At 44.3% G+C, this 1,153,433-nt stretch overlaps 1 protein-coding gene across 1 annotated transcript; it reads left to right on the plus strand.

Moving 5' to 3' along the window:
- The first annotated feature begins 284,441 nt into the window (after positions 1-284,441).
- LOC144752034 (G-protein coupled receptor 83-like) lies at positions 284,442-923,368 on the plus strand. The gene is made up of 4 exons (XM_078639987.1): positions 284,442-284,841; positions 447,967-448,092; positions 453,411-453,544; positions 922,132-923,368. Exons 1-4 carry the CDS (start codon positions 284,452-284,454, stop codon positions 922,724-922,726), a joined length of 1,245 nt encoding a protein of 414 aa, XP_078496113.1. The 5' UTR covers positions 284,442-284,451; the 3' UTR covers positions 922,727-923,368.
- The last annotated feature ends 230,065 nt before the right edge of the window (positions 923,369-1,153,433 follow it).

Consider the following 1,153,433-nt stretch of genomic DNA (forward strand, 5'->3'; position numbering starts at 1 on the left):
TTATAATTAAAATACGACAGGGCCAGTTACAATAAAATTATCTAGATATACATTTGCGGGCAAGTACCATGGGTGACGTTAATTCGAACTTTCAATAGTACAGTAATCAATAACACATCAGAACTTAATATCAATAGGGATGTCGAAATATTCAATCAATTCTCGTCCCCGCCCGCCATGTGCTTCAAAACTGCATACGTATCTCGTGATTTCAAGGTTCTGCAACCAGTACACAACAAGGAGTTACGAGTCCCATTTATTCCGGCGCCATTTTGGGCGAGGACGGGCAGGTCCAGGATATAGTCAAAATGTCTCTACCAACCATCGACTATGATGATGTTCATATGCTGTATTTATTAGAGTAACACTCATCTGTCCACATGAAATTAATTTGCCACAATCTAAACATGTCATTTTAATCTTTCCAAAGTTCTTCTAAATATTTGGGACCGTTTCCCTTGCCTCTGATGCTGTCAGTGCCACTTCTTTGATGAATGTACTAGCAGGTCAGGGGTTCTCCTCCAAATCTCTCTTTTATGCAGCACTATAATTAATTGGTGCCACCTCTCCATATGACGATGCATGGTATAGTTACCATAACTATATTTTTTTTCGGTTCCTCTGGAGAGTTCATCGTGGCAGATGAAGCGTGTAACGTACCGGGCATTTACCTTTTTTTGCATGTACAGGAAAGGAAAAAAAAATCGAGCGTCCGAGTTCTAAGGTGTCCCAGGGCCATTTTAGTGGACCAGGCCCAAATCCAAAGAACAGGCCGCCATTTTGAGAGTCCTGTTGCAGCCGCCTGTCGCTGTAGCATCAAGAGCAGCCGAAACTCAGCTGAATGGCAACTGAAACGGTAAAGGGGCGCCCCACTACAGCAGACGAGCCTCCACCTAGGAAGGCCCGTTCACGCCGCCTCCCCCCCCCCCTTCGGGCACCCCACGCCGTTATTCGGAGCAGTATTGTAGGATGGCCACACCAGTGCGGCAACTTGCTAGACATCACCTCGGTGGTAACCGAATCTCAACGCCTTGTGGTGTCTTCTATTCAGAAAACATTGTTATGCTGCCTTCGACCTATTTGCCGCAAGTGCGCACACAACTCAACTGCATAGCTTGCTAGACACCACCTCGATGCTATCCGGATCTTGGACTCTCAGCGCCTTTTGGTGTCTTCTCTTCAGAAAATATTGTTGCGCTGCCTTTGGCCCCATTCGCACATCGGTCCGCTACTGACGCCATCTCACAGGCTAATGGGGCGCCCCACGCCGACTTTCAGCATTGTAGGATGACCACACCAGTACAGCAACTTGCTAGACATCACATCGGTGCCATCCGGATCTCGGCGCCCCACTGCAGATGAAGTGCCTCTCAACTATGAAACCACCATGGTGACATCCGGATCTTGGCGCGTTGTGCTGCCTTCGGCCTATTCGCACATCGGTCCGCTACTGACGCCATCTCACAGGCTAATGGGGCGCCCCACGCCGAGTTTCAGCATTGTAGGATGACCACACCAGTACAGCAACTTGCTAGACATCACCTCGGTGCCATCCGGATCTCGGCGCCCCACTGCAGATGAAGTGCCTCTCAACTATGAAACCACCACGGTGACATCCGGATCTTGGCGCGTTGTGCTGCCTTCGGCCTATTCGCACATCGGTCCGCTACTGACGCCATCTCACAGACTAATGGGGCGCCCCACGCCGAGTTTCAGCATTGTAGGATGACCACACCAGTGCACCTTACTAGACACCACCTCGGTGCCATCCGGATCTTGGCATCTCAGCGCCTTGTGGTGTCTTCTATTCAGAAAATATTCTTGCGCTACCTTTGCCCCATTCACACATCGGTCCGCTACTGACGCCATCTCACAGGCTAATAGGGCGCCCCACGCCGAGTTTCAGCATTGTAGGATGACCACACCAGTACAGCAACTTGCTAGACATCACCTCGGTGCCATCCGGATCTTGGCATCTCAACGCCTAGTGGTATCTTCCATGCAGAAAATATTGTTGCGCTGCCTTTGGCCCCATTCGCACATCGGTCCGCAACTTAGACATCACCTCGGTGCCATCCGGATCTTGGCATCTCAGCGCCTTGTGGTGTCAGTCAGAAAATATTGTTGCGCTGCCTTTGGCCCCATTCGCACATCAGTCCGCTACTGACACCATCTCACAGGCCAACAGGGCGCCCCACGCCGACTTTTACCATTGTAGGATGGCCACACCAGTGCCACAACTTGCTAGACACCACCTCGGTGCCATCCGGATCTTGGCATCTCAGCGCCTTGTGGTGTCTTCTATTCCGAAAATATTGTTGCGCTGCCTTTGGCCCCATTCGCACATCGGTCCGCTACTGCCGCCATCTCACAGGCCAACGGGGCGCCCCACGCCGACTTTCAACATTGTAGGATGGCCACACCAGTGCGGCAACTTACTAGACACCACCTCGGTGCCATCCGGATCTTGGCGCGTTGTGCTGCCTTCGGCCTATTCGCACATCGGTCCGCTACTGACGCAAACTCACAGGCCAACGGGGCACCCCACGCCGACTTTCAGCATTGTAGGATGGCCACACCAGTGCTGCAACTTGCTGGACACCACCTCGGTGCCATCCGGATCTTGGCGCGTTGTATTGCCTTCGGCCTATTCGCACATCGGTCCGCTACTGACGCCGCCTCACGTGCCAACGTATTTTCTCCGCATTTTATACCCTATGCCGCATAACAGGTCATGTGACTTGTTTATAAAACTTTTCATTGGTTCATTTTACTTTTGGTTTCCTAATGATGGAAGGCTTGATCATATGACCTAAAAACACTTTTCATTGGATGAAAACTTTTTTTTTTTCCCAAACGATGAAAGCCCCACCTTGTTTCTGGATGTTTCAGACTGAAGCTGGCGTCAGCATGAGAGCACCACCATCTCGTAGCTCCGTCGTGGTCATTCCGCGAGCAATCATGGCAACCGCTCCCCACCAGAAGCCTACAGAAGTCGGGGGCCCCCAAAACTTTTGATGAATCCTCAAGGCGGAGGGGACGCTTTCGAGAATGGGGTCCAAGACCTAGCAGACAAGCGTCCGATTTCCAAGGTGTCCCAGGGCCATTTCAGTGGACCAGGCCCAAAAAGGAAAGAGCCTGCCGCCATTTTGAGAGTCCTGTGACAGCCGCCTATCGCTGCACCGCAAGAGTGGGCGCAACTCAGCTGAATTGCGGCTTTTGACACAGTGGACCAAAAACGGACGGAATGGCAACTGAAACGGTAAAGGGGCGCCCCACTACAACAGATGACACTCCACCTGGAGAGGCCCGTTCACGCCGCCTCCCCGGGGCACCCCACGCCGTTATTCGGAGCAGCATTGTAGGATACCAAAACCAGTGCGGCAACTTACTGGACATCACCTTGGTGCCATCGTTCTGCTGCCTTGGAACTATTCGCACAACAGTTTGCTACTGATGACCCACCCCCCGCGACGCCCCACGCCGGAAATCTGGACATGTGCTGCGTTGGGACTATTCGCACAGCCGACCGCTACTTCGTTGTTTTTCCCTAAAAATGTTTATATGTTATTACTATTTTTGTTTTCTTGTATATATTTATAAGTTATTAAAGTTTTATAATCTTACTACTTTGTCGGAGTGCTATATATTTTTAATGTGACACATAATTGTAAAAACTTTGATGTACAAAGAGTCATCCCTGGAATCTTCCGCTTCAGGCTCGGTCCCCTCCCCAATCACAATACAGGATGGTTTTCAGATAATAGGAACGCGTCTGCTGTGACGGATCTCATCGAGTGTGGGCCTTGATCTACTATAACTCCTTTGAAGAGGGGTGATTCTTTACAGCTGGGGCCATAAACTACATCTGCAGGGCTAGCTGATACCCTAGGACCAGCCTGGACAATCGGACATAGAGGAAAAGGAGTGTCAGAGGGTGCGGTAGTGAATAGGGCGAAAGGGAGGTGTCGGGCGGGCACAGGGTGTGATTCTCAGGGAAGAGCAGCGCAGATGGGGGAGGTTTATTACCCATGCATAAGACAGAGAGCGGGGGTGACCACTGCCTGGGGGAGATGCTTGCGTGGGTGGGGAGCCATGCTAAGGATCGACAGCGTGCACAGAGTGGGTCTGGTCAAGGCATCTAAAATGGCTGCCATGCACGACAAAAGTGTGGCATTTGAAAAAAGACAAGATGGCGCAGACAATGTTTTTCAACACTTCCTGATTTCCTTCGAATCGAACGTTAACAGACGTTGGGGCATATTACCAAAGTTAAGCGATATTTATCCCTAACGATGCTTAGCAACGATTTTTTTACCGCTAAGCATCGTCAGAAATTATCGCAGATAAACCTTGCTATTATCAAGGTTTATCGCAAATACGATAATAAACGACCGCAATGCATTAATATCGCTGAAAACTCAGCGATATTCATGCATTACCGAGCTAATGCTCTTAGCCATGTTATCCACCTCCCATTGGATAACATGGCTAAGAACTGCTCAGGGCAGGTGCTAGCTTTTGGAGATATTCGCGCTTATCTCGAATATTTCCAAAAGTTGATAATAGGAGATAGCGATGTTAGCGACTGTTTCCAGTCGCTAACATCTTGGCATGCCCACTTTGCATGTCATTAGTGATAAATATCACTCACATGCAAAGTGGGGCCCAAGATGGTCGCTATCTCCTACTAGCCGTCGCTAACTGGTGTTAGCAACAGCTAGGTAATACAGATATAATTTTATCTCCGCGAAGCGGAGCGCTGTTACAGATATATATCTTGTTTTTGAACGTTAATTTCTCAAAATCCACTGAAGCACATATATTGAGACCTAGCAAAGGCACATCGAGCTACCAGTCCCTACAATTTTGCCAAGTTTCGTGCAAATCCATTCAGCCGTTCGATTATTATTATTATTTTTTTTTTGCCCCGCGGGGCCCTTTTAAAACCTCCACATCAAACCTAAGAGGTCAAGGAGGATCTACTATGCCCCCTTATGGTCATTTGCCCCTTCGCTTTGGCCTCCTCTTGTCTCTCGATCCTACCGAGAGACAAGATGGCGGCCGCTACGGACTGTTTGCAATGTTTACAGACGCCGGAGAACCAATCAGCTTCGCAAACCTCCGTAACGCGAAGCGGAGCGCTGTTACAGATATATATCTTTTTTTGAACGTTAATTTCTCAAAATCCACTGGAGCACATATATTGAGACCTAGCAAAGGCACATCGGGCTACCAGTCCCTAATATTTTACCAAGTTTCGTGCAAATCCATTCAGCCGTTCGATTATTATTATTATTATTTTTTTTTGCCCCGCGGGACCCTTTTAAAACCTCCACATCAAACCTAGGGGGTCAGCGAGGATCTACTATGCCCCCTTATGGTCATTTGCCCCTTCGCTTTGGCCTCCTCTTGTCTCTCGATCCTACCGAGAGACAAGATGGCGGCCGCTACGGACTGTTTGGAATGTTCACAGACGCCGGAGAGCCAATCAGCTTCGCTACGCGAAGTTCCGTTACGCGTAAAGTCCGCGAACCGGAGCGCTGCCCGGTCCGCTGTTACAGATATATATCTTTTTTTGAACGTTAATTTCTCAAAATCCACTGGAGCACATATATTGAGACCTAGCAAAGGCACATCGGGCTACCAGTCCCTACAATTTTGCCAAGTTTCGTGCAAATCCATTCAGCCGTTCGGGCTAAAAGTGAGGCCAACCGCCCTATGGAAAACTCAATGTTAAAAACACGTTTTGGGACCCCCCTTTTTTCTCGGCCCCCCCTTGACGAACCCCCCCCAAATTTTCAAGGGCTGCTCAGAAACAAAATGTGCCATTTTCCTGAAAATTTCAGCCAATTCCGTCCACAAACGCCAAAGTTATTAGACATAGAATTTTCAAAAATCCCATAGAGAAAAAATCCTAACTATATATACCTACTGGCGACTGCCAGTAGGTAATATATATATATATATATATATTTATATATATATATGTATATATATATATATATATATATATATATATATATATATATATATATATATATATACACACGCATATGAGTGATGGAAGTTCATTAAGGGTATAAAATAGCTAAATAATTAAGTTAAGTAGATAAATGAATAATGGGTAAATAAACTGATAAATAAATATGTGAATAAATATTTGAGAGAGTAGATGAGTAATAACGTGAATAAGGAAATGGAAAAATGGATAGATAAAGAAATGAGAGGGAAAAAAAAAACAGAAGTGAGACCTTCTTACCCGGAAAGAAAAGGAAGATAGAAATAAGACCTGAGGAGTAAAAAAGGAAAGAGGAAATAGGAAGGGAAGAAAAACAATGAGAGGGAATTATTTAAGGAACTCGGAGAAAAGGAGTCCATAATTGTTGAAATATTTCCTTTTATTCTAGTAATTTGTATATTATATGCTCATGTGATGCTGTCTGGATCATTGCAGCCATCCAGTCCTTCTTAGATGGAGGACTAGGTGATTTCCACAACCTTAAAATACAAATTTTGGCTGTGGAGAGTGCAGTATGTAAGAGCCTGCGCTGAGGACGCGTGATATCATATGAAGCGTATGAAGCATAGTGGAGCTGTAGAGTGTTAACAATGGTCAATTCTTAAAAGTCGATGTGCTCTATGCCATGCTTGATATGTAGCATGAAGTACCGGATGTGGAGGGGAGGATCTAGGTTTACAAGCACTGTATAAAAAATTGAGACCATCATCGCAATTAAGTATTAGACGTTCTGTGGTAACCCATTGTGGAGGATCAGTAACACCTGGAAGTAAATAAGCCAATTGTGAGAGGTGTAAGGCCAAGGAGCAATGCTCCTGTGATGGTAAACCTATTCCGCCATGGGAACATGTGCCAATAATTTAGCAGCTGCCAAACGAGGACGCATGGTTTCCCAGACAAATGACCGTATACGAGAATCTATACGACAAAGCAAGTTCAGAGGTATTACAACCGGAAGCATTCCTAGAGTATAAGTAAAGTGGGTTAGAGTCATCATTCTCACAACCTGGACTCTCCACCACATGGAGAGGCCCATAAGGGACCATTTAGCAAAATCAGTGTCCATTTGTGCTTTAAGAATTGAAAGATTATCCGAAACCATTCCCTCAAGTCCACGGTTAATCAAAATTCCTAGGTATTTTAACTGTGACAGTTTCCAACAGAAGGGGTATCCATCAATTGAAGCTTTTGTGGTACCAGAAGAGAGTGAAAGAGCTTCACTTTTGTCCCAATTCATCTTATAACCAGAAATGATTGACAATTTATTGATAATGTCAAGTAATGTTGGTATGGAATGGAAGGGATCTTTAAGTGTGAGAAGGATATCATCAGCATGTAAGTATAACTTTTATATTCCTCCCATAATAGGTATACCCCGAATCTGTGATGAGTGGCGAATAAGTGTGGGAAGGGGTTCCATCGCTAATAAGAATTAAAGGGGGGCCAGTGGGCAGCCTTGACGAGTGCCTCTTCGAATTGGATAGAAGTCAGAAAGAAAACCTCCCCAATTCACCTGGGCCGTGGGGTTATCATATAATAAACAAACCTTAGAGATAAACTGATCTCCTAGGCCAAAGCGTGTCATGGTGGCAAAAAGGTAAGTCCAATCAATGCAGACAAACGCTTTTTAAGCATTTAAGGGGAGAGCAATCGCATCCTCCGTCATTTCTTTTGCAGACTATAGAGCATGAGCTAATGACCGGAGATCGTTTCTAGAGGATCAGCCTGGGACAAAGCCAACCTGTGAATGATGTTTTAGAGGAGGAATAACTTTACGTAATCATGATACTAAAATACTTGCTAAAATCTTAACATCACTGTTTATCAAGGATATGGGGCGGTAGCTACCACATATGAGCGGATCTCTACCCGGCTTGGGCATGACTGCAATCAATGTTTTATTAGAAATAGGACCAAGAGAGGATGTCTAAACCGCTTCATGAAAAGCAGAATGAAGAGTATTATTTACTTCTTCCTCTGACCATTTATAATAAAAAAAACATCTTCACCTGGGGATTTGTTATAAGGTAATTTAGAGAGAGTGGTACCTACTTCCTCTTTAGAAATCTCGCCACCAAGTACATTTCTACTCTCATCTGTGAGACATGGCAGTACGATTTTTGAAAGATATGCAGCTATTTGGTCTTCATTTGCTGGATTATCAGGCGTGTAAAGTGTTTTATGAAAGTATGCGAAAGTGTTTACTATTTCTTGCGGTTTGGCGAGAATCTCATCAGAGTCTGTTCGGATTGCAGATATAGTCATGTATGCTTCACGTTGTTTCAGCTGTGCTGCAAGTAATCGGCCTGCTTTCTCACCTTGTTCAAAGTGTCTATCTTTTAAACGTTGAAGAGCATATTCTGCTTTTGAAGTGTAGGAAATATTAAGTGCCATTTTAGCTATCCCTAAACTTTTGTGATTGGTCACAGTGGGATGAGAGGTATATAAACGAGTAAGAGAAACAATTTGAGCTTTGAGTTCAGTACGACGTTAGAATGCAGATTTATTGGCTACAGCTGCATCTCTCATTAATTGTCCGTGAATAGTTGCTTTCGCAGGTGCCCAGATGGTTCTACGAGAGGTAACAGAGGATTTATTATTGGTTAGATATTCAGAGATATGAGAACGCAGTTGGGTTTTACCCTGAGGTGAACTGTATTTTTGAATGTTCATACGCCATGGTTTCCGACCTGGAGAGATTATACCTACTTCCAGAGCAAGAAGAACTGGAGAATGAACAGAAATAGCTGCTTCTAGAATATTGGATTCATGAGTGATTGCAACTACTGAATGGAAAATAAGAAAATAGTCTATTCGAGATTGTGTGCCATGGGCAGAGGAGAGAAAAGTATACTCTTGATCTGATGGGTGACAAAGGCGCCAGTGATCTACTAAACCATGGTCCGATGTTATATTGCCCAGTAATGCTTGATCACCAACATTACATCTGTATAAGGGTCCTGTTGTATCTAAAATTGCACCACAGGCCAGATTCCAGTCACCACCGATGATATAGCTGGATGCTCCAATTTCCACGAGCAGGCGGTTCAAGTTGAGAAAATAGCAGCATTTAGAACCTGTTGGTGCGAATACTGAACCAATACAGAAGGTCCTGTCAAAAATTGTAAACTTAGCAAAGAGGTACCTTCCTTCTGGGTCAATCCAAGTTTTGACAGTTGATATAGGTAGAGATTTCTGTCAAAGGATGGCCACACCACATTTCCGTGGTTGTTTTTTGTCAGGAAATGATTGTGTTGTTAATCCGCAATGAATAACTTTACCCACCCATTCACGCTGTAATTTGGATGATTCCAGAGCATCTAAATTGGTCTCTTGTAAAAGAGCAATATCAGTTTTTTTCTTTTTAAGATAGGAGAGTACTTCTTTGCGTTTTATAAAGTGTGTAAGGCCATTAACATTCCAAGAAATTATGCGTAACGGTCTAGAAAGAGAGGATGTGTTCATTGCGATGTGCACGATAGAGGTATAAAGATGTCAATTTAAATGAAAAAGTCGATATTAGGAGTAAAAGATTTTAAATTGTGAAGGTGATGGGAATAAAGAAAGAAAGAAATAAAGTGTAGAAATCAAGATTAAACAGATATTGTTGATATATATTGAAAGGAGTGGAGAAAGAGCGGGAAAGAGTAAGAAAAAGGAAAAAGAAGAGGGAGAAATAAGGAAAAGAATAGAGTCATTGTAAGGAGGGGATTAAAGGATGAGTAATATTCTAAATATTTCAGAAAGATTAAAGAGTCGGGAAAGAGTCAGTTATATGCTATGTAGAGAAATAAGCGAAAGTAAGAAAAATCAAGTGAAAAATAAGGGAAAGGGTGGTAACTATACTGTGCAGGAATAGCATAGCACAAATGGAACAGAACTGTTTCCTGCGGGTCTAAACTTTCGGGCTATTCGCGCCAGAGGAGCCCTGTCCTGCAACCAAGACAATAAAAAGAAATGTATGCGTACAATAATAACAATATTTAAACAGTAACACAGAATTCTTAATTAGAATTGGAGAGAGAAGGAAGACACTAGCACCTTAAGAATATAGTGATAAAAGGGTTGGGTGAGTGGAAGAGAAAAGGAGGAGATAGAAAATGGGAGACATAAATGAGGAAAAGAGAGATTAGCATAATATGGAACTGTCAATTATATAGCACTATTGAATAAACTGTGCATATAATAATAGTAATAATTACAATTAAAGTTGAATAATAAATGTTATTAAAAATTATAGGTTTCATATATTAAATATTAAGACAGTAAAATAATAAGTATTATCATATATAAATAATGTAACGTAAAAGATAATGAACAGATGAAGGAAAGTATATAAAGGGAGAAGTAACAATATATATTGTAGCAGTATTTATAATTTACAGTAAGTGCATGGCATATTTCATAACGAATTGATAACAATAAAACTATCATTTATGTATATAGTAATTATCCTAAAACTAAGTTTTTAACAATACCTAATGAAGAGGGATAACATAGAAAAACAGATTACAAAGATAATAAAAGAAAATTATCATTCTAAAAATATATTGATATAATAAACAAAGATTATAGTCATACAAACTTTACAAAAAATGGTAACAATAGCAATAAATACTAAATGTTTTCTAAGTGGTTATTGTAATAATAATGTATTACTAATCCTATGTTCTAATATAATATAAATAGATTATATAAATAGATTATATGAGAAAGGAGGGGAGAGAATATGTAGGAAAGTATTAAGAAAAGAGAAGTATAGTAATGCTACATTCTATAAGAATTCAATAATAATTTAAATATCAAATGAATGGAGATTCATATCTGTAGTCCATATTCTACAATATTTATCATATTAAATTTAGCAAATAGGCTATGAAAGAAAGTTCTGATGTCAAAAGAAAATTAACATATGCATATATTAGAAATGCTAAAAGAGAGGATAAAAAAAATTATAAAATATAGAATAAATAATTTGTGAATAAAAGACAAAAGCTCAAGTAGTCATCTGATACTCATCTGAGCTTCTTCTCCAGTGAATTCCAAGTAGATACGTTTCCATCTTCTTGTAAATGCGGAAAAAAAAAATCAATGCATTAACTATAGTCAGTATACATTTTCTTCAAGTGAAGTAGATTTTAAGGGTGAGCGAGATGTGTCTCTGTCTCTATCCTTCCTAAGGGCGGCTACTGCTTGAAGGGCCTGTGTTCGATTTCCCAAAGAACGTATGGGTCGGTCTAAGTCTCGTCCTCTGCTTTGGGAATGATCTGAGTTACGTCGAGCTTCACCAGAAGATATTGTAGTTTTCGAGGTTAGAGGATGGTAGATAGGATCTGGAATGAATTCTGCACACTCCATATTTTGAGGAGAAATATTGTCTAGGAAATGACAGAGGTCTTCAGGATCAAAAAAGTTCTTGGAGATACCATCTTTGGTGATACGCAAGCGTGCAGGCTCAAGGAGGCCATATTTGATGTCAAGCTGGCGAAGACGGGGTCTAAGTGAAAGGAAAGCTTTGCGACGCTCAGCTTTTTTTGAGAAATCTGCAGCTATTCTAATCTCGTGTCTTTCAAATACGTATGGTCCTTGAGTGCGAGCTGCAGTGATCAGTTGGCGGGCTTGCTCATGCCGTAGGAAACAGGCAATGAGCGGACGCAGTCGAGTATTTTTTCCCTGTGTTGGGTGTTCCAATATGATGGGCTCTCTGCATCTCCAATGATGGTTCAAAAGAGAGGCCTGTAATCTTTAGAAGAGACCCTTCTATTTTTCCAGGAAATCCAAAGAAACAGACATTATCTCGACGGCTTCTGTCTTCCAAGTCTACTATTTTACTTCTGAGAAAGAGAAGTTCTTGATCTCGGTCTGGGATAGCATCAAGACGATTTTCTACTGCTACTATTCGTGCTGTTAGACCAGCCATACGGCTCTGGAATATAGCAATAACTGCTCGAATAGATTTAGCATTGATCGTAAGAGTTGATATGGACATTTCCATGCTTTCCAGACCATGGCCTACAGCAGAAATTTCTTGAAGTATACGTTCCATAGTTGAATCAGATGGCGATGAGGTAGTACAGTGAGGATGGTTTGGTGTTAAGGAAGTAGAACCTCTTGTATCTGAAGTAGAGCGACCTTGGTTTAAGGCGTCAGAGAAGAGGAGCTGTTTTGTAAGCTTTCCGTTTGTTTTACCAGCAGGCATCTTCAATTTAACTGTGTTGCTTCTTTGGTATAGGACAGTTATATTCTGGATGTGTCGATTGTGCATCAATTAGCAGGTATACATGTGTATAGAGTGAGTCAGATGAATTACTCAAAAACAGTAAATGAACATGTTATTTTCTAGTTATGAGCAAGAGTTTAAAGTGTGTGTGTTTTGCAGTTTTTTTATATAGAATCCTTAAGTCACTCTGTGTGTCTTTTAATATAGTTGGCATCAAATAACTCAGTGCAATACAAAGGAGAAGTTCCCACTTTAAATCGTGTAGTTTTTCCAAAGCAAGCAAACTAATTATGTTTACATAATGTTAGTAATCACAATTTAATTAAGTCCTGTCAGGATGAGGTTCAAGACTTCAGATTATGTTCTACTGACAGAATAGCAAAGGGATTTGAAACGGTTTCACACTTGAATATTTTAAACTTCCATATACACTGTTGCAGATGATTTATAAATATCACAGGTATTCCTCAAAGCTGGTGGAAGTGCACAATAAAATTGCCTGAAGTAGAATGAAGCATGCGTCGTTTTTACTTTCATAAATGACTGGAATTTGTCTAAGGGCTAATGCTGCATAACAGGAAGACAAATGTTATAAATAGCTCACACAGATTACTTCAGTAGCATAGTTCCTGCATTTTATGAGGTGCTATTCATTTAATGTTGAGTCTATTTATTCCCTGACTGCAAACCTCAACTGTTGTTTGGAATAAAAGAGTTTGCTATTTTACACGTAAAGTCTCCACTGTTAATAGATTATGGTATGAGCTGTCAAATAACTCCTGTCAACATTCGAAGTTCCTTACTGCACAGAAGAATACGTAGAAGCCTTTATACACAATGTTTCAATTAGTTCACAAACTCTAGTTTCTCTTCAGAGCTGACGGAAATACTAACGCTGTAAAAATCACCTCATTAGAACAGTTCTCATGTTTCAGGAGGCAGCCTTTTGTTACAGCGTGTGAACAAAGTCTATATATAAACCATAAATCAGCTGGAACTGCTCTCCACAATCCAAGAGAAGGAGTCCTCTCAACTCCAGCCTTTCCGGTTTTCAGCGCAGCTCACACAGTCCTTGAGGTGATTTTCCTTCCGGCATGAAGACAGTTATTTACGTAGCATAGCTGCCAAGTTTCCAGATTGCTATGTTTGACATTTTCATAATTTGAGTGTAATTATGAGTGACATTTCAAAGACTATGAGTGACACTTTCTCGTGAGCAAATAAAGCAATAAAGACGAGGCAAACATCTACATATCAGAAATTACACCCATTTGAGCAATGAGAAACTCTAGCTTAAAACTGCTGCTGCAAAGCACCAGAAATGGAAGGGCACTAACCGGAGTCCGACTGTGCGACACTTTAAACCAAGCAATGACTTTCATGTAGAGAGAAAAACTTCTCAAACTTGCCTCTTTGCTCAAAAACATCTGAAATGAAATGGTCACTAACCACCTAATGTATTATTAAGGAAACTTCTGATTCTTCAAAACCCACTAGACAGGATCTAGTGGCAATCGGCACCAGCTCCTTCCCTGGACTTTTTAGAGAAAGGAATCTCCGTACTATTTTGCTGATTCACCTTTACAGCTCGGCGGGCATCTTCTTGTTTTTGCTGCGTCACGCCGTGGCACTTTACGAGATTGTAACACTGACTATGCGGGCGTGATTGCCCCAGGAGAGGCATGCCTGAACCTTGAGAAACTAGCGATGAAAAGGCTGCTAAGCCTAGACAGTACAAGGTGGGTCCCTGGGTGACAAGGAAGCAAGGCACGTCACCAGCCTTGACCCTTGACCTAGATTCGCCAGGGAGCTGGAACCTCGCCTCGGGTCACTTGTGTCATGCTCTCGTACTTGTCTCCTGAGCGAGACCTGACGCACCATCACATGTTCTGCGTGACATATTTTCTATTGGGAGGACGGAAGTACAAAGCCCACGCTACTAATATAGCCTTTTCATGACCACAAGCAGTGTCACCAAACCAGTATGTTGCAAGTGCCGTTTCCCAAGTATGTAATGTTTTTAACTCGTGCTTGAACTGGAAATATAGACTCACACGTCTCTATACCTGCCAACCTTTTAACACGACCGCCGGGTGGCAGCAGCTACTGACTGCAGGTAGAAATGCCTGATTATCTTACGCTGCTGAAAATGAAATTTTTCATGAACATTTTTAATTCACACGCACAATACTTCGCTCAAGAAAGTACAATCACTTACTTCAACTTGCGGCATCAGGCCCGCCGTGAGAGCCACGGGAATTCATGTTTGCCGCCCGCCACCAGTCCATTGACAAAAGTCTCCGCTGCCGAACTCCGAACAGTCCGGGGTCAGTTGTGACTGATTTTAAATATACTGCAGCTGAGAGACACATCTCTCTGTGTGAACACTGCAGGCAGCGCTGTGCCCAGATTTACTCAAAACCAGCCAGCCTCCATGGTGGGGCCGGACGGGTCGGGACCCCGCTCCTGCGGCCAGCCCGGCCTGCTGCTGCCTGTGCGTGCCATGATGCGCGCCAACCATACTAAACTTCCTGTTGGCGGCCGGACGTGACGCGGGAGTAGCGCACATCCGGATTTAATGATCCCAGCTCTCCTGGCAGACAGTGGTGCAACTCGATACATTTGTAGCGCCGGCTCTCAGGGAGCTGCGGCGCAGTCTGCTGTAACACTGTTTGGGACACAGGCGGTACCTCGAGCAGCAGAGAGCCACGGTTCACGGGCACAGTGACAGGTGCCTGGCTCGCCTGGCAGGTCACGGTAAATGCGTGACATTTCATTTCAGTGCGGTGATGCGGATCACCGCACTGAAATGCGTTGGCGTCACGCGTATTGCGTGACGCTTGACAGGACTGCCGTAGGCTGAAGCACCCCGCATGACCTTTCATTTGAGATAAAAATAGCAGTAACTCTTCATCGGTCTTTCAGCTGTAAGGAGAACAGTTCACCGACCACTTCTAAATCAATGAAGAGTCTTTGGCTCCGTCCGGGACTCCTCAAAGGATCTAAGCGGCCATCTTCTCGCGTGACCAGCCCACGCCCCCTCTTCGGCTGCCTTTAAATGCCCCAGTACACCTCTAGACCACCCTTTCACATGTTGGACCAGCTCCTTGAGATCAGGCATTAGCACAAAAATATTGTTATCCTGAAATATTGTGTTACACTAAAATCGAACATAAAAATATTGTTTTGTAATATAAATAAGTTAAACATAGTAAATATTAAATATATTACCAGTAATATAATGTAAATTGAATATATAACTTAAAACTATATATACGTATAATACTTATAAAAAAAGTACTCATATACATGTGTATGTTTATTTAAACACATATGATTTAAAACTATTATTCAAATAATAAATGTAATTTGTCACAATGTACACAGTTTTTGTAAACTTTAAAAAATAACAAATATAATATATACAGTTATTATAAATATTTTTTTTAATAACAAATGTAATATATCTATATATAGATACATATCTGTATCTATATATTTGTAAATCATAATTATTATTTTAATACTAGTTTTAAATTATATATGTTGAAATAAATATACAAATATATATGAGATTCTTTTAAATAAGTATGCAATGTATATATAATTTTACATCGTTTATATATATTACATTTGCATTTTATTACTGTTTAAGGTTAATTTATTTAATGTTTACTATTTTTAACTTGTTTATATTACAAAGTAATATTTTTGTGTACAATATTAGTGTATAACGATATTTGTGATTCGATATATTTGTTATATACATTAAAAGTATAGAATCACAATATTTTTGTAGAACAAACTTTGACAGTGTACCCCTGTAAAGGCCTAGCACCTGACCCTCTATTTCTAATTAGTATACATCCAATGGAAATCCCCCATCAATTATATGTGCACACTGTTAAAGCACTCACTGCCATGGTGCAACCCAATACAGGAATATAACAAACAATTCAAAACAAATCACAAAGGTGCACCACTTAAAAGAACAAGACAAGATAAACAAATAATAAATTATCAGGTCAGTGTCCATAATGTTTTTCTTTAAAATGTCTTCTTTTATTCACCATATATATATATTATCGTGGTGAGGCTCATTGGAATGGTTCTTACTGTTGGTATCATACCTTGGATTCTCTTTTTCCTTTAAGAGAAGTACGTATCCCCGTTTCATTAAAAATAGTAAATCAAATAGTACTCTTTTGCATTACTTAACTTTCAAGTAGGACCTTCAACGTGTATTATGTGTTAAATCTGATTATCAATATGAAACACATACACAATGTACACATTATATAACATGTATGAGCATGAAAAATCACCCCCTCCAAGGCCAGACCTCTAAAATGTGGGGAACCACAGGGTTCTGCACTTAGCCCAACATTGTTTAATGTGTACATGTCTCCATTGGCCAACCTGGTAGAGAAATTCAGCATTACGATCATTTCGTATGCCGACAATAACCAGCTTGTTTTTCCAACTCAGAATCCCGCAAAGTAGTCTCCTTAAATTGCATCAGAGCAGTCTTAGGTTTGCTCAAAGACAGCCAACTACAAAGCAGCCCGGATAAAACCGAAATATTATTGTTAGGGCCTACCCGATTCCGGCTTGTGATGGCACCTGGCCCAAAGATGGACCTCCCCCCACCCTGGCAGCTAGAAACCTGGGAGTCCCCTTCGATAATAATCTATCTTTTAAGACCCAGATTCACTCTGTTGTAGGAAACTGTATGGTTGGATTCTCTTTTTGCTTTAAGAGAAGTACGTATCCCTGTTTCATTTTTTCCTGCTAAAACGAGTTTTGTGCAAATCATGCCTGTAATATTTACTAACTGTGGACACTCCGACGAAGACGCCTCTTGGGAGTGCACTTTTTGTTGCCTTCATGCCCTGAAGAAGTCCATTGCTGGACAAACGCGTCAGCTGTGGTTTAAAAAAAATATTGTGAATTGTTTATCTTGTCTTGTTGTTAAGTGGATTTGTTTTGAACAATATTTTTGTGCTCAATATTTGTTGGCACAATATATATATACATATACACAATAAGTTACAAACTGTAACAGATAAACTGGAAAAAATTCTAAAAACATACCAATTTAATTAAACATACAAAAATAAACAAAATTCTAAAAAATATGTTACTGAAAATATATTACATACGTTATTAAATACAAATAACATAATATTAAAAACACAGGAACATAATAATAATTTAAAGGTGAACAATATTGACCAAACTATGAAATTGTAGCAATAATACATATACTATTCCCTCTCCAATCTCAGCAACAATAGGGAAATAGTTTGACACAGGAGAGGTAAAATATTTCTACTCCAGTCTGTGTAACAGTAGGGAAAATGTTGGATTGCGGAAGGGTAAAATGTACTATTCCCACTCCAGTCAGTGCAACAGTAGGGAAAGTGTTGGGTTGTGGAGGGGTAAAATGTACGATTCCCACTCCAGTCTGTGCAACAGTAAGGAAAGTGTTGGAGCCAGGAAGGGAAACATTTACTGTTCCCACTCCAATCTGTACAACAGTAGGGAGAGTGTTGAATTGCAGAGAGGTCAAATTTACTACACCTACTCCATCATGTGAAAAGTAGATGGAGAGTAGTTCACTTCAAAGAAATTAAACATTCTAACAACTCAATTAAATATGTTAATGAAGTTTTGATTCTCATAACGGATGTTAGGGTCTCATCAGGACTGAAGGATACCCTGGAGGACTGAGAGGGTAGTGGAAAATAGTCCTGGGAAAAGGAAAACAGTGTGTAATTCAAATAATTGATGAATGGAACTACATGTTGGTTGCGCCACTAGAGAGTGGTATGGTACACTGAATCTCAAAAAGCATAGTACAATTGTGCTGACCAGTGCAGGCCGAGTTACAACAGTCCTGTGTGGATGACTTGTGTATGAAGAAGGGCCATCAATATAAATATAGTTGGTTCTACAGAGATAAAAAAGGGTTAACAAAAGGACAGTATAGTATTTGTGCTTGCAATCAGGGGATTATCAAAGAAAGCGCTATCTTACCCAAAAGCAGTATTATGTCAGTGGTAATTAGAAGATGAAGTCTCAGCAGTGATAATTAAATGGCCTAAGCAAGACCATTGCGGAGTTCAATACAATAGAGCAAAAGAAAAAGGCAAACAAGGTTCAAAAAGATAAAACAAACTTTTGCAAAGAGAAAGCATGCCCTTATATTCTAGTCTACTAATGCACTCAGACACAACAACCCTTTAGACAAGTCACTTGGGGAAGATACAAGGATCAAAGACTCATTACCTTCTCTGAGTCATCAGGGACTCTGAGAGCTCAGAGGACTCATGGGAAGGCGCTAGTGGAGGGTCAGGCAATGAAGGATTGAATAGTTTTGCTGGACAGATACCAATAGATGGAACAGAGTGAACCAGAACAGGTCATGAAATCAACACACAGGTGACCACCAGACTCGAAGGCGCTTTTACTAGTGGGGACAAGAAGATCAATAGACCAAGTACACACACATTAGACAGACCCATCAGACACACGCAAAGAGATATCAAGACAAATCCTCTCTGATAGAATAACAGATCAAAGAAATACAGACCCTGCAAACACGAACACAGGGACATCAAGACAAGTCCTCTCTAACAGAACAACGAAACAAAGGAATATTTGGGTTGCTCTAGTTCCTTTTGACCGGATATCTACATTTGACGCTTTACACCTTTTGGTACTATTTTCTATAAAATCTTTCAAAGTCAATATTTCTGGTTCAAATAATTGTATTTTTGCAGTTTTGTCTTGTTTTATTTGTTAAAAACCACACTATATTTTTAACTCTGTTGTGGGCTCCTTTTGTGGGGTGTTTTCACTACGTTACTGTATGAAGAGTTGCACAAATTCTTACACATTTCCTCTGAATTAGGCCTGACAGCTCATTGCCAAGCTACCCAAGGGTTGGGCACAGGTTAATTTAGGGTTTGCTTGTGACTTCACCGTGAGAAGATTGTGATTGCTACTTAAGAAGCGTTTGACCTGACCTGAGGTGCTACTTGGGAAGCGTTTGACCGGACCTGAACCAGTAAATCAATTTCTTACACCTGGCACAAATGTTTATTTTGCCATGTCAAAATGCCAGTTTAAAACTGCACTAAAGGCTGCTGTGGCAGGCCTCAGACATGTTTTGAAAAGCTACTTTAGCCGGTGGCAGAAGGACTCTAATAATCTAGACTCATAGCCCACCGTAGCTTGCTATACCGGCTATTAAAGGCCCGCTGCAGTGTTAAAGGTCCGAGCTGAAGGCGAGGGACTTTACTAAGGCAGCGGGACTTTTTTAGCGGGCATAGCCCTGCTACGAAGGGCTATAAGGCTATTAGAACATTCTGCCACTAGAGGACAGAATGTTCTAACAAATTAAACAGAGGTTTCAGAGAGCGCAAGGGGATTGAAATCCACTCAGGCTCCCTGAAGCCTTGGTTCACAGCCACAAAGAAGCATTGGAATGTTGGAGCTCTGGGCTTATACCAGCCATTATAAGCCCGGAGCTACTCCATTGCTAAATGGAGCTTCCAACGTTCCAATGTTCTAATAGCGTTTAATTTACGGGCCCTGCATACATGCAGTACCGTTTACTAGGGACTTACAAATAAATTAAATGTACTAATGAGATAAATGCCAATTGCGTCATGTTTAAGGGAGAGAGCATAAGCACTTTACCAATGGTTAGCAGTGGTAGAGTGCAGAGAGATCTAATGGCATCAAAAACGGATTTAGCAACAAGAGGCAAAAATTTGGGAGAGACCCTGCAAAAATGTCCAAGTCCAACATGCACCCTGGTGGCGTTACTGCTGACACTCAGAGGCCTGTAGATTGTGTTCATTCTTCGGCTTTCCACATACACAGAAGCATTACCTGATTATTTGGGGCAGCCCAGCCGAATTCTAAGTAACTATGCTTTAGACAGGCACACATGTACTATGCCAATCCAGTCTTATTGTTGCTTCTATCCCAATTGTTGAGGCTGCCAGTGCTGTAAAGTTTACAACATGCATCTCAGACCTCTGTTTCAGCAATATGCAACACACGGGGCTTCAGAAGCCTAACCAGAGTCTAACAAAACCCACGAAAATAGAAGATAACTGAAAGCAATAACTCTGGGATGTGACAAACTTAAAAGGTAACATGAAATCTGCAGTCCCTCTATTGTGCAGGACACTTCCGGCGACAGAAATGTGGCTTTCAAAAATATGCACGCACGCACCAGGGACCTATAAGGGAATGTGTTCTCTCCCTTTAAACAGCCCGTTGAAAGATGCACTCTGAGCCTTTGGGCTTCTGGCTGGCAAGCAATAATTGCAGTTTGCTGTCACAGCAGATGAGATAGTTCAGAACTAATGTCCAATGCCTGCGTGCCAGGCGGTAATGCTGGGGGTCGGTCTTCCCTTTCCACGTGAAAGATGTCTAAACTGAGTTCCTGGAAAGCATGCATAATGATAACACTGATTATCTCAGTCCTCCCTGGCATGGCTGTTTTGCCAGTGGGAGACCTTAGACCAGGCCAGGCGTAAGTCATGGTCTCCCAGGCGAGGGGGTGGGGCAGATTTTATAAATGATTCTAGTGCTGTTGGCAGGGGCCTAGCTCGGTCAGTAGTGAGATTGGGGGTTGGGCATCAGATTTCACGACCATCACGCTGGCATATAATGTTAAAATACATTATGTGACTAGCAAGGATCATGAGAGGGGCTTAAGAGGCAGTGGAAGGGAGAGGAATGCGGATTAATAGGAGTACTAAATGAGAGAAACACACTATTTTGTAAAATCTCCCCATTAGGTGCTCCTAAACGGCAGCATGTTTATGAAATGTTTACTGTGGAAAGAAGGCCTCAACTGCTTTGATATTTGAGCCGAGCATATGTTAATTTAACTAAAAAATATACACACAAAGAAACTGTTTACAGGGCACAGTTTTTCTTGCAAAGAGGGCACATTTGTGTGTGACAACTTCAACCTGCCTCATCAGCCATTCCTTTAGCTTTGGGGACCTGAAATAATCTGAACTGTTGCACTTGCATGCGAGAGAGATGGTTAGTAGTTGTTTTGTCAGCGATAGCATGGGCAATCAGTGGTGCAAGCTGCAGGGGAATCCTGGTCAGAGCCCTAGCACTTACTATTTTAGAAATTAGGCACTGATAGATGCATGCAAATCTTTCCCTATCCCATGACAGCTTGTTACTGATTCCAGCCACTAAAAAGCCAGTGAAGGACATACAGAGTAAATCTGAAACACCAAAGAACATTCTATATTAACCAGGTAAAAAAGTAAAGGAAACAATAATTTTGCAGTAAGATTTACCTCATAGGTGTATCCTAAAAATAGAAAAATGAAAGCAGTGAAATGAATGTCCCACCACTACAACAGCAACAAAAAAACGACCACCACTGCTGCAATCCTGCTCATCTACCATTGGCTGCAAAACCTCAACGTGGAAATGCAGCCTAGAGGCAGGTAAATGACAAACTGAGAGGCGAGAAAGTGCATGTTGAGCCTGATAGAGTAGGGAGGGAATAGGAGCTTTGAACAACCTGACTTGTATCATTAGCAAGCACCTCTCTGGCCACCCACTTTCTAAAATGATCTCAACATCTGATTCCACACACATTCTGTTTGCCCATAACTATCTGAGTCAGCCAAGAAAGCCAACAGGGTGACTTAACAAGGAATAGTGTAAGGGTGCTTCATGCTCCAAAACAACAATGTTCTGCTGGGGCACTACCAACCTAAGAACACATTTTGTTTGATTGTTCTTTTGTTTTGATGCCATAAATAGAGTTTCATAAGGTGAGATCCTTTCTAAGACTTATAAATCTACCATATACGAGTCTGCCATCTCAAACCAACAGTAAATCAGATAGTACTCTTTTGCATTACTTAACTTTCAAGTAGGACCTTCAACGTGTATTTTGTGTTGAATATGATTATCAATATAAAATACATACACAATGTACACATTATATAACATGTATGAGGACCAAAACTCACCCCTCCAAGGCCAAACTTCTACAATGTGGGGTACCACAGGGTTCTGCACTTAGCCCAACATTGTTCAATGTGTACATGTCTCCATTGGCCAACCTGGTAGATACATTCAGCATTACGATCATTTCATATGTCGACAATAACCAGCTTGTCTTTTCCTACGGGGCCAACTCAGAATCCCGCAAAGTACGCTTCTCAAATTGCATGAGAGCAGTCTTAGGGTTGCTCAAAGAAAGCCAACTACAAAGCAGCCCGGATAAAACCAAAATAATATTGTTAGGGCCTACCCTATTCCGGGTTGTGATGGCACCTGGCCCAAAGATGGACCTCCCCCCACCCTGGCAGCTAGAAACCTGGGAGTCCCCTTCGATAATAATCTATCTTTTAAGACCCAGATTCACTCCGTTGTTGGAAACTGTATGTGGATCCTGAAGGATCTCAGGAAATTCCTCCCCTTTCTTCCATGGGAAGATAGGAAAACTGTAGTTAGAGCTTTGATCCTCTCTTGGCTTTGCAACGCAAACGCCTTGTACTGGGGTTTCCCTGCATATTTAATCCGGCGACTGCAGATGGTCCAAAACACAGCAAATGTGCTTCCTCTTCAATTTGCAAAAAGGTACCCCCACTTCACCCTACATAACCAAACTGCCCTGGCTCCCTGTCAATAAAAGAATCATTTTTGAAGACCTCACTTTAGCACACAGTGCTCTGTATAACACCAGTCCCAATTTTCAGAACAATACCATCACTAAAGATATACGTGGTGGGACCTCTTTTTTTAATATTCATTGCCAAAATCTGGAATAGCCTCCCCTTTCAGCTCAGAAGCACAGACACTGAATCTTCCTTCCACAAACCTTCAGAAACCTACCTGTTTAGCCTATAATATCTTATCTCAGTCTCTCCTCTTTATATCTCCTCGTTCGCAGTGCCGGGACACTCAATTCTGAACAGTTGGTTAAGCTAATACCCCTCATTCATTCATAACCAATTTGTTCCACAAGAAAAGAATCGTTCTTATAGGACATATTATTTTGTTTGTCTTGTTCCTTTGCACATTTAATGTTTGTTTGTTAGCCACACGTTTGGTCTGTGAAGCTTTTTGTTTTCTGTTTACTAACATTTTTGTCTTGAGCATAATTGTTTCTTGTTGGAATTTTAACATATGTAATAAATTATAACTGTTTTCTTGAATTGTCCATGAATACATAGGCTTCTTCTTTTTCCTTTTTCATTGTTTGTATCAAGTTCGAATATTCCCCCTCTCCCCCTATGCCTGCTACACAAGCAGATCTGTTCCTGCCCATTCTATGTATGGCAGCTGACAGATAATATCAAAGCAGCATGGCACATCAGACTAAATCAAACAGACATATATCCAGATGTGAAAGACGTCTGCAGGCAAGATCTTGCAAGGTCACACCAAGTACCATTTCAGTTAATAATACAGTCATCCTGGCTTACAAGTATGGCCTAACAGTTATAGCCTGCAAAGTGTTTTATATTAAAAAAGGCAGAACAGTATGAAATAATCACACACAAATGTGCCCTCTTGGCAAGAAGAACTGTGCCCTTTAAACAATTTCTTTGTGTGTATATTTTTTAATTAAATCAACATATGCTCGGCTCAAATCAAAGCAGTTGAGGCCTTCTCTCCACAGTAAACATTTCACCTAATGGGGAGATTTGGAAAATGAAATCGGTTAATTTATTTTCCCATTGTATTGCTTTCGAGTCAAGAAAGATTCAAGTGAGATTAAGCTAGAATAATAACTTTTTTAGCTTGAAGAATAGGAAGTCTCAACATAGAGCGGATGGCAGAGATGTCTTGAATAATGAGTCACAATAAACTGAAATCCATAAAAGTCAATAGAAAAAGAGGATCCATGCATTTTGAGGAATATAATGTAAAGTAGATCTTTTAAACTACACACAAAAATTCAATTTGAAATGTACAACTCATTTGAAAATGTCCTTCCTGTTGTCCCACTAACATATTCCTCTTCTAAAAATAAAATGAGGCATTATCAAACAAGCTTAGGGTTTTGGGGCATTTAATAGAAAATTAAAACATGCCTCATAAAAGCCTGTGCAGCTTCCTGGCAGCATGACTTACACCAAGTAATGATGCATTTTCAGGAACATTTTAGTTGTTTACTCTAGCCTTCTCAGCACAGCTCCAGACATGAAGTAATGGAGGATTTAGGCTTTTTAACCTCTTGATGTCCTTCAGATTCTGGCAATTGCTCTTTTTCCAGTGTCACATCAGTGACACTGGAAAAAGAAAAAAGTATCTGGCTGCTCTTCCTTTAATGGCCTTGCTTCAGATACCTCCAATTGGTCCTTAAACATCACAGGTGTTCCTTCAGGTAAGTTCACAAAGCTAATGATTCTCAATCACCTTCATATATCCCACATTCAGAGGCACCTAATAGCTTATCAGACATCCATTACTAACACATGACACTTTGGCTCAAGGTGAGCTTGTGCTGCGGGCCATTTCCGGTTTCAGCACAAGCTCTTTTTGAGAAATGGGAGTTTGCAACCACACCATGTGTAGTCGCATTGTGAAATGGTGTGCGGAACCGCCAACCTATGGTCGGTCAGTCGGAAGGAGGAAAGTCCGATAGACATTCTAATAGGCTCCATTATGTTGAAAGTGGAGTTGTGTACGTAGTAATATATGATAACAATATTTTTGCATATACTGTGTGGCATTTTCTTGTGGTGATTGCTGTATTGTTTTCCTTTTTGGTTATGTTTTTGTTCAGTGTTTTTGCTATATGTTGTTGTATTGCACTGTGTTTGTCATTTTGAGTTCTGCTTTGACTGCTTTGCTGTATTTTGCTATTTTGTGTTCTATTACATGTATATGTTTATGTTATCATCAGTCACAATACTTTAATTTTCGAATGACAAATAAATATCTACCTCTGTCTCAGGTGGTAAAATACTCCTTCTCCACATCTCCTACTATTCACAACACCATGCTACCCAAAGGCCGTGCCCTAAATTAACATTTTCTGTGTGATACACCTCCCTTTGCCTTTAAATTCCCCAGAACATCTGTGGACCACCATTTCACATGTTGGACCAGCTCCTCGAGATCTTCTTTATGCCCTGAGAGACTTTAAGGAAATGGGCTCATTAGATTTATCAGCCAGCCATCAATTCTCAATAAAGAAACTCCCATATCATCAGATATCCTTCAGAAACCTACAAGATACCTTCAGACTCTGCCAGGGGATCTTGGAGACTCTCAGCTGGCATTTTGGCAACACAGTTCATCAGTGCATACCCCCATTTGGCCCTCTGGCCACCTTTAACTTATCCAGATGGTCCATGCACAGTACCAGAAACACTCGGCCTACTTGCAAGTAACCCAGACTAGTCCTCAAACACACTTGGAAACTGCTGACCTCTCTTTAGACACCCCCAATTGTCCCTCACATGCCCTCTGCACATAAAACCTAAACTGTTACCTTATCTTCAGTTATCCACAAATGTTACTCAAACCCTTTGGCCTGCCCTCGAGGCTTTTTGAGCCCGATTAGGAGTTTGGCGGTGTGGTGGTGGTACCGCCGCACCGCCAAACTCTTAATCGGGCACAAGCACAAAAATATTGTTATCCTGTATTTATAATGTAAATAACAAAAATATGGAAAAACAAATATTGTTATACACCAGTGATACAGAAAGTATGGCCCAGGTGCTGCATGCGGCCCTGTTGACCTTTAGATGCAGACCCCAGGTGAACAGCAGCACGAGCTTCTGAGAACTAATATTCAGATTTTTTTATTAAATATACAAGCACGCATTTATCAATTTGCAAATAAATGCTTGCCTGTTTATTTAACCTTTTTTTAGACCACCTTGCACATTCCCTGACCCACCGTGACCTCCTACCACTACCATGTTGAAATCAGTGCGGCCCTTGGTCACACCACTGACCGTAATTCGTGGCCCCTGGGCAAATATTTGTGAGTACCCGTGTTATACACTAATATCGAACACAAAAATATTGTTTTGTAATATAAATACTGTCTTTTGCCTTCTCTGTTGCCACATACCTGTCGCAACCCTTTTGCCGCTTGCTTCCATTCAAAGAGAAACCCCTGGTGGGATGAGGGTCCCAGGGGATAGCGCCTACGCTTCAGGGGGGATTGCTGGTGGGACGAGGCAGCCAGGAGTACCAACGAGCATCCCACTCTACCTCAAACACTCTGCGAGGGACTACACATCCCAGAGTGCACCACCACCTGTGTCAACTGCCGCGAGTGAGGGAGCGGCATGGTGAACGCACTTATAGCACAGCCTCTGCCCACGGCGCGGGAACTGTCTTTTGCCTTCTTTGTTGCCACATACCTGCAACAAAGAAGGCATACCTGCCGCAACCCTTTTGCCGCTCGACACCTTTCAAAGGGAAACCCCTGGTGGGACGAGGGTCCTAGGGGCAGCGCCCACGCTTCCAGGGGGACTGCTTGTGGGACGAGGGAGCCAGGAGTGCCAACTAGCATCCCACTCTGCCTCAAACATTCTGTGAAGAACTACACATCCCAGAGTGCACCGCCGCCTGTGTCAGCTGCCGCGAGTGAGGGAGAGGCATGGACAACGCACTTATAGCGCAGCCTCTCCCACCGCTGCACGGGATGCAGCCTGGAAGAAGCCCGGACCAAGGGCGGGCCCATCTGAGACCGTCCGAGACTGGTAGGGGCTGGGCTGGGCCACTTTATGTACGTTTGTTTTACTGATACTTCTTAGGTGTAAGGGGACGACATCACCTTGTTCTATCCGGGGTTATGCCTCCTGTGGGGAAGGGGCCCTCTTGCAAGTGCTAGTCAGGGGTGGGAGGAGGAGTAGTTGGAACAGTCAATGCCTTTCTGTCCAGAGCGGAATCCGCTCTGATGCACGAGATTCAGTTAAACGAACAAAGGCTAACCCTAGAACACTCATTACCAACTTTTAACATAACTCCAAACACAAGGGTGAGCCCCCTGTCTGTGGTATTACATGTAGGCCCACCAACTACACCCCCGTTAACAGTCCTAAGTCAGAAAAGTCAGGACTCAGTGATTCTATTCGAACCCACATACTCCCCCGTCACTAACCCTCTTTCACCAAGAGTCACTACAAGGGGTAAGAAAGCATTGCAGGCTTGTAAAGGTGAACTTCCCTTGAAGAAAAGGAGAGGTCGGAGTCCACCTAAGGCAAATTCTCAGTCTACAACTGGGGTAAAAAGAAAAGAAGCACAGAGGGGCCAGGACGGATGCAGCCAGCTTACCCCATCTAGTGTGGAAGCCACTTGCCCCCCCAACATGCTTGAGGACTCCCTCTACAAGCGCATGATGCAGGGAATTGCTGATCTTCTCGAACCCCTGACCCACAAACTGAGCCAAATTGAGGGCAGACTAAACTAAACTACCTTGACTCAAGCTACAGCTCAGACAGATGTAGGGCGCAGTGGCCCACAGGGGGGTGGCAGGGAACAGCTAGTGGGGTAATCCCTGGAGTACGAAAACCCACTGATTTAGTTCCCGATTCCAGCCATCCGAATCCAACACTGCAGGGGGGTCTTTCCTCAACGGGGTTGCAACCTGCCCTAATGGCATCTCAAACACGTCCTACTAACCTTTTACGTCCTCTGGACGTTAAAAATCGGCCGACTTTTCTAAATCTTCCACCGGAAGCCACCCCTTATACCATAGTCTTGGGCAATGTCCCTAATCTGGCGCCGCAGTTAACTGAGGATTGGCCAGCATTAAGAAATAAGTCTCTACACCTACTGAGTTTAAGAACGGGCTTAATAATCAATTGTTTCAAGAATTTAAAATGGTCCGTAGAGTACTATGAATTGGGAAAATGTGCAAGTCACTCAGGAGTGACTGTGTGGTTTTAAGCTTTGGCTCGCCTGACATGGTCCAACAAATCCTGGAGAGGGCGGGGGATGTCACTGCTCTAGATGGCATCTCTGTCCTTCCTCTGGGGTACTGTTACTGCCCTATGGCCATTCCCAGCTATGCTGGAAGGAGATGGCCTTTACAACCTTTTGCCATCCATACCACCCCATTCCCCTTAACAACCGATTCAATGCCCTAGCCTCACTTGAAGATAAGGATTGACTACCGGGCTCTGATTGTTGTATCCCCGCTGGCTTCAGTTTTCCTGGGACAAGAATATGGTTCCCACTCCTGCGATACAGCCGGCTTCCCTATTAGATCTAGAGCAATGTCTCCAGTGGGGAACATATCGTGTAACTATTCAGGATACCCCGGGGGAGCCCAGACTATCCAAGAGAGACAGATATGGGAAGAGCAGGCAGAGAAGGCCATTTTACACCCACGGGGTCATACTCTTAATGAGTGCCCCCTGGGTTGCGGTATGCAGGCAGAGGAGCAATCCATTACCCCCTCTTCTTTGGGTAGTACTAGGCAAGACGATCATAAGCCTGTTATGACAGTGGGTTCTTGGAACATCGCGGGACTTCTATCCAAAACCGCATCAAGTGAGTGGGCTGGGTTTGTTGAACAATTTGACCTCCTGGTTTTCCAGGAGACTTGGTCTATGGACCAGGTCTATCAAATTTTTCTAAGCCAGCAATAGGGGGGCGGAAAGGTAGACCATCTTGTGGTCTCACCTACTGGGTGAGACAGCAAAGAGGGTTAAAAGTTGAAGAGGTTACCATTGATAGCCCAGATATTTTGTTAATACGACTTTGTGCGAACCATGCCCCTGATACTCGGGTAATTACTGTGTACGCCAGAGGTCAAACAGGAGGAAGGCGATCTGAGACTGTTGACCACCTTGATAGTTTTCCAGATAGTCGGAGCTCAGGTTATAATCTGATAATTATGGGAGTCTTCAACTGCACCTTTGAACCGTTGGATTCAGATGATGATAGGTTAAGTGCAGATAAGGATATGCAGTGGGGCATTCCGACTCTAGACTTGTGCCCAGTTAAAAAATGGTCAGAAGCAGCCCTGCAACTTAAGAGGCTGTGTCGGGAAAGGGGTGTGCGAACAGTAAATGGAAGTTCTGACTCAGATAGGAAGGGTGCGCACACCTTCAATAATGAGCAGCCGCATTGATTATATTTTTTTAAATGTTGAATCATGGAATTCCTTAATTGATATGAGGGTCCAAGAACGCTTGGAAAGCTACCACCACGACCCATTGATTCTGAAAGTAAAGGCCCTGACACCACTAGACCCCTCCAAAAAGTGGGTAGGCGAACCCCCCCACAGTAACATTATCCAACAATATGAGGAGAGTAAGATGGACTAGACTTGTTGAAAATTAAGGGGATTTAGTCGCATTGAAGGATTTGATTGCCCAATCAATCTCTTGCTTCCATAGTTGCACCACACAGGCGGACATTGATTTAATTACCCCGCAGGTTCATCGGGACCTGTTCTCTAATCTGAAAACCTTTTTTGTTAAGACTTGCAAAAAAAACACGAGGCGGGCCAACTAAGGCTTCCTGGTACAATAAAAACTGTAGAGAGGCGTACCGCTTGCTGTCAAGGGCCATTAGATCCAAAGACATGGGAGAAGTGAAAGATGCAAGGGCTAATTAAAAGGCAACCCAATTTAGGAGAAGAGCATGACAAACTTCTGGTGCCTGGTGAAATGGGGGAGTGACAGGACACCTTTTAAACCAACTTATTTTGTCCCACTGGAACAGGGGGCCGAGTACTTCACAGCCCAATTCTCTACCATCAATAATAATCCGGATGAATTTAAAATACCCACCCCGATTCCTTACTTGGTATTTAGCAATTCTGAGATTGAGACTGTCCTTTCTCTTATTCCAAGAGGTAGGGCCTCAGGGCCCCATTGTGTGCCAACGGACTTATTTGCTCATGACAAAGCCAGTTGGGTGGTATATATTACCTATTTGGCCAATTCTATTGCTAGTGGTGCGAGTATCCCTGGCATGTGGTCTGGTGCAGTAATTATACCAGTTTACAAAAAGGGGGACTGAGTGCTGCCAGGCAATTACAGGCCTATCAGCCAGATAGATTCTATTCAGAAAATCGTAGCTAGATTAGTTTTAAGTCGGATCCAACTATGGATAGAGGATGCCAGGATTTTATCTCCCCTGCAGGCAGGTTTCCACCCCTATACAAGCACAATCGACCAGGTGTTGAGGTTTGGATGATTTATTGGAGGGTTGTCATTGTTGGTGGGGGCACGGTATATGCGGCATTTATTGACTTAAAGTCTACATTTGACTTGGTGTGCATCAAGGATGCGTTCTCGCCCCTACCCTGTTTTCTCTATTCATAGACTGGGTAGTGCAATATTACTCCACATGCCCCACTGATGCTCCAACCCTTGGGGAATTGAAATTCCCTCTACTCTTCTTTGTGGATGACACACTGATATTATCTAAGACCCAATCCGTGCTACAGGTGGCTCTGTCCCGTTTTGAGGAGTTTTGCTGCGACCATGAGTTGGTGGTCAATGTGGACAAGACAAAATGTATGGTTCTCCACAAATCAAAAGCTGTAAGGGCCAAAGTCCACATGAATGATGTTGTTCTAGAGCAGACTGATATGTTTACTTACCTGGGGATAACCTTAAACAGGAAGCTGCATTGGACACTGCAAATTGTTATGCTTGTTTTGAAGCATGCTGGGGTCCTCCTCAAAGAACATAGGTTCTCACACACTAAACATAATTTTTATACGGCGCTGAACTATTGGGTCAAGAGGACATAACTCCCCTGGCCATCGCACAAAATAAATTTATGAGGGCAATAACAGGACTGCCGCAATCCACCCCATTGGTGCCCTTATTTCTGGACCTGGGATGTCATCATATTGGGGACTTAGTTAGATTTAGGCCTTTAACCCTCGGGAGAAGGTCGTGGGCCACTCTATGCTAGAGCCCTTTTGGATTTTAGGGGGGTTGGGACCTTAAGTAAGATCAGATGGCTTCAGTATATTGAAGATACCCTGACAGCAATGGGGATGGACAACCTGTGAGACTGTCCAGAATCAACTCCTTTTCCTACAGAAAAGGAGTTCAAGGCTGTCTACATGGATTTTGTGAAGGCAAAGCTTTTTTCTTCCATAATTGGGCATTCCCTAACTAGTGGCGTCCTATTAATAAAACACGAGCCTGTGTTCGATCCCTACTTGGACTCCATTCTAAAACCGTTGGATAGGAAACTTTATCACCAGTTTAGGGTAGGCTCACTGCCAGCAAGAGCCTTCTCTAGCAGATGGCATAAACCTACGACAGACCTATGCCCGTCGTGTCTGGTATACCCAGAATCAATCCCCCATATGCTATGTGTTTGCCCAGCCTACAGCCATCCAAGGAGGAAATGGCTTAAACCTATCTGTGTCATACTTCAACTAGAGTTAACGTTGAAGCCCTGAGGATTCTACAGACAAGTCCCCAGGATTCTATTGTTATTGCTACTGCCAAATTCATAGGGTGGGCATGGAGGATTCGGGCCAATAAACTCAGCGTTTACTAATTTGATTTATCTAGATTGATTACAGCTGTGGGGTAGCATGAATTGCCTATACTTTCTTTCATCTGCATGATGCAAGATGCTGTAGGTCTCACCCTACTCAATAGTAACCATTCTTTGCATAAATAATTATCTCTTAATGAAGAGCCTTGAATTGTTGTTTAATACTTATCTTAACAATAACTTTGTGTATGTTTTATTACTGCCTTTTTAATTATTCATACCAATGTATTCTTAATGATTTCATTTTTATTGCTTGTAAATGTCTTTCATGTTTTTTATAATCAAAATAAAGACTCTATGATGATGATGATGAATATAAATAAGTTAAACACAGAAATCATTAAATATATTAACATTAATCAGTAATGTAATGTAAATTGAATATATATTTAAATAATTTAAAACTGTATATGCATGTTATACTTATTAAAATACTCATAAACTTGCATGTTTATTTAAACACATATCATTTCAAACTATTATTAAAATAATAAATGTAATAACAAATACATATATTCTAAATCTATTTTTTATAACAAATTTAATATATCTATATAGAGATACATATATTTATATATATACATTATAATTAGTATTTTAATACTAGTTTTAAATTCTTTATATATATATATATATATATATATATATTGAAATAAACATTCAAATATATATTTATATAAGTATGAAATGTATATATAATCTTGAATCTTTAAAATATATTAAATTTATATTTTATTACTGGTTAAGATGAATTTATTTAATGTTTGCCATATTTAGCTAGTTTAAATTACAAAACAATATTTTTGTGTATGATATTAGTGTATAAAAATATTTGTTTTTTGATATTTTTGTTATATACATTATACGTATAGAATAACAATATTTTTGTGCTCAATATTTTTTGACACTATATACACATATACAATAAGTTACAAACTGTAACCAATAAACTGGAAAAAAGTCTAAAAAACATACTAATTTAATTAAACATACAAAAGTAAGCAATATAAAAAATTATATTTTACTGAAAATATGTTACAAATTACAAACATGAATAAATACAAATAAGATAATATTAAACACACAGGAACATCATAAGAATTTAAAGGTAAAAAATATTGACTAAACAATGAAGTTGTAGGAATAATACACATACTATTCCCTCTCCAATGTCTGCAACAATAGAGAAATAGTTGGAGGGGTAACATTCACTATTCTTACTCCAGCCTGTGCAACAGAAGGGGAAGTGTTGGATTCTGGAAGGGTAAAATGTACTATTCCCACTCCAGTCAGTGCAACAGTCGGGAAAGTGTTGGGTTGTGGAGGGGTAAAATGTACAATTCCCACTCAAGTCTGTGCAACAGTAGGGAAAGTGTTGGACTCAGAAAGGGTAACATTTACTCTTCCTACACTAGTCTGTACAACAGCAGGGAAAGTGTTGGATTGCAGAGAGGTAACATTTACTATTCCACTCCAAGCTGTGCAAAAGTAGAGAGAGAGTAGTTTACTTTAAAGAAATAAAACATTTTAACAACTACATTAAATGACAACACATATGAATGTTGAAATCTAAAATATATAATTTTTTTATGATAAAATTACATATTTAATACAATGTTAATGAATATTTTAAATAAAAACAAATAGTAATACTATAATTAAAATACCACAGGTGGCTTAGGAACCATCGGTGGCTGACGTGTGAGCTGAGAACTCTGCACCAGCCGTGCCATTTATCCTGTTTCACGTGGTGCCCAGGGGCGCATTTCTGGAGGTGCCGGGGACCCCGATTCCGCTCCTCTGTGGTCTGAAGACCGGAGAACCGGAGCCGGGGTGCGTCGAGGGTCCTGAACCGGAGAAGGGGTGCGTCGATGGTCCGGCCGGGACCTCCGTGAAATGTGCCGCAGTGGGTGCAGCGTTAAGGAAGCAGGGGGGCGGACCATGTCGGTGAACACCGGGCTGCTTTGGATGGTCGTGGACCTGAGGAGAGCAGTGGAGACACCTGGGGAGGCAATGGCGCAGTAGGGAAGCACTTCACCCCAGGTGAGCAGCAGAGACTTCGTGGAAGGCCTGGAGGTTGGCTGCTGGTGCATTGGTGCTACGGCTGCTGGTGCATTGGTGCTATGGTATGGGCCCTGTAAGAGACAGTGAATGCTGCAGGCCGGTCTGGGGCCTCAGAAGACCCACTGAATGAACCCCAGGCTAACTGTGGGCACCGAGCGGGGTGTGTGACGCAATCCACTTGCAGAGTGTCACAGCGGGCCAGATGGCAGTGGAGACCGCCGGCCATAATTGGAGCGCCATGTCATGTTTTGACTTTGCAGGCTGGCGCTGGGCGGTTCCGAAGCGGGCCGTGCCAGTGGGCACTGTGTTGCGGGGTATGCCCACTGGCCGAGGAGAACCGGCAGTAGCATTGAAGAGCTACCAGCAAACAAGGGGGCACTGCATTGTCCTGTGACCCTGGTGGGTGGCCCAAACTGGTGGCTGACGATAGTGGTTCCGCTGAGCACGTCAGGTCCCACTGTGAGGCGGTAAGGAGCAGGGACGGGTGGCCTCAGACGGTGGCAGTGGATGCGAACTGGGCTAGTGTCCAGATGGCCAGAAGGGTGACTCGGAGCCTGAGGGGGAACCCTGGCCAGAAATACAAAATACGGCCTGGGAATGGCAGAGCTAAAAAGCACTGTGGAATGGCACAGCCCCCTTTGGACCCACTAAGGTGAGGACCCTCTGCGTGGGCGACAAGGTCTGAATCCAAACACTGCACAGGCAAGACTTTGGGGAAGTTCTCCCTCAGACGGACCTGGTGGTTTCTTGGGCGGAGGTGGAGCGGGCCATTTAAAGTATAGCAGTTGAAGGGACAATCGAGCTGCAGCGTGTGGAGCTTCAACCTAATGCTGGAGTGTTGTGGGGCCTCCCCAAGAGCAGGATGACAGTGCGCCTGACCCAGTGCAAAAGGAATTGGGTGGTGAACCGTTGGACGTACCTGTCCACCAGTAGTTGGCCAAGATATTAGAGGCTTTGTTGACACCAAGGTGACACTACACCAAGATATCAGCACTGTCACAGTGGGCCTAGGCTTGTTGAGGATGGAGCGTGCTAAGTTAGTAGACAGGGTGAAACAGACTGAAGTTTCTGACCGAGCACTTACTTTTCCCCCTCCTGAGGCGGAAGCCGGGAGGTCTCTTGCCTTTCCTCTTGTGTTTTTAAAATATATCTGCTTTTAACTTCGGAATTTGCATTTTGCACTGCGTGTACACCTGAGTTTAATAGGTGTGCTATTGAGACCCCCTGCGCTTAGTAGCGCTGTAGCCCCCTCTCACCCCCTCCCCTTTTGCTCCGGACCTGCTCTCGGCTGAGTGCTGACGCCGAGGGCAGGGATCCGGGTTTGGCGACCATCTTGGGTCGGGTTGGGCTCGTGACGCGATTTGCAGCGTCATAAAAGGGACGTGTGGGAGTGTGCAGGTAATTCTGACCGAGCACTTACTTTTCCCCCTCCTGAGGCGGAAGCCGGGAGGTCTCTTGCCTTTCCTCTTGTGTTTTTAAAATATATCAGCTTTTAACTTCGGAATTTGCATTTTGCACTGCGTGTACACCTGAGTTTTTTAGGTGTGCTATTGAGACCCCCTGCGCTTAGTAGCGCTGTAGCCCCCTCTCACCCCCTCCCCTTTTGCTCCGGACCTGCTCTAGGCTGAGTGCTGACGCCGAGGGCAGGGATCCGGGTTTGGCGACCATCTTGGGTCGGGTTGGGCTCGTGACGCGATTTGCAGCGTCATAAAAGGGACGTGTGGGAGTGTGCAGGTAATTCTGACCGAGCACTTACTTTTCCCCCTCCTGAGGCGGAAGCCGGGAGGTCTCTTGCCTTTCCTCTTGTGTTTTTAAAATATATCTGCTTTTAACTTCGGAATTTGCATTTTGCACTGCGTGTACACCTGAGTTTAATAGGTGTTCTATTGAGACCCCCTGCGCTTAGTAGCGCTGTAGCCCCCTCTCACCCCCTCCCCTTTTGCTCCGGACCTGCTCTCGGCTGAGTGCTGACGCCGAGGGCAGGGATCCGGGTTTGGCGACCATCTTGGGTCGGGTTGGGCTCGTGACGCGATTTGCAGCGTCATAAAAGGGACGTGTGGGAGTGTGCAGGTAATTCTGACCGAGCACTTACTTTTCCCCCTCCTGAGGCGGAAGCCGGGAGGTCTCTTGCCTTTCCTCTTGTGTTTTTAAAATATATCTGCTTTTAACTTCGGTATTTGCATTTTGCACTGCGTGTACACCTGAGTTTAATAGGTGTGCTATTGAGACCCCCTGCGCTTAGTAGCGCTGTAGCCCCCTCTCACCCCCTCCCCTTTTGCTCCGGACCTGCTCTCGGCTGAGTGCTGACGCCGAGGGCAGGGATCCGGGTTTGGCGACCATCTTGGGTCGGGTTGGGCTCGTGACGCGATTTGCAGCGTCATAAAAGGGACGTGTGGGAGTGTGCAGGTAATTCTGACCGAGCACTTACTTTTCCCCCTCCTGAGGCGGAAGCCGGGAGGTCTCTTGCCTTTCCTCTTGTGTTTTTAAAATATATCTGCTTTTAACTTCGGAATTTGCATTTTGCACTGCGTGTACACCTGAGTTTAATAGGTGTGCTATTGAGACCCCCTGCGCTTAGTAGCGCTGTAGCCCCCTCTCACCCCCTCCCCTTTTGCTCCGGACCTGCTCTCGGCTGAGTGCTGACGCCGAGGGCAGGGATCCGGGTTTGGCGACCATCTTGGGTCGGGTTGGGCTCGTGACGCGATTTGCAGCGTCATAAAAACAGACAGGGATGACTCCGCGCAGCGGACGCGAACAGCGGACGCGCCGGATCTGCGCCGGAGTCGTGCCAGAGTCCTGCCCGTCTGCGCCCGTCCGCGCACGAATGGGCACTGGGTTCAGGGACTCTGGCACACGCACCTGCTATACTTCAACTGATCTCTTAGCACTGAACTCTGACAGGTACAGTCTGTCTTCTGTTATATGCGCCACTCTCAAGGCAAATAACATCCTCCGTATCCCCAGCCCTAAGAATTCTAGCCTTTCACCTCCTCTAAAGCTAGCTACCCTTAATACTAGGTCTCTACAGAAACATCACCTGGAAATTTTCACCCTTCTACAGGACGAGACCATCGATGTCCTGACACTCACCGAAACCTGGTTGAGTGATACCTCCTCCCCGGACATCATAGCTGCCCTTCCTAGTGGGTACGACATGGTCTGGCATAATCGACCAGAGGGGACGCGAGGCGGGGGTGTAGCAACGATCTTTAAAAATCAGCTTACAGTGACTAAAATCCTAACTGAGACCATAAATGCCGTTGATCTACTGGGGATAAAAATCACTATGAACAACTCCTGCCTTATCGTCTTAACAGTTTATTGCCCACCCCAAAGCACTTCAACGTTCAACGACCTCTTCTTTCCTATAATATCGGATCTATGCACACGTTACAAAAACATCTTGGTGACGGGTGACTTTAATGTTCACTGGGATAAAAGGGATAACGATTTGTCAGTTCAGAAACTACAGACTTCCATGACCGCTCTTGGATTGGCACAACTTGTGGAAGTTCCAACTCACATAAAAGGCCATATTCTCAACCTTATTTGGTCTTCTATGCCAAAGGCGGTCATCATAAATATTACACCCTGTATCTGGTCGGATCACCACTTAATCTTGTGTGATATACCGCCAAACAAATTCCAGGCTAAACTCCCATTAATAACTAAAAGAGTGCGCCAATGGAAAAAAGTCAACTCTGATACCTTGATCAAAGTGCTGCCTAAATATAAACAGAAATCCATAACTCCATCAAGTGGTATTGATATAGACTTAAATTATGACACGATAACAACTACCCTCAGGCAATCAATTGATGAGATAGCCCCCGAGAAAACACAAAAAATTAAGGGTGCAGAAAAAGGAGCCCATTGGTTTACCCAAAGCTTACGAGATCAAAAAAGAAGCTCCGCCATCTTGAAAGAAGCTGGAGGAAATCCAAAAAGGACACTGATAGGGAATCATACAGAACATCGTTTCAACTGTATAAAAAGCTTATCGTATCAGCTAAGAAGGACTATTACGAAACACGCATGAACAATGCTATAAATATTCAGAAAGAAACATTTCAAATACTGAAAGAGCTAAGTAAGAAGGAGGAAAAGGCAGACACATTGATTGACTGTGACACCTTCCAAGGATATTTCCTTGAAAAAGTAGCGACTATATTGTCAGATATCAAGAAGAATAATCCAGTTACACATACCGTGCCACTGCCCCCTTTAAACTCCCCAATCCCTATCATCACTAGATTTCCTGAAATCGACTCTACCACCCTTAGACAACTAGCAGCATCCACCAAGTCAGGCTCCCCCGCCGATCCCTGCCCACCCAATATCTTTCGACTACCAATTCCGATCCTAGAGGACCAGATCTTAGACCTTTTAAACACCTCACTAGCTACTGGATCACTACCATCTACCTTTAAAGAGGCACGCGTCAGGCCCCTGATAAAGAAACCTGGGGCAGATCCAACTAGCCTGAAGAACTACAGGCCAATTTCCCAGTTGCCATTCTTATCAAAAGTACTAGAACAGCATGTGCTAAGATCCCTGTCACCCCTTCTAGAATCTCACCATCTTCTCCAGGAGCGGCAAGCTGGGTTTCGTGCCCACCATAGCACGGAACTAGTAATGCTGTCAGTACTGGATGAGCTCAGATGCATGGCTGACAGTAAAAAGCCAAGCGCCCTGATATTATTAGATCTTTCAGCGGCGTTTGATACTGTCAGCCATGCACTGCTCCTGGACAGACTAGCTAGGTCCGGGATAAGAGAACAAGCTCTCCAATGGCTAACAGCCTTTCTATCAGGGAGGACGCAGAGGATCCAGCTAGCAGATCAGGTCTCCGACGTGGGCGCCTTAGCTTGTGGAGTCCCGCAAGGGTCCGCGCTCTCTCCACTTTTATTTAATTTGTACCTACAGCCACTAATAGAATCCCTGGCAAACATGGGCTGTAAAGTTTTTTTTTTATTTTTTTTATTTATAAAATCTTTATTTCGGCAAAATAGCCATAAAAGACACATATATATACATACATAAAACAGAACGAATTAAATTCAAGTTTTCAATTCATCAAAGAAGAAACATACATGAGCGTTTTTACTAAGAAAGGTCGCCAATCAACAATCTCCTTATAAACGTTATAACAGTAAAAGGTTCATTTTAGCGTAATTCAATTTAGCAACAGAAGTGCACAACAGGGTATACCTCCTCGGAGAATCTGACACATTTAATCAAAGCATTTGACCCAATCTTTTCCGACTAAAGAAAACTGATGTTAAAAATCTGCTAATACTAAACACAATAAACTGGGCAGTGTTCGTTTTAACAATCCTATATGCAGTATGACAACTTCTAGTTCCTAGGAGAGCACACATAGGTTTTAGCCATTTTTTCCGTGCTTTTATGTAAGCATTGCATACAAAAAGCATGTGAATTTCATTCTCCAAACAGGAGGCAGAGCACATAGGACATATTCTGTTATTATCAATTGTACATGCCGTATTTTTCTTTGACCATCGTTCTAGATTGGAAGATAACATAAGATTCCCATATCTGAATTTCAGATAGAGGGTCTTGGCCACAGGAGGCTCAACCTCATCCAGAAATGTTTCAAAACAAGGTTCATCTTTAAACAATAGGAATTCTTTAGTTAGGGTCCCAGTTCTGCTCTCGTATACCACCGTGTTATTCATATAGGACCAAAAAACTCTCTTCACCATGGTTTTTGCAGATGGTGGCAGGTTCTCAGGGTGTTCCCAAAAAGAGTACAACCCCAACAGTTTAAACCATTTTTGTATATGCCCAAACCATAGAATGGAGTTAAAAGTGTTGAGGTTTAATACCTCTTGAAGGCTATTCCTATAGTCCAACAATTCAGGGGTGGACCAAACTCTAATCCAGAACATCAAGGGTCTTAAAATTGTAAAGTGATCAGTACGTTTAAAATTTAGGTCAAGTTGGAGGGGGATTAGGGGGGTGCTAGTAGGAACCCTTACAACAGATCTCATAAATTTGTTATCCAATCCTTGGAAACACTCTTTGGCCCAGGGACCCCAGATTTCAGCCCCGTATAGAGAGGCAGATTGGATTTTGAATTTGAAGAGTTCAAGAGCAGGTGTTGCACTCTTACTCATACTAGCATTCAATTTACTCATTATAGGTTTGACATTTTGAGCATATACCACCCTACTCTTCTCAATTTGGGCCTTCCATGTTAACTTTGAGTCAATTGCCACCCCCAAGTAAGAAAAATTGTCAACAACTTCCAGAGTTTGACCATTCAAAGTCAAGATCCCTCTATCTGGTCTGCTAGGGTTTAATGCCATACATTTCGTTTTGCTAGTGTTTATTTCCAGGCCTTTTTTTTCACAGTAGCCACTAAATGAGTTTAAGAGTATCTGGAGGCCCCTCTTGGTCTGGGATATAAGGATGGTATCATCCGCAAAGAGCAGCGCGGGTACTCTCTCTCCATTTAGCTGGGGTGAATCGTTCTTACAGGCATTTAAATATTCAGGAATATCATTAACAAATATAGAAAATAGAGTGGGGGCCAGGACACAACCCTGACGAACGCCGCGCTCGATTGGAATGTCGCGAGACAATTCGCCATTTGGTCCCCATCTAATGTTGGCATGGTTTCTAGCATGTAACTCAATTATTTGGCTTAGCAGACACCCTGGCATCCCGGCTTTTTTCAAGGAACCCCAGAGCAGATTTCTAGGAACAAGATCAAATGCAGCTCTAAGATCAACAAATGCTACATACAAGTGACCTTTCCTAATATGTACATACTTCCAGTAAATACAACAGAATCTGAAGACCTGATCTAATGTACTGGTCTTAGACCTAAAGCCAGCCTGAAATTTAGTAAAAATCTGTGACTCCTCCAGCCAATCATGCATTCTAAATAATAGATGCTTGGCATAGAGTTTCTGCAGTGTGTCCATTAAGCTAATAGGCCTATAATTAGAGGGATCTGACTTACTACCCTTTTTAAAAATTAGTACCACTTCTGCTGCACGCCAGCTTGCAGGAAACGAACAATCAACAGATAAAACATTAAATAAACAATTAATATAAGGAGCCCAAACTTCAATTGCATGTTTGTAAAGGTCACCAGGTATTTTATCCGGACCAGGGGCTTTACTGCTTTTTAGTTCATTAATTGCCTTCATTGTTTCTTCCAATGTAAAATCAAGACATTCAGGAGGTGGGGGTGACCATGAGTCCTCAACAGCAGCACTGTCATATTGTTTATACAGGGATGTGAAGTGGTTTACCCATGTTAATTCATCCAAGAAAGTGTCCTTAACTGCTCTTCCTGCATGCCCCCCATTGGCAACCAACCTCCAAAAGCCAACATTATCGTTTATTTTGGCAGCAGCCAACATATCTGCCCACAGGAGCTCTTCCCAGGCTTTTTTTGAACCCTTTACGACATACTTATATTCTTCCCTTGCAAGTTTGACATCCAATTTAGAACCCTCTTTGATTAAAGTTGTTAACTATGCCGATGATACTCAGCTGCTGCTGAGTATCGACAACACAACTTCGGCTCAGTCCACGGCCCAAGATATACTACGGTTCACAGTAAACTGGATGTCGTCCAACTTACTGAAAATTAATCCAGACAAAACGGAAGTTCTGGTAGTTTCAACCTCCACTTCCCCCTGGAATGATTTGTTCTGGCCACAAGAACTCGGACCTACCCCAACACCGTGTCCCAGCGTAAAGAGCCTTGGAATGAAAATCGATCAGGAACTCTCGATGGCCAACCAAGTGTCCGCAGTGGTTGGCTCTTGTACTAACCTGATCAGGCAACTACGTAAGCTCGTTCCCCTACTCTCAAGGAATATGCTCCGGACCATTGTCTCAGCTACAATAGTGTCCAGAATCGACTACGGCAACGCATTATACCTAGGCCTCCCAAAAAACTCCATTAATCGTCTTCAGGTCATCTTGAATGACGCAGCCCGTTTGATATTTGGCGTACCGAGACGGACCCACGCCTCTCCTCTTCTTTATAGGCTACATTGGCTCCCTATGAAACAAAGAGTCGAATTTAAGAGCATGTGTATTTGCCATAAAGCAATCCATGGACAGGCGCCAGCCTATATAAAAGAGAGGCTTGAAGTGTATGAACCTAAGCGTGTCCTGCGATCCTCCGACTCCTTCCTGCTATCCTGTCCACGTTTTAAACTGACAACAAAAGGAGGCAGATCTTTCTCAGTCCAAGCCCCCACCATCTGGAACAAGCTACCGGAGGTGCTTCGCAGAGAATCCAACCTTCTCCGCTTTAGGAAAACCTTGAAAACTTTACTCTTCAAAGAAGCGTTTACTTCGCCGTAGTTAGGTTGCTACTTCCATATTTCATCTTGTTTCTTGTTGCTGGACTCGGTCAAAAGCGCTTTGAGACCTGTCGGTGAGTTGGCGCGATACAAAACCCAGTTACAAATTACAAGTTACAAGTGTCCCTGGCGGTTGTCACCCCTCCACAACAGGCTCTGATTGGGCAGGTCGGAGAGCTGCCCAGCAGGGTTAACGTACTGGAATGGCAAGCAGAAGATGCTGAGGGAGGGGACCGGAGGAACAATGTGAGGGTCTTGAGTTTGCTTGAAGGAGTGGAGGGCCAGGATATGGTCAGATATTTGGAGGGTTGGATCCATGAGGTGGTGGCACCAGAAGGGCTATCTCAGTTCTATAAGTTAGAGAGAGCTCACCGTGTGCCCACCAGGTCGCCGGGGAGGCCACCACACCCTGTGGTGGCCAGACTACTCTACTTCAAAGACAGGGACGTGTTACTGCAGAAGGTGCGCTTGGAGGGGCCGTATGAGGTTGAGAACAGTAAGGTGTGCCGGTGCTTCCAGACTACACATTAGAGGTCTAGAGGCGCTGCACCTCTTTCCTTGAGGTCAAAAGAGCCTTACGGGAAGAAGGGATTCAGTATTCCTTGATGTTTCTGGCTCGGCTTAGGATAATGTTGGATGGGAAGACTGATTTTTTCGAGTATCCTAAGTCTGCCTGGGAGAGGATTGAGGCCTAAAACGCTGAAGGTCCACCCATGATGCAGAGAGGAGGAGCCCAGACCACAGACAGGGAACCTGGGAAGAGACTATGAAGGCGTCAAGAGAGGAGGACTGCAAAGAAGCTGAGGCCTGTCACAGACTGAAAAGGAGAGAGCGGAGGCACTACAGGCAGTGGCAGTGATGAAGCAGAGCCAGAGATCGTCGTAGGAGAGGGGCTCAGGGTCAAAGGGAGGGACCGACGGTTTGGATTCAGACACGTCCCATAGTGGCAGCATACGGCTACCTGCTGTGACTCCTCAAACGGCTGATGGGATAGTGTGATTTGTAGACCGCTATTCTCACTTTCCCCTTTACCCTCTCCCTCCCTTGCTATACTGTGCTGGGTTACCCTCTTCCTGTTCTCCCCGCCTGACCTTCTTTTTCTCAGTGGGGGTCCATGATGAGGGCGGGAAGGGTGGCCGGGTTCGTCCCTGATTGCAGACTGGAGCGGCCAATTAAGGCTGAGGCGTCAAGAGAGAATATTTGTACCTTGTTGGGTATCTGTTTAGGTTGCTGCGCTCCCCTATAGGTCCATGGGCTAGTAGCGTTGGGCCTTGACTAGTTGATGCAGTTTTATCTGCGGTTTGGGCGGATGGCCGTTGCTAGACCGCTCAGGGGTTGGGGAGTTGTCCCAATGGGGGTGTTTGTTATTGATTTTTGTTTAGTGCATGCAGATGGGAGCGGAAGGAGTAAAGTCTGGAGTATCAGCTGGCGGGGGTGTGGTGGGGGTCTTATGTGGGGGCTTGGATCACATCCCATTCAATGCATAATACATTCAAGTTCATTACATGGAATGTGAGGGGGATTGGGTCCATAGCTAAAAGATATAAGATCTATGCCTACTTAAAGAGGAGAGACATGCAGGTGGCCCTCTTGCAAGAGACCCACCTGACTAGTGGCAAAGTGGATAAGGTGAGCAGGAGGTGGAGGGGCCAGATGCCCGCAACTACTTATTCTGCTTTTGCTAGGGGGGCATTGATATGGGTGAGGCAAGGTGTCCCATTCGAATACACCTGCACTAAAGTGGACAGTGAGGGAAGATATGTCCTGGTGACAGGGACATTGGCTGGATGGGAGGTGATGTTTGGAAGTGTGTACATACCTAGGGGCCGATTATGATGGCGGACGGACCTGAGTCCTTCCGCCACCATAGAGTAGGAGGGACCGTCCGCAGGGGCTTCGGAGGTCCCTCCGTGCAGATTAGGATGTGACCGCCAGGGTGGCGGTCACATCCTCAATCTTTAAAATTGCAGCGGGTGCAGCTTCAAGCTGCACCCGCCGCAATGTTAAAAAAAGCATGCACGGCATTTGCGTGCACAAAGGTGCAGGCACCGCGCGGTGCCCGCCGCTTTGTCCACGCAATTGCAGGGGGGTACCATAGGTACCCCCCCATGTGCACCCCCCACCCCCCCGTCACCAAGGGGGCCCGCAACGGGCCCCCGAAGGCAATCTCCGTATGCTTTTCCACGGCGGAAAAGCCGCCGTGGAAAAGCATATGTTTTACGCTATCCTAATATGCCTGGCGGTGTCTGACAGACACCGCCAGCCATGTTAGGGCTTTTCCGCCGTGGTCGGAAGGCGACTGCGGCAGAAAAGCAGCGGACGGATTTTGAGACCCACCGCCATCCTAATTTGGCAGTGGGTCTTTTAGGCATCCGCGGCGGATTTCCCACATCCTCCGGGCCGGCGGTGGCTTCCGCCGGCCCGGAGGATGCGGGAAATCCGCCATCCTAATCAGCCCCCTAATGTGGATCAGGTGATATTCCTCACTGCCCTTTCAGCGCAGATGGCTGATTATATGGGGGGACCGGCAGTGATTGGGGGTGATTTCAATTGTGTGGCGGACACTGCGGCGGATAGGTCACACCCCCCCTCCCTGGTTCACCGACACATTGAGTGGCAGCGGGGTTCCAAGATTGGATGAGTCACTGGGGCCTGGAAGATATCTGAAGGGTGCAACATGCAACAGATAGGGAATACTCGTACTTCTCCCCAATGCACCATGTACACACCAGGATAGACAACATCTTGTTTACACCAGACTTTAGCGCATCCGTTGCGCAAATGGAGTATCTGGGTAGGACCCTTTTGGATCATAGACTGTTGCTGTTGACCCTCCAACCAATTGGGAGATGACCCCCGATTCCGCTGTGGCATCTGAGCCCACTTGCATTAGAAGATGGACCTTCCAGGATTCTCTGGGGGCTCTTATTGAGTCTTTTTCCCCACTTAATTCCAAGTCTGCATCCTCTGTGTTGGTTGAATGGGAGGCATTCAAGGTGGTAGTGAGAGGCCACTGCTTGGGACAATCCATAGGTGCTCAGCGGGAGATTAGGCAGGAATTACAGGATTTGGATGTTCAGGGTCAGGGAACTGACTCTGCTGAGCTTTTACAAAAGGGTTACGGTAGCTACAGTGATGCACTGAAGAGGTTGCGGTGCCACAGTTATAGGGAATACCTAGACAGAGTGCAGAAGGAGGACGGGAGGGCCAGCCAGCTACTGGCTTGGTTGATCAAACCTGAAGGTAGGTGGGCACCGATTATGCAGGTCCAATCAGACTCCGGCAAGTCGGTCTATGACCCTGAGGCCATCAGTAGCCTGTTCCGTACCTTTTGTGAGAAGCTATATACCAGCCCTGCATCGGTCTCTCACTCCGAAATCCGGGACTTCCTGGAAACTTTGCCATTAAAGGTGCTGGATGAGCAGGTGCAAGAGGAACTGGGAAGCCCTGCTACCCTGCATGAGGTCAGAGCTGCTATTTCAGCCATTGCGAAAGGGAAGACGGCAGGGCCTGGCGGCCTTCCGGCAGAATTCTTCATTCCCTATAAGGACTTATTGGCACCAAGACTAGTGACTTTATATGCTGAATCCCTACACCGTGGAGTCCTCCCGAGTTAGCCCAGAGCGCGTTTGTGATAGCCCTCCCTAACTCTAAAGAAGAAACTACTCCAGTAATAGAGTACAGACCTCTCTCTATGCTCAACCTTGATTTTAAAATCCTCAGTAAAAATATTTGCTTTACGCCTGCTCCCACATATGCAAACTGTCATCCATGTGGACCAGAACGGGTTCATCCCCTCCCTTAACACCTCCTATAACCTTCATAGGCTGTATTATGTCCTGTTCAACGAGGAGTTATGGTCCAGGCACTTGGCAGCTGCTTGGCTGTCGACCTAGAAAAGGCCTTCGACACGGTAGAATGGGAGTTTCTTTTTGAGACTATGCTATGATTAGGACTTGGGTGAAGTGGGTTTGATTATTACATACATCACCGACGGCGCTGGTTCATACCGGAAAGTCTGTGTTCTCTGAGTATCTAGTACAACGGGGTACCCGACAGGGGTGCACCTTTTGCCCCATTTATTTGCCCTGGCAATTCAACCACTTATGGAACTGATTCGACAGGGGGGAGAGGAGATAGGACTTCGTTGACAGGCGGAGGGTCTCCCTGCGGACGTTGCATCGCCCAATGGTGGAAGGAGGCTTGGGGTGCCGGACTTTGAATTGTATATGTTGGCGGCCCAGCTGCAGTGGCTGGCACAGTGGGTGGAGGGAGTGAATTAAGCGAGGACATAGCTGATGGAACCCAATGACAAACCGGATACATTGTTGGCTAAATTATTGAGACCGGAAGTCGCTGTCCCATATAAGTCAGTATTACAGCGTACAGCCTTACATACCTGGCAACACTGTATTCGCAAGTTGGGTGAGACGATATGGTACTCCTCTGCGCTGCCGCTGGTTTGGTTTCCCCATATGGGGATCCGGTGACAGTGTTCACGGCAAAACAGTCGGGGTCGTGGACAGAGGTGAGTTTAGACACGGTCGGTGATTGCTACCAAGACGGCTCTATTGTCCCGGGAAGACCGTGGATAACACCAAGCAGACATGTCAGACATGTAGAAACAGCAAACAGAAGTTCCTCGATAGAGTCAGGAGACGAAGGGAAAGAAGAAAAAGTAGAACGACTATACCTCATGTCAGACACCGCTGCCAGGCCCACAGATGAAGGCAGAACTCAAGAAAGCATCCGCCTCGTGGGCAAGACCACCATAAAGAAGACGGAGTCTGTGACCATAGACGTGGGACCACACAAAGCACGGTTTGTGCTAGATAGCGGCGCAACATCTAATATCAGCCAGCGCTGAAACCGTCAATAGTTGAGGTATTCACATGGGGGTCAAGGAAACCAGTGGCAAACATGGGAAAATTCACAGAGAACCTGACATATAAAGGTCAAACGATAAAAGAAGAAGAGATTCACGTACTGAGAGGTGACATTCCAGCACCTTGTCTGTTAAGCAATGTCACAGCCCAGGTGATGGGCCTCCTCGAAATGACGAAATGACATATAGCATGTCAGGAAAAAAAAGCATCTTGAAGGAATATCCCAAACTACAGCAGGGACAAAGGAAGCTAAAGGGGCGCCAAAGAACGCTGCACATCGATGAAGCAGTAAAGCCAGTAGCTCAACAACACCGGCGAGTGCCGATACACCTGCAACCGCAAGTAGAAGAAGAGATTGAAGCGCGGCTCAAACAGGACATCATAGAACCAGCCGAAGGACCGACGCCCTGGGTGTCACCGATAGTGGCCGTACCAAAAAAAACACGTCCAAGATTCGCATCTGTGTTGACATGAGAGTACCGAACAGAGCAATCTAACGGGAAAGACACCCTGGACCTCACCTCGATGATATGATCAGCTGCCTAACAGGCACAAGACGCTTCTCTAAACTAGACTTGTGCAAGGGATATCACCAGCTAGAACTCGACCCTCAGTCCAGGTATATCACGACGTTCTCCACGCACCTGGGTCTGTTCCGATATAAGCGCCTGAGCTTTGGAATATCATCTGCTGCCGAAATATTTCAAGAAACAATAAGGCAAGTAATAAGGCCAGTAAAGAATAGCCTGAACTACATTGACGACATTCTGGTGTTCGGCAAGTCAGACTAGGAGCATGACAAGGCACTGTGAAAGGTGTGTTCCCAACTAGAGCAGGCGGGGCTCTAGTTGCGAACTGGTATTCTTTTTCCTAAAAAAGAATGCGGCCAGATCGCAGTAAAGTGGACACACTGGAGAAAGCAAGACAGCCAAGCGACGTTGCAGAAGTGAGGTCATTCCTTGGCCTTGCTAGTTACTGCGCAAGGTACATAAAAGACTTTGCCACAGTTACCGCACCCCTGCGAGAACCAACAAAACAGGGCCGGAGTTTTGCATGGACAGAGGAATGCAGCAAAGCTTTCGAAGAGATCAGACACGCCATGACAGCAGTACACCACCTGGCGTACTTTGATCCGCTACTTTGCACCGAATTGACGGTGGATGCCAGCCCAGTGGGGTTGGGGGCGATACTGGCACAACACAGACCAGGCAAGGATTCCCCAAGGTGTGTAGTGACCTACGGAAGCAAGAGCTATCAGACGTTGAGCGAGCATACTCTCAACCGGAAAAAGAGAGTCTGGCAGTAGTGTGGGCATGTGAACATTAATACATGTTCATCTATGGGAAATCATTCACAATAATAACAGATCACCGAGCACTAATAACGATCTAAGGAAATCCCAATGCAAAAATACCACCCTGGATAGAGAGGTGGGGAATTCGACTAATGCACTACAATTTCAAAATAATACATAAACCTGGAAAGGAACACAACCCGGCTGACTACATCTCAAGACATCCTCTGCCACATGCAGTTGAGGCAACGACAATGGCGGAGGAATACCTGAACTTTATATTGAAGCACAACACGCCGGCATCAATAACGATGGCAGAGCTGGAACAAGAGACGAAACAAGACCTCAACATGCAAGCGATACAGAAAGTGACAAGACAACAAAGGTGGAGACATATCAACAGCAACAGCATCCTGGATGAAGGAGTAATAAAATAGGAACTGTTAGCATTCAAGAAGATCTATGAAGAGCTCTCAGAGACCGAAAATGGCATAATGATGAGAGGAAGGATAATAGTTATGCCCCGAGCGCTGAGGAGACAGGCGATAGAGCTGGCGCATGAGTCACACCGAGGAATGGTCGCAACCAAGAAAATGCTACGAGAAAAAGTGTGGTTCCCGGGACTGGACAGCATGGTTGAAGCGACTTTTCATGCATTGCCACGTTTGCCAAGTGACGGGGCAGCCGCCCAAGCTGGAGCCGCTACAGATGTCTGAACTACCGAAAGCAGTGTGGACAGAACTGGCAGCAGACTTCTATGGACCCCTGGAGACGGGAAACTACCTGTTAGTAATAATAGACGAATTCTCCAGGTTTCCAATTGTAAGACAAGTAGCGTCAACGTCGGCAAGTGCAACCCTGCCAGTTATGGATGATGTTTTTGCAGCATGGGGTTCTCCACAAACGCTAAAGACTGACAATCGCCCGCCGTTCTCAGGAGAAGAGTTCTGAAAATGTATGGAGTACCTAGGAATCCGTCATCGGAAAATAACGACCCTGTGGCCACAAGCGAATGGGATGGCAGAAAGATTCATGGGAACAATCAAGAAGACAGTACAGAGAGCGAAGATAACGCAGATATCGATTGGGCAAGCCCTATGCCAGATACTAAGGGACTACAGGAACACCCCTCACAGCTCCACAGGCCGGTGCCCGGCCGAGCTCGTGCTCGGACGGTCGAGCAGGGCACGGTTACCGCAGATGGAAATGACGACAAGTGTGGAGCGAAGCAACATAGCTGCCAAAGACGAAGAGGCAAAAGCAAAAATGAAGGCATACGCAGATCAACGGAGGCATGCCACTAAAGCAAAACTAAAAGAAGGGGACACAGTGGTAGTGCGGCAAAAACAGCAGGGGAAATCAGACAGTGCATTCTCAAAGTCCCCACTGACAGTGACGGAAGTGAGAGGACCTATGATAACAGCTTCAGCAGGGCGGTATCACATCACAAGAAACAGCTCGCACTTCAAAGAACTGAAGACAAAAGAAGAAGTACGCGCCGGAGGCAATTAAGCAGGAAGAAGATGCACAAGTGGACAACAGAGAAACACTGCCGAGAAGAGCATGCAAGAAACCACAGAGACTGATTGAAGAGATGTAATTTGACGAGGGCCTGTGAGGATCTCTCTCTCTCTCTCTCTCTCTCTCTCTCATCTCTCTCTATCAGTACTTCTCTACCAGTGACCACAGGCCGCGTCACAGAAAATATTTGTTTCAAACAAGGGGGGAGATGTCATGCCCAGACAGTGGGCACTAGGAACCTGGGGTCAGAGGTGTGGGGAGGGGGACACCGGACACCACTTCCGGTCAGGGGAGCAGGGCGAGACACAACAGGACCAGGGGAACAAGAGGCAGGACGCAGGAAGGAGCTGTACAACAAACAAGAATAAAGATTCCTGATAACAAAGTAATCGTGTCGCCGGATCCTCGGGCCATCACGACACTACAGTCGCGTTTGGGTCGCAGACGGGCTTACCTTTGGCGCACCGGTGGCAAGCGCGCCCGCTGCGTGCCGACTCAGTGGCTGCTAATAAATAGGGGAGGGACGAGCAGCTGGGAGTCGGGAGTGGGAACCAGCAGGGGGAAGGGCTGCAGGGGAAGCAGCGGCGGGGAGGAAGTGGGCAGGAGCAAAAACAAACTAACACAAGGCACAACAGCAAAAACAGACTAAACAAGGCAAAATGACTGGCACAATCGCAGCAATCAGAGAACAAGGCACGATAAAAGCAGACTGGCACAATTACAATTACAGAAAGCAGACTAGCACAATTACAATACCAATTACAGCCAGCAGAAACCAAGCAGGAAATCGAGCACAATACCGGGCCCGGGGCTGCCTCGAACAGCTCCCCCAGCAGGTCCTGGGAGTCAGCGGCGAATTGTACAGACGGCGAAGCTGCTGGGGAGAGGGCAGATCTTCGACCACTGGTCATCAGTCCACAAAGGTTCATCGCCAGCACAAATACGTTTGGAATTTGGTCTCCAGAACCAAGAATACCAAAGGAAATCAATTTTTGCAAAACTATGCTGGAAATTTAGAGCATCGGAAATGGGAACGTTGAACAATCTATGCTGGACGGAAATAAAGACACAACATGACCAAAGAAACCCAAACACTTGGGGCGACTATCTGCGCATTGCCCTGGAGGAATTAGAGATCGAAGAAGCCTGGAACAGCAACTTGGAAAGGATTTCATTCAATTAAGTGTGTCACACCAGGGCTAAGGCAATATCCTTTGTGGAAGATAAAAGGAGATTGGTCAAATGCCGTCACGCATGGGTGGTAATAAATTCATACATAAGTCTAAAATCACAACCCTACTTAGCAGCTCACTTCCGCCTATCACTAAAAAGGAGGTTCATGGCATTTAGATTTGGCGATCACTGCTCGAAGGACTTGGTCCCCACCAGGAAAAATAAACAGCAAGCAAAGACATGTTGTTTATGTGGGTACCATACAGAAACTTTATGCCACCTAATGTGCGTCTGTGAATCCATAAAAGTAGAAAGAAGGAAATTGTTGAAAACAGCCTAAAATGACTTAAATATCTGTACTTGCAGACATGCTGTAACAAGTTGGATGGGCGCCTCATCAAATATTTTAATATGCCGGGGGAGGTAAAATTTATGACACTAGTAGATAACTTACTCACGAAAGCTGAAAAAGATTAAATGCTTGGGGCCAGAAAAGGATTTTTACAGAAATTGTAAATATTTTAAAGTAGACTGAAAATACGTTTCGCTTTTAACTTTGTACGTTATAAACTGCGCTTTTAGTATATGCTTTATGGTTGTGACAAACTAAATAAAGGTACCTTTGATTACCAGTCCACAATTCTTTAGAGAGCCAGTTCCCTTCCTCCAATTCACCCTTCAAGTTAATGGACTCATCCTGTGTCCTTCTTAACAGCCCTCATAGATGCCCCACTTGCCCATGTGTTTGTGGATGGTGAGGGCAGAACCCTCCTTGATTGCCGGAAAGCCATGATTCTTCAATGGAGTCACCACAAAGCCCAAAACACATTGACTCACTTTCATGGAGTTAATTAGAAGTTGTTAGAAAGGAAAGTGCTGGCAAGGGCTATATGAATTTTTTAATATCAAGATGTAGGGAGCAAAGCAATCTGGTGTGTAGTACGAAGAAACGAGTACAAGTTGTGCAAAATATGCAAACTGTGGAAAAAATCAGATTTTTAATTTAACTCTGCCGTATCATTGTTAGTATAATTATTTTAAAAGGTTGATTTAGCACAGTATCCTTCAACGTTTTTGCTACGGTTTAAATCATATAAACAACGTGTTTTATGCAGCGCTTACACTGCACTTCTGCCGTTTCTAAGCACTGTAAATAACAAGTGCTACTAATACCCAATATAATGGTTCCCAAGCAGGGTGGATGCAAAGTATTCTATAGCTAGTGTGTGTGATTGTGGCATGTACAGAACTCCTCCCAGGGTCACTCTCGACGCTGCTGCTGCAGGCACGCGCCGGCTGCCCTGGCACGGAAGGCTGCTCGGATTCCGATGGATTTTTGTGAATGGGCTGCTGTGCTGTCACGGCTGAGTCTGTCAGTGTCCCGGGGAGGCGGTGATTGGTCGGGTGACGTCACTAGGCTCTACCTGTAGAAGAGTGGCTTGGAATGAGCCTCTCGGCGCCCGATGTGAAGAACAGAAGGACCAGAGAGAGGCGAGCAGGGAGGCGAGTTGGCGCCTCAGTCTGCGCTGCACCGGAGCAGCGGACACAGCACGTCCGGAGCAGCGCGCGCCTCATCGAACGATCAGTGCCACTCCAGGGCCAGCACTTTTAACAGCACGAGAACCGCACAGCGCCAACCCCTGCAGCACCTGACCTGATCTATATAACGGCATTTCACACAAAAAAAACACAGATCCAGAGCGCACAGGATTTGTCCTGCACTAGACCTATAAAGCACCTGACACGTGCAGCACCGCTACAGCACCAGATCAATATAGCATATAATCATTGCAGCACTACAGCAAGGATACAGAGGTTTCCAGATCGAAACAGCACCAGATTCAAACAGCACAGCACTCACCCACCACCAATGCGATTAGTGCAGCGCTGGAGCCACAAAGCTCCATCTCAGCAGAGCAGTAGATTTGGGAACTGGTTCATTGCAGCACTGTATCGACAATAGAACCAGATCAATCCGAAAGCTACACCCAGGCTTAGGAAACCACAATATACAGAAGAAAATCCACGATCTAGACAGCACTCGTGCAATACAGCACGCAATTCAGAATCAAGATATCAACAGGTCAATAAAGTGTTAAATCCAGAACAGCGCCAAACCAGCACACCACTAGAGCCAAGCAAATACAGCGCCAAGTCCAGGACAGGACCCTACCAAATCCACAAGGCTATAGAACCAGGACCCGCGCGGGACCAGGTCAATACAGCGCCAAGTCCAGAACAGAGCAGCATTACACCCCTACAGCGCTAGTACCAGTATCCGAGCTGCACCAGGTCAATACAGCGCCAAGTCCAGGACAAGAAACCTCCAGATCCACACAGCGCTAGAACCAGGACCTGCGCCTGACCAGGTCAATACAGCGCCAAGTCCAGAACAGAACCGCATCAGACCCACACAGCGCTAGTACCGGGACCCGAGCTGCACCAAGTCAATACAGCACCGAACCAGCACAGCATAACGTTAATAGAGCATCGGAGCCAGGAAACCCTTATATCTGAGCTAGTTAACTCGCCAGATCTCTGATCTTAACATAGCTGCGTACCGGATCACGACGGTGCAATAGCACCAGACCCCGCCCCAGGAGCTCCGCTGAGCACCGGACCGAAGCACCGCTGGATTCGGCGCCGCACACCTCGGATCTACAGCCGGCTCTGCCGGTGCCCATGACGCCCTGCCCGCCTTGGCATTCTGCAGAGCCGCGGTGACCTGCCCTCCTGCCGGGACTCTGCTCTTCACAGGTGAGTGGGTTGGGGAGAATGTGCAGCAGGTTTTAAAGTCCGCTATGTGTAATGATTTCTGGAAAAGGTGAGGTGTCCAGGATCACACCATAGGTTTTAACCTGGAAGCCAGGATTCTCTCCCGTTACCTGAATGCAGCGGGACTAGCAGGATATGACAGCAGCAGTAGATGCATGTAGCAGGCTTGCAGTAACATTGGCAGAGAATGGCATGTTTTGTGAGCATTGAAACTTTGCACTGCTGCTGCCACAGGGTATTTGTTTTGCAAACCGGGCACAGCACACGTAACCAGACCTTTTAGAGTCATGGGCTACTCGTGACGAGGACCCTCAGCGAGTTGTGCCCGCGCCCCCTCTGTGCCCGATGTTGAGGCAGCTTCCGTCTCTGCTGGCCAGGGTGAATCCCTCAGATGGGGCAGCTGAACTTTGACTCTTCCGCATGCCCAATCTGTGCCATACGAAAGTCCAGTTATATTATGTACATAGTGCTTCATAAGTGTATTTAAGGCGTTTCTAAGCACTCCCTATTAATAGCAGATAGGAGGCGTCTGTCAAGGGGAGATATAGCAATTTGTCCTGAATCACACATTGAGGTCTAGTATCGGAACCTGAGTCTGGAAGTAATGAGGTCTCTCCTCCTGGCCCGAGGGATACTGATACCCAGTGCTGGGATTGGCTGGGTACCCGAAGGATTCTGGCTTCAGCAGCTTGCTTGAGAGTAGCAGATTACCTCTGACCCTGTACCTAGTCGTGCCATCTGTGTCCCAGTGCAGTGTGCTGGCACCAGGTCACGCATTCACTGTGGGCCTCAGCGCGCAGAGCAGTAATGAGCTGTGCATCCCTGATGCAAATGTAAGGTACATCCCAGATGCAAGTGTACTGTGCATCTCAGATGCAAGTTTACTGTGCATCCCAGATGCAAGGGTGCTCTGCCTCCCAGATGCAAGTGTGCTGTGCATCCCTGATGCAAATGTAAGGTACATCCCAGATGCAAGTGTACTGTGCAGCCCAGATGCAAATGTAAGGTACATCCCAGATGCAAGTGTACTGTGCAGCCCAGATGCAAGTGTGCTGTGCAGCCCATAAGATGCAAGTGTGCTGTGCAGCCCAGATGCAAGTGTATGGTACATCCCAGATGCAAGCGTGCTGTGCAGCCCAGATGCAAGTGTATGGTACATCCCAGATGCAAGCGTGCTGTGCATCCCTGATGCAAGTGTATGGTACATCCCAGATGCAAGCGTGCTGTGCAGCCCAGATGCAAGTGTATGGTATATCCCAGATGCAAGCGTGCTGTGCATCCCTGATGCAAATGTAAGGTACATCCCAGATGCAAGTGTACTGTGCAGCCCAGATGCAAGTGTGCTGTGCAGCCCATAAGATGCAAGTGTGCTGTGCAGCCCAGATGCAAGTGTATGGTACATCCCAGATGCAAGCGTGCTGTGCAGCCCAGATGCAAGTGTGCTGTGCATCCCAGATGCAAGTGTACCATGCATCCCAGATGCAAGTGAACTGTGCACCCCAGATGCAAGTGTACTGTGCACCCCAGATGTAAGTGTACTGTGCTCCCCAGATGCAAGTGTACTGTGCATCCCAGATGCAAGTGTACTGTGCATCCCATATGCAAGTGTGCTGTACATCCTAGATGCAAGTGTACTGTGCATCACAGATGCAAGTGTACTGTGCATCCCAGATGCAAGTGTGCTGTGCATCCCAGATGCAAGTGTATTGAGCATTTCGGACACGTGTGTACACTGTGCATTCCAGATACAAGTGTACTGTGCATCCCTGATGCAAATGTAAGGTACATCCCAGATGCAAGTGTACTGTGCATCCCAGATGCAAGTGTACATTGCACCCCAGATGCAAGTGTGCTGTGCATCACAGATGCAAAAGTGTGCTGTGCATCCCAGATGCAAGTGTGCTGTGCATCCCAGATGCAAGTGTATTGAGCATCTCGGATGCATGTGTACTGTGCATCCCAGATGCAAGTGTGCTGTGCATTCCTGATTCAAGTACGGTACATCCCAGATGCAAGTGTGCATTGCACCCCAGATGCAAGTGTGCTGTGCATCCCAGATGCAAGTGTGCTGTGCATCCCAGATGCAAGTGTATTGAGCATCTCGGATGCATGTGTACTGTGCATCCCAGATGCAAGTGTGCTGTGCATTCCTGATTCAAGTACGGTACATCACAGATGCAAGTGTACTGTGCACCCCAGATGCAAGTGGGCTGTGCATCCCCGATGCAAGTGTGCTGTGCATCCCAGATGCAAGTGTGCTGTGCATCCCAGATGCAAGTGTGCTGTGCATCCCTGATTCAAGTGTACTGTGCATCCCAGATGCAAATGTACTGTGCATCCCGGATGCAAGTGTACTGTGCATCCCAGATGCAAGTGCTTCACCTCACAGACAGTGCACAGTTCCTTTGGCGTGTTTAGGCTGAGAGACGTCAAACTGAGTACAGCGGGACCCTCGCACGTGCTGCCTCACTCAGCAGCGAACGCAAGAGGCACTGTGACTGAATGTCAACTCTACATCACAGATTGTAGTTTGTGAAATTTTCCATAGCAGGAAAAGGACTAAAGGGGCTTTACATCGCAGGCAGCTTTTTTCCGTACTTCCCTCCACTGCTAACTATATTTTTCAATATTTACTAGTCATTATATATACGTATATATTTATATCAGATGCGTTTCCATATTATAGTATATATACTTATGTTCATGTATACATGCAAAGGTACACATATATAATGAAGAGAAAAGGTGAATAATACTTAAATAAAATGTTTACTTATTTTAAAATTGTAAGTTTTGGTTTTAAGGGTGGTAAGGGAATTTTAGAGCTCAGTGATAGGATGTTTTAGGGATGTCTGGAGTTTTTAGTGGTCCTGGGCAAAACTTGCGGAGTTTCACTTCATGAAACTGCGCGGAGTCATTGTAAAATTCAGCGAGATTCTGCGGAATTCCTTGAACAGACGGAATGAGGCACTTCAGGACGCTAGTGCTGTGATTCAGCACTGGGAGCTTGTTTCACACTGAAAAAACAGCACAAACGACACAACACGGCGAGCCAGAGGGCGCAGCTTCTCGAATTGATTTTGCTGCCACTCGGTTAGATTTTCTACTAGCACAGAATCGACACGAGTGGCAGTTCTCTTACTGTGAGTGGTCACTTTGACCGCCCGTTGTGCATAAATCTTGCTGGGTGCCCTCCTACCCACTGAAAATCACCCTAGGAGATTCCAAATCTTGATTGCACTTGGCAAATTACCGTTGGTGAGCCGTGCAAGAGAAAACAACTCTGCCAAGTGGAGGGTGGTGGAATTTGTCTGGAACTCTGCACTACAAGCATACTGGGGAGTGGCCAAAATTCCACCCATTCTGCCGGTGGAGGGGAATATATCGCCCACACCTAGTTTTTAGTGTTCAGGGATGGGCAATGTACAGGAGTAGTAAGGGGTTTTTAGGGTTCAAAGATGGTTAGTGAATTGGTTGGAAAGAGTTTTTAGGACTTAGTGATAGTCAGTGCATTGGGTAATAAGGCATTTTTAGATACAGGGATGAGATACGCATAGGAGTAGTAAGGAGTTTTAACTGTAGTATGCAGTTTTAAGGCTCAGGGATGGGTAGTGCATTTGGATAGTAAGGAGGTTTTAGGGCTCAGTGATAGGTAATGCATAGGGTTTATATATCAAGGGTCAGGGGAGGGTGCTGTATAAAGATAGTAAGCAGTGCCTAATTTGTAAAATATGAAGTCCAGGGCCTCATTTATGAAAAGTGACGCATCGCTGCCTGAAACCAGCGATGCGTCACTTTTCACTGCGTCCTCCTTGCGACACCAATGATGCGTCATATTAACAGTATGACGCATCATGGCGCAAGGAGTTATAGATACGTCAGTGTTTCTGACGTATCTGTAGGGCGCAAAATTGACGCATTGCTGGAGTGTGTCACAAAATATGACGCAACTCCAGCAATGCATCCTTTCACATGGGGCAAGCCCCATGTGAAAGGGCCTGCGTCAGTCTTACGCCTGCTGTGAGGCAGGCGTAAGAAATTGACGCATTTGTGTTCTAGAAGTGGCGCAGTGAAATCTCATAGATTTCACTGCGTCACTCCTACTACCCTTTCTTGCGCCGAAACGCCCCCCCTGCATACATTATACCTGGCGTAGGTATAATGTAGCGCAGGGGTATACAAAGTGTCGCATCTACCTAGATGCGTCACTTTGTAAATATGGTGCAACAAGGCACATTTTGTACGCTGCTGGTGCGTCACAAAAAGTGACGCACCGGCGGCGTAAAAGTGACGCATGGCCTCATAAATGAGGCCGCAGGTGCTCAATTTTTTTAGGAGGCCACACCCAATTTTCCCGGCTACCCACTTCCTCCACTGGCACCACCCACTTACTCTATTGGCTTCACCCATATCCTCAACTGACACTGCTGAAAGCCAGATGTAAATACCCAATCTGACTTTCAGCAAGAGAGACTTCCTCAGGTAAGGTTTTGAAAGGAGGATCCCCCCGCCACCCAGACATTTTTGAAAAAAATGAAAGCAAAAGAACATTTAAAACACAATTTTGGAATAAATTGGCCAAAATGATTTTTGCTACTAATGCAAGTTTTGCAACATAAAACAGTGGTTAGAGTTGACTTTACAATTAACAATTTATTTCTATTTAACCAAATCCTTTTTAAGTAAAATTAGGATAGTCAAAGACTGGGAAAAAAGCAACTTTCTAACCCGTACCATGCTGTTTGCATCTAGCGCTTTGAAGGCAGTTCACATCTCACTGTGCTAGATCATGATTGTAACTTATGAAGTGCACAGTAACAAAAGGATCTCTGAAAAAAGCAGCATCCCTCTGAGCACTGTACACAAAATACTATTCTGTAATCTGCATAGTACACGTTCTTCGCCTTAGGCATATTAACCCTCTGCGCCACCTTAGATGAGTCGAAACTGCCACCAGACAAAACTTCATCTCTCTCCAGGAGCCAGGTGAAGCCGAGATGTCTACCATAAAAGTGGAACAAGCAAACTCTGTATTCTTTGTTCGCCACGGAACAAAATCCAGTTTAATTTGCTGGCGAAGAACAAAACCCAAGGCATCCCAATTAGAGTATGTCCTTCAAGTTCATCCCAGCCACGCTCTCTAGTGACCTCCTATAGCCAGTTAACTTCTAAAGTAGGAGATGTTTGTGCCACTTATATGTCACAGGCTCAATTCCTAGTAAGATAGCTCGGTTGGCAAATGGGCGCACTGCAGAGGCCTTAGTGTTACCTGCACATCATGGGTTGCGGTTGTGTTTTTTTATAAGCTAGATTACAAGGCGCTCCCTACCTGCTGTACAGTTCAGCAGTTTTCAGATTTGGATTCCGCAAGGGCAAGTCAGCCTTTCCATTTCCAAAGGTCAATAAAACGGAAACCCCACAGATGGATAATTCCATTTAATATTAATAGCAGCCAATAACAACTCAGTTTGTGGGGCTCTCTGTATAGGCTGTGCTCAGTAGTATTATGGGGTACATTCTTGTAGGCAAAGGCAAACATCACATTTTAGGGGCACTCACCATTTTTCCATGGTGACCTTGAGATCTGTGCTCTGAGCTTCTGGTGCTTCAAGGGTGGCCGTGGAGTGTGTGCCTGTGCACTCCGGATATGCATATGCCACAATTCGGCTGAGGCCTGAGGGTGAATCCGACACGCTAGAGGGCCTCACAGAGGCCTTCCACGTACTGTCCATGGCACAGAAGAGATACCGGTGACAGGCTTACCGGACTGAGATGTAATGTAATGTAATGTAATGTAAAATCACACTTGTATAGCGCTGCTATCGCTCCAAGGAGCATCTTGGCGCTCAGCACCCAACCCTGCTGGAAAAGGTTGGTGAACAAAAGGCAACTTCAACAGCTTGCTGCTTTACACTAATGCCCTACAGACCACATCTGATAGTGAGAAGACCCAAGTCTTCAGAAGTTTCCTAAATTCACTTTCCTTGGTTATACACCGAAGTTGCGCTGGCAGTTTGTTCCAGGCTCTTGCTCCAAGGACAAAGAGAGATTTCCCCCCTCTGGTAGCTAATCTAAATCTAGGAATTACCAAAAGATTGTGATTGGCAGACCTTAAGCAATGTGCTGGTAGGTAGTGTTTAAAGCTGTTAATCAGATATCTTGGACCCTGAGACTGAAAAGCTCTGAAGGTGATCACAAGTACCTTAAATAAGACCCGCTTATAGATGGGTAACCAATGTAAGATCTTGAGCGCGGTCGATGCAGATGATCTTCTCGGCCAGCGGAGTACCAGGCGGGCAGCCGCATGCTGGACTATCTGCAGCCTATTAAGAACAGCTTTGTTGGTACCTGCATATAGGCTATTGCAGTAATTCAGTCTAGATGTTATCAGAGCCACTGCCACTGTTTTCCTGGCTGCGAGAGGGAGAAGGTCAAAGAACTTCTTCAGAGATTTAATAATCTGAAAGCAGGAGCCAGCCACACCTACCGCTTGTTGCTTAAACGATAATTGGTCGTCAAATTTAATGCCCAGATTTCGTGCAGAGGAGATGGTACTGGGGGGGGCTTCAGCCCCTTCAGGCCACCACTGTTTGGGGGAGAAAAGATTATGGGGACCAAAGGGTAATATTTCTGTCTTCCCTGAGTTACACCTGAGGTGATTGTTCTTCATCCACTCAAATGTAGCCGTAAGACAGCTTTTCAGATTTTCCTCAGCTCCCGATAGCTCCCTATCCATCACCAGAATCAGCTGAGTGTCGTCAGCATACGCGATGGTATCAATCTGGTAAGAGGCGATCAGCTCAATCAGGGGTACCATATAAAGATTAAAAAGTACCGGGCTCAAGCTTGAGCCCTGCGGGACTCCTGAGCTGATAACTTTTTCTTCAGATTTGAAGTCGCCTAATACTGTGATCTGACGTCTCTGGGTGAGGAAATTTTTTAGCCATGCCATTACCACTCCTCCTATACCTGCTTTGCTCAGACGGTCCACCAGGATAGAGTGTGAGACCGCATCGAAGGCCGCCGATAGATCGAGTAAAATCAAGACGGCCTTCTTCCCTTGGTCCAAAGCCATTCGTAATGTCTCTGCCGTGAACAACAGGGCAGCTTCAGTCGAATGCTTGGGACGAAACCCCGATTGGTTAGAGTGCAGGATGTTATTCTCCTCCAAAAAACTCGTAAGTTATTTATTAACGAATTTCTCCGTCAGCTTGAACACCGCGGGGAGTAGGGATATGGGACGCAGGTTGGGCAGAGTGGTCGGGTCTGGTAGGGCTTTTATTCTGTAGTTGTAGGAAGCACAGGAGGTAACCCATAAACCACGTTGGGAAGGGTACGTTATGTAAACAAGAACAGGTCCCAACAGGTATTATTTAAAAGACTGTTTCAATAGGAGTATGCCACAAGCATTACTAAGAACAGAACACAAGGAGTCAGAGGATTGAAAAAAGGGTGGTATTATTCACCAAGGGCAAGGGGTAATGCATTTACAGTTAAGACAGCACTGTAAAGATTAGATCTTGTGACAACCCAGTGGCACTTGGTGCAAGGTGCTATATACAGTTTGAAGTGAAAATGAGAAGTGCAAGTGCTTTTAAAAAACAGCATAAGTGGCGCATACATGAAATTATGTACATCATTTAAAGCTTCAATTACAGAACAAGTTACAATCACTTGAAAAATAGTTTTTGGTAAAAGCTTTAAGTGTGATATGCGTCGTATGATTCAAGCTGTGTGGTCGACGGCGTTTCGATCCCCTTGGTTTGGGATCGTCATCAGGACGGGGTTGTCGATGGATACAGTGCTGTGGACAAAGGAGGGGAGTGGTGAGCAAGGGCAATTGGCGGGCAGGGAGAGGGAGGTGAGTGGTGGGGGATTTCCATTGGACTAAATCGTATTAGATCTATCGTGAAAAAAGGGGACCGTGACTGTAGTGGTGGCCAGAGAGGGAAGGAGAGTGCTATTAGGGGTGACTAGTGTGGAAAATTTGGCCAGGCGAGGGGGAGACCTTTCAGTGGAATGGTGATCCACCTATAAGGGAATGAACTTACAGTTTGCCAGTTGGGATGGCGAGTCTGGCGGCACACGGCTGTTACTAGCGTCAATTGCTGTAGAAAAAATATTGACGTGAGTATTAAATAACAGGGGTGTAACAGGATAGTACGGGAAGGTCTCTGGATGTGATTACCTGGTCGCGTTCCGTCCTAGGGCTGCTCGCAGAGTTGGGCAGCGTCTGGGAAAAGAGAGCGCGCATGCGGTCAGTTAGGCTGTAAGACGCTCAGTGATAGAGCAGGTACTGACTAATTGCGTGCCATCTGGTGGTGCAATCTCTCGGACACGCTCTTACCTGGAAACATGAAAAGCACAGAAGGCAAGCGCTCATCTGGCGTGGCTGGTCGGCAGTAAATGCGGGAACAGACCGCGCATTACCTGTGTCCTGGCTTATGTCCAGGCTGCCGCGCGAGGGGGGTGGGGGCGGGCCGGCGGTGTGTGGGCGTGAGCCAGGGGCGGGGTTGGGGAAGGCCGGGGATGTGTCGCGAGGCCATTGGTAGGAGTTGGGGAAAGGGGCGGGAATGGGAAGGGCCGGGGAGGAGTGGTAGGGCGTGGGTGAAGGTTCCCATGGAGACCCAAGTAAACAGGAAGCAGAGCAGAATCAGAGAGCCGTCAAAGGCCGGCAGTCGCGTGAAGGGGAATGTCAACAATTTAATGTAAACAATGGTTGAAAAATCTCAAGTGGCGTTGTCGGCGTCTAAGGCATGAAAAACATTACAATGAAACATGTAGTGAGCCAACAGGTGCATGCAAATAACAATGATAATACTCGCAATGCAAATTGGAACTATACTCTATCGCAAACCAACTGAACGGAACACGCTGCTGCACTACTCGAGTAACCACCCCAGAGGCCTGCGCGATGGTCTCCCGTTTGGCCAATTCCTCCGCATCCGGAGGAATTGCAAGTGGCGTAAGGATTACTTCAGGGAGGCGGATATCCTAGTCTCCAAACTGATCAACAGAGGTTACCCACGACGTCTGGTGAAACAAGCCAAAAAACGGGCATGGTATAACCACCGGGAGGACCTACTAGTGCCAAACCAAAACAAACAAACTTTGAAAAGGATTCCCTTTGTCTCAGTCTTCAGTCCGGACAGCAACAGAGTTGCCAAAATTATTAAAAAGAACTGGACTGTGTTACGATCGGAAGAACAATTCAGCGCACCTCCCTTGTTCTCTTATCAGAGAGGAAGTAACATCGCTAACCACCTCGTTCGTGCCATCACTTGGCCGACCACCAGCACCGAGAGAAACACAAACACCATCACAGCAGCGTGGGGCATGCCCCCTGTCATTGGACATTTCAAATGCCAGTCCTGCAGTGTGTGCGAATTGACAATGAACACCAAAGAATTCAAATTCATGGGACAAACACACCAGCTCACTCATCTAACCAATTGCAAAACGCAAAACGTAATCTATGCCATCCGATGCCCGTGTGACTTGATCTACATCGGCCAGACAACACAAATGGTGAAACAGCGGATCATACAACATAAAAGCAGAATCAATTGTAAGGTACTCACAGCGCCCCTGGTCTCACACTTCATTGAACATTCTCATACTGACACGGACCTAAGATGGCAGGTCATTGAGAAGCCTACCTTACCCCTCAGAGGAGGCAACATGACTGCTCTGCTCAACAGAGCTGAATGCAAATGGATCGCCAGGGTTGACTCGGTCAACCACGGGCTCAACACCCTTGATGAATGGACCAGTACCATCACCACCTAAGTCCCTCTGTCCTCCCCTGAACTGCGTTCCACGTAATACATATTTATATAATCCTTCATCCTGACCAGGACTCCAACTGGTCTATTACACATCCAAAACCTTTTACCAATCCCTGTAAATTAACCGCCTGGTTTCACACCAAAACCCTTTCCTTCGTGGCTGTTAAATTACAACATGTTCAAAGATTACTGTTTTCTATTATGATCACATTAACGTATTGACTCTACATCCATGTGCAGAGCGTCACCGGAGGTACATAAACAGTACAATCATTTCCATGTATTGCAATTCCCGTATTGTAATTATATGACCTCCATAATATGTACCTCCGCCCAGACCTAGCCCTTGACCTGGCTCCACGTACCCTCCTAGCTTTTATTACATCCTGTAAATTAACCGCCCGGTTTTACACCAATTAGACCCTGTTGCTCTGTTTCTAACATGCTCTATTCTTGTTTGCATTGCGAGTATTATCATTGTTATTTGCATGCACCTGTTGGCTCACTACATGTTTCATTGTAATGTTTTTCATGCCTTAGACGCCGACAACGCCACTTGAGATTTTTCAACCATTGTTTACATTAAATTGTTGACATTCCCCTTCACGCGACTGCCGGCCTTTGACGGCTCTCTGATTCTGCTCTGCTTCCTGTTTACTTGGGTCTCCATGGGAACCTTCACCCACGCCCTACCACTCCTCCCCGGCCCTTCCCATTCCCGCCCCTTTCCCCAACTCCTACCAATGGCCTCGCGACACATCCCCGGCCTTCCCCAACCCCGCCCCTGGCTCACGCCCACACACCGCCGGCCCGCCCCCACCCCCCTCGCGTGGCAGCCTGGACATAAGCCAGGACACAGGTAATGCGCGGTCTGTTCCCGCATTTACTGCCGACCAGCCACGCCAGATGAGCGCTTGCCTTCTGTGCTTTTCATGTTTCCAGGTAAGAGCGTGTCCGAGAGATTGCACCACCAGATGGCACGCAATTAGTCAGTACCTGCTCTATCACTGAGCGTCTTACAGCCTAACTGACCGCATGCGCGCTCTCTTTTCCCAGACGCTGCCCAACTCTGCGAGCAGCCCTAGGACGGAACGCGACCAGGTAATCACATCCAGAGACCTTCCCGTACTATCCTGTTACACCCCTGTTATTTAATACTCACGTCAATATTTTTTCTACAGCAATTGACGCTAGTAACAGCCGTGTGCCGCCAGACTCGCCATCCCAACTGGCAAACTGTAAGTTCATTCCCTTATAGGTGGATCACCATTCCACTGAAAGGTCTCCCCCTCGCCTGGCCAAATTTTCCACACTAGTCACCCCTAATAGCACTCTCCTTCCCTCTCTGGCCACCACTACAGTCACGGTCCCCTTTTTTCACGATAGATCTAATACGATTTAGTCCAATGGAAATCCCCCACCACTCACCTCCCTCTCCCTGCCCGCCAATTGCCCTTGCTCACCACTCCCCTCCTTTGTCCACAGCACTGTATCCATCGACAACCCCGTCCTGATGACGATCCCAAACCAAGGGGATCGAAACGCCGTCGACCACACAGCTTGAATCATACGACGCATATCACACTTAAAGCTTTTACCAAAAACTATTTTTCAAGTGATTGTAACTTGTTCTGTAATTGAAGCTTTAAATGATGTACATAATTTCATGTATGCGCCACTTATGCTGTTTTTTAAAAGCACTTGCACTTCTCATTTTCACTTCAAACTGTATATAGCACCTTGCACCAAGTGCCACTGGGTTGTCACAAGATCTAATCTTTACAGTGCTGTCTTAACTGTAAATGCATTACCCCTTGCCCTTGGTGAATAATACCACCCTTTTTTCAATCCTCTGACTCCTTGTGTTCTGTTCTTAGTAATGCTTGTGGCATACTCCTATTGAAACAGTCTTTTAAATAATACCTGTTGGGACCTGTTCTTGTTTACTTTATTCTGTAGTGGCATGACCGCTGCACACTTCCAGTCAGCTGGGAATTCTGCCGTGGCCAGTGAGGAATTAATAATACTGTTGATGGTTGGATTTAACTCCTCAACCAAGGTCCGCATGACCATAGGTGGACAAGGGTCAAACGGGGATCCAGATTTTATTGATAAGATGGCCTGATGTGAATCCTCCAGAGAAATTGGCGTAAATGATTCAAGGCGTACAATGCTAGTGGCCTCAAAGCATGCCCTCGAGGATTCTTCATTTGTCGAAGTAAGTGGACTGGAAGGAAAGTCCTTAACAATATCAGAAATGTTCTTATCAAAATAGGAGGCTATAGCATTACAGAGCGGGAGTGAGGGGGGAATATTCTGAGAGAGTGCTGTGGGATTAGTGAAGCTGTTTACTATCTTAAAGATCTGTTTCTGTCCCTTGTCAGAGGAAGAAATGACCTCAAGATAGTATGTCTTTTTTGCCAGCTTAATTGCGGCATGATAGTCCCTTCGTGCAGCTTTATACATATCACGAGCAGCCACCTCATACTTTCTACGCCACCTCCGCTCAAGTGCCCTCACTTTGCCTAGCTCAATTTTTAAGGCTAGTGAAAACCATGGAGCACTCTTTCTGGTTTTAGCACAGCTTGAGTTGTTATATTTCTTCATTTTATCCAAGGACGAACCAAATGTTACCAGCCACTCACAGTATTGCTGATTATCAATAAGAGTATGACCTGTTAATACAGGTTTACTGACTCTTAACTTCTCCATTAGATCAGGTCTTTTCAAGGCGTTTATCCAGTCGGGTTTACTGCCGACAAAGCCAGCTTTCACACCTTTCACCGGGGCCCTCTGTTTTACAAGAAGATCGAATGGAATTAATGTATGGTCTGACCACGTTAAAGTAAGGGGGGGTTTAATCATTAGGCAGTCAGAGTTGGAGCAGATACAGTCCAACACATGACCTGCTACGTGGGTGGGTTCCACTGTCAACAGGGTCAGGCCAAGTATATTAATAATATCCATAAAACCCATAGTACCTGGTTCGCTAGGGGAATCTAAATGAAGATTAAGATCTCCCAGCACCGTGCAGTGGGCGAACCTAAGTGCAAGGTCACTCAGCACGTCTCCAAGGCTGTCTAGGAAATCAGTGGGTGGGCCAGGGGGGCGATAAATCAGGGCTCCCGAAAAAGAGAAGGCGTCATGGATAGTAAGGCAAAATGCCATAGCCTCTGCTCCCTTTATATCTGGCAGCTCATACGTAGTGCATCTTAGAGCACTCCGATAAATGATTGCCCGACCGCCTCTCCGTTTTAAGGGTCTATCTAATCTCAGAATGGAAAAGGAATATGATAAGATAAGTTCTTAGGTTTGGCGCAGGTGACAACAGTGGCACCGAAGGCTGCATAAGACCGCAAAAGCAAGCCCGACAAAGGTTACGATTTTAAGCACACTTGGCAGATACCCCCAAAATCTGATTGTGACTCAGGAAACCCCAAGCTGGCCTAGCCGATGAGATAAAGATCCAGGCAGAGTCTAGTACTGACATCACCCTGCGCTTTAATGTGAGACTGCTGCCTCTTGTAATGTTGCTACCTTTGCATAAAAACAAGTGCTAGAATGAAAATAGGGTTTGCACTTTTCCTTGCATGCACGCACCAAACCATTAATCAAGACATACTTGCTTCATCATTAATGCCATCACAGATACACCTCCCTTGCATGCAGCAAGCATGGGTTATGTGCAGCATGAAACCTATACCATACACTTTACAGGTAGCCTAGTTCACATTAACAAGCAACCACAAGTGCACAGGAAACCATCATTGTGCACAGTGTGCACTCTGTGTACAAGTGTTCAGAGAAAGCCAAGTCCCTCAAGAAAGTCAACATCTCTTTCAAAATTAATAACCCTCTCTGAACAGCCTTTATCTGTATCAAGTCTCTCACAGTCACTGAACCTGCAGTGAGAAATGAAGTTGATATGAGTAGAAAATTGGGTACTGTAAACAGTGTTTACTCTATGGAGAGAGTTTACACTGTACCACACTGTTTACAGTCAATGAAACTGTCATGAAAAGTACACCAAACAGTAGTAAAAAGTATCTACTAAGAACAGTTTAAAGAGACACCATTTGCTGAAAATATCCAAGGTCATAAGGTGCTTCAGGTAATGCTACCTGCAGCCTTCATACTGTGCTGAAAACTTTACAGATACACCATCTTCTGAAGTTAAATAAGCACATGTACAGAGTTATTACCTGGTGCAAACAGCCTACTATGTTATGTAGAAAATTTCAGGCTGAGAATATTCTTTATAATTACTCAAGCCTGCTTACAATTCTTAGTACCTGGGGCCTCATTTATGAGAAATGACGCATCGCTGCGTGAAAGCAGCGATGCGTCACTTCTCAGTGCGCACTCCTTGCGACATACCTGATGCGTCATATTTAATGTATGACGCATCATGTCGCAAGGAGTTACAGATACATCAGTATTTCTGACGTATCTGTAAGCGCAAAAGTGACGCATTGCTGGAGTGTGTCACAAAAGTGACGCAACTCCAGCAATGCTTCCTTTCACATTGGGCTTGCATCAGTCTTATGCCTGCTGTGAGGTAGGCACAAGATTTTGATGCAACGGTGTCCTAGAAGTGACGCAGTGAAATCTCATAGATTTCACTGCGTCACTTCTACGAAGCTTTTTGCGGGGAAACGTCCCCCCCCTGCATACATTATACCTGACGCAGGTATAATGTAGCGCAAGGGGTTTACAAAGTGACGCATCTACCTAGATGCGTCACTTTGTAAATATGGTGCAACAAGGCACATTTTTTACGCTGCTCGTGCGTCACAAAAAATGACGCACCAGCAGCGTAAAAGTGACGCATGGCCTCATAAATGAGGCCCCAGCTACTTAAAATATTTGCCCTGTTGGATTTTTTTTTGCAGAACCAAAAAATGTGTGTGAACATACTGCACACAGAGTTACTCTTCAATAAAAAAATTTATAACATGTTCAATACCCTAATTACATTTAAGAAGGGAAAGGGGCCCCCTTAACTTCCCTCTCCAAGTCTCATTAGGCCCCAGGGACCCCATACTGTGGGGCTAAGTTCAACAAAAAGGGGGAAGGGTTATGTCGGCCCCCTCCTGAGCCTTATTAGGCACAGGGATATGATCACCTCAAGCCAAATATAATAATTAAGGGGAGAGGGTACCCCCCCTCCTCCCCCCCCCCAGATCCCTATTAGGCCCCAGGGACTCTCATCCCTGGGGCAGTGTGATTTTCTTTAGTAGGGGAGGGGGGATTTGCAGCCTCGTTCCCTAAACCTATTTTGGCCCTGGGGACCCGATACCACAGGACTCCATAAATTACAGGTGGGTTCCCTGTGCCCATCCAGGGAAACCACCACGGACAATGTTGGGGGTTGTGGGGGAACCTCAGGGCCGCCACGTCTCTAGCCGGCTCCCCACATAATATGGGAGCGGTACTGCTCCTTCACAAAGGGAACAGCTAATTATGCATTCTCCCTCTGGGCATGAGCAATATGAGTTCTGTCTCCCTGCCCGTATGGGCAAGGAAAATAACACAAGTCTGCTCTCAGCCGGAGGGATAATTTTTATATTTCCTGTTGTATAGGAGCAGACTTCGATGTTTGCTTCCATTTGGTGGGAGATTTAAAAATGCTCCCACAAGACAGGACTGAGCTAGTGCGGGCAGGGAAACTACTGTGCCCCAGTGGGTGGCCTCTCTGCAACATAGTCACTGAGCTTGCCCAGGGGGGCGGGGCTCCCGGGCTTTTTTAAGGCTCAGGGAAGGGGGGTCAAGCAACCCCTTCACCATTCTAATACTTTTTGGCCCCTCAGGATTAGGGACCTGGTGCCAAATTAGGCTGTGGTAGGGTGGTTGTGTGCCCCCTTCATTTTTTCTTACTTTGTCCCTGATTGATATCATCCCTGGACCTCTCAGAGACAAAATACGACCTACCTTTGCCCATTGGCACTGGCCCACCCTGGAGAGAGGGGAGAGAAGCACGGGGGCCTGCACTTCCATTGTATAAAACAAATTGCTGCGGATTTCAGATTGTTTTAAAAGTTTTAGGCACCACCAGTAGATCTATGGGTTCAAGGCATCCCTACCCTGCCTCTATGTCTTTTTTTGTATTTTATATTACGACCTGGGACTGAGTCTTAAAATGGCTGACAACCATTTCCTGGTTGTTGTGGTGGCTGCTAATCAGATCTCAGCTCGAATTTGTTGGATTCAATGAGGCTCCACGTCCCTAGACACAATTTTTTCTAGAATTAATTTCTCAAAAATGACTAAATAGAGCTACACCAAGTCATAAAGCACACTTTTTGGACTAAGATCTTGCTTTCTACCAAATGTAGCGCAAATCTGTTCAGTGGTTTGGGCTGTAGCTGTGTCTAACGTTTCTACGGAAAAATGAATGGGAGAAATGCTTTTGAGATCTTCCTTTGTCTCGGCCACCACTTGACAGATCAAACCGAAACTTTTCATTTGCAAACTAGTCAAAACATAAACATTTTTGGGAAAGTTCTTTGTAGATTTGTCATACAATGCCAACGTTATTAGAAACACAGTAAAGACATTTCCTAAGGAAACACAATCCTATCTATAACCACCCAGCAGCAGCCACCACTGAGCAGTTATAGTGAGGATTGTTTAGGTGGGAATATTTTGAGTTGATTGCTTTCAGCTCCACAAATAGGTTTGTGGAGATGTATGAGAAAACAGGTTACCTGTAGCGGCGTGTACAAACCTGTCACACACATCAAGGTGCAAAACACATGCCCCTAAGTTTCAACAATTAAGGAAACTTATTAACCAATAATTTTATACAATTGTATGCAATTTATTTAATTTTTTTCTTTTTGTTATTCGCAACCAATTTATCTGAATGTTGCAACTTTAAAACATACAATGATCATGATACATTCCTCTCATTACATTGTGTTCCCAATGCATTTTGGGAAAGTCCCTTCATCAGGGGAATTCTAAAAATAACAAATAATACACATGTTCGATCATGTACAATAGGCAAGAAGTCTTAATAACATAACAAGCTCTTAATCCCTTATGGGCTCATGCATGAGTGCTTGGTGTGGGTGCTCAAAATAGGCCGTGGCTATACAGTTTTATATAGCGCTGGCTAGACCTGAAGGTATCAGAGCGCTTTACATGAGGACATTGCATTAAGACACTTTTACATTGTTACATCAATTAGGGTTACAATTAGCAATAAGTGCTAGGGAAAGAAAGACGTGGTCTTAACACAATAATGTAAGATATTAGAGCGTAACTTAACCAAGACTCACGTTATAGGAAAGGTGGAGGATAGAGGGGACAGATAGGCAGGATAGCGGCAGGTGGATAGGGCTAGGGGGGTCTGAAGGGGGAAGGTACTCAGTGTGAACATAGTAGTCGAGTAGTTGAAGAGAAGAGATAGAGGAGCCATGAAGAACAGTGAAAAACAATGTCCGAAGTAATGTAAATGTAATGTAAATTGATACTTGTATAGCGCACTACTCACCCGCAAGGGTCTCAAGGCGCTTGTACGAATACCGCTGTGGAACCCATCCTGGCTTTCCCTGTGAGGTGTCCACTCCTGGGCACCCCCAAGGTGGAGGCCAGGCATCCTTAGCGTTGTGGGGGCCGTTGTGGAGATTAAGCAAGCTATTGCCCAGAGTTGCAGAGTGGGACTCCATGATTGGAATAGGCACCGAGGCGAGAATTATCAGGTCAGTGGAATTTTTGAGCCCAAGACCCACCGAGGCGGGGAATTGAACCCTGGTCCTGGGCTAGACCTCAGCATCAGGGTCTGCTGCTCTAACCATTGAGCCACAATTCTCCACACTTCTTGCCCGTCCGGCTGGGAAGGTGACGGCCAAGGGGTGAGCCAGAGCCAGACTCCGCTTCAGCTGCATGGGACACCTCCACCTGGCAGCGGTCAAGGGTGTTCAGTCTCCACGGTAAAAAATACACAGTTTAAAGAAGAGAGCAGAATTACAGAAATTCAAAGCAAGGGATAAGTGAGAGACAGGGAGATGGGGAGAAACTGAGCCCGAAGTCCGGCTGGGTATGCGATGGGCAAGGGGATGAACCAAGGCCGATCTCCTTAATAGCTGAGCCGAGAAGCTCCACCGGGCGATGGACACAATGCTCAGACTCCGCTGTCCCGGTAATGATCAGGTGCACTAAGAGAGTGACTGATTGGCGCAGGGGGGAGTGAAAAACCATGGTCCAAGGGGAATCCGGACGCCATCTAGAGGACAGGCATCGTCCCTGTAGGGCTGCGCAATAAAAAGTTCAGCTCTGGGAAAGAAATCACCACTGGCAGCCATGTTAGTATCAGGCAGCCATCCGCCTCAGCCTTGAGTGAACAGGGGCTCCCTCTCAACACCAAACTTATACCAGGCACCATAGCACTTCACTGGGAGAGGATGGGCCAGTCTCCCCCTGCCACCAAAACCTACCTGGACTCTTCACTCCTCATGGCAGGCCAACGCAGTAGGAGCTGCCATTTTGCCTCATGCTGAGGAGGGGGGGTCCGCTCACTTCTGCCCTCAGCAACTGGTGTCTTCGGGATCAAGAACAACCTGTCCAGCCCGTCGACTGAGGCCATGGCCCACCATCCATACACTGCGGTCCGGCCACACAGGCGGATGGAGGCTGCAGATTCAGCAATCACAAGCTGCGCCCTCGGTGAAACTGATTTGCCTCAACTGCGGGTGCCCGCAGGGGGAGATGATAGGGCAGCCCCCGAACTTGCCGCAAACCGGTGCAATTTTCCTGATGTCGTAGTCCCCACACCTCTACCTCCTAACGTGGGTCCGTTTCACCTCGGGCGTCATCTTGAGGCGCGATCGCCAGGGAAGGATTTTGCCGATATCACGGCAAAGCAGCCGCTGGATGTATCGACGGCCACAGCGGCGTATGCTCCAGATCATCTGATGTTTGGAGTTAGCCCTTTCTGATGATTTAGTGGGATCACACTCGGCAACTCTGGGCATGAGCTTGCCTCATCTCTACAACGGCCCCCCACATTCGCCGGGGATGCCTGGTTTCACCTTGGAGATACCCAGTAGGGACCATCTCACAGGGATAGCCAGGACGGGTTCCCCAGCGGTCTACAGCGCCACGACGCCTCAGGGCAGCAGTGCGCTTTACAAGACACATACATTTACATTTGAAGCGCCGCGTTAGGTTGTTATGTGTGGTGCTTCTACAGAGCTTAAGCTCCGGACAGTCATGTTGGAATTGGATCCTCCCACCAACTAATACCGATACTCCTAAAGTGCTCCTGGCGTTATTAGATATTGTACATTCATGTGAAAATTCAAATGTGTCAGAGTAACCTTGCTTAGAAGGTTAACCATCACATTCAACCCAAACTGCGAGTCTCTATACCTTATAACTAAGGTATAGAGCGCATACCCTATCTCTCTGAGCCAATTACACGGTGTCTCTGAACTGTGTAGACAAGGTCTCCATACTTTATAGCCCAAGTGCTTCCTCTATCTGTCTGAACAGCAGCCCATCGAAGCAACACTTCTTACCATACATGGGCATCATGCAGTTAGCTACTGTGGTGATATAAAGAAACCTTTCAAAAACAACACAGATGCCTGTTAGTACGAGCGTGCTTGTAATTGCATGTAACTAAATTAATAAATAAGCCTTATGCGTTTTTACTTACTGAGTCAACAAATAGGACAAAGTGTATTCGGTAAGTCTATGTTTCTGCCATACATTCGTGCAACGTATCCTAGGTGCGAAACCAATTTTAAAATTCAATGGCGTCCCTCCATCATAATGAGTATCAAAAAGTTTAAAAGACACAGTCTTACCTACTTAAATCACCGACGTGTCTGCCTAATACATCCCACCGCCAAGAAGAATCCAAACCAATGCTGGGTCTGAATGCAATTAAGTATTTTGAATTCTTTTGCTTATACGTGCGTGCATGCTCATGCTTGCCACTGTCTCGCTATCCACCATAAACACAAAAAGTGGACTCCGGAAACTACTGCACTTACATATTGTATGGTGCTAATGTTAGAAAAGGTTAAGTGCACCTTAAACCTAAATTAAAAGTGAATCAATTACGTTGATAACTGAAAGACGGTGACGTAATGCATAATAAGAATGGTGTTTAAGCGTTTGATCCGAGTTGTCTGCAACTGCGCTAACAATTGGTTAGTGTTTCTCTGTCTTGTAGAGAAAATCTTCATGAGAATGGGGAACCTGAGTTGTGGTATGGTGTACATTCAGGATTTGAGATTTGATGTCCTATTCATGCTTTTGTGATTGGTAATTTGTGTTTTAACTTTTCATGATGTCCTATCCCGTAAACCAAGCCGCATGGTAAATGTGCCAATTTTCTTTTTGTTGGTGTGTAAATGTGTTTCCTGCAATAACGTTGCCTCAATGGCTACAGTTAAAAAATGTACTCATCCCTAGTGTTTTGACTGTTTTCTTGGACATTGTTCTTTTTTCAAAAGCTCCCTCACGTTTTTTGCACGTTAGTGTATTAACATTGGTTTACCAAAGAACACATTCCTAAAATCGGGTTCCTGCTCAATAATTCCCCATCTGCGTAAGATACTCTGCTTAATGGCTGCTGCCTCAGTAGAACATTTCCGAACACACACTTCTCTTTTAGTGGGGACCGTGTTAGTAGATCCTTGCATTACTTGAGTTGGGCTTTCTTGCTTGCTGGTGATTATATTGCTTCAGGATAACCCCATTTACAGTATTTTTCCGATGTTTCCTCAATTGCTTGCAAACATTTATCTGGATCTGAAGTAATTCTCTTGATACAAATACATTGAGACAGTGGTAAATGATTCTTTAAAGATGGCGGATGAAAGCTTGAGAAATGTAAAGTGCTATTCCTGTCCGTTGGCTTTTCATGAACATACATGTGTAAATGTAAATGTAGTATACTTGTAAAGCGCACAGCTGCCCCAGCAATGGGGCGTCCCGGCGCTGTATAACTCTGGGGAACCCGTCCTGGCTTTCCCTGTGGGATGGTCCCTTGCTGGGAGTCCCCAAGGTGGAGCCAGGCATCCCAAGGAATTGGTGGGGCCGTTGTGGAGATTAGGCAAGCTAATGCCCAGAGTTGCCGAGTGGAACCCCTGATTAGAGTAAGCACCGAAGCGAGAATTATCGAGTCCGCTGACCCAGGTCCACGACCCTGCCGCGTCGGGAATTGAACCCTGGTCCCGGGCTGACTTCTGCTCTCGGGCCTGCCGCCTCTAACCAGTGAGCCACACTACTCCATATGTAGGCCACCTTCCTCTAGTTCCAACTGTACTTCTAAAAAATTGATGGAGCGTCAGCTCATCTGGTGTGTAAATCCGATGAGAGGATTCTGCTTGTCTAAGATCCCAATCATGTGTTCAAGCTTTTGCTGTGTGCCCTTCCATACAAGCAGGATATCATCAATGTACCTCATGTAGATCAATAGGTTATCTTGCCATGCCTCATGTTGAAGGATATAGGTGTATTCAAACTCAGCCATACAGATATTTGCATATGTGGGTGCCCCTAGAAAACACATAGAAGTTCTTGTTTGTTGAAGAAAAAAAGTTTATTTCCAATAAAAATAGCTATGGTACAAGCTGAAGTGCAGCAATTCCAGTGGAAGGCTATTCTGTGATTCTTCATATTCACTTCTTAACAACATCCATTCAACCGCCTCCAGGCCTTCGTTGTGGGGGATGGAAGTATATAGTGTCCCTACTTCAATAGTACATAACCACATGTCTTCTTTGAAGAAAGGATGTATCTCTGCTAGTTTGTTCAGACAATCTGTTGTATCTTGGATGTAGGAAGTCCATGATTGTACCAGAGTTTGCTAGAAATGATCTAAATATCTTCCCACTGGTTCATGTATAGAACCTCATTCTGCCACAATGGGTCTAAAAGGAGGGTCCCACTGATTTTTATGCATCTTCGGGAGCATTTGAATGTGCAGGCTTTGGGGATATTCTGATGTTAAAAATGTCTCGGTGTTGTCATTGATCCAACCCAACTCTAGTGCTTTTTTCCTGATGTCCTTCAAAGTGTGCTTGAACTTCTCAGTAGGATCCGTGTCAAGAGAAGTGTACATTTGCTGATCTAATACGTGTTCCTGTACCTTTAGTTCATAATAGATACTGTTCATCACAACCAAGGCGCCGCCTTTATCATCCGGTTGAATAGTAATACTGTTGTCTTCTGTTAATTTGTTGAGTACTCTGAGATATTTAATAGTCAGATTCCAAAGTTTGTTCACTGAAAAGTGCAGACGTTCCAAATCTTTCTTTATTGACACTTCAAATGTATCTACTGTTTTGTGAGATACAGGAGACATAAATGTGCTTTTCGGTTTGAACTTCTGACTGGTTACTTGTGATGAAGTATTGGTTGGTTGCCCCATGTGATAAAAAAACAACATAATCTCAATTTGCGCATGAACCTGAAGACTGATATTTCTGTTTCCATGCTGGTTGTTGAGGATGTCGGTACAAACGACATACCTTTGTTGAGTACTGATAGTTCCAATTTATTGAGTGTCTTGTACTGAGGTACTGGGTTTTTAAGAACCGGTACAGAACCGGCAACCCAGCGGTGTCAGGGTACACCCAAAGACCTCGAGTCCTTTCCTGATTCAGACCACAGAAACTCAGAGTCTTCCAGGTGAAGTCAAGGATCGATTTTATTGGCTGCAACCAAGGTAACAAGTGTCCTAGAAGTACAACACACGGTAAGTATATTCTCAGGAGACTGCTCGAATTCAGAAAACCAGGCTTCTCTTTTTATACAAAATATTCAGCTTCAGGCAAACATTCTTGAATTTACAATATACTATTCACATACTTTAGTTTACAAAGAAAAAGCAGAGTCATGGTGACAAGCCCATATTTCACTTCGTCCAGCCCACAATAAATTACCCGGCAAGGTCCAGTATTTCCATCAGATATCAGTGGACCCCTAACAAAAACGGGCACCTCCCCATCATAAAGCAAGTGAGAGAAAAGAGCAGGGACAGATGTGAGCAAGATTCGGCAGGGTGTGTGTGCGATGAAAAAGGTTTTATGGCTTGTTGAGCCTTGATGCTATCTTGTTCGGCCACTGGGAGAGGAACTGACCTAACAGGTTCGGCCTGGGGCAATGGTTCCAACTTGCACAGGTCATAGGAAAGTCGATTAAGGTGTACGTGTCTTTTTGGAATCGAATTTAGCTGGATTATAAGCCTATGTAAAGGGCAACTCACAAAATGGCTGCCATACATAAAATGGAAGCCGAGGGTTCAGAACGATAATGACGATTTCGAGGTGAAATCGTCACTCGAATATGCTGAAAATGCTTGTACATGGTGTACTCGTCATTCTCGGTCTTTTGATACTAAATTCATCATGTTACGATGAAGTTTTATTCTCGAGTCCAGAATTATTACACGAGTCCAGAATTTTCAGAACCACAGACCCTCCTTTTGCCCTTACATAGGCAATTAATCTATCCTCATGCTAATCTGAGTCCAGATCTATATTCCTAAAGTCATTGAGATGTTTCTGTAACATCATTCTAGTACTTAGTTCGTCTCTTGATACAGGCTTCCTTACACATAATGTAACACAGAGGCCACATATTGCAGGAGCACACTGTACGCACAGACAGAACAGGAAAGAATGGCTAAGACCATCCCAATGACCATCAGAATTTTCCATCCCTAGGCGGATATCAGTTCCCAGAACCATCCCATTAATGACCAATCTCCTTTATCCACATGAATAGATTCGGAAATCTTATGCAGTTTGGAGATGGCCTGGTACACTGTTGGAGCGTTATCTGGGATGAAAACACAGCAACTCGATTGGATCAATCTACATACCCCACCTCGGTCTGCAAGTATGACATCTAATGTGACCCTGTTCTGAAGGGTCATAAGACGATCCGACTGGAGCTCAGCAGTCAAGTTACTAAGGGCACCAGCATTTTCTATTACGGTGGACTCAACAACCCTTGTCAATTGCCTTATGTTCCTGCTGTTATCCATGGATCCCCAGAACGACAGAAAACCCTTTGCAAAGTCCCCAAATTTTTGTCCTGCAGTGTCTTCTTTGCTCAAGACACCTCTAACTATCCTTGTCTTGTGGTAATCTGCCGCTGCTGTGTTGGTGGGAGGCAACAGGAACGAAACAAAACATGAGCCCGAAAAGTCAAGATGCAACCATGTATAGGCTCTATCATGGCAGATGAAATAGGTACCCTTAGCTGCTAAAAACACAGGGGAAGTCTGAGATCCAAAAACATATGTTTCAGTACAGACACTCTTCCCTAACTGAGCTCTGGGATTCTTGCCAGTACCTTGCAGACATAGGTGACCCTGATGGGGTACAATCCAAATCGGGGACGATCTCTTAGCTTGCTGTTTCTCACTCAGAGTAGCTCCATATCCTGTCACGTTCCATCCTATATAGGCAAGTGTCTCATCTTCGGGGGTAGTTTGGTGGGAAATAACTTCCTTGATCATGTCCACTATACCCTTAACCAGAGCACTATTCTTAGGATTGTCTTGTATAGAACGTAGGGGGTGGACTTCACGAGCATATATGAACATCGTTCTGTATGCCCACACAGAACCATTGTGGCTGAAGGGCAGAACCAGATAATGGATACCTTTATCCGTGGTGTGAGGCATAAGACCGCACACCCAACAGTTAGTTGTGTTCATTACAAGTTGGTGTTGGTGCAAGAGCTGAACAAAGGAGTTATTGACAAACTCTAATCTCCTAGCTGATTCGTGTTCAGGAAGGGGTTGAAAAGAATGTGAGGAAACAGTAGAAGGGGGAGGTATGGGCGATGAAGTGGGTGCAAATGTTACTCGAAAAGAGAGTAAAACATAACTTATTAAAAATATCATCATACTGAATAACATAAATATGCACAATATCAGAAAGCTTTTCCTTGTCATTATTGTACACATCCTGTGTTTAAAGTTCATTTCCTTGGCAGGTCTCTCCATCTTGGAAAACTCCATCCTCTCTAAAGTGCTGCCCGCGATGGGAGGTTGATTCTGCTAAGGAATGCTTCTGTCAGTCCAGGGCAACTCCCGTAGACCAACCAGAACTGCCGACCTAACGTCGCCAGCTGCACCCCAAAGACTTTGGGCAATCGCGGCCCTAGCAGCGGAACCCGGATGGCGGTTCCAAAAACAAAAATAAGCAGGTTTTCTCAAATCGGAGAGCTGCACTTAAAAAAAAATAGTACTTGGAGGGAAAAAGAAATATATTTATTTGTCCATAGGTCTCGGCCTCAAATTGTAGCGCTTTCTCCCGGGTACTGTTTGGTCTTTGAAAAGGAGTTCAGGTTCTGTAGTGTTCAATGGAACTGACGGTGATACAGTTAGTTGCAAAACATTGTCGCTTTCTTGTTCATTCAGTGTTCCTTTTACTCGTGCATCACTGAAGGGCAAAAACAGTGGCACAGTTTCAGTTTCTGAGTCGCCGACACCCTCCTGGACCCACTGGTCATACGGCAGAGGAAAAGGGATTCTTTTACAATGGACCCCGTGGATCCAGTGCTTCTTCCCCTCCACTCGGACTGCCGATCTTGTGGAGAGAAGGACGAGGTGCGGTGCGGTCCACCTGGGCTGGTCATTCTTCATTCTCTGGAAGTTCCTGACCAGCACCCAGGATCCAGGGTTTATTGCGTGTCCTGGAGTTTCGGAGACCGGAGGCAGGGTGTCGTGAACCTGTTGATGCAAAACACGCAATTTAGCCGTCAATTCGTATAGATAGTCAAGCAAAACAGGGTGTTCAATCTGACTGAACTTAGTGGGTCTAGGCACTCCCCATATGTTGGCCGGGCGGCCAAAGACTATCTCATAGGGGCTAAGTTTCACTCGCGAATGCACAGTCATTCTGGTGGACAGGAGTGCTAAGGGCAGAGCGTCAGGCCATTTAAGACCTGTGCTCGCTTGAATTTTGGCCAGTTTTAACTTAAGCGTGCCATTGTAACATTCTACTAGTCCAGCTGATTGCGGGTGATTTGCAGCGTGGAACTTCTGTCGGATGCCTAGCCCTTCACATACATTCTTCATCACACGACCCACAAATTCACTTCCATTATCACTCCAGACCATTCTAGGCATTCCAAACCTGGGGAAGAACTCTTTCACAAGGGCTTTCGCTGTGGACAAGGCAGTATTGTCTTTTAAGGGATATGCTTCTACCCATCTTGAGAAGGCACAAACAACGAGTACGTATTTTAAATTGTTGCACCTCTCCATGTGGATGAAATCTAGCTGCAAAACCTCGAATGGATACATAGGAGGTGCAAAATGACTAGCTGGAGTTGGGGTACCCCTACCAGAATTGTGTTTCAGACACACCATGCAATTCTTGACGACATTCTCTGCACACTTGGGAATTCCTTAATTTTGCCATACTGGAGCCAACAACTTGCAAATCCCTTTCACACTGATATGAGCCATTCCATGAGCCATGGTAACCACTGCAAGCACGTACGCATCGGGTAACAACCATCTCTGATGCTCTGATAATTCAATCCAACAACCATTTGCATTAATTATACCCGTACTTTCTCTCCACGTGCTCAACTCTTTCTCTGTGGCCTCAGCTTGAATAGACTTCACACTCTCTATCGTGTCTTCACACATTCCAACATCACCAACCCGTCTTGCAGGGCCTGTAACATACATTTGGCTTATCACATTCCTTGCAGTTTCTTTCGCGATTTCGTCAGCGAATGCATTTCCGCAACCAACATCATCATTCACCTTCTTGTGAGCACTACATTTCACAATCGCCACTTGCAGAGGCAAGGTCAGTGATTCAAGAAGCTCATTCACCAACTGACCATGCTGAATCTTAGCTCCATGCGAAGTCAGGAACCCATGTTCTTTCCACAATCGCCCAAAACTGTGAGCCACACCAAATGCATACTGACTGTCGGTATAGACAGTCACTTTCATTCCTTTTGACAACACACATGCTCTCGTAAGTGCAATCAATTCTGCTGCTTGAGCTGAATTATGTGGAATACGTACAGTTTCAACAACTGTATGCAAAGTCGTGACAGCATATGCCGCAGTCGTGTCACCATTCGGGAGCTTGAAGCATGAGCCATCCACCCACAATGTACCACCACAGTCAGCAAGAGGAGTATCGTAGAGATCTACTCTCCCTTTTGTCTCTTCTTCTGTTCTAAGAAAACAATCATGCTGTTCTGAAGCATCTGATTCCTCTACAATTGGCAACAATGTAGCTAGGTTTAACACGTTACATCTTTTTATGTGCACATGACTTGCTAACAATGTTAATTCGTAACCTGACAATCGAGCACTAGTTAAGTGCTGTGTCTTGGTTCTATTTAACAACGTGTCTACTGCATGTGGGACCATTACGACTAGTGTATTATTCATTACTAGACCAGCAGACTGTCGAATAGAAACAGCTGCTGCCGCTGTGGCTCTTAAACAACTTGGCAATGCTCTAGCTACTGGATCCAAAGTCGATGAAAAATACGCGCATGGACGTTGTTTGCCCCCAAATAACTGAGTCAGAACTGACAATGCACAACCTTCTTTCTCATGGACATACAATGTAAAAGGCTTACTGTAGTTGGGGGTACCTAACACAGGAGCCAAACATAATGCTGTGCGCAATTCAGAAAAACTTTTCTGACACTCTTCAGACCAGGGAACGGGATTGGGTGTGTCTTTACACGTTAATGCCACCAAAGGTTTGGCTAATAACAAAGAATTTGGAATCCACTGTCTACAGTACGATGTAATGCTCAAGAAAGCACGCACTTCTCTCTGTGTTCTTGGCACACTCAATTTCGCTATTGCCTGTATTCTTTCTGGGGTCAGTTTCCTTCCCTCCTTCGATAAGAGGTGACCTAGGTAGGTCACTTCTTGTCGACAATATTGTAATTTGGAAAGTGACACCTTGTGATGCAAATCACACAAATGACGCAACAATGACAATGTGGCTTTCTTACATATTTCCTCAGTATCTGCAGCAACGAGCAAATCATCAACGTACTGTACAAGAGTAGCACTTTCAGGTAAAACAATCGTATCAAGCTGTGTTTTTAGAGCGTGGCTATATATTGATGGACTTTCCCAGTAGCCCTGGGGAGCGCGCTTGAAGCGGAAGCTGCGTCCTCCTAAACTGAATGCAAAAATATCCCTGCTCTCCTCAGCAATCGGGATGCTGAAGAAAGCATTCTTCAAGTCAATCACCGAGAACCAGGTGGTAGAAGCTGGAATCATAGTCAATAGTGCAGTAATGTCGGGGACAACTGGGAATTGTGGCACAACTATTTTATTCACCTCTCTGAGATCAATCACAAATCTGTACACGGGTGGCTGAGATGGATCAGTTCTTTTTAAAACAGGCAGAACAGGACTATTGCAAACGTTGCCTCTTGTCTCTTCAATCACATCTTTTTCAATTAGCTCGTAAACGATCGCTAGCAAAGCTTTCTCACCTTCACTAGAAATTCTATATTGGGGAATTCGTGGCATTTTAACATTGGCTTTCAACGTTACAACATATGGTGGTATTTCTAAAAGACCCACATCCTTAGGACCAGCAGCCCAAAGAATATCAGGAAGAAGCGACAATTCTGCTGGAAGTTTATCCCTTGACAAATACATTGGAGAAACCACTTTCTTACCTAAAGTAAGTTGTACTCCTGAAGGAGAACAGTACAAAGTCGCATACAACCTTTTTAACAGATCCAATACCAACAAGTTTTCACCACAACCTGTTGTCAGAATAAGGGGTGCTTGGAATTCGCGAGGACCAACAGAAAGGGACAAAGGGTCAGAAATCGGGTTTCTAACCGGGGGCGCCTGAAAAACCTACAGAAACATTCATTTTGCCAGACAAAGGTGCGCCAGGGAGTTTGGAGTGCATAACAGAACTCTTTGTAGCACCAGTATCCAACAGAAAAGGTTCTGACACACCTGATGTAATCACCTCAACGTATGGTCCACTCTGATCTACTGGAACTGAAACAACTCCCTCTCTTTGTCTATGGCTGTCCTAGCAATCATTACCTTCCAAATACTCATCTTCTGTATAGTAATCATCAACATAGTATTGAGCTGTCCTGTCAGATGCGTTATTCTGCTGATCGAACCTATTCATAGAATTTTGTGGTGGAAGGGGACGTGCGTTCTGGGGGATGTTTCCACGTCCTCTACCTCTAGGCGTTTGCTGAGCACCTCGACCTCTTACACCAGAAGCACCATTTGCGCGCTGTAACAGAATAGGGCAATTATACTTGAAATGACCCTCTTCCTTGCAATATGAACACTGGTTGGGGCCTACAGGGACACGTGGTTGAGTATACTCGACTTTTTGCGAGTTCCTCTGATACTGTTGAGGCTGCTGATAATTATTCTGATAGTTATTCTGACCACTATTATTCTGACCACCACCACCACGTGGCGGATATGCTTGCTGTAACAAAACCTTAGTTTTCAGCTCCTTAGTTTTCTTTTCTGCTCTATCTTTCTCGTCTTTGTCTCTATTCTCGTAATATTGTGCAGTAGCTAATATCTGTGCTGATGACGAAACTGCCCAAGAACTTTTTACATAACTCAGGAAGCAAATTGTGCACAAATTTATCGACGAACAATCTCTGACCGCCTTCTGTGGTCATATCTTGACCACTGTGGTCGACAAACGTTTCTTCAAACCTGGTGAAGAAATCCGACACCGTTTCATCTTTCTTCTGCTTACACGCAGACAATTTATCCCAGTTTACACGTATCGCAGGCATTATCATTTTCATATAATCAATGATTTTACCAGGAAGTTCTGCTACTAAAGGCTCAGGTTTAGCACCACCAATCTATAGGGCATCTGCAGCAGTAATATTAGCCCATGAGTCACCTAATTCCTGATCATGATCTGTATGACGAATCTTTCCCCATAAAGGCTGTGGAACAACATTCCCGAACAACATATCGATATCGGCTAAATTCATGATACAAGACCCAGCAGTTTGTGACAACTCTTTGTAATACCCTGCCGGATTTTTACGGGGATCAGGCAATGTCTGTTTAAGGGCCAAAACTTCAGCTCGTTTCAATGGAACATGTACGCAAACATGCTGAAAATGAGGCTGAATAGGTGGGTTAGCTTGTAGGTCACCCTCTCTCCATTGTGGGGGAACCTCTCTCATGGGGTACTGTCGCGCCTTTTTCCTACCGGATGTACCATGCTCAGATTGCGATCCAGAAGTGCTCCCTTTACTCCGATATGACAACAATATCTCAACTGCTCTCTCGACATCGGGACCTACAATCATGCCCTCTGCGAAATCGAAACGCACACGACACAACTCGGGCGGGTTGCATTCCAAATCATTGTCTTCTAAATCTTCACAGAGAAAAACACACATTTGTTCAAAAAAGTATCTCTGCTTCGGTGCTTCCCATTGACGGAAGACTTCCATGACAGACTCTACATCATACCTTACAGTATCCATAACCCATTTATGTGCTAAACGATTCAGTAAATCTCTCTCTCGATAGTCGGGCAATTGACTCCGCAACTGTCTTCGTTCTGTGTCAGGGGTCGTGTTAGGCGACCCGAGAAAAGGTGAGAAAAGATTAGTAACAGTGTTGGCCATTCTCTGTCGAACGGAAGGAGAAACTGACGGAAGAACGGGCAGAAAAACGGGGTGAGATAAAGCAGAAGTAGAGGCAATAGCAGAGGGAGCATTAGGAGAAATAGAAGGTGCACTAGGCAAAGTCGTAGAAAGCACAGGTGAAGTAGATGTGATCGGTGGGCCTTGAGGAGGCTGCACCGAAGGAGCAGGAGCCAGCTGAAGAACAGCTGGTGGTTGCTGTAGAGGAGCAGGAGGCAATGCAATCACAGGTTGCGCAACTAAGGGTTGCGGAGGTGCTGTAGCATTCTGCGCATAGGGGGGTGGCGAACTTAATAAATGCGTCATTAATGGATCTTTTCCAAGCTCTTTTGCTGCATCTTGCTTAAGAGGCGGCAAAACTGAATAGCATTTATCAATGGTCATTTTACGTTGCCTGTGCAACTGCTCACTCATCTGTTCTTCTTCATTGTCTTTAAACTGCATAGCAGCTTGTATTACCGAAATACCCCTTTCTCTCTTATTTTTCTTCTCTAATTTAATTTCCTTCTGTTTGGCCTCTTTACGCCATAGGCGAAAAGAGTCAAACATCGCCGGCCGGGCTTTCTTTTTGAAAAGTTTAACTTCAAGGTTATCTAGGATTTCCGTGACAAAGCTACCATATTGGGGCCATTTTAAAACACCATCTTTTCTGGCGTATTTGATCCACACTTCATTGTATGTGATGGGACCTACTCCATGTTTCACATATAACTCGTAAGTCCAATCGGGAGTCCCTATTATTACAACCAAGACAAAACAAATTTCCAAGTCTAAGACCAGGCATCTTCGCTCTCTAGTCTAGCTCCAAACTTCAAAGGATTATCGATTACGATATTTCTCGTGAATACACGAGTCCTTCGGCTTTGGCACTTGCAAGTTCCCAAAAAATCCCAAAGGATACCCAAAACTAAGACCAACTAAGGACTGGGAGATGCTCCACTTATACTTAACTGAGATATCGATGACGTCATCAGAAGACTCGTCTTAGCGTTTTGCTCTACCAAACTTCAAGGGTCCAAATCAGGGCGATAGCCAGGGCAGCAGACCTTTGTAGCCGTCGGGAAGCGGGGAACTTCGCAGCAAAGACCTTCGGACCGCGTCGACATGCAGGGGTCGATGAAGTGGTTGGCCGTCCTCCAGAATTTTCACACGAAGCTCCTCACGAACATCTGGCTGGACTGGTACCGCTGGAATTAGCACCAACTGAGATACTGGGTTTTTAAGAACCGGTACAGAACCGGCAACCCAGCGGTGTCAGGGTACACCCAAATACCTCGAGTCCTTTCCTGATTCAGACCACAGAAACTCAGAGTCTTCTAGGTGAAGTCAAGGATCGATTTTATTGGCTGCAACCAAGGTAACAAGTGTCCTAGAAGTACAACACACGGGAAGTATATTCTCAGGAGACTCGAATTCACAAAACCAGGCTTCTCTTTTTATACAAAATATTCAGCTTCAGGCAAACATTCTTGAATTTACAATATACTATTCACATACTTTAGTTTACAAAGAAAAAGCGGAGTCATGGTGACAAGCCCATATTTCACTTCGTCCAGCCCACAATAAATTACCCGGCAAGGTCCAGTATTTCCATCAGATATCAGTGGACCCCTAATAAAAACGGGCACCTCCCCATCATAAAGCAAGTGAGAGAAAAGAGCAGGGACAGATGTGAGCAAGATTCGGCAGGGTGTGTGTGCGATGAAAAAGGTTTTATGGCTTGTTGAGCCTTGATGCTATCTTGTTCGGCCACTGGGAGAGGAACTGACCTAACAGGTTCAGCCTGGGGCAATGGTTCCAACTTGCACAGGTCATAGGAAAGTCGATTAAGGTGTACGTGTCCTTTTGGAATCGAATTTAGCTGGATTATAAGCCTATGTAAAGGGCAACTCACAAAATGGCTGCCATACATAAAATGGAAGCCGAGGGTTCAGAACGATAATGACGATTTCGAGGTGAAATCGTCACTCGAATATGCTGAAAATGCTTGTACATGGTGTACTCGTCATTCTCGCTCTTTTGATACTAAATTCGTCATGTTACAATGAAGTTTTATTCTCGAGTCCAGAATTATTACACAAGTCCAGAATTTTCAGAACCACAGTAAATGATTCTTTAAAGATGGCGGATGAAAGCTTGAGAAATGTAAAGTGCTATTCCTGTCCGTTGGCTTTTCATAAACATACATATGTAGGTCACCTTCCTCTAGTTCCAACTGTACTTCTAAAAAATTGATGGAGCGTTGGCTCATCTGGTGTGTAAATCTGATGAGAGGATTCTGCTTGTCTAAGATCCCAATCATGTGTTCAAGCTTTTGCTGTGTGCCCTTCCATGCAAACAGGATATCATCAATGTACCTCATGTAGATCAATAGGTTATCTTGCCATGCCTCATGTTGGTGTGTAAATGTGTTTCCTACAATAACGTTGCCTCAATGGCTACAGTTAAAACATTTACTCATCCCTAGTGTTTTGACTGTTTTCTTGGATGTTGTTCTTTTTTCAAAAGCTCCCTCACGTTTTTTGCACGTTAGTGTATTAACATTGGTTTACCAAAGAACACATTCCTAAAATCGGGTTCCTGCTAAATAATTCCCCATCTGCGTAAGATACTCTACTTAATGGCTGCTGCCTCAGTAGAAAATTTCAGAACACACACTTCTCTTTTAGTGGGGACCGTGCTAGTAGATCCTTGCATTACTTGAGTTTGGCTTTCTTGCTTGCTGGTGATTATATTGCTTCAGGATAACCCCAGTATTGTTCCGATGTTTCCTCAATTGCTTGCAAACATTTATCTGGATCTGAAGTAATTCTCTTGATACAAATAAATTGAGACAGTGGTAAATGATTCTTTAAAGATGGCGGATGAAAGCTTGAGAAATGTAAAGTGCTATTCCTTTACATTGACTTTTCATAAACATACATATGTAGGTCACCTTCCTCTAGTTCCAACTGTACTTCTAAAAAATTGATGGAGCGTTGGCTCATCTGGTGTGTAAATCTGATGAGAGGATTCTGCTTGTGTAAGATCCCAATCATGTGTTCAAGCTTTTGCGGTGTGCCCTTCCATACAAGCAGGATATCATCAATGTACCTCATGTAGATCAATAGGTTATCTTGCCATGCCTCATGTTGAAGGATATAGGTGTATTCAAACTCAGCCATACAGATATTTGCATATGTGGGTGCCCCTGGAAAACACATATAAGTTCTTGTTTGTTGAAGAAAAAAAGTTTATTTCCAAGAAAAATAGCTATGGTACAAGCTGAAGTGCAGCAATACCAGTGGAAGGCTATTCTGTGATTCTTCATATTCACTTCTTAACAACATCCATTCAACCGCCTCCAGGCCTTCGTTGTGGGGGATGGAAGTATATAGTGTCCCTACTTCAATAGTACATAACCACATGTCTTCTTTGAAGAAAGGATGTATCTCTGCTAGTTTGTTCAGACAATCTGTTGTATCTTGGATGTAGGAAGTCCATGATTGTACCAGAGTTTGCTAGAAATGATCTAAATATGTCTCGGTGTTGTCATTGATCCAACCCAACTCTAGTGCTTTTTTCCGAATGTCCTTCAAAGTGTGCTTGAACTTCTCAGTAGTCAAGTGAAGTGTACGTTTGCTGATCTAATACGTGTTCCTGTACCTTTTGTTCATAATAGATACTGTTCATCACAACCAAGGCGCCGCCTTTATCATCCGGTTGAATAGTAATACTGTTGTCTTCTGTTAATTTGTTGAGTACTCTGAGTTTTTTAATAGTCAGATTCCAAAGTTTGTTCACTGAAAAGTGCAAACGTTCCAAATCTTTCTTTATTGACACTTCAAATGTATCTACTCTTTTGTGAGATACAGGCGACATAAATGTGATTTTCGGTTTGAACTTCTGACTGGTTACTTGTGATGAAGTATCGGTTGGTTGCCCCAGGTGATAAAAAAACAACATAATCTCAATTTGCGCATGAACCTGAAGACTGATATTTCTGTTTTCATGCTGGTTGTTGAGTATGTCGGTACAAACGACATACCTTTGTTGAGTACTGATAGTTCCAGTTTATTGAGTGTCTTGTATGAGATGTTCATCACTAGGTTCTCTTTGGATTCCTCTGTGGGTTCTCTTGTTTTTTTCTTTTGTCCTCTCCTAGTTCGTTTGTTTTTGATGGTCCTTTGTCTTCAGGTGGATGATTTGACGTCTGATCCGATTCTAAAAAAGAATCCTTCAACGTTGCGTTTGTCACTTGTGTTTATGCTGATATTTCTGCATAGCTCGTTGCCAATTGTAAAAGTGTTCGGGATGTTGATAATGCCTGATCCGTCGCCATATTTTCTTCGGACGAGGATGCACCTGGTTTTGTATATGTGGGTTTTTGGGCATAGGCCTCCACCCATGAATAAACTTTATCAAGTTTGAAGTCAATGGTGTCTCTCCTGAACTTTCTTAGTTTCTGTTCATGTACTTCTTTGGCATGGTTGTCTAATTGTTTGTTGATGTTGTTTAGTGTTTTGGTCAAACTCTCAGCATCCATTCTTTTTTTCTAATTTCGTTTTAAAACCATGACTTTACTCAGCCAACTCATTTAGAATCTGTGGCAATTCTTCTACTATCAGGAGTATCGGGTCAAGTGAACACTTATTTAACCCCTTGCATGCGTCGGACGGCCCCCGGCCGTCCAAAGCCGGGGTGGGCGCGTGGGTCGGATGACCGGGAGCCGTCCGATCTGTGCACGCATGGAATTTTGCCGCACCGCGGCAAAGTTACGGCCGCGCCCAAGGGGTTTAAATGCCGTACCATCTAGTCATAAAACTTATGTTGAATTTGAACAACATTGGCCGAAGCAAAATCATCAAACTTTTAGGAATACGCTTTACCATGTGATATTGTATTAGTGTCATAGCATGTAGCCTCTGGTTTATTTCCTTTCATAGGGTATATTCCAAATGTTTCAGCATTAGGGTAACTGATCCAGGTGCGGCCTGCAATGTTCTAGCTGCTTGTGTAAGAGAGTAAATCAACTCTGCATCTTCAGTGGTGTAAACTTTAGTGTCTGCCTGGTTAGTGGTTAAATGTGTTATGTCTTCAAAAGACATGATGAATTTAAGGGGTGCTGGCTATATGTTTAGTGCAGAAAAATTATAAATTCAAAATTGTGGGTATAGCATGCACTAAAACTTGAGAAAGCTTTTGAAAAAAAGACCAACGCCCAGGAAAACAATCAAAACACTAAGGATGATAAAATGTTTTAACTGCAGACATTGGAGCAGTGTTATTGTAGGAAACACATATTTTTCACACCCACATACTGGGAAGAAAATGAAATTGGCACATTCATCTGACTGTAACCCAAACATGGTAGTCAATGCCATAAAATGCCCATGTGGCTTGGTTTATGTGAGTAGGACATCACGAAAAGGTAAAACACAAATTACCGAGCACAGAAGCATGATCAAAACATTTAATCTAAATTCCTGTTTAGTGACACACTAGTTAGAGAAAAAACACACCATACCACAACCCAGACTCACCATTCTCGAGAAGATTTTCACTACAACACACAGAAACACTAACCAATTGTTAGCGCAGGGGGAGACAACTTGGATCAAATGCTTAAAAACCTTAACACCCCATGGGTTAAATGACAAAATTTAAATTGTGTATTTTCTTTAAATCTTAAATATTACAGTGGGACTGAATATTGAATTTTCATCTGTGTGATGTGTTGGAGTGTTCATATACAGAATTATCATTTATAAAAGGTAAATGGTTTCAGTATAGTTAAAAACACTGCATTAGTGTGTATCATGCTGTCTTCCTATTGGAATTATGCATTATAGATGGGCTCCTGTTCACATAGAACAGGAGCCCATCGAAGGTATGGAGACGCTGTGTACACGGTTCCGAGACGCTTTGACCTTGGCTAAGAGTTACAGGGTATACACTCTGCACCTTGGTTATAAAGTATGAAGACTCATGGTTCAAGTTACATGCATTGGCATGCGATGGCTTACCTTCGAAGCATGGTTACTTTGACACATTTGAATTTTTGCATGAACGCACAATATCTAATAACGCCAGGAGCACTTTAGGAGTAACGGTAATCACTATATAGCCACAGCCTATTTTGAGCAACCACCCAAGCACACATGCATGACCCCATATGGGATTAAGAGCCTGTTCTGTTCTTAAGACTTCTTGTGTATTGTACATGAACAATCATATGTGTTATTTGTTATTTTTAGAAATCCCTGGTGAAGGGACTTTCCCAAAATTCATTGGGAACAAGGCATTGAATATTTTATGTGGATTTTCACCCATGGGTTGTCAAGCTGAATCAAGCACGGAGTTAAAATTATCGCCTCTTTAGCGGCAGAAAACTGCCGCTAAAGCGGCGATAATGGACTTGATAATATGCTCTTGAGAAATGCAATGGAAGCCCATTTTGACACCAGAACATGGGCTTCTATTGAAATTCTCAAGGGCTTATTATCAAGCCCATTATCGCCGCTTTAGTGGCAGTTTTAAGCTGCTAAAGTAGCGATAATTTTAACAGGGTTTCTTGATAATATGCCCCCAAGTGATTTCCCGGAATGACAGGATGTTCAGCATCATTGCCGAGACTCAAACATGGTTCCCCAGATTCGAGGTCAACTGCCCTAGCCGTTAGGCAAACTCCTCTCCCAAGCCCCTTTTGCCATGACTTTCCTGTGGCAATATGTGCTTTGCCTTCTTTACAAGGGAGCGTTAACGCTGCCTTGTAAATGAGGTTCCCTTTTATGCTACACTTAGGGTGAAAGAGGCCGGCAATGGGTGTTGTGGTGCACATTTCACAGCAACACCCATTGATTTTGACACTGCCCCTATTTACAAGAGCTCCGTAAATAGGAGGCAGCACCAAAATTAGGACCAGGGTTAACCTGGTCTTAAACAGGCAAAACGAGAAGAAATTTTTTATTTCCTTGTTTTTGCTGTTTTCATGTGTGCCTCATTGTGCGCCACACATAGAAACAGCAAAACGCCAACGATTGTGTGCAGGAACATTCATTTAAAAAAAAATGGGGACAGATTTACAAGCCCCTTACGCCACCGGTGCATCACTTTTTGTGCGGTACTGGTGGCGCATTTTACTGATCCATATTTACAAGGACAGGAAAAGCCACCCTGGTGACTTTTCCTGTCCTTGTAAATATGCCCTCTTTGCACACATCACCTTGCATGAAAGAGGTGTTCCATGGGTGTTGCTGTGGGGGTTCCCAAGCAACACCCATGGAACCAGGCACATTTCCAGATTTATAAGAAATCGTAATGCGTGTGAATGCTACGCCTCCCCAGGAGAGGCTTAGGAAGGCACAAGGAGGAGAAATGTATTGATTTATCCTTGCTTTTTTCTCTCTTTCTATGCGCGCTGCATTCTGTAGCACACATAGAAAGAGGAAATCACCTGTAATGATTGTTTATGTACAGGAAGGTGTCCCTTCCGGCACATAAACAATCATTTAAATAATGAAGTTTTTCAACTTCTATGTGTGCACACACAGAAGTTGAAAAACAGAATTTCAGATTGTTTTTGTGCAGGAAGGGAACCTTGCCTTATCAAAAACAATCACCCCACGACGCAGGCATCCTAGCACCATGGTGTAAGGGTGCCAGCGCCTGTGCATGGCAGCATTTTGTGCGCCAGCGCAGAGGGAACCACAAAGATGCAACATATTGTTGTAAATATGTTGCATCCCTGTGCTTTGAAAGTGACTCAGAGCGGCGCAGCCAAATGGCTTGCAGCACGCACTGAGTCAATTTCTTGTAAATCTGCCCCATGCTGTTTTGCAACTTCTGTGTGTGCTGCATAAGGCACACATAGAAGTTATAAAACAGCATTTAAAGATTGTTTATGTGCAGGAAGATTGACCTTCAGGCACATGATCACTCTTCCCCTCAGCACAGGTACCGTTTGCGCTAGACAGCAAAATTTAGCACCAGCGCAGGTGGAAACGCAGGCCTGCACCATATTTAAATAAATATGGTGCAGCCCTGCCTTTTAAAAGTGACAAAGCGTGTTGTTAGCCTTCTTGGCTTAACGACACACTTCGCCACTTTACTCTAAATATGCCCCTGTGTGTCTTGTTAACCGCATCCGTGCGGCGCCGATTCCGCCCCTGTGCTGGACATTCCAGAACAGGGCGCGGTCGTGACGGAACTGTTCCGTCATCAGCACAGCTCAGCCGTGACTGATGACGGAACGGTTCCGTCACCAGCATCGAAGAGGTTAAGAAAGTAGTGGTGTGTACAAATTGCAGGTATATGTGCATGCCTGTGTGATTCCACTGAAAGCCTTTCGTATAACACACAATAATAACAACAAATTATTTGGGAACTTAACATTAACTTAATAAGTGAAACTCATCAGTTCTATACATGTGTCAAGCAAGTGTCCCAACCCCCTGGCAATCTTACCATTAAACCCTAAACTTAGATATGCGCAGCAGGTGCCTTAACTCACTAAACTATTTTAAAATGCACCCTTTTGTGAGAACACCTTTTTGGCTAGGTTTATAAAAAAAAATCAAAAATATAAATGCAAAGTCATTAATTCTGCTCTTTGTGGCGCTGGTCCCTTTCTCTGCCTCCATGAAATCTGTTCTGTTTCCAGGGTTTCTGCTGACGCATTGTTCGGAGAATACGGAAGGTGCGTGCGTGTGTGCTGAGACTTACTAACTAACACACGCCTGGCCTTGCTGGCACAGAACAGCAAGCAGCATACGTCTCAGCAGCTGGCATCGCTCGCAGGCCTGAGGAACGTCTGACGTGTCTTGTCTTTAGAGACGGAATCCAGCTGAGCAGAGCTGACGTCTCGCTCTGTGCTCAGGGGGAGGGACCTGCGCTGTGATGGAGCGAGATTTGGAAATAGATTTATTTTCAACTCGTAAAGTTACACTTCCATAATAAGAAATAAGTTTATTAACGTTTTGTACTGTGTGTGTATTAATTCAACCTAGATTTATATTACATTACACGAGGGAAACTAAAATGTGTGCTCATAAACGTGCATTATTGTTGCATCTTTCTGTTTGTGCAAAATAATAAATTAACTCTGTCTATTTGACATGCCATAATTAATTGCGGCTGATTTATAAGTGATATGTGCTTATTTTGCTTTCCTTGTCTATGTGGTGTCACTCTATTCTTTACAGGTGCATAAAGAATCTCGTTGGATTTAATGAAGAATGGTAGATATAACTGCTGCTTTATTTGTACGCTTTAGTTAGGTAATTTAGACTAATGGGTTAATCATTAGCAATAGTGGGTGGCAACAGAACAAACTATATTTCTTACATTAATTATTCTTTTGTGTTTGTTTATATAATAGTTACCGTTAAATTGGCTGCTTTGGGCCTAGATTACTCGAGTCTGCTAAAATTCTGCACGGAGCAAGAGAGAGTCCTTACAGAGAAAAACTTCCTTTGCTGTCGCAACATTGGGCAAAAGTGATGTGCCTCTGACTGTTTCTTAGTCAGACAAGGCCAAGGCCAGGAACCGGCAAAAGAAACGTGCGATAATTTTGCATCCGAGGAAGCGAATGACATGATGAAATTTTTCTTTGAGTAATGTTTCAATTTAAGGAAGCCTCGGTGCTCGAATACCAGAGACAATGGACTCTAAGAAAGTGACGGAACTGATGTTTTGAAAAATGTGGTGACATGTCACTTGTCGCTCGTAAGCCAATGGGACTCCGACTTTTGCAGAAAAGATTTATGTTGTAACTACATTTACAGTAGCTCAGCTAGTTTGCATGTGTCTGTGTGTATGGAACCTTAGAGTGCATGATGACAGCGTAGAATGTTGGTATGCCTGTGGGACTGGAGGAGTGACAGTTGGAATGAGTGGGTTAGCTGATGAAAATCAGAAAAATGGTCAGGCGATTTTAGTCGATCTTTCTTAAGTAATTTTGCCCGGCGTTAAACGCCTCTAATACCATACGAAGTTTATCAAATAAAGAGGCAGGCGCTGGAGACAGGAAGACAGGAAACAAGTTTTATTCCGACGGAGCAGAACACATCAGATCGGACAACAAGGTATCAGCTCGAGGTGCTCTCTAACAGCCTCTCTGAGGCCTGGCCTTTTATACACTGGTTTACGACATGTGACCACTCTTTATTACAATAAAGACATTGTGAAGTAATGAAAAAAAGACATCCCCGGTACCCCCCAGTTCCGGCTCATTCCAACACGTGGCTACAGTAGAGGTCCTCACCCCCCCATACAATAGGAGGGGGCTATCACGCAGCTGAGTGTTCCGCCGATTCCTTTGGAATGTGTGCGCCTGATCGAATCTCAGGGGGTGGGGAGGTCATGAAGAGGGGCGAGTGCATACAGTAGTGGGCAATAAACTGTATCCTCAGGCTAAGGGATGACCAGCGGTCCGTGCAGACAATCGGACTCAGAGGAAGGGGTCATCAAAGGAGAGATATTCATGAAAGGAAGGATCGGTGTGGACAATCGAGCGTAGAGGAAGGGTTTATCAAAAGAGGGGTCTTCATGGAAGGAAAGGAGGTGTTGGTCAGGCGCGGGGTGTGATTCCCAGAGACAGAGTCATGCGGAAGGGGAGGGTTCATGACTTGTGCATGTGAGAGCGGGGGCAGCCAGGGTGCATGGGGGATGCTTGCAGGGTCAGGGAAGTGCGCTGATGATCGATCGTGAACAGGGAGACCATGGTACCTAAAATGGCTGTCGTGTATGTTCATACGTGAGTCTGAGGAATGGGCAAGATGGCGCAGATGATGTTCTGTTCACAAACTAAAATTCTACAGTACTCCCTTTTAACATGTCTCGCCAGCTTGTCAATTCAGATCTATCCCCATAAGACCACGTATTTCTATCTCATAGAGAGGACTCATGTGCTCAGTTCTAAAGTCCAAAGTCTTAGGGCACATACAGTTAGAAATGAGTGAACACAAAGGTGGCAAATATTGAATACCTAAGCAACACCCACACAGTACCACGACTGGTATCAGTATAAATGTAAACAACCTCCATCCCCAGTCCTTCAAAGTGTCCCAAAACCAGCTTCCAAGCGACCATCCTTCTTGCTCCTGGTGAACCTCTGAGGATAGTCTGTGGAGGTGTTCGATTGCTTTGTAGACTGAAGGCGAGTTATCTGGCACGTAGGTGCAACAGCTGGAGCCGATGATGCGGCATGCTCCTCCACGGTCGGCCAGAACCACATCTAGAACAAGGCGGTTTTGAAGAGCCACCAGGCGGACTGCCTGAAGCTCAGCCGTGTTGTTAGCGAGGATGCCAGCCGTGATGTTAATGGTTGTTTCTACTGCCTGAGTCAGGTGTCGGATAGCGCGGCTATTTGCCATTGGGCCCCACAGAGGAACAAGTCCCTTCACCGCATCCAGGAACTGTGCTCCGGTGGAGTCGGCTTGTCCAATGTCTCCGGCGCGCTTTTGCCGGTGATGGTAGGCTGGGGCCACATACGTGGGGGGAAGAATGAAGGCGATGTAGCACGTACCCCTCCAACCTTTCGGGAGCCAAGTGTAAGCTTTGATGCCACAAACAAAGTACATATTCGGAGAAGCAACAAAGGAGGGGGGATCAACTGAGACCAATGTTCTGGTGATGTGGCAGGAACTGTGACCCACCAGCTGTGTTCCCTGGCCTTCGAGGCACACGAGACCTGTGACATTGATGACAGACAGGGCCACAGTCAGAGTGGCAGCCGTTCGCTTCCGCAGGTAGGAGAAGGTGGGTCTAGCTGGATTGTGGAGCACTTGCATTTCAACTCGTTCTTTGGCAGGGATGTTCATATGGAAGGCGGAACCAGAGGTCACAGGACAAAAGGGGGCAGACGTCCTTCCTGTTTTGTTCAGCCAGAACCCATAGTAGAAGTGTGACACTGTTTGACCAGAAGCGGCGTTGTCCTTGTGGCTTTCCTGCAAGAGAATCAACCAGGCGAGGCAGGAGCCATGAACTGAGAAAGGAGAAGGGATGAAGGGGATGGAGTGTCCAGTGGCATGCGGGAGCAACCCGCAGACCCAGTAGTTCGTGGCATTTGCAGCAAGGTTGTGCTGGTGCAATAATTGCATGAAGGAATTGTTCCAGAACTCCTTACGCCTTTCTCAGAGCTGAGGCGAAAGGGAGATCAGGTGATGCTCTTTCATGGTGGTTGGCTGTGCAGTGGTCGGCAATATCTGATGAGCGGGTGTGCTTTCCTCCAAGATCCAGAAGGAAGTCATGAGGAGGAGGCAAAGGAGGAAGAGAATGAAGAAGGCGATTGTCTTTGATTTGTGCAAATTGTCAGTCTTTGGGTTCCTGTAGTGGGTATTTCCGGTTGCTTCCATCATCTTCTTATCTGGCGCTTCCATCATCTTCTTGTCTGGCGCTTCCATCATCTTCAAGGTACTTGGTAATGGGCAGAACCACAGACTTTGTTTAGCTTCTCTCCGGGTAACCCTTGGTTGTTTTAGGCCACCGTTCTGAGATTTTAACTTAGTCCGTGGTCTACTTAGCCGAAGCTCCCTCCTTTTTGACGCAGGAAATACCCTTCCCGGGATGGCACAGTGGGATCAGAGAATTTTGCAAGTTCAAGTGCCTCGGTATCAGGATAGCAGTTCAGTGATGGCCGGTCTTTGCTCAGGAGCTCTTCTTGGGTGTCGACGTTTTCTGTCGTGGCCAGGGTCGAGGAGACCTTCTTGCAGTGGTGTGCGTGCAGCCAGTACCTTTTCCCCTCTACTCGAAGAGCCGTCCGAGTGGTGATCAGTACTTGCCAGGGGCCCGTCCACCGGGGTTCCAGACTCTTTGCCCGTTGAAAATTCCGGACTAAAACATAATCTCCCGGTTGGCTATCGTGACCGGGACCCCTGGAAGCATCGGGGATGGCCTGCTGCACCTGTTGATGAATGACAGACAACGTTTTAGTTAATTTGTATAAATAATCTGACAGCAGGACGTCGGGGACGTCGTGAATGGAGGTTGGTTTGGGGGCAGTCACAACCTCGTAGGGGGTCAAGTGGTGCTTAGTGGGAGTGGAGCGCATCGATAGCAATGCCAGTGGGAGGGCATCTGGCCACTTAAGTCCTGTGGTGGCCACTATTTTTGACAGTTTCAGTTTCAGTGTAGCATTGTGTCGCTCAACTAGGCCAGCGGATTGGGGGTGGAAGACCGCATGAAACCTCTGCTTTACCCCCAGCCCCTTCAAGATTAGTTGGATAACTTCAGCTATGAAGTGGGGGCCATTGTCGCTCCATAAAATTCGACAAAGGCCGTAGCGAGGGAAAAACTCTTTCAGTAGTACTTTGGCAGTAGTCACGGCAGTGTTATCACGGGTTGGATAGGCTTCCACCCATTTGCTGAAGGCGCATACAATGACTAATACGTACTTCAAGCCTTGGCATCTCTCCAGCTGGATGTAATCCATCTGGAGGACCTCAAAGGGGTGGTCGGGGATCCCAAACCCTCCCCGGGGTACCACAGTTCCTTTCCCGGGGTTGTGTTGTAGGCAGATAAGGCACTGCTGGACCAGGCGTTTGGCTGAGTCGAGGATTTTGTTGTTGTGCCAGACTTTGGAAATGAGTTCAATCATGGGGTCAGAACCTATGTGTGCAGGGGAGTGTGCCATAGTCAGTATGGGAATCAAGTATGAGTCAGGCAGCAACCATTTGTTTGCGTCTTTTGTCCGCCAGCAGCCTTCATCGTCCTTTAGACCCACCCGTGCCCACTCAGTCAGTTCGTGAGGTGTGCTGGCCGACTGGATGTCCCTAATCGTTTCCCTAGCGTCAGTCCATTTTTCTGCTTGTGACCTGGTCACATATATGCGTGTCGTCGTCCTATTCTCAGCTGTGGTTCGGGCAGTGATGTCGGCCAGTGCGTTTCCCTGTCCAACCAAATCCGTCACCTTCTTGTGTGCCTGGCATTTGATCACTGCTAATTGTTTGGGGAGGAGAACTGCTTCAATCAGGGCGGAGACTAGATCTCCGTGAAGGATGGGCGTGCCGTGGGACGTCAGGAATCCCCTTTCCCTCCACAAGAGCCCAAAATGATGAACCACCCCGAAGGCATACTGGCTGTCCGTGTAAATGTTCACTGTGGTTCCTGCTGCTATGATACATGCTCGTGTGAGGGCAATTAGCTCTGCCGCCTGTGCGGATCGTTGCGTGATGCGGGCTGTTTCAACTACTGTTCGGGCTGTCGTCACCGCATAGGCAGCTGAAGTGGTGCCGTCTGGGAGTTTGATACAAGAGCCTTCTACCCATAGTTCTCCATCAGGGTCTGTAAAAGCAATGTCTCGGAGGTCAATTCTACTCCTGGTCTGTTCGTCCGTGAGGGTCACACAGTCGTGTATAGGGGGCACATCGGGGTCATTTTCAGGCAAGGGCAACAGTGTAGCAGGATTCAAAGTTGTGCATCTCTTCAGAGTGATGTGGGGTGCAAGTAGAGTCAATTCGTACCCCGTCAGTCGTGCACTAGTCAGGTGTTGAGTCTTGGTCTGGTTCAAAAGGGTGTCAACTGCGTGGGGTACTAACACCGTGAGAGAGTTCGAAAGTACAATTCCCTCACTCTGACGGATAGAGACAGCAGCGGCGGCTACTGCTCGAAGGCAGGCATGTAAAGCTCTGGCGACTCGGTCAAGAGTGGCAGAGAAGTAGGCACAAGGGCGTTGTTTGGAGCCGATGGGCTGAGTTAGAACAGACAATGCGCATCCCTCCCTTTCGTGAGTGAAGAGGGAGAAGGGCTTGGAGTAATCTGGTGTTCCTAGGACGGGTGCCGAGCAAAGGGCATCCCGCAACTCCTTAAAGGACGCTTGGCATTCGGGGGTCCAAGGGAGTGGGAAGGGAACATCTTTGGCCAACAGGGAAAGTAGGGGCTTTATAATGAGACTGAAATTTGGTAACCATTGTCGGCAAAAAGAGGTAAGGCCCACCAATGAACGGACTTGCTTCTGTGTTTTTGGGATGGGGGTGTCTAGGATGGTCTGGATTCGGTCGGGTGTAAGTTTCCTCCCTTCTTTGGACAGGAGATGGCCTAGGTAGGTCACTTGAGGTTGGCAGAACTGCAGTTTCTTTTTGGAGACTTTGTGGCCATTCTCCGCAAGAAAATGCAAGAGTTGGATTGTGGCTGTGATTGCAAGAGGAGTGGTGTCGGCCGCCAAAAGGATATCATCGACATATTGGATCAACACCACTCCATCTGGTAGCTGGACGGTGTCCAGCTGTCTTTTGAGGGCCTGGCTGTAGATGCTGGGACTTTCAGTGTAGCCCTGGGGAGCTCTACAAAATCGATACGAACGGTTTTGAAAGGTGAAGCCGAAGAGATAACGGCTGTCTGGATGGATGGGGATAGAGAAAAATGCATTCTTGAGATCGATAACGGTGAAGGTGGTGGCAGTGGACGGGATGAGGGTCAGAATGGTGGTGATGTCTGAGACTACGGGGTACTGTGGCACTACCACTTTGTTGACTTCTCGCAGGTCGATGATGAAGCGGTACGCTTTCTCATCTCCCTCGCCTTGCTTCTTAACAATGGGTAGGATAGGGCTGTTGCAAACATTACTAACCACTTCCTCTACCACTCCTGCATCTACCAGGGACTGAATAATCGCTACCAATGCCTTCTCGCCTTCGGGCGATATCCGTTACTGTGGGAGTTTCGGGAGTATTGCGTCTGGTCGAACAGTTATGCGCACAGGGTCGATCATCATTCGTCCTACATCCGAGTCGTTTCTGGCCCATAGGTACAGGGGTAGGGTGTCGAGCAAGGATGGGTCAGAATCAGCTATAGAGTACATATGTCGTGCGGGGCGGGATCTGGACATGCTCGGGTTGTCGTACAGGATAACTCGGACTCCATCTGGGGAACACCTAATAGTAGCTCGGAAATGTTTTAGTAAATCAATACCCATAATGGCGTCAGGGGAGTTGGAGGAGAGCAGAAATGTTGTGTCAGTGGGGTTGTTTCCTAGGTCAAAGGAGATAGGTGCAGACAGGGGATTAGTGGAGGGCGTTCCATCGAAACCTATCGATGTAATGTGTGAGCCAGACAAGGGTGCCCTTGGAATCAGTCGCTTTGATAATACACTACGTGTCGCTCCAGTGTCTACCAAGAATGGAGACTTTGTACCCAGGACCTTAGCGGTGACGTAAGGACCTTGCTGGTCAACACAGAGCTCGACTGGATCCCTCCCTTGCCCCTGGCAGTCCTATGCGAAGTCGGGAGTGTTCTCACTGTCAGATAGTTGGTACTGGTTCTGTCGGGGACGGTCAAATGTGTTCGATCTTCCTGGTCTGTCGCTGTTGGTGTCGTTTGTGTACCCCCGCCCCTGCCCTCTAGTCCTGGGGCCATTCATCATGTCCCTTGTTTCTTTATTTTTAATTAGTTCCAGAAGAACCGGACATTGAGACTTCCAATGCCCGAATCCTTTGCAAAATGCACACTGATTATCTTCTATGTCCCTACGTCCAGAGTAGGGAGTGGGTGTGCGGTCCTTTGGGGGTGGATTTCTAGGGGCGATTGATTGGTAGCTCCCCCTGTGTAGTTCTTTCCCGACTGCCACCCCTTGTATCTGGGCTATCATCACCCTTTCTTTCAAATCTTTCTTCTTTCTCTCGATTGCCCTATCATTCTCATTCTTTTGGTGTTCGTAGTACTGAGCCATTTGGAGGATAGCGGCGGGTTTGGAGGCCCCCCAACTACTCTCGCTCGTTTGTAACTTTTGGGAAACCTCTCGTGACAGACCCTTTACGTAGTTTTGCACAAATAGGTGTTGTCCGGTTGCGGTGGTCATGTCTTGGCCACTGTAGTCGGAGAAAACCGTTTCAAATCGGGAGAAGTATTCTGATACGTCTTCCTGGAGTTTCTGACGGCAAGCCGTGACTATTGACCAATCTACCTTTTTCTCTGGGATCAAGGTTTTTAGCTTCTGAACTATTTTGTCCGGAAGTTCCAGTATGTCTTTTATCGGTTTCCTTCCGGGCTCTCGTCGTCTATCTAGCTCACTGAGTTGATTCCGGGTATGTCCGAACAGATCTGTGTGATCGGCTTTTCGGATTTGCTTCCACACGTCAGCCGGCAGACATAACCCGAAAAACAAATCAATGTCTGCTAGAGTCATTATCGTTGAACCCAAGGCTGTGCCTAATTCGGTGTAAAATGCTGTCGGGTTCTTCCTTAAATCCGGCAGGGTTTGCCTAAAGGTTAAAATATCTTGTCGATCCCATGGTTGGTAAACCCAATTGTACACAACCCTCCCTTTTGCATCTGCGTGGTTGATATTGTCGTTTGTTCCCTGACCTCTTGGGGGAACCCAGTAGGGGGCGGCTTCTCTGATAGGCATCATAGTGTTGGCTACTTCTAATGGGGACTCAGCCGTTTCAGGGACTGTGATCTTAACCTCTGGTTTCTGTTCCGTGAGGTGGCGGAAGACTTCAAGCGTTTGCATGAAGAGGTCCGTCACATCGCGCTCAGTCCCATCTCCAATATCGACCTTTCTATATAGAGCCGTCAGCTTAGCAGGACCCTTATTTTGATACTTATCCTCATATGCGTTCAGGGTGTGGTAGCTGAACCGTAAAATGAAATGCCGTCTGTGGCTACCGGCATGTGAATTGTGCATATCCATCGTATATTCTTCGCTCTCCTTCCGTTCTACCAGTGTCTTTGCTATCTTGTCAATCCCATCCCGCTTGTCTTTGCTCAACCTATTTGGTCTGGCTGTTGGCTGCTTGCTAGTCTCGAGTTCATCTGATGTTGTTACCAATGTGGCCGGTGCGAAGGCCGTAAGGGCCGGGGCACTAGCGCTAGGGTCACCCTCGTCCGCACTCAGAACTGGTAGGTGCTGTGCTAGAGGCTGGCAAGGGGCATAAGGAGGGGGCAGGTAGATAATCGGAGGACCTAGCAGTAACTCGTCGTTTGCCCGTTGTTTGGAGGGCATCTCCGGGTAGAGCGTAGAGGGGGTCCTAACAGGGCATTGGCCTGCCGACCCTGATTCTTGCATTTGTCTAACTTCCTCTCTCCTTCTTATTTCTTCATCTAGTTCCTTAGCGGCCAGGTGGGCTGCCTTTCGTAACTCTTTCCCTATTTTTGCTTCTTCTCTTTTCCTTTGTTGCTCTGCTTCTTTGCGCCACATGCCGATACTATCGAGCATGGTGGGCGTTGCCTTATTTGTTCTAACAGCTACTTCTAACGTTTTTATTTTATGATCATCAAAGGAACCTATCAGTGGCCACTGACTTTCGGGGTCCTTTTTTGTGTATTTATGCCATAACTTACTATAAGCTATAGCGACTAGTCCTTGCTTAGTGAACATGTCCTTATTAGGGGTGCCTTCCAATGGAGCTGGATGGTTCATCTCTAATAAGCGGTCCGGGTTGTACCAACTACCAATCAGTGGGGAGAAGACAGGCATGACAGATTACAACGGGGGACAAAGGTCCGCACTACCTATCTTTCACTATTTGCAAAGACTAGACAGAATATTGCTATTCTACGTTATTTGCAAGCAGAGAACCTCAAAAGAACTATACTCCAAACAATCTATGTTCGGACAATCAATCAGTGGGGAGAAAAATAGGTACGGCAGATTACAATGGGGGACAAAAGTCCGCGTTACCTACCCTTCACTATCCGCAAAGGGAGATAGAATATTCCTATTCCTCCCCGTTTGCAGGCAGCGAATATCTCAAAGAGCGATAAAGCAAATACTAGTATTTCAAACAATCAAACAATTAATCAATTCGCAATTTGTCGTGTGTCACGACCTTACCCGGACCGCATGGACAGTTTCTCGTCTTCCGCTTCCAGCGCCCGATCGTCCTCTACTCTCTGTTGCTACCGCGGCACTCCTGATGGTTCCCAGTCAGGACCGTAGATCACTCGGGAGAGGTCTGTTCAGAACCAGCGAAGTTCGGATGATCGGCTGTCAGACGAGGGTCTATCGGACAGGAGCTCTCCCGATCGTTGCAGTCGTTCACTCTGTCGTCGGGACCTCTCCCACTGGATCCAAGTGTCGCTGATGGGCCCCACGCTTGGGACGCCAATTGATGAAAATCAGAAAAATGGTCAGGCGATTTTAGTCGATGTTTCTTAAGTAATTTTGCCCGGCGTTAAACGCCTCTAATACCATACGAAGTTTATCAAATAAAGAGGCAGGCGCTGGAGACAGGAAGACAGGAAACAAGTTTTATTCCGACGGAGCAGAACACATCAGATCGGACAACAAGGTATCGTCTCGAGGTGCTCTCTAACAGCCTCTCTGAGGCCTGGCCTTTTATACACTGGTTTACGACATGTGACCGCTCTTTATTACAATAAAGACATTGTGAAGTAATGAAAAAAAGACATCCTCGGTACCCCCCAGTTCCGGCTCATTCCAACACGTGGCTACAGTAGAGGTCCTCACCCCCCCATACAATAGGAGGGGGCTATCACGCAGCTGAGTTGTCCGCCGATTCCTTTGGAATGTGTGCGCCTGATCGAATCTCAGGGGGTGGGGAGGTCATGATCAATAGTAGCTCCTTTGAAGAGGGGCGAGTGCATACAGTAGTGGGCAATAAACTGTATCCTCAGGCTAAGGGATGACCAGCGGTCCGTGCAGACAATCGGGCTCAGAGGAAGGGGTCATCAAAGGAGAGATATTCATGAAAGGAAGGATCGGTGTGGACAATCGAGCGTAGAGGAAGGGTTTATCAAAAGAGGGGTATTCATGGAAGGAAAGGAGGTGTTGGTCAGGCGCGGGGTGTGATTCCCAGAGACAGAGTCATGCGGAAGGGGAGGGTTCATGACTTGTGCATGTGAGAGCGGGGGCAGCCAGGGTGCATGGGGGATGCTTGCAGGGTCAGGGAAGTGCGCTGATGATCGATCGTGAACAGGGAGACCATGGTACCTAAAATGGCTGTCGTGTATGTTCATACGTGAGTCTGAGGAATGGGCAAGATGGCGCAGATGATGTTCAGTTCACGAACTAAAATTCCACAGAGCTATGAAGATCAGCTTCTGGTGGGGCCATGTACTAGCTTGGATTTACTTCATATCATCTTGAATTGATCCTGTAACCAACATGAATTGATCCTGTAACAACTTAATAAATCTCTACTTGGATCTACCTCGTGACCACAATTATACTTCATTTCATGTTCTCTTTGTCTCCTTAAAGAAAGAGGATATGTTGTAACTACATTTACAGCAGCTCAGCTAGTTTGCATGTGTCTGTGTGTATGGAACCTTAGAGTGCATGATGACAGCGTAGAATGTTGGTATGCCTGTGGGACTGGAGGAGTGACAGTTGGAATGAGTGGGTGAGCTATGAAGATCAGCTCCTGGTGGGGTCATGTACTAGCTTGGATTTACTTTATATCATCTTGAATTGATCCTGTAACCAACATGAATTGATCCTGTAACAACTTAATAAATCTCTACTTGGATCTACCTCGTGACTACAATTATACTTCATTTCAATTTACTTTTACTTAGATTAGCTTAGCGCAGAAAGGTATAAAAACTAATTCCCCGTGGAAGGGTTACGCTGCTGCTTTTACTGACCTTTGGATGAGGGTGTTGTGCAGACGGACTTCTCTTGGAGCACGTAAGAGCCCTCAAAGACTTTACTCTTTATTTCCATTTATTTAGCTTAGTTAGGGTCTTAGGTTTTGAAATGCCAAACTGATAATTTCAATTGCAATAATAATTTCTAAAATTCATAAAATTGTCATAATTATTTGCAATGATTCTAATAAATAAAAAAGCATTAATAAAGATTTCAAATATAATTTTCAAATAAGTAGCTAATAAAATTCTTACTTTGAAAATCAAGCTGGACTTGTTATTTTCATGAGTTTAGGTTACCATTAGCTAGATTCTATCGCCATAAGTGGCTTAATAGTTATTAGGGTTTGTTAAGTATGATGATTTTTATTTACAGCGGTTGTATATGAATGTACATAATTTTGTGAATGGGTTAATTAGGCCACATGATTCAGTTGGTCAGAATATGTCATGTCTGATTAATGGGGCTTGTGTTTGAAAAGTGATTTATTGTATATGTTGTAGAGTTGGGTAGCGTAGCTTATGACATATTTCCTATAGGCCGCTGGATCAATTCCCTAGTAGCAGAGGATGGTTGCTATGGTAACCAACATACTATATGGTAGTTACATAGGATCAATGTTTAACATATGTTGAGTTCGCTCTCGTGTTATACGTAAACTGTACCGGTACAAATAGTGTGATGAGAAGGTAGTCACACAGCACATTTGATATGTTTCAGAATAGTGGTATTGACGTGTATCACAAGTGTTGTCACAGTGCAACACATGTTAGGGATATAGGTGTGAATGTATGCATAGTGAGGATTGTCTAAGAAATTTGAGCAGCATGAATATAGGGACAATGAGCCCGTTCTAAAACTCACTGTGAAAAGAGTAATAGTATATATTCGAGCTTGAGTGAAGGGTAAGATAACGCCGCTTATTTTACTAACGGTGCATGTTATCTATAAACAGGTGAGAGTCCTGTAAAGATTTTATGTGTGTATGGTTAGGGATACTTTCTGTTTGAAAGTGCGTAATTGTTTTTGTAATTCCGTTCGAGTCAAACTTTGAATTGCTACTTTAATGTGCATTCAGAGGGAAACACTTTCATTATTACTTGTTTGAAGGGTAGAGTAAAGGGATTACTTTATCTGCGAATGTATATTCTGTGAGAATAGCGCCGTCTATTCCACGCAAAAGAATTCTTGTATGATTGAAAATTCTGTCACTTTATTAGAGAAACAGACAGATGAGTCTTTATTGTCGTTGTTGATTAATTTTCATTGAAAAAGAGCGATTTAAAATGGCGCTGTGAAAAGTTTTTGTGAAGGAGGGGTGAGCGCTGGGAGTGAGACACGAGAAACCGCAGCAGCTGTGTACGTCACACAGGTTCACGCAGTGATTGGGTAGCATACGTCACAGGCTGTGTTCTGATTGGTTCTCGTGACTTTGACAAGCTGTAAGCTGATTAGTTCTTCGAGAAAGCACTATTTCTATTGTTTAGGCAAGGTGGTGACGTAGCCTAACTGTGATTGGCTTGTTGGTGTGTTTCGCGCACGGATTGGCTGGCGTAACGGAACATCCAGGAAATAATTTACGATCATTTTCACTAAGCGGATTTGATTTGAAAAATTTGTTATTATTTTAAACATGTTGAGAAAAAGCCCACAATGCTTCAAAAATTTACGAATTTTATTTCACCTGACAAGAAAATAAAAACGCGAGGTGGTAAATTACTTCATAAATACAAAACACCTGCAGCGTATATGGAAGGTGAATATGGTAATCATACTGTTTTGTGGTTTGATGTTTGGAAACATTATACAAAGGATGACGGCGTTTTGGTTTGGCCGGACGATGGTTCATTTAATATGAAAATTTTAAGAAATTTGAGAGAAAGGATGTCAGCTCCTGTACCGAAGCCTAGACCGACACAATTTGAAGCTTTAGTTGAGTGGGAAGATGAGATGGTTCAACTTCAGAGGGAAGCAAGTGGGATTAAAAGGCCTTCGAAAACACCAAGTTATAGAAGGGAAACGCATGAAGATAGAATGCGAATGTGAAGACAGGGAGACATGTGCGATGGCCTCTATTTAATTAGGGAAATGGTTTTAGGGTCTCCAGGTGAAAAAAGAACTGAGAAGAAAAATAATGTTGTCACAGAAAGTGAATCTGAGGATGCAGTTCTAGAAGAAATGTTTACTTCTAATAAAAGGAATGAACCTTTAAGATCACCTCATTCGTGGTCTACTCTGATGGTTTCTACTGGAACCACTCCAAGTGCACCTCCAATTAATGAAATATCCAAATTGTACCCAGATAATTCTGATTCTTTTGAAACTTCAGAAAGATTAGAAGCAGGAACAAATTCTGATGTTTATAATGGAAGCAGACATTTTTCAATAACTCCGAAGGAAAGGGAAGCTCCTAAAAATTTAAAGAGAACTGTCAGAGATGAGGAAGATGTAGATACTTTAGAATATTTACGATCAAAAGAAGAATTAATTCGACAAATAACGAAAAGCATGGAGGCAGTGACAGTTCCAGTAACAATTGGTCCTGTTCAGCCTGTTTTTGAAAAGAAAGAAAACAACAAGACAGGTTTGACAATTCCTTTAAATGCAGAAATTCAAAGGGTTGCTGAAAAACTTTATTCAGATTTAAATGAAGCTAATTTTGAGAAAACAAGAATGCCTGATTTGACTTTCAATGAAGGTTCTTTTAACAAATCACCAATGGGTGCAGAATCTGATGCTGAGACTTCTGAAAGAAGAGGGTCAAATTCAAAACTTGATGTTGCAAAATTAAAAGCAAATTTGGAGGAATTAATAATTGGCACAATTGGTCCTGACAGTCTAAAGTTTTATCGTGATGATGAACTCTTGTTCATCTGCAAGAGCATTCAATGGAAAACAAAGAATAAATATGATCAGTTAGAAGAACTGGCAGGTGAATTGGAAATCGATTTGAGCAGACAGAAAAATTTGGGAAAACATTACAGATTAGACTTTACAGAGAAGGACATTGAGAACTTTAACACAATGGGAAGAATAATGCACATAAAAGAATTGATTGTTTACATCAAAAAGTTAGGTGAGTTGAGTAAATGGAGAGTGAAATGGACAAAAAAGAAGGAAGATGAAAAATTTGAAAAATTATCAAAACAGTTTCCAATGAGGGAAATTGCAGGTGGAGGTTATGTTCATGTCCCTTGGTCGAGACAGGATATTTTACTGTTCACGAATGATTTCCCTCGATTGAGAGAGAAACCTGTTGAATGGTATCGACAGGTAGACAGATTCATCAAAGTTTCGAAAGTCCTGTGGATTGATCTGGATGGATTTTTTGACATTGTTGTCCCATCGGATCTTTGGACAGAATGCAAAATTGCAGTGGGTTGGCCAAAAGAGGAACCGGAGCGAATTAAAGAAACAGGTGCTCCAGCTCCAATAGTCATGGACATTTACGAAAAAGTGATTTACTGGTTAAAACAAAAAATTGCCCCAAAAGAAGTTGATTGGGTTAAAATAGACAGAACGAATCAGGAACCAAAAGAATCAGTTCATTCATTTTATGAAAGATTATTGTTGGTTTTCAAACAATACAGTGGCTATGAAAAATTAGATGAAAAGGATATGAGTCATTTTATCTACAGATTTGTTTATGGCCTTAGACCAGAGGTTGGAGAAATGATCAGGAATAATATAGTTGGATGGCAATCGCTTTCAGTTGATGATATCCTGAGAAAAGCAAAATACTGCAGTGATGAGTTAGAAGTGAAACAAAAGAAGTTGAAAGAAAAAGCGATGTGGGCACAGATGAAAGTGGCTGAGCAGCAAATTGCCAGTCTTGGAAACAAGAATACAAATTTTGTTCAAAATCAGAACCAAATTTTGGGTCAAGGAAAATTTAAAAATAATAATAATAAACCAAGATATAATGCTAAAGTTGAGGAATTAAAACAGAAATTACCTTGTTTTAATTGCGGCGAGATTGGACACTGGAAAAGTGAGTGTAAAAACCCACCCAGAAATTTTAAAAATCCATTATTAAACCCACAGATGCAGAATGATGTTGATCTGCAGCAACAGCTACAGCTACAGCGTCAACTGAATGACCTGAGTCTTCAGCGACAGCTACAGCATCAATTAACTCAACAGCAGAATCAATTTCCACAGCCCCCATTTCCAAATTGTGGGGGAGGTCAAAAATATAACCCAGGTGTGGGATTTGGAGGAGATGATCAGGTAATAAGGACTCAAAGACAAAATGTTCAAAATGTTTCAGGTCAATTTTTGTTAACAGGAAACCAAGGAAGTGATTCTGGTGACTGCTTCTGACGGTGCCCGAGAGAGTGGGAAGAGTGTGTTATTGGAGTCACTCTTGAGGTTGACCAGTCTGGTCCATTTGTAAATGGGAAAGTAAATGATGTAGATATTACTTTTCTAGTGGCACTGGTGCTACCCGTTCTACTGTTAGATCAGTGGAAATTGAAAACCTACCTCTCTCTGGGGATACCATCCAAGTAGTCGGAGTAAGTAATCAGCAAATTAAAACGGATCTGACTGATCCAGTACCGGTTGAAATTGGCAATTTTAAAGACAAACACAGATTTGTGGTTTGCAACAGCAGTCCAGTAAACTTGCTGGGGAGAGATATATTGTGCAAAATGAATTGTAGAATATGTTGTTCTCCTGGGGGAATTGAATTGCAAACAATGGAGGAAGATGCTTTATATAGAATGACAATGTTGCGGGTGGAGGCAGAAAAAACAAAATTGTTTCCTTCATTTGAAAAAGAAAATTTACCAGAAGAACTAAAAGAGACAGTCAAAACTGAGATTTGGGATTTGACAGGAAACAAGATGGGTCTGATGAAACATGTCGATACAGTCAAAATTGTGGTGAAACAGGGAATAGAATTTCCAAACATTCCTCAGTATAAAATGAAAGCAGAGACAATTGAGGGTGTTATTCCTGTGATTGAGAAATTCATTAAGCAAGGTGTTTTAAATGAAATTGAGAGCAGTCCTTTATTCTCCACCAAATCACCAATCATCACCAGAGACGGGAAACACACGCTTAGGCAAATAGTGTTTGGTGAGCACTGCCACCAATACATCCATGCCCTAACCAGGCCTCTATGGACACACTACAGGCAGGGGACACTGGAATTAAGGGGCAGGATAAAACTAAATTATGCTGAAAGTGAGCAAATTAATTTGCCTAACTTGGCGCATTTTGTGATAGAATTACTTCATTACCTTGTTATTTTCAGACTTGTTAACACAGTCTAGGCAAAGGTTTCACCTTAATAGTGCAAACACAAGGAGATGATGGACGGAGCGCTGAAACTTTTCAGACACTCACCCCCAGTCACAGATCTGGGTTGTATCCATCATCATTCTTAACCCTTACCATGCTCATGATGGCTCCACGCCGTCATGAGCCACGGGCGGCGTGTGCTCATGACAGTGTGGATCCGTCATACAACTGCCGTCCACCCACGCTCCGCCTACGCGGCACAAATTCCCTGCCTGTATGGGCGAATTAGAGAGTGGGCGAAGTCATGACTGGAGCCGTCATGAGCACACGCCATGAGTAAGGGAGCGCCACGCCCACATCCTAGCCCCACCCACGCAGCGGCCGAATCCGCACAGCGGCGAAAAGGTTAAGCTCACTTTGTCACCTCAGTTCAGACACAGCTATATGCAAATTACTCTTGACCCTATGCCTCATTGGAACATTCCAGACTGAAATGCCAAGCCATGTCTCCCCTGGTCTGGAAACAAGCATCCTGGGACCGAATCCTCGGTAGCACCTTTCATCAACCTGGCTAGCTTGAATCCAGTGGCAAAGTGAGCAAGGGACCCACGTCTGACCCACATCTGGGCATACCCTGCCAACTTAGGGTGAACAAAGCAAACATAAGGAGATGATGGACGGAGCTCTGAAACTTTTCAGACACTCACCCCCAGTCACAGATCTGGGTTGAATCCATCATTGCTCTTTAGCTCACTTCGCCACCCCAGTGGAAGCCCAGCTATATGCAAATCAGTCTTGACCCTGTGCCTCATGGGAACAGTCCAGCCCGAACTGCCAAGCCATGTCTTCCCTGGACTGGAAACACGCATTCTGGGACAGTTTTTTTGTTGTTGAAAAAATATACTTTATTTAGAAAAAAAATTCTCACAGGTACATGTTAACCAATCCCATTCTGGGTGGCATACTTTTTAACTGGACTGGGTGTTCCACCCAGGCAGAGACCTGTCAGTTTTCCATCTAGATATGTTTCATTGTAAGAAAAACACTTTTATGCTAAAGTGTTTCCCTAAATATTTTTAGTTTACCCATTCTGCCCACTTTTTTTGTTTCCATATTTTTTTCTGCTTTTTGTTTGCCTTTTTTTTTAATATCCAAATAATAAAAAAACATTACTTTATCCAGTGCAATGTTTATACAATCTTTGGTGGAGAAGGTCTTGTGTTGGTAGACTCCTAGGTTTCTTGTTATCCATAGACTTTCTTTCACACATGATATGATTTTCAACAGTAGGTTGTGTTTGTCTTTGGTACATGTTGTTTGGAAGCCATACAGGATAAGTTCATAGTTTATGTTGTTTTGTCCTGTGATCCCTTTTATCAGGGGACCTATGGTTTTCCATGTTTGCTGCGCGAAGTAGCAGTTCCAGAGGAAGTGGAGTACTGATTCCTCCGCCATACAATTGTCTCTTGGGCAGGTGGATTCCTTTGCTAGTCCTCTTTTATGTTGGAAGCTTTTAACTGGTAAAGCTTTGTGGATGGTCAGCCATGCCAGGTCCTTTTGACTATTGGTGATCTCCTTACAGTTCGCCATTGTCCATGCTTTTTTGGAGAGTTTTTCATTTAGGTTGTTTGCAGGCGTCATAGTTTCTTTGTCTTGTATGACTTTCTTTCATGGTCATTCTGTGTATGAAGTCCTCTGGTTCCAGTTGTATTTTCTTAATGTTTTTCAAAAATCGTCAATTATGTTATACATTTTTGGTGGGACAAAAGCTGTAGGCAGTCTGTTATCTTGTTATATGAGCTTTGCTGTTCTAAAAATGTTTGCAGCTCCATATCTGATGAAGTGTGCTGCAATATTTCTTTTTTCTCTAATTGCGTTTAGGCATAAGCTGGTGTATGTGACAAGGAAGAACAGGTATAAGTTTGGCACTCCCTTGCCCCCATTTTCTAAGCTTTTGTAGACTATCTCCCTTTTTAGTTTTTCCATTTTGAAGGACCAGAAAAAATCAAAAATTGTTTTTTGCAGACTCTTGAGTGTCTCTTTTGAGGGGGAAAGATCACAGCATAGTAAAGCATCAGAGGGAGCAGGACAGCTTTAATTTCTAGTATCTTTCCTACCAGGCTTAAGGATCAACTCTTCCATAGACCAATTTTTTGGTTTATCTTATTTTTAACTTCTGTCCAGTTGTCTTCTCCTGAGGTGTCTTCTGAGAACCTGACTCCTAGTATCTTTGTTGGTTGTTTGGTGGTTTGGACTGGTATTTTGGCCAAGTTGTTCCAATTTCCCACTCTGAGGCAGGTTGTTTTTCCTAGGTTTAGTTGTTGTCCTGATGCTTGTGCAAAAATGTTGCAGTGTAGGATTGTCCTTGAGACTGACTTGGGTCTGGCCATAATATGGTTAGATCATCCATATAAGCTATGCATTTAGCTTTATTTCCTCCCGCGCCCGGGATAAAGTTTTCTTTTATTACTTTATCTTTTCTCAGGGTTGCTAGGAGTGGTTCTAGGGCGCAGATGAAGAGCGCTGGTGATAGTGGGCAACCCTGTCTGACTCCCGTGCCTATTTGTACCTCTTTGGCGAGGTGGTTATTTATCTGGAATGCGCTGGAGGCATTAGAGTATAGTAGTCTTATTATCTTAGTGAATCCTGGTGGAAAGCCCATGTGGTGGAGGACTTTAAACATGTATTTGTGAGAGACGCTATCAAAGGCCTTTTGGAGGTCCAGTGAGAGGACCCCTAGTGGTGAGTTTTTCTCTAGTGCCATCCAGATGGCATCTCTTATCGTGATCATGCTGTCCCATGATTTCCTACCAGGGACCGCACAGGTTTGGTCTGGGTGGATGACTGCTTTGAGCACCTTTTTAATTCTGTTTGTCATCAGTTTGCTTAGTATTTTTCTATCTACATTTAGTAGTGTAATGGGCCTCCAATTTTCCAGGCATTCTTTGTCACCTTTTTTATATATTAGGGTTACTACTCCTTCTAGGAAGGATGGTGGAAGTTTGTTTTCCCTCTGTTGCTTTGTTGAGCATTTCAATAAAATCTCATGCTATTGTATCCCAGAAAGATTTGTATAATTCCCAGGGTAGGCCGTAGTGCTTCTAAGAATTCCTGACCTTCAAAGGGTTTTTCTAGGAAGAGTTTTGCCTCTTTTGTCGTACAGCCCTCATCAGCCAGGCTAGCTTGAATCTAGTGGCAAAGTGAGCAAGAGACCCACTTCTGGGTATACCCTGCCAATTTAGGGTGGACAAAGTAAACACAAGGAGGTGATGGACGGAGTGCTGAAACGATTCAAACACTCACCCCCAGTCACAGATCGGGGCTGAATCCATCATCATTCTTAAGCTCACTTGACACTCAAATTCAAACCCAGCTATATGGAAATCAGTCTTGACCCTGTGCCTCATGGGAACAGTCCAGCCCGAACTGTCAAGCCATGTCTTCCCTGGAACGTTTGGTTTGTTCACCTTAATAGTACCAACTTAACAAACAAATACAGCAATAAGGAGCATGATGACCGGTCTACCTTTGTGAAGTGCCTTCCAGTGTACGACAATACGTTTTTAGTAACTTTTGATCCATTTGAACTAGAAACACATTTTTGGTTAAATCTGTAGATCAGGCAGCAGATGATAGATTGTGTGGAAAATACGCCAAATCCCAAAATAAGCGGAAAATGCGGCAGCTGTAAAATCACATAATTCCTATTGCCCTGATTTCATATAAAGGGCTCACACTACATTAGTATTCTTTGACACACCTGCTCTACAGCAGGGTCCCAACTGTATGTTGGGATTTTGGCACTGCTGAAAGACTGGATAGTAATAGGTTGTTTTACATCACTAGACGGTAAGGGGGCTTGAGGTCTTTTTTTCCTCCTGCAACAGAATGATCCTTCTATTGAGCTCCTCTGAATGTGCATTTTACTAACATTTAGAGATACCAAGGCCACAGACTGCATTTAAGTCCCTTTGGTATACACTAACTGCCCGGGAAGTAGAAGTTCACAAACTTCCGGCCCTGCTCCCATGTGACTGACATTTTTCAGCAATGCCAGAAAAAGCAAACATCTGGACACTATTGTTGATGCAGATGAAATATGGAAACCACAGCCGGTTCCTCCATTAGGAAGGAGGAGCGTCACTCCTCTGCTGCGAGTGCAGCAAACGTGAAATATAACATACCAATAAAACACATGTATTATCATTTTATTTTTCATGCAGGCAGTGGCAGCCGAGTCTGAGGGCAGGGTCAGCAACATGAAGGAACAGTGTGCACTTCAGTTTAAAGTGCGCATGTCACTTTGGCCGGCTGTCTTGTGAAAGCCAGCCTGGCATGCGCACTTTAAACTCTCCAACCTGTGCTCTCTTAGACAGTTGGGTGGAGAGCTGGCACAAGTAGTGTAGAACCAGCGCCCTCCAGCCAATCTTGGTGTTTCTTCATGGGAGCTTTTGCTGGAGCCATGGACTGCTGAGCCAAAGCGAGCACTGAGGCAGCGGGTAAATAAATCTTTACATTTTTTTATTTAAAGTTGATTTAACTCACTGATAGGCACCATGAGAAACCTTCTGTTTAAAAAGGACCACGTTTGAGAGCTTTGGCATTGAGCCTAAGGGCACGGGTGGGTTTCATCAGTGCCTGTCAGTGGATAAAATATTTGCCCCACCAGTTTTATTTGCTGCTGGCTCCAATGATGGAAACATAATATGGTTGAGGATGTAGAACTGAAAGATTATACAACTGGACTCTGGAAGCATATATGCAGTTTAGAAATTGTTTTCAAGAGCGGTGAGGGGCCATGACTCTTGAGAAGTGAAGCCTCAAGTTGATCAGTGTGCCTTTCCCTCCTTCAACGGTAGAAATGACCAGAATATTATTAACAGAGTGTCTCCAGTAAGGGTCAGAAGCCTCTAAATGCACAAGCCTGAATCAAGCCAAATGCCTGACTTTGGCATGGCCTGAGCCCCACCAAGGTTTTCGAGGCAAAAAGCAGGCCAAACGGGCACCCTTCTAACTCTGTACCCCTCGTGTGCTGTGGCGTTGTCATTCTGCAAACTCAATCACACAGCAGAAGAAAAAGATGGCCTGTGACAGGATTTTTATACTGATTTACATCCTGCCCATTGAACTCTACATCTATGTTTTATATCATTCGGGCTAGATCGATGTTCATATATTTTAAGCAGAGGTATTTAACTATTCTTACTCAATTGTCATACACCTACACAGCTGTCATTTGTCAATGCTATACAATACTACTGCAATAACATAGTGCCAAAGGTGGAATATGTGCAGTGCCGAACAATAACAATTAAAGGACTCTACAGGATCAAAGAGCCAGCTGATGTCTTCTATAAAGAGTTTGAAATACTTTTCAGTGGCATAGTGTATAAGGATATATATATATATATATACACGAAAACTCCAAACACCATCTCCAATCCCAGCTCGGATCGGCGAAGCAAGCAGGAGACGGACCACCAAGTTGAATTACAGGTTTCTTTATTGCATTTTCAGACGGATAGAAGGGCAAGGCGCGTTTCGGGCTGAAACAGCCCTTGTTCACATGCAAAAGACCAAATGTAACTTTTTACTTTTTATAATGCTAGTAACTCGCCTACTGCCCGCCTCCAATATGGTCATGTGACCATAGAGATGGAAAACATGCTGTGCATAACTCATCTTATGTGCAAAAAAAAGTGCGAGAAGTTATATTACATGTGCAAACAGAGTGGGGTAAAGTGCTATGGTGCATGATAAAATCAACCTGTAATTGTAATGCATAAATGCCATCTTAACAATTGGGATCAAGCAGAACCTCATTTTGTCAGATAAAAAGTTATTTTAAAACATTACAAAATTGTTAAATAATTTATCATGATTAAAAGTGAATAAAACACCTTGTGTAAAAAACAATTATTGCCAAAATCTGATAAAAAACAGAATAATGAATATATATATACACATCTATGTACACAAGAGGAAAATGTGGAACTGGTGGATGCATTCTAGTGACTAACAGGGAACCTGACTAGCCAATGTGATACAGATATTACAGCTATAAGAATCAACAAGACACTCACAGACAAAAGTCCCCACAGGCAACAGGGAACCTGACTACCTGGGGGCTGTGGGTACATGCTAAGCCATTAGACAATAGGGCACAGGCAAAATAAATCACAAGAAATTATGTAAATCCTCGGTGTTATTGAGACCATTCGGCCACTTGCTGTCATACTCGAGGATCATGCTGAATTCCAGTTGTCTCAATTTCAACTCTCTATTACCTCCCCTTAATAGTTTTGGTACAGCGGCCACTACATAATAAGTAATGCAATTCACATCCTTATTATGTTTGCTTTGAAAGTGGCGAGCCACCGGATAGGCAGGATCGCTCTGTAGGATAGCTCGCAGGTAAAATCCTGACGTGCACCTGTTGTTTAGTACTGCCTATATAATTTAGGCCACAGGTGCACGTCAGGACCTAAACAGGGAACTCCGTTTTGCCGGAGTGATTGCCTATAATGGGAATTTCAGTGCTACTAAAAGGGGTACGGTAATGAGCTTTGTTTATGCCAAAATTGCAGGCTCGGCAGCTAAAGCATTTGCGAAACCCGGCTGCAGGTTGCAGCCAGTTCGCCTTATGTTTCAGTTCTGGACTACTAAGATCCAGACTAGCCCCCATGCTGCGGGCTCTGCGAAAGGTCACTAGTGGTTTATTAGGTAGCATGTGCCCTAATATATTGTCTGTAAGAACGATAGACCAGTTCTTATTATTGATCTGTCTGATCTTAGATTCTTGGTCACTAAAGGCCGTTATAAATCTAGGGCAATCATTTTGTGAATGAACTGCATCAGGGGTAGATGTAATAACCTCGCTACTAGGAGTGTCAGACGAGAAGAGACTGGCCCTCGTTCTTGAATTGGCTTTAGCTAAAGCCTGCTCAAACATAGTGTCAGAATAGCCTCGATTTTTTAATCTGTCTCGTAATTCCTTCACACATCTATCAAAGTCATCAGTGGAGCTGCAGATTCTTTTGAGCCATAGGATTTCACCAAAAGGAATGCTGTTAATAGTATGTTTTGGGTGAAGACTCAAGACGTGCAGGGTAGTGTTACCTGCTGTGGGCTTTCTATGCAGAGTGGTCTGCACTCTGTTGAACTCATCAATATAGATTTTGACATCTAAAAATTCAATCTGCTTGGCATTGATATGAGATGTGAACTTCAAATTAAGGGAACTGTTGTTAATTTCCTCGATGAAGGCAGATGCTTCTTTCTCATCTCCCTGCCACACTATAAAGATATCATCTATATAGCGGAGATATTTAATGATCTTTTCTTTCACCCACACCTGATGTGTTGCGTTGAGAACCCGCTCCTCACACCTGCCCACGTGTAAACACGCGTAGCTGGGAGAGAAGCAGGCTCCCATCGCAACGCCCCACAATTGTCTCCACACTTCTTTGCCAAATACAAAATAATTATTGTACAAACACCATTCCATCAGACTCAATATAGCCTTATTATGCTCATAAAATTCCACCGGTCTGCGACTTAGAAAGTGTCCTGCTGCTGTTAAGCCATGGTTATGGGCTATACTTGTATAAAGGGACTCTACGTCCAAAGTTATGAGCAACATATCGTCCTGCCACTCAAGATCTTCCATTTTTTTCAAAAAGTCTCTTGTGTCGCGAACAAAGCTAGACTGGTTGCTTACCAGGTCTTGAAGGAAAAAGTCAATATATGGGCCAACTTTTTCTCCCATGCTGTTAATCGCTGAGATGATCGGTCTCCCGGGTATGGGCATGATTCCTTTATGGACCTTCGGTATTAGGTAAAAGGCTGGCAGAACTGGGAATTCGTTGTGCATAAACGTGTATTCGTCTCCAGAGATGAGGCCCTCTCTATGCCATCTTCATAGGAGCTTGTTCAAGTTATCATTGGCCTTATATATATGTATGAAAGCTATAGTTAGCATCAGGTAACTATAACTGCTGAATTTGTATGGTTTTATGGTTTTGAGTGTGTAAAATCTGTACCTAACTATTGCATACCTGTAAAAAGGAAATTTTAAGTGGTAATTAAAATATATATATATATATATATATATATATATATATATATATATATATATATTTAAAATATGTATATATATATTTTTTTTTTAATTCCCAATTAAAAAACAAAAGTTGCAGGTATGCTATAGTTAGGCACAGATTTTACACCCTCAAAACCATAGAAATACGGCAGTTATAGTTACCTGATGCTAACTATAACTTTCGTACCCGCAATGCTCTGCTTATGACCTCACATATTACATCAGTCATGACATGGTTAGTGATATCACTGATGATATCCCTTATGAAATCATTCAGTGTTTGAGAGTGCTTTCTAAACTTTATAAATCTTAAACACATATATATCAAGGTACTACAAAAGTTGAATTTATAAAGTTTGTGTAGTACTAATTAGTGACATGATTTCTAACTTATATTATGCGAGTGGCTGTGTGACTGTGTATCTATGTGTGAGTGGCTATACAGGTGTGTGACTGATTGGGTGAATAAGTGGGTGTGTGATAAATTGTATGGATGACTGTGTGAGTGGCTGTATAGGTGAGTGATGATGTGTAAGTGACTGTATGGTGAGTGCGTGGCTGTTTGAGTAGGTGTTTGGTTAACTGAGTGGGTGTGTGAGTGGCTTTATTGGATAGTGAGTGTGTGAGTAGAGATGTGAGTGCTTGCATGGATGTGTGAATGGGTATGTAAGTGGTTGTGTGAGTGGTTGTATGGGTTCTTTGGGTGAGTAAGCGACTCTGTTGAGAGGCTGTATGGGTGAGTGAGTTGCTATATGGGTAAATAAGTGGGTGTGTGTATAACTGTATGGGGGAGTGAGCATCTGTGTGAGTGGCTCTATAGATGAGTGAGTGGGTCAGTGAGTGGTTGTATGGGTATGTGAGTGAGTGTATGAGTGGTTGTGTAGGTTTGAGTGGATCTGTGAGTGGTTCTGCAGATGATGTCATCAGTGATGTAATTTGAGATATCATCAGTGATATCACTCACCATGTCACGAGTGATGTAATATGCAAGGACATAAGCAGTGCATTGTGGGGGAGTAATTATAGTTAGCTCAGGTAACTGTAACTTCTGAATTTCTATTATTTTGTGTGTGTAAAATCAGAGCTTAACAATATTATCTCTGTAACCTTTGTTTTTAGTCAAATGTTTTAAAAAATATATATTTTTATTGGTATTTACATGTTACAGAAAACAGAGTGCCATACAACATTTAGCCGGTCAGTCGGGCATTTACATAGGGCCCTCCGGGTTTCAATACTGGTTGTGCTTGCAGCTAGTTCGGAGATTGGTTGTACATTGTTCTCGTGTCTGCCCATCATTCTTGCACACATGTAACATTGAACATGTGGGTTGGTGCGGAACGGTGCGGTTTAGATAAATTACAGAAAATGTAACATAGAAAATAAATTTGACGTGTGGTTGTTTGGTGTCAGGTTGACAGGCCGCTTTGAATCGTGTTTGGCTGGTTTAGATCTGGCTTTTTTGTTTTTCATGGTGGTTAGTAGAGGTTTAGGAATATGTCTAGTTTTGCCCACAGACCTCTGTTGGGGTTCCTCCATGGTGTGTGTCTGAGTGCGGTGTTATCCGCCCCTCTGAGAAAGTTACCCAGTTCAGCCACCCTTTGAAAGTGACATTGGAAGTATCTTTCCATTTGGCTAGCACAGATTTGACTGCTGTCATTAAGAGGAAGTCTAGGAGGAGTCTGTCCTGTTGAGTGGGTACGTCTGCTGTGATATGAGCAGTTGTGGTTGTGGCGAATGTCCGGTCAAGAGTGCAGCCTATGGTTTTGTTGATGAAGCTGACTACCTTCCCCCCAAATTTGCTGACCTTGCTGCAGTGATATAAGAGATGTGCGAGGTCGCCCTTCTCTGTTTCGCAGTTCCAGCATCTATCGTTCTCTCTCAGTCCCATCGATGCTAGGCGCGCTGGCGTCCAGTATGCCTGGTGTTGTAGCCAGAATTTTGTTTGCACTAGTACCGGTGATATCATATTTTTTCTTGGGGCTGCCCAAAATGTTTGAGGTTCCTGTTCCGTGAGTTTGGTGCCTAGTTGTGTTTCCCAATAGTTTGTGTTTTTGTCGTTGAGTGTTGTGGATGTGGGGCGGAGGAGGTGAACAACACTTACAACGCAACTTTTACATCGCAGAGCCTTTACAACGCATCCATTACAATGCAAACTATTACAACGCATTGCTCTGGGGGGGCGCTCTAGGATAGGGAATAGGTTAATTTACTATCCAATAACCTTCCCTAGTGTCCACGGGGACTGGAGTTGGAATAGTAAATTAAACTATTCACTATCCCGCTCCCCAAAGCACTATGCGTTGTAATGGACTGCGTTGTAATAATTGCGTTGTAAAGGCATGCGATGTAAATGCATGCGTTGTAATGTCATACATCCGCGGAGGAGCTTGTACAGGTGGAAGACCTGGTGGCCAGTCGTGTTTATTGTTTCCATGTATTGGAAGTTCCCTATAACCGATGGGTTTTTAATTTCATTTCAAAGTTTTTTTTACATTTTATTTCCTAACCATAATGTCCCTCTAATGTGATCTGCTGAGACTACGCACCTGGAAAGTCTACAGTCCTTGAGGGGACGGGTCCATGACAGTTTGAAAGCTAGTGGCTGACCGCAGTAACACTAAAAGTGGATGTTCGTCACCTTCCAGATTGAAAACAGGGTTCCAGCTGCAGAGATACGCAGTAGTAATTAACAAAGCCGACATTACCTTATTTTTAGCCACCTCTCTGGCAAGCCAATTACATGATTTGAATTTCCTTCACTGTCTATGGTTCATTTCTCATTCTTGGTCGTGATAAAGCTATAAAAATATTTTAGGGCATAGAGCTAGCCTGAACATTTTTTTTTCTTAAACAAATGTGGGACATAAAGCAAATCGGGGAAGCGGTGTAACATTAACCCAAAAACTAAAAGATAATTTGAAATGGGCCATTCGCTGCATGCGAGAGCAAAAATATAAATCTGCAATCACACAGGAAGAAGAAATATAATTTCTTATTCTGTAATAATAATAATAATAACAAAGAACCCATACAACCATAGCAGCAGACAAGGTCACCGCTGTTTTTGAAGCTGCTATAAAAACTATTGGGGACCTCTTTTGGGTACAATTGCCAGTAGGGAAACAGAAACCCAAACCAAAAGGCTCTCATGATTGGTATTCGGCAAATTGCAGGAAGGCCAAATCACGCCTAATAGAGGCAGTTAAAGGGAAGTCTCTCCCTCTAATCCAAATTGCCAGAAGAGACCATAAAAAGGCTTTACTGGTAGCAAAAAGGGAGTGGGAGGATAACTATTGGCTAACCCTTAAGGAAGCCAGCACGAAAAAAGACTCTAAATCCTTCTGGGACACCATACGGGCGCGAAACAGACCGGATATTGACCTTGTAACTTGCAATATTCCGGGTCATGTATGGGAGGTTCATTTTTCCAAACTGTATTCCTGCCATGACGATATGAATGGAAGAGGGTCTGTCCATTCCTCTCTTCATGATGACTACTCCCTTTTCCCTGGCGATCCCGATTTTACACTGAAGGAAGTAGAGTATGCTATTAACTCCATCATTCCACAAAAAGCTGCAGGACCAGATGGCATCCCTGGGGATCTGCTAAAAGCTGATGGTGCTAATTGGGGCAAATTAATCCACTCCCTCCTCCTTGCCATCTGTAGGGGTGCCCCCATTCCTGTCTCTTGGAAGGGGGCAGAGGTGGTTCCCATCCACAAGAAAGGCCCTAGGGATGATCTGTCCAATTATAGGCCGATTAGCTTACTGGATGTAAGCCAAAAAGTTGTCGGTAAAGTCATTCTACTCAGGATACTCAACTGGGTGGATGAAAACAAAATACTTACCGATTTTCAGGCCGGCTTTAGAGTAGGCACTGGAACGATAGAGCAGGCCTTTAGGCTTATGATGATCCACTGGAAGGTGGTAGTGATAGGTAAGGGCAGTCTTTATCTCGCATTCATCGATTTAAAGACTGCCTTTGACCTCGTTCCCAGGGACTCGTTATGGAGGGTTCTGGCCAGCATGGGGCTCCCACAGTACTTATTGTCCCTATTAGTTAGGCTCCATCAAGACAGCTTTGCCCAAATCAGGTGGGGTTCCGGAGGGGAGAAAACAGGCTGTATTCCGGTCGAGAGAGGGGTCCGCCAGGGATGTGTTCTGGCTCCCACCCTTTTCTCCCTGTATATTAATGGGGTGGTGGAGCACTTACTTAAATTTCCTTCTGACGAACCATCCCTGGGGGGGGTACGTATACCGACCCTCCTCTTCGCGGACGACACGCTCCTAATCTCCAAAACCCCTATGGGACTACAGAAACTCTTGGATAACTTCCAATCCTTTTGTACTGAACGAGGCTTGGTCATAAATACCAATAAAACAAAATACCTCGTCCTTAATCCCCCTAAACAGAAAGTGCGCCCCCCTACTTTAAACACCGAATCCCTGGAAAGGGTGAAAGAATTTGATTATTTAGGGATACGCATTTCTGACAAAATGGATTGGACTCCCCATCTAGATAAGATGCTGCTGAATCATAAAAGGATCACAGGTGCCCTATTAAGGGAGCAACGTTCCAGTTCGTTCAAACCAATAGGAACAGTCCTAGAGATCTATGCCGCCAAAGGTGTCAGCTCTGCGCTTTATGGAGCTGAACTTTGGGGCTTCGCATCTTCTCAAGCACTGCAAAAATCTGAGAATAAATTCTGTAGGCAAATAATGTCCCTCCCTCAAAGTACCCCCCTTTTGCCCTTATTTATGGACCTCGGCTGTACTCAGATCGGCGAAATTGCGAAATTTCGCCCTCTCCTATTATGGGCCCGCATTTGGCGGGTAGAGGAACTTAGTGCCTATGCGAGAAGTTTGGAAGAAATAATGGAGTCACCACACTGGGCCAGAGTCAAATGGTTAACTGATATGAAAAATCTATTGTCAAATTTGGGCCTATCAGACTCTTGGTCCAGCAGAACCTCTCCTCCAAAACAAGTTCTTAAAAACCTCTTTCGGGATTGGGTTTGCTCCCAAAGGTATTCTAGTCCATCCATTGGCAGACTCACAGAGGATTTTTTGATGTTTAAAGACTGTCCCAGGCGAGAACCCTATCTAGACACAATCGGGAAACCCTTTGCCCGGTCTTTGTATTTTAAATTCAGAACGGGTACTCTTCCACTGAATACTTTTACCAAAACATGGAAATCCTGTACAGACAAAACTGACCTGTGTCCATCTTGTTCAGCCCACCCAGAGACATTAGCTCATTTTTTATTTGTCTGCAAGGAATATGCCAATCCAAGAAGGGTGTGGCTGAAGAACTTGTGTCGGCAACTTGGAACTAGGAGCCATGCTGAGGCAACCAGGATACTTGTTTCGGATAGTTATGTACCCTATGCTTGTGCCCTAGCAAAATTTCTATTTTGGGCTTGGGCTATTCGAGCCAGAAAGCTTAAATACTCTGTTTAATTTTTTCTTAAACAATATTTATTCTAGTAAATGCTGTATTTCTTGTTATCAACTGGACATGTATCATTAATTTTATCATTACTTTTAAACTGCTTTTATGATAATGACATTTTATCGAAATAAAGCTTTTTGACTTGACCATACAACCACTCACACAACCACTTACATACCCATTCACACATCCATGCAAGCACTCACATCTCTACTCACACACTCACTATCCAATAAAGCCATTGGAAGTATCTTTCCATTTGGCTAGCACTGATTTGACTGCTGTCATTAAGAGGAAGTCTAGGAGGAGTCTGTCCTGTTGAGTGGGTACGTCTGCTGTGATATGAGAAGTTGTGGTTGTGGCGAATGTCCGGTCAAGAGTGCAGCCTATGGTTTTGTTGATGAAGGTGACTACCTACCATAGCAGGTGCTGTGGAAATACAGAAAATTCCATTAAATCGCTAGACTCTGTACCTTCTATAGCCCACTTGTGAAGGCACTATTCGCCTCCCCATTTACTTTCGTGAGTTCTTCTTTCCAGTTTAACGTTCTGCGAGTGAGCAGCACAAAATACTTGCTATAAATAAAATACGCGGATCCTGGAAAAAAGCGTGCGGCACCCGAGGGTTTGGAAGACGCAGCACTGAGAGCGCAAACCTCCGGGCAAGTGGGGCAGTTTCATTGAGGAAGTGCCCTCTGATTCCAACACAGTCATACGTCACAGGACTGTAAATTTAAATAATCTCTATACGGTGTCAAAGTGGAAAAGTAACATCTTAAATCACCCCCTTGACTACTCATTATTATAACGTGCCCCGGGCACTAATAACTATCAGGAACGTTTACAAAACCAGATTAGAAAAGCAGAGGAATAATTTGTCCAGGGTCACCGGTTTGTGTGTGAAGTGCAGCAATGGGGATTCTAGTCTCGGTAAGTGCTAGTATTCATCTTGTCATTAACCTAGGGTGGCCATTTGTAAAGCTTAGGTTCAATCATTGGGACATCTTGACTCTGAATTACAGCTGTTTATGCTTACCCACCTCAACAGTTCTCAGTTTAGCAACATTAGAAAGGCTGAGCGGATCCCCAGAATTTTAAACTACATCGAATCAGGTATTTGGGGATGGAAGATTTAATTCACTGGATCAGGCAGTGGGCAGGCCCTGCCTGGAAGGTGTGCTCTCTAGCTACACCAGCAATGCATGCAGAATCACCTTAAAACACCTGTCTTTTTCATCCTTGTGTGTTCCATCCAACAGCTATATGTCAATTCCTTAGGCATAAACATGCTGAACCAGTCTGACCTCCAGCTGAAGACGCTCGAAGGTCACAACTGAAACGTTGTCACTTATGAGCTGGGGATTGCCAAATTAAATCGAGGGTGCAACCCTCCAAATGCAAGATTGTTGAGTTGTATGTTTTCGGGTATTGCTGACATCCATTCTGGACCCCTGGCCTTTCACCTAGTACGATAGCTCAGGGGGTACATGTGACTACCGCTGAGTTATGATCTAACACACAGGACGCAATTTCAATGACAGCAACATAGCTAAAGTCGTTAGAATGCTTACTAACCAGGGGGCATATTAGCAAGGTCCTGCGATAATTATTGCTCAGTGCTTTTAGCGCAAGGATAATTATCGCAGGCTAACGCTGGATTCCATTGCGGAGATAGCATGCTATCAGCAACGCTTATCTCCCAAGCGAAAGGAATTCATGCGTTAACTGGTAAACAGTGTGATTATCCCTGGATTTCCGGCAATAATCACACTGCAACCAGGGAAACCTTGCTGATAGGGCAGGATGATCTTAGCCATGTAATCCACCTCCCATTGGATTACATGGCTAAGTCTGAAAATTAGCAGACGTAAAAAAGCAGCGTTAACCGTGGTTAGCGCTGCTTTTTTTGTCTCTAACATGGTTAGCGTGAAGCTTGATAATACGAGAAATTTCGCATAGTGACATTTTTCCTATTATTTGGAACGCCCACTTTGCATCTCATGCAAAGGGAAGCGTAGGGAAAAAGGGTGCTAACATGCGATTTTGCATGTTAACACCCTGTTGTTGATAAGGCAATATTTTTAACAGAGATAAAGCCCTTGATAATATGTCCCCACATGTATGTGTCACATCGGGTCACAAGGTCTAATCACTGGAAGATAGCACAATGGGTTGGAGTGCCTAATGCTAAGATGTATGTATGTGGGTGTAACACTCGGGTGAATGGTTCTCGACCCAAGAACATAGCTCAGCCTGTCAGTCCTCCTCACATATATATTTAACCCTCTGGTCACAGGTTCCAAGCACATGAAAAGTGCTCCTTGGGTTAGTGGCCTTGCACATAAACAGGCACACAAACAAAAAAAACAGACACAAACTTTATAGATGTCATGTGAGATCCTCTTATCCATCAATGCAAACTACCACCCTCTGTTACAGTGCAGCCATGTTCTGAGGCACAGTTGCATACACAGGCAGAGTCAGTCCCCCTCCCAATCCTTCGGTGCAGCAAGTGGGGTCTGTTGATGCGGCCTGCACGATCTCACGGCGGTCAGAGGTACATCATTAAAGCAGAAGGTGGTTGCACAACATGTAGGTGGCATCACTCATACCATGCAATGAGGGGTCTCTTGCAGGGCGGGTAGAACAGCACTAGCCTGTGCAAGCTTCAGCACCATTACCCAGATTTGCCTGCTCTCTGCCAAGCCGTGCTCTCTTGTCCATTAATGCGTCACAGCAGCAAAAACGCATGCAGGCTTTAGAACCTCTACCTGATCTCCTTCCACCCATGCTCTCCTGCCTGTGGATGCCTCACAGCAAAATGAGCCCATGCAAGCCAGACTCTGCCTGTTCTCTGCCAACCTGTGCTCTCTTGCTCTTTTATGCATGCAGACTCCCCCAGTCACAACAGTGGATGTACATGAGATGAAAGACCAGTTAAAATTGAATTTATGTGATTTCACCATGTCCAAAAAATAGACAGGATCCTCGTCACGACACCACGGGAAATTTCGTCTGACCCAGTGATTTTTAGATTAATAAGTTATATCATGTACACATGCAATCTCCCCAGTAGTGTACCTCAAAGACCTTGACAGAGCTGTCCTGTAATGTTTATAAATAAGTCTATTTGACCTGGTGCTGGAGACTACACTTGGTTTTTTGGGTCACAAATTCGCAAATTCTTCAAAATGTTGCTGAAAAATTATTCATTTTAAGATGGCTGGCAACATTTCCTGGTTTGAGTGTTGACAGCCAATCAGATTTCTACACCAGATTGTCAATATTCACTGCAAAGTATCAATCAATCAATCAATCAGGGTTTTTTAAAGTGCATTACTCAACCGTTAGGGCCTCATGGCTCTGGAGGTGGGGGTGAGCCGCTCCTTTGGGGTCATTCGAAGAGCCAGGTCTTGAGATCCTTTCTGAATAGGTGCAGTATCGGGCTTCGCTGATGGTGAAGGGGTAGATCATTTAAGGTCTTGGCTGTGTGGTAGGAGACGGACCTTCCACCTGCTCTGGTCCTGTAAAGCATGGGACATGGCTAGGGAGACGTTGGCCAAGGAGAGGTTTCTCTTGGCGGCATGGAGGGAGAGGCGTCATTGAGGTATTGGGGTCTGGTGTTGTGAAGGACCTTGTAGGCGTGCATGAAGTAATGGTGCTTCTAGATATACATATTTGGATTTCTTTAAATATCTCAAAAACTAGTGAATGGATTTACACCAAATAGCAAAAAGGACTCTTCCAGGATCAAGAACTACATTTCTGCCAAATTTGGAGTACTTACGAGCAGCGGTTTGGGCTGTAGACGGGTACAGAATCACTATGGGAATTAAGATGGGGAACACACCATTTTTTGATCCTCCTTTTTCTCTGCGCCCACTTGACGGATTGCCCCGAACCTTTCCAAGCACAACTAGAATCAGAAGGGCATTTTTTTTAGGAAGTTTCTGGCTACCCCAAGAGGCGCCAAAGTTATAAGAAAGTTAAAAAATGCTTTTCCTATGGAAAGTAAGTCCTAACTATAACAACTTACTAGTGATTGCCAGTTGGTTATTTATGCATCTACATATATATATATACATATATAGATATATATATCTCCCTTTCAAATAAAGTTCCTCACGATCTCCAGGGCCCGTGGATAGGTGATGCATTGTGCCAGCAGAGCGCGATGGTCAAAGTCACATTAATGAAATTCCAAGTAAGACGCACAATCAGGGCTCAGGGTAGATACTGCTCAGTAGATGACTTTAATATATATATAGGAGACAATAGCATTCCGTACATCAGCGGCACGAGCGAGTTAGAAGTGCAACTATTAGGAAACAGGTAGTCGGGCGGTGGCGACCGGGATTTTTAAAGTTCGCTCTGGGGGAGAAACGCAGGGAGCAACCCAGACACAAGACACTGCACAGACCAACCTCAAAAGCAAATACCAACAGCTAGACTGCAAGAAAGAGAAACCAGAAAATGGTAGGAGGCCACCTCCCTACAACATTATGTTGAGGTTAACAGAGTACCGCGAGGCCTCCGCATATATACAATTCCTGCCTATGAAATTCCGCCGCCGGATCTACTGAGTGAATGGGCAGAGTTCACAGCACATTCCTCTGAGGGAATGTTAAAGATCTTAATTAAGTTTGCCGGAGTGATCGTGAAAAAGCCTTGAAAGATATAGAAACACTGGAGAAAAATATTTTGGAAACAGTTGAATAAACGAAACATGATGAGGAGAAAGAATTAATAAAGAAAAGACTAATCATATATAAAAAGAAGATCCAACTAAGAAACCAACAAAAGTTTAAAAGAGACGCTTGTGATTACGAGCAAGGAAGGATCCTAACCTTCGCAAGAAAATACGATGCACCGCGTCGCAATTTAAGAACAAAGACACAGAAGACAGTAGAGGTCAGAGATACCTCAGAGTCTGAAGTGACCAGCGCCAAAAAATCGGAGGAGGAGAGTCCCAGCACAGTACAAGGACAAAGGCAACAGCCTTCTTTTCGCTAGGAATTTGATCTCATCAGACAGTCATGGCTGAGAGGGGGGAAAGATAATCCCCCGGAACAACCAACCAACACAAGCGCATCAAAAGGAGGGGCGGGAAAAAACACGGGAAATGGAACAAGACCTACCAAAAGTCGGAGGGGGCAAACCAACAGGAACTAGAAGATGACCTAACCTTTATAAACCTTTTCCCACGAACATTGATCTATTTAAGTTCATTCGGAAAATAAAGCTGCTGACATTTTTCAAATTGAGAACCCCAGGAGAACAAGTACCGAGGGGTGCGGCAAGGGGACAAAGAACTGATAATGAACCAGGAGTAGTAAACATCCGTGGCTTGGAGACATTAGCAATGCTAGAAGAACTGAGAGATGAAAATAACACCCAAGAAGCACCACAAAGAGATGATGTCATGAGAGCAGCCGAGATGGGGATAATGCAAGTAGGGGAACCAAGCCCGTTTAAACCACCGTCACTCTTCTGTCCATAGTTACCAGTGGATGCTATCGATATTTTTTCAGAAATAGTGATTCAAGAACTTAAAAATCTGAGAAGGAAAGAGGAGGGCTCCAAAGGCAAAACCAAATGGAACATATGTATCCATAAGTCAAAGAAAAGCAGTATAGAGTTTGGAACAAGATGACTCCATTATAATAAAGCCATCTGACAACGGCGGCAACTTCGTTGTACAAACTCGCAACAACTACTGCAAGGACGCACTCTGACAATTACAAGACAAGACTAATTATGCCCTCACCACAGAGGATGAATACAAAACCAGTATCCAGGAATATGCAGACCTTATCAATAAGTGGAATGAAAGAGGAACACTAGCCAGGGAAGAACTATTATTTTTACAGAATAAACAGCCAAAAATACCAACATTTTACCACCTACCTAAAGTGCACAAAGATGCTGCTAGACCACCAGGTAGACCGATTGTGTTGTCAATAGGAGGGTTGACTGAGAACATGTCAAAATGTATTTACTATTTTCTTACACCTCTGGTTGCACAGTTAAGCTCTTATACAAAAGACACCAAGGACTTTCTCAAACAGATACAAGATATAGGTTGGGAAAATGATTTTATAATGATCACACTTGACATTTGCAACCTCTATACAAGCATAAGACACCAAGAAGGCCTAACAGTAGTAAAGACCTTCCTGAGGCACAGTCCAGCCAGATACTTGGAACACAGCGAAATGTTACTTGAATTCATTTAATTTTGCTTAAACAATAATATTTTCATCTTCCAAGGTCAACGGTACCGACAAATAAGGGCACAGCGATGGGCACCTGCTTTGCGAACTTGCTCCTAGGCTGGTGGGAGAAGCAGGTGGCCTGGGCCGATGATAAGGGTGAATGGGTGGATCAGGTGGTCTGCTGGCGGAGATATATCAATGACCTCTTAGTTATCTGGAAGGGGTCTGAGGCATCAGGAGAAGAGTATATCTCCAGCCTCAATGTAAACAACTTAAATTTAAAATTCACCCACGAAATGAGCAACGGTGAGGTGAACTTCCTGGACCTCAAAGTCTTTATGGAATCTGGAATTATCCAAACAGCTTTGTATAGAAAGACCATGACTGGCAACTCTGTCCTACATGGAAGTAGTAGCCACGCAGCGAGCCTAGTAAGTAGCATCCCCTATGGGGAATTGCTATGAATAAAAAGGAACAGCTCAAAGAAGGAAGATTATGACGAGGCATCTAGCAACAGTATTAGACGATTTAAATCAAGAGGCTACTCACAAAAACATTGCAATTGGCAAAGGAGAAAGTAGAATCAGTTGACAGACAGACACTACTAAGGGACACACGTACTAACACACCAGAGGATAAGACAGGAAGTCTGAGATTTACCAACTACTCATCAGCAGCTAGTAAATTAAGAGCCATACTGTGCAGAAATTGGAGAATCCTAAAATCAGATAGTTATAGCAAAAGAACTCTCTGACCATCCTAAAATTACTTTTAGAAAATCGAGATCCCTAAAGGACCAATTGGTACAGAGCCATCTTACTAAACCACGTATAATGTCAGGACTGCAGAGCCTACATGGTTCGTTACCATGTGGGAAATGTAAAGCATGCAGCACGAGTAAAAGAATCCTGACCTACCAAGTCCCCGATAAAAGGTCTCATACAAGCCTACCAAATTTATGACCTGTACTACAACACATGTGTGTACTGTCTGGAATGCCCATGTGGCTACCGCTACATAGGAAGCACAATAAACGCAGTTAAGATGCATATATTGGAACACCAAAGAGCAATTGCGAATAGGGATGACAATTACCCCGTAGCCCGCCACTTTGCTAGCCACCACAACACCAATAGAACTCTCCTGCAGTTTTTCTGTTTAGACTACATCCCCAATGACATCAGGGGAGGAGATAGGGAGAAGAGGTTGCGACGTCAGGAGTCCAGATATATCATCGCACTCCAAACGAAGTCACCCAAAGGCTTGAACGCTGGGGAAGAGCTAATAACTCATCTGTAGCATATTGTAAATTATGTATAAAGATATGAATATCAATGTATGAAGGCAATTATTTGGACACAGAAGGTATTGACTAAGAGAAGTTTTCTCAGTGTGTAAACCAATGCCAGCCCATCCAGGGCTTAATAACCATAAATTACACTAGTTTCTCTGTAAAAATGTTGAGTTTAATGTAAATATTGGAATTATGTATATGGCAAAAGAGCAATTCGTGATTGGATTATGCTAAATCGTAGCTTTAATGAACTATGTATTACATTGTTTACTTAAAATAGCGAAAATGGACTGCTACGATTATTTTTGCACGTTCCAATATGGTGACTAAAAAGCTAAATGTAAAAGTCCTTCCTTTGTTTTGATGATTATTATTTGCCAATATCAACTTCCGCTTCCATGACGCTAGCCGACACTGACAAAAGCTATGGCTGAAACACGTCTGTTGTTTTGAATTTATTTGCACGAATAAATCCTAACCGGGATTAAGCTAACACGAGTGCTGGTTCTTCTGTTTTCAACAGCGGAGCATTACATATATTTATATATATATAATGGTCCAGTTGAAGGCAGTCGCCGTAACGCGTTGACCGCCCTCTTATATTGCACAAATGGTGTTGAAAATGAAATAAAAATACCTCAAAATTGAAGAAACTGTCTGGATTCCGTCTGTGCTGTGGTGAATCTGGACTGCTGACAGGAGCCTTGCTGGGTTCTCTTTTGAGTATATATATATATATATATATATAAATAAAACGCAAGAAACAAGCTACCAGTGTTGAGGCTTCTTTGTGAGGGGCAACTCTTTTACGTTGGGATATAGTACGGCCGGCCCGGCCGTGAAGAAGCCCCGCTGCTAGAAGGCAGACCGCAGCTGTGCTCGAGTATGGATGCAGCTATTGGGACTGGTGGCGCGTGCTGGAAGTTTTTACAGTGCAGCGGAGTGAGAATGTGACATTTCCCAACCCACCTGGGTATTTAATGAACTTTTAATGTGGCAACGCTGAGCAACTCACTTGAGCAATATTTAAAGCACTACAGAAACCACAAGGCAGCGCGGCTGTTGACGCCCACTGGGGCGGGTCTCTAGGTTGATATCCGGTGCTTACCTGCTCACCGTTTGCTGAATGTTCTAGCCTGTGAAGAAGTGCGATGGCAGCACGAAACGCTTCGGCTCTACAAATTGAAGGCGGTGATATCGCATTCGCTTTTGCTGCTCCTTTCAAGCAATAAAACGCAAGAAACAAGCTACCAGTGTTGAGGCTTCTTTGTGAGGGGCAACTCTTTTACGTTGGGATATAGTACGGCCGGCCCGGCCGTGAAGAAGCCCCGCTGCTAGAAGGCAGACCGCAGCTGTGCTCGAGTATGGATGCAGCGATTAGGACTGGTGGCGCGTGCTGGAAGTTTTTACAGTGCAGCGGAGTGAGAATGTGACATTTACCAACCCACCTGGGTATTTAATGAACTTTTAATGTGGCAACGCTGAGCAACTCACTTGAGCAATATTTAAAGCACTACAGAAACCACAAGGCAGCGCGGCTGTTGACGCCCACTGGGGCGGGTCTCTAGGTTGATATCCGGTGCTTACCTGCTCACCGTTTGCTGAATGTTCTAGCCTGTGAAGAAGTGCGATGGCAGCACGAAACGCGTCGGCTCTACAAATTGAAGGCGGTGATATCGCATTCTCTTTTGCTGCTCCTTTCAAGCAATAAAACGCAAGAAACAAGCTACCAGTGTTGAGGCTTCTTTGTGAGGGGCAACTCTTTTACGTTGGGATATAGTACGGCCGGCCCGGCCGTGAAGAAGCCCCGCTGCTAGAAGGCAGACCGCAGCTGTGCTCGAGTATGGATGCAGCTATTGGGACTGGTGGCGCGTGCTGGAAGTTTTTACAGTGCAGAGGAGTGAGAATGTGACATTTCCCAACCCACCTGGGTATTTAATGAACTTTTAATGTGGCAACGCTGAGCAACTCACTTGAGCAATATTTAAAGCACTACAGAAACCACAAGGCAGCGCGGCTGTTGACGCCCACTGGGGCGGGTCTCTAGGTTGATATCCGGTGCTTACCTGCTCACCGTTTGCTGAATGTTCTAGCCTGTGAAGAAGTGCGATGGCAGCACGAAACGCGTCGGCTCTACAAATTGAAGGCGGTGATATCGCATTCGCTTTTGCTGCTCCTTTCAAGCAATAAAACGCAAGAAACAAGCTACCAGTGTTGAGGCTTCTTTGTGAGGGGCAACTCTTTTACGTTGGGATATATATATATATATATATATATATATATATATATATATATATATATATATATGCTGTCCACCAACCATAGTCTATAGTGGTGCTAGGGTCAAGGACAGACCATATCCCCAGGATAATCATCCAAAAACAATAGACACGCCACACCAGGAGCTTCGTAAAGAAAATTCTTCTACTAGACGCACATCTATCACATCCATCACCCCCCCCCCCCAGTTTTTTTCTCCCAATTACATTCGACATGCCTTCATTGGACGACTTTTATGACGACTGGTCACTCACCTGGTAAAGGCATGATTACTAATATGCTCTGAGATATCCATTAAGAGTTGTTATTATATACGAATGTTCTCCAACATACCATGTCATTGTTAAAGTAAAATGCCAATAAAAACAAATTACAAAAAAAAAAATCTATCACATCCATCACCACCGATACATTTTGACTCTCAGTGAGCAAGTACTGAGATTTGAAGTGCGTTGGAGGCAGTGATAGATGTGCGTATAATAAAATAATCTCCTTTCCAAAGCTCCTGGAGTGCAGTGTGTCTAGTGTTGGATATATATATACATATATAGTTTTATTCCATATTTCCAAAACAGTGGTTTTGGCCGGGCATGCCTGCTCATGTAAACGGCCCCAATACAGCATATGCATGCAGCTTTGATTCCCCATCTCCCAATCTGTCTATTCACCCTGCTGGGTCATCTCTATCTGCACATACCCAATCCTTCACTACAATAGATTACTTTGTCAGTTAATGAGTCCCATGCTTCTCATGCCGCACAGGGAATTTTGGGCATACTGTGCATATATACAACCCCACCTGTGCCTTTTTAGTGCATGCGTGGATCTTTATACAATGAATTGTTAGCAGTAGACCATGTGTTAACAAATTGATTGGAAGGGTGAGTGCAAAAGGAAATTAGCTGGAATGTTGTATTCTTTGGTTCCCCAAAAGAACAACACACCCTCCCTTCTGGTGAATGAGATCCTTTGCAGGGAAAAGGCAGATTAAACATCAGATTGGGCATTGACAGCCCTGTGTTAGCCTCATTTTAAAAGAGATGGATTATTTCACCAATGGATTTTCTTTTGCTTTAAACTTGGAGGGTGCAGAGGACAGTTTAAAAATAGACTCCACTTCAGATTGTTAATTTCTTTTAATCTATTGTAACTCGATGACTGGCTAGTTGGTTTCTTAGAAAAAGACATTCGCTGGGGAGTTTCCTCCTGTGCCTTCCTTTTCCCAATTGTGTTAAGGGAGGCAAGGGCTACACAGTTGACTATACAATAGTGCCACAAAAGAGTATTACTTTACAGGAGTTCCCTCTTCCACTTGCTGGGCCAAGATAGGTGGCCAAGCCTGGCCTCTTCCGGTCGATGACGGGCGAAGACGGGCTCATGCCGTGGGTCTCCCCCTGAATTTTAAAACGAAGTAGACCCTCCTCCTTGGCTTACAACAGGATTGTGGAGGTTGGGGTATCTAGAGGTCTCCTCATCGTAGAGGCAAGCCCCCTGCATCTGAGGATCTCCCCCTGAATTTTGAAACAAGGTAGCCCCTCCTCCTTGGCTTATGGATTGTGGAGGTTGCGGTCCAAGCACTCACCTCGTGCAACGGCATGTGTCCCATGCCCGCAGGTCTCTCACTGATTTTTAAACAAGATAGCCCCTCCTCCTGGCCTTACCACAGAATTGTGGAGGTTGGGGTCCCAAGCAGTCTCCTCGCCACAACGGCAAGAATCATTACTTGCTATTTACTGATGCCCGTTTTAACTTTTTTCATTGCCATTTAACAGGTCTGATATCTCCACAGACCAGGAGATATCAGATCCTTTTTCTTTATTTGGGATACCTTGATTCCATGAAGAGAAAGGCTGACACTTCATCTGCTCAGAACAGGTGGAAAGTCTCAGTGGGATGGCAGGGAGGAGGGTGGGCAGTGCTACTGCTCACAGCCATTGCACAAAGAATAAGCATTGGCAAATGCAGTAGATTTCGCCTATGTGATTATCACCACGTTTATTTGTTTGTAAGTTTTAGCTTAATTAGCAGATGTGCAATATGAGTGAAAGAAACACTGTAAAAGTGTTGACTTTTTTTTGGCCTCTCTGATATCAATTGGTTTTGTCAATGTTTTTAAGACATATTCCACAGCAGCGCTGGCTGTTTTACAGCATGTATTATAGTTAAGAAAAAGGCGCTAAAGCTACATTGGAAACGTGAGGATTTGATACTATGGTAATTGTAAAAGTGATTGATAACAGCTACTCATAACCCACTTCTAAGCATTTATGTGATAACCCAACGCATTCTGGGCGATAAAGTATTGTTTTGCTTCCATTGATCTAATTAGACTAACACACCTGAAAAGAGAAAATTGCAGGTGAAATGTTCAGGACCGGAGGCAGTGTGTGTGGTGTCCTAGAGTTAGATGGTCACCCTAGTACTGTTTCGACAACCTGCAACTACCGAACCAAATTAAGCACAGCTCCTTACGGTAGAATTCATGTATATCCTCCAAATGCACTCAAAGTATTCCAAATGAAAATGGTCCAATGTGGTTTTTAAATAGATTAATGGTAAGTTATAGAGCAATGTATTGAAGTATATGCTTTGTAAACATATTACGAAATATAACGAGGTCCACTGGAATTATGTGGCATTGGAGGGCCAAATTATGCGGCTGGGTTGAGTAAATTATGCAGCTAAAAATGTCAAATTATGTGGCATTATGCAGCATATTTTGTGACACTCATTTTCATTATTTTATTTTGTAACTTGTTATCACTGCCTGGCCATTAGTTGCACCTCATTAGTACCATTAAACATCCAAATGGAACAGTAAGCTACAGAAAGGTGACCAGTCAACCTTTGCAATGGGCCTTCCACTCTGCAGCAACACATGCAGATGAAGGATTATGGAGAAATGCGGCAAAACTATAATTATGCGCATACATTCCAGTGGCCTAAATTGTAAGCAATGAGACTGAAAATTGAATGCTGCAGACAGGCCAGTGAATCCTCTCTTGAAGCCCTCTGATATTTCGAACGTTCTAGAACGGAGGGGGTGTTTGGGAAGCAGAATGTTTTGTGCCTGAGATGAAAGCCCTTTAGTCATCCGTCTGAGGCCAAGGAAGGAGGTGGGCTATGACTAATCAGCAGCCTGTCTGTCCAGGCTGGCAGCAAGTGACTGTCAGTAGTGTAAATGAGCTATTTTATGGCCAACATCAAGGTGAGGCGGGCCCTTCCTCAAAGACAGCAGTAGGACACATTTATCCAAAAGATGCTGAGTGGGAAAGGGATGACAGAGAAAAGTGAGCACCTGAGCCCCTTGCTTTTATTTAACATTGTTCAGCGGTCTGTCAAAGCAAACATTTTATATATACTGCTGGGAAGACGTAGCAATAGATCTGTTGTAGAGCACCCCACAGACACGCGTTCTGGCAGAACAATCTGTTCGAGAAAGAGTTTGAAGGTTCTGCCCTGTGGAACTGCCTTTGTAACAGATGATTTTTGCATTGACATATTTGGAAAATGTTCTTTTAGCGCTCCTGTGTGTCATTGTTTTTCCCAAAAGGAATTGGTGAGGGTTCTCTCCTCAAGCAGTTGTATAATTCATATCAAGTTGCTGAAAATCGGTGAATCCCTGGAAAATTAATCCAAGTGCTACAAACTTCCTTTCAGCGCGGACCACACACCCCGGCACCACTCTGTCAAACTCTGTGTTTGCTCCTATTTAGTAGGAGCAGGACGGCATTTCTTTGGCCGAAAACAAAACATGAAGGTGTTTTACCAGATTACAGATGTATGCTTGAACCGGCCCTATTTTGAAATTACATGCATTTATTTTCACGTGTTGCAAAAACAAATCAACTTGGTATACAATATTATGAAGATAATAATTACTCGTATATAAGAATATAGGGCAAACACGTATCCAATTGGCAATGGGGCAATTTATCAACTCTTATGGAAGGTTTAGTACATCTCTCAATACATTTTCACTTTTTGTAGTTGTTTTTTTAAGTGCTTATTTCCCTCGATGAGCCATGAAAGTGCTTTTTGGCGAGTTGCACTCTACTCCAAAAGGGTTAGTGGCGGTTAGTCTGGGGAAATAGGGAAAATATATGTGAATTTGAGCTGTGGGCATGTGAGTCTGTTAGTTGGATTGAATAGGATATTGGAGGGATAGAAAATGGAAGAGTCTAGAAGGTGTTATTAGGGAGATCATAGTAGTAAGACGGTGAACAGCCTTTACAACGAAACTTTTACAACGCACTACCATTACGACGCAACTTTTACAATGCAAACTATTACAACGCATAGCGCTTGGGGGCGCTCTAGGATAGGGAATAGGTTTAATGTACTATCCAACACCTTCCCTACTATCCACGGGGACTGGAGTTGGAATCGTAAATTAAACTATTCACTATCCAGCGCCCAAAAGCATTATGCGTTGTAATGGTATGCGTTGTAAAAAATGCGATGTAAAGGTAGACGTTGTAAAAGTATGCATTGTAACGTCATACATCTAGTAAGACCCCTGAGGAGGCGCTAGTGTGCTTTTCGGTGAGTAGCTTGGTGCTCCAGAACCCAAAGAGGATTAGTGGTGGGTTAGTAAGAGAGTAAGAGTACCATTATGTAGGCATAACAGAAGCCAAGCGAGGTGGTCATGTGAGCACTGCACGTGATATGGAGGTCACTGACAGTCATTGGGGTATAGCAGTGGGCAGGAAGCACCACCAGGGGGTCATTTGCAGAAGAGGCGCAGACTGACCACATTGGCATTGAAGCGAGAAGGAAGGAGGCCCATGTGGGTGTGGCACTGACCAGGATGAATGGCCATTAAAGGGGAGGAGCAGTGTAGCCACATGGTTATCACTGGACATGTACTGTATGACCGTCACAAGGTTTGGAAAAAAAGGCCTGGAGTGGCAAGAGCCGCCACGTTGGCATTGCAGAGGGGTGGGGGCAGTGTAGCTGCTAGACCTTGCAGGAATCACTTTAGATGTACAAACACACCAAGTGCATCGTAATCGATTTTGAATCACTCAGGATACATGCACATTGTGGCATGTCAGCAATGCACAGGATTCAGAATGCCCATTCCTAGGGCATGCACCATAGCCACCTGGGTATCCCTGAAGCAGTGACATGTTGCCATATTGGATCACTGGGTCAGGAAGGCACTACAGAAGATGCAACATTTGGGTCTAGATGTCATACGGGCATTAAAGATAATAAGAACACATGGGCATGTGGGTATCTGAGTGGGGCATGCAGTGCCAGGAATGTTAGAATGGGTTAGTTCAGTAAAGCAATCGTTCTGTATCCTGAAATAGCAGAGTTTACAGTTTGTGTACAATGTCTTCTAAACACCAAATATACACAAATGTGAATGTCTGGGAACAAAAAAACAAGGAATGGAGAATAGGGATAAAGCAGGGGAACATTTTATATTGAGTCCTTCTGGGTCACGTCAGAAAATGTGAGCAAACTGTTTCCTACAAGGTCACTTGTATCTCCATGGCAGAAAAATACTCATTCCAACACAATTTTAAGAGGATGGTGGTTGTATGTTTGTTGTCTTCCATTATGCTGTAACGCAGGAGTGAGGCGAGCCTCCTGCTGTGTGTTGTTTGCAGTTGCTTGTGGGGGTCTGGTAGGCCCTGAGACCTCTGCCAACCCGAGGCAGAAGCCTGTAACTCCGCAGACGAGAGACTCCGGCAGGTGAGGTGCACCCGCTCTCTGGGCCCGGAAATTACCAATAACGTTAGAGGGTGGGCTGTAGTTGAAGTGCCTGCCAGTCCAGGGCTTTTAATTTTTTCAGACACAGCAAATGACAGCACTCCCAAAACTGAATGCAACAGTGTCATGTAGAGGCCACGTGGAATATAGCAGCCAGGCTGGAAGAGATGCTAGTATATGACTTTTTCACACAGTACCGGAAATTTCATTACAGGGAAAAAACTGTCTTTGCCTCGTGCTTGACACACGATGCCGGAGTAGGCTAAGCATAGCGTAACTGCCTAAGCATATGAAAGGGAGAGGTAGGGACGATAACACAAGATATGATGCAGATTGCAGAACGCTTGAGCCGCCAGTGATGAAAAAGCTGCCTCTCTGCTATGCGCTGTTTCAGTACCGCTGAGGTGCTGCTTTGGAACACATGCTCCAGCCTCTACTTTGGTTTTAGCACTAGAGTGGATCCATGCTTTGGACCCAGGGGGACTGGTGAGTGCACGTTGCCCCATGAGGACTGGTGAGTGCCGCTGAGATCGGAGGGTGCAGATCCTGGTTTCATGGCAACTTTTACTCTAGCGCAGCCAAGGGGAGGTTACAAGGGATGAACAAACAGGAAGTAACGTACAGCCAAGGTGCACACTGGAGAGCAAGAACACTACAATGCTGGCCTTTGTCCACATCAATGGAGCAACCTTAAAAAGAAGTTTGGTGGATGAACAGGAGTACTTAGGCATTGAGACACTGATAAGAGAAAATACACACAGAATAACAGTAAATAGTGTGCAACAGTGAATAGAAAAGGAGGAAAAGTAAGTGGCAAGCGCTAGAAACAATAAAAAGTACGGGCGGTATGTAAGCCCCTTTTAAGATTAAGATTAAACACAATAGATTTCACAAGCACGGCATAAGCACTGTGCAGGCACAACCTACAAATGTGTCTCTAAGCGTGGAATTATCGGATCCTAAGTTTTCAGACTTGGTTATTCAGGTGTCAAAATCCACCTGCCCACTCTGAAAGAAATTCTGCCACCCATGATGAGGGCCTTCGATGTATAAAAACTCTAAGAATTGGCCTGTCCAACTGTCACATACTTTTTTTTCCTTCCAGTTCTGGTAAGCGCAGACCACATTATTTTGATATACAATTATATTTTGCTGTTAGAGGAAATATATTTAGTACCATTACATTGAGTAATAGTCACATCCATAAATTACAGATCTTACAAATGGCAGAAGTGCAATATGAAGCACTAAGTATAAAAAAGTTAAAGTTCATCAGAGTACACGCAATGTAATGCTTAATTGGTCTCTTTGTGGGTTTTGTACATGAAACATGACTGATGCAACTTTTTTCCAGCCAAATAAAACCGTTTTAAAATTTCATTTCTTGTGTTAAGGCTGTGCTGAAAGTTCCTCAAGCGAGAAGCATAAATCATTAGTAAATAGGGGTGGCTCCTTCCCTATGGCGGTGGAGTGTCACCCACTTCTTTTAAGCAGTGAGAAACATAAAATGACAATAACTTAGAGGTATCGTCATTTTATGTTTCATGTCCTGCTGCTTTGTGGCAGTGGGAGCGGCGCTGCTCTGCTCTCGGAGCAGGGCAGGGGTGGAGTAGTTTGCTCACTCCTAAAGTGCACAATGACTGTTTGGTTGACCCTCTAAGGGCCGCCCAAACCAGGCATGTCTACTTCCCTGTTCTCCATGCAGGCTGCATTACAGCTTGCATGGAGAACATGCCCAGCCCTCTAGACCCTGGCTGAGCACCATCTCACAGCGCTTAGACTAATCACAACACAAGATTGCAGCATTGTTATTGGCTTAGGGGTGGGAGTCTGGCTGACTGCTTCCTGTTCCTGTCAGAGCAGAGATGATGCGGCCTTGAGGCACTTTTTTTATTTCCGACCCACCCCTCCCCAGGCTCCCACGAGCCGTGCCGGCCTTGCCTGTTAGTAATAACACCAAACCACATGTATGAGAAAGAAACGATATTCAGTTTTGTTGTCATGTGTTCACCTGTGCTCGGATAGAGAAGCAGTCTCTGTTCTGCTGAGTCATCATCTGCTTAGCACATTCATGTATCTTTCAGAAACATATCTGCAGGCTGCATTCTAAGGCCCTGATTTTGAGTCATCTGGAGCAGTATAAATACCTTGGTGCGATACTGGTTCAGCCGATCACGTCTGACCAGCTGTTCCGAAACCCACATTTGCTGGGGGGAACCCCCAAGCTTTATTTGACCAAATCTGACCTGTAAGAATCACTTAAGGATCAGGCAGGAACTGCAGGCAAAAGTGCAGTCTATTCCCTGCCAGCCCTCTCCTATACCACAAGGGAGCATAGACAGCTCTTTCATGTCAACACACAACCTGACCTGCTGCCAGGCACTCATCCCACCTCATCCCCCAACCCCCAGACCTGCCCCTCCCTCCCCCTGCTTTAATAATGCCCCCTGCTTCTCTTTATTACCTGCTCAAACCAGATGGTAAAAGTGACTACTAAACCCCACATCAATTAATAATTCTGTGCAGGTTTCAGATAGTTATTCCCATTCAACGGGGGTTATCCTGTAATTGCATAGTCAACTAGGGGTTCCCAGGATTTTCAGTTTCTTCCCTTGGCTTACTCTGTGGCACCCCAGGCAATGGCTTCTGAGGGGATAAGCAGGACCTGTCCCTAAGGAGGGCTATAGGATGCCGCTACTTTCCAGTTCCCATTCCTATTTGTTTCTCTAACACAGAGGCGTAAAACTTTGGTCCAGGGGATGAGAGTTTAGGCAAGACCTATGGCATACATTACATACAATTAATTTAAATGGAACTCATTTACATAGCCTGTAAATATTCTGAAATGATCAGGCCCTTGTGGACCTTTGATGGACACCCTTTATTTAGCCCTCCAGCTCGTAAAATGCTAAAACAAAGCTTAATTTGGAGTAAAGGGTAAGCCCAATGATATCAGAGTCAAAGCGTATTTGATATCAGGCAGGATGGCTCAGTGAGCTAAACCTTCGCTGCTGTAACAGAAAATCGTTAGTCACACGACCAAATTCAATCAAGGCTTCCGTTTTCAAAGGACTAAATTGAGTTATTTTAACATATGTTGTTTACAGTGCTTCGAACCAGCATCAGTTTGGTATGAACCACTATATGGAAAAAACAGGTTAAGATTTACTACAGCTAGGGTTTTGCTGAATCTTCGTCCGCGATCAGAGCCATCCCTTTCATCAGCAAGTGGGCAGTGTGCAGTGCAACATTATTCTAATGAACAGGTTATTATTATTTTTATTATTAATATTTATTAACTGTTCAATTAATTAAAATCATTACATTAAAAAAGCATAAAACTGGTAGATGAAAAATTGATCACATTAAAACTATGAAGGCTGCTGGTTAAAAAGTTTTTTGTTCAAGTATTATATCTCCTCTCTGCTGCACCCACTCGGGCCGGATCATTGTCCTTGTCCCTTCCCTTTAGAGCCATTGATGTGGTGCGGTCTATGTAGGACGGGTGAATAGGATCAGGGCTCTTCCCTCATTTGAGGGGAGGCTGCATTGTCCCCCTTGTTATAACTCACTGGTGGCCCTGGTTTGTTTGTGTTCGTTTGCTGCCTTTAAAGCCATTCTAATCAGATGAATGAATATCTCAAGACTCGCCAAGGTCATCGTGGTTGTTCTAGAAAAGCACAAGTCTGATGCTTTGTGACATATATTGATTCCCTTGGTGATGCAGACTGGGCCTAGAACGCAACAGCGTTCGTTCATGAGGAAGGTACAGCAGCATAAAAGGTGAAGCCATGATTCTCTCATGTAGGGGCACAGTCTGCAGCTTGTAATTTCCCTCTTGTGAGCCCATGCAGGGTTACATTTGGTGATTCCTAGAGTACACAGTCTCATGGAGAGGATTTTGGTTCTGACTTGTGGTGTCTGGGCCTCATGCAGGTAGGGTTGTGCCTTGCCTACTGTGTAGGAGCTGTTCAGCGGGGCTAGGTGGGGGTAACAACGAAGGGATTTAAGATTCAGATCGAATGAGGTTTTGCGGACTTGTCTGTTTATGGCTTTTTTCCATGCATTTAGTGGGATTGATGGCAGTGGTATGCTCTTTTTCTCAATCTTTAAAGTCTTGAGTGCTTTGCCAAGGCTAGGGAGCAATGCTGATCTTGGCCCCTCAAAGATGGCTCTCATTTGGTGTCTTAAGGAGTTTGCTGGGGCCCTTGAACAGGTAACTGTCTTGAGGGAGCAGAGATGAGGCCTAAGTGGAGATTCAAAATGTTTTCCAACATCTTTAGCTCTTTTATCTAGAGCAAACATAGCAAGAGGAGCAGTGGAATGTATTACACAGAGCATCATTCCAGTACCATCTCAACAATGAGGTCATATCTATAGAACAGGGATGTCATGAGGAGAAGATTAATGATACACATGGATAGACTGAAAACCTGGCTTGGAACCAGTCTTAGTGGTCAACCGCTCACGTAGAACATTGTGATGTGTGTCCGAGACTAGGATTCAGAAACTAACATTTAATATATATGTTTTGCTCTAACAGACACAGTTTACTGAATTAATATAAAAGCTCCAACCAGATTCAACATTTTCAGCAGGTTCACTTCGACAGCACTTGCCACCTAGGACCATTCACAAAATTACTTACCCTCTATGCCACAAGGGATGATTTGCCAACTATTATCATTATCACTAAGCTAATGCGCTATACAAGAAGGAAATATTGAAGGCCTATGGTTTTCTATAAGGGCGATTATGTATGCGATAATGTACCCCATCATACATTATAAGGATAATACCAGTCATCAAGAGTTATATGGTCGTAGAGAGGAATGAAGCCAAAGGTGGAATTTCTTTATAAGTTCATAGAACGCTGTTGTGATGTTCAGTATCCTTATCATGTACGGCAGGGGGACGTTATTCCTTATAGTGCGTTGGCTACACCACCACCTTTACCACACGTCACTGAAATCCTTGATGTGTTGCTCTTTCATATGAAAGAGAGCATGTTTGCAAACATGAAGAATAAAATTAGAATCTCTATTGCAAAATTAAACACATCAAAAAAGTTGCAAGGTATGTGTTTCAAAAAGATATTAGAATCAGTTCATTCATTCATCACTCATCATTCATTGGTCTTAGATTTCATCAAACTGAGACCAATGAATGGGATCCTGTGTAGTTCCCGATTATGAGTGGGGATTACATTTTCATTAAGCCAGTACAATGTTGGCCTGTAACATAAATTAATGACCAGATAAGTATTCCAAGATCATTGTGAACACTACATTTCCTATTTTAACCCCGAGACATCTCACCAGAATAAATGTGGTGAACTGTGATGGCAAGAAAACTGTGGTATTCTAGAAAAACCTGAAGAAATTGTTCAGGAAGTACTGAAGCGTTTCTCTACTTTTGTGGACAAACTCAGACCCCCAAGGTACCCTACACCTTGGCAGTGCCAGATCACTTCAGTAATGGAATCACGTTCAGTCCAGGATCACTGATTTCGGATAGGGACTTGCCATCTAAGTGTTCCTGTCCTACTTGGAATGTGATGCCTCGTTGGATAAGTAGTGCCTGCTGTGTCTCCTGTGTGAAGACAGTTGTAGACACCCTGCATCATACTCCAGTGACCCTCAGTGGCAGGAGAGAAGATACCACAAAGTTCACTTTTAATATTTAAATAAAATATACAAAATGCTCTGCCCAGTTCTTCCATTACACCTAAGACTAACCTCTCTTGATTTCAGTCACATAATATTGCGCTCTTATTAAATATTTTCAACTTTTATATACAATACAATACAATACAATAATACATTTGTAAAGCGCGCTACATACCCATGAGGGTCTCAAGGTGCTGGGGGGAGCAGGGGCTGCTACTGATCGAAGAGCCAGGTCTTGAGAAGTCTCCTGTACGCGAGAAGGATCTGCCGCCGGCGGTGGTTTTCCTGATGCGAGGCGCTGTGGCGAGGGCGTGGCTGGCCGAGCGGAGGCTGCGGGTGGGGATATAGAAGCTGAGTCAGTCATTGAGGTATGTGGGTCCGGTGTTGTGGGGGGCCTTGTGTGTGTGGATGAGGAGCTTGAAGGTGATCCTCTTGTCGACGGGGAGCCAGTGCAGGTCTCTCAGGTGGGGGGCGATGTGGTTGCGTTGTGGAATGTCGAGGATCAGTCGTGCCACGGTGTTCTGGATGCGTTGGAGCCGCCTCAGGAGCTTGGTTGTTGTTCCTGCGTAGAGGGCGTTCCCGTAGTCTAGTCTGCTGGTGACGAGGGAGTGGGTGACGGTCTTTCTTGTGTCTGAGGGGATCCATTTGAAGATCCTGCAGAGCATTCGGAAGGTGTTGAAGCAGGACGCGGAGACGGCGTTGACTTGCTTGGTCATGGAGAGGGTGGAGTCGAGGATGATCCCCAGGTGGCGTGCGTGTTCGGTGGGTTCTGGCGGTGTTCCTAGCGAAGTGGGCCACCAGGAGTCATCCCAGGCTGAGGGGGTGGAGCCGAGGATGAGGACCTCCGTTTTGTCTGAGTTCAGTTTCAGTTTGCTCTCCTTCATCCATTCGGCGACGGCCTTCATTCCTCTGTGGAGATTGTCTTTGGCAGTGTGGGGGTCTTCGGTGAGGGATGTGATCAGCTGGGTGTCGTCGGCGTAGGAGATGATGTTGAGGTTGTGTCTTTGTGCGACCTGGGCGAGTGGTGCCATGTAGATATTGAACAGCGTCGGGCTGAGGGAGGATCCATGTGGGACGCCGCAGATGATCTCGGTGGTCATTGAGCGGAAGGGTGGGAGGCGGACGCTCTGGGTTCTATCGGAGAGGAAGGATGTGGTCCATGCCAGGGTTTTCTCTTGGATTCCCGCATCGTGGAGGCATGCTATAAGGGTGTGGTGGCAGATCAAGAGGGAGGGAAACCACTAGTCGTGTCCCGTCTCCACCTTGAAACATCCCTTCATCATCATGGCAGCTCGTCATGCACACGTCTCATCATCCATTAACGTATCAGGCTCAGCACTGAAAACGTCCACCGCGGTCCCAACCCGCACATCATCCTCACCCTCAGCAGCTCCAGCATGCCTGGCTGGAATAAACGTACCATCCAGTATCGCAGCCCAGAAGTTTTTAGGTCTGTTCTTGGGGGGCATCAGCTCATTATATAGCTCAGTTTGGGTGCAGCAATACACCAATTCCCTCTTCCACACACTCAGAGTAGGGGAGGGGCCTCTCATCCAGGTCCTTGCAATACAACGTTTAGCCATAAGGAACTCCATATCTACTAGTCTCTGCTGTGAAGTACGCAAGGGTTTCGAATAGCCTAAGAGGGCCAATAATGGGTCCGGAACTAAGGCCAAGTTTGCAGTTCTATTGACCTCATTATAAACCGACTGCCAAAAGGAGAAGATCACGGGGCATGACCACGCAACGTGTAGGAAATCTGCCAGGGGGGCCCTGCATCGCTCGCATTCCGGGGACTCACAAAGTTTGTATCTGTGTAGCCTCTCAGGCGTGTAATATGTTCTATTCAGGAACTTGAAGTGTGTGAGCCTATGGCGGCCTTAAGAGAGATTTTGCGTACACTAGCTCAGCAATAGCTCCAAAGCTCCTCATTCATATCGGTGCCCAGGTCGTGCTGCCAGGCCAATCGCGGCTTCGTGTATTCTGCGTATAATTCAGCTCGTGCTGTCCGATAGAGAGTAGAAACTAATTTCATTGGGGATTTGGCGGTAACCACATAATCAAAGGTAGCAACCGTCACCGGTTCCTCCATGTCAGCCCCAAGAAGTTCACGCAGAGCACTGCGCACCCTGTGGAACTCAAAACGTGTCATCAAGGGGGGTCTGCCACCTCAAGGGCCACCTCGTCCCACGTATGCGCCGTGCCACCGGCGAACAAGTCGCCGATATTTTGAATGCCAAGCCGGCGAAGGGCTAAGATTACTCCCTTTTCCCTGCAGAGAGCTAGCCAGTATCGCCACTCAAGACTTGCGTTCGGGGAATACAATAACAAACATGCCTGTGCGTTCGTCATGAGTGCCAGGCGTGGACAACTGATAATAAGGAATCTAACAAGCCCGTACGGCGATCCCGAAATTGCATTAATAGGGCTGGTAGGGGCGTCGGATCAGCAACTATCCGTTCGATAGGGACATAAGGAGCGTCCGGCTGCCCGTGAATCCACGAATAAGCGTGGGCAGCCTGCGCTGCACGATAGTAGAGTTCAAAGTCCGGGGCGTTCAGGCCGCCCGACGCATATGGCCGTCGTAAAATATGCCAAGCCACCCAGGGCTGTTTACCCGCCCAAGCCAGATGCACCATCAGAGATTGCAGTCTACGAAAAAAGTGGACGGGAAGGACCATCGGAATAGTGTTGAATAGAAAAAGAAAGCATGGGAGCACCACCATTTTCATTAATGCAATGCGTCCCAAAAGTGACAGCGGGAGGGAAATCAACTTCTCAACGTCATCCTCCAGCTTAGATACAGCGCAACCATAGTTTTCCCTAAAAATAATTTCTGAGTCCGTGTGTAGACGGATACCAAGGTACCGCACCGTCTCAGAAGTACACTGTAGTGGGTACTCAGGCTCAAACTCCACCGTAGCAGCTGTCAGTGGGAACATGATCAATTTCGTCCAGTTGACCTGAATGCCAGAGAGGGAGCCAAACAGGACTACCTCCCGCAATACTGAAGAAAGATGAGTAACAGGATCTCTAACATAGATGAGCGTGTCGTCCGCATATGTAGAAACAATGAGATTATACGTGGGAAAGCGGATACCTCGATGGCTATGATATTCACGTAGGGCACATGCCAGGGGCTCAGCCACCAATGCGTAGAGTATCGGGGATAGCGGACAACCCTGTCTCGTGCCCCTGCCCACCACTATAGAGTCCGAAGTCAGCAGACCAATACGTATGCGGGCCGTTGGTTTATAGTACAGCACCGATAGGAGCTGCAAAAATAAAAGGCCTACGCCCATCCTGCTTAGGACGTGGTGCAAGAATGCCCACTCCACCAAGTCGAATGCCTTTTCCATGTCTAAGAATACAGCAACAGCCGACTCCTCCAGGCGAGTGTGCTGAAAGGCAACAAAAGACTGTTCTAATATTATAAATAAGGTTGCGCGTAGGGACGAAGCCAGACTGCATCGGGGCCACCAGTGATGTGACAAGAGGCTGCAAGCGATTAGAGAGCAGCTTAGCAAAGATTTTCGTGTCAACGTTCATAAGGGAAAGTGGGCGGTACGAGGCACATTCATTCGGGTCCTTGCCCGGCTTAAGATTCGCCACAATAATAGCCTCCCGCATAGAGGGCGGCATGGAGCCCAAATTGACCATGTCATCAAACAGGCTGAGCAAGTGAGGCATCAAAAGATCGGAAAATGCCTTATAAAATGCCACCGTGAGGCCATCACTGCCCGGCGCCCCCCCACTCTTCATGGAAGATAGTGCCAGCACCACCTCATCTCTGTCAAAGGGACGTGTAGAAAATAATTGGGGGGCACTACCAACCAGAATATAAGATCCTTAAGTATTTGCCCGGCGGTGTCGCCTCTTGAACCCACAAAGAAGTTAAACTATTGAAGAGGCAGGCGCTGGAGACTGGAAGGCAGGAAACAAGGTTTTTATTCTCTCCGGAGGAGAACACAACAAAACGGGCAGAAGGTATCGTTCTGAGGTGCTCTAACTGCATCCCTGAGGCCTGGCCTCTTATACACAAGTTTATCTTTTTATTGCATGTAACACATTCTCGTCGATACTTTGATGTACGGAAAGACATCCTCCGAATCCCCCCTTCCCAGCCCGTTCCCACGCAAGGTTACAGTGGGAGTCCCCGCCCAGTTCACAACAGGTGATGATCATCGCGCAGCTGGATATTCCGCCGATTCACGGAGTGTGTGGGGTTTGATCGGATCTCGTAGGGCGGGGGGCTTTGATCAACCCGGGGATCCCTTGCTGGGGGGGAAACTTTCTATTGCACGGGGAGGGGCAAGGAACAGTATCGGCAGAGCTGGGTGTCGGCCTGGGAACGAGGAAGACAAACGGGCACACGGGGAAAAGGGGTTTGCATCAAAGGGCCGGGGATCATAAATGGGAAGAAGGGAGGTGTCGCGCTGGGAACAGGACGAGGGCCTGGCGCAGAGCAGCGCTGAAGAGGGGTTTTATGATTCGCGGCAGGTGCAGGCAGGGGGGTTGTCAGTATGCGGGGGATGCCGGCGAAGCTAGGAGTGGGAGAGAGGCGCGCTGGCTCTCGGCGGGAGCAGGGAAGCCATGGTGTTCAAAATGGCGGCCGTTTTACGCGCACAAAAAGGTTAAGGAGAGCAAGAGGGCGCCGATAATGTTGACGGTCTCAATCCAACTTTCAACAGTCCCCCCTTTTCAACATATCTAGCCACCTTGCTTTACTCAATGTCAATTTTCATCAAATTTCTAGCTTCGGTATCATACAATGCTCTCATATGTTCGCTTCCAATGTCCACAGTTTTGGGAAAAATGCAACTCGCACATAGAGAACACATAGGTGGCAGACATTGAATTCCTAAGCATAGGCCACATATTACAACTACGGGAATCATGATAATGGTGAGTAGTCTCCAGCCCCAGCTTTTGACGATGTCCCAGAACCAACCACCAAGCGACCATTCTTCTTGCTCTTGGTGAACTTCCGAAGAGAGTCTGTGAAGATGTTCGATGGCTTTGTACACTGAGGGTGAGTTGTCCGGTATGTATGTACAACAGCTGGACCCAATAATGCGGCATGCTCCTCCACGGTCCGCCAGAACCACATCTAGAACGAGGCGGTTCTGGAGAGCCACCAAACGGACCGCTTGGAGTTCGGCAGTGTTATTGGCAAAGATGCCCGCTGTGATGTTCATGGTTGTCTCGACTGCCTGAGTCAAATGTCGGATGGCACGGCTGTTTGCCATCGGGCCCCAGAGGGGGACGAGTCCTTTCATAGCATCGAGGAACTGCGCCCCTGTTGAGTCGGCTTGCTCAACGTCTTTGGCTCGTTTTTGCCTGTGGTGATTCGCTGGGACCACATAAGTTGGAGGAAGGACGAAGGAGATGTAGCAAGTGCCCCCCCAGCCTTTGGGGAGCCAGGTGTAGGCCCTCGTGCCGTAGATGAAATACATGTTTGGGGATGACACAAAGGAAGGTGGATCCGTGGAATCCAGAGTTCTGGTAAAGCGGCAAGCGCTGCGACCCACCAGCTGTGTCCCAAGTCCTTCTACACACATGTGGCCTGTGACGTTGATGACCGTCAGGGCCACAGTCAGAGTGGCAGCCGTTCGTTTCCGCAGATAGGAGAAGGTGGGTCTGGTTGGATTGTTGAACACCTGCATTTCGATTCGTTCTTTAGCCGGGATGTCCATTTGGATCGAGTCGCTGGGGGTCAGCGGGCAGAAGTGTGTCTTTGTCTTGTTTCGCCCGGCCCCATGAGAAGAATGTGCTGCAGTTCTGCTGGAGGTGGCATTGCCCGTATAGCTCTCTTGCAGGAGGATCAGCCAGGCAAGGCAGGAGCCGTGGACAGAGAAGGGTGAAGGGATGAATGGTATTGAATGTCCAGTGGCATGGGGTAGCAACCCACAGATCCAGCAGTTGGTGGTATTGGTGGCAAGATTGTGCTGGTGAAGTAGCTGCACGAAAGAGTTGTTCCAAAACTCCTTTCGCCTCTCTCTTAGTTGAGGAGAGAGCGAAATTAGATAATGTTCCTTCATGGTGGTAGGCTGAGCAGTGGTTAGGAATGTTTCGTGAGCAGGTGCGTGTTCTTCCATAATCCAGAGCGTAGTCATGAGGAGAAAACAGAGGAGGATTACGATGAAGAGTGCAATTGTCTTTGAGCTATGGAGTCTGTCTATTCTCGGATTTCTGTAGTGGGTATTTCCTGCTGTCTCCGTCGGCTTCTTATTTGGCGCTTCCATCATCTTCTTATCTGGCGCTTCCATCATCTTCGTCTTCAAGGTGCTCGGTAGTGGGCAGGACCACAGACTTAGTTTTAGCTTCTCTCCAGGTAACCCTTGGTAGTTTGGGTCACCGTTCTGAGATCCTTTAACCTAGTCCGTGGCCTACTTAGCCGAAGCTCCCTCCTTTCGACGCAGGAAATACCCTTCTCGAGATGGCACAGTGGGGTCAGGATGTTTTGAAAGTTCAAGTGTCTCAGTATCAGGGTAGCAGTTCAACGATGGTCGGTCCTGGTTCAGGAGCTCTTCTTGGGTGTTGACGGTGTCTGTCGTGGCCAGGGCTGGAGAGACCTTTTTGCAGTGATGAGCGTGCAGCCAGTGTTTCTTCCCCTCCACTCGAAGTGCGGTCCGAGTGGTGATCAGCACTTGCCAGGGGCCCGTCCACCGGGGTTCCAAACTCTTTGATCGCTGAAAATTTCGGATCAGCACGAAGTCCCCCGGCTGGATGGCGTGACCCGGACCCCTGGAAGCATCGGGGATGGCCTGCTGCACCTGCTGATGAAGGACAGACAAAGTTTCAGTCAATTTGTACAGATAATCAGACATTAGGACATCCGGAACGTCATGAATGGAAGTTGGTTTCGGGGCAGACCAGACGCTCATGGGTCGACCGAAGACAACTTCATAAGGGGTTAAGTGATGTCGGGTGGGGGTAGAGCGCATCGATAGCAATGCCAATGGGAGGGCGTCTGGCCATTTCAGGCCCGTCGTAGCCACTATTTTGGCCAGTTTAAGCTTTAGTGTGGCGTTGTGTCGTTCGACAAGCCCAGCAGATTGAGGGTGGAAGACTGCGTGGAATTTCTGTTTAATACCCAGCCCATTTAGGATGAGCTGGATAACTTTGGCTACAAAGTGGGGGCCATTATCACTCCATAAAACACGACAGAGGCCATAACGGGGGAAAAACTCCTTTAACAGAACCTTTGCAGTGGCCATAGCGGTGTTGTCACGGGTTGGATATGCTTCCACCCACTTGCTAAATGCGCACACCACGACGAGTACATATTTCAGGCCTTGGCATCTGTTTAGCTGGATGTAGTCCATCTGGAGGACTTCAAATGGGTGGTTTGGGACCCCGAATCCCCCCCGGGGTACTACAGTTCCTTTCCCGGGGTTGTGTTGTAGGCATATTAAGCATTGTTGGACCAGGCGTTTGGCGGAATCTGGGATCTTGTCATTGTGCCAAACCCTGGAGATAAGTTCGATCATGGGGGCTGATCCTATGTGGGCAGGGGAGTGTGCCATGGTTAATATGGGAATCAAGTACGAATCAGGTAGCAACCATCTGTTCGTGTCTTTTGTCCGCCAGCAGCCTTCATCGTCTTTCAATCCCACCCGTGTCCATTCAGTCAATTCGTGTTGTGTGCTAGCCGTTTGTATGTCTCTAATTGTGTCCTTGGCGTCAGTCCAGTTTTCTGCTTGTGACCTGGTCACGTACATATGTGTTGTCGTTCTATTTTCAGCTGTCGTTCGGGCGGTGATGTCGGCTAGTGCATTTCCCTGTCCAATAATGTCTGTCACTTTCTTGTGTGCCTGGCATTTGATAACGGCAAGTTTGCTGGGGAGGAGGACAGCTTCAATTAAGGCGGAGACTAGATCCCCGTGCAAAATGGGTGTGCCGTGTGAGGTCAAGAATCCTCTCTCCCTCCAGAGGAGCCCAAAATGGTGAACCACCCCGAAGGCATACTGGCTGTCGGTGTAAATGTTCGCTGTGGTTCCTGTTGCCAGGATGCAGGCTCGCGTCAAAGCAATCAGTTCCGCTGCCTGGGCAGATCGCTGGGCGATGCGGGCTGTTTCTACTACAGTTCGAGCCGTGGTGACTGCATAGGCAGCGGAAGTGGTACCATCGGGGAGTTTGATGCAAGAACCGTCCACCCACAGCTCCCCGTCGGGGTCAGGGAAAGCCGTGTCCCTGAGATCGACCCTACTCCTGGTCTGTTCGTCCGTAAGAGTCACGCAGTCATGTACGGGGTGCACATTGGGATCGTTCTCTGGCAAGGGTAACAGAGTTGCTGGGTTCAGTGTGGTGCATCTTTTCAGGGTGATATGGGGGGCAAGCAAGGTCAGTTCGTATCCAGTCAGTCGTGCACTCGTCAGATGTTGCGTCTTGGTTTGGTTCAGGAGGGTGTCGACTGCATGGGGTACCAGTACCGTGAGGGAATTCGAGAGTACAATCCCCTCACTCTGTCGGATAGAGATTGCAGCAGCAGCTACAGCTCGAAGGCAGGCAGGCAAGGCTCTGGCGACAGGGTCAAGAGTGGCAGAGAAGTAAGCGCATGGTCGTTGCTTAGGGCCGATGGCCTGGGTCAGGACAGATAAAGCGCACCCCTCCCTTTCGTGAGTGTAAAGGGAGAAGGGCTTTTTGTAATCAGGGGTACCCAGGACAGGGGCTGAGCAAAGGGCATCTCGCAGTTCTGTGAAGGAAGTTTGACACTCGGGAGTCCAAGGGAGTGGGAAAGGGACGTCTTTGTTTAGCAGAGAAAGCAGTGGTTTTACAACGAGGCTGAAGTTTGGTAACCATTGTCGGCAGAAGGAGGTGAGGCCTAATAGGGAGCGAACCTGCTTCTGGGTTTTAGGGGCAGGGGTATCTAGAATGGTTCGGATTCGATCAGGGGTGAGTTTTCTTCCATCTTTGGACAAAAGGTGGCCTAGGTAAGTGACCTGGGGTAGGCAGAATTGCAACTTCTTCTTGGAGACCTTGTGGCCATTTTCCGCAAGGAAGTGCAAGAGTTGAATGGTGGCGGTAACCGCTAGAGGGGTGGTGTCGGCTGCCAAAAGGATGTCATCGACATATTGTACCAACACCACCCCATCGGGTAACTGGACTTGGTCTAGTTGTCTTTTGAGGGCCTGGCTGTAGATGCTAGGGCTTTCCGTGTAGCCTTGAGGCGCTCGGCAAAACCTATATGAGCGGGCTTTTAGGGTAAAGCCGAAGAGATATCGGCTGTCTGGGTGGATGGGGATGGAGAAGAATGCGTTCTTGAGGTCGATGACGGAAAAGGTGGTGGCAGTGGATGGAATCAAGGTCAGGATGGTGGTGATGTCTGAGACCACAGGGTACTGGGGTACCACCACTTTGTTGATCTCTCGGAGGTCGATGATGAAACGGTATGCTTTCTCATCTCCCTCTCCCTGCTTCTTGATAATGGGCAAGATAGGGCTGTTGCAAACGTTGCTAACCACTTCCTCTACCACTCCTGCGTCTATCAGTGACTGGATAATCATTACCAATGCCTTCTCGCCCTCTGGCGATATCCGATATTGTGGGAGTTTTGGGAGTGTTGCGTCTAGTCGGACAGTAATGTGCACTGGGTCAATTAACATACGCCCTACGTCCGAATCCGCTTTGGCCCACAGATACGGAGGTAGAGTGTCAAGCAGGGACGCGTCAACGTCGGTGATGGAAAACATGTGTCGGGGGGAACAATGTCTAAGCAGAACGGGGTTGTCGTAAAGAAACACTCGAACTCCATCTTGAGAACACCTAATCGTCGCTCGGAAGTGTTTCAGTAAGTCAAGTCCCATAATGGCGTCAGGGCTATTGGAGGAAAGCAAGAACGTGGTGTCGGTGGTGTTGTTTTCTACGTCAAAGAGAATCGGGGCAGACAAAGGGTTGGTGGAGGGCGTTCCATCGAAACCTGTCGATGTTATGAGTGAGCCAGACAAGGGTGCCCTTGGAATCAGTCGTTTAGATAACGCACTACGTGTTGCGCCAGTGTCTACCAGAAATGGAGACTTGGTACCCAGGACCTTAGCAGTGACGTAAGGGCCCTGCTGGTCAACATAGAGCTCGACTGGATCCCTCCCTCGCCCTTGGCTGTCCTATGCAAAGGTGTGAGTGTCGTCATAGTCAGATTGTTGATATTGGTTCTGCCTGGGTCGGTCGAACGTATTTGGTCTGTTTGATCTGTCATTAGTTGCGTCATTTGGGGGCCCTCGTTGTTGTCCCTTAGGTCTCGGTCCGTTTGCTACATCCCTGGGGTCTTTGTTTCTGATCATTTCCAGAAGAACTGGGCACTGGGATTTCCAATGGCCAGTCCCTTTGCAGAAAGCGCACTGGTCTTCTCTAAGGTCTGTGCGTCCACTGTAGGAAGTCACAGTGCGGTCCTGGGGAAATGTAGTCTTAGGGACGTTTGTCTGGTAGTTTCCCCGGTATTGGTCTCGTCCTATAGTCACCCCTTGCAGTTTGGCAATCATCACCCTCTCTTTTAAGTCCTTCTTCTTTTTCTCTGTCGCCCTATCGTTTTCATTTTTCTGATGCTCATAATATTGGGCCATTTGGAGAATCGCTGTAGGTTTGGAGGCTGCCCAACTACTCTCGCTGGCCTGTAGTTTCTGGGAGATTTCCGATGATAGGCCCTTAACATAATTCTGGACAAACAGATGGTGTCCGGTTGCAGTGGTCATGTCCTGGCCGCTGTAATCGGAGAACACCGTTTCAAACCGGGAGAAGTATTCCGATACATCCTCCTGGGGTTTTTGGCGACAGGCTGTTACTATCGACCAGTCCACTTTCTTTTCTGGGATTAGGGTTTTTAATTTCTCTACGATTTTATCTGGGAGGTCTAGAGTGGATTTCAACGGCTTTTGTCCTGGTCCCCGTTGTTTGTCCAGGTCATCGAGTTGTGACCAGGTATGTCCAAACAGCTCAAGGTGGTCGACTTTCCGGATTTGCTTCCACACATCAGCTGGTAGACATAACCCGAAGAACAAGTCGATGTCAGCCAGGGTCATGATCGTTGAACCCAGGGCTGTACCCAATTCAGTATAGAAGGCAGTGGGGTTTTTACGTAGGTCGGGTAGAGATTTCCGGAATGTCAGTATCTCTTGCCGGTCCCATGGCTGGTAGACCCAGTTGTATACTACCCTTCCCTTCGCATCTTGGTTGTTTGCATCATCGTGAGTCCCTGTACCCCGAGGAGGAACCCAGTAAGGGGCAGCCTCACGTATCGGCATCATGGTGTTAGATTGCTCGGTTGGTGGTTCGGTCACTACGGGGGCTGCGGGTTTAGCTCCCGGCTTTCGTTCAGTGAGGTGGCGGAAAACCTCAAGCGTACGCGTAAGGAGGTCCGACACATCACACTCGCCCTCATCCCCGATATCGACCTTCCGGTACAGAGTCCTTAGGCTCTCGGGACCTTTGTCTCGATATCGGTCCTCGTATGCATTCAAGACATGATAACACAGTCGTACGGTAAAATGTCGTCTGTGACTCCCTGTATACGAGCTGAACATATCTGTGATGTACTCTTCATCATCCTTCCTTTCTACCAGTGTCCTTGCTATTTTGTCGATCCCCGCTCGCTCATCTTTGTCTAGTCTGTTTGTTCTTGCAGGGCCAGCCCCTCGAGTCTCATGGTCGTCTAACGTTGTTGTTGATGTGGGTTTTAATACAAGGGGTTCGGCTGGCACAGAGGCCATTGGGGCCGACGCTGTGCCGGTACCTTCGTTTGTACCTGGGGGTGGCGCGTGCTGCGCCACGGGTTGAGAAGGGGCATATGGAGGGGGCATGTAGATGATAGGAGGACCTAACAGCAGGTCCTCATTGGCTTGTCGTTTCGAGGGTAAATCAGGGTAGAGCATGGAGGGGGTTCTAACCGGACACTGGCTTGGCGTTTCCATTTCTAGTTTCTGTTTAGCTTTCTCTCTTTCTTTTATCTCTTTTTCTAGTTTCTGAGCAGCTAGGTGGGCTGCTTTTCGCAGCTCTTTTTCCAACCTACTCTCAGTTTTCTTTTTACGTTGTTCAGTTTCTTTTCGCCACATGCCGAAGCTGTCAAGCATAGTAGGTGTTGTCTTGTTTTTACCCAGGGCAGTTTCTAGCGTTTTTATTTTATCATCATCGAAGGATCCTATCAGGGGCCATTGACTTTCTTGACCCTTTTTTGTATATTTATGCCATAGTTTACTATAGGCTATAGCGGTCAATCCATGCTTCATGAACATGTCCTTATTAGGGGTGCCTTCCAGTGGGGCTGGATGGTCCATCTCTAATAGGCGGTCCGGGCTAAACAGGCTACTAATCAGTGGGGAGAAGACAGACATGACGGCTCGTAACGAGGGACTAAAAAGTCAGCACTGCCTATCTTATCACTAGGTGCAAAGACTGGACAGAATATTTCTATTCTACGTTGTTTGCAGGCAGTGAATACCTCATGGATCAAAATAACAAAAGACCAATAAATAACAATGGGGAGAATGAGCAGGTCCGCAAAGATCTGCGTTACCTACCCTTTTCACTATCTGCAAAAAGGGTGGTCTCTTCCCTGTTTGCAGACAGGGAATCTCCAGGAAACAATAGTTTTGCGAACAACAGTTCAGTTTCAAGTGATTATTGAGTGGGGGAGAAAAAATAAGCACGGCTGTTGCCCTACCTATCCTCCACTGCTTGCAAAGAGAGAGCCCGTTGTTTCTCCGTTTGCAGACAGTGAATCTCCAAATAAATAAAAGGAGCAATACTAGTATTTTTAAACAAACAAGCAATCAAGCAATTATTTCGCGACTTGTCGTGGTTACACGACCTTACCCGGACCGCATGGACAGTTTCCTGTCTTCCGAATCCAGCGCCCGATCGTCCTCTCTTCTCCGTTATCCTCGCGGCACTCCTGATGGTTCCCAGTCAGGACCGTAGATCACTCGAGAGAGGTCTGTTCGGAACCAGTGAAGTTCGGATGATCGGCTGTCAGACGAGGGTCTATCGGACAGACGCGTTCCCGATCGTTGCAGTCGTTCACTTTGTCGTCAGGACCTCTCCCACTGGATCCATGGGTCGCTGATGGGCCCCACGCTTGGGACGCCAATTGTAGAAAATAATTGGGGGGCACTACCAACCAGAATATAAGATCCTTAAGTATTTGCCCGGCGGTGTCGCCTCTTGAACCCACAAAGAAGTTAAACTATTGAAGAGGCAGGCGCTGGAGACTGGAAGGCAGGAAACAAGGTTTTTATTCTCTCCGGAGGAGAACACAACAAAACGGGCAGAAGGTATCGTTCTGAGGTGCTCTAACTGCATCCCTGAGGCCTGGCCTCTTATACACAAGTTTATCTTTTTATTGCATGTAACACATTCTCGTCGATACTTTGATGTACGGAAAGACATCCTCCGAATCCCCCCTTCCCAGCCCGTTCCCACGCAAGGTTACAGTGGGAGTCCCCGCCCAGTTCACAACAGGTGATGATCATCGCGCAGCTGGATATTCCGCCGATTCACGGAGTGTGTGGGGTTTGATCGGATCTCGTAGGGCGGGGGGCTTTGATCAACCCGGGGATCCCTTGCTGGGGGGGAAACTTTCTATTGCACGGGGAGGGGCAAGGAACAGTATCGGCAGAGCTGGGTGTCGGCCTGGGAACGAGGAAGACAAACGGGCACACGGGGAAAAGGGGTTTGCATCAAAGGGCCGGGGATCATAAATGGGAAGAAGGGAGGTGTCGCGCTGGGAACAGGACGAGGGCCTGGCGCAGAGCAGCGCTGAAGAGGGGTTTTATGATTCGCGGCAGGTGCAGGCAGGGGGGTTGTCAGTATGCGGGGGATGCCGGCGAAGCTAGGAGTGGGAGAGAGGCGCGCTGGCTCTCGGCGGGAGCAGGGAAGCCATGGTGTTCAAAATGGCGGCCGTTTTACGCGCACAAAAAGGTTAAGGAGAGCAAGAGGGCGCCGATAATGTTGACGGTCTCAATCCAACTTTCAACAGACGAGCCAGAAATTGGCGATGTAGGTCAGAGAGCCACGGAAGCTCGATATGTGACAAGTAGTCCACTATTCGTTCCTCTGGAGCAGGCCCCCTCGAGGCATACAGGGCTGCATAACAGTCCCGAAAGCGAGCTGTAATCTCGTCGTTCGAGAGCGGGAGCTCCGAGTCCTCCGACCTCATCACTGGAAAGGAAGAGCGCTCCCTGCCTCGCTTAGCCAAGCGGGCCAGCACACCGCCCGGGAGTTCGCCCTCACAGTAAGACCTAGCAATAGCATACTTCCCTAGATGTTTAATCTCTAAATCCGCCTCGTCATTATATTCCCGAAGGACCCCAGCAATTTCCCGGTCAATAGAGTCTCCACCAGACTGCAATCTCAACGCCTCCAAATCTCTAAGTTTACGTTCCAAGAGCTCAAGGCGACCTCGGATCGACTTCAGCACCCCTCCATGTTTAGAGATAGTAACCCCCCCCTGGCATATAGCTTAAACGCTTCCCATACCGACTGGAACGAGTCCACAGAACCCACATTAGCTTCGAAGAAAGTCTCTAGCGCCATAAATAGTTCCTCCTTAAAAAGAGGGTCTAACAAGGAATAAGGGGGAAAACGCCAGGCAAAAGGTGGAATCTGCCGCACTGGCATGGAGCAGAAAAGCAAAAGTGGCGAGTGGTCCGAGTAAGTTCGCGGCAGGATCTCGCACGAGCGCACACTCTGAAAAAAAGAGGAGGACACAAACCAGTAGTCTATCCTCGTATGTATAATATGAGGGGCTGAGTAGTGTGTGTATCCACCCTGCGCCGGATGTCGGTGACGCCAGACGTCAGTCAAATCAAGATTTGCCAATTGCATAGATAGTGCACGCGCAGAGGCCGAAGGCGCCCGTGGCGGGCCATCCAATCTGTCCAGCGCAGGATGTTGAGTCAGATTAAAATCCCCCCCCCCCCAGAAAAATACCCTGTCGGCATGTGTGTGGACCTTCTGTGCCAGGTCTGTGTAGAAGCTATGGAGGTCGAAGTTGGGGCCGTAAGTATTCACTATACACATATTCATACCCTTACCGGAGCAGCTCGTGATTGTAAAGCGTCCTTCACTATCAGTGTCTATTGGTGACCAAACGAGGAAGGACTTAGGGTTAAACCAAGTGAGGACCCCTCTGGCATGAGTGGTAAAACCTGCAGCATGAACATTATCATGGAGCCCCCTATAACAAAGGATGTGGCTATCCGGTGGGAGGTGAGTTTCCTGCAAAACCGCAATGTCTACCCTGACTGTGCCGGCTTTGTTGAAGACGTGATGGGGGCATGGGTCAGATGGGGAGCCGGAGTGGATGGAGTTCATGGTCTTGATGGTGTCTTCCTCGCTGACGTTGGACCAGGTGATCAGGCGGCTGGTGCGGGTGGAGGTTGCGGGGGCGCTGTCGGTAGTGGCTGTGGGGGTGTCGGAGTTGAAGCTGTCGTGGATGTCAGTGATCTTGCGGTGAAAGAAGGTGGCCAATGAGTCGCACAGGTCTTGTGAAGGTGGGATGTCGTTGGTGTTGGAGCTGGGGTTGGGGAGTTCTTTCACGATGCTGAAGAGCTCTTTGGAGTTGTGTGCGTTGTTGTCCAGGCGGTTCTTGAAGGCGGTCCTCTTGGCAGTCCTGATGAGTTGGTGGTGTCTTCGGGTGGTGTTTTTGTGGGCTGTGTGGTTGTCTGGGGTTCGGTCGCGAAGCCATCTCTTCTCCAGCTTCCAACAGGTGTGTTTGGAGGTCCGGAGGTCTTCGGTGAACCATGCGACTTTCTTGTTGGTGCCGTGGGTTGTGGAGGTCTTGAGGGGGCGAGGGTGTCGGCGCAGTCGTTGATCCATTTGTTGAGGTTGGTGGTGGCGGTGTCTGCCTTTACCAAGGGTCCATGTTACATGGATTGCACTGGTGACTGAAAATATTCAACTGGCAGCTGGGACATTTTACATGTGCTTTGCACCGGCTGACAAATGCAAAATGAAATTTGCACTTAAGCGACCAAAGCAACATGTCAGTGTGCACTGGCCTAAGATTACATTGTAAAGTGTCCAGTCAGGACCCATGCCTGTGCACAGCTGTTTCCTCACCAGGGATTCCTTGGTGAGCTCACTAGGCGAACAGTTCTGTATGCACTCAAAGCTTTCAGTATGATTTTGTAAGCACTTTGACATAGTTTAATAGATTGAACAGAAATGCGTTTTTTGAAAATAATCAATGCTTGGACGCACTTCATCAGTTACTTCTATCTCTGGTACACTTCAGAAAGCGTTCTTGATTTGCTAATTGCATCACTTTAATTAATCGCCATCACAGTCATAGGCTAATTTGGTCTGCTCATTTTCTAATTCATTTCAAGTGTCCTTTTCCATCAGTCGTTTAAACCACTCTCAAGAGAATCATTTTTCTTAGAAATGTTCCTTCAAAAGTGTTTCGCCTGATCAGTTGTCTCACTTACTTACAAACCCTTAAGTACTTTCCTCCCTCCAGTAGTGCTAATGAGTAGGGTAGCCATTCCAGATTGTTAGAGTAGCTGGTGACGGTGCCCATTCAAATGATGCGAAGTCACTTCAAACAGCAGATGCCAATTCTGACAATCAGGGACTTTTTTCTCTCTGACATCTGTTCACAATAGCTTATTCCTATCATTATAAATGCTTCTCATTGAAGAGAAAGTTACTGGATCACTCAAATCAGCGAAGTGATTATTTTCAGTAAACACAAAGAGATGATGGACGGAGTGCCGAAACTTTTCAGACACTCACCCCCAGTCACAGATCTGGGTGGATCCATCATCATTCTTTAGCTCCCTTTGCCACCTCAGTTCAGACCCTGCTGTATGCAAATCAGTCTTGACCCTGTGCCTCATGGGAACAGTCTAGCACGAACTGACAAGCCAGGTCTTCCCTGAACTGGAAACAAGCATCCTGGGATCAGTTTCCAGGAACACCCCTCATCAACCAGACTAGCTTGAATCCAGTGGAAAAGTGAGCAAGGGACCCACGTCTGGGCATACCGGGCCAAATTAGGGTGAACAAGGCAAACACAAGGAGATGATGGACGGAGCACTGAAACTTTTTAGACACTCACCCCCAGTCACCAATCTGAATCCATCATCGTTTTTTAGCTCACTACGCCACCTCAGTTCAGACCTGGCTATATGCAAATCAATCCTGCCCCTGTGTCTCATGGAAACAGTCCAGCCCGAACTGCCAAGCCAGATCTTCCCTGAACCAGAAACAAGCACCCTGGGACCGGTTTCAGGGTAACACCCCTCATCAGCCAGGCTAGCTTGAATACAATGCCAATTTTACTTGCGAGCCTTTTATAATTCCTCTCTGAAGTTCTTTACTAATATCTTTATCAAATCTCTTATATTTTGTTTGTTTCTGTCTATTTTGCAAATTTGTTACACAATTGAACTAGACATTTATCTACAAAGCTTTCAAGCATGATGCTTCTCACCACCCATCCTGCTTAATTAAGACAGTTCCCTCTATTTTTCTTTGTTGGCTGCCAAATTGGAAAATGTTGACCTCAACTGCTAGTTTCTCTTAGGTAGAGAAGCACCATGAAAACGGTGTAGGAACTCAACTGCAGCATCTGTTGGCATCTAATCATCTTTGGTTGAGACTGTAGCACCGAAGCATTGAACATCCAGCCGTGTCCCAAAAGATTCAGGATATTAGCTCGAGTGCAAACTATGGAATGTTCATTCTAAGATGTGTGTGGGTCCTATCTCACCGACTTAACGGAGAGAAAGTGCGATAAATGGAGTAGTGTGTGAGCTGTGTTAACAGAGACAAGAAAATACCCTTTTGTAATACACCTGGCTAATGACATGACTCAACTTGGACGAAACACTACTTTGAATGTTTGTGAATATCCACAAATTTAGGGACATATTATCAAGAACGGCGTTAAAATGATCGTCGCTTTAGCAGCAGAAAACTGCTGCTAAAGCGGCTATAATGGGCTTGATAATATGCCTCGAGAATTCCCAATAGAAGCCCATGTTCACACCAGAACATGGGCTTCTATTGGTTTTCTGCCGCTAAACCAGCTATAATTTTTGACACCGTTCTTGATAATATGCCCCTTAGATGTTTGTTAGTGTTCTTCCCACACCTCACTGGCTGTCCCTTTTATCACTCATGTCACCCGACATTTGCTCAAACAGAACACATGCATTTGTTTTATTGATGGTTCTAAGGACAGAAAGTTAATCAGATCCCGATTCTGAAACCTATATTAGCATTGGGAAGTTCCAACCGTAAATCTAAGTTTAATTTATGAACCTTAGATATGAAGGAGTTTGTCTTGGAGAACCAGAAGGAATGACAACATCAGTTCTCTGTTCTTTCAAGCCAGTTGCAGAGCTAGAACCAAATAAAAAATATACAGCGAGACATGAATAGATCCCATAGATCTCTGCATAATACAGGCCCAGAGTATCTGAGGAAGTCTTTCACTTGGTATATGCCTAGAAGCGCTCTGCGTTTTGCAGCACCCCCAAAGGTAACAAGGGGATGTCGCTTTTAGTCTGGTAACGATATCCCCTTCTCCTTATTTCTCCTTGTAAATAAGGCCCATTTTCATGCTTCACTTAGCGTGAAAGGGGCATGCAATGGGTGTTGCAGTGGGCGTTCCCCGCAACATCCATTGCTTTTTCATGCTGCCCCATATTTACAAGGATGGGGCAGCATCAAAAACTAAGACCTGGTTTTAGGATGGCAACACGAGGAGGAATTATTAATTTCTCCTGCTATTTTGCTCTTTCCATGTGTGCTGCATTCTGCAAAGCGCATTAAACAGAAAATCACCTTCAAAGAGACACCTTCCTGCACATAAACAGTCGCCCCTGCAGCGCAGACACCCTTGCAACATGGCGCAAGGTTGCCTGCACTGACACTAGGAAGCTTTCTTAGCGCCAGTGCTAGGTGAAACGCAGTGGTGCGCCATATTTTTGTAAATATGACACATCCCTGTAATTAAAAAATGTCAGAGCGCAGCGTTACAAATTTTAGAGGGGCACCATGCTCTGACATTTTATTGTAAATATTCCCCAAAGTCTCTGTGGGGGGACAGAAGATTTGTCTTTTTAACATGCAAACTCTGGAATAAACTGCCCATCAAGTAAAAACAATCAGTCCAATGTGACTTGCTTCAGGAAACAACTGAAATGTCTGCTTTTTGCACTGCAGTATTAATTTTAGGCTTTACTTAAACTATTGGCTTTTTACTCTCTTATATTCTCCCTGTCGCTTACGTTGCAAATGCTAGTGAGGACGCCTTTGGGCATTCATTGCACTTTATAAATAATATTGAAACGATCATCAATATTAATAAGGTCACTTGGGACTGCCTTTAAAGGTCATGAAATCAGTGGAAAAAATAGAGAGGAAACAGAGTTATTAGTTCTCAGCAGCTTCCTCTTCTTGCCCTTCCCCTGGTTCCTCTGCAACAAATAGGGGAATAGTGAGGCGATAAGGATGGGTGAAGGGCAACCTGCAATGTCATCATGGGTCCAAGGCCAGTGCTTTATTTAAGCCGGAGGCTGCTGGTGAGGGCCACTGGCATTCTTTTTTTAGGGATCAGCACTTATTTTTCCACATCAGATATGTAAAAGAGAGCAAGAGAGGGAAAAGCACACACAATGGAAAGACAGAGGAAGAGAAAGACGTAAAAACCACCACAAAGAGAGAAACAGGAACCTACAAGTTTGGGAGAAAGGAGAATCTGGTAGTCGATTAAAGGAGGTGGATTCAAGACTATACAGCCTTGGTATTAGATGCTCTGACATTTAATAGTGCCACCGCGGGTTTTTAAACAGAGCTTTGGTATTGTCACTTTGCTCATTTACAAATTAACTTCTAGTCAAAGCATGCATGTTGTTCCTTCTGGTATCATCAGAAGTTTGCTGAATAGACAACTATATATATATATATATATATATATATATATATATATATATATATATATATATATATATATATATGTATATATATATATATATATATATATATATATATATATATATATATATACTCCCAATTGCCTGAAGCTTCAGGAGGCACACAACAGTCCTCTGCCCTCCGGGTTTGTTAGTCAGCGCCTTTCGCCACCTCGCTCCATTCTGTCTTGCCCGACGCGTTTCAGGGAACTCCTCCCATCATCAGGGGCTGCCTTCAAAAAACACTCGTGATGGCATCACTGATTTGCGGCAGAATGGAGCGAGGTGGCGAAAGGCGCTGACTAACAAACCCGGAGGGCAGAGGACTGTCGTGTGCCTCCTGAAGCTTCAGGCAATTGGGAGTCTATGTTACAGCACGGCCGCCTGGGCCGTGGGGAGAGCACCATCAACTGCCGTGAATATGACCCTTCACAGCGGAGTGAGGCGGACGCTTCCAAACAGTTTGGAGGTTGAGCACAGAACTCTAAGTAAATGACACAGCGCACGGAACCACGGAAGCAGCCTACTATAGGCAAACAAATATGCCTGATTATCAACGAACATTCGACTTTACTTAAAAGCGATAATAAATCAAGGCACACCAAGCGGACTACAAATCCCATAAATGACGGTATGACGCAGCTTGTCAGCAGACGCCTACCAGGTGATTTGAATATAAATGATCCGCAAATCAGTGATGCCATCACGAGTGTTTTTTGAAGGCAGCCCCTGATGATGGGAGGAGTTCCCTGAAACGCGTCGGGCAAGACAGAATGGAGCGAGGTGGCGAAAGGCGCTGACTAACAAACCCGGAGGGCAGAGGACTGTCGTGTGCCTCCTGAAGCTTCAGGCAATTGGGAGTCTATATATATATATATATATATATATATATATATATATGCAAAAAAGAAAGAGAGAACTCTGGGTAGTTCTCTCCTTCTTTTTTGCATAATTTATGCGTCACTCTATGCCTGAAAGGGTTTTGTTTTGATATATAGATATATATATAGCTACTATTGAAATTTGTGAGGGTTGGGGATAGAGTAAAGCATGTATGGATGAGGTAATTCTCTCCGGACATCACAAACATCTAAAAAAAATGAGGTGCTGCACACAGAAGAGTATGGTATGTGGCATCTGATGGAGATTGGATTACAGAAACTACAATATAATGTTACAGAGCTCGGACCATCTCAATGCGACACCGAAAGGCAGCACACTGTAGATCAGATTCACACGAAAAAATGACTCACCGCCGAGCAGCAAGTAAAGTTGCTGTACGGTGCTGTGTGCACAGGACAGAGCCATATCTACTAAGCTATACCAGTGCACACACCCTTGCACCATAGAGCAAGGGTTTCCAAGTTGGGGGTCAGCATAGTGTTTGTGCAGGAAACGGTGCCTTCCAGTATTTATGCTTTAAGATGTTTCACACCTTGTATTTGTGCTTCAGAATCAGCACACATACAAAGACGGAATAACCAGGACAAATGAAAACATTTTTCCTCGTTATGCCTGCCTCAAGGAAGTGCAGGATTTTGGTGCAAATACCTGCAACCTGGGTGATGCATCCTATTGGGTTGCATCACCCTAGGAGCATCCACTTAATGTAAAATAAAACAAGGCAGCGCATTCTGCTTTCAGTCGCTAACAGGTTGGGTACGCCCACTTTGCATGTCATTAGCGATAAATATCGCTGACATGCAAAGCGGGCTCAAACCGCTCGCTATCGCCTCAAAGCTGTCGCTAACATCAGTTAGCATCAGCTTGCTAATAGGGTCATGTAATTATCGCCGCTTGGTAATATGCCCCTAAGTCTTACAAAGACCTGCGTTGTGCATAGCATCCCACCCATTTACAATTCGAGGCACAGAAATGTCTGATTCGTAGAAAGATGTTAGACTTGACACAAAACTATGGTAAACAAAAAATCTCCATAAATGTAATCTCCAATGGCAGACTCTATGCTGTTGAAATAGACGTCGCCATGCAGCTTACTAGAAGCTACGCAAACACTCTTTTTCTAAAGTAATTATGCATAAGTCACTCAATTGTGCCTGGGGAGGCGAGAACATGAACATTTAATATCATCCATGCATGCTACAATAAAAATACTGTTTAAAAAACGAAAAGAAAGAAACTTGGAATAGGCATGTCACAGAAACCGGTAGGTATGGATGGGCTTGCCATGCTCAGTCTGACTGGCGCGAGCACGGTGCGTGAGTCATTAATCACAGGTGAGCTTCATGGCAGCGAGGAGCTCACAAGGGACCTGCTCTCTTGCTCCCACACTGCCTCAAACTGACAGAACGGATTGGGAGATGAAGGCAGCTGAGTGGAGTTTTACTCCTTGGATGTGATTATGCGTGAACTGCACTGGAGGCGTGAGCGCTCTGCAGGATGCGTGACCTGAAGGCAGGGCAGAGTGCTGTGGCCTGAGAGACAAGGCCAAGCTGACGTCAGCATCCTGGGCTATGAATAACTCTCAAGGGCCTCCAATGTGCAGGTAGGCGGACTACAGGTGGAATTATTTTAAACGCAGTAGGAGTTCACACAGATGGTTGGAAACAAAGTAAGTAAAAGAAAAAAAAGAGTCAGTGCTGTGAACTGAATAGGAGAATTCTCATGTGTTCTCCGTTGTTTCCAGCATCGCTTTTTTGTTCACTGTTTGCCTGTGCTGTGAATATTGTGTTTCAGAGTGTGTTAATGTGTATACTTGTCGCTGTATTAATGTGACTTGAACCATGCCTGAAAGCCTACAGAGATTATATCGATGGCTCTGCAAGGAATAACTTTGAGAGATGCAGAAGTTAAAGCATATTCTGATGTCCATGGCTGACTGTGAACAAAGATAGAGGGGAGAAAGACTATCTAAGACTGAACTGGTGTTTTACACCCCTTAATTATCACCAGAATTCTTTCAGTTTGATTAACCAATATCTTTTTACAGAACTTTCCTCAACTGATGTATTGACTCATTTAGGTCATGCTAGGCAAGTAGGATTTGTAACCAGATGCGGACAACCCCCACTGTAAGTACCTACACATATCAGCAGAGAATTCTATCTGCACTATTGTAAATCCTCAATCAGTTTGAATTATCTATACTCATTGGTTTGGAGTCTACAGGCCTGAGACCTAAGCTTTGCCTCAGATCACAGACGTTTTTGTGTACATGCTGAACCCTTTCCTTGTGGCTGCAGTTGTGTACTTGTGGAGTTCAGTTTCCATGAAGTGCACTCTTGTAACATGTCTGTACTATGGGTAATACCTGATATCAACTGGTATTGCAAAGTTAACTAGGTTTTCTCATTGTATTTGTTAAGTTTGTTGCATGGGATCCCCACACCAGGCCAAGGGGGGCATGGTATCCCTTGAAGTATTTACAAATGGATTTAGCTTTAGCTTTTAATAGTCTTTGTGAAACAATTAGTGAAATAGTATAACATATAATATGATAATGGTACTGGGCTGTATATCATATTGAAAGATAGAAGTAGATGTATTTGTTAGTACTAATATTAGACATTAAAGTAGTTTGGGGCAATGAGTAGTTGCACTACCAGCAGCATTAGATGTGCCTCCCAGTTGTTGTGGGACTAAACTTAGCTTTCTTACTAAATATACTGATGGAACCGGGGGCAACAATAGTAATGTTAATATTGTGACTAACATTTCTGGCACTAAACATAGTACAAATAAGAGTTCATGTGGTACGAGTAGTAGTTTCAAAACTACCTGTTAGAATATAAAGATGTGTTGTGGTAATTATGCAATGTGATTGTTGTAGGTCCAGTTCTAGTGGTGTCAGAAATAGGTATAGATGTTGTGGTGGATATAGTAGTGGTTCTAGTAATGTAACTAAGACCAGAAATAGTCCTTTTAGCACCACTTTGACAAGTAGGACCCGCAATAGTAGTCTAACAACAACTTGTGTTCATTGGTAAAATGCCATTTGTTTCTTAATTTAATATGATGAGTGGGGGATATCAAGAGCAAGGACATTGAGTCCCACAGTTTTACATTGGATTCTTTATAAGCACTGCCTCTCCATATAGAATATGTACATTTGGAAATGCTGATTAGCAGTTTAGAAGTTTAATGGAAAATCAGGACGGTGCATGTTTTATAGGTTCTGCTAGCTTTACTCAGCAACAGTTACACAAACAGAACATTTGTGAGAAATGTGTTATAGCTTTCTACAATGTCCCTATACCTTACTATAGGGAGACTCCACAGCCAGATCAGAGATCTTCACATAGTAAAATATAAGCTTAAATTGAAAAAGTTTATTAAACTCAAAAATTATTTTTTAAAATACTTGTATGTAAACTACTGTGAATACGTTTTATATGTTTAATTCAGATATATAAATAAATAAAGAAATGCTACATCACTATCAATTTAATTTATAATAAATATTTAATTAATGTAGATGGAATAAGTGTGATTAAAAATATTTTTCAGAAGTTTAAACTAAACAATAAATTCCCACATAAAGTCAAACAAATTAAATGATATATTATGAATTGATACGTATTAAATATCAGGTATATATTTTTTTAAGCAATTTAATTATAATTTAATAAAGTGTACTTTTACATTCATTTATTTATAAATAAATTAAAAATATGTACTATTTTAGATTTGTTTAGCATTAAATTACATTTACTTAGATTTGTAACGATTTGGCATTTTTTAATTTTACTTAAAACATTTCCTTTGGAGTAAACATTTAAGTACATACCTACATTAATTGCTATGGGGTTGGCCATATGTTGTGCTAAACCTCCTACTACTGTTTTTTTTAGCAGAAACTTACATTTGTAAGTTAGGCTCCAGCCCTTTTGTGGGGGGCGCAGAGGTATGTGTAAGTGTAGGTAAATATTCATGGAAGGTAATGTTAGTCCTTGACTGTTTAAGAATCAGTAAAAAATACTCCCCATAGTATTTCATGAACACCACCACCATTAAGCACCAGTTGTTTTTGTACCCTTCCGCTGTCACAAACTAACCTGTTTTAAAAAACAGAAGATAGTTCTTTTCCTGCTAATAATTAACCTGCAGAAAATCATGCAAAATGCTTTTGTACATAGACATTGATATTTATCAATAAAAGGCATACTTAGCTTATATTGCAGCATTGTGAACACAACATGTACTTGAAAACACCTCCCCCTCACTGCGAACACCAAACAGAAAGAACACATGAAAAAACATAACTGTAGCCATCAACACTTTGCATGCTGAGCTGTGTATGACAATACGTTTAATGGGAAATGTTCAGCTACAATGGAAATTACCTTTCTCATTAAACAAAACCTCGGAACACTTGGCCTCTATGTAGCCGGCGTCATCCAGTGAATGTTCACGAACTTGTGCAATTCACGAGGAAGGCTGTGAACTGACAACACAATGCATTTGTTCACAGGAAAGCTCTGCAAAGCTCGCCCAAAACACTGAAGTGTGCCCATTGAAGGAAAAGGGAGTTCATGCTGCCCTGTCTGTTCGTATGTGTTGCTATTTTTTTCCCACTGTAAATTCAGGTCTACGAGTGACAGAATACACACAAAACAATGGCCGTACCCACAGAGCTGTTGGTTTTACCAATTCCTTTTTCTATGGGCCAACCTCACAAACCACCGCCCATAGTAATCCTTGAACTGTTCTACTTTTTATTCCTGCACCCTTCGTCTTGAGTCACTAAATTCTAATTATCCTCTTTCAGGACTGCGATCTTAAAATGTAATCCAAAACACGCAGGTTGTAGAGCTGGAAAGCATGCACTATAGCGCTGGAAAGGATTCACTATAGCGCTCGAAAGGATGCACTATAGCGCTGGAAAGGATGCACTATAGCGCTGTAAAGCGTGCACTATTGAAAAGCGTTAAACCTTCAGCTTTTCATTTTGGATGCACTTGTGTATGGTCAGCCCAGCAACAATATAACTTTTCTCTCAGTGATAAAAAAGGAAAATACTTGAATGGTTATGGTTGACATATAAGTGCTTAACTTGAGCCGGAGTGGTGCACCAGTGCTTATTTTGGGGGTTGCACTCATTTTTCCACATCAGCTATTTACTGAGCAAGAGAGGAAAAAAGACAGATCGCAAAGACGGAGGAAGTGATAGATGGAAACACCTTCACGAAGGGAGGAATCAGGAGCCAGAAACAGAGATAAAGGTGCAGGGAGCGTCCAATCGTGGATTAACAAGGCATGAAGCGGATTTAAGACTACCAGCCGACAGCCATGATATTCAGCGCACTGATGTGTAATTTCACTGGCCACAGGCGTCTAAGCAGAGCTACAGGTACCGGCACTCTTTGTTTCACAAATTAAGCACTGCCTACGTTCCAAGTAGCCCCTTGCGTTGAGGGTCACCTTTGACTGACTGTGATTTCTTTTGTCACAGTGCTCTGCTCACAGGGACCGTGAGCCCTATATTTCTTATTTGAAAATATAAATGCAAGGCCAAGATTCCATAGTGCTGCAACCTACAAAAATGGGACAACCTGGGATAATACTGGGACATTGTGCAAGTTGATAGTGGATGTACGACATTACATCGCATGCTTTTACATCGCATGCTTTTACAACGCGAGTTTTACAACGCATACCATTACAACGCATAGCGCTTTGGGGTGCTGGATAGTGAATTATTTAATTTACTATTCTAACTCCAGTCCCAGTGGATAGTAGGGAAGGTGTTGGATAGTAAATTAAATATATTCCCTATCCGAGAGCGCCCCCCAGCGCAATGAGTTGTAATGGTTTGCATTGGAAAAGCTGCGATGTAAAAGCATTGCGTGGTAAAAGTTGCGTTGTAAGTGATGTTTCCCGTTGATAGTAGCGAGACTTTTTTTAAAATAAAGGGTTCAGTGAAGAGGAATGAAAACAGATTACATTGAAACATATTGGTAAAAGACTATAAATGAAGAGCCTTGGCAGTATCATCCATTTGAGCAAAGCCCTGCCAGCGACTTCTATGTAGTGCCTTGTGGTGCTGGAAAGTGATACCCGCTAGCGATGATGGTTTAAAATTCACATTTATCACTTGCAAAAAGACTGTCAACTAAGGCATCACCCCACCTTTTCTTCTACACTCTTTAATTGTCACAAACATCCACCTCTTTCCACATTAGCAAACCTTTTGTAATTTACAGGATAACCCCCTGTTTTCTAGTTCGGTAGAAGAAACTGTGCTCATTGTTGAATTAGGATTAAGGAGGAGCAAGAAACTATAGGAAGAGAAGGGTGGTTATGGGATAAGGCCAACATCCAAGCGCAGTAACTAAAAAGAATGAATAGCAAGAAATTGATTCTCCCTTTTAATACTGTCCTTACTGTTGTCTTTTTGTAAAGTAAATCAATTTAATGCATTTGCTTCTATCCTTGAGGTTAGGTCAGAGTTTAAATTGAAAAGGCATTTATTTAGTGTTCTTAATACCTTTGGTCGCTTCCACGAATCTGCACGAAATAGTGCATCTACTTTGGAGTCTTAATGGCACATTTGGTGAAATGGGGCCCTAAACATAACGGATGTCCTAAAAGTGGCATTTCCTATTTAAAATCCCATAGAATATTTGATTCTTGATTCAATCAGAATAGCTAAACAGAATTGCGCCAAACTTGGGGGCATATGTACAAGCCCCTATCGCCAAGGGAAAGCCACTTTTTTCAACATTCCTGTGGCGATAGGGGCTTAGCCGTATTTACAAGGCAGCGTTAAGTCACATGACGTGGCTTAACGCTGCTATGTAAATAAGGCCCCCTTTCACGCTATGCTTAGCGTGAAAGGTGTGGGCAGTGGGTGTTGCGGTGGGCGTTCCACCGCAACACCCATTGATTTTGACACTGACCCCTATTTACAAGGGCAGTGTAAATAGGAGGCAGCGCCAAAATTAAGACCAGGAAAACCCTGATCATAAGTTAACAAAATGAGGAGAAATGCTGTATATCTTGTTTTTGCTTTTTCCATGTGTTCTGCCTTGCTCAGCACACATGGAAAAAGCAAACAGCCTTTTATTGTTTATGTACATGAAGGTGCAAAGAACTGCAAAAAACAAACAACAATTCAACAGACCTTATCTGTTTATGCATGCAAGATCTAGAACAACATCCCTGTAACCATTAACACCTTCGCTGCGGCGGCTATTCCGCCGCAACGCTAAGGGGGTGGGGGGGCGCGCGGCGCGCCCATGCTGGTGACGGAACCGCTCCGTCACCAGCCTTGGTTGAGCTGTGCTCATGACGGAGCGGTTCCGTCATGGCCCCGCCCGCTCAATAGAATGCACCGCGCAGGCGCGAAATCAGCGCCGTGCTGGCGCGTCGGGCGGGCCATGACGGAACCGCTCCGTTATCAGCACAGCGCTACCGCGGCTGATGACATAGCAGTTCCGTCATCAGCACGGAAGTAGTTAACATTGCCCCAACAGTGAAAGAGCCATGACTTTAAAGCGCGTTTCATCCCAGCATTCTCAGAACCCGGCTTTGCTTCTAACTACACATGGTATGCTTGTCTTTGACCCAGTGCTCAACTGTCTTTAGGATAGTTTGGAACCATAAAAATATTATATACATACTTAGTCAGAATGTAAAACAAACGATGTACAACTTTGTTTGCATTAAGATTGTTATTTTGCCTTTAAACCTGCTTGGAGCCCACTAAAGCCTTAGCATTCCTGCACATGTACACATATTTTGATTGCACTTCCACTGTGCTATCCCGTGTGGTACATTGCCCATTTTAGCTCAACTGCTCTATTAAGCATATGCTTGCTATGAAATCAGTATAACTAAACGAGCAGTTCGGAAAATGGTGAAGTCAGCCCTTTAACTTGAAAAGACTTTATCTAACTTTCAATGCCATGTTACATTCTTCCCACAAGAAGCTTCTGGCACCTGCGCATTAGCACCTGTCCGCTGCGTTTATTTATCAACATGGTCTATCTTCCATTTGTTTGCATTTAGGAAAAAGTGTATAAATGTAGCACCAAAATGAAATATTCAGTAATTGGAACAGTCATTTGGAGCATTAGATAGGTAGAAAATAAGTTTATTTAGACAATTGTCCATAAAACATTCTAAAAACACAGTTAGCAATCTAAATTGTTCATTTCTGATAACACCACCACAGCTTTCCCCCATGGAGAGTATAATATTTAAAAAACAGAGATCTTAAAAATTAAATTCAATTTGCTGAATAAAACAACACAATCCATTAATATATGCAGCAAGGAACATTTTACATTCAAGGGGCAGAGACATAGGCCACTATTATCCTGGACGCCGGCCCTGTTTGGGCGGGAGGAGTACCTTAGTTTAAATCCCACCCTGACCCTTAATATTTCAGTTCACAACCCTGGATCTGGTAGCTGCAACAGAATAAGGAAAGTCAAGTCAAGTCAGAAATTTGTATAGCGCGCTACTCACCCCGAGGGTCTCAAGGCGCTTAGGGAAGAGGGGTTAGCTACTGATCGAACAGCCAAGTCTTGAGTTGCTTTCTGAAGGAGAGGTGGTTTTGTGTGAGACGGAGGTGGGTGGGGAGGGAGTTCCAGGTCTTGGCCGCCAAGTAGGAGAAGGATCTTCCTCCCATGGTGGCTCTCCGGATGCGTGGAATCGCGGCGAGTGCTTGGTTTGACGATCGTAGTTGGCGGGTGGGGGTGTAAAAGGTCAGACGAGAGTTGAGGTATCTGGGTCCTAGGTCGTGGAGGGCTTTGTGTGCGTGGGTGAGGATCAGTATCCTGACCCAGAATAGAAAGTGAAAAGCTGCTAGATTGTTTCTTGCTCAGGTAAAATAAGTTGTTGGATTCAGACAGCAAGGCAACAGACTCGTTTAATACCCGCTTGCCTGACTAGGGGTACCAAGATGTAATTGTACCAATAACTGTATGGAGGTTCCTAATGGCAATTAATCAGATTCTAACATCCTTTGCCCAACGTCTTTTGCTACCTTGGATCTCTACCCAACCCAATTTGAAAACTTTGGACACTTCATTATCAGCAGAGAGTGTGTTAAAATATCTTAGGGCTAGAGTAAAGGCCATCAGTTTCCAGGCAGCCAATTTACACTCTCTCCTTACGTCTTGTACCATAGTGCCCTGGGGAGAGAAAAAAGCCTTCTAAGCACTGCCCCCTCTAATTTATCCCATTCATATATCGGATCAAGGGAAACAACCTCTCCCCCACACAGACCCAAGGGAGGAATCTTCCTTCATAAGCCTTTAACAGTAGAGTATGAGAAAGCCCTCCAAATCTACTATTAAATCTTGACTGGCAACTGGCTTGCAATAGACCTTCTGCTATTAATATCATCCTGATGCAAGGCCCAGTTCTTGTTCTTCCTAAAAGTCAAACCCAGATCTTTATATTGATCAACTTGCTCCACCTCCCATGTATCTAAGTACCAACTGCATTTCTTTGCCCTTTTCCCAAAAACCAAAGGTTTGGTCTTTTCCAAGTTGATGCAGAACTGTTTCTGTTTACTATAAGTTGTTAAAGCATCTGATTTCCTCTGCAGACCAATTGGAGTACAGTCAAGTAATATCAAATCATCTGCATATACCAAGCAGTCAATATGACGTTTCCCAACTTTGGTGGAAAATGAAGGTTTGGGAGATAAAGGCGGGAAGGTCAGCTAAAACAAAACCTAAATAGCAGGGAAGCTAAAACACACCCTTGGAAGGCCATTCTAAATGGAGATTCTTTTGGATAACCGACCTGACGTCTTGATCCACCTGAGCCCAATTACCAGAATGCATGGACTGGAGTGCACTCAGGAGGTTTGACGAAGCTCCCAGGCAACACGTTTCCCCCAAAGGATATCTATATCCAAAGAACCAAAAGCTGTCATGACATCTACAAAACAACAGCACAGCCTTTCATTTACCTCCATTGACTTCCAGAAAATGGTCCATATGCAAAACAATGATCCATAGTGGAGTGACCCTCCTGGAAACCCCCTGATCTATTGGTATTCTCTTTGATTCATGGGCCCAGTCTTCTAGTTTGAATAAAATAATCTTAAAGAAGATCTTTAGTGAAATATCCAGGATGCTAATAAGCCTATTTTTGGAGTCTGTACCAATCCCTTTTTTTAGAATAGGTTTTAGTATAGACCTCTTTGAGGAAGAAGGGCAAAAGCCGGAATAAACCATGGCCCACCAAACACTGTTTGTTTGTGACTATTACTGCCGGGATTTTATCGGAGCCAGCAGCACGGGAGAGCTTTACTCTATTGATCAAAGCTTTTACCTCCTAAACTGAAAACCAAGTGATGGGGAGTTTTAGCCTAGGAAATGTTTGGAATCTATCTGAACCAAAACAACTTCTATACAGGTCTGTCAAATAAGTACCCCACTGCTCTTCCGGGATAACACAAACAAGGGTACCCCTATTTGGGCCACTAAACTTTTAACTTTAGCCCAAAACTTTTGCTGATCTTTGAAGAGGATAATTCCCTGTATATCCTCCCACTTGTTGTAATAGAAGGCGTTTTTTTCGCCTGCACAAGAGATTTATATTGGAGTTAAGCTTAGAAAGCTCCTGAGAGGCTAGAGGGCCTGGCTGGCGCCTAGTGCTCCTGGCTCTCCATCTCACCAATCACTTTGGCTCATGGCAAGAGGAATCAAGCCAACCCCCCCTCCCCTATTGGGACGAGGGTCTGTGCACATACCCTTCTCCCTTATGTTTACTGTGATACAACCCAAAATTTGGCGTACGATTTTATTGTACCACACAATGATATCATCAACATAGTTGGGGGGGATATCAATCTTCTCCTCTAATTGGAGGGCAGCTAACTCTTGGAGATGAATAGAGTCCTAGCGTATTGAGAGCCTACGCGGATAGGACATGCCTAGTGGCAATACCCTGTCAACGGACACTGGCTCGCACAAGTCAAGAACAGCAGAAGTTGCCAATGGTCACTACCCTCATACTTTGCCAACTCAAAAATCTGAAATAGATTGAAATGCCAAAAGGACGTAAATATATAGCCAATAGGGCCTGAGGGCTGGCTCTGCCGGAAAATTGCTGCTGCTGGCAGATCATTTTTAAATCGCCCGTTTAAATAAATGTGACCATTATTCACCAACCATTGACTCAGAACGTTGGCCTCCTTTTTAATAACACCAGGAGGAAACTGCACTGGGGGAATGTTATAAGATTCCATAACTTCCTCCAGCTGCAGGTCCAGCTGTTCAAGAAGAGAGAAACATTGACATCTGTAGCCATTATTATGACTGCTTCCCGGTATTTTGCTAAGAGGTGCTGGAAAGAAGATTCAAATAGTTCCATCCACCCTTTCATTTGTTTTTATTTATTTATTTATTAATTTATTTTATTTTTACAGTTCAGCAAAAAAGACTTGCAGCCACAACCAAGTCCACAAAGCATAATACAAATATATAAATGATATGACATGGAAACATAAAAACTTGAAAAGCGAAAAATCAACAGATCAAAGACTTGGCATCATAAAGTCGTAAACTCAGAGAAGACTCCCCATATAAGTTCTCCTAGTTTTCGTTTCCTAGTTCCTTTAATTGAATACAAGCTTGTTTCTAAATTTGCTAAATTAAACATTTTACTACGCCAAGAATCAAACCTTGGAGGTTCTGGGCAGAGCCACTCAGAGGCTATACATAATCGAGCCACAGTCATTTCAACAAATACAAAATACTGCTGTTTGTAAAAAAGAGTTCCCTTGTTAACCACTTGCCCAATCCCTAAGAGCATTAGAGCTGGTGTGATAATCAGTGGTGCTTTAAGCCTCTTAGATAAATAACTTTCAATATCCTGCAAAAATGTGTTTCATTTAACACAACAAAAAAATATATGGAGACCATCTGCATCATCTCCCCCACAACGGAAACATTTACCATCATATCGATCTCCCCATTCGTGCATTCGTGCCGGAGTGTAATAAAAGTTAAGTGCAGTTTTAAAAAATTGTACTTTTAGATTTGCACACAAAAAAACTTCATTAGACCTAATGATATTTCCTCTCCCATTTTGGCAGTCCACTGTGAGTTGTGTTTCTCCAGGTCATCCATTCTATACGAAGATAATATTTTATACAAAACTCCTATCTTCCCATAAGATCTAACAGCCTCAATTAGTGGATTAGACCTCTGTTTCAGCTTACTGCGACTTAGGAAATCTCGCATTTGAAGATATTTAATAAATTGTGAATGAGGCACCTGGTATTGTTTGACAAGGTCTTCATACTGGATTAATCCCCCATCACTATATAAATCTCCTATCTGACTAATACCCTTGTCTCTCCATCCAGTAACCACCCTATCATGAAATATTACGGGCAGTAGCTTCCACGCATTCATTGGAGTATAATACCCTTTCATTTGTTGATGATCTTCTTTATGGATATATAAATGTATAAGAAGGAAGAATCTAACAATGTTATCACTCAAGCTCAGTTCAGCCACTGGGAATTGCATGCCACTTGACGCATTTCTAACCTCCACTGATCCCTTAATCACCTTAGTGGAAACTAGTGTCAGGACACCTGCAGTTGCTCTCCCTTTACCCAGCTCTGCCTTTGCTATTCAATACCATAAAACCTTCTATTGTCTGGACCTCTCTCAGCCAGGACTCCTGATGGAATATCAGATGGTAGGGTTTTAGATTGTCTTCCTTTTCACCACTGTTCCTTAGACGTTCACACCTGTGGATATTCCGGCTCAGGATTCTCAGGTTTAGTCTTGAAGCATTATGATACGTGCTCCGGCTGACTAGGGGGAAGCTCTGGTCTATTGATATGGTGTTTTGCTTCTTTGATGCATGTTGGCTATTTTGCATTAAACTGGTGTTACACTCCCACGAGCTAATCCAAGTGTTTGTCTTCTTTGTACGCTTCCAATATATCTATGCTTACATACAAATAATGTGTCAGATGTGGTCATTCCTAATGCCTTTTCTGTATTTTAAGACCCTGCTTCTGGAGATGGCAGAATGGAGTAGGGAGTTTAATTCACATGGTGAATACCAAAACACAGGGCCACAGGTTTTATGTGGTTATGTGGCTGAGGCATTTTCTGCATAATTATGGACTTGCTGCATTTTCCATATAATCCATCATCGAGTATACAAATGCGGGGAAGGCCCAAATAACCCTACAGGATATGGGCTTTGGTCTGCTGGATGATCTGTAGATTTTAACAAAATACTTTATGTTTATAACTCAAATATATCCAAAGTTACTAAAAACGCAGCCACAAGTGTTGCTGCGCATTTAAAGGTCCTTCCCTAGGGTCGACTGGTCACCTTTCTGTTGTTTATTGCTTTATTTAGGTGTTAAACTGATACTATCGATGTGAAACCTTTGCCCAGATACTCTTAACTTGTAGAAATATCAAAATATCGAGATAATGTTAGCACAAAATGTGCCTCATTATTCCTCATAATATGTATTTTCCTGCCACATAATTTACTCACCACTGCCACATAATATTGGTTCCTCTGCGCATAATTTCAGTGGCCCTGCTAATACTCCATTTGGGAGGTATTTTATAGGTTCAATAAATACTTTCCGTTCTGAGTTTTGGCTTTTAACTGAGGTAGTGTCATCCTATATTGCACTGAAATCTGAATGTATTGCATTTCCAACCAGACTTTACCTATGATACTTTTCAAGGCTTTACCGGGCGGAAACCTCTCAAGGGAAAGCAGTGGAGATGTGAAAACTATCACATAACTCAGAAAACGAATACTGTGCCAACTCCTGCTTGCTGTGGGATTGGGGTTTAGGACCTATTTGAACATCACAGATAAAGGCCCTGCTTCCAATTGGGCCAGGGTGAGCTGACCTACTACTTACCACACCTTGTAAAAACAACTAATGTTGAGATATTTATTGAATGTATAAATACATGCAATTCCATGTGTGTCACTAGGAAATAAGGCACGGCATGCATAATTGATGTTTCAACCATCAAATTGTTCAAGTTTAGTATTTTTTGGACCTTTTCCTCTGATAAATTTCAGCAGGTTTGACAAGGATCGGAATTTAACCTTGAGCTTGGATTCAATGCCCGCGTGATGTAAATAACAGGCATTATTTTTACACAGGTTGGTGTTATTCAGCTTGTTCCCTGCAGCTCCCACCTGATACCTGCAACCAACACTTGCCCCACTGAATCTACGAGTCTGCGCGCTCCTAGGTCCTCATTACAAGTTGAGTTATTTGGAGCCGGGATGTTGGGGGGGTAGTATTTCCAAATTTGACCAGTATCCCTGTAATAAATAATAGGCATCATGTCATCCTACCCAGAATAGAGAATTACTTGTGGACCCCAGAATATTGGGTCCTTTCCTCCATGTTCTGGGTCAAACTGTTCTCTTCTGTTGACATGGATCCCTGCTTTGAGCAGGTGGTTTATGCTAGTGGGGGTGAGAGCTCTGGATTAGGAGCGGAGGAAAGGTGAAGGCCACACCGGGGCAGTGCAATGCTCATGGGAGCATCACCTGATCACCCTGTGGGAGAAGAGAGTCAGTGAGGGCCGGCAGGGCTGGCCTTAAGCATGGGCATGCTGTGCACCTGCACAGGGCCGCCAAATCCCAGGGGCCGCCACGCCAATATATATCCTTAATATAATAATCCTCTGAGGATGGATACATATTTGCGTGGCCGCCCCAGTGGCAGGAATTTGGCGGCCTCCGGCTCTGTTCCACTTCCAAACACCCTGACCCCCTTCCTGAGCTCCGGGGGGCTCTGCCCCGCCCGGACCTCTTCTTCCGGGGCCCCACACCTATGCTCCCTGCCCAGGGCCGCCATGAGCCTAGATCCGCCCCTGGGGCCGGGCGGCGCCTCTGCCCACTATCCCTATTCCTGGTTTTACCAGATACACACTTTCATCTGGGGATACCACATCCAGTTCAAATTTTTGCAGACCCTTCAATCCCAAGTCAGGAAACACCAGGCCATTTGTAGTTTCAGGGCAACCCGTAACGAGGCTATGAATCTATCTATGAATCTATGAATCTCAGAATGAGAAACTTCCCTTGCAACCAGCTGATCTTTAGGCATTCACTCTCTCAGCCCTCTGAGCTGTCACATTAGCTTGCCAGCTGGAGAGAGAAGCAAGATAGCAAAAACAGTTATCGGTTAGACTAGCGAATCTAAGACTTTGCCTTTTATTTGTAAGTCATTCTACTCTTGCCTGCAGCTCGTTTTCTCATCAAGGTAAACGCATGTTCAACTCGCTTGAAGTTCACCGAGGGTTTTTGTTTTCATTTATGTGTTACAGAAGGGGAAAGGCAGGTGCGGGATTGTAATTGGGAATGCGGATATTTGCTTGGCAACGAGCCTGGATTTTGTTTGGCATTGCAGCTATCCTGAATGCCAATGATTTCGTCAGCCAAACACTGCTGGTACCAATATTCTCGGAAAGTGCCTCTTTTACAAAACAAATGTTGGTAAACATATGTTGAGAACATTAAAATATACTCATTTTACATTTATGAAGCAGTAACTCCCTCAGGTATCATATGTATTTTTACATTTTATTTATTTATAAAGTTTTATATAGCGTGAACAAGATCCCGAAGGATATCAGAGCGCTTTACAAAAGGATGGAAGGAAGGTAATAAATGCAATATCGACATCAATAAGAATAAGATACATGAATAATTACAGGTCAAAGGGGTCAAAAGAGAGTAATACAATAACAATTGGGTCAGGTATGGCTCAAATAAGGATGCTGTAGTTAAAACAGTGTGGCTTGAGAGGTCTTGTTGAGACTGAGGTCTTGTTGAGACTGAAGGTATGTGATGTTGCAAAGCATCCTTGGGTGCCTGCATTGCAGGCAGGATTGTTTTTGTGCAGGAAGAGACACCTTCCGGCACAACAAAAAATCCATAGAGGTTTGTTCCTCTTTCTAAGTGTGCTGCAAAATGCAGCACACTTAGAAAGAGGAAACTACAGGAGAAATAAAGATATTTCTCATTTTTGCACCTATATTGGGAAGGTGTACAATTTTGATGGATTCCCAGGTTTACCAGGTTTGGTAAATATGGGAATCCACCAAAATCCATGGATAGGTGCGTGGGACCACCCACGCTCCACCAATGGAACATCTTCCCCATGCAGAGTAGCACAAGGCATTGACTTGCACTACCTTGCATTACTCAACATTTGCCATGCAACACAGGGCCACTCAAGGTGGCCATGTGTTGCTTGGTAAATCTGACTTAAGGATTGTGTTACTCTTGCGAGACCATGCATGACAGAAGGGCAACACAATCCATTGACAAATCTAGCCCCTAGTTTTATTGTGAAAGCGTCTGGCAAGCAGAGTAAATTATTCCACATATAGTGGGTCAAGGACAAGCTTCCGGTCAAGGAGTGATAGGAAAAGTGTCTGGATTCTGGAAGCAGAACTGTACATTCGTTAAAGAGGTAGACATCTTGAACTTTTTTCTGAATTGGAGCAACATTAAGGTGGTTCTGATGGATATGGGGGTATTGTCTCGAATCCTGGTGGACAGATGGTAAAGGCCCGCTGCCTACTTCTTAGTCCCCAGTCTGGTGATGCCAGAGACCCTCTAGAGTTGGTTAGCTTGTCTGTAAGAGGGCTGGTTGTGATGGCTTTTTGAATGCAGCTGCTGGTTTTGAAGATAGTGGAGGTTGGCAAGTGGAGTCCATGGAGTACAGTCAGAATGGAGTTGATGTGAAGACATTTCTTCAGGGCCTGGCCGAGACGTGCTGTGATGACGATGCCTTGAAGAGGGATAATGTGTAGGCTGTAGGCCATGGAGGAGAGCATTAGCACAATCTAGATGTATGAGTATAAGGGCTTGAACAGGAGCTCTGAAGTCACTTTCTCAAAGAAATGAATTCACTTTCTTTAGAAGAGAGAGCTGATGTCAGGACACCTTTGTTTTTGGCTGTGTGTTCCTTGACGGTGAGACTGGTGTCCTGGGTGAACCCAAGCAGCAGGGGGTCGAAATGGACAAAGTTAATGTAATTGAGATAGGTTTGTACTCTTTCCTGCTTGATACTTTTGACAAATCATAGTCATTCTTTCTGGATGGGAATGTGCTTCAGGTAGGCCCTGGACTTCCAAGTCAGGATAATATTCAAGTAGTGTTTGATGAGTTGGAGATCCGGACTGGAGGGGACTTTCAAGTAGAGTTGTATATTGTTAACATATTGGAAATGTTGATGCTTTTGTTTGTAAGTAGAGCCCTAAGGAACTCCATGTAGAGGTTGAAGATGACATTGCACATTATGGAACTCTGGGTAGGCCGCAGGTGATAAGGATCTTATAGGATCTGAACGTGCCTTGTATTGCTTGGAACAGTAGTGGTCCAGTCAGTGAAGGACATTGCCTTTGAACCCTATTCGAGACTCCAGGATGTGGATGATGGGGACATGAAGAAGAAAGGCTTCCAGTTATTCTGCTTGCAGAACGATTGCGCATAATACTGGTAAGTGGAGTGAACAATGTGCATGTGAAAAGTCCAAAATTAATTGGACAACTCTGCAATGGCAAATATTTCAGAGCATCACATCACACTGTGCCAATAAAAAATAAATGCCCACCACAGATGGGACCAGAATATGAAAAGCAGAAGGTGATGGGCGGGAGCAGGATACTAGTAGCACAGTACTAGAAAGCACGTTATTGAGCAGGTTTTGAAATATTGGCCTTTTATTTACATTGAGAACCCAATGACAAAGTATATCCCCAAGAAATCACACAAGTTTTGGTCAAATGGCACAGATAGGAACAGAGCCTGTTTTTTTTTTCTTTCAGTAGCTCTACATTGTCATTTTAAAACTAAATGATTGTTCACATATTTATAAAAAATAATGATTGCCATGAATAGGTTTGGACTGATACTCCACTGAAAATGTGAAACATGATTCAGCGGATTTAGTCAGTAGGCATACCCGGTGTTCATTTCTCTAATGTTTGAATAGAAAATATAAGACTGCAATAAGTGATTTAAGTGGATATGCACATTTAAAATTCAAAGTCTCCATCCTTACAAACTTAAGGGAATATTTACAAGGAGCTAACGCCGCCGCAACGTCCTTTGTTTTGACGCAGCGTCAGCTCAATCAGTGCTCCACAATGCTTACAAACTGACACATTGGGCCTAATTTGTCAGTTTGTAGAGGCCTGTGTCACATTATACCTGCACCAGGTATAATGTATGCAGGGTAGCAGTTCCCACTTTAAAAGCCATATAGAATGGAAAACAATCGGAACACTGCGGTCTTAACCAAGAGTGTTCTGACTCCGCAAGCTAAACCCCGCTTGCCTTAACCACTCATATGCCTTAACCACGCATATGCGTGGATAAGGCAATGCGCAGTCTAGCTGATGGCTGCTGGGGACAGAAGCAGGAAGACCTCACAGGAAGAGATCCTTGGTGAGGTAAGTGGGGATGGTCTGTAGTTTTGTGGGCTGAGGGGGTCAGGGTAGATTTTTGGGCTGGAGTAGGATGGGGTAGTTTTGTGGGCTAGGGGGTCGGGTAGCTTTGTGGGCTGAGGGGGTAGTTTTGTGGGCTGGGGTAGTTCAGCGGTAGTTTTCTCTGCTTGGGGGATCAGGGAGAGTTCTTTGCATTGGGGTCGTTTTCTGGGCTGGGGGAGTCGGGGTAGATTTCTGGGCTGGGGAGTCGGTGGTAGTTTTGTGAGCTAGGGGTGGGTTGGGGTAGTTTTCTGGGTAGGGGGTGAGTCAGGGGTAATTTTCTTGGCTGGGGGGTCAGGGCCGGGTCGGGGTAGTTTTTTAAGATGGGGGTGGTTCAGATGTAGGTTTCTGGGAAGGGGGTCAGGGGTAGTTTTCAGGGCTGGGGGGTTGGGGGTAGTTTTCTGGGCTGGGGGGTTGCAGGTAGTTTTCAGGGCTGTGGGGGAGGTGGTTCAGGGCTAGTTTTCAGGGCTGGGGGGTCGGGGTAGTTTTCAGGGCTGGGGGGTCCGGTCGTTTTTAGGGCTTGGGGTCAGGGGAAGTTTTAGGGCTGGGGAGGGTTGGGGTAGATTTTTTAAATTAGGAGTTAGGGTATTAGGCCTCAGGGCAGAGGGAGGGGAATGGGTAGTCAGGGTAGTTGTTAGGGCTAGGGGGGTCGGATATTATATGAATAGGGGTTTGCCTAAGGGTAGTGGAAGGGGTTGGGGTAGATGTAGGGACAGCGCAAGGAGGTGGGAGGGGGGTCGAGGTAGTGTTTATGGGTTAGGGATAGCATGCGGGTTGGGAGGGGTTAGGGGTATTTGGACCACAGGGCGGGGTAGCGGGTTGGGGAGTTTGTAGCTTAGCGTGGGGGTCACAATTTTAGCCATGCATGCCTCTTTGCAATTGATGCCCTTACAACAAAATTACATGGTAAAGGCATGCGTGGTAAAGGAATGGATGGTTAAGACGCATTTGTGGTTTAGGCTGCGTGATAGAGGCACACATGGTCAATCCCGTCTTGCCTCTATCATTCAACCATATAGAACTGCTGTTGCAAAGTCATCCTGTGCCCTGGGCACCCCCCAACTTTTTGCTGACTGATGCTGGTGGTAACTGATTTTGACTGACCCTGGGCTCTGCCTAACCAGGCCGAGGGCCAGTGCTAAGCTGAAAGGAATACATTAGATTACAGTTAAAACACATAACATACACTGGGGTACACTATGGTATGGTGGGATACACCTGTAATTGGCATGACCTACCCCATAAGCCCCTAGTATATAATAGGGCAGGGGATTGAAACTACCTAGAAGTCTCCAGTACCCTGGGTCATGGCAGTTTAGAGGTCAGCAGTTTTTTCGGCACTTGCATGTGTGCACTGCTGAAGCCTGAGGTCAGTTTAAAAACAGCCCTGGGTGCCAGGACTTGCTTATAAAAAGTAAATTGTGCCCAAACTCGACTTTGGTGGTAGGGGCACTTAAAATGGATAACCTACAATGTTTTGGCATATTAGGGACCCCCGGAGTCTTCCCTAGGTATCCCAGGGGTGGGGGGTCAGATATGTATAAGTTACACCCTTATAAAATTAGTCTTTATATGCCTGGAAAAGTGTCATTTCACATTTCTCTCCCCACATTGTGTTAAAGTGCTGCTCAAATTCGACTTTGATGCTAGGAGCACTGGGCAAGGAGGATCTGCAATAATTGTGCAGATTCAGAACCCCTAAAGTCTCCCCTAGTTGCACAGGGGGTGGGGTACCTGTAGAAATTAGGGAAATACTTATAACATATGTTTTTAAAAGCCCTGGTGCTAGAAAACTGGCCCAAGTCATTTTCCCCATTGCAAATCCCATGGCCCATAGGTTAACGTGGTCGAAAGTTATTGATTAATAACTATTGATAGGAGAGGACTAGCCTGACCATTCAAAGACTTCCCAGAATGGGAGTAATAAATCCAACAATATTATATAGTTGAATTTCTCCTAAAGTGTACATACAAGACGTTATAAGACTTTCTTGTTTGTAAGTCCAAATTCAGCCTTCCAGTGGTCTGCCCTGATTGGTCAGAGTGAAGTGGATTAGCCAGGCTGCTTTGAAGAGGTGATAAAGAACCCCTAGGTTGAACCACTCTGCTAGGAGGGCAGTGTGCTGGTCCATAGGAATGCCACGCCTGGGGGTGGAGTCGTAAACCATGCTCTTCAAAGGCAGAAGGGAGGCCTGGGCGTCAGTTACACTTTTCCACTCTTGACCCAGAGTCAGGGCTAGGCTTAAGGGTGGTATGTGTTGATGGAAGGGGTAGAGTCTATGGAAATAAGCCATTCTGCTAGCTCTTACCTCTTTGCTGGAAAATCAGCCATTATGGATTCGGAAGATTTGATGCACTCTGTCATCGCCTTGTGGAGTTACCCTGCTCTCATTGGTCAGGAGTGACCTGCTGCTTGACCCAGAGAAATTTGAATACATATCAGAGAGGGGCAGAGCCCTCCAGATCTGCTGCTTGAAACTGAATGAAGCAAGAAGTGCCCTGCTGAGAATATTTTGCTGTGTATTGAATTCTAAGGCCTGATCTCTGAAGACTGCACCATCTGAAACTACAGCTCTGTGGATTATCTTGCTGGAAAAGAACTAAAGAATGGGCTCCCTGAAAGCTACAGGTTAAAAGAAGCTCAACTGGAACATTGCCAACTAAATCTACACCTTGGAGACCCATCGGTGGATTTGTAAGGGTTTTGTACCAGTGGATTGTGGGAACTAAAGTCCTCAACTTTCAAGGACCATCTTGGAGCTTCCAGACCCTTGGAGTAAGTTTGAGACACTTTGGGATCCCTTGAGGAACTTCAGGAAGAAGTTCAAGAAGTTTGGACTAACCTTGGAAAAAAGCTCCATAGAGGGACTGACTCAACCTGGCCAGTGGGGCCGCCTGCCTTCAACCGCGAGCCGGCCAAGCTAGCCAGGTTTGTCCCACTAAAATCTCCATAGCTCCACCTTCCAGAGATTGACCGGGACTAGAGAAAATCTGAAGCAGGTGAACCATCACCAGATCCGGCTACATGAGGAGCATCGAGAGCCCCCGCGAGAAAAAGCTCCAGAAAAGTTTCTAAGTTCGCTCGTAGAAAAGTCGACTGGGAGCAAACGCGGAAGCCAAGCCGCCTGCCTTCCATCGCATCTGGGCCTGGATTCCTGGTTTGACCCGCTGAAACAAACTTGTAATATTTTCTAAGTCCGCTCGAGGGAAGTTCACCGGAACCTCGTCACAAGTCAAGCCGGCGAACCATCACTGAATCCGGACTGGCTGGGAGCTTCAAGGGGCCTTGAAAGAAAAAGCCCCAGAAAAGTTTCTAAGTGTGAAAGTAGAAACTGAGACCGGGACCTCCTGAGGGCTGTAGCCACTCAGGGCTCCATCGCACACGGCCTGAACCTTTGACTTGGCCTCGGTCTATCATGAGCAGGTATCTTAATATGGTGCTATAATCTTCTAAGTGCTATATTTTATTAGATCTTTGAAAATTCATAACTGCGGTTCCCTACATTGGATTTTTGTCGTTTTGGTGTCATTGTAAAGATAGAAATATTTCATATTTTTATAAATTGGTGTTGGATTTTTATTATGCGCTGTGTCTTAAATATTCACTGGAAAATTGTTTTTGAATGTTTTAGATACCTGTCTTTGAAACTAAGCCTGTCTGCTCGCAGCCACGTTACCAAGGGTTGAGCATAGGAATAATTTTCCAAGACCTATGCTGGGTCCTACCATGTGTTAGTGACCTTATTGCCAGTAGCAGACCTACATTTGCCCCTACCAATAACCCACTTTCCAACAACTGCTGCAGTGAGATGTACAAATGTTCACTGCATCACTCAATGACTTGTCTGCATAAGAATCCCTGTGCCTTATCAAACCAGGCATAAGGATTGACGCAGGGCTTTTAACATGGGACTCCTCTCTGTATTCTGAGGCATTGCTAGAGTTGTATCAGTCCTATGACCAACTCCAGCAATACGTCGCTTTAGTTCCAAAACATGCCTCAGAATTTCTGACGCATCCATTAATCCTTGCGCAATGGAGCACTGTATTATATAAATACAGCGCATCCATGGTGTTTTTAGGCCAAGTACGGCCGGCGCAAGAAATCTGATGCATCAATGCTGCTGCATCAGTACTTGCAAATATGCCCTTTAGATTTTAAAAACAAATAGCCACATCTCTACTTCTGACAGCCACAAAGGAGGGAGGTAATGTATGAAGGATTGCTGTTCTCTTCTCTGAGGGCTTGGCATACCCCAGCTCTGGCAGTGGGCAGATTGCTGGAATGCAAGAAGAAACAAGGCAGGCAAATACATACGTGGAGCAGCAGGTGGGTTTAAAGCTCCACAGTGATCTAGGTAGCAGTCTCTGAATGTTTTTAGGTCAAGCTAGATAGCGTATGTGCTGTCTGTTCGAGACCTGCTGTAATCTGTCTGTGTACTTCTAATCCATCTCCTTTCTTGGCAATGCTTTTTATTTGTCTATGTTAGTGTCCTTCAAAAATCCCTCCTTGCTAGTGGTCTGGCTTGACTCTTTGTCCCTCCTTTCTCTCTTCTGTTTCTCCCTCAGAGCAGGGACTTAGTACTGTCTCATTTCGCTATGGTTCTTTATCTGTTCTTTGGGGGGACTATTTGTTTCTTGGTTTCCTACTCTGTTACTGCTTGCCTGTGTCTAGCTTTGGTGCCATAGCTGCTTAGATGTAATGTAGCATTTCTCCCACCCACCTCCTCTTAATGCCACAGTTGGGTGAATGCTACCTCCTGCACTGTGCCTCCTGCTAGTTTTTTTGTATTCATTGTGTATATGTTTTACTAGCGCTGCACCCATTTCATGAGTGCCGCTCTGGGATTTTTCTTCCTTCTTTGTTGTGTGATTTCCCCACTTCTTCTTTCTATTTTTTTGCTCTTGCTCCCCCTCATAATTACTGAGCAGGCTTCAGACTGGCCTTCTTGATAGCAGAGCAGTGGAGCGTTCTGGTCTATGCATGTATCTTCTGTGGCCATCCTGTTTTTTTTATTAATAATTGTGTATATATTTTATTAGCACTGCTCCCATTAAATGAATGACCCCTGGTTTTTCCTATTATTGTTGTGTGTTTTTCCCGCTTTTTAATGATATATATTTTTTTGCTCTTGCTCCACCACGTAATTAGGGAGCAGGCTTTAGCCTGTCCTGCCTGATAGCAGAGTGGCGGAGATAGGAAAACAGAGAGGTAGGGATGTGATGTTGCTATTGTGCGCCTATTTCTTATTTTCAAACCTGTAGAAAATGATGCCATGACATGCTGTTTGCCTTCTGCATTTCGCCCTGGTCAGTTTGTAGTTTTTACATGCTTTTATTTTCAAATCTGCAGATAGTGGTGTTGCTATTGTGCATGTATTTCCTTTTTCTAACTCATACACTGTGATGCCATGACAGGCCGTTTGCCTTCTGCAATTTGCCCTGGTTTGTTTGTACTTTTACATGCTTTGGTTTCTTTTTTTATATCGGATGTTGTATTGTTGCTACTGTGCATGTGTATTTTAATTTTCTAACCATGCAAAAGCCACATTAACAACAAGCTGTTTGCCTGCTGCAATTCACCCTAATTTGTTTGTAGTTTTACATGCTTTGGTATCCTTTTTTATCTCGGCTATCGTAATGTTGCTATTGTGTGCATTTTTCTTTTTCTTTTCTAACTCGTACACCTTGATGCCACAATACGCTGTTTGTTTCTGCAAATTGCTCTGGTTTGTTTGAACTTATATATACTTTTGTTTTATTTTTTTAACCTGTAGATCATGATGTTGCTTTTGTGCGCATATTTCCTATTTCTAACCAGTAGACTATGATGCCATTAAAGTCACCATGTTTGCTTCTTATGCCATAGATTTTTACAATGGCATTTCTATATACACTACTGCTTAATTTTAGCCGCTGTTTTCCAGAACATTTCAGAGTATTTGAAAATTAAGGAACTTTGCCCAAGATCACAGTTTACACCAAAGCATTTTGTTCCCCAGCTGCAAAGTCTTCATCTTTGCCTGCCATGCTATATTAAAGTGGAATTTGCATCAATAATACTGCTTCATTTGATCTGGAATTTCCATAGTATTTAATTAACTACAACTATTATTTATATACATTGATGTTTTTATTAACATCCTCTTTCGCATTTCTAATGTGTACAAGCTAAACGCATCTCACATTTGAATGAACAATAATACTTAATTTGCGCTGCTGGTTTCGGTGACTCAACACGGAAATTAATTATTAAAAACATTGCTTTGCTGTCTTTTAGCTGCAAAGCATCTACACATATTGCAGTGTTTTTTACAACCACCACTAAAAGAAGTAATACTTTTGATACAAAACTAAACATTAATGGGTACATGCATCAACGTTTCTGTTTGCGATTCCTATATTGCTAAAATTAAGAAATCGCAAACGGCAATGCATGAAAAAATCGCAACTTTTTTTGCGATTCCTTATTTTTCCTTAATTGCGATTCACAATTTGCGAATCACAATTAAGGAAAAGCTTCCAATTGATTCCTATGGGCCAAAAGGCCCATAGGAATGAATGGGAAGGCATTCACATTTTGCTATTTTCAATTTGTGAATTCGCAAAATGTGAATGCAATTTCAAGGGTGCAGGGGGGGGTCCAAAGAACCCCTCCCTGCACCCCTGAAATTTAACTTCAAATGCAATTTACACACACACACATGCCCCAAGGACATGTGTGTGTGTAAATTAAAACTTTCAAATATGTAACTTGTGCATGTTTGAAAGTTTTCGGTAAATTAGCATGAAGTTCAACTTCATGCTAATTTACCCCTTCCAATTTGCGAATTCGCAATTTAAAATTTATCATGCATTGCATTTAAGAAATCTCAAATTGCGATTTCTTAAATGCAAACGCAATTTTAGAAATCGCAACATGGTTGCGATTCCTAAAATTGCGAAAAGCATGATGCATCCAAAATTTGAGAATTGCTTTCGCAAACGGCCAAAAATTGCGATTCGCACCGTTTGCGAATGCAATTCTCAATGATGCATGTGGGCCTATGTAAATTGCCCAGGATCAAAGGATGTTGGTCCGACGCCAAGATTCAAACGTAGTTATTTGTGTCCAAAGTCGCCTTCTTTGCTTCCTATGCAATAGCATTTCCATTATACTACTTCTTTATTTTAGCCCGTGTTTTCCAGAACAGTATTTCAAGATGAAGGATTTTGCCCACAATCACAATCTGACACCAAAGCTCAACATTAGTTCCCCAGTTGCAAAGTTGCCGTTTGTGCCTGCTACGCTATATAAAAATGGCATTAGTTGCCATTTTTGCCTACTATGCTATAGCTTGAGACAATAGCATTTCCATCTATACTACTGCTTAATTTTACCCCGTGCTTTCCACAACTTTCAACAGTATTTAAAAATTAAGGATTTTAGCTAGGATCAATGCATTATAGGTTACATTTGTTTTATTATAATTAGAGTGCAGGGAGTGCTTCAACAGCAAAATCATGTTTTGCTTCTAGGATCTGAACATATTTCATTGCTTTTTAAAAGCACCACCAAACCATATGCTATTTTCTGTTATAGTTGAAGGATTTTGCTTAAGATTACAACTTTGTTCCTTAGCTCTAAAGTCGCTATTTTTGCCTCCTACACAATAGATTTACACAATAGCATTCCCATTTAAACTACAGCTTAATTGTAGCCGGTGTTTTCCAAAACTTTCCATAGTATTAGAAGATTAAGGATTTTGGCTCAGATCAATGCATTATAGCTGAATATTTGTATTGTATTGTAATTAGGATGCAGGGAGTGCTCTTATAGCAAAATTATATTTTGCTTCTATAGCAAAAACTCCATGCAGCGTCCCTAGCCCTTAATACTATTTGTGCGTAATTTTTATTTCTCCAACCTGTCCCCCAAATTCCCCTTGCGCTCAAGCTACATCAGTTCTAAGCAGCCTACGCCCCTACTCCACGCGCCCTTGGAATATTGTATACATCTGTACTATTGTATCACCTTCGCCGCATTATGATGTATTGTGAAAATTATTTCCATTGACAAAAATCAATAAAAAGGTTTAAAAAAAAAAAGTTACCAACATTAGGCACAATTACTTCAGTTCACACATCATGCAAACATGATACATCAGGCTCAACCTCTTCCCTGCAATGCTTTCTTAGACGATCGATTTGCTAATGGTAAATGAGTAAATATGCCATTTAAATTATCGTGAAAGCCCTAACTTTCTTGGAGAAATAAGAAAGTGGAAATATTTGCAATTCTTGCAAAGATGTAAGGTTTTTAACGAACCTACACAAAGGCTCTGAAAATTCTGTTTACATCGTCACGCATGCCTGCATAGATTAGTATCACACATCGCTGTCTGGCACGTTCCTGCTTCATACAGGGCAGCAGGCAGCTGAAAATGATCATCATGACCGCACTATTCATTTAAAAGAAAATGTTATCAATCAGAGAGATATTACTTACTTAGCGAGGCCGGCGAGCATTTTCGTAATGGTCACCCTCAAGGCTGCGATCACTCAGTCGCCAGTGTGTTTTCGGGTCACGGGATCTGCATTTATTTAAATGTGCACATGCAAAACAGCACTGCCATTGCCAATGCCTGCAACTTTCTTATGATGAACTGAAGCGTGCCGCAGGCAGCAGTAGTAGGAAGTCCTGCCTTAGCTATCTCAGTGTGTGAGTCATCATGTCCGGCTCACATGTGTGTCAAGGCTGTGTGGTGCTGTTCTAAATACTACACTGTGTCAGACTAGCAGCTGGAGCTGAGGACTCTGAGCTAGCCATAAAGCATACCGGTAGCTGCTGACTTTAAAATTGGGTCGCCAAGTTTGAGTCGTGGCATCGGCTCAACATACTGGGTGACTTTGGTCAAATCACGTCATCGCCCCATACTGACCTAGGACACCAGCAGGGGTTACAATGCTGCTATGCCGGTGTTTGGAGTTTTCCATGAGCCCTGGGGGAGACACACACCACCGCGGGGAGGGACACAGAACCATTGCCTAGTGCAAAGCGCAGCGACCATTTCAAGAGCACCACGCTGAGAGTGAAAGTGTGTTTTTGTGTTCAATAAGTTTATTAGGTTTAAAAAGTATGAGAAGTAGATAAATACAATACATAGTGATACAATCGAAATATATAGACATAGTAAGTATGAATGAATCAAATAAAAATAATTCCCGCAAACAGTATAAAGGTAGAATATAAAAAACTCATAAGGGGAATATCAATGAGCCAAAGTATCCGTAAACAGTATCACTAATATGAATGGGAGAAGTAAAAAGAGAGAAAAAAGATGAAAATAAGACAGAAGAAGAAAAAGTAGAGAAGGAGATAGCAAGAAGAAGGAAAACAGAGAGAGGGAGGGGAAGGGAAGGATCCACTGCAGTACTACAAACATACACTACACAAATTACAAACAGCAATCAACAAGAGGACACAAAAGGATACTGGGCAACCAAATCCTTTGAAGCCAAATCCATATAAGCATCCAGAGCTTTCCAAACATTACTAGAAATCGTAGGGGTAAGATGGGCCACATCGACTGAAATGTGCGCACTGCGTAAAAAAGAAACCCAAGCCCACCATGTATGATATGATACGGAAGAAAAAGACTTCCATTCTATAATAATTACCTTAACAGCGACTGTCAATAATAGATCAAGCAATTGCAAATCTAAGGTATCCAAAGGCAAGGGCACTCGGGAAGCTAAAGGGCCCAAGAGGATCATGGGGAAGGAAAGCTGGAAATCAGTATTGAAAATTAATATGAGATGTTTATTTATAAGATCCCAGAAGGGTTGTAAAAGAGAACAGGTAAAAAACGTATGCATATAATCGCCAGTAGCCAGACCACAGCTCCAACAGAGATCATCGTCCTTCAAGTTTAGCGAATGCAGACGCACAGGAGTCCAATGAAGAAGGTTGAGAGAAAAAAATTTGGACTGGGTTAAAGAAGGGGTGATCTTATCACGGAGAGAAGATTTGCCAATCTGCTGCCATGTTTCTAGCGAAATATGGTCAGTAAGATCCTTATCAAAATAATGTAACCACTTTTGTTGGGTAACAGTATGTAAGTCAGAGGAAGTAGGAGACAGAAATGTATAGATCTTTAAAGCTACATGACCAGATCGAAGCCACAAAGAAAATAACATAATAGTAGGAGAATTGGGCACCAGGCGTACTTTAGCAAGAGCTACTTTGATTTTTAGAAAAGTATAGAAGTCTAAATTGGAGAGCGAGAACTGTTGAGCTAAGGAGGAAAAGGGCAATGGATCATCATTGGAGTCATATAGATGACGAACTAAAGTTACTCCTTTAGAGGACCAGTAAGGGATCAACTCAGGATCAATAACAAATTTTAATCTAGGGTTACAACATAAAGAAGACCACCATGATTTATGAATCGGAGTAGCCACTTTCTTCAGACCTAATCGCTGCAATAGTATCTAAGATAATGGATCGTGAAAAAGGAATAGATAAAGTGGATGTGGTTAAAAAGGAAGAGAGTGGTAAGGGAAATGAGAGATGTTGCTCAATAAACACCCAGGAAGGCGTGTGGACAGGAGACGAGGAAAACCACAAAGCTCCTTGGGAAGCTAAAAAAGCAGTCTGGTATCTTTCCCAATCAGGAAAATTACAACCACTCAACTCATAAGGTTTCCTCAAATACTTATACGCAATTCTAGCTCTCTTATCACTCCAAAGAAACTTAGAAGTAATGGAGTCAATCTCACGAAAAAAAGAGGAGGACAGTTTCACCGGAAGCATAGAGGAAACAAAGTTAATAATAGGAGTAACCATCATTTTGAGAGTTTGAAGACGACCCCACCAAGAAATGTGTTTAGGGGACCAAGTATCTAGAAGTTGACGAACTTTGAGAAGAGTTTGTGCTTCATTATGTGCCACTGTATCGTAGAGCGTACCACAAAACCAAATCCCTAGATATTTAAGATGTTTAGATTGCCATTTAAAGCCAGCGGTACCCATATGCGCAGGAAAACAATAAGCATTCAAGGGAAACATCTCAGTCTTGTCCCTGTTAAGCGTGTAAATAGAGACTGATGAAAAACGAGCAATAATATCTGTAAGCGCGGGAAGAGCTGAAACAATATCATCTGAAAAAATAATAACATCATCCGCATAAGCTGCTGTTTTTATGCAATGCGGACCAAAAGTGAGTCCCTTGATATCTGGATGTAGATCAATGAGTCTAAGAAGAGGATCGATAGCTAATAAAAACAAAAGCGGGGATAAAGGGCAGCCTTGACGGGTACCTTGACGGAGACTAAAAAACTCAGAAGAAACCCCATTGACACGGATATTCGCCCTCGGTTGGGCATATAGGGACATAACCATGTTGACAAAAGAGTCACCAAGATTATGGGCACGAAGAACAGCATGGAGAAAAGGCCAAGATACCTTATCAAAAGCATTTTCGGCATCTAAGGCGAGAGCCGCCGCTGGAAGCGTAGACCTTTTAGCTGTACCGAGAATATGACAAAAGGTACAGATGTTGTCTCTAGCAAGTCTACCCTTCACGAAACCCGTCTGAGAAGAATGAACTAACGATGGAATATAAGATTCTAACCACTTGGCAAGAATCTTAGCAAAGATTTTAGCCTCCATATTAAAAAGGGAAATAGGGCGAAAGTTTTTAGGGTCTGAGATATCTTTTCCGTCTTTAGGGAGTACGACAATAGTGGCATCTGCCGCAGTGCCAGAAACCGCGCCCTCGTGGATAAACACCTCGAAAACAGCTTTAAGATGAGGAACCATAGAAGGGAGGAAAGTCTTATAAAACATAATGGGAAAACCATCCGGCCCAGGAGCTTTGCCAGACCGGGTAGACTTGATAGCATGTATGATTTCAGCAGACGTGATGGGGCCACCTAATTTCTCTCCATCCACAGAAGAGACAGCTTGTAGAGGGAGGGTTTTTAAAAAATCCTGGCAAGCTTCAAATGAAGATTGATTAGTGGGGGTATAGAGAGAACTATAAAAATCGCGAAACACCTCAAGAATTTCTTTAGTTTGAAATTTTTTAACCCCAAATCTATCAGTAATAGAAGAGATTTGAGAGGATTTAAAGTTAGACTCTTGAAATTTCAAAGTTGCAGCTAGAATCTTACCAGCTCGATTCTTCAGGAGTAACCGTTTAGATTTCTGGGCCTGAACCCCAATATGAGCTCTTTTAGCAACAATAGTGTTATAGGAGTATTTCAAATTTTTGATGGATTGCAACAATTGTTTATCATTAGTACGTCGAAAAAGAAGCTCCTGCTGTTTAATAATATCTGCTAACTCCGCAAGTTCTCTTTTGACGTCAGCGTTTCTTTTCGCCATAACTTTAATAATGTGTCCTCAGAGAGTACACTTAAAAGCGTCCCATAAGACCACCGGAGAACTAACTGAGCCTTCATTATCAGAAAAGATATATAGTTTGAACTTGAACATCATCATGGAGAACTTCCATATTAAGTCTCCAAGAGGAAGGTTGTCTCTTAGGAGCGAGATTGAGAAGAGAAAAAGAAACAGCTGCATGATCAGAGATAAGAATAGGATGAATGTGCGGAGAAGATGAGAACTGTACTAAAGACGAATGTACTAGGAGATAATCAATACGGGAAAAGCTAGAATGAGGGGGAGAAAAGAAGGAAAATCACTACCTGTAGGGTTATGAAGGCGCCAAATGTCTTGAAGATTTGTAGAAGCACACATATTCAACAATTGTTTATGAGATCGAGGAGGGCGGAAAGAGAAAGCCGAATTTCTATCCAACACCGGATCAAGTAGTAAATTAAAGACACCACCAACGATCAGATTACCATTCAGAGGAGTAAGAGCTAATTGTTTAGTGATCTTTTGCCAAAAAGAAGGATCATCAGCATTTGGGGCATAAATGTGCAGAACATAAAGATCAGCAGAACCATTAGACAATCGAGATAACAACCAACGGCCCTCAGAGTCATGCTCAACAGAAATGACTGATAACCCAGATTTTTGGGAAATAAGTGTTATGACCCCATTCTTCTTGCCAAGGGCATCCGAACACATCACATCAAGAACCCATTCTTTCCGTAAGAACAATGCTTCTTTATAGGAGACCTTTGTTTCTTGTAATAGTACTAAATCCGAAGAGAGAGATTTACAATAGTCACGAACCTTAGCCCTCTTGACCGGATGGTTTAATCCCTTAACATTAAGGGAAAGAACATTCAATCCAGACATAGACTAACAGAGAAATAAAAGCCGAGCAGGAAGCATGATAGAGGGAGTAAGACATCAAACATAACACATACCAAGGACCAACAATGCTCTATATCAAAAGAGAGCACTACACGAGGATCCAGGAGGAAAAGGGGAAAGAAGGAGAATGAAGAGAAGAAGAGGGAAAGAAAAGGAGAGAGAGAAATACCAGAAAAGAATAGAAAAAGCAAAAGAAAGAGACCCACCAGGGGAGGTCTAGAGAGGACCAAATTCATACCAGGGGAGACATGGATGCGGGAAGTAAGCAGACTGCCGGAAAACAGTCAGTAATGAAATTAAAAGTAACATCCCAATAATAGCCAAAAAAAATAGATGATAGGCAAAAAAGGTAATAAAAGAAGTAGTGCAATGCAAAAAAGAGAACGAGATAGAGGTGTGAGAATGATAAGAGGTCTGAGAGGTAGATAAAAATAGGGAAACAAAAGCGCAATACAGAGTAAAATAAAAGCATTATGAAAATATATCAGCAAGCAATCATCATAAGAAGAAGGCGATCTATAAAGCAAACAGACACTAAAAGAAAAGAAGTAACGAGTACCCTATATATGGACTGTAAATACAAAATATGCAAAGTTATCATTTAAGAAATTCTATAAGAAAGAAATATAATGCAAACTATGAGCCAGAAATGGACAAAATAAATCCTGAGAGGAGAAGAAAAAATAATGAACTATATACATAAAGTATAAATAACCAGTGAAGGAAGCAAACATAGCAACAGGCAGAATTAATGCATAATAAATACTGTAATAAAAGACATTATGAATGAATATGAACGAGAAATAACAATAAATAGAAATTCATCAAAAATGCAAAAAAGAGAGACGTGTAGTGAAACAGTTAAATAGAGGGTACATTGAGCTATAAATTATTAAACTGAGTATGAACCGAAGAAAGGAATCAGATAAAAGAAAAGAAAAAACAAATGAACAGGAGAGAAAGAAAAACTGGCAACATACGCTGTACTCAACATGTGAGACAGAGAAACCATCCAACGAACGAAGTTCATAATACAAAAAATAGCATGAATAAACCTTGTAACCATGTAACAATATTGAAGAAGAAATATTACAAGAAATACCACAGCAGAACGACAAAGGAATAATTATGACGTATAAGAAAGAAGTATAAACGAAAAAACCAGAAGAGGTGGACGGAAAACCAAAACAACAACAACATCAACAGCAATAAATACGGCGAGGGACGATGCATGAAAGGAAAAACACCAAGATAATACGAAGCGGGATAATGCCATGCAAGGGGAAAACGAGGAGGTGAAGAGTCCTGACAAATCCTGACAAAAATTAGAGCGACTAGAAAAAGACAAAAGAACACCACATAGAGCCAATGTCAGAGAAAATGACACGGGACCGCCATAAAAAAACACTAGAATAACACAAAAATAGAAGAATAATAACTAAGGACACAAAAGGACCAACTAACGTAAATGAGATAATATACAAAGAAGGATAGATCAAACCGGGAGGGAGAACAAAGAAACCAATAGGCTACAAAGAAAAAGACAGGTAGCCATGATGGGGAGACTACGAACAGCAAGACACCCGAAAGGGTGAGATACGCGAAAAGCAACACGCGACAATGAAACAGTTACATATTGCATAGAGAAATATGGAAGAATCTATACACAAGAAGAAACATAAGGAGAATCAAGTTCCAGAAGAGCCAGGAGTAGGAGACGAAGGACCAGGAGCAGGTGAAGAATCCATCTGTGCTTCAGAGTGGTTATCCAAAAAGGAAGAAAGATCAGAAGGTTCGTCAAAAATACGGTAGCGACCCTGAAAAGTGATACGAAACTTGGAAGGACCAGCAAAAGAAAAGGGAATGTTCATGTCCAAAAGACGTTTCCACAGATTAAGGAATCCTTTCCTTCGAATTACAGTGTCCCTAGCAAAATCCTGTGAGATAGTAATCCGATGTCCTTCCCAGGTCACTGCTTTAACCTTCCTCATATGAGCCAAAATTTGTTCTGAATGCTGATGACGCAGCGGTTTAAAAATGACCGCCCTCGGATGGGTGGAAGATTTTGGTTTGAACGTAGGAACTCGGTGGGCTCTTTCAATTTCAAAGTCTCTCTGAAAGGAAATTTGTAAGGTAGAAGGAAGCCATTTGGATAGAAAGTCAATCATTGAGGAGGCTGATTGTTCCGCATTTTCAGGAAGGCCAAACATACGTAAATTACTTCTCCGATTTCGATCTTCTTGCGCTGTGAGGTCTCTTCGCAAAGCCGCCATGGAACGTTCCATCTGGTGAAGAGCCTTGGAATGTTGATGTGCATTATCCTCCACCACACTGATGCGGGACTCTGCAGTTGTAACTCTGAGAGATAATGCCTTAAAGTCACTCCTGATAGCTGCAACCTAAACTTGCAATAAATCAGTATTAGTTTTGGTAGATTGCGCAATATCGTGAACAGCATTGAGGCGCGCCAAAATAGCATCCAAAGTGGTATTAGCATCCTTCTGAGAGGACTCAGGAGTGGGGACTGCTGTTTAGGTCTTTTTAGAGTCCCTTTAGAGTCTTTAGTAGTGGGGGAAGGTCCCATGGTGTTAGCCAAAAGAGCAAGACCCAATAAACGCACCCAAAATGTATCAGAGTAGGAATGTGTAGAGGGACAAAGCAAAAAAGAGGCCAAAGTTATACAAATGACACCTCACCAAGTCCCACTAGTGGTGAACATAGGATGATCAAAAATCACAGACTATATCCGTGACAGTAAGAGCCCAAAATGGCGGAGGAGAACAGCTGAGGCACCTGAAAAAGACAGGTAAGCTACCACAAGAGCGCAGAAAAGCAGTGACTTTCAATTGATAGGTAACCTCTAGATCAGGTTACGCAGCGCAAACAGCCCAGGTGAGGTAGTAGAGCATAAAAAAGAACAGAGGGAAGTAAGAAAATGTCAGTCAGCATTCCATAGAAGTCAGAAAGTTTATGGCTGCGCCTGCGAATAATGAAACAGTTCCAAAGACTCAGCAAAATGAAAAAAAAAAATAGACAATATCACCTCATGTGGACTTCAAAGAGCAGTAGCGCTCCATTGCATTGCGCTTGTGAGAGGAAAGACGATTGTCGCCACCACAAAAACAAAATGGCGGCCGCTCGCAGCAATTCCAAGGGCTAGACTGGCAAATGTGGAAATAAAGAGTTCTTGCCTTCTGCAGCAGTTGTAACTTGCAGCAAAACGGTCATGGCACATTCCAAGACATTATTTCGAGTTCGGGAGTGAAAAACGGCAGGAAACGGGAACCCAAAATTGTCCCAACAGCCGATGTGATTCCCGAGCTCAAGCGCGATCTGCCATCTCATAGCGGCGCGCAAGCCACGCCCCCGAGTGAAAGTGTGTTTTAAGGCAAGCCACGCTGTCCACGACAAAAGTAAGGCATGTTGCCATACTCGTTGAAAAGCCTTGGCATGCTAAACTAATTAGAAATAAATAGTTCTCCGAAACAACACATCATGAATTGCAGTGAAAGGAAACTGAACTTAGGTGGTGCTGCTCCGTCTAAAACGGAAGTGAAGTTCCGTTATGTGAACCACTTAGGATGCTGCAACCAAGACAGGCACTGCAGTGTACCAATGGTGAGAGGCAGGCGGGAGCAAAGTCCTTTTTATCAACAATATCAGGTCTTCCAGACAGCACATGCGCGCTGCCTAGGTTCAACCTAAAAGATGATAAACTGGGGGATAGAGAAGATTGATGATTGCAGGGGTAGAGATGAATTTGAAAGTGCCATTGAATGATGATAGTGATGGAATGAGAAGGATACAATTGTCAGTAAGAGGAAAATTAAAGATATCATTAGTGGTCAATGCTAGTGTCTAAGTTATAATGAAGAGTTGGGTGATAATTGTATGTAAGATATGCAGGTGAGAGGAAAATGGGAGAATGGGGGCGAGAATGAGAGGTGAAACTGTGAGGGTGTAGGAAATCTGCCTCCTCTGTGTGATCACCCCGAATTTTTCACCTTTGCTGAACCCTATATTTTAGCTGGCTTTGGAACCTGCCCTGTTAACCAGTAGTAAAGTACCAGTGCTCTCTCTTTAAATATGGTTTAACTGACATAATCCTAATTGGCATATTTAACTTATTGATAAGTCTCTAAAATGTGAAACAAGGTGGATTCAGGGCCTGGAAGTTAAATTCCACTACTGGACTGCAAGACCTATTGTGCCATCCACTTTACAAACATAGATTCAGGCCTGCCCTGTATAGTCTGACTGTAGCAGTGTAAAAACTGCATTTGGACATGTTAAATTAAACCCTTTTGACACGTCAAAGCCTTCCTTTTGAAAATTAATAAGTCATCCATGTTTAGGCCTTGCTGCCCATCAGGCAGAGAGCATGATATTTAAATGTAGGACACGTGGAAATTTAATGTAACATGCCTTTCAGTGAGTAGAACCCAGAAGCTAATTTCCACTGTGACTGACTTAGCTGTCTTATTTAGAAAACGAGAGAACAGATTAAAATCCTTATACTACATTTTAGGGATAGGACTAGCTAGAAAATTAATTAAACAACTATTTTTTAATAGTTATTAAAAATTCAATTTAATGGTGAAGTAGGATTTTTCAACTGACCATGGCTGATGGTGTGCGTGCATGTATGTCACAGAGTGTGCGGGTACCAGTGTTGTGGCATCCCATCCAGACTCAATGAGTCAGTAGGCTCACCACTCTATATGTTGCCTGGTGATTTCTCATTACACTGGACTCATGTCTGCCCATCTGGTCACTCAACCTCTCGATGGCTTTTAACACCATCTCCCACCATACCTGTTTATGAGGCACCAGTGGATCAGCATCCAAGATGGCACCCTCAAATGGATCACGTTGTTCCTCTCCAGAAGAACTCAGAGGATACTCCTCCCTCCCTTCACCTCAGAGCTTAAGAGCATCATCTACGGCATCCCTCAAGACTCATCCCTCAGCCCTATCCCTGTTCGACACCTACATGACCCCCTGGCGAACATCGTCAGAAGCCACGGACTGAACATCATCTCCTGCGCGGTCGACACCCAGCTCATCCTCTTGGTAGCCGAAGACCACTCCACCAACTGAGCCAACTTTCACCTCTGCATGACCAGCATCTCCAACTGGATGCAAGACAGCTGCTTCAGACTCAATACAGACAAGACAGAAATGTTGATCTTAAGGAAACCGAACCTTACCATTGGATGACTCCTGGTGGTCTGCAGCCCTGGGACTCCCTGCCACCTCCACTCCACGGACCAAGTGTGGAACCTTGACTTCATCCTGGATAACAAACTCACCAAGAAGAGCCAGATAAACACAGTCTCCAAGGCCTGCTTCGTCACACTCTGCATGCTTGGAAAAATCTACAAATGGCTCCTAGTCACCACCAGACAAACCGTCACCCAAACCCTTGTCACCAGCTGCCTGGACTATGGCAACAACTTTACTCTGGATTCACATCACACCTCCTGAACAGACTGCACACCATCCAGAACATGGTGACCAATCTCATCCTTGACCTCCCAAAACGGACCACAACACCACCCACCTGAAGAAACTCCACATCCACAAGAGGTGCCAATTCAAGATTCTGACGCACGTCTACAAAGCCCTCCACAACCAAGGACCAGCGTACATCACTGATGTACTGAGCTTCCACCTACCCCCCCACACCCCTGCACTCTGCCTCACTCTCCCGCATGCACACCTCCCACATCTGCTACAGCAACAGTGGCAGTCGTTCCTTCTCCTAAATAACCCTGAAATCCTGAAACGGGCTCCCCATCCACCTTCAAACCTTGCCGTCCCTCCAAGAGTTCAGAAGGGGTCTCAACACCTGCTTTTTTGACTGAAGCCCCAAACAGCCTGGATCTAGCACTGGGATACCCTCACCCATGATTAGCGTGATCTACAAATCCGTATTTACTATTATTATGTATTACATATTAATTGCAAAACACATGTTGGCCACTTCTTTCTTTCTTACTGATAAATAAAGAAGACATTATCAAAGAACTCTGAATGTTTAGAAAAAACTTTTTTCTCAAGATGTACTTTTTCCTGGCCTAGAAATAACTTGTCCCTTTTGAGCCGATTTTGTTAGCGCTAGGGGAGTTAAGTGCTATACCTGGTTCATAAGGCCTAGAAAGCTAAACATTTGACCTTGTCATTCTCCCCGCTTTTTGTCTAATCAAATATATTGGTTTGAAATAGATCTTGGATATTGGTTCAGAAATTGGACAAAATATTCTTAAGATTGTTCTTAAATTATGGCATAAAATATACCTGGGAAAGGCAAATGTTAACTCACCCAAAATGATAGGAAGTGTTGTGAAGGATATGACTATAGACTTGACAGTTTCAGTTGTTTCGCTTTCACAGTCAAGGTCACAAACTCTGGCAGCCAGATCAGAAAGCAAATATTAATTAAAAACTGTTTTCAGAAGTGGGTTATTTTATATGTGAGCACTGAGCCCATTGTCTTGATTAAGACTGATACCCCAATGATCTTAAACTCTTCCTCACCTGTTTTGGGTGTTTCTACTGTAGAATCTACTTTATTATGACATACTTTCCCTTCACAATATGAAAGCACAACAACAGCTTTAATCAGTACCATGCTCAGAAATGTACATGCATTTGTTTGTAAATCCAACATGCACTCAACTTAAGGTGTTGGCTCCCAGTTGGATAAACAGGTGAGGTTGAGGGCTCAATTGAAAAACTACAGAGCAACTCCTTTGGCGTATGATTCATTACATAACTCCTTTACAAACTCCTTGGATGACTCAATTTTGTTATTGGAATTAGCAAACTCATGTGAATTACCCCCAAAAAAATGCAATCTAGTTCGCTAATGCACAAAATGAATAAACAAATCAATGATTCAACTGAACAAAGAATAAAAATGACATATCCACGCCATCAGTCTATCTGATAATGCAAGCAAATGGGGCAATTACAACAACCCTCTCTAAAGTAGCTGATGCAATAGAAAATTAGTCATCCAGTTCTACAGAGCAAATATCCCTGTAGAAAATATTAAAGGTGAGCCCCACAATGTGGTCAATCTTCAGGAACATCTTTGAAAAGGCCAAGAATTCCTGGAATAGTTGGAACCTCATTTTTCTACGTTATCAAGACTTGATGGTATTACTGCAACTTCTACTAGAAAAACTACAATTAGTCAAGCCTGATGTTTTATGATTAAAAACTTTGAAATCACATGACGAGATTAACACAGCAGCAAAAATTGTCAACAACGCCAATGACTGTATACCCAATTCAACTATTGTACTTAATGATCACTAAACTTCAAATTTATACTAACAAGACTGGGCTGATACGTCTGAAACTGAGACAATAACTGTAAAGCCAGATTTTAAAGAAGCCTCATTTGATCTTTCACCAAGCGGGACAAAGGCCAAATTTCATCTTTATATTAGCAAACAGGGTTTAAAACAGTTAGAAAATTAAACAAAAAATACATCATTGAAGAGTTCAATCATGCTCATGTGGACCACAATGTAATTCAAAATAAAGTAATATTTTTCTTATATGTAATCAGAAAGAAGATGATGATTTGTATAAGGATACGGTCCCTTACTCCAAAATAGAGATATGGAATAGTACAGATATCAAGGAGTGTAGTTCTACAAAAGCACCTGAATGCAGTGACTCAGCAACGCTGATATATTTTTTAAATAGTGACAAGGTTGTGCTGAAAGTGGCACTACAACTGGCCACTGTCCCAACTCTTCTAACTACAAACTCGAAATGACCACAGAATCCACAACTATTGCCAAAACTATAGCTAATGGATTTACATTTCTTGCAAAAGCACTTTATTACCACTAATAGTTACTATCAAATCCTCAGAATGAGCTTCAACTTCAAGAAACACCAACTACAATGGATGTAATAAATAATAGAGACTATATTGCACAAGGATGAGACCTCGGATGTCCGTGTGGAATAATCATTAACACCTTCCATTCCTAATAATATAAAACCTTCATAACCTATGAAACTTAAAAATATACTACCACTTAGGACTTTATTCCAGAATGCATCTCACAGGAATATACAATATTGTTACTAGATGAAACATTTAAAAAATATTACACCATTTTCCAGATTTGAGGGGAAAATCCTCCTCAGATTTAATAAGTATAACGTTAGTTTATAACTTTACTTCTCAAACTGAGCATACCCGGGCAATTCAGTCAACCAAACCAATGATGCAAAAGATATGAGAAGCTGAGTTAGCATCCTGGGGCATTTTATTATCAAACCCATCCAAGCTAGAATATCCACATGTATTACAAGACTTATTCAACATAGTAGGTCTATTAAAACAATAAGTCATTTCAGAGGACCATTCAGCTAAATACATAATCTGATCCTAGGGATTAATATCATTAAGTATCTGCATGCAAAGGCAAGGGGCCCGATTCACAAAAGTAATCGGAGACAAAATCCTAACTTTACGACTTTCGGAATTCACAGAAAGCATTTAGGAGTGGTAAAGTTAGGATTCCTAACTTTACTACTCCTAAACTGAGACAAAATCCTAACTTTATGACTTTCGGTATTCACAAAAGGCATTTAAGAGTAGTAAAATTGGGGTTCCTAACTTTACTACTCCTAAATGCCTTTTGTCAAAACCGAAAGTCGTAAAGTTAGGATTTTGTCTCAGATTTCTTTTGTGAATCGGGCCCAAGGTTACTATCGCTAATTTATCAATGCAGCACCCTTTTCAGAATTTGAGTGCACCAACCCATACCTGCCCAAGGGAGTGTTATGGTTGCTAGCAAAGCAAATAGGTTTGATTATCCACTCTTAGAATATCGCAGGTGTTGAAAGACATTTAAACCTAAGTGTGGATGTTTTGATAAACGTTTTAGATCTGGGGGATACACTCAGCCTCAATAGAGGCGAGTCTGTGTGTTAGCCACAATCCAAAGGAAGGACGTCCTTTGTCCTTAAGAAGACCCCTCACTCACCAACCCAGTTGGTGACATGCTTCATCATCGGGGTCCCACCCGGACAGCCGAATGCCATCCAGGTGTGCTGCGACACCTGATTACAGTGGAGCTGGTTTTGTTTTTTATGTGTGAGAGGGAAAAACTAAGTGTTATTAAAAATATCCGGAACTGCCCACTTACGTAATTTATTCTGGGGTGTAGCGGATATGGTTAAAAGAAGGAGGCACCTGTTGCCCAATTAGGAGAGCTGTCGGTGAAAACTAATTGGCGTGTGGGATAAAAAGGTCTACATGTTTCTACCTATGTGTCAAATTAACAGGTATTCGTCAGGACCGTGGGGTACTTACGGGACGGTGTGCGCACGCTAAGGCGCACCCTATCCACGTAGGTAGCAGAAGGAGAAACAAAATGAATCTCCAAAAAAAGGGTTTCTTCTTTAGTCTGTTGAAAAAACCTGTGGAAAGAAATAAGGGAAAAAGGGTTGTGGATAACGAACATATACATATATAAAACACAGACATAACACACAATCGGTGAATGGTGATGATCATCAACATACATCATAACCTTGATGTGAGGGACGAGTGAGATGAGTCCCAATAATGCCACATACCACGTGGTGGCACACCCAATGTATCAAAAGATACTGAAATCACTTAGTGTCAGTGCTGTTTGTAGGAAAAGCACTTGACACGTAACGGCGAAGTGCTGGGTGTTTGTGTCTCAGAGGCTGAGAAACAGCGGAGTCGTCGTGCAAGTGAAGGCGACTGCGCAGAAATAAAATAACACATATACACGTGAATTAAAAACTGATTCTGGACCTAACACAACGACCACACGTGGAGCGACGGTGTCTGGTAGTGATTAGCATGCATGATTATGGTGAACAATGGCTCAGGCTGATCCTCTTACTAGGAGCTTTTATATTCAATGCTCCATGAGCCACTCCGGGATCGGCGTTTGTTCTCGTTACGATCTAGGTAGATAATAGCAATACAGAGTGTTGGAAATAATGCCACTCTTGTCATGGGGGTTAGAGGCTACGCCGTAAAGGAACAATCTTACTTGTACGAGGAAAGTGAGGCGCCGTTCGCACCTATACCGTCACCGCGAGTGCTCCGTGGGTTACTGGGCTGCCGGGTCGGCGAGGTAAATGAGTGTGCCGTTTACGGGTTGGGCGTGGTTAGACGGGTAGGGCGTGATCGGCGCAGGGCGTGTGAGCGAATGAGTAGCCAATAGGAGGGGGTGCTGAACAGTTAGACGTCACTGCACGTTCTGCCATACAGGGAGCTGTCATCAGCGTTAAAGTGATATTGTTTATTTATTTCTGTGGTCTCGTGACAAATGACTATTTGGTCGAGTGCAGATCCAAACCATGCAGGGGTATCGGGAATGTGACTAACATCTTACAAAACGAATGTGCAGGAGTAAAATAGCGCAATTGCATTGCAGCCAGGTCAATTCTCAAAATATGCAGCAGAGTAGGAGGTACACAGGAGATTGCACAGATCATCCATAGAAGGGTCAGTTTTTTACTGAATTCCAAGGAATATTATCGTTCAGGCCCCGTTTGTGAGTGGCCAATCTATAAACCCAACGCTGTTCCTTTTCGAAAAGGTTGGTTTCCTTTTCAACTTTTTCAATAATGGTCCTTTTGAAGTCATTGGGGCCATGTTTCATGGACAGAAAATGTTCTGTGAGTTTAGTCATTGTTTTTTGGCAGCGGATCGTGCTGCGGTGCTCACATATGCGTTGTTTGACCTTCCTACTGGTCATGCCCACATATCTAAGGTTGCAAGGGCAAGTAATAAGGTACACCACCTGCGAGCTATTACAATTAGTGTGGGATCTGATGGTCCCGATCTTGCCTTCCTCCAGCTGTAATGTCTTGGTGTTCTCTGTTAGGGGGCAGACACTGCAATTCCCGCATTTGTAGTGACCCAAAACCTTAGGTAGGCCCCATATATTGAGCACTGTAGGTTCTTCTTCAGCTTGTCTCCTAGGTCTGGTGTTCACCAGACTGTCGCGTATACTCCTTGCCCTTTTGTAGGCAAATAACGGTTTTTCCCATTTCAGATTGCCGGTGTTAATGATCTTCCAATGTTTATTGATAGATTTTGACATTAGGTTAGACGCGGAGCAAAAGGTGGTCACACATGTCAGAGGAGTGTCTGTTTTTTCTCTAGTAATGTCTTCCAGAAGTGCTTCTCGCGGCTGGTTCCTCGCACGTTTTTGGCATTTGTTCAGGATGTTGTCTGGGTAGCCCCTTGCTTGGAGTTTGTGGGTTAGGTCTCCTGATTGTTCGCGGTAGTCGCTGAGATTACTACAATTCCTCCTGATCCTTAAATATTGACCATAGGGCAGATTCTCTCTCAGTGGTCTGGGATGGAAACTCTTGAATCGTAAAAGATTGTTCTTAGCCGTAGGTTTAAAGTGGGTCTTTGTTTCCAAGTGTCTTCCCTCCTTTGTGATTGTTAGATCCAGAAAGGTCAGAGTGGTGGGGTCTTGTGTGTATGTAAATTTCAGGTTGTTGTCCAGGGTATTGATCCACTTAACGAAATCTAGCAGCGTTTCTTCTGGCCCTTGCCATATCGTTAGGACATCATCTATATAGCGCTTCCAGAGAAGGATGTGTGACAAAAATGGATTCTGGTTACTTAAGATGAATTTTTCCTCAAAGTGGTACACATAAAGACCTGCCACGCTAGGAGCAAATGTGCTTCCCATCGAGGTCCCACCTATTTGGAGGTACAGGGTACCCTCGAACTCAAAATAGTTCTTTTTAAGTGCCAATCTTGCGCATTCAAGAATAAAATTCCTTGGAGTTCTGTAAGTCCAAGCTTCTTTTTCCAATGCTCTTTCTAGTACCTTCAGAGTGTCATCCTGAGGTATGCTCGTATATAGGCTCTCTATGTCGAGACTGACAAGTATAGTATTCTCGTCAATTGTCAGTTGATTCAGCAATTGTAGGACATTTTTGGTATCCTTCAAGTATGTAGGAGTTTTTTGGACTAGAGGCCTTAAAAATACATCACAAAATTTTGATAGAGGTTCCAGGACGGATCCTATGCCTGAAACAATGGGTCTGCCAGGTGGGGGATGTTTGTTCTTATGCATCTTAGGGAGTATGTAGAAATAGGGAATCTTCCCTTCATTGTTGCACAGATAGTCTGCCTCTTGTTTAGTAATAAAACCTCTTTCCTCGCCATGATCAACCAGTGACTTGATTTCATTTTTTAGTTCATGAGTGGGGTCATAGGTCAGTTGTCGATAGTTCTGTATATCGCCAAGTAAGCGAAGGCATTCAGTTCTGTACATAGTGGTGTCCAGTACAACAACACCTCCGCCTTTGTCCGCTGATTTAATAGTAATGGTATCGCAATGTTTTAGTTCATCCAAAGCGAGCCTTTCCAATTTTGTCAGGTTGGTGAAGGGTTCCTTAGGCACTAAGGTTTCGATATCATTGAATACAGCTTGTTCAAAAGCCGAAAGTTCCACCGGTGTCATGTGGGGAGGAGGCATGAACGTCGACTTCAATCGTAATCCGGTATCACTGCGATCTTGATTCTCATTTATTTATTATTTATTTCGCATACTTATAGAGCGCAGACCTGTCACCCAGAGGGCATCCTGGCGCTTTGATCAGAGAACCCCCGCACAAGACCAGAGCAGTCGCGCAGCCATTACTTGGGAGAAAGATAAGTCTTTAAGGCCTTCCTGAACGGAAGATAGTCCTTGCAGCTCCTGAGAGTGAGTGGGAGAGAATTCCACAATTTAACTGCCGCCACTCTAAAAGAGCGGCCACCCATCCTCACTCTTTGAAACTTAGGCACCACCAGAAGGTGAGCCGATGACGACCGCAAAAGCCGTGGGGCAGAATACCATGCAAACATGTTTTGTAGCGGGATAGGGCCCAGGAGGTGTACCGCCCTAAATACCAAACAGGCCGCTTTAAATTGGACCCGTAATTCTACCGGGAGCCAATGCAGATCACGAAGCGCAAGAGTAGAAGAGCTAGATCTGGGTCGTGAAAGGGCCAGTTTAGCAGCCATATTCTGCACCCTCTGCAGCTTCCCTATCAGATTTTTTGGGGCCCCCAGAAGGAGACCATTACAGTAATCCAGCCGGCTTAAAATAGTCCCACGGACTACTTCCGGCCTGGACTGAGCAGGGAGCAGAGGCAAAACTCTGCGGAGCATACGGAGCAGCATCATACATGTTCCCGTGGTTTTATTAACATGTAGGTCATTGCTGTTAGTTTTGTCTCCATTTTTTTCAAAGAAGGCTTTTAGTTTCAATTTCCCGAAGAAACCAGCTAATTCACAATGGAGATTAAATTTATCGAATCTTTGTGTAGGGACGAACCCTAGTCCTTTGTTCAGGACTAGTGCTTCAGTAGTTGAAAGGGGTCTGGTTGCCAGATTGGTCACTAGTTCTAAGTGTTGCTCGGTCCCGCTTGTTGATTCTTGCTCCTGGTGTGGTTCGTGATTGGATCCTCTGGTGCCCAGTGTACCTGTGCTCCTCCCGCTCCACCTCTGTTTCTTCCCCTGCCTCTTCCGCCCCTCCATAAAAAAGGCCGGTAGTTATTGGGTGGGGGTGGTTGGGGTTGAAAGGGTGGTTGCCATCCGTACATCGGGTATGGTGGGGGATGGAATGGTGGTTGGTATCCTTGCATCATTGGGTTGAACTGCGGCCAGTTGTTTTGTTGTGCAATTCTCCCTCTCCCTTTGCCCCGTTGTTTGTAACTTCCTGTACTAGAGGCACTTGAATTGCTGCTCATAGAACTATTACTCGGGGAAGCTGGTGTTGTATCCGTTTTATTCGGTGCTGTGTATTCGGGGTCGGAGTAGGGATAGGTTTTTACGAAGGAGAATTTCTTTAAGTCCTTCTGGAACTTAGTTACTTTCTGTTGGGTGAGATTCTCCTTGTATTCATTAATCTCTTTATTAAGTTCCTCTAGTTTTTTCTTATAGCCAGTGATAGAGGCCTTTATTACTCCTTCAGTGACTTGAATTTCCACCAGGATCTTTTCGGACAGTCGTACCGCAGTTTTTAGGATTAACATGATCCAGTCATGTGTGCAGTGCCACGCTATTAAGGCCCAATCTTTTCGGAAAGTAGCATCTTCTAAAAAGATTCGTGGGGCGTTGGTCACTAATAAGCCTTTAGGAGCCATTTTATTGATTACATATTCCTTAAGAATAGTACCATGTAGGATAGTCCTTATCCTATTTTTCTTAAGTTCAGAAAGTTTTTCCCACTCGGTGGTTTGTGAGATACTCTGTGAGATGTTAGTGTCGGCAAAAGTTGAGAGGTCTCCCATGATTGCATCGATCTCTTCTGATGAGAAGGTGAGGCCCTGGTAGTGGCTCATATTGTCAAAAAAGGTGGTGACGAGTGTGTGGTCCAGAAAGTGAAGAATTAAAAAGGGGCTAAAAAGAAAACTCTCGCAGCTATGCGCTGCCAATAGTAGATAACCAGTAAGGAGAGAAACGGCACACTCATTTACCTCGCCGACCCGGCAGCCCAGTAACCCACGGAGCACTCACGGTGACGGTATAGGTGCGAACGGCGCCTCACTTTCCTCGTACAAGTAAGATTGTTCCTTTACGGCGTAGCCTCTAACCCCCATGACAAAAGTGGTATTATTTCCAACACTCTGTATTGCTATTATCTACCTAGATCGTAACGAGAACAAACGCCGATCCCGGAGTGGCTCATGGAGCATTGAATATAAAAGCTCCTAGTAAGAGGATCAGCCTGAACCATTGTTCACCATAATCATGCATGCTAATCACTACCAGACACCGTCGCTCCACGTGTGGTCGTTGTGTTAGGTCCAGAATCAGTTTTTAATTCACGTGTATATGTGTTATTTTATTTCTGCGCAGTCGCTTTCACTTGCACGACGACTCCGCTGTTTCTCAGCCTCTGAGACACAAACACCCAGCACTTCGCCGGTACGTGTCCAGTGCCTTTCCTACAAACAGCACTGACACTAAGTGATTTCAGTATCTTTTGATACATTGGGTGTGCCACCACGTGGTATGTGGCATTATTGGGACTCATCTCACTCGTCCCTCACATCAAGGTTATGATGTATGTTGATGATCATCACCATTCACCGATTGTGTGTTATGTCTGTGTTTTATATATGTATATGTTCGTTATCCACAACCCTTTTTCCCTTATTTCTTTCCACAGGTTTTTTCAACAGACTAAAGAAGAAACCCTTTTTTTGGAGATTCATTTTGTTTCTCCTACTGCTACCTACGTGGATAGGGTGCGCCTTAGCGTGCGCACACCGTCCCGTAAGTACCCCACGGTCCTGACGAATACCTGTTAATTTGACACATAGGTAGAAACATGTAGACCATTTTATCCCACACGCCAATTAGTTTTCACCGACAGCTCTCCTAATTGGGCAACAGGTGCCTCCTTCTTTTAACCATATCCGCTACACCCCAGAATAAATTACGTAAGTGGGCAGTTCCGGATATTTTTAATAACACTTAGTTTTTCCCTCTCACACATAAAAAACAAAACCAGCTCCACTGTAATCAGGTGTCGCAGCACACCTGGATGGCATTCGGCTGTCCGGGTGGGACCCCGATGATGAAGCATGTCACCAACTAGGTTGGTGAGTGAGGGGTCTTCTTAAGGACAAAGGACGTCCTTCCTTTGGATTGTGGCTAACACACAGACTCGCCTCTATTGAGGCTGAGTGTATCCCCCAGGTGTAACTCCCTCATTGTTGTTTATTGATATATCTAAGGGGACAGGGAGTCCCTCTCCTGCCTTTTTAGGCAAATACCCTTTCTCTCCTTACTGGTTATCTAAACGTTTTAGATCAGCATAAAGTGATTGCCTGCAGGAAACTTGTCCGCCTGGTGGTCTTTTAACACTAATTCATATTAGCATTAACTTAAAAGCTCTGTAATTAAGACCAAATATGAAAACATATCAATAGCTGTTGTAGGTAATAAAAGACAAAAACAAATCTTAATAGCGAATGTTTATTTTCCTCCCTCATTATTGAATAACAAACATGGTACCCAAGCGGTGCTCGATGAACTGAAATTTATTCAGGATCAGAATTCCTCTAGTATATTAATTGCAACAGGAGACTTTAAAAACAATGTATTGTTTAATCTGTGGACTCTATCCCAGCAGAGGATTTTCCGGAGTCATCCTGGAATATTCCAGTATCTTTTATGACCAATTGGTGGGATAATACAAAGCCAAAAGTTATTTTATATGGAAGCTTTTTCTCGATCTAGGCCTCTGTGTTCCGAAATGGAGATTTCCATCACATCATCTGTCACAACCTACTTTTTCTTCAGCTAAATCAAAAAACAATATTGATTTTACAAAGGAAGGAAAGCAATCATAATCTTTAACAAATAACACTAGCCATTAACTATAGCACCAGGAGGGACTGAAGATCAGCACTTAGAAAGTATTTTTAACTCAACCAACCTAAGCTCAATCAAGTGTAATGTTAATTTTAAGCAAACATTGTTGTGTTTAAGTAAATAAATGTTGTATAATGCCTTATTTTTCTCATCTTCCATTTGGTGTAGTGACTGGGTCAAATTGCTACTAGAAATATTAAATTTCTTCTCCACCCAAAGTATTAAAAGATTGATTGCCTGTCCCAAAATCAAAGATCATTCAATAATCCAATCTTAGCAAAAAGGAAACATCAGAAACAGCTGAGTAATTTTAAAGAATAAACACAAATGCTTGGTGTTATAGGTCAATAAAGAATGAAAAAATATAATTGCGAAAATAAATTAAATTAAAACCTGTAATATGAAATTAATTTGAGCCTTGATAAGCTGCCGCACTGGATCATCTAGAGTTGCTAATGATTACTTTATACCATATGAGTCTTGGAATATGCATGTGGACAACCTATATGCTTGCAGCATATCAATGTGATTTGAAATTCCATTTTTTTCTAATACTGATTTATGGATCTCCAAAAATAAAATATAGATTTTCCTAAAGAAGTCGCATCCCTCAAACGCCGCCCGTCCAAACCGCATACCAATTGATGTGGTCAAACAAAACTGGCCCTCAATTGAGAGGTGGATTACTTAAATACTTATTTACAAGGGCCTAGGAATCGGGTACTATTCCATCTTCATGGAAAGAGACACCCCTTACATAAAAACGCTTATATAAGCAGGATCCTAACAGCTACAGCCTCATTACTCTTCTCAATGCCTAAGGAACATTTCTCATAAACGTTTTGGCTGATAACATTTTTACAGTGGGCCATCAACCTTAACTTAATCACTTCTGAGCAATTTGGACGTAGACCAGGATGTTTAAAATTCGACAACAATTATTGGACTAAAGCTTTTAGCAAATAAATCTATAAATGGAATCTCACTTTGTATGCATGCTATGTTGATTACTCATCGGCATTCGAGAAAGTTAATCAGAAAAAGCTATGGGAGAAAATATTAAATGGCGGAATGAACTGTACTATTTTACACTTCTTAATATCGCAGCATGGTACAAGCTGGCTTACGTTTATGTTAGCAAAAAGAGCACTGTTGGCAGAGATCATGAGTGTAAATGGACTTAAACAGGGTTGTATTTTATCAGAAACTCTTTTTTCACTGTATATAGCAGATTTGCCCACATTTTTAAACCACCCTGATGCATTTACTTTCTCAAACACTAGGAAATAAATCAAATAACTGCTTGGCTTATGTAGACAAAGTATTATCGTGTCTCTGACTCTGTCAAGACTTCAATTAAAATGAATACATTTACAACATTTTTTTTTTGAAAATTACCTAAAGTTCAATTCTGGGAAAACAAAATGTATGTTTTTTACAGTTACAAAGCACAAGTATTTGGTTGATAATACGTTTACATGGTCAAACCAAAGCCAAACATGAATATTAAGGCAAATTTTGTTAAAAGATTCTCAAATTCTTATCGAGGTCATGTGGTATGTCAATCCTTGGAGGTAATCGAATCTAGACTAGTTACCTACTTTTAGTTTAGTGACTATTAATGATTGGATAAACTTTACATTAAAAAAACTTTGATTTTTATTGATCCATTCTTCCATTCTGTACTGCAAACTAAGACTGGAATAATCCTTGATAATCGTTAACGTCAAGATTTTCTTTGACAACATTAACCTACTTTTGTGGTACTTGATACATTTTCCTTAAGATCTCTGATTTACAAGAAGTCAATGAATATGAATGATCATACCTCCGCTTTGAGTCTTCTAGTGGTTAACAGAGCAATTACTAAAAACAACATGCGCTCATTTTAAGACCTCATCAAACTACTGCATCTAGAGTATAAGGGGATAATACAACGAAAAGTGGAGTAAAAGTAGGGCATCTGAACTCTCAACCTTACAGAGATATAGACATGTATATTATAAAATAGAGTCGTAGTCCAGCATACAACTAAAATACTTAGACTAAAAATTGAATCTTGACTTCAAATAAAATATTTGAGAATTATCTCACTTGATCTGGGAGGAAATACTTGAAGACTGCTTTTGTCATCTATTTTTGTAGAACTATGTAAGCAATGGAGGCCTCTAGTTGGCAATGGGTAATGTGATACACTTCTAAAATAACCCCTCCTCACTCCCTTGGCAGCATGGCACGAGCAGGCAGGCTTATCTCAGAGGCACTGTGTGAAGCATTTGTGCACACATACAGTAATACAGTGAAAACACTACAAATGGACACCACACCAGTCTAGAAAAATAAGCATTTTTTATCTAAACCAAACAAGACCAAAACAACAACAAAATCCACAATACAGTTAGCAGAATGTGACCTTTTTTAAAAGGTAGAAGTAGTTCTGTTGATAGAAAATGGTGGATGCGTCACTTTCAACACAAAGTACCTTGGATGCGTCAAAAACACCTGCAAAAAGGGTTGCAGGGAAGGTGCTGTGTTGGTTCCTTACACACAGGGAAGGTGATGCCTCGGTTCCTTGCTCAGGGGGAAGTGAGGCGTCGGTCCCTTCCTGCTGCGCAGGTGAGCTGATGCATCAGTTCCTTACTGGAGAGGAGGCGATGTGTCAGTTTCTTACTACATGGGAATGTGATGCATCGGTTTCTTACTGCGTCTTCCAGCAATTCGACAGACCTGGCAACTAGATGCGATGAGTGACGATCTGGGACGATGTGATGAGTAAAGAGCCGGGGTGTGCTGCAATGATTCTAGCCTTGTCCCCTCGATCCAACGGTTCTTACACTGCAGGGCCTGCGTCAGAGTTGGTGCGGTGATCTAAGACATCGGAGATCGGTGCATGACTCATCGCACAGGTGCTGCATTCATTCTTCGGCTGCGGCGAAGCATCAGAAATACTTCTTGCTCCAAAACGATGGGTCGGAACCAGGCGATGTATCGATTTTCACAGTTCTTTAGTCTTTTGCAGGTCCCAGCCCCAGAAACAACCTCCAGAGGCCCAGAACACTGGCAGGCACCACTTGGCTGGTCAGATCTCCCAGCAAAGGAGTTCAGGGGGAAGGGGGTGAAGCCTTTGTGTCCCTGTGACTTCAGAACAGGAGGCAATCTCTAATTCAAGCCCTTAGTGAACTTCCTCAAGAAGGGGACACAGCACACTGCCAAGTCCTTGTCCTTCCCTAGGCAGAAACAGCCACTTCAGGCCAACCCTAGACAGCATAAAGCATAGGGGCAGTACTTCTCATCAGTTTCTCCAGCTCTTCTTCTTGACAAAGTTTGCTCTTGAATCCCAGAAGTAATTTAAAAGTCTGGGGTCTGGGTCCCACTTTTTATAGCACACATTTAATTGTTCTCTAGTGGCAGAGAAGCTCTTTGCCCAGCGAAAACCAGTTATGCCCTTTCTGATGCAGTTTCCTGGCAGGAGGTGGAGACAACATTGGTCAAGGCAGACCAGGCCCATTCAGGTATGAAAGAAATCTCCTCCCCCTACTCGGAATACAGCCCAGGTCTATTCAGCCCAGCCCTCACTCACCCTGGAAAGGCAGGACATACCTCTACCCCCCTGTGGCTGTCTGAACAGAATGCACATCCCCAACCCCTGTCACTCCAAAGCCAGACAGTCAATACGCAAACCTAGCCAAAGCACATAGGATGGCTAAGCAAGAAAATACCTACTTTCTAAAAGTGGTATTTTCAAACACAGAATGTAAAAATCATCCTTACAAAAGATGCATCTTTATATTCTGAGTTCAGGCTTAGTAAACTTTGTCTTCCTAGGTTGTCCCAATAAAGTTACATGTATTTGATGTTATAAATAAACTCCCATTCTATTCTAGAGCTGCCATTTTACCATCCAGCTGGCCCCGACAACCTCACTGGCAGGCCTCCTGGTGTATCGCCCCCCCGGACATTTTGGTCCCTTTGCTAGCGCCCTACTAGAATCTATATCAGCACTGGCCCATTCTCCCTGTGGAGAAGCGTGGCTCAGTGGTTAGAGGCGGCAGACCCGGAAGCTGAGATCGGCCGTGGACCAGGGTTCGATTCCCCGCCTCGGCGGGTCTCGGGCTCATAAATTCCACGGACTCGATAATTCTCGTTCCGGTGCCTACTCGACTCACGGGGTCACACTCTGCGACTCTGGGCAATAGCTTGCTTAATCTCCACTATGGCCCCTCACGGCGGGATGCCTGGCTTTCACCTTGTGGATACCCTGCCGGGGTATCTCACAGGGGAATACCAGGACGGGTTCCCTAAGCAAGCGCTTAGATACCGTGTCGGTGATTTGCGCTATATAAATACATGTACCATTCTACACCTAACTTCACTGTGCTAGGGGACCTCAATATTCACTTTGATGATCCCCTAGACACAGGGGCTGCTGATTTGATTCTAGACCTGGCTGCCTATGGTCTCCAACTGGCCAATACTGGAGCCACCCATATCAAGGGCCACCTGCTAGACCCAGTTTTTACAAATGTCCACACCCTCCAGGCCAAATCTTCTTGCCCCCTCCCCTGGACGGACCACTTTTTGGTTCCTCTTTTCTGGCCAGGAGAATTTAGGAAGCCCCATAAGCCTGTCACGTATACCCGGGACAGGGCATGGTCCGGACACTCAACAGAGGACTGGGCCAGAGCCCTGGAATCAACGACCCCCGCTCCCTCAGGGGATCCTGTCGTAGCGGATAGCAATTTCAGGAAGTGGATCTCCAACTCACTCGATTCTATCCTACCTATAAAAACCCGCGAAGATAAAAGCGGAAAGACAGGGTCAGCCCCCTGGTTCAGCCTGGAACTCAGAACCCTCCGCAAGGAATGTAAAAAAGTGGAGCGACTGTGGAGGAAGGACTGGCTCCACTCTAGTAAGGATTCCTACCGAAGGACGGTGAGAGCATACAAATCTGCTCTGAAACTTACTAAGGCCTCTTATTATGATGATAGGATAAAAAATGCCACTAACTCTACGAGAGAATCCTATCTCATTGCCAAAGAACTCCTAAAAGTACCACAACCCCCTTCACTAAACAGGACCCTACCGGACAGGAGCAATGAACTTGCAAAATACTTTGACTCTAAAGTCTCCCACATCCTAGCTTCACTTCCGCAGCCTAGCCAGCTACCCTACGGGGACAACGCTGCACTTGACACTTGCCCAGGAGGCGCCCCTCGCCCACAGCTGACCGCTTTTAGGGCGGTCTCCCCGGACGAGGTTGGAAAGACTCTGGCCAAGATGAAAAGTGGCTCTCCTCGTGACCCTGCTCCCATGAGGTTTCTGAAAGCAGTCGCTCCTGCGATCGTGTCCCCAATCCTGGAGTTGATCAATACCTCGCTGTCCCAATGCTCTGTCCCTCCTAGTTGGAAGGGGGCGGTAGTTAAAGCCCTTCTCAAAAAACCCCAATTGGACCCCACTGATCTGGCCAACTATAGACCGATCTCGCTCCTCCCGGGCATCAGCAAAATTGCCGAAAAACTGGTTAACGTCCAGCTGTCCCAGTTCCTGAAATCTAATGACCTGCTGCGCTGGTCCCAAACTGGGTTTCGTCCTGGCCAAGGCACGGACACTGCCCTCCTCGCCGTCATCGAGGAGGCAAGGTGCATTTTAGATTCAGGGGGGTCAGTGGCAGTGATCCTCCTGGACCTTAGTGCAGCCTTTGACACGGTGAATCACTGTGTCTTGCTCCACCGGCTGGCCAGGGCGGGACTTGGGGGCACCGCGTTGGCCTGGATAGAGTCATTTCTGTCGGGCCGTTCGTTCCAAGTCTGGGATGGCAACTCCCGCTCTGATTCTCTGCCTTTGACTAGTGGGGTGCCCCAGGGTTCCTCACTTAGTCCCACTCTTTTTAACGCCTATATGGCTCCTCTAGAGGACGTAGTTGCCCCCTTCGGCATCAAGATTGTGAGCTATGCGGACGACACGCAACTGGTCGTCTCGTCTCACATCTTGACCAATGCCCAGACAATCTCTTGCACTGCCTCCATGAAATCCATCTCTGGATGTGCGAGTCCTCACTTAAACTCAACGGGTCCAAAACTGAAGTTATGCTGATGGGCAAGAAATGGTCAGCAATTCCATCATCTGTTTGGCCCGATGCTATGGGTGAGGTGCCCGCCCCGAAGAAGGAAATCAAGAGTCTGGGGGTCTGGCTCGAACCGGACTTGTCTATGAAAACCCAGGCAACTAAAACAGCGGGAACATGCTTCGGACTTATGCGATCAGTCCGCAAGATCCTTCCGCTGCTCCCTCCCCCATCAAGGAAACTCCTGCTTCAAGGACTGATCCTTGCACGATTGGACTACAGCAATGCTGTCTATTTAGGAGCCCCCAAAACTACTCTGGGCAAGCTACAACGAACCCAAAATGCGGCTGCCCGGATGCTAATGAGTCTTCCCTCCAGAGCCTCTGCCAGACCAGCGCTTAAGGCTCTCCACTGGTTGCCAGTGCGAGAGAGGATCGAGTTTAAGGCAATGTGCATCGCTCACAAACTCCTCAATGGACAAGGCCCTTCCATTCTGAGAGATATGGTTACCCCGTACAAAACCTCGAGATCCCTGCGATCGGACAATGAGCGACTGGCTAATGTCCCTAAGTTCAGGAGGGTACGCACTGGAGGCCGTCGCTTTTCAGTAAAAGCATCCTCACGCTGGAATTCGCTCCCCCGCTGTTTGCGGTTGGAACCCTGCTACTTACGCTTCCGCAAACAGCTTAAAACCCTGCTTTTTCCCAAATAAGCTCTTCCCCTCCCTTGGCCAATTCAAGCTCTTACAGCGCGGGGATGCCTCCGGGTCACCAGGAGCTTTACAAATCGTTAAATAATAATAATAATAATAATAATATGGGACAGATAGCCTGTCAATAGGGAAAAACAAAATTGGGTGTATTTCACTATCAGTCCATGCTACATACATCAGGACATGTCCTACCTTAAACATACAATGTACCCTGCCCAGGGGTACTTCGGGCATACTCTAGGTGTGACTCATATGTAAGTAAAGGTAAGGTTAGGGCCTGGCAAGTGGGTGCACTTGCCAGGTCGGCATGGCAGTACCAAACTGTGCGCAGACACTACAGTGGCAGGTCTGAGTTACATTTACAGGCTGCTTATGTGGGTGGCATAATCAGCGCTGCAGGCCCTGGGCACACACAGTGCACTGTACTAGGGACTTATCAGTAAATCAAACATGCCATTCATGGAATCACCAATCCATAACAACAATTTACAGAGAGAGCATTTGCACTTTGGCACTGAACAGCAGTGGCAAAGTGTCCAAAACATTTAGACCCGCAAAAACAAAGTCCAACGCACAGCAAAATAACAGGAGGAAAAGGAAAAAATATAGGGGAAACCCACGTCAATGATGCCAGGTCTAACAAACTGTTAAGAATGCTATTGCTTATTGTTTCTCTACAAAAGACTGTCAATTCATGGGGAGACTGTCTATTCATTGCACATTTCTTAGACCTTTCCTATTGCAGTCATAAGGAAATGTAACTGAAATGTAAATATCTTATGACATTTTTATTCCATTTGCAGTTTTATATTTTATGTTTTTATTGTCTTTTATCACTGTAGTGGATATTTTAATATTTTCATACAATAAAGGATGATTTATTCATTCATAAATATTCATGAAAAGTAACTTTTACAAAGTCACCTTTTCCTTGCCTGATGTTCGTGGAGAGTAAAGTTTCATTTTCATACCCAATTCTGCCAGTCAGTAATTAGCATTTGAATGAGTGTGAAAAAGGTGTGACATGTTTACTCTGAGCCAAACAAAGATTTATCTGAATGGGCAGAGGTGACTATTTTGAACATCCCAAAATATGTAGGTTTGTGAGTGTGAGCATCTTTACAGTGTGATATTCTGCTTGAATGCCAAATCCTGCTTGACAAATCTGCTTGTTATTTTACATATAACACCAGGGGCACAGTTGAAAAGAAGCAAATCAGGATGCCAAAACAATTCTTGTGTATCCACTGTCTGGTTTCTGGAAACCCTTGTTTTGTTTTATTTGACTTCTGTCACTGGGTTTTTGGAGGGTACAGTGACTGCCCCAAAGTAGATTTTACTGAGAGATGTGGGAAAACACTAGGATTACCATTTTAAATTTAAATTTTTGGGAACAAACTGAAGAGCAGTCCCGATTTCTTTTTTGTTAATTACAGTATGGCATTAATCAGAGCTGGTGAATGAATGTATAGGATTGATCGGATTTTCTTTGAGTAACACATTAGGGGATCACATGAATGAGTAACACAGAACATTTGTTTGAGATTGAAACAGAGGTCTCCTGAGACCTAGAGCTACAGGGCTACACTTCAATAAAAAAGGCAGCACCAGTAGCACGACTGTCACCACACCAAATAGACCATTGCTGTAAGAAAAGCACAATGCAGAACTACAAATGATAAAAAGAAAACTTTATTTTTTAAATCTAAGGGGGAAGGTAATGATGATGATAGTTTAGTTTTCATTTATTTTTAAATGAATTTAATTTGCATCGAAATATCCCACACAAAAAACTCTTTGAATAATTGTTTCATAAGGCTAGCATTGATTTAAGTTTTTATGAAGTTAGCGACACACACTTAGTGCATAAATCCCCATTTTGTAAATTACATTTTACCATGCATTTCTGTCACCATGGACAAGGTTGTTTTTAATTAATTAATTATTATTAATTATTAATTTTGTCTAATTATTGCAGAGTTGTTCATAATACTTACAATCGTTCTAATAAACACAACGTATATATAAAAACTATGCAATAAAGGGCCGTAGAATGAAATACCAATAGTTTTGTGCACATACTGATATTGGGGTGCAGAGTGGGGGATGGGCTTATCTCTCATGTCACTTGAGAGATTCTTTGACAAGTTTCTCCTCCTGACACACCCATTCTCTAGAGCTGAACTTAGTATGAGTGGAATGAGAGGTATCTGCCTTTTCTCCTTTCCCCTAAAAAATGTGCATTTACATGTTGGGTCTTATGGGAGCAGCCTGATGTGACCCCGTAAACCTGAAGCTAACACGACAAATGATCAGAGGCAGTACATGTCAAACTGGCAAGCTGGAGCAGCAACAGTGTCAGGGGATAGAAGAAGCAATTGGCCTCATTACAGGTTTGATGAATTGCTGTTATGTCCACCAGGGAGAGTGGGACACCTCCACTATACCAACAGAGGAATGTCCGCCATATTAGGAGAAGCCCACCATGATGGCTGATGCTCTACTACCAATGCAGCTTCTGTCGCCATACTGGCATACTCCATGGCAGAGATATCTCTTTCTTCTATCCCTACCCTCTAATTAGTGAGTTTGAACACTAAGGGGGTCATTAGGATGGCGAGCGGACTTAGTCTGCCTGCCATCCTATCGGTTATTGGGACCGCCCGCCATAAGGGCGGGGGTCCCGTGGGGAGTATTAGGATGCGCCCGCCACTGTGGTGGGCGCATCCTGCATTTTTAGCATTGTGTCGGGCGGTGCTCATCAGCACCGCCCGCCACAATGCTAAAAATGCACGTATGCATTTGCATAAACAAAGCGGCAGGCACCGCGCGGTGCCTGCCGTTTTATTTATGCAAATGCAGAGGGGGTCCCACAGGTACCCCCGTGCGCACCCCCCACCCCTCCTTCACTCTGGTGGCCCACAGGGGGCCCCCAAAGTGAAGACCGCATTCCTTTCCGTGGCGGCATCGCCGCCACGGAAAACGCATCTAAACAAGCCCATGCTAATATGGCTGGCGGTGTCTATTAGACACCGCCACCATATTAGACCTTTTCCTCCCCAGGTTGGAAAAGCGGCGGATGGTCTTTCCGTCCGCCGCAGTCCCCCGCCATACTAATATGGCGGGGGGTCATTTAGGTGAGGATAGTGGGTGGATTGCCCCCGCCAGGCCGGCGGTGGCTACCGCCAGCCTGGCGGGGGCAATCGGCCCGCCATCCTAATGGGGCCCTCAGATCTAGCACAACTCATAGATGTCAGAAGCCAGGACTAGCAGAAAGGTACTAATCACAAGACAGTTAATCATCACCGTGCCACATAACAGCCAAATTCTTCAATTCCATGCCATAAAATAATCACTTAACCACATACCTTAACCAAACTCGCTTGTCACATACCAGTGCATATGACTGGCATACTTCAATTTTCCCATCATGTGGCAGTGCATCCTAACTCACACTCTAATACTCTAATCACATGTCAATACATCATTGCTGTACCATATGACTTCCTTGAATTATCTTATCGCATGGCAGTACATGATTGCTCTATCCCCCCACAAACACAACCACATACAGACACACACATACACACACACACCCATCCACACATACACACATAAAATAATTATTTAACATCAGTTTTCACTTCGGCTCTCCTGAAGCCTGCGATGTTGTAAGATGCCCCCGTTTGAAGCAGGGGTTAAATATGAAAGGGCAATAATGAACCAATGAAGGACACATATCAGCTGCTGTCATGGCTGTGGAATGATCTCTAGTAAACAAAAAGCAACATGAAGACTGGAATGATAATGATAGATGTATCCTCCCCAAGAGAGAACTCTTCATGCGCATGCGACACACTTTAGATCTCTAGTCCTTGGGGCTTAAAAAGACCCCCGTGATTTTCCCATCCGACTTGCACTAAAACGCCGGCTCTTTTCAAGAAACTACATCAACAAGAAACATGAAACAGTTCCAGGGAAATAAAGTGCTATTCATGTGAGATCTTTAGGTCTTTTGAGCACAGTGATTTAATTCCCCTGTGGTTACTCTGTCTTCCAAAGTATTCCTTTCTGAAGGGAGAGAATAGAAAGATTGTGAGGGCCCTGAGTTAAAATGACCTCTTTTGGGGACCATGGGGCTATTATAACTCCCTTCCTTACCCCATCACTAAGGATGTTTTTTGGGGTGGTAGGGGGTGGCAAGGGGGGGGGGTATTTTGGCATAGCACACACTTATTTGCTTTCTGCTTGCCGTCCTTTGTGCTAGATTCCTCTGTGCATTCACTGTTCTAGTTTATATGGTCCATTAAGGGATCATTTTTATCGAGCACTGATAGCTTATTTTGGAACTGCTGCAGACAGGATATGTACCAAGAAATCCCAAATGCCATAAAAAGAAAGGTACCTGAGATAGCCTGCTGCAGTGCCAGACAGCCGAGAGGAGAAAGGGAAAGGCACTAGAGAGCTCTACATAAACACAATTGTCACCGGCCACAACATTGTTGACGAAGCACAGATTTGTGCTAGTTTCAATTTTTTCTTTGCTTGTTGCTGTTGAAATACAACACGTTCCAGTAATTCGTTAGCCAGACATGGCTGGTGCTAAACAGTGTGCAAGCACTGCTTTCAAAATAAATATGCACGGCATCCAGACCTAGAAATATGTGCCTGGCATATAGACGAGGCAATTTGCATTTAAAATATGATATTAGCATTTCTTCCTAAATAGTGTCCACACTAGTTTTTCTAATTATGGTGTCTTGCGTGCTTTCTTCTTTTTATTGTAAAAATAAATCACAGCTTACACAGCTTTACTACCAATGTTTATTTCATTTCATGAAATGATCATTTGGTTTTGATGGAGAAATGCAGGGCGAAAATGTCCATCCATGGACCACTCACTAAATGGCCTTTTATGCTCGTAGTTAATCAGACACAAAAGGGGCTTCTTTCGCTCTACCACGACTCTCAAATGTGTCTACATGAAGAATTGATTTAGACTTGCAAATTTCCTTCGGAATCCTGAGTCTGATCAGTTTAGATATAAAATATACTATATCAATACTCATGCTTACCATCTCTCCCCAGGAGTCTTCACCATATTTCTTCTGAATAGTCCGGAGGTCTCCCAACCTTGGGTCTCTCATCACTGCCAGCATGGTGCCAGTCTGGGCAGGGGAGAGAAGGGGAACCTGGCAGGTTGTTTGGTCTACTTTTTGTTGGACTAGCAGTTGGATGACAAATATGTAATGGTTGTTGGAAAAGCTATATAATTCACCCGCAAATCAGGTGAAGTTTCAAAACTTCACCCTAAGAGAAGGCTGGTGGGACATCAAAGCTGAGTTTAGACGCTGAGCATCCTGGCCGGTCCATTCCCTGCTGCAGGACGTCCCTTTTGAGGCACCTTGAGGTAGATAATCATTTCAGCTTCTAACTCTCGCCACGCTGACCCCGAACAAGAAGAAGAAGAAGAAGAAGTGGTGGGCAGTCGAGGGTGCAAAAGTATGGAACCCAAGATGTAAAGTTCCAGAGGTTGGATGGCCATTGAAGGAGGCAGGGAGTAGGGCTTCAAAGAATAGAGGGGGGAGAAAATAAGGGCAGGATTTGGAACTTTTTCCCTCGCCCCCCTGCTATTGAGCAGTTGGCACGGGACTAAAGATGAGTGGTGATAGTCCACCTGCTGTGCGGAACTGGTCATAGTGAGGTACATATAAAACTAATGGATGGAATGCTGGAATTAATCTCAGCCAATGGTAATTACTCTGGTCACATTCTAGTCCATTTTCTTTTGCCTTGCTCCTGTAGAAACAGTCCAGCCCACACTGCCAAGCTAGGCTTCCCTGAATGGAAACACAAACAACCCTATTTTGACTTTTTCAGTCAGGTGTAGTCTATTTGGGCCACTTCAGGTGTAGCTCGAGTCCTATGCATGGTCGGACAAGGACAGAAAATTGGAACAGGTGCCAAAATAAATGTGTCCTCCATTAGTTAATTAGATAGCAGGGGGCGTGGCTTACTTGCTTGGAGAAAATGGCTGCGGCATGCTGAGCCCTGTCTCCACAATGAGCTCAGGAGGGAACTTTCGGCTGCCTAGAGACGCCGTTCTGCCCTTCTGTGCCCGGCTGTGCGCTCTGGTGTATGGCGGCTCACCGCTCTGGCGACGGGTGAGTTTGTGGCTCTCCTTTTGGACAAAATTGCAGGGATGTCGTCTTTCTGACAAGAGTGGCCGATGTCTTGTTTTCTCTCTCTGGGAATCGGTACGCCACAGGCAATCAGACCTTGTATGTTACTGCAGGAATTCAGACTTTGGCTGTTCATGTTGTCTCGCATTTCATGCTGTATGGATCTACACTATCAAATAATGCTTTCTGAGACCTGCTGTAACAATATGAATGGTATGGAGCACTAAATCAACCCAAACCGTGATTGTTTATGGATCACATTTTCTGGTAAAATACCAAAAAAGGAAAATGTGAGAGACCTTATCAGCCAAGGAATCCCATCAAAGAGATATTTTTCCTTTTCAGTGATAGCCTACTCACTATATTAGTTGCCCTTTTTGAACAACCATAAGGACAGACCAACCGGAATATTCTCATACATCTCTGAAAAAACTAAACTGTTGACTACGGCAGCACTCCCCGTGTTTCAATCCTACCCATGGTGCTGCTGAGCGCAGTAACTCTTCATCCAGTTGTGTTTTAGTTTTTTTCCTACCCTGTTGTTCTCAGCCATGCTTTCTGAGTCCCTATAATTGTCTAGATATGGGTGTTTCACTGTTACTATTGAAATAATCCTGATATCACTTTTTCATTAAACTGAATCTGAGAGGATGTGTATGCTTTTATCTGTTGTGACCTGTTACCTCGGTTGTCACTTCATATCCGACTTTCTACTTATTTACAAGTTGGTGAGTGCTTCTAAAACTCATTACTATATAGTCTACCATATTGTTTTAATCACGTCTCCTAGGAACTGTATGTGACATTCCTTAATACAGTGATTGGTCATTTCTTATCTTCATTGAAGCCTATATCTGTGATCTTCTGTTTTATGGGCAGGACCTTCATCATCAAAAAACGTCCTCCACGTCAAGTACATATTGTCAAGATGGCTAGTGACTCTCTGGTCTTTAAAAAAAATATCTTCATCCAGCACCAAACCAAAAAGAGCCAAAAATGACCCTCCAACTCTAGTTCAGTCATCTTCAAATCCGATTCTGGACTCAATTTTAGATGAATTACGTGCTCTAAAACAATTTATGAACACCACTACCGAAAGAGTACAGCTGATTGAGAACAGATGGATTAACATGGAAAGTAAAATGTCTTAAATTGAACAACGAATACGTAATATTCAAGATATAGCCACAAAAGTACCCTAGCTGGAACTGGAAGTTTACAAGCATAAGCTTCACACCGAGGATCTCGAGAATCATAACAGAAGAAACAATCTTCATCTGTATATCTCACCTGAAAATGTTGAGGGTCCAGGTCTTCTTACCTTTCTAAAGACATTTTTAGCTGACCTTCTCAACCTTCAATCCTCTGATCCTCTTGAAATCCAGCAGGGGCATCATCATGGTAGTCTTCAACCTCAATCGAGCAGACCACGTGTTATCTTAATGCTCTTTTTCGAATTTACTGACCTGATGCATATATTAAAGGTTGCCTGAGAAAAACGTTGTCTTGTATGGTCTGGTCACAATAGCTTCATCTCATAGGATCTATCTAACGCAACCAATGCCAGACGTAAGGAATTCCTGGCTCTTCGTCCTCAGTTAAGATCCATGAACATCCGTTTTGGCATATTACATCCTTGTCTTTGTAAAATCATACATGAAGGTGTCTCTCACTCATTTGAAGATCCATCTAAACTAAATCAATTTCTACAATCCATCACCAGGGCTCCAATGGACACAAATGCTTAATGTTCTCAAATTGATAAATTATTGATACTTCTAGACTTTTACATTTCTGTGATCTCTTACTTCTTATACTGGATATATAGGTTATGCAGCCTCAATATCCTATTGTTTATATTTTCTTATCTCCTTTAGTTCCCTCTTTATCCGTTGTTGCTTTATTTCCCAAGTGTGAACATGCCTGATTCACATCTTCCTCTCTTCTTATTTCAGATCTAGCTCTTTGTCCTTGATCTGTCCCCCTTTCTCATTATGTTCTCTCTTCTCCTTTGATCCATCCCTTTATCCTCTCTCTCAATCTCCTCTTTCTTTCCTACCCCCTGTCTCCTGTCCTTATATTCCGAAGTGTGCACATTTATTTTACATCCTTATGTGCTTATCAATTTCTTCATGTTACCCTGCTTTTAATGATTGGTGTCTTATTGTATCCTTTGTTTTTCCCTGCAGTTTGTCATCATTGTATTTTGTGCCTGTCCCTTAAACATCAATATGTTGAATGTTGTATCGTGGAACGTTCGTGGTCTAGGCCACCCTGTCAAGCCTCAAAAGATACTTTCTCATTTGTCGAAGCTTAATGGTCAGATTGCTTTTTTGCAAGAAACCCATTGTAATGATGATGAATCTCTGAAACTAAAACGCCAATGGGTAAGTCAGGTAGACTTTTCCCCGGCTGTCAACAGTAAGGGTGCTGTTACCATCCTTTGTCACAATAAATCTTTAAATTTGCAAATTGTATCTACTGAAAATAATGCGAGTGGATGACGGGTAATTCTTAATGCTACGGTTTATAATGAGCAGATTACCTTCTTCAATATTTATGGACCAGTTAAGTTTGATCCAGACCCTTGGCATACTAATAAATTAAAATTACTCTAATTCACTAACCCTAATATTATTGTTGCTGGAGACTTGATTAATTGGATGCACTCCTTTTCCAATAGAAAATCAGATTGTAAATTCATACAAAGCATTTTAAGCTGCTATTTCCTCTCGTCCACTCTATTGCGCCTGGAAAACTAGTGATCCTGACAAACAGGAGTTTACATATTTTTCAACTGTTTACCACACCTTGTCACGCATTGATTATATCTTGATCTCAAAAACGTTACCCCTCACTCTCCAAACCAATGAGATTGGCTCCATTTTCATATCTGATCATGCTAGATGGAAATTCAATAATTCCCTACAATCTGATCAAATTTATATTTCAGATGCTACCCTTTTTATAAAATATTTTTCTCAATTTAACAAACCAAGTGTTCATAATAACTGGGATGCATTTGGAGCTTATTTTAGAGCCTTTACCATTGCCTATACTTCCATAAAGAAAAATAAATTAAACTTCCAATAACTTTCCTCTTTGACGCATATCAAAACCCTTGAACATACTTGTAATACCTCTAAATCCCCATATCACCTTCAGGATCTCATCAAGGCTAAAGCTGACTTAAATAAATTAGCTACATCTGATGCGTGTAATATTTTACTCAAAATAAAATCCAAATATCATGGGGATCAGAACAAAGCGGGTAGAATGTTGGCCAACTATTTAAAAGTCAAAGCGGAAAGGAAAACCATCCAACTTATTCTTAATGACTGCACTAACATTTTACTACACTCTGACTTGGATATTGTCAATGCATTCCAAACCTACTATCACTCTTTACACCTGGGAGACACCCAACCTCCCGAAAATAATATTCAAATGTTCTGTGATGGTCTCCCTCGTTCTATACTTGATGTTATGGCCCTCTTGGACAGAGACATATCACTTCAGGAGAGTTTAGATGCAATTAAATCTCTTTACAAAGCTAAGGCCCCTGGCCCTGATGGTTTTTCCATTGAACTTATATCTTCCTTTTCTTCTATTTTTACTCCACACTTAAAAAAGTCATTCACCTACTTTCTATTGCACTCCAAACCTGAGGGTTTCTTTCTTGATGCTCTCATTGTAATTATCCCCAAACCTGATAAAGATCACTCTTATGTGTCAAAACTATTGTCTTATCTCATTAATCAACTATGACTGCAACATTTTTGATAAAATCCTCGCTTCTAGATTAGAGGATGTTATAACTTTGCTGGTGAAATCTGACCAATCTGGTTATGTTAAGGGTAGGCTTACATCTGGCAATGCTAGAATGTTCTCTAATATCCGTACTATGGCAAAACAATATCCTGATCCTTTTGCTGTGTTATCCCTTGATGTTGAAAAAGCCTTTGACCGTATAAATTGGCAGTTTATGTTCAAAACTCTTCACTGTTTAGACAGGGGTACTAGGCAAGGATGTCCCCTTTCTCTCCTTTTATTCCTTTTATGTCTTGAACCTTTTCTTGTACACATTTGTTGTAATCTGTTGATAACTGGCTTTCAATATAACTCTCATGAAATTAAGGTATTCGCTTATGCTGACAATATTTTGATTTAACTTTCAAAACCCTTAACCTCCCTGCCTCGCTTTCTACATGAAATTGACTCTAATGTTTCTGGTTATAAATTGAACTCTTCTAAAATTGAGATTTTACCCTTAAAATCTCATGTTATCAATTCATGATTTCTGATACTAACTTTAAATGGTGTCCTTCTAAAATCAAATACTTGGGAGTCTGGTTCTCCTCTACCATCTCACAAACTATCTCCCCCAATTTCAATATGTTAAAAATGAAGATTCTTCCTGGTCCCCCCTCTTTTTATCCTGGTGGGGTAGACTGGATAACATCAAAATGATGATTGTACCACTCATCTTATTCTCACTATCTATGCTACCCTTCAAAATCCCCAATTACTGTTGTAATCCAATCAATTCCCTTTCTACTAAATTTCTTTGGAGCAACAAACCTGCTTGTATTGCTCTATCTCAATTATTCAAACCAAGTAAAACGAAGGGGGTGTATGATTTCCTAATTTTAAATTATATCATAAGGCTTTTCTAATTAGAACATTAAACAGACAATATCATGATAAACTGATACCTAGCTGGATTAATTATGAATGCTCGTTATCACACTAATTTTCTTTCTATGATATTTGTTTTATTCTATATTTATTCACCAACTCATTTCACATAATTCTGTTATACCTTTTATTACACTACAAAACCGATATGATGTATCAGCTGATTGCTTAGCCCAATATTCCCAATTAACACAGAAACTTCAATAATTTCTAATAACCAAAATGTTACTCCATTTATTCCCTTGACTCCTTTATATAATATTCCTCCTGATTCTAACCCGAAAGCTTCTCTTATATATAAACCTTTATCTAGAAGTCACTAGCAGCATCAAAGATCAAAATCATCAGTTGGATTTGCCTGGGAAGCAGATCTTTCAATGTCTCTTTAAATTACGAATCGGGATAAATGAGGGCACAAGGTTCTTACCACCTCTAGAGCTGCTAATATTATTCAATCACTATTTTTCTTATGTAATAGAGCAGTTCGGACACCTATATTTAGACATAAAATCGACCCGTCTTCATCGCCTCTTTGTTTGTCATGTCTTTCTTCCAAAGGCTCACTGCTTCATTTGTTATATTATTGCCCTAATGTTCTCAAGTTCTGGAAATCCATATGGAATAAATATTCTAAGATATTTCTTTTTTGTATTCCACTATCAATTCATAATGTCTTTCTGGGATCCATGTCTGCTGATTTTCATGACTCCTCGTTGAAGTTAAAATAACTTGACCTTTTTATTGCTCTTGCATTTAAAGTTATTCTTACTTACAGATAACTCAAAAATATGTATGTTAAAATGGTGGAATTTCTAATTAGATAGCTCATAAATGTTCAATGTTTACAAATTGGTGCAGTTTTGAACGTGTAAAGATATGCTGTATAAGTGTTTTGAAAGGTATGGGAGACTGCAAAGATTTGAGCCTGCTGCAGGCAATGTTTGTTTTAATATCAGGGAACTCAACAGTAACAACAAGGCAATAGACTATAAAACAGGCCCACAAAAAGCCAGAGAACTGGCCCAAACACTGACCTGTCATACCAGCCCATTGGGCACTGCTTGATTGCCCTACAGGCGAGTCCGACCCTGGTCCTATAGCACAGTGAGCAAAGGACCCAATTGCGGATGTACCTGTAACATCCTGGAAGTTGCACGGATGTGCACAAAAAGTGATAGGTGAAATGCTTAAATTAATCTCAGCCACTGTAATTACTATGGGCTGCATTCCATTCCATCGTTCTTTGCCTACTATGCCACCTCAGTCGGAATCAGTCATAAGCAAATTAAACTTCATGATGCTCCAACAAAACTGCCAGCCCAGGTTTCCTCTGAATCGGAACACAAACAACCCGAGCAGTTTTAGTCTGTTTGGCCCTCTTCAGTTGGGTGTAGTTTTAGTCCGACAGCACAGTGAGCAAGAGACCCGCATCTGCTCATACGCATCACATGTAGAATGTAGCACTGAGGTACACAAAGTGTGATAGGGGAAATGCTTTAATGAATCTCAGTCACTGGTAATTACTCTTGGTGTGCCTAGGTGTGGCTCCTGTGCCCATTGTGCCACAGGAACCAAGAATGCTGAAGACACACAAGTAGGCTGAAAACAGTCCTTTGTTGCTTATGTTCTAGTTCGGAGAGGACCTGTCCTGGCAGTTCTGCATGGACTGTTACTATTGGATCAGGAGTGAGATTGATTTACCTACAGTGATGTGCAGCCTGAGTTGGCATCGATGACTGACACTGGCAAATAGGTACAATGGACATGGGCTGTACAAGGTAAAGGGAATTAGGATTTAGAAGCCAGAGCCACCTTCCCTTTCACTCTATGCTCATCGCTTTCAATTCCTCCCTTCCTATAAACCTCTCTTTCTATATCCCCTGACTCTTCCCACTATATAATTCCAATCCTATGTTTCTCCCTCCACATCCCTCTCACTTTCCTCCATGTTTCCTTCCTTTATTTTCCATGCCCAATATGCTCCCTCTCCGATCAAGTCCCCCATGTCTTCCCTTCATCAGTTGTGAGAAAGTGGACTATTAGTTGGGGTAGATTGTAGTCAATCACAAGTAATATTGTCACTATTCTTGTTACGTCCCCAAATCCTGGTCGCTATGGCACAGAGGAGACAGGCTTAACTTAAGAAAATGTGTAAAACATATTGAATTATAAAAAGCATCAAATAGTAAAAAACACAACACACTAGAAATGCCACTCCAATTTATAAACATAGAAAACACTAAAACAATAAAAATCCAATAAGGTGAACCAGAGCATTGATATGTACTAATGTTAATAAAAGTAGCACCAAAAAGTGCAAGCTGCCAGCCATGGGCAACTGGTTGCACTAGACTGGAACCAAGGTAAGATTTAAGGCCAACCACAAAGGAGCATGGGTCAGATACACAGGTGGGATTGATCATGGTTGAAAGTTACATTCACGCTTAGAAACGAACTCGTGAATGATGATTTGATGAAGTACGAGGTATCCAGAACCTGTCCATGAAAGCGGAAAAAGAAAAATCCAGAGTTCACACCCAGGAAGTCTTTGATGTCAGTTGGATGCTGCCTGTGTCAGGTCCACTGAAAATTTTTACACCTGAACTTGGATCTTTTCTGGAAGTTTTAGGTACCAGTGGGGTAAGGCTGCAGGTGGTAGCCTAAAATGGTTTGACATCATTGTTGGATGTCAATTGCCGTCAAGCCTGCTCAAAACAATTGCTGCTGTGTAGAAGAACGTGGAAGCTGCTGCGGCAAAGTCAGGTCCATCAGTGATACACCCTTGGTGGATCAGCTGTCAGGTTGATCCTGGTTTCTCCAGGCAAAATGTTAGTTAAAAGTTTCTAAGCCACAGGTTTCTAAGTTTAGGCAGGAGCACACTCTGACGCCAGCCAGGGGTTCCAGGACTTCAGGAACAGAGATTGGGGATGATGACTCACTCCAATAGAAGTCACTAGCAGCATCAAGGGTGGGTCCAGTTGAAACTGGTCAGCTGGGCTCTTCCAGGAACGTGGGCTTTTTCGAGCTTTTGTGTCCCTATAGCTTAACATGAGGTCAGCCAACTGGCACTAGCCTATAGGTGGAAGTGACTGCTGGCCACTCCCTACCCAATGGGGCAATGATTTCCAGAGGTCACCCTACCCACCTTTGCAGCAGCACCTCTGTGCTGTACTGCAAACAATTCCAAAGAACCCCTCTATACCTAAAACCAAGAGGGGAGAATCTTTCTTTCCCTGTGCACAGGTCCTGTGCCTACTCTAAAGGTGCGGCCAGACAAACAAGCAACCTCTCATTTTACAATTATGAATGACTATAAATTAATCATACTTGATAATCACGTGTTAAACTGTGTAATAATGTACCATGATTAATTTTGTGACTTTTCCCTTCCCACTCGTGCCCTACCGATTCCCCCTCCTCCTCTCGTGCTTTCCCCCTCAAATTGCAAAATTCCCTTTCCTCATTTCTTTCTAACTTTCCTACAAACCCTATTTCATGTCACACTCCTATGTCCACTACTTCTTTCTTGATATACCCCCACTGCTTCCCCCTTTCAAACTGCTCTCTCACACTCTAACTGTCCTTGCACTCATAACTCCAACACTCATTTCTTCTATACTTATACCAACTCAGCTTTAACACCTTGCCTGCGGCAGGAATTCCAGCCCGGGGCTGGGCAATCCAATCGCGGGCGTGGTCATGACGGAACCCAGACGTCATGCTCACAGGCCACCCGTGGCTCATGATAGCTGGGTTCCGTCATGAGCATCAAAGGGGTTAAAACAGCCCTCGGCCGATGGGCCACATGGGCGAAACATGTGACGGCTTTCTCTTTGTTTTGTTTTTTCTCGATACAATGAAAATATGAATAAGCTCTACCCACTTGAAAATTATCAATGAACGATTGGAAATTATTCCACCGAAACTCATACAAAATTTGGAAGGCACAATCCTCCACCCATCTCTGAGCCTTCAATGTGTGTTTGTTGGAGGCAGACTAGATCTGCCCCCAACATGCGTAAGCCCTGCAAGACCTTCTGCCTCTTCCGGCCATCATTTAGCCCTCAAACATTAAAAGAATCAATCCTGAGATGCATTAAATTTGACATACTAATTTAACTTCAATTCTATTCCACTGTAACAATATGAATATCAGTAAAATAGCATAAACAAGGAAATGAAGCCGAAAGAATGCAAAAGAAAGAAACAAGAAATCATAGATCTGAGGAACAACAGCAACATATTCCTGCACTTTTTATGCTGACAAACAGTAGCACATTCTCAGAATTACAGCAAAAAAAAAAAAAAAAAACGTGTAGGACCCTGCACAGCACTCCCGCTCTTCCTGCACTCCCAAGCCCCCCATGACCCTGCAGCACCCACTTCTCGGGCCCCTCCCCCCCCCGAAAAAATAGAGCAATCAGGAATAACCTGAATGATGGACTCCAGAAATAGGTCCACCCCACCGACTCCACTGTGTGATCTAGTAGAAATTGATACGCCATTGGCCAAGAAAACAGAAGATAAAAACAAAACCCGTCCTGCAGTGGTACCAGCTAGAACCATGGCCCCCTCTCCTTCCCCCTCTCCGCTCTCTAGGGGAGCACCATTTTTAACTTCTTATAAAAGGAAAAGATGTAGAGGAGCCCAGTACTGGCCCAGATTTCTTTAAGGTATTCTTTAACTGTGCCCCTACTTAGCCTTGATAACATTAAGATATTCTTGAGCCTTAATTTCAGATGTAAAACAATGGTAAAAACCATTTAAATTGATTTTAAGCTTCCCAGTATTCATAAGAAAGACTTGAGCTCCCAACTGCTGAAAAGGGGCAAACAACTGACGAGGAGGCCATCTGCGTTCAACCGTTGCATGACGAAAAAAGACACCCCTCAAACATTTTATGTGAGTCCGGCCAAGCATGTTCATAGACCAATTGTCTGAGCAAAGAATTGCAGAAAAACACCAAAAAGGTTCTGGGGTTCTCTCCTCTGTTAGAATGCTGCCTCTTTAGCGTAAAGGGGAAGCAGTGAGTCATTTGCACCTCCTGATCCCAGTTCTAGTCAGAATGTTTGGGAAAGGTGCCTTTCAGAAGCTTCACGATGTATCGACGGGGATCCTCTCCTTCTACTCCTTTTGGGATCCCAGCAGGTGGAGATTGTTTTGATGCTGCCTGTTCTCCTGATCCTCCAATTTCCACATGACATCCGTCATGCAGGCACCTTGGGTGGAACTCTGCTCTTTCAGGGAGGTAACTACAGTTTCCAGGCACTCGTCTCAAGATGGCAACATGGATCGTAAAAAAAGTACCACCGATCATGTAAGGAGATCCATCACTCTGTTTGATGCGGCACAGTTCACAGGAGACCCAATGGCTCTAATACTTCTTAACACTGAAAAAGCCTTCGTTCGGGTCTCCTGGATGTTCTTGTGGAGCATCATGCAGAGAATGGGAATAGGGCCCAAGTTTATTCAGGCTGTCAAAGCCCTGTATATAAATCCTATGGGTAGGGTTATGATCAATGGGACATTATCAGAGCAATTTGTAATAACACGGGGGAAACGTCGGGGCTTTCCCTGCTACCCATTGCTCTATGCAATGTACATTGACCCTTTTATTAAGAACCTTGAAAACAACCAAGGGATCCCTGCAATATTCAGACACTGATTTGAAACTAAAATTATGGCTTACGCCAATGATTTGGCATTTGTGACCTCGAACCCTGGTAAGGCAATGGAAGCAATAGAACTCGAGTCCCAGAATTTTGGGGAGGTTTCTGGTATGCATTAAATAAGGGAAAAACCCAGATAATTTTGAAGGACAAAATTAATTAGACAGATCATATAGTCGTCACTAAAGCTAGATATCTTGGGATGAATATCGTGGCCAATACTGATTTGATAGTTGAAGAAAACCTAGTCCCGTTAGCTTCAAAGACAAAGAAGGCATTGCATCTGTTAAATAATTTGCATTTGTACTTAGTTGGCTGATACAATGTGCAAAAATATTCTTTTCCCTAAAATATTATACTTTTTTGGAGCTTTCCCTCTCAAATTTACTAATTCAATACAAAAAAAAGATTATATGGGCTTATTTGCTACCAAGAAGGTCCCTCAAGTATCTCTCTCTTCCTAGGGCGAGAGGTGGCTGGGCACTCCCAAATCTAAAAATATACTATTAGGCCACCATCATGCATATATGTCCTGTATTGCCACATGACCGGCCTCAAGCACGAACGACGGCTCTCCCCTCCCCTTTCAATCTGTTACTCGGCCCAGAAGCTTGGGGGTGCTTGTGGCATCAACTTGAATACAGATACTATAAGTATGTAAGGTTCAAGACCCTAATGGGAGCCTACAAGGCCTTCACCGCTGTCCGTAAACTATTAGGGATTGGTAGAATGAATCACTATACACCCACAAGTAGTTACAAGAATCTGCCGGATATATTTGGGGGCTCTTACTTTTCAATGTGGCTCAGCACTGTTATCAACAATTCCTCTGAAGGGGTCTTGATCTAAGCCATGAAGAGATTTTTAAATACTTAGCAATAAGGATTTTATTTTATCACTGAAGGCAGGCCTCCCCGCGGGGTTTGCTAAATGTGAATTTATAGAAAGACTGACAGATCCAAATACCCCTCGATTCGGGACCATCTAAGGCATTGTTTCAAGCTTAATCCAGATGATCTGGCCACGATCTCCGGGAAATGGCAATTGAAACTAGACATCACTGACAATGTTTTCCAGTCAGGTCTCCGATCTGCTCAAAGCGATCTATTATCGGCCAACCTGCAAGCCCAGTTTTACAAACGTGCTTCTTTCTATATTATACCTGGAGCAAAATTGCGAAATGGGGAACTAGCAGAGGCACTTATTGCCCCCGTTGTTCTGAATGGAGCGCAGACTCTACTTATATGTTTGCCACGTGTGAGAAGCTTGGGTATCTGTTGGAAGAGATCCAAGGCTTCCTCAAGGCAGTTTTATCTCGAGATGTTCTATTTGGAGTACAAGAAACCATATATAGAAAAAAGTGGAGGGGCCCTTATTTTTATCGCTATGGCAATACTTAGGCTATGTATCGCTTCAGCAGTGGGTCTATTTTCAATGCAAAGTCTTGAAAAAGCTATTTATGCCAAGAAGGGCATCCCCGCTAAAAGATAGGGTTTGGTAATCTGGGAACCATTGTCTAGTTGGCTTTGCCAGATAAACTTTCATTAAACAAGGGGGGGGGGACTGCTATTTTTCTTCGAGCTTGGGCTGGCAAATTCAATAGGAATTTATAAATGTATAATTGAATTTATTTATTTGTGTATCATGGACAGCCTATCTGCTCGGTATCTGTAAAATGTCTTGTTTTACTAAGATGCCTCCCCGCACCTTTCGTACTTTCATTGCACTTTGCACTTCTGCATAGGTCATTTTATATTTCTGAATGTATCTATGTAACTGATTATTCACACTTTGCACTTTAAGGCCTTCCGTGGATTGATGAAATGCATTAGGAAACAAGTTCTATTACTGCTGTACATGAATTTGATGGTTTTAACATGGTGGATCATTTTAAGCAAAATGGATTGTTATCCGATCATCGACTTTCATTGTTGGATTGTAAGACCAGGCGGGTTAGGGTGGAGGGGTGGAGGAGGGAGACCTCGAACCTTGATGCTCTGTTTATTTTTTCACGTGTTTGCATTTTCAAAATGACAATATTTTTTATTTAAAAAGTAAGCCTGTCACCAACTTCTGTTATCACTGCCATCCGCTACTCAAATGAGACCCATCTGACTGCCTGTAGGTGCAGAGATCTAGGCATGACTGAGTTAATCGACAGGCCTGCTTTAAAATTGTGCGGCTTGCAGCAATGTGTTGGACAGAAATTATTAGTGTTAATTTATCTCCTTCCACTGCATAAATTCACATATTCTCTGATTTCAGTCTTAGTTCTGGGCACAAACTATGTAGCTTACTACACCAGACAAGGTGTTGAAGCTCTTTTTTGGCGATTAGCAAGCAACTCTGAAACCCAAAAAGGATTAGTGGCGAATTAGTATAGAGAGATATTTAATTAATTTGAGCGGTGGACATGTGGGTTTGTTAGTTGGATTGAAAAGGGATAGTGGAGTTGTAGGAGAGGGAGGGTTTGCATTTATTTAGCGCTTGCAACCCCTGATGAGGTGTCCAAATGCTTTTTGGCAGGTTACACGCTACTCTGGAACCCAAACAGGATTAGTGGGAAATTAGTATAGGGAAATATGAAATTAATTTGAACAGTGGACATGTTAGTCTGTTAGATTGATTGAGAAGGATAGTGGGGGGATAGAAGAGGGAAGGGTCTAGTATTTTTTTCTGGAGCTCGCAGCAGTAGGAGGAGGTTTGGAATGAGTAAAAGAGGGGTGAAGGAGGGAAGAGTCAGACGGAAAGGTTTAGAAAGGCTTGTTTGGAAGATATGAATAGTAAAAGAGGTATGAGATGATGCAAGGAGGAGTAGAGGAGGGAAGAGTCTAGAAAGGATTTGTTTGTGGATAATTATAGTGGAATGGTGTTTGGGATGAGTCAGATAGTGGAGGTATAGGATATATTGAGAGTGGTATAGGGTGAGAAATAGGGTAGAGCATTGGAGAGAGTAGTAGATTGAGGTCTTGGATGTGTCAGAGAGTGGGGGTAGAGAATATATTGAGAGAGGTATAGGCTGAGATATAGGGTAGTGCATTGAAGATTGCTACTTAGAGGTAAAGTAATAAATATAAAGATATATAAGTACATGGATGTTATATATGTATAAGGTAATATATGTAGATTTAAGTTGTATTCAATAAACTCAGACTTTCAAGTGTTGCTTTTCTTTAAGTTTGTTTTTATATATTTTCTGTAGTAGTAGGAGGAGGTTTGGAAGGAGAAAAAGGGGAGGTGGAGGGGGAAGAGTCAGAGGGAAAGGATTAGAATGGCTTGTTTGGAAGATCTGAATAGTATAAGAGGTATGAGATGAAGCAAGGAGGAGTAGAGGAGGTAAGAGTCTAGAAAGGATAAGTTTGTGGATCAGTATAGTAGAATGGGGTTTGGGATGAGTCAGAGAGAGGAGGTATAGTATATATTGAGAGAGGAATAGGGTGAGAAATAGGGTAGTGCATTGAAGAGAGTAGTAGAATGAGGTTTGGGATGTGTCAGAGAGTGGAGGTAGAGAAGGAGAAAAAGGGGAGGTGGAGGGGGAAGAGTCAGAGGGAAAGGATTAGAAAGGCTCGTTCGGAAGATCTGAATAGTATAAGAGGTATGCAATGATGCAAGGAGGGTTAGAGGAGGGAAGAGTCTAGAAAGGGTTATGTTGTGAATCACTGTAGTAGAATGGTGTTTGGGTTGAGTCAGAAAGTGGAGGTATAGGATATATTGAGAGAGGTATAGGGTGAGAAATAGGGTAGTGCATTGGAGAGAGTAGTAGAATGAGGTTTGGGATGTGCCAGAGAGTGGAGGTAGAGAATACATTGAGAGAGGTGTATGCTGAGATTTAGGGCAGTGCATTGAAGATGCTAATTATAGGTAAAGTAATAAATATAAAGATACATAAGTACATGGAAGGTATATGTGTCTAAATAGGGTAATATATGTAGATTTAAGTTGTATTTAATAAACTCAGGCTCACAGGTGTTGCTTTTCTTTAAGTTAATTTATTCGTTTTTATGTATTTTTTGTAGCAGTAGGAGGAGGTTTGGGAGGAGAAAAAGGGAAGGTGGGGGTGGAAGAGTCAGAGGGAAAGGATTAGAAAGGCTTGTTTGGAAGATCTGAATAGTATAATACAATGATGCAAGGAGGGGTAGAGGAGGGAAGAGTTTAGAAAGGGTTGTGTTGTTAATAACTGTAGTAGAATGGGGTTTGGGATGAGTCAAAGAGTGGAGTTATAGGATTAATTGAGAGAGGTGTAGGGTCAGAAATAGGGTAGTGCATTTGAAATGCTGAATAAAGTAAGTAAAGTAATAAATATAAAGATACATAAGTACATGGAAGATATATATGTATAAGAAAGGTAATATATGTAGATTTAAATTGTATGTATTGAATTCCGACTTTCAAGTATTGCTTTTCTTTAAGTTAATTTATTTGTTGTTATATATTTTTTGTAATTCAATAGTGAAGCAATTGTAGATACATGGTTGCGAAAAAGACTTACTTATATATGTACTCACCTACATACATGATAAACACAGAATATACCCACAAGTAATATGTACAATTGTTAGGCAGAACCAGCAAATATCTATATATTTATAAACCTAATTATTATATACATTTATGCAAAGCAATGCATATATGTAGGTACACATCTATATAGAGCAAAGAAATGCTTATGTACAGAGGCATATGCTATATATATCTGTTTGTGTATAGATGTTATGTGGGCAAGAGCCCACTCTTGAGTAGTGTTCTGTAGATAAGGTAGTTATCCGTGGATCTTATGTTTGGGGGGTGAAGAGCTCCGTAGTTTGGCTGCTTGAACAGAGAAGTATGTGCCACCTAATCTTTTTCTTTTATGGTGGGATTTGAGGCGAGATGCCAATCTAGAACGGAGGTTACTTTGTTGAATTTATTCGGTGATTTCATTCCTGATGAAGAGTGATCCTGTTCCATGTATCGCTTTATGTGTGATACAAAGCAGCTTAAATGCGGATCTTCTGGCTACTGATAACCAATGTAGGGCCTTCTAGGCAGGGGAGATGTGGACTTGTGGCTTTATATGTAAGAGTTCTGAATCCATTGCAGTCTTTTCATAGTTGTTAAAGATGGTCCGGGGTAGAGCCTATTGGCGTAATCGAGTTTAGACAGAATAAGAGAGATAGTAGCCAGGACCTTGTGTGGAAATCCCACGTGGGGGAAGATGTGTCGCAGAGTTTTTATAGTAATGATGCTTGATTTTGCTAGCTGTCCACTTGGACATTCATTGATAGCTTGGAGTCAGTGGTAATTCTGAGGTTTCTTACTTCCTTAGATACATTTATAAGCTTCCAATGTTTTTGGAGCTTTCTAGTTTAAGGAGTATTTGTTTGCTGTCTGCATAGTTATAACATGTGAGGTTAAATTGATTGCGGGTAATCACGGCTGGACTGGGAACCAAAACCGACCCTGGCAAATGGCTCGGCCGGCCCATGGGGGAGGGGGTTGCTGGTTAGAAGCACTACTCCAGTTTTTGTTACAGGGGCGATATTGCAGCTTTGCTCCAAAACTGCTCCCCGGTAGCAAAAACGGCACCTCAGGGGTGAACAACCGGCCCCCACCGTGGCAGCCTACCAGGGAAACGCCCTGTGCCTGCTACGGCCAGACCGGCCCTGCCGGTAATGACTTCTTGTAAATGTTGAAATGCATGAGTGAGATGTTACAGACTTGAGGTACATCTGCTTATGCGAAATATGATTTGAATGAGAAAGGGGGTATGGATGACATTATTTCTGTTTTGAAGGTAGGATGTGATCCAATCAAGTGCAGTCATCTCTATGTCGGCTTCAAAGAGTCTTTGTATTAGAGTGTCATGGTCATGGTCAACAGTGTCAAAGGCAGCTGAGAAGGTCCAAGGGAAGAAGTGCAGCAACCCCGTTCCAGTCAACTGTGTTTTTAAGGTCATCCCAGATGGCAACAAGGGTAGATTCTGTGCCTGTTCCTGGACGGCATCCTGACTGGAAGCCTGAAAGTAGGAAATTATCTTCAATGAATCTGGGCAAATGCAGCTGTTTCTATCAGTTTGCCCAGGAAGGGTCCATTTGCAATCGGTCTGTAGTTGTCATGTCTGCTTTGGTCATATAACGATTTGCCAGATTGTTCGTGAAATCTTGAGTAATGGGATGAGCTCCATCCAGGCAATTTAGTTTACGAAATTCGGTGAGCTTTTTATAGAATTCTTTATTTGCACTTTTAACATTTTGAGTTCTTTCTGAATGGTATTTTTCCTTATATAGCCTGTTACGTTTTTGTAGGCAGAGTTTGTCTTGGTTGGTGCTTGTTTTGAGCCAGGTACGTTGCAGTTTTCTAATTTGCTGTTTTATCTCTGTATTCCTCCAAGGTGCCTGTTCTCTTTTGTTCTGTTGTGTTGTTCCTAGTTATACTAGGATAGCAAATGCTTCCTGAAGCCACTCATGTAGTTTTTTAACAGAATGTATTGTGTCTAGATATGTACTGGATGTTAGTTGTGTTTCTAAGTGTTCAAAATTGTGTTTGTTTCACAACCAATAGATGTATGCATAAAAGGTGCTTTTAGGTGTGATGCTTTGTGTTGTTTTATGTTGGAAATCAAGCAAATGGTGGTCTTACCATGTGACTGGAGTTATTGTTTGAAAGGTAACTAGTTCTGCATTTGCAAAAATAACATATAGGATATGTCCAGCGATGTGTGTGGGTTTGTGGATGATCTGATGTAGGTTCAGGGCATCCAGGCCAGTGATGATTGTTTTTGGATGCGACATATTGGGTTTGAGAATCCAAATATTTCGGTCACCCAGAAGGCAAAGGTTGGACTGTAGGGTTATCAGGTTTGAAACTGTGTCTAGAAGTGTGTCTGGGAATGAAGCATTGATAGGTGGAGGTCTGTAAAGGAGCAGGAAGTTACAGGAGGAAGATGGGGTATGGTTGCATCTGGTGAAGAGAGCCTCGCAAACATGTATGGAGGTGTTTGTCAGCTTTAGTAATATTTAATGTTTGCTTGAACACAACAGCAAGGCAATCTCCTCTTGTACCTATATCATGGTGTGTGATAGATTGATAGCCTAGAGTAACTGCTTCATGCAGCACTGGAGCCATGTCATCTCCCAACCATGATTCAGATATGAAGAGTAAGTCAGGTTGTGTGTCAGTGATGAGGTTGTAAATGTTATGTTTTTTTTTTACAGTGTTCAAGTATTTATTAGTAGGCAGTTTAGGGAATGTGCTTTGGTGATGGTGTGACTTTGTTTTGTAGAAGAGTGAGAACTATTCTGTGGGCTTGTAGCAGGTGTGCCCTTAGTGGTGGTATTAGCTGCATGAGGCTAGCAATTGTGTAGCTATTCTGTATCATATTCCATGTCCAGCAGGCTAAGAAGGTTTTTTGATGGGTCTGCATGTGAAGGTGGTGGCAATGGTGTTTGAGAGTGAGTTGGTGGAGAAGTGTGGCTCACTGGTTAGAAGCGGCAGACCCTGAAGCAGAGGTCGGCACGGGACCAGGGTTCAATTCCCGACGCGGCAGGGTCTTGGGTCAATGTCCGCGGACTCGATAATTTTTGCCGAGGTACCTACGCTAACCATGGGTTCCACTCTGCAACTCTGGGCAACAGCTTGCTTAATCTCCACAACAGCCCCATTAACGCCGGGGATGCCTGGCTGCACCTTGGGGGTGCCCAGGAGGGACCATCTCACAGGGAAAGCCAGGACGGGTTCCCCAGCGGTATACAGCGCCAGGACACCCTGAGATGGGGTAACAGTGCGCTTTACAAGTATACTTACCTTTACAAGTATACTTACCTTGGTGAGCTGTGCTGTTTTTGTGGAGTAGTGTTGTTGTGCAGTAGCCATGGAGATGAGGAGTTGTGAAGAGTGGCATGTTGCTTATTTTGTTTGTGTCTGTTTAGGGAGAAGGTGTATGCGTCTGGGGTGGTGGTGCAGCATGTGGGTCATTTTGTAAGCAGTGGCACCCGGCACAGATCAGAGAGTATGGGGTCACGCTGGACTGGTCAAATCCAAAGGTTCAAGCTGGCTGCGATGAAGTGCGCGTCAGGTACAGTCCCAGAGTAGTCCAGCTGAATGTTTACCTTCTTAGGTTTTGTACCAAGAGTCCCATGGACGTAGAAGAAGATCGCAGGGAGAAAGTAGAGAGTCACTGGCAGTGGTTGGCATGGTGCAAGGAGCAGGCTGGGAATTCGTCAATGGGTACGCTGGTACTTTACGTCAGCTGTCCATGCGGATGATCAATGCTTGATGTGTGAAGAGACGAACTTGCAGAGTGCCGCACTGATTTTCCATGTGAGCGTTGCAGTTCCGGTATGAACGGGCACATTCCTCGTTGTGAAGAACCCAACAGCTTGAATTTAGGAACTCAAGGGTCACACTAAGGTCCCAGACCTCTTGGGGGTCAGGAACTCGCTGAGCCAGAGCTGTGGGGAGCCTGTTATGTCCCTCAGGTTCAGATCAGGAGTCCGGAAAACTAGCCTCAGGCAAAAGGGCCGGAGGCCAGCTCCTTCAGAGTCCAGCAGAGTGGCAGTCCTTTCAGCAGCACAGCATTCCTACTTCCTGACAGAGTATCCACAGGGCCAGAAGTATACTCAAGAGTTGGTGCCCGAGGTCCTTCTTTTATACACTGGTGCTCTGGTTGTGGAAGAAGCTCCTAGTCAGTGGGTTGGAAGTTCATGGAATTCCCTGCCTTCTCTCCCCTCTATCCAAGCCGGCTGAAGTGACAATGCAGGGTCATTAGGCTCTTTGGGGGAGGAAGGACACAGCCTTTTCAAGAGTAAGTAGAGCTGTGCCCAGCTCCTCCCTCCCATCCTGTCAGTAATGGTCATTTGATCAGATACAGGCTAAAGGCACCAAATGGCTGGGGGAAGAAAATGCCAACTTTCTAAAAGTGGCATTTTCAGAATTACAATTTAAAATCTGACTTCACCATAAGTTAGAATTTTAAATGGTGGTTCCAGAGATACCAAACCAGTATCCAGTTATCTCTTCCCATTTGGAAATCACACTTATATAATGCAATAAGGCAATTCCAATGTTATCCTATGGGAAGGATAGGCCTTGCAGTAGTGAGAAATTAATTTAAGATTTTTTTCACTAACATGACATGTAAAACTTAAACGTTCATATCCAACTTCTGAAATACACTGCACCCTGCCTGTGGGGCTGTTCAGGGCCTAACGTAGGGGTGAGTTATATGTATTAAAAGGGAAAGTTTGGACCTGGCAAATTATTTATTTTGCCTGGTCGACTCTGCAGGTACAATTGCACATACAGGATCTGCATGGCAGGCCTGAGACATTTTTAAAGGCTTCTTAAGTGGATGGCATAATCAATGCTGGAGCACATGCTGTTTAGCTCTGGTTAGCAGTGGCAAAGGGCACAGAGTTCTCAGCCCAGCAAAACAGAAGTCAGAAAAAACATGAGGTCTGAGGGCAAAAAAGTTATGAGGAAATGACATGAAGAATGCCTGGTTTAACAAGAGCTTTAGGAACAGAAAAGGCTCCAATGATCTTGAAGACGCATCAGTCGGTGTGAGTCCTGCCCCTTCAAGGGGTGCCCCACCAGTCTAGAAAGTGGTGTTCAAGATTTCCATATGGCCCAAATACAAAACTTGGGACTTAAAAAATGTTCTGCCAAAAAGGAGACTGGGACGTACTTGTTTGGGGATCCACCAAAGATCACTGGTTGGCCTGGCTTCAGGGAAGCTACCGCTAAGTTCTTCTCCACAGCAGAAAATCCTGATCACCAGTTCCTCGCAGAATGGTTATTCGGTCTCATGGAAGCCTCGTCGGGTACATTCTGTAGCTTCGTCCCACTGGAGATCTTCAATTTCCAAAATAGGTACTAAATCCAAACTTAGAAATCTTCACCGCAACTTCATCCAGCAGGTCACCTATGATGACTCCTCCTCCTTGTACACCGCCAGCTGCCTTGCACAGCTGAATTTACTTTGTCAGCCATTTTTCTTGAAAAATCATTTTATGTCTGAAGGTATGCGGATACTGGACCCAATCCATTTTGTGTGTCCGAACTGCGCTCTATTGCGTCTGCCATAACTTTAAACTTTACCCCAGTCTTGGGTGACTAGATGTCTGCGGTAGGGATTTTGATCTTTTAGGTGCTATTTTTCCCTTAAAATATCCATTATTCCAATTCTAGTGATTCGATTTTAGTCATTTTGGTGTAACAGATTTCATATATGTTACTCCATTTTTCTAAATTGGTGTGGGATTATTCCTGTGTTGTGTTTCACTTTATTACTGTTAAGTTCTGTTTAAAGACTTTACACGTTGCCACTAAGTTAATCCTAGCTGCTTTCGTGCCAAGCTACCAGAGGGTTAAGCACAGGTTAATTTAGTCACTTTTTGGGTTTCATCCTGACAAGGATTGTGGCTGTTGCTTGAGAAGTGTTTCACTTAACAACCCAATTTCTCACATCAATTAAAAAATGTTTTCCCAAAAATGTGTCAGCCTCCATGTAGAAGCAGAGCAACTGTTGACACTACTTGCGACTGACTACTCTGTATGAGGTCATCACGAATGGAAACCATACTTTAACCAGGCTTTAAATGAGACACAGTCCAGCACCCTATCCTCACCAACAGCAACATGACACATAATCTCAGCATCTGTTCCCACTCTTTCCATTCCCCATAGGCTACCTCTTATTCTTATTGCTTTTTCTCTGTCTATTCTTACCATTTCCCTAGACTGCTTTCCATTCCTGATGTCCCCTCACCTCCTGCCTGTCCCAAGCATTGCTGATTCCCCAGACTGTCACCCAACTTTCTCTTCCTTTCCTTTCAATCTCACATATCCACAAGCTGCTTCCAGTTCTGTCTCTCTACCTAAGACTCACCATCTACCCTATTTGCCTCTTATTCAGTTGATGGGGAGGGGTCCACACTGGCCGGCTCTAGGGTGGTGTGACCAGTGCCACTGCGCTGGGTGCTGATTTTGGGTGGGTGTGTCGTGCTTGCACGTATATTATGGTTTTAAAAGCACCTGCTGCTACGTTCTGTGCCACCAGAAATTTTCTGGCAACAGTAAAAATTTAAAGATAGCTACAGTGATTAATCGTCTTGCTGCAAAGAGAGACTGGAGTTTTATCTAGTGGAAGCTTTGACTCACCCTAAGGTAGCACAGAGTGTTAAAATGCCTGCTGCAAAAAGTGTGTTCCATTCAGATCACAAAGCTCATATAATGTAAATAGGTCAGTGGGTTACTGTTTTTAGCAGAGAGATCATTTTGTTTCTTGCAGTTTATAATCCTAAAATACAACAGTGAGCTATTCACTGTCATCAAAGAGCTACATGCAAACTGCATGGTAAAGATCAGAGCATTAGTTTTTTTCCCCCTTCTTTCAGTATGAAAATGTTGCAAAAAGGGTTAATTTGGGTAGAAATCAATTCTTATTATTAAAGAGAACATCCAACCATGGTGTTACGTTTAAAGGTCTGAGTTTGTGCTTCTCCAGACCAAGCACTCAAATTATACTGCCTACTAGTATGAATGACATGTGACTCTTACCTAATCTCGAAACAGAAAGCTGTTACTTTCAGCAAAAACTTATCAAGTGTGCAGGTGGCAGGCTCTTCTCCCTGAGGAAACAGAAGGCATTATTGAGGAGGGGAACCATTCATAAATGCAATACTGGACTCATTATTATTCTAAGAGCCTCCTTCCATTTGCCAGGTTTGAAAGCGAAGTAGCACTTCTTGGAAATGCTTGCAAATGAACAATCTTCACGAACATGGTTTACGGGCCTACTCGAATCATGAGCATTAGCACGTACATTCAGAGCTTTTGAATGTTTTTTTTAACCAATGCAAAATGACAACATCCATTTTGATTATAAAATATCAATACATTATTGGTCATATAATTAAAAATAGCAATACTATAATGCACAAGAACACATGAGTGTGAAACAATTAGACATACATAATTAGGTTTCCACAAGACAAACCGCAAATTTGGATTTTTTTGTGGGTGCAAAGTATCACTGTTTGGTGGGGTGCTAAACTGTTTTTCAGAGTATCTTATTGCATGTACTAAGAGTATTGCAATTTTTTTTTGCATATCGCTTTATGTAAGTCAATCCCTTTTGACCCAGAGGTCCCAAATGGAAGTACGGCCTTAAAGGCAATGTAACCATGTCCAAGTCAAAGAAAGATAGTAAGGTCTTGATTTAAAAAGTTATTGTATTGGGGACGCTCAGGAACTTACCGGCTGCAACAGCACCAGCCCGGGAGCCGTGAGGGGAACGGCCGGGTGCTTTTCTCTGCCTTTCCGCGCCGTGAGGGAAACGGCCAGCGGGACTACCACTTTCAGCAGCCCTGGGGTCACAAGGCGCACCTTTGACGCCTCTGCCTGCGCCCGGAGGCGCTAGAAAATCGGCAAGCGCCCTCCTCAGCGCGGGACACTCAGGAACTTACCGGCTGCAACAGCACCAGCCCGGTAGCCGTAAGGGGAACGTCGGGGTGCTTTTCTCTGCCTTCCCGTGCCGTGAGGGAAACGGCCAGCGGGACTACCACTTCCAGCAGCCCCGGGGTCACAAGGAGCACCTCTGACGCCTCTGCCTGCGCCTGGAGGTGCTAGAAAATCGCCACGTCCCCCTCGTCAGGAACCCGAAAGGTCTTAAACCAACTGACTCTCCACGCAGCGCGGGACGTGCGTGGGCTGTCGCCGGGCTAAGTCCGGGCAAAGGGCGGGCCGTCGGTGGCCGAAGGAGGCCGGGCATGGCCACCCCCTTTGGCTGGACAAGGCTGTGGCCGAACTGAACATTATGATTTGTGGTAATTGTTCTTTTTTAAGCAAATTGCCACTTAATTTCACCTTTTAATGTGATAACCCTAATTTGATGATAGTCAGCATGTTTTTAAGCCCCTGTTACTTTTAATGTAATTAGCGTTTATATTTTACTTATTTTTTATATACTTTTTTACTTGGTGAGAACCCTACGCCGAGCATTATGGGCAAAAACAATCCTCCAACTACTCACCCTCTCACTCAGCAGAAATCTGCTTCAATAACCCCACTCCCAACCTTAACTGCAATTGATAAAATGTTACAAAAAACTATAGGGGTGGTAGCTTCGGCTATAGAAAACACCGAAAGACGTCTTTCTCTAACATTTGTTATGCCCCCCCTATGTTGCCCGGGAATGCATCCCTAGCCACAGTCAATTCTCCTGACTCGTTGTGAGCGCCTTCTTTTGCTGAACTTCCATGCGCGCAGATCGAGCCAGATGGTGGCCCCCACAGTAACCCATCTCCCCCTTTAGCTTCCCAGGCAGCTAAAAAGGTACCCAAGTATTGGTCTAGAAAAAAGAAGCCTAAACCACATACAAAAGTTGCTAGGCCGACCACTTTTGTTTCAGATACTCCTCAGATCGATGTAGGTCCTTCTTTTTCCACTCTAGCACCCCCTATTTGGGCTACTCATTTAATAATTGATCTACAAGCACATATGGAACAGCTCATCAAATCCCAGTTTAAAATTCTGAAGAGCAGAATTGACAAAGTTGTTTCTATGATAAACACAAAGAGTGGAGCAAGTGAACAGCTACTTATGCCGACCAGGAGCAATCTTCCGGCTCTGGCTGTAGGAATCACTAATCAGTCATCCCAAGGTCCAAGCCAAGGCGAAGGCCCACGAGTAGACAACCGGGAACTAGGGCCAGGCATGCTGACTCCGTCTAACCGTCCTCCCGCTCCTACCCTTTCTTGCCCTGCTATTCCACCCAGTGGGCATTTAAACAGTGTGAGCCCTCGCCCCCGAGATCCAGCTCCAACACCAAAAGTGGTCAGCAAACATCAGCTGAATCAGGGCATGGAGCCTCAAAAGGCTACCCCAACACCTCCAGCCATTGCACCTCATCATCCACTACCTTGTATTCAGCTACCCCCTGAGGTTTCTCTGTATGTGGTGGTATTAATGGGAGTTCCATCGCTGTCAGGAGAGCGAGGTGAAACGTATCCCGAGCTGAAGATTAAAATCATATTCTGGCCGAATAAATCTAGACCACTAATGAATTCGGGCAAAGGGGACATTTTATTCGCCAGAAGATTTAGTTGGCTAGGGATTAAACTCAAAGCCATTGGAGGGGATTGTGTGATCATTAACTTCAGGGACCCTGGAGTGGCTAACCATATCGTTCAGTGGGGTGGCCCCCGACAACAGGGACCAATCATTCCTCTTCCACTAGGGTATTTTTACTCACAGGAGAAGGTTCCTGGTGGGCATGGACTATCCTTTTTTAACAATGGTGGGGAGGGGGTACAATATAATATACCCGTGGAGAATAGATATAGTGCCCTGAACATCGTAGATTGACTAGCCCTTCCACTACGGCACAATGATATAGCCCTTAATCAAGCTGAGTGTTTTGTGGCGAAGGAGGGCGGGAGGCAAGAGGAGGAGCGACCCAAGATAGTTTGCGGGGCCATTGAAGTAGGTTCTCCAACGTCTCTATCTATTGTAAATCTTAAACCTTGTCCCCCAGAAGACGGAAATGGGCCGGACATTTGTGCAGGAATTCCCTGCACTACCATGCCCCCGCTCACTTTAGTTAACCCCGTGCGGGCACAACCACGCAGCTCACTAATAGGGTCTTGGAACGTAGCGGGTCTAGGTCCTAAGTTATCAAACCCAAAATGGGGGGAGCTGGTGGACCAGTATGATGTGTGCTTGTTTCAAGAGACCTGGATGTCATCTGTCCCCACCAGGGTGGGTTTTGCATCTTAACATATACCAGCTGTACAAGGCCCAAGGGGTAGACCCTCGGGGGGACTGTGCATATGGGTAGCCACTCACTTGGGGTATTCAGTGAAAGTGATTGATTCTCACTCCCCGGACATGCTGAGTATTGCCCTCAAATATCTGGATGGCACATTAGTGGTGGTCTTTAATATCTATTTGTGCCCTACTTACCAATCGAGAGGGCTATCTTTGATTGAGGCTCTCGATGAACTCCTTTCATCGTACTCCGCTCCAACACATAGAATACTGGGTGGTGACTTCAATTGCCACTTTGAACCCATAGCGGGGATTTCTTCTGTAATTGTAGAGGAGGATTCCTTCTGGCATATACAGGAGTGCTCCATGTATCCAGCAAAGCGCTTGACTCCATTGGCACTGCAGATCAATAAGCTTGTAGTATCCCACTCCCTCAGAGCCTGTAATGGTAGACTACCTCTAGACGTTCCAGGGAAGTTTACATATAATAGAGTGGGGAAAACGACAACCATTGACTATATCATGGTCAATGTAGAACTCTGGTCCCAAATCAGGACCTTCACTGTAATTGATAGGGTGGACAGTGACCACAACCTTCTGTCACTTGAACTAAAATTTGCGCTGGGTTACCAACTTGGGTTGAGGGAGCACGACCCACATACTATCCCCAATCTAATCACTGTGGCAGGAGGTAGACGCATCAGGTGGGCTAAGTTTGTATTAGCATCGGACAAAGTAGCGGAGCTATACCAACAAGTTGCCTCTTCCTTAGCAGAGGCTATTAATCTTCCGGCCACCTACGATTCCTCTTACTTCCATGCGCTTTAGCACATCCATACAAATCTAATTACCTCCCTAGCTGATTACTTTTATACACCAGCTAATAAGAGGGCTCAGCCTAAAAACCAGGATCAGTGGTTTACCAAACCCTGTAGGGAGGCCAAATGCGCTCTTGTTAGGGAGGTTAAAACAGGCACTGTACAGAGTATTAGAGTGGCAAGACTCACTTACAAAAGCATTATCGAAGAGTCGAAGTTGGAATGGGAGGCCCTTAGATGGGCAAACATAAAAGACGCCCTTGATGGACGCGACAATAGGGCATTCTGGAACCTGGTTAGATCAGGATCGCTTGAGGGGTCATCCGCATTAACACCTAATTGAGCGAAGAGGTCTGGATAGCACACTTTAAGCCCCTCTTTGCCCTCACCAATACTCCGCCCTCAGCAGACCTAGCTACACCTGCTCCACATTTACAGGTTCCTATAGACTCAGACTATCATCCAGTTATTATGCCAGAAATCCAGGTGGCCCTCAAAAGCTTGGCTACAGGGAAGGCCCCGGGTTTGGACCGCATTCCAGTAGATTTGTTTTTGAGTGAGCAAAAGGTTTGGGCTCCCTATATTTGTCTATAATTTAACGCCATTCTCCTTGGTATGGAAATTCATCCAACTTGGCTGGGGGCAGAGATTATTCCTATCCATAAAAAGGCCTCCCCTCTGGACCCGGTCAACTACCGCCCCATTAATCTTATTGACGTCTTGCAGAAATTGTTCGCCCGCATTTTACTAACAAGGTTGCAGTGTTGGATGGAAGATCATCACATCCTGACCTCCCTTCAAGCGGGCTTCCGTGCTAAAGTTTCCACCATTGACCAACTGTCTAGATTACAGTTGGTCTACTGGAAGACAGTGACTCTGGGGGCTGGTAGTTTGTATTTTATCTTTGTAGACCTTCGATCCGCATTTGACCTGGTCCAGAGGGAGAAGCTATGGGTGATCTTGTTAGAAAAGGGTGCCCCAGTCTACCTGTGCCAATTATTCAAACGCTTACATCAAAGCACTTTTGCAAGGGTGAGGTACGGGAGGAATGGGGAGCTTTCGGCCACGTTCCCGGTGGAACAGGGTGTGAGGCAGGGGTGTGTGTTTGCCCCCACACTCTTCTTTCTGTTCCTCAATGGTTTAATTAAACATCTATTGGGCGCGAGGGACTTAGACTATCCCAGATTTGCAGCCCACAAGATACCAGCCCTGATGCTCGCCGATGATACCCTTTTGTTATCAAAATCTGCCACGGGTATACAGCGAACATTGGAGGCTTTTTGCTCCTTTTGCAGGATAAGAAACCTGGAGATTACCCTCTCTAAAACCAAATTTATGGTTTTTAATCCCAAATCACCCAACTGCCCCTGTCCTCACCTGGACGGTACGGTGCTTGAAAGAGTTTCCACTTTCGAATATTTAGGGGTAACACTGAATGACAAGATGGAATGGGGGTCACACATAGCCAAGGCAAATATGAAGCTGGCCCAAGCCGCGGGAGGTATCTTAAAGGTCCATAACGAGTGCTCAGTTAAAATCTTGGGACCTCCAGTGGAAATCTATAAAGCACAGGCGAGAGGTGGGGCGCTCTATGGTGTAGAGCTATGGAGCCATGCTAACGCCTCCTCGCTCTCTATTACTGAGAATAGCTTTATTAGGCGCCTACTGAGACTACCACAGAGCACCCCCTTGATCCCGTTACGGCTTGACTTGGGTCTGGCCCCCATACAGGAGGTTATCCCTAATCGTCCTTTATTGTATTGGAGGAGACTCTGGTCCACGCCCGAGATTTCAAGCTATAGGGAGGACCTTAGGCACCTACTGACCATACGGGGGTGGGAAAAATCCCTTGGCTAAAGCATGCTAAACACCTCTGTCAGGCTCTGGGGAAGGGAGACCTGTGCCTCTCCCCGGAACAATCTTCTGCCCTGACCTCTAGGAGGTTGCTGGCAAAAGCACTCAAACAATATCGAATGGACCAGATAGTATTAAAACCATCTTTTGGTAGGTTGACCAGCACCTTTCTCGAGGTCAAGGATAACCATCAACTTGAGAAATTTATGGATGATATCCAGCCCCTACTGGCAAAGAAATTGTATATCCAATTTAGACATGGAACTCTCCCAGTGAGGGCAGTGACAAATAAGTGGTCAATGGCCCATTATGTACCTAGCCTATATCCAGGGTGTGAAACCGCTGAAGAGTCGGATCTTCACGTTCTGCTCTTCTGCCCTTTGTACACTAAGGCCAGAGCCAAATGGATCCTCCAGTTATGCAAGTCCAGGGGTTTCAGGGTTTAGGGAAGTATTTAGATTATTGAAATACGATTCTTCCCCCTTGATTGTGTTTGCGACCTCCAGATACCTGTTTTCTATGTGGTGTACTAGAGGAGCTAAAATCAAAAATGACAAGCTGCCACAACTGTGTTAGCACACTCTGTAACTCACTAGGTAATTTTAAATTGTGAATGGCCTGCTTTCACCTCTTGTTTTTAAGCTTTATTTATATACTGTACTAGGATTGTTGCTTAATTATGTGTACCTTGAACTGTGGTCTAAATGTCTTTTAATATAATTATATATTTACGCTTTTATGGTTTTTAACCGATAATAAAGCTTTTTGACTGACTGACTGTATTGTGTCTTCTTCTGTTGTGCTTTGTAATTAATTTAGAGACCTCAATGGAAACTGCTACATTTTCAGCCAAATGTGTACAAAAACGTTTAGGAAATTTGGATACACAGTGGACCTTCAAAATTACAATACGAACATATCAGTAACCTAATGTTCTTCAATATCAAAAATATTTTCATTCATTCATCATTGATATATTTTACTTTTTCTTTATTGGTTAAAATCAATAAAAATACATTATATACAATTATAGAGGCTCTTGTTTAATTTAACACATCCCATATGATATGTCTATTTCACTACGGGTTCCTACTAAATCGTCCCAGACATACTTCCACATTCATTCCTGCCTATATTGACACAAGTTCAATGCATAGGTTCTGAGCAGGTTTATATACTTGGAACAAACAGTGAAATATCCTTTCATCCTAATCATTATAGATAGCATCAAGTCATAATAACAAATGTTGTGAAACTATCTTTTTGTGGAGTATCTGTTGAGTTTGTTGCAGATTTTAGTGTCAACAATTACATTATAACCTCTATATCAATTAAGAAAAAACATTCATATTTGTCATGGCTGAGATGGTCCAAAAGCAGCACATTCATCTACAGTTCCAATAATAAAAAGCTATTTACCACTGTCCTCGTCCTCCATTACGAGGTGCCTGTTAATTGGGTTGCTATTTATCACATCAATAAAAATCTGATTTAGATGACACAGTATAAGATGTATGTGATAAATTTCATCCAATTACGAACTATTGAGTAACAAAATGCTAATTTATGGTGCTTAACACATCCAGGGGCATATTTACAAAAGAATGGCGGGGTGCAGTGTTAAGGCAAATTGCGAACAATGCGCCCTCTGCCATTTGGAAAACGTAGGGATGCACCTTATTTACAACAACAATGCGGTGCATCCTTGCGTTTTCCCTAATGCTGGCACTGAACTCAGCTGCCTTGCGCCAATAAGTTGAGAGAATGATTGTTTATGTGCAGGAAGGTTCCCCTTCCTGCACAAAGTCTGCATGTTTCGGTAAATACAGTGCATTTTCTTCCTGCTGCCATTTATCTCATTTTTCATAAATGGGATATATGTTGTAACAACAGTGAACACACATGCTGCAATTAAGTGATCTGTTTGTAATGAGGACCTTAAAACAACAGTCAGCTCAAAACTGTGTAAGAGTGGCTGTATCACCTGAAGTAGGAACGTTGAGTTGCGTCACATAAAGCGAACACTCGAAGCGCTATTTTAAGACAATTGGCTGCATAGCACTGTGGTTGCTAATTCAAGGCACATGGCTGTATCACATAAAGCTAGTACAGTGAATACTAAGTTTAGACTCAGGGCCCCAACATATAAAAGTGAGAGCTGGTGTCAGCTACAGTTTCGGCTAATTGTTGCCGTATGTGGTTGAAGAGCTTCAACAGCACCAATCTAACACTGTAGAAAGTGGTAAATAGCTGCTTGTCACAGAAATGTTTCCAAAGAAACGAAATTAGGATAGAGTTAATCTTCCTAAAATATTTAAGAGATTTGAACACCGGGAGATTAGATATAGCACACAATACAATGGAGCTCAGCATCATTTTAATGGTATCAAGCAACACCACCAGGAAAGATGGAGCGGGTGCCTTCTAGTGGTTAAAGTGGTTATTTTATGTGCACATTTTTCTAGATTTATAGGGAAGGAAGAGATAGAGAACCATAAACCAATATATTTAATATGTTGAGAACTCCATGCAAAATTGGACATGGTGAAATCTTCTTTAAATGTAAATTTAGTCAGGGGCAGTATTTCACATTTCTCGTTATTCAACTCATAACCGGAGACATTACTGTATGAGGCAACTTCTTGCAAAAAAGCTGGCAAGGACGAGAGTGGTTGGGGGAGGAACAGTAAGATATCATCTGCAAACCATTAAAGGGAAACTCATGAATATCCTGATTCTGTTGCAAGCGGGAAAGAAAGGGTTCAAGTGCTAAGGTGAAAAGAAAAGGTGAAAGCGTACAACCCTGACAAACACCCCTTCCCATGGAAAAATAAGAGGAAGTAAGGCCATTAGCACAAATAGCCGCTCTTGGGGCAGAATACAGGAGAGAAATAAGGGAAATACTCTTTGGGCCAAAGCCAAACCAACTAAGAGTATGAGATAGAAATGGCCAATAGACTCGGTCAAACGCTTTCTCTGCATCTAAAGCAATCGCCGCAACAGAATCATATTTAATGGGGGATTTGGAAAGAATTTAAAAAAAGTGTTGTCTGAAAAATATCTTCCTTTGACAAAACTTGATTGCTCCTTACTAAGTAGATCAGGAAGATAGGAATCGAGTCGCAGGGCTAAAGCTTTAGAAAATATTTTATAGTCAACATTGACTAGTGAAATAGGCCTATAATGTTTGCAAAAATGAGGATCCTTACCCTCCTTAGTGATACGACAAATTAAAGCATCCAAAAATGTACCAGAAGAATAACCGGAGAGTGAGAAAGAGGGTATGAGGCTTAACACTTTGGGGAGAAGTAACTTAGCAAAATGCACGTAAAATTCATCAGTAAAGCTTATCTTTTTTTAGTGTGTTCAGGGAAATGTGTAATTCGGATTGTGAGAAATGAGCTTCTAACAGTGAGAGTTCAGCGCACTTATCTGCAGGTCTATGAATGGAGGAAAGAAATTGAGAGACATTGAGGTCAGAAGTTACATTTTCAGGTGTATACAAGGATTCGTAATATCAAATAAATTCATCCAAAATCTCTGAATCCTTGTATCTCAGCGTTTGAGTTGCATCATTAATTGATCCAATATTAAATTTGTTGTTCTTAACCTTAAGGTAATACGCCAATAATGTGCCTGCCTTATTTTGACCACGGTAACATTTTGCACTAGATTTTTAAAAAAACAAAGATGCATTTTCTGTGGACTTTTTGTTAAACTGGATTTTAGTACGAATGAATTCAGATAAACAAGCTTTTGATTTGGAAGTATAAAAATAATGTTCCAGTCTCTTCATCTGGGTGAAAAGATCAGTTGTATGAGTACGGGATTTTTTCCACTTCTTAGAAACATATCAGATAATAACATTCCTTTAAAGCTGTTGCTGTAAAGGAATCCCAAATAATATGAAAGGGCAAGTTATCTGCTTGATTAAGTTGAAAATAATCCTGAAAAAACACCTCAAAAGAGGAGGTACAATTAGGATCTAAGATGAGTCAATTAAATAAACACCACCTGCAGTGAGTATGAGAACTGAAAGGTAGATTGAATTGAAGGAAAACAGGGGCATGAACAGAAATTAGAATCGATCCAATATCTGTAGGATGTTTAGACTGTGAGATATTTATGATACAAAAAAGTAATCAATAAGGGGTTGAGTTTGATGAGTAAGAGAGAAGTAAGTGTATTCTCTCAGGGTGGGATTGCAAAGACTCCGGGTGTCTATGAGCTTCCATTGCTTAATCAGTTGCACAAAAAGTTTGTGGGTATTATTTGGTATAAAAGTATTCGTGGAGTTACAATCTATAAAGGGGTCGGCTATATGGTTACAACCAGCCAGAATAACATTTTCTTCAGGATATTTAACACGAATCTGGTTCAGGTCAGACCAAAAATGGGATTCATTGAATGTATGGGCAGAAATATTTAACAGAGAGACTAGAACTGTCCCAATGGACAGTTTACTATACAACCATCCACCAACATCATCAGATTCCTGGGAATCAAGTTTAGCACGTAACGACTTATGACATAGCATAATAACTCCATTCCTTTTACCATCCCCTGGGGATAAAACAAACATCACCTACCCAAATTCTTTTTTAGTTTTAGAGTCTCCTGCTCTGTAAGGTGCGACTCCTGAATTAAAGCTAGATTGGCACCTAGATGCGCCAAGTGGGATAAAACACGTAGTCTTTCAATAGGGGAGTTTAAACCTCTGACATTCCAGGAAATTATTTTTAAGAACATAAATGACTTGTAAAGAGTAAAAAAAAAAAAATTCATACCAAACAAGTAAAAGACCATATAATGACATGGATATAACATGAAATCGTGAAGCATAGACAGAAAGGGAATAAAGGTAAGAAAGGAAGAGGAAGAAAAAGTGAAAAATAGAATACTAAGAGAAAGATATAACGGAAATGAGAAAATAGTACGTGAAACAAAAAGAAGTGCATTGATGACAAAAAACTGACGAATAAAACATACCTATGAACAGCATAGTATCCAAGGAAGGGTTGGGGGGGATGAGGTCACATGGAACAGATGGCACGTTGAGAGTCCATGGGGAGAGTATAAAAGGAGCACAGCTCATATTACATAATACAGGAGAGACCACAAACACAATTGATATACCTGTAATAGACTCAGATAAAGAATAATAATCAATATTAACTGCAATAAAGATTATACTAACGTTGAAGGAGAAGAAGGCTCCTGAACACTATGTGGACCAGCAAAAGTGTGAATATATTATAACCAACAATTATGTAACAATCATAACTCCAAGTTAAAGATTCCTGAGAGAACCAAGGCAACATAAAAGAGCATTACTTAAGGAGCCGAAGAAGGTCCAGAGGTGTTCATGTTTTCAATTTTGCATGCTTCATATATAGTAGTCTTGTTTTTGTACATGACTTACAACTGGCATGGGTGAAATAAGCCAAAACGAGCTCCAAGTGAACGAAGATCAGGTCTCAAGTTCAAGTTGAGGAATTCTTTATGTCTGTCAGATATAGATTTAGCGTAGTCCTGAGAGAAGAATAGGAGGCTTTCCTGACCAAGAGACATGTTTTAATGACTTGACAGCAGCAAGGACTTGAAGGAGGTCAGTGTATTCAAGAAAGAACATGATGACTCCTCTTGGGTTGCGTGCATGGGAGGGAGATGTTGACTGCTGTCCCAGTCTATGATCCCTCTGAATATTAAGATGGGTGTCCTCAGGTAAATTCAAAAGTTTAAAAAAGAAGGACTTTGGAAAAACAATAGGATCAGATCCTTCTGACCCTTCGGGCAAACCATAAAGGCGAAGGTTATTTCTTCTACTTCTTTTTTCTAAGTTTTCAACCTGCTGGTGAAGAGAAAAAACCTATGTTTGAAGAGATTGAATTTTACTAGTAGCAGAATCCAAGGACGTAATTCTCTGCTCTGCTGTATTCAGCTGTTCCTCCATTTGGGACCACTTATCAGTGAGATGCTGCAAATTAGAATTGATTTCTTCCATAAATGATCTTAAGGCACGTATCTCTTCCAACAAAAGCTCCATCGAAACAGGTGGATGAGATTTTGTATGAGAGGAAGGGTCTTTTTTTAGATCTTTGGTAGTAGCCTTCCCAGTAGTGGATAAAACAGGAGTACTGTTAGAACCAGATGAAGGGTTATCCTTATGTAAAGCAGCCAAGGAATCCTACACATTTGAACATTTTGAAAAAATTGTTGAGTTCTTGATAAACTTACGGGCAGAAGATGGGAGTGAGGTATTCGTATTTTTTACAAACGTCTCATAAATGTACTGGTATATGGGAAAGTGACGGTGAAAACAAATATGTGGTGAATAATCAGCACTTCAGCCCAAAAAACACCCACTCCAATATTAGATTCAAGATTGGGCAAGGACTGCCCATGTAGAAAAGGATTATGAGGAAAAAAGTAATTTCAAAGTGTGAGCATGAGGGGAAAAATAATCCTGAAGAGACAAGTAAGCTGTTGAATCCATAATAAAAGCCTCTAAAACAGGAGCAAAGCATACTGGAGAGCCTTATTCCACTTTCACACTAGGAAGAGTGATGAATATGTTGCTTTTTGACAGTGCTCACTGAGCCTTAAAGGAATTCCATAGATGGGCACAGCAGCTGCTTGGTAAAATGGCAGCCGGCTCACTGAGGAGAGTCGAGCCGTCAATTAGGCGGCGCTTTGGATGCGAGGCGAAAGTCAGGAAATATCACCAAACGATACCAGGTCTCACCGCATGTCCGGGCTCTCACACTGGACTCGGGTAAGCCGCAGGGAGAGCCGTATGAGCGCTCACATCCTGCACCAAACTCTGGAGGTCTACCTAGACGCTGCCATCTTCCTTGGGCTTCAAGCCAGGCCCATATCACAGAAATCTTTAAGGCTGTGCTGTGATTGGATAGAAATGTATCAGTTGTTGTTGACATGTTTGAAATAAACAACTAAAATAACACAATAAAATAGATAAAGCAACATAACACCACAGTTAAAACATAACATGGCACATCACAACAAAACAATCAAAACAGAGTACATCACAAAACCTGCAATACAACAAAACAAAATCAGATTTCGGTAATGCAACAGAAACAAATCGCAGCACAGAACACATAGCAAACACAACAACATGCCACACAGCACGGAGAAGCTGAGGAGGAATACTGCCCCTGTGCTGTTTGCTGTCTGGGGTTGGCCTGCAGTGTCTACTCGCTGTCAAGGAAAGGTGAAAAGACTTTGCTGTTTGCTGTGTCCCCTGCTTGAGGAAGATCTCCAAGGGCTTGAAACTGAGCTTGCCTCCTGTTCTGAAGGCTCAGGAACACAAACACTTTACCACCAGGTCCCCTGAACTTCCTTGCTGGGAGTTCTGACCTGCTAAGAGGGGCCTGCTGTTGTTTTGGGCCTTTGGAGGCTGTTTGCCGCTGGGAGCTGGGAAAAGTAATTCCACTTTGAGAAGCGTGACGCATCCGCACCTGTATCCGATACATCGCTAAGAAATCTTCACATCGCCTGCCCCCGGCTTGAGAAATCGCCCACGGTGCATCGAGTACACCGATCTCCGAAGCCTGAGATCACCGCACCAATTCCAACGCAAGTCCTGCTGTGCGGCTGCAGGAACCCACACATTGTCACGGTTTGTCGCATTGCATTGAGGCGCCACGTCTGTCACATCGTTGGGGGATGCAGTAAGAAACTGATGCATCACCTTCCCATGCAGTAAGAAACCAACACATCACCTCTTCTCCGGTAAGGACCAATGCATCACCTCCCATGCGCAGCAGTAAGGAACCAACAAATCACCTCCCCGGAGCAAGGAACCAATGCATCACCTTCCCTGACTGTAAACAACCGACACATTACCTTCCCTGTGACCCTTTTTGTTTGTGTGCACAATGCATCCAAGGTACTTTGTGTGAAAAGTGTTGCATCGGCAATTTGCTTTGAACTGAACTATTTCTACCATTTGAAAGCCTTATTTTCATTACTGTATTGCGGATTTTTGTCGTTTGGTCCTGTTTGGTTTAGATAAAGATTACTTATTTTTCTTAACTGATGTGGTGTCCATTTGTAGCGTTTTCACTGTATTACTGTATGTGTTCACAAATGCTTTACACACTGCCTCTGAGATAAGCCTGACTGCTCGTGCTTGTGCCAAGCTACCAAGTGGGTGAGCATGGGTTATTTTAGAAGTGTATTCCCCTTACCCTGACTAGAAGCAAAGGTACCTACCTCTGCCAATTAGAGACCACTATTTCTAACACACACCCATTCTTGACACACATTACCATCAGAAGATACCTGCTTTCATAATATGGTTGTAAAAGGTATTTGCAGCAAGCAGTGTGTGAGAAGCTGGCTTGGTATATGATGTACACCTATGTAAGTGCGCACAGAAGGATACAAAGTTCCCCGGGGAGAAGGTGGGGTTTTTTTAAAAAGGGGGGGAAAGGTTGTACTTTAGTGGAGAGAGAATCTCATACAGAGTGTGCAATCAAGGAACTAAGAGGTTCCATTGTCGGAACTAGAGAGCCTCACACACCCAGGGCGTTTAGGTGTGGAACACACCCTGACCGTAGGGTGTCCAGTGTCATCATTGGCTCACTGCTCCTCGTCAGACCGGCGCTGCAATGTCTGACGGGGTGCTCAGAGGCACCCTTTTAACGGAGGTCTTTTATTCCTTGCCGATGGTGTGTGTGAGTCAGAGGGAAGATGGTGTAGTCGGTGTGGAAATTGTGAATATTAAAAAAAGGGTAACCAGTCCACAATAGGATTTATTGGCGTGGTTGCTTCCCTGATTAAAAGGGGGTGAGAGGGGAGCTAGAGACTGTAGTAAGTATCAGAACCTAACTCTACCCCCTGATGTGGTCAACATGTTTCTCGCCATCCGGCGATTCTTCAGGACCAGAACAGAGTACTACACGTGAAAAAGAAGGGGGGGGTTCAAACACAAGAGGAAAGACAGACACAAATACAACCTCACTGGGTCGGTTGAAAAGAGGGCCTAAGGTCCTGCTCTAGTTATGCGACCCTAAGGGCGATTAAAAGGGCCTCGCAGTCTGCTCCTGTGAGGCCAGCGCTGTCTGGCGGTTGTGCCTTGGTCCGGGCGCTGGGACGCTGAGAGACCTACCCCTCACGCTCGCGGAACCTGGTCAGAAAAAACAAACAAAAAAAAAAAAAACCTATGTAAGTGGACACCTTGCACCAGTCCAGACAACCCTTATGGGGATTTGAGAGGTCTTAGACAACCTTAAAAAGCTCTCTAAGTAGTAGTTGTGGAGAGCAGCCTTCATCTTAGTGCAGAAGGAGTGTATAGCAGCTTATTTTTCCAGAATGCAATCTTATAGTATGGATTAAGTGAAAAACAACCACACAAGGTATTTATAAAAATATGTATTTATTATATAATACTCTCTGACACATACAAATACCTCCTACCCAGAGATACACAATGCACATAATACTTTGCAAAGAAACACAGTAAATAGTAAGTAATACGCAGTGGACCCCAGGGGGGGACTAAACAATATACTAAGAAAGTGGTCTAAGAACCACTACTCCTGTCAAGACAATGTTTAGAGGACGTAAAAGTCATGGCGACCCAAAGAACCACGCAAGGTGAGTGACTAGGAACCCCAGAGAGAGCGTGTGCAGTGTGGGAACACAACTGTGTGCTCTGTACAAGTCTATGTGTAAGTCGCAGTTGGAGTTTTAAAGATTAAGGACCCTTCCCAGTAGACCCTGAAGAATACCTGTGGAAGACAAAAGGTTTGAGAGTCACCCCACCCCTAGATACCCAAGTACCCACATTACCTATACCAAGAAAGCCGGATGCATAGGTGTGAAGTGGTGTCGGAAACCGCCGTCGAACCCAAAGGAGGACTTCAGTATCCAAAGGTGGATTCTAGATGAGAAGTACCTGCAAGCAGAGGGGACAGAGTCTATGTCACTCAGGAGTGACCAGTAGACTTGGAAGACGAATGCCCTCCAATGTCGGGTGTTGCAGGAGAGTTGACGAGGACCATGATTCTGCAGCTGTGAGAACCAGGCGATGCTGAGGGAGACCAGTAGCCATGCACAAGGTGTCCCACGAAGGATGTTGGGTGCTTAGGGGTCGTGTCCCGTGGGAGAACCAACAAGCCTTGGCAAATGCAAACAATGTGGGAGCTGAAGGAGCAACGTCGGGACCCGCCAGGTCTAGGTGACTCATCACAAGCAGGGGAGTCAGGGCAGGCCCGAGAAATCAGTGGAGACCAAGAGAAGCAAAGTTGACCCTCAAAAGGACCCACAAACTGGAGGCACTGGAGTAGCAAGAGAACCTCAAGCAGCTCACCAAATGATGCAGGCCATGATGCATACAATGTGGTGTGGCTAAAGATTCTGATCACAGGAGATGCTCGAGGTTGGGGCTACTTGGAACCCGAAGATCTTCTTGGAAGGAAGTCAACACGCCTTTGCAACTGCAAGTTGAGGTGGTGCACAGGGGTTCAGTTATTGCAACCCCACGAGTGATAATGGCCTCAAACTTGGTGAGAGGGCAGGGTAGTCCTCGGGAGCTGTGGAAAACCACCACCTGTGTTGCAGAACCTTTTGGAGTTTGTAGGAGCTCAGGATCAGTAGACCAGCCGACTTAGTTGCGGTGCCTGCAATTTCAGTGGAACAATTCCTTTATTCTAAGGGAGATTTCTTCAGGTGTCTTTGATGCCCACAGGCCTTGGAAGGTTCCTCTATGGTGCACAGGCACAGACGATGCAGCATACTGGAAAGGAGATGAAGTCGAGCACAAACGAAGTCCATCAAAGTCCAGAGTGCCCAGACGGTGGAAGAGAAGTGGTGTCTGTCCTGAATCTAAGGCCCCACCCACAGGTAAGCCCTTAAGTACCCTAAGGAAAGGGTTGGGATGATTCAGAGGGGCCTCACAGGGGAGGGTCTGGACAGGGGGAGGTTACTCCAATGTCCTCTGTCCAGTTTCACACCAGAGCAGGAGCCAATGGCTCACAGGACTGGTTTGAACTGGACTATGCATGGGGGATACAAAATGTGCCCCACATGAAGACTGAGTGGCACTGCCATTTACGGTGTTGAGGTATGATTCCAACGTGTTTGATACCACACATGATAGGATTAGTTGCAGCCAGTTTTGAGATGGTCATCGGGTAATTACGCTGTGCCCCTCTATATAGTATATGGTTGCTTCACTGACAACCCAGGAGAATAGAGAATGGACTCCGTAGGCTGTAGGGGTGTCCTGCTCATGCCAGGGCACCCTCTTACTTAGAACCAAGCACCCTGCCTTCAGGACTGTAAAGGCCTGCTATTGGGGTGACTTATAGGTTTTAAGTGCAGTGACCCTAGATATAGGAAACCTATATCTTTAGTAATTGGTGCTAACACCAGCTCACACAGGCTGCAATGGCAGGCGTGTAGTTCCATTTTGGATGGTCTCTCATAGCTGGCACAATGCATGTTTCAGGCAATAGGGGTCCTCTGGGGTACCTATGCCCTAGGTACCTTAGTACCATATACTAGAGACTTATAAAGGTACCCCAGTATTCAATCTGGGATGTACCTAAGTACTGAACATAGCAATTTAGGGAGTAAGAAGATAGACTGGGGTCCTGAATAGCCATAGAAGCAGATACTACTTTCCTACACAGTGCCAGTGGTATAACAAAAACCCACGCAGCCACGAGCTCCGGGTGGCCCCCTCCGGCACTGGCAGGTCCCTGGCCTGAGAGCTCCAAACTGGATCCGGAGCATCAGGGCCCCCCTGCATGTACTTTGCAGTGGGGCGACCTCATGTTTTGTTACGCCACTGAGCAGTGCCATAAGTTACTACCAAGGAAATGAATTAGCACCAGTAAAAAACAAAATTATCCGGTTCCTGGTCTTTACCACATAGTTGGACCGACTGGTGTCAAAATAGTTGATGAGCTGGAGCAGCCTTACTTGTTCCTGTGGCTGATAGGATTGAGGCACAGGGAGCAGGTGGGTGCAGTCTGTTGTTCCAGATCTCTAACAGCACTAATGGAAATGAGGCTGTGGCAGTGATAATACACAAGCAGTGGCTTTTGATTTTAGCACACTGTAGAAAGTGAATTGTGTCTTGGTATGACTTTGGCCATGGAGTGAAGATCGCAGCTGCGCTACAGTATTATTTTCATAACTGGCCTGCCAGTCAAGCTGCAGCGGAATAGCGCGGGTGCTTTCAAACTAAATACACAGCGTTCAGATGTAATAATGTCTCTTGTCAGAGATGTACTGCAATTTAGTTTACAAAAGAGGAAATTAGCATTTCTTCCCTAAAAGCATTCAGAATAGTCTCTAAGTAATGTTTTGTGATTGTGTCCTCCTTTTTCATTAAATAATCCATTAGAGGGAACACAATAATATAAACAAAGTTTATTCTTTGTATAAAATTCCTATTTTTTTGGTACAAAAATGTAGGCAGCATTTGCCTTCTTAGGCCAACGTTGCAATGACTTCACATTGCCAGACACTGGTCTTTAGTACTCCACTTCAACCACAGGTCCATTTACAAGACAGGCCTCTAAAGCTCAGACATGTTCACAGAAGAAAAACCTTCTGCTCCGGATGGCACCCATCAGCTGGCTATCCTTTAATAAGAGAAGAAACAGTGGAGCGTCTTTCTCCACACATCTCTATCTGGAGAAAGACAAGAAACATCTAAGACCACCCAGAAGTAAGGAAGGTCTAAGGACTTCACGTATAGGAAGTTTGAGCTGTTGCAAAACCTTAGATTCAGCAAATGTAATGGTTTGCATTGGCTAAAACACTTTTCAAAATGATTTATCAATCGTTAAATGGGTTTAGGAAACAATAAGCAATCGGTATCAGGGATTGTTTAAGGCGTCCTTTTCAAATACCTTCTGGTATGATTCCTTTAAGAAAACAGTACCAAAACAGTTAAAAACTCGATACCAGAACACAAGAAAAATCCCACTCCATGTTATAAACATGGAGAATAATGTAATAAACAAAATGACACCAACATGACAATAAGGGGAACTGTGTTTAAGATTTTTTATTTTTTATTTTAAATAATAATTGAGCCAAAAAGCCTTAAGTGCCACTGCAAAAAAAGGAATTTACCTATGCCTCTAGGGTTGTTTCAGACAATTAATGCAGGAACAAGGATAAACAAAACTTTATTAGTTTATCCTGACACTTTATTTATGTCATTTTGTTTTTTAATTAATTGTTGATCTTATTTTATGGTTAGTCAGAGAAAGAACATCATCAACTGAACGTCTTGCCATACAATTGCAAATTCGTGAATCACAAAACATAAATCTTACAGTGAAACACACAAAGAAATATACAAATATATTTAAATACAAAACAAATATACTGACAATTTGTACAAAAATTAATATACAGTTGCCAAGGAACAATAAGAACAAAAACAATTATGTATTCAATTCCCAGGGGGTGAGAAAGACTTTTTGTGAACACCCCTAAGGCCTGATCAAGTGTCACATTTAATCTTTTCAATTTGATCAGGGAGTGAATGCCTTATGGCAAACGAATGCCATTAACGTTAAATCTCTTTAACAAATGAATGCCGTTGCCGACGCGTTTCGAGTCCCGCTATATGAATCACAGGACTCTCATCAGGGCAGGATAAGTCGTTTCCATGGGGAACTGTTTATGACAAAAAACGAGGAAGAATTTTTAGCAATCCTTCCTCAATCCATTAAAAATTAACTCAACATTGATTGCATCAAAAGATGCGGCATACCTTTTGTGTACCCAAGGTTGCGCTGGCCTTTAAAATGTCGTCAGTGCAGTGGGTGTCACGCTGCAACAGAGTAAAATGCGGGTTAGGGAACCGTTATTCCCAGTTTGGATGGCGTCCTACTGTCAGTGAAAAGGACGGAATGGATATGTTACCTTTATTGTGTTGAACTAGCGGCGTGCTGCGTGGCCATCGTGATATTCAAATGGAATCTGGGTGCTGGTTTTTTAATTACATTTCTGGAAACATGCAAAACACCACATGAGTGTGCTTTAGAGGGGGAGAAGCTAGTATGCCATGTGTGTTAACTGAAATCTGCACTTACTCGTCGATGGACGGAAGTCAAGCGGAAATGGATGCCGCTGTTTTTCGATTTCCTAGCGGTCGTGTGTCCTGCAAATGACAGAAGAGGGATCACTCCACTGGTTCGTCATATTAAAAGTCAACGGCGCGACAGATGCATTTGTAAATGTCACCTTTTGATTTTCAAACTCTCAGCGTTGTCAGTTTCATCTCACTCACGGGTGTGTGCGGTCAACAAAACCCGTGCATGCGCAATTACATTCAGTACTCGGGTCCCGGTCACGTGATGCCAATCTGGCCAATCCAACGTGCTTAGAACGCTGCTGGTGTTTTCATTGTGTTATGGGAATTGTAGTTTCAATGGTGCCTCGCATCTGTATCTAACAGTCATGGAGGATTGTTCGTGTTTCTGGAACGTGCATGAATTCTATGCCCTATTTACTTCGCTCATGCAATTTAGTCCTTTGTTTACACTATCGAATTTCATAATGAGGTACGCCTCTTTGCGCAAAATGCACTCTCAACGCATGGCGATTGATGTTTAGGGTCAATCCATGTTAGTACTGTCCACTTGACATTTTCACCATGGTTTTTGTTCAGAAAATGTTCAACCATGGGTGCAGATAGAACTTTTTTCTTTATTCTCGAACGGTGTTGTGTAATCCTTACATTGATGGATTGGCAAGTTTTGCCGATATATATACTCTGTTGCATGGACATGCCACAGCATAGACCACATTCGTGGTCTTACAGTTCGTAAACATATCATGTTTCCATTTGACCCCGTCATAGTCAAACACATTTCCTTCTAGTGTCGTTGAACAGGACACGCAATTGCCACATTTGTGGTGCCCACATATAGGTTTTAACTTCCACTGCGCTATCAGGTCGCTCTTCTGCTTGGGGATATAACTATCCGCTCTTACAAGTTGCTGGCCTATGCTTGTGTTTTTACGTATAGCGAAAATGGTTTTTTTTAGAGAACAAAGAAAAAAGTCCTATCTGTACCCATGGTTGAACATTTTCTGAACAAAAACCATGGTGAAAATGATTTCAAGTGGACAGTACTAACATGGATTGACCCTAAACATCAATCGCCATGCGTTGAGAGTGCATTGTTGCGCAAAGAGGCGTACCTCATTATGAAATTCGATAGTGAAAACAAAGGACTAAATTGCATGAGCGAAGTAAATAGGGCATAGAATTCATGCACGTTCCAGAAACACGAACAATCCTCCATGACTGTTAGATACAGATGCAAGGCACCGCTGAAACTACAATTCCCATAACACAATGAAAACACCAGCAGCGTTCTAAGCAGGTTGGATTGGCCAGATTGGCATCACATGACCGGGACCCGAGTACTGAATGTAATTGCGCATGCAGGGGTTTTGTTGACCGCACACACCCGTGAGTGAGATGAAACTGACAACGCTGAGAGTTTGAAAATCAAAAGGTGAGATTTACAAACGGCATCTGCTGCGCCATTGACTTTTAATACGACGGACCAGTGGAGGGATCCCTCTTCTGTCATTTGCAGGACACACGACCGCTAGGAAATCGAAAAACAGCGGCATCCATTTCTGCTCGACTTCCGTCCATCGACGAGTAAGTGCAGATTTCAGTTAACACACATGGCATACTAGCTTCTCCCCCTCTAAAGCACACTCATGTGGTGTTTTGCATTTTTCCAGAAATGTAATTAAAAAACCGGCACCCAGAGTCCATTTGAAAATCACGACTGCCAGGCAGCACGCCGCTAGTTCAACACAATAAAGGTAACATATCCATTCCGTCCTTTTCACTGACAGTAGGGCGCCATCCACACTGGGAATACCGGTTCCCTAACCCGCATTTTACTCTGTTGCAGCGTGACACCCACGGCACTGACGACATTTTAAAGGCCAGTGCAACCTTGGGTACACAAAAGGTATGCCGCATCTTTTGATGCAATCTATGTTGAGTTAATTTTTAATGGATTTGAGGAACGATTGCTAAAAATTCTTCCTCGTTTTTTGTCAGAAACAGTTCCCCATGGAAACGACTTATCCTGCCCTGATGAGAGTCCTGTGATTCATATAGCGGGACTCGAAACGCGTCGGCAACGGCAATAATTCGTTAAAGAGATTTAACGTTAATGGCATTCGTTTGCCATAAGGCATTCATTCCCTGATCAAATTGAAAAGATTAAATGTGACACTTGATCAGATCTTAGGGGTGTTCACAAAAAGTCTTTCTCACCCCCTGGGAATTGAATACATAATTGTTTTTGTTCTTATTGTTCCTTGGCAACTGTATATTAATTTGTGTACAAATTGTCAGTATATTTGTTTTGTATTTGAATATATTTGTATATTTCTTTGTGTGTTTCACTGTAAGATTTATGTTTTGTGATTCACGGATTTGCAATTGTATGGCAAGACGTTCAGTTGATGATGTTCTTTCTCTGACTAACCATAAAATAAGATCAACAATTAATTAAAAACCAAAATGACATAAATAAAGTGTCAGGATAAACTAATAAAGTTTTGTTTATCCTTGTTCCTGCATTAATTGTCTGAAACAACCCTAGAGGCATAGGTAAATTCCCTTTTTTGCAGTATCCAGTGGCCCAACCTACCATCTTCCCCACAGGGCCCAACCCCCCTTTTTTTCAAAAGTTTAAGTGCCACTGCAGCATTCTGGTTGTGCTTGATTGGGACCTAGGTGCATGTTAAGGTTGACCACCATGGAGTGCGGATCAGATACAGAACTCGAGTTCGCCCTGGTCAGAAGTTTTACCTGTTGACTTAGTCTCTGAGATGGAAGTCGAAAATACTTAGGGGGGCAAGGCAGCACCCTGTTGATTTTCAGACAAGCTCAGATAGCCATTGCACAAGTTCCCAGTGAAGCCGTTGACTTTTGGCGTGTACATTCTGAGTGGAAGAAATTAAAAATGTGTGCCAAACATTATACCTCGCTGGCCGGATGCTATTAGCGCCTTTGTCCGGTAAAGATTTCTACGTTTGGGCTTCGTCACTATTTTGAAGATTGGATTTCTCCAGTGGGGCAAAGCTGCAGACTGTCATTCTTTCTCTTTCTCCTTCTCCTTCTTTTCTCTTTTTTTGTTTTCACATTACTTGCTCTTGAGAAATGTTCATTGAGGAAAAATAAGAACGGTCCACAAAAAAGGGGGCTGGTGGACCCAACTGACAACAAACGGCTCAAATTAAGCAATGCAAAGGACTCATCATCCTTGAGTCTGCAACCAATTCTACAACACCAACATTTTGGCACCCTCCTCCTTCTCTCTCCTTAGTATCGTCCAGTAATAAAGGCAGTAGACATATAGTAGTAGTGTAACTTCCTTCGTTAATATCAACCCTCAGCCAAAGGGCTTCTGGCAGCAACAGTGACACCCGCAATGAATGCCTTAGCAATCTCATACATTCTTACTCTTACTATGGAATCCGGAATATGGAATATGTGGCTGAGCACAATCCACATACAGCTCTGCTGCAACCAATTCCTAGATACATATTATTATATATATAGCATAATTACATGACTATATATCAAAAGCCACACATTTTCCCCTATTTTCTTTTCAAGTTTAAAATAAAAACTAAAATATTAGCTTAATTACTGAAAGAAATGCTTTTTAGAATTCATGTACATGCAAACATATCCAAATGTTGTGGTTTTCTTTTTACAATTATTCCTATGGATGTTTTACTTTCTACTACCTCATGAGAATCACTTTGTTTTGTGCTGACAATTTGTTTTACTTCAGTAGAAATGTTATCTTGTACTTATTCAAAATCACTATTACCTTTTAAATATTTCCCAACATCCATACCTTCTCAAGCATCGTCTGAGTTGATCTCAAAACCTTCTCCATGAATCACTTCATTCTCAGGAATAAATTTACTTAAATCCAGCCACCAATAATTGTTGGCGTAACAAAATTCTGTTTTGCTGCTGTATGTATTTCCTCTTGCCAACATTAGAAGACTTATGTGCCACACCTCACCATTGCCCAGTACAACTGTGTTTTTCATTACCTTAACTACTTTTTGTGGTTCACCAAGTTTGCTTTCACCTTTTGCCACCGTTCTTGTACTCGTCACATGTACCCATTAACCTTCACTAAAATTCACGTGTTTAGTTCCATCTTTGGAATCATAGTATTCTTTATTTTTCAATTGAGAATCCATGATGCACCTCCTTACCTCAACGACACTGCGATCAACCATATCACTCCTCTTCTTCCAACAGGATTAGCTTCATAGTGCGGTATTCTGCCCCTCATCAATGGAAAAGGACTCTTCCCTATAGACTCATGACAGATAGATCTGTACGCCCACACCATTTTTTTATTCCATTTCTGAGGATACATTACTTTAGTTAGAAAGTTGTAAAATACCTTTTATGCACCTGTTGGTCTTCTCCACAACAGCATTCCCACTTGGATGATAAAGGGCAGTAAACCTTTGTTTAATGCCTGAAGAATTTAAAAACTCACACATCTCTATGGATTGACATTGCACACTGTTATCAGTGATAATGGTAGCAGGGAATCCTTCCCTCCAAAATATCTCATCCATAAATGTAATCACTGTTTTGGTATTCACTTTTTGCACTACACAAACTTCAAACCACCTTGAAAACATATCCACCAAGACTAATATGCTCTTGAATGTACCATCAAATGTGCCATTATTATCCAACCCCATCAACAGGACATTAGGCAGCAATAGTCAGTGGCGTAGCTAGCCCTATGGCCACCCGTGGCAGTCGCTGAGTTTGCAGCCCTGTGGCAGCCACAGTGAAGAGCGGGGAGGCAGGGGATGCTGGCGAGTATTATCCGTTTGCTGCTGCATTGAGGAGTGGGGGCTTGCTGTTGCGGCCCAGGGCGGACCGCCCCCCCACCCCCCTCAGCTATGCCACTGGCAACAGTGACACCCACAATGAATGCCTCAACATTCTCATACATTCTTATTTATAGTATGGAACCAGAATATGGATGCCTGGCTAAGAACACTCTACATGCAGCTTTACTGCAACCAATGCTACATACTTATTAGTAAATACATATTATATTTAAGTGAATATCTACCAAAAACTACACACTCCCCACCTTCTCTCCTTGTTTCTCTATCCTATGCTGCTTCTCCTGTACTGTGAATGTGCTTTATAATATCTGTATCGTCTACAAACTTTAAAATTCATATTGTGCCTTGAACCCGCTCCCATATCCTAAATATTGCTGGTTAGGGCAGTCTATTTTTGACTTCCATATTTCACAGTGACTGTTAATGTAACGTCATCTGTCCCATTGTGTTCCAAATGTTTCTGTGCAGCACGAAACCACTGTGTGCAGTGCTCCGACACGCTGTAGAAGGTGCTATGTCAAGAAATAACACAAATAAGAAATCATCAGACACAATACAGTGGAGCATGTAGCGCAAATCAAGAAGGCGTCATGGCCCACACTTTCCTGCCTTTGTGCTCCTGTTATGGCAAGATGGGTAGCTGCACGAACCTATTCAGAAATGTTTCCTTTAGCATTCTATAATAAGGGTGTAAAAGGAGAAAATGCATTTCAAAAGAAAGGGACAATCAAATCCCTTTTCTGACAAGGTCAGAGCAAAATGAGGAATTATGAAATGAATCAGACGCAATATTAATGATTTCCCAACTAAGGGGTCCATTAGGATGACGGGCGGACTTTGTCCGCCCGCCATCCTGTCGTAGTAGGGGACCGCCCGCCCTAAGGGCGGGGGTCCTGTGGGCAGCATTAGGATGCGCCCGCCACAGTGGCGGGCACATCCTGCATTCATTCCATTGTGGCGGGCGGTGCATTCAGCACCGCCCCCCACAATGGCAGGAAGACATGCTGTGCACTTCCATGCACAGCATGGCAGGCACCGCGCGGTGCCTGCCGTGCTGTGTATGGAACTACTGGTACCCCCCATGTGCACCCCCCATCCCCCCGAGTCCTTGGGGGCCCCCAACGGGCCCCCACATGCAATTACCGCATGCCTTTCCGTGGCGGCATTGCCGCCATGGGAAAGCAGCTGCAGACGGACATCCTAATATGGATGGCGGTGTCTGATAGACACCGCCACCATATGGTCCCATTACCGCCCCGGCCGCAATGCGACCGGGGTGGAAAAGCGAGGGACGGTGTTTTCGTCCGCCGCGGTCCCCCCACCATCCTAATATGGCGGGGGGAATTAGAATGCGGATGTCGGGCGGATTGCCCCCGCTAGGCTGGTGGTGGCCACCGCCAGCCTGGAGGGGAAAATCCGCCCGACATCCTAATGGGCCCCAAAGTTGTCTTTTCTACTGGCATCTTTAGGGTTAGGATTAGGGTTTCATCTGTAAATCCTATCTGACCTCCCAGATTCAGCAATATCCCCAGTATTGGTAACTCCAGAGAGAGGACTTAACAGGACTGGCATCAGGGCACTCGTAACAGAGCTATAAGGGCCATATTTATGACCCGGTTGGCGTTGCTCTTGCATCACGCAATGTGGCTCAAGGGCAACGCAAACCTTAAGTGAGATTTTTTAAGCCACGCAAAGCCACTTTGAGTGGCTTTGAGCATCGCCAAAAATCTGGAGTAAAGCAACCCAGCACAAATCACTGTTCCCTGGGAAGGTATTCCATGGGTGTTGTGTGGGTGTTCCCACATGACTACCGTGGTTTTCGATGCATTCCTAAATTTACAAGACCTTCTAAACCTGGGCATGCACCAAAAGATACACCTCCTCAGGAGAGGCATAGCAATGAGAAATATATTCATTTCTCCTTGTTACTTCCTATTACTATGTGTGATGCATTCTGCAGGAAAACACCTCTCAGGATTGTTTTTGTGCAGAAAGGGGTTTCTTTCTGTACAAAAACAATCCTGCATACAACATAGGCATCCTTCCACCATGGAGCAAGGGTGCCTGCATTGCCACTCGGCTGTCCATTAAGCACCAGTGCGGAGGGAAAAGTCAGGAATGCACTGTATGTCTTAAATACAGCACATTACTGCCCTTTCTTAGGGGAAACAACCTTTACAACGCAACTTTTACAACGCACTGCCATTACAACAAAACTTTTACAACGCAACATCCATTACAAAGCATGCCATTACAACGCAACCATTACAACGCATCACACTACAACGCACACCACTACAAAGCATGTCATTACAACGCAGTCATTACAACGCATACCATTACAACGCATAACATTACCATCCAACACTTTCCCTACTGTTGCACCACCTGGAGTTAGAATACTAATTTTTACCCCTACACTATCCAACACTTACCCTACTGTTGCACCCCCTGGAGTTAGAATAGTAATTTTACCCCTACACTATCCAATACTTACCAAACATGCAATGTAATGTTATGCGTTGTAATGGTATGCGTTATAAAGGTATTATGCTTTGTAATGGAATGCGTTGTAAGTGTCGTTTTTAAAATTTCTTTGGAATGGCATGCGTTGTAATGGAATGCGTTGTGATGGATGTTGCGTAAAAGTGTGCATTGTAACGTCATACATCCCTTTCTTAGTGATGCAGTGGAGCGCAGCAATGTGACTTACTGCGCCACTATTTAATAAATATGCCCCTTAGTGTTCGATATTGTAGTGGATCTATAGGTATAATAATGTCAAATCCATACGGTAGAAGATTTTCCGAAAGCAGGTTCTTTAATTAGATTACCCCATACATGTACATTCAACTCAGGATCCAGTGGCAACTGTCAAAGATGTCTCATCAGACAAAAGCCTTAGAATCATGACATACATGGAATCTCCCTTTCATAAGTAAACACAAACAAGCAGTAAGAGCATAAACAGGCATTGGTAAACATAACATAAAATACATTTTAATTACAACAATATGGATTCTGGAATATGTCTAAATTAGAGAGGTCTAAGGAAGCAAACTGCTTTAGAACATTGATATGATCACTGATCCTCTAATGATGTCTCTCTATTAGCTAGTCATTTTTACCTGCTATTAATCATGATTCCATTTGCTATTTAGAAGTGATGGTCACCAAGTACTAATAAATAACCCCAAACATAGTTGCTGAGGTCATACATTTAGAAAACTGTCTTTCTAATAACAGCCATCAGGAATAAATAAATTACAAGGGGGTGATTTACTACCAATTTGCACTGGCTTTGCTGCAAGAAAGTGATTCAAAGAAGCACACATTTATTTTTTATTATTTACTTTCGAGTGCAGACTTGTTTTGCGCTTGAAATTACCTAAAAGTAACGCAAAGCAGCACAAAGCGCTGTTTTTTATTACTTAGCATCAAGGGAGCATTACATAGGCATTCTCATGCAACTATCCTCACTTTTTAATGCAAAACCCAATCTACCAAAAATGTGAGAAAGGGATTTGCGTGAAAACATATTGCCTTCTGAAAGCAGGCATTAACTGGAGAAATGTTTTCATTTCTTCTTTCTTTTCTGACTTTGCATTTGTGCTGCACTGTACAGCACACATACAAAGTGTGAAAAGTATCCCGGTCAGCGAAGAAGAATTCAATACTTTGACAGCGAATATTAAGCAAGTGGACTATAAGTAGAAGCCCGGAACAATAGAAACCTAGAACAATAGTGATAAAAAAAACACACACATTTACATTTATTGTTTAAAAAAAAACGATGTTCAACATTAGGCCAGGATTGGCAAACATGTAAGCCAGAGAATCTGGGAGTATTGAACAATCAAATCCAATGACAGAGAAGGAGAGGTAACATTTAACAACTAAGAGGACTAGGGTTTAAAGCCTTGGGTATAAAAGTTCAGAAACAACAAGGGCCCACATGCATCATTGTTGCCGTTTGCGATTTCTTAATTGCGAAAATTAAGGAATCGCAATTAAGAAATCGCAAAAGGCTATGCATTAAGAAATCGCAATTTTTTTTGCGATTTCATAAATTTCCTTAATTGCGATTCACAATTTGCGAATCACATTTAAGGAATCCCTTCCCATTGATTCCTATGGGCCTAGAGGCCCATAGGAATCAATGGGAAGTCATTCTCAATTTGTGATTAGCAATTTGCGAATCGCAAATTGAAAATGCAATTTCAAGAGTGCAGGGGGGTGTCCAAAGGACCCCGCCCCCCTGCACCCCTGAAATATAACTTTAAGTGCATTTTTCACACACACATGCCCTAAGGGCATGTGTGTGTGTAAAACGAAACTTTCAAAAATGCACTTTTGTGCATTTTTGAAAGTTTTCGGAAATTACCATGAAGGTCAACTTCATGGTAATTTACCTCTCCCTATTTGCGAATTCGCAATTTGAAAATGTTCATGCATTGCATTTAAGAAATCTAAAATTGCGATTTCTTAAATGCAATCGCAATTTTAGAAATCGCAACATGATTGCGATTCCTAAAATTGCGAAAAACATGATGAATTCCAATTTTGTCAATTGCATTCGCAAACGGCCGAAAATTGCGATTCGCACGGTTTGCGAATGCAATTGACAATGATGCATGTGGGCCATGGTTCTTTATTTGAACTTCTTCAGAAAAAGCCAGTCAATGTCCTGAGGATAACACAAAAGAAAAGGGAGGTTTGAAAGGTGTCAACCTCAAACTGGGAAGTTTGAGCAAAAAAGACAACCAAACTTAGGCAATCCCATTAGGGACTTTGGAGGCCTACAACAAGCGTGTGCTGAAATAACCCCCAGAAGTTGCTGCAAATAGGAGTTTTAGTTTATTTAAAGAGAAAGGGACCAGTAATAGAAACTCCAGCAAATTCAAATCAAAAGACTGGTATATTGTTAATTCTTTTTGTTACATCCATTCTGTCTCCAATATTTTTTACCTTCATGTGATTTAAAAGGGTTGAGTTTCTTCACACTTAACAGATGGACTGTAAATACTGTGATTTTATTACAAATGCTGTCAAAACGATATGTTTTGTATATATGTTTAATAGTTAGAAAATATCAAAACACTTTAAATCAGAAATAATGTTAAGATAATTAAATCACTTGATCTTTCAGAAACAATTAAGTTGACTAAATGATTATCAGCTCGTGTAATTTACTAAAATTTAATATTTAAGTAGCCCAAACTAGTTGGTGAAAAGGCCCAACCCCTTTGTCCATGAGCTTTTTTAAAGTGCAATTTTCAAAATAGTAACTTAAAATCTGACTTTCACAATAAAGAGGATTTTAACTTACAATAATTCATTTGAGTGGAAGAAGCATTTCTTTATTTGTTTCCAAACTGAATTAAATGTGATAAGGCAATCCAGTTGAGTCTATGGGAGAGACAGACTTACAATAGTAAGAAAACAAATTTGATTGTTTTTTTACTGTCAGGATATGTACAACTTAAATACACATGGCTACTTCTTTAAATGCCATGCACCCTGCCCTAGGAGTGGCTAGGGCCTACCTTAGGTTTGGATGATAAAGGAAGGTTAACGCCTGGCAAAAGTTGTATTTTGTCAGGTTGAAAGGGCAGTTTAAAAATGCATGACAGGCAGGGGCGTAGCTAAGGCAATAATGTTAGGGGGGTGTGAGTCTGGGATTTCCCAAAAAGATACATAGGGCCCAATTGCCAAAGGTGAACTTAGACATTTGGTATAGACGTCTTTGGGAATTCACAAAGGGCCTTTACGAGTACTATCGTTATGTCCACACTTGGGCCAGATCTCTGCCCTGAGTGCAGACATGAAGATAGTACTCATAAAGGCCTTTTGTCAATTCCCAAAATCATAAGCACAAATGATTGGTGTAAGTTTAGACCAAACGTCTGCGTTTACCTTTGTGTACCAAATTAAAAGTTGGCTGAGGCAGCTGGGCAGAAAATTAAGGAGGGATTAGAGGATTTGGATTAATTTGAAACCAAACTGACAAAAAAAGACCCAAAGCGATCTTGTCCCTGTGCTCTATTTTAGAGAGTCCACCAAACCTTGAAAGGAAACTCTTCTTAAGAGGAGCATCTCTATCTGGGCCATTTGAACTATAATCTTCCATACCTAGTAAAGAAAAGCATATCCCTCTGCATTATCTGAGCATCATCTGGAAAAATCACTCCATTGAACCTACCATGTTCGCATGCTTTCTGAGCTACTTTTCTTCTACTCCCCAAATCTGTAGGAAAAGTCCCTAGCCCTCCCACTAAACCCCTTCATGGCATCAGGTAAAACAAATGTAAGAACTTTTCTGCCATCCCCCCAGCTCCATCTGAGCTGCAACACCAAAGGAAGCATATTCTAGGACTTTTATCACCCAGCTTGAACTTGGCTTCAGACAATCCCCCGACCCCATTTGGAGACAGAAATCCTAAATGACCTGTGTTTTATCCAGAGACTCTGTCCCCTAAACTGGAAATGAAATCCAGAAAGAGCAAGTTGGTCACTTTAGGTGTCTTCTTGAGATGGACGCCCTTGGCTGGGATCAGGATAGGTCACATTGGCTTTGAATCATCCTAGACGGAGTAAGTTGTCATCCTGTTCTCATGTTTCTGCATTAGAAGTCCTTTTCAAACAGCTAGATTAGTAATCGTCTTCACACAAGGTTTTGCCTTCCTCTGCTCGCGCAGAGACAATTTCTGTTTACAGAAGCGAGTTATTACATGATTATGCAGGAGACATCAATGGGGCTAAACAGGAGAAGAGTATCTAGGCAAAGAGAAGGGATGCAGGGGAGTCTAGGTTGCAGCTACACTGAACACTCTATTGAAAAGACACCACTAGTGGCTAGAGTGATGCAGATAAGACTTAAAAGAACTCATTATGGGCCCCATCCAAAGAAGTTGTCTTTGAGCACCTTTCAGAACTCTAGGTGCTTGCAGTGTAGGGTATTCCAGAGGTGGACCATTTTACTGCAAACTATTGTTAACTTCACAAAGCAGTTGTGTAGCCTAACCAAAAGTCTAGTTCCCATGGGCCCTGATGACACAATGCAATGCCGGGGGGGGGGGGGAGGTGAGAAACAGAAAACCAGGGCCCTGCAGCACAACAGAGGCACTGGCTGCACTGGAAGCCATGCCCTAATGCCCCAATGCAGTGCTAGGGAGTGAGGCGGAGACAACCACAGCCCTGAAGCACAGCAAAGGCACCGGCTGTATGGGGAGCCATGCCCTAATGATATAATACAACGCCAGGGAATGGGACGCAGACAACCAGGGTCCTGCAGCACAACAAAGGCACAGTCTGCATGAGGAGCCATGCCTTAATGGCACAATGCAGTGCCAGGGAAGGAGGCTCAGAGAACCAGGGCTCTTTAGCATAACAAAGGTACCGGCTGCATGGGAAGGCATGCCTTGATGGCACAATGCAGTGCCAGGGAAGGAGGCTCAGAGAACCAGGGCTCTTTAGCATAATTGAGGCACTGGTTGCATTGGGAGCCATGCCTTGATGGCACAATGCAGTGCCAGGGAAGGAGGCTCAGAGAAACAGGGCTGTGCAGCATAACAAAGGCACAGTCTGCAAGGGGAGCCATGCCTTGATGGCACAATGCAGTGCCAGGGAAGGAGGCTCACAGAACCAGGGCACTTCAGCATAACAAAGGCACCGCTTGCATTGGGAGCCATGCCTTGATGGCACAATGCAGTGCCAGGGAAGGAGGATCAGAGAACCAGGGCTCTTCAGCATAACAAAGGCACCGGTTGCATTGGGAACCATGCCTTCATGGCACAATGCAGTGCCAGGGAAGGAGGCTCAGAGAACCAGGGCTCTTCAGCATAACAAAGGCACAGGTTGCATTGGGAGCCATGCCTTGATGGCACAATGCAGTGCCGGGGAAGGAGGCTCAGAGAACCAGGGCTGTGCAGCATAACAAAGGCACAGTCTGCATGAGGAGCCATGCCTTAATGGCACAATGCGATACCAGGGAAGGAGGCTCTGAGAACCAGGGCTCTTCTGCATATCAAAGGCAACGGTTGCATTGGGAGCCATGCCTTGATGGCACAATGCAGTGCCAGGGAAGGAGGCTCAGACAACCAGGGTCCTGCAGTAACAACAAAGGCACAGTCTGCATCACGAGGAGCCTTGCCTTAATGGCACAGTGCAGTACCAGGGAAGGAGGCTCAGAGAACCAGGGCTCTTTAGCATAATTGAGGCACTGGTTGCATTGGGAGCCATGCCTTGATGGCACAATGCAGTGCCAGGGAAGGAGGCTCAGAGAACCAGGGCTCTGCAGCACAGCAAAGGCACCGGTTGCATTGGGAGTCACACCTTGATGGCACAATGCAGTGCCAGGAAGTGAGGCACAGACAACCATAGTCCTGCAGCACAACAGGTTGCATGAAGAGGGTAAAAGAGCTCTGTACATGCACTTTGTAGAGGCACCTCACATGCCATAATTAGTAAACACACCCAGCATTCTGCAGGCAGCTACATGCACCTCATCTGTACAAGCATTTTACAAGCTGCAGAGAAAGTGTGCAGGCTTCTTGGAGTAGTATAGAGAGAGGACAAGCAGCATTGTGTACAGAGACGTGGAGCACTGCAAATACAGCTCACTGGTACCTCACACTACACACACATGTGTGCATATAGCTTCAGTATCGGGATAGATCACAGGCTGTAGGCACATATTACAGACACTTTGCCAGCTACAGCGGGCACAGCATACTGGTGCTTCTGCTGCTGCAGGCTGGGTTGCACTAACAAATACAGTGCAAAAGTGGAGTGCTGCGTTCAGAACTTTAACCCTCCAATCTATTACAACTGTTGACTGCATGCAGGTGTTTCTGATAGAAGCATGAGCATTCACCACCTGGGTTATCTTGCACCATAGGTCACTAGAAACACCCATTAATAGATCACTTCAGATCACAATGTGGATGACACTAACAGCATAAGAAAAACCAATAATTGTTAATATACTGCTTAATAAAAACGTGCCTGTCTTGGAGCACGCCCAGGATGTAGGGAATTGGAAACCCTCTGGGGGAGGCTGCTGCACTGGAGTCTGCTGGAAAATGAGGGCAGACTCTTACACAGAAGGGGAGGGATGTGACTGACAACGGGGACTGTGAGATAACAAAAGGCCATTAACATAGAAAAAGGACATGAAATTGAGGGTCTAGGACAAAGGATACCGGGTCTCACACACCACCAGGATTGTGGAGGGTCTTGGTGTACTTGTGGCTAAAATGCCACATGACTGCCGCAGAGCTCAACATTACATAGATGAGATTGTTGTGTGTTTTACCACAATGCCATTGTAAATAGTCTGACTTTCAAGTAAACAGTGTTCTAGCAGATACTCCAAAGTAGACTTCAAAAATAAATTGCGACAGCCAAACCACATGAGCCAAACCAAGCAGCATTACGTTTATATCTGTAGAGTAATTTATTTAAAATGCTTGAAATTACATTGTAGATGATGATTAGATATGGAATAGAACGTTACTTCCAAAGTGTCTCACCTTTTTAGTGATGTAGTGGTCAGGTGACTCATTATATGCAGCAGGAATTGTGTAACTGTAAAATTGCTTTGCTGGGATGAACTTACCTCACGATTGCCGTACTGGTGTACCTTAAAGAAAAAAAACAGTAGGACGCCCATTATAGTGTAGGACTTGCACTCTAGTTCTTACGAAGCATTAAAAGTGACAAACATTACTGCTTTCTGTATATGCGCAAGAGATGAAGAAGTGAATGTGGCAAACAATTAACTGACAGAAGTTACTTTTTCATACGTACAAAAGTACCAGATGCATTGCAATGGAAATAGTTTATAAGAGGCAGAATGATGCACAAATTAACCAATAGCATGAGGTGTTAGATATATACATTTCTCGGTAGAGCTACAATGTGATCGCCAGGCTATAAAAGCAAGGGATGGAGGGGGCTGACCCAGACAAACCAGTGCCTAAAGTGGGCTGATCCAAAACTCACCAGTGGCCCCCACAGACAGCTCGGTTGTCAAGCCAGCAGCTTAGTATTCTTAACTTATTTTGTACTGTGATGTGATAACCATGAATTGAGGAGTGTGCAATATTGAATTTTGATTTTAGTTCATATTTTGTGTATAAAAGTTTCTTTTTGTTATTTACTGCTTTTGACCACACTAAATATGTTCAACTCTTAATATGTGTTTTTGATTATTCAATCAAAGTGCATGGCCTAGTTTGCACTGTTGAACTGCACCATAAAACGTAAACATTAAAATATGTATTCCTTTTATCACATTTGGTACTTCGTGGAAACCTTTCAAGGCTGCAGTAGATTTAAATTACATTTTAGCCCAAAACTTTGTTAACTTATAGTTTCAGCGATCATTGCTTGACGCAATCCTTCAAGGTAACCTTTCTTTTATGTCATTTCTAGGAATATCAATGCAGACATCTATGCAAGTCCAATAGTGTCATGTGGGCATGAACAACTGATGAACATCCCTGCTACCGGAGAACCAAGAAGAGGACAGCGGAAAAACACATGCAATCAATCTTTCCAGATAAATCTGTAAAGATTTTCAAAAACAATAAAGCATTTGGAGGCCACCTAATCAAAAGAGTGACTGAAATGAAAATCAAATCAGGCAGGATCAGTAGATTTGTCTGCAAGGATAACACTGTTTGGTCTTTTGTTTTCATCTTTCATGTATAAAAAACACATGAATCAAATCTTCAGGACCAGATTAAACAGACAATGAGGATGTCAAGCAGCTTGACAATTAACATAAATGACGGTCAACGTCAATCCCTGTTGCTGCTAGGAAATTCCATGATATTCCTTTTGGCAAAGTCAAACGTGCCTTAAGCCAGGGCATTCTTTAGTGTGTGCTCATGAGACAGATTTGATCAATATATCTAAAGAAGCCATCAGCACTCAAAATGTCCCACCCTCTCCTTCAGTCACTCTCATACTTCCCCAAGTTCCCAGGAGCCATAGATGAGATAGACATTAACTCATCATTTTTCAGCTTAATGTCTAAAATTGGGACTATGAATAGAATGCCCTTCAACTGGTCGGAGAGCAAAATCAAGGAGTGGGAGAAGTTTGCGGAGCTGGCTAAATATGAACCTGAATCCCAGAAGCCCACGGTCAAAGCCCTGTTGATTGTGGCCTACTCGTTTATCATTGTGATGTCCCTCTTTGGAAATGTATTGGTCTGCCATGTTGTGATGAAGAACAAGCGAATGCACTCTGCCACCAGCCTTTTCATTGTCAACCTGGCAGTATCCGATATCATGATCACCCTCCTGAACACCCCTTTTACTCTGGTAAGTTATTGATTACAGATCCATTATCAATGAATGCTCAAAGTTAAAATCTTTGAAATTGTTGATGCCTAAGATTGCAAGAACGAAGAGTGTGTTCTTTCTGTTTTACCAGCAGGCTTCTACTCATTGTGAGTTCTGAGTGACCCACTAGTTGGTGGAATGGGTCTTGAGAAACGTTCACTGCTAGCATACAGAAACAGCATGTCATAGCGTGACGTTTGTAGGCTTTGAATGTTCATTATTATGGCCATGCAGTGTTTGATATAGACCTTCTACCTTCTCTAGCAACTTTGCATCAGATTACAAGAGGTGTAGGAAGACAAGAGGCCAAGAGAACCTTACAAACACTGCGGATCCCAAACAGTACATATCTCTAACCCAAGACTATCTGGAATGTACTCAAATTAACATCAAATTACAAGGGCGTACCTGGTGATATTCTTAGAAGGATTAGCCGGTCACAGCTGGCTCTGCAGGGAGGTCACTGCGATAGATCTCCAATTAGACCTAACCAGCTGGTTAAGACACTCCTACAGTAACTACAACGGGTCTGACTTCCTACCTTAATCCGTTTACATTTTCTTGACTCAAAGCAGTCCCTGTTCGGTGTTTAGCATACACCACCATTAAAGGAAGACATTTGGATCTTCAAATTCCTAAAGTAATTTCAGAGCAGATTTATATGGAAATGTCTGCACAGTGATGAACTAAAAATTACTCTTTCAGCTACAGATTTTGTAGATTAAACTAGTTTTGTAACATTTATTCCTGAAGTACTTACTCTTCAACGTTCAGTTGATTATTGAGGTCAATTCCACTGAAATATGTTGTGCATGTTTTTATGTAAAGCATGCTAATACTGAACAGACTTTTTGTGCATGTTGTTGTATTGAATGCTAGTCTCTTCTGTGTCTTCCCACAATTCTTTTTTTACAAAAGGAATTTGGGCAGGAAGGTTAGAAAATGTATGATATGATGACTTGAATTGGGGATTTTGTAAAGCACTTCTAACTTTTCAGAGATAGGTTCGGAGGGCATTGGGACATGGGTATGTAGAAGAGGGAGAGCAAGTGGCAAGTGGCACTTTAGTGCATTTTATAAAACTGTTGGACAGGAATTGCTCAATCATTCAGCATCAATGAAGGTAACTCGGGATCGAATATGTAACCAACAAAATGAGGAAGCCTTGACAAAGAGTCCTGAGAGCCTGGGTGAAGTGCGGTCTGACAAGGGAGGACGCAGAAACCAACTTCAGGGACTTTAGTGGAAAGGTTATGATTGCCCAAATGCTTAGATGATGAAGGGCGCCTTTAAGGATCTTCTGCTAACAGGGCATTTATTTTACAGACTCATTTGTGGAGCTAGTGGAGTCCTCAGGAGCAGCTCTGTACATAGAGTGACTGACTACTGTAGTTCCTATATCTTAATAGCATGATCGTTAATATGTGTGTGGCATACCTAAGGGCTCTGGTCAGGTGCTGTGGAACAAACAATTTTGCAAGCTAGTTGTTAGCTGTCATCAAGTGCCTTCTGTACTAGACAAAGTGTTTAAAAGGATACTATTCTACTTGGAGCTAGCGAAGGAATTAAGAAGCCCATGAGATATGGCCATGTGATTTTATCTCAAACACTTGGCAAGCTCCATAGCCTTCAATTCTCTGGTGTTTTGAGAGATAGAGGTTATGGGAAAAACACTATGTAGACTTTTGCAATAGTTCATACATGACCACAGCATGGATTATGAGACATTTATTTGAGTCAGAGCAGTGGAGCAGCAGCAGAAATCCTCAAATTCCAAGTTCCTTTGGCAAAGGTAAAGAAAGAGGTGAGGTCTGAAATGCCCATGACCATGACTACAAATTTTCACTGCTAGGGCACGTCCAACTTTTTTGCGAAGGTGTTGATTAGGGTGGTGATGATGGATCTGGTTGCCGAGAGGCCCAGTTTGATGATGTTGGCCTTACCGATGTTTCAAGGTATACATGATTATTTTTGAGGGAGACCCAAATGTTATTGATGTAATATTTAGCGACAGAAACAAATGTGTACATGAAAAAATAGGAAGGCAAGGGTCCTTCGTCTTTTGTGAAGCAGTGGCACGCAATTAAGGTGTGTATTTATTGTTAAAGAATGATAGAAGAAGGTCACAGAGATTTGATGAGGGATTGTGCAGATGAAAGAATATGGGGACATCACCTAATTATAGATATGGAGACGTTCTTTCAAATATTTCAAAGATTTGCCAATGGGGGCATAGATGTTTTCTTTCTATATTCAGGTGCAACTGATTTATAGCCTGTGGAGAGGGCATGGCAGTCCATGCGATCAGATGGTGATTTCATGTTGTTCCTGCATCTTTTTTGTGCTCTATCTTGATGTTTCTTTTGGAGAAATCTCTCAGTGTGCCTTTAATTTTTCTTCAAGGTGGAGATTTGAGCCAAGGTGTCTACAACTTTGGTTAGTGTAGCCTCCAGAAGATACTAGAGGAGGGTCCAGTTTTCAAGGAACAATTGGATAAAGGCCTCGGGCTGTGCCATCAGGAGACTTTGCCAATGAGGGTGGAATTGCTTGGTCTAGTGTGTAGTTAATTTTCAACAAAACATTTGATTAAATAGTGGTCGATCCATAAAGGTGTTAAATTTAACCAGCAGGAGGTCCTGTACAAAGGAGAACAATAAATTGAAGCTATGTTTCTCCATGAGTCAGTGTGATAACAAATTGGGTAAAGCCAAGGGAATCTACATCTTCAACCATGTTCCAATATACACCAACTATGCAGAATATAAGCTCATTGATAGTTAGACTATCTTAAGCAATGTCAGAGAGATTGGATTGGAAGGTATCGAGGCATTTCTTAAGGGGATGCAGACAACTTCACATCCAAGGGAGGTGGTTCGGGTTGTGACAACCTTGGCTAAATGATACTCAAAAGAAGGGCCTTACAGACCATAAACACACCCCTTCTCATTTTCCCATCTTCTAACCTGGTCTCTGTATTTCATCATGTTACAACAATGTCTTTCATTACTAATTTATATATTCATGTTGTGGTGTTGGTGGACTATGGCAAGCTACATGCTCTGGTGCATTGTCTGGTAAAAACCAATAGAGTTCCTCAGACCTGATGGAAACACATGGAATGTGGAGGGTAGTCATGTGGATATGATCCCAATGAAAGGAAAAATGAAGGCTCATGTGGTACTGAAGAAAACATTCCAGGCCCTCATAAAAAATTACTGAATCCTTTTGCACAACATCTAAAGTTACAGACTTTAGAATTAGGGTACTAGCTCATTCGCAAAAGGGAAAGGGTGTATTTTGGACACCCACCCAATGGGGAATTCCTTAAAGGAAAATGGGCTGTATTTAAAAAAAAGTTGCCTTTAGTTAAAGGCGATCATAGAAATCATGCACTCATGACCCTACCAAGCCACTATCCCTGTAATGTCCACCAATTGTAGTAGGTCACAATTTGAGACCTTCCTTATTAGTACTTATGATATAGGTATGATTATGATGCACTCTTTATTAGAATTTTAAAAACTGACAGATTAGTGCATTGGTCAGTTTGTTAAATTCTTTACTGGTCACAAAGTGCAATCAGTTTTTAGCTACAAGTATTTCATACATCATGCTAACATGCTGTATATCAAACACACCCAACTTCCGAATAAGAAATATTTTGTATATTGCACAGCACTTCGAAACTCTAAATAACAGGGGTGATTATTATGCAGTTCAGTGGTACTCTTTTCACTAACTTCAGAAAGATGCAAATAGAGGAAGACTTACCGGGATTCCAACTTGTGATATGCGTATCTATCTCATCTAAAGTGTTTTCTCGTTACTCCATTCTACCAGCTCCCCAATACCACTAAATATCCTTTCAATTAATTAACCAATTTTCCTTTACGATTCATTCCCACTGATTTGTAATGTCTTCGTTTTTTAGCCTACAACTTTATAAAGAGACAAAGTAAAATTCCAACTACCTACTATGCTTATGAGAATAATTAATCACAATATAACAGAATCAATAGCCACATTAATAATCCACAATGCGACCACAGAAATATCTCCAATGACAGGATCAAAAATTAATTTCAATAAACAACAATACATGTAACAATTAGGTAACAGTTAAGATAAAATGGTATTATGATTTTTATAGAAAACATAATTGGAAAAAGAAAGTAGAGGAGGAACTGAAAAAATGAAACAAGGTGATATCAAGAACATATTGTCCTTAGCGTATAAGTGGGGAGCGGTGTTAGGAGTGCAGAGGGTCTTAGAGTCATGAATCTGGCAATCACTTGCCCTCGAACAGCTCATCTACCCAGTTACAAACTGGGGTAACTGCAACAAACTAGTGACCATTCAATTTTCAGCATTCCAAATACCTTGAAGCATGTTTGCACTTTAGTGGGAAGGCAGGAAAAAAAGCACTGTATCAGAAAATCCTCACCGCTAATGCGGGGGTGTAGGGTGTAAGGACTGGAGGGCCTTGGGGTCCTGGACACAGGCACCATTTGTCTGTGACTCACCCTGAAAGACCGTGTTCAGCCTACCAACAAACTGTGGTGACAGCTCACGCAGGGCTTTGTTGATTCAGTTTGGCTGTTAGGCAGGGAGGCTGGTGTTGTGATACCCAATAATACTGGATGACTAGATTTTACTAAACAACTTATGACTGGTACAAGTATGTTCTGCAAGTTTGTTTGTTAAGCTTGTTAAGGATCGCCTGCATTTTGTGTAAAGCAAATTCATCAACACTTGTCATAGTATTGTCATTAGGACATAAAATGAGGCATATGCAGACCCTATTGAAAAAACACACAGTCCCAGATGAAGACCCAATAAATAATGTGAGATCGCAATGCCCTTCCACGTCAATGAGAATTGTGTGATGAACGGGACAAGAACTTCTGGGAAAGGCAGAAGGATATCACAAAGTCAACCAGATTTTAACCTGGTGAGACCATAGGAATGTGGGTGCCAATTGATAAAATATATGGGACCTCACCATTATTGCTTCGGCAAAGCAATGTCATCCAAGGATGAGGTGGGTTTTTACTACATACCAAGAGAGTAAGAAAGACAAATATGAGATGGGCTGACATTTTAGGAAACATACACAAGGTAACAAATAAGCTTGCTTGAACACTAGAAGCAGTTAAAAGTCCTATGGTTAAGTTAATTTAATGTTCAACCTAACACCTGACAATCACAGCATCCAGCTTTAGGGAAGTGTAGCATGCAAACTGTAAAAAGGCAAAATGTAACTAATTTGACAATGGTCTACAAGGAGAAAAGTGACCAACAACAGATCCATAAACCGAATAAAGATTTTGTGAATCACTAAATTACAACGTGAACCACAAGAAAGGACCTTTGGTTCATTGTGACTGTACTATGAGGATTTCTTTCTCTATGTCTGGGTGTGGTATGCAGATGGAGCTGGGGTTCCACCTGGTGAGATTGATGATGATTGTTTCATAAATAAAAGTGTTGCTTCAATGTCAACGTTAACTTGCTCACAAGCAAATGTATTCATGGGGGGTTATTCATATTTGCTAATGTAGGTCTCATGTTAAGGTGGCTAATGTCTGGTTACCAGTTCTTCCATGTTGTATACCTCTCTTTATTTCAGGGGAAGGCGAATCAGCAATGTCAAATGATGTATCTATTGTTTTCTGTTCTCCTTGTAGCTTTATTTTTACGCAAACCTTGTAACACGCAATAAAAGAGCACCTGTGGAGAACAGCTTGGACCAAATGTATCTCATTATGTTGCAGATAACTGAAAGTCTGAAGAACATTTAGAGAGACTTCATTGTGCCTTAGTTGGAGAAAGTAATGAATTTGCTTTATCTTCTTGTACTTCAACATGATTGCTTTTCCTCATGGGAATCATGCCTAGGTGTAAAGAAATGTTAGAAATACGTGATTTAAGCTAATGCAGAGGTTATGAGGAGTAAAATTCCCTCTACCATTTCTTGTCAGTAGGTGCTTGCTATTACCTTTCAGAGGCTTTCTAGTAGAATCACTGAGACAGATCTCTCTAAAGTTCCCCGACCTTACCCTAGCATAACAGATTAGAGTGCTCCCATTCTGAGAGAACTGATTTTCCCTATTCTATTCGAGACAACTTCATAACTTTGTTTTTGTTCTTTGTTTGCTTTGAATATATTGACTACTGCATTCATGTAATGGCTACTGAATTAAAATTAAGCTGAGGATTTTTGTTGTAACTTTGAAAATCTTTTAATAAAACATACTCTCTGTCTTCCTTGTGGGACCAAATGTGCTTCATGTCTTTGAGATGTATTGAATTTTTATGTCAGGTTTAGTCGGGACAAAAAATTTGCACTGAGCAAACTGCCCTAATACGTTCATCTATGAATACTAGAGTGGATATTGGTGTAGTGTATTATGTATTATAGAGCGCAGGGCCCCTCTTGTCCCTGACGGACAAGGGATTGGGTGTGGTAATAAAATTCACGACACAGTACGTGTCAGTTAACGGTTGGACTCTAAAGAATAAAGATGTAATACCAAGCTCCTTGTGTGTTGTAATTCATTTATATGTTACCGAGCTGAGGAGGATGCTACATCTGGCGATGAGATAGGGATACATAAATCCCACAACATGCAGAGTTGTGAGTGCTCTCCCAGAGAGTGTGCCGAGTTCCAACAAACTGCTTGTGCCTGCCACGTGTGCCTCAGTCGAAGTCAAAATCAACAGTGGGGCTATATTAAGTCAAAGTGCAACTCCAGCCACTGCAAGACCATCCAAGATAATGAATGCCCCAAAGAAAACTGTATTTATTTCCTGTCATAAAATTGCTAATACGACCTAGATAAGTGCTACAAAGCACCAACCTAATACAGAGCCATCATTCATGTGGTACGACAACGTTAACTGCAGTGATAACTATGTATAGCGCATGCAACAAACAGTGACAGCAAAGTGCAAAATACCACTGCAACCAGAAGTTGATAAATGCAAAGACATGCTAAAGGTAGTGACCACCAGGTACAGGATGTGCCACAAGCAGTGACATCTTATTACGGGAGAAATGCTAAAGGCAGCGAAAACCAGGTATGATGGAAAAGGGAGAGAGTGGTGACAAACAAGTGGCCGAGACAAAAGTAATAATCAGCCACTGATCTTCAATAAGGCGCGACAACCAAAGCACTAGTCAGAGGGCTGATGCTTGAAAGGATAACACCGGGCCAAAGGATGCTGAAGGTCAAATGTAGCCTGAACTGTATATAATCCTGTCAGCTACTGCAGACAACCACACCAAGTACAACGCCACTGTGTTGTGTTCCTGAAACCACCTTCTTCATTCAAGACCATCAAAAAGAAGAATATTGGTGCTATACGGACTGCATTTATCGAAGCTTTTGATTATTTCATTGATGCGCTGGAAGGAACAGATGACAAGAAAATTCTTGTAGCAGAATTGACCACATTGGGGAGGTAAGATTGTTGAAGACACGTTTATTAAAGAAGCGGTGTGTCCCTGGGATGCCTGCACAGCCGTGCCTCTGCCAGCTCCACTGCAACTGCCACCCCCAGAATCCTTCCCACAGAACCTAGAACCAGACAGCAGTCAAGGTTCAACGCTTCGCGCATCAAGGTATAACAAAGATCATCAAATATCCTAGAAATATAGCAGGTGAAAGCGTGAAGGAGGTTATTAAGGAAATACCAAAAGGTGAAGAAATTTTGTACGATCAAATTAAAGAAGTGTTGAACACCAAATTGAATCTGGTGCAGAATGTTGACTATGAAAGGTACATTTTCAATAAAGAGCAGCAGAAAACAGGAGAAACTATCGATAAGTTTGTTGAAAGACTTGAAGCGCTAACTAAATATTGTAGATTTAATTAATTCAATGATGAAGAAGCCATATGACTCAGAGTCATAGATGGTTGCCTTTCTGATTCCTTTAGGTGCCGAATGCTAAGAGAAATGCTTAGTCTAGACCGTGTGCTCGTGGTAGCCAGAGCAGAAGAACATGTTATGTTATGTTAAAATATTTGCAAAGCACATGGCTGCCCCAGCAACGGGAGTCCTAGCGCTAGAATCAGGAAAGGCAGGGCCAGCAAGGGAAAGCTGATAGTCGGAGAATAGCAAGGTCTTCACTTGCCGACAAAAAATCTGCTGACATGGAGGCTGGAGGGACCCAAAGTGAATCGGCGTTGAATGTGAAGAGTAAGAAAAGACACAAGGTAGGAGAACACAAAGTGATGTCTCCTAAGAAAAGAAGTACAAAAGGGGGGTGGTGATGGACAGAGCATCTGAACCAATCAAACACTCACACCCAGTCAAAAGATCTGGGTTTGATCCATCACCGTTCTTTAGCCCACTCTGCCACCCCAGTTCAGACATGGCTATATGCAAATCAGTCTGACCCTGTGCCTCATGGGAACAGTCCAGCCCCAACTGCCAAGCCATGCCTTCCCTGGAACGGAAACAAACTTCCGAGGACTGGTTTCTGGCATTCTAGCCGACTTCAGCCCGGCTTGCTTGAATCCAGTGGCAAAGTGAGCAAGGGACTCACGTCTGAGCATACCCTGCCACACTTATGGCGGCCAAAGCGGTACAAAAGGGGGGTGGTGATGGACAGAGCATCTGAACCAATCAAACACTCACACCCATTCAAAAGATCTGGGTTTGATCCATCACCGTTCTTTAGCCCACTCTGCCACCCCAGTTCAGACATGGCTATATGCAAATCAGTGAGACCCTTTGCCTCATGGGAACAGTCCAGCCCGAACTGCCAAGCCATGCCTTCCCTGGCCCTGAAAAAAACCTCAGAGGACCGGTTTCTGGCATTCCAGCCGTCATCAGCCCGGCTTGCTTGAATACAGTGGCAAAGTGAGCAAGGGACTCACGTCTGAGCATACCCTGCCACACTTATGGCGGCCAAAGCGGTACAAAAGAGGGGTGGTGATGGACAGAGCATCTGAACCAATCAAACACTCACACCCAGTCAAAAGATCTGGGTTTTATCCATCACCGTTCTTTAGCCCACTCTGCCACCCCAGTTCAGACATGGCTATATGCAAATCAGTCTGACCCTGCGCCTCATGGGAACAGTCCAGCCCGAACTGCCAAGCCAATCCTTCCCTGGACCGGAAAGAAGCTTCCGAGGAACGGTTTCTGGCATTCCAGCCGTCTTCAGCCCGGCTTGCTTGAATCCAGTGGCAAAGTGAGCAAGGGACACACGTCTGAGCATACCCTGCCACACTTATGGCGGCCAAAGCGGTACAAAAGGGGGGTGGTGATGGACAGAGCATCTGAACCAATCAAACACTCACACCCAGTCAAAAGATCTGGGTTTGATCCATCACCGTTCTTTAGCCCACTCTGCCACCCCAGTTCAGACATGGATATATGCAAATCAGTCTGACCCTGTGCCTCATGGGAACAGTCCAGCCCGACCTGCCAAGCCATGCCTTCCCTGGACCGGAAACAAGCTTCTGAGGATCGGTTTCTGGCATTCCAGCCGTCTTCAGCCCGGCTTGCTTGAATCCAGTGGCAAAGTGAGCAAGGGACTCATGTCTGAGCATACCCTGCCACACTTATGGCGGCCAAAGCGGTACAAAAGAAGGGTGGTGATGGACAGAGCATCTGAACCAATCAAACACTCACACCCAGTCAAAAGATCTGGGTTTGATCCATCACCGTTCTTTAGCCCACTCTGCCACCCCAGTTCAGACATGGCTATATGCAAATCAGTCTGACCCTGTGCCTCATGGGAACAGTCCAGCCTGAACTGCCAAGCCATTTCTTCCCTGGACCGGAAACAAGCTTCCGAGGACCGGTTACTGGCATTCCAGCCGTCTTCAGCCCGGCTTGCTTGAATCCAGTGGCAAAGTGAGCAAGGGACTCACGTCTGAGCATACCCTGCCACACTTAGGATTAAACCCAGATCAGTTGACTGGGGGTGAGTGTTTGATTTGCTCAAACGCTCCGTCCATCATCCCCTTTTGTATCGCTTTGTTCGCCCTAAGTGTGGCAGGGTATGCTCAGACGTGAGTCCCTTGCTCACTTGGCCACTGGATTCAAGATAGCCTGGCTGATGAGGATTATGAATCCGAAACAGGTCCCAGGATGCTTGTTTCCGGTCCAGGGAAGACATGGCTTGGCAGTTCGGGCTGGACTGTTCCCATGAGGCACAGGGTCAGACTGATTTGCACATGGCCATGTCTGAACTGGGGTGGCTGAGTGAGCTAAAGAATGGTGATGGATTAAACCCAGATCAGTTGACTGGGGGTGAGGGTTTGATTTGCTCAAACGCTGCGTCCATCATCCCCTTTTGTATCGCTTTGTTCGCCCTAAGTGTGGCAGGGTATGCTCAGACGTGAGTCCCTTGCTCACTTGGCCACTGGATTCAAGATAGCCTGGCTGATGAGGATTATGAATCCGAAACCGGTCCCAGGATGCTTGTTTCCGGTCCAGGGAAGACATGGCTTGGCAGTTCGGGCTGGACTATTCCCATGAGGCACAGGGTCAGACTGATTTGCATTTGGCCATGTCTGAACTGGGGAGGCTGAGTGAGCTAAAGAATGGTGATGGATTAAACCCAGATCAGTTGACTGGGGGTGAGTGTTTGATTTGCTCAAACGCTCCGTCCATCATCCCCTTTTGTATCCTAAGAAAAGAAGTTATGTGATGTGGATTTTCCTTAAAGCATGAAGATAACTGTCCTGCCATTGGACACATTTGTAAAGGTGTGTGAATGAGAATCCTTTTGCAACAGTTAGCAAATCGAGAAAAAAAGTGAGTGCGTCATGTCATGAAGAGAAATTGGCTGCCAGTGCCTCATGTCGTGAATGGCTGCCAGAAAGTTCCAGAAGCATTCCAGCCACGCTCACCAAAGTAAACAGCAACATCAATTAAGGCAGGTAGAAACTGAAAGAGGCTGATTGTCATCTAATTCCTTGTCAAAAGGTTCTTTGACATTACTGTCAAACAACAGTGAAGAAGATGGGTGTGCAATGTCGATGCTGACCACTGAAAGACATGCGCATGTGGGTTTCGTTTTTTGTAAGGAAGAATACAAGTCGGAAAAAGATCAGCAAATGAAATCATGAAATTAATTTGGACATTGTCCCAAAATGAAACTGAAGGTTAATGGGTGCTATGCCTTTTATCATAGACAGTGGTGGTTCGATAAATAGCATGCCAGCCAAAAAGTACCATGAACTGTCTGCAGTGCCCTGTCTCACACCATTGAAAACTAAGGTATAGACGTGGGCAGCCTTGACGTCATTCAAAATTCAAGGTTCATTCGTAAAACTTAAGACAATGACAGTGCAGCTTCACATTAAAAGAGGATATTTGTCCTGTTCTTCAATGACATCATTGGATTTCATTTCACCTACAAGTATATGATGAAAAAAGAAATTGAGAATTTGCTGAAACATTTTATCATTGAGCGCTCTACTGTTCTGGTGCCATGGGTGTCGCCCATAGTGGTGATACCTAAAAAGGACATTGGCGGGTCTGTGCGAATTTGTATTGACATGCGTCAAGCAAACAAGGTGATTGAAAGAGAACGACATCCAGTTCCGCACATTGCCGATATGATTACTCAGTTGAATGGTGCCAAGGTCTTTTCGCGCCTTGATCTGAACAAAGGGTATCATTAGCTCAAATGTGAAGAAAATTGCCAGTACATTACTACCTTTTCAACTCATGTAGGTTTGTTCAGATACAAAAGATTCAGTTTTGGAGTGTCCTCAGCTGTCGAATGTTTTCAAGTTGTCATTCGTCGCATTATACAGCTTGTCATTCATGCTTTCAATTTACTAGTATTTGGGTCTACACGGAAAGAACATGTTAAAGCCCTAAAGACTAAACTATTGTGCACCGGTAAGGAAAAGATAAAAACCCTGATGACTACTTTTCTCGAGTGGGTACCCCTTCTAAAGTGGCTGACCCCTACAATAATTTAATTCTGAGATCCAGTACCCCAGCAGCGATATCTGTGGAATGAATAGGTGCAGCTACCAATGCAGAGAGAAATATGCTCATACTTAATGACATTTTTATGCATTAATCCTGGAGAACACATACTCGACCTCTTGATAATGATATTGAATATAAGAAATGTAAGAATATGTATGATGAACTTTTAGTTACACAAGATGGGATTGTTTTACGAGGTTTGTAAATTGCCATTCCTGAATATCTCAGACAACAAGTCATCAAAGTTGTGCATGAGAGACATTGTGGAATTGTTGGCACTGCCCTTCAAGGCTGTGTTTGGTTTCCTCATCTTGATGAGCGAGTTGAAAGAGAGCTCTAGTCTTGTCATTAACGTAACATTTTATCTCCAAAAATAACCCAGCATATGTTGGACCTGGGGTTTCTGGTTGTTAGAATATGCACCGTGTACAAGCAGGAACCATTGCTTTAGTCAGGGTACAACAGATACGCAATAAAACATAACCTGTGGCCACCCTCTGGTAGCGTGGCACAGAAAAGTGTTTGTGCAACACTCACACAGTAATATAATGAATACACCCCAAAAATAATCGACACAGTGTTAGAAAAATAGATGATATTTTTTATGAGTAAAACTAGGCCAAAACGACAAACCTCCGTTAAGTAGAGCTGGAGTCATGAATGTTAAAAAAATTAATTAAAAATTAGTGCTAAAAAGCATATAGTGCTTAGGGGTTACTAAAGGTCGCGCTGGACCGAAGTACATCCAAAGTTCAGACCGACTGCGATTGAGGTGAGGCTGGCTACAGGACTCGTGCAGGTCCGGCTGAAAAAGTACCTTGGATGGAGTAAGCATCAACGTCAAACACTAAATGCATCAGTTACTATCCATGCAGGCAAAGAAGGCTTCATCGATAATGCCCCTTTACAATGCAGGCACTGCATCATCATCAAGCCGCGCTGTCCTTCATCACTCAGCAGTCTATCGAAGTGATGTCTCAGAGCCTCTTATACATCGGTGCCAAACGGCAATGCGGCACGACAACAACACAGTGCCAGCATCATAAAGGGGCACCTCAATGAAGCCTTTCATTGAGGTGCCGATAGGAACCGATGCATCAAGTCTTCGACTTCGATGTTTGCTCCACCAAAGGTACTTTTTCAGCAGGACCTGAATGAGTCCTGAAACCAGCCTGCCCTCCATCGTGGTCGGCCTGACCTTTGGATGTACCCCGGTCCAGAATGACCTCAAGTAACACCTAAGAGCTATTGCTTTTAAGCACTACTTTTTGCTTCATTCTTAAAAAAAATATAACTATAGTTCTACTAATTGGTTTTTTGTTGTTTATGTTTTACTCATAAAAATATTCCCTACTGTACTAACACTGTGTGGAGTATTTTATTTGTGTTTTCATTGTGTCACTGTGTGTGTATGTTGCACAAATTCTTTATACATTGCCTCTTTAGATAAGCCTGACTGTTCTGTGCCAAGCTGCCAGAGGGTGAGCACAAGTTATGTTTTAGCGTGTATCTAGCTTACCCTGATTAAACTGGTGGTTCCTGCTTGGACAGGGGGCATACCGCCGCCAACGAGAAACTCCAGTTCTACCAGCATCCTTTGAATATGCTGGAGCTTCCAAAACATGTCTGGGAGACACTTGCAGTTGACTTCTTTGGGCCACTTGACAATGGCCATTATCTCATTGTATTTGTAAATCAGTACTTCTGGTTTCCTCTGATGAAAGCCCTTTCGTCAATCACTCCTGATCTAGTCATTGAAAGACTAGAAGGCATATTTGCAACCTGGGGTTTTCAGTTACTACTAAAATCTGACAATGGCATACCAATCAAAGTTTGAGACTTCTTTCTTACTCAATAAAATATAAAGTATCAGAAAAGCACAACTCTCTGTCCAAAGGCTAAAGGTGTTGTTTAATGCTTTATGAGCACTCAAGAAAGCCATACAATGTGCTGCGCTAGAAGGACTTGAGTTCATCAGTTCTTGATTCTACTAGTGCATATGGATCCGCTCCCCATTCTACAACTGGCAAAAGCCTGGCTGCCATGATGTTCGGGAGAGCCATAGGTGCCAAGTTGCCCCATTAAACCACTGAAAGAACAATTGATATTGAAAAAGTTTGAATCATGATTCATTTCACAAGTCTAGCATGAAGAACAAAATAATAAAAATATGAAAAATACATTTTTTTAAACAAGTAATATTTTCTAACAAGTGATACCCCTAAACAGATTCCCAAAAATGTACAAAAATCTTTTAATAGGGAGATAATTATAACAACAATAAAACATCAACGGTGCTGAATAAGTTACACAAACAACCATAGAGACAATACATTTGTAAACAAAACAAGTGGCTGAGGAAAGTTACATATATGTAGTTTGTACAAGACAAAAACAAAACATAGCAAAAAATGCGTCCGCTGTAATCAAGGCCACCTGGAAGTGCCAGCGGCGTTTCGACACACATTAAAATTGGTGGTCATTATCAGGACAAAATAATGAATACAAGAGCATCCAATAGAAAATTCCAGTAATAAAATCTGACAAACAAGTATAAACAGAAAGGTATCAGGTGTCATATAATAGCACAGGATCAATCATGATAACTGAATCAGAAGGAAAAGGGGGTTAGCCAAAGAATAACTTTCACCGAGAGAGAGAGCCAGTGAACATAAAAGACCCAAACTCAGTCAGATCACCAAAAAGTGAATATGCAAAAATAATTAATCTTCAAAAAATTAATTGAGCAAAAGGGTGTGAAAACCCAGTGATTATAAAACCTAAATAACGATACCAAAATAAATAGTACCTAATTCAAATACGAAAATGACCACTTAAGACCATCACCTAAAAGTACTCAAACCGCAGCATGTAAATGGGAAGCCACCACTTGCTCCAAATGTAATTACACCAACGCGAAATGCAAATGAGAAAACATCCTCTATAAAAATAAATATAAGGAAAGGAGGGCCCAATTTATTCCATTAAAACCACTAACAAGAATCTACATAAATTAAGAATCAAAATATACTCACATCCACTAGAATTCGTAGTGATTTCCAACTCAATGAAATCACGAATAAGTTCAAAGTGTAACGGCACCAAGTAGCCAAACATTAATTAATTTGTCTTTGAATCAAACAGAGATGAAATTAAGATAGAATAAGGTTGGTATAACATGCTTCCCAAATATTACATAAAAGTCTCCTATGCATGGGCAGCCCTTACTTGCTCTATTATACCAAGGCATGACAATGGAAGTTGTATTCCTACTGATGCAGTAGAATTCTCCTTTTAATGCAAGGCCCAAACCATTACAGACATTGCACAAGAAATCCATTCATGGCAGGCTTGGTGTGCACTTTACTGGTTGGATGGTTGGCGTGACACATTGATCAAGGGCAGTTTGTTTCTTCTGCTGATAAAGCTTCCTGGGGCAGAGGTAATGTCCAGCCTATGGTGGCCCAAAATCACTTTAAAACATAACTCCCTGTGAAGGCCAATACTGGCAAATACATATGTACAGCTGCAAATGGGGATACAGGTTAAGGAAATGAAACCACTTGCATTTATGCTTTGAGGAATGAACTGGGCAAGGTGTGTGGGAGGTTTCTGGGCAATTTACAATGCAACTCTGCAAGAAATTTGGAGGCTTGTGAGGATCTACAAGGCAATGTGAGTGAGACATGACTAGGCACACTATAGACCAAATTGTGTTAAGAGTGATACAAGGAGGCTCATGCAATTATCAGGAGAAATGCATTTTGAAGACAAAAATGATATTGGGAGGTAAATATCAAAAGAGATATCGTGAACGTAACTTCATACAGGTAAGAATAAATGTATTATTCTTATCTACACATCAACATACCTTGAAGATTTTTCATGTAGGTAGATGTGGGGATAAGCGTAGGAAACCAAAACTTATCTATATGTACTAACTTTCACACTCTGTTGGTTCTCAATATTTTATGCGTTGCTATGTCACACTATGACATTTTGGGGCATATTATCAAGGGGGTTTATCTCCGCTTTTTTGGCTTTAAAAGCCAAGAAAGCGGAGATAAAATTATCTCCCTATTACCTAGCTGTCGCTAACACCAGTTAGCGACAGCTAGTAGGAGATAGCGACCATCTTGGGCCTCACTTTGCATGTCAGTGATATTTATCACTAATGACATGTAAAGTGGGCGTGCCAAGATGTTAGCGACTGGAAACAGTCGCTAACATCACTATCTCCTATTACCAACTTTTGGAGATATTCGTGCTAAGCGCGAATATCTCCAAAAGCTAACACCTGCCCTGAGCAGTTCTTAGCCATGTTATCCAATGGGAGGTGGATGACATGGCTAAGAGCATTAGCTCGGTAATGCATGAATATCGCTGACCTTTCAGCGATATTCATGCATTGCGGCCGTTTTTTATCGCATTTGCGATAAACCTTGGTAATACCAAGGTTTATTTGCGATAAAAATCGCCGCAGCTCTGCGGTAAATTATTGTCTCTAACCAAGCAATAGCGATAATTATCGCTATTGCTTGGTAATATGCCCCTTTGTTCTTGAAGTTCTGGAGGAAAACGTTTTAGACCATACGCTAAGCCTGTCCCAAATCTTAAGTGTGAGCCTGTTCCTTACATTATTGTCCTAACGTAGATTCATTTTTTGTGTGATTTTTATTTTTTGTATTTAGTTTTAGAATGGCATAGTTTTTCATTTGAATATTTTCATAGGAATGGTTTTCCTTGATATGTTCTGAGATGTAATATAAGGATTCTAAAGATCCCCTGCCCCATGCTCTGTCCATGCAGAAGATTGATAAGTATGATGTAACTATATGAAATGTTGAGATCAATGGGCTGTTAAGTCTTATAGCATCATGTGGAGTCTGCTATCCACTGCCATGAAAGGCCTCTTGATAGCCAACTGGACTAGCAGGGTGGAGGCACCAAGAGTGAAAGCAATCAGGAGCAAACACCCACTGCATATAGTTACATCATTATGTCTTAAAGCAGCTCTCTCCCATCCTGCCATCTTTCGATCAATATCCTGTAGGGTGCTGCTAGCAAAGTATAGGCTAAGTAGATTCTTTGACATCTAGATAACTGGGCTTCCGACGTTAACATGTTGTCCTGGTAGCCAGACTGGATGTAAGAGATGGTTTAGCAATATAAAACACTCTGGCGGTGACACTGATTGTTTCTCCAGTTTTTGTCACGCTGTGAGGGATGATAAATGAAAAGTTCATTTAAAATATTACATGAGAAGCTTTATTGCTAACCTTATCAAGTTAAGAACAAAACTTTGTTAGACCCCAGTAATGCAAAGCAGGGAACTGCAGGCATACGGTAAACTGGTGGAAAACATAACTTCATTTTCATTTTTCAAAACAAAGTAGTGATTTTCAGAAAGATCAGTCTTTCATTTCCATGGTCTCTTGATTGTAGTGAGATTGAACAGCCCATATATGAAATTACTTTCCTATATATGTCAAATAGCAAAAAGATATCACAAAAACATGTATGGCTCATCAAGCCTAAATTAGTAGCCATTTTGGATTTTGCTATAGGTAGATTGTCCATGCAGTGAGATAGTGTCGATAGTTGAGTTACAATCTGTGGCAAAGGCATTGTTTAAAAAGAAAAACTAGGCTTGGGTGAAATGAACTTCATTTCCTTTATTGCCAGAAAATACAGGCATTTCGAATGAAGTGTAAGGCAAAATGGCAGAAATTACATGAGATTACAACAGTGAAAGCAAATTTGCATCTGGGTTTTGCTGATTTTTTAATAAATATCTGACCAGCTCAAACTATACTCACAAAGCAGCTTTGTGGCTTCAGCTAGGTCTGCTGATCTCAACAGGCTGTCACCTTATATGTAGTTCTTTGCTTGAGGCCCCTTTTTTGAGTTGGTTCCATTAGAAGCAAGTCCTAAAGATGTATTTTTTAAAGGCTTCCTGAATCATCATTAATTGGGTTTGGAGCTCAGGGAATTCCATTATATCCACATTCTATAGACCAAGATCACATGGTCCATATATGTTTTAGAATCAATGAGAACCTTTTTGGAGTTAGGTAAATAATCTCCTAGGAGAGGCGGGGGATTAAAAACATTTTGGGGGTCTGCTGCACTCTTTTCACCCCCATGACACATTTCAAAACCATTGGTGGTGCCCCTCCCCTCCAGAGTTATATAGGAAAAAAACAGGGGTTGCTGTGGAATAATATACTATGAGGTAATGATACATAGGCACAATCGCAATATAGAGGGTTAGGTAATGGCAGAGCGCGAAGGAACCACTAACACACCGATTCCAGTGTAGGAAATGTTATGGATTTTTTAAACAATAAAGTTAGGAGTAAACATTATACATCAAAACAACATTTGTGCATAGTGTCACAAGTGACAAAGGAAACCTAAACCTAAGTGACAATGTGAATATAATATACAAGGTTTCCACAGTTTGTACAAGTCGACCATTATCAAAATACTTCCATGTGAACAGCAGCTATATAAAATGATATGTGCTGGGAAAATGGTTAGCTTCTTCTGTTTTTCAATGGCTTTTCGACCCTCAAAACAATATGGGGTCTCTTCAGGACTATTGATGAAGGGACATATAAATGGGAATGAAATAAAAAGAGAGCAAAAGGCCCATGTACCGGCACAAATGCGAAAAAAGGAAAATAAAGGCCGTTGGATAAAAGGTATCTGAATTTATGATTGCGCAGCCTTGTGAAAATGATGTGCATGAGCGCTGTGTGTGTGGCTGTACCTTGATGTGAGACGTGTCTGCTACTTGCTTTTAAAATTGCATTTGCACTTTGGAATTAAAAAAAAAGCTTTTACTTTGCACTTTGGAACTTCTGAAAGACTCTACCTTTAGTCCTCAGCCCCTCCGCCGCACGCCGCACGCCGCACGCCTCCCGCTCCAACCCCGGTCCACCACAGCCCAGGGCTGCTTGAGTGGAGGGTGGACCGGGGAGAGAGCGAGACACGCCCCCTGACTCAGCTGCTCTTCATTAAGCCCATAGCCTTGCGCCGCGCATCAGAATACATGAGCGCTGTGTGTGCGGCCGTACCTTGATGTGAGACGTGTCTGCTACTAGCTTTTTTTAAAATTGCATTTGCACTTTGGAATTTAAAAAAAAGCTTTTACTTTGCACTTTGGAACTTCTGAAAGACTCTACCTTTAATCCTCAGCCCCTCCGCCGCACGCCTCCCGCTCCGATCTTGGTCCACCACAGCCCAGGGCTGCTTGAGTGGAGGGCAGACCGGGGAGAGAGCGAGACACGCCCACCTGACCTCTCCTTCCAGGGGTATTCATGCAGCCTACGCCAAGACCGCGCAGCAGGCGCGCCAAAGGCAAGCCCGTCTGCGCCCGTCCGCGGCCGGGCGGGGCCAGGGGCCATAACCCCTACATCTCTCACACCAGAAAGGAGGAGATATAGTGCTAGGGAGCTTATGGCACTTCGAGATGAGCCTCTCATTTCATGTGATCATGCCTGGCATCCGGATGTCTCCCAATCCACATGTCCTATGTGCGGCTTCCAATTCAAGCCTATATCCACCAGCAACATCCCCATGGACAGTTATAACATGCTCCTTCTAAATTGTAGATCCATTGCGAAGCATGCTCTAGAAGAACATCTTCTTATGCAGGATCTCGACCTCGATGCTGCTTCTCTGACTGAAACGTGGCTGACTGACGAGTCCGAACCAGATCTGGTTCAAGCCACACCACAGGGGTATCAAGTGGTCCACGAAAATCGCAAGACAGGGAAGGGAGGGGGACTAGCCATTATTTTTAGAGACTCCTACTAGTGTCGGATTTCCTACCCCTCCATTCCGAGTTGTGAAAGTCTATCATTTGTATTCGATTTTCCACCCACTAACACTTTTTCTGGTATCCTTGTGTATCGCCCACCGGGAACGGTAACGACATTCATGGGCAGTCTCCCCCTATCAATCGGAGGTCTAGCAACCATGCCCGCCAATTTTACTTTATTGGGGGATCTTAATATCCACCTGGATGATGCCTCTAGCCCATCTGCCCTTCACCTGATCGCCAGCTTAGCGGCGCTACAACTCATCCAGCGAGTGGATAGTCCCACTCATATTAAGGGCCACCTCCTAGACCCGATATTCAGTAACTGCTCCGGCCTAGAAGTACGTGCGCCGACACCCATCCCGTGGTCGGACCACCATTTTATTTCTTTCACCTGGACCATTCCCAACCCCCACCCCCTGCACCAAACTATCCTACCCCTACGGAAGAACTGGTCCAAACTCCTGGTACATGAATGCCAATCTATTTTGGATAAGACTAGACCTCCCATCAACTCTGACCCCTCCTCAGCAAATGAGGACTTCAATAGGTGGATCACCAGCTCCTTAGACTCGGTTCTCCCCTTGGGGAGGATGGAGGCAAAACGGGCCTCTAAAACCGCCCCCTGGTACTCCCCTGAACTGCGCGAACTGAAAAGTAAGTGCAGACGCCTTGAAAGGAAGTGGAGATTGGATTTTTCCCTTGCTAGTAAAGCCATTTATAGAGACTCGATCAGGGCTTATAAAAGGGAGATCAAAACTGCTCAATCAATCTATTTTTCAGAGGAAATCAATCTGGCCGCCTCCAAACCTATAGGATCGCAAAGACTCTCTTGAAACGACGAGAACCGCCCCCTAACCCTCAGAATGCACAAACACGCTGTAATGATTTAGCCAGCTATTTCCCTGAAAAAATTCAACTTATATATTCTTCTTTTCCTACAAACCTCGCCCCCCCTCAGACAGAGACCACTCCCATTCCCGAGACCCCTCCTACTCATTTCTTACAATCGTTCCCTCTAATCACCCTGACCACGCTTAATCTCATTGTCCCTCAGGTGAAATCAGGTTCTCCCAGTGACCCGGTCCCGCCCCGGACCTTAGAGATGGTAAACAACAGTATCTTCCCAACTTTACTGAATCTACTTAACGCCTCTATAACCACAGGCTCAGTCCCACCTCTCTGGAAACGGGCGATGGTCAAGGCCCTTCTAAAATAAACCAACTTTGACCAAATCGATCCTAAAAATTATCGGCCCATCTCCCTCGTCCCTTGGGTCAGCAAAGTTCTTGAAAAACATGTTAATTCTGCACTAATGGAGTACATTAAAGCAAGTCATCTGCTCGATGACCCTCAAACGGGCTTCCGGCCCAAACATGGGACCGAAACCGCCTTATTGGCAGTGACGGAGGTGGCACGGAGGATTATGGACGGGGGGCGCAGCAGCCATAATCCTCCTGGACCTAAGTGCCGCCTTCGACACTGTCAATCACAGCACTTTATTACTACAACTGGCGAACATCGGGGTGCTGGGCAGGGCAAGATCCTGGTTGGAGTCTTTTCTCTCCGGCCGCTCCTTTCAAGTGTTTGAAGGGGACATCACCTCATCGAGCAAACCTCTTGTCTGCGGCGTTCCCCAGGGCTCGTCGTTAAGCCCGACGCTGTTTAATGTTTATGTGGAGCCACTAGCGAGGGTCGTCCGTCCGTTCGGAGTACGTATTATCACCTACGCGGATGACACCCAGCTGGTGGTGTCCCTCAACCAGCTGGAGTCCAACCCTGGAAACCTGATAGCCTGTCTGGAGGAGGTTTCCAATTGGATGACCATGTCACATCTTAAACTAAACAGCGACAAAACCGAGCTAATGCTCCTGGGCAACCCTTCTCCCCTGGCTCTTAAATTGCTTTGGCCCTCCTCACTAGGCTCCCCCCCGATGCCTAAAGACAAAATCAAGAGCCTAGGCATCTGGCTCGACAAAGCTCTTGATTTTAATGCCCAAGCCACCAAACTATCTGCAACCTGCTTTGGTCTACTCAGGGTATTGCGGAAGATCTTCCCTGTGTTACCTTTTGAGGCAAGGAAGATAATGATCCAGGGACTCATCCTATCTTCGGAAATGCCCTGTATCTGGGTGCCCCCCAGTCCACCCTGAACACGCTGCAGATTGTGCAGAATTGTGCCGCGCGCACACTGCTCCAAATCCCCCGCCGCACTTCAGCCAGGGATGGACTGAGGAGCCTACACAGGCTACCAGTCAGACGGAGAATTGAATTTAAGGCTCTATGTACCACCCATCGATTAACAGTGACAATGCATTGAGAGTTTCTCTGGAAATTCAAATAATAATGATTTAGGGGTCAGTATGTTAAAATGAGGGCTGAGTGCAAGGGCTAAGTGGCCCAGATGTGCTGGTAGAAGATTAGAAAAGCAGGACAGCGCTCCACGTGTAGATTCAGAAAAAGCCTCGTCAGTCAGCTTGATCGGGTACAATGACAGAGATCCTCATCCAGAGAGGATTGTTACATAAAAGGTTTCCCGCTCTTTTTGCCAAGTGAACCCGGCAGACCTAGCTAGGGAAAACCGCTGCACCGAGCAAACCGGTGCTCCATTTCCGTGATCGGTAAAGAGTGAAAAAAGACCTCAGTGGGAGCTGAAGAAATAGAAGGTGTGGCACAATGGTGGTGTTGCTGCGCTAATGACAGTGGTGAACTCTCTGTTAATAGGTGGAAATTAAGGCAAAATATCGGTGATGGGTACTAAGTAGGGAAGAACAGGTAAAATTACACATATATTTTATATATTTACAAAAATCTAAATTTCGCTGGTATTTCTAATATGCAATCATGCATCCTGTGCACTTCATAGAGTGTGAACATTGTATGCGTGCAGTCATTTCACAGTTGTAATTCTTAGTTAGTGAACACGTATTTCATGGGAGTTGATCTAATATATACAATTCAAATGTCACAGCAAAAATTAATTAAATAAAGCTGTTGGAGCAAGCATCGTCGGAAGTCAGATGACATACAGGTGTGTTCAGGCCACAATTGTTATATCACAGACAGTTGTTTAGCAAAGGGTAGTGACAAATCCTCTCCATTCCTCAGCAGAATTAAGCCCTTTATTTATTGAATTAACCTTGTCTATCGAGCGGCATTCATTCCGTTGGAGTATCTGAAGGATGTTACCTCCTTTTTCTGGAAGAGTGGAAATCTCAATTACTTGCCACTTTATTTCATCAGCAGTATGACCTTTTAACTATGTAATGAGTCACAAGTGGTTAGTTGTCAACTGATCTGAGTATACGGCTGTGATGTTGGCCAATGCGAGCCTTGACCGGTTGCTGCATTTGTCCAATATTGGGAAGGCCACATGGACACCATATGCAATAAACAACATTCTTTGTATTGCAGTTAGAGAAGGATTGCAAATCGTGTTTTACACTACCATGTTCAAATGTGTTTGTATTGAACGTGAAATTGCAGGAAACACAGTTGCCACATTTGTGGTGTCCTTTTGTTTTGGGTAGGGCCCATGCAGTAGTCAGTGTGTTTGCCCTGTTGATGATTAAGTCTGTTGATGTCCTGACCAGAAGATCTTTTAGATTTTTTCCTCGTTTGTAGGCAAACGGAGGTGTGTTTATTATGTGATTGATTCTCTGGATAATATTCCAATTGTTGGTGATCAGGTTGCGGACTTGATTGATGTGTGTGCCAAAAGTGGTGACACACACAATCTTGTTGAGATTGGGTTTCTCTTTATATTTGAGAAGTTCTTCCCTGGGGCAGTGCCAGGCGTGTTTGAGAGACTTTTTTACAAGTCTATTGGGATACCCTCTAGTGACTAGTTTGGTCCTTAGTATCTCTGCCTCACGCATGTAGTCTGTTTTATGGGTGCAATTGCGGCGTATCCTAAGGAATTGGCCGAAGGACAGTCCATTCCTTAGTGCACGTGGATGTTGACTTTGGTATGAAAGGAGGGTGTTCTTTTCAGTGGGTTTCCTATGGAGGGAAGTGTATGGTCTCCCTTTGTCATGATTGATGTTTAAATCAAGGAATGCAATAGTAGATTCAGGGGCAGCGGCACCACCAGCTGTGTACAGAAGGAGTGAAAATCAATGCCATCCACTGATCAAGATGCCTTTAACATAAAAGTCAGCTTCCTTTCGGTTTGAGGACACAGGGCCAGATGTAGGTGTCCAAATACCGGTCGGAAACGGACGAAAATACAGATTTTCCGCCGTTTCCGACCGGTATTTGGACATTGGTATGTAGGGGCATGTAAAATTACAGAATCGGTAATTTTACCGATTCTGTAATTTTACCGATTCGGTAAAATACCGAATGGGTAAAATTACCGATTCTGTAATTTCAGATGTAGGTAGCACTGTTTTCAGTGCTACAAGGGTTTAAGAATTCTTAATTTACCACCAACTAGTAGTTGGTGGTAAATTAAGAAAACCATTTAAAAAGCATGTTTTTTGCTTTTTTAACAGTGCCATGTTGCAGACATACATGCCCTAAGGGCATGTATGTCAGCAACATGTGCACCCATGCACAATTGAGGGGTGCAACAGGGTGTCAAAGTGACACCCTGCCACCCTTCAATACTTCCCCCAATTACCGAATCGGTATTTACCGATTCGGTAATTGACATTGATTCCTATGGGCCTCAAGGCCCATAGGAAACAATGGCAGTTACAGACTCGGTAAATACCGATACATTAATTACCAAATCATACCGATTCGGTAATTAATTTGGTAAATATACCTACATCCCGATTGCCAGTTCTTAAATACCGAATCGGTATGATTCGGTATTTAAGAATCGGTAATCGGGGATTACCTACATCTGGCCCACAGTCTTTGCAAACTCACTTTTTGCAGGATACAATATGTAAAAGAACCATAAGTGTGAGATCTCATCTCCACAGAACCAGACTGGGATGAATTGTTAACTCATCCAAGAGATACTGAGACATTGTTGGGTACTACTGGTCTATGAGAGCTCTCCAAATGTGAGCTTTTCAGGCACCATAAAAGGGTATGCAGACTTTTTTGTCCTTGCCTTATTTGGAGCCCTTATTTTTGAGCTCTGAATGAGATAAACCTTCTATCACATCTGATGATGTCCAGCATTGGCGGCCAAGGGGCACCTTCCGCTGCTTCAAGCTAATGTCTATGCCTTATCCTTGCTTATTGCGGCCTCATGACCACCGCATACAACTTTAAGGAGACTTGATTATATGATCCCCGACGCTGACTATTGCTGCAAAAGACTGTACTACTTAAAATGTGAATCTGTTAACATAACTATAATCACTGGGGCAAACAATATCTCCATCTGACTTCATGCAACCACTAGTTGACCAAACAATAGCTCGGTGTTTCTACAGGTCTCCTCGCATTACTTCAACTCATTACTAGCTGTGTTACCAATGCCATGTGATGTGGTTTCTATGAACTTCCATTTTATGGGATGGGCCTATAGCATTCAACTCAATTCAGTTTAATTAGTTTTTAAATTATCTGTGTCTTAAACTTTCTGTCAGTTAACCTGTAAATATTAGTTTTTATGAAATTGCTATGGCCATTGATCTCTTCGATCCTACGATCATAGTTTTTTTAATTTAATTATTTTACACACTCTGTTGGCAGACCACTCCCAGTGTATCATGGACATTTTTAGTGTGATGTTATGTTATGTTAAAATATTTATAAATCGCATGGCTGCCCCAGCAAGGGTGCGTCCCAGCACTAGTTTTGGGAGAGGATTTGGAGAACCAACAAAGGTTAAATGAAGGATAACCAGGTCTCCACACCTTTCTGAAAGCCCAATGATTCTGAATGGTCCTAATGGACAGAGACAAAGTATTACACACAGCGGCAGCTTTCACAGAGAAAGAAAGGCCTTCTCTCTTCTCACTCGTATGTGCTCTTCAAATATACCTTTCACATCTAGGATACATTTAGAGGTCCTGCAGCAATTATACAATGTGGACATTAGTAATGTAATTGCTGTCCTACATATTTCTTTCACCCGAGGGAGAGCCTGTTGACTGGAATCACTCCAGGGGACATAGCCTGGTGGCAATAGAACCAAAGTTAAAAACAGTGGAAAGGTTGACCACCAGTGTGGTGCAAGCGTTAAGTTTGCTACACTGATGGATTGACAACCAGGCTGTCAAGTGTTCCTCTTACACCACCTATAGTTGAGACAGGTATACTTTAAGGAAGTCTTTCATTTGCCTATTTAAGAGATTTATGCTAAGGATATTCTCGCAGCTTAGCCATAGGACTTATAAAAAAACTTTGAAAATGCACCTTCTTAGTCTGCAAGGAAGATTTCTCATAGTTGGTACACTTCCAAGTATGCCAGGCTTTTAAAATGTATGTGTAGGAAATTGGGTTAATAGTTGAGAGGAGTGGAAGTCCCACTTAAATAATAAACACAATGCTTGTCAGGGTGAAAGACAAAAGTGACTCAGAACCAGTCAGGCTTAATTTAAAGGCAATGTGAAAGTATTTATGCCACACACAAACAGTATTTAAGTGAAAGCAATACAATAAAAAAATTCAAAACCAATTTAGAAAAATAGAGTCGTTTTTAATAGATAAAATAGCATCACAATGATAAAAAGCCAATCCATAGAACTGAAGACATGAGTTTTTCAAGTGTTAGGTGAAAATAGCACAAAGAAGCACAAAGCGCCACTTGCAGACCTGCTAGACCTGGGAAAAGTGATAAGTTCAGGCTGACTGTGATGGGTCATGGGTCGATACAGCGACAGATATGTCTGGTTGATAAGTTACCTTCTCAAGACTATAGCAAAGTGTTCTATTTGCGATGGTGGCTCTCGGTGCAAGGAGCAGTTCGAGCATCACGGACCGTCATTGATGTAGTGCAAAGAGATAGTTGTGCATTGCAGATAGTGGTTGCTCTAGCACAAACAGCTGGTTGTTAATGGAGCTTCTTCTTAGAAATTGTCACTGGCACTGCACAAAGAGGTGTGTTTGCAGTCGTAAGGAGCCCAAAACCTTTGTATCTGCACCGATTCTTCAGGAGGATTTCTCACTGATTCCAGTCAAGGGTCCAGGACCTTAGGTGCACCTCTTGTGGATTAAGACACTCTCCAGCGGAGGCCAGCTGCAGGATTCAGGCAGGCACAGTTGGGTCTAGCCAGCTATGTAGGTGAAGGGAGGTTTCTGGAAGCCTATAGTGTTTCCTTTGAACAGAAGGTCAGTCACCTAACCCTTGGAGTCACTCTGGGCAGCCTGGGTTCAAGGGAAGCAGGTCCAATCTTCCTACCTTTGTCAGCAGAGCAGTCCCTTTTCTTCAAACAGCAGGGACATCCTTTTTCTGAATCTTCCACATGTCCTTTAGAATTCAGTGTTCTGAGGTGAGGTTCTGAAGATGCCACACTTATACCTGGTGCCAGCATTTGTGTAGGGAATTCCAAGACCTACCTCTGAAACTGGTTCTGGGCAGTTATTCCTCTTGCCCTGGGTTTGGCTCCAAACTGTCTAGGGTAGCAAATGCAAGAACAGACCTTGGGTCATGTTCCTTTGTGTGGGCTGCAGGTAGGTTTAATTGTTCCGATGTCTGGAAGCAATACACAAAACACCACAGGAGAGCCAGTCACAATCATGTGAGCCTGGACACAGGCAGAAAGGCATATTTGGCTTAGGAAGAATAATGCTACCATTCTAAAAGTGGCATTTTCAAAACAAGAATTTCATTAAAGAGGATTTAAAATGAAATGTATGATTCATCTGAGAGTAAACAGAATATTTCGATTTGGTCCCAAACTGAATTTAGCAGTTTCGAAGTGTAATAAGATAACCTAGTGTTAGTCTATGGAATAGAGAGCCCTCAGGGCATCGCCAGGATGGTGGATGGGATGGATTTGTGGTAAAGAGCTCTGTGAGACTTGTCCTCCCGACACCATCCTGGAGACTGCCATCCTCCATCCAATAGATGTGAGGGCTCCCCTGGAGGTGTCAAAGCTGGCAGAATTTGGGCTCCGGCAGTGAGTCTGGACAGTCTTTTTTGACGGGCAGGACGCAGAGGATCCAACTAGGGGATTGTATCTCCAAGGTGAGTGTTCTGGAGTGCGGAGTCCCTCAGGGCTCCGCATTATCCCCACTACTATTTAATCTTTACCTGCAACCGTTGATCGACTCTCTAGTGAACATGGGTTGTCGTGTGTTTAACTATGCCGACGACATCCAGTTGCTATTGAGTGTTAACAATACGGTTCTGGCGCAGACAAATGCCCAGAACATTCTTAGACATATGGTTGGCTGGATGACTGCAAATCTGTTGAAAATAAACCCAGAAAAAACGGAGGTTCTGGTGGTCTCGACCGATACTGTGTGATAAAGTAAAAAGTCTTGGTATCAAGATTGACAATGAGTTGTCAATGGCCAGTCAGATCTCCTCAGTAGTAAGGATGTGTACTGGTCTGATCAGACAGCTGCGTAAGTTGGCCCCTCTTCTTTCTCTTTCCGTGCTCCGTATGGTTGTCTCCGCCACCATTATCTCGAGGCTGGATTATGGGAATGCCCTCTATTTAAGTATGCCTAAAATCTTGATCAATAGACTGCAGGTGGTCCTGAATGACACGGCGCGTTTAATCTTTAGGCTACCTAGAAGAACCCATGCCTCTCCTCTACTGCTTAAGTTACATTGGCTCCCTATTGAGCAGAGGGTGGAGTTCAAGAGCTTATGCACGGCCCATAAGGCTATCTATGGGCAAGCCCCTGCCTATATTAAAGAGCGCCTGGAGGTCTATACCCCCAAACGAACTCTGAGGTCTTCTGATTCCCAGTTACTGGTTTGCCCTCGATACAAGCTAGCAACCAAAGGAGGGAGATCCTTTTCGGTTCTGGCTCCACAGATATGGAACAAATTACCAGAACCGCTTAGGAGAGAAGTAAATTTCCTGCGTTTTAGGAAGCTGTTAAAAACACTTCTATTTAGGGAGGCTTTTGGCCGTTTCAAATAGTTGTATTGTAGGCCTTTTTTCTGCCTCTCTTACGTTCCTTAATCATTGCTGTTTGTCATCGGTCTTGAGCACCTAGAGACCTGTAGGTGAGTTGGCGCTATAGAAACCTAAATTAACAATAACAATAACAGTCCCACGTGAGCGCGACAACGCCCTTGACTAGGCTGTAGCAAGGAGCTTGTGTGATCTTGTGATCTGGACACGCTGGAGGTGGGGTAGGCCTCATATCGGCAGTCGCGGGGGTGGGAGTGTGGAAGAACTGTTTAGCGCCCTTTCACAGTGCCATCCATCCCGGGCGGGCAAAAGAAGATTTCGGAGGCCTGCATTCACTTAGTTATCCTAGAGCTGGTTGTGGAGCACGAGGTTGTCCGGGGCAATCCAACCCACTAGCAATTCAGCCACAAAGCCTCTGTCCTTGTCACCCTTCCCCCTGCACTCTGATGACAATGGATGCCGCTATGCCTGACTGGGTGGGGGGCACCTATTGCTGCTTTGCTCCCAGGAGCCGTGACATTTACCTGAGGGATGGATAAGTGATTTTTGGGGTCCCTCTCCCATCCGAACTTTGGTGGTGCTGTTAGCCCTGGCCGTTGTGCCCCTGCCATATTCGGCCACCTGGCATCACTCTATGATTCCCCCTTGCAGCTGTGGATATATTGGGCCCACTCGCTGGGATGGAGTGCATGTGTCATGGTGAGTTGAATCCACTGGCATCATGATTGGTGACCTGGCTGAGGGCCCGCTTTTAGATCAAGTGAGACTGGATGTTCCGGAGTTGCCACAAATTCCAGGGCCTGGGACCGCTACTACAAACCTTGTACTCACCTCCCTGGACTGCTACCAACTCCCACTGTGTTTACTAATTCTTTAAAAGACTGCATGAGTACTGTGTATAACACCCCTGAGGAGCCTCTTGGGCGCCTTACTCATAGATTGATGACTGTGCATTCCTCCTTGTTCAGCCACCTCGCTGCCCTGTATTGCTTTACACGTTGGTACTTACCTTCTAGATCATGGTCAAGTAGCGCTGTTTGAAAGGGGGGCCAGAGAGTGAGGGGACTGTCCCACATGCTACTGAGTACCACAAAGGCGGGGCTGTGGTGGCCTCTGGAATGGCTGGTAGGCTATCATCTACAGAAAGGTTTAAGAAGCTTCTGGGGGCCATTAGGGATGTTAAGGCTACATTGGACCCAAAGCTGAATGCCTTCACGAATTAAATGAGTTTGCTTAGGGCCAACCAGGCCAAGTTGAGCGATACAGTGGAATCTAATCCATCTGCATTAGCTGGCCTGTACCCCTTGATGGTAGACATGTAATCTCAATGGAAGGCTTTACAGGCGGATATAACTCTTTTGCGGAGCTGGGTAAATTATGCTGAGGAACGCTGAAGGTGCATCAACATCCACATAGTGGGGCTCCTGGAGGAAGCGGAGGGCGCCAACATGGACCTTTTTCTTGAGGACTGACTTCTTATTACTGTTCTTGATGGACAGTGGTCCACTTTCTTCTCGGTGGTGTGCGCATACACAATCCCAGGTAGACCACCTCTCCCCGTGGCCTTGCCTCAGATGCGCTTGGTACGACTCTTCAATTATAGAAACTACAATGACATCCTACAAGTTGTGCACATGAAGGACTCCTAGCAGATGGGCATCAATCCTGTGAATATCTACCCGGATTACACAGTTGATGTATAGTCCCAGCATGGTTCCCTCAAGCTGGTCAAGTGACAATTCGCTAAATGGGCCTGCCCTACTCCCTGGGTCTTACAAGGGTTCTACTAAGTCTTTACACCATCATGTTCAGACCCATTTCAGGACGGGGTTGGTTCTGGTCAATGGGCTATCCCATAGGGTGCTGTTGTGTAGTTCCTATAGTACCCATTCATGACCTGCACGTTTGGATAAAATAAACTGTAGGATTGGTGGCAGACTAACTCTGAGCACCCTCACCGCGTATGTTAGCTTGTTTGTTGTAGCTAGCTCACAGTTCCACTAGAATCTCCTCTTATCGGGGAGAGAATAGTTTCTGGCAACCTTAGACCATGACAAACCTGATCCCTCAGAATCGTGGACACAATGTACTTACTACCTTTTACTCAGACACTCGTGCTCACTTAGTTTCTCTCAGAGAGTTTACACAGAATAAACAGTCGGGCATTGGTTACAATAAGTATTTATTGCACAGTTGTTCTTCTAGTGTAAACTATATGTGCTGCGACAACCGTTAGGCAGTAGCAGAGATATTTGATCAGCAGTACAGTAAATATAAAAGGATAGTACAGTTCTACCATTTTGCATTAGTCATAAACACATACATGGATATAAAATGCATGATAAAAGAAAGCGCGTGTGCTCCTAAGATGTCTATCTAGATGTACCTAAGTATACCTGGCATGTGAGTAGGTGTGAAGCCAAGAATCCCTCTAGGTTTAGTCTAACCCCATTTCCTGAAGTAAGAGAGTGTGTTACCCTGTCCTGGTCTCGGGTTCGACACCCCGCAAGGGATGTTTAAACCACTGTCAGCGGGAGCGTCTGCATGCAGGAGCCTCAGCGTCTCTGGTCTTTGTGTCGGCCTGGAAGTCTTGGTTTCCTCTATCTAACACTAGCAGGAGGTGTTCTATTCATACCGAAAGTATGTAGGGTTCCTTTATCCCTTGTTTCTTGTATAAGCCATTGTTGGATTTGAGGATGACGTATGGGATGAACCGTGTATGTTGTGGGGAGGAAGGTGGTGTAGCCCTAGCCTGGTTTCCAAGAACCCTTATGAATATTCATTCATACTGTGGCAGTCTAAAGATGAAGTCATAGAATACTATTGTTCAGGTAAACCCTCCTTCTGCGCCCAGGAATAGAACTAAGTAAAGGTTCAATCATAAAAGGCTTGTTACTGTGTAGTGTAGGAGAGATAATGTAGGTGAAAGGGTATGATGTTACTGTGCCTATATTAGGGTACCTATATGAAACATGACAGTGCTTTTCCTTTGTGTGAGATGTAGATTGTTTTTTAAATTTGCTTTTTCCTCATCTCTAGTGGATTGGTACCCCAAGGATCCAGGGCATGTTCATTGTGCTGACTGTGCAATTCTGATTTTGTCTATGTTCTACTCACGATGGTTGAAGAGGAAACATTTTTTTTAATAAAGAGCTACTGGAAAACAAATAGGAGAGATAGTCATTACAACAGAAAGAAATAACTTTAGGAGTTGTTGACAATAAAGACGTGTACAAATTAAACACACATCTACTTTTTTATAAATACCATGCACACTGCCCAATGAGCCTTTTAGGGCCTTCCTTAGGCATGACTTATGAGTATTAAAAATAAAGGTTTGGGCCTGGCAAAAGGTTTATTTTGTCATGTAAAAATGGGAGTAACTGCACTACAGGCTGTAGTGGCAGACCTGAGACATGTTGTAAAAGGTTACCTTAATGTGTGGCAAATTGAGTGGTTGAGCCCACCAGTAGCATTTAACCACCAGGCCCTAGGGACAAGTTGTGTTATTTGCTAGGGACCTAAATGTTGCCATCAAGTGTAGGCCAATTTTTCCATGTTTTAGTGAGAGTGCACATGCCATTCACTACTGGTTATCGAGGAAAGAGTCCAAAAAGCCAACAAAAATGGGTTCAGCAAATGAAGGCAAAAGAAGACAAATCTGGGGTGACCCTGCAAACAGAGGGTCAGGCCCAACAGTATACTGAATTGGCAAATGATGTTAATTTGCAGCATGCATATGTGTGCCCCCTCACTACTCTGCTAACATTTGATGTGTTACCTATATCTTTATGTCAGAACCCATTTCTGAGGGCAGTTGAGGCCTTTTACTCCTGGGCTCCCAGGGAGCAACCTACTATGGATCCTGAGCAAATGAGCCAGGTATCCCTTGACTCCCAGTAGTACCTGTGGTTGGGCAGTCAAAACTGAGAAGTATTTTTTTTCTAACTCTACACATGCAAAGGTATATGATATTCCTAAGAAACAACACAACCCCTCTTGATGCAAGGGCTCTAGTAGTTATCAGGCAAATCCCTGTCCCATCGTCCTACATGTAATCTGTTTGGGGTTATCCCCATTCATTGGTGGCCGCATCCTAAGAATGCATACTTATTAGGACCTATGCAAGAGTTTCCCATTGACTCTTTAGGATTTAGTCAAACTTGTTTATGGAGCTGGAGCACCGTTAGCAGCAAGTCCCCCAAGGATAAGCTAGCCCAGTTCATGTCTTATTCACTTTCTCTGCTCAGAAAAGTTGAGTGACGTAGCAGGTTCAATCTGCATGAGCACTTGTGAGTCCTGCTCATGTCTGCAAAGTTGGGCAGCTTGCGGCAGCGCAAGCCCTTGCTTCTTGGTGGTGGTGCTGGATTCCTTCTCTGTTGTGGGCGCAGGACCCAGCTCGCAAAGATGGAGTTAGTTAGCTCTTCCCAGGGGGAGAGAGGTCCTTTGCTCAGCCCCCCGAATGAAGCACAAAGTCGTTTGGCCGTCCATGGAAATGTTCCGTTGGCTACAGCTTACTTGCAGGGACAGTCCATGCTGCAGAGTGTAGCCTCAGTCTTTTCTTTGGGCAGCAACCTGAATCCTTTGGCAGGTTGGTACTCTCAGTTGCACCTGGCATATGGGTTTGCCATGGTACTTGGACAAGATGGGTACAGACTATCTTTGTGGAAGAACCCACACCAAGGTGGTTACAAGCCTAGCGATACAGCACTAGAACATTTCCCAGTAGCCCTCTTTGGCATACGGCGTCACTGTAAAAAAGGTGGTATGGGTTTGTCCAGGCTTTCACCGCACTTTACACATGGCTTAGTCTCCGGTGGTTCTCTCCTGCCATATGGGGGTCACCAAACTGACAATCCAGCACACCAGCAATGATTCATTGATGCACAGCCTCACCCCTCACGCAGGGAGTCCTCTTGTGGGCTTCCACACTGTACCTCTCTCCCAATAATGTCCTCCTCCTCCTCACAGGGCACACTGGTCTTGGCAAGCAAGCCGGCTCTGGTGCTCCAGGGCAGCTGGTCTTGGTGTCCTGGGTGATGTCCCCTCATCCAGCAGGGACACCAGAAAGCTTTTGCCCCCCACTCCTGGCCAGTCTTGCAGAACTTCCCTTACTCATACAGCTCATCCGGCTTCTTGGCAGATGCCCAAGTTTGTGGTCTCTACCGCTACATCTTCTAGTCCTCTTCCAGACACAAAAATGTGATTTACGGTCTGAGTCTTTGAAGTTTTACATTGGGGTCCTGTTTCTTTTGAAGTGGACACCTCTTTTTTTATCTCTCCTCTCAAAGGATGTCTGTCATAACAGGCATGACTCAAAGCTGATCGACCCGCAACACAATTCATGGGAGTAACCAGAGTTGATGCCTGAACGTCATCCACAGAGATATGTGCTTCATAAGGTAACTTTTGGGCTCCCAGCCCTACTCATTAGGATTCCTTTATTAGAACCATCACCTTTCCTGAGAAGTGTCCAGACCCCTTCTTTGTGATCTATCACTAAATCAAAGCGAACCCCTTTGAAGTGTGAAGGGAGTCTCTACCTCCCTTCCTCCAGAGTGTGTGACCAACCCAGCCACAGGTATGCAGCAATGCACAAATCTGTCTGGGGGATTTTTCTACTCTTCATGTTTACACCTGACAGATCTGTGCTTCTCAAAAATGGATCCATGTAATTTACCAATGCAGCCAGACCTGCACTTGTTGTACTTTCACACATACTTATTGTCCAGCCTGTTACCTCCATGCACTGTACCACTACAAACCCAAAAGCATTTCAGAACACACATTTAATCTTTGCAGCACTGAAGCCAGGGTGTGCTATTTGCAAACATGCACACACACTGCTAGCAAACACACTCACTCCCCATGTGCATGCTGTACAACACTCCACCCTTGATTTATTGTACTTCTCGCAAGCATACACCCAGCACATGCATTTCCTACTGGTAAAACTGCTCAGCCCTACATCACTCATGTTCTGTATCCCGAATTCGGCACTTTACCCTTCCAAGGCACACATACAACCAGTGCAGAGCCACTACTCTTGCACAGCACTTCCATATCAACCCGATATTGGCAAAGAGTGAGCTAAGCACAAAGCAATGGAACTTTTAAAAAGGTGAGTGAGCCTCTAGTGGCACAGGGTAAATATGACATGTTTAATACCACTGCAGGGTATGCTGCCACCATTGTGCAATTGCTGCATACCTCTTGGTGAAGATAGTAGCCTTCTACCACTATGAGGGTAGAAATTTGGGTGCCCCTCCTGATTCAATAGGGCCACAACCCATGAGACAGGGCTATGTTATGGCACACACACATGCTCCTTGTTTGCCTTTGACAAAAAAATCAGCATTTGGGATCCAGACAAAAGCACGGATGGGCACTCAAGGCAGGAGTACACGTCTCTTACCATGCAGAGGACTTGTAGGTCCCAACACTTTATTTTTAGGGTCAGTAAAAATGTATATGGATGAGTGAGCAAATCTAACTAGACCCTTTCTATTATGTATCCCAATTGCAATACAGAATTGGGAAGAAGCAATGCTTAATTTTTAAAAGAAAATGAGCTGGGCCCAATGTTTCACCTAGTAAGCAACGGCTGGCACTACCTAAATTCAGCATGCCAAATACCAGGCTGTGCAGCCTGATTCCATCTCATCCCTCTCAAATCTACCACCAGGCACTACCTGCATTTCGGTGTTCCTCTTCCTTTTTTCTTTCCCCTTTTGTATTTTTCCTTCTTTTGCTCTAGGTAAATGTTTGATGAGGACAAATGAGTGTGGTTGGCCCAACCTGCAACCGTTGGCTCAAATTAAGCACTGAGAACAAGCTGGCATGTGATTTTGCTCTGCATTTATTTATGTACTGCCAGCAGTCCAACACCTCTGTGAAATATCTCTTGTATTATGATGACAGAAATCCGCCCTGCTGTTTTAGAAACAGATCCAACCATTGCTAATCTATGCAAAACAGAAGCAAATCTTCCTCATAATTATGCTCACTAGAATGTAAATTGCCTGGAAGTAGGTAGAGTCATAATCTCCGCATACTTAATCTTGGCAGGTTGAAACACTTAATTAAATGGTAATTAAAGACCCTTCTGTGCTCGTCCAGAGTCAAGGGCCAACAGAATGCTCCTCAGGGACCTGTTAATTATGTTTTCAATGCAACTCATTGTTTAATTCTCCTATGTCCTTTCAAGTGTATCTCTTCTGAATACCTGCCAACTCCCTATGGTCCTCAAACTCTTAGGGGCATATTTATAAAAAGTAACAAAATGCAGCGCAGTAAGTCACCTTGCTGTACTGCATTACAGGGAAAGGACAGGACTGCACCGTATTTAAAAGAGCACAGCACATTACTGCCTTTATCACTCCACTAATGCCATTTTAGCGGCATAGCACCCATGCAGGCACACTTGCACCATGGTGCAAGGGTGCCTCTGTTGCATGCAGGATTGCTATTTGTGCAGGAAGGGGTACCTTCCAGCCAAAAACGTTCCCCTAGGTTTTTTCCTCTTTCTATGGCGTGCTGCACAGTGCAGCACACATAGAAAGAGGAAGTAAGAAGGACAAATACAGATATTTCTCCTCGTCATGCCTCACCTGGGAAGGCGTATGCTTTGGTGCATTTCTAGGTCTACAATTTTTGGTAAATCTGGGAACTCCTTCCCAGGACAGACTAACGCAACATCATTGCATTACTCCTGATTTATGGAGTAACCCAGGGGAACGTAAGGTGGTCTTGCATGGCTTCATATATTGCATTTTTTATTTGCGTTGTTCTTGCACCACATTGCGTGGTGCAAGCTTGATGCAACTCCCTTGATAAGTATGCCTCTCGGGCAGTGGTGGCTCCTCCGCCAATGCGGAGGAGAGTCGCCTTAATGCTTTGCAGCAGTGAAATGAATGAAACATGGAATGATAATAACTTGTTATCATTTTATGTTTCCTTCTGCTTCAGCTTTGTATTTGGGGCGGGCTGTTCTAATGACAGAGGAGCAGGCGAAAAGTGGTTCGCCAACTCCTAAGTGCACATGACTGTTTGACTGGCTCTTTTGGGCCGGCCCAATGTTCATGCGCACTTTGCATCTTCTCCATGCAGGCTGCATTTTAGCCTGCGTCAAGAACATGCCCAGGCACCCATTCCTTGGCTGTGCACCGATCAACAATGCTCAGCCCAATCACAACGCTGCATTGCAGCCTTGTGATTGGCTATCGGGAGACTGGGAGCTGAGTGCCTCCTGCTGCTTCCTGCATCCTGCTGTGGAACCGGAGTCAGGAAGAAGAGGACGGAGGAGAGTCTGGGGCTGGGCGGCCGTCACAGGTCAGTGTTTTAAAAAAAAACTGACCCATCCCACCACCGGATCTGGTAGCAGCCGGAAATTCTCCCAGTGTCAAGGTATGAGCATATGGTGTATCCATAATTTGTTAAACAATATAGGAACACAAAAAAAATGAAATTAAATAACCTGTATAACATGAACCACAGCTGCGTTAGAACAGCAGGAACTTTTATTCCACTTCTGTCTAAGTATTAAAGGCGAAAAAACAAAAGGGCCTCAGCACTCCAGGGTAATTGTTTGTGATCAATTGGTAAATCCTGGAAATTAGGGTATGGGATGTCGGGATGATCACTTCCTGACCGTAAGGTGCTGAAACTTAAATCAATGCAAAAAAATCTTACGCCGTGTAAGATTGAAATCTCGAATCTTCCAGACGCGTAGAAACGTGCTTTTAGGGTTAAATACAAAGTCATTAATCAGAAAAGTTCCAAATTGAAAAGGTTTATTTTGAACCAATCTTCAGGTCATATTGCATCATATGCTGAATGGTTTATATAAAAACATATTCCATGAGAATGGTATCAGAAGTAAATTTCCAACAAGGTATATTCATACAATTCAGTCACAAATGCATCCCCTATGCATTTTGAGCGGTGCTCTTCGTCAGGGGGAATATCTACAAGAAAATCAACAGTGACAGCAGATATAACGCTGGGCAGGAGCTGGGAGAGTCAGATATACACATTCAAAAAGGTGTCAGCGATAGTAAACGTGTGCCAAAGTGCAGTGAATCATTACAGTAATACCGACCAGTGAAACTAAGTGTTAAGCAGAATGGGCGTGCTTCTACCAATGGAAAAAACAGCGTGAACACGAGTAGTTTAAAGAAGAAACCAAAAAGCTAAAGGAGAAAAAACCGTGATAATCGGCGTAATGCCAATGAAATGAAAAGAATGAAAGAACTGTGGCCGAGTAAGTGCAGGGAGCGGTCGGGCGAATGACTGGAAATATACAGCATGATACATGCAGGTGAAAGCTACAGAAGTGGGTGTGCCGGTTAGCCAGGCTAACACAGGAAGTCCGTGATCAAAAGCAAAGTAACATGCCTATGTGAAGCATGCACAAATGGTCTTACCGCATAGTATGACCAGTACGAGCACCTTGGTGAAACCGCGGAACGGGTCTGCAATACGCTGATGACGCCGGAAAGGCTAGCGGCGTTATCAGCGTTCAGGGGATAGACATAGAAAGCGGACTCCGGACATACAATGGAGTCGGTGTAGGAAAGGTGTCGAAATAATAAAGTTTAACGGCAAGCTCGAAAAAAGAAAAGAAAAAAGAAAAGAAAAAGGAGGAACAGAAACTTGCGAAAGACAAATTAACACAGGAAAACAAGGAACGGGGAAAATGAACCTAGAAAAAATATCGGGTATCTGAAATATAATTAATAAAGTATTAAAGACATCACTCAGCATTTATTGTAAAATGTATGCAGGGGCAGCTCCTCCACATGGGCGGAGGAGCGTCGCCCTACTGCTTTCTCACAGTGAGAGAAGCAGAATCATAAAATGGTATTATGAATACCATTTTATGTTTCTGCTTCCCCCACTGCGAGAAAACAGAAGGCAGGGTTTGGTTTGGGGTGGGCGGGTGGTCGTTCCTGCTCCAGGCAGGGGATGAGTGGCTTGCCCACTTTTGTGGGCGCTGACTGTTTGGTCAGCCCCAGGGTCGACCAAACCAGTCATGCACACTCTGCATTGTCCAAAGTACAATGTCCCACAGCGGATCAACTAGCCAGCACCTCAGGTTTCCGAAGTCCCATAAAGTGTTGGATATAGTTGTGCTGTAAACCTCCAGGACCTGCTGTGATTGGGTCCCACTGGAATCCCAGACGAGAAATGTCAAGAGTAAATGGAGGCAGCACCAAATTTAAAGTAAATCAATGGAGCCAGAAGTTTATTCCAAAAATATTTTTTCTTTTTATTTTCTTATTTCTCAAGGTGCACAAGACAGCCGTCTTGTGCACCTTGAGAAATAAGAAAATAAAAAGAAAAAATATTTTTGGAATAAACTTCTGGCTCCATTGATTTACTTTAAATTTGGTGCTGCCTCCATTTACTCTTGACACACTCTGCATTGTCTCAATGTAGGCTGCATGCAGCCTACATGGAGAAAATGGCCTACCCATAGACGCCTCTGGGCTCGGCATCCCAGGCAATCAGAACGCTACCATTGTATTGTTGTGATTGGCTTAGGGGAGGAGAGGGAGGCTGCCTGCTTTCTGTAAGGTGCATTGAGAGGAGACGCAACACGGGACTGGCGGTGAAAGTACGTTTTCATTTTTGAAAAAACTTTTAATACCCCCCTCGCCGCGCGACCTCCCCCCGCTCAAACCCTCCATCCCACCCACGAGTCATGTTGGCCGCGACTGAATGTACGAGAGTTAATGCTGGCCATTGAAATTCCAGACTGTTAACTCTAAGCATGAATTATTCCTTTATATTATCAATGAGTGCAACAACAACAATACCAAACCAAAAACTAAGAAACATATGCATTGGAAAATATCTATGTGGTAAACCAAAGGTATTTTGGGAAGCTAACAAACAAGTAAACACAATGTACAGGAGTTATCAGAAGAATCAGTTTAATTAGGGGCAGATGCACTACAGTGATCACAAGTTATTTAATGGTATGTAGAGAACACCATGAAAGATTTCTTACCGCAGTAGAGTGTAGTGGCAGAACCCTGGCCACCAGCATCCTGGGCAGTCGAACATCTGCCCCACATCAGTGATGCTGAACAGTTGTCTGACTGGGGGTGCTGCTGGCTGCCCAAGGGCATCATCTCAACATAACTATAGGGCTTTTACAAACTCCTGGTATTAGTGACTGGGTGTGCGGAACAAGTGGCCAGAAAACCTGCAAGTATTTGTGGCTTCGAAGAAAGCGGGCAAGATGGTTGTCCGAGACATTTTTTGATCAAATGTGGGCCAATAGTTTATTATGATGCCATACTTTTAAATACATGGATTAACTGTGCCCATTTTTATTCAAAAAGGGTTAGATAAAGAGATCATTAATAGATAATAGTGGTTTTAGCCATGCATGCACACAAGTATTTGTTTTCTCACCATGCTTTGAAATGTGCCTGCCAAATCATTCCACTTATACAAACACCAAGGGGACCTCATTTTTAATATTTCTAAACTTTCAAAAGGAGCTCTTTCTTACTTTAGTCCCTTTCACTTGCTTCCACAGGACTGATTGCGAGTGACAAAGGTCTGTTCTGGGGCTCCCCTTAATTATGATTGACCCTTCATTGCATTCGAACAAACTGCTAATGCTGGGGTTAAAACATACAACTGGTGCAATGAGCTCACTATTCTCATTGTCCGTCTGAGATGCCTCCAGGCCTGAAGGTGCTGCAACACCAGCCACACTTCTAATTCCAAAACTACAAGGAATGCCCCATAAGCAGCAAATAAATATATGCAAACTAATAGTAGAATGGTGCAGCGTGGTGTCACATGCAATTTCGCAGCACCGCACTGCATCATTCTAAGAGTGCAGGAATGCGCCGTAGTACCAAGAATATAGGTCATTTCTGAAACTGACCCCTGTGCGGGCTCTAAAAAAGCAGCCTATTCCCAACACAGGTACTCCTGCTAGATGTTGCAAGGGTGCCTGCATTGTGGAGATGATTGATTTTGAAGGGGACAGGTTTCCGCTTTCCAGATACGCTCTAGAACCTTAAGCCGATGGTACTTTTTCTCAGCATGAAAGCGTAGGGAAGGGGAGAGACATCATTAGCGGGTCAATCATTTCAATTTCAAATCACTATGACTCTTAAGAATCACAGTCTACCAAATAAGATTAGTTGATTTATTACACAGCCCAAATAACTGAAAGTACATTCACCTCAAGATTAGGGTGTAGAAATACATTGGAACTATAACAAAGCCAAATCTGCGGATCAAATTAAGGCGGTGCAGCATGCACAGAATTAATATTTCGAGACTCAGGATACAAAAGATTACCCAGCAAACGTCCAAGTTCCCTGGCATTGAGAGTTTGTGGGAATAAAGTATTAATCTGTCCCTACACTAGCACTAATGTAACATCGCTAAATAAGCATTCTTCGGGGCAGGATCAGCTAAGGTGTGAAGCCTTCCTAAGAAGTCTCCTCATATTTGTTGGTTCAAGCAGCATAAAGCTACTAAGATGGAGCTCGTTCTAGGACTCTCTCTCCCTCGAGGCAAGACAGAAGTGCGGCTCATCAACAATAGCACAGAAGGTATGCCAGAATCATTTGCCAGTCACGACATCCAGTCAGGTCACCACCTCATAGGTATTTTTCCAGTGGGTAGCGATGCCCCCGAGCTTGGTGAGATCACCTTGATTTCCAGGCTCTCTACGATGAGAAAGAACAACAGTTCTCCGCTATCAGCATCAACGCTCAATGTGTCCCCTTCTCTCTTTGCCTAACTCCTAAAACAAAGGCAATATGCTAGCTAACAAGGATGATTCTTCCACTTGTAACAGAAATGTGAGAAAGAGCAGAATCCAGTGTGCACATGAAATTCAACTATTAAATCTAATGGGAGAGCTTGAAGGGAAAAATGCATTTCAAGCCTACAGAATTCTGCTAACATAAGAAAGCGAAAACAACAGGTGATGGACAGAATGCAGAACAATGTCATACATTCACCCCAGTACAGAGATCTGGGCCTAAATCCATCGTTTTTTTGCTCACCATGCCTTTCCAGTTTGAACCCAGCCATATGCAAATCAGTCTTGACCCTGTGCCCCATGGGAACAGTCCAGCCCGAACTGCCAAGCCAGGTCCTCCCTGGACTGGAAACAAGCATCCAAGGACCGGTTTCGGGCTTTCAGCCCTCATCAGCCTGGATAGCTTGATTCCAGTGGCATGGAGAACATAAGAAAGCGGGCACATAGGCATTACGAAATCTATATATATAAAAACGAATGTATGTCTGTCTGTCTGTCTATTTGTCTTTTATGCATTACTACACCATTCATCTAATCGCCATTAAACTTTGGGAAGTTGTTGAATACACTCCCGTGAAGGTTTTTGGCATAAATGTTTAAAAAATATCACCCCCCCAGGGCCCTCATATTCTTACGAATACTGATAAACGTTTACAGTTTCCGGTGCGACTCGCTTTTGCAATGACCATCAACAAAGCACAAGGACAATCGCTGCAAGTGTGTGGGCTAGATTTGGAGAATCCATGCTTCTCACATGGACAACTGTATGTGGCCAGCTCACGCGTCGGAAAACCTTCTGATTTATTCGTGTACGCACCAGATGGAAAAACAAAAAATATTGTGTATCCACAAGCACTCGAATAAATAAATAGAATTAAAGCGAGACTTTGAAATGTTTTCCATATTAAAATTAATAAGTTTCAATAAAAATGACACAATGTAAATTGAATGCTATCATAACAAGTTTCCTTGAATTTCCTTTCTTTTGAGATCGCAGCAACGCGCGACAGCTAAGCTAGTCAAATATAAAATAAACGTTCTTTACTGAGTACTTCTAAATTAACACATTATATAAGCACATTGAGTACCTGAAGAGTTGTCAGCGGAATACACAAGCTGCACATTAAGGATTTCAGCCAGTTACATCTAGTTTCTACCTTGATTTCTTCATGTTTACATTGAAATGTCCCTCATACACCACGATTCACATTATTACAATTCATGTTCTAATATCTCAGGCCAATACAACAAAGGGATATGTGTGGGTGCGGACTTCTCGTGATTATGAGGCACCCGAACAAATGAAAAATGAATTTTGCACATCATCTATTATATACAGGAAGGGACACCTTTCTGCACAAAATCAATCAATGGAGGTGATTTCCTCCTTCAATGTGTGCTACAGAATGCAGCACACATAAAAAGAAAAAAAAACAAGAAGTTGTGCCTTCCTAATGCTACCCCTGGGGTGGCTTTAGAATCGGACGCATTCCCACGTGTACGATTCCTTGTAAATCTGGAAATGCTTCAGACTCTATGGCTGTTGCTTGGGAACACCTACAGCAACACCCATGAAACACCCCTGTCACGCAGTGTTCTGTGTGAATGGGGCACCTATTTACAAGGTCATAAAAAGTCATGTAAAGTGGCTTTGTGCGGCCTTGTAAATATGCTGCAGTCAAAAAAGTAACACCCCAGTGGTGCAAAAGTGCCACTAAGGCCGCGTAAATGAGGCCCCAAATTAGTGCCGCACAATTGTGACATATTTTATTGATCAATCATAGAGAGTTTTCACAAAGTATTTCTATTTGTTACTACAAATTATCAAACTGTATCATATTTATAAATATTTTGCAACCTCCTCAGGAGGTTGTGCCCCAGTTCCAGTGCCCCTGTCACACACTGCAGGTGCAGAGGCAGCCTTACTTTCTCTGGTCGGGCCTTTGGGGTTCTCCCCCAAGAAACTGGGTGGCTGCCATAAACGATTGCCAGCACAGAAAGAAATACATGTATGCCACAGAGGAAACAGTGTGTGTCGATTGCATGGAAGCCCAGAAAAATAAAAATCGGAATTCTATACCAGGAGAAATTGCACCAGTTATAAATACTATGCTAGGACAGGAAATAATACATATAACATTTGTTATAGACTGTTAATAGGGAATCAACATTTTTGTAAAAGAAAAAATATATTTGGTGCTAAGTTATTAGTGGATAGTAATCCTTAAATTGTAGGATTCAGCTAAAATATACCAATGGGCTGCTAGTGGTAGAATTCTCTTAGTTGCCAGTCTCCCAATGCTGCTCTTGAAATATTTTGTGTGCTAGCTTGTCAGACTGTCTGGGAAAGTCCCTAAGGCTTAGCTGAGATTGCAATCAATGCTCATTGTTTCAAAGGTTTACCAATTTTGCCTTTAGAGGTGAGTAAAGAGATTATTGCTGATGGATTCCACTGATGCCAAAACATGCAATTGATATTGATTACATTTCCAAAGCACTTGAATTCCAATAGAATCTCGGTGCTAGTGTCAAAGCACTGTCTAATGAGTAGTTCTTGAAATAAGGCCTAGAGAACAAACTTATATTGGCCCAGAAAAAAGCCATGTTGTAAGCACCTTCCCAAATCTAAGCAGATTAAACTGGCTTCTCAGACATTCAGGGAGATTATTCCACAGTTGAGCTGGAGTATGGATGAAACTCCTGCTGCCCCACTTCTCTTGTTTGATTTTGTCGACGATTTCTGTCCTGGACCCTACCGATTGATTGATTGTAGCATCCTTTTAGATATACACCAGGAAAGATACTTTTTCAGGTACGCTTGGGCATTTCCATACAGGGTTTGTGAGCTAAGCATATTGCCTTGAACTTGGCTCTTTTCTTCACTGGAAGCCAGTGGAAGTCTCGAAGAGTCTCAGCCAAGGGCTTGAATTTTGGCATTTTTTTCAAAAGTTTGCCGCAGCATTTTGTAAAACTTGAAGCTTCTTCAGTGAGCACTGATGAATGCCCAGATAGAGGGCATTGCAATAAACCAGCCTTGATAACACTAATGCTGTGACCACTAATTTCTGAAATTGAAAGGGAATGAAAGGAAGAATCTTCCTAATCTTACACAGAACAGCGAAACAGTAAGAAATGTGCTTGTTAGTCTGACCCTTAAAGGACAGATTAGGGTACAAAATTATGGCAAGAATGTTGACAGTGGAAACTGGGTGGAGGGGTTGGAGGGGGGAGTGTCTGACGCCACCAGGATTGGTCCCAAGAAACTGGATTCCTCCCAAAAAGAAGGACCTCAGTTTTAACTGAATGGAGCATAAGACTGTTGTTATCCATCCATCACTCAATAGCTGACATAAAGCCTTTGAAACAGTCTGCCGTCTCATCAATAGCATTCGTAATAGCCGCCATAATTTGTGTGTCGTCTGCATAGGCGACTGGAGCAAAGTCAAAGGAGCGGACTCATTTTGTGCAATGACTTGCAAGCTTTAAATTTGATCTCTGTATTAGAGACACACATCCCCATGGCAGTTTCTTCATTACCTACATTACGTGAAAAATATATTGTCTTCTGCTAGTTTCTGTACCACATCGCCCCAAGGCCCCACCCTTCCTCACAAAGCTATAATATTTAATTCTCAATTGCGTCCTCCCCTGCATGCAAAATGCAAATGCCATAAATGTTTGCATGCATCCCAGTTACCTACAGTTCCACTGCCGTGCACCCATACAACCCCCACATGCAAACCATTGTTGCTTTAGCAGTGTTCACATATCCTACACAGCTAAAGACCTATTGCCATCTGTGTCTTCGTTTCTCCTTATTTTTCTTCATTTTTCTTGTAGTTCATGCTCCTTCTCATTTTGATTCATTTGCTATTCCAACCATTGCCAATTGAACAGGCATGAAGTAATTTAAAAGATTTGACACAACCAACAAAGGCCTGTAATTTAGTCCATCGCTGTACATCCCAAATAACTACCCAGTATGGCCACTTCTTGGCATCTCACAATGGCGATAATATATAAGATCATACTAGCATTGACCATCTCAGCGGATCTCCCTATCGTGTCCCCCGCTAACCTATGCTTGTTCAGGCCATAAACCTTAAGCGTAATATCTCAGAATAGACAACCCAATGTGTGAAACAGCTTAGTGAACTATGATCATAAGAAACACAATAAATTTGCCATTGTAAACATGCTCCAAATGGCATTCGGTAGCCTCCTGGAAAGAGCTGCATAAACAGCTATCAGATCTACTTGAAGATTTGGATCTTTTTGTGGGTTGGAGAATTTAACCTCCTGATGGACAGGAATCTGGATAGAATTTCGGCCCACAAATTGATGGGTAGTAAATCACACAAACAAATGAAACTGTACTGCGCAAATCATAATTTAATTGATATTTGGAGGCTAAGCAATCCAACAGGTGCGGGCTATTCATTTTACTCTCCACCACACCACACTTTCTCTACAATAGATTTCACTTTGATCAGCCACCAACTTCTACTGTTCGTTCACAACCCTACAATAGAACCCATATTAGTTTCTGACCATGCATGTATTACATTAGATCTCACCCTAACTTATTTTCCTCCTCCCCGTAAACAATGGTGACTCATTGATGCCTTCTGGAGGATGATCGCATCAAAAACACCATTGCCATAGTCATTGCTCAATTCGTAGATGAGAATCCTGCAGAGGACACTTCTGCCATTATCGGTGGGATGCATTGAAATCAACTCATAGAGGTACACTCATAAAAATTGCAGTCACAAAGGCTAGAGCACTGAAAAAACAACAGGCAGACATAAAATCTCAAATCAAGCAAATATCTGATTCCAACAGACACTCTGCAGGATCCAATGATCTTCCAAAAGGACTCAGTCTACAATATGACTATAATAAGATTCTCAGCTTGAGAGCGCGATTGTGGGTGGAGACCTCTAATGACAATTTCTATGATGAACAGAAACAAAGCAGGGAAAGTCCTTGGGAATTACCTGAAACATGCCAAACACAAATCCACTGCTTCTGCTATCAGAAACTCATCAAGGAACCTTGCGACTTCAACTCAGGACATCCTGAATGAGTTCCTGACTTTTGAAGTGGATTTATACAATACGAATCGTACAACTTCTCCTGAGTTATGCCGTGAATGAATATATGTCTTTACAACAAATGCACTACAGTGCCTTCCATTACAAAGCGGTCAAAATAGCGACTCCATTGTTACAATGAGAATCATTACATCGCAAGTTGTTATAACAACTTGCTGGAGGGAGCGCGCTGGTCTTAGAAATAGTATAATTTACTGTTCCTACGCCAGTTTGTGCATCAGCAGGGAAAGTGGTGAATTGTTAATCCAACACCAGCATGCCCCCTACAGCAAGTCGTTGAAACGACTTGCGATGTAATGGTTTGCGTTGTAACAACGCGGTCATTGTACCAGACGTGTTGTAATGGAATGCGTTGTAGCGCATTCGATTTAAAGGCTTTTTCCCAGCGTGAATAGCCTCTATCTTGAACTCTCCCTCCAGCTTTGCAGGAAGTCTGGATTTTTCTTACAATCCCATTTGTTCCTGAAGAGATACAGAGGGCCATTGACTCTATCAAAGGCACTAGGACCGGCTGGCTGTACAGCCACATTTTATAAAACCTTTGCAGATTCCATAGCAAATCCTCTTGGTTCTGCATTTGAACAGTACATTAAAGTGGTTTCCATATCTGGCAACAATAGTTTTTATCCCGAAAGAGGGTAAGGATCACTTGGACTTTAGAAACTGCAGGCCTATTTTCTTAATCGATATAGACTGCAAAATATATGCAAAGAATGTGGTACCAAGATTGGAAAAGGTCATAATAAAGCTCATTGCCACTTCTCAAACAGGCTTTCTGAAGGGTAGGCTGGTAGCGGACAACATTAGATTATTCTGCCCCGCACTTGATATGGCCGAATGCATTGATTCCCCAGCTCTTGCAATAGGGCTTGATGCGAAAAAAGCCTTTAGAAAGTTCTCTTGGCTCATCCTCCAATCTGCCCTACAGCACTACCAATTGGGTGCAGAATTTATTCACATGATAATTGCATTATGCACTAATCTGGTGGCAAACGTTAGGGTCAATGGTCATGTATCTACTTCCTTTTTGTTAGCTAATGCACTTTATCCCGATTCTTTTCTTACTAATTATTGAACTCCTGCATTCCTCACTCCGCTGTAATGATAACATTAAGGAGTATACAGTTTCAGCCTGGCAGACAGCTGTTTGCTGCCTATGCGGATGACGCGCTGCTGTTCGCCAAACACATTGATCTTGCTATCACCCATTTAATACTTGAAATACAACAATTTTCCCAGGTCTCTGGTTAATTATTAAATAGGACTAAAAGCAAGGGATTCTCTCTTAGTGTACATTACATAGCCTCAATCTTAAGGGTTTGGGGTTTGAAATGACAAACTGACACTGTCAAATACTTGGGCATATGATTAGGCAATGACCTCCGTACCTTCCTACCAATAAATTAAACGAAAACTTTAACTAAAATTAAAGATCTCCTCAAAACCTGGTCTCCAAAACACGTCTACTGCCAAAGTCACACAGAAACTGATGATTTCACCATAAGTCAACTTTCTCAACCGTATGATTCCTATGCCTCTCCCTGCCTCTTTTTTGTAGATATGGATAAATTGGGTATCGACTTTCTGTGGACGGGCAGGAGACCTCGAATTTCGGATAACATCTAGCACTTTCCTTGTTTTCCCAGATATCCATGTGCCTTTTTCTGAGCCCATGGCTCTTGGTGGTTCATGGACCTCGATGACCTATCTCCCTCGTGATTGTGGATTGAAACATCTTCAATAAACCCCTTAGTGGTATTATCCTTGTTAACCATCAAACATGTAAAAAATTAGCAGATAACTCACTCCCAACCCATCTTTGTTTAGACACAATCACATATGTATTACAAGTAGATGAGTTCCTCTGCAATTACTTGTCAGGTTCACTTATAACAACCTTGCGGTATATTCATATAATTAAATTTCATGGAAAATGCTATTTTGGGATTTATGAGCTCTCAAAGGTGTCAACACAATCGGCAACTTAACCAACACTTCCAATCCTATTCTGTGTTCTACGTTATGTGGCACTCATACCCTTCCTGACATAGAATTTTATACATTTTTGAAAGTGAAGGGAGTCATACGAAAACTAGCTCACTCACACTCTGCAGACCTTCCCTCCTTATTGGGTAACTTTAAGAGATTAGAACACTCTGCTTTACGTCTTTACAAACTCTTAGAACCACCTGAGGCCTCCCTCTCCGAAGGTCTAATAAAGAAATGTCAGCATCATATGCCCTTTCATTCATTTCACTTCACAGACGAGGTTTGGAGTAAAATTTGACAATTTACCTTCAGAGCAAAAATTACTCCTGCATTGGCTCAATCCAGATTCTGGTCTATACATAAGACATACTGGACCCCCTCTAGACTCTGCAAATTAGGCCTTATTGCTTCTGATGCTTGTTGGAATTGTGGGAAGATGACAGGATACCTTCAACACATGTTTTTCATGTGTAAATTAACTCACCCTTTCTGATCAGACTGTAAAGCATGATAGAACATATTTTCAAGATCCTTTTCCTATCAATTTCCTACCAATAACCTTAGGACTAATGGCCCTTCCACATCCTTTAACACTGCCTACAAATGATATGCTATTGCTAGCCCTGTTGCTTTCACTCAGAGAAAAACTATTCTCTCAGAGTGGAAATTGACATTAGAAATTCCATTCAATAAATCGTGGAATATGTTCTGTGTCACCAGAAGTGCTGATAACATAATATATAAAAAAATGACACATATCTAGTGCTCATCACTTATGGGAATCTTTTGATGTTTACCATCAGAAATCCAAACAACTTTAAAGGTCCTGCTATACAGTCCATATGTACAGTGTGATTACGTGGTGAATTTTTTTGCCTTTTTTGTGCATTTGTCATTGGGCCTGACATCCCATCTACACCGGTCTACTGCCTTCCTTTTACCCTTTCCCAGTTAACCCTCTTTTTAGGTTGAGCATTCGAGACCTCTTGTATATACTTTAGTATATACTTATATGTGTATGTTCTTTGTGGGCTCTGGAAATCAGCCCTAGGACTTGTCTGTATCCCCTCACGGATTTTCTTTCTGTTCAACTGCCTATATTTAACTGTCTTGATAGAAAACGACCAGCAGAATTCAGTTAAATACCAGAATCACTTTAGCATTCTCTAGATTCCAGTCCATAGCAATTGTCTTCCACAAAGACCCGTAGACCAAATTTTTTCCAACTCTTTTATTTTCAGTAATATGACCACGAAGCCCCCGATTTTATATTAAAACAGAGCTCTGGACTATACCATTTCCCGCTGAAAGGCAATTTTTCTCTCCATGTGTTCCCATACCTGGCGTGTCACACAGCTTAGTGCTTACTTTCCCTCCTTGTTAAAGAACAGTAGATGTTTCAGCACCCAGGCTAATGTGCTGCAGAGCGAAATACAAATAAGGCGCAAAGTCCAGACCAGTTGCATTGCAAATGCTTGTTCCTTTTGCTTTCGCACATTGCGTCTTTTCCTTTCCTTTTCTTTCTTTTTAACTGTTACATAGTGCACTTATTTTTTGGATTAGATTCACTACCTTTCAAAGAGCTTCCATTCAGTGCTCTTTTTCAGGATTGATCTTATGACTCATTATATGACTGTATTCACTCATTCCGTAATATGTTATGAGATATACATGTGGCTATTATCTTTTATGCTCGTCATGTCTCTGTTCACTCTGTGATTTTACTATCAACCCCTACCGAAATAGCACTCTGTATTCTCTGTCTTATTCAAACTTCAATAAAATTGGTTGAAATGAAAAGAAGCACCATAAAGGGACCTACTGAGCTATTCAAAGCCACCAGCTTACTGCGAACCAGAAACTGAACGAATCTCCACCTCACACTTCTTTATCCAGAACATTTCTAAGTGCTGTGTCCCATGATATGATCGCCACACCTTGCTGCTCATCAAGCGTGATATAGAAACACACCGCACATATGATGGAAACTACCACAAACCCTACACCATGTAGCATCCTAATCATGCTACCCATGTAGCCCAGTGCTTCTGTGCCTCACACAGGGGAAGTAAGTGGTATGTATATAAATGCTCTAATGCAATACAATATTGTACCTTCCAGTGCAGTGTGGGAATTAAGGGAAACAGAATGTTTTGAGAGATTATGGATGATAATGATTGGGTCAACAGCCTCCAATCTTCACAGAAGCCTCAATAATTAAGTATTCATCTACCATTAGCCCTTGTACTAAAGGAAAAAACAAAACCTGCATTAAACACTTAATGATTGGAAAAGAAGGAAGAGGGAAGTGTGAGGTGCCTCATTTATTATGAAATTACCAAAGATCCCCCACCTTAGGGGAATGCAAATCACTTTTTTTCTGGCTGCCTCCCTGAAAAATGACTAGTAGTTTGGCTTGCAAGTCCAATGGTAAATGCACACATGAAAGTCGGCTGAAAGAAAGTGAGATCTGAATATTTCTAGTTGAAGAACCATGTTTTGGAAATATTAACCTGTGAATCTCTTCTTGAAGATACTTAGGCACAGAGTTTCAAAAAAGAACAGTTTGGACTTGGAAGAACAAACCCCATCAAACTGTAAGGATGACTAGGGCTCTCAAGTTTCCCAGGTCTATGCATAAGTTGTTCACCCAGGTTAGGATCAAAAGGTGATCCATTAAGGAGTCTTGAAGGGCTCATGCAGATCACATTTATGCTGCTCTGTTTAATTAAATATTGTCAATATTCTGAAGAGAAGCTTTGATAGCTTTCACTGTATTTATTCTGTGCTTACACTGCTACTTATGCTGTGCTGCTATCAAGAGCTTGCACTGGTGCTAGGTGAACTTTGCCTATTCTGTGTGTGTTTGGAAGTGCCAGATGTGCTGCTTGGGCAAGGGAGTAGCAAAACAAATAAAATACACTTAATTTTGGACAAATCCTGAATGGCACTAAGTGAGCAAAGCCAGCTAGTGTAGTACTCTCCAATAAGTTGTGGGTGGTTGCCACTCCTCAAATAAATTCTTACATTAATGGGAGCAAATTGTGTATTTCACAACTCTTAACTTACAACTTTGTAAAGAATGTGGCCATTGGGGAAAGAGGTTTCCCTGACCTTCTGTGTGTTTTTTCATGTTATACAAGTTTCATGTAAATTAACCCCTTCACTGTGGGGGTTCTTCCCCCGCTGTGCTGGGGGGCGCACACAGCGCCCTCATGCTCATGATGAGCTGAGCTCGTCATGAGGCACGGCGCTTCTGTGCTCATGACGATCTCAGCTCGTCACAGGTGCATTGCCTCCCGTGGAATGCTCAGCACAGGAGGGGATTTCTCCCCGCACCTGAGCGTTCCACGGCTCATGACGAGCTGAACTCGTCATGAGCACCGGAGCGCCGTGGCTCATGACGAGCTCAGCTCGTCATGAGCATCGAAGAGGTTAAGATTGAAATTATTTTCTAAGTCTGGCGTGAAGAGTTCAGTCCGTGATGGTGGAAGCTGTGAGGTGGATTCTGAGCAACGCAGATAGTCGTCGCTGTAGCACTATGAACATCCATTGCAGATAGTTATCATTATAGCGCAAAGAGCAGGTATGGTATCGCGGATGGTCATTACTGTAGCTTTGCGTTGGCAGTCATTGCAGTCTGTCATTACTGCAGTGCGTAGTGCAGGTCTTGTGTTGCTGGTTAACGCAGACAGTCATTGACAGTGTGAAGAGCATGTCCCGCTGAAGATTCATGTTGGCAGTCATTGCGAACGGCAGGGTTGGGGATTTTCACCTTTTTCTTCAGGAGCTCTCAGTGATGCCAGGCAATTGTCCAGGAGCTGAGGGCACCTCTTGGGGATCAGGACCAACTTCAGCAGAAGCCAGCAGCAGTACGAAGGGAGATCCAAGCAGGCACAGTTGTTAGTAATTAGCTGAGCAGTTGCAGGCAGACCTTTGGAGGTTTGTTGTGTCCCTGCAGGAGGTCAGCCATCTGACTCTTAAAGTCACTCTGGGTAGCCTGGGATCAAGACAAGCAGGTCTGAACTTCCTTCTTCAGAGAGAAAGCCAGTCCTTTCTGCCTCAGGGCAGGTCTACTGGTAGCAAGGCAGTCCTTCCTTTCAATTTTCTTTAGGTCCAGGAGTGTTCTGATGAGTGGTTCTGAAGGTCTTATTTGTATTGTGATGTAAATGAAGATAAAAGGCTGGTAATCAAGTATATGGCATTTATTATGCACCACAGAGAATAACTGGTGATCCCATCAGAAAGCAGGGAGCTAACTGACAAGGCAGAACAGGATAGAGAATGACATCAGGGAAATGGAATGTCAGGCTTAAAGGGATACAGCAAAACATAAGTATAGAAAATACAACATATCCTCTCCCCTTCATAAGGAAGAAGCTAAAGAAAAAAAAAACAAAATACAAGCATATGCTCTTCATTACAGGGAGAGAACTTATTTGCAGACAAAATCATTCAAGTAGCCTGGAGGTCTCCTCACCCTGTGAGCTCCCTGGCCGCCCATATCTTTAGGGAGAACCTCACGGCCAGGTTCAGCTTGGGCACTGGCTCCCTTAGAATGAATCTCACGGTCACATTCAGCCTTCTTGTACAACGCCACGCGCCTCAAGTTCCAACTCTCACCGTTGAATAAAGTTATAAATCTTTTGTGAACAGACCTGACCTTAAATGGTCCCCTGAACTTTGTCAAACCAACGCCGACTCGACCAGGTTTGACTTTCACCCAATCATTTACTGCAATCTTACAACTTCCAACCGGATCACTCGCAACAGCAGGATTGTCAGGACCCACATTTAACAACTCTTTCATCCAAGCAGCGACCAGCTTGGTTCCAGCAGAACGTCCCCTCATAACGTTAAAAGGAATCAATCCAGTCACACCATTTTCAGTAGTTCTGTAGGCCCAAACCAGGTCGTTAACCAACCCTCTCACGTCTAATCTGGAAGAGATTGCCATCTGAATTGCGCCCTTTACCATCCGGTTAGCCCTCTCAACTATTCCGTTCCCTTGAGGGTTGTAAAGCGAGGTTCTTGAGTGTGCAATGCCACACTTCTTCAAAAAATTAGCCATTTCTAGGGAAGTCAATTGCGTTCCATTATCGGTGACAATCCTAGTCGGGAAGCCTTCCTCTCTAAAAATGTCACTCAACACAGTGATAGTGTTAATCGTGGTGATCTCCTTCATAAATTTAACAACTAACCATTTTGAAGAAATATCAACTGCTACCAACCCAAACCTCATATCTTGGCTCAGCTGGTGAAACGGGCCAATAAAATCAAGACATATAGTGTGCCATGGACACCCAGGGTCAACTATAGAGCCCCAGCCAACGTGACTACCGACCTTGAGCCTCTTTTCACTCTCCAAGCAGTCGGTACATTTCTCTACCCACTGAGAGATTTCTGAGTCCATCCCGGGCCACCAAAAGTTCTCCCTTATTCTCCTCTTGGTGAGGGACTGGCCCAGATGGCCCTCGTGAGCTAACTTGAACAAAGTAAACCTCACATCCTGTGGAGGAATAAATTTGTCTTCCATTAAAATCAAAAAACCGTCTCTATCCAAGACAGACAACTGTTCAAGTACTTTTAGATAAGGTCGAAGAGCGGGGGACAGGCAACTCTCTCTCCTTGGACCCTTCACAATCAAGTCTTTTACCTCTCTTAGCACCACATCCTTATCCATAGAGGTGTTCCACAGGTTCTTACTAATTGCTCCAGAACAAATATCCACCACCTCATCCACAGCAGCTACAGACCCTTCAGAATTGAGTGATTCTACTCCCAACTTGTCTACCACCTCCCAAGGTAGTGGAAGTCTAGAGAGTCCATCTGCTTGGCAGTTCCTCCAACCCGGAATGTACTCAACCGTGTACAGGTACTCCTGGATCCTAGCAGCAAGTCTAGCTAACCTCGCAGAACCCTTCCCAGCTCCACCAGGTGACAGGATTTTAACTAAGGGTTTGTGGTCCGTCAGGAGTGTGAATTTGAACCCCCACAGATACATTCTGTAATACTCACAACCCCACGCTGCAGCTAAGGCTTCTCGTTCGATTATGGAGTAGTTCCTCTCAGCCGTTGTGAGTGTCCTTGAGGCAAAAGCGACAGTCTTAAGCCCAGACTCGTGCACTTGAGCCAACACCGCACCAACACCCACAGCACTCGCATCAACAGTCAAGACTGACCTACGGTTGGTATCAAATGGTGTAAGGATGCCCGCATCACAAATCTCCACCTTGATCCGTTTAAAACACTCTTCTTGTTCCGTACCCCACACAAACTTGCATCCCTTCCTCAACAACACCTTAATATTTTCAGTCTTCTCCGCAAAATCCCTCACAAACTTGGCGTAGTATTCAATGAGGCCGAGAAATGACCTCAATTGATCTTTGTCGCCTGGAGCTGGTGCATTCCTAATAGAGTCTAATAAATCCCTCTTGGGTTTCACCCCATCAACCGATAGGGTGTACCCAAGGTACTCAACTTCCTCCACTGCAAATTTACATTTCTCTTTTTTCAGAGTCAGTCCAGCTTGTTCCATCCTCTCCAAGACAGTTTTTAAGATCACATTGTGCTCTTCAATATTCTCTCCGAATATCAAAACGTCATCTTGGAAATACACAACGTTGTTCACCCCCTTCAGCACAGCCCCCATCATTCTTTGAAACACTCCAGCTGCAGAGGCAAGTCCGAAGGGCATACGAGTGAACTGATAAATGCCCTCAGTTGTTATGAAGGCTGTTAATGCCTTGGAATCCTGATGTAATTTTATCTGATGATATGCGCTGCGGAGGTCCAGTTTAGAAAAGTACTTCCCTCCTTTCAGTGACAGAACTAGTTCGTTGATGTTCGGTAACGGGAAGTTATCTACAACAATGTTCTGATTCAGGGTGCGAAGGTCCACACAAAAACGAAATTTTCCGTCAGATTTGGTTGTGATAACTACGGGAGAAATCCAGGGTGATGTTTCAATCTGTTCTATTACTCCCTGATCTAGCATTTCCTTCAACATCTTCCTCACTTCTTCACGTGCAATGAATGGAACCTTCCTTACCCTGTGTTGCATGGGCACAGCATTATCACGCAGTCTAATCTTATGCACATAGCCTCTCAACTCTCCAATGTGTTCATCAAACAAACCATTCATTCTTTCAACAATTGAATCTGTGGTAATACTGTCTACCACCATCACTTGTTGTGCCGCTCTAGGATTAATGATAATACCGAGGTCATACTGTTGCCCCCATCCCAAAATTGCTGGACCAGATCTGGCCACATACACCTTTCCTTTGACAGAGCGGTCTTGAAATGATATTACACAAACCATAAATCCAATAACATCTATACTCTCACCTTGGTAACCACAAGGACTAATATCACTGGGTAACAATTGTACTCCTTTCCAATACTCTAAGTACATATCTTTGGGAATAATGGTCCACAACGACCCTGGATCAACCATTAACTGGATCTCTACTTCATCGATAAGAAATTGAGCTTTTGGCCTGAATCTTCTACCAGGCACACCTTCACTCACGCCATCATCACCCACACACAATATTTTGTTGGTACCCTCAACACCAACAATGTCCCTTACTGTTTCCCTGTTGTCTACAACAGCTACTTTGTCTGTATTGCCACTTCTACACATCTTAGAGAAGTGTCCTTTCCTCCCACACTTCCTACAGACTTTATCAATTGCAAAGCATCTCCTAAAATCTGAGTTATGAAAAGTACTCCCACACCTACTGCACATCCTTCCCTGAAATCTGTTTCTATCATTGCTAGAGAACCCATTGTTGAACCGCCTGGGACCTCTATCATTAAAATCTGCGCCTTTCTTGTTCACCGCAGCAACTTCATCCTGTTCAACACAAGAAACACCATTCCCTTGCACATTATCTTTCCCATTATCTCTCTTTTCCATCTCTTTCATACACGCATTTGACTCCTCAACTACCTTCGCAATGTCAATGGCCATCTGTAAAGTAGGATTTTTTGCAGCCCACAGTTTTTCCTGCATCTTTTTATTGCGACATTGCACTATTAACTGATCTCGTATCATTTCGTCTCTTATCTCTCCGAAGCTACATTTGATGGACAGTTCACGTAGCCTAGCTACAAATTGGTCTACTGATTCATCGCTCCTCTGGGGTTGGGTATAAAATTTATGCCTGGCCATAACGATATTTACCTCCTTTGCATATTGCTTCTTCATGCGAGCTTTTGCTTCTGTGTATACATTGGTTATTGCCCTCCCATCTTGGTTTAGTCCCACTGGAAGGTATTTAAATGAACGCTGTCCTTCTTTGCCTAGAGCGCTTAATAAAAGGGCTTTTTTCCTTGTTGCGCTGAAATCCTTACCATCAAGCGCTTCTATATAGTTCTCAAAGATATCTATCCATTCATCCCACTCAATGGGTGGATCTCCAGTAGTTTGAAGGAACATGGGAGGAACAATGACATTAAGGTTTTCCATTCTTATCAATTAAAAAAATGTAGACACTACTGTTTTACACAACCAGGAGGTGATTAATCTAAACTGAAATCAGTACAGTCATCACTTCATTTTGGTAAAATGTGCTTCAAAACTACTCGTTTTTTTTTTTTAACTCTACTTTTTTTTTTTTTTTAAAACGAGGTGTTCCTTTTATGTGGTTTGTAGAAGCCGGTTGATTAGTGATTAGCCTTGGGAGTATCTTGAAATTACTTTACCTCTTGCTCGTTATACTGGTAAAGGAAAACAAGGGTGTCACTTTTCACTTGCCTGGAACAGCGCTCGTTTAGCGCAGTTAATTGGTGGTTAGTCGGAACGATGTTTTAGACTTTCCTTCGTTAGACTCTCCAATGTTTTAGATTCTCCTGTGTTGAATCGGCAAAAGGGAAAAGACGAGCGTGTTACAAATCACTCGAAACAGCGCTCGTACAGCGCGTTGTCATGGCAACAAAATGGCGTCTACGTTGCGTGCTTACGTAGTTTCCGCCTAACGCTGCCTGACGCTGATCGCCTGACTTCCGGTAGTGGATTCGTTGCGACGTCCACAAAGGCTGGTTCGAGCACTCTTCTACAATGGCTTGTTCGAGCACTCGAAAGGTAAGCGCTGGCTGCTCGCGCTATCTTCTGCTTGAACTTCAAAAAAAAATGCAGAGATTTAAAAGATGCAAGTCTTTCCAGTAGATCGCGTCTTGTTCCCACAATCAGTAAAAATGATAAAATTAGTGCTCGGCCGATTAATAAGCAATTGAAGGAAAGTAGGCACAACAATTGTTCATTTTACTCCAAATATATATTCAAAAGAGGAATGTTTACCACTGTCAATAAGTACAGTTGAGCAGAAGAAAAAGGTTAAGTCTCTTAAACTCACCAAAAGTTTGGATATTTCTTGGACTCAGCAAAAGTTCGAATATGTAGTCAATTCCTTTAGTCATTGATGTTGATCATACCAAAATTGTCCTGTTCTTTTGTGAGTTTTCCCATAAAGATAAGGTAGTTTCTTTCCCGGGAAACTTAAAGTCTTGTGAATTCCACTTACTTCTGGTGATCTCTTCCTCTTTGAATTTTCTTTCCAGTGGAGAATCTTTTCTTTTAATTGTTCAACGAACGAGGTATTTCTTAAAAATAATTGCGTGGTTCCTCTCTCACCAGTGGAGTTTTTTCTCCCTCTGTGGTTGTTTAGCTCACGCTGCTCATCGTCGCCATGTGATGTAAATGAAGAAAAAAGGCTGGTAATCAAGTATATGGCATTTATTATGCACCACAGAGAATAACTGGTGATCCCATCAGAAAGCAGGGAGCTAACTGACAAGGCAGAACAGGATAGAGAATGACATCAGGGAAATGGAATGTCAGGCTTAAAGGGATACAGCAAAACATAAGTATAGAAAATACAACATATACCTGGTGCCAGCCTTTGTGTGGGCTGACCTACCCTCCCAAACTGGCTTTAGTAAGTTATTTCCCTTCCCCTGTTTCTGAAATTCTTAGGGTAACAAACGGCAGGGCAGTCCTGGTTTCAGGTCCCTTTGTGTTGTGCAGGCACAGTCTGTGGAAATGTAATTGGGGCAGTGTGAACTCCTCCCTAGTCATCCTTTCAGGAAGGCCCCCTCCCCTCACACATAGGGTTCATTTGTCTCACTGTCTGGAAGCAATACACAACCCCCCAGCAGCTGAGCTATTCACAGTAATGTGACTTAGGACAATGGCAGAAAGGCACAGTTGGTTTGGACAAGAATATGCAAACTTTCTAAAAGTTGCCTTTTCATAATAGTAATTTAAAGAGGATTTAAATTATAATTCATAACAGCATATATGTATCTACTCGCAATATGAAGGTAGCACTGATTACATCTAATAAGACAATACAGTGTTAGTCTTTGGGAGAGATAGGTTTAGGAGAGATAGAGTAACCCTTGAACCCACAGGAACTGGGTATAATACAATAAAAAAGGAAAGTGTTCCCTGGGTGTTTTTTATATTTATCTATTAGAGAAATCTAATTAGTTACACTTCTTTCATCAAAGTTAACCACTCACTTTTTTTACCCACATCTAATCTACTTCTCTCTTACCCCGCACATGTAAGTAGAACCACAAAGGCATACACTTGAAGGGAATCACTGATTCCAAATGTACATTCCATTACTTTTATTAAAAACAAATAAATTAAAAGTTTCTGTGTAGAGGTTGTCACTTAAAAAATGATCTTTTGAGTTTTAGCAACAACTCATTCTAGTACAAGTTCTTTGGCATCAACATTTCATATTTAATACAGTGCCTAGTGCCAATAATTTTTTTTTACAAAAACAGTTATACAACCCCAATTATTTTTTTTTAAACCAAGGGGTTTTTTTTTGTCGACGCGTTTCGGTGGATTCAGCTTTAAGCCCCACCTTCCTCAGGGCAGTTAAAAACACACAGTAATCTGTAAATATAAAAATCCAGTATAAAAATACAATAACATATGGAATTACAGTTAATCACATTTTATCTAAATCATTACATTCTATTGTTATGCTATTTGTAATCCCACTTATCTGATAATTATCATGTGCTGTACAAGTTGCCAAACAATCGTACACTATAATTTGCCACTTATATTTGCAATTTCTCACGCATGCTATCCATGTATACCCTCTAGACTCCAATTTCCATACCTTAATTGGGCCTATTACGTATCTTCCTATTAATTCTAATACGTAGGTCCACAAGTTGCTCCACCAGTTGTTAACTGTAGCACCTGGGGATATAGACATTAATCTGATTAAGTGTCCAAATTAAAAATTTTATTTACATTCTGGCAGCCTGTCTTTCTCAAACCTGTTTTTAAAAAAAAAACTTTTAATGAATATTCTGGCCTTTATGTAAGTCTGGCTGCAACGGATTTCTCCATACCTATATATTGGTATTGGGCAGCTGGAAAGACAAATAATTGTCTCTTTTAGTTTTAATCCACATAACTCTAACTTATCTTGTGTGGCCATGTTAGATAAAGCACTCACCCTCTTCAATAGTAGCAGATTTATTTGTACGATAACTCCCAAGGTTTATTTTCCTTTCGCCTTGGATTCTCAGTTGATTTCACAAGCAGATTCGTTATTCTCTAAATGAACAATAAATAAAAATGCTCTTGGTATCCTAGTCCTTAACTCTTTTATTTATTTATAAATTGTGAGTCCTAAATATGCTCACCTTTAATTATCCACTTTTCCTTATCCTCGGTTAGAGCCGCATGTATTTAAAACATCTTCCTCTCAGACTGGATTTATTCAATTATCCACATATTCAATTCTGTGGAAAAACTCCAAACAGCCAATCAGTTCTATATTGGTTTGGTTATACTAAATTTGACTATTTAGTGAACTTTCCCTTAGCCTTTCTCTTATAATGATGGAGTACAATGACGCTACGCACTTATTCTAATAGAGTCAGTGTCTCCATTATCATGATCTCTTAAGCAGGCCCTCAGTATCCCTAGCCGCTATATTTCTTCTCTGCTCATTCTTGCTCTTGCCGATTATTTTTATACCTCCTATCATGGGTTTTCATCTTGGCCCATTTCGCCCTCGTGGATACGTATATTACATGTTTTTTTATTATTATCTGGTCATTAAATAACTCTATACAACCAGTGCGACATTTAAGTTAAACACACTCAGTTGCGCAATTAGCATTACTGCACACTGTTGGCCCCATACCTGTGGACCTACATATTAGAATTAATAGGAAGATACGTAATAGGCCCAATAAAGGTATGGAAATTGGAGTAGTGTGGCTCACTGGTTAGAGGCGGCAGGCCTGAGAGCAGAAGTCAGCCCGAGACCAGGGTTCAATTCCCGACGCGGCAGGGTCGTGGACCTTGGTCAGCGGACTCGATAATTCTCGCTTCGGTGCTTACTCTAATCAGGGGTTCCACTCGGCAACTCTGGGCATTAGCTTGCCTAATCTCCACAACGGCCCCACCAATTCCGGGGATGCCTGGCTCCACCTTGGGGACTCCCAGCAAGGGACCATCCCACAGGGAAAGCCAGGACGGGTTCCCCAGAGTTATACAGCGCCGGGACGCCCCGTTGGTGGGGCAGCTGTGCGCTTTACAAGTATACTACATTTACATTTACATAGTGTATATATGGATAGCATGCGTGAGAAATTGCATATATAATTGGCAAATTATAGGGTATGATTGTTTGGCAACTTGTACAGCACATGATAATTATCAGATAAGTGGGACTACAAATAGCATAACAATAGAATGTAACGATTTAGATAAAATGTGATAAACTGTAATTTCATATGGTATTGTATTTTTATATTGGATTTTTATATTTACAGATTACTGTGTGTTTTTAACAGTCCTTAGGAAGGTGGGGCTTAAAGCTGAATCCACCGAGATGCGTCGACAAAAAAAACCCCTTGGTTTTAAAAAATGTTTTGGGGGTTGCATAACTGTTTTTGTAAAATTGTTTATTGGCACTCGGCACAGTATTAAATATGAAATGTTGATGCCAAAGAACTTGTAAAACGATGAGTTGTTGCTAAAACTCAAAAGATCATTTTTTAAGTGACAACCTCTACACAGAAACTTTTAATTTATTTGTTTTTAATAAAAGTAATGGAATGTACATTTGGAATCAGTGATTCACTTCAAGTGTATGCCTTTGTGGTTCTACTTACATGTGCGGGGTAAGAGAGAAGTAGATTAGATGTGGGTAAAAAAAGTGAGTGGTTAACTTTGATGAAAGAAGTGTAACTAATTAGATTTCTCTAATAGATAAATATAAAAAACACCCAGGGAACACTTTCCTTTTTTATTGTATTATACCCAGTTCCTGTGGGTTCAAGGGTTAACTTTGATGAGAGAAGTGTTTGTTCTAATAGATAAATATAAAAAACGCCCAGGGATCACTTTCCTTTTTTATTTGGGAGAGATAGGCCTCCAACAGTGAACAACTACTTCACTAGTTTTTCAGTATCGGGACATATAAAACTTAACACACATGTCCTACTTTTTAAATACAGTGCACCCTGCCCTATGAGCCGTTAAGGCTTACCTTAGGGGTGATAATGAGTGCTTCTACCCACTTGTGGCATTTCTTTAAGAATTTAAAAGGAAGGTTTAGACCTGGCAAAAGGTTTATTTTGCCTGGTCAACCTAGCAGTTTAAAACTGTCCTAGAGCCTTCAGGAGCAGGCAGAGACATGGTTTACAGTTCTACTTTCAAATACATTGCACCCTGCCCTGTGAGCCTTTAAGGCTTACCTTAAGGGCGATAATGAGTGCCGCTACCTACTAGTAGCATTTACTGTACATGCCCTGGGTACATGTGATACATATGACACCATTTACTAGGGATTTATAAGTCAATTGAATGTGCCAAGTGGGTGTGAGCCAATTTCACCATGTTTTAAGGAGAGAGCATAAGCAAGTTAGTACTGGCTAGCAGGGGTAAAGTGTACAAAGTCCTAATGCCAACAAAGACTAGCTCAGCAGAGTTGGGGAGTGAAGGCAAAACATTTGGGACAATACCACGTCAAGTATGTTAGACCTAACAAGAAATTTAGATCTTGATGCCTTTTAAAGACAGGAGCTTACGTTCCAAGTGCAAGTGCTTTGCGATTCTTGTCCTGTTGAGCAGCTCACTCGCTATAAGCAGAGACCGCTCACCACCAGGCTGGTGGATCACTGTCCCACTGCCTCTATGTTGCTCTGGCTAGGCATCAACTAATAAGAAATTGTAACTCACATTTAAAATTGAATTGTTCCTCCAGTGAAACCTGATTTTTCATCGCTATCATTTAGCGTACTTATAAGCTTCATATTCTTTTCCATTTTATGTATCCTCATTTTGGATGTACATGTTCAATTATTTAGGTGTATGCTTCAAATATCAATGCACAATTACTAATGTTGTTATTCATTGAAATGTGATAATTCATCCTGCTTGAATGTATTCAGGAATATTTTCACATGGTTTGAATAACTTTTTAATTGTTTTTAAACAATGAACAAGGTTTTTAGAAATTGGTATCTTGTTATTGTTTTAAATAGTAAGCAATGTTTCATAGATTATAAGTAGCTGAAAGGTCAGAGAAGCGTCATTATTGCCTGTTTATTTTGAAAATGCTCATCAATGTTCAGACAGAATGTATAAATTAAAAGATTTATTAGAAGATATGAACTTTGATCCAGGGATTTCAGCCTGAGGGTTCTTGCTGAAGGGCACGGGAAAGACACATCGAGCCCTCCAACAAGATTTTTTTTAATTTTATTTTTAGAATTTTTATAGCGCAGCTGATACCTTGCAGGCTTCCTGGCGCTGGAGAATACTTCAACTAAGGATAGCTGGTAGCGGGCAACAAGCGGGAGGATAATTAGGGGAACAACCAGGTCTTAATCCGTTTCCGAAAGGGAAGGAGTTGAGGGATTTGGCGTATGTCGATAGGCAGACTATTCCATAATTTGGCCGCTGCGACCCGAAATTATCTTGCCCCCGTTCTAGCTTTGTAATATCTGGGCACTTTTGTCAGATATGCTGAGGAAGAACGCAGGGCTCTGGTGGGAGTGTACCATGAGAACATATCTTGCACAGGTCTGGGTCCAAGTCCATGCAGCGCTTTAAAGACAATGCAGAGGGACTTGAACGCCACCCGCTGCCTCAAAGGTAGCCAATGTAGCTCGGCCAGGGCCGCCGAAGCCGAGGATCTCCTCGTCCAGCCAAGAGCTAGCTTAGCGGCGGCGGACTGAATTCTTTGAAGCCGGTCTAACAGCGTGATTGGGGACTCAAGAAGTAGAGCGTTGCAAAAGTCAAGGCGACTAAGTATAGTGCACCTGACTATCATCGCCCGAGCTTGTGAGGGGAGGAGTGGCATAATTTTACGCAAGGAACGTAAAAGAGCTGAGCACGTCCCCACTGTTTTGGCGACCTGGGTGTCCATGTTCAGTTTATTATTGAGCGTGGCTCCCAGGTTGCGGACCGAGGTAACTGGCAGTGGTTTGACACCGAATTCCGGAGGCCAGAAATCACTCGGGAACTGACGAAAAATATAATTTCCCGCACAGTACAGAACCTCTGTTTTGGAGGAGTTAAATTGTAAGGAGTTCCTGTGCAACCACCCAGCCGTCTCTCTTAGGCAGTCATGGAAGGAGGTTAAGGGGATAAAGCCTTCTCCCTCCCATGAGAGAATGAGCTGGGTGTCGTCAGCATAATTGATCGTTGTTATCCCGAAAGACTTGATTAACGTTATTAGTGGTTTAAGATACACGTTAAAAAGAATGGGGCTGATAGAGGAGCCCTGGGGAACTCCCTGAGGTACTGAGGCAAAAGCGGATTGGAATGGAGGGAGGGAAACAGCCTGTCTTCTGTCCTGCAGGTAAGAATGAAACCACAACAGGGCCGTGCCCTCCACACCTGCCTCGCGGAGTCTGTCCAACAGCGTCCCGTGGTTGACCGTATCGAATGCGGCTGACAGGTCCAGCAGTATCAATGCTACTGGCTGGCCCCTGTCTGCACGCATGCGAAGGTCCTCCATGGCTGTCAAGACTGCTGTTTCGGTACCGTGAGCAGGACGGAAACCGAATTGGAGTTCATCCAAGAGGTTGTTCTGTTCTAGGTGCGTGGAAAGACAAGAGCTTACCCAACGTTCGACCACTTTTGCAGGAAATGGCAGGAGGGAGATGGGTCGGTAGTTAGATAAACAGTCAGGGCTCAAGGAGGGCTTTTTCAAGAGCGGGCTAACGAGCGCCTGTTTCCAGGGGGTTGGTACATATCCGCAGTGTAGAGAATAATTGCATATTCGTCGCAAAGTGCCAAAGAGTTCTGATCCAAAGTTTTTCCAAATTTTTGGAGGGAGGGGATCGAGAGGGGATCCCGAGGTAATTCCGAGTGCCAGTCTTTCAAATTCGGATTCAGGAATAGGGAGGAATTCCCGAAGCCTGGCCATAGGGATGGGGCCTGAGGAAGTCAAGTCCTGCGAGCTGGTGATGGCTCCCAGGCTGTTGGAACATCCCAGCGCAGGGGGAGCCTTTAAGTTATGGATAATGGTGTTAATTTTTTCAGTGAAAAAAACAGCGAGACTGTCACAAAGAGCTTGAGTGGGAGGCTGAGTAATTGTGGCACATTCTGGGTGAGTTACATTTTTGAGTATCTGAAAGATGCTTTTCGAGCTATTGGGGGCATTGGCAATAGTAGAGCAAAAGTAGTTTGCCTTACTTTGCACTATGGCAATTTTATATGCCCGGAGGTTGTCTTTCCAGATAGATTTATTAGTATCAGTGTAGCCTTGCCTCCATTTTCTCTCAGATTGTCTGCAAGCTAGTTTAAGGGCTCTCAATGAGTCATCGAACCAGGGGGCTGGTAGTCTTCTCTTGGGATTACTCTTTTTCTGAGGGACAAGAGAATCCGCGGTGTTGGAAATCAGTGTGCAGAGGGCCGTATAGTTGTCCTCCACCGACTGCAAGGTGGAAAAACTATTCTCCACATTGAATACGGGGCCAGTCAGTCTTAGTTTGTCCAACACTTTCCAATCTCTATACAGCGAATCGCGAGAGGAACTAAGTGGCGACCTGTTGGCTCTGCCGCCGGCTATGTGGAATTTAATAAGTGCATGGTCGGTCCAGCACATGGGCAGTATATCACTCAGGAATACTACTCATCATTTAACTGATCGAGGATAACAGAGCCTCTGACATGCTGGGTAAATGACACCAGCTGCTGTCTCTTTATTGGATGCTGCTTTTATTGACCAGAAAAGATATGCAGATGTTGACCATCTGTGAGACTTGATTAAGCCCCTTTAGCTGCTAAGATCAACTTAGTTAGCCAAGAGAAATTGAGGCGCTGAAGTTATCTATGTAAAGAAATCCTAAAATACCAATACAGTGTTACAATATTTTGTGTTGTTTTGCTTTTACAAAACTATCCTTGCCACTGTCTTCTTATTTTTTATAATAGTTGTCATTCCTATTGTGTGCACTGGGATTTGATTTTAGCCTAAATAATTTTAATATGCCTAGCTCCTTAGTATTCTTCTGTGTGACTATTCACGATGCAAAGGGGTTTAATTTACAATTCCTGTAAAGTCTCACTGGATGGTCTTTACCTAGACCATAACCTACAAGTAATCCTCAGTGGGTTGCGGTCTTGCAGTTCACTGTGTTCTCTGTCTCATGTTAGTACATTGACTAAAATATTAGTGCCAGAAGATCTAAACAACTCATCCCCAGACCATATTCTGGCGAAAAACCTAAACAAAAGTATCAATCTGACAAAGATGGAGATTTTTTTCAAGTTGTTATACAACTTAAGATGATCAACCCTACCCAAGAGGCACACCATAACTATCTGCCAATCACCATGTGTCTACATCATTTTAACCACCCAATGACAGTCAGAAGGTATGCAGGGACATGCCTGATTAGCCACTTCAACGCACTTTATACCAGGAGCTCAAACCAACTCATTCCTTTGAAATGTGATAACTCACTGCCCCACTTGTCTATAGATCTTCAAAAACCTGAATTGCATGCTCCTCATGGCCAAATCATATAATATCTACCACTCTGAAATACAGATCCCCGTAGAATCCGGCTTAAAGAGCACTCTCAAGTTATATTCGACCTGGTGGTCCCACACAATCACAAAATTATCAGAATTCACAGGAAATATAAAATGTGAAAGGGGCCTAGCTGTTAGTTATGCATCATTGCTAGCATGCAAAATATCCATGCAATCACCTATGTCTCTTTCAAATGCCTAGATTTAAAATTTCAAGCTCAACAAACACTATTAAATAACCTTACACTGTATATCATGCCTTCCAAACTTAAAGTGAATTTCAAAGAGTGATTCTCTGAAAATATAACTGTGAATTTCATGCTGTCCCTGATCTATATCATTTTGGGAGATTTTAGTGTTAATTGTGGAAACCGTAACTGCAAACTCTTCCGAGCATCTGGAAAACATTGCTTCTCTACATGACCTGTATCAACACTCCATCTATCCATTACATATTAAAAACTAAATAATAGACCTCATCTTTGCATCTCATCAGACATCATTTGGTTCTCATCTATCCAAATAGATTGGTGTGACCACTTTCCTATTGAGTTCCAAATCATCTCATCTAAATAGTTTAGCCACCAAATCAGCTTCACAACTAAATCTCTAAAACTCCACTTTGCACTCAAAGAATCAAAGAAGTGTTACAGCAAAATAAATAGATTTATTGCAGATACTACTGACCCCTTGAAATGCACCTAAACTAACATGGTAAATATCCTTGTAATTTAGTGACAGGATATCTATCAAGTTTGTCACAGAGTAACTTAAGTAAGGACGCAGTCAACCACGGTACTCAATTCCATCTCATAGAAAAAAGAAAGCTCATTAGGCGTTCTGAAAATAAATGCTGACAAGCAAATTCTAATGCATTGCTATCTATGTTGAAAAAACAAGAAAGGAAGACAAACAAGCCATTTCATCAATGAAAGCACTGCATCAAACAGAATCCACTCTTATAAAATATATAAAATTTAACTCGGCTCCATAGACAGTAGCTTCTATCAGACCCTCTCAATAAAATTGTGACAAGCTATCTAAACAATTCTCATACAAAATCCACACCATTATAAACAATATGTAACCTCCTATGATCATCATTCCAGAGCCTCCTAACAAACATTTGAATTCTTGGGAGACTTTCCAGCTAATGGATAAGTATTCGCTAGCTCTCCTCGCAAAGAAAGTAATATCAACTAAATGTTTCAAAATGTATGTTCCTTCCAAAATCACACAGAGCAACCCCAACATATTTAAATCAAGCTGGATAATTATAATAAACTCATAAGACACACAAGGGTCTTCCCTAAGCAGCCTAAATACCAGCTAAACACCACTCATTAAAAAAATAAAACCCAATCTTAACCTGAGCCCTCTAGATAACTATCGTCCAATCTCCAACTTTCCTTGGTTAGGAAAAGCAAGTGTTCAATGCACAGCTTATTAAAGGTAGAAGACAGTGAAACTAAAAAACAAACACTCTCTCTATATGACTATCTGTATTCACAAATCAGATTTACGAGTATTAAATTCCCTTTGTGAATACCGAAGGTTGTAAAGTTAGACGTCTCATTTTACCTTTGTGAATCAGTCTGTTTCAGATTAAACTGAATAAAATTTTAAAAAGCATTAATTTTTTTAAAACAACTGATAACGCGGGTTTTCTGGTCTATTTTAATCTTACCAGATCCCAGCTCAGGTCGACTGAATCGTTGGTACCTGTCATTGAGTAAAAGGCAATCCACTACTAAGTTAATCAAGAAAGTACTTACACCACTCTAAAGAACCACTTACCACTGGAAAAGGTTAAAAAGTTTAATTTAAAGCCAAAAGTATCTGGAGATACAAACATCTCAGAATAAGGTTCAAAAGATATACAGGTATCAATATTAAAAGGTACTCTCTGAATGCTCTCAATCGACAAAAGGAAATTATCAGAAATATCTCAAATACCATGAGAGTTGCAAGAATCGCTGTGAGTTGCAACTTGAGAGTCATTTACAGAAAAGAAAAATACAGGTTAGTCTGTCCCTACTCTAGATCTTTACCTAAAAAGGTGTCAGCAGTGGTGACTTCCAAAGAAGATCACACACTTCCCTTAGTCTTTGTCTCAAAGTCGAAGTCTTTCAATTCTCTATCTGCCTACCCATCCGCTCTCTTAGGCTCCTCAGATCATCTGCTCTAACTCCACCCCTAGGTGCTTTCCCTAATACAAAATCACATTTCCAATAGGAACGCCCCTTGAGACGCCTCTCACGTGGTGCAGTTTCGAGCGGCAAATTCCGTGCTGGTGCTCCTCGGGACTCTTCAATAAAGTTGACCTTGCTTCCCAGGCTTCTCTCCGACCAGGCGGTACCCCCTAAAATTCCTGAAGACTCCTACAGGCCTGTGCCTGGCGCCTCTGAACAAGGGCCTATTCATTATTTCTGATTTAAGTTCCCCTTGCACCTGCAAACAGACACTCTCTCGGTAGGCCCCAAATTCCAGCATCTGCCATATCTAGAAGTCATAAAACATCTTTGAACAGACCTATCGTCCGTGCTCTGTGCGACCTCTCCTTAACGAGCTCATGCAGATCAAAGTAGCGACTTTATCTATTCAGGCCTACTAGAATTACATGAAACGGGCCTCTGCAATATGCACATTAAATTTATTTGTTTAAACAGTATTCTAACTAACACACATTGATATAAAATAACACATCTATTTAAACATACTTCAATTCCATGGTTAATAATACTTTGCAGTAAAATGACATTAGAATCCAAGTCACTTAAAAGTGTAGCAGCATCTTTCGTTTCTTGTGAAATGCCATGTGGCCTACACATTTTCATGGTTTGCAGAATTACATTTTGTTTTCACTTAGCCATCTAACACGTGACTCCAACATCATTTTAACATTTCTACAACCTCTACATTAGTTTTTCACACTTATATATATGCATCTATTCTAATTAAACACTCTTATATTTTCTCTATATAAGTTGACACTCTTGTATATTCCACGCTAAACTAATACTACGTGCTTGTAAATATGGTGCACTTCTACATTTTCAGATATGTGCTCTCTCAATCCCCCCTTTGATGACTTACAGTAGTCATCATCATCACAACACCCTCTCTAAGGTACAAAATATCAAACTGAAGTCGTTGCAATCTTCCCTCGTTTCATCTCCTCTAGAGCCCTCAGACTCCGGTACTGATTCTCCTGCATCGCAGCTAATCTCCTCCCCTGCTCTCGCATAGATCTTTGCAACCTGTTTGCTCTATACCATTTGTACAGTTTCACCAATCCACACAAAGTGATTATACAAATCACTATTATGATGATAGGTTTCAATATGTACCAAATGATATTCTTCCCCAGATTGGCAAACCAACCTCCAACTTTACCCATTCCTTGACCTACCTTTTCCCACACTGTTACCTTCGTCAAATCTTCTATCTCATTGTGTATTTCAGTAATGTTTCGAATGTACTTTTCGAGAGGTTTTGAATTGTCTGGAATGTAAGTGCAACATTCCTGGACCTTCAAAGCCTTACAGACTCCGCCCTCTTTGGCCAATAGAACGTCTAGAGCAAGTCGGTTTTGAAGAACCATTGCCCTTATCGATTGCATCTCTCCCTCCACCAGCATTAAAGATCTAGCAGTACTGGCGGACAACCTATCTACAACTGTTGCCAATCTTCTTATCTTAACATCATTCAGTGCTATCCCTAAAATAGGAAACATAGCACCAAACACATCTCCAACTACCTCCTCAGCGCTTACATCCCTTCTTCCTCTAGCTGATGTTTCTCTCTTTTTGGTTTCTAAGTTCTCAGCATGGTATATTTTGGGGAAGACAATTGCTAAATAACATGATCCATACCAATTATCTGGTAGTTTCACATATGCATTTCTTCCACAGACAAAATACACATTTGGGATCACCTGCCTTTCCTTCAGGAAATCCTTAGAATAGTACTCTAATTGGAAGGCATGTTCACAATGAACTTCTCCTACAAACACATTCTCATAATATGTTTGACTTCTGTGTATACATAGCTCTCCCCTTTTCTCCCGGTCTAAAGCTATTGGACCACTGCTACCCTTTCTTTGGTGTTCTCTTTCTTCCCGGGTCCAATCTGTTTTCCATTGTCCCGAAGCTTTTAGGATCTTTTGTCTCCTATATCGATCATCCACCTGCCCTATAAACTTTTTCTCAATTTCTGACACTTTACAAGTCAAATTATTTCTTCGAGCATGCAAAGTATCTAATGTTTTCCATGGAATGAAAAATTTCTGTAACCTGTCCTCGCACTTATAATAATCCCACTTATTTAGATGTTTATAATTCGGCACCTCTGGCAGTACCGAATCGAAGTTCGAAAAGTAATACTCAAACCCCTCTCGTTCATAAAATATGCTCAGCAACAAACTACATGAGATTCCATAGGTCAATGGAAGATGATGATATCTGATGCCTTCATCCACAGAAGCTGGCAACTGCATACAGACGTAGCAGTTCTTCGCCTCCATGACATCAATATATTCATACAGCAATTTAGCATAAGCATTCGTTTTAAAATTCCCCTGTGACTCATCTGCATGTAATCTTTTTATTTCAGCATCTAATAAAGCGTTTTCTTTCGCTGTACTTTCCCCCTGTTTACCAATCGTAGGAGGCTTCTGTGTTGGTACACTTTTTGCTTCTTTTTCTGCTTTCACATCATTTTCATGTCCCACTATATATGATACAGTAACTACTAAAACTATAAGAGAAATCACTACCCCTAAAAGTGTGCCTATTATGCATTTTGCCCTGCGGTTCGGGTTGCCAGCCTCCATGGTCTCAAAACAGTGTAGTTCTGGTTCTCTTTCATGGCACAAGTCTCTTTTCTTTGCTTCTCCAATCTTTCGAACCACACCTCCTGGAAACTGAAAAAATCCCATCCGCAAAAACAGTCTCTGAGTTCTGTAGCAATAGGCAACCCTAGCCCTTCTCCATCCACTAAAAGGGAAGTCCCTAATTCTTTCTTCTTCCACTCGGCGCTAGGTTATCTTTCAATCAATATTTACAAAGTTCTTTACAAAGTCTTTAATAGTCCGAAACTATGCGTGTTCCCAGTGCTTCCACCACTAGCTCAAATATTTCCATACGAAGAAGGACTCCCTCCAGTATTGGACACCTTGAACAGCAACACGGAAATTCAACAGTCTCAAAGATCAATTTTCTTATTCCGCTCAGGAGAGGAGGATAGACGATGTTGAGTGTCAGCAGTCTTTCGACCTCCAATCCTGGTAACAGGAACTTTACTTCCACTGTGATGATTGGGTCAGTTCTGGTCAGGGTCACTTCCCTCACCCTCCCAGTTCTGCGTCCCGCTGAGGACATCTGTAGAGAGGTAGGTCCACTCAGGAGTAGCGTATCTTCTGCAAGGCACTCGCACCCTCCTTGATCTTCTCGGAGCTTCCTGCTCTTGTCCTTGTGCACTTTCTTCTGGATCTGAGTCTTCGGATATAGGAGCAAGAGTTTCCTCTCGAGCTGGCTTCAAGCTTGGCCTCCTTTTTCTTTCAGGCCAGGTAGCCGCTCCACGCCTTGTTCTCCTATTTCTTGTCCGGTCACTCAGTTCTTGATCACTCTGAACTTGCTCTGTCTCTGAGTTGGTTTCACAACAGCTTTCTCCCTCAGTGGCAACTTCAGTTTCACTGCCGTCCTGTTTTCCTTCCTCTTCTGGATCTGTGACACTCCCAACTTCTTCAGACACCCCCACAGCTTGACTGACCACCTCTTGTGATTCTTCCTCCACCACTGGATTTTCGTCTGTGAGAGGAGCTGTTTCTTCCAGGGGTGCTGGAACTCTTCGAGTATGGGAAGCGTGGATCCAATTTGGCAGTCCTCCGCACTTCACGGCGGTGTTCGTGATTAGGACTATCTGGAAAGGCCCCTTCCAGCGCACGTCCAAACAGTTCTTCCGGACGTGCTTCTTCACCAGCACCCAGTCCCCTGGGCACAAGTCGTGGCACTGATTTCTTGAAGCTGGAACTTCTGCGGCCTGTACCTGAAGAGACACAGAATGAATGGCGTCAGATAACCCCTTGCTGTAATCCAGGATCAGGTCATCTGTAATGTTCAATAATGCAGCTGTGGGGATAGTTGGAAGTCTCATTGCCCTCCCCATCAACACCTCATGTGGAGAGAGACCTGTCCTCCTGTCGGGTGTGCTACGCATGCTCATAAGGACCAAAGGAAGAGCATCAGGCCAACTTAGGGAAGTTGATGAACACACTTTAGCAATTCGACATTTCAACGTCCCATTTATCTGTTCCACGATACCTGAGGCCTCTGGTCGATAGCTACAATGCAATTTCTGATCAATGTTCAATGCAGAGCAAAGCATCTTCACAACTTCGCTGTTAAAATGTGTCCCTCTGTCCGATTCCAGAGAGGCAGGCACCCCGAAGCGCGGTATCAACTCTCTAAGCAACAACTTTGCTACTGTGAGTGTATCGCACCTGCGTGTAGGGTACGCTTCAACCCATCTGGAAAATATGCATACTACCACCAGAACATACCTAAGGCGGTTGACCCTTGGCATTTCAATAAAATCTAATTGCATTCTGTTGAAAGGCCCCCCAGACCTCTCAATGTGACTCAGTGTAACTGGTGTTCTTTTCCCTATGTTCAACTGCTGACAAGTGACACATCGCTTACACACTGCTTCTGCTGCAATCCTAAACTTTGGGCAATACCAAGTCTGCCTGAACACCCTCAGCATGGCATCCCTTCCCAAATGCACTGGACCATGTATCTGTCGTGCCATTGGACTCGCTAACTCCTCAGGTAACACAGCCCTTCCATCTGCTGAAATCCAAAAATCCATTTCGCTTCTCACACACCCTGCTGTTTCCCACGCCTGCTTCTCAGATTCAGGTGCATTTTCTTGCATTTGTTTCAAATCTTCCCAAGTATCGACTGTCTCTAACATCATGCTCAATTCTGTCCTTTCCTGAGCCCCACTTACTTCCACCTCCGTGAAAGAATAATCATGCTCCGCACAATAGCGGGCAACTTCATCTGCATATCTGTTTCCCTGTGACACAAAATCCGAATTTTTCGTATGAGCTACACACTTTACAACTGCTATTGCAGCTTGACCCTGTAATGCTTCTAACAACAGCCGCACAAATTCTCCATTTCTGATTGGCGAACCAGAGGAGGTCATGTAACCCCTCTGAGACCACAATTGCCCGAAATCATGAACTACACCGAAACCATATTGGCTATCAGTATAGATGGTGACTCTAATTTTGCTACCTGCTATACAGGCACGTGTCAATGCAACAATTTCTGCTACCTGAGCGGAGTGTACTCCTTCCAGGCAGGCGGCTTCCACAACTCCAGTAATGGTGCAAACTGCATAAGCTGCTCTCAACCGACCAGTATCGTCTCTTAAACATGAACCATCGACAAAGTAAATTTCATCGGGGTCGATCAATGGTTCATCCACAATATCTGGTCTGGGCTTCGTGCATAGTTCAGTCACATCAAGGCAATCGTGATCTTCACAGTCTTCGCTTTCTATGTCATTAGGAAGTGGCATCAGAGTAGCAGGATTTAAGACAGAGCACCTCTTAAGGGTCACGTTCTCTGCAGCAAGAATAACTTGCTCATAGCGCGTGAGCCTACTGTTGGTCAAGTGCTGGGTCTTGGTCCTGGTCATTAACAGTTCCACAGAATGAGGTACATACACCACTAACTGGTGTCCCATCACTATGCTTTCACAACGCTCAATGCTGACACCTGTTGCAGCAACGGATTTGAGACATCCGGGCAACGCTGCGGCTACTGGATCTAAGGTAGCCGAAAAATATGCAACTGGTCTACGGGCATTCCCATGTACTTGCACTAAGACTGACAAAGCACAGCCCTCTCTTTCGCAGCAATAGAGGGAAAATGGCTTTTCATAATCCGGCATCCCCAGAGCTGGAGCACGACACAAGTCATCCGCTCAGCTGTAGGAACGCCATCAAGCACTTGTTGTCCCATGGTACCGGATCACTCACCTCCTTGTGCGTCAGTTTCTGTAAGGGTTTTGTTTTCAGTGAAAAGTTAGCTATCCACTGTCGGCAATAACCAACCATTCCTAGAAACATCCTGACTTCTCTCTGTGTTGTAGGCAAGTTCATCTTCATGATTGCCTCTATTCTATCTGGTGACACCTTACGCTTTCCCTTTTCTATCCGATGACCCAAGTACTGTACTTCTGTCAGACAGTACTGCAATTTACTCGGAGATACCTTGTGTCCATTTTCAGCTAAATGGTTCAGCAAGGCGATAGTGTCTCCCTTGCAAGCCTCTTCTGTTCCTGACGCAACAAGTAGGTCGTCTATGTACTGGACCAGAACCGAATTCTGGGGCAGTACCGGACTTTCAAGATTCTTTTTCAGTAACTGATTAAAGATTGATGGGATTCTATACCATGTTAAGACGCGATTCTCCATTTTAAACGCGAAAAGGTACTGGCTCTCTTCGTCTAATGGGATTGAAAAGAAAGCCTGACAGAGATCTATCACTGTGAACCACTCAGCTTGGAATGGTATCTGAAACAGTATTACTGATGGATTCGGTACCACTGGACAACATGAAACAACAATGTTATTAATTTTCCGTAGGTCCTGTACTATCCTAAATTTCCCACTAGGTTTCTGCAAACCCATAATCGGGGAGTTGCATGGACTTCCCACGATTTCTTTCAGTATTCCCTGTTTAATCATAGAGTCGATCACGGGTTTTATTCCTGCAATCGTCTCTTGGGACAGCTTGTATTGTGGCGTTCTTGGATAATCGACGTTTGGTTTCACTATGATCTTCACTGGCTCTACCCCTTTGACTAATCCTATCTCTTCTCCTGTAAAATCCCATACTTCTGATGATACTGCCTCGCGTAAGTCCCAAGGAAGATCCTCCACAGTTAGAGTAGGATACAGTTCTATGCATGTTCTGGAGTTCACAATTTTGAAGGTAGTATCATCATCTGTCGTTTCTACCTCTACTCCCTGAGGCGTGCAGTATATGGTACAATTTAGTTTGCACAATAAGTCCCTTCCTAACAAACACACAGGGCTTGAATCACATACTACAAACTGATGTTCATTCATGTAATTTCCTATTTTTACTGACACTGGTTCCGTAAAAGGGCTAGTCATTCTCTTGTTTGCGACTCCTACCACCTGAATTGTTTCCCCCGACATTGGTAGATCCGGAACCACTGCTGATCTCAAAGTTGATCGAGTAGCTCCAGTATCCACCAAGAATGTCATAGGACACCCTGCGACTTCAGCCTCAACAAACGGTCCTCTTTGATCCACTTCCAGAACTGCCCCGAGGGTACAGTCCTCTTCTTTGCTTACACGTTGGCCAGTCAATGGATCAATGTAATAACCTTTTTCCTCATCTATGAAAAGAGGCATTTGTCTAAAAACCTTTCCCCCGGTCGAAATCTTTGGTGGCTGCGGAAACTGAGCTCGTGGAGCCGAAGTCCCCCCTTTGGCCACCTTGATTCTCGGCACTGGTACCCCTTGAACTGGAACCTCTGGAACCTCCTCCTCTACCTCTAATTCTCCATTCTCAGGGTTATAGGGACACTCGCGTCTCCAATGCCCCACCTGATGACACTGGTGGCACTTTGTCGTTCTTTTCAATGTAGCAATGTCAATTCTAGGTCCCACTTTTTCCTCACTATCTTTATTTTGATTGCTTGATTTCCGTCTCATTGTCCCTGTACCCTGCTGCTGCTGTCCACCCTTTCCAGCTGACTGCATCTGTACTACCATCAGCTTCTCTTTTAGCTTCTTTGCTTTGGAATCTATTTCATCGCTGCAGTACCTGGCATACCTCAAAATCTCATCTAATGGTCTGTTTTGCCAACAAATCAAATGTTGCTGAATCATCAAACAAATATCAGGTCTCAACCCCAATACAAACTTTGACACAAACTGTCCTATATCCTTGGGGTCCATTACATCGAGTCCACTGTATTGTTTGAATGTTTTCAGCAATCTCTCATAAAACTCATGAACTGTCTCCTTGGGTTCCTTGTTCGGTCTATTTTTACCCAATCTATGTCTTGTGGTGGGACCTTTTCCTTCAACCAAGTTATTACTCTTTCATATTTCAACATTACAATTTCAGACGGTCCATTTGTGGCAGCATTCCTTTCTGGTTCTACCGTTGGCCACTCGACGCTAGTCTTGCATGCTGTCCACAAATCTCCTGGCACCACAATGTCAAACAAGGTGTTCAAATCAATCCACAATACCTTCGATATTTTCACGAACCTTTCTACCTGCTTATACCACTCAACCGGATAGTCCCTTAATTTTGGAAATGAGTTGGTAAATGCAGCCAAATCTCCTCTACTCCAGGGCACATGTACATAGTTCCCATTCGATATTTCCCTCAAAGGAAATGCCTCCATCTGCATTACCCTTCCTTCCGGAGACATCACACTCGTGGTCCTCCTGACAGTACCCCGTTTGGACCACCTCTCTTCCCACTTGTCCAGATCTCTCCACACTCTTATTCCTGCTATCAGTTCCCTTATGTGTGTCTTTAACCCTGTAGTTCTCTTCTCATCTAAGTCTTGATCTGAATACTGCAACCTATGGTTACTCTGTAATGTCCTCGTTCTGGACAAGTCTACCATATACTTGTCTGCCAGTCCAGACAGTTTCTCATGAGTTGCTCTTGCCTTTCGGGTAACATCTTTTGCTATAAACAGTAACTCATCTTGTTCATACAGGTCAATCCTTTCTAAAGGCAACGTCCCATCTATTATCTCATCCAGGTCAGATTTTAAGCTAGTGACATCGAGTCTTTTGGCCTTTACTGCAGCTCTCAGTATGCTAGTTCTAGGGGGTCCATTCACATCTCTCCCATCCCAGCTCCGAGTCCTATGCCTAGGCTCAGGCGAGTTATGGGGAGTCCTCTCTTGTTCCCACCTCTCCAGGTCCCATGCAGTTCCATCCTCTCTGGGTGTATGGTGAAACACTTTCCCATTTCTCGTAATCCCACCAGTCCCATCCTGCATGATTTCCCTAGATGCATGGTATGACATTCCATTACTCCCCCTTTCTTCACAATTGGTCTGTGACCTCTGATCACCCGATGTATGGCAAGATCTTTCATTGTTCCCCCTATTCCAGTGTTGCACATTCTCCCCTGGCGCGTGATGAGTGCACCTAAACCTATCTCTGTAGGCTAGTACCATTTGGTCTCCACCCTTTTCAAAGAGCCGAGACATCTCTTCACACTCCATGCTTCTACCATCTCGCTCCTGCTGGTCCCTCCCATCATTAGGACGTATTACTTCTCTGTTCTCTGGCCTGTTACCATCCCACTCCTGACTACTTGCACTAGCCCCGCAGTGAGACAATGTTCCGTTGCCTCGGCTTCCCCATTCTGCTTCTGTTCTTGGCCTGCTGGTTGGTGCTTCTGTGGACCCCTCCCATTCTCTCAAATCGGCCCTCAATTCCTTAAAGGATTTCGGCCGTGGTCCCCTCAGGTCCATCGGTCCTCTCTGACCCCCCTGTTCTGCTGCGGGACCCACTGCTGGATCAGATGGGGTGCTCCACGTCACTGGTCCTGGCAATTGTCTCCAGGCATTTGTTGTGTTATTTCTCCTTTCCATTTCTGCTCTCTCTCTATCTAACCTCATCTGTTCTTCCTCTCTGTCTTTCTCGGGGTTGTAAATCGATACTATAGGACCTATGGTAACGGGTACTTGTAGAGCGTCTGGCAACCCACAGGACTCAACTCTCTCTGTTTCCGGTACCTTCTGCACCACAAACCTTCCGACTACTGTCGGTACTGTACTAGGCTGAGGTGTCTCCTCTCTTTTGGGCGGTGTCCACTCTGATATAGGGAGTGGTACATATCCCTCTACGGCAGGCCCATCATCCCTTGCGAGTCCCCTATCCTCCATTCTCCCAACGTTCGGAGGCGGTCTATCTATTAGCAACCTATTTATCAAGTTTTCCTCCGACTCGCTCTCCTCATCCTCTTCCATGAGCCTCTGTTCTCCTGTCACCTCTCTCACTGGGTATAACTTATCCACCTCAATAGCCTGTACCCTCCATCTCTTGGCGTCCGCATCCCATTTGGCATCTCGCACTGCCCTTACTGATCGCTTCAACCTGTCTTGGCGCCTGTTCATATTTCTGTCGTGTGCCGCTCTAAGCCACGCATTAAGGGCCTCGAACTGGGTTGGTCTAGGCTGAGGATTCAATGAGGACATAATTGATTTCAGCCGATGTAACGCCTCTAACTTGAACGTTCCATACTTAGGAAACGTCAGTTCTTCATTCCCTTCCGAAATCTTATTCCATTCACTAATCCATAGTATCGTATGCAAGCCAACATTCGCTGCCATATAGTAAGCTGGTGTACCCTCTGGCGGTGCCTCTTCCCCGTAATAAGAGTTCCTTCTTTTTCTCTTAAAAATCTCTCTCAAACATTTAAAACACTTCATGTTCAAAACCTACAATATTTCTATTTTCTCCGCGTTTGTTTACTTCCCGATGACAATCCACCAATCTCAGCTCTGTTCTCGCTAACTTGCCTATTAGAACGCGACTTTTAACTGACGTCACACCAACCGCCCAATCCCGTCGCGGCTCTTGCCGACGTCACACCAACCGTCCTATCACGTCGCGGCTTCTCACTAACCGCCCTATCTCAGCGTGACTCTCGCTGACGTCACTCGTCCCCCTTCGCAGCGGTACCCCTCCTTTCTCAGCTCGTCTCCGCGTTTATGCATGCGTCCCATTCATACTCCGAAAAATGATTACTTCCGTCCAAGCGATCACTTTTCTTTTGACTGTACGCCCACAGTCAATCTGTAACTGTCACCTTAACTGGCGAAATGTCTTTCCGTTTACGTCCAGACAATCGCCTTCTCTGATAGGTTACTTACACACAGTAACTTTCGACCAGCGTCCGTTACTCACACACTCACTCTTACGCTCCCCCTATCTCGGTCCTGCGGTGGTCAATGGTACCTCATGACCCCCTTACTCTGGTCGACAATTACTCTGGATGTTCGATACACCCGAACCACTTAAGCTCTCCCCCGAACTTAAGATTTTACCAGGTTGCGCGCGCTCACAACCTTCTCACAATCACGCTACAGGCATTCAACTCCGCAAGACATTACAATACAAATACAACACAAAACACCGCAATCTGTCCACGCATGACCCTTGTTATACTCACTCTCGTCCGATACTGCTGCTTTTCTCTCTCCGTCAGCGCCTTCTTCGGCAGGCCACCTCTCGAACTCTAGGGACCTTGGGGTAAACTAACCTAGTCTAGATTACCTTCCTCAAGAAGATAACCATCCTCACTCTGCTACCAACTGATAACGCGGGATTTCTGGTCTATTTTAATCTTACCAGATCCCAGCTCAGGTCGACTGAATCGTTGGTACCTGTCATTGAGTAAAAGGCAATCCACTACTAAGTTAATCAAGAAAGAACTTACACCACTCTAAAGAACCACTTACCACTGGAAAAGGTTAAAAAGTTTAATTTAAAGCCAAAAGTATCTGGAGATACAAACATCTCAGAATAAGGTTCAAAAGATATACAGGTATCAATATAAAAAGGTACTCTCTGAATGCTCTCAATCGACAAAAGGAAATTATCAGAAATATCTCAAATACCATGAGAGTTGCAAGAATCGCTGTGAGTTGCAACTTGAGAGTCATTTACAGAAAAGAAAAATACAGGTTAGTCTGTCCCTACTCTAGACTAACAGCCTGATTCATGAAGCTAAATTGCGGGCGCAATAGCTGCGAAAATGGCATTGCGCCCGCAATTACCCAAATCGGCATTCATGAAGAAAATAACCAAAGCGCAAAACACAGATTGCGAATTCGCTAATAAATTCACAGATTCCCTGTAGGTTAGCGCCAAAGCACGGAATTAGAGAATAAAGTTAGCGAATTCGCAATACTAGCGCAATCGGAATTCATGAAAATTCTCAAATAGCGAAAAACCTCAAAATCTCCATTAGCGCCGCGCAAATTAAGGACAACCCAAAGCAGGTGGTAACCATAAAAGTGATTAGCGAAATTTTTGAAAAACTGTTGGCCAATCAGGAACAGGGACAGGGCTGACCAAACACACATAAGGAGACACAACAGCAGCAGTTGGTGTCTCACAATGCCAGGAATGTACATGGTGGTCAGGCGGCGAAGGCTACAGCGAGCAGCACGGAGGAGACGCAGAATACAGGAGAGGATATTCCGCCAGCGGATCACCCTGCTGGGACAAACCAGGGAGCAGATCTATGCGAAGTACCGGTTGAATGGGGCCATGATAATTCAACTCATACACGACCTTGACCCCCTGATGCAGCACCCAACAAGGCGGACCAATGCTGTGCCTACACATGTACAGGTATTGTGTAGCCTGCACCTCCTGGCCTCTGGTAGCTTCCAGGGGATAGTAGCCGCAGCAGGGGGGATATCCCAGCCCACCATGTCACGCTGCCTCCGGAGTTTTGTTGACGCAATGCTCACCCAGCTACACCGACACATCAGATTCCCCACCAGCCAACAGGAACTGGACTTGACAAAGTTAAACTTCTACAATGTGGCCCATTTCCCATCTGTGATAGGATGCATAGACTGCACCCACATTGCCATCTGCCCCCCAGCTGCGACGGAGTACATGTACCGGAATCGAAAGTCATACCACTCCCTCAACATACAGATGGTCTGCAATGCCAAGACTACCATAACTGACATCGTGGCCCAGTACCCAGGGAGTACCCATGACTCTTTTATATTCCGGCACAGCGGCCTCCACACACGACTGGCCAGGGGAGAATTTGGGGAAGGACACCTACTTGGTAAGTACACATTGTCAACAATTACACATTGCAATGATGTAGCTGCGCAGCTCAGGCACTCACCCTCTGCTCCTCACGTGCAGGTGACAGCGGCTACGCCCTCCGGGAATACCTCCTCACCCCATACCTCAACCCGGCAACACCACAGCAACGGCGGTACAATGTTTCTCACATACGGACAAGGAATTGTATAGAACGGACATTCGGCCTACTCAAGAGCCGGTTCCGCATACTGCACAAGACAGGTGGGGCCATGTACTACAGTCCTGATGTGTGCTGCCGCATTGTGGCTGTCTGCGCAATGTTACACAACATTGCAACCAAGCGCCGGATACCAGTCGAGATCTCTGGCAGTGAGTCTGAAGGGGACGACCGTCCACCAGCACATGTGCGGCATGCACGCGGGGAGAACCCTGCTGAAGGACACAGACGGCGCAACCACATCACTATGAACAGTTTCTGAAGGCCACAATCCACTCACCCAACATTCACTCCTGCATGGCAATGAAAAAAATGACAGGAGGCCCATGTATGTTGCATGAATAAATATTATTGTTAAATCCACAATAATAACGTAAAGTCTACATTCAGAAAATTGCAGCAGTATTGCGCCATACTGCTCCTAACTAGCCACTGGACATGCTTGTATCATCAGCATTATCTAGGCAACTTGCAAGTAACTCAATTGCGCCTCCGCCGCGCAGCCCCCAAACGACGCTCTGGCTCTTCCTCTGGGACGGCACGTGTCCCTGCAGTGGGCCTGGTGCTGCGGCGTAACACGCCAACCATTGAGGCAGACAAGCTGCTGACACTGGAGGCGCACTCACTGGTGTCGTCCCTCCCCACATTGCCTTCACCAGTAGGATGGAGTGCCAGTACGGCAGTGGTGACCTGCTCCAGCACCCGTCCAACATCCTCGACACATTGTATCAGCTGCTGCTGCTGCGCCAGGCACCGTCGTGATAGCTGGGAGGTGGCATTCCCCATTATGTAATTTGAGCGGGTGTAGGCTGTCAGGCGCGTTAGGAGCTGCCGGTGGCGTCGGCGGGCGGAGTTGCGCTGCGATATAACTGCAGCAGTGTTGGCCTCCATGGCCGCCGCCATGCGCTCAATACTATCACCCACATTGGCCACATTGCGGCCAATTTTATATAGTTGCAGCTGGATGGCCCCTTGCCGTCGTGCCTGCTGTTGGTGAATGCGTAGCATCCGCCGCTCAGTGCTCATGCCTGGCTTGCGCACAGCCATCCCCCTCCTGCTGCTGTGTGATGTGTCATGGTGGGAAGCCCTGACATGGCTGCTCTGCTGGCTGTCCACAGTGGGTGTGTGCACAGTCACCGCAGTTGATGCACCAGGAGTAGATGGTGCCACGGGTGGTGGAGTTGTGCTTGGCAAAGGTGCAGCACCTGATGGTGCTGAAGCTGTTGGTCTGGCCCTGCCTGCAGGGTTGGGTGCTGCGCCGGATGGTGCTGGCACTGTTGGTCTGGCCCTGCCTGCAGGGTTGGGTGCTGCGCCGGATGGTGCTGGCACTGTTGGTCTGGCCCTGCCTGCAGGGTTGGGTGCAGCGCCGGATGGTGCTGGCACTGTTGGTCTGGCCCTGCCTGCAGGGTTGGGTGCAGCGCCGGATGTTGCTGGCGCTGTATGTCTCGCCCTGGCTGCAGGGTTAGGTGCAGCGCCGGATGTTGCTGCCGCTGTATGTCTTGCCCTGGCTGCAGGGATTGGTGCTGCCAATGATGGTGCTGGACCTGTTGGTGTTGGCCTGGCTGCGGTGTGTGGGGCTACGCCTGATGGTGCATGAGGTGTTGGTGTTGGCACCTCCTCCGCATCCTCTTCGGACTCAGCGATCTGCAGCATGTCGCTGTCGCTGCTGTAGTCGCCGCCACCTGTGAGGGGAATTGGACTTACATTAATGCCATGTATCTGTCACACATACAGCTTAGCGATGGCTCATTTTGGGTTACGTCTGGCTGCTTTGGGGTTATTTTACATTATGGGCAGTGTACATGTCCGACATTGCTTGTGGCCATGATCTCATGTGCATTGTTTGTATGACTTGGAATGCATATGGGAGGCTATAGGGCCATGGCCATTGGTAGGGGACAGGGTCGCAGTCGCATGCCACTTACCTTGGCTGTCTTGGCTGGGTCGGGATGAGTCCAGGTTGGTGACACCTATGCATGCCTCTGTCTCGAGGGTGTCCTCCACGCGGTCCTCCATGGGGGTATTGGGAGGGACAGTAGGGTCTCCGCCCCCAGTACCAGATGTCTCGCCCAGCCTCTCTGCCACCCTTTCCTTGGCACGACCTCGGAGGTCGTACCACCTGTGGTAAATAAATAAATAATACCTCTCTTTTTGACTAGACATATATCATAACAGATAGCTCAATAAATAAGAGTCAAGATTCGAGGTAGTAGGAGTTTTGCAGGTTTAATACAGCATAAGGACAGGAACAGGACAACCTGCATAGGAATAGGATGGCAGGGCCCAGCAGCTGCTGGGGCTGGATCTGGGATGAGCGCGCTGACTTTTAATAACAATACATGAGCATATATACATAACGCAAACACATAGCATTACATTGCAGTAGGCGTAGCAGTGGGTGGAGCAGAAGGCGTGACGCGTAGCAGTCGCGAAAGATAAGGGCGAAAGTAGGTGTAACTGGGCGTATACATAGACATGTGATGCAAACGTAACAGAATATGTCATGAATGGGGCGGAAACCATGGAGGGGGCTACCTAAGGAGCCGGGACCTCTAACCTGATGGTGCGCGCAAACTAGCAATGACGTATCACTAGGAGAAGCTGGGGGCTATGAACTCTGTGCTAGGAGCAGAGACTGAAGTCTGGAGAGTCAGGGCGACATGTACCTAAACAGTATCTAGTATCTGATGTTTAGAGAACATGTTGATATAAACTAGAAGTCAGGAGGGGAAAGGCTGACTTGATTCTAAGACTGGACCATGCATTATTCTACATGTAGTGCGTGATGAAGAATATTAAATGACCATTAAATGCAGTATTTCTCTAACGTGGAGACGTGAAGGCTAGACAATGACGGAAACTATTGATGCAGTTCAGTAGCTTAGGAATGCAGAGAAGGAGGACTGAACTGATAACTGGAATCATAACATATTCTTGGCAGACTCAGAGACTGAGCCAGGCTGGGCCGGGCACTGCAAGGCAGGAAGTAAGTGAAGGGTCGAGGATACAGGTGGGGGCTGTATCGCTCCTCAGCGAAGTGTCAGGAGACAGGAGCTGAATCTGGTGTCCGGGCCCTTTTGAGGCCTAGAAACGGGGACTTTACAATGGAATAACGTGCACACTGAGAAACGTGGCAACGTAGCTTTACATAGGCCTGATATTCGTAGTATTCACGAGAACTGGAAACTGGCATACTAGAGGTGGACACAACTGTAATTGCGTCATTAATCGGACATGGGGAATACATATGCATATTTAATCATGCACACATAACATATGATGGATGACACGTAGGGACACAGAACATGGCAAAATTTACTTTTCCACATTCCCTCCTTGTCACTACGTTTCCATCAGGAAACATCAATATTCATGATACCGTCTATCATTTCATACAGTATCATTTGCTCGTCTCGAATTATCCTGGAACGGGATTTAGAACGGGGCTTGGGACTAGGAATACAAGAGGTAGCACAAATGCCGCAAATCGCAGGGCCACATTGTATACAGAGGCAGCAGCTGAATATGATTGTTACTGCAATACCTAGAAAGGACAATATTTTCCATCCCCATGCGGAAATTATACTCCAGAACCAACCGGACGATGTCCAGGTGCCTGGATCTTGGTGTATCAGATGGGCAATTTTATGGAGTCTGGTTATAGCTGAATAAACAGACGGCGCGTTATTTGGAATGAAAATGCAGCAACTAGATCCGATGACTCTACAGGCCCCGCCCCTATCGGCCAGTATGACGTCAAGGACGAGACGATTCTGTAAAACGACAAATCTCATAGCAGATTGCTCTTCAGTTAAGTTACCTAGAGCAGAGGCAGTCTCATTTACTACAGCTTCGAGGGTTCTGGTTAACCTACGGATCAGTTTACTATTCTGGATAGGTCCTATAAAGAAAAAGAAACCTCTGTTGAAATCTGTATACTGTTCTAGAGCAGTTTCAGTATAATCGACAATTGGGGACTCCCTTTTATGTCTAATGTGTACTAGATGTGTATTCCTATGATAATCAGGTGGGGCTAGAAAAACTGGTGGCAGTAGGAAGGCAATGTAACAGGTTCCCTCCCAATCGAGGGGCAGACGAACATATGCAGTTTGACCACAAATAAAATAAGAATGACGTGAAGCTTTAAAGATAGATTTCCCACTGTCACTATACTTGACAATAGTAGTACATTCACTGTGTCCTACATGTACAGAACCATTATTTCGGACACATAATTCGCCTTTAACTGGTAATACTGAAATAGCAGGTAAGTCTGGAGTAGTATCAGACTGAACATTCAGGACCATAAAATTCGACGAATAATTACCTAAATTATACACTTCATTTTCTAGATCTAAACCTGTTCTGTGGGGGAGACCTTGCTTGTCTGGAAAACATGTACTGTTAAGAAAAGACATATCTGTTGAGGATGACGTTAACGTGGACCATGCTCCACACGAACCATTATGTGAGAATGGATAAGGAAAAAGTGGCAGAACTCCCTTCGGTGTCTGGAAAGGGGGGAGTCGACCACACACCCAACAATTAGTGGCATTGCTGGTCTGGTGTGAGTAATGTAACATGCGGATAAATGAGTTATTTCGCATGGCGAGGCGGTAAGAGAGTTCATGAGGAGGCAGATCACTAAACGTGTGCTCTACTGTAGCATTAGCAGACTTATTTACATGAAGAACTGGGAAATACAAGAAAAATGCATAACTGGTGCAGGAAATCATAATGCTGAGAAATAATATGAAACATAGAAAAACGATACATCGGATTGAGTTTTGACTAACTCTCTCACTATGGGGGTCTATTTTATACATGTCAGAAACAGTCTAACCGTTTCACCTAGGGGAGGACTTAGACAATCAAACTGACTGACTTATTTTACTAGACCGGAGTTTTAGTTTATACTCCTGTTGTGGAGTTTTCTCTAACAGGGGAGGGGTTGTAGCAATGTCTTTTGCGGGACAGTCCTTGAGAACAATATTTTGGCAATCCTTCAAATCCTGGGAAATGTTCTTTAAGACGGGTTGCAGTCCATTAAAAAGTTTAATATGAGAAAGGTGCACCCAGCCTTTGCGTCCTTCCAACTTCACGGCTGTACGGGTGGTGAGGAGGACCTGTCGGGGCTCTTTCCAATGAGGCTCCAGCGGACTTGATCTGTCAAAGTTGCGGACCATCACCATGGATCCTGGAACGATTTCATGCGGTGCCACCTCGGTATTGTCTGGAAATGCGGCAGCAACCTGTGAACGACATGAGTTGAGGGCAGACATCAAGGAAGCTAGGTAATCTGTCAGCATATTACTTGAAACATCGGTAATACTTCGGGGTCTAGGAGTACCCCACATGTTAGGGGGGCGGCCAAATACGACCTCATACGGGGACAGACCTGATCTGGAATGTGCGACCATGCGCATATAAAATAAAGCGACTGGCAGAGCTACTAGCCAGTCCACACCTTTTTCTTTGCATACTTTGGCGATACGGATTTTCAGAGTCTGATTATGTCTCTCTACGAGACCGGCTGCTTCAGGATGGCGTACACAATGGAACTTCCACTGGTACCCTAGCAAAAGGGAAACATGCTTCATGAGTTCAGATGAGAATGGCTGGCCGTTATCAGAATATACGACTCTAGGGAGTCCATAACGGGGGAAGAACTCACGAACCAACTGCTTGGCAGTGGTCGCGGCTGTGTAATCTGGGACTGGATATGCTTCTGTCCACCTGGACAAAGCGCATACAACTACAAGGACATACTTGAAACCTCGACATCGCTCCATCTGAATATAATCCATCTGGAGGACTTCAAAAGGGTGGTCAGGGGGCTGGAATCCACCTTGTTCCACCGGGACACTTTTACCTGGATTAAACTGACAATATATCATACAGGTACGGACTTTCTGCTTGGCTGCAGCTCGTAAATGCTTGTTGAACCAAATGTTCTGGATACTGTCTAACATAGCTTTTTCTCCTAAATGTGCTGGACTATGTGCGGTATTAATAATGACTTGAACCATAGAGTCGGGGAGAAACCATGTGGCTCTACCCTTCGTTAACCATCCTTGATCTGTCTGGACCCCTCCTTGTTCGGACCATTTCTTGATTTCTTCGGGAGTAGCATGTAACTGGATATCTATGACATCTTGTGTAGGGTCCTTAACTGTCATACATGTAGCCGGATCTGGAGTATGTGTCTGTGTCGGATTAACTTGAATGTCTAGAGTCTGTGCTGTAAGCTTGGCTGTGCGATCTGCTAGATCATTACCTTGGGAAATAATGTCAGTAACTTTCGTATGTGCTTTGCACTTCATGATAGCGATAGATGTCGGCAAGTGTATGGCATCTAACAGAGCTTGAATAAGGAGACCATGCTGAATCTTGGTTCCATGAGAAGTCATGAAACCTCTCTCCTGCCAGAGCACTCCGAAGTCGTGTACAACTCCAAATGCGTAACGTGAATCTGTGTAAACATTAACTTTCAAGTTCTTGGCGTGTATACAGGCTTGTGTCAGAGCAACTAGCTCTGCTGCTTGAGCGGACAGGGTATCAATACGGTGTGTCTCAATAACTTCAGTGTCAGTAGTCACTGCATACGCGGCGACTAGTTCTCCTGTACTAGTTCTCATACATGAACCATCCACATAAAGTGTCAGGTCGGGGTCTGGTAACGGAATATCTGTCAGATCTTGTCTTGGCTTTGTCGTAATGTTAACTACTTCCACGCAATCATGTGGGTCAGGATTCGAAGTAACTGATGGTAACAGTGTAGCAGGATTTAAAACGTTGCAGCGTCTGATTTCTATGTGTGGCTGGAACAGTGTCAATTCATAACCTGTTAAACGTGCAATTGTCAAGTGCTGAGTTTGTGTTCGGTTTAAAAGAACTTCCACGGAATGTGGAACTTGTACTGTCAAGGTATGTCCCAAGACTATGGAATCACTTTGTCTGATAGCTAGGGCTGTGGCTGCAACTGACTTGAGGCACGCAGGCAGAGCCTGGGCTACAGGATCTAATGTGCTCGAAAAATAAGCACAGGGCTTGTATTGTCCTGCTTGATCTTGTGTGAGAACAGATAATGCTGTACCTTCACGTTCAGTAACGAAAAGTGTAAAAGGCTTACTGTAGTTCGGTGTTGCTAGAACTGGAGCTTGGCATAGGGCTTTCTTTAACTCATTGAAACTAAGTGTATGTTCAGATGTCCAAGGGAGGACAGTCGATACGGCTGCCTCCTGTGTCGTTAACTGCATCAGTGGTTTGGCTAGAAATGCATACTGGGGAATCCATTGTCTGCAGTAGGAAGTGAGGCCGATAAAAGCACGTACCTCCTTCTGGGTCTTGGGCTGAGGAAGACTCGCTATTAACTGGATACGGTCTGGTGTCAACTGCCTACCCCTCTTGGACAGTAAGTGTCCTAAGTATACCACTTGCTGGACACAGAATTGAAGCTTAGAAGGGGACACCTTGTGCCCCATCTCGGCCAGAAAATACAAAACTGTAAGGGATGCTCGCTCGCAAGCACGTTCAGAACGGGCTGTGATCAGTAGATCATCGACATACTGGAGCAGGGCAGTGTCAGTTGGCATGTGAATGTTGTCTAGTTGTCTCTTAAGTGCTTGACTGTAAATACTAGGACTTTCTGTGAAACCTTGAGGAGCTCGTGTAAACATATAGCTCCTTCCATTTAAACAAAATCCGAAAAGAAACTGGCTGTCTGGATGAATAGGAACACTGAAAAATGCGTTCTTGAGGTCTATGACAGTGAAGAACGTGGCTTCGGAATCAATGGCCGTTAATAGGGAAGAGATGTCTGGGACAACTGGGTACTGCGGAATAATACATTTATTAAGCTCTCGTAGGTCAATCACTAATCGATATACTGGGGGTGCATTTGGATCAGTACGTTTCATGACTGGAATGATCGGAGAATTACATATATTGGAGTCAGTTTCTACAACCACTCCTTGAGCAATAAGCTCGTCAATAATTTTGGATAAGGCTGCTACAGCCTCAGGCGGCAATCTGTACTGTCTGATTCGTGGTAACACTACACCTGGCTTGAGAGTCACACGATAGGGTGTGATTTGCATGTAACCTACATCAGTTGGACCTTGCGCCCATAAATGCTGCGGAACATTAGACAGTCTTGAATCAAAATCTCGTAATACATAGTGACCCTTGAAGTCACGTAGGAACAATCGTATTCCCTCTGGGGAACAGCATATAACTGCACCTAACTCTTTCAGTGTCTTAATGCCTAATAGATTTTCTGGACATGACTTAGTAAGTAACAGATCAGTAGTGCGGGACAATGGACCTACTTCTAGAGTAACTGGCTTTGAAATCTCATTTACGATAGGTTTTCCTGAAAATCCAAGGGAAACATTTCTTGAGCCTGAGAGCGGAGCCCCTGGAACTTCGGCGTGACTAATTGTGGTCCTACTTGCCCCTGTATCAATCAAAAACTTTCTGTCTTTCCCTAATACTTGACTGTGAACATAGGGACCTTCTTGATCTACAGGTATCTCGATGAGAGGCAAGCCTACCTCCCTCTCTAGGCTGTTTCATGAATACTGCTGGTACTCTGGATACTCAGACTGTGCATACTGGTACATCTGCGATGTAACATGCTGTGTTGCAGCAATAGGCTGCGGTGCGGTAACTGTCTGTGGTGCATTCTGTGGCTGAGGAATCTGTGAAACTTGTTCTTGTCTAGGCGGACGTGGTCTTTCTTTAGTTTTACCAGTAGCTATGTTGTGTTTCAGAACTGCACACTCATTTATGAAATGACCTGGCTGTTTACAATAATTGCAATTCCCTTTAACGGGAGCTGCAGGATGACTGGCTTGATTCGGACCCCTCTTCTGACTGTCTTGAGGAACAGATTGTGCAACTAGTACTTTCATTTTCGTGTCTTTCATACGTTTTCTTTCGTGTTCTTGCTCTTCTCTGATTCTATTCTGGTGGTATTGAAGCATCTGGAGCATCTGGGACGGGGTATTAGCTTGCCAGGTACTTTCGACTTTCAGAACTCGATTTTTAATTTGTGGACTTGAATTCTCGACTAATTTAGTAACAAAAAGGTGAGGGTATGACTCACTACTCGTCTTGAGGCCACTGTTGATGCTAAACATTTTTCAAATCTAGAATAAAAATCACTAATATCCTCATCTTGCTTTTGTTTACAGGCTGAGATTGCATCCCAGTCTTCTTTTCTCGTTGTCAATAATCTAGGTAAAACTTGTATTAATAATTCTGGTAATTCTTTACATTTATCTCCAAGACCGGTACCTGGTACTCGTGCCTTATCTTCAGCTTCTAGAACTGCCCAATCGATCTTTTTCTCTCCCACCTCCCATTCTTTTTCCTTGAGCTTTTCATACACCCCTGCGGGCAGCAGAACCTTTAACATTTTAATTATATCTGGATATGTGTATTCTCCCATACGGAGCATGTCTTTTAATTCTCTATGGAACCCTGCTGGATCTTTGTCATGACAGGGAATTAATTTCTTCATCTCGAGGAGTTCCATCTTTGTAATCGGAGTGTAAACAAACACTCGCTGCATTTCGCCACCCGTTCCTTTAACTGGGTGGACTTCTCGTAACGGATTCTGTCTCTCCATGTAAAATGGTTTACTTTCTGGGGGTGAGACATGAACAAAATGCGGGTTCAAAAACGTTCTATATTTGTGACGCTGTTCTAGAATGACACTAATTAAATCGGTACCTAGACCTTTCCATCTATACTGGAGTAACTCGTTCAGGACATCATGTAACGGACCTGGATCAGAGTGCTGACCCTCATACAATGTGATGAGGTGCTGGATCATATACATACCCACCAGTCGTTGCTCGGCTGGGGGCAGTTTCAGAAACATTTGAGCCACTATTTCGTCTGGAAAAGTGGTAGAATCAGTAATCCATCGGACTGCTGATCGGGCTAGTTCTTGTTCATGCATGGTACTTAACTCACTGTAACCGATTCGTGATTTCAGAATGTGATCGGTAGCTTGAAACACTTGTTCTAGTGAACCTTGTTCTGGTGCTGGAGAATGAAAAATAGACTTGTGTTCTAGGCGTAAATGGCGATCTGGAAATCTAGATTTTCCTACATACGCTATTCTGGCGGGATTCTCGTCCTCTACCTCTTCAGTATCAGAGTTACTTTCTTTCTCGCTTACTTGTGTTGCTTTACGTTGTTCGTGTATCTTTATTATTTCTCTACGGATTTTCTTGTACATACTCTCCATAGCACCGACGGTCTTGTGCTTACCCTCGGCTATATTATCACTCCACCTTGTCAGGGTTTTCATTTCGGCTTGATCTTTAGACGGGTAATCTTGTTCTCTTATTAGACAATTAATCAGAAACTTTAATAACATGAGCTGGATCTCGGCTTTCCTTTGAGACATGGCCTCGCTAATACTTTCTGGATCATCCCCTGTACGGATGAAACGATATATTCTGTCTAGATCTTCTTTCATATTCGGTAAGGTGACTAGATACTCGGCCACCTTTCTTACGCGGAATGAATATAAAACCATATTATCCTCGCCTGGGACTGGATCATAGCCGCATTCGGCAAGGGATTTTCTTATTTCTGCTACAGTCTGATGTCTAGGCGTACGCTGTGACGCTTGTGCATGTAATTCGGCTGTCGTTAAACGCTTGTGTGGCGGCGGGGTTTGAGGAGTACCTCCCCCTGCGGCCCCTAAACTGGAGTCTAGGTCTACTGAGGCTCTTCGTCCTGGCAGAGTGGGAAATGGAAATGCAGGCTGAACTTGTATGACGGACTGGACCGGGGGTACCGTAACAGGTACTCCGGTGTCTGGAGGAGCGGGAAGTGCCTGATTTACAGGGACTGGCGGAGCGCGAACAGGATTTGCATATTCTGGGACTGTGTCGTCCAAATAGGACGAAATAAAAATATCAGCTGCGGTCTGTTTGTGACGTAGCTTGGTCGGAACTAATGGTGGCGGGAAATTACTGGATGCCTCTGGGGTCGCTTTTGGCAAGCCCTCGGCAAGGAGAGGATACATACCCCTAATAAGGGCATGCCTCTGTCTGTCTGACTGTTCGGCTTTGACTTGTTCACCTATCTCGATTAGTTCTTTTTCTTGTGCTCGTTCTAAGGATTCTATACTTAATTCTGACTTTCTGATTTCCTTTTCAATTCTTTTATGAGCTTCTTTGCACCATAACTCGATGGCATCTTTCTGTGACTGTCTGGCTTTCTTTTTCCATAATGCTTCTTCTACTCGCATGATGCATTCGGCATCCCATGTACCCGATACGGGCCATCTATACTTTTCTTCTAACTGTTTGGTATACTCTACCCATAAATCTAGATACAATATGGCGCTTATGCCATGCTTCTGATACATAAAATGACCTGGACTGTCCCTCGGCGGAACAGGAACTGCTTCTTCTAACAAACCCTTTCTAGTTTTTAGCTGACGTAATCTCGAAAAGAGAGACATTGTAAACTTGAATCGGAACACAATACAATACACGAGGAACAATAACAACTGGGAAAACAATTCAGGCATACCACGACATTGGAAATACATTGAACAACATCATAACATAACAGTTCGGACAGAATATTACCTGGAATACTGAGAACAGAAACACAAGAATTTCTCGAGAACGGAACAGACTAGAGTTTACTGGATGCACTGCTGAAACAGTACGGAACATACCGGTCCCATAAAGGGACGCATCAAGACCCGTATCCACCTAGGTGAACACTTCGTTTGTGAGTCTGTGTACCACCAACCCACGGACCAGAGTCAATTTAGATTGACCCTGTCTAGATACTACCCCAGTAATGGTACTCACCGGGCAGCAAGAACGGAAAGCCTCGGACTGAACTGGACTGCTACGACGACGACGGACTTCGGACTTCAGTTACGGGTGGACCTCCGGATACCTCGGACCTTGGACTCTTGGCTTGGGCTCTGGTCGGGACTCGCCGCGTTCCTCCACCGTCTCGTTTGGATGCTGGACCGCCTCCTCCGTCTCCTCCGTGGGCCTGAGGGATACTTGAAGCAGAAATATCTGCCGGTGCGCAGAAGAGTTCCGTCACGACTGCAGAGGGTCAGGGGGTCGGCGTGGCTTCACCGACGCGTGGGGAAAGGGCAAGTCCCTGTTCGGGCGCCATTATGTGGTAAATAAATAAATAATACCTCTCTTTTTGACTAGACATATATCATAACAGATAGCTCAATAAATAAGAGTCAAGATTCGAGGTAGTAGGAGTTTTGCAGGTTTAATACAGCATAAGGACAGGAACAGGACAACCTGCATAGGAATAGGATGGCAGGGCCCAGCAGCTGCTGGGGCTGGATCTGGGATGAGCGCGCTGACTTTTAATAACAATACATGAGCATATATACATAACGCAAACACATAGCATTACATTGCAGTAGGCGTAGCAGTGGGTGGAGCAGAAGGCGTGACGCGTAGCAGTCGCGAAAGATAAGGGCGAAAGTAGGTGTAACTGGGCGTATACATAGACATGTGATGCAAACGTAACAGAATATGTCATGAATGGGGCGGAAACCATGGAGGGGGCTACCTAAGGAGCCGGGACCTCTAACCTGATGGTGCGCGCAAACTAGCAATGACGTATCACTAGGAGAAGCTGGGGGCTATGAACTCTGTGCTAGGAGCAGAGACTGAAGTCTGGAGAGTCAGGGCGACATGTACCTAAACAGTATCTAGTATCTGATGTTTAGAGAACATGTTGATATAAACTAGAAGTCAGGAGGGGAAAGGCTGACTTGATTCTAAGACTGGACCATGCATTATTCTACATGTAGTGCGTGATGAAGAATATTAAATGACCATTAAATGCAGTATTTCTCTAACGTGGAGACGTGAAGGCTAGACAATGACGGAAACTATTGATGCAGTTCAGTAGCTTAGGAATGCAGAGAAGGAGGACTGAACTGATAACTGGAATCATAACATATTCTTGGCAGACTCAGAGACTGAGCCAGGCTGGGCCGGGCACTGCAAGGCAGGAAGTAAGTGAAGGGTCGAGGATACAGGTGGGGGCTGTATCGCTCCTCAGCGAAGTGTCAGGAGACAGGAGCTGAATCTGGTGTCCGGGCCCTTTTGAGGCCTAGAAACGGGGACTTTACAATGGAATAACGTGCACACTGAGAAACGTGGCAACGTAGCTTTACATAGGCCTGATATTCGTAGTATTCACGAGAACTGGAAACTGGCATACTAGAGGTGGACACAACTGTAATTGCGTCATTAATCGGACATGGGGAATACATATGCATATTTAATCATGCACACATAACATATGATGGATGACACGTAGGGACACAGAACATGGCAAAATTTACTTTTCCACACACCTCTTCTTTAATTCGTCCAGTGACCTGTGTGTCACGCCCACAGCGTTCACTTTGGCAGAAATTCCTAGCCAGATGCGACGTCTCTCCATCTCTGGCACCCTCCGGGAGTCCTTTCCGAAGAGTTTTGCGTGGTTTTCAACCACTCCCTCGATGAGGTGCTCCAACTCCGGCTCGGTAAACTTGAGCTTTCTCTTGCGCCCGCTGTCACTGGGCCCTGGTGCAGTCTCCTCTGTCATTGCTACTGTCGCTAAAGGGTGACTAGCGCTACTTTGGAGGTGTCCCGGTAGGAGCTCTCAGTTTCGCTGCAGACTCGCGGTCAGCCTCGCAGTTCAGAATGGGTGTGGCAACTGGCTGCTTCCTGGTTGCGACGTCATCACGGCGCTCGTAAAGCGACTTCCCGTTGGTGAGTTCTCGCTACTGGCGAGATGTCGCTAATGTGGATTTGCGTGGCGCTAAATAGAGACGGAATATCTGGGTTTTTGCGACTTTTTCGGCGATTTCATTTTCTCGCTATCGATTTTAGCGCCCGTGTGCGAATCGCTTTGATTACTCGCTATCTATGATGAATTCCGATCTGCGCCTTTCCATTTGCGATTCGCTGTGATTCGCTAGTTGTGAGTCGCTGTTTCCTTTCTTGATGAATCAGGCTGTAAGTGACATCCCTACTTAACAAGATCTTTACCTAAAAAGGTGTCAGCAGTGGTGACTTCCAAAGAAGATCACACACTTCCCTTAGTCTTTGTCTCAAAGTCGAAGTCTTTCAATTCTCTATCTGCCTACCCATCCGCTCTCTTAGGCTCCTCAGATCATCTGCTCTAACTCCACCCCGGGGTGCTTTCCCTAATATAAAATCACATTTCCAATAGGAACGCCCATTGAGACGCCTCTCACGTGGTGCAGTTTCGAGCGGCAAATTCCGTGCTGGTGCTCCTCGGGACTCTTCATTAAAGTTGACCTTGCTTCCCAGGCTTCTCTCCGACCAGGCGGTACCCCCTAAAATTCCTGAAGACTCCTACAGGCCTGTGCCTGGCGCCTCTGAACAAGGGCCTATTCATTATTTCTGATTTAAGTTCCCCTTGCACCTGCAAACAGACACTCTCTCGGTAGGCCCCAAATTCCAGCATCTGCCATATCTAGAAGTCATAAAACATCTTTGAACAGACCTATCGTCCGTGCTCTGTGCGACCTCTCCTTAACGAGCTCATGCAGATCAAAGTAGCGACTTTATCTATTCAGGCCTACTAGAATTACATGAAACGGGCCTCTGCAATATGCACATTAAATTTCTTTGTTTAAACAGTATTCTAACTAACACACATTGATATAAAATAACACATCTATTTAAACATACTTCAATTCCATGGTTAATAATACTTTGCAGTAAAATGACATTAGAATCCAAGTCACTTAAAAGTGTAGCAGCATCTTTCGTTTCACTTAGCCATCTAACACGTGACTCCAACAGCATTTTAACATTTCTACAACCTCTACATTAGTTTTTCACACTTATATATATGCATCTATTCTAATTAAACACTCTTATATTTTCTCTATATAAGTTGACACTCTTGTATATTCCACGCTAAACTAATACTACGTGCTTGTAAATATGGTGCACTTCTACATTTTCAGATATGTGCTCTCTCACAACTACTCTCTCCATTTCATTCTGGGTTGTGTGCAAGGCCCAGTTCTGAAACAGTTCCTCCCAAGGTCCTTTATGATATTCATCTCATCATAGATGATGGGAACTAATTGCTTGTCCTACTGGATTTACTATCTGCCTTTGGTACGGTGGAAGATTACTGTACACTTTATAACACAGCATTGGCTTCAAAAGACTTGTCCTTAGTTCATTGCTTCCTACTCCTCTAACTGCAAGCAAGTAGTAAGAATCACAAATGAAACCTCCTGCATCCACAGAAACAGAAATTATATCCCTTATCTTGAACATCTGACACAGTGGTACGGCTACATCGATGACATCTGGTGTCTTTGGAATGGGTCAGAAAATGATCTGGAAAGGTTCCATGAGCAGCTTAATTGCAGACACCCTGACATTGAATTCACCCTTACCAAAAGCAAGACAAGTTTAACATTTCTCGATGTGGAAGTAAAACCGATTCAAAATGAACTGATAACCTCCTTGCATAAGAAACCAACAGGGAAGAACACCATGCTACATTATAGTAGCTTCCATCCTAGAAATCTTAAAGATAATTTGCCTTAAGGACAATTATTGAGGATCAGGCGGGACTGTACCAACAAAGAAGACTATGACGTACATGCTGGCGCCTTCTGTGACCAATTAAAAGACCAAGGGTACCCTAAAAAATAGCTGAAACATGCGATTAAAAGAGCGTGGTATACACAGAGGGAATGTCTCTTGACAAAGAAAGTGACAGAACAGGGAGACAAACTGTGTTGTGCATCTACTTAAGGTCCACACACAAACACATTTCGGCAAATCATACTCAAGAACTAGCATCTCATACAGAATTTGGAACACTCAGTACAACCGCAACAGTTTGCAACGAAAAAGAACACCAATTTTGGCCAACAAATATTGTGGGCGGAGATTGTCTCTCCCACCAGAAAAAAAGATTTGAGAACACAGGAGAACCTAAAACCAATTGTGGGCCACAATAAGTGTGGAAATTGCTCAGTGTGTGAAACAACAATAGAAGGAGCTGAGTTTGCACACCGTAATCTGAAGTCGACACAGAAAGAATTCTCAAATTGTAAAACAAAAAATGTGGTGTATGCTATTACATGCCCATTCCAACAACTATATATTGGCAAGAAAAATCAAGAAATAAAACAACATATTGTGCAACATTGGTCAAGAATAAAAACAAAGGTAGTTACCGCGCCAATGATCAGTCATTTTATTGAAAAGAATCACAGTAAAAAGGAACTTAAATGGAGGGTGCTATCTTTCATAAAACCTAATCCAAGAGGAGGAGATACCAAGGCAGCACTGTTGCGAAAAGAAGCCTTTTAATACCAACATTTAACAGTGTACAGTTAATGGCCTGCATGAGATGTAAAAAATTGGCAGAACCTAACAAATGTGCCCATTAAGGAGGCATCCTTTCTGCTTAAACATCAGAAGAACAAGGTTTAGTTCTAGGAATGAAACCACAAAAGTAATTAATTGTTTTAATCTGTTCCGTGCAACACACACTCGAAATCTCAGAATGCAATTCTTTAATACATCACGAGGATACGAGTTTAAATTACTTGGAAACTGGAAGCCGCTGAATCAGACGTTTGGATGCAACAAACGATGCAAGTGAGGAAAGAGTTCGTGGAAGTAAGTGAATGAAATGTAAATGCGAGCGTTGTTTGGAATTGCCAAGGTCGGCGTCTGGACATCGCAACACTTATATTGTGTGTTCTATTCTCTCCGGAGCACAAACAGAAATGACAAATGATTCCCTTGGAATTGTAACAACAAATCATCTAGATTGATTAAACTTTACAATTAAATATAGAGGCACAGATAGACACACACAAACCTGCAAGCGCAGGTACAAAGAAACACGCATACACAGGCACAAACGCACACACAGACAGGCACACATTTGGAAACACAGCTACCTGCAGCCGTATACACAGATAGGTGCAACCACTCAAGCACATATCACACACTCATGCACAAATACGCATGCAGGCATGAGCACATACAAACACAGACACACACGTGCAAAGACATGCACGTGAGCAAGCATGCACATACATATGCAGCATTACCAAGAGGAGTTACATTTACACACACACACGCACTCCTACATACCTATGTTATGTTATGTTATGTTACAAAAGTTTATATAGCGCTCAGCTGCCCCAGCAAAGGGGCGTCCCGGCACTTTGCAACAGATAAATGACTGACTTCAAAGAAAGAAATAGAGCGTAGAGCAAGGGGGCTTACAGCCTGATTCATCAAGCCGAAATCGGCTCGCAAAGGGCCAGATTCTGAGAATCTGGCCCTTTGCGAGCGCTATTTTTGCATTTGGGATTCATCATCCCAAATGCAAAAATCGGTAATAGCGATTTACCGATTTAGCTATTTAGCGAGGAATTACATTTAAGGAATCTCTATTAGAGATTCCTTAAATGCAATTCATCATCCATTTAAAAATTGCGAATTCGCAATTTCGGCCCGCTATTTACCGCGAGGTCAAACCTCGTGGTAAATAGCGAAAACGTAGAAAAATGCTTATAAAAGCATTTTTCTAAGTTGCATGTTGCACACACACGTCCTTTGGACATGTGTGTGCGCAACACCTGTTTCAATTTGCATTTAAGGGGTGCTACAGGGTGTCCTTTGGACACCCCTGGCACCCTTTAAATGGCTATCTTATTTGCGATTAGCTAATTGCTAATCGCAAATAAGGAATACTCCCCATTCATTCCTATGGGCCTTTTGGCCCATAGGAATGAATGGGGAGTTATTCCTTATTTGCGATTAGCTATTTGCTAATCGCAAATAAGGAATGTGTAGGAATCGCATTTCTTTATGCAATTCCTACATGAATCCCGTTTTGCAAGTCCTTAATAGCGATTTGTTATGAATCGCTATTAGGGGCTCGCAAAACGGGAGATTGATGAATCAGGCTGTTAGTTTCGGGGAAAGAGGTGGGTTTTGACGGCCCTTCTGAAACCCAAAAGGTTTTCCTGTTCACGTATATGTGCCGGCAGGGAATTCCACAGTTTAGCCACCAGATACCGGAAGGAACGTCCTCCCGTTCGGCAGCGCTTGATCCGGGGTATCTTGACCAAATGTTGGCCAGCAGAACGCAGTACGCGAGTTGGAACATACGGGGTGAGAAGATTGCAGAGCATTTTAGGGGTGGCGAGTTTTAAAATTTTGAAGGAGAGGCAGAGTGTTTTAAACTGGATGCGCTGAGCCATAGGGAGCCAATGAAGTCTCCGGATGGTATCAGAGATAGAACAGAATCGGGGAAGGCCTACTAAGGCTCTGGCGGCTGCATTTTGAATGCTCTACATCCGGCCAATCTCAGCTTGATTAGCTCCCAGAAGCAAGGAACAGGCGTGGTCCAGTCGGGAAAGCACCGTGTCCTGGACTATCAGCTGCCTTGTGGATGAATCAAAAAACTTGAGGACAGGCCTTAGGCCTCGTAGAATACCGAAACATGTGACCGCAACTTTCTTTGTCTGGTAGCAGAAACTAAGGGAGGAGTCTCACCACACACCCAAGTTTTTAACTTCTGATTTGGTTTCCGGGGCTTTACCCAGGGAAGTGGGCCACCAATGGTCCCCCCGTAGATCGACATTCTTTCCGACCAATAGTACCTCTGTCTTATTTGTATTTAATTGCAAACAGTTAGATGTCATCCACTGTGCAACGGCAGCAAGGCCACTTCTGAACCTGGAGACGTTTGGAGCTGCTGAGTGTCGTCAGCATATGAGACAATGGCAAGGTCCCATTGGCTGTCAACATCTACTAGCAGCTGGACATACAGGTTAAATAAAGTGGGGCTTAGTGCCGAACCCTGTGGAACACCCTGTTCAATCGGGTGTGCCTGAGATAGAAAGGGAGGGGTGGACACACAAAAGGACCTCTCAGTCAAAAAAGATCTGAACCAGGCCAAGGCCAGATCGGTAATCCCCGCCTCCTCAAGCCGGTGAAGCAGAATCTTAAGGGAGACAGAGTCGAAGGCGGCACTGAGATCCACACGCATGCATGTGCATATATACATGCACATACTCTTGTGTCTCTTGTCTCACCCCTGTGAGGTAGCTTCAATAAAGTATGCCTTTTATACCTTTGGGAAATGCAAGCATTTGAAGTGCTCTGACAGGGCCAGTGGGCAGGTGGAAGCATCCTCGACATGGGGGTAGTGTGTGAGGTGGGTGCAAGTAAGGACAGGGGAAGAGGGAAGACAACTTGCTAGAACAAGCACTCTCATGGAGCGTAACAACAATAAAAAAATGTAATTAGTTAATAAGAGTCTGCAGTGATGCAAGATGTCCATTTTTTCCATTGCAACATGTATTTTGTATCAATACAAAAGGGGATGATGGACGGAGCATTTGAACAAATCAAACACTCACACCCAGTCAACTGATCTGGGGTTAATCCATCACCATTCTTTAGTTCACTCAGCCTCCCCAGTTCAGACAAGGCTATATGCAAATCAGTCTGACCCTGTGCCTCGTGGGAACAGTCCAGCCCGAAATGCCAAGCCATGTCTTCCCTGGACTGGAAACAAGCATCCTGGGACCGGTTTCGGATTTATAATCCTCATCAGCCAGGCTATCTTGAATCCAGTGGCCAAGTGAACAAGGGACTCACGTCTGAGCATACCCTGCCACACTTAGGGCGAACAAAGCAATACAAAAGGGGATGATGGACGGAGCATTTGAACAAATCAAACACTCACCCCCAGTCAACTGATCTGGGTTTAATCCATCACCATTCTTTAGTTCACTCAGCCACCCCAGTCCAGACATGGCTATATGCAAATCAGTCTGACCCTGTGCCTCGTGGGAACAGTCCAGCCCGAACTGCCAAGCCATGTCTTCCCTGGACCGGAAACAAGCATCCTGGGACCGGTTTCGGATTCATAATCCTCATCAGCCAGGCTATCTTGAATCCAGTGTCCAAGTGAACAAGGGACTCACGTCTGAGCATACCCTGCCACACTTAGGGCGTACAAAGCAATACAAAAGGGGATGATGGACGGAGCATTTGAACAAATCAAACACTCACCCCCAGTCAACTGATCTGGGTTTAATCCATCACCATTCTTTAGTTCACTCAGCCACCCCAGTTCAGACATGGCTATATGCAAATCAGTCTGACCCTGTGCCTCGTGGGAACAGTCCAGCCCGAACTGCCAAGCCATGTCTTCCCTGGACCGGAAACAAGCATCCTGGGACCGGTTTCGGATTCATAATCCTCATCAGCCAGGCTATCTTGAATCCAGTGGCCAAGTGAACAAGGGACTCACGTCTGAGCATACCCTGCCACACTTAGGGCGAACAAAGCAATACAAAAGGGGATGATGGACCCCTTTTGTATCGCTTTGTTTGCCTTAAGTTGGCAGGGTATACTCAGACGTGAGTCCCTTGTTCACTTGGCCACTGGATTCAAGATAGCCTGGCTGATGAGGATTATGAATCCGAAACCAGTCCCAGGATGCTTGTTTCCGGACCAGGGAAGACATGGCTTGGCAGTTCGGGCTGGACTGTTCCCACGAGGCACAGGGTCAGACTGATTTGCATATAGCCATGTCTGAACTGGGGTGGCTGAGTGAACTAAAGAATGGTGATGGATTAAACCCAGATCAGTTGACTTGGGGTGAGTGTTTGATTTGCTCAAACGCTCCGTCCATCATCCCCTTTTGTATCGCTATGTATTTTGGATCAGCACCAAACACACATAAGACAGCGGGCGCTACACAATTGTGCTGTTGGTCAAAGCAGGGTCGGGGGGAGGAGGGTGAAGATGGCGGCCAGGCTGAGGGTGGAGCGAAGTGCCCGGGATTTTTTGCAGAAGGCTGTGGATGTCACAAAGCCCTCTTCACGCAACTATGTAGAGGTCTTTCCTATTTCCTGAACCATTGCTGTGGACGTTCAGAAGACCGTGCCGTTCACTGGCTTCCAATGGGAGGCTTGAAGCGTCCATTCGGTCCTTGTTGGTACATTACCAAAAAATAAATTGTGTGAGCGGCTCTCACTCTGTGAGCAGCATTAAACTTCATGGGAGCAGCTGTTGCCCTGCAGGGAAGGCTTGGAAAAGAGCTGGCAACCAGAGCCACCCACTACAGCCTCATTGTGCCTCTGCGACCTTTAAGTCCTCGCGTCCTTAGTTACACAGGCATCACTCTGTGTCACGAGTGCAGCGGGTGCATTGTTTGAGTGATCGAAAGTGAAAGCGCTGCGGGAGCGTGCAAGACGCCGTGAGAGTGCACATCCGTGTCCGGGCGCAAGCTGAGATCGCCAGAGAATAGGAGCCGTGAGCGTGCACATCGGCTGTCCGGGCAGGTGCGCAATTCCTGTCCCCCTTCAGAAGCAAAATCCACAACAATAGATCTCGCTAAGGCGGGCAGCGTATGCACTGCGTCGCTAGGCGAGACCTAAAAATTACTATCTGATAAATAAATCAGGTTAAGGGTTGCTGCTTATTCAGAATGATGACTGGCTCAATAATGAAAGTAATCCACTCCACACAAATGTATTGTATGTAAAGTACTGTTTGTTACATTTTATTTAAAAAAATATGATTTAAATGTATGTTTATTATGGTAAGTATGAGGTCTATCCCTTTTTCTGACACAAAAGACAAATGATTTAAATGCCAAAAAAAAAGATAAAATGATAAGTAAATAAATACTACAGACCATTGAATTGATTGCATGGCCTGAGTCTGTTTAAGTAAAAAGCAGCAGTTCAAATGACGGCTAGGTAATTTGTTGTTTTGATTTTGATAGGTCCTACCTAGTTGACAGTAATATGGCCCAACCCCTTTATCAGTAACTTTTAATAAGTTGGAATTTTCTTGTTTAAACCATTTGTGCCTTGTGCCAAAGTCCTGGGTCAAGTGACTGTGAATGGCCGGATGTTTGAGGTCTGTGCACTCTTTCCAGACAGTGAGACAAAGAGGATTTGGTGTGGGTATGTTTGGGGCATCCTCCCTGGATAGCTGGAGGTGGAGCTGTTCCCTGCCCCACTTACATTTTGAAGTGCTTTGTCATTTTCACACAAAGGAACCCGACACTAACCCTTTTATCACCCAAACACTTTGGATCCTTGACACAAGAAGGGAAGAACTTTCCAGGTCCATATCTGGGGTTTGGCCAGCGTGTCCCCTCAAACATAAAGGCTGGCATGAGCTATACATGTTGGCCTCTCTGAACCCCTATTCAGAACATTTCTGGACCTGTGGAAGTTACAGAAAAATGACTTTCCTGCTACCAGAGGACTGCCCCACTGCTTAAAAGACTGCCTTTTTGTCTGAGAGGGAAGTTTGGACCTGCTTGCCTTCATCCCGACCTACACAGAGTTGTCCAAGGGGTACGTTGGCTGACCTCCTGTATGAGCTACAGGGACATCACAACCTTCAGAGGCTTCCCTTCCAGCTGACCTGCTGCAACTGGACCTGCCTGGACCTGCGTGAGCCCTGCTAGCCTCTGGAGGAATGAGTTCTGATCCCCCAGAGGTGCCTCTTCAGGTCATGGACACTTAGCTGGAATCAGAGTGTTCTACACCAGTGCAAGTGAACATTCATAACAAATATACAAGTGTAAATGCACAGCCAATCCTCCCCCTAGAGATAAATGATTACATCCTTTACCAAACCCTGACTTTTGGAGAGAGTAGATTTATATATGGTCAAACCTACTGCATCGTTTACTGCTTGTTTTAAGACTTACATTGCTGAGCTGGGTCAAGTGGTGGTGTCAGGCATGCATGTGGATTCTTGCTCAACACTTCTGTTATTTGGTTTATGAAGCCACTTTGTCTTAAAATATATTCTGTTTTAAGGGGGATGCCACTGATTTGACTCAGGATAGCGTAGAACCTATTTTAAAAATGTGACTTTACAGCCTGGTGGGTGCTACTCGGCATGCCTCGGCCAATGTCAGGAGTGCCTGTGCCAGTTTCACAGTTGCCCACCACTGTTGAATGAGTGCAGAAAACTGAAGCCAACTGAAAACTACAGCATATGTAGCATGTGTCTAGAGTTTCACGAGCAGCAGGACATGTGAAGTCTTTGTGTGAGCGTGCACATCCGTGTCTTGTTTCCGGTCCAGGGAAGACATGGCTTGGCAGTTCGGGCTGGACTGTTCCCATGAGGCACAGGGTCAGACTGATTTGCACATAGCCATGCCTGAACTGGGGTGGCGGAGTGGGCTAAAGAACGGTGATGGATTAAACCCAGATCGTTTGACTCGGTGTGAGTGTTTGATTGACTCAGATGCTCCGTCCATCACCATCCCCTTTTGTACTGCTTTTGGCCGCCATAAGTGTGGCAGGGTATGCTCAGACGTGAGTCCCTTGCTCACTTTGCCACTGGATTCAAGCAAGCCGGGCTGAAGACGGCTGGAATGCCAGAAACCGGTCCTCGGAAGCTTGTTTCCGGTCCAGGGAAGACATGGCTTGGCAGTTCGGGCTGGACTGTTCCCATGAGGCACAGGGTCAGACTGATTTGCACATAGCCATGTCTGAACTGGGGTGGCGGAGTGGGCTAAAGAACGGTGATGGATTAAACCCAGATCGTTTGACTGGGTGTGAGTGTTTGATTGACTCAGATGCTCCGTCCACCACCACCCCCTTTTGTACCGCTTCTGGCCGCCATAAGTGTGGCAGGGTATGCTCAGACGTGAGTCCCTTGCTCACTTTGCCACTGGATTCAAGCAAGCCGGGCTGAAGACGGCTGGATTGCCAGAAACCGGTCCTCGGAAGCTTGTTTCCAGTCCAGGGAAGACATGGCTTGGAAGTTCGGGCTGGACTGTTCCAATGAGGCACAGGGTCAGACTGATTTGCACATAGCCATGTCTGAACTGGGGTGGCAGAGTGGGCTAAAGAACGGTGATGGATTACACCCAGATCGTTTGACTGGGTGTGAATGTTTGATTGACTCAGATGCTCCGTCCATCACCACCCCTTTTGTACCGAAGTCTTTGTGTGAGCCAGAAGACCTTGAGCTTAAACAATGTTTCCGAGCACACATGTACTTTTAAAGTTCAGTTTTAAATATGTAAAAAAAATCAGCAAAAAGTCGATTGGGCTCTTGTTGTTTTCTTCTTTAATTTCATCAAATTCCAATCCCTCGTGCCAACGCGTTTCGCTATGGTAGGGTTAATCTACGGCTTCATGAGGGCTGGAAATAATACAAATTGCGCATTTGTAATAACATACTACAGCACTTACATCAGTGCCCAGAGAGCCCACATTGTTACAACCTTGTGCAGAAGGACTATTCATGTCTACAGTGAGCATGCTAGTTTGCAACAACATTCTACTTTGTTATATTACATTTCAGAATTTGCACTTTGATACATTATTCAATAATCAACATTCAATTTTTTCTCTCTTTACATCTAGTTCAGTGTGACAGTGATCATTCTTTTTAGAACCCTGGATCAACCATAGTGTTAATATGTCTATATAGCCCATGTGAGAATATACAAAACGTTTGCGTCAATTGACGCCGGTACCTTAAAGTTTCTCAAGTTATGATCCTGTTAAATTAAGGTAGAATAAGGTCTCCTGTTATTTCAGAACATGCGAGGCAAAGCTTTATCAGTTTAGCGCTTAGTCAACAGCCATCCGACTTATTTAAATCAAATTCTACCTCACTGAAGAATTAATGCGTCGATATTTCAGCACTGTTGTCCACAATAATGCTGGATCTGACGCAGCTTGATTCCAAGTACATTTTATTATTCATTCACGGACCACAAATAACGTATATTCCATTCAGTTCATGCAGCCAGTTGAGTCTGAAACAAGATGCCCAACAGTAGAATCTATAAGCTGACCTTATTCCCACACCAAAAAGGCCAATATCGCCAAAGATCATTCATCCAAACAGTACATAAAGGAAGGAGTTCACCAATTATGTTCTCCTCTTACCTTTCAAAATAATCACTATGGCTTCACTTGGTCCCAAGGTCGCCTATTAAAGTCGTTCCCAATTCAATCTGAAATATAAATCCAGGAACATCTGGTCTTAAGATATGTCCATAAACGTTTAAGGAGCACACGTCTAGAAGTCTACTTTAAAAGCTCCCTCCCGTGTCTAATCCAGACTCTCTACAGTCTGGGAAAAGCACACACCGCCGTCGGTATCGTGCCTCCGTGTAGGATTCCTATCTGTCGCCTAATGCAAAAACAAAAAGTGGAAAGCCGAGTTACCTTTACTCCTTTCACCACTAAGTTCTCTCTATTCTAATGCTTAACACCGCTCACCCTTCTTACCTTTAGTCTCTCTTCCTCGGTCTCCCGATAACGTCTCCCTTACTGCACCCGAGTACAGGCGAGCAGCCACTGAGTTCCGGGTTCGCAGTAATTGTAATGTGTCTCAGAAACTGAAAGCGGACTTCCTCACTGTAATGAAGTTGACAGTCTAGTAGTTGGGGGGGTGGAGCTAGGTGGGTTGAGGGGAAGAGGAGGAGTCAGGACAGGATGAGGGCAGTTAGAGTAGGGACAGGGAAGATACTGGAAGTATGCAATAAAGCTCCAGTCAAACACTAAGCAGTGTCTGTATTTATTGGTAGCACGATGCTACAACTGGCGACGAAGGTGGGATACTAAACCCACTGCTCACAGCATCCCGAGAGAACGCCCTGTCCCCAGGCAGCGTCGAGGAAAACGCTGCCGAGTGAAGCCAAGCTGCCGCCTGAGAAGACGAGGCCAGCAGCCGGTGACCCTGCTCCTCCAGAGACTGTGAGGGAGCCAAGAGGGGCCGCAGGAACGAGCGCTGAACCACTCGGAAGAAAAGAAGCTGATCGCGCTGAAGCGCGACTCACGCTGGAAGCGTGTGCCCTGGGTGAGGGGTACGAGTACAGAGATCGGGAGCCCACTCCGACCCTGTGTTGCGCCCAAGAACGAAGAAGAAGCGCTCCCAGCGCAGTGGACATCGTCCTTGAAGCTCTACTGGCAAGCGCCGCTGAGCGCGCTGAAGTTGGGGCTCGAGTGCTCAGCGACGGTGAAAACCTCGCGCCCGATGCGTGGGTCTTGGAATGCTGTCGGCGAAGAAGCGCGGGAACCTACAGAGTAAGGCGGGAGCCCACCCCAACCTCACCTGGTGGCAGTCGTAGCTGGAGCGAAGTGTACCCTGACGTGCGCTGCCGCCTGAAGTCGCCTGCCGGTGAGTCCAGAGTAAACTGGGACTGAGTGAGCCGAGAGAGAAAGCCTCGTGTGCATGCAGTGACGGCGGCCATCTTGGAGTCAGGCACCTTTCGAGACAGACCCCTTGGTGATTGTAGAGCGGCCATTTTGAAGTCAGGCATCCAGCAATCTCAATAAGCACTGACAAAAACAAATAAACAAGCATTGGCGAAAAGAGGCAAACAAGCATTGACAAAAGCAAACAAACAAGCATTGGCGAAAATAAATAAACAAGCATTGACAAAAGCAAGTAAACAAGCATTGGCGAAAAGGAGCAAACAGGCATTGACAAAAGCAAATAAACAAGCATTGGCGAAAAGAAGCAAACAAGCATTGACAGCGGCAAACGTGAGTGAACTACAGGAATAAACATTGATAAACAGCAACACGATGGTGACCCCCAACGTGTCACGGCAGCGGAATGAAGCTAAGCCCCTCGTCACGGGAGGATCACACCTGCGAGCTCCAGAACCCCTGACCGTGACCATGGGAGGGAGCATGGGCCCCAAGTGGCAAGAATGGCTAGAAGACTTCGAAGATTACATTGAGGGATCCAAAGTGACAGTAGACAAAGAAAAGCTAATTGCCCTCCGCAACCTAGCGGGCCGAGAGATAAGCAAGATTATTAAGGACCTTCCGCCTGCAGATGCGGGAACCTATGACAAAGTACGTGAGGCATTGAACAGAAAGTTCCTCCATAAAAGGAATGTGGACTATGAACGCCATACGTTTCATCAAGCACGTCAAGGAAAAGAGGAAGCGATGAGTGCATTCATTACCCGGTTATGACGGCTGTCGAGACACTGCGAATTTGAAACCTTCTCGCCTGACGCTGCCATCAAATCGCAAATCATAACCGGTTGTCACTCAAAAACACTCAGGAGGCGACTGCTGAGGAAGTCCCATGGACTGGAAGAAATAGAAGAAATGACTCGCGTCTATGACCAAGCGGAAGAACATGCCGCCACCATCGAAACAGGACACAGTGTAAGTCATGAGCAAGCACATCGTGTTCAAGAGCGACCCAGTAGCAGACGCAAGTACTCGCGAGAGAAACAGTGGAAGCCAAGACCGTCATCTCGCCAACGACGCCCAGATTACAGGAGGAGAGGTCCAGGGCGAAGGGACCGACAGCCAGAAAGGACTAAACGATGTTATCGATGTGGGTATGACTATCCCCATGTAGACACCTGTCCAGCAATGGGTCAGCGATGCAGGAAATGTGGACGATCGAACCACTTCGAAGCAATGTGCGGAGACTATCACAAAGAAAGGTGAAGTGAAACAACGAGATCGTCTCGCTCTGACACCAGGAAGCATCACATACGAGCTGTTCAAGGAGAGCCCATGCGGTCCCCAGCCTCATCGCATTCCAGCCGAGAATCACGCAGGTCGCGATGGGAATGCAGATCCCCGTCGCGGGACTCGAGATCATCTTCATCCAGGGACTCTGCTTACACCGTAGAATACTTAAATATGATAGCGGATCCTGATCAACTCAAAAGGTATCCACGCCTAGACATTAAAGTGGGGAACCATGACACAAAATTTGTAATGGACAGCGGGGCTTCGCTGAACTACATACCAGTTACGGAACACGAGAAAATGATCCCGAAGCCCCCATTGACTTTTGCACCAGTCCGTGTTTTCACGTGGATGTCCAAAAAACCACTCCCTTGTCTGGGCAAATTCCACACGACACTCACCCACGACAATATCACCATACCTGCGGTCATACATGTCATCAAGGGGCCTGAAGCAGACTGCCTACTCAGCCTCCCCACCGCAGAGCATCTTCGTCTGGTGGAAATCTTGTTCAAGGTCTCCGACAACCAGAACTGCGTCAGCAAATTTCCCAAGCTATTCCAGGGCCTGGGCAAGCTTAAAGGGCGTCAAATCCATCTGCAAATTGACGAACAGATCAGACCCGTTGCACAGCACACGCGACGGGTTCCATTTCATCTCCAAAGTGCCGTCGAGGAAGAACTTCAGGAACTCCTGTCAGCGGACATCATAGAGCGCACAGATGGCCCGACCCCATGGGTGTCACCGGTGGTCATCGTGCCTAAGAAAGGGACTCCCAACAAGGTGAGACTGTGCGTTGACATGCGCCTACCCGACACTGCGTTTGAAAGGGAGAGGCACCCTGGACCGCATCTGAGCAACATGATTGCCGCACTGAATGGTGCCATAGTATTTTCGAAGCTGGACTTAAACAAAGGCTATCACCAGCTAGAATTAGACACCAAATCTCGCTACATCACCACGTTTGCGACGCACCTAGGCCTTTTTAGGTACAAACGGCTGAGCTTTGGTGTTTCATCCGCCGCTGAAATCTTCCAAGAGGCGATCCGGCAGATAATCCAGCACATCCCTAACACCCTGAACTACAGCGAGACATCTTGGTCTATGGGTCGGATGTTCGTGAGCACGACATCGCTCTTGATCGCGTTTGTCATGCCCTGCTGGATGCTAATCTGACACTGAACAAGGAGAAATGTGAGTTTCACCAGGCCACTTTGAAATTCTTTGGCCACATTTTCTCAGATGAGGGCATGAAGCCTGATCCGGACAAGATTGCGACTCTGAACAATACCAAGAGCCCACAGGACGTCAACGACTTGAGATCTTTCTTTTGGATGGCCTGCTACTGTGCTCGCTACATCCGTGACTATGCGACCATCAGTCACCCCTACGGATCCTCACCAAACTTGGCCAACCGTTTGACTGGACCCCTAAGTGCGAGCGAGCGTTCAAAGACATTAAGCGTGCTGTGGAGTCGGCCGACAGCCTCTCCTACTTCAACCCTCACAGGAAGACCCAGATCACCGTTGATGCCAGCCCCGTTGGATTGGGGGCCATCTTGACTCAATATGACAATGAATCTGACCAGAGACGAATCGTTGCTTATGCCAGTCGCAGCCTGTCTGATCCTGAAAAGAAGTATTCACAGCCAGAGAAGGAAAGTCTTGCTGTAGTCTGGGCATGTGAACATTTTCATGTTTTTGTGTATGGCAAGCACTTTACCTTGATCACCGATCATCAGGCGCTAGTCACCATCTACGGCAACCCGAGATCCAAGATGCCCCCGAGGATCGAGTGATGGGGCCTTAGGCTCCAGGAGTACACTTTCACCATTGTTCACAAACCGGGGAAGGCGGAGAACCCGGCTGACTACATGTCCCGCCACCCTCAGCCGTCATCTGAATCCAAACCATCGATCGCTGAGGAGTATATTCACTTCGTGGCTGACCAGGCACTACCACCTGCCATTCCCATGAACGACATCCGGGAGGTCACCGCCCAAGACACTGTTCTGCAAATGGTACTCCGCCGGCTTCAAACCAATCGGTGGAGGCACAACCCCCAAGAAGAAGACACAGACCCCACAGTCCGGAAAGAGATACAAGCATTTCGGCACGTCTGCGACGAACTGTCGGTCACTGCTGATGGAGTCATCCTGAGAGGTCAACGACTTGTGATCCCTAGCCAACTACGGCAGGGAGTTGTCAATTTGGCCCATGAAGGCCACAGAGGAGTAGTATCCACAAAGCGAGCCCTACGGGAACGCGTTTGGTTTCCTTTTCTTGACCAGATGGTAGAGTCGACCCTGAAAGATTGTCATCTGTGCCAGTTGACTAACAAAAGCAATCCACCGGCACCACTACAGATGACCCCCCTGCCCAGCGGAGTGTGGCAAGAAATTGCCATGGACTTCTACAGACCGCTGCAGTCTGGGAAATATGTAGTTGCCATAATCTACGAATATTCCAGATTTCCCATTGCACAAATAATATCGTCAACAAGTGCTTCTTGCACTCTCAAGGTGATGAAGTATTTGCAACATGGGGTGTCCCCAAAGAGGTTAAGACAGACAATGGTCCCCCATTCAATGGGAAAGAATTCAGTGCATTTGCGAAGCACATGGACTTCAAGCACAGGAAAGTCACACCACTATGGCCACAAGCAAATGGCACCATTGAGAGGTTTATGGCCACGATCAAAAAGACATTTCAGCAAGCCACGGCTGAAAAGAGGGAGCTGCAGGCTGCCTTGATTGAAGTCATTAGAGCATACAGGACAACTCCACACTCTACCACAGGACAATGCCCAGCAACCCTCATGCTAGGGCGACCAATGAGAAACTGCATCCCAACCTGGGAAGGGGCCTTGCTAGCTGTGTTGCCGAGTCACAACCACCACGAAATGGCTGCGACTGACAAACACAATAAGGACAGAATGAAGTCATATGCCGATGCCAAAAGGAGAGCAAGGTCTCCGTCCGTGCATGAAGGAGACTATGTCCTCGTCAAACAGGATCAGCAGAGAAAGACTGATTGTCGATTCCGTGATGAGCCACTGCTGGTCACTCAACAGAAATCCACCATGCTGACTGCCGAATCTGACCAACGTCGAATCATCAGGAATGTCTCTCACTTCAAGAGGTGTCCTCGAGACACGAATGGGCCACTAATGAGCCCCACTAGCCCACCTGCATCTGAGGAACTTAACTCTGGTGATACAGACAGCAGAGGTCAGCAGACTGGACTTTTGCCGACTGCGTCCACAGTGGCCATGTCTGTGCGACCACGTCGTGATATCCAGCCACCAAAGAGACTCATCGAAGAGATGGATTGAAACCATGTTTGTTTGTTTATTAAGAAAGGGGGAGATGTAATGAAGTTGACAGTCTAGTAGTTGGGGGGGTGGAGCTAGGTGGGTTGAGGGGAAGAGGAGGAGTCAGGACAGGATGAGGGCAGTTAGAGTAGGGACAGGGAAGATACTGGAAGTATGCAATAAAGCTCCAGTCAAACACTAAGCAGTGTCTGTATTTATTGGTAGCACAATGCTACACTCACAATAACTCCGAAACATTGTTTGAGCATTTTTCAATCTCTGATTGAATTTAGGGAAGCAGTTTGTTCTTTTCCCCGTCTTTTAGATGCACCAAACGTGTTATTTGTTAGGACAAAGTGAGTGTAGATAACTATGTGAGCGCCAGTATATCCTACACACTCAAAAGCATTTACACAAGACCTTGAGCCCTATTTCAGTATGTATGGGCTTTGAGGACTGTCCCTGCTATGTTATGGCCGTAAGGACATCTTGCTAGGGCAGACCCTTTCCATCCCTGTCAAGTACCACACATCAGGCAGAGGTTAGACTAATGCATTTTAATGCTGGTGTCGCCTCCCCGTATTAAAATGTGTTAGACACACATTACGAGTTCCTAGCAGCACGATGAGGTGCTGGAGGAAGTTCTTAGGTGGTATTAAAACAAATCAGCAATAGATCTTGTTGTACACTGCTGCCTCAAGCAAGAGTTAGCATCCTGGCCCAGGCCATAGAGAGGTGTGGCGTGTTGCTAAGGGTGATGGCCTGGGCTTTTACTTTGGAACATCAACTAAACTCCTTCCAAAAAATAAATTTAGCTGCACCAGGACGTGTATATCCGCTGTGTCACCCGTCATATTAATCATAAAAAGCTCTGGGACCAGCCTACTCTGGATCAAGCTTTCTATTTTCCTAGCTTGCGATTGTTGATGAGGTCAGAGCACTTGACTGCGCGCCAGTAGCGGCTGCTACCCGGCAATCGTGGTAGGGCAGGGAGGGGTGTTAAAAAAGAAATCAATAGAAGGGGGACACGTTTTAACTTACCTACCCAGCTGCCGCCTCTTCCCCATCCTCCTTGGTCGAGGAAGCAGGAATCACCCAGGCTCCTGGCTCCCCTAGCCAATCACTATGCTGCTTTACAGCAGCGCTGTGATTGGTCTGAGCGCTGTGGTTCGGCACTCAGAGAGTATCTGGGGCCTGGGCATATTTTTCACCTAGGTTCTACAACACAGACCGGTGCAGAACATGCCAAGTGTGCATTGGCCGGCCCAAAGCGACCGGCCAAATCGCCAGGCTGACTTTAGGGAGTGCCACCAGACCTCCTCCCCCTGCTCTCCAGGAATCACAGCCCTGCCCCACCTGTACCTTTAAATAGCCAAACAAAATAATAATATGATAACAACATTGTTATTATCATTTTATTTTTCGTGTGGGGCTACCTCCTCTGCTTTAGTGGAGGGGCCGACCCTGCTGTGACCCTTGAAAAGGCAATACATTCTTGCTGTCTCTTTCCCGCTCTCACAGTTCAAGGCTGAATAAGTATAAATAAACGATTCTATCATGCTGTGCTTGTGACAGAATTGGGGCAGTGAATTTACTTATGCTACCATAATTAAGACATCTAAAAATAAATCTTGCATACAATGATCACCTCCCACGTTCTAATTTAATGTATTTTACTCATTATATAACAGTGCATTCAAAATACTGAATTACTAGCCAGTAAGATAATTATCCATTCAGTACATTTCCAATAAATCATGTCCTGCTACGTTTTGTAGGTTGCTTTCGGTATAGTGATATATTTCCTTTAGTTAGTGCTCTATGGAGAAACCAAGATGACCTCTCAGTATAGGGTGTGTTTAATTGTTTGTCTAAACAGCATGTTTTTGTACTGTGCTTTCTGTTAAATTGGTGCATACACCAATTTACCAGTACCATACTTGATTAATGTGTACAAGCACTTTCACTTATGCCGGCAGAAAGTGGAAGAGTGATGCTGAAGGGAAAAGAAAGTGAGAACAGGGATGCAGGAATCAAAGAGGGGAAGAAAGAAAGGCAGATAGCAAAAAGGAGGGCAAGGAAGGAGGAAAGAGAAATGTGAGGGAAAGTGTTAGGCGTGGATCTCTATATAGTGCATGAAAAGGAAGTCCACTGTGCAGAGAGTCCAGTGAGACCCAGATTGGTATACAGAGGAAAAAGTAACTAATACTGGTGCTCTATTTGTGATAGTGTGGGTGAGCAGTTATGATTATCAGAGTGTAATGCTAAGCAACTGTTGTACTCACAGAGACAATAAATGAGATGCATACTCAAGAATAAATCTGAGACCAATTTATACAAATAACATTGATTTTGATGTAATTTTTCAGACCAAGAACTTCATTCTACAGTAAGTACTGAAAAATATATGAATTTTCAGTTTGCAAAATGAATTACGTTTGTGCACAATTACGTACCATTAAAGTTAATAGGAGAAAATAGAAAAATGCATATCAAATTGTACAGGTGGATCTCAAGGTTCACCTCTTGGATTTTGGTAGATAGCAAGTCCAGGGTAAAGGTTTCACCAGCGGATTCTCAGGAGTGTCCTGAATTTGGCCGGGAGCGGGGTGCTGAGGTTGTTGATAGATGGTGTGCTCCAGAGAAGGGGGACCTTTCAAAACACACTGCAAGAGAGGGGGGAGGAAAGGGAAAGAAAGGATGAAAAAAGAACAGCGAGCACTACAAAAGACAGTGGAGTAAAGAGCGGGAAAGAGAAAAGAGAAAAAGAGCAAGGAAAGCACACAGAGACTGAGGAGAGCTAGAGTGGGTGTAATGCACACAGCTGATGCTGGTAGGAAATGTCCCTCATCTTACTCTTGATTTAATGTTTACCTTAGTGTCCTGAATGTTCATGTTTAGATAGAGCTGCTATATTGTGCTGTTCAATTTGTTGTTTTACAATTTTACTTCTGCCAGGTGGAAGAAGCCATTTTAAGAATGCAGGGATGTAGCTGAATATACCTTACTGTGGTATGTTAGGAATGCAAGGGTGCACTTGAGGATGCCCAACAATAACACTTGCCTCCATTATCTGAAGTTGCACTGAGTAAAGGACTACACCTTTACCCTGTAACTAGGCACGACCACTATACTTTGCATGATTTAAAGCATCGGGGGCAAAGGGCATAGCGCTTGCACAATCTGAACATGAACAACAGTATGTATATATATATATATACTAGCAGCCCGCCCCGACCTTGTCCGGGAGCAATCAGGCTTCCCTGACCCCCGCCCGCCCCGACATAGTAGCCCGTCCCGAAATGAGTGTTCAGGTCCCCTGCCTGCCCCGGCCCCTGCCCGCCCCCCGCCATGAGTGTTCAGGGCCCCCGCCCACCCCATTCCCCGCCCGCCCTGTCCACTGCCTGCCCTGACCCCAGCCTGCCCCGACATTGTCCGTGGGTCCCCCGGAGCCTTACCTCAGCCGCCGCTCCTCCCCCGCACTCCTCAGTTCACCGCTCTGCCGCTCCTCCCCGCCTGTCCGCCGCTCCTCACCGCCTATCCGCCGCTCCTCACCGCTCCTCCCCGCTTGTCCACCGCTCCTCCCCGCGCCATGTCCGCCGCTCCTCCCCACGCTCCTGGACGCCGCCGTCAACGCTAATGTGTGGCCTTAAATTAAGAGGATAAATATTTTGTTGTGTGTGTCTATTTTGTTTTGAGCCATGTCTTTCTAGTTTTTCCTCTGCCACTTTTTGTTCGTTTACACCTGCCACTGTTTATAATTGTAACATTGTTTGTGTAACCTTGTGAGCGCCATTATTGTTTTATGTTTAAAAAAGTTTAATAATACATTTTACAAATCTAAAAAGTGATTAGCTGTACATGGTTTTTTGAGTGTTTCATTAGTTGGTCAGCACTAGCTTCTGGGCTTTTTTCTTTTCTTTTTTCTCTCTTTTGAGTAAATGCTCCTAGGATTTAGTTCCTTTTGTTTCAAATCCCTTCTCACTTTAATGTTGTACTTGAACCACTGTCTGGATTCCAGTACCCTTTTGAAGCTAAGCTGGTCATGTTGGAAATGCAAAGTAAGGTAGTGCCCTTAAAAAACACTGACCGATACTGCTGCTGTTTTAAGGGCATTTCTAGTCCATTACATTACTCAAAGGGGCCATTTCTTTAGTTCATCTCTTTATAGATATGTAACTGATTTACTCTTCTTCCAATAAAGTGCCACTTATAGTGTCACAGAGAAGGCATTGCAATTTCACATGTAAGTGCACTGTAAATATTAAAATGTCACACATGAGCAAGCAGAACACCAGACGGCTATGCCTCTCTTAATGGTCTGTCAATCACACATGTACCATCCCATTCCCCAAGGGCATCACCAGATCAAAGGACATTGCTCATAGATGGAGTTGAGCGCACAGTGTATCTTCCAAAGCTGATGTTCTTGACATCCTAATGTGAATTGCAGCATGCTCCACAGACAGCACTGCTGGCGAAGGGTGAAGGGTGAAGGGTGAAAGGCCCAATTTGGTGTAGCCACAAGTATGATATTAAGGAGCTCATCTGCTGCTCCTGAGCTGCCACTCCCCCTCAAGAGAACTACAAGCCTGCCAGTGCAGTCATCCTGATCAGACAGCAGTTCCAACATTCAATAGTAAGCAGGGACATAGCTTTGTCAGTAAGATTGGGGGAGGGGGTGTAAGCTTCAGATATCACACCAAATCACGCTGGCATATCTTGTTGAAATACATTATGAGAGCGGGACACGAGGAGGGCTTATGAGGTAGTGGAAGGAGACAGGGGTACGGACTGTTAGGGTTACTTAAAACACAATCGTTTTCAAGGCAGAGACAAGAGTAATTGTGTATGTGTGTGTGTGTTTGCTTTCTGTCAGTGTGGCGATGTAAACATCCAGGGTAAAATCCAACAGATACTTCACAATACCTGACTGAAAGCACCTGTATATCAAAACAAAAGGAGAGGTAGGGTAGTGGGATACTCTAACACCCCAGTATCAATCTAATAAACAAAACAAGAGTATTCCAAGGCGATAAAGGAGACCATCAATATGGAGCAAGGAACGACTTCACTTAAGGCGTTTTAGAAGAAAGCCCTCACTCACCACCTAGTGATGACATGCTTCATCATCGGGCCCCACAGAGGGGATCTAGCATCCCCTCTGTGTGCTGCAACGCCAGATCTACTGCGGAGCGGGTAGTGGGTAAGGACAGTGATGTGCAAAGAATATTAAGTGAGTGATGTGAGGTTTAAAAAAGTCTGTAGTGTATCAAAATTAATTTTATTAGGATCACTAAGGACTTATCAATAAAATGATGTGTAGGAAATACGTCCACAATTAATCAAGTGGTAGTTTCCTTAAGTCAGTCGACATGTTTCAGCCACGAAACGGTGTGAATTTACCTGGCATTCTTCAGGACTTGGTGTGAGTAAACCCTGGCGGTATGGACTCGCTAAGGTCCACCCTTACCTAGGGACGTGAAAGTGAAAATAAATAATGAAAAAGTGCAAAAAATTAGAAAGAAAAGCTGTCTTTCTAATAACTCCTGGTTTAGGAGGCTTCCGAATTTACGGTTTCTGCACCTGTTAGGGAAAGAAAGGACAAAGACAAACAAACAGACAAAACATACAATCAGTTGTATTGATGATTGCCTATTTACAGTCCATTGTGCTCCAGTTGGTGGTATCAGAGACATCATGTGGTCGAATAACAGTATAGTTAACACCACCTTGGTCCCCAGAGTATAGAGCATTATGGGTAGGTAGTGCTAAGTGCTATACGTGCTATGTACAACGCGTGATATTTACAGGGGTTGTGGGTTTAAAACGCTATCAACCTAAAAATATTGGCGCGATCAAGATCGTGCCGTAAGGTTAAAATCAGGGTAATTTCTCACTTTGATAGTGTGATGATTTCACACCATGGGTCACAGGAGGGGGGTGGAGGCGTAATCGGCACACCCTGCGGTCATCAGAGATAGAATAAAATAAGATAAGGCAATTGCGAGACTCAGATCGGTACTTAGCTCAGTAGAAGGTAGAAGGTTTGTGGCTTTTCTGTACTCACGCCCTCGACGCTCGGCACCCGCGGTATACCTGTAGCGACCCTCTGCTGGACCCCGAAGATGTCCGCTCGAGGCAGCGAGGTCGTTTAAGTAAACACTACGTTATCCTGCTTCCGGGTGGGCGCGGTCAGTCTGCGTCAGTGCGTGAAAGCGGACCAATCAGTGCGCTCTGGCGTCAAGTGTATTCAGCCAATGGTTGCCGGTAGCGTCGTTGTTAATGGCAACCAGTGGTATGTGCCTTGCCGAATTAATGCAGCGTGGGTCCGCAGCTATTTTGTACACGGCAGTGGCGTTAATTTTTAAGAAAATACGATGCCAGAGCATTCATTAAGAATATAAGGGACGTTACCAGAAAACTGACTGGGTTCTGTATTTTATCAACGGCAAAATGCAGGGACGTCATGTCCATTAATAAGATGTCTGTAAATAGTGTGTAGAAACGAATTTTAACAGTTACAGTTCAGGCATAGTCCATATTGGGGAGACACCCTCAGGATTAATTAAGGACAGAATTCCAAGGAATGTCATCGTTCATCCCCTGGAGATGGGTCCCAAGTCTGTAGACCCATCTTTGTTCTTTTTCGAACAGACGGCGATTAATGTTGTTACCAGTACCAATGTGTTCTATTATTGTCCATTTCATATCGTTGGTAGTATGGTTGAGTTCCAGGAAATGTCTACTCATTTTCGTGGTGGATTTTTTGCATCTAATATTTGAGCGATGCTCGCAAATTCTCTGTTTTACTTTCCTCCCAGTCATACCCACATATCGCAAATTACAAGGACAAGTGATGAGATAGACCACATTATTAGTGTTACAATTCGTGTGAGCTCGTTGGGTCCAGGTTCTGCCTGGTTCCAGTTCCAAGGTTTTTGTATGTGTGGTCAGATGGCAGACACTACAATTGGAGCAGGGGTAATGACCCACCACTTGAGGGAGACCCCAGGCGTCAGTTATTGACCTTGGAGTATCAATGATCGTTGATATCGGTCTAGTGTGGACCAAGGCGTCTTTGACGCTTCTACCTTTCTTAAAGGAGAACAAAGGTTTTTCCCAGGTTTTATTGGTACTTGTTAGAATTCGCCAGTTCTTATTGATGGATTTTTTCATTAAGTTAGATAAGGTACTGTAAGTTGTCACACACGTCAGAGGAATGTCTCTATCCACATGTGTCTTATCCTCCAGAAGGGCCTCCCTTGGCTGATTGCGAGCTCTTTTGTAGCCCTTGTTAAGGATTGCAGTTGGATATCCTCTGGCCTTCAATTTGGTTGAGAGTTCAGTAGATTGTTCCTTAAAGTCATGTAGCTCGGAACAATTGCGTCTCAGACGTAAATATTGCCCGTAAGGTAGGTTTTCTTTTAACGGGCGAGGATGGAAGCTGGTGTATTCAAGGAGGTTATTTCTTGCAGTCGGTTTGTGGTAAGTTTTGGTTGTCAGTTTGGTTCCTGCGATCTGGATAGTGACATCCAGGAATGTGGCCTCAGTCTTACTGGTTGCATGAGTAAATCTCAAATTGGGGTCAAGGTTATTGATCCAGAGTAGAAATGTCTGGAGGTTTTCTTCGTCGCCTGTCCACAGGACCAAGACGTCGTCGATGTAACGGCGCCATATTTGTATTGACTGGAAGAAGGGGCTAGTAGCGGGTAGGATGTATTTAGCCTCGAAGTCTGCTACATAAAGTCCTGCCACGCTCGGGGCAAAGGTACTACCCATCGAGGTCCCGGTACATTGAAGATACAGATTACCTTGATATGAGAAAAAATTTTCTTTGAGTGCCAGAGTCGCACACTGTAGAATGAAACTTTTTGAGGCTTGGTGGGTCCAGTTGGTAGAGTCTAGAGCTGCTCCCAGGACCTTGATTGTGTCGTCCTGGGGAATGCTGGTGTACAGGCTCTCGATGTCGAGTGTAACAAGGGTAACAGTATTTTCGGCAAAGCTTAGACTCTCCAGTAGTTGAGGAGACTCTTGGTGTCTTTAAGATAGGTTGGCGTACTCTGTACCAGCGGCTTAAGGTAGAAATCGCTAAAGCGCGAAAGAGGTTCGAGTAAGGAGCCAATTCCGGAGACGATTGGGCGTCCGGGCGGTGGCATCCGATTTTTATGAGTTTTTGGGAGGGTATAGAAGTAAGGGACAGTACTCTCATTGATATTGAGGAAGTCTGCCTCATTCTTTGAGATAAGTCCGTCCTCCTCTGCTTTCCTTACCAGCGCTGAGATCCGTGATTTTAGATCCTCGCTGGGATCGGCCAGCAAGGGTTTGTAGTTTTTTTGATCGTTGAGCAGTAATTTGCAGGCTTTGTCATAGTCCGTGGTGTTCTGTATGACTAGACCACCGCCTTTGTCTGCGGGTTTGATGGTGATACTACGATCATTTTTCAGGGCTTGCAATGCGTGGTATTCTGCAGTGGTGAAGTTATTGAATGATTTAGGGTCTTGGCAATTTTCAAGGTCGTGAAAGACAGCCTGTTCAAATGCAGTGATAGCCGCAGGGACAGTGTGCGGTGGGGGATTGAAGGTAGAGCTCAATCTAAGACCAGTGTCACCATTACGTTGGGCCTCATTGGGATCCTCTTTTCCTTCAAAGAAGGCCTTAAGTTTCAGTTTCCTGAAAAAAGCACCCAGCTCACAATGGAGTCTGAACTTGTCTGGTCGGCAGGTGGGAATGAAGCCTAGTCCCTTTTCTAAGACCTTGGTTTCTGTTAGAGATAGTCTTTTATCAGAGAGATTTGTTATCAGGCTTAGGTGCCGCTCGTTCCCGGTTGCTGTTCCTTGTTGCGGGTGTGATTGCTCACCATGTCCGTGTTCTCCCACGATACTTGGTTGGGCCCTCTTCTTTTCCCTCTTCCTCTCCTGCCCATTCCTAAAAAAGGCTGGCGGTATTGAGGGTTGAAATTGGTTGGCGGCATGAAGGCCGGGTTCCATCCCAACATGGGGTAGGGTGGTTGTTGGAAAGGGAATTGTTGTCCCATATCCATCATTTGTTGGGGCATAGGCCATCCATGGGGTTGGTTATGGAATCCAGGGTGTCCTCTGTTATTCCGATTCCCCCTGTTGCCTCTCCTTTTGCCTTGTTTGTAGGAGCCGGTGCTCGAACCACTACTAATGGAAGAATCCGCATCGGATTGGGCATTGTTAGATGCTTTTCTTGGAGGTGGTATGAAGGCAGCAGCTGAGTATGGGTAAATTTTTTCAAATTCAAATTTATCCAGGTCTTTTTGGAATTTGGTGACTTTGGCTTGTAATAGATTTTCTTTGTATTCATTTAGGTCTTTGTTTATTTCATCTAACTTCTTTTTGAAGCCCGTTATCGTTGTTTTGAACCGGGTCTCAGTCTCTTGGATCTCAATCATAAGGGTCTCTGATAACCTCAGTGCTGTCTTGATTATGAGAACGAGCCAGTCGCGGGTACAATGCCACGCGATCATGGCCCATTCTTTCCTGAAGGTGGCATCATTCAAGAAAATCCTAGGGGCATTAGTAACTAACAACCCTTTTGGTGCTGCATTCTTCGTTAGATACTGTTTCAATATAGTGCCGTGGAGGATAGTGCGTATCCTCTCACGTTTTACTTCTGTTAGTTTTTCCCATTCTGAGGTATGGGCAATTGCCTGTGAGATGGCAGGGTCAGCGAATAGATTGGTGTCAGAGATGATGTCAGCTATCTCTGATTCTGAATACGTTAGACCCAGGTTTGACATGGTGACAGATAGTGGTTATGAGAAATTACAGTTTAAAACAGCTCAATAAGAGACCAGTGTAGAGGTTTCAAATTGAGCGAGCTCTCACAGCTGTGCGCTGCTAAGTATATCAAAACAAAAGGAGAGGTAGGGTAGTGGGATACTCTAACACCCCAGTATCAATCTAATAAACAAAACAAGAGTATTCCAAGGCGATAAAGGAGACCATCAATATGGAGCAAGGAACGACTTCACTTAAGGCGTTTTAGAAGAAAGCCCTCACTCACCACCTAGTGATGACATGCTTCATCATCGGGCCCCACAGAGGGGATCTAGCATCCCCTCTGTGTGCTGCAACGCCAGATCTACTGCGGAGCGGGTAGTGGGTAAGGACAGTGATGTGCAAAGAATATTAAGTGAGTGATGTGAGGTTTAAAAAAGTCTGTAGTGTATCAAAATTAATTTTATTAGGATCACTAAGGACTTATCAATAAAATGATGTGTAGGAAATACGTCCACAATTATTCAAGTGGTAGTTTCCTTAAGTCAGTCGACATGTTTCAGCCACGAAACGGTGTGAATTTACCTGGCATTCTTCAGGACTTGGTGTAAGTAAACCCTGGCGGTATGGACTCGCTAAGGTCCACCCTTACCTAGGGACGTGAAAGTGAAAATAAATAATGAAAAAGTGCAAAAAATTAGAAAGAAAAGCTGTCTTTCTAATAACTCCTGGTTTAGGAGGCTTCCGAATTCACGGTTTCTGCACCTGTTAGGGAAAGAAAGGACAAAGACAAACAAACAGACAAAACATACAATCAGTTGTATTGATGATTGCCTATTTACAGTCCATTGTGCTCCAGTTGGTGGTATCAGAGACATCATGTGGTCGAATAACAGTATAGTTAACACCACCTTGGTCCCCAGAGTATAGAGCATTATGGGTAGGTAGTGCTAAGTGCTATACGTGCTATGTACAACGCGTGATATTTACAGGGGTTGTGGGTTTAAAACGCTATCAACCTAAAAATATTGGCGCGATCAAGATCGTGCCGTAAGGTTAAAATCAGGGTAATTTCTCACTTTGATAGTGTGATGATTTCACACCATGGGTCACAGGAGGGGGGTGGAGGCGTAATCGGCACACCCTGCGGTCATCAGAGATAGAATAAAATAAGATAAGGCAATTGCGAGACTCAGATCGGTACTTAGCTCAGTAGAAGGTAGAAGGTTTGTGGCTTTTCTGTACTCACGCCCTCGACGCTCGGCACCCGCGGTATACCTGTAGCGACCCTCTGCTGGACCCCGAAGATGTCCGCTCGAGGCAGCGAGGTCGTTTAAGTAAACACTACGTTATCCTGCTTCCGGGTGGGCGCGGTCAGTCTGCGTCAGTGCGTGAAAGCGGACCAATCAGTGCGCTCTGGCGTCAAGTGTATTCAGCCAATGGTTGCCGGTAGCGTCGTTGTTAATGGCAACCAGTGGTATGTGCCTTGCCGAATTAATGCAGCGTGGGTCCGCAGCTATTTTGTACACGGCAGTGGCGTTAATTTTTAAGAAAATACGATGCCAGAGCATTCATTAAGAATATAAGGGACGTTACCAGAAAACTGACTGGGTTCTGTATTTTATCAACGGCAAAATGCAGGGACGTCATGTCCATTAATAAGATGTCTGTAAATAGTGTGTAGAAACGAATTTTAACAGTTACAGTTCAGGCATAGTCCATATTGGGGAGACACCCTCAGGATTAATTAAGGACAGAATTCCAAGGAATGTCATCGTTCATCCCCTGGCGGTGGGTCCCAAGTCTGTAGACCCATCTTTGTTCTTTTTCGAACAGACTGCGATTAATGTTGTTACCAGTACCAATGTGTTCTATTATTGTCCATTTCATATCGTTGGTAGTATGGTTGAGTTCCAGGAAATGTCTACTCATTTTCGTGGTGGATTTTTTGCATCTAATATTTGAGCGATGCTCGCAAATTCTCTGTTTTACTTTCCTCCCAGTCATACCCACGTATCGCAAATTACAAGGACAAGTGATGAGATAGACCACATTATTAGTGTTACAATTCGTGTGAGCTCGTTGGGTCCAGGTTCTGCCTGGTTCCAGTTCCAAGGTTTTTGTATGTGTGGTCAGATGGCAGACACTACAATTGGAGCAGGGGTAATGACCCACCACTTGAGGGAGACCCCAGGCGTCAGTTATTGACCTTGGAGTATCAATGATCGTTGATATCGGTCTAGTGTGGACCAAGGCGTCTTTGACGCTTCTACCTTTCTTAAAGGAGAACAAAGGTTTTTCCCAGGTTTTATTGGTACTTGTTAGAATTCGCCAGTTCTTATTGATGGATTTTTTCATTAAGTTAGATAAGGTACTGTAAGTTGTCACACACGTCAGAGGAATGTCTCTATCCACATGTGTCTTATCCTCCAGAAGGGCCTCCCTTGGCTGATTGCGAGCTCTTTTGTAGCCCTTGTTAAGGATTGCAGTTGGATATCCTCTGGCCTTCAATTTGGTTGAGAGTTCAGTAGATTGTTCCTTAAAGTCATGTAGCTCGGAACAATTGCGTCTCAGACGTAAATATTGCCCGTAAGGTAGGTTTTCTTTTAACGGGCGAGGATGGAAGCTGGTGTATTCAAGGAGGTTATTTCTTGCAGTCGGTTTGTGGTAAGTTTTGGTTGTCAGTTTGGTTCCTGCGATCTGGATAGTGACATCCAGGAATGTGGCCTCAGTCTTACTGGTTGCATGAGTAAATCTCAAATTGGGGTCAAGGTTATTGATCCAGAGTAGAAATGTCTGGAGGTTTTCTTCGTCGCCTGTCCACAGGACCAAGACGTCGTCGATGTAACGGCAAGTAAGACTGAGGCCACATTCCTGGATGTCACTATCCAGATCGCAGGAACCAAACTGACAACCAAAACTTACCACAAACCGACTGCAAGAAATAACCTCCTTGAATACACCAGCTTCCATCCTCGCCCGTTAAAAGAAAACCTACCTTACGGGCAATATTTACGTCTGAGACGCAATTGTTCCGAGCTACATGACTTTAAGGAACAATCTACTGAACTCTCAACCAAATTGAAGGCCAGAGGATATCCAACTGCAATCCTTAACAAGGGCTACAAAAGAGCTCGCAATCAGCCAAGGGAGGCCCTTCTGGAGGATAAGACACATGTGGATAGAGACATTCCTCTGACGTGTGTGACAACTTACAGTACCTTATCTAACTTAATGAAAAAATCCATCAATAAGAACTGGCGAATTCTAACAAGTACCAATAAAACCTGGGAAAAACCTTTGTTCTCCTTTAAGAAAGGTAGAAGCGTCAAAGACGCCTTGGTCCACACTAGACCGATATCAACGATCATTGATACTCCAAGGTCAATAACTGACGCCTGGGGTCTCCCTCAAGTGGTGGGTCATTACCCCTGCTCCAATTGTAGTGTCTGCCATCTGACCACACATACAAAAACCTTGGAACTGGAACCAGGCAGAACCTGGACCCAACGAGCTCACACGAATTGTAACACTAATAATGTGGTCTATCTCATCACTTGTCCTTGTAATTTGCGATATGTGGGTATGACTGGGAGGAAAGTAAAACAGAGAATTTGCGAGCATCGCTCAAATATTAGATGCAAAAAATCCACCACGAAAATGAGTAGACATTTCCTGGAACTCAACCATACTACCAACGATATGAAATGGACAATAATAGAACACATTGGTACTGGTAACAACATTAATCGCCGTCTGTTCGAAAAAGAACAAAGATGGGTCTACAGACTTGGGACCCATCTCCAGGGGATGAACGATGACATTCCTTGGAATTCTGTCCTTAATTAATCCTGAGGGTGTCTCCCCAATATGGACTATGCCTGAACTGTAACTGTTAAAATTCGTTTCTACACACTATTTACAGACATCTTATTAATGGACATGACGTCCCTGCATTTTGCCGTTGATAAAATACAGAACCCAGTCAGTTTTCTGGTAACGTCCCTTATATTCTTAATGAATGCTCTGGCATCGTATTTTCTTAAAAATTAACGCCACTGCCGTGTACAAAATAGCTGCGGACCCACGCTGCATTAATTCGGCAAGGCACATACCACTGGTTGCCATTAACAACGACGCTACCGGCAACCATTGGCTGAATACACTTGACGCCAGAGCGCACTGATTGGTCCGCTTTCACGCACTGACGCAGACTGACCGCGCCCACCCGGAAGCAGGATAACGTAGTGTTTACTTAAACGACCTCGCTGCCTCGAGCGGACATCTTCGGGGTCCAGCAGAGGGTCGCTACAGGTATACCGCGGGTGCCGAGCGTCGAGGGCGTGAGTACAGAAAAGCCACAAACCTTCTACCTTCTACTGAGCTAAGTACCGATCTGAGTCTCGCAATTGCCTTATCTTATTTTATTCTATCTCTGATGACCGCAGGGTGTGCCGATTACGCCTCCACCCCCCTCCTGTGACCCATGGTGTGAAATCATCACACTATCAAAGTGAGAAATTACCCTGATTTTAACCTTACGGCACGATCTTGATCGCGCCAATATTTTTAGGTTGATAGCGTTTTAAACCCACAACCCCTGTAAATATCACGCGTTGTACATAGCACGTATAGCACTTAGCACTACCTACCCATAATGCTCTATACTCTGGGGACCAAGGTGGTGTTAACTATACTGTTATTCGACCACATGATGTCTCTGATACCACCAACTGGAGCACAATGGACTGTAAATAGGCAATCATCAATACAACTGATTGTATGTTTTGTCTGTTTGTTTGTCTTTGTCCTTTCTTTCCCTAACAGGTGCAGAAACCGTAAATTCGGAAGCCTCCTAAACCAGGAGTTATTAGAAAGACAGCTTTTCTTTCTAATTTTTTGCACTTTTTCATTATTTATTTTCACTTTCACGTCCCTAGGTAAGGGTGGACCTTAGCGAGTCCATACCGCCAGGGTTTACTCACACCAAGTCCTGAAGAATGCCAGGTAAATTCACACCGTTTCGTGGCTGAAACATGTCGACTGACTTAAGGAAACTACCACTTGAATAATTGTGGACGTATTTCCTACACATCATTTTATTGATAAGTCCTTAGTGATCCTAATAAAATTAATTTTGATACACTACAGACTTGTTTAAACCTCACATCACTCACTTAATATTCTTTGCACATCACTGTCCTTACCCACTACCCGCTCCGCAGTAGATCTGGCGTTGCAGCACACAGAGGGGATGCTAGATCCCCTCTGTGGGGCCCGATGATGAAGCATGTCATCACTAGGTGGTGAGTGAGGGCTTTCTTCTAAAACGCCTTAAGTGAAGTCGTTCCTTGCTCCATATTGATGGTCTCCTTTATCGCCTTGGAATACTCTTGTTTTGTTTATTTGAAAGCACCTGTACCCAACTATTTGCTACAGAATACATTTTATAGGGGGGTGTAACACCCTTCCTGAAGCCACGCCCCTGATAAAAAGTTCCCACGCATGATTAATCTGCCGTAAGCTTTTGAAAGCCAAGAAGTTACAGTTAAGTTTATATTTACAATCGTTAGGTAGTTAACTTCAGAGATATTCTCATTGAGAATCACTGTAGGGACTGTTATAGGGCAGCTAAGCAGGAGCTGCTCAGGCATAAGTAGAGGGGTGGAAATGGGTAACATTCCGCGACAACAGAGCAAAGAATGGAATGACAAGGACGGTGGTATCAGCAATTTGGGGAGCGTTATACACTCCATGATAACATTTCCCCTGAAAGCCCCTGAAACCGATTATGACACAGCAACCTAAAAATAAAGTGCCTGTCTGCCATATGCGGGGGGTGGGGGTTGTCTGAAAGGCTATAGCTCCCGGCAATTTATATGTGGTCCAAGAGTAGATCCAGTGACCAAGGTGGGATGCAAGGGAGAACAACCTTTGTGACACTTCGTGCACTGATGATGAGACTACAATGTACTGGCAGGGGGTTAGTTACTGCAGCACCTTGGGACCTCCTAGAGGGACTAGAAATTGAGTTTTTATGTTAAATGTACCCAAACTGGTATGTGCATCAGGAGAATCAAATGAAGCACAGATTGTTAAAGTTGTCCACTGGATAAGCAAGGTCCTGGCAACTGATCCAAAGATTGGGAGTCAAACTAATAACATCCACAATAAAACATCTAAGGGGAAGACAGGGACTGCATATTTGACATGTGCTGGGACTGCCTCTTCACTGCGTCCTAATTAATTTGATGGAGGAAGGCTAACATTCTCATACTGAGTTAGCCCAGCCTGCCGGAGTCAGCATGAATAGTGATGTGGAGGGCCAGTAACTAGTACCAATGGAAATAGCACCTATCCTTATGACTAAATTGACTAGCGAGGATGAAAGGCAACCTCCCCTACATCCAGAGCCTGCTAAGAAACTGAGGTTATTGTCATGGAACCTAGCAGGTCTTCGGTCTAAGGTTGTGTATGAAGAATGGGGGAAGTTTGTCAACAGCTTCAACATATGCCTTTTCCAGGAGACAAGGGCCACTGGCAAAATATTTAGAGTGAGTTGCACAAACTATAGTGTCGAAGCAGTACAGTCAATGAAGTTCTGTCCTGCAGGAGGACTCATCACCTGGATGAAAACAAATGTGAGTGTTAACATCCAAAAGTATGATATAAATTCTACCAATCTATTAGCCCTGAACATCACAGGTATTACTTGTGTTGGTTCTGTGCTTTTGGTTAACATTTCTAACAGATTCCCCAATGAGTACCATGACCCCCCCACCCCCATACAATTTTAGCCTTATATGATTTCCTGGAAAGGGAAGGGGCATCTCATAATATAGTCCTCGAGGGGACCTAAATGTTACTCTCAAACACTGGAGGTAACTATGTCACAGAAGAAGAGGATACTAAATTGGGCATCCCACGCCGGAGGCAGGTAAAGCCAGTTAAGAATGTGAAGGCATCATTTCAAGTTACCTCTCTCACTTTTAAATATGGGTTGAGGGCTGCCATCTTTAATCGAGCGCCTACAACACGTATGTACAAAAGAATCAATTGCAAAAAAAAGATTGACTATATCCTGCTTGATGTACTCCTCTGGTGCAAGCTTGAGGATATGCGAGTAACTGAGAAATTTGACAGTGACCACAACACTCTTACTTTAGAATAGAATTGTCTGATGTGTACACTTCCTCACAGCCTCACAATGGGGGGAGCTCACTAAATCCAATTGTTCTAAACCACAAGAGAAGGAGAGTCAAACGATCCAGGAATGGCCCACGATCCAGAGGAGCGATGATACTCTGGCACAAACCTATAATATTGTAGGCCAATCATTGGTAGACCTGAGCACCTATAAACAGAGGCGCAACCCATGATGGACATATTTACAAATCTACTTGGCTAGATCAAAAAGTTCTTCTACAAGGACGGTAGGGGCAAGGGAATGGTTAACAACAAGAGCAAGTGGTACAACGAGTCCTGTAAGTCAGCTAGACAAGCATTGATGCAGGCTTTTAAAACTGGTTCAAGAAGCATAGTAGCTTTAAAAAGGAAAGCCTACAAAGATGCCCAAGCTGAGGCAAAAAGGAACTGGCACAAAGGTGTTTGGGGAGACCTTCTTGTTGCAGTGCAAGCCAAAAACAGCAAACAATTCTGGCATTTGATAGCTAAAAGATCAAAAAACCTAGTTGCAGAGGAAAATTTCCATTTACAGCCACAGACTTGGGTAGATCACTTTGGCCAACTTTATGCAGGAACAAAGGCCATAAGTCCAGGGACCACAGAGATCCCACCTAGTCTCTCCCCTGACGTAGAACTGGAAATAGAGAAACTCATTTTTACTAGAGAAGAAACTCAGGGAGTAATTGCCAGCCTCCAGCGGGACATAGCACCAAGTCTTGATAGAATTGCGGACGACTTATACATTTCAGAATCTGAAATTTGGGGCATGATCGTAAATCACTGCTTCAATACCATCTTAAAAGGAGCAGAATTGCCTGATTCTTGGCTAGGCGCAGAGGTGGTATATATATTTAGAAAAGGGGACAAAAGCAACCCAGCAAATTACAGACCGATCAACCTAATCAATATTTCACAGAAAATATTCTGCATGCACCTTCTGGAAAGGCCTCTTGATTCGATGAGGGAAGGCAAATTACTGTCATCCCTGCAGGCAGGTTTTAGAGAAAACACAAATACCATAGACCAACTGTTCCCAATTTTTTATGATACAATTAAAATACGTGACTATTAAAAAAGAACAGGTATATATCGTTTTTGTGTACCTGCATGCTGCATTCACATTAGTTCCCCGAGAAAAACTCTGGGCAGCCCTTAACAAAATGGGGATTCTGAGCAACTTATTGCAAATAATCACAAGACTCCACAAGGACAACTATGCCCAAGTTAGTTGGGGGAGGGAGGGGGAGGCTGACAGATCGGATTAGGGTGAACAGAGGAGTACGTCAAGGATGTGTCAAGCGTCCACCCTGTTCACCCTTTAAATCAACGGATTGATGAAATCATTATCAGATTGCAGAGGTGATCCCCCAAATCTTGCTGGTCCAGCAGTGGCAGCACTGCTATTTGCTGATGACACCATGCTCATTTCTAGAACCCCTCTGGGGCTACAAAATTTGGTGGATTGATTTGGGTTGGCCTTCAAGGAATTTGGATTAGAAATGAATACCATAAAAACTAAATGCATGGCTTTTAACCCACACAAATCGTATAAGGGGGGGAGGTCATAAAGCTGTGTTTCACTCTATTAGAGGAGGTGAACCAATTTGACTACTTGGGTGTAAAGCTGACCAGTGCACAATCATGGGCCCCACAAATTGTCAGAAGTCAGCTCTCACTCCAACACATAAGCACTGCCCTAGTAAAAAAAACTGAGGTATTCCATCTATAGACCAGTGGCTCCAGTAATTCAAGTATACCAAGCCCAGGGCATTAAAGTCGCATTGTATGGGGCAGAGCAATGACTAACTGACTGAATTATTTATTAAGCGTACTAATGCCGAGGCGTCATGGCACTGAGTGAGGATTTGGGATGAGCATTTCCAGTCTAAGGTTTAATGAAAAGCCAGGTTTTTAAGGCCTTTCTAAACACAAACTTGTTTGTTTCCAGTCGTATCTCGGTGGGCAGAGAATTCCAGAGCCTTGCCGCCTGAAAAGAAAACGCCTTGCCACCCCATTGAGCTCTCTTTATCCTTGGTACACAGATCAAGCCCAAACTACCAGATCTCAGTGAGCGGGAAGGTACATAGCGGGGAAAAAGAGATTTCATATCCTCAGCACCTCCTACATTTTATGCTTTATACACTAGGAAGCCAATGTAGTTGCCTCATACCATTGGACGTCGGGTGATATTTCGGGAGATCCAACAGCACTCTCACCGCAGCATTCTGCAATGACTGGAGCTTGGAGAGCTGTCTTTCTCCAATTCCCATGTACATTGCATTACAGTAGTCAATGCGTGACAAGACCAAAGCTCCAACTAATGTCTTCCTTAATGAGAAAGATATATAAGGTAGTATTTTTCGAAGGACCTTTATCGTAAAGAAACAGGCCGAGGTGACTTGATTGACTTGAGAAGTGAGTGTTAGATCTTTGTCAATCATAAAGCCTAAGTTCTTGACTTTTTTTGCCGGGACAGATACCAGCTTCAGGTGGCCACCATAACTGATTCCAGATAGAAGATTTTTTGCCAAATTCTATTTCAGTGTTGAGCTTTAGAAAATTCTTATTCATTCAGCTTTTAACACTTAAGAGGCAATTTCTGAATCGCTCAGCTGTGATTTCTACAATCTGGGTAAGTGACACCACTAACTGAGTGTCATCTGCATATGACACCAGTTGTAGGCCTTGATGTTTTATAAGTTTTCTACTGGTTGTGGGTTGTGCACCGCCTTCTGTTTTTCACGTTTTGTCCGTGCTCTGGGGTATCACTCCCCTCCCGGAGTGTGTGTGAACTATCCGTAAGTTGCAACCCTACTGTCTGTAGGGCTGTCACCCTAGGCACTGGATTTGTGCTGAACCATCCTCAGCTCTTGGTTCATATACTTAAATCATCACTCCAATTCTTTATCTTGTTTTCATACGTGTTTAATTTGTCCTTAAATTCTTATTTAAATTCATTGAATTTTGACGTGTTGTTTTCACATAATTTCGACGTTACATTGCATCTTTGTACATTCCAATGCATTTCGGTGCTGGCTGCACCTTCGTCAGGGATAAATTCTGAAATTATTAAACAGTGAAACACCCTTAGTATACTTGTATTCCTTCCACCTTGTTTGTCTACATTTAATATTATCAGCCATTACTTCCTACTCGTTTCGTTCTTGTGTACATTGCGCACCATCTACTTGCTCCCTTCGCTCGTTTCGTGCTTTCATGTGACCTCCCTTATCTCTCTTACACTTGGCGTTTGCAATGGGAACTTTCTCACTTTAACCGTTCTAATTTATCTCGCAGTCTCTGCTGCAATACTTTCACGCTGCTGCAAGCTTGCCGATGCATAACCGCCTAATTGAACTAAACGCTCTGTGTTACTTCTCACCTCTCTCGTCAGTTACCGCTTGTCTAGGCTCCCATAAGCATTTCCGTGTACTTCTTACGTGCTCTACGTGCATACGGCCCTTTACGCTGCTTGTTTTTTCGCGCGTGCGTGGTTTTACTATATCGTGCTTTTTCTTTTTTTGCTAGACTGAACTTTATTGAACCACTCTCTCCCCAAATATTTGGGTTATTGTAACTGATCAGCGCGCTGCCCCTATTCCAGTATACATGATTAGCGATTTACGCTTACTAAATTAAATTAACCAAGTGTCAAACAATTTTCACTCATTGCTCACGATATTACAAGTAACAGGTAAATTCAGTCCTGTCATTTAAACCAAACGGCTTTAAACTGTTCAAAAAATATATCCAATAATTCTCTCTTTTTAACAAGTTCCTTTTGTTTTCTGGTCCTTCTTTCTTCTGGACTATTTCTAATACACAAGCTCTCAACTGACTGATGTGATGTTTTTTGTCCAAAAAATGCATGGCTACTGATGATTTGGGTGAACCCACCTGAATGTTACTTTTGTGTTCATTCAACCTAGTTTTCAATTTTCTTTCAGTGTGTCCCACATATACTGCCCCACATGGGCACTTTAACATGTAAATTAAATTCATGGAATCACAGGTTGCGTTCACTTTCAGAGGAATCTTATGTCCCTTCATAGGGTGGGAAATAAAACTCCCTTTCATCACATTGTGGCAATTGCTACAGTTCAAACATGGGCTGGAACCCCGAAATGCGCTCTTAATTGGTTGTTTTCTTGGTGTTTTCAAAAGTTCACCTACATTTTTTGCTCTTGTGTATGCTAATAGTGGTTCTTTGGCAAATATGCCTTTAAAGTCTGGTTCCATAGTCAACATTTGCCAATGTCTTTTGATGATAGCTTTATATTTGAAGCTTACATTTGAGAATTTACTAACGCATGTGATGCGTTGTTCCGTGGACCTCGTTTTGCTTATAAAAAGATCTTCTCTCGTTTTGGTTTGTGTTCTTGCTAGTGCTTGCTGTATTATTTGTTCCGGATATCCTCCATCGTGGAATCTCTTGGCCATTATGCTCAGTTGTTGGTCTCGTTGTGTGTCCTCTGAGACTACTCTTTTAACCCTGAGAAACTGTGACTAGGGTAGATGTTGCTTCAATGCGGGGGGGGGGTGATGGCTTTCGTATTTCAACAGATTATTTCTATCTGTGGTTTTACGATATAGGTTGTAGTAAACAAATTATCTCTTCTGGTTATTTCCACATCCAGAAATTGTATTGTTCTTTTATTGATTTGCCATGTGAACCTTATACGTTCATCTTTAGTGTCCAGAATTTCCAATTGATTCTGTAATGATTCCGTGGTGCCTTTCCATACCACAAATATGCCGTCACAAACAGTAGTAGTTGTTCTTTCCACGCTTGGGTGTCATAAATATACTGTTCCTCAAACGATGTCATATACAAATTCGCGTATGCTGAATTTGAATTTTGAATTTGAATTGAATTCGAATTTTGAATTTTTTAAAATGTATAAAGCGCACGTTCACTGTACAGTTTCTTGGTGCTGGGGGAACTACTAGACTGAAAGGACACAGAGGACTAGGAACTGGGGCTGCACAGTTTCCCATTGACGTACCACTTCTTTGAATGAACCACCTGTTTTCATAGACAAAATAACTGTGCATTAGCGTAAATTCCATCAATTCCATTAAGAACACCTGTAATTCATGTGGGTTTGTACTGTTGAGTAAAGCTGTTTCCACTGCCTCCAGGCCTTGTTTATGGGCTATTGAGGTGTATAATGCCTTCACATCAACTGTTGCCATGGTTATTTCTTCCTGTGTTTCAAGAGTTTGTAGTTTTGTTAAAAAATCAGTGGTGTCCTTTATATATGATTTGGATTTAAGAACCAGCGGTTGCATATATCTGTCCAAAATGTTCCTATAGGCTCATGTAAACTCTTTTTGGTGGACACAATTTAACGGCACGGTGTTTTTTCAGGATCTTTATGTACTTTCGGTACCATATACAGTGTTGGACTGATCGGGTTATCCTGTATCAGATATTTTCTGGTTTTCTCATTGATGACACCTTTATCTCGTGCGTTTTGTAAGATAGATTGTAAGATTCTACGTATCTCTTCTGTTGGGTCGCTCTCAATTTCCAAATATGTGTTCTCGTCATTCAGGTGCTCTTGAACTGCTGTCTGATAATATGTTTTGTTCAGTATGACCAACGCTCCCCCTTTGTCTGCCTTTTGGCAGATGATGCTGTCATTTGTAGCAATTGTATTCAATGTTCCGTATTCTTTGTTGGTCATATTTATATTTTTGCTTTTCTTCATGGTGTTCAATTGACCTATATCTTTTTTGCATAGTTATTCGAACAAATCTATTGTTTTGTGACTAATCGGAGGCATATATGTGCTGGGGGCCTTCAGGCCTCTTAATTCATCTGTGGTTTCAGGTCTGGTTTCCGTGACTACGTTTTCAAAAAAGTGTCGTAATCTCATCTTACGTGTTAGTTTGAATAAGCTAACTTCCAATTCCAGCTTGTTAGTGTGTGCTGTTGGTACATAAGACGTTCCTTTTTGTAAGGTTTTAAGGACAAATTAAACACGTCTGAAAATTGGAGTGATGATTTAAGTATATGAACCAAGAGCTGAAGAGGGTTCAGCACAAATCCAGTGCCTAGGGTGACAGCCCTACAGAAAGTAGGGTTGCAACTTACGTTTTATTAGTTTTGCCAGTGGCGTCACATACAGATTAAATAGAGTGGGAGATAATGCCGATCCCTTGGGGACTCCACATGGGAGAAGAAATTCTCTCGACTGGATTCCATCCCAGTAGATTTGTTGTACTCTTGAGTCCAAAAAGGACCCAAGTAAGTTTAGGGCAGTATCTCTAATGCCTACTACTTTGAGCCATTCCAGTAAGACCCCATGGTTGACGGTGTCGAAAGCTGCCGTTAAGTCGAGTAGTATTAGGACAGCTCTGCCACCTTCATCTATGGTCCTACGGATTTCCTCTGTTGCCATTATTAGAGCAGATTCCGTCGAGTGACGTGATCTGAAGCCATGCTGCTTGGAGTCCAGGATATTGTATCGATTTACGAACTCCATCAGCTCCTGGTTCATTGCTTTGCCCAATATCTTAGATGGCAAAGGAAGACAAGATATAGGGCGATAATGTTTTGTACCTTGAGGGTCCAGTGATTCTTTCTTCAAGATAGGTCTTATACAAGCCTTCTTCCATCTTTGGGGAAAGATTCCAGATCTTATAATTTCATTGAAAAGAGTGGTCAAAAAAGTACTTATAGTTTCAGTGGCCTGATGAAGTATATAGGGGGGGCATGGATCTAAGGGTGAACCGGATTTAGTTTGGGTCAGCAGGCTGGTGACCTGAGTTTCGTTAAGAAAGGAAAATTGAGATAAAGTATTCAAAGCTTGAGAGGTCTCAGTTAATTCCCTGTTATTATTTCCCATATTTGCCGGCAAATTTTGGAAATCATTTTAGATTGTTTGAATTTTTTGTTGGAAGAACAAAGCGAGGTTGTCAACGAAGTTTTGGTCTGGTACAAAAACTGTATCTCGAGGACACTTAGCTAAAGTCGATATGGTTTTGAATAGCTCCTTGGCGGAATGTGTGGCCTCTTGAATTTTATTAGTGAAATAGGTCCTTTTAGCTTGTTTTATTTCCGTTTTATAGTCCTCCAAAGCTTTATTATATTCCTTCAGGTGCTGTGCACTATAGTCAGATCTCCAGATTTGCTCCTGACGCCGGCACTTAATTTAAAAAAGTGTGTTCTCCGCTGTATACAATGGTGAGGTGACTAATCACCTCCTAGGTTGCTTACTTTCCTCGGGAGCCAACTCGTTTATTGCCTGGCTGATCCAGAAGTCGAATTTATTTGCCACGCCATCACTATCCTTTATGTGGGGGATGTTATTAGACAGAATAGTGACTAACTCATCTTTCTGAATGTGTTTCCAGGGACGGGTTTTCATTAGCAAGTGGTGATCCCTTCTGCCATTGGTAGATAGATTAGTTTTTATTTTAAAATAAATTGCCGCATGATCTGACCAAAGGATGGTCAGTACATCTTCCATTTCAATGTGATCATTGCTGGTAAAAATGCCATCCAGCGTATGCCCGGCTTGATGGGTAGGTTTAGATACAATCTGTTTCATCCCATAGCCTAGAATATTGTCAATTAATATAGCAGCATCAGAGTTATTGTTTTTCTCTAAATGAAAGGTAAAATCAACTAAAACTGTAAAAAAGGCAGTATCAAGGCATGATTCTAGAAAGACTTGTAGTGCTTTAGTAAAAGGGGCTCTCGGCCCAGGCGGCCTGTAGATCAATAAACCTGGTAGGAATTCTTGATTGTTATATTTTATACTGAAAGGCATGGCCTCAGCCTCCAGCGTAGATTCAGATCTATAATTTACTTTGAGATGAGAGAGATACCCGTCATCCTTAAACCAAGCGCTGACTGTGCCACAGGCTTAATGCTGTTATTCTGCAGGATAGCCCTTAAAGTGTGACATTTGAGTCTCAACTTTGTTCTCTAGATACAGTTGTGTGTTGTTTATTTTGTTACCTGTTTCCTATCTTTTTTAACCATTTAATGCTGAATTCATAGTTGAATCAAACAATCACAATTGGTGATTACACAATAAACTGGAGTGAATAGTCTAATGTTTTCCACAGGGCCAGCGATAGCATTATTAGCACACGGTGCAACTATCATTTATAGAGCCCTATGACCTCCTCATTGTATTCCCTCACCAGCACCCGGTAAAAGTGCTGGTGAGGGAATACAATTAATTTGCTTTAAAGCACTGGTAATGGCTTGCTTTAATAATCCACTCAGTTATCCATATAAAATTCAGATCAATACTTGAAGCACACATATTCATCCTATGCGCTACTTTATGACAAGTCAAAACTGCCATTAGACAAAACTCTGATCTCTCTCTCTCAAAGAAACTTTAATCACAAGAGTTATCTTGACATTCTTATTGCTGCCTGAAAGCTAGACGCTCAAGGAACTCTGCAGCAAGTGCTTTAAATTGGTCAGTGCCTCTCCTTCAGGTCAGTGCTCAGTGCTGCCACACCAGTCGCACCACCCTGATTTTCTATCTCTGAAGAAAACGTTTTCTGACTGCTGATAAGAATAGTTTTTCATACTTTTGTATACACAACCTTTTGAAAGTGTGTGCAGAGACACAGAAAATTGTAATTTGTGTAGCACTTTTGATAATTTTAGGAAACAGTGTTATTCATTAAAGGTTAAATCATCATTATGGGTTGGAGTTTGCCAGGCTCCGGAGTGGTCACACTCCTTTGGGGCTCCTGTGCTGCGGTTCTCTGGGGGGTTCAAGCAGCCTTCGAGACCCACATTTCGGCTCAGTAGAGGGACGGCTATTGTGGAAGGTCTCACCATGAGTTGTAGAGGCCTGAGAAGATATTTTTCTGTTCCACAGGCTAAAGAGACAGGAGAGACACACCCAAGGCCAGACTGGCCGTACCGGACATCAGGAGTTTCCCCGGGAGGCTGGAAGGGTGGGGGTCCATTTGTGTAGCAGTGCAGCAGCAGTTGTGAAAGCACGTGCTGCAAAGTTCCTTGTATATCCAGTAGTTTTGAGGCAGCGACAAAAGTGTCAAGAGAACTCTGGAGAATATTGTACCTGCTGGAGAGAGTTCAGAGTTTTGTCTACTGGCAGTTTTGAATCATCTAAGGTAGCCAGAGGGTTAATATGCCTGCTGCAAAGGTAGTGTACCAAGTAGATCATGGAACAGTATTTTATGTGCATAGCTTAGTGAGTTACTGCTTTTTTCACAGAGGCCATTTTGTTACTGTGTAGTTCATAAGTTACAATTATAATCTAGAACAGTGAGCTGTGAAGTGTCATCAAAGAGCTGCAGCCAAACTATATGGTACAGGTTCGAAAGTTACCTTTTTTCTAGTCATTATTGACCTAAAATTACTAAAAAAGGGTTTGTTTGGGTAGAAATACATTCTTATTAGTAAAGGCAACTCTAACAATGGTGCTATGTTCTGAATCCTGGGTTGGTTTGTGCTCCTCCACAGCAAACACTCTTTTATAAATTGCCTGTCAGTATCAATGACATGAATCCTACACCTTGCATTTATCTTTGTAACATTTTCTATATATTGATTTAACACAGTATTATTCATTGCCTCTGTATTTGTGTGTGATATAAAGTTCTCCAACACCCTACACTGGTATGACAGGTGCTATAAAATGAATGAAACGCATGTGAGAGAGGGCCTATGGAGAGATGAGGGGCACAGTAGGAGATTGATAGTGAGGGAATCATGGAAGAGCCCCAACACAGATTGTTGAATCCTGGTGTACTCTAAGGGCATCATTTACTGTACTTTAAAAACTAATATAACTAAATATATAATGGAAAATGTGGTGTAGAATGCACCATGTTTGCCGACATTTCCTTTGGGGGAGAACCCCTTCAAAACCTCCTTGTAGTGGTCAGGCTCACTCGCTGCACTCACTATACACTGTACGGGGGCTTGTCTGACAACATTTTCCAGAGCTGCTTTGGGTTCACAGTCTGGCCCAGGACACACACCAATGTGATAACCCAGTTCAAGATCGTAGTGATCAAGATCGTAGTGGGCAGCCTACTGTACAGGACAGGTTTGGCTTTTGGAGACCGTACTGCTAGGCAATAACTGAGAGGACACAGAAAGGCTGGGCAGAACGCAACACCAAGGAGACCAGACGACAAACCAAATCCATGTCCCTGCAGTTACCTTGTGCTATTAGAGTCTGTGGCAAAAGACAATAAGGAGTGGAAGCACTGTGGTATGTGTGGTGCTGCCGGCCTCTTCACCCATGATGATAGCTCTACGGGTAGCCATAACTGGAATAATTCTCCCTAATGTGATTACTAGTAATTACTTGTGAATAAGTGAGAAGCATAATTCAGCATTTCGTGCTATTGTCTTAGAGCAAATGGCACACTTGGGTTCAAAATGGGCCTGAAGATTAATTCTGCGCTAAAAAAATAGCACTATATGCTACAGGACACAAACAGCAGTAGCCAGCAGCCGCTCGCTCTCTCTTAGTTCATTGTTCTTGTGCTCCGGCAGTAGAATGTTTGCCTCAAATTACTCCTAATTACTAAACTGGCATAATTTCAATAAGGCCGCTTCACAAGATGAATGCATAATTACAGAAATTATTCCGATTACTCTGGCATTATTCAAATTTCGCGCAGGCCTAGATAGCAATTGCAGCATGACTGTCCGATTTGATGCCTCTGGTGCAAATCGCCTGCGGCAACCAAAATCAGAGATTTCAAGGTGAGTGTAGTCGTGATGTTCCCATAAGTAGAAAGAGGAAAGTTAACAGGGAGTCGAGGAATAAGTCGGACTTCCTCAACCCGGAATGTTACTTGGGAACTGGAGAGGAAGAGATGACAGCTAATATGAAGTATGACAACAGTAACCAGAATCTTAAAGGGATTGACTCCGTCATTTTTGTAGGCTTGCATGCGATTTGAATTGGACATGAGGATTACCAAAATGGAAGCTGAGCTCCAGTAGGCTGTAAATTGGATCTTGTGTATAGAGGATGCTGTAGCACTCCCAGATTCAGCCTTGAGTAACAGCAAGAGTGTGCAGCATGCATAGTTATGACCCAGAACCAGTTGGAAACACAGAATAAATATGTGGAAGACATCCTGAAAACTGATATTGGTGCTCTCAGGCAAAAGATGCAGATGTTTTAGAAGTGAAGGTCGTGCTTGAAGAGTCTCCACAAGTGATACACGTATTTAAGTCTTATCACAAGGGAACAGAGGTTGTCCTCCCTGATTAAAGGTACTGTCACAGCTGATCATGGTGGCCCTAATGTAAGAGAGTTGATACTATGCACAACTAATGGAAGGAGACTTCCAAAAGAGTGCCATCAATATATTTCTGGACCACAGCTGGGCCGACCAGAACAGGGAGGTGCAGTCTGGAGAGCATTAAAACAGAACTGCTACAACTGAAAAGTGAGGTATTCTTGTTTGTGGCAGTAAACACCCTTTACCACACTCTAAACTACATAGTGCCCTTAAAATGCAGGGAGTACCGCATTCCTTTAGCACGCAAGTTGTTACAATGACTTGCTTTAGGGAACGCACTGTTGGACTGGTGTTGGAGTGAAAGTCTAGCCAAAAACAAGTGCTAAATATACTTTCCAACCTCAAAAACAGATAAAGCAGTCTCTTAAAACCACTCTGGTTAGGCATAGGGATGCATTTTTGCAATTGTAGCTTGCATAGGTGGGGGAAGTTGCCTTCTTGTAGCCTTGGCTCAGTTTAAGGGAAAGCCAGGAGAAAAACGTAAACTGTCACAGGCAGAAGAAAACAGCGATTTTAAAAGTACAAATTGCACAGAAACCAAAAGATCAATTTAAACAGCCATGGTTAGAGGAAAAGAGCAGTTTTACAGTTTCAAATAACACAGCACAGTCTGTGTTCTTACCAGCTTCCTTTGTCCTTGCTCACTCGGATGTTTACGGCTCAGAGAAGCTGTGGCTACAAAATGGAGGTGAACGTATATGAATATTCTAGACTTCTAGGTACACTCAGGCAGAAGCCTTGCTCAGAGACGTTTAAGGGAGCCTTCTGATAGACCCGGCTTTATTCTACACACTGTCCTGATGACCTTCAATGTTTTTAATACAATTTTTCCTGTATGGCAATGTGTGTGACTGTTTCATACATTTTGCAGAGAAATGTTGTGGTTATGTTTTCAACAGAATACAACATCCAAATAGTGGTGGGTCGCAGAGATTATTTGCGATGATATTAGTGAGCGGCTGCTATATTACAATATATAATATACAATATCCCTGTATATAAGGTGGAAACACATTTAGAAATTGGACCAGGCTGCCTGTGCGGTGCCAGTGACCTTGTTTCAGATGCCATGAAAAAAGGTGAAGTTGAATTATAAATTCAAAGATGTTCTGAACAGGGGGCCCCAAACTTTGTTTGATCCAGGTCCATCAAAATCCTTAAGATGCCCTGGGCTTTCAAACAGCATTTGGTATGGGCAGTACTCTATTTTCACTGTCGAGGTCAAGTAGAAGGCAAGCTAACTGGGTGCATTTTCCTGACACTGTGTCAAAATATAGGGCCTCATTTACAAGGAGCTTGAGCCTCCATTGCATCATTTTTATGAAGCTTTGGCAGCGCATTCTCTGCTCCATATTGCCCCATATTTACAAAACAATGCATTAGGCCAGGTGCGTCCGTTTTTGTAGGCCTGCATAAAAAAATACCTGTGATGGAACTGGGTGAGCCACGCATTTTACAATGTATGCAGGGGAGGTGTTCCCTCGTAAAAACCCACTTAGAACTGATGCAGTTACAAGTTTTTAATTGTGCGATGCATTTTTGAGATGCATCGCTCTAAGCCTGGAATGCAAAATTCCTATGTTGTCTTCAACCCAGGTGTAGAAATTGATGCAGTGGCTGTTCAATAGGAATCTGACCAGCTGAAGTCACTTCACCCACTAGAATACGTTATTAAATCACATCCTCTCGACTAGTAGTAGGTTTACACATATGACAATCATGCTGTAGGGCCCCTTGACAGACCGGGGACCATGGCACCTATGATATCATCAAAAGAACAATTAATGGACAACATGCTGCACAATGTCATACATTCACCCTAGTACAGAGATCTGGGCCTAAATCCATTGTTGTTTTGCTCCCCATGCCATTCTAGTTCAGGGCTAGCCGTAAGCAAATGTTTCTTGACCCAGTTCCCCATGGGAACAGTCCAAGCCAAACTGCCAGGCCAGGTCCTCCCCGGACTGGAAACAAGAATCCTGGGACCGGTTTTGGGGCATCACCCCTCATCAACCAGGCTAGCTTGAATCCAGTGTCATGGAGAGCACGGTTTATATCATTATCCACTGCAGCAAGGCAACGTGACTTTGTGTACCCCATGCAAGGACAGGCCAGGACTGTCACATCTCCATGGAGGAATGTGTACCCAAGTCCAACCAAGCATGCTCCAAAGCACAACAGATAAGTAAGTACACGCATAAGGTAGGTAACCCATGAATTGTCACTTCACATTGCTACATATATTTATATCCACTCACATTGAAGTGCCACTCACTATGTCACACATACTTAGGCCTCTACATACCCATAAGTAGACTAAACCCACAGTAATGTAACACATAGCCATACTTTATACTTGTCTGCTTTACATCCAGGACCAATGTAATGGTGTACAAGGTGACTAGTCCTCCATTGTACAATCTACTACATTGGTACCCACACATTAGGCTACTTGGGTCATTTAGAACAGACACATCGCCTCTTTTTTGATGCGTTGAAGAAGTTGTGTCTGTCGTTAGGCCAACTTCAGCAATGCGCTACTTTTGGGGGTGATGTATTGCGGCAGCCTTCCCACTGATGTGTGAGAATTTCTGACGCATCCTTGGACCTTATGCTATGGTGCCTCGTACTGTAAATATGATGCATCCATGGCGTCCTTACCTGTCTTGACGCAGCGCAAGTAATTTTGACACATCGCTGCCGCAACTCAGCGAAGTGTCAATCCTTGTAAATGAGGCCCTTAGTGTACAAGTGGTCCTGTTATGAGCTTGCTGCACCTTCTGAAGAGAGTTTTTTTTACATAATTAAATATGTTGCCTTAAAGTATGGATTTCTAATCATAGCTCTGCCTGTATTAAGTTTTACTGCGAACTGCACTGTAAAATGACTAGATTTTTTAATCTCCCTCATCCACAATAGGCACTTGAGGCTCAAATGTATTTATTTATTCATAAAGTTTTATATAGCACGAACTAGATCCCATAGGATATCAGAACGATTTACATTAGGAAGGGAAGGAAGGACAATAATGCAAGTACACCAACAGGTAGAGATAAAACAAGCAGGATCACAGATTACACGACAAATGCCACAAGGAGGTCATATTGAACCATAGTACAAAGGTAGTGAAGGAGGGGCATAATAAGTCATAAAGAAACGTAGTAGAAAATGATGGTACAATGGGAGTAGGAACAAAATCATCGGGAGGGAAGCCTAGCCCACTTATGGAAGGAATTTATTCATAAGGAGTCTTTTGACTTCCAATTTGAACACTGTTACGGAGATTCTGCGTACTTCCGGTGGTAGAGAGTTCCATATCATTGGGGCGGCACCAGCGAAGGCTCTGTGACAGGTTCTCTTTTTACTCAGGATAAGTGGTTTCAGGAGGAAAGTAGTGGCACTTCTTGAGGCTCTTACACCACAGGATAGTTCGAGCTTTTGCGCTAGGTACCTGGGAGTATTGAAGTGGATGGCTGTGTGTATCATAACGGCAATCTTTAACTTAAACTTTAATCTCAATTTGTTGCCCAGTGTGACTTGGCTATTGGAGAAATTCAGTTAATAACTCAGAGCCCAAAAAGAAATCCAGATGTTTCCTTTTTCCAGATCCAGGGTGGGACACATGTCCGTATGGGAGGGACAGTGCACTCCTTGTGAATTACCTGTCTCCCAAACTGCAGTCTAACATGCGCTTTTCATTTGCTTCATTGCCCTCTTTGGAAGCACCCCATGCATTCTGCTCGTTCAACCCTGACCTGCTGTTTAGGGAACTTGTTACAACCAGCCTTGGTATATTCCGTTCACCCCTTCTCCCTGACCCCTGTTGGATCTCATTGTAAGGAAGGGACATGTGTTACAACCAGCCTTGGTATATTCCGTTCACCCCTTCTCCCTGACCCCTGTTGGATTCTCCCGTCCTGAAGCTCCTTGTAGAATGTTGAGATGCTCTCCAGTGAGGAGAGTGGATGGTCAATAAATGAGTAATACTTTCACCAGCTGTGTCCTGTTTCTTCAGTACAATTCTACTTCCAACAGAACTGTACCAACTTTTTCTAACCTACAGAGAAAACGTAAGTAAACCTGCATTATACTTATCCTCCCTAGAATGGAAATTGACGTAGAAAGATGCATCGGACGAGTACATTTGGCAGGTTGGAAGTAAACACTACATAAACGGCCACATGCATCATTGCACCCGTTTGCGATTCCTAAATTGCGAAAATTAAGGAATCGCAATTTAGAAATCGCAAACTGCAATGCATGAAAAATTCGCATTTATTTTTGCGATTCGGTATTTTTCCTTAATTGCGATTCACAATTTGCGAATCGCAATTAAGGAAAACCCTTCCCATTGATTCCTATGGGCCAAAAGGCCCTTAGGAATAAATGGGAAGGCATTCACATTTTGCGAATTTTCAAATTGCGATTCGCAAAATGTGAATGCAATTTCAAGGGTGCAGGGGGGGTCCAAAGAACCCCTCCCTGCACCCCTGAAATGTAACTTTAAATGCAATTTACACACACACATGCCCCTAGGGCATGTGTGTGTGTGTGTAAATTAAAACTTGCAAAAATGCAATTTGTGCATATTTGAAAGTTTTCGGTAAATTAGCATGAAGTTCAACTTCATGCTAATTTACCACTTCCAAATTGCGAATTCGCAATTAAAAAATGATCATGCATTGCATTTAAGAAATCTGAAATTGCGATTTCTTAAATGCAATCGCAATTTTAGAAATCGCAACATGGTTGCGATTCCTAAAATTGCGAAATGCATGATGCATTCCAAATTAGTCAATTGCATTCGCAAACGGCCGAAAATTGCGATTCACACCGTTTGCGAATGCAATTGACTTTAATGTATGTGGGCATTAATTCCCATTGAAAAAGTATTTTGTTCCTGGCTAGAGCGGAGGGCCAGGTAAATCCCCACCTGTTTATTAAACATGCGGTGGGACCCGCACAGCGCGTGCACTCTTGGTACAGAGACAACGCATCAATTAAGTCCTTATTTCCGGAAGACCGCTGCTGAGCAGCTAACGTCTCCCTGAAGTACCGCGATGTCAAAGTGTAAGACCATGATGTCTCAATAAAATATGCAACAGGCTGAGAACAAAAGAGATGTGTTCAAAATGAACCTCTGAAGCATGGCCCAGCAGGTCCCTTTGATACACAGTTACTTGAACATTAATAATACCAATCAGTAAAGTATGTAAATGTGTGACATTTACCGCTTGAGGTCTCATCAATGGCTCTGCTATAAATAAGTCGTTATAATTATGTGATGCATGTAGAATCAATAGTAAACTAAAAATGACAACAAAATCAGAGAAATAATTATGACGCAAATTTCTGGAATAAATCCTGCAATAAGTAAGCAATTAATTGTGCAGCCAGTGAGAATAGAGACATACTCAGCACATTGTTTAAAGGCTATTTTATGACTTGGATACGATTATCTGTTTCCTCCCAATATAGAGCTAAATATTTGGGCTGTGTTCCAAAAGAACACCTGGTTTTACAAGCAGCTCTGCAGGGGTGCAGTAAAGAAAGTAATCCATAGGCACTCTGGGCCTGCTTTTTGCAGCGTATGGCACTGTGGCATTGCAGAAGGGGCTGCAGACACTTACATGGTCCATTCCGTAGGTTGTGCAAACTTCCAAGAGTGTGCCTCCTGTGTACAGGTTGCGGTCCATTGTGCCCTTGTGCCTGTATTGGATCAAACACATTGGCACAAACCAAAAGCTACCATCGGGAGGAGCACTGCCAACGTACCACATAGAGGTGGTGCACAGTCAGTGTGCACCCCGAGAATGACACTTGAAAGGGGGGCAGGTGGTGGGTGGCCTAGTAATCTAACAGGAATCCTCCCTGGTGGCAGATGTGGCCTATCACGACACGTGTGTCTACGGGGTGTCTTTGTACTCCTTTAAACCTCAGGCTGGGTTGCTGTCTGCACAGTGAAACATGTGCAGGTGGCTTCAAGCACGTCCGCCTTTCACTAATATCCTGTTCCCAGTAGAGGTGAGAGTTTATGCTGACACTGGGAATGTCACATTCACTGTAATATGGTACACTGCTCCAGTCCACACCTGCTGCACCCAGTTACAGGTATGCCATGATGGAGACCAGGACAGTGCGTCCTATAGGTAGTATGGGCCCACAAGCATTTACTTCTCAACAGCATTTGGGGTTGTATGACATTACAAGAATAACTTTACAACAAATGCATTTACCACGCATGCCTTTGACATGCATCCTTTACCACGCAATGCATTTACGACACAGGTATTTACCACATAGGTCTTTGCCATGCATGTCTTCACAACACAATCATAATTATTTATCCAGTAAGTGAAACAGTGAAACCCTGTATATATAAATGTGTACAGTAGTTTTTTTTTTAATTAGGGGCCTCCCAAACCCCACAATTTTGTATAAATTATACATTTAAAAATGTTCATAATTGGGGAGAATACCCCTCCTTTGTTTTACTTTACAACCCTCTTCCCAAATCAACCCCTAAACTCATCCACCCTTAAACCTTAAAATCACCCGTACCACCCTATACCCTTATCCACTCCTAAGCCCTAAAACACCTTTACCATCCTATAACCTTACACACCACAAACCCTAAAAGCATCCTACCACCTAATACCCTTACCCACCCCTAATCCTTAAAAACAACTTACCCTAATGATGTGTTAAGTTCATCTATATAATGGAATTCCATCTGTCCGAGTGCTTTCACTCTGTTGCCTTCTCTTTTGTTGGCCGGTACCTATCAATAATGAAGAATCTAAGCTTAGAAGCTTCTCTATTGTGATATCTGTTTCAGTGCCTGGCTACAGGGTAGTGCGTATCTACAAGTGTGATGGCTTTGGTGTGTTTAAGTATTCTCTTTTTGGTGGAATGTGTGGTACTTCCAATATACCGAAGTCCACAGGGCACTGAAGGATGTAGATAGAAAAGTCAGAGGAACAGGTATAGTAAGAATGTATTTTGATGGCAGCACCAATAAGAGGTGATCTGTATTCAGTAACACTGGTGCTGTACTTGCATACTTTACAAATGGAACAAGGGAAAAAACCTCTTACTTACTTTATGTTAATGTTACTCCAGCAGGCATCGCCCTTACTCCATTTATCCTATAGTGTACCGCCTTTCGTAAATATTACTCTGGAATTCTAGGCTATATTCCTGTAAGGCTATTTTCAATGGAAAGGACTGGCCAGTGTTTACACAATATTTTCTTAATCTAACCTGCCTTGTTGTTATATGTGGTGATAAACTCCTCAGTTAAATATTTTTTGGGGATCAACCGATCTTCCCTCTTTATTTTGCGCCCCTTTACAGCTGCGGCTTCAGATCACGAAAAGGTCATCGATGTAACGTGACCTCATCATCACCTTAGATTTTAATTCCTCCAATGTTCAGTCTACTTGCTGTTTCCAGCATCCCATAAAAAGACTGGCATAACTTGTAGAAAAGCACTTACCCATGGCAGTCCCCTATTTTTGGTGGAACAGTTTGTTCTCAAATATGAAGAAATAGTTTTCTAGGCAGAACCGTATCATATGTAAGAGCACGTCAGTGTGAAAAAATAATGAGAGAGATTTTGCTCTAAAGAAATAGCTACAGGTGGCAGAGCTGTCGAATGTTAAATGCTTGTTTGCAAGCTTTTTCATCTAAGGTAACTAGTAGAAAGTTATCCTCCTACTCTACTCCCTTGATTCTGTCCAGCAAGTCCCTGCTGTCCTGTATGTATGAAGGATTTTTTTTTCATGACTTATTTTTGGTTTTTTGGATCATGATGTGCACACCGAGCAAAAAAAAAAACACGAGCTACGGCATCAACACAATGTTCTGAGCATACAGAGTGCGTAGAACCTAGAGATTGTGTAAAAGAACATACATGATGGAATGTGGTTAGAGTCTCTATTTCATGTCCTCTTGTTGTAAGATCCACAGGATCCCACACATTATCAAGTTTGTGTTGCTGCACCTTCAGAAACCAACATTTCAGCCCTTGCACAAAAGTTCATACCTCTTGCCTATTCCTGAAGTGATATAGGCTCCGCCTGCACCAATATCTGGCAATGTACTGCTAGGCTACTAGAAAACCCACACCTGCCATAGTTTGCGGAGCCCTTTTCTCTAACTAGCCCTTCATTGTCCCTCATAGCGCTACCTTCGTAGCTATGACCATGTGGAACGGTAAAACCTCAGCAAGCAGCCATGATTGTGAAGAGAGTAGTGAAGGTTCGGAGGCAGTGGCGGCATGAGAAATGGTTGTGTGTGGTGTAAGGAGTGGATAGCTGGCAGTTGCTGTTCCTTCTGGGGTTGAGTGCGAGCAGGGCAGCTGAGTCGTAGCGGTGTGTGGCAGGAGAACCAGTGTCCCTGGCGCTGGTCGCGGTTGGGTTGCGGACGTACACTGACGGGTTTGCCTTGGCCCGCCAGTGGTGCGGCCATGCAGCGGCCACCAATAAATAGGGAAGGGGGAGGGAAGCGCAGCTGGGAGGCGGGAGTGGGAAAGCAGCAGGGGGAGGGGCCACAGAGGCAAGGGGGAAAGGGAAATGGGCACAAAATACCAGGACAAACAGAGAGAGACAAAGCAAACAGATAACCAATAAAAATAAGGAGACAAAAGACAGAAACAGAGGAGCAATAACAAAGACAGAAAACAAAGACAAAGACAGAAAAACGACAGAAAAACAGGCACAATACAGCATAGACAGCAGTAGAACCAGCAGAAGAGTAAGGCGTTCCCACTGGACCACCAGGGATGAGGTGCAGGTAAGGGCCTGCAGGTGTAGGAGGGCCTTGAACACCTACCTGTACAGAGCACTGCTCAGGACAGCAACAGTGGCGCCCAAAAGTGAAGCTGCAGGGGGAGAGAGCAGGTCTCTGACCAGGAGGTCAGAGGTCTTGCTCGCATTCCCTCGCAGCAGCCGCCATTAAATAGGGAAGTAGGGAGGGAAGCACAGCTGGGAGGTGGGAAAGCAGCAGGGACCGCAGGGGCAACAGGAGTGGGAAAGGGAAGTGGTAAGAAAATAACAGGACAAATAGAGAATGACAAGGCAAAAAGATAACCAATAAAAATACAGATGCAAAAGACAGAAAAATAGGCAAAATTCAGCACAGACAGCAGTGGAACCAGCAGAAAGGAAAGGCAGGAGCCTGCCAGTGGAGGAGGGCCTCGAACACCTACCTGTCTAGAGCACTGCACAGGGCAGTGACAGCAGCACTTAACAGCGGAGCTGCAGGGGGAGAGAGCAGGTCTCTGACCAGAAGGTGTCAGCAGCATGCACTTGGGAATGATACCAAGGGTATTTTATGTGCCGAGTTAAAGCAGGTCACCAAAGCCTGGAGGTCCTGGAAGAATTCAGGCAGGACAATGAATGTATGGTTCTGTAGGGTGTTTAGGAACTGTAGGAGAACCACCATTTTAAACAATGTCCCCCTTTCCATCATGTTAAGTGACAAGGATTACCAAGATTCTGGGGGCCGAATTTGTCATTATTGCACCGCATCAAATGGAGAGGGCAGGAATGCACCATTTGTACCTAGATATAGTTCATTCTTGCTCTCTCACAGCACTGGTTCATTATGTGCTGCCTCGTGTCATCGCAGGAACCCTTGCGCCATGGTGCAAGGGTGTCTGTATTATAGGCAGGATTGCTTTTGTGCAAGAAGGGACACCTTTGAGCATTTTCCTCTTTTTAAGTGTGCTGCAGAATGCAGCACACTTAGAAAGAGGAAATGGCGAGGAGAAATAAATATATTTTTTCACAGTGCACCTCCATTAGGTAGGCGTACAATTTTGATGCATTCCCATGTTTACTAGTCTTGGTAAATCCATGAATGCAGCAAAAAGTGATCCTTAAAAAAAGTAATAAGTTGCTGCTGCATTAAAACTTCACTCTCCCTAAACACTACCACCACTAATCATTGTGAAACATGCATAGCCTGGCAGTATTTAAGACAATGCACTGATTTAGTGCTAGCTATTTTTCAATATACTGAGCCACAGTTCAAATGGGAAAATTAAAAATAGTTTAAATGAAAACATTATTTGTTAAAATATTACCTTCATTTTGCATCAAAAACATGAGAAAACGATTCAAGTGGATTTACCTCCGGAGGCCAAGTATTTCACGTGAGTGATTCTCCCAGGAAAAGAAATACCTTGTTTTCAGGGGTCTTGTTACCTTTAATGTTGCTCGAATATGAATTTACCTTGAAAAAACAAAAGACAAGAGCCTTTTGGCAAAACAGGAACAGTTAGTTTAATCAAACACTTTGGCCAAGAGAACAGTTACAGAAACGTGGTCTGAGAACTGTCTCAAAGTACAATCATTCTGAGTGGTGTTTGCCGATCCATTTTTGGTAAAGAATGTGAGCCGTTACCTTTGGAGTCATAAATTAGGCCCCTGATAACAAATGCGGGTGGGCCTTGACCTTCCGTGGGCAAAATGAGGGCCAGTGGGTAACGTGTCTAGATGTCCGGCATGAGGGATATGTGATCGCTGAATGTACTGTGTGTGGTGTGTTCTGATTGGCTGAGAGTTCCATGTGGCCCGTGACTTTATGGTGTTTTGAGACCGAGCGCAACCCTTCGGCTTTGTGCGCTTTATTGGGGCCAATCTTCCATGACCATTGTGGTGTCGCGGCACGTATCTGTGGGATTCCTGTTCGCATGTTTTTGTCTACCAGCTACGTGCCACCCCACCTGTGACCTGCCAATCAGTAACCTCAAGCTCAGGCCTTAGATCCTGCCTGACCATATATTTCTGAGTCGGGGTTGATTGAGAGTTTGCGCCGGGTGAATTCGATAATAGTGATGTGATTTCTTTTCTATAGATGAATGTACCATTTTGCACATTGACATCTTTCAATGTTAACAGTATCATTGTCTCTGTACCCTGATGAGGCAAACCATAGTGTAGTGCCACGAAAACAGTGTGTCATGTGCAGGTTTGATTGACCAACCCATTCAAACAAAGGTGCTTGCTGTTCATTAACCAGTACGATTGGCAAACAAAGCAAATCCTATGTAATGGACATCCAGAAATATTTACCTGTATGGTGTTGGGGCAAGTCAATGTGTGAAGGTTAGGAAATAGATTATCATTTAAAATAACAATTATATTGTGCTTGTTGTGTGTGGGATACATACATTTACACAAGTTTGCTTCTGTTATGCATGCAAATCAGTATGGTATATGTTAGAAATTGGGTTTCTGGTTGGCAGAGGAATGCACTCTGTCCAAGCACGAACCACATTCCTAGTCAGGTAAGTCAGACAGACACACCATGAATTAACCTGTGCTCACCCTATGGTAGCTTTGCACAGAGCAGTCAGGCTTAAGTTTAGAGGCAATATGTAAAGTATTTGTGGAACACTTAAAACAGTAAAACTGTGAAAACACGTAACAAGAGCATAGCTGGTTAGAATACTAGAGCTTAATGTATTGATCATAACAAGAACAAAACAACAAAAGTCTAATAAATAGAATTGGAGTTATGAATTTTTAAAGAATACTTTCAATTATAGTACTTAAAAGCATACAGCGCCAGTTGGGGCTATTTGGTCGCTCTAAGACCAACCAATCAGCCAATCACTCATTTGTAAAGCGCACTACATACCCGCGAGGGTCTAAAGGCGCTGGGGGCGGGAGGGGGGGTGCCACTGATCGAACAGTCAGGTCTTGAGTATCCTCCTGAAGGCCAGCAGGTCTTGGGTCTTTCGTAGGCTCAGTGGGAGGGTGTTCCATGTCTTGGCGGCGAGGTGGGAGAAGGATCTCCCACAAGTGGTTGTTCTTCCGATGCGTGGGACGGTGGCGAGTGAGAGGTCAGCGGCGCGTAGCTGGCGTTTGGGTATGTAGAAAGAGAGCCGTCTGTTGAGGTAGGCTGGGCCGGTCTTGTGGAGTGCCTTGTGTGCGTGGGTGAAGAGCTTGAAAGATATTCTTTTGTTGACGGGGAGCCAGTGCAGGTTTCTCAGGTAGGGGATGAAGTGACTGTGGTGTGGTACGTCGAGCATCAGTCATGCCAAAGCGTTTTGGATGCGTTGTAGTCGTTTCATGAGCTTGGTCGGGCTCCCGGGTAGAGGGCGTTGCCGTAGTCGAGTCTGCTGACAACGAGGGCTTGGGTGACTGTCTTTCTTGCATCTGTCGGGATCCACCTGTAGATCTTGCAGAGCATGCGGAGGATGTTGAAGCAGGAATAGGAGATGGCATTGACTTGCTTGGTCATTGAGAGCATTGAGCCGAGGATGATTCCCAGGTTGCGTGCGTGGTCGATGGGTGCCGGGGCTGCCCCCTCTGCCGTCGGCCACCAGGAGTCGTCCCAGGCTGAAGGGTTGGAGCAGAGGATGAGGACCTCTGTCTTGTCCGAGTTCAGCTTCAGACGGCTGGTCTTCATCCTGTCGGCGTTGGCCTTCATTCCTTTGTGGAGGTTGGCTTTGGCTATGATGGGGTCCTTGGTGAGGGAGAGGATCAGCTGAGTGTCGTCGGTGTAGGAGATTATGTTGAGGTCATGCTGTCGGGCTACGCGTGCGAGAGGGGCCATGTAAATGTTGAACAGCATTGGGCTGAGAGAGGATCCCTGGGGTACGCCGTAGATGATCTCGGAGGCTTTGGAACGGAATGGGGGAGGCGGATGCTCTGGGTTCTGCCGGAGAGGAAGGAGGTGGTCTGAACCAGAGCCTTGTCTCGGATCCCTGTGGCGTGGAGTGTAGTGTGCGTTGGCAGACTGTGTTGAAGGCGGCAGAGAGGTCTAGGAGGATGAGTGCTGCGGTCTCACCATTGTCCAGCAGAGTCCTGATGTTGTTGGTGGCGGCGATGGTGGCAGTCTCGGTGCTGTGGTTGCTGCAGAACCCTGACTGGGAAGGGTCCAGGATTCTGTTTTCTTCGAGGTATCGGGTTAGCTGTCTGTTGACGGTTTTCTCGATGACCTTGGAGGAGCATGACCATGAAGGGGAGCAGAGAGATGGACCGGAAGTTCTTGAGGTCTCTTGGGTTTGCCTTAGTTTTTTTTTGTAGGGCGTTGATGTCGGCTTGTTTCCAGATCCCTGGGAAGGTCGTGGTCTCGAGGGAGAGATTGATGACGGTGCTCAGGTGGGGTGCGAAGGAGCTGCTTGCTCTGTTGAAGACGTGGTGCGGGAATGGGTCTGACGGAGAACCTGAGTTGATTGTGCGTATGTTCTTGATGGTGTCATTAATGCTCACGCTGGCCCAGGCTAGCAGGGGGTTGTGGTCAATGGTGTGCAGAGGGTTTGTTGTCTTGCTGTCTGTTGGGGCTGTCTGGGTGTTGAAGCTGTCGTGGATGTCTGTTATCTTGCGGTGGAGGAAGGTGGCGAGGGAGTCGCACAGGGCTTGTGACGGCGGGATGTCGTTGGTGTTGGACCTGGGATTGGAGAGTTCCTTCACGATGTTGAAGAGCTCCTTGCTATTGTGTGCATTGTTGTCGAGATGGTCTTTAAAGGAGGTCCTCTTGGCTGCCCTGATGAGGTGGTGGTGGTTACGGACGGCGTCCTTGTGTGCTGCTTGATTGTCCGGAGTTTGTTCACTGTGCCATTTCTTCTCTAGTTTCTGGCAGGCTTGCTTTGAGTCTAGGAGTTCTGAGGTGAACCAGCTGGTCTTCTTGCTGGTGTCTCTGTGGGGGGTATCTTCAGCGGGACGAGGATGTTGGCGCAGTCCTCGATTCAGCGTCTGAGGCTGTGGGCAGCGTCGTCGGTTTTGGAGGGTTCGGTGGGTGGGCTGAGAGTGAGGTTTGCATGTAGTTGGTCTTCGTGATTTTTCTCCAGCTGCGGCGGGGGATCTGTTGGGTGCAGTGGTGTGTGGTGTGTTTCTGGATAGAGAAGTGGATGCAGCTATGGTCGGTCCAGAGCAGTTCGGTGGTGTGGCTGACGGAGACATGCAGGCTTGAGGAGAAGACGGGGTCGAGCGTGTGGCCGGCGGAGTGGGTGGGCATTGTGACGAGTTGGTTCAGTCCGAGGTTTGCGAGGTTATCGATCAGGGTTGTGGAGTTGTTGTCGATGTTTTTCTCAAGGTGAAAGTTCAGGTCTCTGAGGAGGATGTAGTCAGTGGAGTCAGTACGTACGTGCTGATCAAGTCAGGGATGGACTTGCTGAACTGGGGGTGGGGTCTGGGGGGTTGGTAGACGAGGGTGCCTCTGAGGGTGGAGTTAGGGTCTGTGTGGATCTGGAAATGCATGTCTTCGGCGGTGCTGAGCGCGACCCTGATGGTGGTTCCTCCTCCGACTCCGTTGGTGTGGTCTCTGCGGGTGATCTTGTAGCTGTCTGGGATGGCTATGGCGATGTCGGGTGCGAAGGAGTCATTAAACCAGGTCTCTGGCAGGAAGGCGACGTCCGGGAATGTTGTGTCGAACAGGTCCCAGAGCTCGACAGTATGCTTGCGTGCGGTGAGGCGTGTTCAGTAGTATGCATCGGAGGTGGTTGGGGTCTTTCTTGGCGGGTGGTTTGTCGGCTCTGAGGCTGGTGTAGCTGCAGTTTCGGCAGGTGAAGGGGCTGTGTGTGCATTTCAGGGTGGCCTTGAAGCAGGTGTGGCTCCGTCCGGAGTTGAGAGCGTGCAGAGTGCTGGCTTTGTAGTAACGGCGGTCGTGGTGGTGGGTGCGGGTGCCAGAGGTGCTGGCACTAGGCACGGTCCAGGCGCGGACGGGTGCAGATGGACTTGCCTTAGGCGCGCCTTCGGCACGCCAACGCAGCGGCCGGAATATCTGGGGAGGTTGGAGGGAGGAACAGCTGGGAGGCGGGAGACTAGGGCAGCGAATGAGCAGTGGGCAGTCAGGGGGGCGGGGCCACAGGGAACGCAGCAGCGAGGAAGGTAGCAGAAGGAAAAAGGGGCACAGAAACGAGGGAAAAACGAGTGGCACAGAAAAGGGGCACAAAAACGAGGGAAAAATGAGTGGCACAGTGGGCAGAAGGGCACAAAAAACGAGTGGAACAGAGGGCAGAATGGCACAGAAAACGAGTGGAACAGAAGGCAGAAGGGCACAAAAACGAGGGGAAAACAAGTGGCACAGAGGGCAGAAGGCCGGATCAAATCCAAATGTTCAGGCTAACTGCGATAGAGCAGAGGCCATATACAGAGACCAACCTTGTCCTACTGCAAAGTACCTTGAATGCGTCCACAACGAAGATCCGATGCGTGGAGCAGAGGAGGGGATGCGTCATTGTCAATCCTTGGTATGTAGGTGATGCTTCGGGTCTGAGTCGTGCAAAGTTGGAAATGCGTCGGAAAAGTAGGTGATGCGCCACACCGACGGCGATGTGATGTACTCGATCCTTACAGCAGCTGTGATGTACCTGTCGTAGAGGGAGGTGAACTGGTACGGAGTGGCGCAAAGACAATGATTCGTGGAGTTTCACTGAAGCAGCATTTTATACCTACTTCCAAGGGCCCAGGACTGGATTGGCACCACTTGGCCTGGCAGAGTCCAGGTGCTGTAGGTAGATGGTTCAAAGACTTTGGTGTCCATGATACTTAAAAACAGGAGGCAAGTAGATGAACACTTTGAGTAATTTTTGAACTGGGTTGAAAAGATGCAAGTCCCATCCTTCTCAGTCCCAGGCAAGAGGGAAGCAGGCATCAGGTCATTAGAGCATAGCAGGAGTCCGGCAGAGTGACCGTCATTTCAGCAAACCAGCAGATTTTCTTCTTGGCAAAGTATTCACAGTTTCAGACGTGTACTGAAGCGGTGGTGTCTGAGGTCCAGCACTTATACCCAGTTGAGCCTTTGATGTTGGGGAGGCTTCAAAGACAGGCCTTTGAAGTGCCCAGAGTCCCTGGCTTTCCTGCCCTGGCTCCAGAACTCTTCAAAGGAAGGCATGCCAGGCTTTGTGTGGGGGCAGAACACAGCCTATACAGGTGTAAGTGTCAGCTCCTCCCTCCCATCGGGCCCGATTCACAGAACTAACTTAAGACAAAATCCTAAACTTGGTATTCACAGAAGGTACTTACTCATTTTGGTATTCACAGAAGGCACTTACTCATTTCGGTATTCACTGAAGTTAGGAGTCCTAACTTTAGGACTCCTAAATGCCTTCTGTGAATACCGACAGTCTTAAAGTTAGGATTTTTCTCAGTTTAGGAGCAGTAAAGTTAGGACTCCTAACTTTAGGACTCCCAAACTGAGAAAAATCCTAACTTTAAGACTTTCGGTATTCACAGAAGTCATTTAGGAGTCCTAAAGTTAGGACTCCTACCTTCTGTGAATACCGAAATGAGTAAGTGCCTTCCGTGAATACCAAAATGAGTAAGTGCCTTCTGTGAATATCAAAATGGTAGTAAGTTTAGAATTTTGTCTTAAGTTAGTTCTGTGAATCTGGCCCCATCGTGCCCAGGATGGCCCATCAAAATGTGTATGGCTACTCAGTCACACCTGAACTCCCTTTGTGTGTGGCTATCTAGAGGGAATGTGCAAAACCCAGCTGTCATCCAAGGTACACATGCTTTCAGAGACAGGCAGAAGGCATCAAATGGTTAAAGTATGAAAATGTCAACGTTCCTCAGTGGCATTTTCAGAATTACAATCTAAAATCTAACTTCACTACAAGTTAGGATTTAAAATTGTGAATTCAGAGACACCAATCTTGGGGTTCCCCCCATCTCTAATCAATTGGAAAATACACTTATAAGATGTAGTAAGGTCATCACAATATAACCGTATGAGAGAGATAGGCCTTGCAGTAGTGAAAAATGAATTTAAGAGTTGTTCACTACTAGGACACATATAAAACATAAAAGTACTTGTACTACTTTTTAGATACACTGCACTCTGCCCTTGGGCTGTCCAGGGCCTACCTCGGGGGTGCCTTATATGTATTAAAAAGGAAGGCTTGGGCCTGGCAAGAAGATTTACTTGCCAGATCCACATGGCAGTTTAAGACCGCACACAGAGGCAGGCTTGAAACTTGTTTAAAGGGCTACTTAAGTGGGTGGAGCAATCAGTACTGCTGGCCTACTACTAGCATTTAGTTTACTGGCCCTGGGCAGACGTAGTTCACTTTACTAGGGACTTATAGGTAAATTAAATATGACAGTTGTGAATAAGCTAATGTTACCATGTTTAAAGCAGAGAGTACATGCACTTTACCACTGGTTACCAGTGGTAAAGTGATCAGACTTTAAAAGTCAGTAAAAACATAGTCAGCAATAACAGGAGGTCTGAAGGCAAAAGGCCAGAGGAATCTATGTCAAGGATGCCATGTCTAACAGCATACATGCAAACAATGCATGGGAATGACAACATTGTGCATGCACATCATTTGTAATGCTTTCCAACCAGCCATTTGGACATTTAAAGCCATGTATTTAACCAGTCGATTAGATGACTGATCAATTATATTATGTTTAAGAATAAGAACATTAGACATGAACCTGTACATTATGATACAAACCAATACACGATACTCTCAATCGAACACATTGTGCAGTCACCCCATAGTCTTATATATGGACACTAGTATTTCATTGTATTTATTGCATTCTATTGTACAGACTCCATTTTTTAAATGTGTTCTTTATTCAATTTTCATAATGTTATAACCAGTACAGGAAGCTTAACATTGTATAATAAGTTAACCAGAAGTTTCTAATCATATTGGAAGCAGCCAGTGCAAGATGCCGCTTTTGTGAAGGTTGATTAGCACATAGTGAGGGTGTAAATGGGAAACTGAGCCCAACAAGTACCTAGTTTCAGCTCGAACAAGAACAGCAGAAATGAAGTGGTGAAAAGCCCCACTCAGTGTAACACATACAATTACTAAATTAGGCAGCTATCTGGTGCACTCTCCTTACACATTCAGGGGCATAGTTATCATTTTTCACTTAACGCAGCTGTGCTGCGCTGTGTGATACGGCAGAAATGTGCTGCCTTCAACATTTTATGGCTCATGTCTGTTCTTTCCCAGCGCTTGCACACTCTTGGATGCCTAGCGCCAACACAGGCACCCTTGTGTCATGGTGCAAGGGAGCCTGCATTACAAGCAGGATTGTTTTTGTGCAGGAAGGGAACCTTCCTGCACAAAAAGAATCCTGAGAGGATATAAATAGGGGAAATGAAGATATTTCTCCTTGTTACGCCTCACACGTCAAAATCCATGGGGGGATGTGAGGGAACACCCATGCTTCACCCACGGAACACCTCCCTGGGGCAGAGTAACACAATGCAGCAATTTGCACTGCCTTTTGTTGCTCTAAATTTACCAAACCATGCGTCGTCATGCAAAGTGGCCTTGCGTGGCATGATAAATCTCACTTAGGTTTTGCGTCATCTTTACGCCCTCTTCCATGGCGCGAGGGTAATGCAAAACCTTGATAAATCCGGCCCTCAGCATTTTTTGAAAATCTAAATCTAGCATTGGAAAATACGGGACATCCTGCGTCTTTGATCTGTGTGTTCTAACCAAGGCTCAGAACTGTTTATAAACAATTGGCCCAGACGGTGAGGAGTTCCATGACACTCCTGTCTTCAAGGTAATCTGTCAGTTGTATTCAGTGACTTCCAATTTCATTTCAAGAGGCTGGGGGGTTGTGTCTACTTTAGCTTCAAGTGTCAGCACGAATATGTCCCATTGGATATTTGCCTGTCCTTTCCCCCGACGTCTCTATAAAGTGTCAAGAGTGGCGGCCTCCGCCTTGGCTCACCTCAGCAGGTACCTTAGTCACAGACTCACCTATGGACTCTAGGGGCCAAGTGCATCAAAGGGTTTGCCCATTCTGTGTCTATCGGAAAATGTGTTCATGCATATGGCCCTTGGAGACAGCCATGTCATGACTATACGTCACTTTACCAAGTCAAGGGCAACGTCCATGAATCTCAGGAGGTCTTCTTGAAGTCTCCAATTGTCCTCGTTTCTGGGCACTTTTCAAAGTGCTGTTTGAATAGGAGAAAAAGAAAAAGAAAATTGGTGGTGCACAGCTGGTTAATTTGTGGTTTATAAACGGTAGTGTAATGTTATGGGTGCTCCCACGGGTGGTGTCTTCCGTCAGACACTTAGAATCATAGGATAAGTAGTGTATGCAAAGGATTGCAGATACATCCCCTGTGGGGCACACCGGACGTGATCAAAACACCTGATTCACAATCAAGTTTCACTTTTCTTCATTAGAAAGTTTTTATTTTCGTTGGTTCATGCGTTTGATATTGAAATCATATCAATTATGTAATGTTCATTCCATTATGCTGGCACGTAAACTATTCTCCAATGCATTTCGGGCCAGGAGGCCCTTTATCAAGGAGCGCTGTGGAGGGAGACAGAGAAAGCGGCAGTGAGGCGCTAGTAAACTAAGGAATAGCTTAAATGAACTTAAAACGTGTCTAAGTGTGGATGAGGGTTAAAAAAACGATACATCGACGTGCCTATAGGGTGTGTTCAACGGGGAGTGAGGAGGAATATTTACCGCGAGGTGTGGGATAAACTGGGAGGTTGAGCAGAACTACTTACTTCGTGCTTACGCGTAGCAGAGTTCAAACGGCTGCGGAGTCTGTGTGGGTAGTGTTCATGCAGGGAGGCTTTAAAACCATGTGACTAAACAGGGAGGGTAAACGCGAGGAGTAATAGACATAAAAAAGCGGTGCTTAAGCCTAAGGCCGGGTGTGGGGGCCATCTTGGAGTGGTGACTAGGTGAGAATGTGAAGGGGCGGGTAAGGAGCAGAGGGGATCAGGAAGCAATATACAAAATACAATGCAATAAGTATTACAAATAACAACTATATTCAATGCGGTCGTTAAGACCGAATGGCTTCTGAGTCTGTAGTGAATAAATCCACTCAAGTTCACGTTTTAACAACTGCTTGTTGTTATCAATTCCTTCTCTCTTGTTGACCATTTCCAAGATGATGAATTTGAGTTGTGCGATGGTGTGGCGTGATTCTGCGAAGTGCATGGCAATGTTAGATTTTTCTTGTTTCAACCGTATGTTCGATTTATGCTCATTTAATCGAGTTTTTATTTTTCGTTCCGTTTTTCCTACGTAGAGTTTCCCGCAGGGACATTTCAAGGCGTAAATTAGATTCATCGAATCACATGTGGCATCAACATGTAATTTAATGGTGTGTCCCTTCATCGGATGTTGAATTGTGCTGCCCTTGATTATGCTATTGCAATGACTGCAATTTAAACAAGGTTGGGTTCCCCGATGTGGTTTGGTGGTTGAAGTAGGTTTTGATAGAATTTCTTTGACATTCTTACTTCTAGTGTAGGCGAACAAAGGAGGCCTATCGAAGATGCCCTGAAAATCAGGTTCAGCTTGTAGGATGGGCCAGTATTTGAGTATGATTCTTCTATACATCGGACTCGCAGTAGAGAATTTGGATACGAGTACCATACGTGATTCCTTGTCTTTCTCAGTCTTTGTTAGACAATCTTGTCTGGACATCTTCAAGACGGATTCTGCGCGTCATTCAGCACATTGTTAGGGTAACCACGGTCAATGAATCGTTCACGCATTTCTTTAAGGCGTGTAGTAAGTAGATGCTCATCGGATACTAGGCGTTTCACGCGTACCATTTGGGAAAACGGTAAATGTTTTTTCAGAGAGCCTTGATGGAAGCTGGAGTAGTGCAAGGTGTTGTTGCGATCGGTCGATTTTCTGTGTAAGTCAGTGATGAACCCTTCAGGGGTGATTGTAATGTTTACATCCAAAAAAGAAATGGATGTATCGCTGATTAGCCGTGTCAACTTGATGCGTGGGTCTTTAGTGTTTATCTCAGTAAGCACTTGATTCAAAGTCTCTTTGGTGTCTGACCACATTATAAACAAATCGTCTATGTAGCGCGCATACATTTTGGAGTTTTTTTGGAATAGTGCGTTTGTATATATATGCTGTCTTTCGAAGTTCTCCATATATATATTTGCATACGTGGGAGCAGCGCAGTTTCCCATTGCCATTCCGGATAGTTGTAGGTACCACTGGTCATTTACTTGAAAATAGCTATGATAGAGGGTGAAAATCATCAGCTCTAATAGGAAAGACTGCATGGGTGTGTTGATGTTGCTGTTAAGGAGAGCATGTTCAAAGGCTTCAATGCCACCTAGGTGAGGTATCGAGGTATATAAGGAGCTCACGTCAGCTGTACATAAGATGTAAGATTCTTGGTCGCTGGTGGATATTGCTGCTAATTTATTCAAGAAATCAGCGGTGTCTCTGATGTAACTGGTGGTGTTGGTGACAAACGGTTGAAGGTACTTGTCGATAAGTTTTCCGGTCGATTCATGTATGGATCCTTTTGTAGACACGATGGGTCTGAATGGAGGGTCTGCAAGATTCTTATGTATTTTAGGACATATGTCACAGACTCACCTATGGACTCTAGGGGCCAAGTGCATCAAAGGGTTTGCCCATTCTGTGTCTATCGGAAAATGTGTTCATGCATATGGCCCTTGGAGACAGCCATGTCATGACTATACGTCACTTTACCAAGTCAAGGGCAACGTCCATGAATCTCAGGAGGTCTTCTTGAAGTCTCCAATTGTCCTCGTTTCTGGGCACTTTTCAAAGTGCTGTTTGAATAGGAGAAGCACACAGTGGAAAAAGTTCAGAGCGATGTACAAAAGAATTTTAAATAACGAAGTAAAATAATTATTTGGAAGAATAACCGAAACACGTTGTGAAAAGAAAGAAAAACGGGGCGAAATCAGCACACTGTAAGTCACTATTGCTTGAGGATTGCAAAGATTTATAGAATGTCAAAGATTCGATAGTATGACGAGTGACGTGCTTCATTATACTTTAAAAGGAACAAATTAAACAAATGTAGTTGCTATATGAACCACTACAGCTGATATAAGCCAATGTATGTAAATGGTCAGAAAATTGTGTTTTGTCCTGTTTGACCCTCATAAAATAGTCCTTTTTACTTGCTAATGGGAGCCCTTACCCAGCATTACTGACCTGTTGTACTCAGCCTCTTGTTCTTCCAAGGTTGTTAAAATGTGTGTCTTGTTAAATGCATTTTTCATGCTGAAAGAATGAGTCTGTAAGTGCTATTTCCATAGTATCTCATTATGATTCAGTATGAATGTCAATTACAGATACTTCAAAGCTGCCATTCGACATCCACTAGCTGCCTCTCTTTTCTTTGTCATACAGGTCATGTGCCACTTTTTGGACATGAATAAGATCAAATGTTTATTTATAACCCAACTAGGTTCGCTTTGTGAACAGCACCTGGATGTTTGGGAAAGCCATGTGCCACGTCAGCCGCTTCGTGCAGTACTGTTCCCTTCACGTCTCCACCTTGACCCTGACTGCCATCGCGCTTGACAGACATCAGGTACAGTAGAGTTAAAAATTAAAGAAAGAACTTTCATCACTGTAAAAAACGTCTAAAGCATTTCATGCTTTCGATGTATTTCACTCTCACTAGACTCTGTAAAATATGATTTATATCTATGTGTCTAAATATATGTATGCGTGTGTGTATGTGTATATATATATATATAAACGTCCTATATAAATGATATATGTACATACATTTCAATTTATAAATATGTAAAGAGTTCATCCATGCTTTTTGTTTATCTATCATTCTCTTGCTCATTCTCCCTCTGTCAGTCTCAGCCTCTGTCTCTTTCCCTGTCGCTTTCTCTTTTTCTTCCACTGACTTTAAATATAAAGCCTTAGGCCACAGGACCAGCACTGTCTGCTCCCTGTGACCTTTGAAAGGTCCATAACCATCCACAGGATGCCAGAAAATGGCAATCTATGTCTCATTTGTAAACCTCTCCAGTTACCGTTCTTTGATGTCACAAAGTCAGTGCTTAATTTGTGCTAGTGTTTGAAGTCATAATGTGACTGTTGTTGCTTTATCCAGCATTAGTTAGTTTGAATTGTATGTATGCAATATAGAATGGCTGGTAGCCCACAGGCCCTGTATGAGGTTCCTTTGTGAGACCCACCCCTCTCTCAAGAAGATAGGTGGACAAATTCTATTAGTTACATTAATGGGAATACGTGATTTTGGATGTCACCAGTCGCTATGGGATTTCGCCATTGTTGGACAAGAATATATGCGCTCTCTTCACTCTTGAGCATCATTTGCAGTTCTTTCACTACACCTACCTCTGGAATGTCTAGGTTTCCTTCATAGACAGTGTGAAAAAGATAGCCACGGTGACAAAACCAGCATTGGCCTCTGTGATGGTTGGAGCTTTGAAAAGACTTGAGGGAGTCTATTTCAAATCTCCATCACAGAGGCACAGTGCTGTGGCTCAAATATAAGAAATGTGAAAAAGCACATGGTTCCAGCAGCCAAACTCCTGCCTGCAAAACAAAATCTGTCTTAATCTATTAAATACAGTCAATATATTATGAAATATCTACATGTAGGAAAACTACTAAAGGTGTCATTTAGATCTCTTCATAGATACAGGGAGCTAAGAATATAGCGGGTAGTCGGTCGTGGAGAGGTAGTGCCCCTGCTACTGCGGTGAGCTGGTGGACTGACCACCAAAGTGATTCTGTCAACATAGCAGGAGCACCTTCATCACAAATGAAATGCTGGGTAAACTCGGCATTTCTTTGAGTTACACTGAAACAGACTCCAGAGCAAGTGCTTTCATCAGAAACATAGAACAAGTGTCCTTGATGTGCATGGACTATTTTATCCAGCAGGTTTTCATCCTATACCTGGTTGGGTCCACCATACCCCTCATGGTGGTATCAAGCTAAAAAAAGAAATAAAGGCATGTAGGAAGTCCCCCTCTCTTTAGGATGTTCATACACCTGTTGTCCAGTGGCGGATGGCCCACTGGCCAATGTTTTCCCCACACTAGCCAGGTGATGACCCATTGCAAGAATCATGGTGTTTCCCTCCCTGTCAGAATTACAGATATGGAACAGTGAGGTACATATTTATATTCCTACCCTAAGCCTATGCGGTAAATGTCAATCTAAGCATAAAAACGTGCTTCTGCAAGCAAATTCATAAAAGAGCAGTGGGCATGTGCCCCCTGAATGTGCAGAAATTGTTTCAAGTATTGGGGTCACTATGTTCAGGCCTCCACTGCCATCTTAGATGCACTCAGTACCGCAGTTCAAAATTCAAAGGGCATTTGAGATTCCTATTATTGAGGATGTGAAAGATTGAACCCGATATAAATGTTTCCATTTTTGAGATAATAGGCTTCGTGTTAGACCTGGCATCCTTGCTTTGGTTTTCCCCAAAACCTTTTGCTTTCAACCTTCCTAATTTGTGGACTTTGCTTTTGCCTGCTTTACGACTCTGTGCTTTCTACCACTGCTAACTAGTGCTAGAGTGCTGTACTCTCTCCTTTAAACATGGTAGAATTGGATCGTATATGCATTTGTCATATGCAATTTACTTGTATGTCTCTAGTAAAGGGGTCCTACCTGTTCCCAGGGCCTGTAAATTAAATGCTACTAGTAGGCCCGCAGTATTGATTGTGCCACCCACTCAAGTAGCCATTTCGAACATGTCTCATGCCTGTCATTGCAGTCTGTGTGTGCAGTTTTAAACTGCCATTTCGACCTGGCACAATAAGCCTTTTGCTAGGCCTAAACCTTCCTTTTGAATAAATATAAGTCAACCCTAGGGTAGGCACTGGATAGCCCATATGGCAGTGCGCAGTGTGTATAACAACCTGGACATGTGCTTTTATGTTTTACATGTCCTAATAGTGAAAAACTCTTAGATTTATTTTTGACTACTGCAAGGCCTGCCTCTCTCACAGGATAATATTGGAGCTACCTTATTACATTTATTAAGCTGTAGCTTCCAAACTGGAACAGGCCCAGTTTATGTTTGGTGTCTTTGGAATTAAAATGGCAATTCCTCTCTTATGGTGAAGTTGAAATTTAAATAAAAATTTTGAAAATGCCTCTTTTAGAAAGTAGGCCATGTTCTGCTTGAGCCAATTGGTGCCTGCATCCAGTCTCAAGGTCAAATGACCGAGTGCAGCTGACAGTTGGGTTTTGTGTATTAATCCTAGAAAGCCACACACAATAGGGAGCTTAGGTGAGTCTGAATGGGTTATCACTGGCAGGATGGGAGGGAGAAGCTGGTCACAGCCCTATTTACACTTGAATAGACTGTGTCCTACCTCCACACAAAGGGTTGCTTACCCCCTGAAGTTAGTCTGAAACAATGCGAGGAGGCAGGAAACCTGTGCACTTCAAAAGGAAACCTCTAGAAGCGTATCCCACTTCACAGGAGGCACCTGGTTTAATATTGGACCTCATATGTAGAGATGTTCATGCACTCCCTGTATTCCAATCTTGCATAAAATTGTATTCAATTTGTAACATACATAAAGGGTTTCACTCTCTGAACCTCGAGTGTAAACAAATAATATTGAAAAGCAGCGTTCCCCAATTGGGGTTTGTCCCCTTTAGCACAGCCAATGTCCTGATTATAAGGGGTAAACCATCTTCATTGATGTAAATCAAACATTAACCAAAGTTCAATTGCAATGTTTTATTTTGCTTTGGTGGTATTCAATGTTCTTCATCCCACCTAATTTGAAGTCATACTTCTTCAAGTCGTGTTTATCCACAATAGAAGTGTTACTGCTTCTGTAGAATGTTAGCAAGCCTCTGATGAAAGAGCAGGAGCTCTGAAACGCGTTAGGCTATGGAAACTGCTTGGAATGAAATGCCGGTTTGAAAGTACTACACAGCGGGTGCTTCCAGTACGCGAGGACGGACTCGCGAAAACATCATTTTCACCAAGAAACGATGGGCTCTCTAGGCTGAATAAAGAACATATTTATTGTAAATACACCGTCTCGCCTTGGCTAACAAGCGTGTTTTGACCCCATGGCCTTTGTCAATGTTAGCGCAACATTGTGATAAAACAAATGAAATACCCACGTGATGCACAACGTGATTTAAAGTCTGACACAAACGAAGGACACATTTCATTATAACTTCATGTAACTGAATAAGACGTGTGGATACATGTGGGTCAGTGAACCGATATAGGAAGAGGTTAGGTGGGAAACATGGTTACGGTGCCTCAAAGTGTACAGATATAATAGCAATGAAGGAGAGCCAAAAAGTAAAAGAAATTGAGTTTAAATGGACAGGAATGACCCACGTACTATAACAGTCAATGTCTGCACGCAAAACAGTCCCTTATCTTGTAGATAGATATCTTGACAAGATACATAAATTTGGATTAAGTTATAGTAAACCTATACGTATCTATATATAGTTAACTTGTCTATATATAGCATATCTTTGTTATGATATTTTTATAGCACAGTAAGTACTTTTACATGCAGAGATAATTTTTTGTCATATAACCTTTCCGTAAAATAATTTTTTTATCAAATGTTTTCGTTGCCACAAGTTATGATGGACCTTTAGAATAAGCTGGTGCTGATAGACTTTCATTCAGAATTCTGATTGGATGCTTAGACCTTTGCGGCATTTTTCCCCTAAGAAGCCTGACTGTTAAATGTTTTTTGCCCAAAGGCTCTTCTCTGAACTGTATGATCTTTATTCCTGCAGACAAGACCAGGTGCAGGGGGAGCTGGGGTGCAGTGCATTTCCTCTATAGGGTGTGGTACCCGAATATTAATATCAGTATATCATGTGACATAAATATCACCCCATTGGAATTAATAAAAGAAAATCTATATCTAATGGGATGATATTTGTGTAAATTTGTGTTTAGGATACACATTTACGTGAAGCTATATACAGAATTCTGTCAGACCTCTCTCTCTCCCTCCTCTTTGAAGCCAACAGCTTCCTCACACAGTCTCATTCACATGGAAAGCATGGTCCCATCATGATCCAGCACATCTTCCCAATGTACCAATTTAACCATGAAAGGATGCGAGAACTGCACAAGTGAGTGGGCAAGCCATAGGCATCCCGGGATGCCCTGCCATGTTGGTGTTGCCCCGTATGAGAATGCTTCCTTCCAGGTTTTTCTGGCAATATCACATGGGCTGAGAGTGGATCATTTATTATGCACATGGAGCCAGATAACACCAGGATGACCATGTGGTCATTAAGTCTCCATGAAGCTGTCAGAACCAGTAGTAGTGGATACCTCAATTTCCAACTCGAGCTTCTGTGGATTTGGTAACCACTCCAAAGCAGGTCACGTGCCGCCTTCAGTTGTCAACATAGCCCTGCAACAAAGCAGTTTTTATGATTGTCCTGTTTTTAATCACTGATGCTATAAACTAGAATTTTACTTTTAGTACTTTTCAGGCATGTGTTACAGTGTACATATTAGTTTAGCAGGTCGTTTTGGTGCAATATTCGTTTTATGGTGTATTATGGGTTCAGCTGAGATTGCCCAAATAGTTTATTTTCTTCTTTATCCTTTGAATTTATCGTGATGTTTTGTAACTGAATCAGAGAACTTTTGGTTTTGATTAAATCTGATTTTGTAAGCCTGCATGCCCCATTTTAAAACTTCCAAATCTGCAAACTCAGAGGGGATGCTGGGTAAGTTCAGAATGTTCTTGTCATTTAATAACAGCCTAGCCATTAACACCTACTATCGCTGTTGTCAACAAATAAGCGCAGGAGGGATGTCACTGTGCCTCTGTTGCACGCGCTGGGTGGAAAAAATTGATTTGCACATTTGAAATGTCTGTTCTTGCATCCTAGGTTATCCTGAACCCGCTGAAGCCACGAATGTCACTCACAAAAGGTGTCCTGAGTATTTCGGTTATCTGGGTGATGGCAACCTGTTTCTCCCTCCCGCATGCTATTTACCAGAAACTTTTCCAGTTCAACTACAGGTGAGATGCATCAATGTCTCCCTCTCTTGCTTTCCTTTGTCCCCCATGCTCCTCTCTCTGTTTCAATAGTGTTCACTCATCTTTTTCTTTGTTTTCCAGTCGTTCAGCAAGCCGATTTTTTTCTATTTAAGTATATTTTATTCCTGTGATGTAAATGGGCTTTCTGTGGAGGGGCTTTATTCACTGTCTCACTTTGAGACTTTATGACAGTCGCTGGTATTTTTCCAGCTGGATCCTTGCCTGATTTCCAGGTGGACCATTGACTACATAAATTACTAACATTCTGATATGCAAATGTATCTTATGCAGATATCCTGAAAGTGTGACATAGACAGATCCCTTTAGCATACACTAAACTTATATTTTTATGTGAGGTCAATGAGTGTGATTACTCGTCCCCACTCCCAATTAGCAAGAAGATAATTGTTTTCTACTTTAAAAGATTGTTTGCTGTATACCAGGGATACGAGCTACGTCAAACTGTTGGCATTGTGTACACGATACAGCTGAATGGCAATCTACCCTAAGTACACCTGTCACCGATGATGCGAGTAACTTAGATTCATCCTGGCCTAGTTGATGTCCAGCATACAAAGCTAGTTAAATTTGCTAGGTCGCCAAGAATAATTTTTTTCCCAAGAATATAACGAAGCAGGACATTTTATGGATCTTGACTAATTCTCACCCTTTTTTGTCTAATCAGGAGAGCTCTAGTGTGTACAAACATACACTGAAGGGTCTACCTTCCTTTAAGACAGGGTTCTCAAAAGTCAGTCCTATAGGGCCGGATCCATGCCAGATTTTTAAGATAGCTAAATTTGCCGAAATGGGGATATGCAAAAAATCTGGCATGGATCCGCCTCTCCAGGACTGACTTTGGAGAACCCTACTTTAAGATGTGGCGTGGATAATGGGCTACATTCAAGCTCAGTTGAAACTTGGATTGAAAGAAACCTAAGGTGAAGACATGTGTAGATGCTCTACTGATCAACCATCAAAGTTTCCAAGGGATCCCTGCTGACTCCCATGAAACGATAAGGCACTTCAATCGTTGTCCACTCCTGTAAAAAGTGTCATGTGTAACAAATATACCAAAGCTTTAATGTCTAACACTATGGGGCCTATTCCGATGTCGGACAGACCTAACTCCATACGACATCGGGCAGGAGCTGTAATCGACTGACATGCTGTCGTCGGTTACAGCCCTGGTAGTACGATGCGACCAAACAGGGTTCGGTCGTATTCGTATACCTTACAATGCAAGCATGCTTTCCGACCGGAAAGCATGCTTACATTGCTGAAAGCAGGGGTGCAGTTCATCCCGGTACCCTGTGGCCGGCACCCAAAGTTGCCTGCCGCCGGGTGCAGGGGTCAACAGAGGGGCACCATGGGTGCCCCCAGGCCACCATCTGGCGGTCGCACACCCATGGGGGCCCTACTGGGGGCCCCCAGAGACAGCTTCCGACTGCCTTTTCGTGCCGGACAGACGGGCACGAAAAAGCAGTGAAAAGCTGCCATCTTACTCCCTCAGTCGCACAGAGGCGACCGGAGGAGTACTGGAGGATTTCCGGACTGCGGACAGGCTCTCCGAGCCTGTCGTCCGTAATCCAGAAATCCGAGTCGGATTCCTTCCTGACCGAGCCCATCGGAATGGCTCGGTCGGTAAGGAATCCGACCGGGACTGACCGATTCGGTCGGCACGGCTCCGAACATGGTTCGGAGTCCTTCCAGCCGCAATCGGAGTCTAGGAGAAGAAAAAACTTTACTTGGAAATTATTTTCAATATAAGAAAAGAATACATTGTTTCATATTTGAGAGACCAAAGCCATGGTCTAAGACAAACAATTGGCAGTCATAGGCTTCTGTCCACTAGGTGCAAAACGCAAATGAATCTTTCACGTTTGCCTGAGTCTTTTGTGAAGCAAGTGATTGTGAATATCTACTTTACACAGCTGTGAGCCCCAGATCCACATAATTAAGGCTCTCTAGTTGAACAGACTGTCTCCTGGCACAGTTTTTATAACTGGTGATCTTTGTCCTTGCGCAGGATTTATGTTGGTCGTTTTTTTGCCTGGTGCACTATTTGTCAGAAAGTTAGTATTTCTTCTATGGTACAAACTTGTTTCCGTTTTGGCTTTGCTGTTTCTAAAGGGCACATAATTGGTGGGCTCACACACGCCTTTCCTATTACATAGAAATAATGTGAGTGAGTGGGAGTAATTGCAGACTTTTAATCTAGAAATTATGTTAGAAACTCTCTTTTATATGCCTTTTCAGTAAACAAATTGAAAATGGGCTCTGAAGTATGCAATTTGGACTTTCTAATTGCACATTTCTTTAAGGCGATCCATCCAAACAGTCAATCTCCGGGGACCGTTTGATATCTCTATGATTTCTGTGATTTAGAAGGCGTGTAATTGACAAAGAATAATAACTCTGCCAATTATAGAGGGACGCTAACAATTTTAATAACGTTTTTGCTTCAAAGGGTTTAACAAAAATCCCAGTCTATGTGCTTCCTAATTACGAATATAGTAGAGATCTGTGTGTCCCACTGCACCCAAACAGTTTACTGTTAAAATTCACATGCACCATAACTTTTTCCCCCCTTTTTAGGTCGCGCCTGCGATGCAGGGGCGAAAGCCCCTGCTGTCGCAAAGCGATCTATTGCAATCATTTCAGCCATTGTCCCGTTCAAGGACTAGGCAGAGACAACAGACTGTCACGAGCACGCAGCCGGCCGGGATCGGATCAGGTCACGCGCTCCGATCCCGGCCGGCTGTTCACAACACATGCACACATGCACACGCAGGCACAGGCAGGGACACACACACACAGGCAGGCACACACGCAGGCACAGGCAGGCACACACGCAGGCACAGGCAGGCACACACGCAGGAACAGGCAGGCACACACGCAGGCACAGGCAGGCACACACAACACACACACACACACACACACACAGACAGACGCACGCACACACATCCCCCTCCCCCCAACTCACCGGGCTCTTTTAGTGTGTTCCGTGTCTCTGTCTCTCGTCAGCCAGGGGGTCAGTCTCGATCCTCGATCTCCCTCCGCAGCGCTGGTCTTCACCCGGGCCCCCTCCTGGGACCCGGGACTTCAGATGCCGCAGTCCGCTTTGGCGCCGGGGCTCGGAGCGCGCATGCGCCGGCAGCCCCCGCCCTCTCACGCTCAGCCCGGGCTGCTTGCGTTTCGTAGGTGAGTGATGTCATCGCTTTGGCCAGTGGTTCCCAAACTGTGCGCCGCGGCGCCCTGGTGCGCCGTTAGAAGTAGCCAGGGGCGCCACACAGCTTGGGAAAGTGGAAAAGGTAGCAGGTTCGGATTAATATTTTAGCAATGTGGAACGTTTGTAGATTCTTTGTGGCGCCGAATAACCCATTTGGGACAGAGAGTTGTCGTTTTTTTATGACCGTGGTTTAAATCAGGAGAAGCATTTGCTATCGTTACTCATTTTTATTCCAAGTAAAATTGTTTAAAAAAAGATGCAGTACTTCGGGGTGGGGCACATTTTTATAACGCTATCGAAATAAACCTACAGCCAGAATCTTAATGTTCACAGAGGCTGTCCTAGAGCAGAAGTGTGGCTTTTATGTTTATATAAAAAACCTTTAATTTCGAACGAGGTTTTGTTGTGTGATTAAAAATAAGCCTGTGTTTATCCAGGTGTGGCACCGCAGTAAGATGAAACGAAAGCAGTCCCAGGCGGCCAGGCTGGCTCATCCAGTAGCAAAAACATATTGAGGGGGTTGCTTCACTGGTCTGGGAGGGGCTTTGATTTTCAACAAGGCTTTGTAAGGATGATCACAAGGGGAGCGCATGTCAAGGGCTCTACACATTATGATGGTTCATCTTTAGTGGGAAACATTAATGGGGACCTGAACTCTGGCCTGGCTGTTAGCGCTTTGAAAGGGAAGGGGGAAGCCAGAATGGGGGGGGGGGGGAGATAACTCAATTTATTTGTGGTTTGGGAAGCACCCTAAGAGATAGCCAGGACTCAACAGAAAGAGACCCTCCTCCGAGATTTCTAGAAATATGTGTGCAAGTGACTGCTGTAGTCCTGTTATTGTTAATGTCTTGCATATGAATTTTATTATTTTATATGATGGAATTACATTTTTTTTTTAAACACACACAAAACTGCTACAGGCACACCAAAGAATTGTAGCAATTCATTTTACTGTTTGTTGTTTACAGAAACAAAAGCCTCCCCAAAACACCATTTTTTTCTTAATGGACAACATCAGATGAAAGGGAAATATACATTATTCATTTCTGCGCTCCTTAGTGTTTGAATGCTGCATTTTTATCTAAAAAACAATATATTTGTAAATATTCATATTTAAAGGGTTTGGGGCCCGTGCGGACTGTATGTACAGCTTGTACCAGGCAGTACTTAAGGGAGTGCACAGCTTGACCTGACCCCAGAGGTGAATGTCAATTTGCAGTGTCTACTAAAATATACATCGTTTGTTTCACTTGATCCAGAACATCTGAATTAAAAAGAGACTGTCGTGGGGGAATTAAGAAAGCCCTCCCTGTCAGCGTCTACTCTTGAACACATCTCACTCCAACTAGGTCTCTGCTCCAAAAATACCAACACATATGTACAAACAGAGAGATGCCCCAAAACAGATGGAGGGAAAAGGAGGTCCCGAAGATCACGGAACAGGCAAAGTGAGATTAACACAGGCACCTGAAGACGCAGGAATGTTTCTCTGCACTTAGTCACTTAACACTTAAAGTTTATTATTAAACGACTGCTTTCATTTTAATTTTGATACAAATATAATTAGAATATGTTTATCGGCTTCATCCCAATTATTTTCATGAAGAGAAATGAAAGTACTTCTAAGTCCGGGCTTACATCCCCCCACCCAAAAAAAAAGTGACATAATGGGGAGCCACGGCCAAAGGCCAATAGGTACAGGGAGCCGCAGGTCAAAAAAGTTTGGGAACCACTGGCTTTGGCCATTATGTCTGAGTGTATTTTTCAAACTTATTCTAACATATATAATGTAACTCTTACGCACATTATATTTATTTGAGGATGAATCAGACTCAGATAAAGGGAACTAATATTATTTTAGCGTCTCCTGTAAGCCGACGGTAGGACGTACATTACTAATAGAAAGTGATGATGTACTTTATTACGGACTGAAAATTGCTCGTTGATCGACGAAATTAATAATTCATTATAATTTATACTATTGCATTAGATAATGCATAAGTAGGTACAAATACTATTGGGAGAACTGATTGCCTAGGTAATACGTTTCTTTCCTGTATTAGTGGGTTCTTTTTACCGTTTCAAGATGGCGCCTATTTTGTTTTCGACTTTATAAACAGCTTCTGTAATGGCGCACGGGGAGCACGCCATGTAATACAGTTAGAGACTGATACGGTGCAAACAGTTGATATTTTGCGATTAGCTCTTTATGGGATTTATTTATGCTCTACAACTAGTATCTATGACCGGTAGTTTATATTGATTTATTATTTTTTCAGGCTACGTAAACGGTACTATTGATTACGGACAATTTCCTGTGAGATTTTGAACACGGAATGGGGCTTATGGGGTTTGAATGTTAATGGATGTATTTAGGATATACACGTTATTCCTATTTTTGCATACAGGACTGACGGATAGGAGTTATTGGATCGATATTGAGTTTTCTTGTTGCTGACCTCGAATTATAGGTGAGCAATATAGGGTTGCTGTTGATAGTGGAGTATATTCGTTCTGGGGTGTATATTTACCCCCTGTTTCTATTTTCAGGTTACCTTTTGGAAATTAAATATTTATGATTTAGTCAATATTATGGAGTGAGGAATAACTGAAGAATTCGGGTGAGCATTATAGTAAGGGATATTGAGTCACCTATACTTTTTGAAGCCGAATTACTGGTGTCTTTTTAAGGGGTAGTGATACTTGATTATGAACTCAGGTGGGGTGTCACGTTGAGCCATATATTACTGATCAATGTCTAGTATCTTGTATTGACTTTGCTAGAAGGCTGATACGCTTTGATTTAATTTTTGATATACCTGCTTTGGTTATCATAAATATTTTTCAGTGTACAAGCCTAACGTCATATTGGCAAGTAGAATTTTGGGACTTCAAAATTAATAGTTTCAGAAGGTGAAATATAACTATATTTATTATATTTTATTCTTTGGTGAATTTGTGCACTGCGGTGGATCTCAGACCCTGGTGACTTGCTGTATTTTTCACTACTACCGTTATAACACTTTAGTGGTGTTGTTCTGCATTCCTTTACTTATTTCATACTCGAAACTATTGGACTAATGGAAGCTTGACTTTTTTAAGATGTTTTCACCGTTTTGTTAAAATTCTTTTGGAAGATGTATTATAATTAAATGTATGTTCTTTTGGAACTGCTGCCCTGATGAAGTCATTTGCACAGACTGGTGCATGACGAAACACGTGTTGGCTGCTTTGCTACGGATTGGATGTAGTGCACCTTTGACTTTGTTGACACTTGATTTGAAATAAATGACCATCTTGGACAAGATTTATTGGAAGATTCTTACTTTTGGACAACACCAAGCATGGACTAATTAAGCGAGATTCTTACTTTAAAAACTTTTTTACTTGTACTGACCTTGTTTATTCACCAGCTGTACCTGAGTCTTAAAATATGTCTATTATTGAATGAATACTTATATCATTTACCTTATTTGTTGCTCAGGGAGGAAAGTCCTTTTGCATGGGATTCATTACCTGTGAGTAACTGTGGAAGTGCCGGCTGTGATTTTAGCATCTATATTGCGAGGGGATTGAGTTACACAGGTACAAAAGCCACCCCGTATGCCACCGGAGAGGGGTTACTCTCCCTCCATTCAGAAGGTGCTCCGGCCTTTCTGCGACTCATTTAACATGCAGAGCCCCCACCCCCAGCATCCCTAGAAAGTGGACGCTGAGATGCTCAGGTTATGGCTAGCACCAGGGCTAGCTTCATTCTTCACAGGCCTCTCTATCTATTCAGAGTGCCCAGCTGCTTCTCTGATGTTCAACATGTCACTTAGTCAACATACAGTGCCCAGCATCCCCTGCAGCTGCCCTCTGCTGCCCAGCTCTCCCCGCAACCACTGCCCTGTGTAGAACTTTACTGCTGCAAGCATTGGGGGGAGCTATTCATCAGCCAAAAGGAGCACCCGCCCTTGAGCTTCCACCATCTCTGCTAGCACTCCTCCACCTCCCACACCCTGCTCAGCCAGCATCAAATGATTAATAAGATCTTTATATTAGAATGTGGATCACTGATTTGAGGCCACCAAAGGGTAAATATAAACAGAGTAATAGATCCATGGAGCTGCAGTAGTGTAGCTTCAACTCCTGTCTCACTGCCCAGCTTCCTGCACAGAGTGAGTGCCACTGTACAGCCTCTAAGCTCTCCAGTATCCCTGCTCGTTACAGTGCTGCAGACAGCGGAACTTCCTTGCATATAGTGAGGAATAATGGGTGAAGGTGCAAATCTTAACATGCACTAACACACACAGAGGAATTAAGTAGCATGAAAGCTCATCCTTGGGTGTGTGTGGCTGTTCACCAGTGACATGTGAAGTAACAGTAGATGTTGTAGCAAGCAGGATTGTATGCTGCATGGATAAACACTTATAAGGTCCCAAAGGCGAGACCTATTGGCTATGCCAATGCTTGTTTAAACCCTGCAATCAGCAGGTTAGCTTTTGTACCCAGTGGTACAAGGGGAGTGATCAGAAACACCACATTTCTTCACAGTTGTGCAGGAATGATGCACTGTCTACCAGGTCCTCTCTCATCTTGTTGTCCTTTGCTATCGTGGTCATTTATGCTCTTCTTGCGCCACCCATTTCTTGTCATCTTTTTTCAATTTAGCCACAAATTGTAATTGGAGTTTTACCTTTTTACACCTTAGATGGTTCCCATGACACAGTCCCTGCATGAGAATTGTACCTTCTCATACTGCATTCCTGGTGTTTTCCACTGCAGCATCCCAGAGCCTTACCACCACCCCACATGACCATGTCATTTACATTAGGTCCACACGTTGATCTCCATTTCTTGTATAACCCTATATTTTAGTTATAAACACTGGTGCGCAGCAAACTCAATGCATGTCTTTCAACGGTGTAATCCTAAATCTAGCATACATTCTGTGGTATAAAAAAACACTCTGTTCCATCACGAACAGGGTTAGCGATATCATTGATAATAGGAGAAATGTCGCTTAACAACATTCTCCTATTATTTTTATCTGGAACGCCCCCTTTGCAACTCATTAGAGATGCAAGGAGAAGCGTAGAGAAAAAGGGTACTAACATGCAAATTTGCGTATTAGCACCCTGTTGCTGATAGAGAGATCATTTTATCTCCGCTTTCTTGGCTTTTAAAGCTAAAAAAGCGGAGATAAATTCCTTGATAATATGCCCCTCTGTGCTTGATGGAGAGCCAGTGTAGTTTAGCAAGCCCGGACTAATGGCAAGACATTTTGGAATTCTTAGTAGCATCCGGGCTGCTACATTTTGTATTCTTTTAAGCATCCCCAGCCTGCCTGCAGGGGCGACTGGGCACAACATGGTAGTTGTGGCCTTTTACTTCTGATGTCCCTTGGGACCGATCAATGGTGAATTCCACTTTACCGGGCCATGTATACCCTTCTACACTAGACTCTCAGTGGTGGCTGTGGTTGAGCGGTCAAGGCTTCTTTGGGGTGGATGGAGCATAGCTATAGGACATTTAACACAAATGATAACTCAAAGTGCAAACAGTAGAAACAATATATCAATGTCCAGTCAAATACTTGCTTTTATAAAATGAAAAAAGAAGCATTTTAACTCTACACATGTAAAGGAATACGACATTCAGAAGCCACAGCACAGTTTCTTTGAGGTCAGACCTCTAGTAGTTGTCAGGAAAGTCCCTGTTCTCATTTTAGCTGCTCTTGCAGAACGTAATAGCCTAACAGTACATCCGGTGCCCTCTGCATGAGCACCCATGAGTCCTGCTCTGCTTGGAGAAGTCGGGCTTCACGGAGCCCATGCAGCAGCACTCGGTGGCGCAGGCCCTTTCTTCTGAGCGATGCTTATCGAGTTGTCGGAGCAGCTCCTAGCTCACGAAAATGCAGTAAGTTGGCTTTACCCATCGGGGGAAGGAATCCTTTCTTCAGCTCCCGACTGGACCCCAGAGTGTAAGCGGTATTGTTCACAGCGTCCTTGGCTGCCCTCTGTGGTCAGTCAGTGGCAGTTCCCTCGCAGTGCAAGTCCAACCCGCTGGAAGGGCGAGATTTTGATCGATACCTTATCACTATTGATCTAAACCCCGATCTGGTCGACTGAACCTTTGTTGCCTGTCATTGAAGGAAGAAAGTGCCTCTGTTACCAAGCTAGTTCACCCAATAAAGGACCCCGCTCCAAAAGATCACAAACAACTTCTAGCTTTCAAAAGTTTATTGTAAGGATAGGATAAGCTGCAAATACAGGCATCTCAGAATGAGATTCACGAGATACACAGGTCCAACTACATACATGTGCTCTCTGAAAGCCCTCAGACGAGCAACGGAAATTACCAGCACAAGTTCTAAGAATAATAAAGCTATCAGCATTGACGCATATCTCTCCTTCATTTAAGTTGGAGGAAAACACACAGGTTAGGCTGTCCCTACCCTGCTCTAGATGGTATCCCTACTTAACCAAATCCCAACCTAACAAAGGTGTCAGCAGTGAATGACCCCCAAGGGAAGTCACTCACTCTTAGTCTCTTGGTGAAAACCTATAGTTCTCCAGTCATGACCCCTCTCTGCCTACCCATCCGCTCTCTAAAGGGTCCTCAGGTATCTGCTCTAACTCCACCCAGGGGTGCTGTCCCTAATACAAAACAGTCAACAACATTTGAGACGCCCCTCGTGAGACGCCCCTCACGTGGTGTAGCTTCTGGCTTTTTCCATGCTGCTTTGTATTGGGCCTCATACGTTGGAGTTGACCTTGCTTCTCAGACTCTTCTCCGGCCCGCTGATACCCCTTAAACATTCCGGAACCCTCCTCCATGTCTGGGCCGTCTCCTGAACAGACCTCTATTCATTTTATTTATAATTGGATTCCCCCTTTTCTCTTGCAGACAGACATCTGCAGCCAAGATCCCAACTCTCATAGACCTCCAAAAAGGTTCGCAACATTTCTTGGCCCAGACATGTACGTGTAAACCAACGTTAAAACATTTCAGGCCTACAATATTTCTCATAATGATTATAGCATTCAACTTCTTCATTAATTAAAGCATGTTAATACTCTTATTCTATTATTCAGTAAACACATCTATAAATCATGGCCCATTAATGCAATGACCAAAACATTAGTACAATCTATGTCGTGAAAAGAAACACCTTCCCTTTCCCTTCTAGCACTGGCCCTGAGGCCTACCACATTCTGCGTTTAACCACATGCCATCTTACATTTTAACAGCTACACGACATGGATTCAGGAATAATCACATCTAATAAAATCATATAGTGTCACACATTTCTGTATTAGTTCCACTTCTACTTAAATCTCTACATTAGCTATACATTCAGAATATAATTGCAGATACTATTAGCACTCATGGCATTTCTCCTCATGATTTGTGCTTACTACAGGTAAGTGTGATGCACTCATACATTTAGGTCAGTTTGCGCTCTCTCAGTTCCCCCCTTTGATGACCTCTCGGGGTCATCACTAACATTTAAACTGCAGTTATTGCTAGCATAACTTGTCTCTGCGCTTCCAGAGCCCTCAGACTCCTGTACTGATTATCTTGTATGGCAGCCAATCTCTGCAGCTGCTCTCTTTGGGCCCTTTCTGACCTTTTTGCTCTGTACCATTTGAATACCCTCACCAACCCCCACAATACGATCCCACAGATCAATATTATGATGATAGGTTTTAGCATATACCACACAAAGCTTTTGCCTAGGGTGGAAATCCACCCTCCAACTTCACTCATTCCGTGGCCCACCTTTTCCCAGACTTTTCTCTACTCAAGTCTTCGATCTCCTTGTGAATATCAGTTATGTTCCTAATAACTTTCTCAAGGGGCTTTGAATTGTCTGGAATGTAAGTACAACATTCCTGGACCTTCAAAGCCTTACAGACTCCGCCCTCTTTTGCTAGTAGGACGTCTAACGCAAGACGGTTCTGAAGAACCATAGCCCTTATCGATTGCATCTCTCCTTCTACCAGCATTAAGGACTGAGCAGTGCTGGCAGACAACCTGTCGACGACTGTTGCCAGTCGTCTAATTTTAACATCATTAAGGATTAGTCCCAAAAGAGGGAACATAGCTCCAAAGACATCTCCAACCATTTCTGCATCTCCTACATCTCTCCTTCCCCTCGATGATGTCTTGCCCTCAATGATCTCTAAGTCTTGTGCATGATATATTTTGGGGAAGACAATTGCTAGGTAACATGATCCATACCAGTTGTCAGGTAGTCTCACGTAGGCATTTCTTCCACATACAAAATACACATTTGGAATCACTTGCATTCCCTTCAGGAAATCTTTAGTATAGTACTCTATATTGAAAGCATGTTCACAGTCGACTTCTCCCACGTATATATTTTCATAATACGTTTTGGCTCGGTGAAGACATAGCTTTCCTCTCTGCGTCTTATCTAAAGCTATTGGACCACTACTACCCTTTCTCTTGTGTGCCTTCTCTTCCTCGGTCCAATCTGTTTTCCATTGTCCTGATTTTTTCAAAATCTTTTGTCTCCTGTAACGATCATCCACCTGCCCTATGAACTTCTTCTCGACTTCTGACACCTTGCATGTCAGGTTATTTCTACGGGCATGTGAAGTATCTAAGGTAATCCAAGGAATGAAGAACTTGGCCAATCTGTCTTCACTCTTCCAGTAGTCCCATTTGTTCATCTGCTTATAATTTGGGACTTCTGGCAACACTGAATCATAGTTGGAGAAATAGTATTCAAAACTATCTCTCTCATATAATATACTAAGCAATAAGCTACATGTAATGCCATATGTCAGCGGGAGGTGATGATATCTAATGCCTTCATCTACAGACGCCGGCAACTGCATGCAGACGTAACAGTCCTTAACCTCCATGGCATCCACGTATTCATATAAGAGTTTAGCATAAGCATTTGACCTAAAGTCTCCTTGGGACTCATCTACGTGTAACCTGCGGGCTTCTGCAGCTAATAACGCTTTCTCTTGAGTGTTTTCCCTTTTCTCACCAGCAACAGTGGGTGTAAGCGTTTCTACAGATTTCACATCAGTTACCTTCGCCTCTTCCTCATGTCCCTTTACATAAGAAATTGTTACCACTAAAGCTATTAATATTATCACTCCTACTATTAGTGTACCTATTATACATTTAGCTCTGCGGTTCTGGGTGCCGGCTTCCATTTCGTCAGACAATATGGCTCTCTCTTATCTTAGCAAAAAGTTCTTTTCTTCTCGTTCCTTTACAGTCTCTTTTTAATCCTTTTGTCTTTAGAATCCACACAACTGGAAGCTGACAACCTTCTTCGCAAAAGTCCTTTAACAGTTCAATAAAGACAACCCTAGCCCTTCTCCATCAACTCAAGGGAAGTTCCCTAATATTCTCTGCTTCCTGGGCGCTAGGTAATCTTCTTTTTCTGCTCGCTTTATTTACAAAGTCCTTTAAGCATCTACTATCAGGTTTGTGCCTGCAGCTTCGATAGCAAAGTTCAGTATTTCCAAACGAAGATTGTGCTCTTCATGGGCTGTTATCGTTGTACCAAAGTCGGGGAATTGCAATTCTGAGAGAAACATATGTTTTAACTTGCTGAGGCGGGGAGGTCTGGGGAGCATGAATGTTAGTGACCCTTCTTGTTCGACTCCGGGTACCAACAGTCGTATTTCCACGGTGACGATGGGCTCAGAACTGGACACCACCACCGCTCGGATCCTCCCTGTCTCCTGTTTCACAGACATTTGTCGCCAGATATGTCCACTCAGGGGTGGAGTATCTTCTGCTAGGCACACGCACTCTTCTTGACCTTCTTCGGTCCGGTGCTTCAGCGCCCTGAACACCTTCTTCCGGGTCTGAGTCTTCTGATATCGGAGGAAGGGTTATCTCTGGAGTTGACCTCAAGCTAGAGCTCCTTCTTTGCGGCCAATTAGCTTCTCCACGTGCCCTTCTACTCCTTCTCCTTCTTGTCTGTTCTCGCTCTCTGTCAGACCTGTCAGTGTCTGACTCGTACTCCCAGCTACTTTCTCCTTCTGTAGCGTCGTCTGTTTCGCTGTTGTACTGACCGTCCTCAGCTTGGTCAGACTCGTTCCCTGCTTCCGCTGGCACCTCTACAGCTTGGCTAGCCCCCTCTATGGCTTCTCGGTCCTCTGTTGGACGTCTATCCGAGAGAGGAGCTGTTTCTTCCAGAGGTGCTGGAACCCTTCGCGTATGTGACGCGTGGATCCAATTGGGCAGGCCTCCCACCTTCACAGCCGTGTTCGTGATCAGGATGATCTGGAAGGGCCCACGCCAACGAACATCCAGGCAGCTTCTTCTCACATGTTTTTTCACCAGGACCCAGTCCCCAGGGTACAGGTCATGGCACGGGCCCTGGCACGATGGAACCTCGGCAGCCTGCACCTGAAGGGACACAGAACGAATGGCGTCAGACAGCCCCTTACAATAGTCCAGGATCATATCATCTGTGATATTTAACAGTGCAGTAGTTGGGACAGATGGCAGCCTCATTGCTCTCCCCATTAACACCTCATGTGGTGACAACCCCGTTCTTCTGTCTGGGGTACTACGAAGGCTCATGAGGACCAATGGCAGGGCGTCAGGCCAACTCAGGGTCGTTGAGGAACACACTTTTGCAATTCTGGCCTTGATCGTGCCATTGATCTGCTCCACAATTCCTGAGGCTTCTGGTCGGTAACTGCAATGCAATTTCTGATCTATGTTCAGAGCCGCACAAATCATCTTCACAAGCTCGCTGTTGAAATGCGTTCCCCTATCTGATTCCAAAAAGGCCGGCACCCCGAAGCGCGGAATGAGTTCCCTAAGCAGTAACTTGGCCACTGTGAGGGTGTCGCACCTACGTGTAGGGTATGCCTCAACCCATCTGGAGAATACACAAACAACCACCAGGACATAGCGGAGGCGGTTGCACCTCGGCATTTCAATGAAATCTATCTGCATTCGATTGAATGGACCTCCAGACCTTCCTATGTGACTCAGTGCAACTGGTGTTCTTTTTCCTACGTTCAGCTGCTGACAGGTCACACAACGCTGGCACACTGCTTCTGCTGCTATTCTAAACTTAGGATTGTACCAGGTCTGTCTAAACACTCTCAGCATAGCATCTCTCCCTAAGTGTACGGGACCATGTATGAGTCTGGCCATTGGACTCACCATCTCATTGGGCAACACTGCTCTGCCGTCTGCTGAGACCCAAAAATGGGACTCACCCATTACACATCCTGCCTTTTCCCATGTTTCTTTTTCAAAATCAGGAGCATTTTCTTGCATGTTTGACAGTTCATCCCAAGTATCAACAGTTTCCAATATCATGGCTAATTCAGTCCTTACATTTATTCCACCCACTTCCACCTCTGTGAAAGAGTACCCTTGCTCCGCGCAATACCGCGCAACTTCATCAGCATATCTATTGCCTTTCGAAACGAAGTCCTCATTTCTGGTATGTGCGGTGCACTTTACAACTGCGATACCTGCTGGGCATTGCAACGCCTCTAACAACAGGCGCACAAACTCTCCATTGCGAATGGGAGAGCCTGAAGAGGTCATGAACCCTCTTTGAGACCATAACTGCCCGTAATCATGAACCACCCCATAACCATATTGGCTGTCGGTGTATATGGTGACTCGAATTTGATTGCTTGCCAAGCAAGCACGTGTCAAGGCAATAATCTCGGCTACCTGAGCGGAGTGTACTCCTTCCAGGCACCCAGCTTCCACAACTCCAGTAATTGTACAAACAGCATAAGCTGCTCTCAACTGCCCAACTTCGTCTCTTACACATGAGCCATCGACAAAGAAAATTTCGTCTGGGTCGGTCAGTGGCTCATCTACGATGTCGGGTCTGGGTTTGGTGCATAGTTCAGTCACATCGAGGCAGTCATGGTCTGTACATTCATCATCATCCTCGATATCATTTGGGAGTGGCATCAAGGTGGCAGGGTTCAAAACAGAGCATCTCCTGAGGGTCACATTCTCTGCAGCAAGAATAACTTGCTCATAGCGCGTGAGCCTGCTGTTGGTCAGATGCTGTGTTTTGGTCCTGGTCATCAACAGTTCAACAGAATGGGGCACGCACACCTCTAACGGGTGCCCCATGACGATATTTTCACATCTTTCAATGCTGACACCCGTTGCAGCAACGGATTTGAGACATCCGGGCAACGCTGCGGCTACTGGGTCTAAAGTAGCCGAGAAATAAGCAACTGGTCTGCGGGCATTCCCATGGATTTGGACTAACACAGACAACGCGCAACCTTCTCTCTCACAACAGTAAAGCAAAAATGGTTTATTGTAATCAGGCATTCCCAATGCCGGAGCACGACACAGGTCCTCTCGCAGCTGTAGGAATGCCATCAAACAGTCTTTGTCCCATGGTACCGGATCGCTCACCTCCTTATGCGTCAGTTTTTGCAAGGGCTTTGCTTTCAGTGAAAAGTTCGCGATCCACTGTCGGCAATAACCCACCATCCCTAGGAACATCCTGACCTCTCTCTGTGTCTTAGGCGCATTCATTTTCATGATCGCCTCTATCCTGTCTGGTGACACCTTTCGTTTGCCTTTCTCTATTCTGTGTCCCAAGTACTGCACTTCTGTCAGGCAGTACTGCAATTTTCCCGGGGACACCTTGTGCCCATTGGCAGCTAGGTGATTTAACAAAGCAATGGAGTCCTCCCTGCAAGCTTCTTCTGTTTCTGACGCCACGAGGAGGTCGTCTATGTACTGGACCAGAACTGACTTCTGGGGCAGCACTAGACTTTCAAGATTTTTCTTCAAAAGCTGGTTAAAGATCGATGGGCTCTCTGTATACCCCTGAGGAATGCGACACCATGTTAGGACGCGACCTTCCAGCTTAAATGCGAAAAGAAAATGGCTTTCTTCGTCCAGAGGGATCGAAAAGAAAGCCTGACAAAGATCGATCACAGTGAACCACTCAGCTTGGAATGGAATCTGAAACAGTATCACTGATGGATTCGGCACCACTGGACAACACGAAACGACTATGTTATTAATCTTTCGGAGGTCCTGCACTATCCGAAATTTCCCATTTGGTTTCTGCAGACCCATAATCGGGGAGTTGCATGGACTACCCACGATTTCTTTCAGTATTCCCTGTTTAATCATGGACTCGATCACGGGTTTTATGCCTGCAATCGTTTCTGGAGTCAATTTATATTGGGGTGTTCTTGGGAACTCAGCATGCGGTTTCACTACAATTTTCACTGGGTCCACCCCTTTGACCAATCCTATCTCTTCCCCAGTGAAATCCCATACTTCTGGTGCCACTGTCTCTCTCAAGTCCCAGGGGAGCTCATCTACTGTCAAAGTAGGGTACAGCTCCACGCATATTCTTGAGTTTGCAACTTTGAAGTCTGCGTCATCATCATTGGTCAATACCTCCACTCCCTGAGGTGTACAGTATATTGTACAATTCAATTTACACAACAGGTCTCTCCCTAGCAGACACACAGGACTTGAATCGCAAACCACAAACTGGTGCTCATCGCTGTACTTCCCTATTTTCACCTGTACCGGTTCTGTCAATTGGCTGGTTATTCTCCTGTTTGCGACCCCCACCACTTGTATGGTCTCTCCAGACATGGGCAGGTCTGGAACTGCAGCTGATCTGATCGTGGATCTAGTGGCTCCTGTGTCCACCAGAAATGTCGTGGGGCACCCTGCTACTTCTGCTTCGACATAGGGTCCCCTCTGGTCCACCTCCAAGGCTGCCCCGAGGGTGCAGTCTTCTCTTTCCACTCTCTGTCCGGTTAATGGGTCCACATAATAGCACTCTTCTCCTTCTACAAACAGGGGCATCTGTCTATAGGTCTTACCCATAGTCCCTACTCGGGGAGGTTGCGGGAACTGGGCTCGGGGAGGAGCCCCCCCCCCTTTGAGCACCTTTCCCTGGTATGGCGTCACCCCTCTTGTAGGCGCGCTCTGGACCTCTTCCTCCTCTATCTCTTGTTCTCCTATCTCTACATTGTAGGGACACTCGCGTTTCCAATGCCCCACCTCGTTACACTGGTGGCACCTAGTCGTTTTCTTCAAGGCAGCTATGTCTAATCTGGGTCTAAAGGTGGAACTCTCCTCATTGCCCTTGTTCTGACTGTACTGCTTCTTTCCTCCTGTACCTATTCCTTGCTGCTGTTGCTGCTGTCCCCCCTTTCCTGCTGCCTGCATCTGTACCACCATCAACTTTTCTTTTAGTTTCTTAGCCTTGGAGTCTATCTCATCACAGCAGTACCTGGCATACCTCAGTATTTCGTCTAGGGGTTTATTTTGCCAACAAATCGAGTGTTGCTGAATCATTAAACTAATATCCGGTCTCAGTCCCAGGACGAACTTGGACACGAATTGCCCTATGTCTTTTGGATCCATTACATCCAGGCCGCTATACTGTTTAAACGCCTTCAGCAATCTCTCGTAATATTCGTGGACGGTCTCTTTGGGTTCCTGTCTGGTTCGGTCTATTCTGACCCAATCTATGTCTTGCATTGGCACTTTCTCTTTCAGCCAAGTCATCACTCTCTCGAATTTTGCCATCACAATCTCGGACGGCCCATTAGTCTTAGCATCTCTCTCCGGCTCCGTTGTGGGCCACTCAGCGCTAACCTTGCATGCTGTCCACAGATCTCCTGGTACTACAATGTCGAACAGCGTGTTCAGATCTATCCATAGGACCTTTGAGATTTTTACAAATCTCTCGACTTGCTTGTACCACTCCACTGGGTTTTCCCGCAATTTGGGGAAGGAGGTGGTAAAAGCAGCTAAATCTCCCCTACTCCAAGGGACATGCACATAGTTCCCATTGGCGACTTCACGCAAAGGGTATGCTTCTATTCCCTGCAGCCTTCCTGGTGTCATACCAAGCGTGCTTCTCCTGACGGTCCCTTTCTTGGACCACCTCTCTTCCCACTTATCTAGTGCCCTCCATGTCCTTATTCCAGTGATCAGTTCCCTTATGTGCGTTTTCAGCCCAATCGTTCTCCTCTCATCTAGGTCTCGATCTGTGTAATGTAGCCTGTGGTTACCCTGTAATGCTTTGGTTCTTGACAGGTCCACCATATATTTGCCTGCTAGTTCGACTAACTTCTCATGGATTGCTCTCGCTTTTCGAGTGATGTCCTTTGCCATATACAGTATTTCATCCTGCTCATACATTTCTATTCTTTCTAAAGGCAGGGTACCATCTATCATGTCATCCAGGTCTGACCTTAAGCTGGCGACATCGAGTCTCTTAGCTTTTATCTCAGCTCGCAATATGTCTTTCGAAGGGGGCTCACTGGTCTCCCTACCATCCCAACTCCGAGCTCTACGTTTGGGCTCGGGAGAGTTAATGAGTGCTCTCCCTTGCTCCCATCTCTCCAGGTCCCATGCTCGGCCATCCGATCTTGGAAGGTGATGGAACACGGGCCTGTTACCCCCACTCTTGCTCTGCCCACTCTCTTCTTCTTCTCTCCTTTCACCGTACGCCTCTCTGTTATTTTCCCTCTGGTCGCTACTCTCCCTTTGCCTAGTATCGCTCAGTATCCGATACGATCCTTCCTGGTTCCCCATATTCCCTGGGCTGCGCTCATTTCCGTCATCACAGGGACTATGATGCGACCTCTCACAACTCCCATTCAGTTCTCTGGTGCCGGGCACACAGTGTGGACACTTAAAGCTGTTTCTGTACTCTTGCGCTCTCCTCTCCCCTTCACTGAGTATTGGGCGCGCCACCCCTCCACTCCCGGGGCCCCCGTTTTCCAGGTCTGTTCTATCCCCACTCCGGGCCCAATGGGTGACTCCCCTACTATCTCTCTCTCTCCCGTCCCACTCCGGGTTGCTCTCCCCAGCCCCGCAGTGAGTCCGAGCTCTGCTGTCCTGACTTTCCCTTTCAGCTTCTGCAGCTATGATGCTCTTGTGAGCCTCCACTGCCTCATCCCACTTCTTCATGTACTCATTTAGCTCTTGAAAGGATTTTCGTCCAGATCCCCTCAGATCCACTGGCCATCTAGGGCCCCCAGGGTCCCCTCCTGGATCCCCTGCTGTGTGCATCGGGGTGCTCCACTCTCTTGGTATCGGCATCTGACTTGGGGAATTAATCGTATCGTTCCTCCTTGCCGTCCCTGCTCTTTCTCTGTCCTTCCGTACCCGTTCTTCCCCTCTTGCTCTTTCTTGGTCATATATCGATATTATAGGACCTATGGTAACAGGTACCTGTAGTGCATCTGGTAATGCGTAGGATGTGGCGCTCTCCGTCTCCGGCGCTCTTTGTACCACAAACCTCCCGACTACCTGTTGCACCTGACTAGGCTGGGACAGCTCTTTCTTTGCCTCAGGATCCCACTCTGAACTGGGAAGCGGTCCATGCTCCCCTGCATTGCCCCCCTTTTCTCTTTCACTATGCTCGACCTCCCCCCCTGCTCTATTATACGGGGGTGGCCTGTCTGTCAATAATCTGTTTATCAGGCTGTCCTCTGTTTCGCTCTCATCATCTTCTTCTAGGGGGCTTTTATTTCCGGGCACCTCTAACACCGGGTACAGTTTATTTACTTCCATGTTATGCACTCTCCATCTTTTAGCATCCGCATCCCACCTGGCATCCTGCACTGCCCTTACCGATCGTTTCACCCTTTCTTGTCGTCTGTTCATATTCTTTTCATGCGCTGCCCTAATCCATGCATCAAGAGCTTCAAACTGGGTCGGTCTAGGCAAGGGTCTCATTGAGGTCATGACTGATTTTAATCGATGTAACACCTCTAATCTGAACGTCCCGTACTTCGGGAACGTCAGTTCCTCATTTCCTTCCGTAATCTTACTCCACTCTGATATCCAAAGGATCGTATGCAACCCAACATTCACTGCCATGTAACGAGCCGGCGTACCCTCCGGCGGGGCTTCTTCCCCTTCTTCCGATCCCCGCTTCTCTTTTTTAAACACCGCTCTCAGCCATTTAAAACACTTCATAATTATACGCACAATATCCAGCCTCGCTACTCTGTTTACTTCCTGATGACAATCCACCAATCCTAACGCGGCTTTGCTAACTTGGCCTATCGCAGCGCGGTCTTTCTCCGGTCGGCCAATCACGTCGCGACACTTTCTGACGTCTTTGCTAGCTGGCCTATCACAGCGCGGTCTTTCTCCTGTCGGCCAATCACGTCGCGACACTTCCTGACGTCACTTTTCTCCGCTTCGCAGCAGCACCCCTCCTTTCTCAACTCGTCTCCCGGTCATGCATGCGTCCCATTCATACACCGAAAAATGACTACTTCCGACCAAGCGGTCACTTCCCTCGACTGTACGTCCACAGTCTATATGTAATTGTCAACACAACTGACGAAATGTCTATCGTCTCTCTGATAGGTTGCTTACACACACAGTAACCTCCGACCAGCGTCCGTTACTCACGCACTCACTCTTACGTTCCCCCTATCTCGGTCTTTCGGGTGATCAATGGTACCTCATGACCCCCTTCACACTATTTGACAATTACTCTGGGTGTCCGATACACCCGAACCACTTAAGCTCTCCTTGAACTTAAGATTTCCACCGGTTGCGCGCGCTCACAACCTGTTCCACAGTCACTCTACAGACATTCAACTCCGCCAGACATTACAACATAGATACAATACAAAACACCGCAATCTAACACGCATAACCCTTTATACTCACTCTCGACCGATACTGCTGCTTTTTCTGTCTCACGTCATCCGGATGTTCTTCGGCGGGCGGTTCTTCCGATCATCGATCTCTAGGGGCCTTGGGGTAAGCTAACCTGGCCTAGGTCACCGTCCTCAAGAAGGCAACCATCCTCTATAGCTACCAACTGGAAGGGCGAGATTTTGATCGATACCTTATCACTATTGATCTAAACCCCGATCTGGTCGACTGAACCTTTGTTGCCTGTCATTGAAGGAAGAAAGTGCCTCTGTTACCAAGCTAGTTCACCCAATAAAGGACCCCGCTCCAAAAGATCACAAACAACTTCTAGCTTTCAAAAGTTTATTGTAAGGATAGGATAAGCTGCAAATACAGGCATCTCAGAATGAGATTCACGAGATACACAGGTCCAACTACATACATGTGCTCTCTGAAAGCCCTCAGACGAGCAACGGAAATTACCAGCACAAGTTCTAAGAATAATAAAGCTATCAGCATTGACGCATATCTCTCCTTCATTTAAGTTGGAGGAAAACACACAGGTTAGGCTGTCCCTACCCTGCTCTAGATGGTATCCCTACTTAACCAAATCCCAACCTAACAAAGGTGTCAGCAGTGAATGACCCCCAAGGGAAGTCACTCACTCTTAGTCTCTTGGTGAAAACCTATAGTTCTCCAGTCATGACCCCTCTCTGCCTACCCATCCGCTCTCTAAAGGGTCCTCAGGTATCTGCTCTAACTCCACCCAGGGGTGCTGTCCCTAATACAAAACAGTCAACAACATTTGAGACGCCCCTCGTGAGACGCCCCTCACGTGGTGTAGCTTCTGGCTTTTTCCATGCTGCTTTGTATTGGGCCTCATACGTTGGAGTTGACCTTGCTTCTCAGACTCTTCTCCGGCCCGCTGATACCCCTTAAACATTCCGGAACCCTCCTCCATGTCTGGGCCGTCTCCTGAACAGACCTCTATTCATTTTATTTATAATTGGATTCCCCCTTTTCTCTTGCAGACAGACATCTGCAGCCAAGATCCCAACTCTCATAGACCTCCAAAAAGGTTCGCAACATTTCTTGGCCCAGACATGTACGTGTAAACCAACGTTAAAACATTTCAGGCCTACAATATTTCTCATAATGATTATAGCATTCAACTTCTTCATTAATTAAAGCATGTTAATACTCTTATTCTATTATTCAGTAAACACATCTATAAATCATGGCCCATTAATGCAATGACCAAAACATTAGTACAATCTATGTCGTGAAAAGAAACACCTTCCCTTTCCCTTCTAGCACTGGCCCTGAGGCCTACCACATTCTGCGTTTAACCACATGCCATCTTACATTTTAACAGCTACACGACATGGATTCAGGAATAATCACATCTAATAAAATCATATAGTGTCACACATTTCTGTATTAGTTCCACTTCTACTTAAATCTCTACATTAGCTATACATTCAGAATATAATTGCAGATACTATTAGCACTCATGGCATTTCTCCTCATGATTTGTGCTTACTACAGGTAAGTGTGATGCACTCATACATTTAGGTCAGTTTGCGCTCTCTCACCGCCAAACGTAGTCTTAGTTTCTCCTTCGACAATGTTAGTACCGGCAGTCCCTCCATACATATGGGGCTGCAACAGTACTGCACGGAATGGGCAAACACTCATCTATTACATGCACCCCTGCCAAAACCTTTACGAGTGTCATCGCTGCTCACAAAAACAACTTTACTGGTGGCCCGCATCGGTATATGGGTTCACCGCAGCACGGCAGTATGGGCTTGTCCAGTCCTGTGCAATACTTAATTCACAGCTCATCCCATGGGGGCCCTCTTCTAGCATACTGGGATTGTCAAGCCTACACTGGATAGGGCAACAACCTGATCCGAAGAATACTAGAACAGATGAACTCATCAGGGCACCAAACCTTTCCTGACATCAGGAATGGGAATAGAACCAAGCAAAAAATCCCGGTGAAGAAATCCAAATTAACACCCAATAGCTGAAGGCAAAAAGTTAAGACAATAAAAGTATCAATGGGGACGAGAATGCAATCAAAAGTAAGAGAATGAATGTGATGTGGCACATCTTCCTCTGGAGACAGCTCCCTTACATATGAGTACAGCAACTGATATCACAGATAAAAATTCGACTCCATTTTAAATTTGGGAATCTGGAATAATGTTCTAAATTCAACCACCAATTTTGGAAAAGCTCATTATAATGATTAGCGATGGCCCTTTAAAGAGATTAGATAGTGCGTTTGGTGATTGAAGAAGAAGCCTGGGGTTTAGCATCCTCTGTTACTCATGTATTCAGTGACCTCACCTCCACATTTCATACCTAGTGCTCCAGGCAGCTTATGCAGCATGGGACACCGGAGCAGTCTGGACGTGCTTAGCAGTCACTGACACAATACTTCAGGAACATCGAGGCCTTCAATGCTAGGACAACTATTTCATTTCTTGAGTATGTGTAGATTTCTTTTAGATGTTGATATAAATCTTGCCAGAGTTTATCAGATAGTAATGGACCATTGAAAATAGCAGTTGGTCCGAGTAAAGATTTCCAGCCTCAGATGTAGGGGGTCATTTAGAAACTTGTAGATGTAGGTCAACTTCTAAATAATTTAATCTTTATAGGCCAAATTGACTATAGGATACAAATTAGATAATCATTTCTGTAAAAAAAAGACCATATTTTGTGTGGTATTCCCCTAGATTTTTGCTGTCCTTAGCGGACCGTTTTTGTTGGCCATAGGACTCTGTGCCCCTAACTCATTCTAACCACTGGTAAAGTACTTCTGCTCTCTTTAAACATTGTAAAATTGTCGCATTCCAAATTTGAGCATTTCATTTACTTAAAAGTCTCTAGTATACAGGGCCGGACTGGTCATAGCGGGCACCAGGCAATCCCCTGGTGCGCTGCACGGGTGGGGGCCGGTTCTGGGCCCCTGGGAGCCGTTTTTGCAGCATAGCTGCAAAATCGGCCCTGTACCAAAATCGGCCAAAAACGGGCCCCGCAAAGAGCTCGGCAATACCCCCAAGCCCAGAGTGGGGAGGGGGGCCGGCCAAGTACTTGGCCGGGCCCGTTTTGGTTCCAAGTCTGGCCCTGCTAGTATATGGAAATAAAATGCTTCTAGTGGGCCTGCAGCACTGATTGTGCCACCCAACAAAGTAACATTTTCCAACATTTCTGAGTCCTCGCCCTGCAGCCTGTAGTGCAGTTTTAAAAATAATCCTTTTGCCAGGCCTAAAACTTTCTTGTATAATACATATAAGTCACACCTAATGTAGCACTTAAGGGTCATAGGGCAGTTCCCAATCTGTCATGGATTTAGGTGCAGAGGGCACTGTGGGATAGTTTACTGTAAAGCACACAGAAAATGCTGCAAAAGTGTATAGGGTTGACCTTGGGAACTTTAACCCATTGGTGTGGCCAGGAGTTTTTCCCACCCACAGGCTGGCACTGGGAATAAATGTCCTGGTAGGGAAAAACTCCTAAAGTCAGTTTTCAGTATTGCAAGGCTTACTCTCCCCTTCTCTCTCTTAAATTGTAACTCACAACTCTGAAAATGCCCCATGTAGCCCGATTAGTCCTTTCTCTAGCTCTATGATAGCTGGGTGTACTTAGGTTACTGACTGTAGAAACTGGTGACGGACCGGATGCAGACGCCGACACTCGATTCTGGGTCACAGGCACTAAACTACGCGACCACTAGGTAAGCACTGCTTTAGACCTTGAGAGCCGTTTACTTACTCGACCACACGGCACAACTGCGCATACTGATTCGACTCTTGTGGACTTTTTGTTTAAGACGGCCAGTTGGAGACATCTATTTCACGACGTACACATAACATCAGCAATATAGGAGGTTAACCGCCTACATTGGGGTAAGCGTTTGTCAGATTCGAGCATGGAAATGTTAACTTACTGGTTATCGACCTAGCCTCATAGTATCTAATTCCCTTTGGCTATTTTCAGAACACGACTGACGCTGATAGCGTATCACATAATCTTTCAGACCAGACGGTCATGGTGAGTGGTCTGAAGACCTTTGATACATTAATTTGATAGGAACCTGTTGGTGCTTAGACACTTGTGGCGCACGAGGGGTAGAATTCTGGTGTCCTTTAGGATTATACGTTTATGACTAAGGTTTGGTAGTTTCGTTCACTCACACTAGGTTTTTTTGAGCACTGGCACTGGATCATTAGCCTTACACAGTTGGTTGGTGGTAGTCACTGGTTCAGCATATGCTATTATATTCAGACACGCTTAGAATTTGTGGTTAATACCTAACTCTGAAACATGTAAATTGCGATAGTATTAATTGTGACATTATACAATATTACTTTTGTAGTGCCTTGACACAGAACTGACGTACACGTCATCGGAATGAACATTGTACTCAAGATTAAGTTATTCTCCCCTGAAGAAGGGTCAAAGAGACCCGAAATGCATTGGGAATTTTCTTTGTGAATTATCTGATTTTTTGAGTTTTTTTGTACAGTGTTTGATACACCACAGATTGATTCATATTTTGCATATTGTGTACAGTTTGAATGATTTGTACTAAACAATAGTAAATTCTTGAGAACAAGTGGAAACTCATGGAATAATGTGTTTGATTCATTATGATTATTTGGGACCATTTATGTGTAAGCTGATTTACATGCTTTGAAACCTAAGGGACTAAGGGTGAGCTCCCGGTCAGACCTGGTTGCTGCCAGGCCTCTACAGGGCTAGTTTTCAGAGAGTTGTGGGCACAACTCACATCCGGGTTGCTCCTAAAAATAGTTTAAATAAAGTATACACGATTAACTGGTTGACCACAGGAGTGCAGGTCAGTTTCATTACATTGCCTTTTAGAAAGTTAACACAAGGAGATGATGGACGGAGAGCTGAAACTGTTCAGACACTCACCCCCAGTCACAGATCTGAGTTGAATCCATCATCGTTCTGTAGCTCACTTCGCCACCTCAGTTCAGACCCAGCTGAATGCAAATCAGTCTTGAACCTGTGCCTTATGGGAACAGTCCAGCCCGAACTACCAAGACAGGTCTTCGCTGAACCATAAACAAGCATCATGGGACCAGTTTCAGTGTAACACCCCTCTTCAGCCAGGCTGTGTGGTGAGGATTTGCATCGCTCGGTATATCACATTTTCAACATTGTAGATTAAGAAGGTCAAAAAACTACTTTTGGACAGATCACCATCTGGGAAATGGTTGCTTCTAAGGTTTGGCCACACCTGTTTCTTTGAACTCATAGAATTCAACCGCTCCATGACAATCTCTGTGGAGGCTGCATAAGAGAGTAAGGTGTGCCCCGATATCTTATTATCTACTAGATCAAATGTACTAGTGAGGTCTGTAAAGCACATAGGAAGCGATTCTGTCTTCACTTGTGTATACTTCACGATCAGTAGTTCGAGCTTTAGGCATTGCTCCACCGTCCCAAGTCCCTTCCTGAATCTATACTGGGCCTCATACAAAATAAAGTTATCACTTGCCCATTTCTCAAGTCTCCTTAAGAGAAGGAGTTTCCAGGAGTTTATTGGACGAATCCAGGAGGGAAACGGCATGGTAACCCTTTGGGTCTGCTTTATCACCTATCTTAAATATAAGTACTATGACCGACTTGCACCAAGAGGAAGGAAAAGTGCCCTCTGCTGCCGAGTTAAAAGCGCAGGTAATTATTGGTGTCCACAGCTCTCCCATTCTTTAAAATACATCAAAGGGGACCCCTTCGGGCCCGGACGCTTTTCCTTTCGCACACTTGCACATGGCTTCCCTGAGTTTGTCTAACGTAAATGTCAGAGGTGGAGTATTGGTGGAAACAGTACTTTTGGTCTGATTATTTGGGTACGGTAATAAAGGCCTAGGATCCTTAATAGGTACTGGATCACAATTCCTCTCGAAATGGTCAACTCAGGCTTGTGAGAGGACAAGAAATGTGAGCACAAGACCTGGACCATTCTTCAGGAATGGGGTGTTTACAGTGCTCCAAAACAATGATATGCCATTAGTTTCAGCGGCCTGGACTAAATTTAGCCATGCTTTATCCATCAAGTCGTCCTTCCTGGCTAGTATGGTCTCATTGCACTGCTTCCTTAGGTGCTTGTTCAGAGTTTGGTCTCTTGAAACCTGATGTAAGGCAGACCTCAAAGATTTGGATGCCTAAATGCGTTCATGATTAAACCATCGATGTCCAACTGGTTGCCCTACTTTAGCCGGATGGACCAAAAAAGAGTTAAGGGCCACAGTAATCTGCTCAAAGTCTGAAACAAGGTTGTTATTTCTCACATTATCAGCTACACAGATGACAAACCCATTGGACATTTCAGACACCAGTTTTCTGTGGTACGCGTTCTGGGTCAAATCCAGTCCATTTGATCTGGACACCAGTTGCTCGGGGCAATACATAGAGTAGTGTGAGAAAGGAAGAAGGGGAAAGGATAGGATTTAAAGTAGAGAGAGAAAAAGCAGAAGTATACAGGGGTTTATGTTCTGCGCGACCTGTGTGGGTGGGGAGCGGTTTTATGATAATTAGGTATTGCTTGTTTCACTCTAACGCCGGTAACCATCTTATTAATGCTTTAGCTGGTTAGGATATTATCAATTGTGGAATGGTTGACTCCCCACAAATGTATGTGTCTGTGAGGTGCCAAACTCTTAGATGTTTCCATCAATAGTAGGTCATAATTGTACAGCAGGGTATTCAAACCATCCTCACACTCAGAGTGCTGAAAGTACAGAGTTTCCTCACCAGCCCCAGTCGTAAAGCCACATACCCACTTTGCTGAATGGCAGCATCCTTGAATTTTAATGTCCCCATCCCATATAATTTGGCAGGCAGTTTTAAATTTCACAAGAAATGCATCAAGGTTGGATTCCAAAGCTCTTACCCCTTCCCTGTGTGTAGAATCACATACATTATTATATTAGTTGATGATAATCACATCAGAACCCCACCCCCCTCAAACTTCAACCACACAAATTTATAATAAGGAGAGGACATGTTAAATCTTTTCATTCTTCGCTTGACCGGCCAGAGATGGGATAGCCGGTGTAAACAGTGAGTAAAATCCTCCGATGTAAAGGGGAGCCACCTGCCATGTTTCTTGGATGCAAATTGTTTGTGTAGAACACGTGATATCAAACCATTCATAAACATTTCATTTGCTCTTCAACCCTGCAGTGTTCCATGAGACAATAACATACATCCCATTATAGCCTTTTTGAATTATTGGATTGGTTATGGTGTCCTGGCTACTGCAGGCTGGGAAGTAGGTGGAGGTAGGTGAATCAGTGGCAGATGCTGGGGGCTCTGTAAGTCAAGCTATCCCCTGTAGATCACTCATCTACAGGGCAGAAATTACAGGATAGGGGACCACTAGAGAAAAGGCTAAATGATAAGGTACTGAGCCTAGAATGGGCTGGGACAGATGTTTATGGAAGAAACCAAGGGGGAGGCTGTTACAGTACCCCTTTGCCCGAGGAATAAAAGAGGTATCATGTAAGATCTTCCTTGCAAACCTTTGGGTGTCTGACGTTGATAATGACACAATCTCCCCCAAATTATTTTTTTGAAGGGCCAATCCAGCCAATCCTCAATGTCAATAAAAGTTGATCTGCAGCTGCTATAGGAAACAGCAATCTGGACTGAAGCCAATGCAGAACTTTATTTTTTAGTAGAATATGTTATTGAGAGGTCCCTTCACAGCGTCCAAGTCCAAGAACGAAGCAGGGCTGGATTACCAAGGGGGGGTGGCTCTGTCCTGCCTCTTCCTGGCTCTGACGTGCCCAGGACGGGCCCACCCTGCCCACGTGCGTTCAGCAAAGCGGGCTCTTCCAGTGTGCTTTATAGCACTCTCCTGTAATCGGCACAAGTCCAGTGCGAATCATAGCGCTGTCCCGTAATCAGCACAGCACAGGTGCAGGCAATGAAAGGAGGGGCCGCCTCCCTGGCCCCCAAGTCAAATTGGACATGTAGTACAGTAAAGCCTGCCCCTGCAGTCGGACCTTCCAGTGCATTTTAGAGGGCTCTCCCGAAATCAGCACAGGTGTGGGCGATGAAAGGAGGGGACGTCACCCTAGCCCAAAGCAAGTCGGAACACGTAGTGCTGTAAAGCGCTGCTCCCCGCAGCGGGACCTTCCAGGGTGCTTTATAGCGCTCTCCCGTAATCAGCACAGGTGCAGGCAATGAAAGAAGGGGCCACCTCCATGGCCCAAAGGCAAATTGGGAGACATAGTCCTGTAAAGCACTGCCCCCCTTGAGTCTTGTTGTGGGTGGAATTTCCAGCTATTTGTACCTGTGGAATAGCAAAATAATCTTTGAATTCCCCATATCTCCCTCTCCACTCCCACACTGATTACCTCAACTTTCAGCACATGCTCCTATATTTCTGTCCTTCCCAAATACAAAAACCTATGAAATTTGCTTGGAAGGGTGCTAATGTCTATCATCCACTGCCACCATATTAAACTGCCTACATCTGACCCCTTGGTCTGAAAGCATAGTCCTGCGGAGTCGCAGTTCCCGTTCTGTGACTATCAGATACCCGGTCCAATCCACGAAGAACAGTAGAGTGACTGTGCAGTTCACCATTTGGCAAGTAAGGAAGAAGGCTACGTTGACATCATTCATGCCACACTGAATTCTGCAGTCCCACTCTCACTGCCACCTTGTCTTCCACAACCCTTTTCTAGAACTCACAGCATTTGTCAGACAAGCAAAGAAGACCCCATTTGACATCCATTGTGCCATGCAGAATTCTGCGGTCCGAATGATGCCCTATATGTACCATCTTGAAGTGGTTTGCAAAATAATGCTCTGAGTGACCACAAGTGTGCAGACATCTAAAAAATCCAGGCAGTCATAAGAGCAGCGCTACATCCAAAAACACACTGTTGGAAAGCATGTGGACTGCTCCTCCTATCTCTGAATATGGGAAGTCTTTGGTAAACCTCTGGTACTGCTAAGTACTGCTCTCAGCACAGTTCGCAGAACAGATGTAATAGTTTTCCACCCTCCTGAAGCTGCATGCTTATCAGGGTGCTTTTAATAAAAATGGCAAAGTAACAATGAAGCATAGGTTGATGGAGTATGTCCCAAAAATGCTCACTAAGAGGTTATTCATTCCAGTGGATCACAAATTGAGGTCAATCCTTTCTTTAGGTTTTATTAAGTCATATAACACAATACAATCAACAAGCGGAGGTTGACATCATGAGTTCCACTTTGTACAAAAGTGAGCTGACTCAGTGTTCCTTGAATGAGAAGTAAAGGAGTCCTATTGTACATGATGTATGCACATCGTAGGCCATAATATTAGCCGTCATATAAGAAGACAACAAATATTAGATGTTTAAGCAGTTATATCAGTCAGCTCTAGTATCTTTAGTTATTATTAGTAGTGTCAGGTATTGGCGCCTGGTTGAGCCAAACGTGTTCCCAGATATCTCGACAGTGGGCTTGAGGGTGTTGCAGCTCTGCACGGACCTCCGCTCACTCCCTTGAAATGGCCGTGGTCTTCAACCATTCAACAACCTTGGGTGGAGAGCCTCGCATCCAACTAGAGGCCAGTTGTTTCTTAGCCAACACAAGCAATACCCTCATTAGTGGTCTAGTTGATGTAGCTAAATGTTTTGAGTATCCCAATAGGGCCAGCAGTGGGGTGCATTCTACAGTGGTGTCTACTATCTCTGTTTAATTGTTAAATATGTCTTCCCACTATTGATGGATTAGGCATTCCCATGAGAAGTGGAAAAACCCTATAGGATCGCGGCGGCATCTGAGGCACTGTGCCCTTCTTTCCGGGTCTATTCTATGCAAGTGTTGTGGGGTGCAATACAATCAGTTAAGGAACTGAAAGTAGAGTAGCTTGTGTCTGTATTTGATTGATATGAGTTTAATTTGGGAGCTGCAGTATCTCCATACATCAGCGTTCTATCTCTTGCTCAACATCTACCGTACACTTCTCTAGGTCTCTGTTATCGCTGCTTGTGCAAATGGCCATGTATAATGCGTACCCATTCGGCCTGGGGTTTGGATCAGATAGGTAAGCGGTGGGTAGTCAGGTGGTTCAGTTGGAAAAGTGGGCCTCAGAGCCTTGACTGCATTTTGTAAGTGGATATAGTCGAAGCCAAGTTACTACTGTCTATCGGTGGGTTTAGGGTTAGATTAAAACCTCCTCCCCAGATTATGTTGCTCACCATATGCTGACTGGTGTATACTCATGCTGCCTTACAAAAAAACAGGGTTGGCGGTGTTGGGTGCCTATCAATTGATGAGGGTGATGTGAGTGCCAGTTAATTTCCCTTCTATCTATAAGTATTGCCCCTCAGCCTCCCCGTGTTGGAATGTTAGTTGGAAACTCAATGTGGGTTTGATGAGTATGGCCATGCCTCTAGCATATGTACTGTAGGAAGCACAGTAGGTAGGCTTTTGAATCACACAGATTCAGGTGAGTCTTTGGATGGAATTCAATTGCAATTTTATGTCTTTTCACACATGCCAAAATTTGGTTTTACTTTTTGGGGTTCCCTAGCCCACGTATGTTCCATGTGATTAGTTTGATTTCTCACATGTTAGGTTCGGCATGTGTTTTGCGATAAAGGTTGTGTGATTCCTATGAGTCTTATTGTTTGCAACCATATTAAACTGTCTCCATCTGACCCTTTTAGCAGTGGCGACTTGTGACATTTGAAGGTGGTGGGCTTAAAAGTTCAGGGTGAGTGCCCAGTGGTGAGTGAGCCTAGCGAGTGAGCCTGACTTCCATAAGGGGAGCTCCTGAGGTCCTCTGCACCATTTTTGTAATCACTCTGACAATCCCCGGAGCTCAGCTAACCGAGGTCTATCAGTATTCAGAAAACAGCCATTACAAAGGTTCAATAAAACACTCCAGGCCATCATTAACCAGCATGTACTCCAAGGATAATCATGCACCCCCTCCCTAAGACTGCACATCATCTCATCTGCCCCAGTCTTACATCCTCCATGAACCATCGGCACTCAATTCTGCACCCCACAGAAAACCAGATAAAAAATTGGCACCGCCTATAGAAAGCACAGCACCACGTGCGAAATAGTGTAGAGCAATGAACATGTCATGGCAGGGCGGGTTATGAGTGTGCTCAGGGCAAGTGTACACAGTGGCTGTGAGTGCAAGACATTGTACAACAATGAACATGCCATAATTCTAAGGGCAATATCTCAGTGTGTGCAGGAAACTTCTTAGAGTAGTTGGACAACTAAGAAATAGTGCAGCACTGAATATGGTGTAGAACAAGTATTTACAGGTACGTGGTACACAGAAGATACAAGGGGGGATTTGTTCTACCCATAAATGTGCAATGCCATAGAGACATGAGGTTGATAGTGGCCTTAGTTCTGTCTTTTCTGAATATCTTTTTTGTAAATTGACCAAAATTTGAAAACATAAACTGTTTTTGGGTAAACTAATAAATTGTGGTTTACTTGTACATGAATCAGTGTGTACTCTAATTAGCTCGGAGGCATAGGCAATTATTTCTATTTCATATTAGTGTGGCCCTGCCTACCCTCCTTCCCATTGGGCCCAGCCACCCTTGTTTTTTCTGATTATTTGTGCGGGCAATTGCCCGAGTGGCTTGGGAACGACACTTAAAAGGTGTCCCTTGATTTTTCCCGTGAGCATTAATTGCTGTGCAAGAGTGTCCACTCTTGCTGAGTATGGCAGACAAAGACACGCTGTCCTTCACGGAAAGCCATATTGAAAAACTTATTGCGTCCTCGCCATTCTCTTCGATCACTTTGAGTGCCTCAGCTAAGCAACAAAACGAGGCGGACTAATTAACTAGGCTTCAAAAGAAGCACATTAGAACGGAACTTCACGGCCACTTCCTACTCAGGCATTTAAAAGCAGGCACCATCCCTTGGGGCCTCCAGGTGAAGAACATTCCGGTCATTTTCATAGAGGACACCGAGTACAAGAAAGGGTTCAGTCAAATCAATACTAAATGTAGTAGAGATTTAATGGTGCATACTATTGAAACTGCCCAACGCATTTGCAGCCAGGAAGAAAAGGAGATAGAAGATTTGATTAAAACCATTAATGAGAACCAGACCACGACTGAAGCTAAGGCACTACTGGATAAAATTGATAAGGAAATTGCCACATTTAAGGATTATACTCTGAATACAAAATCAGCGCAGTTTGATAAAGATTCTAAATCCTTCCAGCTAGATTGGGTTTATCCTTTTTTAAAAGAGGATTTCTATACTTCTGGTGAGTCACGAGGGGCCCTAAATACATTCCAGGGTAGATCTAAAAATAGGTTTCTGACCTTTTCAGACACTACTTCTTCTGATTCTTCCGCAGACTCTAGGCAGTCTAACTTCAATAAACGAGGCGCTACTGGAGGGCCGGCTCCTTTTTTGTCCAGGGGCGGCCAAACGCGACCTCGCTTCAAGCAACCATGGCAAATGCGAACTCGCAACAAAAATTACAACAACATTTGAATTTGTCCACTATAGTAAATCTCTCTAATAAGGAATTATCTAGGGATGAGGAAATGCTTCTTAACCTGGGCCTCAAATTTGTCCCCGCTAAAAGAACTGATTTTACGAAACTAAAATTGGAAGCACTTGACTTCTGCCGCAAGGTAAGGTTAAAAACTTATTTCGCAGGAGCCGAAATGACGTCATTACAGAAAAACCACTGGACTCAGAGTGAAGTCACGGTTTACTCCAACTTCAAACATCCCAAAACAGATCATTGCTTTTGAGCAAGCTGTACTGTCTTCCCTGACTAAACTTGAGAAGAAAAATAGTTTTGTCAAAAACAACATTAGCAAAGGTATACAAAAAGCTATTGGTGATCTGAAATCTGACACTTCAATAGTCATAAAACAAGCCGATAAGGGCGGGGCAGTGGTCCTTTGGCCACGCCCGATGTATCTTGCTGAAGGCCTAGTACATGTGAACAATAGGGATTGGTACAGACCGTCAAAAGAAGATCCCGTCCATGCAATTCAGGACAAAATATCCAGAATTACAAAGGAAGGTTTGGACAAAGGTTTTTTAGGGTCCAAAGAGCATGAATTTTTGAATAAAAAAATGCCGAGAACTCCTATTCTCTACTTCTTGCCGAAGATTCATAAGAACGAAAAGGCACCCCCTGGTAGACCCATTGTTTCGGGTTGCGATTCGGTGCTTGAACCAATATCGAAATATATCGATTTCTTTTTAAAACCATGTATAGCACAAGTCCGATCGCATCTCAGTGATACAACAGCCTTCATCAAACAGATCGAGGGGCACACATTCAATGATCAGACAGAGCTGATGGTGACATTGGATGTTGCCTCGCTCTATACCCAAATACCGCAGGATGAAGCTTTAGAGGTCATTGAACTCTACTTAGAACAAAGGGCGAGACCCCATCGGGTGCCGACCAACTTCATTGTGGCATTGGCTGAGATTACTCTTCGTAGCAACTATTTTAAATTTGAGAATAACTTTTTTGTTCAAATCAAAGGGACAGCCATGGGTTGTCCCTATGCACCGGAGCTGGCAGTGCTCTATATGGCACAATACGAGGAGAGATTTGTCTTGAATGGCAACCCTTTCTCGGGCCATATCATTCAGTGGCTGAGATATATCGATGACGTCTGGCTCCTGTGGCAGGGGAGCCAGGCGGAACTCGAGCAGTTCCATCTGTGGCTGAACTCTAGGCACCCAGACATTCAATTCACGCTGAACCACAGTCCAAAAGAAATGACTTTCCTTGACGTCACTGTAGGCACCAGCGAAGCTAAGTTGACAGCCTCCTTGCATAAGAAGGAAACTGACCGGAATACAATTCTGCACTACACTAGTTCGCATCCTCAATCACTAAAAAACAACTTGCCCTACGGGCAATTATTGAGGATTAGGCGAAATTGTACCAATTTATGCGATTTTGACTGCCACGCCGCAAGATTCTGCAGAGAGATGGCAGAGAGATAATACCCAAAAAAACTGTTGAAACATTCGAAAAACAGGGCCAAATTCACTCCAAGAGAGACATTATTCAAAAAGAAAGAAAAGAAAGATTTGGAACAATTGGTTTGCGTGACAACATTTGGCCAACACACAAACCAATTTAAGAATATAATTCGGAAGAATTGGCATCTGCTTGAGACTTTGGAGCACCCCCTCTCTAAACCCATCTTCGCTATGCGCAAGAATAGAAGCATAGGGCAACAATTGATTAAAGCGGACAGTCATATCCCAGTACCCAAGAGTGATCTTGTCGCACAGTGGAAGCTGAAACCAATATGCGGGCACCACAAATGTGGCAACTGCGTGTCGTGTTCCAGTACGCTAGAAGGTGACACATTCACGAATAATGGCATCAGATGGAAGCATGAATGCTTCACTAATTGCAAGACTCGCAATGTCGTCTATGCGGTGGTTTGCCCTTGCAACAGAGTATATATAGGCAAAACAAACCAGCCCATTAATGCTCGGATCACCCAGCACCGATCCAGTCTCAAGAAAAAAGTCTTGACCGCCCCTATGGTGGAACATTTCATCAGTAACGGCCATTCTGAGAATGACTTTAAATGGACCACATTGGCATGGATTGACCCCAAACATTTTCAAGACGTGCACGCAATGTTGTTGCGCAAGGAGGCGTATTTAATCCTCAAGTTTGATAGCGTCAATAAGGGTCTGAATAGTCTGAGCGAAATAAACAGGGCATAAACAACCTCCCCGTTTTCTCAAAAAACTCCATGTCCCAGAATGCATCAGAAATTTTCTTAAAAACAATCGCCTTGTTTCTGAAACTACAGGTCCCAGAAAGCACCATAACCTGTTTGCAATTCTGATTGGCCCCTTACGAATCACATGATCCGGATTTTCCAAACCGGCGACTGCCAGGGATATTCACATCCCTTTGTCTGTCGGTCTGGAGCAAGCACATTGAGCGGAGGTTTATGAATATTTGCGGTAAGCTTGGAACCTGCCGGTAATTGGAACTGCTACCAGTGTAGATTGAAAACATACAGGACAGCGCACTAACGCGCTAATATGTTACCTTTTTTACCTCCATAGATTAACTAAACGACTTACTGTTTGGAAACACACGGTTTCAGAATTAGAACCCCTTTTGCGGCCACCGCGGATCGGTGTCCAAGTAAGTGAATTATTTTTGGAGATGATCATTAGCGGTGCACCAGTGTGTCACCGAATGAGCAGTTTATTAAATCGCGCCTTGTCTACTTGTTTTCAGAAATTAAATGAGCTGAATTTCAAGTGTTTAAAGACACCGCACAGTTTGGCAAAAATTCCACGTAGAACGCAGGTAACTAATCTCAGCCCAACATCCATGTGTAAATAGGGTCTCTTTTCCCACCCCGCTGGACTTGACTTACTCCTTACTCTGTTGCAGCGTAAACCATACAGCCTAGACGACATTCCCATATAAACAGGAGTGACTGTGGGCAGAATTAATACAAGGTACGCTTTATTCCTGTCATTCGCGTTGTTCTGAGAGTAGTGGCTAGAGGTCCCACTTTTTAGTAAACACTCTGTTTTGTTCTTCTTTTCTTAAACAGTTCCCATGGACTAGATTTATACTGCCCTGACGAGAATCCTGCAAGTCTCTAATCAGGATTCGAAACGCGTCGGCACCCCCCTTTTTTCACGTTCACTGGCCAGTTGGCCAATGTTATTGATGCAGAAATGGGCAATGTTCCTGACATTTAATTGATTGTTTCATGTTCAGGTCGTGGGAGTTGAATTTGTTTTGAAAACACCCTTTACTTCTTCCTTCTCATTTATAATTGTTGATAAAAGCTCTTTATCATTTACAAATGTGTAAGGTCATGTGGTCCATGCTCTATAAATGTATTCATGGTGATATTTATTTATGGTAAAAAGTTTCCTTTTTGTTAAAATGTCTAATACATGTTTGTTTCACTGTATATATGTATAAACTGTTTGAAATTGTATATGGCTAAGACATGAGGTTGATAGTGGCCTTAGTTCTGTCTTTTCTGAATATCTTTTTTGTAAATTGACCAAAATTTGAAAACATAAACTGTTTTTGGGTAAACTAATAAATTGTGGTTTACTTGTACATGAATCAGTGTGTACTCTAATTAGCTCGGAGGCATAGGCAATTATTTCTATTTCATATTAGTGTGGCCCTGCCTACCCTCCTTCCCATTGGGCCCAGCCACCCTTGTTTTTTCTGATGCCATAGAGCAGCATAAGAAGGGTGAGGGACCCTGCACACAGTTGATGGGTGTGTCAGAACTGTACAGGACTGAGTATAACTCGCTATATTACTTCCCATCTCACAACCTCCGCACATAACACCTACACTATCAATGTCATCAAGAGCATCAAACACACTGCATGTACTCCTACCAAACACCTCGAAAACCACCCACACAGTACTGCCTACTGTTCTCAGTAGTTAAGCTGTTCGTCGCAGAAACCCCACACACCTCCTTCCCTACACCGTAACCTATCATTTCAACTCTTCAAAAAAAACACATAGATAAATAAACCCTTAGGACCAACACAGACAGAGCACCCAGTCTTTCACAATAACCCTACACGGCATCCCGGTTATCCCAACGCAATCTGTTACAAAAAGCATATGTTATGACAGCTGCAAACCCAATCCCACACAGCCCCTCTCAGCACACCACCTCCACAGTCGCGGCATTACGGGCGGGTGGGGTGTGGAAATGGGGTCGTCGCTTCCCGGAGGGGATGGGGGGAGGCGGGAGGGGTTTAAGGGAAAAAATATATAAAATAAAAGTAAAACTTACAGTCCCGAGACTCCTGACTCCGGCCGTCCTGCGTTTTGAATTCCTCTGGGCTCGTCATCAGGAAGGCTGCAGGCAGCATCCCTCCCCCCACCGCAGCGTTGTGATGGGTGAGGCTGTGCCCCACCCAGGTCATTTTCTCTATGTATGCTGCAGCATACATAGAGAACAGGGAGAGTGGGTGGTGTTGTTCGAGGGCAGGGGGGAGTGGCTTGTCCATTGTTGTTCATACTGGCTGTTTGGGCAGCCTGAGGCCGCCCAAATAGTCAGTATGAACAACAGTGGGCAAGCCATTCCCCCCTGCCCTCGAGTAGGCCCCCCACCCCAACCAGGAACTTCTGCTTTCTCGCAGTGTGAAAAGGCAGAAACAAATGGTAGTTATTACCATTTATGTTTCTGTCTTCTCGCACTGCGAGAAAGCAGGGGGGCGGCACCCAAATGCCCCTATACAGGAGCCGCTACTGCCTTTTAGTCTGAAAAGCATAGTTGTGTGGGGTGGCAGTTCCCATTCTGTGACTATTGGATACCTCATCCAATCCAAGTAGAACAGTAGTTGACTGTGCGATTCTCAGTTGGCTGGTGAATATGTGCGAGGGATATCTGGAGGTGGTATTCTAAGTAGGAACTGAAGTGGAGGAGATATGTCATGTGATAATATTGTCCTTTGCATCTTGTCTGGAGCGTTGGTTTGTAGTGTAGTTCCTATCATCCCAATAGGCTCTGCGCATTGGAATAATACCTTCAATAGTATAGGCCTAGACCAGACGTTAACTAGGTCTACTACTGTCGATATTAGACTTAAAGTTTTGGGTTTGCCAGCTAGCTCAGAGTTCACTAGAAACTTTCTCGAATAGGCAAGGAGGAGTTGAACCTCCCTGGATAGACAAGAAGGGATTTAGTTTCTGACAACCATAGAACATGATAACTTTGCTCTCCCCTAATCAAGAGTGTATCTCTAGAGTCGTGTGAAAACAAAAGACGACTTATTTTACTCAGTCAGTACGTGCATTCTTAGTCTCACCAGATTGTAGAGAAAAGGAAGAGACGGGCGTGTTCAATAAAAGATGTTATTTATTGATAAGTCTCTTTTCTCATACAAGAGAAATGGATCGATATTATAGCAATACTTATGGTTAAGTAAAGTGCATACATTAAAAGCAGAAGTATAAAATAATACTGTAAAACATTTATATGGTTTCTAAGCCATATGAAGGTTTAAAATGAGTAAAATAGATATATACATATATATTTGACTAATCGTACTCAACTGGTGTTTCTAACTACGCCTACCCCGTGTACCTGACCTAAGCCTAATACGTGGGCGGGAATAGAAAGTTACAGTTTAAGTTAAGTTTGTTTTGCCAAGTGACTGACTAAAGAATTCTCTGCGAGGGGTTATTCAGTTCTGTACCTGGAATCTAGGATGAATGAGGGATGGTATCTCTCGTCTCTGGTCTTGATATTCCAGGCTGCCTGCGAGGGCTACCCGGAAGCGCCGGAGCTGGATTTCTCGGCAGGAGAAAGCAGCGTGTCGTTCTCAGCGCGTCAGGAAGGCGGGGCTGCGCCAGCGGGGTCTGCTCTGCTCTGGGCTTCGGCAAGTCTGGCTGCTCCGATCTCGTCACCACCGCGTGTGTTTGCATAGGGCAATATCGGTAATATTTATACCTTTAAGGTGCCGAGATTGACGTAAGGATGGACATAGATACGTCAATAAGGATGTCATACGACTTGGTCGTTAGCACATTCTTTTGCTGAAGTTCTCGATGAAATCAAAACAATGGCCGCAGGGTTTTTCCCAGGTTGTCATAGGTTTGATTTGTTTTGAGAACTCCGTATGCCTTATCAGGGGCTGGAGGAATATCGCTTGTCTAATTAGATGGCAAGCGTTATGACCTAATCAGATAACACGTTCCTGTGCCGTAGTGTGGCTTTTTCAGATAACGGTTCCTGCATCATGGGGGTTTTCAGCATCATGGGCTGGCTGCTAGTTAACTTGTTAACCAGAATAGGGTCAGGAATAGGGGGATCGATACAGAACCTATAGGAATACATCACACCCACTCCACGCTAACTATGGACATATTTACGAATCTATGCATAGTAAAACATACTGTAGAGTATAGTGTATACCTTACCACCCCAAAATACATAATGCATTTTGAAATTATCAAATATACGGAAAAAACAGTCACATGTAATATATGCACTCAAGCTGTAGAATAATGCTAAAGTAATCACGCATATGTATACATTATTGCTAATTGGTATATGAGAATTTACACATGAAATGGCTCTTCATACAGAAAAAAGGTTCGAGACCAATTCATCACAGAATAAAATAATTATGAACATACCAGCGGGCAACTAATGTCTATAAAGTATCTAAAAATAGAAATTTTAGTTCTCTAAGAATAGTTCTTACTTTAAGCAGAAGATAAGTGTCCCGAAAAAATCGTAAAAATATTTTTGGGGCTGCTGAAAAAATTGCTGTCCGTGAACTGGAGGGAAAATTGTTCATGGTATTCTGTTATTAAAGTTGAAGGCCAAATTCAGGGAACGCCGTGTGCGAGCTTGCTCAAAAGTCTCTATTTCTGTTCTGGTGAGAACATCATATCATTTAGACTGTCGAAAAAGCTGTCAACAGCTTCCTGGGAGAGTTCCACTAACTCGGAAAAAGGGGTAACCATGCATTCGTTCGCATGATTGTCTCCACTGGCGTTTTGATTTGGATTGATGACAGAAGGTCGTACCTGATCGATGCTGCTTTCATCTTGAACTTCACTACCCCTTAATCGTGATGGTGAAGCTTCCACGAATACCGTCATCAGGATTGGTAGCCGTTGAGGGCAGCACAAAGCATGAGCCTTTATTGGACTCAACAATGTTTCTGCATCCATCGGCGCATCCGATTGTAGCGTCAGACAGGTGTCTAACACGCATTCTTCTCCGGATAGCAGGAACCTTAATACAGGTAAAACACATCGATGCCACATTGGTCGAAATGATAGAAACCAAGTCATGTTCAGGTCTCTAAGCCGGGATAGTCCCAGGATTTTTGATATCCGGTCCCGGTATCCAATGGCTCGATTGTTTCTTCCCTTGTCGCAGGTGTTTTGTCTGTGACATGGTTTGCCATAACGAAATATTAGGACCAAGAATAGGATTCCTGCAATTAGTCCCAAAATGAGGGGAAGTCCGCCAAAAATCGAATGGACGAAATCTGGAAAAATACCCAGTATGGCTTTGAATGGTGTTAATGCCATCGAAAATACTGTCTTAAATACTTGTGAGACTCCACTGGTATCAGAAATATTTAAGATTTCATTCAGGATTTCTGCGAAATGTATGGGGGAATTAGTTGATAACAAAGAGTGGATCTCTGCAGTCGTCCTTGCGACTAGGAGATCATACGTTTCTTTTGATGACGTGAGCCTGGTCGGCGTCTGAAGAAGCACTGTTTTCATTCTGCTCAAAGTATCTATTCGAATAGAAGTAATTTTCAAGTTGGGCCATGCCCTTGCCTCCCTGTCTGGAAAGGAGCTGGGGAACAATAAGCGTCCACAGCACTTGACCTTCGCAGTCGTAGTTACGAGATAAGGAGTCCCGGGCATAAGACTACAACATCTGCGATCTACAATTAGAATGTAACTCCCATTGTAGAGTCTTTGAAAGAATGGTTCTATCTCTGTTGCAGGTGCGCCTAGCTGGTGACATGAAAGGTTATTTGAGTTCCCTTCACAGGCTCCATGCAAACTAATTCCGTTACACAGAAGTGTACCGCTTAGTGACATCGCACAATTATTGCCACTAAGAAACACTTTCTGTCCTTTATTACTGACACATGCATGTGATTAGGGCAAGTTCCATGTTGTTTTAATGTACCCTTTTCCTAATTTTTCGTACATGCCAGCCTGTATATATTTTTGGCAGTATTGAAACCTGAAGGTTGATATTGGAATATTAATTATCCCATGTATTATCCATTCACTGACAGGTCGTTCTGACATTGTCACTGGTAATCTTTCGAGTTTCTCAATGCTCAGGATTGTATAATCAGCTCCCTTTTGTGCCATACTGATTTGTTTATCAGTAAGGTTAAAGATATTGAATAGTGACGTTGTGTTGATTAAACGCCAAGGCACATAGCCTGAACGCAGATTTTGTAACGTCCAGCCAAGCTGTACAATAGAACGCAATTGAGACTGACCGTGTTGTAACAACAGTAAGTCTTGCGATATTATGTCGATTGCTGAAGACACAATGCTGTCCAAAGAAAAAATTCTGGAGGACAGAGTCATTAACCCATTGTCCACTACAGAAAGTGATTTTTCCAAATTAATACGGTCAATTTCCCGTATTCTTTCTGCTGTCTCAATTTGAGTCACCTTCCAGGCCTCGTTGTATGCTGCATATACAGAGGCTGCTATGAAACGTTTTTGACGCTGTTTGCGCGGTCCCATAATCAAATCACGCAAGTCAGCACATCAGTAAGTAAAGTTAGGTGTTGCTTAATTTCTGCCAGTGTGGAAGTTTGTAGCCATTGAAGACATAATTTGCCCACACTGTAGGTGGTTATTATCCCTGGGTGTTGTCTTTGGGAATATCTAGGGTCTGGCCTGTTCAATTTGAACCCCTGTGTTTTGTTCAGGAATCTGTCTTGACAGTTATTAGTATCTGTGGGCCAGATCAACCACTGTTTCCAATCTGGATGTGTTCTGTTTTGGTTTAATACATAGTTTACGTCTATTTCATCATCTGTAGAGTTATTGTTGTACATTGTTGGTTTTGGAATAGACGGTTTATTTAAGTCTTTGATTTTTGCTAGGCCAAGACAGGTAGTTTGTTGAACAGTGTCATTCAAAAATATAATTTGTTCTGGGATCATGCAGGCTCTAAACAAAGATTCTATACCCTGTACTTGCCATTCTTTTGTACCCCAAACACTTTTTACTTCAACATTTTTGTCCCAATAATCAAAACCAAAAGTATTCATGTGTTCAAAAAATGAGTCTGAATATATCAATTTCGTGTTTGTTATCATGGTCTTTGTCCCTGTCTTATTTGACAATTTGAAATAAAATGTTTCAGCATTACTTGTGTTAAAACCTGAAAAATATGGATATTTGTCATAAAAGGTTCTTGAGCTTCCTTTTGGAGGGGTTGCACAATGTTCCCATTGATTATAATTTAAAACATTTCTAGGTTGTGCAGATTTATGTAGAAAATGGTTACAATAGTGGTTATAACAGTACATACTATCATAATTTGTAGAACCCTGCAAATAATCATGTTTGGTAAATTTAGCAGACATTACTAAGTCAGACATCATATTATTTATACTTTCGAAGTCCCAATCATCAGCAAATGAGCTTGGTTTTACAAAGTCACTCAATGAGATCTTAATTTGGTGTGGATATTTCAGGATTTCAACCGGACCATAAATTTCGTAGTCAGTGTTGTCCCATGCTACCCCACCCGGTATAGGATTGGCTGTGAAGTTGACTGAAGAAAGTTCTCTTTTCTCGACGTGTGAAGATGTGTGTGGTTTGAGGATCAAGTTGATTTTCTGACTTGCTGTGTCCATTTTGGCATATTTTCCCTCAATGAAGCGTCCCAAAGTTAGTACCATGATGAGCCAAAGTGTGAGGATAGATGCACCAAAACCCACCCAAAATTCGATCCATGGAGAAATTAGATATGTTTCTTTCAGTTGTTTCCAAAGTTCTTTAGCTTTATCTTTAAAGGTTTTTGTTGATGGCTGTGTTTTTGATTCACTTAGGTCTTCAGAGTAATCATCGAAGTTTATGAAGTAGCCGGATGCAGTTCTGTCAATTGTTCCAATGGCTTCAGGATTATTGTTTCTTGCATAGTCGTTTGTTACTTCATTGTACGTTGGTGTGTCTCTGCTAAATGTTTTCATTTGGGTTTTCAGAGGTTTAAGTTCCATTGCATTGTTGCATAGTCCTTGTTGTTCTTGTGTAGGCGTTTCGAATGTGATTAGCCTCTTAGTTTGGACCTCTGTGTTTGTAGCAAATCTTGGTGTTCTACTACTTATCGGGAGTCCACTTGGCCTACTATTTGTTATCGGCCACATGATTGTGGTTTTACCAGGTCGATTGATACAACTCGGTTCTCCTTTTTACCAGCAAGGGGCGGTAGTACAACTGATCTTGTCCCGTTGATAGACAAGACAGGAACTGCTTTTCTGTAAGAAGGCCCAAATTCCTTCTTTACCGCGATCTTTTCTCTGACTAGATCCCCGACTTTTGGAATCCAGACAGGTCTTGCTGGGACAGGTGGTGGTTCTTCAGTGGTTGTTGGCTGTTGTTTCAACTTTATGTTGCTCAGGTCTTTTCTTGTTTCGTTTAAGTCCTGTAAAATAGCCAAACGATCTTTGATATCAAAGCTTTTTTCCTTCACCACTGAAGTTTGACTGTCGAGGTCTAAGACTAACATCCTAGTTCCAAATAATAATTCGTACGGACTGAATCCCTTCAGAGAATTTCTTGGCAGGTTATTTAGACTACGTTGGACACTTATTAGATGTTTGACCCACCCAGCTCCCGAACCTAATATCCTTTCCGTTATAGATTGCTTTCTGTCTTGGTTTTTTCTTTACACCATCCCGTATCCCTCAGGAAGGAAGTGAGAAGAATCCCGCTATGCTATGCTCATTTGGCCATGTTTCCCCTCAGGCTTAAAAGCTAAAGTGAAAACATCGTTCAAACGTAGCATGCTCCTAGCGTATATGCCATTTAGACTCGCTAATCTTTGTATAACAGTCCAGACGTCAGCCGAGTGCTGGGGATCTACATTATAAGTGGAAACTAGCCTGTATATGTTAATCGGACGCTTTGCTTTTTACTGTTGATTCTTTCTGGAGTGAAACGACACGGTATCACACCGTTTCTCTCACCACTGCGATTTCTGTTACAGTTTGGGCAGTTCTTTACAAACATGGTATGATGCAGGCTCATGCCTGGCCACCAGTACCTTGATTGTAATTCTTCCAGAGAATCTTTTAGTTTGAGGTGTCTGAGACCCTCGCCCATATGTGCGTCTGCAATTAACAAGGTTCTCCTGTCCATGTTTGGAATTACTCTATCCCCCACTCCAGGGATTCGAGCAAAAGGGACGGAGTTTGCATCGATTATGTATGTATAATTGAGTGGATAGTTGATCGGTAGTGCTGAGCAGTCGCCTTTTGATTACGTTTTCACCGCCAGCACTGTTTCACCGTCAATATACTTCACTGTACGCTTTTTTCGAGCTACGGAAGCCGATTTAGTTGCTACCGCTGTGGCTGTTTCAGCCAATGAATTCCCTGCAACGTGAACGCCATCACGCTGATGACTCAGTGTATGTATCACGTGAGTCTTTGGTAGTTCTTTTTGTAACAGAACTATTTGTTCCCAAAGCAGTTTTTGCTTTATTGTTGCACCTGTGTCATCTTTGTAACCGTTTTGAATCCATGTCTGCAAATCCTTGTTATATGATTTGACGCAGTAATATGAATCGGACACTATAAGTGTCGGGAATTCGCGATCCGCATTATCTAGCGCCATTTTCAATGCTAATATTTCAGTTTGTTGTTCTGAATTAGTTTCTACTGAGTGTGTTTTTGTTAATAGAGGTCTTAGTTTGCCTCCGCGCCACACTTCTTTTGTAATCTCACATGTCGGGTTGTATGCTTGTTCTCCCCAAACGGAGGGTTGAGCATGTCCGTCTGTATAGATTACACAGGCGTACTGTCGTAAGGGCAGAATGTCGATTGGCAGAGGGAATGTTCTTTCATATTCTAGATTTTTTAATTCCTTTAGTTCTGGATCAAAGTAGTAGTATACTTTGTCCGTTGTGATTGAATTCACCCATTGTATCCACTTTGGATTCAATGCTGTGGTTGGTAAATTACATGGTGTTGTTAATGCCTCAAAGGCTGATTCTGCTGTTCCGACTCTGATATGTCTACCGTCAGCTTTATCTTTTTCTCTAGCTATTGCGGTTTGAACTGCATGAACAATTTTTTCTGTAATGCTGAACTTCTTTTCAGCTTCTGTGTACAAGTGTGATTTGAATGCAATTGGTACCTTTTCTCCCTCATTAGAGGTCAGGTATGTGAATCCGCATCTTCCTGGGATGACTCGAATCACAAGATTGCGTGTGTTATCACGTGTTTCTAATTTTGTTTTAATTAACATGTCTGTTTGTAAAGATCTCAGAATTTCTGTGTGTATTTGAGTCCAATTGGTTCTTTTAAAATCTGGTTTTATTAGATCATAAAGGGGTTTGACCCTTTCTGCGTAATTTGCAATGTATGTTCTTCCGAAATTTAGGAAGCCTAGAATTGACTGTAGGTTTTTTAGTGTTCTAGGTGCTTGGAGTACGGCACATTTCTCTAGGAAATTGTCAGCCAGGCTTTTGCCTTCACTTGATAATTCATATCCTAAGAACAGGACTGTCAGATGGGCAATTCTGGATTTTTTAAAGTTGAATTTGTAACCCTCTGCTGCGAACCCAAGTATTATGGTGTTCACTCTTTTCAAGTGAGTATCCAAGTCATCATCTGTTAAATAAATGTCATCGACATAAGATAATGCTTTGTCATCATATGTTTGTAGTAATTCTGTTACTCTCGCTGAGAATACTCCCGGGCTGTTCTTGTACCCCTGGCTAACCGACAGAATTGTTTTTGAGTGCCATTTATTGAGAACGCAGACAAATATCTGCTCTCTGGTGCTATGTTTTGACAAAAGAATCCATTAGAGATGTCTAATGTTGTTTTGTATTTTTTGCGCACTATGTTATTCATTAGTGCAGCACTATGCGAGTTTTGCACTGCAAAAGTTTTGCAACATGAGTTAAGGTGTCGGTAATCCAAAACTAGACGGTATGAATTGTCTGGTTTGGAGACCGGAAACAAAGGGTTGTTCATTTGTGAGGTGCAAGTTTCAATCACCCCCTGGTATTCTAGCTGATCTAGGATTTCTCTTACCTGTTTTTTAGCTTCTTGCTTAATTGGGTACTGCCTTTGTGCAGTAGGTTGTGATTTTAACTGGATTTTGTGAGGAGGAGAGTCCTCATCCCATCCTACATGATTTTTATATAAAGCAGGAGCTTGAGCTACTGCCCACTTTCTAGCAAGTGTGTATTTTTTATGAATTGGGATATGATTTGAGAAGGCCGGCATAATTATTTCTTCGCCATGAGGGCAATCCCTGACAAACTCTGGTGGCCAGTCTTTTTCAGCTAGAAGGATGTCATAGCCCTTGGAGAGATTATCCCAAAATAGTCCCCTTATTTTTCTAGTCTTATCCCCCTCTATACGTAAAGTTATTTCATATATTTTGTGAGGTTTGCTAACTCTGGTGTCTGCAGTTTCCACTTGAAGATATTCATTCGTGTCCACTGTCTCCAGATGATTCATAAGGACTTTGCGAGCTATGCTCACTTCTGCTGCGCTGTCTAGCACTGTCTGAGCCCATTCTCCGTTTTTCAGTTGTGTCCTCAGTATTCTCGGCATTGTTAACTATTTTAATGCTGGCTACCTTCTTTTTTGGAAATTGTAATTTCTTTTTCAGCGTGCTCTTCTCTTTGTTCTGATCGTCCTCTTCTTTCTGATTTCTGCGAGGAAGTCTGAAAAGATTGAGAGGGACGTGTATCAATGTCTTGATATCTATCAGGCTTTTCTATATTATCCCTATTTCTAAGGTTATATCTTTTCCCAGAGGGGTCACTTTGGGGTGACCTGTGTCTTTGGTTAGGAGATTTTTCTCTCCGCCTAGGAGACCTTCCTCTGGACTGGAATTTCTTTTCTTTAGGATTGGATTGTTTGTTTCCATCCCAGCTCTTTTTTTGTGATGTTGAATTATTATTAAAAAATATTTTTTCGGGACTTTCAATCAGTTGTGGTTTTACTGGTATTTCACCTAAACTATCTCTACCTAGTTCCTCATAGGATTTTTCTATGATTCTGGCAATTTCAGCTGGTTGGTCTGCTATATCTGTTTCTTTTAACCTCTGGCGGATCGCCACGTTTGCTGCTTCTCCCTTTATGTTGGCTAATAATATAGCCGAGACCTGCTTGAAGTCTTTTAGTAATTTCATACCAAGAGTTAAGGCAGGTTCTGGACCGTATTCATCTTGAATTTGTTTTAGCTCATCTGGTATTACCGAAATGGATGGAACACCGTGCGTTTTTGTGTAGATGGAAGCAAAGACTGTACCCCAAGTGTCACAGTCCTCCACGTGTGGTGCGATTCCCATTGGAAGACAGATAGTCAGAATCCTGTGTTTTTCTAACGGGGTGGTGTCTGGAAACACCGCCTCTATTTGGGTGATTTTTTGTGCTAACCAGAATGGTATTTGTTCCCGTTTAGCCGGTACTTTACCTAGGCAGGACTGTATGTTCTGTGGTGTAATTTTATTTGTGTTCCCCTGGTGAGGGGTCAGCTGTGGAATTTTAATTGCTGGTTGTATTGTTGAAGTCCGCATCACATATTGGACTAATTGTCTATGTACTTTTATTAATTGTTTTAGCTGTGTTAAAAGCTCTGGTGCAGGCATTCTTTCGATGTCTGGATGTGGTGTGTATCCGGCTTGGACCGGCCACGTTGCTCCTGGTCTACCTAAGGGACCGAGCCTGGTGATGTGATTGTTATGTTTTAGGGCGCCATTAAATAAGAGCAGATGCTCTTGAAATTTAAGTGGTACTTCCACCTCCTCGAAAGGAGTGTACTCCTCAGGAGGTTCCTCTGTTTTGTAATAGTGGAAGTACTTTGTTACAGCATTTGCTGCTGGAAAGTTTATCCATGTGTAGAATACCTCTGTCTGCCGATATTCGTTAGCCTCAATTACGAATATGACTGTGCCACCTCTAGGTGTCAGTCCATTTTCTATAAGTTTTAAAGTTATAGATTTTCTTTTGATGACCGGGATGAGTATTATATCCTGGTCAGCGTCTTGCAGTGCATTATCTGCTGCTGCGAGTTCAGTTGCTATCCTAACTGCCTCTCTTTCATCATCACTGTCTACCATTTTACCGACAGGAAGGTTTTTTGTTTGTTTGCAGATCAAGTTTCTTATGGAAACAAAGATTAGATGCACAATATTTTGGAACAGTGTATCCTTCAACGTTGACTAAACCAAGAACCATACATAGGAGTTTCCTCCTGCGAGGTCTGGCGGATATGACCTTTCGCCCACTCCAGACGTCTTTGGAGTATTATGGGGAAAAGGGGTCTGAGTGAAAAAGCACGACTGAGTTACTCTAAATGTCTTACGTTAGTTTTATCGCCCTTCCAAACGCGTTGGGCGCCATGTAGTGTAGTTCCTATCATCCCAATAGGCTCTGCGCATTGGAATAATACCTTCAATAGTATAGGCCTAGACCAGACGTTAACTAGGTCTACTACTGTCGATATTAGACTTAAAGTTTTGGGTTTGCCAGCTAGCTCAGAGTTCACTAGAAACTTTCTCGAATAGGCAAGGAGGAGTTGAACCTCCCTGGATAGACAAGAAGGGATTTAGTTTCTGACAACCATAGAACATGACAACTTTGCTCTCCCCTAATCAAGAGTGTATCTCTAGAGTCGTGTGAAAACAAAAGACGACTTATTTTACTCAGTCAGTACGTGCATTCTTAGTCTCACCAGATTGTAGAGAAAAGGAAGAGACAGGCGTGTTCAATAAAAGATGTTATTTATTGATCAGTCTCTTTTCTCATACAAGAGAAATGGATCGATATTATCGCAATACTTATGGTTAAGTAAAGTGCATACATTAAAAGCAGAAGTATAAAATAATACTGTAAAAACATTTATATGGTTTCTAAGCCATATGAAGGTTTAAAATGAGTAAAATAGATATATACATATATATTTGACTAATCGTACTCAACTGGTGTTTCTAACTACGCCTACCCCGTGTACCTGACCTAAGCCTAATACGTGGGCGGGAATAGAAAGTTACAGTTTAAGTTAAGTTTGTTTTGCCAAGTGACTGACTAAAGAATTCTCTGCGAGGGGTTATTCAGTTCTGTACCTGGAATCTAGGATGAATGAGGGATGGTATCTCTCGTCTCTGGTCTCGATATTCCAGGCTGCCTGCAATGGCTACCCGGAAGCGCCGGAGCTGGATTTCTCGGCAGGAGAAAGCAGCGTGTCGTTCTCAGCGCGTCAGGAAGGCGGGGCTGCGCCAGCGGGGTCTGCTCTGCTCTGGGCTTCGGCAAGTCTCGCTGCTCCGATCTCATCACCACCGCGTGTGTTTGCATAGGGCAATATCGGTAATATTTATACCTTTAAGGTGCCGAGATTGACGTAAGGATGGACATAGATACGTCAATAAGGATGTCATACGACTTGGTCGTTAGCACATTCTTTTGCTGAAGTTCTCGATGAAATCAAAACAATGGCCGCAGGGTTTTTCCCAGGTTGTCATAGGTTTGATTTGTTTTGAGAACTCCGTATGCCTTATCAGGGGCTGGAGGAATATCGCTTGTCTAATTAGATGGCAAGCGTTATGACCTAATCAGATAACACGTTCCTGTGCCGTAGTGTGGCTTTTTCAGATAACGGTTCCTGCATCATGGGGGTTTTCAGCATCATGGGCTGGCTGCTAGTTAACTTGTTAACCAGAATAGGGTCAGGAATAGGGGGATCGATACAGAACCTATAGGAATACATCACAGGTTCTCCCCCTCACTGCAGCTGTGGGCAGATGAGTGTCCTCTCAGAATTCGGCTTATTTGTTTAGAAAATGTTAAAGCCTCTTTGTGTAGCTAGTGAAGATCCCTGTATTGTCGTCGGTCTGTGTGCACAGGTGGGCCAGATAAAACAAGGCATATTTTATATCATTTTGCTCATAGAAACCTTACGTGCTTCTACAAATACCTTATGGGTCTACTTGTACGGCTATGGTATGGTGAAGTCTTGGTAAATTAAAACATTTGACCCCAGATGAGTGGGACGGCCATGCTCCCTCGTCAGGCAGAGGGCTCTATGTAGGGCCCGGTAAATCAGGAGCTGCACAATAATTGGTAGAGGCAGTGCTCCAACTGGGGGTCTGGGTTCCAGTGATCTTTGGACCCATTCAACTATCTGAGATCTGAGAAATTGTTCTGACCAAAAAAGTCTGTCAGTAGGGATTCAACTAATTAATCTGACTTTCCCATGTTGGTGGTTTCTGGTAGACCTACTATACAGAGAATATTCCAGCAATATTTTGATATTAGTTCTTTGGTCTTGGCCATCACTTTCAGGAGATTTTGTTCCAGCCAGGTTATTGTCACTGTGGTGGTAGAGGCTTCATCTTCAAGGGTGGATATTTGGGCCTCGGTTGCTCTAAGCTGATCACCCTGCTTGTCCAGTCTGTCTTTCATCAAATCTATCCTTGCAATACATTTTTGTACCGATCTCGGTGAGTCTGGACTTCATTTTTAGTACGATTGACTTGATGTCTTGTTTTGGTTCCGGGAGCACTGTGGCTGTTATCAATGATTCCAATGTGGGTAAATTTGGCCTGGAGCATAAGCCAGTCTGTCTTCAATGCTCAAACAGGAGTTTACACTGGCTTGGATTGTTCTTGCCCGCAGTGCAGCCTCAAGCCTGAGGCATGTTGCAGAGCCAGTCTCAGGGAATGGGTAGGCCTTGTAACTATATGTACCAGGCGGAACCCTGCTCATATTCTGCACCCATTGCCTCACCCTTCCAAGTTATGTACATTTACTAAATCAAATTTAAAATCCCTTCAATCCACACATACTACCCTCAGAATGGGTCATCTCAATGTCAGATCGATGCAGAAGCATCATCTCGACATACATGACCTTCTAGCGGATTATTCCCTTGACGCCTTGTTTATGACCGAGACATGGCTCCATGATGACATGGACTCGGTCATCAACCTTGCCACCCCTATTGGGTTCACTACATATACCGTCAACAGAAATTCTAGAGGGGGCGGGCTTGCACTTATAGCTAAAGCGCACCCCGCCTGTCAATTAACTAAAGCTGACATTAGGGGCAGCGAAAGTGCTAGGTTCTCCATTAAAGCCAATCCTCAATTTTGCGCTACGGGCCTCTTGATCTATAGACCCCCTGGCGCGGACACTCCTTTTATTAACTCGCTCCTATAACACCTGGGCATTAACATCACTAAATCCTCCAACTTTACGATCATAGGCGACCTTAACCTACACTTTGACCAGGACACTGAACCTAAAATCTCCAACTTTCTGGCGGATCTCTCCTCCCTCCAACTCAATCAACTTGTGAGTGGCTCCACCCATAGAGCGGGACACCTCCTTGATCCCATTTTCTCCAACATTGAGAATGGGATCGTTGATGCACCTATCCGTATGGTGTGGACTGACCACCATTTGGTGATCATGACAGCCCCTTGCAAATCCGCCCCTGCATTGGCATATACCCCTCAAGTCCAGAAGCGTCCGTGGAGAAAACTCCGTTTGGAGGAGCTTCATAATCTCCTAAGGATTAATCCTCCTCCTCTGAGTGACGACATTGACCTAGGATATGATCAGTTTTGCCAATGGATAATCCAAGCTTTGGACTCCCTGGTCCCAGCTAAGTGGGTTAAAGCCCGCGTCCACGGGGCTAGCCCCTGGTATAACTCAGATTTAGCCACGCTGAAAAAGGAATGCAAAAAGGCGGAAAGAGGATGGAGGAAAAACTATGATGCCAACCTTAAGCATGATTATGTTCAACTACAGAAAACCTATCACCGCCAGGTCTGTAGAACAAGGGCGGCTTATTACGCCACTGAAATCAATAATAGCACTAATGTCTCTAAAACTGTTTTTAAAATTGTAAAAGATCTTACTGCAAAGAAAACCACCATCTCTGCTGTCACCTCTTCAGACCTATGTAATAACATGGCCAACTTTTTTACTGACAAAATAAAGAACATTTACGAGACCTTTCCCCACTCCCCTCAGCCTTCTGTTATGTTAGATCCTAGCAGACCTTGTCTGTTCTCCCTTCCCACACTAGAACGTGAGAGCTTCGATAAAATTTGTAAAAAAATTAAATCTGGCTCCCCGGCCGATCCCCTAAAACCCGAGACCTTCTATGCAGCTAATGAGCTTATCACGGAACCAATACGAAATATTATTAATCGGTCTCTTTCTATGGCCAAAATCCCTTTTAAATGGAAGCAGGCATGGGTATCTCCCATTTTGAAAAAGCCCACTCTGGATCCTACCCTTCCTGAAAATTTTCGGCCCATCTCTCTTCTTCCTTGGCCAGCTAAAATCATGGAAGCACATGTTAATACCATCCTTACCAACTTCCTCCTAACCAATAACATTCTGGATGACTCCCAACACGGGTTTAGAGCGGGTCACAGCACCGAGACAGCCTTGCTTAGTGTTACAGAGGACCTCCGTACCATTCTTGACACCGGCGGAACGGCAGCACTGATCCTGTTGGATCTCAGTGCTGCCTTCGATACGGTGTCACACGAGGTCCTCCTGATGAGATTGGAGGAAGCTGGAATTATAGGTACGGCCCTGGGATGGTTTAAAGACTTCCTTGCCAATAGATCCTTTAAAGTGTCCACCCCCCCTTACATCTCAAAAGATCACAACATTGGACAGGGGGTGCCTCAGGGGTCATCACTGAGCCCCACCCTGTTCAATGTTTACGTCCGACCACTAGCTGAAGTGGCTAAAGAGAGTGGTCTGACGTTAGTATCTTATGCAGACGACACCCAGTTGGTGGTGGCTCTCAATGGCAATAACGGTCTGGAGGCTCATCACTTCAAGCAGACCCTTACCGACATCACCAACTGGATGACGGCGAATTTCCTCCAGCTCAATGCTGGAAAAACGGAAATACTGCTCTTGGGGAAAAACACCGCAGCCTGGGGCGGCAACTGGTGGCCGGATATTTTAGGCCAACCGCCTATGCCCAAGGATTGTGTAAAAAATCTAGGAGTCTGGGTCGACTCGGCATTGAAATTTACTCATCACACTAAAAAAGTCGCAGCCACCTGCTTTGGCATCCTGCGCAATCTAAGACCTACGCTGAAGTTCTTCAACTGTCACACCCGCCAGGTTATTGTCCAAGCTACCATTCTCTCTAGGCTGGATTATGCCAGCTCCCTCCTATTGGGCGCTAATCAGGCGGAAGTTGTTAGACTTCAGAGAGTGCAGAATGCTGCCGCCAGAGCGTTGGTAGGCCTCCCCCGCCACTCCTCAGCGGCGGGAGCTCAGAAAAAACTGCACTGGCTCCCGGTGGGAAAAAGGATTCAGTTTAAGGCACTTTGTCTTGCCTTCAAAATCCTTAAAACCGCCTCCCCCCCGATGTTGTGCCCCCTCCTGACGAAGTATATTCCTGGGAGGCTACTGCGTTCAGCAGGACAACATCTGGTGGTCATACCCCGTATCAATCTAGCCAGAGTGGGCGGTCGTTCCTTCAGCTCGCTCGCTGCCAAGCTCTGGAACAGCCTCCCGGAAACTATTCGTGGCATGCAGGATCTTCTGGCTTTTAGAAAAGCCATCAAAACTCTTCTCTTCCAGTAACTGTTCTCTTTTCTTCTGATATTCCCTTCCGTTTTTAGTTCTGCTCGCAGCGCCGGGACGCCCCTTTGCTGGGGCAGCCGAGTGCTATACAAATCCCCAATACAATACAATACAATACAATGTGGCAGTAACCTACCAGGGCCTTCTGCAGTAATCTCCTCAATGGCAGTCTAGAATCCCCTCTGTCTGCCTCTTTTTCAGCATCTGATAGGCAGAGCAATGCTATCTGATGTCACTCTTCTTCCACAACCCTGGCCTAGGAATTTGCGTAGGCCCTCGCAGGTGAGCATTTTTTTTTTCCAATTAGGTCTAACTCATTAGCTAGGGTGTGTTAAGTTTGTCAATAAGCAACAAGGATTATTACAGTGCAGCTGGCCCCTCCTATAACTAGTGCTGCCACCAGTAGGGAATATGTCATGTTACATTGCATGCGCTACAACGCATGCAATTACAATGCATTCTTTACAACAACCGCGTTGTTACAACGCAAACCATTACATCGCAAGTCATTTCTACAACTTGCTTTAGGGGGCGCGCTGGACTTAGGACTAGTATAATTTACTATTCCAACTCCAGCATCCGCAACAGTAGGAAAGGTGTTGGAATAGTAAATTATACTGTTCCTTAGTTTAGTGAGCTCCCTAGAGCAAGCTGTAGAAACGACTTGCAGTGTAATGGTTTGTGTTGTAACAATTCAGTCGTTGTAATGGCTGCGTTGTAATGGCATGTGTTTTAGTGCAAGCGATGTAAATGCTGTTTCCCCCAGTAGATCCAAGTCAGGCAGGTTTTGGACTATGTTCCTTTGTTTCTCATTCACTTCACCAGGAAAGGCGTTTGTGCATCCCAGGGGTGTAAAGGCTTTGCAGGGGTCCATGGTCAGTTCTTGCACCCGCATACCAAAGGTTTGATCTTCCTCCATGGGGAAGTTGGTAGGATTTGGTGGGAATTGGGCATCATGCCTACCTCCCCTCTGGTCACCTGAGTTGGCTCTCGGTCATCCCCCTTGGTGCTAGGTGGGCCTGGTGTGGCTCTCCTCACACCTGCTGCCTTGGTAGGGGGCACCCTGTGGTGCATACATTGTCTCCCTCTCAGCTCTGTAGCTTTCGGATCGATGGCCTCACCCGCTTCCAGCCGACTCTGACAGATCCTTGAAGTGTTCCAAGGCTGCAAATCCCTTGAATTGGATATCAGGCAGGTCATTGGATGTCTGCTCAATTGTTGAACCCTGCTCAAGGGTCCCTCAGTGGCATCCTGCAGGAGGTAATGTAGGATACTTGGTGCGGTGGAAAGAGAGTTTCACATCAGGAAGCCATCTTGGCTGGTGTGTAGCCCAGCCTCTATAGCAAATCTTCAAACGTCTGAAAATCACAAATTTCCTGAACCTTATAATCAGGTTGTCCTTGTATCAGAACTGACAAAGGCTCAGGTGGAAGGTGATAATAGGAATTGTGAACATTTTAATACATGTGGAATGAATGAAGGACAGAATGAATCAGCCAAGTGTGAGGCAACTTTAACTAAAAGGTCAAAGGTCCCACACTACACTTCCCTACGTGCTGGAGATCCCTTTAACACTGCTAAATGTGCTACTTCATCAGGGGACATGGAGCGGGTTGTAGGAATGGGATGAAAAAAGATTTGCTCTCTTAAGCAATTTTTAAACGGGGGCAGCGTCATTGAGTTTACAGATTAAGGGTCGAAATATGAGACCACAGAATGACATTTTTGATGCATGCACCTATAGTTGCTACAGCCTGTAAATGGTGGAGAATGAGTACATCTGAGCCAGCAATGCATCCCTATCTGAGTTATTTATACATAGATATAAAGCGATAACCCTTCTGTACAGGTTGCTATCACAAACTAGAATTTGTTTTGATGGCACTATGCAATAAATGGGTAGAGGACCTGGGGTCGCAAGTAAACGAAGTAGACTGGGCTCGCAAATTGCACTACAAAACATTACATACGTCTAGGTTCAAATGACATCAATGTTAATACCTACAGAGGATATATATTACCCCTAATAGTAAAATGTTGCATGTTCTCCTAGAGGAATGTTGTCTGTCCTAGATGGGGGCTGTTTTTTTCCACGTGGTGTATAGCTATCATGAACTGCATATATATTGGAAATGTTCAGTTACAATTTGTCGAAGCCGCTGGGCTTTTTTCCAAGAACCAAAGCAAACAAGGTGACAACCAGGGGGCATATTTACAAGGAGTTAACGCCACCAGAACGTCACTTTTTGCAACATTCTGGTGGCTTTAAGCCCTTCGCCTTTTTCACAAGGCGGAGTTAAGCCACTTAACACAGCTTAACGCCGTCTTGTGAATAAGGCCCCTATTTATGCAGTACGTAGCGTGAAGGGGTGTGCAGTGGGTGTTGCAGGTGGCATTCCGCTGCAACCCCCATTGCTTTTTGACACTGCTATTTACCCGGTGTAGGGCAGCACCAAAAATATAACCAGGGAATACCTGGTCTTAAGCAGGTGATACGAGGAGAAATGTTTTATTTCTCCTCGTAGTTTGCCCTTTACATGTGTGCTGCATTATGCAGCACACATAGAAACAGACCTGTTTATGTGCAGCAAAGGCACTCTTGCAACATGTGCAAGAGTGCCTGCAATGGCGTTAGGCGGCTTCTTTAGCGCCAGCACTAGGGGAAATGCAGGGGTGCGCCGTAGTTTGTACATACGGCACATTCCTGCGTTTTGAAACTGATGGAGTGCAGCATTACACATTTTGGTGTAATACCTCTCTCCGCTTGTTTCTTGGACATATGCCCCCAGGTTTCTTGATCTAGCGTTTGCGCTGGCTGGGCAGGCGATTGCAATGAATTAGAAGAGTTTGACATGGTCCGAATATTGGGAAGTGAAACATTGAAGTCAAGGGACAGGCTAACTGTGAGGAAACTGTGCTGAAGACTGATGTTAGGGGGAGTGTAAGGCACCATAATATGGCTCAAGCCTGGAGTGCCAATATATCCACATTGACATTGATTGATTGCACTGGAAGAATGTGACTGGACGCTGACGAGGATATATGAGGTGTGTGCCACTCCTGTTCCCCTTGCAGGAAGACTGATGTCCACAGGAACCAGTGCCATCCTCCTTCCCACATGATCTCAAATCCTGTTCTTAACTATGACTGAATATGCTCATCTCACGCAGTGTCTGAGTAGGTTTAACCCGTTGGCTGCTGCAGTCGGCCATTGGCCGACGGCAGCACTACCTCGCTTTTTAAACGGCCGCACTGCCGCAAAAAAGCGGAAGCAGCCAACGGGTTAAGTCCTGATACATCTTGAGCCCAGGAGTTTTCTTATTGAATTTACTTTTAGTGCTATTAATTTTCCCTTTCCCTGTTTTTCCATCTGTTACACTAGTATAAATACTAGATATTGATTTGACTATACCTGTATTGTGGTGAGGCAATACTGAAGTAGTATTTTGAAACGTTTATCATTGACCTTAACATGGATGTTGACAACAGTCGTAAATTTGCTGAAATGTCAGTTATGTACTGCAAAGTGTACCATCGTTTTTATGGATTATCAATACAACATGTTTTTAAAAACCTACCATAAATCAATAATGTTATAGTGGGTACCTTATGCAAGCTTTGCTTGAAAGGATAATCGTCTTATGTCAAAGGAAACTCTTAATGTCAAAATACACTTTAATTATCTGTCATGATTTTCAAGGAAGGATGTTGAATATCTCCATAAATATACATAATTGTATTACTTTACTTTTTATTGCTATTTCAACCAATGGAACATATTAGTTACAGAGTGAATGAAGGTAGACCAGGGATTATCAAGTCAAAGTACTGTTAATCGGGTTTGAAGAATAACAAACATGCATACAAATAATACACACTGAAGTATATTCTATGCACATTGGGCTCAAATATTTGTTGAGGATATGCTGAAGTCAAGATAAGATGTCAATACATTGTATCTTATCTCACATGCGGATGAGTGAGTGCCCTTGTCTTTATAGTGAAATGTTCACACGCACAATTGAAATGTAACCAAAGCAGGCACAAGGGTAACAAATTTACCATTGCATGCCACAAGGAAAGTTGAACAAAATTAGTGTACCCGACAAGGGTGACTTTTAAGAGCGAACATGTGGGTCCCAGAGATCATACACCCCGGGACTGGAGAATATAGAAGGCACAGGAAAAGACACTTAAAATCAATCATATACGGGAAGCCCTCATACACCATATATAGTTATTTCTTAACCTACCTCAAGACATTGTATATTCGGTTTTAATCTTGTACTGTATTTTATTTCATTTTATTTTTTCCTCGTTAACCCTTTGTGGAGGTTTTACCTAACTACATCTTACTACTGTGATCTCATTATACCTTTCAAAACTTGTTTCCTATTCTACCTCATGTAATGTTAAGCGCTCTGATACCCAAGGGTCTTGTTCGCACTATAGAAAACTGTTCAATAAATAAATACAAATGCTCTTCATTTTAGTTGGGTGGAGTCCTCAGACTCCATCCAGATGTGGAAGGACCATGATCTTCTCTTCAAAATGACTACTAAATGCCCCCTGCATTGAAAGAAGCATTGAATGAGGTGTGTCTGTCGTTGCTGCACGCCCCTAAGTGTTAACAAGCTCAAGCCTGTGGTGGGGTTGGTGAATTGTGTTTAATTGCGTGCACTGTGCTTTTTTTGCTAATGAAGCCCAATCAAAGAATGCTGCAGCAATGCTGGTACTCTGCGCCTAATTACATAATGAGATGCCAGAGTGCATCAGCTGGGTTTGAGTTTGAGTCTAAATGGCAGTCAGTGCTGAGTGAAGATCCACTGATTACCACTACAAGGACCATATTACTAGGCTACCACTACTGACCTTTGCAGGTGTTTAGTGCTGTATTACTTTCAACTTGAGACCCCAAACAAATCTGCTGAACTTCAGAAAAATCCTGGGGGGCTCATTTACAATACTTTGACGCACAGAAGTGCAGCAAGCCTTCCTGCTGTAATGCTGTGCATAAAAAGAAAAGAAAAGGAATCCACTGTATCTACAAGATACGGTGCATTCCTATGCGTCTTCCCTGTGTTGGTGTACAAACAGCATCCGTGTGCCAGCACAGACACCCTTGCATCATTTTGCAAGGGTGGCTGCGCTGAAGGGATGATTGTTTTTGAGCAGGAAGAGACACCTTCCTACAAAAAAACAATCATTGATGGCATTTTCCTCTTTCTATGCATGCTGCACAATGCAGCATGCAGTACGCATAGAAAGAAGAAGAAATGAGGAGAAATTAAAGTATTTCTCCTCCTTGTGCTTCCTTATGCCTCCTGTGGGGAGGCGTGGGATTCTGACGCATTCCCAGGTTTACAAAATGTTGTAAATCTGTCAATGCGTCAAGGTCCATAAATGTTGTGTGGGAACACCCACAGGAATGACCATGGAAATCCTCCTTCACACAGAGTTATGCGTGAAAGGGAAACATATTTACAAGGCCATGAAAAGTCATGCAGGGTGACTTTACATGGCCTTGTAAATATAGGGAACCCCATTGCACCACTGATGCGTCCATAAATGTTACCCACAATGGGATTGTAAATAAGCCACTAGTGGTCCTTAAATTCCCAGGTGACTCCTGGTCAAAGACCCTGCTCTCTCCCCCAGCAGCTCCGCTGTTGTGCCGCTGCCCTGTGAAGGTCGGTGTTCGAGGCCCTCCTCTACCCGCAGGACCCTGCCTGTGCCTCATCCCTGGTGGTCCAGTGGGAGAGCCTTGCTATTCTGCTGGTCCGCTGTTGTCTCTTTCTGTGTTTGTGCCCGTTCTTCTGTCTCCCATATGCCTTTGTTATTGTCTTGTTATTGTGCCTTTGTATTTGTTTTTTCTGTCCTTCAGTTTTCTTTGCCTTGTTGTGTCTTCCATGCCCATTTCCTTTCCTGCCGCTGCTGCCCCCACAGCGCCTACCCCCTGACAGGTTCCCACTTTCGCCTCCCAGGTGCGCTTACCTCCCCTTCCCTATTTAATGGTGGATGTCGCACGGCCACGCAGCGAGTACATGGAAGGTAAGTCCGTCTGTACCAGTACGTGACCAGCGCCAGGGACCCTGGTACTCCGACCACCCACCGCTATGATCAGCTGCCCTCCTCGCACTCAACCCCGGAAGGAACAACAACTGCCAGCTATCTACACGATCACCACCTACTGCCAGTTCTCCTGCCAACTCTGCCAACGCTGCCGACAATCCTTCACTGCCCTCTGCACCCCCTTGGATGCAGCACCCATGCCAGATGTGGGACTTCCTCAACACCCTCTCGCCAGATGTCGCCTTCTTCACGGAAACTTGGACCAACGTCTCCTCTGCCTCCGACATTGCCACAGCCACCCGCGGCGGATACAAGATCCAGAGGAAGGACTGCCTCAACCGCCCTGGAGGAGGACTCACCATCGCACACAAGAGCTCCCCCCGACACCCCACCTCCAGCACAAGCAACGCCCCTTCCATCACCTAACACCTCCACTTTCAGATCCAGATCAGCCCCAGAACGACCCTACGTGGCCCCCTCACCTCCAGACGGCCTGGACATGAAACTTAATTTACCTCTACCATCGCAGACCTCATCGCGCCCCTCGCCCTTACCTCCATGGACTACATACTCCCCGGAGACCTGAACTTCCACCTCAACAACCTCAGCTATCCCAACTCCACTGCCCTCCTGGATAACCTCGCCAACATGAGACTGAAACAGCTTGTCACCACCGCTACCCACAAGGCAGGACACACCCTCGACCCCATCTTCGCAGGAGGGAACTACATCTGCTTCAGCCACACCATGCTGCCCCTCTGGACAGACCACCACTCCCTACACTTCTCTTTCATCAGTGCCACCGCTCACAAACTCACTCCAAGCCCACCGCGAAGATACTGGAGCAATGTCACAGAAGAGCACCTCAACTCCACCCTCAACTAGGATCCCCCTCCTGCCTCGACCGACACCAACTCTGCAGCCAAAGAACTACATCGGTGGATCACCAACTACGCAGACAAGCTCACCACACTACGCAACCCCGGCAGACAGTGCCCCATGAATGCCTCCTCGTTCACTACCAACCTCCAAGAATCCAGATGCACCTCAAAAATGATGGAGGAACAGCAGAACCACAGAAGACCAGACCACCTACAAGAACGCCATGACAGAATACCACAAACTCATCAGATCCACCAAAAGGACCTTCATCCGGAACAAAATCCTTGCCAACTCCAGCAACTCAAAGGAACTCTTCAGTATCATCCAACAATTCACCACTCCCCAGCAAAGCCATGCACATAACATACTCCCAGGACCTCTGCAACAGGCTTGGCTCCTACTTTCATCTGAAAATCAAGGCCCTATACGACAACTTCAGCGACCAGACGCCATAAACCATTCCTGTGATAACAGCCAGCCTACAATCGCCACCTGGACCCTGGACATCCAGCATACCTTAACAGCCTGGACCCCGGTCCCCACTGAAGATACCACTACCATGAAGAGCACTCACTCAGGAGCCCCCACAGACCCCTGCCCACTACACATCTTCCACAGAGCCGCTGCCGCCATAGCACCCAAGCTACGATGCACCATCAACGCCACCTTCAAATCCGCACATTCACCGATGACTGGAAATGACCAGACATCAAGCCCCACCTCAAGAAACCCTCTGCAGACCTGATGGACCTGAACCCTACTAACCCATCTCTCTCCTTCCCTTTGTGGCCAAAGTCACAGAGAAGATCGTCAACACCCAGCTTCATCGAAGAGAACACCATCCTCGACGCTTCCCAATCCAGATTCCACAGCAACCACAGCACCGAGACTGCCCTCCTCGCCCCCACAGATGACATCCGCACGCTCCTCGACCAAGGCCACGCCGCGGCCCTCGTCTTACTAGACCTCTCCGCAGCCTTCGACACAGACTCCCATTGCACTCTCACAGCCGGACTCCACAACGCCGACATACAGGGAACCGCCCTCGACTGGCTCCACTCCTTTCTTGCCGGCAGAACCCAAAGAATCAGACTCCTGCCCTTCCTCTCCAATCCCACAGAGATCAACTGTGGAGTATTCCGCGGATCATCGCTCAGTCCCACGCTCTTCAACATCTGCATGGCCCCCTCCCCACCATTGTCAGATAGCATGGGCTCAGCATAGTATCCTATACTGATGATATCCAGCTGATCTTCTTCCTCACAAAGGAACCCAACGCCACCAGACTCAGCTTCCAGGAAGGAATGAAAGACGTTGCATTCTGGATGAGCAGCAGCTGTCTGAAGCTCAACTCTGAGAATTCTCATCCTCTGACCCACCCCCTCAGCTTGGGACAACACCTGGTGGCTCACCACCTTAGGTAACTCCCCCACCCATACTGACCACTCCTGGAACCTCGGCATCATACTCAACTCCTCCCTCACCATGACCCCCCAGATCAATGCCGTCGCCTTCACCTGCTTCAACACCCTTCGCATCCTTCGCAAGACCTTCAAATGAATCCCCCGAATCCAGGAAGACCGTCACTCACACGCTCTTAACAACAGACTGGACTACAGAAATACCCTCTATGCTGGAATCAACAAATCCCTGCTACACAAACTCCAGACCATCCAGAACACCGTGGCCAGACTCGTCCTCGTGAAGAACCGGGTTTTAGAACCCAGCGGCGCCAGGGGCACGCCCAAAGTCTTCGGGTTCACCTGTCTTAGAATACAGAGACACGGGATACTTCTGAGTGGCGTCAAAGATCAAATTTATTGGCTGCAGCCAGTAACAGAAGTCCTAGAAGTCAACACGGTATGAGTTCTCAGGAGACTGCTCAATTTTACAAAGCAAGTCATCCCTTTTTCTGACAAACATTATGCTTCAGGCAAACATTCCTTGTTTACAGTTTAACCAATCACACGTTTCCACAACAAAAGTATTGCATGACGACAAACCCATTTTACAGTTGTCTGGCCCATAATCAATCATTGAACAAACCCAACATTCTTCTTTAGACAAGCCGGACAAACCCATAATAAAAAGGACCACAACCCATTTCGTAAATAGACCATAAAAGAAGAAACAGAAACAGATAGAAGTAGGATAAGGCATGTTTGTGTGCAGTAAAACGTTATGATGTCCTGTGCTCTGATCCTTAATCTTGATCAGCTAAAGGGCAGGAACTGGTTTAACAAGGTCAGCTACAGGCAACAGGGTCAGTTCACTCAGGTCAAACAGGAGTCAGCACGAACTCGAGCTAAGGTGTACATGTCTTTAAAAGACTGGTTCAACCACAGTCATCGGCCTATGTGAGGGCAACCACAAAATGGCTGCCGTACACAAAATGGAACCCGCGGATCAGAACGAAATCTCCACAAACGTAGTGAATCTGTAAGTCTAGCGTGACGAGATCACTCGTACTTGCCGAACTCACTAGTTACGGTTTGCTATTATCAAATTCGTAACGAAACCATGCCATTTATAAAACGGGTTCAGAATTCACAGAACCTCACTCGGCATCTCACGACATGATCACATCACTGAACACCTGCGAGGCCTCCACTGGCTCCCCGTCGAGAAGAGAGTACCTTTCAAACTTCTTACCCATGCCTACAAATCCCTCCACAACATCGGACCCACATACCTCAATGAAAGAGTCTCCTTTCACGTACCTAAGAGAAACCTCAGCTCCACTGACCTTGCCCAAGTAGAAAACCGAGCAGAGCAGGTGGAAGAGCCTTCTTCTATATTGCGGCAAATGTAATGTAATGATGTCTTGTAAAGCGCATGAATCACCCCACATGGGGTATCTCCGCGCTGTAGACCGCTGGGGAACCCGTCCTGGCTTTCCCTGTGAGATGGTCCCTACTGGGTATCTCCAAGGTGAAACCAGGCATCCCGGTGTATGTGGGGGGCCGTTGTGGAGATGAGGCAAGCTAATGCCCAGAGTTGCCGAGTGTGATCCCTGGTTAGAGTAGGCACCGAGGCGAGAATTATCGAGTCCGCTGACCCTGGTCCATGACCCTACCGCGTCGGGAATTGAACCCTGGTCCCGGGCCGTACTCTGCTTCCGGGTCTGCAGCCTCTAACCAGTGCGCCACACCAAAGGCTCATTCCAGGCAAAGGCCTGGAATGATCTCCGGTTCAATATCACATGCTCCCCCACTCTGCACACCTTTAGGAAGGGCCTCAAAACCTGGCTCTTTGGCTGACTCGGAACTTCCCCCCCCCCCGCAGTTCCTTGAGACCCTCATGGGTAGGTAGCGTGCTTCACAATTCCTTTATTGATTGATTGAGTGGCTTAGTCGTTTCCCAGTTCCAGGATACCTTCAGATAATTGCGCACCTTCACAAATATTTTAAATATATTATTAAAGTATTGTATCAGTAGGCCTTCATCGAATTCCAGGCCTGAGTTTAGGTTAATTCTATCTCGAGCCCTACGCAGCTCGTTTACACGCGGCCCTCGACCTGCAATCAACATGGCAGGTTGGGACATACACTACTTCAGATTAATCACCTGCCTGACTACCTTTGCAGTTGGCATGGGGCAGAGAGCACGAGGGAGCTTGGGCAACATATCCTGCTTTTAGCATCCTAGGCATGGCCATGAGAGAGAAGCACCATCATGATTCAGCAGGGCCAAGGCAGAGTCTGAGCTTGAGTCATTACTCATTGATAGAAAGGAAAGGCAGTGCTCCCAGCAGCATAAAGCATCAGCAGGGCCTAGTGAGACTCCCGTCTGGAGTTTCTATTAAAGTGAATTTTGAAAATATCTGGCCATCTGAATACACATTTTAAGCAGTTACTCGCAGACATCAGATATCTCACAGTCCCTCACACTGGTGACAGAACGACCTTCCTGGCACTTAGGGGAGACATATGTACTGCATTGATCAAACTAGTAGCAGAACTAAAACTGGTGGCATGCAAGGGTACAAATTGGAATTATAAAACCTCTTCATACCTGAGATGGAACCACATTAGGATTACTGTCCCTTGCAGTTATCCAGAGAGCTCTGACGTTTCCCTGTTTCATGCACAACTCATCAGTGTTGTTTTTCTCTGCATTTATTTTTTTGTGGTCCGAAATTTAAGATGGATTGAATATGACTAGAAGCAACAAACTCAAAGATAAAACAGGACAGGATGGGCAGCTCCTACACAGACCCGGGCATCTCGAGAGGTCTGTATAAATGTGGTGACACCTTTGCGTGGTTGTTTACAGAGAAACTTGAGTTGCACACCTGCTTTCTGCACAACTGCATTAAGGGGCAGGCCTTTATGGCAGGCGGGCACGGTTCGATTGGTTGCTGCTATAGTGTGGGGGTGTGAAGAGCATACATTGTGCTGTCTGTTAGCCAAAAGTATGAAGTCTTTCAGACACGAATTCACTGTTATCCAAACTGCACTGGAAACCAGACATTCAGTCCAATTCCATCCCTCCTGTTCTGCCTGTCCTCCCCTTTCCTGGGCTTATATTAATTTACAACAGATGCCTCCTGCTTATTACTCCATCAATACCCTTGTGATACTGTAATCACCACGACCTCTAATTAAAATCTTACAAGCAACCAAAAAATGACAGTTTGGCAGTTACTGGCCTTTGAATCTCAGCAGAAAGCTAACAAGCATTTACAATGCAATGGTTTCGCCTTTGTTAAAGTTTGTGCTTTTGGTATTGCTTTTGACAAATGGTCTTTTCTAACTTCTTTGAATTATGTGTAAAACGTTGATGTGTTTTACTTTACACAGAAATATGGAGTGCCTCTCTGGAAAACACCCTCTCTGCACACGCCCTCTTTACACATGCCTTATCTTCACTTGCCCTCTCTACACACAGCCCTGTGCAGAGAGATCATATGGAGAGAGGCATGTGCATAGAGGCCGTGTGTTGAGAGGCTGTGTGCAGTGATAGTGCATGTTGAGAAGGCATATGCAAAGAAGAGTGGGGAGGATACAGAGGTAGGGTAGGAAGGCGAAAATGCAAGGAGTGGGAGGTCAGAAAATAGTGGGAGAGCAAGAGAGAGGACAGAAGGGAAAGGGAGGGCATGTAGGAGGGCAGGAGTAAGAAGGAAGAGAGGTCAAAAGGAAGAGAGGGCAGGAGAGAGAGGGAAGGCAAGAAGGAAAATAGGCAGAAGGGAGAGGGAGGGCAAGAAGGAGTGGGAGGACAGGAGGGAAGGTAGGAGTGTGTGAGAGAGGGCAGAAAGGAGAGGGCGGCAGGTAGGAGAGGGAGGGCGGGAAGGAGAAGGAGGGCTAGAGGAGGAGAGGACAGGAAAGAGAGAACAGGAGAGAGATGGAGGACAAGAAGGTGAAAGAGAGCAGAAGAGAGAGGTGGAAAGGGAGGGCAGGAGGGAGTAAGAAGGCAGAAAAGAGAGGGATGGCAGGAGAGAGAGAGCAGGAAGGAGGAGAAAACCCAGTCCACTACCAATGAAGGAAGCACTGAAATCCCAAAACGTCAAAGTGCAAAAAAATACACGCCTACTAAAGAACCTTGGGGCCATATTTATGAAGGCCTTGCGCCACCGGTGCGTCACTTTTTCCCATGTTAAAAGTGACGCACCGGCGGCGCAAGGCCTTCATAAATAAGGCCCCTTGACTCTTGACCGTTAAATGATGAGCTCCTTTTTTTCTTGGTTAAATACTTTATTGCATGCTAAAAACCCTGGCCTTTTATGTTCCAAGTGGAGTCCATAGGAGAGTTCATGAGGACAGTTAAACATAGGAGCGGGGTTCCAGGACCCGAAAAACAAAATGCGTCGGATGTTCTCCTTTGCCACTAATAACGAAAAGCAATTCATCGAAACCAGATCAGGAGGCATGAAAGTGCGAGCATCAGTCTCTAGTGTGGCCCCGTGAAGGTACCGTTTTCCCTTCTGTGTGCAGCCAACATTTGGGTGTAGATACGTCATTTGGTTCTGACCCCACCCCTCCATTGAGGATGAAATTGTATAGCGTTGTCAGTATCTATAAAGAAACCAGGTCATTTCCTTAAAATGGAAACCGGCATCTCAGCATTTTCTTTGAACTAAAAAGCATGGCTGACAAAGGAGAAGGGTACATAGTGCAAAGCTATAATCGGCTAGAACACATGCCAGATGAACTGAACGAAAGAAAGAAACACACACCAGGGCCCCAGGAAGAGCTTTGTTTTTTGTCGTGTTTTCCAAGTAAAAAGAGCACTTGTAATTAGGAGTTAATTCATGTAAACAAAACTTCGTGAGGCCATAAATCACATTGTTATGTTTAACACCCTCTCCCTCTCCCTCTGCCAGAACAGCACCACTGCAGGGCCTTTCTGAAAGAGGGTGGAGGTGATAAATGAAATGTAAAAAAAGACATTTCCTCCAAGACATAAAACACCCGAACGCGCACAAAGACACAAGTGCATGCAGCGTGTGTATATATCACAAACTCATATTAAAAATAAACAATTAATAGCAATACAGCTCAGCTGTAACATATGTAATGCAGGCACTTTATAATAAATACTTTGAGTGAGGGTGTAATGTGTGCACATAATACACACTTACACACAAATGCATTTTTGCTATCGGAGCTGTTCATCTTTAAAACTTTAAGCTGATTTATTCAGCCTTAAGACATAAAGCTTTCACATAACCAAGAAGCATGTGGCATGCTTACCTGTGAGCGTGCTGCGTGCGTCCTGAGCAGGGGGGCACCTTTGCCGGGAGTACCTGTTCTGGAGAGCAGACAATAACAACACTCAGAAGTGGAATTAGGAGCGCGACCTGTTCCAGACAAGCCTACTACGACCCCCACCCCCAGTTTGTGAGAAGAGCCCAACCCAGAAAAGAGCGCCCCCGGAGCACCTTCCTGGATGCTCCTCCCTCCAAGACCCCCAGCCCCCAGGACCGTGCACTGATGGACACGACTGCGAGAGACGAGTAGCAAATGGTTTAGGGGCATTTTCAGGGTTTGCAGGAACTAGCCTCTAGGTGTCAAGGTCTGAAATCGGTTCCATATGCCCTTTCCAGGGGGGACCAGCATCACAACATGAGCTTTCCTGCCATTTTTAGAGGATCTTTCTCCGCACAGTTTTGCTTAACCCACGAAATAAAGTTTCTTTTCACCTTGTCCCGCTCCAGAATCGATTGACTCAAACGCACGAGCGCTGCAAATCTCGGCTGGTAGTCCGAGTTATTTATTATATTATAATGTTTTCAATTTATTGTCAAAGTCCTGCTGTGAAAATGTGCAAGTAGGTGTGCGAGATTCAAAGAGGCGCCGGAGACAAGTTATGTCAACGTAAATATTGGCGAGGGTGGGTGCGGCTTGCGTGGAGGATGGTTTCTGGGGGCGAGACGCTGGCTTTTGGAAGGGGTTTCAGTTTAGTTGCTACCCTGTTACTTTTTCTACGATCCACAGTCAGATGTGAGGATGTCTGCTCTATACTTCGGCTTCAACAAAACAACGGCATCGGGACCGGTTGCGGCTCGGGGGAATGTCCTGAAAAATAATGGTTACCTGTTGTCCTTCATGCGGCCCTGGGTCCTAGTGCCTCCCACAGGGCTCGTGGCTCATGCTGGGCGAGTCGGGCTTCCCTCCTCCGCTCTCGGCTGGCAGCAACTCAAGCACGCACCCCGAGCCGCCGCCAATGCTGCTGGAGGAGCCCGGGAGGAGGCGCGGCTTCTCCCCCTCCCATGGAGTCCCGATGGCTGAGCCTGGCCGCCATACTTCTTGTGGGCGGGAGAGGACGAGGGGGGCGGGAAAGGACACGGACGTCGGGAGGGAGGCGGGAAACGTGGGGACAGCGGGAGGAGGGACACAAGGCAGGACAGCGTGAGGACACGGGGGGCGGGAGAGGACGAGGGGGGCGGGCGGGAGAGGATGAGGGGGGCGGGAAAGGACACGGACGTCGGGAGGGAGGCGGGAAACGTGGGGACGGCGGGAGGAGGGACACAAGGCAGGACAGCAGCAAGCACGGCCCGGCCGGAGGAGACTCGGGGGCGTTCCCGGCGTCGCGTGACGTCGGCAAAAGGCAAAGAATCTCGGGAACGCCCCCGTGTCTGGTCCGGCATTGATGGACAGGCCCCTCGTCCAATGGCTAGGCTCCATTTATGGAGCCAGCCAATGAATGACGAGGGCCGACCCAAAGCCACACTACAGTTCTCATAAGATTTCTCCTGCGCAAAAGCTGCTTGCGCAGCTTTTTGCAGTCGAAACCTAAAAAGGGATACACATATCTCTCTAATGACTTAAATTTTAGGCCCATTTATTTTTCATTACACCATTCCTGCAGCGTATTCGTTTATTTTTCAGAAGCATCTCCTACGGCATGCCTTCCTCAGTTATCCCATTTTACATGTTAAATGCTTTTCGTGTATTGAAGCAAATACTAACCAAATGCAGTAATGCTGTAAGATATAAACAGGAGAAAAAATGGTGTTGTCTGTTTTTGAATATTTTGCTCTTGCCAATTCTAGGCTTTAGGGGTGTTGAATGATCGCGGTTTATCTTTTCATTTTGTATATGAGGCTCCCATTTTATGTGTTTTCATTTTCACATTTCTATATGTATTCATCAAAAGTACGTTTTCTTTTTCTTGTTGGTTAATTTTTCATATGTATTTTTTTGGTTCTATTTTTATATGAATCCTTGGCACTGGATGGCACTTTCTCTTCAAGACATGCTGTTATCACTTTGTGGGCTTACAGCACATCCACTGTTTTTCATTGTTCATTTCAGTGCCCTTTAAAAATCTTCGTTTCTAAGTATTTTCTTTTCTTATTTGTCCCTCCTTTTTTGTTGTTTGCTCTCTCCCAAGGCGCAGGCCCTCCAGTTGTCTTATTTTACAACTATAAAAGTGACTATTCTTTGCTTTCTCTGAGACCATTGACAAGGAACCCTGGATGTTTTCAGCTGATACGAGCTCCGATGCGAGGCATTCGTACTGCAATAACCCCCTAATCTCAGTATACCTGACCAATTGAAGGGATCATTACCTAACTTGGGTGATACATGGCTTTATGGTGCTGCTCCGTGTGGGGGCATGCAAATGTCCTGTGCTTTTATGGGTTGAAGCGGAAGTCATGGGTCAGTTGCTTCTCCCCAGGCCTCCTGGGGGGATGGTTGTTAAAATGTGTTTCCCTTTTTCCAGACGCCTATTCTCTGATACGTATCTAGGCCTGGGCTTCACTACATTACTGTGCTCGGCCCTTCTTTGAAATGTACTTTATTCCGCGCCCTCTTTTCAAATGGCTGCCTTTGGTCCCCTTCAGAGCAGAAGCCAGAAGGTGCCAAAAGGGTTAATGTCAGGGGCATCCCCACCCATCAGAGACAAGAAGCGCACGCCTAACATAAAACATCTCTAAAGTGAGCGCCCCAGCCAGGAGAGGCTGTGTGCTTACACTAACGCAGAATGTGGCGTCCTTGTTCCCAGCCCCACCGTAGGCCCACATGGGCAGCTCTTTATCCGGAGTTAACACTTTAACCAGCTTTACAAGAGGGCACTGGGTGCAAGCATGATACAAGTTGGAGACCCTTTATAGTCTCTCTCAGGGCTTGGCAACAATGTGGAAGTGGCACTTTTGCAACAAAGGGGTTTTGGGGACAGGGAGCCCTGCCTCGAATGTAATTGCTGCAATTGGTACTTGCCTTAAACAGGCGTTGGTTGATACAAGAAGAATTTGTGCCAGTGAAGAGTTCTTGAAATGCTCAAATAGGAATTGGTTGTCACTGTGTCAGACTATTTCTGATCAGGAAGTTCAATAACGTCTGAACACACAACTGTCTGGAGAAGGGCAGTTTGTAAGGTTCCGCCATGCCAAATTGGATTGAGAAGCAAAGATAAAGACCACTTTTGACATCCTTTATCCCACACTGAATTCTACAGCCCCCCTCCCGCTGCCATCATTTCCTCCAAACCCCTTTCCTGGAGCTCACAACATTTGTCTGGCAAGCAAAGAAGACCCTGTTTGACATCCCTCCTGCCACGTTGAATTCTGCAGTCCCCATAATGTCTTACATGTACCAAGCTTCAAGTGGGTTGCAGAATACTGCTCTGGGTGAAACACCGGCATAATCCAGGCAGTATTAAGAGTAGCACTGCATCTCAAAACATGCTGTCGGACAGCATGTGGAGTGCTCCTTCTGCCTCTGAATGTGTAAAGTCTTTGGTAAACGTTTGTTTCTACTAAGGACTGCTCTCGCCACAGATCTCCGCACAGGTATAATAGTAAAGCACCCTCCTGAAGCTCCCAGTTTATCAGGGTGCTGTTAGATGAAATGGCAATGTAACAATGAAGCATGAGCTGATGGTGTATCATCCCAAGAATGCCCACTAGTAGGAGTATTGTTCCAGTGGATCGTAAATTAAAGCCAATCTTGAAACGTGTGGGAATGACAGATTTCTTGAACCTCATAACCAGGTTGTCCTAGTAGTATAACTGATGAAGGCTGAGGTGGAAGGCAATGATAAGAGCCAGAAACATTTTAATACAGTTGGGGCAAATTAAAGACAGAAGGAATCTTACAAGTGTGAGGCAACTTTAACTGAAAGGTCAAAGGATAAACTCTGGACTCCCCTATGTGCTGCAGATCCCTTTATCACTGGTAAATGTGCTACCACATCAGGGGACATGGAGCGGGTTTAAGAAATGTGAGAAGAAAGGATTGTTTTCATAGGCAATTTATAAACAGAGGTAGAGTCCTTGGGATGACAGATTGAAGTAAGGAAGATGAGATCCCAGGGTAGTTTTTTTATGAACACAGCTATAGTTGCTACAATCTGTAATTGGTGGAGAATAGTTACACCAGAGCCTGAAGTTTATCCCTCTCTGAGTAATGTATACATATACATAGAGTGATAAACCTTGTGTAAAGGTTGCTGCTATCGCAAACTAAAAATGTTTTGGTGGGGTCATAAAATAAATGGGTAGAGGACCTGGGATCCCCAATAGTGATGTAGACTGGACAGGCATATTGAGTTACAATCCCAAAATATCGCAAATCTCTAGATTAAAATTAAATTAATATAGCAAAATTATCAATATTACCGATTCCAATGAATTAGAAGGTTTTGACCTGGTCTTAATGTTGGAAAGGAGTGCAATGAGATCAAGAGACGGGATAACTATGAGGAACCTGTGCTGAAAACTGAGGTTATGAGAAGCACAAGACTCCATGATGTGGTTCAAACTTGGAGTGCCATTATATCTGCATTGCCAATGACTAAATGTACTAGAAGAATGTGACTGGCCGCTGACGATGATATATGAGATGTGTGCTATTAATGTTCCCCTTCCAAGAAGACTGATGTCCCCAGGAACGGGCGGCCATCCTCCTTCCCATATGGTCTCAAATCCTGCTCCTAATTATGACTGAATGTACTCATCCCACATACAGTGTTGGCTCAGCTTTAAGTTCCTGTACATTGGATTTGCGTGCCTCTTGAGACCAGCACTTATGATGCTGAATTTACTTTTAGTGCTATCAATTTCCCTTTTTTCTTGCTTTTCCATCCATTACAGTACACATATTAGGAATTGATATGACTAAGATAATACTGTAGTGCTTTGTCTGTAATTCTGTGATAGTTTATGACTAGTCTCAACTTGGAGTTTGACGGTGGCCATAAATTTGCTGAAATGTGAGTTGTGTACTACAAAATGGATAATCCGTTGTATGGATTATCAACAAAAGTGTTTTTCAAAAAGCTTAGCATAACTCTTAATTTTGTTTTGATAAGTTATGCAAGCATAGCTTGGAGGGATAATAGTCTTAAAATGGAAATGTACACTTTAATTTACTTGTCATAATTTATAAAGAAAAGTAATTAATATCTCCATAAATATATATATATATATATAATTGAATTATTTTATATGATTTTGCTATATTGAACCATCTGAATATATCAGTTGCAGAGTGCATTCAAGCAGTGTAAGGATTATCTAGTCAAAGAACTGTTAATCAAGTTTTAAGAATGGCAAACATGCATGCAAATAATATCTGCTGAAATATATTTTATGCATACTGTTACTATTCGGTAGCTCCTCACACACGCAAATATGATTTAACACCCATGCCTTGATACCGAAGCAGTCTCATGTTTACTTGACATGTTCCCAACACAGGCACAAGGGTAGAAAAACTCCCAGGAGGTGGTTTGCATGCCATCAGAAAAGTGGAACTAAGTGAGTGTACCACACAAGAGTGACATCTAAGAATGGACGCGGGGGTCCCAGGTATCCTCCATGTTCTTCCTTTCAGGCGGGTGAAGTCATCGCACTGCATCCAAATGTAGAGGGACCAGGATCATTCTCTACAAATTCACTGCAGTGAAAGATGTATTGAATGAGGTACGTCTGTCACTGCAGCACTCCCTCCAGTGTAGGCAAGTTCAAGCCTGTGTTGGGGTTGGTGCATTGTGTTCAATTGGGTCCACTGTCTTTTTTGTGCTGATGGAACCCAATGACGCGGTGCAGAAGCCATACTGCTACTCTGTGCCTAATTACATAATGAGATGCCAGAGTGCATCAGCTGGGTTTTAGTTAGAGTCTAAAGGGCACTCAGTGGTGAAGCTCCTCTGAAACCACTGTAAGTACCATATAATCAGGCTACCACTACTGACCTTTTGGATATCAGGTCGCATTTCTTTAGAGCTGTCTTACTTTCAGCTAGGGAACCCAAGAAAATGTCTTAAAACCTGGGGGCATATTATTAAGGACGGCGTAAAAAATTATAATGGGCTGGTGTGAACATGGGCTTATATTTGAATTCGCAAGCCCATTATCACCACTTTAGCTGCAGTTTTCTGCCGCTAAACCAGCGATAATTTTAACACTGTCCTTGATAATATGCCCCATGGTTATTTATTGGTCATTAAATTCCCCAGTAGCCTTAGTCTTTTCTCAGTTCCAGGATATCTTCAGGTAATTGCCCGCTCTTATAAGCACTTTAAATATATATTGAAAGTATTGCATCAGTAGGCCTTCATCGAATTCCAGGCCAGAGTTTAGGTTAATTCCATCTAGAGCCCTAAGCAGCTTGTCTCTATGAGGCCCTGGGGTTGCAGTCGCCAGGGCAGGATGGGACATGCACTACTTCTGAATAATCGCCCGCCTGCCCGACTTTGACCAGTTGATGGGGGGGCCGAGAGCACGAGGAAGCTTGGGCAGCACATCCTGCGTCTAGCATCCTAGGCATGGCCATTAGAGAGAAGCACCATCATGATTCAGCAGGGCTAAGGCTGAGTCTGAGCTTGAATCTTTACTCATAGATGGAAAGAAAAGGCAGTGCTGCCAGCAGCATAAAGCATCAGCAGGGTTTGTAAGACTCCTGTCTGGAGTTTCCATGGAAGTGAATTTAGAAATATCTGGCCATCTGGTTACATTTTTTAAGCAGTTACTCGCATATATCAGATATCTCACTGTCCCGCACACTGGTGACAGAACGACCTTCCTGGCACTTATATCCAAGGGATTTGAGATACTTGTCCTGCATTGATCGCATAAGAAGCAGAACTAAAACTGGCGGAATGCAAGGGTAAAAATTAAAACCTCTTCATACCTGACATGGAACCACATTAAGATTACTGACCCTTGCAGTTATCCACGGAGCTCTGACGTTTCCCTGTTTAAAGCACAAGTATCTCATCAGTGTTGTTTTTCTTTGCATTTTGTTGCTTGTGGTCCTGAATTTAGGATGGGTTGAATATTACTAGAAGTAACAGACTCAAAGACAAAACATGGCAGGATAGGCGGCTCCTGCATCGACCCGGGCATCTCAAGAGGTCTATATAAATGTGGTGACACCTTTGAGTGGTTGTTGACAGAGAAACTTGCGCTGTGAGAGAGCGCAAACTGATTTAAATGTATGAGTACATCACACTTATCTGTAGTAAGCATAAATCATGAAGAGAAATGCCATGAGTGCTAATAGCACCTGCAAATATATCCTAAATGTATAGCTAATGTAGAGATTTAAGTAGAAGTGGAACTAATACAGAAATGTGTGACATTATATGATTTTATTAGACGTGATTATTTTTGAATCCATGTCGTGAAGCTGTTAAAACATAAGATGGTATGTGGTTAAACGCAGAACGTGGTAGGCCTCAGGGCCAGAGCTGGAGGGAAAGGGAAGATGGTTCTTTTCACGACACAGATTATATTAATATTTTGGTCATTGCATTAATGGGCCAGGATTTATGAAATGTTTACTTAATAATAGAATAAGAGTATTAACATGCTTTAATTAAATGAAGAAGTTGAATGTTATAATCATAATGAGAAATATTGTAGGCCTGAAATGTTTTAGCATTGATTTACACGTACATGTCTGGGCTGAGAAATGTTGCAAGCCTTTTTAGAAGTCTATGAGAGTTGGGTTCTTGGCGGCAGATATCTGTCTGCAACAGGAAAGGGGGGATCCAATTATAAATGAATGAATAGAGGTCTGTTCAGTAGACGGCCCAGACATGGAGGAGGGTTCTGGAATGTTTAAGGGGTATCAGCGGGCCGGAGAAGAGCCTGAGAAGCAAGGTCAACTCTAACGTCTGAGGCCCAATACAAAGCATCATGGAAAAAGCCTGAAGTTGCACCACGTGAGAGGCGTTTCGCAAGGGGCGTCTCAAATGTTGTTGACTGTTTTGTATTAGGGACAGCACCCCTGGGTGGAGTTAGAGCAGATACCTGAGGACCCTTTAGAGAGCGGATGGGTAGGCAGTGAGGGGTCATGACTGGAGAACTATAGGTTTTCACCAAGAGACTTAGAGTGAGTGACTTCCCTTGGGGGTCATTCACTGCTGACACCTTTGTTAGGTTGGGATTTGGTTAAGTAGGGATACCATCTAGAACAGGGTAGGGACGCCTAACCTGTGTTTGTTTTCCTCCAACCTAAATGAAGGAGAGATATGCGTCTATGCTGATAGCTTTATTATTCTTAGAACTTGTGTTAGTGATTTCTGTTGCTCGTCTGAGGGCTTTTCGAGAGCACATGTATGTAATTGGACCTGTGTATCTCGTGAATCTCATTCTGAGATGCCTGTATTTGCAGCTCATTATATCTTTACAATAAACTTTGGAAACTTAGAAGTTGTCCGTGATCTTTGGGAGTAGAGTCCTTTCTTGGGTGAACTGACTTGGAAATAGGTGCACTTTCTTTCCTTACAGACAGGCAACAAAGGTTCAGTCGACCAGATCGAGGTTTGGATCAATAGATATAAGGTATCGATCAAAATCTCGCCCTTTCAGTTGGTAGCAGAGGATGGTTGCCTTCTTGAGGACGGTGACCTAGGCCAGGTTAGCTTACCCCAAGGCCCCTAGAAATCGATGATCGGAAGAACAGCCCGCAGATGAAGATCCGGATGACGTGAGACAGAAAAAGCAGCAGTATCGGTCGAGAGTGAGTATAAAGGGTTATGCGTGTTAGATTGCGGTGTTTTTGTATTGTATCTATGTTGTAATGTCTGGCGGAGTTGAATGTCTGTAGAGTGACTGTGGAACAGGTTGTGAGCGCGCGCAACCGGTGGAAATCTTAAGTTCAAGGAGAGCTTAAGTGGTTCGGGTGTATCGGACACCCAGAGTAATTGTCAACTAGTGTGAAGGGGGTCATGAGGTACCATTGATCACCCGAGAGACCGAGATAGGGGGAACGTAAGAGTGAGTGCGTGAGTAACGGACGCTGGTCGGAAGTTACTGTGTGTGTAAGCAACCTATCAGAGTGACGATAGACATTTCGTCAGTTGTGTTGACAATTACAGATAGACTGTGGACGTACAGTCGAGAGAAGTGACCGCTTGGTCGGAAGTAGTCATTTTTCGGTGTATGAATGGGACGCATGCATAACCGGGAGACGAGTTGAGAAAGGAGGGGTGCTGCTGCGAAGCGGAGAAAAGTGACGTCAGGTGGTGTCGCGCAGTGATTGGCTGACCGGAGAAAGACCGCGCTGTGATAGGCCAGCTAGCGAACACGTCAGACAGGGTCGCGACGTGATTGGCCGACAGGAGAAAGACCGCGCTGTGATAGGCCAAGCTAGCAAAGCCGCGACAGGATTGGTGGATTGTCATCAGGAAGTAAACAGAGTAGCGAGGCTGGATTTTGTGCGCATAATTATGAAGTGTTTTAAATGGTTGAAAGCGCTGTTTAAGAAAGAGAAGCGAGGATCGTATGAAGGGGAAGAAGCCCCGCCGGAGGGTACGCCAGCTCGTTACATGGCAGTAAATGTTGGGTTGCATACGATCCTTTGGATATCAGAATGGAGTAAGATTACTGAAGGAAATGAGGAACTGACGTTCCCGAAGTACGGGACGTTCAGATTAGAGGTGTTGCATCGATTGAAATCAGTCATGACCTCAAAGAGACCCTTGCCTAGACCAACCCAGTTTGAAGCTCTTGAAGCATGGATTAGGGCAGCGCATGAAAAGAATATGAACAGACGACAAGAAAGGGTGAAACGCTCGGTAAGGGCAGTGCAGGATGCCAGGTGGGATGCGGATGCTAAAAGATGGAGAGTGCATAATTTGGAAATAAATAAACTGTACCCAGTGTTAGAGGCGCCAGTAAATAAAAGCCCCCTAGAAGAAGATGAGGAGAGCGAAACAGAGGATAGCCTGATAAACAGATTATTGACAGACAGGCCACCCCCGTATAATAGAGCAGGGGGGGAGGTCGAGAAGAGTGAAGGAGAAAAGGGGGGCAATGCAGGAGAGCATAGACCGCTTCCCAGTTCAGAGTGGGATCCTGAGCCAAAGAGAGAGCTGTCTCAGCCTAGTCAGGTGCAACAGGTGGTCGGTAGGTTTGTGGTACAAAGAGCGCCGGAAACGGAAAGCGCCACATCCTACCCATTACCAGATGCACTACAGGTACCTGTTACCATAGGTCCTATAATATCGATATATGACCAAGAAAGAGCAAGAGGGGAAGAACGGAAACGGAAAGACAGAGAAAGAGCAGAGGAGGCAAGGAGGAACGATACCACTAATTCCCCAAGTCAGATGCCGATACCCAGAGAGTGGAGTACACCGATGCACACAGCAGGGGACCCAGGAGGAGATCCTGGGGGTCCTAGATGGCCAATGGATCTGAGGGGATCTGGACGAAAATCCTTTCAAGAGCTAAATGAGTACATGAAGCAGTGGGATGAGGCAGTGAAGGCTCAAAAGTGCATCAATGCTGCAGAAGCAGAAAGGGAAAGTCAGGACAGCAGAGCACGGACTCACTGCGGGGCTGGGGAGAGTAGCCCGGAGTGGGACTGTAGAGGGAGTAGGGGAGTCACCCATTGGGCCCGGAGTGGAGGTAGAACAGACCTGGAAAACGGGGGCCCCGGGAGTGAAGGGGTGGCGCGCCCAATACTCAGTGAAGGGGAGAGGAGAGCGCAAGAGTACAGAAACAGCTTTAAGTGTCCACACTGTGTGCCTGGCACCAGAGAACCGAATGGGAGTTGTGAGAGGTCGCACCATAGACCCTGTGATGATGGAAATGAGCGCAGCCCAGGGAATATGGGGAACCAGGAAGGATCGTATCGGATACTGAGCGATACGAGGCACAGGGAGTGTAGCGACCAGAGGGAAAATAACAGAGAGATGTGCGGTGAGAGGAGAGAAGAAGATGAGAGTGGGCAGAGAGAGAGTAGGGGTAACAGGCCCGTGTTCCATCACCTTCCAAGATCGGATGGCCGAGCATGGGACCTGGAGAGATGGGAGCAAGGGAGGCCACCCATTAACTCTCCTGAGCCCAAACGCAGAGCTCGAAGTTGGGATGGTAGGGAGACCAGTGAGCCCCCTTCGAAAGACATATTGCGAGCTGAGATAAAAGCCAAGAGACTTGATGTCTCCAGCTTAAGGTCAGATCTGGATGACATGGTAGATGGTACCCTGCCTTTAGAAAGAATGGAAATGTATGAACAGGATGAAATACTGTATATGGCAAAGGACATCACTCGAAAGGCGAGAGCAGTCCATGAGAAGTTAGTCGAACTAGCAGGCAAATATATGGTGGACTTGTCAAGAACCAAAGCATTACAGGGTAACCACAGGCTACATTACTCAGATCGAGACCTAGATGAGAGGAGAACGATTGGGCTGAAAACACACATAAGGGAACTGATTACTGGAATAAGGACATGGAGGGCACTAGATAAGTGGGAAGAGAGGTGGTCCAAGAAAGGGACCGGCAGAAGAAGCATGATTGGTATGACACCAGGACAGCAGGGAATAGAAGCTTACCCTTTGCGTGAAGTTGCAAATGGGAACTATGTACATGTCCCTTGGAGTAGGGGAGATTTAGCTGCTTTTACCACCTCTTTCCCCAAGTTACGAGAGAACCCTGTGGAGTGGTACAAGCAAGTCGAGAGGTTTGTAAAAATCTCCAAGGTCCTATGGATAGATCTGAACACGCTGTTTGACATTGTAGTACCTGGAGATCTGTGGACAGCATGTAAGGTTAGCGCTGAGTGGCCCACAACGGAGCCAGAGAGAGATGCCAAGACTAATGGGCCGTCCGAGATTGTGATGGCAAAATTCGAGAGAGTGATGACTTGGCTGAAAGAAAAAGTGCCAATGCAAGACATAGATTGGGTCAGAATAGACCGAACAAGACAGGAACCCAAAGAGACAGTCCATGAATATTACGAGAGATTGCTGAAGGCGTTTAAACAGTATAGCGGTTTGGATGTAATGGATCCAAAAGACATAGGGCAATTCGTGTCCAAGTTCGTCCTGGGACTGAGACCGGATATTAGTTTAATGATTCAGCAACACTCGATTTGTTGGCAAACTAAACCCCTAGATGAAATACTGAGATATGCCAGGTACTGCTGTGATGAGATAGATTCCAAGGCTAAGAAACTAAAAGAAAAGTTGATGGTGGTACAGATGCAAGCAGCAGGGAAAGGGGGACCACAGCAACAGCAGCAAGGGACAGGTACAGGAGGTAAGAAGCAGTACAGTCAGAACAAGGGTAATGAGGAGAGTTCCACCTTTAGACCCAGAATAGACATAGCTACCTTGAAGAAAACGACTAGGTGCCACCAGTGCAACGAGCTGGGGCATTGGAAACGCGAGTGTCCCTACAATGTAGAGATAGGAGAGCAAGAGATAGAGGAGGAAGAGGTTCAGAGCGCGCCTACAAGAGGGGTAACGCCATACCAAGGAAAGGTGCTCAAAGGGGGGGGGGCTCCTCCCCGAGCTCAGTTCCCGCAACCTCCTCGAGTAGGGAGTATGGGTAAGACCTATAGACAAATGCCCCTGTTTGTGGAAGGGGAAGAGTGCTATTATGTGGACCCATTAACCGGACAGAGAGTGGAAAGAGAAGACTGCACCCTTGGGGCAGCCTTAGAGGTAGATCAGAGGGGACCCTATGTCGAAGCAGAAGTAGCAGGGTGCCCTACGACATTTCTGGTGGACACAGGAGCCACTAGATCCACGATCAGATCAGCTGCAGTTCCAGACCTGCCCATGTCTGGAGAGACCATACAGGTGGTAGGGGTCGCAAACAGGAGAATAACCAGCCAATTGACAGAACCGGTGCAGGTGAAAATAGGGAAGTACAGCGATGAGCACCAATTTGTGGTTTGCGATTCAAGCCCTGTGTGTCTGCTAGGAAGAGACCTGTTGTGTAAATTGAATTGTACTATATATTGTACACCTCAGGGAGTGGAGGTATTGACTAATGATGATGATGCAGATTTCAAAGTTGCAAACTCAAGAATATGTGTGGAGCTGTACCCTACTTTGACAGTAGACGAGCTTCCCTGGGATTTGAGAGAGACAGTGGCATCAGAAGTATGGGATTTCACTGGGGAAGAGATTGGATTGGTCAAAGGGGTGGACCCAGTGAAAATTGTAGTGAAACCGCATGCTGAGTTCCCAAGAACACCCCAATATAAATTGACTCCAGAAACGATTGCAGGTATAAAACCCGTGATCGAGTCCATGATTAAACAGGGAATACTGAAAGAAATCGTGGGTAGTCCATGTAACTCCCCGATTATGGGTCTGCAGAAACCAAATGGGAAATTTCGGATAGTGCAGGACCTTCGAAAGATTAATAACATAGTCGTTTCATGTTGTCCAGTGGTACCGAATCCATCAGTGATACTGTTTCAGATTCCATTCCAAGCAGAGTGGTTCACTGTGATCGATCTTTGCCAGGCTTTCTTTTCGATCCCTTTGGACGAAGATAGCCATTTTCTTTTCGCATTTAAGCTGGAAAATCGCGTCCTAACATGGTGTCGTATCCCTCAAGGGTATACAGAGAGTCCATCGATCTTTAACCAGCTTCTGAAGAAAAATCTTGAAAGTCTAGTGCTGCCCCAGAAGTCAGTTCTGGTCCAGTACATAGACGACCTCCTTGTGGCGTCAGAAACAGAAGAAGCTTGCAGGGAAGACTCCATTGCTTTGTTAAATCACCTAGCTGCCAATGGGCACAAGGTGTCCCCGGGAAAATTGCAGTACTGCTTGACAGAAGTGCAGTACTTGGGACACAGAATTGAGAAAGGCAAACGAAAAGTGTCACCAGACAGGATAGAGGCGATCATGAAAATGAATGCGCCTAAGACACAGAGAGAGGTCAGGATGTTCCTAGGGATGGTGGGTTATTGCCGACAGTGGATCGTGAACTTTTCACTGAAAGCAAAGCCCTTGCAAAAACTGACGCACAAAGAGGTGAGTGATCCGGTACCATGGGACAAAGACTGTTTGATGGCGTTCCTACAGCTGCGAGAGGACCTGTGTCGCGCTCCGGCATTGGGAATGCCTGATTACAATAAACAATTTTTTCTTTACTGTTGTGAGAGAGAAGGTTGCGCGTTGTCTGTGTTGGTCCAAATCCATGGGAATGCCCGTAGACCAGTTGCTTATTTCTCGGCTACTTTAGACCCAGTAGCCGCAGCGTTGCCCGGATGTCTCAAATCCGTTGCTGCAACGGGTGTCAGCATTGAGAGATGTGAAAATATTGTCATGGGGCACCCGTTAGAGGTGTGCGTGCCACATTCTGTTGAACTGTTGATGACCAGGACCAAAACACAGCATCTGACCAATAGCAGGCTCACGCGCTATGAGCAAGTTATTCTTGCTGCAGAGAACGTGACCCTCAAGAGATGCTCTGTTTTGAACCCTGCTACCTTAATGCCACTTCCAAATGATATTGATGATGATGATGAATATACAGACCATGACTGTCTCGATGTGACTGAACTATGCACCAAACCCAGACCCGACATCGTAGATGAGCCACTGACTGACCCAGACGAAGTTTTCTTTGTCGATGGCTCATGTGTAAGAGACGAGGTTGGGCAGTTGAGAGCAGCTTATGCTGTTTGTACAATTGAAGGAGTTGTGGAAGCTGGGTGCCTGGAAGGAGTACACTCCGCTCAGGTAGCCGAGATTATTGCCCTGACACGTGCTTGCTTAGCAGGCAATCAAATTCGAGTCACCATCTACACCGACAGCCAGTATGGGTATGGGGTAGTTCATGATTACGGGCAGTTATGGTCTCAAAGAGGGTTCATGACCTCTTCAGGCTCTCCCATTCGCAATGGAGAGTTTGTGCGCCTGTTGTTAGAAGCATTGCAATGCCCAGCAAGTATCGCAGTTGTAAAGTGCATCGCACATACCAGAAATGAGGACTTTGTTTCGAAAGGCAATAGATATGCTGATGAAGTTGCGCGGTATTGCGCGGAACAAGGGTACTCTTTCACAGAGGTGGAAGTGGGTGGAATAAATGTAAGAACTGAATTAGCCATGATACTGGAAACTGTTGATACTTGGGATGAACTGTCAACCATGCAAGAAAATGCTCCTGATTCTGAAAAAGAAACATGGGAAAAGGCAGGATGTGTAATGGGGGAGACCCATTTTTGGGTCTCAGCAGACGGTAGAGCAGTGTTGCCCAATGAGATGGTGAGTCCAATGGCTAGGCTCATACATGGTCCCGTACACTTAGGGAGAGATGCTATGCTGAGAGTGTTTAGACAGACTTGGTACAATCCTAAGTTTAGAATAGCAGCAGAAGCAGTGTGCCAGCGTTGTGTGACCTGCCAGCAGCTGAACGTAGGGAAAAGAACACCAGTTGCACTAAGTCACATAGGAAGATCTGGAGGTCCATTCAATCGAATGCAGATAGATTTCATTGAAATGCCAAGGTGCAACCGCCTCCGCTATGTCCTGGTGGTTGTTTGTGTGTTCTCCAGATGGGTTGAGGCATACCCTACACGTAGGTGCGACACCCTCACAGTGGCCAAGTTACTGCTTAGAGAACTCATCCCTCGCTTCGGGGTGCCGGCCTTTTTGGAATCAGATAGGGGAACACATTTTAACAGCGAGCTTGTGAAGATGATTTGTGCTGCGCTAAATATTGACCAAAAGCTACATTGCAGTTACCGACCAGAAGCCTCAGGAATTGTGGAACAAATCAATGGCACGATCAAGGCCAGAATAGCGAAAGTGTGCTCCTCAACGACTCTGAGTTGGCCTGATGCCCTGCCATTAGTTCTCATGAGCCTTCGTAGTACCCCAGACAGAAGAACAGGGTTGTCACCACATGAGGTGTTAATGGGGAGAGCAATGAGGCTGCCATCTATTCCAGCTACTGCACTGTTAAATATCACAGATGATATGATCCTGGACTATTGTAAGGGGCTGTCTGACGCCATGCGTTCTGTGTCCCTTCAGGTGCAGGCTGCAGAGGTTCCAGCGTGCCAGGGCCCGTGCCATGACCTGAACCCTGGGGACTGGGTCCTGGTAAGAAAACACGTGAGAAGAAGCTGTTTGGATATTCGTTGGCGTGGACCCTTCCAGGTCATCCTGATCACAAACACGGCTGTAAAGGTGGGAGGCCTGCCCAATTGGATCCACGCGTCACATACGAAAAGGGTTCCAGCACCTCTGGAAACAGCTCCTCTCTCGGATAGACGTCCAGCAGAGGACCGAGAAGCCATAGAGGGGGCTAGCCAAGCTGTAGAGGTGCCAGCGGAAGCAGGGAACGAATCTGACCAAGCTGAGGACGGTCAGTACAACAGCGAAACAGAAGACGCTACAGAAGGAGAAAGTAGCTGGGAGTACGAGTCTGACCCTGATAGGTCTGAAAGAGAGCGAGAACAGACCAGAAGGAGAAGGAGTAGAAGGGCACGTGGAGAAGCTAATTGGCCGCAAAGAAGGAGCTCTAGCTTGAGGTCAACTCCAGAGTTAACCCTTCCTCCGATATCAGAAGACTCAGATCCAGAAGAAGGTGCTCAGGGCGCTGAAGCACCGGACCGAAGAAGGTCAAGAAGAGTGCGTGTGCCTAACAGAAGATACTCCACACCTGAGTGGACATATCTGGCGTCAAATGTCTGTGAAACCGGAGACAGGGAGGATCCGAGCGGTGGTGGTGTCCAGTTCTGAGCCCATTATCACCGTGGAAATACGACTGTTGGTACCCGGTGTCGAACAAGAAGGGTCACTAACATTCGTGCTCCCCAGACCTCCCCGCCTCAGCAAGTTGAAACACATGTTTCTTACAGAATTGCAATTCCCCGACTTTGGTACAACGATAACAGCACATGAAGAGCACAATCTTCGCTTGGAAATACTGAACTATGCTATTGAAGCTGCAACCACAAATCTGATAGTAGACTGTTAAAGGACTTTGTAAATAAAGCAAGCAGAAAAAGAAGATTACCTAGCGCCCAGGAAGCAGAGAATTTTAGGGAACCCCTTGAGTTGATGGAGAAGGGCTAGGGTTGTCTTTTTGAACTGTTAAAGGACTTTTGCGAAGAAGGTTGTCAGCCTCCAGCTGTGTGGATTCTAAAGACAAAAGGATTTAAAAGAGACTGTAAAGGAACGAGAGGAAAAGAACTTTTTGCAAGGATAAAGAGAGAACTATATTGTCTGACGAAATGGAGGCCGGCACCCCGAACCGCAGAGCTAAATGTATAATAGGTACACTAATAGTAGGAGTGATAATACTAATAGCTTTAGTGGTAACAATTTCTTATGTAAAGGGACATGAGGAAGAGGTAAAGGTAACTGATGTGAATTCTGCAGAAACGCTTACACCCACTGTTGCTGGTGAGAAAAGGGAAAACACTCAAGAGAAAGCGTTATTGGCTGCAGAAGCCCGCAGGTTACATGTAGACGAGTCCCAAGGAGACTTTAGGTCAAATGCTTATGCTAAACTTTTGTATGAATACGTGGATGCCATGGAGGTTAAGGATTGCTACGTCTGCATGCAGTTGCCTGCGTCTGTAGATGAAGGAATTCGCTATCATCACCTCCCTCTGACATATGGCATTACATGTAGCTTATTGCTTAGTATATTTTATGAGAGAGATAGTTTTGAATACTATTTCTCAAATTATGATTCAGTGTTGCCAGAAGTCCCAAATTATAAGCAGATGAACAAATGGGATTACTGGAAGAGTGAAGACAGATTGGCCAAATTCTTCATTCCTTGGATTACCTTAGATACTTCACATGCCCGTAGAAATAACCTGACATGTAAGGTGTCAGAAGTCGAGAAGAAGTTCATAGGGCAGGTGGATGATCGTTACAGGAGACAAAAGATTTTGAAAAAATCAGGACAAGGGAAAATAGATTGGACCGAGGAAGAGAAGTCACACAAGAGAAAGGGTAGTAGTGGTCCAATAGCTTTAGATAAAGCGCAGAGAGGAAAGTTATGTCTTCACCGAGCCAAAACGTATTATGAAAATGTATACGTGGGTGAAGTTGACTGTGAACATGCTTTTAATTTAGAGTACTACACTAAGGATTTCCTGAAGGGAATGCAAGTGATTCCAAATGTGTATTTTGTATGTGGAAGAAATGCTTATGTGAGACTACCTGACAACTGGTATGGATCATGTTACTTGGCAATTGTCTTCCCCAAAATATATCATGCACAAGACTTAGTGATCATTGAGGGTCAGACATCATCGAGGGGAAGGAGAGATGTAGGTGATGCCGAAATGGTTGGAGATGTCTTTGGAGCTATGTTCCCTCTTTTGGGAATAATCCTTAATGATGTTAAAATTAGACGACTGGCAACAGTTGTCGACAGGTTGTCTGCCAGCACTGCTCAGTCCTTAATGCTGGTAGAAGGAGAGATGCAATCGATAAGGGCTATGGTTCTTCAAAATCGTCTTGCATTAGATGTCCTACTAGCAAAAGAGGGCGGAGTCTGTAAGGCTTTGAAGGTCCAGGAATGTTGCACTTACATTCCAGACAATTCGAAGCCCCTTGAGAAAGTTATTAAGAACATAACTAATATTCACAAGGAGATCGAAGACTTGAGTAGAGAAAATGTCTGGGAAAAGGTGGGCCACGGAATGAGTACAGTTGGAGGGTGGTTTTCCACCTTAGGCAAAAGCTTTATTTGGTATATCCTAAAGCCTATCATCATAATATTGATCTGTGGGATAATATTGTGGGGATTGGTGAGGGTATTCAAATGGTACAGAGCAAGAAGGTCAGAAAGGGCCCAAAGAGAGCAGCTGCAGAGATTGGCTGCCATACAAGATAATCAGTACAGGAGCCTGAGAGCTCTGGAAGCGCAGAGAATGCCAGCAATAACTTCAGTTTAAATGTTAGTGATGACCCCGAGAGGTCATCAAAGGGGGGAACTGAGAGAGCGCAAACTGATTTAAATGTATGAGTACATCACACTTATCTGTAGTAAGCATAAATCATGAAGAGAAATGCCATGAGTGCTAATAGCACCTGCAAATATATCCTAAATGTATAGCTAATGTAGAGATTTAAGTAGAAGTGGAACTAATACAGAAATGTGTGACATTATATGATTTTATTAGACGTGATTATTTTTGAATCCATGTCGTGAAGCTGTTAAAACATAAGATGGTATGTGGTTAAACGCAGAACGTGGTAGGCCTCAGGGCCAGAGCTGGAGGGAAAGGGAAGATGGTTCTTTTCACGACACAGATTATATTAATATTTTGGTCATTGCATTAATGGGCCAGGATTTATGAAATGTTTACTTAATAATAGAATAAGAGTATTAACATGCTTTAATTAAATGAAGAAGTTGAATGTTATAATCATAATGAGAAATATTGTAGGCCTGAAATGTTTTAGCATTGATTTACACGTACATGTCTGGGCTGAGAAATGTTGCAAGCCTTTTTAGAAGTCTATGAGAGTTGGGTTCTTGGCGGCAGATATCTGTCTGCAACAGGAAAGGGGGGATCCAATTATAAATGAATGAATAGAGGTCTGTTCAGTAGACGGCCCAGACATGGAGGAGGGTTCTGGAATGTTTAAGGGGTATCAGCGGGCCGGAGAAGAGCCTGAGAAGCAAGGTCAACTCTAACGTCTGAGGCCCAATACAAAGCATCATGGAAAAAGCCTGAAGTTGCACCACGTGAGAGGCGTTTCGCAAGGGGCGTCTCAAATGTTGTTGACTGTTTTGTATTAGGGACAGCACCCCTGGGTGGAGTTAGAGCAGATACCTGAGGACCCTTTAGAGAGCGGATGGGTAGGCAGTGAGGGGTCATGACTGGAGAACTATAGGTTTTCACCAAGAGACTTAGAGTGAGTGACTTCCCTTGGGGGTCATTCACTGCTGACACCTTTGTTAGGTTGGGATTTGGTTAAGTAGGGATACCATCTAGAACAGGGTAGGGACGCCTAACCTGTGTTTGTTTTCCTCCAACCTAAATGAAGGAGAGATATGCGTCTATGCTGATAGCTTTATTATTCTTAGAACTTGTGTTAGTGATTTCTGTTGCTCGTCTGAGGGCTTTTCGAGAGCACATGTATGTAATTGGACCTGTGTATCTCGTGAATCTCATTCTGAGATGCCTGTATTTGCAGCTCATTATATCTTTACAATAAACTTTGGAAACTTAGAAGTTGTCCGTGATCTTTGGGAGTAGAGTCCTTTCTTGGGTGAACTGACTTGGAAATAGGTGCACTTTCTTTCCTTACAGACAGGCAACAAAGGTTCAGTCGACCAGATCGAGGTTTGGATCAATAGATATAAGGTATCGATCAAAATCTCGCCCTTTCAGCTGCACACCTGCTTTCTGCACACCTGCATTGTGTGCAAGCCTTTATGGCTGGAAGGCACTGTTTAATTGGTTGCTGCTACTTTGTGGGGTGTTAAGAACATGCATAGTGCATGCTGGTTGTCCTCAGTGTTATGTCTTTCAGACAGGAATGAACAGTTAAGCAAACTGCTCTGGAAACCAGACATTCAGTCCTATTTCATCCCTTCTGTGTTGCCTGTCCTCCCCTTTCCTGGGCTTATATTAAATATCAACAGATGCCTTCTTATTACTCTATCAATTCCCTTGTGATACTGTAATTACCACGACCTCTAATTAAAAACTAAAAAATGACAGTTTGGCAGTTACTGGCCTTTGAATCTCAGCAGAATGCTAAAAAGGGAAACACATATCTCTCAAATGATTTACATTTCAGGCTCATTTTGTTTTCATCACACTATGCCTGCAGTGTATTAGTTTATTTTTCAGAAGCATATCCTAATGCACGCCTGCTTTCCGTAGATTGATGCAATTACTAACCCAATGCAATAATTCTGTAAGATTCAGACAGGGGAGAAAATGGTGTTCTCTGATTTTGAACATGTTGCACTTGGTAATCAAAAGCTTTACCTGTGTTGAAGAGACTGTGGTTTATGTTATGTTATGTTATGTTGTTAAAAGTATTTGTAGAGCGCACGTTCACCAGTCGTTTTCTTGGCACTAAATATAGGGATAGCCTGGATCCTGGTAGGTTATTCATATGCTTGGATAAACAGCCAGGTCTTAAGAAGTCTCCTGAAGATAAGGAGCTTTGTACAGGACCTTATGTTAAGGTGAAGGCTGTTCCAAAAATTAGGGGCTAAAACTGCAAATCTACAACAGCCTAGCCTCTTCAGTTTGTAGGTTGGTGTAACCAGGAGGTTAAGATGGGCTGAGCGCAAATTGCGAGCAGATCTATATCTCTGGATAAGGTTGGAGCCAAATTTTGGACAGGTGCAATGCAGAGACATGAAGATGAAACACCTGATTTTGAAAGCGCAACATTGTATTATGGGGAGCCAGTGTAGCTTCCTCATTAAAGGGGAAGCGTGTTGCCCTCTTGACTGATGGAAAATCAGTCTGGCAGCCTGATTTTGCACCAGCGGCAATCTTTTAGTTAAATGTACCGGGAGACCAAAATATAGTGAGTTGACATAATCAATGTGGGAAATGACCAGAGATAAAACAGCCTGAACAAGAGCTTCTATAGTAAGGAGTCTGCTGATTTTCCTGATCTTCCAGAACTGGAAGAAGCAGGTTAAAACAACAATCCTAAACTGGGACTTCATGAAAAGTGTAGTAAAGGAAGATGCACAGTCCAACTACGTAGATAGATAAATCTTTTATTGTAGATTCCTTCTAGGTTAGATGAGTAAGACAAGATAGGAAGTACAGATGTAAAACCCCACCAGGAGCCAGCTGTTAGCAGCTCAGCCTGAGTTGACCAACTGCCACAGTCAGATAAAGAGAGACACTGTGAGCCAGAGAGGCACCCAGGCATTCTATGATGTCACAGATGTCATAGTACAGTCTTTCTAGTGGATGACAGTGGAGAAGTCATTTACTACAAAAAGCTCACAGTTGATTGTAGCTCCAAGACTTTTGGCTAAAGAAGAAGATTGTACCGGGGGTGAACCCAGCTGGATTGGCTAGAAATTAGAATTCAAGATCAGTTCAGTTTTATCAGGATGTAACTTTAGATGATTACTATTTATCCAGCTGCGTATATGTAGCATAGTGGTCTGGAAATTAAGAATAGAGTCAGAGGTGTTGTTGATGGTAAAAATCACATGTAGGTCATCTACATAATAAATCATGCACAAATTTCTTTCTCCTAAGGACAGAATCAGGGAGAGTAAGTATTAGATTGAACAGGTGTGGATATAATGAGGATCCCTGTTGCACCCCACAAGTTAATGAAACATTAAACGTTGTAAAATGGAAAGGCGGACAGACCTTAGATTGGCCCTCAAGGAAGGACGTACTTCACCTGAGAGATGGTCCCTAAATTCCTGTGTCCCTGACACGGTCCACGAGAATTCCGTAGTCAACAGTGCCAAAGGCCAAGGATAGATCAAGGAGCAGGAGGCCTTCTTCACTAATCCGCAACAGGTGGAAGATTACCTACGGACGCTGAAGAAAGCACGACGAGGACTGCGAGTACGGAGCCCGGCGAGCCAAAACAATTCACCAGAGACAGATGGGGAATCCTGAGATGCCCTCATTACAGAATGGATATAGATGTTATGGACTTAGCTACCGACTGGAGGTGTTTCGAATACGATAACGAGACTGGGGACAATAGATGAACATTCAGCTGAAGGATTCCGAGAGTTCCAGTGGTAATGTATTCCAGGCCCCACTCCCCCTCCTTAAACGTAGCCCAGAGGTCCACCAGGTCGGAGGGCTTGGGGAGGGGAGGTGGTTGTGTGACCAGCTAGAGATGTCCCCCAACGGGTGTTCCCCTTGCTTAGATGTTGGTGATTCGATGACAAAAATGTTGTTGTTGGGTATGCGGGGAGGGGGAGTAGTAAAGTATACTGGCAAGTTGGGACTGCTTCAGTGGGCGGGGGAGGGAAGGGGAGTGAGAGATTGCAAGATTGTACAATCTCAGTGTTTAGTGTTAACTGTTTACTACTGGGCGGGACAGTTTACTGCCGGGGTGCGCATAGGGGGGGAGGGAGACAGAGGGGTTTCACAGGACTCATTGTTGTTTGATAATGCACCCTTGGGGTCTGGGTTGGGATGGGGCATACCGCAGAGATACTACGTCGGGTGATACATGGATGGAAGGAATGACACTATGGTCATGGTTCATGCGGCGCAAATGGCTTGCCTCTTCTAGTGATGGGTGAGCGAGCGGCTTCCAAACTTATAATACTTTCTTGGAATATCAGGGGGCTTAAAGATGCTAGGAAATGCAGGCAAGTATTAGCATATCAAATCAAATCACAAAGCTTTATTCGATTTTAAAAATTAAAATCATAAAAGCATACAGACAAATACCACAATACATTCTAAAAACATTTTAAAATAAATCTCATAGTAGCTTTAGATTTGCACAGTTAACGCATTAAGCATACTTTACACAACCATTAGGCAACGTTATAGGTCACAGTATTCTAAAGGATTTAGTAATTACGACACAAAGAACTGTAAGATGCCGGTTTGGGACAGTTAGGAGCCCATGAAAAACTACTGCCATTACTTAAATGGGTTCCTCTGCCCACTGGGATGTTAACAAAGCCCCGGGTATTAGGTGAAAACTTATAGGGCGTATAAGGGTAAAAATCATATAGATCCCAAGTAGAGATGACACCATCAGCATTTTGAGGTAGCCATGTTTGCAAGTATGGCACAATGTGTCTGCTCCTAAACCGTATCAGGATCAAATCCCCCAAGATGTCTTTTTTACGGGGTCCAAGCCATCCCACCCTCCGGACACTTATTATACGGCCATCAAGATGGTAAGGAAGAGGTCTGTTTTTTGATAACCAGAACTTGACCTTATTCATAAGATCATTGTGTCTCTCAGTTTTGTCTTTTGTTAGTTCAGGGACTCCCGATAGAACTATTACAAAAGGTGCTGCTTCTGGCGGTAAATGTATATGGGTAGTTCGCACATGATTAGGTGGGATGTGGCGTGATGTTGTCACTTTCTGGGGGCCTGTGGGATTGGTGGGCAGCAAGGAAGAGGTGGTTGAGAATTGAATAGGCGCCGCATCATAAGGAGTAATCGGGTTAGGTAGATTTGTAGGGGCGGTTGTCGGCGAGCAATCAGTGGTTACGACGTGGGCTGTTGGTTTCAGGAAAGATTCAATGGAGTTCTCCAGCCCCGTGAGCTTATTCTCCAGCGTACTGATTTTATCCATCAAGGGGTGTATTAAAGATTTCAGCAATTGCTCGATCATGGTCAGAAGGGCCTGATGGGGAGATGGTGACAAATCGTCCAGATGAACAACAGGTGGCACAGTAGGAGGAGAATTAATTAAAGGTGGAATTGGACTTACAGAAAGTTTATCAGATGTTTGAGATTTAGTAAGACTCCCATTATCTTTGCCCCCCTCGATCTTCCTTTTGGCCGGCGTAGCCCTGAAAGGTATAGATTTTGTATCCGGAGGAGATTTCAGCTCCCTTGTACGAGATAGTAAGCTGCTGCATTTTCGCGTGGGGGAGAGAGCTGCTGGAACATATTTAGCCTTGCACAGACTATTTAGGTCATCCAGCCATAGGAAGTTATATGGAGAATGTGCGAATATATCATCTGGGATAGTATTAGGCATTTCCCCAGCTTTGGGCTTGGGCATGTGTTTGTGAAATACAAGTCGATAGATTACCTCAGCAAACAGCCAAAAGTAGTGGCCCGTCCCCGTCCTCCTATGTCCGTTGAGGGCCGTAGAGGGCCCGCCCTTTGCCCGGGCTTAGCCCGGTTCCCGCCCGCGCACGCGTCCCGCGGGGCCGGAAGTGAGGGCTGACTGAAATGGCTCCGGTAGCAAGTGGGTGTGGCCGCCGCCTCCCGAGTCCTCCCGCTGCCTCCAGGAGTGTCCGTGCACTTCACTGTGCACGCGCTGCGCCTCCCGCGAAGCGGGAGACGCGAGGTCTGTTTTTGAAGTCCCCGGTAGCAAGGGGGTGTGGCCGCTGCCTCCCGAGTCCTCCCGCTGCCTCCAGGAGTGTCCGTGCACTTCACTGTGCACGCGCTGCGCCTCCCTAGCATATTTAGATAGGCATGGGCTGATGTGGTACTGCTACAAGAGACGCACACACCACCGCGCACTAACCCCTCTTTTGCCACCAGGTGGGCAGGGCTCCGTGTCTTTTCCAGCTACTCCTCTTATGCTAGAGGCGCAGCCATACTGTTGAGACGTACGGTTCCTTTCACACTATAAGGACAACTGACGGATAAAGCTGGACGATACGTGATGATATGGGGGAGACTGGGAGATAGCACTGTTACCATAGTTAATTGCTATGCACCGAACGGGGATACTCAAGAATTCTTTACGACGCCATGGGGTAAAATACTAGATGCGGGATCAAGACACATAATCTGGGGTGGTGACTTCAATGTGGCGATTACACCAGCTATGGATAGAGCGGACGGACAGGCACATTACCACCCTAGGATGAGAGAGACGCTTCAGGGCATTCTTGAGGAGGGGCAGCTGATAGATAGTTGGAGACACATGCATCCCGCGCAGCAAGAGGGCACACACTTCACATCATACACAGGCTCATGGGCGCGACTTGACTATTGCTTCTTGACCAGAGAACTGGCTCTTGGGGTGACAGTGGCTAGGCACTTGGCCAGAACCCATTCGGATGATTGCCCTGTGTTAATCACATTGACTGTGCCCGGCTATGATCGCCCCAGAACTGCTTGGCGCCTGCACCCTACTACCCGTTTGGACCCCGTATTTAGGACAGAACTAGAAACTGACATAATAGACTTTTTTCCTCGGAATAAGGACACGGTTAATGATGTAGCGACGGTCTGGGAGGCCTTCAAGGTCACGGTTAGGGGGTGGTGTATTGCTAAGAGTTTTGGAGTACTGCGAGATATAGAACGCACACTCCGAAAGCTGGAGGATGAAATGAAGGAGTTAGAGAGCCAAATGCAGGGCACGGATTGGGGAGAGGCACACCAGCAGTTTATGGTTAAATTGACGGAATACGAGGAGGAGGCACTCGTGAAACTAAATTTCGTAGCAAATACTGGATTGCCCGCAGATATGGTGAAGGGGAACGACCAGGGAGGGCGTTAGTGGGTATTATACGCACAACGCGCAGTAGTAATGTAATTATGGAAATCGAAACTACTGATGGAGAGATTCGTAGAGACAATGATAACATTGCGGAAGCCTTTAAAACACACTTTGAGCACCTTTACACCACACAGGCTTCGGAGGAGGTAGATCTGAATGGGTTCCTGGGAGAAGTAGCGTTATGCTGGCTAAGTGACATACATAGGAAATTTCTGAGTGCGCCCCTGGAACTAGATGAAATTAGGGATGCTATCATGTCATTGAGCAATGGGAAGGCACCTGGCCTAGATGGTATACCGGCGGAATTCTATAAGTGTTATATAAATATCATGGCTCCGGTTCTTAAGGAAGTGTTTGAGGATTCCTTAGAGGATGGGATACTGCCCAGATCAATGCGCGAATTGGTGATCACGTCCCTACTGAAGCCGGGTAAAGACTCTAGGTTTTGCGACTCCTATAGGCCACTATCGCTAATAAATTGTGATGCGAAAATATTAGCCAAGGTCCTTGCCACACGACTGTCGCTGCTCATGACGAGGATCATACTCCCAGACCAGTCGGGTTTAGTCCCATCCAGAGCGACTTCACACAACCTGCGCAGTCTCTTTTCACTCATACAGATGGTAGCCCCCCATTTTCCTCTCGCTGCGGTCTTTCTAGACGCATCTAAGGAGTTTGATTCTGTGGAGTGGCGATACCTCTTTACTGTGTTGCAGAAGATGGGGTTTCCACCTGTGTTCATAGCATGGGTGCAACTGCTATACACTGAGCCCATGGCCAAAATTCTAATAAATGGACACCTGTCAGACCAAATAGTAATAACAAGAGGTACGAGGCAGGGATGCCCACTGTCCCCGCTACTATTCACGATCGCGATGGAGCCACTGGCTTGTCGAATATGACAATTACATCATGATAGTGCTTTTCGGTGTCTGCAGCGTCAAATATCGGTGTCACTTTATGCTGACGATGTTACGTTGTATGTCGCTGACCCTCAGACTAAGCTAAATGCTTTATTGCGAGAATTTGTGGTCTTTGGTGGACTATCAGGAGTAACAATTAATTGGGGAAAGTCGCAATTCTATCCACCGACTTTCCTTTGGACTACCCAATGGAATGGTGTCACACAGACCTGAAATATCTGGGGATATAAATATCCAGAGATAGGGAGGAGAGGCTGAGACTAAACTATGGCACGGCAATCACGAAATTAAGCGATAGTGTCACAAGATGGATTGCCCTTCCGCTATCAATGGCTGGCAGAGTGTCACTTATCAAGATGGTTATTCTGCCTCGATTTTTATATTACTTCCTCAACATCCCGTATTACCGAGGAGCCTATTTTTAAAAAAATTTACGTACAGAATTGATCAGGTTGGTCTGGGGGTGGCGACAACCACGATTGAAATGGGATATTATGGCACAACCATATAACAAGGGTGGATTCGACATACCAGACTTTGAAGTATACTACCTTAGCGCGCAAGCCCACTATTTGTTCCATTGGGTAAAACCCACCACTTTTATACCTCAAATAGCTGCAGAAGACTGGATAGCTAGACCTTTACCCCAGACTGGGGTCGTTTACGCTCCTATCAGCGCACTGGATATTCCGTCCACCACGGTAACAGCCACGATAGATGCATGGCAGAGAATCTCACGCAACCTAGGCGTTAGTTTCCTATATGCACCACACATGCCCCATTCCTATCATCCTAGAGTAGAGCTGTTGCGCGAAACTGGGTTTCAAAATATGAGCCGACGGCTGAACATAATCACATGGGGAGATCTATTTCTAAATGGTGAATTTCGATCGCGTGATCTTTTGTTTGGAAATACCACACCAACCCCATTAGAGGTCTTCTACTATATCAGACTGCGGGAAGGTATGAAGACACTGCTTCCCGACTACCCCAAAGAGCCGGAGTGTGTGGGACCACTGCACACTGTACTGAACAGCGTTGACGGAGCACATTTAGTGTCACACATTTATAGTAGCTTGCGGACACACACACCGGAGATAGCGGGGTCATCTAGGGGGCACTGGAGTGCGGATCAAAATAGGGAGGTGACTGATGATCAATGGAACTATTGTTGCGATATTACAGGAAACATCACATGTAGCTGCCGCTTTAAAATTATCCACTATAAATTCCTGCATAGGATATACTACTTCCCCAGCACACAAATATAGGTTCAATTTGGCGGATAATGACTGCTGCGAACGATGTAAGCGACCTGGAGCTGGCTTCCTCCATCTATCCTGGGAATGTCCTCAAGTGGAGCAATATTGGGAACAGGTCCATAATGCACTGGAATTAATGTTGGACACTACCCTTACCAAAGACCCATTGATTTTGTTATTAGGGTACACTGCACAGATACCCAGAACCTATAGAAAATTTCTAGATGTTGCTTTGTTGCTAGCCAAGCAGCGGATTACCTGGAGATGGGGAGGGGGAGGGCCCCGAAGTTCAAAGACTGGTTACAAGATGTATTGTATTGTTAGGAGCAGAGTGTAATCCCTGATTGCCCTCGGGATTGGGTGTGGACCTAAGGTTTTCTCGTGGCGCTCCTGTACTAGAAGAAAGCAGACTCAGTTCAAGGAAAAGGTTTGAGGGTTCTTTACTGGTAATACAGAGTTTCAATGGAGGGATATATTTCCCTAGAAGCACAACACAGGGTTAACGCCACCCTATATTTCTCTACCTTCCTTAACCGTCCTCCGCATGAGTGCCCGTCCAGACACTCTCCAACGGAGGGCACCTTACACTGCAATGGCCGAAAATGCCAATCGAATACCCGGTTTCAAACCGTCCCCCGCACGAATGCCAGTCCTGGCACTCTCCAACGTGGGGTACAGTAATCCTGGTTAGCTTCACCAGGGTTTAAGGACCCAAAGTCAGTTAGTCCATATGTCACTTGAAACCCACGTTGATGGGTTCGCCTCTGAGAGAGCGCAGTTAAGTCACTGTGTCCCCAGAGCGTGGAGCTTTACAGTTCAGCCTGCTCTCAGTGATACAGATAGTTCACAAGTCAGCTACACCGAGCGAGCAGTTAAGACACTAGCTCCCCAGTGTATGAATCAGTTCTGGAGCGGTTACAGTTCGAATCGCTCACTGTGCTACAAAGGTAGGCTCGTACCTGCTTGGTGCCGAAAGAATACTCTCACAGCGCTGGGAGGCTCCGTTGGTTCCAACGAGTTCGCCTGCACTAGAGGGAGACGCCGCACTAGACTAGCGGCTGCTGGGTAGGGGGGTTGAGCTTCCCCTGTATAGAACCTGAAAGCAAGCGCAGGAGAACGCCGTCTCTTACCTTGCTACGAAGCCTCGGCGTAGCGTCAGCAATAATCAACAGGGTCCGCGGACGCCGCCATTCCTTAAATACTGCCCGTGTGCAGTGCGCATGAGCCGCGCATTGCCTCACGGGAGTTGTAGTCCTTTCCGGTATCGCGAACCCGGAAGTGTAGTCCGCGGCGTTCGCGCTGTGTTGCTTTTCCTTCTTCGTTGTTCGCGCGCCCTCGGGAGACGTATGACAGCACATCCCTCCTCACACGGCTCCCACCGACGGTCCAGGCTTTTCAGGATGTTTCTTGTGGAATGCCGCAATCAACCGGGTGGCAGAGATGCCCGCTACAGGCTCCCATGTCTGCTCCTCCGGACCGTACCCTTTCCATGCCACTAGGTACCACAGTTTGCCTCTTTTCCACTTCGAATCTCGGATACCTTCCACTTCATGATCCAGGTTGTCCTCCATCTGAACCACCACGGGAGCAGGGGGCCGAGAGGACACAGAGGGCTTCAAAAGGGATATGTGGAATACTGGATGTATCCTCATGGAGGAGGGCAAAGACAGCCTCATGTTCACAGGACTGAGGCACTTCTCGATGCGGAACGGACCAATGTATTTAGGGTGAAACAGGCTATGCTTCCTGAGGTGCATGTTGCGGGACGAAACCCATACGTAGTCTCCTGCCCTGTACAATGGACCAGGCCTCCGGTGTTTATCCGCTTGGGTCTTGTACCTGTCCTTGGCCTTGGCCAAACACTCCTGAGTACGCCCCACCAGTTCCTTCATATGGGCTGCTCTCCGGGTAGCCTCAGGCAAGCTCCTGGCCCCTGTTGGATGTGCCAATGGGAGAAACCTGGGATGATGACCATAGTTGCCGTAGAACGGCGACACCTTCGTGGAGCTATGCGTGGCATTATTGTACGCTATTTCGGCTAGCCACAGATGTTCCACCCATTCCTCTTTCCCCTGATCGATGTAACACCTGAGGTATTGCTTGAGCGTTTGGTTGAGCCTTTCTGTTTGGCCGTCTGTCTGTGGATGGTAGCTAGTGGACAGAGTAGACTTGACGTGTAAGGAGGGGCACCAGGTTTTCCAGAACCGTGCCGTGAACTGGGACCCTCTGTCCGACACGATCACTCTGGGCAATCCCTGAATCCGTACCACCTCTTTCAACAGCAAGTAAGCCAGTTTCCCAGCCGTTGGTACCTTCTTACATGCTATGAAGTGTCCCATCTTTGTGAGGTAATCTACCACCACCAGAACCGCTGTCATCCCCTGATCCACCGGTAGTCCTACCACAAAATCCAGGGAAATGCATTCCCACGGCCTATCGGGCGTTGGAAGAGGTTGCAGCAGGCCTTGAGGTTTTCTGTGATCAGCTTTCATGGATGCGCATACCTCACATAACGCCACCCACGCCTCCACGTCCCGGCGAAGGCCTGGCCACCAGAAGTTCCGCAGGATGTACTCTCCCGATTTCTCTGATCCCAGATGTCCGGCGCTTGGCGATTCGTGGCACCATCTGAAGGCTTGTTTCCGTAGTTGTAGGCTAGGCAGCAGCATGCTGCTCCCTTTCATAGGGATACCGTCCTGCATTTGCCACTCAGGGTGATGTTTTAGCCACGTTCTCCACTCCTGAGTCCGTACTCCCATTTGCACCCTTTTCAGGAAATTAACGGGTTGGATCGCCCCGATTACCTTATCGGGTTGAATGATGGAGGCCACTGGTGCAGGGATGAGTGAAGACACCGAGGACTAGCGGGAGAGAGCGTCTGCTTTACGGTTTTCCGCTCCGGGTCTGTAGGTGATGGCGAAATTGAACCCAGAGAAGAAGAGCATCCACCGCATCTGCCTGGGGGAGAGTTGCCTGGCCGCTGTCATGAACTGGAGGTTCCTGTGATCCGTAAACACAGTGACTACATGTTTAGCCCCCATCAGCAGATGTCTCCATTCCGAGAAGGCGTCCTTGATAGCCAGCAGTTCCTTCTCGGCTATATGGTAGTTGCGTTCGGCCTCGTTCAATTTCCTAGACATGAATGCCACAGGGTGTAGCTCACCAGAGTCTTGTTGCCGTTGAGACAAAATGGCTCCCAGAGCCACGTCTGATGCATCCGCCTCCACTATGAAAGGTAGGTCCGTATTCGGGTGGGCCAACACTGGTGCCGTTCCGAAGGCCTTCTTCAAAGCAGAAAAGGCCGTTTCTGCTTCAGGGGTCCATAGAAAGACATGCGCTTTATGCAGTAATTGGGTGATCGGGGCCACCAGTCCCAAAAAGCCATCGATGAAACGCCTATAGAAATTGGCAAAGCCTATGAAACTCTGCACTTCCTTGACGTTCCGAGGCGTTGGCCAGTCGTTTATAGCTTTTACTTTCCGCTCTGCCATCGTCTGCCCCTCTGGGCTCAGCATCACTCCCAGAAACTCCACTGTTGTGACGTGGAAGTCGCACTTGCTGAGTTTACAGAACAACAGGTGTTTTCGTAGGACTTGCAGAACATTAGAAACATGCTGAACGTGTTCTGTTTCGTTGTTGGAGTATACCAATATATCGTCAATATATACCACGACGGAAACGTCCAGCATGTCCCGGAGGACATCGTTCAGAAAAAACTGAAAGGCCGCAGGGGCGTTGCACAAGCCATATGGCATTACTAGGTATTCGTACAGTCCAAACCGTGTTTTGAATGCCGTTTTCCATTCATCCCCTGTTCTCATTCGCACTAAGTGATATGCCCCTTTCAAGTCCAGCTTGGTATAGATCTTGGCCGTTTTCACTTGCTCCAACAGAACATTGATAAGCGGCAATGGATAACGGTTCTTTACTGTGATGGCATTGATGGCTCGGAAGTCCACACAAGCGCGGAGTTCCCCATTGGCCTTGGGGATGAAGAACAGGGGAGAGGCGGCCGGTGATCTTGATGGGCGTATGAACCCTAGACGTAACATGGTGCCGATGTATTCCCGCAGGTGTACGTTCTCTGGTTCAGACAGAGCGTAAAGCCGTCCGCTCGGGACGTTTGCCCCCGGGACCAAGTCTATCTGACAATCATATATGCGATGCGGTGGGAGTTCTTCGGCTTGAGTGCTATTGAACACGTCGGCGAATGCCAGATAGGCGTCGGGTAATTCCACACGTTTTTCTGCTGCTGTGGCAACGGCATGTGGTATCGCGTGTTTTTCCTCCTGAGCGGGAACAGACACCCCGCAGTTGCGGGCACAGTAACCAGACGTCATGTTTATGCTATGGGATAACCAGTCTATCGAAGGGTTGTGTTTCTGGAGCCACGGCAACCCCAATATTACTCCGTATTGGGGGGCTTGTATGATACTGAAGTCGATGACTTCCGTATGTTTTTTCCCGTATCGTGTACGGATGTTCCCAGTATGTTGACTGATGGGTCCAGAGGCCAGACGCCTACCATCCACTGCAAAGACGTCCTCTGCCACTGTCTTAGGTATAAGCTTCAGAACGAGTTCTCTAGCCTTTTCTGCATCCATGAAGGTACCCGTGGCCCCTGAGTCCACCATGGCTTCTACCGGAGACCACTCTCCTTTGACCTGTAGGTGAATGGTTATGAACATGTGTCTTGGTTTGGGCAACGTTTTCACTTGTACAGAAGGGATCAAACAACGACTCCCGGAATCCCCTTCATTCTTCCAGGAGCTCTTCAGTTTTCCGCAGGGTTGTCGATGGGCGCGACTGTTATTCTTGGGCCCTTGAAACGACTAGTTTTCGGTTTAACCGGACACTCTCTCACAAAGTGGCCTTTCTTGCCGCAATACAAGCACAGGCCTTGCTTGCGGCGTGATTCTCTTTCTGTGGCCGTTAGGCTGGCCCTTATGGCCCCTACCTCCATGGGCTCGGTTCGTACTGGGTGGGGGGTTTCTGTGGTTCCAGGAGACCCGTGTACAGGCAGGGTTTTATCTTTTTTCTTGTGATCCCCACGGCGTTCCCCTAATCTGTGGTCAAGCCGAAGGACCAGACCGATGAGTGCTTCACACGTGGCTGGTTGGGGGTCGATTTGGGCTACCACATCCTTCAGCTCTTCACTCAAGCCTTGATGAAAGAGCGCAGCCCGTTTTTCATCAGGCCATTTAGTTTCCGACACCAGTCTTCGAAAAGAGTTCATGTATTGTACTAGCCCACTGCTTCCTTGGCGTAGCTCTAACAGCTCTCTGTCTGCTGTATATGAATCGGCTCTCCTGTCGAACACCTTTATGAATTCATCTTGGAAAGTGTCCCAGTCGTGAATGAGAGGATCGTCTCTACTCACTAGTGGCACCGCCCACTGTGCTGCGTTCCCGGCGAGATATGAAATCAAAAAGGCGACTCTGGCCTGGTTCGTGGGGAACGACCTTGGCTTGCAGGAGAAATGCAGCGCTACTTGAGTGAGGAATACTTGCACCGTGCTCGGATCACCACTGTATCGTTCGGGTGTAGCAAGCGGTATAGACACAGGCAACTCCACCACCACTGCAGCCGGCTGAGGCCCCGCAGGCGTACCCGCGTTGAACGGGTTCCGTTGGATGTGCTCCATTCTGGCCCTTATGTCCGCAGTCTCCAACCTTGAGGCCGCTAGCTCGTTCTGAACTGCCAGAAGGGCCGCTAATACATCGTCGATATCTGACATACCCTTTCACCCAACCGGGAGGCCAATTAGACTGTTAAAGGTTGATTATTTTGTAATCCCTGATTGCCCTCGGGATTGGGTGTGGACCTAAGGTTTTCTCGTGGCGCTCCTGTACTAGAAGATAGCAGACTCAGTTCAAGGAAAAGGTTTGAGGGTTCTTTACTGGTAATACAGAGTTTCAATGGAGGGATATATTTCCCTAGAAGCACAACACAGGGTTAACGCCACCCTATATTTCTCTACCTTCCTTAACCGTCCTCCGCATGAGTGCCCGTCCAGACACTCTCCAACGGAGGGCACCTTACACTGCAATGGCCGAAAATGCCAATCGAATACCCGGTTTCAAACCGTCCCCCGCACGAATGCCAGTCCTGGCACTCTCCAACGTGGGGTACAGTAATCCTGGTTAGCTTCACCAGGGTTTAAGGACCCAAAGTCAGTTAGTCCATATGTCACTTGAAACCCACGTTGATGGGTTCACCTCTCAGAGAGCGCAGTTAAGTCACTGTGTCCCCAGAGCGTGGAGCTTTACAGTTCAGCCTGCTCTCAGTGATATGGATAGTTCACAAGTCAGCTACACCGAGCGAGCAGTTAAGACACTAGCTCCCCAGTGTATGAATCAGTTCTGGAGCGGTTACAGTTCGAATCGCTCACTGTGCTACAAAGGTAGGCTCGCACCTGCTTGGTGCCGAAAGAATACTCTCACAGCGCTGGGAGGCTCCGTTGGTTCCAACGAGTTCGCCTGCACTAGAGGGAGACGCCGCACTAGACTAGCGGCTGCTGGGTAGGGGGGTTGAGCTTCCCCTGTATAGAACCTGAAAGCAAGCGCAGGAGAACGCCGTCTCTTACCTTGCTACGAAGCCTCGGCGTAGCGTCAGCAATAATCAACAGGGTCCGCGGACGCCGCCATTCCTTAAATACTGCCCGTGTGCAGTGCGCATGAGCCGCGCATTGCCTCACGGGAGTTGTAGTCCTTTCCGGTATCGCGAACCCGGAAGTGTAGTCCGCAGCGTTCGCGCTGTGTTGCTTTTCCTTCTTCGTTGTTCGCGCGCCCTCGGGAGACGTATGACACAGAGTAAGATTTATGCAGAAACTCAACCTATAGCGTCCAGACCTAAGGACATTTTAAGGCCCTTACAGAATTACATGCTACGAAAGGAGACAACGCAGATAGGGAGGGAGACCCCTGAGGGCCAAGGATGAGGGATGGCGTGTGACTGCACTGCAATGGAGTATGGATGCACTGCTGAGCCATAACTATAGTGGCGATGCCCTATAGAAGAGTAATGATGCCAGCATATTGTCCGCCAAACTAGTTACCCGTTAAAGGTTCTGTTGCTTTGACATACTGCTATGTACAATGATTATGCTACCTGCCCCTACATGCTTTTATGATGGATTCCTATGTGGTTGGTAATTATCTGCTCTTGCATGTAACCGTGGACTTTAGTGACTTGCTTGATAGATATCATCTATGTACCTGACGGAAAATGTGAATGTATGGTATGTCTCTGTCTTTATACAGTTTGAAAATGACAATAAATAAAGTTTTCAAAAGGATTTCTTTTAAAACTAGCAGCAGTGCGAGTCAAATTCAAATTGATCTTTTCATCTTGTATATGAGGCCCCTATTTTATGTGTTTTCATTTTCACATTTCTATCTGTATTTATCAAAAGTAAGTTTTCTTTATTTCATTGGTTAATTTTCCATATGCATGTTTTGGTCTGTTTTTATGGTAAACCTAGGAAGTGCATGGCGCTGTCTCTTCAAGACATGATGTATTCACTCTGTGGGCTCACAGCTCGCCCACTGCTTTTAATTTGTTAATTTCAGTGCTCTTTAAAAATCCTCGCTTCTAAGTGGGTTCATTTCCTCTCCCTGGACCACCCCTCCTAATTTCTTTCTCCGCTCTGTTAATGAACCTGCTCTGGCGTCAGCACCCCAGGCTGGAGTGGGGTTGTGCATCCCCAGCCCCCTCCAAAGCCTCACGTGTGGCTCTTTATCCAGAGACATCACTTTAACATCTCAGCTTTACAAAAGGGCACTGGGTACACGCATGAGACAAGCAGAGGACTCTTTACAGTTTCTCTCAGGGCTAGGCTACAATATGTAAACACTATCATACAGAAACACAAACATAGACAGAGGCGCATGAAACAGACCAGTTCTCTCGAGCATATCTTGGAACTCGCAACCTCAGCTTCATTAATTTGTGTCTCTTTTTTGAAGTTTTTTGTATGCTGTGCTGCATTGTACCAGTTTTTTGGGTGATGGGAAGTCAGGGTTGTACACAGCAGTGGTGCGCAGTAGGTGGTGTCATGACTGTTAGCCAGATGTATGTGTGTGTGTGATAGAGATCTGTTCGTATTATTAGCCTTAAAGCATATGAGTTCTGTCCCTTGACACGGCCTGTATTTACTTGGCCCTTTTTGCAGGGTCATCCCTGAACTTTTTGCCTTCCTCCTAGCCTTTTTTCTGACATGGTGTTGGTGGTTTTAGGACTCTGGGCACTTTAGCACTGCTGTCCAGTGTAAAGTGCATGAGCTCTGTGTGGTAAACATGGTAAGATTGGTCTACACCTCTTTGGCATATTTAATTTACCTGTCAGTCACTTGTAAAGTGGTATCTCAGAAACCCAGGGCCAGTAAATTAAATGCTGCAGTTGGGCTTGCAGTGCTGATTGCACCACCCACCAAAGTAGCCTTTCAAACCCGTCTCAGGCCTCTGCCACTGCAGGGCCTGTGCATGCAGTGCTACTGCCGCTGTGACGTGGCACCTTAAGTGTGTGCAACGTCAGTGACCCCCCTCGTATTGCATGTCAGTCACCCCTAAGGTAGGCCCTAGCTAGACCCATGGGCTGGGTGCATTGTAGGTAAAAGGTAGGACATGTAACTTAAGTGTGTGACATGTCCTGGTAGTGACAAACAGCCATTTTGGTATCTCACTGCTGTGAGGCTGCCCTCCCATAGGAATGCATTGGGGATTCTCTGATAAGTGTTTCAGTTGTAATTCCTGATATGAGAGGAGCAGCGTGGTCAAGTCTTGTATGTTTGGAATAGTAATAATAAAAGCTGCGCAATGGTGTGCACAGATTTATTATCACTACTTTAGAAATGCCACTTTTAGAAGCTGGCATTTCTGTGTGCTATGTTTCTGCCTGCCTGATGTGTATTGCATGTCTGGCTCTAGAGTGACATAGGCTGGTGAGGTGTGTTTGGCTCCAGGGAGGGCAGGGTGAGTCAGCGCTAGGCTGAATAGGAGATCTGCATTTGGAGTTGTGCGAGGAGTAGTCCCCTGACCCTGAATAGGTCTGTGCCTGCCTGGGTGAATGCTGGCTCCGGTAAACAAAGTGATCCACTACCCCCAGAACCAGTTGAGACTGGTTCCCCCCCAAGACCTGTGCCAGGGCAGAACAAAGAAGAAATGTGGTATAAATATGGGGGCTGTAACACCATGTAAGTGTGCTTACTGGTGACTTGGACTTGTTGCTGGGCCCTTGGAGGAACCGCTATGAGGGACTGCCTCCCTGCTGGAGGACCCTGTGAGCAGGCCACCCTGGGCCCAGCCTTTTCCCTAAAACTTTTGGGAACTGACAACCTTGTGAGCGCTATATCTCTCTCTCCCAGGACGGGGAGAGTGCTGGGGCTTTGCAGCGCTGAGCTGCAGCATATTTAGAGGGAATCCCGACATGGGGATTTCCCCGCACTGCTGGAGGAAAGCGGGAGCCCTTCCCGCATTGATGCCACGGGAAGCGGGAGCCTACCCCACTGTTTTATGCCCCTGTTAGCGGGAACCCACCCCGCAAGTGCCAGCCTTGAAGAGCGGGAGCCCACCCAGCATTGATAAATCGCCGCTGAGATCGGCAGCCCAGAAGACAGGCAAGCTGCCTGACTCAGACATGGCTAGGGAGAGATCCCGGCTGGAAGAGTGGTGCCGGAAGAAGGGCAGGGGCCTACCCTGCCTCCGTGACCGCGAGACGTGGCCGAGCTGTCCCCGTGTTCGAAAGAGACCGAGAAGGTAAAGTAGGGTCCAGTGAGTGGGACCTCCTGAGGCACATTGTCGGTGCCTGGAGCCAATCGCTATCTGTCCCGGTGAGTGGGGGCAGAGCGGAGCAGTCTTGGCGCTCCCTGAGGCACCGTGGTGCCTGTGCCGATTTCCTTTTGGGCAATTATGTTCCCCATGTCGCGGAGTGGGACTCGAAAGGCACTGTGCCAGTGCTCATGGCTGACCAGATTTTCTCCCAGCTGCACTGTGGGGGCATTTTGGTTCAGTAGTCCCTGAGTGGGACTTCAAAGGCACTGTTAGTGCTTGTGCATCTTTCCCAGCTGCGCCGCGAGTGCACGGGCAGCTGCGATGTGGGGCCACTCTTTTTAGATAAGGAAGAATGGGTGAAGCACACCCCAAACCCCAGTGCATGGTGCACGTTGTCTTCACTGCATTGGCAGCAAAAGGGCCAGTGGAAGGCCCCAGTTAGAGCCCTGACATTGTGGACAAAGGGCATTTGAGACCAAGAGAAGGCCAGTTGGCCTGGGGTCAGTGTTGGTAGGGCGCAAGGCCCTAATGTGATGCCTAGGGCATAATGTATTCATGCCTACAGAGATTGCATAATATGTTTATGCTTATAAGGTTTGTGCATAATGCATTTTAGGGCGAATGTTATTGCCTAATGTTGTGATGCCTACTACAAATGTCAGGCTATGATGTTTTTGCCCGAAGTGATGCAGACATAATGCGTTTATGTTGCTAGGGATAATGCTGAGTACATTATTGTACCAGTAGTTACTGGTTGTGTTAGTTTTACTACTTGTGCTTTGTCATGGTTCTGACAGTGGCCCGATTGGCCCTGTCATGTATATAATCCCCTGTGAATTATGACCTGGTGCCAGTTGGCACAGTGTATATGTGTGATTATGATTCTAATGTGTTTTGGATAATACAAAGGCTATGTTTTATTTAACCTTGTGTGGAGTCTCTTTTGTGGTGTGCCTAGTGTGTTGCTGTTGTGTGTGTGTGTTGCGCAAACGCTTTACACATTGCCTCTGGAATAAGCCTGACTGCTCGTGCCAAGCTACCAAGGGGATGAGCAGGAGTTATTTTCAGCGTGTAACTCCCTTGCCCTGATTAGAGTGGAGGTTTTTGCCTGACTCAGGCTCAAGCCCTAACCAACCAGAAATCCCATTTCTAACACTGCCCTTAATATATTGATTATGAAGGGAAGAAGTGCAGAGCTGTGGAGAGGGGCAAGGATGCTGAGTCTGACTATATTATCACCATCTTATCTGGTGGTTTTAGAAAATGTTGTGCCTTATTTACAAGCCCCTTGCGCAACCTGTGCGTCAATTTTTGAGACGTGAGACGCACTGGCAATGCATTTCACTGCCCCATATTTACAAGGGCAGGAAAAGCCACCCTGTATGACTTTTCCTGTCCTTGGAAATATGGCCCTTTACACGCAGCACTTTGCGTGAAAGGGGCGTTCCATGGGTGTTGCTGTGGGTGTTCCCACGCAACACCTATGGAACCCGACACATTTCCAGATTTAAGAGAAATCGTAAACCTGGAAATGAGTCTCAATACTACGCCTCACCAGGGGAGATGTAGGGAGTCGCAACGAGGAGAAATGTATTCATTTCTGATCCTTTTGTTCTTCTTTCTATGCGTGCTGCATTCTGCAGCACATATAGAATGAGGAAATCACCTGTGGTGATTTTTATCGTACAGGAAGGTGTTCCTTCCTTCACATAAACACTCATTAAAAAAATTAAGTTTAGCAAATTATATGTGTGCTAATGCAGGACACATAGAAGTTGAAAAACACCATTTCAGATTGTTTATGTGTAGGAAGGGAAGCCTTCCTGCACATAGACAATCATCCCCGTGACGCAGGCATCCTTGCACCATGGTGCAAGTGTGCCTGCGTCAGCGCATGGCAGCCCACTGGACGCCAGTGCAAGGGAGAGCACAGGAATGCAACATAAAATTGTAAATATGTCGCACCCCTGTGCTTTGAAAGTGCGGCAGCATGGTGCTGCCAAAGGGCTTGCGATGCCGCACTGCAGCACTTATTTTTAAATGAGGCCTTTAGTCCTAGAACAGCAAATGCACAATAGAACCACCCAAGCACTTCTCTGCGTCATGAAGTACCTACCCAGACACTTGCTAACTTTCCAAAGAGGGGGCAGTTAAAAGATGAAGGTGAGGGCGTTAAAATCAATTCGAGTAAAGCGGTGAAAATGGAGTCTGCTAATCCCATTGATGCCATCCCAGGCTCTTGTTTTGTTAAAATGCTAAACATATCAAAGAGACTGCTGAGCAATCCCTCCTTGCTGAAACATTTGTGAGTATGCTAGGTAAGCCTCAGACTGCTTTCAGGCTTATTGCTGTTTTTTTGGTTTTGCATTCTGATGCATCTGTTTTCAGGTTTAGCTGTAACCAAAATGTAAAAAATCCAACAAAATACACACAATTGCATACATTTCCCATACCTTGAGATTTCTTTCCCTTTATTCTGTAACATTTCGCCTGCGCTACAAGTATCCGAAGACACAGTGTAGCAAAAATTAGATCTGGTCTGCCTTTGGAGCGCTGTGTGTGTAGCAGTCAGAGGCTTTGAAGTGCCATTTTCTGTGTACCAGAGGCTGGAGCTGTGAACCTGTGTACAAGTATGAGGTTGATCTGGGTCAGAGCGAGGGTTTTTTTCTCTCTAGAAGAAGATTCACAGCTACAAATAGCGCTAATAAATTGATGATTCTCTGTGTGTTGAGGTGCAAAAGGGTGGGGGGATAAGCCCTATATCCCCCTAGTGAAAGTACTAACAAGTGTTAGCACTATACCCTAAAATTTAGTTATACAGTAGTATCAGTATCGTTACGTAAAATATTTATAGAGACAAAGGCTAGCAAAGCACACAATAACAATTATGTATCTTAGACAAATCTGGCGTCGATATGAAGTGTCCTTTATTGTTCAGACACGGAGGGCCCGATTCACAGAATGAACTTAAGACTAAATCCTAAATTTACTACTATTTGGTATTCACAGAATGCACTTACTACTTTTGGGATTCACAGAGTGAACTTACTACTTTCGGGATTCACAGAATAAACTTACTACTTTCGGTATTCACAGAATTGATTTAAGACTACTAACTCTAAGTCCGAACTCGGGCCGGAAAGTTCATTCTGTGAATCGGGCCCGGAGAACCAGCCGACACGTGTTTCGTCGCGTGTGGCACAGTCTGACTGCGACTCTTCAGGGCTGTACTAGGATAGTCTAAGAGAAAAAGGTCGCTCTGTCTGTGATAATTCCAACCCGACAGGGCCCTGGATCGGGTAAGGAACGTCTCATCAGTGTGTGGGGACCCTCGAGGAGGTGTCTTAAACGGGATCCAAAATTTTCATCAATAAGCGAATAACATTCTTGTAAAATCGAAAAAATCTGTTGAAAGGATTTCGGGATAGATACAGGGCTGGGTATATGCACGTGGATCATTAGGTTCCAGTAAGTGGTATGAGTGTGTAGACGGGTGCGTCCAAAAGTGGAATCCCTTGTGTGCGCCGGATATGCTCGTTACGTTTTTGTACAAGTATGTGGTTGTCATAGATGTAGTGCCACACATATACATTTCCTTTCCCTGTGCCCACACAGTGTGCTAAATAACTCGCTGGCTGCCTTTGAAATGTCGCCGCCCTGCTTCCCCTTTGCCCCCCTGGGGAAGAGAGAAGTAGCCGTGCCCCGGGGACCCCTAGCTACTTGACATACACTGTGCCCTGGGCCCAGGGCCGGACTAAGAACCATAACCGGCCCTGGCAAAGTGCTCGGCCGGCCCCCTGGGGGTGCGACCGAGCTCTTTGCCGGGGCCGGTTTTCGGCCGTTTTTGTTACAGGGCCGATTTTGCAGCTATGCTGCAAAAATGGCCCTGTAACAAAAACGGCCCCCAGGGCCCAAAACCGGCCCCCACCCTTGCGGCACACCGGGGGATTGCCCGGTGTCCGCAATGGCCAGTCCGGGCCTGCCTGGGCCCGCGGTGGCTCTTAATAGCTCCAGGAGTACGTCAGCACTGAGGGCAGTCGGATGGCCGTGCCACATCTCTGCAGTCCCTCCCAGGTACCCGGGGAGCACATTGGCCTGAAAACCTCTTTTCTTCGTTTGTCTAGCTGACTTCTGTGAAACATGCTTCCCAGAATCGACTGCCCCGGGAAACGCATCCCGTGTGCGCGCGCCCATCCATCTATGAAGAGGGATTTTCTCCGGTGGGGGGTGTACGCTGTGCTCCTGTTTGTTTAGAATAAATGCTCTTCAGAATGCTTGCAGATCGGTTTGTTCGTAGCACGGTGCTGGGAGCTATTGTTTTTCGTGCTCTAAATATAACCCATCAGTTCATTGTTGTCTTCAATCTTCTTTTTTTTTTTGCAAGGGCTGCAGTGCTCTTAATAGATGGACACTATAAGATAAAATAAGAATTCCTTCTGCCAGTGCAGGACATGAACTAAAACAAGCTATATCTATTGACTTTGCCAATGCTTATTAGCAGTGCCAGATAAAAGAGCATAATTAATGTTTTGTTGCAAACAATTAGAATTTAAAATGTTTCCATTTTGAAAATGAGGCTGTGAAATAAACATTAGTAAGGACTGTGGAAGGGGTAGTGGTCTTTGGAGTACCTCACACTCGAGTTCTTTCTTTCACACCACTTTCCTCTGCAGTCTCTCACTCTGTCAGACACTTGCGCCTTTTTTCTCTCCTTCTATTTCTGAAATCCTCCATCTACATATCTGACATCTCATCTCTTTTTTTTTACAACTCCCTGTTTTCACTCTCTCTCGCTTGCTAGTACTTGTATCATTTACACTTCACCATCCCTGCTCACCCACTCACCTGTAAGCACTGCGGTTTACTTTCAGCCTGTGAATATTTTGACAGCTATGCACACTTTCAAATAGAATCACAATGGCATGCAGCAAACGTGTCTATTTCTCTGTGTGCACTGTGGAGAGGCTTCGGATTGAATAATCATACATTCTAAATATATTTATGGTCCACTGATAAGCACTGTGAGGAAATAACACTACTTTCAGCCTCAATTCCAAAAGTCCCATACACCCCCCCTACATAAACAATCCCACAGGCGCCTAGAGGTGACTCAGCTCAAAGTAGGCACTATTCAGGAATAATACGCTGGAGAAAAAAATACAGAAGCACCATTCTGGAAAAAGCAAACACTCTTAGGGAAAGCAAGATTAAGTAAAAGGTCTGAAATGTAAATAGGAACTATATCTCTGACAAATTGTTTTTTTGAGTTATTGTTCAGAAATTGAGCAGTGTGTGTTCCTGTTAAGTTAGCAACGTGATGATATAGGGCCAGATAGGGGTCACTTTCAAGGTCTGCTTTAAATTACTGCCAGGTTTTAGGATCGGAGGGACCCTCCCCACTTAAAGCCGTGCCTCATTCTGAACACACTTGTACATCAACAAATACTTCAACCCACCTCTCTAAAAGCATCGGACTGGCCCGTGCCACCACACGCACGCCTTTCTTAAACCTCAGCAATAGCTAGTGGAAATGGTGCTCCCACTCCCCCACCTCCATGAGGCCCATTCCTAGCTACCGCTGAACTATATCGCCCATCCATTTTACTGTACGTCGTAACTTTCTTTTTTTTGTTGTTATTTTTTATGTTTGAAAGCTTTATTGAAAAAAATTATAAATGCAGAAAGACATCAGCGAAAGACAGGAAACATGTTCAAGACACCGTATAGAACATTAAAAATGCTAATATCAAAGTTTAAGGACAGAAAAAGCATTTTATGGGAATTTTAAAGATAAAGGGAGGAAAGAGGAAGAAAGACAGGAAAGAAGGAAGGGGGGGGAAATAGCATGGGAAGCATAAATACGAAAAAATTGTGGCATATAATCAACTGATATAAGTAATCAATACAAAATGTGCAGTATACAGGGAGATACAACATAAGAAACCTGCAAAAAACTGAGGATGGATAGAGTTGAAATCTTCAAGGAGGTTTAAAATTTTCTGAACAGATACGTGCAGTTTTCTTCAGAGCTCGTTGATCCAAGTATGTAGTGAGAGGCAACCACCAGTAAAGATCAGTATTACGTATGGCTTGCAGGAAAAGGCAAAGGCAATATCAAGTCTATGAAAGTGACAAAGTATTCCACCAACCTTGTATGGAGATGTTTGTAAGGAATTTCCAGTTAGATGAGATATGTTGGAATGCAAGAGCAAGCATGAGATCAAAAAGGCCATGTGTATGCACAGGGAGGTCCAAAGAATCAGAAAGACTACCTAGAAAGAGAAGAGCGTTTGAGCATGGAACAGAGAGAGTAAAAATGCGAGAAAGATATAACCAAACTTTCTCCCAGAAAGCAGAAACGACATTAAGAGAGCCACAAGTCCAGTATTTAGAATCAGCAGAGGGTATGAAACGAGACAAGGAGAGAGGAGAGAGGTAAAGTCTGTGATACAAATAAAATAAAGACTGAGTAAGAGAAGCAGAACGAGAAATTTTTAAGGACCTGGACCAAAGTTTGTCCCAGAGAGCAACAGGCCAGGTACAATTAAAATCTGCTTCCCAGGAAAGCTCCAATTTAGTTTTAGAACGGTCTGGATTAGGGGAGGAGAAATATGTATAAATAAGAGATGCTTTAGGGAAAGTATTAAGGATTTTAAGAAGGGGAGATGGAGACATTAACGAAGTTGAAGAGGGAAGAGAATAATAACGATCAAGAATTATTGCCATGAGAGTTGTACATTTTTGCAAAAAAGATCGGGGGCAATGGAATAAGATTTGAAATTGGGGAAAAGAGCAAGGTAATAGTCCATCAAATAATTGGTTAACCCTTATGACACCCCTTAACCTCCAAAAGTTCAAAAAGATGGGTCTATTATTAAACAGGATAAGAGAATTGTACCAAATGGGTAAATTTAGAAAGGACTCACATGTGATGACATGAGAGCAGATCAGGGGTCTAATAAGAGAAAAAGAGTGCTTAAATAAAGGAAATGAGGTATAGAAGGTCTTGGTAGAGAAGCATACCACTTCAGCAAAGGAAAAAGGGTATAATAATGTTTGTTCAATAAGGAGCCAAAGAGGAGTAAAGGGAGAGGGATCTGATAAAAGCCACCTCGAAGCTTGGAGCAAAGAGAAGGATTTAGGTAGAGACGAAAATCTGGAAAGTTAACTCCACCATTAGATTTGGACTTACGAAGAGCTGCAAGAGAGATTCTAGATTTTTTATACTTCCAGAGAAATCTCGAAAGAAATGAATCAATGCGTTAAAAATAAAAGGCAGGAATATGAACAGATAACATAGAAAGAATATAGATTAGAATAGGAGCTATCATCATCTTAATTGCATCCAAGTGACCCCACCAAGTAGAGAATAAATTATCAATACGAGATAGTACTGCTGACATATTTAGTTTGATTGAAGAAGAAATAGAGTTAGAGAACCAAAAACCTAGATATTTAATCTTTGAACTATTCCAGGCAAAACCAGTAGAGGAGAAAATATGTGGAAGACAGGTTTTGGTGGGAGGGAGGATTTCAGTTTTATCTGAATTAATTTTGTAACCTGAGACTAAAGGGAATGATTCGAATTCAAACAATAAGGGGGGGACAGATACTTCTGGATTAGAAATGAACAAGAGAATATCATCCGCATATGCAGAGAGCTTCAGTTGATCATCACCATAGGGAAAACCAAAAATGGAGGTATTAGTACGAATGGAGGACAAAAACGGTTCAAGTGACAGGACAAAAATAAGCGTGGATAAAGGACAGCCTTGGCGGACGCCTCTCCGCAGAGTAAAAGAGGAAGATAATTGCCTGTTTACCAAGACCGAGGCCTTGGGTGCAGAATACAACAAAGATATAAGAAGCTTTATTTAAAACATTAAGAAAGAGACGAGAATTATCAGAAGTGAGTCTGCCTTTGACCAAGCCACATTGCTCCTTACCTGTGAGATGCGGCATAAAGGGATCTAAGCGCAACACAAGTAATTTAGCAAATATTTTATAGTCCACATTAACTAAAATCGGACGATAATTTATACATAATTTGAGGTCATGACCATCTTTCGGTATAAGACAAATGGTGGCATCCTGAAAAGTGCCTTCCGCTTTACCAGATGAATAAAATGACTGAAAGAGTGTTACAAGTTTGGGTAATAAAAGGTTGGAGAAATGTAAATATAATTCAACAGGGAAACCATCAGGACCAGGTGTTTTACCTTTAGAAAGGGATGTCAAAGCCACGGAAAGCTCATGTAATGAAAGGCCATTTTCAAGGTCTGGAAAATTGAGAAGAGGGTTAGGAGATTTAGGGAGCTTCTCAAAGTATTTCTGAACAAGAGAAGGAGTAGGAGGGGATACTGGAGTATAGAGTTGTTGATAAAATGATTGAAATTGGTTAAGAATATCTTTATCTTTATGTAGAAGGGTATTGTCAGAGGAATAAATAGATTCCTTAAGGGTACGCTCTTTGCGAGATTTAAGATACTTGGCTAAAGGTTTTCCCGATTTGTTGCGACCTCCATAATAACGAGCACTACTACAGAGACGAATTGTGGTCGCATTATCAGTAGTAAATTTATTAAATTCTAATTTTGCTCGGAAAAGATCTGGCAACATACATTTGTCTGAAGAAGTATATCATTTATGCTCCAAAGATTTTATGTGTGCTAGAGAGGTTTTTCGTTTCTGAAGGTATTGTTTCTTTTTCCTAGAAACAAAATCAATAATGAGTCCTCTTGCAGTGGCTTTAAAGGAGTTCCAGAGGATATGAGGAGGAGTACTAGGGTCACCATTGATTAGAAAAAAGTCCTTAATAAAAGAACTAAAAGAGGAGGAGAAGATTGGATCAGTGAGAAGTGCACTATTAAAGAGCCAGCAAGAGGGTTTGGGATGTAGTGGGAGAAAGTCAAGAACTGTGACAATAGGGGAATGGTCCGAAATCACAATGGGTTCAATAGAAGAGGATAGTAAGTTTTGAGATAGAGGTTGGAAAAGAAAAATGTAATCAAGCCGAGAAAAAGAAGTGTGAGGAGGAGAAAAAAGGAGTAATCCAAAATATCAGGATGTGAGAGGCGCCAAGAGTCAACAACATTTAATTGCAAGATAGTGTCAAGAAATTGTTTGTGAGTTTTGTGAGGTATAAAGTGGACTGTGGATTAACGATCAAGGAATGGATCAACAATCTGGTTACAGTCTCCACCCAAAAAGAATAATTCATCCTTATGCTGAATACATTTTCTCGTAATCAAAGGCAAGAAAGAACCATCAGGTTGTGTAGGACCATAAACATTAAAGACAGTTAGATGAATGGGGCTAATGAGCAACTTAGCGAGTATCCATCTCCCATCAGTATCATTCTCCTGCGACAAAACTTTACACTTAAATTTCTTATGATATAAAATAGCAACACCATTCTTTTTGTTGTTTGAAGGAGAAAATAAGACTGTACCCACCCAACTCCTTTTTAATTTAAAGGATTCAATTTCATTAAGGTGGGTCTCTTGTAAACGGACGATATCGGGGTTATAGGAGGCTAAATGGGAAAGAACTCTCTGTCGTTTAATGGGATTATTAAAACCTTTCACATTCCAGGAAACAACTTTGAATGTAAAAATAACATAAAATGAATAACAACAAAAGGTATAAGAATATTCTTATGTAAAAAAAGAGCCGAAAAACAAATAAATAAGAGGAAAGAAATGAGTAGAAGAAATAACTTCAATGAGAAGGGCAATGAGAAGGAGAGGAAAGAGAAAGAGATCTGTGTAGATATAAAAGTGGATAAAAAAGGATAAAGAAGAACAGAAACGAAAAGAAACTGTGTGAAGCCAGAAGAAAAATGGGAAAGAAAGGGAGAGAATGGGAAGGAAGAAAGGAAGAAGAAACAAGAAGAGACAGTACATACCCAAGGGGATGACTGAAGATAACATACTTGGGGGGAACGTACAAAAGGACACTGGGGCAAGGACGACACTCAACAAAATGGACCGCCTGATAGGTGGATGTCCAAACCACACTAGGACGGGAATGAGGGAAGGAAACCACCTAAGATGATGGGAAATACATCTATGAACCTACATAAGAAAAAAAAAAGAAAAAAAAGAAAAACCATTAACAATAGGGAAATACATTAGAATGCATACAATAAAATAACAAATTTATGTGAAAGCAAAACAAACTGCAATCGCAAAGGAGAATAAACACCAGACCAGGATAAAACAGTGAAAAAGATTAAGCTAAAGCTTATTAAACATGTAAACAATAAACTAAAGGTAAACCAGAATGTAGAACATCAACAGAAGTGCAATAAGAAATAAGAACACAATTGAACACTGAATCAGCCACTAGAAGAAGGAATGTAAGTATCCATGCCACCGGAAGAAGTGCATATGAATGAAGTTTTTAAGTTCTCCAGGATCTTGAAAAGTTCATGTACGATTTTGATGAGTGACTTTAAAAATAAACGGATGGAATAAACCATAGCAAGCCCCCAAAGCTCGTAAAGGGGCTCGCAGATTGAGAAACTCTTTCCTTCTCGCCGCTGTCACATTGGAGACATTTGAGAGAGAAACACTCTTTGACCCAACCAAGATATCTGACGTTTGGTTCTGGCTGCAGAGAGAACCAATAGAAGATCAGTGAACCTCAAAAAAAGGATAATGACACCTCTTGGCTTGGTTGAAACGGTTGAACGGGTACCAAGACGGTGAGCTCTTTGAATACTGAGAGAGGTGGTAGGCAGCATGTCCAGAAGTTTTGGGAGAAAGGACGTAAAAAATGTCAAAGAATCATCACCCTCCAGAGTTTCCGGTAGGCCATAAATACGTAGCTTATTCATTCTGTTTCTATTTTCTAAATCCTCTGTATGCTGTTGGAGAGCAAGAACCGACTTTTCCAGGGAAGTAATGCGTTGAGTATCATCTTGTAGTGTTGAAACTTGTTGCTCCACAGATGCAATTCTGTTCTCCATAGTTGACCATTTCTCTTCAGTGCATTTTGTTATTAGTTTCCCCTACAAATGGCCATATAGCGCGAATCTCTTCCAAAAGTAGCTCCATAGAGATGGCAGATGACGACTTATCTGGAGATGGAGAGACGTGTTTCAAGCGTTTAGTAGACATTGTAGGAGGAGAGTACTTCCTTGAAACAGGCTGTGTTGAGGAGGAGCGGTTAGGGGGAGCCCCAGCCATTTGTGTTACAGTGGAGGAAGAGCCTGGAGTTGAAGAAGAAGTTGACCCAGAAACACTCTTGGTGGGAACAAAAACAAATTTAGGATTACGCAATCTGCCCATGAAAACCAATTGCCAGTTACTGAATGTGTTACGTGAGAGGCAATCTATCCTATAGATCCCAATTAAACACTGTAAGACAGGGAAATGGATGGGCTCTGCAATAGAATATAGTGTACAGTTCTGTGGATATGCAAAATGTTCCTCACAGGATCAGTAAACATGCTGCAGCAGTGACAAAAAATATCTTGCATGAACAACAGTTATGGAGAAGGACAAATAGTAAACCTAAAAACAGGCGTTGAGAATTTATCCACAAGATGAATGGTAGTATATGTAACAGATGCGGGAAACCATTCAGGGAAAGTATGCCTTCAGACAATATACATACAGGAAAAGTATGCGTTCTAGCAATATCTCATTGCCGTTGAAGTGTATCACGAGGATGATATCTAAAGAAGCAGCAAACCAAATTCATAGAGCGTTAAATGGTATGTAGAAGTTTGTTAACACGTTCACCGTCATGTGGTAGATTCTATGAAGAGAATGTTTGAACTGAGTGACACTCACAGCTGGTAAACATTAGTCTCTCCCAGAACATAGGAAGGAAAAGGCATCATAATAATAACATGGGGACCAACTTCACACTGAAAAGCTCTGTACTGGTACACTGCACCAAGAAGGGGTTGCCCCTCAGCATATATAACAGTGGAGAAATCCTTCCAATACGGTCATTTTATTTTATCTCATTATGCAGTTAGTGGAAGCCTGTTGAAAATTAGGCATTCCACGAGAGAGGATGGCAGATATTGTAGAAATGCTGTGTGAGCGTGAGGAGGAGCAAGCCCCGTGTGGAAATACGCGTGCATTCAAAATGGCAGCAATACTTCTGAAAGCGCTGCACGCCCAGGATCAGAAAGCGCTCATCCGACGCAGGAGATATTCCGGTTCATCTTGATAGCATTGCGGTATTCCGTGCTGCCGTGAAACTGCAGCTAGAAGTCAGCAAGGAGCCCGGTGTGGCGGAGCAAACACGCTAGGCTTCCATCTCGTGTGGCGCCCTAGCCACGCCCCCCCATAACTTTCCGTTTTAATATGGTTACTATGTATTTCCACACACTCCCCTTATAATCTTGTGGAACTGCTACTATGTGCTGTAAAACAATGCCTTTATCATATAGGCTATATGTATGCTATAATTACCTCAAAACTGGTTTGACAACTGAACGCTTCATTTACTTCCGGCTATTTTTAGTCACTTAACTCCCTTCATTCTCAGAAACATTTGAAAGCCTTTTCTTCTCAAAAACCTTTGAAAGCCTATTCTTTCATCAGCCACTCTATTACGTAATTTCCCATAAGCTATTTACTGCCCTACATTTAAAAAACTCACCAATATTGCGATAGCAATCACTCAAATGTCCACCTTCTACACTTCAGCATATCTTACCAACTTTCTTCTATGTTTATACTGCTAGAAGTTTTCGAACTATATGACAGTATCAATCAACCAGATATTCCACCTACACTCGCCTCTCAAGATATCACAGTACAGTACTTAACTGGTTCTCTTCCTAGCTCTCTAACCATTCAATCTCTTTCTTCTGGTGCTCCATGTAGTCCATTCCATCATAATCTAGTCCACCACTAAATGTCAGGTTCCAACTATTCACCACACAGAACTTACCGGAGACAGCTCCTGCAGCTTCAGTGCCTACAAAGGGGGCGCGCCCAAAGACTCCAGTTGCTCAGATCATGCTGGTGTGGGTAAAACCAATTTATGGGCCAGACAGCCCCAGGGGAACATGCCTACCATATAGCACATCAACACCGAAACACTTTTGAGTTTGCTAAAGTGCTGGAACAGAACTTGTGAGATTTGGACCAGTAGTGAGGCTTAACCTGAATTACGCCTTTAGTAAATGGGGAATAACCACTACTGCTAGAGAGAGGGGAGTAGGATTCAACAAGCCGTCTATAAAACACTAGAGCCCTGACCTCATAGGACTGTATGCTTTATTTGTCAATGTCATATTTTACTTTGTGTTTGTAATACTTCTTTTTTCTTAAAACAGTTATTTGACTGGATAATAAATTATTGCTGTTGCTGAACGTATTTTAAGTTGTCAGTCTGTTTTCAACCCCCCTGTCTACACTCCTCCCCCGAGAAGCCTTGTACTGCTCGACCCATGCTACCACTGAGAGTCAAGAGCTTAAGGTGTTCTTGACCCAGTTGCTCAGGACCCATAGTAGGGTAGACACCAGGGACATCAGGAGGAAAACGCCTCAACCCCCATGGTTGGACTCAGTACCCCATTCCTGTGGCCCTTTAAATGGGGTTTTGACACTGCACTAAACAGCTACATTTTCAAATTGTACTTTTTTAAATGCACATAGAATACATGGGGATATAAATGAGTGTAATTCGCAAAAACCAATAACATGTTTGTCCCTTTCATTGTTTGTTTTGTTTATACTTTAAAGTGGAATGGACTACTGGAAATCATTTTGCATGTCATCACACAGAAAGTTATTTTATTCTAGGTAGACAACCATAGGTGTCTGGACACTTACAATTGAAGTGCAAACTGTTGATGTAGTATTGTATATACAACCAACAAGGTTTTGAGCACCACCCATTTTGGGCTGGAAATTAGTGGGGAGACCTCAATGCTTTGATAATTGTCATGTACTGGATGCTTAGAACTTCTGATGAGTGCCCTACTTTATTGCCAGAGGAAGAGGTAACTCCTCCCTTAGCCTGGAATCACCCCTGTGTAGAACATTATTGGTGACAGTGTACAGTGTCTCCTTGGGGCTGTTCCAGTGGGGAACAAAAACACAAAGGGCAAAACAGCCTTCTTGGCAATCTTGTAACTGATAATTGTAAATAAAGATAAACACTGATGTGGTCAGCAATTCACCACGCTTCACCGACATCAGGAAGAAGAAAACAGCCTGGTATAATAGGCAGAAGAATCCAGAAGAACAACCAGATGCTAGAAATATAAATCAGGGTAGAAAATAGTGGCAGTGGGTAAAGAATGTAATGAAAAACTCAGGAAACAAATGTGTTGCAATGCTTTTCCTCTCATGAATGCCTCCTTCATATATCACATTTACAACATTGCAGATAAGGAAGTTCAGATAAGTGTGAACAGACCACCTTCAGGGAAAGGGCCCGTTTGCAAGGTCTGGTCATGTCAAATTGGTTTGACAAGCAAAGAAGAAGACCACTTCTGACATAATTTATGCCACACTAAATTCTGCAGTCCCACTCCCACAGTCCTTACCTGGAACTCACAGCATTTGTCTGACAAGCAAAGACCCCGTTTGACATCCCTCGTGCGGCGTTGAATCTTGCAGTCCCCATGATGCCCTATATGTACCAAGCTTCAAGTGGGTTGCTGAATACTGCTCTGGGTGAGACACCGGCATAATCCAGCAGTGTTAAGAGCAGCACCGCATCAAAAAACATGCTATCGGACAGCATGTGGAGTGCTCCTTCTGACTCTGAATGTGCAAAGTCTTTGGTAAACGCTTGGTACTGCTAAGTACTGCTCTCGGCATAGATCTAAGCACAGATGTAATAGTAAAGCACCCTCCTGAAGCTCCAGGTTTATCAGGGTGCTCTTAGAAGAAATGGCAAAGTAACAATGAAGCATGAGCTGGTAGTGTATCATCCAAAGGTTGACCACTATGAGGATAATCTTTCCAGTCGATCACAAATTGAAGCCATTCTTAGAATGTCTGAGAATTACAGATTTCTTGATCCTCATAATCAGGTTGTCCTTGTAGCATAACTGGCAAAGGGTGAGGTGGAAGGGGATTATAAGAGCCAGAAACATTTCAATACAGTTGGGATAAATGAAAGAAGCAATCTTCCAGTGCGAGTCAACTTCAATTAAAAAGTCAAAGGGCAACACTAGACTACCCTATGTGCTGATAGGTGACTGGTAAATGTGCTACGACATCAGGGGACATGGAGCAGATTGAGGACATTTGAGGAGAAAGGATTATAAACAGGTGCAGGTGGCTTTGAGATAGCAGATTGAAGTGAGGAGTATAAGATCCGAGAGTGGGAAGTTTTTGATGAATACAGCTATAGTTGCTACAATCTGTAAAAGATGAAGAATAGTTACACCAGAGTACGGAATGCGTCCCTTTCTTAGTTATTTATTCACAGAGTGATAGCCCTTCGGTACAGGTTGCTATCGTGAAACTAAAATCCCCACTAAGGATGTAGACTGGGCTAGCAAATTGTGCTACATTACCAAAGCAGCACTATACTCTGGTTTAGAAGAAGTCAATATCACAATATGATCAATATTAGCTATAGGAATGAATTGGAAGAATTTGATCTGGTCTCAATGTTGGAAAATTGGTGCAATGTAGTCAAGAGACTAGAGAAAGTGAGGAAACTGTGCTGAAAACGGAGCATAAGACACCATGATGCAACTCAAACTTGGAGTGCCGTTATATCAGCTTTGCCAATGAGTGATAGCTCTGGAAGAATGCGACTGGCCGCTGAGGAAGATATATGAGGTGTGTGCCACTCTTGTGCCCCTTGCAGGAAGACTGATGTCCTCAGGAACCTGCGGCCAACCTCCTTCCCACGTGATCTCAAGTCTTGTCCATTATTATGACTGATCTCCTAATCCCACGCACAGTGTCTGAGCAGCTTTAAGTCCTGATAGGTTTGCATGTCTCTTGAGCCAAGCAGTGTTTTATTGCATTTACTTTTAGAGCAATTTTTCCCCTTTTCTCTTGTTTTTTCATCTGTTACAGCATACATATTAGGTATTGATATGACTAAGTAAGACCCTGTTGTGGTGAGACAATACTGTAGTGTTGTTGTCTGTAATTCTGTCATCGTTCATCACAGATCTCAATTTGGATGTTGATGACGGCCGCAAATTTGCTGAAATGTCAGTTGTGTACTGCAAAATAGAATATCGTTTGTATGGATTATCGATAAAAAAAAACCAGCATAACTCATATTTTTATGATTGATAAATTATGCATGCATAGCTTGGAGGGAGAATAATATTATAACAAAGGAAACTCTTAATGGTAATACACACTTAAATTTGCTAGTTATAATTTCCCAAACAAATATTTAATATCGCCATAAAAATATATGTTTGTATTACTTTACATTTTATTGTATATTGAACTCTCTGAATATATCAGTTGCTGAGGGAATTTAATTATTAGAGCAAAGATTATCGAGTCAATGAACTGTAAACCTGGGTATAAGAATGACAAACATGTATACAAATGCTATCTGCTGAAATATATTTTATATATATCGGGCTCAAATATTTGCTGAGGATATCCTGAAATCACGATCAGATGTGACTATTCTGTAGCTCCACATGTGTCTTTCACTGCAGCACTCCCGAAAATGTCTTAAAACCTCGGGGCCTCATTTATGAGGCCGTGCGTCACTTTCACGCTGCCAGTGCGTCACTTTTTGTGACGCACCAGCAGCATAAATAATGTGCCTTGTTGCACCATATTTACAAAGTGACGCATCTAGGTAGTTGCGTCACTTTGTAAACCCCTGCGCCACATTATACCTGCGCCAGGTATAATGTATGCAGGGGGGTGTTCTGACGCAAGAAAGGGTCATAGAAGTGACTCAGTGAAATCTATAAGATTTCACTCCGCCACTTCTAGGACACAAATGCGTCAATTTCTTATGCCTGCCTCACAGCAGGCGTAAGACTGACGCAGGCCCTTTCACATGGGGCTTGCCCCATGTGAAAGTACACATTGCTGGAGTTGCATCACTTTTGTGACACACTTCAGCAATGCGTCACTTTTGCGCCATACAGATACGCCAGAAATACTGACATATCTGTAACTCCTTGCGCCATGATGTGTCATACTGTAAATATGACGCATCATTGGTGTCGCAAGGAGTGCGCAGTGAAAAGTGACGCATCGCTGTTTTCACGCAGCGATGCATCCCTTTTCATAAATGAGGCCCTGGGTATTTAGTTGTCATTGAATTCTCCAGTAGCCTCGGTCGTTTCTCTGATTATTCTCAGTTCCAGGACACCTTCGGGTAATTGCACACTCTTACAAACACTTTAAATATATAATGAAAGTATTGTATCTGTAGGCCTTCATCGAATTCCAGGCCAGAGTTTAGGTTAATTCTATCTCGAGTCAAGCCGTACGCAGTGTGCGGCTTATTTACAAGCCTCTTGCGCCACTATTGCGTCATTTTTAACATGGGAAATATGACGCAAAAGTGACGCAAGAGGCTTGTAAATAAGCACCTTTGTCTCTATGCGGCCCTGGAGCTGCAGTCTGCAAGGCAGGATGGGACAGACACTACTTCAGATGAATCGCCTGCCTGCCCGCCTTTGCCAGTTGACGTGGTGCTTGGGCAACATATCCTGCTTTTAGCATCCTAGGCATGGCCATTAGAGAGAAGCACCATCATGATTCAGCAGGGCCAAGGCAGAGTCTGAGCCTGAGTCATTACTCATTGATAGAAAGGAAAGGCAGTGCTCCCAGCAGCATAATGCATCAGCAGGGCCTAGTGAGACTCCAGCCTGGAGTTTTTAATGGAGTGAATTTAGAAAATATCTGGTTACACATTTGAAGCAGATACTCGCATACATCAAATCTCTCACTGTCCCTCCCACTGGGGACAGAATGACCTTCCTGAAACATATTCAGGAGATTTGAGGCACTTGCCCTGCATTGATAGCATGAGTAGCAGAAATAGAAGTGGTGAAATTTAAGGAAAAAAATAGGATAGTAAAACCTCCTCGTGCTGACATGGAACTAGTGCTTAATGTGTAAATATAAAATTAGTGCCAGGGCTCTCGTCATGTTGTCACAGCAGCTGGCACCACACATTGCCCCTGTCAGCGCTGCCAATGATATAACAAACACAACTACTAACTATGACAACCATACACGTGTGACATTTTAGACTATTCCAGGCCCCCAAATCTATGAGAGTAGCTTGGGCGATGGGTAATAGTAATTTTTAATGTATATTGAATTATTAAACAACTGTTGCGGTGCTAGACAGACAGTGCCACTATGTGGCAGTCTCTCACAAGTGGGTGTTGATGATTAAGTACGTATGCAGAGCACCAGTGGTTGGAAACCACTGGCACAAATTAAGCACTGCATGGAACCACATTAAGATTATTGTCGCCTAAGCTATCCACAGGGCTCTTTCATTTCCCTGTTTCATGAACAAGTAGCTCATCACTATTGTTTTTCTTTGCATTTTGTTACTTGTGGTCCTGAATTTAAGATGGGATGAATATGACTAGAAGCAACAGACTCAAAGACAAAACATGGCAGGATAGGCGGCTCCTGCATAGACCCGGGCATCTCAGGAGGTCTGTATAAATGTGGTGACACCTTTGAGTGGTTGTTGACAGAGAAACTTGAATTGCACACCTGCTTTCTGTACACCTGCATTTTAGGGCAGGATGGCACTGTTTGATTGGTTGATGCTACTGTGGGGTGGGAAGAACATTAGTGCTATCATGTCCGGTTGCCCTCAGTTTAAAGTCTTCGAGACAGGATTGCTCCAGACGTTCAGCCCAATTCCATCCCTCTAGAGCTGCCTGTCTTCCCCTATTCAGGGCTTATATTCATTTTCAACAGATGCCTCCTGCATATTACTCTATGAATATCCTTGTGATACTGTAATTGCCATGACCTCTAATTAAAATCTTACAAGAAACCAAAAACGACATTATGGCACTGACTTTTGAATCTCAGCATTATGCTAAAAGGGATACACTTATCTATCTAATGATTTAACTTTCCGCCTTATTTATGTTTCATTAAAACCATATAAGTTTATTTTTCAGAAGCATCTCCTAAGGCATGACTTTCTCGGTTATCCCATTTTTTATGTTAAATGCTGTTCATGGATTGATGTAATGACCAACCAAATGCAGTAATGCTGTAAGATTCAAACAGGGGGAAAAACACAGGACCCAATTACGATGAGGTACGGAAAGCCTCCGACCTCAGGTCAGAGGCTTTTCGACCCTCATCGCGGTTTCAGTTTTGACCGCCGCATTACGATGCAGGCGGTCGAAAGTTAAACCGGCTGGTAATTCCGTCTGGATTCAGACGGGCTCAAGCAGACTGTCGGCCAGTCGGAGACCAGCACGTAATCCCTATGGACGGCTTTTCGGTCGTAGGGAATACGATGTCGGTTTCCAACAGGCTTTCAATGCCAGGCTTTCCGACATGGAAAACATCCAGCTTTTAGTTGTGTACAAAAAAAATAGCAGGGAATATACAGAAGACTTAGAGTGGCAGCTAAATCTGGTCAACTCTTATTTGGCCAAGGTATTTTTGGTGTGTAGAGGCTCAAATGGGTTGTGCTATTGCTAGCTGTAACAAGATCAGAGTTGTGAATAAGGTTGGCATGGTCTAGGGGTGTTGCTGGGAGTACTTTGGTACCCATGGTTTCCACCTAGCTTTTTAGGGTTCTGGGGTGTTTTCCAGTGTAGGGCCATCTACGAGGGCTGCCAAGGGGAACTGGCTACGAAAATGGACAAGGTTTCTAGAACTGATGGGAATGGGCTAGATCAAGGGCTTGTAGGGCTGAGTGAGTATTATTCAGCTGTTTAAATGTTTTTTGTCTTGCTAGGCCAGATCTGAGTTCATGCTGCATTTTAGTTTGTGCTTTTATGTTTCTGGGATAGTTCTGCAGGATGTGTTTTTAGGATTCAGGGCTCTGTTTTCGGGTGTGTGTACAAGATGGTGTATATGTGGTGTATCTAGCTTGATTTTAGCCTAGGTTTGATAAATGTTCTAGGTTCCCAGTGAATGTATTGTTGCTAGTTTTAACCCATTTTGAATTCTGATTTAGTTTTGTAGGTTTGAGAGGTGTCTCTTAATGCAATTTTTTTCAAATAGTCCTTCAAGGTTTTCTTTTGAATTTTAGTTTTGGCACATATTGCACCGCAGTGATTCATTAATCCCATTCTTTTAAAAAAACGACGACTAACCGCTTCCAGCTATTGCCAGTCTCGTAACTCCCTTCCTTCTCAAAAACATTTGAAAGCCTATTCTTTCATCAGCTACTCTATTACATACTTTCCTACAAGATTTTTACTGCCCTACATTTCAAAAAAGCACCTATATTGAGATAACTATCACTCAAATGTCCACCTTCCACACACACAGAATATTTTGCCACCTTTCTTCCATGCCCCTACTGCTAGAAATCTTAGAAATATATGATAGTACACTCGCCTCACAAGATATCACAATACAGCACTGAACTGGTTCTCTTCCTAGCTCTCTAACCATTTAGTCTCTCTTTTACGGTGCTCCTTGCAGTCCATTCCTACACCTTTACTCGTGGGCATCCTCTAAGCTTTATTAGTGAACCCTCTTTATATCTCTCTCTTTTCACTCCACTCCCCGTGTTACTTCATCTTATTCTCCAGTTTCTTTGTGTTTTTTCTTCTGCTTCCTGTTCACCACCGCTCACCTCCAAACAAGTCTCTTTTACTAACTTACCACCATCTTACGTTGTATGGTACACTGCTTTCCAATGCTTGACTGAAATGTTATGTCTCAAAACTTTCTCTGGCACTGACATTCCATTGCCTTCCCCCTATGTCACATTAAACCCTTTGCCTCTGTACCCAGATCCCTAGTATGTATTTAGATCCAGCATGAACCAGTGTTCATCATCATCTTCTCCACCAATAATGAAAGCTTCCATCTATTGACCACCCAGAGCATCTACTTATAACTTCCATTTCACACTTCCACATTTGTCATTAATACCTTATTTATTCGCTCTTTGGTAGTCATTCTCTTCTCAAACAAAGCTACCAAATGTGTTACATATTTACACCACTCTTTTCCTTCTCCATGACAACAACCATCTTAGGATCAGAAAAAATAGCTTTCTCAGATTCTAGTGAACAATGTTGAGAATGCTCTTAATTGCACAGTGGCAACAATTATATTTGAAAAAGTCATGGGGTATTTCAAGTGAAGTTCTATAAATGATGATGTAGAAAATTCCATCATCTGATCCCTGTCTCATAATTATATAGCTGGGCAATATAGTACAAGTGTCTGACAGATAACGACAACAGAATTTTCAAAACACATTATTTATTGCAAATATTCATGAATCTATTCAGACCTTGTCAGCTGTTATTGCGATCGTGGGACGCGCTGTGTGCACTGCAGGACCTGAGCTGCTGTGTGTTTTTAAACTACCTCGTTTTTCTATTTTATTTTGATTGATTAGCATTTCCCCTGCTTTTAAATCGCGCCTGGCCCTTACCTACACTCTAACTTTGGGAACCACACCGCTGTTGGGCGGGTCCGCATCCTCGCGTAATTTGAAACTTTGGAGCGCCATTTTAGAAGTACTTTGTGCCGCTTTTCGGCGCTAGCAGGTTGGCTGGACGCTCTAGTCGTCAGAAGGACGCTAGGCGTGTACTTAAGCCAGGTAAACTAGAGGCTCCCCCTTGTCAGCTGTTATTGCGATCGTGGGACGCGCTGTGTGCACTGCAGGACCTGAGCTGCTGTGTGTTTTTAAACTACCTCGTTTTTCTATTTTATTTTGATTGATTAGCATTTCCCCTGCTTTTAAATCGCGCCTGGCCCTTACCTACACTCTAACTTTGGGAACCACACCGCTGTTGGGCGGGTCCGCATCATCGCGTAATTTGAAACTTTGGAGCGCCATTTTAGAAGTACTTTGTGCCGCTTTTCGGCGCTAGCAGGTTGGCTGGACGCTCTAGTCGTCAGAAGGACGCTAGGCGTGTACTTAAGCCAGGTAAACTAGAGGCTCCCCCTTGTCAGCTGTTATTGCGATCGTGGGACGCGCTGTGTGCACTGCAGGACCTGAGCTGCTGTGTGTTTTTAAACTACCTCGTTTTTCTATTTTATTTTGATTGATTAGCATTTCCCCTGCTTTTAAATCGCGCCTGGCCCTTACCTACACTCTAACTTTGGGAACCACACCGCTGTTGGGCGGGTCCGCATCCTCGCGTAATTTGAAACTTTGGAGCGCCATTTTAGAAGTACTTTGTGCCGCTTTTCGGCGCTAGCAGGTTGGCTGGACGCTCTAGTCGTCAGAAGGACGCTAGGCGTGTACTTAAGCCAGGTAAACTAGAGGCTCCCCCTTGTCAGCTGTTATTGCGATCGTGGGACGCGCTGTGTGCACTGCAGGACCTGAGCTGCTGTGTGTTTTTAAACTACCTCGTTTTTCTATTTTATTTTGATTGATTAGCATTTCCCCTGCTTTTAAATCGCGCCTGGCCCTTACCTACACTCTAACTTTGGGAACCACACCGCTGTTGGGCGGGTCCGCATCCTCGCGTAATTTGAAACTTTGGAGCGCCATTTTAGAAGTACTTTGTGCCGCTTTTCGGCGCTAGCAGGTTGGCTGGACGCTCTAGTCGTCAGAAGGACGCTAGGCGTGTACTTAAATCAGTCATGCTGACGCGCAGCGGTTACGCGCTGCGGGGACGCCAGATTGACGCCGGAGTTACGCCAGAGTTCAGCCCGTCTGCGCCCGTCCGCGCTGAGGACGCGCTGCTGGACGGGCTGGACTCTGGGACTCCTGGGGTCCATGCGCCCCCCATCCGGGAGGATTTGTTTGGCACCCTCCTGTCCCTGAGACCCCCTGCGCTTTGCTGCCAACATCGGTTTAGACCCGAGGTATTGTTTCGTGCCCGCTCGTGTCCTTCCTGTAATATTCCGTTTGCTTGCTCTACTCTGGCCTGTGCCCAGTCAATTCCCTCCGTGCCTGTTAGTCATATTTCCCAATCCCATCAGGGATTTCTGATCAATGCACGTTCTTTGATCAAACATGGAATCGAATTTTCGGATTTTGTTTGTTCGAGGAATCCCGATTGGGTTTTCGTTACAGAAACGTGGGCTTCTGAGTCTTCTGGCCATGATTTGCTCTTGGCCATACCTGAAGGATACACCTGCTTAAGGTTAGATAGAGAACGCTGTAGAGGGGGTGGAATAGCTATTCTTTTTAAATCGACTCTCTCTTGTACTATAAAACCCTTATCGGTCTCTACTGATCCCTTTGAGGCACTATACTTTTGTATTGTGCACACCCCGGTAAGTTCCTTTTCTGGTATCTTGCTTTATAGGCCCCCTGGGTCCAGAGCTAACTTCTGCCCAGAACTTTTTAGAATTTTGGAACCTTATTTTGGCAGATCTCATTTTACCATTTTGGGCGACATTAATTTTCATTTAGAGGACTTAGCTTCGAAAGACACCCTCTCTCTGCTTAACTCTCTGGAGGCATGTGATTTTGTCCAACGAGTTCTCCACCCGACTCACAAGGCAGGGCATGTCCTTGACGGGATTTTTTCTAACGATTCTAGACTAGATGTTGGTGTACCGGTACCTATTACCTGGTCTGACCATCTAGCAGTCCCGCTGTCCTTAGACATTCCCTGCCGTGATGTTACTGTGGGCATTGGCAAAAAACAATCTAAAAGGAGCTTCATAAATTTTACTAATGAGGCTCTAGCCCCTTTTATTCTTAACATCAATATATCAACTGAGCGGAAGGTGGACGAGTCGGCTCAAGAACTCACTGATGCTATCACTAGAGCCGCTGACGAACTAGCCCCTCCTTCCTTGAAATCTGCAGCTCGACGGAAGCCAACTGCCCCTTGGTTCTCCGCCGATCTGAGGCTTCTCAGACAAAAATGCAGACAGAAGGAACGTGGGTGGCGTAAATCTTGGGATCCCAAAGACAGAGAAGGCTATAAAATTCTATTACGAGAGTACAAAAATAGAGTCATTAAGGAAAAACAGGACTATTTTTCCAACTTAACCTGTACCTTAACCTCTTCTAAAGAGCTTTTTAATATAGTTGACTCATTGTGCTCTCTCCAGGTGCCTGACCCGGTAGTTGCTTCCCAGGAGCTATGTAACGATATATCAGACTTCTTTTACAAAAAGATAGATGATATCTACATAGCTCTAAAGTCGCAGAGGAACTCTCTTAGCTCTGAGGATCTCTCTCAAACTAAACGACTGGAAGCTTGGAATAAAGTTTCCCCTCAGTCCTTTGAACATTTTCCTGCTCTTTCTTTAGAGGATCTTAACAGTCTGTTGGACAAAACAAAATCTTCATCCCCACTTGATCCAGTTCCTCTGAAACAACTTAAGAACTGCAGAGAGATCATTCTTCCTCCGATGCTGGAAGTGATGAATGGAGCCTTGGAACAGGGCATTTTTCCGTCACTTTGGAAGAAAGCCATTGTAAAGCCGCTGCTGAAAAAGACCACCTTAGACCCTGGAGAATTGAAGAACTTTAGACCCATCTCTTTGCTGCCGGCCCCTGCTAAGATGTTGGAGACCCATTTGAATCTTCATCTTTCAAATTTCCTTGATACCTCGGGCTTCTTGGACGGGTCCCAACATGGCTTTCGAAAGCTACATAGCACAGAGTCTGCCTTGACGAAAGTCATGGATAACATACGCAGAAAAGTGGATTCGGGTCAAACCACCGTACTGGTGCTGTTAGATCTTTCAGCAGCTTTCGATACCCTGTCTCCCCTTACTTTAACATCTAGGTTAAGGGAGGCAGGAGTAGAAGGCCCGGCTCTTAGTCTCCTGAGCTCCTTTTTACATCAACGAGAGCAGCGTGTCATGCTAGGTGAGTACCTCTCCCCTGCCAAGTCTTTGCAATGTGGGGTGCCACAGGGGTCGGCATTGAGTCCGACCCTGTTCAACATCTACGTGGCCCCCCTTGCAAGACTAGTAAGATCTCAGGGGATGGAGGTAGTGTCGTATGCCGACGACACGCAGATCATGGTATCCCTGACCCACTCTGTGAATGAAACCGCATCGAACTTTAGGGCCTGCATGCAACTTGTTGCAGAGTGGATGATTTCCAACTCCCTGAAGTTGAACGGGGATAAGACAGAGGTCCTGGTCTTTGGCAAAGACCAGGGCATGTGGTCGGGTGATTGGTGGCCTCCTTCTTTAGGTGACTGCCCTATACCTACACAATCTGCCAGGAACCTTGGTGTCATCTTTGACACTAAGCTCTCTATGGAGCTTCAGGTCAATAGAACGGTGGCTACCTGCTGGGGTGTCATCAAGACCCTGAAAAGGATCGTACACTATCTGTCCCCACAAGCTCGGAAACAGGCGGTGATCGCCCTTGTTAGCTCAAGGCTAGATTACTGCAACTCACTGTACGCCGGGGCCAATAAGGGCCTGCTCCAGCGTTTGCAGGTTATTCAAAACGCGGCAGCTCGGTTTGCTCTCGCTCTGCCTTGGTTGGCATCTATGACCTTAGCGAGGAAGAACCTCCACTGGCTCCCCATTCCTTCAAGGATCACTTTTAAACTCCTCTGCCTAACATATAAGGCTCTAACCGCAGGCTCAGCTGATGCTCTTGGGGCGCTACTCATTAGATATGTTCCGAGCAGATGCCTGCGCTCCAGTGAGCTTAACCAACTAGTAATCCCCAGAGCCAAGAAGGCTAGATGGGGGAGCAAAGCTTTTTCCATACTGGCACCTCAGATGTGGAATTCACTCCCCCTGGAAATTAAACTATTGCCTTCCCTCGACCTCTTTAGGAAGTCATTGAAAACTTGGCTCTTTATTAATGCATATCAGTAGGCCCTGTTCCTGTCTGCTAACAGCCTGTTATTTGACTTAGGCGCCTTGACGCCCACTGGGCATAGCTGCGCACTACAAATGCTATTTAAATTAAATTAAATTAAAGATCATATGGCTCTTCCGAAGATTACCAGCCTATATAACTTTACAACTGCAAGTACAATTTCTAGTATCTGATATCAGGCTTTTTTCTGGTGTAGAGGCTGGATGACACAACATTCTGTGCACCCAAGTGTCAGCTTTCATTACAGCTTGTAGTTTGCTCTTTTTTTTCCATTTTAATACATATGTATCCTGTTTCCTCTTTTCCTCATGATTCACATATTTTTTTCTTTCTGGTCATTGAACGACTGGGATTACAAATTGTGAGTCTGTATGTTAGAGCTATCAATAACACACATGTTCATTGAGTGTTGGGGTGACAGAGTCAGAAGGTAGCATTGGAGTGTCGAACAGGTATGTTCTTTTATTATGAATTATTTTCTGGTTGTGTGTCGCGGTCCTCCCTCTCCCTCTCCCTCCACCTCGCCACTTTGCACAGATACCAGCCGCTACTGCTATAACATTTTCTATATTATTGCAGGTTTCCATTTTCTACATACCTCTTGTAAAGACAATTTATTTATTTTATAATATTCTTACACAACATGTAAATATACTTTAGTTGTAAGGGTTGAACTTTTTTGTTTGTTTATGAGGGGACATAGTTCTCTCAAAAAAGGAGGTACACAAATAGCTGTATGTGGCACTGTATCCAGACTTTCAAGAACAAATGGGTCTGAATAATTAAATTCTACCATGCAAAAAATATGCGATAATGACAGCAAGTACCACACACTCGAATTAACTTGTATATTTCACTGAGTTTGTAAAACATTTTATTCAACATCATACATACCTTGCATAGAGAGAAGCAAAACTGTGGGATGTGGACAGCAGAAACTTTTAAAAAACAGACACAATTGCAACTTTAGTGCAACTGATCAAGCCGGAAACAGGCAACAAACAGCAATGGTGACTTGGAAAAATTCAGAGACTAAATGGTAAATGTGTACAAAGCAGTTTGTTGTACCCTATGACACGTTGACACAGGTAGCCAGGTAGAGTTTTGAAGTTTTCTTTATTAGTTCCATGTTGCAGGTAACATCCGTCCTGATTCCAGTTGACAGCCTTCACTCCAGCCCCACCAGGAGCAGCCTCCCTGCCTCTCAGCCCGCCTCCAAGTGTCACCACTCATCCACACAGGCACCCAAGCATTCCATTCATCACAGTCACACCACCATTCCGATACCATCTCTCACTCTGGCTGAGCAGCTAGGAGAAAGCTAGGTTAGGTAACATGCATAAACATTGCTAGGATATAACACAATTTTAACACATTTCACAATTAACCCAGCAACTGATGGTCCACTGAAGCAAATGGCCTGTAAATGCATTTCTCTGAAAAGATTTCCCTGCTTCAGTGGTTAAACGATCATTTATTATATAATGAATGCAAATGTCCCGTGTAACTAGTTCTACATTTTAGAGCATGTATGTCAACTTGCTATCAAGTGCCTACAAAACATAGGGACATTATTTACACAAAATGACACTTTAGAGCAGAATAGTGAAAAGTTATTGAATTTTGACAAAGTTCATGTATGTGAAGCTGTAGGATGAGAGTGAAAAGTGTTATGTTTATTTTTTCACTGCGATTGTTCAATTAAATAGTAATACAATTTAATGTCTCAGTCATATTAGAATTTACGTTCAGCTAATCATCACAGTATGTGTTTGATTGTTTTACTGGACAGAAAACTAATGTTTTATTGACCGTTGTTAAGTTGTTTTTTGAAGTTCTGGTCAGCGAAACCATCTCAAATGCAATAAAACATATGCTGATCGAATTCTGTAATACACGCAGGACATCAACAATTTGTATTACAAAAACAGCATTGTTAAAATGTTTAAAATACTATTGTATGGAAACGTATAATAACCACCGATTACCAATGTGCTTAGTGCAAACAGCATCATATATCATCAGAGGGGATGTATGACGTTACAACGCATGCTATTACAACGCATGCCTTTACGACGCAAGTTTTACAACGCAAGTCGTTACAACGACTTGCGTTGGGGGGCGCTGGATAGTGAATATTTTAATTTTCTATTCCAACTCCAGTCCCCGTGGATAGTAGGGAAGGTGTTTGAAACTATTCCCTATCCTAGAGCGCCCACCAGCGCAAGTCGTTGTAAAAGTTGCGTTGTAATGGTTGCGTCGTAAAGGTACTTCGTTGTAACAGTTGCGTTGTAAAGGATGTTCTCCCATCAGAGGGAGTGTAAGCAAAAACATTTAAAACACTACAGTCAAATAGTCTGTCCAGGTCAGATTTTTTTTTTGTGGATAGTACCCAATGGTGGACTTTGTTGGCAAAGCCAATTTAATGTATATGGTGAGCATTCCAAGGAGTGAACAGGTATCTAGAAATGGCATAGGTCACATGGATGTCGATTCACCATGTCCCAGGGGGTAGAGGAAGTGACATCACAGGTATTGTGATCCCCGATTACACCACTGGAAAGTCCCACACATGACATTTGACCTCAATGACATCAATGGAAGTCACACTGAAGTCTACGAAAAAGTGATGAATAGAATGCTCGAATTAATCTTAACAAGCGGAAATTACTCGGGTCACATCTCAGTCCATCATTATTTTGCACACCGTGCCACCTCAGTTCAGACCCAGGTGTGTGCTAATCACTTTTGACACTGCTCCAAGGGGAACAGTCCAGCTTAAATGCCAGAACATCCCTGAACCAGAACACAAGCGATCCAGGGACAGTTTCATCCTTATTTGCAAAGTAACATCACTATAGCCTTATAGCCCGCCGTAGCGGGCTAAACCGGCTATAAAAGGCCCGCTGAATCGGTAAGGCCCGAGCCGAAGGCGAGGGACTTTAACGAAACAGCGGGACTTTAATAGCCGGTATAGCCCTGCTACGAAGGGCTATAAGGCTATTAGAACATTCTGCCACTAGAGGGCAGAATGTTCTAACAAATTAAAGAAAGGGTTCTCGAAGCTCGAAGGGATATAAATCCCCTCGAACTTCGAGAAGCCTTTGTAGAACATTGGAATGTTGCTTCGCGGGCCTTTACCGGCCCGTAGAAGCAGGGAGCACTCCATTGTCTGCAATGGAGCTCCCAACATTCCAATGTTCTAATCAACCTTTAACCATGATGACATTATAGAAAACTATGCCGCATGGTTTTGACCCTGCAGTGTACCTGCTGTTGTGCATTGATCATTAATCCCTGTAAACATTAAGGTAAAGCACACTGTTGCCAATAAGTTCCGCCTATTTAGTGCGCTTATATGTTTTGCTTTTTGATCACCCTGTTTTGGACCTTTATTGTGGGTGAGTCTGCCTGAGTATCTATCCCAGTAATTTCATGGTAAATTAGACTGTGCCTGTTTATCACCAATGCTGCCTTTTATTATAGCACTGCTGCATCCCAGCTAGGGCAAGGACCACTGGTGTGGTTACAAATGAACAAGGGAGCACATTTTTGTGCCCATGGGTCCTGGCTGCATGTGAGAGCCTACAGTTATGACCAGCCTAGTAGCTGCACATAGGTAATCTGGCTGTGGCATCTTTAAATTGCAATTTTAACCTGTCAAAATACCTCTTTTGACAGGTCTAAATCTTTTTCAACATTAAATATACACCTTCCAGGAAAGATAGACAATGAAAGCAGAAAAGCCACAAGCCCAAAAAAGAGCAGATCACCTGAGAAGCAAACTAAGGCTGTTTCTGTTGGAGGAAAAAATGGAAAATGAATTTGGCAGTTTGTAGAGCTTGAGTAATGTGTGCACAAAAGGATGCTGAGCTCCCAAAATATTTAACATGCTAGTCCTTATAGACTGATACATGGTCCTGCCTGTTGGTGCAGGCAATTAACAAGTAGTTGAAAAGAAAGGGAGCATGGTAATAGTGTAACCCTGGTAGTCCTACCAGAACTAGAGGAAGGAGAGATAGAGAGCATAAATGTCCATAATTGGTTGTCAGGGTACACATGCAGCAACTCGGAAACTAAAGAAGGTGTCTCCCAAGGACATGCACAAGCAGTAACAAGAGGCTCCCAAATAAGGGATAGAGACCTACTTAAGAAATACATACAATGGTCTAAAAGCAAAATCATCTGGGCCTTAATCTGAGCTTTGCACTGACCATTCCACATGTGACTCCCAGCCACAGGCAAAATATGATTGACATCCATTTTAAAAGGTACCAGCCATCAGAGTACAATCTTATGGAAGGGGTCAATAGTTACTTGAGAAACAGTAAAAAACAGAAAAGAAACATCACAAGCACTGATCACTGAGGGGTATATGTACAAGAAGTGCCGCAAACTAATTCTAATGCTAGTTAGCGGCAGTTTTCCTAACGTGGCCTTTCATCAAAAACTATCGCCCTGTTAGCGATGTATTTACAATATGTCGCTACATGGTGATAGTTTTAGGTAGCCGCGGTGAAAACTGCTGCTAACACTAGCGTGAAGGCGAAACAAATTCTGACAACGGGAGAAAACTGACAAAAGGCGCATTTGCGGCAAAAAACTCACGTTAGTCAGCCCAAAAAGACTTTTTTTGCCTCTAGTGGGAAAAATAGCCTATAAGCCCACTTCCAATGTAAAATAGGAAACAAAACCAATTGAATGCAGAATGAAGCAGCCAGGGCCAAGTGAAGCACAAATCAACAACTCCCTCCAAGCCCCACAACAGCCAGGATGACAAGCCAGAGTCCCACAGGAAGAGGAAATTCAGTGCTATAATCATGAAAAAAGGCGCATCAATGGGCAAAACTAGTGATGCATCACTTATCATTGCTCACTCCTTGCAACACCATGGCATCCAAAACCTTGAAAGCACAGACAGCCCCTGGGGCCTGGAGGCCTAGCTGAGTCTGCGTCTGGGCTTTGGAGTGGGATGCGGAGGTGCTGTGGAGTTGCTGGGCCGTGGCGGGAGACATTAAGGCACCTGCAACCGCCCTTACCTGGTGGTGAAGTCTGCCAGGTCGCATGGAGACACGTTATGGACCTGTGTGAGAAGACCGCCTGGGTTCCCTTGGACCAGTGAATGGTAGAGGCGCTCCTGCACACTATTGTAGAGATGTCTCCTTCACATAACATTGAGCCACCACTTCACGAGGGGGCATGGAGGATGTGAGAAGTTACCCTGGCATATTCTATTCTAGTGGGCACCTTTCACCAGTCTAAACGACCCTTATTGATGGTTGTTGTAAAGTCAACCTTATAGACAAGCTATCCTAATGGTAGCATGGACCAGCAGTCTTAGGCTAAAACTTCAGAGAGCATGTAAAGCAAGCTGTTTTACCAATTATAATCCCTTGAGTACCAAATGAAAAGACACCACACAAGGTATATATCAAATATATATGTATTTATTTCTAACACAACCCTGCTGAACTCTTTATGAGGTCAGAGATCGAAATACATCACAAGTTACACATTAAGCATACTATAAGTTGCACAAATACAGTTCTGCCCCAGGGGCCTCACAAACCATTTACTAAGTAAGTGGTATAAGGACCACTTCAGGAATAGTGAATAGGCCTAGGGCCTAGGGAATCGCTGAGGCTTCACTAAACAATCAAAGGTTAGGAAGTAGGAGACCCACGGAAGACGCGTGCAGTGTGGGAACACAGTCACGAGTTACCATTGACTTATAATGGAGAACGAAGAAGTTACAAAGTTACTGATTTAGGGCACTTCCTGATGTACTTCGATAAAACCCCTTTAAACTAGGAAACTTGGATAGTCAATACCCACGGCAGGACCGGAGTACTCGAGTTACCTCACTCAGGGAAGCCGGGTGCATAGGTGTCTTTTCGTGTCGGGTTTCGTCGATGCTTTCAATAGAGATCTGCAAAGGAAGTGTTGCAGGTGGCCAAAGGAAGAGTGTCCGGGTGGATCCATGGGTGGATCGAAGAACTGAAGAACCTGAAAGCAGAGGGGACAGAGTCTGGGTCACTAGTCAGTGACCAGGAAGGAACCAGGAAGGAACCAGGTGATGTCGTGATGCAATCAGGTGAAGAGGTGAAGATTGTCTCTGCAGCCACAAAGACCAGGCGATGTCGATGATGACCAGGAGCTGGATTCGAGCTGTCCCACAAAGGATCTAGTTGACTGCGGTGTCGGTATCTGGATTGGACCCAACAAGCCTTGGAAAACGCAATACATGCAGGAAGTGAAGATTGGCTTCAGGTCAGACCAGCAAGGTCTGGGGAGCTTCTCCTTTGTAGGGAGGCTGGAGCAAGCCTGGAGCAACTAGGCCAGTGGTGTATTTTAAAGGTTCATCTTCACAGGGCTCACTAGCCAACAGGCTAGAAACTGGGAAGACGCGTCGAGCTGAAATGAAGGAGCAGGCCCCACGCGGCACAAGTGGAGTATGAAGGGCTGAGCTTTGGTGCAAGTGGCGCGCGGGTTTGGGGCTTCTGGTACCCCAATGCACAACTGCCAGGGTGCCTCAGCAGTTGCACAGTTAGCAAGATGCAGGATGTCCAGGGTGTCCGGTCCCATGTCTCTCGTGTCTGCCACGGGTCTCAGCTTTGTTGTGGATGTGGGTCGGAATTAGAGAAGTCTGAGAGACCAGTTTCTGAGTCGCTGAGTCTTCGGGATCCATCAGGAGCATTGACAATGCAGACGGGCAAGTTACTGGTGATGCCTGTTTGCACAGGGTGGTCACTCCTTGACCACAAGGGAGATGTCTTCAGTCTTCTAGTCAGTATAGAATGTCGAAGGTCCCAGAGTTTCCTTTCAGAGTTTTGTTCCAGGATAATCTAATGTCTCTAGACACAGCTCCTATCTTTATACTGATTTTAGGGGCTGGATTACCTGCTAGGTCATTCCTATGGGTGGACCTGAGAAGGGGGTGGTTACACCCCTTTCCCTTTGTCCAGTTTTGCGCCAGAGTGGGGCTGGAGTGCCCCAGAAACTGGTTTGACCGGGCTATGCATGAAACACTTTGTGTGCCCCAGGCAGTGCATGGAAAAGCATCTTTTCATTCAACCCACCCTGCCCCAATACACAACAGGCTGTCTGGGGAGGTGCTAGCACCTCCCTCGACAGGAAACCTATTGTCCAGGCCTCCCTTGCTGTAGTTTCCCCCAGCTGCAGGAGGTCAGACTCGTGTCTGTGGCAGCAGCATCCATTTTGTGATGCTGAGGCTCTGTTTAACTTTAACCGGGTAAAGCAGTAACATACATGTCTTTTCCCTCTAGAAGGATGGAATGCTACCCCCGCCGCCAGAATTGGCGGGGGGGGGGGTAGTATTCCAAAGTGTTTGACACCTTACACAACATGTTTTGATAAAGCTAAACCAAAGTTAGCATTAACCGCGAGGATTACAATGCACTTAAGAGTACATGGTATGGCCATGTCATAGAACAGCTATAAGGACATGGTTCCGAAAGCTGCAGAGGGGCTCAGCTCATGCTAGGGCACCTTCTCACATAAAACTAAGCACTCTGCCTCCAGGATTGTTAAGGCCTGCTATAGGAGTGACTTATAGGTTACTATGTGTCTATATATAAGGTAGATATAGATATACTATATCTAAGTAATGGGTGATTACACCACCTTACCCAAGCTGAGTGATCAGCCTGTGGTGTCAGTTTAGATGGCCAGCCAGGGGCATAATACATGCTGCAGCCCCTGGTAGGCCTTGGATGCACCTATGCCCTGGCTACCTATGGTACACTATACAGGGGCTCACAGAGGTGACCCAATACCCAATCAGGTATGTACCTAAAGTACATGGTATCAATTTAGAGGGAGAACAGCTGGGCTGTGGGTCTGATTAGCAGTGCCACAGCCACACTAAAGTCGAAAAATCAGAGAATCACTGCAAAAAGTGGGGGTGACCATAGGAAGCAGACCCTACTCTCCTACAGAGGAGATTACCAATTGTGGTCTGCGCCTCTCTGCATCACAGGCCAAAGGATGTTGCGCTGGCAGAACGCTGTGGAGGGTGAATCCCCTGAGCTGCACAGAACTTGCGTGGCAGGAGCGATGCAACTTCACGCCTAAGGGGGCCTGTTGCATTACCTGCATCAAGAGTTTCTCCAGCAGACTTGGTGGCGACTGCTGTACCCAGGCTTGTGAAATCCCACCTGTCTGAGGCACCTGCTGGCTGAGTCACAGCTTTGTTGAGAGTGCAGCAGATTGCGCCGCTGTGCCAATGTCCAGGTGAGGAGAAGGTGGGACGCATAGCGGAGGAGGCCCGGGGGTCGAGTCGGGCCCAGACCTAGCACCTGTGGGTGACGCACCCCCAGTGGGGGCTCATTTGCTATGGCTTTCAAACAGTGCAAGTAGAGAAAACATAACATGACAATAACTTTCGGATGTACTCATGTTATGTTTCTTTTGCGGGCAGGAGGGTGGGTGGGGCTGCTCTACTCATGGAGCAGGGCAGGGGTAGAGTTGTATGCCCACTCAAGTGCACAATGACTGTTTTGTCCGCCCTCTCAGGCCCCCTAAAGCAGTCATGCGCACTTCCCTGTTTGCAAAGAAGGCTGCATTACAGCCTGCATGGAGTACATTCCCACCCCACCAGTCCCTGGCTGAAAGTCTTGTCATGGCGCTCAAGAACAATCAAAACCCTGCATTGCAATGTTGTGATTGGCTTAGGGGAGGGAGCCTGGCTGTCTGCTTCCTGTTCTTGGAAGCAGACTCAGAAGAGCAGGAGCACAGAAGACACAGGTACCAGCCTCGAGGTAAGACTTTTTGAAAATATATTTACAACCCCTGCTCCCCCACCTCCTTACACCTCCAGTGTCCGTTCCCGCGTTTCCCCCCTCCCAGCTGTCCAGTTTCCCCTGCAGCACTACACTGTGCTGCCATGCACAGCAGGCATATCACTGGTGCGCCAAAGGAAAGCCCGTCTGCGTAGGTCCGCCCCTGGTCCGCACCCAGCACAAAGGACCCTTCCTCCAGGACATTCCACCGCTACGACGCAAACACCCTCCTCACCATAAACCATGGATGCCACACCTTCTGCCATCTAGCAACACTGTAGAATTCTCTTGCACCTTGTGCCTGTCGAAACTGCAACCACACCTTCTGCCACATCAGCACACCCGCGCCTCCTGCCAGCCAGCCTCCCAACAGCGCAGTCAACCGGCACCCTCATCTACAGGCCCCCGGGCCATGAACCCCCATTCCCCAATGCTATTGTAGACCTCATCGCACCCCAGGCTCTCCCAATCACTGACTACTTCCTTCTTGGAGACCTCAAGTCCAGGGACCAGAACATCAACCCCTTCCTGGAGAACCACGCCAACATCGGACTCAAGCAGCTAATCACTGCACCAACCCCCACACGCTTGAGCCAGTCTTCTCCATCAGTGGGAACTTCAACTGCAGCCACATCATAGGACTCTCCTGTACCGATCACCATTGTTTACATCACGCCTTCACCTCGACCACCGTACACCATCGCCATCATTGCTCCCTCCTCAGCTGGATCATGGCCACCAAAGAACTTTCTGTCACCTCCCTCAGCACCACCACTCTGCCAAAGCTTACAGATGCCAACACTGCAGCTCATAACCTAGTCCAGCCCCACCTGCAGACGTCTCGAGAAGAGATGGAGCCACAACATCAATCAACTCCCGAAACAGAGTCACCCATGCACCATGGGGCAAAGGTGCCTGTGTTGGCACATGGCAGCCATTGTGCACCAGCGTAGTGGAAAAAGACATAGGGGCTTATTCATGAGCCCCTTCTGACAGTTTCACCCCACCGGTGTGTCATTTTCTTGACGTACTTGCAGTGTAATGCTTGCACCACATTGCGCTGTATTTGCAAAATGACGCATCTAGGCATATGTGTGACCTTGTGAAGCCCTGTGCCACATTATACCTGCATCAGGTATGATGTATGCTGGGTGTGTGTTCCCACGCAACAAAGCCTCATAGGAATGACGCAATGAAATCCGTCAGACTTCACTGTAACAATTGTAGGGCAGCACTGCATGGCAGGCATAAGGGTGACACAGTGCCACAGGGATAATCTGGCTCTGTGCATTGCTGGAGTTGTGTCATGCTTGTGACTCAACTTCAGCAATGCGTTACTTTAGCGCAGACAGATACATCAGGATTCCAGATGTATCCGTCATTAATTGTGACATGGAGCGCCATACATGGAATACAGCGCATCCATGGTGTCGCAAGAAGGGCATACTCTGACCACTTTGCTACTGCTAATCAGTGCTAAAGTGCTTTTGCTTTCTCCATCAAACATGGTCAAATTGGCCTAAACCTGATTGGCACATTTATTTTACTTGTAGGCTCCTATTAAATGGTACTACATTTACCCAGGGCCTATAAATATTGACATACTGCTAGTGGCCTACAGCACTCATTGTGCCACTCACTACAGTAACACTGTACAACATGTCTCAGGCCTGAAAATCAGCCTTCAGTACCCTTTTAAACTGCATTTCAACCTAGTAAAATAAACCTTTTGCCCGGCATAAACCTTCCTTTTTAAGTCACTGCCTAAGGTTGGCTCTAAACGCTTACAAGGCATGGTACATTGTATTTAAAAAATAGGAGACGTATACTTGAATTTTACATGTCCTTGCAGTGAAAAAGTCCTAAACTCATTTATCAATGTTGCAAGGTCTATCTCGGCCATTGACCCAAACTGGATAACCTTTTTACATTTAATAAGTGCTAACATTGGTTTGGGAGCAGATAGATATATAATGTTTATACTCAAATGCATTGTAATTTAAAACCCTCTGAAATGGTATAGTCAGAGTTTAAGTTAGAATTCTGAACTTGTCAATTTTTGGAAGTAGGCATTTTCTTGTTCCAAATATTTGTGCCTTCTGCCACTGTCCTGGGTCACCGAAACTGCACTGCTCTTCATGACTGAGCACCTGCGAACGGTGCTAGATGCTGGGCAGACAGCGGCGCTCCTCTTGTTAGACCTGAGCGCCGAGTTTGACACGGTGTCTCATGACATTCTGATCCGGCGTTTGGAGGAAGTGGGAATTGAGGGGACTGCTCTCCACTGGTTTCGCTCTTTCCTCTCGGACCGGTTTTTTAAAGTGGCTATTCCACCTGGTCAGTCCTCTTTCCATCCACTGGGGCTGGGGGTACCGCAAGGATCTGCGTTGAGCCCCACTTTGTTCAACTTATATGTGAAACCGCTGGCTGCAGTCGTCAGACATTGTGGCTTAACCATGACATCGTATGCCGACGACACGCAGCTGGCGGTGACACTTAGTGGGGATGCCGAGGTGAACGCACCCAGATTCCGTGCAGGACTCATAGCCGTGGCAAATTGGATGCAAACTAACTGCTTGCAGTTAAATGCCCAAAAAACCGAGGTACTGATCCTAGGGAAGCAGGCGGAACTCTGGGGTGACCAGTGGTGGCCCTCAGAATTGGGGGTGACTCCCATTCCAGCTGCCGAAGTTAAGAACTTGGGGGTTTGGCTGGATTCTACTCTCTCTTTTACCAGCCACACGAAGAAGGTCGCAGCTACCTGCTATGGTATTCTGCGAGGACTAAGACCGGTCCTCAAATTCTTCGACCCCCCTACTCGGCAACTGGTGGTCCAAGCCTCCATTCTTTCTCGGCTGGACTACGGGAGTGCGCTGCTGCTCGGAGTGAATCAGGCGGAGGCTTCTAGACTGCAAAGGGTGCAGAATGCCGCAGCGCGTGCCATTGTTGGCCTTCCCAGACAGTGTTCTGTCTCGGCAGTTTTGACCTCTCTCCATTGGCTGCCGGTCAGACAAAGAATTGAATTTAAGGCTCTTTGCCTGACATTTAAGATCCTGAAGCTCTCTTCTCCTCCAGCCCTTGCTAACCTTGTTTCCGCCTATGTTCCTACGCGGGCTCTCAGATCAGAAACTCTCCATCTGGCGGTTAAGACCAGGTTTAGACTGAGTAGGATGGGAGGCCGCTCCTTTTGAGTTCTAGCGGCAGGACTATGGAACTCCCTCCCTGCTCATATTCGAGCGTTGAACAGCCTGACTCCCTTTAGGCGCGCCATAAAAACTTTTCTGTTCCCTACTGCTGACTGATTCACTCTTTTTTCTCCCAGTATCGATTTGTTGTGTTGTGGTACCTGATCAGGCGCCGGGACGCCCCTTGGCTGGGGCAGCTGCGCGCCTTACAAAAGCTATTAACATAACATAACATAACATATGACTGTGAATGGTTCTGTTTTTGGGTTTGTGTATTTCTTCCATACATTAACACAAAGGGGGCTTAGTTGTGGACAGGATGGGCCCTCCTGACAGGATAACTTGGGTGGGAATGTGCCCAGCCCACTTACACTTCAGAGGGCTTTGCCTCCTTTACTCAAATAGGAACCTGACACCAGGACGGCCTGCCTTTTGTCACTCCAGAAAATTTGGAGCCTTGACAGGAACAGGAAAACAGGAAAAGACCTTTTCTGAACCACATATGCGGTTAGAACTTTGAGTCCACCCATGCAAAGGCTGGCACCAGGTATAAAACTTAGACCTCCAGAGCCACTCATCCGCATTCCTGGACCTGCCCTGCTGCTTGAATGACTAACTTGCTGTCTGAGAAGAAAGCCTGTACATGCTAGCCTTCATCCCAGGCTAACCAGATTGCCTCCAAGCGCCAGTTGGCTAACCACCTGACTGAGCTACAGGGACAGAAAAAGCATCGGAGGCCTCCCAGGAGCATCCCCAGTGGCCTGGTACAACTGGACCTGCCTGGATCTGCAACTTAATGTGCCTGAGCCATGCTGGCCTCTGCTAGAGTCATTCTCAGATGCCCAAGAGTTGCTTCTCCAAGTCCTGGACCCTTGACTGCATCAGAGTGTAATCCTCCTTAAAAAAAGGTGGACATCCCGAAGTTTTGGCTCCTCACGACAGCAAACGGGCCCATTAATGTTGGAACTCTACTACCAAGATGACCAACAATGCGAAGGTCCTGTGAAAACAGCTCTTTGCACCACCAAAGAAGCTTTGTCTTGGGCATAGCAAAACTATGGAACTCACTTCCAATAAACATCAAGAGCTGTCCAACGCTACTCGGTTTCAGAAAGCTTTTAAAAACATGGCTTTTCTCAAATAATTCAACCTAAATGATCCACACCTGGAACTCAGGCTTCTTTCTGCTGCTATGAGTGCCTAGACGCCCTTGGACATTCATGTGCTATATAAATCTCTCATCACATCACATCACAGTGATAGTCTGTGGTGAACGGCAACACAAGACCAGCACTTTGTGCTACAGCAATGACAGTCCGCAACAAACGGCAACGCGAAGCTACAGCAATGACCATCTATGACACTAGACCGGCTCTTCATGCCACAGCTACGACCATCTATGACACTGACCTGCTCTTCGTGCTACAGTGATGACCACTCGCAATGCTCATACTGGTCCTAGGCAGCCTCCTCCAATGCAAATGTAATTCTTTGCACTGGACTTAGAAGGTACCATTTTAGCAGGACTAAACTAGTCCCTGTACCAAGCCTTTGCTCTATTTTAATCTGCCTAAACTTGGGCTTTTAGGTGCTATTTTCACTAACAATCTTAAATTTAATATCTCCGGTTCAACTGACCGAATGTTTTGTTATTCTGGTATCCTTTAATTTATTAGACTTTATTCTTCTAAATTGGTTTAGGAATTTTTGTGTGCTGTGTTTTTACTCTAATACTGTTGGAATGCTGCTTAAATACTTTTCACATCGTCTCTGAGTGGAGCCTGACTACTTTGTGCCAAGCTACCAGAGGGATAAGCACAGGTTAATTTAGTGACTTTTGTCGTTCACAGGGGCAAGGATTGTGATTGTTTCTTTAGTGGCAATTTTATTACCGTATCTCACATGTGGAAACTTTCAAAGTCAAAAAAAGAAACCCATTGGCTAAATAAAAGTAGAAAATTGACTGAGGCAAGGGTTGGAATAATGGAAATGAAAACAAGCCTGTATTCTCAGTGTGAACTGAGCCATGGTCACCAGGATAGAGCCAGATGTTGCTCGAGTCCGAGACTTCCCTGTCTGGGGGGTCATGCTCAAACTCCCATTCTGAATTTACATTTCAAAAATCTCAACTAGCTCCTTGCCCACAAATGCACACTATTCAGGCTTCTCTAAAAACCATATAGAGCCCTGCACCATCTGGCTCCACATACCTTAGGAGCTGCATCAGTTTCCGCACCTCGACTAGAAACCTCTGCTCGGTTGACTGCTTGCACGCACACGTCCCTGGCATCCAAAAAGCCAGAGTCAGCAGCTGCTCTTTCTCATGCCTGGCTCCTAAAGAGTGGAATGGCCTACCCATGCACATCAAAGCTGCCAGCTCAAACCTCGAATTTCGCAAAAAAATGAAAACCTGGCTTTACCATTAGGCTCCAGTCGGAGCCGGCACAGCCCCTTCTTTCTAGAACCTGGATTCGTTCCCACGTGAGACACTTGTTGAACAAATACTCATAACATTAGATAACACCATATAAGGACTCAGTATAATAATGGGCGCAATCCACACTAATATATTTGTTAACCATATTTTCATGTATAATTGGATAGTATATGTACTATGGCAACTTCAATTTTTCTGGAATTGGTTTCAGACACCACCAACATGCAGACATCTTTAATCTCCCAAATGTCTGGCCCATGTTCATCCACTAATGGAGCTTGTGTGTTGAGTGATGTGGATATTGCGCCCCTCCCAATCATGTCGCAACACGCAAGGTATGTTTGAGTTGTTAATGAGCTGTTTGGTCCTATGTTAGATCCTAGTATAGTGCCCAGGTAATCAACCACTTCTAAGATTCAATTATCTTTATTGTTTCTCAATTACTTTCCGGGGGTTTTGCCATGAATTTGATATTTTTGTGTTTATGGACATGCCACTTTACAAAAATTAGATTGATTAATTTGAAGACCCATAGGTGTGTATGAGGTAATTAATGTGTTATTCTCAATAATAGAGTCGGAATTTTGTTTCCAGCCAGAACAGCTACAACCTGATTAACATATAGAGGAAACAAATTCTGTACAAAGAAAGAAACGCAACACAGGTCCTGCCTTACAGGACGGTTCCCTTGTTTCGCTGCTAGGATCCTATTTTATCTTCTCAAACTGTCAGTAAATTAGAATATTGAGCGGATCTGATGGGAGCACTATCGATTTTAGAGTGTACTGTCTGATTGCTACATAATTCTGAACATCTTTCTTATGAAATCTGCTTTGTCATAGTCCTAGAAAATATAGGGCCCAGTTTGAAAACATAAATGTACACGTGGATGCAATTTCGGAAACACCAGGCGTCGCAGCTGCAACCTCTGACATACCCCTGCAACCCCTGGCACTTCCTGTGCAACCCCTGGGCTCAAAGGTGGCAACATTAGTGTCTAGAACGGGTAGAGGGTTAGGGAGGCTCTCCATTCCTTACTGCCTGTCTGTTTTTATTATACTAATAGTGATTAATATTCTATTAATCACTATTAGTGTGATTGAAAAAGGGAATCACTTTAGACCCATGTTGGCAGTTGATGGAAGAAAAAATGTTTTAAAAATGTGTTGGATGCATGCTTGTGGACGAGAGTGTGTTTAACCCGTTCACTGCTGCGCAAATTCTGCCGTGGTGCGAGCGTTCTATTAGGTGGGAGGGGCTGCTTTGGCCAACGGTCGTGCGCAGCACCAGGGAGGTAGTGCTCGCGTCAACTGTTGGCTGACACGAGTACGGAACGGGTTAAGTAAGAGAGTGAGCATGTGTCAGCATGTATGTGTGAGTGACAGTTAAGTGACAGGTAGTGAGTGAGACTGTAAGAGATTGAGGCCTTGATTTATCATTCAATGATCATTCAATGATGCAAGTTATTACTGCACCAAAATTGCTGAACTGCCTTGTGTCAAAGGGGCAGAGACAAAATGCACCATATCTTGTAAGATATGGTGCATTATATCTCTCACAATGCGCTGGAACACTTTTGGCAGCCATGGGCCAATGCACATACCTGTATCAGAGAGGGAAGTGTGTGCAGTTCCTGAAGCACAGGCTTTGTAGTGAAAAGGGACCCGTCCAGCACAACAACCCATGCTTTAAAGCATTTCCCGCTTTATATGTGGGATGTACTCATTTCTCCTCATTATGACTTTTGATTTTGGTGCAAATTCCTTCCTACCAATGTTTATAGATAGAGACTTGCATCAAAAAACATCAGTGGTTACATGGGAACGCGCAGGCACCAACCATGGAACGCCCCTTGATACAAAATATTGCAAAGCAGCACATACTGCAACTTTGCATTACTTTGTGATACTATCCATCACAAATCTCAATTGCTGTGATGTTAGGATCATGCCTTCCTTGCGAAAAATGGCATCAGCAGTCATATGATGTCACTTTCTGTGATGCCATGAAGGTCAACAGGTATGTGATGTCACTCTGTTACCTCAGGCTTTTTGGTGAATCGATGCTAATGAATCTGCAGGCAGTAATTTCCACACACGTGGATTTATGCCTACTTAAATCTCTGCCAAAAAATGTGATATCCCAATTCTGGATGCAGATGTACATCTTGCTTAAAGAATCAGGGGCCTCATTTATGAGAAATGACGCATCACTGCATGAAAGCAGCGATGCGTCACTTCTCAGTGCGCACTCCTTGCGACATACCTGATGCGTCATATTTAATGTATGACGCATCATGTCGCAAGGAGTTACAGATACGTCAGTATTTCTGATGTATCCGTAAGCGCAAAAGTGACGCATTGCTAAAGTGTGTCACAAAAGTGACGCAACTCCAGCAATGCGTCCTTTCACATGGGGCAAGCCCCATGTGAAAGGGCCTGAATCAGTCTTACGACTGCTGTGAGGCAGGTGTAAGATTTTGACGCAACGGCATCCTAAAAGTGACGCAGTGAAATCTCATAGATTTAACTGCGTCACTTCTACGACCCTTCCTTGCCTCAATACGCCCCCCTTGCATACATTATACCTGGAAGTAAATTCTGCCATGTTCTGTGTCCCTACGTGTCATCCATCATGTGTTATGTGTGCATGATTAAATATGCATATGTATATCCTATGTTCGATTCAAGACGCAATTATAGTTGTGTTCACCTCTAGTATGCCAGTTTCCAGTCCTCCTGAATACTACGAATATCAGGCCTATGTAAAGCTACGTTGCCACGTCTCTCAGTGTGCACGTTATTCCATTATAAAGTCCCCGTTTCTAGGCCTCAAAAGGGCCTGGACACCAGATTCAGCTCCTGTCTCCTGAAACCTCGCTGAGGAGCGATACAGCCCCCACCTGTATCCTCGACCCTTCACTTACTTCCTGCCTCGCAGTGCCCGGTTCAGCCTGGCTCTGCCTCTGAGTCTGCCAAGAAAATGTTATGATTCCAGTTATCAGTTCAGTCCTCCTTCTCTGCATTCCTAAGCTACTGAACTGCATCAATAGTTTCCGTCATTGTCTAGCCTTTCCGGCTCCATGTAAGAGAAATACTGCATTTAATGGTCATTTAGTATTCTTCATCACGCACTACATGTAGAATAATGCATGGTCCAGTCTTAGAATCAAGTTAGCCTTTCCCCTCCTGACTTCTAGTATATATCAACATGTTCTCTAAACATCAGATACTAGATACTGCTTAGGTACATGTCGCCCTGACTCTCCAGACTTCAGTCTCTGCTCCTAGCACAGAGTTCATAGCCCCCAGCTTCTCCTAGTGATACGTCATTGCCAGCTTGCGCGCACCACCAGGTTAGAGGTCCCGGCTCCTCAGGTAGCCCCCTCCATGGTTTCCGCCCTATTCATGACATATTCTGTTACGTTTGCATCACATGTCTATGTATACGCCCTGTTACACCCACTTTCACCCTTATCTTTCGCGACTGCTACGCGTCACGCCTTTTGCTCCACCCACTGCTCCGCCTATCATATGTACTGTAATGCAACTGTTTTACTATATATGCTTGTGTATTGTTATTAAATGCTAGCGCGCTCATCCCAGATCCAGCCCCAGCAGCTGCTGGGCCCTGCCATCCTATTCCTATGCAGGTTGTCCTGTTCCTGTCCTTTATGCTGTAATAAACCTGCGAAACTCCTACTACCTCGAATCTTGACTCTTATTTATTGAGCTATCTGTTATTCATTTATACATTCAAAAATAGGGTATTATTTATTTATTTACCACATAATGGCGCTTGAACAGGGACCTGCCCTTTCCCCACGCGCCGGTGAAGCCACGCCGGCCCCCTGACCCTCTGCAGCCGTGACGGAACCATACCGTGCACGTGCAGATATTTCTGCTTCAAGTATCCCTCAGGCCCACGGAGGAGACGGAGGAGGCGGTCCAGCATCCAGACGAGGCGGTGGAGGAATGCGGCGAGTCCCGACCAGAGCCCAAGCCAAGAGTCCAAGGTCCGAGATATCCGGAGGTCCACCCGTAACTGAAGTCCGAAGTTCGTCCGTCCGACGTCGAGGCAGTCCAGTCCAGTCTGAGGCCTTCCGTTCTTGCTGCCCGGTGAGTACCGTTACTGGGGTAGTATCTAGACAGGGTCAATTTAATTGACTCTGGTCCGTGGGTTGGTGGTACACAGTATAAGCAATTGACACTCTGCACTCCTGTTTGTCAAGAGTCTATTACACTTAAATACTTGCTGTTTTTGTAGGGTGCTGTCGCCTAACCTGACGGGCTCACGTCAGTAACAAACCATGAACACAAACAGATACTGTTTGAAAGCGACGCACTATTCACATGCCCCCGCAGGGTGCTCTATATGCCATGGTAATACGTGTTTTCTCAAAGGTTTAAAAACATATCTCAAAACAGCTCTATATCAAATACCTTCATCAGGGGAATACTGTAATTAAAATGAATACAATGATTATCGTTATTGTATTCATTTTAATTACAGTATTCCCCTGATGAAGGTATAGACATACCGAAATGCATTGGGAGTAACTGAACCAGAGGATGGGATATACATGAAGAAATGTATTTTCTGACTGAAGAACATTAAGGAAAAAAAGAACACAAGAAAATTTCAATTAAAACATTCAATGTTTTTCATTTGATTTGTTGATACTCTTCTGTTGTATCATTTCATGATGAATGAATTTGGTGGTACACAGTCCCACAAACGAAGTGTCCACTTCGGTGGATACGGGTCCTGACGTGTCTCTTTATGAGACCGGTAAGTTTCGTACTGTTTCAGCAGTGCATCTAGTTTCTGTTCCAGTCAGTTCTGTTCTCGAGAAAATTCATATAAAGTCATATATTCTGTGTTCCGTATTCCAGGTGGTATTCTGTTCGAACTGTTATTTCTAAATGTTTTTCATGTATTTTAATGTCGTGGTATGAATGGGGAATAAGTATCGTGTTCATTGTGTATTGTATTGTGTCCAGATTATAGTTCAGTCATGCCGCTGTTTTCAAAGTTACGTCAGTTAAAAACTAGAAAGGGTTTGTTAGAGGAAGCAGTTCCTGTCCCGCCTAGGGACAGTCCAGGTCATTTTATGTATCAGAAGCATGGCATAAGTGCCATACTATATCTAGATTTATGGGTAGAGTATACAAAACAGTTAGAAGAAAAGTATAGATGGCCCGTATCGGGTACATGGGATGCCGAGTGCATCATGCGAGTAGAAGAGGCATTATGGAAAAAGAAAGCCAGACAATCACAGAAAGATGCCATCGAGCTATGGCGTAAAGAAGCTCATAAAAGAACCGAAAAAGAAATCAGAAAGTCAGAATTAAGTAGAGAATCCTTAGAACGAGCACAAGAAAAAGAACTAATCGAGATAGGTGAACAAGTCAAAGCCGAACAGTCAGACAGACAGAGGCATGCCCTCATTAAGGGTATGTATCCTCTTCTTGCCGAGGGCTTGCCAAAAGCGACCCCGGAGGCATCCAGTAATTTTCCGCCACCACTAGTTCCGATCAAGTTACGTCACAAACCAACCGCAGCTGATATTTTCATCTCGTCCTATTTGGACGACACAGTCCCAGAATATGCAAATCCTGTTCCCGCTCCACCAGTCCCTGTAAATCAGGCACTTCCCGTTCCTCCAGACACCGGGGCACCCTTTGCAGCACCTGCTACGGTCCCCCCGGTCCAGCCCGCCATACAAGTCCAGCCCGCATTCCAATTTCCCACCCTGCCAGGACGAAAAGCATCAGTTGATGATTCTAGTCTAGGGGCCGCAGGAGGAGGTCCTCCTCGAACCCCGCCGCCACATAAGCGTTTAACGGCAGCCGAATTACATATGCAAGCGTCACAACGTACGCCCAGACTGTCTGTTGTAGAAATAAGAAAATCCCTTGCCGAATGCTGCTATGACCCAGTCCCAGGCGAAGATGATATGGTTTTATATTCATTACGCGTAAGAAATGTGGCCGAGTATCTAGTCACCCTACCAGATATGAAGGAAGATCTAGACAGAATATATCGTTTCATCCGTACAGGGGAAGATCCAGAAAGTATTAGTGATGTCATGTCCCAAAGGAAAGCTGAGACCCAGCTCATGATATTAAAGTTTCTGATTAATTGTCTAATAAGAGAACAAGATTACCCGTCCAAAAATCAGGCCGAAATGAAAGCCCTGATGAAGTGGAGTAATAGTATAGCCGAGGGTAAGCACAAGACTATCAGTGCTATGGAGAGTATGTACAAGAAAATCCGTAAAGAAATAATAAAGTTACACGAACAACGTAAAGCAGCACAAGTAAACGAGAAAGAAAGTAACTCTGATACTGAAGAGTTAGACGACGAGAATTCCGCCAGAATAGCGTATGTAGGAAAACCTAGATTTCCAGATCGCCATTTACGTCTAGAACCCAAGTCTACGTTCCATCATCCAGTACCAGACCAAGGTTCTCTAGAACAAGTATTTCAAGCTACCGATCACATTCTGAAATCACGAATCGGTTACAGTGAGTTAAGTACTATGCATGAACAAGAACTAGCCCGATCAGCAGTCCGATGGATTACTGATTCTACCACTTTTCCAGACGAAATAGTGGCACAAATGTTTCTGAAAATGCCCCCAGCCGAGCAACGACTGGTGGGTATGTATATGATTCAGCACCTCATTACTCTGTATGAGGGTCAACATTCTGATCCAGGTCCGTTACATGATATCCTGAACGAGTTACTCCAGTATAGATGGAGAGGTCTAGGTACCGATTTAATTAGTGTCATTCTAGAACAGCGCCACAAATATAGAACGTTTCTGAACCCGCATTTTGTTCATGTCTCACCCCCAGAAAGTAAACCATTTTACATAGACAGACAGAATCCGTTACGAGAAGTCCACCCAGTTAGAGGAACGGGTGGCGAAATGCAGCGAGTGTTTGTATACACTCCGATCACAAAGATGGAACTTCTGGAGATGAAGAAATTAATTCCCTGTCATGATAAAGATCCAGCAGGGTTCCATAGAGAATTAAAAGACATGCTCCGTATGGGAGAATACACGTATCCAGATATAATTAAAATGTTAAAGGTTCTGTTGCCCGCAGGGGTGTATGAAAAGCTCAAGGAAAAAGAATGGGAGGTGGGAGAGAAAAAGATCGATTGGGCAGTCCTAGAAGCTGAAGATAAGATACGAGTACCAGGTACCGGTCTCGGAGATAAATGTAAAGAATTACCTGAATTATTGATTCAAGTTTTACCTAGATTATTGACAACTAGAAAAGAAGACTGGGATGCAATCTCAGCCTGTAAACAGAAACAAGACGAAGATATTAGTGATTTTTATTCTAGATTCGAGAAATGTTTTAGCATCAACAGTGGCCTCAAGACAAGTAGTGAGTCATACCCTCACCTTTTTGTTACTAAATTAGTCGAGAATTCAAGCCCACAAATTAAAAATCGAGTTTTGAAAGTCGAAAGTACCTGGCAAGCTAATACCCCGTCCCAGATGTTGCAGATGCTCCAATACCACCAGAATAGAATCAGAGAAGAGCAAGAACATGAAAGAAAACGTATGAAAGACACGAAAATGAAAGTACTAGTTGCACAATCTGTTCCTCAAGACAGTCAGAAGAGGGGTCCGAATCAAGCCAGTCATCCTGCAGCTCCCGTTAAAGGGAATTGCAATTATTGTAAACAGCCAGGTCATTTTATAAACGAGTGTGCAGTTCTGAAACACAACATAGCTACTGGTAAGACTAAAGAAAGACCACGTCCGCCTAGACAAGAACAAGTTTCACAGACTCCTCAGCCACAGAATGCACCACAGACAGTTACAGCTCCGCAGCCTATCGCTGCAACACAGCATGTCACACAGCAGATGTACCAGTATGCACAGTCTGAGTATCCAGAGTACCAACAGTATTCATGAAACAGCCTAGAGAGGGAGGTAGGCTTGCCTCTCATCGAGATACCTGTAGATCAAGAAGGTCCCTATGTTCATAGTCAAGTATTAGGGAAAGACAGAACGTTTTTGATTGATACAGGGGCAAGTAGGACCACAATTAGTCACGCCGAAGTTCCAGGGGCTCCGCTCTCAGGCTCAAGAAATGTTTCCCTTGGATTTTCAGGAAAGCCTATCGTAAATGAGATCTCAAAGCCAGTTTCTCTAGAAGTGGGTCCATTGTCCCGCACTACTGATCTGTTACTTACTAAGTCATGTCCAGAAAATCTATTAGGCATTAAGACACTGAAAGAATTAGGTGCAGTTATATGCTGTTCCCCAGAGGGAATACGATTGTTCCTACGTGACTTTAAGGGTCACTATGTATTACGAGATTTTGATTCAAGACTGTCTAATGTTCCACAGCACTTATGGGCGCAAGGTCCAACTGATGTTGGTTATATGCAAATCACACCCTATCGTGTGACTCTCAAGCCAGGTGTAGTGTTACCACGAATCAGACAGTACAGATTGCCACCTGAGGCTGTAGCAGCCTTATCCAAAATTATTGACGAGCTTATTGCTCAAGGAGTGGTTGTAGAAACTGACTCCAATGTATGCAATTCTCCGATCATTCCAGTCATGAAACGTACTGATCCAAATGAACCCCCAGTATATCGATTAGTGATTGACCTACGAGAGCTTAATAAGTGTATTATTCCTCAGTACCCAGTTGTCCCAGACATCTCTTCCCTATTAACAGCCATTGATTCCGAAGCCACGTTCTTTACTGTAATCGACCTCAAGAACGCATTTTTCAGTGTCCCTATTCATCCAGACAGCCAGTTCCTTTTCGGATTTTGTTTAAATGGAAGGAGCTATAAATTCACACGAGCTCCTCAAGGTTTCACAGAAAGTCCTAGTATTTACAGTCAAGCACTTAAGAGACAACTAGACAACATTCACATGCCAACTGACACTGCCCTGCTCCAGTATGTCGATGATCTACTGATCACAGCCCGTTCTGAACGTGCTTGCGAGCGAGCATCCCTTACAGTCTTGTATTTCCTAGCCGAGATGGGGCACAAGGTGTCCCCTTCTAAGCTTCAATTCTGTGTCCAGCAAGTGGTCTACTTAGGACACTTGCTGTCCAAGAGGGGTAGGCAGCTGACACCAGACCGTATCCAGTTAATAGCGAGTCTTCCTCAGCCCAAGACCCAGAAGGAGGTACGTGCTTTTATTGGCCTTACTTCTTATTGCAGACAATGGATTCCTCAGTATGCATTTCTAGCCAAACCACTGATACAGTTAACGACACAGGAGGCAGCCGTATCGACTGTTCTCCCTTGGACATCTGAACATACACTTAGTTTCAATGAGTTAAAGAAAGCTTTATGCCAAGCTCCAGTTCTAGCGACACCGAACTACAGTAAGCCTTTTACACTTTTCGTTACTGAACGCGAAGGTACAGCATTATCTGTTCTCACACAAGATCAAGCAGGACAATACAAGCCATGTGCTTATTTTTCGAGCACATTAGATCCTGTAGCCCAGGCTCTGCCTGCGTGCCTCAAGTCAGTTGCAGCCACAGCACTAGCTATCAGGCAAAGTGATTCCATAGTCTTAGGACATTTCCTGACAGTACAGGTTCCACACTCTGTGGAAGTTCTTTTGAACCGAACACAAACTCAGCACTTGACAATTGCACGTTTAACAGGTTATGAATTGACACTGTTCCAGCCACACATAGAAATCCGACGCTGCAACATCCTGAACCCTGCTACACTGTTACCATCAGTTACTTCGAATTCTGCCACACATGATTGCGTGGAAGTAGTTAACATTACGACAAAGCCAAGACAAGATCTGACAGATACTCCGTTACCAGACCCCGACCTGACACTTTATGTGGATGGTTCATGTATGAGAACAAGTACAGGAGGACTAGTCGCCGCGTATGCAGTGACTACTGACACTGAAGTTATTGAGACACACCGTATTGACACCCTGTCCGCTCAAGCAGCAGAGCTAGTTGCTCTGACACAAGCCTGCATACACGCCAAGAACTTGAAAGTTAATGTCTACACGGATTCACGTTACGCATTTGGAGTCGTACACGACTTCGGAGTGCTCTGGCAGGAGAGAGGTTTCATGACTTCTCATGGAACCGAGATTCAGCATGGTCTCCTTATTCAAGCTCTGTTAGATGCCATACACTTACCGACATCTATCGCTATCATGAAGTGCAAAGCACATACGAAAGTTACTGACATTATTTACCAAGGTAATGATCTAGCAGATCGCACAGCCAAGCTTACAGTACAGACTCCAGACATTCCAGTTAATCAGACACATACTCCAGATCCGACTACATGTATGACAGTTAAGGACCCTACTCAAGATGTCATAGACATACAGTTACATGCTACTCCCGAAGAAATTAAGAAATGGTCCGAACAAGGAGGGGTCCAGACAGATCAAGGATGGTTAACGAAGGGTAGAGCCACATGGTTTCTCCCCGACTCTATGGTTCAAGTCATTATTAATACTGCACATAGTCCAGCACATTTAGGAGAAAAAGCTATGTTAGACAGTATCCAGAACATTTGGTTCAACAAGCATTTACGAGCTGCAGCCAAGCAGAAAGTCCGTACCTGTATGATATGTTGTCAGTTTAATCCAGGTAAAAGTGTCCCGGTGGAACAAGGTGGATTCCAGCCCCCTGACCACCCTTTTGAAGTCCTCCAGATGGATTATATTCAGATGGAGCGATGTCGAGGTTTCAAGTATGTCCTTGTAGTTGTATGCGCTTTGTCCAGGTGGACAGAAGCATATCCAGTCCCAGATTACACAGCCGCGACCACTGCCAAGCAGTTGGTTTGTGAGTTCTTCCCCCGTTATGGACTCCCTAGAGTCGTATATTCTGACAACGGCCAGCCATTCTCATCTGAGTTGATGAAGCATGTTTCCCTGTTGTTAGGGTACCAGTGGAAGTTTCATTGTGTACGCCATCCTGAAGCAGCCGGTCTCGTAGAGAGACATAATCAGACTCTGAAAATCCGTATCGCCAAAGTATGCAAAGAAAAAGGTGTGGACTGGCTGGTAGCTCTACCAGTTGCTTTATTTTATATGCGCATGGTCGCACATTCCAGATCAGGTCTGTCCCCGTATGAGGTCGTTTTCGGCCGCCCCCCTAACATGTGGGGTACTCCTAGACCCCGAAGTATTACCGATGTTTCAAGTAATATGCTGACAGATTACCTAGCTTCCTTGATGTCTGCCCTCAACTCATGTCGTTCACAGGTTGCCGCCGCATTTCCAGACAATACCGAGGTGGCACCGCATGAAATCGTTCCAGGATCCATGGTGTTGGTGAGGAATTTTGACAGATCAAGTCCGCTGGAGCCTCGCTGGAAAGAGCCCCGACAGGTCCTCCTCACCACCCGTACAGCCGTGAAGTTGGAAGGTCGCAAAGGCTGGGTGCACCTTTCTCATATAAAAAGGTTTTATGGACTGAAACCCGTCTTAAAGAACATTTCCCAGGATTTGAAGGATTGCCAAAGCACCATTTTTAAGGACTGTCCCGCAAAAGACAATGTTACTACACCCCCCCTGTTAGAGAAAACTCCGCAACAGGAGTATAAGTTAAAACTCCGGTCTAGTAAAATAAGTCAGTCAGTTTGATTGTCTAAGTCCTCCCCTAGGTGAAACGGTTAGACTGTTTCTGACATGTATAAAATAGACCCCCATAGTGAGAGAGTTAGTCAAAACTCAATTCGATGTATCGTTTTTCTATGTTTCATATTATTTCTCAGCATTATGATTTCCTGCACCAGTTATGCATTTTACCTGTATCTTCCAGTTCCTCATGTAAATATGTCTTCTAATGCTACTGTAGAGCACATGTTTAGTGACCTACCTCCCCATGAACTCTCTTACCGCCTCGCTATGCGAAATAATTCCTTTATCCGCATGTTACATTACTCACACCAGACCAGCAATGCCACTAATTGTTGGGTGTGTGGTCGACTCCCCCCTTTCCAGACACCGAAGGGAGTTCTGCCACTTTTTCCTTATCCATTCTCACATAATGGTTCGTGTGGAGCATGGTCCACGTTAACGTCATCCTCAACAGATATGTCTTTTCTTAACAGTACATGTTTCCCAGACAAGCAAGGTCTCCCCCACAGAACAGGTTTAGATCTAGAAAATGAAGTGTATAATTTAGGTAACTATTCTTCGAATTTCATGGTCCTGAATGTTCAGTCTGATACTACCCCAGACTTACCTGCTATTTCAGTATTACCAGTCAAAGGCGAATTATGTGTCCGAAATTATGGTTCTGTACATGTAGGACATAGTGATTGTACTATTATTGTCAAGTATAGTGACAGTGGGAAATCTATTTTCAAAGCTTCACGTCATTCTTATTTTATTTGTGGTCAAACTGCATATGTTCGTCTGCCCCTCGATTGGGAGGGAACCTGTTACATTGCCTTCCTACTGCCACCAGTTTTCCTAGCCCCACCTGATTATCACAGAAACACACATCTAGTACACATTAGACATAGAAGGGAGTCCCCAATTGTCGATTATACTGAAACTGCTCTAGAACAGTATACAGATTTCAATAGAGGTTTCTTCTTCTTTATAGGACCTATCCAGAATAGTAAACTGATCCGTAGGTTAACCAGAACCCTTGAAGCTGTAGTAAATGAGACTGCCTCTGCTCTAGGTAACTTAACCGAAGAGCAATCTGCTATGAGATTTGTCGTTTTACAGAATCGTCTCGTCCTTGACGTCATACTGGCCGATAGGGGCGGGGCCTGTAGAGTCATCGGATCTAGTTGCTGCATTTTCATTCCAAATAACGCGCCGTCTGTTTATTCAGCTATAACCAGACTCCATAAAATTGCCCATCTGATACACCAAGATCCAGGCACCTGGACATGGTCCGGTTGGTTCTGGAATATAATTTCCGCCTGGGGATGGAAAATATTGTCCTTCCTAGGTATTGCAGTAGCGATCATATTCAGCTGCTGCCTCTGTATACAATGTGGCCCTGCGATTTGCGGCATTTGTGCTACCTCTTGTATTCCTAGTCCCAAACCCCGTTCTAAATCCCGTTCCAGGATAATTCGAGACGAGCAAATGATACTGTATGAAATGATAGATGGTATCATGAATATTGATGTTTCCTGATGGAAACGTAGTGACAAGGAGGGAATGTGGAAAAGTAAATTCTGCCATGTTCTGTGTCCCTACGTGTCATCCATCATGTGTTATGTGTGCATGATTAAATATGCATATGTATATCCTATGTTCGATTCAAAACGCAATTATAGTTGTGTCCACCTCTAGTATGCCAGTTTCCAGTCCTCGTGAATACTACGAATATCAGGCCTATGTAAAGCTACGTTGCCACGTCTCTCAGTGTGCACGTTATTCCATTATAAAGTCCCCGTTTCTAGGCCTCAAAAGGGCCTGGACACCAGATTCAGCTCCTGTCTCCTGAAACCTCGCTGAGGAGCGATACAGCCCCCACCTGTATCCTCGACCCTTCACTTACTTCCTGCCTCGCAGTGCCCGGTTCAGCCTGGCTCTGCCTCTGAGTCTGCCAAGAAAATGTTATGATTCCAGTTATCAGTTCAGTCCTCCTTCTCTGCATTCCTAAGCTACTGAACTGCATCAATAGTTTCCGTCATTGTCTAGCCTTTCCGGCTCCATGTAAGAGAAATACTGCATTTAATGGTCATTTAGTATTCTTCATCACGCACTACATGTAGAATAATGCATGGTCCAGTCTTAGAATCAAGTTAGCCTTTCCCCTCCTGACTTCTAGTTTATATTAACATGTTCTCTAAACATCAGATACTAGATACTGCTTAGGTACATGTCGCCCTGACTCTCCAGACTTCAGTCTCTGCTCCTAGCACAGAGTTCATAGCCCCCAGCTTCTCCTAGTGATACGTCATTGCCAGCTTGCGCGCACCACCAGGTTAGAGGTCCCGGCTCCTCAGGTAGCCCCCTCCATGGTTTCCGCCCTATTCATGACATATTCTGTTACGTTTGCATCACATGTCTATGTATACGCCCTGTTACACCCACTTTCACCCTTATCTTTCGCGACTGCTACGCGTCACGCCTTTTGCTCCACTCACTGCTCCGCCTATCATATGTACTGTAATGCAACTGTTTTACTATATATGCTTGTGTATTGTTATTAAATGCTAGCGCGCTCATCCCAGATCCAGCCCCAGCAGCTGCTGGGCCCTGCCATCCTATTCCTATGCAGGTTGTCCTGTTCCTGTCCTTTATGCTGTAATAAACCTGCGAAACTCCTACTACCTCGAATCTTGACTCTTATTTATTGAGCTATCTGTTATTCATTTATACATTCAAAAATAGGGTATTATTTATTTATTTACCACAGGTATAATGTGGCGCAGGAGTTTACCAAGTGACGCATCTACCTAGATGCGTCACTTTGTAAATATGGTGCAACAAGGCGCATTTTTTATGCCACAGGTGCGTCACAAAAAGTGACGCACCGGAGGAGTAAAAGTGACGAAAGGCCTCATAAATGAAGCCCCAGGTACTTACTTTACAACAAATTACGTAATGCATCACAAGGTTTTATCCAGAAGCCCATGGCCACGGCGATTGAATGTCAGGGGTGCCGAATTCCAAGGCTGCTTAGTCTTTATCCACCATCAGACACTCCGTGGCCCTTTATTTCACTCTTTCACAATCCTTTGTTCATCCCTGCCTTGTTTCAATGTCACGGTTTTTCTATCTTTCTTTTCTTGCTCTGGATCAAAGTCTGATTAGGAAAAAATAATGACGGTCTGCCCCCACTTGCACCCACCAGTGCAGATTAGGCACTGGTAGGCATCTGTGTTACTATGCGCTTTGATTAACAGGCATGCTACTGGCTTTATGAATGTATGTTCTTACTGCCTCTTCAGCAATTCTCTGCTTAGGAGCACTGTCATTCTGTGCGCTGGCTTGAAGGAAAATTGTAGACCTCCAATTTCTGAGAAATGTCACGGTTTTTGGCTTTAAAAATCTGGTCACCCTGTCAAAATATGACTATAATTGTACTAAATGGAGCTCCAGCTACCAAGGTGGAGGTAATTGCCTATGTTATTAGAACAAGGAAAAGAATGGAGAAACAAGCCTCTTCTGAGGGAAATAATTTACATTTGACAATCCTTACTGCTGGAGGCACATGAATAAAAGGCCACGCGCTGAACTTTGCCCTCTTCCTCTTGAGTCGCAAAACATTGTGAATCAATGACATCAGCTATAGTTATGTTTTTTGCTGTTGTGTGTGTGTTTGGTGTATGCAATATGTTATGTGTGTGTGTGTGTGTGTGTGAAAGGGCGAGATTTTGATCGATACCTTATATCTATTGATCCAAACCTCGATCTGGTCGACTGAACCTTTGTTGCCTGTCTGTAAGGAAAGAAAGTGCACCTATTTCCAAGCCAGTTCACCCAAGAAAGGACTCTACTCCCAAAGATCACGGACAACTTCTAGTTTTCAAAAGTTTATTGTAAAGATATAATGAGCTGCAAATACAGGCATCTCAGAATGAGATTCACGAGATACACAGGTCCAATTACATACATGTGCTCTCGAAAAGCCCTCAGACGAGCAACAGAAATCACTAACACAAGTTCTAAGAATAATAAAGCTATCAGCATAGACGCATATCTCTCCTTCATTTAGGTTGGAGGAAAACAAACACAGGTTAGGCGTCCCTACCCTGTTCTAGATGGTATCCCTACTTAACCAAATCCCAACCTAACAAAGGTGTCAGCAGTGAATGACCCCCAAGGGAAGTCACCCACTCTAAGTCTCTTGGTGAAAACCTAAAGTTCTCCAGTCATGACCCCTCACTGCCTACCCATCCGCTCTCTAAAGGGTCCTCAGGTCTCTGCTCTAACTCCACCCAGGGGTGCTGTCCCTAATACAAAACAGTCAACAACATTTGAGACGCCCCTTGCGAAACGCCTCTCACGTGGTGCAACTTCAGGCTTTTTCCATGATGCTTTGTATTGGGCCTCAGACGTTAGAGTTGACCTTGCTTCTCAGGCTCTTCTCCGGCCCGCTGATACCCCTTAAACATTCCAGAACCCTCCTCCATGTCTGGGCCGTCTACTTGAACAGACCTCTATTCATTCATTTATAATTGGATCCCCCCTTTCCTGTTGCAGACAGATATCTGCCGCCAAGAACCCAACTCTCATAGACTTCTAAAAAGGCTTGCAACATTTCTCAGCCCAGACATGTACGTGTAAATCAACGTTAAAACATTTCAGGCCTACAATATTTCTCATTATGATTATAGCATTCAACTTCTTCATTTAATTAAAGCATGTTAATACTCTTATTCTATTATTCAGTAAACATTTCTATAAATCATGGCCCATTAATGCAATGACCAAAAACCTTAATATAATCTGTGTCGTGAAAAGAACCATCTTCCCTTTCCCTCCAGCTCTGGCCCTGAGGCCTACCACGTTCTGCTTTTAACCACATACCATCTTACATGTTAACAGCTTCACGACATAGATTAAAAATAATCACGTCTACTAAAATCATATAATGTCACACATTTCTGTATTAGTTCCACTTCTACTTAAATCTCTACATTAGCTATACATTTTTGATATATTTGCAGATACTATTAGCACTCATGGCATTTCTCTTCACGATTTGTGCTTACTACAGGTAAGTGTGATGTACTCATACATTTAAATCAGTTTGCGCTCTCTCAGTTCCCCCCTTTGATGACCTCTCGGGGTCATCACTAACATTTAAACTGCAGTTATTGCTGGCATTCTCTGCGCTTCCAGAGCCCTCAGACTCCTGTACTGATTATCTTGTATGGCAGCCAATCTCCGCAGCTGTTCTCTTTGGGCCCTTTCTGACCTTCTTGCTCTGTACCATTTGAATATCCTCACCAATCCCCACAATATTATCCCACAGATCAATATTATGATGATAGGCTTTAGGATATACCAAACAAAGCTTTTGCCTAAGGTGGAAAACCACCCTCCAACTGTACTCATTCCGTGGCCCACCTTTTCCCAGACATTTTCTCTACTCAAGTCTTCGATCTCCTTGTGAATACTAGTTATGTTCTTAATAACTTTCTCAAGGGGCTTCGAATTGTCTGGAATGTAAGTGCAACATTCCTGGACCTTCAAAGCCTTACAGACTCCGCCCTCTTTTGCTAATAGGACATCTAATGCAAGCCGATTTTGAAGAACCATAGCCCTTATCGATTGCATCTCTCCTTCTACCAGCATTAAGGACTGAGCAGTGCTGGCAGACAACCTGTCGACAACTGTTGCCAGTCGTCTAATTTTAACATCATTAAGGATTATTCCCAAAAGAGGGAACATAGCTCCAAAGACATCTCCAACCATTTCGGCATCACCTACATCTCTCCTTCCCCTCGATGATGTCTGACCCTCAATGATCACTAAGTCTTGTGCATGATATATTTTGGGGAAGACAATTGCCAAGTAACATGATCCATACCAGTTGTCAGGTAGTCTCACGTAAGCATTTCTTCCACATACAAAATACACATTTGGAATCACTTGCATTCCCTTCAGGAAATCCTTAGTGTAGTACTCTAAATTAAAAGCATGTTCACAGTCAACTTCACCCACGTATACATTTTCATAATACGTTTTGGCTCGGTGAAGACATAACTTTCCTCTCTGCGCTTTATCTAAAGCTATTGGACCACTACTACCCTTTCTCTTGTGTGACTTCTCTTCCTCGGTCCAATCTATTTTCCCTTGTCCTGATTTTTTCAAAATCTTTTGTCTCCTGTAACGATCATCCACCTGCCCTATGAACTTCTTCTCGACTTCTGACACCTTACATGTCAGGTTATTTCTACGGGCATGTGAAGTATCTAAGGTAATCCAAGGAATGAAGAACTTGGCCAATCTGTCTTCACTCTTCCAGTAATCCCATTTATTCATCTGCTTATAATTCGGGACTTCTGGCAACACAGAATCATAATTGGAGAAATAGTATTCAAAACTATCTCTCTCATAAAATATACTAAGCAATAAGCTACATGTAATGCCATATGTCAGCGGGAGGTGATGATAGCGAATTCCTTCATCTACAGACGCAGGCAACTGCATGCAGACGTAGCAATCCTTAACCTCCATGGCATCCACGTATTCATATAAAAGTTTAGCATAAGCATTTGACCTAAAGTCTCCTTGGGACTCGTCCACGTGTAACCTGCGGGCTTCTGCAGCCAATAACGCTTTCTCTTGAGTGTTTTCCCTTTTCTCACCAGCAACAGTGGGTGTAAGCGTTTCTGCAGAATTCACATCAGTTACCTTTACCTCTTCCTCATGTCCCTTTACATAAGAAATTGTTACCACTAAAGCTATTAGTATTATCACTCCTACTATTAGTGTACCTATTATACATTTAGCTCTGCGGTTCGGGGTGCCGGCCTCCATTTCGTCAGACAATATAGTTCTCTCTTTATCCTTGCAAAAAGTTCTTTTCCTCTCGTTCCTTTACAGTCTCTTTTAAATCCTTTTGTCTTTAGAATCCACACAGCTGGAGGCTGACAACCTTCTTCGCAAAAGTCCTTTAACAGTTCAAAAAAAAGGACAACCCTAGCCCTTCTCCATCCACTCAAGGGGAATTCCCTAAAATTCTCTGCTTCCTGGGCGCTAGGTAATCTTCTTTTTTCTGCTTGCTATATTTACAAAGTCCTTTAACAGTCTACTATCAGATTTGTGGTTGCAGCTTCAATAGCATAGTTCAGTATTTCCAAGCGAAGATTGTGCTCTTCATGTGCTGTTATCGTTGTACCAAAGTCGGGGAATTGCAATTCTGTAAGAAACATATGTTTTAACTTGCTGAGGCGGGGAGGTCTGGGGAGCACGAATGTCAGCGACCCTTCTTGTTCGACACCGGGTACCAACAGTCGTATTTCCACGGTGATAATGGGCTCAGAACTGGACACCACCACCGCTCGGATCCTCCCTGTCTCCGGTTTCACAGACATTTGTCGCCAGATATGTCCACTCAGGTGTGGAGTATCTTCTGTTAGGCACACGCACTCTTCTTGACCTTCTTCGGTCCGGTGCTTCAGCGCCCTGAACACCTTCTTCTGGGTCTGAGTCTTCTGATATCGGAGGAAGGGTTAACTCTGGAGTTGACCTCAGGCTAGAGCTCCGTCTTTGCGGCCAATTAGCTTCTCCACGTGCCCTTCTACTCCTTCTTCTTCTGGTCTGTTCTCGCTCTCTTTCAGACCTGTCAGGGTCAGACTCGTACTCCCAGCTACTTTCTCCTTCTGTAGCGTCGTCTGTTTCACTGTTGTACTGACCGTCCTCAGCTTGGTCAGACTCGTTCCCTGCTTCTCCTGGCACCTCTACAGCTTGGCTAGCCCCCTCTATGGCTTCTCGGTCCTCAGCTGGACGTCTATCCGAGAGAGGAGCTGTTTCCAGAGGTGCTGGAACCCTTTTCGTATGTGACGCGTGGATCCAATTGGGCAGGCCTCCCACCTTTACAGCTGTGTTGGTGATCAGGATGACCTGGAAGGGTCCACGCCAACGAATATCCAGACAGCTTCTTCTCACGTGTTTTCTTACCAGGACCCAGTCCCCAGGGTTCAGGTCATGGCACGGGCCCTGGCACGCTGGAACCTCTGCAGCCTGCACCTGAAGGGACACAGAACGCATGGCGTCAGACAGCCCCTTACAATAGTCCAGGATCATATCATCTGTGATATTTAACAGTGCAGTAGCTGGAATAGATGGCAGCCTCATTGCTCTCCCCATTAACACCTCATGTGGTGACAACCCTGTTCTTCTGTCTGGGGTACTACGAAGGCTCATGAGAACTAATGGCAGGGCATCAGGCCAACTCAGGGTCGTTGAGGAGCACACTTTCGCTATTCTGGCCTTGATTGTGCCATTGATTTGTTCCACAATTCCTGAGGCTTCTGGTCGGTAACTGCAATGTAGCTTTTGGTCGATATTTAGCGCAACACAAATCATCTTCACAAGCTCGCTGTTAAAATGTGTTCCCCTATCTGATTCCAAAAAGGCCGGCACCCCGAAGCGAGGAATGAGTTCTCGAAGCAGTAACTTGGCCACTGTGAGGGTGTCGCACCTACGTGTAGGGTATGCCTCAACCCATCTGGAGAACACACAAACAACCACCAAGACATATCTGAGGCGGTTGCACCTTGGCATTTCAATGAAATCTATCTGCATTCGATTAAATGGACCTCCAGACCTTCCTATGTGACTTAGTGCAACTGGTGTTCTTTTCCCTACGTTCAGCTGCTGGCAGGTCACACAACGCTGGCACACTGCTTCTGCTGCTATTCTAAACTTAGGATTGTACCAAGTCTGTCTAAACACTCTCAGCATAGCATCTCTCCCTAAATGTACGGGACCATGTATGAGTCTAGCCATTGGACTCACCATCTCATTGGGCAACACTGCTCTGCCGTCTGCTGAGACCCAAAAATGGGTCTCACCCATTACACATCCTGCCTTTTCCCATGTTTCTTTTTCAGAATCAGGAGCATTTTCTTGCATGGTTGACAGTTCATCCCAAGTATCAACAGTTTCCAATATCATGGCTAATTCAGTTCTTACATTTATTCCACCCACATCCACCTCTGTGAAAGAGTACCCTTGTTCCGCGCAATACCGCGCAACTTCATCAGCATATCTATTGCCTTTCGAAACAAAGTCCTCATTTCTGGTATGTGCAATGCACTTTACAACTGCGATACTTGCTGGGCATTGCAATGCTTCTAACAACAGGCGCACAAACTCTCCATTGCGAATGGGAGAGCCTGAAGAAGTCATGAACCCTCTTTGAGACCATAACTGCCCGTAATCATGAACTACCCCATACCCATACTGGCTGTCGGTGTATATGGTAACTCGAATTTGATTGCCTGCTAAGCAAGCACGTGTCAGGGCAATAATCTCAGCTACCTGAGCGGAGTGTACTCCTTCCAGGCACCCAGCTTCCACAACTCCTTCAATTGTACAAACAGCATAAGCTGCTCTCAACTGCCCAACTTCGTCTCTTACACATGAGCCATCGACAAAGAAAACTTCGTCTGGGTCAGTCAGTGGCTCATCTACGATGTCGGGTCTGGGTTTGGTGCATAGTTCAGTCACATCGAGACAGTCATGGTCTGTATATTCATCATCATCATCGATATCATTTGGAAGTGGCATCAAGGTAGCAGGGTTCAAAACAGAGCATCTCTTGAGGGTCACGTTCTCTGCAGCAAGAATAACTTGCTCATAGCGCGTGAGCCTGCTGTTGGTCAGATGCTGTGTTTTGGTCCTGGTCATTAACAGTTCAACAGAATGTGGCACGCACACCTCTAACGGGTGCCCCATGACGATATTTTCACATCTCTCAATGCTGACACCCGTTGCAGCAACGGATTTGAGACATCCGGGCAACGCTGCGGCTACTGGGTCTAAAGTAGCCGAGAAATAAGCAACTGGTCTACGGGCATTCCCATGGATTTGGACCAACACAGACAACGCGCAACCTTCTCTCTCACAACAGTAAAGAAAAAATTGTTTATTGTAATCAGGCATTCCCAATGCCGGAGCGCGACACAGGTCCTCTCGCAGCTGTAGGAACGCCATCAAACAGTCTTTGTCCCATGGTACCGGATCACTCACCTCTTTGTGCGTCAGTTTTTGCAAGGGCTTTGCTTTCAGTGAAAAGTTCACGATCCACTGTCGGCAATAACCCACCATCCCTAGGAACATCCTGACCTCTCTCTGTGTCTTAGGCGCATTCATTTTCATGATCGCCTCTATCCTGTCTGGTGACACCTTTCGTTTGCCTTTCTCAATTCTGTGTCCCAAGTACTGCACTTCTGTCAGGCAGTACTGCAATTTTCCCGGGGACACCTTGTGCCCATTGGCAGCTAGGTGATTTAACAAAGCAATGGAGTCTTCCCTGCAAGCTTCTTCTGTCTCTGACGCCACAAGGAGGTCGTCTATGTACTGGACCAGAACTGACTTCTGGGGCAGCACTAGACTTTCAAGATTTTTCTTCAGAAGCTGGTTAAAGATCGATGGACTCTCTGTATACCCTTGTGGGATACGACACCATGTTAGGACGCGATTTTCCAGCTTAAATGCGAAAAGAAAATGGCTATCTTCGTCCAAAGGGATCGAAAAGAAAGCCTGACAAAGATCGATCACAGTGAACCACTCAGCTTGGAATGGAATTTGAAACAGTATCACTGATGGATTCGGTACCACTGGACAACATGAAACGACTATGTTATTAATCTTTCGAAGGTCCTGCACTATCCGAAATTTCCCATTTGGTTTCTGCAGACCCATAATCGGGGAGTTACATGGACTACCCACGATTTCTTTCAGTATTCCCTGTTTAATCATGGACTCGATCACGGGTTTTATGCCTGCAATCGTTTCTGGAGTCAATTTATATTGGGGTGTTCTTGGGAACTCAGCATGCGGTTTCACTACAATTTTCACTGGGTCCACCCCTTTGACCAATCCAATCTCTTCCCCAGTGAAATCCCATACTTCTGATGCCACTGTCTCTCTCAAATCCCAGGGAAGCTCGTCTACTGTCAAAGTAGGGTACAGCTCCACACATATTCTTGAGTTTGCAACTTTGAAATCTGCATCATCATCATTAGTCAATACCTCCACTCCCTGGGGGGTACAGTATATAGTACAATTCAATTTGCACAATAGGTCTCTTCCTAGCAAACACACAGGGCTTGAATCGCAAACCACAAACTGGTGCTCATCGCTGTACTTCCCTATTTTCACCTGCACCGGTTCTGTCAATTGGCTGGTTATTCTCCTGTTTGCGACCCCTACCACCTGTATGGTCTCTCCAGACATGGGCAGGTCTGGAACTGCAGCTGATCTGATCGTGGATCTAGTGGCTCCTGTGTCCACCAGAAATGTCGTAGGGCACCCTGCTACTTCTGCTTCGACATAGGGTCCCCTCTGATCTACCTCTAAGGCTGCCCCAAGGGTGCAGTCTTCTCTTTCCACTCTCTGTCCGGTTAATGGGTCCACATAATAGCACTCTTCACCTTCCACAAACAGGGGCATTTGTCTATAGGTCTTACCCATACTCCCTACTCGAGGAGGTTGCGGGAACTGGGCTCGGGGAGGAGCCCCCCCCCCTTTGAGCACCTTTCCTTGGTATGGCGTTACCCCTCTTGTAGGCGCGCTCTGAACCTCTTCCTCCTCTATCTCTTGCTCTCCTATCTCTACATTGTAAGGGCACTCGCGTTTCCAATGCCCCAGCTCGTTGCACTGGTGGCACCTAGTCGTTTTCTTCAAGGTAGCTATGTCTATTCTGGGTCTAAAGGTGGAACTCTCCTCATTACCCTTGTTCTGACTGTACTGCTTCTTTCCTCCTGTACCTGTTCCTTGCTGCTGTTGCTGCGGTCCCCCTTTGCCTGCTGCTTGCATCTGTACCACCATCAACTTTTCTTTTAGTTTCTTAGCCTTAGAATCTATCTCATCACAGCAGTACCTGGCATATCTCAGTATTTCATCTAGGGGTTTAGTTTGCCAACAAATCGAGTGTTGCTGAATCATTAAACTAATATCCGGTCTCAGTCCCAGGACGAACTTGGACACAAATTGCCCTATATCTTTTGGATCCATTACATCCAAGCCGCTATACTGTTTAAACGCCTTCAGCAATCTCTCGTAATATTCATGAACTGTCTCTTTGGGTTCCTGTCTCGTTCGGTCTATTCTGACCCAATCTATGTCTTGCATTGGCACCTTCTCTTTCAGCCAAGTCATCACTCTCTCGAATTTTGCCATCACAATCTCGGACGGCCCATTAGTCTTGGCATCTCTCTCTGGCTCCGTTGTGGGCCACTCAGCGCTAACCTTGCATGCTGTCCACAGATCTCCAGGTACTACAATGTCAAACAGCGTGTTCAGATCTATCCATAGGACCTTAGAGATTTTTACAAACCTCTCGACTTGCTTGTACCACTCCACAGGGTTCTCTCGTAATTTGGGGAAAGAGGTGGTAAAAGCAGCTAAATCTCCCCTACTCCAAGGGACATGTACATAGTTCCCATTTGCAACTTCCCGCAAAGGGTAAGCTTCTATTCCCTGCTGTCCTGGTGTCATACCAATCATGCTTCTCCTGCCGGTCCCTTTCTTGGACCACCTCTCTTCCCACTTATCTAGTGCCCTCCATGTCCTTATTCCAGTAATCAGTTCCCTTATGTGTGTTTTCAGCCCAATCGTTCTCCTCTCATCTAGGTCTCGATCTGAGTAATGTAGCCTGTGGTTACCCTGTAATGCTTTGGTTCTTGACAAGTCCACCATATATTTGCCTGCTAGTTCGACTAACTTCTCATGGACTGCTCTCGCCTTTCGAGTGATGTCCTTTGCCATATACAGTATTTCATCCTGTTCATACATTTCCATTCTTTCTAAAGGCAGGGTACCATCTACCATGTCATCCAGATCTGACCTTAAGCTGGAGACATCAAGTCTCTTGGCTTTTATCTCAGCTCGCAATATGTCTTTCGAAGGGGGCTCACTGGTCTCCCTACCATCCCAACTTCGAGCTCTGCGTTTGGGCTCAGGAGAGTTAATGGGTGGCCTCCCTTGCTCCCATCTCTCCAGGTCCCATGCTCGGCCATCCGATCTTGGAAGGTGATGGAACACGGGCCTGTTACCCCTACTCTCTCTCTGCCCACTCTCATCTTCTTCTCTCCTCTCACCGCGCATCTCTCTGTTATTTTCCCTCTGGTCGCTACACTCCCTTTGCCTCGTATCGCTCAGTATCCGATACGATCCTTCCTGGTTCCCCATATTCCCTGGGCTGCGCTCATTTCCATCATCACAGGGTCTATGGTGCGACCTCTCACAACTCCCATTCGGTTCTCTGGTGCCAGGCACACAGTGTGGACACTTAAAGCTGTTTCTGTACTCTTGCGCTCTCCTCTCCCCTTCACTGAGTATTGGGCGCGCCACCCCTTCACTCCCGGGGCCCCCGTTTTCCAGGTCTGTTCTACCTCCACTCCGGGCCCAATGGGTGACTCCCCTACTCCCTCTACAGTCCCACTCCGGGCTACTCTCCCCAGCCCCGCAGTGAGTCCGTGCTCTGCTGTCCTGACTTTCCCTTTCTGCTTCTGCAGCATTGATGCACTTTTGAGCCTTCACTGCCTCATCCCACTGCTTCATGTACTCATTTAGCTCTTGAAAGGATTTTCGTCCAGATCCCCTCAGATCCATTGGCCATCTAGGACCCCCAGGATCTCCTCCTGGGTCCCCTGCTGTGTGCATCGGTGTACTCCACTCTCTGGGTATCGGCATCTGGCTTGGGGAATTAGTGGTATCGTTCCTCCTTGCCTCCTCTGCTCTTTCTCTGTCTTTCCGTTTCCGTTCTTCCCCTCTTGCTCTTTCTTGGTCATATATCGATATTATAGGACCTATGGTAACAGGTACCTGTAGTGCATCTGGTAATGGGTAGGATGTGGCGCTTTCCGTTTCCGGCGCTCTTTGTACCACAAACCTACCGACTACCTGTTGCACATGACTAGGCTGGGACAGCTCTTTCTTTGGCTCAGGATCCCACTCTGAACTGGGAAGCGGTCTATGCTCTCCTGCATTGCCCCCCTTTTCTCCTTCACTCTTCTCGACCTCCCCCCCTGCTCTATTATACGGGGGTGGCCTGTCTGTCAATAATCTGTTTATCAAGCTATCCTCTGTTTCGCTCTCATCATCTTCCTCTAGGGGACTTTTATTTACTGGCGCCTCTAACACTGGGTACAGTTTATTTATTTCCAAATTATGCACTCTCCATCTTTTAGCATCCGCATCCCACCTGGCATCCTGCACTGCCCTTACCGATCGTTTCACCCTTTCTTGTCGTCTGTTCATATTCTTTTCATGCGCTGCCCTAATCCATGCTTCAAGAGCTTCAAACTGGGTTGGTCTAGGCAAGGGTCTCTTTGAGGTCATGACTGATTTCAATCGATGTAACACCTCTAATCTGAACGTCCCGTACTTCGGGAACGTCAGTTCCTCATTTCCTTCAGTAATCTTACTCCACTCTGATATCCAAAGGATCGTATGCAACCCAACATTTACTGCCATATAACGAGCTGGCGTACCCTCCGGCGGGGCTTCTTCCCCTTCATACGATCCTCGCTTCTCTTTCTTAAACAGCGCTTTCAACCATTTAAAACACTTCATAATTATGCGCACAAAATCCAGCCTCGCTACTCTGTTTACTTCCTGATGACAATCCACCAATCCTGTCGCGGCTTTGCTAGCTTGGCCTATCACAGCGCGGTCTTTCTCCTGTCGGCCAATCACGTCGCGACCCTGTCTGACGTGTTCGCTAGCTGGCCTATCACAGCGCGGTCTTTCGCCGGTCAGCCAATCACTGCGCGACACCACCTGACGTCACTTTTCTCCGCTTCGCAGCAGCACCCCTCCTTTCTCAACTCGTCTCCCGGTTATGCATGCGTCCCAGTCATACACCGAAAAATGACTACTTCCGACCAAGCGGTCACTTCTCTCTCGACTGTACGTCCACAGTCTATCTGTAATTGTCAACACAACTGACGAGATGTCTATCGTCTCTCTGATAGGTTGTTTACACACACAGTAACTTCCGACCAGCGTCCGTTACTCACGCACTCACTCTTACGTTCCCCCTATCTCGGTCTCTCGGGTGATCAATGGTACCTCATGACCCCCTTCACACTAGTTGACAATTACTCTGGGTGTCCGATACACCCGAACCACTTAAGCTCTCCTTGAACTTAAGATTTCCACCGGTTGCGCGCGCTCACAACCTGTTCCACAGTCACTCTACAGACATTCAACTCCGCCAGACATTACAACATAGATACAATACAAAAACACCGCAATCTAACACGCATAACCCTTTATACTCACTCTCGACCGATACTGCTGCTTTTTCTGTCTCACGTCATCCGGATCTTCATCTGCGGGCTGTTCTTCCGATCATCAGTTTCTAGGGGCCTTGGGGTAAGCTAACCTGGCCTAGGTCACCGTCCTCAAGAAGGCAACCATCCTCTATAGCTTCCAACTGAAAGGGCGAGATTTTGATCGATACCTTATATCTATTGATCCAAACCTCGATCTGGTCGACTGAACCTTTGTTGCCTGTCTGTAAGGAAAGAAAGTGCACCTATTTCCAAGCCAGTTCACCCAAGAAAGGACTCTACTCCCAAAGATCACGGACAACTTCTAGTTTTCAAAAGTTTATTGTAAAGATATAATGAGCTGCAAATACAGGCATCTCAGAATGAGATTCACGAGATACACAGGTCCAATTACATACATGTGCTCTCGAAAAGCCCTCAGACGAGCAACAGAAATCACTAACACAAGTTCTAAGAATAATAAAGCTATCAGCATAGACGCATATCTCTCCTTCATTTAGGTTGGAGGAAAACAAACACAGGTTAGGCGTCCCTACCCTGTTCTAGATGGTATCCCTACTTAACCAAATCCCAACCTAACAAAGGTGTCAGCAGTGAATGACCCCCAAGGGAAGTCACCCACTCTAAGTCTCTTGGTGAAAACCTAAAGTTCTCCAGTCATGACCCCTCACTGCCTACCCATCCGCTCTCTAAAGGGTCCTCAGGTCTCTGCTCTAACTCCACCCAGGGGTGCTGTCCCTAATACAAAACAGTCAACAACATTTGAGACGCCCCTTGCGAAACGCCTCTCACGTGGTGCAACTTCAGGCTTTTTCCATGATGCTTTGTATTGGGCCTCAGACGTTAGAGTTGACCTTGCTTCTCAGGCTCTTCTCCGGCCCGCTGATACCCCTTAAACATTCCAGAACCCTCCTCCATGTCTGGGCCGTCTACTTGAACAGACCTCTATTCATTCATTTATAATTGGATCCCCCCTTTCCTGTTGCAGACAGATATCTGCCGCCAAGAACCCAACTCTCATAGACTTCTAAAAAGGCTTGCAACATTTCTCAGCCCAGACATGTACGTGTAAATCAACGTTAAAACATTTCAGGCCTACAATATTTCTCATTATGATTATAGCATTCAACTTCTTCATTTAATTAAAGCATGTTAATACTCTTATTCTATTATTCAGTAAACATTTCTATAAATCATGGCCCATTAATGCAATGACCAAAAACCTTAATATAATCTGTGTCGTGAAAAGAACCATCTTCCCTTTCCCTCCAGCTCTGGCCCTGAGGCCTACCACGTTCTGCTTTTAACCACATACCATCTTACATGTTAACAGCTTCACGACATAGATTAAAAATAATCACGTCTACTAAAATCATATAATGTCACACATTTCTGTATTAGTTCCACTTCTACTTAAATCTCTACATTAGCTATACATTTTTGATATATTTGCAGATACTATTAGCACTCATGGCATTTCTCTTCACGATTTGTGCTTACTACAGGTAAGTGTGATGTACTCATACATTTAAATCAGTTTGCGCTCTCTCATGTGTGTGCGAGCGCGTGTGTGCGTATGTATGTGTGTGTTAGTAGTGTTAAAAGAGAAAGGAGTCTCGTAGTTTTTAAATGATCAATTTACATATTTCTTATTCTCTATGCACAAGCATCTGTTATACTTACATTTTTATTACGTGATTTGTATATATATCTGCAATGTACACAGGACTTTTATTACATTCGTTTTATTATTTTTATTCAATGTGATGTGTATGGTTGTAAGAAATGTTCATGTTGTATAGGAGTTGGGGTTTGTGCTTGTAGGTGCAGTTTTTCCCCCATTGATTTTTATGTTATTCCCTTGCAGTAGCTGAAGGTGACAATGTATGGTTTGTGACTTACTCCATGGTTTGGCTTCAGTAGTTTTGAGCCTGTTTGGGCAGTAGTACTACTAGAGTAGCTGTGATTTAACTTCAAGGAATTGCTGTTGACTTATCCTTTAGTAGGTTTGGGTTTGACATTTCATGTCATTCTCTGCGCCACTCCTTTGTTTTCTCAAACTTGCTTCCACTTTGTAGTAGGTATTGCCCATTGTCCAGCCAATCATTCTCGCCACTCCTACACTGACACCTAAAAGATAGGACTGTGTTTATTGGAGGTCTATGCTCTCTCAGTGGAGCAGTGGCAGCTGGTGGATGGGAAAAATGTTGGAGCGGAAAGTAACAATCCAAGTAGAATATGCAAACTAGCAGGAACTGAAAGAAGAGGGTGTGGTACATCCCTTACCGAAGTTAAATACTACATTTAGTGGTTAACCTGTCTTTTTATAACATTTGAATACTATTTTATGCCAATTTTAGTATTCAGAAGTATTCTTTTTGGGAAGGGTAGTGGATGAAGACTACTGATATATGAGTGGTACTTCTTGAACACTAACAGAATACTAAGCAAATACTTATTTGCTAATCGTATAGTCTTCATTTACAATGCAGAACATTCAGTGAATACAAACATTTTGAATTCTACTGGACTTTACCCCGGCTACTATTAACATTCTATTCAAGCTGCATGCTGAATGGTAGATTGGTGCCTTAATTATTTTTATACTATTGAAATATTAAAAAGATGTGTCCAAAGCATTTTTGTCGAAACTCTTAAAGCTAAACTGAACGGTATGGCTAGGTTAATAATATATCACAATATTAACAAATAAACAGGTACACTAGCAGACACTTCCCAATTACACATACGTGGGAGTAGCTCACAACTTCTTCAATTAATATATTAGTATGGTCAAAGTGTTATTCCAGCACTTAATGACCATTTGTTCATATGACTATTTGGTTTACTTTCAACAGTGTGATCCAAAGATTACAATAAATTAAAAATATATGGGTTTTTATTGGTAACACAATGAACAATCTCCACATACAATGACTGAGACGCATAGCCCATCATTTGTCAATGAAAACTCTTTAAACTAAATGGTTAGCAGAAATATAATTTTCTTAAGAATACATTTGAATTTGATAATAGCACCCAACAGTGTCCTACGGATTCAACTATATTGACAAGCAGTAGGGGAGTGCATGTCTGGGGTGGTGGGAGAAGTGCTCACAATATCACCTAAATGGTTCCTTTTGAATGCGCAGAGGACACAGACGTTGGAAGGGCGGGCCAAACTTGGGTTAGCCTCGGATGTATTCAGGCCAAAATTAATATAGCGTGCTGCTGGGGGACCTCCTGCCCGCCCCTGTTTCGGGACTGGAAGAGAGATATGGGTTGGTGCATGGTGGTGGAAAAAACGGCAAAGAGGTTGTCTGAAAAAGTGGGGGGAAATTTGGGATAAATGGAATGTATAAAGGGGGAATCCCTATACGCCTCTGGTGCTTGACACAACCCTTCCCATGATTGAAGCAGAAACTATCTGATGGGAACAGCACACCAGGAGATAAGGAGGACAGCGGCCCTGCGAGGCCCTTTGGCAACCTACACTCTGGGGGGGGAAGGGGTGCTACGGCTTAAGCGTATTTATAATATTGATGATGTGAAGACGTAATTCTGCGCTGTTACAATAAAAAGATTTTTTTAAAAGAGAGAGAAACAGAGATATTTCATTGTGGAGCGCCCAACATTCCAATGTTCTAATTGTTTTGTAATGTTTAGAGCTCCCATCCAGGTAGTGTGAAGAAATTCCAGAGTGCATCCCATCTGCGGGAGATCTCAACTGCTGCAGCCAAGTCCATGTGAGTCTGGCGCACACAGCCCAAGCAGCCACACTCAGCAGGCGCTGAGTCTCTCACGGGCCAAAGGGAGTGACTAGCGTTCATAACTGGGTGTCAGGCACTATGATATGTGCTTTAAAATGTAGAGAGCCCTGTTTTTTATGATTCTCTTATCAGTCTCATCTCCTTCCTAAGATGTGCCCAGCTTCATGGTGATCGGTCACTAAATCAAAGAGCACAGTTGGAAGTGTACAGGTGAACTTCCCTCCCCAGTTTGCGTCTCACACAGCTTCCAGGAATGCAACAATGCACAAATCTTTCTGTGGGATTACTCTATGTCCACTACATGTTTCACCAATGCTGGACTGAGTTTTACATTCAAAGGCCCACATACACCCATTTAAACCTAAATTTAGAAATTTGTTTTTTTCCTACTGCTTCTGCCATTACTCCTATGATAATCTTAAACCATGAACAATTTTGTGCTAAAAAAAAAATCTCAGAAAATTACATTGAGTGAAATCTGCTAAATATTTTAATTGGCTTGACCATTTTAACCAGCTTGTGCTTTATGAACATGCACAAGCTGAAACTCATCAGGCGCAGGTAAAAAATTGCAAAAAATGGGCACCCTACAATATTTAATTTGCACCTAACTTGCAGCAGACCCTATACGCACAAAGCAGATTCATTGAAAATGTTGTCACATAAATATAAGAGTTAGGAATGAACAGCACTTGGATGAGCAGCAGCTGCCTGAAGCTCAACTCGGAAACAAATTGAATTTTATCCTCAAATCCACCCCCTCCTCATGGGGCGACACCTGGAGGCCTGTAGCCCTAGGAAACCCTCCCACGCCGGTGGACCATGCCCGCTACCTTGGCATCATACTTGACTCCTCCATGAACTGACAGATCAATGCACATGCTTCAACACCCTCTCCATACTCTGCAAGACCTTCAAATGGATCCAACTTGAATCCTGGACCACAGTCACACACGCTCATCACCAGCAGGCTGGACTACGGGAACGCTCTCTATGTCGGAATCAAAAAATCTCTACTTCATCTCCAAACTGTCCAGAACGCTGCAGCCAGACTCGTCCTCAGCATCTCACGACCAGACCATATCACCCAGCACCTCCACTGGCTCCCCGTCAAAAAGAGTGACCTTCAAGCCCTCCACAATACTGGACCCCAATACTTCAACAAACAAATCTCCTTCTATAACCCCAGGAGACCTCCGCTCCACTGACCTAGCCTTGCCTGAAATACCCCGCATCTCTGAACCTGAATGGGTGGCAGTCCTTCTCCTACGTCGCCACTAGGGGTAGGCGGAATGTGCGGAATCGCACTTATGCAAATCTCCGCGAAACTGTAAAAAATCTCCGCGAACACGCAGAAATTCCGCGAACATACGGAATTGCTTGTTCGCGATGCTATTTTACTGTTCGCAATTGCTGTTTGCGTGCTCGGGGAGAAATATCTAGCGAACGCGCATTTGAGAACGTGAAAAAGCAAAAAATTTCGAGAAGTCGCGGAACACACAATTTTGGGCAATTTTGCCTTCTACACGGAAAGCGAAATTACCCAAATTCCGCAAATTCCACGAACGGAACGGAATTTACCGCCCAGGCCTAGTCGCCGCCGACCTGAGACAAACTCCCCCTTTGCATCAGACGAAGCCCCACACTGCAAGCATTCAGGAAGAGCCTCGAGATATGCAGGCTCTTCGGATGACGTCTGCCCGAATCCCCCCTCCCCCCTGAGAGCCTTACGGGTGAGTACTCTCTACAAATCCCTGATTGACTGAGGAATCAATTCCTAATGCTACCAGATTCTCCATGTTTACAATGCAGTTGAATTGCAGTTTTAAGCAAAATGTTGTGGGCTCTGAAAAATCAATTACATTTGTGATAGTGTTTAATATCCATTCTCCATTTATTTTCTATATATTTTTTATATAATATTTGAGAATACATTTGTATATTTTTTATATGGCTAATAAACGATGCAACTCAACATAAAAAGATGGAAATGTGCTAAAATGTTCAAATTTAAACCATTAAGTGCATTGAAAAAACACTGAATGTATTATTGACAAAAAATAAAGTAATAGAGCTTTTTATTTCAATAATCCGACTGTTAGAAGCAAAAAGAAAAGTAAGCCCATTTAGTTGGGCTAATTAATAGTCCTGACATCAATCTGATACCATAATACACTTGTCCATGCTCTTCTCGTACCATTCCTCTACAGGATGTAAATTAGTTTGCTTTTCAATAATTGTTGTAAGGATTATGGGCTGGGATCATATTTTGCTAAAGGGTATTTTAGTATCCTGCCCAATCCGTATAGTGCTGCACATCTCCTCAAGACGTCACATATATTTTTCCAAATTCAATTTCACTTACTCTCCAGAACGTGCTGTCAATTTGGAAAGCAGGCTCTGGCAGTATACTTTAATCCTGTTGAGCGCGCGCAGAATGGCTGCGCAAGATTGGGCAATGGCGCTTGCTGCATGCGTGTGCAAGCACACCTGCTGCTTACGTAGCTGACGTGCAGACATACCGCACGTCAGCTACAGATAATTACAGATACAGTAAGTTTTTCCTGTGTGTCGTGTTGCTTGCATACAGGTTGTAAGAAAGGTTGAGATTTCCCGTTTCTGATTAGCGGTCGACTAACACAAAATGTACAATTTCAGAGAAGTAAACTTGGTCTAATAGGGTTGCGTGCAACTATTCACTGTTACAGATAGCGCTTGGATTGTTGTTCTGAATTGGCCATACTGAACAGTGTTCAGGTGTTTGGAGGGCACTATTCATTTGGCTTTCAGGGCTGCAGACCTCGCAGAGATAAATAGGCTCGGGGGTCGAATTATAAAGTAAGTTATTTGTGTTTGTCGATCGGGTTGTGTTTTGCATAGGTTGCAAAGAATGGTAGAGATTTTCTGCAGCCCGTTTCTGATTAACAGTTGACATCCTCCACTTTCCAAATTTAAATATGGGCCTGTGACTTACTGTAAATGAATTAGTGGGAATACACTTGTAACATGCATATGTTTTAATAAACCATTTCCCACATTTTTGCTTTGGTGCACAAATCTGTGACTCACGTTTATTTGTGTTCCACATTGCACAAACAGCAAAAATACAGCAAGTAAATTTGCCCTTTGTGCACCAATGCAAACTTTCTGTGATGTGTTCCCAGGTTTCTTTGTTGCTCTAAGGTACAAGGTTCATGAAGGTGACACACTAATTGGCTTAAGAAATGAACCTGCAAATTACTTCCAAAGCTCTGCAGCAATTATTCTTCTGAATACCCCTGAGTTCCTTTCTCAGCCTTAACCCGAAGTACTTTAAAGCACAGAATTAAGAAGCTGAAACTGTACTTGGAATATTCGAGGCACTCTGGGGAGAGCCACCGCGTTCTCTTGGTAGAGATGTCGGTGCGGCTGATTGGCACAATGTGCGCTGGTAACAGTCCCAGTAAACAATAACCTACAGGTCTCATCAAACTCACGAAAATATCTTCTTCATAAAGGAGTGTGGTGCCGAGCAGATGACTTAATTCTCAGCGGCCGTCATTGCCGTAATTCTAAGAGGTAGGGATGCAACTGCATTGTTTGTCTCAGCTGAGCAACAGATGAACATGCTAATTGACTATTATAACACAAAATTTAACCAGGAGCCATTCTTACGGACCTCCTCAGCCATAGGAATATCATCTGCTCTGACTCTCACACGATGATGTAACATTGATCATTGGGGAATAATCAGAGAATACTGGGATAGGCAGATGACACACAATTGGAACTCAAAGGAATAATTTTTCAGTTGTGAATGTTTCTTGCTAAGTGGGGATGTGACATACTTAGCAAATATCTGTTAGATTCTTGTATCTCGGAAGGATGATCAGCTTGCAGTATTTGTTTTTAGATATTTGTGCTGCTAAAAAGATTCGGTCAGAATCAATACTGCGATAAGGCATACACAACCGAGATAACCGCATGCAGACCCGTCACATTGTTTTTTATGAAAACTATAGATCACCAAAGTATCTAGTGTTCCTGAAGTTTGCAGACGTTTTATTGGCTAAACATAAGGCTTGTGGGCTCCGGCGAGGGAATCATCTTCTGGGAATGGGTTAAAAGGTACCCACTGACCATCATTGTGGTTCACATCTCTAAAATAGGCATAATTGGTCCGACAACTGGAGGGCCCATCCGGTACAGTTTGAATCCACAAATACATTTAGTAAAATTGTCCTTCTCAAGGGGTATTCGGTTGAAATGTAATTCGTGAATTTGTACATTTTTTAACTGTTTGTTCAATTAAGCCTCTGCCGAAGCTGAACTTATCATTGACCTGGTCCAGTTGATCATTGTGTTTCCCACAGAGTTCGAATGGAATGGCCGGTATATGTCCTCAATAAAATCTAAACGTTGGCAGCCATTTTTTTAGCAACCACTTTGATTCTGTAATGAAAAAAATAAATGATGGTGTTTTAAATTGAATAACTCCTTGGCTATAAATTGTGTGTTTGTATATTTGGCAAAATGTTTTTCATTTAATTTTCAAAGCTCTGGCATTTTCTTTTTAATTGGTATTGGCTAGGTTGCTGTCTCTACTCGCAAAAGTAAAACCAGAAAGCCAACTTGAACAGTTTGTTTGGAAAGGTTGCCAGCCTGTATATGAAATGTAACATGCACCTGTTATCAAACAGAGCAACTTTGGATTGGCATCTGGCAATGCTGAGGGTCCAGTTATGTACCTGAGTTGATTTGTGTGCTAGCAGGAACTTCAATACTGTTGTCATTGTGTCAAAAATCAAAAGTGACTCCTGGGAGGAAGAGGTTTGGCACCCACAGCATTTGAGCCTGGTGATAAATTCATCCAAACTTAAATACTAGTTTGAAAGGATTGGTTTCCTAAGGATTACAACAGTGGTGGGAGCCAAGGCCTCTATCTTTTCAGGTAGGACAAATGGAACAAGTAGTCCATCCATATGTTGAGCCATTCAAATAGTTTTAGAAGTGGCAGCTACATTCTAACGTAGGTTCTGATTCTGTATCTGTGTATTCCTTCGCTTTTTTGATTTTCAATAAGAAGCTTACTGGGCAAATCACTTAGTCTCCCCGAGCCTAACAAAATTATTGTGTCCTTGTGTAACACAACTGGCGCTCATGTAAAGGGCCCTGATACCTTCAGGTGAAGTTAGCGCTATATAAAAGACTGGAAAAAACCCAAACTATTTTGTTCTGAAGGAATTATACAAAAAACCGTGGTTGACTCAGTGGTGCCCTTGGCAGCTTCCTAAAATTGTGAATGTAATGGTAATGGTAAATTGGTTCAATCTGTTATCTTGTAATATGTGGAACCATTCTAACTAAAGTGCATCTCGTAATCCCATTGTGGCTAGTAACTTCTACTACAAGCATCATCAGGATTACAGCAGCAATTGTAATCAGCCCCTATGGGCAAGAAAGTCCCACTTTCAGTCTAAAGGTCATCATGGCGCACTGTGTTAATAGGATGATGCACGATGAAGGACAAAAGAACGTGAAAGTTGCATTACAAAGGGAAATATTTCTGGTGTACTCAAGCACTGGAATGTTCCTGTTCCTTGAAGAGGATATCTCAGGTATGTCATGCGTCATGTTGCAAGTAAAAATTAACCAAACAAGAACATCATCTATCGTATTTGAATATTCAATTCTGTGTGCCAATACGCACAATAGAAGTGATATTTTGAAACATGACTTGACATGCCTTGGAATATTAAGAGAATATCTTTATCAGTCACAGTGGAAGAGCTCTGCGTTCTTAGCATAGGCCCACTGACCCAGTCCTTCATTGGTAAAATAATAAGTGCTGGTGCCCAAAGATTTTCTCGGACGCTCACAACCATAATTGACGAATGTTGGGATTCCAGAGTACCAAGACATCATAGTCTTTGTTCCACTTTATGCCTCTTTCTTCCAACACCAGCAATCACCGGCACTTGATTCCATTTCAGCTTCTTACTTCTACCAGAAGCAACCAACGGTTCAAATTCCCTAATGAAGCCTATTGTGGACAAGCCCCACATTTGAAAGATCAATGTACGTATAACCCGACATAGGAGAGGCAGTCATGGGATGGGAAACATCCTTTACAACGCAACTTTTACCACGCAGTGCCTTTACGACGCAACTTTTACAACGCAAACCATTACAACGCATTGCGCTGGGGGCGCTCTAGGATAGGGAATAGATTTAATTTACTATCCAACACCTTCCCTACTATCCACGGGGACTGGAGTTGGAATACTAAATGAAACTATTCACTGTCCAGTGCCCCAAAGCACTATGCGTTGTAAAGGTATTCGTTGTAAAACCGCGTTGTAAAGGCATGCGTGGTAAAAGCATGTGTCATAATGTCATACATCCGTCATGGGATACCTACTGAAACATTTCCGTTTGGTTACAAGTCAGTGACCCCCCCCCTGCGTGACCCCACCTGCGTGACCCCCCCTGCATGGCCCCCCCTGCGTGACCCCCCTGCCTGACTACACCCCTGCGTGACTACACCCCCGCGTGCGACCCCATCCCCGTGCGACCCCATCCCCGCACTTCCCCATCCCCGCGTGCCCTCCCTGCCCCCCCCATTTCCTGCTCGCCCCCATCCCTGCGTGCCCCCCATCCCCGCGCGGCCCCCCATCCCCACGCACCACCCACCCCCTGCGTGACCCCCCCACCCCCAGTGTGACCCCCCACCACCTGTGTGACCCCCCACGCCACCCCCTGCCACAATCATTGCTGTTAGTATTCAGATATTGCTCACAAAGAATACCACTAGTCTTCAAACAGTGGTCACAGTCAATGAGACTAGTCTTCATTTTGCTCTTGAAATAGCACAAGAGCTGCAAATAAACCCTAACAGAATACTACTAAGCTTCAAATACTATTCTTCTAGAATACTACTAGTCTTCTTTTAGCAATCAATTGAAGTGTTCATTATGTATTTGAAGGGTAGTTGAGTAGAACTAGTATTCCCTCATTTGCATATTTCGGCTCATGGGCATACTACATAGTCTTCATGCATACTAAATAAATACTATATTTTAAAAGTAAATTAATAGTAAATGAATACCGCTGTAACCAGTGGAATCACAATAAATGAAGATCTTCCATTTTGGTGAGGGGTGTGCAAAGTAGGGAAAGGTGCATTTCACAGCATACATTTCTAGAAAACGTAACAGGAAATTAAACATAAGAACTTCAAACGGTGCATTTTCCAGCCAAAACATGCCTTCGCCATAATCCCCAATCTCCGAAATGCCTTGCATACCCCAAGTCAAGCTCAAACCTAAACAAACAAGCACACAGTGTTTCCTACCTGTAAAGCCTGCCTGGCACATTCAGATTAGGTTGATCTACATTCAGTCACAGATTGTCACAGTGATCTTCTATGAGGAACACAGTGTTGTAATGTTGCATCAAAGCTAAAGCTGCACCTTGAGGCCAGACCTCTTACTTTAGGAGGAGTACACAGCTACGCTATCAAACACTGTTGGCCGATTCGGACACAGGCAGCAAATATAATTCCTGGAGTTTAATTCTGCCCGCCATACTGCAGATAAATCCCCTCATAGCTTCATGTAATGCGCCCCTCGGATCCCCCTCCTGTGGTGTGCTACTTGAAGGCTCCCACATTACAGTATGAAGAATGCCATGGCAGAGTGCCACTTTTGTTTAATATAGCAGGACGTGGCAGCATTCAGAAGTAAAACAGGCCTTGGTTTTCATCGGCACACGCTCTGCACTTTCAGGTGGGATATTCTTACCTATTTATTTATTTTTTATTTATTTAGAGTTTTATAGAGCGCGAACTTGACCCGTTAGGGTATCAGAGTGCTTTATAGGAATTAAGCAATAGTATACAAAAGACATGGGGGGTGGGAGGGCTGGACACAAAGAGATAAAGGGGACAAACTACAGATTACATTTGCATTATTGCGAAAACGGAGGTCCCCAGGTGCTTGTAGGGGTGGTCGGAGGTGCCGGGAGGATAGTGTCTGTGAACTCCAGGAATGCATTAGAGCGGAATTAGAGCAAGGCCGCTGTATGAAGTAGAGGCACAGTTTAAGCAAGGAATTTGCCCATTAGGAAGGTTTTGACATCCTTTTTGAATGAGCCAGAGAAGGGATTTTTCTGATATTGGGCATGAGTGAGTTCTATATTCTTGGTGCGGCCCCTGAGAAAGCCCGAATGCACATTTTCTTTTTCTAAAAAAGTGCAGGTTGGAGCAAGAGGTCTCTGGAGGACTGCAGGTTTCTGGTTCCTCCGGAGATCACGAGTTTCTGGGCAAGATATGCAGGGAAGTTTGAGTATAATGCCTTGTGCGTGATACATGCCATTTTGAGTTGAATTCTGGCCTGACAGGGAAGCCAGTTCAGAGCTTTTAGATGAGGAGAAATATGGTTGAACTTCCTTGGGCCTGTTAGTACCCTAGCGGCCGCATTAAGGCTGGCTTTTAAAGGTGCCAGGGAGATCATGGGTAAACCAGAGAGGGTGGAACAGCCATATTACAGTCTAGAGATGAATAATGCTTGAAGTGCCATTTTTAGGGCGGTAGTATCCAAGAAGGGTTTCAGCTTCCATAGATAGCTCAGGTGGAATCTGGCTGATGTAGCCATCGAATTGATGTGGTCTCGCATGTTCAAGTTGCAGTCCAGAGTAATTCAAGGGATTTGACTGAGTCCACGATGGTTGAAGGGCAGTTTAAGGCTGTGATGTCCTTAATCCATACCTGAATCTCAGGGTTGGTTTTGGGTGGGGAAATTAGAAGAAATTCTGTCTTTTTTGCGTTAAGTTTGGGTTGATTGGAAGAGAGCCATTAGACATTCAATTTCAAGGCTTCATTCATGGAGAAAATCTTCTCGAGAGAGGAGATCTTGATTTAGACCTGGGTATCATTAGCATACATGTGGTATGATATATCTGTGGTACTTCGGCAAGCAGTTCTAGGTAAAGGTTGAAGAGGGTAGAGGACAAGGTTGAACCTTGTGACACTCCAACCGTGACTGGGGAGGGAGCAGACAGGTTACCGTTAATTAGGAATCTCTGTGATCGGTTGTGGAGGAAGAACATAACCCATTCAAGAACAGAGCCATCAATTCCCATCCTGAGTTAGAGTTTCTCATGATTGACCATGTCGAAGGCCGAGGACAGATCTAGGATTAGGAGACAGGTTTTGCCTGCTTCAGTCGCTGTCTTCCCTCTAGTCAGCTACGCACCTTTCTCGATGCTGCGCACTGCTGCCACCTCCAGTTCAAAATATGGAGAAAAACGGTTCCACAGTGCTATTAGGGATGAGGCCTGTGAGAGTGTCGACTCCCTAGTGACATGCAAAAGGACAGAAATATGACCATTAAAGTCGCAGCCGGCAAGCAAGGTGGGGGAAGGGTCGAGCGGGGGGGAAATAATTAACATAAAAAAACTTACCTTCCTCGACCTCCGGATCAGCAGCACCGCCACCTCAGCTTCTGCCTACCACTGCTTCTGGCTGTATTTTGCCTCGGCAGCCTCCCTCCCCTCCCTCAAGCCAATCACAATGCTGCAATGGTAGCATTATGATTGGTAAGGTGCAGCGGAGAGCGCCCCAGCTGGGCCATTTCTCTATGTAGGCTGCATGCAGCAGCCTGCATAGAGAAAAAGAGGGAGTGCGCATGACTGCTTAGTTCGGCCTTGGGGCCGTCCAAACAGTCAGTACCCACAAGAGTGGGCAAAGCCACTCCCCCCATGCCTGTGACCAGGACCGCCCACCCACCCTCCCACAACCAGGCACTTCAGGCATTCTGCTTTCTCGCAGTACGAGAAGCAGAAATGTGAAATGGTAGCTTTACCATTTTATGTTTCTGCCTTCAAGCACTGCGAGAAAGCAGTGGGGCAACACCTTCACGCACCTATGGAGGAGCCGCCACTGCAGTGGAGACTTCGCCACATAAGATAAAAGACTGGCTTAGGAACACATCTATGCCTGTACCTTTGTGAAATTCATTTAAGAGTGTGTGAATCGCAATTTGTGATTCGCAAATAAGGAATATGTAGGAATCGCAATTATTATTGCACAACCTACATACATTGTATTTTGCGATTCTGTAATAGCGAATCAGTAAATTTATCTAATATAGAACCACAAAATCAATTCTTCATACATCTAGCCCATAGCTCCTATTCTGACTTCTGTTAGGTGGCACTAACTCTCTCTTAAAACAGTTTTATAGTTAAAATCCAAATTGTCTTAAAACAGCTTTGTGGCTAACGAGTTCTCTCTCTTTCTCGCCAGCTCCACCCACTCTCTATTGACAATTGCCATTCCAGCATCTTCCTTGTGCTCTGAGCATGCCCCACAGAGCACAGGTAACGATTATTTAGAAACAGAAGCCAGATTATAGTATTGCTGTTCATGGATAATAAATGTCCTACAGTATTTCCAGTATATCTTGCTGGTTCCCTCTGGAGCTTGAACCTTGTATGGGGATTATGCTGCACTGCGGCAGTCATGGAATCACTCACAGCTATGCACTCAGGCATATAAAAAGCCGAACTGAAAAAGGCCTGGCTTTTAAAGGTGCCAGGGAGATCATGGGTAAACCAGATAAATGTTGGATGGTATATTGTTTAACCCCTTGGGCGCGGCTGCGATTCTGCGACTGTGCGGCACATTCCGATTGCGGGTGCGGTCATGACGGCCGGGAGCCGTCATCAGCACACGGGCACTGTGTGCCAAGACGGCTCCCGGCCGTCATCAGCATGGAAGGGGTTAAAGGACCAGGGCAGGGAGAAGCATAAACAGTGCCTTCTAATGAGAGATTATACCCCTGGCTAGCCGAGAAGGGGTCTGTGATTTAGGAGGGGTCTGTAGGTGGACTTCAAGGAGGGCCTTTGTTCAGGCTATTAGAAAAATTCAAGGGACATCTTTCCCAAAGTCCAAGCATTAGGGAGCATTGCTAGGAGACTCTTCTTACAGTTTTAACGAGCAAAATTACTACATAACACATTCCAGACATTTTTACGCAGCCCAGGCAGCGAACTGTACTTTTTACACTGCCCAGGCAGGAAACTATAAATGGCCACATTGTCCTTGGCATCCAGTACTAGTTCATTTAATTTTCTGCTATCTTTGATTATGCTCAGTCTGGTCCCTTACACTTGAAAGCAACATGCTTACCACCCCCTACAGATGTTGCCAAATTACAACTATTTATTCATACTGTTAAACATGATTGTGTACTCGTCATGCACAAATTACGTTTGGTGCCACATAGTTTCCGGGCATTTGACCAGGATTTTGTAGCATATGGGTCCTCAAGTTACAATTTAATTCATTAATGGTACATCAATATTATAAATCATAATAAAATGGTCTTGATTGAGAACTTTACTTTCCTTTAACTTTTCTTTTGGGGTTGTTTATCTTATAGCAGCAGTTGATCAGGCCAAATGATTCACAAAAATTGAGGCTTATTTAGATATCACAGATAGGGTTCTCCACCACAAACGCGACAGAATACCATGTCTGCCCAACAGGCAGTCCACCCATTCTGTTCACAGTCACTTGGACTATCATGTGTCCATCGGCATGATCCATTGGCAGCGCCACTGCTTACGGAGTTTTGGCCGTTGGTCTAAGTACTGGTTAGAGAGGATAGTCCAACATGCTTTATTCTGTTCAGGACTGTCATGAAAAGCAGTTATGAACACAAAAAGTGCAAAATGACCTCCACACTATGGGAGAAAGATCCCTGGGTGCTGGAGCATTAGATTTTGGTTTTGCAAGAACAAACTCACGCTTTTCTGTAATACAGCAGGCCGGATGAAACATGGCGGCCTGCTCAGCAAACTCACAGTGCCTTCAGAGGAGCCACCATGGTGGCAGCTTGTCTGAATTACGATTTTTGACAGGCAGTCAGAGATCTCTAAATGTGGCAGGGGGTAGAGTCCCAATGTAGAAGAGGTCATTACCTCCACTCCTCTGACAGACAGTGGGCCGTCCACAAAGTTGTAAATGAGGGCCCATGACTTTTTTTTTAATCCTCGTATAGAAACCTAGGGGGATCCCTTTGAGAGAAGTAGAAGGAATATTAGCAGTCCATAAGCCTCATTGTGATTTCTGTAATCTCAGAGTCAAATAAAGGTTTAAAAAACTATCTCACTTAGGGCCCTATTTAAATGAAAATACATCTATAAATACCTTTCACAAACCCATTTCTCCAAAAGGTCACTATTGCCCACGTGACCGCTGATTAAATCTACCTCATGATCAACAGGGAGTCTGATAGAGAAGGCAAGTAAATGCTACTGCTTAATTATTTGATTCAAATTTCTCCCAGTTATCCTGTCACAGAGGAGTTTTCCCTAAATTGTTTTGAAAGCTAGGCAGAGTCTGCTTCCATCACTCTACCAGTTTAAACTCGTCCTCGCAATTATAAGTTCTTGCAATTATAAGTTCAAGCACAGTGGTTACCAGCGTTATCAGCTTAACTGTATTAACCAAGCATTGCTGGCAACAATAGTGCAACCATTTTTACTCTTAATAATCATCTAAATGGATTTGTATGAATTGCTGGGTTGCATGCCGCGACGTATTAAGTCAGCACCAACGCACAATCATTTGTAAATGACCAGCAGTTGTTGATTCACACCTTACAAAATGACTATTGTTATGTATTAATAGCTTATTCTTTTGCTCAATGCTTTCAGAGCAGTTTACACATTGTTTTAATCTGCCCTAAATGGGCCAAAATGCGACAAAAGTAAATACGGCCACTACTTGTGCCTTTGAATTTTAACCAGCCCTCCAATATCTTACATTTTTAGACAATTTTACTGTTTGCTGGTATTTAACCAAAATGTAATTTGGTGTGTATAATGCTAATGTCTAACACTGAATCATGATGAATTATATATTATAGAATGATATAATCTGATGTTTTCTTTTTATTGTACTTTTATGATTGATGAAGCTAATCGAATAAAGTAATTATTGATTGATTGATTGAACAGTATTAACCAAGCATTGCTGGTAACAATAATTTGGGAGTGTGTTTGTTCAAAACAAAACATTGAAACATTGCTGAATGCTCAGCAAACTTCCAGTTTCTTCAGAGGAGCCACCATGGTGGCAGCTCATCTGCACAGATCTTTGAGAGGCAGGCAGAGATCTGTAAATGTGGCAGGGGGTAGATTCCCAGTGCAGAGGAGGTCATTACCTCCTCTTTAGTCTTCCTTGCCGCATGAGTAACATAGTGAGCTTCAGCTCCACACCAGAACCCTCCAAAGCAAAAGAAGTCAGCCTCCCATGCCTCCCATCCCTTTACAATATGGCCGACCCATTACACCCCTGACCTCTATAAGAGGCGGGCCGGCCCAACCCTTCAGCCTGTTTTTTTAGTTCTGCGCAGACTCTCCAAGGCGAGTTCAGGTAAGTGTGTTCCTGCTTTAGCTGGGAGCATGAGTCCCTGGGTGGAGGCCCTGCTCTAGCGGGCCCATGGACACGGGGATCCTCACCCCTTCCTTCCCCTGTTCCACTTGCTTGGGGGCGGTTAGGCTCTGCTGTACGAGCTACGGGTTAATAGGGGGCGGCCGCGGGCTCTGTTTCCCGGCCCCTGCAGCCGTGGAGGCTTCCGGTGCTTTTTTTTCCCGTCTGGATTTGCTAGCGTTTAGACCCGCCCAGCACGCATGGGCTTCTGGCACGCTGGTCGCTCACTGTGACGGGTCCACTCACCATTGTATCGACCGTCCTCCAGGTGCACTTGTTATGGTGGAGTGATCGCGGGCGGTTTTTCATCTGCTGGTTGGAGATTGCTGGGAGGGGCCGTGTTTGTGCGTGGGCCTCACGGCTCCTGGCCTTACTTCCTGAGACGGCATCCGGGACGGTGGCAGTTCCCGGCGCCGTTCCGTACCTCGCTTCCCTCTCTGTCCATCCAGGCTCGTGGTCTGTCCTGCACCGGTGAGTGGCGGCGCTCCATTTCTCCCGCACAGTCGCACATGGCGGGGAAAGGGAGGGGCGTGCATTTCCCATGTCTGGGCGGCACCCTCTCCTGGCTCCCCTGCTCACTGTGGGCGCGTGTGCTGGCGGTTGCCACGTGCGCCTGCTTGCTGCCCCGGTCCGTGCACTGCTGCCATGGCCTCGATCACGTCCTGTCCCGTTTGTAGTCGCACACCTTGCCCGTTCCTCAGGCTGCTTCTGTATTTTGTGTGTTGCCTGTCCTTGAGTCCTTGTAGTCCTTCACTGCGAAGTTTGGTTTGGGGCTCTTTGCGATGCTGGTCATTCTCTCTGTCTTTTGTAGTGGCATCATGGAGCGGTGGGTGCCCTGTGCCTTGCTCTCCTTTCTTCTCCTTTGGACCCTTATTCTTTATTCTGGGTGGCCTTCACAGGTTCCTTGGGACGGTTCCCCGCTCTGCGTAATGGGTTGTTTGAGTTTTGTCCTTCCTGTACGTGCTGGTGGGGGCTCTTACATCGACCTTTGGCCCAATGGGTGTGTGTTCCTGTCCTGGTATTTTTTACTGGCATTTAGGGGTGTGTTACGGGGCCACGGCTTCGTTTTGTTTTCCTGGGTTGTCCCTGACTCCTTCCTCCCTTCTGGGCTTTGGGTCTACGGTCCATCCATCCTACCCTCGTTTGTTATGCGGGGTCTGACCTGGTTGGTCTCTGATTAGGCATCCTCCTGGGGATTCCGGGAGCTGTGGGCTATTGCTTGTCTGTTGCGGGTGGGCGCTGTTGGCGCCAGTCCGGCCTTCTCTGGGCCGCTTCGATGGTCCCAATGTGGTTTTTTACTTCTGGCACCAAGGGGCTATAGCTCGAAGGTAAGTCTTGTTCCTTTGGTGGAGCTCGCCCTCACAGGCCAGGGTTCGAATCCTGCCATTGCTGTAGAAGTGTCCCCAAGTGGTACGCTTTTGGCTTAGTGGTCTTCTGCGTCCTCTGCAGGGGCGGTGTTTGTCCTCGTGGTCACAGGTTCACATTCCGGCGGGTCCACTCAGCCTTTCATCCATTTGAGGTCGTTCCTGGAGTACCTTTGTGTTGGGTAACAATGATCATGTTATTCAGTGCCTTGCGACCCATGGGTGATATGTACGCTTTATGTATACGTGTGTTGTCATACCGTGTCGCCCTCTCCTCCTCCTGCTCCCTGGCTTGTCGGGCGGCTCTTGCTCCCCTGTCCTGTTCGTGCTTTTCCTCCATTCCTGGGGGATGGGGGCTCTGTTGGGGGCCTTCTACTTCCTCTCCTCACGTCCTGGGTGGCTCTGTAACGGTTCCTTGGGTCCTGCCCCCTGCCGGGCCGCTCCAGTTGTCGGTTGTTGGGCTCCCCTGCTCACGTCCAACGTGCTGCGGCTCTTTGATTGGTCTACTGGCTTTGGGTGGTGGCAGCTTGGTCGGGCCTGGGGTTCATTTCACGCCTCTGCTGGGGTGTGCATTTTGTCCTATTCTTGTGGGGTCGCCTTTTGGCTGTCTCTCTGGTCAGAGTCTCTCTGGCCTCATGGTTGGGGTCCTGGTCTCTTGCTCTGTAGATCAGGTGCTCAATCCCTGGTCTTTCCCTGACTCTGTGTGCTCATTTACAATTGTCTAGGCAATGTTATTTCTTTTGCTCCTTCTCCGTCGGTTCCTGTTCATCTGGTTCCTGCTGCCCCTTTTGTTTTTGTTTTTCAGATGTGCTCTAGCAGGCTCTGATGTTTGCGGGCTCTTCCTGGTGTCACATGGCGGGGGATTGCCCATTGCTGGTGCCAGCTCTAGCTGCTCCTCCTCCCCTGGGCCGTGGGTCCTGCTATAGCGGGTCCTCGCCCCTTCTTACCTGTGCTACCCCGTCACAATCTGACTCAGTCCATCGGCCAGGCCGTTTCGTGGGCCTGTTTCAGAAAGGATCTGTAATCCTGGTTGTTCCCGAGGATGGACAACCAGTCCTCTCATTGCCTGCTATGGGCTGGTGTCGTGCTGGCGTTCACCGAATCTGGAGCGCCAGGTTGCCCGTGGGGTGACTGTTTTTGCGCTATATGGATGTGCCATGCATGCATACCTACGAGCATTCCTTGGTAGGGGCCTTCCTCTGGGCGTGTTTCTGGTGGTTTTTTGTGCCCGCTTGGCTGGTGGTGCTTGCCCGGTCTGTTGGGGTTTCTTCCCATCCGGTTGGTCTCGGTGCCTCTATGCCCTTCTTGGTTCCGGTTCCGTCCCTACTTTGCCTGTTCCGTTGGTGTCCCTTCTCTTGCCCGGTGGCTCCCTTTCACGCCCTGTTACGGGTGCAGCCTGTGGTCTTCCTGTTCAGGTATCCCCTTCCCGGATGTTGACGGTCTCTTTCCATCCTGTTGGGCGTGCTTGGGTTCCCGGTCTGTACTGGGTCAGTTGGTTCACCTGGTGGCGGGTTTCTCATCTGGCTCCTGTTGGCCGTTCCTTGGCTGGTCTGGGGTTTTGCCCCAGCCCTGCGAGGCTCATTGTTTCTATTCTGGGCAGTTTTTCAGCTGCCTCGTTCTCCGGGGGGTTGCTGGGTTTATCCCTTTGGTTTTTGGCTCGGTTGTTCCGTTCCTTGGCTGGGTCACTTTGGTTCCGGTTGGGGTCTGGTGGTGTCTGTCTACCTTCTCGTCTGGACTCCCGGCTTTCCGATTCCTCTGGTCCCTTGGCTTGCTCGGGGTCTGGACTTGTTTGGCCTGGCCTGGGCCTTTTGGCCTGTTGATGGTACTTGCCCGGCTGCTTCTCCCTTGGTTTCTGCTGCTATGGGTGTTGGTCCGGGGGCATTGGTTCCATGGTTTGTATTGTGCTTCTGGGGGCGCTGGTTCGCGCAGGACAGGGGTTTGGGTCCTGCCGCTGCTTTCGTGTTATACCAGTCTGTTGTTCGGATGGTGCTTTTTGTCCGGGTGTACGGGTTTTCCTGGTTCTCCTTGCCCGTGGCGGCGCCCTGCGCTTCTTGTCTGGATTTGCTTCCTCTCTTCTTCTTTGTCCCTGGATTTGGGGTGCTGGTGCCTGCTGGCTCTGGTTTTCTCCCTGGGGCGTTGGCATTGCCCGGGCTCGTTTCGCCCTGCTCTTCCGACCTTCTCGCCTTTGGTGTGTTTCTACCTGTGGCTTTTCCTCTCTCCCGCTCCTGTTCCTGTCGGCTCTCCGTTGTTCAACTGGGTAGGACCTGGTGTTGACTGGCTGTATGCCCTTCCTGGTGCTCGCTTCGGTGGCTCGCTTGCTGCATGTGGAGCGTTCCTGGGGCGTTTTGCTTGGCCCCTTGGCGGGGCAGTCTCCCTCCTTCGTGCTGTGTTCCCCTCCCTATTGGGTTCTGTTTGCTTTCTTGTCCATGGTGGCCCCTGGTGGGGTTTCGCTTCCTTTCTGGTGGCTTGGTCTTGGGCATGGTCCCTTATGCCCTTCGGGTTCCGTGGGCGTCCTGATGGGTTTTCCGCTGTTGCCCGGTTGGGTTCCCTTTGGGGCCGGGCCGTTCCTGCGACTTCCTGGGTCTGTTTTGCCTTGTGCCTGCCTGGGTTTTCTCTTTGGTGTTGCGCTCCCTTCTGAGGGGTCCTTTGTGCGACTAGGGTTCGTGTCCCACCTGTTTTCTGTCCTTGCCCTTCATATTTTGTTGTGGTTCGATTGGTGAGCTGGGTTCCTTTCGGCACCTCTTCCATTCTTTCGTCTCCTGCCGGTTTGTGTTATTTCATCTGGCTCCGCTGCTACCGCCATGCGGTGTTGCTGTTTTTTTGGTCAGACTGCTTCTCTTCCTGCTGTGGCTTTTTGTTGGGTCGCGGTGGTTGGGTTGCCCTCTGCTTCTTTGGTGCCGGTGTCTGGGCTTGCTACCCTCTCGCTTGTGGCTGTCCATTGGGTGGTCTTGCTGTGTTTAGGTCGGCTTGCCGCCGTCTGTTCTGGGCGTGTGTTGTTGTGGCTTTTGGCCCCGTACGGTCTGGTTCCTTGCCTTCTCTGTCCTCCTTCGGTTGTTGGTTGGGCGTTTTTTATGGCATTCCTGCGGGTCCCGGGGGTCCAGATTCTCGGCCCTTCCGGTGTCTCTCTATCCCGGGCTGGTTCTTCCTGCTCGTGGTTGCCTCTCTCGCGGGTGGTCCTTCCACTTTTCTGGTCTTTTGGGTTTGCCTGCATCCTTGGCTTCCCCTTCTGGTCCGTTGGTTTCTTGTAAGTTTCCATGAAGCTGCTCGGCTTTGGTATGTGCTCACTATGTTACTCATGTGGCAAGGAGGACTAACAAGGAGGTAACGCCCGGTTACTTACCGGTAATCTTCAATACTCCGAGTATAGTCTTACTCGCCACATGAGTTCCCATCCCTCCTTCCCTGTCTGGCTGTCGGCTTCATGTTTAGGCTTGGTAGTTCAGGCTGAAGGGTTGGGCCGGCCCGCCTCTTATAGAGGTCAGGGATGTAATGGGTCGGCCATATTGGGAAGGGATGGGAGGCATGGGAGGCTAACTTCTTTTGCTTTGGAGGGTTCTGGTGTGGAGCTGAAGCTCACTATGTTACTCATGTGGCGAGGAAGACTACTCGGAGGAATGAAGATTACCGGTAAGAAACCGGGGTATTACCTCAACTCCTCTGACAGACAGTGGGCTGTCCACAAAGTTGTAAATGAGGGCCTATGACTTTTTTTTTAAATCTGCGTAAAGAAACCAAGGGGGATCCCTTTGAGAGAAGTAGAAGGAATATAAGCCGTCCATCAGCCTCATTGCGATTTCTTTAATCTCAGAGTCAAATAAAGGTTTAAAAAACAATCTCACTTAGGGCCCTATTTAAATGAAAATACATCTATAAATACCTTTCACAAACCCATTTCTCCAAAAGGTCACTATTGACCATGTGACCCCTGATTAAATCTACCTCATGATCAACAGGGAGCTTGATAGAGAAGGCAAGTAAATGTCACTGCTTAATTATTTGATTCAAATTTCTCCCAGTTATCCTGTCACAGAGGAGTTTTCCCTAAATTGTTTTGAAAGCTACGCAGAGTCTGCTTCCGTCACGCTACCAGTTTAACCTCGTCCTCGCAATTATAAGTTCAAGCACAGTGGTTGCCAGCGTTATCAGCTTAACTGTATTAACCAAGCATTGCTGGCAACAATAGTGCAACCATTTTTACTCTTAATAATCATCTAAATTGATTTGTATGAATTGCAGAGTTTCGTGCTGCGAAGTATGAAGTCAGGACCAACCCACAATCATTTGTAAACAACCAGTCGTTGTTGAGTCACACCTTGGACAATGACTATTGTTCTGTATTAATAGCTCATTCTCTTGCTCCATGCTTTCAGAGCAGTGAAAGTAGAGCCAATTAGTGCCTAAATGATTGGCATTTGGTGTAGGACAGCGCAGCAAGGCACTTTGCTGCGCTGCCCTACGTCAAAATGAAAGAGCAGGAATGCACTTTATTTGTTCACCACATTGCATTCCTCTCCTTTCCCCCTTCACTCGTGCCATTTTGGCAGGCTATCACCAATGCAGGCATCCTTGCACCATGGTGCATGTGTTGTCAGCAGGATTGTTTTCAAGCAAGAAGGGGCACCTTCCTGCACAAAAACAATCCTGAGAGGCTTTTCCTCTTTCTATGTGTGCTGCAAAATGCAGCACACATGGAAAGAGGCAACAATTAGGAGAAATAAAGTTATTTCTCCTCCTTGCATTTGCCCTAGGGAGGCATGAGGTTTTGTCGCATCACCAGGTGTACATAGTTTAGTAAATTTTAGGAAGCGTCAAAATCTATGGATGTTGCATGGGAACGACCTCTGCAATGCCCATGGGATGCCTCCCTAGCGCAGAGTTAGCAAGGTAGCGATTTGCGCGGCCTTGCCTTACTCTATATCTATGAGACCGTTCAAAGACAGTGGATTTGTGTGAACTCATAACTATGATTTTGTCATTTGCACTGCTGGAGTGTCACCAATCGTGATGGTACTGCGGTGAAAGGGGTTCACAAATATGCTTCATATTGCTTCATTTATGGGGATTCGGCATAGGGCAGTGCAGACACTTATCTTGCCACACTGCTCTACATCAAACGGAAAGGGCAGAAATGCACCATTTATTTGTCCAATACGGGTGAATCCTGTCCTTTATCCCTGCACTGGCGCCGTTTCAGCAGCCTAGCGCTAATGCATACACCCTTGCATCATGGTGCCAGGGTGCCTGAATTGTCAGCAGGCTTGTGTTTGTGTCAGAAGGGCATCTTCCTACACAAAAACAATCCTGAGAGGCGTTTTCCTCTTTCTATGTGTGCTGCAGAATGCAGCACACATGCAAAGAGTAAAAAACAAGGCCAAATAAGGTTATTTTTCCTCGTTGCACCTCACCTGGGGAGGCGTAAGATTTTGGCACATCCCCAGGTCTACATGGTTTTGTAAATCTGGAGAAGCATCAAAATCCATGGGTGTTGCGTGGGAACACCTCCTGCAACATCCATGGAATGACTCCCTAGCGCAGAATGAGGTAACGCAGCGATTTGCGCTGTCTTGCCTTACTCCATATCTATGATGTTTTTCAGAGCCACACAAAGTCGCTTTGCGTGACCTCATGAATACGATTTTGTAGTTTACACCTCTGGAGCATCCAAAAAAAGTGATGCTACTGTAGCGCAAGGGGCTTGAAAATAAGCCTCTTAGTGCGTAACGTTTTGCCTACTGCATATGGGTCTGCTTCAATACTCTCCTTGTTCTACCTCATACTGTTAAATGGTTCACACAAATTAAGTAGGACTTGTGTATCTAGACAACATAAAATTCTGAATATGGAGAGTCAGTCCACAAATTTCATCCAAACATATTGGCCCAATTTATAGCTAGCTCACAGTGCCCCATTTGAACTCCTTACCTTACCAGGGAACTAGATGGTACCTGGAAACTTGAACATGGCCACTCTTACTCCCCAAGGAAATCATTGAAACCGATCTACCTTTTTGTTGTTACTTTTGCATGCCCAAGGTAAACACATGAAAGATAAGAATCTGGCTTTTCAAACATTTATTGAAAGACTCCTATAAGTGTGAGCTGCAATTATTAGGCAAATGAAACAAAGTAGTGTAACCAGCATTACAGGAATGGTAAAAATTATAAACCATGATTGATTATACTCCTATATAATACTATCCAGACTATCGAGAGCCTAGTGGAAGTATTCTTTGCCAGGTCCATTGGGACAACCTAAACCCCCCCTATTTGAGTACGATGTGCCATGACACTGGTCTGAGTGGAACAGGCTATCATTCATTACAGGATAAAGGTTAGAGTCAGCAGGGCTGCATCTCCACGCCTTGAGGACCTCACAGGTGAGTAGTCATGCTATAACAATGATTGATTTACTCAGTCACAGTGAACACATTCCAGGATGATCCCAGCAGAAGAACTCCTCTGCCGAATGCAACACAGAGGCTGTTTATATAATAATAGCACTGTTCCAATCGCACTGTGTCAAAAATGCAGAGCTGATGGGATGGTTTGTCTGGAGCCTTAGAGCTGTCTCCAACCGGACAACCAAATGCAAGGGCACTAGCCTTGGACAGAGTGTATGAGCAACATGAAAATGATACTTACTAAGAAATTAACTGCATGCAAAATAGCTTCTCAGTACATTATTGTGTAAGTGTAAAACATGCAAAAAGAGACCATTAGAAGAAGATGCCAATCTAAAACAAGTAGCTAAAATGGAGATTTAGAGCGGGTCCTGATTTACATTGCAACAATACTTAAATCATCCATCCAATTAGAGTCACTGGAAGCCTTGACTAGCTGTAATTTCCTATAAAACAGGCCTTCTCAGAGTATTCCTAAGAATAAATTGCTGATAAAAATGGGTGCTGTGAATGCTTTTGGATTGTTTTAATCAGTGAGGGTGTGAAACCTAAGCCTACTTTCACCAATAGCATTGTAAATGCACCCCTACAAAAACACAAGGACTTTTTACACTCATTTCTTGGCTTATATGAATATGATTCAAGGTACCTGAAAAGGTTTGCTGACCTCATTGATTGTTTCAGATTGATTATAGAAAAAATAGTTAGAATTTTGATGGTCTAAACAATGGCAGAACATTGTTTTTTTTTTATTTCAGAAGGATTTTATTACATTTTCATAAAGTAATACAACAGAGAGAGCTGTCTGGCATAGAGTGGGTAAATAAAGTTAGGCTTTACATGTGGGTGGTAATTGTAAAAGAAAGAGCATAATTGGTAGTAGAATGGTATACGGTGTGGAAACCCCCCAATTAATATGGCTAGCATCTAAAGGTGTACATAGTTTAGTCAATTTTAGGAAGCGTTTAGGGTTCGGTAAGATTGCGGAGAGACTGGTGAACAGGCGACTGTCACAGTTCCTGGAGTCCAATGGCTTGTTGCGGATTTCCCAAACGGGATTCAGGCCGGGCCAAGGCACTGATACTGCCCTTCTGGCAGTCGTGGAAGAAGCCAGGAGCATTCTGGATTCAGGGGGATCAGTGGCAGTGATCCTCCTGGACCTTAGTGCGGCTTTTGACACCGTTAACGATCAAGTGTTGCTCCAGCGACTGTCAGAGGTAGGCCTGACTGGAATGGCCTTGAAGTGGCTCGCGTCGTTTCTGCACCAACGAACCTATCAAGTCAGGGAAGGTAGTGCACAATCTGCCCCCATCCCCCTTCAATGTGGTGTGCCTCAGGGCTCCTCCCTGAGCCCCACATTGTTTAATGTCTATATGGCACCATTGGAGGATGTGGTGGCACCACTGGGTATCAAAATTATCAGCTACGCTGATGATACCCAGTTGGTGGTGGCCCTTTCCCAACTGGTGGATCATCCGGACCTGTTGCACTCCTGCTTGTCCAAGGTGTATACATGGATGGGCAATTCAGCACTAAAACTGAACGGCTCTAAAACAGAGCTGATGCTGCTTGGACATGCGGGGCCTTTTTTGCCGACAGGCAGCTGGCCGAGTTGTCTTGGCGACCCTCCAAGCATTAAAAAAGGAGATCAAAAGCCTGGGTGTGTGGCTTGAACAAGACCTGTCTTTCAAGACCCATGCAAAAAAAACGGCCGGAGTCTGCTTTGCTCTGCTCCGATCAGCCCGTAAGATTCTACCCCTTCTCCCTCCGACTTCCAGGAAACTTCTTATCCAGGGTCTGATTGTCTCGAGGTTGGATTATAGCAATGCACTTTTTTTGGGCGCTGCGGAAGCAACGCTCAATAAACTGCAACAAGTGCAGAATGCAGCAGCAAGGCTGCTGATGAATATTCCAAGGAGACAGTCAGCAAAACCGGCACTAAGAGCATTGCATTGGCTTCCAGTACGGGAGAGGATAACATTTAAATCTCTCTGTACGGCTCATAAAATCCTGCGTGGGAAGGGTCCTCCCATTTTGGGTAATATGGTGCTCCCTTACAAGGCTATCAGAGCTCTACGCTATGACCACAAATCTTTGTTACAAGTGCCCAGAGTGAAAAGAGCCCGGACGGGCGGTAGAAGATTCTCGGTGAACGCAGCCAAGTTATGGAATGCGCTGCCTTTGAATTTACAGATAGAGACTGGTACTATTCGGTTCCTAAAGCTACTCAAGACCCACCTATTCCCCGCTTAATGCTGTTTTTTAATGTTGTTTTCTTAGCTCCATTCCCTTGAGTCATGAACGAGCGCTGGGATGCCCAAGGGTAACCGTGCGCTATACAAGATTCCAAATAATAATAATAATAATAATAATAATAAAGCATAAACCTCAGGATAGTGAAGAAGGAGCTAGGGGTACGGGGAAACGGTAAAGGGAAAAGGGAAAAAGGAAGTGGGATAAAGAGTGGGCATCCGAGGATAGTAAAATGGAGTCTTCGGAAAACACGTTATTTGGGAAAATTATGTTGTGAGGCATAAACATTAGAGAGTATGTAAACATTTAACAGATACTTACAGATGAGGTACTCTGCGGTGGCATAAGATCAGAGGCGTATGAGTCAAGTCTTGTTCAGATTTTTTGTTTCTTCTCTGAGGCTAGATGCATACATTTGTTTAAGGAAGTTTCTGCACCTCTCATACATTTATTGTAATGTATTGATTATTGGGATAAATCCTTCATTCAGTTAGGATGGACTTAAGGCCTATTGACACCAGAATGTCCAAGAAGTTCTTCTTTATTGAAAATGTGGGTAATTTCAGAGGGGGAGAGCCAAGGAAATGTAGGCGAGGTCAGGCGACCATTTAGGAAGTAAAATCGGTGATATAGTTAAGCTGAATTCAGACCAGATCTTAGAAAATGTGTATTGGATGATCATATGTTGGAGCTCTCTAGGTTCCTTCGTATAGCTCCAGAAGAGATCTGTGTCATGGAGTCTGAGTTTGAAGATCTTAGAGGGAGGTCCTGTGAGACATTTAAGGGGGGAGAGGGATCAATCTTATTGGTTTTTAGATTGGTCCAAACAGAGGGCCAGTTTTTGTTGGAAGGCGGGGGTATAAATATGTTACCTTGCAGAGCTTCCCATTTCCCCTAGACTTGTCTTATCAAGGTGGGTGATTTGGATGATAAAAAAGGGTAGAGTTTGGATGCTATGTGTCGCCCGAGGTCACTTTTGCCACCAGAACTGGAGGTCTGGTGGTTTTGGTATTTTGTGTCGAGCAATGATGAGCTCGATTTTAAGAAACTTCCAAAAGTCTATGGCTTCTAAGTTAAATTACTGTTTGATGTGGGAGAAGGGTAGAGGATTTTAATGAGTCTCTAAGTTTTAGATGTAAAGAATATCTTTCTGTGCCCAACTTTCGAAATACAACGTTTTCCGATCTTGTTTAATGTTGTTGTGCTATGGTGAGGCTAACGTAGAGTACATAATTTTCGGAGGGCATGGGCTCTTTTATCAAGAATGAGAGAGAAGCGATATACCGCTGTGTTTTTAGATGTGATTAAGGGTGTAAGGGAAAGTGGTAGGACAAGATTTTGCTCTTTTGTAAGCCAGATTGGGGAGTTATGTGTAGGGTTCAGCCAAAAAATGGCCATGTCTATCCAGATATGACGTTTGGTATCTCCGATAATCCAGGAGTTTTAAGTATCTTAGAGGCTTGGGTAGTTTTAGAATGTTTAGAGTAATTCTCAGTTTTTTAAACTTTCAAAGAAATTAGTTAAATGTGTGGTTGATTTTTGTAAAAGAAGTTGTCCAATAGTGGGTTAGGAGACATGGAAATTATAAAATTGATAAGTGAAGAAATCATCATTTTCATGGTTTTAATTCAACCCCATTGGGTAATGAATCTGATTGACTTCTGATCTAGGAGGTATTAGATACGGTAGCTTTTTCGTTATGATCAAACACCTCTTTTTGCTCCCACCTAAACCAAGTATTTTATAATTTTTTGTATCTATTTAAGACCAGTGTTCCCTATTATAGAACTGTTGGAGTAAATATTGAGGGAGAGAATTTCCATTGTTTCTTTATTGAGGGTGTAGCCGTATATTACAGAGTCTGATTGGGCAGTGAAAATTAACACATCATCTAAGTAAACTGCTACCTTTTGTGAGTCCGCGGTAAAGGGGATTCCTGGGATTACAGTGATTTCTAATGCTGACAAGTAAAGGTTCCATTAACAATAGGAAGAGTAGAAGCCTAAATGGGGCAGCCCTTGGTGAAGATTGAAGTTTTTTGGAGGGTTCGCATTGATATTAACTTTAACTTTAGTATTGTTATATATATTAGAGCAAATCTCATCTTGGTAAGTTTTTGGGCAAAGGTTAGAGGTTGTGAGTATTACATGTTGCAAGGGCCAGGAGGACTTATTAAAGACCTTTTCAGTGTCCGAAGCTATCGTGCATGGTGGTTGTGTGAGAGTATATGCCTTCTCAATAGCATGACTAAACATTAGAATTTTGTCTGTGCTGATTCTACCTTTAATGAACTGTGCTTGTGATGGTTGTATAATTGTTTTAAGGACAGGTCCAACATGAGGGATAGAATCTTAGCATAGATTTTGCCATTCATGCTTATTAGTGATATAGGTCAGTCCTTTTTAGAGTTCGATGGATCTTTCCCGTCTTTTGAAATAACAATTATGGCGGCCTTTAAAGCTGTACCTTCTACAGCTCCTAAGCTTGAATAGAGCAACAAACGGTCTTATGGAGGTGAATTAGAAATGAGCCCTATGTGTGATTAAAGGTGGCTGGGAAGCCATCGGGCCCAAGGCGTTACCAGGTTTAAGGGATTCATGGCTTGTGGAATTTCTGATTGAGAGATAGGTTCCTCAAGAGTGTCTTTTAGTTTATTGACATATTGTAGGCATGTCTCATATGAAGTGTGGTTACTTTAGAGTAAAGATTCTGGTAAAATTGTTTGAACTAGTAAATAATATATTCTTTACTAAGGGAGAACATTGGTGGTTGATAATGGAAGCTAGTTTTCATATTTCCCTGTCTCAGTCAGGATCAGAGCCTAGACCTTGTGGCACACTGCTGTTCCCAGTTACTTAAATGTTCTCCAGCAGAAAGAACCAAGGCTGACCCCACACAAATGGAGTAATTAGCAGTACTTCTGCTAGGTCCTGAGGAGGAAACAGGTGAGCCAGAATGATCTCCATCAACCATTCAGCTGTCACACTGTACCAGGTTTGGGCCCGCCCAAGCCCAATGAACAAAAAAGAGTGCCCAGACAGCTGTAGCCAACCCACCCTTTGAAAGTCTAGTGTTCAAACCCTTGGCAGTGTTTTCAGCGAGGAGTGGAGATGTGGTGCTGGGACTCCAAGAGCTAATGTGACCAGTGTCTCCTAAGTGATGGCATTTTGCATTGGTCCAACATGCTGCACAGGAAGGTTCTGCCAGGGGTCGAGAGGTGATGTGGCACCTCAGGATTGGGCAGGGGTGCCTGTCCTCTGGAACCTTCCTCTCCACTTTAAAACATTTGCACAAGGGAGAGATTCTCTCTTGCCTATTGATTCTTTCACATTTGAAATGAAATTAAATGAAACGTAGACTAATAAAGCGCGATTGCTGCCCTGAGGCGTCCAAGCGCTGACTAGAGAGTGGAGCCACTTGTCAGAGGCGATCAGCTAGAGGATTAGTTATGAGCGTTAAAAAGAAAGGTCTTTAATTGCTTACGGAAGGAGGGCAGATCAGGGTTGGACCTAAGTTAGAGGGGAAGGGAGTTCCACAGTTTGGCGGCATTATAGGAGAACATCCTGCCACCAGCTCTAGTACTCTTGATTCTGGGAACTGTGGCTAAGAAGGCCTGGCTAGAGCGAAGGTGTTTTCTAGAGTGGTACTGTGTGATTAGTTGGCGGCTAATTGCCGGTCCTTTGTGCCAAAAGGCTTGATGGGATATGCACATTGCCTTGAAGGCAATTCTTTGCCGGACCGGGAGCCAATGCAGGCTACTCAGCCCAGGTTTGGCTGACAGTCTGTGTGGCAACTGGAGCAATGTGCGAGCCGCGCAGTGCTGGACAATCTGCAACTTGCGCAGTGTGTAGTCGGGCGCACCGAGATACAGGATGTTGCTAAAGTCCAGCTGAGACTGGATCAGGCCTTGGACGGCAACTTGCTTGGCCTCCATAGGTAGAAGTGGGAATACTTTTTTCAGCATCCTAAGGAGGCCAAAACACGTTGTGGAAAGCTTCGTGGCCTGGGTGTTAAAGGTTAAGGCTTTATCCAGCCATACCCCCAAGCTTTTTATGTTGTCCTTGGGTACAGGGGGAGTGCCTAGGCATGAAGCCCAGAGGGAGTCAAAGTGCGTTAGAACAGCGGGACCCAGGAGCATCAGCTCAGTTTTATCCCCGTTAAGCTTAAGGGAGGATGTCGTCATCCAGCTTTTTACTTCCTCCAAGCATTTCATTAACCCCATTTGTGCTGATTGGCCGTCCTCCTGAGCCAGGGAGACCACTAGCTGAGTGTCGTCCGTGTATGAAATGATCTTAATACCAAACGGAAGGACGACCTCAGTCAATGGTCTCATATAGATGTTAAATAACGCAGGGCTTAAGGAGGAGCCCTGCGGTACCCCGCAGCTCAGAGGTTTTCTGGAGGAGACCGTATCTCCCTCAAAGATCTGAAAAGACCTTTTGCTCAGAAAGGATTTGAGCCAGCGTATTGCCCTACCTGAGATTCCAACATCAGAGAGGCGGCGCAGCAGCATATCGTGACTAACCGTGTCGAATGCTGCGCTCAAATTGAGGAGGACCACTGCCACTGATCCCCCTCGATCTAAAATTCTTCTGGTTTCCTCACTGACTGCTAATAAGGCGGTCTCCATCCCATATCTAGGTCGAAAGCCCGTTCGGGTGGCATCTAGCAGCTGGTTATTTTGCTGATGGATCCTAGTTCTGCCATGGAGAACTGGAAGGAAGAACTCCCTGACACCCACTCACGACCAAGGACTCTACCCAAGTGACTCCAGCACCAATGGGTGTCCACAAGGGCTAGTGAGGCTGGCCCCCTTAACACCACTTGAGAACCAGTTAGGGAAAGTCCTGGACTTTTCTGCACCCACCAACAAAGGACCAAAGAAGAGTTGATGCAGGGGGCCAGGAAAACCAGCATTTTGAGGACTACGGTTATTGCGAGGTGAGGAGGGTTGCTGCAACTGCCCCTGGTGGCTAGAGCTAGTCACGATGGCCCCCTCCCTTTTTGTCCATCTCACCAGGGGGCCTATCCTGGGGACGGATTCAGACTTAAAGAGACTGGGACCCCATGCCCAGAACCCTGAGCATTTCCCTGAAATCCGAAAGATGCAGTGTGCGCTACTGAGTGCCTCCTGCCGGAGGCAGAAGTTGCCCAGTATCCCATCCCCAGACCCCAAACTTACAACAAGGATGGGGGTGTGCCACTACAACCCTCCACGTGGTGCTCTCTCCCTGCTCACCATGTCTGTGTTAGGGGAATGAGAGGTGGCGACATACAGTGCACACCTGCCCACTGGAGCGGGCAGACACAAATGGAGCATACTGGTTCCCATGGCAGCACCCAATTGTACTGCCGGCACTGGGAGTTGGTAAGGGCAGCCAGGGGTGGGCTCCCTGAGCTGCTCTCCAATGAGGACAATGCATGGGGTGTCAGAGGAGGACCGGCATCCTGATCCAGAATGAAAGTGCAGGGGGAGGCCGATTACAAAACCATAAATCAAAAGGAAAATCCCAACGTGCTACTCCACTACACAGCGGGAGAGTCACTTTTCTAATATTCACTGCTTTAAGAGAAATCGCCCCATGATGCTTTGCATGGCCTTTTGTTTTGAAACACATTTTTCCCACTGTATCTCTGCTCGTGGTGGTCGCAGGTCCACCACCAGATCACTCAGCACAACGCAGTCCTTCGTTGATGGTTACTTTCTGAGTCCTCACCCTAAGTTGGGGCAATTCCAGAATTTTTACCTCCCCTGGATTTTCAATGCCTTATCAAGCACTCCTGTGGTTGGAGCTTTTGCTTTGCAGGTGGGAGTTTATTGCTCTTTAGGGGCCATGTGGATGGTAACATTCAAGATGGCCTGAAAGGCCAAAACATACATACATGTAATGTAATGTTGATGGTGCTATGTTCTCTTGGGGGTTTTCTGTATGGTTTCAATGTAATACTTTCTAATTTGTGATGCCTTCTAGGGGCTGTTTGTACAATTACAGCTTGGTGTAAAATGCCGAACTTAGCATTTATTTCTCATAAATGCTTTATTGGTTCACTATAGTGATTGCACATTACATATAGGTTCACTATGATGATCCATAATTCTCTGTTGATTACTGCAATAATAACAATGATTCCTGCTAAAGGTATCTTAATGTGGTTTATTATAAAACAACATGATTAAAGAAAGTCACTTTATGTTTGACTGACACAATGTCATCTATAGGATGTTTTTCTCTGTCAATGTATATATTTGTAAATTATTGAGTAATATATTAGTGTGTGTATGTGTGTGTTTAATAAATGTACTTCTCCTGTAAAGAAAAGGTACTGACTGAATATTCATTTATTGAGCATTATTAGTGTGTGCCTGTGATTGCCCAGACCACCTTCCTTGAGTAGACCTTGGAGTGCTCCGCTTCGCTACCCTGTGAGAATTAAGCGCCACCATGGGGTGTTTGGTCCCCAATAGGGATAGTTGTGGACCTATTACTTGAGATGCCAGCACAACTAATAGCTCAATTTCCACCAGTGGCTTTGAGGGCATCCCAAATAATTTGGGGAGTTGGACCCAAGTTACTATTAAGATCTAGAGTCTGTCTGATTTCTTGTCTAATTGCTTCCATAAGTATGGTGTCTTCGGTGAGGAGTTTATTCATTTTCAAAGATCTTGCTTTGGGGACTGCTTCAGTAATGTAATTTGATATAGAATTTGTGGAGAAGTGTGGCTCAGGGGTTAGAGGCGGCAGACCCGGAAGCTGAGATCGGTCCTGGACCAGGGTTCATTTCCCTGCCTCGGCGGGTCTTGGGCTAAAAATTCCACGGACTCGATAATTCTCGCCCCGGTGCCTCCTCGACTCACGGGTTCACACTCTGCGACTCTGGGCAATAGCTTGCTTAATCTCCACAACGGCCCCTCGCGGCGGGATGCCTGACTTTCACCTTGTGGATACCCTGCTATCTCACAGGGGAATATCAGGAAGGGTTCCCTAAGCAAGCGCCGGGAAACCCACTGCGGGTAGCTGTGCGCTATATAAGCTCAACTACATACATACATACATACATATAGAAATACATGCGTGGTCCGATATAAGTACTGGTTCAATGAAGAGATTGGAAGCATTAGGCACATGTGCTTCGTCCTCTAAGATGTGACCAATACGGGAAAATTAGATGCTAGGGTTTGAAAAGAAGGTGTAGTCCTTCTGTGTGGGACTAGCTTTCTCCATATATTCTTCAGTTGATGAATATTTCATAAGTTAAGCATTTGTTTACGGATTTGTTAGGTCTGAAGGAGCTGCTGGAGATTCTACCAAGGACTCCAGGCCCTGGTAGGTTAGATTCTCCACTTACATATATTCTAGATCTGGCAGGGATGGATTAGATTCTTTTATTCAGTTAAATCCAGATATTAGGATGACATTATTAGGTCCCTACATATTGACATCATAACATTCTGTTCCATCTTTTTGCAATCTGGCGACGAGCCATCTGCTTTCTGGGTCTGTTTCAAAGAAAACAAAATGGAGTCCACAGGCTTTTGAGATAAATGTAATGACACTGTTTTTATTTTTAATGGCTGAGGTACTTGTCAGGTTGCTCACCCAGTTCTTTTTTCGCAGTAGTATGGCATCTTTGAGGTAAATTTGTTTTCCTGTGGAAGTAGAATGTCGCCTTTTAGGTTGAGGAGGTATTCTATGAGTTTTTGGTTTTCAGTAGGGTCATTTAATCCCTTTACATAAAGGGATAAGGTTTTTACTTTATGTGTAGGGTGGTTGATAGTTGTGTATGTAGCAAATCAAGTGGTCAAAGCTCTCAGAAGGAGATAACGACCCTGTAAGGGAGTTTTAGGAGGAGAGGGCAGAGAAATTCCCATTCTAAAGAAAACATAACCCAACCTACTTCACCCAACCCAAGAGGAAACATATGGTTAGGCAGTGGAGGCCACACAGGTCCATGTCTGGTAGCTATGATGCTGTAGAACTATGCCGTAATAAGTGTTAACAATTTATAACAATAGTGGCATGTTTCTACAAGATAATAAGCAAAAGGTAAGGGCTAATATCAAAAGTCGCAAAAAAGTTAAAAGTGCATTACAGAATATGCCTCGGTACAAAAAAAGACAACAATAAATAGTCAGAATATGCCAGTATATGGGTGAGAAGAAATTACATCCATATGAACACATCTAGGGTGAATCATAGGTGTTGATTTAAGGGTAGTATGTTAGAAACAATTGTTAATAGGTGTAACCCATGGGAGCTAGCATGAAAGTAAAGGTTGCATCAAATGGTGGCAAAAGACAACAATACAATGCTGTAACATTATCAACAAGCTAAACATCTTGTATTACAGAAGAGAGAAAATGATAATGAAGAAAGGATGGCCCTATATTGGGCCAAATACAAACAAAGTTGGACGCGTTGGGATCATGAGTATGCTCCATAAATGGTAATTGTGAAAGCAACAGGTGGTTATTAGCAGAACATGGAGCAATTGACAGTACCACCTATACAGAATATATGGTCTAGTGTGGAGTTGTTTTATAGTAAATAAGACTGTTAATGCAGTGAGAATTATTAAGGAGTGTGACCGAGTGTCATGTTGGCATTGGGTATAGGTAACATGCGGCCTTACAGGGCCAGAGCTTTAAAGGGGGAAATATGCAGAGATGAGATTGTATGGTGAATATCATTATGTATGGGTAGGAGCTAAGATAGATCAGCGTGATTTATCTATTATTGGTTGGTTATTGGTTAGTCATTGTCCAGTTAGTACCTTACTAGGCTAGGGAGAGCACGCAACTATACTAGTAGGGAGATGATAGAGGACCATAAAAATCCAATGAGGAGGTCATGTGCAAGTCCTGGGTCTCAGCAATGGAACAGCCCAAGCCTTTTGGGTCGTCAAAGATTGTCTGTTTGCCATTGAATGAGGTTTTCAGCTGTGCAAGGCCAATTAAGGAGAATTGTTTAGCCAGGCTTGTCCTCTTGGACAATAAAGATTTCCTTTTCCTTACAGTGTCTCTGGAGTAGCACCTTGCCACGTTATTTTCTGCACTTTCTCATGTGAGAGATAATCTGCTCCATGTGTGAGGAATGGAGTGGTCTGAAAATTAAGACCCTGGGGTAAGAGATGTTCTTAGGTTTATGCGTGGGAACCCTATAGCCTGAGTTATTTCAAATTCTTTGTGGAAATTTAGACCTAGAGCTAGAGGTATCCTTTTTTCAACAACGGCAGAGTAGGATGTTGCTTGACCTTCAGTACTTTCAGGAAGGCCAAAGAGGCGGAGGTTGCCTCTTCTCTGGTGACCTTCCAGGTTAAGGATGCTCCTTTCCAGTTGAGTAATCCTTGGTGTGGTATCTGTTAGAGCTTTGGATGAGTTCTGTTCGTGGTCTTCGAGAATGCTTGTCCTTCACTCAGCTTCTGACATTCTTCCTCCTCAGAGTCGGATGTCTTGTTTAATGCATGTAAGGTCGCTTTGACTCACGTTTGTACTGGCTTTTCTGGATTGCCCCTGGACATGAAGTGTTTCAAGTTTTTGCATGACAGGATCCAGTCCAGGCTCAAAATATGTTTAGGTTTTACTGGTGAGTCTACAATAGGGGGTTATATGGGCAGGTATTGCAGAGTCTCCCGCCCCCGAGTTGACAGCCCTTCCACATCATGGCCCCCTGGCCACCCCGAACCAGCTCCCTTTTCCCGCAATGAATAGATAGAATCCACAAACATGACTTGGATTAGGGGTCATAAAATCCCCAGCCTTATTTGATCAAAGGATAAAATATATTTAAGATTTTTAATATTTACAATATGCAGAAAACCCCTCCATCAGTACAGAATACTCATACATCAACCAAATTCCTTATACACTGTACTTATAATTAGGTTTGACCTAAGGCTAACCTTAACATGCCATCTAAAACATAGCCATTCCGAACCTAAAACTAAATTATGTACAATTTTATTTTCTGCGTATCCCAAATGAGCCTACTGGCAAGGTCATGACTACTCCAACTACGTGCTAGGCCCACCCCTCTTACCGGAGTGACCTTGTGCAGTTGGCCCGGTTGCCCAGAAGATTGCTTCTCTCAGGCACCGCCTACGCCATCAAATACTACCTCCAAGGAACTGTGCTTTTACGTCAACTTGGGGATTGGCCCAAAGGCCGGCTGAAAGCAGAACTTCCCACCACCTCACCTCCAGTCAACAAGCCATAAATGCCCCCTGGAGTTTGATGAGAGACCACTGTCCCCCCCAGGTGCCCCCATTAACAATAGTGATGCCTACTAATGGCGGTAAAATGCCCCACCAATGACCTTACCGCCACAGGCCATGATAGTTGTGCGACTATCTGGCCCCCCCTCACCTCAGAGATGCCTGAAGATCATGCCCTGTGGCTTGTCTCTACCAACGATGCTAGCAAGTTCTCTATGAAAATGTCATTGCCCAGTTTTGAGAGGTGAATTCCATCCTGCCGAAAGGCCTATAGCTGCAGCCTCGGTGGCTGCCCCAATCTTAAAAGAATGGGTACCGAATTTAGAAGGATCCAACCCTGCTGCCCCAAGTGCCAAGGCCAGAACCCTGCCAAACTGAAACTTTGTAAGTGGGGTGTCATCATCATTAATTATGAGTAGACCCCCACGCCCCATGGTTGATAGGCCAGAAAAGACTCTAAGTTGCCACTGGACAGCACAAGCTTCATTGAGCTTTTTGCAGAATAACATGGTCCCCCCCTACCTCTGAGTGGTAGGACCTGAACGCCTGCATCTTAAAACGAGACACCGTCCCGCCACTCCGTGGGACTCTTTAAAGGGCTGTGATCCCGACCCGCTTAGCCCCCACCTTCCTGGCCCCAGAAGCACATCAGTGCTTCCGGGGCATGCCCCTCGCTTATCAATTGGGGGCAAAGTTTGGGGCTGGTGCCGGCCACGTCACGAGCCCCACCCCTCAATGGCGTCAGGGACCAGCACAACCACCGTTGTTGCGGCGTGCCCGAGTTCCCAGTTGCCACCTTCGCAATGTAATTGTCAATTGTGCAGGTTTCCAGTCCTTGTGGCCTCCTTTGGTTCCTTCTGAATCATGTTATTTAGTGTCAGCCATCTTGGCAGAGACTATTGGTGTAATATGGAACAGTGAGAGGGTTGGTAATATTAACAAGATAAGTGACTCTATTATGAGATAGCCGAGGCAAAAGAAACCTCTCCCGATCAGCAGGTAACAAGGATGAATAGCTTGTTTGTGTTTTATACATAGTGCGAGAGATCAGCGCCTGGACCAAAGCATATTATGAAAATTGTGTATAGAAGGTAGAAAACCAGATCATCTGAAGAGTCAGTGTTGTGATCATAAAGCTTGAACCATATTTGGTTAATGAACACCTTGTCAGTTTATCCCCATCATTAAAACAGGTAGAGTATGATGTAAGCTCCATGTTGTTTTCAAATATTCTTGATAGAGTAGTCTAGCTGAGAGATCGAGAGGGAAAACCATGTGAATATCATATCCTTTAAAGTGCTGGTATCTGGTTGGACTCCTCACACTATAATATGACCCAAAATCATAAAAATAATGCGGTCAGTTTCCTGACATTAGAATGTGTAACTTCCTCTTGTTACCTGAATGTAGCAAAGCAGTACAGACTCCACCTTTCATTCTCCTTAAATCAATAAAATGTGTACTGTTGAGTGTGGTAATTGTTATGACAGCACTGAAATACTCAGGGTGTTTCAAATGTACCAGAGATGGAGGTTTTTTGTTTAAAAAGCGTGCGCTAGAGATCCCACACATCTCACGATCGCTTTGCATCAGGTCTGTTTTGGTTTTATGCTATGAAGGGAGCTTTTGATTCTGGTCTGTTGGTGGTGGAGGAGGTGGGAGAAGCGTAGAGGCAGAGTGAACTTTTGAGATCATGCATTATTAACAAGGAGAGTGCTATGCTACAATGCGCCGCCTGCACTCCCCACACCTCTTCTTCTCTACATCTGGAATCATTATTCCCTTTTCAAAAGAGGAGCCACAGACACCAGGGCTGCAACTGAATATAGCTGATCACACAGCTTGGCAAGACAATGCCCCCGTGGCCACAGCTTCGTTTTCACACTTAACTGCATCAGCCTTATCCTTCTGAAGTCAATACATTAGAACCATTGTGAAAGCTGTTTCACGCAATTTTGCAAATCTGCATGACTTCTCAATAAGCAGTATAAAAGGCAGTCACATATTATACCCGGGAAGCTTCCTTTCCCCCATCTTAGACCTGACAGCCTTTGATGTGGTCTTCACCCAAACATTTTAGACTTTCCCCCTTTTGTTTGTGAAAATCGATTTTGTTGGCTTAAGAACTCTGTGCAGTGCACCACTGTTAACCAGTGCTAAAGTGCTTGTGCCCACTCTTTAAAACATGGTGAAATTGGCTTACACCTGATTGGCACATCAGGTAAATTAAATGCTAGTAGTGGGCCTGATATATTCATCATGCCATGCACTTAAGTAGCCCTTTAAAACATGTCTCTGGCATGTCTCAGCAGCCTGTGTGGAGTTTTAAACTACAAATGCTGCCTGGCATAATAAACTTTTTGCCTGGCCTAAACCTCCCTTTTAATGTAAATAGGTCACCTATAAGGTAAACAGCCTTAGGGCAGGATGCAGTTTATTTAAAAACTTGGACATGTTATGTTATGTTAACTGAAATTTCTTATGCGCACAGCTGCCCCAGCTAAGGGGCGTCCCGGCGCTATACCTGAGAAAGTAACATAACCAACAAACCAACAGAGACACAGCTAATACGGCAAGGGGAAAAGATGCGTCTTAACAGCTTTCCTAAAAGCAAGGAGAGTTTCCAGAGAGCGAATGTGGACAGGGAGGGTATTCCACAATTTGGCGGCCATCACCATAAACGAGCGGCCCCCTAATCTACATTTTTGGAACCGTGGAACAAGAGCCAAACTTTGACCAGCAGAGCGAAGGTTTCGCGATGGAGTGTACAAAATCAGAAGATGCTGAAGAATGGCAGGAGTATCAGTTTTCAAAATTTTGTACGCAAAACAGAGGCTCTTAAACTCTATACGTCTGATTACAGGTAACCAGTGCAGTTTGCAAATTGTAGTGCGAGCAGAGCAGAAGTGGGGCAAGCCTACCAAGGCACGTGCTGCCGCATTCTGTACTCGTTGGAATCGCTGGACTTCCACCTGGTTAGCACCCAAAAGCAATGAGCTAGCGTAATCTAGTCTAGATAGTACGCTCGCTTGGATCACCGTCTGTCGCGTTGGGGCATCGAAAAATCTGAGGATCGGCCTTAAACCTCGCAAGATGCCGAAGCACGTAGATGCCACCTTCTTAGTGTAACACGCGAAGGTCAGTTTGGAGTCCAGCCAGACGCCAAGATTTTTTAATTCAGAAATAGGTTTAGGGGGCGAACCCAGCTCCTCAGGCCACCAGTTGTCACCCCACAGATCAGGATGTCTTCCCAAAACCATCACCTCAGTTTTGAGGGCGTTGAGCTGTAAACAGTTGAGCGTTAGCCAACTAGCAACAGCCCTCAAACCCGCCGCAAAGTTCGATGCCGGCTGGTTAGAATCCCCATTGAGGGTTACCGCCAACTGGGTATCGTCGGCGTAAGATACCATAGTGAGACCCCAGCATGCACTTTTAAGTTTTATATGTTCTGGTAGGGAAAAAGTTCCAAATTCATTTTAACTCCTGTGAGGCCTACCTCTGAAACAGGATAACTTACGATTACTTTATACATTTAATAAGTGATAACTTTTGATTGGGAATAGGTTGCATTGTCATGCTTGGTCTCAAAACAATTGTAATTTAAAAACCTCTTTAATGATAAAGTTGGATTTTAAGTCACAGTTCGGAAAATACCACTTTTGAAAAGTTGCCATTTTTGTGTACCTAACCATTAGGTGCCCGCATCCTGTGTCCTATATCACATGACTGTGATTGGCTGGCAGTTGGTCTTTGTGTATCCCTCCCAGACAGTGAAGCAAAGGGGGGATATGTTGTGGCAGGATGGGAGGGGCAGAGTTGTTCTCTGCCTCACTTAGATTTCAAAGTGCTGCCTCCAGCATGCTCACAAGGGGACTGGACGCTGGGTATAAATAAAGATTTCATCAAGCACCTCTTATTAAAACGATGAATCATAACAATTATGATAAATACAAACCAGAAAAACAGTGTATTCATTATAATTATAATTGTTATGATGGGAATTGTTTCATTTGATGTTGTTCATCTCTGAAACCTTGTTTCTCATCTCACTGTAATTTGAGGTGAATTTACGTGTATCACATTTTTATTTGTTTTTATTCTCGAGAAAATCAGTAATTTTCTCTTGTCAGTAAATAGTTTTTTTTAACTCATTTGCCTCTTTAATTGAAAGAAAAAAACAGTATTGTTCTTCCACTTGCACATTTAGATGAGTGGGGGTGACCTGGCCTCATATGCTTTTACAGGTAGGGAAGAAAAGGGGAAATCACAATCTGTGGGACCCTCTGGTTTGACCTCCTTCTTCCATATTGTGCTTTTATATGTCTCTGCCCTCTCACTTGCTGACTGAGCGACAAAATAAAAACCTGTTTAGGCTGAGAAGGCTTAATCATCGGACACCTGATTTCATCTACTAGCACTTAGAACAACACACCATTCAAACAGCGGGAGCCAAAGATTGTGGTTTCTATAGCCCATCATGTCTAAAGCGGCTATATGTTTGATGGAACCACCCAATCATCAAAACTAGGAGGGGGAACTGCCACCCATTGTTTGCATATCTCTCACCTTAACAGTAGTATACCATAAAAGATAAGCCTTGCCTGCTTTTTTGTAGTTTTGACCACTGACTCCACATGTCCAAAAATAACAAGCATAACGCTCACCTCAATGTTGATCTTCAACATTTCAGACAGTGCGCTACTCACGTCCCTCCAGAATACCTGTATTTCTGGGCAATCCACAAACATATGGACATCGTCTTCTTTCATAGTACCACATTTCGGGCATGCGACTTAACCTCCTCTCCCAAACTTTGATAATCTCTGGGGGGACCAGTAAGCTCTGTGGATGGAAAAGAGATGATTTCTCCTCAGGTATGCAGGCTTTACAATTTTAAATAGCATGATCATAGATACTTGCCATTAGTGTTCCAGCGATGTCTCCGGCAAGTATCTTCCCCATAGATTAATTGGCAAAGTGAAAGCTCCGTCCTCCAATTTGATCATTAGCCAATAAATAGCTGCCAACTACTTCTTGTGTACTGTCTCTTGCATCAGTCGGGTTTCCAGATTGTTCTGTTTCCCAATCTTTGTTTCCGGGTCTTGATACCAGCTCCGCATTTGAAGATATTTAAATCTAGATAAGTGATAGTCAACTTGTTGGTTGGACACTTCCCATGAAATTAACTTGCCTTACAATTAAGTGCTCTCATCGCAGGAATCCTGCCTTTGACAGTGATTTTGCAATATCATCCTTCGTCCATTCCAGAGAAACCAGTGAGTCCCAAATAGGAGCCATATAGCTGTGATATGGAATTTTTAAAATGTTTCTGACCTTGTACCACATCTCAGCAAGCCCACTCAATATCTTTAACCTGACTTTTTTAAAGAACTTTGGGTCAGCGTATTTAAACAGAAACCTGTTTGCCACCTGACTCCAGACTTGACATTGTAGCCCACATACCTCCTATCTTAATTTGACTTGGTTTGCTAAACAAGCACCTCCCATTCTTAAGTAGAAAAGCCCAAGAATAGAAGAGTAAATCCGGTAGAGCTAAGCCTCCTTTCTCCACCCTCCTTCTCTGTTTTTTCCAGGCTATTCTTGGACCTTTACTTGAATAAATAAAAGTGCTGATCTCGCTTTGCAACTTCTTTAGCCATTCCTTCTCGAAAGGCAAGGGTATAGTGTCAAATAAAAAAGTAGGCTTTGGGAGGACTATCATTTTAACTAAATTGATTTGTCCAAGAAGGGATAACTGAAGATGGGACCACATTTTCAGGAGTTTGCTAATCTCCTTCCTAGCTTTCACGAAATTAACTTTAGCTATTTTATTAATATCCTGTGATATCCTGACTCCCAAATATCCCATTTCTCCTTTGACGCCCTCAGCCTCAATGTTCCAGGTCATGATCTCAGTCTTGCCGCTGTTAATTTCATAGCCCAAGTTCTTTCCAAAATCAGTTGTCAGAGTAATAATGCGGGACAGGGTTTTAAAAAAATTTGTAGTAAAAATCAAAATATCATCCGCATATAGTCCCAGTTTTTATTCCAGTCAATATACTTAAAAGGTAACATTTCCGAGTCTTCTCTGATTTTACGGGCTAAGGGCTCTATGTAGAGATTAAAAAGAAAGGGCAACAAAGGGCAATCCTGCCTCGTCCCCCTGGATATTGATACGGGCTGAGTTAGGGAGCCATTGACCAGCACTCTTGCTTCTGGGGCTTGATAGAAACCTGCCTAAGCCTTACAGATATTTGACCCTAGGTTCAAAGATTTTGCCACGGCTTTTAATTAGACCCAGTTTACACGGCCGAAAGCCTTCGTGGCATCCAAGGCCACTAGGCCAGAGGCAGACTGTAGGAGGTTGCCAGATCTATTGAACCAATTAATGTAAAAGTCAGATCCTTCAAGGACCTTCCCCATATAAAACCCTTCTGGTCGTCATGTACCATTTCGGCCATTAAACCGTGCAACCTATCGGCCAATATTTTAGCATAGATCTTATAGTTGCTATTAAACAACGTAATTTGCCGGTAGGAATCACATTTCGTAGGGCATTTTCCTGGCTTTAGAATTAATGAGATGGTAGCTTCGTTCCTAGAGGTTGGCGTACCAGACCCTCCAATAACGAGATCGTTAAAAAACTTCACTGAGATGGGAGTTAGTGTACTTGCCAGAACTTTTTAGACCTATTGGGGCAAACCGTCGGGCCTTGGGGCCGTCCCTTTCTTAAGCTAACCAATTACCATTTCTACCTCACTAATGTCAACGGAACTATTTGAGACAAATAAATGGATTGCCCAAGTGGCATAAACAGCCCAATCGGCCGTAACAAAGGGGGTAGCAATACTATTTACACAAGCACAAGCTAGCCTAGAGTCTTATGTTTCAGATAAAGCCGGAAGGTGGATAGTAGCCAAAGTGAAGATCTTGGCCCGTCTTTTCACACTTGTGGGCTACTATGGTCCAAATCAAGACAATATTAACCCTTTAGGAGAATTGATGACGGAACTTTTAAATTCTCCTGACCGAATTATTTTAGCAGGAGACTTCAATGTAATCATGAACTATGACTTGGACAGATCCACGCACAGCAGAGCATTGGTTAACCCTAAAATGCCTGGGTTGGTAAAACAAATGAGGGAACAATTAGGTTTGTGTGATATATGGCGGCAAAGAGCTAGTTCACAGAAAGGTTTCAACTTCTACAACAAAAAATATAGACACCAGTCGATGATAGACTATTTCCTCATTGATTGCAATATAAAAGATGAGGTTCAACGAGTCGACCATGTAGGAGCTCACTTGTCTGACCACTCGGCAGTGATGCTCCAATTAAAGATCAGCGAGGGGGCTATTCAATCGGTATGGACCCTTGATCGCACGATCAGGAAGTCATAGAACTACTCAAAAGAGAGACTGATGATTTATTTATGCATAATTGGGGTTCTACTGTGACGGGGGTGACCTGTGACGCATACAAGGCCTTTTTAAGGGGTAGACTAGGGGTGCTGGTTGAGGAGAAAAGGAGAAGTTATTATAAAGAAGTGATAAAACAGGAGGAATTGGTTCATTTGCTGAAAAAGGAACTAATAGACCCAAGAATAGAAGAGGGGGTTAGGACAGGTGTGTTACAGGAAATGACACAAGCAAAATCCATTTTATTAATAGTTTTACAAGATAGAGCTAGGAAAAGATGGGAGGCCAGCCGGTTAGCTCATTTTGAGTATGGCGAGGGCTGTAGTAAATTGCTGGCTTGGAAGGCAAAAAAGGAGCAAGTAAGAAACAAAATAGATCAGGTTGTATGTTAAGAAACTGGGACCCTGATTGGTAATAGTAGAGGGATTGAGCAAACTTCCCATAACTACTTTAGTAAAGTCTACCGAGAAGAGCTTAACTCATCGCAAGATGACCTAAAAAGATGGCTAGGGCGAGATCCCGCAAACCCTCTTACACCAGAAAAAATTGGAAAGTGGAATAGAGAAATTGACATCAGTGAGGTAGAAAGGGTAAATAGTCTTCGGTGTTTATTTCACTTTACAGCCTTAAAGAAGTTCCATTATTTCAAGGAAGGAAATGTGTTGGCTGTTCAAGCTTGATGTGTCTAATTGATAAAATAAAGCAATATTTTAAATGGATATTTGAACTTTTGTCTTTTCATTGTACTTGGAGTGTGCTCACTTCCACATTTAGATTCATGGATTTTCTTTGCAAAGGGTTGCAGCGGCGCATGTGGCAGCTGAGTACAGGGAAGAGGAGCATGTGTTGATTATGTCACTTTCAAGAATAATCTGAGTTGTGTTCGGTTTCTGTTTTGCCACAGCTGCTTGGATTACGCATACACATTTCGCACCTATGTGTGTTCTGAATGATCAGTGCAAATGTAATTATCAGGTGGTTCTTTTATCAGTGTAAATGCTAAGCATGGGCGGATTTTGCGGATTCGCAGTCCGCGAATTTGCGGATTTGCGTATTTGCGGATTGCGAAAATCCGCAAAATCCGCGAACTCTCGCGGATTTGCGTATTTTTTTTGGGGTGTGTGTTCGCACGGGTTTCTGCAAGTTCGCGAGGGTTTTGTACAATTTCGCAAATTGCGAACTTACTTGTCGGGTCGCCAGTTTTGCGAACTTGTTGTTTCTACGTGCCCAGCCTGTTTGCAAGGCTTTCTTCATCACTGCCACCCTCTGTCACCACTGGCACTCTCTTTGGTCACCCATGCCACCCTCTGGCTCACCCATGTCACCCTCTGTGTCATCACAGCACCCTCTGGTTCACCAGTTTACATTATTGGGGCAAAGCAAAGCACTGCCATCCTCTGTCAACACTGGCACTCTGGTTCATCCATGCCACCCTCTGGCTGGCACACCCATGCCACCCTCGGTGTCATCACAGCACCCTCTGATTGACTAGTGAGTGTACATTATTGTGGCAAAGCCAAGCACACCTGCACTAAGTTTTGCAAACAACAACACCTGCCCTGCCCCAACTGACATTAATGAAGGCTGGCACCTGCTTGTCTGCTCCCTTTCCTTTTTGTTGCAATAACAGGATGCAATGGCATAATTGTAACTATTCTGTGACTGTCAGAGCAGGGTCACACAATAGTTGCAAGTAGGCAACCGGATTCTGGAGGGCCCCTTCAGGAAGCACTACAGGTAAATGGTTACAAATGATGAGCTCGAACTTTTGCACCTGCTCGTTGGTTTTGCTTTTGCAAAACTCGTTTTTCGGTAATTTCGCCCTATTCGCGAGGCGCGGCGTCGTGCAAACTCGACCGTGGAAGCCGCGAACTCGTGCGAGTTACCCCAAGGTTGAGTATGGGCGCCGCCATTTTGTTTGCGTGACGTATTTCCGTTTCCGCCCGCTATGTGTAATCTCGCGCAATGAGCGCATTGCGAATGCAAGTTCGCACGAGTTCGCGAGAGAAATCACGTGCGAACTTACTTACGCGCACGTGATCGGGCCGCCATCTTGTTTTTCATTCATTCCTATGTGTCTGGGTATGGTGTTTCTATCCTCTGTATATCTCTGCCATCCTTTGCTTGTTTTAATATTTTTTTGATCTATTTAACTTATTTTCTATCCCTCTATTTTTCTAGGTCTATATTTTTGTGTTTTAGGCTACTTTTGTTTACTTTTCAACTACTTTTTTAAACTTTTATTTCCTTCTTCCCTACTCTTATTCTTTTTCATTTTGTCTCCTTACTGCTAACACCTGCCCAGAACATGGTGAAGACAGCTGTCAAGCTGCCCAAGACGGGCACCGCAGCCCGTGCCCGGCTCCCGTGTGGCCGCTTGAGGGCGGAAATGGTGGTGCCCCGGGAGATCTTCAGCCCTGAGGAGGTGGGCGCACTCGTTTTTTATGTGCAGCGCCGTCTCCCCAGGACCATCGCGGCAGGCGGCAGGATCGCTGCTGGTTATACCAACAGCCAGGAGCGACGGAAGCGGTGGGGGCAGGTGTGCCGGGCCCTTTTTAACATCACGGGGGTCCAGCGCACCTACAATCAAGTGACCCACTGCTGGACCGATATCCTGGACCGAGAGCGCGACCTGCTAGACGTGCTGGGAGTGGAGGTCCCCGGGCTTGGTGAGTAGTAGTAGCAATTTTTTCATCACTCACTACTCTGTTTTTTCTCCTGCTCTGTGTGACTGTGTTATATTGCAAATGTTTGCTTTAACTTTTTTACAAAGAGCAATAATGCTGCTGATTACATTGATAAGAGAGGTAAATTAATATTTCAAAATCTTCTGTGCATTTCAGGTGCACTGTTCTCCTTCTCTGTGGCGGTGCCACTGCTTATTTGTTTTCTATTTTGTGTTCATTTAATTGGGCTGAGTAATGTATGAGTGTATTTTACAGAACTGCGTAATGCTAGACACAAAGGGGCATATTTACAAGCCCCTTGTGCCACGTTTACGCTGCCTTACCTGACGCACAGCGACGTAAACGTGGCGCATCCCTGCGAGTCATGTACAACGTGATGCATCTAAGGAGATGCGCCACGTTAAGGCCTGGGCCTGCGCCACAATGGGTGCGCTCCCACGCAGGGGGGGGGGGGGGGTGGCGGTCAGGCAGCTGTGCGCCTCGCAAAAGTGCCTGCGTGAAATCTACAAGATTTAACGCAGGCACTTCCGCGACGCTGCTACGTCAATTCTTTATGCCTGCTTGCTTGAAGCAGGCGTAAGGACTGATGCGGTATGTTGAGTATTGGGCAGCCCTGAGCATTGCTATAGTTGCATCGCGCCCGCGACACGACTCTAGAGATGCGCCCCTCTTTCGTCACGAGATGCGTCACGCATCTGCCTACCCTTGCGCCAGGGTTTGCCGCATTGTAATTGTGGCGCATCTGCCGTGACGCAAGGTTAGTTTTGCGTTACGCATTTGTTCTGGTGCACATCTGGAGGTGTCCAGCTCAGAACTCGTAAGTATGCCCCTAAGTGTCAGATTAGCAATTACCTGCGCATCCCTGCAAAGTGTGCGGCACGCCAGCACCACCCATTGTGCGCCGTATTTACAATGCGGCACACCATGGTCCCAAAACGTCACCGAAGCGTTACGCATCGGTGCCGTAAAGGCGGCTCATTGTTGGAGTTGCGTTGCAAAGATGGCGCAGCTCCAGCAATGCTGCGTCAAGCCGTAAGTCTGCTTCATGCAGGCGCATGGTTTCAGTGACACATCATTGTCCTAAATGACTGATTGAAATTTTATATATTCCCCATAGCCACTTTTAGCATGCGTTCCTGCGCAGGAACGCCTTCCCTTGCGCTGGAACGCTCCCTTATGGCGCAGGGCTTTAGAATGGGATGCATCTCCCATATGCGTCACGTTATTAATATACACCACACCATGGCGCCTCTCTTGTTGTGGCGCTGCGTCACAAAATTGACGCAAGAATGGAGCAAAAGAGCTGCAAGGGGCTTGTAAATCTGCCCCTAGAGTAGAGGCTCAGGTGCAGTCCTTCCTTTGTAGCCCTCATTTTGGCTGAAATAGTTGGTTCTTGTTCTTTCTAAATGTTTGATTTGGTTGACAAGGACATCGGCAAGCAGCAATCATCAATGTTTTCTGTTCATTCTTTCATGTTGTACGTCTGGTCCGCCCAGGGGCAAGCGGACAGAAAAAGCGGATGCAGTGGCTCCAAAGGAGGAGGATGCAGGCCTGGGCGGCGAGTGCTCCTTTGCTGGCCCCAGTAAGTTTTCATTTAAATATAGAGGACCTATTGTTGTCCAAGCGTTCCTAATTTAATTTTTTCGAAATAGTGTTTAGATAGGAGCAAAATCAATAATACTACTGTTGCAGGGACAATTCTCCACAAACCAAACTATGGACACCAAAGACCAGATTAATAATATTTCAGAGTGGCGTGTTTGGCACACTGTATAAACCTGGTAGTGTCAGCGGCACGGACTCCTCCTTGCAAAAATTGCAAAACCTTTCGCTCAGTCACTCTAGTCTGGAGGACCAAAAACCTCAGAGTCTATTCAAGTTTAAAAGCTTTATTAAAAGTTTAAGTAAACACATATATTAAAATAAAGTTAGTTGGAAATGGAAAAGTGCTTGGTGCTGAGTTGATGAGTAATGGAACACATTTCTTGTGGTCGAGCCGAGCTTTCACCTGGTTTGAAGTTGATGTTGCTCTTGTCCTTAGAAGTCCAGTTTCTGTCTGTTCAGAGAAAAATGATGTGTGTTAAAATTAATCAAGCATTCATCAATTATGACAAAAAAATGCAGCAAGACAACAACCTTCCCTGGAAGGAGGGACATTTTTACTTTAGACTAGAGTAGACAGTCAATTAATTTTTCTGTTGTTTTCACATTTCTTCATTCATAGACCAAATACTAGTGAGTGGTGTAATCTAACATTCTTAAATCTACTTTGTAGGTGGAACATCTGGTGGCGGGGCCAGCTCGGATGTGGTGGTGATCATTGACTCTGAGTCCGAGGACAGCTCTGGGGAGAATGCGGCGCAAGAGGAGTCAGACCAAGAAGTACAGACTGTGATGAAGGAGACAGTGGCGGTGGCGAGTACAGGTAAGCTGGATCATGGTACTATCTGACTCTTAGATAGGATATGATGTGTATCCAGTGGTGGCCCAGTGACAAATTAGAATATGGTAATTACAGCAGGCTGGGACCGACAGACAGATAGAGGCAGAGACAGAGAGAGAGGAAGACAGAAGGAGAGAGAGAGAGAGGGAGGGAGCCAGAGGGAGGGTGAGGGAGGGAGACAGAGAGAGAGAGACAGCGAGGTAGAGGGAGACACAGGGAGACATAAAGAGGGAGACAGAGAGAGAGAGAGGGAAACAGACATATCGCCTGGGCTTCTGCCAGATCTCTTTCATATGAAAGAGCATCAAACCAAGGATACAAGTGAGTTGTGGGAAGGGAAATGGTGATTCAAGCGCCCCCCCTTGCCCCTCCCTGCGGACGCCCATGATACTGGCCTTAATAGTTTTGTACTGCGCTGGCTAGTTGCTAGTTGTACTGTGACACAACTTCCTGCTGAATTATTTTGTGTTAATCATATTCTTAAAGAGCATTGGTTACATATTATGTATTTCTTTCTTCATATAGTTGGTAATACTAAAACCTCAAAACCGACGAGGAGTATGCTGGCTGTACTGGCCCGGCAACGGAGGCTGGAAGCAACTGTTGCCCAATATCGGCGGCTGGTGGAACTGGAGGAGGACGACACGCAGTCCAGTGCATCAAATGTAACATCTGCATCCTCCTCCGTGACCCCACGTTCTGCCGGTAAGCGCAGTGCTCCAGCCAAACGGAGCCGTGCTGGCAGACGCCACCGCCAAGCAGCAAAGGCTACACCTCACAGCAGTGTAAAGGCTCGCTTGCGCCGAGCACTCTGCAGAGTGTCCGACCTAGAGGCGGAGGTCCAGAAATGGAAAGACTATCAGAATGTGGTGGAGGGCCTCCGCTTAGATCACGCCACCCTCCAGGAGAAGTACGATGCCCTGGCCCTAAGGCATGATGCCCTGGAGGCCAAACTCAACACTGTGCATCCCTAGAGTGTCCCTTGCCCCTTTTTTAGAGACTTTTGGGGGGTGGGAATTGGGAGTTGGGTTTTTTGGGGACTTTTGAATGACTATTTATTTGTTGGGGTTAGGGAGGGTCTTGCGGGAGATTATTTTGTTAGGGATATATAAATATACTTTTTCAAACTTTATCTGAGCATACCTGTTTTTTTACTACTTTTGAGCTTGGTGGGTGGTGGTTTTGCAGTAAGTTCATTTAACTGAACACTGTCATCGTGTTGGTTGACGTGTAATAGGCCAAATGTTTTCCAAAGTAAATGCCTGTCACAGAGTTTGTTAATTCAAGAGCCCTAGGACTTTACTACTAGTACCACTGTCACTCTCTCGCCTCTCCGAATACTCCATTATACTACCTCCCATCCAAACGCTTATCTTACCTGTAATTTGTGTTTGAGGGCTGGCTCCACCTGGAATTCACAGTGTCCTAAAGCGTTCTGCAGCAGGGCCCCAACTGGAGTTTCCCGGCGTGGATTTTCTGCAAAACAAAAGCAATCAACATTAGAAATATGGCAGCGGTGGTCACAGACCCCAAAATCCTAGAAGCCCCACAGACAGCACCCCTAAGACAGGCAAGCGAGCAATAATAACGCCTAAACGTTCACGTGTAATTGGCCAAATGTTTTCCAAAGTAAATGCCTAACCAATTTCATCCCTTAATAGACCTTGCCAGCAATGGCCCAGCCAAGACCCGTAAACCCAAGCGCAAACAAGTTTGACACCCCCCAAACAGCCAAAAAGCAAATCGGGGAAAAAAAGTCACACTTAGCAAAATGTATTTAAATGAGGACTCACTACTTCCAGTCCCTCTTTAGGGGACTCGTCAACGTAAGTTTCTTCATTGTGCAGATTCCAGGCATCAGCATTACGGGAAATGGATAGGGTGAGTCTGGAGGAGGAGGATAGACGACCAGGACTGAGTTCTTGTCAACTAACTGTTGTGAACCTGAGGAATGCTGCGGCATCAAAATCAAGACAGTTATGCTGATGGGCTTGTTGTTGCTTGTGATGGGGTGATTACAGTTTTGTTGTGAATGTGATCAAGCACTTGCTAAAAAAAGAAAGACAGACACACAGGAATAAAAGTGAATAAGGACTAATGTTAAAGTTAATTAATTATTGACTCATTTTCAGAACTCGCTGTCAGGGAAGCAGAACTCGTCCTCATACTCTGCAAATTCAGTCGGTAGTACTTCTGGTAACTGAGGAGAACTTTCCTCAGGTAGGTCGGTGTCCTCTTCTTCCTGCGTGCATTCTCGTACTTTGTAATCTGGTGGTATGAAGTGCTAGTTCATCTTTATCATGGTGAGCCGCTCCACATTTGCGGGCAAGAGGCGGGACCTTTTGCAAGTCACAATGCCACCAGCAAAACTAAAAACACGTTCTGAAGACACGCTTGCGAGTGGGCAAGACAAGTAATTGATAGCCAGGTTGGTGAGCTCTCGCCATATGTTTCTTTTCCCATGCCAATACGCCAATGGGTCCTCAGTAATATTGACCGCTGTGGAGTCATCCAGATAGGCCTGCACCATAGAAACAATGTTCTCCCGGATTCCTGTACTTTGCACTTCTGTGTCCTTTCTGGGACAAGGAAACCCTAGCTCACTTAGCCAATCCGCTTCAGACATATCGCCTGAGCCTGGTGCAGATGATACGGTTGCTGGTGTGGTTAACGGCTCAGAGGAAAAGTCACTCACTTCTGCCACAGGCACAGATGCAAACACGGCACTCTGAAATAGTAACCGTTCTCCATGGCCTTAACTACATTGCTGCCATTATCAGTAGAAACATAACCAACCTTGCAATTTCTTGGGGGCAGCCATTGTGAGACCTTTTTGTTAAAGTCATCCAAAATGTTGACTGCAGTATGACTTTTCTCCATGCCAAACATGGCTAATGTTGCATGTTTACGAGCACCCTTAAAAATCTCGGCCAAGTCACCACCTGCATTTATTTGTTTTGCAACCCCTGAAAAAGAGACCCAGTGTGCAGTGATGCACATGTAATCAAGGGCTTGGCAACTGGTCCACATGTCTGTTGTCAGGTGTATAGTGTGAACAGCACTCTTCTGCAAAGCTGCCCCAACCAACTCAAGCACCTCTTTATGTAGTGCTGGAACAGCAACCCTGGCAAAATAGAACCGGCTAGGAACCTTCCATTTAGGGGCCAGTGTTGCCACGAGTTCAAGAAAACCCACATTTTCGACAAACGAAAAAGGGAGAAGGTCCACCGCTAGCATTTTAGCCAGCTTAGTGTTATACAGGCGTACAATTGGGTGGTTGCGTTGAAATTGCACATCTGAGGAGAACATGGCTGAAATGGTGCGCTGGACAAATTTACTGGATGATGCTGATGCCTTCTTCGACCCACTTCTGCTCAGTGTTGACATTTTCCGCATTGGTGTGTCTCCCAGACTCTCAGTGTGCCTCCTATGTGTTCCGGAGGGTGTGGTGCTGCCAGGGGTACTGGGTGCAACCGGACAAATGTCTGACGCTTCTTCTACCTCCCCGTCATCTTCAGATGAAACACCTAGTATGGGTATATTTTGGCCACTTGCCCTTTGAGATTGTTTTCCCTTGATGTTTGCTAGGTGCGCAAACCATACGACAGCGTGCCTTCTTTGAAGATGACCTATCTGGCCTCCGGTTCCATAGTTGGTACCAGTCTTACCACGGCTAACTCTAGTCTTACAAATGCAACAAACGGCTATGTTATCATACTGTGCATGGACACTAAAAAAGTTCCAAACTGGGGACTGGAAACTTCTGGTTTTGCCGCACGAGATGATACTGCCAATGCCAGATGAAGCAGGGGTGGATGAGCCTTGCAGACATCTACTGGGTTGTGCAATTATTGCAGCAACCCTACTTGAGGGAGTCGAGCTGGATGGAGTCCCCCTCTGGGGAGAAAATATGGAAGCTGTATAGGGTATAAATGTCTGTCTGCTGCATGGCCGGTGTGGCTGGAATGACGTGTGTGATGACTAGGTCATTGCTGTCATCCTGTTCAACAACATCAGAATGCACCACTTCATCAAGTCCGACATTCTGATCCATAAGTATGAGCTTTCCGGGGCCCTTCCTTTTAACATTTGATACCTTTCGCTGCTCATGGTGTGCCTCCCTCTCAGACGTCGGAGCTGGTTGCCAATCTAGATCCAGATCATCATCTGATGGAGCGGGGCTTGAAGAGGAACTTCTACACACACTCCTTGATCTTTTCCTTGGTGGGGAGCTGGGAGAAAATGAATCATCAGGAGGAATGCCTTGGTCTTCCTGACATGATACCCCGGCTCCAAAGTCAATTTCCTCCTGTGCCCCTACTTCTGGAAGAACAACCATTGTGGGCACTTGCACCGCTCCATGCGCCGCTACATGGGCCTCTTCACTGACCTCTACTTGCAACTCTCCATGGACCTCTCCTTCTCGGCCTTCTCCTTCTCGGCCTTCTCCTTCTCTGCCTTCTCCTTCTCGGCCTTCTCCTTCTCGGCCTTCTCCTTCTCGGCCTTCTCCTTCTCGGCCTTCTCCTTCTCGGCCAGCTCCTTCTCGGCCAGCTCCTTCTCGGACAGCTCCTTCTCGGACAGCTCCTTGCGCATGTACTTGTGCTTGTACTAGTAGCCCATGCAGTTGTTGTTGCGGCTTTGGTTGTTGAATAGTACTTGTGAGATGAGTTACAACCTGTGTTGATGGCGTGCTGCTACTTTCTTGCGATGAGCCAATATCACTGGTCGTTGGTGATTGAACTACTAAACAGGCTACCTGTGCAGCACTCATGGTGGGCCTTTGTTTATTCCCCCAAAATGTAGTGGTCGAGCCACCAGTCTCCTTGGTAAGTGGTGCCACTTGCTTCTTCTTCTCCTTAGTAGAGACATTTTTCTTGCAAGAGGAGCTACGGGCACCTCTTTTTGGAGCCATCTTCTTCAGATGTCGGAACAACAGGCCGCAGCAGGACTTCTTCCTGGCACTGATGCTCAACGATGATGCGGAGTTATTGACTTTGTGCACCTAAAAGCAAACGAAGACAGAGGAACATCAGTAAATATATGTTGCATATGTAGCGCTTCAATAAATAGTTTGCAAGTAGGCATTTATGAATACACACATGCACACCACAAAATATGGAAATTTCAAAATTAGGATTTGCTAAATTTTTGGGAAACAGGAATTTAACATTGATCCAAGAGAGCACACACAGAGAGGGTTATAGTTTCATGTACCACTGACTCCCCCTGGGCTAAATGGGTGAAAGCAAGGCAAAATGGGTGCAGGCCTATGGCACAAAGCTCACTGCCTGCCTTCAAAATGGCCACTTGACCCCCATCCACATGGCCAGGACCATGCCTCAAAATGGCCCCCACCAACATAGCCAGCCCCCAACCCCTACTCCAAAAAGTCAAAAAACACAACACCAATCAAATCACCACAATCCAATGCCATCCATCAAGTTTCAGAAGGTTTATGCTGCCTGCTGGTGGTTTTCTGGTGCGAAATTGCAATTTTTGCAATTTCGCGAGTGCGAGATTGTTGCTTCACGACGCGAACGTGGCGAATAACCTTCAAAATCCGCGAACAGACGGATTCTGGGCCCCCTGGGCATGATAAAATCTCAGCACACTGGGTGCAGGCCTATGGCACAAAGCACACAAACTGGCTTAAAAATGGCCCCTAGACCCCCACCCACACGGGACCAGGCAATAAACTGGCCCCCACCCACATAGCAAGCCCCCAACACCACCCCAAAAAGTCGTAAAACACACAAAAATCACAACAATCCAATGCCATCCATGCCCTGGCCAGAATAATGTTAAAATTAAAGAAAACAGTTGTATCATGCATGCACCCATAACTAAGCCTGGTAGTTTTCAATTCATGTGCAGAATTGTAATTTTTACAATTTCGCGAGTGGGAGATTGTTGCTGCGCGGGACGCGAGCAGTGCGAACACAGGCAAAAAAAAAATTTTAAATCCGATTTTCGGGTAAGTTAGAGGCCCCCTGGGCATAATGAAAGCAATCAGAGCAGACTAGGTGGGCATAGGGCACAAAACACACTGCCTGACTTCAAAATGGCCGATTGACCCCATCCACATGGCCAGGACCTGCAGGACCATGCCTCAAAATGGCCTCCCACACATAGCCAGTCCCCAAACCCACCCCAAAAAGTCGAAAAACACACACAAAAATCACCACAAACAAACAACATCAACTTATCAACTTACTTGTAAATCACATTTCTAATCAAAAAGTAATCCAAAAGGCCTCAAAGACAAATCTCCAGCAGCATCCACAAAAAGTAATCCTTCCCAGTCAAGAACGAATTCAAAGTGGCCAGGAAATGGACTAAGCAATGGGAGGAGCTTGCTGGACAGGAAGAGGAAGTTGGAGACTGGGTCACTTCCTTCACCCCTCCCCAATTGTAATTTTTGTAATTTCGCGAGTGCGAGATTGTTGCTGCCCGCGCCGTGGCCCGCGAGCAGTGCGAACACAAGCAAAAAATCCGCCGCGCGCGGATTTGCGTATTTTCGCCACATCCGCGAGAGTTCGCGGATTGCGGATTTACCAAAAATCCCAAAAATCCGCGAGCGGAACGGATTTTGCGCCCATGCTTAGTAAATGCCAGTTTGCCAGAATACAAACACTCAGTAGAGGCCACCGGTGTAAAGCATGTAATCCAACCCCAGGTGCCAAAAGCATTTTTACTAACCAGGCCAAGGTGGATTTGTGTACAAATAGGGTGCTCCATGTGCCTGCAATGTCTGTGTGCGCCATGACAGTCATATGCATTTCCTCAAGCTTAGTTAGGAGTCCTAACTTTACCACTCCTAAACTGATAAAAATCCTAACTTTAAGACTTTGGGTATTCACAGAAGGCATTTAGGAGTCCTGAAGTTGGGACTCCTAACTTCTGTGGATACCGAAATTAGTAAGTGCCTTCTGTGAATACCAAAATGAGTAAGTGCCTTCTGTGAATACCAAAATGGTAGTAAGTTTAGGATTTTGCCTTAAGTTAGTTCTGTGAATCGGGCCCATTGAAAGAATCCCTGGAGAAGGTCATGAGATGGGCACCATCAAAGATTGGCCCACTGGGCGCCGCCTCCACTATATCCGATCGTGACATGGACATTAACATTCCAAAAGTAACTCTATCCCCATGCTCTTCCCAGTGTATAAGAACATTCAAGTAGTTACAAAAAGCTGCACAATAAACAAATGTTGAAGATAAGGTTATGTGGTATGTGCACATTCCTGAGCATATATCCTGAACATGGCAAGCACAGTTCATCTGGAGACCCCATCAACAGTGTAACAGGGGTACACGACGAGCTGTGAGTTTGCAACCAGGAGTCAACTTTGTGCATTCTATTTTCTCTACATCACGTGGTTTAACACAGAGGAGTTATTTGTCCTTTGAGTCATATATTTACCAAAAGCTCAGATCAGTCTGTCCACTACATCTCCAACTCTCCAGCTGTTTCAACTGTTGCTGTATCTGACAGGCTTGAGTCAGACATCCCTCTGCCGATTCCTCAGGGTGGACTCCTTTATAGTCTTGGCTCTCCAGGGGTGGGGGGGCGTTTGGAGGAGGGAGAGAAGGTGGAGGGGTAGGTTCTTCCAGTGATTGGTGCCTGCCTCCCTCACTCCCCTCCAAAAACCACAAAGAAGGACAGTAGCTGCAGGATTCAGAGATATTATCACCTCGCTGTGGTTGGTATACCTCATCCCAGCAGTAGGGTTTTCAATGGACCCTTGAGTCTTTCACGGGCTGGTGTGGAGCAATTCGCGTTCCGAGGCTTGATCAGTTACCACTGGCACCACAAGCCACTGGACGATACCAATGTTATGTTATATACATTTCTAAAGTGCAACGGTTGCCCAGAGGTGTCCTGGCGCTAATTGCTACCTCTCTGAGTTTGAGTACTTAAGGAGATTCTATATCATATGTTGTATGTAAGATATCGCTTTGTGGAACTCAATAAAAATATATTTGATCAAAAAAAAAAGACAGGTTTTCAGTTCCTTTCTGAAAACAAGGATGTCCGTGGTGTTCCTAAGATTACAGGGGAGTCCATTCCAGGCCTTTGCCGCACAACAGAGGGCTGGCGTGAACTCACACTTCTGGGCGTTGCTACCTTTTCACTAGGCGTGATAGCTCAGTACTTTTAGAAGGGTTCCAGAATGACTGCAATATCTGACCTTCACGGGTTCGTATCACAGTAGAAGTGTCACCATCCCGTAAATCATGTATGTGAGTGTACCCAACATGTTTATATTTCAGCTGCTACCTCAAGATGTGGTCAGGGGTATAGTTCACATACCAAGATGCAGACCCACTTACCCCCGACAAGGTGCTCTGCCCGCCTGCACACAAACGTAAAAGAGGTCTGGGAAAAACATGGGCATATGTATGTTATTGTGGGTGTGGACGCTGCTGTGCACATCTTTGTAGGGTCAAGTCAGTCTAAGGTCCAATCTTTCTTTAAGTTTGAGGCAGCGGCATTAGCAGGTGTTCATTTAAAGGAATGATTCTGGTGAACTGCCAGAGCAGTGGCTATCTCACATAACCAAGGCTGGTTTACACTACAGAACCATTTCTTCTACATGGCTTTTGTACTCCTTCTAGCAGGATGGCCCAGCAAGTCGAATGACTTGCTTTAAGAAGAATTAATATAACAATTGGTAGCCTGCCTTGCAGTCATGGTAGGTTTGGAAAGTCTCCCATTGGGGAGTAGAGGGTGCCATGTATCGCAGAGAAAATGTCGGAACCCAGTATGAGTGAAAGGGACTTGAACAGGAAGGGACCCTGCCCTGGACACAGGGAGACAAGGTCTCGCTGTGGTACCAAACATCAACCTTGGTAGCAGCAGGTGCAGCCTGGCTCCCATTTGGGTACACAGGCCCAATGAAGCACACCGCAGTTGCGGGGCAAACACTGGACCTAAGAATGGAGTGAGTATCTCACACAGGAATGAGCTCGCACTGAAGCAAGTGGGTTGGGCTTCCACTGGTGCACACAGCATCGTTCTATACATGGCTCTGGAAGGACGTCATGCTGGAGAGCTGCTAGCAGCGTCCAAAGGCAGAGCGTGGTCACTGAGCCTGTGGAACAGTCTTGCACTGAGGCGATTAGGACTGGTGTACTTAGGATCAATCAATTAGGGTTCTTATAGAGCTCGGATAATTACCCATTAGGGTCTCAAGGTGGTGGAGTGGGGGTTTCTGCAGTTCATTCAAAGAGCCAGGTCTTGAGGTTCTGCCTGAACTGTGGCTGTGAATGTGATTGCCTGAGATGCAGAGGTAGAGAGTTCCAGGTCTTCGTAGCAAGGTAGGAGTAGGATCTTCCTCTGGCCATGGTCTTGCAGATCGGTGGGATATTGGCCTGGGCCAGTTGGGCGGAGTAGGGATGTCTGGTGGGTGTGTACAAGGAGGGGTGGTGTTTGAGGTATGCAGGTCTGGTGTTGTGGAGGGCTTTGTAGGTGTGCATGAGGAGCTTGAAGGTCTCTCAGGTGACCGGAGATGTGGCTGTGGCAGGGATGTCTAGGAAAAGTCTGGTGGAGGCATTCTAGATGCTCTGCAGTTTCTTTTGGACTATTCGGATGGCACCGGCATAGAGTACCTTGCTGTCGTTGAAGGTGCTGCTGACGAGCGCCTGGGTGATCATTCTCCTGGACTCATGGGGATCCACTTGGAGATGTTCCGAATCAGGTGGAGCACATGGAAGCAGGAAGATGAGACAGCGTTGATTTGGTGGTTTGTTGAGAGTGAGGAGTCGAGGATGATGCCAAGGTTACTCATGTGGTCGGTGGGTGTGGGAGGGTTCCAAGCTCTGTGGGCCACTAGAAGGCGTCCCAGGCGCAGGATTATTCTGCACTTGAGTCTGGAAGCACTTGATGCTGGACAGCTGCTGGCTGGGGCCACAAGTAGAGCAGGATCACTGGGCCTGTGTAACAGTCTTGCACTGGGGCTGGTAGGACTGGCTCCCACTGGCGCATTCAGGATCATCCTCTACCTGAGTCTGGAAGCAAGTGGTGCTGGGCAGCTGCTGACTGGGCCACAGGTGTAGCGGGTTCATTGAGCCTGTGAAACAGTCTGGCACTGGGCAAGGGGATAGGCTCCCACTGGTGCACTCAGGATCAGTCTGTACCCGAGTCTGGAGCAAGCCATGCCGGACAGCTGCTGGCACGGGCCACACTTATCCCCATTCTTGCAGTCGAAAGCTGGAGAGGCAGAGCAGCACGAGGGCAGCAGCGGCATCCGCCATGCTGTTCCTTGGTCAATTATTGCACTCATCACTCTGCTGCAGTAATACCACAAAGAATGCTAGTACTGGCATGCAGATAATTGTCATCTGCCTTACACTGTTCTGCCATACAGTGAAACAGAGGGCACAGGGGGGGCAGGGGTCCTAACAGAGTGGACAGGATGGCCAGAAGTAACCTGTTAGGTGGAGAGGACAGATCATGCCAGTAACCACTGGAGCCGAACAAACGCTCTTTCTTGTGTCACCAATAGAAAGTGTAAGTGGGGTAATGCAAGCATCCACAATATAGCGTGGACCGGCCCCCCAATATGACCAAAACAAAGTGAAGGAATGCCTAAAAGGGGCTCAACCAAAAAAAGTTAATGGCTCAAGAAGGCTGAACTTAAGTCCCTTTCTGTCCTTTCTGTGTTGTGTGCTTTGTGTTGTGTATTGTGGTGTGTTATATCCATTTTGTGCTTTAGGGTGACATGATGGCTTGCCAGATAGCTAAGCTGTCTGTAGCCAGACCTAAATATCCATCTAGATGCATTCAGAATGGTAGTGTGTTTGTTTAAGATATGAATTTTAAGAGGTGTGATATTCTTTGTCGCCTGGGCAACTTAGAGACATTTGTGACCTTTAAATATGAAAAATATATGGGGTTTTTCACATCATTGAGTAAGAAAATTAATAAGTAGAAAGCATGTTCTTTTAAAAAAAAAAAAAAGACATTTGGATCTTTAGAAAATGGCAGTGAGCTCGTGTGGTTCTATATAATGCTTCTTTTATATGAATGGGCTACTGCTAATTTGATGATATGTACTTGTTATCTTTGTTTTTATGCATGTGATGTACTTTTGTGTTTTTTATTTAACCAAATAAAGTATCTATTGATTGATTGAGCAACTGCTAGGCTGCTAGCATGAGCCACAGCATCTCGACTTTTTCCTTTGTGTGCATTCCACCATTGTTAAGTCTTACAAACATACCTCTTGTAATAAAGGTCAGTGAAAAATGTAGTGACTGTCATAGATCTTACCAGCGCATGGGTTCAACGTGTGTTTTCGCAAATTCGCAGTCTAACCAGCTTGAGAAATGGTCATGTTATTACTGAGGCGGGAACACATTCCCAGATCATTCCCTCCGCACATCAATAAAGCCACACTTGACAAGGAATACATTTAGTTTAATATATATATATATATATATATATATTTTTTTTTTTACGAAAAACCGTCAATATAAAGGCAAACAATATTTCATTGTCATAAAATCGAATAAATATCATAACAATAAACTGATGTTAGATGTTGTGTCCTCGATTGCATTTGCACAGCCAACCAAATTATTGTGGCGATAAAAAGTCACGATGGGGCTTGATCTGTCAAGTTATCCATTCATCCAAGAGCTTTTGAGATGTTTTACTGCTCAAATTTTCATTTAACCAAAAGAGCAGAGCCTCCAAGTAATAACAAGACATATATTTTGCCCAACTAAGCCATGCGGCTTGGCTAAGCCCTTCCTTTGCCTAGTCTAGAAATGTAATTGCCGGAACACTGCAGCATATCCCTAAGGATATGAGCTTTACAATGGAAGCAGTGGATTTGAGTCTTTACACATCACCAGAAAAGTGTGGCTATATGCAAATGAGCGCAATATATCAATAATGCAAAGAAATTGTCAGGAGCACCCCAAAAGATAGTCATCCATCAGATTATCAGAAAATATGCATAGAACTGGTTCAGGATTACATAATTGATAAGACGTCCTATTTATTAGATACATAGGATAGAACGTAACCCAATGTTACACTCCCAGAGGGATGTGGTAAATGTTAATGTTAATTGTGATTTGTAAAGTCCCTAATACAGACCGGTTTCTAAGAACTGTGAGAGAATGGCCATAGCCCACCCCGATGAGTGGGGTTTAGCCCCAGTTTCTGCATTATGTCCAGGCCTCTGTGAAGAGGGAGGTATTCAGAGGGAAGTCTTCAGTTTTCTCCTGAAGGGAAGAAGGGCTTGTTCTGACTGAAGGTCTCCAGGTAGCTTGTTCCACAGCTGAGGCATCAAGACCGAAAAGGCTCAACCCCCTTTAGTCGTGTTGTTGAAACGTGGGCAGGCCAACTGGCCTCCCTCGGATGACCGAAGGGTGCGACCGGGGACGTATCTCCTCATGCGATACTTGATGCGTCCTGGGGCCCGCTATGAACCGTTATTCTATAAACTAGGCTGTATTTTCAAATGTGCGCCTCCAGTGATTTTATAAGGTATACATATGAATCCTTGTCATGTGGAACCTGCAGCATCACATGGCAGCCAAATGAAAACAGACGTGATTGGCACTAAAAGAACAGCCGACACGTGCTGCGTCATACATTTTTCAAGGCTCTAAACTAATTAAAATGGCCACAATTGAAGAACCAAGTTAATTGGTTTGGTTAAAATAAAGAATATATAAATAGGAAGTAAAAAAGTAAGGAGAAAGGAATATTCAGAAATGAGCATAAGAAGGCAATGACAAAATTACCCACAAGGCAAAGTGCCCCACATTACGATGACACAAAGTAATACAGGTTTAAAAGACGTCTGCGAGTAAAAGTACAGTCCAAATGTACCAACAGATCATGATAGCGTAAACTGATTATTGCAATTGGTGGGTGGTGCCTTAAGTTAAAAGCACCCTTAAAACCACCTTGAAAAGTGCACCAAAAGATGGATGGTGATGAATGCAAGAGAGAACATAGCTATCTATAATGAACCAAAGGAACATTTGGAACATTAAGATAAGAGGAAGTCATTCTAATAAATAGGTGTAAGAAATACTATAGATTTGTTAGGTAGGATCATCTAGAGGTGGGTGATGGTGTACAAAAGAATCCAATTTAAATCTTTATGTATTGTGTTCAAGGCACTCAACAACCAAGGCCCCCAGTTTCTAAGAGACCAATTACAACTGCACAAACCTTCCAGAGTCCTAAGATCAGCCACCCTCAACCAATTAGTTACCCCCCGTACCAAAACTGTTACCTGGGGCGATCGCCGCTTTCTGGTGGCCGCCCCCAAGCTATGGAATACTCTGCCTCTCAACATCAAGCGAAGTCCCACCCTCCTTCAATTCCGTAAGCTTCTGAAGACCTGGTTGTTTACCCAATAGTCATTCATGCTCAGAGTCATTTACAAATAATAGGCATACAGCGCCAAGACGCCTACGGGTATAAGCAGCGCTTTAGAAATGTTAAAAATAAATAAATAAATAAATACAAATATAGCCGTCAGTAGATAAACTCAGCTTAGATTGGACGTTATGAGAGTGGGATGGTGAGGTCCAGAAATCTGGCATGTGCAGCCATTACTGCCAAAAAATAAAATGAAAACAAAAGCACATAAATTGCATAAAACCAAAAACCAGACCAAACTATTGGATATCAGTTCGTTCATAAAGCAAATCTGGTGAGATACAGAAGCATAATGGCTACTGACCATCTGTGCTAATTAGGATAAATAGTGGGATGAAAGCAGGTTTTGGAACAGAAGTAGATCGCAATTCAAAATGTGCGAACATATGTGACAAGAATTTTCAATTCTATTAAGGACACGGAGGCGAGGATTATGCTTTCTCATTTCTTTTCTAGAAATGCTCAGCAGCCAATTAGAAAACAGTAAAGAAAAACAATATTAAATACCCTTGAATACTCTGGGTATCACATGACAAACCATAGAGAAACTACTATAAAATGCCCTACAGAGAATACCATATCCTCTTTCTTTGGCGACTTAAAACAGTTCAAATGAAAAAATTGACAGTCCAACATGAAGATCATGGAAGAAGGAAAAAACCAGCGACAAACAGTAGTCCACTGCAATGAAAGGCCAGATGCCTGCATTTGTAGAGAAAACCGCAATCTGTAGATAACCGTCAAGCAGGCCAAACCGGGCTGGACAGGAGACTTCATTTAGGATGAGAACCTGAAAAAGATATAGAATCGTAACATACAATTCCTCCATTTAGGAAAGATGTCAGTAAAAAAGGGGGGGAAACAGATAACAGAAATAAACAAAGCACAATTGGCAGTCTGCATTAAGTATTAACAACAGGGAAGAGGTGTGGCGCCGCGGCCAGGGTGACTGACGCTGGAATCTGGGGATCAGGGTTCGATCCCCGGCTCCGGCGGCAGGTTAGCCCAGCACCATGTGACTCTGGGCAATAGCTCGCTTAATCTTCCCGACGGCCCCCAGCGCCTAGAGACCCTGACGGGTGATTGTGCGCTTTACAAATGTGGACTTTACTTTACTTTACAATGTCAATACATGCGAAATGCAGAAATAAGAGTGGGATAATCCTCGCCTCCGTGTCCTTAATAGAATTGAAAATTCTTGTCACGTATGTTCGAAAATTTTTGAATTCTATGTCAGGACCGGAGGCTCCGATTATGCTTGTTTAAAGCTGAGCACCACTACAGAAGCAATATTTATAATTGGCTTATAATAAAAAGTTTTGAACGTAGAATCAGACGACCAATCAGCGGCCTTCATAATGTCAAGTAAACTCACCCCCATAGAAAAAGCTTTGGCAGCCATAGCCCCACGTGCGGAATGCGCACGAAATTTGGAAGCAACAAACCAGCCTCATTCATGAGCCATCTCACCCAACGTGCCAACGTAGCTGGGGTCACAGGACGAAAAGGTTTCTGCAGAGCAATCAACAATTGACCCTGCATATCTTGACGAAAAGGAGCAGTATTTACCTCTTAATCCTTAATACATTGAACTACACAAAGTTTTGGATTATTGGGAAAAGATGGGTTAGGTAACTGAAGACGTATTACACCTGCAAGATCCAGAGCACGAACATCAGAAACGCGTTTGCATGAAACTAGACACAATAACATAGTTCGTTTTGCTGAAAGTTGCTTGCGGGATAAAGAAGAATTGGACGGTCAAGCCTCCAAGAATCGCAAAACAATGGAAACATCCCATAAGCCAACATACTTTGGATAAGGCAGTTTTACCAGCCGAATACCTTTAAGCAACTTAGAAATTAAAGGATGTTCCCCAGCAGGTTTGCCGTCGATAGTAAAATGACCTGCAGAGATGGCAGAACGGAAATTATTAACCATCCTATAAGCCAGACCTGACGAAGCGATAGAAGCCAGAAAATTCACGATCAGAGAGATATCCGCTGAAGCGCGATCCACCTGCCATTGAGCACACCAACCACACCATCGTTTCCTAGCTACTGCATAATGTTTATGTGTGTTGGGAGAACAAGTCAGATAAATCTGGTAGCGTCTCGCGAAAGGCCTGGGATTTGCCAGCGATCCCCGAAACCCGCCATGCAACTAGGAGAAGATGACCTGACTCTATCAGGGGATGCGGGTTGTTGAGAGGGTCCAGCAAGAGATTCCACCGCTGGGGAAGAAGGAGCGGCACTGCACAACTCATTTCCAGAAGAACTGGGAACCAAGCTTGAACCCTCCACAGAGGAGTGATCAGAATCAGTTCCGATTGATAATGCTTTGTGCGAGCCAGGACCCTGGGGATCATCATAAATGGGGGAAAAGCATAACACATGAGAGACGGCCAGGCTTGTAGAAATGCGTTTGTTGCCAGGGCTTCCAGATCTGGACGCCAGCTGAAAAACAGGGGAAGCTGAGTGTTGAGACGAGAACAGATCAATCTGGCACTGACCCCAAACTCGGGAGAGAGAGCGGAACACTCGAGGATGAAGCCTCCAATCGTTGAAATCTTGAAGGTGACAAGAGTTCCAGTCTGCAACCAAATTGTTGCGACCGGGGAGATACTCTGCAATAACTGTGATCTTCATCTGAAGACAAAAGTGCCAAAAATCCTTGGCGATTTTCGCCAAGATCTTGGACTTCATTCCCCCCAACTTGTTGACATTCCGAACCGCTGAAACATTGTCCATGCGGAGGAGTATGCAACAATTTGTCCTGCGCGGAGTTAGATAACAGATCGCAAAAGACCCCACCAGAAGTTCCTAGCAATTTATATGGAGAGACAATTCCTCCTGAGACCACCGGCCTCCCGTCGACATTTGACCGCAACGGGCTCCCCATCCCCACAGACTGGCGTCGGACTCTATTACCACCTCCGGGGACGCTCCGAACAGGGCTCGTTCATTCCAAGACTCCATGTGCTCCAACCACCATAACAGCTCCCACTTTGCTTCCTCTGAAAGAGGAATCTGATCTGAATATCAAAGGCCTTTCTGGATGACAGATTTTTAAACGTTGAAGCGCCAGGTAAAGAAGTGGGCCCGGGAAAATCGCCTGTATCAAGGAAGCTAACAGACCGACAATCCGAGCTATAGACCTCAACGATACACTCTGTGTGGATAAAACTAAACTCAACTCCCTCTTGATGGATCTGATCTTCTGATTGGGCAAGAGGAGTTGGCAAGAGAGGGAATTGACTAGGAAACCCAGAAATTCTATCGACTGAAAGGGAAGGAAAACAGACTTTTGAGGGTTCACCAAAAAACCACAGAGATTGCAAAAGAGTGATGGACCATTCCAAGTGGGTCATCAACAGTTGAGAGCAATGCGCCATGATGAGAATGTTGTCTAGATAGATTATTAGACGAACACCCTGGGCTCGCAGCGACTCTACAACAGACCTCAGAAGTTTCGTGAAGCACCAAGGTGCCGAAGAGAGGCCGAACGGGAGAACTTTGTACTCGAACCAACTCCCCTGCCACTGGAACTGCAGGAATCGACAATGAGAACCGTAATGAGAATTGACAAATACACATCCTTCAGATCGAGCCGTACCATCCAGTCCCCTTCTCAAAGAAGGTCCCACAGAAGATGGATGCCTTCCATCTTGAAGTGGCGCTAGACCAGAGATTGAGAACTAACCGGGACCCACCCCCTTTTTTCTGGACCAGAAAGACGTTGCTTGCAAAACCCTGAGGATGGAGAAGAGTCCGAAGAATGGCCCCTTTTGCCAGAAGAGAATCGATTTCTGCTGAAATGAACTCCTGATTTGAAGGGAAAAAAACAGGGGCATAGGAGGATGGGATTGTAGCTGGGAACTGTAGAACTCTATTTTGTAACCCAGGACAGTCTCCAACACCCATGCATCGCTGGAGATCAGACTCCAATTTGGAAGAAAAAATTTAATTCTGCCCCCTAATACAACCTCTGAAGCAGGGATCATTCTCACCTGAAGTCGTGGAATAGTGATGCCCTCCTAGGTTACCACCGTAACGTCCTTTCTTGAACTGACCTCTCCCTTTGTGAGAGGGATAGAAGGAAGACCTGTTAGTGTTGTAACCGGAATCCTGACCTCCTCCTCGCTTGGACTGATATCCACGTTGGGTATTCTGGTTAGACCCGCGGCTGAACAATCGTCCCCTATATTGTACGGCCCTTCCAAAACCGGGCGAAAGGCCCGCCGAAGAGACGATTGAGCCTTTTCGAGCCCACTAAAGGAAGCTACAAATTTCGTTAACTCCTTCAGGAATGGCTGACCAAACAACAAGCCCTGAGCTAACGGGCCAGACTCAGACGTGGACAATTCAGCCAATTTGGGATCCAATTTTAGTAGAATAGAGCGACGATGCTCACAGGACATTGCACAATTGGCATTCCCTAGCTGACAAATAGCTCTCTGGGACCATTTAATCAACTCGTCTAGATCCACAACAGATGACGACTCCTTGGCCTGAAAACCCAAATCTAAAATCTTTGTAAGAGGGCCCAGTAAATCCAATAATGTATCCTGACATGAGTGCCATGCTCTGTCAATATCCTTTTTAGGGTCCTTGGCATATTTTTTAAGATATGTCACAATTGAAGGGTCTACCTCTGGAGTTTCAGGCAACTTGTCTGTCAAGTCCGGACGCGGACATTACGACCGAAGGCGGGCCCTTACGTCCTTTTCAAAGGGTTGGTGAATATACGCCTGAACATACTCCATCACTTCTGGGGACGGAAGCCAAGAGGAGGAGTTGGGGTGCACAATGTCAAAAGGATCGAATGTGAGAAGTGGAGGATGTGATGGCGCATCAACAAAATGTTCCTTACGAGCTTTCTTAGAAGGTGGAGGACGTGTCATCAGCATCCCTCTGATGAACTGGAGAGGCCAACGCCTCCTTGGAGGATTTACCACCAGAACGCTCACCGGATAATACCTTAGCCAGTTTAAAAAAGTCAGACTTATGAGGATTGTGAGGAGACTTTGAAGAAGAAGCACCCTCTGAAGTGGAAGGCAACAAGCCTTGTTGCAAGGCATAATTAGACAGATGGCGCTTCAAGGGCTCAATTGCGCGAGCTGGCGCTTTATTAACAGAATCCTGAACACCCTGGTCCAGAGCCTCAACTAAATCCTGCTCCATGGAACAAGAATGATCATCATCACCATAATAGTCATCTTCCTCATAATACTCTTCCATAATTACACCAAGTGTAAAATATAATGCCCACAAGAGGAAGGAATAATGGAATGCCAAAGGCAAAAATCTGGGGAAGTGGCTATGAACCCCTAAAGCAAGCCAATAATAAACAGGTGTGAACCTGACAGAACAATTAAAGTAAAAAGTGGGGGGAGGTCTTGCCGCAAACAGGCCACTCTAGCAACGCCTATGCCAATTATACAGCCCAAAAGAATAATATTAATAATAATAATTTTGTGCAATTTGGGCGTAAATGGGGATGAAAATGCAGGCTTGTGGGCAAAGAGCTTGGAAATGCGTTGCTCCGACGCTAAACTCTGTGTGGAAACGGAGATAAACAAACAAAATGGCCGCCGCGCATGCGCGAAAACAGCCGCCTGCAGATAACAGAAAGAAAGGACTACGCGAGGCAAGCCCGTAGCCTCTCCGTCCCCCAAACTCCCACCCCACAAACACACTGGCGCGGGTGCAAAGCACCCGAACCGGGGAGGTGAGCGCACGCTCGCCGCAACGAGACAGAAAGCGAGGAGCGCTGAAAATGCGGGAAAGAGAAAAAACACACCGCAGGCTACTGTCGTGTTCAGTGCGAGCACAGCTGCCAGACAACTGCCAAGACACAGCGCGAACAGAGCGCAGATACAGGCAGCAAACACAGTGAGTCACTTGGCAAAATTCGAGCTGTACAAGATATCAAAATAGCATAAACCAGTACAATGTAAGAAAAGGTTTAAAAGCACTTAACTGGCTGTGGAGCAGCAAAGAAAGAGGATATGGCATTCTCTGTAGGGCATTTTATAGTAGTTACTCTATGGTTTGTCATTTGATACCCAGAGTATTCATGGGTATTGTAGTATTGTTTTTCTTTACAGTTTTCTAATCGGCTGCTGAGCATTTCTAGTTCAGAAATGAGAAAGCATAATCGTTGCCTCCGGTCCTGACATAGAATTGCAGCGTCCATGTACACCAATAAATTAGCACAGGTAAACAAATCTGTTCTGTGCTTAATATATATCGTAGTGATAATGAGGACTTGATTGGTGCATGATAGTGCTCATATTGGCATACATGTGAATGGTTGTGGGATTTGTTGTTTCGATGAGGCATACCCAATATAAGGGAAAGAGTCCCAAGTTGGACACTGTTTAATATATAAAGTACACTGACATCAGTCCCTGTTGGCAGAAAAGGGGTTGTCCTTGTGAGAATATATACATAAGTGCAGGTGTATATGATAAAGCATTGAAAACGTGCTGGTGACACAATCCAGCAAAGGTAGCACTATCTGTGATCGTGAATTTGATTGGGGACCAGAAGTTCTTACCGCTAAGAGCTGGCTGTGGTGTATGTAGCCACGGTGTCAGTAAACATCAAAGTGGGTTGGTTTTCAGAACCTGTATAAAGCATCTTGTGATGAAAATAAAGAGAGGACTAACTGTTATGTTGGTCAGGTAAGAGAAATGGCTTCGCCATATTAGAAAGGAAGATAGGAAGAGGATGAGCATGTTGCATTCTTATACCTGTGGCAGAATTGAAGTGGTACAAAGAACTTGAACATTTAAATCGTATTGGTAATACCTATGCTAGATATCCATGCTCAGTAATGTCTTTGCCTTGTGTTCTGGAAAAGGTAGGTGAAAAGGAGGGCTACACGAACCTGGTAAGAGAAAGAAAGCCACGCCATATTGGAGAGAGAAGTAAGAAATATTTAGTAAAACAAACAAGAAGACAAAAGTATAAATAAGATGGAGCTAAAAAGGAAGTGTAGATTAACATGATGACAATGATTGTAGTTATTCCGGATTCATGTTTTAGAAATATCGTCCATTTCCACACTATAACCAGCATGGCAATAATACACACTTTGTAGGCAGTACTCATTAGCATGTTCTGAGAGATCTCCATTTATTACTAAATTATAATCATAATCAGTAAACATTGAGAAGGTTTGAGATTAGATATTATAGCATAACCAGAAAGCATTGGTAAATGTATTAAGTTTCACCTATGTGATAAATAATACGCTGCTTTATTGTTGTAAAATGTAGTTTAGTGAGCAGTTGTGCAATATATGAATTAGTCTTAGCCAATGGTAATTATTTACTCTGGGCTGCATCCAGTCCATAGAGGCTATTTTACCATAATGAATAAGAAGTTTTGGTGACATAAAATATTTGCCCAAGATCACACAATTTAAGCAGTGAAGCTGCCATTTATACAGGTGTTTTGGTTTGACTTTGTACAACTCAGCCAGGAAATGATTATCTTTTTGTCTTTCCTTACATTAAGAATTAGTTTTTACCTCTTTGTGCATTTTTTACATAGTGTGAACTTGACCCAATGGCCAAGTCTGAGAGCTTTACATGAGCACCTGTTGTTACATTATAAAACAAGTGGTGTGATACATGCTGTAATCCTTGGCAGGGGCCGCAGACGTGCCTGCCTGCTTGGTAAATAAGGATTGCAGACTGGTCACCCCCTGGTCACCTAATTAACTTGGACTTGCCTTGGAGGTCACGTGGTGCTAGTGTTGGTGTATTATGCTTGTGACTTCAGAGATTACCTCCTGTTCGGTCTGCCCGGGAGAAAGAGCAGCTCATGCACTGGCACATGGAGAATCTACACTCTGCAGGCTTGGAAGGGGAAGTTCCAAACTAATGTGGTGCAATACGTAACAAATCTGCGCTGAAATTTCCCCATTTCTGATTTAATTCATAATGCAGCTTAAATGTGTTGTGATTTGGACGGCCGGGTTGATAAATACAACAAACAGCGGGAGGGTGTTGTGAAACAAATACAAGGGAGTGTGGGAAACAACAGAGGGTAGGGGGAGGTGATAGGGAATGAGAGAAAGGAGTGAGCTGGGCTAGAAAAGGAGGGAAGGTTTGGAGTGTCGATGGTGCAAAGCGACATGGACAGGCAGCGAGGCACACGTGGCACTGGAATAGCAGGATGAGACAAAGAAAATGGAAGTAAACAAGAGTGGTAAACATGGCCAATGAGGGGAGGGGCGTGGGGGACAAGGAGCATGTACAATTAAAGAACTATGGTGGAAGAAAAGGCTGGAGGGCATAATTGACAAAGAGGAAACAAGTAAAGAAAGTGGGGAGCAGTGGGAACAAACTGACAAATGTTTGTTAAAAGTATAAGGATGAAGTGCAGAGAATGGTGGTGAGGTGAGAGAGAGAGGGCTGGAAGGGAAGAGTGCACTGGAGGGGAAATGAGATGGGTGAGTGAGCAAGCAAACGGAGCCGAGTGAGGCACTGAGTGACTGATTGACAAGGATAGCAGAGGATGGATGAAATGGTTAGAGTGGAAAAGGATGGATTACGATAGAAAAAAAATTACTTGTACTATAAAGCAAAATAAAGAAGCAGATCATCTGAACAGTAGGGGAAAACTGTGAAGGAGAGAACCAAAATTGGAAAAAACAAGGAGTGACAAAGAATAGAAGGGGCAAAGACAAGGAGTACAAGTGGACAATGCACGGATGAAGAGCAGATGGAGAGATGGATTAGTGGGGCACACCGCCCAGGGACAATGGAGGAATGTTTGAACGAGGCAGGAAAAAAGGAAAGGGCTATAAGGAGGGAAAGTGTGAATCAAAAAGGCTGAGCTTTACCTAAGCTCTCAGCGTCTCTCAGATCCTCCTTGCCGAGTTCCATTGTCACTGCTGAGCTGTGGAGGGAAATGAGTATGGCGAACCCTCCTAGACACAGAAAAGAGCATTTTATCATGTATGTGACTGCTTTTCAGTTGCTATGACATGTGCATGCAGACCCGTCCTGGAATCAGGGAGGCACACATACACCACACGCAGCTCTGCTATCTCCCTCTCTTATGCTCTCACTCAAACCAAGATTTTTTTTTCTTCCAGTCACTGTCCATCCATTAGTTCCTCCGGGGGAGAGAGTTAGCAGGAGGGGAGGGAGACCACATTAGCAGCTGAGTCAGCTCCTTCCTGCACACCCCGGCCAGCTCCTCTGAAAGTCGCCTCACTGTCGGTGGGCTTTGTGACAATTGAAATAAAGCACTGAAGGGGAGGAGAACCCGCAGAATCCAACCAGCCCCATCTGATCAATTGCTGCTGCCTTCTGGGTATATTGCTGTGCAGATTCCGTGACACGCATCAGTTGTGCATCTTGGGCTGCTTTTTAATCATTTCATGTCCCCCCTCTAGACGAGTGTATGTATCTTGGTGAGTCTTAAAGTCTTACTGATTATATCATAAAATTAAGAATAAGCGTAGCCAAATCATAAAAAGAAGTTCCACAAAAGCGGACTAAAACAGTACTTGGGCCTTGGGACACTAACTGAAGCAAACAGGAGGAACAGAAAGCAACAGGAAATAGTATGCTACAACCAATATAATTGGAGGAGAAGTAAGTGGCACACACAGGAACCAATGAAAAGCAAGGGAGCGGGATGTAAGCCCCTATTAAGATGTATATTGACAACAATAGATTTCACAAGCGCTGTGCAGGAGAAACCTAAAAAGGGAGACATATGTTGTTGAAAATGTATGGGTGAAAGTGGCCCTTGAAATATGTACCTGAAATATCTGACCATCTAACTAACTATAATAAGACACTGGAGATGAGTTAGGTAGAGTTAGGCAAAATCATATATATGATTGAGTAGTCGGAAATTATGTAGTTTTCAATCATGATTGAGGCCCTTTTCCACTGCACATAGTCTAATGATCCACCCCCATTTCACTCTTGTGGAGTGTTAGTATTCTGTTGCTACCCTTGGGCCTGATTTTGATAGTTTCTAATGCATACAATTTAAGTGAGAAGTTAAGAAGAGTAGAAGGTATATTGTTATAATGCCTAGCTAATGGGTACGACTCCGTGTGATAGCATATAGCTCTGAAATCTTCTTATATGTGTTCTTTAGTATGCTCTATAGCGCTACCTACATAGATTTGTTAAATTACCTTTTAGGAAGCTTTTAATAAAGGCCATTACAATTCTCTACTCTGGATATGACTAATGCAATACCAGCCGTCTTTAGCAGACCAAATGGCATAAATTGAGCAATGTTTTTGATAATACATAAAGTATAAAAGAATGCAGAGATTACTTTATTAACTTTTTTTAATTTGAACATTAGTCTGTCATTGACCAAAACGTCAGGGATTTGTACTTACTTAATCTGATCAGAAGAGAGCCCAGGTCGTCTTTCCAACAAGAGGGGGACCAAAAGGAGATGTTATTGCCAAGTAGGATTATTTCTGTCTTAGAAGAGTTCAATTTTAGACAGTTTTTGGCCTCCATTTTACCTAAATCCCCTTCTTCTACTGCTTCCTTTCTTTCCACCTGTTGCTCTGTCTCTCACTGTAGCATACTTCAAGGACCTAACCATCTTATTTTTCTAGGGCACTTCACACACCCATACTAAACTTATCTCATTAGTACATAGCCTCTATCTAGCACATCCAAACCCCTCCTTGGACTTTGGGCTAGAACACTAGATGTTCTACTAGCTTAATTTGTCTAATTCTGAAGCTGTTCTGGTTCTACCTTGCACATCCTTTTTATTCTCCGAATTAATAGGCTTGCATGAGAATCTCGCTGTAACTCCAAACTTTGCTCCTTGATTAGCATACTTGTCACCAAGAAATATGGTGTTCCCTTATGTTATCCTTTCTTCAACAATTCATTCTTTATCTCTTTCACTATCTTATATGGAGATGTGTCCCTTCTGCCTCTCCTACAGAATACATCTCTTGCTCTCTTTTGTTGACATATACCCTTGTGGAGTGTCGTGGGCTTATGCTATTTTAGTCATTCTTCTTTTCACATTGCTGAGGATCTTCAATTCTATTTTAGCCGTCCTCCTTAGTCGGGGGTGGGCAAACAAACATACGCTACCCCATCCGGAAACCCTGACCCGATTCTCCGTTATCTATTAAGGGCCTGTTGACCAGTGTTCACAGATCCTCTGCCTTCAGTTCTCATATTCTACCCCTTCATCTGAATTTCTTCTGGTTATCTCCTTTCTTATGTTCTTACTAAATAAATGATACACCCAGTGATCCCCAAAATTAAATGCCTAGGTTTGCACAGTCTTCATGGCATTGCAGAATGCGTATTGTCCAAGCCTTGATCAATGCTAATATGCAGGAGAGGCTCATGTTCACCTCTGACATTTTCTTATGTTCTTCTGGCCCTTCAAATATTCATATTGCAGGAGGCATAATGCTAAACCTATACTTCTCTTCAGTGTCACCATCTGTTCTCCTATTCCTTGAATCTGATCCTCATCGCAGGCATTTCCTTCATCGGGATCTGCGTATGTTGATGGGCAGTGTAACTCTGGCCTCCTTTTTCTAGAATAGACAAGTTGCTTTCTGCCAGTCACCCTTTTCTGTCACGTGGGATCTTAATAATACTTTGTAATCGACTCCTGAGTTCTGTAGAGCCCTCCGACGAGCTCCCGCTATATGCTGTTTCCCGCCTTCCATCCCCCGTTGTCATTTGCCCATTTTTCCGTCTTCTACTTACAACAGCCAGAGTTTACCAGGTACCATTGCCACCGGGGGAAGCTCACTTGGAGGGGTATTGGAAGGCCTTGCGTTCAAAATGTTTCTATCCTGATTCCTCATTTGTCTCACACCCACCGGAGTCTGCTCAATGACTAACTCTCTCAGGCAGCAGCCTGTGCCTTGCTCTATTGATCCATTCCTGCTCTGTCTGCCCACACACAATTAGTTGGAGACGAAAAACATTTCCTTACACATGCTACAAGGCACTCGCTATAATTTCACTCACCATTCATTAATGGCCTTACTTATTACATCAAGGAGAAGAAAACGCTGTCCTCCCTGGCCACTAAAACCCATGATATTGTGCTCCTTTAAGCGTTATACTTTTCGGAACTTGTGCACTTGTGCACCGCCGGGGCATCACTTTTATGAAGCTGCTGTGGTTCAATTTGCCACAGTATATTTACAAGGCCACTTTACGTGGCTTTTCATGGCCTTGTAAATATGTGCCCCTGTCACGCGGACACTGCGTGAAAGGGGCGTTGCATGGGTGTTGCTGTGGGTGTTCCCAAGAAAGAACCATGGAATCTGAAGCATTCCCAGATTCATAAGGAATTGTAAACATGGGAATGTTTCAGATGCCTATGCGTTCCCAGGGGAGGCATGGGAGTGGTGCAACGAGGAGAAAACGAGGAGAAATACTTCTATTTCTCCTTGTTTTTTCCTCTTTCTGAGCATGCTGAATCCTGCAACATGCATAAAAAGAGGAAAATACCATGAATGATTGTTTTTGTGCAGGAAATCCCCCCAACACAGGCACCCTTGCAGCATGATGGATTGGTGTCTGGGTTGGAACACAACTGCTATTTGTGCCCCGGGAGAAGGACAGGAATGTACTGTACCGTGTAGATACAGCGCATTCCTTCCTATCTCCTTTGATGCATAGCAGCGAAGCAGGAAGGCCTGCTGCACTGCCGTGCATCAAAAGTTTGTAAATAAGGCCCTTGGGGCATATGTATGTATCAAACAAAATTGCGATCGCAAACGCCGAAATTCGCAGAATTTCGGCGTTTGCGATCACAATTTAGCTAAGTGGGATGTAACAGCCTCGCAAAATAAGGAATCGCAAAGTAGCAATTCCCTATTTTGCGATTGGATTTAAGGAATCGCAACTTGCGATTCCTTAAATGCAATGTAAGAGGCACAGAAAATGTGCAATTTGGCCATAAGGAATCGCAAATTACCACCAACTTCAAGTTGGTGGTAATTTGCGATTTTTCTGAAAAATGCACTTTTTGGCATTTTTCAAAGTACCTGTGGCGCACATACATGCCCGCAGGGCATGTATGTGCCCCGCATGTGCACACATGCACATTTCAGGGGTGCAACAGGGTGTCCTTTTGGCACCCTAGCACCCTTGAAATAGCAATCTTAATTTGCGATTTTCTAATTGAGAATCACAAATTGAGAAATTCTTCCCAATCATTCCTATGGGCCTATAGGCCCATAGGAATGAATGGGGAGGTATTCCTTAATTGCGAATCGCAATTTGCAATTCGCAATTAGGGAATATGTAGGATTCGCAATATTATTTGCTAATCCTACATACATAGCGTTTCGCGATTCTCAAACAACGATTCCCTAAAAATCGCTATTTGAGAATCGCAAAACTGTTATTTGATACATAAGGCCCTTGATGTCTAAAAGTTGAGAAGGGACCGGGTGGACAGAATGCTTCCCACCCATTATCAACTTAGGAGGCTACTTAAGGGGGGGTGCTTACAAGTGGGAGGTAATGGTCATTCTCCCTAAAATGTGCTGAAAACTTGGGTGGATGATGAGGGTCAATATAACTATCCATACAGGAGAAAACACTGATTGCAGTTTTGATTCACTCCCATAATGGAAGCAAGCACCCATTTTTCTCAACACTGTCCAGAGTGCTACTGGGAAACAATAATAGGGATTGATTGGATCATAACTATTGACATCCTGGACAGATCAGACTGGCCACACAAAGACATCACTGGAGACCGTGGTCTATTAACTGAACTTGCGAGTGGCCAGATGACTATAGATGTATGGAGGCTCACTCACCCCCAGCAGGCATATGGGTGCAATGCTTTGCAGAGCTGTGGTTGGATGGAGCTGTTAAGTACCAAGGGATCCACATCGATACCATCATCACTACATTGGTTTTATGATGTTGCATGACACTGCATCAAAAGCTAAAAGGAGCATTTTGCCATTCAGTTTGAGCCCAGATCTTGGTAATCTGTGCCCTTTCCCACACTGTGTATCTGGCCCACAGCTCCCATTTAGAAATCCCTCTAGCTAAACCCCTAATATGCCTGTCCCATTCTTTTCCCTTTATCCTAAGTCACACTTTGCTGTTTGGAACCACACAAAATAACATGTATGACCTAGAGCTGTTGCCACCTCTCTAATAGGTGTTTATTTTAGCCGGCGGTGGTGCACACTCCATTTCTGTGGTGTCCAGCCTGCTAGTAGCACCCGTTGCTCCCAGGAGCCTTGGTAACCATTCCTGAAAACCTCCTCCAGCAGGCCCATCTTGATTCTTCATGCTGATTCAACCATCATCTCTGCATAGAGAATGCACCCTTGTCTCCAAGTAGTCTTATACTACAGAGAGGCACCTTGGTTGGCACATTCTTGAAGACTTGTGTCCTGGATGTTCTGCCAATCACCAATCTTCTCGGACAGAGAAGGAGTAACTGCCTTCCCCCATCCAGGACCACTGTGGTAATCATTCCCAAAATGCTCAAGGGCAAACACCCCATGAAAATCATTGCATTTTGTAAACAGGCTAGGGCATAACTTTTACATGACTACATTGCTCATGGCCAAGTTGATGTACAAAAATGCTCCCCAATTGGATTTTTTAACTTATTATTTATTGTGGAATTTTCCAGTCGTGCAGGCACAATCCAGAAAAAACATTATAACACTTTAGAAAGAGTGTGGTAAAGGCTGGCTTTACTAATCCACTCAGCTATCCACTTTAAATACTGATCTGTTCTTTGCAGCAGGCATGTGAACCCTTTGTGCTCCTTTATGGCGAGTCAAAACTGCCACTAGACAAAACTCTGATCTCCCTCTCTAGCAGGGACATTAATCACGAGAGTTATCTTGATATTTTTATTTCTGCCTGAAATCTGGACAAACAAGGAACTGGGCATCAGCTACTTTTAAATTGTAAGTTATTGTTAAACATAACGACCCCCACCTGAGGTCAGCAGCACCCCTCCAGGTCAGTGCCCGGGGCAGCCGTACTGCCCTAAGCCGGCCTTAGTTGCAGGTGTAAGCAGAGCTAAATTAGAGCTGGTGGTTTCCAGTGCTGGGCACCAGCACTTAATTGTCAACATCGACACTTATGACAGTCTGCCACCTGGTGGTGCTGTTTGAATAAATTGGAGATGAGCACAAAAACAGTTGTTTATTAACCCCTTGCCTGCAGGGCGGATTCCCCCGCTCTGCTGAGGAGAGGGAGGGCGCGCAAAGCGCCCTGGTGCTCGTGACGAGCTCAGCTCGTCACGCAGCAGGGTGGCGATGTGCTCATGATGAGCTGAGCTCGTCATGAGCACACGGCCACCGTGGCTCATGACCAGCTGAGGTCGTCATAAGCATGGGAGGGGTTAATTCAATACAATGAAAAATGACTAATTCCTGCCGCCCAAACCATTCTTATATCTTTGTGGAACTGAAATGGGGTGAATTGACACACTTGTACATGTGTGATGATTAATAGTTGTGTTAGTACTGCCAATGGTTGAGTCTAATGGGACAGTGGGTGGTATAAGCAGCAGTGGCCTCCTAACGATGACCCTGGCACTTGTGTTTTTTACAAATTTTGCACCGGGTGTAAGATATTTTGCAACAGCAAAAACTACAAGACATATTATAGTCATAAGCATGGGGTATCCTCTAGTGAGCAAGATGGACAAATTCTAAGGATTATAAAGAGGTTGAAAGTTGCAATGTGTGAGGTCTTTTGACCTGGCATATGTTGTAGGAATGAACATAATCAAAGTATTGGTTTGGCATTGATTTTCTATGTATTTTGTTTGCGGAGGGGATTGGCCAATCATGTAGAGGTCAAGGAAGGAGAGCCTATCATAAATTCAACAAAAAGTGATTTTCCATCCTTTCTTTGAAGAATGGTAAGGATGTTTCCTGTTTGATACCCAAGAGGATGTTTTTCCAGGACCTATGGGCAAAACTCAAGAAGGATTGAGATACCATGGAGATTTTCTTGCAGCAAATTTCTTCCAGATAGAAGCTGTTTTTCAGGTAGTGAGGGGTGTTCAGCTTCAGTGATTTGAAGAGGAGATTTGCACAGAAGCTATTGGAGTCAAGTGTTCGTGTGATGGATCCAAATGCCCTTGTGAAAGTGATCGGCAGCAAGATGAATAGCTTTCAGAGAGGCTTTCCAGGTTGGTGGGAGGGCAGTGAGGATAGAGATTTTAGTTTTGAGATCACCAGTCCTTGTACAACCTGATGTCTTCTTTGGGAATGGGTCTAGTGAACGATTTGATGAGTCTCAGCTGATGTTGAGCTCCATTTACCATTGATTTTTATAGAAGAGCCGAGATTGTTTGTCATCTAGTATGAATCCTAGAGTTTTGGCACTTTACGTATACTCTGTGGATAGGGCTGCTTCCTTATTTATTTATATTATTTATTTACGAGTTTTATATAGCGCTGGCCAGACTCGAGGGTATCGGAGCGCTTTACAACATACGTATCAAGGAAATCACATAGTAACACAATAGTCCTGAGGAAATCACATAGTAGCGTTCCAGGACGTTGCAAGGTTTTCCAGGCTGCGTGGGCAACAAATTACTTTCAAAATACTTGCTTAAGCCCGGAATATGTTCAGCATATAAGACGAAAATAAAGTCCTGGGCTGAAATGTGAAATACACTTCAAGTTATCATTTCTTTAATTTTCCAACGATCAGTGAAACTGCTATTGGAAGGTAGTTTACTAAAATTAGCACTAATGGGGGGGGGAATCTTAATGCTACTTAGGTCACTGTGATGTATTCATTAGTGAAAGGCAAGTCTACGTTTTCAACTCACGTTTTGAGGTGTGACGCAGAACTTTTTTCAAGTTATCCTATTTAAAATAACCATTATCCCTGCCTTATAAATCACCAAATCTCTTGCTATTCTTTACCCTTATCCTTAAGAGCTCTTTCATTCCCTTTGGGGCCGATTCACAGGTATAATCTGATATAAAATCCTAAACTTACTACTTTTGGTATTCACAAAAGGCATTTAGTAGTAGTAAAGTTAGGACTCTTAACTTTAGTAATACTTAACTGAGACAAAATCCTAACTTTACTACTTTCAGTATTCACAAAAGTCTTTTAGTAGTAGTTAGGAGTCCTAACTTTACTACTACTAAATGAATTCTGTGAATACCAAAAATAGTAAGTTTAGGAATTTATCTCAGATTAGTTCTGTGAATCGGTCCCTTCATGCTTTGGTGGGCATAGAATGGCATAAGTAATGTCAAGTGGGACATTATGGATGACAGGTGGACCATCACTGACACTCAGAAACTGACACAAGTGTACTAATGATGCAGGCGCACCAACAAAAAGACAACAACATACTCACTGACACACTGCCAGAGGAGAACCAACACTGAGATGGGGGCATTGTCATGGACACAGTGACTAAAAGGGCATTTTTAGTCTGATAACAAGGGACACTGACATTTGGGCACAAGTAAATGGACACTGACACTAGGATACTGACATGGGCAAATCAACATTGACACTATAAATGGTTTCAAGGTGCTGTGAGCCCCTGGGGAGATTAAGTGAGCTATTGCCCAGAGTCACATGATGATGAGCTGAAATGCCGCAGACGATGGAACCGTGAGCCCCGTGCTCCAGAGTCAGCCTCTTTGGCCGCTGCACCATACCCCTCCCCTTAATGTCTTGTAGGACACTGGCGTAGGGGACACTGAAACAGGAGCACTAGCGCTGACATGGAAAAGAGACATTAGAACGATTACCTGAGACACAAACAATATTACTTGGGGACTAGCACATGGTAGTTTCACTAGGAGAATGACACAGGAATGCTGTGACACAAAGATGGGGACACTAGGATGTGGTATCAGTCACGTCAGACAGCAACAGTGACATGACGTACTGGCACTGATACAGGAAAACTGACTGCAGGACATGTCACTAGCGTACTGACATGTAGATACTGACAGGCGAGCATTGGCAAGGATACTGATATGAAGACACTGAAACGCTGCCACTAGAGCACTGACAGTAGAGTACTGACAAAGGAAAACAACACTGACATGGGGATAGGGATTCAACAACATTGACATAAGTCCCAAACATTTACACTGGGCGCCAGATGTGCGTAGGTAATCGTTTGGGATTACTAAATAGCAAATGTTTGCGATTCCCTATTTGGTCATCTCAAAGTCCCATGTACAAATGTGTGGTTTACACATTTGGCGATTTCCCGTGGGACGCAAATAGGCCTAACTCATGAATATTAATGAAGTAGTTCCTCGGTTTGCGACCAATTGGGGATCGCGCAAATCCCAGGAATAGTGACCAGCTACAGTCAGCAGACCACCACGTCTGTGATTGCTTTTAAACAAAGCATTTAGTTTTAAATGAAGCCCTTTTTCCTTAAAGGAAAATAGGATGCGTTGCAAAAAGAAAAATGAAAAGTTTTCTTTTCAAATTTGCAAGAGTAAGCAGTGGTCCGCGGGACCCCTGCCTCCTTTAAAAAAATGTTTTGACAAATATTCATAAAGAGAAAGGGGTCCCTTGTAGACCCCATCCCATTTGTGAATGGGTTACCACCAATTGAAGTAGGCGGTAAAATGCAAATGTTTTGTGACTACATTTCGGTCGCAAACATTCACACACAGCACTGCGATTCGGTATTATGAAGGGACGTGCTAAAACCGCCTTTTTCTAATGGTAAACATCCTTTACAACGAAACTTTTTCCACGCAGTACCTTTACATCGCAGGAATTACAACGCAAGTAGTTACAACGACTTGCGCTGGCGGGCGCTGTAGGATAGGGAATAGTTTAACTTACTATCCAAAACCTTCCCTACTATCCACGGGGACTGGAGTTGGAATAGTAAATTAAACTATTCACTATCCAGCGCCTCCCAACGCAAGTCGTTGTAATGACTTGCGTTGTAAAACCTGCGTTGTAAAGGCATGCGTGGAAAAAGCATGCGTTGTAATGACATACATCCTTTTCTAATACTGAATCGGAAAGCCAAATTGGGATTCAGTAACAGGTTGCCAAATTGCAACTGGTCCTTTGTGCATTTAAAAATGCCTTTTTGCATCCATAAACGCCCAATTCTGTGCATCGGGATGTTTGAGAACATAAAAAAGCTTTGTACATCAGGCCCAAGGACACTGACACAGAACCAGCAATCCCACTGTGACACCAACACAAGGACACTGATAAGGGAACGATGCCACTGAGACTCAGACACTGGAACACTGACACAGAAGCACAGGAGAACTGCCTTGGAGATATGGGACCGGGCAAAGTAACTCTGACACACAGCACAAACAATGATGGTAGGACAATGGAATTTGACAGTGTCTCAGGGAGACTAAAACACTGGAAATAGGGTACTGATACTAAGAAACTGACGCTTGGACATAAAACTACGGCAGTGACACAATACATCAACACTAACAAAAAGGGCGTGGAGCACTGCGGTAGTGACAAAAGGATACTAATATTGAGACACAGATGGTGCTGACATTGAAACACTTAAATGGACATTGGGCACTAACACTCTGGAAAGGGTTACTCTCACAGCAATGTTGCCTGGATATACATGGTCACTCCCATTTCTTTGTTGAATTTTATTCCTGATTTCTAAACTCTGCACTCTGGTGCACTGCCTTCCAGTGCCCAATGTATGTGCTCTGAACCCTAAAACATGTAAACATTTGCTAATCCCTGATTGGCATATTTACCTCTCATGTAAGGGCATAGGATATAGTATGGAAACTTCACCTGTTACATGAACATATACATGGCACTTGTGGACCGCAACACTTATTGTGCCCTCCCCTGATGTGACAAGGAAAACATGGCACATCTTGTGGAATCCACTGGTGTAAAAAGAAGAACATGGCAATGTAGCCTACTGCTGCAATTTAAACATGCAGTCTGATTAGTCGAAAACCCGTTGGCAGGAGAAGTACCATATTTTTGTATATTTATAAGTAGGTCTTGTAGTCCACAATGCACTGTGCTTAGTACTTAAAAGTTGGGCATTTAGAAATTGAATGTTGGCATGTCCTTACAGTGACCAGCCCCCAAAAGCTTACTTCACTGTGGAGGGCTCAACCAAACTAGAGTGCAGATTAATATATTAATTCCCCTGTCTCTGGCTTGGGACATGCTTGGGAAATGGTTAACCACTATCTGTAATATTTATTAAAAATCTGATGTAATAGTGAAATGAAATTAGATCTGTAATGCAAGTGAATGTCAAAACCAGATTACTACTGATTACTACTGAAATACAGTCCACTAACCTGAAGCTTCAGACCTAGTGGGAGTGATACACAACCTTAGCCCCGCCAAGTCCCTCCAAGTTGGGGAGAAGGAGTCTTATAGCTCACTGCTGAGAAATGAAGGGGAGAAGGAACAAACAAATGAACTAGCAACCGATGACCACTTTGTTATCCGTGAGTTGTGTCTGCCTCAGATTCTGGCATTGTTGCGCATACTTTGGTAATCTGGTAGGATAAGGTATTCAGCATTAGCATTTCCACTTTTTACACATCCTTCAGACCCCCATGTTATTCCACTCCCCACACACACAAGCACACACTCTAATTCTAATTAGCTTGTGGTGTGCTTGGCCAGGACTTACTGAGGTAGGAACCACGATTAAAGTGTTTTTTCAAATATACCACATAAGCATGCACAGAGATACAGATTTGGAAGTCTCTAGGTTGAGTCCCATTCTCCAGATAACTGGTTTCAGGAAAAAGACAAGTCTGGCTCAAAGAGGTTACAAAGTCTAGGATAATCAGGTACCTCACGCCGGACCACTGCCCTGTATGTCTTAAGAACAGATAAACAATAAAACAAAACTATCTCTACAACCCAGGCAGAGAAGTGGCTGTGCTGAGTATGTGGAGTGCCGCCAGTCGCTAACACTCAAATACACATTTAAAATAGATTACTTTTTAACTCTAGAGTGCGTGCACACACTATTTGCTTGCCTTCACAGTTCCAAACAATGTGAGGGTGACTGATCCTGATTCCCTTTAGGTTGCTCATCGCAGATGTCTTGTACGCTGCTGAGAACTTATCCAGTTGAAACTGTTGCTTCGGAGAGCCTTGCAGCCATCGCTGGGAGTTCCTCGATGCTGCAGGAGCAGCGTTGCTGGTGGGTTTGTCAATGCGGTCGACAAATCTTTGCTGGTTGGATGTCTAGTACTGCGGCTCAGCCGAGGATAGTAGTTTTCAGATTGCCTCTGAAGTCTTCTTGCTCCTTAGCCCAAATCACCAATTAAATAGAAATGGGTGCGGTGACGGGCATGCCTTAAATAGTCTTTGGTCGGCCAATATGGCTGCTGAGTGTGTAAGTGTAGGGAATCTTCTAGAACTGTCTAGAAGGGCAGGGTGTGGCAGTATGGGTGTGGCCATTGCTGCACAGTTGTTGATCTGCAATGACTATAAATAGATGTAGTGCACCTAATGGGGCAAATGTGCTAGCGACTGCCGTCTACCGCCAGTTGCGGTGAGCAGGGGCAGAGGTGGAAGTGGACGCCGTATTGCTGCAGCACACTGCTCCGAAGGAAACTTGCTGAATCCTCCAAAGAGACGCTGCAGCCTCTAGCCCCCTGCAGACACAGGGGCTCCTGCTGTTCCTGCGCCCTACTGTGCTTTCTTTTTTTGCCCATTGCCACTGTGGAGGGAGGTGAGCGGAGGCAAGCAAGTCGAGAGAGCGAGTGAGAACTTCTGGATTGGACTTGGGCGATAACCCTGCTAGACAGCGCAGCGGAAGTTACAACAGTGTGGGAGGCACTGCGTCCTTGTCTGGAGATGACAGCAACTGAAACATTCAATACTGTGGAGACAGCCATCACACGGGTAGCCCCCCAGGATCGGCTGCATAAAATAGTTTTTCATATAGAGGGAGATATTGAGCTTGTAATTACTGGGATTTTTTGGGAGAATCTGACTGCTTCCTATGACATTTTGCTAGCGGAGGTGGACTGGCCCCCACCTTTTGTTCTGGCGGCGGCTGGCGGGGAGGACGTGATACTTCCTAGTTCTTTTTGTTACGTTCCCAAAGAGCATGCAGACGCCTCTGCAGCTGAGTGAGCTTTGGCCCTTACTCAGGCTCTGTACCGCAATCAGGTTGGCTGAGATAAACATGCAACGCCACATGATATTACTTTAAGGTCGATGCCTCAATCGCAACCCCAATATCCTATTATATCCTATTAGATGGGAAGCTAAAGGTCCTGTCGCCGACATTCTCACTCAGTTGGAATATCAAGGAGCGATTGAGACGTGTATATCGCTAGTGAATAATCCGCTCTTTACTGTATCCAAACCGGATGTGCTGTACCGCATAGTTTTTGATTACTGCATTTGAACTCCCATTGCCGGACCTTTGCGATACAGAATACCCATAGTTCTGACTTGGTGGACAGCATAGTTCGTAAAAAATACAAAACGACACTTGATATTTCAAAATGGTGTTAACAGCCACAATCTGTCTCCAAAATGCAGCCAATGGACCACATTCACAACAGGTGGAATACAGAAAAAATACCAGCATTTGCCAATGGGCTACAAAACAGCCCCGGAATATTTGCTGCAGGTGTTGTCTCTTTGTTAGACAGCATAGACCCAGTTGCATATTCATATGTCAATGATATCTACCTCACACACGATGAATTAAGGCCACATCTGTGCCGAGGTGACCGCATAATTTAGCATTTTTCAGATTGCAGTTACAAGTCTCACATCGCATGTTATGCGGTGCTCTTCTTGGGCTATGAGCTCGACAATGAAGGTCGAGGCCTTGCTCCTCATTTCCTGGAGAAATGCGCACAGTAGCAATCTCCAACAACACTGAAAAAACTTCAGTCCTTGCTGGGAGTTTTATATTTCGGGCGTGTTGGAACTGGCCCTTCATGCAGGGTCATCCTCAAACTTTTTGCTTCTTCCTCCCTTTATTTTTCCTGACCCGTGGCTGTTGGCAATAGGACTCTGCACACTTTACCACTGCTGATCAGTGCTAAAGTGCATATGCCCTCTGTGTAAATTGGATTGTAATTGGTTATCCATGATTGGCATAATTGTATTACCAAGAAGTCCCTAGTAAAGTGCACCGAGTGTGCCAGGGCTGGTGATGACAAATGCTACTAGTGGGCCTGCAGCACTGATTGTGCCACCCACATGAGTAGCCCTAAAATGGTGTCTCAGGCCTGCCACCGCAGTGCCTGTGTGCAGTCTGTGAGCTGCCATGTCCTCCTGGTCAGCGTCCCCACTGACCAGGCCTAACCCTTCCCTTTTTTTGCACATTGGTCACCCCTATGGAAGGCCCAAGGTACCCCCCTGGGCAGGGTGCAGTGTATGTGAAAGGTAGAGCATATACTGGTGCAGGTGACATGCTCTGGTAGTGAATTACAGCCATTTTCGTTTTTCACTATTGTAAGGCTATCTTGCTCCATAGGTTAACATGGGGGATGCTGGCTACAGTGGCTACCAGCATTTCTTCCCATAGGAACAAGATAGGACATAAGAGTCTAGTATCCCTGAACTCAGAATTTAATAACATATCTTTTAGGAAAGGTTGTTTTTAAATCCTGTGTGTGAGAACAGCACTTTTAGAAAGTTCCTGTTCTCTTGTCTGACCCTTCTGTGTGCCTGGGCCTGTTTGTGTATTGACTGTCTGGTTTGAGAGTGACAGGGGCTGGGGATTCCCCAGGAGGCTGACTGAGTCAGCCCTAGGCTGAATGACTGCATTTGCAACTTGAGTAGTGGGAGGAGATAGCACCTGGGCCTGAATAGGGCTGTGCCTGCCTTCCACAATGCTGGCTCCACCTCCTGCTGGGCGGCTGACGACCCTGCCCCTCACTCTGAAAGGAAAGGAGAAGCCAGGAAAACAAAGTGCTCAAGAAACACCCAGAACTGGTTCAGACCGGGCTCAGGGTCCACTTTCACAAAGAGAACAAAGACTTTTAGGGGTATAAGTACAGGACCCCTGACAACAGAAAATTAGATCATCCTGGAATCATGAAGGAACCTCTGCCATGGAGAAAGCTGAAACTGAAGAAGGAAGATTTTCCAGCTATTGCTCTGCTGGATTGCCCTGCTGCTGCTTTGCTGCCAATGAGAGGGGAAGGACTTTGCTTTGTGCTGTGTCCCCTTGCTTGAAGGAATCTCCAAGAGCCTGAGAAGAGCTGGCTCCCTGTTCTGAAGTCCCAGGAACAAAAGGACTTCACCCCCAGCTTCCCCTGAGCTCTACTGAGAGAGTTCTGTCCTTCCTGGAGTGCTTGGCCCATGTGTGGTGCCTCTGGAAGTTGTACCTGTGTTGGGAAGCTGGAAACTAAGCTTGAGAGACATTGCTAAAGAAAAGGTATCGCATCGCTCGCTGCGGAGCTCATCCCCGACGGTGCAAGAAGATTCCCGCCGCTACGAAGGTCGAGATCGTCGCAGCGCCTGTTGCCGCTGTCAGAGCCGTCGCACCCTTCGCTTGCGGGACGTACCCGATCGGTGCGGGAAGTCTAAGATCGCTGCGAGTGTCGTCGCAGAGCCTATCGTCGCTGGGTGAGATTGCCGCACCGCCTGCTTGCGGACTGCATCACGTCGCTGTGAGAGTCATCGCCGAAGCCAGCGCATCGAGGAGCTGCGAGAGAGAAGATCGCCTCTGGTCCATGCATCGTCGCCCTGGAGATTGCCGCACCTCCAAAGATCGTCGCATCGTGCCTTTGCGAGAACAAACTTCCTACAGAACCTACGCACCGAAATCCATACAAGGGGCCTTCCTCCCCATACAGACTGGATTCGTCGCAACATGCCCGCTGCGGCAGCAGGGCTGTGGCAAACGCCTCCCCAGGGTCTCAGGAGCAACGCATCGCTTGTTTTCCACCGCACCAGCTTCTGCTTTTGGAACTTTGTCGCAACTAAAGGTACTGTGAGCTAAAAGTGACGCAACTGTGAACTCTTCACATAACTGTGGATTATATTATCGCAACCTAAAGTATTATATTGCAACCTGAAGAATTTTTATCGCAACCTTAAGAACTCTTTTGAAACCATATTCTTCAACTGTGTATGTAGGATTTTTGTGGTTTTGGTCTTGTGTAGTTTAGATTAAATACCTTTATTTTTCTAAACTGTTGTGGAGTCAGTTTGTGGTGTTTTCACTGTGTTACTGTGAATGTTGGTACAAATACTTTACACATTGCCTCTGGTTAGCCTAGACTGCTCTGCCAAGCTACCTAGAGGGTGAGCAGAGGTTATCTCAGAGGGTTTCCTCCTTACCCTGACTAGAAGCAAGGGTCCCTACTTGGACAGTGGTACCTACCCCTGCCAACTAGAGACCCCCATTTCTAACAGGGCGTTCTTATATTCCCGAATATGCCCAGCGTATCAAGCCACTTAATGCCTTTCTTACAACCTACTTTTTCAAAAAACAGCTGGTTACCAGAACATTCTGCTATATTACTTTCTTTGCAATCTGATTTTCTAGAATCTAAATACTTGTTAACGCGTTATAACCACACTAACCTGTTGATACAAATCATACCAGGCGCAGTGGGTTTCACTTACTTGACGTACAATGAAGAAGACACAGTGCCAATTGCATCCAAATCACATTTGAGCACTCCGGCCGAAATGAGGTTTTCAACTATTGAGAAAGTTTTGACAGGTGTTCAAATGGCTGTTCTGGCTCAGGGAAAACGCATTTTGGTGGTTACACCTCACCCTGCCTTAGAGGCAGTAGCGAAGTCAAGTGTGACAAACTCAAAAGCTTTACACCCCGTTGGATATAATGGGGTACTTCTATGACGTCCCCGTGACCAGATGCATGAATGCTACGGTACACTGCATCTTGCGACACTCAGTGTGTTTTATGGATTAACGTTACTTTACTTGAGTACAACCTGTGTTTTCATGCCTCCGCTGTGACTTTACTTGGGCCTTGGAGTTATGTCTCACCAACACATCATGTCCAGTCCCGGATTTCGATCGGCTAATGGGCCCCTTAGTTGCTCATGAGCACGAGTGTACTGGGATTGGCTTGATGGAGCGTGCTGCTGCACTTGCCCATTTTTGCACAATGGGATATCTGTGAGGCATCACAGAATCTCCTACTACAGAGCTACATTGAATATCACCCAAGTTATCCATCAATGTTAATGGAAGCATCCGACTATAACGAACATTCTTGTTCCTTCAACTTGCTTAATTGGATGGCATCTCACTTTTCCAATGACCAAAATGATGTCCTTCTGGAGGGTATTGCAATCTTTTGCACTTCCACCTTGATGGATTACTCAGATACATTTTGCCAGTAGACGTCAGCTGGGTTTCCGGATTCCTTGCTTTCAACAATTTTTTACTATCACGTCCTCCTCTTTTTCTCGTCTTTTGACTTCTTCCAGGACATCTTTTTTTTTTTGCACAAACTTTAATTTTTGCTTTTTCTAAAATTCTATGGACACGCTGATTGATACCTGCTCAGTCTTTTTGAACTTTGCTTTCTTGTATGATCTACATACGATGGCCATATCAGGGGCTGGGTGTAGTAAAGCTTATAGGTCGATTGTCAACAATTGCTAAATTAGAATGAGCTTCGCTGCCATGAGGCTGCTTTTGCGCACACCACTGCAAGCAATCTATTTGGTGAGACTTTATTTGTGCCCCTTTACACATGAGAACTATCTGCCTTGCATGTTCTTTGCTGTGCTCTGAGATTTAGTCTGCGCACGATGTTCAAGGCTAAACAAAATGCCCATTCTGTTCTGATCTGTCCCTTGCACCTAGACATAACAGGCTACACACATCTGCACCTCTGGAAATCGTGTACTTTAATATTTCAAACACAACGTGTTTTTGCACACACGGAGAGACACCTTTTCAGAGAGAAGACCTCCGTTTATCCTGCGATGTGAACATTTCATCTAGGCCTTGAGGAATAGGTGTATGCTGACAAAGCCCAGAGGTCTTCAGTTTTAAAATAAACTATCTCTTGTCACGGGGAGGGTGGTTAGGTCGTTTCGTCCTTTTTCATTTTTTTCTATAACATGACATCCCTGTTTGTATTCTATAGAATTGTAACAATGCTGACAATATTGTGTTTAGGCATTCTGTTGCTAGTATTGGCTCGTGTACAGCACCATAGAGCACGATAGTTTAAATAAACATTTTAAACTATACTGCGTCTCTGATTACTCGCATTGTGGACAGGTATGAGTGAGTAAGCGAAAGAGTGTCTGGTTCCTGCGATTCCCAAGATAGAGTTACGTGTTCTGGGTTGTCTAATCATTGGTAGCTTCACTGTAGACGGAAAACGAATGAGACACTTTGGCTAGTCGGTAAGGGATTTTGGGTACGGATGTTGTAGATTGGTACACCACCTATTCACTGAGGTCCTGTTTTCCTGTGCATAGTTCAATCAATCAATCAATCATAGAACTTGTAAAGCCCTCTACTTACCCGGAAGGGTTTCAAGGCGCTGACGGGAGGGGATGGGTGCTGCTACTGTTCAAAGAGCCAGGTCTTGAGAAGTCTTCCGTATGTGGGTAGGGAGGGTGTTCCAGGTCTTGGCAGCGTGGTAGGAGAAGGATCTGCCACTGGAGGTCGTTCGTTGGATGGGGGGATGGTTGCAAGGGTGAGGCTGGCGGAGCGGAGCTGGCGGGTGGGGGTGTGGAAGCTGAGTCTGCTGTTCAGGTAGGCTGGTCCGGCGTTGTGCAGTGCTTTGTGTGCGTGGGTGAGGAGCTTGAAGGCGGTCCTCTTGTCGACAGGGAGCCAGTGTAGGTTTCTCATGTGGGAGGTGATGTGGCTGCGGCGGGGGACGTTGACAATCAGTCGGGCGGAGGCGTTTTGGATGCGTTGCAGTCGTTGTAGGTGTTTGGCTGGGATTCCTGCATAGAGTGCATTGCCGTACAGTCTGCTGCTGACGAGGGCCTGTATCACCGTTCTTCTTGTTTCGGTCGGGATCCACTTGTAGATCCTGCGGAGCATGCGGAGGGTGTGGTAGCAGGAGGAGGAGCCGGCGTTGACCTGTTGAGACATGGAGAGGGAGGAGTCGAGGATGAATCCTAGGTTGCAAGCATGGTCGGTGGGTGTTGGAGCTGTTCCCAGTGTGGTCGGCCACCAGGAGTCGTCCCAGACTGAGGGGGTGGGTTCGAGGATGAGGATCTCCATCTTGTCCGAGTTCAGTTTCAGATGGCTGCTCCTCATCTAGTCGGCGACGGCTTTCATTCACTCGTGGAGGTTGGTTTTGGCGGTGTGTGGGTCCTTGGTGAGGGAGAGGATGAGCTGGGTGTCATTGGCGTGGGAGATGATGTTGAGGTCATGATGGCGTGCCACTTGCGCGAGGGGGGCCATGTAGACGTTGAACAGCGTTGGGCTGAGGGATGAGCCCTGGGGGACACTGCAGATGATGTTGGTTGCTTTGGATCGGAAGGTGGGAGGAGGGTGCTCTGGGTTCTGCCGGAGAGGAAGGACGTGGTCCAGTCAAGGGCCTTCTCTTGGATCCCGGCTTCTAGGAGGCGTGTCTTTAGGGTGCGATGGCAGACTGTGTCGAAGGCGGCTGACAGGTCCAGGAGGATAAGGGTGGATGTTTTGCTGTTGTCTAGTTGGTGCCTGATGTCGTCTGTGGCGGCGATGAGGGCCGTCTCATTGCTGTGGTTACGTCTGAATCCGGACTGGGATGGGTCCAAGATGTTGTTGTCTTCCAGGTGGCGGGTCAATTGCAGGTTGACGATTTTCTCGATGACCTTTGCCGGGAACGGGAGCAGGGAGATGGGCCGGAAGTTCTTGAGGTCCTTTGGGTCCGCTTTGGGCTTCTTGAGGAGGGCGTTGATTTTGGCGTGCTTCCAGCTTTCCGAGAATGTTGCTGTTTCAAAGGAGATGTTGATGACCTTCCGAAGTTGGGGTGCGATGGCTGCGTCTGCTTTGTTGAATAGGTGGTGTGGGCACGGGTCTGAAGGAGATCCTGAGTAGATGGAGTTCAAGATCTTGCGTGTCTCGACGTCGTTGACGTTGGACCAGGAGGTCAGGCGGTTTGGGCTGGTGGTGTTCACAGGGGGGGTGGGGTCTGGTGTAGTCGGGGCGATCGTGGTGTTGAAGCTGTTGTGGATGTGGAAGAAGGTGGCAAGTGAATCTCATAGTTCTTGTGAGGGCGGGATGTCGTTGGCGTAGGCTCTGGGGTTGGAGAGTTCCTTAACGATGCTGAAGAGCTCTTTGCTGTTGTGTCCGTTGTTATCCAAGCGGTCTTTGAAGGAGGATCTCTTGGCTAGTCTGATGAGGTGGCGATGTCTACGGGTGGTATTCTTGTGGGCTGCGTGGTTGTCCGGTGTGCGTTCATGGAGCCATATCTTCTACAGTTTCCGGCATGCGCGTTTGGAGGTCTAGAGCTCGTCGGTGAACCAGGTGGCTCTCTTGCTGGTGTGGCTGTTTGAGGGTTTCTTGAGCGGGCGAGGGTGTTGGGTGTTGGTGGTGCGTGGTTTGTTTCTTGAAGTTGAAGTGGATGCAGCGGTGGTCGGTCAAGTGGAGTTCGGTGGAGTGGTCGAAGGCGACGTGGGGGCCTGTGGAGAAGACGGGGTGCAGCGTGTGGCCGGCGGCATGGGTGGGAGTGGTGACGAGTTGTCTGAGGCCGAGGTTGTCGATCAGGGTTGCAGAGTTGGCATCGTTGTTGTTCTCGAGGTGGAAATTCAGGTCCCCGAGGAAGATGTAGTCCGTTGAGGCGAGTGCGTGGGTGCTGGCGAGGTCGGCAATGGAGTTACTGAACTGATCCCGGGGTCTAGGGGGTCTGTAGATGAGTGTTCCTCTGAGGGTGGTGTTGGGGATCTTGTGGATCCAGAAGTGCAGGTGTTCGGCGGTGTTGAGGGTGTCATCAGCGTGGGTGGCGACCTTGAGGGTGGACTTGTGGATGATGGCTATTCCTCCTCCGATTCCGTTGGCGCGATCCCTGCGGGTGATCTTGTAGCCATCCGGGATGGCAATGGCGATGTCGGGCGCCAAGGAGTCGTTCCACCAGGTCTCGGTCAGGAAGGCCACATCTGGGGCGGAGGTGTCGAGCAGATCCCAGAGCTCGACGGCGTGTTTGCGTGCGGAGCGGGTGTTGAGGAGTATGTAGCGGAGGTGGTTGGGTCCAGTCCTTGGAGGTTTGGTGGTTCTGTTGCAGGTGAAGCTGCAGGTGCGACAGGAGAAGGGTCCGTGGGTCCGTTTCGGGGCAGGTGTGGTTTCGGCCGGCGTTGAGCGCGTGTAGGCTGCTGGCGTGGAGTCTGGTGTCATGGCTATTGTGGGGTCCAGGGGTTCTGGTGCTGGGCATGGTCCAGGCGTGGACGGGCGGAGACAGGCTTGCCTTAGGCCCGCCTTTGGTGCGCCAGCGTCGCGCCTGCAGCGCTCCTGCTGCACGCCTGCTGCGCGGCTGCTATTATAAGGGGAAGGCAGGAGGGAGGAGCAGCTGGGTGGCAGGGGGCAGCGAATGGGTGGGGGGCGGGGCCACGGGGGCAGCAGCGGCGGGAACTGCGGGGTAGGGGAATGGGCACGGGGGAAGGGGAAACAGAGGCAAAAGGAACAAAGAGCACAAAAAACTCAAAGGGACGCAAGAGGGAAGTGAGACAACAGTGGTCAGTGGGCACAGACCACTGACGGCAAGAGCACTGGTGGAGCTGCAGCGGGGGGGAGGGGGAAGCGACCTATCTGGTGCTGTGTATGTGCAGAATCCCCGCAACAAATGCCATGTATAATTCCACTTATATCTATTCCATGTTCATCAATTTCACTGGCCTGAGAATACTCAGGGTTCTTGTCTGTGCTTTGAAATGCACATTGTCCCACTCACTCATTATCACAAACAGAATAAGAGAAATGTATTGAAAATAACTAAAATATGTTGCATTCTTTAAAATGATACCACCGTTTCCCCTTTTTAAAAAGATGTTGAGTGAAATGCTGGAGACCACACCCTTATCTAACTTGACACACATTTTATACTATAGCTGATCCTTGGGGCCATGCCCCCCAAACACCTACTCCTACCTATGGGCCTGGTTTATGTTTGAATCAGACGTATTTTGTACATTTTACCAGTTTTTATGAGCACAATACGAGAATACAATTTTCTACTTTGAGTTTCGTCTTGTGTTCGGTATGAGTGATCCTCTGCCCTCAACTACTTGCTTCTCTCTGCAGAAGAGATTACCAGCCCTGCCGCATTGCCTTCAGTGGCAGATGCTAACAAAATCGATCTGAGACAAGAGTCCATTAACATGCAAAACAATCTGAATGGAGCTAATTATTTCGGGAACATGTAAATGTAGCAGACTCTGTGTTCTAGAGTACTCAGAAATTAGATCATTAAAATTAAATCCATCAGGGTATTTGGTTAAAGAAGAAATACAAAAGCCACACTTAACTTAAATTGCCACTTTCAAATCATTCACTTTAATTGAAGTGGTACAAATTACAAGTGATTGTCACATTGAGTATTTGTTCTTTAATTCCTCCAAAAATCTCCTTTCAGAATGCTGTACAAAAGAGCAGAATTTAATAATATGTTATATTAACATTTATAACACAGAATGTCACAGATTGTAATAAAAAATAAGCCTGTCTACCAAGCGGAGAACAGTAGAGGATGCAGCCATTGAAGTTGAAACAAGGCATGAATAGTGTCATCAGGATAGAAGTAAGAGGGACAGCCAAGTTATCCAGGGGACACTTCAGGGGAAAACGAGGAACTAACACGAATCACCAGGCAATTGATCACTGATTTCTCCAGAAACTCAAGGATCCATCTGCAATCAATATAAACAACATTCCAACCCCTTTGTAATTAGTAGTACCCCCGGTACTGTTAACTCCTGGAGGTGGGCCTAGCTGGGGGAAATCATAGTCACTCATAATGAATTTGGTAAAAAAAAGGAAATAGGAGGTTACAAAGTGCTCTACAATCAGCCAGAGATTGACAATTAGGCTTAAGGAATACATTTATGACCAGGGTAATGAAAATACAGAAGCGCATCAGTGCAGGGCAGTATTCAATAGACATAGTTATTGATTGGATGTTGAAGGTAAAAGTGTATTAAACAGTCAAGAGAAGGAGAGAAAATGGTTTATCAGGAAGTATAGTAATTTCAGCAAAAAGTGATTTTCCAGCCTTTCTTTGAAGGATGGTAAGGATGGTTCCTGTTTGATACCCAATAGGATGTTTTTTCAGGCCCTATGGGCAACACTCAAGAAGGATTAAGACACCATGGAGATTTTCTTGAAGCAAATTTCTTCCAGATAGAGGTTGTTTGCTGCCGCAGGAGTGTTTTCATCTGCCTGATAGCATTAGTTTGTTTTTCAGGTAGTGAGGGGTGTTCTTCTTCAGTGCTCTGAAGATAATGAAGGAAGATCTGAATGTGCAGCAGACTTTGCACATGACCTATTGGAGTAAAGTGTTGGTGTGATGGATTCAAACCTCCTTGTGAAAGTGATGGAAGCAGGAAGGATGGCTTTCAAAGGGGCTTTCCAGGTTGCAGGGAGGGCAGTGGTTATAGAGATTTTAGTTTTGAGATCACCAGTCCTTGTACATCCTGAGGTCTTCTTTGGAAAAACGTCTTTTAATGGATTTGATGAGTCTCAGCTAATTTGGCGCTCCATTGACCATTAATTTTATAAGGGCGCCCAGATTCAGTTTGTCATCTAGTATGAATCCTAGAGTTTGGGTATCTTACGTGTAGTATGAGGATAGGGCATCTTCTTTGAGGTGTTAAAGTTAGTCATGGACTGTGCAAGGTTTGCAGGCTGCGTGGCCAACAAACTACTTTCAAAACACTTCCTTAACCTCTGAATATCTTCAGCATCCAAGGCGATGTGCTCAGCATGCAAGTCAAAAATAAAGACCTGAGCTGCAATGTGAAATAAACTTAATTTCTTTAATTTTCAAACGATCAGTGAATCTGGTACTGCAAGGTAGTTTAGATAGATTAGCATCAATGGGGGGACATTTTAATGTTACTTAAGTCACTGTAATGAAAGGCGAGCTTAACTTTTCAACCCACGGTTTGAGGTGTGATGCCCTATCAAGAATGTTTCTCACAATCTTTTTCAAGTTATCCTATCTAAAACAATCATTATCCCTGCCTTATAACTCACCAAATTCCTTGTTATTCTTTCCCCTCACCCTGAGGGCTCTTTCATTCTGTTCATGTTTTGATGTGCATAGAATGGCATAAGTGATATCAAGTGGGACATTATGGATGCACGGTTGACCTTTACTGACACTCTGAAACTGACACAGCTTTATCCATGATGCAGGGGCACCAACAAAAGGGCAACAACATACTCACTGGCACACTGCCAGAAGAGAACGAACACTGAGATTGGGACATTATCATTGGCAGAGCGAAAAAAAGGGCAATTTCAGTAGGATATCGCAAATCATTGGCGGCCCGGTTCACTTTACTTGATCGAGTTTTTTGCCAATAATTTGAATGAAATTTACAGAGGCTCTTAATTTAATTTGGTCTGATCATAAAGCTGTGATCCTCATGATTACTGTCTCCTCTAACAGTATCCTCACACCTATTTCTAGCAAAACTAAAACATTTTGTCTCTGGCATAAACTACAAGCATCAGACCTAACATCCTTTTTTATCTAAATCGGAGCTAGCTTCATCAGCAGATCCTGATTTCATGAAGAGATTATGATAAATGGATTCCGTCAACTACTGACAATCTTCTCCCTATTAAATCCAATTGGTCTAAAAGGATCAATTCTTCAGCCTCTAAACAACACAAGCAGGAGGGAGTATGAAGGAAGGAATAATACAGATTTAAAGGAAAAATATCAGCAATGCTTTGCTAAATCTAAAACACCCAATTTTACAGCAAAATCAGAATACTTTACAAAAAAGATTGAACAAGCTAAAAACTCCACTAGGGACCTTTTTCGTAATGTCACTAACCTGACCTCCTACCCAGTAGCTAATTCTATTAGAGGTAATCAGGATTTCTGTAATGTCTTGGCAATTTTATTCCAAAAGAAGGTTCAGGACATTTTATTTTTGATGACTTTCCTGGCAATAGCCAAGTTTGTAAGCAGTCCCTGAATAATGATTATTCAGTTAGCGACAGTCCTACCTCCTTTAGAGACTTTACTAGTCTGTTAACAGAGCAAGTTAGCCAGTTTTTTCTTGCTACCAAGTCTGGAACTCCATTAGATCATTGACCACCCACCATTATCCAGCTTGCGCCAGATATCATTGCTCGACATTTCACAAAAATGTTCAATACTATGTTCTGTACAGGTACATTTTCCAAGCATTGGAAAACGCCTCAGTCTTGCGACTTTTGAAGAAACCAAATCTAGACCCTCATGACACTAACAATTATCAATCTATATCAAGGCTTCCTTTCCAGCCAAACTGGTGGAAAGGGATTTGAATTCACAGCTGTGATCATTTATTGAATTGAATGATCATTTGGATGCAACTCAGTTCAGTTTCCAAAGTGGCTATAGTATGGAGACAGCCCTTATCATGGCCACTGAGGAAATCAGATCCATTCTGAACAGGGGCAGCAGAGCAGTCCTTGTCTTGTTGGACCTATCTGCTGCTTTCGTCACGGTCGATCATACATGTTTCGTCAACCAATTGGGTAAGCTGGGTGTTAAATACTCAGCCTTAGCCTTGCTTCAGTCCTTCCTAACTAATAGGGTTCAATCAGTGACCCTTGGCAATTTCACATCAGAACCATACATCTTGCCCTGTGGTGTCCCACTGGGCTTATTGCTGAGCCCATCCCTATTTCATATATATGTCACCACTTTGTCTGCACTAATTCAATCATATCGTCCAACACTGATGACACCCAAATTGTGGTTTCTCTTTCCAATACCGATCAAGACAAAGATGAATCCTTCCGCAACAGCATGTCTGCAGTTAATGATTGGGTGGGCAAAACTGCCTTAAATTAATCACAGACAGATGTGATGCTGTTTAAACACAACGCATCCTTCTGGTCTTTCTTCTGGTGGGTGCAAAAAAGAAGGACACTCCAAGTCCCTACAAAAAAAGTAAAAAATGTAGGTGTTACTCTAGACAATAGCCTTGTCTATAAAAACCAGGTTAATAGTCATCATCTTTCTTTGCCTTAAAAACCATAAAGAAAATTGGTCACCTGATTTAGTTTGAGTTATAAAAGACAGTAGTAATTGCATTAGTCCTTTCTTGCTTGGACTACTTCAACAGACTCTATCTAAATTTACAGAAGAGGTTGTTATCCTAGTTGCAGACTGTGCAAAACTCAGCAGCTAGGATGCTATGACATCTACCTAAATTCCACTCTGCAACTCAGGCTCTGAATGAGCTTCACTGGTTCCCCATAAAGAAGCAAGCCACTGTGAAAGCATTATGTAAAGCAATCAAAGCTCTAACTGGAATAGACTCTGACAATTTGAAAAAGAATTTCAGACGGTATACCCCAAGCAGATCCCTTCGATCCAGCTATGCAAACAATGTAGTTGTTCCCCTCCATAAGTTAATCTCTTGGGGAGGTGGAAGTTTTATCAGAGGCACTGCTTTACAATGGAATGGTCTGCCCCATGGTATAAAATCTGCCCCACCCTCTTGGCGTTAGGAAAAAATGTATAAACTTGGCTTTATTGTAAGTAATTGGGCTCCTCTTTGATCACAGGTTAGTGCCAATATGCCCCTGAGTATAAGAGCGCTCAAAAAACCTAAATATCAAATCGATAATAAGGAGACACTGACATCAGGGCACTGGTAAATGGACATTGTCACTAGGATACTGACATGGGCAAATCAAAATGGACATTAGGAGTGTGGCATAGGGGACACTGAAACAGGAGAACCAGAACTGGCATTGAAAAGAGACATTGGAACAGTGACATGAGACACAAACAATAATGTTTGGATATGTTGTTCAAAGCTTTATTTCAATATACAAGGTATCATAAAAGCACATACAAAATATAAAAACCACAATTCATAAACATTACATTTTAAAAAGTAGGTTACAATAAAACCATTCGTATTACAATAAATAGTTTAAATGGCATATTAAACATTAGCAGCTTTGTAAGTATTAAAAAGATTCAGCTAAAACTAAGGTCATCTAGTAGCCTTGGATCTAATCAGCCAAGCCCAGCTCAGAAATTTGGCAACCCCACACACTAAGCTTGTACTAGTGTCAGCCTTGAGTATTCTGAGTGCTGAGGAATGATCCCTGGTTCCAAGCAATAAACACACGGGTTTAAGCCATTTCTGTCTGGGTTTTGCATAGGCTGGGCATACAAAGAAGACATGGGGGATATTTTCAGTGACACCTTCACAGATTGGGCAGTCAGGTGAGGTTTGGTACGGAGGCTTCCACTTACAGGTATAATCATGGAGGGGAAGATTTCCCAGCCTAAACTGAATGAAAATGGATAATGTTTGGGCACTGGCACATGGCAGTTTCACTAAGAGACTGACACAGGAACGGTAGGATACAAGGATGGGGAGAGTAGGATGTGGTACCACAAGAGTGATGTGACATATGTGCACTCACACAGGAACACTGACTGCAGGACGTGGCTTTAGTGTACTGACATGCGGATACTGACAGGAGAGCGCTGACAAGGATGCTGATAAAAAGACACTGAAATACTGCCACTAGAACATGGACAGTAGAGCACTGATTTAGGAAAACAACACTGACATTGGAATAGGGATCCTATAACATTGGCAAATGTCCCAAACATTGGCACTACAACATTGACACTAGGTGCCAGATGTACGTAGGTAATCGTTTGCAATGACTTAATAGCAAACTTTTGGGATTCGCTATTTGATAATCGCAAACATCCATGTACAAATGTTTAATTTACACATTTTGTGATTTCCATTGGTACCAAAATAGACCTACCTCATGATTATTAATTAGGTAGATCTTGCTTTGCGACCCATTGGGAATCGCAAAAATCACAGGGATAATGGCCTGCTGGGCTCAGCAACCCACCATGTCTGTGATTGTTTTTAAATAAAGCATTTATTTCTAAATGCATCCCATTTTCATTAAAGGAAAATGGGATGCATTCATTTCAAAAACAAAAATGAAAAGTTTCCTTTTCATCTTTTAAGAGTAGACAGTTGTCTGGTGGACCACTGCCTTCTTTCACAAAATGTTTTAACAAGCATTCACAAAGGGAACAGGGTCTTCTGGGAACCCCCATCCCATTTACGAATGGGCTACCATCAATTGAAGTAGGCGGTAAAATGCAAATGTTTTTTGACAGCATTTTGTCCGCAAACATTCACACATACCACTGCAATTCTTACGAAGGAATGCCCTAAATACTCCCTTCCTAATACCAAATCTCAAAGTCAAATTGCAATTCAGTAACAGCTTACCGAAATGCAATTGGGTCTTTGCACATTTAAAAAGACATTTTTGCATTTACAAACAGCCCAATTCTGCGAATCAGGCGATTGCGAATGTAAAAAAGCTTTGTACATCAGACCCCAGTACACTTACACAGTAGAACAAGCAATCACACTGAGACACCAACACAAGGACACTGCTCCGGGAACACTGCCATTGAGACTCAGACACTGGAACACCGACACAGAAGCACAGAAGAACTGCCATGGGGATTTTGAACAGGGTAAAGTGACTCTGGAATGCTTACAGAGGGGACAAACCCTGATGATAGGACAATGAAATTTGGCAGTGCCACCTGGGAGACTGAAACATGGAAAATAGGGTTCTGATACTAAGAAACTGACGCTTGAACACAACGCCAGGGCAGTGACACAATACATCAACACTAACAAAAAGGCAAGGAGTAGAGGACGTAGAACTGGGGTAGTGACACGAGGATACGGATACTAGGACACAGACATTGAAACACTTAAATGGACATTGGGCACTACAACACTACAAACGGTTACTCTCACAACAATGTTGCTGGATATACAGACACTAGACTAGAAAATACTGCGGGAAAATGCCCCTGTTTTGCATTTCCTGGTTTCTAGACTTATCCCTCTAGGGCTCTGCCTTTTTGTGCCCAATGTATGTGCTCTGGCCCCTAAAATATGTAAACATTCGCTAATACCTGATTGGCATATTTGCTTCTCCTGTAAGGCCGGAGTATATGGAATGGAATCTACACCCATTACATGAACATATAAATGCCACCCGTGGACTGCAACGCTTGTTGTACCATCCTCTGATGTGACAAGGAAAACATGGCACATATTTTGTAAACCACTACTGTGACAAGGAAAACATAGCAATGTAGCCTAATGGCTGTAATTTAACCATGCAGTCTGGTTAGTCAAAAAAAAAACTTTGGAATGAGGAAAACCTTCTTTATAAATATTTATAGGTCACTCCTAAGTACGCCTTGTAGCCCACAAGGTATGGTGCTTAGTATTTAAAGGAGAGACATGTAGAAATTGAATGTTGGCATGTCCCTACAGTGTCAAGCCCTCAAAAGCGTATTTCACTGCGGAAGGGTCTGGCTGTTCAATCGTGAAAACTAGAGTGCAGATTGTGGTATTCTCAAATAAAGCTGGAAGCAGGTTGTTGGAAGCAAGTTGATTTATTGAAGTAAATCTCTACACTGCTCATCACCTGTCAGTGTTGCTCTCCCAGTCCACAAAATTCAGTTCCTTGTAGCATTGAATCATAACATTCTAGATGTCATGACCTCACAAACCTAATGACTGCACAGGTAAAGACCCTAATACATTAAGTTATGAGATGTAAAACAACTATCACATTAAACAGGATATATAGAATATAACACAGATTAATATATTAGACATGCCGTCTCTGGTTTGGGGTATGCTAGGGGAATGGTTCAACCACTATTTGCAATTTTAATAAAACTCCAGTGTAATAATGAAATTAGATGTTTAATGCATATTTAGGAAAATAACTTTTAGCAAGTAATTGTCAATTCCAGATTACTACTAAAATACGATCCACTAACCAGAAGCTTCCTAACCCAGTGGGAGCGATATACAACGTTAATCCGTCCATGCCCCTCTAAATTCTGCGGAAGGAGTCTTACAGCTCACTGCAGAGTACTAAAGAAATGAATGGGGGAAGGGACAAAATATTAAACGACCAACCAATGACCACTTTGTTACTCTTGTGTGCCGCCTTTGCCACTGGCTTCAAGCAAGCCGGGCTGAAGACGGCTGAAATGCCAGAAACAGGTCCTCGGAAGCTTGTTTCCGGTCCAGGGAAGGCATGGCTTGGCAGTTCGGGCTGGACTGTTCCCATGAGGCACAGGGTCAGACTGATTTGCATATGGCCATGTCTGAACTGGGGTGGCAGAGTGGGCTAAAGAACGGTGATGGATTAAACCCAGATCTGTTGACTGGGTGTGAGTGTTTGATTGGTTCAGATGCTCCGTCCATCACCACCCCCTTTTGTACCACTTTGCTTAGATTCTGGCATTGTTGCGCATACTCTGGTAATCTGGTGGGATTAGGTATTCAGCATTAGCAATTATGCTTGGCACGCATCCTTCATATAACCATATTATCACACTCCCCACACACACACTCTACTGCTAATAACTTGGTGGTGGGCTTGGCCACGCCTTATAGTGTTCTTTTCAAATATAGCACAGAGTCACCGATTTGGAAGACTCCAGGTTGAGTCTCGTGCTCCAGATAGCTGGTAAATTCAGGTTCAGGTAAAGGGCAAGCCTGGCTCAAAGAGGTTACAAAGTCCTGGATAGTCAGGTACCTTAAGCCTGATCACTGCCCTGTATGTCTTAAGAACAGATAAACATTTACAGAAAACTATCTCTACAACCGGCAGGGAAGTGGCTGTGCCGAGCTAAGGATGTGGAGTGCCGCCAGTCGCTAACACCCCAATGGGCATTGGAATAGACTAGTTGTTCAGTGTAGCAGGCATGCATGCAAATTTGGCTTGTACTCACGGTTCCATACTCCGTGACAGATCCTGATGTGCTTGGGTTTTGTGCAGTGTGGAGGACCATTCTGGTCAAACTGTCTCGTCAGAGAGGCTCGCGGCCTTCACTGGGTGTTCCTTGATGCTGCTGGAGCAGTGTTGCAGGCAGTTTAGTAAATGCAGTTGGAACAGTGTTGCTGGCTGTTTCTAGTACTGATGCTCAGCTGAGGACAGTAGTCTTTGGATCACCTCTAACGTCTTATTGTTCATTAGCCCGAGTCCCTGATTGCATAGCACTGGGTGCAGTGACGGGCAGGCCTTAAATAGTCCTTGGTCACCCAAGATGGCTGCTGAGAGGGTAAGGTGTATGGAACCTTTTAAAACAGTGTAGAAGGGCAGGGTGTGGCAAATGAACATGGCCAATGCCATGTTGTTATTGATGTACAATGAGTAGAAATACATGCGGTACATCATATAATGGGGAAAATGTGTAAGCATTAGGGGACATGGCCAATAAACCTTATACAGTTGTGTGAGCTACAATAGAGCATGTAACAGTGGGCATGTGATGTCTTTAACCCCTAGACAAGCACACCCCGCAAAGCCATGAGTAGCACTCAGACATTCTCACCAAGCACAGGCTCTGTACCTCCATTCATGCTTCTTCTGGGACCATAGGGAAGGCTTAAAGCTCCTGAAGGCTAATGTGCATTAGCTGTCCAGCAGCTCCCCTGGCCAGTGCTTGACATTAATGAAGCATGAAAACTGTTCTAAAGCTTGCAGATTTCTGCTGCCTGAAAATCCAGTTCAGCCAACTTTCATGGCAAGCGTATCTACTTTGGTGCAATCTTATCAGATACAGCCAGCAGCTTTTCCCTGCTCGAAGAATTTTTAATTCCAAAAAAGATACTAAGTTCAAAGGTATAAAATGTGATCAGGAGAAGACGCCAAAAGTATCCTGCCAACAATAGGACTTCCCTGGGTGCAAAATGTGACATTTCTCGCTCGATCTTTACACAAAATCAGCAGCTTCAGTGGGACTCTGCTCAAAGCTTTTTTGAAGGGAGTCTGCCAGATACAGCCTGCCGTCCTTCCCTGCAGGAGGATTGTGACTTCCATTTCAGAGACTATCGGGCACATGCATCATTGTAGGATTTTGCACTTCCTAAATTGCGAAAATTAAGGAATCGCAATTTAGGAATTGCAAAATCCTATGCATCAAGAAATCCTAAAAGTTTTTAGGATTTCTTAATTTTCGGAAATTGCGATTCCTTAATTGCGAATCGCAATTAAGGAATGGCATTACATTGATTCCTATGGGCCTAGAGGCCCATAGGAATCAATGCCTTTTTGCGAATTTTTTTTTTGCGAATGCAATTTTGATGATGCATTGCAAGGGTGCAGAGGGGGGTCCAAAGGACCCCCCCCTGCACCCCTGAAATGTATTTTAAAGTGCATGTTTCACACACACATGTCCTAAGGACATGTGTGTCTGTAACATGACACTTTCCAAAATGCATTTTTGTGTTTTTATAAAGATTTTCGCAAATTAACACGAGGGTCAACCTCGTGTTAATTTGCACTTCCTATTTCAAAATTCGCATTTTTTTAAAAATTGATGCATTGCATTTAAGGTATCGCACAAATGCGATTCCTTAAATGCATTCGCATTTTTTGGAAATGCAAAAAAATCGAATTTTGAAAAATGGTTTCATGCATCCCAAAAACGTATTTAGTAAGTGCAAACGGCCGAATTTACCGATTCGCACCGTTTGCACTTCCTAAATAGGTTGATGCATGTGCCCGTAAGGGCCTAATTTAGAGATTGGTGAATGGGTACTCCATCACAAATGTAATGGATACCTCATCTGCCTCAATGCAAGTGCCATAGTGTATAACGCACTTGTAATAATGTGGCCAGGATATCTTTCATGCTTGTGATGGGGCAACCAGTACTCCAAACTCTAAATCAGGCCCTAAGTCACAAGGTAAAATCTTTAAGTAGGATAAATATGCTTGGTGCCTCCTCATTTTCCTTCCCTGTCTTTCTTTATTTTGGTCTGTGTCAAAATAAGTCTGGGTCTCCCAAAAATGAATATTGGTGACCACCACATGCAACCACCTGCACAAATGAAGTGCCGGCCTCTGGACGACGGCTGGACATCTTCCTGCTAGATGTTGCTCTGTGACTCATGAAAGTGCACGCAATGTCACACTCACCCCATGACCTATGCCCTTGCTTCCCAACACCCTATGCCCATTTTGTCTGTCTGTCCTGCTGGCTGCTCACTCGAGGTCTATCTGGCAGATGCCGGGTACAGTCAGTGCAGTGCTGACTCACAGTGAGACTGGTGCATGTACACACAAGGTCTGTGTATGCCGTGTGTTTCAATCTGCCTCTTAAACACATTGGATGGCTATCAATGGTTGTTAGTGAAATGTACCTAGAAATCTTGCTCATGGTGCCTTGAGGGAGAACGCACAGCCATGTATAATTCCACTTTTGTTCTTTTCCGTTTCATCAAGTTCACTGGCCTGAGAATACTCAGTGTTCCTATTTAAGCTTTGAAAAGCACATTTTCCCACTCACTCATTAGCACAGTTGTAAAGGCAGAAAAACTGCAATGCATTGAAAATAATTAAAACATGTTGCATCCTTTAAAATGTCACCACAGTGTTCCCTTTTTAAAAAGATGTTGAATGAAAAGTTGGGGACCACACCCTTATCTAACTTGAAACACAGTTTATACTATAGCTGTTCCTTGGGGTTATGCCCCCCAAAATATCGATTCCTACCTACCATCCTGGTTTATGTTTGTAAATAAGGCGTGCTTCGCACAGTACCATTTTTTCTGAGCACATTCGAGAATACCATTTTCTACTTTTAATTTAGTCTTGTGTTCAGTATGAGTCAACCTCTGCCCTGAACAGCTTGTTGCTCTCTGCAGAAGGGATTACCAGCCCTGCTGCATTGCCTTCAGTGGCAGATGCTTAGAAAATGCATGCGAGAGAGTAGCACACTCACTCCCTCCATCGAACTGAGCCCTCAGTCCATTAACATGCAAAACAACCTGAATGGAGCTAAATATTTCGGGAACATGTAAATTCAGCAGACTCTGTGTTCTGGAGTACTCAGAAATTAAATCATTAGAATTAATCAAGTAATTTGGTTGAAAAAACAAATACAAAAGCTGCACTTTACTTAAATTGCCAATTTCAAATTATTCACTTTAATTAAAGTAGTATAAATTACAAGTGATTGTTCCATTGAGTATTTATTCTTACATTCCTCCCAAATCGCACTTCAGAAAGCTGTACAAAAGAGCAGAATTTGATAATATATTATATTAACATTTATGAAACAGAGTATCACTGATTGTAATGAAAAAGTCATGAAAAAGAAGCAGGTCTACCGAGGAGGGAACAGTAGAGAATGCAGCCATTGAAGATGAAACAAAGCATGAATAGTGTCATCAGCATAGAAGTAAGATGGACAGTGAATACACCATTCATGCTTAAGCCATGAAAACAGCCAAGTTCTCCAGGGGATAATTCTGGGGAAGATGAGGAAGTAACAGGGGAAGTGGAATCACCAGGCAATTGATCACTGATTCCTCCAGTAACTCTTCATTTCTCATTAGAAGCTCAAGGATCCATCTACAATCAATACAAACAACTTCCCAAGCTCTTTGTAATTAGTAGAACCATTGGTACTGTTATCTCCTGGAGGTGGGCCTAGCTGGAGGAATCAGAGTCACTCATAATGAATGTGGAAAAAAGGGAAATAGGAGGGTTAGAAAGTGCTCTACAATCAGTCATAGATTGACAATTAGGCTTAAGGTATACATTTATGACCAGGGTGATGAAAATGCAGCAGCTCATCAGTGTGGGGCAGTAAACTACTGACATAGGTATTGATTGGATTTCAAAGGTAATAGGTGGGATAGATTGAGAAGCACATTAGGGAGAAAAAGACCTGCATCTATGGGAACAAAGGCATAGGGGCACATGCATCAATGGAAATTGCATTCGCAAATGGTGCGAATCGTAAAATTCGGCAGTTTGCCAATGCAATTCCAATTTTTGGGATGCATTAACATTTTTTGTAATTTCGCAATTTAAGGAATCGCAAAATTGTGATTTCTTAAATTGCGATTGCATTTAAGGAATCTCAAATTGAGATTCCTTAAATGCAATGCATCAAACTTTAAAAATGTGCGAATTCGCAAATAAGGGGAGCAAATTACCATGAGGTTGACCTTCGTGGTAATTTGCAAAAACTTTGAAAAATGCACTAAAGTGCATTTTTCAAAGTTCTATTTTACACACACACATGCCCTTGGGGCATGTGTGTGTGCAAAATGTACTTATAGGCCGATTTCAGGGGTGCAACAGGGTGTCCTTTGGACACCCCTGCACCCTTGAAATTGCATTCTCAATTTGCGAATTTCTAATGGTGAATTGCAAATTAAGAATGTCTTTCCATTCATTCCTATGGGCCTCTAGGCCCATGGGAATGGATGGGGAGGTATTGCTTAATTGCGATTCTCAATTAGAGTATCGCAATTAAGGAATTTTAAGAAATCGCTATTTTTTTAGCGATTTCTTGATGCATTGCAGTTTGCAATTCCTTAATTGCGATTCCTTATTTTTCGCAAAAAAGGAAATGCAAAATGCAATATTGATGCATGTGCCCCATAGTCTCGATAACTTAAAGAGCTGAATATCAAAGAAAGAGCAGTGAAGAATCGGAGGGATGAATAACTACAAGATAGTGGCATTAGATTGGTGTGGGTGGGCGAATGGACAGGGCTCCAGACTTAAAGCACCGTCTAGGTTACCCCATGTATTTTAGTACTTTTTGAATTCAGTATATCCTGAGTCACCGAATCCAGATACTTTTAAATAGATGATATCATTGTAATTGACAAGATTTTATAACAGCTTTTTCCAGGATGTGAAGACTTTTAGGCAAAGGCATTTTTCGCAGAGGAATATATTTTACATGTGGATTGCAAACATTTTAACTTGTAAATATTTAAAATGATTGTCTTCCTGCTATAGTACAGAGAAGCCTTTCTGGAAATCTGTGGAGTACTAAATGGGCGAGAGTCTCCTAAAAGATTGGGGAACCTATGGTGTGGATGCCTCATTTTTCATTGTAAATTGGGGCGTAAAAGTGGTTTGCACAAGTTTTCAATGACATTTAAAATCCTTCCACAGGAACCATTTCTTTTGGCTTACAGGAATTTGCCCTGTGGCACTATCACTTACAAATTTGAAGATGGCAACACAGAGCCTACCTTGGTGTAAATTCTCATTCATCATCATCAATATTTATGTATATATTTATTAATTTACATTTTTTGTAAAGCATCTAAATGACAATTTACAATCACAGCATGATGCGGGATGGAGAGAAAGTGGAAACAAAGTTCAATGGATATGCCATAAAGGTGTGCATTGATAAAAAAAAAGAACAACATTATTTTTATTAGGTAAAGACTAAAAAATATCTCCAGTGATCTTTTAAGGTGAGTTTACTAGTTGTCTTCCTATTCTTAGGCATCTTAATAGCAATATAGCGTGAATAAAACTCAAGTAGAAGGCAGGTCATACATGTTGTTGCACTTTGGGGAGTTCAGGCATGTGCAGAACCGAATAGGTGCTACAGTACTCTTCAGAAATTTGAAATTGACAAAACATGCACGGAACTGCTCTGCCTAATGGTTATTGACTCTGTAAGAGTCATCTCAATCTAAAGAGGAGTGCTAAAGCTGGGGATCTTAGAGGAGGGTGATGTGGTTTTAGCATTCTTTGGGTGTTTGGAAAAAATACAGATTTAATAATATCTGGAGAAAGAAATATCTAAAATTAAATATTGTGACATACATATATCTTCATGCACAAATATTGTTGACAAGAATATTGTTTTTTGAGGTAAGTATTATCTTTTAAAATAATATTTATATTCTTAGTAACGTATTCAATAATATAGTCATGAACATTTTGTTTTACATTATTTTAATGTTTTATTTGATATATACATTTTATGTGTTGCTATTGTTTACATAACTATTATTGTTTTTTAACATATCTGGTAATTTTAAGTGATTTAGAATTGTGTATCAATTTGTAATAGTAATGTATAGTGTTGTAGCAGGTTGTAGTGTTTGTAGGGGTATGGGATGGGCAGTTAATTAGGTAATAATTAAGAATTATTTAATACATTTCATTTAATTGTATGATTGAAATTTATTATGTAATTCATATAATACTGATTGATTTTGGTTATATGTTATTTGCAGGCTGTGAAGTTTGCTGTGGTGTAGAGAGAAAAGTTAATTCATTATTAATACATTTTTAATTGACACTTAATTATTTAATTGAGTTTTAAGAAGGCGATTAATCAACTACTTAATTTTACTTATATTTTAGCTGCAATCTGCTAGATTTGTAGAGGTGTAGAGTGTGATGCTAATTAAGTAATAATTAGCAATGTATCATTAATTGAACATTAATTATTTAATTGATTTGTAATAATTTAAAATATGGAATACTGATTTATTTTACTTATATTTTAGTTGCAGGATGCTAGGTTTGTATGACAATAGGTTGGGAATTTAATGAAGCAATAAATAAATTAACTATTAATTATTATTTGTAAATTGATCAGTTTAATGAAATTTAAATATGCAAATTGTGGAATATGTATTTATTTTCATTTTATTTTAGTTGCAAGATGCTAGGTTGGGAAGTTAAATAAATATGAATTACTTAACATATAGGTAAATATTGTTAATTTAGTAATCATGTATTGTATTTTAAATATGTACGTTAAGGAATAGTTATTTTTTTAAATATATATTTTAGGTGCGGTCTGTTGGGTTTGTAGGGACACAAGGTGGGAAGATAATTAATTGATAATTGAATAACAAATATTTATTAACTGATAATTTTGTTTTATTGAATAATATGTAAATTGATTTCTTATTTTTAGGTTTTAATGCACACACACACATATATATATATATATATATATATATATATATATATATATATATTTGTATATATATATATGTGTATATATATATATATATATATATATATATATATATATATATATATATATATATATATATATATATATATATATATATATATATATATATATATATATATATATATATATATATATATATATATATATATAGCCGGGATACCTGTCACCCCCTCCCAACACAATCCCCAAGAATGGGAAGACGGAAACGGTTCTTGAGCTTTTGGAAGGCGGTGAGGGAGTTACCCTCACCGGCCGTATTTATTAAAAATATGAAACAAAATTAAAACATAAAATTAACAGTTTCATATCATGTACAATTTCATTTACACATTACGATGCATTTCTCAAAATTCAAATTGTACATCCTAACATTACGGGCCAACGGCAAGGTCGTAACCGGTGTCAGATCCCTAATACCATAACTCCCCCCCTTACTTGTAAGGGGCGGGCGCACAGAGGACTGTACCTCTGTGCCAACTTCCAATTTCCCTTGTCTTAATGGGGGCCCCATATTTACTCGACGCCATCTTGGAGGTCGTCCGAGGACTCGTGTGAGGTGTCTAGAAGGTAGCGTAGACCCCCCTCCCACCCCACACTGCTTACCACAACCGCCGTCGCGGATGTCCTGGCCCCGGGAAATTCCCAGGAGGGGCCCGTAGCCCCTCCTCCCCAGGGAGGGGCCGATGACTGCCTTCCCTTTCGGCGTCCCCATCCTTAGAGGGTACCGCCTCCCCGTGTGAGGGGCCAATGGCCGCCTCCCCCCGGGCGCTCCCATCCATAATGGGTGGCGCCCCACCTCTAGGGATCTTCCAATTACTGCTCACCAATCATGACCTTACCGCCCGACCAGAAAATAAATACGACATTTTTTAAACTAAAGAGAATAACAGTTATACTGGGCATTTTAAAACATAAAACTTCCAGCTATGCCATAACAGCTCTTACACTTCGCTGCGATACCTCGCCTAGAAAGAGCAACCATTTTATTGTCATATCACGACCATCTCAACTTTATTCGAAACAACCTGATAAGAGATAATATCCTCGTTAATTGACTTTATTGCAATACAAATCGCTGCCATCAGGGGCTGGTGGGTGGGTCAAACTTGGCTCCTTGTTCCGTCTCGGGCTCACGAGCAATGAGGAGGTGCAGCTTCCAAGTACAGGAACAAGAGGATGCTTCCTTGGAATGATGCTCCTTTTATCCTTCTTTGGGAGGGCGTGGGCCTTCCCCCACACGCCTACGGGGCGGTTCGAACGGTGTAAGTGTCTAGGACAACCCCTCTTGGGCGGGAAAAGGCGCGCCCCGGCTACGCCACTACGGGCATACCAGCCAAGCCACGCCTCCCGCCCAGAACGGTTTCCCGGGGGGATCGGGGCACCCAACCATACGTTCGGGGGGACCGAGTGGTCGCCCCTTTCCATATGGCCGGGATACCCGTCACCCCCTCCCAACACAATCCCCAAGAATGGGAAGACGGAAACGGTTCTTGAGCTTTTGGAAGGCGGTGAGGGAGTTACCCTCACCGGCCGTATTTATTAAAAATATGAAACAAAATTAAAACATAAAATTAACAGTTTCATATCATGTACAATTTCATTTACACATTACGATGCATTTCTCAAAATTCAAATTGTACATCCTAACATTACGGGCCAACGGCAAGGTCGTAACCGGTGTCAGATCCCTAATACCATAACTCCCCCCCTTACTTGTAAGGGGCGGGCGCACAGAGGACTGTACCTCTGTGCCAACTTCCAATTTCCCTTGTCTTAACGGGGGCCCCATATTTACTCGACGCCATCTTGGAGGTCGTCCGAGGACTCGTGTGAGGTGTCTAGAAGGTAGCGTAGACCCCCCTCCCACCCCACACTGCTTACCACATCCGCCGTCGCGGATGTCCTGGCCCCGGGAAATTCCCAGGAGGGGCCCGTAGCCCCTCCTCCCCAGGGAGGGGCCGATGACCGCCTTCCCTTTCGGCGTCCCCATCCTTAGAGGGTACCGCCTCCCCGTGTGAGGGGCCAATGGCCGCCTCCCCCCGGGCGCTCCCATCCACAATGGGTGGCGCCCCACCTCTAGGGATCTTCCAATTACTGCTCACCGATCATGACCTTACCGCCACAGGCCGGATAGTTGACCGGCTATCCGGACCCCCCAAAAAACTCCTACTATAGGTCATGGCTACACAAACTTTTTAACCAAGCTATGAAGTCCCCTATGAGTAAGACATTTCCCTCCCGGGACAAATGGACCCCATCTTCCAGATACATATGGTCCCCCCGGATACATCCATGGGGCACACAATGCAATTGTCCTGTGTGAAACAGTCTACCTAGTTTGTTATTAACCTTCTTTACCGAGTGATTCAAAGCTGACACAGAGAGGGCCCCCCGCCACACCTTCCGCGGAATCATGTGTGACCATGCGATCGTGCACCCCGGAACCCTTCTCGCCAACCAGCTTACCGAGGCCAAGATTAACTCAAGAAGTACTCGTCGACCAATGGTCACCAAATCATTGCCCCCAAGATGTACTATGATTACAGACGGCGGTGACCTTGTCCGCCCTAACAAACCCTCCATAAAACCTTGAAACTGGTCAATACAGAGCCCGCCCCTTCCGTGGAAGGTCACCCTGTACCCGTATTCCCCCGCAACGTGAATCATGTCACCTGCTTTGAATACATCCGCGGCGCGCCTCACGTATGAGTGGCCAACGACCCACACCACTCTTTCCTCAGCCGGTGATCTTTGACCGCTGGTCCCCAGGTGTCGGGTCAACTGCACCGTCCGCCCCGCAAAGCCTGCTCGCGGAACTGAAAATCAAACAGAAAACAAGAAGCGTGAGTGCATGACAACGGCTTCACAACATGTGCAACCGCACATACCTTTTATAGCAATTCGAGGACCAACGCCCCAATTGTTTCACTTTCTCCACACTCAGACCCCTGGCTGTAGCCTCTGTAGCAGCCCCTATCCGGAAGGAATGGGTCCCAAAATCGCTCGGGTCCAAGCCCGCTGCCGCGATTGCAATTGTTAACACCCGCTGAAACTGAAACCTAGTCAGTGGGGTGGCGTCGGTGTGTCTCAACAAACTCCCCCCCCATGATGCCGCCCTCTGCGCTAAATACTCCTCCACGCATTTTACCGGGCACATGGGAGACTCCGGAATCGGCTGCACTACCACACTGTCCCCGATGGCTGCCTGATCGGTCTTGGAACTGGCTATTGTGACCACCATTGTGTCACCCTTGATCTGAATGTGCTCTCGATACAGACCTCCTCCCGTATCCCGCTTATTCCTTGCTACCAGCTCGCTCACCCGCATAGCCCCATGGAATGCTAATGCAAAAGCGGCCCGGAACAGCACCGTCTCTGATTGAGATGAACAAGTCGCAGGGAGTACGGACATTAACCGGGACAACCTTGCCAGATCTATCGGGTGCCTTTCATCCACTCTACGGCCCTCAAGGCGTTGCCACCCACGCAGTGCCTTTTTTACGAGAAAGGACGATGTGGGGTCCTGGATGCCATGTGCCTGTGCCATGAAGGCAATGGCGGCCCTGTGCCTGTTGGCTGTAGCCAGTGATCGGCCTGCCTGATGTAGTGCTACCAGAAATTGCAGAACATACTCCTCCTGGCCCCAATGTTCCCCCCCCGCTGAACCCAAAAATGACCAATATGAACGGAACGCTCCTTCATAAGCCTTCCTTGTCCTGGGTGCTAGACTCTCTCCCACGAGGTTTTGTAATCCGGGGCACCGAGAGACCAGAGAGCTTCGGGAAATGGTGCCGCCACCAAGTCCGCAGCGGGCAAAAAACCCCTGAAGGCCTGCATATGGGAACGATAGAGTGCATCAGCTGCCTGGTTCAGTACCCCCGGCACGTGTCTTGCCCTAAAGTGGACGTTTAGTCTCATACATAGCAGGACAATTTCTTTCAGCAATCTCAAAATCCATTTGCAGCGTGCTGCCTGATTATTGATACATTCAACAACAGTCATATTATCAGACCAGAACACCACAGCACGATCACGAAACCCTTCTGGCCATGTTTTCAAGGCCACCAGAATGGGGAACAGCTCAAGGAACCCGATGTTACCTGTGAGCCCACTATCGTGCCACCACGCCGGCCATGTTCGTGCCGACCATTTCTCACCAAATATGGCGCCAAAACCCACACTTCCTGCCGAGTCAGTCCACAACCCCAGCTCCTCGGAGGAAGCTGGTGGTTTGTTCCACACGACACGACCGTTGAAATGCACCAGAAATGCCAACCAAATGCGCATGTCCTGGCGAACCTCGGCTGACAGTCTTGTGCGGTGGTGTCCTTCCTTGAGACCCACCATGGCTTGTGCGATAGAGCGGGAAAAGGGGCGGGCCATCGGTATCACTCTGAGGGCAAAGTTAAGCTGACCCACAGTTTGTTGCAGCTGATGGAGAGTTACTTTTTTCTCGCCAATGCATACTTCCAGTGAGGCCTTAAACTTCATTACCTTCTCCTTGGGCAGCCGGAAGTTCCCCTCTACTGAATCAAGCTCGATTCCTAGAAACTCGAGAGAAGTCGATGGCCCCACTGTCTTGCCTGGTGCCAATGGCACACCAAAACTTTTCATGAGATTACAGAATTCCATCAAAGCGTGTTCACATTCCGTGCCCCCGGCTACCCAGAAACAGAAAATCATCAAGGTAGTGCATTACCTGCGTGAGGCCCGTGGCTCTAGTGAACGCCCATTGCAAAAAAGTACTGAACTTCTCAAAATAAGCACAAGAGATAGAGCAACCCATCGGCATACATTTATCCATGTAGTAGCGACCTTGGAACACAAAACCTAAGAGACGCTGATCCTGTGGGTGTACCGGGAGCAACCGGAACGCTGACTCAATATCTGATTTAGCCATCAGCGCTCCGGGCCCTAGGCGATTCAACATGGCGACGGCCTCATCAAAGGATGCATACCGCACCGAACAAAGCCCCGGGTCAATCGCATCGTTCACCGAAAGACCCCTAGGAGCGGACAAATTATGGATTAACCGAAACTCACCTGGGTCCTTCTTGGGGACTACTCCCAACGGTGAACAAACCAAATTAACAACAGGCGGGTGCACATACGGTCCCGCAACCCGACCTCGGGCCACCTCTTGTGCAATTTTTGCCTGCACCACCACCGTATTTCGTTGCACAGATAGTTGATTTTTACACTGTGCTTCCCCCCTTAAACCCCCCGCCGGGATGCGGAAACCATATGAAAAACCGTCTCGCAACACCCCAGCGGAGACATGGTCTGGGTATCGGTTCAGCCAAGGGATCAATGCCATGATGTCAGCCGAAGTAGGTAACGGTGCCCCTCGGGCGATGTCAGACCTGTTTGGCCCCCCCTCTACCTCCTGACTCACCATTCTTTGCTCTGCACGAACTCTCGGGGTGTGAGGACTGTCCACACCCTGCACACTCATGCCTGAACTTGCATGTTCCTTGTGGCCTAGTGCACTTGCTTCTGTTAAAGCTCCAACACACCCCTTTTTTACCCGAGTTCCCATTATTCTTGTTGTGCTGATCCCCGTTGGCGCCTGCCCGAAAGGGCGCCGCCAAGTAATGGCGGGAAGGCTCTGCGCCATTCCCGCCAAAAGAAGACGACCTCGCCGTGTTCTGCATAACTTGCTTCTGCCAGGAAATGGAGTCGAAACAATCCCACGTCAGGGATGAGTCGTGCTCCTTGGCCTTACGAAATTTGTTATCATAACCCATCCATTGATTACCTTCATATGATTCAAAAAATTCCATAATACGTGTCTGATAACAGGCCAATTCTGACAATACTTCAGGCCTACGTTCCCCCATGATTGCTGTAAACATTCCGAACGCCCTGGCCCAATTAGCGATTGTTTCCTCCACCCTGAAACCCGCCATTTTTGCACGCCATACACTCGGATGCAACAACTCCTTCTGATTTTTAACGTGCTCTATCTCATAGTGATCGGTCAACAGCGAAAACATGTTCACATATTTATCGGCCCAAATCCTCTCTTTCACATCCATCGGGATATGCTGAACCACTTTTTCCCTCCTAGAGGGTAACGATCCCTCCCCCGCTATCGGCAACGGCTGCTTACCAGAACCAGGAGCTGTATCTGTTGCAGCTGTTGTTCCAACGACCGGTGCCGGTTTATCCGAGGGAACCTGCGGGGAAACAAGAGGACAAGGTGCCTTCGCAGCATCTCTCGATTGCCGCAACTGCTTCATTATCAACCTGGCCTCTGCCGCCGTGTCTCCTGGTGCCAGAGCACTCTCGTTGCTCTTGCCTAACCATGCTGCCAACTGAGCGGCCAGTTCGGGAGGCATATCCCCCTCGCTCACGGGCGTAACTACCACAGGGATCGGCTGTCCCGCGTTCGGGATCGGAACTGGGGCCCCCACTGGACCGACCGGGCTCGCCGGAGGTGACTCGGGAACCGGGGCCTCCCCTCCTGCCGCCCTACTCCTGACCCTTTTACCTCTCCCGGCAGGGACTATTCCCGGCAATGCTGGCCCGATGGTCTTCTTCGGTCTCCCCGTGCCATTCATTGCCGCCATCTGCTTCTTCATGTCCGCCATATCCTTCACCAGCGTGCGAAGCAGTTCCTCAGTCCCAACTTTCTTTCCGACCTTCTTGCCAGGCATCGTATCGTGGATATCCAAATCGAGGTCCTGGATCCAAAGCTTCGGACTCACTGAAAGAGAAACACAAAAATTACAAGTTCTCAAACTTGGCTCCTTGTTCCGTCTCGGGCTCACGAGCAATGAGGAGGTGCAGCTTCCAAGTACAGGAACAAGAGGATGCTTCCTTGGAATGATGCTCCTTTTATCCTTCTTTGGGAGGGCGTGGGCCTTCCCCCACACGCCTACGGGGCGGTTCGAACGGTGTAAGTGTCTAGGACAACCCCTCTTCGGCGGGAAAAGGCGCGCCCCGGCTACGCCACTACGGGCATACCAGCCAAGCCACGCCTCCCGCCCAGAACGGTTTCCCGGGGGGATCGGGGCACCCAACCATACGTTCGGGGGGACCGAGTGGTCGCCCCTTTCCATATAAAATCCACCAAAATTTCAAAGTTTGAAGAGGCACACGAGCAGCTCGCCCGCATTCCTGCATTTTCATTGCCTCGGCATCCCGATAATTGTACATTTAAGCCCTCCGCGTTTCAAGGTCTGTTAACCACTTCCTCAGGGGCTGGCTTCTTTACATGGCGCATCTGACGTCTCTTCTTATGCGTGCATTCAGCTAAGTGCGCTACCAACTGCACACTGGGACATGTAGTCCTAAGAGAATTGTTTATTACCCTCAGTGGGTTCATAGCGCAAACAAAATAAAAGCATTAATTCATTCCTATAGTAGGCGGGCAATTCACGGGGCAAAAATCTTAGTAGTTTATGGCTTGCCTTGCTTCCCATGCCCGGATGTAGTTCCAAGCCTCAGCCTCTTTATGAAAAGATGGTGCTCTCTTTGTGTCCTAATGTAATCCACCAAAGTCCCAAGCTTTGAGGAGGCACATGAGCAGCTCGTCCGCATTCCGGCGTTTTCATTGCCTCGGCATCCCGATAATTGTACATTCAAGCCCTCTGCATTTCAAGGTCTGTTAACCTCTTCCTCAGGGGCTAGCTTCTTTACATGGCGAGTCTGACGTCTCTTCCTATGCGTGCATTGTGCTAAGTGCTCTACCAACTGCTCAGTGGGTTCATAGCGCCAACAAAATAAAAGCATTAGTTCATTCCTATAGTAGGCGGGCAATTCACGGTGCAAAAATCTTATAGTAGTTTATGGCTTGCTGTGCTTCCCAGGTCCGGATGTAGGTCCAAGCCTCAGCCTCTTTATGAGAAGCTTGGGAGTTTGGTATATATATATAAATATATATACATATATATATATATATATATATATTTTCCCGTTTCAACAATGGTAATGATGCAGGCTCAGAAGGGAAGATTACAATCACCGAGGTTTATTTTAGATACCATTACGCGTTTTGACCCATATATATATATATCAAGAAACGTATGCACTTTCCAAAAAGAATGAAATAACCTTAGATATGCCACATGTTAGAGCAACAAATAGCAAAGCTAATCTGTATGGCGAACAGAGCACAGTGATCGTAAAACAGACTATGTGAAACCAAGTAGCATAGTATATTTTTTATGTCTATTCATCACAGGACACGGGGAAAAGCAAAAAAAAAAGTATAAAATATTAGGCGGACTGTGTTTCCACATGTGAACAAAGACACTTTGTTGTCAGAAACGCGTCATATGGCTATGTGAGTTTCAATAAATTCCTGAATATGCCACGCTATATCGGAGGCCGTGACTCTCTCTTCACCGTCTGGGCTGGGAAGTGGGGAGAGCCAAAACTTGTTCAATTTTGAAAAACTGAAGTTGGTTGATTCCACTAACAGACACCCTCCCTGGAAGCGGCAGCCGCCCACAACCAGAATTTTGCGAGGATCCTGGAGGGATTATGGGCGGTTACCTTCGAGTGCAGCAGTCTGGATGGATACTGATCGAGGAGACGGAAGCAGCAGGGTTGGGGGACCTGCTTACAACGCACCCACGGTGGTGAGTGTCAACGGTATCTGAATCGGTGGGGAGGTGTGGAAAGTCAACGCCATAAGCCCGTGCACTAGGGCTTGGCACTCACTAAAAGTTTAGTATGTCAGCGGAAGCTGTCCGTGGAAGGGAAGCAGCAGCTGATGAACTTTTCAATAATTTGCCTAATATAACAAGGACGAGAGAGAACTCGCTAGCTACCATAAATATCAGCAATATGGATGGTAATGTGAAGATCCTACTTAAACGGCTGGAGAAATGTATGAGATCAGAAGTGACCAAATGGCGGGAAAACAAATTACGTACAAAATACGAAGAAGCAGGACGGGTACCTCGTGGGCTCAGGATCCTTTTGGCACAGAGCTTCGAGAACCCCAACCTGGCTATGTTAAACGAATGGGGTGAAAGCAACCTTAGGGCCTCAATGAATCTTGTCCGCATACTTATTATATATGCTGAGTCTGACCGCCTAGATTTCAATAAAAGAAATTGATAACATCAATGAGGAGCTGGGCAAGCTGGAGCCCAAGGAATACACCACCAAGACCAGGAAAGTGATACAGGAACGTCTAACAAAACAGGAAGAAAAAATCAAACTTCGTAAAGTGTTCAAATTTACACGAGATCGAGCTGATTAGGAGCAGGGCCAGATGTACACATTTGCTTGCAAATATGCGACTGCTAAAAAACTGAAACTGAATGCTGAATCCAAAAAATGCACAGCAACTGGAATACAACAGAATGCTGGCATATCTAAGGACTCCATGTCAATGTCAGATGGAAATTCCTCAACCAGTAATACTGGCTCTGAAAGTGCCAGTATGAGCACAACCAGTAACAACAAGGAAGGCAGACGACTTGACTGAGTAGAGGAGATAAATTTTTTAGCCACGGACCGTTGGAACACATTAAGGCAGCTGAAGCAAAAGCAGCAACCAGAAAATGCAGGAACCTATAAAGGAGAGACAGATAGAAAAAACACAAATCAAAACCAAAAAGAAGATACTGGCGCAAATGAACTTGAAGGCTGATCAAACCATCATCAATCTCTCGACAATGAAACTGACAGACACAGAAAAGCAAGTGCTCACTTTGGGACTGTCCTTCTGTCCACCCAACGATTTTAATTATGCACAAACGAGAATTGATATCTTTAATTTCATACGCAAACTAAAACGAATCAAGTTCTTTACCATCAAAAACGGCTTAGAATCAAATCGTACTGAACAACTATTACAGCAAGGCAGCAAAAGCAATCTACAAGCCTCAGACATTCCTGTATTGCTCGCAATTATGGCTGAAACCAACAATGACAATGAGATCCAACAACCAGATATGTCTACACAAGAACAGATCCAACTATCGGAAATTAAGCAATGGGGGCAGGCAACAGCCCGTTCAAAAGAAAATAGACATTCATTCCAATTATGCCTAAAGACTTAATAGACATATTGCATGAGACAGTGACAGAGGACATTAAGAAACTGCACCATTGAGTCAACCACAAAAAGCGGAAAAAACAATACAGAGAGATTGAATACATCAAATTGACCAACAAACTGAGCATAAATCATGAGGTAGTTGTTATGAAATCAGATAAAGGAGGCACATTGTGCCATGGTGTAAAGCAGACTACATAAAAGAAGAACAAAGGCAACTTTCAGATCAAGTATGCAATGGCAGGTCTAACTTAAAGGAATATAACAAAGCCAAGGAAACATTGACCAAAAAGCTCCACCAGTTCAAACGGGATGGCATGATATCGGGAGAAAAATTCAAATTTGTATAGGTGGAATATCCGGTGGTTCCAATAATCTATTTTGCCCAGGATCAGCCCAAATCATATACACACAAGAACCACAACATAAACAAGGGACACAATGATCATTGAAAGGTAAAGGTGAAATGTTCACGTTGTCCATACATTTAGAAGTAAAGTGTTCACAGATGTGGTAAATATATATATTTCCTATTGGCAGTCGCCAGTAGGGAGTTATAGTTAGAACCTAGTTTCCATAGAAAAAGCATTTTTTGATTTGCTAATAATTTATATACACATAAACACATTTATGTATCTTTTTATACATGTTGATATATATAGTATTAAATATTAGTGGTAGTTATTTAATTTATATTAGATTAAATATATGCATTAAAATAGTAACATGTACTACTTTAAACCCAATTTATATAAAAAACAATACTTTTGTATATTTTTAGGTGATATTAGTATCAGTACTTAACATTATAAGTAAATGAGCACAATATTGCGGTAAATGATATTTTTGACCCAATATTTTTGTTCACCACAATTTTGAGTATGTTATCCCTGTTTCGAGGATATTGAAATAGCAAGTGGTTTTCATAAAATGTAATAGCTCAAAAACTATATCAGTACACCTGTCAGTCTAAAAAGCTTTGTATGTTCTATTGATTATATTAGAGTTTGCTGAAATGATATTGCAAAGATGGTTTAGTAAATTAGCTTTCAAAGCCTCACATGTACCAAATTCAGATGCCAACTGCTTGTTCTTGAAAGGCAGTAGGTTTTAGACCATATGACCAACCAGCATACATAAAAGTGCAGTTGAAAAAATGTTTCGAGGGAAAAGCACATAAAATCAGGCAATGATTAAGGTGTCATAGATGTTTGGGAATATAGAAAAATCTGCAAAAATTCAATGTGCAGATATCGACTTCTGAAAAAACTCACTTTCAACTCTCCTTTGGTTTACATGGAAGTTTTCACTATGCATATCTCCCTTATACATACATGATATTGATTCTAGTGGTACTACTTGGACCTTTTACCCAATTTCCTAGATTCTCTACCCAGCTAAATTGCATTGGAGAGATGTGGTATGGCTGTTTCATAGGCATATATTAAACAATACGTTTGTTCAAGCTAAACAGATTTGTGATGCAAACATAGTGCATAGTGTTAGAAAATGTTGGCCAAAATGCATAGCATAGTGAATGGGGATTGACACTGGAGTGGGGTTATCAAAAGTAAGTATGTGGTAGTTAGGTATGTAACTTATTTGCATTATTCTTATATTGCACCATTATTTGTTACCATATTCCCTGTGTGTCCTATTGGGTCTGTTGTTAAATGCCTCATGGCACTCCCTGTCTTGTACTGCCAGTGATTATGATGTGTTACTACCTGCCTTTCATGTCCCAGTGTCACAAATTGTCTCTCCTCGTGCTTGTTTACCTTGAGGTGATCCATTAGTTCTGTGTGTCCTTAGCGTTGGTTCCTTTAGGACACCTGGGGCCTGATTCACAAAGGTTTTGTGTACGTTCACACTTGCTGTAGATAATGTACTCCTGTTTTGGTAATCACAAACCATGGGGCATATTAACAAGCTGAAGTACCGCCGCTTTCTCGGCACAATTCGCCGAGAAAGTGGCGATACTTCCGGCGCCCTATTAACAAGGGCATTGCAACGCCTGCCTCAAGCCCACTTTGCATGTCAGCGAGAAACATCGCTAATGACATGCAAAGAGGGCGTTCCCACGTCCAACCACATGTAAAGTGTGGTTGGAGGTGGGAACACCCTATCACCAAGGCAGGCGTTGGGAGGAAAAGACCTGCGATAAACTTGTCTCCCAACGCCTGCTCTGACCAGGCGTTAGGCATTATTAACAAGGGTGTGGATCATAAAGCTGAATCCACGCCCCCATATTATCAAGGCACACATTAGCGCGTGAAAATGTTCACTATCGCAAGATTTACTATCGCCTACGTGCTGCGCGTTGATAATAACGCGCTAACACAGCGAAAAAATCCGGCGATAGCTGGCGATAGTGAAATGTGCGATGTGTGTTCTTTAACGCACATCTTGTTAATATGCCCCCCCTATGAGTGTAATTTTACTACTAGTAATTTTACCGCAGTAATTTTACTACTAAAAAATTTACAAGTAGTACAATTACACTCGTAGTTTGTGATACTGGCTTAATGATGGGTCTTTCATGCCTATGCATCGGTGAACTACAGATTCCTCTACCAGCGCAAGGGGCTCTTTGCTGCAATAAAGCTTGCAGTTATTCTGTTCCTCGTGGCTACCAGAAGTTTCATCATAATCCTATTTGGAGATTATTCCAGAGCCCCTGGCATCCTCTCTCTCACCATCCTGTTGTGGCAGCCGCACCTGATTGATTCCTCATTGTGGGACTTGTCTGCCTTGGAGAACAGTCAGAATTTTCTTCGCTCCATTTCTCCATAATTCTATTATTAGCCGCTTTTCGGTCTCTTTGATTTCTTCTGCAATAAGTCTCATTTGGGCTTTTGAGTCAAAACATGGCCAACTAATTGTGAAAAATTAAACTGCTGGAAACTATATGTGCCTATCAGCTTACAAAAAGGATCCAAAGACTTATACTTATTAAAGGGATGGTATTCTCTTTCTCGCTATTCCAAAACCATTTTTTTCAAATGTTCTTTTAAAAAACAAAGAAATAACAAGAGATATGTTTATTCTCCATTTCACTACTATCTGTATAATTTTGAAGTTAGATTTTGATCTGACACGCTCTTTAATATTCACTGAGCAGGGTTGTAATCAACCTCCAGAATTACTTGAAAACTTTGATGAAACCTAAGATGAATGGGAAGCATGGTTTGACATTTTCAACATTTATTTGTTATTAGTGGCAGATCCTGCCATTAGGCAGAAATCTCTACTATTACATCTACTGGGAGGAGATGTGTAATATGCGTTTAAGCTCTTACCTAGATACACACCTACAATATGCACCACTGCTAGTGACTATGGTGAATTTATAGAAGCAGTTGACAGATTTAAGTTTACACTTCAAAGATGATCCACATATTGTATGCAGCGTCACAAGTTCTATGCTAGGTGAATGAATGAATGAATGAGTTTTTATTATTTTGCACAATTACTTAAGACCATTTGCAACATGACACATGCAATTAAAAAGAGGATTAAAACAAACATTGAATAAAAAGCATTCATAAAAGAAGTGAGTTAACGTACAGCACTATCAAACATAATAAATGGATGACTTATATACATTAGTAAAACGGCGAGAGATTGCCAGTTCAACCTTTATGCAAATCTGGTACGGGTACTTAAGGTTTGGTAGTTAAAATAGCCTCTTCACGAGCTGGTTACTAGAGACTGCTTGTTTGAAAAACCCGATTGTCGTTTGTATTGCCTGGCCCCTCTTCATCCATAAGTCTAAGTCGGAGCTCGACCATATATCTCCCAAACTTGGCCAAGTCTAGCGGTAGGGTGCAGGAAAAGAGAACCGAGGCAGCTTCTTTCACTGTCCAGATCCCGATACGCAGCCATATTTGTTTTAAAAGGTTCTTACGGGGCTGAAGCATACCAGGACAACAACAAATCAAGTATAGCAGAGATTCATGTTTGAAGTTGCAAATTCTACATCTGATTTTATGTTCAAGGGACTTCCACCCAGGGTTTAATTCTTGAATTGGGAGGGGCACTAATCTGGCCCATACCTTATTTTTGACTGCTTTCCTTCCCAGAGCTTGATTGAGATAGGGCTGGATTTTATGCCCTCCATATGATGTTCAATAAAGAAATAAAGGTTCTCTCGGGTAGGCCAAACAATTTGTACACTGTATTCAATAACTTAGAACCATTCTCAATAAACACACCAAATGAACAAAGCTCGAATAAATAGTAAATGGAATTCTTTACTTTTTAACTTATATTGGAAATGGCTGTCGAGTGACACACTACACAAAATAAAACAATTACACAGAACAACAGTGTGCAATGAGTGACTTATTGTGATGAAGATTGACAGTTTTGCTATACAAGGAGCAACTCTGTCAGGCTTGAGAAATCGAGAAATCAAGCCTGATGGAGTTGGACGTCTGTTCTTATAGCACAGGATTGCCTTGACGGCCACCACTTACATCTACTTCAACCTGCTGGTGAAGTTAGCACAATCAAGACCACAACCTATCGGTGTGAGTCTGAGGTGTCGGCTGACACCTCAAAACACTTGGGTGCCAGTAGGATTCCAAAATATTAGGATCCACAACTAGCGGCTGTCATCCCTCCCCCACACCCAGTCCTGATGAAGACCTGCTCTGGATGCATACTAATCCGCACCACTCTCTAGGGTCAAAACGTCAACGTTACTGTCATTTTCAGTCCACGCAATCCCCTGAACTGAACAGGAAATCATTATCCCTGTCGGAGGGTTATGCTTGTAGTTTGGACTTGAACCTAAAAAGCCCTCCCCCATTTGTATTCACATATCATTTTTGTTGCTCCTTGTACAGCACAACTGTCACTCTTCATCACAATAAGTCACTCATTTCACACTGTAGTTCTGTGTAATTGTTTTATTTTTTGTAGTGTGTCACTTGACTGCCATTTCCAATATATGTTAGAAAACCATTCACTGCTTGTTAGAGGTTTGTTATTTTGGTGTGTTTATTGAAAATGGTTCTAAGGTATTGAATACAGTGTACAAATTGGTTGTCCTACCCAACAGAACCTTTTTTTCTTTATTGTGTATAATTACCCAGGTTCTGAGGGACACAGGGTCACCCCATTATTTCTAATGGCTGCATATGATGTTAACAGCCCTGGTGGACTTCTTCCTGTTACATATTCCGCTAGGTTATTTCTATGCGACAGTTGGTAACATTGTTTATTAATTGAGTTCTTAATGGCCAGATAGTTTATCGACCCTTGGTCCCAATTTTCAGTTGCCAAACCCAACTTTTCTACTGTAAACGTTGCCATGGGTTGAGTGACCCTCCGTGAATTGGCTTCAGCATGCTTTTTAAGCTTCCGGCTGGGGCTGTTAGTACTTGATAGTAATATTTTGTGTGCGTTCCCAAACATTCTTTACTTTGTTGCTTCAGTCCGAATTCCAAACGAATTAGGCTGTTGCCAATGTGTTTAGGCAATCTGAAAATACATTTATAGGCCATGCATTGTGCTTTATCTAACAATGAGTCCATTTTGCCCTGGAATGCCTGCTGTGCATAGCCTGCAGTTGCCCTCATTTTGGCTTGTATTACTTTCCTGATAGGAGCTGTTGTTGGACTATGCATTAACTCATTTAGTTTGCATAGGGTATAAGTTGTTGACTGTGCTCTGGCCTTCATTTTGTGCAGATCAATCAATCAATCAAAACATTTGTAGAGCACACTACATACCCGTGAGGGTCTCAAGGCGCTGGGGGGGTGGGGATGCTGTTACTTTTCAAAAAGCCAGGTCTTAAGGAGTCCTCTGAAGGTCCGCAGATCTTGGGTCTGCCGTAGGCGGATGGGGAGGGTGTTCCAGATCTTGGTGGCGAGGTGGGAGAACGATCTGCCGCCGGAGGTCGCTCTTCAGATGCGGGAGCGAGGGCGAGGTCTGCAGAGCGGAGCTGGTGGGTGGGGGAGTAAAAAGTGAGTCGTCTGTTGAGGTAGTCCGGTCCGGTGCTGTGGAGTGCTCTGTGTGCATGGGTGAGGAGCTTGAAGGTTATCCTCTTGTTGACGGGGGTCAGTGCAGATGTAAGTATGCTTTACCCGTTTCACTTAACCAACACCCAAGGTAGCTGTAGGATTTCCCAGTAGCAATGATTTCTTTGCCCACATGCCATTTCAATAGAGCTTTTTTGGGGAAATTACCAAAAATAACTACTTTCGTTTTTAGAGCATTTATTAAAAGTTAATTTCTTTCATTGTAATTACTGAGGGTGTGTAGGCCTCTTTGTAGCCCGATTTTTGTGTGGTCGAATAACACTAAATTGTCCGCATATTGTAATATTTGCAGATTGTTGGTTCTAATTTTCGGTGTTACAAGACTGGCACTGTGAAGCTTTTTCCCCAGGTCAGCGGTGTACAAGTTAATCTATGTGGGGACAAGTACACATCCCTGTTTTAGTCCGCGATTTGTCAAGCACTTCTTCATTGTGATGTTGTCTGCTAACTTCACTTTGATCCAGGTGTTACTGTACAATGAAATGATGGCATTGAGAAGACCTACTGGGATATGCCAGTTACTGAATTTGTCCCAAAGCTTGTGTCCGGCACCCCATCAAAGGCAGCTGTGTAGTCAACGAAGCATGCAAAGACTGGTTTATTATTTTTACCGTTTGCTTGCTGGCTTAGATAAGACATGGCCACAATGTTATCAATTGTGGAGCAGCCTTTTAAAAATCCGGTCTGATAGTGGGGGAGGATTTTGTTCTCTTTAATCCATCTCTTTAATTTGTTCAGTAAGGTGCTGGTGTAGGCTTTTCCTTCAATGTCCAAGCGGGCAATTAATATATAATTTTTTGTATCTGTGTTGTCTCCTCTCTTGAAAATTGAATGTAAGAATGACACTCGCCATGAGTCAGGCACCTTTGCTTTCAATCGACATTCGATGAACAGGTTTGGATAACATTTTTCCCCAATATACTAGATCTTCTCTAAAGACCGCTCCTGGAAGACCATTGGGCCCGGGTGCCCGGTCTTTTCTTATCTTTTTTATTACTTGTTTGATGGCGGTGCATTCTTGTTCTTTGCCAAAGAATTCCTCTGAGGCCTTCGCGTCTGTATTTGCACTAGCCGAGGGACAAACCTCAGTGCTTTCAGGGTCTACGGGGCCTTCCTTTTCAATGTAGATTGTTCAGACATGTCTCAGCCATGCGTCAGTATATACAGAGTTGCGCCTATCAACTCTACCTTATTCCAGGCTGGCTATGAATTGCTAAGGCTGACGTTGTTTATGTGGTTTTGAGAGCTTGTGTATTGTTATCCAGTCTTTCTATATTTTGTTTTGTTTAAGTGATCATAGCCGATATCTGGGCTTTTTGGATAGGTCTTTACACATCTCCCTTGTTTCTTGGGTTCCTGCCATTCTTTGTGCTCTTTTTGCCCTCTTCAATTTACATATTGTTGTGCTTAGTTTTATGTTGTTGTGTCTAAGTTGTGAAGTGTACATTGTTGTTCCATGTGGGCTGACTTTGTGGTTGTTTACAAGTATATTTTTTAGAGCACCAATCCACCTCGTCAAATTACCCACACTAGGTTGGTTTCCTGGGTGCTTACCTTTACACTCTTGTTTTTCTTTCCATGCGTTGAATAGCGTGGCCTGGTGCTTGTTCCATTTTAACCTTCTAACTAATGTGTGATCTTCAATCCCTATTTAGTGGGATACCATAGCCGCTTGTTCCCTCTGTGTGATACTGGAGTTTAGTTCCACCTGCAACAGTTTGTGATTGCTAGTTTTGTGTGATTTTTCTTCAAAATGTATTATTTTCTGACTAAGAAAACTGCATAGAAAGATGTAGTCAATTGTGGAGCAGTTCTTGAATGTGGCAATACCTGAGTGTTAGGAATCCAAACTTTTCCAAGTTTCATTGGCGGACTTCAAGTCCTAATTTTGCAGAAAGGTAGAGAAAACTCTTTCAGAGCTGGTTAGATTTGGCCTGTCATTCTTATGTGTTCCCAGGTGGTGCAGATTAAAATCACCAACAATCGCTTTAGTTGATAGTGCATTAGTATGTAAAATTTCCTGCATTGATGTTATGATTTTTTTTGTAACTTCCAATTTTTTCTAACCGTAAGCATTCAGGTATATATTTATAACTAGGATTTAGGCACTGTCATCTTTGTCCCTTTCTCCCTCTATTACGAGTGCCTGTAACACGTCTGAATCGATTTTTACCCTTTTTATTGTTATATGTTTTAGATGTTTTAGATGTTTTACGTAAATCGAGGATCCCCCTGAAGGTCTACCAACCAATTTGGTTTGGTTGCTAGTTCATGAAAGCCGGCATAGCCTTCAAGGTGTACATAATCTGTGGCCCAAGTCTCTTGTAGGCATACGATGTCTCCTTCCTGCAATATTTTTGTTGCGGTTTCGTATTTAAGTGCTTTATGTATGCCTGCAACGTTCCAAGAGATGATTCTGAGATTAGAAAGTTATTTTTCCTTAAAGTAGGGTGTACCGAACGTTGCTGATACTATGGGATTTGCGATGGTCAACCCTTGTTGATTCCATAAAGTATCTAATACGACTACTTGGTCATCAGGAGTAAAGAGTGCCTATGCCAGGTATCAACTACCTACTGAACCAACTGAACCTTATCTAGGTGTGTCATGTATTCCTATCGGTTCTGAATCGATCCCCCTATTCCTGACCCTATTCTAGTTAAACAAACCAACAAGTTAACTAGCAGTCAGCCCATGAGGCAGAAAACCCCCATGATGCAGATACGGTTATCTGACGCAGTCACACTACGGCACAGGAACGTGTTATCTGATTAGGTCATAACGCTTGCGATCTAATTAGACACGCGATATTCCTCCAGCCCCTGATAAGGCATACGGAGTTCTCATAACAAATCAAACCTATGACAACCTGGGCAAAACCCTGCGGCCATTGTTTTGATTTCACCGAGAACTTTTGTAAAAGAATGTGCTAACGAGCAAAGCGTATGACATCTTTATTGACGTATCTATGTCCATCCTTACGTCAATCTCGGCACCTTAAAGGTATAAATATTACCGATCTTGCCATATGCAAACACACGCGTGGTAACGAGACGGAGCAGCCATACTTGCCGAAGCCGAGAGCAGAGCAGACCCCGCTGGCAGCAGCCCCGCCTTCCTGACGCGCTGAGAGACGCGCTGAGTTCCCCTGCCGAGAATCCAGCCCCGGCGTTTCTGGGTAGCCCTCGCAGGCAGCCTGGAATATCGAGACCAGAGAAAGAGATACCATTCCTCATTCATCCTAACTTCCAAGTACAGAACTGAATAACCCCTCACAGAGAATTCTTTAGTTATTCACTTGGCAAAAACAAACTTAACTTAAACTGTAACTTTCTATTCCCGCCCACGTATTAGGCTTAGGTCAGGTACACGGGGTAGGCGTATTTAGAAACACCAGTTGAGTACGTTTAGTCAAATGTATGTATGTATGTAATCTATTTTAATCATTTTAAACATCATATGGCTTAGAAACCATATCAATGTTTTTACAGTATTATTTTATACTATTGCTTTTAATGTATGCACTTTACTTAGCTATAAGTATTGCAATAATATCGATCCATTTCTCTTGTATGAGAAAAGAGACTGATCAATAAATAACACCTTTTTATTGAACACGCCCGTCTCTTCCTTTTCTCTACATTCTGATGAGACTAAGAATGCACGTACTGACTGAGTAAAATAATTTGCCTTTTGTTCACACGACTCTCGAGATTGACTCTTGATTAGGGGAGAGCAAAGTTGTCATATTCTATGGTTGTCAGAAACTAAATCCCTTCTTGTCTAATCAGGGAAGTTAATTCCTCCTTGAACATTCGAGAAAGTTTCTAGCGAACTCTGAGCTATGCTGGCAAACCCAAAACTTAAGTCTAGTATCGACAGTAGTAGACCTAGTTAACGTCTGGCCTAGGCCTTTACTGCTGTAGGTATTATTCCAATGCGCAGAGCCTATTGGGAAGATAGGAACTACACTACATGGCGCCCAACGCGTTTGGAAAGGGCGATAAAACTAACGTAAGACATTTAGAGTAACTCAGTCGTGCTTTCTCACTCAGACCCCTTTTTCCATTATACTCCAAAGACGTCTGGAGTGGGTGAAAGGTAATATCCTCCAAAACCTCGCAGGAGGGAACTCCTATGTATGGTTCTTGGTATAGTCAACGTTGAAGGATACACTGTTCCAAAATATTGTGCATCTAATCTTTGTTTCCATAAGAAACCTGATCTGCAAACAAACAAAATAACCATCCTGTCAGTAAAATGGGAGACAGTGATGAAGAAAGAGAGGCAGTTAGATTAGCAGCTGACATAGCAGAAGCTGATACTGCACTACAAAATGCAGACCCGGAGATGATACTCATCCCGGTCATCAAAAGGAAATCTATAACCCTAAAACTTATAGAAAATGGACTGACACCTAGAGGTGGCACAGTCATATTCGTAATTGAGGCACATGAATATCGGCAGACAGAGGTATATTATTCATGGATACATTTTCCAGCAGCTAATGCTGTAACAAAGTACTTCCACTATTACAAAATAGAGGAACCTCCTAATGAGTACACTCCTTTCGAGGAGGTGGAAGTACCACTCAAATTCCAAGAGCATTTGCTCTTATTTGATGGCGCCCTAAAACATAATAATCACATCACCAGGCTCGGTCCTTTAGGTAGACCAGGAGCAACGTGGCCGTTCCTAGCCGGATACACACCACATCCAGACATCAACGAGATGCCTGCACCACAGCTGTTAATACAGCTAAAACAATTAATAAAAATTCATAGACAATTAGTTCAGTATGTGATGCGGACTTCAACAATTCAGCCAGCGATTAAACTCCCACAGCTGACCCCTCACCAGGGGAACACAAATAAAATTACACCACAGAACATCCAGTCCTGCCTAGGTAAAGTACAGATACCATTCTGGTTGGCACAAAAAATCACCCAAATAGAGGCGGTGTTTCCTGACACCACCCCGTTAGAAAAACACAGGATTCTGACTATCTGTCTTCCAATGGGAATCGCACCACACATAGAGGACTGTGACACTTGGGGTACAGTCTTTGCTTCCATCTACACAAAAACGCACGGTGTTCCATCCATTTCGGTAATACCAGATGTGCTAAAACAAATTCAAGACGAATACGGTCCAGAACCCGCTTTAACTCTCGGTATGAAATTACTAAAAGACTTCAAGCAGGTCTCGGCTATACTATTAGCCAACATAAAAGGTGAAGCAGCAAACGTGGCGATCCGCCAGAGGTTAAAAGAGACAGATATAGCAGACCAACCAGCTGAAATTGCCAGAATCATAGAAAAATCCTATGAGGGACTAGGTAGAGACAGTTTAGGTGGAATACCAGTAAAACCACAACTGACTGAAAGTCCAGAAAAAATATTTTTTAATAATAATTCACCAAAAAAGAACTGGGATGGAAACAAACAATCCAATCCTAAAGAAAAGAAATTCCAGTCCAGGGGAAGGTCTCCTAGGCGAAGGGAGAAATCTCCGAACCAAAGACACAGGTCACCTCAGAGTGACCCCTCTGGGAAAAGATATAACCTTAGAAATAGGGATAATATAAAAAAACCTGATAGATATCAAGACATTGATACACGTCCCTCTCAATCTTTTCAGACTTCCTCGCAGAAATCGGAAAGAAGAGGACGATCAGAACAAAGAGAAGAGCACGCCAAGTCCAAAGACAAGGAACCTGCTCAGCTAAAAAAGAAATTACAATTTCCAAAAAAGAAGGTAGCCAGTATCAAGGTAGTTAACAATGCCGAGAATACTGAGGACACAACTGAAAAACGGAGAGTGGGCTCAGACAATGCTAGACAGCGCAGCAGAAGTGAGCATAGCTCGCAAAGTCCTTATGAATCATCTGGAGACAGTGGACACGAATGAATATCTTCAAGTGGAAACTGCAGACACCAGGGTTAGCAAACCTCACAAGATATACGAGATAACATTACGTATAGAGGGAGATAAGACTAGAAAAATAAGGGGACTATTTTGGGATAACCTCTCCAAGGGTTATGACATCCTTCTAGCTGAAAAAGACTGGCCACCAGAGTTTGTCAGGGAGTGCCCTCATGGCGAAGAAATAATTATGCCTGCCTTCTCGAATCATATCCTGATTCATAAAAAATATACACTTGCTAGGAAGTGGGCAGTAGCTCTAGCTCCTGCTTTATATAAAAATCATGTAGGATGGGATGAGGATTCTCCTCCTCACAAAATCCAGTTAAAATCACAACCTACTGCACAAAGGCAGTACCCAATTAAGCAAGAAGCTAAAAAACAGGTAAATGAAATACTAGATCAGCTAGAATACCAGGGGGTGATTGAAACTTGCACCTCACAAATGAACAATCCTTTGTTTCCGGTCTCCAAACCAGACAATTCATATTGTCTAGTTTTGGATTACCGACACCTTAACACATGTTGCAAAACTTTTGCAGTGCAAAACTCACACAGTGCTGCACTAATGAATAACATAGTGCGCAAAAAATACAAAACAACCTTGGACATCTCCAATGGATTCTTTTGTCAAAACATAGCACCAGAGAGCAGATATTTAACTGCATTCTCAGTAAATGGCACTCAAAAACAATTCTGTCGGTTAGCCCAGGGGTACAAGAACAGCCCGGGGGTATTCTCAGCGAGAGTAACAGAATTACTACAACTATATGATGATGAAGCATTATCTTATGTCGATGACATTTACTTAACAGATGATGACTTGGAGACTCACTTGAAAAGAGTGAACACCATAATACTTGGGTTCGCAGCAGAGGGTTACAAATTCAACTTTAAAAAATCCAGAATTGCCCATCTGACAGTCCTGTTCTTAGGATATGAATTATCAAGTGAAGGCAAAAGCCTGGCTGACAATTTCCTAGAGAAATGTGCCGTGCTCCAAGCACCTAGAACGCTAAAAAACTTACAGTCGATTCTAGGCTTCCTAAATTTCGGAAGAACATACATTGCAAATTACGCAGAAAGGGTCAAACCCCTTTATGATCTGATAAAACCAGATTTTAAAAGAACAAATTGGACTCAAAACCAGATTTTAAAAGAACAAATTGGACTCAAATACACACAGAAATTCTGAGATCCTTACAAACAGACATGCTAATTAAAACAAAATTAGAAACACGTGATAACACACGCAATCTTGTGATTCGAGTCATCCCAGGGAGATGCGGATTCACATACCTGACCTCCAATGAGGGAGAAAAGGTACCAATTGCATTCAAATCACACTTGTACACTAACGCTGAAATGAAATTTAGCCCTACGGAAAAAATTCTAACTGCAACACAGACAGCTATAGCAAAAGAACGAGCCCTGGCACAAGGTAAACGAATAATTATCGTGACGCCGATACCAGCCTTAGAGGCTGTAACAAAAGCAAGCATTCCGAATGCTAAAGCGCTCCATCCAAGATGGATACAATGGGCTAACTCTCTTGCTGCATCAGACGTAGCATACGAATTTGATCCCAACTTAAAAACACAAGAATTTCTCCAATATGAATTTGAATGTCCTCTGCCGACCGAAATTCTGCCTCTAGAACATTACGGCTGTATAATATATACAGACGGATCAGCACGCCCCGCAGTAGGGGGTAAACAAGCTTACAGTGCTGCGTGCGCGATTGTTAAAGGTCGCTGGCACGAAGGGAAATTTAAACCAACACTCACTAAAACACAATCCTTAGGAGATTGTACAGCTCAGCGAGCTGAACTACTGGCATTCAAGATGGCGCTTGAAAATACCGATCGAGAATTCCCCACACTCATAGTGTGCGATTCGTATTATTGCGTTCAGTCTTACAATGAATACTTGCAGATCTGGCTTCAGAATGGTTTCAAGGATGCGAAAGATGACACAGATGCACCAATAAAGCAGAAACTGCTCTGGGAACAAATAGCTCTTTTACAAAAAGAGCTACCAAAGACTCACGTGACTCACTCACTGAGTCATCAGCGTGATGGCGTTCACGTTGTAGGGAATTCATTGGCTGAAACAGCCGCAACGGCAGCCACTAAATCGGCTCCCGTAGTTCGAAAAAAGCGTACATTAAAATACATTGACGGTGAAACAGTGCTGGCGGTGAAAACGTCATCAAAAGGCGACTGCTCAGCGTTACCGATCAACTATCCACTCAATTATACATACATAATCGATGCAAACTCCGTCCCTTTTGCTCGAATCCCTGGAGTGGGGGATAGAGTGATTCCAAACATGGACAGGAGAAACTTGTTAATCGCAGACGCACACATGGGCGATGGTTTCAGACACCTTAAATTAAAAGATTCTCTGGAAGAATTACAATCACGGTACTGGTGGCCAGGCATGAGCCTGCGTCACACCATGTTTGTAAAACGCTGCCCAAACTGCAATAGAGATCGCAGTGGGGAGAGAAACAGTTTGATACCTCGTCGTATTACGGCAGATAATATTACCAGTAAAAAGAATGGCTTGCGATTAACATATACAGGCTAGTTTCCACTTATAATGTAAATCACCAGCACTCGGCTGACGTCCGGACTGTTATACAAAGATTTGCGAGTCTAAATGGCATATACGCTAAGAGCATGCTACGTTCGACCATTGTTTTCACTCAAGCCCACCAGCCTGGGGGGAAACATGGCCGAATGAGCACAGTCCAGCGGGAATCTTCTCACTTCCTTCCTGAGGGTACGGGATGGTGTAAAGAAAAAACCAAGGCATAAAGCAATCTATAGCAGAAAGGATATTAGGTTCGGGAGCTGGGTGGGTCAAACATCTAATAAGTGTCCAACGTAGTCTAAATAACTTGCCAAGAAATTCTCTGAAGGGATTCAGTGCGTACGAATTATTATTCGGAACTAGGATGATGATCTCTGACATTGATAGTCAGACTTCAGTGGTGAAAGAAAAAACCTTTGATATCAAAGACCGTTTGGCTATTTTGCAGGACTTAAACAATACAAGAAAAGACCTGAGCAACATAAAGTTGAAACAACAGCCAACGACCACTGAAGAACCACCACCTGTCCCAGCAAGACCTGTCTGGATTCCAAAAGTCGGGGATCTAGTCAGAGAAAAGATCGCGGTAAAGAAGGAATTTGGGCCTTCTTACAGAAAAGCAGTTCCTGTCTTGTCTGTCAACGGGACAAGATCAGTTGTACTACCGCCACTTGCTGGTAAAAAGGAGAACCGAGTTGTATCCATCGACCTGGTAAAACCACAACATGTGGCCGATAACAAACAGTAGGCCAAGTGGACTCCCAATAAGTAGCAGAACACCAAGGTTTGCTACCAGTACAGAGGTCCTAACGAAGAGGCTCATCACATTCGAAACGCCTACAGAAGAACAACAAGGACTATGCAACAATGCAATAGAACTCAGACCTCTGAAAACCCAAATAAAAACATTTAGCAGAGACACACCAATCTATACTGAAGTACCAAGTGACAATGCAAGAAACAAAAATCCTGAACCAATTGGAACAATTGACAGAACTGCATCCGGCTACTTCATAAACTTCGATGATTCCTCTGAAAACCTCAGTGAATCAAAGACACAGCCATCATCAAACTCCTTTAAAGACAAAGCTAAGGAACTTTTGAAACAACTGAAAGAAACATATCTGATTTTTCCATGGATTGAATTTTGGGTGGGTTTTGGTGCATTTATCCTCATACTTTGGCTCATCATGATACTAACTTTGGGACGCTTCATTGAGGGAAAATATGCTAAAATGGACACAGCAAGTCAGAAAATCAACTTGATCCTCAAACCACACACATCTTCACACGTCGAGAAAAGAGAACTTTCTTCAGCCAACTTCACAGCCAATCCGATACCTGGTGGGGTAGAATGGGACAACACTGATTATGAAATTTATGGTCCGGTCGAGATCCTGAAATATCCACACCAAATTAAGATCTCCTTGAGTGACTTTGCAAAACCAAACTCATTTGCTGATGATTGGGACTTCGAAAGCATTAATAATATGATGTCTGACTTAGTAATGTCTGCTAAATTTACCAAACATGATTATTTGCAGGGTTCTACAAATTATGACAGTATGTATTGCTATAACCACTATGGTAACCACTTTTTACATAGATCTGCACAGCGTAGAAATGTTTTAAATTATAATCAATGGGAACATTGTGCAACACCTCCAAAAGGGAGCTCAAGAACCGTTTACGACAAATATTCATATTTTTCAGGTTTTAACACAAGTAATGCTGAAACATTTTATTTTAAATTGTCAAACAAGACAGGGACCAAGACCATGATAACCAACACAAAATTGTTATATTCAGACTCATTTTTTGAACAAATGAATACTTTTGGATTTGATTATTGGAACAAAAATGTTGAATTGAAAAGTGTTTGGGGTACAAAAGAATGGCAAGTACAGGGTATAGAAGCTTTGTTTAGAGCCTGCATGATCCCAGAACAAATGATATTTTTAAATGACACTGTTCAACAAACCACCTGTCTTGGCCTAGCCAAAATCAAAGACCTAAATAAACCGTCTATTCCAAAGCCAGCAATGTTTAGCAACACTTCTATAGATGAAGAGATAGACGTAAACCATATATTTAACCAAAACAGAACACATCCTGATTGGAAACAGTGGTTGATCTGGCCCACAGATACTAATAACTGTCAAGACAGATTCCTGAAAAAGACACAGGGATTCAAAATGACCAGGCCAGAGCCTAGATATCCCCAAAGACAACACCCAGGGATAATAACCACCTACAGTGTGGGCAAATTATGCCTTCAATGGCTACAAACCTCCACACTGGCAGAAATTAAGCAACACCTAACTTTACTTACTGATGGTGCTGACTTGCGTGATTTCACTTTGGGACCACGCAAACAGCGTCAAAAGCGTTTCATAGCAGCCTCTGTATATGCAGCATACAATGAGGCCTGGAAGGTTACTCAAATTGAAACAGCAGAAAGAATACGGGAAATTGACCGTATTAATTTGGAAAAATCACTTTCTGTAGTGGACAATGGGTTAATGACTCTGTCCTCCAGAATTTTTTCTTTGGACAGCATTGTGTCTTCAGCAATCGATATATTATCGCAAGACTTACTGTTATTACAACACGGTCAGTCACAATTGCGTTCTATTGTACAGCTTGGCTGGACGTTACAAAATTTGCGTTCAGGCTATGTGCCTTGGCGTTTAATCAACACAACGTCACTATTCCAAATCTTTAACCTTACTGATAGACATATCGGTATGGCGCAAAATGGTGCTGATTATACAATCTTGAGCATTGAAAAACTAGAAAGATTACCAATGACAATGTCAGGACGACCTGTCAGTGAATGGATAATACATGGAATCATAAATATTCCAATCTCAACCTTCAGGTTTCAATACTGCCAAAAATATATACAGGCTGGCATGTACGAGAAATTGGGAAAGGGGTACCTTAAAACAACATGGAACCTGCCCTATTCACATGCATGTGTCAGTAATAAAGGACAGAAAGTGTTTCTTAGTGGCAACAATTGTGCGATGTCACTAAGCGGCACGCTTCTGTGTAACGGAATTAGTTTGCATGGAGCCTGCGAAGGGAATTCATACAACCTTTCATGTCACCAGCAAGGCGCACCTGCAACAGAAATAGAACCCTTCTTTCAAAGACTCTATAATGGGAGTTACATTCTTATTGTAGACCGCAGATGTTGTAGTCTTATGCCCGGGACTCCTTATCTAGTAACTACGACTGCGAAGGTCAAGTGCTGTGGACGCTCATTGTTCCCCAGCTCCTTTCCAGACAGGGAGGCAAGGGCATGGCCCGATTTGAAAATTACTTCTATTCGAATAGATACTTTAAGCAGAATGAAAACAGTCCTTCTTCAGACGCCTACCAGGCTCTCGTCATCAAAAGAAACGTATGATCTACAAGTCGCAAGGACCACTGCAGAGATACATACATTATTATCAACTAATTCCCCCGTACATTTCGCGGAAATCCTGAACGAAATCTTAAATATTTCTGATACCAATGGGATCTCAGGGGTATTTAAGACAATATTTTCGATGGCATTAACACCATTCAAAGCCATACTGGGTATTTTTCCAGATTTCGTCCATTCGATTTTTGGCGGACTTCCCCTGCTCCTGGGACTAATTGCAGGAATCCTATTCTTAGTCCTTATTTTTCGTTATGGCAACCCATGTCACAGACAAAACTCTTACGACAAGGGAAGAAACAATCCTAGCCATTGGATACCGGGACCGGATATCAAAAATCCTGGGACTCTCCCGGCTTAGAGACCTGAACATGACCTGGTTTCTATCATTTCGACCAATGTGGCAAAGATGTGTTTTACCTGTATTGAGGTGTCTGACACCTGTCTGACGCTACAATCGGATGCGCCGATGGATGCAGAGACATTGTTGAGCCCGATCAAGGTTCATGCTTTGTGCTGCCCTCAAAGGCTACCAATCCTGATGACGGCATTCGTGGAAGCTTCACCACTACGATTGATGGGTAGTGAAGTTCAAGATGAAAGCAGCATCGAACAGGTACGACCTTCTGTCAGTAATGCAAATCAGAATGTCAATGGAGACAATCATGCGCAAGAATGCATGATTACACCTATTTCCGAGTTAGTGGAACTTTCCCAGGAAGCTGTTGACAGTTTTTTCGAAAGCCTAAATGAAATGATGTTCTCACCCGAACAGAAATAGAGACTTTTGAGCAAGCTCGCACACGGCGTTCCCTGAATTCGGCCTTCAACTTTAAAAATAAAGTCACATGAACATTTTCGCTCCAGTTCACGGACAGCAGTTTTTTCAGCAGCCCCAAATATTTTTGCATATTTTTCGGGACACTATCTTCTGCTTAAAGTAAGAACTATTCTTAGAGAACTAAGGTTTCTAAAATTTAGATAGCTTATAGACATTAGCTGCCCGCTGGCATGTTCATAAAGATATTTTATTCTGTGATGGAATGGTCTCGAAACCTTTTTCTGTCAGAAACCATTTCATGTGTAATTCTCATATACCAAATAAGCAATAATGTATACAAATGCAATTACTTTGGCATTTTTCTACAGCTTGAGTGCATACCATATATATATGTCTGCAATTTTTTCAGTATATTTTAAAATTTCGAAATGCATTTATGTATTTTGGGGTGGTAAGGTATACACACTACTCTATAGTATGTTGTACTATGTTATACTATGCCTAGATTAGTAAATATGTCCATAGTTAGCGTGGAGTGGGTGTCATGTATTCCTATCGGTTCTGAATCGATCCCCCTATTCCTGACCCTATTCTAGTTAAACAAACCAACAAGTTAACTAGCAGTCAGCCCATGAGGCAGAAAACCCCCATGATGCAGATACCGTTATCTGACGCAGTCACACTACGGCACAGGAACGTGTTATCTGATTAGGTCATAACGCTTGCGATCTAATTAGACAAGCGATATTCCTCCAGCCCCTGATAAGGCATACGGAGTTCTCATAACAAATCAAACCTATGACAACCTGGGCAAAACCCTGCGGCCATTGTTTTGATTTCACCGAGAACTTTTGTAAAAGAATGTGCTAACGAGCAAAGCGTATGACATCTTTATTGACGTATCTATGTCCATCCTTACGTCAATCTCGGCACCTTAAAGGTATAAATATTACCGATCTTGCCATATGCAAACACACGCGTGGTGACGAGACGGAGCAGCCATACTTGCCGAAGCCGAGAGCAGAGCAGACCCCGCTGGCAGCAGCCCCGCCTTCCTGACGCGCTGAGAGACGCGCTGATTTCTCCTGCCGAGAATCCAGCCCCGGCGTTTCTGGGTAGCCCTCGCAGGCAGCCTGGAATATCGAGACCAGAGAAAGAGATACCATTCCTCATTCATCCTAACTTCCAGGTACAGAACTGAATAACCCCTCACAGAGAATTCTTTAGTTATTCACTTGGCAAAAACAAACTTAACTTAAACTGTAACTTTCTATTCCCGCCCACGTATTAGGCTTAGGTCAGGTACACGGGGTAGGCGTATTTAGAAACACCAGTTGAGTACGTTTAGTCAAATGTATATATGTATGTAATCTATTTTAATCATTTTAAACATCATATGGCTTAGAAACCATATCAATGTTTTTACAGTATTATTTTATACTATTGCTTTTAATGTATGCACTTTACTTAGCTATAAGTATTGCAATAATATCGATCCATTTCTCTTGTATGAGAAAAGAGACTGATCAATAAATAACACCTTTTTATTGAACACGCCGGTCTCTTCCTTTTCTCTACATTCTGATGAGACTAAGAATGCACGTACTGACTGAGTAAAATAATTTGCCTTTTGTTCACACGACTCTCGAGATTGACTCTTGATTAGGGGAGAGCAAAGTTGTCATGTTCTATGGTTGTCAGAAACTAAATCCCTTCTTGTCTAATCAGGGAAGTTAATTCCTCCTTGAACATTCGAGAAAGTTTCTAGCGAACTCTGAGCTATGCTGGCAACCCCAAAACTTAAGTCTAGTATCGACAGTAGTAGACCTAGTTAACGTCTGGCCTAGGCCTTTACTGCTGTAGGTATTATTCCAATGCGCAGAGCCTATTGGGAAGATAGGAACTACACTACAGGTGGTCTAAGAATAATTACCTCACCGTTAAAGTTGGATGGGCTGTTGACATCAGAGACCAATTTTTTGTCCAGTACTACAACAAAAAACGTCAAGAGCAATTGTTGTCAAACAGTAGCCCCTTGCTCAAGGAGACAGTCGACATAGACAAGAATGTTCAAATATCCATTCGCTCTGCCAAAGAAATTTCAGACATCAAACAAATCTCTTCAGAAAACAAACCTATTCACCCTGCAAAATACATTTCTGTCAACTTAGGGCCTAATTAGGATGTCAGCCGAACGAGCGTTCCCCCTACACCATAGCATGATGCAACCACCTGACTTTAAGTCTGTGGTTCCATATGCTGAATTAACACGCAACCGCCCTATGGCCGGTGGGAAACATACATTTTTTAACAGCAGCTAGTGCGGTAGGCGGTAGAGGGCCAAAAGCAAGAAAGACCTATAACCACTTTGCTACTGGGAAAACCTCTAATAACACAGGCATACATAGACCACATATTCATCTTTTTTTAAATTTATTTATTCATTTTTATTTATAGTCTTTTTTTCCTTCATTAAATAATTTTTTCCCTCTTTTTTTGAAAACATATAATTATTCACTGTATTTCATATCATTTTCTTTGAATACATATACAAAAGTTCATTTTATAGTTCCATTATCTAAATAAACATACATATCTCTTTAAAAAAACAAGACAGTTATTATGATCCAGGTCGAGACACAAACACATCCACTCACTCACACATCCTAATCATGCATAAATCCACTACAACCAAAAGAACACCCTGTTGTTTTACACTAGTTGTTCACTATACAACCAAAAGGTTGGATCTAAGGAAAGGAATGGCCGACGCGTTTCGGTGGAAGATCTGCAATGAAGACCACCTTCATCAGGACCAGCCAGAGGCAATTCAACAGTGTATCTCGCAACCTGGAAATAGTGTCTCTTTATTAAAATGTACTATGACAGCATGTTGGTGCGAGCCTTCTTCACACCTCGACAACCAGCTAGAGGTTTTAACCATTTCAATTTGTTAACCGATGATAACGATTATTTACCGTCCTCCACAGTTTCAGTCAGAGAAGGAACCAGTCAAGGGAGATCTCAACTCCTGTTGTATGTCGCCTTGGAAAGTTTTTGAGAGAATGAGTAATGCAGAATGACCTTCATAAATGCTTTTAAGTAGATCCCGATTTCCTTCTTTACTTCTGATCCCCGAATTTTGTATTGTTCTGCGTGGGTCCTACAGTTATCTGGTACTCCTCTTCAGACGCAGAGCTCTGGTAAGAATTTTTTATATAGTATATTCATCTGATGGGATGCCGAATTACACAGGTCTGCATGCATCCCAGAGCTCCGCCAGCATACTAGCTATACTTTGTTGCCGGTAGAGGGCTACAGCACAAGCTGTATTAAAAAAAGTTACGTTTTTAAACATCCCTGCACCGTGACACAGGCACCCATAGTGGAGGGCCAAGGGGAAGAGGACCATGCTAGGGGCCCCTAAAGTCACTTTCCACCTGCATTTTCATAGCGGGTGGACCGCCATGAAAGGGCAGGTGGAAAGCGACATCGTAATCCCAATGACGGAGCCAACGCCCATCATTATGGGATTACTATTTTGCCCTACACCCTAACAGGCTCTGTGAGCCCGTCGGAAGCGCAGTGTAATACCCCGGAGGGTTTTCCTCTGACTGACAGTATTTTAATATGGTAGTCGGACACAAACCTACGCTGTCAGGTGGAAAGCCTCTGATGAGCTGTCGGATGGCTTATCACCAACATCATAATTAGGCCCTAAGTATGTTAGACAAGAGTATTGAAAAAACAAAGACAAAGAACAAAACTATGGATGAATACAACTATTGCGAAACGCAGTGCTGTTGTTTTGGCTCCAAAGTTCCTCCTGCCTACTTCAAAAATGGTCCGGTTGAGGGCAAAGTATGTTTCAGATGTAATAGTTAAAACTCTAACAATACCTTTGATAAGTTTATCTGATAAAGATGTGTGATATTACTGATGCTGAATAATGTAATTTGATTTTCTGTATAGGAAACAAGCTAAACCTGAAATACATGAATAGCCTTTTGGGGTGGGTGAAGAACCCCACATCTCTACTCAGTGTAAAATTAGCATTAATGGTATTTGCACCAAAGTGATAGCTGACTCTGATTCTTTTAATATCATTTCTGATAATATTTTTGAAATGCATTGAGAGAAACCTAGTTAGAAAATTATAATTAAGAACCGATTTATGTGGAGGTATTTCCATTAATCTTGTTGGGTTTTTCATAACCACTATACAGTTCAAGAAGGTTTTGGGGAGAGGAGTTGGCCTAACGGCTAGGGCGCTCGACCTCGGACCTCGGACCTCGGACCTGGGGATCTGGGTTTGAGTCTCGGTAACGACGCCAATACCTCCTGTGATTCTGGGCAAATCACTCAATCTCCCCGTGCCTAAAATGAATGTGTGTCCATCCTCATTTAACGTAACTGGTGCTATGTAAAGTGCTCTGATACCTGATTCGGGTCTAGTTTGCGCTATATAAAACTCTGCAAAAAAAAAAAAGAACAGAATGATTTGGGGTAAAGTTTATCTTGCCAACAAGTGACAGCATTTACTGAGATGGCAGCACCAAGGCAGCTTGGAAATGACACTTAAGCCAGGACCTACCTGTCCTATATCACGCATCTCAAAAGTAGTACATGAAGGTAGTGTCTGAAGAAATTTTTAAAATGTCCAAGTTGTTTTTGGACAGGAGTCAAGGTGTGTGTAATGCGGAGGGTGGGTGGGGCAAAGAGAGCTACGGCCATTCCAAAGATCAAGTTCAAATTCAGGTCTGGAATCAAAAAACAACCAAGTCTGGATGCTTGTCACCCACATTATATGGATTGCACATTTTTTAGAACAACCACCTTATTCTCCAATGTCATGCAATTTTGCCTCTCATGGTTGATTCTTCATCTTGGTGAGACTCAATCGATATAATATTCTGCCAGTGATATCATGAGTAACACTTTCAAATTAAGCTTACCATCTCCGGGAGAAAACTTTCCTAGGCCTCTGCACCAGAGAGGGGTAAAGCACATGTTGGCTGTCAGATGTGATTCGTTCACAACTGGTGTAAAAGAATTGAAACACTGATGGGGCAATTGATAAACTGTCAAACATATGACACAAGTATTAAGTTGGAAATGTGTGTACCCTGTGTTCTCTGAGCGCTCTTAATTGATTGTATTGTATGAATTATATGGGGTGCTTGCATTCTTGCATTCTATATGATTATTTCACCTATGTTGTGAAATAAACATCTATGCCAAAGTATCAATGAAAAGGCACCATGAGACCAACCAAATAAAATCAATAGTCAAAATTAGCTGTTCAGTGGGAATACAAGGACTTAGGGGCATATTACCAAGGGCCATTATCGCCGCATTAGCGGGACTTTTTCCCGCTAATGCGGCGATAATTTTATCGCCCTATTACCAAGCTGTCGCTAAAACCAGTTAGCGACAGCTTGTAGGCGATAGCGGGCATTTACGGGCCCACTTTGCATGTCAGCGATAATTATCGCTAATGACATGCAAAGTGGGCGTGCCAAGATGTTAGCGACTGAAAACAGTCGCTAACATCGCTATCTCCTATGATCAACACAGGCGTTGTTTTGGAAATATTTGCGCTAAGCGCGAATATCTCCAAAAGCTAACGCCTGCCCTGACCAGTTCTTAGCCATGTTATCCAATGAGAGGTGGATAACATGGCTAAGAGCATTGTCACGGTAATGCCTGAATATTGCGGTATTGACAGCGATATTCACGCATTTCGCCTGTTTTTTATCGCTTCTGAGGAAAACCTTGCTAATAGCAAGGTATCTCAGCGATAAAAAATGGGTGAAGGGCGGCGATAGAAATATTGCCGCTAAGCCAACACAGCGATAATTATCGCTAGTTGTTGGTAATATGCCCCTTAGTGCCCTTCTTTCTGCTCTGTGTGTATTGCTGTGTCACTGCTTCTTCAGATGTTGTCATGCTGCTGTATTTTCAGGCCTGTACCTTTATTCTGTGGAACTTGGTTTCCCTTATTTCTTGCTCCCTACATCCTGTTTTGTTTCTTTGATTTCCCTATTTCTGTTCTTTGTTGCTACTTATTTTCTTCCTTTTTTGATCTATCAGTGCTTCTAGTTATGTCAGCACACTCCCTGTCCTGCCTTCGTTGGTGGGCAGATCATTAGTTTTGGATTGATGTGTTGCTTGTTCTACGGTCATTGCTGCTATTCTGTCCTTGTTTGTTGTAATCTCCCTTTTTTGGAGTTTACTCTTCCTATAACTGCAGACTTTGAGGCCTTTTCACAAACTCCAATTTGTACTTCTTTTGTACCACTGAAATACTACTATAAAATGTTATAGTACTGTCTCCATGCCCACCTCTCCTATAGTTTCTGTAGGGAGATCATCACACATGTAAGATTACTTATTAGTTGTAAATGTGGGAGATTCCAAGGGAAGTGATTGAAAGATGGTGCATACAAAATAGGTGGGGTTTAGGGATAGTTAAGGGAGGCTTAACTCACAAAGGCATATTGCACTTGCAGTTATTGCAGTTATTGGAGTTAAATGGACACATAACAGTAGTAAAAGCACTCCACCTCAGAGCTAGAATCAATGCTGGTGAAACAATTGTTAGAGTGGGGGTGCTGCTGTCAAGCTAATATCACTGAAGTCATAGGGACTGTGAAAGATCAAAGCGTCATACAGAAAAACAATTGTAGCAAATGTGCCATTTCCCAATTAGCAGGAGAGTAGAAACGTTGTGGTATGTAGCTAGTGGTTTATTGTGGATCACTGGTGAAGTAGCACACTGTCATTTACAGACAGCACAGTTTCCATTGAAATGGCCACTAAATTTGCTTAGACATGCAGTTTTACTAGTAAAATAGTAAAAAGAAATATAGTACATAACGAATATGTGTAGAAATCAAGTTCAGTGAATATTTATCACTTTTGCATCTCCATGTAAAGTATCTTGATTTCTTTAGATCCTGCAGAAATCCTTGTTTCCATCACACTTTAGAATTACAAAAAATGCCTATTTTGTGCTTTCCTAATTGCTGGTTTAATTTGAGATTTGTGTATAGTTCATTTTCCGAGATTCAAATGTTGTTGTGTGTTGGAAAAAACTGACATGCTACATCGTTTCCTTTTGTTTCCTGTACCCTAGCAGGATTGTCACTTAGATCTCTTTTGCAAAACCCTTTCCCTTTGCAGTAAGAGAAATACAAGTACATGCCAGTTTCTGAATAAGCAGCACTTTGTCAGAAGATGTTCCTGATATTTGAACTTTGCTTTGAAGGCGCAGCAAATATGATGAGAAAAAAGATGATAAGATAAACACAAAAATTAAAGACATATTTATGTCTCTTTCAACTTCTGAAATGCAGCATGTTTATATCTGGTGGTGCTGACACATGCCCAGCACCTGTACTTCCAGCACTTATGGACAGAGTATGCCAGGCACCACACATGCTGCAACACAGTTCCACAAAAAATAATGGAGGGAGGGACTTAAAATAAAACCCCATAGGAAATAATGTTAAATTGACTTAAATTATTTAAAATAGTTAAAAATATGAATAAATTCAATTTAATGTTAAATAAATGTTCTTGCTAACATTTTTGAGTTTAGAAATTAATGTAATTTTAATGTTAATAAACTATAATTAAATCACTTTTACTAATAGTATAAATCACTTTGAATATTTATTAATATATATTGAAAACGTCATTTTTTATTTTAGACATACATTTATTATATTTAAGTTGATTAAATATTTAATTCAAAATGAATATACCAGTGCTGTAATTTTTTATTGCTGTTATACTAGATTTTAAAATTAATCTATTCAAATAATTTATATTACTATTTAATAAAAAAATATTGTCATAAGTTTTTTACTTTCCCGATACTTCATGAAAGAGAAATTTTGCTACTGGGGTGGAGCTATGTTAAAGTCTGGGGAAAATGTAGCAAGTTTCACAAACTTGAAACAATATATCTAAATATGTTATATTAATTCATTTTTTTCCAAAATAAAGTAGAAGGTATGCAAATGGTCTCACTCTGACTTGTGCCCCAAGAGACTTACCTCATATCTAGAAGCTGTGATCCTAATATGGATACGAAGGTGATGAGCAATGTTTTGGCTAAATAAGAGTAAATTGGTATGTGATTCAAGTAAGCTAAGTATAGAACAATTGTTAAGCGTCATTGGGTCAAGATCATGAACCTAAACATGTGACCAAAGGGGTGTCTAAATACTAATTTTTATGTAAAGGGATATATGTAATTAAATCTTCATCCAAAATGGAAGATAGGAACTGGTGGAATCTCAACAAACTTGGCAAAGTAAACAAGTAAAGGAGAAATTCTCAAACGTTTGTGGCGGATAAAGGTAATGTGAACATTAGTTGGGATCTCAAGTTTGAAAAGGATAATAACTCTTTGGATTAGGGGTGGGCAGCGGTTGCGGAGTTGCACTATGTGGAATTTTGCTTAGTGGCATAAAAACTCAGTGGAAATCCGCAGAGTTCCACTAGCGGGCAAAGTTACCCCATTTGCCCACCAATACACAGGAGAGAGTAAGGGGGTGCTGCTGCGCTGCTTATTGTGGCCAGTGAACGCAAGGACTGGTTTGATCATGCTGCTCAATTTTTCAACAGAAGTGAGTGAAGGGCCGGTGGCTGCAGTGCCAGCCAGTGAGATATTACTATGTAACGAGGGACGGTGCGGGCCAGGGTACTACGTAGCTGGTGACCATCAGCTATGGTGCTGTTGAGCTGTTAGACATCAGTCTAAAAGGAAAATTACATGGAGCTAACATTCATCAACATGACAGCAAGCAGCGGCGAGGTTCTGCTGTGCAGCAGTACGGGTATGGGGTGGTCCGGAAAGCTGTTTCGCTCTTAACTAGTTATTATTGCCCTTTGCCTCTTCTGCCCTGCTTATCCTCACACCCTCTCACCTCATTTATGGTACCACCTAAAGATGTCGAGTTTATATCAAACAACGTGCCTTCTTCCAAATATTGCTTTGCAACTACAAATTGGGATTTGGTTAAGTATTACCGATTCGCAAATCGTGTTTTGTACATATATAAAAGCCTTGTTGTGGTCAGAAATGGCCCTATCGTCATTTTCTGACCACAAAAACGCATCGCACAATGGCCCATAGTTAACTACACTGGTCATTCCTAATGAGCAGGACATTAAGAACAATGGGTCATATGTACCAAACATTTTTTGGTTGCAAATGGGCCAATTCACAGTAACCTTTTACTAAATAACAAACTTTCCCTAGCAGTGATGTAAAATGAATTTCCACTTATCACTACGGAGAACACAAATGTTCACACAATGTACATTGAAGTGGCTCTAAGCAGATCCATTGAGTACAAACATTGAAGTGGCTCTAAGCAGATCCATTGAGTACAAACCTAGAAGAGAATTAGGGGCATATTGACAAGCCCATATCACTACCACGTCACTTTTCACGACATTATGGTGGAGATAAGGGCTTCGCCTTATTTACAAGGCAGCGTTAAGCCATTTAACGTGGCTTAACGCTGCCTTGTAAATAAGGTATCTTTCATGCTATACTTAGCATGAATGGGGAGGGCAATGGGCGCCGCAGTGGGCGTTCTACTGCAACACCCATTGATTTTGATGCTGACTATATTTATGAGGGCGGTGTAAATATGGGGCAGCACTAAAAATGTAAACCAGGGAAAACTGGTCTTAAACAGGCACAACGTTGAGAAATGTTTCATTTCTCCTCATTTTTAATGTTTCTGTGTGTGCTGCGTTGTGCAGCACATATAGACATCGCAAAAGGCCATTGATTGTTTATGTGCAGGAAGTTGACACTTCCTGCACATAAACAATCAATTTAAAAATATCATTTTCCAACTTCTATATGTGCTGCTTTAAGCAGCACACACAGAAGTTTCAAAATGTCATTTCAGATTGTTTAAGTACAGGAAGGAACACCTTCATTCTCATAAACAATCTTCCCCTAAAACGCAGGCACCCCTTACTATGGTGCAAGGGTGTGTGCGTTTGCACTAGGCAGCTAAAATCAGCACCAGCGCAGGGGGAAACTCAGGGCTGCACTGTATCCTTGTAAATATGGTGCTGCCCTGCGCTTTGGTAGTGGCGGAGCGTGGTGTTAACTAAGATGGTGAAAGCCATGCTCTGCCACTTCTTTGTAAATACGCCCCTTAATGTGTAAAAATGCATAAAAAGACAGAGCAAGATAGGTCTAGACCTTGCTAAAAGAGAAAGACAACTTTACCTTAAGAAAAAACTATTCTTAAGTAATGACTCATAACATTTGACTAATGCTGTTCTGTGGTTATTGTGTATCTCATGCAACTCAAGGTAGATGCACTTGAGACAAACACAGAGAACCTTTTAACTTGTGAGAGCTAATGCAGTCATATTATGAGTCATTAGTGGGAGTGAAAATCAAGATGTGGAAGAAAAAACATGTTTGGTTGTTCACACCAAGGTAAAAGAAAGATTAATAACGAGCCAAACAGTATGTTTTATTTAAAGGATGACCTTGCATGTCTTTAGTATCCTTCACGATTGACAGAGAGGCGTTACCAAGGTGATGGAGGCGCTCAGGTAGCTTTTCAGTGAATCCATCCTGATCTGATATATGAGTAGAATTAATGCAATTGACTCAGTTTACTTTAAAACTCAGCAAATATGGAGTTTTCTGATGCGTATATGCCTTTTTCAATACAATTTCATGCAGAAACAGTATTTTAATTCTTGCTCATTGTGTGTCTCATGGATCCTGTTTGATTATTATGCTAATATGAGGCAGGATCTCTTTTGAAAACGTTTTTCAGTGTAAAGTTTCATTAAATATTTATTGCATCATAATTGATTGCATAATTGTAAATATTACATAGTAGTAGATCCATCGTAGGTGTCTATGGTAGGAAGGTGGCCCGTTGTTGCAATATGACTTAAAATATTAGTCTTTTTTTTGGGCCAAACCATTCCAAAGTGCGTTCATTTAAAGGCAGTAATTATGGTGAACATTCTTTGAGAAAGTCTTCAGGACATTACATCGGATCAATGTTTAATTATCTTAACAGGTAATCCCTGTATTTCCTTTGTAGGTTGGGTTTTACAGTGTCAGCTTTTTGCTGTACACTACACATCTAATGGAGATTTTAAGAATATATATTTTTTTTTTACATAGAGAGCGCCTTTGGGTCATCCCCCTTAAGTACTACCTTGTTGGTGTATCATTCACATTTTGGATCAGCAGTCAGGACAGCATGCATAGTGTGGAACAATAGGTCACACTTCTTCTATCACTGATTTGGTGGTAGTATCATTCACTTTTTGTTTGAGCCCACAGTACATATTTTCTGTGACTGGAGATGCAGTCATGTTGAATGACAGTATGTCCTACTTTACTTCTGAGTGAGCATGGGAGTAGGAAGTGCTGTGTAGTGAAAGACAAACAGTCTCACCTCGATTCCTGCTCTCCTTGGAGTCTACTGTGCGAGGTCAGTGTAGGGAGTGGAACCAGAGGCAACTCCATCACGTGCCACATACACCTGCACACACACACACACACACACAGACACACGCAACAGATTAAGCCATAGCACTGCACGCTTAAGTCCCACACATTAAGGGTGATGGAGAAGCGGTTGTAGTGGTCTTAAATGTTGAAAATCACATGAGTTGTACTTTGTCTCAAAATGTCATGCATCATGATGGGGTAAACAAACAATATGCTTTACTTTTCAACTGCAGCTAGGAGAGCAGGGACTGAAGCCTGGAGGATGTGGCAGAGCCACCCCCATCTAAGAAGTAGATGTGTGTGAAACCTTGTAGACCGCACATGTTTCAATGAGAGTCAGATTGCCCCCATCCCTGCTGTCCTTTAGGCAGTAGGTATGATTCAGAGGCTGGGAATCCAGGACTTGTTAGTGCTAAAGTGGATGCAGTCTGCCATGTTTTATTGGGTACACTTACTAATTAATTCAATATATCTTCTGACCATTGTTTGAGAAAGTCTGCTGAGCATTGAGTCTCCTAGAGAAGCAGTTCTAACTCTACAACTTTTGGAGCCCTTGAGGTCTGGAGTGGTAAGTTCTTAAGTTCTTAAAATTCGAAAAATGTTTGATTACACAAAGCCAGGCCTATTTCATTATCTATACTACCTACTTAACTCTGTGACTGTCAGAGGATTGACTGAATTGGTGGCTACAAGACTCTGCCCTTTTCCATAACACAGATGAGGAAAATGTTTTAGCAATGTTTGCCATCTGGCACTAAGTGGCCGATTACGATGTGGGAAGACAAAGTCCGCCCGCTATCGTTGGTGCAAAAGGGACCGCCTGCCATAGGTGTGGCGATCCCGCAAAACGAATTAAGATGCGCCCGCCACACTGGCGGGCGCATCCTGTATTTTATCATTGCATTGGGTGGCAGCACCCGCCACAAGGTTAAAAAACATGTTTTGCATATGCATGTACAACGCGACAGGCACCGCACGGTGCCTACCACCTTGTACATGCATATGTAGGGGGTACCATAGGTACCCCCCACGTGCAGCAGAACTCTGCGGGCCCCAACAGGCCCCCAGTAGGTCCGCCAGTCTTTTTGCGGTGGCAACGCCACCGCAAAAGACAGGCATCATAATGCCCACGGCGGGGCCTGCACAGCACTGCCTCCATTGCCCCATGGTATCGGGTCCTGGAAGGTGGGCAGAAAAGGCCCGCCTTGCAGGACCACGGCGGACGGTCTTTCCATCTGCCGCGGTACCTTTCGCATTCCCACCACCATCCTAATTTGGCGGTGGGAATTTTCAGGGTGATCCCGGGAAATCAGCGACCGCCGGGCCGGCGGTTCTCACCGCCGGGCCGACGGTTGCCGATTTCCCGCCATCGTAATCAGCCCCTAAGTAATCAATGTGTTTCCCATCCTGTCAGTAATTTGAAAGCCTCTAAAGCACTTTCTATCCAGTATCTTTTGTGAACTCTACTTATTTCATACAATTGTTAAGCTGCTGCTCACAAACTTCATAGCCATAGTGCTGAATCACAATGTTCTCATGCATAAAGGACTGTACATAGTCTCCAACATGCAAGCACATTCCACAAGCAAGACAATATCCACACATGCTGCCTGTGGTTTGGGAGCAGGGCAATAAACCATACTCATTTGTCCGCGTTGAGGTGTACAAATATTATGCCTGCTTGAAACTTGAACAGTGTCAAATTCAGCTGTGCACCTATGTTGCTCCTCGAAGGGCACATCTTTGGAACATTCTATATGGCCTAAATATGAACACAATCAAAGGCTGTATATCCTCAGGTTAGTAAGGACTGGGAAAAGGACAGCAGTAGAGGAGGAAAATGCCTGATTGTTTGAGGATAATCATCATTACTCCAAGTCCTAGTAGTGATCTTAGTCATTTCCTCACCCACCCTACAGTCTTCCTCCTCCTTCGCACAGTCTGGCCTCCAGGTGGAATATCTGACTCTGCTGCTGATTTGCTATTTCAAATGCTGTTTGCTCAGAATCTGGATGAAGAGCCAGACCTCATTCAACAGGGCTGTCCTTGCTGATTGCTTGCAGTTAGATCGATGCCTGAGCATTCCCTGGCTAAGGTATATTCAAAACATCTGCCTTAGTATGGGTCAGGAGGATCTGTTTACTTCTCCTAATAGTGTGTCAGCTGGTGTTCTCACCGCCTGAACAATATATTTCTAACTGGGTGCCTGGAGAAGAGAATGCAGAGTGCTGTAGACAAACCAACAGTTCAGGCTATATGGGGATTTGCACTAGTACTAGCATTGAACCATATTTAACATGGATAAGCAGCCAGCGTGACCGATTTATGCTAATCCGACTGAGATTATGCACTGTGCACTTTCTTGTAGCCTTTCCTGTTCAGGGCTTTTATTCCTCTTCTTTCTTTGTGTGTCCTTGTGATGACCACTCAACCGAGTGCTTGAAACATTTTATGCTTTTTGTAAATTTCATAAATTTTTGAGATTATGATACTTGTTACCCATTTTAAAGGAGGTGAATATACACTGCTGTCGAGCGGCCTTCACTGTTTTACAAACATTGCCCTCTTACAAAGATTTGCTTTTCAACTGCTGTCTACATTGAACTTGCCATCAAACTTGGAGCTATTGCTTTCATGTGATTTTGCATGAGGAAAATGCAGCAGGTCATCAGTGTGGGGCAGTAAACAACAGACAAAGGTATTGATTGGATTTTAATAGTAAAAGGTGGGATAGATTGAAAAACACATTAGGAAGAAATCTGCATTGAGTCTATAGGAACCAAGGCATAGTAATGATAACTTAAGGAGCATAATTGATATCAAAGAAAGAGTGGTGGACAATGATTGGAGATTTTAATAACAACAGAATAGTGGGATTAGATTGATGTGGGTGGGTGAAGGGTGAATGGACTGGGCTCCAGACTTGAAGCACTGTCTAGGTTACTCCTAGAACTCCTGCATGACTGAGTGCCGGTTCAGAGCAGTCTTCATGGCCCAATTCACGAGCATGTATGTGCATCCAAATAGAATTAATGTCCTCAGAAAGGCAAATTGGAATTCAATATATCCTGAGTCACCGAATCCGGATACATTTTAATAGATGATATGATTGTAATTGGCAAGACTGTATAACAGTTTTTTTCAGGATAAGAAAACCTTTAGCCTAACCAGCTTTCAGCAGAAAGAGTATATTTTACATGTGGATAAAAAACATTTTAACTTGTAAATATTTAGGATGATTGTTTTCCTGCTATAGTACAGAGAAGAAGCCTTTCTGGAAATCTGTGGAGTACTAAATGGATGAGAATCTCCTAAAAAGCTTTGGGAAACCTATGGTGTGGATCTCTGATTTTTCATTGTAAATTGGGGCAAAAATGTGGTGTGCACAAGTTCAGAATGGCATTTAAAATCCTACCACAGGAACCATTTTTTTGGCTTACAGGATTTTGCCCTGTGTAACTCACTTACGCCTACCTCAGTGGCATGTCATTATACTATAAATTCTCATTCATCATCATCTATATTTACATATATATTTATTAATTTACATTTTTTGTAAAGCACCTAAATGCCAATTTTCCAGCAAGAGAAAAGTTGGACTTAGGTAGTCCGCTGCTTCAAGGGATTTGCCATAGAGGTGGCCATTGATCAAAAAAGAACAAACATATTTCTATTAGGAAAAGCCTAAAGAATTTCTCAAGTGAGTGGAAATCCTTGAAGGTGAGTTAAGTAGTTGACTTCCTATTCTTAGGCATCTGTATGAGAATATAGCGTGAATGAAACTCAAGTACAGTACATTAGCTGCAGTTTGGGGTCCAGACATGTGCAGAACAGAATGTTGTGTTTTCAAGACTCTTGAGGAATTTGATATTGACAAAAGCTAATATTCTTTTTATGAAGAGTTTGATAATTTTTCTACATTCCTGGGTTCATTGATATATATAATGTTTTTTAAGTGAAGTATTTTTCCAACTCTTGATTAGACTGCAGTAGGAATTGTTATATTAACACTTTCCCTACTGTTGCGCTGTTCAGAGTGGGAATAGTAAATTTCACAGCTACGAAATCCCTACTGTTGCAGAGACTGGGTAAGGAATAATACATTTTATCCTTCCAAGTTCAGCACATTCCCTATTGTTTATATTTTTAATGTTTTTATTGTGTGTGTGTGTATATATATATATATATATATATATATATATATATATATATATATATATATATATATATATAAATGTATATTTATTGTAGCATAATTTATAAAAATATATATCTTACATTATATTAATTATATCACTAATCTAAATGCATTACTATGAATTTCTATGCATATATATTTTCGTACTACTTATTTAAAATAAATATTTTAAAAAATGTTACACTATATATATATATATATGTATTTGATATATGCATATATACATATATACATATATATATGCATATACATATAAGTGTACATATACATATATACAAAAACACATATATATGTTTATATAAGTATTTATATATATCATTATTAGTGGGACTAATATTAGTGAGATTTATTTAAACATACATTAAAATACATTTCTGTATTAAAATATTTAACATGTACTACTTTAAACTCTATGGTCCCGATTCACAGAACTAAGTTAAGACAAAATCCTAAACTTACTACTATTTTCGTATTCACAGAAGGCACTTACTCATTTTGGTATTCACAGAAGGCACTTACTCATTTCGGTATCCGCAGAACTTAGGAGTCCTAACTTTAGGACTCCTAAATGCCTTCTGTGAACACCGAAAGTCATAAAGTTAGGATTTTTCTCAGTTTAGGTGTAGTAAAGTTAGGACTCCTAACTTTAGGACTCCTAAATGCCTTCTGTGAATACCCAAAGTCTTAAAGTTAGGATTTTTATCAGTTTAGGAGTTGTAAAGTTAGGACTCCTAACTTTAGGACTCCTAAATGCCTTTTGTGAATACCGAAAGTCTTAAAGTTAGGATTTTTCTCAGTTTAGGAGTCGTAAAGTTAGGCCTCCTAACTTTAGGACTCCTAAACTTAGAAAAATCCTAACTTTAAGACTTTCGGTATTCACAGAAGGCATTTAGGAGTCCTAAAGTTCGGACTCCTAATTTCTGTGAATACCGAAATGAGTAAGTGCCTTCTGTGAATACCAAAATGAGTAAGTGCCTTCTGTGAATACCAAAATGGTAGTAAGTTTAGGATTTTGTCTTAAGTTAGCTCTGTGAATCGGGCCCTATTTATATTAACAAATCGATACTTATGTATATTTTTTAGGTAATCTTAGTATCAACAATATTTTTTTCTGAAATTTTTGTACTTAACATTATAGGTACAGGAACACAGTATTGTGGCAAACATAATTTTTGGCACAATATTTTTGTGTACCACGATTTTGTGTCAGTAATCCCTGTTTCGAGCCCATTTAACTACTTACTGTGGTTCATGAATTGTAATAGCTCAGAAAGTATATCAGTACACCTGTCAGTCTAAAAAGCTTTGGGCCTGATTATGTGTCTGGGACCACCAGACCCATGGTAGCATGGCCGCACCAGAGGTTCGACTGCCCCATTACGAGATGGGCAGTCAGATAGCCTGGGACCGCCATTGCTGCTAGCAAACCTCAGTTCCCTTCCTTGGAGGTCCCACCAGGTCAATTACGAGTTTCCTCTCCGCTGGCGGTGTCATGGAGTTTCCTACTCCAGGAACACTATGGCGGAGAAGAAACAAATAGAGCACTACAGAGCCCTCTGTTCCAACTTCAAATGAGGATGCATGTGTGGGGCACATTAGATGCCCTCCTATGTGCATGCTCCCCAGTTCCTTGACTACATGGCCCTTTGACAGGAACCTTGCTGTGCAGTCTCATCACGGTGCTTGTTTACTAAGGCACTGCAATGGGACCATAACACTGCCTGGCCACTTTAAACTTGTAATCTGGAGGGTGGGCGGCGGTGACCTTTGGCGATGCAGGAGCATGGTGGTGGGGTACCTCCCGCTCCTACACTGCCAAAAGTCGTAATCAGGCCCTTGGTGTGTTTGATGGATTATATTAGTTTGCTAAAATCTTATTGCATAGATGGTTTAGTAAATTAGCTTTCAAAGCCTCACAGGTACCATCTTCAGATGCCAACTGCTTGTTCTTGAGAGGCAGCTGGTTCTTGACCACAAGAACAACCAGTATGCATAAATTTACAGTCAAATAAATGTTCCAAAGGAAAAGCACATAAAATCATGCAATGCGTGAGGTGTCATAGATGTTTGCAAAGCTAAAAAAGGTTTCCGCCACAAACTCCGCGTGTTTTTTTCAAACATGAAACTAGCGTCTTAAAGGTCTCTAGGGGTGAGAACTTTGAAAATAAATAAATAAATGGATCAATCTTCAAAAATTCAGTTTGCAGAAAGCAACCTCTAACAACCCTTCTTTAGTTTGCATGTAGGCTCTCACCATGTGTGTCTTCTTAGTACATACATGATATTGATTCTACAGTTCTACTGGGATCTTTCACCCAATTTTCTAGATTCCCTATCGAGCTAAATTGCTTTAGAGAAATGTAGTACGGCTGTTTCATAGGCATATTTTAAACATGAAGGGGTATATTTAAAAGGGGATAGCGCCACCAAAACATCACGTTTAGCAAGTGCTGTTGGAGCTATGTTCTTCTTTGTATTTAAAAAGACGTGTTAAACCACTTTTTGTGGCTTAACGCCACCTTGTAAATGCGGCCCTTTTACACGCTTCATTTTGCATGAAAGGGGCGTAAAGTGGGTGTTACTGTGTGCATTCCACCACAACACCTATTGCTTTTTGATGCAGTAGGATGTGTAAATCTGAGGAGGCACCAAAAAGACAATGCAATTGCAGGCGTTAGAATGATGTAACTAAAACAAATACTTTTATTTTTCCTCGTTTTTTGCAGTACACATAGGAAGAGCAAAAAGCCATTAATGATTATTTATGTGCAGGAAGGTGTAAACAATTATTAAATAATTATGATTTGCTACTTTCTGCAGCACACATAGAAGCAACAAATCACCATTATTGATTGGTTTTGTGCAGGAAGTGACTACTTCCTGCACATAAGCACTCATTCTCTGAAATGCAGGCACCCTTGCACTATGGTGCAAAGGTGTCTGAGTTGGCGCTAGGCAGATAATTTTTGCATCAGCACTAGTGAAAACACGGGTGTGCCGTATTCTTGTAAATAGGGCTCACTCCTGCACTTTGGAAATGTCAGCCTATTTTACGCAGCTCTTCGAAGTTTGTTCAAACGAACCAATGTTTGTGGTGCAAACCAATTGCAAAGTGTTAGTTAACGTGGATCTAAGTGCATAGTATAGTGAATGGGGATCGACACTGGATGAGGATTATCAAAAATAAGTATGTGGCAATTAGGTATGTATCTTATTTGCCTTATTTTTACATTGCACCATTATATTTTATTGCATTCCTCGTGTGTCCTGTTGTAACTTGCCTCACTGCATTCCTGGTCTTGGGCTACCAGTGATTTTGATGTGTCACCACCTGCCTCTCGTGTCACTGTGTCACATGTTGTCGTTCCTCCTGCTTGTTTACCTTCAGGTGCTCCTTTAGTTCTGTGTGTCCTTAGCGTTGGTTTCTTTGCGACACCTGGGGCCTGTTCACAATGGTTTATGTGTAAGTTTAAACTTGCTGTTGTAAGTTTAGTACTATTTTGGTAATCACAAACTACCGGTGTAATTTTACTACTATTAATTTTATAACTTTAATTTTACTACTACTAAAATTACTAGTAGTACTATTACACTCGTAGTTTGTGATACTGGTTTAGTAATGGGTCTTTCATTCCTATTGATCGGTGAGCTACAGATTCCTCTACCTGCGGAAGAGGCTCTTTGCTGAAATAAAGCTTGTAGTTATTCTCTTTCCCATGGCTAACATAACTTTAATCATTATCACATTTTGAGATGAGTCTGGAGCCCCCGGGGTTCTCTCTCTCACCCTTCTGCTGTGGCAGCCGCACCTGATTGACTACTCATTGTGGGACTTCTGCCTTGGAGAACAGTTGGAAGTATCTTCACTCCATTTCTGCTTTATCCTATTCTAAGCCGCTTTTCTGTCTCTTTGATTTCTTCCACGATGAGTGTCATTTGAGCTTTTGAGTCAAATCATGACCAAGGAATTGTGAAAAATGAAACTGCTGGAAACTATACGTTCCCTATCAGATTACAAAAAGGAAGAAACAACCTATAATTATTAAACGGATGGTATTCTCTTTATGAAGGGCTGTAATATGATATAAAAGAGATTTTCCTGAACCATATTTCTCTAATTTCTTTTTCAAAAACATAGAAATAACAAGACATATGTTTATTCTCCATTTCACAACTAAGCCCTATCTGTATACTTTTCAAGTTATATTTTGATCTGACGTGCTCTTTAATATTCACTATTCCTGGAAAACCTTGGTGAACCTAAGATGAATGTCTAACATGGTTTGACCTTTTAAAAAATTATTTAATTGTTTTACCGACAGATCCTGCCATAAGGTAGAAGACACTACTGTTAAATCTACTGGGAGGAGAAGTTCAATATGTGTTCAAGCTCCTACCTAGATACACACCTACAGTAGGCACCACTGCTAGTGAAAATGGTGACTTTATAGAAGCAGTTGACTGATTTAAATTTACACTTGGAAGATGATCCACATATTGTTCTGCAGCGTCACACGTTCTATACTAGGTATCACTATCAATTACCTAGTGAACCAATTGAATCTTGTCTAGGTGCTCTAAGAATACTTACCTCACAGTGTATGTTTGATGGGCTGTTGACATCAGATACCAATTTTTTGTCCATTACAAAAAATGTCAAGAACAATGGTTGTCATATATCAACTCTTTGCTCAAAGACACAGTTGACAAAGACAAAAATGTTCAAATATCCATACGCTCTGTCAAAGAAATTCCAGACAGCAAACAAACTCTTCAGAGAACAAACCCATTGACCCTGGCAAAGAAATTTCTGTCTACTTAGAGGCTAATTACGACGTTGGTCGGACAAGCGTCGTCCAACACCATAGCTGCTATTCCACCAGATGAATTAGGATGTGTGTAGCTGAGGGCCAGGTGGGAAGGGGGCCCTCCGATGAGCTGACGGATGGCTTTTCACCCAACATCCTAATTAGGCCCTTAGTATGTTAGACATGTGTATTGAAAAACACAAGGATAAAGAAACTATGGATGGATACAACTATTCTTGTGGTTCCAAAGCTCCTGCTTCCCACTTCAAGAATGGTCCTGCTGTGGGCAAAGTTTGTTTCAGATATAAAAAAAATCAGCCATTTATTCTAGTATGTCCAATAGTTACAAGTAGGGCTGGGCGTAGTTTGCGCTTCGTGAAGCTACGCAAAGTGCACTTCGCACTATGTGAGCTACGCGTAGCTCTACGGGAACTGCATGTTGCAGAAAACTACAGCTCGCACTGTGCAAGATGCCGTTTTCAATGATTGCACATTGCGGACAAGCATCCGGCACTGTGCAATCATTGAAAACGGCATCTTGCACAGTGCGAGCTGTAGTTTTCTGCCGCTCAAGGAGATTTTTCCTCGAGCGGCAGCTTTCTCAATGCAGACTGGTAGTTTCTCATCGCGAGCGGTCGCGAGCATATGCGACCACTCGCAATGAGAAACCAGACCTCCCTGCGTTCAGAATCTCGCAGGGAGGTTTAATTCCAAGCTCGCGATCGGCAACTTGAAGTCTTGCCAGGATGTTATTTTGCTTGCTCGCGGTCGTCAACTTGATGTTGAGGACCGCGAGCAAGCAGAAAATGACTTCTGCACTACGCTATGCTACGCGTGTTTGCACTGTGCTATGTGCAGTTCGCGTAGTGCGAAGTTGCGCAAACTTCGCAAACTACACGTGCGTAGCGTAGTGCTTTGCCCAGGCCAAGTTACAAGTCTAACAATACCATAGATAGGTTTATGTGATACAGATGTGTAATATTACTGATGCTGAATAGTGTAATTTGATTTTGGGTACAGGGAAAAAGCTGAACTTGAACTACATAAATAGCCTTTTGGGGTGGTTGAAGAACCCTACATCTCTATTCTGTGTGAAATTAGCATTAATGGTGTTTGCACCAAAGTGAAAGCTGAATCTGATTCTTTTAGCATCATTTCTGATATTTTTTTCGTAAAAACATTGAGAGAAATAAAGGGGTCTATTACGATGGCGGATGGACAAAGGTTGCCCACTACTGTAATGGTATGCATCGCCCTCCGCCAGGGGTGCGGTGGTCCCGCACCTGCAATTAGGATGCTGCTGCCACTATGGCGGTGGCATCTCCCATATCCAGGATTAGGGATGGCGGTGCTCACAGCACCATCCGCCACAATGCTGGGAACGCACGTTGTGCATTGGCATGCACAAGGTGACAGGCACCGTGCGGTGCCTGCCACCTTGTCCATGCCAATGCAGAGGGGTGCCATGGGTATCCCCCCATGTGCACCACTCACTACCCAACATCCTGGGGGCCCGCTACGGGGCTCCAACAGGAAAAACGCATGTCTTTCATTGGCGGCAATCCTGCCAAGGAAAGGCTGCCCTCTGCCAGCATCCTGATATGGTTGGCGTTGTCTTACAAACACCGCCACCATATTGTGGCAGGTTTCCGCCCGGTCGATGTGTCGTCCAGTGGAAAAGCGGCGGACGGTCTTCCCATCTGCTGCGGACCTCCCCCAGCCATCCTAATGTGGCGGGGGTCAATCATAAAAGGATAGCGGGCCGATCGCCCCCGCCGGTCCGGCGGTAGCCACCACCGGCCCAGCGGGGGCGATCCGCCCACCATCCTAATAGGCCCCTTGGTAAGAAAATCTTGATATAAGAACATATTTATATGGAGTTCAAGAACAGCAAGATAGTTAAAGTTTATTTTGCCAAAAAGTGACAGCATTTACTGAGATGTCAGCTACAAGGCAGCTTGGGAATGACACTTTAGCCAGGACCTTTCTGTCCTAGATCATGCATATCAGAGGTAGAACATGACAATAGTGTCTGAAGAATTTTTTAAGTGGCAAAATTGTTTTTGGAAAGGAGTCAAGGTATGTGTAACACTGAGGGTGGGTGGGGCAATGAGTGATACGCCCGTTCCCACGATCAAGTTAAAATTCCGGTCTGGAATCAAAAAACAACCAAGTCTGGATGCTTGTCACCCATAGCATTATATGGATCACACATTTCTCTAGAAGAACCAACTTATTCTCCAATGTCATGAAGTTTTGCCTCTCATGATTGATTCTTCATGCTTTCATCCTGGTGGGACTCGATAGATATAATTTTCTGCCATTGATATCATGGGTAACACTTTCAAATTAAGATTACCCTCTCTGGGAGCACCCTTTTCCTGGCACTTAAAAAAGCATCAGGCCTGCGCACCAGCGAGGGGTAAAACACGTGTTGTCTGTCAGATGTAATTCTTTAACCACTGGTGTACAAGAATTGAAATACTGATGGGACAATAGAGTAAACTGTCAAACATATGACACATGAATTCATTTGGAAATGTATGTAACCCTGTTTCCTCTGAGCACTCTAACTTAATTATATTGTATGAATTCTATAGGGTGCCTGCATTCTATATGGCTATGTCACCTATTTTGTGGAATAAACAGCCATATCCAGGTATCAATGGAAAGGTAACATGAGACCAACCAAATAAAATCAATAGTTAAAATTAGCTATTCGGTTGGAATACGAGGACTTAGGGCACGTCCTCCTGCTTTGTCTTTATTGCGGTGTCACTGCTTCCAGATGCTGTCTTGCTGCTCTGTTTTCAAGCCTATACCTTTATTCTGTGCACCATGGTTTCCCTTATTTCTTGCTCCTTACATCCTGTTTTGTTTCTTTGATTTACCTATTTCTGTTCTTTGCTGTTACTGCCTTTTTGTCTTTTTTTTCTATATCAGTGTTTTGGTTATGTCAGCGCACGCCCTGTCCTGCCATTGCAGGTATGCAGCTCATTAGCCTTGGATTCTTGTGTTGCTTGTTCTATGATCATTGTTACTATTCTGTCCTTGTTTGTTGTCGTTTCCCTTTCTTGGATTTCACAGTTGTTATAACTGCAGACTTTGGGGCCTATTCACAAAATCCAATTTGTACTACTTTGTACTACTGAATTACTACCATAAAATGTTATAGTAGTGTCTCAATGTCCACTTCTATTGTTTTTGTGGGGACATCCTCAAACATGTACGATTACTTATTGGTAGTAAATGTAAGAGGCACCACAGGAAATGGTTGAAAAATGGCGCAAACTAGCTACGGAATTGGTGGGGTATATGGATGATTAAGGTGGGGTCAAGGGAAAACCTTTTGCAGACTGGAGAAACAGTGGAAATTGCTCCATTTCTACTTTTCCCTCACCATGTGTGGCAAAGTCAATGCACTGCTTTTGATATATGTCAGTTAATCAATCACTCAATCAATAAGGGTTTTGTTGAGTGCACTATTCACCCGCTAGGGTCTCAAGGCACAAAGGGGTGGGTGTGAGCAGCTCCGTTGGGGTGATTCAAAAATCCAGGTATTGAGGAACTTCCTGAATTGGTGCAGTTGATGGCCTTTTCGCTGACCTTGGCTGCAAAAGGAAGCAGTGAGATGGGCCTGAAGTTCTTGAGGTGCGTGGAGTCTGCAGAGGGTTTCTTCAGGAGGGGGTCGACTTTGGCGTGCTACCAGTTGTCAGGGATTGTGTCATCTCAAAGGAGCAGTTGATGGTTCATCGTAGCTAAAATGCGATGGCTGTGGCGGCCCTGTGGAAGATGTGCGGCAGGGAGGGGTCAGAAGGTGCTCTGGAGTGGATGCTCCTCATGGTCTTCAATCATGAGTTGGTTGCAGGTGAGTATGGTCTGTTGGGTGGGTCCGCTGGGGGTCTGGGTTGGGGCGGTGCAAAATTCTTTGTCGTTGAAGTTGTCGTAGAGCATCTTGCTCATGAGGTGAAAGAAGGAGCGGAGTCTGTCGTAGAGGTCTTGGCAGAGAGGACAGTCTGTTCAGCTGCTGGGTATGGCAAATTCATGTATGATGGTGAAGAGTTCCTTGGAGTTGTGAGCATTGGAGAGGATTCTGTTTTGGAGGAAATTCTTCTTTGGGGTTTGATGAGTTGGTGGTGTGCCATGATGGCTGATTTGTAGACGGAGCATGCTTCCAGAGTTTTGCTGTTTCTCCACGTCTTTTCCCGTCATTGGCAGGAGCGTTTGGATTCTTGGAGTGCCATGGTGAACAATTTTGCTTTCTTGTTATGTCTTCTTGTGGCGTTCTGGACGGGGGCGAGTGTGTTGGCACTGTGGGTGATCCTTTGGTGGAGGTTACTTGCCTCGGTGTTGGCGTCTGTCATCATTGGGGGTACAGTGCAGTTGAGGGCGGAGGCGGGGTATTATTCTGAGACTTTGTTGGAGATTCTTCATGGGAGGCAGCGCGCGTGCTTGTGTACGATGGGTTTACTAATAGAGAAATGGATGCAGTGGTGGTCAGATCAGAGCAGTTCCGTGTTGTGGCTGAAGAAGATGCTTTTTTCGTCCTAAAGAAGACCTCCTGAGCTCAGGTGGCAAGGTATCTTATATTAAAGGTGTAGGCATGTAAATGCTAGCTTATATGTACCTATAGTGGCCTTTACAATTAAAGTACACTATAATTGATAGGCAGTGCAAAGGATAACATGGACTTCCATAAGGGCATGCCCTGGGTTGCTAGCTCCATTATGGTACCACCTAAATATGTTGTGTTTGGTACCACACAATGAGCCTTCTTACCCCTGACATGAAACTCGCATCAAGAGCAATGTGGCATGCTTAGAGCTTGCCCACCTGGTTGCCCAGCTTCTCTGTGATCTGGCTGCCAGCCTGTGGTTGCTGCTGCCAAAACAGTATTCTGACCTCCTGCCAGGCAGTGTGAACACTCCCAGGAGTCAGGAATAAAGCCTGAGCAGGAAGGAAGTCACCCCTCTTCACTCTTAGAATGGCTAGTGAAGTGGCACATTAAGGCAGTGGGTTTCAAAGGCTACACCTCCCAAAGGAGGAAACAGCCCTTGCCCTTCCCCAGGCACATTTGCACCCAGAAAGGCAGGAAATTAGGTATGCAGTAGGTGTACACCTCCAAAATGCTAGCCACACCTCTATAGTGGGCTGCCTGGTCTGTACAGCTAAGGAAGACCTCTGCCATTTTTAAAAGTGGTAGAAATAGTGTGGTCTGGGTAGAAATGATGACCTGCACCCCCTGGATGTAGTGACCTCAGGGGGGGGTTAACCATTGGTGCAAGTAGTCATTTGACCACTTGCTTCCACACCCTTAACACCCCTAAATCTAGGGGCTACCCCTGACAACAGAACCTCAGTTCTAATCCAACGTACATAAAAAAAACAGAAGTAACCTCAGACTCCCTTGGACTAGTGGCACTAGTCCCTAGCACACAGCAGGTAAAACAACGCTCAAATCTGAAAAACACTGTCCATCCGCCTAAAGCAGAGGGTCTAGTGCTTTATGGGAACTGTAGTCTTTCCTTCCTTGAAGTTTAAGGCAGCTACTGTGTTCCCTGGGACCACTGGACATCAAAGTAGCTATCAGCAGGGTCTACTGCTGCCAAGACTTGTTGGTCACCAGTCCGTCAACTGACTGCTGCACTTGACACTGCATCTACAGGGCACTCCGCAAAACCTTCATGTGAAGTCAGAAATGGCGTAGTTAAAGATATTTTGCACCCTGTTCTCATGCAGCTCCATGTGAGCCCTTAAAAGCAACGCTCCAGCGGCTCCCGTTCAGCACCAAGGACATCTAGGACAACTATGCTACCGAGCTCCATGGGCCAGGTAATATTGAACTAACCCTCATGGCTTGGGACATGCATCACCTTTACCCTCCTTGGGTTCAACGCAACTGTACCTGCAAGCGACCGATTGTCACTACCACTTTTTCCCATTGACCACAGTGCAATAGTTCTGTAGTTTTAAATTTCTATGATGTATGTTTTCCTTTAAAATGCATAACTGCGGTTTTATGCATCTGATCACGTTCAATTTGGTGTCTAAATTAAGATAAAAATACACTTTATATTCATAAATTAGTGCTGGATTTCCATTGAGTCATGTTAATTACTTATTGTTCATGTTGATACTCTGAAATGCTTAAGACTGACTGTTCTATCAGACTGATTGAAAAACGTTCTATTGCGAATCCAAGGACCATCTTTGAGGTCTGTGAGAGTATTTCATGATGAAGCCTAACCCGCATGACCATATAATACTTCACCTAACTACATATTTACTAATTGAAGACTTGAGGTCCAGAGTGGTATTTTCCTAAATTCTTTAAATTTGCAAAAGATACACTTCATTAGTTTGTTATTTCTACACTTGTGAACACTGTCTGGCCTCAGGGTACGCCTCATTAGTACCAGTTTAACTGCTAAACATAGCAATAAGCAACAGAAAGGTGAACACAGACTGTTGCCATTTCAGTAACTTTTGAACCGTTTGAGCTAGAAAACCGTTTTTTAAATTAAAATCTGTAGATTATGCAGCAAATGATGGATTATGTGGCAAATACGGCAGATCCATATTCATGCAAAAAAATGCAGCTGCTAAACAACTGCATAATTCCAGTGTTCCTGATTGGAGCTCTACTTATTACCACAAAGGTGTCAATTAGGTACCATTGCAGTGAATTATTTGGAGCATTGCATGTGCCAGTGGCGTCACTAGGGGTGTGCGGGGGGTGCGGACCGCACTGGGTGACACCCTCACATAGGGGTGACACCATCTGGTTGCACCCCCCCCCCAGCAGGCCTCTGTACATGGCACCCCCTGCACCGCACCCGAAGGCCTCGGAGAGACTCGATCCGCTTTAAAAACAAAAGCGAACAGAGATATTTTCTCACCTATTCGAAATAAAATGTTCTCATTAGTTAAAGTTTGAAAAGTGTAGTAATGAGGGACCCCCGCCATTTATATGGAAAAAGACACGGTGCTAAAGAGGGGCTGGGGGGGGCCGGGGAGGGGGGGTATTAACCGCTTGGAAATTAGCTTTTACTTTAGCTGTTTCATATCGTAAAATTCTCACGTCTACAAACTCGCTGGTGCCTTGTACACAGATTTCTTTTTGCATTTTCAAAATCTTTAAAAGAGAAACCACATGAAAGCGGCAGAGAGTGTAAAAGGGGGGGGTCCTGCCCCCCCCCGGGGTTTAATGTGCGAGAGAGAGGGAGCTAGAGGGAGTAAGAAGACAGAGAGAGAGAGAGTTAGAGTGAGAAAGACAGAGAGAGAGGGAGCTAGAGGGAGTAAGACAGAGAGAGGGAGACAGAGGTAGCTAGAGGAAGTAAGACAGAGAGAGAGAGAGGGAGCTAGACAGAGAGAGGGAGCTAGGGGGAGTACGATAGAGAGGGAGCTAGAGGGAGCAAGACAGAGAGAGAGGGAGCAAGACAGAGAGAAAGGGAGCTAGAGGGAATAAGAGAGAGGGAGCAAGACAGAGAGAGAGGGCGCTAGAGGGAGTAAGACAGAGAGAGAGGGAGCTAGAGGGAGTAAGAGAGAGAGAGGGAGCTAGAGGGAGCAAGACAGAGAGAGAGGGAGCTAGAGGGAGTAAGAGAGAGAGGGGGAGCTAGAGGGAGTAAGCGAGAGAGAGAGGGAGCTAGAGGGAGTAAGAGAGAGAGTGGGAGCTAGAGAGAGTAAGACAGAGAGGGAGCTAGAGGGAGTAAGACAGAGAGAGAGGGAGCAAGAGGGAGTAAGACAGAGAGAGAGGGAGCAAGAGGGAGTAAGACAGAGAGAGAGGGAGCTAGAAGGAGTAAGAGAAGGAGAGAGGGAGCAAGACAGAGAGAGGGAGCTAGAGGGAGTAAGACAGAGAGAGAGGGAGCTAGAGGGAGTAAGGCAGAGAGAGAGGGAGCTAGGGGGAGTAAGACAGAGAGAGAGGGAGACAGAGGGAGCTAGAGGGAGTAAGACAGAGAGAGGGAGCTAGACAGAGAGAGGGAGCCAGAGGGAGTAAGACAGAGAGAGAGGGAGCTAGAGGGAGTAAGACAGAGAGGGAGACAGAGGGAGTAAGACAGGGAGAGAGGGATCTAGACAGAGAGAGGGAGCTAGAGGGATTAAGATAGAGAGAGAGGGAGCAAGACAGAGAGATGGAGCTAGAGGGAGTAAGACAGAGAGAGAGGGAGCTAGAGGGAGTAAGACAGAGAGAGGGAGAAATAGGGAGCTAGAGGGAGCAAGACAGAGAGAGAGGGGGCTAGACAGAGAGAGGGAGTAAGACAGAGAGAGAGTGAGCTAGAGGGCTCTTGACAGAGAGAGGGAGCTAGAGGGCGCAAGACAGAGAGAGAGGGGGCTAGAGGGAGTAAGAGAGAGAGAGGGAGCTAGAGGGAGTAAGAGAGAGGGGGCTAGAGGGAGTAAGACAGAGAGAGAAGAAGCTAGAGGGAGTAAGACAGAGAGAGGGAGCTAGAGGGAGCAAGACAGAGAGAGGGAGCTAGAGGGAGTAAGAGAGAGAGAGGGAGCTAGAGGGAGTAAGAGAGAGCGGGAGCTAGAGGGAGTAAGAGAGAGAGTGGGAGCTAGAGAGAGTAAGACAGAGAGAGGGAGCTAGAGGGAGTAAGACAGAGAGAGAGGGAGCAAGAGGGAGTAAGACAGAGAGAGAGGGAGCTAGAGGGAGTAAGGCAGAGAGAGAGGGAGCTAGGGGGAGTAAGACAGAGAGAGAGGGAGACAGAGGGAGCTAGAGGGAGTAAGACAGAGAGAGGGAGCTAGACAGAGAGAGGGAGCCAGAGGGAGTAAGACAGAGAGAGAGGGAGCTAGAGGGAGTAAGAGAGAGAGGGGGAGCTAGAGGGAGTAAGAGAGAGAGAGAGGGAGCTAGAGGGAGTAAGAGAGAGAGTGGGAGCTAGAGAGAGTAAGACAGAGAGGGAGCTAGAGGGAGTAAGACAGAGAGAGAGGGAGCAAGAGGGAGTAAGACAGAGAGAGAGAGCAAGAGGGAGTAAGACAGAGAGAGAGGGAGCTAGAAGGAGTAAGAGAAGGAGAGAGGGAGCAAGACAGAGAGAGGGAGCTAGAGGGAGTAAGAGAGAGAGAGAGGGAGCTAGAGGGAGTAAGGCAGAGAGAGAGGGAGCTAGGGGGAGTAAGACAGAGAGAGAGGGAGACAGAGGGAGCTAGAGGGAGTAAGACAGAGAGAGGGAGCTAGACAGAGAGAGGGAGCCAGAGGGAGTAAGACAGAGAGAGAGGGAGCTAGAGGGAGTAAGACAGAGAGGGAGACAGAGGGAGTAAGACAGGGAGAGAGGGAGCTAGACAGAGAGAGGGAGCTAGAGGGATTAAGATAGAGAGAGAGGGAGCAAGACAGAGGGAGAGGGAGCTGGAGGGAGTAAGAGAGAGAGAGGGAGCTAGACAGAGAGATGGAGCTAGAGGGAGTAAGACAGAGAGAGAGGGAGCTAGAGGGAGTAAGACAGAGAGAGGGAGAAATAGGGTGCTAGAGAGAGCAAGACAGAGAGAGAGGGGGCTAGACAGAGAGAGGGAGTAAGACAGAGAGAGAGTGAGCTAGAGGGCTCTTGACAGAGAGATGGAGCTAGAGGGCGCAAGACAGAGAGAGAGGGGGCTAGAGAGAGTAAGAGAGAGAGAGGGAGCTAGAGGGAGTAAGAGAGAGGGGGCTAGAGGGAGTAAGACAGAGAGAGAAGAAGCTAGAGGGAGTAAGACAGAGAGAGGGAGCTAGAGGGAGCAAGACAGAGAGAGGGAGCTAGAGGGAGTAAGAGAGAGAGAGGGAGCTAGAGGGAGTAAGAGAGAGCGGGAGCTAGAGGGAGTAAGAGAGAGAGTGGGAGCTAGAGAGAGTAAGACAGAGAGAGGGAGCTAGAGGGAGTAAGACAGAGAGAGAGGGAGCAAGAGGGAGTAAGACAGAGAGAGAGGGAGCTAGAAGGAGTAAGAGAGGGAGCTAGTGGGAGCAAGACAGGGAGAGAGAGCTAGAGGGAGTAAGACAGAGAGAGAGGGAGCTAGAGGGAGTAAGGCAGAGAGAGAGGGAGCTAGAGGGAGTAAGACAGAGAGAGAGGGAGACATAGGGAGCTAGAGGGAGTAAGACAGAGAGAGGGAGCTAGACAGAGAGAGGGAGCTAGAGGGAGTAAGACAGTACCTAGCACCGTACATTTCCGACAGAGGTGGTCCATGTGGTAATTTGTGAGGGGTGACACCATGAGTTACCCGCACCGGGTGACACCAACCCCAGTGACGCCACTGGCATGTGCAAGATTTAATGTCACTCTTTCGGTTTAACCTTTGCCATCCTTCCCTCCATTGGGTCACTGCGCGCTGCCTTATTCAACCTGTTTGTCTACAGCGGTATTCATAGGAGCAGCACAGGTGTCATATCCGGACCTATCAACTCATGGTCCGGGCATCTCCACTCTGCTTCTCCTCTTCTGCTGGTCCAGGACCTCTCTGTGCCTGGGTGGTGGGGACAAACCGTTCCTTGCTGTGACCCCAGGCCTGCTACTATTAGAGGACACATGATGACACCTCTTATCCCATTGTGGGATGGTGCTTTGCTGTGTGGAAATGACTCCAGGAGGTGGAGGCCGTCACCCTAATCATGTGTTGCCAATGAGAGAGAGGGCGCTAGAGGGAGTAAGACAGAGAGAGAGGGAGCTAGAGGGAGTAAGAGAGAGAGAGGGAGCTAGAGGGAGCAAGACAGAGAGAGAGGGAGCTAGAGGGAGTAAGAGAGAGAGAGGGAGCTAGAGGGAGCAAGACAGAGAGAGAGGGAGCTAGAGGGAGTAAGAGAGAGAGGGGGAGCTAGAGGGAGTAAGAGAGAGAGAGAGGGAGCTAGAGGGAGTAAGAGAGAGAGTGGGAGCTAGAGAGAGTAAGACAGAGAGGGAGCTAGTGGGAGTAAGACAGACAGAGAGGGAGCAAGAGGGAGTAAGACAGAGAGAGAGAGAGAGCAAGAAGGAGTAAGACAGAGAGAGAGGGAGCTAGAAGGAGTAAGAGAAGGAGAGAGGGAGCAAGACAGAGAGAGGGAGCTAGAGGGAGTAAGACAGAGAGAGAGGGAGCTAGAGGGAGTAAGACAGAGAGAGAGGGAGCTAGGGGGAGTAAGACAGAGAGAGAGGGAGACAGAGGAGCTAGAGGGAGTAAGACAGAGAGAGGGAGCTAGACAGAGAGAGGGAGCCAGAGGGAGTAAGACAGAGAGAGAGGGAGCTAGAGGGAGTAAGACAGAGAGGGAGACAGAGGGAGTAAGACAGGGAGAGAGGGAGCTAGACAGAGAGAGGGAGCTAGAGGGATTAAGATAGAGAGAGAGGGAGCAAGACAGAGGGAGAGGGAGCTGGAGGGAGTAAGAGAGAGGGAGCTAGACAGAGAGATGGAGCTAGAGGTAGTAAGACAGACAGAGAGGGAGCTAGAGGGAGTAAGACAGAGAGAGGGAGAAATAGGGTGCTAGAGGGAGCAAGACAGAGAGAGAGGGGGCTAGACAGAGAGAGGGAGTAAGACAGAGAGAGAGTGAGCTAGAGGGCTCTTGACAGAGAGAGGGAGCTAGAGGGCGCAAGACAGGGAGAGAGGGGGCTAGAGGGAGTAAGAGAGAGAGAGGGAGCTAGAGGGAGTAAGAGAGAGGGGGCTAGAGGGAGTAAGACAGAGAGAGAAGAAGCTAGAGGGAGTAAGACAGAGAGAGGGAGCTAGAGGGAGCAAGACAGAGAGGGAGCTAGAGGGAGTAAGAGAGAGAGAGGGAGCTAGAGGGAGTAAGAGAGAGCGGGAGCTAGAGGGAGTAAGAGAGAGAGTGGGAGCTAGAGAGAGTAAGACAGAGAGAGGGAGCTAGAGGGAGTAAGACAGAGAGAGAGGGAGCAAGAGGGAGTAAGACAGAGAGAGAGGGAGCTAGAAGGAGTAAGAGAGGGAGCTAGAGGGAGCAAGACAGGGAGAGAGAGCTAGAGGGAGTAAGACAGAGAGAGAGGGAGCTAGAGGGAGTAAGGCAGAGAGAGAGGGAGCTAGAGGGAGTAAGACAGAGAGAGAGGGAGACATAGGGAGCTAGAGGGAGTAAGACAGAGAGAGGGAGCTAGACAGAGAGAGGGAGCTAGAGGGAGTAAGACAGTACCTAGCACCGTACATTTCCGACAGAGGTGGTCCATGTGGTAATTTGTGAGGGGTGACACCATGAGTTACCCGCACCGGGTGACACCAACCCCAGTGACGCCACTGGCATGTGCAAGATTTAATGTCACTCTTTCGGTTTAACCTTTGCCATCCTTCCCTCCATTGGGTCACTGCGCGCTGCCTTATTCAACCTGTTTGTCTACAGCGGTATTCATAGGAGCAGCACAGGTGTCATATCCGGACCTATCAACTCATGGTCCGGGCATCTCCACTCTGCTTCTCCTCTTCTGCTGGTCCAGGACCTCTCTGTGCCTGGGTGGTGGGGACAAACCGTTCCTTGCTGTGACCCCAGGCCTGCTACTATTAGAGGACACATGATGACACCTCTTATCCCATTGTGGGATGGTGCTTTGCTGTGTGGAAATGACTCCAGGAGGTGGAGGCCGTCACCCTAATCATGTGTTGCCAATGAGAGAGAGGGCGCTAGAGGGAGTAAGACAGAGAGAGAGGGAGCTAGAGGGAGTAAGAGAGAGAGAGGGAGCTAGAGGGAGCAAGACAGAGAGAGAGGGAGCTAGAGGGAGTAAGAGAGAGAGAGGGAGCTAGAGGGAGCAAGACAGAGAGAGAGGGAGCTAGAGGGAGTAAGAGAGAGAGGGGGAGCTAGAGGGAGTAAGAGAGAGAGAGAGGGAGCTAGAGGGAGTAAGAGAGAGAGTGGGAGCTAGAGAGAGTAAGACAGAGAGGGAGCTAGTGGGAGTAAGACAGACAGAGAGGGAGCAAGAGGGAGTAAGACAGAGAGAGAGAGAGAGCAAGAAGGAGTAAGACAGAGAGAGAGGGAGCTAGAAGGAGTAAGAGAAGGAGAGAGGGAGCAAGACGGAGAGAGGGAGCTAGAGGGAGTAAGACAGAGAGAGAGGGAGCTAGAGGGAGTAAGACAGAGAGAGAGGGAGCTAGGGGGAGTAAGACAGAGAGAGAGGGAGACAGAGGGAGCTAGAGGGAGTAAGACAGAGAGAGGGAGCTAGACAGAGAGAGGGAGCCAGAGGGAGTAAGACAGAGAGAGAGGGAGCTAGAGGGAGTAAGACAGAGAGGGAGACAGAGGGAGTAAGACAGGGAGAGAGGGAGCTAGACAGAGAGAGGGAGCTAGAGGGATTAAGATAGAGAGAGAGGGAGCAAGACAGAGGGAGAGGGAGCTGGAGGGAGTAAGAGAGAGGGAGCTAGACAGAGAGAGGGAGCTAGAGGGAGTAAGACAGTACCTAGCACCGTACATTTCCGACAGAGGTGGTCCATGTGGTAATTTGTGAGGGGTGACACCATGAGTTACCCGCACCGGGTGACACCAACCCCAGTGACGCCACTGGCATGTGCAAGATTTAATGTCACTCTTTCGGTTTAACCTTTGCCATCCTTCCCTCCATTGGGTCACTGCGCGCTGCCTTATTCAACCTGTTTGTCTACAGCGGTATTCATAGGAGCAGCACAGGTGTCATATCCGGACCTATCAACTCATGGTCCGGGCATCTCCACTCTGCTTCTCCTCTTCTGCTGGTCCAGGACCTCTCTGTGCCTGGGTGGTGGGGACAAACCGTTCCTTGCTGTGACCCCAGGCCTGCTACTATTAGAGGACACATGATGACACCTCTTATCCCATTGTGGGATGGTGCTTTGCTGTGTGGAAATGACTCCAGGAGGTGGAGGCCGTCACCCTAATCATGTGTTGCCAATGAGAGAGAGGGCGCTAGAGGGAGTAAGACAGAGAGAGAGGGAGCTAGAGGGAGTAAGAGAGAGAGAGGGAGCTAGAGGGAGCAAGACAGAGAGAGAGGGAGCTAGAGGGAGTAAGAGAGAGAGAGGGAGCTAGAGGGAGCAAGACAGAGAGAGAGGGAGCTAGAGGGAGTAAGAGAGAGAGGGGGAGCTAGAGGGAGTAAGAGAGAGAGAGAGGGAGCTAGAGGGAGTAAGAGAGAGAGTGGGAGCTAGAGAGAGTAAGACAGAGAGGGAGCTAGTGGGAGTAAGACAGAGAGGGAGACAGAGGGAGTAAGACAGGGAGAGAGGGAGCTAGACAGAGAGAGGGAGCTAGAGGGATTAAGATAGAGAGAGAGGGAGCAAGACAGAGGGAGAGGGAGCTGGAGGGAGTAAGAGAGAGGGAGCTAGACAGAGAGAGGGAGCTAGAGGGAGTAAGACAGTACCTAGCACCGTACATTTCCGACAGAGGTGGTCCATGTGGTAATTTGTGAGGGGTGACACCATGAGTTACCCGCACCGGGTGACACCAACCCCAGTGACGCCACTGGCATGTGCAAGATTTAATGTCACTCTTTCGGTTTAACCTTTGCCATCCTTCCCTCCATTGGGTCACTGCGCGCTGCCTTATTCAACCTGTTTGTCTACAGCGGTATTCATAGGAGCAGCACAGGTGTCATATCCGGACCTATCAACTCATGGTCCGGGCATCTCCACTCTGCTTCTCCTCTTCTGCTGGTCCAGGACCTCTCTGTGCCTGGGTGGTGGGGACAAACCGTTCCTTGCTGTGACCCCAGGCCTGCTACTATTAGAGGACACATGATGACACCTCTTATCCCATTGTGGGATGGTGCTTTGCTGTGTGGAAATGACTCCAGGAGGTGGAGGCCGTCACCCTAATCATGTGTTGCCAATGAGAGAGAGGGCGCTAGAGGGAGTAAGACAGAGAGAGAGGGAGCTAGAGGGAGTAAGACAGAGAGGGAGACAGAGGGAGTAAGACAGGGAGAGAGGGAGCTAGACAGAGAGAGGGAGCTAGAGGGATTAAGATAGAGAGAGAGGGAGCAAGACAGAGGGAGAGGGAGCTGGAGGGAGTAAGAGAGAGGGAGCTAGACAGAGAGAGGGAGCTAGAGGGAGTAAGACAGTACCTAGCACCGTACATTTCCGACAGAGGTGGTCCATGTGGTAATTTGTGAGGGGTGACACCATGAGTTACCCGCACCGGGTGACACCAACCCCAGTGACGCCACTGGCATGTGCAAGATTTAATGTCACTCTTTCGGTTTAACCTTTGCCATCCTTCCCTCCATTGGGTCACTGCGCGCTGCCTTATTCAACCTGTTTGTCTACAGCGGTATTCATAGGAGCAGCACAGGTGTCATATCCGGACCTATCAACTCATGGTCCGGGCATCTCCACCCTGCTTCTCCTCTTCTGCTGGTCCAGGACCTCTCTGTGCCTGGGTGGTGGGGACAAACCGTTCCTTGCTGTGACCCCAGGCCTGCTACTATTAGAGGACACATGATGACACCTCTTATCCCATTGTGCGATGGTGCTTTGCTGTGTGGAAATGACCCCAGGAGGTGGAGGCCGTCACCCTAATCACGTGTTGCCAATGAACAGAGTAGAAGCGGGCCTCCTTGCCCTACATGCATTTTATATTTGTGACATTTATTTTTTTACTGTGCTATATATCACTACCACTTTCTGGACCTGTTTACATTGCTTTTAATATGCTACAATTCATTTACAGTAGCTCTTGGGAAGGTTATTCTAAGAAGAATATGTGCAAGACTAATTGGCACATTGCCGATGCTGTATTGCTGTAATAAAAATACATTCATAATTGAAGAACATAGGGCCAGATGTACCTACATTAGTAATTCAGATATCATAATTTGCAATTCTGTCTGAATCGCAATTAGGAAATTGTTATTCCTAATGTATTAAACTCTTTTGAGTTTCATTAGAGATTCCTAGTGGATTGTAAATACACCTACCGCGTGCATATTAATGAAGTAAGTCGCAATTTGCGCTCCATTACAAATCGCAGCGATGGTGGCCTGCTGAGGCCAGCAGACTACCAGGTCTGTGATTACTTTTTATTAAAGCAATCTTTTTTATTAAAAAAGAAATCCCGCTTTCGTTAAAGGAAAACAAAATACAATTAGAAAGTAAAAATGCAGCTTTGCAGTTTTATCTTCTAAAAGCAGGCAGTGGACAGTAGGACAACTGCCTGCTCTTAACCCCTTCGGTGCTGGTGACGGAACCGCTCCGTCACCAGCGTCGGTTGAGCTGTGCTGGTGACGGAGCGGTTCCGTCATGGCCCGCCCAGCTCGATAGAACGCTCATGCGCGGCACGAATTCCGCGCCTGCGCTGAGCGTTCTATTGAGCGGGGCGGGCCGTGACGGAACCGCTCCGTCACGAGCACAGCTCAACCGACGCTCGTGACGGAGCGGCTCCGTCACGAGCATGCGAGCGCCGCGCGGCCGCCCAAATTCGTTAGCACTGCGGCGGAATAGCCGCCGCAGTGAAGGTGTTAAAAAATATTTGTTTTCCATCTTAAAGGTGATGGGGTCTCCAGGGCGTCCCCTTCCCATTTTCAAATGAATACCAACTCATTCAAGGAGTTGCAAAACTTTTATAAATCCCATTCAGATTTGGTACTTGGAAGGGACGCCCTAAACAATACCCTATCATAAACTTTTTCGAAACACAAATTGCAATTCAGTGAAGTCTTACCGAATTGTAATTTGTGTTTTGTACATATGTAAAAGCCTTGTTGTGGTCAGAAATGGCCCAATCTACCATTTCCGACTGCAAAAATGCTTCGCACGTGTGGCCCATAGTTAATTATACTGGTCATTCCTAATGAGCAGGATGTTAAGAACAATGGGTCACATGTATAAAGCATTTTTGTAGTTGCAAATGGGCCGATACATCGAATCGAACTGTTTATGAACGCAAACAGGCATTTTAAATGTACAAAGCCCTATCAGCAATTTGGTAACCTATTACCGAATCACAAATTTGGTTTGTAGTTCGGTATTAGGAATCGGCATATTTAGGGCATCCCTGCCTAATATCGAATTGCAGTGGTATGTGTGAATGTTTTGCGACTGCAATGCGGTTGCATCATATTAATATTTTACTGACTACTTCATATAGGTGGCAACCCGTTAGCAAATGGGACCACTTCCCCTATGTGAATGACTGTAAAAACATTTTTTCCTAATCAAGTTTTCCTTTTTTAACACAACCTGTTTTTCTTTAAGGAAAATGGATGCATTTAAAAAAATAAGATTGCTTTGTTCAAAATCTGTCACAGACATGGTGGTCTGCTGACCCCAGCAGGCTAACGTCACTGTGATTCCTAATGGGTCGCCAATGAAAACCTACCGCATTAATATTCATGCAGTAGGTCTATTTGAGAATCGCAAAATATGTCAAAGACACATTTGTGCATTGATGTTTGCGATTACCAATACGTGAATCGCAAAAAATCTCTCTTTGGTAATCGCAAACTATTACCTTTCTACAAGTGGCCCAATATTTTTGCTCAAATGCTCATTTTAGGATTACACTTGAAATTCACAATACATTTTCTAAATGCAGTCTCTTTACTTCTAGAAGGAGGACAGGTGGTTTGGTGGGCGATCTCTAAATGGGGAGTATGGTTATTAGTGCTGGCCCTCTATGTTGTTGTGGCCACTTGTGGTTTTGGGTACTTTGTGTGTGGTTGTGGCTGTGGCCATGGGACAGGTGGTTTGGTGAGCTCTCTCTGAAGGGGTAGTGTGGTCACAGTGCGTGTAGGTGCATCCTGCACTGCTAGCAGTTTCCCATTTGAAAGAGGTATTTTGTTATTCCTATTTTAATGCAATGCTCCCAAAACTTTAGGGCTTCACATTGCAATGCAAGTGGAATGTTTTACCCATCATGTGTGAACCACTGCTCGTTTTTTTTTGTTTTCTGGCAATGATGTAAAATGATATGTCACTTATCATTATGGTTAAAACATCCACACAAACGTACACTCAACGGTGGCTCTTAGGAGATCCGGTGAGTTGAAACCTAGAAGAGAATTAGGCCCTTATTAAGAGTACTGTGGTCCATAGGACCGCTGTGTCTGTGGTGGCTGACCGAGGACGCCACACTGTGGTACCACCTGCAGTATTACGACTGCAGTGGTCAAACTGCCGGCACCACCAGGATTATGGATCCCATTGGCTCGGCAGTCTTTCACAGGCAGGAATATGTTGGTGGTGCCATAGCCAGCACCGCAGCGCATATTCCGAGTTGCCATTTCCCTACCCTTTTTTGGCAGTGAACCCTCCATTAAAAGAGTGTTAGAATGGCAAAAAAGGGGGCTAGATTTGGGCCTAGGGTTGCATGTGTGGAGGCACATGCAGTGCCCCCGTGGATTTGCACCTCCCTTCCTGCACGGTGTGGTGTATATGCCACACCGTGCAGGAAGGTGCAGTAGGCGATCTGACTGCTGTGGTCTGCATGATAGACACTTCTCTTAGTCAAGCAGACCTCCGCCATCAGGCTGCCACTAGACCAGGATTTAACTTGTAATCTGGTGGTCGGTCACACCACAGCTTTGGCAGTCCTACAGCAGACGGCACATTGCACTGTCCACTGAAGGACCGCCAGAGTCGTATTAAGGCTCAACGGGCCAATGTAGAAAAACAACATTTAGCGATTACCTATTAGCAAATTTTACCAAATCACAATCACAATTAACGATGACCTATTTACGAAGATTGCTAAATAGAGAATCGCAATTAGGTAATAGCTAATTGCGTATATCGCGCCTAAGAGCGCACAACCAGGAAGTGCTGTTGCAGAGGGTCTGAGGCTTATTAGGAGGCAGAGAGTAGGAGCTCAACACCCAGGAGAACATCCACAGTGAAGAGGCCGGTGCAGCTACCCAGCATGGCATCCCAGGAGAACACAAAGGAGGATGGAAAAGAAAATTAAAATGTACTGAAAAAGAATTGGAGGTCCTAAAAGGGGAAGTAATCAAGAGCCGCGATAAGTTGTTTGGAAAGAACTTCCCCCATAGTCCAGAGCTTGAGAAACGGAAAACCTAGCTGAACATTCAAGAAAAAAATTAGCACTGGAAGGGGGTCACACAGCGTTCCATTGAAGAAATACGCAAGCACTGATATGACTTGTGGATTAGCAAAGGAGAAGCTGGTAAGCATGCTTCCTGAGCAGTGGCGGCTGGTGACATTTGAAAGTGATGGGGTGTGAAACAATTGACGTACAGCACTGTAGCGAGCGAGTGTAGTGCGCGAGCCCGAACTACCTATGTGGGGCTTGGGTGTTATCCCCCCAAGACATTTTTTAAAAAGGGTGGGCAAATGGTGCATTTTCAAGCAAATTTGAGTAAGCAGGAAGGTTAATAAAGCAATCGTGAATCTGTTCTAACAAAGACATTGACTGGCAAAACTGTCTATCGCTTGTTCTGCTGACATCCTATGCGCGCAAAAAGAAACCAATATACTATTGGGTGTGAGGTTAGGTTTGTGCCTGAAACAAGAATATAATCATGCACACATTGACACATGCCGCACTCCAACCCTTTCAACCCTGCACAAAGTCCACACAATTCTCGAAACAGGGCTATGAAACCCGGGGTCGGGTGCAAATTATACATCCAGCATTTGCCATGCCATGCAGTAATGAGAGGGTGTAAAACGTGAACCTGTTATATTACACCTCATTTCCAATCAGGAGCTTTGTTAGAAGTGGCGCTGAGCTCACAGTCAAGAAAATGGTTATCATCTCACTCTCCTTTGGTCTCCTATCCTATCCTGTAGTGCCCAAGCTATTATCTGCCCACTTCAGAAACTACAGAACAACCCTCATCGACTGCGCTGCATTTCTGATTTTGTTGCCGATACAAATCCACCTCGGAAAACAACCGGAAAGTAAAGCGATGCAGCTGAATCTATTCGGCCTCGTCACCTGCAGTAAATTAGGCGTCCAACCCTCAAAAATATCTTCCTACCACTATTTGTGCTTTGCTTGAAGTGTCTTTTGTGATGGTGGTCCTGCCCTCGGGACACACTTGCTGACTTGCGACTACATATATTTTTCTCTATTACCTGAGGATTTATTTGGGGTAAACTGAGAAATATCACACACCCTTAGTACGCACCCAGCAGCAGAATTCATACTCAGTGCTTTTCGTGAATTCCATTTGAGTTTCTTTCGCTCTTCAATGTGCTTGTTGGCTTCAACAAGACCCTTATTTCTTGCTATCAGGTAGCTAAGGACATACATTGGCTTGGTATAAAATGTATTCAACAAGACTGGGCTAGCCTAGTTTAGAAACACCTGAATGGCCAACATTGGTACACTATTGGATAGCATGCATGTACACACTCATCATTAACATATACATACTGTGTAGTCCTGTATGTAGTTCCTATAATCCCATCTCAAGCCACTTGCGGCATTAAGAAATAATTTCATGTGTGGGTCCATGATTATTTTGTCATAAGAATTCCATAAAGGCAATATAGAGAGGACCACTGTACGTCATATAATATATTCACCTAATTACTCATCCGACTGGAGCCTTTCGACTCAGATATCAATCCACTACCTTAACCCCCATACACGCCATTCACACATCAACTTAAGTTCTTAGCATAACTGTACATTCTTCGTTACATATAGCCATCACAGACCCACTTATTTTCGTTTTTGGAGTGCAGAAGTCTGCTCAAGAACTGGACTCTTCTTGGTGCCTCCATATTAGGTTCTGGACAACACACCCTAGGAACTTCAAAGGCCTGGCAAATGTGCCACCACAAAACCTAAAATCAAATAACCTTTTCTGCCACTACTAAAAATTTAATACATTCTTCAGAGGTTCAGAATAAATTATATATCCTTTTGGTCACTCCTGTCAGCATGAAAGCACTCACAATCCCAAAGATCATACTTATTGGCAAGCTAAAAAGACAAGTACAAGCAGTGATCTTCTCAGGCTACTTACTTTATACCCAAATACATAAAGCACCCTTCACCTGCCCTCAAAATGTAGTGGCCTCCTCAAACCCTCTGCAGTATACTATAGAAGATCTCACAGAAGCATAACTGTACTTCTAGGCACCCTATCCCTCACAGCTATAAGTAGTAACAAATAAATAAAAAAACAAATGCTGGTTCCTTAAACAGAAGGGCAAGAAGGTAGGACAAGCATTATTAATGCACTGAAAAAGACAGTCTAGTGATGGTTGTGCCGGGAGCTTAATTAGCGATACATTGCATGTAACGCATCCAGCGGCATCAGGGTTATAAGCTTGATGATCAGCTCCAGCTGTCGTCTAGGAGCTGCAGGAGTACTCGAGCATAAGCAACATACAAGGTTTGAGGAGCCCCTGATTGAGGGTGTGTAGTGTCAGCTGTCACATAGACGTAATGTTGAGGTTGAACACACGAGAGAACGTACTGTTATATTACAGAGATGATGACGTTATACACTCTGCCTACATCTCTGTAAATGTTTTAGTGGTGTACCTGAGGTCTTTTAACACAATATTAAATCGCTCCAAGTGCACAAGACACTGAACGCTGATTGCATGCGCCCTCTTCCAAGAGTGTCTCTAAAAAAGGTTTATTCAGTGCTTCATAGTCAAATGGCACTATTTTGGCCAATAAAACACAGAAATAACTTTGTGTATTGGTAGGATATTTCTCGCGAGTAGTTTTGTGAAATGGAAAGCTTGCGGTGGCTTCCAGTGACATAGTGACATATACTAATATATAAAGAATGAAGAGCAACATTCAGGTCGTCCTTTGTCATTACATTTGGTTCAGGCTGACAGGGAGGTTTACAATTCTGCGCGTACATTCCTAAGAGACACGGAAGGAAAACACCGGAGGCCTGCACACAAAGGCTACTGGTTGCAGAACAGGCATGGGGAGGAAGGACAGTCTGCACAGACAACCCTATCCTACCACGGAGAGCAGCTGCTGCAGGCTCCACCGAAATGGAAAATCCAGAGTTTAATCCAGCTTTAAAGATCCATAATGTAAAAATGTACTTGCTGTTTGTAACAATTTATTTGGCCTACTGCCGCCCCTCTGGGTCCTGATAATACAAGTAGTATGTATTCAAATGTATTTATTTTATTTATTTATTTATGCCATTTGTAGAGCGCACTGTAACCCTGCGGGCATCAGACAGATCAGCTGGATGGGCGCCACTGATATAGAATTAAAGACTCAGGGAACAGACTTTGGGAAAGAGCCAGGTCTTTACTTTCTTACGAAATGCATTAGGTTCTGTGTGCTCCTAATTTCCAAGGGAAGGCTGTTCCATAGGTGGTGATGGAGCGAGATAGAAAACAAAATTTTGTTTAAACTCGCAAAGTCATATTTCCATAACATGAATAAAATTATTAATGAATTGTGATATGTCGTGCTAATACAACTTAGATTAAACTTTACACGTGGGGGGACTAACATGTGTGCTCATAAACGTGCATATTTGTTGCATCTTTTTGTTCGTGCAAAATAATAAAATAAAATATTGTTTTCGTTTTTTTTGTCATTACTAACTGCTGCAAACTTAAATAAGCATGTGCTTGTTTTGCTTTTCCTTGTCTGTGTGATGTCATTTCTACTATTCTAGGTGCATATGGGTCTCATAGAAAAACGGAGACTGGTAAATATAAACGCTGCTTTATTTGTTTGCAATGGCTAGGTAACATTTTGATTAATAGGGTGGGTTAATTAATTAGTAAACCATGGGGTGGATACAGAAAATACTTTATTTCTTACATTAATACTTTTCTTGTGTTTGTTTTATACTAGAAATCATAAAATGCCTGCTTTTGAGGCCTAGCTATTTGAGCCGCAAAATAAAAGCTGATCTATAATTCTGCAGAAAGTCACGAGACGCCCATTCTGAATTAAAACGTTTATTGAAGCTACATTCAAAAAGCAAAAACTGATGAGCTGACATCATTCTGTCGGACATGGCCAAGGTCGAAAGTGAACTTTTTGTCAGTCCTTAACTTGGCATCCGCGGAAGTTGCACTGAAAGACTATGGAAGCTGCGAGGATGACTTAATACAAAGTTGCAATCGCAGGAAGACTCTGGCTTCACGTGGAAGAGACAATGGTCTTTGTAAGACATGAATTTGTGGAACTTTTTAAGAATCGGGTGACATGTCACTTGTCACTCTCAGCCAATGGGACGTCGAAGATTTCTGAAAACTTTCCTTTACCAGTTTAGTTAGCGTAGAAAGGTATAAAAAGTCATGCCCTTAGGGTTGGGCTGGCTGCTGCTTTCTGACTTTCCGATGAGGGTGATGTGCTGCTGGACTTTGCGTGGAGCACGTAAGAATCCTCAAAGATCTTTACTTTAATTTCTGTCTATTTAGCTGAGTTAGGGAAATAGGTTTTAGAAATGCTAAACTTTATATAATTTCTTTTAAACTGATTCAATTGCTTAAATTGTATTTTTCTCAATTTCCTTACCATCATGCTTGCTTTATTGCAAATAAATTTCATTTATAAAACTCACAACTTATATACCATAATTTAGAAAATAAAATCTTACTTTTAACAAACAAGCTGGTCTTGGTTATTTAGAAGTGTAGGTTACCTTTAGCTAGATCGCGTCACCTATGGTGGTCGTTTAAATGGTTGGGTTTATTCTAATGACAATATTCTTTCTGCAAATGTATATATATGTATATTGTGTGTAGATAATATGTATATAGATTTATTCTGACCACCTGATTCAGTAGGCCCAAAATATATCAGGTTCATAAATGGGTCCATATTTAGTATAGAATTTTGTTTATAGGTTATGAAGTTAGGTAGCGTAGTTTATGATATATTTTCTATAGCCCGCTGGATCAATTCTCTGGTAGCAGAAATTGATGGTTGCTAAGGGGTAACCAAGGTAACATGTTGGTTGCTAAGACTTGCGTCATGGTATGCAAATAGGATCAATGTTTTAACACTTGTTAAGTTCGTTTTTCGTGCCTATCTGTAAGCTATACCGGTATAGATTGTGTGGCGAGTAATTAGTCACGCAAGCCATCTGTTCAGTTTGTAGTGATATCGCCGAATATCACAAGAGGTATCGCCGTGTACCATAGTGTTGTCGCCGAGCAGCACAGTTTTAGGACTAGGTCTGAATCTTGTATAGTGAGGATTTTCTAAGAAATCAAAGCAGCATGAGAATAGGGACAAAGCGCCTTCCATAAAACTCACTGTGATGAGAGTATTAGTTATTTCCGAGCTTGAGTGAAGAGTAAAATTAGCGTCGGTACATGATTATCTATAAACAGGTTAGAGTCCTGTACGGATACATGTTTCATATCTATAAACAGGTGAGAGCCCTGTACGGATAACGTCGTTATTTTGCTAACGGTGCATGATTTCTATAAACAGGTGAGAGTCCTGTACGGATTTCATGTGTGTTTGAATTTAGGGAATTTTCCGTGTAAAAGTGCGAGTTTGAATTGTATTTTATGTTCAAGTGGAACTCTTAGAACTTTCACTTCGCGGTGGGTTCAGAGCAAAACGAGTTCATAATTATACGTGTTAGAAGGGTGGGGTAAGGTTACTCTACTGACAATTGAATATTATCCTTAGTGTGAATAGCGCCGTCTATTCCGAAGTGTGGATACTTGAATGTATGTAAACTATCCTAATTAGTGAAACGAACAGATGTTGTCTTTATAAGTCATTGTTAAGAATTAATTTACACTGAAAAGTGTTCTTAAAATGGCGCTGTGAAAAGGTTTTGTGAAGGAGGAGTAAGCGCCAGGAGTGAGAAGCGAGAAACCGCAGCTGCTGTGTACGTCACAGAGCCGCGCTGGGATTGGGTGACCTACGTCACAAACTGTATTCTGATTGGCTCTTGAGTCTCTGACGGCCTGTGAGCTGATTGGTCGTTGGGAAAATCTCCAATTTTATTGGTTGAGTAGGAAACTGACGTAGCTCAACTGCCATTGGCTTGTTGGTGTGTTTCGCGCACGGATTGGTTGTTTTGCGGAACATCCCGGAAATATTTTACGAACGATTTTGTGAATTAAATTTTACTTTTGAAAATGAGTTATCATTTTAAATATGCTGAGAAAAAGACAACATTATTTCAGAAATTTAAGAATTTATTTTCACCCGACAAGAAAATAGAAACGCGAGGTGGTAAACTACTTCATAAGTATAAAACACCTGCAGCGTACATGGAAGGTGAATACGGATATCATACTGTTTTATGGTTCGACAGTTGGAAACGCTATACTAAAAACGATGGTGTTTTGGCTTGGCCTGATGATGGTTCATTTAATGTAAGGGTTTTAAGAAATTTACGAGAGAAAATGAATGCTCTTGTTCCAAAACCGAGACCAACTCAATTTGAAGCCTTAGTTGAGTGGGAAGATGAGATGTATCAGTTACAAAGAGAAGCTAGTGGAATTAAAAGACCTTCTAAAAATCCATCATGGAAAAGAGAAACTCATGAAGATAGATTGCGAATGTGGAGACAGGGAAACATGAGTGAAGGATTGTATTTAATTCATGAAATGGTAATGGGTTCTCCTACAGGAAAATCTATGGAAAGTGAATCTGAGGATGCAATTATGGAAGAAATATATACAACTGCTAGAAATAAACAGCCTAATCAGCCTTTGAGACATCCTAGATCATGGTCTACTCCGGTGGTTTCTACTGAAACTTCACCGAGTGCACCTCCAATTAGTGAAGCTCCTAAACTTTATCCAAATAATTGTGAAATCACTGAAACTCCTAGAAGACCAGAATTCGAGAATGCTCGAAATGAGGGTAGACATTTTTCAATGACTCCAAGAGCAAGGGAACCTCCAAAAGATTATGCAAGAGAGACAAGAAATGTTGAGGATGTTGATTATAATGAATATTTAAGGTCTAAAGAAGAATTAATTAAAAGAATGACAAAAGGCATGGAAGCTGTCACAGTTCCAGTAACAATAGGTCCTGTTCAGCCTGTATTTGATCAAAGAGATACAAACAAAAATGGATTAACTATTCCTTTAAATACAGAAATTCAAAAACCTACTGAAAAATTTTATTCAAACTTGACTGAATTAAACACTTCTAGATCGAGAATGCCTGATTTAACCTTTAATGAGGATTTATCTCCAAAAACACCAATGGGTGCTATGTCAGATGTAGGAAGTCCTGAAGTCAGGATAACCACACCAAAACTTGATGTGGCCAAATTAAAAGCAAACATAGAAGAATTAATAATTGGAACAATTGGCCCAGATAGTTTAAATTACTATCGAGATGATGAACTACTATTCATTTGCAAAAGTATTCAGTGGAAAACGAAAAATAAATATGATCAATTAGAGGATTTAGCTGCAGAACTTGAAATCGATGTAAGTAAACAAAAGAATTTTGCAAAGCATTACAGATTAGATTTCTCAGAAAGTGACATTGAGAGTTTGAACTCAATGGGAAGAATAGTTCACATTAAAGATTTGATTGTTTATATCAAAAAGCTAGGAGAACTGAACAAATGGAGAGTGAAATGGACCAAAAGAAAGGAAGATGAAAGATTGGAAAAATTGTCAAAACAATTTCCAATGAGAGAAGTTGCAGGTGGAGGATATGTTCATGTCCCTTGGTCGAGACAGGACATTCTGTTATTCACAAATGATTTTCCAAAATTAAGAGAGAAACCTGTTGAGTGGTACAGACAAGTCGATAGATTTATCAAAGTGTCAAAAGTTCTGTGGATTGATTTAGATGGATTTTTTGACATTGTAGTTCCATCTGATCTTTGGACAGAATGTAAAATATCTATTAGTTGGCCAAAAGCAGAACCTGAAAGAATTAAAGAAACAGGTGCCCCAAATCCACTTGTAATGGATTTTTACGAGAAAGTAATTGTTTGGATGAAAAACAAAATTCCACCCAAAGAAGTTGATTGGGTTAAAATAGAAAGAACAGAACAAGAAACAAAAGAATCAGTTCATTCTTTTTATGAAAGACTATTGTTAATATTTAAACAATACAGTGGTTATGAAAAATTAGATGAAAAAGACATGAGTCATTTTATCTATAGATTTGTTTATGGACTAAAACCTGAAATTGGAGAAATGATCAGAACTAGTATTGTCGGATGGCAAGCATTATCTATAGATGATATTCTGAGAAAAGCAAAATATTGTAGCGATGAATTAGAAGTAAAACAGAAGAAGCTGAAGGAGAAAGCCATGTGGGCTCAGGTAAAGGTGGCTGAGCAACAGATTGCCAGCATGGGAAACAAGAACACTAATTTTGTTCAAACTGGAAATACAAATCAGATACAAGGAAAGTTTAAAGGTAATAATAATTTCCCAAAGAAATTTAGCCCAAAAATAGAAGAGCTGAAACAAAGATTACCTTGTTTTAATTGTGGTGAAATTGGACATTGGAGGGACGAGTGTCCTCATCCTCCTAAAAACTTAAAGAATCCCTTATTGAATCCACAGATGCAGAATGGTGTTAACGTGCAGCAACAGCTACAGATGCAACAGGGGTTAAATGAATTTAATATTCAGCGACAGTTACAACAACAGCAACAACAACAGGTGAATAATCGTCAAGACCAATTACCACAACCACCTTTCCCGAATTGTGGGGGAGTTCAAAAATATAATCCAAACGTGGGATTTCAGGGATGTGAACAGGTAATAAAACCACAAAAACAGCAGAAGCAACAAAGGGTTCAAATGCAAAATGCTTCACAACAATTTTTATTAACAGAAAGCCAAGACAGTGATTCTGATGATTATTGCTGACGGTGCCCGAGAGAGGAGGAAGAGTGTGTTGTTGGAGCCACTCTTGAGGTTGACCAGTCTGGTCCTTTTGTAAACGGGAAAGTTAATGATGTAGACATCACTTTTCTAGTGGACACTGGTGCTACCCGTTCTACTGTTAGATCAGTGGAAATTGAAAACCTACCTCTCTCTGGGGATACCATCCAAGTTGTTGGAGTAAGTAATCAGCAAATTAAAACAGACTTAACTGATCCAGTACCAGTTGAAATTGGAAATTACAGAGACAAACACAGATTTGTGGTTTGTAATAGTAGTCCAGTAAATCTATTAGGCAGAGACATCCTATGTAAAATGAATTGCAGAATATATTGTTCTCCTGAAGGAGTTGAATTACAAACAATGGAAGAAGATGGTTTGTATAGAATGACAATGATGATGATGGAAGCAGAAGAAACAAAATTGTTTCCTGCATTTGAAGAAAAGGATTTACCTGAAGAGCTAAAAGAAACAGTGAAAAATGAAATATGGGATTTTACTGGAAATGAGATGGGTCTAATGAAAAATGTAGATCCTGTAAAAATTGCATTGAAACAGGGAATAGAATTTCCAAATACTCCACAGTATAAAATGAAGACAGAAACAATTGAAGGTATTACACCTATAATTGAAAAGTTAATCAAGCAAGGTGTATTAAAAGAAATGAAGAGTAGCTCTTGTAATTCACCAATTATGGGAGTTAAAAAGGCTAACGGAACATTTAGGATCGTACAAGATTTGAGAAAGGTTAATCAAATTGTCATTCCATGTTGTCCTGTGGTTCCAAATCCAGCAGTAATTCTATTTCAGATTCCATATGATGCTGAATGGTACACAGTCATTGACCTTTGCAATGCATTCTTTACTGTTCCTTTACACCCAGACAGTTATGAAATCTTTGCTTTCAGATTCCAAGGTAAGACCCTTGGATGGACAAGAATCCCTCAGGGCTATACAGAAAGTCCTTCAATCTTTAACGAACTGTTAAAAAGATCATTAGAAGATTTAGACTTACCAGGTAGGTCTACACTGGTGCAGTATATTGATGATTTGTTAATAGCTGCAAAGACAAGAGAAAATTGTGTAACAGACACAATAATTCTGTTAAATCGCCTTGCAGAAGAAGGACATAAAGTGTCCCCAGCAAAACTACAGTTTTGCAAACAAGAAGTAAAATATCTTGGTCACAGAATTGCAAAAGGAAAAAGACAAGTAACAATAGAGAGAATAAAAATGATTCAAGCAATGTTACCGCCAAGAACACAAAGACAGGTGAGAATGTTCCTGGGAATGGTAGGTTACTGTCGACAATGGATAAGTGGATTTTCAGTAATTGCGAAACCACTACAAAGACTGACCAAATCAGATGTAAAAGATCCAATTATTCTCAATGATGCTGAGATGGAATCTTTTGAGAACCTGAAAAAGAGCTTATGCCAAGCTCCTGCTTTGGGTATGCCAAATTATGAGAAAGATTTTGAACTGTATTGCAGTGAGAGAGAAGGATGTGCATTATCTGTATTAATACAGAGACATGGAAATTTAAAGAAACCTATTGCATACTTCTCTGCAGTTCTTGATCCAATTGCAAAAGCATTACCAGGTTGTTTGAAAGCAGTTGCAGCTACAAGTATTAGCCTAGAACAAAGTGAAGGAATCATTATGGGATTTCCTGTGAAAGTTTTTGTGCCTCATTCAGTTGAAATATTACTGACAAGAGGTAAGACTCAACATTTAACAAGTAGTAGATTGACAAAGTATGAGAAAATCATACTGGGAGCAGATAATGTTTCGATTTCAAGATGTTTGAATCTGAATCCTTCTACATTACTGCCTGATTCTGAAATTGTTGATGACATTGAGACAGAACATGAATGTTTAGATGTCATGGAATTTTGCACAAAACCAAGAAAAGACATCAAAGACAGACCTTTGCCTGAATCGGATTTTGTCTACTTTGTAGATGGCTCATGCTTAAGATCCGAAGGTGGTGTCTTGAAAGCTTCATACTCAGTTTGTACAGTCGAAGATGTTGAAGAAGCATCATGTCTTGAAGGAGTTCGTTCAGCACAAGTGGCTGAATTGATTGCTTTAATTCGTGCATGTGAAATATCAAAAGATATAAGAGTTACCATCATTACTGATAGTCAGTATGGGTACGGAGTTGTACATGATTATGGACAACTCTGGTCACAGAGAGGATACATGACATCAACGGGATCACCAATTAAAAATGCAGTTTTCATTAGAAGATTAATTGAAGCAATACAATTGCCAAAAGAAATTGCCATAGTCAAGTGTGCAGCGCACACCAGAGGAACTGATTATATTTCCAAGGGAAATGCCTTCGCAGACGAAACAGCAAAGTACTGCGCAAGGAAAAATTATTCTTACAATCGGAATAGAAGTACAGAAACTGATTCAAATTCATTAATGCTAACAACAGTTGTAGAAACATGGAATGAGATTAGAGATTTACAAAACGAAGCAGATGATGAGGAAAAAGACCTATGGTTAAGATCAGATTGTAGACCACGTGATGAAGATGGAGTGTGGGTTTACAAAGATGGCAGAGTAGTTTTACCAAATTGTTTGATTTCTGATATGGCCAGATTATATCATGGTCCTGCACATTTAGGAAGAGATTCTATGGTCAGACTTTTTAGAGAAACATGGTTCAATACCAAATTTAGAACCATTGCAGAATCTTTTTGTCAAAGGTGTTTGTCATGCCAACAAATGAATCCAAACAGAAAATCAGTGGTGGGGACAGGAATAATTGGTCGAGAGGGTGGTCCCTTTACCAGGTTACAAATAGATTTCATTGAAATGCCCTTACACAACTGTTTGAAATATGTACTTGTAATTGTATGCTTATTCTCAAGATGGGTAGAGGCTTTCCCTACACGACATTGTGATTCAATTACAGTAGCAAAACTAATGCTCAGAGAAATCATCCCAAGGTACGGTTTTCCAGTCACTATTGAGAGTGATGGAGGAAGCCATTTTGATAACAAACTGTTGAAGTTAATTTGTGAAGCTTTGAGCATTGAGCAGAAAATACACTGTGCATACAGACCAGAGGCATCAGGTGTAGTTGAACAAATAAATGGAACTATCAAAAACAGAATTGGAAAAATGTGTCTAGAGACAGGAGTTAAGTGGACTGATGCTCTTCCACTTGTTTTGATGTCAATAAGAAGTACACCAGATAAAAAGACAGGTTTGAGTCCTCATGAAATTTTAATGGGAAGAGTTATGAGGCAAGCTTTTGTACCTGTAGGTAAACTGTTGAGCATAAATGACAGTGCAATTTTGGATTACTGTAAAAGGTTATCTGATATGGTAACTTCTGTGTCTAATCAGGTGGGAACTGAAGCTCAATCAAATGAAAAAGTTTTGACACATGATCTGAGACCTGGAGACTGGGTCAGAACGAAAGTACATCGGAGGAGGAATTGTCTATCTCCTAGATGGCAGAAACCTAGGCAGGTAATCTTGATCACTACTAATGCTGTAAAGTGCAGAGGATTGAAGCGCTGGATTCATCCAAGTCATACTATTCCAATACCAACTCCTGAGAATTCTGATGTTGAAAGTGATACCACAGATGATTCTGATTCTGAAGCAGAAGACAGAACAGAAGGTGAAGTAATTCCAGATTCTGAAGATCGACAAGAAAGTCGACATCTGGAAATTGTGCCAGTGAATGGAAATCTGACAAGAAAAGACTTAGAGATTATTGAAATAGATTCTGAAGGTGAAGAGAATCTGTTAAAAGGAAAGATAACTGAGGATTCGGTTGTCTCTATTGAAGACAAAGAAGCTGAACCAAAAGAAGTTTCAGACCAGGAGAGTACCGAAAGGCAGAGAACAAGCTCTGAAGTAAGGAACAGAAATCTGAAATCTGGGAAGCTAGAGGTAATTGAAGAAGAAGAGGAGAACGAATTACCGAGTACCAGTGATGGAAGACAAAGTGAAGTTCCTGAAGGAGTGAAATTGCCGAATAGAGAAGTTCCTGAGTCAATTGAAATTTCAGACTACGAAACAGAAGAAAGTGACGTGGAAGGTGGAAGTGAAAACGGAAAGAAAAGGACTTGGAAGTCAGAATTAAATAATTCTGAACCAAAGAAGAAGTACGTGAGAAAAGCAGACTACTGGCCTGGTGGAAGATTGAGAGTCAGATTGATCAAAAAGCCAATAGAACAGGTTGAAGAAATCAGTAGTCAAAAGAGTCCAGGAAAAGAAGTTGGAGTTGGAAGAAAAATCGAAGTGATATCGAGAAAAGGGAAGAGAATAATTAGACCAAACCAGAAATACAAGTCTCCAGAGTGGACTTACTTAGTAATTCCACCTGTTATTGATATATATGATAGTAGTGAAGAAGAAAACGAAATCCAAGAAATTAGTGACAATGATTGAAGTACAAAATTATTAAATTGGCAAAAGGCTGAAGAAATCTTGTTAGTTGACACAAGGTCGAAGAGAAACTGTTTAGTACAAGAAAACTTATATATGACATAAGGTTGAAGAAATCTTGTTTAGGGTTATAAAAGAAAAATATATTTTAAAAGGGGGGTGTATATAAATTTTAAAATTTATTTTTATTTTTATTTTTATTTTGAGGCTAAAACTAACCTAAAAATGCCTTACGTTAAGGAGAGCACTTCAAAATGCTCTGTTTTTAAAAGATGTTGTAAGATGACTCTGGTGTGTCTGCTCATTTTAGTTCTGCTCTGGTTAGTACTAGCTGTGATTATACCTTTAGAAATGAATAGAGAATTACACAAAGTTAACATATCAAGCAAAGCTCTGGTTAGCCAAACTAAACATAGTACATCTGCAAAAGTAATTGATCATCAGCCTAACATTCATCAAGATAAATCAATAGGTGATTTTTCAAGCAATACATTCACAAAGCTTTTGAGTGAATATGTAAAAGTGATGGATGCAAAGGACTGTTATGTATGCGTTAAATTACCCGCTTCTGTTTCTGAGGGAGTAACATATAATATGCTTCCTCTCACTTATGCTGTTACATGTAGTGTATTAACTAGTTTATTTTATCAAACTGGTCGTTTAGAATATTACTATTCAAATTATGATGAGATTTTTGCTAATGTCAAGATTGATAATGTTTTAAATAAGCATAAGAAAGCTAAACAATTGAGAGAATATTTCCTTGTTACTAACGAACTCACATATGAGTATGCTTACAAGAATAATCTAACATGTAAATTAAGTGCTGAAGGAAAGAAATTTTTGAATATGGTTGAGGAGAGAAGAGCAATTTATAAGAGAAATGAATTAGTCAAACAGACTAAGTCATCCTTCTGGCAAAAAGAGGATGAGAAATTAAATGGCAAAATGCTTGAAAATATTGCAATTCACATAGACAAACCTGTTAGTGGAAAGCTTTGCATTAGAAGAGATAATACACTTTTTGATAATTATTTTGTAGGTGCAAGCAACTGTGAAGATACTTATCAGATTATGGGAGGTTGGGGATTTAAAGGTGGAAAAGATCCTATCTTTCCTGGAATTTATTTTGTTTGTGGTGACAAAGCCTACTACAACCTTCCAGACCATTGGTATGGAACTTGTTATGTGGGAATTGTTTTTCCTAAAGTGTTTCATGTTGACAGAGATTCAGAAGGATTGTTTAAAATACATAATTATGTAAATAGAGCTAAAAGAGAAACCTTTACTGAAGTTCTGGGAGATATTTTTCAAGCTGTAATACCTTTTGTTGGTATAACCCTAAATGCAGGGAGAATCAGAAAATTGTCCACTATAGTTGATAGATTATCAACTGACACTGCTGATGGATTTCAATTAGTAAATGTTGAAGTTATTGCAATTAGATCTATGGTAATCCAAGATCGTCTTGCTTTAGACATACTCCTAGCAAAAGAGGGAGGAGTCTGTGGCATTTTACATGTCCAACATTGCTGTACATATATACCGGATGAAAGTAAGAATATTGAAATGTATATTAAGAATATTACACAAATGCATTCAGAAATAATTCCTTTAGAAGAAGATGATTTTACTGGGAAACTTTCAAAAAGGTTTCAAGCAATTAAAAACTGGTTTCATAATATCGGAAGTTCAATTCTTGGCAAGATTCTGGCACCTTTGATTATAATAGTATTCATTTTTATTTTGACTAAAATAGGTTGTTTGTTGCATAAAAGAAAGAAACATTTGAGAGAAAAGAAAAGAATCTATAAACTCAGAAAAGAAGAGGAAAGGGAGATCGAGTTACAGGAGTTACATAGAGAGCGTCATGTTAATTGCAAAGATTATGCTGAAACAGACTTTTAGGTTTACTGATACAAATGAATTTGAATCGATTTCTAATAAATTTAGTTTATCAAAATTTTGAGTGCTGGTGTGGTGATTTGTTAATCACCAGATGAGGGAGTTGATGGAGCGAGATAGAAAACAAAATTTTGTTTAAACTCGCAAAGTCATATTTCCATAACATGAATAAAATTATTAATGAATTGTGATATGTCGTGCTAATACAACTTAGATTAAACTTTACACGTGGGGGGACTAACATGTGTGCTCATAAACGTGCATATTTGTTGCATCTTTTTGTTCGTGCAAAATAATAAAATAAAATATTGTTTTCGTTTTTTTTGTCATTACTAACTGCTGCAAACTTAAATAAGCATGTGCTTGTTTTGCTTTTCCTTGTCTGTGTGATGTCATTTCTACTATTCTAGGTGCATATGGGTCTCATAGAAAAACGGAGACTGGTAAATATAAACGCTGCTTTATTTGTTTGCAATGGCTAGGTAACATTTTGATTAATAGGGTGGGTTAATTAATTAGTAAACCATGGGGTGGATACAGAAAATACTTTATTTCTTACATTAATACTTTTCTTGTGTTTGTTTTATACTAGAAATCATAAAATGCCTGCTTTTGAGGCCTAGCTATTTGAGCCGCAAAATAAAAGCTGATCTATAATTCTGCAGAAAGTCACGAGACGCCCATTCTGAATTAAAACGTTTATTGAAGCTACATTCAAAAAGCAAAAACTGATGAGCTGACATCATTCTGTCGGACATGGCCAAGGTCGAAAGTGAACTTTTTGTCAGTCCTTAACTTGGCATCCGCGGAAGTTGCACTGAAAGACTATGGAAGCTGCGAGGATGACTTAATACAAAGTTGCAATCGCAGGAAGACTCTGGCTTCACGTGGAAGAGACAATGGTCTTTGTAAGACATGAATTTGTGGAACTTTTTAAGAATCGGGTGACATGTCACTTGTCACTCTCAGCCAATGGGACGTCGAAGATTTCTGAAAACTTTCCTTTACCAGTTTAGTTAGCGTAGAAAGGTATAAAAAGTCATGCCCTTAGGGTTGGGCTGGCTGCTGCTTTCTGACTTTCCGATGAGGGTGATGTGCTGCTGGACTTTGCGTGGAGCACGTAAGAATCCTCAAAGATCTTTACTTTAATTTCTGTCTATTTAGCTGAGTTAGGGAAATAGGTTTTAGAAATGCTAAACTTTATATAATTTCTTTTAAACTGATTCAATTGCTTAAATTGTATTTTTCTCAATTTCCTTACCATCATGCTTGCTTTATTGCAAATAAATTTCATTTATAAAACTCACAACTTATATACCATAATTTAGAAAATAAAATCTTACTTTTAACAAACAAGCTGGTCTTGGTTATTTAGAAGTGTAGGTTACCTTTAGCTAGATCGCGTCACCTATGGTGGTCGTTTAAATGGTTGGGTTTATTCTAATGACAATATTCTTTCTGCAAATGTATATATATGTATATTGTGTGTAGATAATATGTATATAGATTTATTCTGACCACCTGATTCAGTAGGCCCAAAATATATCAGGTTCATAAATGGGTCCATATTTAGTATAGAATTTTGTTTATAGGTTATGAAGTTAGGTAGCGTAGTTTATGATATATTTTCTATAGCCCGCTGGATCAGTGGGCAGCCGCCACACTAAAGGCTCTTCCCCCCATGGTTGCTCTCTTTGTCCTTGGTATATTTACCGAATAGGCAGATGCAGATCGAAGGTTACGAGAGGGTACGTACCATTGAAATCTGGCTTAGATCGGCTTTGGTCCTTGTCCATGAAGTGCTTTAAACGTTACGCACAAGGATTTAAACAAGATCCTTTGCGCTACTGGGAGCCATTGAAACTCCGCTAAGGCCTGTGTTGTCGAGGAGCGATGTGGGCAGCTCAGCGCAAGCTTGGCTGCAGTTGTCTGGACACTCTGGAGTCTGGCGATCAGATACCCGGGGATTCCAGAAGCAAGGCATTACAGTAATCTAGACAGCTTAAAATAATGCACCGGACTACTGTTGTTCTTGCTTAGACAGGCAGCAAAGGTAGTATTTTCCGCAGTCCTCGAATAAGAGTAAAGCAAGCTCCTACTACTTTGTTTACGTGGGACTCCAAGTTCATTTTCTCATTAAAGCTGACCCCCAGATTGCGTACAGAGCTTACTGGTGCCAGCGAGCCGTTTTCAATTGTTGGCCAGAAATCATTCGGCAATCCTCAAGAGATCTTTCCCACTTTGCGGTGCAGAATCTCTGTCTTTTCCCTGTTGAATTGAAGCGAGTTGCCCTTCAGCCATTTTGCTATTTCAGACATGCAGGCATGAAAGCTTTCCAATGAATCTGCTTGGTCGCCATCCAGGGACATAATGAGCTGGGTGTCATCGGCGTAATTAATCACTGATATTATACATTTTGATGATCCCCAGCAATGGTCGCAAGTACACATTAAACAGAATCGGGCTGATGGAAGACCCCTTTGGAACTCCATATTCATTTTTTACAAATTGCGATTGGTTAGGAGGGAGCGCTCCTGCTTGCCACCTGTCAGATAGATAGGAGCGCATCCACCCTCGTGCCACCCCTGTCACTCCTGAGGATTCCAGCCTTGTCAGAAGAATATCATGGTTGACCGTGTCGAATGCGGCGGACAGGTCTAGCAGTACTAAAGTTGCTGATTGCCCCCTGTCCGCCCGCATTCGGAGATTGTCCAAGACGGTCACCTAGGCTGTCTCCGTTCCATGACCCGGTCTAAACCCAAATTGCTCCTCAGCCAGTTTATTATTTGTCTCCAAAAAGAGAGACAATGCCCTGCTGACCAGACACTCCACTATCTTGGTCAGATAAGGCAAGAGGGAGATGGGCCTATAGTTCTTATAGCATCCAGGATCTAGTGTGGGTTTTTTCAGAAGTGGCGTGATAATGGCCTGCTTCCAGCTGGACGGAACCAATCCGTTGATGAGCGATTGGCAGCTGCATGGAGCCTACATAGACAAAAAGAGAGAGTGCGCAACTGCGCATGACAGGTTTGGTTGGTCCTGGGGCCGAAAAGTCAGCATTCAAAGACAGTGGGCTAGCCATGCCTCCCCTGTACTCAAGCAGGAACGCCCACCCGCTTGCCCCCAACCAGGCACTCCAGGCAATTCTGCTTTCTTGCTCTACGTGCTATAATCATCGCCAACCTATGCTAACGCAACTTTACATAACGCCGTCTACCGTAGAAAACTTATGCAGTGTTAAGGGCGTATTCTCAACACGCCGGCAACAGGCGATAGTTCCCCGATAACACGTCAAAAGTCTGCATTAAAATTACCGGGATGCCGATACAAAAAGAAACCAGAGGGTGAAAAAAATATCAGCGTTAATCAGCGCAAGGCTTTCTATTCCCACGTAAGGCGGGAAAATTCACCATAAAAGCTTCCCAAAAAAGAAAAAAAAAACAAAGAACTGGGAAGCACCATGGAGGAAGCTAGAGCAACTACTGAGGCCAACCAGGACCCCACAAACCCCCTGGAAGACCAGCCGGGGACCTTGGGGAAAGAGAAGGGCATGACGAAGAAGAAGAGGAATCCGCGATTCAGTCCGCAGGAAAACAATATCCTGACTACAGAGGTGATAGAACACCACCAACAACTGTTCATCACCTCCACTGTGTCACTGGCCACTAAAAATGCAAAATGGCAGTCCATCTTGGCCAAGGTGAATGCAGTCGGAGTGAAGAGAAGGGAAGTGGACGACTGCAAGAAGCGCTGAAATGATGTGAAGCGCGAAACCAAGCTGAAACTCGCTAACAACCGGAAAGCCGCAATGCAGACTGGAGGTGAGACTCCAGCGCCACAGCAGGAGCTGGATGAGATGGAGGAAATGGTGTCCACAGTCATCAGTGGGGAGACGGTGGCAGGAGATGGGGGACCAGACACTGCTCAACATGACCTGACTCAACACCAACAGGGTGAGTAGCGACCAGGGACTGGGAAGACAGGGGGAGATGGGCACAATGGTACACATGCACAATTACGTATAGCATAGTGCACACCCACAATGACTCTGGATCATATCCCTGATCTCCTTGGCATACTGCAGCACACATAGAAACAGCAAGTAGGCCCCTGTTGACAATGTGTCCATAAGGGGCCCTCCCCACACATCACCAATCTCACAACAAACCCATGCACATGTGCTGAACCCAGCAAAGCTGCATGACGATTAGCATGGCTGTAGTCTAATTATCATGACATGGTGCAGGCCACGACTCTGAGGTTGCTGAGTGTGGACCACATATGTAAAGGAGCAGGTCACACCCTGACCCATCCACGTGCACAAACAACCCCTGACGTCTACAAGACATCTGCGGACAAACCATGCCCAAGAGTCCCAACTCCCACCAAGAGCCCAATTTACCCATGTCTGCAACATCTCAACACTGTGTGAGCACAGAAGGGAAAGGCACACCGCCTGAAAGGGATAAGGGAAAGCAGAATCAAGGCTGCAGGGGCGACTCTCCCACAATGCAGCACACACACATAAGAATCAGAGCACATCAACATTGACAACAATGTGGCACAAACTGCAACACTTTCACAACAGAACAGAGGACACAACTGCTGCTGATTGTGTGTAGAAACTGGCCAATCACATTTGGCATAGCAGGAACTGTGAGATGATAATATACAAGTACAATCTCACATCCCTGATGGTGTAGAAATGTCCACTGTCCCGCATCAATTAGGCATCTCCTCCCAAACAGTCACAATGGACATTGTCATGCAGTCTGTCTGTAAACTTGTCCAATGCGTGAACATACATGGAGCACATTGTTAAACTGCATCTCCCCTTTACATTGCGCAGGGAGAACCAACACTTCCTGCAGAGCAGACCATACATCTCTTCACTGATGATGAAGAGGACCTCCACACCATCAACCCCGACGCCCTCCAACAGCTCATGGACATCCTCAGCACCCCACCCCCAGGAGCAGGGCAGCCTAGCTTCATCGGGGAGACCACACCCCTTGCTCAGACCACACAGCAGGAAGCACCAACCAGCACGGCTGTCTCCCAGGACCCCCACGACCAACACATGGCATTCCAATTGTTAGAAGGAGATGGCCGATCAGGTGCGGGTGGTGTTCGACCTCATGGCAGCCAAACTAGATGCCATATGTGGGTGTCTAAGTCCCATCAGGGACCACTTACAGTCCCTAACGGACACCCACAGCCCACTCCATGCTCTCCAACAATCCATATCTGACATCGCTGGAGTCATGACTCTGAGACAAGAACAACTGTCTTGTCAGAGTGGCTCCAGCGATGTTACCCCAGAGTTGGGACACATGCGGAGGATCATGGAGAACATGGAGCGGATGCAGGCGGAAAGAATGGCTGCCACGGCTCCACACCAGCGAGATGTAGCTGGGATCTTTTATGCCCTGCAGATCCTCAATATGGCATTGCTGCCACAAGGAGGGGCGCAGACGAATGCTGCTGCTACTACTCCATCCACATCTCTGCCCCCTGATGTTGCACTGCCACACAGTGCGGCCGAAATTCCACCTCCCGCCCCTGATGAGTCAGTGTCACACAGTGCAGCAGACATTCCACCTCCGGCCCCTGATATGTCAGTGCCACTCAGTGCTGCAGACAAAACACCACCACTCACATGGAAGGAACATCACACATCAGAGGACGATGATGTGGATGATTCTTCCATTCTGGTGAGAAGGACGCGGTAGCATTCATCTCCGCCATATGGCCTGTTGCAGCTTGGTTCTGCCCTCCGCATCATGCTCTGGAATAACACCTTCCACTGTTCCATGATACACTCTGCGATACTCATCTTGGCCCTTGACATGGACTGCCATATTCAGTTTGGCTACCAATGACACAGCAATCAGACTGCGGACTGAACTCTTCCTCTTCTGATGAACTTGTCAATCCCGAAGGACTCTGGCTAGCCCTCCGTGGTGCAACAATGTAAAGTGGGGTTTGCATGGGCATGTACTGGTCCAGCTTCAACACTCCACCGAATGTGATTAAAACCTTCTAATTAACACAGATGTGTCATGTCTATGATCAAGCAAGTATGCGATTGAGGCTAGGCCTTTGGCTTATGCTGAGGCAATGAAGATGCACACACAACAGTAGGCATGTATGATCCAAGACCCCGAGCTGTCTTGAGCTCCTTTATTTTTCCATTCAGGCAAGTCCGCCCTCCGGGTGTATGCTACATTGCAACATTGTCGATTAATGTCCGGGTGGCGCCGACACTACAACAGAGACACACACCATCGTTACTTTTGTGGCCAGCCCAGAACTGAACCACACCCAGAGCCCAGAAATGTACCACGCCCAGAGCCCAGAACTGAACCACGCCCAGAGCCCAGTACTGAACCACGCCCAGAGGCCAGGGCCTTATCTTCACACTCCTCACATGCCTATGAGTGGGCCGCTGCAGCATAGGCGCATTTAAGTAATACATGAACATGACAAATAAACACACTGTGTTTTGTTAAATCAAATAAATGTTTATTCATGTTACAAAGCTGTACACACTTCATGCTGAGGTAGTTCAGTTACTTTCACAGATACAGATGTGCCACAGGCTGAGGACAAAACAGCACATGACACAGAGGAGACCCAGACCCAGGCAGGGGAGGATGAGACAGTTACCACAATGTCAACAACCAGTGCGATCGGTACCACCGCAGCAGGCAATGGCTTTGGGAGGGCTTGTGTTTTCAAGTACAATGCGGTTTTAAAAGCATCTGCTGCTGCATTCCTTGCCTACAGCAATTATCAGGCAACCATGAAAATGTCATGTAACTTTGTTGATTCATGAACCTGCTTTAGAGTTTTGTCTAGTGGAAGTTTTGACTCATCATAAAGTAGTGCAGGTGAAAATTAACCTGCTACAAAGCATGTGCATGATGCAGATCACAAAGTGCATACAATGTAAATAGGTCAGTGTGTTACTGCTTCTGTCAGCGAGTCCCTTTTGTTACTTGCAGTTGATAAGTTTAAATCCTAATATAAAACAGTCAACTGTTAATTATCATCAAAGAGCCACCTGCAAACTGCAAAGTATAGAATAGAGCATGATCCTTTTCTCCCCAGTCTTTAATTATCCTAATGGTTCACTTGGATATCAATCAATTCTTATTAATAAAGCCAACCCCCTACCATGGTGTTGCGTTTTAAATTCTGAGCTTGTGCTTCTCCAGACAAAGCTCTCTTAAACTACTCTGCCTACCAGTATGGATGACTTGTGACACTACACCTTGTAGACCTCTCTCTGATGTAATATTTCCTATACACTGATTTACACACTTATAATTCATTGTTTCTGTATAATGTGTATGTGTTGTAAAGTGCTCTAACACCTTACACTGGTATGAGTGAAACTATAAAATAATAAAAATACATGAGAGAGAGTGCTTATAGAGGCTTGAGGGGCACTGTTAAAAGGTGGTAGTGAGGGTATCAGTGTAGACTGAGGTCATTAGGGTGCACCAACAACCAATGTTGCCCAGGCACCACCAGCACTAAAGCCTGCCCTGCCAACAAAACCTGCACCAATAACACACAGGTACACTGTGTCTCCCCTACTGTATTCGAGGTAGGAGGCAATGACACTCAGGAAGAGCTGCAGTCGACACCATTTGAGTAGGCACACACCCAAAGGGACCAGTCTCACTTGCAGCATCACAACATCTATAACAGAAGACACAGAGCAAGAGCACACAGTGCATCTGAGATAGGAGAGGACTCCTCTGTCTTTGCTGGTCTGGAGGGCACCATGAGATCAATGCAATCCCAGTTTGTGTGTCTGAGAACAACACAGTCGACATTAAGAACAGCATTAGAGAATTGACCAACACAGTGGTGGAGAGCCATAGGGAAAATACAGATAGCCCCAGGGACATGACAAATTCCATCAGTGGCCTCAGTAACACAATGCAGAAGGAGCATACCTCTCATCACAGACAAAACCACCACCTGTTGGGCCATTTGGATAGTTACACCAGGGCATACACCGGTCTCAGCAATGCCACAGCTGTTCTGTCCAGACACACTGTGGCCATGCAGTTGGAAATGGCACACTGAAGTTCTTATGTGTTCAGGGTATTGATGCAGGTCACCAATCCTATCAAACAATGACAGACAGCTACAATTGCTGGGACAAGTGTACAGAGTGCAGGGAACAATGAGGAGGTATTTGGCCTAAGCAGCATCACTGCCTTAGTGACTGAAACCAGACGGCGGAGTGCGAGGCACAGTATGACGTCTGAAGCTTCGTCAAGGGTGAGCAGTGTACACTATGACCATTCCAGTGCTGTGTGTGCCCTTAAAAAGTAGATAGGGATTGGACCCTGGCATGCCAATAGGGGAGGTAACCTGCTGCATGTGGTACTCAGTGCTGACTGTTGTGAATGTTGTTTTTGAAAATCCAGTTATGTACTACATATTCTCATACATGAATCATGATAATGGCTGTGTGTATAGAATTTACCTGAGATTGAGGTAAATAAAACACAGTAGCATTTAAGTCATGAATGAATTACTCATCCTAATAAAGATTATGTGTTACTTCCGCACAACGTTGTTTGCCCTCTGCTGCCCTTGATCCATCTCCAGGTTGGTGTGGCCTATATGGCCCATCCTCCTCATCTGTGTCTGGATTAGATAGGTCCAATAGTATGCCTTGGGAAGTCATAATGTTGTGCAACATGGCACAAGTGGCCACAACTTTACAGCATATCTCAAATCTGTACTGCAGTGCTCCGCCACTTTTATGTAGGCAGAGAAACGTACTTTTCAGTAATCCGAAGGCCCTCTCTAGCAATCAATCAATTAATCAATCAAAAAATCAGGGATTTATAGAGCGCACCTCTCAACCGTGAGGGTCTCAAAGGCGCTGGGGGGGTTGGGGGGGGGGGCAGTTCCATGGTCATCCGAAGAGACAGGTCTTTCTGAATAGGCGCAGTGTCGGGCTTCGTCTGATGCTGAGGCGGAGTTCGTTCCAGGTCTTGGCTGCGATGTAGGAGAAGGAACTGCCACCCATTCTGGCTCTGTGGATGCGGGAACCGTGGCTAACGGAGCAGAATGGAGGTTTCTCTTGGGGGCATGGAAGGAGATTGTTTTGTTGCGGTATTGTGGTCCGGTGTTATGGAGGGCTTTGTAGGCGTGTGTGAGCAGTTTGAAGGTTATTCTTTTTTTCGGCAGGCAGCCAGCAGAGGTTGCGGAGGTGCTGGGTGATGTAGTCATGTCGTGGGATGCTAAGGACGGCTCTGGCTGCAACGTTCTGGATGGTCTGAAGTGTGCAAAGGAGTGTTTTGTTGATTCCGGCATAGAGCGCGTTTCTGTAGTCCAGTCTGCTAGTGATGAGTGTGTAGGTGACGGTCTTCCTGGAGTCAAGGTGGATCCATTTGAAGGTCTTGCAGAGTATGCGGAGGGTGTTGAAGCATGTGGAGGACCAGGCGTTGATCTGGCAGTTCATGGTGAGCAAGGTGGTGAGCATGATGCCGAAGTTGTGTGCATGGTCCGTAGGGGTGGGTGGGTGGCTTTCCGAAGTCGGGGGCTACCAGGTGCTGTCCCATGCGGAGGGGGTGGACCCGAGGATGAGGGCTTCCATTTTCCATGAGTTGAGCTTCAGGCAGCTGCTGCTCATCGAGGAAGCGGCGTCCTTCATTCCTTCATGGATACCGTCCCTGGTGATGTAAGGTTCCTTGGTGAGGGAGAGGATGAGCTGAGTGTTGTTGGCATATGATACTATGTTGAGTCCTTGTTTTTTGATGATGGTTGCGAGGTGGACCAAGTAGACGTTAAAGAGCAATGGGGCTGAGGGAGCATCCTTGGGGTACTCTGCATCTGATCTCTGTGGGCTCAGAGAGGAAGGGCGGAAGTCTTTTTCTTCATGTTCTGCCTGAGAGAAAAGACCAAATCCAGTATAAGGCAGTTCCCTGGACATCGTGGAGTCTGGTGGCTAGTGTGTGGTGGGAGGCGGTGTCTATCACGTTGCGTGTAGTCTTGTGCACAGAAATGTACCGCTGCTATCTTGGAGTAGTTGGATTAAGGTGTGGGATGAGATGAAGGAGCGGACAGCATTTCCACTGTCAACTACCGGGGGAAAATTTATAGATTACTCATTGTAATGTGTCACCATACTCAGAGAGTCTGCATGACTGTGTTACATGCATTTACCTAGCTGATAGCCTTCTCCATATTCACCCCTAAGGAGACATGTATGTCTGTAAAGATGAACAAATCATGCGTACTATCTGAATAGCGTGCCACCATGTCTGTGATTATGAGTGTAAAGCATTACATATAACTTTGCTGTTCAATGAACAATAGAACGTCCTGTTCCTGTACACATACTCATTAACTGAGGAGGGACATATACCTACATGCCTCCAATCAATGCACCCAATTACTTGGTGGGAATTGGGCTATCTGCTAACAAATTTAATTTAGTTTGCTGGAATTGCTTTGGTGTTGTGGGAAATTTATTATTTATTTATTTATTATTTATTATTGAAATGTATTAAGCGCGAACGAATACCCGTAGGCGTCTCGGCGCTAAACCAACCACGATCTTCAAGGAGTGTTGTCGCTACAGTTTTATTGGTTAATAAGCCAGGTCTTTAAGCGCTTCCGGAAGAGCATGAGTGAGGGTCTAGTCCTAATGGGCTGTGGTAGAGTGTTCCATAGCTTAGGGGCCGACACCATAAATCGGCGGTCACCCCAGGTAACCGTTTTTGTCCGTGGCACCGCTAGCTGAATTAAGGTGGCAGAACGAAGATTTCTGGGGGGAGTGTATGGGGTTAACTGATCCCTGAGAAACTGCGGACCTTGATTGTGTAGTGCTTTATAAACTATGCATAAAGTCTTAAACTTGATTCGATTACGAGTCAGCAGCCAGTGATAATTCCTTATTATGCCTGAAACAGATTTAAATCTAGATGTTCCAGAAAGGAGTCTGGCCGCCGCATTCTGAATGGTTTGCAATTTGTTTATCACTCGAATCTGCGCCTTTGCGAATAGTCCGTTGCAGTAATCCAGGGATGATAAAACTAAGGCAACCACCAAGGTTTTTCCAGCTGTGTCTGGTAAGAAAGGGATAATTTTCCTTACCAGTTTTAATTTATGACAGGCTGTAGCTGCTATTTTCCTAACATGGGCCATGAAATTAAGGCCATCATCAAATGTCACTCCCAAGTTCCTCACCTTAGAAGCTGGCTTGGGAGGAGCTCCAAAAGGTGCTGGCCACCAAGCCGGAGACCATCCTTGTGAAAGAGGTCCAAAGATGACCACCTCCATTTTCTCAGAGTTTAATTTAAGGCAATTGGAGGCCATCCAGTCCCCAATTGCTAGCATGCCTCCTCGAAAACGTTCCGCCACCCTGTCTCCGTCGCTTTTTATGGCCAGAACCAGCTGCGTGTCATCTGCGTATGAGGTTAGGCTCATCCCATGGGCTTTGATGAGTTTAGCCAGGTCCGACACATAGATATTAAAAAGTGTCGGACTTAGGGATGAGCCTTGAGGAACCCCACACGGCAGCGACAACTGAGCTGATTGAAAGGATCCTAGAGTGACCATCTGCGTCCTGTCGGCCAGAAATGAGGCCAGCAGATCCTTTGCCAGCAGTTGGATACCCATTTTTTTGACACGGTCGACTAGTATCTTATGGTCGACCGTGTCGAAGGCGGCAGATAAATCAAGCAGCACCAGGACAGCTGTTCCTCCCTGGTCCCTAATGACTCTAATGTCATCGGCTGCCTTGATTAGTGCCGTTTCCGTACCCTGGAATTTACGGAATCCAAATTGGGTACTATCCAGCTGGTGATGTTCCTCAATAAAATATGAAAGCTGTTGATTCATGGCTTTTTCAGCTACCTTTGCTAAGAAAGGAAGGCTAGCTATAGGTCGGTAGTTTTAACTCATCCCTGTCCAGGTTTGATTTTTTTAACAATGGTTTTAAGGGTATTTTTCAGTATGTCTGGGTAAATCCCAGATCTGAACATGGTATTACATACTTGTGCAATCACCGTAACCAAGGAGTCCATAACGGGAGGCAGGACTTAAAAAGGACAGGGGTCTAGGGCTGAGCCTGTTTTAATGGCTGAGATGATCTCCATTGTCTGATCGTCCGTGAGATCTGTAAATTGAAATAGTGGGGGTGGGAAACAGTGCGGCAACTGGAATTCAAGGAGACATCCATTTTTTAACGGAAAGCCAGATATATATCGTTTACTTTCGAAAAAAAGAAATCTGCAAGCTCATCGCATAGTGATTGAGAGGGGGTTGGCGCTAAATCGGGGGTACTTCCCACCAATTGTTTTGTTATCTCGTAGAGTTGTCTACTAGAGTTTTTTGCCTTATCTATTTGTTCGGTAAAGAACTTCTTCTTTGCCTCGGCAATCATAGCTTTATAGATTGCGAGCGTTTCCTTGTAGCTGATTTTGCTCTCTAAGCTATAAGCTTTTCTCCAGTGCCTTTTCTTGTTCCTGCAGATTTGTTTTTGTTTCCTTAAATCATTCGTAAACCATGGTGCCGAAGGGGTAGCTCTATTTCTGGACACCATATTTATGGGTACTAGTGAATGGGTAGCATGCCCTAGCCATTCTTGATATTGAAGGGTGGCAGTGTTAGGGTCCATGGATAGAGTGGGGCGGGTACTATCTAATAACTCTTTCAGGTCTGCTTTGTTTAACTCTTTCCAGACCTTAAAGGATTTTGGTTTAGTAATAGTTGACCTTTGAATTGGGGTCTCCTTAACAGATAGGCTGATTAAGATGGCATGATGGTCCGACCAAGGCAAAGGGAGGATATCTGTTATTGAGAGGCCCTCCAGATTAGAGAAAACGCCATCCAATATATGCCCGGCCTCATGAGTGGGAGAAGTAACCAATTGATCAAGCCCCAACATTTCCATATCTGTTAATAGGGAGTGTGTTTCTTTCTGATCAAACTGATCTAAGTGAAAGTTCCAGTCGCCCATAACTGTACAAGAATCTTCAGCCACCAAAGGCTCCAGTATCGAGCCTAATCTGATGTACTGGTGTATCCGCGGCAAAGTAGCATCCAGGAGTGCATTAAAAAGCGCAACAGAGCACTTTGGGAGACCCTTCCTGCTGCTGCTATTACCCCCTAGTAGCTCCCTGCAGCTAGAAGGTGCAGTGAACATAGGACCTGCACATGTATGGGAATGGTGTTGGCCTTGTGAATCAGATGCTGCAGTTGTGAATGCAGTTCAGCTATTAGGTCTAAAATTATAGCTGTATTTATTCTATATTTATCAGAGATGTTGGGCCATATGTATCATCATCACCATTTGCGATTTCTAAATAGCGATTTTTAAGGAATCGCTATTTAGAAATCGCAAAATGGTATGTATGTGGGAAATCGCTTCTTTTTAGCGATTCCTTAACATTCCTAAATTGAGATTAGCAAATTGCTAATCACAAATTTCCCATGCATTTCTATAGGCCAGGAGGCCCATAGGAATGAAGGGGAAATTTGCGATTAGCAATTTGCTAATCGCAATTTAGGAATATTTTCAAGGGTGCAGGGCTGTCACAAGAACACCCTGCTGCACCCCTGAAAATGACATGTGCGGGCATATGGCGCACATACATGCCCTAGGGGCATGTATGAGCTTCACATGGAACCTTTGGATTTTAAATAAATTGCTTTTTTAAAAGAATTAGCAACTTACCACCAACTAGAAGTTGGTGGTAATTTGCGAATCCTTATGGGCATTTTTGCATTAATTTTTCTTTGATACATTGCATTTCAGGAATCGCAATATTTGCGATTCCTTAAGTGCAATCGCAAAATAAGGAATTGCAAATTTTGCGATTCCTTATTTTGCTGCAAAAATGTTTCATACATACCATTCGGCCTTTGCGAATGCTAATTTGCTTGATACATATGGCCCGTTATCCTCTGTTTGCCCAAACAATGTGTTGCACCGTTTGCGAATGCAAAATAGTTTCATACATGTGTAAAAAGACAGCACTAAGCCTATAGCTAGTTAAAAGAGAAAGACAACTTTACTCTAAGAAAAGACTATTCCTAAATAATAACTCATAACATTGGACTAATACAGTTCTGTGGTTATTGTGTAAATCATGCAACTCAAGGTGGATGTAGTTGAGACAAACATATAGAATCTTTTAGCTAATGCAGTGATATTCAAGTATTAGTCATTAGTGGGAGCAGAAATCAAGATGTGGAAGAAAAAACATGTTTGAGTGTTCACAGCAAGGTAAAAGAAAGATTAATAACAATCCAAACAGTATGTTTTGTTTGAAGGGTGACATTGTATGTCTTTAGTATCCTTCGCGAATGATGGAGAGGCCTCACCAATGTGCTCGAGGCACGCAGCCTCTCAGTTGAACCATTTTAATCTGATATACGAAAAGAATGAATGCAATTGACAGAGTTTAATTTAAAACCTAGCAAATATGGAATTTTCAGACAGCTTAAATGTCTTTTTCAATACCATTTCACCCGGAAACAGTTTTTTAATACTTGCTCATTGTGTGTCTCATGGATCCTGTTTGATTATTATGCTATGTTGAGGTATAATCTTTTTTGGAAACGAATTTCAGTGTAACATTTCATGGAATATTTTTCCACCTTAATTGATTGCATAATTGTCAATATTAGATGATAGTAGATCCATTGTAGGTGTCTATGGTATGAAGAAGGCCCATTCTTGATTTATGGCTTAAAATATTAGTTTTGTTTATGGCCAAACCATTTCAAAGTGCGTTTATTTAAAGGCCATTACATCGGATCAATGTTTAATTATCTTAACAGGTAATCCCTGTATTTCCTTTGTAGGTTTGGTTTTACAGTGCTGTCGCTTTGCTGTACACTACACATCTAATGGAGATTTTGAGAATAACATTTTTTTTACATAGAGAGCATCTTTGGGTCATCCGCCTTCAAGTACTACTTTGTAGGTGTATCATTCACATTTTGGAACAGCATACAGGACAGCATGCATAGTGTGGGACTGATAGAGCGCTCAGGTCACCGACTAGTTTTACCACACTCACCTGGGCCCATAAACAATATACAATGAGTTTTAATCAGGTAACCTTTGCACTATTACTCTAGTCAGTGATTTATATATTACGTTTTTAGGACCTATACCATTGACTTACCAATCCTTGTCACCGGTACCTAAAGTCCTAAGGGATCAAGGTGTTAGCATATTAGGTAGAAATATTACCATTTGCACTCATATATTAACCACAAACTCGGGGAAAGGTTTAAAACTCTTTATCTAAAATTCTTTAAATTGTAATAATCCAAGCATTGAACAGTAGAAAATTCTCAATTAGGGAAAATAATGATTAGAATGAAAATATGCAGAGATTTTATAAGGCAGTCTTTACGCATTTGACATTAGGGTAGGAAGAGAAAAGGAAAGAATACAATGACGTACCGACATTTACTTATATATACCTAGAATGGAGTGAAGAGCTTACCCTGGCCACGCGTCAGTCAAAGGATAGAACCCCGAAAGTGCAAGTGCCAGCGAGATAACAGGTGCCGACCAGAAATCAGGACAGGTGCAACCAGATTTGGATCAGAACAGGACCACCACAGGCTAAGACCGGCACCCACAGTTAAAGTTGCTACCCCAGCGCTACAACCCTCTCTGCAGCTAACAGCCAAAACCCTGATTGGGTTATCGAATTCTCCGACAGAGTGCTCCGCCAGCACCCTTACTCCCAAACCCCGATTGGGTTATCGAATCTTCTCACAGAGTGCTCCGCAAGCACTTCTGCTCACGATCACCTATTGAGTGCGTTGGGTCAGTGACAGGTCAGCTATTCGGACAAGTCGAACAAATTAACTAGCTAAGCCTACTCTAGTTATACTATATTCCAGGTCGGTGTACCACCCCCAATGTTGCAAGTGTAAGGATCTCCAATTTTGATTGGACAAAAGGACGGGGAGAGGTCATCGCACCACACTAAAATGAAACTTTTCGGGATGAATATTAATGTTTGCGATCCCGCCCATCAATTTTATTTTCCTATGTATGTTTTGTTCCACCCATCAATGAATGTTCCAATATTGGTTACATTTTAGTCCATTTGAGAATTGTGCTTCCTCCGTAGGGGTCAGAAGTTAAGGTTCCCACAAGCATCTTCTAGCAAGTTGGCTCTTTGGCAGCATTTCAAAGGTCATTCTGCTTCATGGACTTTGTGAATTTTGCGCAGTCGCAGTTTCTCCAAGATGGAGTTCAGCAATAGGCGTCAGGCCCAAAATAATTTACATGTAAGAATAGTAAAGAAATAGTTTGAGAACACAGAATAAATGAATGCACTGTATACCACTTATCTCTATTCGATTCCCATTACTTTATTTTAACTATTGCGTTATAAATTAGGCAGGACAAACAGCTTAGCATAAGCAGCGGTGCAAGCTTCTTGCATGTGAGGACATAGAGCAGCCAACTTAGTTCTAGTGCGCAGAAGCAAAAGATTCCCTCCAAGCGAAAGATACTTCATGTCACGTGAGTGTGACAGACGCATGCGCAGTAAGAAATCCCGCGCAGCAGCGGCCATTTTAGGATACACGGATTATCGTTAGTAAAAGCACTTATGCAAGCTTCACTTAGATGTCGTGTAATGCAATATTAACCCCTTCAACGCTCATGACGAGCTGGGCTCGTCATGAAGTAGCCTCCTCGCACGCTCATGACGAGCCCAGCTCGTCATGTAACATGCACTTTACAAATTCTCAGCACAGGAGGGGAATATGCTGAGCATCCATGGGGTTAATGAGACAAACATGCTGATTAGTATATTACGAGTTATTAGAAAGGGTTGATTACGAGCAAATCGCTTTACATACGCAACCTTGCTCCATCAGGACAATAGGTCACACTTCATCAGCCACTGATTTGGTGGTAGTATCATTCACTTTTTGATTGAGCCCACAGTACAGATTTTCTGTGACTGGAGTGGCAGTCATGTTGAATGACAGTATGCTACTACTTTACTTATGAGTAAGCATGGGAGTAGGAAGTGCTGAGTAGGGAAAGGCAAACAGTCCCACCTCACTGCCTGCCTCCTTGGAGTCTACTGTGTGAGGTCAGTGTAGGGGGTAGAGCCAGAGGCAACTCCATCAAGCGCCACATACACCTGCGCACACACAGACACACACACAGGAGACTGATAAAGCCACAGAACGATACGCTAATCCCCACACATTAAGGGTGATGGAGAAGAGGTTGCAGTGGTCTTAAATGTTGAAAGTCACATGAGTTGTACTTTGTCGCAAAATGTCATGCAGCATGGTGGGGTAAACAAAAAATTTGCTTTGGTTTTTAACTGCAGCAAGGAGAGCAGGGACTGAAGTCTGAGAAGTCTGAGAAGTCTGAGAAGTAGATGAGTGGGAAACCTTGTAGCCCGCACCTATTTCCATGAGAGCCAGATTGCCCCCATCCCTTTTTTTTTTTTTTTTAATATTTTTATTGTTCATCAACATCAAGATTACATTTTCATTTTCATTATAATTCACCAGGATAAGAAAATCAGAAAACATTCATTTTACCAAATCAGTCCTTTAGATATGTTCATAAATTCATTATACAAATTCTACCTACACTGATTTTTATTAACTCAGAGTAAAGCAAGTTATTAAATATCTTACTGCGTGCTTACGCCTCCCCCAGCCTTTGCTTCCATTCTATTATTGGAGCCCAAATTCGTCTCGCAGCTTCTCTTCTTACCCTTCCCTTTTTCTCATATAAAGCCTGTTCCAAAGTATATATCGCCAACAGCTTCGAGACCCATTGTTGTAATGTTGGTGGTCTGGGATCTTTCCATAGCGACGCTACACATAATCTACTTAGTGCCATGGCTATATACAAAAACTCGTGATGAGGTACATCCAAGCCATCCTTTGTTACTCCTAAAATCATTACCTCATCCAACAATGTTATACTCATTCCCAACGAATTATTAAAGAACTGTTCCAATTCTTGTTTGTACTTATCTAGAGCAGGGCATGAAGCAAACATGTGGATAGTGTCGGCTTGGGTGGATTGACATCTTGGACAGGTTATGCCTCTTGTTCCACCCCACTGTGCCACCCTATGGGGAGTATGATATAGTTCAAACAATGTTTTATATTGCTGGGTTTGCAGATTTGTTGCTCTCAGCACAGTATTTGACAATTTTAACGATTTCTCTGCCTCATTCCCTGTCAGCCCCAATTTTGTTCCCGATTTCTCATACATTTTTTCAGAGTCATCCTCCTTATATTTACATATTTCACCATATAGCTGCGATATGGAACATCCTCTTTCTTTTCTTATGTCTTCCATTAAATCTATCTTTTGCATATCAACACCCCCACCACGCTTCCTTGATAAGACTGACCTAATTTGTAGATATTTATAAAAATCTCTATGCCTTAGATTATATAACCGTTGCGCATTCTCATAAGTGATTATTATCCCTCCTGCCCCTATAAGGTCTCCTACAGTTCTTACTCCTTGCCTATCCCAACCTTTCATTACAAAGTCATGAAATATTCCTGGGAGCGATGGGTTCCCATATAGTGGTGTATAATAGTTCATTCTACCCACTTTTATCTTCTTCTTTATGGTAGACCATATTGTTATTGCGGCCCCCAGGGTCTTGAAGCGTACCTTCTTGTAATAACTTTTCTCATCATATTTGAGAAGCCATCTATCCGAATTTTTAACCAAAAGTTCATATACATCCGGAATCGTATCCCTCCCTCTCCATTTATCCGTTATATCCCCCCCCCAGCATCCCTCTTATATATTGTAAAACAGTTGCCCAATAATAGGCTTTGAAATCGGGAAGCATCAGCCCGCCTCGTTCCCGGGGTAGCAACAACATTTTTTGGCTGCGACGTGTTCTTCCTCCTGCCCAAATAAACCTATTTGTTACCCCTTCAAGCTCCCTAAACCATTTATTGTCAAATAACAGGGGGATGGTCCTAAAAAGATAAAGTACTTTAGGTAAAAAAGACATTTTTATCAAGTTGCACCGGCCGATTGTAGTCAAATGTAGATTATTTAATCTATTAAAGTCAAGTTTAGCTTTACTTATTATAGGTTCTATATTTTTTGCCACCACTGTCGACATATCAGAGGTGATTAAGACCCCTAAATATATTGTTGTTCCGGTGATTCTTCGATCTACCATCGTTATTTTTTGATTTATTACAACTTGTGTTTTGTCTACATTTAACTTATATCCTGATAGTTTTCCATATATAGCTGCCTCTTCTTCTATCGCCCGCAGTGCCAATTCAGGATCGCATGATGTGACTGCCAAATCGTCCGCATACCCCAAAAGTTTTGTTTCGGATCCGTTCAAAACGATTGGCCGTATGTCTGTATTCTGCTCTATTCTTCGTATAAATGCATCTATATATAGGGCAAAGAGGAGTGGAGAGCAGGGACACCCCTGTCTGGTTCCCCGCCCAATCGTTATCGTATTGCTCATTTCACCCATAATTCTAAGTTTTATTCTTGGATTAATATATAATGCCCTTACAGCTGTTATAAAAATACTCCCTAGATTTACCTTCTCTAGCACTGCCCAGAGAAATCCCCACGAGACCCTATCAAATGCCTTCTCTGCATCTAATAATATTAATGACATAGGGTCTCGTGAGGCTGCTGTTCCATCAAACAGAGTTAATACTCTCCTGATATGCTCTGCAGTCCCTCTCCCAGGGATAAACCCATGTTGTCTAGGGGATACGATCTTACCAATTACACTCCCTAATCTATTTGCCATAATTTTCGAATATATTTTCACATCGCTGTTCATTAAGCTAATTGGTCTATATGACCCAGGATTTGTTGGAGGTTTATTTTTTTTAATAAACACAATCATAACTGCTTCGCTCCAAGACTCTGGGGGGGAGATACCATTCTGAATATTAGTTATTAAATTGAAAAAATCCCCTTCTATTTCAGGCAAAAAGATTTTATAAAATTCTAATGGAATAGAATCCGGACCAACAGCTTTCCCTGCTGGAAGATCCAAAATTGCTCTATGCATTTCCCCTCGATTGAACATTGTTTCCAAAGCCCCTTTATCAGCCGCATCGAGTTTTCTAAGTTTGCTCCTTCAAGAAACTCCTCTATCTCGCGTATCTCACCCCCTTGATCAGGGCTATAAAGTAGCTGATAAAACTCTTGAAACCTTGCACATATATCCCTAGGTGCTGTTACCATACTACCATCTTGAAGCATTAACTCCACAATATCTCCCTTTGTGGCTGCCTGTCTTGTTCGTATAGCTAATAAGCGGCCAATCTGTTCGCTATATTCATATTGTTCCTTCCTCCAAGCCGAATATTTCCCTGCTGCTTTAGATGCAAATATCTCCCCCACTGCTGCTTTAGCCACTGTTAATCTCTGCGATATTACGATAATGTCTTGTTTAGACCTAATAGCAACACCAAGTTCTTCCTCAATATTCGCCACCGTTCTTATTTTCCCTGCCATCTCCTCCCTTTCTGCCTTGTTTCGTCTGATTGAATAGCTAAGTGTCTCCCCCCTTATGCCTGCTTTCATTGTATCCCAGACTATAGCGGGGGAAGCTGTTCCTCCGTTTACTTCTAAAAATCCTTTCAACCATCCTCTCATAAATTCAATGTACTTAGCATCTTGTAGCAGGGCCCTCTCAAAAGTCCAATTTGAGGTTAGTTTATTTTGTACTGGGATTGCAATATCTAAAATCAGTGGATTATGATCCGACATAACCCGGGGAAGCTTGCTCACTTTGCCCATTGTTGCTATTGTAGGGGAGACCAAAAAGTAATCTAGCCTTGCTAATATTTTGTGAGGTGCAGAAAAATATGTACTACCCCCACCAACATTATGCTGCTGTTCCCATATGTCTATTAAGCCATTATCTTCCATTAGCCTTATCAAAGCCGTATGGCTTCTCTTTTTCCTCCCCACAAAATTTTTGGGATCATTCTTCCATAAGCCGTTCAAGCCATTAATATTAAGATCCCCGCACACCACCAGGGGTTGGGGCCAATGAGCTAATTGTGTATTCATTGTGTTAAGCATTTCAGGATCATCAACTGTCGGGGCATACAATGAGCATAAAGTAAAGTTAAATCCCTTCACTTGGCATTCAATCAACACCCAACGCCCATATGAATCTGCTTTTTGTCTTTTGATAATCACACTACCTTGCCGTGCTAATACAGCAACCCCTCATGTCCTTGTCCCTTGTGTCGTACAAGCAAGCAGTTGAAAACCTAGCTGCCCCAATAATCCCTTTTGGGCCACCTCTATATGGGTCTCCTGTAAACAGAGCAAATCGACATGAATTGTTTTTAAGTATTCCCTCACCTCCCTTCTCTTCCTTCCGTCATTCAATCCACAAATATTCAAAGTACCTATCCGCATTGATATACTTGTTTTATCCTCAATACAGCATACAGTCTTTCTTCAGCTTTCTCATCTTTCAAAATTTGGTGTTTCTGATCCTCCCTTTGTTTGATCTTATCTTGATGTGGTGATTTGTTTGTTATTTTCCCCCTTCTCCCTTCCCCATCCCCCCCTCCCCCCCACCTGTTAGAGCAAGCAGGCCGCTGGCCTCTGTGATGGAGTCTGGCTATCGACTCCCCTTTGCCGACCTTTATAAATACATTAGGTCACCTGGATAAGTTACTTCAATTTGAAATCTCCTTCACACCCCCTTCATCCAAATCACCCGTGATTTTACCTTTAGCCTCGTACTATATGTCCTTATTTTATCCCCAAACAATATTTACAATTCCTTTGCCCCTAGTCTTCCTTCATTCATTCATATACTATCTCAAAGCTGAAACCCCTCTAAGGCCAACATGTGCTTTTGCTGAGCAAAGGGTTAATTAAAGAAAGCGTCATCAATGAAGTCTTTAAGGTTTGTCATTAGCTTCTCTGCTGGTTTCACCGCTGGTACGAATCATGTCAATATATTCTTTTGCTTGAATTTCAGAGAAGAAGACCTTAGTAGAATTCTTATAGATTATCTTTAGTTTTGCCGGATTCATTAAATAAGCCTGCAGGCCCATCTTATGGCATGGATACAATAACTCTCTAAGTGTCCACCTTCTTTCGACTGTGCTATGACAGTAATCTGGGGTTGAGAAGAAGGACTGGCTCTCAAACGTGCGTTTGGCATTGGGGCGAGCTTTTGCATACACTTCTTCTCTCAATAAAAAGTTACCGAAGTATACTAATATGGCTCTCGATCTTGATACCCCCTCTGTTGTAGAAGGCCCTTTCTTCTTTGACATCATTGGGAATCTGTGCGCTCTTTGAACTTCCCTGTCCCAATCCCAATGATTCAATTCCGGAAAGGCTCCTTTAAACATTCTCAGGACTTATGCCCTAATATCCCCGCCTTCTGCCCCTTCCTCTATGCCCAGGATTCTGAGATTATTTCGTCTCTGGCGGTTCTCTAAGTCCTCCAGCTTCCACTGGGCATCCACCATCTGTTTTTCATACCCCATCAGTCTAGTCAAATCTTTGACTTGTTGATCCTCCATCATACCCGTTCGATCTTCCAGATGTGCCATCCTCGTATTTGTGGCTGTACAGATCTTAGCCACCTTCTTTATAGCTCCTTGTAAATGTTTAGTTGGTAGGCGGTTTTTTTTCCCCTCAGCCTTTGTTGCATCCTGCAATTGTTTGATTGAATTTAAAATTAGTTGAAGTGTGGGCTCCGCTGATGGTGTCTGACCGTGTGCCCCCCAAGCATTAGGATCCTCCTTCTCAATCTCAATTTCATTATAAATATTCTGTGTGTCTGAGTAATCCCAATTTAAGCCTGCTTCTGTTTCAGTACTTGCCACACTTATTCGTCTACGACTACTACCTGCTTTCTCCTGTGACTGCGTACTTCTCTGTCGCCTAGACAACCTTTTTTTCCTTGGCTCTTGAGATTTCCCCTTTGGTGAAGATCCGCTTCCCTCTTCCAAACTTAAGGACAAACTAGAATCAGTATTTACCCCACCATTCTCTTCCAAGCCTGAGCATGTGTCCTTAGATGCATCAGAACCATCTGTCACTGAATAGAAATTAGCAACTGGATCTGTGTTATCCTCTAGCCCGCTCAGACCGCTATTTGCGGTTATTTTCTGTACCAATAGTCCAGTTTGTTGCGCTATAGTGATTGCTGTCTCTGAAGTCCCACCTATAATTACGTCCCCATTTGTTGCCACTACTGCTTCTTCAGTGGGTCGTGTATTCTCCTCTGTACTGTCCATGATATCGTTGAGGTCCATGATATTACTCCACTGTGTCTCTATTAGGGGAGTACTGGGCGGCTCCATTGTATTGGCAGTGTTTTCTTTAACTGTGTTAGCTGTTTTAACTACATTGGTCGGGGTAAAGTATCCTGTAATGCTTTTTACTTGGCCAGATGGCTGCGTAGCATTTATTGCAGCCTGTTTCCTGGCTCTCGTTTTGCTCCAGGCAACCGCTGCCTCCTCATTCATAGCGTTTTGAGCTTGGGCTTGCGGGTCCTTATCAGTCCCTTTATTTCTCAATGCTTGCCCTGAAGCTTGTTTCTCACCCCCCTCAGGCGCTTTTACTTTCCCTCCTCGGGTAGGGTTTGGTGCCATTTTAGCCCCTTCGGTAACCACTGTCAGCTCTAATACTTCAGTCTCTTCTGTTAAATTATAATGGTTATTCTGCTGCTGCCGCTGTGAGTCTCTCAGCCGTTTTGCACCGAGCTGGCTCTAGCTCAGACTCAGGCTCAAGCACCAACGAGGTGTGTATCTTCTTATTGGGCTTATTGGGCTTACTGCTCCCACAGCCCTGCCTATTGACGCTACCTCTGCCGGAGTGTCTCTTGCAACCCTTCTGAACCCACGCACTGCTTCTGACTTACCAGCTATGCCGTGATTAGCCTTAGCCTTACAGTCCTTCAGTGCGGTAGTCCGGGGTATTCTCAGGCCGTCGCTGTGAAAGTAGGGGTAGCAATGTAGCCGTGCATGCCGCTGCTGCTGCCGCTGCCGCTTACACCACCTCCGCAGCCCTCGCTTCGGTTGCCGTCTCCGCGGCGGCGTTTCAACCGGTACTCTACTCCTCTGGGCTCCGCTAACTCTCCTGCGCCGCTGGTAGCTGCAGTCTCTGAGAGCGCCATGCTCCGCCCAGTGTACTCCGCGAGCTCCGTCCACTCCGCCCGCTCCGCTAAGCTGCCGAAAACGCCATGAGGGTTGCGCCTCGGCGGCTGCTGCCACAACTGCTACCGCTGCTGCGGAAACCAAATCCAGGACCTCTCCAAGCCCCATTCAGGTATTTCTGGATAGTACCTTTGTCACTGTTGAAGGTTAGTGTGTGGTCTCAGCTATCGGCATTATATCTCATCCTTATTCCTCAAAACAAACGGGTCGTCATCGGAGCGTTCTCCTCTAGGCGCCTAGCCAGACGCCATCTTGCTCCAGTCCGTTTTTCAATTACCCTACAGTACCCAGATTGCCCCCATCCCTGCTGTTCTTTAGACAGTAGTTATGATTCAGAGGCTGGGAATCCAGGACGTGTTGGTGTTAAAGTGAATGCAGTCTGCCATGTTTTATTGGGGACATTTACTAATTAATTTAATATATCTTTTGACCATTGTTTGAGAAAGTCTGCTGAGCATTAAGTCTCCTAGAGAAGCAGTTCTAACCTTTGAACTTTTTTGAGCCCTTGAGGTCCAGAGTGGTCCTTAAGTTCTTAAAATCTGACTAATGTTTGATTACACAAAGCCAGGCCTATTTCATTATCAATACTATCTACTTAACAACTCTGTGACTGTCAGAGGATTGACTGAATTGGTGGCTACAAGATTCTGCCTTTTTTCCAGAACACAGATGAGGAAAATGTTTTAGCAATGTTTGCCATCTGGCACTAAGTAATCAATTTGTTTCTCACCCTGTCAGAGATTTGAATGCCTCTAAAGCACCTTCTATCCAGTATCTTTTGTGAACTTGACTTATTTCATACAATTGTTAAGATGCTGCTCACAAACTTCATAGCCACAGCGCTGCAATCACAATGTTCTCATGCATAAAGGACTGTACAAAGTCTCCAACATGCAAGCACATTCCACAAGCAAGGCAATATCCACACATGCTGCCTGTGGTTTGGGAGCAGAGCAATAAACCATACTCATTTGTCCGCTTTGAGGTGTACAAATATTATGCCTGCTTGAAACTTGAACACTGTCAAATTCAGCTGTGCACCTATGTTGTTCCTTGAAGGGCAAATCTTCAGAACATTCTATATGGCCTAAATATGAACACAATCAAAGGCTGTATATCCTCAAGTTAGTAAGGACTGAGATAAGGACAGTGGTGGAGGAGGGAATGGCCTGCTTATTTGAGGATAATCATCATTACTCCAAGTCCGAGTAGTCATCTTAGTCATTTCCTCACCCACCCTACAGTCTTCCTCCTTCTTTGGACAGTCTGGCCTCCAGGTGGGATATCTGACTCTGCTGGTTTGTTATTTCAAAGCTGTTTGCTCAGAATCTGGATGAAGAGCCATACCTCATTCAACAGGGCTGTCCTTGCTGATTGCTTGCAGTTAGATCGATGCCTGAGCATTCCCTGGATAAGGTATATTCAAACCATCTGCCTTAGTATGGGTCAGGGGGATCTGTTTACTTCTCCTAATAGTGTGTCAGCTAGTGTTCTCACCGCCTGAAGAATATTTTTCTAACTGGGTACCTGGAGGAGAGAATGCGGGGTGCTGTAGACAAACCAACAGTTCAGGCGTATATTGGGATTTGCACTAGTACTAGCATTGAACCATATTTAAAATGTATGAGCAGCCAGCGTGACAGATTTATGCTAATCCGACAGAGATTATGCGCTGTGCACTTTCTTGGAGCCTTTCCTGTTCAAGGCTTTTATTCCTCTTCTTTCTTTGTGTGTCCTTGTGATGACCGCTCAACCCAGTACTTGAAACATTTTATGCTTTTTGTAAATTTCATAAATTGTTGAGATAATGATATTTGTTACCCATCTGAAAGGAGGTGAATATACACTACTGTTGAGCATCCTTCACTTTTTTGCAAACATTGACCCCTTACCAAGATTTGCTTTTCAACTGCTGTCTACATTGAACGTGCCATCAAACATTGAGCTATTGCTTTTATGTGATTTTGCATGAGGAAAATGCAGCAGGTCATCAGTGTGGGGCAGTAAACAACAGACAAAGGTATTGATTGGATTTTAAAAGTAAAAGGTGGGATAGATTGAGAAGCACATTAGGGAGAAAAAGACATTGCGTCTATAGGAACAAAGGCATAGTCTCGATATCTTAAAGAGCATACTGAATATCAAAGAAAGAGCAGTGGAGTATAATCGGGGAGTTGAATAACTTACAAGAGAGTGGGATTAGATTGGTGTGGCTGGGGGAATGGACAGGGCTACAGACTTGAAGCACCGTCTAGGTTACCCCATGTATTTTAGAACTCCTGCATAACTGAGTTCAGTTTTCATCTTTAGGGGCCCAATTCATGACCATTTCTGTGCATACAAATAGAATTTATGTGCTCGGATAGGCAATTTGGGAACTCAGTATATCCTGAGTCACTGAATCTGGATCCATTTAAATAGATGATATAACTGTCATTGACAAGATTGTATAACTGTTATTTTCAGGATGAGAAGACTTTCTTGAAATCTGTGAAATACTAAATGGTTTTGCACAAGTTTACAATGACATTTAAAATCCTTCCACGGGACCCATTTCCTTTGGCTTACCGTTATTTGCCCTGTTGAACAATCCCTTACAAATTTGAATATGGCACCACAGAGCCTACCTCAGTGGCATGCTGTCACACTGCAAATTCTCAATCATCATCATCAATATTTACTTATAAATGTTTTAATTTACATTGTTTGCAAAGCACCTAAATGACAATTTCCCATCACAGCATGGTGTGGGATGGGGAAGGAGTGGGAATAAAGTTGAAGATAGGTAGCTTGTTGATTCAATGGATAAGCCATTGAGGTGGGCATTGATCAAAAAAGAACAAAATTATTTTGGAAAAGCCTACAGAATATCTCCAGTGAGCGGAAATCATTGAAGGTGAGTTCAATAATTGACTTTCTATTGGCATCTGAACGGCAAAATAGTATGAATGAAAGTCAAGTAGAAAGCAGATGATACATTTAGCAGCAGTTCGGGGAGTCCAGGCATGTGCAGAGCAGAATATGCGTGTTTCCAGGACTCTTGAGCAATTTGATATTGACAAAACCTGCAAGAATTTGCTCTGTCTAATGGATATTGACTCTGTAAGAGTCATCTCAATTTACAGAGGAGTGCTGAGGCCTATATAGCATGGGATCTTAAAGGGGGGGTGATATGGTCTTAGCATTGTTTCTAGTATTTAGATAACATATAGAGTTAAAAATATCGGGAGACAGAAATATCGGAAATGAAATATTGTGACACAAATATCTTGATGCACACATATTGTTACACAAAAACAAGAAAAGAGAGGTCAGATCAAACACTTGATCAAACTAAGCGTAAACTATACAGACCACAGTTCAAGGAGTCAACACAAGGTTAGATTATCACATCCGATTTGGGTGATAAAGAAAGCCCTCACACACTGACCTAGTCAGTGTCATGCTTCATCATCGGGGCCCACCGACAGAGGCCGAATGCCTCTGCGGTGTGCTACGACGCCAGAAAGACTGCGGAGCAGGTTTTTTTGTGTGTGGAGGGCGTGCTCTTGTTTACAGTGAAATATTAAAAGTGCCTAAAAAAGGGTATCGAAAAAAATATATTTAATAAATGATCCCTGAGGCACACAATAAAGAGTATTACGTGTCTGTATTTATATGCCAAGGTTCAAGGTTGGTAAAATACAGAATATACTCAATTTCTTCCAGTCAACATGTTTCAGCCATAAGGGTGGTATATTACCGTGGCATTCTTCAGGACTATACCCCGGCGGTATGGGCTCTCTAATCACCCACCCTGACCTGGGGACGTGAAAGTGAAAATAAGGAGTGAAAAAAGTGCATAAAAATTAGTGGAAGAGTAAAATACTCGATTCCAAAAAATACTCCGTAAATTTGGAGTGTCACTGCACCTGTAAAGTGAAAAAAACACACAGACAAACAGAAGACAAACATGAACATTGTTAATATGAGCCGTCCTGAGTAGTCATAGTGCTCCATGAAGTGTGGCTCAAGTGGTATTCCCAAAGTAAACATAGATTTTATGCACCATCCAAATAGCCCCTGGAGGATGATAGCAGATATCTCTGGGAAGTGATGTGCTAGAGGTGTGCTATTTACAAGAAAAACGATTAAAATGGGGGATTAAAAACGCAAATGCGTGTACTCCTTATGAAGGGATCAATGGACCTAAAAGGTCTGTGCCCCTTCAAATAGGTAATAAAGGTACATGTCTCACTTTCAAAAGGGGCGCTACTCGCACCATGGGTCTCGGGAGGGGGTCGGAGCGACCTGGCACATCCTAAGAATCAGAAAGAAATGGTACAATGGCAAAGCCTATACATAATCAGATACTTAGCTCTGTTCACAGAAGGAGCAGCGGATTGTGTATCGTCGTTACTCACGCCCTCTGTGCTCTCGACCCGCTGGTCAACCTAGTTATGGCCTCCAAACCGGACCCCGAAGATAGGAAAGCGGGGCCGGTAGACTTGTTTTTAAGCAGAGCCGACGCGTACGCGCCCTGTTTCCGGGTGGGCGTGTCAAGCCGATAGGGAGGCTAGGAACGCACACGCCCACCTCGGAGAGCCACGTCTTGCTCAAAGCGAGGCTTGAGGACGTCCACGCCCACAGATTCGTGTGAAATCGAGGCTTGGAAGTCGGCTTGGTCAGTCAAGACGGGTAGCGCAGTAGCGCTAATGTTGATTATAAAAGCATTAGAACATGCAGTGCAAATGCTGCTTTTCATTATTTCTGTATAAATTAACTTAATAGAAAGTAATCTATATTGGAGGCAATAGATTGCACATGGGAGCGCCAATGCTAATTAAACCATTACAGCACGCAGTGCAAATACTGCCTATCAATTGTTTCTGTATAAATAAACTTAATCGAATTTAATCCATCTTGGAGGCAATGGGTTGTACATGGGGGCATACCCTGTAGGTAGGGACTAATCTGTATGTGTAAGACTAGTCATTTGAGTGAATCATAGGACAAAGGATGACTATTTACAAGTAGGCTGGAAAGACTGGTTTTGGTTGAGATAGGTGTTCAAGGGATACTTGTTTCAAGATAATACTGAGCTCCATGGAATGTCATCGTTGAGCCCATTCACATTGGTGCCCAGACGATACACCCAACGTTGCTCCTTTTCAAAAAGTCTGCTGGTGATGTTGGTTGTACCCTTCACTTCCTCGATTACCGTCCACCTCATGTCGTTTGTAGTATGGTTGCTGTCCAAAAAGTGGCGGCTCAGTTTGGTAGTTAGTTTTTTGCATCGGACGTTGCTCCGATGCTCGCAGATGCGTTGTTTTATTCTGCGCGTTGTCATGCCAACATACCGTAGCTGGCACGGGCACGTGATCAAATACACCACATTCATGGTGTTGCAGTTAGTATGTTCCCTTTGGGTCCATACCTTACCTGCTTCAAGTGAAAGGGTTTTGGTTGCCTCTGTCAAGTGACAGACACTGCAATTGGAGCACGGAAAATGCCCCACAACTTTGGGCATACCCCAAGCGCTGGTGACTGTCGGAGTGGGTTCAGAGACTTTCTCTTTAGGACGGGTGTGCACCAGAGAGTCCTTAAGACTGCGACCCCTTTTGAAAGAAAAAAGTGGTTTTTCCCAATTCTCTCTGTAAGAGGTCAGAATATTCCAATGTTTGTTGATGGTTTTTTTCATCATGTTGGACAGACTGCTGTATGTTGTCACACACGTGAGGGGTATTGTATTCTGGTTAATGGCTTTCTCCTCTAGTAGTGCCTCTCTTGGTTGGTTCCTCGCTCTCTTGAAACCTTTGCTCAGGATAGGTGCCGGATACCCTCTGTCTTTTAATTTCTCAGTGAGGCTCAAGGACTGTTCTTTGAAGTCCGAGAGGGAGGTACAATTGCGCCTAAGCCTCAAAAATTGCCCATAGGGGAGGTTTTCCTTCAAAGGGCGTGGGTGGAAGCTACTGAACTCGAGGAGGTTGTTTTTTGCGGTAGGCTTATGATGTGTCTTAGTCATAAGGCTAGTTCCTTGCACCGTGATCTCAACATCCAGGAAGACAATCTCAGACCTACTTTTCGTGTTTGTGAACCGCAGATTTCGGTCTAGAGTGTTGATCCAGTTGAGAAATAGATCGAGATCAGTGTCATTCCCAGTCCATAGTAACAAAATGTCATCTATGTAGCGCTTCCACAGGAGCATTGAAGATGAAAAAGATTGGGAGGTGGGTAGGATGTGTCTAGCTTCAAAATCTGCTACATACAACCCCGCCACGCTTGGAGCAAAAATGCTGCCCATGCTGGTACCTGAGCATTGAAGATAGAGTTTATCTTTAAAGGAGAAGTAATTTTCTTTCAGGGCAATTGTTGCACATTCAATAATGAAGGTTTTAGGAGTTTGAAAATCCCATTCGGTGGAGTCTAGTGATTCACCCAGGACTCTGATCGTATCGTCCTGGGGGATGCTGGTATACAGACTTTCAACGTCCAGGGTAACGAGAGTGACTGAGTTTTCAGGGAAGGTTACATCTGATAGTAGACGTAGGAGACTTTTTGTATCCTTCAAGTAAGTTGGAGTAGACTGCACCAAGGGTTTCAGGAAGTAGTCACAGAACTCGGATAAAGGCTCAAGGAGGGAACCGATACCCGAGACAATGGGGCGACCTGGTGGAGGAAGTCTGTTTTTGTGCATTTTTGGTAGTGTGTAGAAGTACGGAATTACTTGTTTGGAATTCGTCAGAAATGCCGCCTCGTTTTTTGACACATGTCCCTCCTCCTCTGCACGATGAACAAGGTTCGTGATCCTGCTGGTTAGGGCTGCGGTGGGGTCTATTGTTAGTGGGGTATAGTTCCGGATGTCCCCAAGCAGTTCGTAGCATGTTTTCTCGTAATCAACTGTGTTTTGGATCACAATTCCCCCACCTTTATCAGCCGGCTTAATGGTGATCGTGCTGTCATTCTGCAGTTGTTGCAATGCTTGGTACTCAGCAGTGCTGAAGTTACCAAAAACCAAAGGGTTTTCACAGGACTCTAGGTCTTTAAACACAGCCTGCTCGAAAGCGGTAATCGCTGCAGGTGTGGTGTGAGGAGGAGGGGTGAAGGTTGAACTTGGTCTCAAACCTGTATCCCCTTTTCTTATAGCCTCGTTTGGGTCATCCTTTCCTTCGAAAAAAGCTTTCAGTTTCAGTTTTCTGAAAAAGCTGGCAAGTTCGCAGTGAAGCTTAAATTTGTCAGGTCTGGCTTTTGGAACAAAGCCCAGGCCTCTCTCAAGCACCTGTACTTCAGTGGGTGTTAGTACTCTGGTAGAAAGATTGGTCACTAGGCTTACATCCCGCTCGTTCCTGGTTGTTGGTTGCTGCGGGTGTGACTCGCTACAGGGTCGTCCTCCTCCCAGGTGACTCGGCTGTTGCCTCTCCGCTTCCCCCTTCCTCTCCGGCCGCTCTCTAAAAAAGGCTGCCTTTGTTGGTTCTGGAAGTTAGGTGGGGGCATAAACCCTGGATTCCAGCCCATGAAAGGGAACTGAGGTTGGTGGAAGGCAAAGGGGTTATGGCCCATCATCATTTGGGGTGGTTGCCATTGCTGATGTTGACCCTGGTATCCTTGTCTGCCCCTTGCGTTTCTATTTCCACGGTTACCTCTGCCCTTTGTCTGCTTAAATGAGCTATTGCTCGATCCACTACTGTTAGAGGATTCATCATCAGATTGGTCAGATTTGTTATTGTTTCGAGTGGGAGGAGTGAAAGTTGGGGCTGAATAAGGATACACCTTTTCAAATTCAAATTTCTTTTGATCTTTTTGTAATTTGGTTGCTTTCGACTGCATCAAATTATCTCTGTACTCGTTCAGTTCCTTGTTAAGTTCGTCCAACCGTTTCTTAAAACCAGTGATTGTAGTTTTAAAGTTTCTTTCAGTTTCTGTAATCTCCACCATCAGTGCTTCAGAGAGTCTCAGCGCTGTTTTTATGATTAAGACTAGCCAGTCGCGAGTACAGTGCCAAGCGATCATGGCCCAATCTTTACGGAAGGTGGCATCATTGAGGAAGATGCGAGGGGCATTCGTCACTAGCAACCCTTTGGGTGCAGAGTTTGACATCAGATATTGTTTCAGAATAGTCCCATGTAGAATAGTGCGGATATGCTCTCTTTTTTTCTCTGTGAGATTTTCCCATTCAGTGGTGTTAGCTATTGCCTGTGATATTTGGGGATCTGCAAATATCGATGTGTCCGACATCAGTTCCTCTATCTCTGATTCGGAATATGTCAAGCCCATGTTCGCCATGGTGAAAGTGGTGAAAGTGAGGCAAAGGAGTAGATCTTTAAAAACCAGCAATGAAAGGGGAATATCTTGCCGGTAGTAAAATAAGCTCTCACAGCTGTGCGCTGCTATAATATTCAGTAACAAAAGGAGAGGTAGGGAGAATGAGGCACTCTCTTAGTCCCCGGTTAGTTATACAAAAACAAGAAAAGAGAGGTCAGATCAAACACTTGATCAAACTAAGCGTAAACTATACAGACCACAGTTCAAGGAGTCAACACAAGGTTAGATTATCACATCCGATTTGGGTGATAAAGAAAGCCCTCACACACTGACCTAGTCAGTGTCATGCTTCATCATCGGGCCCCACCGACAGAGGCCGAATGCCTCTGCGGTGTGCTACGACGCCAGAAAGACTGCGGAGCAGGTTTTTTTGTGTGTGGAGGGCGTGCTCTTGTTTACAGTGAAATATTAAAAGTGCCTAAAAAAGGGTATCGAAAAAAATATATTTAATAAATGATCCCTGAGGCACACAATAAAGAGTATTACGTGTCTGTATTTATATGCCAAGGTTCAAGGTTGGTAAAATACAGAATATACTCAATTTCTTCCAGTCAACATGTTTCAGCCATAAGGGTGGTATATTACCGTGGCATTCTTCAGGACTATACCCCGGCGGTATGGGCTCTCTAATCACCCACCCTGACCTGGGGACGTGAAAGTGAAAATAAGGAGTGAAAAAAGTGCATAAAAATTAGTGGAAGAGTAAAATACTCGATTCCAAAAAATACTCCTGCAGCGATTACCGCTTTCGAGCAGGCTGTGTTTAAAGACCTAGAGTCCTGTGAAAACCCTGTGGTTTTTGGTAACTTCAGCACTGCTGAGTACCAAGCATTGCAACAACTGCAGAATGACAGCACGATCACCATTAAGCCGGCTGATAAAGGTGGGGGAATTGTGATCCAAAACACAGTTGATTACGAGAAAACATGCTACGAACTGCTTGGGGACATCCGGAACTATACCCCACTAACAATAGACCCCACCGCAGCCCTAACCAGCAGGATCACGAACCTTGTTCATCGTGCAGAGGAGGAGGGACATGTGTCAAAAAACGAGGCGGCATTTCTGACGAATTCCAAACAAGTAATTCCGTACTTCTACACACTACCAAAAATGCACAAAAACAGACTTCCTCCACCAGGTCGTCCCATTGTCTCGGGTATCGGTTCCCTCCTTGAGCCTTTATCCGAGTTCTGTGACTACTTCCTGAAACCCTTGGTGCAGTCTACTCCAACTTACTTGAAGGATACAAAAAGTCTCCTACGTCTACTATCAGATGTAACCTTCCCTGAAAACTCAGTCACTCTCGTTACCCTGGACGTTGAAAGTCTGTATACCAGCATCCCCCAGTAAAATACTCGATTCCAAAAAATACTCCGTAAATTTGGAGTGTCACTGCACCTGTAAAGTGAAAAAAACACACAGACAAACAGAAGACAAACATGAACATTGTTAATATGAGCCGTCCTGAGTAGTCATAGTGCTCCATGAAGTGTGGCTCAAGTGGTATTCCCAAAGTAAACATAGATTTTATGCACCATCCAAATAGCCCCTGGAGGATGATAGCAGATATCTCTGGGAAGTGATGTGCTAGAGGTGTGCTATTTACAAGAAAAACGATTAAAATGGGGGATTAAAAACGCAAATGCGTGTACTCCTTATGAAGGGATCAATGGACCTAAAAGGTCTGTGCCCCTTCAAATAGGTAATAAAGGTACATGTCTCACTTTCAAAAGGGGCGCTACTCGCACCATGGGTCTCGGGAGGGGGTCGGAGCGACCTGGCACATCCTAAGAATCAGAAAGAAATGGTACAATGGCAAAGCCTATACATAATCAGATACTTAGCTCTGTTCACAGAAGGAGCAGCGGATTGTGTATCGTCGTTACTCACGCCCTCTGTGCTCTCGACCCGCTGGTCAACCTAGTTATGGCCTCCAAACCGGACCCCGAAGATAGGAAAGCGGGGCCGGTAGACTTGTTTTTAAGCAGAGCCGACGCGTACGCGCCCTGTTTCCGGGTGGGCGTGTCAAGCCGATAGGGAGGCTAGGAACGCACACGCCCACCTCGGAGAGCCACGTCTTGCTCAAAGCGAGGCTTGAGGACGTCCACGCCCACAGATTCGTGTGAAATCGAGGCTTGGAAGTCGGCTTGGTCAGTCAAGACGGGTAGCGCAGTAGCGCTAATGTTGATTATAAAAGCATTAGAACATGCAGTGCAAATGCTGCTTTTCATTATTTCTGTATAAATTAACTTAATAGAAAGTAATCTATATTGGAGGCAATAGATTGCACATGGGAGCGCCAATGCTAATTAAACCATTACAGCACGCAGTGCAAATACTGCCTATCAATTGTTTCTGTATAAATAAACTTAATCGAATTTAATCCATCTTGGAGGCAATGGGTTGTACATGGGGGCATACCCTGTAGGTAGGGACTAATCTGTATGTGTAAGACTAGTCATTTGAGTGAATCATAGGACAAAGGATGACTATTTACAAGTAGGCTGGAAAGACTGGTTTTGGTTGAGATAGGTGTTCAAGGGATACTTGTTTCAAGATAATACTGAGCTCCATGGAATGTCATCGTTGAGCCCATTCACATTGGTGCCCAGACGATACACCCAACGTTGCTCCTTTTCAAAAAGTCTGCTGGTGATGTTGGTTGTACCCTTCACTTCCTCGATTACCGTCCACCTCATGTCGTTTGTAGTATGGTTGCTGTCCAAAAAGTGGCGGCTCAGTTTGGTAGTTAGTTTTTTGCATCGGACGTTGCTCCGATGCTCGCAGATGCGTTGTTTTATTCTGCGCGTTGTCATGCCAACATACCGTAGCTGGCACGGGCACGTGATCAAATACACCACATTCATGGTGTTGCAGTTAGTATGTTCCCTTTGGGTCCATACCTTACCTGCTTCAAGTGAAAGGGTTTTGGTTGCCTCTGTCAAGTGACAGACACTGCAATTGGAGCACGGAAAATGCCCCACAACTTTGGGCATACCCCAAGCGCTGGTGACTGTCGGAGTGGGTTCAGAGACTTTCTCTTTAGGACGGGTGTGCACCAGAGAGTCCTTAAGACTGCGACCCCTTTTGAAAGAAAAAAGTGGTTTTTCCCAATTCTCTCTGTAAGAGGTCAGAATATTCCAATGTTTGTTGATGGTTTTTTTCATCATGTTGGACAGACTGCTGTATGTTGTCACACACGTGAGGGGTATTGTATTCTGGTTAATGGCTTTCTCCTCTAGTAGTGCCTCTCTTGGTTGGTTCCTCGCTCTCTTGAAACCTTTGCTCAGGATAGGTGCCGGATACCCTCTGTCTTTTAATTTCTCAGTGAGGCTCAAGGACTGTTCTTTGAAGTCCGAGAGGGAGGTACAATTGCGCCTAAGCCTCAAAAATTGCCCATAGGGGAGGTTTTCCTTCAAAGGGCGTGGGTGGAAGCTACTGAACTCGAGGAGGTTGTTTTTTGCGGTAGGCTTATGATGTGTCTTAGTCATAAGGCTAGTTCCTTGCACCGTGATCTCAACATCCAGGAAGACAATCTCAGACCTACTTTTCGTGTTTGTGAACCGCAGATTTCGGTCTAGAGTGTTGATCCAGTTGAGAAATAGATCGAGATCAGTGTCATTCCCAGTCCATAGTAACAAAATGTCATCTATGTAGCGCTTCCACAGGAGCATTGAAGATGAAAAAGATTGGGAGGTGGGTAGGATGTGTCTAGCTTCAAAATCTGCTACATACAACCCCGCCACGCTTGGAGCAAAAATGCTGCCCATGCTGGTACCTGAGCATTGAAGATAGAGTTTATCTTTAAAGGAGAAGTAATTTTCTTTCAGGGCAATTGTTGCACATTCAATAATGAAGGTTTTAGGAGTTTGAAAATCCCATTCGGTGGAGTCTAGTGATTCACCCAGGACTCTGATCGTATCGTCCTGGGGGATGCTGGTATACAGACTTTCAACGTCCAGGGTAACGAGAGTGACTGAGTTTTCAGGGAAGGTTACATCTGATAGTAGACGTAGGAGACTTTTTGTATCCTTCAAGTAAGTTGGAGTAGACTGCACCAAGGGTTTCAGGAAGTAGTCACAGAACTCGGATAAAGGCTCAAGGAGGGAACCGATACCCGAGACAATGGGGCGACCTGGTGGAGGAAGTCTGTTTTTGTGCATTTTTGGTAGTGTGTAGAAGTACGGAATTACTTGTTTGGAATTCGTCAGAAATGCCGCCTCGTTTTTTGACACATGTCCCTCCTCCTCTGCACGATGAACAAGGTTCGTGATCCTGCTGGTTAGGGCTGCGGTGGGGTCTATTGTTAGTGGGGTATAGTTCCGGATGTCCCCAAGCAGTTCGTAGCATGTTTTCTCGTAATCAACTGTGTTTTGGATCACAATTCCCCCACCTTTATCAGCCGGCTTAATGGTGATCGTGCTGTCATTCTGCAGTTGTTGCAATGCTTGGTACTCAGCAGTGCTGAAGTTACCAAAAACCAAAGGGTTTTCACAGGACTCTAGGTCTTTAAACACAGCCTGCTCGAAAGCGGTAATCGCTGCAGGTGTGGTGTGAGGAGGAGGGGTGAAGGTTGAACTTGGTCTCAAACCTGTATCCCCTTTTCTTATAGCCTCGTTTGGGTCATCCTTTCCTTCGAAAAAAGCTTTCAGTTTCAGTTTTCTGAAAAAGCTGGCAAGTTCGCAGTGAAGCTTAAATTTGTCAGGTCTGGCTTTTGGAACAAAGCCCAGGCCTCTCTCAAGCACCTGTACTTCAGTGGGTGTTAGTACTCTGGTAGAAAGATTGGTCACTAGGCTTACATCCCGCTCGTTCCTGGTTGTTGGTTGCTGCGGGTGTGACTCGCTACAGGGTCGTCCTCCTCCCAGGTGACTCGGCTGTTGCCTCTCCGCTTCCCCCTTCCTCTCCGGCCGCTCTCTAAAAAAGGCTGCCTTTGTTGGTTCTGGAAGTTAGGTGGGGGCATAAACCCTGGATTCCAGCCCATGAAAGGGAACTGAGGTTGGTGGAAGGCAAAGGGGTTATGGCCCATCATCATTTGGGGTGGTTGCCATTGCTGATGTTGACCCTGGTATCCTTGTCTGCCCCTTGCGTTTCTATTTCCACGGTTACCTCTGCCCTTTGTCTGCTTAAATGAGCTATTGCTCGATCCACTACTGTTAGAGGATTCATCATCAGATTGGTCAGATTTGTTATTGTTTCGAGTGGGAGGAGTGAAAGTTGGGGCTGAATAAGGATACACCTTTTCAAATTCAAATTTCTTTTGATCTTTTTGTAATTTGGTTGCTTTCGACTGCATCAAATTATCTCTGTACTCGTTCAGTTCCTTGTTAAGTTCGTCCAACCGTTTCTTAAAACCAGTGATTGTAGTTTTAAAGTTTCTTTCAGTTTCTGTAATCTCCACCATCAGTGCTTCAGAGAGTCTCAGCGCTGTTTTTATGATTAAGACTAGCCAGTCGCGAGTACAGTGCCAAGCGATCATGGCCCAATCTTTACGGAAGGTGGCATCATTGAGGAAGATGCGAGGGGCATTCGTCACTAGCAACCCTTTGGGTGCAGAGTTTGACATCAGATATTGTTTCAGAATAGTCCCATGTAGAATAGTGCGGATATGCTCTCTTTTTTTCTCTGTGAGATTTTCCCATTCAGTGGTGTTAGCTATTGCCTGTGATATTTGGGGATCTGCAAATATCGATGTGTCCGACATCAGTTCCTCTATCTCTGATTCGGAATATGTCAAGCCCATGTTCGCCATGGTGAAAGTGGTGAAAGTGAGGCAAAGGAGTAGATCTTTAAAAACCAGCAATGAAAGGGGAATATCTTGCCGGTAGTAAAATAAGCTCTCACAGCTGTGCGCTGCTATAATATTCAGTAACAAAAGGAGAGGTAGGGAGAATGAGGCACTCTCTTAGTCCCCGGTTAGTTATACAAAAACAAGAAAAGAGAGGTCAGATCAAACACTTGATCAAACTAAGCGTAAACTATACAGACCACAGTTCAAGGAGTCAACACAAGGTTAGATTATCACATCCGATTTGGGTGATAAAGAAAGCCCTCACACACTGACCTAGTCAGTGTCATGCTTCATCATCGGGCCCCACCGACAGAGGCCGAATGCCTCTGCGGTGTGCTACGACGCCAGAAAGACTGCGGAGCAGGTTTTTTTGTGTGTGGAGGGCGTGCTCTTGTTTACAGTGAAATATTAAAAGTGCCTAAAAAAGGGTATCGAAAAAAATATATTTAATAAATGATCCCTGAGGCACACAATAAAGAGTATTACGTGTCTGTATTTATATGCCAAGGTTCAAGGTTGGTAAAATACAGAATATACTCAATTTCTTCCAGTCAACATGTTTCAGCCATAAGGGTGGTATATTACCGTGGCATTCTTCAGGACTATACCCCGGCGGTATGGGCTCTCTAATCACCCACCCTGACCTGGGGACGTGAAAGTGAAAATAAGGAGTGAAAAAAGTGCATAAAAATTAGTGGAAGAGTAAAATACTCGATTCCAAAAAATACTCCTGCAGCGATTACCGCTTTCGAGCAGGCTGTGTTTAAAGACCTAGAGTCCTGTGAAAACCCTGTGGTTTTTGGTAACTTCAGCACTGCTGAGTACCAAGCATTGCAACAACTGCAGAATGACAGCACGATCACCATTAAGCCGGCTGATAAAGGTGGGGGAATTGTGATCCAAAACACAGTTGATTACGAGAAAACATGCTACGAACTGCTTGGGGACATCCGGAACTATACCCCACTAACAATAGACCCCACCGCAGCCCTAACCAGCAGGATCACGAACCTTGTTCATCGTGCAGAGGAGGAGGGACATGTGTCAAAAAACGAGGCGGCATTTCTGACGAATTCCAAACAAGTAATTCCGTACTTCTACACACTACCAAAAATGCACAAAAACAGACTTCCTCCACCAGGTCGTCCCATTGTCTCGGGTATCGGTTCCCTCCTTGAGCCTTTATCCGAGTTCTGTGACTACTTCCTGAAACCCTTGGTGCAGTCTACTCCAACTTACTTGAAGGATACAAAAAGTCTCCTACGTCTACTATCAGATGTAACCTTCCCTGAAAACTCAGTCACTCTCGTTACCCTGGACGTTGAAAGTCTGTATACCAGCATCCCCCAGGACGATACGATCAGAGTCCTGGGTGAATCACTAGACTCCACCGAATGGGATTTTCAAACTCCTAAAACCTTCATTATTGAATGTGCAACAATTGCCCTGAAAGAAAATTACTTCTCCTTTAAAGATAAACTCTATCTTCAATGCTCAGGTACCAGCATGGGCAGCATTTTTGCTCCAAGCGTGGCGGGGTTGTATGTAGCAGATTTTGAAGCTAGACACATCCTACCCACCTCCCAATCTTTTTCATCTTCAATGCTCCTGTGGAAGCGCTACATAGATGACATTTTGTTACTATGGACTGGGAATGACACTGATCTCGATCTATTTCTCAACTGGATCAACACTCTAGACCGAAATCTGCGGTTCACAAACACGAAAAGTAGGTCTGAGATTGTCTTCCTGGATGTTGAGATCACGGTGCAAGGAACTAGCCTTATGACTAAGACACATCATAAGCCTACCGCAAAAAACAACCTCCTCGAGTTCAGTAGCTTCCACCCACGCCCTTTGAAGGAAAACCTCCCCTATGGGCAATTTTTGAGGCTTAGGCGCAATTGTACCTCCCTCTCGGACTTCAAAGAACAGTCCTTGAGCCTCACTGAGAAATTAAAAGACAGAGGGTATCCGGCACCTATCCTGAGCAAAGGTTTCAAGAGAGCGAGGAACCAACCAAAAGAGGCACTACTAGAGGAGAAAGCCATTAACCAGAATACAATACCCCTCACGTGTGTGACAACATACAGCAGTCTGTCCAACATGATGAAAAAAACCATCAACAAACATTGGAATATTCTGACCTCTTACAGAGAGAATTGGGAAAAACCACTTTTTTCTTTCAAAAGGGGTCGCAGTCTTAAGGACTCTCTGGTGCACACCCGTCCTAAAGAGAAAGTCTCTGAACCCACTCCAACAGTCACCAGCGCTTGAGGTATGCCCAAAGTTGTGGGGCATTTTCCGTGCTCCAATTGCAGTGTCTGTCACTTGACAGAGGCAACCAAAACCCTTTCACTTGAAGCAGGTAAGGTATGGACCCAAAGGGAACATACTAACTGCAACACCATGATTGTGGTGTATTTGATCACGTGCCCGTGCCAGCTACGGTATGTTGGCATGACAACGCGCAGAATAAAACAACGCATCTGCGAGCATCGGAGCAACGTCCGATGCAAAAAACTAACTACCAAACTGAGCCGCCACTTTTTGGACAGCAACCATACTACAAACGACATGAGGTGGACGGTAATCGAGGAAGTGAAGGGTACAACCAACATCACCAGCAGACTTTTTGAAAAGGAGCAACGTTGGGTGTATCGTCTGGGCACCAATGTGAATGGGCTCAACGATGACATTCCATGGAGCTCAGTATTATCTTGAAACAAGTATCCCTTGAACACCTATCTCAACCAAAACCAGTCTTTCCAGCCTATTTGTAAATAGTCATCCTTTGTCCTATGATTCACTCAAATGACAGTCTTACACATACAGATTAGTCCCTACCTACAGGGTATGCCCCCATGTACAACCCATTGCCTCCAAGATGGATTAAATTCGATTAAGTTTATTTATACAGAAACAATTGATAGGCAGTATTTGCACTGCGTGCTGTAATGGTTTAATTAGCATTGGCGCTCCCATGTGCAATCTATTGCCTCCAATATAGATTACTTTCTATTAAGTTAATTTATACAGAAATAATGAAAAGCAGCATTTGCACTGCATGTTCTAATGCTTTTATAATCAACATTAGCGCTACTGCGCTACCCGTCTTGAGTGACCAAGCCGACTTCCAAGCCTCGATTTCACACGAATCTGTGGGCGTGGACGTCCTCAAGCCTCGCTTTGAGCAAGACGTGGCTCTCCGAGGTGGGCGTGTGCGTTCCTAGCCTCCCTATCGGCTTGACACGCCCACCCGGAAACAGGGCGCGTACGCGTCGGCTCTGCTTAAAAACAAGTCTACCGGCCCCGCTTTCCTATCTTCGGGGTCCGGTTTGGAGGCCATAACTAGGTTGACCAGCGGGTCGAGAGCACAGAGGGCGTGAGTAACGACGATACACAATCCGCTGCTCCTTCTGTGAACAGAGCTAAGTATCTGATTATGTATAGGCTTTGCCATTGTACCATTTCTTTCTGATTCTTAGGATGTGCCAGGTCGCTCCGACCCCCTCCCGAGACCCATGGTGCGAGTAGCGCCCCTTTTGAAAGTGAGACATGTACCTTTATTACCTATTTGAAGGGGCACAGACCTTTTAGGTCCATTGATCCCTTCATAAGGAGTACACGCATTCGCGTTTTTAATCCCCCATTTTAATCGTTTTTCTTGTAAATAGCACACCTCTAGCACATCACTTCCCAGAGATATCTGCTATCATCCTCCAGGGGCTATTTGGATGGTGCATAAAATCTATGTTTACTTTGGGAATACCACTTGAGCCACACTTCATGGAGCACTATGACTACTCAGGACGGCTCATATTAACAATGTTCATGTTTGTCTTCTGTTTGTCTGTGTGTTTTTTTCACTTTACAGGTGCAGTGACACTCCAAATTTACGGAGTATTTTTTGGAATCGAGTATTTTACTCTTCCACTAATTTTTATGCACTTTTTTCACTCCTTATTTTCACTTTCACGTCCCCAGGTCAGGGTGGGTGATTAGAGAGCCCATACCGCCGGGGTATAGTCCTGAAGAATGCCACGGTAATATACCACCCTTATGGCTGAAACATGTTGACTGGAAGAAATTGAGTATATTCTGTATTTTACCAACCTTGAACCTTGGCATATAAATACAGACACGTAATACTCTTTATTGTGTGCCTCAGGGATCATTTATTAAATATATTTTTTTCGATACCCTTTTTTAGGCACTTTTAATATTTCACTGTAAACAAGAGCACGCCCTCCACACACAAAAAAACCTGCTCCGCAGTCTTTCTGGCGTCGTAGCACACCGCAGAGGCATTCGGCCTCTGTCGGTGGGGCCCGATGATGAAGCATGACACTGACTAGGTCAGTGTGTGAGGGCTTTCTTTATCACCCAAATCGGATGTGATAATCTAACCTTGTGTTGACTCCTTGAACTGTGGTCTGTATAGTTTACGCTTAGTTTGATCAAGTGTTTGATCTGACCTCTCTTTTCTTGTTTTTGTATAACTAACCGGGGACTAAGAGAGTGCCTCATTCTCCCTACCTCTCCTTTTGTTACTGAATAAGCACACATATTGTTGACAAGAATATTGTTTTTTGATGTAAGTACTATCTTTTCAAATAATAATGGTGTTTTTAGTATCTATCAGTATCAATTAATACTTTATTCGGCATCAAAACTATACCATAAAAGTACAGTTTAAAAAAAAACATTCACATATCCCAATCGAGAATTACAATTTTCACAGTAAAACCCGCCAGCACATCCATATACAATATAGTTCCTAAAAAAAGCCCCTTCTCAACTAATTTACTAGTGCCGACGTTTAAAACACAGCCTAAGATAGGAGAGAGGTGACATGACCAGATAACCAAAAGACACGTCCGCAAAAATCACCTCATAACAGGGAATACAATGAATACTTGTTTGGTAATTACAGGTAGACACACCCCCCCCCCCATTCATTACTACATCTTAAGCCTCCCAACAATAAAATTAATCCAATCACTCTTCGCCTCTACTGTCTCTGAGTCGCATTGCCTACCTTAAAAAAGTTATGGTACAGTGAAGAGTTAAAACCTCAGTGGACAGCTTCAAGAACAGTAGAGCCACCTACGCCTGTTTAAACCCTGCTTTTCTTAAAATACCTTTTAAAAAATAGCACAATAAAACAAAGTGGAGGGTATCCTGCGGAGACCGTTGGTCGTAGCCGCACGGGCCCTTCTCCTCCATGCTTTTAGTGTAACCTGCCGGCACTGCTAGGCTATGATGTAATAAATTTAGCCTGAAGCGAGTCATTAAAAATCTGTCTTTGGAGTTGTAAATAAGAAACAGAAAGGCTTCGATACCCAAGTAGGATTTAGTCAAAATGTGAGCTCTAACAGAGCATTTGATCACCTCACTGTCCTCTATACGGGATGCCACATATTTCAGAAATTCCACCTTCACATAAGCCTTATCCTGAGGGCGCAAATTTGTAGGGTGATCAAAAAAATCTGCGTAATCCAAGGCTGACAGGGTTTTCCTCGCGTACTTCAGCCTTGGGATAATCTTCTCCTGGTCCCGTGCGATACAGTCCATGAGAATCCCCTTAGTTAATGCAGCTTCTGGGTTTGTCCAGATCTTAATCCAACAGGTGACTGGTTTCAGTGCTATCCTATCTCTAATGTAGCCAACACCCAATTCTTCATGAACGGTAGAGGACGGGATACTCTGCAGGACTTTCAGCAGTCTCCGCAGGTATTTATTCTCTTCAGTGTGGAGGAGTTGCGCATTAATGAGACCCCAAACTTCACTACCATACAATATTTTGGCGCAGCACATCGAATTGTAAAGTCTCAAAATTTGTTCCGGGGACCACCGACCCAACGTATGTGCAAAATTCATAATGGCGCTGGAACAAGTAGTTAACGTGCGACATTTCTCCTCTAACAGGGTCTTAAAACTAAGACGGATATCTGTATTTTTCCCGCCTCCATGACATAAGAGTTGGAGAGGTTATCAGACAGATCTAGACTCTCCATAAAACGGACAAAGCCATCTATCAGGCATTGTAGGCCACAAGGGGTCCGTGCTAGAAGTACTGCATCGTATGCGTATAGCAAGACAAGGACCTCTCTTGTTCCTATCCTAGGCGAGTCCACCCCCAGGGCTTTTAACGCCGTCTCCAGGCCGTTTATATACAGGGTGAATAAGAAAGGTGCCGGAATGCAACCCTGTCTTACTTCCCTTGAGCATGGGAATTGGTCAGTCAAGATCCCCTCCTCGTTATATCTGACCTGGGCAAAAGTATTCCAGTGTAGCGCCCTTAGAATGTTAACCAAGCCTGGGTCTACACCAAGGTCCTCCAAGAGCCCCCACAATTTTCTGCGGTTTACCCGGTCGAAAGCCGCCGTCAAGTCCAGGAAAGCCAAGTACACTGTCTCCCGGCTGGTGACCGCGTACTTGGCTGTCAACAGGTACAAATTGAGGCATTGATCAGCCGTTGAGCGACCTAACCTAAACTCATACTGTGTATCAGCAATTATGCGATTTTCCTCCACCCAGTCCAATAGCCTGTTTAGGATAGCCCTGCCTAAAACCTTTACTGTCACATCAATAAGGGAAATAGGGCGATAACACAATGGGCTATCCCTATTTCCCTTTTTAAAGATAGGTACAATTGTGGCTGAAGACCAGGAAACAGGCATACCTGAGGCTACCGCTGCGTTAGTTACCCTAGTCATAATAGGTGCCACAGATGTACCTGACTCAGGAAAATATCAGGGGAGACCCCATCAGGCACAGGGGCCTTATTGCTTGTCAAACCCTCAATACCCGCCTTTATCTCGCCCACTGAGAATATTATGTTTTCCACCGTTTTACCCTCTTCTACAGGTGGTATAAATTTCTCTGTGATATCAAGATTGTATAGGCCATTAAAGTGTAAATTTTAGCATCGCTATTCATCAGCGTTATTGCCCTATATGAGCCCAGTTCGCTAGGTGGCTTACCCTTCTTTAAAAACACAACCATATCCGACCGAGCCCATGACTCTGGGATTGAGCAGCCTTGCTGAGCTTAATCAATTATGGCCACCAGATCAGGTCCTATGACCTCAAGGAATGTTTTTTAAAACCCTAAGGGAATTAGATCCGGTCCAGCAGCTTTCCCTGGCGGGATACTCCTTAATGCACCATATATCTCATCCCGGGTCAGGCTATGTCAAGTGCCTCCCTGTGTTCTGGATCGATACTGCGCATCGATATTCCCTGTAGATATTCTTGGTTTAGTCTCTGTTCCCCTCATTGTTCATCCCTGTAGAGATCTTCATAAAATTGGTGGAAAACTTCCCAGGTCCCTATTGGCCCCTCTGTTAAATTTCCACCTCTGTCTATATTATCCCTGGTCTCCCCGTCATATTTTTTTGGCCAAGTTGTACTGCCAGGGTATGCCACACCCATTCACTAAACTCGTAACAGAGTTCCCTTCTCGCCCAAAAAATGTTTGCAGCCTTTCTCGCGCGATATCCCCTATTTCAACCTTTGCTATTGCCAACTTAAGCAATATATCCTCCAGTGATTTGCTCATCCGTATCGCGCCTGCGAGCTCCTCCTACACATCCACCAATGCCTTTCACAGTAGATTTCACCTGTTGACCCTCCCTCTGCTGCCGCCCCAAACTATAACTCAATGTCTCTCCCCTGACCCCGGCTTTGAAGGCATCCCAGAAAATCCCTGGACTGGCACTCTCTCTATTAATCTCCCAGAACCCCTTGATCCATTCATTCATATGAGTCAAATAATCAGGATCCTTTAAAAGTCCTCGCTCGAAAGTCCAGGCCTTCTCTTGTCTTCCCCCTCCAAAGGTAATTGTTAAAACTAGGGGATTATAATCTGAGATTATCCGAGGATGTTTTTCTATCCTACAACTTAATTTTAATGAGTAAGACACAAAAAAATAATTGAGTCTAGCAACAATCTTATGGGGTGTGAAAAAAAATGTACAGTGGGATTTAGCTGAGCCATAAATCTATAAGCGCGTTATTTTGAACCAAGTGGTAAGTGCTGCATAGACTCTTGTCTTTCTACCCGCGTAGCTACTTCCCACTCCCCCCAAAGGCCCCCAAAACCATTAATAATAAAGTCCCTGCACATTATAACTGGGGAGGGCCAGGAGGCTAATTCAACGTCCAGGAATTCTAAAACTTCGAGATCATCTCCGGTAGAACCATAGATAGACCATAGCATGAATGTTTCCTCGTGCCACATACATTCTACCAACACCCCGGCCCCATTTATCAGCTATTTTCTTCTTAAAGATAACATCATTTTGCCGAGAGAGGATGGCAACCACTCTCATCCTAGTACCCTGTTTAGTTTTGGTAATTAATTTAAAGCCCAACTGTTCCATGAGATGTGCCCTGCTACCTTCTATATGGGTGTCTTGAACACACAGGATATCAATATGCACTGTTTTCAAAATCATTGCAGCCCTTTGTCTTTTGGCCAAATCATTAAGGCCACATATATTAATTGAGGTAATATGCAGACTCATCGCTTAATAATACCCACCTTGCCCTTTGCGATCCCTAGATTATTAATTTTTTGCTCTTTTGTTTCAGCTCTTTGAGCCCCCATTTTCAGATGCAAACTGTATTGACTCATTATATTCAATGGATTCATCCTCAAGTACTGTGCTGTGCTGAGCTGTACCGTGAACTCCCTCCCATACTGCCCATACTGCCCCCACCCCCACCCCAACCCCCCCTGAACACTCACAGGTAAATAGGTCTGTAATGACCTATGCGTGGCCACTGCGTCTCACAACTCAAGTCGCTGCCTTCGCCCCCGAACAATCAAACCTCATATACACCCCTGTGCTTCACTCGTGCCAATTTATTGTAACTAAAGAAAGAAGAAGAGAAAAAAAAAGAGTAAGGGGGAAGGAAAACTCAACCACAAGTAAAACGTGAAAGAAAGATAACTAAGTGCGCCCTATGGGGAAGGTTATAACCTTACAGAGCCTTAAACAATAAATCACATCATTGCGCAAAAGCCAATTCCTTAAAGTGTTCTTTAAATCCTCCTACTGCCCCCTTTGTCCCCTTCAGCTCGGACATATATTCCTGTGCTTTTACCTCTGAAAAAAACATACGCACCCTCCCCTTTAAAATAATCTTAAGCCGAGCAGGGAATAACAGATAGGCTTCACACCGATCACCTGGAAGGTGGATATCAGCTGTCAAAGTCTCCATCTACTTTAGACCGTTATATGACAAAAGTCAGGGCGACCAAAGAAAGTGTGGCCCTCATATGTTCGTTTTGCTTCCGGTCGTGCTCTATCCAGAAATGCCTGTCGAAGCAGAAAATTACCAACATAAACAAGAATGGCTCTAGGACGATCCCCCTGTCTGGTAACATTGGCTTTTCTTTGGTTAAAAGGAAAACGATGCGCTCGCTGGACCTCAATATTCCAGTTCCATTGGGCCAGATCCGGAAATGCCCCCTTTAAGAGATTAACAACAAAAGCCATAATGTTCTCCCCTTCCGTATTCTCGGCGATACCCAACAGTCCCACATTATTCCTGCGCTGTCCATTCTCGAAATCTTTGAGTTTCCACATCACATCTTCGGATTGTTTCTCTTGTGACTCCTTAAAGCCTTGCAGCTTCCCCATTTCCTCTTTCAGAGTGACAGTTCTTTCTTCGACATAAGTGACCTTTCAGCCATATCGGAACATACTTTATTCACTTTCCGAAGTGATCCCAGCACTTTCTTGGTAGCTTGGTGTCCCCTCCGGCTCTTCAATCTTTCTTCCCCTGCATCTGCTTTATGGTGGAGTACACTAGTTCTAGTGACGGAGGGACAGGCAGGGCAATGGGATCCTCTAGGCTGCCCGACTTCTCATGTACTGCTGGTTCCCTTTGTTCTGCATACGTTTGATTTGTAGCGGAGTAATCCCAGTTAATTTTTCTAGCCATAGCTATTGCAATATCACTCTTAGAAGGGCCGGTTCTAGATTTAAACCTCCGCTTCTGGGATAGGGACCTCAAACATTGAATCTTTTGTGTAGTAGAGGAGTCCCTAAAAGGAATCACCTGAATCGGTCCCTTGAGATGTATTCCCATCGCATGTAGATGAGATGTCCGTTCATCATTTAAAGACAAAAACGTATCCCCTTCTGGAGAGCCCAAGGCTATTAAATTTAGTCCTGCAGCCCCACCCCCCCTCCAGTCTCCTGGACTGCATAATCACAGAGTTCCACCTGATCAGCTTTTAAATTATTTCTCACCCGAGCCAACAAGCCAGCTCCACTCTGTTCAGAACCACGTCCTTCAATACTAATCGTCGGGGTAGTTACTGTTACTTCCCTATCAAGAGATACCCACACATTTCCCGCAGCATTGCACTCGTTACCTTGCACAATGCTCTGCGGTACTTGCGATACCTGTAAAATCAGTCCTGGTTGCTCACACGATCCCACAACAGGCTCTTTCTGCTGCTCCTGCTCCGATCCGGGCCGCAGCGCTGCCACCGCTGCCTCTTCATATAGATCTAAGCCTGGGGGAGCTGTTTCTCTCATACTGGGCTCCTCTGAGCGTGCAGTGTGCAGTAAATTGTTTCCAGTAGCTGTAAAAGCCTCTGTGGCTGCAGGCTGACGCATGGAGTTCTCACCGCCCATTACACGCTGCCCAGTCCATCCATCAGCACCGCCTTCCTGAGGCTTCCCCATGTTCTCTTCAGCTTTCTTCGGCGATGCACCTCAGCGATTTTGTCCCTGTCCCTTTGCAGCCATGCTGGCCTCCTTTGGCAAGTTTTTTCACTGACTTAATTGTTTTGGGCGCTACCAGTCCCCCGCAGATAGGGCAAATGGTGTCAGTGGTGGTTCCGGACTCCTGCAGTACATCCAAGATTGCCGAAAGCGCCCTCAGCCTCCGGTGGGAGCCGCGTCTCAACAGCCAGGCAAACAGCTGATCAAGCAGGTAAATGCACAGCGGCATATCCTCGGCTTATATTAATCTATCAGGCTGCTCGCGGGAGAGAGTCTAAACAGCGACTCTCACAGAAATCAGTCAGTGGCCATCTTGCCTCAAATTATCTTCATTTTTTAATACATTCAGTTAAATTTTTATAAATGTGCAAAAAGTTTAAATATACTATTTTCAATTAACATTATATTAGATAGGTTTCTATTTTAAATCTTTGCTTCCATTATTTTCTATGGGAGGTAGTACTACTCTCAGTGGTTGCCCATTCGTGGTGCTGGACTAGCTACTGCTCCTTTCTGGCTGTAGTAACTTTGCAGTTGTAAATTTGGTTTCAGGGAGTGGAGACATGTAAGTCTATACTTTGAGTACAGGTAGATATGCCGAATAGACCAAGTAGTAACATTATTCAAAACTGTAAGATTAAACTTTACATTTATATTTTTGCTCATGTGTAAGTTTACAGTTGTGAATGGGGCCCTCGGTGTCCAGTTTTGTTGCTAATTTTAGAAACTACTTCGGAATTTTCCTGAGTCAATTCCTGTTTTCAGCGTTTCTTTATCTATTCTCCTTTGCCCTCTCTTGTGATTGATTGTTATTGCTGAGGGTGTCAGTGACATTCTAAAGTTAGGTGCCCTTGGCACAGAGACTCACACTGCAGCACTCTTCTTCCATAAGAGCTTAGCTATCTTCCAAGACTCTGTGAAATAAGAGTTCCTTTTCATATTGTAAGATCTTTTACCCTCAGAGAGAGATTACCTTCCGATGACCACACAAACTATCACATATGATAGTTTATGTGTTGTTACTCTGCCTAATACTTTCTGCTGACTTCCTGTCAATTCTTGTATCTTATATGCTTTGTTTAGCTTTTTATTTTCAGGCATTACCCAGGTCCAGTATTCTGTTCCCTGTCTGTTCCAACCTGTTTTAGTCCTCAGCTTCTGTCTTGTCCTTCTCCTTCCAGACTGTCAGGTACTAACTTATGCATATTAAACCCCTCCTCCCCAATTAACGTGTACCTCCGAACGACTAGCTCTCTTTTTTGTTAACTCAGTCTCAATCCCAGCAGGGTCCCTGGCGGTAAGGTGAAGGCCTGCAATCCACCTTTATTTCCAAGTCAATTTCCTGAAGGACCATGTTAAAATTGTGCCACTGATTTTTTAGGACCATTCCACACATCATCTGATTCATGCTGTGTTAGTGGATTATTTTTCCACATGAGTGAAGTGGAGGTTTGTCAAAGATCCAAATACGGAAGCTGCGTGGTCTTTTCTGAAAGATTGCATGCATGTGCGATGGTCAACATGTTTCATGCTATACTTGCAATTCGTCCTGACGAATTGCAAGTATAGCATGAAACATGTCGACCATAGGGTAGTAGATACCCTACTGGACCATAGCACCAGTGTGTATTTCTCCCTCACCATTTTTAATAAGGTGGTTAACCACATCATTAAAACAATTCGTGGATTACCTAACCTTGTTTAACTTTCACTACTTTTCACGTCTACAGCACTCCTAGTACCCTCACACCCGCATGCAACAACTGGCAGGAACAAAAGATCTCCGATAAAGAGCCCCTTCATGGGTACCCATCAGACATTGCAGCGCCAGTCTGACGAGGAGCAAAACCCTGATGATGAAGCATGACACCTAGCTTGCTGGGTGTGTGAGGGTTTTAGTTCCGAAAGGGGAATTGCCCCTTCTTCCTCCCTTGCTTGGCTTTCTTAAACCTCCCTCCTCCCTGGGGAACCGTGTACCTCTCTTTGTTTGAGATATTGTCTGGGCCTGAACACTGGACCCCCCAAAAAATAGCCCACCTTGGTTCCCTTTCTTTGTTGATAATGCTGCACTACGCCACTTCCTAGTAAATATGCCCCATAATATGTAAAAAGACAGAGGCAAGGCCTACACCTTGTTAAAAGAGAAAGGCAACTTTACTTTAAGAAAAGACTATTCTTAAGTAATGGCTCATAATATTTGGCTAATGCTCTTCTGTGGTTATTGTGTATCTCAAGCAACTCTAGGTAGATGCACTTAAGACAAACACAGAGGACCTTTTAACTTGTGAGAGCCAAAGCAGTCATATTGAAGTATTAGTCATTAGTGGGAGTGAAAATCAAGCTGTGGAAGAAAAACCATGTTTGATTGTTCACACCAAGATAAAAGAAAGATTAATAACGAGCCAACCAGTATGTATTTATTTAAAGGATGACCTTGTCTATCTTTAGAATCCTTCACGATTGACAGAGAGGAGTCACCAAAGTGATCGAGATAGCTTTTCAGTTAATCCATCCTATTATTAAAAAAAATAGTTTTATATAGGCGCGAACTAGACCCTGGAAGGGTATCAGAGCGCTTTACATACGTAACCTGATATATGAGTAGAATTAATGCAATTGACTGAGTTTACTTTAAAACACAGCAAATATGGAATTTTCAGAAAGCTTATATGTTTTTCAATACAATTTTACGCTGAAACTATTTTTTAATAATTGCTCATTGTGTGTCTCATGGGTCCTGTTTGATTTTTGTGCTATGTTGGGGCACATTTCACTTGTGAAAACGTATTTCAGTTAAAGTTTCATGAAATATTTATTGTAACATAACTTATTGCGTTATTGTCGATATTACATAATAATAGATCTATTGTAGGTGACTATGGTAGGAAGGTGGCCGATTCTCGAATTATGACTTAAAATAATAGTCTTTTTATGACCAATCCATTTCAAAGTGAGTTCATTTAAAGGCAGTAATTATGCTGAACATTCTTTGAAAATGTCTTCAGGACATTACATCGGATCAATGTTTAATTATTTTAACAGGTAATCCCTTTATTTCCTCTGTAGGTTTGGTTTTACACTGTCAGATCTTTGTTGTACACTAGACATCTAATGGAGATTTGAAGAATTAAAAAGATATTATTACATAGAAAGCGTCTTTGGGTCATCCCCCTTCAAGTACTACTTTGTTTGTGTTTCATTCATATTTTTGATCAGTATACATAGTGTGGGACAATGATTGAGCCCACAGCACATATTTCTGTGACTGGAGATGCAGTCATGTGGAATGACAGTATGTCGCTACTTTACTTCTGAATAGGCATGGGAGTAGGCATGGGAGTAGTGAAAGACAAACAGTCCCACCTCACTCCCTGTCCTCCTTGGAGTCTACTGTGTGAGGTCAGTGTAGGGGCCAGAACCAGCAGCAACTCCACCACATACACCAGTGTCCAATGCATCAGTTTGTAGAGCCCTGCATCGCAATATATCTGCACCGGGTATAATGTATGCAGGGTAGGCATTACCACACAAAAAGTCATGTACAAGTGGCGCAGTGAAGTTTACATTTCACTGTGTCACTCTACGACTTGACTGCGTCAAACTCATTACGCGAGGCGTAAAGATTGATGCAGGCCTTTTACAATGGGACTCGCGTATGTGTTCTGCTTCAAACTTGAATTGTCAAATTCAGCTGTGCACCTATGTTGTTCCTCAAGGGGCAAATGTCTGGAACATTCTAGACCACAATATTTCATACAGGCCTAAATAGTAACACAAACAAATGCTGTATATCCCCAAGTTATGAGAAGCTCCGATGAGGACAGTGGAGGAGCTGATTACTTACCGATAATCGTCATTACTCCAATTCTTATTGGTTAGTTTGGTCATCTCCTCCACACCCTCCTTTCTACCTCCTCCTTTGGACACCCTGGCATCAAGTTGGGATATTTGTCTCTGCTGATTTGCTACTTCAAATGCTAAGTGATCAACCTAGAATAAGGTTTCAATTCACAATAATTGCAAATGGGCATACTTATATCTGTTTTAGGAAGGCATTTTGTAAAAATTGGTTCCAAGCAGATTTCCAGATGTCAGAAATATGTTTATGTGAAAACAGGTACCCTTACCAACTTAACAAACATAATCTGGTTAGGTTATAACACAGCTCTAAGACAAAATCTGCTCAAGCTCTTGCAGCAATGGCACAAGCATCAGACAATTCCCCATGGAAATTCATGTTATTTCTTGCACACCAAACAATTTAAAAGTCAAGAAAACAGCATAACATTTCTAAACCAATTTAGAAAAATCTAATAAGCGAAAAGTCACCAAAAAAGTCATAGTCAGATAAGAGGAAGTAGAGATGTGAATTTTTAAAATGTTGGTGCTAAATGCACCAAGAAAACACAAAACACCAACCAGAACATTATTAGAGAAGTTACAGTTTACAGTTGGCTGAAATCTACGTGTGGAGGTTTGGTAGTCCAAATGGGTCACACTGGTCAAGAATTTTATCTACTGTGTTAGGCTACTTTTTGGGGCATCTATTCCCCTAGCAAGGTGAGACTCTTTAGCCAGTGACGGTCCCACAAAGTCAGATACGTCAATGTTGAGCTCCTGATGAACTTTTAAGTTCTGCCACCAAAAGCAATGGGCAGGACAAAGTAGTATTCCACAACAACCAATGTCACTTGTCTGCTGGGTAGGTTTCCCGCCTCACGCTTGTCCAAGGTTTAACCTTCAGACTTTGGGCCTGAATATGAGTTTGGCGGTCTTGGAGGGAACTGCGATGCCAGTGCCCTGCTCCAAGAGGCGTTTTTTTAACTGCAGTATGTTTTTAACTCAGCCCAGCTGGAGCACACAATATACACATACCACGTGTACACCACTTGTGTAGGTTCCGTGCCGTAATAGAAAGATAGAAAGGACAAAAAGGTCTGTAGCTAAGGGCTTGACAGGCTCATTACTATATGCACAAGCCAATTTCAAAGGAAGTAAGAACTGGCAAAGCCAGTAAGTCTGACTTTAATCTTCTAATGCATGCAAACAAATTAACAAATATTGTTCCCCAGTACATAAATAATTCGGGGAGTATCTCGTTAAACCTTGCACCATGCTTGGTAAATCTGGAGCCACGCAAGGCAGTGTAAGTTGCTGCCTTCTGTTACTCTGCCCTGGGAAGGCGTTCCATGGGTGGCCTGCGAGTGTTCCCACACACCCATCCATGGATTTTGATACACTCCTAGATTTACCAAGATATTTAAACATGGAATGTGTCAAAATGATATGCCTTCCCAAGGCACAACAAGGTGAAATATCTGTATTTCTCCTGCTGTTTCCTTTTCTAAGTGTGCTGCATCCAGCACACTTAGAAAGAGGAAAATGACTATGAGGATTGTTGTTGTACAGGAAGGTGCCCCTTACTGCACAAAACAAATCCTGGCTACATTGCAGGCACACTTGCCCAGAAAGCAAGGATGCCTGTTTTGGTGCAAGGCAGCACATCATTCTCCAGCACAAGGAGAAGTTAGGAGTGTGCCATATAATGTTAAATAGGATGCATTCCTGCCCTCTCCCTTTCACACATCACAGGGCAGCAAGGCCTCACTGCGTTGCATTTGCATGAAACCTTGATAAAGAGTCCCCTTCGTATCTCAAATACTCTACCAGCAGCCCTCAGATTTCTCTCTTAAGGAGAGATCAGTGGTACCTGTGACTACCTGCCTGGCAGAACCTGGCCTGACAAGAATGGGCGTCTGGAGAAAGTATTCCCATTTAATTAACTGCCTAACTACCTGCTACTTCAATATTGACTAATTAACTATATAATGAAGCTCTGGTTAATTAAACAAATGTTGTACTGTTGGAATAATAAGTATTTAATTAACTGCCAAATTACCTGTCAAATTGATATTGACTAACAAAGTAGATATTGAATCTCTGATTAATTTAACACCTAATGTCTTTATTAATTCTCCAATGAGTACAGTAATTACCGGTCCACATGGCTAACATTTGAAGACCCCCTTCTAATGCAGGGTACCACTCCTTGCCTGTCCTGAAGTCAGAGCTCCTATCTGTAGCCCCTCAGAATTTTCTCAAAATGTGGGTTTCACTAATTCCGGGGGGATTACCCCTAATTACAGTTTGGACTCTCAGGGCTTAATTACAGTTCATGTCTATGTTTAGATCCCTGTGCAAAATGGTATTGCACACAGATCAGAATTACGAGTTACATGAAAACTATCACAGCCTCGCAGTTTTCCTCTATTTGATTCCGCAGGTCAAACCTGCCAAAATGTATTAGAGGAAAGGCATGTAATGAAGCCATAACATGGACATTTTGGTGTGTTAATTTGTTGGTGTGTTAAATACCGATTCTGCATGCTACGCCTCATTTGCAAGTTAACAAGTTGGAATATGGAGATATTTACTGTTTATGGTATGTGCCTCACTCCGAGGTAACTCATGTTACCACTGCCATAAGAATTACAATGAGACTTCTAATGAGACCATCATTTACTAAGAGTTACAATGAGTGACTCCTTTCCCACCATCTTCAGTAGGGAGCCTGGTAACACCAGGCATTCTGCAGAGTTACAGAAGCTGCTGGGCCTGACCCGAGGGGAATTTTAAAGTAAAGTCAGATCACAAGCCTTTGGTGCACTTCCTGATCATGAACATTGGGTTTCAAGTTTACAGGGGTCTAGTGAGGCGAGGCTGCCTGCATAGCAACTAAATTTCACATCCCTCTTCCTTCTTGTCTAGTTTCCACGACCAGGGACCAACATCTGCCAGTATATGGGTGCTGCAGCACCACATCGAAAGGAGAGACAGACACAGAATAATACGCTAGGTGGCCATTCCTTCTCGTGGATTCCCCACAGACCCATGTTTCCTGCACCTCCCACTCCCAGCGTTCCTTCCCGTGGATTCCACCACAAACCCATGTGTTCCGCTCCTCCCACCGGCTCAGCATTCCTTCTTGTGGATTCCCTACAAAGACACATGTCCCGCACTTCCCACTCCCAGCGTTCCTTCTCGTGGATTCCCTACAAAGGCCCATGTCCCCCACCTCCCACTCCCAGCGTTCCTTCTTGTGGATTCCCTACAAAGACCCATGTCCACACCTCCCACTCCCAGCGTTCCTTCTCGTGGATTCTCTACAAAGACCCATGTCCACACCCCCCACTCCCAGCGTTCCTTCTCGTGGATTCCACCATAGACCTGTGTCCCGCACCTCCCTCTAGCGCTCGGCCTGCAAGTACTGGTTTGCTGTGCCGGTGTCAGGTCAGTAGCCCACCACCCATGCTTGTGTCTAGTCATAGTAACAGCCACCGGGTGTAGGGTGACCAGGCGTCCCGGATTCGCCGGGACAGTCCTGGTTTTTCACCAGCTGTCCCGGCAGATGACTGGAAATTAAGCTCATGTCCCAGTTTTTAGAGAGGGTGGATGAAAACGGTATACGAAAGCAATTTAATTAACAGGCATGCTACTGGCTCTGAAAAGGGCATTCTATGTATTTTCCTACTGCCTCTTCTGTCATTCTGTGCTCTGGATTGAAGTAAAATTGTAGTCCTTCTTCTATTTTTGGGAATTGTCCCGGTTTTTGGTTTTAAAATTCTGGTCACCCTAACCGGGTGTCAAGTGCGGGACTGGATGTTACAACCCTCCACCAGTCTAGTGCTTCCAGTCAGCTGAAAGTTACCCTTGAAAAATAAGGCATAAGTCATTCTGTGTTAGCACTGGCTTGCTGTGACCCCCACCTCCCCCAAACCGCCAGCGAAAAGTTTACACCCGGTCCTCTTACCATCTTGAGGGGCTGCCACAAGTTACCCCAATCCATCTAGAAATACTTGCTATCCAGCCATTACACAACTTACTCCCTACAGGAAGAAAACACATTTGTAGGACATGCCCCTATGGAGCAATGCTTAACGCTGTTGGAGTATGCATTATATTTTCTCTTCAGACATCGGCGTTACATTTTCAATTTAGGCAACGGGGTAGTTATAATCCTGCGATTTAGGGTTGCAACATCGATGTACTCGGAAGCAGGATGACATGAAACATCTTTGGGAATGCAGTGATTGTTAATGCCCAGTATTTAAACAGGAGAGGAGGTGGATTGTGACAGCCGGTGCTCAAGCATCTGGGGTAAAGTACCCAGTCAGATGGTGAAAGAAAAATTGCTGGGCTAAGCATTTAATGCGTGCACATACACATTTTGGGGTTTTTCTTGGGCCGGGTTTGTTACTATAGATGGCTACAGTTAAATAAATATAAAAATTGCATAGAGGTTGTGTTATTCTTTTATGATAGGAAAAGGAGACTGTACCTCTGAAAACTATCGCCTTGTTAGCGAAGTATGTACTAGACGTCGCTACATGGCGATAGTCTCAGGATTCAGCAGTGAAAACTGCCGCTAACATTACCATGATGGTGATAGGAATTCCAGCGTTAGCGGCCGAAAACCAACAAAAAGGCCCATTAGCGCCAAATAAACGCATGTTAGTCAGCCAAAAGTGAGTTTTTTTGCCTCCATTGGAAAAAATACCCTATCAGTCGACCTCCAATAGAAAATAGGTAAAAAAAAATGAAATGCAGAATGGAGCAGCCAGGGCCAAGTGTCAGCACACATCAACAACCTCCTCAAACCACCCAACATCCAGGATGACCAAGATGAGAGCCAGAATGCCTCGCTGGACCTGCGTCTGGAGCCTGGATGCCTCACTGGACCTGCGTCTTGAGCCTGGATGCCTCACTGGACTTGCGTTTTGGGCCTGGATGACTCGCTGGACCTGCATCTGGAGCCTGGAGTGGGATGCGGAGGAGCTGTGGAGTCAATGAGCCGTGGCGGTAGACATTTAGGCCCAGCAATCGCCCGCATCTGGTGGTGTAGTCTTGCAAGTCGCATGCTGATCTGTATCAGAAGACCTCCTTGAGCCCCCTGGAGCTGTGAATGGGAGAGGCACTCCTGCGCACCAACGTCAGGAGGTCTGCATCTCATACTATGATCCACCACTACACCGGGGTGCACAGGGGGATTACCAATGGTGGGTGGCGCCTCTCTGCATCACAGGCCGGATGATGTTGCACTGGCCGTATTCTGTGGAGGGTGAGGCCCCTGAGCTGTGCTGAATTTGTGTGGTGGGAGTGCTGCAACTTCATGCCTAAGGGGGCCCTGTTGCATCAACTGCATCAGGAGGTTCACCAGCAGACTTTGTCGGCGACTGCTGTACCCAGGATTGTCAAATCCCATCTGGCTGAGGCTCCTGCTGGCGGATTTACAGATTTGGAGAGAGTGCAGCGGATTGCGCCACGGTGTCGATGTCCAGGTAAGGAGAAGTTGGGATGCGTAGCAGAGGAGGCCCCGGGGGTGGAGTTTCACAGGCCTAGCACCTGTAGATGACACACCCCCAATGACGGCTCATCCGCTATGGCGGAAGAGCATTGCCCCACTGCTCTCAAGCAGTGCAAGAAGAGGAAAATTCATCACATGATGATAACTTCAGGATGTAATTGTGCTATGTTTCCTTTGCGGGCAGGGGGTGGTTAGGGCTGCTCCCCTCATGGGGCATGGGAAGGGAAGAGCGGCATGCCCACTCAAGTGCGCAATGACTGTTTGGTCGGCCCACTCAGGATGCCCAAAGCAGTCATGCACATTGTCCTGTTCGCAATGCAGGCTGCATTACAGACTGCATGAAAAACATGCCCATCCCGCCAGACCCCGGCTGAACGCCTTGTCCCGGCTCAATGATCAATCTCAACACCGCATTGCAGCGTTGTAATTGGCTTAGGGGAGGGAGCCTGGCTGCCTACTTCCTGTTCCTGGAAGCAGACTCAGGAGAGCAGGAGCAACAAAGACACGGGACCAGGCATCAAGGTAATATTTGTCTCATTTAAATATTTGCAACACCCTCTCACACCCCCCACGTCCACTCCCCATCCAGTGTCCTTTCCGGCGTTTCCCACCTCATAGCTGTCGAGCCCCCCCCAGCACTTCTCAATGGCAGCCACTGTGCGGTCAGCTGGCGTACCACTGGTGTGCCAAGGGTATATAAGAAGTTATGACGCATACTATTACATCACATTCCAATACATTGCATACTAATACTAGGCATACTGCAACAGTAGGGAAGGTGCTGGATAGCGGAGATGTAAATATTACTATTCCCACTTGTTAGAAATGGGAGTCTCTAGTTGGCAATGGTTTGCACCTTTGTCCAAATAGGGACCCTTGCTTCTAGTCAGAAAAAGTGGGATACACTCCTATAATAACATCTGCTCCCCCCCTTAGTAACTTGGCATGAGCAGACAGGCTTATCTCAGAGGCAGTGTGTAAAGCATTTGTGAACACATACAGTAATACACGGAAAACACAACAAATGGACACTACACCAGTTTAGAAAAATAAGTAATCTTTACTAGACTTAACACAAGACCAAACAACAAAAATCCACATTACATTATCAAGAATATGACTTTAAAATGGTAGAAATAGCTTAGTTCAATTTAGATGGTATATGCGACACTTTACTCTCCAAGTACCTTAGATGCATCACACAAAACAAACAAAAGGGTCGCAGGGAAGGTGATGCGCCGTTCCTTACATTCAGAGGAGTGGATGTGTCAGTTCCTTACTGCTGTGCAGGAAGTAGACGCGCCGCTTCCTTACTGCGTGGGGAGTTGATGCTCGGTTTCTTACTGCGTCCCGGTGCAATGCGACAATATGGCGCCGCGATGCGACGATCTGGTGCAATGCGACAAAATGGCGTCTTTGATGCGATGGGACAATGTGGATGCGATGCGTGCATGCCTAACGGCCGTGCGGCGTTCCGGTGGACCCTTGAGCTTCGACAAGCCCTGTGACACACTTCTGCTGTGATGTGACGGTGACCTCTGAGGAAGCGACATGCTTCTCTGGCGATGGAGCATGCTTCTTCGGCGATGCGTCAGGAAACAGCTGGGGCAACGGCACGCTTCTTCGGCAATGCGACGGCAACAGCTGCGGCGGCGACACGTTTCTTCCTTGTTGCATTGCGCTTCGAGCTCCCAGCGGCATGCAGTCTCTAGAGGTCCCAAAACCAGCAGCAGGCACCTCTCTGCAGGCAGATTTCCTCAGAAAATTCAGGCGAGCTGGTGGTGAAGTCTGTGTGTCCCTGAGACTTCAGAACAGGAGGCAAGCTCAGCTTCAAGCCCTTGCAGATCTTCCTCTAGATGACAAAGTACACACAAAGTTCCTTTTCTCTTTTCCTTGGCAATAAGTAACCACTGCAGGCAAACCCCAAAACAGCACACTGCACAGGGGTAGTCTCCTCCTTCAGCTTCCTTGGTTTCTCTCATTGGCAAATGTTTGTCTTGATTCCCAGAAGTGGTCAAAGATTCTGTGGTCTGGGCCCCAATATTTATACTACTAAATCCTTTGTTCTCTGGAGGCAGAGAGTGTCTGTACCTAGTCAAAACCAGTCTGTCCTCTCTGGTGCAGCTTCCTGGCAGGGGGTGGGGACAACATTGTTGAAAGCAGACCTGGCCAAGGTAGCTACAAAGAAATCTCCTCCCCCTACTCTCTATTCTATGTAGGCTCAGGCAAGTGAAAGGAAATTCCTTCACCTACTCTCTATTCAACCCAGGTACTATTCAGCCTAGCACTGAATTATCAGACTGCTGGAGCCAAAGCCCTCTCCAGCCCCCTGACACTTCTAGCAGAGGCTTACTGGATTGTTAAGCAGGAAAATACCTACTTTCTAAAAGTGGTATTTTCAAACACAGAATGTAAAAATCACCCACACTAAAAGATGTATTTTAATATTCTGAGTTCGAGCATACTAAACTCGTTTTTCTACCTTGTTGCCTAGGTCAGTTAGGATTATAAGATGTTATAATCAAACTGCCCATTCTGGCCTATGGGAACAGGTAGCCTTGCAATACTGAATAACGAAATTGGCTGTAATTCACTATCAAGACATGCCACACATACCAGAGCATGTCCTACCTTTCACATACAATGCATCCTGCCCACAGGAGTGACTAACATGTAGAAAAGGGAAGGTTTAGGGACTTGCAGGTGGGTGCACTTGCCAAGTCAACATGGTAGTCCCAGACTGCACACAAGCTCTGCAATGGCAGGCCTGAGCCACACTTTACAAGCTGCTTCTGTGTGTGGCACAGTCAGTGCTGCAAGCCCACCAGCAGCATTTGGTTTACAGGCCCTGGGCACACATGGTGCACTCTACTAGGGTCTGACAAGTAAATCAAATACGCCAATCATGGAGTCACTAATCCATTACAACAATTTACAATAGGGAGCACTTGAACTTTGGCACTGAATAGCAGTGGCAAAAGTGCCCAAAGCCTCTAAACCAGCAAAAACATAGCAAACACATTGAAGGCAACAGCAAAAAATGGAAGGGAGACTTACACCAATGGTGCCAGGTCTAACACCACTGCAGTGAGTACAACCCTAAATCTAACACTTGCACCACAAAGCAAAACCTAAACCCTAAAATTCATCTTCATATTTGACCCAAATGCAAACCCCAATTTTTATTTTAGACCCAAATGCTGAACTGCATTTTCATGATTGACCCCAAAACACACCCAAATTTAAAGCTTTAGCTCATCTTAAAAATACCCCATTACTGACCTCACAATGTGCTGTAACTGAATGCAATGTAAAGTGACCTCCGTGTTGGAGGTGCGTTGTAAAGGCATTATGATGTAATGCCTGTGTTGTAACGGACGTCCCCTGTGCCAAAGGCAAGCCATAGGCAAGCCTGTCTGCTTCCATCTGCCCCTGGATCATCTCAGCACCAAGGACCCTTCCTCTCGGACACTCCACCACTATGGCGCCAGCACCCTCCTCGCCATCATCCCTGGACGCCACATCGCCTGCAAGGACCAACATCTTGTCTGGACCAGACATCGCATTGCCATTGCCATCACTGATGGCTACTAAATCACCCGCAAGGATCACCCCGACTGTCCAGGAGGAGGCATTGCCATCACCTACAGAAGCACACTCCGACAGACCACGCACTCTAATGACCCAATGGTGACCATGCAACACCTCAACTTCCAGATCCGGACCAACCCCAACCCTATCCTCTGCAGTGTTGCAACACTTTTCATGACTGAGGCCCAGGAATGAGCACTATCTTATTGATGGTGCACATTCCTGCCCTGTAGTTTTGTCGCAGGGCAGCACTGAAACATTGCTTGCAGCGCTGTCCAGTACCAAAACCTGCTGGAAAGAGGCCCCAAGTGTTATCTCCATATTTGAGACCAAGTATTTTCTGGTCTTAAAACATTGCCTCTAATTGCAGTTAGAGGCAGTTTTTTTGGTCCTCCAAACTTCAGGATTCCCCTTGTAAATATCGCGAAGTGGGGTTAGCGGCCGTTTTTGCACGGCAATGCCTCCATTCCATGTCTTTCTCACTAACAGAAATGCCAATCTGTAGAATGGACGTTTTCATCGGAAAACTGCTGCTAACAGAGGTTAGTGACATCTTGTACAAATGGCGATAAACATATCGCAGCTGAACCGTCGGATGAGTGGCGCTAAGGCGGCGTTAGCCCCTTGTACATATGCCCCATTGTGGTTTACAATGCCAATAGCTCTAGCTCACCCAAATGCGATACCTATTGCATTGCAAATGCGTTTTCCTATTTACTGCTGCTAGCCCCATGGGCTAACATGAGAAGGCTGTATTAAACTTATTAAAGTCTATCTTTTTTTTAGAGCTAAATAGCAATCTCATTCTAAGTATCACATTAATGGTCACATTAAATCCAACAATTTACCACGGTTGGATTTAATTTAACTATTATAGCAAAGTAGTATAGCACTTACTATTCTGAAATTACTTAAAGCAGCCCTGTGGCTGCCACTTCTGATTGGCGAGCCTTTGACAGCTTTGAGACTTCTGATGGAAAGAAACAATGTTTGCTTTCACAGATCTCATTATTTGATATAGTTAGGTCAGGATTGTAATTAATTAGCAACTTCACAGTACTTGTTTGTGCTCGCACAAGCTTTCAACCTGAATTCCTCAATTTACAAATAACAAATAATTATTTGTGTTATCTTGTGCTTAATATTGTGGCACGTTTTAGGACATCAAATACAACATGTGCAAATGCAATAGGTCGATAACGTATGTCTCTTTGTAGAATGGCCATTTCATTGTTTGACAGCCGGTATGGAAATGTGCATCTTTTGTCTTACCCATTTTAAACATAACTACCAGCTGATTTATTGATGTTATACATCTACTACATCTCAATGCATTCACCAGGAGTCTTCCAATAGAAAAATAAAAATACTTTGGGCATTTAACACATGTACTGTTTTTTTTCTTTTTTTATTGTATTCCGTTTTTCTATGTGGAACTAATCTTTGTTTCCTTAAACGTTTATAATATTTGGTCTTCTCCTTTCATCTACAATACATGCACTACGTTGGCACAGTAGTAATTACTTTGACAGGCTGGGCAATTACACACTGACCATGAACATTTCAAAGTAAAAAAGCTGCATTTTAGTCTCGGCATCACAGCTTATGTTGATCTTGGGCACTCCTCACTGTTTATTGGCTCATTCACTGTGAGGCTTTAGAAATTGTTGACACAAATGATAAGATATCTTCACAGGAAAGAGGCAGCCAGCCTTTACCACAATCTTAACAATTCCGGCATTTTCACTTTGATGTTCAAAGCACATGCTTTAGCCTTATGACAGTCTGTACCAATTACAATGGAAGCATTGTTGAGAATTTTGTTAAAAGATGGCTGCCTCTTTCCAGTGAAGAGATTTTTATCATTTGCGTCAACATTTTTGGAAGACTTGACTGTGTCAAAATGTAAAAAAGCATTGACAAAATCAATAGGATTTGCATAGGCAAAACCTATTGGGTTTGCCAATGCTTGTTGACTTTTTACTGTGGTTGAATCTTACTACATGTGTTTCACCCATGGTAATCACATGGCAAATGGACTTCACGTGTATACTACCACTGTCTGCCTTTTAAGATAAGGGTGCTGTGATGCAGCAAGTGTAAGGGGTAATTGGTTAGTTATACGTGAACATCTGCACATGCGTGTCCATGTCTGCAGGCTGCATGTGGGAGACTAATGTTGTGTGCAGCTCATTAACTGTGCACAGGTAGCTTGGCGCTGGGGGGACTCTTCAGGATTAGATATAATATTTATATGTTGTATTAATAGATTATAATGTCCGTGTACTCTAATAGGGTCAGTGTGATTCACTGTTTTGTCTGTAGGGACACTTTGTTATACACAGAGGTAAAAAACCAAACTGCTGTGGTGTGAAGTTTCGCTAGCCTTTGGCCTGCAGTAATGTCATGTATGGTATTTACCAATATGTATATTTGTAAATTAGTGTTTAATATTTAGTAGTGTGTGTCTAATAAATACACTTCTCCTTTTTTAAAGAAAAAGTACTGACTGGACAATCATTTATTGAGTGTTATTAATGCATGCCAGCGTATAGTGAGTACTAGCCTACACCACCTGCCTTGAGTAGGCCTTGGACTGCTCTGCCTCCCTGCCCTGAGTCTAGCGTTACAATGGGGTGCTTGGATCCCAGTAAGGGGAATTGTGGACCTGTTACTTGTGCTGGCCACAAAATTAATAACCCAATTTCCTACAATCTTATAAAATCCGACAACTTACCAAGATTGGATTTAAAGTAACTATTACAGGTAAGTAGTTTAAGAATTTACTATCCAGAAAGTACCTACAGCAGCCCTGTAGCGGCCTCTTCTGACAGGCCACCTTTTGACAGCCTGAGACAAGCTACTCCCTGAATAGGTGTGAAGAGGCCTGGGGCTGAAACAATACAGACATTTGGTGGGAGGAGACTTGCTTCCTGGAGCGGCCAGGGAGAGGAAGCAGGCTTGCGAGATAAAGCTGGACTTCAAAGGCAGGCAAACAGATGTCACAGGACCCAGGGCAGCCCCCAATTCCTTGATCCCCAGCCAGATGAGAGCTCCCCTAATTAGATTAGGAGAGGGGCTGAAGGGGAGTGTAGTGAGTTGTTAGCCACACCTTTGGGTACACATACACACACCAAGGAGAGATTTTCTCAATTTAGATTTTTGTGAAAACAGTGTATTCTGGGTCAAAAGTATGCCACACTTCGTAGGAAGTGGTCATAAAAGAGGGAGGCAACCTTACCCCTATTGAATGGGACCCCCTTCTTGCCAGCCCAGAATAGGGGATACATATGGCAGAGCTGCAGGAGCCACTCTTATAACTGCCTGGAGCAAATGAAGAAGAACTACCTTAATGGGCCCTTGAACTGTGTGTGCCACAGTAGGTTTACACTCAAAAAGACTGCACCTTCTGCACGCTCAAGTCTCCACAAAGAAAGGACTGTGCCTGACTCAAAGGAAAAGGAGTGTACTCCCTAATTAGCAACAGATAAAAGAGAGCTGAAAGAAGCCACATGCAAGCCCAAAGAGAGGAACACCCAAGCTGACCAGTTCCAACTGGATTATTCCTAGACTGTGTAGGTGAATTGTGGGAAACTGAGTCCTATCCCCCAAGAGGCAATCCAGATTCTCAGAACCCTTGGACTGAGCTAGTGCAGGACTCGAAAAATCCACTCGACCACTCGCATTTGCAAGTCAGATTCATTCAGGATGAGCTATTTTTAGGTCCTACTCGCCCTTTCTAGCTAGTAGGAAGACAATCTGACACTTCACCTCTGCCTCTGAAAGCAAAGGAAATGTGACAAGATAGCAAGATTTAAAGGCATCTTTGTTGCTCACAAGGTAAATAAGCAATAAAAATGCTTTTAAATCTTGTTAACTTGTCACATTTGCTCAGCTTTCAAAGTCAGAGGTCAAGTGAATTTCAGTTAGTTGGAGGAAATTTTGTAGGATACTAGACCTGCAGGTCTAGTGCAATTTGTAGGTTTGCAAAAGGAGCCACAAGATCTTCAAGGAAAGAAACTTTCTGCAAAGTTTTGCAGAAAAGCTCCAGGAGGAAAGGGGACGACGTTGAGAGTCAAGCTGCTGTCATCGACTCATGATTCAGCCTGGCTGCGCTGGTTTGTCCAGCTGAAAACTTTGGATCTACTTACCATCGATGACGAAGACAAAGACTTGCAGAGGGTCACGAGGTATCGATTTGCAGTAGGCTGCTGTTTTGGAATCAAACTTCTGATCCAAGAAGCCACAGATTTGTCCATTGAAAAGAGAAAATCTCCAAGAAAAAGTCTAAGTCTGAAGGTAAACATTTGAACGGGGCCTAGCACACATCCTATCCGACCCACATTCCATCGCGGCCCGCATAAAACGTTGACTTTGTCCTGGTCAAGTGCGACCAGATTGCCTCGAGTGACACTTTAAGCTTTTTGGCACTAGAATGCACTATCTTTAATTAATCTTTAAAAATTCATATCTCTGTTTCGCTACATTTCATTTTTGCCGTTTAGGTGTCATTTTCAACACAAAAATGCTCTTTATTTTTATTATAAATTGGTGTTGGATTTGTTTTTGTGTCTTTTACCTTTTTAGTGCGTTGGTAATATTAAATGCTTTACACATGCATGTCTCCTAAATTAGGCTTGACTGCTTGTTTGCCAAGCTACCAAGGGTTGAGCAAGGATTATTGAGACATGCCTGGACCTATTAGTGATTATGATATTATTCTAGCTGAAGGTGAATACCCCCTCCTACTAATAATCCACTTTCCTAAACTTCCCTCCTTCATTCTATCTAGCCATGTGTCCTTCCTTCATTTTTCCTCCATCCCTTACTCCCTTTTATCCTGTCTTCTTTTTTCTTTCATTTGGTCACTCCTGCATTGCCCTGCCTGTCTCTCCACTTTCCTTTCTCCCATCCTTTCTTCCAATATTCTTTCAACCTTTTCTTTGTTACTTCCCAGCTTTCTTTCCCTATTCTTTTTTCATTATTTCCTCCCTTCCATTGTTCATCCTTCCACAATTATGTATTCCCTTTCTTCACTCTTTGCTTCCTTTCTTCCTTCCCTCCTGCTTTTCATTCCTCCTTCCCTACTCTTTTCCTCCCTCCCTCCCTTCCCTCCTTCTTCCGTCCCTTCTTTTTCCCTCCCTTCATCTATCTATCTATCTATCTATCTATCTATCTATCTATCTATCTATCTATCTATCTATCTATCTATCTATCTATCTATCTATCTATCTATCTATCTATCTATCTATCTGTTGTAAAGTGAGTTATTGGTAGGGGAAGATGCAGATCTGCCACTGGCAATAAAGCCACTAACACATGGTAGGACTCAGCATACGTCTTAGAACATTATTCCTATCTCAACCCTTGGTAGCTTGGCTGCGAGCAGGCAGGCTTAACTTCAAAGACATGTATGTATGTATGTATGTTTGTAAAGCATTAAAAAACAACATTTCAGTAAATTATTAAGACACAACACATTTGTATCTTTAAAATGACACCAAAATGACAAAAATTCAATGAAGGGAACTGGAGATATGAATTTTCAAAGATTTAGCATTATATAGCACTTAGAAACATATAGCACCTAATTAGGATATATGGTCGCGATAGACCGACTCAAAAATAAAGTTTCAGGCCGACCGCAATGGAGCCTTGAGCAGCTGCAGCTCACTGCAGGTCCCTGTCCCAGTTTTTACCGTCTCACTTAGAACCTTTTCTGGAGCTTTTCTTCCCGGGGTCCCTCGAAGCTCTCAGTCTGTCCGGATTCGGTGAGGTTTCGCCGCCTTGCCTTTTGACGAGCTCCCGGTCAACTTCCTTGGAGCAGAAATCATTAGCGCTTCAGCGGAGCAATCAAGGAAACCCGATGGAAGGCAGGCGGCTTGGCATTTGAGGTTGCTCCCGGTCACCTTTTCTACGAGCGGACTTAGTAACTTTTCTGGAGCTTTTTCTCGCGGGGTCTCTCGATGATGTAGTCGGATCCGGTGAGGGTTCGTTGGCTTCTGATTTCTTCTAGTCCCGGTCAATCTCTGGAAGTCGGAGCGATAGAGCTTTTAGTGGGACGAACCTGGTTGGCTTGGCCGGCTCGCGGTTGAAGGCAGGTGGCCTGGCTGGCCAGGTTGAGTCGACCCACTACGGAGCTTTTTTTCAAAGTTTCTCCAAACTTCCTGAACTCCTTCCTGAAGTTCCTCAAGGGGTCCCAAAGTGTCTCAAACTCACTCCAAGGGTCTGGAAGCTCTAAGATTCTCCTTGAAAGTTGAGGACTTCAGTTTCCACAATCCACTGGTACAAAACCTTTACACATCCACTGGTGTTCTCCAGGTTGAGGATCCTTGGTGGTGATGTTCCAGGTGAGCTCTTTTAACCAGTAGCTTTCATGGGGTATACTCTTTAGTTCTTTTTCAGCAGTATGATCCACAGGACTGTAGTTTCAGATGGTGTAGTCTTCACAGGTTAGACCTTAGAAATCTTCGCACAGCAAAACTTCTCAACAGGGAACTTCTTGCTTCAGTAGGTTTGAAGCAGCAGATCTGAGAGGCCCTGCCCCTTTTGGGTACTCATTCCCAGTTCTCTGGGTCAAGCAGGAGTTCACTGCTGACTATTGGGAGCAGGCCAACACCCCAAAAATATGACCACATCCTGCAGAGTGTGGCATTATTTTGTCCCAGAGTGCACCAGATCTTACAAATTCATAATGGCTAATTTTCCAGCAGAGAGTGAAAAGCTGGCTAAACACCCCCTCTAGGATGGCTTTTTTCATAGACTCTCCCCCTAGCATCGGAACATATCTTCCCTAATCCTAGGTCTGGTTGGGGTCAAAAGTGTGGAGTGGAAACTGACACTGTGGCCATTCCTCTGCTTTTGAAGACAATGGTTTATGACTCCTCCCCCTGCTGTGGCATTTCTGTGTAGCAGCACACTGCCCTCCCAGCAGAGCTGGTTAATCCCAGGGGCTCTTTATCACCTCTTCAAGGCAGCCTAGCTAATCCACTTAACTCTGACCAATCAGGGCAGACCACTGGAATGCTGAATTTGGAATTACAAACAAGAAAGGCTTATAACTCTTGTATGTATGATATTGTTGGATTTATTAATACCATTCTGGGAAGTCTTCTATTGGTATTTCTAGCCTGTTCCTTTCAAGAGTTATTAGCTACTAACCTCTTGTCATGTTAACCTATGTGGCCTGGCATATGCAATTGGGAAAATGACGTGGGCCATTTTTCCAGCACTAGGGCTTATAAAACATCTTTTATAAGTACTTCACTGATTTCTACAGGACCCCTACTCCATGTGCAACTAGGGGAGACTTTAGGGGTTCTGAATCTGTAGAAATATTGCACATCCTCCCTCCACAGTGCTCCTATCATCAAAGTCGAATTTGAGCAGCACTTTACTAGAATGTGGGGAGAACCCAGGGCATTTAAAACTCATTTTATAAGGGTGTACCTTATAAATATCTGACCCCCACCCCTGGGACACCAATGGGAGACCCTGGGGGTTACTAGTATGCCAAAACATTTTAGGTTATCCAGTGTTAAGTGTCCCAAACCCCAAAGTCGAGTTTGGGCACAATTTACTTTTTTCAGCAGTGCACACAAGCAAGTGCCAAAAGAGCTGCTGGCCTTTAAACTGCCATGCCCTGGGGTACTAGGGACTTCGCATTACAATCCCCCTGCCCTATTATATACTAGGGCTTATTGGGTAGGACATGCCAATGACAGTGGTACCCCACCATACCATTGTGCACCCTAGTGTATGTGTTAACTGAATTCTAATGTGTCTCTTGCAGCTTAGCACTGGCCCTGGGCCTGGTTAGGCAGAGCCCAGGGTCAGTCAGAGTCAGTTACCACCAGTGCCATTCAGCAAAAAGTTGGAGGGTACCCAGGGCACAGGATGACTTTGCAACACTATCTATCTATCTTTTTTATTATTTCTTCATCCCTCTCCTACAGTTCTTAATGTGTAAAATATTAATTGCCAGGACCAAAGGCCCTTCTTAGGACTCAACACCAGCTGTCTTCACATTCAGCCCTGTCACTGCTTCCAAATTCCAGTACCAGCATTATCTATGTGCTAGAATCACAAGTTTTAAATACACACTACACTGATAGATTTGACAGAAGAACAAACACACTGTACCACCATGTGGTGTAACCCCATATTAGATTCAGGTATGTAGAAATAAGCGTTTGTGCTTAGCTCAGCAATACACCAGCACACATTAAGCAATGCTATCCATCCCAAACTTCCAAAGCTCTCTTTCTTTCCACCCTTCTTTTCTTCTTTCTTTATTCAATCCTTTCCTCTTGTCTCTTTCACTCCTTCACCTCAACTCTCAATCACACTCCCACCCTTCATAGCTCTATCCTGTCTATTTTCTATTTTCTCTGGTCTTCCTCCTCCCCACTTCCTCTTTTCCTGCCTACATTATTTTCTTTTTTCCTTCCCTCCTCACTCTCCCATCCACTGCTTCTCCCTCTATCCATTGTTCCTTCCTTTCTTCTTTCCTTCTCTAATCCTTCCATCATCTCCCCTTTTATTCCTTTTTTCTTTCCTTTCGTTCATCTTTCCTTCCTTATCCTTTGATTCCTTTAATTTTGTCTTCAAGCTTCCCCCTTCCATGCTGTCCTCCTTTTTCACTCCATCCTTCCTTTCCTTTCTCCCTTACTTCCCATTGTTCTCTCCCCCTCACAAACCTTCCTTCATTTGTTCCTTATTATTTACTCTTTTTTGTGGTCCTCTTTTTCCACCTTTCTCCTTTACTGAATAGAACAGACGACATACATCTTTCATTCCTTCTTTCTCTGGCCCTTCTTCCTCCCTAAAACATTTCATTTTCTTTTCGTATATGCTTCACATACCCGTGTTTACCTTTATGGACCTAAAGTAAATGCTACATAATATCATTTATTTGGAAACCTGAAACTTGTGCTAGGGAGCCTCTCCTGCACCAAACTGTTTTACAAAAGCCTTAGGAAGCAGATGTTAATCTGAAAGGAGATGGAAGGTGCATCCTTTTAAATTGTAGCAGATAAATCAGCATAATGATTCTGACAAGGATGCTGTTACATTTTAGCTGGTGCGGCTGGTTTCCCACATGCACTTATGATTGCTGCAATAAAATGACTTCCATAAGCATCAAAATAGGACAAGAAGGAGGGTCAGTTGTTGGGATGCAAGTGATTATCAGCCTCAGCTGCAGCTGAATCAACATATCCATCGACACACAAGGGGCCTCATTTATAAAAAGTGACGCATCGCTGCGTCAAAACAGCGATGTATCACTTTTCATTGCGCCCTCCTTGCGACACCAATGATGCGTCATATTTACAATATGACGCATCATTGCGCAAGGAGTTACAGATACGTCAGTATTTCTGACGTATCTGCATGGCGCAAAAGTGACACATTGCTAGAGTGTGTCACAAAAGTGACGCAACTCCAGCAATGTGTCCGTTCACACATGTGAAAGCGGCTGCGTCAGTCTTACGCCCGCTGTGAGGCAGGCGTAAGAAATTGACGCATTTGCGTCCTAGAAGTGGCGCAGTGAAATTCTATAGATTTCACTGCGTCACTTCTATGACCTTTTCTTGCGTCAGAACACCCTCCTGCATACATTATACCTGATGCAGTTATAATGTAGCGTAGGGGTTTACAAAGTGACGCATCTACCTAGATGCGTCACTTTGTAAATTTGGTGCAACATGGCACATTTTTTACGCTGCTGGTGCGTCACAAAAAGTGACGCACCAGCGGCGTGAAAGTGACGCACATCCTCATAAATGAGGCCGAAGGCTTCTTCTCTGCAGAGATGTTTACACTTGAAATCACTGCGGGTGCAGCAGTGGAGACAGCAAATCGCAATAGGATATAAAAATCGGGGTTCAGTCCCAAGAGAAACACCTGCTCACCAATGTAATGATGACCCCAGAATAAAGAAACTACACGCAGAGGAATGGAGGGGGCATTGGTACATATTAGACCCATGGAATCTCCATCGATTTTAGCACTTCCTCAAGAAATCACCAGAAGCTAGCCAGTGGAGGAACTAGAAGCAGTGCGGCAGGTGCAGTGGCACCAGATGCAGGGTGTATAAAAATCCCACTGCATCGCAATTTTATATTTTGGTTACCACCAAAGTGCGTGGCGGGGTGGGGAGAGGCCATATTCCTTGCTTGAATTCGACCCAAAGACACCCTGGTTATGCCACTTAACTCTAAATCAAGCTGAGTAACCTGTAAATAATTTCTCAGGGGACCCCAAAAACTACCTTTAATGAAATGTTAAAAGGTGCCAATACGATAAGTGCCATTTCAAAGTGTTACACCCTCATTTTTTTCTTTTAGTTGACATGTCTATGTGCAAGCTTTCTGTAAAAGAAGTGTTACTTTATATCGACATCTTGGCCCATTTTAATAAGTACAAAAAGATGAATAAGTAGCTCTGGTAATGACTCGAGTAAGGTTGTGGCGTTGCTTGCAAGTTAAGGGACTTATTTAGAAGCCCAGAGCGCTGCCGAGACCACACTTTTCATGACGTTCCGGTGGCGGACTGAGCTTATGCATATCTACAAGGCCACGTAAAGCAACCCTGCGTGGCTTTTCATGTCCTCTTAGTTATGGTGTGAGGCAACCCAGCGCAAGTCATGAGTTGCCTCACACTACGATGAGGAGGCACGCCATGGGTGTTACGGCGGGTGTTCCCACATGATTCCCATGGCACATGACACATTCCCAGATTTGCAACATGCGTGATAAGCCTATGCCTCCCCAGGGGTAGATTAAGGGTTGTTTTTGTGAAGGAAGGTGCCCCTTCCCTCTCAAAAGCAACCTGATTTCAACATAGACACCCTTGCACCATGGTGCAAGGCTGCCTGCGTTGCTGCATGGCAGCTATTTGTGCACGGATGTATGACGTTACAGCGCATACATTTACAACGCCTACCTTTACATCGCAAGTTTTACAACGCATTCCATTACAACACATAGTGCTTTTGGGCGCTGGATAGTGAATAGTTTAATTTACTATTCCAACTCCAGTCCCCGTGGATAGTAGGGAAGGTGTTGGATAGTACATTAAACCTATTCCCTATCCTAGAGCGCCCCCCAGCGCAATGCGTTGTAATGGTTTGCGTTGTAAAAGTTGCGTCGTAAAGGCACAGCGTGGTAAAAGTTGCGTTGTAAAGGTTGTTCACCTTTGTGCACCAGCGCTGGGAAAGAGGACAGAAATATGTTGTGTCTTGTAGATATAGCACTTTCCTGACCTTTTCTTTTGACGTAGGGCAGCGCAGCAGGAAGGCTTGTGACTCTATCCTGTGCTAAATACATCTGGCAGTTGAAGGTGAGTGCTGCTAGAGAACCCGCCACCTGTCCTTAGTCGAGGTGCGCAGGTCTTAAGGCAGTTGGAAAAGGCCGAGACAGCTAATGACGCTGTACAGAAATTATTTTCCGGTGAAGCGATTGTGCGTGACTTTTTCATATAATCTGAAAACCCTGAATGGACGAGGCTGCTTTTTTAGTCAGCCTATTCATACCAACTAATTAATTTAAAAATATGCCTTTTCTTGAAACCCTTCAACTTCTCTGGATGTTTGTGCGGGAACCATGCAACGCGGAATATGTTCTATAAAAATTGGCAAATGTACGTGACACAGGTGCAAACATTGTCCCTTTCAGATGCAGATCAGGTCTTGGTGACCCTGGACATTATACTCATGCTGATTAAGGTGGAAGGAACTGTAGGAAGCGTAGGAAAGGTACCGAAGCCAAAATGAGGTTTCTTAGGAGTTTATTAGAGACACTGCTCTCTTCATCAAGTCAAGATCGTTATGCCCTTTAACCAACTCCCACCTTCAAAAGATGCAGCATGCATGTGCACTAACAACTACATACACGAGATAGCCACGAGGACATCTCGTGCCATCTCGTGTCACTTACACTATATAACACACCTCCCTTCCTGTATTAAAAAAAAAACAAACAAAAAAAACTATATAAATGTACTAATTTAACACTGAAAGAAAATACATCATAAACATTCTGTGTACATGAGATATTGATCTATACATCAAATGCAGTTCATAATAATACTAACTCATAACAAAGTCTTTGTACTTTTCAGGAAGACGATGAATTCTTGAACATTTTTTTGAAAACACAATAGGATGAGAAAATGTAGAATCTTCATCTGGAAGATTATTGGAAAATGTATCATTCCCACTTGGAAGATTGTCATTTGGAAAACATCTTTCATTCCCGGACTCAACATCCAAAAAAACATTACCATCACCATTTAATTCAACATTCTCTCTACCCTTGAATATAGAAACCCTGTTCAAATTCCATACACTTCCATCATCAATTCTAACCGCATGCTTAAAAACTTCAATAACTTCTTTAGGATGCGACCAAATTTGCCCTCCTTTCAACACTCCTTCTTTTCTCTTGATACGTACCAAATCACCAACAGAAATTACGTGTTTGCTCACTGAGCCTCGCTTCTTTTCCATCCTTTTTTTCATGTCGTCTTTATATGCACATACTCTATTGCGTACCAATTCATAGTCGACCTTTGAAAAACTACAGTGTTCATTCAAATTTTTCTTTAACCACCACGGAGTCAATCGAGTACTGGGTTTCCTACCTCTTAAAAGTTCAAATGGACTGACCATCGTGACAGAATTTGGTGACGTCCTGTATGACAACAACATGGACTGAAGAGCGTTACGCCAGTTTAGATTACCTTTAACTGAAAGTTGTATAGCTTCTTTAACCACTCTGTTAAACCTCTCAACTTGCCCATTGGCTTCTGGATGGAAAACAGCGATTTTATTATGCTTTATCCCACACTTAGTAAGAAAACACTCAAACTCCTTACTGATAAACTGCGGTCCGTTGTCAGTGACTAACTCTTCTGGGATCCCTTCCCTGCAAAAAATTTCGTCTAAGAACTCTATTACATTCTTAGTTGTAATGTCCTTTACCATTTTGACCTCTGGCCATTTCGAGAAATAATCTATCAAAACAATGCCAAACCTTCCTTGTTCAGGCAAAACAGTGAACGGTCCAATGAAATCAAGTCCTAATTTACGCCAAGGACCAAAAGGATATTCGACAGGACAAGGTGCAGGACGCAAAGGAACAGCAGACTTGTCACTATTAGCGCACTCAATGCAATTCTGAACATAATGTTCCACGCAACTATCTACGCCTGGCCACCAAAAAAAATCTTTTATTCGCCTCCTAGTAAACGAGATCCCCAAATGTCCTTCATGAGCAATATTAATAATGGTATTCCTTAATGAAGGAGGGGGGATAAACTTATCACCTCTCATAAGCAAACCATTTTCAATTGCTAACTCATCTTGCACCTTAGCATAACTCATCATTTCACCTGAAAAATTCCTTTGCTCCGGCCACCCTTGCTGGATGTAGTTCTTAACTTCAGTCAATTCAGTGCTTCTTTCCATTTCTCTTGTCCAGGCTTCCCTACTTAAATCAAATTTTTCCCCATATACCATCAAAACGTCTTGAGCAGTAAAAGCAACCTCACACTCATCATCGTCACCCGATACCTCACCAAAGGAATGCAGTCTGGACATGCAATCCGCATGAACATTAGTTTTCCCTTTTACGTACATCATTTCAAATTGGAAAGTTTGCAATCTGGAAGCTAGTCTAGCTAGGCGAGCTGACATGGTACGGCCTCCACCAGGTGCCATCATATAGATAAGAGGCTTATGGTCAGTTTTTATTGTGAATTTTGTCCCCCATAAAAATGTTTTAAAATGTTCGGCTGCCCAAACTGAAGCTAATAACTCTCTCTCGATCACTGAATAATGTTTTTCAGCATCCTTCAACGCTCTTGAAGCATAGGCAATTATCCATTCTTTTCCACAATCATTCTGCATGAGAACAGAACCTAACCCTGTGCTACTTGCGTCAACCATAATAGTACACTTTTTTCCTACAACAAAAGGTTTCAAGCACGGAGCATTCACAATAAAAGATTTGAGACTTTGAAATGCTTCAGTCATCATATCAGACCATGTAAACCTTGCATTCTTCTTTAAAAGAGGTCTAAAAATATCTACTTTCGATGAAAAATTGGGAATAAATTTAGCATAAAACTCCATTAGTCCTAAAAATGCTACCAATTGTTCCTTTGAAACTGGTACAGGAGCCTTAATAATGCTCTCAATGTGCTTCTGCTTTGGTTTAATACCAGCACCACTGATGGAATGTCCTAGGTATTCTACCTCCTTTTCTCTGATTTTACATTTATCAAGACGCAGGGTAAGGCCTTTAACCGATAGTGCAGATATCACATTTCTTAAATTATTATCATGTTCTTCAACATTTTTTCCAAAAACAAGTATATCGTCTTGAAAGGCGATTGCCCCTGTCAACCCATCAAGTGTCTCTTTCATAAGCCTTTGAAAGACCGAGGCAGCACTAGCCAACCCAAAAGGCATACGTTTATATCTGAAAAGACCTTCAGGGGTAATAAATGCCGTCAGGTTTTTGGATTCATCGTCCAAAACTACTTGGTGGTAGGCGCTTGCTAAATCAATGCATGAAAAAATTTTAGCACCTCCTAATGTTGAGACCATCTCATGGAGATTTGGCAAGGGATGAGCATCAATCCAAATGGAGTTATTTAAGCTGCGAAGGTCTACACATAGTCTCAATTCGTTGTTGGATTTAACTGAAATAACAATCGGAGAGACCCAAGGTGATGACTCGATGGGCTCAATTATGTCTTTGTCACATAAATCCTTGAGTAAAATTTTAAGTTTATCTCTATATGTCAAAGGGACATTTCTGACCTTGTGTCGAACAGGTATCACACCATCATTCAGCTTAATAGTATGTTTAAAACCCTGATATTGACCAAGTTTTTCACTGAATACATTTGAAAATTCAGATCTCAATTTACCAAGCATTAGATCCTTGTCAGAATCATTAGTACTTATAATGGAATATACAGGAGGATTTGCTCTAGGATCTATCTTAATACCCAGTTGATCTTGGTGTGGCCATCCCAAAAGAGATTGCCCAGACTTTGCAACATATATTTTTCCATAAGTGAACTCATTTGCAAAAGTGATTTTTCCCCAAAAAAAACCAACTAAATCAATGTTGTGTCCTGTATACCCTCCTGGTGATATGTCAGATTCCAGTAAAATTCTGTTTGGCCAATTCTTTTCTACAATGTCAAAACCTAGTAGGGTATACCATGCGCATGTGTCAACAAATATATTTATCATCTTTCCATCTATGATCACTTCACAAGATGGAAACTTACTTACACCTTCATTACCACAAATATTTATAACAGTGTTGATATCATTCTCATTTTGTAATTCATACTCATCTACATCTTGAACAATATTCACTTTTCTAGTGGTAGATTTGCAAAATCTCGTTAAGTGCCCTTTCTTATTACATTTTAAGCATACTTTATCAAGTGCTGAGCAAGATTTAGAGTTTGCTAAGTGGTTCGAACTTCCACATCTGAAACAAACCCATTGAGCGTTTTTTTTTTCATTTTTTTGATATTTAAGTTTGGAATCATTCTTGTTGTTATAAAAGTCGTGCTTCTGAACAAAAGTTTTCTTAAATTTTTCCCCTTCTTTGGAAACACTGAAAACATCTCCTTTTTCATTTCCTCTTATTTCCTTCACGAATTTCTCGGAGTGTTCAATCGACCTTGCAATATCGATTGCTGCATTTAAGGACATGTCTGATGTTGTCCAAAGTCTTTCCTGCACTTTTTTATTATTTGTTCTCATTAGTATTTGATCTCTCAATACTTGTTCATAAGTTATATGTTCGAAGTCGCAAGTGACAGCAAGTGATCTGAGAGATGATACATAATCCTCAATAGATTCATCTGCAAGTTGTTTACGAGAATAGAAAATAAATCTCTCCATTACAATGTTCTTTTTCTTGCCAAATCTTATTTTAAGCTGCTCTGCTGCACGGTCATACACATTCTTATCACCACGATTGATCAAAGCAGGAAGAGTGAGGAATTCTTTTAAACCAATTCCCCCAAGACAGTGCTTTAAAAGTGAGAATTTCCTTTCGGCTTCACACTACGTCCCTTCCAAAACTTCCACATAAGCTAAAAAAACTGGTTCCCATATTTCCCAGTCCATAGGTGGGTCACCTTTGTTTGCCAAGAATGAGGGAGGAGGAACAATGCCACTCATTGTTTAATGTAGTAGGATAAATTAGGTAATGTAACCAAATAGTTGCTTATTATTATTAATATTTGATTATTAATAAAGTGTTAGACTAATATAAACCAACATCCAATAGATACCTTGTACCGATGTTTTCTTGTCAAAGTCTCAATTTCCGTGTTTCATTAATTGTATAGTTGAAGGAAAAAAAACGGAGAAATTGTGTTGGTCGAGACTCACTTTCCTAAAATGGCCGCCATAGTTTTCATGTTCTTTCTATAGCTGATGGAGCTTGTTTTGCGAACGTCTGACGTCATACGCTTGTTGCCGGTTGCCTGTTTCGAGAGGAATTGGAAGTACTTGCAGCCGCCCAAGACTTCGCGCCAGGAACCACGCGCATTTAATGTGCGGCAACAGCAAACCTCGCGCTGGAGATTACGAGGTACTCTTTTGGATTAATACCTGAAAAAGGTAGAAATGTTCTGCGGAGGTCTCCGCGATCCTCTCCAATAATTCTTTTACGCTAAATTTCAGGCGCTGCAGGTTCAAATCTCAGGGCTCCAAAAATTATTAGATTAGCAGATGAAAATCCTTTAGTCTTTTGAAAGTCGGTTGATGTTCATATTATTCCTTTTACCCTCGTCGCCAGTGTAGGAAGCGTAGGAAAGGTACCGAAGCCAAAATGAGGTTTCTTAGGAGTTTATTAGAGACACTGCTCTCTTCATCAAGTCAAGATCGTTATGCCCTTTAACCAACTCCCACCTTCAAAAGATGCAGCATGCATGTGCACTAACAACTACATACACGAGATAGCCACGAGGACATCTCGTGCCATCTCGTGTCACTTACACTATATAACAGGAACCCTCATTACTCTGATTACGGAAATCTGATTGCACCGCCTCAGTGCCCTGGTGTCAACACCTGCTGTCCCTCCTGAAACAGAACACCTTTATTCTTCCAGTGGTCCCCTCCTATTTGGCCTCCATCTTGGCCTCGTTGAGATTCCGTGATATCTCCACGTGGCAGTGGGTGCTACAGGGACATTGTGATAGACCTCCAGGATTCTTTGCATCCATGCACATTAGCGACGAGCTCCCATTATTGGTCTGGACGGTGTAGAGGTGGAGGTGTACGCAACTGTAATTTTGACTATGGTGCTGATTTACTAATGCTTTGCACAGGGGTTAGGTCGCTTTTGTGATTCAAACTCGGCTCAATGGGTTACGGTAGGGTTTACTATACAAGGCAAATCAGACTTTGCATCCAATACTATGCCAGTGTAACAAAAAGTAGTGGTATGCACTGCTTTTAGTCACTTTGCGTGAAGGGGACATTTCATGGATTGGGCATGGGTTTTGGCACAAAATCCCTATCTACAAAGAATGTTACACAGGGATTGTCTCCAGAATCTTACGTCTCCTCGAGGCAGGTGTAACAAGGATACACATTTTAATTTTGTTTTTCTAACTGTATATGTTTGTTGCATTGTACAGCACACATACAAAGTAGGAAATGCCTTAAAGTATAGTTTTGTACTGATAGGGAGACCCTCCAGAACAAAACCTATACTTAGGGGAATGCACACCTTTTTAATATGGCTCAGTTGTGTGTGTTGGCCCATGGGTGCCAAAAGTGCACCAGGGCTTGAGGAGAGAAAAAATGCATCATATGTTAGTTAGTATGGCACATATTTTCTCTCTCCCTTTGATGCAAAGCAGCTCAGCAACTTTAGTGCAGAGGTACCTTACGTCAAAGAATAGTAAATCTGGTCCTATTTTCGGGGCTAGATTTTCCTATTAATATTTTGTTGAAGGACCGATGCAAAGGTAGGAGTGACACATGAGCCAAAGTACCTTCAGTATGTCAGCCACCAGACTGCTGAGGAGCCAAGGAAATGGGAAGCTGTGGAAGAATTGGTGTAACAACCTTTACTATCATTATTACTGTTGAAAGGCTAGCAGGCCCATTGGTAAGTGCAGAGTTACAGGCTGACATCTCTGCCCTGTTAACTTCTGAATGGAACCACTAAAGTTGGTACTTCAGGGTACAGATCGAATCAATGTATTGAATACAATTTAAAGGTTAAATCAAATTGTTTGTCACGGATGGGCATAGTGCACCATTAGTAAGTTGCAAATTTGTTCTCAAGATTTCCAGTGCACATTTGCAGTTGCAAACAAAGGTTCGTCCTCAAGACAGCCTTCTGGCCCCCTCGGGAGAAGTGTTTACTACTTCCAGGAAAGCCCAACAAAGACCTCCCAGAGAGAAAATGTTATCTCTTTCTGGCAAGAAATGCAACAAGCTTCAAAGGAGAAGTCGCATTTGAAGGGCAAATGTCAAGCACACACAAGAGGGACTGCTTCTTTGTTTAAGTAGACAGGAGAGAGCAAAGGAAAAACACTGGTTATACCATTTTCCGATAGCCTCTAGGGTGCGCTACCAAGCTCCACACATGAAGCGAGGTGTTCAGCTATCTTTGGTTTGGGCATAAAAGAGCGCTCCAGGATAGCTAGATGGTACACTTCACAAGATGATATCGTCAGACAGGAGGAATCCATTGGCTAGTGACAGCCACCTCCCCTAAGGGCACTTTCTGGGCATGAAAGAGGCACCCCTGGCCTCCAGAACTCATATTTTGACTAGACTGGAAATTGGGACTAAAGAAGGACTACCCTGCTGACCTTGGACCTGGCAAGCGTGGCTGCACCAAAGTGAGACTGACCCTGCTGCTCCTTGAGCTAGCGAAGACAGGTCTGTGCCTGTTGCGTCCTGCTCGTGGAGAAATCTTCCTGTGAGCCCAGATAGAAGCAGAGGCTCCAAGAGTCAGTTGGATGACTCATTGTTCCACCACCAGGGCCACAATAGCTGGAGATATCTGCCTGGCTATGTTGGTAGCCCAGATCATTGGACTGTCACTCACCGCCGCATTGCAGCCTGTTTGACCAAGTCCAGATGCTCAAACGTTGCACCTGTGTCTGCTGGATCTGAGAGAGTCATCGGAAGGCAGTTCATTTGTCCATGTCTACCCAGAGAGTCAAGCAGGCTTCTGTGAGACTTTCTGTTGCAGACCTTGGGCTAAATTTGTTAAGGTTTTGCAATGCCCTTGCTCCTTGCAACTGGGTGAAGGTGTTAGAAACTAGTTTTCTGGTTGGCAGAGGTCCTGTCCTAGCAGGAACCACAATCCTAGTCACTCAGTCAGATACACACCATAAATTAACCTGTGCTCACCGTCTGGTAGCTTGGCACAGAGTGGTCAGGCTTAACTTAAGGGGCAATGTGTAAAGAATTTGTGCAACACTTCAAACAGTAACACAGTAAAAAATCACAAAAATACTCCACACCAGTTTGGAAAAATAGCTTAAATTTTTTTTAATAAAACCAGAGCAAATCGTCAAAAATTCAATAAGTATAACTCGAATTTTGAATTTTTAAAAATGCAATAAAATTGCAGTTGTTAAACACTTAGGGCTCGATTCACAGAACTAACTTAAGACAAAGACGGAAGTATAAATAACATTGATCCCGCGGGTGCCGAGGCAGCGGTGCCGCGGTCAGGACTACGCCACCATTGTAGATTTATGAAGCCCCGAGGTACATGTGCTGTCCTAAAGATGCTTAAGTAGTGGAATGATGAGGAAGTGGAATCTAAAAAGGTTGTTTATGTCTTTTACAGCGCAGTTCGATTTCTTGCGTACTACAGTGCTCCTCTAGGTTGGAAAGGTGAGGTATCATACTAAAGAATGGCCCAAGGTATGAATCGATGCTCGTTATACCTCATTTTGATAAACACATGTGCCAGTCCCGGGATACTGATTGTCCCTTCATTTAATTTTAGAGCCCCTGCTTTTTCCGTGAATTGTAGACAGCAGTTTTGGAACAGGAAAGACTGACAGGTGTTCCAAGAGTAGAAAAGAGAACAGTCTGAGTTAAAAGATGTATGAGAGAAAAGCTCCCACTGACACCAATTCGTATTGTTTTATGTTTCACAGTGAAGGCTACCCCCAGTCCATGTCCTGAGGAGAACCCCAAAACAGAATCAGGGTTCGAAACGCGTTGACGACTTTGTGCTGGAATATGAACTGTATTGGGTGCTACAGCAATGTAGTTTAGGATAAAATCTTCCCTGGAAGCAGACCCTCACAAAAATGTTTCCTGCACAATTAACAAGCTAGCCTGCATGAACCACTAACTGGCCGCTTGTTTGTTTACTTTACATTAGGACTGGTGCCGTAAATGAAATGAATTGAGGCATCTCCAACCCCTTCCCAATCGTGTATTTAGTGTCTAGATGAATGTTTTTAATTTATTACTGTGTGTAATGTATTTATGTATTAATGGTGTTTCAAGTCTTGACAGTTGTGTTTTGTTCTTGGTCATATGTAAATGTTTCAAAAATATGTAAATAAGTAAAAAGAACTGAAATGATGTTGTCGCCCGCTTAGGATTTGTGGCTAGGTGTGGTGCAAAAAACATGAAATGTATCTATCTGGCCATCTTTTTGTTTAATCTTTATAAAAGTGGCATTTTTTAAAAGGGTAATGATAAATTCAACTTTAATAGTAAAGAAAATGTATCATTACCATGCCAATGATATGAAACATGACAGATCTACTTCTTCTCAATCAGGAATTACAGCTGAAAAGTGTAATAAGGAATTCACAATGTTAACCTATGAAGGAGTAGACCTCCCAGTAGTGAAAATTGAATTTGGGTGTTTTTTGCTAAAAAGACATGCAAAACTCAAAAAAATATAAATGATATCTTTTGATTACACAGCACCCTGCCCTGTGCGCTACCTAGGGCCTACCTAAGGGGTGACGTATATTTAATAAAAGAGGCTTGGCAAGGTGGTTTAAATGCCAAGCCAGCATTGGATTGTAAACTTCACACTCAGGCTCTGCAGTGGCAGGCCTGAGGCATGTTTATAGTGCTACTTGTATGGGTGGCACATTCCGTGCTGCAGGCCCAGTAGAAGAATATAATTTACAGGCCCTGGGCACATGTAGTGCACTCTACTAGGGACATACAGGTAAATTAAAAATGCCAAGTGTGGATATGTCAATCAAACCATGTTTAGGGGAGAGAGCACATGCACTTTAGCACTGGTCGACAGTGGTAAAGTGTTCAGAGTCCTAAGGCTAACGAAAAGAATTCAGCAAAATTTGAATCAAGCAGGCAAAAAATGTAGGGGGGGAGATCAGCCTATGGATGACAAGTTTAACAGTAGGGTGACACTAAATCTAGAATTTGCCAAGTCCAACAAGGGCACATTGCATGGCAATGCGTGGCTTGGTAAATCTGGATTAACGCTAGGCAGTGCAAGTTGCTGCCTTGCATTACTATGCCTTGGAAAAGCATTTCATGGATAAGGCGTGGATGTTCCCAGGCATCCACCCATACATTTTGACACATTCACAGATTTACTAATACAGCTGAGCCCGGTAACGAGTCAAAATGCTACGCATGCTGCAGCACACTTAGAAAAAGTAAAATGCATCTGAGGTGCTTGCCCCTTCCTGCCTAAAAGATATTATGCCTTCAGTGCTGGCGCCCTTGCACCACAGCACAAGGATGCCTGCATTGGTGCAAGGCAGCACATTTAGCTCCAGTGCAAGGAGGGAACAGAAATGCGCCATATAGTGTCCCATATGGTGCTTTCCGGCCCTCTCCTTCATACATTGCAGTTCAGCAAGGTGTCTGGTTGTGTTGCATTGCATGACATCTTGATCAACTGTCCCCTTTGTATCTTCAGCATAGGTTATAAGCAATCGGTAGAATTCTTTTTTCAGGAAGCTCATTAGCCCCTATGACAACGTGGCTTGGAGGAACCTGACATGACAAACATGGGCATCTGCAGAAAGTATTCAGTATTAAATTAACTGCCTGGATACTGGCTACATTTATACATTTAGTAATTAACTATATAATCTCTGATAAGTTAAAAATCCTGGAACTGTTGGAATAATCACTATATAATTAGCTGCCAAATTATCTTGTAATTTACTATTTAACGAAGTAGATAATGAATCTCTGTTTAATTTAACACTGAATATCTTTATTAATTCTCAAATGAGTACAGTAACTCCCTGGCAACATGGCTAACATATAAAGTTTTCCCTTCTTGTGCAGTATCCCGCTCTTTGCCGGTCTTCCACTTGGAGTTAAACCGAGTGAGTTAGAAACCAGCCCTGTATCCCCTCTGAATTTTCTCATGCTGTGGGTTTCAATAATTCTTGGGCAATTACCCCTCATTACAGGTTGACTCTTTGGACCTAATTAAAAGTTCAGGTCTAGAGCCATATGTATGAACACATTTTCCCAAAGACACAGAATGGGTAAAACCCTTTGATACATCTGGCCCTATGTTCGGATACCTGTGCAAACACTTGTTCACTCACAGATCAGAATTATAGTTACATATTAATTGCCACAACCTTGCAGTTTCCCCCTAATAGATTCAGGCAGGTCAAACCTTCTGAAATTTATCAGGGGAAAAGGCCTGTATCAAAGACATAACATGCAGATGTTGGTGTTAAATACCCATTCTGCATAATATGCCTCATTTGCAAATTAAAAAGTCAGTATAGGAAATATTTACATATGTGGTAAATACCTCACTCAGAGGTAACTCATGTTACCACTGCCATAAGAATTAGCATGAGACTCCTGTTGAGGCCGTTGGTTACTAAGAGTTGCAGTGTGTGACCCCTTTCCCACCATCTTCGGTGGGGGTGCTGGCAACGCCAGATATTCTGCGGGCAATGGAAGCTGCTGGCCCTGACCTGAGGGAAATATCAAAGTAAAGTCAGATCATAATCCTTTGGTGCACTTCCTGATCATGAACATTGTGGTTCAGGTTTACAGTGGTCCAGCCAGGCTAGGCTGCCTGCATAGCAACTAAATTGCATATCCCTCTTCCTTCTTCATTGCAGTCCACAATCCTTCCTCATTCCTTCCTTGAGATAATACAACACATGAACACCCTTGCATTGCTTTCCAACTAGGTTCATACATACCAACACACACATACAGGTGCTTGTGAAAATTTTGATTTTATTATCTAACATAGGTCTCCATTACTGCTGCTCCTTTTGCCCCACCTTTATCTCCTTGTTAAATTGTTCTGTCACTTTCTTTGTCAGCTATTTCCTTGTCCTTGTTTTAGTCCTGTCTATAACTTCCTTTCTCCCTTCCTTCCTTTTTCCTTCCTTCTTTCCCTTCCGTCCTTTGTTCCTTCCTTCTTTCCTGTCTTTATTACTTCCTTCCATCCTTCCTATCTCTTTCCTCCCTTACTTAATTCCTTCCCTCTCTCTTTTATTCTTCGAATCTCATGTCCTTCCTTCCATTTTCCTTCCTTTTTCCCCCTCCTTTCCTTCCTTACGTCCTTGCTTCCTACTTTCTTTTTGCACTTGATCACTCCCTCATTGTCCCGCCTGTCTGTCCTCTTTCCTTAATACAGTCGTTCCTTGCATTATTCTTTCTTCTCTTTCTATGGCACTTCCCAGCTTCCTATCTTCCTACTTTTTTCGATTCTTTCTTACCTTTATTTCTTCCACAATTATGTATGCCCTTTTTTTCCTTCCTAAATTCCTTCCTTCCCTTTTTCCTTTCCACTTATCATTCTTCCTCCCTATTGTATTTCTCAAAGATGATTCTATACTTCAAAATACAACGGATACAGCTTTTCTACAGTGGGTCCTCCCACTAGGAAACAATATCCAATATCAGATACAGCATCTAAAATATTGAGGAGCCGCTCAAGAATCTGCATTATCATGCTGCTCAATAGATGAAACAATAGAATTAAACACATTACAAAGAAAAAAAGAAAGTGAGTAGGAGCACCAGGAGACGACTACTGAGTCTCTGGAATATCTTCCCCTAGAACATGTTCCCCACAAACAACATGTTGTGGTGTTGGTGAGGGAAGTGTAGAAAGCAATAGGAACCACAAGAAGGATATATGACCCCATGATGCACCCACTCGCCTTACAAACGTCTTCAAGGGTGTTAAGCATGGGCGGCTCCTCCACTAGGGAGGAGGAGCATGGCCCCACTGTTTTCTCACAGTGCGAGAAGCAAAAACATAAAATGGTAATATCTTCCAGTTATTAACATTTTATGTTAGGTGGAGGGTGGGCGGGGCTGCTCTACTACCAGGGCAGTGGAGGAGTGGTGTGCCTGCTCACTCCCGAGTGCACAAAGACTGTTTGGTCAGACCCCGGACCGCCCAAACCAGTCATGCACACTCTGCCTTTCTCCATGTAGGCTGCATTGAAGCCTGCATGGAGAAGATGGCCTCCACATAAGCTGCTGGCTGGGCAGCGTCCCGACCAATCACAACGCTGCTTGCAGAGCTGTGATTGGCCTAGGGGAGTGAGCCTGGCTGCCCTGCTGCCTGCTTCCTGCAGGAGAGCAGGAGCAGTGAAGACACGGGTCCCGGCTGGCGGAAAGGTACTCTTAATTTTTTTTAATATTTTTAAATTAAAAATCCAAGCGCATGACCCCCCTCCCCATGCCCCCCGCCCCTCCCACCCGCGAGCCATGCTGGCCGTGACTGGTGTTAAGTCACATGTAGCTGCACTACGGACTTCGGGTTGCAGTGCCAAGTGTCATATTTGTGTATAGTGGAAGTGTTCTGTGTCATAGAGCTGAAAATCCGTCTTACAGTGATCAAAGGTCAGGATTTCTTCATTATGGAATAATAAAATAGGGTGAGGCAGCCTCCCTCCCTCCAAGCAAGGAAGGAACCCAGTGAATGGAGCTGGGAGGACTCCCTCCAGATATTTTCCTCACTCCCCGCCCTCATTCTTCTTCCCTTCCTTCATCATCAGTTTCTCATACTCCTCCCTCTACCCTTCTTTCTTTCTTCCTTCTTCTCTGTCTTCCTTTCTTTCTTTTCCTTCTTTCCCTCCCTTCTCTTCCCTTCATTTTCGGCACTCTCCTGCCCAAAACTTCCACAGCTCTCTTTCTTTCTAACGTGCCTTCCTTCTTTCTTTCTTTAATTCCTTCCTTCTGGTTGTTTACCTCCTTCACCTCAGCTCTAAATCACACTCCCACCCCTCCTTGCTCTATCATGTCTATTGCCTCTAATCTTCAGTCTCGCCTTCCTTCCTTGCTATCTCCCTCCTTTCTTCCTTCCTGCCTTCCTTTCTTTCCTCTTTCCCCTCGTCGCTCCTCACTCTCCCAACCACTGCTTCCCCTACTGCTCTATCCTCATTCCTTCCTTCTTTCGCTATTCCCTCCATCTCAAATTGTATTCCTTTTCCCTCCTTCTCTTCCATCTTTCTGTCCTTCTCCCTCGCTCCTTCCTCTCTAACCGCCTTCCTCCCTTACCTCCATCCTCTCTAACCTCCTTCCTTTCCTCTTGCCTTCATGCTTCCCCATCTACGCTTTCTTCCTCCATCTTTCCTTTCCTTTCTCCCGCACTGCCCATTTTTCTCTCTTCCCCTCACATTCCTTCCTTCATTCGTTACTTATTATTGACTCTCTTTCTGTGCTCCTTTCTAGTTTCCATCTTTTTTCTTTACTGAATCGAACAGATGCCGTACACCTTTCAGTCCCTACTCTTCGTATCTTCGTCACCAGTCGGTGTTTCCCTTTATGGACCGAAAGTAAATACTAATAGGCAGATTTACAAGGCACTTGCGCCACGTTTACACCGCCGTTGCGTCACGCAACGGCGGCGTAAACGTGGCGCATCCCTGCGACCCATTTACAACATGACACATCTAGGCAGATGCATCACGTTGTAAAGCCCTGCACCACATGTGGGCGTTCCGGCGCAGGGTGGGCGTTCCGGGGCAGGTGCGCCTCGCAAAAGTGCCTGCGTGAAATCTACAAGATTTCACGCAGGCACTTGTGTGACGCTGCTACGTCAATTCCTTACGCCTGCTTGAAGCAGGCGTAAGGACTGACGCAGCACGTTAAGTATAGGGCACACCCGAGCATTGCTGGAGTCGTGTCGCGCTTGCGATACGACTCCAGTGATGCGCCGCCCTTACATCACTTGATGCACCACGCATCTGCCTACCCTTGCGCCACGGCGCGCCACATTGTAAATGCGCCGCATCCACCGTGACGCAAGGGTAGTTTTGCGTGACGCATTTGTTCTGGCGCATTCCTGCTGATTTACAGAGATGCGCCAGAACTCATAAATATGCCCCTAAATATTACAGCATGGGGCACAGTCCAAAGAGAAACACCTGCTCGTCAATGTAATGATAACCCCTGGATAAAGAAACTGGAAATGAATGGGAGAGGGGGGTGGAGGGGGTCACTTGTACAAATTAAGCCGATGCAGTTTCCACCGATGGTAGCATTTCCTTCAGAAATCACCAGAAGCTAGCCAGTGGGGTAGTTAGCAGCAGTGCAGCAGGTGCAGTGGCACCGGGTGCAGTAGTTCAAGAAGCCTACTGCATGCTAATTTTATATTTTTGTTACCACAAAAGCGCGTGGGGGAATGGGGGAGGGGCCATATTCCTTGCTTGCATGTGACCCAAAGACACCCTTGTTATGCCACTGAACTGTACTCCAAATCAGGGTGAGTGACCCCATAAATCATTTCCCAGAGGACCCAGAAACTACCTTTCATGAAACGTTAACAGCGGACGTAAAGATGACAGCCATGTCGAGGCGTTACTTCATGAATTTTTCTCTTATGTCCAGGGTTTATGTGCAAGCTTTCTGTAAAAGAAGTGTCGCTTTAAGTGCGACATCTTGGCGCACAATATTAAGTACAAAAAGATGAGTGAGCTCTGGTAATGACTCGAGAAAGGTCGCACCGCTGCTTGCAAATTAAATGTATAAATAAACCTCGCAGTTGAAGGTGAGTGCAGCCGTGGCCCCCGCCGCCGGTCTTTAGTCGAGGTGCGCAGGTCTTGAGGTGGTTGGAGAGGCCGAGGAAGCATAATGATACGAGGAAGAGAAATTATTTTCCCGGGACGCGATCGCGCGTGACTCACTCATTTTAATTTTCTAGGCCCTGAACGGCCCAGGCGGCTTTTTTGGTCAGCGTCTTCATACCACCTAATTATTACTTTAAAAATATGCCTTTTTCTTTAAACCCTTCAACTTCTCCGGATGTTTGTGCAGAAACCATGCAAGCGGAATCTGTTCTATAAGAAAAGGCAAATGTACGTGACACAGGTGCAAACATTGTTACTTTCAGATGCAGATCAGGTCTCGGTTATCTTAACTTTATACCCATGCTGATTAAGGTGGAAGGAACCCTCATAACTCTGATTGAGGAAATCTGATTGGACCGCCTCAGTGCCCTTGTTTCTACTCCTGCGGCCCCCCGCCACGCCTTTGTTCTTCAGTGGTCCTCTCCTCTCCGGCATCCATCTCGGCCTCTGAGATTCTGTGATATCTCCACCTGGCAACAGGTGCTACAGGGTCAGGGAGGATGTGATCGACCTCCATGATTCTTTGCATCCATCCACATTGGCGACGAGCTCCCATTGTTGGTCTGGAATGAGTTGTGAGGTAGAGGTCTACACCATTGTACAATGGCCTGGATTTAATAATGCCCCGGTTATTTACTCCGAGTATAGTCTTCCTCGCCACAGGACTAACGAGTGAGCTTCAGTTCCACACGAGAACCCTCCACACCAAAATGTTAGCCTCCCATGCCTCCCATCCATTCCCATATCATCCCTGACCTCTATAAGAGGCGGGTCAGGGTCAGCCCAGCCCTTTTGCCTGAAATTACCTAGCCGAAACATGAAACAATAGCCAGACACATAGGGAGGGATGGGAACTCCTGTGGCGAGGAAGACTATACTCGGAGTTATGAAGTGTACCGGTAAGTAACCGGGGCATTAACGCCTCGTAAGTCTTACTCGCCACATGACTAACGAAGTGAGCACATACCCAAGCCATGAAGATTCATGGTACACAAGAAACCACCAGCAAGGAGGATCATGACAACAAAACACAGCTTTAATTCAGTGTACAAGAACAACAGAATAAAACACAGTCCAGCCAAGGGACCGATCAAGGGACATCAGACCCTGCCCCCAGAACAGCCCCTGCAAAACCCCCAGGAAGAGAGACACCCATGACCAGCCACTAGTGCTCCATGAACATGTAAGGAGACGACCAAGTCGCGGCCCTGCAGATCTCTTCAGTAGACACCCCTTTAAAAGAGGCCCACGACACTGACACACTCTGAGTGGAATGACCCTGCACATCCCCTGGGAGGTCACAACCCTGGGACTCGTATGCTAGCAGGATAGAATGCTTCAGCCAGCGACTCAAAGTGAACACAGAGGGCTTGTGCCCAGAATGAACTGGCCCAAAGATCACGAACAAACTGTCACAGTGACAAAAAGAGGACGGGCGGTCAAGGGAAACCTCCACCGCACGACAGACATCCAGCAAGGACGGAGAGGCAGCCGCCTCAAGAGAAAAGGAAGGTAAGGACACCTCACAAGAACGGTTAACAAGGAACGGGATCTTGGGCAGAAAACGAGGGTCATGTTGCAGGACCACACGGTCCTGCAGAACCTGTAAGAATAGAGGAGACCGAAGAAAAGACCCCAGCTCGCCCATCCTGCCAGCAGAGACAACTGCCACCAAGAAAACCACCTTGAAGGTGAGGAACTTAAGATCAACAGATTGCAGAGGCTCAAAGGGGGGGCCCGCAAGACCAAATGAAGATCCCAAGGAGGAGCGAGGCAAATAGCCAGAGGCAGCAGCAGGAAACTGCTCCGCAGCAAGCGAGCCACCAAGGAATCCAGACTATTCAGGTCTGTGCTGCGGCCCATTGAGCCCTCAGAGGGGAGGGAGCCAACCCCAGGGAAAGCCCTCTGCCAGGAAATCCAGAACCCTCATGGGATCCACAGATACAGGGTCAGAACCCTGCAGCCCGCACCAAAGGGAAAAAGAGGACCAGTGGTGGGAATAGGACAGAAAGTTGAAGATTGCCGGGAAACCTGTAGCAAGTCCTCCACCCTTGGAGAACACCCCTGAGCCAACAAGGTCACCCTCTAAACAAGCCTGCAGATGGAGCCGACGCAACACTGTCCCGGGGAGCGAAGGGCCCCCCAACAGCAACGGGTGACCCAGAATTGGAGAGGATACCAGGAGTGGTGAACCCAAACGGGAACCACCAAAAGCACCAAGGCCCGGTCCAGATGGATCTTGCAGAGGGATAAAAGGAAAGGGGGGAAAGGCATACAGGAGACCCGAGGCCAAGGGAAAGAGAGAGCATCCACACTCCAAAGCCCCGGACACAGCTGGAGAGCGCAGAAGCAAGGCAGGAGAGCATTGTCCATCTCCGTGAACAGGTCCACCCAGGGAAGGCCAAGCAGGTCCACCAGGTGCCAAAAGACCGAAGGCATCAGGGAGAGGGCAAACAACTTAGGGAACACCCGACTGAGATGGTCCGCCACCACATTCTCCGACCCCAGGAGATAAACCACCCTGAGAGATAAGACTGTCACCTCCGCCCAGGGCAACAGCTCCCGGGACAGCAACCAGAAGGAGCGCACCCGGCAACCCCCCTGGTGGTTGATGTAACCCCTCACCACCTGGTTGTCTGTCCAAACTAAGATGTGCTGACCCCGGAGAGAGGGAGCAGATTCCCGGCAATCCAGCAGGACAGCCTACATCTCGCGGAAGTTGGAGGAGCACCGTGACAGAAGAGGGCCCCAAAGACCCTGAACGGACCAAGACCGCAAGGTTGCCCCAAGCCGAGGCGACTGGCATCGGTTGTGACCACCTGGGATGGAGAGACCAGGAATGGAAGACCCTCCGAGAAGTGGGACTCCACCAACCACCAGCCCGGAACCTCGTAGTCCCCTGAGCAGGCATCCTAGAGAGACAGAAGGTGATTGACCAAGATGTACAGGTGGAGGCGAGCCCAGGGGAGCACATTGATGGTGGCTGACATTAACCCCTGAACCCTCAACTACAGACTCACGGGAGCGGAATCCCGACCCAGAAGAACCCCCAGATCCCGTTACAAGACGTTTGGGTGTTCCAGGGGCAAGACACCTTCCCCAGGAGCATGTCCAAACAACCCCAAATGAAGACCAAGTCCTGAGTGGGAGACAGGTGGGACTTCCTCCGGATGATCAGGAAACCGTGGGCAGAGAGAACCTCGCAGACCTTCCCCATGTGCAGCGTCCCCTTAGAAAAAGAAGAGACCGATATTAGACAGTCATCCAGGTATGGGAACACCTAGATCCGTTCCCGGTGGAGAATGCCTACCAAGGGGGCCAGGATCTTGGTGAACACCCTCGGGGCAGATGATAAACCAAAAATAAGTACCTGGAACTGATAGTGGGTGCCCCACATGCAGAACCAGAGAAAACGCTGAGAAGCCAGATGCGCAGGCACATGGAGTAGCGGCAGAATCTCCTGCAGAGAAAGCATCTTGAACTTAGTATGAGGAATGAAAGAATTCACCCGCTTCAAGTCCAAGACAGGCCTGAAATCCCCAGACACCTTCCTTACCAGGAACAGGATGGAATAGACGCCTCATCCTCTCTGCGATGGAGGAACAGGTCGTGTTACGACCTTGATGAGCAGATTCTGGATGCCAGCCAGCAAGGCCACCCGTTTGACTGGAGAGGAAGGCAGCGGGGTAACGAGGAAGGCGTCTGGAGGAGGGGAGCTGAAGGTGATGGACAGACCCTCTCTCACGATCCTTAGGGCCCAAAGGTCTGAGACAGAGGATTCCCATGCCGGATGGAAGTGGCGGAGGCGTCCGCCCACCAGGACGGGTACAGAATTAGTAGGCCGGAAACGGGTGGGGCGCAACAGCTGATCAAGCCCAGCTAGACCGCCAGCACCTGACAGCGTGAGAAAACGTGCCTGACCCTGCTCCCGGAGGACGGACCAAAGAGACCAATGCCAGCCGATGTACGTCCTCACGGACTGCGCGGAAACATACCGGAGAAGCTAGAAAGCCCACACAACGTGGGGAGATGCCCACAGCAAGCCGGTAAGATGTCCTAAAAAACAAACACGCAGCACCGCAGCCGGCCGCCGCACTTCCCTTGAGGTACAGGCAGATGGCGTGCAGCAGGGAAAATAGACGCTGAACTAGGCAGCCCGATCCCCACAACAGAGGCCTTGGGCGTGGAGGCAGAGCCAGGGTAGGAATCGATATAAACTGAGCAAACGAGTGGGGGCGCGGTCATGACACACAGATCGCCGGTCCCCCACCCTGTGAAACCAAGGCTGGCTGCTGCCCCCAGGCAAGCTGGAGACTTGGGAGAAGCTACCTCTAGACACGGGCCGGGGAACTAAGGAGGCTGAATACCGAGCCTGGGCCACCCCACCACGCCTACTGTTGACCCTTGGCTCACTAAGGCAGAACCTAACAGGGCCTGAATAAACCAAGGGAAGGAAGGGGGGAAGAGGTCCAAGATCCTAGGGTCTGCTAGAGCAGGACCCCCAACCGCAGACCAACATACTGGCTACAGCAGGAACCACTTACCTGATAGTGCAACTGAAGAGTAATTGTGCGCAGAACTAAAAAACAGGCTGACGGGCTGGGCCGACACGCCTCTTATGGAGGTCTGGGGTGATATGGGTCAGTCATATTGGGAAGGGATGGGAGGCTAACATTTTGATTTGGAGGGTTCTGGTGTAGAGCTGAAGCTCACTTTGTTAGTCATGTGGAAAGCAAGACTTACAAGGAGGTAATGTTTTGCACAGGGGTTCGGTAGCTCTTGTGATTCAAACTCGCCTCAATGTGTTCAGGTGGGTATTCTATACAAGGCAAATCAGGATTTGCATTCAATGATGTGCCAATGTTAGCCAAAGTTGTGGTATGCACTGCTTTGCGTTAATATGTGTCAAGGGCACATTTCATGGATTGAGCATGGGTTTTGACAAAATACTCCACACACAGGGAGTGTTGTTCTAAATTAGCTCCATGTGCTGAATTTAGTTATTTTGCGTTGACTGCACTTAGAAGTGAGTTTACACACAGTCTGTCCTGGTTAAGGGCCTATCTCCCAGTAGCTTGATTAGGAGTGGAAAGAAAGAAAACAAACAACTTGAATTTGCTGAGTCATTGCGCGCGTCATTGTTAGGGCTTCACAGAGCACCACGTTTGTGTATATTTGGCAAGAAAATCCAACCTAAGATTAGTACATTCATTTTCTCTTACTGTACTGAGCAGATTTGGGATGTACAGAATGCAAGCTCTCCCATTGAACGTCCCTGTTCCAGAAAAATAACAATATGTTACTTATCTTCCCTGGGATGAGAGTTTTTTTTAACATAATTTGAACGTTATTGCTTGGAAATGCAAATGAGGTGCCTCAGACGATAAGTGTGGTAGAGTAAATATTTGTGGCCAATTTCTTGGGTAACATGACGGTGATTGTTCAATGGGGCGTTAAACAACTCATTTCTACAGTTTCTAAGCATGTAAGTTACAGACTGAATTATGATCTGTTGGACTTGGCCTTGTAGACCGTTTTCCTGACAGAGAGTTGTGAAGTTAGAAGCTGTGGGTACTAGCCACAGCTAATCAGTGTGCAAGTACAGATCTTCTCTCTCTAAATTGTAGTGGTGATTGTTTGTCTCTGGTTGGTATGTTTGCCTTACTAGCAAGATCCCTAAGGGATGTGCACTGTTTGTGCCAGGGCTAGTACTTTAGAAATGCGCAGAGAGGGAACATAGGTCTTCAGTGTAGGGCCTGCGCGCATTATGCTAAATTAGCATGTTGTCCTGACAAGTGCTACCACTTGTCAGGCCTGACTTTCTCTTTTGCATACACATGGGGAACCCCTGTAGGATGTCCTGGGTAACCCCTAGGCAGGGTGCAGTGTAGGTGAAAGGCAGGACCGGTACCAGTGTGGGTACTAGGCCCTGACAGTGGAAAATACTCCATTTCATTTTCCCTGGTGAAAGGCCATCCTGGCCAAAGGATAGAATGGGGGAGGCTGGGTGTCATATTGTTAGCCTAGTTTCTCAAGAACTGGAAATGGAACAGTGAATTTTGGTATGTCTGAACTCACAGCGTCATAACGCATCTTTTTGGATAGATGGTTTTGTCGCTGTGTGTCCAGAAACAGCAGTTTGAGAAAATGGCTGAGTTTGTGCATTAGACCTTTTTGTGTGTCTCAGCAGAATGTGAATTGCCTGCCTGGATTTGGGGGAGGTGAAAAAGGCTGAGGGAGGTCGTGGCCCAGGGGAGGGGTGGTGACGGCGCCAGGCTGTCCTCCACCTGGAGCGGAGAGAAATAGAGGCTTTGCAAGGTGAAGAGGCTTGGGTCAGAGCCATAAAACAATAGATCCATCTCCCTCTGAGTGATTAAAGAGCCAGACCCGAGTATCAAAGAGAGGACGGTAACACGGGGGGGGGGAGATACGCAAGATTGATTTAGGGAGGGGTTGGGGACCCTTGAGAACAAGGAAACTTCAAAGACAATGAGGGGTATAACAGAAAGAACTGTAACCCCAAGACTTTGGTTATGTTGATGATGTCATCGATAACGGTCTCGGTATCATTCAGAGAAGTGCTGGGAGCACTTTGAAGATGCCGTGGACTGGTCAAGTCTCTGGCAGCTTTGACCTATCCGCGATCGGGAAGAAAACCTCTGCCTCAGGAAGAGTTGCTGAATAGGCTGTGGGAGACACTTGACCCTTGCTTCGTGATCTGGGGCTTGTGGGCAGTTTGTAGCTCTTGACCAAGGAGACACTGAAGGGGAGCTGCAGAGGGTCGTGTCCCCCCTTCTTCCTGAGCAGTACTTTGCTGTGTGCTGCGTCCTGTACCCCAAGGGCCCGAGGTGAGTTGGCTCCCTGTTTGGAAACACAGGAACATAAGAGTTTCCAGGACGTCTCAAGTAGCGCGGTGCTGGGACTGTGTTGTGGCAGTCTGAGACCTCCGAAGGGGTGCCGAAGGTGATCATAGGCACCCGGAGCGAATCAAGACTCTGACGCGCAGGGTGCGTGTCTTGGTGCGGATACAGGCGTTGGAGAGCCTGTGGATTGTGGGCATCGTGTAAGAAAGCCGAGATTTGAAACGCGCAGGGTGTGCATGTTGCAATGCAGTCCAGGCACTAGTGAAGAATGCCGGGACATCGTGGGCACTAAGAAGGATTGAGTCTCTGACACGCGGGTCGGCGTGTGGTGCTGCAGCCAGGGTGTTAGTAGAGAGCGCCTGGTACCTCGTGTGCACCAGGAGGAGAGGTGAGACTCAGACATGTAGTGTGCGTGTCGTGGTGCGACCAGGACATTGAGGTTCTGTAATTCTCGAGTCTGACTCCATTTTGTTCTGTGCCACCATTTTGTGTTGCCCTCACGTAGGCCTGCAAAGGTAACCTGGAGAACGAAGCGGCCTGGCCTTCTTAGTTCATGTATACATTAACTAGGTTTCTTTTTGACTCTGAAATGAACTGTAAGAAACTGACCTCTTCACCTGAAACTGACCTCCCAAAGCCAATTTCCCTGATCGATCTTTATCTGAGATTGCCAATCAATGTTCAGGACATAGTTAACTTTTTAGTTTCCTTGCACGTGCTTTATCTTGTTCAGCATCTGTTACTGTTTCTTTTTTTATGTTTCTTCATTACATGGGTTATGCTTTCAATTATAGGTTTGTCCGGCTTGTGGAGATTGAATTTGGGACATTCTTAATAATTAACTTTTGGGTTGGGAAACTGTAAATTGAGTTTTTGCTACATGATACTTTGTTTGAAAATGTATCTTATTGGGTAGAATTTTGTGCAGTGGGTGTACATTTATAATGTGAATATTGGGTATAAAAGGAGACGTCTCGCCTTAGTAAAATGAGCAGTCTCCTGAGAATTTACACCGTGATGTATTTCTAGGATCACTGTTACTAGCTGCAGCTAATAAACTTGGTCTCTGACGCCATCCAGAAGTATTCCGTGTCTTTGAATACCAAGGCTCGAAGATCTTAGGCGTGTCCCTGACGCCGCTGGGTTAAACCCCGGTTCTTCAGCGTTAGTTGAGAGCGCCTGGATCATCGTGTGCACCAAGAAACAAGGTGGGTCTCCAGCACTCAGGGTGCGTTTGGGGGTGTGTTTCTGCACTAGAGGAGAGTGCCTGAAGATCGTATGCACCCGGAGACGGAGCGAGACTCGGACGTGCCGGGTGCGTGTCAAGGTGCCAGCCGAGGCATTGTGAGGTTCGCCTGGTCATCGGAGGCTGGAGAAGGAGTGAGTACCGGATGTGCTGGGGGGGCATGTCGAAGATGCCACCGGAGGTGCTGCTGAGGAGTGCCGGAGAGCGGTGAGCACTGGGGGGAGAAGAAGTCCTAGCAGCACTGGAGAGGAGTACCAAGTGATCGGGCCCTCGAAGGCAACGTGGGGTGGCAGGCTTTGTGGAAGGAGTTTGTGCTGAACGTTGTCGGCCCGGAGAGGCAGCCCCGCAGGAGCTGAACTACCAGCCTGACCGCGCCTTGCCCGTAGTGACAAGGTTCTCAAGTGAGGCCAATCCGCTGCTGCAGGAGAGGAGAGTGGGGTTGCACCCCCTCAAGTAAAGTGGATCATCGCCTGGGGAGGGGTGCGGGCTCTGAGGGACACTCTCTCGGCCCCTCGCTGCTGAAAGCTGTGTGCGCCAGTTGCTTTTCAGCCAGTGCTGGTCCCTGACGGGGACAGTACAGGGGCTAGGGCCAGGAGTTGAACTTTGGTGTCATTGTTGATCCGTGTTGGGGGAAACCGGTCGCTTAACTTCTAAAAAACAGCTGTATAGCAGTTTGCATATTTGCTGCAAATGAACTGTCGAGCTATGGGACAACGTCTGACACTAGTGGTGCTTAGTGAACTCAGGGATTAGTGCGCTACGCACTAAGTTATGTTCCTCTTACAGGATACAGGATCCTAGTGTAGCGCACTGCATTGGTTGTTTACTGCACTGTATTTGCGAGTCGCAATTAAGGAATGTTTGGGAACCGCTAATTTTATAGCGATTCCTACATGCATAGGCTTATGTAATTTCTTAATTGTGATTCCTTAATTATCGCAATTAAGGAATCGCAAAAGCCTGCATTGATGCATGTGCCCCATTGTCATTAACAACGCCATTAGCTCTCGGATTGCCGGGACCTATTGGCTTTACCAATGCTTGTTTTATATTGTAATCTCCAAACTGTATTGTATAAATATACTTTATGAAATGTATTGACTCCTTTTAAATTCTGCTTTTTCGTTATCTAAATTATGGTCATAGCCAATAAATTGCTGTTATAGGTCCTATGTAATTAATTTACTAACTACATAATAATAGTTGGTGAACATTTGAGATACCGTTCCTATTGGGAAGAGTGTGGAAACACTGGGTGGTTGAAATGTTATGGATCTTCACCGATTCTGGAACTTTACTTCACAGAAATATGAGAAAAATCTGTAATTTAGCCAAAGTGTGGTGTTAGCACGCCATTCTCCGTTAGATAATGTATTGGGATCCATGCAAGCCACACCACCCTGGACTACACTTGGTGCCTTGTTTTTAGAAATGTCTGGGCCTCACAGATGTCCCCAAGGTCCGTTCGGGCTGTGGCCTATTTACCACAGCTACCCACACCACGTGAATGGATCAGTTTGCAAAATCTTGATGTTGGCACCTTCGGGTATTAGTGAGTTCTATAGATCCTCATCCTATCCTATCCTTTCCTTTTATGCTTGGGGCTTTGTCTTTCACTAGCGATAGCCCAACCACACAACTGCGTTACTATTGTTATTGGGAGCAGTGTGGGAACGCTTTGTGGTAGGACATTTGTGGAGCCCGACAGATTCCATTAGCACAGTCTGCCTTTATTTTTGCTTTGCTGTGACATCAGTTTGATTTTGGAAAAGAAAATGTTTCTGGTCTTTTTACTAGAAACCCGGGTAGTAGGCTTCTGGGACTGGAGAACAGCGAAAATCACAGTGGGCAAAGAAAGGTGGCAACTGCTTCTCATAGCCATCCGCAGCCAAGTCAGTTTCAGTTCCATGCATGGTCTATAGAGAAGAGGATTAGGGAGAGAATAAAAGTATTAAGAACTACAGAAAAGATAGAGAGAAGAGGTTCTGGAAAATGAGAGGGGAGGCAAAGATAGAAAGGAGAGCAAATTTAAAAAAGCAAGCAAGAGAGAGAGAGCAGGAGAGACTGTAACGGAAAGATAAACCAATGCAGCCGCAAATAGAAAGGGATGGTGGGGAAAAGGGTGACAGAGGAAATGTGGATAGAGCTTAGGAGATGAGGAGTTAGGAGAGAAAGTTAAATAGAGCCTCAAAGAGCAAAATAAAAATGAGAGCTAGACATATGTGGAGAAAAGTTGATTGGAGATTCTAAATAGAATTGATAGCTTATTGTGTTTGTCCGTTATAGTTGGGACAATGATATTTCAATGCACACTTTTATATTTACTTTTGTTAAAAGGATCTTAGTGTAAGATCCCAAAATCACCTTACACAGTGGTCCTTGAAGTCCTACTAATGTATAGCCAGTTGTATTTGATCCATGTAGCGTTTAACAAATTAATTATCAATGGAAACCCCTTGTTATTTGTTACTACATGCTCTTGGTGAGAAGTGATGATGCCTTCCCGCTTAATGCATATCAGTCATTTCTATACTTGCTAGTATAGGAGCTGGAAAGTACAACTTTATTCCCTAAAGGTCCAACCTCTAATATGGAGGTGATTTGGTTTTCTAGTGCAGATTTAAATATGGCATTCCATCACCTGTTTCATAATGTGAAGCTTGACTTACATCTCCACCCGTAGGAATGTCAAACAATCCCTCTCAAGTAATATTTTCAGTTCTAGTGGATGTTGCAGGCATCCATGCTTTCTATGCTCGCCACTCTGAAAAGAGTATTTTCGTCCAAGCAATGTTGGGCACATAGAGAGGGCCACCTTGAGGATTCCAAGCAAGGAGCCTACTGCATGTGAAAGACAGGAGAATATCCATACTTTTGGAAGTGGAGTACTCCACAGCAGCCAAATTGGAGGTACCATGCAAGCATCATAGGGAGAGGTTACCACACAGCAGTATCCTAGATGCAAACTGTGAAGGAAGCCACCACTCAGAGCCTTAGAAGCAGTGCTGCAGCCTGCCCATCGACCGCTCCTCTAACTGTCTTCAGTGGGATCACAGGCTTCAAATGAACTCATGCAACCCTCAATCGCCTATTCTTTCTCATGCCTATCTGTCTTGCTGGTTGATGTTGTTTGAAGGTCTCTTCTTTCACAAAAGCTTTTTACCTACAAGTACATTAGAAAAATGTCAACTAAAGTGCACTACTTTAATGTTTGGTCATAGCTGATAATCATGCCTCACCTAAAAATATACTTCTCCTGGTCTGCCCCCTTCACATCTCCTGTCCTTCAGGGATGGCCCAGAAGTGCTTAATTTGTAAAAGAATGAGTGCTGGTATTAGGCGCTCTGCTTAGAACCTATGGCGCATTCAATCAAATGACAGTGCGCTGAATACCAAGGCTGCATAGTCTTGAATCCACCTTATGCCCCATTTAATCTACTACCAGACACTTACTGCCTTTTTCTCTCGCTCTTGCAGGTTCCTGCTTTTTCCCTTGTGGCGGTTTTACTGTTGTTCCCTTCTTTTGTCTTCCTGCTCTGTGCATTTTTCTCTCTCTTGCTCTTGATCCATGCCTGACAAGGAAAAATAAGTGCTGGTTCTCAAAAAGTGCTGGTCGCCCCCACCGATAACCATCGGCTGAAATTATGTACTGGGGACAGGACAACTTATGATTAGAAAACAGGCCAGTTGAGCCGGCACTGGAGAGGAATGTCTGGGAAGAGTCACCAACAAATTCTCAGACTTTCTATTAATGAAAGCAAGAGAAATTAGGCAATGTGTTTCTTAACAATATTGAATATGAGATTTGGTAGTTGTGATTATTTTTTAATTTACTTTCTTTCCCTCTCAATTTCTCTAATGTTATTTTCATTTGCAATGAAATGTCTATTCATGGTGTAAGTCATTCCTGCAGGAGGGCATAGCAAATAGAATAGAGGAGGTGACACTAAAAGAGGCACAATGATTTAATATAGTGTATTTTCTATCTTCCACTTATGCTCTTGCCATTTGAATCCATAGCTAAATTTATCAGTTCATCAGTGTACTTGAGGTGAGATAATAATCTGATTAGAAATGTCCTTTCTTTAAAATTTTCAGACGGTGTACATTATGCCAAAGTATACAGTATTATGAGCAGGAGACAAATGTTGGATTTGGTGTTTATGCTTGTGTTACCTGTTTTGCTATGAATCACTTCAACAAACATATACTTAATCAAAACTTGAGGGGAAGGAAACCCCAAAACCCCCTGCATGGGTTGGGCAGCCATATTGCCCTTGCATCCAGAGTGGTAAAGAGGCTGGGGCACCAGATTTACTTCACTTATTGTGGTGGGTTTGGAGCATAAGCTGAAATTCTGAAATGGGTTGTTAATGTGATCCTTCAAAGGTCCAAAATTAAAGGTAAAATAAAAAAATTTAAAAAATCAATGAACAACTGTTCTGTATAATTTAGTTGTAAATTGTAGTTGATATGTCTTTTTTTTCCTTTTTAGTGAAACCACAGTGCGGAGCCTTTGCACACCAGACTTTCCGGAACCTTCTAAACTCTTCTGGAAATACCTTGACCTTTGCACCTTCCTACTTCTGTACCTCCTACCCCTCGTCATCATCACCATTGCCTACACCCGCCTGGCCAAGAAGTTGTGGATGCGCAATGCCATTGGGGACATTACCACCGAGCAGTTCATCACTCACCGCAAGAACAAGAAGAAGAGCATCAAAATGCTGGTGCTGGTGGTGGTGGTCTTTGCTGTCTGCTGGTTCCCCTTGAACTGCTATGTACTGCTTGTCTCTAGCTTGAACATTCAAACCAAAAATGCCCTTTATTTTGCTTTGCACTGGTTTGCTATGAGCAGCACCTGCTACAACCCATTCATCTACTGCTGGCTCAACGAGAGCTTTCGCTTGGAGCTGAAGTCCCTGCTGCGCATGTGCAGGAAAGTGCCTCAATCCCAGGACGATGCTCTCCCAGCAGTCAACCTGCCCTACCGAGAAGCGTGGATCGAGCAAGCGAGTCTGAAGCAAGGGCCGTCCTCTCAGAGCATCCGCTCCACCACCAACGTACAGACGGTCAACACTGATTTGTAGAAAGCTGGACTAATGGGAGTCTTGGAAGCGCAACAGGTCAATGAAGGTTTATGGTTGCGTGACTCAGGTCCACAAATGGGCAATAAATGTGTCACGCGAAGGTCACTGGTTTCAGTGGTGCCATTCGGATGAAGCTGCCTGCACAACAAATGTGACATGGAAAGGGTCAATGGGAAGCTGCCTTCACAGTACTTGAGACAGTGGAGTCTAGCATTTGTCCTTGAGGACCAGATATCTCCCAGACCTTCGGGATATCCAGGTGCATTTACTCACAACAAATCTAAATGGAAGCCATTTACATGGACAGTCATTAAACAAGAAAACCTGGAGATGATTCTGTACATTTAGCCCAAAGTTGGACAGCTGGATTTGAAACAAATCTATGTGTTTCTCATGGGAAAAATGACACAATGGCAGAAGGTTTTTATTGGAGGGATTTTAGCTGTTATAGGAACTTGTGAGATTGCTTGTGTTGAGTTTAGTACACAACATTTTGTAAATGTCACATCAGGATATTTGATGAAAAGGTACCTGCCACATTTACTCATCCTTCGATCTTGTGCCTGACAATTAGCTCTGGCTAGAAATGTGCTACTTGTCCTGTGCCATTGCTTGCTTATGAGAAAAGTGGGTCTTGCAAAAAGAGATACTTTCCTCCTAACATGTAAAGCTTTCAAACTATTCACGTTTAACAGCATCTCTTGAAAGAGTTGCTCATGTTTGCTGAATAACTGCAATTTAAGACTCCAATGAATGAATGAATGTTAAAGGCTCAGAATGCCACATTCCCTCATTCTAAGATGTGATGGAATTGGCTCAGCCAATCAGAATACTTAGGGCCATAGTTATGGGAAAGTGATGCAGCACAGCAAGTCACCATGTTTTGCTGCACTGAGTCACATGTAAAGGTCAGGAACGCACCATATTTATCCCTGTCTTTTCCCTAGTGCTGGCACACAATGGGCTGCCTAGCGTCAATGCAGATACCCTAGCACTATGATTAAGGGTGCCTCTGTTGCATGAATGATTGGTTTTGTGCAGGAAGGGGAACCTTCCTGCATAAAAACAATTCCCTGAGGCATATTCCCTTATCTATGTGTGCTTCAGAATGCAGCACACTTAGAAAGAGGAAGTAACGAGGAGAAATAAAGATACTTCTCCACGTTACACCCCCCTGGGAAGGTGTAGCATTTTGGAGCATCTCAGGTTTACCAGTTCTGGTAAATCTGCAAATGCATCAAAATCCATGGGAGTTGCATGGGAACACCCACTCAACTCCCACGGAACACCTTCCCAGGGCGGAATAATGCTATGCAGCGATTTGTGCTGCGTTGCGTTACTCCTGATTTATAAAGCCACTCAGGACCATGCAAAGTGGCCATGCTTGGCTACATAGGTGAACAACACTTACAACGCAACTTTTACATCGCAGAGCCTTTACAACGCAACCATTACAATGCAAACTATTACAACGCATTGCTCTGGGGGGCGCTCTAGGATAGGGAATAGGTTAATTTACTATCCAATAACCTTCCCTAGTGTCCACGGGGACTGGAGTTGGAATAGTAAATTAAACTATTCACTATCCAGCACCCCAAAGCACTATGCGTTGTAATGGACTGCGTTGTAATACTTACGTTGTAAAGGCATGCAATGTAAATGCATGCATTGTAATGTCATACATCCGGCTACATAATTTGCATTTTTCAGTTGCATCAAGCATGTACCATGCTGCAAGTACCAGTGCTTCACAACTGGGTGCTTCACAGCTGGGCTCATAAATATGTTCCTTAACTCCCTGGAAGTCTGGAGAAAGAATAAGAAGCAGGTGAAAGAGTGTATTTGTGCTTGTGTTGTAGAGGGTCTTATGCTCTTGTTACCATCGCCCTTTTACTAATCATTGATAACTGCCCTCCCTCCCTTGTATCCCGTCTCTCTTTTGCCTCGGCTCATGTTTGCAGAGTTAGCAATTAACAGCTAATAATGCCTGCAACCGTGGGCAATAATGCAGATTGAATTAAAGTGTGATGTAGTGTCTCCTTCATCATGTGTAGCTGACAGGGCCTCTTGGTTATTCACATTAAAATTGCCAATCAGCCTCTATGGTTGTTTGCCTTTAGTGGGAAGGTCACCCAGTGAATTTGTAATTCACAAACATGGATTTGACCCTTGCATTCTAACGTTCTAGTGGTTTTGTGCATTTGGGATCTATAACTGCTTTAAGGTGCTCCTTGAACAGCAAATTGCATCTAAAGAACTAAAGGTTTATTGCAGGAGTACCCTGGCAGTAAATGGTCAAGCTTACTACATGTGATCCATTATTTCCTGTCATCAGGGATATCACATTCCAGTTTAGTTTTTACATTACCACATTTAGAAATCATTCAGTATTCACAAAGGGCATTTATGAGTAGTAAACTTAGACTGTTGTCTTAGTTAAACTTAAGTTTTGGACTTAAGTTTAACTGAGACCAAAAGTCTAAGGAGTTTTGTCTAAGCAAAACTTAAGACCAAAACAAAAATGTAACTGAGACAAAAAGTCTAACTTCACTACTCGTAAATGCCCTTAGTGAATACCGAAAGTCATAATATTAGACTTTCATTTCAGTTGACCTTAGTTCATTGGGCGCAACATCGTTGGTCCACTTTGTTCAATTTTGGGGAACCAGTTCTATCTCCCATAATGCACTGCACCAGGCTTGGACATGGGGTTCCACTGACATGGTGCCATCTGGTAACTTCACTATGGCACAGTACGGCTGCTCCTAGTGCAGTACTAATGATGCCACCAGTTGGTGATTTTAATTACTCACTTGCCTCTTCTTCAGTTCCCAGCATCTCTAGCTCTATTCCCAAGTTTAAAAACCCAGACAGTGCTCTCTCCATTATTCCTGCATTTTCAAGTCACAGGGCCCGACTTGCAAAGAGCCTTTGCACTCATGGCGGAAGCTTCGCAGCCGCGACGTAGTCTCCACAACCGTGGCAAAATCTCTGCAATGAGAATTCTGATTGTGGAGGGTCCACCACGATTGCGGAGACACTGTCTCGACTCCAGAGCCTCCGCCACAAGTTCGGAGGCTCTTTTAAATCTGGCCCAGAGTGTCCAATCACGAGGGCTAAATATCAATGTGCCATTGGGGCATGTGACACTGAACACACTATTTACGTCTCATGTTTATAAGATCAAGCCATATGTACTACCATGTGCAGATGCCCTACCAGGCGCATGGGAACACTTTTATATGATTACGTAACAACCGAGATACCATTCTTTGCACAAAACACATGCAGTGCATATTGTAAGTTGTTAGTGACAAACAAAGTCATTGTTTTACTGGGGTCAGGGTGGGATCCCACTGAAGCCTTATTGCTCAATGACAGCACCTATCCTTGGTGTGCTCATCAGGACTCATTGCTTTATTTGCACTTATGTGGGGCTTTGTGGCTAAAAGAGGCAGAGTATTTCACAGAAAACTGAGTGAGGAACACACTGTTGTTCATGTGTATTGCAGAAGAAGATAATCACTAGAAGTGATTAGGGGACTTTTCTTTCTATAAAAATGCAAACATTGCATTATTGCTTTGAAGTAATGTGTATTTTCCGTCAATTGTATTGCTTATTTTCAATTGCAAAGTGGCATGCAAACGCCAATGTTTTCTGTGCCGTAGATAATGTAAATGTTCTTGAAATAGGTCATTTTTACTGTTCTGAAAGCCTTTGCGTTTTCTATCAAAGATGTTCATTCTTTTGAAGTGTGAAAATGTAAGTGCCAGGGCCTGAAGTATTTCTCAGGATGGCGCCAGGGTTGGCACTACCCATTGTCCCTGCCAGCACTGATGAACACTAACCATCACACAATACAAATGTGACATTTTGGGCCCAATGTACGGAGGACTTTAGCATTTCTTAACGGTCCTAATCGCTATTTCAGGCCCTTAAGAAATACTAAATGGCTTTTCCAACAAATGCCAAATTGAGGAAATTGCTACTGCAATTAAGGAATCTCAAATAGGGATTACCTATTTGCGTTTCCTAAAGCACATGTACAAAGCAAATTGGGCATTTAGGAAACGCTATTACAATTGACTTGAAGTTGATGGTAATTGTGTGCAAAATAATTGAAAATGCCTTAAAAATTCACTTTTTTATTGTAGGGCATATGTGCACCCACATGTTCACTAGGAAATTCAGGGTACCTTCAGAGGGGGCCGTAAGCCCATAGGCACCCTTAGCTTTGCATTTCTTAAATTGTGATTTCCTATTTCACCCATAGGTAGGAATGCAACGTCATTTCCTATTTTCGATTCCCTAATAGCGATTCCTACTTTGTAGGAATCGCTATTAGGGAATCATTAATTTTGTATATATCCTTTTGCATTTCTCAAATAGCAATTCCTTTGGAGTCACTATTTATGAAATGCAAATGGGAAGCTTCGTACATCTGGGCCTTTGTTTATCGCAGGTCACCTAAAGATGGTAATATGAACTGGACCCATAGCATTTTTTTTCAACTAGATTGAATTAGATGTTCAGGAGTTCTGCTCAACAAAAGTGCTGGTGTTTACAAATAAGTGGCAGTGCTCAGGCAAACACCGGCACAAATTAAGTACTGTTTCACTGCTATTTAGAAATATTTCTTACTGTCAACTTGCTGTACTGAGCCGTGTTCTGCCGCCTCCCTGTTGCTTTTAACTTGAGGCTATGATTCACTCTCTGATCTCTGTGTAAATATTTCAGTCATCCTTAAAGGCTGAACATAGCTGCTGCTGAAATTGCACTGCATATTTATCAGTTGAAATCACAGTTATTTGATACTGTCTCTGTAATCCATTCTATAAACTGAGATGTAAATATTGAAGACTCTGTTTGATATTTGTAAGCTTTGATATTGTTTCTTGATTTATATATAGCACCAATAAACCTTCATTGCCATACTAAATATGTCCAAAACATACATGCAAAATTAAGGACAAACCATGCCATGGAAGGGTATCTGATGTGAGTTCATTCACATACTATTAAGAAATATACGTGCATAAGCAATATTTTTCGTGCTCATATTTTGGGGTGAGATGTGGAGCTCTGCACCTTCTGTGTTCTGCGCACTGATGCAGCGCTACTCCAGAAATTTCTTCAACCCCCTCACCTAATCCTTGAAGAACTTCAATCACACATTTACTAATCAGTGGGGCCCATAACACTGCGAGTCACTTCCACACACACTTGCCCTACTTCAAGGTTTCAGTGAAGATCAAAGAGGAGAGCGGCTGGATCATAGCGGAGTGTCTAAATTAAACGCTAATATTTATAATACATACATCTGCAGTTTAATCTTTGACCATGGTTTGTTTACGAATAAACTATTCAGACACACCACCATTATTTTGTCAATGGATCTGCTAGTAAAAACTAACTAAAGGATAAACAAGACCAGTTTAATTCTCCATTTATTTAATTTTTATTCCAAAGCACAAATCTTCTAGCATGACCTTTATTTATTCAATTGTATTTTATTCATCTAGAAAAACAACCTAGAGAAAGAAGAATTAAATTCAGACATTTATATTTATTTTAGCTCAATAGTTCATGAAATAAGCAAATTATTTACCATAATCTCAGGACACAGACCTTAGCATATGACAGAATAGTTCCCTGATATCACTTTTCTATTATCTCTATTGTTCACCTCATCTAAAGACTCCGTACTCATTCAAGAAAAGTTAAGTTCAGAAAATGTCAAAGTCCTTACGCCTCAGGAAAGATTCAGCAATCCGGCAGCATGTCGGGATGCAAAGATGAAAATCAGGAAGGAAGAGTTTTTTCTTAAGTCGGAACATACTCTTCTATACCCTTTTTTTAACAGCTAATCCACCTAAATGTTGAAACATTTGGGGTCTTTAACAGTTCTGATTGGTCAAATCGAGGGGTGAATGAGCATAACCTCATCATTTTATTGTTCCAATTTTGCATGATCATCAAATATGAAAGTGGTCTTTGTTTTCGCTTATGTCCATTTCACTTGTGTCCTTAAGTCATTATTTTCGCAATCCTTCCCATGCTCACGATGCAGAAGTTCATTTTTGTTGGCAATCAGTCAGGTCCCCAGGGCACAGTGTCCTTGACCCATTCTGCACAGGCAGTTCACGCTTGTTCTGAGCTTAGTCGCGCATGCGTATTGCACTTCAATCTCGGAGTCACAGAAACGTCCATTTTTTGACTAGGCCAGAAAGGGAACTATTATAGAAACAAACACAATTAAACATAAATTGTTGAAATGTAACCCTTCTGTTTACCTCTCAACATACTAAGATATCCCTGTTAGTTATAACCTAGCAGATAAAGCAACATATATGCATAGTTTACTCACCATTCTTCATCTTTTATGCCACAATTGAACAAACGAAAGCACATTCATGGCGTTTTGATTAGGTCATGGCAGTTGCGTTAATTACAGACATAATGATATCACTTAATTAGTCGATTATGGTTTGCAACATATGCAAATTAGTTTCCCGCGTATATTTGTGTGTGTGCACTCTATTCTATAATTCTATGTTGGTTAATTTCCAAAATCACACAATTAGTTCATGTTACTGTTTTGAGGAAGTAATTTCACGAGGGGTATACAAAATTTTGTTTTTCTACCTCGCTCCATCAACTCCCTCCTTTGGTGATTTATCACCAAACAAATCCCAACATTTTGCAAATTTTTATCTTAACATGTTTCAAGTGCTTTAAATTAGTATGAGCTATACTCTAGTATCTTCTATTTTCTTTCTGTCTTGATAAAGTTTCTCTTTGATTACTTCCATTTCAATATCTCCTTTTTTCACGTTCTCTTTCTTGTTTTTCCTCAATCACTTTCTTCATAGACCTTTCGACATTTCTCTTCTCTCTAAGTTTACAACTTAATCTTAATATTAGAATCACTACTATTATCATTGTTACTGGAATTAGTACCTTACCTATAATTGATCTACTTATTTCATAAAACCAATTATTAACTGCTGAAAAACTTCTACTAAGTTTCTCAAGAACACCATCAACCTCCAGTGGTTCAGCTTCCTTATGCAGCTCTGTAAGATTTGTAATATACCTTTCAATGTTTTGACTTTTGTCTGGACTGTAAGTACAGCAATGTTGTACTTTCAAAATTCCACAAACTCTACCTTCTTTTGCTAAGATTATATCAAGAGCAAGACGATTTTGCATCAGCATAGCCCTCATATCAACCATTTCAGCGTTTACCATTAAAAATCCACCTGCGGTGTCTGTTGACAAGCGATCCATTATCGTTGACAATTTTCGAATTTTGTTTGCATTAAAGGATATACATACTGCTGGTATCCTCCAAAAACATCACCTATTATTTATAACACACTTTCTCTTTTTCTACGACTTAAAGGTTTACCTATCTCATATATTCCATTAGTACCTCTGTCTACATGAAAGATTTTAGGAAAGACCAGGCTTATATAACAGGACCCATACCAATGATCAGGCAATCTATAATAAGCTTTGTTCCCACATAAGAAGTATATCCCAGGACAAACCGTGTCATTTCCACCTTTAAATCCCCAACCTCCTTTAATAACATATGTATTTTCACATTGACTCGCTCCCACAAAATAATGATCATACACAGTGTTATCTCTTTGAATACATAATTTCCCTAATAATGGTGAATCTATGTTTATGGCCACATTTACATTATGCCCTTCAATATTTTCATCATCAAATGTCCACATATTAAATTTAGTGTGCTTCACTTTTTCCCTCCTTTTGTAATGATTTCTTCTCTCTTCGACCATATCTCAAAAAAGCTTTTTCTTCATTCCTCATTTTACAAGTCAAATTATGTTTAAATACATAATCATGATCAACTCTTGTTTTTCCCAAAAATATTCTCCAAATCTTTTGCAGGCTTAATTTTGTTTAGTTCAGCTACAATTTACAGTTTCGCAAAGCATCAGAATTTGAATAATAATACAAACTTGTTAGCACACAGCATGTAACTCCATATGTAAGTGGAAGATGGTGGTAAGTCACCCCCTCCGAAACTGATGCTGGCAATTTTACACATACGTAATAGTCACTCACATCCATAGTCAGATAATAATCTTGAAAAAGTATTTCTTGAGAAGTCACTTATCGAGTTATCTTTATGTATCCCTGGTTTATACGCATGTAATTTTTCACCTTTTAATTCATTATTTCTTTCATTCATACTTGCATTAACTTTCATTTTCTCAAAATCTGGTCTAAAAGGAATATTAATAGTTAAAAATAACCATATCAACATTAATAATCCAGTGCATATTAACCACATTCTACACCATTTTCTAAAGATAGCACAATTTGATTTAGTTACATTGTTAGTATCCATTTAAAAAAAAATATTGTGTCTCATTAAATCCTTAATTTACACTTACAGTGTTTCTTCCACCAAGATTTCAAATCTTGCTTTTCTCTTGCCCAGTTTTAGTTTATATATCTCTTTTCTTTCTCTGACTCACAGTTTCACTCACTTTCTTTCTCTTTGCCTTGACAATTCAAGTTCTCTTGGCTGCTGTTTACTTCACCTATAAGATCATGTAAGTCCATTCAGGTGACTTATATTTTTGATTTGGTCTCCTTACTCTTTTTGGCCTTTGAACAACCTCTATTTCCCAACAACTCCTTTTGACTGGGTATTTCATTTACTTGATCTTCTGGTTCTCTTACTTTATTTACCAGTTTAAATTTCAGTCCTTCAGCTCCTTTAAGCCAATTATCTCTTTTACGAGCTCTTTTTGTTTTTGGTTCAATAGTGTTGCGTTCCACTCTCCAAGCTCTTTTTCTTGAACTCCTTCTCAATTGAGTTTCATCTTCACTGTCATCAGTTTTAGTTTCAGAATTTTCGACAGTTTCATTTATGATGAACTTTATAATGTCTTGTCCTTTCTCAGAATCTGCTTTCTCTTTGGTCAGTACTTTTACTCTGTTAGGAACATCTCCCTAACTGATACTTGGAAGCTCATCCTTATCGTGAGTTCTTTCCTCTTTTCCAGCTTCAGGATTTTGGTTCCTGGTTCATGCTTCCAGAGTTTTCTGACTGTTCTTCAGTATCTTCCTGATTACCAATTTTATCTTCACCTTGCTCAGTGTCCTTACTTGTATCAGTCCCTACCAAATCTTGACTTTCAGGTCGGTCTTCAAAATGTGGTACTTCAATAGATTCACCTTCTCCTTCAGATGCAGAGCTAGCATCTGATATCTCCAGATGTCGATGACCAGGTCGAGCTTCAGTATCTGGATCTCTTTCTGGTTCACCTTCAGAATCAGTTGTGCTTTCACCTTCCTCCTGTGGATTCTCAGGCTCAGGCACACGGATGGTGTGGCTGGCGTACACCCACCTCTTTACTCCAGCACATTTAACTGCAGTTGTGCTGAAAGAATGACCTGTCTTGGTCTCTGCCAGCGAGGCACTAAGCAGTTTCTTCTTCCGTGCACTCTTATTCAAACCCAATCTTCAGGTACTAGATCATGAGCTGGATGATTTTCTTTCGTATTTGACACAGTTCCCACCTGATGGAACACAGAAGTTACCACGTCAGACAGGTTTTTGCTGTAATCCAGTATGATGTCATCATTAATAGTTAACAGTTTATAAACTGGCACAAATGCTTGTCTCATCACTCTTCCCATCAAAATCTCATGTGGACTTAGTCCAGTCTTTTTATCAGGTATGCTCCTTAAGGTCATCAAAACAAGTGGCAATGCATCTGGCCACTTCAGTCCAGTAACCAAGCACATTTTTCCATTTCTGTTTTTTATTGTTCCATTCACTTGTTCAACTACCCCAGAAGCCTCTGGTCTGTAAGCACTATGCAATTTCTGACGAATGTCCTGTGCTTCACAAATCATTTGCAATAACTCATTCTGAAAATGTGATCTACGATCTGTCTCAATAGTTACTTGGAAACCATAGCGTGGTATAATTTCAAGCAACAATAATTTTGCAACAGTTACTCCATCATTCCTCCTTGTGGGGAAAGCTTCCACCCACTGAGAAAACAGACAAATGATAACAAGTACATATCTGAGTCTGTTACAAGGTGGTAGTTCAATAAAATCTAACTGCATTCATCTAAATTGACCTCACTCCCGTCCTATGGTTCCCAAACTCACAACTGTCTTTCGTCTTGGATTAAATTGCTAGCACAGCAGGTCAAAACATTCTGATCATCGCGTCTCTTCCAATATGAGCTTGGCCATGGTACATTCGGGCCATATTTGAAATCATGTTATCAGGCATTACTTTCATCCTTGTAAACCCAGATTTCATATTATTCTCCCTGTCTACATCCTGCCTTTAGCCAGATGTTTTTCTCCTCTTCACTAGCTTCTTCCTGCATCTGTCTCACTTCCTGCCACGTCTCAACTACTGTGGTTAGCATTAAAGGACTTGAAACATGTTCTTCTTTTCTGTCCCGATTTATGGATGCTAGATTTTTAGCACAGTATTTTGCAATGGAATCAACATACCGGTTACCTCTGGTAATATAGTCATCTCATTTTTTATGTGCTGCACGCTTTACGACAGCTATTTTATCAGGCAATTGTATTGCATCAATCAACATTTTCGAATGGGGGATCCCGCAGAAGTTAAATAACCTCTTTTGGACCACAGTTGCCCATAGTCATGGACAACCCCAAATCCATACTGACTGTCAGTCACTATGGTAACTCTTATCTCTTTTCCTAGTTAACATGCTCGAAACAAAGCAATCAATTCTGCTATTTGGGCAGAATGAATTCCTTTCAGACAAGATGCTTCCAGGACATCTGCTACTGTGCATTCCTCATATGCAGCACTCAGAGCACCTTCATCTGTTCTTAGACATGAAACATCAACAAACATTACATAGTCAGATTTAGGCAATGGTTCGTCTTTGATATCAGGTCTTGGTTTGGTACAATAATCAAGAACATCCAAACATTTGTGATCAACCTCATTTCTTACTTCAGCTTCCATGACATCAGGGAGCAATGTAGATGTATTTACATTCACACATTGTGAAATTGTCACATTATCTGCTCCTAGAATTGTTTTCTCATATTTTGTCATCCTGTTATTAGCAAGGAACTGTTGTTTTGTCCTAGTGAGGAGAATTTCCACAGAATGAGGTACATATACCCTCACAATAAATCCCATCACTTTGTTCCAGACTGACACTTGTAACTGCTACTGCTTTCAAACCACCTGGTAAGGCATTTGCAATTGGATCCAAAACAGCAGAGAAATATTCAATTGTTTTTCTCAGTTTTCCATGGCTTTGAATTAGGACTGACAATGCTCATCCTTTTCGTTCACTGCAATGCAGCTCAAACTCATTTTCATAATCAGGTATTCCTAAGGATGGGGCTTCACATAAACTTGTTTTTAGCTGTTCCAATGCTTCCATTTCAGCCTTGTTCTGTACTAAAGGGTCTTTTGCATCTGCTCTCGTTAATCTTTGTAAAGGTTTGGCTATCAGTGAAAATCCACTAAACCATTGTCGACAATAACCTACCATTCCTAAGAACATTCTCACTTGTCTTTGTGTTTTTGGGGGCTGCATTCCTTGTATCATTTTGATTCTTTCTACAGTGACTTGTCTAATTCCTTTAGCAATTTTATGACCTAAATATTGTACTTCTTTCTGACAAAATTGTAATTTCGATGGTGACACTTTATGTCCCTCTTCTGCCAAATGATTCAACAATGAAACAGTGTCTGATACACATGCATCTTTTGTTTTTGATGCCACCAATAGGTCATCAATATATTGAACCAATACAGATTCTCCAGGCATGTTCAAACTTTCAAAAGATTTCTTTAGCAATTGATTAAAGATGGAAGAACTCTCAGTATACCCCGGAGGGATTCAACGCCATGCTAATGCACGGTCTCCGAACCAGAACCCAAATATTGGCTGGCTTTCAGGATGTAATGGAACAGTAAAGAACACATTACATAGATCAATTACAGTATACCATTCTGCATCATGTGGAATTTGATATAGGATTACTGCTGGATTTAGCATGATTGGACAACATGGGACAACGATCCTATTAACCTTTCTCAAATCCTGCACTATCCTAAACGTTCCATTAGACTTTTTCAATCCCATTATAGGTGAATTTACAAGGACTGCTTTCTATCTCTCTTAAAATGCCTTGTTTAATCATTTTGTTTATCACTGGGGTTATTCCTTCAATTGTTTCTGCAGTCATTTTATATTATGGAATATTTGGGTAACTTTTACTGGATATACTTCTTTCATTAATCCAATGTCTTCTCCTGTAAAATCCCATACTTGTTCTTTAACTACCTCTTTCAATTTGCCAGGTATCTTTTCTCGATCAAACACAGGAAACATTTCATTCTTTTCTACTTCTATCAGTGTCATTTTCATTTTGTCATTGTCATTGTCATTTTGTACAGGCTATCTTCATCTGGGTTTTTTAGTTCAATGCCGTCTGGTGACCAGTATATGGCACAGTTCATCTTACATAGAATATCTCTGCCTAACAGGTTAACAGGACTGCTTTCACACACCACAAATCGGTGCATATCTTTGAAATTTCCAATCTCTACTTCAATTGGTTTCATTAGGGATGTTTTAATTTGCCTATTAGCTACACCTACGACTTGGATTTGTTCTCCAGAGAGAGGAAGATTTTGAACTTCTACTGATCTGACAGTAGACCGGGTAGCACCTGTGTGCACTAGGAAAGTCACATCTACATCATTCACCTTTCCATTCACAAAAGCAACAGATTGATCTACCTCTAGAGTGGCGCCAAATACACACTCTTCTCCCTCTCTCAGGTACCGTCAAAAACTATCATCCGACTCACACCCATCTTCCTTTAACCAATACTGCGGACTCACATTCACCGTAGGTGATCCAATTACCTGCTCGCCTCCGCAGAATCCTGTCTCTGTACTGTATCTCTGTAGATTTACACTGTATGGAAGTGGCGATTGTGGCACCTGACTTTGTTGAGTAACAACCTGCTGCTGTGGCGATGGCTGCTGAATTGCCTCATTCTACACCTGCGGATTCATTGATGTATTTTCGGTATTAACCTTTGGTGGATACTTGAACTCTTTTTTCCAATGCCTTATCGTGCCGCAATTATGACAAGGGTACTTTTTCTTAAGTTCATCCAAATTCCCTACTAATTTAGGTTTAATAAAATTTCCCTTCATTTTTCCTTGACTTCCTTCTGTAATTTTATATTCCAATTGAAACACTTGATGTTCGGCTACTTTCACTTGTGGCCACATAGCTTTTTCTTTAAGCTTTCTCTGTTTTACTTCAATTTCATCACTACAATATTTTGAATGTCTCAATACCTCATCTACAGAACAAGATTTCCAACCCATTAAATTATGTTTAATCATGTCTCCTATTTCTGGTCTTAATCCAAACACAAAACGATACACAAAATGACTCATACCCTTTTTATTCAACTCCTCATATCCACTGTACTGTTTAAACACTAATAGCAGTCTCTCATAAAATGCATGTACTGATCTTTTGGTTCTTGTAATGTCCTGTCAATCTTTACCCAATCTGTTTCTTTCGGTGGAATTTTATTTTTCAGAAACACGATTACTTGTTCATACTTTCGCATTACTTCAGGTCCAGGAGTACCTGTCACCTTGTCTCGTGGATATTCAGTCTTTGGCCAATCCACTGTTATTTTGCACTCGGACCATAAATCTGCTGGTACTACTATGTCAAATAATCCATCTAAGTCTTCCCATAATACTTTTGAAACTTTCACAAATTGATCCACCTGTCGATACCATTCTACTGGTTTTTCTCTCAATCTGGGGAAATCATTAGTAAATGATAATATGTTCTGTCTAGTCCAAGGAACATGTACAAATCCTCCTCCTGGTATTTCTCTCATAGGGAGTTCATTTGCTAATTGCTCCTTTTCTCTCAATGGAAATGCTAATGTGGATGTATCACTGACTTCTTATTTTTTCTTTGCCCATTTTAATTTCCACTTATCCACATCTCCCCATCTTCTCAATAATACAATTAGTTATTTTATTTGGTTAATCTTCCTGGGGTATTCATATTCTCAATGTCCTTATCGGTAAAATCTACTCTGTAAGGTTTCTGTAAGGTTTTATTCTTTAAAAAATCTACATAATTCACTAGCCAATCCTTCTAATCGGTCATGCATTAATTTTGCTTTCCAAGTAATGCTTTTACACATGAACATCAGTTCATCGTCTTGGTATGTTTTTAGCCTATCTGTTCCAATTGTTCCGATTATCAATTCTTCCATGTCAATTTTCAATCTAGCCACATCTAATACTTTAAGTTCATGATCTTTTACCTTTAAAGTTTTGATCCAATCACTTAATTCCTGTTCTGTTGGTCCTACTGGAGTCTGTGATAAATCAATTTTTTCTATACTTCTTTCGGGAGTCACAGAATCAGATTCTGCACCCATTGGAAATTTATACGGTAAACTTTGATTGAAAGTCAAGTCAGGCGGAGTTATATGACTTGTGCGCATCACCTCAGATAGATCTGGATAAACTTTTTCCCTTACTTTTTGCCAGCTTTGATTCAAAGGACTCATCAAAGACGGTTCTTTTATTGTCTGATTTTCGAACACTGGAATTGCAGGATCTATTGTTACTGGGACCGTTACAGCTTCTATTTTTTTAGTAAGTTCCTGTATCTTTTCGGTTAATTCATTTGTACAACGTATATCTTCAGAAGTACTCGGTTGTTCTTCAATTTGTCTCTCTACTCTAACCACGCTCCTTCTGGTCTCATCATTGTGTTTAGGGGTACCGGTAAATCTAGTCTCTATCAATGGGGTATTTAAATCATATCTCATTTCTACTCTTTCTAGAAGGCCTCTAAAATTTGAGAATCGTTTTGGAGTTTCAGCAAACCCATCCTCCATTGGTGGAGCATTTGGGGTTGTATTTATAGAACTCAGTTGATAAGGTGGTGGTCTTCTATTTAGTATCTCCTCCAGCACTGTATCCTCTGATTCACAATCCTCATAGCCTTTCCCTCCTATCTCCACATTGTTCCTTTTCTCCATGTATTTTCCCCCTACAATTTCATCAACCATTCTAACCGGATACATCCCATCACACATATCAGCATTTCTCCACCTTTGCATTCTACTTTCATGTATCTCTTTCCAAAGTCCACAAAATCTACCTCTCGGTCCTCTGTAATCTTCCAACCTTTCTCGCTCCAATTCATGCATCTCATCTTTTCACTCAACTAATGCTTCAAATTGAGTCAGTCTAGGTCTCGGTTCAAGCCTCAAAATTTTTTCTCCCAAATTCCGCAACACTGCAAGACTAAAGGATCCTACTTCTGGAAATGCTAATGCACCATCATTCTTAGTATATCTAGCCAAGTTTTCTAACCTTATGCATGTACGATAGCCATATTTTGTCATCATGTGCGAAGCAGTCGTTTTAGGTGGAGGGAGTAATTTTCCCTCTCTTGTTACTATCACCTTGTCCTTTTTGAATATATTTTTCAATTTCTTTAAACCATGAAGGTTTCTCTTTCTCTTCACCGTAATAAAATAACATTTTTCTGATGATTTTCGGACTTTCAAAATAATCGCGCACCCTTCTGTAAACTGCTTCGTAACACCAACCTATCACAGCGCGGTTCAAACTATCGTACCAATTAGAACAAGATACGTTTCCTTAGTACTCAACCAATAATCTTGCTGTTTCGCCTGATGCACCCATCAGCTCCAACCCTGTCTTGGTCACGTAGACCAATCCCAGCGCGATACCTTTGACGTCATCCCTGCTCCGTTTTCTGAATGTTTCTGCTGACCCCGCCTTTACAAAAAATTTCGGCGATTCGTATTTACACTTTTATACAACTAAATCCGTTAGTAACCACATAAAACAGCCCCAATTGTCTGTTTCGCTAAAACCAAAGTGATAGTTTCCTCATTCACACAAGTATTCTGTATTTCCAGTAGACAGCGCTTACCTCTTCTCTACCTCTTCACCGATGAAGTAGCACATCCCTCTACCTTACCCTTCTCTCAAGCTCAGGGTAATCCCTATTACTCTCCCAGCAGAAAGTTTTAAATCAGGATACACAATGATCCCTGTACTTTTATAGACTGCCTTCGCTATACATGTATCCTTTCACACGTAAAGTTCCCTAGAATTGTGATATACGACGATACCACTACTTTGAAACAGACTATGTGATATGCGACTTCACTTGCCACGCTTCCTCTGCCTACAGACAGAGTAACTAGCTTCCCACACTTTCCGGAAGCCTTTTCCAGACTACATATAACGTAATACAGACTCAACAGATGTTAGTCATGAATTCTGTACATCAAAATTCTGTATACATTGCCCTATGCTTCTTATGCTGGTTAACCTATAGCAACCTATGCTCTGCTGCCGAGCAATTTACTGATGCAGCGCTACTCCAGAAATTTCTTCAAACCCCCTCACCTATTCCTTGAAGAACTTCAATCACACATTTACTCATCAGTGGGGCCCATAACACTGTGAGTCTAAATTAAACGCTAATATTTATAATATATACATCTGCAGATTACTCTTTTACCATGGTTGGTTTATGAATAAACTATTCAGACACACCACCCTTATTTTGTCAATGGATCTGCTAGTAAAAATTAACTAAAGGATAAACAAGACCAGCTTAATTCTCAATTTATTTAATTTTTATTCTAAAGCAAAAATCTTCTAGCATGACCTTTATTTATTCAATTGAATGTTATTCATCTACAAAAACAACCTAGAGAAAGAAGAATTAAATTCAGACATTTATATTTATTTTAGGTCAATAGTTCAGGAAATAAGCAAATTATTGAACACAATCTCAGGACACAGATCTTAGCATAGGACAGAATTTATTTATTTAATTTTATTTATTTATTTTAAAGGTTTTATATAGGGCTGGCTAGACCCGGAGGTATCAGAGTGCTTTACTTGAGCATCAGTTCATAGTTACAGGTTACATCGTTACAAAGGTTACACAGTTATTAGAGCATGGCAACATAGTTACTTGTAAGGTCGAGATGAACAATAACACAAATAACGAAGGGGGAAAAGCAGGCAGGGGGAAAGATTCAGGGGAGGGGGAAGGAGCTGGGGAAGTAGACAGGTAATGAAGGTGGAAAATAGGAGGGGAGGGTGATGGACACCGCATGGAAAGAGGAGGGGATGGGCGACGAGTCAAAGCAACGTCCAAAGTCCAGTAAGCTGTGATCTCAGGGGAAGTGGTATCACTTCCCTATCGCAGTTGCGAGAGGCTCCCTAGGTGCAGTGGACTCTCTCAGAGGGGTCTCTGAAACTCTAAGGCCTACTTTACTGGATCCTTCCCCAAAAAGAGGAGAGGGAGTGCTTTGGCAAGGGGTGCCATATCATACCTCAGCTGTGAATGGCTCCCTTGGCGCAGTGGTCTATCTCAGCAGGTTCGCTGAGACACCAGAGTATAAATATTGGATCTTTCCCCAACAAGGGGAGAAAGAGTGCTTAGTCAAAGGGCACAAAGGACAGGGGGCTAGGCAGACAAGCAGGCAAGGTGAGAGATTCAGGGGAGAGGGGATAGGAGCTAGGGAAATAGACAAAGAGAGAAAGAGTACTAAATGGGAACAAATTTAATTAATGAGTTATAATATAACACCGGCTAGACCCGAAGGAATCAGAGCGCCTTACATGAGGAACAATAATGTTGGAATTTACATCAGTTAAAAATTACATAAGTATCAAGAAAAGGATTGAAAGAACATAGGGGACAAGGTGAATGGGGCAACGAAGGGTAAGGGGATAGGGTAAAGGGGTAGGAGGAAGATAGGACGCAGAGACGAGGGGAAAATCTGCCTACGGTCCGGCTGGGTAGGTGACGGCAGGTGGTTGGGTGAAGTCCACAACAAATCTCCACTTTAGCTATATGGGTAGCTCCACCGGGCATCAGCCAAATCACTAAGTCTCTACAGTCTGGGGTAAGTTCCGCAAGTTCCAAGTCCAGATGTGTAGGCAGGTTAGGGGATAGGTTCAAGGTCTGGTCAATGTCCAATTATTGTCCCAGGGAAGTAAAACAACGTGTAGGGGGCCACTTTGGAAGCCATTTTGGGGTCAGACAGCGGACTGTACTGTACACTGGTGGCCATCCTAAGGTCAGGCATCTGGCAGTGATAGTCAATATCCAGGACAGCGGCCACCAGAGAATAAAAAATCCAGCGTGCACACACCATCACACGCACAGACAAGCACACACAAATTTGAGCAAACACTCTCATATGTGCACTGACGTGCACACACACAAGCACATAGACAGAAAACATCCAACAACACAAGCACACATGAAATCCAATGTTCTAATACAAAAACACCCAAATACATGCACACAAATACATCATCACATGCACAGACATGCACAAGTACACACAAATGCGCTCACACTCTCATACACGTAGACACGCACACATACACGAGCACACAGAAACTATCAAAAAACACAAGCACACATACAATCACATGATCCAGAAAAAAAATACCCAAGGACGTAAACAAATACATGCACACATGCACACTGGCGTAATGAAAAGTGAGGGGGCCTCCCTGCACGGTACTTAGAGGGGCCCCCTCTGGGCTCAATCAGGAGCTCTCCGGACAGAGTGCAGTGCTGAGGGGCCCCTTGGAGCTAGGGCCCCCTCCGCACCGCATGGGCTGCGGGGGCCTGTGTTACGCCCCTGCACATGCACACACGCACACCATCACATGCACAGATATGTACAAGCACACACAAACGTGCGCACACACTCTCATACGCGAACAGAGGGTGCATACAGGTACGTATACAGAACCAGCCACACGCACAAGCACACATACAGCCCCATGCTCTAATACATAGACACTCAAAAACATGTACACAACATCATACACACAGACATAAGCACACATACAGAAACATCTGCTCACACAAACACAAGCATACATAGAATCACATGCTCTAATAAAAAAACACCCAAATATATGTCCACACCATCACACGCACAGACATGCACAAGCACACAAGCCAATAGGTATGGCTTATGAATGCATTGTCAAACCAGACGGACAAATCCTTGAATGTAGTGACTGCTCTCATCCTGTCTGTGTTGCTGCACATTTTGTTCTTGTAATGAGTGGAGGGCCTGCCTGCCCAGTACCTCCTTTCCCGGGTTTAGTGAGAAGAACGCGGATCTCGTATTCTGTATCTGGATCCAGATGTCAAAGCTTGTATGTTGGAGCATTTACAGCATGAGTTTCCGTCCATGAGCCCGTAGTCATTTTGTATTCAACTTCCTTCAGGATAATGGGCCCATCACCAATGATGGAGTTGCCGTTAAGTTTAATCAGCAGGCATGTAGGCCCCACGCCAAGAAGCTGCGGCGGTGCTATAAGTCGCAGTGGTTCTTAAGGGGCCAACTGAAGCCAGAGTAGGACCAGCAGTACCAAAGAGTTGAAGCGGAGGGGCCCCCGGGGCCGAGTGCACCCCACGAGGTGTAGGAAGGGCCGCAGGAGCGTAGAGAGAGGGTCTTCATGATGTGTAGCACACCCACAGGACCAGAGGTGCGGCGCTGCCCGATTTCACAGTGGCTAAACAAACGTGGAGGGGCCCCAGCAACCCGCTGTGATGTACGGGTACCGCAAGGATTACCACACCAATGCAGCCCGGCCGCTGAAACAGTCCTATTTTGTAGGTGCGACGGCCGACACCTCAGGCCCCCGTGACGCCACCCCATGCGGGACCGGGTTGTAAAGAGTTAACGGCTAGGCCCGGTCGCGGCCAGCAAAGTTAAAGTTCAGAACATTTCAAAGTCCTTACGCCTCAGGAAAGATTCAGCAATCCGGCAGCATGTCGGGATGCAAAGATGAAAATCAGGAAGGACGAGTTTTTTCTTAAGACCGAACGTACTCTTAATACCCTTTTTTTACTAACTAATCTGTCAAAATTTTGAAACATTTGGGGTCTTTAACAGTTTTGATTGGTCAAATCAAGGGGTGGATTAGCATAACCTCATCATTTTATTGTTCCAATTTTGCACGATCATCAAATATGAAAGTGGTCTTTGTTTTCGCTCATGTCCATTTCACTTGTGTCCTTAAGTCATTATTTTTGAATTTCTTCCCATGCTCACGATGCAGAAGTTCATTTTTGTTGGCATTCAGTCAGGTCCCCAGAACACATAGTCCTTGACCCAATTTGCACAGGCACAGGCAGTTCACGCTCGTTCTGAGCTTAGTGGTGCATGCGTATTGCACTTCAATCTCGGAATCACAGAAATGTCAATTTTTTGACTAGGCCACACGGGCCAGAACGGGAACTATTATAGAAACAAACACAATTAAACATTGATTGTTGAAAGTTAACCCTTCTGTTTACCTCCCACCATACTAAGGTATCCCTGTTAGTTATTACCTGGCAGATAAATCTACATACATGCATAGTTTACTCACCATTCTTAATTTTTTATGCAACAATTGTACAGACAAAAGCACATTTATGCCGTTTTGGTTAGCTTATGGGAGTTGCGTTATTTACAGACATAACGATATCACTTAATTAGTCAGTTATGGTTTGCAACATATGCAAATTAGTCTCCCGCGTATATTTGTGTGTGTGAACTCTATTCTATGTTGGTTATTTTCCAAAATCACACAATTAGTTCATGTTACAGTTATGAGGAAGTAATTTCATGAGGGGTATTCAAAATTTTGTTTTTCCACCTCGCTCCATCAGCACTATATTAGTGTGGGTAGGAAATCTCGTCTTTTGTTGTTATTTTCCTTCTCGGGTTCCCCTTAGTGACATTTGTAATCAGTCGCTTTTCATACACCAAGGATAATCCAGGTCAGCTCAGGCTAGAGAGAAGGCCACTCGTTATAATCTCTTCTTTGGTGACACCGGTGAAACCTCACTGCAAAATCTATCAGCTTCAATCATCTATATGATCAGCTATTGCTGAACCTGAAAATTGCCAGAATTTCAACAGCTCCTTTTTACTAACTTCACCCTCTAAAGATACAGGTGAGGATTTCAGAACTGCTGTCTAGGCCAATGACATCACAACCATAGATGGACATAATGGCGCCCTATGGTGTGTCCATACACGGTAGAAGCTGGAAATTAAAATACCTCCCCCCACCACTTTGAACATACCTCTAAGACGTGAGTGAACAGATTCACTGAGTCCAACCATCCCTTCAATTTGAAGGAGGTGTTGTTAGAGTAGGTTGTGTTGTTGGTGCTAAGCGGGTGTTGTACTTCTATAAATGCTTTTATTTTAAGAAAAGGGCCAATACCAATGTATTTTCCAGCACCATTTTTTATAAAATTTTCCAAAAAAGCAAAATGCTTCTCGAAGGGCAGTCATTAAATATTCCAAAAAATAAACATCTGTCAAAATGCTGAGGCTCACCTACAGTGTGGACCCTAAAGTTTTCCTACTTTCTTTCTTTCTCTTTTCCTTTTTCTCTTTTCCTTCTTTCTCTTCTTCTTTTCCTTTTTTTCCCTGCTTCCTTCTTTTTCTCAACTTTCTAAATTCTGTTTCCTCTGACTCCCTTGCTCTCTCTCTCTACTTGCATGTATTTACTATTTCTTTCACTCTCTCTCTCTTAGTCTCTGTGTTTCTCCCTTTCTATATCTCCCCCACACTCTATTTGTCTTTGTATCTCTTTATGTCTCGCAAAGGCAGCACATTGCGCTGAATCTCCGAGGAATTAAGGCCATATGTATCAAGCTAATTAGCATTCGCAAAGGCGAATTTCGGCCTTTGCGAATGCTAATTAGCAAAATGGTATGTATGTAACATGTTTGATGCAAAATAAGGAATCGCAAAATTTGCTATTCCTTATTTTGCGATTGCACTTAAGGAATCACAAATTTTGTGATTCCTTAAATGCAATATATCAAAGAAAAAATATTCAAAAAATGTCCATAAGGATTCGCAAATTACCACCAACTTCTAGTTGGTGGTAAGTTGCGAATTATTTTAAAAAAGCTTTTTTTTTAAAAAACAAAGGTGCCATATGACGCTCATACATGCCCTTAGGGCATGTATGTGCGCCATATGCCCCCAAATGTCATTTTCAGGGGTGCAGCAGGGTGTTCTTGAGACACCCCTGCACCCTTGAAAAAATTCCTCCTGGCCCATAGAAATGAATGGGTAATTTGCAATTAGCAATTTGCTAATCGCAAATTAGGAATGGTAAGGAATCGCTATAAAAAAGCGAATTTGTACATACATACCGTTTTGCGAATTTCAAATAGCGATTCCTTAAAAATCGCTATTTGGAATTCGCAAAACTGAACTATGATACATATGACCCTAAGTAATTAGTAATACCAGCGAAACTCCACCGATTGCATTTCTTTTTGTTTTTGCGCTTGCAATTGATCCAATCTGGCATTGCTTTTCTTACCTCGCTCATTGTTGGCTAGTGGTCCCATCTGTCACTTCCGTTTCTGCAGGAAGCAGTATCGACCAACTACAGTAAACTTACACTGCAGGGCGATATCTTCTGATGTACGGACTACTTTGTTGTTTTGTAGGTCTCCCACCACGTCTGAGCCGCAGCCTCTGGGCCCGCCGTCACTGCTCTGTCTGCACCGCTCTGAATGCTTTCCCCCTCCAGCTGTCCGTGCTCTCTCGCCCTCTCTCCCCTGCACTCCAGCTGTCAGTACCTTCTGAATGCACATGTACTGGCGCAGGCAGACCAAACATGTGCACTGCATGATCCCTGTTCACCCCCACCTGCCCGCAGCAGCTGGAGTATCGCCATGTGGGTGCACTGCAGTATAAAACAGTGCCCGAGGACGTTACTGTTTACTGAAGGGTTAATGACGCTTTCCTGGCATGCAAGCAGCATCTATTTTAGACAAGACCGCGTGCACCCCCCTCTGACCAGTCTGCGGGGAGACAGGCCACAGAAAGGCACACATCACAAAGCCTCCCCTACATACGAGAAATACTTGTTGTAAATAAAAAGTGCTTTCACTAAACACAATATAGTCTGTGTCAGACAAACTGTACTTTCAGTGCACACGACATGTGTTTGTTCTGCACAGAAATAACTTATGTTATGGGGCCAGAAACACAAGCACTAGGGCAGACATTGCCTAACAGCAGAGATATCCCTCGCTCAGAAGACGAACGCCTCCCCCTCCCTACTCGCTCACCCCCTTCACACGGATGAGCCGACACACACTCTCCTTGCACGGACCGGGGAAGAGGGTCCAGTGGAGAGAGACAGGGCCGGACTGGCCAATACGGGCACCGGGCAATGCCCCGGTGCGCCGCACGGGTGGGGGCCGGTTTTGTGCCCCTGGGGGCCGTTTTTGTTACAGGGCCGAAATCGGCCCTGTAACAAAATCGGCCGAAAACCGGCACCGGCAAAGAGCTCGGCGGCACCTCCAACCCCACCGAGTGGGGAGGGGGGCCAGCCGAGCACTTTGCCAGGGCCGGTTGTGGTTCCCAGTCCGGCCCTGGAGAGAGGCCAGGCTTTCACTAGGTGAGGGCAGTGACAGGTTAATCCCAGCCCGTCCACTTAAATCATATACTGCACTCAGCGCAGGTTCCCCACAGACTGGTCAGGGGGGGAAGGGGGGCACGCGGTGTGCCACTCCGGACCTCAGGCTCAGGCAAGTGACGCCTGAATCCCAGTACCATCACGGTAGCAATGAGGATTCCCTGCACATAATGTGAAACAGTTTTATACAAGAGCTCTTGTGCTGCACGGAACAGGTATATTTTACACAAGGGAACCTAAACACAATTACACATTAGCGAGCTGCTTTCCTTTACACGGGAAATGCTTGTGAGGCACAAGCGGTGCTTTGAATACAGGCAAGCACATCTGTTTTACACAATATTAACTTTCTTGCACGTTCTTACACGTAAGGCTGGCTGAGTTACACACCATGTGCTTGCACTACAAGAAAACACTTCTGCGTTTCACAAGATGTACTGTCCTTCAACTGCAGTTTCTGTCGAGTTTTAAGGTAGTCTCAGCACAGCTGGGTAGGAAGTCGAGGCACATGGTTGTGACAATTTCAGAGCACTTCGAAAGGAATAGCGCTATTTATCGCTAAATGCGCTTAACAATTTTTTTTATCGCTGCCTATCGCTGGATATGTTAGCGGAGAAAACATGCTATTAGCAACGTTTTTCTCCATTGTGCTAAAATATTCAGTGATAGCGGCGAAATGCGTGAATATCGCTGAAAATACAGCGATATTCATGCATTAGCGACGAAATGCTCTTAGCTATGTTATCCACCTCCAATTGGATAACATGGCTAAGAACTGGTCTGGGGAGGTGTTAGTATTTGGAGATATTCACGCTTAGCTCGAATATTTCCATCGCTGCCTTGCTAATAGGCGATAGCGACGTCAGCGACTGCTTTCAGTCGCTAACTGGTTGGGTACGCCCACTTTGCATTTCATTAGCGATAAACATCGCTGACATGCAAAGCGGGCCCCAAACCGCTCGCAATTGCCTAAAAGCTGTCGCTAACATCAGTTAGCGACAGCTTGCTAATAGGGCGATAGAATTATCGCCGCTTAGGACCAAAAACAGCCGCTAAAGTTGCGATAATTGCCTATCGCCCTGCTTGATAATATGCCCCCATGATCGGGGTCGGTGACTGCAGACGACAGCACTATGGTCTCCCAGCGCCTGCGCCAACTGAATTCTCTCCTTCTTTCCCTTCAAGCTTGTGGTGTTCGACTTCCAGTATGAAATTAAGAATGCTGGGGTAGCCATGTGTACCGCAGGACACTGTGAAATACACATATTTAATTCTACAAAGTAGAAAAAAGCAACACTACCTCAGTATTTAAGCGAGTAACACACAAGACCGTGTCATTCATAGACTGCTAAGTGATCTTCCAAAAACAACTTTAACACCCTTTGCAATTTCTCTTTTCATCTCCGACGGAAGAAACTAATAACAATGTTCACAGCTTCCAAATGTTATTGCCTAATGACCCTAATCCTAATTTATAGCTTTTTGAATTCTTTCATGTTACTCGAGTTGTCTCAGTTTCTTCGGGCTGAGTTTATTGAAGCCGAGTGTTCAGCTGTTATATTTTGTTTCTTTGTCAGACAGTCCTGGGAAATTGGCAGGAGACAATTTTTGATTACTGCATTTATTAAAGATTCACATCGGTTGATACATATCTACTGTTCGGGAAGCAACTATTCTATCTCAGCATATTTTTGGTCCTAGTCACTCTCAACCGCTTTGGAATTTCTTATCGCGTTCTTCCATTCGAACCCACTTTCGAAAGCCTCCGTGCACAGCACAGGCAGCGATTTAATTCACAGGTACAGAGTTCTGTAGCTCAGTCAGTTCCAGTTCGGTTATTAAGTATACATCCATCTCCCATTTGTTCAGAATAAGTGGCAGCCTGCGAATGGCCCTATTTCATGTTCCAGAACATTCCATTTATTTACTACTGTTCAAAACGTTTTTTGTCTTTTTTGTTTTCTGGCATGATCTTGCACATTCACAAATAGGTAAAATAAATGCTAGCAAGCAAGCGAATTCGAGATAGGATCACCATCAATTATTGACAGGGTTTCTGAAACTCATATTGACATGCCTTGAAAATATTTAAGGATGCAATGGATGGGTAGTTTGTAAACATATGTTTTTTAACAAAATCTATAAAAAGCTTTGTCAAAGTCACGAGATCTTGTCTTTTCCACTTATTGCCTTTGTCAAGGCATTTTGCTAATGCTGTTCAGTATCACCCAAAAAAAAGATAAACAAAACGGCTATAGCCATATTACCGATGCTGAACAGCACTGATAAAAACAACAAACAAGCATTTGCAATGCAATAGGTCTTGTATTTGCAAGGGTTTGAACTATTGGCATTGTAATGACAATGCTTTTTATTTGTGTTTTGAAAACCTGCATGTGGTGTGTAAACACTCACTTTGTACTTAAAGTCCTTGCTTACAAGAAGCAATACTGCCATTAAAAAAGGCTCTGTTATCTCCTGTCTTGCTTTTAGTAAGCAAGAACTATAAGTACAAAGTGTGTGTTTACGCACCACTAGGAGTTTTTCAAAACACATAATTAAAAAGCATTCTCATTTACAATGCCAATAGCTCAAACTCTAGCAATTGCGAGACCTATTGCATTGCGAATGCTTGTTTTTCTTGCCAGTTCATTTATCTTTCAGGGATTCATTATTCTGGCTCCACTGACCAACATTATCTCCAGCCCTATGCTGTGTCATGGCATTATGATGATATTTTATTTATTAACATCCTCATCAATAACAGACAGAAGAGATCCCATAAAGCAGTGAGTATATTTTCACTGTAACTCAGCCATCTTGGCCATCCGGGACAGCAGTGCCCCAATGTGGCTGCTTAGATGAGTGGTTCCCTACGTTACTGCCTCTGCAGGACTGCATTCACCTTGTTAGGCAGCCATCCACTACAATGCTTGGTCATCAGTACCTATAAGACTGGTCATGTCACTCCCCTCTTGATCAGCCTCTTGATAGATTTTTTCTGGAAAACGTATTTAAAAGAGGCATTCGTCTAGGCTTCTGAATTTGCTAAGAAAAACTACATCTGTTCTGTCCAACAGACAGGATTCTTTCTAACAGGAAACATTACTCGAGAACTGATTACTTAGAAGCTGCTTTTTATTAAACAAGGCATCATTCAAATGCCAATCAATATGGGTAAGTGACCACACTCCTGTTAGTTTGCAGATACTGATAAATGTTGATGAACCAGCTAGACCACCTTGGATATTTGGCCTTGCATCACGTCAGGATTTGATGTTTATATGGCAAATAAGAACACACATTAAGTTGCCAGACCAAGTAGTCTAGGATGCCATGAAAGCCAGAATTATGGCCTTCATGATACAAGAAATCACCAGGCATCACAGATCAACCTGCTCAGGGGACAGCATTGATGGCCATTTTAGCTACATTACAGACACACGTCACAAGGATCTCAGTTGACGACTCTTCAAAAAGTGAAGTATGGGATGAATTGCCACCCAGATGAGCCTTAATTAAAGCATTATACAGCACCAAAGCTAGCCATCAGCTCACTGTATCTTGGCACTGTTGTTAAGAAGATGGAGATAACGCTGGTGAGTTAATTGCCATTAAAGTGTGCACCAATGGGGGACGGGGGGGGAATTCATGAAATAGAGGACAGGAAGGGATTTATGCATACTACCACCCCAGAGATACTTACGGTATTCTGGAAATATCACACTACCCTGTCATCAATAGTTACAAAACACTCACTCCGGCGGCCTATTTGGACTCAACATACTCAATTTTTATCAAAAAAAGATTGATGGCCCTGCGCTTCAGCAAATTTCCAACTCTTGCTGATGAGCCTTCCTGGAAACACATTGAATCTGTTGATTGTCGTCTCTGCGGAAACCCAAAGGAAGATTTAATTCACATAATATGCCATTGTAAGAAGCTGAACCGGGAGCGAGTGTTTTTCTTAAAAAACATCTTTTTGGTTAAGAGACTACGCACATGTAGGACTACAGTCATTGGTGGTTTGGACTCAACAGCTCCCCAAATGAACTGTAAGATGGTAACGTTTCTGCAGGCCTTTGAAAAATGCTTGAAAGCAAGCCAGCTAATGATAATTTAACATTGTTTAAAGATTTATTAAGACAGAGGTCTAACTCTGAAGGAAATATATATATTTTTTTTTAGGAGAGATATCATCTGGAATTTACCTTGTTGAAATTATTCTCTATTTGATTTCTCTTTTTATGTTATCTTACTTTTAATATCGGCTGACTGTTGTTAAGGAAATTTGTTATGGTTTTAATTAACTAAACAATAAAAACTAAATTCAAATTCAAATTCACACTACCCTGTAAATATCTCAGATTGCAATAAACTCCACTCCGAGGGACACTTCTGCCAGGGTTGATACCCTCGCCAGTGAATTATATAAGCTGCTCAGGAAATAATAAAAACCTTTCTTTGCAATATACATTGAATTTTTAGAGACCTCTCACTAGCGTCTTGGAAGCTCGCACACATTATGATTTTTCTAAAATAAGACAACCCCTATATAACTTCTCAACTCATATTGACTGATAGTTAATCCCAGAATTGTTGGTCTACCGGGAAAGGGGGGAGTCGGGGTTCACAGACCTACTGAATAACTTGAACCTAGAAGGACACATAACTGAACTCACAAACGTCAAATCGCATGCATTAGACCAGCAATGGACCACCAACCTTTTGGTCCATAACTTAACTGTCAAGACATGTGTTTGGTCAGACCATCACTTAATACATTTCACATTAAGTTGTCTATCTCTAGTTAAACCCTTGACTGGCCCGAAAATATTGATCAGAAATTGGAAGCGCATCTGCTTACCAAAGTTCCTTAACACCCTGAAATCCACACTTCCACCTAGAACAAATAATGTTGACGAGTTGAAGGCAGCTATCACCAACTGACAATTAGGAGAAAATGATGTTTATGCCCTTCTACAAAGGAAAGAGAGAGGAATGAGTCAGCACGAGGCCTCTATATGGATTACCGTTGAGTTAAAACTTAAAACCCGCCAGGCGGAACAGAAATGGTGGAGAAGCTATTCTCCTGCAGAAAGGAAAATGTATAAAATAGCTCTAAATGATTACAAAGCTGCCATCTTGGAGGCAAAAAAAGCTTTCTAAATGAACAGTGTTCTTAGTTCTGAAAATAAATCCAAAGACATCTTTAAGATAGTTAAAGAACTTTCCAATCCCGACCGTGTCACACTGGCATCACTCCTTCCCAGGCCTTATGTGATGATCTGAAAGCTTTCTTCTTGGACAAAATTAAGGCTACATAGAACTCCATCTCTCCTAGTTCACAGGATTGAAAATCACATCAGCAATTTCAATTTACAAACTCGGCAACACTGTCTAGCTTTCAGAACATTACCTTAGATCGACGTGCAGAATTAAGAAGCAAGGTACAATCTGGCTCCCCCAAAGACCCCTGTCCTTCTAAGATACAAAACGACATTCTTGCACAATTCCCAGATACCTTTCTCTCCCTGCTCCCACGTGCTTCCAAAGAGGCAGTGCTAGTCCCGCTTCAAAAGAAAGCCAGAGTAGATCCTAATCAACTGAGTAATTATAGAATCATATCGCTCCTTCCATATTCTGCAAAAGTACTTGAAGCACACAGAGCAAAGCTCCTTGGTACCTTCATCGAAGAGTCTAAATTCTTGGATTCTCACCAGGCAGGTTTCAGACCGTTACACTCGACTGAATCAGTTATCTTAAGCGTAGTGGATGACCTGAAGAAGGGAACAGACAAGGAGTGCACACAGGGATTGTTCCTGCTCATCCTGTTGGCTGCGTTCGATACCGTGGATCACACCATATTAGCGGATATATTGGCAGCGGCACACTGAGTGGCATGGGTCTGGATTGGATGATTTTATTCCTGGGGGACCGGGCCCAGTCTGTTAGGCTGGCACCCTTTAATTCAGCCAGGGTCAATACCACCTGCGGCGTACCTCAAGGCTTGTCCCTCTCCACCCACCTATTCAACCTTCATATCTACCAACTCATCCACTCCCTCCAATGCAGGAGGGTAAAGGTATATAATTATGCAGATGATATGCAGCTGATATTCCCGCTAGACAAGATGGAGTACTCTAAGGCCTTCTTCCGAAACACCATGCTTTTTTATTAAAGACTGGATGAGTCAGAACCATCTCAAACTAAACTCTTACAAAACAGAGATAGTCATTTCAAATAACAGACTCCACCATTGGACGTCAGGACATCGGCCGGCTGCATTAGGTACTCCACCTATCCCTAAGAATTCTGTCAAGAGTCTGGGCATCAAAATTGACACCAACTTATCTATGCACGAACAGATCGGCCTGGTCACGTCCTCATGCATTTCTAAGGACTTTCAAGAAAATCAGGAGATTTTTTTACTAGTGGCAAGTGTGGTGACCATACTGACCTTGATTATGTCCAGGCTAGATCATGCCTATGTTATCTATTTGGGTCCCCTGGCCAATCAAACCCACAGACTGCAGCTGATTCAGAACCAAGCGGCCAGATTAATCTTCCATGAGTCATAAAGGGGTGGGCCCATATAACTCAAGGACCTGGGTCCATGTAACAGTACAAATAACAAGTGGTCCGAGTTACCATATAACTAATGTAAATCCGTATTATACCACATAGAGATTCACCATATAAACATTTGTCATGGATTTACACACATTTATCAAAAGAAGTCATAAGAGTTGCATTTATTTGTGCAATATTGGTATTCGCGAAAAATTGATATTTGCGTACATAAATCAACCTATTGTGTCCAATGTTTCAAAAAACTTAAATGCAATTGTCAAATCATTACATTCAGAGTGCTCTCTGTGAGGAGGGGAGGGGGAGTGTGGAGGTAGTGAAGGACCGGGTAAGGGTGGTGTGACTTTTTTTAGACATCACGTTAAAATCAGAACACGCCGTTACAAGAAATGTATAAAGGTTCCAGATTAGCATCACACATAGGTCAAATTAATAGTTTTCTTTGTGTCCTATGGTGTGTTCAGATGGCGTAGTCTACGTTTCGACCCCCGATGTACGCTAGAAGGGTAATTATTGCCTCATGTTGGGGTCTTCATCAGGAAAGTGGTGTGGAGAGCATCAATAGACGGTCGACATCTGTACCTTTCTTGGCGTGGGCCTGGGCGGGCTCCTATTAATTTTGGACTACGTTCCTTACTGACGTTGGAGCATCGTGTCAGGCATAAGTCCTGGTATTTTCAAAAAGGATCGGCGCATTAAACGTGGATGGGGCCGGGAGTGCTCCTCGCTTGCTCAGGGTTCGGAGTGCAGCCGCTGAATGCTGGTTCGGGAAAAGGGCCCTTTGGAGCACTCCCGGCCCCATCCACGTTTAATGCGCCGATCCTTTTTGAAAATACCAGGACTTATGCCTGACACGATGCTCCAACGTCAGTAAGGAACGTAGTCCAAAATTAATAGGAGCCCGCCCAGGCCCACGCCAAGACGGTACAGATGTCGACCGTCTATTGATGCTCTCCACACCACTTTCCTGATGAAGACCCCAACATAAGGCAATAATTACCCTTCTAGCGTACATCGGGGGTCGATACGTAGACTACGCCATCTGAACACACCATAGGACACAAAGAAAACTATTAATTTGACCTATGTGTGATGCTAATATGGAACCTTTATACATTTCTTGTAAAGGCGTGTTCTGATTTTAACGTGATGTCTAAAAAAAGTCACACCACCCTTACCCGGTCCTTCACTACCTCCACACTCCCCCTCCTCACAGAGAGCACTCTGAATGTAATGATTTGACAATTGCGTTTAAGTTTTTTGAAATATTGGACACAATAGGTTGATTTATGTGCGCAAATATCAATTTTGCGCGAATACCAATATTGCACAAATAAATGCAACTCTTATGACTTCTTTTGATAAATGTGTGTAAATACATGACAAATGTTTATATGGTGAATCTCTATGTGGTATAATACGGATTTACATTAGTTATATGGTAACTCGGACCACTTGTTATTTGTACAGATTAATCTTCCAGCAACCAAGACACTGCCATACTAAGCCACTGATGAAGCAGCTTCACTGGCTTCACGTGACTCAGCGGTCTATGTTTAAGACAGGCTGCATGATCTCCAACGCTCTCCATGAGAGGGGCCCTAAATGTATTTCCACAAAGATTTTACCGTACCTTCCCAAATGGAATCTCAGATCAGTTTCAATGAATATGCTGACAACCCCTAGATTTAAGCGCAAGAGAATGGGTGGTTCACGTTTCTCTATACTCGGCCCAAAACTCTGGAATTCCGTACCAAATGATATTAGACTAACTTCACACTACATAGGTTTCAGGAAAAAACTGAAAACTTGGCTGTTCAACCAAGCCTACTGTTAGAGTATATTCGGGACGGCTTCCAACTTCCAGTAGGGCCAAGAGACCTTTGGTGAACATGCGCTTAATAAACCCCCCAAACATAAACATATAGTATTGCTGTATGCAGTCTGCAAGATATTTTCATGAATATCACTAAAACATTGAATACATTAACTAGCCACATCATGCCCCTTGCAAACATGATTTCACACCAGGAAGAGATACTGGTGGACAAACTAATGCAGTAGTCTTATTGGCCACTAACACTCCCCTTTAATTCAGGTGCATTATTATAGCATTTATAGCATTAGGTGCTGAAAGTTCATTTGACTGTGTGGGATGGCCATTTCTTTGGGCAGTATTGAGAAAATATGGATACCCCTTGACCTTTATCATATGGCTTAAGAAATATATCAAGATCCAAAGGCCCCTGGAAAAACCAAAAATTGAAATACAATAAAAAAAGATCCACAGGCATTATTTGTTCCTGTTGGGTCAACCTCCTTACCTTACATTTTATATTGGGTGAGGATCAAGACAGGGTTGTCCTCTGAACCCTGCACTAGAGGCACAGTACATAACGGCCTCTGGTAAAACTGCTTCAATCATGTTCCAATCACGTATGGCCTACGTTTTAGCATGCACAGATGATGTGATAAAAATTACCTGGGACCCCAGCAGTAAACATTCCAGTATATTTTCACTAGCTGCATCAATCAGGGAGGTATCGTGTTAAAAACTTAACGGGGTCGGGGAAATTCAAATACTTCCTATAGGAACTCCCACACAACAAATTATATCTCTTGCATACACCAACTCTGCAGTCCCGCAAATGAAATACTCTCTAAATACAACCTATCATACCATACGACTAGCAAAGCGACAACCTATCATAGTATCAGACTAGATAAACTGCAACCTATCATAGCATCAGACAAACTTATCTACAGCTTATGATAGCATCAGACTAGCTAAAATGCAAGCTATCATAGCATCAGACTAGCTACACTACAACCTATGACAGCATCAGACTAGCTAAAATGCAACCTATCTTAGCATCAGACTAGCTACACTACAACCTAGAAACAGCATAAGACTAGCTAAAATGCAACCTATTGTAACATCAGACTAGCTATACTACAACCTATGATAGCATCAGACTAGCTAAACTGCAACCTAAAACAGCATCAGACTAGCTAACTATACGCAACTTGTAAATGAAACTAATTGCCTACTTGATAAATTGGAAAATCTCCCTACATCATTAGTAGGAAGAATCATCCTCATCAAAATGATTTTACTGCACAAGATATTATATATATTTCATACACTACCAATTTAGCTCCCCAAACATTTTTTTCAAAGATGAAAGTTCACATTTTGTCTTTTATCTGGGGAAACAAAAGGCGAAGAAAGGTACACCGAGATTACGGCGGGGTGGATGGGTGCTTCCCAATATTTTATTTTATTACTGGGAGGCATTAGCAAATTAAAAACGGATGTGTCAAATACATTCTCACATAATAATGTATAACACCCATTGTCTTTTTTTTTTGCTGCGCTTTACAAATCCTAAAAGACACCCCAAACATGTTCAGTTTAAAGTAATCCAGGTCTATAGATCGACAATGTGGGCATTGCCAAATCCCTACACTACATGGGCTACAACTGATATGCTTTCACAAGCTTTGAGAGTATTGGCCACATCTCCAAGGGAAACCTCCAACTTTCAATTTTTAGATCCAATTTTAGACATATGAGGATATATTCACAAGGAAATGGCGCAGCGCGACCCGGTAAACAATTTAGGTACGCCATGCTGCGTCATTTCAAACATGCAGAAATATTTCATGACTCCTATGTACGGAGCTGGTGTGCATTAGGGATAGAGCAACTTAGTTGTTTCTTTTCTATTCAGGGAATTAAATCATTTGATGAATTAAAAAAAGACTACAACATCCCCAACAGGGATTTTTTTAAATATCTTCAGGTGAGAGACTTCCTATTAAAAAAGGGGGGTGGTCGTATTAAATTTCAAATATGCCAAATCATAGACAATATACGCAGCAACACGCCCCCAAGAATTGGTGAGATCTATGAAAGTTTTAACACCTTACTCCGAGATGATATGGACAAACATGGGGCGGCATGGCAAACTGAATTAGAAGTTTCACCCAGCATTCCCCTTATTGCATATGATTTGTCACTTACTTATTTAATGTCCATAAAACTACAGGCGCAGTTTTATAAAACATATTTTTCATTATATTATACACCGTATAAAATTGCTAAATGGGGGACTGGTAAGGGCACTACTTGCCCACGATGTGCGCTCCCCGCTGCAGACAGTGTTCATATGTTCGCCACATGTAATATCCTAACAAATATTATAAATGAAATATCTGGGTTTCTTTCGGACATTACCCATGCTAGGGTTAACATAACAACTGAAGAGATTATGGTGGGCATTTCTAATAAAGAACGTCCTAGACAGGTTCAAGGGCTGATTTTCGTGGCAATGGCTATCTTTCGACTATGTGTCGCATCAGCCTGGCTCGATCCCACTCCACCATCCTTTCCTCAATGGAAGGCTAGATTACTCGCGACATGTAGTCTCGAGGTCGCCATTTATAAACAAAAGGGGCGTAATATTCGGAAGAGAGGCATGAAAATTTGGGCACCTCTGCTAGATTGGATTCAGGCGCACTCTATACAGGAATTGAAAAAGCCTTTTTAAATGCTAAATTCTTTAACCACCAAATAACGCAATCGAACCTTTTTGATAATACTAAATTGTGTCTCATTAAATCATGATAGAAGGAAATGTATGATTAAGAGTGTATTGAGTTTTGATGCTAATATTTTTTCTTTCTATTCTCCTTTATTCCCTCCTTAAGGAAATCGTATTCGTGTACTGTAATACCTATGTATGTAACAATAGAAGTACCTGTCCTCATGGGGGGTGGGGGGGGGGAGGAATCAGGGGCAATAAATAATATGTTGTAAAAACTTGAATAAAAATTGGAAAACAAAAAAAAATCAAACATGCAGGAATAGACCATATTTACAAAAATAGAGCGCACCCCTGTGCTTTGCCTTTGCACTTGCGCTAAAAAAAGCTGCCTAGCGTCATCACAGACACCCATGCGCCATGGTGCAAGGGTGCCAGTGCTGCAGGGATGATTGTTTAGGTGCAAGAAGAGACTCCTTCCTGAACACTAACACTCTTTAAAAGGAGATTTGCTCCTTCTATCTGTGCTGCAGAATGCAGCAAACATAGAAAGAGCAAAACAAGGAGAAATAAAAGTATTACTCTTTGTTGCGCCAATCTAACGCCTGCTATTCAGTGGTGTTCGTTTTTTTGGCACTGTCTCAGATTTACAAATCCTTCTAAGTCTGGGGCAACGTCTAAAGGAAATGGGTGTTGTGGTGGAACGCCCACAGCAACACCCATTGCACGTCCCTTTCATGCAGATACCTGTGTGAAAGGGTACAATATTGACAAAGCGGCGTTAAGCCATACAAAGTGGAGCAAGGCATTGCACCACCGGAGCGTTCTAAAATATGATGCTCCAGTAATGTAATGCCCTTGTAAAGTAAAGTCCACATTTGTAAAGCGCACAATCACCCGTAAGGGTCTCTAGGCGCTGGGGGCCGTCGGGAAGGTTAAGCGAGCTATTGCCCAGAGTCACATGGTGCTGGGCTAATCTGCCGCCGGAGCCGGGGTTCGAACCGTGATCCCCAGATTCCAGCGTCAGTCGCCCTGGCCGCGGCGCCACACCTCTCCCCTTGTAAATGTGCCTTAATGGTATCTTTAAAAGCTTTACTGGAAATGTACCATTCCTCAGAATCAGTTTTTCAAATATATGCAATTTTGAGCAACGCTTGAAGATACAAATTATACATTGCACCTTAGATATTACCTTTAGGTTTAATGTTCACCAATTGATTGTCGAAGGCTATATGGAATACTTCAAGTCAAATGTCGTGTGTTTGCAAAGGTCTCCTTCCACTGGACGGGCTTGGCTAGCCAGGACATACAATACATTGCTGATGAAAACGATGCTGCGAACCGCAAGCTTTTATTTAACGTGGGGTCATTTTGATACAATAGCATTTATGGCACTCCAGTCGTATGAATTAGTCAATCTTTAGCTAAGTATTTCAGATTGAATCTGCATTGTAAATTTTCTGTCTGTCCATTGAGTACTACTGTAGGAAGCTGGCTTTCTATATAATGCGGTAAAAAGAAGTACACTGTGCATAGTGACCGAGATTGGTTTACAGAAGCAAAAGTAGATAATACTAACGTAGTGCTAAGCATTTGTTTTACTCACAGAGGCAATAAATGATACACACACTCAAGAATAGATCTGAGACCAATTTGCACAAATGAAATAACATTGATTTTTATATAATTTTGCAGAGCAAGAACTTCATTGTACAGTAAGTACTTTTCAAGATATGGATTTTCAAAGTTTGCAAAATAAATAACCTTTGTGCACAAAACGCACAATTCAAGTCATGGGGCGAAAATAAAAAAATGCATTAAAATCATACAGTTGGATTTTCAGGTTTATCTTCTGGATTAAGGAAGTAGCAAGGCCAGGTCCAATGTTCCACCAGCGGATTCTCTGTAGCGTCCCGTATTCGGCCAAGAGCAGGGTGCTGAGGTCGTTGGTAGCTGCTACGCTACAAAGAAGGGGGCCACCTGAAAATACACTGCACAAGAGGACTTGAAGGTAAGTCCGAGGAGTCCCACCCAAAGGAGCAGGCCACATGTGCCTCAGAACCATGGAAATACAGCGGGTTCGTCAGTACACAGGTCGGCCAGGTTGGGGGCAGAGCAGACAGGTTAGCAGGGTGGCGTTTGTCAAGATGTCTTCGCTGTCAGGAGCAGGCAGGTTGTAGAGGGGGTTGTGGGAGAACTGTGCCACTCACAAAGTATGTCTCAGGGGTCCTGATGTCACTCAATGGGTACTTGCTTCCTGGGCAGTTGAATTTCTGAATGGACTCATCGTCTCGGTGTGGGTTGCAGAGGGTCCGGGACCCCAGGTATTGATGCAGCACGGCTTCGATAGGGCCTGGTGTCTGCAGACTTGATGGGGAGACAGCTCTGACTTTCTGAAGCTGATATACCTTGTTTTGCTGGGATGTTGTGTTGGAGTTGCTAGGGAGCAGCAAATAGTGAACTGGACTCTGCCTTTGGTCTGCAGGTGAGTAGTTCCTCTACCCCAAGGGAGTTCTCTGGGTTTTAGCAAAGGGATGGGATGCTCCTGGCTTCTTAGAGTGCTCAAAGTAGTGGGACAAGAGAGCACACCACGATTGTTGAGTCCTGGAAGCAGCAGGCAGGGTTTTGTGCCACAATTCTGCAGCAGGTCTTCTGTTCTAGGGTCAGCAGCTCTTCATTGTCCCTTTCTTCTTTGTATCTGCTGAATCTGAAGTTCAGGGTCCAGGGATACCACCTAAATAAGAAATGTAGGAGTATTAAAGGGGGTTACAGGTAGTAGTCAATGGGCTATCAATCTTTATGGTTTCTATACCGTCTAAGTGACCACTTCCTGTGGGAAGGGGCACTAACTAAGCCCTGATAGGTTAATTACTGCCATCTTAAGATGTCACAACATAAGTTGTGCCCACAACACCTGCCCCACCTTAGGTGTGCTGCTGGCTGAATGTGGGAACAACTGCTATTCTAACGCATTTTTACACCTGCCCTCCCACCAAATATGTAGCAGGACATGGGGGTTGGCATCCTGCACTTGCTGGAGCTGCCTGGGTTGCATTTCAAAGGCAGCATCGCTTTTGAAGCTTCCCCCCCTAGACCACCCAGAGCACGCTTTGTTCCTGGCCTCCGAGAGAGCTGGCTGTCACCGCATGGGGTCAGAAACATATCTTGTGGTGACCACACCAGTGCCTGGGAGGTTTTCGGGGGACCCTCTAAGGTGTCTCCTGTGTGCATTTATTTATAAACCCATCACTGGCATCAGTGAGGATTTATTACAAGCAGGTGTTTGGTAACAAACATCTTAGGATACAGTGTAGTTATCATGGAGCTAGGCAACATGTGATGAGAGTATCCAGCCCATGTACCCTTTGGCTTCCCTGTGCACTTACAATATCCAGGAATGGACTTAGATATTATAAGGTCATATCTGCTCATGCAGACATGTCCACATATGGGATATAGTGCACCCTGACTTAGAGCTGTAAGGCCTGCAGTAGGGGTGACTCACCTAAACCTCATGCAGTGGGTTGTGGAAGTTGTGCCAATCATTGTGCAATTTTAGGAAAGAGATCTGGCACTGGCAACCTGGTTAGCAGGGACCCAGTGCACTTTCAATTCGGAATCACATCATGCCCCATGCAAAAAGTCGGGGCTAACCGTGTCAAAAGAGACAATTTCCTAGAATTGCCCAATAACAAAATAGAACAAAAAGCATAAAATGTTATTCGTTGTTGAAAAAATGGCCAGTTATCAATTTCGAGCACTCATCATTCAGCAGCACATGTTTAGGTGTGCCTGCAGACAGCTTTAGTGTTGCATACCTCATGTCATAAAGTCTTCAAAAAGTACAATAGGATGTGTACTAATAAAGTAGGCTAGGCTCCCTTTAGGCAATGGCTCTAATGTGTTTTTTAAAATAATTTGCCATTGCTTAGATGAGCTGTGTGAGAAAATACGTATTTTTGTGTGATCACCCCCATTCTTTGTTTACTGATATTGTTGGGTTTTTAACTCTGTACACTGGTTTACTGTTGTTCAGTTACCAGTTTATATGTAGTTTAATTCTGGAAAATATGCCAATTTCATGGAAAATTGTCCCCTATGGACTGCAGGACATACTGCGCCATCCACTAAGCTGACAAGAAAACATGGCTTCAGGCCTACATGTGTAGTCTGGCTGACGAAGCTTTTAAACCTGCAGATGAATGGCAGCATACTCACTTTTGGCAGGAAAGAGCTCTACTTTCAAATATGAATTATGTTACCCCCAGACAGTAGCATAGCACAGAAGTCAACTAAACTAAATTTTAGAATAAACTACTATTTGCGCTAACTCTGGTTTTGGAAAAGCAATGGCAATGATTCAACCCTTGTTTCACTATTCATAAAAAATCCAATTCACTCGTGAAGTCGGACGCTTGATAAATATTTAAGAAAAGTAACTTTTAAAAGGTTAAGCAGTGTTGCCTGAGCCTTGAATTAGCTAATTAGCAATAGCCTGCCAGTATCTAGCCCTAGCCAGTGTTTTCCCTGAATGAGGTGTGAAATCTGCTCCCAGGGCAGAAACAATGGCTTATGCCTTTTTTGCAGGAAGGCCTACTGTGAGGTATGCAACTCCTTAACTCAGGAAGGGCAGCTTCTGAGGGTTCTATAACTTCATTAACTTGAAAGGTGCCAGTGTGAGGCCTGCCCATTCGCTGTTAAGAATATAGAAAGTCCAGAGAAATAGAAGCCTTGAGCTGAAGAATTAGTTCCAGAACCAGTATAGTGGGTTGAGGAGCATGAATTTTCTAATGCCACTAAATAGACCCCTGGTTGGGCACCAGCAACCTACTAAGGCAGATGGGGGTTACGACATTGGATTTTATTCAGAATAGTGCACTGTGGGATAGTTTGCAGTAAGGCAGGATGTGCTGTAAAAGTCAGAAGGATTGCCTGTGGGAACTCTTTTTTGCATTGTTTGGGCAGTCTCTAGGAGTCACGCCCCCGCACCTTCTGGCTAGTGAATCTGTGAGTCCTATAATTGGCAAGGGGTGCGGTTCTAGACTAGGCCCCTCCCCGATCCCTATAGCGGAAGAGGTATGGATTTCCTATATTCGGGACCTCTATGCAGGGAACGGGATTTTAAGTGATGATATTGCCATTGGTGCTAATCCAGGTAATGATACCGCCATTAGTGTTACTCCCGTGGGTCCTACTAATTACCCCGCTGAGAAAGAAATTGAGATAGCTATAAAAAGCATGCGGGTCTCCGGGGCAATGGGACCCGATGAACTCCCCATGACGGTCCTGAAGTCGGATCCTGCAAGGTGGAGTAAAATCCTGTATCCCCTGTTTAAAGCATGTTTTTTGACGAAAAAGGTTCCTACCTCTTGGAGGGGAAGTATTTTGGTCCCTATCTTTAAGAAGGGAATTAGGGACAGCCCCAGTAATTATCGTTTGATTGCTCTCCTCGACTCCATCGGAAAGGTGTTTGCGAAATGTCTTCTAAAATCCCTCTCCGGTTGGGTAGAGGAGAATAATATTTTGCCATTAGAACAAACTGGCCTCCGTAGGGACCACGGTACGCTAGACAACCTTACTGCTCTTCATGTGGTTACAGATAAGTTTGTTCAGGTGAGAGGAGGGGTGGTGTATGCGGCCTTTATTGATTTCTCCACAGCGTTCGACAAAGTGGACCGTGGAACGCTGTGGAGAAAATTGGCAGTGCTTGGTCTTCCTTCCTATCTGTTGGAGCTGTGGCGGGCTCTACATACAGAGACCTGGTGTAGGGTCCTGTTGGGGGGCAAAAGGGGGTTATCGGATATAATTCCTTCTTTGAATGGCCTTAAACAAGGCTGTTTGTTGGCCCCCCTCCTGTTTTCCCTGTACACGGTTGACCTACCCGCCGCCTTGTCTTCCAGAGAGGGCATCGCCCCGGTGGTTGGGGGGACCCCTATATCTTGCCTGATGTATGCCGATGATGTCCTTATCCTTGATCTAACCCCCAAAGGACTCGCAAATCGGCTTCATGCTCTCCATACTTTCGCTGTAGCTCATCACATGAAGATTAATATTTCTAAAAGTAAAGTTATGTGTATAGCTGGTACGAAGAGGTGCCGCTCTGTTGATTTTGGTTGGTTTATCGGGGGCCAAAAACTAGAGGTTGTGAAGTCCTATACTTTTTTGGGGAAAATTATTACGGCTAACCTGAGTGAGAAGCTCCACATAGAGCATTGTACACGCAAAGCTATTGCCCATGGCAAAGGTTTAAATTCCCTATACCATGCAACGGGGAAACGGCACTTTCCGATTTTATTGGAAGTGTACAGATCTAAAATCCCCGCTACAATCTTGTATGGTATTGAACTTATAGATGTGAAAAATTGGGACTTTTGCCATAAGATTGAGGGGAAACTCCTAAGATCTCTTTCCTCCCTAAATACTGCGTGCTCTCTGGCCGCCTGTAGGCTCGACTTTGGTATTAGGAGTAGTTGGGTACAGGGATTATCGGCCCTTGTAAGATGGGTGGCCTGTCTGGCAAGAGCAGAGGTAGGGACAATGAGAGCTCTCCTCAAAAGTGAATTATTGGGTAATTTTAATGAGTTTTCTCAACTTGTTCGTAACTTTAGAAAAGCTGTAACCCTTCTAAAATTAGATGAAACTGCCTTGTTTTTGTACTCTTCTTTACAGTTAAAACTTGTTTTAAAAGCAGCTTCATGGGACTTATGTTTCCAGTCGGATAAAAAAGTAATTTGTGGAAAAAGGAAGGTAGATCCTCTCCTTGATTCCTATCTGATGAAACTTCCACAACCCTATGTAACATGGACCCTACCGCATGGTATCCGTAGATTTTGGTTTCTGCTTCGCTATGATCTTTTACCTTTAAACCGACTGTTATCTAAATGGTACGGCTCCTCTCCCTTGTGTAATTTTTGTAAAGTAAATATCCAGGACTGTATGCATGTGCTGTTGATTTGCCCCGCGCTCCGTAAATTGCGCTTTAGATGGTTAAAAGTTATCTGTTTGCATCTAGGCATTGTCACTTTGAACGATTTTTTGTCTGCACTTTATTGCCCTCCTAACGAAATGTTCTGCTTCCATATTTTTAACTTTTTTAAAGGGTTCTTAGCTATTTATTAATATGTCTCTGGAGATGTTTCTTGACTGTCCGATTTTTGTAGTTTTATATGTCAGTCTTGTGTAACTTAGGATGTTTAAAGGATATATTCTTTTCTTGCTCTTTTTGTAATGTAATTGTTGTGTGCCTAATTCTGTATATTTTTATGTGGCCCTCTTCCGAGAGCCAAAAAGATAATAAATAAAATTGAATTGTGAGTCCTATAACATTCTACAAAAGTAGAATCTCCCCTTGTGTGGAGAACTAAGGGACTGTACCTGCTTACACTTGTACTGAGGATTAAGAAGTAACATTCAACGGTCAATTGGCTGACCTCTTCTGTCACTACATTGACACAATTAGCTGCAAGATACTTTTTCCCTGCAGTGTCTAGCTCACCATTACTAGGCCTGGATTGGAACCTGATGGTGCTAGACCGAGTTGTGGCCCCTAAGTCCTGTGGGCCCAGGAAGCATTAGAACAGACCAAGAGGAACTGCTCAAGAAAGTCTGAAACGTTGGGAGCATCAGCAGACCTCACAGCAAAGGTGGCAGATTTCAAGAGGACTTAATCCAACACAGCCTCAGGATCACCCACCTAGAGGGTTTCGAACTCTATAAAAAATCCCAAAGTAGAAATTTTGACTAGGCGATGGTGTGAAATGTATCTGACAATCAAGATCACAACCAATGGCTTTAACAGGGCCTCGTCCATCCAATAGCTATGTTCAAGAGGACTTAGCCATTTGCAACCTGCAGCCTTGCCCCACTGGAGGATTTTGACTTCCATTTCAGAGAGTCAGAGAGTGAAATGTTTGGCGGGGGCAATCCCCTTGAGATGTCTGACATCTGCTTTATTGTGATTGGCCTGAAATTGTGCCCATGTTCCGGACAACCATGAAAAGTGACTTCTGATTGGAGCTTTACTTTTTCTTGGCACTTTTTTGCCTTAAAACCATAGAAATTAGTATCTCTGTCTCCACTTATTGGATTTTATTTAATTTGTATGTCATTTTTCCAATTAAAATGTTCACTATATTTTGAAATTGTTTGTGGGATTTTTATTGTGTTGTTCTTTGAGTTTTTATTTTTTCAGTATTGTTAAATACTTTTACTTACATTACACTTGTCTCTTCTACGTCATAGCTACACGGGGTTGAAACCAGGTTTATTTATTGAACTATGTGTTGGTCCAAACAGTAGTTTAGAAATATTACTTAAGAAGGACTCACAACATCCTGAGCAAATAACCCAATATCTTACAAGTTGTCTGAAATGCCTTGCCATTTTGACATTGGTTACAGTGGTCTATTTGTGCTCCTATTAGCTTTTGTTGATGAGGCATTATTTAGTCCTTTTGTTTGAGTACAGTAGCGGAATGAGACCCTGTGTGTGTTCCTTGATGCATTTACTTTACTGACATGATTACATTTAATTTACTGCTTTATGTTTTTTTGGTTATGAAGTGAAGTATGTTTGGTATTTATTTAGCCTGTCATAAAGATACATTGGAACTGTCATAAAGATACATTGGACAGTGAAGTAAACTGTGTGTTTACTTTGCTGTCATGATAAAATGTAGTTGGATTGTAAGTTTTTTTCTTGCAGATTAAACACACATACATAAGCTTTCTTAAAAATGAAGTAACAAACTAGCCAGTTTCAAAAGTATCTTATAAACAATATTTTGTTTTGTTGGGGAACCAGCAGAGATAGCACCAACAGAAATGCTTTGAAAACCACACTCGACCGCCATTACTTACAGCTAGGGGACACACAGAAGAAGGAATTGATGACACACATCGAACTCAGCTCCAATAACAGCAAGGAACTCTTCAGCATCGTCAAAGAGGTCTCCAACGCTGCAGCAGCAACAACATCACCCCATCACATTACCTTTGTAACAGCCTCTCAAACTTCTTCCATACCAAAATTGCCAAAATATACAGGAATTTAATTTCCCAAACAGACACACTGACTTCTTCAACAACCAGCACAACAACCTCACACTCACAAAGGAACTCCGACTCATCACCTGGACCTACCACATCACTGAGGAAACCATCACCATCATGAGATCGATACACTCGGGAGCCCCCACCGACCCCTGCCAGCACCACCGATCAGCCAAGAACTTACCACTCTAATCAGTGCCTCCCTGACCATGGCCACCTTCCCTGAAAACTGAAAGCTTGCAGAGGTCACCGTCCTACTGAAAAACCATCAGCAGACCCTGAGAAACTCAAACTCTACATACCCATCTCCCTATCACCCTTCCCAGCCAAAGTAATTGAAAAGGACATCAACAACCTGCTGAAAACCTACCTGGAACAAAACCACCCCCTGGGCAACTCCCAATCCGACTTTTGCAGCAACCGCTGCACCAAAACAACCCTGATCCCAGCTATCAATGACACTTGGGCCTGCCTCAATCAGGGGAGACATTCTACACCATCTCCCACCACACGCTTATTGCCAGACTGCATCACATCGGAGTCCAAGGAACCACCCCCAGATGGAAGAGCTCCTTCCTCATCAGCAGAACACTAGTTTGCCTTCAATCCTTCTCCTCGTCACCAACGGAGATCACATACACCTACATGACACTGCTTGCCCATGTCGTCAGATCCCATGGACTCAACATCATCTCCTAAGTGGATGACACCCAACTCATCCTCTCCCTCTCCAAAGACCATACCACAACCTGGACAAATCTTCACCACTGCATGACCAGTGTTGCAAACTTGTTGATGGTCAACTGCCGCAAACTCAACACGGACAAGACTGAAGTACTGATCTTCAGCAACAAGAACTCCCCCCACCTGGGACACCTCCTGGTGGCTGATGGAACTCAGCCCCACACCAACCCCTTACAGATGACAGCAGTAACCTAGGCATTATACTTGATGGGGAACTCTCCATGACATATCAGGTCAATGCTGTATCATCCCCATGCTTTTTCACCATGCGTATACTTTGCAAGATCTTCAAGTGAATTCCCCAAACTCCAGACGCACCATCACCCAGGCCCCTATCAATAGCCACCTGGACTATGGAAATGCCCCTATACAGGAATCCAAATTCACCTCCTCCAAAGATTCCAAAATATCCGGAACACGCCAGCCAGATTTGTCCTCAATCTGCCTCAACAATCTGCACATAACCCCATACTTCAAATAGCTCCACTGGCTCCCACATCAGGAGAGGTGCCATTTCAAGCTGCTTATCCACGCAATTAAGGCCCTGCACATCTCTGGACCAGCCTACTTGAACCACTGCCTAAGCTCCACAAACCTACCAGAAACCTCCTCTACACCTCCCTTGCGTTCACTTGCACCCCCAGCATCTGCCGAGCAGAGCCCGTATGCTCCTTCTCTTACCTCGCAGCCAGGGCATGGAACCATCTTCCCGACACCTCTGGACCTCTGCCACTCTACCCGGTTTCTGCAAGATGCTCCAGACCTAACTCTTTGATTGATCCGTTGGATCCCTGCAAGCGCCTAGATGCCCTCATGGGTGACAAGCAGCGTTCTACAATTCAACTGATTAATTTATTATGTATTTTGAGATCACCATTTGCAATGCAAATTTAATTTTCTGCCTCTTTTATATGGCCCTCTTCTTTGAGGGTATAGCTTAATGCTGTTCAGTAAAATAGCCTTTATCTAAGCTTCAATATTGTTGAATCCCAAAATGTTTTTACAGGAGTTTTAGTTTAGTATAGCTGGGTCAATACACATAAAATTGCCTGTTACTCAGCACTCTATCTAACAAAAAGTCTGACCTATTGCCCTTGCCCTTGTCTGTTTGACAGTGCAGTCACCATTAAATAACATTCAAGTCAGGGCGTTGCTTTATTCTATTTCCCTCGGTCCAATAATAAAACACATTCATCGAATTTGCTATCAGGAACTCATTGCAATAATAACATTTTCCCGGAAGAAGTACATGGAACACAGCTATGCACTCACTGACATTAGTGTTTTGCAAAAAGAGGGAGCCCCTATGCAGAATGAGGTGAAGAACAGGGCCGGCCAGGCTGTGGCAGGCATCCGGCGTTTACCCAGGAGGCTGGAAGTTTGGGGTCGGTTCTGGAGCGCTGGGGAGCAGATTTGTTACTGGGAGTCAGTTTTGCAGCTATAGCTTTGTTAAGCAGCAGTGCTTCACTCTTGCCCCCCCCCCACCACCAACCCCCAGGGACGGGGGGCAGTGTAACAAATTGCCAGGGCTGCTTTGGGTTGCCAGTATTGCCCTAGTGAAGAACCCCTGACATCCCCTTATCTCACAGCTATTCATAGACATTGGGCTGCATGGGAGACACATGAAGAGTGGGGGTGCTTGCTCTGCAAGACCCCTGTTCATTGATCATAATGATACTGGTTCTTGAATGCTTAAAGATGTTTGGGCAGCTAAATGAACCTGATGAGGCCTTCTCACCAGATGACAGAATAATGGCTCCTTAGCAGACCCTCTGGAATATGCAATGGAATTAAATAGTTGGTCTAGGAAGCACTGGCACAGAGAAAGGTGATGGAGAACATGGTGGCCCTGGCATGCAATCTATTAGTAGAGGCATGAAGAGTTACTATGAAGGTTCAATTGCCTTGAGGGCTGTGTGTGTGTCTGTCTGTGTGTCTGTCTATCTGTGTGTCTGACTGTGTGTCTGTCTGTGTGTGTGTCTGTCTGTGTGTCTGTCTGTGTGTCTGTCTATCGGTGTGTCTGGCTGTGTGTGTGTCTGTCTGTATGTCTGTGTGTCTTTTTGTCTGTTTTTGTGTCTGTCTATTTGGGTGTCTGTCTGTCTTTCTGTGTGTCTGTCTGTCTATGTGTCTGTCTGTGTGCGTGTCTGTCTGTGTGTGTCCGTGCCTGTCTGTGTGTCTGTGTATTCAAAAGCCTATGAAGGCTCAAGTGGTCAATTGCCTAGCTTTAAAGGCCTTCTGGATGATGCACACATATGGACGCATGTTTTGCCATCTTGAAATGTTTTAATCTTAAAGAAAAAGCATTCCAAAATAGCTGCTGATATGTACATATACGTGAGCATATGTTGAGATACATGCATGCAGATTGATCGTGACGCAGCAGTGGCCATGTTGACGTTTATAATGTCTCATTCCAACACAGCCAATAGCCATTTTAGAACGGTATATTAAATTCAGAGGCAGAGAGAAAGGAAGGGTGCAGCCCAGCAGCGTTTTTATGCTGCTAGTTCTGCATACAAAATAAATACACTTTCAAAAAATGATAATTGGAAGTGAAGGGTGGAGAATCGGGGGGTTTGAGAGAGCGAGGAGATGGGAGTAAAAGCATTGAAGGAGGCTGACAGAATTGGGTAAAAATTGGGGAGTGGTGCAGGAAACTTTAAGGAAACAGGCAGAACAGTACATAGAGAATGTACTCGGGGGTTGGGATGCCAGAAGGAAGAAGTGGTGGCGAGAAACAAGACAAGCATTGGCATAGCCAATAGGTCTCACCTTTGGGACCTTATAAGAGTGTGCTGGGGGGCCTCAGTCCATGTGGATGGAACTAGAGTGTGCTGGGGGCCTCAGAATGTGCTGGGGCCCACAGTGCGTGTGGATGGACTGCAGAGTGTGTTGGGAGCCTCAGTCCTTAATGATGGTGTAGAGTGTGCTGGGGGCGCAGTACGTATGTATAGAGAGTAGAGTGTGCTTGGGGCCTTAGTCCATATAGATGGAGATAGAGTGTGCTGGGGGCCTCACAATGTGCTGGGGGCCACAGTTCGTGTGGATGGACTGCAGAGTGTGTTGTTGGCCTCAATCCATATGGATGGACTGTAGAGTGTGCTGGGGTCCTCAGTCAGTATCGATGGACTGTACAGTATGAGGGGGGTGCAGTCCATATGGATGGACTGCAGAGTGTGCTGGGGCCCGCAGTACGTATGGATGTACTGTAGAGTGTGCTGGGGCTGCAGTCCATAAGGATGGGCCCCAAAGTATGCTGGGGGCCGCAGTCCCCAGCCTTACACCGTGCGGGGCATTATCACAGCGTGTTTTGCTGTGCTTCTGTTCTTGTTTTTCCATGCATTATTGGACGCTGTGTTTAATGAGAGTTCAATGCATACGGCTGTATTTTACTGCTCTGTATTTCATTTAATTGGCGTATCTAGAGTTCTGCTGCAGTGCTTTCTTCGATACCTTTCATGTATTTTGTTGTGTTCTATTGTATCTATGGTACATCATTCTGTTTCATGTACTGTGCGTGCACTCTCGAGGATTGCGCTTTTCTGCTTTGTACATATCGCCTTCAGTTGTGCATGTTCAGTTTTTCTCCGTGTTTTGTTCTGCCAATGTGTCTCACTTGCACGGTTGTGCTGGCTTTAAATGAGTCTGTTGAACTCTGCAAGTTGTTGCGTCTTTGGATGTTTGTCCGGCATCAAACCGGGGGCTCCCTGTTCACAGAGATGGCCTTTTGGGGGGCTGTTGTGTGTGATGAGGATGCAACAAAACTTCTGGGCATAATGCAGACTTGTACCCATGCGTGCCGTGTCTTTTGTACAAATCTTTGAATCCGAAAGGTGACACGGTCTCTCGTGAAGTACTCGGAAGCCCCACCTGTCTCGAGGGTTCCCATATGATGTCATCTTGGTGTGTGTGTGTCTGTATGTGTGCGTGTTTGTGTGTCTATGTGTGTGTGTTTCTGTGTGTGTGTTTCTGTGTTTGTGTGTGTCTGCCTGTTTCTGTGTGTTTGTGTCTGTATGTGTGTTTGTGTCTTTCTTTGTGTGTGTCTGTGTGTGTCTGTCTCTGTGTGTTTGTGTCCCTTTGTCTGGGTGTGTGTCTGTTTGTGTGTTTGTTTATCTGTGTGTCTGTCTGTGTGTCTGTTTGTGTGTCTGTCTGTGTGTCTGTCTGTGCATCTGTCTGTGCGTCTGTCTGTGGGGTCTGTCTGTGGGTCTGTCTGCTTGTGTCTGTGTCTGTCTATTTGTGTGTCTGTCTGTCTTTGTGCCTGTCTGTGTGTGTGTCTGTCTGTGTGTGTCCGTGTCTGTCTGTGTGTGTCAGTGTGTGTGTGTGTGTCTGTCTGAGAGTGTGCTTTTGTCTGTGTCTGTATGTGCGTCTCTCTGTGTTTGTTTGTGTGTCTGTCTGTGTGTGTGTCTGTCTGTGAGCCTGTCTGTGTGTTAGTGTCTGTCTGTTTATGTGTCTGTGTGTGTCTGTCTGTGTGTCTGTCTGTGTGTCTGTCTGTGTGTCTGTGTGTGTCTGTATGTGTGTCTGTCGACGTCTGTTTGTGTGCCTGTGTGTGTGCGTGTGTGTGTTTGCGTGCGTGCATGCGCGTGCGTGCATATGTGTGTTTTACCCCCGAGTGCCATGTCTACCCACCAAGCTCTTCTCGGAGGAAGGGTAAGGGGGCAAACAGCCATGGACAAGGAGGAAGGGGATTGGGATGCATGAGTAGAGAAATACCCACTTAAACGCAGCAAGGGGAAGCCATGCCCTCAAAACATTTAAGAATTGTGAAGACTCCAGGCCTCCCAAAATCACCTTTAAATTTGGCCCCATGATATACAAAAAAAATCTACTTTTTTACCCTGTCTGTTTTTAGAAGAAATTGATTGTGAGCCGTGGTCATTGTTGTGTCCTGCTGGACACATTCTAGTTGTTTGCCGGAAGTGATCCTACACTAAACACCCACCAACCACTGTGTCACGAGGTACGTGACACAGTCAATAAAAGGAGCCGAGCGCACGTGCTCGTGGCTCATTAACCTAGCTAACCAACAGTGTCTGTGTCGCAGTCCTTAATAGCATGTGGGCCTAGGGCCCCGACACAACAATGGAAACGAGGAGTGGTAGCTGTGCCCAACGTGCCACAGCCATGTTTCATCGTGGGTGAAAGGGGGAGAGAGCAGCAGGGGGACATTGTGCCCCTCCCCCATGATCGGCGCTAACAAGTACAGGGTGAGTGCTGAGCCCTGGGCCTGAAAGATAAGGAGAGAGTGACCGGGAGCCCACCCCGCACCTCTTTAGCCCTGCTGAGTACTGCCGTGCCCACGGAGACATGCGGACCAGCCAGAGCCCACCTGCATTGGCCGCCAGCGACCCCACCGAGTGGAGACGGACGCGGTGCCCACCCGCAAGGCAGGAAGGCCCAGAGGTGAGCCCAAGCGCTAATAAGGCCCTCGGGGTCGCGTGAGCCTGAAGCGACCCCCTAGTGACACTGAGAGGACAAGCGGAGCCCACCCGTATCATCGTGTGCATCTCAGCCCCCATAAACACTGAACAAAGCAAGGCCAGCAGAGCCCACCCACGGCCTGCCTGAAGCGTCCCCTGTCCCCCACCCTGCGCAGCGTGTAAGCAGAGGAGCTGCCGCGGGCGGGGAGAGCAAAGGAAAGTGCAGCGCGACTCCCCTCCTGACTGTGAACAATAAGCGGAGCCCACCCGCCGTGGCCAGGAGATAAATGATGGACGGCTGCCAGCCTGGGCCGCGAAGGACACACATGAGAGCGAGAGCCCTCCTCGCTTCTACGGCCGACAAACAGCAATGCGGCCCGATGGACTCTAAGGCCAGGAAGAGCCCACCTTCGCTGCACCCAGTCGAAGCCCGCACCGACTCCCCGCCGCGTGCGTGTGAGCTTGGTAGCTGCAGCGGCGGGGGTGGGAGACAAGAGACGCCCGCGGGACTGGAGGTGCTGTCCAGCAAAGGTGAAGGGGAGAAGAGAGCAAACACGGGGAGCGGAGTAGCTAACCACTCGCCCGCCCTCCGCACCTCCCAGTCAAGCAACCCGTGTCACCCGCCTCTTTTGACTCACCTGAAGCCCAGAGGGAGTTGTAGGTTATGTTATGTTATGTTATATTTATTTTTATATAGCGCACGGCTACTCAAAAAGAGTGTCCCGGTGCTTTAATAATGAGACCTACCGCAGAATAACACAACTCAGTAATAAAAACAGAGTAAGGGCGTAACAGAAAAGAAAAAAAGGAAGCAACCTAAAGGGAGAACAACCAAGTTTTTAGACCCTTCCTAAAGGCACGTAAACTAGTGGCTCCACGGAGTGTCAGCGGCAGGGTGTTCCACAGCTGTGGCGCCAGCAGTCCAAAGGAGCGACCCCCAGTGCGAGCTCTCTTTACGCGCGGCACCGTCGCCAAGAACAGAGATTCTGACCTGAGAGAGCGGGCCGGGTGGTAAAAGGCGAGTCTCCTTTGGAGATACTTAGCTCCCACAGCATGAAGGGCTTTGTAGGCCAAGGTTAATGCTTTAAAGGCGATCCGTTTGCGCATAGGCAGCCAATGTAAGGTCTGCAGGAGACCGGCAGCACTGGCTCGCCTATTTAGGCCATAAATGGCCCTCGCGGCCACATTCTGCGCAACCTGAAGCCGCTGCAACAGATACTCTGGCAGGCCCAGGTAAAGAATATTAGCGTACTCCAACCTTGAGCCAATCAGAGCCTGCACGGTCAGCTTCCTATGTTCTTCAGACAAGAGAGGCAGAAACCTCCTCAACATCTTGAGGAGGCCAAAACATGTGCCCGTCACCCCAAGGATCTGGGATCTCAACGTCAGACCCTTGTCCATCTTGACACCCAGGTTCTTAACTACTTGAGATGGACAGGATGGGGGAAACATGTTAATGGGCCACCAGGCTTGCCAGTCAGGGTCCGACGCACACCCGAAGAAGAGTACCTCAGACTTATCTGAGTTGCACTTAAGGCCGCTTCGATGAAACCATCTAAAGACAGCCTCAAGGCAATCTCGGATACTCTCTAGGTGTCCTGCGGTGTGTCCGGCAGCCCACGAGTATCTGGGGAGTGGCGAGGCCTCATGAGAGAAGCGGCAGCGGCCAGAGCAGGGTCAGGGGAGTGCTGGTGACAGAAAGGCTCCCAAAGTAGGGGCGGAGGAAGCACCCCCCACAAGCTGCTCTCCAGCACTCTGCCCCTAATGAGGCCCCTGCCCTCACGGTGGAGAGGAGAGATCAGGCCCCAGGCAGAATCGGCTGAGAACAGCAAAAGCAGGCCAGGAGAAGCAACACTGGCATCGAGTGGCTAGTCGCAGAACTGCAAGGTCAAGCCACAACAAACTCTACAACAAGCACAAGACAAGCCAAGGGAAAGCCTACAGAGGGAAAGCAAGCCTGTAGCGACGCAGACGAAGACGGAGACCCTTCATCACTGCTGAAGTGACGCCTGTGGCCACAGGTCATCACCACAACCGCAGGAAAGACAACATCACCACGCTGGACAGCGAGGGAGACTCACAACGTCTACCACAAGCAGCAAGGTTCAAAGGCAACCGGTGGAAGAGCGCAAGTGTACCCCGGACGCGGACAGTACAGGACAGCGCCTGACAGTAAGGAAGCCACACCCGAAGCACGAGAAGATGTGTACGGCAAGTACCCAAGTGTGAAGAAGCAGGAGTGCAGCAAGCACGTGGAAAAGAGCGAAGACGCCACAGAAGCTAAAGAAGAGCAAGGAACAAAGCGACACTGAAGATGTACCACGTCGGTACGAAGTGAAGCACAAACTTGCAACTGCCATGCACAGTGACGGGCAATGAAAGAGTGACGCAAGATCACCACGCCAAGAAGCTCACCGGCAGAGCGCACGAGAAGTGCACCCACCGGAAAAGGTCCATGGAGCGGTGAAGTAACCTCCGGAAACAGCAGAGCACACGAAGAGCGCAGACGAAACTGCGCCAATGCAAAAGCACTGCAGCAGAACAAATGGCGATCCCGACGATCGCGGACAGCGAGAAGACTCACGAAGAGGAAGCTGTCCACCCCATCTGGTAGCAAAGAAGATCGCCCAAGAAGAAAAGGATGACCCGACAAGCCAGAGGGGCACCCAAACAAAAGCCGATCACCTAGATGGTCGCCCGAAAAGGAAAAGAAAAGCCGACTTGCCAATAGGTCGCCGGAATGCTGACCCGCCATAAAGGCGCAGCGAAGGTATTCTGCCAGGAAGTCAGGATGAAGATGTCATGTCAGAAGGTCCGATGTGAAGATCAAGAAGAGGTCCAGGGATGGGACCACGAAGAAGTCTGATGACACCGACCTACAAGAATTGGAAGCAACAGGAGGCAAGAGAAAAGATCGTAACGACCGGTCCAGTCACAGAAGAGTGGAGAGATGACAGTGTCCTAAAGCCAGGACAAGACCAGAGGGAAACAGGCGGAGTGCATGCTGCTTGAAGAAGCCTGGTCAGAAAGACTAAGATAGAAAGGTGACAGCCCTGTGTCGTGAAAAGGAAAATGAAGAAAGAAGTCATGTGGCAGGACGCCAAGAACAACATCTGGAAAAGTTGAGGAGAGGTGTGGTAAGTCTACACACTTACAAGAAGAGGTGACACACACCACACATCGTGTACAGTGACCCACACGTCCAGGAGAACACTGAGAGCACCAGGAACAGTTCAGGCATCTACTTACAAGACCCCGATGACCAGTTGACGGCAGGAGAGCACAAGCTGGACCATTGGCAACACCCACCTTTGGGATCGAGCGGAAACCTGGATGTGGAGGGAGCTCAGACGGCCTGAACAAGGAGAACTGACCAATTCACACCAGCACGTGGAGATCCAAGGGGCAAAGGCCTCAGGGACACCGGTGGCAGAGGGTCCCGACAAGAGAGATGAATCCATCGCCGTCTAACCTGCACGTCCCAGGAAGAAGAGGAACTTGTGCGCAAAGGCAGGAGTCAAAAACTACCCTTCAGGTGGAGCTATGGACTTTGTGAGGTAGTGCCCTCATCGTCTCCTCCATTCACACGCAGACTGTGGAGTTGGAGCAGCGCTGTGGAAGAATACCCGGCCCAGTGGAAACCTGATGAAAAGGGCCTCCGGAACATCTCGTGGCAGGAGAACACCCGAGAGAGGGGCGTCCTAGTGAGAAGAATGTCCTTCAAACACTCCATCCTTTGTGATGTAAAGCCAGGCTGCCTACAGTGAAGAAACCGACGGACCAGTAGAAGAAAACATCTATCAAGTCTACAATCTGATCATCCTGTTCGGCGTCACCTTCAAAAGCAAGATCTCAGTGGACTGACCAACACACCTCCAGGGCGCAGGTCTAGAAGGGCACGCCCACCAAGAACCAGGACGTCGAGCCAAGATGAATAAATATTTCAGCAGCAATTTCCATCGTCGTCATCAAGCAAGCAGCTGAAGAGACTCAATGTAAATCTGTAATTAGTGTATATTTATGTACTTCCTCCCACAGACTCGGACTTTTGTCTTTCCTTAATTTTTATCAAATTTTGGGAGGAATGTTGTGTCCTGCTGGACACATTCTAGTTGTTTGCCGGAAGTGATCCTAGACTAAACACCCACCCACCACTGTGTCACGAGGCACGTGACACAGTCAATAAAAGGAGCCGAGCGCACGTGCTCCTGGCTCATTAACCCAGCTAACCAACAGTGTCTGTGTCGCAGTCTTTAATAGCATGTGGGCCTAGGGCCCCGACACAACAGTCATCACAGCCAGGTGTTTTCATACATTAAAAAACGCAGTTGTATTCACATTTACAGTGAACCTATGCTATTTTACTGCACCGAGTTAGAACTTTAGTAAAGTATGTCATTTTCGTTTTGGTGTATTTGTCGAGACTGGCGGCAGAGGCAAAGGCAGCTTTGAAGTGCATCTTAAAATAATTTAATAGATCGCGGTTTATCGTACCTTCCAAAACCTGTCATGAAAATCCGCCGGACTGGAAAAATAGCGTTTCTAAGAAAACATTAATAATAACAGGCTTGTTAAAGGTGCATCCTCGCCCCCATCACCGCTATGAAATGTACATAAATTATAGTTATGAATCACGGCCAGCGAGCATGAAGAAAGATGAAAACGGCGCACAAACAAGCAGAGGCAGGAAAACAACAAGGCACAGCGAGGGGCCATTCAACGTAAAAAAGGAGTGCGCCAAACACACAGTATGTAAAGCAATGAGTAAGCAGCCATAGCCGGTAGTAGGTGTAACTGCAGGGCGGTGACATGGGGAGGAGGAGGGGCAGGTTGGGGGGTAGTAATGTATGGATTACAGATTTTAACAGGTAAGTAAACATATGAATAAATAAAACGAATTTCGTTGTGCGCACTGCATCGCATTCGGTGATGCAGTGCACACAACAAAATTCGTTTTATTTATTTATATGTTTACTTACCTGTTAAAGTCCGTAATCCATACATTACTACCCCCCACCCTGCCCTTCCCACTCCCCACGTCACCGCCCTGCAGTTACACCTACTACCGGCCGCGGCTGTGAGTAAGGCGACATGCGACTGGACCAGTCGTCACCAAAGTCACAAAACATCCAAAGCGGGACAGCCGGCAGCATTTCGCCAAAGAAAAGTAAACAATTTTGACTGGCGTAGGATGCAATAAATTGAAAGTGGTGGGCGTGATCTATGGCACCAGAGTAGATACCCCATGCCTCTCAGAGCAGTGCAGGCCCGCTGCAAGGCTCGACCTAAAAGGACAGGCACTTCTTGCACCTTTGAAAGGCAGATAAAAAATAGTACCCTCAAGACAGCAGAGGAAGGATACATTTCATCTATCCAGAACAATTTGAAACCAAAATAAATTCTCCTTGAACATAACAAGCACACGAATAGGGAGGAAAGTCATTGAATCAAGAACAGAGACCACAAAATGTCAACAAAGCCATCCCATATTTTGCAAGCTGCTGAACCAATGCCCTTTTAACTGTGTGTTAAGTTTAGAAAATAAGCCTGCAAAGTAAGAAGAGGCATCAAATGCCTTGGAGCCCTGATAAGTTTTAGTTTGCAGCCTTGCCTACTGACTTTTTTATTAACATATGAAATATCCTATGTCAATAGGTGGAACCTTTGACAAGGTTGCACCACCAACTCTTCCTACAAAGCGTGCTTAGGCCTCCGTCCTCCATACCTTTTTGATTGAGGTGAATCCTCAACTACTATCCGACCATGTCCCATTCACCGGCTATTGACATTGAGGGGGTCGGGGCTGCAGGTTCCTTCATCTCAATGACTAATATTGATTTAATTGCTTGCCATTGTTCCTCTCACCGTTTAAAAACAACTCTTGACCCTTCCATCCAAATATCTTCAAAATCTTTAATAGAGTGTGATTATAATCATTAGTTTTCTTTTAATTTCTGGTGCAGTTGCAATTTTTTTTATCTGATAAAGTCATTGCTGGTTGATCAGAGCTCTCAGGTGAACCAGATATCCCTCAGAGTAACAAGTTGACCTAATAGGAATCAAAGTGTTTTGGTTTTGTGCGAGCTCGCACACACCTCACATCAAGAATGTGGCCTTTCTCTCTCGCCCTCTATCTCTCTCCCTCTCATAGCTGAACATCCTGGTGTATTACAATCATCAATGTGAAAAACGAGGCACCCTGAAAATCACACACATCTCAATGGACACTTGCACACCTATGTACGACCCCCACGATGATCACACTAATTCATACACGTATTTAATGCACAGAAAGACTTGTCTCACACAGGCCTATGTTGCAAACACACAAACACATATCCTACTATCCAATCAATCTATCTATCGAGCTATCTATTTAATATTTATCTTTTTTATCTCCATCTCCCTTTGTTTTGTCGATCTCAGTTTTTGGGTCTTTCTTACATGCATGCAATCAACACAGAAATACAAATTTATTTTCAACTCTCAAACCAGACAATCACAACAAAAACAGTCCAAATCTCACAAACACAAACATTAAAAATGACACAGAAACGCTAATGAGGCATACACCCAATTCCTGCACTTAGACATGAACACAAAAACAACAAAGATGGCACTCAAAATTCATTCAGAGAGAATAATGCATAGAGACACATATGGCTCCTAACTTCCTCATGGACAGACAGTGACCCTCATTCTACTTGGATTATGGTGTGTTAATGCCACACCCAGTAAATAGCCCCACCGAATGGGGTCAACTCAGCAATGGGAATGAAGTCCAATGTGTGTGTAATGATGTGGAGGTTAGCATGTGGAATGTAGGACGTAGAGAGGTCAAAGGAGGGTTCTAGCTCTGTTGGTCAGTTACTCCTAGCCCCTTCCTAGATGGATGCAATTGCTTAAATAAACATACTCTCCTCAACAGACGCCTGGTCTGACTAACTCCACGACAGTGTTTGATGTTCTTTTCTTTATTCGTCTGTCTTGTTTTTCACCGTAACCTTACATGCTCCCCAGGGCAGAGACAGGAGCAGCATGTGCTACTGCTAGCTATGAAGAACAGCAAACCAAAGAATACCATCCCTCGCTCTTAGCATATCATTGTCAATTGAACGTTCCCTGAGGAGTGAAGTGGGTACCACTTAGCATCATATTCATCATATCCGTAAAGGACACGCACACAGAGCTAGTCCATTGCTCGTATCTGTACAGAAATACCAAAAAATACATTGGCTAATAGCAAGCAAAATGCACACTTCAATATCAATGGATTTAAAGTGCAAAAAGGTTACAGAGTGTATTATAACCGATTTCAAAGGCCGAGAGACAAGCTAAAGCATAGTTCATAACAACACAAATCACCTAACGGTATAGGGGTCGCATCCACAGGTACAATTTAAATACATAAAAGAAAAGATATTTCTTAGGAGAGATCAATTTATAGTACACAAAACATTGAAAAAAGGACAAAACCCTAATGTGTCCAAATCAGTAGAACTCACTGCTACATAAGTGGATAAAAACCTATATATTATCATGCTTATTTTGCAAAAATAATATTTAAATTAATTAAAAAGCATTCAGAACACATTGCGTTATAGTTCTAGGTAATATACAAATTGGCACTCTGTTCATAAATGTGATGGATGCTAAACTTGGAATGCACACATTAATGTCTCAAGTTTGACCAAACAAGTACATGCAGCAAAAAAAAGAAGAGAAACTAAATCAACAATCAAATATTTGTGCACTGTGCCAGGTAAGCCTACCCCTCCTCAGGGATGTTGACACTCACAAGCACCAAGAAGAGAAGAGAGAATGGTGGTAACCATTGGAGTATTATGTATTGCAGAAATTCTGTTCTATTAAATGTTACGTTCTCTATCATTTCTTCAATTATCAAAAGGTACATTTAGTTTATTTAATTTTTCCACCCTGATATTTGTTACGACAGAAAATATACTTGGGTGGAAAGTCAAAAGGAGTGCAGATTTCACATGTAGTTGACATAGAATTAGACACTTCTAAAAGCTCCCCGAGTAATACTACCTCCAATTTACACAGGACATATTGGATGAGGGAACAGGCAGGTTGCACCTTGCTCGCGACTCAGACAGTAGAAGTGATGAGATCACTGAAAGACTCCCCAGTGTAGGTGATGCTTATACCAAGTAATGAAATAACAGCCATAGCAGGGACTGACATTTGGGAACAAGCAAGCAATCCCACAATTTGTGTGCCAGTCTCAGGATTATTTCTGAAACATAAGCTTTAAATATGTTTCAGAAATTAAATGACTGTCTAAATGTTATGCTTATACATTTCGTAAAACACAGGCATTTCACTGGGAAATAGGATTTTTTTCTTTTTTTGGCGAAACAGTATTCTGTCTCAAAATGTGCATTTTTCATTTTTGGTCCCGACACATCAGTAACTTGTTTTCATCAAACATTGACAAATTCTAACAATAATGACAATTTATCCCCATTGTGGAATATCAGGCATTCGCATCAAATGGCAGAGGTGTTTGGCATTATTATACCAGAAATACTCAGAATTATGTGTAACCCTGGGCGTAGTTCGCGTAGTAGCGCTACTCGTAGCTACACGAAGTGTATTTCGCACTATGCGAGCTATGCGGAGCTAAGCCAACTGCGTAGTCCACTGTGCAAAATGCTGTACGCACTGATTGCACAGTGCCGGATGCTTGTCCGCACTGTGCAATCAGTGAAAACTGCATCTTGCACAGTGCAAGCGGTCGTTTTCTGCTGCTCAAGTGGATTTCTACTAGAGCGGCAGCTTTCTCAACGCGGACCGGTAGATTCTCACCACTCGCAATGAGAAACCTGACCTCCCATCATTGAGAATCTCACCGGGAGGTTTATTTTCCACGCTCGCCATCGGCAACTTGATGTTGCTGATCGCGAACGAGGAAAAAGTCTTGCCGGGATGTCATTTCGCTCGCTCGTAGTCGCCAACTTGACGGTGAGGTCCTCGAGCAAGCAAAAAATGACAGCTGCACTACGCTACGCTACGTTTGTTTACACTGTACTACGTGCAATTCGTGTAGTGCGAAGTAGCGCAAACTACGCATGTGTAGTGTAGTACTTCGCCCAGGGCTAATTATGTGAAGAATGGCCACACTAATTGAAGAATGAGTCTCATTGTGCTAAGGTCACCCAGACAATTGTTAGCCACAATTTTGTTCAGAAGGCCCATAGTATGTAATGGAAAAGCAGAATTTAGCCTGGAATAGTCATCGCGTAGTGAGAATTGACCATATTCTGTCAAGGACGGGCCATTGTTGTGCCAGCGATAGCCATAGTCTTGTCTGGAATGCCCACAATAAGTCAAGAATGGGCAACCACGAGGCCAAGGATGACCAGAATGCCACAAGAGTGACCAGTGTATATCAAGCATCAGTCAATATTGAGAAAGAGATTGACATAATTGTGTCTATAATGCCCCCAATAAGTAATGCTCACTATTACTGCCAGAACGTCATTAAGAATGAATACAATATAAAGGAAAGAAGAATAGCATACTTTTGTTGAACCAGAATTAGAGAAACAAGACTGGCCCATAGCTTAAAAGGAACCTTGGTACTCAATACAAGGAAAAAAGTGATTCTGAAGGGCTCAGTTTAAGCTTATATTTTTATTTTCATGACCATACTTTGGGATCTTGGTTTCAGTAGTAGTATCTTAAAGCGTTTACTTTGATAATAAAACACTGGGACCAACATGCAATAGTTTCAAACATTCATTAGTTGCATTTACATATCGCTTTCCTCGAATAAACATGCATGAACAATGTAGGGCTGCTCTGCAGTGCAGTGTGACTGGTGAATAAGTGGATATTTATTTGAGGGGCATATTATTCATGGTTTTACATTGGCCTTGTGCCACGCAAGGAGGAGCAAGGGTGACGCAAAATCGAGAATTACATTCACCAAGCCACGCAACGCCAACTTGAGTGACTTGAGAAATGTGGAACAACATGAGGCAATGCAAGTCTCTGCCTTGCAATACTCAGCCCCAGAGAAGCGTTCCATGGCTGGAGCGTGGGTGTTCCCATCCATTCACCCATGTATTTTGGCGCATTCATATGTTTACCATTAGTGTTAGACCTAGCAATGTGTCGAAATATGAGGACTTCCCGGTGGAGTAGTAACAAGGAGAAATATGTTTATTTCTATTAATTTCTCCTTGTTCTACATGTGCTGCATTCTGCATTCTACAGCATACCTCAGAGGATTATTTTTGTTCGGGAAGGTGTTCCTCCTGCATAAAAACAATCCTGCCTCTAACGCAGGCACCCTTGCACCAAAGGGTGCCTGAACTGGCGCAAGACAGCAGTTTGTCCTGCAGGTCAGGCAAAGAGCAGGAATGTTGCTATACAATGTTAATTATGGAGCATTCCTGCCCGCTCCCTTTCATGTAGCACAGCAAGGTGCCTTGCTATGTTGCATCAATATTGCTGAATATGCCGCACAGTGCATGATAATAAAGTTAAACTGGATCAAAGTCTGCACATGAACAACATAAGAAAATACTGTTCTCATAGCTTTCAAACAATCAATTCAAGAATCTGTCTAAACATGATTAGTTTTTTGCCACTTAAAGTAGAAATCCGCGGGTCTCCCCAGGACAACAGACAATCTGTCTACATTCCATGTCAGAATAAGAAAAGTAATGAAAAGAAGGGGCCATTAGAGGGTGATCAATCCCCACATAATCTGTCAGTCTGAATTATAATGTACTGCTAATATTCACATTACTATAGCCTTATAGCCTTCTGCTGATTTACATACCAGTTTTTAAAGTCTCTGATTCTGAGCTCTAGGGCATTGTCTATAACGAGGGAGAGGGTTGTTAGCAATCAGTATAGCCCGATGTAGAAGGGGTATAATGCTATTAGAATTTTCTATCTACTGAAAGTAGAATGTTCTAAATTCAAAAGGGAGAAACAGAAAGACAAACATTGGAATGGTAGAGTGAAAGGCCGATACCAGCATTACTGACCCTGAGCAACTGCATTGTCTGAAGCTCTCAGCAATCCATTGTACAATTAGAATATTGGAATGTTAGGAGCTCCACTGAAAACAATCGAGTGCTCCGGGCTTCTGATGGCTGGTAGAAGCCAGGAGGTCCAACATTCCAATGTTTTCCTATCACAGCTGGTACTGCGAACAAAGACCTTGCGAGTGGCTCCGTGAAGCATTTTTTTGTTTTGTTAGAACATTCTGCTGTATAGTGGCAAAATTATCTAATAGCCTTATAGCCCTCCATAGCTGATCTATACCAGTATTAAAGTCCCGCTCCCTTATTAAAGTCCCTCACCTTTGGCTCAGGCATTTAAAGTTGGACAGGGTTTTTAACGTGCGGTATAACCCGCTACGACGGGCTATACGGCTATAATAAGCGATATGCAGATACAGTATACTGCTTCTGGAGTCTACAATTGCAGCACATATGCCAGTATTAGATGCAGTCATTAAATATGGGACAAATTGAAGTAAATTGATAGGTGAGGCTCACTTACTGTCCCAGGGTGTGTATACATTAACCACTGAGAAAGTGATATCACACAAGATCCTCTGTGTAGTGCCGTGACACCGGAACAGACAACACTGACACGAGGAATGAAACACGGTGGGAGCTTTATTATATGTACATCTGCCTTCTTCCTTTCCCTGCTCCTTACTGACAGCCCTGACATCTCCTGTTCAGCCCCCCTGCTCTCCTCCCACCTTTACCCTCACTGCGCAGGTCCTAGTGCCCTGCACAGTCTGAAACATTACACTCTGTAGGAGCAAATAGTCATTTATTAGTTTGCTACTAAGTGAAGGACGATAACTGATGTGCGGAAATTTCCCCCCAAGTTAACGCACCAATGGGTGATTCAGTATATTCCAATTACCCCCAGCAGTGTCAGGAAAGATGCTCACCATTCATGGAGAAACAGGGTACACACACATTCCAGAACTTCATAGCTTTCAACATTCAGTTTCACACAACGTCATCATCATAGCCTACTATATATCCACACCCACTTATAAACCAAAAGAGTTGTTCATGAGCATTCACACCTATACATATGCACATTTGTTGCAAACAGAATTGTCAGTATATTGCCTTAAGTCTGCGGCTACTTCTTCAAAACCTAAGAGTTCTGAGGGCAAAACAACACTTGCAGGCACCCTTTGCCTCCTGGGTCACTTCCTATAATATGTCTACAGGCATACCTGCTTTCAGAAGGATTGACCCAAGAATTACTAGGGACCACAAGTAGTCAACTGCGTTAGTGAATAGTGGTCCCTAATAAGAATATGTATAATAATTATTGCAATCTAACCATAGTTTCAATAAAAACTTGGGGCCCGATGTAGGTGGCCATTACCGGTCGGTAACGGCCGAATTCGGCCGTTACCGACCGGTAAATGGGTCATTGAGATGTAGGGGACCTTTTGTACAGAATTGGTAAATTTACCGAATCGGTAAATTTACCGAATCTGTAAAATACCAAATCGGTAATATTACCGATTCGGTAAATCTCACATGTGGGTGGCACTGCAAACAGTCCCACAGGACTTTAATAATAATAATAATACTGATGCTTATAAAGCGCGAACAGCTACCTCACAAGGAGGTGTCCCGGCGCTAAGAGAGTGCTTTCAGCTGAACAAGAAGCTTGGTGAATTGCTTAGGTTTTTTGCATAAAAAGCCAGGTCTTTAGGAGCTTCTTAAAACTTGCTTCAGTAGAGGTGGATTGAATGGCCAGAGGCAGGGCGTTCCAGATTTTCGCCGTGCCAGCAGAGAAGGATCTGCCCCCAAGTGTGGCCTTCCTAATTCGTGGAATGGTTAGCTGAAGCAGGGAATTGGAGCGTAGATGTCTCTCCTGGTGGTAGCGGGGGAGTCTGAGTTTTAAATAGGTAGGGCAAGTACCTTTTAATGCTCTGAACGCCAGGGTGAGAACTTTGAATTTAATTCTGCTCGCTACTGGTAGCCAGTGTTGTTCGCGCAGATGCGGAGAGACATGATGTCTGAAAGGAATTGATTTTATCAGTCTCGCAGCCGCATTCTGCACGATCTGCAGGCGCTGCACCAGATATTTGGGCAGGCCAAGGTAGAGGCCGTTCGAGTAGTCCTGTCTGGATTTGATTGTCGACTACCATTTTGCGGCACTCAGCCGGTAGAAGAGATAGAAATATACGAAGGTTCCTAAGTTTGTGAAGACATCCAGTGGTAACCTGCTGCACGTGCGAGGAGAAAGAGAGATTCACGTCCCATCTTACTCCCAAGTTCTTCGCATTGGTTCCAGGGACTGGCGCAGGACCCATTTTGGGGGGCCACCATAGGTCTGGTGGAGGATGCGTATTTTTCCCAAAGAATAATACCTCTGTTTTGGATGCATTCAGCTTAAGTTTGTTAGTATTCATCCAGTTGGCTACATCTTGAAGGCAGCCCCTTATTTTGCTGAAAGCTGCCTCTGATACTTCAACATAGGGGAAGACTAGTTGTGTATCGTCTGCATATGAAATTGCCTTGACCCCCCATTTGGCGATCAAGGTGAAAAGTGGGGCTAGATAGACATTAAAAAGTAGCGGGCTGAGTGCAGACCCCTGAGGGACACCACACCACAGCCGTTTTGGTTTGGAGGAGAAGGTGCCCAAAGCGACTTTCTGAGAGCGATCCGTTAAATAGGATTGAAGCCATTTCAGTGCTTTGTCCTCCAGACCTGTGTCCCTCAGCCTTAACATCAATCTTCCGTGATCCACCGTATCAAATGCGGCCGATAGATCCAGGAGCACCAGCATAGCTGATGCTCCTGCATCTAATGACGACCTGATCGACTCAGCCACCTCGATAAGGGCCGTCTCGGTGCTGAAGCCGGTTCTGAAACCTGACTGTGTTTCATGTAAAATTCAATTTTTCTCGATGAAACTGTTCAGTTGACGCTGAATCAGTTTTTCGAGCATTTTTCCTGGGGCTGCTAACAGGGAGATGGGGCGGAGGTTGCTCAAGTCGTCGGGGCACCACTAGGCTTTTTTTTAGAGGGAGAAGTGTGGCTTGTTTCCAGCAGTCAGGGAGCGTGCCCGTTTCAATGGATGTGTTCCATATATGAAGGAGTGGTGCTACAATCGCTTCCGACATAGTTTTCCAGAGTTTTGGTGGGCAGGGGTCATCGGGGCCTCCAGATTTGCATTTATTTAATTCTCTCAAAGCCTCATCACAAGAGATATGATGGAATTGGGTTGGGGGGGTGAATCTTTTATTTCTGTGTCCGCCATTGCTGTGGGCACAGGGTTTGAGAAGGTCTCATAGACCTGAGCGTTTTTTTATCAAAAAAATCCGCGATGTCTTCGCAGAGTCTCTCTGAAGGGGTAATCTCAGTCTCGATGGCCCTTGGTTTAAAAAAGGATTGGACAATCTTAAAGACTTCTTTACTAGATTGCTCCGCTTGTTGAATGGAGGTCACAAAGAATGATTTTTTGGCTTTTTTTATGGATTGATGTAGACCTCGAAGGGCTTTTTTGTAGCAGATTTTTGGAGTCGGTATTTTAGGAGTCAATATTTTACTACCCAATCCAATTGGGTGGTGAAATACCGAATCCAGGTGTGCATGCACATCTGTGCATGCACACCTGTGCCATGTGACACACAGACATGCCTTTAGGGCATGTATGTGTGCCACATGGCACACATGCCTGTAATTGGGGTGCCAGAGGGTGTCAAAGTGACACCCCCTGCACCCTTGCAAAATTCGGTATTTACCGATTTGGTAAATACCGAATCGGTAATGCCCATTGATTCCTATGGGCTTCAATGCCCATAGGAATCAATGGGCATTACCGATTCGGTATTTACCGAATCGGTAAATACCGATTCCTTCCGATTCGGTAATTATAAAAATAAAATTACCTACATCTGCCCTCCTCTTTTTTACCACTTCTTAAATACCGATTCGGTATAAATCGGTATTTAAGAAGTGGTAAAAAAGATTTACCTACATCGGGCCCATGGATAAAAATTAGCTGTGAAGTTAAGACCAGTGAAAAATGTGCATGGTGCTTTCTTGAGGTCTGATACACGTGTGAATAAACTGATCAGTGAGCGTATCATATGGTCAAGACAACCATGGCCCCTGGTAAATGCAGCCTGACTCTGGATTTTCAGGCATTAATCATGCTTGGGTTGTGTGCTGGCTGCCTCCGGACCAACAGGCATCGCTCATGCAACTTTGAGATGACGGCCATCTTTGTAGCTGAATCAGATGGGCTCTCTCTGTAACTTCTAGACTGGACTTCATGGGCTCTAGACCATATGTTGCAGCCCTCACCTACACGGTGGTCCAGACTGGGGAAATTTCCGGGCATGCATTAAGACTGAGAACTTGCACCACTTGCTCAGCATTTTCACAGTAGGCCACCATGCCCCTTACTGGCAGCTGACACCCCTGCACCCCCTCCCTCACTTCGATTGTGCTCATCTCCTGTACTTCATCTCTCTCTCTCTCTGTCTCTGGTTCCCTATGCCTAAGAATCTGTATGATGTTCCCATATTCCTATAAAGATTCGACCCATCATTGACATGCCATGCCAATAGTTATTCTGTATTTTAACCATGTTTGTCTTGATAATATGATACGCACACTGATCACTTTATTCACACATGTGTATCATTCTTCATGAGAGCATCAAGATCGTATTTCACTGGCACTCACTTTGTTGTTCCTTTTTTGACCCTGAGTTTAAGAACACTACCATTCAGTCGCAACTATTTTTGTGCAGTTTCATATCAGGGACCACTGTTCATGTCCTCGGAAGGCAACATCTCATTCCATCTTTCCCACAACTATGTTCCTGAAGGATCGAGGCTGAAGTTAAATTTCAGCTTTCAAGGAGTTACATGCAAAAATATTTAAAACTGTTGTTTCAGACAAGTTTTTCTTTACAGCCAATAAGCAGCATAGAAATTGCCAACCACCAAAGGAAGGATAGTGCCCTATTTTGGCAAGTTATAAGATCTCCTTTTTTGGCGGACAGTACTGAAGGTCAACACCTAGACGGGGCAGTAACTGAAGAAGACTGGGTCACGCACTTTTCCCAAATTTTCGGTCCATCTACCGAACTTGCAGCAGATATCGGTCCAGAAGCAAGTGAAGTCCATAAATCAAAGAACAACACCTACCCGATAATCACTCATTTCCATCTTAGCGAAGTTATCAAAGCAATCAAGGCATCGAAACCAGGCAAGGCTCCGGGCCCCGATGGAGTTCCAATGGACATCTTCCTCCATAATACAGAACTTTGGTCACCGATAATCACTCGGGTTATGGCAGCAGTAACCTCGGTAGGGCTCTTTCAGTCATGGTCGACATCAACCCTTTTACCCATCTTTAAAAAAGGCGACCGCAACGACCCAGCCTGTTACAGGCCAATCTCCCTTCTGGATTCCATGGGTAAAATTGCAGGTCGTGTGCTCCTGGACCGTTTACAATCTTGGGCCCAGGAAAACAACATCATCACCGACCTGCAATACGGTTTCCAGAAGGGGCTTGGGACCGTGGAACAGGCCCTCAACCTCGCCCTCCTGACCGGGAAATATGTTGGCGCCAAAGGAGGTAACATCTTCCTCGTCTATGTCGACCTTAGTGCGGCATTTGGCTGCGTCCAACATGGAAAACTCTGGGAAATACTCAGTGACCTTGGAGTGGATCCCCCATTAATAGTCTTCTTACGTGAACTCTATTCAAATGCCTCAGGGCGAGTAAGATTTGGTACGAACGGTGAGCTGTCCCGCTCATTTCCAATAACAAGGGGAGTAAGGCAGGGGTGTGTACTGGCTCCCTTCCTGTTCAACCTTTACACCAATGGACTAGAGCAGGCCATGCTGGAAGGGAGCCAGGATCTACCCCAGATAAACCACTGTCCGATACCTACACTGCTATACGCCGATGATTCAGTCATCTTAGCCCGTACTTTGAATCAACTTCAGAACCAAATTAACAAATATGGCAGCTTTATGGACACACTTGGCCTCAAAATCAATATAAAGAAAACCTTTACAATGCACATTGGCCCCAGGGTTAAAAACCATAGACCGATAATGGTAGATAACACGAAGCTGGAAAAAACCTCTGTTTATCCCTACCTAGGAATTCTGGTGAACGACGCGTTAAATTGGCGTCAAGCCAATGCCGCCAGAAACCTTCATTTTCGTCGCGCAACATCGGCCCTGATCTCTTTTTCGAGGAAAATGGGGAAACCCGCGCCACCTGAACTTTTGAAAATATACTACGCCAAGTGCCACAGTGTGGCTACTTATGGTGCAGGCGAATGGGGTTATGTTCATACAGACCACCTACAAGTAAAGGAGAATGGCTTCATTAAATATGTTTTAGCCCTCCCGCAAATCTCCCCGATCCTTGCTTCGCATTGTGAGCTCGGCATGGAATATATCACTGACACTATTCGCTCTCAACCCATCTTACTGTGGCAACGTATATGGACCAAACCTGAGTGTCACCTAACCCGTTCCCTCATCACAGACTGTCTAGCTTTGTGTAACTGGCACAAGATCCCATGGCTGACTTACGTATGGAACTTTTTTAACGACCTTGGTTGTAAGTCCTATTTTGAAGATCCTGCTACGATCGAAGATATCTCCAGGAAACATCTAAAAACAATGTGCTTGGCACACCTGAGAGAGCTCCGAAACCAAGCTGAGATTATAAAATCTTCAAATGAACAAATTTGTGCAATACAATCTGTTAAAGGCATCTAACCATACCTGTCCTACTTTTTGTCAAACCATGAGAAATTCTTATTAACAAGATTCCGTTTTAATACGTTTTTTCGTTTAGTCTCTTTTCCGGAAATTCAAAATTGGTCCCGCAAGCTGATGAACTGTCCATGCGACGGAATTTCTTCACAGACAACGATCCACGTCACTCTGTTCTGCAAATATTACAAATCTCCACGTAAAACTTGGATCATCCCACTCCTTCGATCCAGTGGTCATAGACAGTGCTACTCTGCATTCCTTTTTCTGCAGTCTTTGAATACACCACACGAAGCTAAATTCATAGTGACTTTTCTTAAAGCGACTATTACACTACGCCAAAAACTTTTAAACTAACCAGAAACATTTTAGATCGTAACTTTCTGCCAAGCATCTCTTTTTAACCTTGTTTTTCCTTCAAATTTATGCTTGTGTTGAAAACTTTTTCTATGTACTTTTTATGATTATACAATTGATAATCGAATAAAAGTTATTGAACTGAACTGAACAAAGATTTGTCAGTTTGTTCACAATCTCAGAAATACAATGTTTTACAGTCCTTTTGACAAGTAATCCCAGATTCTCAAAAACTTTTTTATGATTCAGAAACAAACACAAATTGGTATTTGCTTTGGTTTGTATGGAAAAGTAACACAAAGCAGCCTGAAATGCTGCTTTGCATTACTTTGCATCAAAGGGGCATTACATGGGTGGTACATGGGCGTACACGTACTACCACCCGTGATTTCTGATGCTAAACCCTATTCTCAAACATCAGCAGAAAGAGTTTAGCACCATGAATTAACGCAGCTGAAAAGCAGGTGTTAAAGAGAGGAAGGTTTTTACTTTTCTGTGCTTTTCCGACTTTGCATGCATGCTGCACTGTGCAGCACACATACAAAGTAGGAAAAGCTTTTTCACTTGTCTAGTCATAGTGTTTTTTCCAGGAAGGATACTCTTCCTGTTTAAAACCTATGCTAGATTCATGCACACACCCTAGCGGTATGGCACTAAGGTGTGCATGGCACTCGGCTTCTGAAATCTGCCCCAGTGCTAGGGAAGGAGAAAGTCACATCCTTGTGAATATGGTGCTCTACTGCTCTCTCTGTCATGCAACACAGCATTTTTGGCAACAACAGTGCATTCCGTGACAGCTACGAGAATCTAGGCCTAACTGTCACTAAATTAGATGAGCTATGTTGTTGGTGTTATACTACCGAGTTAGGCCCATGTAACGAAGCAGCTTATTTCTTACAATGTCCTTTTTTTCAGGAGTAACCTTTTGCACATATATGCATGTATATATGCACATATATGCATATATGCATATACATACAATGCTGGATTCGTTTCCCTGAACCTAAACTTGTTTATGCATCAAGCTTCACACAACATTATCACAATGCCCTGAACATCACATACAAGGTCTCTTTTCATAATATGTACAAATGCCATCTCTATCTTCATCCACAGGGTGACCGGGCTATCTACATATCTATAACATCAGTAATCTATCATCACATCGCAAGGCTGCTTTCTATTATACAAGATGAGCATCCTGATAGATTAGCAGAGGAGGCACTGCAGCTGACACCAGAGTTCCGAGCATGCTGAGAGTTCACTATGCAGCGGTCTGACATGTCGTGGGGGTTGCTCCGTACCTGACCAAGACGGGGTCCTTCATTCTCTCCCACTAGGTAATGGGGTTGCATCGTCACTTGGGGGATTTTTTGGCTCTGCACCCTCACCCTCACACATTCTAGGTACACTTAGACTAGGGGTTGCATAGTAGGAGTACTTTCGATCACTACCTTGTTTTATGTGCCAGCATATATACATTGTTTTTGCACCATGGTAGAACTGTATCTACTATTCATGCTTTTGGTGCTTGTAATCACCTTTATCTGCTACTGTTTATTAAACTTTGTAGCACATGTATTCTATACAAGAATAATGTTGGTTTTATAAATATATTGAAAATACTGAAAATGTCCAACTGTGTATTCTCTGTATAGTTAGTTCTCTGAGAATAAGTTACCATGATTGGCTGAGCAAAAGGTTCTGTATTGTTTCCACAATCCCTGAGGGTGTCACTGTTGTCACGTTCATTGGTTGCCAAAAACCATTCGCTCCCTGGTAGGTTAGGAGAGCTCACGGTGGCACTGTGAGATAGCTAGTCTATAGGCCAATATATCCTGCGGGGTGTCCAGAACCAGTCTTTGCACCAAGCCCCTAGTTTATGATGTCCAAACAATGCACAGATGCTATGGATTAGTAAGAACTACACAACACTGGAATCCCACCAAATAGCAGACATGACATCCTGTACCCTATCATTTGATGACAGTGCAAGTTTGACCCTTGTCCCATACTGAGCGCTATGCCCCAGATTTTCAAATGCTTTGCATCGGTTTTGCGATGCTTTTCTACCGCAAACTAATGCAAGGTGCTCAGGTGGGATTAACTATCCAATGCAATTCAGGATTTTGTGGTAGATAGTAAACCAAACAAACGCAAAGTTGTTCAATGTGCTGCCTTGCATTACTTTACACCACGGGGGCATTACATGAGTGGTGTAAAGGTGCTCCCATGCAACCACCCATGGAATTTGCTGCAAATCCCTATCTGCAAAGAATTGTAGACAGGGATTTGCTCCAAAATCCTGTGCCTCCTTGAAGCCTGCACAATGAGGAGATTTGTTTTTAATTTCTTCTCCTTGCTGTGCTGCGTTACAGGGAAAGAGCACGATGAATGCACCATATTTATCAGGATGTATGACGTTACAACGCATGCTTTTACCACGCATGCTGTTACAACGCAGTTTTTACAACGCAAACCTTTACAACGCATAGCGCTTTGGGGTGCTGGATAGGGAATAGTTCCATTTACTATTCCAACTCCAGTCCCCGTGGACACTAGGGAAGGTGTTGGATAGTAAATTAAATCTATTCCCTACCCTAGAGCGCCCCCCAGCGCAATGCGTTGTAATGGTTTTCGTTGTAAAACCTGCGTTGTAACAGCACTGCGTTGTAAAAGTTTTGTTGTAAAGGATGTTTCCCTATTTATCACAATGCCTTTTCCCAGTAGTGGCACACAAGTTGCTGACTATGGTGCCTGTGTTGCACAAGTTTGACGTTTATGTTGTCCAAACGCACAGTCTTACTGAGTCGACCTTCAGTAAATGGATGCCTTAAATGCACATTTAAACGAACACATTAGGCACATTGTATGCTAAGCTGACACCTGATCCTAGGTAGAGCTTGAAGTCACACACATCAATGCCCCTTTTGAATTTAAGTGGTAAAACCTCCTTCCCACCATGAATGTGCATTGAAAATCATTTCAATGACCATCCCTGTACACATACATAACAATATTTGTAAGCATTTGTTTTTCTTTTCTAGAAGAATAAGCCCGTTGAGTGCATCTGAGACTAAAAGCTTTTCCAAGCGCTGCTTTCTTTTGACAGGGATAAATGTGTATTAATTGATCAGAAACATTTCCTATTTACAAAACGAAAATGCCTGCAATTTGACAGCTGCAGCGTGTATGCTCTTTGTCCATTTCTGGGTGGCGATTGGAGGAAACACCTCTGGCCCCAGCACACACAGGCATCTATTGACTTGACGTGAAAGAGGAGGTGAAGTGTTGACTAAACACCCAAAGCCTGTTGTCCTGCAGGCTCTGACTATCTGCAGCCTTCCACCTCAGTTCAAGTGGCACGAGGCTTACCAAATGACGCAATCTGCAGATGAAAGACACAAGGATGCAGATTCATTAAAATGCAGGCGCCATGGTAGCAGTTCCAAATGTACCCCCACTTTTTGGTGTCCACGAAGTCCCCAAAAACAGTCGTCTTGTGGAGTTTTGCAAATTGGACCACATGTAACTAGCAGAATAAATGTTTCCCTTGATAAATAAAAATGCCAAATTAAATACTTATTTATAATTAAAACACTTCCAACTTAAAATTAGAATTAAATGGATTTTCTTCTCGGGTTTTTGGTTATAAGGATTCAGCCTATTATGTTTGTTCGGATATTCAGGTATGCTATTGCTAACGCGGGATTACTGGTTACTAATTATCTTACCAAATCCCAAACTATGTCGACTGAATCGTTGGTACCTGTCTTTGAGTAAAAGGTAATCTCGCAATAAGTCAATCAATTTAAGAACTTACACCACTCTAAATGACCACTGACCAAATTTAAGTTTTAAAGTTTTAATATAAAGTCAAAGATAACTGAAGATACAAACTTCTCAAAATGAGATTCAAAAGGTAAATTGGTATCACTATAAACATGAACTTCTTGAATAATCTAAGTCTGAAGAACAAAATAATAAGTACAAGCTCAAAAACCATAAGGGTTGTCAAAATAGATATAAGTTGCAATCTCAAAGTCATTACAGAAAAGAAAATTTAGGTTAGTCTGTCCCTACACTATTTTAAATGACATCCCTACTTAGCAAGATCTTAACCCTCTAGGTGTCAGCCGTGGTGACTTCCTAAGAAGATCACGCACTTCTCTTTGTCTCTTCTCTGATAATGGGTCTCTCCTGATCAGCCTATCTGCCTACCCATCCGCTTCCTTAGGCTCCCAAAATCATCTGCTCTGCTCTCCTCCCGGGTCTCTTTCCCTAATACCAAATCACATTTCTGATAGGAACGCCCCTTGGGACGCCCCTCACGTGGTACATCTTTGCGCGGCAAACTCCATGATGGTACTCTTGAAGACCCTCGTTATAGTTGACCTTGGTTCCCAGGCTTCTTCTTCCAGTGCGCTGATACCCCCTGAAATTCCTGGAAACTCCTACAGGCCTGCGCAAGGCGCCACTGAACAAAGTCCCTTTCATTCGAGCTGATTAGGACCCTCGCACCTGCATACAGCTCATCCTGCAGTGGGCCTCAAATTCCAGACTCCACCATATCTTTAGTCATAAAACACTCTCAAAGCTCTGTGCTGGACACCTCTCGACCTCTTCCCTAACGAGCACATGACAATTTAAACTACATGACATTATCGGCTCTGGCCTACTTGATTTACATGCAGCAGGTCCCTGCACTCTTAAAACGTTAACTTGATTTAAACAGCAAACATTCTTAACTAGCATACGTTTCTAAAATAACACATCTATAAAGCATATACTTTTAACCCTAAGTTCAATAGTACATTTGGAAGAACCATGTCAACCTTATCTCACATTAATTTTAGCAGCACGTTCAGGTTTGCCGTGAATTGCCCTAAGGCCTACACATAATACTGGATTTTCAAAGTTACATTTAATTCGGACATGATTCTTTTAACATGAGAACATGAGGTTTTCACATATATTCCAACATTTCTACATTAATCTCACACCGTTATAATTATAGTTACTCTACTTAACATTCTATACATTTCACTACTGAATATAAAACACTCGTGTGCAAAACATGTTTAAACTAACTACGTGCTTGTAAATATGGCGTACTTATACATTTTTTCAAACTTGTGCTCTCTCAGTCCCCCCTTTGATGACCTTCAGGGGTCATCATCACCAAGACACTAAAAATGTAGAACCCTTCAAAGTGAAGTCATGGTTGTGCCACTTCTTTTCATACTCTCCAATGCTTTCAGACTCTTGTATTGAGAATCCTGCATTGCTGTCAACTCTTCCTCCTGTTTCCTCATAGTTCTCTGCAACCTATTTGCTTTATAACATTGATACAAACGCACCAATCCCCACAAAGTGATTACACAAATCACTATTATGATGATGGGTTTCAGTATGTACCAAACGATACCCTTTCCTAAGTTGGCAAACCAACTTCCAACTTTACCCATTCCATGACCTACTTTTTCCCACACATTTACCTTTGCCAGGTCCTCAATTTCGTAGTGTATGGCAGTGATGTTTTGTATATACTTCTCTAGAGGTTTTGAATTGTCTGGAATGTAAGTACAGCATTCCTGGACCTTCAAAGCCTTACAGACTCCTCCCTCTTTTGCTAACAGAACGTCTAAAGCAAGTCGGTTCTGAAGAACCATTGCCCTAATCGATTGCATCTCCCCTTCTATCAGCATCAAGGATCTTGCAGTACTGGCAGATAGCCTATCTACGACTGTAGCTAACCTCCTGATCTTAATGTCATTCATTATCAATCCTAAGAAAGGGAATGCAGCACCTAGTACATCTCCAACTACCTCTGCTGCACCCAGCCCTCGTTTCCATCTAGTTGATATTTCCTTCTTAGGCGTGTCTAAATTCTCAACATGATATATTTTAGGAAAGACAACAGCCAGATAGCATGATCCATACCAATTATCTGGTAACTTCACATAGGCATTTCTTCCACATACAAAATATACATTTGGTATTGCTTGCATCCCTTTCAAAAAGTTCTTAGAGTAATACTCCAGTTGAAAGGCATGCTCACAATTGACTTGACCTACATAAAAGTTCTCATAATAGGAGTGACTCCTGTGAATACACAGTTTCCCCCTTTTCTCCTTATCCAAAGCAATTGGACCAATACTACCCTTTCTTTGATGTGCCCTTTCCTCCTTGGTCCAATCTGTTTCCCATTGTCCTGATGCCTTCAAAATCTTCTGCCTCCTATATCTAGTATCTACCTGTGCTATAAACTTTTTCTCAACTTCTGATATTTGACAAGTCAGATTGTTCCTTCGAGCATGTGAAGTATCTAACGTTTTCCATGGAATAAACCATTTGTGTAGTCTGTCTTCGCTTTTGTAGTAGTCCCATTTGTTCAAATGCTTGAAATTCGGAACCTCTGGCAATGTCGAGTCGAAATTCGAGAAATAATACTCGAATCCTTCTCGTCCATAAAACATGCTCAACAATAAACTGGACGTTATTCCATATGTCAACGGAAGATGATGGTATCTGATACCCTCCTCCACTGAAGCTGGTAATTGCATACAAACGTAACAATCCTTTACTTCCATGGCATCAACATATTCATAAAGCAATTTAGCATAAGCATTTGACTTGTAATTTCCCTGTGACTCGTCGGTGTGAAGCCTTTTTATTTCTGCATCTAACAATGCTTTGTCTTTCTCATTGATGTTTCCCTTCTCTTTAATAATGGTAGTTTTCGGTGTTGACACTCCCGTATCCTCCTTGACTGCGGTTTCATCCCCCTCGTGTCCCACTAGGAATGAAACAGTTACCACTAAAATTATAAGAGAAACCACTACTCCTAAAAGTGTAACAGCTATACATTTTGCCCTGCGGTTCGGGTTGCCAGCCTCCATGTTCTCAAACAGTGTAGTTTTTGACTTTCTTCCAGCATTCACTTCCTCTTCTTTTCAAACAAAGTCTTTCTCTCTTGCAATGTCTTTCTTTGAACACTTGGAAGCTTGACAATTTGTTTCCGCAAAACAATTCAAAGTCCAGTAGAAATAGACAACCCTAGCCCTTCTCCATCCGCTAAAAGGAAACCCCTACCATTTTTTTTCTTCTTCCACTCGGCGCTAGGTTATCTTGCAACAAATTTACAATTTCTTTTCAAAAGTCTTATTTTCGTCTGAAGTTATGTATGACTCAAGGAGTGATACTACGTCTTCATAAATGTCCATCCGAAGTATCATTCCCTCAGGTTCTGGGCAGTTCGTGCCACACCATGGAAAGTCAACTTTTTCTAGGATTATTCTCCTTATTTCGCTCAAGACAAGTGGACGGACAAAATTGAGAGTTAGCGTTTTTTCAATTTCCACTCCTGGTACTATCAGTTCTACATCCACAATTACAAAGGGGTCCGTTCTAATCAAGATCACTTTCTTCACCTTTCCAGTTCTGCGCCCCTTTGAAGACATTCACAATATGGTATTAATCCACAACAATAAGCGCTCCTAGCATTTCTACTACTCGCTCAAGCATTTCCAAACGAAGAAGAGTTCCCTCCAATATTGGATATCGTGAACAGCAAACTGGAAACTCAACTGTCTCTAAAATCAATTTTCTTATTCCACTCAGGAGAGCAGGATGAACGATGTTGAGTGTCAGCAACCTTTCGGTCTCCGCTCCTGGTAGTAGAAACCTTATTTGCACTGTGATGATCGGGTCAGTTCTGATCAGTTCCACTTCCCTGATCCTCCCTGTTCTGTGTCTCCCAGACATCTGCAACGAGGTAGGTCCAGTCGGGAGTAGAGTATCTTCTACTAGGCACTCGCACCCTCCTTGATCTTCTAAGACCCTCCTCGGCTTGATCCTGGATATCTTCTTCTGGATCTGAGTCTTCGGATATAGGAGTAAGCGTTTCTTCCTGGGCCGACCTCAAACTTAGCCTTCTTCTCCTAGTTGGCCAAGTGGCAGCTCCAAGCCTTATTCTCCTATTCCTTGTCCTCCCACTTGGTTCTTGGTCGCTCCGATACGGATCTGAGTCTGAGTCGTATTCACTTCTGCTCTCTCCTTCAGTTGCGTCTTCTGTCTCACTGCCGTCCTGCCTTTGCTCTTCTTCTGAATCCGTTGCGTTCCCAACTTCTTCTGACACCCCCTCAGCCGCCTCTATCCCTTCTTGCGGCTCTTCTTCCACTTCCGGGCTTTCGTCTGGGATGGGAGCTGTTCCTTCTAGAGGTGCTGGAACTCTGCGAGTATGGGAAGCATGGATCCAATTTGGCAGCCCCCCGCACTTCACCGCGGTGTTCGTTATCAGGATTACCTGAAAGGGCCCACGCCAGCGAACATCTAGGCAGTTCTTCCGGACGTGTTTTTTAACTAAGACCCAGTCCCCTGGGTTCAGGTCATGACACAGGTTCCTCGCTGCTGGAACTTCAACTGCATGCACCTGAAGGGACACAGAATGGATGGCGTCAGACAGTCCTTTACAATAATCCAAGATCAGATCATCTGTAATATTCAATAGAGCAGTAGTTGGAACTGTAGGAAGTCTCATGGCCCTCCCCATCAGGATCTCGTGGGGAGAGAGACCTGTCCTCCTATCAGGTGTGCTGCGCATGCTCATGAGCACTAAAGGAAGAGCATCTGGCCAACTCAAGGATGTGGATGCCACTACTTTAGCCAATCTATTCTTCAAAGTGCCATTCACTTGTTCCACAATTCCTGAAGCTTCTGGTCGATAACTACAATGCAGCTTTTGATCGATATTCAGTGTGGAGCACAACATCTTCACTATTTCGCTGTTAAAATGTTTTCCTCTGTCAGATTCCAAAGAGGCAGGCACCCCGAAGCGCGGTATCAACTCCCTGAGCAACAATTTAGCCACTGTGAGTGTATCGCACCTACGTGTAGGGTACGCTTCAACCCATCTGGAAAATACGCATACAATCACCAACACATACCGAAGGCGATTGACTCTTGGCATTTCGATGAAATCTAGTTGCATTCTATTGAAAGGCCCCCCCCGACCTCCCAATGTGACTCAGTGTGACTGGTGTTCGTTTGCCTACGTTCAGCTGTTGGCAAGTAACACATCGCTTACATACTGATTCTGCTGCTATTCTGAATTTCGGGCAATACCAAGTCTGCCTAAAAACTCTCATCATAGCATCCCTTCCTAGATGTACTGGACCATGTATTTCTCTCGCCATGGGATTAGCTAATTCTTCAGGTAACACAGCTCTCCCATCTGCTGAAACCCAAAAATCCATTTCACTTCGCACACAACCTGCTATTTCCCATGCCTTTTTCTCTGTTTCAGGTGCGTTCTCCTGCATTATTCTTAAATCCTCCCAAGTGTCTACAGTTTCTAACATCCTACTTAATTCAGTCTTTTCTTCTGCACCTTCTATTTCCACCTTTGAGAAAGAATAACTTTGTTCCGCACAATAGCGTGCGACTTCATCAGCATATCTATTACCTTGTGACACAAAATCTGTATTCTTAGTATGAGCTACACACTTCACTACTGCGATGTCAACAGGACCTTGTAATGCTTCTATCAGCAATCGCACAAATTCTCCATTTCGAATGGGCGAACCAGAGGAGGTCATGTAACCCCTCTGAGACCACAACTGCCCGAAATCATGAACCACACCGAAACCATATTGGCTGTCCGTGTAGATGGTGACTCTCTTTCCATTTCCTGCTATGCAGGCACGAGTTAGGGCAATAATCTCTGCTACCTGTGCGGAATGTACTCCTTCCAGGCAAGCGGCTTCCACAACTCCAGTAATGGTACAAACAGCATAAGCTGCTCTCAACCGACCAGTATCGTCTCTTAAACATGAGCCATCGGAGGAGGAGCTTGGCGGGCATCCGAGATGGCCGCTTGAGCACAGCGCTCTCCGGACCCTCGCCGCTCCCGGCATTTTATCCTGGCTGAATCCTGATTTCTTGCAAGAATTCGTGTAGGGGACGTTTGGCTGATTACCCTGGCACTTTTCAGAAATCGATTTGGATCTCGTATTCCTGAGATATGGTGCTCTGAACTTTTGGGCTCCGCCCTTGAGGTGCGCCCGGGACGGGGTGCGGTACTGTAGCCGTCCTGCAATTGAACAACAACGGCAGGAGATCTGGCCTTGTGGGTCCCCCCTTCCTAAGTTTCGGTTTCGATTCCGTTCCGACTTGGGCCACGGATGTGGATGTCGTGTTGCGACTGAGACTTGGAGGCAGATCGGCTGTTGGGCTTTCATGTGACCTATTTGCTGGCTTGGCGACCTCTACCCGAGTTGTGCCCCCTTTTTATGTACTTTTGATCCTGTACTTTGGGTGTCGGGCCCGTCGAACCTGGTGGCTTGTCCTGTGACGCATCTTCAAAATGGCGGGCAGAGGGGACAGAGAGACGCGCAAGACGAAAACACCTCTGCGCGGAGCTCCAGTTCAATCAAATGTCATGGACCGTTATACCCATTCTAAGGGGTCCCCCGGAGCTGCCCTGCCTGGTTCTAGTATAGCGTCCGAACGAATTTTGGAAGAGTCGGCGGAGCCCTCCCTACAGGATATCATGGGCGCCATCTCGGGTGTGAGGGAATCCATCGGCCTACAGTACGAGGCCTTGGCCCACAAACTTGACACCGTGGCTATTGAGGTGAATCTGATTCGTGCTGATCTCGGCAAGACGAATGAGAGGGTACAATCACTGGATATTAAATCCTCTAGCCTTACGAATGACGTCTCGGAGCTCCAGACAGAGATTGGAAATCTCCGTCGGGGGAACGACTTCATGACCCGTCGCCTGGAGGACTTTGAAAATAGGGCGCGTCGCTGCAATGTTCGCCTGGTTGGTGTACCGGAAAACCCTGAACCCCACTCGGTGGATCTCCTGGTTGAGGATCTGGTCTTGAACCATTTGGCCCCTTCAGGTCTCACAAAATTTTTCACGGTGGAACGTGCACATCGTGTTCCAGGGGGCAAAGTCAAGCCGGGAGCCCCGCCGAGACCCATTGTAGCGAAGCTTTTTCATTATAGAGACTGGGACGCTATCCTGCAGGCCTCGCGGGTGAAGGGCCCGGTGGCCTTTGAGAATGCTACGGTGAACTTTTACCCAGACTTTTCCCAACAGGTTCAGAGACAACGTATGGAGTTTCGTGGTGCCAAGAAACGTCTCCGGGATCGGGGCCTACGTTACGCCATGCTCTTTCCCACTAGACTCCGGGTTGAATACAATGAACGTACCCTTTTCTTTGATCGGCCAGATGCTGTTAATGACTGGCTGGACTCATTGCCTGACCGTCCTCCTGAGACAGACTCCGCCGCTCACCCTGGTGGTGCCGAAGGTGGTGTGGAGATCTAACTGTTCGGCTCTTATGTCTTATTTTGAATACATTCTCAGGAGTGTTGGCCGGCGTCCCTCTACATTGTGATCATTCTGTCTTTCGTTTGTTATTTTTGTTCTTGCTGAGGTCGGGGGGTGGATGGAACGGAGACCTTTCCTCCTCCGGGGTCTTTGTGTAGAATAGGGGTTCTTGGGCGACAGGCACACTGCAGGTTGGGGTGGCTCTTTAGCTTTTTGCAGGGGTGCAGGGTGGGGGGTGTTTCTCTTCAGTTTGGGGGAGGGGGGTTGGGAAGTTTTTTCTTTTCTGTGTGTTGTTTTCAAGGCGAGTTGCTCCTGTGTTTGCTGCTGTTTCTGATGTCTAGCTCATGGACGAGGGGTCTTGGCTCGGGCGGTTGGGATGGGGGGTAGAGGGTTGAAATTTCTTTCCTGGAACGTTAATGGCCTGGGAGATCGTATTAAGCGCAGTGTGGTCTTAAAATGTATACGACGTTTGTCACCGGACATTGTTTTCATGCAAGAAACCCATTTGATTGGTAATGTTTGTTATGCAATGAATAGATGGGGCTACCGCCTTGTGGCGCACTCGGGGTTTACCTCCGGATCTAGGGGTGTGGGTATTCTTGTTCGAACCTCCCTCCCCCTGGCTATCGATGAGGTGATTCATGATGACCGTGGGAGATATACTGTCCTGGTGGGTAGATATGAAGGCCGCACCCTATCTCTCTTCAATGTTTATGTTCCCCCGGGTTTGCAGGCCTCTACTTTTACTGACTTGGGCCGTGTTTTGTTAGATCTCCCTGATAGCACTCTCTTTCTTGCCGGTGATTTTAATTCGGTGCTTTCTGGCTTTCACGATCGCCATCCCCCTAGAGATACCCCGCAGGCTCAGCAGTGGTTGGGTGGGTTTTTAGATACCTTTGGCCTTGTGGACTGCTGGCGACTGTTGCATCCTACTCAGCTCCAATACACCTTCCATTCTGGGGCCCATGGCAGTCTGTCCCGGCTGGATTATTTCCTGATGCCCGCAGCCCAATCATCGGCGGTTCGCGAGATTTTACATTTGCCGAGGGGTATTTCTGATCACTCGCCGCTCTGGCTTCGTTTCGAGGTTGGGGTAGAGGCGGCGGGCCGAGTGGCTCCCATTAACCCTTGGTATCTTTCCTCCCCTGAGACTCGTACCCTCTTGCTCAAGTCCATGGATGCATATTTCCTGGAAAATGAGGGGTCGGTCTCTTCGGCTGTGTCCCTGTGGGAAGCTTTTAAAACTGTGATTCGTGGACAGGCCCTTTCCTTGATTGTTGAAGCTAAGAGGGCAGGGAGGAAGGAGGTGGTGGACCTTGAGGGGGAGATCTCTGCTTTGGAGGACGAGTTGGAATCTGGTGTCACGCCTGAGAAACTCCATGCCCTGGGTCTAAAACAGTTTGCATATAAATCTCTGGTCACTGACGCTGCAAAGGTGATGTTTCGTGAGCAGCAGGGCAGATTGTACGATGTGGGTGACAAGGCGGGCAAACTCCTAGCGTGGTTGGACAAGAAAGAAAGAGTTAATCGTGTGGTGCCCGTGATTCAGTCTGCGAGTGGTGAGAATGTGATTGATCCGACCGCCATTGTTGATCGTTTTGTGGAATATTTCCGTGTGGTATATGCTCCCGTGTCTGTGAGGGATGTTGCCGACTCCCGCCTTCTTCTGCGTGATATCACTTTGCCCTGTGTCACCGACTTGGACCGTATTGCTTTGGACTCCCCTTTTACGAATGATGAGATAGCCAATGCAGTTCGTTCGCTCCGTTCGGGCAAAGCACTGGGCCCGAACGGTTTGCCTATTGAGTTGTACAAATTACGCCCCGATAAGGTGGCGCCGTATCTCCGCGCCATGTTTCTAGAATCTCGTGAGCGGAACATACTTCCTTATGATCAGCGTCTGGCGACAATCGTCGTCATTCCCAAAGAGGGTAAACCGCGTGACCTCTGTTCCTCGTATAGGCCCATATCCCTATTAAATGTTGAACCTAAGGTGTTGGCTAAACTTTTGGCGACCCGTCTCCTTTCGGTTCTTGGGGAGTTGGTCCATCCGGATCAATCTGGCTTTATCCCGCATCGCAACACTGCTCTGAATTTACGTCGCCTCCACGGCGCGCTGGCGAGGGCGGGGCTTTTGACTGAACCGGCCATTTTGGCGTCCCTGGATGCCTCCATGGCCTTTGATACTGTGGAGTGGCCCTATTTATGGGCGACACTTGAGAAATTTGGATTCGGGTGCGAGTTTATTAGCTGGGTTAGGCTGTTGTACGCGGAACCTCTGGCGCAAGTTGTAGTGAACGGTAGAGTGTCGGCCCCCTTCTCCTTGGGCAGGGGTACCCGTCAGGGTTGCCCCTTGTCCCCTCTGTTGTTCGCGCTCGCTCTTGAACCGTTGGCGGCCTGGCTCCGTTGGGAGCCGTCCCTTAAAGGTATTCGTTGGGCCCCGGACTTCGAAGACCGCGTCTCGCTTTATGCGGACGACATCCTCTTGTATCTTACTTCTCCTCGCAAGTCTTTATCTGTTTTATTTGACGTTCTTGCGTCCTTTGGCGCTAACTCAGGCCTCGTCATCAACTGGTCTAAATCCTGTGTATACGTTTTATCTGGTATCTTGCCTCCGTTGCCGAGTAGACTTCCTCTTCAGGTGGTCCGGGATGGTTTCAAATACTTGGGGGTTTTTGTTACCTTGGATCCGTCCCTTCGTTTTGATCGTAATCTCCTTCCCCCGTTGCTTAGGCTCCGTTTGGACGTTGCCCGCTGGCGCAAACTTCCCCTGTCTCCACTGGGTCGGGCGGCCCTGTTTAAGATGATGTCACTACCGCGGTTTCTCTACGCTCTCCAGAATTATTATGATCCTATCCCCAAGACCTATTTTCGGGAGATTGAGAGCCTTCAGAGGCAACTTATTTGGGATGGGCGACCGCGCATTGCTCTCGCGAAACTTTCCATCCCGTGGTACGATGGGGGCATGGCGCTCCCCGATATTAAGAGATACTACTGGGCTTCCCATCTGTCCGCTATTAATCACGCTATGTTCTCTCCGGGTCGTAATCCGGCGTTTGAGATGGATAAACTTCAGCTTCCGGGAGGTGACTTTAATAGAGTGCTCTATTCTCGCTCCGCTGGGCGCCATCTTGTGGGACCTACTTTGACTGCTTTGACAGTGTGGCGTGCTGCGAATGTGAGCCTGGGCTGGGAGGATCGCTTGACGTTGGCGACGCCGCTTTATGCTTCGGAACGTCTGGGCGGTCTTTGGTCTTCCAAGGGTTTTGACCGTTGGGACTTGATTGGGATCTCTAAAGTGGGGGATGTATATTCTAAGGGTTCTGTGCGCCCGTTTCAGGCCCTCCAGGCTGACTACGGCCTGAGTAGCCGGGAATTCTTTCGTTATTTACAGATCAGGCACGCTTTGGTTTCGGTGTTTGCTCCTGGTGAGATTCCGCCTGACTCTTCCCCACTTGAAGACCGTATCCTTGACGAACATCTTCCTGATAGCACTATCTCCCTGATCTATAAAAAGTTGATTAACAATCGGACTGACTTATTGGCCCGACTTCGGGAACAGTGGATGGGAGATGGGTTGGAACTTGATGATGAGGATTGGCAATCGGCCCTCTCCTCTCCGAAGGAGGTGGCTATACCGGCTCGACTCCGTCTGGTCCAATTGAAGATCCTTCATCGGGTGTACGTGACGGGACCGCGACTGATGGTGATGGGCTTTTCCTCCGATGGACTGTGTAAGCGTGGATGTGGTTTGCGTGCTACTTTCCTGCATATTCTTTGGGAGTGCCCGATGGTGGCTGCTTATTGGGTGGCCGTGCTTGATCTGATGACTGTGGTGACAGGGATATCCTTGCGACCGGAACCTCGTCGCTGTCTTTTGAATGTTTGGGAGCCCACGGACTATTCGGTGGCACAGACTAGATGGGCCACCCTGGGCTATATGAATGCGAAGCGAGATATTGCGCAACTCTGGGGGGCCTCCAGGCCCCCTGCCCTCTCGCAATGGGAGGATAATATGGATTGGTCCATGTTCCGTGAGAAAACTGTCTATGTGGCCAGGGGCAGACCCAGGGCATGGGTGAAGGTGTGGGGTCAATGGAACGAATACCGTGGCGACATTTGTACTCCTCCCCTTGTGGACACTATCGAGATTACCCTATCTCCTTAGGCTAGCGTTCCCGGAATCTTCATATAGGGACTGAGCTGGTGTCTCCGGCTCTTCCCCCCTTCTTCTTCCTGGTCTCTGCCCCCCTCCCCCCCCCCCACTCCATACTCCTTAGTGCTTAGGATATTGCTACTGCACCTCCGCTGCTGTCCCCCCCTTGCGTCCCTTGGGCTGACCTTCAGTGATACACTCTCGCCTTTCTGTCTGTTTGTTCTTTCGTATATATAAAACCTGTTTTGGTCCTGTATATAATGTGGAGTATTGCATTGTTGATTGACGGTTACCTCTGCGGGCATATATGATATGTGTCTACTCCTTTTTAGCGGCTGGCCCGTGTGGTTGTAGGCCCATCCTTGTACCTTTCTGCTTGCTCAAATAAAGGTTTTTAAAAAAAATAAATAAATAAATAAACATGAGCCATCAACAAAGTAAATTTCATCGGGGTCTGACAATGGCTCATCCACAATATCTGGTCTGGGTTTCGTGCATAGTTCAGTCACATCAAGGTAATCGTGGTCTTCACATCCTTCGCCTTCTATTACCGTAGGTAATGGCATCAAAGTAGCAGGATTCAAGACAGAGCATCTCCTGAGAGTCACGTTTTCTGCGGCAAGTATAACTTGCTCGTAACGCGTGAGCCTGCTATTGGTCAGATGCTGCGTCTTCGTCCTGGTCATTAACAATTCAACTGAATGTGGTACATACACCACTACTGGATGTCCCATCACAATACTCTCGCTCCTTTCAATGCTGACACCCGTTGCAGCAACGGATTTGAGACATCCGGGCAACGCTGCGGCTACTGGATCTAATGTAGCCGAAAAATATGCAACTGGTCTACGGGCATTACCGTGGGTCTGTGCCAAGACTGACAAAGCACATCCCTCTCTCTCACAGCAATACAGTGAAAATGACTTCTCGTAATCGGGCATTCCCAAAGCTGGGGCACGACACAAATCGTCTCTCAGCTGTAAAAACGCCACCAGACATTCTTCATCCCATGGTACCGGATCACTCACCTCCTTGTGCGTCAGTTTCTGTAAGGGCTTTGCTTTCAGTGAAAAGTTAACTATCCACTGTCGGCAGTAACCCACCATTCCTAGGAACATTCTAACCTCTCTCTGAGTTGTAGGCGCATTCATTTTCATTATCGCCTCAATCCTCTCTGGGGACACCTTACGTTTCCCTTTTTCTAACCTGTGCCCTAGATACTGTACTTCTGTCAGACAATACTGCAACTTGCTCGGAGATACCTTATGTCCATTTTCAGCTAAATGGTTCAGTAAGGCAATTGAGTCTGCTTTACAAGCTTCCTCTGTTTCTGACGCAACAAGTAGGTCATCTATGTACTGTACCAGAACCGAGTTCTGTGGCAGTACTAGATTCTCAAGATTCTTCTTCAGCAACTGATTAAAGATGGATGGGCTATCTGTGAGTCCTTGTGGGATTCGACACCATGTTAAAACGCGATCTTCCATTTTAAAAGCAAAAAGATACCTGCTCTCTTCATCCAATGGGATTGAAAAGAAAGCCTGACAAAGATCTATCACTGTGAACCATTCTGCTTGACATGGTATTTGAAACAATATCACTGATGGATTCGGTACCACGGGACAACATGAAACGACTATGTTGTTAATCTTTCGTAAATCCTGTACTATCCTGAATTTCCCACTAGGTTTCTGCAAACCCATAATCGGGGAGTTACAAGGACTACCCACGATTTCTTTCAGTATTCCCTGCTGTATCATTGACTCGATCACAGGTTTTATTCCCGCAATCGTTTCCTGGGACAATTTGTACTGAGGCGTTCTCGGAAACTCAACATTTGGGTTTACCAATATTTTTACCGGCTCTACCCCCTTAATCAATCCTATTTCTTCTCCTGTGAAATCCCATACCTCTGACGCCACTGCATCTCGTAGGTCTTGGGGAAGATCTTCTATTGTCAGAGTAGGATATAGTTCTACACAAGATTTGGAATTGGCCACCTTAAAAGTAGCATCTTCGTCGGTAGTCTGTACCTCCACTCCTTGCGGGGTGCAGTATATGGTGCAGTTCAATTTGCACAACAAATCCCTTCCTAACAGACATACCGGACTCGAGTCACAAACCACAAACTGATGTTCGTTCATGTGGTTTCCAATTTTCACAGACACTGGTTCTGTCAAGGGACTAGTCATTCTTTTATTTGCGACTCCTACCACTTGAATTGTTTCCCCTGACATTGGCAAGTCTGGAACTACCGCTGATCTCAGAGTCGAACGAGTAGCCCCAGTGTCCACTAAGAACGTAGTGGGACACCCTGCCACTTCTGCCTCAACAAATGGCCCTCTCTGATCCACTTCTAGAACTGCCCCGAGGGTACAGTCCTCTTCACTGCTCACCCGTTGTCCTGTCAATGGATCAATGTAATAACATTTTTCTTCCTCGATAAACAGAGGCATTTGTTTAAAGACCTTTCCTCCAGCTGCTATCTTCGGTGGCTGTGGGAATTGGGCCCGTGGAGCCGAAGTCCCCCCTTTGGCCACCTTACTGCTCGGAACTGTCACCTTTTGCACTGGGTCTTCTTGGACCTGCTCTTCTACTTCTAGCTCTCCATTTTCAGGGTTAAAGGGACACTCGCGTCGCCAATGCCCCACCTGGTGACACTGATGACACTTTGTCGTTTTCTTTAAAGTGGCAAAGTCTATCCTAGGTCTCTGCCCTTCTTCATTATCTTTGCTCTGACCATTTGGTTTTCGTCCCATCCCCTGCTTCTGCTGGCCACCCTTCCCAGCGGACTGCATTTGCACCACCATCAATTTCTCCTTTAGATTCTTGGCTTTAGAATCTATCTCGTCACTGCAGTACCTCGCATATCGTAAAATCTCATCTAGTGGTTTGTTCTGCCAACAGATTAAATGTTGCTGTATCATCAAACAAATATCAGGTCTCAACCCCAAGACAAACTTTGACACAAACTGCCCTATATCTTTGGGATCCATTACATCTAGTCCACTGTATTGCTTGAATGTTTTCAATAATCTTTCATAAAACTCGTGAACTGTCTCCTTGGGTTCCTGCCTTGTTCGGTCTATTTTTACCCAATCTATGTCCTGTGGTGGTACCTTATCTTTCAGCCATGCTATTACCCTTTCATACTTTCGCATGACAATCTCAGACGGTCCATTAGTCCGAGCATCCCTCAATGGTTCAGCATTTGGCCATTCGACACTAGTCTTACAAGGGGTCCACAGATCAGATGGGACCACGATGTCAAACAACGTGTTCAAATCAATCCACAATACCTTCGAAATTTTAACAAACCTCTCTACCTGCTTATACCACTCTACTGGATTGTCCCGCAACTTCGGAAATGAGTTGGTAAATGCGGCTAAGTCTCCTCTACTCCAGGGCACATGTACATAATTTCCATTTGATATTTCTCGCAAAGGGAATGCCTCCATCTGCATTACCCTTCCCTCAGGGGTCATCACATTTGTACTTCGCCTAACCGTGCCCTTTTTCGACCACCTTTCTTCCCATTTATCCAGATCTCTCCACACTCGTATCCCAGCTATCAACTCCCTTATGTGAGTTTTCAATCCAGTAGTCCTTTTCTCATCTAGATCTTGATCTGAGTATTGTAACCTATGGTTACTCTGTAGTGCCCTTGTCCTAGATAAATCTACAGCATATCTGTCGGCCAAATTAGACAGTTTCTCGTGGAATGCTCTAGCTCTCCTGGTAGTATCCTTCGCTATGAACAGCAACTCATCTTGTTCGTACAAATCGATCCTTTCTAAAGGCACCGTTCCTTCTATAATCTCGTCAAGATCGGATTTTAGGCTGGAGACATCAAGCCTTTTAACCTTTATCGCAGCTTTCAGCACCTCTGGTCCAGAAGTACCTTCTGCCTCCCTCCCGTCCCAGCTCCTAGCCCTGCGCCTAGGCACTGGTGAGTTAAAGGGAGTCCTCCCCTGTTCCCATCTCTCTAGGTCCCATGCCTTTCCATCTTCTCGGGGTGGATGATGAAATACTTCCTTGTTTCTCATTTTTCCGCCTTCCCCGATCTGCCTGTTTTCTCCAGGTGCATAGTAAGGCATCCCATTGCTCCCCCTCTCTTCACTGTTTCCCTGTGATTCTTGGTTACTCGAAGCATGGCGGGACCTGTCACTATTCTCCTTCCTCCAATGTTGGACATCTTCCCCGAGTGTATGATGAAGGCACCTAAACCTATTCTGAAAAGCCCGTACCATTTCATCTCCCCCTTTCTCCCAGAGACGGGACATCTCCTCACACTCTACAATCCTAGTATTTTGTTCCGGCTGTTCTCTCTGATTTGTAGGACATGCCTCCCCTCTATTCTCCTGACTTTGGCCTTCCCGGCCCTGACTACTCTCGCTGGCCCCACAATGAGATACTGTCCCATTGCCCCTGGTATCCCACTCTGGTTCCGTCCTTGTCCTGTTACTCGGGGATACTATGGACCCGTCCCATTCCCTCAAATCAGCTCTTAATTCTGAATAGGGTCTTGGCCGTGGTCCCCTTAGATCCATTGGTCCTCTCGGACCTCCCTGTTCTGAATTGGGACCGACAGTTGTGTCTAATGGGGTATTCCATGTTACTGATCCTGGCAATTGTTTCCATGCATTTGTCACATTATTCCTCCTTTCCATCTCGATCCTTTCTCTATCCAATTGCCTTTGTTGTTCCTCTCTATCTCTCTCAGGGTTATAGATCGAAACTATGGGTCCTATGGTAACAGGCACCTGAAGAGCGTCTGGTAATCCCACAGACTCAGCCCTTTCGGTGGTTGGCGTTTTCTGCACCACAAACCTTCCCACTACACTCTGTACAGTGTTGTTTGGAGGTGTTTCTCCACTTTTGATAGGTGTCCATTCCGATATAGGGAGTGGTGTACATCCCTCTATGTCATTCCCATCTTCCCTTGCGAGCCCTCTATCTTCTATTAACCCCACTCTCGGAGGTGGTCTATCCATTAACAATCTGTTTATCAGATTGTCCTCCGACTCGCTTTCCTCGTCTTCTTCCATGAGGTTTCCTCCTCCTCCTGCCACCTCCCTCATCGGATACATTTTCTCCACCTCAATAGTCTGTACCCTCCAACGCTTTTCCTCCTCATCCCATTTGGAATCTCGCACTGCCCTTACCGATCGCGTCAGTCTTTGTTGACGCCTGTTCAAATTTCGGTCGTGTGCAGCCTTAATCCATGCATTAAGAGCCTCAAACTGTGTTGGTCTGGGCGAGGGTTTCAATGAGGACATGGTTGCCTTTAGCCGATGTAACACCTCTAACTTAAACGTTCCATACTTCGGGAACTGCATTTCCTCATTTCCTCCCGTAAGCTTATTCCAAGCCCCAATCCATAGTATGGTATGCAGCCCAACATTCGTTGCCATATAATGAGCTGGCGTACCCTCTGGGGGAGCCTCTTCCCCGTAATAATGTTCACTTCGTTTACGTTTAAAAATCCCTTTCAAACACTTAAAACACTTCATGATTTCTCTTTTCTCCGCGTTTGTTTACTTCCTGATGACACTCCACCAATCTCAGCGCCGTTCTCACTAACTGGCCTATCCGTACGCGACTTTCCTCCGACGTCACGCTAGCCGCCCAACCAGAGCGCGGCTCTAGCTAACGTCACACCAACCGCTCAATCACAGCGCGGCTCTAGCCGACGTCACCCGTCCCCCTTCGCAGCAGTTCCCCTCCTTTCTCAGCTCGTCTCCTCGGTCATGCACGCGTCCCATTCATACTCTGAAAAATGATTACTTCCGTCCAAGCGATCACCTTTCTTGACTGTACGCCCACAGTCTTTCTGTAGTTGTCACCTTAACCTGGCGAAATATCTTTCCGTTTACTTCCAGACAATCGCCTTCTCCGATAGGTTACTCACACACAGTAACTTTCGACCAGCGTCCGTTACTCATACACTCACTCTTACACTCCCCCTATCTTGGATCCACGGCGGTCAATGGTACCTCGTGACCTCCGTACTATGGTCGACAACTACCCTGGATGTTCGATACACCCAAAACCACTTAAGCTCTGGCCTGAACTTAAGATTTCACTAGTTCACCCGTTTACCAGGTTACCAGTTTACCAGGTTGCGCGCGCTCACAACCTTCTCTCATTCACACTACAGGCATTCAACTCCGCAAGACATTACAATACAAATACAACACAAAACACCGCAATCTGTTCACGCATGACCCTTTTTATACTCACTCTCCGATACTGCTGCTTTTCTCGCACCGTCTGCACCTTTCGGCACACGATTCTTCCGCTGCTCGTCTCTCGGCGTCTCGGGCCTTGGGGTAAACTAACCTCTCTAGATTACCTTCCTCAAGAAGATAACCATCCTCACTCTGCTACCAACTGCTAACGCGGGATTACTGGTTACTAATTATCTTACCAAATCCCAAACTATGTCGACTGAATCGTTGGTACCTGTCTTTGAGTAAAAGGTAATCTCGCAATAAGTCAATCAATTTAAGAACTTACACCACTCTAAATGACCACTGACCAAATTTAAGTTTTAAAGTTTTAATATAAAGTCAAAGATAACTGAAGATACAAACTTCTCAAAATGAGATTCAAAAGGTAAATTGGTATCACTATAAACATGAACTTCTTGAATAATCTAAGTCTGAAGAACAAAATAATAAGTACAAGCTCAAAAACCATAAGGGTTGTCAAAATAGATATAAGTTGCAATCTCAAAGTCATTACAGAAAAGAAAATTTAGGTTAGTCTGTCCCTACACTATTTTAAATGACATCCCTACTTAGCAAGATCTTAACCCTCTAGGTGTCAGCCGTGGTGACTTCCTAAGAAGATCACGCACTTCTCTTTGTCTCTTCTCTGATAATGGGTCTCTCCTGATCAGCCTATCTGCCTACCCATCCGCTTCCTTAGGCTCCCAAAATCATCTGCTCTGCTCTCCTCCCGGGTCTCTTTCCCTAATACCAAATCACATTTCTGATAGGAACGCCCCTTGGGACGCCCCTCACGTGGTACATCTTTGCGCGGCAAACTCCATGATGGTACTCTTGAAGACCCTCGTTATAGTTGACCTTGGTTCCCAGGCTTCTTCTTCCAGTGCGCTGATACCCCCTGAAATTCCTGGAAACTCCTACAGGCCTGCGCAAGGCGCCACTGAACAAAGTCCCTTTCATTCTAGCTGATTAGGACCCTCGCACCTGCATACAGCTCATCCTGCAGTGGGCCTCAAATTCCAGACTCCACCATATCTTTAGTCATAAAACACTCTCAAAGCTCTGTGCTGGACACCTCTCGACCTCTTCCCTAACGAGCACATGACAATTTAAACTACATGACATTATCGGCTCTGGCCTACTTGATTTACATGCAGCAGGTCCCTGCACTCTTAAAACGTTAACTTGATTTAAACAGCAAACATTCTTAACTAGCATACGTTTCTAAAATAACACATCTATAAAGCATATACTTTTAACCCTAAGTTCAATAGTACATTTGGAAGAACCATGTCAACCTTATCTCACATTAATTTTAGCAGCACGTTCAGGTTTGCCGTGAATTGCCCTAAGGCCTACACATAATACTGGATTTTCAAAGTTACATTTAATTCGGACATGATTCTTTTAACATGAGAACATGAGGTTTTCACATATATTCCAACATTTCTACATTAATCTCACACCGTTATAATTATAGTTACTCTACTTAACATTCTATACATTTCACTACTGAATATAAAACACTCGTGTGCAAAACATGTTTAAACTAACTACGTGCTTGTAAATATGGCGTACTTATACATTTTTTCAAACTTGTGCTCTCTCACTATCATTAATGTAGGGAGACCAGAGGGCTTGGACGCTGTCCATCATACAGAATTCTTTTTTTTTCTAATCTGGAGTGCCTTTTCTATGTCTACACTATTAATATATTCACCAATAAGGTTGGCACATTGAGCGTGTAGGTTTTAACGGCTCAGCAGTGAGCTTTCATGTTGCCTGCTGCAACTAAGCTTGCTACCCACTTGTTTCTCCTTGGTTTTTTTCTGGAGCGCAGATTAAGCATATTATGGTCTCCTCTTATTATTTCGATATTTCAGCGCTCACACTTGTAAGAATCATGGAAGGGTGCTTGTGTCAAAAGGAGACCGGAAGCTTTGAAGCTCAGGTCGTTCTGAATGCTCTTATCTGCAATCATTCGTCATATTTATACGCCACCATTATATATACCGGAACCTGTCCCTTTGCACTTTTTTCCCAACACAAGGTTTTTGCTCTCTACACACACACACCTGGCGAATAGGCTCGATCTCTGCTTCGCTGCAGCACTCGGGAAGGATGAGAAACGGGCAGCCGCGGTCGGTTGGGGAGTACCTGCCGGGCGGTGACGTGGGGAGGGTGAGGGGCAGGGTGGGGGTTAGTAATGTATGGATAATGGAGGTTTGCAGGTAAGTAAACATTTAAATAAATCAAACAAATATCGTTGCACGCACTGCATTGCATTTGGGGATGCAGTGCGCGCAACGAAATTTGTTTGATTTATTTAAATGTTTACTTACCTGCAAACCTCCATTATCCATACATTACTAACCCCCACCCTGCCCCTCCCCCTCTCCACGTCACTGCCCCGGCAGGTACTCCCCTACCGACCGCGGCTGGAAATGGGGCTGGAAAGACGCAAGCAAAACTAGCTACAAAGGATGGATCAGCTGGGTCACACATCTCAGAGCAGCGGACAACATTGCTCTACAGTACTCACCCTAGAAAGCATCCTCGAAGGGGGATGTTGGAAGCTCTGGACACTTATCTAGACTCTTATGAACCGCCATGGACAGTTGGTGTGCACAATCATTGTACCGGCCCTCAACCCCTAAGTGGGGTTCCCCAACATATCGCAGGCGGGCTCGCATGCGACTCAAGCAACCTGAGAGTCTGTCAGACGTAATGTAGTATGTACAGCTGATGGCAATGTAATGTTAAGCGACCGTACCTCTCTCTATATGCCTGTCCCATCCCTCTTTTGGTTCACCACTAATTTCTCTGTCCTTTCCTCCTTACCTCTCTTTCTCTCTCAAAACACAAGCAGTAGGCGCTAGCTATATTTGTACCAGTGTACCAAGGACTACTACCATTCGTGGCTAACCCTGCAACAGTGGTTGTGATTGTATTCTGTATATAAAAATACAAATAACAAAATAAAAAAACATTGTGCTGTTCTCATGCAGTGACTACATTATCAGAGCAATTATGATGGTACTATGAGGCACGGGATTTGCTTTGACCAATGCTCCAGTGTTGTTCGCTGATGCTCTTCCTATTTATGCACAAACGGATCACCCATTAAGGGGCTGAGGGGCACAGTCATATGATAACATGCAACAAAAGTTTCAACCATGTTTCTGTGGAGAGGCTGATTAGCTATTTATGTGCGGAGAGAATAATTTGTTATGTGTCGGAAGCTTGCTCTGTATAGAGTGGACAAAAACGAGGTACACTGTGCAAGAAGTCCGGGCAACGCATATTGGTTTACAAAGGGAAAATGATAATGCTAAAGGCTCTCTTTTGTGGTAGTGTGGGCCACCAGTTTAGGCTTATCAGGGGATAGTGTTAAGAATGTATTGCACAAAACAGACTCTTTCAGTGAGACACAATAAAGAAAACTGACAACAATGTATAAAAAATAACACAGGTTTTTATGTGAACTTAGACACCAAGATCATCGTAATCAAGTAAGTGCTTTTCGAGATAGTGATTTTTCAAGATTTAGAAAATGCAGCGTATTGTACCTTAAAAGAAGTAATGTTACACTATGGGGAAAAACATAAACAGTATTCGTTCACTTGGCAACAACTTACAGGACTGTTCTTCTGAGCATAAGGAAAGCATGGAGGCAATGCCAAAGGCAGCACCAACAGGTCACCTCAGTTCGTTCTGGGGCGTCCGGGTGCAGAGGTGCTATTTGGCATTGTTTAAGTCAATGGGGAACAGCAATGGGGAACAGCACCTGTCAAAAGAGGCTGTATGTCTATGTAGATTTCTTGTAAAGTGCAATTGTTACTCCAAGGAGTGTCCTGGCACTACTGAAGAAAGAGCAATCAAGAGGGAAAAAGGAGGTAAGAACTTAGGTACTGGGAAAGAGCCAGGTCTTAAGTCTCATCCGAAACATTGGTGTTGAATCATCTGAGTGTCAATGGTTATTTGTTCCTGAGAGAAGGGCCCAGGAAGGAGAGAGTTCTACCCCCTGACCTTGCCTTCCTGACCTGCGGAACTTTGGCAAGACAGAGATTTGCATTCTATCTTGCAGACAGCCCGGGCCAGTTCCATGGAGCGCTTTCTGGGTAACAAGCAATGTCTTAAAAAGGATCCTCTTCCTCACCGGGTCCAGTGAAGACTCTGAAGAAGACATGTAGCATAGAGGTTATGGGGGAGTCTGGAAATTGATCAAGCTGCTGCATTCTGGACCAACTGCAGGATATCAATCAGATATTTGGGCAGGCCTGTGGGCAGTTTGTTCCCATAGTCCAGCCGTGATGTAATCAAGGCTTGAATCACTTGTTGTCTAGCCGTAAAGGACAGGAGATACGGGAACTTCCACAGCAAGAGAAGTAGGGCAAAACAAGTACCCACCACCGAAAAAGCAGTTGTCTATCAAATTTGAAACCCAAGTTTTACAAGGCCAGATTTTGGGTCAGCGGGTTGGGGGTGGGGGGAGTGCATCTTATGGCCAAAAGTTCATTCAGGGACAGCCACCTAAACACCGTCGTGAGACAGTTGCGGATTTTGTTACCTTGGAATGCCTTGCTATTCTTCCAGGAGAAAAGCAGTTGGGTGTCATCCGCATATGACAGGATTTTAGCCCCTGAAGATTCTGCCATGGTAGCCAAGGGGGTGACATAAACATTAAATAGAGTCATACACAGGGCTGAGCAAAGTGGCACTCCGGCCCTTAGTTTATTGGCAGAAAAAGGCTGGCACCACACCTCTTGTCTGCTCTCCACCAGAAAATATGCCTGCCACTTCTAGACCTCCTAATTCCCACTGAGTGTAGACGGGCTAAAAGGATGTGGCGAGAGATCATATTGAACGCAGCCGATAGATCTAACAGAACCAGCAGTGCCCTGTCACCCACTTCCAGGCTGAGTAGGATTGAATTGACTACCTCCAACAGAGCTGTCTCAATAATATAGTTAGGGAGAAACCCTGATTGATTAGCATGTAGCAGGTCACTGCTTTCTAGGTAAGAGGATATCTGTTGATTAACATGTTTCTCTAACACTTTTGAAAAAGCTGGGAGGAGAGAGATTGATCTATAATTGGTCGTATCAGTGGGGTCTACCTGAGTTGTTTTAGAAGCGGTACAATTTTCGCCTGTTTCCATTCTGTTTGGCACAGTAGTTCAAAAGAGGGAGGTGTTAAGTAGCTGATTCACCAACGAGTTAATAGACTCTGCCCAGCGAGATAGAATGAAGGAGGGACCTGGCTCTGAGGGCGAACCTGATTTGAAATGACTTAGAGCTAGAAGTGAGTATTCCATGGGAATGGGAGGAAAAGAATCAAGGAAGCTAGCTTTATCTTTAGTGCTAGAGACTGATGGATCAAGATCTAGACAAAACACCACCATATTCTTGTTCTCGATGTGGGCTGCTACCTCTGTGCTATGGTCCATAGTTCCACTTCCAGCTCCAAGAGGCAGGAGAAGCCTTGGAGAGCAGCTATTTTCTCATGAAAGAAGAGAGCGAGTTATTTACACCATTCCTGGGAGGGCAATTTATTGTTAGAACATACTTCTGGTGAGGTAAAAGACTTAACAATTTTAAAGATTTCCCTGGAACGGTGTCTCGTATTTAAGATTTGGACCTCAAAATAGATTTTGCTATTGATTTCTTTATGATAATTCCCTAGCTCTGCTTTGTATTCTCTTTTTGCTTTTGGGCAGTAGATCAGCTCCCATTGCCTCTCTTTACTTTTACATTCTAACTTTGTTATTTCAAGGGAATGAAAGTACCAAGGATTGGATGATTTTGTACGGCGCTTCTGCATCCTTCTTTCTAGAGCTAAAGCTAGGATCGATTACTCAATCTAGCTATCTATCAAGCTAACTTTCTCATCAACTTTGCCGGAAAGAAAGGGTTTACCCTCATCCTGCCTACTGCAGAGAGCTTCAGGTTGAATTTTATGAAAGGCTCTTACTGTACAGAATAAGTTGCCTTTATTAACAGGATGGCCTCTGAGCTTTGCCAATCTGAACCTGAGCATGTCGTGGTCTGACCAGAGCAGAGCGTTAGGAATGTCAACTTCAAGAGGTAGAGAAGTGAAGATTAGGTCCAATGTATGGCTGGCGAGATGCATGGGGCAAAATTTGTTTGGGTAAGGACCATAGCAGCCAAATTCTCCAGCAGTAATGAAGGTTCTCTCGTGTTTTCACATTCCATGTGTAAATTGAAATCTCCCAGTAGGATGCAATGCGCATATCTGAGAGCTATAGGTGTCAGAACAACACATAGAGAGGATATGTACCCTCCTGTAGGACCAGGAGACCTGTATATAAGTGCCCCAGATACAGATTGCTTAAATAAAATGTTAAAAGTGTTTTTATTGATGTAGAATGTTTTACTTCCATGCATTTAATATATCGGCATTTTGGTCTAGATCACTTTTATAGCACATCAATAATCAATTAACATAATTCTTCTCTGTGTAGCTGTCGGATCAGTTGCTACCTATCAACGCCAATTACTAGGACACTGGTTCAGCAGCTGTCATCATGGGTGACTCCAGAAATGAAACAAAGTGGCTCAAGCTAGTGAGTTTAAGAGTTGACATTGTCAAGCTATAACAATTCCATGAATGGATCAACCCTTAACTTCATATGTTTTTTTATGCTCAAATGGTACATTTACAAAGTGTATGGTAATTGTGTTATATTTTATTCCGAACAATGTCAATCAAAGTATTGTGTGGCACTTTAGACACAAACCTTTTTTTAATGTACTGCAGCTGTATAAATCTTCTTCTTTGAGGAACTGGCCTGATTGCGCTGATCAATGATGCTGAGCCAAGTATAAGCGGACGATTGCGAGCAGACCAAGGATAGAATCTCTAGGCTTCCTCCAAGCAGCTACCTTAGAGACCAACACTGCTTAAAAGAAAAGCAGGAGGCAGAGAAGGAACTGGTTGAGGGGAAAGAATACCTGGAAAAGAATGAGGACATGTTTGTGTCCACACAAAGTTCTTCAAACAGACCACTTCAGGAGTAGGCAAACATTTGCCTTCAAAATCAAGTGTGAAGAACAGATGGTAGAGGGCCTAATTGTTGCTGCTAGGATGTCCACTGATGGCATCAGTGTAGATCTTCACAAGGTGAACACCAGGGAATGTTGTATGACAGAAGCACACAGGAGAGAGGCATATACAGAGGAGTACACCGTGCTAAGTCATACGTGCAGATAAAATGATGATCATTTAAATACAATTTTTGAGATCCAAGGCAAGTGAAGACAGGGCCTAACAGGTATCTTATAATTAAGGCTTCCGTTGTTCTGTTTAAAGGAATTTTTGCATATAAATACTGATGGAAAAATATTTTTGTTTCATCTGTATTTATAAATAGAAATGGAAAAATGCCAATAAGTATGTTTACCTTTGCTGCTGTCTGCAAGGAGAAGATGAGCCTGTACCAGAGCAAGTCGGGGAGAGGGCTTATCAAATTTCAGCTGACATCAAGGGCCATCAGGCCTCCTATTGTTTAAGTATCCTGGCTGGGAGCTATAGGGCGTGAGGGCCAGTCAGGAGGAAGACGCATCCCTATAAGCAATTGAGAGAAAACAATTGCGCACAGCTTATCACTTCACAGGTACTTAACAGAGGCCTCCATTTGGCTTAGTTCAGTCATTGGAGCCAAGGAATGTTAGATATGTTGGTTTGTCCAAGTAGTTACACAAATAACAATGTAAATTCTTCTATTGTGTTTTATTTCCTTCTATACCCCTGTAGCCCTACTCATCATAATGCGAGGTGTCAGAGCACCTTGACAATAAATCAAATGTGTGTAAATCAAGGTATATGATGTGTTGCATAAGACAATGAGGGTTACATTAGAAGGACTGCAATGTATTAACTGCAAGTAACAAAAGGATCTTTGTTAAAAGCAGTAACCCTTTTCCCATCTACATAAATCTATCTAAACCAATAACAAACAAGTGTGTATTACTGATTGAAATAAATGTGGACAAATACTAGCTGCACCTTCTGGTTTAGCTTGCAACAAAATAAAATGTGGATAAATACAGGTAAAATTATCAACAAATAAATATGATAAATACAGATGGAAATGCTAAAAAAATAACTACCATAAAACTGGGAGCCCTACTTATAATTATTCCCTTACAATGCCAAGCTTAAGATCAATTTTATCAGAAAAAAAATATAACTTAATCAACAAATGGATTATATATTGACCAAGATGAAAGCAGGGGTGTGGGGCATTATGCATACAGCTGCTTGGTTAGTTACAAATACAGAGATATGTCAGACCAAACTCAAAAGAGAAGACATTTGACTTAACAGTCTCTACAATGTGTGTGTTCTATGGTGGCAGTGTGGGTTTTGGTGCCGTGCTAGAAAGAGAAGTCGATGTTGTGGCAGGTGGTGGATATTTACAACAAGGGGTGGTGATGGACAGAGTCTCTGAATTAAGCAGAATACTCTCACCCAGTCAAGAGATCAGGGCTAGATCCAACACCGTTTTTTAGCTCATTGCACCATCCCAGTTTCAGAACCTGGCTGTATGCAAATTAGTCTGTCCCTGGCCCAGTGCATCATGGGAACAGGGCAGACCAGACTACAAAAGCCAATTCTTACACTGGGAAGGAAACAAGCTTCCGGGGACCGGTTTCTGGCATTTCAGCCGTCTTCGGCCCGGCTTGCTTGAATCCTGATGGTGCAATGAGCAAGGGACTCACATCTGAGTATACCCTTCCACGCTTAGGGTGGACAAAAATATTTACAACAAGGGGTGGTGATGGACAGAGTCTCTGAATTAAGCAGAATACTCTCACCCAGTCAAGATGGTGGATGGCACAACATAAAAAGGCTTTACATTTTTAGAAACACATTCTGAAATATAGAATTAGGCTTCAGCAACCCAAGCCAAGCCAACAAACTTGCACTGGCCCAATACCATAAAAACATTAAAACTTCTCGTAGAACCCACATAGCTCAGCAACTTGAACAGGCAGGGAATGCCCCCAAAACTCTTTATCAGATTTTTAAAATATTCACCAATCCCAAGGCATGAAATAATGAAGAAACACCCTCTCAAGCCCTATGTGACAAACTAGCAATACACTTTTCCCAGAAAATTGAATAAATTTACAATAAAATCACTTCAGCCAGAAGTCCTCAGATTGACTTCTCGGCAAACCACCCTGCGATAACAGATAATGCACAGGTTAGATACATTCATGGCATTAAGCCCGAGGATGTAGAGTTGCTACTAAAAACTATAAAAACAGGCTCCCCACTGGACATCATTCAGCCAAGACCACCACACTGCTTGCCAAACAACTGGCTGCCCCTATTTGTTGAATCTGGAATTGTTCTATAGGAAAAGGGTCTCCTCCCCTCCGAATAAAAAGTAGCACAAATAATCCCCATACACAAAAATCTTAAAACCCCTATGGAGGTTTTATCCAATTATCGACCCATTTTATTGCTTCCTATCCTGCTCGAGGTACTAGAAAACATATAAAAAAACATCGGTCTGATTTTGTCGAAGCTTCAAACTGTCTTGATCCATCTCCGTCAGGCTTCTGACCCAGGCATAGTCCGGAGTCTACTTTGATTGAGGTTACTGACAACAATAGAATGTCCCTGGACAACAAACAAGCGGTGCTTCTGGTGTTGTTTGACTTATCGGCAGCCTTCAATACGATCTCCCACCAGATTCTGCTCAGGAGACTTGGGAAAATTGGCCTCCAAGGGAGCACTGTGAAATGGATGACGAGTTTTCTGTCTGACAGAACTCAAAACATCGATCTTGGCCCTTTCCGTTCAAACCCTACCAAACTGCCTATGGGAGTACTGCAGGGCTCCTGTTTGAGCCCCACTTTATTTAACATCTATGTTTCTCCCTTAGCCGGATTACTAAGGAATTTAGAAATTGTTCCTAGTCTTATGTTAAAGATACTCAGCTCCTACTTGGAAAAATCCAAATGCCCAGTCTACTTTTCCAGGGGGTATGAAGACCATCGCTGGCTGGATGCAAAACAACTTCCTCCAGCTTAATGCAGGGAAAACTGAGATCATGCTGCTTGGAGAGGCATTGTCGAAGTGGTCCCCTAGGTGGTGTCCAGAGGAAATGGGCATTGTTCTGACTCCAAAACTAGTGCTTAAATATCTGGGTGTCCGTCTGGACCAGAAACTGATAATGTAGGAGCACGTTACATCTACTGTTGGGTCATGTTTTCATGTGCTTGGTCTTCTTCGGAAGGTATTTCCCTTTTTGCCTCTAACTCGTGCAAAAACTCTTATCCAGGCATTAGTGTTAAGCCACCTGGACTATTGCAATGCCCTGCTGATTTCAGCAAATGAAGCATCCTTAAAAAGGCTGCAAGTAGCCCAGAACGCTGCAGCTCACCTAGTATCCAATGTCACCCCTTGGACAGCCTCCCTCCCCCTTCTGCAACAACTACATAGACTCCTGGTGTGGATGCGGATTAGGTTCAATATCTGTTGCATTGTGCACAAATCTCTGAATAGCAAAGGTCCCAGTTACTTAGCCACATTTATCAAATCTCTCCTTGCTGTTCCTCACTAAAACAAATCGCACTTAGGTGGTAAAACTTTCTCCCTCCTGGCCCCATTGTTTTGGAACGTACTTCCTGTCCACGTGCGACAATGTTCAGATCACCTACAGTTTAGAAGGCTCCTCAAAACCTTACTGTTCTAATCCATCTCTTTTCTGTGGCTGGCAGTAGCAATCCAACAGCGTGGAGATACCCTTTGAGGTTATGATTCAGGCGCTTTAGAAATAAATAAATCAAATCAAATCAAATGATAGAAATCCCTCATAGTGTAGTAGTGACATTGGTAGTATAATAACATACCAGTGTGTGCGGATGGGTTGAGTTGGGACAGCTGCCCTGTATGTTGCCCTGCTGCACTTGTAAATACTCAAGCCCCAGTTGAAGCAACTAATTTAATTGAAAGAGTGACTATATGAAAATTGTGTGAATAACACATATGTAATCATAACATTGGGGAGTGTTCAGGGTAGGTGTTAACCCCTTCCATGCTCATGACGAGCTCAGCTCTTCATGCAGCACAGTGCTCGTGTGCTTATGACGAGCTGAGCTCGTCATGATCACACCCGTTTTTATTGCTGTCCAGCACAGCAGGGGAAACTCTCAAGCAGCGATGAGGTTAAAGGGTGTTATTGAGGGGTATGAATGTGATGTGTGCCTTACAATGAAGGTATGGAGGGAGGACATATGGGTGAGTCATTTTAGGTTTGCTCTTAATGAGAGAGAGAGAGGGGGTTAAAATCTTACTGCGCACAAAAGAAGCAGCTCATAGAGCATAGAGGGGTGCATTGTAGAAAGGACAACCTTCTCTAGTGGAAGAGATGGAGAAAGGATCCATGTACCCCTCCAGGAAGAGCTTTTGCCAGCTGAATTCTGGGGAACATCTCCATCACCCGACTCCACTCATCTTGCCACTTCTTCTTAACATCCCCCAATGTGTGTGCCTCCTACCCCAATACATATACAATCTGTAATCTCCTGCAATAAAAATGCCTTCTGTGTTCCACTGAGAAAGAACGGAGGCATCCCATGTACATGGTGTAATTTTTTTACCAAAAATTCAACTACAAGAGCTATCTCCTTGTCAGTATAGTTTCAAAATGATGTTCTGCATTCTGCAGAAGAATGTGATTGCTGCAGAAGAGGAAAAAAGAAGCACCTATCGTGCTGACAGCATTTATTAGGGGTAAGTGAAACTTGTGGAGATCACTCACAGAACACCGCTGAGTTACCTAAAAACTCTATGACATTCCACGGAGTCCCACGAGCGGCCGACTACAGGTATGTTGCGGTGCTCATGTGGATTTTTAGTGCCGGGAGCTTGTCCCGGGGGTAAAATCAGCTTAATGGCATCATGTGGCGCTCCAAATAGCACTGCTTCCTTCTGCACCTAGAGTAGATTTTCTACTCGAGTACAGCTTTCTCAAAGCGAGCGGCAGCTTCTCACTGCGAGCAGTAGCGACCTGCCACAACTGTCAGTGTTGAGAAATATCGCCGGAAAGCGGTCTAGCCCTCGATTGTCGTGCTCGCCAACTTAACATTAGCGGGCTGCATGTAAGAAAAAACTCTGCCACGTGGCAGTTGGTGGGGTTATACCGGAATGCCACACTCAAAGCAGAGTGCTGCGTGGACAAAACTCTGCAAACTATGCCAAAGGAGCAGAGTTTAGTCCCCACCCCTAGTATTAATGCTGTTGATAGCAATGAGTGTAAGGTTTTTTTGTTTGAAATTTGTTTATTGAGGTTTTTTCATTAGCAATGGGTGTAAGGTTGGTGTGTTTTGGCTCAGATGTATGTAATTCAATTTCTCCCTCATATGCGAAGACCTCATTCCTGCATACAAAGGTCTCTGGTCCAGTTGCAGAGATCTCTGCCCCAATTGAGGAGGTCTCTGTAGAGTATGTGGCATGTAAAATACAGGTGTAAAACTACTAGTAGTAACTTTATGGTCATAAATTACATTTATGCAAACCCCATCCCCTAAGCAGAGAGGTGTACATTTATAACTAGGAGTATCTATACACTCTGAAATGTTGAATAGCACAAAATAGCAAAGTTACTCCTAGATTGAAGAGTCATTTTACACATGAGTAAATCTACACATATAAATGTACCTTTGTTAATAGGGCCCATAGTATGCCCCTTTACTAGGAGAAAGTTATTGATCACCAAGAAGCTGCCACCAGACCGGATCTTAAAGGTGTCTGAAACAAGGCAGACAATTAAAAGTCCAGTCATGTCCAGGCTATTTCCGTGGTAAAAGTTAAAGATTTTAGTTAAGTTTCCTGTACTCTTGCTTGCTTTTATGTAGGGAACAGTGAAAGTTAGAGAGGTTCCTAAGTGTGAGAAGCCATTTTGATTACCTTGGTTGTCACCATTGAAACTAGTTTTGACGTGAAAGTGGGTGGGTGGTCTACATTTTCAGGCAAGTGCAGAGTCGAACATGGCTGCATAAAGTTGAATAAACAAGCCTAGACAGCCGTAAGAGCAAAGGAAGAGGACCTCCAACATCCCTAGAACCCATACTTTTCAGTTCAATCCTCATGGCACTCCTCTAGTCCAAGGCTCTCCATTCCAGATCCATTCCATGACACACCTCGGATGCACAGTAAATCTTTCAGCCATTACGGAGCACCACCTCCAGATACTGCCCCCAGAGAGGTGAGCTGGCCATTCATCACCACCACCTCTTCCCAGGCCTTCAAAACTGACCTTAAAGTTCTCCTCCTTCAAAGACACTTCCAAATGTAATTCACGCCCTCTCTATTATCTGAAGGAAGTCCTTCCATTATAGGAAATTCTGTTCTCCATGACTATAGAAGTGCCTTCCCAGTGTGTTCTTGTGGTTTGAGGGTCTGTCATTTATTGCAGTATTATACTTCTACTTGTATTGTGTACTCTTTTGTAACATGCACAAGTCACTTTTCCTCTTGTAATGTATCGTTTGCTACCTCTTGTATTTTGTTTGCTTCTGATAGATGCGCATTTGCCACCATTACCTCATGTAACGTAACGTTTGTTCCTGTGTTTTGAGTATCTGCCATTTATTGCAGTATTATACCTCTACTTGTACTTTGTATGCTTTTGTAACATGCACACATGTCATTTTTTTCCTCGTTTCAAAGACTCCCTCAAGGCTATTGCGAGTCCCCCAGTGTGTTTAACAGAGTTGTCAAGGACAATTTATCGAATTTCCAATGTGACAGCACTTTGCTGCAATATGTCGATGACATACTCCTCTGCAGCGTAACAGAGCAAGAGTGCAGAAAAGATACGATTGCTCTGCTTACAACATTGGCACATAGAGGATACAAAGTAGACAAGCAAAAATTGCAATACTGTCAGGAAGAAGTACAGTACTTAGGTCAAATGATTTCAGCATCAGGAAGAAGAGTTACGCCAGGAAGAGTGGAAGCAATAAGAAAGACTCCAGAACCACAGACAGTCAAAGACATGCAAAAGTTCCTAGGACTAGTGAACTATGTCAGACAGTGGGACTTTGAATATTCTACTATAACTGCACCACTCCTGAAAGCTGTCAAAACGGCTAAAGACAGGCATAACAAGATTGACTGGACACCTGAAATGACATCTGCCTTTGTGAAGTTAAAAGATGAGATTACAAATGCACCAGTGTTAGGCTCTCCTGACTGCACAAAATAATTTTATCTGTTCACGCACTGTAATGGACAGGTCATGACAGCAGTCCTCACCCAGAAATACCCCATGGGTCCCAAACCAATTGCATACTTCAGTGGCATGCTAGATTCTGTGATGAAAGGCCACTATCCTTGTGAACACGCTCTCTCAACAGCAGCATTTGCTGTTGAGAAAAGTACCCCCATAGTCATGGGCTCCCCTCTGACGCTGTACACTGAACATGCTGTCTTTGCAATAATACAGAAAGCTAAAACTACTCTTACCACTCAAAGAGTGTCAGGATATGAAGTCATACTGTCACTACCATCCTTGAAGGTTGTAAAATGTCACACTGTAAACCCAGCCACGTTCTTTGCCCACCCGATTGCAACAGCTGATGATGACACCCATGATTGTGCCACATACTGTTCAGATGAGTCAGGTACAGCAAAGGAAGACCCAATACTAGACAGTATGATCTACTTTGTTGATGGTTCTTCCACTATTGACCAAGAGACAGGGATAAGACACACCGGAGCAGCTGTAGTCAGAGCACAACAGAATAAATCCTCAGACACTCTGGACATTGTACAGCAGATTACATTGCCACCCCATTACTCAGCCCAGGCAGAAGAATTGGTTGCATTAATAGCAGCCCTGAAGCATGGAGCCGATGAAAGAATTACTGTGTACTCTGATTCAGCATATGTGACCACCACGACTCATTCAAGCATACTGAGGTGGAAAAGGCGCGGTTTTCTTAAAACAGATGGCACGCCAGTAATGCACAAACAGTTACTTGAAGAATTAATTGATTCTCTGACACTGCCAGCAGAAGTAGCAGTAGTGAAATGTGCAGCACACACAAATGGCCAGGATTTTGTTTCCAGAGGAAATGCAATGGCAGATTGGGCTGCTAAGGCAGCAGCGGAAGGGCCGAGTTGTACACTATCACCATCCCCGTCACAGACTGATTGCACCCCTATTTTGCTTGCCAAAGATACACACTCAATAGTACAGGAAGATATACAAAATGAAGTTGAGGACCCAAGTAAGTCACCACTCCCAGGTACACCTGATCCAACACTTCCATACACCATTGATGACAAACAGCAATATGACATTATTACACAGTTGCACCTCAGAGAGATACAAGAAAGTGCCCCACCTGAAGAAAAAGAGCTATGGAAGAAGAGGGGAGTACAACAGGATGCTTCAGATTTCATTTACAGACAGACAATCCGACCCGGACTGGCAGGTGTGGTGGCCTGCGGACATGTCTCCTCCGAGGCAGTCATCTCAGCTAGCGAAGAATCTGGGGGTCAAAATTGACAACAGCTTGACCTTAAGATCTCAGATTCTCGCCCTTACGGGCACTTGCTTTGGACTTCTCCGCATGCTTCGGAAGTTTTTTCCGTTGCTTTCCGAGGATCACAGGAGGATTACGGTGCAGGCCTTGATTGGTTCAAGATTGGACTACGCTAACATCTTATATCTTGGCCTGCCCAAATACCTCCTGCAACGGATGCAGGTGGTCCAGAATGCGGCGGCGCGTGCCATCTTTGGTCTGCACAGGCGAGTTCATTTTCCGGCCTGTTGCAGTCGCTTCACTGGCTGCCTATCCGACAGCGGATAGTCTTCAAAACTCTGACCCTCGCGCATAAGGCCTTCTATTCTACTGGGGCATAATACCTGCAGAGGAGGTTCCTGCCATACCGTCCTTCTCGATCTCTGAGATCAGAGTCGAAGCTTCTCGCCATTGTTCCTCGTGTGAAGAGGGCCCGCCTGGGAGGTCGCTCTTTTATGCTCCGGGCTCCTCAGCTTTGGAACTCTCTGCCCCACTCGCTACGTAGCTATCCTAACCTGCTATCTTTTAGGAAGGGCTTGAAAACCTGGCTTTTTGCCTCTTAGATTTTATCTTCTTCGTTCCCTTCTTTTTATTGTGTTGTGTTTGCCAGGATGTTAATAAAGCGCCGGGACACTCTTTTGAGTAGCCGTGCGCTATAAAAGCCATAAAATAACATAACATAACATAACATAACAATGATAGGAAAGCCTGTCATGCCACAAGCCCTTCTGCAAATAGCACTCACCCAGCTGCACCTTCCTACACATGTCCCTCGTGATATCATGTCCACTACTTTGCAGACAGAGTGGTTTATCCCAAATGCATACGAGTATATACAACTCTTTGTCCATCAGTGCCTCACTTGTCAACAGTATTCCCCTAGCCCAGCTATGAAAACAGTTGCATCAACAATACCAAGGCCCAAGGGTCCTTTTAGAGAGCTCCACATTGACTATGTTGACATGCTTGACAGATGCCAGAATTATAGATACCTCATAGTGGTAGTGTGTCCTTTTTCCCGGTGGATTGAAGCTGGACCATGTGTCCATTGTGACGCTAAGGCCGCAGCCACCTTCCTGCTTCCTGAGGTCATATGTCGCTGGGGAATACCAGATTCTATTCGCAGTGACAATGGCAGCCATTTTTCAAACCCCATTTTTGACACAATTGCAACAATGCTAGGATTAAAACATAAGTTGACTTCAGCCTATCACCCCCAAAGCAATGGCATCTGTGAACGCCTCAACGGACTGCTCAAAGCCAAGATCAGTAAAATAAGTGCCACAATTGGGAAAAATGGCATTATTGCCTTCCCATCGCTCTGTTTTCACTCAGGAACAGTCCCAGTTCTGATCACCACCTTACACCTCACCAGCTTGTCACTGGCAGATCAATGAATATGGTTGTTCCTTCCACCAGACCTAAAGTAGACAATGAAGCATCTTCAGAAATTGTAAAAGCTGAATTATTTGATTACTTGTGTGCCCTAACCCGTGCTGCCAGGTTTCTTTCCATTCAGATATCGAAGACAAAGAGCAAGATCGGCACCAATTCTGATGAACTTTTGCCTATCCACCCTGGAACACAGATCTTCATAAAGAAGCACTTACGGAAGTGGAGAGACCCTAAATACGAAGGACCATTCCAAGTCATTGACTCTTCACCCACTGCTGTCCGAATAGCTGAACGCAAAGCATGGGTTCATCTCAACCACGTGAGGATCCATCCAGCACCATCAGAGACTTGAACTTTAACAGAAAGGAGGGCATATTATTTCCTATGACGATCCAAGACCGTGAATATGGAGATCGAATGAGGGTCTACGGAATAAAAGACAATAACAGACCAACGCCTCCTACCAAGATTTCAGTCAAAAAGATATGTACAGCTACTCTTATATTGTTTGCTGTACTTGTTGTTTCAATGGCTGTATTCCACTGGTTCACAGTACAATCAGAGAGAGAGAGAGCTATATCTAGCAATCTTATGCCTACCACCTTAGTAGGGTATCACATACCCAAATCGCTTCCTGGTAACATACTAAATGAGGAATGCACCAGCAATGGCTGCACCACCCCTGTATCCACCTTGACACCTTCCACACCCCTTGCAGACACCACCGAGTGGGACAGGGTACTTGACATCACTGTGAATGCCCCAGGGAAAGATGTCCCTAGACGTTTCCGTCAGCATAAAAGGAGTATCAGGTATAAAATGGGTAGCAATAAAACACCAAGGATATATACAAAACGTACCCAACGTAAGGAGGAACACACTGTACACGTTTCAGACTGGGTTAGTGATCTCCAGGACACAGTTGTGTACACATTTGAACAGCACTCTATACCCGATTTCTACTCCCAGCGCCCCAGTGTGTCAGTGAAGGACTATGGTATTCACAACGCCTTGTTAGATAACATGTGGTATAGAGACATGAGGGAGGTGGGAAGAAAAGCTACGAATGACTCCTGCTTTGTGTGCTCACACATTCCACACGCTGTAGGTGCAGATAAACTGCCCTTCCCCAAAGAGATTCCACCGCCCACTGCCAAATGTCTCCTACACCTGTTCCTTTGCCGTATACATGGTCAGATTCAGCTCCAGTCAGCAAAGATAAATAAGGCATATGTCAACGCCTCAGAGTGGGATAACAAGTATGTTACATTCACTGTCGTTTCTGATCCAGTAGAATTTAACAAGAGAATGGAGGTTTACCATGATATGGGAGTGTCTGCTGACATAAAGCAGGTTTGGGAGTATCAGTTTAAAACACTAGGATACTTCACTTTCCCAACACCCCCATCAAAATGCCACACACCTGAATATGAATGAGTCAACCACACACATAACACATGCCCTTGCCAGTGGAGACCAATTTTGCGTCTGAGGGCCAATATATATTTTAACAGCAAATGGAATGGCCCACATGACTTGGTATGCAAGGCAGCCTCCTTAGGTAGCCCGGTTGTAGGTCAGGAACATGAACATCATACCAATGAGACTATTGGGAGGGAGTGTGCTGAGATATGGGCACAAGATACTAGAAGATACACTCTCAATGAAGGTACAAAGTACAAACCAAAAAGAGCATACAAGCTAAAGTCTCCTCTCCTTTGTTTCCTAGATAACGGAACAGTACCTGTGGGTCGAAACACAAATTGCAGTCACACAATTTTTAATTTTGACCTTCAGTACGGCACCTCCAGTCTCATGGACATTTACTGGGCCTGCGGCGAGCACATCTATCTGCAGCTGCCCCCCCAATGGCAAAGACTTTGTTCCATCGTGACGATGCATGAACTGCATCTTGTCATCCCAGCAGCGAACATTTCCCACATCCATGCACACCCAATGGCAGATGACGTTACCCTGCTTCACCACCGGAAGAGAGAAGTCATGAAATACTTCTCAGATGGCCCATTTCATAAAATACCACAGGATTTCAGACTCTTCAACGATGCCGAACTTTTCTTTGGGGGAGTTATTCCCATGTTCCAGACTAAAGCCAATGCTCGCTGGCTACAAGTAACCAGATATGAACTGATGCAGCTTGTTAACAACACCCGGGATGGGTTCAACGCCGTGAAAGAAGAACTTCGACCCCTGAGACTTATGGTACTAGAGCACAGATACGTTCTAGATCAGCTAACAGCAATGAATGGTGGTGTGTGCGCCAAGGTGGGAAAGAGGTCCTGCTGTACTTTCATTTTAGCGAATGATGCCGACAACGGAACACTTACAAAGGCCATTGAGGATTTGGACAGTCTGGGGAAAGAAATGCATGAGGAAGGAGGTGCTCAAGCGGATGTCTTAAGTAACTGGTTCAATTTGGACTGGATGCCTTCATGGCTGTCCGCAGTACTCAAATTTTTAATGCCAATTTTTTGTGTGCTGTTATTGTTGTGTTTTGGAACACAGGTACTCATACATATACAGGAATTCGCAGAGAGAAGGGAGATGATGGAGAGGCGACCGTGATGAGTATAGTGGAGGTGACAATTCCTGACTCCCGCCCATTACCAGATGTTCCTATGAATAGTCAGTACCAGGCCCAGGTGCATGAAGTTCCACCACTTTTGTCACAAGGTGGCTTGATACATCCCTATGAGACAATGTGTGATACATTAGGGAAACCCAGTGCGGATTTGGAAAAAATACAGGACAAATGCCCAGAGGAGCCACCTCTTTATAAATCGCCCTGGCCACTTCCCCCATCTCCAGCTAAGTATGCAGTTCGTATGATGTTTAATGATGTTTGATTGGTTCAAATATGAACCAGAGGGGGGAATGACAGAGGGAGATAATTTTACTGCATAAGTTATCCTAGGACACTCTTATCACTTAGCTAGCATGAACCCCTGTAGCATGAACCCCTGTGTAGGCCCTACTGTTGTCCTGCTATAGGCCTCAGTTAAATTGGCCAGAGCGCTGCCATTTTCCCTCAGCTTAAGCAGAAGCAGAAAGCAGGTCTGATCCATGCTTCACTCAGCTCCACTTGTCTGCGTGGCTTCGCACTCCTTCATTAGGCCCCCACACTACTGTATGCTAGGTTCACTAACGATAAAGTTCAAGTTCCTTCTTAATCTTGCAACACACCCCAGGCCCCCACCTGAAAGCTGTGAACGGAGAAAGAGGAAGTTCCCACCACAGCTGAAGCTAGTCCGATAAATGAGGATAAATGTGGCAAATCAGTATCACAGACTGGCACATAAACGCATGAATAGAATCCTTCACAGTACTAATAACACATTTGTGTTGTGTATGATATATTAATGACAAACCTCCAGTCAAAATGCCAGGAACTTAGTCTAGACTGGCGTACGTGACACACAATTACGAGAAGGGGCCACATTAACACTTATGATGGGAAGGTACCAGGCAGGGGCGTAAGAGACGATTGAGGGATATGTGATACGAGGTAGCGTGATATGACGTGATTATAGTCTCACGCTTTGGACATTATAAAAAGGAGACCCGCAAGAATATCGGCGGGCAACTCCTCGTCTGTTTGTAGGTATTCAGGCAGAGAGTTGTCTCCAAGGGCCCTTGATCAAATGTTCATATTTTATATGTATATATTTTACTTGTATTTTATCTGTGTAACTGCTTTCCAACAAGACATTTTATATCTGCATATGTTCTTTGTAACTTGTTTATACATTTAGCTTTTATATTGTGATACTAGGACATCTCACTAAGTATAGAGTTGTGAGCGTACCTGATAATATTAATAATAATTTGTACTTTGCATTCTGAATGTATTAGCAGGATTCTCTCTTATAAGCAGCAAATGTGAGTATTTTTCTATGTAACTAGCACAACCGTGTTTATTCAAACTGCCTTAAAGCTCACAAGTGTACTTACAGCAAAGCCTCTCTCTCATAGCAGCTGTAAACAGCACTGTGCATATCAAACTGCTATTATTGAATATTTCCAGAAGCTGTGTCTTCTAATAAAACTTGTACAACTTTCGGAAACAGTCTCCAAGGCTCATATATCCACTTTTTCCTGTTTTTAGAGCAAGCGTTCCAGGACTACCCCGGTGCAAATTAAGGAGTCTCATTTCCCTTAGTTCTCTCTCACGGTCTCCCCAGCGTGGCTTCCGAGCTGCTGCGCCAAGCCCCCTGACCCCTCCTGCCCACAATTAATTTTCCCTCCGACATCCTCTTGTAACGTATAGTTTGCTACCTCTTGTTTTTTTGTTTGCTCTTGATACATGCACAATTGTCACTATTGCCTCTTGGAACGTAACATTTGCTTTTGTAACATGCTCACTTGTAATTTTCTCCTCATGTATCATTACTGTTCCTATTGTGAAGCGCTCTGACACCTTCGGGTAAAGTCCGCGCTATATAAAAACGCATGAAATAAAATAAATAAAAAAATCGCTCAAGAAAGGTTGTGTGCCTCTGCACAGCACTGCAATGCACAGCCAACTGCACCACAGAGGAGGCTTCTCGGAGCCGACCTAGGAAATCGCTGGAACCAAAGAACATCTAATGCTACAGAAACAAAACTCTGGCAAATAGCTCTGAAATGATTACAGAAATAAAAAAAAAATGAAATACCACAGACAAATCTAATGATCTGAACAGGGGGAAAACAAGAAAGAGTCAGACACCACGGGAAAGGTTTTTCGTAAACAGACATTTTTCATTGAACTGACTAACCAGAAGGGGCCCAATTTATGAGAAATGACGCATCGCGTGAAAGCAGCGATGCGTCACTTTTCAGTGCGCACTCCTTGCAACATACCTGATGCATCATATTTACTGTATGACGCATCATGTCGCAAGGAGTTACAGATACGTCAGTATTTCTGACATATCTGTATGGCGCAAAAGTGACACATTGCTGGAGTGTGTCACAAAAGTGACGCAACTCCAGCAATGCGTCCTTTCACATGGGGCAAGCCCCATGTGAAATGGCCTGCGTCAGTCTTAAGCCTGCTGTGAGGCAGGCGTAAGATTTTGACGCAACGGCATCCTAGAAGTGACGCAGTGAAATCTCATAGATTTCACTGCGTCACTTCTACTAGGCTTTTTGCGGGGGAACGCCCCCCCTGCATACATTATACCTGACGCAGGTATAATGTAGCGCAGGGGTTTACAAAGTGACGCATCTGCTTAGATGCGTCACTTTGTAAATAGTGCGCAACAGGAGGCATGTTTTAAGCCACCAATGCGGCACAAAAAAGGAATCGGAAGCGCAAAACTGACGCAAGGCCTCATAAATGAGGCCCAAGGTATTTATAACATGCTGTGCGCAATGCAATAACAATGCAAGAAACTTTGAATACTATACAAGTGAAACAAATCAATATACTTGAAAGCATACTAAATACCTCATATATTCTTAATCATCCATGTCACCACACCAAACCTGAAATTGATATTAATGCCTGTAAAGACCATGAAGGAATGTAGAGGCACCAAGGCTACCCTTCCTGAGACAGACTTCTGCTGTTCCACATGGACCATGGTCAGCATCCTGCCTCAAAGAGATTTTACCTGCTCTTCATCCACCACATTGTAAACATCTTGGAGGCATCAGTATTAAATCAATCTGCCCCCTACTCCACAAAGCCTGTAGTTATCAGTTTCTCCTTAAATAATCTGCTTTTGATACAATGGTCTTTGACTATGATGCAGTACTTTGCATTGTCGACATTTCTCGTGCAAACTCAAGTACAGGCTCCACTGAACCGGATGGACTTTTATATCTGACCGAGACTTCCTCAACAATCAATACATTTCAGTAACATTAAGCACATTAGGCCTCACAAAGACAATAGAAAATATTAGATTTGTAAACCTGAAAGGCTTATTTTAAGATTGGAAGTGTTACAAATGCAAATCATTCAATTAGTTTGTATTCAGCAGCCAATACATAAATGTATTAATCATTATAATTCAAAGAAATTCAAAATCATGAATACAAAAACAAACTATTATAAAGTTGTCATAAACAAATAAAAGCAGGCAACTTTTCCCATGAAGGAAAAACCTTACTGAGCTAAGCTAGAAAATGTCAGAAAAGTTGGTGAGGAATCAGGAAGATGGTGTCAGCATGAAAAGCCTTTAAAAGGCAGTATCTATGACTCATTCATTCATTCATTATTAACTTTGTTCGGTTATTATAACAAGAAAAATAACAATAAAGTGCAGTTGATAAAACACAATCACATTATACAAAAGACAAAAATCGCATTATAGATCAGATAAAAATTCCATAAAAATGACAGATTTGTTTCATGTTACAATAGATTTCCTAAATCTATAAACAGCTTTTAAAAAGACGGTGACAGAGGCAACAGTAAACATATTATCCAGCTTCTGGATAGTCAAAAATGCGGGGCAACATTGTCTTAATTCCATACCTTTTAACAATGGGACTATCCCTCTTTTCCTAGGTATTGTGTAAAATTTACAAAAGAACAAGATATGAATAGACGACTGGCTCGACAGGTCGTCACAAGGACATTTACAGAGTGACCTAGTCCAGTCGTTTACCTTAGGAAAACTTAAAAGTCTGTGCATAATGTTTAATCTAAAACGGGTTAATAAAAACCTTTCAAAGTCCGTCATGGAAAGCATAAGATAAGGCTGTATTTTATCAGTAATCAATGTAAGATGATCGGCCACCACAGCAGTTTTTGTCATTTCATTAGTTATTCTAAGATCATTCAGGTGTGCCAAACAGCGATTTTTGAGGACCTTTCTAGGAACCTGGCACATCAATGGAGGATCACTAAAGTAATACTGGTGACCAATTAGTATTAAAAACGTTTTTACATATTGTAACCATCTTATTTTATTAGCCTTGTCAGACCTCATAGCATCCTTTAAAACAGAGCGATTAAAAGCACATTCATCGGTTGTCCAAACCCTGTGCCACGGGAGAACTGGTTGAATTTTAATTATATCTTCTATGTACGGTAAACCAAGTTCAGCATGGCATATGAATGTGGAAACACTAGAACTGCTAAGAGGTACCTCAAGAAGATATTTTCCGCCATCTATAATGTAGTCACATTTGAGTACCCCCAAATGCCTGCACCATAAGTTGCATTTGCTACACTGGTTGCCCTGTATATGGACAGCAGTTCCCCGGGCGGCCTCCTACCCAATATCCTACTGACGTTGGTTAAAGCCATTAGGGACTTAGAGAACAGGAGCCTCCTAGTTTTTATAGCATTACACCTTGAACCAGACTGATCAAACCGAATCCCTAAATAAGGAAATGGAGGGTTAATGTCCAGGGCCTTCAAATTAATACAAATTGATTTCTTCATTTTATTAGCCCCAGGACCGTAGTTCATAGTGAAGGTTTTGGTGCAATTTATAGTCAGGTCCAGGCTCGTCATAAAACGGGAAAAGGACATTAATACCTTTTGCATAGCAATAGGCGTCCGGGCTATCAGCACCGCATCTTCAGCATAAACGAGTGCAGGGACTGATCTTGTGGCTACCAGGGGCATGTCCCTGCACTCCCTAAATAAAGTTCTTTCTAGGTCATTGATATATAAGGTGAACAGGAAGGGGGCAAGAACACAGCCTTGCCGCACCCCTCTTGCGATAGAAAAAAAACCCTAGTACATTCTCCATTCTTTCCAAATCTGAACTTGGCCCTAGCCCCTGAATAAAGTTCCCTGAGGAAAGAAACTATATGAACATCCACTCCCAGCCTTTCCATAATCATCCACAGCTTGGAGTGGGTAACACAATCGAAGGCTGATGTTAAATTAACAAAAGTTAAAAACAGCATCCCTGCCTTATCTAACAAAATGTGCAAATTTAAGCACTGGTCTATAGTACCAAGACCCTTCCGAAATCCATATTGGAGGTCGCTGATTACTGATTGCTCATCAGCCCATATCTGTAATCTGTCTAAAATCACACGCCCAATTATCTTAATTGAAGAATCCAATAACGATATTGGGCGGTAGCACTTAGGACTAGCCCTATCACCCTTTTCAAATATGGGGACGAGAATAGAGTCATACCATGTTGTTAACAATCCCCTCGAGGGACATATGTTAAATAGTTGTGCAAGCAATGGTCGCCATAATACCACATTATTTTTTAACAGGTCGGCAGGGACACCATCCGGGCCAGGTGCCTTTCCCCTCCCTACTGGTTTTAATAGCTATATTAACTTCATTTAAAGTAAAGCCCATATTCATTTTCTGGAAGGGAGGTAAGGGCTCCTGTACTAGTGCCTCCTCTTCCGGTTCCAGGGCCTGGTTGGCTAGAGATAGATTGCTATACAACTGTACAAAGTGTGCTACCCATTCATCCTCCGAGATGGCAATCTCTAATCTTGCTTTGGTATTATCATTAAAAAAGGGGCATTAACTGCCTTCCAAAAGGCAGCGGTATCTCGGTTCATGGAAGCTACATGCAGGGAATTCCAGGCGTCCTGTTTCATTTCATCCTTCCTTTTTTAAGTACCTTTTTATAGTTCCTTCTGAGGTCCCTAATTAGATTCTGATCCTTGTCTGTAGTATTTAGGGCATGCTTAAGATTAGAGTAAGCCTTAGTACAAGCTGAATCAAACCAGCCCCCAGTGTTAGTACCCTGGCTTTTAATTTCCATCCATAAAGATTTTTTAATATGCACAGCTATAGATGTAAAGTTCTCAATGATGGCAAGGTCAGTGGAATGCTAATTTAAACAGGTACTAAAATTATTTTCACAATTCCTCACCAAATTATATAAAAAATCCTCAGGGATCACTTTCGTCCATTTCAGAGCATATCCATTTTGTCTGTTTAAAGCAATGCTATGCGCAGACTGCCTAGAAGTGGAATTCTTTTTGGGATCTTGATTTGATAATAAAAGATCAATGCTTATGGGAAAATGTTCACTTAGGGCAGTGTCGAGTTTATTAAAATTCCTAACAGATGCAGAGTATCCACAAGACATTAATATATAGTAAATTGTAGAGAAAACACCTCTGCCATTGAAAGTAGGACGAAAATGGACCTCCGGTTGACATAAATTATTAGCGTACCCCATATCACATGAGAACATAATATCATTCAGTAGGTCCCCGCACATAGTATGTGCAAAGTGCGGAAAGTTAGTATCTTTATCCAACGTTAACCCGCATGTCCCCGTATCCCATCTATTACATAAAAAACAATTAAAATCCACTCCCCAGATCATGAATACATCTTTGGTGATTCCACCAAGTAAACTTTTTACATTACAACTCAAATTTTTTAACACATCTTCCATCGCCTCAGAAGGGGCATTATTATAAAAATTTACAATAATCAGGCATGAGGACTTATCCACACATATTCTAACAGTGTGGAAATAATTGTTTTATGTACCATTTCAACTTTCACACAATTTAGCTGGTTAGAGACATAAGTGCAAAGGCCCCCTTTTCGCTCTACCATGTTTCGAACTAATAGCTGGTGTGTGTAATGTTTTAAAACCACACAAATGGATGGGTTCTGCAGCCCAAGTTTCTTTTATACATAGTATCTCAAAGTTATTTACAAGATCTACCCACACAATATTAGTCACCTTTGTTTTTAGACCAGCCACTTTCCAAAACATAATCTGACATTTATTATCTTTAGCGTTACCACTGGGCTGACCAACACTGTACAATTCTTATTATCCTCAGGGCCAGTAATGGGGACAGGATTGTTTAAGTTAACTTTACAGGCAGTGGCAGCAAAGTTCCGACCCAGAATAGTTAAATTAGATTCTGTTTCGGGGATTGTTTGACAGGTCAAGGACAAGCATGCTAAGTCTACCAAGGGTATAGTAATAACATCTTGATGGGGGCGAACATCCAGTCAATCCTGGTCATCTAGACCAGACAGAGTGGAGAACCTGTTGCAGGTAGTCATCTGAGTTACCTCCTTAGATGCTCTAATTAACATGTTTGAATCAGGCTTATAGAAATACCCCAATGGGAGTGAGCTGATGCTGGTCGGGTACGCAATAGTTATATCCTCCATGATGGATAACAATCTCCTTACCAAGGGTGGTTTCTTAAAATTGATGACTATACAGTCACCTCTGATATTCTTTGGGGATTCGCCTACCCACCCGACCCTCCGTGCCATGATGATATCTTTAAAGTTCTCTGCGCGTAACCCCTTATGTTTCCTGAGCCAATCAGCACATTTATTTCTCAACTGTGGCCAAGATTCGTTTGGTCATTTCTGAGCAGGGGCACACCTGCTAACACCAGCACGTATGGTCAAGCAGCCAGGGGAGGCATAGTATATCCCTACTACCCTCTTCATTATTCGTTGTTGGAAAATTGGGCGCTTTCCTATTTTGTGTATCAGCCACCCTGAGTAAGCTGCTCCCTGTATTTCCCAGGTCTGTTCCCGCTGTGCTCATTACCAAAACTAGGGGACCAGGTAGGGAGGTAGTTGGTATACGGTTTGATTGCCCTGCATCATTTACTACATCAAGTTCTATGTCATTACTCAGGTTGTATTTGGACAAAAAACATTCCTTGACCTTATTACAGGTCTTACAAGTTTCCGGGGTTACATTCACATTTTTTACTACGTGCTGTGGGCCATGACTCACAGTAGTTATCCCAGCGGGGTTAAGATCTACCCTGTTTTTTGTATACTTTCAGGTTCAGGTATATTTACCAAAAGATTTCCCCTATTGAAAGAGTTTTCCATATTATCCAACCGTAACCACATGGTAGAAAACACTTTTTCCAAAATATCTTTAAAACGATCACAAACAGTGTTTATGACAGAATTGATTAAGACACTTCCCTGTCCATTGTCCTCCAAACAGTTCGAAACATTTTCAGTCTGTGTACTGGTGGAATGGGTTGTGGCCGGGGTTGTGTCCGTATTTTTTTTACCAGTCACGTCGCTAACAGTGCTACAAGTAAAACTTCCACAACCTTGAATGCATGTACTGATGGGATTACTGGGGATAGTTGTGCGGGGTGGTTGTTTCCTTTTCAGGGCAATCGGGTTATTTACTTTCCTTTTCCTTTTGGCTCCATTTACCATCACAGTCTTGATTGCTAAAATGCTCCCGCTCTCAATTCCATACCCAGATCCAGATATTTGTTGGTCATCGTGATTGTCAGAACTATTTAAAGATTGGGAATGGATAAGTATGGGCGGCAAATTGGATTCCGAGACATAGTCAGTAGGCTCCTCTGTAGGTTCTCCGATAAGTAAACAAGATTGTGAAGGCACCAAACCCAATGAAAGTCACCTTTTGGTAAGTTCAATTTAGTTTGCGACTATACTGACGGCCCTCTCCAGCATACTGTCTATGCTTGTTGCAGATCGTGTAGTGGGGCAAACTCCCCCAGTGCATTTACTCTAGGCTGTGAGCACAGGGATGTCTTAAATCAAAAGGGAAACAGAAGTGTAAATAGGGTACTTAGGCTCACCTTGTTCTCTTCAGCGTCCAGAAGCTACGAGGGGTGGCCCAGCACAGCCTCCTCCGGGCTTCGACGGGCGCGGATGGGCCCGCTCTTGGCCCGGGCAGCGTCCAAGCAAGCCCGCGCCCGTCCCGGGTGGGGGCGGCTATGAGGGCCTCCGGCGCCCTCTGCTGATGTGACTCTCTGGGGCCGCACAGAGCCCCCTGAGGCTTGTAGTTGCCCTTGCCGTTCTCCTCATGGCAGATGCAGCGATGTGTGGAAGCCTGAAAGCCGCTCCTCTCACAGCGCAAGTTAAGACCAGGTAGGGCAATGTCCTTTAAAAATGTCGTTCCCCTCAAGGCAGCCTCTCTGTTGGAAGTGCGTCCCCTCTATGGCTCATATAAAGAATTGTCAAGTAAGTGGGGAAAAGAGTCTGCACTAGAGGCATTTTCTCTGAAAGGATCTGGAAAGCAATCTTCTGAGCACAAGGCTACATTGCATTAGTTAAAGAACACATTTTCAACAACTTGCCACATCTACACACAATTCTGATAAAGGGAACTAATCAGGTTAAGGTATATTTGTGATATGGTAGCCTCATTATTTCCCAAACTAAAGGACAAGGAAATCTCAACTAAGTGTCCCTTATCCATCAGTATCTAAAAAATGAGATTATAGTCTAATACCAGGATGTTACCTCAGCAGCACTTGTTAGCAAATACTCTAAGGATCGGGTAAATGTAAACCTTTAAAAGAAAAAAAGAATTATAGAAACAGCATTTAAATTTGCTGGGACAGCTTTTCTCCTGAAATGGAAAAGAAGATACACAACAAGAAAACATGGGAATCTAATGTCAGCCATGTTGGAGGCTGGCACAGTATACTGCGTACACCTATTGGTGATTGCTAGACCTGACACAATTGGCGTCGCTCTCCCCTGCATTTTTGCCTTTACCTCCTGTGTTTTTGCTGTGTGTTGGACTCTGTTTTGCTGTCCTAGATGCTTTGGGCACGTTGCCACTGTTGGTCAGTACCAAAGTGCAAGTCCTCCCTTTGTAAATTGTTGTTCTGGATTAGTGACTCCATGATTGGCATATTTGATTTACTTGTCAGACCCTAGTATAGTGCACTGTGTGTGCCCAGTGCCTGTAAATCAAATGCTGTTAGTTAGTGGGCTGCAGCACTGATTGTGCCACCCACAGAAGCAGCCTGTACATTGTAATTCTGGCCTGCCATTGCAGAGCCTGTGTGCAGTATGGGACTGTCATGTCGCCTTGGCAAGTGCACACACTTGCCAGTCCCTAAACCTTCCCATTCTACATTATAGTCACTCCTAAGGTAGGCCCAAGGTACTCCTGTGGGCAGGGTGCATTGTAAGTGAAAGGTAGGATATGCCCTGATGTGTGTGGCATGTCCTGATAGTAATATACTGCCAATTTCGTTTTTCACTATTGCAAGGCTACCTGTACCAATAGGACAGAATGGGCTGGGCTGAATAGACCAGGGCTGCATTTAGAGTAGGGGGCAGCAGATTTCCTTTCACCTGAATGGGCCTGGTCTGCTTTCAACAATGCTGTCTACACGTCCTGTCAGGAAGCTGCACCAGTGAGGACAGAAGTGGTTTTGGATGGGTACAGACACTCTCTGCCTTCAGAGAACAAAGGGTTTCTGTCTATAAAATGAGGGGCCCAGACCCCAGACTTTTAGGTCACTTCTGGGAAATCAAGAGGAACCTTTGCCAAGGAGAAGAGCTGGAGAGGCTGAGGAGGAATACTGCCCCTGTGCTGTTTGCTGTCTGGGGTTGGCCTGTAGTGTCTACTTGTTGCCAAGGAAAGGAGAAAGGACTTTGCTGCTTGCTTTGTCCCCTTGCGTCGAAGAGAAGATCTCCAAAGGCTTATACTGAAATTGCCCCCTTTTCTAGAGGAACAGCAAAGACCTCACCGTGTCTGTGGGCACCGTCTCTGATCGTCTCCGCAAAAGAAAAGGGTAACCGACTCTGTCACTGTGGGCACCACACTCTGCAAAGCTACGCTACAAGCTGCAAGGACGTCACTGACTCTGTCGCTGCCCAACATGAACATCGACCAGCTCTGTTGCCGTACTGTGATCTGTCAGCACCGCAGCAAGCACCATCTCATCCTTCTACGCAAGCCCTGGTCTCACCGAATCCGTCAACGAGCCGCTGCTTGCACCGCATTGTGTGGACACCGCCCTCCGCAAAACTCTACTTCACAACACAACCGCAACATTTGCCCTGACCGACTCGCACCCACGTGTTGGTCGCAACAAGAAAGGTGCTGTGTCCAAGTCTATCGACACTTTAGCTGGCCGGTATCGACGCGGTCGGCTGGAATTGTTAGACTCTGTCGTATTCAGTATCGCAGTAGCCCTAGGAGGAGCTACTGAGTCAGAAGAACTGTGTTTTTTTGATTGTCCTGCAATTTAAAGGTTATTTTGCACAAGTACTATTTTTCAAGAGTATTTTATGTTGGATTTTTATCGTATTTGGTTTTGTTGGTTTAGATAAAGATTTGCTATTTTTCTAAACTGGTGTGGTGTCCATTTGTAGTGTTTTCACTGTATTACTGTATGTGTTCACAAATGCTTTACACACTGCCTCTGAGATTAGCCTGTCTGCTCATGCCAAGCTACCTAGGGGGTGAGAAGGGGCTATTTTAGGAGTGTATCCCCATTACCCTGACTAGAAGCAAGACCCCTATTCGGACACAGATACCAACCTCTGACAACTAGAGACCCCCATTTCTAACAGTGATGCCCCTTGCACTGAGTCCAGGCAACACTTAGTGATAGTGAAAGTGGTCCCTGGTAACCAAAGCTCTCAAGGGGTAGCCATGGAGAGCATCTAAGGCTTATCTAGAAGGGTGTAAAGCGGGTACAATTACCACATAAGTCAGTTAGTGATATTCACATAGGAAAGAACCACACCAGGGTTCAAAAAATGATAACACCATTCACCAAACTACTTTGGTATATCTCCTACCCGGAGATGCAAAACCATATACTAAAAAAATGGAATGCGAAAAGGGTGCCTAATCAAGACTACAATCCAAGGATCTATATGACAGGAGAAGCATGAAACCACCAAAGGTAGTTTGCTAGGATTCCCTAGGCGCCTGAGTGCAAAGGTGATACCCAGGGTCAGTGTCGATAGGATAACATGGGGAGGCCACGATTAGATTTATGAGGATTCAGAACCCTTCCGAGAGAAAACCCTTTGAAACAAGGGAAGGGAGGTTGGAGAGCACCCCCACACATGGACACTTAGAGAAACAGGACACCTATACCAGGGAGTCTGGGTGCATAGGTGTGAAGTGGTGTCGAACCACCCGTTGGAGTCAATCGAGGACCTTGGATGTCCCGCTGCTACAGTGACCCATGGTCAAGATTGGTGGAACCGAGGCATGGATTCCAGATGAGGACTACCTAGAGCGAGAGGAGACAGAGCCCAAGCCACCCGGAGTTGTCCAGGAGGTGCATGGGAACAATGACAACCATTTACAGGGGTACATCACTATAGAACGGAGTCCTTGAAGTTGCAGCTGTTGAGTCCAGGTGATGCTGTAGGATCTCAGGACACATTCACGAGCTCTCTGATGCCAGATGACAAATGGCAGGAGGGTCAGTAGCCCCACGACTACCAGTGAGCCTTGGCAAATGTAAGAGACTTGTTACAGGATGAAAGGCAGAAATGGGAACCAGTACGGTCTACAGAGCTCACCCACTATATTTAAGTTAGGGTTGGCCCTCAGCAATGAAGAGAGCCAGCAGGAATTGATGAAGACCCCGGAGGGACCCTCAGGCTGCAGGCACAGGGAGTTGCAGGGAGACCGCAGCAGAGGCCCATGTCGCAAGAGATGCAGTGAGGACATCACTTTTTCAGCTGCATGATGCTAGAGACTGGGGCTTCTTGGAGCTCGAAAACCTCCTGACCGACGAGCCAACAAGCCTTGGCAACGGTAAACAGACTCAGTGCACAGGGTCTCAGTTCCAGCAGCTCCAACGAGTTAGCACCGTCTTCCAAGTTGCACAGAAGACAGGTCAGACCTCTGCAGAGCCACACAACCATCACCTGTGTTGCAGAGCTTTGGAGAATCTGTGGGGCAACAGAAATTACATGCCAGTTGTCATCATTCATGTGCCTGCGGCTGCAGGAGAGTGACTCATTAACTCCAAGTGAGATTACTTTTTACTGTCCGTGATGCACTGAGAAGCTTTGTGACTCTGAAGGATGCACAGCCACGGAGGTTACAGGGTCTTTTCAAAGTACAGGGACAAGGTTGCAGTAGGAGCCCTCCTCCTACTATATACAGCCTTTGCTGGGTCCTGGCAAAGCCCAGCAGCAAAATGCAGTGTCCAGCAGCAGAAGAGTCTTGTGAAAGAATCGCACAGATGAATCTTGCAGAGGAATCTTTCTCTGGACGAATCTAGGGTACCACCCTCAGGGCGGCCTTTAAGTAATCCAAGAAGGGTGTTTAACAGCTTCTGCAGTGAGCCACCTATCAGGGGGTCAGGAACACTACTCTGGTGGTCTGATCAATCGGATGCTCCCAGGAGCCTCTGCTTATCTTATTTTCAAGATGGCAGAATCAAGTGGCCACCCAGTAGAGCTCTGGGCACCTCCCTGGGGGAGGAGCAGGACACTTTGTGTGGTTTCGCCCAAGAGCGCTGTAAATACATTTGTGTATGGCAGGTTAATATTGTAGTTACAAAACATTTCATTTACAAAAATTCTTCCAACAAGGTTTAGCTGATTACACACCTGCCTTAGCCCATAAAGATCTTAGGGAAGGTAAATCAGACCAACTACTGAATACATAAAATATAAATCATACTCCAGGACCATAAGTCAGGATTCATACGAATGACAGCTTCCAAAACAAATGTGGTAACATGCGGGGTAGTCATGCTGATCAGGGTGAATGAAAACAATCATAAACCACCCCACGTATACTCCCTGAGCTATAGAAAGCTTATCACATAGAAGACAATTAAACAGCACACAAATGGCACAGATGTATCCAGGTGTTGCCTTAGAGTAAATACAGTCACCCCTCCTGCACAATTGCCAACTAGTCATTGAGGTATTTCGTAAGGCATCTGTTGATAAGGGATTATTCTGCAATGGGAAGACAGTTGCATGTTTCCAAGCATCTGAGAAGGCCATGGAAGAGGTATAGGCAGTCAGAATGCATGTGAGAATGGTGCTGATGGGTTTCAGTCCTCTGGAGTAGGCGTGCCTGGTGGTCCTGATCACTTTGTGGTAGCGCCACAGGTCAGAGATGAACATGCTGTTGTATGCATTGCCCTGGCTAATTCTCCATTTTGCTCCAGTTGCTTGCAGCGGCATTTCATCAGTCTGAGTTAACTTTGTATATCAACTGGCCTGGGAATTAGATCTTATTGTATTGCCAGGTTTGAGGGGGGGCCAGGGAATCGGCACAGTAGGTGATCCTTATTGTTGAAATTCTTGATGGGTTAGGGAAAGCTGTTGCTGTGTCCGAGTTGGTGGGTGTGGACTGATGTTCCAGTCATTTCAGTAATGTTTTTCCAGTTTTGGTGGGCTGGTTTGGAGGTGATGCTCTTGCATTCAACAAGGACTGGGATGCTGAGCTTGATGAGGGCCTGGTCTGTCCAGGAGACTGGTGAGGCTTTGTCGACTGAGATGTTGTTGGAGGTGATGAAAATAGGGTCCAGGAGGTGTCCAGCATTGGGTGAGGCACAGGATTTGACATTCAATGATGAGTGCTTTTGAGTTGAGGGTAAAGCACTTTTGGACAACACTTAGTCTGGTTTCAGACCCAACCACAGCTTCATTGCATACATGATCCCAACAACCAGTATCATTTGCTCTCATAACAACAATGTTGTCTCCTATGCCAATGACACTCAACTTATTATCTTCCTCATGGACAAGGCACCAGTTAGCAATGGCCCTTTCTGCAGGGTCACCCCCAAGCCTTTTGCCTTCCTCCTCCCCTTTTTTGCTGAATTTGTTTTTGTTGGCTTTAGGACTCTGTGCACTTTACCATTGCTGAAGTGCGTGTACCCTCTCATCAAAACATGGTAAAATTGGCATGTTTAATTTACCTAAAGGTCCCTAGTAAAGTGTACTACATGTGCCAGGGCCTATAAATTAAATGCTACTAGTGGGCATGCAGCACTGATTGGGCCACCCACTTAAGCAGCCTTTTAAACATGGTTCAGGCCTACCCGCCTGTGTGTGCAGCTTAAACTGACATGTTGACCTGGCAAGAAAAACCTCTTTCCAGGCTCGAACCTTCCTTTTTAATACATATAGGTCAACTCTAGCGTAGCCCCTAGACAGCCCAGAGGGCAGGGAGCAGTGTATTTAAAAAGTCAGGCATGTACTTTGGGGTTTTTCATCTCCTGATAGTAAAGCAACTCTTAAATTTGTTGTTCACTACTGCAAGGCCTACCTCTCCTAGAGTATAACATTGGAATTACCTAATAACATTTAATAACCTGTAACTTTCAATTGAGAGCAAGTAGACAGGTTGAGTTTTGATCACAATTCTGAAAATGGCACTTTTATATAGTTGGCATTTTCCTGCCTTACCCATTAGGTGCCTGCAGCCTGTCTCTGGGTCACAAAATTGAGTGTAGCTGACAGCTGAACATTTTGTGTTCCTCCTAGACACCCACACACAATTGAGAACTTAGGTGTACCTGAATGGGTCATCACTGGCAGGATGGCGGGGTGGAGCGGGCGTATCCCGTCTTACACTTGCATAGGTTGTGTCCTGCCTTCACACAAATGGCTGTATACCTTCTGTTGTTAGTCTGGAGTTAAGACATGGAAAGCAGGATGGCTGTGGACTTAAAAAAGTAAACTCTAGTAGGTTCTCCAACTTCAAAAGAAGGCCCAGGTATAAATATTGGGCCCCAGGCACCAACTCTTAGTACTCTTTTGGACCAGTGGATTGGAGGAAGAGGCACTGCTGCAGTGCTGAAAGGACTGCTACTCGGCTAGTTGCTCCTTTGAAGGACTGCTGCCCTGCTGTGCTGACCTTCTGCCTGCTGGCGACTTGCCTGGGAGAGAAGGACTGGACGTTTTGAACCCAGGACCCCAAAGTAACTCCAAGCACTAGTTGGATGACTTCCTGACTAGAGTCTCATGGACAGAAGGCTCCAGTGGCAAACAACCTTTACAATGCAGTCATTACATCGCACTACCTTTACAATGCAGTCATTACAATGCAACATCCTTTACATTGCATGACAATACAACATAGCCATTACATCGCATGTCACAACAAAGCATACCATTACAACACATACCAATAAAACGCATAGTTTTTATCCTTACTCTATCCACCACTTACCCTACTGTCGCATTCACTGAAGTGGGAATAGTAATTTTTACCCCAACACTATCCAACACTTACCCTACTGTTGCACTCACTGGAGTGGGTATAGTAATTTTTACTATTACACTATTCAACACTCACCTTAAATCCAATGTAATGATATGCGTTGTAATGGTATTTGTTGTAATGGTATAATGCAATGTAATGGAATGCGCTGTAAATGTAGTTCCTAAAAATGCGTTGTGATGGCATGTGATATAAAATCATGCATTGTAATGGATGTTGCGATGTAAAAACTGCGTTGTAAAGGCATACGTTGTAAATGTTTGCTTTGTAACGTCATACATTCGGCTCAAACCACTTTGAACCCATCACCTGGACTCTGCCATCCATGAGTCGTACCCTGCCAAGTGGTGCCACCCCATTTCTGGACCCTTGGAAGTGGATCTGAGGTGCTCTGCCATCCCATCTGTGGATTCAGTAGAACTGACGCATCTCCTCTGCTGTGAGGTGTAACCCTGACCATAACAGATGCATCCTCTCTGCTGCAAGGTGCAACCCCGAGCATAACCGATGTATAGAATGCTGCAAAGGTTCTCACCGCGCAAGGAATCTGCATCAACCTTGCAGTCCGCATGGGAACTGCCACTGTGCAAAGCTGCACCAACGCAGACCTTTACATTGCAAATCTCTAGTCGATGGCAGCCTCAACAACAATGCAAGTTCTTGCATCTCAGTCTTGTAGCCTTTCGGAACCGATGCATCTCCTCAACAGCGCGATGCATCCTGTATGCTGGACTTTGCATAACAAGCCCTTCTCATCTGGATCCTCATGACGAATCAGGACCTCGGATCTCAGCTCGGCAGCTCCTTGGCTCTGTGACGCATTCTCGACGCAGGACCTTGCAACGCTCCGCAACCAGGAATTAAGATATTCTTGTTCAGCTGGTCTATCTGGGTCTCTGTAGTTCTCCATCGTGATCGGCCTGAATTGCGACCGGATATCCCCAGTTGGAGCTTTGTGCTTTTTGGAGCTATATTTACTGAAATCTTTAGAACTGCATATCTCTTGTTTTGTCATTTTGGTCTTGATTTATTTATTAGATTTCAATCTATATTTCTAAGTTGGTGTGGAATTTTACTTCTGTGGTGTTTTCTCTTTATTACTGTTTAAAGTGCTACATAAATAGTTTACTCATTGCCTCTAAGTTAAAACTGACTGCACCAGGCTACCAGAGGCTTGAGCACGGACTAATTTGGGGTTTGCTTGAGCCTCACCCTGGTAAGGATTGTTGTCTCTATTTCAGCAGGGTCCCCGACACCCCCGCTCAACCAGTAACCAGCTTTTTCACAATGTCTAGATGTGTGTTTAGAAAGCCCCCTGTTGATGGAATAGTTATCCCAGGTGGACTTACTTTATCTTTATGGACTTTGGAGTAAGTACAGTATTGGCAAAGTAGAATGATCACATTTAAAAAGTCAGTACGTCTCAATTTCAACAAGGTTTTTATCTTGCCATTCAAACAGCACTTCAGAACACTTTCCGGCATATTTACAAGGGCATTGCGCCACTGGAGGGTCACTTATTAGGATGCTCCGGTGCCGCAATGCCCTGCTCCAAATTTACAATGCAGCGTTAAGTCAATTTTGAGTGGCTTAATGCCGCTTTGTAAAGATTGTACCCTTTCAAGAAGGTTTCTGCATGAAAGGGGCGAGCAATGGGTGTTGTGGTGGGCGTCATCCCGAATCATCCCCGCAACACAGACATCCTTGCGCCATAGTGCAAGGGTGTCTGTGTTGGTGCTATGCAGCTTTTTTTTAACGTCAACTCACGGGAAAACACAGGGGTGCACCATATCCTTGTAAATAAGGTGCATTCCTGCATTTTTTAAATGGCGCCTGCAGGTAAATTGCTTGCTGTGCTGTGTCATTTCCTTGTAAATATGCCCTTTTGTTTAGGCCATCATATATTCAGTCCTGCTAATAGCTGAAAAGCAATTGTTATCTGGCTATTTGCAGTATGGTTCTCCCATTTACAATTCCTTAGACATGACAACAACAATTCCCTCCTTATCTGAAGGATATTTTACAATACTCTTACCCTTTTCCAAATCTGACAGCCTGTCACTGTGCCCAACTAAGACTCCCTTTGAATTTACATCGTTTTTTTAAGTTTAAAAAATAAATAAATCACTAAAGCATTATGGAAGACATCTTTTGCATTGGAGGAAGTGGGTGGGATAAGTGTGGATTTGATCTTCAAACCACTAGGGCAAAATCTGTTTAAACAAAATTCCAAATCACGTAGAAGGGCAGTCTCACTAGTATCACATTGAGGATCATTCGATAATTCAATCAGAGTGGCTAATGTGTCCATATCACCTGCCATTAGGGTACTATATGGATTACAACATAGGTTTTCCCTCTGAGGGATTTTGCTGGATTTGCTCCCTCTCAGGTCAAAATATTTTTCTCAATTTCAATTTAAGACAGTATTGGAAAAGATCAATTCTCAACCATGTATATTCCCTCTTCCTAGTAGGTGGGAAAGGTAAACCTAAACTCAAAACTTTGTGTTAATCTTCAGATAAGAGTCTTTTTGAAAGGTTCATTTCCATGGACTGATCCATTGGTTCTTGTCTTTGCACCCCCTTGTTTGCATTCCCACTCGGTCTCAGTGTACTACCCTGTCACCATCTCCTGATTTGCCTCATCCATTCCCGCCTCCACCTCTTGGGCGGTCTCTCCTGTGATTTACTTGACCCTTTTCTTTGTTCTTTAGTCTCACTCCTTTTCTCCAAACTACTGATACTTGGCTCACTTTAATCAGAAACACCACTTTCCACCAATGTGTCTCACATGTTGTTGGCACTTTCTGTTTTGTTTCTGAAATCACATTCAGTTCCTGTTTTATACATAATATAAATCTGAGAATCAAAGTAGGAATAATAGGCAGATGAAATTCCTGAGAGACTATTATGACGAGACAGCTCTAGTTCTGAAATTCTCTAAACAATATGACAACACTGCACTATACATATTTGTTGATAATTCTATTTGATGTAAGCACATATTCAATACTCATTACAGTTGGATTGATTAAGGCGAGTCATTTGCCCAGTGGGGCGTGATTTTCTATTTTGATTTCATTATTTGTTTTGATTTTAGAAGTGTATATTTAATTTTTGCTGCGATATATTTTTAAGGAAGTTCCTCACATTATTTGTTATATTGCTATATATGGATGAATTCTGCCAAAATGTATTATTTTCTTTGCCGATTGGGTTTAAACACTGTTATTTTCTATTAGATTTATTATCAATTGATCATTAATTGATCAGGAATATACCTATTACCAAACGTATTTTGAATTTTATGCATGTCTTCATACATATATTCAGCAAAGCAACTATTTTAAGATGGCATCAATAACTATAACTTGTGCCCCCACAATGCAGTGTTGTCATCAATGATGTAATTTCACATATTGCAGCATTATTCTCAATGATGTCACAGAACATGTCATGAGTGACGAAATATGTGAGGTAATTTGCAGTGCATGGTAAGGGTATGAGTTATAGTTACTTTAGGGCGTGAGTTACAGTTGCCTGAGATAACTATCACTAGTGAAGCTCAGTGGTTTTGTGTTTTTTAAAACCTAATGTTGTAACTAACATTTTCACCAAACTATAACATAATTTTAACCTTTGGTTCATTCAGTAAATTTCTAAGATTAAAAAAAATGCAAATTAGGGTATTATTACCATCCATGTAGGAAACTGGATTCTTGTTGCAGTATCCCTCCTGCCTCCCCCAACTTTTTACATGCTTCTTTACGCAACTTTGAGCGAGGTGTACGGGTCCCTGCTAACCAGGTTCCCAGTACCAGTGCTCTTTCCCTACAACTATACCACAATTTACATAACTTCAGCATAACCTGTAACTCCCTAGTAAGTGGTACTCCTAGCACCAAGGTCAGTGGTACTGAAGAGGGTCCTCTGGGCATGTAGAAACAATTGTCCCACCTTAGGGATCCCTCACAAAGACTATGAAAACTGCCATAACAGGTTGCATGTCTTGGTGAGGAGAAAGCTGAAGAGTCGACAGGGCAAACAGCCCTGTGTGCAATGCCCCCATACACTGCATGAGGTGAAAGTAAGTCACCCCTACTGCAGGCCTTACAGCCCTAAGGCAGTGTGCACTATATCCCATGTGTTGACATATCCTCATGAGCAGATATGACTCTCAATATCTGAGCCATTCTTGGCTATTGTTAGTGCACCGGAAAGCCATGGAGAGTGCATCGTCTGGATACTTGTCATCACGAGTTTCCTAGCTCCATTGTGGCTTCACTGTACCGTAAGATGTTTTGAACCAAACATTTCATCTTCATATATCCTCAATAATGCCTGTACTGGGTTTAATGATAAATGCACACAAAAGACCCTGGGCTTCATCCTGGACTCCTCCCTCTCCATGACCAGACAAGTCAACGCCGTCTCCTCGTCATGCTTCAACATCCTGCGCATGCTACGAAAGATCTTCCGGTGGATCCCCATCGAGACCAGGAAGACGGTCACCCAGGCCCTCGTCACCAGCCGACTGGACTACGGCAACGCCCTCTACGCCGGAACCACCGCCAAGCTCCAGAAGAGACTCCAGCGGATCCAGAACGCCTCAGCCAGACTCATCCTCGACATCCCCCGACGCAGCCACATCTCCGGACATCTGAGAGACCTGCACTGGCTCCCCGTCAACAAGAGAATCACCTTCCGTCTCCTCATCCACGCACACAAAGCCCTACACGACCAAGGCCCGAGCTACCTCAACAACCGCATCAACTTCTACGCTCCCAAACGCCACCTCCGATCAGCCAGTCACGCCCTCGCCGCCGTCCCCCGCATCCGAAGATCGACAACAGGAGGAAGGTCCTTCTCCCACCTGGCCGCCAAGACCTGGAACTCCCTCCCTCCCGACCTGCGCCTGACCCAAGACCACCTCTCCTTCAGGAAGAAGCTCAAGACCTGGCTGTTCGAGCAGTAGCAGCACCCCCCCCCCCCCCAAGCGCCTTGAGACCCTCCGGGTAAGTAGTGCGCTATATAAATGCCCATGCTTGATTGATTGATAGAGGGTCTCCTGAACACCTACAAAGCACTGGTGTGGTTTCTGGCTAGTCTTATCTAGGCTGCTACCACGAGCCATGTTTCTGACTTCATGGGGTGAGAGCCAGAGCTCTCACAGGCAAGGAACACAGCCTGCTCTGGGCGGAGGTGCTTCACACCTCCACCAGGCAGGAAAGGCATTTCAAGGTGGGATGTTTCAAAGGCGATGCTGCCTTTCACATTCAACCCAGGCAGCTCCAGCTAGTGGAGGATGCCAACCCCCTGTCCTACTCCACATTTGGCAGATGGAAAGGTGGTAAAATTAGTTAAATTAGGAGGTGGGTCCACATTCAGCCGGCAACACCCCCAAGGTGGGGCAAGCGATGTGGAGTCAACCTTTAATTTCCCTCCATTTTAGTTTGAGAGGCAATTAGCCAATTAGGGTCAGGTTAGTGCCCCTTTCCACAGGAACTCATCACTGAGAGGAGGTAGACACCATGAAGGTACGTATCCCGTTGGCTACTATCTGTCACTCCCTTTAACACCCCTACATTTTGTATTTAGATGACATCCCTGGACTCTGAACTTAGACGTGAAGGGCAGAAAGAAGAAAAGGGCAAAGAAGAGCTGCTGACCCAAGGTCTGAAGCCCTGCTGAAGACAATTGGCACCAAATCCTGCCTGCTACCTTCGGGGTTCAACAATTGTAGTGTGCTGCATCATCCTGCCTCCCCCCAACTTTTTACCTGTTTTTTTACACAACTTAGAATGAGGTGTATGGTTCCCTGCTAACCAGGTTCCCAGTACCAGTGCTCTTTCACTACAACTATACCACAATTGACATCACTTCAGCATAACCTGTAACTCCCTAGTAAGTGGTATTCCTAGTACCTAGGGCATTGGTACTGAAGAGGGTCCTCTGGGTATGCAGCAACAATTGTGCCACCCTAGAGACCCCTCACAAAGACTATAAAAACTGCCATAGCTATGTGTTTTGGTGCAGAGAAAACTGAAGCGTCAACAGGGCAAACAGCCCAGTGTGCCATGCCCCCATATACTGCATGAGGTAAAGGTAAGTCACCGCTACTGCAGGCCTTATAGCCCTAAGGCAGTGTGCACTATATCACATGTGTGGACATATCTTCATGAGCTCTGAATATCTGAGCCATTCTGGGCTATTGTAAGTGCACAGGAAAGCCATAGAGAGTACATGGTCTGGATACTTGTCATCATGAGTTTCCCAGCTCCATGGTGGCTTCACTGTACCCTAAGGTGTTTGGAACTCATCTTAATATATCCTCAATGATGCCAGTGTTGGGTTTAATAATAAAAGCCAAAGGTCTCCTGAATATCTCCCAAGCACTGGTGTGGTTTCTGGCTATTCTTAGCTAGGCTCCAACCACCAGCCATGTTTCTGACTTCATGGGGTGAGAGCCAGAGCTCTCACAGGCAAGACACAAAGCTTGCTCTGGGCGGAGGTGCTTCACACCTCCACCAGGCAGGAAAGGCATTTCAAGGCGGGAAGTTTCAAAGGCGATGCTGCCTTTCACATGCAACCCAGGCAGCTCCAGCTAGTGGAGCATGCCAACCCCCTGTCCTACTCCACATTTGGCAGATGGAAAGGTGGAAAAATGAGATAAATTAGGAGGTGGGTCCACATTCAGCCGGCAACACCCCTAAGGTGGGGCAAGCGATGTGGAGTCAACCTTTCATTTCCCTCCATTTTGGTTTGAGAGGCAATTAGCCAATTAGGGTCAGGGTAGTGCCCCTTTCCACAGAAACAGGTCACTGAGAGGAGGTAGACAACATGAAGGTACATAGCCCATTGGCTACTATCTGTCACACACTTTAACACCATTACATTTTGTATTTAGATGACATCCCTGGACACTGAACTTAGATGTGAAGGACACAAAGAAGAAAAGGACAAAGAAGAGCTGCTGACCCAAGGACTGAAGCAGACAATTGGCACAAAATCCTGCCTGCTACCTTTGGGACTAAACAATTGTAGTGTGCTGTCTCATCCTGCAACTGTGAGGCCTCCAAGAACCCCAGAGCAGCCTTCAACTAATCCCCAAAGAAGTCCCTTGGAGTAGAGATACTACTCCCTTGCAGACCACAGGCACTGAACCCGCAGAATCCGATTTCCTAATTTCCTGCTCCCAGGCGACCTCGACGCACCACCCTAACCAGTAGTGGTACACCATCTTTGGAGGATCAAATCTGTCTTTCCTCCAAGTTTGGAGCCCCCAGTATCCAGAAGAGCTGTGGCACACCAATACCTGGGCAACTCGACCCTCTGCACCCACCAAGACAAACATTCTAATCCAGACTCCAACTGCCGAGGAATCAAGCACCCATCGAGGGTAGTCTAGACCCCTGAGACTCACTTCCTGAGTAGACCAGCTGTCCCGGAAATATCCCTCCAAGCTGCCTGCCCCAAAACGCGAGGACAACTTGACACACTGTCTGGCTGACCTATCTGCACAGAAAACAGGCTCCCTAGCCTGGATACCTACGATCTTTGCTCCCATGGTCCTGAGGCCCTAAAGACCTGCTCCCTTGAGTGGGACCACTCAGACTTACCTTTAAGTCTAGTCCCCTTGTGCAATGTGTTTTCAGGTGCCCCCATTCTTTGTAGTGCCCAACGGCCTCAGCACCCTGTTCTCGTCTGTATCCAGTACATTCCAGAGAATCCGCTGTTGGAATCTTGGGCTTGGCCTTTTTGCTTACTTAAATCCGGAAGGTGAACCTTGAAATCCAACTGTACAATTTTACACACATTTTTCTATTTTCAACTATCGCCATCAATGGTGTGTAATAGTGGACAAAAGTGATTTATTTTGGGAACTTGAAAAATTCATATCTTAAAAAGTACATACTGTGAAACGAAGTTCTTGATCTGAAAAATAGCATGAAAATCAGTGTTACATTTTTATAAATTGCCTTGGATTTATTCTGGAGTGTGTTTCTCATTTATTACTTCTGTGAGTACAACAAATGCAAAGCACTACCCTCTGATAAATCTAACTGTTCATCCACACTACCACAAACAGAGCATGAGTATTATACAGAGTGCACTAAATAGAGAGCCAGCGTACTACAATACCTAACTATATTGTCACTTTAACATTTGGGACAGATTACGAATCTGGGGGTCTTGTGGGCCGCAGCGGCGGCAGTCTCCCAAATGCTGTATTATTATTTGTGTCGTTCCCTGGTGTTTGCTGGTGGTGTTGTGGCTGTGCGGAGGCCGCAAAATGCTTGGAGGACCACTGTCGTCTCAAAAAGCATATTACAAGTTTCCTCTCTTTGGGCGGTGTCATGAGGTTCTTACTCCATGGACACCATAGCAGAGAGGAAACAAAGAGAACCCTCCAGGACCCCCAGGGCCTCCTCCACATGTGGATGCACAGAGGGGGCACACCCCGATGTGCATGCATACCAGTGCCTGCAGAGCATGGAATTTTTTGCATGCATACCAGTGCCTGCACAGCATGGAATTTTTAGTCTATGCAGTGCAGGAACAGTTTTTGGTCTTCCCACAATGGTGCCCATTTTCTGAGGGACAGCCATGGGAATGCCAAAAACCAGCCCGCCAGACAGGAGGGAACTTTTTATCTGGCAGGCGGTTTGACCATGGCTTTGGTGGGGCGACGGGCAAAGTCGTAATCAGGCCCTTGAAATTTTCTGTGACTTTCTACTTTTTTTTCCTTAAAGTAATATTTTATTACCATACGTAAGCCCAACCCAACTCCACGCATGGTCTTCGGTCAGCTCCTGCTTCCAACACACCCTTGGGTAGCCCATGGATAGCTAACCACCCTGGCATATGTGGCCTTTTGCTCTGCATGGCATTGTGTTGGCAGCAGGTCCTGGCTTGCGTCAAATTGCCCACACCCGCCAACCATGCATGGCCTTTGGCCTGTGCGCCGCAGGGGGCTGAGCATACGGCCTGGTGCCCAAACACCCATGAGAATGCGCGGCTCACTATGGGATTTTACATTATAAAGGTTTTTCAGTAATGCATTTACTTTACCAGGTGTTCTGAACACCAAAATGTAAAAAGTGAGCCTATTGGTTTTAAGATGAGGCCTGCTTTTTGCCTCAGTGTTGTTTGGCCAGCATGTTCTCCTAAAGATGCTCACTGTCTACTGCTAACTGCATACCTCATGCTTAGTCCCACCTGGTCCCTCCGCCTTAGGCTCTGATAAACTTTTCCAAGGTGCCCATGCTCTGAAGCCTCCTTTCTTACACCAGGATGACTTCCTCATCCTATTGCATGGTAGGACCAACGCCTCACCTAGAATACGCCGCGTTCCTGTTATCACCCATTCAGAGTGAATATTCCCAAGGTCCACCTCTGCACTCTGTTAGAGCTGACGACTTTGGAGCTGGGGAACCAACTTCGAATTGCGGCATGGCCTCAACATCCAGTGATTCTGGTCAAATCACTTATAATCTCCCTGTGCCTGCCTACCAAAAATGAATGTGTCCTTGTGTGAAGTAACAGGTTCTCATCTAAAGCCATCTGAGGGTCGAGTTTGCGCTACATAAAATCTGCAAAAAAGAATTACAAAAAAATTTCGTTTCTCCCAAATATTAATTGAGGGCTGCAGGTACCATCATCTGTTTGCGACAGCGCACAGTACACACCTTGCACCAGGATTTGCAGTATGTTGTAGCTAAATAGATGAGTGGGTCCTGCATACATGGCTTTATTGCGGTGGTATAGCAAGGTGCGGTCCTCCCCGGGCGGCGCAAGTTTTTGGGACGGCGGGCTCCCCCCTTACCTGCAGGCTCAGGGCAGGCATCATTACCCACCCCCCGCCCCAGCCCTAAAATTGGCCAGATCTCACCAGCACCACCACCATCTCAAAATCTACATTACTGTTTGCACTAATGACTTTTGCCGCTTTAGAAATCCCCTTATAGCCCAATACATGAGTCGATATTTTAGCCAATTGAAGAGAATCAATTTCTTTCCCTTTCTCAGATCCCGACTACATAAAGGAGTCTTTAGAAGTCGCTCCTCCTTCCCCCACTGCCGACATAAATGCTATTTTTTTAACAAACAAAGCGAAAATGCATCAATAACCAGCAGGGGGACTGACAAAGGCTGTGGTGATCAAACAATAAGAAATTATGCAAGCAATGAAAATGCAAATTTTTAAAACTGAATTATGGATTGACGTAGGCCAGAGCTTTGAGCCAGTCATCATCTCCAGCAGCATCCATTAGCATGGAAATATGATGTTTTCTTTTGTTAACATCCTCAATTAAGGCTGGTTTCAATCCATAGTCCTGAACTGCATCTTTTGATTGAACCCCAGCTGTCCACCCAGTTGTGCGTGAAAAGATAACCCTGGCAATTTAGCTGGGTCCATCCAATCGTCATTTGCATATTCTTTCAGGAACACAGAGGGACTGATTACCAAGAAGGTGGAAATGCACTACTGTAGACTCCAACTTGTATTCAAGCACATTTCTGAATATTTCAGAATTCACTAAAGTACAGTCTGTGACTGGCTTCTTTGCCAGAGTGCTCAAATGAAGAGGCATTTTAGGATAGTAAGAAGAAGGACACGTTTTTGTGTGTGCAAACGTAACATATATGCAAGTTTACAAAAGGCTTGTGCACTCTTTCAAAAATAAACCAACTATGCAACTATACCAAACTGTTACTTTTGGTTTGACCTTGATGGCACCATGAAGGTTAGCCCAGAACACGACTCCCTCGCCATGTTGGCGACTTTTATAGCTTTCAAAAGAAAGTACCGTTTCCATCCAGGGGAAGACAATGTACACCTTGGGCCTGAAGTGCAAGGAGAACGAGTTACAAGATAGTTGGAGATGACTGTCAAATAGGGTCCTGTCCACAAAGGTAAATTTATACGTGAGAAAATCTACATCTGTAAATATTCTTACACTTTGTAGTAAATGTACTACTTTTGACTATTCACCATTTCAGAGCGTAAATTTACTGCGAAGTGTAGACTTGCATGTCACTACCCTTCTGCAAACAGGGATAGCTCCAAATTTATCAGTGTTAAGTGACTGCTTGCAACTATTCACATGTGGGCGCCGTTCTCCGGCACCAGGGATAACATGGGCACTTTATAAGGTTATTCAAATTTTAAATAAATTAGTAAGAATATGTTTTGTTAAATATTATTGGGGATTAATGTTATACATTTATTTAAAATGCATAACCACATATAACAATGAACAGTATTTAACCTCATTTTTAATTTAAAATGAAATTAATTTAAATATGTTAAAATAAATTAATTTTAGTTTTAAAAATCCCACCTAAAAACATTTTTTATATTTATTTATTTATGATCTATTGAAAATTATTACCAGTTCTGTATACAATTATTTAATTTTTTTGTGAATTTGTTAAGACATGTAAGTTATATTCATTTGTCAAATATTTTTTTTAAAATATTATACAATACAATTTAAATTTTTACATATATATATATTTGACATTAACCTTTGATTTTACCTTAGTATAAATAGTATATTCATTCAGTTCTTATCTGGTATTTTACCACTATTTTGTTGAAACTGTTTCTTTGTGTGTTTTTTCCATGTATTATAACGTTGGGAAAACCTAGCAAGTATCTCTTCTATGTTTATTGCAACACACTGCCCTCCCATGTGACGACTGTTATCCAATTACTGGCATTATAAAATGGTGTTTCATGTAAATGAACATTGTCATGTGAACAAGGCTCTTGCGAGCCGAAACGTCATAAGGCTTTTTTCTGCACCTTAATTAAAAAATTTGGAGCACTACAGATGGTCCATGTCCGTTAACTTTTTTCCTGGCTGGAGGTGGTCCAGAGCGCGAGGAAGGTGACGGTGTGTTTGATATATATATATATATATATATATATATATATATATGTATTTAGCAGTAAATTAAGAATATATATCTTTTAAAAAGAATATTGTTTCATATGGAGTTCTATTATAAGTTCCTGCCTCCATTATTTTCTATTGCAGTGCTTTGCAGTACCTGTGAGTGGCCACTTGTGCTGTTTATCCAAAACTGGGCTAGAGCATACGTATGACTGTTTGTGGCCCTTTGAGCTAAAGTAGCGTTATAAGTGTAGTTTGCGAATAGCAATGAGCTGAAACTTTTGTGGATGAGTGTTTCTATTAGCAAGTACATCCCTAAACACCTCCTTATTCCTCACTAAGAGGTCCATTAGGATGTAGGGCGGATCGCCACCGCCTGCATGGTGGTGGGGATCCGCCCTACATCCTTCCCCGCCCACCACCCATTTACCCCCTGCCATATTAGACAATTCGACCAGGTGGAAAATGGTTTAATATGGTGGCGGTGTCTGCTAGACACCGCCATCCATATTAGCATGGGGGCGGAAGCATGCCTTTCTGTGGCGGTGTTGCCGCCACAGAAAGGCATTCGGATTTTGCTTTTGGGGGCCCGTTGCGGGCCCCCAGGGTATTGGGGGGTTGGAGGGTGCACATGAGGGGTAATTATGGTACCCCCCTGCATTGTCATGGACATGGTGACAGGCACCTCCCGTTGCCTGTCACCTTGTGCAGGACAAGGCACGCAGTGCATTCCCGGCATTGTGGCGGGTGGTGCTGTGAGCACCGCCTGGCACAATATTGGGAATGGAGGATGCCACCGCCATGGTGGCGGTGGTATCCTAATCGCCGGTGTGGGATCGCTACACCACTGGCGGCCAGTCCTAGCATCGCTAGGGTGTCAGACGGACGGAAGTCCGCCTGCCATCCTAATCTTTACTCCTTTACTCCTCCCTACACTCCTTTTTTTGTAGTAAATATTTCCAATCTTCCCACTATTCGTAGGGTGCTTTCCACATTTACTACTAAGGGCACGATTGCGTCCTTCCAACATCGCTCTGGAAATGGAACCGAACGACCTCCTGTCGTCGGTTCCAGCCCAACCTTGTTCCGTCGCAATCCTATACTTAGCTATGAGAGCATGCATTCCGAGCGGAATGCATGCTCTCATAGCAAAGAGCAGAGGTGCAGTTCATCCCTGCACCGCCTGTCACAGGGTGCAGGTATCAACAGTAGGGCACCATAGGGGCCCCCAGGCCAAGATTCGATGGCCTTGCACCCAAGGGGGATCTGCTTGGGGCCCCCAAAGACAGTTTCCCAGTGCCTTTCTGTGTCGGGAACGCCGGCACAGAAATGCAGTAGGAACCTGTGCCGGCCGAGGAATTGCTGAAGATCTTCCGAATGGCAGATGGGCTCTTCGAGCCCCTCGTAAGCCATTCGGAACTCCTATTTGGAATAATTTCAGACCGACTCCATCAAAATGGGTTGGTTGACAATTATTCCAAACAGGAGATTACAATGCAGTAAGAATGTCTCAGAACGACGGTCGGAGCCATTTGTACTGCATCCTAATCGGGCAAAAGTAGTAAATGTAAATGTATGATCCCCCCATAGAAAAGATAGCAATGGAGACTTGCACTATCATACTACTTTAACTACTGCGAAATGCAGACTTTGAATTGGACCAATAGCTTTTGGTTGTAACAAAACAGGATTAGTGGATCCCAGAGCAGATAGGGAGTATTAGGTCTCAACTGTAACTACTGGGGTCTTTACCATTAATTTCTGCACTTCCCCGTACTGCAGAATCCCTAATTGAGAAACAAGACTCTCTTTTTCGCGCGTGACCCTTCGGAGTAGAGAGACAGAGTAGCCCAACACTTACTAAGGACCCGATTATGATATCCAACGGATCGGTTCATCCAACATCTTTGGCTGCGGTCTGACGCCGCATAATGATGTGTTCGGGCAGAGTGCAGCAGGTGGAAGGCCCATCTATGCATCAGTCAGAGCACAATCCCTATAATGGTGTCGCTGCCTGCGGAGGCACCGCTGTAGTAATTACAATGCCCTCTTTCCCTCTGCTTTTACACAGCGGTCTGACCGCCATGTAGAGGCAGATAGAATGGGACTTCGGGGGCCATTAGCCGGGCCCCCATTCCCAGTGGGCCTCTGCTATGGGCCCGTGGGGGCACATGTGGTGCCCTCACACATCAATGCACTGTGTGCCTGACCACTGTGCATTGATGTTTGTGAACTGCCCTTTTCCACTACAGCTTCTGCAACAACCCTTTTCTAGGGCAGCAGCACAACCCGCAATGGAAAAGAGCAGTTTTCTGACTGCCTGCATGGCGATCGCTTTGTAATCGAGCAGGTGGCACCCCCAATATATAGTCGGTCGAACACCTGACCTGCCATCATATTGATGCCCTTATGCAATGTGCTGTGACTGGGACCACAGACCTCAGCAATGCAACAAACAATACTCAATAATTCCCTTAACCCCCTTAAAATGCCTCACCCAATAAGTAGGTGCATTTAGTAACAGTCTTGGTTACTGGCATTGTGAGGGTGCCACCACAATAGTTAAAGGTAAAATATGAAGTCAGAATAATGGAAATCACTATTCAAATATTTCAGGACGTTGCCACTTTTCAATGATGTAAAGGCAGTGGTGTATTGTCGACAATGTTCAAGTAATTTAGTGTATACATCTTTTTTCCACCTTTTTTCCACCTTTAACCTAATTGTTAAGCGCCCTCAGACCCGTAAACCTGAAGGTCCAGCTCCACAAATTCAGAAATTCCTTATAAAACTTTTCTCAGGTCCCTGTTACTAATCCTGTGAGAGTTGAATAGACACATACAGGATATACAGCAGGTTGTTGTGGCCTTTTGGGAGTACAACGCTGTTCATTGGTAGCCCCCAACACAAGTGAACTGTAATGTAATGTAAGGTGGATTTGCAGAGCACTGCATGTCACCCAGACTCTTTCTGTGGTGCCCTGCTCTGCTGGGCACTCTGGACAGTAAAATATAAATGTGTTAAAAGAAGTATCGCCAGTGGGCTTTCTCTTCATTTTACTCTTTATTTTGGACAAAAGTGCCTAATGGTGCATGTCCCTTTTCATCCTCACAGCTGATGCCCTCCCTGCCAGCTCCCTGCCCTCACAACACGCTTTAGTGTGGTGATGTGGGAGGCTTCTTTCATCCTCTTCCACCTCCAGTCAACTATGCTGTGTGCTACCTCTGGCCATGTGATTATGTGTAAGCAGTGCAGAGCCTATTACCCTAGATGTGCAGGAGCAAACCATATTTTCAAAGGTGGGCACTGGGGGTTTGCACTGAAGCCCATTTTAGCAGAGCTTACACTGTGTGAGTCTCAGTTAATGACACTCACTCTCAACTGATATCCCCAAAAACTAGGGAGGTAATAAAATGAGCTAGAACTCACTTCCTCACAATGACTCATAAGAATCATGCTTTTTTGTAAAATTTCATTGGTTTGTGAAGCACCTTGGTATCATTTGTATCACTTTTGGGAGTAAGGAGTCCACGAACAATAGGCAAAGGGACTGCATTTACTCAGGAACCCTAACTATTTTCAACATTTGTCTCATATCAAGATGGTAAACATACTGAATCACAATAGTTTTACATCTACAAAATATGTCCATGCCATGGATCCTGTAAAGTGTTTGGGTGCCATTTTGAAGGCAGAGCAGCTTTTGGAGTAATTATTTAAGTGTGGCCAAGCAGAGAGAGCTTAAGATGTCCAACAAAGATTCGACCAGGGCGATTCTGGCTTGGACATTATAGCTCAAATACTTAAAAAAGGCAGATTTCTACTCTTGCAGACTTATGCCTATTAATTGAATTTCTGACTTTTGGGAGCCCACAAAGTTTTCTAGGAGTGGGTCTGGAAACTGTAAATATTTTCAGGGCTAATCACATGAGCCAATCTTTTTACTCACAAATGTAATGCATGAGTGCCTTTTTTTCTTTTCCTCACAGACAAAATACTTTTCTCTGTAGTGAGATCCTTTCCACTACACCTTTCAACTATCATACCTTGAAAACAAATGTGTTCTTGTCCTTTCAAAGACAGGGAAATGCCTGCAAACACTTGTGAATACCCACAAAACTGTAAAATGTGGGCAAAACACCACCTTTTCCATGTGTTCTCACCCTCAATCACCTGCAACCCATGGTGCAGGTGCAGTGGCTGACGTGAACTGTCACACCAGTGGTGCGACCTCCGCATTACAAGTGCAACGGTTGGAATATGAGAAGACAGCCACAACCACCAGGAATTTCGTTCCCCGGCAATGGCGCAGCCGTCCTGAGGCCACAATATGCTTGGTGGTGTCGCTGCAGCACCTCCAAGCATATTACGATTTTCCTCCCCACCTCACTTTTCATGGCGGTGAGCCCTTCGTGAAAGGTGAGGTGAGGAGGAAACAAAGGGGCCCCAGAGGGCCCTTTGTGCCTCTGGGCCTGGTGATACATGCAAGGGGGCACATGGTGTGCCCCTCTGTGTGGATGTACCCCCTGTTCCTGCATTGCATGGACTCTACAGTCCATGCTGTGCAGGACAGGCCTTTGACTTTCCCATTGTGGTGCCTTTTTGAAAGGGATCGCAGTGGGAATGCCAAAGGACCACATGCCAGACTCCAAAAATACTTGTAATCTGGCGGGCGGCCAGCGGTGAGCTGTGGTGGTGTGGGAGCGGGATAGCAGCCTGCTTCCGCACAGTCAAAGTAATAATTAGGCCCCACATCTATTTACTATTGCAAATTCAGGTCTTAAGTCAATTTTTTCCCATTACTGAAGCTATTTCTGTGCCTTGGTGTGGGAATATATTTGTGAATGACACCCTTTCAATAAGTTAAGTAGGGTAAAAGGCTCCTGCCAGATGGAAGATGAGGTCTCTCCCCGCACCGCCAAAGTCGTAATTAGGCCCTAAATCTATTTACTATTGCAAACTCAGGTCTAAAGTCAAATTTTCTCCCATTATCGAAGCTATTTCTGTGTCTTGCTGTGGAAATATATTTGTGAATTAGAAACCGGCGATAAGTTCAGCAGGGTAAAATGCTCCTTCCAGATATATCTTTTAGATATTAGATATCTGATAGGAGTGAGAGAATATTAAATGTGCAATAAAGATTCTACATGATTACAATATTTTTATGTAACATTTAAATAAAAAAATAGATGTTGAATCAACCTATTAAACAATTAAATAATATATATCAACATTAAAAAAACATGCAAATAGTATAAAATATTAAACAGCAATTTCAGAACCAAAAAAAAATACAATTACATTTACGTAAATATTTAAATTATTCAATACAAATATTTTATTGGTTTTAAAATAAATATTTTCATATTTAAATTAAAATGACATTTTAATAACAGCTCAAATGTATTAATACATTCACATTAATTAATACTTATTTTAATGAATATATTAATCTAATGTGTGTATCATATTAGTGTGCATATCACTAAAAAAATACATTTATTTGTAAATATTCCGATTTTAAAATCTTCGCCACTCAACATTCTGCTACTAAAAAAACAACAATGTATAAACTCATTTTACACATTTATAAAACAAAACATAATAATTTAACAATTTTCAAAATGTAATAAATTATTTTACTATGCACACAATACAAAAATACAATACACGTAAATTCAAACACACAACAATAAAAAAACATAAAAAAACACAATTGATATTCTATACAAATATATTTTCTTAAAAGATATTTTTACAACAATTTTAAAAACAACAGTTGAAATGATATGCTTACCTTCGATAATCCTGTCCACCATATTTTTGACATCCCGATATTCTTGAATCAGTATTTTGGTATCACAACATTTTCTATTAGTAGTTTTAGCCCAACCCCCCAAAAAAAGAACTGAAGCAGAGACAGGTTCCATCCACGTTCTAGACTGGGTATCTCATATGATATGATATGATAAAAATTATTTATAGAGCGCACGTACACAAGCGGTTTCTTGGCGCTTATGAGGACGGACTGAGGACGCAGCAACATGGAGAAGTTAGTTGTAGGCTTGAGAGAAAAGCCAGGTCTTCAGCGACCTCCTGAATTGAGAATAGGAGGAGATTAGACGAAGATCTGGGGGGAGTGAGTTCCAAAAGAGTGGGGCTTGTGAGGAACATCTCAGGCCACCATGCTTCTTGCGTCTAAAGGTGCATGGAGACAAAAGATTAGAGCAGGAAGACCGTAAGACCCGGGATGAGACATAACGGTGGATTTGAGAGGCAATAAAGGCCCGGCCTTGGAAGGAAAGGGCCTTATGAATCAAGCAACCCAGTTTAAAGAGGCTACGTGGAGCCACCGGGAGCCAATGAAGGCTCTTAAGGAGAAGTTTGGTACGACTAGACTTTGGCTGGCTATGAATAAGTCTGGCTGCTTGATTCTGGATAAGTTGGAGTTGATGGGATTGGTATGCTGGTATTCCGGCGTACAGTGCGTTCGCATAGTCAATCTGGGATATGACCAATCCCAGAGTGACTTGGACGAGGGCTTCATGAGAGAGGAATCTGCTGATTTTCCTAATTCGACAAAGGTGGAAAAAGCAAACAGAGACCACCGATTTAATTTGGGCCCTCATTGAGAGGTCATTACTGATAGTGACTCCTAGGCTCTTAACAGAGTTGACAGGGGATGGTGGACTGCCCAGGGAGAGTGGCCAGAAGTTGGTGTTCCAAGGATTTCCTGGAGGCCCGTGAGGACCAGCTCAGTGTTATCAGGATTAAGCTTGAGCTGGTTTGCGTTCATCCAACTACTGATAAAAGTCATAGTGGATTGAACGTTCTCTGTGGAGGAGGGGGAGGAATCGATATTGAAAATGAGCTGAAGGTCATCAGCATAATTGAAGATGACTACTGATCTTTTCTGGAGCTCTGATATCAAAAGGAAACATGTACAGATTAAACAATAGCGGGGAAAGGGAGGAGCCCTGAGGGACTCCACAGGTGGAGCTTTTTTCCTCCGACGTAAAAGTGGAGAGACAGACCGCTTGATTTCGGTCTTGGAGGAATGATGTGAGCCACCTCAGCGGTGGGGTGGGCCCCGGATGCCGGCGTTCTCGACCTGATCAAGGAGAATAGCATGGTCAACGGTATCGAACGCCGCCGACAAATCCAGGAGCACTAGGGCTTGTGAGAAGTTCTGGTCGACCCGCTTTCTAAGTTCATCATGAACAGCCAGGGCAATAGACTCGGTGGAATGTTGAGGCCTAAACCCAGCTTGGTGGGGATCTAGAAAGTGAGAATTTTCCACGAAAGTGCTAAGGCAGTTTGCTACAAAGGCATCCAGAACTTTTCCCAAAAAGGGAAGCAATGAGATGGGGAGAAAATTGCACAATACCTCAGGGTCAGCTCCTGGTTTTTTGAGGATAGGCGAGACAGCAGCTGCTTTAAAGGAAATGGGGACCACCCCAGAGATAAGGGAGTTGTTGAGGAGGGAAATGGTAGGATCGGGGAAGTTGAGAAAGATCTTCTGAGCAATGTGTGGGGGACAACTGTCCCACGCAATGTGTCTGACTAGTGGAAGCTCAGGGGCAAGATCACAGATTTAGAAGGCCACTCTTGCTGAGACAATATTAAAGAAAGCCAAAAAGGCATTGTTTGATCTAGTTCCTCAAACATCTTACACTCAAACTGCTGGAGACAGACTTTAGACTGAAGTTTCAGAAGGAAGTGCCTAAAACTCCAATCATAGGACTGCACATATCCCTAGGAGTTGGAAAAAGTTCGGGGCTCAATGGATGCAATCTCCAAGAAATATCATCCTAACCTTTGTAAACTGGTGTGGTATGCCCACCACACTGGATTAATGATAACGGGAAACCATTTAAGGAAACTGAAGATGGAGTCATGTGTGATAGAGATGCTTGTACAAGGAAACATATTCAGAAGTTGATGCCATGAGCAAAACCAGAGATACTGTGCCCACCAGGCCTTCAATTGTGAAGACTAAAGCCGATCAGTAGACATCTTAAATTTCATTTTTGGTTCTCCACCCATGCTTGTAGTGTGAGAATTCAGGAGATATCCACAGAGAGTGGAAGATGAACACCTTGTTTGAAAACTTTCATATGAGACACATAAGAATACAATTGAGGCCTTCATACTTGAACAACAATATCATCCACGAAAACATCTAAGAACCCTTGCTCATCTATTATGGGCAGCTTGTTATAGTTTACTGGAAACACTCACAATCTGGCTTGACACAGAGGAAGTGTGTGAGTCAAATAGCGCTACCTGTTCCAGACACCGAAAAGTGCAGAGGTGGGACAAGAGTTTATTTCCAAATACAACTGGCTGTATCTGGGCATGACAACACAGGTCAACTGCAGTTGCTTTCTCAGAAACATTTCCCATTAACTGACGTACTAGGCAAGGCTGCCTGTTGCCCCAACAAATTTTTCCTAGCCCTCAAGCCCCCGTCGGCAATGTTATGTATGTATAATTGGGTTAAGTGAGGTTATACTGTCGGCAGTCAAGGGAGAAAGGATGGTTGATGACAATCTGAGCCTCCTAATTTCCAAAACCCCAAAAGATATGCTACACTGGAATCACCTCAGTCTGTCCATATGGGGCAGTGCCACGTGTTTAAAATGTCGGCGCCTAGGTATAGTAAGTCTTTAGCATGGTCTAGATACTCCATCATCAGCCCACATTGCTGGTGACATAGTCATTCTTATGGAATAGGGTTTGTCCCAGGTTAAAACCGTACAAAATTCACACACCATAGCTGCAGGACTGTGGATGAAGCACATGCACACCTACTGCTTAGCGCATTCGCTGTCACAATTGAGATATTTTCTGCCTCATGTTGAACAATTACTGGTATGGGTACAGCTAGAACATGCTGCATTGAGTAGAGCCAAGGTCCTACAACCCCTATATTCCCAAAATATGTTCCCCAATCTTATAACCCAGGCCTCTATTATTATTTGGAAAACAGCACATAAAAGGATAGGAGGAGACCCACTGGTGCATTTTATGGTGCCCCTCTAGCACAAAGCAGGCATATGTATTGGACTTTGAGGTTCCAAGGAAAATGCTGAGAATTGTAAAGGATTGCTCACTTAGACAAATGTATTACAGATGATGCACTCCAATGAGTCGACTCTTTATGCACAGAATGTGCTCTACCTAATGTGTGCTTGTTGGCAACATTGCCTGATAGGCATATTCGGAGTTGAGCTCATGATGCTAGCCAACTCACATATTTTGTGCTACATTAAGACTTGGGGCCTTATTACGACGTTGGCGCAACGTGCCGTGTGCTGTAGGAGCACCAAAGCCATGGTACTGCTGCTCGGCAGACTAAGTCTTTAATTCTGGTCTGGGGGAAGGTCATGCGGTGATCTGACAACAGCTGTCTGTTAGGCTCATAGAAGAGCATGAAATGCCAACCACCGCTCTCGGAGGGCTGACTGCTCCTTCCTACACAGTGTGGCATATATGCCACACTATTCAGTAACTGGGGGTGTAAATTCAGGAGGGCACCACTTGTGCTCTCCCCGCATGCATCCCGAGGCCCAGAGGCTGCAGGGGGGCCTGTTAAGGCACCCTATGTAACCTCTCCACCAGCTTTTCATGCCAGGATCACCTCCACGAAAAGGGCAGTGGTAAGGCAACTTGAAATATGTTTCGCAGTGCCCCTGAGGCACCACCAGTATATTTTAGCCTCTAACCGCTGTGCGACTATCGCAGTATACTGGATGCCCCGCGGTTACAGGGATCCTGTTGCCATCCCGCTGCTCCAGTCGTAATACTGCGGGCGGGCCCGCAGTTTGGCGGTGGTCATACCGCCAGCATGGGTTTCGACCTCGTAATAAGTCCCTTGGATTCGTTAGGCGAGCAGTGTGGGGTTTATCCTTGTGCACAATCTATTCTTGAGAGAGGCCTTGTTTGGCATCACATTTTTTGGCAAGCAATGTTCAGCAGACAATACACTGAGGAAGGCTGAGTAACGTTACTACACACCCATAGTAAATACATACGGAAAGCCAAGAAAAAATGTTTGTATGTTAGTGTTTTTTAAGGCTTGTACTGAATGCACTGCAAACTATGTAGACTCGCCTACTACCTCATATTCATTGCTGGTAATAAGGGTTGCCCCTGACAGGGATCTGCTTCACATACTGTGGCACTGGCCTGTGCTTTCTGGGTACTGTAAGTGGCATCCTCGCAGGCAGGTCGCTCTCCACGCTGCTACACGGCTCTGCCTGCTTTGTTTTTGCCTAATCTTGTATTTTTCCCCTATGCCTAACTTGCTTTCTTACCAAGACTTGTTTTATTCCTCTGTGCCTGTACTTGCTTTCTTGCCCAGACTTGATTTTATTCCTCTGTGCCTGTACTTGCTTTCTTGCCCAGACTTGTTTTTATTCCTCTGTGTCTGTACTTGTTATCTTGCCTAAACTTGTTTTTCCTTCCTGTGCCCTTTCTCCCGCAGGCCCCGTCCATTTATCCTGCTGCTGCGTCCCACCCCCCTGCAATCCCATTTACCGCCCCGCTCCCGCCTCTCAGCTGCTCCTCCCTCCCACATCCCCCTCATATGAAAGCCAGCGGCCACGCGCAGCAGGCGAACCTAAGGTATGGTCCCCTACTTGGTGGCCTAATCAACTGGGCTCTCCACCCGTCCCTGTGGTAAAAGCAAGAAATTTGGGAGTCATCTTTGACAGCAAATTAACATTCAACCTCCATGTCAACAAGGTCGTCTCCTCTGCGTTCTTTATTTTAAAGAAAATAAAGAAACTGCTGCCTTATCTCCCCACCTCTGCTGGGAAGACCTTAGTTACCACTCTGGTATTTTCCAAAACTGATTATGGAAATGCCCTCTTCCTTAACACCCAGAAACAGGTGCTGGTGAAGTTACAGTCAGTACAGAACGCGGCTGCCAGAATTCTGCTAAACATCCCTCGCCGCCAACCTACCACTCTTGCTATCCGCCAGCTCCATTGGCTTAGAGTAGAGAGCCGCATCAACTTCAAGGCCCTCTGCATTGCTTATAAGGCAGTGCACGGCATAGGACCTAAATTCTTGACTGAGGCATTCCAGGTCTACACCCCCAAAAGACTGTTGAGATCTGCCAATACTTGCCTACTACCTGTACCTCGTACCAGAACGGCAACTTGGGGAGACCGTCGCTTTTTAGTGGCTGTACCAAAACTCTGGAACCTTCTTCCACTAAATATCAAAAATGCACCCAACTTGTTAAGTTTCCGTAGGCTCGTAAAGACATGGCTGTTTGACCAATGAATCCTATCACCGTCGTCCTGCTAGCCCACACATGCGCCGAGACACCTCCGGGTATTTGTTCGCGCAATAAAAATATCAAAAATAAATAAATAAATAAGTAAGCCCGTCTGCGCCCGTCCACGCCTGGGCCGCGCCCGGATCCATGGACCCCATGAACGCCACGACACTCGACACCGCTACGATGCCAGATCCCTCCACACACTCAACACCGGACAATCACACACCTGCTTCCTGGCCGCCCTGAAGCGCACCCACAGAGCTTTCACCTGCCAGAACTGCAGCTTCACAAGCATCCGCCCCACCATGCTGCCGACCAAGAAAGAACCCAACCACCTCAGATGCATCCTTCTCAACACCCGCTCTGCCAGCAAACATGCCGTTGAACTCTGGGACCTCCTCCGACGTCACCCTCAGCACCGCCGAACACCTGCACTTCCGGATCCACACCGACCCCAACACCATCCTCAGATGAACCCTCTCCTACAGACCCTCCGGACCCCAACCACAGTTCAGCGACTCCATCGCCAACTTCGTCAGCACACACGCCCTCGCCTCCATGGACTACATCCTCCTTGGAAACCTACACTTCCACATCGAGAACAACAACGACACAAACTCCACAACCCTGATCGGCAACCTAGTCAACCTCGGATTCAGGCAACTCGTCACAACACCCACCCACTCCCCCGGTCACACGCTTGACCCCATCTTCTCCGCAAGCCCCCACGTCTCCTTCAACCACACCACGAACTCCACTGGACCGACCATCGCTGCATCCACTTCACCTTCAAGAAACCCACCACGCACCACCGCACCCAATAGATACCTCGCTGCTGCTGAAGCAAAGTCACCGAAGACCAGCTAACGACCACCCTTGCCCAGAGCCCACCCGCCGACCCCACCGACCACGACACCGCTGCCCGCAACCGCAGAGAGTGGATCAATGACTGCGCAAACACCCTCGCTCTGATCAGGAAACCCTCCAACAGTCACACCAACAAGAAAGCCAGCTGGTTCACTGAAGACCTCCGGGCCTCCAAGCAAACCTGCCGAAAGCTGGAGAAGATCTGGCTCCGTGAACGAACACTGGACAGCCCGCAGCCCACAAGAACGCCACCCGCAGACACCATCACCTCATCAGATCCGCCAAAAGGGCCTCCTTCAAAGACCGCGTAGACAACAATGCGCACAACAGCAAAGAGCTCTTCAACATCGTGAAGGAACTCTCCAACCCCAGCTCCAACACCAACGACGTCCCACCCTCGCAAGACCTGTGCGACTCGCTGGCCGCCTTCTTCCACCGCAAGATCGCAGACATCCATGACAGCTTCAACACCACGACCGCCCCGACCGCCCCGACAACCACTGAAACCTCCGCCCGCACGACCACCATCCACACCAACCGCCTGCTCTCCTGGACCAACATCAACGACAACGACACCATCAAGATCATGAACACCATCCACTCCGGATCTCTGTCAGACCCATGCCCACACCACATCTTCCACAAAGCCAGCACAGCCATCGCACCCCATCTTCGGAAAGTCATCAACACCTCCTTCGAGACAGCAACCTTCCCGGAGAGCTGGAAGCACGCCGAGATCAACGCCTTACTCAAGAAACCCAAGGCGGACCACAAGGACCTCAAGAACTTCCGGCCCATCTCCCTTCTCCCGTTCCTGGCAAAGGTCATAGAGAAGACCATCAATGAACAACTGACCCGCTACCTCGAGGAGAACAACATCCTGGACCCTTTCCAGTTCGGGTTCCGCAGCAACCACAGCACTGAGGCTGCCCTCATCACCGCCACCAATGACATCAAGTCCCTGCTGAACAACGGAGAAACAGCGGCCCTCATCCTCCTGGACCTGTAAGCCGCCTTTGTCACGGTCTGCCACCACACACTACAAACACGCCTCCACAATGCCGGGATCCAAGAGAAGTTGCTGGACTGGACCACCTCCTTCCTTTCCGGCAGAACACAGAGCGTCTGCCTTCCCCCCTTCTGCTCTGAAGCCACCGAGATCATCTGCGGAGTACACCAGGGCTCATCCTTCAGCCCAACTCTGTTTAAGATCTACATGGCACCGCTCGCCCATGTCACCTGTCGGCATGACCTCAACATCATCTCCTGTGCCGGTGACACCCAGCTGATCCTCTCCCTCACCAAGGACCCCCACACTACCAAAACCAACCTTCATGAAAGAATGAAGGCTGTCGCTGAATGGCTGAGGAACAGCCGACTGAAGCTGAACTCAGACAAGACGGAGGTCCTCATCCTCAAATCCACCCCTTTGGCCTGGGATGACTCCTGGTGGCCGAACGCACTGGGAACCGCCCCAACACCCACCGACCATGCACGCAACCTAGGGGTCATCTTCGACTCCACCCTCTCCATGACTAAACAGGTCAATGCCGTCTCCTCCTCTTGCTTCAACCCCCTCCGCATGCTCCGCAGGATCTACAAGTGGATCTCCACTGAAACGAGAAGAACTGTCACCCAGGCCCTCGTCAGCAGCAGGTTGTAATATGAAAACGCCCTCTACGCAGGAGCTTCGGCCAAACTCCTGAGAATGCTCCAACGCATCCAGAACGCCTCTGCAAGCCTGATCCTCGACATCCCTCGCCGCAGCCACATAACACCCCACCTGAGAGACCTGCACTGGCTCCCGTTCAACAAGAGGATAACCTTCAAGCTCCTCACCCATGCACACAAGGCACTCCACAACACCGAACCAACGTACCTCAACAGACGACTCAGCTTCTACACCCCCACCCAGCAGCTCCACTCCACCGGCCTTGCACACGCCACAGTCCCCCGCTTCCGAAGAGCGGCCTCCGGTGGCAGATCGTTCTCCCACCTCGCCGCCAAGACCTGAAACACCCTCCCCATCCACCTACGGCAGATCCAAGACCTGCTGACCTTCAGAAAACTCCTCAAGACCTGGCTTTTCGGGCAGTAGCGATCCAACTGTGTTTTTTGCAATTTTCGGGCAGTAGCAGCATTCCCCACCCCAGCGCCTTGAGACCCTCACGGGTGAGTAGTGCGCTTTGCAAATGATATGATTGATTGATTGACCACAGAATTAACAGGTGTCACTGGTGAACAGGAGCAGCATTGGTTCTCCTGAGTCTGCTGCAAGATGCAAACGACTTAGTGGTGATGAAGAACCATAAGTGGGGTTTACAATGGCGGTCACAATCAGTACCAACCATTGACAAGTGGCTTGTTGAACTAAAACAAATTGCAACCGGCGAAAGTGGTTTAGCAACTCTAGCTTGACAGCTTCATGCTATATGTGGACACATTCTGGCTGACACAGAAACAATCTCCACACACCGATGCTCTTAGCTTTGAATGGTTTGCTCCCGAGGCTAGATTAACCAGTAAGAAAAATAAGCACATTCTTAGGGCATCAAAGGAAGGGGGGCACCAGAGAAACTTCCATTGCCGGATTTACTATGGACGATATGGTGTAAAACTAAATGGTCATATATGAAAAAGTTATCCTTAGTTGGATCGCGCTTGACGCTGGTGATTCGGGAAGACAGCTCTGTTCGGTGGTTTATTGACCACACGGGTAAATACCGTCTTGTGACATTATTACTGAAATTGAAAATCGAGCCAAAGGGAAATATTCAAAATTGAAGATAACAAATTCTACACATATCAAAAAAGGCTAATACCTGCCATGGTACGAGACATATAAGTTTTTCCTAATGGATATTGATATATAAGAATGGATTGAAAATAGCCAGGAAATTATTACCTAAGAGGATTTCGAATTAATATCACCTTGCGTCTAGGAAGCAATATAGCCCTGAAGAAGTTCCGGTCACGGAACGAAACGCGTTGGCTGGTGTTTGTATGGACTAATAAAGGAACACTGAATTCCACATATCTTTCCAACAGCATTTGTGATTCAGCGTCTGCATGCATGTGGCCTAACGAGTTATTACTCTCCAACGAATTATTGGACAATTAATTTTCTAGCGGTGCTTTTTCATATATGAACAATACAGATTACTTCTAATCCTTTTTGGATATGCCCTTGGGGACAGGGGGCATTTGAAAATTGCACGCCAGTACTTTTTGCTTGCATATTTTATTGGAGATATTGGGGTTGGTGCTTGGAATTAGAGTGGTCCACTGTCTGCAGTTTTGCTTACTAAAACTAAATGGTGTAGCCGAACCTATAAAGTGGAAGAACACAAAAATAAGCATTTTCCATTTTACTGTATGCTTTATTTCATAATTCATTAAAAAAAAAATTAATTTTACAGTTTATTATTGTTTAGATTTTGAATTATATATATATATATATATATATATATAGGGCCCAAAAATCGTTTTAGTTCTTAGGACCTTTAAAGGTCCTAATACAGCCCTGTCGACTCCCTCCCACCTTATTTCATGCCCCGCATCCCATACCTCATGAAGGCCCACCCTCCTATCATACTACTGGAAAACGCATAAACACACTTGATTCAGTCACACTACCAAGGTGTAGTGGATATGACAGCCTTCCCGCTCTTTCTGAAACAGGTACTTGCCCCTTATTCCCCTCCCTGCACATTTTTCCTGATACCATTGCCTTTTCTGGACCCTAATAATCCTAACTGCCCCCATGAGATGTATCAGGACTCTGGTTTGGTATGATTCATAGTGAAACCACCCATTTACCGGGCTGTGGGGTGGCACATAGTGCCACCTGGCCTCTGGCTAGTGACCCCTGCTTTCCCTGCATCCATCCAGACTCCCTCCCTTGCACCCATTGTCCCCCTCCAGTCCTTCCCCATCCAAACAGTGTTAATACCAAAAACTCCAGAATTATTGTTATTCCTCAATCACTCATCTATGCCAACAGGGTGGATGCACACACATACAGAATGACCTGTTGATACCACAAGCATTATTTACTGATTACACAGTATGCTTTTTTTCCCAGCGATTACTGTTTTGCAGACACTGTGATATAAAGATTTGGTGTTTTTTTCCCTGACAGATCAGTTCTTAGTCACATCTTCTGCTGGTTCTCGTGTGACTCACTTCTGTTACATTTGATTTAGAGATTTTTCTCTAATGTCAAATTAAAGTTCTTCTGATGAACGAGGATCAGTGTTAATCCCCTAAGGATTGTGTGACTCCTGACTGACACTCCTCATTGAAAGCAATTTAATATCAAATAACATGGTAAAATTAAATATAAAGTACATTAGGGTTCACAATAAATCCAGCCAAGTATTAAAATCCAACCATGAGGTTTCACTGAAACTTAAAGGCATTACAGAGAGTAAATGAAATGCCTAAGAGTCAGTCAGTTAGTCATTTGGCAAATAAAAGCATGAAGCTAAAAAAAAGGCAAATAATGAAAACCAGTGCAAGGTATAATCCATCTAAATTAAAAAAAGATATACATCCAAGGTCAGACTGATATTGTGTCACCGTCCACAGATCAGGGAGAGTGAGTCCACAACCCTCAGGATGTGGCCTCTTTTAAAGGACATTACACAATGTGAATGTGCACGGGTCTCACAATCCCATCCATTTATACTAAACAATGAACAATGCAAATTCAAATCACGTTTGTCAGCACTTCCCCACATAACTCAGTTCCCATCCCCCAGTCCACACCCCTGGTTCTTGTCAGACACCTAAACTGTTAATAAAATGTTGCTACATAATATACAAGAACACGTTCTCAACACAACCCATCGTGGTCCTTTAAAGAAAGCTTGAGAATAAAGAATCATATTATAAATGAAAAAAGTGACATTTTGTTACAAATCACTTTTTACAAAATAGTTATGTGCTGAGTGCTTGTTGAAAAGATAGCTTCATGTGTACATATAAAGATGGCTTAAGACAACAACCATTTTGAAATCGAGGCTTACGTTGGCCAATATTAAAATAAACACAGTTTCTCAACAGAATATCTTCATTTCACTGTGTGATAATCACATTGTGTTAATACAATATTTTTTATAATAAGAACCCTATTCACAGTGATACTCATTTCTAATACAGTATTTTGCAACTTGAAAATCGTACAAAGAGAATTGTTGTCAAAAAGTTGAAATGACATTTCTATAGGTAGGATTAGTAAGATTTACCAGTAAGAAAAATAAGCACATTCTTAGGGCATCAAAGGAAAGGGGGCACCACAGAAACTTCCATTGCCGAATTTACTATAGACGATATGGTGTAAAACTAAATGGTGTAGCCGAACCTATAAAGTGGAAGAACACAAAAATAAGCATTTTCCATCTTACTGTATGTTTTGTTTCATAATTGATTTAAAAAAAATTATTTTACAGTTTATTATTGTTTATATTTTGAATGATATATATATATATAGGGCCCAAAAATCGTTTTAGTTCTTAGGACCTTTAAAGATCCTAATCAACCCCTGTCGACTCCCTCCCACCTTATTTCATGCCCCGCATCCCATACCTCATGAAGGCCCACCCTCCTATCATACTACTGGAAAACGCATAAACACACTTGATTCAGTCACACTACCAAGGTGTAGTGGATATGACAGCCTTTCCGCTCTTTCTGAAACAGGTACTTGCCCCTTATTCCCCTCCCTGCACATTTTTCCTGACACCATTGCCTTTTCTGGACCCTAATAATCCTAACTGCCCCCATGAGATGTATCAGGACTCTGGTTTGGTATGATTCATAGTGAAACCACCCATTTACCGGGCTGTGGGGTGGCACATAGTGCCACCTGGCCTCTGGCTAGTGACCCCTGCTTTCCCTGCATCCATCCAGACTCCCTCCCTTGCACCCATTGTCCCCCTCCAGTCCTTCCCCATCCAAACAGTGTTAATACCAAAAACTCCAGAATTATTGTTATTCCTCAATCACTCATCTATGCCAACAGGGTGGATGCATACACATACAGAATGACCTGTTGACACCACAAGCATTATTTACTGATTACACAGTATGCTTTTTTCCCCAGCGATTACTGTTTTTCAGACACTGTGATATAAAGATTTGGTGTTTTTCCCTGACAGATCAGTTCTTAGTCACATCTTCTGCTGGTTCTCGTGTGACTCACTTCTGTTACATTTGATTTAGAGATTTTTCTCTAATGTCAAATTAAAGTGTTTCTGATGAACGAGGATCAGTGTTAATCCCCTAAGGATTGTGTGACTCCTGACTGACTCTCCTCATTAAAAGCAATTTAATATCAAATAACATTTTAAAATTAAATATAAAGTACATTAGGGTTCACAATAAATCCAGCCAAGTATTATAATCCAACCATGAGGATTCACTGAAACTTTAAGGCATTACAGAAAGTAAATGAAATGCCCAAGACTCAGTCAGTTAGTCATTCAGCAAATAAAAGCATGAAGCAAAAAAAGGGCAAATAATGAAAAACCAGTGCAAGGTATAATCCAGCTAAATTAAAAAAAGATATAAATCAGAGGTCAGACTGACATTGTGTCACCGTCCACAGATCAGGGAGAGTGAGTCCACAACCCTCAGGATGTGGCCTCTTTTAAAGGACATTACACAATGTGAATGTGCACGGGTCTCACAACCCCATCCAATTATACTAAACATTGTACAATGCAATTTCAAATCACGTTTGTCAGCACTATCCCATATAACTCAGTTCCCATCCCCCAGTCCACACCCCTGGTTCTTGTCAGACACCTAAACTGTTAATAAAATGTTGCTACATAATATACAAGAACAAGTTCTCAACAGGACCCATCGTGGTCCTTTAAAGAAAGCTTGAGAATAAAGAATCATATTATAAATGAAAAAAGTGACATTTTGTTACAAATCACTTTTTACAAAATAGTTATGTGCTGAGTGCTTGTTGCAAAGATGGCTTCATGTGTACATGAAAAGATGGCTTAAGACAACAACCATTTTGAAATCGAGGCTTACGTTTAACCCTGGGCGTAGTTCGCGGAGCCGCACTCCACGGAGCTACGCGAAGACGCACTTGCACTCCGTGACCTACACGTAGCTCCGCGGATATGCGTAGTTGCTTGCTAGACCCGTCCGCGCGCCGTTTTTCGTCTTCGGGAGCACGGTGTGCGTGTTCGGGGCGCTGCCTGCATGCTCGGGATGGCTAGCGCGCTAAGTTACCCAAGAGGTTTGTCCCGCCCGCTTGCGTTCCCTTATTTCCTGTTCCGGGTCACAAGTAACGTGTTCGGGTTGTGCAAGACATGTTCGGGAACTCATCTTCTCGTTCGCACTACAAAAGTGCGTGATCGCGCTAAATATCGCGCAAACCTACCCACGCGGTCGCGTCGCGCATCCAAATGACGTTATCGCGTTCGCACAGTCGCACGGGATTGTGCGGGAGGGTTTACAAACATGGTGGCACACGCGACCGGGAAAAAGCGAACGCAGAACCAAGGTAATCCATTGCCGCGCACGCGATAATGTTATTCAGCGCGCGAGAACTACGCTACGCACCGATTCGCGGAGTAATCGACAGCTACGCGTTCTCCGCGGAACGCAGAGTTGCCGAAACTCCACAAGCTCCGCGAACGGAGCGTAGTTCTTCGCCCAGGGCTACTTACGTTAGCCAACATTAAAATAAACACAGTTTCTCTACAGAATATCTTCATTTCACTGTGTGATAATCACATTGTGTTAATACAATATTTTTTATAATAAGAACCCCATTCACAGTGATACTCATTTTGCAACTTGAAAATCGCACAAAGAGAATTGTTGTCAAAAAGTTGAAATGAAATTTCTATAGGTAGGATTAGTAAGATTTACTCAGACTGGTTTCTTGGGTAAAGTGGAATCTATATTGTAACCCTTATGTCATACACTGGATAGTGATTTGGTGTTTATCACTCTTGTCTTTATTTTCAACAGGTGGAATCGCACAATTGAATTTAATGCCTGTAATTTATAATATTACGCAAACGGATGGTCAATAATGTGACTGTAAGCAACTGGCTTGTTGTTTGTAATTTTTGTTGCATTATTTAAAATGTCAATATATATATATTTTTTTTTAAGTTGAAATGAAAGGTAACAAATAGGTGCATATGCAGATTATGGTGCACTTGTAAATAGAGAACAAAATCCAATGTGTGAATGACATTTTGCAGTGTAACAGAGTTTAGTTGGGTGCACTGACGTAGCAAGGGGGCAGTTTTTGGAGCCTCACCCAGCTTTTGCCTGCAGTCTCAGGGCGGTGTTGTGTCTGTGCCGTTGCACACCGGCTGCTATCTTGCCCGTTCAGTCTTCGCGGCCGCGGGCCACACACCACCACTCCCCACGGCCATCGCCCCCCCCCTCGCAGCCGAGTCTCCGACCTCACTCGCTGCGTGGGGGGGCGGCTTCACTGCGGGTGGGGAGTCTTCATCCGCGTCGTTTAACCGCATGCGCGCTAGCGGTTTTCCCGCTGCGCGCTGCGTTTTGAAAAAAGCCGCGTTACATGACGAGCTCAGCTCGTTATCAGCGTGCGAGCGGCGCAACTCATGACAAGCTGAGCGCGTCATGAGCGTCGAAATGGGTAACACCCCCGCCGCCGCAGCAGCTTCTCATTCCACAGGCGGCGGGGTCAGGGAACACTGCAGGCCACGGGTAGGCTCCGCTGGCTTAGCTTCACCGGTGGGCTCAGAGGCACACGATAATGCGTGTGAGCTCTGCTTCTTTCTGCTTTCACTCTCCTCGCCCACGGCAGCTCCTTTTCACACGCTGCGCGGGGCAGGGGACGATTCAGGCAGGGCGCGGGTGGGCTCCGCTGGCACTGCTTTATTTAAAGTTTATTTTCGGCCGCATCTCTCGTGGCAAGGTGCCATGGCCATGCGGGTGGGCTCCGCTTATCGGTACAGTCATCGGTACAGTCATGGGGGGATCGCTTCCTCCTAACGCGGCCCCCCAGGCATTCATTAGTGCCCGGGCTCACCTCCGGCCTACGGGCCTATTCTTCTCCTGCGGGCGTGGCAAGTGGGCTCCGCCCGGCCAGCACTCCTCTCCGGTGGGGGTCCCTGCTGCTGCGCCGACTCGGGTGGGCTCCGGTCGGTCACGACGGCTCACCGTGGACACGAGAGGTGCGGGGTGGGCTCCCGGTCACCTCGTGATGTACCTCTGGGCCCGGGGCAAGGTACACGCCCCACGGGCCACTCGGCAGGCTGGCGCTGCTTCCTGGGGGAGGGGGCACGCTGTCGCCCTTCTGCTCTCTCCCCCTCCACCCACGACGAAAATGGCTGTGGCAGGCTGGGCTCAGCCACCACTCATTGTCGCCAATGTTGTGTCGGGGCCCTGGGCCCACATGCTGCTAATGACTGCGACACGGACACCAGTACGTATAGTGAGTTAGTGAGCCACGAGCACGTGCGCTCGGCCCCCACCTGCGGGACATTATCAACACCTCCTTCGACACCGCCACCTTCCCGGAGAGCTGGAAGCACGCAGAACTCAGCGCTCTTCTCAAGAAACCTACAGCAGACCCCACCGAACTCAAGAATTACCGTCCCATCTCGCTCCTCCCGTTCCCGGCCAAAGTCATCGAGAAGACCGTCAACAAACAGCTGGCCGCCTTCCTCGAGACGAATGGATCCCTCGACCCCTCACAGTCCGGCTTCCGAGCCAACCACAGCACCGAGACCGCCCTCATCGCTGCCACCAATGACATCCGAACCCTGATGGACAACGGAGAAACAGCGGCCCTCATCCTCTTGGACCTCTCCGCGGCTTTCGACACTGTCTGCCACCGCACCCTAGTACAGCGCCTCGGCAAAATCGGAATCCAGGAGAAGGCACTGGAATGGATCACCTCCTTCCTCAACGGAAGAACACAGAGAGTCCGCCTACCACCGTACAAGTCAGAGGCCACCGAAGTCATCTGCGGCGTCCCTCAAGGATCCTCGCTGAGCCCCACCCTCTTCAACGTCTATATGAGCCCCCTCGCGGCCATCGCACGCCAACACAACCTCAACATAATCTCCTACGCCGACGACACCCAGCTGATCCTCTCCCTGACCAACGACCCCGCCGCCGCCAGAGCCAACCTGCACGAAGGGATGAGAGATGTAGCCGAATGGATGACGACCAGCCGCCTGAAACTGAACTCAGACAAGACGGAGGTCCTCATCCTGCGCTCCTCGCCCTCCGCCTGGGACGACTCCTGGTGGCCCCCCGCCCTGGGCACCGCACCCAAACCGACGGACCACGCACGCAACCTGGGCTTCATCCTGGACTCCTCCCTCTCCATGACCAGACAAGTCAACGCCATCTCCTCGTCATGCTTCAACATCCTACGCATGCTACGGAAGATCTTCTGGTGGATCCCCACCGAGACCAGAAAGACTGTCACCCAGGCCCTCGTCACTAGCCGACTGGACTACGGCAACGCCCTCTACGCCGGAACCACCGCCAAGCTCCAGAAGAGACTCCAGCGGATCCAGAACGCCTCAGCCAGACTCATCCTCGACATCCCACGAAACAGCCACATCTCCGGACATCTGAGAGACCTGCACTGGCTCCAACAACAAAAGAATCACCTTCCGTCTCCTCACCCACGCGCACAAAGCCCTACACGACCAAGGCCCGAGCTACCTCAACAACCGAATCAACTTCTACACTCCCAAGCGCCACCTTAGATCAACCAGCCACGCCCTCGCCGCCGTCCCCCGCATCCGAAGAGCGACAACAGGAGGAAGGTCCTTCTCCTACCTGGCCGCCAAGACCTGGAACTCACTCCCGACCGACCTGCGCCTGACCCAAGACCACCTCTCCTTCAGGAAGAAGCTCAAGACCTGGCTGTTCGAGCAGTAACGGCACCCCCCCCCCCCTCCTAACGCCTTGAGACCCTACGGGTGAGTAGTGCGCTCTATAAATGACTTGATTGATTGATTGATATTTATTGACTGTGTCATGTGATGTCGTGACATCAGTGGTGGGTGGATGTTAAGTGTTTCATTACACTTTCAGCAACTAGACTGTGTCTGCTAGGACACAACAGGTGGCAATCCCCAGCACTAACACTTTCAGCCCCCCACGCTCTTCCGTGCAGCCAGCGCGGCAGCAGTTCATATATTCGTCAGCACCCCCCACCCCCTGGTCTTCAATGAGGCTGCCACGGGCAGCAAAGGCAGGGACCGCCCCCGGGCGGTCTAAGGTGTAGCTACGCCACTGGTTGGGTGCTTTACAGAGGGTGGCTGGTGACTTTTCAAAGTAGCAGCTTCAAAATTGGGGACGAGGCTGACTTAGAGAGCGAGTGAAGCAAGCGTGCCAGACTGATAAAGGATGGTTCAAGGTGGTTCTGCACTCAAGAAAATGTTTTCAAAAGCGAAGGACAAATGGTGCATTTTGAAGCTATTTGTGATAAAGAGTTGGCAAAAAAGCAATAATGTTTATAAACTATATCTGAATGGTGTAGTCCTGAAATACTTAATAACCTGAATGAGTTGAGATTTCAGTTGAAAATGTGAGAGTTAACTATATTTTGAGAGTTAAATATTTACAGTTACACCCTGCCTGTGCTCTGCAGCGGTACAAAAGGGGGTGGTGATGGACGGAGCATCTGAACAAATAAAACACTCACCCCCAGTCAAAAGATATGGGTTTAATCCATCACCGTTCTTTAGCCCACTCTGCCACCCCAGTACAGACATGGCCATATTCAAATCAGTCTGACCCTGTGCCTCATGTTCAGATGCTCCGTCCATCACCACCCTCTTTTGTACCGCTCTGCAGCAGGCATATTATCTCTCTTTGCTATTTAATGACAAGTGAAACATGCGACTAGACTACACACAGATCTCACCAGTAAGTGCATTATTCTCCATTGGTATTTCACTGCTGGTACTGGTTGGAAGTAACCTGCTGGTTATACAGGGTTCTCTATAGCAGATACCTTAATGCCATTAGATGTTTGAAAAATGCGTTCTGTGTGTGTCAGTAATTAAGTAACCCAGCAAATAACTGCTATCAGATTTGTATGTGTTACAAACTATGCCAGTGCTCTCTCAGTGAAATTCATCTTGTCATGTGTTCAGTGCATGTCCATTGTAATTTTCCCGATGTTAGACTAACTGTGCATGATACAGGCCGCATTTGCTTTCTGCACATTATTATGTAAACACATTTATCTTTGTGCCACATTGTACTTTCACATAGAGCTGTTTTCGCGTTTTCTCCTTTCCTGGGATTTAGTCTGTACACAGCAGGCAAGGTCAAACATCAACGTCCCTGGTTATTTTGTTCTGGTCAGGCACTAGTACCTAGACACAACACATGAGTGCAGCTGTTGTTTGTGAGCATTTGATACTTGTCATAAAGGTATTCACATGAATGTAATATACATAGGGGGAGACCTTCAGAGAAGAGATCACGGCTGTACCTGAGATGTAGAGCGTACACCTGTGTATGGTAAGGTACCGGGTCTGTTCCTACTCGGAGATCTTTGTTGTATAATCATTCTGCTTCTGTAGAAGGGGAAGGGGGTTAGGCTAATCTGTCTTATACTATGAAAGGGCTTTTCATAATATATGGTTTACTGACTATGCTGATGGTATTTTTGTTTCTAATTGTGGCACAAACACTGCATTCTAGACCATGATAGTTTAAACAAACATTTCAAAATTCCTTCAATTCTCTGTTATATCGTATTGTGGACGAGTACGAGTTTGTGAGTGAAAAGGGGTGTCATGTCACTGCGATCTCTGATAGGGTCAGGAGTGTTGTGTTCTGCGGTGCCAATTCACTTGTCTCTCTTGATATGGTTAGAAGGGCAAGTGAGACACTATAGCTAGTCGGACTCAGGCTCAAGGGTACTGAGATGGTATGGTAACTCAGTCCCTATTTATTGACGTTCTATTGTTCCAAGCATAGTTCTGTTCCTGAGCAGAATCCCTGCACCAATCTCACTGGACTGTTACCATGAGGCACAGGGTCAAGACTGATTTGCATATGGCTGGGTTCAAACTGGAATGGCATGGTGAGCAAAAAACAATGGATTTAGGCCCAGATCTCTGTACGGGGGTGAATGTATGACATTGTTCTGCATTCTGTCCATCAACTGTTGTTTTTGCATTTGTCAACCTGAGTGGGACGGGTATGCTCAGACGTGAGCCCCGTGATCTCCATGCCACTGGCATCAAGCTATGCTGGCTGAAGAGGGGTGAAGCCCTGAAGCCGGTCCTAGGATGCTTGTTTCCAGTCCAGGGAGGACCTGGCTTGGCAGTTCAGGCTGGACTGTTCCCATGAGGCACAGGGTCAAGACTGATTTGCATATGGCTGAGTTCAAACTGGAATGGCATGGTGAGCAAACAAACGATGCAATTAGGCCCAGATCTCTGTACTGGGGTGAATGTATGACATTGTTCTGCATTCTGTCCATCCACTGTTGTTTTTGCATATTTACGAGGCAGCACTAAGCCACTTCTTTTGGCTTAATGCTGCCTCGTACATATTGAAAAGGGCGTGCAATGAGTGTTGCTGGGGGCGTTCCCAGCAACATCCATGGTATTTTAACACTGCCCCAGATTTACGAGAAGTTGTAAATCTGAGGCAGAGCCAAAAACGTACACCTCCCCAAGGGAGGCATAAGGGAGGCACAATGAGGCAAATTTTCTTTTTTCTATGTGTGCCACATTCTGCAGCACACATGGAAAAAGGAAAAAGCCTCTTGTGATTGTTTTAGTGTAGGAAGGTTTCCCTTCCTGCACAAAAACAACCGTTTCCACAAGACAGGCAACCTTGCACCATGGTGCAAAGGTGCCTGCGCTGGCGCACAGCATCCCATTGCGAACTGGCGCAGGGGAAGAGGACAGGAATGCGCTGTATCTCAGAGATACAGCGCATTCATGCCCTTTTCTTTGACCGCAGGGCAGCGCAGCAGGGAGGCCTGGGGTGCTGCCCTCCGGTATAACCTGATAAATGAGGCCCAATATTTAGTAGAATGAACTGTATAAGGGGTCTCAAGGCCACACCTAATGATGAGTTTGAACAATGGAGTAGCCATTATGCTTTACAAATATGATAATTCCTTACACATGATCATGAATAAAAACTTGTTAACAATAAGGACAAAATCAAGTCGATAGCATAGGCCATATTCAATATATGTGTCTAAAAGATTACTACCTGTAGGCATGACCATTATTTGTTAATTTTTAAATGCCTTTTTTGTGATTTAATTATGCATTTTCTCTTTGAGTTATGCACTATGCTTCAGTGACATGAATTAAATGTGATGTCATCAGAGTCATGGTGGTTTTGTGACGTAATATCCAGGGACTCAAGGTCAAAGGTCACACAATGTAACTTCATGTGAATTCATGGCAGTCAAAGAGAGTGTGATGTCACTCCTGCTACACCTCGGATGTTGGTGAGTAGACATCCATGCTCTTATAGCAAAGATGTCGTAATCATCAGAAGTAGAAAAAAAATGCATGTCTGATTCGGCACTCATTTTTTCTACACTCCAACCATGTCCTTGTCCCTCTATTCCTTTTTCATTTTAGCAAAAGTTTGCTCTCTTTAAAATTCATTTATTTGCACTGTGCGAATGCCACACATGTTGGAACTATTGTGATGTTATGTTTTAGACTCTGTAGCCACATATATGAATCTTTAATTGACATTTTGTTCTTAGACGCATGCCAGCAATCCTTAAAGGCTCTTTTTATTTGGTTGGGCTTTAGAAGATGTAATGACTCAGTGGGCCACTTTGCAAAAGTTAATTTGTTCCTATATATACGTTATTGATCAAATGAACCTGTTTTACCTGCCACGAACTGGGATAAGCTAATAAATGGAATAAAAACTCAGAAAATGGGGCTAGTCTGTGACTCAATTTTTAAATTAGCAAGAAAACTGGGCCTCGAGCCCACAAAGGAGATGATTCAACTTCATAAGAGTAAACGCCTATCTGTAGGAACCTATGGAACAAGTGTGTAGGGTTAAGAATCCCTGGAGAGACTGCAGGCAACTGAGAATACATTTCTCTGTAGGTTCTAATCCATGCCCAATCGACATCTAGCTCCATTTTGAATCTTGAACTGGGGGAGAGGTTTTTTGAAGATGTTGTTAAAATGGTTTCACTTTTGTTGTGGGTTACAATATGGAGCAGCCCGGGAGCTGGGTTTTCTAGGAGTGTTTTGAGGGACTGTTGTGAGTAACAATAGCTCCATCCCATGGCTGACCGATTTAAGGAATACTCTTCCTAACTTAGAGTTAAGAACACTCTTTGATTCTCCATATAGTATTGAATCACAAACAAAAACCCTAGAAAAGTGAAAATTCCTCTCTTATAGATAGAAGGCTCTAATGGTGAGAGTTTAGACATGGTATCAGTATTGAATTACATATCAATCCCTACCAATTCTGGAAGGGAGCCTTATTTAAAATGAATAGTAAATCCAAAGCATAGCTTTTACTTAACAAGGTTAAGAATAAACACATTCCATTTTTTTGTTGCTTTTCCTTGCCCTGGATCTTGGTTTGCATCTTTACTGTACTGTCCATGTAATGCTTCTTCCTCTCAAACTACTGCACAATTTATGCAATTCTGCACTTTATACCGCACTTTGAGTCTGCTTCTTATGCCCACTTTTAAAGCACAAGCATTTCTCCCTCTATCTACCAAGAAGGGATGGATTTTTTAAATGTTTATTTTCTCTGGAAATTTGTTTAGCTGTTCTTTTTGTTTCTTTTTTTTAATCCTAATTTAAATATAATATGCACAATAATTAAAGATTTGGTATCTTGGACCCATCCAAGTGTGTGAAGGATACATTTTGTGAATTACTGGTTTGGTTACACCCCCGCGGGGGAGAAAAGGATACATTGTATCTCCAAAACTGCACCCTCATCTACTTGTCGAGGTTTCCACCTTAGTCTTGAAATTTTGGCGGCCAAAGTAACCTCCTACCTCGGAGGATGGCCAAACAGACCCGTCCCCAGGACAGTTGTCTGTTGCATATTATTTAATCATAGGACTAGGAAATCAAAAAAGGAGAGAAAAAGGAAAGAAAGAAGAAAGAAAACAAGACAAATCTAGATACAACAAAATTCAATTTCCCTTGTTCAAGCAAACATGTCTAAATGTGTGTCGTTGTTATCTCTGCCCAGGCCTCCCATATTTCCCAAAATCTCGTCTTTTTTGAACGGGTACTGGCTTGGTCCAGCCTAGCTATCCTCTGAATGGATCTAATCCATTCCCCTTCTGTAGGAGGGCATGGTGATATCCTTTTAATACAAAACTCCCTGCGTGCTAATAAAATCAGAACAAATAGTAATGCCTTATGATTTTTTGTAAGTGCTCTACCCTCTACTTCCCTCGGGGGTACTCCAACAATTACTGTTAAAGTTGTTATATGCATTTCCCTCTCCATTATGTCAGCAATGATATTACCCACTTTGCTCCAGTATAACGCAATAGCAGGGCAGTTCCAGAACATGTGGATCTCGTTAGCTTTTTCTTCTCCACATTTAAGACATTTCTTGATCACTTGGGTGCCCATTTTTGATAGCCTTTGAGGGGTCCAATAAGCCTTGTGGACTGTAAAAAGTGATTTTTTTTTAAAGAAGCAGTATTTACATGTGTAGGAGAGACATAGATGCTTTCCCGGTTTTTGTCAGATCTTCATCTGGCAGGTCCTTCTTCCATATTTCTGTAAATGAGGCCTGCTCCTCTTCCCCACTCTGAATGAATAGTCAATACCATTCTGCTACCTCTTTTTTTTGTTACCATATGAGCAGATCTTAAATGCCAAGTTTGGGTTCCCTTTTAGTACCTTTTCTATTGCTTTTGTCCAGCTCAGCAGTTGGTAGTATTTAAATTTTGAAACTTGATTTCCAGTGGTTGCTATTAAATGTGGCCATGAAATCAATTCTGCATCGATTACGAGTTGACACCAAGTATTGATTGCGCATTTTTTCAGTGACAACGCCAAGGCATCCATCATACATGGTGGCAACCCAGGCGAATCCCAGATTGGGGTAATATCATTGTAGTATGGGATTTTTTAAATTCGTGTCACTTGAAACCAAAGCTTTGCTGCTGACATCAGAACTTTATCCTTTTAAAAAATTTGGGATGGCCGAATTTTAAAAGATAATACCCAGCTTGTTGAGTGCTGTCTTTAGATAGTGCTTTAAATAGAGGAGAGAATCTGGAGTCCTCCCACATCAGTTGACAAACATTTTTTAGTTGAAATGCACACATTTATAAAAACAGGTCCGGGCTTGCAATCCCTCCATATTCCTTTTTCTTTCTAAATTTCCTGTGTGCAATCCGCGGACGTTTATTCCCGCAGATAAAGCTAAAAAAAAACCTGCACTTTCTTAAACCATATTTTCGGGAACTCCAGCGGGATATTGTTAAACAGAAATGTATATTTTGGTAGAATGGACATTTTTACTAGATTAGATTTGCCTAAAAGAGAGAGACACAGAGCCCCCCAAGAGTGTAACTGGGATCTTACTTCTTTTGTTACTCTGTCAAAATTAACTTGTGCGATTTTATCTGTATTTTGGACTATCTGAATTCCAAGATATTTTATCTCTTTTTTTTCATAGGCACTGTAAAGGTTTGTGTTCCATTTTAATAACTCTGTTTTTGTTGATTGAGGAGATAGCCTGAGACCTTTCCAAAGTTTTCTATTTCTAACCAGATTTCTGAATACGACTTTTCTAGATCCCCTGTAAAGACGATTAAGTCGTCTGCATATAGCCCGATTTTTTTCTCCCAACCGTTACAGGTAAAAGGAATGATTTTCTGAGAGTTTCTTAATTTGCTGGCCAAAGGCTCGATATACATATTAAAAAGTTACAGTGAGAGGGGGCAACCTTGTCTGGTTCCTCTCCCGATCTGTATTGCTCTGGTTAGCTTTCCATTAACCAGGATTCTGTCTGAGGGGTTCTTATAGATGGCCTTGTTGGCTGGTAAGCATTTTTCCCCCAAGTCGAAGGATTGTATTACTTTAATTAGGAATGCCCATTTAACTTGGTCAAATGCCTTGGCGGCATCGAATGTCATTATCGCCAAGGAAGAGTTATATCTTTGGGCCATGTCTATGGCTCCTATCAGATCATGGGTTAATTCACTAAGCTGTCTCCCCTTCATAAAACCCTTTTGATCGGGATGAATGAGCGGTCCTATTACTTTATCTGAACGTTTAGTAATGGTCTGTGTATAAATTTTATGGTCGCAGTTCAGGAGTGAGTTTGGACGGTAGGATTCGCATATACGTGGATTTTTATTGGGTTTTAAGAGGATTATTATTGTGGCCTCTTCCCAATGTATGGGGGGGTTTTCTCCTTCTATAAAAGAAGAATTAAAGAGTTGGAGGAGGATAGGTGACAGTTCCTCTTTTAATGCCTCATAAATCTCATTTGGAATGGAGTCAGGTCCTGCTGCTTTACCCTTTTTTAGGGAGTTAATTGCTTGCGTAACTTCCTCCAGCCGTATAGGGTAGTTTATTAATTCTTTATTTCCTGTTGAAGAGTAGGGAGGGACACTTCTGCTAAGAAATTGTCCACCAACGTGTCTTCCAGAGTCATATCCTCCATGTATAGTTTCTTATAAAACTGGACAAACGCCTCCTCAATTTCAGTGTCTTCTGAAACAACAGTATTAGTATCCGGGCTCCGTATGTCTTTTATCCAGTTCCTTGTCTGGTCAGTTTTTATTTTCCAAGCGAGGAGTTTACCACAACCCTCCCCATATTCGTGGTTTGCAAGTTTACTTGCATCCCATTTATTTTTATAATGATTTCTAAAAAATCGGCCAGTTTATGTTTAGCAGAGGTTAATTTACTTAGAAATGTATCGTTCTCCTGGTCTCCCTCTAGACACTAATATAGTCTATGTATTTCATCTTCAAGTTTTTTTGTTTCTTTTTTTACCTTCTTTGCTTGTGTACAAGAAATGGCTATTGTTAACCCCCTTAAAAAAGCCTTATATGTGTCCCAGACTGTTTGAATAAGGCAGAGTTTAGATTATTATTTAAAAATTCTTTAGTTTCTATCTTTAACTTTTCAATAATATCATCTTCCAATAGTAATGCACGATTAATAGTACATCTTCTTGGTACTTGTGTTTTTTGGATCGTTATTTTTAAAATGACTGCCGAGTGGTCTGCAAGATGTTCAGGGGCGTGACTGACTTGTTTTGTATTTTTACCTGCTGTTCTAACTTACATTTCTGCTGCTATCAAATTGACATGGAGATATGTTTTATGAAACTGGAATATTTTCTTAAGCCTGTTGACTGTATGTATTTCGTTCTGTGCTTTTATTGTCATTTCAATTACCAAATAAGGACTATTGAAAAGAAACCTGCCACAAACTCAGTAAAGGATTCCTGGAAGGTGTAAACCCTTTTACTTTATTTATTTATTTTATTTATTTAAAAGGTTTTATATAGCACTGGCTAGACCCGGAGGTATCAGAGCGTTTTACATGGGTACCAGACAATAAATTGCAGGTTACAGCTTTACAAAGGTTACACAGTTATTAGAGCATGGCAATTTTAGTTACAAGTAAGGTTGAGACAAACAAAAGGAACATATAGGTAGGGGAAAAAGCTGGTAAGGGGAGATATTCCTGGGAGTGGGGGAGTAAGAGTAGGGGAAGTAGACAGAAAGTGGAGGAAGGAAAGAGGAGGGGAGGGTTAGAGACACGGCAAGAGGAGGGGGAACGTGACAGGGACACAAACCGGTAGGCAAGTCAAAGCTGCGCCCAATGTCCAGAAGCTGTGATCCCAGGGAGAGTGGTATTATCTCCCCATCTCTGTTGCGAGAGGCTCCCTAAGCACAGTGGACTCTCTCAGAGGGGACTCTGAGACTCCAAGGCCTACTTTACTGGATGCTTCTCCAAAAAGGGGAGAGGGAGTGCTTTGGAAAGGGGTGCCATACAATACCTCAATTGAGAGTGGTTCCCTTGGCGCTGTAGACTCTCTCAGCGGGTATGCTGAGTCTCCAGCGTATATATCTTGGATCTTTCCCCAAAAAGGGGGGAAGGAGTGCTTAGTCAAAGGGCACAAAAGGACAGGGGGCTAGGCGGTGAAGCGGGAAAAGGGAAAGATTCAGGAGAGAGGGGATAGGAGCAAGGAAGTAGACAAGGAACAAAAGAATGCTGAATTGGAACAGATAGATAGGAGACAAAGAAAAAGCAGAGTCACAGAAATACAATGGGGGGTGGGCAAGACACAAGATGGGGAGAAAAACTGTGCTCAAAGTCCGGCTGGGAAGGTGACGGTCAGGGGATGAACCAAGGCCGGTCTCCTCAATAGCTAAACAGAGCAGCTCCACCGGGCGTCCGACATAGTGCTCGGACGCCGCTGTCTGGATGGGGATCATGAGTATGCTCAGAGATTGTCATTGTGTGTTGATTAGGTAGTGGTCACTACCACCCCTCGTTCACCTTAGCTCCATTGCTGCCTCTTTGGTCATTTTACTCTTGTAGTCAAAGGCCAAGCCGAAGGGGAACGACCAGCGATAGCAGATGTATTCATCTATCAGCTGGGCGGTGAAGGGCATCAGGAGTTGTCGTTATTACTTGAGCAGAGATCTCGGTCACGAGTGTGGTATTCCCCTTTTCCATAAATCTCATTAAAGTCTTTGGAAATGTAAATCTCGAGGCAATCCAATATATAGTTAGCTGTGGAAAGGTTTGGAGTTCTACTCAAGCCTATGGCAGGCTTAAATCCCTTTCCAGTGTACCTGTGGGATCACCCACAGATTAGTTGGGGGTTTAGGTAAAGTAATTTCTGTCACCACTGTTGCCACAGATCAACCTTCTGTTATATGCGCCCTTCTCCACTCTGCCCTATTTAGCCATCTCTTTGTGCCCTGGTTCCTCCCTTGACTGTATTCCGTATCTAAAAAAAAATCTTTATTTTTTACTCATGTGGTGTTAGTTTAAATCTGTGATTCCACTGATTTCTGTAAAAGTGTCTTGCAGGTAAAGAGATTGCCCATGTATGGTGTGTGGCTTATTCCCAGGGATTTGAGCCAGTTTGGTCAGTAGTAGTACTGGAGCAGATCTGGGTGCAACTTTGGAGTATCACAAATGGATAGCTCTTTTGCGGATGGGTTCAAGACACTTCCCCATGTCCCTCCCACTTTTACAACTACATTTTGAGCTTCTCCACACTTTAGATATGGCACACGAAATAGAGATATCCGGCCAGAGGTTATTGAACACCATTTGTGACTACAAACAGTAGTACTGGTAGAGTACTACTTTGCATACTAAAGATACTCTGGTAAATAGTCTCATTTGCATGCTCAAAGAGTATGGCATCCAAAGTTTCACCTTCTCAGGTCAATACATTCCTGTATGCAGAAGACTTAGTTATCCTTGATTACATGCCAATTGCCTTTCCAGCCATTTGTAGGCCTGAAATGGTTATGGTTCCTTAAATGCCTTGACACAAAATACAGATAAACTCAAGTTAAGGTACTTGGATGGAAAATGATATGCTCAAGGTGGCAGCTAAGGAAAGGCCATCTTCAGACAGTGGCAGATTTTCATTACTTGGACTTACAGGCTCATTTAGACCCAGGTGTGCAGCCTGCCTGCATGTCAGGTAAGCAAAGACAATGGCTACCTTGGCAGACGATGGCCCATTGAATGGGGCCCTCTGTCGATCCAGTGGTGTGATGGCTCCACAGAAAGCACTGAACCTTTCCTGAGCAGGCCACATTTAGCCCATTTGATGTCCTAAATTTTTACTCACTCCCTAATAAAGATTGCCTTAAAGGATTTAGAATACAAAGGTTCTGAATTGTGTTTGATACCTGATTCAGTTTATGATTGTATATGGAGGTCTTTCAGTTACCCAATTAAAGAGGATAGTACGAATGGTTCTGTATGGCTCCCCCCTGCTGAGGTTGAACAGTGACTTTGGTATGTCTCTTTTAAAGGGACAATGTCTTACAGAAAGGCTCATCACTTCCATAAAGTACCATGGTGAGTTTCTAAATTTACAAATTGGCTTCTGCTCTAAAATATGCACAGGCAAATCCCTAATTTTTGGAGAATCAAGGCTGCATCTACTTGCATAAACTCTTTGGAGAAAATGTTGAATGAATTGCTTTAGAAGTATGCAATAAGCCCTCATGTGTGGTACTCTTAAAATCGATATACTTTTAAATAAAATTGAATTAAAAAATGCATGAGGGTTTTATCAATAGCTTACAAAATGAGATATATCAAAGTCAAAAGTCAAAAAGTAGCTTTATTCGAATTAAAAGTAAACCATTAAAGCACAAGTGTGATACACAGTTACATAAAACATTAAAAATCAATTGAACAGGACCTTAAAATAAATACGATTCAGAAAAGGGGGTGGTGATGAACAGAGTGTCTGAATTAAGCAGACCACTCTTACCCAGTCCAAAGATCAGGGCTTGATCCATCACCGTTATTTAGCTCACTGCCCCATCCCAGCTCAGAATCTGGCTATATGCAAATTAGTCTGTCCCTGGCCCAGTGCATCATGGGAACAGGGCAGACCAAACTACCAAGCCAATTCTTCACCAGAAAGGAGACAAGCTTCCGGGGACCGGTTTCTGGCATTTCAGCCGTCGTCGGCCCGGCTTGCTTGAATCCTGATGGAGCAGTGAGCAAGGGACCCATGTCTGAGTATACCCTGCCACACCTATAGTGGCCAAAAACGATTCAGAAAAGGGGGTGGTGATGAACAGAGTGTCTGAATTAAGCAGACCACTCTTACCCAGTCCAAAGATCAGGGCTTGATCCATCACCGTTATTTAGCTCACTGCCCCATCCCAGCTCAGAACCTGGCTATATGCAAATTAGTCTGTCCCTGGCCCAGTGCATCATGGGAACAGGGCAGACCAAACTACCAAGCCAATTCTTCACCAGAAAGGAGACAAGCTTCCGGGGACCGGTTTCTGGCATTTCAGCCGTCGTCGGCCCGGCTTGCTTGAATCCTGATGGAGCAGTGAGCAAGGGACTCATGTCTGAGTATACCCTGCCACACCTATAGTGGCCAAAAACGATTCAGAAAAGGGGGTGGTGATGAATAGAGTGTCTGAATTAAGCAGACCACTCTTACCCAGTCCAAAGATCAGGGCTTGATCCATCACCGTTATTTAGCTCACTGCCCCATCCCAGCTCAGAACCTGGCTACATGCAAATTAGTCTGTCCCTGGCCCAGTGCATCATGGGAACAGGGCAGACCAAACTACCAAGCCAATTCTTCACCAGAAAGGAGACAAGCTTCCGGGGACCGGTTTCTGGCATTTCAGCCGTCGTCGGCCCGGCTTGCTTGAATCCTGATGGAGCAGTAAGCAAGGGACTCATGTCTGAGTATACCCTGCCACACCTATAGTGGCCAAAAACGATTCAGAAAAGGGGGTGGTGATGAACAGAGTGTCTGAATTAAGCAGACCACTCTTACCCAGTCCAAATATCAGGGCTTGATCCATCACCGTTATTTAGCTCACTGCCCCATCCCAGTTCAGAACCTGGCTATATGCAAATTAGTCTGTCCCTGGCCCAGTGCATCATGGGAACAGGGCAGACTAAACTACCAAGCTAATTCTTCACCAGAAAGGAGACAAGCTTCCGGGGACCGGTTTCTGGCATTTCAGCCGTTGTCGGCCCGGCTTGCTTGAATCCTGATGGAGCAGTGAGCAAGGGACTCGTGTCTGAGTATACCCTGCCACACCTATAGTGGGAAGGGTATACTCAGATGTGAGTCCCTTGCTCACTGCACCATCAGGATTCAAGCAAGCCGGGCCGAAGACGGCTGTAATGCCAGAAACCGGTCCCCGGAAGCTTGTTTCCTTTCCAGTAAAGAATTGGCTTGGTAGTTTGGTCTGCCCTGTTCCTATGATGCACTGGGTCAGGGTCAGACTAATTAGCATGTAGCCAGGTTCTGAGCTGGGATGGTGCAGTGAGCTAAAAAACGGTGATGGATCAAGCCCTGATCTTTTGACTGGGTAGGAGTGTTCTGCTTAATTCAGATACTCTGTCCATCACCACCCCCTTTATGAATCTTAAAATAAATACATCAGATCTTAAAATGAGAAACCAGCATATTAGTTACAAATAGATTTCCTGAACTTTATAAAAATTTTCAAAAAAGTTACAACAGGCTTTCTAAACATTTCATTATCCAGGATTTGTAGAACCAAAAAAGCTGCGATGCATTGTATTAGACCCAGAGTTTTTAAAATGGGTAGTATAAACCTTTTTCTGGGGTCCCAATAAAACGTACAAAATGAAAGTACATGCAACGTAGACTGGCTTGAGACATCATCACTGGGGCATGATTCGAGATTATCTCCCAAACTATCTGGTCTCTCATAGTATTCGGGGTGACCCATTTTACTCGATAATTGCTTAATACACCTAAACCAGAGAATGAGAGAGGCCTTCTCAAGCCTTAAGTAATCCTTGTTAATGTCACGGTTGCAAGTAGTCTTGTGTGTTACCCAGACCTTATGCCATAACAGTATGGGTTCAATTTTAATCAGGTGCAAAATAAAAGACATACCCAGCTCCGAATGGCAAATAAAATTAGCAGTAAAATGAGGAACAGCTAACAAATATCGAAAGAAGGCATTTTCAATTACTTGTAATTGCTGTACATCCATAAAGGCTCAGATTCCTGAGCCATACAAAGCTGTCGAAAGACACTTTGATTTGTAAATTTGTATCAATTTCGGGACTGGTCTGCGGCCTAGTTTTCTTGCAAAATCAATGATGGCGCCTATGGCCCTTGAAAACATCAATGTCCTAGTCTTTACTGCAGAATACCAAGTCACTTTATCGTCAACATTAATCCCTAGGTGCAAAAAATTATTAGTATTTTCAATTTTAACCTTATTGCAACATTTGGCACACTTTTTGCCGTATCTCATAGTATAGGTTTTAGTGATATTTACACTCAAACCCCTGGAATTCATAAACGTGACAAAACTAGTAACAATTTGTTGGCGCCCCAATGGAGTTCCCATCATCTGCATAAAGTACACACGAACTGGACAATTATTAATATTCGGAAGATCCTGACAATTATCTATTAAAAATTGGCCCAGGCTGTTTAAATATAAAGTAAAAAGGAAAGGGGGAGCAAACATCCCTGTCTCACTACCTTTCTGATTGGGAACTTGGGTGTACATGCACCCTGCTTCCCTAATCAAACTCTGGCCCCGTCATCCTTATACAGTTCTCTAATAAAAGGTATTATGGGGGACTTAACACCCATCTCCTCCAGAACGCACCACAACCTTTCATACATCACACAGTCAAACGCGGAACTAAGGTCCACGAATGCCAAAAATAGTCTTTCATCCTTGGCCAGTGTATATTTACTAATTATAAGATTTAAGTTTAGACTCTGTTCTATGGTCCGAAGACCCGACCAAAACCCATATTGTAATTTTTATACAACTACAGTATCCTCTGCCCAAGTTTGTAACTTGTTTAACGCCACCCGTCCTACCACTGTAAGGATGGAATCTAAAAGGGAAATTGAGCGGTAACATGAAGGGTCATTTCGGTCCCCCTTTTTAAAAATAGGGATCACTACTGAGTCTGACCACAAGGAAATCAGGCCTTGCTGACAATAAATTACTAGAACATTATTTAGAAGTGGTGGCCATAAAAGAAGATTAGATTTATACATATCTACAGGAACTCTGTCCGGCCACGGGCTTTTCCCGCTGGCATTATTAGCGCATTATACCTCATCTAGGGAGAAATTGATATCTAGAGGAAAGGTTTGTGCATGAGCATTCGCAATGGTGACAGATGGAACGATCTCCAAATCCCCTTCTGACTGGACCGGGCTACTGTCATTGTAAAAGGCAGAGTAGTGTTCTACCCATCTGTCCTCACTTATTGCAATTTCAACCGACTGAGTGTTGTTGGCGCTTAAGAAGGGAGCATTAACAGCTTTTCAAAAGCCATTATTATCCCTCCGTTGGCATGCATCATGCAGAGCCAACCAGGCATCTGCCTGTAGTTTCTCCTTACGTAATTGTAAGGCTCACTATACATTGATCTAGCCTGCTTTATATCGGCACAACTATTGTCCCACCTATGTAGGGTTTTCTTCAGGATTGAATGAGCCTTACTACATGCCTTATCAAACCAACCCCGAGACTTGCGGTCAGTCCGCATATATTCTACCGTCAGGAGATTCCTAGTCTCTGCCGTGAGTTTTCTGAAAGCATTCAAAACAGCTTCACCCCTGGCATCCTCATTTAGGCACGTAGCAAAGTCCTCTTTGCATGAGGATACCAGTCGCTTAGTGAATTTAGATGGATCTTCCTTATTCCAGCTGAAGAATACTCATTGAAGCCAGTAAGATTAATGTTGAAATCATATTGTGCTGCCCTATCCCTCTTGCCACTTACAGAGCACAGTAAGTATAAATCAATACTTAGGGGATAATGATCACTAATGGCAATAGAATGAGTTGCAAAGTTGTGGACTTTGGTGGAATGTCCATTCGATATTAAATTAAAATCTTAAACTGTGGTAGTCGCACTGATTCTTTCTAGAATCGATTACTGCAATGCACTTTTTCTTGCCATTGATAAACACCAATTATTAAAACTTCAGTCTCTGCAGACCACTGCAGCTTGGGTGCTGCTCTACATCCCGAAATACCATCCTATCTCCAACAGTATTAGGGAGCTCCAATGGCTTCCAGTTCATAACGTATTGAATTTAAAGCTCTATGTCTGGTGCATAAAGCACTATATAGAGGGGGATCGTTGGACTTACAGAAACTTTCCTATGGCACACCACACAGCGGGACCTTAGATCAGCCAATAAAGGACTAGTTCAGGTCCCAAAAATTCGAAGGGCTAGATGGGGAAGAAGTCTTTCTCATTGGGCATCTAAGCTCTGGAATTCGCTGCCGGTCATAACTAGGTTATAACTAAATAGACTCCTGTTCAGGAAAATGCCTAGGACTCAGCTATTTCCATCTAAGCAAATATTATTATTTCCTTCTCAGGAACAGTTCTGGTTACGCATTACACTTTCAGCTCCAAGTCGCCCCAGCATTTGCGCGCTCTACAAATGTATTACTTACTTACTTAAAAGCAATCAGTGAACCTATAAAGCTTTAGAAATGTATGAGAGGCGGAACTTTCACTTGTTTTCAGCTTCATACAGAAAAACAAACTTTCCCAAGCTTAATGTTAGGACTATGAGCCTCATTTAAGTGTTGGGAAGAGTGGGAGCCCACACTAGCCAATGCCAGCACTCCTTTGCCTCATTTCGAGTTCAGTAACCACTGATTGACTTCACAGGGCCTTTGCCACTGATGCATTTGGTTGTCCAAACTATTTTGACTCCTCCTGATGCAGAATTTCCATACCTGAGGAAACTATTCAAGGCATGTCGAACCCGGGAAAAGCATCAATGGCACAGATCCTTGGGAGAGAAAACTCCCTGCACTTTAGGGCCATTGTTTTTCGTTTAGGGACCCAAATTCACGCTTTGGAGTGTTGTTTCTCTAAAAAGAACAAATTGCCAAGGGGGCTGCCTTGACGTTTATCTCTGGTGAAAGATAATTTTACCAGAAAAGAATCGCCACACAGCTCAAACTTGCCAAAGAGCAGAGAAGTCCCACCTTTGTGCATAACACACTCTGGGAGAGTTGGTTTGAACAAATAATCTCATCCCTTGGAAACCCTTGTTCCCCAAGGTTGTTGCACTAGGTTGCGATTGGCGATCAACACCCTGTCAGGCTCAGGCTGGAGAAGATGCAGTCTCCCTTCCAGGATCTCACCTTATGAGGTGGTTGAATTGATCAAATTCTTAGGAAGGACTTCTACTAGTGAACAACAAAGATGGCTGCTGGAGCAGATCTATTATAAAGTTTGAAAGTGAAAAAATATTTGGGGCCTCATTTATGAGATGTGTTGCATCGCTACTTGAAAGCAGCGATGCTATACTTCTCAGTGCGCCCTCCTTGCAACATGATGGATGCGTCATATTTACTGTATGACGCATCATGTCTCAAGGAATGACAGATATGTCAGTATTTCTGACGTATCTGTCAGCGCAAAAGTGGCGCATTGCTGGGGTGTGTCTGAAAACAGTCGCAACTCCAGCAATGCGTCATCACCATGTGAAAGGGGCTGCGTCACCCTTACGTCTGCCATGAGGCAGGCGTAAGGTTTTGATACTTCTTAAAAGTGGTGTAGATTTCACTGTGCCACTCCTACAACCCTTTCTTGCGGGGAACGCCCACCCTGCGATTTACAAATTGGCGCATTTGCCTAGATATGTCACTTCGTAAATATGGCGCAACATGGCACATTTTTTACAGCTCCGGTCCGTCATAAAAAGTGACGCACCAGCGGTGCAAAAGTGTCACAAGGCCTCATAAATAAGGCCCTGGATGCCCTTCTGCCAAGTTGTGTGAAAATATTTCTGTTCCATAATTGGAAGTATCTCCCATGAAAAGAGCACGTAAGTTCCAAATCCACACAAAGGCCACACGCCAGTAGCAAGCACTACAAAATGCCATCACACACCACACCATACCATCCCACAGCAGCAACCTAAAACATAATGGTTGCCAATCATTGGAAAATTGGTCCTCAAAATGGTTACATTTAATTTAATGAACAACCCCAGAATCCAAAATGTATAGTGCAGCTCATAACATGTATGACAGGCCACTGATAATTCAGCATTATCCAACCTAAAGTGGGCATTTTTGGCGATGGAAACTTATTTACCAATAACCCTCTGCAAATTGTTTCTACGAAGGCATAATCAAAATACCTTTGCTCGCTGCTTCTGCCATGGGTACCCTGTTGTTTTTTTGTTATTTTGCTATTTTAAAACTGCATTGTTCAATTCACATATAATTGCCTCCTCCTGCACGAACAATTCACCGCCGCTGATAATTAAATGCAGATTGGGGTTGGATTTCTTGTTAAATTCAAAACCACAGGTTAACAGGGTAATGCAGCTTTTGTGTCTATTCCAAGCTTCTGTCAGGTGAGAAAATTTGCAACACCTAGCAATATCCAACTGAACAAAAGAAATGCAAACTGCGGAGCTGTACGCTGGCAGCAGCACAACATGCTCCAAAAAACATCATGCCAAAAGTATGTCTAAAAAAAGTTATTTAACTCTGCAGCAAAACTCTCTCCTTTCCTGCACGACACCCCTGATTTTGCCTCTTTTTCTCGAGCTTATTTTTGACCCTTCTTTTGCTGGTGTTAGGAGTCTGTACGCAGGGGTGTAGCTGCCAGTGGCGCAGCAGGACTCAAAGATGATTGGGTGGTGGGAGGGCAGAAGGTGGGGGGGCACCCTAGCCCTGCCCCTCTGCCTAGGTCTGTGCTTACCTGGGGCTTAGCTATGTGTTTCCACTTCAGGAGGGGTTGGTGACAGGACGTGGGACACAGTGATTGAGGGTGACCCTAGCCCCAGACAGACACTGGAGCAACAAAACCTTAGTGGGCATCGTAGATTGTATTTTATTGTATTGCATCATTTATAAAGTGCTTACTACCTCTATGTAGGGCGTAAAAGCACTTACCAACATGAGTAGCAATTAGTAGGGAGTGTGGTTGGCAGGATGTTATCTTTGTTTTATACTATGTGAGAAGTGTTTCCATGTCACGCGTGATGGCCATGTTGCTGTGGTTATTGTGTTATTGGTCGCAGCAGTGTGGGGTATAATGAAATGTGAGAGACAGCCTCACATTTTTATGTCTTTCAGTATGATGGCAGCTTCGAACAGCTCTTCAGGTTGGTTTATTGTTTTTATTATGATTATAGTCAGTGTAGCTGGTTACTGCATTGGGTTGTCCCATATATTTGTGGTCCTGAGCTGGTATGGGTGGAGGGAGAGGGAAGTGGAGACATCCGTAGGGGTGGGCATTGTTATTATCATGTAGTAAAAAAGAAAGGTTTCCCTTTAGTATCGTTTTGCTTAAAGGCCAGAAACGCCACACTTATCAATCCACATACAGCACAATTCACAGATCAAAGATAATAACAATAAAGCACTTGGAAAGAAAATTACAGTAATATTAAAAGATATCACAATATTTATTTATCATTAAAAAACAACAAGGATCCCTAATGCACAAATTCATTAACATGATACACAGAAAATATTTTTTTAAAACAACATATTGGGAAAATATCATAGAAAGACAGGAGACATTCAGACAGTTGACTTTGTCTTGATAATGTTAATTCAGATACACTTGGTACAACAGAGGGCAAGAGTTTTGATTCCCTATCACCGTAACACTGTTGACCTTTCTGACTTTAACAAAAGCTAAAGCGTTGACGCGTTTCGGTGGTATTAGATCAATAGGACCACCTTCTTCAGGATAAATTTAATATCTATCTCCTTTTGACTGGTGCCACCTATTATAAAGTAAAACAAAACATTAATTTACCTTTAATAAATACAAACAAAAACATATCTAAAATAGTTTTGCAAAAGGTTCATAAAGCAATTACAATGTGGTCTAACCAGTCCTAAAGTATGCAATCACTACATATACAGTAAGTCTAGTGTGCTCTTAGTCGCACGCATAATGTAAGCTTAATCACAAGTAGTTTCCTACAACTAGAAACCTATTATTACAACCATACTATCATGGTCCCTCCTGGTTGTTCATTAGTCTTTGTAAGTGCTCCATTTACGGATACGGAGGAACTGCACAAATATTCAGGATTACTGAAAACATGGAGAATGTTTGAGCAATAAATTAAGAGATAGGTGTTACCCCAAGAAACTCATAAAACAATCTCTTCAACGGGCCCGGTTTTATAACAGGGACAGTATGCTGAATAAGGACCCTAAGAATAAGAAAGAGGAGAAAATAAGTGACTTGAAATTAGTGTTTTTGAGCCAGTTTTCAAACATCAGCAACAGATTGAAAAATGTTATCAATTCTAATTGGAACATTTTGAATGAGGGTAATGAGATCAAAATACCAAAACTGATTTTTGCCTTTAGACGCAATGAAAACCTGTGTAAAAATTTAGTACATACCTACAGGGAGGATGCTCAGGAGAATCAGAGTACAATGATTGGCAACAAAGCAGTAGGAAATCACAAATGAGTTAACGGCTCTATATGTGAGAACTGCCTTGTTGCTAAATCATTGACTCACAATGATTACACTATGACAGCCAGAAGCCTAAATAACTGTAGAAGAAGCAATTTGATATATCTATTGCTCTGCCCCTGTGGACTGGCATATGTCGGAGAGACAGGAAGATAAATAAGATTTAGACTTCTTGAACATAGGTCTGCACTGAAGACCAGGAAAGCCAATGCTCCACTGGTTGACCATTTTATTAGATTTAACCACGCACACGCTGAATTCTCTTGGTACGTGATTGAAAAAGTTGTGTGCCCAAGAAGAGGTGGTAATGTGGAATTAAAAAGGAAAAATAGAGAGCAGTGGTACATCTCATTTCTAGGTACTGTCAATAAGGGGTTAAACACTAAGGAGGATTGGATGAGTATCGTGCCCCAATAATATGTTACTTAGATTAACTGTAAGCACGGTCCAATCAGATGATCATGCTACTAGATGTGACTATTAGCATGCCACTAGATGTGACTATTAGTCCCATAAAAATGCATTAGGATAATGGCCCTAACCTATGGACTTAGGTCATATTCAATTATCATTTTTATTCTATTTTCTAACATTAGGCTCTTTAATTGTATTATATTGTCGACACCTAATTATGCCCATGATTTATGTGTAGGAAATATGTCACATTCAAATATTGTTTCTATTAGGGGCAGAATAAAAGACTATATTTATTATTGGCATATTTAAATAGGAAAAAAATGATGTGCTAACATCAGTAGCGAGGTTCTGTAGTTCCACTTCTTTACAAAAAATATTTTACCAATCCTGAACGGTATCATTTTTAGAAATTACAATATCGCATGTAATACGCTTAGTAGTACCTGTGAGCGTATATTTAAGGTGAACAGTGTACACATATGAGTAGGATCACTTGGAAATGTTGTTATTGTAAACCCATGTGGAGCAATAAAGAGTTGTTGCAAGTCTCCAACAGAAGCGTGGTGACGCAGAAGACGTCGCACGTGACGCAGTTAAAAGGAGACTTCCTGCGCGGGCGCGCTCTCTTTGATCGAGTTGCCACTAGAGTACGCAGGAAGCCGGCATCGGGGAAGGCCGTTTGTTGGAATAAAAAGGTGAGCCGGTAAACTCTATAGAAGTTAATGCGACTTTTTAAATATGAGCGTGGCGAGTAGGATTAGTTGATTGGGCTACCGCCACCGTAGCGAGACAATACTGCAGTAGGCCCACTCTAAGATTAATATACAAGTTATAGAGTGTCCATGCCGTTAATAGAACTATCGATGTGGGTCTGGACATTTTCCGGGACCTAACGGGACAATTCGGTTAGTTATATTCAAATTTATTTATTTATTTATTTATATATATATATATATATATATTAAATTTGTATTAAGCATATGAGCATTGGTATACAAAACATAGCAAAATAGACATAGTAGGTAGATCCGGCAATCAGGCATAGAATTATGCAATGTCCATCAATCACTTGTTTGATTGTCTGCTTTTGGTGAAACAGTGTCATGACATTAGGAGTATGAAGTTATGAGTTTTTTTTCGAGTGGACCTTTATGTTAATCAAAAAATATATGAACAATAGTGAGTTTTAACATAATGCATGTTCATTAGGTAAGAGGCCTGTATAGAGATTACACCACTGGACCAACCTAGCCTGGCTGATGAGGGGTGTTACCCCGAAACCGGTCCCATGATGTTTGTTTCCGGTCCAGGGAGGACCCAGCTTGGCAGTTTGGGCTGCACTGCTCCATGGGGTGAAGACTGATTAGCATATGGCTTGGTGAAACTGGGGTGGCGTTGTGAGCAAAAGAACAATGGATTTAACCCAGATCATTTGACTGGGGGGTTAACTTTTCATTCATTCAGCATTCCATCCATCATTTTGTGCAGCACCACCTAGTACATAGTAGGGCAGGGGGATTCAAACTACCTTTAAGTTCCTAATATATATTAGGGCAAGGCAGTTTAGAGGCCAACAGCCCTTTCTGCACTTACAAGTGTGCACTGCTGAGAGCCTGAGGTCATTTTAAAAGGAGCCCTGTGTTGCAGGACTGGTTTTGAATGTAAATCGTGCCCAACTTTGGTGGTAGGGGCACCCAAAAAATGATAAACTACAATAGTTTGGCACATTAGGTACCCACAGTGTCTCCCCTAGGTGTCCCAGTGGTAGGGGGTCAGGTAGATATAAGCAGGACCTTTTTAAATGAGGTTTTATATGCTCTGGGATAGAGAAATTGCACATTCACTTCCCTCATTGTAGTAAAGTACTTCCCAAAATTGACTTTTGTGCTAGGAGCACTCTATAGTGAGAATCTACATTATTTTTTACATAATCAGGACCCCTAAAATCTCCCCTGGATGTCCCAGAATGGAGCCTGGGGGTGTTATGTAGCTATAAGTAGGGTCCTTATAAAAGATGTTCTGTAGGCCCTGGTGTTGGAGAAATTAGACATTTGATTTTCCCTATTTAGATCCCCAGCCATATCGGGTAACATTGCAATAGTTCATGAACTCATAACTATCGCTAGGGATCGCCAAAAAGTATAATTTAGGGACAATGATATTGATAAATCCAGCAATATGTTATTGTTGTTATTGTTGAATTTATCCTAAACTATACAGAAAAGAAGTTATTAGACTTTCTTGACTATCAACCAAATTCCTCCCCTCTTTGCAAATTTGTCAAAGTTAACAGGATTAGCCAGGCTGTTTTGATGAAGTGATACGTGGCACCTGGAGAGAGAGGCCATCTGGTTGGTGAGGGCTCTGCTACACAGAAATGCCAAAGCATGGGGGATGGGTCGTAAACCATGAGCTTCAAAGGAAGAAGGGAACAGGCAGAAAAGGCCAGGTCTATCTACCCCATCCCCTCTGAAACCAGCCAGGTGGAAGGCTTAAGGAAGGAATTTGCAGATGTCAGGGAGAGGAGAACTATGGAAATGAGGCATACTGGAGGTTGGTTTAACTAGTTATTGCTCCTCTGCTGAAATTTCAGCATATTGAATTTTGGAGGAATAGTGCTTTCTGGGAGACCATTATGCACTTTGGACGAAGTGTCCATGGTCTGGGGTGTTGACCTGCACCTCATGAGTGCTGTCCTGCTTGACCCCAGATAACACTGAATATGTATCTGAGAATGGCAGAGCTTCTCAGATCGATCTCCTGCTTGAAACTAAGAGTAGAAAAAGGATCCATGCTGGAAGTTTGCTTTGCACCACCCAGGCCCTGCACTCTGACTGACTGTGCCTGCTGCACAATCTGGAACTACAGTCTTGTGGAGCTAACTTGCTTCAAGAGGAATAAAGAGTGGACACTCTGCAAGCTACAGGTTAGCAGAGCTCAACAACAAAAGAGGGGATCAAAGCAGAAGTTCCCGCTCTGATCTGGCATCCCCTACAATTCCTGGGCAACAAAAACGAAGGTGCTGATAGCTTGAGACACAATCCCCTATGTCCCATAAAGAGTAAGGGAAAGAAATCCCCTTATCTCTTCAAGTTAAATACACAAAAAGTAGCTTCGCAACACCTCTAGTGAATCAAATATAAGTATGCTTCTAAATAGTAATCCTTATCATTGCTTTATAAAAGATTCAAAGATGCACGTCCATTTTCCCAAAGTGAAGTCAGTCACAGGCTCTTGAAGTTTAAAACTTAATCTTTATTCTATTTTCTTGTCAATGAAATAGCCAACGCGTTTCGTCCGTTACCGGACTTCTTCAGGGTTATAAAAATACACAAAACAAATATTTACAATTATGTTGACAAACATTTAAAACATTAAAAAAACAGATAATTCAAAATATGCCTATACATTTAAACTTCTAGCACAATATATATTCACCTCGGGAAAAGTTTCTTATGTCGTGGCTTCAAAATTTATGACAAGAGTGAATATCTATATTAATATACAAATCATTCTAGAGATCTCTAAAACTTAGTGTATCACAACCTCACATCAATGTTATATAATTACATCTAGAACATGAACCCCAATGTGCATTTATTATATAGAAAACAACCCAAACACAGATGGTTTGTATATAGTAACATGGCTAAGCTGTCCGGTTTTAGGTTTAAACCTATATTAACTGATAAAACCCCACTGAAAGAGAAATAGCCCTCACCAGTGAAAATATATAAACACTGAAAAAACACCTGCACAACCACAAACTAAATGCCATTCAAAGAAAGGAAAAAGAGAGTGAGTCATTTTTTTCTTCCTGAAGGGGCCAATAAAATGTAACTTTGATATGCAGGCTAGTAGTAAGAAAGTCTGGGCTAACATTATTCTACTCCAGTTTTGTTGTTTAGGAATGCTACTAAAATATTGTTTCTTCTTCCTTTTTCAGTTTTGTGGTCTTTGGTCTAAAGATGCAGGGTTTAGAAGCATGTTTTAGGTCTTCTTTAATTATTTTATAAACTGTAGGGAATCAGGAAATATCAAACTCATATTTGATATTTTGGCAGTGTTTGATATTTCCCTAATAGGTTAAAATGGCTAGTTTCATGAGAATCTTTCCTAATATGTGTCATCACATTTATCCACAGAGAATGGGTAAAAACCCTTAATACAACAGCCCCCAGTTTCTGGTGAGTCAATATTGATTTGTCACATTCAATGCAAGGTATAGTGAAAAGTATATGTGAAAAGAGCGCTATCACCAAGTATCTCGTATCGTGCTGAAAGCATGACACTAGACTTTTGAAAAACATGGAACGCGGTGTCACTTGGAATGCTCTGCAAAAAAGGTTCTTTACAAGGTCAACAAAGATTGGAGTGATATTGTTCGTATTTGCAGTGATTCAGCTATGTATATGAACATTTTCTGTGATGACCTGTCAAAATTGATACCTGAGCTGAAGTGTTTCCCTGTAAGAGATCCTTGCCACTTACCAGATGGTATGCTGAAAGCATCGTTACAATCTTCAGAGTAAATGAGGAATGCTATTGACTTTAGTCCATACTGTTGCACTGTTTTCTTATGCACAGGAACTAAAACGCAAATATTTATCCTTTCATGCTTTGTGTGAAAGAGTCATCCCAGCTGAGTCCCTTGGCTGATGGTTCTCAGTCCAAGGTGCTATGAATGCTATATTATCCATGTGGCAACCATTTACAGAATGTTTGATGAGTGATGATGCCAAAGGCAAGAAATGTGAGGATCTTTTGGTTGCATTTTGAGAGTGATGTGAAAAAAGTACACTCTACTGATTTCTTAGATTTTTACAGAAAAACATAACTGCTGTTGTGGACATAATAAAAAAACTAGAGTCTGAAAACTCCCTTGTCTGCCAAGTGTTCAGCATAATTGGTGTAGATGTGAAACATCTCCTGGAGAGTAGGCTGGGTGACATCTTTAGTGACTTTGGTACTGCAATATGTTCCATGTTAGAGTGCTTGCCACTTGGTAAGCAAAGCAATGTTGAAGAGCAATTCAGGAACTTTTATCTTACAATGTATGAGAAATGGCTTGCAATGATGCATAGATATGTCCCTTCACCACCAATGGCATTTGAAGTCAATAAAATCTCACTGTGTTACTCTATACAAGTTCTAGATCCCTTCCGTAAAGGGGAATTTCCTCTGTAATTTCAAAAGTGTTACTTCATTTTTGACCGCTTCAATAACTCTGAGGGCATAAGCGACCAGCTCAATGCAATTGTTGCAGAACCTGCCCTGAGAATTGCAATCTTCAAGTGCACCAGTATTGGTATGGAAAGCTATGTCAGTGGCCAGAGTTAACAAATTGTGTACTGGCTGTTTTGACGTTGCCCTTCTCAAGTGCCAATGTTGAGAGGGCTTTGTCACAGAAGTTTACATTGGAAGGAAAGAGCTAGCACCAATGACCAAAGACTCACCGAAGAAGTATTGTATGGTGCACTACATTATGTTTAATTTGCAAAAATCTATTTGGACCTCATATACACTATACGTACACTGTCTGTATACCATGCACTATCAGTGCAGAAAGCAAGCCATAATAAAAGCGAAACGTTCCATAAACACCTGAAAAACACAGTTTCTGTTGTTTTTAATGGCGCGAAAATGTGTAACCACTGGTAACCACTGTTTTTTTAACGTACGGAAATCACTTGAAAACACTGAAAACCCCCACCAGAATTTACTAAACATAGAAACTGAAAACAGGAAAGCCTAAACATGCCATAACAAGTTTATAGTAGTCCTAAATCATGGACCAGTTGTCAATCAATATACCCCAGTTGGTCTGTAAGCAAAAGTAAGATACATATTTACATGCTCATAAGGTTTATCATATCTATTATTGGATCACACTAAACATTATACTACAGACAGTTCATAATCATATATCATTATACAACATTCTTAAGTGAAACAGCGTGTAACCCTGAAATAAGTTAGCAGAATATAACATTGATTTAACACAAAGATCTCATCATTCAATTTTAGAATGAATTCAGCTGACCCAGTATCTGGCCTAATTTTATTAATTGTTGAAGTTTGGCAGCCTTTATAATGTTTTTATTAACTAATACTATGACTCAAAAACAAAAACAAAATTTCACTCGACTAAGGCCTTTATTGTAGATGGTTATGTATCTTATGTCCAATATATATTAGGACCTCACACTTACTTTAAAAATTGCCTATCGATTCCATTGGCAATATAGAGAAGGTGGTATCTTTCAAAAAACACAGGAAAGGTATATCCTAAAAAAATATAATGAATGAAACCTATATTACCAACAAAATATTAGCAAATACCCAGTATAAATGTATCAAAAAATATTATTCAAATGTCCAAAGATCAGACAATAGTTATTCAATAGTATATTGTAGTGTAGCCCCTAATGTATTGACTCAGGACTACTCAGTCCAAACTCACCAAGTATTATAAATATATTGCAAAAAACTATACACAACTCAATTCAGTAACATTTTCTCGATACACTATAGTAGTGTTCAAGAAGATTGAACAGTATCTAGACCTAACACCTAACATGATATTTATTGAGTGGTTTCAAGTTTCCAAACTGTCCCCGTCTTGTTTAGACTCCAAAGTGCTATTTGTGGCGCCATCTTTGAACAGAGGGAACCTTTACACAATCTATAGGTATACACCAAAAAAACACATATACAACAGTCTCTCTCGCACCCGATGGTGTGATGTCAGGATAAGCGTGAATGCAAAGTTTTTAGATTGTGCATTCACATATACATGCAAAGAAATACGTGCTGGGGGTATATGGTATTTTTTGATTATAAAACGATATACAAAATGCCAATATCAAAAAAGCCAAGGAAACATATCTCAACCGAGTCGGTGCATTCAAAAAATAATTATAGCATATAGCTACAGTCGATATTTATTCCCAATTTCTTCGGCACGGGCACTCCCCCACACCTCTTTGCTACAAAGAGACAGTAAAAAGGGCGGCCATTTTGAAAGCATAGTACGCTATAACCTAATGAGGTTAATCAAAGCCGCGTTTATGATCAAATAGAATGACCACCCTAAACTTGCTTACAAGTTTTTAAAAGGTTCTGTGGCCAAAATATTTTACAGCGCAAAAATTACAGTCTAACCATCACAATAGCAGAAACCTACCGCAGCAGTTCGTGTATCGTCGTTCATGTGGTCATCTGGTTAGGCAGCTTCAGAGAACTTCGAGAGCTGCCTTCTTTTATATATCAAGACAATTGGTTAATTCACTAATTAGTATCCAATTACTTAATTACATTTTCCTACGTGGTATTGTAGATGACATAGGTCTAAGTTAAAACTAGCGCCACTAATGTTCAAAGTGCATATTGATGTATTTGCCAATGAGCAAGTACTCCTCGATCGCATGCTCCATATGCGCCCGGGCATAAAGATATACAAGTGAATCAACCAGTGTGGGGGGTTACAAACACTGGGTCTAACTAAAGTCAGAAAAACAAACAAAGCGCCTCTAGTATAAAAGGTCCCAACATTGCATTGCTTCAAGGATGTCAATGAATACGGTGGCCATCTTAATAGCGGCATAAGCAATTTCTCAAATACATTATAGTCTATCTGAAAAGATAGTCAAAAGGCAACATACGGGGACAAAAAGGAATGTCATCCTGTTTTATCTTACAGATAAAATATATATTCCATGGCCATATTATATTTAATCACGATCCACTATCCGTGGATCACCGCATCAAGGTTAGCAGAGCTCACCTGGACCATCACAACCAAGAAACACCCCTGCCTGGAGTGCGCCCAGTGGAGTTTGAAGGGTTTTGTTCAAGTGGATTGTGGGAGATGAAGTAACAACTTTTCAAGGAATATTCTGGTTATTCCAGACCATGGATTGTCTTTTGAACACTTTGGACCCCCCACATAAACTTTTAGAAGAAGTTTGGAGCACTTTGGAGCAAATTTGGAAACAAGATCTTGAGGGGGACCGAAGCAACCACGAGAGCCAAGAGGGCGACCTTCAAACGCGAGTGATCCAGCCCTGCTGGTTTGTCTTGCTTAATAGCTGCCGGAGGTCTGACTTCTAGTGTTTGACCAGGAGCTCCCTGGAAAGGAAGCAAATATGCAAACCCTAACCGAACCTGGACTTGTGCAGAGCATCTGCAGAGAAAGCTCCAGAAAAGTTTCTAAGTCTGAAGGTAAAACTTTGATCGAGGCCTACAGCAAGTGGTAGACGTGCAGGATTCCATCATGGTCGGCCTAAAACTTTGACTTCGTCCTGGTCTAGTGGAACCAGATGACCCAATAGGTGCTATAGGTTTCTATGTGCAATATAGTGCTAAATCTTTACAAATTCATATCTCCGGTTCCCTACATTGGATTCATTTTGTTTTGGTGTCATATCTTTATAAATTGGTATTGAATTTTTATTCTATATTGTGCCTTAATTATTTACTGAATAGGCGTTTTCAAATCCTTTGCATACCTGTCTCTGAAGTTAAGCCAACCTGCCCGTAGCAAGCTACCAAGGGTTGAGCATGGGAATAATCTTCTCAGACCTATTTTGAACCCTAGACTATGTTAATGGCCTTATTGATAATGGTGGATGCCTATTTACCACTACTCAGTCATAAAAAGTTGGAGGTCCCTGTTATAGTTGTAGCAGACTAGGATCGCTGAGAGAAAGCTAGGGGGGGGTTTTGTTTAGGTTTTTGTCTATTTGTCAGTTAAAAAGGGATTTTACAAGGCAGACTACAGAGCTAAATATAATCAAATTGCTAAAGTACACAAGAGTAAATGGCACTGCTACAAAGAATTATTATGAAAATATACAAAATTTATTTTAAGCCTCCCATCTGGGTCACAATCTACAGCATAATTCAAAACAATTTAAAATACCACCTATAGTGGCAACGTAATAAAATAAGCAATTATACAGTCAAAGTTTTATTAAAAAAAGGTCGACGCGGCGTTTCGGTGCTAATCATTCTTGACACCTTCATCAGGACATAAAAGACATTTGCTCCGTATCTGTATCTTGAGTTGAGAGAGCTTTTCAATTGCTATCCAACTTGATGACCACTTTTCGAATAGTTATCACCGTTGTTTTTATAAAAGAGAGCAAGTCTTAACATTAGAACTCAATCTTATCTATTTGCACGGAGGAACCACCGTTGATGATAGAAGAGGCTCCTTTTCAGACAGGTTTACTCTTTCACAAAGAGTCTTTCTTCGTGACCAGCTTAGTCTGAGTATGGTCTATAGCTGCGGTTGAATTAATCTTCCCCGCCCATCTGGATATTTTTCATAGTCAGGAAATTCGATATCTTATATTTTGGAATCGGCCTCCCTGTTCCTCCGTGCTGTTCCCTTCCTCTCGATCAGTCCACTTTTCAACAGTCACAAAACATTACTACATACCGTAAGAAGTCACTATTTTGAAGGACTGAAAGCTCCCTATGATTTTGTAAACCCATTGCTCATTCAGTAACATGTTCCCGAATCACTAAATGGGTATGGTACATTAGAAAAACTACGGGGCATATTACCAAGCAATAGCGATAATTATCGCTATTGCTTGGTTAGAGACAAAAATTACCGCTGAGCTGCGGCGATTTTTCTCGCAAATAAACCTTGGTATTACCAAGGTTTATCGCAAATGCGATAAAAATCGCACGCAATGCATGAATATCGCTGAAAAGTCAGCGATATTCATGCATTACCGAGCTAATGCTCTTAGCCATGTTATCCACCTCCCATTGGATGACATGGCTAAGAACTGCTCAGGGCAGGTGTTAGCTTTTGGAGATATTCGCGCTTAGGGCGAATATCTCCATAAGTTGGTAATAGGAGATAGCAAATTTAGCGACTGTTTCCAGTCGCTAACATCTTGGCACACCCACTTTGCATGTCATTAGTGATAAATATCACTGACATGCAAAGTGGGGCCCAAGATGGTCGTTATCTCCTACTAGCTGTCGCTAACTGGTGTTAGCGACAGCTAGGTAATAGGGAGATAATTTTATCTCCGCTTTCTTGGCTTTTAAAGCCCAAAAAGCGGAGATAAACCCCCTTGATAATATGCCCCTACATTTTTTTGTTGGAAACCCTGCAAGGTTTGCGACAAGAAAAGGCATTAGCACAACTGGCCCCTAGTTCCTTGTGAACAGTTTCTACTCTCTTACGTGAGTGTGTCATAATCATCTAGATGTCATATTACAATTCATCCCTGTTCTTTGGGCACAGATTACACAGTGCTCTCGTTATCACAGTTACATAATTATGTAGCAAATCCAAATTAGATTCTTTGCAATCTAGGACTTGTTTTTCTGAATTCATTATATAAATAAATAGTACTACAAGTAGCAGATAAGTAAGAACAACCTAGATTCCATGTGGTAGTTACACAGAGATCTAGGACATTTGAGAACTCTCAGTACAAAGTAAATAAGAGGATATACTGTCCTTTCGCAAGTTACAGTCTCAAGAAATTACCTCAGTGTATTATTGCACTTGCTGCAATGATCTGGCTATAACCTGCAGGCCACAGCTTCTAAAAAGTTGACTTGATGTACCTGTGCACCCTAAGCAGAGAATGTCTGTGTGGTCTGCAGCTTCCAGTTTCAGTAACATTTATAGGGTTAATTTTTCTTGTGCAGAATTTCGTATGTAATGTGCAGGCCTTACATTTCTACTCCAGTAAGGTAACTCTGGGAGTTAATGCCTTCAGAATAACCTCGTCAGTGAAGAGAGAGTGTGTAGAGCAACTGGCTCATAAAGACATCAGCGTAGACAGGGCTTTTTAAAATCTCTTTGTTGAGTGACAGCACTTAATACACTTTGCCTTTGTGACAAGTTACACTTAAAACTAAAACTTTCAGTGAATAAATAACCATAGAATCCCACTCATTGGCGAGAAGATGGTACTTAACCCCAGTATCTCATTAAGATGCCTGAAGAATGTCAGGCCTCAATGATGTGACAACCATTGACTAGACATATGTGAGCGAGGGGGAATGCTTTGGACCCTCAGGTCTTACCAGCAGGATGCCCTTGTGACTATATGCTTAAGTCAACAAATGCTCTCCCTTTCTATGCCCCTTCTAAGCCTTAGTGAATGAACTTGGTCTGGGCCTTTATTGAGCAGATAACTCTAGAAACCTACACTCTTTGAAGAGAATGCTTTAACCCTCTCCCCTCAATCGGGATATAGTGTTAGTAAGTCACATATTCATGAGGAGAGGGACTTTGAGAGCCAAGCCTCAATGAGGAGACAAGCATAGACTTGTGTGTCACTAAAGCAATGGCAGTAGGAACTCATACCTCCATACACACAACCCTGGAGGATATTCAAGGTAGGGAACTAGAGGCTATGGGGCCTCAAGGGTGAGCTGGTCTCCAAGCACAGTCCTTCTGACACAACAAAGCCACAGAAGATTTAATTTATCCTATATATCCATTAAGACTCCACCTAGAACAATCTTCTACTAGACATACACAAAGATGTGACAGGATGGCCTCATACACCACCAGGTGTCATGCTTCATCAAAGGACTCCCCACACTCACCTACAACATGGTTTGATGGAGAGCAGGCCTACTTCTGAAGAGAGGGAAGCACTTCTACCTAAGACAGGCCCCTTGAACTATAAAGAATAAAAACCAATGTGATGTCCTAAACAGACCTCTATATTCACAGAAGGTATCCTTTGGTATTAAAAATCAATGTGGAGATAAGGGGAATCAGGTCCCCTATCACCAACACATAACAACAACGTGTTTCTGCCTGATGAATCATGCAAGTGTGTGGCATTCTTCAGGATGGAAACACAGGATCCAGGAGTGGCAGCTCGTCCATTCCTGGGTCTGGTCACGGTGCCGCTTCTCTCACCTCCGAGCCTTGGTCATTCTCCTGGACTGCACCATGGGGTATTGTGTATTTTTGGGTGTTCTCCTGGGTTGTGCTATGGGGTTTTGAGAATTATTGGGCTGCCTCTGTGGTGTTTAGTATTCTCTGGGTTTGTGCAATGACCAATGGTGTAGCAAGGGAGGTGGGAAGAGGGGGTCGGTGGGGGAAGGTCATGCTCTAATGTAGGAAAGGAATGCCCCCCACACCGCCATTGCTTGTTTACTAAAATGCAGCCATATTTGACATGCTGGGGCTTCTGGCACTCCTGGTCCCCGTTGAATACGCCCTTGGAAATGCCCTTCAGATTATTCTCTCTGCCGTGCAATGGTATGCTGGGTAGTGTCTGGTGGGTATGTTACGGGGCACTTTGGGTTCTCTTTGGATTCTCTAAGATGTGCCACCGGGTCCTGGGTGTTGGTTGAGGTACTGGGTGTTATCTGGACCTTTGATATGAAGTGTTGGGAAAAGTGTGTGCTGCTGGGTATTGTGTTGTTGGACTGCTCAGTGCTTTGTATTCCATGGACTATGCAGTGGATTCCGTGACCTGCTGGTATTAGCTTTTTGAAAGAAAATAGGTAACAATACAATTTGATTATAATGAATCCACATGTGTGGTTCTGAGGGTCATAGGTAGACTTGACTCTGAAACTCTGATTACACAATCATGAATGTCAGATTTTCAGTGATGGTTATGATGCTTTAGAAAGGCAGAGCTCAGGTCTAGGTACAAGGTGAAAACCTGAGTGAAATTTAATACCTTTTGTTTTAGGGAGTGGATGCCCTAGAGGTGGATTTCTGCCTGCTTCGAGCCAGAGGCAAAGTGATGCTTTAGAATTTATAGATTGCCTTATAAACCTTCTTGCTTTCTCATATTTGCTTGAAAATGCACCATTTACACACTGCTTTCCAAATGTTCCCTAGGGAGGGAATTACCCCCCCAAACTCCTCTAATGTCAGTCGGCCTTGCTTGCTAGGCTTGCTCGACATAGGGCACTCATACCGAACGTTTACGCCCCACTACTTTTACATGATACCAGTTGCAACAGATAATGAGAGTGATTCTTGGCTTTGGAGATGAAAACAAGCAGATTACATCTTTATCCAGCCCACAGATATTTATTTCAAGGCATTCCGCTCAGATGTTACAGTTTCTAAGCAGGAGCAAAATTTCACAAATGCTGTGTGAGATGTACACATATGTAAAACCAGTTTTTGTTGTTGGAAATAGCCCAATTGGCTATTTCTGACTGCAAAACTGGTTCGTACATGTGGCCCATGATCCTCCGACTTTCTGAACTTCACAAACATTTCCCAGGGTATGTCAGGAAAGCCATTGCAGCCAAAGGTCTGCAGGCAGACTTCCAGTGAGGTCATGTGACATTCCAAGCCGCATCCCATTCCCGCTACATGGAGCTTTCCATATCAGGGAACTTCAGAAAGGGGGAATAGGATTCACTATGAAAAAAAAATATCCATGGAGAAAATACCTCTACTACCTCCTAATTAAGGGGCTGATTAGGATCGTGGTTTTCCCACATCCTCTGGGCCGGCGGAAGCCACCGCCGGCCCGGAAGATGCGGGAAAACCGCTGGGGAGGCACAAAAGACCCACCTCCAAATTAGGATGGCGGTGGGTCTCAAACTCGGTCCGCAGCTTTTCCGTCGGCGGTCGCCTTCCGACCGCGGCGGAAAAGCTCTAACATGGCTGGCGGTGTCTATCAGACACCGCCAGCCATATTAGGATGGCGAAAAACAAATGCCTTTCCGCGGCGGATTCTCCGCCGTGGAAAGGCATACGGTGATTTCTTTGGGGGCCCGTTGCAGGCCCCCAGGGTGAGTGGGGGTGGGGGGTGCACATGGGGGTACCTATGGTACCCCCCTGCATTTGCATGCACGAAGCGCGGTGCCTGCCGCTTTGTGCATGCAAATGCTAGGCATGTATATTTGACCTTGCGGCGGGTGCTGCTTCAGCAGTACCCGCCGCAATGTTAAATATACAGGATGTGACCGCCAGGGTGGCGGTCACATCCTAATTGGCACGGAGGGTCCGCCGCAGCCCCTGCGGACAGTCCCTCCATCCTAATGAGCCCCTAAATCTGGACCTGATCCATTTCTCTTCCCACCCTGCACAGATATGTATGCTACTCTTTGTGTGCAGTAAAAATCCCACCTTTTCCAAGGTGGAAAAGGGAATGACAGAAGTTTGTGAACCCCTGCAAACAAGGGGCATATTATCAATAACTACCAATATTTATCGCTAAATGAGCTTAGCGATATTTTTTTTTATTGCCGCGCATCGCCGGATTTTATCGCAGCGATATCGTGCTATTAGCAACGTTTATCTCTAATGCGGTAAAATATCCGGCGATAGTGGCCCAATGCGTGAATATTGCTGGAAATCCAGCAATATTCAGGCATTAACGCCAATAGGGTCTTAACCTGAAGATCCAACTCCCATTGGATATACAGGTTAAGAAGTGGTCTGAGCAGGCGTTAGTTTTTGGCGATATTCGCGCTTAGCCCAAATATTTTTATCCCTGTGCCTGGATTGATAATAGGCAATAGCGATGTTTGGTTGGGTACACCCACTTTGCATGTCATTAGTGATAAATATCGCTGACATGCAAAGCGGGCCCCAAACCGCTCGATATCGCCTCCAAATTGTCGCTAACTGCTGTTAGCGACAGCTTTCTAATAGCGCCATGAAATTATCGCCGCTTTCATGGGAAAAAGTCCCGCTAAAGCGGCGATAAGGCCCTTGATAATATGCCCCAAAGTTCAAGGCTATTTTTCTATGCTTTGAGTGGGATTTACGTGTTCAGAGTACTCTGCACTTGTGTTTCCTGTAAAGCATAGAACAGGTAGATCTGGCTTTAAACATACGCTTACGACATTTGCCTTTGGGAATAGAGCACTAGCAGAATATACTAATATACTAAATAATGATCTGATTGTAAACAGTGGCCCTGAAAGAATGCCAGCAAGCAAAAAAACACAAGCATTAGGAAATGCATTAGGTTTTCCTTATGTGACTAATAATAAGCTTCTTTGTTGTAAGTTGCAGCTTGCTGAGTAGCTGTACAATATAAGTTACAGAAAGTCTTTTAGAGTGCTATGACTTTTTTCTGTACAAAAATGCAATATATTGTTCTGTTACTAATTGTATTATAAAGAGGGAATTAGGTATATGGTGGGGGCCAAAGATAAAGAAACTTGTACCTGATAAGGAGGCTTGAAAGTGGTGCCGCTTTGGAGAAAATAGGTCATGGGTGGATGAAAAACCATATATGTACAGCATAAACTCTGTTTTTACAAATCCAAAAAAACAAGATTACGAAAACTAGATGAAAAGGCGTTGTTTGGTTAATGCCCATTGTTAAGATAAACAAATGAAAACAAACTTTACCTTTTTCAATGAGCATTTGAGCAGATGTGCGATATATGTGAAAGAAACACACTGAAAGTGAGATTATTGTTTTATTGAGATGGGCAAGTTTTTTTTTTATTATTACAGATTTCTCTTACATTTTTTATTTTATTTCGCACTACACATTTTTTTATTATTGTGAAAAAACTTAAACATGAATATAAACCCTAAAACAATAATGAGCATATTGTAAATATTTGCACTTGTATTATCATTGGCATTGTGTTACTTATGGTTTACTTTTTTTATTTAAACAGTACACTATGACATGTTCAATTATTATACTAAATACTTTGAAGTTTGTATGTTGTAACAAATACTGTGTTATTTTTCAAGGCATTTTACTAGTAAGTCCCTCTGCCACTGCACCTTCATCGAAATCATGACCCTAGAGCCTGCTAGATAACTGCACTTTGCGATATAACTTTTTTTTGGGTGCTAGAACAATACAATATGCACAATAAGGACCAGTCCAGATAAAAGCCAGTCTTACCACCTTACTAAGCTAAATACTTGGGGGCCGAATTCAGTGTCGTTCGGAAATGGGATTCGGTATTGCAGATTCTGATGCTGAATCCTAGTTTCTGACAGAATCTGATGCCTGAAAACCATTTGGAGTGTCCGTTTTGGTTCAGAAAGGCATTCGGACAGCCCAAGTCTTTTGGAGCCGAATCTTTGCAGCTTCGTGGACATGGTTTCCGAACGAGCGATTACGATGACCGATTCGGATAGCCGTTCCGATTCGGTCTGCGTGACACAAAACGGTAGCCGTAAACTGGTTTTGGGGGCCTGTCATCAGCCCCCTTCACCCGGAGACGTCCTTTTGGGGCCCATGGGGTTACACAAGGGATCCCTCTTCCCAGCCATGCACAATGTGGTAGGCACCATGGGGTGCCTGCCACAAGGTGCAAGTATTTCCCCAACCACCACTTCTTTTAATGGGAGCCTGTGTTCTTGTTTGGAACGCAGGCTCCCATTGAAGTCAATGCAAGTCTGACCGAATGATATTGGGAAGTGTCGTAATCGGTCATTCTGACTCGCAGAACCCGATTAGTTCGGAAACAATTCCGAGACCGATTTGTTTGTAACAGTTTCCGAACGACATAGTAATCTGCCCCTTGATATTACAAAAGTGTAGAACTCACATAAAAAAAACTATTTTTTAAATTCAACAGTATTTCAAAATAATAGATACCTTCTGTAAAAAGAAGAGTAGCACAAATTCCATACAATTACCAAACATGCTTGCTCACAAAGATAAGTTTTGACGCAATGCGACAACAATGCCCAGGAGCTGGAATTTTCTAATTCACTGCTCTTGAATCTATACAGCCTCCCTTCCCGGCCAGTAAAAGGAACAGGCTGCAATCACAAAACTCGGGGAATACTTTTAGAACTGGCACATGATTGTGTTTACAATCCAAGACTCTGCAGCAGTGGTGTGGCACTGTAATGTTTTATAGATACTGTCCCAACGGAAAAGAAGGAGGTTAAAACATCCCTTCAGGGCACCAAGGAGCATGCTCATGTAAAGCACTGAAATCACTTTTTTCAGGTGTACGCCAGACACAGAAAAACACTCAACTTTACTAGCAGAACAATATCATAAAGACCATGAAAATGTGTTAAAAGTTCCAACCATTAAAGCACAGTTAAACAAGCATGTTTTAAATGCTTGCAACCGGGGGGAAGATAAGTATCGGTAAACAGTAAACGCTGTGCAGCCGTAATGCTAGAAAAATAGTTCCATACGTTTTGGGCCCGGTGCCACTTCACCTGTTGCATGATCCGATTCATGACCCTAGTGCTGGCAAGATAACTGTACTTGTGACTGCCAGTTTAGTTGAAAAATATAGCAATAATCTGTGTTTAGTTGGGTGCCTAGAGCTTTTGGTCCCGGTGCCACTGTTCTTTCTGCACTATTGAAATCATAGCCCTAGTGCCTGCTAGATAACTGCACTTATGACTGCCTGGTAAGCAGTAAAATATAGCAATATTTGGTGTTTCGAGAAGTTATGAAAACGCTTGGGCCTGGTACCACTGCACCTGTAGCACCATTTAAAACATGACTCTATTGCCTGCAAGCTCACTGCACTAGTGACTGGCTGTTTAGTAGTAACAAATTGCAATATTTAGTGTTTAGAGGGCTTCCTAGACCTTTGATCTCTGGTGTAACTGCACCGGCTGCATTATTTAACTCATGACTCTAGTGCCTGCATGGGAACTGTATTTGCAACTGCCTGTTTAGTATTAAAATATAGCAACATTGGGTGTTTACAGGAGTTGTAACTACTTTTCACCCAGGTGCCACTGCAGTTGCTGCACATTTCAATCATGGCCCCATTGCCTGCAAGGTAACTGTACTTGTGACTGCCTGTTTCTTTGTAAAATATCGCAAAATTATGTGTTTATTGGTGTGCCTGGAGCTTTTGGTTCCAGTGTGTAACTGCACCTGCTGCACTATTGTAATCATAACCGCAGTGCCTGCTAGATTACTGCACTTGTGACTGTCTGTTTAGTAGTAACATTTACCAATAACCGGAGTTTACTGGGGGCCCTAGAGCTTCTGACCACTGTGTTGCTGCATCGTTGAAATCAAGACCTTTTAACTGCAAGGCAACTACAATTATGACTGCCTGTTTAGTAGTAAAATAGAGCAATATTAGGTGTTTGGAGGGGTTCTAACAACTTTTGGGTGTGGTGCTACTGAACCTATTTGGTGTTTGGAGGAGTTATGATAACGTTTTTTCCTGGTGCCAGTGAACCTGCTGCATCATTTCAATCACAACCCAATTGCCTGCAAGGTAACTGGAATTGTGACTACATGTTTAGTTGTAAACTAAAGCAATAATGGGTTTTGAGTGGGGTGCTTAGAGCTTTTGGTACCGGTGCTACTGCACCTGCGGAACCATTGAAATCATGACCCTACTGCCTGCTGGATGACTGCACTTAGTACTGCCTGTTTAGTTGTAAAATATAGCAATGTTAGTTGTTTAGTGGTGTACCTACAACTATTGATCCTGGTGTCACTGCACCTAAAGCACCATTGTAATCATGGCCCTACTGCCTGCTAGATAACTGCATTCATGACAGTTTGTTTAGTAGTAACATTTAGCAATAATCGGGGTTTAGTGGGGTCATTTGGGCTTTTGACCATGGCTCCACTGCACCTGGCACACCATTCAAATTACCCCCTTTCAACTGCAAGGTAACTACAATTGTGTCTGCCTGTTTAGTATTAAAATATAGCAATATTAGATCTTTAGAGGAGTTATGACAACTTTTGGGCTCGGTGCCACTGCACCCGCTGCACCATTAAAATCATGGCCCTACTGCCTGCAAGATAACTTCATTTGAGACTGCCTATTTAGTGGTAAAAATATAGCAATATTTGGTGGTTCGAGGAGTTATGACAACATTTGGCCCTGGTGGCACTGCACCTGCTTCACCATTTCAATCATGATCCTATTGCCTACAAGGTAACTGCACTTGTGACTGCTTGTTTTGTAGCGAAGTATAGCAATACTAGTTGTTTAGTGGTGTGCCTAGAATGAATACTTTATTTGTGCGGTTGATCAAAACCATTACAAAATGCATTATCTTTTCAAAAGAACGGAAGAAAACCACTTTTAAAGAAATATAAAACAACAAATATTTGTCAGAAAAATTATTAAAATCTCCATTTGTTTTGTTTATAAAACAAGACAGTAATTTTAAAAAAACTATTATGGGCAAAGCAAGTCAAAAGTTCAGTATTGTCCAAGCCTCCACAACGCAGGCCCTGCTTTCTAAAGAACTCCAGGGGGTGCTCCTGACTCGGCGTGTGGAGAGTTGCCCTTCAATAGTGTGCGGGTGTGGTAAACAAATTTCCCAAAGCTCGCCATGTGCTTTACAATGTCCAAAGTATAATGTTATTGGACTACCTCTTTTGCTGTACGGGTGCCCAATTGAAGGAGGATCGGTCTGAGATAGGTTCTACAAGCTGGCTGAAGGGATGGACAGCAAAATAGAATGTGGGCCAAGGATTCTCGTTTGTAATTGTATTAGCGGCACTCCCTAATACTCGGCCTTGTGTTCGCAGTTGGATATAGTTCTTTTAGAGGAAGGGGTGTAATCTGGCAGCTAAAATCCTGTGTAGGGCTTGCCTCCCATGGCCTGTCTAAGGTGAGGTTTCTGACTTGACCGTGTTTGTGGGAGACTTTGGGTCTCATGAAAGTCTCTTGCTGCGAGGGATTTAATGTCCAAAGTGCGAGAGCGTAGCTGCAATTGCTTTTTTATTGTCGCCTTGATGGTAGCATAGTTGGTTAAACTGGGGTCCCAGTTCTCTGTGGCAAGCTGTAGAAGGTCTTTGGCTAAAGCAAGACAGGCAGACCATGGGTTGCTGGTTTATAGGAAAATCGATTTTAAAACAGCATTCATAGAGTTTGTGGGGGCTGCCGTTGTTAAGAAAAAGTATTTCGAGAGAGTTGCCAGCTCTTCTAGTCTTTGTTGGGTGATGTCAAATTCCAAATGAATTAAGGTGTTCCTGGTGCAAGCTGGTAGACGGAATATCATTTTGTAGGCAGTGTAATGTATTTTTTCCAGATCTTGTGCAAATTTCCCAGGGAATGCCTGTTGCGCATAATTGAGAAACAGTAAAAGTTTGGCCCTCAGGACTCTTTGTATGGCCGTTGTTGTTGGGTTATCCAGAGTCACGTATAATTTGCAAAGTACATAGGTGGCCAATTTGTGGAGGTGCACCCGTGCGCGGCTCGATTCGCTGATCCAAACCACCAGGTAATTGTAAGATTGGACGCAGTACAGAGTCAGCGTGCCCAACTGCCACTATGCCGCCTTTTTTTTCGGATAGTGGACAAAAATTACTATTTTGGACTTGGTTGAATTAGCGACCAGCTTGTCCTGAGCGTTGTATACCGAAAGGGCCATAAGCGCTTTTTGAAGACCTGTTTTAGTATGGTCGAGGAGAACCAGATCATCAGCATACTGCAACAGCTGTATCTTTGTTAAGTCGATCCTGGGTGTGGCTAATGAGGCTCCATGCAATGTCTGGTCCATATCCGTAGTATACAGATTAAAGAACATCGGGCCAGGACAAATTCCTGCTTTAGCCCCCGGTCCGTGGTAATTTTCTCTGTAGCAGACTGACTGGCGAGTTTGACCCTTACCCAAGTACGCGGGTATAGTGATTTAATGGCTTATAATAAGGGTGGACTGATGCTCCAGCATGCCAGTTCCTGCCAAAGGATGGATCGGTCTACACCGTCGAAGGCTGGGGAGTAGTCGATGAAGCAGGCAAAAAGCGGCGGGGTGCAATGGGACACCGCTTGATGGGATAGATATGACAGGGAAACAATGTTATCCACGTTTGAGCCCCCTGGTCTAAACCCGGTCTCATAAAAGGGCAGAAGACCTCCCGCCTTGACCCAGTCCACTAATTCCGCCAAATGTGAGCGTGCATAGACCTTGCCCTCGATGTCCAGCAGGGAGATCATTAGGTAGTTCCCAGGGTCAGTGTTTGGCCTTTTTTTATATATTGGTTGCAGCAGTGAACCCCTTCAAGAGTCTGGGACATCCCCCAGTAGCCTACATTCCACGTATAATTGCACTAAGGTGTCTGACCAGAAGTCTGTATCATCCCTAAAAAGGGAACCTGGTAGACCACTAGGGCCGGGGGCTTCGTTCTGTTGTATCTTTTTTAGAATTAAACGGACCTCCCCTTTGCTTGGGAAAGTTGAAGTGGCTGGAGGAACAGCAGGCTCTACTAGGATGTTTCCATGTCACTCTCCAGATGTTAAGGCACTGTTCTTCGGAGTGCAGTTCGGGACATCGGTATACAGTCTTTTAACATGGGCTACCCATGTAGCTGCAACAAGAGGGACTCTCTGTTTGAGGTCCCGTGAAATAGTTGGTTTAGATATTGCCAGAATTCTTGGGATTTACACGGCGCCAATAGGCCAAATTTGTTTTGCCATTTTGCCTCTGTAAGTTCATGTTTTGCCTTCCAAACCTGTTGTGAATGATTTTTAGCGGCTAATTTGAGTTCCTTTTTGGCAGTCTCTGACCTAGTTTTTTGATAGGCCCTTCGTTTGGCCTTTAAGTGTTTAGCGCATTGCTTTATTGCTGGAACTTGACCCAGTACGAATGTTGGATTTTGAAGGATGCCGTATATGGTGTTCCCCCGCAGCAGTGTGGCCAATGCATATGCAAGTTTGTCCCATTCCCCTATACGACCACAATTATTAGGGCCGGTCTGCCATCCGACCAATGATGTTTTCCATAAGGCAAATTCATTGATTGTCTTTGCCCCCATTTAGCCCTTCTAAGGAGCCTGTGCTGTTCTTCACCCTGGGATACTCCGATGCAGGGGGTGGTGCAGCGGATGTCCGCTCAGATGGTTAAGTTCAGAGTTAAGGCGGCATGGTTACTTTCGCTCCGTGGAAGCACTTCGAAGTTTAGTATGTATTTTTGTAGCTTCTCACCTAGTAGGATGTAGTCTATGGTGGTCTGGTTGTTGTAAGTGGGTGCTTGAGATACCCATGGCTTGATCTTTGTAGATAGGGAGTGCGTGGTGGCCAGGTTGTATGCCCGCATAAAGGCATTAAATCGCCCAGCGCTCCCAACGGAATGACTTCCCGGTGCATCCTCTCCTATTTTATGCATGTTGAGATCACCGAGGATGATAGGTTCAATAGCAGCAAACTGTGTGAGCAAAGACTCAATCAGAGCAATCAGTTGAGTAAGCTTGTCCTTGGGGGCCGGCCCGTGAGGGTAGTAATATACGTTGATTAAGAGAAGGGATAAGGGACTCTTGCCTGTATTAAGACCTTTCAGGGTCCCGGCCAGGAACATGTCAGAGTCGTTCTTTATCTCGATGAAGTGGACTTTCAAGGCATGTTTGATGTATATTCCCCCCGCAGGTCTCCTGAATATAGTGCCTTTGATTGCAGGTTTAAAGTATTCCGCATAGCCACCTATTGGAATGGACGTGGTTGACCACATTTCTTGAGCGCAGATTAAATCAGCCCCTGCAAGGAGCATGATCGCCAAAATACTTTGCAGAACTTTTGTCATGCCTGCAACATTCCAGGTCATAATGTTCAGTGATTGGAGGTTGGCAGAAAGGAGCCTGGCTGAGCAAGGCTGTTAATTGGGGCGAGCCAGGCCTTTGTCAAGCCGGACCCCTCACTTGATGTGCCCTGAGATTAGTTGGCCAAGTTGGCCGTGACCCACCCCCAATAGGCTGAATTTGGGGGGGTGGGGAACAAAAGGGGATGGAGGTTTTTGATGTGGAGATGACCTGTCCCCCCCAAGACCCATCGACCGTGCACTGAATATTCAAGTTAGCTTGTGCAAGGGAGGCCTCCCCACCTCATATCCCCTTCAGTATGCTGATCATGGGGGGTTCTTTGTGGGTGCCTGGAGGATAAATGGATACTTTTCCTGTTCAAACCTCTTCACTTCGATCCCCCATTCAGCAAATTGTTCTTTTTTCGTAAGGACTCTGTCAGCAATGTCTGTGTTGGCCCAGGTCACAATGGTTTGTTCTTTTCCTGTGTGTAAAGGCAGGGGGGCGAATTGGACCCTGACAATGTCCCCGGTTGAGATGTGGGAGAGTGTCTGTGTATTACGGAGGAGGGTCAAAATGTTTGTTCTATTGCGAGAATCATAATTGCCCTTTAATGTTTAGCTTGGAATCATACTCTTTTTTGACAAATGGGCCTCTCCCAGAGTTCCCGTGGGGGTCTTTGTTGACTCAGCGTTGAAAAGGGGCCATTGCATAGTGAGATTTGTGCTCACATAGGTGGATCCGGGCTGGGGGGCTTGCAGGGTGACTGGGAGGTCAAATTCCCCTCCTTGCTATGATCTTGGAGACACAGTTCTTTTGGAGGTGGCGTTAGGCTGATGGAGTTGAACTACTGGTTGAACCTTGAAGATTACCCCAGCAGGTTAACAAAATTCCTCCGTGTCTTGTGTTATTCTGGCTACTAGTGGAGGAGGTTGGAATCAGGCTGTTAGGCTGATGGAAATGTCCCATTAGTTGGCATTGTACATTACCCACGCCAGTTGTTAGATAACCTCCATGTCTGATGTGATTCTGGGTGCTGGTGGTGGAGGTTGGCGCCCAGCCGTTAGACTGGTGGAAATGTACCATTAGTTGGCCTTGTACATTGCCAGGGCAAGTTGTTAGATCTCCTCCATCCCTAATATAATTCTGGCTGACATTCAGGGTTCTGGTAGAGTTCCCTTTTCAACAGTCTTTCTGCTGGATCGGCGCTTTGTGCACCCGACATCCCATTGTTGATGTCATTTGAGTTGGAGGGGGCTGGCTGTCTGAGCAAGTCCAATGATGGCGCTAACACTACTATGTCAAGCCCCCCCAACGTGCAGCTCCTCAGCTTCTTGGGACCATCCTCTGCGGCTGCAATCTCTACTAAGGGCTGGTTAATTGTTTGTGTGTTCGATGATATTAGGGCGAGTGAGGGCTTGCTGTTAGGCTTCTTGCAAAATATTAGAAAAAGAGGCTGATTGTGTCCTGGCTCAGTTGTCCAATAGACTGCTGGGTTTGTTTGTTCTGTGGCCATAATATTGCGCTGGCGATTTCTTAGCGCTAGACTCCTGACTTGCTTCTTTTGTTTTTTGAGGCGTTTCTTCTCTCTCCTTGTTACTGGCGGGGCAACCTGGGCATCTTCCGACCGACTAGTGGCACCTTCGGACAAACTAGTGGACCCTAAAATGATGGGAATGGTGTCCCCTGTAGTGTTGCTTCCCCCGCTGAGCCCTCCAAAAATCCCGGAGGGGAGGGCTGAGTGGCCGATGTTGGTCACTGATGTGATTGTATGGGCTCTGGATTTTTATCCCCGGCGACTGGCGTGTGGGTGCTGATATACTGCATGTTAGCTGCGACTAAGCATGTACTAATATTGAGCTTTAGTTCCTCCACCAACAAGGAGAATACCGTCTGGAGCGAAGCCAGTTTGCCTATTAGGACTGGACATCGGCAATCCGGGGGAGCAGAGGAAGGAAGTGATTTGTCTCTGTTTCTGGCCACCTGTCTATTTTCTTGTCCATCTCTGCCATTTTCGATTCCATAATTTGCAGGGTTTCCATTTGCAGCTCAAATGTCTCTGATTGCCATTTTAGCATGTTAATGGCAGTGGAGAGAGATGTGCTGACTGATCTTAGCAAATTGTCCCGAGCACATGAGAGCTCAAAAGGCAGGCGCGGTGGTGATCTGTATAAAGAGTCCCTTGTCTCTGGATCGGGCTCAGGGCAAGATCCTATAGAAATGCATGATCCACCTTTGCTAGTTTGGGCTGCGATACCTGGGGTTGGAGCGGTGTTGGCCGTGACTTCTTTTGGCATTAATCGTCTGGATTTTTTAAATGTTATGTGGGCTGCAGGAGCCGGTCAGAGTAACCCCGGCTGTTCCCGGGTCCAAACCCTCTTCCTGATTTGCTGCCTGTTTTGTTATGGGTGAATCAAAAAAAGATAGAGATCTTTTCATCTGCCCCAGGAGTAGTATAGGTTAAAGACGACGAGAGGATGACTACGTCCTAATTGATGGGGGGGGGGGGGTGGATCTGTTGACCCTTCACCTGTTGTTATTCTAGCCTTGGTATTTGTCTTTTACAATTATGGCTCCGGGGGGATGTTTTAGCTGTAAAAAGCTCTAGGCCCTTAGAAACATCATCGTCGTCATGTATGAGTATGGGGGATGTTCTGTCCATAGAAATATCTAAACGCTCTGAGGGCTGATCATTGCTGTGTCCAGCGTCCAAGTTTGTCTGCTCTAGGCTGCCAGCTCCAGAGACGGGGTCCTTGGTCCTTGCCCAGCTGCACGGGTCATATGTATTCCCACTCTTGGTGTAGCCCTTTAACTGGACTAGCGTCCTTGTTGGTGGACATAACCATGGCTGTGGCTACTGCCCTCCTGAAAGGGGGTGGTGGTAAGGCAGAGGGGCAACGAGGCGGACAAGGGGGCACTCAGATGGAGTCTGCTGGCTATAGTTGGGGCGGCCACGTGATTGAAGTCAATAGTTGGGAAACGGTTAGGTGGTAAAAGGGAGGTGAGGGCCAATAAATGCAAGAGGGGGTGAAATGAGGCAAAGAGAAGGCAAGCCGCATGGGACAGACAGCACGCGGAAACAGATTCCAGGCCGTGTGGCGTGGGCGCGAGAGCAGGGCTCACTGGGGTGGCCACTGTAGTCCGTAAGTCCCCGGCTGATCTGGCTGGACCTCTAATCAGTCTAATCAGACTTCCACTGCTCCAAGCCCCCGGCCTCACCTCCCAGTGCTGGTTCAGGTGGATGTGCTGTATTTGCCACTGCCTGGCTTCACTGCCTGGGTTCACTGTTCCTCCTTTCTCCACTGCTGCACAGAGTTTCTTTGCTGCTCAATGTTTCTCCGCTGTCCCAGCACCCCGGGGGCACTCACTCCTGCCGTGCAGCTCGCCTGGAGGAGACAGCTGTCAGCATCACGGATGCGGTTGAACCCGGGGCTAATCCTGGGACCTACTGGATTGCCGCAGCTCGGTTTTCGGCTTGTTTGCAGCTGATATACAAAGTTTCAACAGCTCCTGAGGTTCGCGGATCGTGGCTCCCGTGGCTCTTGCAGCTCCTTCTAGCGTTGGTGCCAGGAATGGCAGGTACGGCAAAACCTAGAGGTTTTGGTCCCAGTGTCACTGCACCTGCTGCTCCATTGAAATCATGACCCCAGAGCCTGCTAGATAAAAGCACTTGTGACTGTCTATTCAGTAGTACCATTTTGCAATAATGTGTGTTAAGTGAGGTCCCTAGATCTGTTAGCCCAGGTGCCACAGCACCTGCTGCACCATTTAAATCAAGCCTGTTTTAGGTGCAGGTTATTGCAATTGTGACTGCCTGTTTAGTAGTAAAACATAACAATATTAGGTGTTTAGAGGGAACGATAAAATGTAAGCAGTGAAATGTGTGCAGCATTGGCCAAAAGAAAAAAGTTCAAACCTCCAGTGTGGATGGGAATAAGTATTGAAGTCACAAGGAAACTGATAAGAGAGACACAGAAGGGAAACAGGCTACAACCAATAGAAAAGGAGGAAAGTAAACTGAGAAGCATACGGACTAATAAAAAGTGAAGGCTGGATGTAAGCCTCTTTTAAGATATGTAAAAAAAACATTGATTTCACAAGCACAGTGCAATCGCTTTGCAGGTTGTAGCAGTCTAGTGTTTCACGGGTCTCGGCTGAGACCCGGAAACACCACCACACAATGTATCACCTTCTGGCCAGGCGTGGCCAGAAGGCTATAAATAAATGGAAGGAGGTCGCTCGTGGCTTCCGGTCCGACCAAACCACTACAGTGTGTGTGTCTATTTTTTTGAGTAAAGCCCTCCCCCCCTTGCACCTTACCGGTAGGCCCCCATCATCAACTGAAACTGGCGGAAGAGAGTCGGTACATCACGACATTCTCCACGCATCTAGGCTTACGGAGGTACAAGAGGCTCAATTTTGGAATCACGTCGGCAGCTGAGATTTTTCAGAACACAATCAAAGAGATTCTGTCGGGACTGAGTGGAGTGCTAAATGTCAGTGATGACATTCTCATCCATGCCAAGACCAGCGAGGAACATCACAAGAGGCTGAAGGCAACACTGAAGAGATTGGCGGAGTTTGGAGTCACGCTGCACAGAGAAAAGTGTCAGTCTTCAGGCAATCAATAGAATTCTTTGGATATGTGTTCGGCACAGAAGGAGTCAAAGTAGACCCACGGAAATCAACTGCCATCAAGAATGCTCCAGCCCCGACCACAGCATCGGAGGTGAGAAGCTTTATGGGAATGGCACAGTATTGTGCCCGGTTCATCTCACAGCTCGCCACAATAGCTGAGCCGATGAAAAACTTGACCAAGAAGGAGAATACATGGCGGTGGTCCCAGCAGAAAAAGAGGCGTTTAACAAGATAAAGGCTGCACTGCTGGACAGCACGACGATGGCTTACTTTGACACGGCACGTCAAACTGAAATATTGGTAGACGCAAGTCCGGTAGGGCTAGGTGCACTGGGGTATGGGTGCCATTGGCGTTTGCAAGTAAGGCGCTCACAGCGATGGAGGCCAGGTACTCACAGATTGAGAAAGAGGCGTTAGCAGTGAAGTGGGCCTGCAATCATTTCCACTTATACATCACCGGGCAACCCTTCAGAATGGTCACAGACCATCAGCCACTAGTGCCTATGTTCAAAGGTACGGCCCCGCATCCACCGCCGAGGATTGAGAGATGGGCCATCCAGGTTCAACATTACCAAATGGATCTTGTCTATAGACCAGGAGCGAAGAACCCGGCGGATTTCCTGTCGCGACATTCCCAGATCGAAGCAAGTGAAACCCTGGATCAAGAGACGCGGACTTAAGACTATGTCGACATGGTGTCCCAACTGTCGTGTCCCCATGCCTTGGCTCCAGAAGAAATTGTAGCCCAGAATGGGGAAGACGCCGTCATCACGAGAGTCAAAGTGGCAATGGACACCGGATCTTGGGAGAACTTCCTGCGGAACGTCAGTGACTGGGACGAAGCTGATAGGACGAGGTTGTCCCAATTCTGGAAAATACACAATGAGCTCAGTAGAGCGAACAATGGACTGATACTTAGGGGAACGAGAGTAGTGATCCCCCGCACTCTTCAAGATCGAACAACCTCACTTGCTCATGAGGGACATCAAAGAACAAAACGAATGAAAGCCAGAATGCGGGAAAAGGTGTGGTTTCCTCACATGGACGAAAAAGTAGACATGCTAGTACAAAACTGTCGAGCTTGCCAATTGACCAGTCTTCCAGAGGCGCCGGCCTCCGTCATAATGGAAGAACCACCCCCAGCACCATGGACATGGGTCAGTCTAGACTTTGGGAGTTTCCCCGATGGGAGCGTGACTGTAGTATTAGTTGACAGTTACACGAAATACCCAGTGGTGGAAATAGCACCATCCACCAGCTTCACAAATGTCCAACCCATACTCAGCAAGATATTCGCAATGTTTGGCATCCCACAAGTGGTCAGAACAGACAATGGGCCCCCATTTCAGGGACATGAGTTCAAAGAGTTCCTACATGGGCTAGGAATAACACACCGGAGGATCACACCTCAATGGCCCCAAGCCAATGGGGAGGCGGAAAGATTTATGAGGACAGTTAACAAGACTCTGAGAATCGCGCTGGTAGAGGGGTCAGACCCAGAGGCAGCGCTGCAGCTATTCCTGAGGGAGTACAGAAGCACTCCCCACAGTATCACCCAGAGATCTCCGTGGTCGCTGATGTTTGCAGGGCCCCGGCGCGACCTGCTACCAACAGCTGAGAATTGGAGCCCGGCACCATACTCACAGGCTGCATCTCAAGAGAGGAGGAGAAGAACGAATGAAAAGGCAAGCCGCAAAAGGAGGGCGCAAGACAGAGTGTTAGCCCCGGGTGATGCGGTGCTGGTGAGAACGAGGCGACCAGGAGGAAAGTTTAAGACCCCATATGAAGCTGAACCATGGACCGTCAAAGCAACCAAGGGTACAGCTGTGACTGTACAGAAACCTGTAGAAGAAATTACCCGGAATGTATCGTGGTTTAAGCGGATCTCATCGAGGCATGGAAATCCAGAGGCAGGTGAAGGACCAGCTGCTGAAATCGCTAGCCAATCCGACAACGGGTGCGAGCCCCAAGAGAATGAGGAGATTACCAACACATCCTCATATCCCAGAAGGGGAGAGCCCGAACCACCACTTACCCGAGGACGAAGCTCTCATAACCTAAGGCCGAACCCTAGACCCAGTGGATGCTGGCGGACTTTGCGTGGTGACTCTGTAAGGTGATGATAAAGAAAAGAAAATTGAACACTAACTTTGGAAGGGATGTAGCAGTCTAGTGTTTCACGGGTCTCGGCTGAGACCCGGAAACACCACCACACAATGTATCACCTTCTGGCCAGGCGTGGCTAGAAGGCTATAAATAAATGGAAGGAGGTCGCTCGTGGCTTCCGGTCCGACCAAACCACTACAGTGTGTGTGTGTCTATTTTTTTGAGTAAAGCCCTCCCCCCTTGCATCTTACCGGTAGGCCCCCAGTGTCGCACTCAGCTCCCCTACACAGGTGAAACCTGAAGGCCCCCCTTTCAATAGTTAGTAACATACAACTATAATTGGGGTGCAGAGGGCTCTTAAAAAATGTAGGCGTCAGTGCCACTGCACCTGCTGCACTATTGATAGCTATGTCCCTGGTTTTAAAAGCTGTTTGATATGTCAGAGGAATCTGTGTTTAAAACTTTGTGGTTAGTTTTATTTTTAAACACTGTGCTCCCAACTTGTGTGTGAGATGAGCTATGTTGGCACCGTGCGAACAACACGTTAAAGTCAGCCCCCCCTGTGAGTTAGGTTACCCTAGAGCAGACATACAGAAGTCGAGAGAAGAAACAAACTCCATTCACTCAGAACAATAGCGTAAGAGGATGGCGCACAGGAGACAGAATGCAAGCTTGCTGTCGTCTGCATAGCAATTGACACAGCAGGGATCATCAAAGGAACACAAATATCTCTGTGGTTGATTTGAGACCGTCCTCGCGCGCCTCCATCACGGGGCGGCTTAAATGATGGTGCACAGCAGGGAAAGCAATGAGACTACGATCAGCAGCAGAAAAACATGTAAACAGTTTCACTGTTGACAAAGAAAGAACAGACGCTTCACGGGGATAGAGTTGTTGTGTTTTTTCGCAGCTGGTTAAGTGGAGATTGTGGGCATCACAGGCCTAATATTTTCACACCTTGATATCAATTGGGAAAACATATAAAGCTGGAGAGCCTGATTGCATCGGCCAACAGAGGAGTTTTCTCTTCAACGTGATGCTGGAGTAGCATTGGCTCCTAGGTAGATCAGTGTGACTAGAACAGGGGTCTCTAGCCTTTTCTATAACAAGAGCTACTTCGAGTCAATAAAGATAGTCCCAAGATGCTAAAGCTCTGACCACTGTTGCAGTAGTAACCACATCAAATACAATCTTCAATCACAATAGTGACCATCCAACTGCATTTCACAATATCAAGTGACAAAATATTGGCATGCCAAAATATATCCAAAATATTGACCAATACAATATCATGAAAAAATGTCTATGTAGGAGCTGCTGTTAGTGTTTGCGGCTGCTGTGAGGAGGTCGCTGTCAGAGCGAGAAGCAGGTTGGGTGTTGAAGTCAGTCGCAGTTTCAGTGCTAGCAGCTGGTCATTGCTGGAGCTTACATTTATTTATTTATTTTATATTCTTATATAGCGCCTGAATAGACCCCCGAAGGGGTATCTCTGCGTTTTAGCCAGGGAGGAGTTTAACTCATGCTAACCATGGTCAGATGAAACAGTAGGGCTGTGATCAAAGGTTTAGAAGTTCATAAATAGGTGAGTTTTAAGAGATTTTCGGAAGGCTAGATGGTTAGTGATTTGTCTCAAGGTGTAGGGCAGTGAGTTCCAGAGGACAGCTCCAGTGTGGGCCAGGGCACGACCTCCCTGTCTCGCTTTTTTAATTCTGGGTACCTGTATTAGCTCTTGATTGCTGGAGCGTAGAGACCGCCCGGGGACATAAGGTGAGAAGGCTTTCGTCAGATACTTGGGGCCGGTACCTGACAGACATTTGTGGATGGTGCATAGGATTTTAAACTTGATGCGTTGCCGCATTGGGAGCCAGTGGAGTTTAGTCAGCAGAGGGCGGGAGGGAGTCCTGGGTGGTACGTTAAGGACAAGCCTCGCCGCGGTGTTTTGGACTATTTGCAATTTGTTGATCTGTTCTTCATTAGCTGATAAGAGAAGACCATTCCAATAGTCCAATCTGCTGTTGACTAGCGCCTGGACCAGCGTCTTCCTGTGACTGTCCGGTAGATATGGAAAGACCCTTCTCATCAATCCAATGGCACGAAAACAGATGCCAGCCACTTGGTTGACATGTTCTTTCAATGTTAGGGCTTGATCGAATAGCACCCCCAAGATTTTGACAGTCTGTTTAGGACTGGGAACGGGTCCCAATTCCAAGGGCCACCATTCGGGGGACCATAGTTTCACTGCCTCCCCAAACAGCATTACTTCCGTTTTTCCAACGTTACACTGTAAGCAGTTCTTGGCCATCCACTCAGATACTGCCCTCATTCCATCTGCAAATGATTTTATTAGTGCAGGCGTGAAGGTTTTAAAAGGGAATAGAAGTTGAGTGTCGTCGGCGTATGATACCGGGGTGAACCCAAAGGATCTCACTAAGTCAGCCAAGGGGGCCACATACACATTGAATAATGTGGGGCTTAGGCATGAGCCCTGTGGCACTCCCTTGGTGAGCTCCCTAGAGATGGATTTATGGGAGCCCAATCTGACTTCTTGAGAGCGGCCCGAGAGAAAACTCTCCATCCAGGACAGAGCCACACCCCCTAATCCCACATCACTCAGACGACCGAGAAGCACCTCATGTGACACCGTATCGAAGGCAGCGGATAGATCCAGCAGCACCAAAATCATGGACCCTCCTCCGTCCAGCGTCATCCTTATGTTATTGGTCACTGCTAGGAGGGCTGATTCGGTGCTGTGGTTGGGCCTGAATCCAGATTGAGAGTGGTCCAGGCCCTCCGTTGCTTCGATATATTTAGATAGATAGGTGTTCACGTGCTTCTCGGTCATCTTGCTGATAAACGGCAGGAGGGAGATGGGTCGGAGGTTCGAAAGATCTGTCCATGGGGATGCCGCTTTTTTCCTTATTGGGTTCACCACCGCTTTCTTCCATTCCATTGGGACTTGTCCTCCTGCCAGTGAGATGTTCATTACAGACTGAATGGAAGGTCCCAAGAGGGAGATCAGAGGGGCCATTGGTGGTCATTTACCCCCGTTCGACGCTCATCATGAGGCACAGTGGAGCTGTGCTCCTGACGAGCTGAGCTCGTCATAACAGCCGCGGAACGCCCATGTGGGGATAATTCCCCTCATGTGCAGGGCGTTCCATTGAGTGGGCGGAGTCATCATGAGCACAGCTCCACTGTGCAGCATGACGAGCTGAGCTCGTCATGTGCACCACAGCGCCGCGCGCGGTCCCCCTCCTCCTGCACCATGGGGGAATTAGCCCAGCGTGAAAGGGGTTAAGGCTGTCACTGTTGGCGCAAAGTGCAGGTCTTCCTGGAGACTAGCACTCATCGCGGATGAAGGCTGTTGACACCAAGAGCAGGTCACACTGGGGCTTCAGGTTGGCGGTCACCATGGGTGGTCTAATATTGATTCAAAAAGGTTACTTCACGATCATAAGGAGCCTAAAACATCTATGCACCTTTTCTTTAGGAGGAATTCACATTGATGCCAGCCCAGGGACAAGGGTGTTGTGGCACCTCTTGGGAATTAGGGCTCAATCCAGCAGAGGTGGCAGCAGGGCTCCGACAAGGTGTAAGCAGGTCCAGTGGGTACTGGTTAGATAGGCTGTTTCAGGCGAGGCCTCTGGAAGCTTGTTGTGCCCCTGTAGCTCAAACAGGTCAGACAACTGACCTTTAGAATCACTTCTGGGGAGCCTGGGTTCAGGGCAAGCTTGTACAATCTTCCTTCTTCATTCAGCAGGGCAGCCCTCCTTCTCAATCTTCCACAGGTCCAGGAGTGTTATGGTGAGAGGTTCAGAATTTGCCGCTTTCATGTTTGGTGCCAGCCTTTGCATGGGGGAACTTCCTGACCAACACCCAAAACTGGTCCTGGTCAGTTTTTCCTCTTCCTCTGGCTCTGTTTCTAAACTGTCTAGGGTGACAAAGGCATGGGGTGGCCTGGAATAAGGTTCCTTTGTGTGTGGTGCAGACAGGCCAAGTTGAAGTGCAATCAGGGCAGGGTACAGGCATTCTCTCAGGGTGACACATTCCCCTCACATGAAGTTATCACTTAATAATTGTAATAAGGTAACCCAGAGTTAGTCCTTGGGAGAGAGAGCTTTAGAACAGTGAAAAACGACTTTAGGAGTTTTGTCACTGCCAGAACATGTAGGGCTTACCTTAAAGTTGACTTATAAGTATTTTAAAAAAAGTTTTGGGCCTGACAAAGGTTTATTTTGCAACGTTGAAATGGCAGTCTAAAACTATACTACAAGCAGCAGAGGCAGGCCTGAGACATGTTTTACAATGCGACGTTAGTGGGTGGAACAATGGATGCTTCTGCCCACTAATAGCATTTAGGTACAGGCCCTTTCAGGTGGAAGCCAATTTTACCATGTTCAAAGGAGAGAGCACAATCACTTAGCTACTGGTTAGCAGGAGGAAGCGCACAGAACCCTAATTCCAACAAAAATGAGTTCTGCAAAAAATCAGGGAGTGAAAGCAAAACGTCTTGGGGTGTCCCACACCAAGGATGTCAGGTGTTATAAAAACTAGCACACTGCACTCCCATGGTCTGTGACAAACATGCACATCACCTATCTACACTCTTGATCGATCCTCTGCTCTCATTGGCTACAGTTTGCAGATTACTTCGCTGAATCAAGAGTATAGGCAGATGTTCATGTTGCAGGTACCACAAGCTATCATAGGAAGGGTATGTATGTAAGCCTGTGGCCTTGCCATTGGATTAACTGTATTCCTCCTTTACTTTGATAGGATATGTGAAGCCATTTTAGTAATATGAAAAGTAGAGGCAGACTTACGTTGGTATCAGCCGCCTCCAGGAGCGGCTTTAACCCCTTGTGCGCTCATGACGAGCTCATCTCGTCATGAGGCACAGTGGCGCTGTGCTCATGACCAGCTGAGCCCATCCCGCTTGATGCTGGCTGCTTGCTAGAGACCACAATAGGCTCTGTCTACTCTAGGGTAATCCAGGGTAATCCTGTGATGCAACAGGTTGGGATGCTGGCAATACACCCCCTGATACTTTGAGCCTTGCCTACGAGCTGGAATTACAGGCATTTATTTTTTACTAGATCCCGTTGATGATGTTGCTAGACATGTAAGAGGATTCATACTCTGGGGTAAAGCAAACGTAACTGAGATTAGAGGTGGGTGAGCTAACAAATTAACATGGGGATCTGATCCAGGGATCTAGCCTGGCTCCACAAGCCAGGGCATGAGCAGATAGGCAGCATATATTTCATGCAACAAATATCTTGAGAAACAATAAAGCCTTTAAAATTCAAAAGATGTAAGGATATTCGTCTGCCACAGGTAGAATCACTTCACCTTTGAAGATCAGATTAGACATGTATCCAATAGGTAGAGTCTTGGTACATCCTTAGATAGAAAGTGCAATGGTTTTATCCGTTGCCTTTACCGCTGTGCCAAAGCTTATGGCCACATGGTTTCGGTGAGGCCTTGCTTTGCATCCTAGTTGGTGAGTAGTGCAGTTCATCTCCAGTTCTGAGCACACCAGTGCAAATCCATGTAATATTATTTGTCAATAAAGGGTGGAAGTTAGCCACAGGCTTCATTGTGAGTTGTGTCCAGAAGCGGCCTTTGCAGGTAAGGGCGGTGCAACGGGCTGGGGGCAGGAGGGACTCAACAAACAACAACAATGAAAAATTTTAAACAATATTTGTCCGTCGAGTCCCCCCACCCTGGCTCACCACTCTTACCTGTACGGGTCGCTCCTGGTTGTGTCTGTGACACATATACGAAAGCCATCACCAAAGTGAGGGTAGTCGTCTCCAAAAATAAATCCCCCCCCCTCCCTCCAAAAGGAACCAGTAGAAGACAGTAAGCTGAAGTGGTGCTCAGGGACAAACATAACCCAGGGCAATGAAAGTTGACCAACATAAGTAAGTGCACCCACGAACTTGGACTTTGAGGAGAAAGAAAAAAGAAGAGTGGGATGGAGGTAGGAATAATAACCAAAACTAGAAAGTACTCTCAGCATCATGCCACCTGTGCTGCCTGTATGCAAATTGCAAGGTATAGGTTAGGACTTTCCCCCCAGTAATTTGCATAATGGTGCTTGAAAAGTGTTGGGGTACAATAAATACCGTTGCTCCCCTAGGCGAAGCCCCCTGCCAACTCCAACCAGGGTGTTACTTTTCAATTCTGAACTTGGGCTTAGCTGGGCCAAGCACCTCCCCTCCTAAAATATATTGGTGGGTAGATGAGGGACGCTGGACGACGGATGCCTACCATGCATTGGAGTCCTCTTTATCTCATGGAAACCTGCCTATACTCTGATTTATAGATAGATGATTCATTGTCGCTAAAGCTCTCTGACGCCCTACAGGGTGAGAATTAGTGCTATAATACAGATGGAATACATGGAGAGAGGTGCATGGAGAGATGAGGTGCAGCATTGGAGGGTGGTAGTGGGGGAACGGCTGAAGAAGCAGGTCTTTGCGGGTGGGAGGCACCATGCTGAAGACTGCCCCTAGCATCAAAAATCCAACGGAAGGCGAAATCCCTAATTTGGCATTGAAGTCCCTTACAAGGTCCAACATGGCTTGATTTAAGGGACGCCTTTGCGCGATAGTTAACGTTTTATATACAATAGCAAGCAGTCTTTTAAAAGGATAATATTTGGACAAGAGGAGCAGCATCATAGAATTGAACACGTAGATGTTCAATTGGTGCCTACACTCACATAATAGGCAGGAAAAGACTAGACCTACGAACAAAGGTAGGAATGTGCTGGAGCAAGAAAGTAGAGGCGTAGTTCTCAGTTGTACATACGGTGCAAAGGCCACTGGTCCAAGAAACAGAGGGGACACAGTCGCCAAAAGGCTTCACTTAAGAGACTGTTGACTGTTGAGAACTTTGGGCTCAGGAGGGATGCCCATGGCTTAATTCCCTTCCTGTGTGGGTGGGTGTGAGTACAGAGAGTGACACAGGCCCCTGAAAGTAGTGGTGAAAAGTATCCTGCACAAGTTCTGTATGCAGGCTTGGTTCTTCAGTCATGAGCTGCGGCTGCTCAGGGGAGATGATAGAGGTGGTGCTACGTACGACAAGAGCTGTCAAGGTTCAAGTCTCGGCGTCGGGTCAGCATCCGGTGATTCTGGGCAGAAGACCACCTACCAGTGCCTACAAGACACAAGCCTTTGCAATGCAATAGGTCTCGCATTTGGGAGAGTTTAAGCTTTTGGCATTGTTAATGAAAAAGCCTTTTATTTATGTTTTAAAAATCAACACAATGACAATATCTCAAACTCTCATAAATGTGTGACCTATGGCATTGCAAATGCTTGTTAAACTTGGTAACATTCTCTGGGCATTGATTGCATTACCAGTCCGACTTTGTAAAGGTCCTTCCACTGCACAGCAGCATATGGCCAGGGACTGCCGAAGGACCCCCACCCTTCCGTTAACCAATATAACATTAATAACAGGACGTGAGAGGGCTTTCTTTGGAAGGCGGGGGATCTTTCGACCCCCCGGCCGTATTTATTAAAATATACAAAACAAATCAAAAATTGAAATAAACAATATTTACGCAGAAAATGGTACAATTGATATATACAGGTATTCAGATGGCCGGATCTAACCGGCCTGGCCTTTGTTCCCTTTGTGGCCCGGAAGTGACTCAATCACTTCCGGGTCACCAGGGAACCCGGGGCGAGTGGGGGCCGGTGCGCCCCGCCATAAGTGCGGCGGGGCCGATGTCGGCCCCGCCTTTCCACGTATCTCTGCCATTTTAGAAACATTTGAACCATTTCAGCTATAAACATTTTTTTTTGTTAAAATCTGCAGATTATGCGGCAGATGATGGATTGAGTGGCAAGAAGGCAAATCTTTAATGATGCGAAAATTGCTGCGGCCACTCAATCACTGGGCCCTGGTAAGACATAGTGATGTAGTGTGATAAGACGTAGTGAAGGAGTGTGAAAACACACAGTGATCGATTGTGAAAAGAAATAGTGATGTTGTGTGATAGACATGCCTAGAGATATTCTTATTTATCACTGTTACAATATGTAATTTTTAGGGGATGGTGCAGTGAGGGTGCAGTGCTGTTTATATTTTAGACATATCTGGATGTGCTCTATTTATATTGCAGTGCTGCAGTGTGATAGACATGCCTGGGGATGCTCTTTATTCCTCGGAGTACTGCAGAGTGAAAGACATGTTAAGGGATACTTTATATTTATTGCAGTGCTGCCGTCTGATAGACTTATCTGCAGATGCTGTATTTCTATTGCAGTGATGCAGTGTGATAGACTTACCTGTATATGCTATATATTTATTACGATTATGCAGTGGGATAGACTTATCTGCAGATGCTGTATGTCTATTGCAGTGATGCAGTGTGATTTATCTGCAAAAGCTGTAATTTTTTGCAGTTATGAAGTGTGATAGACATATTATTATTATTAAAAAATTTTATAGAGCGCGTAGTCACCCTAAGGTATCCCAGCGCTAAAGATCCCTACTTCTGTGGGTTCGGCAGCAGAGACGGGAGAGGACAAGTTTCAGAAGGGGACAATTAAAATTAAGGAAACAGGTGAGCTTTGAGCCGTTTCCTGAAACGTAAGTAGTTGGGATCTTTTCTCAAGTCTCGGGGGAGAGCATTCCAGAGGCGTGCGGTGTGGACCGAGAAGCGTCTTCCACCCGAGCGGGCTTTCTTGAATCTGGGCAGGATGATAAGGGACTCATTGTCTGAACGGAGGGATCTTGGGGCTTTATAAGGTTTTATGAATTTCCTAAGAATAGGAGGGCCTTGATTCTGCAGTAACTTATGCGCTAGGCATAGGACTTTGAAAATCACGCGTTCCCTCACTGGGAGCCAGTGAAGGAGCTTCAGAGCAGGTTTGGCTGAAGCTCTGGCCGGGGTATTGGTGAGGATCCGGGCCGCCGCATTCTGGATTTTCTGAAGTTTATTTAAGGTTGCTTCAGGTGCGCCCAGGTAGATTGCATTACTATAGTCGAGCCTGGAAAGTATGAGGCCTTGGATAAGAAGTCTTTGTGATATGGGTGGAAGTAGGGGCAGGATCTTTCTCATAGATTTCCGTAGTCCGAAGCAGATACCGGCTACTTTTTTGGCCTGCGTGGTGAATGAAAGATTAGTTTCGATCCATACTCCCAGGCTTTTTACTTCCTGTTTTGGGTCTGGGGGAGGACCCAGACAGGGTGGCCAGGTGTCCAGGGGGAAGGTGAGTCCATTCTGACCCAGAAGGAGGATATCAGTCTTTGATCCATTCAGCTTTAAATCTGAGTTATTCATCCACCCATGTATCTGCGTCAACCAGTTGAATAAGTCCGCCGGTTGTTTACTAGGGTGGGATAGGGAGACGACTAGTTGTGTGTCGTCCGCATAACTGATGATGCTCACTCCGAACGGGGAGACGACCTCCTCCAATGGAGCCATGTAAATGTTAAACAATGTGGGGCTCAGGGAGGAGCCCTGGGGCACCCCACATTGGAGGGGTGTTTCGGAGGAGCAGGTGTTATTTTCCCAAATCTGAAAGGAGCGTTGGGCCAGAAAGGAGGAAAGCCAGGATAGAGCAGTACCTTCTACTGCTACCTTTTTAAGCCGTTTGATCAGGAGTTGGTGGTTGACGGTGTCGAAGGCCGCACTCAGGTCGAGGAGGATCACTGCCACTGATCCTCCTTCGTCTAAGAGTGCCCTGGCCTCCTCCACCGCCGCCAGGAGGGCGATGTCAGTGCCCTGTCCTGGACGAAAACCAGTCTGTGAATTTTTTAGCAGATTATTCGATTCCAGAAACTGGGAAAGTTTCTTGTTCACCAGTTTCTCGGCGATCTTGCTGGTCCCAGGGAGAAGGGATATTGGTCTATAATTAGCCAATTCCGCTGGGTCCAAGGAGGGTTTCTTTAGGAGCGCTTTAACAACTGCCGCTTTCCAACTAGGGGGGACGAGTCCCTGTTGAAAAGACGCGTTAATCAGATGGGTCAGGGGGGATGATGATGGGGGCTACTTCCTTGAGGATCCACAGTGGTGCAGGGTCCCTAGGGGATCCGCTTTTGATGGAAGTGTCGAGTGGATCGCCAGTGTCGCTTGGATTAGAGGGAGGGATGGAGTTCAGGATTTTTTGAATTTTTTCTTGGAAAAAGTTGGCGAGCTGATGGCATTTTTCCTGGTCTGCTTTGGGGTCTGGGGGGTTTCTCGGGGTGGGATAGGGGACATTGAGAAGGTCCTTCAGGATGGTATAGGTTTCTTTACTCGAGCAGGCGGCTTTTTCAATTCTTTCCTGAAAGAATAGGCTTTTTGTCTTGCTGATGGAAGATTTATATACTGATAAAGAGGTGAGATAGGCATCCTTATTAGTATTAGACTTCTCCATCCGCCAGGAACGTTCAGCTCTTTTGCAGTTCTGCCGAAGCGACTTGAGCTCTGGAGTATACCACGGGGCCGGTGGTATTCGTTTGGTGTGTTTGAGGGTGGTGGTTTTGGGGAGGAGTGTATCCAAAGAGGATGTGATCCAGAAGCTGAATTGTTTGTCGGCAGTAGTAGCATCAGGGGAAAACAATGGGATGGTGTTAGAAAGAATGGCGGACCATTCGGATGGTAGGAGTTTATGCCAGCGTCTGTCGGTGACTTTGATTTTCGCGGACTGGGTGATGCAAGTAGGAGACTTCCAGGAAATGGGGACTAAAAAATGATCGGTCCAGGGCAGTGGCAAAGAAGGACTCGTGGTGATATTGGCGTTGTTAGTAAGGACGGGATCTAAAAGGTGTCCCTTATCGTGGGTGGGCTCATTATTCACCAATCGAATGTTGAGTGACATAAGGTCCACTAGTAGGTCGGAGGCAGACCGGTCAGCGGGATCTGTAAAATGGAGGTTAAGGTCACCTACAATAAGAAAGTTAGAAACAGAAGCGGCCAATTGAGCGGTCGTTTCGGTAACTGCGTTAAGGAATTTCCCAAGAGTACCCGGGGGACGGTAAATAAGCAGTCCCGAGATGGAGTGCGTCGGGGAGGTTAGGAGGGAGAAGTGGCAGCTTTCTGCGTCTTCAATATTGGCGTCGTTGATTCTACAGCTGAGGTGATCGCGGTAGATTATGGCCAACCCACCTCCTCTACCTCTGGGTCTGTGGCGGGTTTGAATGAGATAGCCTGGGGGAAGGGCGATGACAATGTCCGCGTCAGTGCTATCAGGAAGCCAAGTTTCTGTTAAAAACAGTGCATCCAAGCCTTGGTCTTGGATCAGCCCATTGATTTCGAGTGCGTGCTTGGGGAGGGAGCGACAGTTGAGAAGACCGAGTTGTAGTCTGGAATTGACTGGGATCTGAGTGGCTGCATCACAGCGCGTACAGCTTGTAAAGGGTTTACCTACGTCGTGAGTGTAGAGACAACCTAGGCTTTTTTCAGGTCGGAGGTCCCGAAGCGTGTCTGCTGAATACATCAGGCGACTAGGGGGTGAGTCTGGCAGAGTCCCTGGGCCCGGGTCCGTCCGGGCCCGGACGGGCCCAGACGGGCTTGCCTTAGGCGCGCCTTCGGCGCGCAAACGGCACTCCCGCTGCGCTTGCGTGGGAGGCACATTTAGGATGAGAAGGTGTGGGCGTGGCCAACCAGGTGGGCGTGGCCTCGCGTGTGCAGCAATGGCGTCCCTGAACAACAATGTCCCAAAACAGCGCTAATTCCGCTGAATTGTGATTGAGCCTGCTAGGCGTTTTAGCCCAGAAGAGAGCAGAGGTGAGAATATAAGTTTTAAAATAAACAAACACAGAGGATCAACAATTTAAAAAAAGTAGCGAATTTCTCCTCCGGCTTCCGCCTCAGAGGTTAGGGTTCAATTGGTCGCGCTAGTGATCAGCGCTGTTGTTATAGGCGGAGGGTGTGGGCGTGGCCTGTCAGGTGGGCGTGGCCTCGCGTGTGCAGCGATGGCGTCCCTGAACAACAATGTCCCAAAACAGCGCTAATTCCGCTGAATTGTGATTGAGCCTGCTAGGCGCTTTAGCCCAGAAGAAAGCAGAGGTGAGAATATAAGTTTTAAAATAAACAAACACAGAGGATCAACAATTTTAAAAAAGTAGCGAATTTCTCCTCCGGCTTCCGCCTCAGAGGTTAGGGTTCAATTGGTCGCGCTAGTGATCAGCGCTGTTGTTATAGGCGGAGGGTGTGGGCCTGGCCTGTCAGGTGGGCGTGGCCTCGCATGTGCAGCGATGGCGTCCCTGAACAACAATGTCCCAAAACAGCGCTAATTCCGCTGAATTGTGATTGAGCCTGCTAGGCGCTTTAGCCCAGAAGAGAGCAGAGGTGAGAATATAAGTTTTAAAATAAACAAACACAGAGGATCAACAATTTTAAAAAAGTAGCGAATTTCTCCTCCGGCTTCCGCCTCAGAGGTTAGGGTTCAATTGGTCGCGCTAGTGATCAGCGCTGTTGTTATAGGCGGAGGGTGTGGGCGTGGCCTGTCAGGTGGGCGTGGCCTCGCGTGTGCAGCGATGGCGTCCCTGAACAACAATGTCCCAAAACAGCGCTAATTCCGCTGAATTGTGATTGAGCCTGCTAGGCGCTTTAGCCCAGAAGAGAGCAGAGGTGAGAATATAAGTTTTAAAATAAACAAACACAGAGGATCAACAATTTTTTAAAAAGTAGCGAATTTCTCCTCCGGCTTCCGCCTCAGAGGTTAGGGTTCAATTGGTCGCGCTAGTGATCAGCGCTGTTGTTATAGGCGGATGGTGTGGGATTGGCCTGTCAGGTGGGCGTGGCCTCGCGTGTGCAGCTATTGCGTCCCTCAACAACAATGTCCCAAAACAGCGCTAATTCCGCTGAATTGTGATTGAGCCTGCTAGGCGCTTTAGCCCAGAAGAGAGCAGAGGTGAGAATATAAGTTTTAAAATAAACAAACACAGAGGATCAACAATTTTAAAAAAGTAGCGAATTTCTCCTCCGGCTTCCGCCTCAGAGGTTAGGGTTCAATTGGTCGCGCTAGTGATCAGCGCTGTTGTTATAGGCGGAGGGTGTGGGCGTGGCCTGTCAGGTGGGCGTGGCCTCGCGTGTGCAGCGATGGCGTCCCTGAACAACAATGTCCCAAAACAGCGCTAATTCCGCTGAATTGTGATTGAGCCTGCTAGGCGCTTTATCTGCAGATGCTGTATATTTATTGCAGAGGTGCAATGCCATAGACATAGCTGGGCACTCTATTTTTTATTACACTGATATAGACATATCTGATGGTGTTGTATGTTTGTTGCAGTGATGCAGTGTGATAGACTTATCTGTATATGCTGTATATTTATTACGATTATGCAGTGGGATAGACTTATCTGCAGATGCTGTATGTCTATTGCAGTGATGCAGTGTGATAGACTTATCTGTATATGCTGTATATTTATTGCGATTATGCAGTGTGATAGACTTATCTGTATATGCTGTATATTTATTGCGATTATGCAGTGTGATAGGCTTATCTGTATATGCTGTATATTTATTACGATTATGCAGTGGGATAGACTTATCTGCAGGTGCTGTATGTCTATTGCAGTGATGCAGTGTGATAGACGTATCTGTATATGCTGTATATGTATTACGATTATGCAGTGGGATAGATTTACCTGCAGATGCTGTATGTCTATTGCAGTGATGCAGTGTGTAGACTTATCTGTATATGCTGTATATTTATTGCGATTATGCAGTGTGATAGACTTATCTGCTGAAGCTGTATGTTTTCTGCAGTGATGCAGTGTGATAGACTTCTGTAGATGCTGTATGTTTTTTGAAGTGATGCAGTGTGATAGACATATCTGCAGATGCTGTATATTTATTGCAGTGGTGCAATGCCATAGACATAGCTGGCCGCTCTATTTTTATGACACTGATATAGACATATCTGATGGTGTTGTATGTTTGTTGCAGTGATGCAGTGTGACAGACATGTCTGCGGTGCTCTTTATATTTCTAGCAATCACGCAGTGCGAGAGACATTTCAGGGGGTGCCCTCTTTATTTTAGTGAGGCAGCATTAGATGTCTTGGAGCTCTTTATTCCATGGAAGTACCAGGGGTGCTCTTGTTTTCACCGGTGACACACTGACAGACACTTCCCCAGGATGTTCATTATTAATGAAGTGAAACAGCGAGATCACGATGCTTGTTTATTGCATTCAGTGACACAGAGTCATTTTAGGGGTAAAATGTCATGTCACATGGTCTGATGCAGTGGGATGGAAGTCTCCAGTGCCCATAGCACTCCCGCCCCTTTCCCCACGATACCCATACATGGTGTAACATCCAATGCTTTTGTGGACCTGGTTTTAAGATGTAACAGTGGACTTTTGCGCCCTATAGAATAGGCCATTATGCATCAGCGACATGTAAGATGTCCGCAGCCACAGGTGATAATGACAGATTGAAATGTGTAAATATCAGGGGACCCGGGTAGCTATGGTCAGAGAAATGAGTCATTAGAGAGCAGAGCTTTCAGAGGCTGCAGAGCTGCAGGCACGTGTTGTAGCATAAACCACATTTTATTTGTAGGGATGCATTATAATCACAAGTGTAGAGGCACCCGCATGTTGTAATGACATGAATTGTTCGGATTTTGAATTGTATTGACTCGAAACGCAGTGTGCCTAGGCCATTAAAAGTTGCAATGAGAATTAATGTAGAAAGTGAATGTAATTAGCAGAAAAAAACGGGAAGAACTCGTGTTGAGATTCTGACAATTATTCATGTACTAAAAACATTATTAATCGTGTAATTTTACATGTAGGTTGAATGTTTTAATATTTGCAATTTCATAAAGCTCCTATGCTCGTTTTTTAAGTTAACTGAATCATGTAGGCCTGAAATGCATTTCCCTGTAAACTCTCGCTTTAAAATTAATAGCTGAATTTCATGTATGCTGTGCGATGTGTTCTTTCTCACATTTTGTGTTGCAGGTGAAAGAAGTGCCCTTGTTAGCCAGAATAATGTCTTTGTTTTAGTAAGTCAGGCTAGGAGAGAAGGAGTTGCATCCTAAACTTGAGTAGATAAAGGAAAGCTGTCGTGCTTCACACAGGAGAAGGTCTGGGAATCAAGGTCAACTACCATTTGAGATCCTACTCAGAGCAGATGCGGTGAACTGCAAGGACTCTTGGGAAAGATATCTATAATACTGCGATGTTGAGAGTAGGGAAAGTGCCCACTTCTTCTCTGCCTTCGGAGAGAGGGCATCTTAGAGCCAGATCTGTCTTGCTAGCTTATGCTACATGACCCATTAATGTGGAGAGACTTCTTAGGGACACTCCACAGACTGACACCTTTTGTTTTCCCTTTCTGAGGATGCTTAAGTAGGAATGTCACTTAGCGTTAAAGTAGAGAAAGAATAATGCATTTTACTCACCAACCCTCAATGCAGGCAAATCTGGACTCATGCTTTCTGATCCTCTGCATCCTTTTTCATGAGCTAATTTTCTTGTTCACGTTGCACAGCCTCAACTGAAAATGCAGATTTGGCTTTATGCTTATTCTGATGTATTTCTAGCCGCTCATCTTGAGGTGTCTTTATATTCAGTTGTTTTTGGCATTGTAATAATTTAACTTACTTTATGGAGTTGCTTGTGGTTATCAGGTGTCCAGAAGATTTCTGGATGATTTACCTAACAATATTAACAAATTTTATCCCTTTCACACTTACATGCTGATAAAAAAAACATCATTTTGTGACTCTAGAATAGGTCTGGAGCATTATGGCCAGGCCCTTTCAACGCAGACATGCTCAACTTGCAATTATGTTACCTCGTCACCACTCCTGTGTGTTGCGCCCCTTTCCAATCTTGTGTCTTGACTGGCCTAACGTCCCTTGCCTGCCGTCACACTGGCAACTCTTGTTTATGGGTGGCAGGCAGCAGCCCTCTGTTTTTCTACCTCAGAGTTTCATTACCTTCTACATGCTAACTTATGCTCACTTTGCCTTCTCTGCGCCTTCCTTGCTACTACTTTATTACCACCCGTCCACTCTGTGGCACGTTTGCCACTACTAGCACATCCTATTCCACTCTCTGCCACCCATTTCACTTAGTGACGCATTGCACATCTCCTGTGTCACACTCTCCTCTGGTGTCTTGTGTGCTTTTGCTTTCCAGGTGTCATCTTGCCTTATATGTGGCATTTCCTGTCTTTTATGTGCCCCATTCTTGTCATGTGTTAACCGTGCCTTCTATGTAAGACTTGTTCCTCCTGAATTTCCTTTGCTCTGATGCCCTACTCTAGAAGGCATCAGGCATCTCACATGGCTGTGAATCAAAAGTCCTTACACTGCCTTCCCTCTTCACCCTCTCTCAACACCTCTAGGAGCTTCATTGGAACTAGACCCAGGGCCTTAAGATGTCTGCCAGTGAAGACACTTTTTTGAGGAGGCGGGGTTGGTGCACGAGTGACTCTGAAGCAGCAGGGACACTCAGTGTTTGGAATGAGTTACCACTGAGGAGTGTTATCATGTTAGGTGCATGTCAGGTGGGGGCACACTTGGATATCATTCCAAGATGGCGCTAGAGACACTGGCATTGTCATTTGTCACTGCTGTCGTCCTTCAGTTCCACTTATACATTTAAGCTGCAAGCTTTCCTGACTCCTCCCAGTTTTTCACAAATTACCCGAAGTAACTAGTGAAGGGGGCTGTAACTCCATAGTCACCTTACAATTTATCCCCTAATATTGCCATTGAATAGTGCCTTTGTGAGCGGGCAGGCCCAATGGTGCATGAGACCCAGACACACTGCTCCTTATGCAGCACTTCTTAACCAGGACTGACTAGCTACAGCAAACACGGCTAGCCCCAGGAGCACCCTCACCCATCAGTATGCCCTCTTCATTGCACCTGCATGCCAGACTTACTAGCAAGAGAGGGACACCAGTGTGAGATCAGATCACAACACACTTCATGTGCAAGCGGGCTCGGTCCAGTCTTGGCAGAATATGACTGTGTGATTGGTCATAAGCACTAAATTCATCATTCATTTAGGTATGGACTGTTTGGAGAGGGGAGTGTTGGTTCTACAATTGTGCAGTACACAGCTTGTCATCAGTATGTGCTTGGTTGCTAAGCATGTTTTTATTCATAACAAAATGTTGTTTTCAAACATTTGAGGTGTCAATAATGTATTCAATTGTGTATAGAGCTAAAGCTTTCCCTTATGAAAACTAAACTAAAATGTTTTGTGGTTGGTATAGTGATGCACATGCCTGGTAGAACACTTTTATCCCTATTCTACAATGTGGGCAATTTGGATTGCCGTGTATGTAGTGATCTCATGTTCTGAAATAGTCTAATGTCATTTTCCATAGTCCCTTTTCATGGAAGGGTTTAAGGTTCTTTTCATCTTTGTATTTTTTTTTGCTACATGATGCAATGCACAGAATAATGAGAAAGTGATAGCTGCTGTATGCTCTTTCTGTGTATGATTCTAGGTCCATCAATCAATCAATCAATCAATCAGGTTTCTTGAACAGCGCAACTCCTCACCTGTGAGGGTCTGAAGGCACTGGAGGGGGGAGAGATCTGTGGTTCAGTCGAAGAGCCAAGTCTTGAAGTCCCTTCTGAATTGCGGCAGCGATGGCGATTGCCTGAGGTGCAGAGGCATGGAGTTCTAAATCTTCTCAGCGAGGTAGGAGAAGGATCTTCCTCCAGCCGTGGTCTTGCGGATCTGTGGTATAGTGGCTGGAGCCTGTTGGGCAGAGCAGAGAAGTCTGGTGGGAGTCTGTAAGGAGGGAACAATGGCATTCCTCTTTCAGGTCAGGCTCGTTCTCAGTGCTCGCCCGCACATCATACTTGAGTCTATAATTTTCTCTTCCTCACCACTTTTAAAATACACCAGCCACCACTGATGCAAAAAACTAGTACTGGTGCCCTAAAATAAGTGTTGGTGCCCTAAAATAGGTGCTGGTGTGCTAAAATGTGTGCTCTTGCCCTAAAATAAGTGCTGGTGCCCTAAAATGCGTGCTCGTGCTCTAAAATGAGTGCCTGTGGACCCCACCGGGGACCAATGACTCAAATTAAGCACTGGACCGTTGTACAAAAGCGCTCTGCAATCACTGCACTTTAAATAGCACTTTCCTCCAATACTGAACTAGCGTGCCTGTCCTCTGAGGTCTGAGGGCACCTGGGGTTGATTTGAGTATGTTTCATCTGCTGGACCAAAAACAGGAATAACATTTATCACTTTAACTTGGGGCATATCATCAAGGCGGCGTAAAACAATTATCGCTGCTTTTGCGTCCATTTTCGTGCGAAAAGCGGTGATAATTATATTGCCTTATCAGCAAGGTCACGCTATCGCATGAATCCTTGCCTTTGCGCCATTTTACCAACGCCCAGCTTTGCATCTCTAATGAGATGCAAAGTGGGCGTACCTTGCCAAACTCCCATGGAGAATGTCGCTAACCGACATTACTCCAATCAACAAGGATATCGCTAACCTGCTTAGAGATGTTAAAAGTAGCGCTAACCGTGCTAAACGCAGGTTTCATTAGGCCTGTTTCAACGATGACTCATTATCACAACAAAATACACCTGGGGGTCACAAAAAGAGAGTCAAAACAGAGTGGATCACAATGCCAATGCTACACAAGAGACACCAGTGAGGACATCGTCCGTGTTAGTAAAATGCAGGCCACGTTGAGGCTCAAGAGCATATGGAGAAATAGTTTCCATCAGAAGCCACACTGTACCGCCCTTTTTCTCATCATTTGGATTCTCCTCACCCAGGAGACAAAACGGCCGGTCAGATGTTACCGTGACCGATATGTGTGAGGTAAGGGGTGTTGTGTATGGTACATAAAAATAGACGTGGCTACTGTAAAGGCAGTGTTAAAGTGATGAAAGTGTTAAGTGAAGGAAGATGTAAAATTAGGTGATTAGGTGGACAAACAACATTTATTAGTGTCTCCCAATCCCTAAGGTTTAAAAAGCAAGTGTAAATGCGGGTTTTAAATAATCACCGCATTCAATAGTGGTCAACATGTTTCTGCATTATATTGAACATAGTTTCAAAATGCATTCTTCAGGACCGAAAAATAAAAACACTGGTATGAGGAGCACCGCTCTGTCCGTCGATGTCTCCTGGCAGTCAACTGTACTGCTTGGCCCCCCCAAGCAGTACAGTTGACTGCCAGGAGACATCGACGGACAGAGCGGTGCTCCTCATACCTGCGCTGTAGCCAGGTGGGGTGAAGCCTCTCAACCATCATATTTGGTATACGGTTGAGTATATACCTGAAGGTCAGGCGATATTGTTCTTATTCTCTTTAATCTAAGTAGCAGTGTTTTTATTTTTCGGTCCTGAAGAATGCATTTTGAAACTATGTTCAATATAATGCAGAAACATGTTGACCACTATTGAATGCGGTGATTATTTAAAACCCGCATTTACACTTGCTTTTTAAACCTTAGGGATTGGGAGACACTAATAAATGTTGTTTGTCCACCTAATCACCTAATTTTACATCTTCCTTCACTTAACACTTTCATCACTTTAACACTGCCTTTTCAGTGGCCACGTCTATTTTTCTGTACCATACACAACACCCCTTACCTCACACATATCGGTCACGGTAACATCTGACCGGCCGTTTTGTCTCCTGGGTGAGGAGAATCCAAATGATGAGAAAAAGGGCAGTACAGTGTGGCTTCTGATGGAAACTATTTCTCCATATGCTCTTGAGCCTCAACGTGGCCTGCATTTTACTAACACGGACGATGTCCTCACTGGTGTCTCTTGTGTAGCATTGGCATTGTGATCCACTCTGTTTTGACTCTCTTTTTGTGACCCCCAGGTGTATTTTGTTGTGATAATACTGTATTTTGGGGCATGCACCTGGCAGGTCGGTAAACTCGCCCTCAGACCCTACTCTCATTGTTTGTTGTGTGCGTCAACGATGACTTAGCCATAATATCCAATAGGAGTTGGATATTATGGCTAAGTCCATCCTGCCCTATCAGCAAGGTATCGCCTGTCGCAGTGCGATCATCGCTGGATTTCCAGCGATAATCGCACAGTTTCATAGCTAAAGCTTCAATTTCTATCGCTTTGGAGATAAGCGTCGCTGATAGCACACTATCTCGGCGATAGAATTCAGCGATAGCCGGCGATAATTATCCTAGCGCTAAGTGCACTTAGAGATAATTATCGCCGGTTGTTG

The sequence above is a fragment of the Lissotriton helveticus genome, chromosome 4_2, assembly GCF_964261635.1.
Source record: "Lissotriton helveticus chromosome 4_2, aLisHel1.1, whole genome shotgun sequence".
NCBI classification, from domain to species: domain Eukaryota; kingdom Metazoa; phylum Chordata; class Amphibia; order Caudata; family Salamandridae; genus Lissotriton; species Lissotriton helveticus.

Coding starts and splice junctions, on each gene's coding strand:
- LOC144752034 (XM_078639987.1), top strand. CDS start 284,452: ATGTCCCACCCTCTCCTTCAGTCACTCTCATACTTCCCCAAGTTCCCA. Junction 284,842..447,966: donor TGAACACCCCTTTTACTCTG/GTAAGTTATTGA, acceptor TAACCCAACTAG/GTTCGCTTTGTGAACAGCAC. Junction 448,093..453,410: donor TCGCGCTTGACAGACATCAG/GTACAGTAGAGT, acceptor CTTGCATCCTAG/GTTATCCTGAACCCGCTGAA.